General features: G+C 39.8%; 4 protein-coding genes across 5 annotated transcripts; 3 read left to right on the top strand and 1 right to left on the bottom strand.

Annotated features, from left to right (window-relative positions):
* Nucleotides 1–37,640: 37,640 nt before the first annotated feature.
* FHIT (fragile histidine triad diadenosine triphosphatase) lies at nucleotides 37,641–569,232 on the top strand. Of its 2 annotated transcripts, XM_033071650.1 has the most exons (8): nucleotides 37,641–37,721; nucleotides 104,770–104,832; nucleotides 176,505–176,626; nucleotides 431,875–432,020; nucleotides 432,915–432,944; nucleotides 485,816–485,884; nucleotides 561,225–561,328; nucleotides 568,702–569,232. In XM_033071650.1, the coding sequence occupies exons 3-7, from the start codon at nucleotides 176,527–176,529 to the stop codon at nucleotides 561,324–561,326; spliced, it is 447 nt and encodes a 148-aa protein (XP_032927541.1). In that variant the 5' UTR covers nucleotides 37,641–37,721; nucleotides 104,770–104,832; nucleotides 176,505–176,526; the 3' UTR covers nucleotides 561,327–561,328; nucleotides 568,702–569,232. The 2 variants fall into 2 exon arrangements, with proteins under 2 accessions (XP_032927541.1, XP_032927543.1); XM_033071652.2 differs by lacking the exons at nucleotides 37,641–37,721; nucleotides 104,770–104,832; nucleotides 176,505–176,626 and adding an exon at nucleotides 374,758–374,982.
* Nucleotides 569,233–582,477: 13,245 nt separating this feature from the next.
* LOC117002564 lies at nucleotides 582,478–585,642 on the bottom strand. The gene is made up of 5 exons (XM_033071844.1): nucleotides 585,619–585,642; nucleotides 585,396–585,499; nucleotides 585,175–585,235; nucleotides 584,207–584,275; nucleotides 582,478–583,337 (listed from the first exon to the last, which is right to left on the bottom strand). The coding sequence occupies exons 1-5, from the start codon at nucleotides 585,640–585,642 to the stop codon at nucleotides 582,924–582,926; spliced, it is 672 nt and encodes a 223-aa protein (XP_032927735.1). The 3' UTR covers nucleotides 582,478–582,923.
* Nucleotides 585,643–807,479: 221,837 nt separating this feature from the next.
* On the top strand, nucleotides 807,480–824,101 carry CFAP20DC (CFAP20 domain containing). The gene is made up of 6 exons (XM_033071597.1): nucleotides 807,480–807,500; nucleotides 809,680–809,769; nucleotides 810,252–810,345; nucleotides 812,275–812,347; nucleotides 821,973–822,087; nucleotides 823,934–824,101. The coding sequence occupies exons 1-6, from the start codon at nucleotides 807,480–807,482 to the stop codon at nucleotides 824,099–824,101; spliced, it is 561 nt and encodes a 186-aa protein (XP_032927488.1).
* Nucleotides 824,102–827,686: 3,585 nt separating this feature from the next.
* On the top strand, nucleotides 827,687–869,795 carry LOC117002565 (protein CFAP20DC-like). Its single transcript, XM_033071846.1, has 9 exons — nucleotides 827,687–827,843; nucleotides 830,418–830,554; nucleotides 831,709–831,883; nucleotides 832,413–832,559; nucleotides 837,668–837,984; nucleotides 845,355–845,561; nucleotides 851,714–851,775; nucleotides 864,371–864,462; nucleotides 869,623–869,795. Exons 1-9 carry the CDS (start codon nucleotides 827,687–827,689, stop codon nucleotides 869,778–869,780), a joined length of 1,452 nt encoding a protein of 483 aa, XP_032927737.1. The 3' UTR covers nucleotides 869,781–869,795.
* Nucleotides 869,796–884,969: the final 15,174 nt, after the last annotated feature.

The raw sequence follows: 884,969 nt of genomic DNA on the forward strand, positions 1-884,969 counted from the left end.
CGCACTTCATTTGTGGTCTAATCACAGCCACACCATTTGATGACTTGTGCCAGGTAATGGACATTGTAAGCAGCAATACAAGCCCTCAGATGCATTTAGATCCCCTCTGCCATTTGGGGCTTTTGCCTGTTGCTGACAGAGACATGCCTGTGTGGAGGAGCCCAACAACTTCTAATGTCATGAGAGGTCTGTTCTGAGTTAATCAGATATTGGCACCTGTCTCTGCTCCAGCCCAAAGAGAATCAGTCAGTGCCCATGCTGAAGGTGATGTGAGCCCTTAATATTCACAGGTGTCAGAGATATTGGCAGCACAGTTTGGTGTCCCATGCCCTGTTCTCCTCACCCCAGAGGATTCCCACTTTATTTTTTTCTTGTGGTATTAGACCCTGTTTCCCACTGAAATCTCATGTTCTTGTGAGGAGAGACAGCCACAGGGAAGGCTGTGAGGGCAGAGCTGCTGTGTGCACAGCATGGCAGCAGCAGTGCCCCACTGCAGGGCACAGTGAGGGACACACAGCACTCAGGGATTCTCAGGTACCACAGGGTGGGACTGCACAGTGACCAGAGCCAGGCAGCTCTTTGTCACCTCTCCCCTGCAAGTGCTTCCATGTAACAACAACAGTTTTACTGAACCACGGCTTCCTGAACACCAGCACATCATTCCTGCTTTCATCCCCTGTCCTCCCAGAGCTTGTCAGGGAGCCCAGTGCCCATTTTCCACAGATGAGCCTCTTCTGACAGTGAACTTCACTCCCTGTGAGGCTGTGCTTACACAATACACCAGGTACCCTGCTTCCTTCCTAAGGAGTGGGATGTTCTTTAAACTGATACAAGATTTGATCCACCGTGTTTACAGAGCATACTGGATGAACGCTAAATTGCAGGATGTTTTTACAAGTGGAAAACCTTGCTAAAACACATATTATTGAATGGACATCTTGCTGTGCTTGGATCAATGAAGCTTATACTGTGGCTTAGGTCTAATCTTACGACAATTCAGCAATTGAATCCACTTATGTTAGGCTACTGGCAATGTTGCAGGATGCATTTTGTATCTACTGATTAACTGTGTTCAGTTTGTGCTGAAAATGAAAAAGAAATCAATGAAAACACTTAGAAAACTAAAACAGAGAAAGACATGAACATATCAAAAACCAAAAAGAAGAAACAGCCCTGTAAATCCTGTAGTGAAGTGAAAGATTTCTCTGAATTAATATATTTTTCTTGGTATTCTGGAATGATTCCTAGGTCATCACATTGAAAATTAAATTTTTAAACATGTAGTGCTTAAATTCTTATTATAGCAGCAGCTCTGGACACGTGGTTGTCACAGTACAAGCTGGCTTGTACTGGGCATCTGAATTGGCCAAATATGAGAAAAGCAGCCTGGTGGGGCAGACAGCCCTCCAGGGACCAGGGATAGGACAGAATCAGAACCAGACAAGAATTTGGACCTATGGTTCCTGCTTGGGCTGCAGAGTCTATTGGTCAAAGGAGGCTGGACAGCCAGACTTTAAACCAATCACAGGAGCGTAGAGAGAAACATGTAGGAGGTTAGAAAAAGAGTTGTTTAGAACAATAAAAGGCTTTTGGTCAAAAGAATCACGGTGTGCCTGTGTCTCTCTTGAGGGGTTCTGGTATCAAAAGCAACATGTGGTGACAATGTGGAACCACTGCAAGGTCCCACTAGAAAGCCATTGGCCAGCACACAGGACTGTGACATCTGAAACATAGCCAAGAAATGTTTCAGACTGCTTTCCTGGAATTATGCAGCTGTGGGGATGGGCACAGGGATGGGGGTCTTTAAGACTTTCCTACACAGTTGTAGGCAGTGAGTGGAAAAGTGATCCTAATGTTTCTGCTTAGGAGGAAAAACTTCTATTACCTCTCATGCCTTGTTAGACATTGGGAACTACACAGAGGCAATCTGAGCATACTCCACAGGAAACCAGGTAACATTAGTTTGGTTTGCTCAGGGAGATTCTCATTATTAATACAGATCTGAGAATTCAGTTCTCCCAATTTAAGTGTTTTGGAAGTGATTTTCACTGTTGGATTAATCTCCAAATGGGAAAAACTGTAGACATAGCAGTCTAGATTTTGATCTTGCAAAGCATTCCCAGGGTCTTTCACTTGGTTCTTGCTAAGTGGCTTCATACATCTAGGGATATATCTTAGCATGTGTATTTAATGCTTTTGAAAGGTGCTTAGCTGACAGTCTCAGAGGATGACTCCTGGGCACAGTCTGTCTTCAATTATGTGCAAGCTACTTCTCTTGATATCAGTGAGAACTGCCTTTGCTTATGAGAGATGTAGGCAACTCACATTTTCCTCCCGTTTTTCCCCTGCTACTCTGACATATTGGCAACCTTGAACTTTCCCCTTTTAATTTTAACTTTTAATTCTTATGTGATTCTTAAAGCTTACGTGATTGATCAAAGTTTGCCTACAGGAAGTCAATGTTGGAACTGCAGCTCTATGAATGCTTTCATAAATTTGCTTCATCATTTTAATCCTCAGACAAGTCTCAGCATCCCTTGATGATTTCTATAATTCCTTGCCCCCCCCCAAACACCTCTGCTGAATACATTATTCTGTATTTATCTATGTTCTTACACCTTGATCTGATGCAGAGTTATCTCACATTGGATTTGTGTTCTGGTGTCTGTTTTTGTATGTGCATCTCTTCCACTGCTTTCCAAATGTGTCTGAATTGCTAAGCTCCTGTTTAGAGATTACTGCTTCCCCTTTCAAGGATGTAAATTTGCTCTCATTTCTTTGATCTTTGACTACGATTTTGGCCCACATATCTAGCTTCAAGTTTCTCTCTGTTTTATTCTGATATTCAGTGGTGCTCACGGCACCATCCAGATTGGGTTTGGGCAAAAAAAACCCCAAGTATCTCAAGTGGCAGACCATCATTGGTGTCAAAATTGTCAGGCCTTGGCTGTGGGACATCTCTGCTTTGCTCACCCCAGAGCCACACTGACAGCTCCTTCTGGTGCCACAGCAGAGGACGGGGCAGGCAGGAGGTGGACGAGGCAGCAGCACCATCCTCCCATGAAAGCAGAGGGTGCTGCCTTCCCATCTGCAAATCTCCTCTTGCTCCTCAGTCCTGGTAATTTCCTTCAGAAGACCAAGAACTAAATTTGTCAGCGCTTCTGAGAAACAAGGACCTTTTTTATTGATGCCATAAGATTGAAGCATTGTCTGCTCCACACTTTCCTTAATACTCCCCCCTGCCACCTTCTGTTCCCATTGCTTAGGCTTTGTCACGATTTGAATCATCATCTTTCTGAGAGTAATCAGATTAAAATATTAGTTTTCCATATCTGAGATTTCCTCTCCTGAAACAGAAAAAAACTGCAAGATGAGGTGGTTCCTCAAAAAGTGCTATCACAAAGTCATGTATTTCAACTCTGTTGAAATTCACATTGTCTGTATTCTAAACCTCACTTTCACGGATTATTTTACCTCTACCATTCTAAGACAATGCCAAGTTCTTCTTATGCTGTACTGATTTTCTAACTTCTTTTCCATTTCAATTTAAGCTAGAAGCTTACCATGTGTCCTAGTTTAAAGCACAGGTGTCTGCCAAGGAAGACACCTCTGCCCTTCCCAAGAGAGAAGCCCCTGGCTCAGAGGCTGCAGCCACCTGCACCCCTTTCCCCCACCTTGGCCACGTCTTCTGTCTCTCTTAAGTACACTAATTTCACGATTATAAGCCGTACCATTTTGACTAAAATTTTGGTCCAAACCCAAAGTGCAGCTTATAATCAGGTGCGGCTTATATATGGACAAAGAACGAAAAGTTGCTGTTTTAGTCTGGAGGACAGGTGTCTGCTGAGAAAGGCAGGAGCTTCTCTTTGAAATGGGGAATGTAAACCTCCTCCCTCCAAATTATTATCATTTTGAAATCAAGGGGTTTTCAGGCAAAAATATGGGAATTAGGAATAACAGTTCTTTTCTAGGGAAATTAAAATAGAAATACAGTACTACAAAGAAACAAACTGCAAACCCTGACACAGTCAGAGTACAACCTGACACCCCATCAGGCAGGGTGTTGGCAGCAGTCCCATTCCATGGTGGCTGCATCCTCCTGCAGTGACAGGTGTGGCTCAGTTGGAGCAGTGCTCCTGTACAAGGTGCAGTTTCCCTCCGGAGCTCCAGTGGTGATGTGGAGAAATCCGGTTTTCCACTGGAGACCAGTGGAGAAAGGGGCTCCCTTAGTGTCCCAAAACCTCTGTTTTATCTTGGTAAGAAACGTTGGGTTCTTCCCCCTGGCTGGAGCATCTCCCAGTGGGATGCAGTAATTTTATCAGTCACACAGTGGGACTCAGTGGCCATGAGCAGAAAATGACTGGCTGGAGGAAGGATGGGTTGTGAAAAGATAAAGAACAATGCCCTGCCTGGTTTCAATGGATGGCCCATTAGCAGAATATCTGCCGTTGAGATCAGGGTCACTGCCCCCACCCTCAAGAGATGGTGATAGAATAGATACCTTTTATCACACTCTGTATTGTAATGTGCAGTTTATAATCAGGTGCAGCTTATGTATGGACAAAGAATGAAAAGCTGCTGGCACCCAGAAGTGCGGGTTATACTCAGTGTGACTTATAACCGCGAAATTACTGTACTGGTTGTTATCATCTCTTAGGCAACAAATTGGACAAAAATCCCTGAGAAAAGTAAGAAAAAAAAAAAAGAAAAATCCTAATCTCCAGCACCACAGCATTCCCATTGTTCAATCTATTGCTTCTCTGCCAGAAAATAATTTGCTGCAAGTGTGATATTTGTAACTTAACAGGACACAAATCAGAAAAGAATTTTTGGTTTTCTGAGTTATGCCCAAAGGTTAATAACTGCTGATTTTAGTGCCAAATACTTTTCTCTGTGATGTTACTGTGACATGCAAGCAAATCTTGCTTTTCTGACCAGTGGGAAAAAATCAGATAACCCAAAGTGAAAATCGTACTAAATCTGAAAAGATGCTAATGTGCTAGGAAGCTGGTGAGGTCATAGATAAGATGAAAAAAGGCCACTACTTCCTAAGAAATAAAGATTCAGGTGAAGAAGATGAATAAGGTCCTGTGGATAAAATGGAAAGTAAAGATCTGTCTTTTGTTTCCAATAAAGTGCTGCTAGAGAGTCTCCCAAGAGATTTCTGTTAGTCTATATATTTCAGATTGCTGAAGTTTAGTTGTTTCAGCACAAAAACAAGGAAATAACATAAACCCATGTCACAGCATATCCTTTTGCCTGGGTATCATCTGTCTGAAGACTTTAATGTTGACCAAGATACTGCATCTCATTATTTGTAGTTTAGTTTGGGTTCATTTTTTGTGGAGCTAATGGATTCTTTGAGGCTTGCAAGCCTGAGTGAGCTGGACAGGTGAGGGCTGGCAAAGATCCATGACATGGGTATAACTCAACAGCATTCCTACAGTTTGATTTTGAACATGATAAAAGCCCAACTTTGATAACAGATTAGTGCATCATTACTTAGTGTAACATTGTACAAACTCTGATTAATGCATTTGCATTTTATCAGCAAACGTAGCCACATATACACAAAACTCGTGGATTAAACAATGCTGACATGAACATGGTTATGTGCGTGTATGTGCCTTTCCTTTGGTGCATAAAGAGTAATTTTTGTTGTGATTAACTGTGACAGCCCCTTTTATATTAGCTAGTTATAAATTTCCTTAGCACAGGACTTCTCAATCCTCAAAGAAACAAAACCATTAGGCTCGAGAGCTCTCTTGTTACCCCTGTTCATGGAAGCTGGGGAATGACTCAGGAGCACTCAGACAGGTAAAGGCAGCCCAGGCTTCCCCTCCGTGCTCATATTTATAACAAAAAAGCCAACAGCCAAAAGATAAAAGGGCAGCAGAAGTTTTCCCCCAGGGCTGAATCTAAACCCCAAACCACATCCGTGGTGGGGTCTGCCTCTTCTGTTCCCCATGCAGCCGTTTCACACCTCTGGAATTGTGTGTGGCCATTTGATGTGGAGGGGTTGCCCCAAGTGAGAGCTGGGCTGCAGCCTGGCGTCCTGCCCTGCTGGGCTGCCCTGGTGATAAGAGAGGACATTTGTCCCTCCTTGTGACACAGGAGCTCTTGGGTGCAGACTGGTATCATAAGATTACAGATCTTTGCCCTGCTTTTTATCTCAAAGATGACAATTTTTCAGAAAGTGTCTAATAAGTAAGAAACATCCCGAATTTTTGGAATTAGGTTTAGGTGATTTTATGTAATTCTCGCCTTTGCAACTATTGGTTTCAACTTTGCCTTTCATTCTTTCAAGTTGTTCCTTGTCATGTTGTAGTTCAGAAAACATTAAAAGTAACCTTTTCCTAATGTTACAAGATATCAGGAGAGTTGTCTGCCTCAGTAATGGAAGTGTTTAATTTCAAGAGGGGGGCAAGTTATCATCTGACTAATACAAAGGAAAGGAATTATGTCTGGAGGCAAGGTCCCTGGACTGGGACTCAGGGACTGTTCCCAACTCAACTCTGCACACTTCTTTCTACTGTTTTCTGTTTTAAGCCTTCCATATCTCATTTAGTTAGGCTTTAAGTTCTTTAGGGTTGAGGCTTTACCATGTACCATGAAACTACATGGTCCTGATTTTCACTTGGAATGTTTGGGTACTCTAAGAGTCGGAGAAGAAAAAAAAAAGCTCATGTCATTGGCTTAGTGTAGAAAACAGGCAAGCCACAGGGCCTCTGATGCAGAGTCATTCCTCTGTCCATCATCTCAGCCTTTTACCACCATCTGAAGTTGGTTCTTTCTGTGTTTTTGCACCAGTAAAGTGTATGCTGAAATTCTCATCTCCCTCCTAGGGGTGTTAGGTTTAACACATTACCATTTATAAGTACTTTTCTACGCCTGGATGCAAGCAGCTATAGATGCACAGTAATGCTCTGCAAGGCTTAGCAATGATGCACTGTGCACTGTGGAGAGGGAAAGGTGCCTTGCAGAGGAGATACAGCCCCTCTGAGGGCAGCACAAACCAAAGGACATCCCAACCCAGGCTGTGATGCTGGGTAAAGCTTGTACTGCTGGAGCTGAAGGAGACAGGAACAGGTTGGTGATCAAGGACACCACAGTGGGGACTGGGGTGGCACTCAGAGCCAGAAACACCCCCTGACTGTCCTTCCAAAGCACACAGCACAATCCAACAGCTCCCAGACTTCTGCAGCAAGAAGTCTAAAGAGATTTAACTGCTCCAGTTTTGGAACTGGGTAATTGTAGCTGGTCAAAGTGTTTCGGCACTGCAGGAATAATTAACCAAGTAGTGCACTGGTTCTCCTGACAGCCCTGATGTCAGGCTATGCAAAACTGATTTCCTTCTTCTCTATTAATATGCATTTACAGCAAAATCTATGCCACTACCTTATATCTTAATGATAATTTGGTTATAGGAAAAGATGCAAGTCAGAACCCCAGAGGTTAAATGTATCTAACTGCACAGCAAAAAATACCAGTTGGTTTGGGAACTAATTTCAGTTCCCCATGAGGAAGAAAAACCTTCATTGTCTCAGATGATTTTTAAGTGCCAAGATCATCTATTTAGAAATCTCATTAAAAAGATTTTGTACATCTGAGATTCTAGTTTGCTCAGGTGAGTGTTTTTTCTTGTAAAAACCCCATAAAGTAGACACTAAACAGATGATATGAATTTATTCAAATTTCAAATTTCTAAAAATATTCTTGAAAGTACCGTGTAACTACAAGTCCCTGTAAATAAATTCCTAGTGTAAAGTAAGAGTCCAGTTCCTTGAGGATTGAAAGATGCAGTAATAATCTTGGGTAGATGTGGAGATGTGATGTTTTTGAGTAATATGGCTTTGAGAGAACAAAAAGAAAGAGAGAAAGGCAGATTTCATGAAGCTGCTTGGCTGTTTGGGACAAATCTTGCAGACACAAGACATTTAAATGATGTTTTTGGTTATTTTGTGGTGGAGCCATAGTTGAGTTCAATTAAATTAAATACCTGGAATTATCCAAGCCATTGTGAGGCACCTGATAAGTGTGTGTGGTCTGTGTGCATCCAGGAATAATTTGGAAAGCACAGAATTGTGCACTAGGTACTTTTCTGCCAATGGGATGCATTCATTCAGCAGTGTCATTTGTGTTTCTTAAGAGAGACTGCTCTGAGGAAGGTGGCATATTAGATAAGTCAGAGTTTGTGCTGACAAAATGTATAGTTTATAGGAAACATGGAAAATTATAACTTCTCTGATGACTGTCCAAAAGTATTTGATGTGAAATGTCTCTTAAAGAACTTTTCCCACAAAATAATGATTAGGTGCTTCAGGAAATATTTAAGTCTAATTTACCTTTATTTCTGGTGTTCTAGGTTAATGAAAAGCATTCCCTAGACAGCTACACATTGCCTGCTGTGTTTTTTCTTACTATGACTCTCATGACATAAAGCTTGAGAATATTTAAAAATACATACCTGCTACAAGGTCATAATGCACTCACAGGCAGGTGGAACACAGAACAACCTGGCTATCTGCTCCTGAACTCCTCTCTGATGTCTGTGACATTAGCAGGAGAAACAAGTACAATTATTTGTGAAGCATTATCTGTGTTCTTTGTTTAAGAAAGGAAAAAAATAGTGAAACATCGCAGTTAATGTGCTGAAGCACTGGAGAGCCATTTACCATCCTAACTCCTTCCTAGTGGAGACTTCTTTGCTTGAAATACAGAACACTGCATTAACTCTGTGCACTTTTCAAAGAACACCTCCAAAGGTATCTGTAATGCAAAGGTATCTGCATACATTGATATGGTAATCAAATGTAAATGTCATAGTAGGTTACTTGAGATTATGTATTTTACAACACAATTACATTCCCATTAAATTAATACAGGAATCTTGCATTAGCAGGTCACACTTGCTGGCAAATACCTACTAAATGGTTGTCTGTTACAATGCAGAAAAATGCAAATTTTGACTGATGTTGAAATACACGATTTCATTGCAATAGATAAACAATAGCTGATCCACTTCTCAGCAGTTTGTGGATTTATTTTTCCTTATCCAATTGCTGTGTTCCCAACCTGGGTACCTGATACAGGGACCTGTATTTCAATATGTGCTTGGAAAAAACCCCAACCAATCCCCAGATGTAATCATGGTGAGAATGGAGAAGTTTTCATGTCCAAGGGAAAAAGTTCAAATTATTTATGTGTCTATGCTATGCCCTCGTTATCTTCAGCACACACCTCTAAGTTTCAAACTTAAGTGGTTTCCTGACTTGGGATTTTGTATTACAAATTTAAAGGTGGCAGAGCTGATTGTCCTGTTTATAGCCTTGAGTATGTTGGCATGTTACAAGGTTCCTACATTAATGATTTGTTCCTCCCAGTTGATGGTGTAGAGCTCTGAGTATTTGGCAGTGAACACACCACCTGTGCTGGGTTACTTTGATACCAAGAGCTGGAATCCTTTTTTACTTTTTTCTTGCTGCAGCAATGGAAATCCTTATTTACAGCTTCCTGATTTGCCAGGAAAGATGGAGAAAATCCTGTATCCTAGTGAAAACTACAGAAGGAATTAGCATTCTAAAGAATTGCACCCAGAATCTGTGTCCTTTTCTCAGATCTCTCAGGACAAATTGGTCATTTGTTTAAGCTGGGTTCTTTGATACACTGGGAGGCATTGCCACTGTCTAACCTGAAATGCATCCATAAGAAATGCTGGATGCTGTTGTCTTCCTCCAGTGACTGAAAAGAATGCTGAAAGTCATGGAGGCCACTGCAAAATAAAAACAATGTGATAGAAAGTTGGAGCCATTTCCTTGGCTGTGGTAGCTCACAATAACTTTCAAAAAGTCAATACTGCTACACTTAATTACTCTGAGTAAAAAATTTTGGTTCATATTTTCGTCAGCCTTTCAGAGCAATGGAATCTTAGTCACCCACAGCACAGCCTTCATGGTGGCATGGACCAGAATTAACTCTGGCTATGGAACCAGCCCAGATCGATCGCTGAAGTAAAAAGCCTTGTTCCTTACAAAGACAGACTTGCATTAAGTATGCACAAATCATAGGCTGAGACAGAAGAGTCTTTCCTGTAGCTATTGTCAAAGGCAATGAAACAAAGTATTTGTGTATATTCAGTTCTCATCAGAGATATTAATGCATGCAAAATCTTTTAGGATTCCATTGTACAGCCACAAACCTTACCTCAATCCTTAATCTCATGATTTGGCCTCAAACTCCAAAAAAAAAAAAAAAAAAAGCCAGTCATGTAGCTTTTGCAGCTGTCTGCAACATAATTCATAGTGGAAAATTCATTTCAGCTTGATTTATTGAGGGTGCTCACTTAAATCTTCTGTAGCACGATAGATTGCATCTCAGTAAAAGGGGCCAAACCAAATGGTATTTGGATGAAGTATAAAGCTTCAAACCCTGACCTGAGCACATTCCTAAGGCTCGATGACTTCATCATCCAGCCATTGCTAAATTAAAGATGAAGAGCGTAGGAAGTTGTGTGTAGCAGATGCAAATGTGTTTTATATAGAATATGCTAACTTTGACTATTTTTTGGTATTGTTTGCACACCCAAGGAATGTAAGATGAATTTGTACAGATTCTCTGTGGGTGTAGGAATGCACACTCATCTAATAAAGGAAAGTATATATATCTGAAAATTCAATTTTCTTGGAATTTAACCAAATTTATTTATGTGAAGTAGACAGTATTTTCACACACACACACACAATTTTTTTCTTCCAAGTACTAAAAATAATCCATCCTTATAATGAGTGCATTTTAAGAGATCCTTTATATGAGCTCGATAGAACCAAAATGCATAGATTATATGAAAAATTCAGTGGTGATGTCCTTGTAGGACAAAGACTGAAAGTTTGCAAAGCCTGAGCTGAAGATGTTTATTTAAAAAAGTAGTTTTAATGTCTGCTCTGGAATTGAAGAGACTTGGAAAATACCCTCCTGTATGCTAAGAAAGAGGTAAAACAGAAAAAAAACTTGAAAGCTGCCTCATATAGCAAGTAAGACTATCTGTGATCTGCATTTTAAGAGCATCTCCAGAAAGAACTAAGTCAGAACAAGGATTATCAATACAAAAGTATCATCAGCAAGGATAGAATTTTATGGGCCTTCTCCCATGCTTAGACAAAGAGAAATAAATGTGCAAGTATGAGGCTGAGAGAGGATTATGACATTACATGGAATGATTATGCTTTTATTTCCACAGGTAATCAAATGGAGAAACAATGGAGTCAAACTCAAGATATCCTTGCTTCTTTTTGCCCTTTGTCACTCCGATGAGGAAACGACAAGTGAAGAAAAATAACAATTCACAAATACTCCTCCATCCAGTGTTGGAACTTCCAATCTGTGCCTGTTTGTGTAGGGATGGTGAACAATCTGAACACAGACCATGAGCATGGTTTAGATTTGTGAACAGACACAAAGAAATAGGAATATATAAAGAATGGCTGCTAAAAGGGTAAAACATAGGTGCAAATGGTCATTCATGAAAAGCAACATTCAGGGTGAAATAGCATTGTAGTTACCATGGCAGTGAATGCTGCAGCTCTCACCTTTCTTCACATACTACTTTTAACCCAATCTTATTTCAAGTGCCATTGTCTAAAACTGTTTCAAGGTGACACTGGAATGCTTGGGACATCTTTTATGTGTTAAATCATTCTTAACTGTTGCTAACAAAGAGTTGTTTTCTTGGAATTTTTTTTTTCTGTATGAAGGCCTAGTGCTCCTTTTTTCATAAAGGACATACAATGTTTTCATACAAACACTTTCACTCATTGTATTTGACCTAAACCTTCTATTTTTATTTAATATTTTATTTATGTATAAAATTTACTATATCAAGATATTATAAGTCAATAGAAGAAGCATTTACATTATAATGAGCATGCAGCTATTTCAACCTGACTGACCTTGTTACAGCTTGTCATTCAATTTCTTAATTAAAAAGATGCAATTTTGTTTCTATGGAGCACCCAAGGAAGATGAAATTCTGAGCCAAAAATAAACCAAAGCTCTTCTGGAACTTACAAAGAAATGTATTATCATACTCCAATGTGAAAGGTCATTGATTTACTGCCTCTGACTAATTATAATAATTTGAAAAACAGAAGGTTTCTTATCTTCATTAATATTTTTGTTTACTCTAGGGATAGAGGTCTGAGACTTGGACAAAACAAAAAAGGTCATAAATTAGAGCATCATTCTTTCACTCCTTTGAGAATCTACTGAAGTCTTCAGAGAGGCAAGTTATTTAAAAATGTACTCAAATGTCCCTGGTCAGTAAAGAACATCAGCACATTCTTCTCTTTGCTTGGAGATTTAGTTATCCTTTTACTGTACTTGGTTGAATTGAGAAATCATTCTAAATTCAGAGATAGAGCACAATTTGTACTGTGACAGGGAAATATAAACACAAATTCCACCTTCCTCATAAAAAAGGAATTTTGGGATTATTTGTTGACTTCATGTAGCAGGGATGAAAGAAGATTTTATATAAGAATACTGATTTGACAATGGTGCTTTGCAGTGAGGATTGCTTCTTGAGCTTTTCTTTCCAGAGTCTGATACCTATGAAGAGCCCACCTTTGTGGTGGTAAGTTCTGAAAAGCAGCTGTCAGGGTTCCTATCAAAATGGTTTTGGCATCAGCATTTCAAAGAGCAAAGGATATGCTAGAACTGTTTTACCTAATCTGGCCAAGCCCAGCAGTGTTCAGCAGGTGATGCCAAAGAGGTGTTATAGATATTGTGACCAGTTGTGTTGTTAAGGTTCTATTACTTTCCACATAATTTCATAATCATTTTACAAACATTAATGCAAGATATTAAATCAAGCATTGATTGCACTTGAAGTTTAAAGATAAACTAAGGACTGTAGATGTTCATATGTATCAATAATAATGTCGCCAACCCAAACTAATCACAAGCAAGTGTAGCATCACCTGACATGGGAAATTCCTGATCTGAGTGGAAGCCCTCAGAAATGGATGTCAGTAAGTCTGTCTGCTGACATCAGAGAGATTGCCAAATACCAAACCAAATGTGGGTCATTCTGAGAGCTGATTTTGTCTGGTTTCTCCTGGAAAACTGCATTATGGCACTTTTAATTTTCCCCCAAGAGTCAATTAAAAAATGAATGTAGGAGGCAGGACTTTTTTGCTGAGAGAAGTATCTTCTTGGTCTTAGATGATTATAGATTTAATGACTCATTTCATTAGCTGACACTGCTCCGAATGGCTTTTGTTAAGAACCTATCAATCAGTGCTGGAAATTCAGCTACAAGTATTTGCAAACATTTACCAGCCAAGATGGATGACAGGAGATGGAGAGGAAGGACGTGGCAGGAGGTGCCATGGTGCTGCAGAGCCTGTTGTCTGCCACCAGATGTCCACTGCTCAGCCCATTCCACAGGCTCTCCACAGCGATTTCCTGCAGAGCACAAACCGAGGAAGGGACCTTTGCCTTGGGGCTGCACCTACAAAGTTGTGAACTCTCCACCATTGAGCATTTAGTCCCAGAAAAGGGACACCTTGTCATCCACTGTCACTGAGTGACATCCAATTCATCCTTGCCACTAGATGACAGCACAGCAACACACATCTAGGAAGGAACCTGTATTTTGCTATGGGTAAAGAATTTTGGAGACAGAGGTCTCAGGAATTTTAGGTTTAGCCCCATGGAGACAAGAGATGATATGGAATTTCTGTGTCTTTGGACTTCTCCATCCAACATGAATGATGAGAAGAACTTGTGTGATGCCTGTGCTGCTGAGCAGGACAAAAGCCTCTGGAACCAGCACTGGAATGCTCTGCAGCTGGATGGTTTCCTGGTGTTTGTACAGGTAAAGCAGAAAGTAGGTGAAAGTAGGGCCAGCAATCCCCAATGCCAAAACATGGACCTGGCTACTAAATCCAGATGTCTAAGGAAGGTATCTGGTAAAAGAGGAAATTAGGTTCCTTCTGACATCAGATATCTTCTGATGTTTTAGTTTCACAAGTCTTTTCTCAGTGCTCATCTGGGAACTTCAGGAATAGATTAGACTTTTACATATTGGAAGACTAGAGAACACTGGTACTGATGGATGCTTTGGGCTGGAAAACACCAATAATTCTGTCATTATTTCATGCACACTTCTTGACACACTCAGGATTTCTGGTAAAATACTTTTGTCAGATGTTCTGATAAGAAGTTAAAGATAACAAAGGAAAAAAACCTTTTGAGTTCAATTTCATGAACATTAATTCTGGAGAGTTGACACAAACAAGAATCTTCCTTTCTCCTCTTTTTCTCTACTCTAAGATACACTATTCTTCCAAAAAGACAAAGAAGAGGGCTACCACACAAACAGGTCCCTTTTCCAAACTTCTATAATCCAGCCCACTTCCTGTGCTCAGCGCAGGGAGGTGGAATACATGATCTGTGGAGATCCTCTTCAATCCCAGTTTGCTTCCTTAAGTCATTGCAGCCCTTGAGTTTGAATTATTATAATATTTAGTTATATTAATTCTTCACTCCTTAAGAAGGAAGATCTAGGATTAGGTCAATATTCCCATGCCACAAGACAGGTCTCTACACCAGACTCTAAGGAGAAGGGTCTCATGGTAGAATAATCTGGAAGTAATTACTGTTCCTTCAAATGAAGTCTTGGAATGGTCTCCCATATTTGTGCAAGCACTCTACCTTCAGGATATTCTGAGATTGATCCCAGTCTCTTTCCTCTCCTCTGCCCTTTCCCAGAAATTTCTGAACATGAGACTTCTTTTTGCTTGTCAAAAAATGTGGTATATTCCTGTGAAAACTTTTGCTTTTGAAAACCCTGTTTTTCTAAGGAACAGTCTTGTTTCCAATTTTTTTTCCAATCAACAGATGGGGAGAAGTTATATGGTTTTTTGTGTGGCAAAAAAGAAAATAAGAAAAGCTGTGGATTTAATTTCAGTGTAACATTTTAAACCACCACCACCCTTCCCCCCAAAAAAACCCTATCCTTCTTATCTGTCCTTTCTTAAAGGTGCATGTCTAGTCCTGAATTATTAGAGTGCTTTCCTCACATTTTGTCAGTCCCTGATAATTAGTGCTATTACATATGTGTAGGTATTCACCACATACAGGTGGTGACACAACAGGACTGCAATATATTAGCATTTTGTCACCAATTCTTTAACATGTTTACCATTTTCCTCATAATTCTATTTCTTTCAAAGGGTAAGGAGAAATTACAGCCCACTGAGAAAAGGAGGAGAGAATAGTTGTGTGTGGGCAGAGAATAAGTGTATTACAGGATTTCGTGATTTCCTTTCATCTATTTCTTTCTATTTGATAATAGAGCTGGTTGATACCATACAGGGCATACTTTATCATTGGCAAAAAATGTGTAGGAGAAAAAAAACCCCAAGCATGCCATTAATTGCTTATAAATATATGCTCTCAATGCTAGCAATCAGCCTTCAGGATTTCTAACCTCTAAATTCTGTTTAATTCCTTCATTTGAATAAAATTATCAACTTGTATCTTTTCTAGCATGATTAAACACATCACTTGCAGGCAGGTTATGATTAAACAGGAAAGATTTGCATTTTTTGAAATACACAGTCTCTGTGTCGCTTTGTAGGTGTGTCTGTGCATATCCATGTCCCAGTAAAAAGTTCCACATGTGTGGATACACACATGAATGTGTGTGCCCATGTCTACAAGAAAATAGCGGAGTGGGGAGCAGGAGAGAGGAACCAAAGTTAAGTTGCATGGAGTGACCGAGATGTTCAGGCCAGATTTTTCAGTCTTCTGAACCTAGTTGCATCCAATAACATTCGTAAGAATTCAGTTCTGGATTTCTCAGGGAAGTTTAAGACCCAAGATGCTGAGCCTTTCTCACTCTTTCAACCACATAGCTTGAGGAACTCAGCTGGAGGTTGTTATTTCTTTCCTAGAAGACCTGTGTTTTAAAAGCAAGCAGGAATACAAAAGAAACTCTCAGCTTGCTGAAAGCTTTTTCTTTAGACAGTCATGCCTTGCATGCATATGGTTGCACCTGCAAACACTGTCGAATATTTGTGCAGGCCTGTTGAAAATCTGGCCATAAAAGTAATTTTCCCCAAAGCCATGGCTATTAAAAACATTTCCTTACCAAAACTTTACATGCTTTTTAATCTGTTTTTATTTTCCTTACTTATTATTTACTGTCATTCTGCCTCCCCCCGGCCTGACAGAGTACCAAGGCTGTGCTTGAGAGACACACAAACATCCTCTCATGTTACGATCTGATGCTATAATGTGTTCAGATACTGCAATAAAAAATGAGAAAATTAGTGCCAGTAGTACAAAATATCAGTGTACAACAGGAAAAAGACACATGAGCAATGGCAGAAAGGGAAGTATGTCGTGTCTGCTCAGTGGTAATTTGGAATAAGGTGGGCACTTCTGCTGATTATGTGCTTAAATATGGTAACTGAGTCTGAACTTCACTTTTCCATCACTTGGCTGGTGTAACACTGATACAACACCACTGTGGAATTAAGACCAACTGATATTGGTAAAAATAAGGGCAAAGTTAAGCCTCCTCTAAACTAAATATCATCCAATTGATCTTCTTTTCCTCACAGTCTCTACCTTTTCTCTGCTTCCAGCCAATTAAGTAGGAGGCTCCTTGTCTCCTAGGGCAGGATATTTAATTTTTTGTTGCTGTTCATCTTGCAGTTACAGCTGTTAATCAGCTTCAAGGTCTGCACTGTCAGTTTTGGTTCCAGAGAGCCAAATGCAGAGAAAAGCCATGTTACCATTTGCACTTTGATCATGAGAATCAGGAGTTTATCATGTTAATAAGATTATGGTAAGAAGAATGCTATCTAAGCATGACAAATTCTAATGTCTTAGGATCCACAATGTTGACAGAACAGCCTTTGTCTTCATTCATGGACTTGCATTACAGCGCTGCTGAGAGACTCTACTGTGCTCCTCAGCAGAGACACTTGCAATGTAAATAGCAGGACAGACAAAAGAGAGGAAAAAGCAGAATCTTCATTCTAGTCAGGCCTTCTGGGTCTCCAAGAGATTAAATGATGTGTCCAAGGCTGCACAAGTAGTCTGTGGTAGTGACAGTTTTCTGTATTTCATAGTAATTTGTAAACCTCTGTGCTACACAGCCAACAAGTTTTCAAGTTGCCTTTGGTTCTGTATTTCATACCAAGATCTTTTGCCTTGAAATAAGGTCATGACTACTCAACTCTGAGGAAGTTTGATGCCTTTTCCAGTAGTTACCACACCTGGGACATACTGAACAGTTTCATTTTCTGATTCATCTCCCTCACAGTTCTGCCCACGTGAATTGCAGCACAGTGGTGGGACACCAATTTACTCTTCATGCATTCTCCCTGGCTTTGCCACCTATTGGTGCAAATGAGATTCTGCCTTTTGTCTTCTGGCATTTGTCATTCTGATACTACTGAACAGGAGTCAATGATCCTTTGTAGCAAAAAAAAAAAAAAAAATTAACCTTATCTATATCAGGACTTCTACAAAGATATGAAGACTGATAAAGTTAAGGACTAAGAGTAGTTTTGAAAATTTATTTGGTAGACACAAAGCAAAAAGATTTCAGAAAAGTCAAGTATGCTGTAACAGGACTAAAACAATCACAGTTAATTCAGATGAAAGGGGCTTAATTGTACAGTTGACTAGGAAGTAGAAATGACTGTAGTTGGACAAGAAAAATCCAGAATTATTTTGGTACATACATGGACTGCACTTAGAATGTTTGGGAATAGCATCCATAAGGTGCTAAAATTCTCTAATAAGCCAAATGTGTATTTGGGTACGTCGGAAAATCAGTTGAAAAGACTAAGAAAAGGTGGTTACACATATGGGGCAATGCTAGCATGACAGATGGTATTTGTTTTATTTATGTCTTCACAACTGTGTTTATGTTCTTTCAAGAAGCCTGTCTGGGTGGAGTCTTGCAGAGAGGTTGTACAAGCTCCTTCCTCAGGGAAGTTGTTGAGTGTGTTGAGACAGAAACAATTCCAGGCTTCATGGGGCCAGCAAAAGAGACACAGAATGAAGAAGATGGCTTGAAGCTCATGCAAACACTGCAGAGACGAGGAGGCTGAAACCAGGCAAATCTCACAATGGATGTTCCCTCCCAAGGAACAAGAGAACAGAATTTGCTCAGTGACTTAGGAAGTCATGGAGTTAACTGGGAGCACCCAAACATCTGCAAGGACAGAGGGACATGGGACAGCTATGCACAAAACATTGTAATGCAGTTCTGTCTCCCCCACTTGTTTTAAATAGCATTTAATAAAAAGTTTTATTTCTAGTTTTTCTTCAAGTAAATGTTGGCTTTTCTGAATTTAAAACCATTCTGTCTGCATTGTGTTGAAGGTCTAGGCACATCAAGTGTAGTGCTTGGTTGACTCACTGTCCTGGCAACAGTCAAAACGCAAAAAGCATTAAGACAACCTAATTTAATGCAAACACCTATTAAACAATTTCTGATTTCTTGGGAAAACAAAAAGTACTGGAAATTCTCCATGATAATGAATCCTTGAATTACAATTTTGGTCTTTAAACCTTTCTTTTAAGAACAACAGATTGTATTTAGAAAAATATATACAGTAAGTAATATGCTTCAGGAAAACACACACTCTCCTAACAGAAGTTTGGTTTTTTGCCAGATGTTGAGTTTTGGCTCAACTAAATTTCCTCTTAGAACATAGTTCCATCTCCAGATAAGTTTCTCAGCACATCACTAAGGTATTTCTTTTCTTTTCAGTTCTTCAGACAACCTAACTGCTTCAGGTGCTTTTTTGGCTATTGTAAAACAGAGTTCCTCTATGGGGAAAAGATTTTGGTTTTATTTTTCAAGCCATTCCCAGGAGAAAGGGATCATTCAGCTGTCAGTTGCTGTTAGGTAAACAGCACATCTTGGACCTTAGTGCAGAAACCTCTCATTGCTACCACAGCATAGAGGATAATGCAAGCAATTTATACTTTCCATTTATGTTAATAGTGACTTATTAAAAATTCATCTGAACAACTGAAGCTGGTAGAATCCCCCTGAACACTAAATAATTAATAAGTCTTCCACAAAGGTGACCTAGGCTCAGCATGCAATAAGTATTTTTTTGGCTTAGCACGGGAATTTCTTGTTCCCTACCAGAGGAAGAAACCGGTGTCCCTATGCCAGTGCCAGGGAATAACTAGGTATCTTCCAAAGCTACATTATTGAATAAGACACTGCCAAATGTAACTGTTGGTAAATGCCAAGGAGAGAAAAAAATATTTCTTAATCTCCATTCTCTTCTGACACTTTCCCCTCTCAGAACATTGCAGATATTAGGGGCTGGCTCCCTGCTTCAGATGCCTTTGCACAAAACAGAGTGAGAAGCAGCAGTGGTGTTGCTACTACCTGCAATCAAGGGTTAGAGCAGGAAGGAAATGAAAAATACAGACTCAAATCCCATTTTAGCTTCAGCAGATTTTAAGACAGATCTTCATCCTTCTGTTTTCCTGAAGTCTGTTTGATTTTGAGAGTTGATCTCAGTTTTGACTGCTATAATTTCTATTTAATTGTTATACTTAATTCAGAAATATAAAGTCATTGAAGAAAGAATCCAAGACTCCTCACTTACCAAATGAAAAGACAGACAGTGACTCTTTTAATCTCTCTCTAAATACAAATATATTGAATTTTCAATTAATATTTTTTTTTATGTAGTGTGCTATGAGTTCAAGAGACGAGTATTCTCTCAGAATAATCGATAATTGGGTTTTGAGGACAACATGATGGAATTTGCAGGGTCGAGTCACTCAATATGGATCTGTCACATCTCCAATTTGTGCATTCAAATATTTCAGCAAAATTGAGACGAACTCTGAACTCTTCAGCACCAGCAAAAGGCATTTCTGATCATGATCAATTACTTCTTGGTTGTTTATTATTGTGATCAATTACTGGTGGACAATTTTTACAGTAATAGACTCCAAGTGGCAACTGAAGAGTGAATCTGAGGATTAAAAGCAGTGTGAGTTCTAAACTCTCTTAGTCACCTCTAAAAAGAAGTTGAAGGCACGTGTAAGCACTTTAGAGTATCTTGTTCTTACAAATTGCTCTGGGGTGAAAAATTAGGTCTGTAAAAAAGTGTAATTCTATGCTTTCATAAGCCATGTATGAGTAAATCCAGTAATTCCACTTGTATCAGCTGACAAAAGAGGAACACCTTCATTCCAATTCTATAGAATGCGAGTTATAAATTATTGAACTTTTTAATATATTATAATTAGAACAATGACTAAAAAATGCAATTATTTTAATGGGAAATGAAGGTCTGAAGTCTGTTAAAACTATACTAAACAATACTAACTTTTATAGCTGTGGAAGTTAAATCATTTGTGCAAGTGGGATTCTAAGGTACTGATCAGCAAATCCAGTCCTCCAGTGTTACCTTTTTTCATTCCATAAAACTTAAGTGTGTATAGTCCTTTCACAGTAATTTAAAAAATTAACATGGAAATGTATTTCCCCTTCAAAGTGGCTTCAATTACTAATTCTGCTGGTTTGATAGAGCAAGGATGGTGAAGTAACTCTGTGCTGAATCTGAGCCTGCCACAATAATCAGTGTTTCTGGACTGCCAGACAAATCAGTCCTAACAGCATATGTTCATTCCAGGGTCTCAACAAGTCTACAAGGATGCAATACATATTTTCTTACTGTTACCAACTTCATGTCAATCACCAAACACATGAAATTGTAATGGTTGCATATTTGAGAGGACACATATCTGGCCGAAAAGGAGTGAAATATTAAATTTTAAAAAAATGTAGTATAGGAAATTATGGTACCAAAAATCCATTGGGCTGAGGGCCATTAGAAATAGACAAAAAAGAGGCCACTGGAGAGATTTTAACATTCTCATAGCAGACTCCCCTATTATAACCTATTTATTAGGCACAGGAAGAATTTATCTGCTTAGCAAAGGAAAAGAACTCTTGTTATTCACATAACCCATCTTTTAAATGCCTCTGTGGCAGTTCTGTGTCCCGGCCTTGCTCCCATATATCAATCAAAAAAAAAATACATATATAAAACTATTAATTTGTATATTGGTAATGTACTGTTTCTATAAAGGGAATTGCTAGGAGTGACTTTAATGCACCCTTAGAGCTCCCTTCATCAGCAGAGTGGCCAGTGGAGCTCCACAGCCCAAGGGAGACCAAACAGTCAGCTGGTCCCCAAAAGAGAGGGACAGCTCCTGTGGACATGAGTAAGTTGCTCTCCTGAGTAAGTCCTTCCCCCCTTCAGTGCCTCTTAGACTGTGATCATTAGATATGAGCTTCTCAGAGGAGTCTGGCTGTCCCTAGCTGAGTACAAAGGTACTTTAATACCTCTGTCTCACCTTGGATTCTATTTTATTACAGTGCCCTTGAAATCTATCAGGGAAAACAAGCCTAATTCCTCATAATTGCTCTGCATCAAAGAGGCTCTCATGAGCAGGAACTACCTTGACTTCCTGCATTGCACCCTTTCAGGAGTGATAGCATCCCATACCTGATAAGGTAATCAAAGCTGACTGTAATACTGTGAGTGGAACTAGATTTTATACATTATGTCTTTTCATTAGTATTCTCTGTGTTGGCATTTTCCTCTTTCTGTAGATGCATTTCAGCAAGTGTGTGTTTTTTTCCAATTCACTGTGATGATGACTTCAAGTAGTTATTGAAAATAGCCCTTATCTATTCTTTTTCTGGTCAGTATTCTGCACAATTTTTCTTTTTAATAAGTACTTCCTACTTCCTTATCCAAGTCCAAATTACCTGTATTGTTAGAGACCCTGAATGTCAGTTGCTCCTAATTCAAATACAGTTCATATCCCTTGGTAAAAGCCTGTGAATGCCCTGTGGTTCTCCAGCTATGCAGCCCTCCATTATATACCATGGGCTCGTAAGAGTTGCACATCCTGATACTCCTGGCTGATGAGCAAGGAGACAAAGAGGAAATCATTTTACTTTGTCAGACACTGTCTAGGTCTCAGAGTTATTACTACTGAGCCCACAATCTTTCTTTCTTGCTGTGAGAGGCAACTTTTTTCTTTAAAGAAACTAACATCTAAACAGATGAGATAAAGGATGGAGAAAGGAATAATATATTATCCATTTTATAGATAAGTAACAAAGGAAGAGGGAAAGTAAGATACACTCCTGTGGTCACACAGGAGGTCTGCGGCACAGGCGGGTTCCAAACAAAGCCTTCACTCTTTGGTGAGCAGTCTATGAACTGTGAGTTGCAAGGATGTTAAAGCTCTTTTGTTAAATCACATTTTCTCTTTTAAGCAACTTACAACAGGGCTTTTTATGCGAATCCTCTGTGATCTAATTAATCATCTCCAGACTCATCACTGTAGATTCAGTACCTGTATTTTATCAAGCTGGCATTTAGTTCAGATTTTTTTGTTTTGTGTATGATGAACCCTACCTGAATTCCTACAGGTTGTTTTGTTTTTTCCCTGTCTCCCTGTTGCTGGCCAATGTCCTTAGTTACATTAATACCCTGCTCCCCATGCATGCAACAGGTGATTGTCTTGTGCACACAGTGAGCAGAGTAAATGCTGCAGGTGCAGACTGGATGTGCCTGCACTAAATCTGGGATGAACTGTGAGTGTGGACTGAGTTCCCACTGAGATCTGTATTGTGTGGAAGGAGTAAAACTTTCCCCAGCCTACTCTGAGTCTACACAGAGTGACACTGCCCTTTAATCTATATCAGGGTCTCCCTATTCAGCAAATGAATTGGTTTTCTCCAGGATGGGGCTAGGTAAGAAACGAGTGTGTAAATGGTGGGGACAATGGGGAGGCTTTGACTGAGATGAATCAACACAGCAGTGCAGCTAATGCTAATTGAATCCTTCCACTCAGCACAGGATTACCTTCAATTGGTTCTAGAATGGCTTTTTCCCTGAGATACTCACAGACGTCACCAGAAAGGATTAAGAAAGGACAACCATGAAAAGCGGTCTAATGGCATCATTCCTCTTGTATTCCCTTCCTGGTTTGTCCCAGCTTTAGAGCACACCTGAAAACGACCTTTAGATAGGGAAAACAAATTCCAAACACCTTCAATAATTTGCATCGTTAGACACGATCTGAGTGTCCAGGGGTTTCTCTAGCCTAGAGGTCAATGCTACCAGGATGGGTCAGAAGTGATCATGAGCCTGCTTCAGAACAGTTTTATTTGGGAATGGGGAGAGTCAGAGATAACTGGCAGCAACATTTGATATGAAAGAGACAAAACCACAACTGTGCTTCTCAGGGAACAGTTTCTCCCTTGGAGGCATGGTTAAAAATGGGACCAAACTTCCATGTGTGCTTATGATCCTCAGAGTGGGTCAGGGCCTTTCTGTACTATGGAAGCACACAACAGAAAAGTAGCCACAAAAAACCTATATCAGAGACAGAAATGACTTTTCTGCTCCAGGATTAAGTGTATTCATTACATCATTTTAGCTAGAATTTTTTGTGGCTTGGTTTCCTTTGTTTAGCTGCTTTGCATGAATATTAAAGGATGATTTGGGGAGGAAGAAGAAGTGTCTCTTAAGAAAAAGAAACATAAAGATAAAACCCTTTTGTTTGCAAGTGCACCAGACCTTATAAAAGTATATAATCCATGGATCATTGGCACGATCAACTGTAATGGCTCCAAAAGAGCCATTGTGTTAATGTGGCTGATGAGCACAAGTATTGCCTCTGCATACTAGAAATTCTCATGAAAATTTAAGAAACATGCAGATAGTGGATAAGTGAAGCATATAGTTGTTTTTAAAAATTGAGAACATAGCACTATATGTTTCATCAGAATGCAGAATAAACCACCAGCAAAATGTAACTTCAGCAGCATCTGATATTTTTTCTCAGACAAAGTAACTGATTTTTTGACAAAGGAAATGAAGCAAGTCTCATTCATCTGGACTTCATAAAGAGTTTTGATATAATACCATTTGGGAAATTACCAGTTAAGCAAGAGAAGTTGGGGAATAGTAGAGGAAATCTAAAGTAGGCAAGGAAGTATCTAAAGGAGAGATAACAATTTAAAGGGAAAGCATTGCAATGAAAGGAGCATGCTAATGGAGTTCTTCAAAGACTCATTTAATATTCTCATTAATGAGCATGAAACAGAAAGGAAAATGTGGCAATGAAATTTCCTCAAAACAGAAAACTGGGGGAGATAATCAATGTAGAAAAGGACTAGAATAACATGTGGGTCAACTTAGATGATTTGATGGTCTCAGAAATACAAATAGAAGGCACTTGATATTGCACACTGCAAAGTCATGAGTTCAGAGATGAAAAAGAGGATTTGTGCTTTGAATTGCTGAAAGTCTACTGCAAGACCACTGTAATGACTAATGCAAAATAGAAGAGAAAACTTCATCTTAGGATGTATCAGGAAGGTATGGGAAACAGTACTGCACTTAGACAGTGATGTAAGACCTGATCTTGAATATGACTGAGAGTCAAAGGCTGAAAGAACAGGACTAGAAAAGTGATTAAAGAAAATGTATAGAATTTGATTTGTCTAGTCAAAAAAAACCCAAAAGGATGGGAAAGGTTCTGATTAATGTCTGCCAAAAATAAAGAGAGGTAAACACCTGACATAGAGGGTAACTATTTAAATTAAAAGTATTGCCAATAGTGGCATATTTCACATTGGCAAGGCATTTGTTGTAGATGAGAATGAGGATGTTTTGGGCATTGGAGGAACAACTGGAACAACTTCCAATAGGAATAAGTGTCAAACACCCAGTGGTCTCTAATACAGGGTGTGAACAGTTTGGATGAGCAGGACACAGTGGTGGCAGCTCACAAGATGAGAATTCTCTTGCATCCTATGCAATAATAGATTTTGGACAGTAACCTTACTGACCTCTGAGTGACTGATGCACGATCTTGGTGCACGGTCATGCAATTCAGACAGACTTATGTCACATCTTGTATCACCTTGCAGGAGAACTGGTATTGCTTTCCATATTATCAAGTTATACTGAGGTGGAAAAAAACCTGTGTAATTCCAAGGAATTTTATTTGCACCCCTCTTGATTTTTTCTTTTTATAATATTTGTTCTTTAAATTTTCAGTTTCTACAAATTTGTAGCTAAATATTCTGTTTTATTGTGCAAATAATCTGTTTACTTCCAAATCTTAATTTGGATTGAGTTTTTTGACACCCATTAACTTTTGATTTTATTCAGCAATGACTAAGACTGAATGACATTAACAAAGTAGGCAGAGATGTACAGAGACACAGAACTTAGAGCCTCAAATTTAGAGCCTTCTGATGTTGCTGTGCATTAAATGATACACTATGAGTTACATTATGTACTGTCACATTCTGTATGACAGAAAAAAGTGGTAACTTGCTTGAAATTCTCTGTTTTTTACCTTTTTCTGCTTCCTAGCATAAATGCCTCTTCATTCCTTTGGTACCTAACCTTTTTTTGGTGAGGTCTCAAAGATGTCTGTCAGATCCATCTCAGTCAATTCCTTAAGATCCTTTGGTTGAATATGATTTAGATCTCCTGAATAATAAATATTTAAATTATATAAATATTCTTTTACTTGGTTTTTATTAATTCTGCTGCTGGATATTCCCAAACCTCATTAATATTTATCTCACTGAGCTCCATCCTTTCTTTTTCTTTTATATTAAATATTGGGAAAAAATGTAGATGTTGAGCAATCCTTTTTCTCTCTGGTCAGGATCCGTTGACCTTCCTTTTGATTTAGGAGATATTTGTTTTCTTTTATCCATCATGTATTTATTTTCTTCATTCCTTCTCCCAGGTTACTCCATTAATTTGAACTCTATTTTGCCCTCTCCCATCCTTATTATTTCTATATTTCTGTATTACAGATGTAGCTGTTTGTATTTTTAGCTCTCATTTATTGTGCTTTTTTCCTTCTGTCTGTATGTAAATGGCCAGAGTTGTCATATTTATGACTAAGGGATTTTCTATGTAGAACTTGCAGACTGCCTGATAAAAATATTCAAATATGTGCTTTATATATTTGTCATATATGCAGCTATAGGAGAGTAATGCCTGTTCATTTTTGCTAATTTGAAATAGTGGTATTAGAAGTAGCAATTTAAGGAGGGTTTTTGGATGCAGGTGCTTGAATATGAAAACTGTGTGATTAAATACTGGCATCATTGTAGCCTATGGGAATATTGCCATAGGCTTCAGCTGGGTTAGGATTTTATTATGATTCTGCATTTGTACATAGCTTTAATATTAAGCCTAGAACTAGACCGATGCCTTTAGCAGAAGGTGCAACATATTAACATTATTCCTCTGCTTAAGAGCTTGCTGAACTGGGCAATATTTTTCAGGTAAGAAATGTTTTCACACAACGAATAAATTCCTGTAGAATGAAGATATTCCTATTTTTAGAGCTAATGAACAACTTGAGTGAATCCTTCATGTGCATTTGCTTAAAAACAGTATCACAATATTTATGGACAATGTGTTATTTAAAAATATCTAATATAGCCACAATCCCATTTGCATAAGTGTTTTCCTGCAGTGCTCCATTCACAATACTCCTCAAAGAACAACTGAAACAATATTTCATTAATTATCATTAAGTAATGAAAACATCCTTAAATTGTGACATTATGCAACTCTAATTCAAAACTGGAAGGACTTCAGATTTCATTGTTGAAATGACTCCGTACAGGTTGCTATGTTTGAAGTTTGGGGTAATGTCTAACAGAAATGCCTAAAAATACTACTGCTGTGCTATGACTACTCCCACATATGGGTGTGTATGCACATAAGTGTTTTTTAAACGATGATTACTCCACAGAATCAAGACTTGATTTGTGTAGATATTTGGAGTACCATATGAATTTATGGCCTGAAGAGGTTTTTCAATTGTAGGGAATTCTGCAGGAAGTGCTGCTGATGTTGATACTTGTTTGTGAGTATGGCTGAAAGCTATGGTGGGACTATGGCACAGTACGTGGTTGCACCTAAGGCTGGTCTAAAAATAAAGGCAGCTTTTTCTCATCTGACTTTTATTTATTGGCTGTAAGCAGTTCTTTGAGCTGCATCATGAGTTTTTAAGCAATTTGATTTCTTATGTTGTGCAATTAAGAGTCTCTCTAGCAATGATAAGAAAGAACTCCCTCTTTCAATTCTTTGTGCAGATTCTTATTGGCAACTCAATAGATATGGAAATCTTGAATTTCTTCAAAACTAAGATTTGCATGGAAAAATATACTATGTTAACTGTACTAAAACCAAAGATTTTTGTAAATAGCTGTAGGTTTTTTATTGTAAAAGCTATCTTAATTATTTCATTCAGAATCTGTAATGACAAATAAAACAAGCTCTTCAGACACTACATACAAATGACAATATGCAGTCTACATTTCAAAAAAGTCTGGTTTTACAGGTTGTTAATATGGATTGAGATTACTGTATTTTTGTAATTCAGATTCCATCTGGTTTTAACTTATGCTCTAGAAAATGAAAGTTTAGATAGAGATCTTGAGTATCTTATGGCTTGAGCTGCTGGGAGCTGTAGTGCCAAAAGAATGAATGTGAAAACTGACATGTAATGAAGGCTGATAAATAGGGATGCAATAGCATGAAAATTATAGTTATGAATAAAAGATTTATCCTCAACCCCATGATTTTTTGTATCATTTATATCAACATGGTATACAATTTTCCACTGTCACTTAGTCCATGCTTCCGAGATTCTTCACAAGAAAGTAAATAATACTTTCAAGTCAGAAATACTAGCAATTGTTCAATAGTTAAAACAGGCAGTTGCAGGAGAAATGGCCATAACAATGAGCTGGAGCTGCTCATCTGGGATCATTTTGTTTATATTGATCTCTTGCCAGTGTTCGCACAGAATAAAATATCTTAGCTGGTTTTTAGTTTGGAAATAAATATAAATGTCTAAGGATGTATTGTCTTTATCCTTTCCCAAATGTTGGTGTGCCAGCAGGACACTTTCCAATTTGTTTGTCTTCTTTCTAAAGTATATAAAAGCCTTTTCATACCAAGAATAATTAAAGTAACAAACAGACACTACTGGGTCCAACTAAATATAAAATGAATATTCATAAATATTTACTAAAGGCTTGTTGCAAAATGGCAGCATTATTCAATATGGCCCCTACCATTAACAAATAAACCTTATGAAAAATGAACAGAATCCCCACTACTTTTCCACTGTTGTGCAGCTTTAACTCCATGATTGTCTCCAATGTGGCAATGCATTACTGTTGAATTTCTAGCTAGAGGTTCTCTGCTCCCATAAGGAGAAGGAGTGGAAACAGAATGGTGCCTGCACTACCAAGTGCTCCCCTGTCACAGGTTCTTTTTCAGAGTATAATGTTTAAAACCTCAAATCAAACACCGTGCTCTGGTTCTGGACCATCATTTCTTCACCTCAGATCCCTTCACTTGTCTGGAAAGTGAGATATCTCATTGCTAAGCAAGTGGGGAGAAACTGATGCAGGTGAATTCTTACAAACCATCTCTTGCAGACTCGTATCTTACTGAACACTAAATACAAAGTAGATGCAACCTCTGCTATGCAGTAAAATTGCACTAGGTACCATATTTATAGTATGTTTATTTGAAAGGGGAAAATTTCACCATGATAACCATTCTCTGATACTTAATACTGTTCATGTTTGATTACAGAAATAGAGTATGGATTTCAAAGTCAAAACCCTCCCTGCACTTGAGATGTTACGCTCAGCTCGTTACATATAGATGAGATACTGAACACAGTGAGTTTCCTATCCCTCAAAATTATGAAAATCTCCTTCCTACATGAAATTCTTCAGGTCTTTCCAAGCCCATGCCATGTTGGATATTTCAGAGAAAGGTTGGTTTCTAAAGTGATTTGTAATGCATGCTTTAAAAGGCTTCCTTATATTCAAAGTACAAAACAAATCCAAAAAAGCTAAATGTGAATTTAACATCAAAACTCAGGTCAAATTTATCTCTCCGACTCCAGTGATATCTTTTTCATAGCTTGTTTTACTGAAGACAGGGTACAAATACATGAACTTACTCTAATCTTCAATTTTTTCATCAGATTCTGATTGATTTAGTAAAATCTGTTCTACACAGCTTAAGTTGATGTCAGTCTATAAATATTTACATACCTTAGTATTCTTCAGGTATAATCCCCCATAGCATTCAAGTGGAATCTCTGCAGTTTTGTAATAGGAAAATGCCTGCACAGGGATAGGCTTTACATTTTATGCTAAATATATTAAAATTCAAATGATGTCTTATGGAAAAGAGACTGAAACCAAGAATCATTTATTAAACATCACTTAAAAATTTTAGAGCAGTCAGAGACAGATTCTGCTCCCCGTGGAGACTGATCATTGCAAAGGATAGCATTGTGGATGTAGGTATTAGGAAAAAACATGGCAACCTTCTTTTTCAGCACAATAAGGTGGTTATAATTTCACCTCAGTGCCCAAGGATAGGGTTGCACTCATTAGAACACTGCAGCTACAGGATGGACTAGTTTGTTACTGAGTTTCTAGATTTCCTATTACCAATATCCTCTTCCCAATCTGCCCACTGTATTGTGCAATGGTGTTACCAGATCCAGCTGCATCCTGCTTTGTTTTTAAGCAGAGAGTGCATTTTGGAGACTGAGAGAGGACTGAGTGAGGCCTAGAGAATCCTGCCCCATCTTACAGGAATCATAAAATGTATCAGCTAAGTCAAGCCTTTTTGCCTACTCACTGAGTGGAATGCCAATCTAAGTTAAAATTCTGCCCACAGTTAATAGTCATTCTTCTCTACCAAATATAAAATTCTCCTCTACCAAAATAAAGGGATTTTTTTTTTCCCCATCACTTATTTAGGGAAGCATACTACATTGCATTTAAATGTTCCTTTGTGGCCTCATGTCTGTGAGACTGGAATTCATCTGAACGTTTTTGTTGCCATTCTGTTGGCAATCAGTCCAGGCTTGCTGTCTTGCCAGCTAAGGGATCTTAATAGTACTATCTGTTTCTTGAGTAGCACCATTTTTCTCAGTATTGCTCTATTTGCTTCTCATGCTAATTTTGCTTTGCTTAGAAGTTTCTTGTGACAGGTATGCAGTTTTGCTATGTACTCTAATATTTTTTTAAAAAAAAAAAAGATATGAAAGCAAAACAACAATTTAAAGATCTTTGTGTTTCTCTATTGAATTATTACATTCTAGAAGACAAGCATTTTCATAATGAATCCAGTTGGAAGGCATATAAAGGACTGATTTGAAACCTCAAATATCTTGGTCTTCACCTAGAATTTAGCAATATAGCTTTTGATTCATTCATGCAGCTTGTATTTTTATAAGGTTAGTCTCAGCTGGTTTGGCTCACTTCTAAACACTTGCTAGGGAGCCCAGAGCAGCCACGGCCACAGAGTACTGATGAAGGAGAAAGCAGAGTGGCAGCCCTCAGTCACTTACTGTGAATCATCAATAACCTCAGACTCCTTCAGATTCTCCCTCCCTCCAACCAGCAGTAGAGACACTTTACTGATACCCCAGTTTGGAATGCTTTCCTTTCCCCAAAGGAGTGATACAGCTGAGAATAAAATGACAAGACTGTGCTGAGGCTGTGAGACGGTGAGACTGAGTGCTGTGAATTTTTGTCAGTCTTTGCACAGAGCCATGCCTGCTTCTAGTGCAGACTATATTCCAGTTTAATGCCAGAGAAAACTGGTCATGCTCTTCTGTTAGTCAACAAACACCTATTCAAAACTCCATGGGTTCCTTATTGAAAGAAATGTAAGACAGAGTCATATGAGCTTTATTAAAACTCCCAAATACAAACAAGAAGACATATTACCCAAACTAATAGATCCTAAACCAATGTCAGCAAACAAAAAGCACACTGACACCCACTTAATGTTTAAAGTAATAGTTTAGACATATTCTGAGCAAGGTTGAGAAAACTGTTTGGCTGCAGGTGCCAAATAAAGAATTTTCCAGACCATATTTGTGATTTATTTTGGCAAAGAAATTACACCAAACCAAAGTTTCTTAATGCCCAAATCATAATGGTGATATCTGGTGTGAAGCTTTCTCCTGCAGAAGTCACTTAAAGTCTGAATTTGCACTGGGTATTTGTGCTGTGGCATTTCCATTGTGGAGGCTCTTAGCAGTGACAGGGAATTCATAGAGACAGCTTGGCAGGTCAGAAGGGGAGGACCACTGTTGTCAGTTGTTCCCAGTGCCTTATCTGACATGGGCAGCACGGCACAGGACTAAGGAGAAACTGTGCTGCTCTGCACTCCTTCCCCACCAGCAGCTCCAGAGACCAACTGTCCTTGCAACTGCTCCGAATGATCTTGAGGAACAGTGGTTTGATGACTCCCATTTACCAAAAGTACTGTAATAATATCAGTTCCTTATGACTTAAAAGGTCAGAATGTGCTGCAATAAAAATTACTATGACAGAGTCTTTTAGAACAGTTTAGAACTTGATCCTGTGTTTTCTAGCTCCCCTCCTTTGCCAACTCCATAGGTGCTCACAGAGGAAGGTGCAGACACAGTTTATGAAACCAACAGTCACTTTCAAACCCCCTCATCCCCCTGAAAAAAGCTCTTTCCAGACAATCCCAACAAAAATAAAATCTAAAGATATCAGAATATCCCTTAACAACTCAAAATAGAGCATAAAAGCACAAAAGCTATCAGGAGTGTGTGCAAACTCTTCAGCTTTCTTAATTTTCTGTGACCTAGTCAAGATTGTAACTGCATTTAAGTAGCTACTGGCACAGCTGTTTCAACCACTGAATGTTTTTTACAAGCACAAGAATAGTCAAAGTTACATTTTTGTCAAACTTTATCACACTGTTCTCATGGTAAATTTCTTTCAGGTAATTTACAGATTCAAAGGACAAGCTCTAAGACAGGTCAGCAGAATTTGATTAGAAACAACAACTGATTTAAATCGGTTTTATGTGATTTTGAAAAAAAGGCCCTTAATGACATTGTGTCACTGACATATGGAAATTTCAGAAAAATTTCTCCATAGCTATACTGAGTCCTTCAACATTAGTCCATCAACCAATTTAAAATACATTCGAGCAAACCTGTGATTGATTTTGCTGCTTCCAGTGAGCTGCTTACAAGAGAAATTTATTCCCTTTTTCTTTGTAAAACAGAGCTCTAAATCAACTTACGAAATCTTTGGAAGGAAAAGATAATTTCAAGTTTCTTAAAATGAAATCCCTTCAAATAAAAAAAAATTGAAATTTACATAAATCCACATGAACCATCTTTCTCATCCCGAGCTCATCTGTAAGACTAGGCCTAGTTTGCAAAAGACCAAAGATTGTAGCCATGCTTACCTATGCTGCCTTAAGAGCTCTGCGTGTCCTGCAACTTTCCTGCCTTTTGCTTTTCCTTCCTAGTAAAGCAGAATACTTTTTAAGTAATACACTCAATATATCTTGAAAACATCTTATTTCTTTTGACATGGCATGTCAAACCAAGTGCCAAAGCAAAAGTAATTTTCCCTTGATTTTGCAAAAATGTACTCCACTTTGATGTATGCCTTTGATAGTACCACAGTATGAATATTCTTTGCATTAATATTCCCATCTATTGTTTAACATCTTCTGTAGATAACATATGTGATGCTCAACCTTTTCTTTTATATTTAATTACTGTAATATATGTTTTAGTTGCTCTGGTTCCTCACAAAATTGCCTAGTAGATTTTGAAGGTTAAATGAGTTTTCTGTTGTAGTTGAAAACTTCCTTTTTTTTTTTTTTTTGGTGAAAAAGACCCAGTTCTTTCTATACTAAAACACTCTTAAGGTTTTTGTCGCTTCTTTAGTTAAATAGGCACCATACACCATCTTTTTTTTTTTTCAAGCACTGCAGAATGAATTAAAATAAAACCTGAACAAAGTGAAAAGCTTTACTGCTGTTTTTAGAAACAGGTAATGAGTAAAGTAAACGCTGAAATCTTTGTGTACAAGCTTTTTTGCCTTTTACAATTTTAACATTTTGTGTCCCTTGTGCAAACTGAATATCTTCAGTTACCAAAAATATTTGGGTAAAAAATACATTAAGGAATTTCACTGCTCCTTCGTTTCAAAACACAAAATTGATTTACTTGAAAGAGAAGTTTTCCAAGACAAAGATTGGTCTTCATTCAAAACTACAATGTTAACAATCTAAAGAATTACCTAATTTATTTAGTCTGTACTAAACTAACTGTACTAACTTCGTTCTTGATGGAGACAGCTGCTATTGCATGTGATGACAAATGAAACTCCCTGCTATGCTGCAAGGTTTTCTGACTAAATTGGCTGGTTTCCTACTAGTCTAAATGGCCATAGAGAGCATGAAAAAGAAAACAAATGAAAGAAAGACCTCTGGTGTTTTTTAGGTTTTTTTGCTGTTCTTAAAATTTGAATTCAAATTATCAAGCTGTGTTGATTTGAAAATTGGTATTTATATTTTATTAATTGTATTGTGTGCTATGACACATCTGTGAACCTACAACAATTAACCAGCTTATTTTTCCAAGATATAAGTGTTGCTTCAATTATCCTTTTGAAATTTTATTTGTGGCATGCTGTAATTATACCTTGCACATACATTTTGTAAAGTTTCCTATTGAACTGAGAAACTGTGCACTGTGTTGACAAACCCCAGCTTGTTGTGTTTGCTGTTTTAAGCGTGCTGTGCAAGCTGGTCCCTTGTGCTCCAAATGTAAATTGGATGCAGCTAATTGCACCTACAGCTGGTGAGCACGTTGAGTGAGTGTGGATTTCTGGAGGGAAATGTGCCTCCACTCCTTGTGTGTTAGATAGAGCTTTGAGTCCTTCACATGTGCTTCATTATTGGAAGAGATAGGCGCCACTGCCAGTGCTTCTTATGGGAAACTAGACATTCTGTAATTTATTTGTTGATATAAACCCAGAAATATTTTTTCTGTTTTGGATGTAGAATACTTGTCATTACTTTCTGTGCAAAACTCACTTCCCAAAACCCTGAGTGATGAAACTTGTTCTGAAAGCAAAAGCAATCTTACACTCTTATGCTGTTTGTAGAGTCCTTCACTCCAGAGAGAGGTACAAAACCTAACACAAGGAGAGGCTGCAGATCTGTGGTCAGCTGCAGCTGCTGAGGCAGGGAAGAGGAGAGTTCAAAAAAGGATGTGGTGCTATTATTGAAAATTCAGAGTCATTTGTAGATGCCTTGTGGGTGCAGTTAAGTGAAATGCACAGGGTGTAAACTCAGTAGACACCTGGTGGTGACAAGCTACCAGAGAGGAATTAATGACTGGTCTCACAGAAGGGGTTGGTTTTGGTTAGATGAAGTATCATTGTTACTCCGCCAGAAACATGAATATTGATCCTCGTTTCGAGAAAAAGAGAAATGACTAAAAGCAAGTTAGAAGGAACAGTCAGCTGGTCTTAAGTAGCTGATGAGTTGACCAGTGGAAAATACACAGTGGCTTGAAGAAAATACTTAGTGAAAGCAAATCTCCATCACAGTAATAAAGAAGTTGTTGTGAAAATGAAACTGCATGAACGCCCAAGGCCAGCCTCCTTAGAACAGTGCTAATCCAACACATCACAATCTCTGTATCCCAGCTAAATAAAACCAACAAAAGATAGCTTAGAATTGAATACTAAAGAAAGGAGTGAAACCTTCTCTTAAAAAATCCTGATAGTTCACTGGTTTTCTGATGGCTACACATTACCATCTCACAGAAGCTTTTGGATTGTGAATTATATAATTTCACAAAAAGAAGTAAACACATACTTTAAATTGCACAAAAAAACCATGAGAAGAATCAGTTTTGTTGTATGACAAAACTGCAGGATTTTAATTTACTTATACCATTTTTACTTCTTCAGAACTACTATGTTCCTACTTCTTGGATACACAACAAATATTGAGGCAAAAGACAATAAAAAGTTTATTTGACAATACATGCTATGCAACATCAGATCTAAGGCTTGTAATTTAATATAATTTAAGACAATTTCATATTGGAAAATATAGAATTCACTGAAAAATAAATACAATCCCCATGCATCATGAAGCAAGAGAGATTCTCATGTATCAGTTCGCAGGTAAAACACCTTTTATAAGGACTTGGCTTACTGAAACTGTGAAATTGGCAAAGTCAAGATATCACGGGCTCGTGCTCCTCTTAGGATTAGAGGGAGGAAAAATATTTTCTGTGTCAGTATAAAGTAGCTCAGTACAAAGGAACAAAGTGAACTGGCCCATCGAAGAAAGAAGCAGCAGTGAGCTAAAGAAATGTTTTCCTGGGATCTCTATCAGTCTTTTCTTCAAGAGATTTCATGCTCAGCTGAATGTTAGAAGCAGATTATCTAGAAACACACTTCACTTCTGTTCATGTATTATATTTCTCTGTTAATAATAGAATATTAAAGCTGGTTTTTTGGTAAGCCAAGGCTTCTGATGTAGCAGGAGCCCACCTTTTTGTGTGTGTCTCACATATTTTAGCAGTTCCAAGTATTTACTTAATACGTAATCTCTGGTTACAGACAGATGTTGCAGAGGTTGAAACGGAGAATTATGGCTAGAGCTCCTCAAAGAGATTAGAATTTGCAGTTTGTTTTCAACAGTGTTGAATAACATTCAGGATTGTTTGCTGGTGGTTTAAAAACTTTCTGACATATTTAAGCAGATTTTCTGACATGCTGCTTTACTGAAGTGTCTGCTTTCTCAGCATATACTTCAGTACAGTGTTTTCACAGTATCATAAGCATGTGCTTGACACAACAAAACTGTCTAAATTTTTATCTCTTCTTGCCGACCTTAAAAGAGGAAATGTTTTTGAATCCTTTTTAAAAATATGAGTCAACAAGAGACAACTCACATAAAAGGAGTTTATTTTCATCAGGGTGTGATAGGCACATCATCTTACACAGCAGATCTTGATTTGGATGGATTTCCATCTTCAAATGGCAGTGAAATTGTCCCTATACAAGTCTGATGGTATTTGCTTTTACTAATTATATGGTCTCCTTAAAAATTAATGACAGTAAAACATGCCAGAAAGGGAAAAGCGTGACCATCAAGACAGAAAGTGACACTGATGACAAAATACTTCACTTGTAAGAGAATTGGTCCCATTGTGTTTGCTTCTGTAAAAAAAGATGAGTGGTCAGGATGTTTCTCAGGATCAAGAGCATATAGGAGGAGCAGCCACTACCAGATTTTCAACTGCTTAATCCTAGAAGGCAGGTGTACATACTGTAAAAGGGACATATCTAGGGTAGCTTTGCACACAAATGTCTCAAGAGACCTGTTGCTGTGCAGTGTCACAAAAGGCTGACAAAATGTGTAACAGTGGGGTAATTGATGCTGTCACTTCAGCACAGAGTGGTTTTTGGGATTAGACAAGGGACTTTGAAGTACAGATACTGAGGCATCATAATGCACAGCAATGGCATCAAAAGGCAATCTAGGTGTTCTGTTGGCATTCAGTAGTAATGACACTTGATACCACATTAATGGGCTGGTGACAACAATGTTTTCAATGTGAGTTTACAGGATAAACGGTGGTAACTGGAGTATTGGTCATTATTTGGCAGTGTTCATGAATACAGCAGTAAAAGTGTCTTGCATCAATTCTTAGTGGTACTGGCTCCAGCAAATACATCAAACATGTATTTCATACTAATGTTCTTTAGTATATAAAATAAAATTGAAGGTTTGGGCTTGAGCCCAGCATCTCTGATTGCTCAAAGTGCTGAAGTAACAGTGATGTTCAGCAGTAATGTTCATTCCCCTACACTGTATAAAAGTAGCCGTGTAGTAGAGTTTTCTTGGGTACCATGTGGAACTCTACAAACCAAAGACCCTTTGGAAACCTGGCTTTTGGTTGTAAGACCTTGTCTTCACCAAAAAAAGCTCAGTCCAACTGAACGAAAGCAAGGCACTAACTTTAGGAAAAAGGTGGAAGGAGAAATATTTAATGGCAGAAGCTCATGACGGTGCCAGACGTGCTGCTCTGGAAGGAGCTGCTGTGACTCCAATACTGAACTGAAGGAGCTCCAACATCCGTGCCTGTGCCAGGGAATTCAGCAGGGACACCACTGCCGCCACAGAATGACAGAATGACTGTCTCACTGCTGCCACATAGAACCAAAAATTAAAGCAATGTGAGAGAAAAATGGACGGCAACATCGCAATTCTTGTCTCCAGTAGGTCTAAACCAGACAGGCAGGGCAGCAGCACAGCACAGCACACACTCTAACATTACTTTCTCCACCTGGTGTGATCTACTCGTATTGCCAAGTGCAGCGTGCACACAATTTGTGAGGCTTTTCCCTGCGGGCTCACCTTGGGCCCGGCTGGCCCTGAGCACGGAGCTCCTGCAGTGCCCAGCGTCCCTCATCTCCGGGGGCTGGCACCTGAGGGCTGCCACTGCTGCCAGGGAGCCGCTCCCCTCACCATCCTCCCGCGCCCAGCACAAGCGGGGAAATCGGCGATAGGCAGCAAAATCTGCGACAGGCAGGAAAATCTGCGACAGGCAGGAAAATCGGGCACAGCTTGAGGAGCCACGGTCCCTGAGCCACCCGTTCCGGCGGGCACCGATAGCGCGGTGACACCGCCTCCCGGCCCACAGGCGGGGCCGCGCAGGCGTGTCACAGCGCGACTGTAAGTCTCCATTTTGTGTTAATTTCTCCCTCTCGTCCCCGTCCCCGCCGCGGTGGCTCCGGCGGGAGGGGCGGCGGGCGCTGAGGGGGAGCCCGAGGGCAGCGCTGCTCCGCTCCCTCAGGCGGGGCCGCCCCGCGCCCTCCGCGCCCGCCGCCCCTCACGGCCCCGCCGTGCTCCTTCCCTCCCCGCCTGGTACTGAAACACCTCGTGGGGACGGTTCGCGCTAATTAAAAATGTTTTATTTGCCCCTTGTGAGCGGCAGAAATACGGTGTGTTATAGCAGATCCATCAATTCCCATGCTCCAGCAAAACGCAAGGCATTGCAACAACCAAGCCATGCTTGGAGCACTGAGACTGAGCAAGCGCTTAAGTTTAAAATTCTGTGTAAGGCAGTAACGCTTAGAACCATTTCAGAAACCTTCCGTGCTTTGTGGAAGTGTTCGAACAAGTGCTTTCATACCAGTTCCTAAATGATTTTAGCTGAACAGGGGTGGGCTGGGTGACAATACCATACATTAGATAAAAGTAGCTATGTTTTACCGAGGATACCATGTGTCCAGGAAATAGATCTATATTGCAGATTCCTAGTAACTCATTTCAGAAATTAATAAAGTTAAGATGAAGGAAAACAAAAAGCCTCACGCTGTACCCTCTCCCTAAAATAGTCCTCTTGTTCCTGGTTCTGGATGGAACCTAAAATGTGAGCTCAGCGATTTTCAGCTGAGAGCTGATTTTAGAAAAAAAAATTAAGTTTAAAATATTTTTTGGGGTGTAGTGTAATTAAAAATCTTACATGATTTCATAATCTTAAAATAAGGAAAATACAAAGTGGTTGCACAATATGTCCACCTGTAAGCAGTTTTTAAAGTATTTAATTTTTGAATGTTGGATGTTGGTAATTCAAATAAGACATTATAGAGCATGTGCCAGAGTCTTAATTTTAAATTGAATCACTGAAATGTCTAATGGAAAAATGGCATTAAATATTCTGTCTTTTTCCTCAGGACAAGATGTCTCATCTCCAATAAATTGCAGACCCCTGATTTCATAACCTGCTTTCACACTTCCCTTCCAATGCACTTTTAGACATTCAGAATAGTTTTAAATCTTTGAATGACAGGAGAGTACTTTTCCTATCTTTAAAAGTTGCATTCTGTGTGCTGAAAAATTCTACACACACTCCCCCACACCCACCCCACTGTTTTTTTTCCTGTGTTAGGCAGAGTGGTGGCAAAAGCTGAGTTTAGTTTGCTTGTCCATTCCACTATTTACTATGAAACCTTTAGTTTATTTCTTGCAGCTTGTTTTTCTTTTTTTTTCCCTTGTGAGCCATTTGGTCAGAGGTGCTGCTAGTTTCATTCAATGGGAGTTGTTACTTTGCCAAGTGTAGCACTTCTAATGCAAGTTCTAATTCAATCTCTTCAAAACATGCTATTATAATAATGCTAATTTAATTGGTATTGTAGTATTGAGAAAACTTAGAAGAATTAAGGCAGCAATATGTGAAGGCTGTGGAGCCTACTTGTTTTCATTCACTTATTTATTAAACATTTATTTGAATCCATTTTTCAGATGGTTTTATTCGGCTTCTTGTAATTTTGTTTTCTTTGTTATGGTTTATGTCTCAGTCTTAGAGTGCGATGGTAAGAATATGTTACACAAAGCCTGTAGTCTGAATAGTAAAATGTTTTAGTTTGACAGCCTTTGAACTGTGTGTTTACAGTTTCCATTGACTTTGCTAGTGACCAAGTTAATACTTTTACATGCTGGGAAAATGGGAGGATATAGAGATGCTGTTGGAAACAATGGGTCACCTCTTATAACTTAACATTGAACGTGGGATTATCCACTTGTCTTGCATATTACAACTGTGTATGTACTTTATAGGATTTGCCTTTTTATAGTTATAATGTATAATCCTCTCATTCGTTTTGTCATCTGTCACATGAATCCTTTTGTGAATTTGCAGAAAATTGAATTACTCAGTTTTATACATGTCAGTCATTCTTTCTTCTCTGCTATCTGCAGCTTCAATAATGTCAATTACATTTTTTAATTTTATAACTTTGCCTATTTCTGCAAAGGTTAAAAATATTGTCACTTTCCAGCTTTGTCAGCCGATTTGTGTATAGAATGGCTTTAGTGTGTAAATAAACAGCTTCCAAAAAATTGGCCATGCTTACTACAGAGGGCCAAATGTTGAGAGATAAAGTCTCCAAGAAGAATGTTGTTGACTTCTGTAGCTCAGATCCTAATGGGAGAATGATTGCAAAATGCAAATTGATTACTTTCAAATCTTTTGGTGCTGTTTAGGTAATGTTTTATTTTGGGCATCAATCTAAGTTGACCAGTATCGTCCGTATTTTCTCCTTATTAAAATAATATCTCAAGTGTCTTTTTTGTCTTCCTATAGATTTTTCCTCACTTAGATATAAGTTATTCTTACAGGACTACATGGTTTTGTTGCTTTGTTATTTCCATAAGCTCAAGGGGGAGATGGACGCTTTAAAGAAAGTCTTAATAAATTACATTCATTCTTCTTGTCTTTCTCTACTCCACCAGTAATTTATCAAATAAAATTCTTAGACATGTTTGGTGCAAAGTATTCCTTGTGCATCCTTATAACTCATGTTTTCCGAGTGCAGTGTTCAAATGCGTATGTAATTGTGGGTTTTGTTTGCTTGTTTGGTTTCTATTTATTTATTTCTTTTTAAGGCCTAACCAAATCTTTGTTTTGTTTGCTCATAAAATGTGTGCTGGGTTCCTTTGGGTACCAGGGAGGGAAATATAATTGTCCCTAAAGCTACAGGATAATTCTGAGTATCCATGGTACACAGGCAATGTCAGAATTTGAAACCTTTCACTTTTGCGTGTACATTTTTGTAGTGAAGGAGTTACCTCTCCACATAATGATGTGCACACAAATGGTGGATAAAATTGGAAAAGCAGCTTCTTAATCAGCATTTAGAAAGCTTTACTGGTAAAAAGGAAATTTGTGTGAGCTGAATGTGATTCCTGTTGGAAAGGGTTGGATGTGGCCCTGGTTGTGGCTAACCCAGCCCCCTCAGTGTCCATGCAGTGTTATTGGGGACTGTGCAATTCGATTTCACTTGTTCTCTCAGTGACTCAGCTTCTGAGAGGGTTTCTGCAGAAACCCTTAATTAAGACTAGTTCCTCCTCCCTTCCTTTAAATTTCAAGACAGTCTGCTAACTATATTCCTACAAGGAACTGGAAAATGGTTGAAAGAGCTCTCCCCCACTCTATAAAAGGCCCCAGAGTGGAGGTTCCTAGGACTATAAACCCTGGGAGGGCTGAGGGTACCAGGGGAGCAGCTGTTTGCATAGGTCCCTGCAGATTGTTACAGTGACAAGGTAGAATTTTTCAAATTTATAAAGCACTTCTAAAGGCCTACTCCTCTTGGAAGTGATGTGGCTATTCTAGTAGCTAACTTGAAAAATTGCAAAGAGATCTTGGAGAAAAAATCTGGTTTTAATCTTTTGGACAATACTAAAGAAAATGCCCTAATTGTGAGATTTAAATAAACCTTTTTATTTTATTCAGAGTATGTGCTTCTCCTCTCATCAGTTTGCACTGCAATACTGAATATTCCCAGTAGCTCATCAGATTTGCATTGTAACACATAACAACAGCTGCATTTGCTTCACATTTGTAGGTACTCCAAAGTAAAGGATTTCTGTATTGGCACTGCAGTGATGCCTGTTACTTTATCAAAATAATACTCTGTCTTACTGCATGAGGAGTCAAAACCCATTTATATCAATTCTTCTGAATGTAAAGGTTTTTAGCATTAATGTTTGCAGGGGTTTAGCAAGGTCTTAAGTCACTAAAAATCTGATGTGTCTGGTAGGTATTGGCCTTGGCAGATGTTTTGTTGTTCAGAAGTCATTGCATAGTGACTTGTTGGAATACTTTATAAATGTCATTTTATTTGCTTTCAAAACTATTTCTGAAATATTAAAGAATAAGGCTTTAAATTGGCATAGTGCTGATGTTTGGCACTAAGTTTGCATATTATTTATCCTGTTCAGTGTTATTATGCAAATACTGAAAATTAAGTACCTTCTAAACTGTTTTGCTGGATTTGTGCACAAGTCTTAACTGAGAACTAAGAGATAATGAAGGCCTGTTAGAGAGCAGCAGGTAACACATGAGGCTCAAATTTGCATTTAGCTGGCATTAGGAATGAACATCAGTGTTCTGTTAGTGAAAACAAAATAATGATTCCTTAAACTGGTAGGAAGTAAAGTGTTTCATTGGGATTTTCAAATAGCTTTTAAATAGCATTAATGCAGTAATGTTTTTCTAGATGGTCACTCAGATGAAAAGGTGCTTGGTTTTGTTGTTTTCTGTTGTTACTACTTTGCCCATTTCGATGCTTTACTGGGCTTTTGCTACCTTCCTGATACTCCCCTTTCAAAAAGAAAAAATGGAAAAAAAAGAAAAATCATTAATTTTGTAGACTTTTCCCATGATCTTTCTGGCATTTTCATGAATCAAAACCAACAGCTTCATTATTTGCTTGTTTAATATACAGTAGCAGAGCAACCAAGCTGACAGTCTTTAGATCTCTCTATGAAAGGACTTTGAAATTATACTTGCAGAGAAATGTATGTCTCCTTTTTATTTCTTGTGCTGGGACATCTAAGGATTTCAGGCTTTCTTTTCAGTGTATGTTGTGTTATTAAATATGTAAGAATTATATGGTTGTAATGAATCATAGAAGAGAAGAATTTGGTTCATTGCAGAGAAATTTTCGGGTGGAATTTGTTTTTAAAACAATATTAGAAAGAGAGGGGGGAAGGACAGAAGGGAACTTGCCTAAATCTGGGGTTTATGAGTCTCTAAGATATTTTTGATTAGGCAGATGTTTTGTTGAAGAAAATGGGTAGTCTTGTTTAAAAATACGGTTAGGTTCACATATTTATAGAAAAACCAAAATGCAGACAGAACTCAAATGAAGACCTAATAGTCTCCCTAGTATTTTTCTAGAAAATTTTGTGACCCTGGACTTCAGCTTCCCTTGCTTTGCAAGCCTTTATAGGAGTTGGATTTAAACTGCAGTGATGTGGTTTGGGGAAGTGTTGATTGTCAAATTACTGTGCCTGTTTTTGTGTTGCTGAAATCTATTGCCAACTAAAGTGTTCGGTTCAGTTTTCATCATAGACCGGTGTAAAACTAGTTATTTGCCTGTTAGAAACTGTAGTGAAATACTGATAGTGAAATATTTACATTATATATAAGAAGTTTTTATAAATGTAGCTATCATGAGTGGTCCTACTAAGAACTGAATTGGAAAAAGTTGTGGGGTGGGAATAGTTACTGGTCTGCAACTTTGTAAAACAAATCAGGATTAGCGTCTGAATTTCTATGAGAGGATTTAAATCAGGAAAGAGGTGGTTGGGTATTGAAGCTAAACAAGTGCAAAGAATCTTACTCAGGATACAATTTGAGGTACTCGAAAGTTAGACAAAACCACATTTTAGTATAGATATTTTGATAGGAGTAATCAAATAAATGAAAATTACTTTCTGAGGAAAACCAGTTTCTTTAAAGGTTTTTGTTTGCCTAAAGATGTAGAAAATTGCTTTAAAATTTGAAAGGAAAATACGAAACTAAAAGTTCTATTCCATTTGGCAGCTGTTCTTCCTTTGTTCTAGTGTAATGTTAGTTTTTGGTTGTGTGTGAGCATTCATTGTATATTGAGAATTGGAGTACAAAGGCAACATTAGAAGAGATTAAATCATTCTACATTATTTCTGAAATGTTTAATAGTTATTAAAACACTCACATTGTAACAGGTTCTGTTGTGTGTTGGGACTGGATGGTTCAATTATCAATAATATTTGCCAATATTGTAAAGAACCACCCATTGCCCTCTGTGTGATTTATTTCCACATGCCGGGGCCTCTGTGACTCTGTTTGCAAGGTCAGAATTCTTCACACTACAGACTGTGCAAGTGTCTGTACACAGTGATCAGCTCCCTTCTCAGCCCTCCTGATAAGCTGAATAAATTAAACTACTTAATAGGAAAAGATGAGGATATCAGATAGCTGTTGCAGACAAGCTGTAAAATTCTCTATGAGCAAAGGAGAGAGAAAAAGACCAAAGTAGTGTGGCAGAAGAGAAATGTGGTTGTTGCCAGAATCTGAAAGGGTTGGCTGGCCTGCAGCAGCTTCAGAGAATGCATCAGTGACACACAAATGGAGAAATGCTGTTCTGGAAAGCTGGGTTGTTCATGATCCCACCTCAACACGTGTTAGCTCTCAGCAAAGCTGGTTTGCAGAACACTGTTCTCTTGCTTATTGTCTCAGAGACCATGTCAAATAGTACCAGGTTTGCTCACAATGATCTGAGTGTGGAAAAGAGGACCAAATTCTTTAGAAACACATATGACTCACCTTGCTGCTCATAAAATTATAACGGTGGTGCAGGTTCTACAGGGAAACAGCCAATAAAGAAAATTAATTTGTGAGCTGTGAATATGTACAAATTCATGTAGTTAATTGTATTCACTTTATGTTTTCTTTCCAGCTGTTCTAAGTGGTTTATTAAACTGAACATCTCTCTGTAAATACTAAGAAGTGAAGCTTTAAAAGCAACTAGGCTGTGAGTGCTTTTAAAAGCTCCTAACAGGATTTTCCCAGGCTGAGATCTTTTTCAGTCCTAGCTCGAGTTTTTCTCAGCCTTAAATCTTTCTCAAAGGTAAGCATAAAAAGAAAAAGAATTATAGCAAAAGATAAACACTTACTAGATATGTAAGAGCTGTAACAAGGGGTGTTACTTTCTCTAAACCAATAAACTACTGTTCTTTCCCTGTCTCCAATCCTTTCTATAAATGTAAGAGTAATTTGTAGTAAAGTACTCTTCTTCACCTCAAAAAAAAGTGTCATATTACTGGTTTTTTTTTTTTTCCTCCACTTCTAGCCATACAGTGACAGTAGACCAGGAGTAATTTGGACTGGTGCTGTTAGATAAAGAACATTATTTGACAAAGCTATGTTGTCCTATTGCATCCCTCAAATGGGCAAATAATTAATGAGGATCTCTGAACTGCTCACCGTTGCTTTTTCTCAAAAGTACCAAAGCCAAACTTCAGCTTTTTAAGTGTCTTTGTTTGGCTGCATTTTACTTTCATGCTGTCTTTTCCAGCTGGGGCAGAACTCTCTTGTTGCTGTTGGCATGGAAGGTCTAATTTGATGGAGGTTAGACATTGTGAACCTACACAGGGCTTTCAGTTCCCCATGCTAATTATTCTCATTTCATCAGGCACAAGTAATAGAACCACTTGCAATGACCTCCTCTGGGGCTTGTATAAAGGATAAAGTTTCTTTCCTTCTTTTTTCCAAGCATTACAAGGAATGGTCATCTTTGGTGGCTATAAATGCTATTTAACTCGTGGTGTAATGTGTGCCCTCCCACAAAGGAAGGTGCTGCCAGCTAGTTCAGCTAAGGCTTATTTGTGTATATCTGAGAATTTCTGCTCTTTGTAACTAGAGATTTTTGACTAGTCAGCACTGCTTGTAAGGTTATTTATGCTGCAGATCTTGATATTTTTTAGTCATTAGCACTGAAAAATCTAAGATAATCAATATAACTGAGAAGCTTTAAGCAGCCACTGCATGCTAGGAGGATCAAGGAGACAACTACAGGCCACTCCTACAAAACCTGATTTTTAAAGTGTTAGTGTAAAGTACTTTTTTCTTTTAGATGTCAGTTTTTCATCTTAACTGAGACAGAAACGTGCATAACTGACAGAAAGGGCTTTTCTCTCTAGACCTGAATTATGCACCTTAGCTTAAGGGAGTAGAATTTCAGAGGAATCTTTTCTGAATCTGAGACTCTTAGGGATATTTAAAAATATTTAAAGATGGTTTTATTTTGTAAAATGTCTTTTTCTTTTTTTTTTCTCCTTAAGTAGCTTTGTCATCTTTGCGTTACTACAAGGAACCTGAGACAGACTAACATTGTGCAAATCTGATTAAAATTATCTGTGCTGTTTCAAAGGTCAGGTGCACTCTGTGAATTTGCTTTCAAATTATTTTGTTTATTCTGTGTACAGAATATTCTGTATGCATCTTGAACTCTGTAAAGGTCAGGAAAGGAGCTTCATTTTGGAATTTAAAAGAAGTTGGGTTTTTACTGCTGATAGCCCTGGTTAGTTTCATTTGAACTAATGAAAATTGTTTTCCTTTGTTGGTTTTGTTTTGCTGTCAGTTTTATTTTTCTAATGAAATTTGTTTGTAGCTATGAGGTCTATTTGAAAATAAGACAGTATTAGTAATACATTTTATTTTTTTCATTTTTTTCATGATCTTAAAAATTAAGTACTTTGTGTACAAGTTAAGTGGTAGTCTCACTTTTGGCTTCTTTAATTCATCTGGTAGGCAGTTTTCCCAACTAGAATAATATGTTTAAAGGATGCACAGCATTGAACTATCTCTTGTCAGAATTGGTTTAATAAAGTGGGCATTCCTGTAGAATTTATAACAGTCCTGCTATTAATGTTCAGGTTGAATAATATAACCACAAAAGGATTCCTGTGTGTGTTGTGAAGTGTAACTAATTGCAGTTTTCGGTCACAGAAACAGTGACAATTAGTAAGAAGTGGGCTTCTATTAAATACAAAAGGAGCTGCATTGTAAGAGCCTAATTTTTGTCCTAAAAAAGGCTGTTATATAAACCCCCTTGCATTTCAGTTCTGTCTCTAGAATGATTGAAATATTTGGGGTTGTTTGACAAAAAGTTTTTTAAAATGATACTTGTAGGAATAAATTAATAATAATAATAACAACAACAATAATAATAATAATAACTGATTATTTTATAACAATTATTATTAATAATTATAATAATTCTTTTCACTAAAAAATGGGTATCTTTTTCAAAGTTTACATCTTTCACTTGGAAAGTCTTGATCTGTTTAACCAAATCAGATTTTCCTGTCAAGAGCATTCTGACATTTCTGACTTAAGGAGGTGAAATCTGGATGAGGCAGAACATGCTGATTGAATGAACATAGTACTAAAACTTAACAAAACTCTGTGTCTTAATGCACATTTTACTGGAAGGATGGACAAATGTTGCAGTTATGTGAGAGGTTAAGAAAATGGTTCTGAGTTTTCTTCTGTGTAGAAGAATTTAAATCTCACGTGGGCAGTTGTGGTGCTTTCGAAAGTGAGAGATGTCGCTGTAAGCAGAACCCTCTACTTTGTACAAGATTAGCTCAGTGTGTGTTTAACCTACAGTGCCTTCGGTCTGTGTGCATGTAACCAAGCTTGGCCATTAGTAGCAACAAATTGGTCACTCTGGTTTCTTTTTAGTTTACAGAGTTGCTTTAATGAGTGGGGTGTTTGCCCAGGGTGCTTGGCTCTGATTTCATGGGGCAACCACTGGGTGCTGGGGTCTCCTTTGAGGGACACAGGAGATGGTGGGGCCTTGACTGGGTGCCTTTGCTTGTGGGGGTTTTGCCAAGATGCTGCTCCTGCTTTGAGGCTCTTCTTTTTCTTGTCTACTTTTTACTAATTAGTATAATCTGTAAGCTTCCCTCCACTGATTCATTATTTTTGGTAGCAGACACTGTCATTTCTCTTTACCTCAGTATTTCAATGAGAAAGATTTCTGTGTCAACTTTTCATCAGTTTTGCTATTTGAGTCCTAGTCCATTAGTTAATTTTAGTGTCTTATACCTGTTGTGAGGTGTAGCCTTCCCAGTGTTGAAACTGAAGCTGTTAGGATATTTGGATTAGAACTTAGAATATGTTTTATAACAAAAAACCCCAAAACTCCAAGCATTGTGAATACCTGACTTACTTGGAAAAATTTATGTTATATAATATATTATCCTATTTTTCACTTTCCCAAGTGTCAGGGAAAAAAAAATGGCTTCCAGTATTGTGATACTAACACTTTTCATGTTACAATAGTTCTGATGCATCGCTTGTTTTGAGAAGATTTGCTTAGGTGGGATCAAATCCCAGTATGGCAGATGCTGTGATGCCACATCTCTGGGAGGAGAGCTTGACAATGAGAGTTCCAGACCAAGTATCAGGATCTGAATGCAGGGGAATGGAGAAGAACAGAAAGGAAGAAATGGTGGAAATATTATTCTTTAGAGGAATATTCATAATATTTAATTTTGAGAGTGACATGTAAGGGCTGGTGTTACATAAGCAGAATTCTTATATAAATACTTTGGATGCTACTTAAAGCTTCTAAAATTACTTCATTATTTTCTTCCAGAACTGCATTGTAATATAGAACCACATCCATATTCATATTTTTACATGTAATAAAACATTTGTACCAGTGGAGATCTTTTAAACTTTGATATACAAAAGAAACTCTTTTGAAAAGTTTGGGGTTGGTTGTTGATTCTGAGGTATTAGATACTAAGCATCCTGTGAGATAAATTTAGAATCCTAGAATTAGGAATACTTTGTCCTTGAACTCTTTTGTTATTATTTGATACTGAGACCAGAGCAGTGGCTTTCTGTGTATGGAAATTCGGTGTATGGTGTGACTATGCTGCTGTGGGCACTGCATCATCCTGTACTTTGCTGCATTTGCAGATTTATTTTATTGTCATTAGGAAGTTTATAATGGCTATTTCTCTTGCAGTGTAGGAGTTAATTCCTAGATAGAATTCTGTAATGGATGGTTTCAAACTGGTGTAGCTTTATCTGAATATATATATATATATGTATTAATTTTGATGTATTGTATTGAGTCAGTTTTCTGCCATGTTGTGGTGGCTTGCTTGGCTTCCCTTGGGTGCTTCTCATTTACGCTGTGCGTGCAATGCAGGTGGTTCTGGGCAGCATCCTGGGGCTCTCAGCTTCCTGTGGATGTGGACTGCAAACAATGCAAACTCAACCTGAACACAGCTGATGTTTTCTGAAACACAAAGCACAAAAGGGCCTCGCTGTTCCTGCAGTTGTGTGTGCACCTGGGATAGGAAATATCAGTGCCTGCTCTTGTCTTCTGGCGACAGCACTGCTGCTTTTGTGCCTGTAAACTCCTGAGGCTGAAAAGTTGTGGCTGGATTCTTCCTTGGGCAATATTCATTCTGTCCATAAATATTATGTGTTTCTCTTGTTATCTGCTTAGGGTTCCATGATCAAAATTGGCTAAATTGCTTATGCATTTGTGGAGTTCCCTTTTGTTTTGGAGAATGTGTACCATGTCTTCAGGAAGTTTGAAGAAAAAACTGGAGAATACAAAGAATTAAGTATTTGCCAGTGTTGATGAAAAACATAAGTAAAAAAAATTGATAGCATTGTTTAAATAGCTGCTCATAAATGTGTAAGATTCTCATTAGTCCAACATCAGAAGTGTAATGAATATTAATGAATGAGATCAAAGACATTTAGAAATCAAAGCAAGTAAACAACAATTATTTTTAAGAATTATATAAGTTTTTAACTGCACAAAAATATGAATCATCTTAACAGAATGGCTCCATGAGAAGTTTTTCTTGAAAATATTTTTCCTGAAAATTTTTGTGTTGAACTAGAAAGGCAAGTATGTAACATACACCAGAAAAATAGATACATCAAAACCTGAAGTATAGAAAATGTCTTCATTATGTTATATTGAAATCCTAAATTAAACTGTAAAATCTAACAGACTGGGAATTTTTCCTTGGCCTGAGTCCATGATTTGAGCTTGACTTAGACTGTCAACACAAATTGGTAAATATTGAGAAGGAAATTGCTTTTGGATGTCTCAGACCTTTACTGGTTCCTTCTGCATTTCTAGTACTTTTGGACTAAAGTTATCCATGCTGAAACATATACATTGTGTAATTGTTAAAAAGGAGAGTTTTACACGTCATTTGATACATGCAAGATTTTGATCATCAAATATCAGAGTATGATCAGAACTATCTTCATCTCATTATTTGCTTTTCCAAATCTTATCTAGAACCAGCCTGTGGTGTGATCTGTTTAGCACAGTTATTTCATCTTTGAACAGTGTGTGCTTGTAATATAGCTGGGGTATTTCAACACCACAGGATGATGTGAGTGAATTGTTCAAGGCTAAGGGAAATAATGGAACAAGTTATTAAATATTACCATCCATTTATCTTTACATTTTTACTATCATTACTTTAATAGTTATTTTATTTCACTAAAAATAAAATATTAGTTTTTATATGAGATGATGAGCTAAACAAAATAATAGGTATAGGCATGAGTTCAGGTATCTTTTATTTTTATTTCTGCAATTAAAGGAAACATTTTGTATCTGTATCATTTTCAAAGGCCACAATGGTGATTTTGGTGCAAGGCCCATCTCCCCTGGTGCAGCATGGACAGTGTTGTGCTCATAAAGCACCCACCCGCTCTGGGCAATAGTGACATTATGTGACAGTTTGTGATTCCTACGAACTTTAATGGCAAAGAGGACCCTTCAAATAGTGCCAGAGAAACAGTTTCATTTTGAACCTGGATATAAAGCTAATGGTATCTAACAGCTTTTAGTGTCACTGAATCAAATTCCTCAAGTAGAAAGAATGGGTGACATTCTGTTTTCGAGTGACCGTGTGTTTGACCCAGTTTGGCGATGGCGGTGTCATCACAATTGTATCTTGCTGCTGTAGGCTCTTGCAGCCTGACAGGCGGAACAAGTTGCTTTAGCTCACAGAGCTCATCTGTCACACTGAGCAGCTTGCAGGTTTCTATTATCTGAATGAAATGTGGAGTGAGGACTTCTCCCTGCTCCCTGCCTATCAGCATAGTCAGCAACCTGCTCACACCCCTGGTAATGGACTGAAATGAAATGGTGGAAGAAGAGAGAATAAAAAAAACTGTTTCGAGAGATGTAAATGTAAGCCACATTTAGTAATTAAATGACATGTGGTTCAAAAAATAATAATTTAAAAAACCATGTCCAGGAACTAGATGGAAAGTTAATTTCCACAGAATGATTATAATTTTCTTATCTGAAATGAGAGATGGAAAGCTTTTAATTGTATATTTAAGACCCAAAACTAAGAACAGTTTCATAATTCCGTAGGGCAGTGACAGGCATCTGTTTTTATCACAAGCACTCAGCATTTGAAGTGTTCAAACCTTTATCGAGATTTTATTATATTTTCCCAAAATAGTGCATCTAGAATTTTGTACCCTAGGCCAAATCTTGCCATAATCTCTACGCTCTTTGTAGTTCTGTGATAGGAGTAACATTAGGGCACTGAGTTTGTGCCAGTTGCTCTTTGAAATTCATATGTGGCTGACTTGGCTGCTTTATTCTTGCAGTGACCAAATTTTAGTTGTTTTGGGAATATTGACAAAAGATGCACAAACCATAATGCTTAATAAATGCTGATTAGTGGTTTTTCCTATGTTAAGCATAGGAAGAAAATTTTCTAGCTTGTTATGTGTAGTTTAAAAAATGTTTTTACTACAGTAAAATTTCCAAATAAAACTTCAGCTAGTAACAGTCACCAATGATTCACATGTGACACATGTCAGGAATGCCCTCTGGTATTCAAAAATGAGATAGATTGTAGTGGGGGAGAATCCTGTTAATAATGTTTTATTCAGAATGATGCTGTACAACATTATTCAAAAGGAATACACCAGTTGGTATTTTCATCATGGAAATGATGAGCTGAATCACCCCAATCTAATGAAAAATAGGACTATGGAATATATGGCATATGTATGAATTAGGAAGATATTTATATCTTTGGGTTTCACAGCTTCAGTGGAATAGGAAGGGTCGTTCTGTGGTGATCGATGGATTTGTGGTGAATTGCACAAGATCTGAGAAAATGAGGATTGCATTTATCACATCTAAGGGGAATGTCAAAGTGTGTGTGTCTGCCCATAACCCCATCAGTGGTAAAATGATGACAATGTGCCTCTGGGAGATACAATCAATATGACTGCTGTAAAGCTCAACAACGACTGATGCCATTCTATTTGATGAGTTCTGGGAGTGGCCTAGAGAAAGAAAAAACAAAGGAAAACATCAAGTTTGTACCCAAGACCTGCTTGAAAAAAGTTTGAAATAAGTCTCATAAAAGTGAAATGGGACATAATGGTCTAGATTTGAAAAATTAGATAAAGGTGTTCAGCTGAATTCTGTTTGCCTGGTCATTATAGGCAGCACTTACACACTATATGATCATTGACAGCATGACAGAACGAGAATGAGTGTGTGATGAACTCAGAGTGCAGTTTGTTGGGAAAACCAGTAGTTGTTAGTTGGCCTCCTTAAAGAAAAATCTTAAAAAAGAAAAAAGAAGAAGTTGATGATAATTCATTCCGAAAGCTCACTGGTTTGCTCAACAGAAATAAATCCTATGATTTCTGACCAGAATAAATCAATGGCAATGTCACAGATAAAGAATATCCAGAACAAGCTCAGAAGTAAAATGTAAGTGAACAGGAACATTTTAAACAGCAGAATGCTGCTGCTTCTGTCAGAAAACCTGTAATACATAAATGTATATAAACCCATAAAATATAAAATGTATTTCCTACATTGTTTTCCTTTTCCCAATAAAAACTCTGAAACCTGAATCAGATTTTCTGTGGGCAAGCACAAGGGATTTCTGAGGGAATAACCCAAATGCATGCTGATAAAAACATGCATATGTAATATATAGAGGCACACTTAAAAACCCTCTAAATGATTTCAGCATTTAGAAATGCTGCAAGAAGACAAAAGCACCTGAAATCTGTGCTCCAACTCTGAAGTTCCTAGCTAAAAGATATCCAGCTTTGTTCCTTGACTTGAGCTATTTTTGTAGGAATGGGGTATCTTACTCCTTATGTAGCCAGCTCTTGCTAGTCTTAAAAATTTGAAGAATCATTATAATTTAGGTGCAATTCTGAAATTTAAAGAGGGAAGAGGGTAGAAGTGGGAGGTTTTTTTGAGCCGTACTGAGGTGCAGACAAGATGTAATTCTCCGTCAATTTTTCCAGGAAAACTGAAGGAAAAACTAAAAAAAAAATTGGTTTTCAACAAATGTGTGTTTCTTTTTGTGCTAAACACAGCTAAAAAATGTACCTAGGGCTATGAGCGTGATAGAGGTTCATAGCAGTAGGGATCAGAAGAGATCAGTGATGTGTTTAGTTGGATCTCCTGTGTGGGGAATGTAAATGTCGCTCCCGATGGAGGCAGGTAACGTGCTCGGCTGAAGTGGATCTGCTGGAAAGCTTGTCCTAATTTGAAAAGACTGAGAGGGATAAAGTGTCCACTTCCTTTGGTAGTTAGTTCTACTTGTTTGTTAATCATCTTCCAGATTTAACTTGAGTTTGTACAAATGGATCTTTTGTCTGTGTTGAGTTGTCTCAATGTGTGGATGTGCAGGGCAGTCCCTTTTAACTTCTGAGGGAATTGGGACTGGCAAAAATTGCTTCAGCCTTGGCTCCCCTCTCCATGTACAGGACTGCTGGATGAATTCAGTGTTAGTGACCAAACAAAGGTGTCATTAAAGCAGTAGAGGGAAGCAATATCTGTTAGTACAGACTTTTTTTCATACACTAAGAGCTGTACAAAATAAACATGATTATGAATGTATTGGCCAAACACTGATCTATATATTTATTATCCCTTTGTAGTCTTGAATTACAGAAAGAGGATACTCTGAAGGGAAGTGTATTCCTTACATTGCAGTGACAAGCATTGCCTTACACCCTTTGTGTTGCATTTGAAAATCTGCATGCAGAGTTTAAAGACAAAGCTGACAGGACAACTTCTTTAACCACCTGGCTTCCCTATTTGACAAAAGCTGAGTGATAGAGGAAGAATGTAAAGAAAGTTGATATGCTGAGGGTCTCCAAATCTTAGAGAATAAATGCTGATTCTGCTTTGTTCACAGTGGTTAAGTTGTGCTGGTGTAGTTATGTTTGCAAAGATTAATGCCAGTGTATTTAAAAATAAATGCACTGGACCAGCATCTGCTCTCTAGATTAATAATGCCAGGTAAGAAAAACAAGAAAATTGAAAGTGACTTTTTAATGGTACTTCTGAATTTGCATGAGGCTTGCTTATGTAGTAGTATGCTTCAAGGATTTCTATGGAAATCAGGAAATTAAGATAGATAAGGCTGCATGACTGTATCGAGCGGATAAATACCTAAAATTAAGGTAGCAGAGCGTAATAGTTGTCTGTGTGTGTAATATCACAATAATTTTAGTCTTTGAAGATAGTTCAGTATTCAGTACTTGCTCATAAATGTGTAACTTAATTGTTCTTTGATTAATAGCTAAAGTAGAAATAGGGTGATTTTCTTCCTAAAAAGAGACTGGATATTAGGCAGCCTGACAGAGACCCATTTTCATCAATAAGCTATTTTGCTGAGATTCAGATATCCCATAAGCTTATATTTCTTTCAACAACTTCATCTTTTCTTTTTGCACTTCAAATTCACCTTTTTCCGTTACTTTCAGAAAGTTGAACCAGGATAATTAAAGCATCCTGCAACATAAAAGAAAGATGTAGAAATTCAAGGTAGTCACATTATGCAGTGAAATTTAAATTGATATGAATTTGTATTATTATAAATAGTAAATCACTGTGATTAACTGTTTAAACACTGGTTAAACACCAGATTTGTATAGCCCAGAAGAAGCAAATGTATGCTATGATTTGGTGTGATTTGCTTTTTTCCTGATCGTGTTTGCCTTTTATGACATGATACATTAATTTTTAATATATGTAGGCAGTTGAGCTGTTAATAGGTAGAAAAATATATAAGAAAAAAGAGATTGGAGCAAGCAAATATTTTTAATGAATAAAAGTATTTTCAAAGGAAAGTATTTAAGAGAAACTAGAAAGTGGAGTTGTGTACGTGGCAGCAGCACTCTGTAGGTTTACAGCTGTTTGTATCTGTCTAATCTTTTTATCTAAAGTTATCATGGTAACTGTGGTGTTGGCTGCCATAGGTGACCTTGAACCAAATAACCTCCTTATCTTTAATTTAGATAAATTTGGCTTCCATTTCATACTCACACATGCACACACCCAGTTCTTTACCTTGATTTGGGAGCAGAGTGAAAATGTCAGTTCGCAATGATCCCTCGCAATACCTGTGTCCTTTAGGTGGCACATGTGCACAGCTGCTGTCAGGTGCTGTTCCCTGCATTCATTGTCAGACGTGCTTTTCCTTGGAGAGATCCTGGCAGGAGGAAAGTTCTCTGGAGAGGAGGTGGTGACTAATTCTGCCCTAGCATGAGCACATTTCGTAGATGCTCTAGTCCGTGTAGATAGATCACACACCTTTGTTGTGAGCTGATGAACACGAGCCAGCTCCACCCTGAAGCTGCTGTCTCACCCCTTTAACACTAAGTTAAACCCAAGCTGCTATGATTTGCCCCTTAGCATCAGCTACTGATCTGGGTTTGATGTCAAATTAAGAGAATCGTGCAGCTTTTCTTTGGACTGAAGAGGCAGTTTAGGTCTGTCCTTTGTGTGTTAGTGGAATGTTAAACACACAGCCTGGGTGAGCAGAAAATGGCAGTGGAGCATCTCGGCTGTAGAACCTTGTCCTTGGCTGTAATGGAATTGCATGTGGTGATCTTTGTGTCTTGTTGAGAGCCTGATTGCTTTGCTTTTGAGCCCTGAGCAGCCCTGGTGAACTGAATCAATTTATCTTTTTGTGAGAACATGTGGCTTGAATTCCTGATTCTCTGGGCATGTTTGTGTTTGAGCTGGTATTGTTCTGGCTCCAGACAGAGAAAACAGGAGTTCTGAAGGGAAGTTAGAGAAGAAAGCGTCTTTCCTTCTGTAATTCTGTGCTCAGTTCAAGTAATCAGCAGAGGAGTTAAGAATTACAACAGTTCTCTTTCTTGGTTATTTTTGTAATGTGGAATATATATTTAGAATTGTTTAGGTTGAAAAGACCTTTAAGATCACTGAGTCCCAGCATTAGCCAAGCACTGCCACCAAACCATGTCCCTAAGCACCACATCTGCACATTCTGTACTTGAATATAGGATGCTGGTGTACCTAGAATATATGAAATGTAGGACTTGCTGATCGTGTCATTGAGCATTAAGTCTATGTACTGTCAGTTTTCAAATAGTCTCAGATTTTCCAGATGGAGGAAGAGTGAATAAAAGGATAAAAAGAATAATAAAACCTTAATCACTGACACATCACTACCTGGCAATAACAGTGCTATTTATTAGGTGGTAAGATGGAAGTGTTCCATTTGCAAAGCAGCACACAATGTATTCACATTGTTTTACTGCTTGCGCTGCAGTGGATCTAAATTTGATCAAGTACCTTTGTCATTGAGAGGCAATAAATGTTTCCCCACTAATTGTTTCTAATGCATTTCTTTTAATTTATTGTGGACAGGAGAGTTGGAAACACTGAAAGTTGCTCAGATTTCACAAAAGAGCTGGAGCAATCTTTCCTTGAAACAAAACAGGAGTGTCGAGTTCCTAGAGGAAGTAGTGTTGTTCCCTGAATGCATTTTTATTTCAGCAGAATTATTGAGAAATGGCTTAGTAAAAGCAGTGAAGACCTGTTTTCCAAACCAGCTCTTTCATATGTCTGTGATTTTTAAGACAAATTTCTCTAGTAGTGTTTACTCATGAAATGACTTTAATATTTTTCTGGAACCGTTGTATATCAGAGACATCAGAAGGTTATATAGATATACTCTGAGAATATAATTGCATTGACCAGTATAGACTTCATTTTTTAAAATTATCTGAATTTTGGAAGTAGCTGACTTTGGAAACCTGCTATGTCCTGTAGGAAGCAGCACGGTAGAATGGGAATGTGTAGGTAATGTGTCCTTTTTAAAGACAGAATATTTGTACTACCAGAATACCAATTACAAGATTGGCCCTGCAGAAGAACTGAAAGGTGATTGCCTGAATTAAGGTGACATTGGGTGTGAGTGTGATCAAATTTAAGTTCCCTCTTACCAAACACAATTGGTAAGCCCTTAGAATCTCCAAATAAATACTTGTGCTTTAAGGTCAGTCCAGACCTCATGGATTGCTTTTCCTTTCCCTGATAAAAGCAGATGCAAGCATGCCAAATTGCTTTGCACCAGCTTAACCCCAGCACTGTTTGAATTCATAAATGCTACAAAAGGAAAGCTTATTACTGCATATGACGGTGAAGTGGGAAAATGTCATGCCTACCTAATCTATTTCCTGGGAAGGGGAGAAAAATCATTTTATGCTTTTACTAAGACCTGGGGAATAAAGTAAGGACTGCATGTGATGCTGATAATCAAGGATTGTCTTTCATATTTTAAATTGATATCAACCCTGTATTTTCTGTTGTCTCTGATATATTTTCTCAGAAATTAGAAAGTAAAGGACCTTTTTCTGTGTTGAATTAGAATACTATCCTGTCTTATATAGTTTTTATTTTTTAAACTTATTTTGCTTATTTTTTTACTATTAAGGAGCTGTTTCTCTGAAGCTCTTTGTTTAAGGATAAATTGTTCAAATGCTGGCACCTCATTTAGCAGATGAAACAAAGCAGTTCTACATTTAGGCTTTAAATGGTAACTATAGCAGTATTAGAAAGGACATCAATGGGAGCTTTGCTCTGAATTGATAACAAGTACATAGTTTTAAATAACTTGGAGAAGAGCAAAACACTCCTACAATGGAGCACTTAAAGGGAAAGTAGGTTTTCACACTGTGAACAGTGTTCTTTGAAAGATGGGAGAAGGTAAAAAATACTTCAGCACAGTACAGTAAGTTAAATCATTGCATTAATTGAACATTTGTCTGTTTGCAGTGGTTTTGCTTTGTGGATGTCAGTAAGATGAATGGTTGAGAAAGGAAGTGAAAGGGAGGCAGTAGTGGGTAAGGTTCAAAACAAAGTAACTAGCATTCATAGGGTGTAATTGTGGGTAATGTGTTAAGCTCACTTTCCTAAAAGTGGTTCAGTGGTGTTTTAAACTACTACCTGTAATCGATTAGTAAAGCTACAAACACAATTTTTGTCATAATATGTTCTTCAAGCTTTAAGTGAGGATAACTAACATCTTGTGTTGTATCAATGAATCTTATTTGATTTAATCATAAATGTTATGCAAAATTTTACTTCATTGAAAAGTTGAAATTCTACATCTAACAGGTGTTGAATCCTTTTCTTTTGTAAGGTGGTGCTTAAACCTGAATGCCTCTCATTGTAGTTCTAAGCCTGAAATGGGGCAGATAATTCTTAAGCTATTTGCTAGGCATTCTGTCAGCCCAATGAGATATAGACAGGATTTTATAGGATGCAGATGGCAGAGGAAAAGGTAGTATTTCACTGCTAGCATGAGCTTTTCATTTTGTTTCTGATGACAATGCAGTTATTAGGTTGCTGGTTTTCTCACAAAACATAGTGTGTGGCTACCTAATTAGATTGCTTTAAAGCTGGTTGGAAATGCCAATATATTTCTTATAATCCTTTTGCCTTGGGTTGCTGTTGTTAAAGGCTAACTTCTCAGTCTTGGGAAAAAGGCTTGTTCACTGGGCTAAACATGAAAAATGCATTATGCTTGATGTTCTGCTTGATGCTCTTGGTTAAAGTGTAATGTGCAACAGAATTCTCTCTATACTGTGTCTCTTGAAGCTGTAGCTGCTGGGCAATAATGGGAAAACAATGCTCAGATTACAGTTAGAGGGACTCTACTTAATCATAGTTGGTAGGAGATTAAACTTTAATCATTCAATTAAAGCTTTTGGTGCAACTTTTTAAAAAATAATATCAGTAACTAAAAACTTGGTCTGGGTGTGTGTTATCTGGCACTCCAAACAGCATTGTCTTTGTATGGCATGCTGCATAGCATTGCAAAGGAAGGGTTTGCATTTAATAAGGTACTTGAAGAATGTGGAAGGTTTTTATTTTTTTAATATGCCTTAAAAATGTCCATGATTGAAACCTACCTATCCAAGGCTTTAGTGTACACTTTTAGCTATTAAAAAGAGAGCCCACACTTCTGTGTGAGAGCAGTAAGACTGAAATACAGTTTTAGGGAATTGCTTATTTAAAGGTACTCGAAGGCAGTTACAAAGAATTGGTCACCAAGAAGATTTAGCAAAGAGCTTTGAATACTTAACAGGAAAACTTGACACATTCAAGCCCCTCCAGTTCATGTAGCCTCAGGGTAAACACAAAACTAAAGTTTGAAGCCATTCAGTTGTCTTGTGAGCAAAAGCAGATCCCAAACTGGCATGTATTTATTGTTTTATTGAAAACACTTCTGAAGAAAAGCTACTGAAATGCTGCTAAAAGGTAGAAAATAACCTGTTTGTTCCAGCTGCTCCCCTGGAATACCGTGTCTGGTGTCAGTCTCAGCCCTGAGAATCTGTCTTGCTGGTCAGGAGTGGCTTCACTGTGCAGAAACTCAAACTTGGCTTCAGTGCCACTAAGTAAGGATGACTTTTGACCACATTCTTGGTATGAAATGCAGTCTTTTTGGCCTTTCAAATGTTGGTACTAATGGTTAGAATAGAGAAACTTCAGTAGCCAATTGATTCTTTTTTCCAGCGTCAGCATTCTGTATTCTGCGTGAGGAGCATAAATCCTTGCTATAATTCACAAGAGCAGTTTAAAATAATAGGCAAACCTGTTAACCTGCAGGTAGGTAAACCTGCTTATTCTTCTTATAATGAAAATGAGATGTTGAATAAGACATCAGTAATCTGAACCTATTATGTTTTATGCTATTCAAGTCAATACTTTATAAATATTTGTTTTGGTACGTTCCTCTAGTTAATGCTATAGTAATGCTAATCACTGCTGCTGTCAGTTTAAACAGTGTTGCAAACTGAATTCCTTCCAGGAAAATCTGTGCTGACTTCCAAGCCTGGACCATGCTGAAAGGTCCTAAAAGGTACTTGGCTATTTCTTATGTGTTTAAAGATTCATTATAAGAATAAAGATTTCGTGATGAATACAGAATTCTAATTTAATTGGAGAGTATTAGAATGCACTTTTTTCCTTCTTCGTAGAAACTGTTTTTTTTTTTTTTTTTTGTTTGTTTGGTTTTTTTGTACCTGGCAAAAGCTAATTTAAGCCAACCAGATTGCACATTTGAAATGTACAGAAGTTTGGTCCTATTTACTGAGTATTGCTCCCTGGGTATATGTCAGCTTCCCCTGACAGGACTGACAGATGCCTAAATGTAAGAGATTGTTCTTGTCATGGGAGGCACTGACACAAATTCAGTTGTGTGGGTTGTTGGCTCTGTCTGATGTTGTCCCTTCTAATGCTACAGAACAAATCACCTTGCACAAGGTAAGCAGCATGCCCTGTCTGCCTTTTATTGAAAGCTGTTTCTTCTGATCTGTCATGTCATGATGTCCTGTTTGAACAGTGCTCTTGCACAGTCTTGTGTTCAAGCCAAACTTTCGCAGCAGTTTTCTGTTGCAGAGTGATCTCATACGCAGCATTTGACTGTGGATGAGTATCAAAGGGCCTGTTCTCTGCAACATGAAAGCTTTTACCTGCTGTGACTAAACCATGTGAAATTGTTACAGACATGCAGGTGCATTGTGTGTTGGCAGGAGTGTTCCAGCATAAATACCTTTGTTCAATCACCAGGTAATGAAACCAATGAACTTCATTTGTCTCCTTCATGTGAAATAAAGAAACATATTGACTAAGGGAGATCTTGCTGAAGGAGTATTTGATTCTAAGGAAATTCCATTTTTCTTTTAAACTAGATTTTGTTCACTATATTTTGTGGGTCTTCTAATTGCATGTTGTTCAGGAGAGGTTTACTGTAAATACTGCATAACATGCTCACAGCTGTATTGAAAGAATGTGAAGCTACAGCTTCCTTGAACTAATTAAGCACTTCCTGGCTTTGTTAGTGTTCAGAAAATTTGACAACAGTTGTATTGTACTTTCCCCTGTATGTTTTGGAAGAGCTGTATTGTAAATGATACAAGGACAAATCTTTTCCTAGAGTGATACCTTCTGTTGCACTGCTGACCCTGATGGAAAAGCTAAAAAAGACTTTTTTTTCTCATTATCAGCTGTATTTCCCTGTGCATATTGTATAACAAAGTAATTTTGTAAAAGTGAGGGAAGGATGACATTTCTGGTGACACTTGGCTTAGGAGAAAAAGTGTTTGTAGAGAACTCTGTTCTCCAAAGGAGGAAGATGCATTAAAAGTCTAAAAGAGAACTTTTGGAATAAATACAAGTAAGGGCAACCCTCTTTCTTGGGAGGGGTCAGTGTGAATGAAAGCTTAAAACCCCACAATGGTGTATGGAATCTCTGTCCCCTAGTGTCCATACTGCAGAATACCATGTTTTGAGCTTGAGTTTTAGAGCAAGCTGCCATGGGTGGGGATGAGATGTTCACTTTTGTTCGAGCTGTATTCTAGTCAAAGCTTTCCCTAGGTTTTTTAGAATAACTAGGTTATACTTGGGATGTGAAAATGAGATATTGGTTAGCTTGAGAATGCAAAAATTCAGAGTATCCTGGAGTTATTTTATTACCATGATAATGTTTTTAATGTTTTGATAGACACAAAGAGGTGGAAGGAGCAGAGGCAAGATACAGTTATCTTCAGTAAGATGAAGTAGAGTTAATAATATATTACTTTACTTGAAAAACTTTTAAGAATTTTTTCAGAAGATATTTTGATGAGTTCAGAGAGAAGTTGGTGGTATCATTAAATAAGTTGACAACTTCTGTAATCAGCTTTTTGGTATTATAGCTCAAGGGAAAGTCAATAAACTTTGATTCCCAGATTAATGTAATTATTTTTTCCCCCTTTTTTTTTCTTTTTCTTTTCTGACTCCTTCTGCAGAAGAGTGCAGTAATATAATATCAGATGGCCAAAAGCAATTCAGTGTTCAGAAAGTCAGTGTCCCCTAGGATGACGTACAAATGTAGGAAGACTGGGGGTGGAATAAATCATTTTCTCTGATCTTGTTAGGGATGAAATTATTATAGAGAAGCAAACGTAATTTGCTGAATATTCTGTGTGAGAGAGAAGTATGAAGCTTTTGATTATCAAAGGTATTTTGAGGAGGTTTTTTTTTTTCCCCCCTCACCTACAGTATTTTCCTTACACAGTATACAAAAGTGTGTTTTCATTGCCCCTTGTTTTGGTAATTTAAATCAGTTACTACTCCTATATTTTGGTTGACTGGGTAATTGACCTTTAATTTTCATCTTCTCCTGACCCTGGCCTAGTGAGAAATTACTTTAAATGTTTCAGTAAGAAAATTTGCATTGTGTTTATTATTTAATTATTCTGATAACAATGTACTCCATTTCATTCTTGTAAGAGAATATAAGACAGGTGAGAGAGTGAATCACTGTACTCTACACTTGGTGAATAGTATAGGCCAAAGAGTTTGCAAATTGGCCTTAAACCACAAAAACTTGATCAACCTCCTGTGAAAATACTCTTTTCTGTGGGAAAAAAAATTAAAAATTAAAAGATGATACCCTAAATCTTTAAAACCAGACCTTTCCATAGGTTTATCAGTGTGGTTATTTGAGGCTGACCAACAGCATTCAGCTGGAAGTGTCAGGTCAGCATTAAAGGTGTGATTTCAGGTGTGATGTAGCAGTTGTGCCCATGTAAATCTGCTTTCAGTCACATAAAGAGCCAGCTTTTAGTAGCTAGCAGAGGTGATTGCCTTCAGTGCTAGCCTTAATGTAATTCTGCTCTGAAGAGCCCAGCACTAAGAACTTTAACTGGGTAAGTACAAGTCTAGCTAATTCTTCAACTTTTGTAATCTGGGATTTGAGGTGTGTTGCTTCCCAGTTTAAGCTTAAAGTTGTTTAGAATTATCTGTTACTGTTATGAAGGAATAATATCCCAAATGCTTAAATCTAAGGGTATAAAAAGATATACCAAATTGACTGAAGTGTTTATATTCCAGTTTGGGGAGAGACTAGACTTTGAAAAAGTAAGGCACTTTTTGATCTTATTAATTCAATGAACAGTAAGAGGTACTGAATTTACTGCTTGGTGGTTACTCTGTAGTTATTCCCTGGGTAAATACTTGTAGAGCACAACTAATACAAGATGCTTTTCTGTGCACTTTCTCAACTTACTCACACTTACAGACATCAAGAGAATGAGTAAGCTGTGTCTGTCATGGTTATTCTCCCCTTTGTTTATGTTAGTAATCTCTCCAGGAAAGCAGTCTTAGAGCCTTATTGGTACAGAGGAGCAGGTTTCACAGAGCAGTTACAGGTTTGGATGATGCAGCTGAGCATGTCTGCTGAATCCCACTATCTGCATTATTAGACAATAGAGAGTTTGGTGACCTGTGGTAATTAGATTGTGTGATCGTTCAAAAGAAGAATCAGGCTCACATAACTGGCTTGGGTACTTTGGAAAATGGTACTTTTTAATGTTTGTTATACAACTGATATTTTCTGGTATTTAATAGGGAAAACATTTTACTATGTAGAAAACTGAACCTGAACAAAGTAATCTAAATGTTCCTTCCTTGTGGTTTCTCTTTGCTTTTTCTCATTTTGCTTTTGGAAGAAACTGGTAATCAGATAGCAGTCCTCTGGCTGATTAGAGCTGTTTTGTGTAGCTGTAAGTATTGGTACACTTTGAAATGCTGACAGGCCTTGCATAAACCAAGAGGTGTTTTTTCTTTCCCCCTGGAGAGAAAGCAAGATCAAGATGCTCTGTTGTTGAGGCAGGTTCTTGAGTAGTGCAGCTGGACTTAGCAAAATGTATCAAATGGAGCTTCATTTCTGCAAGTAGTAAAACTGTGCTCAACTTCTGTTGTTGTTGAGTGTGCTTTGTTTTTCCTGTGTCACTTTAACAAAGTGGTTAGTTGGTTTGTTTTTTCTGAAGGCTTAATTTCACCTTTCCCACATACATATTTTACACTTTGAAGTTATCATTGGATTATTTATTTGGCAATTGGAGCATTAGCAATGCAGTTGAGTCACTGAAAAATGTGGGAGCCATGGACACATGAGGCTTGCCTGGTAGTTTCATGTTAATAATAGAGTTTTTTTAGTGGTTTTGAGTAGAGACAACTGTCAGTAATATTTACCTTGGAAAAAGCAAGGCATTGGGGGTAGAATAACCCATAATGAGAGTATGTAGATAATATTGTAAATGATAATAATGGTGCTTATTAACAGATGACACATTTGCATGTGAAACAGATTGGCTACAGAGCTGTCCATACACTCTATTCTGGAGCAGCCAGTGCCAGTTGATAAATAGGTGATGGGCTTAATGATTTTTTGCATGACTTCTTGAAGAAAGTCTGTGGTTACAGTTAATGATAGCATTAAAGGATTATTTTGCGTAGTGACGCGTGTTTTCTTCTTGGATATGTGTATATACAGATCATTAAATTTCTATTCATGGTGCAAATATTTACATAAGTTCAAAATCCTGAATGACCAAGCAAATTTTATAGTTTGAAGTAATCTTCCACAGGCAGTTGACTGTATGACTAATAGAATTACGTATGCATAAAATTGCTTTTACTGGAGAAGCCAAAATGCAGAATAATAGCTTGTCAAGCTGTCATTTGCCAGTGAGAGCGCAGATTTCGTGGTCCAAATTAGGTTGTGTTCTTTTTCTTTTTGTCAGGTCACATTCTAATAACCATATTGTGTATTAAACCCTGTGATTATCTGAACACTTGACAGATGGTAGGATGTTAATTTATATGTAAGAGACAGTGATTGCCTGTGCAGCAATGGCATTGAACAAAATATGAAATGTCAAAATTCCCTTTTTTGTTAGGGCTTTACTTATTTCAGCAAGGTAATTCTAATAGAGGAATATTTTTTGTAGCTAAACATATGCTTCATTTGCTACTGTTAACAGGCTTTGGAGCTTTGAATCTTATTTTTTTATATTGAGAGGCATTTACATGATGGTCTAGTGTACAGGAAAGTTGTAAAGTACAGTGAAAGTGGTTTATTACACTTATGAATGTAAAATTTTTAATATGCATATTACTGTTTTAAGGAAAATTAGAACTTTTAGGCTCACTTGAGAGTTACTATAATAGACATAATTTGGCTTTATGATAACACAATTGTCCTAACTTATACCAGAGTTCCATTAGTTGTTATCAAAATGAGTAATTAGTTGCTCCTACTATCTTACTTAATTGTAACCTTAACTTGTGTAAAATGTCATGGGGGAAAAAAGTGTTAAAACCCAAAGGATTTTTGCCTTTTTTTCTGGATTTGGGACAGGTGGGACTATAGCAGAGCTGAGGAAGAAGTGTAAAAAGTGGCACAGTTCAGTGCTACACACTCAGTGAAACTTGAATGACTTGCTAAAGCTGAAGTACAAATGCCCAAAGAAATAGATGAAGTTATAGTTTGCTTTAACAGTTCTGTTTTCAGAAAATTCTTTCTGCCCTTAAATCTGGTTAAGGCATTTCTTACCCCCTTCAGTTTATTGTATACAATACTTCTCCACCTGTGGTTCACAGGATTTGCTTATCAGTTACCAATTGCTTATCTCTGCTACTCATGTTATCTGCTGGACTTCAACTGAGTGTTAACACTTTTGAGTTGAAAAACTTTACTTTTTGAGTCAAAGCCCCCAAAATACTTGGCTTTTGAATTAACAGTTTAAGTTTGTTGTTTTTTTAACACTGTGGAAAAAGAGAAGCCCAAGTATTTAACTTCCTTGGAGCATTTTTCCAACAGAAGAGAGTTGACATAGAAAATCCCAAGTCTTAATGAAGTATTTTTGCAGTTCAATTGTCTTTGGCTGAGACATTGTTATTTTGTATTAATAATCAATCACTGTAGATTTAGGTATTCAGTAACTCTTGACTTATGAAAGAATATGTTCCTTATTAATGTTCCTTAATCACCAAGGAAATTAGTTTTCTGTAAACTGTTCTAGTACGCCAAGAAAGGAGTCATCAAGCCCTGGAGAGTGGTAATTACTTTGCTTGTGCCACAGCCCTGTGTTTTTGTTTTCGCTGTGTGGGAAGTCTGAAGGCCTGTGAATTGGTACTTCCAGAGTGAAAACAGCAAAGATAATTTCTGTGGAGTATATAAGTTATAGGAGGTCTTTGTTGGCTTCCATGCTTGGGGGAAAAATGTTGTCCTTACTGGAGTTCATATGTGTTATGTAAATAATTGCTATAGAAATACTGGCTTCTTTAGGAAGAACAACTCGTACAATAATTTCCTTAACAAAATAGGTTGTACTTCTCTTTGTAGGCTGCTACTTTCAGCTGAATGCTGTAACCTTTCAGGCATTATGAAGATACGTCCAGTCATGAATACATGTGACATTTTGAAGGACTGCAGAACAGTGCAGTGTGCCATTACCTGTACTTCATGTTATAATGATACTTTATATAAAATTTTCCAAATTTATAGAAAAGCGTTGTTTTCCTATTCCAATAATAATCCAAGTATGTACCACTAAAGTGAGAAATTAAATGTATGTAGCAGCATTTTTACAGCCATTCCATTTGTCTGCAGTTTTACCTGCTGTTTTCTATAACAACCCTGTTAAAGTGTATTTCAAATTGTAAATGTAATTGTTAAGATGAGCTTTTTCTGGCCTGTCTATCAAACTGAGCTGCTATTTGGTATGTCTTTTTCAAAAATATGTTCCTGAACTTTGGAGTAATGTAGTAGTTCCTTTTTGGATATTTTGTTTATTGGTGTTCTATGGTGATCTTAGTAATTGGGCTTCAAAATGCTGGCACACAGTCAAACAACTATTTGTATACCTACCATTTCTGGATAAAAGTTCTTTAGTCGAGCATTAGTGACTTAAAAGAATTTTCTAATGGTTTTGTGGCCTCAGTAACTTGTTGTCAGGCTTTCTGTGGTGCTGAAAAGCATAAAGAACAGACATGCTCGCTGTAGTAACTGTATGAAACTCCAGCTAAAGCCTTAAAGGGTGTTACCATGTGATTTTAACATCCCTGTAATGTAGCTAGTCCTATTTCCTTTAGAGGTCCTATCTGGTTTGAGTTACTTTTGTAACTTATGTTTTCTGTAGGATTGGATAAATTTAGGAGCTTTATTTAAAGCTCACCTCAGTAGCTGTAACCTGGTATTGTAATATTTAACTAATGCACGTGTTTGAATACAAGTGACAAAGGATTGTCCTGAGTGTCCTTTTTGTTGCTTGCTGTTGAAATCTTTGATAGATGGAATTGTAGCAGAAGATTAAAACAGAGGCCAAACTACAAAGTTCCCCTGGAGTCTCCTTTGAAAAGAAAAACTTAAAATTATTTTCCTTTAAACAATAATTTTTAATTTTAGTATTGAATCACTCTAAATGCAGTCTATGTGGAAACCTCTTCCATTAAATTGGCTTCTGTGAGGATGTTAAATGAAACCTTAAAAATGTTCTGAATAATCCTCATGCAATATCTGTATCAGCAACTGTTGGAGGGGTGTGTGAGAATCTAGCATATCTCATGATTTAGAGACTTTTCAGACATAAATATGTTAGGAATTGTGGCTCAGTGAAACACTGGAGTTGTTGAAATAGAACCTGTTATACAGCAACAGCTTGTAGTCACAATAAAGGAGAGAAAAATAATTGTTCATACTGGGAATATGAAGGAAATGAACCAAACTATAAACAAATAAAGACACTGGTGACTTCAGAAGCAAAAGAAGGTTTTAATTGAAGAGAGCAAGCTGTCTGAAAGCAATGATGTATGGATATTCAGGTTCCAGGGAAGCCTGGAACTACTTTGAAATTCTCTATTTTGAAGAACTTTTTGTGACATAAAGCCTATTTCCCTTCCAGACAGCAGCATGCTCAGCTAAGAATTTGCCAACCGTGCTAGCTGGAGGAGAGAATTTGCTGCTCAGAACTCTTGGTGCAAGTTCTCAAATTTCCCCTTCATTCTGAATAAGCTTGGTCACTTTTTGAGGTACTGGTTACCTCATCCACCCTGGTTTCATCTCTGACCTGGTAGGTTTTGTAGTGAACTCCTTCCTGTTGCAATCTTTTCTTGAAGGCAGATCAGAATCGGGGAGCAAAGTAGTAAAAAGTGCAGTGAAATATATCAATATTTGCACTGGAGCTACAATAGAAATTAAGTTCACAGTCAGAAGTAGGTTCTGTGTGGAGTGTTCTGGTGCACTGGCAGACTCTGAGGAGCTCTTCCAAGTTGATTGCAATGTTTGTGGCTGCTGCTGAGAATCTGAGTTCTAGAAATACATAATGGTAATTCTGTATGTAGCTGAAGGAAGAGATGTGATATGTGGCCTTTTTTTGTTTTTCTTGTGATTCTTGGTATAGTGTGGAATGCATTTTCAGTGCACCTGAAGTCACTTGAGTACTACTTATGAACTGACATTTTACTTGACAGTGAGGTGTGTTTTCAAATAGGAATTATGTTTCAAAGCACTGTTTGAAATATTGAGCTTGTTTCTGTTTCTACAGCGTATCCATCTAAGGATCTCTCAGTGTTTTGTGAGCATTAATGAAATAAGCCTCACTGCAAGGCAGGTATTATCCCAATTTTTCAGATTGCAGGGAGGTTAATTAACTTGCCCAGAGTCACTCAGTGGTCTGTGGTGAAAATTGGTTTCTATTTAAAAATGGATTTGCCATCTCACGCCTCAACCATGAGCTTCCAAAACAATATTTGTGGTTGAAAGTAAAGTTTGGCTTATTATCAAGTTACAATAAGCTTTGTCTATGCACAAAATTGAGTTGAAGTGACCAAATCAATTTTAACTCTACTGTCATACACTGTAACTGAATAAAGTTGGGTTTGAGCTGAATTTAATCTAAAAATAGTTAAACCAGGTGGATAGAGACATAGACTTGTCATTAAGACTATTTAATATGCAAATTTATGCTAGTTTATGTCAAAGGACCAAGTAAAATTAATGTTCCTTATTGGTCTGAGTTTTTAATAGAAACATTATCATTTCAATTTATCTGTTATAACAGGAATAACATCATTTGAGAAGTGAGGGGAAAAGACATTTTTCAAATAACTTTAGAAGTCCATCAGACATGTGACCTGTTCATTCCAATCATTTAAGTTGTATAACCACCATTTCTAATCTTTAAAAATATAAAAATAGGGAGCTTTTCAAAATGGTATGATTTTTTTTTTTTTTTTTTACTCTAGAGTTAAGTTAGTAAATCCCAGTTAAATGCAATTCTGTTTAATGAAAAAGACTGGAATTCATCACCTGATGAACAGCACTTGACTTTATGTACCAAAATGCCTGATTTAAAAATTATTTATTTCAAGGGGGTGTTTCTTTGTAAATATTTGAGGGCATAAAGTCTTTTTTAGGCACCACATAAATGTCTCCATATAATTGCTGATTACCTGTAATGCAACACCTATGTAGGGCATTTAATTGTGGATCTTTTCTTTGAGCATTGCTGGATCTAAATTGCATGGCTGAGTGCTAAATTTAAACTAATTTTTTGCATCTTCAAATGCAGTAAGTTTTTAACATTTAAGTTAATACAGTCAGTTTTTTTATTTTTAAAGATGTTCAATGAGCTATTCAGTACTTCCTCCTCGTTTTCCCTAATTTCACATTCCTTGATTTTGTTTGAAGGCCAGCATATATTTGTAGCTCACAAACTGAAGTTTCTCTCCGCTTCTTTTTCTCTTTTGTCCAAGCAATGAGAACTTCTAAGACTGTTCTGAAGGTACTGGTGTACTTAGTGCTGACAGTAAAAATCTGTCTCTTCACTTGTATCTAATTTCCATAAGGATGCTGTAGCCTGTAAGTGCAATATAATATAAATAATGCACCATGCCAACCAGGAAAAAGTTTGATTTAATTAATGTTCCTCCAACACGTTAGTCCTTCATTACATATAATTACTTGGGGACTCAAAGTAGGCACAGCTGTAATATGGCTGGTGTTAAAGTTGAGATTTCTCAATAATGCATCTCACAGGTTACTTTTTCATGTTTCCTTCAAGTTCTCTTCTCTTCATGTTGTGCAGAAAATGACTTGAGTCAGAAGTGGATTGACCAGGGAGTGTTTAGTCTTGCTGCCACTCAGATGTCTGGGAGAGCAGACTGGATTGTTCAGTTACAGGAATGTTAAATTTATAGCAGGTAAAAGCTTTCTGTGTTTGTCAGACTATTCCTTGAACACAAAGTGATTGCACCCTTGAGGCAAAGAACCTCATTGAAATGTGGCTGTACATAAATACAAACTAAATTCCAAGCCAAACAATTCCTAAACTTCAAGAGCGTGTTGCAAAGGAAAGCAGAGTGCCAGCCAAAGGCATATGTCAAGATTTGTCTAATTGTATTTGTGCTGTACTAAACAGAATAAAAGTTATAGAATTCACCTGAGTATTTGTAGTCTTAGACTGCATTGTTGAAAGCATAAATTTGCCACTTTTTGTACATATGGATACTTTAACTAAAGGACTTAATGATTTCAGTTGCACTTGTAAAATTGCATCCAGCTAATGCACTTCACTGTAAAGGAAACCTTGTCCAGTCAGGTAGAAAATTGTCCTGAGTACATGACCATGCTAGAACAGAACAGAGCTGAGAGCAGCACCCAGCTTGTCTGGGTGAATGGATGTCCAGTCTCTTCTGTTGATTTATTCCTCAACTGAAATCATTTTTGTGTGATATTAGCAAAAAAATGTTAGGCTCAACTGTTGAGGAAATAGATATTCAGGTACCACTGTATTTCTGTGGTAGGACAATATTCATTGCTGTGTATTACCTAATAACTGGGTCAGATTTGTTAGAGCCAATATTTTCTTGTAATATTAACTTCAAATATTTTGGGTGTGGCTTTGGTGCTTGGTGTTATGTATGCCCCAAAAACATGGTATTGTGTCCCAGATGAGATGCTGCTGAATTTATTTCAGGTTTGTGTAGCTGTTTGAATGTGTTATCAAAGCTGGAAATTAAAGGGGTTTTTTTGGGGGGTGGGGGTTGTTTTTTTGTGATGATTGTTGGTGGTTTTGTTTTTGTTTGGTAGGTCTTGGTAACTTATTTCATGTTTCTTTGTATTTGCTAGTTAAATACCTTCAGTCACAGCTTGCTGGAATTTATGGACTGACAGTTTCATGTTAGAGCCTTTTGGTTGGTAAATAAGACTTGGTGAGAGTAGGAATGTAGTTCCTCTGAGCACTTGGGCTTGGTAAAGCTGATACCTGCTGCCAAGGGAGTGAGCATCAAAAGAGCATGGATTAGTGCTGACTCTGAAAGTTTTTAACTTGTCTCATTTCATCTTCTTTCTAACACATGCCTATGGCATGTCAAGAGCATAAGAATTCTTCCCTTCAAAAGTCTTACATGCAATAAATGTGTTTGTTTTATTAATACTCTAATTTTTTGTAGTTTTGTCTAGTTACTCTGAAGTGATTTTTTTTAAGGATTAAAAAAGTGTAAAAAAACCCAAACTGAAGACACCTTGACAAGTGAAAATTTTGGTGGAAAATTGACTTCCTTTTGTCTTGATAAGAATAAAAAGGAAAACAGCCTAGTTCAGCTTAAGGGCAGTGCTGAAGGTGTGCCTGATCAAATGGCTGTTGAAGACAGAAATATGTATGAACAGCAAAAGTGTTTAGAAGAATTTTTCACTGACTTGCTTGAGCATAATGTTGTACAGAAATCTGTAATACAGGAGTCAGAGCATGTTATTAGCTGACACGAGAGAAAAATGAAGTTGTAGCAAACGGTTAGTTTCTCTTTCTGTATCTGTGCTCAACCATTTTTTCACCATAGCCCTACTTTCCAGTATTCTATTGCCTATTTCTGTTAAATACTTCATTGCAGTGCTCTGGGAGCTAAAGACCAAAAAAGTGTGGATTTAGAACTAAATAATGAAAATTGAGGATGAGAAACATCTGTCTCCTGTTTATGTTTATAGTTGGAGTATAAAAACTGTATCAGCAACAGAAACTTGAAAGTAAAAATGAACAAAAAAGGTGTTATTCTGTGCTTTGGCAGCACATGTAGCTTAATGTGGGAGTTACTTTGTGCTAATAAGATTGTTTCATGCCTAAAAGTGATGTTAAACACAAATGAAAACCTTTTCCAACTATTATAACAACTATGTGCTTCAAATTAATGTTGGTTTATACCAGCTGTTGCTGCTTTAACATAACAGCCCTGACAGTGGAATGCCTCACCTGGATCAAGTTGAGTATATACATAAATCTTTGCAAGACTGGAGCTGGAGCATTTCATTAAATGCAAAATGGTGAACTTTTTATGCTTCTGCACTTACTGTTTTTGTAAACCAATCTACAGTTTCATTATGGCAGGGGGAATTGTATGAGTTTTATGATAAGCTGTCAAAACAATGACATTCTTTAAGTTTTTTTGAAGGAAGGAGATAAAATAAATGTAGCTTTTGCTAGTGCTAAAGTAGTTTTTTGGGGTTTTTTTAAAATTTTTTTGGGTTTTTTTTTTTTTTTTTGGACAGAGCTAGGTGTATCCCCACATATCCTGTAGTTTGAGAATGTTTAATGAGGATCTCCTATTCCTTGCTGCTTCTTACCCCCTGTACCCCTGGCTCAAAGGAGAAAGGCAAAAAAGCTTGTGTGCTTAGGGTTTTGGCAAAAGACAGTAATTACATTTATCTTACCATTGTTCTTACTTTGCTACATGGCTGGTTTTGTACTCACATCTATCATGTCATGTCTTTTGATCAAGACTCTTAACATTTCTGCCTCTTTCTAGGCATAATGCTTAGCATGGGAGAGTTTACTAATTGTCCTTGTCTCCCTTCACATTCAGGAGGGGGAAAAGCTGCTGGAGGTTGTGACTTTGAGCGCCTCCAGCACAGCTCACCAGGCTCTGCTGCCTTCAGGGACTACAAAGGGAGCTGTGCATGACTAAAGATACTCTGGTTGCTGTCATACTTTCATGTTCCAGACTTGATTTTTGCTGTAAAACAAGGAAAATGAGATTTTTAAGACCAGGCTCATAAGATTTTATAATAGTTTGACACGTGTTTTGTAAAATATTTTTGTTCTAGTTAGAGGAAACTGCTCACAGTTAGAGAAACTGTGAGGTTTAAGGTCGCTCCTGCCCAGATTTGCAGCATGTCCCAACTTAATGTATTCACATAATAAGCATGATATAAGATTTTACATACCTCAGAAGGTCAGAATTTGACTTGAACTTGAGTTCTGGCAGTTCAGAGGGTGTGATGCCCAGACTTGTTCTGAATGTGGTGGATTGTGGGGTTTTTTATGGTATGGTTTTTTTTTCCTCTGAAGAACAGAGGTAAATAGCAAAGCATGTCTTTTCAGTGATTGCTGAAGTTCTTGGTCTGAAGCAAAGATGGAAATTCTCCAAACTTTGAATCAAATAACTGATATTAGTAGCCTTTCTTTTGATTGGCAGGAAATGCTTTGATCTGTCATAACCTGATTGAAAAATATAAGACTCAAAGTGCTATTCTTAATTGTATTTATTCTTTTTGCAAGGAATGAATTACTGATGATAGAATATAATTATTTTGAGAAAATTTTTTTGCTGGAATTTTATTGAGACTCAATTTTACTTGAAGTTGTGATACATGCAATTTTCTAAGACATATGTAAATGAACTCATTAGTGCACAGTCATATTGAAATCTATTTTGGCCTTGGGATAATTTATCTTTTCAAAGCACAACATGCCATTACTGATTCTGAATTTTTTCTATTTCTTTAAATGTGATATTATTTCTATTTCTGCATTTCATATATATATATATATATATATAGCCCCCAACATAAGGGAGATGTTTTCTTTCCCCTCCTTTGTATTTTCAAATAGATGTTCAACAGACTTCAAAATTAATCTTGAGTTAGGCCACTGGAGAAAGCAGAGTAATCTGTGGTGACAGGCAAAGGGATAAGGATGGAAAGGGTCCTCCTGGGATGCTGCTGGGATAGCATTTATGGGCTCATCCCAGGGGAACTGCTTGCTATCCAAAGCAAGTATGAAAGTGCTTGCAGAATTGGCAGCTGAGTGCAAATAGAATATTTTATGTGGCACTTCAAATATTGTGATAAATTTGCTTGAAATAAATCTATGCTTCCTAGAGTCATTTTAGATTTTGTTGTTGTTAAAATAAAATCTCAGTGTGCTTGGAAATTTGCATTTAGCATGTGTGAAGTTCATTTCCTACCCTTGTGTTAATTCTGATCTGGTCTTAAAGAAATACTTGTATAAAAGCAGAAAAACTTGGTTGTACTATTATGCTGCTATATTATTTGGTTGGAGTGTTTTTTGTTTCTTTTTGGTGTTTGTTTTGTTTGTTTAGGTTTGTTTTTGTTCCAACCCTCTCCCCACCAAGAAAACTATGAGTGGCTTAAAAAGAAACTTGGTGCAAATGTCCTGCAAAAATTGTTTCACAGCAGCTTTTTTTTTACCCTGCTATTGCCCTGCAGAGCATTGGATTTGTACCATGTTTGTTCATGGCCTGGAGTGGATCTTCAGTAACAGATGAATGTCTTTAGCAAAGGCAGGGTTTAAAGTTTCGAGTGTTTATGTGGATATAAACAAGACTGTGTTGTTCAGTTTTTTGTTCGTTATTGTTTAGTGTACTCATCTCCTCCTGTGAAATGTGTTTGTGAGATAATCTGATGGATGTAGTCAGAGGTCATCGAAACATTTACTGGTTTCTGCTTAGAATCTCATTGTGGAGGGTTTGGAGAGGCTTGAGGCTGATCTGCACTGAACTTTCTTCTTGACACACTTTCAATTGAGTTTGCTATTATTCTAGGATTTTTTTCTCTAGCACTTAGCTACAGGAATCACTGTGAAAAACAATGGCAACCAAACCCAACAGAAACAACCCCTCAAATAAAGGTTTATGAAGTAATTCTAATACAGCATCTGATAAAGCTCCAAACTATTAAGATAATTAAAGATTTGATGCCACTGTAAATGACCAAAGTCTGTGAATATGGAGGCCTTTTATCTGTTATATTTGTTTATATAATCATGAATTATTCCAATTTACAATTGTAATAGGTATTTTGGCTTTGGAGAACTTGTAAGGTTGTATATTTTCCTGAAAATTCAGTTTACTAAATGTGCTCTACCTTCTAAAACTAATCAGTCTTGCCATTGGAATGCAATTACTAGAAAGTGTTGGATGTTCTGGAGTTGCTTTGTGAAAAATAACTCCACCCACTCCTCCCCCCAAACCCAAAGCAAAATAAATTCAACTCAAACCTATTATTTACTAATTTACTTGGGAAGAAAAAAAACCAGTTGAAATAAATACTGTAATGTGTTTCATTTTGCCAGAGATCTTGACCTCTCTGGCATACCCAAGGTAACAGATGTAAGATTTTTAATGAGCAGAAAAAAAGTGGTTTAAGAAATTATACTGGCAGATGTTGAAAATGTTCCTTAGAGTGTACAATTTGGTTAATGTAAATTATTTTTGTGTGTTTAATGATCCATGGATAGTAAATGTTTCTCATTTGTTACGAATATCCTGTGTCAAATCAAGAATAAGCTGCTGTTTTATTTTACTTCCTATTTACACAATCAATTTAGCTCCTTTAGCCCTGCTTAAAGAAATTATAAGGACCAAGTTGACAGTGATATTCATGAATTATAGGGATTTCTATTTGTGTCCTTCTTTAAATTGCTTGTTAAAGTTATACTGGAAGCACAGCAAATAGGGCACAAAGAAATAGTCTGTCTGGATCCTTGTTTTCTTTTCTAAGGTATATAAGGAAAAAGGAAAAGAATCTTCATGTTAAATATAATTTTGGGAAGGGATACAATTTGAAATGCTTTTTTTTGGGGGGGAGAAAAATCAATTAGGCTTACTTTAGAGTACACAATATTTTGATTATTGCAAATGGGATGTGATCTCATGTTCACAATCTCTTAAGAACAGGATGAGTAGACAGAGCTGGTTCCTGGAAGTTGTTCTGTCATCCTGACCTTATCACTTCTTTTGCTTAATTCTGTGAAATACGATTGACTCCTTAAAGGCAATTTGATTAAAAAAGCATTGGAATCAAAACTGGAATGAAAATAGAATTCAGTTCTTGATTGTGCTTCATGTTCCTTGTAACCTTGATATGGAGGCCAAATTGAGTTGTTTCAGAGTTTTTTAATATGTGGTAATAGGTGTTTTATAATATTAATTTACAGAAATATGAATTAAATGAAAAATACAGGGGTTTTTATTTTTTTATTAAGTACAGCTAAGGTGAAGTGCAGGGAATGAAAATGCTTTATAAGATGAAATAGTCACATAAATGTTGAATATTTTCCTTTGGCTTAAACCTTTTATTTCCTTATTTGCAAGAGAAATGTGCTGCTGCTGACAGTGATGACTGAACCATCCTTATCTGCCCTCTTTCACAGCTTCTCACAGGAAAGTCTTACAGGCCTTCCTATTTGGGCAGGGTGACCAGTTGGAGGGAACAAGCTTTTTTAGCTCTATTTTGTACTTATCACTCTGGGTCTTGATTGCTTCTGGTTTTTTGATTGCTTCCAGCTCCCTTCAAAGGGACTTGCCTGAAATCGCACAAAATTGGGCAAAAACAGTTGCATGTGAATATATTGAGGTGGCATATTGATAAATCAGTGCTACCTTAGCCACCATTGGTGCTCAAGTGGTTTAAATTTAAAAAATAGTCATTAAACCTCCAAGTAGCCCTTGGACAACTTGAAAGCACTAGTGGAGGAAAAAGAAGTTGAATGAAGTAATGACTTATTCAGTGTTACTTGAGAAGTTTTCACTGTTAGAAGTCTCACCCCATGTGACAATGCAATGGAGGATTTTGCTCACCTGGAACAAGGTGACACCTCCTCCTTTGTGGCTGTTCTCGCTGCCTAAAGAGTGTCTTTGTGATGAGGTACAGAAAACGCCATCTCAGAAGGGTTTGGGTTGCAAAGATCATCTTGTTCCAGCACCCCTGACATGGGCAGGGGCATCTTTCACTGGACCTGGTCATTCAGTGCCCCATCCAACCTTCCAAGGATTGGGCATCACAGCTTCTCTGAGCAGCCTGTTCCAGCACCTCAGCACCCTCACAGCTGGGACAGGCTGCCCCAGGAAGGATCCTATGATGAGAGTTGGGGGTTTTCCAGGGGCTTCAGAAAATACATTTATTTACAGACTAGGAGAGAAGGAGATATAAAATAGAGAAATTTCACAATATTTTTTGTTTTAGAATTTTTCTGTGGATTTAAAAACATGTTTTCCTGATTTACAGACATTTTACTTACCACTTAAGAGATGATGGATGATGTGCTTTGCATCAAGGAACAGTGTACTTTTGATGAAATGGGAATCAGTTTTATTATAAAGCTTTTTCCCCCCCACAGGAGAGTTCTTAGCCTTCAACAAACTTGTACTTAAGTGCTGACTTTTTTTATAGTACAATTTAGGTTAAGCTGTTTAAAATGAGGCTTGAAAGTAACATTTTTGTTTCTTAATACATGTCATGGTTTAACCCCAGCTGGTGACTCAGTACCATGTAGTCCCTTCCTCACTCCCTCACTTCCTTCCCCACAGTGGGGAGGAAAATCAATTGGAGAGAAAATATAAAACTCCTGGGTTAAGAGTGGTTTAATAATGGAAACAAAAATATATAATAATGATGATAATAACAGAGACAATAATAATAGTAATAATTGTGATGAAAACACAGAGGGTGAGGACTAAAAGTCAAGAGAAACAAGTAATGCTCTGCACAATTGCTGAGCACCTGCTGATGCCCAGCCCGTCCCTGAGCAGCCATTGGCAGCTCAGTCTATACCAAGATGAAGCAGATTGAGCTTTTTCCTCAAAGGTGGTAGAGCATTCTTGTGTGTGAATTTTATTGAAGAAGTGATAATAGATTGAAAAGTGTGCTAGGGCATGTGGTGTGTAGAATTTCTAAAGCTGTATCCCAGCTAAACCATCTATGTTCAGGAGTCAATTATTGGCATTTTAGATTCTCTTATGTGAGTGTTATACTCTGTTTTAGAGTTACCTGCATTTATTGATTTGGGACATATGCCAGTCCCTAATTGTTTCTTTCAAGTAGCATTTGTTGAGAATTCTGACTCCATTGTACAAACTCAGACTGTACAGTCCTTTGCCATATTGTGACAATCTCCCTGAACAATTTTAGGGACTGTGTACTTGATCAATCCTGGTCTTTGTCTTGCCAAATTCTTTCATACTTAAAGCATTTTGAAACTACCTGTCTCTTGCTAGTTGCTGTATTTTTTTGCCACATGTTAGTCTGTGTAGTTATATTGTGGATATCAGTCAATATCTCTGCCAGGTAGAAGCATTCTGTTTGTCCCTTTACTTCTGAATCCTCTTGTGTACCATTTTCTCTCTGCAGTCAAGCAGCCCCTCACTCTTTTGGACAGATTTATTCAGCTCCTCTCCCTGGAGCCAAGTCCAGTTATGTTTTTTTGCTTGTGGCTTATTTTCACATTACTGTGCCCCAAGCCTTCAAAATTAAAAAAACTGCTTATCCCTCAATCCCTTAGTTTTCTTCCATTGCAGCTCAGACTTTTCTGTTTTTAGTCTCCTTTCATTCCACTATTTCGAAATGGTTAGGGAGGAGAAAGTCTTATTTCACATATGTATATACACACACATTATGTATATGGTTTGTTAGAAGAAATAAAGGATGTCTTGCCTATTAGCAATAGTGTTAGTGGAAGGTTTTTGGGCTGGTGGTTCATTCCTCTCCCCCATTATAATTCTGATGAATTTTTTCCTGAAAGGTTTTAAATTGAATGTGGGAAAATTTCTTCTTTGATTAAGTCTAACTTGGGTTTTGGAACGCATTTCTCTAATTGAATGTGACAGACACTTATTTAAAAATGAAGATTATTTCTAGTCTTTAAATTAGTCCTGGAGCTGCAAATATCCCAGTAGTGCTGCAGAATAAAGAAAAGCTTGGGGTGAAAGCAGTTGATTTAAGTTCAGCAAATATGAGTTCAGTTCCTGACTGTTGCTCCTTCCTGACTTCATTCCTGACCGTTTAGTTTTGATCAGTATTTTGAGGATTGTCTTCATTATTCCTACTGACTTACTATGTAAAAGGAATGTAGATGTGGGCATAAATTATTTAGGAAAATTTTACCTTTCAATCTTTGTTTCTATCTGAGAGATAGACAATAGCTCTGTTCCTTTATCTCAACTTACGTTTTCAGCAAACAGGTGAACTGGTGTCCTGCATATGAACAGCAACTGCCCTGGTAGGACTGGCATGTTCTGAGAGTTCCAGAACTCACAGATGGGTGTAGGGGATTCATTCAGAAAGTGCACTATGCTGTGTTGAAGAGTCTCCAAGGTCTTGAACACTGCAAGTGAAAAACATTTTTCTTAGGGCATTTCTACAGAAATATAGTTAAAGTTTTTATTGTGTCAGCAGATCTCTTACCTAGGCTGATGTTTAGCATACCTCCAAAAATAGCAATGTAATACAGTTTTGGTGGATATGGACTCTTTATGCAAAATATCCATGCCATTGTAGTCTCTGCATTAAAATTCCAAGGAGGAATATTGTTTTAGCTCTCCAGTAGAAAAATTGAAACCACAAAATACAAAAAGCAACAAGAATTCAACTTCCCAGACACAAAAAGCATGAGACAAGTTTTTGTGAGTATTTGGTTGTCTTAAACGTCTTGTCAAGGAGCTGGCCAGAATTGGATTTCAGTCCAAGTTAATGGCAGAACTGATAATAAGAGCTGTCAGCAAGGAGCAATAGGAGTAACTCTGATTTCTTGGCATGTCAAGAATTCCAGGAAGTGCTGTGTTTCCCTGAGACAGAGTGACTCCTACAGTTGTGTATTCAGTGTCTTGAGAAGATAAATAGATTCCAATCAAAATTAACCCGGATGATGCATAAAAAACTGGATGGAAATCGGCAGTTGTTTGTGCTGGCTGGAAGGTGCAATTTTAGTCATGTCCCTGCCCACCAGCCTGTGCTGCTGTGTTCCAAAAGATGCCTTCCCAGCTTCTTTCTTTTTAAAATAAAATTAAGATGTGCTTTGCTTGTTGAAACCTATGGAATCACTTATTAATTTGTCCATGTATAAGTGATTAAAGTTAGAGGAGAGAGATGAAGTTTTTAATAGTTGAAGAGATTTAAATCATGAAGCAACAGAATAAATAGGAGTCTTATTTATGGTTATATGGAAGAGTTTTGTTTTATCCTGTGTTGGCTGTTCCTTAGCAAAGTTCTAGTTCAGGATGTAGTGCTGTCTAGATCATATTTGTGCAAAAATTAGAAATGCTGCTGGATAATCTCAAGCCTTTTGGTGATAAGTCTGAAAACCTTTTAGAGGGTTTCAACATAGGAACCTGTCTAATGGCATCAGGTAATAGAATTATTGCAGTACTTCCAGTAATTGTATATTGGTAGAATTATTAGAAAATACACATTCAGTTAATCTAGTTCAAAAGGCTGAAATGTCATAGATGTCACAAGAAGCTGAAGTTACAAAGGTTTTCATTTGGAGGGTGGATAGAACAAGACTTGCTGAACTACAGTGTAGATTCCCTCCCCCTTTAGCTGTTCTATACAATGGGCAGTTAAACAAGTTGTAGTGGCTGTGCAGCTTTGCTGCCTGATTCATTGTGCATTTAATTTAATTCACTAAAGGTGACCTTTTTGTGTTTCAGTACACTGACACAAACTTTGCTGGCTGGAACTTCCCATGGTAGAAAGGACACGATAATTGTACCTCCATGCCATTTTGTCACCTGGCCTTTAAGTGTTTATTTAACTGACTAGATGTGATTTAAATTTCCTCGTGGGAGTTGCTCCCTTTTAAGGGGTTGGCTAAAAATGTATCTCAGCCAAGTCCTTATGTGCAAGCTACCCTAAGTAGCAGCTGCTTCTGCACAGTGCAGGAAACATTTTGGACTCTTAATTGATGAGTGTTTGGGCCTCTGATACAGAGAGGAGTCATTTACACACTCTGATACCTTTGAAGATACAGTGAGATACCTATTGTCTCAAAAGAAATAGAGAAATTATGGAATTATAGCTTGTAAGAAGTTTTTTTTCTGTGGGTTTTTTTTTTTCCTTTTTTTTTCTGAGTATTTTTTTTGGAGTGGGATGGTAGTTGTAGATGGTTGCAGTTCTTTTTTGCCAATGAGGTATCTTTTGGAAGATCTGGGAATTGATCCCTGCAGGAGCTTTCCCAAGGGATGGAAGTTAAATAATTGCTTAAAGAAGGACTAGGCTTCAGTCTGGTCTTTTGCCCACCTTAAGGTTGTAAGAAAACAAATGAATACCTGGTAAACCTTTCACTGGGACAGATCATCTCCTGTCTAGCTCTAGATTTTCTTTGTCCTTCCTGGAAGTCACAGGTCTTAAGTCAGTTTTATAGCAAAGTCTTAATCAGTAAAACTCCGAGTTAATTTTTCTCAGTGTTAAATTCCAAGAGTAAATCTAGGCATTTTCTGTGAAATACAGATTTTGACTCTGCCTCTTTTTTGTTTCTTATTAAAATGTCTTAGAGTAGCAGTATTTTTTGTGTTCAGCTCCAACTTAATGCTAGAATTCAATCTAATTGACATATTTCAATTTTCCAATAGAAGCTTGACTCTAATTTGATGTTTAGACACAGGTTGAATCTTGTCTTTGCATATTAATACGTCTTCTAGAAAGGTATTTGATTTTCACAGCAATACATTTCAACAACTTCTGTTTGTACAGCATTAGAAAACATCTGGTGTTATCAAAACCCAGACAAAATGAACTTACTTTAGAGAAGGCTCTGCTTTTCTGCTCATAATGGCCTCAGCTGTGTATTTTGCCCCTAAATAAAACCAAATTTTTGTGCATGGAATAATATGAAGACCTCTGCTTTAATAGATTTTGATGTTTTCTAAAGCCTGGGGAGTTGTTTTTGCTTACACAATGATTTGTAATGTAGCTTTTTTGGTTTATGAAAAAGTGCAGAAGTGCAGTGTAAAAGTTGTTTTCTTTGAACTCGTAGAGAATTCTGTGTGGTTTTTTTATAGCTCTGATACTTCAGTTTGTTTTGTAAAACATATCCAAGGAGCAGGGTAGTTTACTGCATGAAGGTTTTTGAAAATGCCATGGATTTCAGAAAGCTGCTGTACATGCTTGCACCTGTGCAATCCTCCTGTAGGAAGGAGAAGTTTGCTATCCTACCCTTATGCATACAATGATTTCCAAGTAAATTTTGTACCAGTGTTAAAACACCTCTGCTGGAGTGGTTCCAGAGAGGAGCCACAACATTTATCAGGGGTGGAATATCTGTCCTGTGATGAAAGGCTGAGAGTGGTGGTTCAGCCTGGAGATGAAAGGGCTCCAGGGAGATGTTCCTGTGGCCTTTCACTACTCAAAAGGGGCTTATAAGAGTAAACAGGGATGAGCTGTTTCACAGGACCTGTTGTGATAGGACAAGGGGTAATGGTTTCAGACTAAAGGAAGATGGGTTCAGTATGCATTTAAGGAAGACAGTTTTTTTTATAAGGGTGTAAAACACTGGCATAGATATCCCAGAGGTGTAGATGTTCCATCCCTGGAAACATTCCGGGTCAGGTTGGGTGGGACTCTAAGCAACCTGATTTAGTTCAGCATATCTCTACTCACTGCAGGCCAGTTGGAGTAGGTGACTTTCAATGGTTCCTTCCTACTAAAACTCTGCTTCTATGATTTTTCAAATAGAGATTACTTAAAATATGGCACTGAAAGTAGTTAGTTATATTAAAGAAGAAATCACACAGTTTGTGATCATTCATATGGATGATATATGACATTGGTAAATACTACCTTAACACTTATGCTTCAGCACAGTCAGTGAAGCCAAATCTGCTTCAAAATGCTGCCTCTTGCATATTTTGATTTCATGAGTTGAATCATTTAATAAGTTCTTTTCTGCAGATGATATTATAGAAGTAGTCAATGGTTAATTACCATAAATCAATAGTTTGTCTGGTTCTTGAAATGTCTACCATAAAACAGCATTAGTCTTGAATCTGTGAACAAGGGGATAGATTCCATTTGGGAATTTGCACAGAAGCATCATGAAATACAAGTTATCTATGGTGAGGTGGAGGGAAGGAGGCTCCTGACTTAAAGCTGAGGTTTCTGTCTCCTTTTGACAGAAGTAATGCAACTCCATTGTGCTGTGCTTTGAGGCTGAATGGTAAAAATGGCAACAAGCAGTGTGGAGAGCTAAGTGGTAGAAAAATTTACATTGCTGCAAGATTTCACTGGCTTTTTTCAGGAAAGTACTGATATTAATTACTAATCTGAGAAAGTTGTTTGAACAATATTAGGTGTATAATTTGTGGAAAAGATTCTCTTAAGGTCTTATTAAGCTTACTGCTGTAGCAATTAAGGCTTTTCCAAGGTTGACAAAAACCCAAGTAATTTAAGTCCGTCAAATAATACAATGTGAGATATAGTGGCAAGAAAAGAAATAATTATTTTCTAGTTTTAATTTATTAGAAACAAAACTCTAGTTATGTTCTTTTATGTGATGTTTTGTATTCAAAATTTAAATGTTGTGTCAGGAACAAAACATAGTCATTGCAGTTTGGTGTCATTACTGCTAAAGATTACTTTAATTAGAATAAAAACTTTAAAAAGGAAGCAAGGAAAAGTTTTTTTTGAGGAATAATTGAAAAATTGCATTATTGAAACTACAAGTTGTATTTTGTTCTTAATTTTAAGAACAATTGATTACCTCTTTCAAGATAGGTTTATTGGACAAATATTTTACATCATAGTCTTTTTTTTTAACTCATTTTGAAGAATGTTGAAACTGTCTCCTTGGCTGTAGTATGTGAGGTTTTGTTTTGTAGAGTTAATACTATATTACAGAAGCTTTACTTTAACTTCAGAAGGTTTTTTGCTTTATTGTAGTAGCAGAGTAAACATCAGTCCCTATTATCAAATATCTTCTGAAATGTTTAGCCACAGCTAGAAAGTACTGCAGTGTTCTACAGCTGTTACCTTCAAATTTTCATAATAAAGGTAGTAAAGCTATGAAGGCTCATTTGCTCAGTGCAATGGTGTCAGTACTGGCAGGGGAGCAACTCAATCATCTCTAGTCAGCTCCTCTTCTTCCTACTCATTTCCTTTCCCTTCTCTAAATTCCTCCTCTCTCCTCCTAAAGTTTCAGAGAAACTGGAGAATTTTAGTTATTCATTTCTTGTGTTCACATGTTGCATTGTAGAGCACAGTCACATTAGCTCATGTTCTGTATTTCCAAATGAATGCTTTTGGAGCTGCTTAAATATTTCAGTAAGGTGGAATTTCATTTATCTGGAAACATGGCAAAAAGCAGGTGTGAGAGCTGAACTTTTTCAAAAGAGGTTAGTTTTACTATCCTTGTTTTGAAAAGAAACATGTTGGACAAACTCTTATCCCTGTCTCACTATTCTCTTAAATCTGAAGTTCTTATAGACTCCCTGCAGTTCCTTTTTTCCAGATTTGGTTAGTGTTGCTCACCACAGACACTCGTTTCTGTTGCAAAGTAACTATTGGGCTGTTAGAGCAACAAGAACCAGAATGAGAGATATCAGATGCTTTGTCTCTGGAACATTTCTATTTGGCTTCCAGAAGTCCTGAGCTCGACCTAGAGTTGGGCTGCTCTGAGCTGGAGCATTGTCTCCTTGTGGGAGATCAGACAAACCCATTCACTCATCCATTGACACCTTTTCAGGTGCCTTATTTGGATCATGCCAAACAGGTGAAAATGCCCAAGATGTTTGCTGCCATTTTTCATCTGCTTTTGAAATTTTAGGGATTACTCAACAGACTGAAACTGAGTGATCCTGCTTACACTTCTCAACAACTTTCCTCCTTTCTCACCCTGTGGGGAATCTCTCATATCACTGGCATCCCTTACTCCCTCACAGAACAAGCAATTATTGAACATGCTCATTCAACTCTTAAGCATCTTTTAGCTCAACAGAAAGGGGGAATGCCAGGATGTATACCAATGGAATAGTTAAACAAAGCACAGTATGTTTGCAATTTTTTAAATTGCTATGCTGATAGCACAGTTCCTCCTGTAATAAAGCACTTTTCTACTTCTAAAGAAACATTATTAGACATAGGGCAAAAAGCACAAGTCCTTGTAAAAAAACTTAAAGTGGAAAATTTATAGGCCCATTTCCCTTGAGTTTCATGGGGAATGGGTAATGCTTGTGTTTTCACAGATACCAGTCCTCATTGGGTTCCAGCCAAGAACATCAGGCCCTTCCTCAAACCACCAGCTGATCAAAATACAGAGCAGGACTAATGCCCTTGAAGAGGTGGTTTGGGTTTCCTGGAGACATGAAAGTAATAAAAGATAAATCTTCCGTCCTCGGGGAACCTGTCGATCATACATCCAGAGGTGGTCGGTACTGCGCTCCCTTTCCTTTGGATGACCGTTTTCTTGCTTTAGACTGGCAGCACCCAGACCCCAGCCAGTATGTCACCTCTTTTGAGCATCAGCTTTCTGCAGGTCTGCTAATTTCCTTTCCCTGCTTGGCCTGTCATTCAGGACATCATCAAGCATGGACTCTGTGTGAGTGTCAGAGGTGTGGGTGCCTTTGGTATTGTGCATCTCACAAAAGAAGAGCTGACTGTCGGCGCTGTGACCCTTTAAGGAACAGTCGGAGTAATGTACAAATTAAACAGCTGGTGTGTGGGCATCGGTATGGTTTGCCCGAACATCAGGAGTTATCAAGCGAGCAATGGCTTGCCATTGTTAATAAGTTTTGTAAGTGTTAATTCTAACTCTTCCTGCAGTGGTAATGGGGTGTAGTCTATCACCATTGCCTCAAGGTAGTATTCAGCTTAGACTAGGAAAGGCTTCTTTAGAATTAGTGCTTCCTCCTGTTACTCTTACTTGGCCTGTTAATCAACCAAAAATAAATGTATGGATAATTTTAGCCAATTTAACAGGACAAGATACTTTATGCTTGGCTATGGCCTCTCCTGAAAACCGTTTTCTACTTGTCTCGTTGGTTTACCTTTAGATACATGGCCATATCCCCCTTTAGCTCATGCTCTTCATTTTACAAATCATGCTGATGCTTGGAACCAATGGGTCCCATATCTCCCTTGTGCAGCCCTTGACCCCCAGGAATTAGAACTTTTATAACCTGTAAAAGTGGACCTTTGTGTTAAATTTAATTATTCTGGAACCAACCAGTCTAAAGCATGGGATGTTTCTCCAAGCCAACCCATATTCAGCAAAAAAAGTACACTTCTACCAACGTCTCTCGCTCTACTAATGCTCCGTTATCGTTACCAGCTGGAGTGTTTTTAATTTGAGGAGACAGAGCTTGGGCTGCTATTCCATGGGGCTGCTCCCTTGGGCTGCACTCCGTATTAAGGGAGACCCCTGCAGTTAGGCCAACTCTCGCTGTTGACACCCAAGACATCCATGATGTCCCAACATGAATTTCTGCAGAGAGGGAAGCACGGTATTCATGCATATACCCCTGATTGCAATGATAACCTTGACTTTTGATCACTACAATGGTGTTGGGCAGCTTTTCTTTTTGCTCCAGGAGTAGCCGTGGGGAAGACACTGGGATTGCTAAACAAACTAGGCTGTTGGTTAGCTCAACAAGCTAGTGCTACTTCACTTGCTTTAACAGGATTGTTAACCAATGTTGATTCAATTATACATGCTACATTTCAGAATCAAGCTGCTGTTGATATTTTACTTTTATTGCATGGACGTGGATGTGAGGATTTTGAAATGTGTTGTGTGAACCCTTCTGATCACTCACTGCAAGTATTAAAGCTTTACAAGATAATGTAACCAAATTAAAAATAGTAGATGGAGCTGATTGGTTTAACAATATTTTGGAGACTGGGGGATCACTGGATGGGTCAAAAATTTAATTAAGATGGGAATGTTTGTATTGGGGATGCTATTAATTATAGTGATATACCTACCTTGCTTGATTTAATGTATTCAGAGATTGATTAATAAATCAGTAAAACAAATAATGATTGTAGAACAGAAAGGGGGAAATGTAGAAGATCCAACAGCTGTAGAAGCTGAGTTGGGAAGCACCACAGACCTCCTGGCCCTGGTACAGTGGAAGCCATGGGAGAGATAAACTGAAGGCAAGAACAAGTGAAGACATCATGTCTGACTGCTCTGATGTAAGAGGATGATAACAAGGACTTGATAACTGAAAAGACTATGTTGCTAAGGGAACAGGGGCAATGGGGTCTGAGTGAAAAGTTTTGTGTGGAAGTTAGAGAGCTTTAAATTCTGGTGATTAGTGTAATAAACTGGCTTTGCTTGCATACAGCATGGTCTGTGCTCTCAATCACTGCATCTCCTGGCTTGGGGGTTGGCTGTAGGTCGCCCTGTATGTTCTGACAGGAGAAAATCCTGATATAAGGCATGAGTTCCATGGTTCCAGGAAAATACTCCTGCTTCCTTCTCCAGCTCTGAGTGTAAATAGCTTTGCTAAGGAAACCTTGCTCAGTCCTTCCAGCTCTGGCTCCCTAGGTCACACTCTTGTTTTCTGCTTTCTCAGGATTAAACTAATAATTGCTTCTTGCTCTTTTAAAGTTTTTTCCTTCTGGCACCTCCACCAAGCTGGGGTGAGGTCATGGGGGTTAAATCAGTGGAATGCCCTAGGCTTTGCAAAAACATTTCTACCACTTCAAGGTTGATTATTTCCCAAAAGTAGCTTCTAACAGAGACCTTTAGGAGAGATCCAGTGACTTGGTAAACAGCTTCTGCTGTTTCAGCTCTGTAAAGATTTTAAAAAGCTTAAGTGCTTATATAATTTAGTAAAGAAAGGTGATTTGGGGTATTAAAATAAAAGTACTGATTGCAAATTTAACAAGCTTCTTTCAGAATCCAGTTAGTAACTTTGTGTGCTAAATTTCTGTGCAATTGAAACAAAGCAGCTGCTTTCTGCACAGAACTCAACGTTTGGGTAATTGGTCTACTTTTGGAAAAACCACCAGTACCTTTTACAAAGATATATGGAAAAATAGAGGAAAATGGTAATTTTCAGAAGAAAACCAAATGGTAATTTTCATTACTTGCATATTTTAAAATTTATAATAAGAGATGCCATAGTATTTTTTTCTTTGCAGAGAGGAAGATGTAAAATTTTATTGGAGACAACTTATGCTAAAAGCATTTCATTCAAGGAGGTCTTCATGGTTTTTACTGAGCACTTAGACTAACAATCCTTACCTATTGTTAATGCTAAATTACATTTCATTTTGACAATTGACCACTGTGTCACTTTTCCTGAGACTATTTTCTTCTTGGAGTGAATGTGACATGAGGAGACTGGTTTATCTGTTAATACTGTTTCTTGTAGATTTTTTTTTTTTTTTGTTCTTACAAAGATGCTTTAACAGGCTTCAAGATTCCTGGGAAGACTTTTTTTTTTTTTCCTTCTCTGTAGTTTTTTTCAGTGCAAAAGTTGTGCAGTGTTGAAAGCATAGATTTTCCTTCATTAATGTAACCTTTGAGATTCTCAGCTTCAAGAGGAAGAGGAGTAAAAGGTATCTACCTGCCAGGGACAAGATGTTTGAGCATAGCAAGGGGAATTAGTCTTATTCCTAGCTTTAAAACTGAAATTGTTCCTGGGGTGTTTTACAGACATAAGGCATACCAGACCTGTGAAAACAATGTGACATAACAAACTTGATTTAGTGTAGCAACAGTTGAGCCTTTGTCTATGCACTCCTGATTCTGAATAGCTGTCTGTAGGTCTTTGCATTTAAAATGCCTTTAAAAAGAACCAGACTCCACTGATTCGAAACCATTCTGGTTTGCTGTAGATTAGGAAGCAAACCCAGTTATATTTTCTCTTTGCATTCAGAATAACATGAATGTAGTGAAGTAAAATAATGAAAACACTGTACATAGTCTTTTCTAATTGTCTTGAGTTTCTAGAAGATGCTTCAAGTTGCAGTTTCCCTTTTCTGTGCTTAACTCCAGGAATACCTGTTGTGAAGTGATGATGGATATGTGAAAGTACTCACAAGAGAAATGTTTTGTTTTATCTGTTTAAGAATATGTAATAGTATTCGGTCTGTGAACTGTAGTTATGACTTCCACACCAGGTGATTTGTGGGGAAGACTGATGAGTAAATGTGAGCACTTAGAAAAGCATTTCTTAAGCCACTCTAGTGAACTGCTAAGAAAAATATTCTTAGCTATTGTTGCATGACTAATTCAGCTTGTTAGATAGCACATATCACTGCCATGCTGAAAAAGGCAGGGGTGTTTTCAGTTGCACTGATAGCAGTAGGTTTGGTAAACACGACTAAGAATTTAATCATGTAGGGCACTGAATTTATTTAGCCAATAAATTTGTCCTGATAGTGTCTTCCTTCATAAGTTTAAAGATACTCTTTGTATGTCTGATCAATGTGTTGGGTTTCCTCCCAAATTCCTTGTCCCTGAATGAAAAATTGTTTTAGCAGCAATTGTATCTATACAGAATTATTTTTCTTGAAAATTTCTTTGATAGGAGGTCAGCCACAGAGTTAGAGCCTAGGCCTGAATTTAGATTTTCCTCATGGTGACTGTTGCTGTGTAACAGACCTGCAGGGAGCATCAGACATCATGTGTACCCAAGCAGACATATTTATTTTCTTGAGTCTGTTTTCAAAGCTGTCTCATTTTTATATAAAGAGAAGCTTTCAGATTAAAGGCTTTGAATAAGCTTCCTATCTTTGGATTAGGATCTTAGCTCTAGAGAACCTGAGCTAATTGCCAAGGGTGTCTGCTTGGCTCCTTAGCCCTGGTCTGAAGTGGAGAGTCAGATCTCATTCCTGTTCAGTGCTGCCCAGTTCCAACATGGACAGGTGACCTATGAATGAGCAGCAGGTTGTGTCTCACAGATAAACTTGAGGAAACTTTTCTGGCATTCCTTGCTCCTTGGGCAAGAGAGGCAGAGCTCTGGAGCAGAGTGGGTTTCTGGTGCCTGGCTGATGTGGGCAAAGCTCAGCTCTGATACAGGGACAGTGGTAACAGTGGTGGGGCTTTAAGCTGCTTGTGCTCTTCCTTCTCACAGGTTGCTGTGCTCTGCTGCTGAGTAGGCAGTGAGTGGGTCAGGGAGAGAGACCTGTGCTGCAATCCCTGCAGGAGTTCTCTGGGATAAACCTGATCCTGCAGATCCCAGCAGTGGTGTGGGGGTTGGTTGGACTGGAGGGCTGAACTAAAAGAGAAACTTTAAAGAAGGAAACTGTCTTTTCTCCTGATCCTATTAGTCTATGTGTAAAATACAATTAGGCATGTTTTGATCTTTCACATGATTTATTCTTAGGCTTTTAAAACTTTGTGTCAGATATTCGTGGCTGGGTTTGATCTGCCTTATTGCTGTCTGTGTAGGTTTAACCAATAACCATTAGTTTTTTCTATTAAATGAGCAGAGCAACTGCAGAAGAAAAAGCCACAGCTCTTAGGTTTTTGATGTTCAGTTTGTCATGCCTTTTTTCTCTTCCTTTTTTATTCTGAACATTTTAGGAATAGGCTACATAGCAATATAAGGTTCCATATAGCCGACTGCTTCTACAAGAATATAAAAGGGTGTGAAGAATTGTATTTGGAACTTCTGAAAACCAGTAGAAGAATATGAAAAGTAGTAGGCTTTAGAGCAGGTTAAGTATATCTTCTGCTTGTATCTGAAGTTATTGCAGCTGTAGACAATCAAAGGAGTTTCCTACCAAACAGTTCTAGGAAATCAAAAGGCATAGCAAGATCTGGTATGTAAAATATCAACTTCGAAACCATGATCTGACTTTCCCTTTTCCAAGCTGCATTTATCAAGCATTGGTGGATGATTGTTGTGGCTGATCAATAGGTTTTCTCCCTGCCGAGACTGTGGTGAATCCTCCTCTCTTGGTCCTGTTCCAGTGTTAGACAATAAGAAGGTAACTAATTCATCATCTCTGTACAGTTTGCCAGTAATCTGTTATTAATGCTTGTATTGAAGTAAATAAAACTAAACCTGACAGATGTAAAAGCTGTTGCATTCACATCCCAAAGATGCAGTGAGGTGTAAAAAACTGGCTAGGAATGGAAAAGTATAGCTTTTCATGAAACCTAATGACAGTGTCTAACTTCCTGATGAAAACACATTTTTGTGAATGTCAGTGCACAGAGAATTGTTTAGACAGTCTGCAATGATGATTGCTAAAGAAATATTGAAAGCAATCAAATATAGAACAACAACCTTTCATTGGTTTTGTTATAATTCAAATACATTACCACTTGTGTAATATCATTTCATACAAAGTATCACATAGAGTGTGACAGGTGATCCTTGAAAAGAAAGTCATGGGGTTTTCTTCTAATTCTTAAAGACTTAATATGGATGTTGTCATGTGTATTGTTTCTAAAACCCAGTGTTATGGACTTTAAGATGGAAGAAACTTTGAATTAAACTTTTTTTTCTTGTGGGTGGTGTTTGAGGCTCCAATGAACTTTCACTAGTAATTAAAAGATCCACTTCTGAAGAGAATTGATCTGGAGACTAAGCATACTCGGTGGAAACTCTTTGAAGGGAGTGTCTGGTTGCATCCTTTTTGTTTTTGCAAATCAAGCAAACCAAAGCAGGCTGCTCTCTGATGGTATCCAAAAGGTTACATTTATAAATGGTGATTGTTTCTGTATTGCATTTATGCTGAGATACTGCTTATCTAATAATTGCAATACTTAGTGATTGCTTTCTTAGAAAGGAAAAGTTTTCATCCTTTTAAAATAATGGGTCACTGTACATGAGTTAGTAAAACCCTTTGAGTTCCCTTGACATTGAAAATAAATTGCAACTCTTTGATCTCATTCATCTAAATTACACCTCTGCTAGGAAATCTCAATTAGAGGTTAGCAGGGTGCAAGCAGTCGAGCTGCACTGCTTTAGGTTCTTGCAGCAGAAGGAAGCCTTGAGGGAGGGATTGTGTGTGTGTGTGCTCTGCCTCATCCCTGGCTCTCCTGAAGCCTGGAATCCAGAACCCTCTGCTATATCAGGGCTCTGGAGACAAGGCCACATCCTCTGAATGAGCTCAGTTATTTGGCTGTTTTGGGGTAACTCTCAGTCCCCCATTATCTGCTGCTTTGACAAGAAGTGCTTGTCCTGGTATTGATGTCAGTATTTCCTTGAGGAGTCAGGGGCATTCTCACTCAAAATCAGAAAGAGAAACTCTAGGTCCAAATGACTGCTTAGAGTAGAGAAAATTTGTCCTGCGTTTACCATGTTTATAATATATTTACTAGCTATTTGTAAAGTCTTCACGAATCTCAAGTCTCTCTTGCCTTAGCTCCACATACCATGTCCTTTCTGAGAGAGTTAGATTTTCTTGAAAGCAAATGGAAGTATTGCATTCTTAATTTGTCGGTTTTACTATAGAAAATAAATTATTGAAATGAACAGCAAAAAATACTTTAGGATACAAACTTTTACACTACTTTCCTTTGTTAGTTAAAAAAAATTCCTTTCAAAACCTTCATTCAGTGTTGGTTTGTGGTGTCATGGGAGGGGAACAAAAATGAACTTTGAAGGAATTGAATTTTATTTTCTCTTAAGAGGTTAAAATAATGTACCTGTAGATTGTTTTGTTGTAACAGTATTTATCAGAGTAGAATCGATTTAAGCTTTTGCTCTGTTGCATCTGTGGAGAGACAGAGGGCTGAAAAGAATACAAAGAATGTAGTATTTTATCAGTCCTTTCTGTTTTCAGTAAAAGTGCTCATTGGGTCCCTTGACTGCCTGAACACAATGAAGAAAACAGGAAGAGATAGTGCAAGAAAAAGAGTTTGTATATGAAATTTCATCTGGTGAAATACAGAAAAACTCCCTATCTTCCCTACTTCTTCAAAATCTAATTACTGAAAGCTAAATAACAACAAAATCCTAAAAATTCATATATTAACAGAGTTTTTACATCGGTCATGTTGAGTGCTCTTGGGCAAACTGGGCTGACTTTTTTTAGATGTTAAACTTTTATAAATGATCACGCACAATGCTTTGTTCTGTCACTTTGAATTTCTGTTCCTATCTTCAGCTCAGTGAGCTTTCTCCAGTGTTATCAAACATGACTCAGTATTGGGAAATGCTATCAGAATATTAAATTTGAGGTGCTTTGTTTCATTTTCAAGTTTCATTTATTGATAGGACACATCCCTCTAACATGCATAATTAATGAAACACCTGAAGCCCAGTCCATCTGAATGCTGCCGGATCTCAGCTGGTAGCAGAGGGTTCATCATAAATACCAAGTCCTTTTTTTTCCCTCTATTATTAAAAAAAAAACCCAACCCTTTTCTCACTCATATTTTATATTTATATTGAAAGAAGCCCCAACAAACCAACAACCACAGCAAACTGGCTCCTGGTGCTGAGGTCAGAGGTGATTCTGTCACACAAAGGCAGAGCCTGACTGCTGCTGCAGGGAGACACAAGAGCTCTCTTAATGAAAGGACAGATTATGCCTCTGAAGAGGCAGTGAAGGACACTTGCTGAGGCTTTAGGGTCTAAGAAAAGGTTTTTAAACATAGACGTGGTGGAAGAGGAGACAGCCAACTGGTGGGAAGCTATAGAAAATAAGAGGGATGTTGAGGAATGTGGGAGAAGTTCTAGATTAAAGGGAGGTATTGGCATCTGCAGAAGAAATGCATTTGATAGAGGAGATATGGTAAAAATGGAGTGCAGGGATGATGAGATACTATTTCTAATAAGCAGCTTGCACTTCCCTTCATCACTGCATTTCAATCACTGAAAAATCAAAACTTTATTTAAGAAAAAAAATGTTCAGAAATAGCCCTTTATATAGTTAATAGCCTGTCTGGTCAGTGAGCTGCCAAATATATGCTGAGCTTAGTATTCCCACTGTGATTTCTTCTTCCATAATGGAAAGAGCAGGAATGGCTTTCATAAAGACTATTTGTCATCTTTTAAAGGATGTATTGGATTTTTTTTTTCTTTCTAAAAACATGGCCTTTGGCATTCACAACATGCATTTTTCATAAATACAATTCCTTGGCAGAGTGAACTATTCTGATGTTTGTAAGAAGTTGGATTGTATCAGGCAAAAAAACTCTAAGTAGTTGAATGCAGTATACTGTAGGCTTCTCATAATGCAAAAAAAGTTTCCTAGACAAAAACATCATCAGAGTTTTAAAGAAAGTATTTTATTTTGAAGCTTAAATTATATTTGATCTGTTAAAATTTTGTGCTTTCTTCTGCATTCCTGCTTAAATTATGATTAGATTGTGAGTTCAAAGATACAATTCCTAATGAAGCCTGCTCACATAATTGTTGGGAGGCTGAAATCCAGCTCCTTGGCTCTGATTCAGCCAAACAGAGCTTCTTTGCTTTTAAATTACAGTAACTTGTGTTTGTTACAAGCTATTCCACAGATATAGGTACTTAAAGACTAATTATAAATTCCTTATTATAGCTTTCTGGAAAATTTGTGATTAAATTAATACATGATATTTTCTTGGATAATTCCAGGGTAATCTGTTATAATCTTGTGGTCTGTTCTGTATAATATCCAAGTAGAAGCAACTCCTGTTGTGTCTGTTATTCACTGTTACTGCCAGGTTAAGGTTTGTCTGTGCAACCTCAAATCAAGGGTTGTGTATTTCTCATGTTGACGATCTGTGGGTTTGGGTGTCTGCAAGAAAATTCTATCTTTAAAGTGAGTATCAGTGAAATAAGCTTCCCCATGAAATGTTAGGTAAATGTTGTTGTAAACACAAGATGTTCATATTGAAGGTAACATTTTATATTTTCGGTGTAATGCCGCAAGGGCAATGGTAAATGGGAGGTTCCTTACTGGATGTTGTAGTTGTTGAGGTTTTTATTCTCCTCTGGAATCATTGGTGAGGGCAACTGGTGATATCCGCTGGGATATTGTAGAGAGGTTCTTTTAAATGAAAAATGGATATGCTTCTTATTTGATTCAATGTGGTTTTCTGAATACTGTTAAATAGTCTACAAGAGATATTAAATGTTGCCTAGCAAATAATAGTTCTGTAGTCTAGGGGGAGACTTCTGTCTTTGAGAATCTGGCTGCATAAATAAGGGACTATGAACTTTTGGGGATGGACCTCCAGTAGGGCAGAGAACGTGGCTTTTGTCTAGGATTAATTAAAAAAAAAAAGGCAAAAAACCCCCAAAAAATCAGTGTTCTGTGCATGTGTTATGACAGTGAGAAGAATCAAACACTACATAAGTTAACTGGGTTGCTAAAGAATTTGTATTTGATACTCCTGAAAATTACCAAAGTGAAAACACAGATCTAAGGAAAAGAATTGTAAAACAAATTGAAAAAATGGGTGACCAAACCCAAGGTGGGACACACAGGATGGAGAAGGGGAAATACAAAGGAAGGAGTCAATGTTGACCTGTAAGCCCCTGGCTAAAGTTGGTGCTTGTTTGTTGCTTTAAGTTTTAGGAATTTTACTGTCTTTTTATTCCATTTTTCCTTCCATGGGCTTGTAGTAAAGGAAACTGTCTTTCTGGTGATAGCATCACTTTAATTGTATCTGGAACTTCTGTTAAAAGGTGGGATTTTAGGAAATGGAGGGTGTGATCAGTATTACATTATTTCAGAACTTATTTGGTTTTACATTTGGTTAAAAGGATTTAATTTGAAGTGTAAATTTGCTTAAGATGAACTTGTAGGATTTTGCAGTGGGATGAGATATGTAGTTTTCTAAAGAAAGCTTTCATTTCTTGGAAAGCTTTACAGGAACAAGAGCTTTAGTTTTTTCCAATTACTAAAATCATTGTAGCTTTATCAAAAACAAACCCAGAATCTGCTGCTGTATTTTCATTACTTTTAAAGATCCTTCTTTTGCTATGCAGAATTTGTTTCCTCAACTTGAGACAGCTAGAGAAACAATCTGAAGTATTGGCAGGTGCTGTGTAAGGATTGTTAATGTTAGCATTGTTCCTTTTATCTCTTGAGTACACAAGGTTTGTGAAATGAATCCCCCCTGCCTAACCTGCACTGACTTGGAGTAGTGTGGGACTTTGTTGGGGTGAGACTTCCTCAGGGGAGGATTGTGCAGGAGCTGGGAGGGCTGCTAAAGCTGGGTGAGGGCAGTGACCAGTTCTGCCAGAAAGAGAACAGAAATGTGTCTGAAGCTGTGAAAGTGTGCTGAAGAGCAGCAGGCAAGAGACCATGCCCTGGTGCCTGGAGGCAATTCATGTTTCTGGCTCTAGCACTGCTCTGCCAGTCCCTATGGAATAATTCATAACTGCTTAAGAGGCAAAAATGGGAGGCAAACTGGGATGGAGCTAGTGCAGCAGAGAGCTGTTTTATAGAGAGTCATGCTGTTTTCCAGATGCAATATTTATTGCATATATTGCAACAAAATGTAAAAGATTCTCAACTGATGTGAACGAATGTAGTTTCAATTATGTTTGTAATTTCAATTATATCTCTAATGCATATAATAAATTTTTCTAATAAATATTCTATGTTTTCTTGTGGACAGGTCTTGTTCATAGATAAGTTATTTTGGGCTTATTTTGTAGTATGGGAAGTTGGTTGCAAGTGAAATACAAAATAAAACATAAGTAAATATTATTAGTAAATATTAATATTAGTAAATTACCAGATTTATGGAAACTGAAGATAAAATGAATTGGAGTAAAACCCCAATTCTTTTTTTTTCCTCAAAAAAAAAATCTCAAACCCAAACAATCAACCCCAAAGTTCACCTGTCCTGTTGCTTTAAGGTGTTATTTCTAGGTAAACCTTTTGGTGTTAGATTTCAGTTTAGCACAAAATAGTGCTGACCACCTCTCTTGTTGGCCTTGGTTCAATTCTTACCATTTGGTGTGAAAGGAAGGAATCTGAAAAATGAACAATAACTGCCACCTGTTTGAAAGAATATATTTTAAATTACTGTATTAAAGCTATTTAGCTCACTATCTTAGATAGTGATAGATAGCTTAGATATCCTAGCTATTGAATAATTGCCCAATTTCTGTTACTGTAGTTGAAAAAATGTCTTTCTGCCTTCTCAAAAATCTCCAATGCCTTCTAAAAATCATATTTGCAACAGTTTTTAAATGGTGTTCTTAAATCACCAACTGTTATTGACAGCAGTAAGACTTTAGTGGCTATTGACTACTGAAACTGTATTTGACTTCAGTATTAAATGTTGTGTTTTACAAAGACATTTATGGAGTAAAAAGAATACTCTTCCTCCTTCCCTCCCCATAATTAATAATTTGGTCATGTGCCTTCTCTATGCCTCTTCAGTAACCATGACTCACCTTAATACCAGTGTTTGACATTAGAAGCCTCTCCAGAGAGGAAGAAAATCATTCAGAAATGAGCTGTATAAAGGTTATTAAACCAACACTTAAGATTCTAGTCCTGCACGTTTTCCTTTGCCCCTAATTACATGGCAAGAACAGCAGTGTAGAATTTTCAGTATATACATATGCTAAATGTATCTTTATTGGAGGAAAAGTACCTACAGGGAACTGTCCCAGCAGTCATATATATTGCTTATATATATTTGGAATGCTGGTTTTTGCAAGAACAGGGAAGAAATCTTGGGGGTTGAGTGTCCTAAAATTGCAAATTGAAGTACATATTTAATAGGATTCTTTTCTTACTCCTTGTTGCATGGGTCAGGTTTTTAGCTGAAGTCGCTTTATTGAATGTACTGTTACTGTTTCTATAAGTAAACGCAAATTGCACAAGAAAGTTTGGAACATTGGGTCAATGGTGTGTAAATACATCCCTGCTTGCAGACTTCTCCTTTGTCACCTACCAGAAAGCTCCAGGTGTAACCTGAATATAAATATCCACGATACATGGAACAGTGTATTAATTGTCTAAATAACTTTGAATCGTAGGCAAAAACCCATTTACCTGGGTTTTTTTTTGTTTCTAAAGCTTCAAAAATCCGTGCAGACTGGGAAAAAGTTAATTTTTAATCAGCAGAGTGTAGCATGCTTAGGTACATTCCCTTGACAGGTAGCAGACAGTGGTGGCTGCAAAGCAGTGATAATTTGCAGTGTGGCTACTCTGACTGCAATGCATGACCCTGGGGAGGTCGGGTCCTTTCAATTAGCAGGATGAGGCTAGAAAATCCCCTCCCATTATGTTCTTGTTGCTAGGGTCCACTGCTAATTTGCAGAATATTGCATAGGTGACTATTAAAGTCTAATTCCTTCAATAAAAATTTAACACAAACTTCTTTTCCTAATTTTTAAAACTATCTGTGTCATCTTCTAACCAATTTTTTCAACCTTGTGCATGTGAAATGAATGATTTGAGGCTATAAAAGGTCTTTAGATCTTTATTCTTTTGTGTTGGCTTTTTCAGTGAAGTTTGCCTAATACTTTATGAAAGGGCTTTGCTCTCCTGAGTGGTAAACAGCTAATTCAGCTTAGCTGAGTAACGGTGCAATTTTTGATATTTAGTGCTTACTGAAAAAGAATTAAAATAATTGTAGCGTTTATAAAAGCTTTAGAATCTTCAACCTGATCAGGCTGCTGATGATAATTAATAATAATAATATGGCACCAAAAAGGCACGTTTTAACCAAAATAAGAATTTCCTAAATGGACAGAACTTTGAATACAGTCTCTTCAAGAAACAGAAGAGGCAGTGATAGGAAAAAAAAAGTTGTGAATTATGAAAATCTGGAAATTCTATTTTATCCTTAGGCATGGTTTATAAAATAGCATTTAGTTTAGCTATTTTCTCAGTTCTTCAAATTCAGATGGTATTCCAATTCATTATTATCATAAAATAAGCTTGAAATCACTGATCTGTTTAGATAAGTCACAACAAGAGACAGATATTGTCAAGTTATGCTGCATATGTATGTAATGCTATTTTTTGTCTTGTTCATAGTTGAGTTTACAGTTAAATACCCATTAAAAACGGTAGTTAAACTGGGCAGGAACAAGTACCAGGAGTCATGTCTTTAATTGTTGTTTTCCCAGTTTAACATCTATGAATACAAATTTTGTTTTCTTAAGAAAATATTCAGATTTCTTTATTTTAATGCTTTCCCTCTTTCTTCATTTCAAGAATTTTTTTTTTGTTTTCTAAGCACATTCTAGTCCCTAATTTGTAAATCAAATCGTTCAGTTTGTTTTGAAACACCTTCCCCAAGTGTAGTTCCAATGTTCTGGCCCTTGTGTCATTGATGTTAATGGCAGTGGGAATGGGCAGCATTGCTGCTGCTCCTTGGCTCTTAAAATTCATGTCATTTGCTTAAAAATCAGCTTTCATAGTGCACAAGCAATGAGGGCGTCTGTCAAAAAACTTCTTAATGTTATTTTTACATATTCTTCATTTCAATATGTGTTGCTTTTAATATTCTACGTTTTGGTCAAATGATGAGGAAACAGCTACACTGCAGTGTTATCACTTTTGATACCTTAGGAGTGTTTATACTCAGTTAAAATATGTGAAATTGAGAAATAAGTTTTCATTAAAAACTCATTTTATGTAGCCGATGTGAAGTTTGATAAAGGTTTTGACTCTCTGAACTAGTGTTCATGTTAATGCGCCAGCATCTGTGCTGTGTTCCAGATTTCTTTCTGATATTGCCTTCAAAATGAGTATCATGTCTTCTTATACTTCTCTGCTGGATATTTTCTGGTTTGCCAGAAGGTGTTTAATTACAAACTAAGCTTATGCAAGTCTTTGATTCAAACTGGAAAATGATATTCTGATCTAATTTCATTTTAAATTAAATAACTAGAATGTTATTTTGGATCTAATCCTTTGTTATGTTTTTACTTATATAGATTGTAATATGCCTATTTTAGTAATTTTAAAAAGTTTAGATATTTTACATATACTTTCAGGGTTGTCTGTTAAATTTTTTGTATGATGCAGTCTGAATTCCTCACTGTTACTGGTGTGGATTCTCCCTTGCTCACACACGTGGTGTGCACATGTTTGTATTTTTACACTTGTGAGTATTTCTCTATATACCTGACTCTCTCTTCTCTCTTGAAAAGTATAGTAATTTCACGAGTATAAGCCACACCCTTTTGACTAAAATTTTGGTCCCAACCCAGAAGTGCAGCTTACACTCAGGAGTGGCCAATATATGAACGAAGTTACGAATTTTGCCAACCCAGAAGTGCAAGCCCACAGCAGGGCAGCACTGAGCCGAGCCCGCACGGCCCCGAACCGAGCCAGTAAACCCCACTATCCCGCAATTCTGTTACTAATTGGCAACTTTGTGAAAGTTGCACACGGATCCTCGCTGTGAACAAAAGTGCGGCTTATAATCAGGTGCGGCTTATACTCATGAAATTACTGTAATTTGGGAACATGCAGTTATCAATATGTACCAAAAAAATTTGAAGAATTCAAGAATCCTGACTTGCTGTTTTGTCAGAATCTGCTGGTCTGTTGTAAAATGAGCAATCAGATTTAATTAGGGGAGTTGGAAGGAGTATTACTTGAGAGAAAGAAGTGTTCTGGTGCATGATTGATGCTAATGCAATTATTTTAGATACAACTTTTGACGAGGGGATTGCAGCCATGATCCATTTGCTAATGGTGGTGTTATTATCTGCTTGTTGGTCTGTTCCACTGTTCCAGTCTTGTCCCATCTGTTAGAGGTGCAAGTGAGAAAAGTTCCTGCTAACAGTCGGTCAAAGCACGTCATTTCATGGCCCACGGGGTTAGCTGCTTCTCAAGCCTCAGTAAGGGCTTTAAGTTCCTCTCTTGATACTTACTCTGGAATTTAGTTATTTAAGAGTCTGACTTTTATCTTAAACCTCTATGAAAAGAGATTTGTTGGAAAACATGCACAGCTTGAACTCTAGTCAAAAACCTGCGTTTAGGGAACACATTCTCTTTCATGGTCACCCACAGAGCAAACATTTAGAAATGCTTTGCAGACAATTGATTTGCTTAATCCTTTATCAAGTTATGTTTTGGATCTCAGTTTTTGAGAATGAGTTTTGAAACACAATTTTTGTGATAACTGCATTACTGATACCTGCAGGAATATGTATTCTATTTCTTGTTTTATTCCTGGCATTTTCTGACTGTACTCAATTCCCTGTATGTTATACCCCTTCCACAGAAAGTCAGGTGCAAGTGGTTCCCATATTTGCTTTCATCATAGAGATTATGGCATACAGGAGTAAATCAGTTCTACATTTGATCAGTAACTCAGTAACCAGCACTGAATCACTTTCTTAAATAAAATCCTGACCTTTAAAAGATCTCATCAAATGTGATGCTTTTTGTGCACTGAGTGCATGTCTGTCCTGCAAGCCTGGCAATAGGAATGGCAATCTGATTGATATTCTGGGCAAGGTACACATCAGTTTGATTTACTTGGTGTACAGTTGCTTTGAGCATGTTTGCAATGGAGACTTGTGCTACTAGTGAAGGTCTTTTCTCTTGGAACATTGGCACTCCCTTTATCCTTTTTTTTCCCCCTGATTTTGTTGATTTTTTCCTCCTTGTTTGTTTTTTCCTGTTTTTTTTTTTTCTCCTGGTTGTTTTTTTTTTTTTCCTTGGTTGTTTTCTTTTTCCTGGTTGTGTTTTATTTTTCCTGTTTGTGGTTTTTTTTCCCTTTTTTTCTTTCCTGTTGTGTTTTTTTTTTTTTTTTCCTTTTTTCCTTCCTGGTTGTGTTTTCCTTTCCTGTTTTTTTTTTTCCCCATGGTTTTTCCTGTTTTGTGGGTTGTTTTTTCTTTTCCCCCCCTGTCTGTGTGGTTTTTTCCCCCCATGTTTTTTTTTCCTTGATGGTACTGCTGCTCCATCTTACTGCACAATAAACTGAGTTTGTTATAGAGCTGTAGTGTTCCATTAAAACTATTGTGACTGTTTGCTTAAATCCAGTTTTGATAAAGCAGAAAATTAATTCAGTTTCTAAACCAAGTAAATCTCTATCAATCTGCCTCATTTTATCAGTGAGAACTTGTGAGATTTTTGTCATTAAAGGAATCTTCCACTGTTACTGGTACAGATCAGTGGAGCTGAAGCAACTCAATATTTGTGTTGGAATGGGGATGGAGGGATAGACTTTGCTATGCTGAGCATCAGGGCTGGCAGTTGCCTATGGAAAAATTGATTATAAGAATTTTTATTTGCTGCAGTCCTAATAAAACCAGACTGCACTGGTGTATAGTATGCATGGGCACCTCCCTTGTACTTGACTTATGGCAGTCCCATGATATTTAGAAAAGGAACTTTTAAATTTCTCATAATGGAACTTATAATATTTTCTCTTTCCTTTTTCTCTACGATTTATAAGAAGTCTGTTTCTCTTCTATACATTGGCCTGATTTCTAGGAAGATTTTGTAGATGTTCCTAATTGCCAGTCTGCACACAGAAATCAGAATTACTGATTGCTTTGGGCCAATTTATAGCATATCTCATAACTGTACTGAGTTTAGGAATTACAATACCACAATATAGTTCTAATAAGAGGCTGAATTGCCTTTTTTTTTTCATATTTGTCATTACCACTCAAATAACTCACTCCAAAGTGTCTGTTGGTGTGCTGCCTCATGAGTGTTTAATGATGACTTTCATTCAGTCTAAGCTGTCAGTAGGTCAGAGATGCCTCGTATCTTGGATGGAGTTAGGAAATATCCTGAGTTTATTACCCTATTAAAATTCATTTTAAATGTCAAAGTTTCTAATTTGAACAAGGAAATTTAGTTTAGGAGCATCTGCAAAGTAGCACACAATTTTCTCCTTGAGTATTGAGTGAAATATCAGATTAAAAAAAAGAACTTTACAGCATATGATATTTAATTCTTTCTGTCTTTTAACTTCAGGTAGTTTGCAGAGGGGGCTATAAGAAATAATAATTTTGTGGTCTTTCATGATTTACTTTTTATGTTAAAAGCAATTTGGAGAAAAGGCCTGTCTAATCAAAGATACTGATGATTTTAATAAAACAAACCCCAACATTCTTAGCAAAGCCCACTACAATTTTTTTCCTTTAGAAAATTCTGTGCTTTGCCGTCCCAGGAATGCCTCATTGTTTGCTTTGACTCAGTTTGTTCTGTTCAGTGATGATGATTTAACTTTTCTCCCTTGGCCAGCTGTGTCTTGTCTGCACCAGGCCTTTTTCTCTCTGCTGATTGGGGTGTGTTGGGTCCTCTTCTCACTGCAGTGTTTTCCTGGTCAGGGGCTGCAGCTTCAATGACCTGAATGTTCTACAGCAGGTAAAACATTACAGGCAAATAGATGGCCAAGCTTCATGGTCGTACCAGTGTAAAATTGTCCACATCAGCATGAAGATCATCAGGGAATGATCAAAAGAAATGGGTTTTTTTTCAGAACCTTACCTTTCAGTGAGGTTCTGTTTCTGAAGTTGGACCCACAGTTGTTCTGTCAGCTGTGTGTAAAACCTGAAGCTGGAGCTTTGATAAATAGTGTCTTTTCTTGTTAATAAAGAAATGTCATTAGTGATATCAGGTATCAGTTACTGGCTTGTTGCTCTCTGATTAATTCCTTGTGTGGAAGTATTAGATTAACAATGGAGGACAAAAGACATGATAAATTTGTTTAGTGATAAGGACTTAGAGTAATCAGGAAGTAGCTTGCTGGTTTGTGAAGCTTTAATGTTAAATTCCCTCACAAAATAGTAGTAGTTGTGGTATTCATTTCAGTATCACTGGATCACTGTTGAGTTTTGAGGGTGGCTCAGGTGAAGCATGTGTAATGTATCTCTCAAATTCTGTCAAATAGTCAGATATCATTTGGTATTGACCAGGAATTTTAATTTCAAAAGGAAATTATAGTAGCATGGGATAAAATAATGGCAAATTTCTTTATATAGTAATGAATTTTGTTTGAAACAAACCTCTTAATGTTTGATACTTCCATCATAATGGAGTGTAACTCTTCCCAGAATCCCCCCATTACTGTAACTTTCTCTCCAGACTAATGTACAAGTTTGCATACTCAGTCTGTACAAATAGTTATTTTCAGAGATGCTGGCCTGCATCTTTATCATTGCTGTACCTGTGGGGCTGAGTAGCTGTCCCTGAGATCAATAGTCTATTTTGAGTGTTAGGAGTCTGTATTGTATGCCAACATCTTTATTAAAGCAGCTTAAATTGCTTATATAAAAAAAGAGAATTACTTTAATGGCAATAAAAACTTAGATTTAATCATCAGATTTTCATGACTTGAACTTCAGAAGTTGTGATGATGTCCTAGAATGAGAGTCAGAGTTATTCAGTCACTTAAATGTTAGCCTTCTCAGCTGAATCTGTTCCTCTGGAAAAACTTCTCAAAAATACTTTTTCTTGTGGCCCCACAAAGAAGAGTCTCTTGGTTTTCTTGTACAGCATGAAGAATGCAACCTATGTTAAATTCAGGTATTGATGTAAGAAGAGTTAATATTGAATTACTTTCATGAGCTCTAAATATAAGTTTCAAGACAGTTAATTTCAGAATGGCGTGTCTCAGCAGATGTGTGGAATTTATAATAGATCTTGTCTTCACTATGAGCCTTAATATACAATTATATAAAAATTCTAGAAATGTCAAGTAGGGAAAAATGCTTAATGCAAATCAATAACAATTTGGCTGTGTTGCTAGATCAGTTGTATTCTGTGGTTTGTAATTTTTCAATGAATAGACAATAATGTTTTACATAAGCATTGTAATTTCTTTTTATATTGATTTGTCTTGATAGTTCCTTCTGGTTATTAGCATGACTATTATTTGTTTGACACTACCACCTAGCGAATGTGGCTCTTGTCATAAGCTGCAGTGCTACTTCCTGCTCACACATAGAAGATACCTTATCAATAATACCAATATGCCGGAAACTTTGCTGCCACAACCACATTGTCATTGGTTCTTTTAGGATTCAAATTGAAGCCATTTGAAGATGTGTATAAATTGCAAAAACAGTTCTTGCTTTGAGCTGTAGGTGTTGTGCACTGTGCACCTCAACAGGGTGACAAATTCTGTCATCTGTACTCTGTCATTAAGAGCTAATAACAAAAGAGTCTTCCAAGCTGTGCTTATTTTATCCTCCATTCAAAACAGCTCACTTGCTTGGGTAGTTAGAGCCTTGCTTTGGTGGGAGGCCCATGTATTCAGGGTGTCTTTTAAAGTCCAGAAAAGAGTTGAGTGGAGAAATGAAATTGCTGCAGAAGCCTGAGTCCCTTTGGTTGGAGCAGCTCACCCTTCCATCTTCTCACACTTCTCTCTGTTGTTTCTTTGCCACAGGATTTGGGAATCTCATTGCTGCTCTCTTCATTCAGGCCCAGAGGTCCCTCTTCTGCTGCACTTGTGAGTTGGTGGTTTCCAGAGTGATGTAGTGATTGGATTTGGGTGGGGGGGGTTTGAGCTTGGTGCTGTGTTTTCAGTGCTGTATTTTCAGTGTATTTTCACTGCCCTTGTGTGTTGCTGGGTTCTTTACTCAAGTGCATTCACACAGATAAAAACAGACTGCAAAGAATGTTCTGGTCCTTTTGATCACCCTTGTCATCCCCTGAATTTTATTGATGCAGATTATTGTATCTTGATGTTGAAGAGCATGTATCATGTGCTAGCTCAAACTTACAAGTTCATTTAGTTTGCTCAATTTGTGTATTTTTAGCATTGTTTATTACAGGTACTGTTGAGTGAGCACAAATACTCTTAGGGGTGACACAAATTAATTCCACTCCCATCATAGAATCTCTCCATGGATTTATCACAAACTGCTGCAGCTGTGAGTGATTCCACACTCTCATGAGAAGTATGAGATTAAATTCTGTCACTATGGTACTGTTTTTAATTAATTCAACCTCCAAACTAGTAATTTCCCAGTGTCGGTTTCTCTCTCTTTGGTCAGTAGATAAATTAGTTAATGGCAAATTAATTAGTTAATGCAGTCAATGTTTAAAAGCTCCATAAAAGGAATAAGAATGACTGGTGAAGATTCTGTAAATGTTGCAGAAGTAGGGGTTTGTGTCTTTAACAGGAAAAACAGAAGCTGCATTTTTACATTAGTTGCTAGACTACTACTGTTGAATTAACTATGGAATGTACTCACCTATGAAGCGAGAGTGCAAACTGAAATACTGTAATGCCAATTGCTAGATCTTGAAGTGAAGTTTTTGTAATAATTTGGAGAATAACAAAACCAAAGAGGAATAACTGACAGAGCTGAAAAGAATTGAACTGTGCTCTGTGCTGAGGAATGAGCTTTTTCCTTTTATTAACAGGAATTAAAGTATCTCAAAAATAAACATACATTTTTTTAGCTTTTTGAAAGAGTATGAAGTCCTTAGCATTATCTCTTTGCTTAGTCTGTGCACTTACTGAACAATGCCTTTACATGGTGAATAACAGGAAAACAAATGCAATGAACAGAGGATTGTTGCACTTTTACTGTTTCAATGTAAATGCTCAGGCATTTGGGTTTCCTGGGAGATAAGTCTTACAAGGAAGGCTTCAATAGGCAGCAGAGCAGTGACCCTTGAAGAGCCCTGTGAGCTGAGCTGGCAATGTCTCCTCCTCAACCTCAAGTCCTGGCCCTCAGCTTTGCCAAAAGTGAGGAGCTGGAGCTCGCTGCAGTGTGTGACACTGAAAAAGAGGGCAGTGCTGGAGTACAGCCAGTTATCACAATCCCACTTAGCAGTACCTGGGTTTTGGAGAAAGGTGTTTGTTACTCGGTGCTGGTAGAACACAGGGGATTAAGACAGAACTGTGTCTGCCCAGAGGCTTGGGGGAATCACCAAGCGTAGATGCAGACAAGATGCAAACCCCTTTGCTTTGGGGAAGTTGAATATGCTTGAAACAAATGGCTTCTTGTCTCCTTCCAAGCAGGTGGAACCCTCATCTCTCATTAATCTCTCAGGTTGTTTCTGTCTTATGGAGGGTCTGGCATCTACTGGCTGTTAATAACACAGACAAGTTGGATTTTTGGATACTTCCAAAGAAGCCATGATTGAGTCTGAGTGTCTCTGCTGATAACAATTACTACTGAGCTGCACTTGGGAAATGTTTGCCTGCAATATTTTCTACTAAATGAGTCAGTGTAATAGTTAGAAAAATTGCATGATGTTATATCAAAATTAATTTTAAATCTCATTAGATATTTGAACTAGTCTGACAGTCAAATGTCAGATATCTTGCCCTCTGTATTTTGTGAATACTGTCAGTTGCCATATTAAGAACTTCAACACTTTAGTTTGATTAAAAGTTGTTTTTAATTGGATTTACTGCCTTTAATATAGATACTGGCTCAATAGGGAGGATGCAATGCATGTTTTGCAAGTTTAATGAACCATTTCAAATGACAATTTGTTATTAATTTCAAGAGTGGCATTATGTTTTGTCATGACATTTTCTAAATCAAGTGTAAATGGGAATAACAGTGGAAGCTATCCTGAAGGTGCTCAGATAGGAGACAGCAAAAACTGTTTAAGCTATTAATATAGAGCAAATGGAATTACTTAGTGAGTGGTTGAATCCTTGCCAGTTAAATGCATGTCAAAACAGATAATGTTTAACGTGATTGGAAAAGAGGTAATTTCTTCAAAATACAGTGGCTCATATGAAACAATTGCATACACAAAATTCAGTAACAATTTTGGAAAACTGTCTCCTGTTACACTGCATTTGAACTGATTTAGTGTTTGTAACTATTTAGTGATACAGACTTGGACTTATGCTAATTTTTAGGAAAGACTTTCTAGCTTCAGTAGAGCAGAGCTGGGGAAAGTCTTCTCTCAACACATTGTTTGTGTGAGTGTTTTATGTGTTCTAGGAGACTTTAGTGAAGATTTATGCCCTGTTGGGTGTATATGAGGCTAATTCTACTGTAGTTTGTGTTTAATACTTCATGGCATGCTCTGTGTCCCAGGTCAGCGTGTATAATTGGAAGGCTAATAGGCTTGCTCAGTGCATACAGGAATCTTCTCTTTGAAGCTTGAATTGGTTTTTGTTTTGTTTTGGGGTTATTTTTTTCTGGTTTCCCCCCATTTCCCCCCCCTTACTACCTGCTCTTTAAGAAATAATGGTATTTCTCCTGTGATGACTCAGGTGTATTTTGGATTTTATCGGTGTTTCTTGTGTTTCATGCTTAATCTCTTCAAATGCAATTATCCATGTGATGTATTATAAGCTTCTGGGGAGAACAGAACATTATAGTTTCTACATGAATAGCTTGTAAGAAAATGACTAAGTGGACCTGTTTATAGACCTAATGCACCAGGATTCAACTCTAAAAAGAATGTAAGAACAATGGGCCCTGGTTAACATTCTGTGGGAGCTGGCAGCTTTGATGTATGTATTTGTTGATGTCTGCAGAATACAGATAATCAGTATTTGAAGTGTGAAAATTAAAGATCTACTTGACCAGTCATAATTACTGCACTGTAAGAGCAGAATGGCACTGAGAAGTAATAAAATGATCTTTAATCTCTTACACTGTAAATTATAATCTGTGGTTAAGGGAAAATGTTTTGGTGGCTGCAGTATCCCATTCATGTGACTACTAGGGGGGGATTTTCTTAACTTCCAGATTTTACTTTCAGCTAGTATTATTGCTCAGGAATTTCCTCCAAGAGGAAAAGCCAATAGAAATGTGCTTTATTTTTTGATTAAAGGTTCATCTTTCACTGGGGTTTGGCTGTTACTCTGACTTCCTTTTTTTGGTATTGAAATACATTGGTGCTTTATTTTATGAAGGTTTAGCTACTTGCATTTTATTGAGATACTATGATATCTTAGCATTTTGTGTTTAACATATCTGTCATTTAGTTTGTGGAAAGTATCTCCATTTGAATGTTGTCAATTTACCCAACTATTAGTCAGGCCTTTTAGGTACAGTATCTTTACTGTATTTTCTAACACTGCTTTTCTATTCAATTTTTATATCCTCCTCCACATTTAGATTATTTATATTGAATAGAAATACAAGTGTTTCTTGTACTTAGGCCCTCTATTATATCAACAGAAGGCATAAAATGTCAGATTAAATGTTCAGAAGAAAGTAGAAGAGGCTGAAGTCCTACACTGCTCACTGTGCTGGAGAACATGTATGTAGTGTGTGAGGAAGGTCCTTCTCTCTGATTACCAGAATAAATAATTGTTTTTGATGAGTGTTCTGTGAACATTTGAACAATAATTTTGTCTCTAAGAATATTTTCAGCAGCTACATGCATTTGTAATAATTGTGGTAATATAGATTACACTATAACATATCTAAAAACTTTAGTATTTATGAAAAGAATAAAGTTCATAAGGTCTTAAAACTGCAGTTTAATTGCATTCATAGTAAATGAGGAATATTCTAAATTTGGAGTTAGAAACTTGGCAAGATTGGGAATTGCTGGTGTGATGTTTTTTTCTTTTCTCACATGAAGAATGACTTTTCCATTAGTTTACTTCATTTCTAGCTTGGCCAAATACACTGAAAATTGGGATATGGTGCAAAGCATGTTGGTTGTAGGTTTGCAGTTCAAGCTATTAGTCAAATGTAAGCTATATTTAAAACCTCATACAGTTTTAGTAGCTCTCCCGGTAATGTTAACATTGTCTCAACCTTTGCTCTGTTATTTTAAGTGCTGACACAAAAGGAAGCCTGAACTATAGCAAATGCAGATTTTTTTTCCCCCTATACAAAACTGCCATTCTCTTGTTTCTATTATACTTTGATCACTATACTCAAATAGTTTCAAGCGTATTCCTTTCATTGACTTCTTTTTCTTTCAGCTACAGTTAGTCCTGTTGCACCGGTGCTATTCAGGAGAGGATGAACTCACAGTAACTCTGCTGTGTCTCTCTTATGACCACACCAAAGTGCTTCAGACCTTCCTAATCTTGCTCTGTGTGATAAAAGCTTTCATGTCCTTTGCTGTTGCCCTGATACCAGTGCAGCTGCCTCGCCCATGGTTCTTGTTATCTCATTACTAACATTACATTCTGTATATTGGCTAATTTGAAAAGTCTGCTAAAATAAATTTCCAGTGATAACTGGCAGGAGAGGCAGCACTGCTGCACAGCAAGTGCTTGTGAATCATTTAAAACAAACACACATCTGTCCTCTGTTTAAGTGAGTGTATTTCTGTGATTCTTAGTCTCTTCATCTGAAGTGGGCACCTGAAGAGCAAGGAGTAGTTAAAATGGAATAAATGTTTTAAATAGGAGAGAAGGATTTATTTGGCTCTAAGTAGAATTTTACAATCTGTGGACAGATACATTCTCCAGTTAATTCTCTCCAATGTACACACTTCTTTTGACAGTCTGGACAGATTTTTTTGTTGTCAGATGATCTTTCTCTGTACATTGAAACTTCTTGACATTGTGCCTTTCTGGGAGGTGTAACTCTAGCAGGAAAGCAAGATGGAAAACAAAGAATGGCAAAGAAAATGCAGGATTCCCTTAGGGCAGTAAGTTTTGCTTTTATGTAGCAGCCATTTTCTGACAGGACACATAACAAGTCCCTTGTATTTTTTCCTTGTGTGACTTTCCATGTTCCACACAAGGCATACAGAGAATGTTTATGCTTTTTTCTACTTCATTAAAGCGCTTCCTGGAGGAACAGTTCCTTTCCTCTCTATGGCTCTGCATGGCTTGTTTTGTATAGAATTACAAAGATCAGGGGAGGTTAATGCTACTTTTTTCAACAGGAACAAAATATGTGGTTTTTGAAGTATTATATATAAGCAGGCTTGCAGGCAGGATGAGAAAATGTGAGTAAATGCAACTCTTACAGGCATCTGGTGTATAGACAGTAAGTATTTATCAGGCAAGACAAAAGCAGTATTTATATGAATATAAATGATATCCTGAAATCTGATCACTCATTAATGTGTACTGATCTGAAACATTCTTCAAAATGGTAGAAATTATTTATTCTTGTCTTTTGTAATGCCTGTGTCTTCATCAGAATATCCCTGAATGGAATTCTCTTCACTTTGACATAATAATAACATGGAAATAAGGAATGCCACTGGCAGAAGTGATGGACCTACAATGTTTAAAGATATATATATATATATATATACACCATATATATTAAAATAAAAAAAAAACAGACTCCCCTCAATAGACTATCAGTTAGGACTTTATGAATTTTATCATTTGGGGTGGTAGAGTTTAAGAAAAGAATGGTGAAGACACTAAACAGTAGTAATTAACTTAGAATTTTATGCTAACAAACCATTTTAGCATGGCTCTCATCACCTTTTGTAAGACAGGTACTTTTCAAATAATATTGAAAAATGTTAGTCTAAAGGAGATTTTTATGCTGTTTTGTTCTAGATAGAGCAATATGGGACACCTGACATTGCTCTATCATAGAGAGCAGTAGAATTAGCAGAATTAGAAACTCACCTTTTTTTTTTTTTTTTTTATGGTTCTCTTCATAGTCCCAAAAAACCATGGAAAATGCTATTTTAGTTTATGTTTCTGTGAAGCTCTCATTTGCGGTGTTTCAGATGGTTCAGGTGTCATTCCCATGTGTGAGAGATGGATCCAGACCACTGCTGCTCTTCCTCTCAAAGCCAGATTTCCCTGGACCAAAGAGGAGACGTGGGGCACTGATGTGGTTTCAGAGCTGGTTTTCAATTGTAACATTCCAGCATCAGCTTGGACAAGATCACCATAGGGATTTGAAATGCAGAACAATGTTTAAAGGAAATCAAACTGTTTCTGCCATCTGAAACCATGTGAGATGTGTGCAGGAACAGCTCTCCAAACCTCAGAGCTCGGTGGCTTTAAAGGCCTAAGAGAAATTCATCTCTGAATTTTGATGCAGTGGTTTTATGTACCACATAAGATTGCTGGCTTGGAGGTTTGATTTTTTTTTATAATGGATGGAAATAACATCTTGGCTCTGCCTATGGCTGCTGATATGTTAAAATCCTGTATGGTAAATTGATTTCAGTGCTTTGGGTGAAGGTCTGTAAGTGATTCCAAGTTAAGAGTTTTGGCTGATTTCCATTGCCAGGCCCCGGGTTAAAAACTTGTATCATCCTTTAAGATAAAACAAACAAACCTATGAGTCTTTTCCCAAAGAAATTAAATGGTAGGTCTGATTTAAATATAATTTGTTTTGCAAATAATTGATTTATCCTTGAATAAGAAAAATGCTAGTTTTGGGAGAAAAGACTGCCTAGGCACAGTGTCCACTTTTAAGATTTTTTTTTTTGTTTTGTGTATTTAAATGCATTTTAATGTTAGAAAACATGAAAAGTGGCAAGTGTACCAGGGAGATAACAAAATGTAGACATCATGGCATGTGTAATGAAAATTTACTGAACAATAAAATAGATATTGACAACACAGATTTCTTAGAGAAAGACAAATGACACATGACATTAAAGAAACACCAAGTGTAGTGCTTTGTGTTACAAATAAACAACTCTCTTGAGAAACTCAAAGCATCTTGTTAAATGGAGACATTACTTCTGCTGGATTGAAATGCACATTTTTACTACTTCTGCTTTACTTATGACAGCATATTTATATTAGGAAAACGCTTTCTTTGATTCTTCTGAATGCCGATGCATTATTGAAAGTTCTCATGTTGGTGTAATTATTCTTCCTTATGAATTACTATCCTGTGACACTGATTTATATCAGTAAAATATATCTGTTCTATTGCTTTTATTGGTTGGTCAAGTGAATACTACAGCAGTAGTTCAGGTATTTCAGCTTAGACAACTCTAAATTGTTCAGTTGGTGGGTCTGGATAATGCTAAGTTTGCTGTAGTATCATCCTTAGGAAAAATGTAACCAAGGGCTGTACTGTTGCTGCTAATAAATATTATAAATACTCAACATTGGTGTAATTTGGTTAAAAGGATGGACATTTTCTCCCATCAGATCTTTGGTTATCCCATGATCTCTGCATTTACTCATCTTTGGCATGACAGATACAATGAATCTGCACGGGGTTCCGAGTTATTGCCAGGCTTCAAGTTCTGTTTTGCCTCAATTTAAAACTTTCATATACTTCTTTGTAAATTACTTTTCTAAATACAAATACATCACTAGGTTCATCAAATAGTTGGAAATTGTGTAATACCTGCTCATACTGCTTTGTTACCCACAGGTAGCTTGCAAAGGTGAGTGCCACTGCTGCAGCCTGTTGTGAGAAGAGTTGGCTTTAGCTGATGTGGAGGGAGAGGTGTGTTGAGAAACCAGCCAGGAACCTCTGGTCTATGCAAAGAAATTAAGTGATAACCAGTGCAAGACTTTGGCCCTTCTGAGTTGAGGAGGAGAATATATTTGTGAAGGATCCTGGAAGCTAAATCTTGTTTTCAGTGGCTGTCCACATACATCATTTATATCTATAAAGACTGTCAAGATCAGGCCTGTTGCCTTGACCCTTAAGATAGATCTGGAAAATCTTTGCTTCTTTAATGTGCTTTTGTTTGGATAGTTGTTGTGGGGCTTTTTGTTTGGGATGTTTTTATTAGTTGTGGCAAATTTGTCTCTGTGTGAGGTATTTCTTAAGAGGAAAGCTTGTTCTCAAGCTTGTCTTGTACAACACAGTAAATGGACCTACTCTTTTCTTTGCATCTTTTCAAATGGCAAAATATAACCAGGTATTAACTTCTGCTCCAGGTGCTCAAATTGCCAATTCTGAATCTATTTCCAAAATAAGTGCCACAAGTAGGTGATGCTGATGTGGTTAAAGCAGAGGAGTAGGATGCCTTTTCTCTGTGCAGATGTCTTGCTCAGTAGGAGATAATGCTGTGTTTTGATCCCAGGTCCTTTTTGCTGGATGTAAGAGCTATTGTTATTACTGCGATTATAACATGAGTTGTAATGAGTTTTAACACCTTGTACTTGCAATGGATACTCCCTTTGAAAAAGTGTATGGTATAATGTCTGCAATCTGAGAATATTCATTTAATGTGCTTTACAAAACAAGGAGCTTACAATTATACAGCACATCTTAAACACGCACTCAGAAGTTGTGTTTAAATTTGTGTTTCCATTTTATTCGTGACCTACACAAAAAACGCTAGCAAATATTTTTGGATACTCTATGTAACTGAGGAATTACTTTTTTTTTAATCTATGAAATTTATTTTAGATTATTGTAGTGAAATGCAAAAATATCAGCTTTTGATGCATTGGAATCAAACTAATGCCAATTCAGTAGGTAAAAAATGATTTGAAGATGTGGCTTTTGCTAACATTTGATATTACAGTTAATAGTACAGATACATACTCAGTTGGTTTACTTTTGCTTTGGTACTTGTGAAGGGAGGAGGTTATTTTAGGCTTTTTCATGTGCAAAGCCCTGGAAGTTCTCAAGTGGGCATTCAAACCTTATTTTTGAAAACCTCTATGCTTGTAGGCATCAATGCAAGTTTGTATTTTGTATGTCTTATGAAAAATAACCTTTGCTGACTTGGACTGCAATAGTGTTCTGAGTTTGCAAGCTCTGGGAATGTTCACAGGTGTTCAGTGAATAGGGGACACCCCTGGATTTATCTTTTTTTCCTTCATTCTTCATATTGACATCTGAATGCAACACAGACTTCAATGAACTCATTAAAACCACAGAAATTGCAGTGATGTGTGAAAAACTGTTCTGTGACAGAGCAAAATGCACAACTCAGCTTTCACAAGTCTTAATCTGCCAACTACATTACATAAATTTGCTTGCTGAATAGAATTTGGAAAGGAATTTTGTGAAGTTTAAATTAAGCAAAATAAAGCTCTATTTTTTATTAAAAATTAATAAGTAATTTAAACCATTTCAAACCTCAGGTTTATCTGTAGGCTAATTTGAACTTCAGGAAAAAAGGTGGTTCAGGAAGCAAATGTCTCCAGGGATGCTTTAAAGAAAAACAGTATTTGGTGTATTTGGAAGTACTTGGTGGTTTTGTTTCCTCTGTTTTTGGAAAAACTCTATCTTTGAAATTTTTTTGGCATTAAATAAGGGAATTAGAAGAAGAGGAAAGGCAAAAAGAGAAAGGAAAAAATAAAGCCTGCCCTAGAGCAGTCATTGAGGACATTATCATTTTTATTTAAGATAATTGTGGGAGGTAGTAAAAGAGTTTTAAAAGATTTGATGTTACTGCCTGTTTTCTCAGACTTCCTGCTGTCTGCTGATGGCAGCTGCTTCATTGAGATTATTGGTTGTGGCTTTTCTTGTAAGTTTGGAAGCTGTTAATAAATAATGTATGAATAAACCAAATAGGAGCATATCCATATCTGCTTCATTAGCAAACAGACTTACAGGAATATATCAACTTTTTGTACTTGCAATACCTAAAGTCTGTCCTTAATGACAATATGTTCAACAAATTTGTTTTATGCTTTTGTCCCCAAATGACACCTCTACACTCCTATGAGTGACTTTTCAATGGGAAGCTTTGCATGAAAATGATGGCAATAGGTGATGTGACAAGAATCTCCAAATTCATTGGGTAATTAAAAAAACAATTCTTTATTAAATGAATATAATTTTACTTGTATTTAACTGGGAATTCCTGTACTTTTTCTAAGATGGTGAAGACAAGAACAAGATATGACCTCAAAATAATCATGATGCTGCCTGACTCTGGCTGCATTGATGTCTTTGTATATGGGCTACTGGATTAATTTTTTTTTCATTCAATATATTTCTTTCCACTCTTGTACATGTTTGGTTTTTTTTGTCTTACCTATTTGTGTATTCATAAAACTTGAACTCTTCATCAGCAATTAACCTTGTTGGGTCACTGTGGGGTACCTTCCTGTTAGTAGGCTGGAAGAGTCTATTTAGCATTAAGTTTAGGTCTGTTTTCTAAAATGTAAATAACTCTTTGTGCCTTATTTATATCTTTGCATATCTGTTAAATGCAAGGGATGCAATTAGCTGTGATTGTTGTTGTTGCACTATGAAAGGCATATAACTCCCCTTTCTCCTTTCCAGCCCTGGCCCCCTAGGCCCTTCAAAAAAAACCCCATACAAACATCCCAAACAAACTCCAAACGCCCAAGAAGGTAAAAGGACCTTGGATTTGAGGATGACTTTTACTAAAACTTACTCTCAGTATCTTTTCTGAAGTTAAGTGCAATGACCTGTACTATATCATCTCCTATTTGCCTACTACTGCACAGTTCCACTGATGTGGAAACGTCTCATGGAAAAGAAATTCAAGATTATTGTCTTTTTACTGCACTGAAAAATACCTAGAGTTTTACAAAGCCTTCAGTAAATTATTTGCAGTCCATTTAAGGAAGCTGGCTGAGCTATCAATAGATAAGTCAGGTTTTTGCTTGTCTGAGGTATCCTTAAAAGCCTGAATTTTCTACTTGAATTTAACAGTGGCAGTTGTTCCAAAGTGAGCACTGAAAAAAACACTGTATATTTTTATCCAGCTCTTTGCTGAAACTGCAATGAAGACTGCTGAGAGCATTTATTTTTAGTAATATAAGATTTTTATTTTACTTTTAAAGTAACACCCTGGTTTAGAGACCACCTTCAGATCTGAGACTGCCTTAGTTACTCTGCCACAAAAATAATAGTATTTTCAGCTTTTGAGACTGAAGGTAGTTTAGATCTTGCCTTTCTACTTTTATGGTTCTTAATCAGGTCCTGTATTCCCTGTAGCCCTGCAGGGAAGGGAGCCTCTCAAACTCTTGGTGTAAAAGTTCTGTGGATCTTGTGGGGAATGCAATGTTTGTATAGGTATGTGCTCAGGTAGGCCTAGGTCTTACTGTGCTGCTTTGGGCTGGGGTTCGGTTCATTTTCTTCACAGCTCAGGACCTGGTTTGGATTTGTTCTGGAAACACTGTTGATAATTCAGGGATGTTTTAGTTATTGCTGTGCCACCAAGACCTTAACCCTTTAAACTGACTTCACCTCAACACATGAGTTTTCACACTTTTACTCTTCTAATTCCTTCCCCCATCCCACCAGGGAAGGAGTGAGCAAGTGGCTGTACCCATTATCCAGTGTTATATAGTGAGAGAGGAAAGTTGGAGAGGTTTTTGCTGCACTCTGCCCTTAACAGTTGGACTTGATGATCCTAAAGGTCTTTTTCGACCTAAATGTTTCTACAATTCTATGATTTATTGCTTGCATGTGTTAGTTTTCATTCCTAGGTATAAAAGGCATCAATAAGCAGATTCTTCTCATGAGTGATTTCTCCCTGGATGTTATATTTTTTATTTGGCTGATGGCTTTTTAAAGATCTGGGTTTTAGTAATGTCCAGAGACTGCTTTGAGGTAGAAGTGCTCCTAACCATTTTGCCTTTCCCATCCTCTGATCCAAAGAGAATACTGAAGTGGGTGAAATCTGAAAGTGGGTCCGTATGCAACAGCAGTGTTCCCAGGGAGACATTTTACTGAGTTCTAGGAAAAGGTAGGATTTTTATAGTGGAAAACTATGAAAGACTTGGAGTATTCCCCTAACCTGAATCTTTTGGGGTGGACAGGATGGCTTGAAGGATGGAACGTGGCAGATGTAACATTTCTTGTGTTATCTGTTTCTCAAACACGATCCTAGCAGTGATGTGCTTAACCTGCTGGCACTTTGTAATCTTAAAGTAACCAACCAACACTGACACTACAGTTTGGGTACTTGTTTTATGTTGGTAGAAAGAGAAAGGACTGGGGGTATTATAAAAGTTGCTTTTTTGCTCCATGTGATGTATCTTTTTTGGTATATTTTTTGTGCTCTGCTGTTGGTCTTTTTACCTGTTGGACCTTTTATTCATGTTTGCTCTAATTTTTTTCTTTCTGGCTTTCATTATTCTTTTTTGAATCTTCCTCTGCTTTCATACTGGTTTTTCCTAGCTGTAAAATACTTAAAGATTCTTAAAGTTCAGGATAACTTTATTAGCACTTGATTTTGCCAATCAAAGTTCAGGCAATAATAAAGAAAATACTGTGGGTGGACACTTTACTATTATGGTTGATGGCATTCCCACTGGGAAAATAATTTTCAAGATACACTTTAACTCTTTTTAGGTATTATAAGTAATCAGGTGTTTTGGAGCATCTCTAGTGTTAAAAGTGTGGGGGAAGAGAGGGATTCTGCAAGTTCCCTCGTCTCTTTGTATAGAGATCATCTAATGACAGCTCTCACTTTTGGGTTTGTGGTTACTGATGTGCACTTCACCTAAAAACTGTCACAGTACAGTTATAATTCACCATTTTTAATGATTATTTCAGGGTCTATTCTCTTGTGTTTGTGCTTTTTAAACTATGAATGAGAGACTTTGAGAAACAACACTGATGATTTAATCACTTATGATAAAATATGTCTTTCTGGGAATTTAGGTTCCAGTAGATTAGCATTATTGATCATTCTCTTCTCACGTACTCTCCAGATGATTTTAGACATCTGAAATTATTATTCTTTTCTTGTCTTTTGTAATTACCAGTACAAGGGATAACTGAACTAGAAGACAACAAGGATGCATTCTAATTGTTCTAATAAATTATGTTAATGATTTATGCTTGCAGTCAGATTTAGTGAGAACGTGTTTGACAAAGTGACAACTTGTTTTATAGTGCAAGCAAGCCTCTCCCTGATGGTTGGGATGGCATTGCAAGGCTCACAAAGTGCACACAGTCCTGCCAGGCTCTGGGTAATTAACTAAGGACTGAGCTCTTTGCTTAAAATTAATAAGTTCACGCTCATGGCAACATGAATGGCCAATGTACATTAAAATCACATGAAACAGCAATTCATAGTAGGGATGTGGTAGGGGAAAGAAGATGCCACATGGGTTTTAGGTATATTCTACTCAACACAACCTCTGAATACCCCCTTTTTATCCACTGATTTCCTTCTGCTGACAAAATGCTTCTGACCACTTAATTCTAACAGGTGATCTTTCTTCAGAAAGAGATGGAGTAGTTCTCACAAAATTAATCTCTGCATTAACTTTTAATTAGAGGAAATACTGAAGGTGGCATTATGGCATTGTTTTGTGAGGAGTGCTTGCATAATACATAATTAATGTCATTAATGGGCTATTATAGTTGGTAACAAAGGTTAACAAAAACTAGACTATTAAAAAATTCTTTATTGTATGACAAAGTATTTCCCTAGACTTTTCTCTGCACATCTATTACTGGTAATTTTTAATGGAACACAAGGCCCAGGTAGAACAATTTGAGCCATGCCTGGACTGCTTAGGGTTGCTAAATACGAATAAATAATTTAGGAATAATAAGATCAATTAAGACCACTTAAGATCACTCAAATTCCATATAAACATCTTGCATTTAAAATTTAGGTTTTACACCTGGAATGATGAAAAAACCCCCAAATTTAACTAAAGAGACCTTTAGCTTTTGAGGCACTGTTACACACAGAGGGCATGTAAAAGGGATGTAATTGAAATATTTAACTACAGACAATATTTGTAGAAGGTACACCCATCATTCTCCTGGCTACATGAAATTGCAGTGGGTTACTGTTTATTTTTATAAACTGTGCTGCATCTGGCTATTGTTGACTTTTTAACTGTGTGTGAAATACCTTGCCCTTCATTAGTTCAATATAAAATTCAAATTTTTATTGCAGTGTGTAAGGGCACTAGAAGTACTCAGACAAATTAAATGATTCAGTATGGTAACTTTGAAAAATATAATTTCCACGCAGGGAATAATTTTTATTGTCTGGCCAAAAGACAAAACTGAATTTTACAGTAACTACTTTCTTTTGTAGCATTTTGTTGCATGGGGCTTGCTTTACTGTTAATCCATGCTCAAATCCAGATTTGTAAATGCTTATCTAATGCTAGACTTTTAATGCCCTTACACATTTAAATCTGCCTATTCTTTTCTTTTGCACCTGTTACTGTGGTCTCTGCTGGAGCAATTATTGTTTTGATGCAGTTTTGAATCCTGAATTTATTTGGGATTTGTACCTACCTGTCTATGTAGCACCATTATAATTTGTAGCATAATTATGCATATATGGCATTTAAAAATATATAGATGGTGATTATGAAACCTGGAGGATACCTATGGTGTATTCAGTTTGTCAGTACCTTTTTAATCATCTTTTGTTGCTGTGAATATTTATAAACCAGATTAATTTATCCCTTGAAAACTTTGAGTCTCTTTCCAGTAGCAAAGCAGGACTGATAACCTTTATTAATATTAGTTCTGAAATACTGAAAATTCACCAACTTGGAAATGGCATCTGGGCTGTGTGTCCACCCATCAATAACTGGTATTGACTCCAGTTGGGTGAAGTTGCTTCTAGGATTGAAGAGAATTCAGTGCCTGGCTGCCAGCAGGTCACTGCCTCAGGCTGCTGGGGGAGAAACTGAAGTTGAAATAACACTTTGGAAGGAAAGTTGGAGGGAGCTGCTCGGTAAAAGAACTTTCCACTGTGCTCATGTTTTCTGCCTAACCTTTAGAGCCTCAGATGTCATTCAGGTGCATTCTTTTGGAGAAATCTGGGCTGCTTTCAAGTTACTGAAAGTTCACTGATTCTAGATCTGCAGTTCCCAGCTATGTATTCTCATTTAGCGAATGAATTAATTTGGATTGCAGAACACTACATTTTCTGCCCCCTTTTTTTGTTGTTGTTTTAAAAAGAGTTAATTATAAGGCAATAAGGAAAAGGTTAAAATTACTCTGCTTAAGGCAGCTCTCAATCTGAAGATTTTTGTTGATGTGCAAGAAGGTGATCAGAGCATTGCCAACAATCTTGTAAATCTTTTATATGTTCTTAGCAAGCTCGTGCATAATGAACCTTTGCTTGAAATGCTTCTAACCAGGGAAAGAACCTCCCCAGATAAGCATGAAGAATACAGGCGATCTTTCTAAGTGCTTCTTTCCTGACTGTTTTATGGCTTATTCCCAAGTGAAATTGAAAACCATCAGGTCAGCAGCCCCCTGCCCTGGCAGGGACCTGGCTGATCAGAGTGTTTGAGACCTTGGGATTTTCCCACAGCCTTAGATTTCACACTGGGACAAAAGTATGTTTGCTGCTTTGTCATGTGCAGCAAAACACTGTCTGAAATCTCTGGCTAACCTGGACATGGACTTAGAGGGAAAAAAACATGGAATTGAAAATCTATTAGGCAGTTTCAGGAATAGGGTTACAGTAGTGGGTGTGGCATAACATGCTGACAAACTGTGTGTCTGTGAGGTTACCAAATCAAATATTGACTTGATATTTCATTTGTAGCCTTTGGGCAAATTTTCTTTGAAACTTAAGGGCTTTCTGGCTTTGACCTGATTCCTTTTGGCTGATTTTAATCTTTGTTTCTCTTCTGGTGATTTGCAAGCTATTAGACTTTCAGGTGTTGTTAAAACATGACTCTGCTCTTACTGAAAGCCACCCTAAGTACAGGAGAAAGTGACTCATTGAAGCCTTTGCCTTCTTTGGCCAGAATTCTGAGCATCCATCTTTCTGGAAAATTCCCATTTCTCTCTGCTAGCTGAGGTATAGCAGGTATTTATCTTACTGAGGTAGACTCAGCAGGACTCCTGGGAGCTACAGGTTCATAGTTCAGCCTATGAAGTTATAGTTGAGAAACTTTGTCCTCTGTGTATGCTCAGGGATGTATTGTGTGAGTTTGTTTGTTTTTGTGGTGGTGCTTTTTTTCTTTTTCTACAAATATGTATAGAGATGGTGACTGAGTAGATAGAGGAGCTATTTTAAAGATCATAAATGGAGTTCCAAGTCTTTTACATGAGAAGTCAGGCATTCCCCCAGAATTGAGGGAGCATGAGAAATTGGGGCATGGATATGTGTCAAGTTGACCAATATTTCATGTTTTTGTTTTCCTTGGGTTTACTCTCTTTCCTGGAAAATTGGGCTTGCAGCAAATCTGAGGATGATTATCTCCTTTAGTTATCAGTCTACTTTTTGGAGAAAATGTTCTTCTCCAAGTACAGTCTCCTTGTAAAATGCTGTAGTTTGTAAAAGCCACATTCCTATAAAGTGAATTACTTTAAGGAGTGATCAAGCTGCAAATCAGGAGCCCCTTTGAGAGCTGCCTTACAGACCTACAGGGAGGAAGTTCTCTGATCCAGGGAGGTTAAGGCCTGAAAGTAGAAGCCTGGAAACAGCCAGTATGGGTAAATAGGTGTGAGTGTGGAACTTGAGGGGACAAATTCAGGAATCTCCCCCCATGCACCCTGATAAAGAATGCCTCCATCTCTCTTCAACATTGCAAATGCCAAACCCCTCTAAAAACTTCCTGATAGATATATAAAATTTGTACCTTCTGCTCTGACTTTTCTGTATTTCTTTTTGAGTTCTCTTCATCCTCAAAGCTATGTGGTAATTTATGATAATTACTAATTTGCTACTTTAGGTTATAATGGAAAGCCCACCAAAATAATCAGGTTTCTTGCTACTCCTTGTTTAAAAGGCTGTCCTAGGTCTTGCCCTGTAAACCTGAGCCGACAGTTTTGAGATTTTCATTCTGTGTGTTTTATTCCAAGGAATCAAAATGGTAGAACTTATAAAGTCAAACCACAGGGTAAAAATTCCTGGAACTAAGAACTGATGGAGTTTTAATATAATGAGCTGAAATCCTACCTGTAACCTTTGACAGTTATTTTTAAGTGTCTTTCATGTATCTGTCTGCTTTAGTCTTAAATAATAATTTTAAGAGAGACGCTGAGGAGCGAATGTGTGTGATGTCAAGGAAGGTCAAATTACTGAAATATGTTCAAGTATAAAGCTTCCTAATTAGTAATGTGTGAGCTTTTTGTTAACATTGTCTCTCAGTCTCTTCCAAGTGTTGGCTTGAAAACTCGTGTTTATACAGATGTATGTACAAATAGGTCAAATTGCTTGGCTCAAGAAATAGGGGTACAGTTCTTCAGCAGCCTAAAGAGTAGAAAGTTTTAGCTCTAGTCCTAGTGAGGTCTTTAACAGTCAAGGTTACCTTTAAGGAGTCCTTAAAATAGATATTTTAAAATCCCATGTCCCTAACAATCAGAATTTTCCCTTCCTTCAAGTCTTTCTTTCCCATCTTAACGTCTTGTAATACCTAATGCTGTGCTTCTTGTTGTTAGCTTTTTGTTTATTGTTGAGAATGATGCTTTGGAAGAATAGAAGGCAAAGTGTGAATTTCTCCATTCTTCTGATTGAATAATTGACCCCAATTTATAGAATTACATTTCTGGAACAATGTACTTCCTCTTTATAATGGCTTATACTACTTCTATGAAACCAAAAGGGTTTTATTGGATGACAATAATTATATGGCTGGCAAGTAAACAATAGATAAGTTGCTGGCAATCAGAGTGGCCACCTGGACAGAGAGATTTAATAGAATCATTGAGTAAAATTAATTTAATATAACTACTACTTAGAGCACTTTCCAGTGTTTTTAAACCCTCTGTAGACTGACAAAATGCCACATTAGGTTAGTTCTGTTCATGGTGGCTTTTCAGTTACACTGAGAGAAATCTTCATGTCGCTAATTGGCAATAGCTGTGGATTGTTGCAGAATCTTGTCTCCTAAACACTGGCATATTTCTTACCCCAGGCTCATATTTCCTAATAACTCATTATCAAATCACATTTGGAGAAGGGATTGCTGAATTACTTAGCTAGAATGCAGTCATAGGTTTGGCCTTACTCATGACCTTCACCAAATAATAAGAGGCAGCTGCATAGATCTTGTGCATGACAGGAATGTTAATCTCCATTCTCCTATAACACACCAGTGTAATTGATGGAGAAATGCATAGGGGCATATTGTCCCTTCCTTACACACTGCAAAATCACTCTAATCATGCTCTGTGCTCAGCTGTATGGTATGGACTTTTTTTCTCAGGCTTGGGAGTTAAAATACTTGGGTGACTAAAATAGGTCCTAACAAGGAGCTCCTAACATTGTGCAAGAATGAGAAATGTCTTTGCTTTTCCTTCTCTTCAGACCATGCATTGTCTTAATGTATAGGTGTGGGAAGTTCATGTCAATTAATGTAACCCTGTCAGAATTCTGATTAGCTCTAGCTGTGTGATCTGTAAGGATAGAGTTGGAACTTGTTCTAAAGCAGATCTAATCACAACCTAGAAATCATAGTATTTGGAGTGAGGTTTAAAAGAAAACCTGAGTGAAAAGAGGTAATATTGAAACTTCTCATAAAAGAAACATTAGGTTTTTCAAGGTTTTGCTGTATGACAGAATTTGTGTACATTATATGGGTGGTAATATTTCCAATCAGGATACTTTTTACTAAACTGTCAATTTGGCAACTGGTTCTTCAACAGATAGCAGATGATTGATACTCTAAATTTTAGTGATTATCAAACTAATTTTGGTTGGATGGTTTTGTGCAATAAAATGTCAGATACCAATTTGAGTTCTCCCAAACTGAACTGTTCTGAGGATTTCAGTAAGGCTCCCATGGAGAGTACATAACAAACACTTATGCTTGAATTCCTCCACTGAATAATTTTGTGATCCTCTCTATTAAAGACCTCCAAGTTGTATTTTCCTCCAGGTGATTGAGTAATACATGAAGAGGCCTCCTGCAATATCCTAATGTGTGTATTTCTCATACAAGCATCCTGCTCTGGCTGTTGAAACATGGATGAGACCCATTAGTGATTTCTTTACAAAGTTGTGCAGCGATGAACAAAGAAATGAACAGCAAAATCCATGTGACACATGTTCATTGAATCCTTATTTAAACAGTGATTGCAAACACCTTTGGGGAAAAGAAGCCCAACCCCAATTCAGGTAAATCATGTAACAGTGAGTCTCTTAAACTACGTGCCTTGTCTTTGAACTGGGAGCACAATATTGTTCATCAGAATGTTTTGGAAAGAAAATAAGGATTATTATAGATCCATTAATGCAAAACAGCTTTAGGTACTCAGGACACAGACTGCATGTAAGGCTCTTTGTTTGAATGTGAAATGAGGCTGGACAGTCCAACCCCCAGCAGGCAGGGCTGGGGTGATGGTTATCTCATGATCTCTGATTGAGCTTATTCCTCTATAGCGCTTGCAAAAAGTTTTTAATCTGATCACAAGAGCCAGTTTTATGAAGCCAAGAGGCTTGGCATTGGTAAACAAAGTGCCCAGCTGTACACTCTAACCCCTGGAGAGGGATTGACTTTCTGCTGAAATATGTTGTTCTCCTGCTCACTTCTGCTTTCATGCTTGTAGCCTTCTGCATCTTCTAATTCTTCACTAAGCTAATGTTATTTAATGGGGAGCTGAATTGTGCAGCTGGTGTGCCAATGAGAATTCTGAATTAAAGTTTCATCAAGCCAGGATGTCTCCAGACATTGAAGCCTTCAGTCTTTTCCATTCAAATGCATGTGGCAATAATGGAACCCCAAGTGATTGTGCAAGTGAGCTGGTAACTCTAACAGTAATTCCCCGGAGAAATTAATTAATGAAATCAAAGCCTTTCAATACTGAACTGTTAGGTTTTGCAGGGAGGAAACCTCACTGGTGTTAAAGCTAAAAGAAAAAATCTTACCACAAATCTCTCCTTCTTATAAGGAACTACCATGATACTTCTGATTTGGGAAGTGGAGGTTTGTACATTAGAACACTGAAGGTTCACATGCTGAGGCTTCATTGTGCTGTTACGGTGCCCCTTTGACAGCCTCGTGGGTTTGTTTTGGCAAATTGCAGTGGAGTGCAATGGAAATGATCCAAGAAAGCATAAGACAGAGTATGTGGGTGGCATATAATATATGGAAGTAACAAAGCCTTGGGTTTACCATAAATTAATCATCTGTGCTCTCAGCTCTTGGAGGTGGGGGAAGTGTGATCTATTCCCACTCTGTAAATGAACTTCTTGGCTGACATAGGGGTGATCTGGTTGAAGAGGAGTCTCACCTGGTTTATCATTTCTTGAGTACTTCTCAGCATGCAGGTTCCCAAGAACTGAGGTTGTTTAGCACACAAATGATCATTGAAAAGAAGGGAAATACTGTTATAATATTTTTTTCTTAGGCATGAACAGAACAGCTGAAACGGAACTGAAATTTGAAAAAACTTTGAGGCTAGATAATAAATACGAGGCTAGTTGAGCATGGAAATGGATCAGAAACTCAATAATCTTCTCAATATGAATAGGTTTGGAGAAAACTTGTGTCACGCTACCTTGCTCCTAGGTTCTTTGATCACCTTAGAGTAAAATGGCTAATACAGACCTGACCTGGGTTTATTCTGCCAGAAGTGAAAATATGAATTAGATCACATGCAGGGATGTTTGCTTACACTTTGACTCACTGAATGGCAGAAAACATACATGCTGCGAGAAAGTGCATTTGTATTTTTATGAAGACAAAGGCTTATCATCAGTCAGTTTTAGGAAAAAAACATTATTAAATATGTAATGTGAAAAGAAAAACAGTTACTTGAAAAGCACTGGCTACATTGTGATTAATTGTTAATTTGCATTCTGTGAAAAATTGTTTTGAAATTGCTACTTATGCAATAGTTTAGCTCTGGAACAAACAACTCTAGCAATTGATGTATTGGCAGACACAGACCTACTAAATTAGTTTTAAATTATTCACTGTTAACCAGCAGCTATCACATATGTGATATTCATCCCTCTTCTCTTGTATAAAGCTGTGGATGGCCATTAACTCTTTGTAAAAGTAACTATTGCTTTTTGATGATAGGGAAAGAATTTGCTCTTTAATTTTGTGCTTAATTTGAGGAATTTCTACTTTCTTATCTGTGTCAGAGAATTTTATTTCTTCTGTACCCACGTCACTTGCAATAGGGAAATAAAATTTAAAGTTTTACACTTCCAACACAAATCTTTTTCTTGCTTTCTTGCCATGACCTCTGCTTTTCTCCAGTGACATGAGGTCTTGTCCAGCAGGGGGTTACTCAAAGCTGACCAAACAGTAGGAGACATTTTCATTCTAGTGACAGAGGGGAACAAATAGATGTCTTCCCCTATCCCAGCTTTATAATTAGAGTCAGGAGGCAGAAAAAAAAGAGACTGAGTCTGTCAGAGACAGCTTGTTCCTCAAAGGAGAAAAAAAGAGACAGAGTGCTGAGAATAGTGGGGAGTTTTCTCCTCTCCGGTTTGTTTGCTTGTGGATTTTTTTGCCCCCATTCCAGTTCCCTCGTGGAAAGGGGCTGGAAGGATGCCCAGCTCATACATGTTTCCCCAGGGAGCAGCAAGGCAATGCTGATGACTGTGAGCATCCTCCTAACACTGGAGGGGAGCAGGGTCAGGGCTTGTCTGCGAGGTGAGCAGCAGCAGGTAGTCAGGGAGCATTGGCTTGCCTAAAGTATACGGAAAATTCCAGATAGCCAAGTATGTTGGTTTTAGTCTCTGTTTTGGGTGTGTGGATATGATTGTTCAAATGCAGTGCCCTAAGGTTTGTAATCCATTGAAATGATTCTCTTCAATCATCTTGATCTTCAAAGTTCTCTTGACAGATAAGAAATGTGCTTTTCTTCATAACCAGATCACCAGGGTACCAGTAGTATATATTTTTCTTCCATTTAAATAAATTTAAAAATTGTTACTAAACTATTTTTTTAAAATCTGAAAATAGTGATTGTCTCATTTTGGATCTTTACAGGATCATGTACATAGTGTGCTGCTTTTGAGATAAAGAAGTTATAAATGAGTATTTGAGATTTTAGTACATGATGTGTTTGACTTTGGTTTAGTGTCTCAGATAAGAGATGTTTGTGACTCTGCTTCCTGAGAACAAACCAACTGTTATTTATTTGGGAAGTATTCAGAAAACACCTTGTTCATGATTCATTGCATGATCTGGCATCTGGTAAACTAATACATTTGCTTTATGGTGAAAGTCACCAAAAATCATTAAAGAACTATTCAACTTCTTTATGCTTTCTAAAATATAGTAATTATGGTAAAAATTCTTCTTACTAGCAACATTACTGAATGATGGTAAGCCAAGATCAATCTCATAGTAGAGTCTGTTAGCACAGATAATAAAAAATGTTAATTCCAGAGGTAGTTTCTTTCTTCAGCAAGCAGGTGGCTGTGGTTAGTGGAGCTTCTTTTCTGTTTTGCATATGGTAGGATACAGTGGAGTTAATTTTTTAAAAGAATCTTGTAATTTTAACTGTTTTATTGATCAGTTCACTGAAGAGCTGAGCATCTGGAGCCATCTTGATTTGATTATATTTGTTTCGGTGAGATTTTTTTATCATGAGTTATTTTTTACTTTTGAAACTATGTGTGCCCTTGCATGTGTAATGAAGATGATGTCAAATTCCTTTTTGAACCTTCCTGAGAATACAGTTCCAAATACAGCCTGGATTACCCCAGAGGCTTGTCTTGTCTGCATTATGAAAGTTTCCCTTTTCTATTCCGTAGCTGAACTTAAAAAAGTAATATTCAACTGTCGTATTCAAAACTAGTATTCAACTTGATATTTCATAGCATGGTTTTACAAAAAAAAAAAAAAAATCCTGACATTTAAAGATGTGGGATTCAGGGGGATATCCAGATGACAGAAGATAAAGTTTCAAGGTTTTTTAATATGTAACATTAGTGTATCTTTAATGGGTAGTCACTTTTAAGATTATGCATTTGGTTTATAAAACACAAATGATTGAATCAAACCTTGTTAAAGTGGAAGACTCATTACAAGAGAAATGAAGGCTCTGAGATAGATGGGGCAAGATTTATTCCTTCCCTGAAATGAGTACGTTCAGGCAATAACATTTGTAGATGGAATCTCTAAGACCCATTTCGACTGTCAGGATCTTCTTGTTAGATCCTTCAGTTCAGTGTGGTGTCAATTTTCTCTTTTAGTGAACTTCTGAGGCAGCAGATAGGGCTGAAGTGCCGGTGATTTAAAGACGGATGGATGCAAAGCCTATTTTTGAAAAGGCCAGACAGCTCTCTCTCCCTCTTCCTATATTTGCACAATAACTGTCTCTCCCATGCTTGTTAAAGTTTCTGTCACTTGTTGCAAAGGTTGTCATAGAGGTTTATTTTCCATCGTAACCAGTGCTGTGTAAAACATTTCTTCCAGCATTCCCTTTGAAGATGACCCTTGCTTAGCTTAAGTTCATGCCCTTTGTTGTTATATTTGACACAATTTTCTATAGCCTTATAAAAGATATCTTTTGTTCTTTTACAAAATTCTTGTGTAGCTTGGCAAAATCTGCTGTTAATTTATTTTTCTAAGGTTTAGATCTCATTCCTCTGAGGAGTTTTTTTATCATCACAGATCTTCCAGCACCTACATGTTCAGTGATGTCTTCATTTCTTTTTTTTGCATTCTTCTAAAAAAGTGATTGAAAATGTAGGTGTTGTTGCACATGTGCTTTCAGTCTCCTATCTGTGCAACAGATATTGTTCCTCTGCCTAACAGCATCTTCATATGTGAAACCATTCAAAATTGTATAAATGAGTAATCATTGCATTTTAACCCTCAATAGTACAGGATTAAATGTTGGGGTTTTTTGTTGGGTTTTTTTTTTCAGGATAGCTTTTACTCAAAAAATGGTTCTGTGTAATAGACAACTAAAGAAGTAACCTCATTTATGGGCATAATCTGCACTAGCAAAAGTCAGTTACAGACCAAGAGCAATCTGGCCTTTTTTATAAAAAAAATTGCTGTACAAAATCATACTGCAGCTTTAAAAGTATCTGCACAGAATGGCAATTTATCAAGGTAAATCTGTAATTTGGCTATTTTGGGTTCTGTAGGAATAAATTCACCATTGAAAAGAGAATAAAAAGCTTCTTCAAATTCTTTGTTGGAGCTGTTGCTACACATCTTTTTTGCATTCTTGAATTCTTTATATTTGAGGAGCCAGTTAACTCTTTTGATGAGGAATCTCTCCTATTCTTTCCGTGGTATCCATTGTTCTTTTATGGTCAGTACTGGTAATATCTGAATTGTTTATCAAATTCCTGCAAAGCACTTCCCTTTTTTGACTCTCTTGGATCTTGTATTGTTTGAGAAAGATATATATATATATACACATGTATTTTTTTCTTCCACTAAGCTGCCTTGAGTCTTGTGTTCTTTACTATAGGCTAAACCTGGCCTGACACTGGTAAAGTCTATACTTTATGTAGGGTGGAGGTCATTTGACACTCCCTGGTTACTTGAGTACTTCACTAATTGTTTTAATATTATTGTTACCACCTACCCACAGTTTATTATTGTGAATCTTCTATGCTTTTATGTGCTTCAGAATGCTATTTGTAGCTATACAACTTCATTGTTTATCTTCCGAAATTGACTCAAAATTTAAAATTTTCTCAATTTCAATTCTGTTTTGCTGCATGGCTCATTGCAAGCATCTGTTGATTTCTTTTGCCTTCCTGTAAGGGAAGGGACCAATTTAGTAATTATCACATAAAATTCAGTTTTGTGCTGTGCAGTATGATAGAAAACAGGCTTTCCAAGGAAACTGTCATCAAGGTTGATTAGATAATAATATTTTCTTTAGAATTCTGTAATATTAGCTGCATGGAAGGATTATGAACTTTAGTTATAAATTATTTTGTATCTTTTCATAGCACAGCGTTGTTGATGTCTGTAACACATGCTGGTTTGTTGGTATTTTATTAATGACCCAGGGTTATTAAATACTGTAGGACTGTGGCAGGCTGACCCTGGCTGGATGTCAGGTGCACACCAAAGCCTCTCCATCATCCCCCCTGCTCAGCTAGACAGGGGAGAGAAAATAGAATGAATGTGTCAAGAGATCACTCACAAATTACCATCCCCAGCACAAAGAGACTTGACTTGGCAAAATTAGTTTAATTTATTACCAATCAAGTCAGAACAAGGTAATGAGAAATAAAACCAAATGTTAAACGCACCTTCCTCCCGCTCACACCTGTTCCCCCCTTCCAGGGTTAACCTCACTCCTGCCTTTCATATGGGAAGTATCCCTAAAATTTTCTTTTCCAGTGTATTATAATCTTCATTAACTTTGATTACACCTTCTTAGTTTTTCCTTATGAAAAGAAAAATTATTTCAGAATATTTTAATATTAACAAAATTTCACTCTCTAAGTCTGAAACCATGCTTACCTGAAATCTGCTCCCTCTGGCACAGATTGTTTTTGCAGTTGCTCACTAATAGCTGGCAGCACCTTTCTGAGAAAAACACGCTATGAATACAAAATATTAATAAACCAGAAACATGCAGTTCCAAGACAAAGAGATTTTAAAAATTGCATTATTTATACTTAATGCCTAACTGACCTTTTCTGCTGTTTCTTAAATCTCTTAAAAATTCATCTAATTTCAAAGCCAGAGTATTAGCCCATTTATATGTAAATTGCCTTTAATTCATGCATTGATTTGAAAGACTAATCCAAAAGATCCTTTACCACAGGTGACCTTTTTGACACTGTACTTCTGGGAAGACTGTAAAGTGGTTTCTTATGACCTCACATCCACCTGTAGCATAAAACATGTGCCTACTTCAGTCTGTATAAATCAATCATAAGAGAGTGGTTTTCAAGCAACACTGAATTATTAACACTGTAACTGTCTTGGTTAGTCATAGTTAAAATAGGTCTTATTTAAACCAATGATTATTTTCTTGCATATTTTAGATGTTAAACACGGTTAAGGCATTCACTGATTATGCCCCTTAAAGAAGAAATAGTAGTATAATCTAGCTGTTAATGATAATCTCCAAAGATTGTAGATTTCAACAAATATTCAATATTTATTATTTGTCAAAATTTTATTCATCACAAGAAGCTACTAGAAGAAATATGCTGAAGCTGACTTCTAAGTCCTTCCCTTTGCAGAGGAGAGTATACAAAATTGGAATGATTAAGTATTAGGATTTATAAAATATGTTTTCATCCATTTGTGCTCCAAAAAGTGACTCTTGATGCACACCAGCTGCAGAGCACCTTTCACTGCAAAGTGTAGGCTCACCTGGCTTGATGGACAGTCTATTATTTACTATTTTCTCCCAGTGACAGGTTTTTACTGGGACACTCCATAATAGTTCTGCTGAATTACTGCAGGCTTTTATTAATAATACATAATGTTGAAGAAAATAAATGCTGTATTTCCTTCTGATTTATTTTTGAAAATAATTTTTTTTTTCAGTCATTTAATGCTTCAGAAGAGAAATGGTACAAAGAGCTAACATTAAAGATCATTGCCTACTTGCATAGTCATCAATAAAACAAGAAATGATCTGATGTTCTGAAAATGCATTTTAGTTCAGAAATGAAGAATTTTTTAGACTAAGTATACCCAAAATCTACCTTTTAAAATCCATTTAGGCAATAAAGTATACCAGACAATGCATACCTATATTATTATTATGCAATAAGTGAAGATTATTTGCTTCATCTGAGAAGATATAAAATATTGTACTAGTTATAATAATCCCTTGCCAAGGTACATACAGTCCTGGAAAAATGCAGTAAATGAAAGTGTGGAGATAATGAGATCCAAATTGCTCTCTGTCTGGAATTATCACACACTTCTCTGTTTTATCAGGATAAATAAATACAAATGATCTTTGTGGGGGGACAGGCCTGTCTGCTCTCTAAGATTTTTTCAGAAGAATGAGAACAAGGTGACAGAAGTAGTGTTTTATCATTTTCTGTTAACATAGACACAAAAAATTTCTCCAAACTCATATGGCATTGTTGCTGAATAAGATAAATAGTTTTAAAAAGAAGAATTATAAACTCTTAAGAAAGAAGTAGCAGCTGTAAAGAAGAACACTTCCTGAGAGATGTTTTAGTAATGAAGATATCTGCTTACCTGTTTCAGCCATAAGTTGTTAATTATCTCCTGCTCTGGCTTGTTGACATTTCCTACCATTAGTAGGCTGTCCCTAGATACTGGTTATAGTAGCTCTTTTCCCTTCTGAAATACTGATCAAGTGTAGTTAAACAGTGTTGTCTTGGCATATAAGGATCAAAAGGGGTTGATTTTATGCAGAATACTGGCAGAACACATTTGGTGACAAAAGAAATTGCCATTTTGATGAAACTTGGAAAGTTTGGTGAATTGAATGGATACATGTTGAAAATGTTTCTTAAAAATCTCCACCAAAAAAACCTCCAAAACACCTCCCCCAAGCTCCTGTTGGTTGTGGGAGGGCATCCTCCTGCTCTCCCTGTTCACTGATGGTCTGAATGGCTGCAGCTGTGAAAATCACACAAGGGACAGTGTAGACATCAGTATCCTTCTCTGGTCTGCTTATGCATGATTGATTATCCTTGTTATTTGCTATGGTAATACAGTTGTTTGCTCACAAATTAGATATAATTAGGAAATTAAAGGAATAGATGTAGGAAAGGCTACTCAAAATTAGCTGCTTCTGCCAACAAATGTGATGGTGTTTTGGCTGAGCTAAGACCAAGAACTAAGATGTCTAATGTCAGATTGGAAATTCTTAAAGTTTTTCTTGGTTTGAAGATGCACATGAATAGCTTGAAATGCTAATACTGAATTACCACACCTGGCAAGAAGTTTCCATATAAGAGCTAATTGCTTTTCCTGTTATCATGGGGTGATAAGATAAAGAGTAGGACATTGTTTCCTGTTACAGCCTTTGTCATCTTCTGGATGCTTGAGAGGAAAAAAATATTTCAGTTTGCCTTACCCTGGTGCAAATACAGACAGAAATACCTGTGTGTGTTTGTGCTTATTACCCAGAGAACAAAATGCAAAAGCAACAGCGTTCAGAAGAGAATAGGAATGAGAGGGAAAGAAGTATTTAAATGTTCTCATTATCTGTTTTCACTGTCTGATAACTATAGTTGATATATTGAGTTCTGGAGTGTACATAAGCAGGAGGAAGGAAAAAAAAAAGCACAGAAAGACCCCAACTTTCGAATGTTTTCTGAATTGGTCTGAAAAGTGTTGCACTATGAAGAGTGATAATATTCTTATAGCATTATTAGTTTATTACAGCAATGAAGCTGTGCTGGTAATGACAGTGTTTCTGAAAGCTGGGTGTTATCCTACTCCTGACTTGGGATTAGGGTTCTGCTTAACTGGTATGAAAAATGCTGATCTGTGATACTGGGTAGCAGTGCAGAGGAAAAATACTTCAATTTTCAGCTGTTTTAAATGGCAAGGATTCAGCTTCATGATGTATGCATGCAAAGGTTTGTATGGATTCACTGCTGTGCATATAAATACTTGCCTTATTGTAACTGTGTGTTAAGGGTATAAAATTAAGAAGTAGCTTTTTCTATAACTGTTTAATCAGTATTTCTGTGAAAGTTAAAGGGGTGTTCCAGTGTGATGGAGGAGGTGATGCTGCACAAAGTATTAGGTTGAATAGCACTTGGTGTGGGTGTGAAAAATTAGCTGGAGCTTCCAGGGTCCATGTTTTTACTCTTGTTGTTGCTGAATGTTTTTCTTCACCACAGAATACAACAAACATGGCTCTCAGTAGTGCTGCTTTCAAGTAAAGCCTCTGTTGCAGCAACTAGCATTTAATGGGGTGGGACTTATGACTTTATGGAAGTCAGTTCCTGAGAGGTGAATTTATGTACAAACCTGGGAGGATCAGGGAGCTTGATAATGATATATTCACAGGGTACCTGTCAGGAAGAACAGGGCTGCTGTACCAGGGATAAATGAAGATCTTGACTCAGCAACATAATATTTCACAGAGTGACAGCGAAAATAAGATGACAGAAAAGATTTATATTGATCAAAAGAAATACTGGCCTTGGGCTAAGGGAACAAAGTGATTAACAAAAGGGATGCAACTAGCAATCCATGTGTAAATTTTGACAGGATTCAGTGATCACACCTTGGAAAACCTGTGAATTCACATGTGAGGAGAGTCTTTGATGGCTCTTCTAGTTCTGATTTATTGTTCACCTGGATGCAAACATAAAAAAGGATAAAGGGGCATGTGCAATGGTACCACCAATGTCAGGGGTTGAGGAAGGACTGCATTAACCTCTGAGTGCCACAGAACCAGCCCTGTCTGTGAGTGGGTGGGTGCATGCAGGATGGGCTGATTTACTGCCCAACAAAGGGATAACAGGACTGGCCTTCATAAAGGATGTTCCATTTCACTGGGTTTAATGTGCTGTGTACTGTGCTTGTGTTTTATGAGAGTTGCACGTGTTACAAGGAGAATTGGGGCCCTTTCTGTAAAGACTGAAGACTATTATTCCCCACTGTGATTTCCATGCTTGGAGTTGCACTATGTACCAGTGGTGAGATGCTAATAAAACAAGAAATTTATTTTCCTGTTGGAGGAAAGGGGCAATCCCATCCTGTCACATCCCCTGGGTGTTCCTGGTGTCTCAGCATAAATGTCAGCTGCTCAGAGATGGCTTCACTGCCCTCTCTGGTCCTCTAGTAAACAGAGCAGTGCTCTGTGCCCCCTGTGAACTTCTGAAATACAGGGCTCAGGCCTCTATGAAACATTCTGTCTGACTTCTGCTGTGCCTCAGAGGAGCAGCAGCATTGCAGTAAATAAGTATCAAAGATAAGGTTTAGCTGATTCCACGGAGGGGAGCTGAACAGCCCTGTCAGTGCCATGGGATAACTGAGCCTGAACTGTGACATCAGTATGGAGGAGTAGAAGGACAAGTTTTTTTGAAGTAGTCTTACCTTGCTCAGAGGATAGTCTGAAGTGGTGCTTGGGATGTATCAATCAGAAAATCCACACAAGGTGAGGTTTGCCTCTAAGCTTCTATTGCCCAGGAATTTCTGCCACCACAAAACCACCACACCTTTTAAATTATATTTTTGGGATACTCTGATGGATATGGAGAGTGGCTTAGGTTTTTCCATGGAATTTTCAAAGAAGAAAAGATCCTATGCCTACAAGGATGCTGTCTATGGACTATAGAATATATATAATATGTATATATTATATTTATTTATATATATGACTATAAAGGATCCTATGCTGTCTAAGGACTGAGCTCCACCATTTTCTTAACCAGTTTCAATAGGAGTAAATGAATGAAACCCTATCAGTATTGCCTGAAGAGGTCTCCTCTTGCAGAGGGGAAGTGTCCTGAGATAGTGATGCTCTTCCAAATCCTTTCTAACCCAAACCACTCTATGATTCTGTGACATTTGCATCTTCAGTGTCAGTTTTGTTTGCATATCAGGCAGATGGAAATGTGGAATGGAGCTGATTCACAGCTTCTTGAGTCCTATGCAAAAAAATTATATTTCTGAGGTGAGATAATCAAAAACATGACAACAAGCTTTGATTATGAAGTTTTGTTGAGAGAACTGTTTCATTCTAGGACTGCACCTGTCCCACTTTTGTTTCCTTTTAGAGTATTTAAGTTGAAAATATCCCTGCTAGGATTTTTTTTTCTTCCTGCAGCTTAACGGCTTCCAGTCTTCAATACTGATTTTGCTTAATCCAGTTCTTAATTTCTTTGACACATTTATCTTTCTGTTCAAAAGGAGCCACAGATCACAGATAGGACTTCTAGAAATCCTTTACAGACCCTTTGTTAGATGCTGATTGATGTTCTGGTATTTCTGGTCCTTGCTGCAAAGGACCAGAAATTCAGCAAAGAACCAATGAAATGTTATTTCTAATTTACAAGAAATAGTCTGGGACCCTTTATATCTTGCATTTCTTTTCTCATTTGAATTTTGATACAAGACCAATTGCATTGGGTCTTTTTGATGAAGTTCAATTTGGAGCCTCTTTTATTGTTCTACACACACTTTCTTTCCATGACAAGTAGATCTGATTTTCAAGATGTTTAATTTTTTTGCCTCTTGATATAATAGATAATCCAAATACCATGCAATATTGGGAGAACATTTTAGCCTTCTGCAAATAGAATTTCCTTGTGTGAATTCTGAAAAGCAAATTGTTTTGCTTGTCCAATTTGTCTTGTGTAATATGCAGTTAAACCAAAGGTTAAGGGTCACTTGTTGTTCCTGTCTGCACACTGTTTTATAGTTTTGATATAGTAGCTAGTTTTGGGCTAATTCTCCATATGTGTAGAGCCTTATCCACAAGGCATATTTTGTCTGATATTTAAATTTGTTTTTGCTTCTAGAAATTGAAAAAAATGGAATATTTACTTGTTTATACCCCCAGTTATTATTTTCATGTCTTTATTTTATGCTGCAGCATTTCTTTGTCATACTTGTATGTGGTGTGCTGGTTTTGCTGGAGAAGAAAACCTTCTCTAATACAAATTATACATCTAATACTAAAAACCTTATCTAATACAAATTTCAATCTCATCCCAAAGGTGTTTAATGTTACCAGGCTGTACATCCTGCACTACATCTTTTTAGGAGATCTGGAGTATGTTACAAGTGTTAAAGATGTGCTCTGGCAGAGGAACGGTTTAGTCTTGGATTTGGATTAAAGGCAATGCAACTGTTGCTGTCACAGTGTGAGTAAACCTGTTTGGGATTGAGGCAAACACCTGTGTTCCAACCTCTTTTTCTTTTAGGGTAAACAGGAGTCTAGCTCTTCAGGTCTGGGAGTGGATTTCTATTCTGATTTTTGTATTTTGCTGGAGTTTTTTAGGTTACTTGTGTTTTTTAGGGGTGTTATTCAAATCTTTCACTATCAGTTTGTTTTAATAATAAATGTAATAATGTAATAATATATATAAGAAATATATAAGATATGTAAAATTATGTATAATTTATATAATAGATGTCAAATATATAAATTTATTATATAATAATTAATTTATCCACTGATTTAATATTTTCCCTCTTGATATGATGAAAAAAATAAACCTTTTCTGGTTAAACATAATTCCTGGAAAATTAACTTAAAACCTTCTTTCTCCCACCTTAAATAGTAAAGTAGATATCTCCTTATTTGAATTAATTCTCCGTTTTCTTTTCCTGAAGGCAGAAATATATTTGTTTCCAATTTAAGTTAGAATTACTTAATCAGAAAAATGGCTTTTTATGCATGAACACCTATAATTTACTATCATTAATAGTTACAACAAAGCCACAGAGGTCGGTTTGCCAATGGCATGAAAGTTAGAGATTCTGATGTTTTGAGTAATGTTAAAGGCAATTAAACCCAGCTTTGCTGTTCTAATGAAAGGTGCAGTTGATCTCATGTGCCTTCGTGGTTGGCTGGCACCAAGTGCTGCACGTTCCTCCTGCCTGCTACTCCAGCTTCACCTGAGGGACTGCTCAGTTCCTTCCTCTGCCTGGCCAGGTGCTGGGGGCTCAGCAGCAGGCACTGCAATGCCCATGGAGCTGAATTGTTCTGATAAACCGGATGGTTTGAGCAAAGAACAAAGTTTCAGCATGTTTGGTCATCACCTCGGGGTGTTGCTCCTGTCATGGATTGTCCCATTTGTGTCTGTGTTGGAACTCAGAGTGGATGTGCACTGGGACTGGCTGCAGAGACACTGAGGTTTCCCCAGGCAGAGAAGTTCATACCTTTGTGTTCAGGGCCAAAAATAGGGAAAGATTACAACATTAGGTATTTTTTTCTATCTACAGATATTGTTTTGCTTATTGGGTATGTTAATATATCACAGAGGATTTGATACAGATAACATTTTGTATTCTGTTGTAAATAATGGGTTATGAAGAATAAGAAATAGTATAGACTGTAAATAAAAAAAGAGACACTTTTTGTGAAATATCCTTCTGTAGAGTTTCCCTTTGGAAAATTTGTTAGTCTCCAAAAAAATGGCTGTTCTCAGATGTTGTTCTGTGGGAAATCTATTGGTATGAACTCCTGTGAACTAGCAGAGCTCAGCATGGTGATAATAAACCAGTTTAAATCTTTAGTGTATTAACTAATCACATATTCTAACATCACACTGGTTGACTTTCTGAAGAACCAGCCTGATGGCATTGTGATTCTGTGAAGGTCAGGACCTTGATTTGGAAGGATCAGAGAATTTGCTGTTCTCTTCAAATGGTGAACAAGAATAAACCCACTAGATCATGGAAATACTTGACATTTTTCTTCCTGAGCTAGAGGACTCTTATCAAAAAACACATCTGCCTTCATACAGTCTGAAGCATAGGAAGGCTCTCTTCATATTGATTATGGGTTTTTTCTCTCTTATTACTGATTGCAGAATTTGTTTCTTAAGGAAAAGAAAATCATAAACTTTTCATGTTATTTACTGCCTGAACATCTAGGCTTCTCAGAATTTCCCTTCCAGAGGATTCTTCAGAGCACTTTTGGAAATAAATAGCTAATCACTTTGGTAGTCTTCTTGCAGTAAGTGTGTCGTAAGTAATGGCCCAGGTAGAAGTTTTATTGACTTCAAAATAACAACACCAGAAAAAGGAAAATTTGCAAATACAATTTTAAAACAAAGTTATTTCAAAGGCCTTTGATTTATTTATTTGGAAATCAGTGCACTTTGGATCAAACAGAAAAATATTTCCCCTTCACCTCTTCTTTCCTATTGTCTAACAAAACTGTTTCCCCACTCTTGATGATTTTTATGTGACTTTATACCTATATCTATGGATCTCTATATATCTCTATCTATCTATCTATCTATCTATCTATCTATATATTACACCCTATTTAAACAAAGACCAGAGCCACTCATAATGCTACCTAGGGAAATTTTATCAACATCAGGATAATATTAAGAGGCTGAATCAAGCAATTAATTTATTTTAAAATAAGATCAGCATATCTGACTAGATATTATATTGCCATGTGTAGCAAAATTTCAAAGTTAATTTGGACTATGTGAAGTAAAGTCATCCTTTTTCAAATGCATGAGAAGAGATGATTAAATTCCAGATTCTAGTGTAAATTAGCTTCTAAACATAGAGTTTTGCAGCTTGAATTGAATCAAGGAGTGTTTCAGAGGTTCAGAGTGTTAACTGTTTGCTGATGGCTTTGCTCAATTCATTTCTGGAAAGGATATCTCACTGGGCTTGTCCAATTCACAGTATATAATGGATTAATGGTTTGGAACTTTATCTACAATTCCTTGGTTTTATGTTTAAACACTTCATAAACTCTTGATATCCTTTTTTTCCCCTCTTGAATTCATTAAGAAAATACCATAAAGGAAAGCTAGACCTTTCTATTCTTTGTATTTTATTATTTAGAAAATGCTTGGTGAGATCAGTATTCAAAACGCCTGTAATGTAATAATTTAAGGACTTTGAGGAAAGGAAAAAACAAAACTTAGTTTTTTGTTGAGTCTTCTCTGTTTAGAAGAGCTATAATGAACAAATTCATCAAATGGCTGATGGGTAGAGTGGTTACTTTTATAAAGCTTAGAAAGCCAATATGCCTTTTCTGCTCAGCTTTTGCAAACTGAGATATGGTGACCATGCATAAGGCAGCTGCTTGAATACAAACCACTGGTTTTATTCCCTGCTTATTTCATTAACTCTTTTAACACAAACCCTGAGTCTAAAACGTGTTATCTGCATTCCTGTGCAAAGGTTTAATTATTGAGTATAAGGAAACCTTTTTGACACTTCATATTTTCATGTTCCTTTAATTACCGTTTCTTACATCTTCCCTTAAAGAAACCCAAGTAAAAATAAACTAAACCACGATGAAAAAAAACCCCAACAACCTCCTCCTGCAAAAAAACTCACTCCCCCCCAAACTCCCAAACCAATAAAAAATCCAAAAGCCACAGGGAACTTTGTCCAATATATACAATATATATACACCACGTTTCCAACATCAACAAACCCTGCAACTATGGAAGCAATTCTCCTTCAAATGTTCAGCTCTTGGTGCCTAAGTACAGCTAATTCAAGTCAAGGAGGCAAAGGGCAAAGTGTGTTTTCTCAACATTTCCAGAAGCATAAGCTCTTGCAAGGCAATATTTTTGACTTGGTAATGCCAAGTATGAGCTGTTCAGTGTCTTCTCTCATCTTAGGTTTCAATTCTGGAATTTATTCCTCAGCAAAGGACCCATATTACTAAGAAATGGAGGGAAAGGAAAGGATTTGTTTTTCTCGGTTCCAAGTGTATTTAGCCAAATTCTCTGTACAGAGATATCTGAATTTCACCAAATAATTTTTGCTCTTTGCACAAAAGCAATGTGGCTTTTTTTTGTGCTTCTTGAGATTCTAAACTGCTGGGAAGCAATGTGAATAATTGATACCTTTTATTACTCATTGCTTTTGCATAAAGAACAAAAAATATCCTTTATAGTTTGCTCTCTTGTGTACTAAACTGGCTTTAGGCATGCAAAAATTATCAGCTATAGAGACTATTTCTGAAGAGGTTTTCCATTTTGTGACTAGCTTGACGGACTTGCACTTTTAATTAACAAATCAACAAGCACTAATGTGGTAGCAGTAGAGCTTAGGTCAAACATAATCAGCCAAACCCATTCTAATGAGTGAAATTACTCTAGGGATTAATCTGACAATGCAAAATGAAAGGACTAGGAAAAGAGCTGCTATTCCACTTCTTGGAAGATAGATGTTTTCCTTCCAAAATATCTTAGAAACACTTAGATTTTGGATGTTACACACTCCTATGCTGGGAGCTAGTCAATATTTGAGGTTTATATCCTACTCGTATTTGTTGTCAAATGAAATACAAAATATGAATTGCCATTGTTTTAAAATATATTAGCACTAATTCTGGTCCTAGCGAAATTCATCTGAAAAGAACAAGGAATTAATTTTACAGGTTAGTTTGAGATGTTTCCACTGGTGTGTACTTGAAGCTGGCTTCAAGAAGGTTTTGTAGGCTGCTGTCATGGTATTTTTAATACATTTTAACTTTCCTTTGGCACAAAGATACTCTAATGCTACTAGGCTTTGTATTTTCATGTAAATGATAGGATAAATGTGAAGCTCTGTAGCCTTGCAAGGAGGATAAGGAACAGGGTGTCATATCTAAATTCTGTCTCCAGCTTTTTCACTGTTAAGACATTTGCCATGTTACTTATCCTTTTGTGCCTTGTTCAATAAAAAAGGGATAATGATGCTGGCTTAATATTGTAAAGTGTTTTCAGGATGAGAAAAACTTGCAGTGTGGCAGCATTGCTTTTCTCAATGTGTTACTGGTGAACTTCACTTCTAAAAACAACTTTGATCCTTTGGGAGAGAACATTCTGAAGTCTATCCCCTGCATGTAAGATTTGGGGAATGATGGTGCTTTGGGTGTTTTAATGAGAACCCTGTTTAAACAGTGCTGCTACCACAAGAGCAGAGGCTGATCTCTCACTATATCACAGTGAATTAGTGACTGTTCTGTTTTTTGGGGTTTTTTGTTTTGTAATGCTCTTTGGTTTCTAGTGATAGATTAAAGGTTTTGAGAAGCTAATTGTGTTGGTTTTGCACACCCTGGTTTTTGTTAGTGGGGGGGGGCATGGAATTGGGCTCTGTGAGAAGCTGGTGGAAGCTTCCACCGTGCCCAGCAGATGGCTCTGAACATGGACATGCTACTAGCCAAGGCTGGGCTAATTAGAGATGATGGTAACCCCTCTGTGATAATAACACCTTGAAGAAGAAAATCAAAACAAAGTGGACACATAGTTTTCCTTCCAGTCAGAGAAGAGGAGGAGGTGAGAACAGATGAGGGAAACAACTTGGAGACACCAAGGTCAGTGGAGAAGGAGGAGAAGGAAGTGATCCAGGGGCCAGAGCTGAGATTCCTCTGCAGGCTGTGGTGACACCATGGTGAGGCAGCTGCGCCCTGCAGCCCATGGGGACCCAGGGGGGTGCAGAGATCCACTCACAGCCCATGGGGACCCAGGGGGATGCAGAGATCCGTGGGGGATGCAGAGATCCACCCACAACCCATGGGGACCCAGGGGGATGCAGAGATCCACCCAGAGCCCCTGGGGAGGTGCCCCTGCTGCAGTGGGTGGATTTCTGCATCCCCTGTGGATCTCTGCATCCCCTGTGGATGGATGGGTGGATGCCTGCAGGGGACTGTGATCCAGTGGAGACCCAGTGAGGACTCAGTGTAGAGAGGGGCCCTGGTCCCAGGCTGGAGCAACCTGTCCTTGGAGGGCTGCAGCACTGGAAGAGGGACCCCCAGCACAGCAGTTTTGGGAGGGCTGTGTGCCCGTGGGAGGGGCTCACATTGCAGCAGTTTTGGGAGGGCTGCTGCTCGTGGGATTGGCCCCACACTGGAGAAGTTCATGCAGAACTGTCCCCTTGGGAGGGACCCCAGGGAAGGACTCCTCTCCTGAGCAGTGGGAGAAACCCTCGGTGATGAACTGACCAAAAGCCCCAGGCCCTGTCTGCCTGTGCTGCCAGTGGGAGGGAGGGAGGGGCTGGGAGAAGAAAAGGTGTTTTAAGGGCTTATTTTACTTCTCATTATCCTCCTCTGACTTTGTTAGCAATAAATTCACTTTGTACCTCTAAGATGAGCCTGTTTTTACCCTTGGAGTGTTTTCTCCCAGTCCTTATCTCAACTCATGAACCCATTGTTAATTTTTTTCTCTCCTCTGCCCAGCTGCAGCAGGAGAGGGTAAGTGAACAACTGTCATGGGTGCCTGGCCTTGGACCAGTGACACTGAGCTTTAAATGCCACTAGTGAAGGTGGAAAAACCTGGATTAATAAGCAAGTTTTAGAGTGTTTAATGACAAAATAAAGAATTTGAACTTTATCTGAAGGTAGCTTTTGTTCTGTAGTTCCAAGTAGCGACAGAAGCTTTTGCTATTAGTGCCAGGTAGTATATTCTGGAAATGAGAATGTCCTTTCTTTTCCCATGTCTGTTTATAGTTTAAAGAAATGCTGTACCTGTGAAGGGCATGTATAGATGGCACTGATCCTCAGCAACTGTTAGTTCCTGTTTAACAATGTTGTTGGATACCATGAAGGAAACATTGAAATGTGTGTTCACTGCTTTTCTAGATCCTGGTATACATCAGACTATCACAGTTGATGACTGTGATTTGAGGTAATGTAGGAAAATTCTTTGTGCACTCGAGGTCTTTGAGCTATTCCATCCCTTTCTTCAGTGACTTCTCTTTTTCCCTATACACATTGTTCAGATAGTGTCTTCTAGAGGAGAGGGAATAGAAAATGAAAAACTTAAAAATATTGTAAGCATGTCTCTGGGTAAGATGAATGCACCTCAAGAAGTAGCACACTTCTGTTAGATATTATCCCAGACATTAACAGAAAGCAGAAAAAAGAGGCATAGTCACTATAAAATGACATCCTTGGTTGAAGCAGGAAGGGAGTTTGACAGAGGCCTTTGGTATTCCTCAGTGGTAGAAATGAAATCCAAGTAAGTGTATTGATGTATTAGTGATTTAAGAAAAATTCCCTGACTGTTTCTGAACAGCAAAATTCACGTGGTGACATTTCATATAGGGTACGGTTGGACTAACCTTTTCTATTTTGTGCCTAATGCTGCCAGCCTCAGTATTGTAACTTGTTTTTCAAACAAGTCATTCTCAAATAGTGTATTTATGGGGCCATGGGTATCTCCTGAGTTCCGCCTCCTAGTTTATTCTTTTTTTGTTCTGAAAATGAAATTCTGGTGAGCTACCAACTCTCTGCAAGCCTGGATGTTTCAGAAGTATTTGTACTTGTATTTAGTACCCATAGAAAAACTGTATTAGACTCAAGTAAAAGAATAGAAAGCAGGAATTCAGGCATGAGCCATTCTGCAGTACAGTTAGGTCTTATTTTTCCCCACTTTATGACTTTGTGGATGATGAAATAACGCACAAATACTCTGCTATGATGCATTAGAAATAAGACACATGCTCAAAAAGAAGAATGAACAAACTCAATACAGCACAAGCACAATGTTTTCCTTATCACAAAATGAACTTTTTTATGACATATACTTTCCCAGTTCATTCTTGTCATGGGAACACAATGCTGTTATTGACACAGCATTCCCTAGCCTGCTTTCCAGAACATCTCAAGTTCATTATTCTCTGTTAAGATATTTAGGAGCTAAATTGAGCAATGCCATTTCATTACGAAATATAATGATTGGAAAGAGGACAAATGGTTGTATCCTGAATCTTGTTTATCAGTTAATTCTTTATTATAGTACAACAGCAATTGCATATGCAAAATGGAATTCTAATTACATTCTGCATAGCAGTGTAGTAGTTTTGTCAATGCTATTTAGTTGCATAATGCACACAGCACAAACTATGGTACAGCAATATAAATAATTGGTTTAATTTGCTATTAATGAATCTACAAAATGAAATTATATTAGTATTTTCAGAACAAGTAGTTAATTACAAACATCGTTCGCATATTACCCTCTGCTGCTGCTGGATGTATTTTTTGACATTGGTTATAATTATTTTGTGGAGGATTTCTCATAGTAGAACATGCCAGGAGGTTTGTGCCAAGCTGTCTAAATTTTGGCCCAGACATCTCCCTTTAGGCTCCTGCACTAAGCTGATAGTGAAGGTATTCTGGGGGTTTGAGTGGTTTTGGTAATGGGCAAATAGAAGAAGGTGGAAGAGACATGATGGGAGGTTGCTTTTTCTCAAGCATGGTTTCATCTGCTTTCTAGCTATTAAACAGATTAGGTCTGAAAATGTGATTTTTCAAAGTTCATTCATCCTTCATCGTTTTTGCAAAGAATTTTGCTGTCAGAAAGTCACGGTGTTTCTGATGCAGCAGTTCAGCACTTTACTCATGTGGGCTGTGTTTTATGACTGCTTTTGCAGGAGGAGCAAAATGTAAGTGGGCCCTGAAAATCCAGTCAGTTAGCAAACTTAGCATGAGGTGTAATTACCCAGTCATTGTGTGGTTTTTAGGAAGAGAAGCTCGGGGGTAATTAAATACACCTGAAAGACTGGCCCCAGAAAGCTCCATCCCTCAGATCAGTCAATATCTTATTACATAATAAACCATGATAGAGAGGTGAGAATTATGCATTCATGGCCAAGGCTTTGTTCTGCAAAGGTTGCTGGAATCAGATAATCAATATAATTGTTATTGCCAGATGTTATCTTGTTAAGGGAAAGTAGCACTGATTACATCTCCTTTGTGGACAAGGTAATACTTATTGCTAACTGTGGGGAAAATTATTAAGGTTTCAAGGCTGAAATTCAGTTATGTTGACTGTCATTTGAAAATAAGTGTTTGAATGTGTTTTTGTCTGCCTTTGATCAGAGACTCCTTTCACTGTAATCTCTAAATTCCTATTGTTGTCCTGTTTTTATTAAACTTACTGGCATTATGTGTTGATCATCATCTTCAGTAAACTCCAGTAAGGCTGAAAGAGCAACAAGCAAACTTCCTTTTCATCTTTTAGCTCTAAGTGATTCAGTATCTTACTATTTTAAAACTACATTGTGTTGACAATGAGCTTTTAACCTAAATAACTGTTTGCTCAAAGGAGCTGAGCACCTAAATTATCCAGCTGCTTGCACATCTGTCTGTTCATTGATATCTGAATACGAGCTGCCTGAAGGTAAATGGTGCATATCTGGGCTACCTGCATTTCTCCCTCTCCTGTTGTCCCTGGACTGAACAGTGGCACTCTATTAAACTTTCAGTCTCCACCTCTCCTGGCCTTTAATAGGTGTTCGTTTCTGTGCTGTGTCTGCTTCTAAGGATACAGGAACTTTAGTATTAACCACAGTTGCTTGAGGTATTTATCTCTGCAGGACTCTTTTGATAGCTAGAAAAAAATGGGTATAGAAAAAACAACATAACCTGTTAGTGGGACTAAGAAGAGAACAATTCAGTGTGCATCAGCTTCAACTCAAGGGACAAGCCCAACTTGCCTTAGGTACTGTTTTGTGTTCTGCAACTATTTGAAAATGCCATCACTTCTTTTCTTGTCTAAGACTGTTCCTTTCCTTTGTTTTCTACCAAGTGATGTTTTTGGTTGGGGATTTAAAAAAGAATCAAACAGTTATCTGAAATGTACTTTAAACTGCTGCAGGCTATTAGCTAGATGCTCTATTAATGTTTTGCTTAGAGTAATAATATGTGTCCTGCCCATGGCCATGACCCTCACATCTTCCATCAAGAGGAATATGCAGCAGCACTGGTATGAACCCATGGTCTTAATGGTTTGTCCTGGTTTAGGGCAAATTTGGGAGGAAACCTTCTCAGCATCACTCATCAGTTTTCTTCTGACACCCTCAATGGAGTTAGCAAGGCATGACATCAGATATTTTAATTCTTTTTCTGTATTACTTGCTCCTTGATCACTCCTTGTTTTTCATCTTAGAGAAGAGTTGCTGTAGCCTGGGGATTTCACTTTCTTCACATGAAAAGTATATGTTTGAGGGGGAGGTGAATAAGATGCTGGAACCTCTGCCCCCACTTTTCTCTTGATTTTTACAGACTCTACCATGTAATTGTGCTGAAGCTGTACTTCACTTGATTCAGGACTTTTTCCAGTTAACCAAAATTTCTTTGTTTTTGTACCCTGCTTTTTCTGCTCTAATAAGCAAAATGAAGATTGTTGTTGTTGAAGCACGTGCACTTTCTCTTAAGCAACATGTACCTGCAAATCTTTTTGCTACGATTTGAAAAGTCAGACATTAGGGGAATCACAGAAAGGGTACTGACTGGTCAACAGCAAGTTTATTCAATTCAGTGTCACAGTTAGACTTATTAGATTTCATGTCTGCTTCTCTGGAAACAGAACTGCAATTTCTTTTTAGCTGCTGTGGCTGCAGACTCACAGAGTACATGCATTAACCAGGGCAAATGGTATGTAGTTAGTTTAAGAATTTAATCTAAAACAAAACTGGAGATTTACCCTTCCTGGTTTATCAGTCTTGTTTCCTGCTGTGTTTACTGTTTGCTTCTCTTCCCAGCTGGGACATTGCTGCTGCCCTGAGAAGGTTGGATGAAAGTTGAGCCAGTTTGTATTGCACCACTGCCTGCAGTTGGTGGTCTTGGAAATTCCTGGGAATTCCCTGGCATTCATATCCATGCCCTCTGTCGGATCTGTAGGCTCTTCCCTTGCTTCCAGAAAAATTTCTCCAGCCAGGATCTTGCTTTCCTTGCTTTTTTTTTTTTTTTTTTTTTTTTTTTCTCCTTACATTACTTCTTCTGAGACTACTGATTCTCTTTGGGAGCATCAAGCTGTCTGATTTTTCTGAGCTAAACTGTGTGCAAAAGCACAACATGTCTTCAACATGTCTTCATCCTCCACGGTGGCTGTTCTCATGTGACAGGTCAATCCCCTGCTGCCTGGTAGCATTCTCAGTATAAACTATTTTTTCCACATGCTGGGGTTCTGTAGTCAAATTGGTAAAATCAGCTATTTCCCAAAGAAAGTTAGATTTTTTCCTCTTATTTTGTTGTTTTGATTTTGGTGTTTTTGCTTCCAGAAAAGCAGGTTTCTTTATGTTACATCATTTTCCTAATTTCCAGACTGTATTGGAATGCAAAATTTTCACCTGCACTTTGATGAATGAATGATAAAATATATACACAGCCCCACTGTGTAAAGAGGGTCTGTGTCACTGTGTGACAGCAGGTTTGTTCATTTTCAGCTGAAGTATTAACTGCTTAGGCAGGGTCCTTGTGCAATATTGATTTCTAACTTTGCAAAAAAGACTTCACTATTTGTATTTAAGAAAAAGGAATTGGGAAGTGCTGTATCAGAGCAGTGGAACCACAGTTTACATAGGAGAAAGATTAATATTAACTACATCTGACTACTTGTTATTCCATCTCAGCATTCCATTAACATTGTAAGGTTGTTTTGCACTTGGTTTCCCAGGGAATATGAAGCTTAATGTTGAAAGGCATCTAGTCTGGCAGTTCTGCCCTCTGGAGGGCTTAGAAAGGGCTTTTTCAGAGGACCTACCCCTTTCAGGACCTCTGTTGTTGGTTGTGTGCTAATTATACAATATACAAAACTTGCTTTTCCTTCAACAGACATCAAAGGAAATTTTGCTAATTTATTTTTGAGGATTTGTCCTGGAAATAGAGATGACCAGTTGTAAAGTAAGAGCTTTTTGAATTTCATTAAAGCTGTCCTGCATTAGGCCATCCTGAAAAAAAATCAGTCTTTCAATTAGATCTGTGAAATACCAGAAATTATCAATATTAAACATTTATTAACTGAAGTGTTCCATTATTGAAATAGTCTGATATTTCTTCTTGGGCTGCTCAGTAGATATGTGAGATTTAACTTAATTCCAGATAATGGATTTGACATTTTAATGTGGTTAATAGTAACTACTGAAAATAAATGTTCTGGAATTCTTTAAAATCTTTTAACTTGCTCTTTATTTTCCAAAGTGTTTTACCCTAAAGGTAAAATAAAATAAATAAATTGGCTATTTGTGTTTTTGATTATTGCTGCTTGCACTAGGCAGCATCAAACAATTTGTGTCTCGAGTGCTCTCTTATAAAGCACATACTTTCAGTATTCTATGATAGTCATCAATTGACCATGACCTACAAGGTTATAAAATAAGAATCACTTTGGAAAACAGTAACTTTTTCAGCTCAGGAAGTTTGATTTGAATGCCTGAGCAGGTACAGACTTTAAAGCAGTTGAGAACGACTAAAGAATTCAGATTTGATGTGCTATTTGTAATTAGTGATACATGAAAACACACAGCAAGGGGAGCAGGCTGGAAGAAATGGAAGTTTGTGTAGAATTGCAGGAGCTTGGTGTGGTTGGCAGAGCAAAGATGTAGTGGGGCAGTCTCCTGGCTGGAGTGCTGAAGTGTGTGGATCCAGGATTGAGTCTGGGAATGGGGAGTGGTTTAAATGCATGGAGCTCTGCTTTGAAATAGGAGATGAGTCCATGGAGAGCTCTTTGGGTAAAGATCATTAAGTAAAATGATCACCAGAAAAAAATCTTTCTCTCTTACGGTGTTCTAGTTTGAATACTAAGGACTGGAAGTACTTGGCATCAGTTACTATTTCCTAAGAACCTTTTGTCTCAGCCCCTTTGAGACTGGTGAACTTTAAGGGGAGTACATAAATATATTATGAAGTATTTGCATATAATATTGAGCAACTGGCATACTAAAATTTAGAAAACTAATGTAAGGTATTCCTTTCTTGTTTTTGCTAAAGGAAAGGCAAGAAAGAGTAAAATCATAGAGATGGGTAGGGGCAGATTCCCTTCTAAGAAGGAGAGATGAGAAAAAGTAGTTTTTTTGGTTTGAGTTTTTTTATTCAGAGATCAGTGGTGCCAGGAGGATCATAAAGTGACAAATGTGCAATGGTAATACTGGGAAGTCCTTATCCTTTGTGAGCAAAGGACACAATTTCCACAGGGAGATTGTTCCCATTTTGAGGCATCCAGAGGCTAATTGGTATCAAAAATAAGTTTTACCTCATGATGAAAGATCACAGGGTTGATAAGGTCTACCACCATTTTCTAGGCATGGAATAAGGTGGGTTTGATTGCTTAATACTTTCAATTTTTGGCCAGACTTAAAAAAATTATTAAAATTCTATTACTAAGCCTCCTACTGCTCCTGTGAGTTGAATGCACTTTTCTGAAATGTTCAGTATCCAATAATTCTCATTAATGTTCATACAGGTCTCTTTCAAGAAAACTTGTGAAGATAATGTGTACTCTGGAATGCAACAAGCTGGAAATAAAATAGATTTTAGCATGTTCCTTAATAATGAGATACACCTGCTTATCAAAATAAACAAAGCAGAAGAATAGAGGTATTGCTAGTCTTTAAAAGAAATCATAGGCCTGCCTGATAATAAAGAACTGTTCAAGAGTAATTCATCCTTGGGAAATGATTACCTCTGTCATGCAGCCAAGGTCAGTGACACATTCAGTTAACAACTACATCAAAGGCAGAAGCACAAATTAAAAAAATTCCATAACTCTACGTCAGTTTGAGCATCAAATCTAAAAAACCCTGCAGTTTGTAGGGTCTCCCTCAGCCTTTTCAGTTTTTGCATTAGCTTTTGTTTTATTTTCTGTGGTATTTTTAATTGTTAATAATTCTCTCCCAAATTGTTTCCAGAAGAGCCCAGAAAATCAAATCTTGGTTGTTCTCCAGTAGTGCCAGGGTACTGTAGACAGAGACAATTCTCTAGGTGTGCACACTCAGTATGTTTGTAAGCCTGGAAGTAATCCTACTAAAATGAATTTGCCTACTGATAGATGTCACTAAGTAAAAGAGGAAATTTCTGTCCTCGAAAGCAGAACATTTCTAGTGCTGGGAGCATGGGGGCTGCACATGTCCTGGCACATGGACTCCACAAGTAGTGCTGTCACAGCCAGTATTTGTATATATATGTGGGTGGTTATTTTATTTTTATCAAACATAGACATTTTAAAAGTTAAACTATAAATTTGAAGGGTTTAAATGATGCTGTCTCCTTTTGTGCCCCACTGCCCGAACAGTCAACCAGAATCCCTTATCACTTCTTTTCCTGCAGCTTGCTTTAAAGGTTATAAATAATTCTCTTCAATAGGTTTTCCTGTGGAGCCCAACTTTTGAACTTTAATATACACCACTATACTATGTTGTTACATTGGCAAATAGTTGACTGAGACTAGGTAATATGATTATAAAGCTGTTTGCTCTTCCCTACTTTAATAAATAAAAGAAAAATAACAACAGAAAATGTGACTTAAATAGGCTTCAATGGTGTTAGGACCAGGTGATTCTCTTACCACATGAGAAACCTTGTTTGGTGTCACATGAGAGTATTGGGGATTCTCTGTAACCTTTGAAGGAAAAAAAAGCTGTGTTGTTGTCTAAAGTTTTGTGTTCCACTTCTCTCTGTGTATCCCCTGGTCTATCTCTTGCAGGTATTCCCACTGGAGATGGTCTGAGGCAGAGATCATATTGCTTCTTCTGTCTGGATGTCATGTAGTGACTGTGGATAATTGTTTGGGAACTTAATGTAATCATATTTAATTGCACAATAGTGGCAGGGGCTTCTTCCTAGGTGCAGACCCTTTATATAACATGACTTATGGGGAGTAAGGTTTTAGGTTTATTTCCAGTTTGCTTTGAATTTACAAATAACTGTTTTGTAGAAGTTTCCTGCACTTTATGAAGAAGGTTTTATTTATTTTTTAAATTGCAATGGCTGCATGCAGGAATAGGAAGGAAACGTAGTAGTATGTTAATCAAAGCTGTCAGCTCTTGTTGCTGGAGCACCCTTTGTATCAATTTTTAAGGTGTTTAATAAAACATAGGGGCCATTTCTCCTCTTTCTGGTCTGTAGTCATCTGACTACACTGAAGCCAAAGGAAGGTACTTTTCATGTGCAGTGCAGTAATGAGAAGAGAATGACAGATTCTGCTGAAGATTTCAGCATCTGGTAAAGCACGTAGCAGCCTCTGTTTAAAACTCTTTTCCTGGCTAGCACTCATGTACTGGTTATCTTCCATATGAATTTTGGGTCAAATTCTAAATAAATTTACTTCTGTAAATCAAATACAGCTCTAATTTGTTTTACTTGTGGAAGGACTGAGAGGATAATTTTGTCTCTTGGTTTAATTGCATATTCTCATTTTGCAATTTCATCCTCATATATTAAAAATAACTGAGAATGCTCAATTTTGCATGAGGCCCAGAAATGCAGTGCCATCCTTTCAGAAGACTCCAAATTCTATGTTGTGTGCTAAGTGCATCCGTAGTTCTGCTGGGTTTCCAAGGTGCAATCATTCCTGAGGCAGACTTTGGCAGATGCATAATTAAGAGTGCAGGAAACAAGCAGGAGTTTTACACTGAATTGAGATGGAAATTATGAGGGTGCACCTCAGCCAACTCAGGCTATCCAGCTGCTAGAGGAGGGAAAGGAACTCTCCACTTCTCACTGATAAAAAGTAAAACTTGTTTTGCTGTGATTCTGTAAGAGAAGACATTGAGTAAGGGCATCTCTAAAAGTTAGCGCTGAAAACTTTGTGGAAGGAAATAGAAAAGCATTTCCAAGAACCATTTAAAAACTTATTAGAATGCAAAATAGTTGCAGGTCTGACATAGTGGTGTGCTGACCTTTTTCTTTTTTTCTTCCTTCTTGTCCTATTTATCGGATTTTCATCATATTTTACATCTGCAGCCTTCAGAACAAATTCTGGCAAGAGTATTCAGTGTCAGGCTTTTTCACCCCTCCTCCTCTCCTTAAATCTGTTCTCCCAGAGGCCTCACCCTTGTTGTTGGTGGGCTCAGCCTTGGCCAGTGGTGGATTCATCCTGGAGCCACTGACCCTGGCTCCACTGGACATGGGGGGAGCCTCTCACAGAAACCACCCCTGTAGCCCCCTGCTACCCAATCCTGGCCACACAAACCCAGTACAGTCACCATGAGGACAAGGTGTTTCCTAAGGACAGAAAAAACTCAACTCCTTTGAATTCCTGTTTCACATACAGAGAGATGCCTTGAACACTCTATAATGAATTTTTTATACGTGAGATTGTCAACATCATCCTATATTGTTCTTTGATGTGCCCCAAAAATACTGCAGCAGAAGGTATTAAAGAATAAATCATGTGCATAGCCCCCCCCAGCACAGTTTGTCTCTTTACTCTTAACCAATTTGTGTCAGGATGAATTTCCTCTTTCTCTGGGCTTATTGAATTCCCCTAAGGTTTTCTGTTTGTGCCGTGTGTGTGTTAGTACCTTCTTGCTCAGCACTCATTATCACATTATTTCATAATTTCAGGGGGAAAAGTAAACCAGTAACAATCTTGTGTCAGTATCCTCTACACAAAGCAAAACCTCTGTGGCTCCTCCACAAACCTCCTTTACCCTTTTGATGCAAGGAAATGCTTTGCACAGTGGCTGTGTTTTAGTATCACTGAGCTGGTAATTGTGTGAAAAACACTACATCCAAGTCTTTAAGTATCACCTGTTGCCAGTCTCCAGAGAATTTGCTATAACCTGTAAGTATATCAGGTGTAAGAAAATCCAGAAGCATGTGCATCTCAGTGCACATGACGCCTTTACCCACAAAATTGCATTAAAAATTAAAGAGCCATTTCTTTTCAGTGCTACTGTACTTGGTCTGTGTTCCCCTCATACTGGGATGAATATCAAGATCAATGATTTCCCCTATTTTTCACTGAAAAGTCCTAAACTCTGGTTCTGGATCCAAGGCTTAGGTCCTATATATTTAAATTTTAAAATTTGAATAATTAGAATTTTATCCTCTCCCTAAAAGAATGTTGTACCTTTCTAATTTTTAGTAATGGAGAAATATTAATTAAACAGAACTCACTCTTTAGCCTTTCTTATTGTTTTTTGTTCTTGCCTTTTCATAGATAAGAACAAGGTTCCAGCCTTGCCTTAAGGGCTGCTAATCTATTTGCTCTTGTTCTTTTAAACTTCTTTCCAAGAGGCCACAATACTGACTCTAAGGTTTCTGAGTTGTTCTTTTTTTTGTTGTTCAATCCCTAAAGACTACAGGGCCTCCTGCTAAGACAGTTATTTTTATGTTCTTTCCTGTAGTAAAAAGTGTGCTGCTTTTTAACAAGACTTCTATTTTTAAATAAATGAAGAGGTGCCCTGAGCAGAGGTATTTGTACAACACTCTAACCATTAGAATGGTTCTCTTCAGGCAAAGTGAGACACAGTAAATATCCTGATTCTGGAATCATTGGAGTGTGAGGCTAATAAAGTAGAATTGTAAATTCTGAAGGAGTGTGGGCTTTGTGGGTGTGTGTGTTTGTGTTAGGACTCTTTGCTGTTTCACCTGAGCAAAGCTTTTTTTCTGGCTCTGAGAGAGCTGCACCCCTCATATTTTGACTGAAGGTGTTTGGCACTCTTGGGCCTCTGTTTATGAATCCATCTCTTCCACTTTTGAAATTACATGGCAAATTCTTTTTCTTTCTTCATGCTGGAGCTGCTACCTAGCATTGCTGATTTTAGGATGTTCTAGTTTTGCTGTAGTGCTGAGAAATTACTTCTTTGTCTCCACATGCCAGTGAAAGAAGCAGAAAGAAAGAATGATCCACAGAGCATTCTGATGGAGATGGCTCTCTGCACTAGAGAAATGTTTAATTTTCTCTCAAAAGCTAAGGCTGGAAGCAGTGGGTAGGTGAAAATAGGGACATATAGATAATAAGAAAATCTGCAGTCTCCTAAGTGATGGTTTCTTGCCAGAGGTTTAGTGCTGCTACCTTCTGGTACCACTGGAAGGGCTTTGGAGCCCAGAAGCTTCTGTGCTACTGCTCATCCCTGCTAGCTGAAGGTACTGGCAGTGTTCTGGCTTGGTGGGGTAATTGCTGTGCCTTATCCCAAAGATGGCTACATTTCTGGCATCAGAGAAATAACTCCCATGTAAGTAACCCCTAAATTGAATTGTACAGTTTGTCAAAAAGGGTTGGGTTATTTGAAGGAAATAAACCTCTGTTTGAAATTGTCTTTCTTGTTGGAGGATTTCCTCTCAGGTTAAATTAGCTGGATGTGGTATGCAGGCTAATTTTCTTTTGTGAAACTTGATTTTCCTTTTATAGTTTTTAGACTTACCTTGGAATTCAAGGGCTTATACAGGTCTGTAAGAATTGCATCCACCTTTCCTCCAAACTAGAGGTAGGATGTGGCTAGAATGTGCTAGCAGAACTTTGCAGTAAGTTCCAGTTCCATAGGAACTTTTGCTTGGGATTCCTTTAGTAGACTTTTGATAGGCTTTGCACCAGCCCTGTAGGATGTGGATATGCATTTCAGAAATTGTAGGAAGTACACTGTTATTGTTTTTTCCTCCCCACTTCCCCCCTAAATCATACATTACATTGATCTACATTATGGATAAAAAAATAAAAATACTGGATTTCACTGTTTGTTTTGAATTGTTCTTCCCTAAGATTTTCAAAGACTTTCTCTTTAGAGTAGTGGTTATATTTTAGATGACATAGAAATACATCAGAAATTTCAGCACCCTTTTGAGTGTTGTCTGGAATAGAAAAGCCTTCTCCCCCCTCCTTTAAAAAAGAAAGAAAAACTGTGCATATGTGCATTTCTGAATAATTCAGACATACAGACATATCGTGGTGGCAGTGGCAGCTGAATTGCTCTGAAAATTTAGAGCTATGTTGTATGAATTTCAACATGAACCTCATCTTGAAAAATACCACTGGACACAAAAGGCTGCTCTTCCATGTGCTGGTTCATGGAACTCCCCAAGGGTTACTTACTTTTTCTGGTACTGGTTATGAACTGTTGTACCTTGTGGTAATCTGGTGGCTGGAAGCTGATGAAATTCCAGACCACACAGACATTTAACCATCTGCCTTGTTTGTTTTCTCTTGATTTAGCTTTGCCCAGTTCAATCTAAAAAAATTTGGAATAAGGAACTGCAGAGAGAAAAAGCCAAATGTTTGTTTACTTATTTCCAAATGAAAATATTGTGCTTAGTTTACTTAAATTTAAACTTTAGTTTTCTACCTGATTGCAAATAGAAACATATGTGTGATTAGGGACAACCAGCCTTCCAACAGTCATCCTAAACTCTTAAAATTATATTTTGAAAGTAAATGTAAATCATTGTTTTTCTGTGGTGGCAGACTTTCTTGGCACTTTGAAAAGAGGCTGCATACCAAGTTTCTAAAAAAGGACAAAGATAATGTTGATTAATGTGCATTGTTATGTAAGTACTGGACCAGAATTCATAACAGAATCAAAGGTGTAGTAGAAATTAAACTTACATTTAATTTTAATTACAAATTACCTCATTTACTCAGTCCCCTACCACCCTGTCTGCTCAATGATCATTACCATGACACAAAAAGCACCACAATATTTGTGACCCTGTAATGTGCAGCAGTAAGATTCCTTAAAGGAACTAATTCCTAGTTCTGAGGGGCTGGCACTAATAGAGTCACCCTAGAGTGCCTTCCACCGTCACTGGACAAAGCCATATGACTGTCCCAAATAAATTAATGTTTGAATTAGATATTTCAGATCATCCTATCTTTATTTATTAAAAATTACTCCTGATGAAAGATCCTGACCTGGATTTGTTCAAATAATAAGTTATCCTTAAGTGAAATGCACTGAACAAAACATGCAATATATTTCTGAGCTTATCTCTTTTAATAGTTGTCATTTTCCATCAATGGAAGCTTTTATACCTTTTTGTTTCTAAATTGTTAGGCTCTGTGTGGCTTGTAGTTACTTTTGCACTCAAGGCACTCCTCAAGTTTCCCTTCAATAACAGAGATAGATGGAGTTCTGTGCCCTTTGGCAAAGGATGTTTTCTAATTGATTTGTTGTGTTTGTCTTGCTTGAATATTCTCCAATGTATCTGCCTGATTAAAAAAATTATAAATCCTTGCATGAGGCCTTATTCCAGCTCTGCCTGCACCGGTGCCAAGTGCAGAAAGTAATTTAACATCAATTTGTGTGCTTGGGACTTCCCTGTGTGCATGTCCAGTGATGAGGCTGAACCTTTGCTTCAAAGTCTCAGAAACTGATCTGAGTGACTCCAGAACTCTTCTAAACACAATTCTCAGTGTATGTTCTTGATATGCAAACATGGCAACAGACTTTTGATAACTTGATGTTTAGCACAGCCTCTGCTTCTCTTTGCTCAGCTTGCTCAAATGATTTTCTTGCTGAGCATTTGTGTTCTACTCTATGTCAGAGCATTCTTCAGTCTGTTATACAAAAGCTTTGCCTGCAATGATTTGTACTTCCTTTTAAATACCAATAATGATGTTAGGATGGAGTAAAATGCCAAATTCTACAGTGTTCATCTAAACCCAGATTATTTTAATTTATAGTTGTTTATTAGTATCTATTAATTATTTAAAAATGTATTTTATGTAGTTCTTAATGAAAATGTCCTGTGCTGTTGTTTTTTGAAAATGTGTATAATTTTTGAAGGTGTATCCTTTTTTATCAGTCAAGCTTTCTAATGCATTTAAAGTGGGGGGTGGGGGGCAGGAAAGGGGTGAATTTCAGGTAGTAAATTTTATTTCCCCTAAATCCATCTCAAATGGCATTAATTTTAATTTATTTTACTTGCTTATTAGTAAAGTCATACACCAACCATTCCAGCATATTTTCTGAATTGCCCAATTTATGGATACTGGTTTTGTTTGTTTGTTTTTTAAAGCTTAGCAATGTAATCTCTTTTTGACACTCTTGTTGCTGCTTGCCTAGTTGTCTCAAAATTTTGGGATGCACATTATCCACATCTATTTTATTTCAGCAACTGTTAATTAATTGACTTTCGAATAATTGTTGTAGAAAGCACTCACCCTGCAATAGCATCATCTCACTTTTTCCTCAAAACTAATGACTTAGTGAATACTTTTGTCGTTCTTCTGTATTATTATTTCTATTAATATTTCTGCCACAAACCATGCAGATATACAGCATATTTATAAATTCTGTGTTCTTAATGAAATCTCTCTTAGTGTCCTCTGCTGTCCATTTTTAATATTTTTCTTTGTTCCTTGATCAGTTATGCAATTGCTTTGTCCTGACTCATATGCATTGCTGGGAATGGCTTTACATCCTTTCATTCATTATGTGCCTTTCACTACTCATCTAAATCATGTTGGTTGTTTTGGTTTTGGGGTTTTTTTTAACCAATATAACCTAATTTCTGTTTGAGTTATGACTATCTATTAACTTGGAACTTGCTCTTAAACAGCACCCAGCTTTATGCAACTTCTCTAGTGAGCAATTTACAAGGTATATTTATTTGGATTTCCATAATTACAATGTTCATTGAAGGTTTGCTTAATTTGCTGTCACTTCACTTTGTTTGTTCTCTTGCTTCATGCGGAGTTTTATTTTGTACACCTTGATTTTACAGCTTTGAAGAAGGGGGAAGCAGAGGCAAGACAATGATGTGCTCTTAATGTTCTTCCAAGAACTGTGCCATCATATTCCTTTCTTCTTTTTTAGTCTAGGATTGGTAGAGCAATCTGGAAGTCTAGAAATTTATTTGTGAGAAGACACATCTGTTAGATAAAGTGTTCAAGTGCTCTCACCTGGAATAGAGATTTTGAGGAAGAAGTTCATAGATTGAATACTGAAACAATACCATCCCCAGATTGTGAGTTTAACCTTGTACACAATCATTGTATTATTCTCCCTCCTCATTTGAATATTTGCCTGAGAAGAAACTGTTCCTGAATCATCTTGATACAAAAGAACACTTAAGGATAGCATGTTTTCAGATTTACAGCATTTTTTGAAGTTTTTTTTGGTTTTGCTCTTGTATATGAGCACTTGTCTTCTATAAAGCAGCAGAAAATGTGCTCATTGTAACAGTGAAAAAGCATATGAACTGCTGGAAGTTAATCAGATGACACAGAAAATTGACTTGAATCATCTTAGGGTTACCTTTGATTGCAGAAATCACTCTTTGCCCTGAGTAGGTGGTTCAAATAAATTGTGCAAATAGACAATGTGTTAATGGAATAAATTAGAAGGGGATTAGTAGTAGATGTACTTTATTCATCAGTGAAATGTCAGAGTACTGTATATACACCACTTAAGAAATAAATTTTCCAGTTTCCATATTATTTCATATTATTGTTTTGATATGAAATAATAGGATGAATCTTGAGTGTTCTTGAGTGGATTAGGCATACCCATTTATAATCCAATTCTTATTCCTCTTCAAGTTTGGGTAACTTGATGTTATTAAAGTCAGTTAAATATGGGTCAAATATGAGTCTCACATCTGGGTGATCCATACCACTGACTAAGGAAATGGGCATATAGGCTACAAATTCTTTCAAATAGTAAAATAAATTATGGAAAATTTACCTATGTTAACTTTCTGTAAGTGCAGGGGCACTAAACAACCACAGGGAAGACTGGACCTACAGTATTTGTGTGATAAGTGCCATTTCTGGGAAGATATTTTAAGTCAATTCTAGTGTTATGGGAATTTTTCCTTCCTGTGAAAAGGCTTTGGATTTTGCCTTTAGTAAATTAAACCACAATAAAATGAGAAATTAATTTAAAAGTGTGTTGATTCAGAAATAATTAAATATGGCAACAATTACATCTAGTACACTCAAGGACTGTAAGTAAACACATATTGCACTTAGGCTGTCCTGAGTGTTTGCATATTATATGCACTGCAATATAATAGTTTTAAATGGCTTTAAATGCAAACTGCAGCTGCAGTTCGATTGTTAATTTGAGATAATACTTCATTTGTGTTTGGAAAATATATTCCTCTGAGGAAATCAATATTTTTCATGTCAGATTCCATACCTTCGTATGTTGGGGGACAGGGTGGCAACTGGGGAAGACCTGATTATTTGATATGCTGCTGTATTAGTAAAATCTATTTGTGGAATAAAGGATTACTCAGTCCAGATCCCTCTGTCATCCTGCCCCCTTCTGTTTCTTCCCTGAACACCCTGCCCTGGGGTGGGTAAATTCTGCATTCTGAACTTGAGAAAGCAAAATCTCTGCCTCCTGCTCCCATGACTTGTTTCCTCTGCAGCCCAAAATGTCTGACTGTGTGTGTGTTCAGGGATGGAGAATACCAGTGTGTGGGAAGGATAAGGGGCATTACAAATACCTGGAGGAATGTGCTTAGCAAGGTTCCTCTCCAACTCAGAAATAATGACAAACCATGCAATGGAACTGCCTTGTTTGCCTTTGTTGTTGAGTGGGTGTAGGCATATATGTATGTGTGCAGCAAATGTGCATAAAATAAATGACACACTCCTAATATGCTCTGATTTGTCTTCAGAATTCTCCCATGGAGTATGATGCTCTGAATAATACATCATACATATTTCTTCTCTGTATAAATACCTTTGTTTCAAATTTAGCAAGCTGTTCTCTATGGATGTGTAGAAATTGCAGGATAAAAAAAATTATCCTGCCCAGTAAACAGTCACTTATCCTCCTGAGCAGGCACAAGATGGGTACAAGCAGCATCCCTCCTTCACCTCAGAAAGTGAATCTCCTACAAAATGGCATGATTGCACTTTTACCCCACTTTTACTGCAGGTGTTCACCAGGAGCAATGAGGCTGCTCCCCACTCTGCTGTGGGTTTGAAATCACATCTCAATGGCTTCAGGGACATCTTGTGAGATCATGTGAGTTCTTCATCCCAAATTGCTAATTCCACAGAGTAGCTGTTATCAGGAATGCAGTGAGCCCCCAAAGCCCCCTCTCCTGCTTTACAAGTGCAAATGTCCAGGGCACAGGCACAAACTGAGAGTCTGCACCTGAGCAAATTTAGAGCTGCAGTATCCTGTGCTGTACATTCTGAAGAGATGGAAATCAAAGTCCTTTGTAAAAGTAATAATTTTGAGAAAAAAATTCAGCTGTAGGAATATGGATTAGCCATTGCTATGGCAACCTGTACACATTATTCAGTTAAACAATGAATTACAGAATATTAGTCCTACACCTTAGAAGAGCAAGGCCCAACATTTCATTCTTTAAGGTTAACACAGGTGAGTCACAGCTTGGAATATATGTACTGCATGTGGAATGAGAACATTTGCTGTGTAACTGTTGAATTTCTCTTTCCATCTTACAAGTTGAAGGGGGTAATACTTATCTAACATAAGAACCTGCTGCCCCATAAGGCTTGTGATGTTTTTGGTGGAAACCTAAGGACTTTTTTCTTCAGTGTTCATTCATAATCCACATTTTTTCCCCTCCATAATTAAGAGTATTGTGTCTGGGGTTGGTTGTGGAATGTCCATCCCTGGAAATTCAGCAGGCTGAAACCCCGGTGGAAATGATGAAGTGTTTGCCACAGTCACCCCCTTGTCCCAAGGTCAGAGTTGACACCTGTAGATCTCCCTTCCAGCCAACATTTCCTACACTGCATAGGAGCTCTAACAGAATAAGCTACTCCTTCTCTTTTCCCCTTCAGTTTTCTGATATTCTGATGCTGGGGGAAGAGGAAAATGTGCACAGTTTAGCTGCTTACATTGCTGCCAGAAAGAGAAAATAATTAGCTAAATCAAGTTTGAAGGTAAAGGGGTTTTGCTTATTGCTTTATTTTCACCAATTTTTCTTTTTAATTCTTTTTAATGATTAATGATGACAGTTTTTAATTTCATACCACTTTGTCTTTGGAAAAGGCAAATTTACTGGCAGACATTCCAATCTCTGTGTGAAATGTTAAAGTTTTTACAAGTCATACCCTTGAAATACAGGAGGATTTCCATAGTGCTTTTGTAGCAGTGTTTGTGTGTTTGTGTATTGGTTGCTGTTTACTGAAATTTGGTTTCTTGGCAATTAAGTACTTCTTCAATAGAGAGAAAAAGTGAGAAAGCTTTCTTTGGAATTATTTTTCCATTTTCTTTTTTTCTAAGAACTCATGAAGTGAGAAATGTGTGTCCATTTAGTTGTGTGATTAAATTATTGGTTGTTTTTTTTTTTTTTTCCTTTTGCTAGGAAATGTTAAATCATTTAAAAGATTTCTGGTTTTTGGATAACTTTTTAACATTTCAAAAAGTCAGACCTTAGGTTTCTCAGCTGTTTATTTTCACCCTTTACTTTGTATGACTGGATATTCTATGAATCTTTACTTCAGTATGTTCTAGCATGTTTTAAATAAACTTTTTCAAAATTAGTGGGAGAAAATTAGAACATTTCGAGGGAAATGCCTTGTTAGGTATCACATCTGTCAATTCATGTCAAGCTGGAGTAATTTTCATCAGCCTTAAACAGCAGTTTTGTTCAAAGCTCAAATGTAGTATTTGCTAAATACAAATGCAATTATTTTAGGGCATATACCAAACTTTGATCAAGTACCAAATATTTTGCTGTTGGAACTGTAATGTCCCAACTTATATCAACAATGAACTATTTAAATAAAAAGCTAAAAAAAATCTGAAATTATGCACAACTACAAGTGTGAAAATCTCTGGAGACCTTCTGTAAGCAAAGTGAAACAGAAATCACTACTGCAAGTACTGATAACACACAGAGATGTTTGTCTTCATCACTAGCTGAGAATGGGGCAAATCAGTATGCAAATTTGAGTCCTAATTAAATATTTAAAAATGTTGGCTTTCTGTTACCTTTTTGAGAAGATGGAATATTCTGGCTTCATATACCTATATATTTGTTATATTCTGCAAGATCTGATCACAAAGTATAATGAATTTGGTGTTGATTTGAACAAAAAATATCTGCTAATTACTCTCTGAAGACAGATATTTTAACTGAAATATAACAGACTTTACTTCTCTTGGGGATGTTTAAGAGCTGATCATACATAGATGATATTTATTAAAATGGGAGTATTATTTTCTTAAGGGTTTGTACAAGTACTCTCTGGGAAATCGACTTTATTTTTTCATGTTATTTTGTAATAACAAAATTAATTTTAATTTGAATACATTATGCTATTTTGGTACTTAAGTACTAGAAAACTCTTTCAGCTGAAACTTGCAGGGTCTGGGTCTGGTCTTCTATTTCTGCAGAAATAAAACTTTCCTGGTTTTTAAGGAGCAACTTAGATGTCAACTGAAAGAAGTCAGGCCTGGGAAGTGTCCACGTCCCTGGAGTCTCCTGGATTGACCAGGTGGCAGAGCTGTTTGTGCAGGGCTCCTTCTGGGAGGGCACTCACACTGGTATTCATTGCCCTGAGTGTGTTGGTGCAGTCTGGAGCAGGAGGTGTCACCAGAAAAGCACCATCACCTACTTCTGCAAGTGCAGAGGGGTTTTTTGGACAAGGAAGAAGGCACTGGAGAGATGCTGGGGAGATGCTATTACTCTGTGATTCCCAAGTGCAGTTCTAGCTTAATTTCTGCCTGATTTACTTCCACAGGAACTAGCAAGGGGAACGTGTCAGATGCTGTTGTTGTTGAGAATTAAAATTTAATGCCTTGGATTAAAACTGCAAGGACAGTGCCCTGATATGTTTTCCCTTCCCAAGCTTCTTATGTAAGTAACTGTCAACAGAAGTAACACTTGGACTGTTCCAAGCAACTGAAGAGGAAATTCAGTGGAAACCCTGCTGAATTTACCAAGCCTAGGCAAGCATGGTATTTTATTTTTCTAATAAATTTTTTTAAAACCAAGATTTTTTTTTTTATTACCACTTGTGCATGGCAATCAGAGATTCACAGTGAGATTATAATTCATTCTTTTTTATATAAACGTTACGTGTACAAACTTCATGAAGAGAACATAATTGAGATTGCAAAAGCAAGTCACAAGAAGAGAGTGTTAAAACTGGCATTGCAGCAGAAATTGAACTTCTCTTATGCACATGCATTCTGATGAAGTAATCAGAATTAGCTAAGAACACATAATACTTTTCCAGAAAACTTCTTCCTTACTCAGTGCACAGGATGGACAGTGCTCAGTTAGTGAGCAACTATTCAAGATGTTGTTTCATCCTCAATGTTTGATATGTGGCCCTAAGCCTTATTTACAGCACGTTGTTCAGACCCTGCTCAGAAGTCAGAATTATTAATTTCCTCATAGGCTTTTCTGTGCTGCTCATCACTACTGTATCCAAGTGCTACACAGGTTTTAAATTAAATTTATCTCTACAAAGCCCCAGAGAGGCATGTGGTATTATCTCTGTTTTACAGATGGGGAGCTGGCAGAGATTAAGGTCAGAAAAATTCACCAAATTTGGATGAACATTTTAAGACATAAGATTGGATTTTAGCGCCCTTCAAATCATTGAGGATGTTCTCTGTTCAGAAAACACAACTTGCTACTGCACATCAGGTGTGTTCTTCTTGTGGCTGGATAACATCCCCAGCAGCTCAAGGCTGCAAACTGAACATTTACATGGCACTATTGATCACTAAAGAAAACTTTGTATTTGATATCTTGGGCAGCATCACACAGGAACTCAGAGCTTTCTCTGAAATGAGCAGAACTTCAGTGAATCTACTCAGAAATGAGGCACTGGGGCTTGCTGAAAACTCTAATATGACTTTAATAAGTAAGACTGTTCCTTAATGCTTGCATGTAAATTGGCATTACACAAGCCATCTGAATTTCATCCTTGTCAATTTGGTCATTTGATTTTTGCAATGGAGAAAGATTAATTGGGAATATTGGAATTTGTGATCCAGTTAACTTGGGGAATGAATATTAATTGAGGAATCATATTGCCTCAAAGGTAGTGCTGTCTTCTCCATGATAGAAGAGGATGTTTCCAAATGAACTTTTCATTTATTTTCATTGTATATTCAGATTTCTTACCTCTGTGAAGACATTCTAAATACCAGAAGGTTTGTGAGCAAGTCTAGCAAAATACTGTTTCTCTGTTTGGGAGAACTTTAATTGGAGATTTTTATGTGTTGTGTCCACATTTTGTATACTGAGTACATTTACATGATTTCCCTTGCATTTTCTCCACTGGCAGTTTATTTTGTGCTAGTTTTTGTTTTAGGCCTGTTGATTGTTTATAGAGTAGCACAGAGAATTCAAGGTAAGCCCTTAGCTCTTCATAGCTCTTTAAAGAAGTAGCAGCATAGATTTGCACCAAGGCTAAACATACTGATTTGTGAGTCTTTCAGTAAATTTTTGAGAATTTTGGTTGCATTAATTTGACAGGGAAAAAATATTTTACTGTATTATTTTGTGCCCCTCAAAGTCTATCTCTGCTTTGTTTTCTTATCTGTTAGATACCTATTTCTTTGTATTTTCCAAAAGCTCTTTGAAACCTTTAGCTGACGATGATTAGGGAAGTGAAATGTTCCTTATCTTCAACAAGAAAGTGGCTGGTATGATAGAATTATGTAGATAGTTAGAGAACCCCTTTCTTTAAACACCTTTTTAATGTTAACCTACATAACTTCTTGTTAGACTACACTCCTCATGCCAAGTTCATCTCTTTTGTGGAACTGGGAGGCTGCCCTGTGTGTATGAAGTTGGACAGTTTTCTCCTAGCTATGAAGTGCACTCAGGGAAGCCAAAGTATCTCTTATAACAACACAAGAAAATGAATTTTTCAGTAGTTTCAAAGTCTCTTTTGTTTACAGTTGTATTCATTTCTAGACTGCTGAGAGCCAGCTATTCCCAAAGCTTTATGGTATTGCTGTGGCATTACTTACAGAATAACTGCTTGCTATTGAGGAAAAAATGAAAGTTAGTGAGAACTTCGCTTGACTAAGTATGATTTCCTACTGGGCAACTTGGGTAGTACATATGTATTGTGCAAATCACCTTTTAAATAATAAATTACATCCATTATTTAAGAAGTGCAATGGTAGTCCAAAGTTTTCATTGGAAATAAACCATTTATTCCCACCTTCTGTAAAATATGCAAGTACTGGGGCAGTCAGGGCTGTGTGTGCAGGGCTGTGGCACTGAGCTGGCTGCCCAATTTATGGGTTACCTGTCCAGTGGAGTTGGAAGAATTCACAATAAATCAGAGCTTCAGCTTTGACAAATGCCAACCAAATTCTTGAAGCTACAGAGGGGTCCCTGGTGGAGGGTTCTGCCAGTTTGCCATACTTCAGCCTAAACTTTCATCCTGCAGATTGCAGATTAAGATTTCATAATGTCTATAGATTTCTAATTACTCATGAGTATCTTATTAGAAACCCTGGCTGGCAAGGAGCTCCAAAGACCTTTCAGTAGATCATACAAAAAATTTTTCCCCAATTAGTTGCAGAGCAGTCATCTGGCACCAAATTCTTGTTTAAAATGTTAGCAAGTTTACAGAAAAATGAGAACATAATACTCTCAGTTATTCCAATCCACCATGTGACCATAAATGTTTTTTAATCTTGAAAAGTTAAAAGCAGGAACACTAAAACATTTTTTGTTGATGCCTGAAGTGATACAGCATAGGAAAGAGAGCCAGAAATACAGCAAAGCCATGCAAAACTATTTGCTTGGTTTATGGCTTGATTATGTGACTCATGCAGTTCCCTATGGTGGGTCTAAGTTAAAAAATAATCATATAGATTGTTGTCTAGAAGGAAAAAATGTGATGCATCCTGTGGTAGTTACAGATAGATGAAAATGCATATTTTTCAGGATATTTGGCAAGCATGATGTAAAAAGCAAACAGGAGAATGATGTGCAGATACAGTAAAATGTGTAATTAATAGATGAATAAGAAAATTAAAATAATACATTTGTAAAAATAATGAACACTTTAAAAATTTCCCCTGTTTATATAATTTTTTTAAACATTCCTTACTCTTTTGCCAGGGATGATGCAGGCCAGGATGTTGAAAAAGCAAGTTTAGGCTCTTTATCACAATATCTTCCCCTTTGGTTTTGGTTTCTCTATATTTCTGCTTCTAGTATTACAGTGGAGAAAATGCTTTATTACATCAGTGATTTTGAAATTTGACTTGAAGAATATTGACAAGATCATCTTTGACTTCTCTTACTTGTGTAAATCAATCAAAGGAGTTGCTGGAGTTGTTTTATGGCCTGATTCTGAAAGTAACCTAATGCAGCAAAAAAACTGTTTAATAGATTTTAGTGGTTAATTTGCTAAGAGCACCTATCCAGTGGGAAAAGATTCCTGAAGAGCAACTTGATGTAAAAATGGAACTCCAAACTTCTCAGGCTTAGTATTCTACTGGAATAAATCTAATACCTCTAACATATTGCATAACAGGAACTGCAAGCTGCTTTCTCTCAGCAGAAATACCTTATGAAAAGGAGTCACATTCAGTAAACAGCTGTATTTTAATATAACTGTATTTTCTGCTACCACATATGAAACTTCTCCCCAAAAAAATCATGTAAGACTACCTGTATTTGCCCAAATTTATTTAAGTCGAGGTGTTCAGAATTAATCTACCAAAAAAATCTGTAAGTAGGTTTGCTGTAATGCTGGTTTGACAGTGAGTGTTTCTTTTTCCAAAATTTGCTTATTTTTCAGTTGGTTTTCAAGCCAGCTATCATTCAACATCACCTTGTTGAGCTAGGACCCTCATAGTGCTCTGTACAAAAATGCAGAAAGCTCTGATTTCTGCCACAGGTTTCTTTGAGAAAGAGAGGGAAGTGACCAGAAAGCAGGAATGGTATTTGCCATTTTTCAAACATATGGTCAAGTGAAGAGAGAGCATTTGGGGAAAATCAGAGGGAAAACCTGTGCAGAGGGGGAAAGTTAAACCTAGAAAAGTGTTCTTTGCATGCAATCCACAATTCAACTGATTTAAATGAACCAGAAATAGGAAGAGCAAGTCACACCAGGTTGCACTTTTCCAGTGAGTACAGAATAAACTTTTCAAAAATATCTATCAAATTTCAGCATTAGAGCAGCGCTTTTAGTGGTTTTTAAATGCATAATTAGATATGTATGTGTACTGTAGTAGTTCTGTAATTCTGTGCAGTGGTAACAGTCCATTTTTGGCCAGTGCATGGTGGGAGCCCCTTTTCCCTCCCAGCAACTCTCCCCATGGATAACCCTGGGAACCACAGCCCTGCTGGAATGGCCTGCCTGGGGTATCTTCAGGGCCAGGGCAGAGGGCTCTGGTTCTGTGGGGGACAAAAGCAGCTGCAGGAATGATGTGCACATAAATCCTTTGAAATGACACTTCATTAATTCCAGTGTTCCTGGAAGAATGGTTTAAGTGGTTTTATTTTGGAGAGCAAGCACATATATAAAGTGATGAAACGAGAGCTAATGGGATTTGTCTTAAAGATTCCAACAACTGGAAATAAACATAAATGTACTGTACATAAATGTAAAGGACCCACTATCTAGTATTATTAGCTATATATAAATGTAAATCTGTCAATAAATTTTTGTTAAATGTCTATTTTCATTTATATGCCCAAGGAATTGTTAGACTAAGCTCAGTGTCTGCATTTTCCTCTGAATGTTTGTGTAACATTTATTAATTCAGCAAGCTGAAATGCTTGTGGAGATACTCAGGTCTCACAGGAATTGCTCTAAATATAATAAATTCAAATTCACAGTTTTACCAAATAGCCATGGTCTAATAATAAGTTTGCACTCAGTATGAAATTCTGGGCAAAAAGACCAAAGAACAAAACACAGGAAATAAATCTTTAAAAGTGTTTACTGATTCAGGAGGGCTTTTGGAAGTGATGTTGCTGGTTTCTCAGTGAAGAAATTATAAAATTCTGGGCTGTATCTGAAACTCATCATCCAACATCTCTGGCTCATACCACACTTCTTTTTGTCTGGAGTTGTGCTGAGTTGTGTGGACCATCCTTTTGCCATAGCACAACCTGTGTTCTCTCTCTCTCTCTGATTGTGCTTTGGTTTATACCACCATGAAGGTTTGGCAAGAGCCATTACTCTCTTCTCCCCATGGACTTCACTCCTTGAATCTTTTCACTTAACTCCCTGCCGCTTGTCTTCTGCATCTCTCGTTGCTCCATCTCTGCTGCCCAACACTATAGATGTGCAAATTGTGTTCACTCAGAGAAAATAGGAAGCCACTTCAGGGGAAGGCTTAGTCTTGGTTTGTTTTTCTAAAGCCTACAAAGTGACTTTATGAATTGCTATATGAGTAATAATAATAATAATAATGATCTAAAACAGAACAACTTTTTCTTCACTCCCCATTTTTAAAGCCACCTTTTTTTCACTGAAGGATTCAGCAAAGGAACATTCCTAGCTGTTTCATCATGTCTCTTAGTCTGTAGCTTCAAAAGGAATGAGCTTAAGCTCAAATGTTTCAATGTGCAGTGTGCTGGTCTCTATAGCGACCTTCCTCCCCCACCCCTCCTTTTGCTGGGGTAGAGTTTTCCTTACATTTATATATCTCAAGAGATGTCACAATTTTTTATTGCTCCTCTACCATGTAATGTAGCCCTAGGTAGCCAGACTAGGAAAAAGGATTTTCATGGTATAATTTCAACCATTTAATGCATTCTGTAAAGCATTTTCTTAATTTTTTTTTCCTTTTCTACCTTTTACCTCTCTGCTTTAAAAAATAGCATGATTGATATTAATATTTTTCCCTAATAAAAATGTATTTTCCCTTGATCTTAGTGTTGGTAATACATTATTCAGTGTTCCTTCTTAATAAAAGCCATTGGTTGTTCCATTACTCACAGCAGTTATTACAACACTAAAGGTCTCGTTCATCAGAATGACTTGCAGAGGCAAAATCAAGCCCCTGAGTTCTCCATGCATCAGGATAATAGCTGTGGTACATGCAAGTTATTAAAAAGTTGAAATATAATGATTGTTTTTTTTTTTTGTTTTGCCTTTTTTTTTCTTTTCCCCTCCCTCCTCTCTAGGAGATTAACACTAAAGAAGGATTTGTGAAAATCATTTATTTTATTATATATGTGTGGTTTTTTATGTATTTTGTTCTTTTGTTAAGAGTGAACGGTTGATTTTGATTGATTTTATCCCATTTCTCAACACATCCTCCTTAAAATCACAGCTATAGTCCATTGAGTTGTTCATAATTATCAGACTTGTCTGAATTCCTGCTGAATTTTTGTTGGATGATGATAGGAGGAGGTATAATCTTAGATAACCTCTGTTAAAATGAGGAAAAATGGGCACAGTGTTTGAGCAGAGAAGATTGTGAGAGGTTCTAGATCAAGTCTTGGGACTGGGGTTCTGTTTGAAGGATAAGTTCTGTAATATTGTGGCACATTGAGTTTGTGCATTCTGGCATAAAATGGACATAAACCTACTGCAGGATAATGCAAGACAGCAATTTTATTTCATGCTTACAATCATAAAAGGTTTTTTTAAAAAATAAAGTTGCAGGAGGTCAAAACAGCAACAGAACAGTGGTGTTAGGAAACAAATCCTCATATTGGGAGTTGGGCTGTTACCTCAGCACAGAGGCAAGCAAGGGCTTCCACTGCCAGACTGATTTTTCTGAGCGTGGTTAAATGGTGCATGAGTCATCTTGTGAGGCACACACTGTACACATCGACACTTGAAGAATGTCGAGCCTGTTTAGCGCTTTCACGACTCTTCTAAACCCTCATTTTTCTACAGGTTTAATGTATTATACAACTCTTTTGCCTCTACAAACCTTTTCATTTATTGTTTATAACTTTGCACTCTTTACCTGAATTATAAGAAAAAACCAAGTTGACCTAATTTGTATTCCAAAACACTTGCTATAGAAATGAATTTGACAACTACATCTACATCATTTTAAAATATTTGTGCCCTCTCCATGTATTATGGATGTTCTATCGCCTTTGATGTCTAGCTTGATTCTGCATTTGCTGATTAACTTGTCAAAGTTGCAATTGCTTTATGGTGTTGCTACAGGGTTGCTCGCTTTTAGGTGTCTGCATTGTTCTTGGTCAACAAAGTTCTGGGTGTCTGAAGTTTGAATTGTTTTTTGGGGTGGTTGTGAGGATTTTGGGACCAGAGGAGAATTGTTTAAAAATTTGTTTTTACCATGGACCAGAAAATTGGGAAAGAGGAAACTGAGGACAGGCTTATGTACATGTTGCTGATGGGTAACCATACACTGACTAGGTGCAGCAGACAAGATGTGTAATGCCAGAAGAGGGATAATTTTGGAAAGTAAATGTGTGTGCTAGTACACAAAAAAATGAACGCTAGTATTGTATTTATCTCTAGCTTTTAAATAGGCTACAGTGCTTTGCTTGAATTTTATGCATTTTCTGCTTTAGATACGTTGATGGGAGAGCTGAACTGGTTTCACAAAGTATGTTGAGATAGGTTTGGGGGAAATGCAGCTTTTCTGTCGGGAGCCAAAGATGAAGATGCAATCAGCTCACTGGCAATGGGCAGAATGGAGAAAAAGAGAAAGTTTTGGACAGCAATAGCCAAAATATTGATGTCTTGTCAGTGCTGGTTTGGTTACAAAACTAAACTGCAGGACCATAGTGGCTCCTGTGAACAAAAGCCCATCCCAGTCAGACCCAGTACAACTGGGAACTATCTGGTTTTTGTCAGGACCTCAGAGCTCCCTCCTGTCACTGCTCATCGTGCTGTCCATGTGCTGCTCTCCCAGGGAGCTTTGGGCCCTCTGGTGCAACCCAAAAGGTGCAGCCAGGCAGGGGAAGGGACAGTTCTCATGGTGGTCACAGTCATTGCCTAGGAAAACCCACTATAACAACACCACCAGGATTTCCAGGGGTGAGACTATGAGAGCAGAATGGAAAATCCAGTCCCAGAGGGGCTGGGAAATGCTGCTGCAGCTCAGAGGAAAGGGAACAGAGCTGCAGATGGATTGCAGATGGATGTCTGTGGCATCACACATGGGAAGGTGCTTAGGTGCTATGCAACAGGCCACAGTCTATTTTCATTGTAAGTGTAGATAATTTAGCTTGATTGACCGTGCTAAGAAAATGGCTATATATTTAAACAGTAATAATTTTGATGTTTTCTTCCCTGCTAGATTAAGCAGGGGAAACCACGTGTAGTGGATTCAAGTCCATCATAATCTGTCTGTGATGGGAGGAATTGGTCCTTGTCAACGCCACAGGATTGGTTACATGCATCACATTTAATGGGCTTGCTCTTCAGTAGCTTCTGTGGGTGGTGAAAATGGGAAATAATCCACACAAGCTTTTCCCTTCCACATCGTGTAGAGCATTAAATACCATTCCCATGGAGAGAATCTAGGCTATGGCTGTCAAAGATACAGAAGCACCTTTTCTAGTTTTGTAATTCTTCTTGGCTTTTTCAGAACAGAAATAGCATAGCATGTGATGTTTTGGCTTACTGAGAGAGAGAGGAGTTTTTAATTAGAGGCCATTTTCTGGAACTGGAAGAACACAAAATATGCAGTTAAATCTCGTGCAAGTGTGGGAGTGAAGGGTGTGAGAGATAAAGCTGTTCTAGGGACAGAACCAGTAGGAAAACTAAGTGATTTCAGAATAAAAGAATTTCTTTTTGTTGGTGTTTTCAGGTATTCCTTGATGAAAATGTCAAATCCTGGCTGCTAACAACAAGGACATTTATTGCTAAATGCTTGAGTTAAATGAGTAATATTCTGACTTGTGTGGATTTCATGCTTACACAGTAGCAACGAGAGGAGGGAATAAGTAAAAAAATTCCAAAACTTGAAAGGAGGGAAGGTAGCCTGCAGGACAGGTCTTCATTGTATATTACTTCTTGAATATGGTGCAGAATTTGGATGTCTAAGTAGACTATCACTTTCCCCTAACCATACCTTTGAGCGGGAACAGTGCCAAATATGAATTTAAGGATACAGGTACTTTGTTTCCTTAACTACAGTGTGTACAGTTTTCTTACCTTGACGAATTAAAAAAAAAAATAGTATTTTTTAAAACCTTAAAAAATTAGAAAAGAAGAAGTTTTTGCTTTGCTATATAAATCTGCAGTGTTTTTACAGTGAAATTGAGTATTGGAATCAGGACTGTCAACATTCATGAACAGGTGATGTTAATATGGTAAAATAAACTTTAAAATTTAAGAATACTTCTGGGATTGTTTCTAAAACAGTCCTTCCTATTAGCACAGAGAGATAATGGTATTGTAATTGGTTTCCTTTAATACACACATTTGAAGTTAGCAACCCATTTTTGCATTATCTCGTCTTCTCCCATTACAACCAGATGTGCAGCTTTCCTAAAACAATGCTCAGAGGATTCTCAGCAAAAGCCTTGAGCTTGGTTCCCAGCAGGTGCTGATCTCAACACCTTGTTCTAAGGAGGAGTAATTGTATATGAAAAAAAAAGAGGCATTTTGGAGTACCAACACCATCTCAATTACGCATCCGATGGGGGGGTCTGTGGCAGCAAGAAGAGAATGTTAAAGAACTGCTGGCATCACTCCTTGGAATCAGCAAACTTCCAACACTTTTCCAGATCTCTGGTTCTAGGGATAGCATGCAACAAGCAGAAATCCTTCTTGATGTCCTATGGACCTGTTTTTAGGTGAACTTATTTTCTATCCAGAAGAGAACTTATTTTCTGTTCAGATTTCTTGCTGTATATTTTACATAAATGATTCTACAGCCTATGCTGTTTAAAAACTGAAGCACAAACCAAAGCCCCTAACCCCAGAACTGAATACCTCTGGAAAACTGAGATGTGTATAGATTTCCTCTCAAAAATACATATATATTTTTCAGGGTGTAATGTAGCTTTCCAGTCTCTTTTCATTTTATTTTCATTTCCTAGTATGGGTTATACAGATTTGAGGTCTGTTGTGGCTGTAAAATTAGTCTGCTTGCTATGTTAGCCTTTAATAGTGTATTCCCACCTACAACTGCAGTAACACAGCTTGAAGGAAATTTAATTAGGAAAATGAGGCAGATGAAATAGGCAATGTAATGTATATCTGCAATATGAAGAAGAGTAAATACACTTTTCATCTGAATAGTCAGAATAGAAACTGTGTTAAACTGGGCTGAAATTTAATCAGAAATGGATTTCTTTCATTTTCTAACATTACTGTGTAATTGTCCTCCTTATTACTGGGGATTAGAAAGGCTACCATCATTAAAGTGGAAACATCTTTAGCCAATTATGTATGGTCTCTAGTTTGTCTGGCACTGACCTCCTCTTTATGTGCAAAATGGAAATCCCTGGAGAGGCAGACTTAGCGTGGTCAATCCAGTCTGGGAATTGGGGATCCTTGTGCACACACAGTTTGCATCTCATGACCTGTGTGCACACACCTGTGTTCTGGTGATTCCTGCTGGTTTACAGACCATGCAAGCAATAAGTGGCAGAGTTCAGATGACTAAAAACTTGCTCTGCCAATAGCAGTTTCCTGCCTGGCAGCACTCTGGAATATTCCAGCCTTTCAGTGGTGTGTTGCTGCACAATTGTGGATATTTCACTTGTACCCATTACTTATTTCCCTAATGCATTTTTTAGCATTTGTGTTGGTTCTGAGCACAGATGATTGCACTGTGCAGAAAAACACAGAGGATCACTAGGGCAGAAGGTAGCTGAAGTAATATATAATAGATCATGAATAATTGTTTAAGAAAAGTCTCCCATAATCCCTTTGCAGAGTTGGAGATAGTAGCACTGAAAAGTCCTCAATATTACACAGCACAACTATACAACTGACACATTGGTTTGAAACACATTTATTTTATCTGAATCAAGAGATAGAAATACATTATTTTTGAAACACATTTATTTAATCTGAATCAAGAGATTGAAATACATTATTCAGATACATTTTTGCATAGTAAACAAATAGGAAGGGTTTTAATACATGCTTCAATTCTATGCATGAGACTTTTTAATGTTCTAATAACTCTGGAGCAGCCCACTTGGGCTGTAATGTGATTCTTCAAACTATTGCAAGGAGAGGTACGAGATTAGTGCTTTTACTTTACTGCTTTTTCTTTACTGCTTTTTCTAGACCGTTTAAAAACAAGACAGGTAGTGAAGTAAGTAAATATAATGTGGTAGGTGCATGATGAAAACACAGTACAGACGATCTAATTTCACCAATCTAATTTTGCTACTCTGCTGGTTTTTGCCCATGACAGCAATCAGCCAGAGGACTTCTCCAGCTGATTACCAAATCTCAGGTTCTTTCCCTCCTTAAGTCAAATTTCAAATCATCATATTTTACATTTAGCATTTGTGATTTTGAAACCTTGTTTCTCTGCTTAAGTCTGTCCCATACCTCTGGACAGTACCTTTATTTATCAGTGTTCTGGAAGACAGAAAAATAAATCATCAGTAGTACTTTGATTTCTGTCCATAGCATTGCCAGATGCAAGAGCAGGTGGTACATTTGATTTTTCAGCTTCTGGAGACACCATCTTACCATTTCATCACTGGAGGGTAGTCCTGGCTATGAAATGTGTTTCTCTCTGTCAGAAACATTTCCTTCCTTGCAAAGAGAACCATGTCTCTTCACTGAATTGTATAAAAACATTCTTGCATGTTTTAATCAGAATGAAAAACCCCCATGGGGGGTTGCTGATGGACTGCTTAAGAGAAATGAGGCAGATCGATTGAAGTTCCTAATAGTTATTTTTTTCAAGCATCAGCACAAGATAGCAGGTGTTTTCTCTGCTAAGCAATTCTTCTAGTAGCTAAAGAGACTTGATTTTTGTATGTTGTCAACTTTCAAGTTTAATATATGCTAAGGGACACATCTCAGACACTTAATCTTGTGTTGACTTTATGTGGAAAAGAATGTAGAACCTTTTCAAATCTTTGAAACAAGCATAGTTAAAATCTCTACTCTTCCATGGTCTGCTCAAGCATTTCCTTTCATCTGTGATTTTCAAAAATAAAACAAGACATGGTGCCTGCTTAGAAAATGTTTATTACATGGAAATGTAGTAATCTGTTTTGTTACTGCATCTTATACTAAGATTTATATGTGTTTTTCTGGTGTAAACCCTGACTAGATATATCTACTGCCCTTATTTTAAGTTCTTCTGTGGAATCAGACTACAAAAGTTCCTTTAGAAGAAGTCGTCTTTCTCAAAGATGTTTTCAAAGTGTGTGCACTTACAGGGAGTTGTTATGTGTACTTTTTTTTATGTGAGCAGGTACAAGTGGGATGATAAATAATAATAAAGCTCTTAGATTAAGAACCAAGTTTAGGTTTTACTGAACATAATAATCTTCCAAGAAAAGAACTGCAACAAAAGACCCTCCATGACTAGAGGGTAGTAGTAGATTTCCCCATCTCAGGCAACATATAAAACTGAATTTTCTGATTAGTCACTTGGTTCAAGCTGGGTAATGTGAGTATAATGCTTCCGATGTGTCTGAAGTATTGTCACATGAAATTTGTCATTTCTTCATATTTTACCCTGCAGTACCTTGGATATTTCTGATTGAATTAAATACTTTAAATACTCTAGGGCTTAAGGACCTAAAATAGACACAGTTGGGCCTGTGCCATAGCTATTTAAGAGGGATTTTCATTCTCATCATGAAGAGAAAATTTTAGTGAATGAAAGTGGAATTCTTTGACTTTCTATAAGAGAAATTATGGCATTGATCGTCTTCACATTCCAGTTGCTCAAGCTAGAAAGTGTGGATGGAAAATGGCTAAATAAACTTTCTTCAATTTGCTAGTATTTCTTCAGTTGAGGTATTTAATGGAGAGATTAAGAAAATGTGGTTTATTTCATAAGTCCTGTGTGCACTGATTTGCACTGTGGCAGAAAGGATGTGAAATCCTATTTGTGCTTTTCAAAGAACATATGACCCAAATGTTTACAATGCAGGACAAATGAAAATGGGAGGGAGAAATTGAATTCTCTAGAATTTTGTAACCCTGCCAAGATGACAAGAGAAGGGTTTAAGAAATTATGTGTAATTTTTTTGCTTTGGAAAGAAGCCTTTTCCACCACTCCTTCCAAGATATGATCATTTTAGGAAAGGTGTAACACCAATGCCTTGGTGACCCAGGAGGCACTTTCTGTTAGAAGCTGTGTAGGCAGTTTGACTGTTTCATTCCTGCTGCTTGGAAAGGCAGAACCAGTCCCTTAATTATCTTAACTACTGTCTCTTTCAGACCCTGAAGATCAGCCCTGACCATGCTGAGATTTGGGCAGCACCTCATCAAGCCCTCGGTGGTGTTCCTGAGGACGGAGCTGTGCTTTGCTCTGGTGAACCGCAGGCCGGTGGTGCCGGGCCGTATCCTTTCCTTCCCTGTGCTCCTGGGACATCAGCACTGCCTCTGCTGCCTGGAAGGCCAGGTAGGATGTGCCACGGGTTTATTCCAAAACCAGGCACTGGTGCTTGATCAGAAGATGCTTGATCAGTGTTGCAGAACTGCTGAAAACAGTTGCTTAGCAACTGTGACCTTCGAGGTGAATTTCTATTGACCTTTTCACCACTGAAGATGTATAAACAACCAGGTGCTACTAAAAGCATTTTAAAGTCTATCTGAGGTGGTAGTGTTTAAATTCAATATTATGCTAAATAACACATCCTGCTTCCCTTTTAATAATGTCACTTATTTTTAGATGTGGTAACTTCTTTATGGAGGATTTGAAACTTTTCCTGGCTAAATGTGCACCATTTGTCAAATGCCAGTAGAATCCTGCATGAAGACTTTGAAGACTTTTTTTTGGGGGGGACAGATTGCTTTGATTAATTTAGGTGGGAATGGATTAAATAAACCATCTGCATAGCGCACACATTTCATGATGAAAATATGAAGCCTCATAGTGTAAGTAAAATTCTTGAGTTAGAAACTGTGTTGTAACTTGATTATACAAGATGCTCAGTGAACCTATTTAATGTATTTTGTGGTGTAGTGTGTCATTTTTCAATCAAAATTCTGCTGTTCTATAACTTGTGATTTCAGTGGCTGAAAGTTCAATTTTTCAGAAATAATCAAGACTGATCATTTTTTCCATAGAGATTAATGATAAAATTTTACTAGGAGCTCAATGAATGACCATGTTTGGGAAAAAGAGGAAGTTGTCTGGAGTTCACTGAAAATTTTGTTGTTAGTTTTATAGTTTTATGTTGTTTCTTTCATAATTTAAAATCAAGTAAATTTTAATATATAGTTTTTAAACCCACAAATATATTTCTTCTGAAATATGGAACATTCCTTTCCTCTCATCACTTGTGTAGATTATAATTGTTCAATACTGAACTTTTCTCTCTGCCTGTTTTGAATGGTTGTGTGTATCAGAATGAGATACACATGTGAGATCGTGGCACAGATGCACAGACTTCATAGAAACTTTAGAGATGTCTCACCAATATATTTTAATGAGTAAAATTAACAGTTTTCCAGATCTTTGAGTTTCTGAAAGTCCTGATGTAAATCCAAGGTGATTTACAGATTTGTCATAACATAAAAACCATTTTCAAAGCTCTGTAAAGACAGTGTCACATCATTCACTGTGTGATGCAGGGTCTGTAGGTGCCTGAGCAGTTGCTGTATGCATTGGTTGGATCTGAGAGTAAATAAACTGTTATCTGTTTTGTGAGTGCAGGTTTTAAAAACAATATTTGACTATTTTTTTGAATTAATCAGTAAGTAAACAATTGCATTTGTTGTTAAAAATAGAGTATTTCAGATGAAGCATTCTTGTTTTAAAGTTTTGTGAGCACCTAGTAATGAAAAGTTAAGGAGCCTATAAAACTTAATTATTACAAGCTTCTTTCCTTCTTAAATAATTAAAGATTATAAACTCTTGTTGTATAATTATTGCTGACTTTTGGCAGATACATTAATTTGCTCAGAGTTTATCTTTGTTATCCCATAATGAGTATTGCAGTGTATTTTATAGTGTCACATAGTTTTAATAGCTTGTGTTGTAATATATAATGTAGTCTTTGTTTCTCTATTGAATAAATGTTCAGGTAATAAAAACCCAACCCTTTTCCTTTCTCGTTACAATGAGAAGAAATTAGGAGAGATTTTGATGTAAAGTCTAGAATACAGTATGTAAAATAGAGCAATTTGCAGTTGTAAGCCTTTTAAAATGTCTGTATAATGCAGCATTCATCTTGAGACCTGGCAGCAAGAAGTGTATTTTCTTTGTTTTATTGCAATAATTTTATCTGCCTTGTCTTTGGCACATGTGTGACATTTTTTTTTCAGTAGAAAATAAAATATTAATGTATGTGAATTAGAGAGACAAAGGAAATCAGTTTGAAAGCCAGATCACTCCAGGTGGTGGCTTTAATTAACTAGTAAGGTTGAAATTCCATCTTGAACAGAATGTAGGGTTGGAATTATGAAATTGCAGTAATAGTTTTAAAATACAACTATACTCTGGGAAAAAGTCTGTCACAATGGCCTAGTGGAGTTCAGTGTGACTTGAGCAATGCCAAAACAGGCTTGTTCAGTTAACACATTGCAAAGTTGTGTTTTGTTTATTTTGAGCTGCCAATCCTGTGGGTTTAGCATGACATTTGAAAGGCAAATTGTACTGACAGTCCAAAATTAGGTAGAGTAAGAATACATCATTTATGGACAGAGCTACCTAGTTTTTCCCAGCATTAGACTTCTGTCCAATGGGTGCACCAAGTTCACAGACTGAGGGACCTGTTTGTATTGGGATCCCTTCAAGTGATTACTGCAGATTCTTGGATAGGAATGTGCTGGGTTCTTATTGTCGAGTAAGGGATATCCAACATTAAACTGGAACCTCTAGTGTTGAACCTGCAATGTGCAAGTGTGTGTGACAGTAGGAAACATTGACCTCTTCTGGCACAGTGAGACAGAGGAGAGCTGCAGCTGCTCAGGGTGCAGGATTAGTGCCTGTTCCCCTCAGGAGATCCAGCCCCTTTGCTGTCACAGCAGGCAAAGACAGAGGTGTCAGACAACAGGTTGTCTGAATTCATTGTCACTTACCACCTGTAATAATAGGGGCTCTGTACCTGCTCTGCTCTTGCCTTCTCCTTGTCTGATATCTGAGCATAAGGCACTTGGCACTGGAGACTTTGATGAGATCCTGGGTTTTGGGGTGTACTTTTATGATGGCTTTCTGGTGTTGTTGCAGAGCCAGGAGTCTGGGTGGGAACATGAATGCTGTATTCAGTGCACATCGGGGCTGTAAGCTTGGCAGTGGAGAGGAGGTAGCTGGGTATTCTGGAGGCTTGCTGGGATACCTTTGTACACATACCCATTCCCTTTTTTGCAAGAGTCCTTATTTCCTCTGTGTTCTGTCAGCTTGCTGCTTTGCAGAGTGATTGTGAAAAGCAGTCACTTGCGGCTCCCTTGAGCAGCTCTGTGGTTGTTTTGGAGGAGGCAGTGGTAGCTGGAGCAGTGCAAGGATGTCTACAGTCAGCAAATGCATTGCTTCTGTCACTCAAAAGGCACAAGAAGAACTGAATCAGCTCATGCAAACAGTATGAGCTCAGCTTCTCCTTGCTTATTTCTGAAATCCCTTCATTCAGAGCCTTGCTGCTTCCATAGTTCCACAGAGCAGAACTGTGGTGCTGTTTGAACAAATTCCATCTGCTCTTTGACATGGACTTCTTGTGCTTTAATATGGTAACAAGTACCTTGTGAATGACCTACCATTTTATTGATGTTTACTTAGCCCTGCATCAGAGCTTTACATGGTTTTGCTCACATCTTCAATAAATATGAATTGGTTTTTATCACTGCCTTTCTCACGGTGTTGTGCAGGGTACTTGTTTTCATCTTGTGTTAAATATGAAAAATGAATTTCAACATTAGCAGAATCCATTTGGGGACTAGGACTTTTTATTATAAATAAAATTATTCATTAGTTATGTCCATTTTTTTTTCAGTAGACAAGGTATTGATCTTTAGATTTGTGTTCAGAATGCCATAAGAAGAACTAGCACAAAAGGAACACAGCAACATTTGTAAATTGATTGAAGGCAATATGCAATGACAGAGACAAACAGCAGATCTATGGCAATATTATATTATACAAAGCATTTTTCAGCAGTTTATTGAATTGGTTATTAAAAGGAACAGTCTTTCCAGCTGGGAACAGCAACATGAGGGTTATTGGGACCAAGTAATTTTATAGAAATTTGTGGTGGACACTTTGGCTCCCTTACTAAGGGCACATATATGTGTGTAATAAATTAGAATAAACACTTTACAACAGCTTTTCATATGGGATTGATTAGGAGAAGGTTTTTCTGTTTAAAAAAACCAACAAAACGAAACAGAAAAAGAAGATTGTGTAACTGTTATATACTGAATTTCACTGGAGTATTTTGTATTACTCTTTTTCATAGATATCTAAGATTTCCCACCAGAAAATATTCTGACTGGGGGAATAGACCATGTATAAAACCCCAAAGTATATGGTATTTTGTGGCACCTTGATCACTACATGGAGTTAATGGTCATTATTTGTTGCCGTGTGCTGTTCTGTGCGTTACTGCCGCTTGTTCCTGTTATTAATGAGCAGAGAAAACATTAGTTGAACCAGATGCTCCCTTCAAAGGCTTGCTAACACCCTGAGCTGCAGTGTAATTGTTCTGGGTCTGCTGCAGGGGTGGGACAGGATCCAGGGTCAGGCAATGTGAGAAGAGCATCTGCTGTGCTGCACAGTTTGTCTGGCTGGGCGCTCCTTGTCATCTGCTGTCACAGCCGCTGTATTGCTTGAGACTGATGTGTTCTGTAGTGCCACAAATATGTTCCTAATGCTTTCCTTAGAAGTTTCGCACTTAAAAAGAAATTATCATTTAGAATTAGTTTTGTTACTTAATATATTTTCAAAGTAATTTTCATTTAGTTACAGACCTGACAGAGTTTCCACTGAAGATAGCACACTGGAAAGAGCAGTGATATTCTCTCACAAGTTTGGTTGAAAACCATGGTATTTATCTTGCACATGAAATTTTAATTCTTCATAAACTTACAGAACTGCTGTTATGATGTAATTTGTATATTACACATTTATCATATCTATATTTATGCTCCATAAGTATGAATTTTATGGGTTTCAGCCAAAATAAGTGTTAATATTTACCATAAAACTAAGATTAAGAAAATAAAATTCAGTTATATTGCAGAATATATGTTCATATCTACATATTGCAATAATGTACACTGCATATTTTCAACAACTTGTTAGACATATCTAATCTTGTGGGAAAGTACTCTTTTCTTTAGTGCTCATTACAGAAGCTTTCTATACATTACTATTATTATTAGTTTGTTTAGCATATTGTTAAGGAGCAGTCATGCTCCCTTTAGCTCTTTAGCAAAGACCTAAAATAAAAGGGGTTTGGTAAAGACTTTGTAATTTAAATATGAGTCTGGAGCTGCAAGGGAATCACAATGGAGACACAAGATGTTGTTTGGTACAATAATAGTTACATGAGTTTTTCAAAACGCGTAATAACTCTAGGAGAGTAGGGCGCTAGGAAGAGGATGCACTTCCTTTGCTGGTGCAGCAAAGACCTCCTGAATGGGAAGAACACATACAAATGATGTATCTTATTTGAAAATAAGGGGCAAGTACAGAATATATCTCTTCATCAGGAATGCAGAGAAAATTCAGTTACTTTATGTATTTTGAGTATCTGAAGCTGTTGAATATCAATGAAAACTGAATTTTTTAACCTGAGATCCCAAATAATACTGTTCCATGGCTCCTCCTTACTGATCTCTCAAGTAGGGTTTATCAATGCCTTATAATGTTTGCTTGCACAAATGAGTGTAAGAAAAACAGTTCCTATACTTAATAACTTTTAGCAAAACTAAGCTGTGTTGTACAGAGTGCAAGGAGTGGGACTGTGCCCTTGGCAGCACCGAGCCAACAGAGCAGCTTTGCTGTATTCCCCAACTCCCTTCTGGGAAAAGGGCTCTCCTCAAACAGCCCAAAGAATGACTGATCCACTCTGTGTATGCAAACCACTCGAAGTTGCTGGTGATAGAGAGGCCAGTTAATTATCTCAGGGCTGGAGTCATTTTGTTTGCAGTCTACAAACAAAAGGATGGTGTTTGACTCGCATTAAGAAATGCTGCCTCTGAAGATAACAGATTCAGGGCTCTGTGCACAAAAGCTTGTCTGTATGACTTATTTGTGGAGATGGAGTTCAGCTGTCTCATTTGGTCTGATAAAAATGCTTTCTCTCCTTTCAAATCTTGTCTTGTTTGGAAGGTGCTGACTGTTGGAAGAGGATGTCCTTCACCATAAGGATATACAATTCTGTTTGCATTGTTATAGTTGCATTAATATACTGGTATTGATGAAAATCCCATTCTAAATCCTTTGTGCCAGTACTGTAAATAGAAAGGGGAAAAAAAAAAAAAGGAAAGTAGTGAAATCAAAGTATCTCTTGCCTATTTTCAAATGGAGTAGATTACCAGTTAAATTACTTATTTACATGTATTCAGCAGATTGGTGGTAAGACTTTCTCAGGCTGTAGCACAACCTACACCAGAAGAGGTTGTGTAAGGCCACATAAGTGAGAGGCAGTAGCTCCTAGGTTGGAGCCTGTTGCATCTTAGGGCTGTGGAGGGCCAAGCAGTCTCTTATTAGTCATGTGCTGAACCAACCTTCAGCCCTGACTGTGTGAAGAATAGTGAGATCTCTGGGCTTGTAAGCAGTGTCATAATAGGTTGGATCTATGCAACTAAATTTCTTAACTATATTGCTAACAGATACTAAAATTCAGCTAAAAAATTCAAGTTCCATGTTTATCTAATGGCTTTTATTCACCTGTTTGTCACCATCGATTGGAACTTAGAAATGGCTTAAACCACATTATGTATGCACCTCTCTACTGCTTTGTAGAGAGGGGGCACTCACTGTCCAATTCTGAAGGTGTGTCAGTAATGTGTGTCTTCTAAAAGTGGAACTACTCGTCCTTATGAGCTCCAGGGGCACGCAGAAGAGCTCCCATTTTGTAATGTTTACCCTCATTATCAGTTTTCAAAGCATATTACAAGTGTATTTTCAAAGCAACTGAAATGAATCTACTTTGAGGTTTCTGTCTTGGTGGGACAGAATTACCTGGTGAAAGAATTTATTTTAGCATAGCAAGAAAACTGGCCAAATGTTTAGTGAGAAAAAGCTCCATCTAAGAAGCTGAAGCTTAAAAAGCAGAAGAGTAAAGCAGTGAGGAAGGATATGAAATTAGGTGGTAGCAAACTTTTGTATGAAAAGTGGCAGGGAAACTGAGGCAGGACTCAAAAAATGTTAAATGAGTGTTTCCTTTGAGGTTTAACACAATAATAGGCATTCTTGTTTAAAAACTCTGAAGTCCTGTGTATCTTATCACTCTCTACAACTACCTGAAAGGAGGTTAAGAGAGGTGGACATCAGTGTCCTCTTCCAAGGAACAAGCAAAGAACAGAGGAGTGCCTGAAGTTGTTCTGAGGAGGGGTTAGATTGGACATCAGGAAAAATGTGTTTGTCAGAAGGGTTGTCCAGCCCTGGCACAGCTGCCCAGTGCAGTGGGGAGTCACCATCCCTGGGGGGATTTAAATGACATATAGATCTGGCACTTGGGTACACAGGTTAGTGGTGGCTGAGTAAAGGTTGGACTTAATGAGATTAAAGGTCTTTCCCAACCTAAACAGTTCTGTGATTCTATAAATAATGAATATTTTTAGTTCAGCAGTTACCTTCTAGTCTAGTAGAGAGCAAATTTGTAATTGGTGTGCTTATTCAACAAACCTGTAATTTTATCCTTTTTATCATATCAGTAAAACCCAAACAAACAAATGGATGGTAGATAACAAATACGAAGGAGGTGTTTGCTGCTGTTGCACTTTTGACCCTGTAGAAAAATTATCTACCTGCATCAGTAGCAGATAACCACAAACTTTGCATTCAGGTACCAATTACCATGAAATAAAGTAGAAAAGAAAGGAATAAAACCAATTTTTTTCCTCAGTATATGACTGGATTTAAGTTCAGGTTTTTTAACTTGTTTAAGTAGTTTCCGGCTAATGAAGGAGATGACAGTTACAAGCCATTCCTGTTACACTTTGTGCACCTTTTGTCCTCAATATTGCCATTAGAAAGTGATATGCAGCACACACACAGTTAACCAAGTCTGGGCAAGCTATTGCATGACTTGCTCTTACAGCAGAATATAATTAAAAGAGATGATTGGAATACATGGTTATTCATAATAGATGTCACACAATTACCATAAGTAATGCAATACATGCAAAATCTCCATTTGTAATGAGAATAGATTTGCTGGAAAGTCAATTGGAAATTTCATTTATTGCTTATTGTTTCCAGCATATTGGGATATTTTGTGCTATTCAGTGTAATACAACTGAGTTTTCTTCAGGAACATATTTTTGAGAGGCATCTGGCATGAACTTTCTATTGCAACTCCTAAGAGGAGATCTAGTGATCCAACATCAATCTGTCATCTCTTGTCCTTGCTTGTCCTTGTGAAGAGCCTAATATAGGGTATTTTCCTGTTGAAACATTCATTGATATTCCTTTATGTACCATAATTATAATCTAAAGAAGATATTTTATAATTTCACGAGCAATGATTTCATACTCCTTATATTTAGAGGATCTGTATTGTGGTCAAAACTAATCACCACATAGCCACTTTCTTGTTCCCTTGCAGCAGCAAGAGAGAGAGAATTGGAAGGATAAAAATAAGCAAACTCAATGTTTGCTATAAAGGCAGTTTAACAGGTAAAGCACAAGCTGCTCACATAAGTAAAACAAACCAAGGAATTCATTCTCTGCTTCCCATGGGCAGGCAGATATTCAGCCATTCCCAGGAGAGCAGGGCCCCATCACATGGAACAGTTTGCACACCTCTTCACTTCCTTCTTCCTCCCATACTTTCTCCAGTTTCCTTCTCCTTCCCTTAGCACCATTTGCTGATTGTGACACCACATGGCCTGGGCCATCCCTTGGGTCAGTTGGGATCAGCTGTTCCAGCTGTGTCCCTCCCAGCTCCTTGTGCCACCTCTACAGGATGGGGTGAGAAGCACCAAAGTAACAGTGAAAACATCCCTGAGTTGTCAGCTGTTTCCAGCACAAATCCCAAACTGCCCTATAGCAGCTCCTGTGGAGATTAACTCCAGCCCAGCCCAAGCCAGTACAACCTTCAGCAGCCAAGAGAGAAGCAAAGGGCATGCCTTGCACATGAGAAATAAGCAGAAATGCTTCCTAAACATACAGGAATGAAGGAGCAGGACACTGTGATGTACCATCCTTGTGCCTTCTCCAGAACATAAAGAGTGATCTATGATGCCATAGCCTGATCTCTTCAGACTGCTTGGTGTAGAGGTCAGTCCTTTGAGGGCAAAGCCAATTAATTGTAGTCCCTTAATGACTGCAGGTGCAGACATCTGGAGAGAGTCCAGTCACCAATACGGATTTCTTCAGATGTGACTTAAGGAAAAAAAAAATCTTGAGCACAATTGCTTTGCTCTGATGCAGTACTAGACTTCCATATACCTGTGTAAAATAGCTTGAGTTTTGAGATGCAAGTCTGTTTGGCTTCAACTTCACCTCTTCTATTGTTTTTAGGTAGGATGAAGTCCCTCCCTCCCTGTTTTCCTCCTCCACCACACAGCACAGGTAACTCATACCCAGTGCTGTTCTCTCCCCCGCGGCTGCTCCAGAGGGGAGCACGTACAGGGACTCCCACCTTCTGTGTGTCCAAAGGTGCTCACCTGTGCTCCTTCTTTTGTTCAGAGAATGTTTTCCTTGGTGCTTTGAAATGATAAGTGAGACTATCAAGTACAGTGATTCCAAAAGGTCCCATAATTGCTTTGCAGAGCTTCAGCAGAGGGTCAAGCACCTTCTCTGAGCAGGTAATTGGGTAAATTATGTTTTACTGAGTTGTCTTGAGTAAAGTTAGATACCAATATAGCAGACAATGGAGGCTTTGTTGTAAAATGAGGCTACAGTAGGAAGCAGAGTGCATAATTCATGGATACAGATGTATTTCACTTTATCACTCATACCATATCTGGGTTTCTAAGGCTGCACAAGTGTGCATAGTCTGCTATTCATTTGCTAATGTATTTTACTTGTTGCTGTTCCTTGTAACCTGCTGACTTATACTGCTTCTAATCAAAACATGAAAACCTCAGCATCTCAGTGATCTCTCTTGAGCAAATGTTCATATTGTACAATAAAAGTTGAATATTCTCCTTCTGATGCTCCAGTGTAACATTGTACTGCATTCAGATGAGTGTTCTCTCTACAGAGGCTGCCTAAGAGCAGTTACTTTTGGTTCAGGATTCAATGATCTTTTTCTGTTAGTAATTGGGAGTGTATTGAGATGGCTTGTTGCTGCTTGCTTCATAAAATTAGAAATTGTGTGCAATGAGTATGAGTTTAAGTAGGTAAATTTGGAAATTCTGCTTCTTGTGCAGCCTGGTATTGTGAACTTTGTGTATCAGAATACAAGATTTTGCTCCAATGTGTATGTAAAAATGTAACTGTTTATGAACATATTTTAGAAATGTGTCATTGTTTCATTCAGTGTGTCTTTTTCTGTCTCTCCCTGGTTGTAGAGAAAGAATCAATGATACAGATTATATATTTAAGTGATGCCATAGAAATGAACATTGCCAGAATTCACACGTTGAAATTGAGGCACTGTGAGCACACCCTGCAGGAACACTTAGGCTCAGTTTTGTTAATGATGTTTTAGCCTATACTAAAGCCTAAGTAATTTGGGATTTAATTCACTTACCTTCATACACCAAAGATAAAGGTGAGAAAAAAATATAGTGAGAACATGACTCAGTAAATAAACTGCGTTCCTGGCTGAGAAGAATCCTAGAGCCCAATTGTGAAAACATTACATGTTTCATGGTGACACTACTGAGTTCAGAATCCTTTGTGGTTTGGGGAGCAAAGGGAAGAAGGGAGAAATAGAGAAAGGGGAAGGGGGAAAAGATTTGCATATATGGGAACAAAATTTCTAGGAACAAATGTCTTGGATTAACAATGGCATTAATAAGAGCTATAGCTGTAAATATGAATTTGGGGATTCCTGAACTATGAACAGGGGGTTTTTTTAAAGATGTTTAGAGTAAACTTTGTGACTGAAACAAATTGCTGGAGATGAGGAGCATTTGCCATAATCTGGTACTTTGAAATCATGATTGAACTTCTCTTTAAGGTTAATAAGAAGCTGTTATCTGTATGGAGGAATGATAATGATGGAATCTGGGTTGGAGGAATTCAGAATAGTTTCTCTTTTTCTCTCACTCACTGACTGATGTGGACTGTTAGTGGGACAACAATGAGCTGTGACATTTTTTGCCATTCTCAAGCCGTCCAAATGGAATTTCATCTTCTTTAAAAGAAAGATTGATATAAAAAGAAAGGGGAAAAGGTGTGTTAGAAAGTGAAGTCAAGATAATTGGATAAGCTTTCAGAGAAGAGCTGTGTCTTATTTTTGAAGGGGTATAATTTAACTTTGGAAATAGGAATGGAGAATTACAAATAAAGCAGATTTATTGACCTCTTAACCTCATATTCCTGACAGGAGCTTGAAAGAGAAGATAAAATTACTCTATTTCTAAATTTCTGGTACTAGTTAATTTTGAATTTGTTAAAATTCTGCTGAACTCATATATTACTGATTGCATTTCTATACATTTTAACACTTAACTTCCATGAATTTCATTCATCGCAGGGCAAAATTCAATTCATTTGAACTGCATCTGAAGAACAGTCTGATGTTTTGGTTTTTAACTGCCTGCTCATGAGGACATAGCAGGGCACCTGTGCCAAGCTTTACCTGTTGAGTGTTTGGTGCAAGGACCAGCAGCAATGCTGTAAACAATCTAATGCTTTCTAGTTACAGCCAATTGCCTCCTGTCTCGGTGTTTTGTAGAAACCTTTGGCACATTTGCAAAATGAAATTGCATGTTCTTCCCCCTGCCAATTACTTTAGCTCCAGGTAGTGCAAATTAAAGACAAAATGAAGGCAAACTTTTAAATTCAATTTGCATAGCTCTGTTGTGGTGGAGAGAAATTATGTTGGGAGTGAAAACTTTGTAAATACTTTGAAATAAGATAAACGTGTGTTTCAAATGACTCTCCTTAAAAAAAATTAGTGAGAGACTTGAGACATGGCTGCTTACATTGAGAAGAAGAGTATTACAAGAAACTTTTTTTTGCCTGTGTTTTTTGTTTTCCTGCAGTCAATTTGAATGACTGCAAAACATGGAATTGCCACCTTTCTTAGGTAGTGAGAAGACTTTCAGGATAAAGAAAAGAAAACCACTTAATTAGTATCCAGTCATGTGGAAGGATACTAATGACATTTCTGCTCAATTAATATTTCCTTGCTATGACCCTATCAATATTAATAAAATAAGTTATACTTGCTTGTCTTTCAAAAAAAAAACATCTGAATTTGACCTGGACAAAGTTCATCACAAAAATATTGCAGAGTTGTACAATTCTATTTTTATTAGCTATGTTAATGAAGCACTGCTGACTTAACATAATATTTTGCTGAGGCTATCTTAACTTCAAAAACAATGCAAGTTCTTTCTTTTTCTCTCATGCTCCTTAACAAAATAAAATTAAATTAATCTAGTATCAATTATGACTTATTTATAAGTACCTGTGGTATTGAATATATTTTTTTAATGTGGAGAAACATCCTTCTTACATGAAAGCTTGATGTTAAAAGAAAGGACACAACGATTTTTATAACATTTTTTTACATCTTTACAAATCTTAAGCTTGTTTGACGCATTTTTAACTGTAGACACACAAAATGTCAAGATGAGGTTTTTTTTTCCTGTGTATGTGAATGATAATCTTAATCCAAACCTCCAGCAAGAGTCCAGGTCAGGATTTATTCATCCTTAAACAAGAAAAATCTGGTCCATTTATCTAGCATTGACAGTGCATTACTTTTTTTACTGGAACCCTGATGTGTGGTGTGGATTCTTTATTCTTGTTGAGGACTGGTTTTTAACATTCCTTGCTGTTTTAGAAGCCCATGGATTTATTTTCTCATTTGTACCTGTTCCAGTGCTTGCCGTGTAGCAGAGTCAGCAAAACTGACTGCTAAAATCAGGGGTATTTTTGTGTGCAAATCAAACAGATGATTTTATGTACCTGCCATAGGTAAGAATTGAGAGAATTACACGTGGGATCTATTTGGAAATGCAGTGGGGTTTGATCTTCCTTATTTAAATACCAGCACACATAATAATGAACATTTTGATAAGAAACAGATACAAAGAATCTGGCACTAGTAAAGGAAAGGGTAAAAAATTTGCTATTTTAAGCAAGGAGTAGAAATGGAAGGTCCTTTTCTGTGCAATGATTGGATGGCTGTTGTACCTATGTATTCCAAAAATCTACTGCTTTTGAGATATTCTTCTATTTATTCCACATGGGGGCATGGTGAGGGAGCAGAATGATTTGCAATCCAGCTTTGAGTCTTTTCTCAGATCCCCCTTGATCTGTAACCATCACATTGATGGTACCTGAATGAATTTAACTTTGTACCTCAGCTAAAGTGTTGTCCATAGGGGATCATTTTATATAGCCTACAAGATATCAGAGTAAAGGAAATAATGTGATTTGATACCTGTGTTTTGTCATGATTGAAAAGGCACAGAGAGATGCTCTATTTGTCTTTTTAAATAATGAAAGTTGAATCAAGATTGTCATCTGATCTGTCAGAGGATTCAGCAGCAATAAGTATCTTCCATCTCATTACTTCTCCTTCCCTTTTTAAACTTTTTGATCTTTGCAAGAAAAATCGTCAACTGTTGTGGATCTCCAGTGTTTGTTGTGCCCATTTAGTGCATGACATAAGGATACATTCTTACTTCTAAAGCCTATTTCCCGAGTTGGTGATTTTGTGAGGAGATGGCAGTGTTCTCACCTGTCAGACACCTCCTGTGTTCCTGGTCCCTTCAGGTTTGAAGAGAAAGAACAGTAATTTAACAAATCCATGCTCTTTATCCCTGCAGATTTGAAGAGAGAAAAATATTTATCTAATCTGATTCTGTTTTTTAACTCATATTTCGATTCAAAATGTTATTTAAGGCTTTTTCTGCCATTTGTATTTGGTGGCTTAGATTTTTCAAAGAAATTACTGAGATCCTGTTGTGGATCTCTTGTTTCCACTCATAGGCAGGGGCAATTTCATTAATTCTAAAAAGATCAATATTTGTCTTTCTTAGCAAGATGTGCATACTTGTTATTTTAACACTGTACCAGTTGGTCAGTAGTCTCAGATTGACTAAATTATTCATTTTTACCTACAAGGGGTAGAAGATAGCTCTAACAGTAAGATACTGTGAAGCATAAGGAATTTGAGAATATTTTCCAGTTGGAATTCACATATTTGGGAACATGTGACCATTAAAAATACGTCTTTACAAGTACTTTATTTAAAAACAAAAAATGCCACTATAAAAAGTGAACAGAAAAATAGGAGAAATAGTGTGAAGGTATAAAAAATATTCAGTGTTTCTCATGAGGGATAGTGCACCTTTGATTGTCCCACTGTTGCAGGGCTGAGGAGGTTCCCTGTTAGGTCCTTGTCCCATTGTCCTTGTTCCTTGTATTGGAGTGCAGTGAAAGGCAGCAGACTCCTCTGAACTAATGTTATTCCAAATCTTAAATCTAATTTTTGTTGGTTGTCAGTTGAGCTGCTGCACTCTGCAAAGCCTCTGCTGTCAGAGCCACAGAATTCTGAATATCTGTTTAAGAAGGTCCTTTGTGACATCCTAATTATATTCCATGACAGCCTTGCTTTGTTCAGTATAATAATGAAACTGAAAACTTCCAAAATTAGTTTTAATATAAACACATATTTCATGCAACACAGTGGAAAACCTCGTGAAAGTGCCATTCCCATTGAGTAATTAAATATCATTACCTGTAGTGACTGCTGGATTGTCTGTCATTTGTTAAGGAAAGGAAAGCATAAGTGTGCTGCATATACTGAAAGCAATTGAATTTGCACAATTAGCAGCAAGGTTTAAGGTGGATTTCACTTGCATGATTCATCCTATATTAGTTGTTCTATGCCTTTTGATGTAAAAATATTAGCTCTAAAATGTTTCTTATTTTATATTGTTGAGGCTTAATTTAATTCTAAAAGTTTCTATGCTGATTCAGTTGAAAATTATGTTTAAAATATCCATTCCATATGAAAGAAATAAAGGCAGTCATCTTCTCTGTGTCCTCCTCCTTGGAGTGCTGGGCACAGTGAATGTCAAGGATGTGACACAGGTTGCTGTTTTCTTCAGGGCTTTAAATCTGCTCTGTTAGACCCTGCATCCCAGGGCCTGGCCTTCACCACTGTGCAGTGTTTGGTAATAAGGATGTGATGATGCATTTGGCACTGACAAAAGGAAGTAGAGAAGTAATTAATTAGGTTTGACTCTGCAGATGACAGTGTAGCTCAGGTCTCTTTGGAATATAAAAATACCAAAAATGAAAGACATTTGGAAGTAGTTTCCAGTAAGTGGAAAAATGTCTTTTTACTGGAAAATTATTTTACTGAAGGTGGAGAAACAGTAAGGAATAACTCAGAAACTTAGACTCCTTATTCCCTCCCTAGTTCCCTCCAATACCTTCTGGCAGCTATCAGAGATTTAGAACAGTGAAGAATAGGTAATGTGAAGGATTTTCCCCCCCAAGTTCTTCAGAAAGCAAAGAAAGATAATTAAACCTAAATAAACTCTTCAGATCATCTAATTGTATATGATGGCAGTTATTTACTCAATTAAAATGTCTCAGTTCTGTGAATGAGGCTGGAACTAATATGGAGAAGAAAACCCTATAATTTACTCAGGTACTGTTCAACAGGATTCTGAAAATTTTGCTGAACTTCTCCAGTTTCATGCATGACTGAGTTGATTTTGATTACTTAAAAGCACATTGCCCATCTGTGGTTCAAGCTAGATGAAGAACTGAAGAACATAACTGCTGTAATCTAATGAATTTTCTTCTTTTCCCATACATAAAATACTGTAATAAATTAAAGACAATTTGATAAAAAGGCTAGTTTGGTCTTTTAATATTAGACTCAGAGACTCATTTCAGAAGTAGCCAATTTGTAGCTAAGAGGAAAGTTGGATTTTAATAATCCTTTTATAATGGTAAACTACAATAATTAAGGAAATATCTTGTCCCTACTTGTACTTTTTGTAGATTTAAAATGTATTTTTCCTTGTATTAATCTTTCTTTGCCTCTTGTGTATGTGTCTCATTTAGAAGATTGTGGTGGAAAGAGAATTCTTAGTAAAGTCACAAGGACTATGATTTCTTAAAGAGTCCACTTAAATCCATGCATAACTACTCATAGCTGCTTGATGCCTAAGAACCTCTTACTGTTTTTCTTGACAATTGTTTCGATGAGAGAAAAAAAATGTTGTATTCATGCAAAGCAGATCTTTTAGATTATTTCCTGTAGTAGTTATGTAGTAAGTATTTACACTGATAACCTGGGCTGAGTGTAGTGTCTTGGAATATTAGGTATCAATAAAATAGAACTCTTTTAGCTCCACAGCTGAATATGCTTCTTTCATTTTTTTAATGTTGGTTTGGATCTACAGCAGCAGATTTTGAGTTGAGATAAACTTTAAATTATTGCTTTCAAGGAGAGGAAAAATATTACTGACAACAAATTTCTTCTTTATACCTGTCTTTCCTTGCATAAGTGCTACATTCTCATTCTGGATCCAGACAGCTTTAGTCAGCAATCAGTTTCCTGGAGCAGTTATGTCTGAGTGTTTGAGCCCTTGTTAGGATCACTAAGTAACCCACAGTAACAGCAGGTAATATGATAAACTTGCTTGGTGTGTGAAGAACGTGGTGTTTTTAGGTATCAAGTGAACTCATCTTCACATCAGGATTTGCTAGATCTGACAAGCTACTGTTGGAAGTTCAATATATTTCTTTGTCAGTAGCAAATATTCTAAATCATGATCCTTTTTTAAAATGGAGATGCATCACACAGACTCTAAAATCTAAATGATATGTGCTAGTTTCATTTGGAAGTATAATTAAGGTGTATAATGTCATTTAACTGTTTAATGAACTCTGCATAATGTAATGGAATACAAATATTTGACCTTCCTGACAGTGACTGATGGATTGAAGTTGCACAGCATGATATCATTAGAATGTCAAATAACATCATTATTCATGATTATCAGGAATTATTCAGGTGAAATGGCAAATGTAATAGAAAGCTATTATTTTTGTGGGGGCCGCAGATTGACTTTCTTTGTCAGTATCAGTCTTTTGATGATACAGGGGGAAGATACTCAGATTTATTGAGCTACAAAGAATTAATGTTATAGGTTAAACAAATGTCAGTAATATCAGAAAAGTGCTTTCAGTAGGTCATGTCATGTATTAAGTGCCTAAGAGTAACTACTAGAGCTAATGTTTTAACTTCTGCTTTTACTTCTACTAAAAATTAAAGCCATCTTTACATTACAGGGGTTTACAGCATAAAAATATATCAATAACCACTATTTTCTGGCTGACATTTTTGATCAGCAGAAAGGAAAAATGCCATACAGAGTCTTTACAATATTTTCACACTCTGTTCTCAGACGCCTACATTTGGAGCCCAGACCTTTGTTCTGAGAGAATTTAAACTGAAATCACAAGGTGCTTTTTCATCACTTAAACACTCAAACAGTTGATGCCTGGGTCAGGAATTACCACATACTTGGAACAGGCCACTCAGGTGCCTAAAGCTGAGCACACACTTCTGCAGTTTGTTGAATTATGACCTATAGAAATAAATGCTGAGTAACCTCTTTTGATTTTGGATAATTAAGATCTTATGCCTGAGACATGAATGAGCTGTGAAAGTGCATTTTGCCTGTTGGGACAAAAACTGTAACAGTGTTTAATGATGTGCTCTCTGCTGAATGTGACTCATGCCAAAGGTTGGGTTTTGGCCCTGACCTGCAGATACCAACCACGCTGTTCCCTCCAGTGGGAAGTGGCAGTGCCTAAGAAGGAGCTGAAGGAGCAGCTGCTGTTTGCAGTGAAAACAGGATGAAGTTGCAAATTATTTAACTGACTGCACAGAACAGGCAATTTGCTCAGGACTCCTTAAATTTCTGTAGAGTTTGGGTGGTGATGGTGGTGGTGCCTATAATGAGTATTTTGTACAACATGAATTTTATTGCCAAGACATGGACTGGGGACAGGTCAGTGGCTGCAGCATGGTATGGGCAAGGGTGGAGCAAACACTGAATGATCAGGGAAGCTGTGTGCTGGTGGTTGCATGATGTACCATAGAAACACACACATTAATGTCATTTTAGTTGAGGCAGGATTGAGCCTTGCCTTGGCGTTACATGTTAGGTGTTGGTAGTTTAGTTAGGGATAGGTGTCCCCACTCACCTCCTAGCACAAGCACTTCTGTGTTTGAAGCTTTAAAAATATGATTGACCATTGTAGATGGCTAAGTCTAAAGACTAAACCTCCCTCCTAATTTCTGTAACTGTCTAGGTAAACACACACTGTCCAAAGATATTAAAACTACTGCCTTTGTTAGGGACTCCTACAGATTAACCACAAACAATAGAATTTAGCATGAGATTTAGTACACTTGGTTTTTGTTTTACTTCCCTGTTGAATTTCTCTTAAACTCTGTAGAGCCTCAGAGGAAGCATTTCTTTTTTTTTACCCTCTTTTTCCCCCCCTGTAGATGCACTGACAGTAATTTGGAGTGCTTCTTGATTTGTATATTAAACCTAAATTGCGATTCTAATGCTCTAATTTACTTGTTGCTCATGATGTGCAACCCGACTGAAGTTGGTAGCTTGGGAATTCATGTGGAAGGATATTTTCTCTTAAGTGCCTGTACAATCTAAATGTGCTTGAATGGGCTGACAGAAGGCCAGGTGATTTCCAGTACCTATTTTCAGGGCGTTAAAATCTTCTGAACATTCTTTTGCTCCTTGATGCTCTGGGCTTCTACCTCAGTCAACAGGTTTTCAATCTCACCAGAACTCCCACTTCACAAGTTGTCAAACGACTGCTCAAGCAGGAAATGGGAACCTTGAACACAATGTGTATGATTTGAGGTGTGTGTTATCACCAGGGAGCTGAAAAGTAACCTATCCTTGGATATGCAAAAGATGGTGAGATAAAACCCTGTACTGATTAGGAAAGTCTGGCAATGAGAGAGAAGTTATTGTTGTCATTTTTTTTTTCTTTTTAAAGCACTGCAATGCAATTACAAAACTTCGTTGGGGTTTGCCAGCTGTTCATCTCCCCAGCAGCTGGGAGGGCAGTGCCAGGGGGCTGCAGCTGCAGCAGTGCTATGGCTTGGTGGCAGAATGGGGACAGTGTTTATCAGATGCTTCCAAGCTGAACGTTGTGCGTATACAGAGTGTGTTTCTCCTCTGAATACAGAGGAGCCTGGCTTGGAAAGCAGTTCCAGAAGAAAAATCCCTGTGCTAGCAAGCTGCAGGCCAGAGCCAAGGGTGCTGACCGAGTCATGTGTGCAACATAAACAAATTCCTTTGTGATTTTCATCTTCATGTTCTGTTATTTTATTGCACTTAGCTTACAGAACAGAATAAAACAAACAGAAGATCAGTCAAAGTGTTGCTTTGACCTCTGTGTACTTGTGTGTATAGTCCTTATTAATTTAAGGTCTTTCTACTTATAAAAATGAGACCACTTTATAAAACTAGCTTTGAGTAGAAATTTGTAGGAGCAGATGCTGTATTCATATAGCAAAAACATAATTTTAAAGATTTATGAAATAATTTAAAAATTATTACATATTACTGTCATTGGTTACACATTTATAATTTATTCTAAATAAAAGGAATTATGTATATGTCTGGTCAATACATAGTTTTTTCATTGATTCAACTGTATTTCCTAACTGAGCTTGCCAGTTTGAGATGAATTTGCAAGGAAAGAAGTATAAAGGATTTCGGATATGACCATTTATCATGTGTGTAGCATGATAACATTTGCATTTTATACTTTATCTTTAGACTGGAAAAGTTAATCCCCTGCCATATTTGGCAGAGGGGCAGATTGTATGTTGAAAGTAAGTAGGCAGCAGACTGGAGGAGAGATACTAATGGTGACCCAAAATGAGGATTTTACAGGGTTTTGCCTTTTATTAGACAGTAGAGAAATTACACTAAACTGACTCCCTGAGGCATAGATCCATATGAAAGCAGTTTGAGTTTGGGTGGATTCTTAAATCGTTTTCACTGTTTTTGAAGCCTTTTGTTTATTATATCATTAGCAAAATAGAAATGAAGAATGTCTTCTATTTAAGAATCATATTTCTCTTGAAGCCTTTAAAATATTTTACAAAGCATAAAATATTGTAATCACACTCTCGCTTAAAATATATCTGAGAATTTAATTTGTGTATTCAGATACTCCTAGTATTGTTGATCAGGCATGTGTTTTATTTTCAAGAAGCTGCTGCAGTAGTACAATATAATTTAGCTGATTCCATTCTAGGGCTAGTTTGTTGCTTTAGTCCAATGCTTGTGCATATGTTATCTTGCTTGATGACATGGGAAAAATTGAAATGGATTAAAATGCTCTGTAATGAATTGTGATTGCCTGTATTCATAAGATACACTGAAGTAGAAATAACTTTGTGAGCCATTACAGTTACAGGAGTAGATATAAATTCTGTAAGGGTTTTATTTATCTCAAACTGATGATAAGAGAAACTGAGTTATGATATGGAAAATAAACATGAGATTTAGTCTTTATCCTTTCCAGTGCAGGTGACTGAGGTTTTCCATAGGAGGATACATTTGCTATAGACTTTACTTGAAAGAAGACTAATTATGCATATGTGGGGTCCTTGATCTCTTTGTATAAAGTCTCTCAACTCCTTTTCCTTTGGCTATACAGGCCAAACAGACAGCAAACAAATAGAAAAGCCCTCATGTAATGATTACTAGTTGCCTCAAAAGAGGGGAAATTGCATCTCATCAATTTTTTTATGGCTATTATTGGAGTCAGGGACTGTGTTCAGCACGTACTTTGCACTTCAGTTGTTAACAACCGCTATGTTCCATCTTGGAGTCTCAGTCTTTTCTGCTGGCTTGTAGGGATTCTCAGCCTCTTACAGGGAGTTAATGGAACAATAATCAGATTTGATCTAAAAGATACTGTTTTCCTGCATAAAAATGAAAATCTCCAGTCTCCTGGGACTTGCTTTCTTTAGTTTTCCATCCTGCCCAACCATGGATCCAAGTAGAAGTTTCACATATTTATTATAAGGCTATTTATATTCATGAATATTTCTAAATAGAAACACCAAAACAAACTTTTGAATAATATCTTCATTAAAATTAAAAAACAAGCTTTTAACAAGTCTGTTGTTTTATGTAAATATGGAGTGCACTGCTTCATCTTAAGGATAATGGTATTTGAATTCAATGTTTTCATCTTCGGGGAATGTTGATTTTTCCAGCAATGTAGGGCTGTGCACTGTAAACATAAAAAGATATTAGAATGATTACACATAGAGTAGTTCTCATCAATATCTTTTTAGTCTAGTTCAGGCACCAGAACAAGTACTGTTGTAATGGCACATGTAGTTCTGTTCCTGATGTAGTAAATTTTAAGGGATCAATAACAGCTTAAAGACAGAATTAGTAGCTACCTCGCATGTCTCCATATGCATGTAATGGCTGTCTTATCTGTGAGGAGCTGATGGCTATAAAATGAAATGCATTTAAATAAATGCCTAAGGATGATTAAAATATCATACAGAACCAAAGCACTTCAGCTGTAGATAGTCATTAAATTGACCATTAATAACTTACAATATAAGGGAATATTACTGTATTCATAAATTTTGCATGCAGATTTTATTAAGCTGGCATATTATATGAATTGATTCCCTGACACCTTCTGGCTGTGGCAGTATAGATAATGGTGTCTTGTAGGAGTTTTCTATAATCAGGGAATTCTGATTGACTGTTTCCAGCTAGAAATCAGAGTTTTGTTCTGGGTGGCAATTCTTTCAACCAACTGTTAATCAAAGAAAGTAATTCTAGTGTTGTGTTTAGAATGGCCTTAAATTTTGTCAGCGTTTCTGTCATGAACTCCTTTTCTTCTGATGCTTGTAACGTGAGCATAGAAACAGTCTCAGAGGTGTCAGTTATGGTCACTGTGTTTTTAACCTGCTCTGAAGAGCAGCTTTGGTGGCACCTTGTATCCAGCCAGGGTCACCCCCCTGCCATTCTGTATTTGCAAAGAGTAAATATGGATGTGTGTGTGCTCACAGACCAAACACACCCTTATATTTGTAATACCTGCCCAGTGTAGCCAGGCCTTCAGTGACATTTCTTATACGTGAATTAAGAGCAAATATCCCAAATTATAAAATAAGATGTATCTTTGGTATGTGATAATATCATTGTAGAATGTTTTTTAATACAGTTCAAGGAGAGAGCTTGGTAGGACATAACAATAATAATCTATAAAAGTTCTCTTTATTAAAAAAAAAAGTAGTTAGAAATAAATCAGAATGAAAAGTTTGAATCTGATTATTTTCACAACATAAACTTAGGTTGATTTCAAATGCATTCAGGAAAATACAATATGTGAATCATAAGGAAAATGTAATTTCTGTGGTTTGAAAACGTAATTTCTCTAGTATGAAAATATCTCCTGCTGATGAATTTAATCTTTCATACAAAGTATGAGTTTTTCTCAACGGAGATATGTTTTAGTTTTTAGAAGCATTAAAGTAAAATTAACAAAAAGGATAAAGTTGAAGTATTTTAAGCTTCTCATAAGGTGAGAATTCATTGAAACAATTTAAAGTAAACTCTTTTTGCAATATGTTTCCATTTTAATATGAGATCTTTTTGCCACTGGAAGCAAGTTTCTAAACAAAATCAGATTGTTAAGGTTTGTGTAGAAATAGCAGATTGCCAAAAAGGTGGTGAGGGAACTCCAGTTCTCTGCAAAATGCCGTTCTTTCACTCTCCCTGTGTGAAAATTTTCTGCTTACACTTTCTTCTATAAGAAATATTCTGACTTGTTTAGAAGCAAGGACTTGTTAAAGGAATAACTTTTAAGGTGCAGGGCAGTGTTTATTTATCTAAAAAGTTAAATTCCTACATAATCAGAACTATGACACAGAGCAGGGCTGTTCTAGAGGGCTGGAACAAAAAGTATGGTAACAGAGTTCTGCATTAAGGAGCTTTCTACACATCAGCTCTTTGAAAGGCAGTGGTTTTTGTGTTCCCATTTTACACTTGTGTTAACTCTGGGGCCGAGGCTGCATTCCTGCTCAGAGATCCCAGCTCTGGTGGGTGCTCAACACACACAGCCCAGCCAGAGCTGAGAGCACAACCAGGGCTGCTCTGGCTGGGTGGGGGTGACACAGTGATTTAGGCTGGGTTAGGGTGACACAGTGCTTTTGGCTGGGTTAGGGTGACACAGTGCTTTTGGCTGGGTTAGGGTGACACAGTGCTTTTGGCTGAGTGAGGGTGACACAGTGCTTTTGGCTGAGTTAGGGTGACACAGTGCTTTTGGCTGGGTTAGGGTGACACTGTGATTTTGGGCTGGGTGAGTGTGATGTGATTTAGGCTTTACACATCAGTTATTCATAGGTGTAAGATGCTCACGGAAATTTAAAGACATTGCTAGCATCAGCTTCCTTGCACGATTTGGCTGTGGCATGCAGGCTTTTTCTCCAAGCTTCTTCAGCCTAAAGCAGACTCCTTATCTGCTAAATTTGCCCTATGCAGAATTTTTGTCACTCAAATACACACAGAGGAATGCTCACAGACAAATTTCCATGGCAACCCTGAAGTCACCTCTCAACAGACTTTATGCTTCTTTTCTATCCAGCTCTTTCACAGTACTATTACCAATAAATAAACTGAGAATTATACATTTCTCTCAAAGCATATGCTTGGGAGGTGTTTTTATGACACACAGTGACCCCCGTAAGAATCTGCTGGACTCTGAATTGTTTACCTAACTTCTTATTTTAAGTGCATTGAAGTGTAGTTGTTTAATGTGATAAACTAGGAGAAGTTAATGCCAAACTAACAGAGAACATTGTTGTTTCATTTTCCAACAAGCAAAAATTTAGTCAAAAATTCAGTTGAGTGCTTGAAACTGAAAGTTTATGAAAATACAAATCCCAAACACTAGCATTGTAATTCATAAAAGGAAGTAAATAACAAATAATTTGGAACCTACATCACCCTAGCACACTTCCATATATTTTTCATGTCTCTGATAGCTACTGCATCACCTTGCTATGTATTTATTGTTAATTTTATGTGCATTACTGCACATAGTCCTGGTAGGAGAGTGAATGAGGTTTGAAAACACAGGTGTTGGAGCACTGGCAGTATTGTCAGGCTTGTGTAGGGGAATAGAGGGTTGGATATAGGGTTCTACAGGAAGGGAGTTAAAAAAATTAGCCTAGGAATATTTCTTGATTTTTCATGAAGGGTTGTTACATGTACTGTCTTAAAAGAACATTAAAGAAGTAGCGAAGTAAAATAACTAGAGAATCTATGTATTCAGTGATACATATTAAAAAAAAAATAGAAGTAACTAATAAAAAGGTGTGTAACTGAATGCAGAAAAAGCTACCTTGGCCCAAAAAACTGATTTGGTGTTATAGGCTTTTCCCCTCAGCTGTTCTCTTACTTTGATATGTTTCCTCTTGCTTCTTTTTCCCTGGATGAAACATTCCCACACTTGACAGACAATAACAAACCAGTCCACTGAGCTCAGGGGTTAGTCAGGGCTCAGGAGTTATATACTGAGTGTATATATTACACTGGCTGTGGTATATATATATTTTTTCCTGGTGTTGGAGTGGATGCTTGTAGTGTAGCAGCTCCAGTGGTTTAGATTGTGCTGCTTTGGAACTGGTCAGCCCTGCAGCTCTCTGAGCTGTTTGGGTTTGTTTTCTCCCTGGGATGCTGAGAGAACCAAGCAGAGCAGCACTGCAGGGTACCTTGGAGCAGTGCAGGGGGACAACCAAGCTGATGTGACTGGGGGCTGAATCCCATGGACTTTCCTTTCTGCACTGCTGAATGTTAATCAAGGAAATGATGGATTATGAAGATTTCCAAATAGTGCAAGAGATACATGTGTATGAAGTATGTTAGATTGAGAAGCTGGTAAATATTACAAAAGATGTCTGTAACTTATTTCTCTTTGATGTGCCAGAATGCTTTCTGCCACAGATGTTATCTTTGATACATTGAACTGATATTAGAAAGTCTTATGTCTAATCCTTTCACTTATGTTGAGTTTTAGAACTTGAAGCACTGAATTTTAATTTAAATTAACTTTTTATATTCTCTTAAAAAATCACACTTCACTAGCTGAGCAGAAATCACATTTTTGCCAATCAAATTTATGCTTGCCTTCAAAAAATTCTTTGTCGTCAACAAACCATATTGGTGTCAGAAAGTAAAAGTTTGTAGTTGTTTGATGATCTTTTTTTGTTCAACATGTTGAATTGAAATTGTGGAAACATAAGGATAAAAGTGCTGGGGAGCCTGTCATGTAGGGTGGTGCCTTCTCTTGCTTGCTTATTTTCAGTGCTTCAGCTGTTCTTTTGATGTTCTTCATCCTGCTTGCAAAGCTAAGGCTGAAAAACCAGAAGATGTTGGACATGAAAAGAAACCTAGTAAAAAATCTAGGTAGAGAAATCTGCTGACTGAAAAAAATCAGGAACTAAGACCAAACTAGCAAAAATCCTGGTCAAAGCTTAGAAAGTAATGTTGGTGTGAGCTTAACAACCATAACCATGTGTGCTGCTTAAGCCTGTGGAGTAGAAACAATATTTTCCTTCTTATATTTTTCTTTGCTGAGGACAGAATGAAAACTTTCCAAATATTTTTGTTTTGATTCAATCAAAAGGGTTTGTTCTGTTCTTGAACATAAAAGAATATTTGAAGTATTAACACAAATATAATTTAAATTTAAGAGCCGACAGTTATGAAAGCATTTATTTCTGAAAGAACAGAAATATTATGTTAATAAACATTGTTTTAGTGTATCTTTTAAAGGGATGCTTAAAACAACTTTTCCTTGAACTTTTTTTTCTTCAAGGGTAAGTGTTCACCTCCTTCCTTTGCTGACAGGCTTCTCCAGTTAACCATCTGCATTGAATTTCTATTCCTGTGTCCTTGTGCTCTTCCTTTTTAGCATTCAGCTCTGTAAACAACTGTCTTATTGCTGTTGCATCTCTTCTGGACAGGCTATAAGAACATTGTCCCATGTGCTCTGTAAATACTAGTGGGGAAGGAAAGAAAAAACTTACACATCACTCCTTCTGCAGTGGGAGGAAAGGAAGAGATTTGTTTCCTATGCAGTATCCCTATTTTCTCTTCTCTTTCTTCAAGCCCATTAATGAAAGACAGATGCACTTTCTAGACACTGGAAGGGCAGTGAGTCTCCAGAAGAGCAGAAACCAGAAGAATGAGAATCTCCAAGTTGTTTTTGGCCTTCCCAAACAATTAATAATGCTCAGAGTGTGTCTTTGAGCATTTCAGCTGGAAGAGCTTGTTTTAGTGTCATTAAGGTGAATTGTGCTAAATCTGTTGTTGCCTCACGGCAGATCACAAAAGACTTTGTGGAAAATTTGTCCAACATTGCTGTGTATGCTTCCAGCAGGTTGTTACATGGCTTTGATGGATAGGACACAGGTAGGAAAAATCACCACAACATCTGGGAAAGCAAGAATACAGGCAGAGATACTCTTCTGGAAGAAGGTGACTACCTAGAGGTGCTGACAGATGGTGAATAAACAAACTTGTCATGTGATTTGATCAACTAATTATGGGTTTGGACCACATAATGCAGTGATATTGAGCCAAAAACAGTCTATATCTCTTGCTGATTTGAGAGCACCTGGCACTTTGACTCAACTTAATCTCTGTTGTGTAACTTCTTCCACCTCAGCAATTATGATGAGCACTGCTCTGTCCCTGACACTGCTGTCATAAATACTGTCACGATGGTATCAAAGTGAATGTCACTATCAAAGGAGGCACCGAGGTTATTCTTTGTGGAGAGGATATAACTTACACCCCTTCTGCCTTAGACAATGATGGATTGTTGTGGAATGTTCAAATAAAAAAGAAACTTTTAGCAAGTCATGAAAAGCAATGTGCTGGAGATTAATGAGACACAATAGGGAGGGAGAAAAAGCATCAGCAGAACCCTTGACTGTCAGAAAGTTCCTGAGAGTAAAATGTGCAATTAATGTATTTCTAGTTTGTTCTGCCTTGTATTTTTAAAATTTGGAGGTTAAAACCAACACTACATGATAGGACAAGGGTTCTATGCTTGTGGAGAAGTACTATGAGATGATTAATAACCATTATTGAAATTCCTAAGAGCCTTTGACATCTGGGAAATTAAGGCCTGAGGGACTTCATCGCTGAGCTTTGCAATTCTAAAAAGTATGCAGCATTTTTTACTTGTCTTATTGATGGTAACAAATTAGACTTAATCCTGATTTATCTACTTCTCCTGAAAAATCAAGACTTAACTGAGTTTTTTAATAATATGCACATATTACTAATGAAACTTGATCTACTTAATTTAACATGAGGAATAAAAGGAGACTTTTCTCTTGTATGCTTTAGCATTCAATAAGGCAAGTGGTAGATGCTGGTTTTTGGGAGGAAGCAAGTAATGTTTATTCAAGCCACTTGATTTTCCTGCAATTTATGGGATATGATAATTGCTGCAATTTTAAGATCAAAAAGCCATTTCTATTCATTTGAACACTAATGTCTTTAGGGGTTTGGGACTTTCTATTAATCCAAAATGCACAAAGGCTTAAAAAAAAAATAAAATCCCAGATTTCAGCAATGAGTAATGAGTTTGAAGGAGTGCATGAAATATGATGGTTCTCTGTGTGAAATGAGTATCATGGAGAGTTTTATCAGTAGGGTTGAATTAACCACACTGGAAATCCATGAACTGCCAATATTGGAATAAAGAATGTGCTTAATATAATGGGTTGGAAATGGAGGGAATGTATGTACACATATACAAATATGCAGTTAGAGAATTTAAAAACCTATTATTGAGAAAAAAGTATTAGAGTATTATAAGAAAGTTTCTAATTCTAATGAATGAACTCTTTAACATGCTGGTAATGCTGCTTCATTTAAATTGAAAATAAAAGATGATATGAAAAGAATATTCCCCAAATGGCATCCATGGACTAGAAATAAATGCAGTCGGCAGAAGAGCTGTACTTTAATCTTTGTGCTTTCAAGAATCTGTTATAAAATGTCTCTTCATTTGTATGTGACGCACTGGAGCAGTGTCTGCAGCCTGTTCCTGAGTGAGGCTGTGCCCAGTGAGGCCACATTGGGTGACAGGAAAGGGCAGGCTGGTCACATTTGCACTGTCTGATTTGGTGGCAATAGCTGTGTAAAATGCTTTCTCCTCGAGATGGTTCTGAAGTTTTGTCACACTGTGGCTTGTGCTCAGGACAGCGTGTGCATCCTTCTTGGAAAACTGCTGTTATGTTGTGGTTGATCCATTCTTCTCTTCCATGGTGGTTTGCTGTGTGATCAGTTTGCTTTTGGCACAGGGCAAACAGACTCTTCAGGGTGCAGATTTAATCCATATTGTGCCACTTCCTGGCACCTTCCAAAGGCTTTGTAAAGGCCAGTGACAGACTTGCCAAGGTGAGGTGGTTGGGACTGGACTCCTTGCTCCAGGCTACTGGGGACCATAAATACTGTATTTTATCATGAGCATAGTTGCATGATAGGGCTTTAACATCTGCAGGCTTTTGTATCTCTTTTTAGACAGTGTCTTTTTTGGTAACAAAAATCAGTGTGGTTAAACCATAGAGTATTTAACAGAGTTGATAATCTTTCCCCTAGGAAGTGCTTTCACTAATGACTAGGACTATAGGGCTCTTATCCTAGATTCTGTACCTGTTATTGTTTGTCTACAATGAAATATCTCAAAAATGGACCTCACTCAGCACAACCAGTTTATGGACTAAGACAATGACCTGTAATTTTAGCAGAGTGAAAGCAAGTGCATCCAAGTCCTTGTAGTGGGATATTTCTCTGTGTGATACTGCAGGAGTGCACAGACTGTGTAAGTTCAAATATGACAAATTAGCAACCTAAATTTAAAACCAGTGTGTTGATTGCAGTTAACTACAAACTTTCCACAGTATTGCTTCAGAATCACAGATTATTCACCTGCTTGCACTGCATGCAGAGATCTTTTGCACTGGCCCCTGGTACAGGGTCAAACACTCCTTACAGGAAGTGCTCTGGGCAGGCATGGCCTTTTTGGCAGGTTCTGTTTGGATTGGTGCACTTTACTAGCTATAACTTTTGATTGTTTGGAGACCTTTGCTGAAAAAACCCCAAACCCAACCAACCAAACCCCAACACAAAATGAAAACCCCACTAGCAGGAGGATGACTGCAACCCTTCCTGCTTGCCCTTAGAGCCGTGCTACACCTGTCTGCCCCCTCCTGTTCACTGTGCTCGCTAAAACCTTATTTTAATCACACCTCCATCCTTTTAATTGCCTGAATGACTAACAAGAGGGCATCATTCCCATCTGCCTATTTGCCAGCATACTAAAACATCAATTGTGTGAAACTTGACTGTAATTTTCTGGTGTTCTTAAGCAGAAGGACTACAGAACTCAAATGCCCTTCATGTTTTCCCTGAATTGGTAAACCTGAAAAGGTGCTCTAGACTGAAGAGCATTAGTAAATTAGCCAGGGCTACTCTGGGACAGAAAACATCACAAAAAATTGGCTATGACTGCATAGGACCCTAAGGGTTCAGTGAACTGGGTACCTAAATATTTTAATATGCAAGTTCTCACATTTTGTAGATAGCGGAGGTATTTTTTAGTGCCGTATGATTGGGAGGAAAAAAAAGGAAATCCTTGGAAAAAACCCTAGAAGGAAGAGAAACATATCTGCTAAGCAATTGGGAACACTTCCTACTGAGAAGCAACATCTGGCAGGTGTCCTACATTTGATAAATTTTCTAGGAAGCTGTGTCGCTACAAAACAATGTCAAATGGGCTTTCCTGGGTGTAAGAACTTCCTTTCCAGCTTTAAATAAAGCCTTATACTCCAAACTGAGGAAACAAAGAACAGCTGGTAAGGTTTAAAATTTGGTAAATACAAAAAAAGAGGAAGGAGTGGGTTCACTCCCAAAAGAATGCATCCAAAAGTTTTGGCTGGTATATAATGCCATTTTTCTAGACCACATACAATAATTCAATGAACACATTTAAATTTTATCAAGTCAAGTTACTGGTCCATGTTTCCTTACTCACTCTGAGTTAAGAGGGTTATATATGACTGATGCTTAAAGACAGTGAAGTGTGAGAAACAGCAAATAAACATGATTCTGTGGTCGGCATTAATTTTTATTATAGAACCCAAAATGAGAGATTGGAACCTAGAGAGAAAGGCAGATAAAATGTCATTTTTATAATTGAATTCTCTCCAAAGAACTGTGCTAATCATGCAACTGGTAAATTGCTATTACCCAAGATGAGCATTTAAGTTCAGTGGCTTATTGAATTATATCAGTTGACTGAATGATTAACTTCCCTGTTTTGTTACTGGTGCATGGTGTAAGGAGAGTAGACAAATAAAAAAAATCAAAGATGTCGTAGAGTTGATACATTTCCTCATTTCCCTTTTGTGAACTTTATTGTTTAGAGAATCAAGTAATTTTAACTTGGAAACTGTAGTGGAGATTTTTGGGAAGAGTTAGTGTTTCACTTGAATGCAAAGAATTTTTATTCTCTGGTAGGAGGCAGCTGTTCTTTAGAAAACCAACATAGAAACTTTACCCAGTAGGTTTCTTGCTTTCTCTCCCCCTTTAGCATGCAAAGATGTACAAAAATTAAGCCTAGGAGTTATTTTTTTGCTACTGCCTTATATATGAAATAACACCTTAGCTTAGACTCCTTAGCAAAGTTGTGATTGAGTAAAGGTTGTGCTGCAGGGTGTGAAGAAATGAAGCAGTGATGAAATCAGGAGGTAAGTCACAGCCCAGATTTCTTGTTGCCTTGTGGTTTCCTTACCTGCTTGTTCTCAGTGGATTCCTGCACAAGTATTGAACTGAAAAGCTGCAGGTATAGAAGCCATAAAGTACTTCATGGTTTTTGAAATTGGGAGACATTTAAGATCAGTGTTATTACCTTCTGTGATTCACTTTAGAACATATTTCTGTAGTGTCATATAAATATTTTAAAAATATCAAATGGAAATGAAGAACTACTGGTGATTTTGCAATGTGTATTTTCTAGAAGTTCAGCACTGGCTGTTCATGGTATTCTTTTGGGGAGTCAAGATAATGAGAAACACATAAGGAATAGTCTGGAAATTTTGCCTTTGGATGTTTTGAAAGATACTTCAAGGGAGTTTTTTGATCTTGTGCCTTTTAGGAAGATGTGTGGCATTGGTCTCCTGTCTTCTCTAACCCTCTACACCCTTCAAAAATTTTTAACAATAAAACACACTGCAAAAATAGAATTTTCAAGAGCTGAATGACCAAAGAAGAGATTTTCTTATTGGATATATCCAAATAAAGATAATTTTGTAAACTACTGGCAAATAGTGACACATACATTTTTTGAGGTTTTTGTTTGTTTGTTTGGTTGGTTGGTTTTTTGTGGGGTTGTTTGTTTGTTTGTTTTAATTATGGTTCTAGCATAATTCCATGTACTATCAATTAAAAGGGGGAAAAATAACTGGAATTTCCAGGGCTGCAACAGGGATGGAGGAATGAATACTTCTACTGTTTGCAAGAAGTCTTAAATCTGAACATTTCAGGTGAAATCACATCCTTCAAAATTAAATGTAGAAACTTTTCATCTCCTTAGGAGCCATAAATCCATACAGAAAGCACTTCCTTTGTGAGCAGGGTTGAAGACATCTGCTCCACACCAGCAGCACAGGGAGTGAGTGGGATTACAGACTTATAATGTAATGGCCTAAGAGACCTATTTTAATATGGCTAAGAAAAAAAGTTAAGTATAATTTCTTTTATCCTCTCATAAGCATTTAATTAAAGGTTTTGTTTTTTGAGGCAGTCCTATTCCTGGCAGTACAGTAGGAGTGGAATAAATTGGTGTGAAACTTGCATGGTAAAAAGGGCAAAAACTTATACATTTTAAAAATGTTTAGGTGTTGGTGTTTTGGAGTTCTTAAAATGAATTTCACTATAAAAATTATCAAGTATTAAAAACTCATAATATTTCAATCTGCTATCTTTTTTAAAACCAAGTTACAGAAATCTCATTTGGGGGAAAGAAATCCCATCCATCACAATACTTATTTTGATGAAATGTTTAGATGTTAATGGAAATCTAAAAGATAGAAAATAAAAAAATTTGGTGATGTAAATAATGTGTTAGCAAATCACACTGAAAGACTGGGTTTTTTTTTTTGAGCAGTATTATTGACTTTAGTGTTGAAATTAAGCAAGCAAACAGTTTGGTAGTTTGAGCTCTGAATTGTTCTGTGTGTGGAATGAGTAAGATTCAGGGAAAGTGTTGTTTTGGTTGATTTTGTGGAAAGTCTCACATTTTGGATCAAAACTCCATTAGTTTAGTGCTGTTTCCCAGCAGTACAAATATGTGATAAACTCACCTTTTATAGGTTTCTGTTTGATTGCTGGGGTCGTGTTGTTGGGGAAGTCCTCAAAGCATCATTACCATTGAAGCACAATTGTTGTGTTAATGCCGAGGGGCAAACCCAGCACAGAGTGATCAGCTCGTTAAGGTCTGCAGAAGGCTGGATTCACTTCCCAGCTCTGCCAGTAACTTTCTTATTATTCTTTGTCTCAGAAACTCAGGAATGCCAGTGTGGTTCCCACAAGGCTGAGCAGATATTTTCTGATCCTAAAATGTCTGGCATTTGCCACTGCAAATAGAATAGGAATGTAAATACTTGTAAGATGCTCTGACATGCTCGTTGCTACCTACGACATCATCATCATAAACCTTCTTAAACACCGGGAAAAAGCATCATGGATTTAAAAATAGCATGGCAGACAGGATACTCTTTCCTTCAGCCAAAACAAGATCAGAGAGATGCAGATTTTGAACTACCTTGTGATTCATCCCCAAAGCTTAATATTAATAGTACCGAATATTTTGTAATTTGTTCAAACTTTGCTTTTAAAGAAGAGAAAATTATGTGTGGGTACCAGATAGGTTCTGCTGCTCACTGCAAAAGTGGAGTGCTTTGCTTTGTATTGCCCTGGTTAGGTCATTTCTTCTTCTTAGATCCATATGGTACTCTTTAAAAATTAAAAATCTTCCTGAAGAATAACTTTTAAAGTAAACTTCCACAGATGGGTTTTGGTAAGATGTCAACAAACATGACCTTTCAATCTCTAGTGCAAATGGCAATAAAACCCGAGCCTATCTAATCTGCCTGCAAATAGCTGTAGCTTCACTGATCTAGTCTAATCAAAGGAACAAGCCCACAGGGGTTTAAAGGATTTCTTGCTGTTTCTGCAGCCATTAATTTAATTGCTAGAGTACAGTGAACTCTCAGAGTACAGTAAATGTTTGGATCTGCAGGGGGATAAACAGCTGAACCCTTGGAAATAAAATCTAAAGCAAATAGGGTTTTCTCTGCAATTAGTGTTGTCTGAAAGTGTGTTTTAAAAGCAGGCCCCAGTAGAGCTGACATGAGTTATCATCTGCATTTCCATGTGATGTACCACAGGTTATTCCAACATGTCCTGCAGTAACTCCAGTGAATTGCCTGCAAGTGCCAAGTGAAATGCTGAGCGATAACGTGTGGCAGTGGTGCACTGGGGGTGGTAACTCTCATTCCATCATCTGCCTGGCTGCTGCCATCCTCACCCTCTTAAAATTATAGTCTCCATTTTGAGATGCTTTTTCCCCCCAAGGATGAATTTTCAAGGTGCTATTGTACATTTAATTACATTTAAAGGTAATTACTATACAGGGCAGTGCTTACGTTATTAGTGGAATGTAAAAAACTGATGATAGGGATGAAAAGGACTTCTTAAACAGACTCTTAACTGTGTAGGTCTAAAGTGATTCCAGATTGAGGAAGGTGTCTGAATTTTAATTTTATGTGGTGCGTCTCAGGTCAGAGTTGCCTTCCTTTCAGTCTCAAAGATATTTTGCTTTTGGTATTAATATTAATAGAAGCACGGCTTTAGCAATTGTTGTATAAGATGTCTTTTTGTTTTAATCAAGAAAAGAAAATGAATGTTGTTTTCAGGAAAAATTGTTTCTCTGTAAAAGTCTGAACAATTTACTGGTCAGCAGAGTTGGGTGCTTTCACTTTTGGCAATGAATATTCCCACTTATGGAATGATGAATCGATTTCATTTAATAATGAGAATTGGCTTGAGGCAAAGCCAAGCTTAGAATAAAACAAAAGAGATCCTTATTGGGTTAGAGTTTAAATTGCCCTCTACCTGCTCTCCATCCTAGCTCTAACACTCCTTTACCTGCTCCTTCTGCTGCCCTCTTGCTGGCAGATGTAGGACTGGGGAAAGTCACTGTCCAGCCTGTGGAGGTCATGGGACAGAGGATGACTGTATGAGGATGCAAATATTCATCATAAAAGGAGTAGAATTTAAAATAATTTGTAGCTGGAAGTACAAAAACCCAAGTACAGTCATAAATTCTTAAGGTGTTGGGGTGAGATTTTCAGATATTTAGATGAGCGAGGACTTGAATTCTAATTAATTGGCGAGTAATAAATACTGAAGATTTAACTGTAGTTTCCAGTCCTGTCAAATATTTAGAAGAAACAAATATTTTCATGATGTCTATTTAGTGAGGAGCATAAAAGTACAGATGTATTAAGGAATTTATGTATATGCTTTCTTTTTAGTGGAAAATTGAAGACACCCTTTTGGTTTCCCATTGACAACCACAAACCCCACTGGCATTCCATCATAATGAGGGACAGGCAGTTCAGTGCTTCCTCCCAGCTTCACAATGTCATGTGGGTCATCCCTTGTCATCTCTTGCCATGTACCTTAGGCAATTTTATGACATGTATTTCTCACTGGGCTTGGGTAATACAGAAGAATTATTAATGAGAAGATTAAAAAAACCCTCTACAAATTGGCAAGTTTATTTATAGATCAAATGTGACCACTGAAATGCAGGAAATCTCCAGGGAAAACTGTTATTACCTGCCTCTAACAGCGTGATCCAAATTAGTCTTTTATAAGTGTACAAATGAAACAACCCCATTGCCAGTGGAACCTCCCCAGTGTGGAGCCCTCTATTGATTCAGGCACGTTTTTCTTTAATGCAAAGGACTTTCCAGTGCAGTTATTCAATGAGCAGCATTGCATCAGCAGGTCCCAAAATGGGGCTTGGCAGCTTTTTTTGCAGTTCTGTGCAGTTCTCAGGGGCACACACTTTGTGATCAGATGTGTCACACTTTCTGTTAGCAATGTAGGAGCTGTTTAGGCACTACAGATGCAGCTGACTATCAAACAATTTCAAAATTACTTTGGTGCATATTAATTTTTAATGAAAACCTTTTGTAGTTCTGTCTGACCACAGCCAGTATTTCTAAGAAGAGAAATGCCAATTGGTGATTTTTTAATCCATGGAGAGTACATGCTTTTTGTTTGTCTGCTCCAAAAGGGAATGAATTTCTATACACTGGCATTGTAATCTAGGACTACACTATCAATGTACCTAAAATCAGTCAGGTATTGAAGTAAGAAAATTCTAACAGTGCCCTGAATTTAAAAAAAAGGTTTGCTCAGGCATACAGTAATTAAACTGTCCATGACTGAAAGTAATTGCATCATTATGTACACAGTCCTGTTTCTGTAATTTGGATCATTGGAGGGCAAAGTGTCAAAATCTCTGTAATGATGTTTAATTCCATTTTAACATTTCCTGGAGGAATTGCTTTGAGTTTATTTTCAAACCACAAAAAACTTAGGAAACCCCTTGAAGTTTGTGGGAATTATGTAAGCTACAGCTACTTTTCTGAATTGGTTTGATCATGCAATCATTAGTTGCCATACCTTCTGATCTGTCTCTTTGATTCTAACAAACAGGCAACACTTAGAGTAACCTAGTTCTCCCAGGTTTTCTCAGTACTTTTAGGAGCCTGAATATGGGTTGAAGTGATTTCGTTTTAACACGAATACATACTTTCATTCTTTTAGATTTTAATCACTTTGCAGAACTTTTATGTGTTGGTATGACTTTTTGCAATGAAGTACAGTATAGGAATTGCCATTGTACTTTTTATTGAAATCTGTAAAATAATCTAGTGTGGATTTTATTGTTCATGCTGTACTCTCATTTCTTCTGTTTAAAAAATGAGAGGGGTGTATTTTAAAAAAGGGTGTCTCTTGAGAGCTATAAATATACACATGGATTTTTCCCCCTCAGTTAAGATTTTTTCACTTTGCAGAAATGTTTTCAAAGTAATTATATTCCTAGAATAATGATTGAGAAGGTTTGTGATTAATAACTACTGTTCTGCCAATAAGTCTCAAGATATTTAAAGACAGTCTTATAGTTGGATTCATCATATGAAATGAATAACTGCAAGATTTTTTAATAGGAGATTTAATCTTGGTTGCTCCTAAGAGTCTGACCATTGAATTCAGTAGGCTTTGAATCGAGATGTAAAACAGGATAAAGAGCAGCACTGAATCTTACTGGACATGAGGTCAACTCTCTGATCTTTCAGGGACCAGCTTTGGTGCTGAAAAAATTTTTGCCTCTTCCTCCCTCATTTTCTCTGTTTCAGCAATAGTGACACTATAATCACAGCCACTGAAAGCTCCAAGAACTCAGATTAGTTGGTGAAATGACGTTGTGGAAGAAGTGGCAGTTTCTCCATGCATGATGGAGTGTGCCTGGAGCAGCAGGAGGGCTAATTAGGCAGAATTGAAGCCTCTGTGTCTCTGTTTCTCCGTACACGAGGGCAGAATAATTGTCCCACTTCCCGCCCATGTTTTTAAGAATGCACTCATTAAAATGTAACCTTTTTGAGACAGACTCTCCCTTATTATGCATGAAGCATAATAAGGAGCTATATTTAGTATAAATTAATAGAGAAATCAAAAAATAGTTTGGGTTTAAAGAATGAATAAAATTAGTTAATTTCTTTAGCAGAAACATGCTTACTCTGGAAGCCAGAGATATTTTGAAATTTTTATACAAAGGTTTTATTTTTAAAAGTGCATAAAATACTAGTTGCAGCTCACATTGAGAAGAAAAGTTATCTAATACCAGGTAGTTTGATTCCTTCAAGAACACTCCAGAGGTCTGTCTGTAATTGGCCTCTTGGGATGTCTGCTTTGTTTTTTGTGTAGTGGACAGGGTGAGCATGATGTCCAATTATTAACTAGCACAAACCAACAGGCTAATCACTTTTAAAAAAATCTTGATGCTTTTCCCAGGCTTAATAATAGTGTGTGTTTGTTATATGTTTGCTCCTAGGGACACAACCTGGAAATCAGGAGTGCTATTAAACTAATTACAACACAGACCAAAACATATTCTTGCCCCAAAAGAATGAGAGTGCAGAATATACACAAATTACATATAGTTCCTTTAATAGTGGTGTGTATGAACAGCAAATGTCATTTGTCCCTGCCCTTTGTGTTTATGGAGCTTTGCATGCATAGAGACAAGAGCTAAAATAAAATTACTTTCCCCTACCAGATTTGAAAGGTAGGGACAAACCAGTGCTTGTGGAAAGACAGTTTATTGTCTAAGTGCCAGGAAGATATATTCATTTACCAGAATTCAGCATCAAAGTGGACAAGAGACACTTCTGGACAAACAAGGCTTCCCAGATTCCTTGTAAACATCCTGTAAAATGTCCTGGCAACTTGTTAGAAGAGAGAGGATGGCAGCTTTCAACTGCCAAGGAATCACTGAAATGCCTGTTGGATACAGGAAGGAATATGAGATAGCATAGGCTTTTAAAACTTGGAAAGGTTTTGACTGCCAGGCTTGGAATAATCAAAGAATTTATTTCATAGTGAAATACTAGATATATAAGAGGGCAAGAAAGCTTATGAAGACTTTATAAGGAATATTTAGCACAAAATGAGGAGTAGATAAGCCAAGTATCCCAGGAAGAGAATAATTAGAAGAAAGCCAACAGTCTAAAGAACAAACAATTAGAAACTGGCATACATCCAGCTGCTATAAAGTCAGATTATTTTAGGGCAAGAAATACACCACTGTATACTGAAATTACAGTTAGCTTATCTTAAGCAGCAGCTTGTATCCAGGCAGTGTGTGGTGTTCTGTTCTGAACAAACAGAAACCATATCTCATTGGCAAAAGAATCAAAGATAAATTTGTGTGGGGGGGTGCTAGTCATCAGGAATTATGTATTTCAACAGACAAATTCTTCAGGATGCTGATACTGTATGTATTAGTGGGAGGAAGAGAGAATTTTGGGGTTAGACAAACACCATACAGCTACTTCAAGAGTGCACTTTGTAAAAATCTTAAAATGCTCTCTGAGAGAGGATCTTGTTTTCAGCAGTGTTACCTGAAATAGAGTGAAGTCTTGGTGAGGTTTTGGGGGAGCTGTCAGTAAACTTACACTATTTCAAGCTGTACCTAATGAAATATGTACTCACAGTGCTTTCATAGAGAAGTTCATTATTCACTTGAAGAACAAGTTCAACAACATGAAAGCACCTCTGTCCCCCCTCTGCTGCTTCCAAAGAGACCTTCTGGTGTGATGCTTCCAAATATATTTGGCCTTTGACCTCAGAGTAAGATTGACATTGCTCTTCATATTGTCAAGAACCTTCTTGTATGGCTGTGGGAAAGGTGAGAAGAGTTATAAGCATGTGGTTTCAGCTGTGTGTTACAGGTAATAAAGGCTAACATGCTGCCCCAGTTGTGTCTCATAATCTTTTTATGGATTTTTATTCTACCAATTCTTAAAATGCAAACATCAATTGATAACATACAGAAGGTTGGCTGAAACAATACAGGAGCTGCCTCGCAGTGATGGTTTATTTAAAAGAATGGGACATAGCATTATGGATGGGAGGATGCTGAAGAGAACATGATGATTTACAAACTTCATAAGAGGCATGGCAGATTTTTAAAAAAGTTAAAAGCTCATATTTTCCTCTCTTCCATATCCACAGCGTTTCCTCTAGACTTTGACCTGAATGTTGCATATGGTGTTCCTGGAATTTCTCCTCACACAGCATTTCAGAGCATTAGTAAATCCTCACTATGCATTCCCTGTTCCCTCCACCCTCCCTCTTGTCCTTCTGTTTCTGTTCTTTGAAGTAACACCAATGACAGCATCTTTAACAAAAGGTCTAAAATAGAATTACTCCAGTGGCATATTTTTTCTCTCCCCCTGCCCCCACCTGCTCCTCTAAAAAGCAGTTGCTTCCTGCACACCATGTCAGGTCCAGCACACTTGCTGTCAGGTACCAGCATTCCCTGGCTGTGTTAGTTCTGCAGCCACAGACAGCACATATTGGAAAAGCTCGTGCCACATCACCAAACTGCCTCCCCTCAGGGTCACCTGCAAGCCACTTTTATATATCTGAGTTTGTTTTCAACTTGTTTTCTGTTCTTGTCATGATTATTTCTATTTCACATAATATCCTTGCAGGAAATACTTTAATATCTAATAGACAAATGGCCCATTCTCAGAAATTATTCCTGTATTTAAGAATGTTTTATTTAAATATGACAATCTTATCATTGTTTTCCCAAAATGACAACTCTACAGAGTCCTTTATCCCATGTCAATCTTGAAAGCTTTAATTGTAATCTCAGCAGCAGGAAACTTGTTCCAATGCAGTCAGTGGAAGAATATCTCTCATTCTGTAAATCAGTTTAATAAAAGGGCCTTTTTAATTTTCAGTAAGAAAAGCCATTATTATTACCAGAAAAATTACACATGTCCTATTTGCTGGACACAGCTTGTCATGCTGTGTGAAGTCCAAACACAACTAATGAAGACTTCAAGGAGGAGGAGTGCCATCCTTCCAAAATAACTGAGTCTTGTCTGTCTCTCTATAAATACTGAAAACCTAGAACAAAACTGGTATTGCAGTCAGTCAGGAGTTAGGAAATATCAGAATTAACATAATTTTTACAGGTTTTTTTGTTCTTCTGTATATATGCTAACTCTACTTCCATCATCAAGCTATTACTTGCTTTCAGATCTCTGCATCTTTCAGTATGCAGAAACAGTGGTGGAAGCTTCAGAAGCAGCTGTTGACAGTTTTGCTTCCTTGCATGATTGGGTATATGGCCCTGGTTTTTATACACTGTGCTGGGACTAGCCACAGTATCATTTCCTTTATAGACTTTCCTGTGACACTTATCAAATCTGCCCATACATACTTCACAAAAGTAATGACCCTCTGCTCACACTCTCTGCTGAGAAATGATGCAATTGTTTTTATGCTCATTTGTCTTCATAGGTGGAGAAACAGTGAGTGTAAACATCAGCTAATTTGGGGCACTCAGTCTGAGGCATTGTTTTTCAGAGCTCTGTTTTGTGTAGCCTTTTAAACAAAACTCGTCTCTCTATTTGCAGCTATGAGAAATCAGGACCACACTAAACGAAGGAATATTCAATAAACCAGAAGCTGAAATAACTTACTTTGCACCACAACATGCAGGGTTTATTTCTGTTGCCCTTTTCTAGATAGGGCACAATCCTCCTATGCCATTGACCTTAGATGGTCTCTGTCATTTTCTCTCATCTCACTTCTCTATCTGACCAGATTTTCCCTCTCTCAATCCTTTGCTAAGTCTTCACACTTCTCTGTTTTCCTTTCTTCACCTCTTCTCTTGGTCTCTGAACTCTTAACAGGATGAAGAAGCCTAACTGCTTATATTTTTGTGCTTCAATGTGTGCTCTTGCCACTTAATTTCGTTCTCCTCCAAAGTTTGTGACAGTTTTTAGTGGCAGCAGAACCAAAAAGTTCCTCCAGCCACGTGAGGTGTGGTGGGGGTAATGTACAAGCAGTTGTATCTCATGAGAAATGTGTGAGCAAAAGAAACATGTATGATTTTTAAGATGAGCTGATTCTTTCATTTAGCACTAGGAGCTATGAAAGGATCAAACCTCAAGAGAGGGAGGCTGTGTGGTGGCGTTTTTATTTGACTGAGGGTGTTGGATTGGCAATCTCCAACTGGCTTTACTGCACATCCAAGTGGAGAGGGATTTTTGGCAAACACCCAGGGAGCTCCTTCTTCCCACTGCTCATGCCTAAGGTACAGGAGGGTGATCAAAGAAAAGGTCACCAAACCTTTAGAATAGGTAAAAGAAAGTTATCCACCATAAAGCCCACTGACCAAAATAGCCCCAATGGTTGGTTAAATGCCATCTGCTTGGAGACAATGGTGTTAGGCATTCAAAGAGGTTTTAGCTGTATAATGAGCCACATGCAGAAGTGCAGCACATTTTTAACAGCTCTTTGCTGAATAGCAAATGTCCCAATGCTTTTAAAATCTTTATTTTTGCAATGGGGTTGGTGGGCAGTGCCAGTTCCTTTGGGTTTGCGACGGAAAGGTCTGGATCCATTAATTCAGGGACTACTGTATAAAGAATGCCTGCATTTCCAGTGAAGTATCAGGTCTGTAAAGTTAAATATTTTATTACAGTGTAAAATCTAGAAATTGGTAGTTTGAGGAACATGGCTGAGTCGAGCATTTTAATATAGGTTTAATGTCACAACCATTAATTTGTTAAAAAGTGATAGATCTTTGTAAGCACAGTTCTGCTGGATGTGTTGTGTAGTACTGTAATTGTACATGCTTCTTTAGAATTGGGATGTGAATCATATTTACCTGTAGAATAAAATAATTTGATTAGTGAATGAGCACAAATAGTCCATTTTGCAAAACAGTCTATACAACAATAAAGCTTGGATTTAACCTCTGTTGCAGAAGACACATTCTAGTTTGTCGGCGCGTATTGGACAGTAAATCAATCTTCAGCAAAGATCTGCTTAGAATTTTTATTCCTTAGCAAATTGCTGCAGTCACTGTGATATTTAACATCAGGATGGGCAGAGCAGGCAGCCAGAGTCACCTGGCAGGGCTTCTGCCAACTTTCTCTGTGGCCCTTTGTGAGCTTCACTGCAAGCTTTGTGCTCACATGTGGGTGTGTGCTTGTGGAAAGGAGGGAAAAGAATTCGTGAGAGTGTATGTGTATGTGCATGGTAAATTTTCAAAACACCATACAAAAAATTGGCAGCATTATTTTAATAAGTGAAAGGTTTCTGGAAAAATAACAGCATCGTGCTTGGTTTCTAGGGTGCACTTCCAAAACCATGGATTCCATCACTTTGGGTTTTGGTGCTTGGTTTCTCCCATTTCTAAATGAGGATTAGTTCTATTACACTTGTTGCTTTGTATATTGGTTATTTAGCTCATCCTGATACATGGAAAATCTAAAACTTTGATTTTATTTTTTTATTCCATAATTTCAGGAAACAAATCATACTGGACATTTAAAAAGTAAGACACTATTTTAAATAAGTTGGAAGTAAAATTGCTGATCTTGATCTTGAGTGTCATGAAATACCTGGTGGCATTACAGGGTGATACTGTGGAGATGAGATGTAAAGTTCCTGGCTTTGGGAATGAGGGGAGGTAATTGACAGTCAATCCAAAGTTCTGCACTTCCCTCTGTCCTTTTCTCAGTGTTCTTGCCTATTTTTAAGTGGCTGGCCAGAAGGCTCTTCTAGGGACCATTTTGCTAGATTGTAACCAGGAGATTGCTGTCTGTGTTGTATTTATTTGATAAGAGAAACGGAGCATTAATCAAATATTTTTTGCAATTGAATGGTCTCCATGTGGGAATACTGAAGAAATAACTGGGTTTGGGAGGAAATTTAGATGATAAATTAGCTGAATGCTCATATTGTGTCTTCTAGCCCTGTTCTAATCACTGTTCTAAGTGACTCTGTGTGGTTTTTTAAATCTTAAATGAGGTAGGATTGTTTTTACTCTCGGCAGATGTGATTGTCTTTGAGAAGAGCATCTGCATTTATTTCTTACAAATTGCTAGTCACAAATTTTATCTGCTGCTCTTGTTTTGCATATAAACAACTTTGGGTTTTCTTTCTATAGAAACACAATAACATGAAACAACTTTTTGAACTGTATTGTACAAAGAAACAGATGTTTGTGAGGTTTAAACAGGACAAGTTAAATAAAATGACTTTGTCATGAGGAATTTTGAGACAGTCTTAATTGTATTTGCAAAAACATGTCAGAAGCATTTTTAAGTCCTCATGTTTTAAGTGCCCAAAATGCTAAACTACCACACATAAAAAATGTACATTTAAAAATAGCCAGTTATTAAATTTGCCTTCATTTGAAAAAATGAATAGATGCAAGAAAGAAATTAGTCTCCTACTTCTAGAACTTGATTTATCTTCAGAAGATATGTGCAGTAACATTTTTCCTCTGTGTGTTTTCTGAGTTAGAGCTTCTCAGTTTAAGTAAATATGTATGCTTTTCTCATTACTTATGTTTCAGTGTATGAATATACATATTTATAAACTCTTGTAGTTTCTCAACTTTTTCAATAATGGCAGAAAAAACATTGCTAGTAAGTGAATCTATATAAAGCAATATTTTACTTCTTTTGCTTTAATAAGATTGTGTACACCCTTACTGAAAATCCCTACAGGATAAGTTTGGACCTTTGAGTATCTGCAAGCACTGCAGAGAATTTCAGGGATTAACTCTACAAGACCTTTGCAAGAGGAACCCAGGTCCCTTCCTTGGGCTAAGTACAATCATGATTAAGCTGAAATTCTGCTTAGATAAAGACTGTAACTATTTCAGCACCTTTGTTTCCTTCCAGAGCTGCATGTGTGGCTGAACATACGGAAATAATCCTTTTAGGAGAGGAAAGGAGTAAGTTCTTACTCTGTGAAGGACTCCTGGAGTAGCAATTTGGCTCCAGAGAATGCAGTAGAGCAGCATGAACTGTGAGCCTGACAGCCCTCCCCAGCCAAGGGCTCTGTGATACATCTCCAGGGAGTAAAAAGAGGCAAGTGAACGTGGATTTCTGGGCTTATGGAAGGACATTTTAAGTTCTGAACTTGAAGTTCTGTACCATTAAAAGGGAACTGGCTCTACCCTCAACTTTTTTGAAGCAAGTTCTTGTTTTCTCTTTGCCTTTCTTATAGATAGCCACAATAAATATTTGATGTCAGATTGAATTAACCATGTTGTGCTGAACTCAGAAAATGTTGTGCCATTTCATTGCAGTCTGATGGGGAAAAACAAGATAAATAATGGAATAACTTAATCAAAAGCAGTTTGGGGTTCTTTAGTATGTTGTTTGCTTGGTTTTTTTTGTTTTTGTTTTACTTTCAACTTTCAGACAGAAAACCACAATTCCTCTTATGGAGTTGTGAACTGATTTGTGACCCAGCTCACTTGCAAAGGATCTGTTGCGATACTGAAATCCAAGATGGTTTCAGAAGTGATGCCCAACTATTTTTCAGTGCTGTGTACCAGAGAGTATTGAAGCCATTAAAAAAAAAAAAAAGATGAAACTTGTATAATTTCTATATTGACCATAATAAAATCTGTTCCTATTGGAAAATGAAAAAAAAAAATAAATACTACAATGTATGAGGATGTGCAGTCATTTAGTGTACTTCAAAAACATTCTCTATATCTTCATTTATCATCATTAGAATGCATTTCCAAAAGAGTGAATTTACCTTTATCAAGTTGTTAAAGGCATTTTCCTTCATGCATCCTTACCCATGTAAACTAAAATGTTATAATTTCATATTTTTGATAAATGTACATGTGCATTCCTCTTCAGTCTAAATGACAAAATATGGATGCGGTTTTTTAAACTAAAAATAAAATAAACAAAATTGAAAGTTTTATCAAAGGAGAAAGGCCAAAGGAAAAAACTCAAATATTGGACATAGAACACTAAATACAGAATAGGAGTTTGTTCTGTGCATTAGAGTTCAGCAGTAGGAAATGATGAATTATAGCTTTTAAATAATTTGTACACCTTAAGACTGTATTTTAAGTAAAATCAGTATCCAGAGTCCCAGCAGATATAAATATTTGTTTTTCCATTTACCTTGAGATACTTTTGTCATCTGTCATGGCTAGGGAAGAGCAGAGCTGGACACAAGTAGAATGCTTTCCAATGCAGGACTGGATGTGTTGGAGATAATCTCCAGAGCTGTGCAGCATCTGATGTGTGGCTGCAGACTGGAATTGTTTAACCTACCAGTTTACCCTAAAATCCATCACAATCAAGAAATGTGTCTACAAGAATTGAAAACTCTTTTCTCATATTCTGTATGTTAAGTTTGGCGTGGAGCAGCAGAAGGTGTTTGTGTTTGCATGTCAGTCTCTCGTGTGCCTGGCAAGAAGCCACATACAAACTGATGCATCCTGAGCCTCAACAGAAGTGATAAACAATCAAAATAAACCAAAAAGTGCCTCTGTGTGCACAAGCAGCTTCTTCATGCAGAAGGCAACTGATGAGTGGTGACATTTCTCCTCGCCGTGTTTTTGCAGCAGTTCCATTGGCTATAAGCAGGCACAAGCTGTGATAGGTATCGAGTACATTCCTTGTTTCCATGTCCTGGGGATGCCTGTGGGCAAAAAAGAATATTTTCTATTTTTGAGTTTGATTGCTCTTTTGCTGCTTTGGGAATATGAATTGCAACTGCAAAATGAGAATGCTGTTAGGATGAGCAGGTACATATTTGAAAAAGTGCTGAAAGTTTAAAGTGAGCTGGCTGGTTCTGTGAATTAGCTGATAATTTTGGTTGTCTTTTCTGGAAAAACTGAAATGAGGTAGCCATATTCTCCTGGGTCTTTTTCATGCCTCTGTGTCTAGTTTTCCTTACTATTGTCTTCCCAGACAGTTTTGTCACCTTTGCTCTCAGTTTGTGAATTTTCTAACTCTATGATCCATTCAGCAAAATCTCTGATTTCCCTGACAGGTTTTGATCCCATTTAGAACTTATCTATCTTCTACAGAAAAGAGAATACTCTTTGTTTTTCTGTAACATACCTGCATATAACAAATTATATGTTTATTTAACTGGGGTGTTCCAGGGACATTAGAGGCAAGCTGTGCCTACTCTGCACTAGGTTACTTCTAACTGCTGCTTCTGCCTCATGGAACAGTTCTCTTTCATTACCTCTTTTCAGTGTTCAGACAGGAGTTTTGTTGGTTTTGGTCATTTTTTAAAAATTTGTTTGCCACTTCCTATTCATAGCCAGGTTTATATATATTCTGTGCCTTATATGCACATGATTTTCACTCAGGTAAAATAAACATACTTGATTTTCCTTAGCTTGCAATTCCTCTCCTGTTGGCCCCCCTGAAGCCCAGACTTTGAAGAAATGACATGAAGGACTCACAGGGCCAGTGGCATCTGGGTCTTTTCAAAGATTGAGACTGATGCCAGGGAACAGCAAGCCATCTTCTTCACTTCTTATTTTTGTTCCTTTTTTCCCCTCCCTCAGCAATGTTTGCAGTCCATTTTAACCTATTTTCCCACTTTTTCTTTGTTCTATTTCCAGCAAGGCTAAACCAGCCTGTCCAACAGGTTACAGTAGAGCTTCAGAGTTCCCATTGCATTGCAAAGCTGCTGGGAGATGAGCTGGGAAAAGCTTCCAGCATTCCCCTGGCTGCCAGAAGGAGTTAGGTAGCTCTGATACTCCATAAATGGTGACTTTCAAAACTGTGAAAGGCAGTGAGGGTTCTTTTTCTGAAAACTAAAAAACTTGGCAACATGAAACCATATTTCAGACCATCCTTGTAATTTTTTTCTTGCTTTATAATGAGTTGTATTTACTAATTAACTGTGCTTGCTTTCTACTTGTTCTGTCCTCCAACTAAATCAGCATGGTACTTATTAGTCTTTACTTTCTTTGAAAACATCTATATTCTACTTTTTGCCATTTTCCCTTTGTTGTGTCACATCTATAAGTGCATAAACTCGCCATACTCCCAAATCAAAAGCAAAATCTAAAAGCTTTTCATTTAGTGGAATATATACATTTCTTTCTCTCTTTTTAAAAAATTCAAAATATGTCTATTTCAGGTAATGTGGAAAAATTAAATTCAGGATTAAAAGAAAACTTTTCTAGCATGACCAATTCTTGCTTGTGTCTGCTATGAATTCAAGTTAAATATATTGGCCATAAAATTGCTGCCTTGTGTTTCTCTTACAGAGGTATAATAATGATGAAAAAGAGCTTTCTCTATTTCTGTATTACCACTATGGACTGTTTCACATCTGCGTGTTTATACAGACATACATGCTGTGCAACAATTATTATTTTCATAAACACGAGGATAAAAAGAAGAATTTGCCATTATTCTGAATCAGAGATAATGACTGGATGCTTGGCAGCTTTTTTTAAAGTAGAAATGAAGAAGACAAGGACTGCTGATCCCTTGGTCAGGCTGGCTCCTGCAGGTGTCTGAATGGGAAGCTGAGGCAGGACGTGAGATAAAGATTACATTTTGACTGATGACATGATAATTTCACTTCTTCCACTAGAGCTTGAAATTGCATCTTTTTATGTTTCTATGATCCATTATTTCTGAAAGGAACACATGTCTCAGAGCATCCTGCACTGTCACAAAGATCTTGCTGGAGGTGTGAAATGAATCTGTGCAATGTCTGTGTTTACAGACAAACTATAAAATATTTCTTCCCTTTACTAACTGTGAGCTGTAAGCATGGGAAAAACGTGTTCAGGTTTTGAAAGGAACACCAAATGTTCTGTCACTGGGATTGCTGATACAGTAATAATAATAATAATAATGTAATTTTTAATCACAGTTCTATATCTTGATGTGATACAAGAAAGGGAAAATTAGAAATATGCTGGAGTTAAGATGTTGCCTGTAAGGGATGAGAATGATACCAAGTACAGTACTGATATAGCTGAGGCACAGAAGTGATTTCAGAGTTGTTAGTAAATATGTGGATATATAATATACTATGGAAAGTGGGAAAATATAAATATTAAGCTGAAAATGACAGTTTGAAGAGAAGAAAAATATTTTCATGGCTTTAATATTGTCTGCTGTTAGGAAGTCTAGAACAAATATATATGGCTTTATGATAGTAGTTTGATTTATTTTGTTTCCTGTATTATATCCTTGCATATGCAGTTCTTCCAGAAAAAAAGAAAAAAGTGGAAAAAAAGATCAAATACAATTAATGATTTTAGCTGGTTTAAAAAATGTGTAATTCCAGAAAATTACAAAATAGTTTTCTTTAATACAGCAAAATTAAGTATGACTGTAGCCACTTTATTCTTTTATTGTTTCTTATAATCTGTTTCAACCAGTTATTTCATGGCCTGAAAAAGGCATGAAGAAAGGAAGAACAGACAATCCTGATTGTGGCTGGGCTGATTCCAGTGGTATCAAAGGGATGGAATACATAAAAGGAGTAAGAAGAGATAAAAATGATTGGATATGACATTTAGGAGACGAAAGAAATACTAGAATAATCGTAAGCAATGTAACGGTTGCAAGAAGTGAAGTCTTTCATTAGATCAACTTATATTGCTGGGAAAAGACAAACATATTTTGAGACAGGAGCATGTTTTCAGCTCTTAGCTGTGGTCCACTTACTCTCATTGTGTCCTGATACACTCTGCATGCCCTTCTCCCTTACTTTTTTGCACAGTATCATTCAACTTTTAGTTTTGTTCAGAACTGGTCTTCAGTTTCAGGCTTAAGAAGTGTGGTGGCTGGTTGGAATAGATATTTCATTACAAGATGAACAGGCTGCTCGATACCTGATTTGGTAGATATTTATTTATTTATTCATTCATTTATCATCAATTTTGCATGTGATGTCTTAACACGAACGATTTGAGAAATTTCTTGTCAAATGCAGAAATTTTCTCTATCATTGGAGTGAGACAAGAAATTTTGTCTTTAGAAGTTGTGTGGCCCACTAACATAAAAGATACTAATAATGGAGTTCTAAAGCTCTCCTCTCCATATGAGGTACACTTGTATAAATGCAGCTGAAACATTTTACCTTTAGTCTTATTTGGGCTGTGGCTGCAGTGATTTTAGTGTGTAGTGTACTGTTTATAAAAAGTACAAGTGTGGTAGAATTGGATGTGAAATAAGGCATGTGGTACCCAGATACTTTTGCATTTTGGACCTGCACAAAATCTCTTTGCAGTTTGAAAGAATGCAGACACAGGCATTTGTGCAGAATGCAAGGAGCTGCATTTGTGATGTGGGTGAGATGCACTTGTGATGCTCCCATTAAACATTTGCATTGTATGAAAAAGTTTCTGACATAAATCTCTAGGAAATAACATCAGTGGATCTTAATGTCCAACTGGCCCTGCAGGGCAGTGGAGGTGTCCTGGCATGGGGACAGCTGGGGAAGAGCAGTGGGCGTTGCTGATACTCCTGAACCTGTGCCCCGAGGCACCAATACCAGACCAGAGATGTGGAATGCCTCATCACCTTGGGTGCTTATAAAATGGAAAGCAATCTGTGGGGCATCTCTTGTGATCAGAAATCCAGACTAAACAGAAATCTTTGTGTTTGTTGGGAACTGGTGTCCCAGAAAACAAAGTAACCACCAGAAACTCATCGTTCATGGACTATGGGGGTTATTGCTAGCAAAGTGCAACGTAAGATTGTTTTTAGATCTTGAACAGTACAAAAACTGGTGTGAAAACTGTTAGTGTAAATAATGAGAGTGTCAAGTTTACCTTGCAAAAAGCAGAATTTATATTATGTATCTCTATTACACTAGCACTGGGAAATATCACTTCTTTCGGTTTATGTTAGGGAAACCATGCTTGCCAAAGCACAGAATTTTGAATTTAAAATTAGAACATTTTTTGTTTGACTGCCATGACATCTGTTTCAGCTGCTTCAGTGCACATGGCTGTAGTTTATTGCACATTCTCTGGAAACAGTTTTAAATTGTAGGGCAGGTGTGTATTTTGAGCATTTTAAGTCCTGTTGTAAGGCTTTCCCTGCGCACATCTGACACTAGAAAATAAGTCATATACAGGTGGCACTGGTATTTTGGATAAAAGATTTAGACCATTGTTTTCTGGAAGACATTTGGTGATGCTTAACTAAGACCTTGTGAGAGGAGACCAACATGTAAATGAAGTCAGCTTTGAGACCTCTGGGATCTGTTACAGCATGAGTTACTCTTAACAGTTAATTAGCTGGGGCTATTAATCAAGTTTAACAGGTGTTGAGTAATGAACCGAGACAGGGCATCTGCTGTGACCTGCCTCTCACTCTAATCTAGTTAGGGAACCTAATGCCAGTTGGAGCCCAGAGTGCTTTGTAGTGACATCCAGCATTGCATTTTCCTGATGCTTCCATCAGGGTTGGGACATCAAAGAACGGTGACTTTGCAACAGGAATACATAAGGAATTAGTCCAAAATTACCAAAGTGGAAGCTATTAATGACTAGGTTCATTTTCTTTACTTTGAAAGCATTTCTTTGATTAAGTTGAATGAGCAGTTGAACTTTTGTCCATGTTTATATCTGTTTGCCTCCCAAAATGTAATGAAATCCATTTTAGAGTGCTGCTTAACGAGGATCATACAGAGCACTGTTGTCAAAGTGGTAGGAAATTATAGTGAAGCATGTCATTTCCAAGACCTCTTTGCAATAAGAACTTTGCAACTTCCTATTATGTATTAGGTTAAGTGATTTTGCATACTTAAGAGATCCAGCCTTTGTAATCCATTGTCACTGAGTAGCAGCTTCAACACTTTGACCTTTCTATAAACTCCTGTCGTGACCACTAAGCTGCCTGTTTTCCCCAGCGTTCTGTCCACAAAGTGGGCAGTGTCACTTGGAGTGTGAGGCCACATTTGGAGCTGGCTGACAGGATTGATTGTTAGAGCACTCTTGGGGCTCTCTTTGGGTCAATCAAATTGTTCAGGGAAGGGGAATCCAGTGCTGCTGAGTATGTTCTCTGTGTGCTGTGTCAGAATACAGAGTAATTTCCCATGTTTTCACATCTTTTTTTTTAATATCACCTTGCCTCAATTTATTTGCTGTACCCTTTACATCTCTTTCCAATTTTTGCCCAAAAGGAAAAAGTAACACAAACTTTAATTTCCTTCCTCTTACTAGATTAATCAGAGATGCTTCAAGCAGAAATGAAGGCTGAGTCATGTTGTGAATATTGCAATTCTGTGATTCTAACCAAGTCTGAGGCTTTTAGATCTGTTTTGCCATCAAATGCCAAAATCTGTGTAATGTTGTATCTGTGGTATTTTGCTCCAGAGCTCTTCTATAATTTACATTACTTGTGCTGGTCATTCTGTATCTCTGTGATCAAATACATAGCAATGTTTCTAGCTATTAACTTTTTCAGCACAGTATGGACTTGTATATTCACTAAGTAGCATAATACCTTAGAATAAGTGTTTATTGCAAGTGGATAATTCAAAGTTGTGATCAATGTTCCTGGCAGAAGAAACAGCAATATTTCTACTATTGGCAGTGCTTGATGTGTGTCTTTTGATTGGTGTAAGAGATTATGGTGCTCTCATTTATATAGGACTTAAAGTCTGAGATTTTGATTATAGATTCCTGAAATGATCACAGGAATTAAAAAGCCTCTGCAATATTTCCTTACAAGAAAAGTAAAACTCTGATCCAGTGGGCTTGGCAGGCAGTTCCCACTGAGCTCAGGAGATTTAGGTTATCGCCCAGGAAGTCAGGAAAAGCTCAGTAGAATTGATATAATATAAAGCAAAAAGTGAGGCGAGAAACAAGCCCAGAATAACTACATGGGAATTCAGAATGAGGGAGATGAAGATATCACACAGCTACAGAGAGAGCAGGAGGAAAATTGAATACAATCAGAAATTGTGCTAGGAAGAGAAGGAGGATCACATAGATGGTGAATTTTAGGTGAGCAGAGTCTGGAGCAGATCAGGAGAGGAATATGGAGCAGTTGTAACCTGGGATGGGGAGAAAGCATCCCCAGTGTAGTAATGGAAGAGCAGAGTCAGAGCCAGGAGGCCAGAGAACCTGTGGCTTGATGCTTCCTTTTCAGGAACATGTGTGAATAATGCCTGAAGTAATTTTTCTTTTGAAAGGTTGTCAGTATGGACTTGTGCTTGGCTGTGTTATTAGCAATATCCTTTCTATTACAGTAATTTCATGACTATAAGGCGCACCCTTTTGACAAAAATTTTGATCGAAACCCGGAAGTGCGCCTTATAGTCATGAAATTACTGTAATTATTTTATTTAGGCTATGTAGTTTTTCTTAATGGGAACCATTCCTATCAATTATGTGCATTAAAAAGTAGGGTAAAATTTCTTAGGAAAGCTCTTAATATACATGAAAAGTAGCCATAATCCAAAGTAACAATATTTCAAACATGGATATTTGATATTTCTTTACGCCTATCCTCAAAAGTATGAAAAGTGATTAGACCCTATTAAAGACTTATCCAATTTCATTTTAAAAATTCTGGTTTGTAGTGCTATGATCCTCAAGACCCTCTGGGAAATTGCATGAAGTCTCATGACAAGAGGGATATTGACCTGGGCCATTATTGCAAGTAAAATTTTTGGAGCTGCTGGATGAGATTTTCCCTTTCTCTTATTCATTTTGGGACCTTGTTCATCTCTTCTGCATTGCTCTGTGTAACCTTAGGGAGGATTATGATTCTGCTTAACTGTTTGCCATTTTAAGCTATCTGGATAACAGTGTCTTCCTTTGATTGTAGTAGTAAGACACCTTTAACTTTCAGAAAGAGCTAAATTAAATGTTAGCTCTTTGTCTCTCCTCTGGATTAAAAAAAAAAAAACAAAATAAGAAAAAGGTGTCAACACTTGGGTTTTCTCCCTTGATGTTAGTTTTGCCAACATATGTAGTACTGGCTCTCCAGACTCCTTTCCTGCATTCAAAATTAACCTGTCTGCTCCTCTGAGCCCTTAACCTTTGCTCCAATAGATAAATCACTTCCTGGAAATGTCTGAAAACTGTTTGAATGGTTTTTCCCCCTCAGCAATGTCTTTTCTACAAATGCTTTTATTAAGTAAAGTAGGTTTTAGTACTTCATAGGTCTGTGACTCTTTAGCAAGTTTTAAATGATTTTTAAGTGATATTTTCTTTCCCCTTTTAGTTTTTTTCCACTTCAAATTTTCTTTGTTCTCAGAGTGCTTTAATAACAGGCAGTATTATGTGATTTTTGGCTTTCTGTGACTGCATAGTGAAATTGCTTTTGTAAGTAGTCAGAGTATTCTGTTCATCTCATTTCATACATGAAAACAGTCTCTTTAGTTAGATGTTCCTGTGTGTTACATCACTGGAAGTCATCTAGGCTCCAGAAAGCAGTTTTTGTTGTCCAGTCCTTGCTGCTGATTAACTTGCAGATAGAATAGAATATTTAATGCTGCATTTTTTATTCATAAAGCAGAAGGCAGCTATACCTGTGGTGTATCACCTTCAAATTCTTGTTAGTGGCAAAGACAGAGCTTTGCAGACTTTTGCAAGTTTCTCCAGAAGGACTTTGACTTTACTAATTTGGTTTTGATATCTTTCTGAGACGTATGCAATGGACACAGTAGAAATGACATGGATGTGTGGCAGCAGGTTGTCATTCTCTGATCCCAAAATGCACACTGCCGTGTACATAAGGATAATGTCTTGGTCTATCAGTGCCAGGAGTAGACACTGAAGTTCTTTTGTGTTTCCCCTGGATTTCTGCATCATGCATTTCTGATTATGCCAGTTCTACCAGGGAATTGGAACAATCACAAGAAACTCCATGTCAAAAGTGCTTCCATATAAACTTTTCAAGATTTTTCAAATAATATTAGGAGTCTTCCACTATTTCCACTCTGTGTTGGAGGTGAAGAGCTGCCCAGTAGTGTTAATGAATCAAAGGAGCAACAAAGTATAAACTAGTATTAGGGTAAATTAAAGTACAAGTTTATTTGTATAAAATATAACTTGACAGTTGTTTCATTCAACAGTTGCAATACTGTATAAGCATTAAGTTTATCTGAAAGAATTGATCTCTCTCTATATATAGATATGGGTGCAGAGATCAACTGTCCAAAACTCACTTTCTTCTTTCCTACCAGTATGTGCATTTTAGTTCCCAAATTTTGTCTGTTTGACTCATCTCCCGGTGAAGATTTAATTTTTTTTTCTAAAGGTAACAGTTTCTGTGCAAAATCAGACCCAGTCACTCCACCAATTGTGGTAGGAACATGTGCTAATTTGTATGGCCCAGTCTAGAACTACTGCATTGCCTTGCTTATATTGACATCTGACAGACAATGGAAGCAGTGAAAAGCCCAGGCTTAGTTAACAATTGTTCTGGCTTTTGGTGCAGAGGAGGAAAGTGCAATGGCTGTGTCTTGCTTGGGATGCTGCTTCTGAGACTCTGGAAAGGAATTCTCTTCGATTAAACCAGGGCTGAGGAAAAGGCTCTTATTTTCTGTCTGTATGTTGGTGTGCATCTGACAGGTGTCAGCTCCAAAGCCAAGACAAAGACATAAAAGCATATTTTAGAAAGTCTTCTGGGAGAACAATTCTTGAAATAAATATTGTATAGGAAGAATAGTTGTGGTGCTCCAGCCAGACAGAATTCCTAGAGCTTGACAGGGAAGTTGGAGGTAGCTCAGTCTGTGTTACTGAGCCTATTTCAAAGTGACTGCATTTGGCACAGCGGCACAGGATGCCCACTGCTCTTGCAGGTATCAAGAAGCTACCTCCACTCTTTTACCGTTTGCTACTTAGTGTTTATGTCACCCATGGTCTTTGGCACTGCAGGAATTGTTTCAGAATGGTTTTTGGGAGTGCCTTGAGCTCAGTGTCAGCCTCAGAAGCTCTTTCCTACATGACTGTATCTGAGTGCAGCCTTTTGCAGTGCTTAGTGCAATGCCCACAGCAACGCTGCTCCCATACCACATTCTACTTATTTGTACTCAGAAAATTAGTTTCTAGTATTCTTACTTCTTTCCCATTCCACTCCCACACATCCACCAAATCACTTTTAAGTGATTTGCATTTGAGGCCAAGCAGAATCATAAATATTTAGAAACAATATTTTAGTATTTTGAGACCTTGTTCAGGTTATGAGAAGAGCAAGTGAAATTTGGATTGTAAGTTCTACTGTTAATGACTGCAATAGTAGCGTAGGTTTATTTGGTTTTTTTTTACACTCCAGACTTTGTTTGTTTTAGTGAAGTGAACCATATTATATTTTCCAACAGGAAGGAAGCTTCCGTGAATCTTGGTTTTTATAATTCTTATAATAGCATCAAACTGAACATTCTTACAGCAGAGACATCTGTTTTCACAGTTGCCTTCTGTAGGAAGAGACTTTGTTTTGTTTTGAAATTCATAGTTCATGTATTTTAGCAGATGATCATATTTAAGCCAGATTCTGATTGTCATCAGTACAAATTGGGAATTAACTCGGTGTATTTCACTTCATCTCTCCCAATTTATGTTAGTGTAAAGGAAAACTGAATCTAATGAATTGGCTGTTCTATTTCTGTGTTTAATTGTGCCGACAAGCATTATTTTGAGAGAAATGAGACAATGCAATTGCAGATAGCTCAGAAAACTCCAGTATTCTGGCAGCTTATCACATTTATTTTGCTGTCCAATAAAGTAATCACTTCATTTGGGTTTGACAAACAGTATGTGATACTCCAGCCTTCCAGATGAAGGTTTGAGCATGCTGACACATTCTTCTGATCTAAAAAGATCTTAAAAAATTTATTAGAATATTTTGTATTTGTTCTCTTGGATACTCCATTCCATATAGATTTTATAAAGCCTTTAGATTTTGGTATTAGGTGGAAAAAGCTCACTTTCCAGCATGTTGCAGCTACTGCAGTACATTTTCTAAAACACATGATATCAGTTGTGCTCTGAAGGAGCACTGTGTGAACTCTTTCAAATTATACTCCTAAATCTGTGCAGCAAATGTTCTGACTTTTGAACTTCTTCAAGGCAAATTTGAGACCCATACTTGGTTTCAGTGTGTGGAAATTCAACTATAAACCCAAGTATGTTTGGCTCAAATTGATCTATTTTTCTTCCTGGTTTTATTTAGCTCTTGGAATAGAAATAGATGTCCTTAGTAAATCCTGAAGCTTTTATAGCTCTGGTTTTATCTCAGACAAATTATTGGAAAATGCATAATGCCATTGATCTGACTAGAACTAATAGGAGTTTTAAATAGCAAAGAAAATAAGACCTTTAATGCTGAAAACCTCTTCCTCTCTTTTCTTTCTTTCTTCCTTGCTTCCTTCCTTCCTTCCCCAAAACATCAGCAAAAGGAGCTAATAAATGCAATTGATTTATTTTGAAGTGCTGTCTGTCTTTTTCACTTTTCTTTTGAATAGCAGAGTCTGTGCCAGCCCTGGCTCCAGATGTCTGCGAGACAAGCTGTAATATGTTTCAGAAATCCCTGTTTGATGGCAATTGTCTGGGGAGAAAAATGAAATAAGCTTTGTCTTTGCTACAGTAACACTTGGCTCCTGAGAACAGCCTCACAAGGAGACAGGGCACTTCTGATCTAGGAATAAAAAACCTCTGTTCGCGGTTGGTTTGGCATATTTGTAGTAAGCACAAAGAGTGGTGGTGTTTTTCTGCAGCACATGCAGATTAACATCCTGTGGTTGGACCTTTGTGCTGCAACTGCTGGGGCAATAGAGCAGAATGCAACGAGCCATTCTGGAGTCTCTGCCTTGAAGAACTTTGTCCCAAACGTCTTATGTAAGAGCTGTGATGTTTTGCTCAGGCAGAGCAAATTTTTTAAGTGTGAACTGTTTAGTCAGTGGGCTCACATTCCTGAGAACTTGGAATACTGCGCCCATCTTTCTTGGAGATAGCCTCACATATTTTATTAGAGCAGAAAAGGCCAGAAGTCAAGGTGCTCCCAAGCTGTGTTTGCTTTTCAGTTCATGTAACACTTTGCTGGAATCACAGGATTTTCTTTGCCATCTGTACTGGTTAGTGCTCAGTTACTGAATTACAGAATATTCCGAGTTGGAAGGGACCCACAAGGATTATTGAGTTCAACTCTTAATGGAATGACCCATGTAGGGATTGAACACACACCCTTGGTGATTTTATCACAAGACTCTAACCAACTGAGCTACTCTCAGGGTTCAAACTCAAATGTACTCTAGTGAGAAAATTCAAGACAAGTAATTTCAATGTTGAGAAATTTGGGCAGCATGACCTGTGTGCTTCTCTTGCTGGCAACATCCTTAAAAGCATTTAAAATGGAAGGAATTCCACCTGTGCCTAATTTTTAAAGAAAGGACAGTCACAGCAGAAATTATCTAACTTCACCAATCTTAACTTTACAAAGGGGTAATTTATTATTAATGTTTTTTAAGGTTAAGCTTGTTCGTGTGTCAGATATAATCTAACTAATTCCATGTTCTTGGCTTTTGTGCCACATTTAATTGCAGCAATTGGAATGGATTTCAGGAAACCATATTCCTAGTGTCAAATGGGTTACATTTTCTTGTTTGTTAAAAATGAAAAATTCTGGGAGTTGTATCTTGGCTCTAAGAGAATCAGATATATTTCTCCTGAAGTGTGAGTTTCTTCCCAAGTTGGCTCATTTTATTTGTCCTTTATTCAATTTTCAGTGGAAACATAGTCAGCTTTAGCCAGAAAAATGAAGCTAAAATTTCCTTAGGAGATTTTATGCATATTTGATAAAGTTCTGGAAGATATGTCTGTGTGGATTTGCTTTGGTGAAGAACAGTTACTAAGTCTCCAAACAGATTGAAAAATAAGACACAAGATTTGGTAGACCTGCTTTCCTAGAAGGAAAAGAGTTTGCTCACTGAATGTGGCTTTTCTCTTTTTTTTTTTTTTTTTTTTTGTCTGTGTATTAAGTGAAGAGATGCATCATCTTTGTTGATGCAATGCCTGGATAACAATTAGACAGGGATAGGAATGTAATCATGCTCTACTCCTGAGCTGTGTCATAGGAATAGTACAAGAAAATTAAGTCTCATGTTTGCTACTACTGTTACTTACTACCCTATTTACTTATTGTATTAAAATCTATTTAAAATAGGTTGGTGGGGGGGTTTTATTTTAAGGGTTTTTTTTAAATTTCTGTGTATTAGCATTCTTTACTGGTTTAGAAATAACAGGTTTTGAACCACATTAGCACTCAAACTGTGCTCAGTTGAATGCAGTTTCTCAAATAAATGTCTGCATGAATTTTGTGATTAATGTAAATAAATATTCTCCTTGCTCTTAATGCAAGGCTGGTCAATGAGTCTTTTTTGAGTAGTTATTCCTAATTGCAAGCTTTTTCTCTTCTGATTGTCGTTGTTCATTTGCACTGTAGTTTTGCTCTGTTACCTCCCTTCCAATCCAGATATCAATGTGCATCATCTGACAGCATTGTGAGTTAGGGATGTGTAACTCTACCTTGTTTCTGCCTCCTCTTCTAAAAGGCTTCCCAAGGGTCTTGTTAGAATTTTCCAGTTTAGTGAACTTAGTATGTGATTACAGTCACCAGTTCTGGTCTCTTTACTAAAGGAAGCTTGATGTCCATTCTTTTGGATCCTGAGGCCTTGGAGAACACATTTTCCTGAAATTTCTTTTTCTTCTTTTCTCTAAATAATGTCTTATATTAAGTGTAGGTACAGAGAAGAAATGAAAGTGTTGTAAGAGAAAGCTGGCCTGTTGCAGCCTCTGATTGCTGCTGGAAGTGAAATAGTGCAGAATAAACCAAATCAAAACGTTAGGATGTGAGATATGGAGAGAAAACATTTCTTGGCTTATAAAATATCAAGGGAAGTAAACAAATGCACTCTATTTTCCTTGCTATTGAAAGCCAGAATTTCCTTTTTCCATTAGGAGTGTTTTGCTATTCTTTTGGAAATCTCTTTTAATTAAGGCTGTATAATATGTTTCCAAGGATATGAAAGAAATAATTCACCATGGCTCCAGCAGCCACTGTTCCTTCCTGATGAAGAAAAGCAAATATTTCTTATCACTTGGAGACCCAGCAATGATTAGAAGTAGTCTCTAGTCAGGAATCAATTCATCTTTCTCTGGAAACTTCAAAATACTGTTGGCCATTTTACTGTGAAATTCTATAGTGTGATGATACTGCAGCAAGGTGTTGTGATCCTCACTGTGCTGGGACATTGCTGCAGTAGCTCTCCAGCACGTGAACTGATAGAGGCTTGGCTGAAGCCATTTAAAAGTCACTGGAATGCTACAGAATGTTTGCAGTGTTGTCACAAAAGCCTCTACAGTAGATTTGACACAGAGTAAGGGCATCCAAACAGGACCAGAATTACTCTGAACTCCCCAGCTCATAAAGCTGCCTGCCAGCCTGGAGGGGTTGTCAGGGCACTTTTATCCAAAATGAACACAGGCCCATTTCTGCAGTGTCAGGTGGACAAAGAAGAATGTTTTATTAGCTACCTGTACTAACACAGAACTTGCTCAGAGTAATTCTTGGTTGTCCCAAAAAGCAGGAGGTGAAGAGGGAGCACTGACCACTGCGCCAGTGACCCTGGAACTGAAGAAGAATCTTGTGTGTGCTCCTCAGAAGTACAGCAGGGTTTCAGCTCCTGCCCGTGCTGCTCCAGGACCTGTTAATGCCTGCTCAGGCACAGTCTCCCCCTTCCCTCACCTTCACAACCCGACCTGAATTCCTCTGTCTGCTTTTTGGTGATTAACTTAGTCTCCTTCACAATGTGGGCTCATCATAGGGAAAAACTGCCCGAGAAGAGGGAAGGTGAGCTGCTAAATATGACAGTGCTAGAAAGTCAAAGAAAGAGAATCTTTCTGCATTGCAAAAGGTGATGTCCTTGTAAAAGGCTTCAGTCTGCTTTTTTGTTCAATTTTGCTGAAGAACTGTCCGTCTCATTTACTTCCTCACTGCTAACAAAGAGGAGCACTGACAGCACTGGCTCCAGGTGTCTGTCAGGAGAGCAATAAAAGTTTCAGCCATGCCCAGTGTGATTGTGTTTGATAGGTAAAAACAGACAGATGCTAATTTCAAAACTTGACTTTCAAGCAGACAATTCTCTGTATGTCAGGTTAAGGAAATGAGAAGTATATGTGACTTACAGAAACAAGTCACTGAGTTTTTTTGTGATCAAAAATATTAAATTAATCTTTCTTTTTATAGTGCTGATCATAATTTTTACCAGTAAGGCATGTGCATTTATTTTCTGCAGACACTGCAGTTTTACTATCTTCCTTCAGAACAGAGATGTTGGAAATGAATCAAATGTGATTCACTGGACATACAATGACTACCTTTGAACAACACTAATGGTTCCAAGAGCAGGATGTGTCCAGTGTCATCTCTTGATGTACAAACCCTGTAGTCAGTGGGGTTAAAGTAGACAAAAGCCAGGCCCCTATATCTTTTCCTTTCTTTTCCTTTGCTTTCTCCTGCTATTCTCCCTTTTACATTTTATTTTTAACTTCCATTTTAGGTGTGTTATGAAAGTGCTTTTGTCAAATGATTGCTTTATTTATACAAAGGTTAAAGGTTTGGCACGGGACTGAACAGTGCAGTTTTTGCTTTCCCTTCAGGGCTCCAGGAAAGCTCTGTTAGGAATTGCTGAAGGGTTGCTGGACCTGTCAATTCAACAATTGTTTGATGTGAATATGGCATCTACTTGAACATTTGAGATACCTCATTTGTAGTACAGTAGTAAACATTTTATGAGCGTGCTCAAGTGGCAGAATTAACTGGCCTTCAAGTTCTCATTGGACCACTTTCAATGGTGATAATATAAATAACATGTCTCAACATACAAGTAAGCAGCTTCTATATAATTAGATGAAATTCTTTACTTGTAAGGGTATCAAGGCTTACATATGAAAGAGGGCAGTATTTATTCCCAGAATGCACTCTTTTCTCCCTACACTAGGTGAATTTATTCTCAATATGCTATTCTGTACCATGTAGTTGAATGAAAATTTAAAGTTTTTATCTGGAAATTGCATTGATTTCCTTTTTGCTCCTTGGATATTCTTCAAAGTGATGGTGCTTGTGGCAACCGTCACTTTATCAACAGTCACACAGTACATTATTTCCAGCTACAAAGCACCATGAAAGTATTCAGAGAAGCAAATAAAAGCTCTGAAGGATTGTTAGGATGGACAACTGCAATACCATTGCCATCAGAATTACCTTAAATTCACAGCATACTCTGTGTATTTTAATTAGTGTGTTGGTGAAATAAATGGGGACATATGTTACCACAGGAAAGAAGCAGGAGATGACAATCCATTAAGCCCTGACAGGTATTGTAGGCTTGAGAATGAATAATGAAAAAAGTGACAGTAATTAAAACATGTTTACTTAAGATGACAATTACTTGAAAAACAGTTGCATAGTAAAGACCTCATTATGAGCCAGACTCTGTACATAAAAATTATACTTATGCTAAGGACTAATTAATTAGTTCTGGTAGGTGAGTGATAGGTCACTTGTGGTTCTGTCTCACCTTGTTTACATTTGATGGTAATGGAGATGGTATTCTACTTTGATCTCTCATATACTTTAAGGTTCAACATGATGGTTTTATTTCTGCTTTTAAATGAAAGTATGTTTATGGATTCTGAGTGAAGACATGGTCAAGTCTTGAAAAGTATATGGACTTTCAAGCAATGTGTTCTGCATAACAAGATTTCCTGTTGCTGAAATAGTTGGTGCAGCCTATTTGCATCTTGTGTCTCCCAGATTTTACTTTGGCAGAGTGGAACTAAGAACTGTAATTGAACTATTACAGTTTCAGGAGAGCGTTTGAGAGATGTAAAAATGATGCAAGAAAAGCAGTTGATACATTTTATCTTCCCTTGGTAGTTTGAATTATGCTTGCTCTCTATGACAGGAGTTTCCAGGAAGTCTCAGTACTCTGAGGTTTGTTCAAAGCTCAGGGAATCACTGGACATGTAACATTTACAATGTTCTAAGAGTCCCAAGTATGATTAATTTTATTTTAGAGCTCAAACAACAGATGCTGCTGAGATGGTTGTGAGTCTTTAATATTTTCAGAGCCTTGTCTAAGGATGCAATACAGATTTATATTTGTGAGTAACCTCAGAAGAAGAGATGAAAATTTTGGAACTATTTTTACATTCACTTCTTGGATGTACATAATTTTTTATTTTTCCTTCATTGTGTTTACAAAAGCATAAAAAAAAAGACAGATGATTACTTCATTTTCCCCTTTTTCCTTTCCCGCTTGCCACCCTGTGTCATAATCTTCTGCTGGAGTTCAACTCTTTTTGACTACAAAATTTGGAGATGTGAAAAAATTGAAGCTTACTGAGAATCTCTAATTTACTTAGTTTGACAGATGTGTGACCAGGAGTTGTATCCTCTCAGTGATGCATCCTGACAAAAAATAATCATTCCTGTTGGGGAAATAACCTCAGTAAAGCCTCTTTTTTACAGTGTTTAAATATAAGAAAACATTTTTAAAAAGAGGATCTGGTGTTAAAATGTCCTCCATTCCAAATTATTAGATATTATTTCTCACTGCCTCTTAGGAACAAAAGATACTGACTTGCCAAACTGGTATCAGAAACATCTCCCTTGCACAGTGTGTAGTGTTGTCTCATTTTTCTTGTATGTATTAATTGTTAATCAGTCATGGCAGTGTGAAGTCTGATAAACAAATTGTGCTTTCACTGCTTCAGTGAAGAACTAACAGATCCTTTTAATGTGTCTTGGGAATGCAAGAATTGCTTTACAGAACCATGCTACTGGTCTGTCGTGTCCATTATCCTGTTTCTCTAACAGTGCTGAAAATCAAATGCAAGGAAAATGAAACAATTCACTTACTACAGCTTTATGGATGGACGGGGTACTTGGAAGAGGTTGAGAAGAAAAATTCTTACCCTGTGGCTGTCTTGTAGTCCTTAAAGTGGGAGCACATCCAGTTCTCCCTCTCCATGTCCTTGCACGTGAGCTTCAGAAATGCCTTATCTGCTTTTTGTTTCCATCAAGTTGCTGTACCAAAATTTGGACACCGCATCCTCCACAGGCTCCTTATGCCGTGGGTGAGGGGAGAGAGACTGAGGAGAGTTCTAACTATTGCTCTTTAACAGGAAGAATGCATTGGGCATATCTTTGCTACATTTGATAACTTCTTACTTTTGTCTTAATTAATGTTATCTGAATGTCTGTAATTTTAGATAAATTTTGACTAAAGATCATACTTTACTTCTCATCCCTAAGCACTTAGTTTCCTAAATAGGCTTTTGCATGGGATTTTGAGGAAAAAAATTATTTTCAAATAATTTTTCCAGACCGTGTTCCTTCATGCTAGAATTCATGTTTTAGTGACATAGCAGGTTAGCTGTACATTTACACAAGCTTTTTGCTGACATGGAAATAACTTGATAAACAGATGCAATTGCCTCCATATTGTGACTTTCATAAATACAAATGTTAAGCTCTGACTTGTTCTTTTTGGGCTTTTGATTGCTGTTTTTTTGCTGTGCTGTTCACTTGTTGCAGAGAAAAACAGACTTTTCCTTCGAACTCTGGCTGTCTGAAGAAGCCTCTGACTTCTAAATTGAAAGGAAAAATTGATCCCAGGGTAAAAGATAACACTCTTGGTTTCCAGGTCTGCAACACTGACTGTAGAAAATTGGGAGGAAGGGTGCTGTCACCTTTGGTCTCTTCTGTGAGGTGCACAAAACACAGGATAAGGATGGGGCAAACCGAAACTGTGGGAAAGATAAGTCACATTTTTAGTTTCAGAATATGGAGTGTGAATTTTGGTGTTTTGTAAATCTTTGATATAAGCTTGGATATCAGCTTTTCCACCAGTGTGAGATTATTTGACCTTACTAATACTTCTAACACTAGACCATTTTTTCTGTATATGCATTTTTAGGATTAAAAACAGCCAGCATATATAAAATTCATATTCTGGAAATATTTCAAGAGTTAATAGAACAGTTTAAGCTTTTGTATTTTGTTCTGTGAGTTTGCAAAACAGTTTTCTTATTAAACTATTACTCTTTTGAAAGAACTTTATACTTCCTACCTCAAAGTATCAGATTTAGTATATACAAATCTCACTATACTACTATAGATAAGAGAACAATAATCTTCATCTTAATTATGACAGATTATAATGACATACAATCACAGATGACAGATTTTCTGAGAAGTTTGTTGCTGGTATAGTTCACATTGATTAAACTCACAGTGAATTTTCTACCACTTTGTGCAATTTCAAGCCATAAGTAGAGCTCAGTCTTAGCTGGAGTGAGCCTGCCATGGTCAGTACTTACCCTCTTTCTGCATTCACTCTTATTGATTCCAGTAATTTAGTTCAGAGATTTGGAATTCCCATGACTACTCCTTGACCTGCTCTTGAAGAATAGGTAGATTTGTCTTGGCAACACAGAGTTGGAGTTCTTTAAATACCCATTAGCTTTAAGTTTATCCTTATTTTACTTAGAGACATACACACACATGGAGTCATTTGTTCTCTCTTAGCTTACATTTTCTGGATCACATCTACTTACAAAGACATCCTTGCAGAGAGCAAATGCTCATTACTATCTCAGTAATTCCCCACTAAGGTCTAATTGATTGGCTTGTAGTCCCCAAGTCTACATTGGAGAAGGTTTTATCCTATTAGAATAGCTGGCAAATTGCTTAACTCCCATTGCATGACAGGGAAAACTGCCCCTGATGAAAGTAAAATTATTCTGTGACATGCAAAACTGGTTTTAATTGGAGATTTATCCACTATGGTTCCGTGATTCCTTTTGTTTTGGTTCACCTAAGGTTTTATTGTCATGGTTATTTTGGGCTTCCCCCACTGGAGGATAAATTCTTCATGACAATGCTAAGAATTGATAAAATTTAGTAAGCTTGATTTGACATAAGGAAGGGCCAAGCATGTCATTGAACATTTTTCTTAGTGTTAGATAAGTAAAATTTGACTGCAGGCAAAATCAGACAGTTGGCCCAAAGTAAAATTTTGCTTTTCTCAAAGGCATTCTTCATTTCCACAGTCGGAGTGTGGCTTCTGAGAAAGAGTAAGAAAAGCTGGAAGCATTTAGCCTGTGTTTTCATAAAATCTAAAGGAAATTTGAGATAAAATTGGCACAAACCATGATTTTCATTTACCATTTTTGAGAGCAGTTGGATTTGGTTTTGATTTTTTTTCTATAGCTTCATCAGTCATTTAAATTTCTTACTTGAATAAAGACTCTCGGGGGCATATCAGGATCTCAGCCTGTGCCTGAGATTCCCACTGACAGCAGTGGGAGATCTGTGTTAGCCAGTGGTGGTTTGTGGCCTGTAGTTATTCTATGCCTTAGAGGCACAATACACTTCTGCCACTAAAGATTTCATTTACGTATTCATTGTACATGGGGCTACCCAGTTCTTTTCCATGACAGTTATTCAAAGGAGATTTGCTGCTGTTACAGTGCCCTATTGACCACATCTGCTGAGTGACTTGGACCTCGGATGCTGAGTTGTCACGGGGCAGAATTGGCCTTTGGAGCTGATGCTGAGTTAATGTTCAGGCTCCTACAGAGAAATGTGTGGGAGAGGGAGATGTGACAGCCACTGTCTCTGTGACCTGAGCTTATTCACACTGAGCTCAGATGAGTAGGTGTTGTTTAAATCCTGCCCTGGGAAGGAACTTCCACATTATCTCAGGTGTGGGGTAAAGTGTGTCTGACAGAGACCAGAACCTCTGGAGGATGGGCACCTGTATCAGCAAAAGCTGAACCAGGAATGTCCTTTTCTCAGAAAGCAGACTGGAAAGGGGAGAGTGATGGTGCCTCCTCCACACAGCAGTTGAGGAAGGGCTCCCTTGGTCAGGGTGCTCCATCCTCAGCTCTTATGGGTCAGGACAGGCTCTGTGCTGCTGCAGAGGAAGGTTTCATCCTCTCAGGGTATTCTATGCCTTTTGCAAAGGGAAAAAGAAGTGAGGATGTGCTTATGTATTTATGAATATTTTCAAGCTTCAGTCAAGCAGAGAGAAGGAAGGGGGAGACTGATGCAATGACCTAGAGATTGGGGAACTTAGGGGAAATTAGTTATAGTCAGAAATCCCAGGATCCAGTCTCTGCTCCAAGGTCTTCCTATGCATTTTACATTAACTGAGCACTGCAGAAAATGAAACTTTAGGTGATATTGCCTGTAACAGTTAACAGCATCTGCTTTTGCTGATTCACAGGGATTTGATTGATGTGTTTTAAAATTACTTTGAGGTAGCAAAATCCACATGGCATAGGAACTCAATATTTATTAAACAGAAATTTGTGGCCAACTTCCCATTATGGCTCCAGCTCTGCAAATAGCATTCAAAACTGTTCTGAAATTACAAATTGCCATTTTTATACATGGTACTGATGTAGAGATATCCAAACCCATGATATCCCATTCAAACATCTTGTTTTCATTTGCTTTTAGATCTTCCAGATATTATTTTCAGGACTAAGCTCTGATACAAACACATTTTAGATCTTAGGCTGAATGCTTTCATCCGGTTTGCACTTTTTTTGTTGATAATATTGCAAAGTTTAGGCGACGTTATTAATCTGATTCCAAAAAGAAAATTAAGGAAAATGTTGCTTTTGAAAATGTTCTTGTGGTGTTCCCTTTGAAAAAGTTTTCTGGGTTCCAGGGAACTCTGATCCTGAGCTGTGTCAGCATTTCCTAAGGGACAGAGTGTTCGAGAACAGTCTGTACTTCAAGCATTCACACTCCTCATTCTGTTTGAAAATAAAGGTGCAAAAACAGGGAGAGGAAGAGAGAGCACTGAAATTAAGGGCAAGAGGAGCTGAAAACTCAAATCATGCCTTTGGACTGATGCATGAGAAGAGCATCTCTCACTGATGGAAGTGCTAGAGTAGCAAAAAGGGCATCATAAAGCTGGCTAAAGTTTTATCCAGGCCTTGCTTTATCTATAATATTTTTCTGCAATTTCTTTGTGTTTTTAACCTCTCCTGATAATAACCTCTCCTCATTCCAAGTGATGCTTCTATCTACAGCCTTTGGGAAAAAAAACCCAAACTGGTTAATGGATTTGGAAAATCACAGAATTATGGAAAACTGGGATATTTATAGACAGACCTGCCAGAGAATTTACTAAACAATAATGGAAAATTACAGACAGCAAGGTGGTCTCATATTTGGTACAGAATTAAACCAGGCAACCAGCAGAATTTGTTTGACCTTTCTGTAAAATTGTACTGAATTGCATCCAGCAGCAATACCTCTGCAGACCCTGTGAATTTTTTTTTTTTAAATATAGTTCTAAAAGTTAAATGGCAAAGTTTCCTGTAGGCAAACACTGGAAAGACTGCTCTTTAAGCAAATTACCAACTTCTTAAAAAAAAAAGCTGTAATAAATTTTCTCTTTCTATTTTAATTACCCAAGTCCTACTGTCATATCCTTAGTAATACAAATGAGCAGGAATTGCTTTTGCAGAGGAAAATGAGAAGAGGGATCTTGAAATCATAAGAGGCATTTGAAATCATAAGTTGGGAATGGGGATGGATGGAAGAAGTCCTGCCAGTCCTATCACTACAAACCCTGGTAAAAAATATCTCTCTATCTTTCTTATAAGCACCCATCAGGTACTAAAAGGACACAGTAAGGTCTCCCTTCTTCTGGCAAAGACACCCAACTCTGTCAGCCTGTCTTCACAGGGGAGGTGTTCCAGCCCTCTGACACTAACCTATGACTGTACCTCTGCCTGAGGCATTTCTCAATCGGGGAAGTGATGAGGTTATAGCACACATTAATCTGTTGCTTCTCATAAACATCTAGCCTAGTGCTGGGGTGTGATTTTTGACTTCTGCTTGGCTGCTTTCAGGTGATACTCTCACACATGGCAGCCTAAAGACGTGTCTGTTCTGATAAAAGATTTGTATTTCTTTGACTGTGACATATCCAGCCTCTTCCAGCTTGCAGACAGGGGAATATGAGACTTGTTAACCTTCCACTCTGGCCCAGAGTACAGTGCACTGTGTGTGTGGCACCCAGCATAGCCCAGATTAAACACAGGAACAATGAGAGTGTTTAGAAACAAGTGTGTTTACAGACAGCATTGTTTGGAGTGAAAGTCATCACTCATGTAACATAAAGCTTGGCCCTGAGATGTCTTTTGTCCAACCCTTTCATCTTGTTAAAAGATAGTTCAAGTAGTTAGTTTATTCCTGCTGGGCAGTTGATTGCACTGATTTAAAGTCCAATGGTTGGCACAATAGACATGCAAATGGAGCAAGAGATGGAGATAAAACATGGTCTGTTAGAACAACTTGGTTTTGTCTGTTCAGAACACTAAATATTTTTCATTAAATATTCTCCTGTAGCCACACATACTGTGTCTAGCAGTCACTTTTATGATTGTACTCAGAGATGATTAGAGTTGTGTTTCTGTAATGAATGAGAGTCTTCAGAGTTTTAAAAATATAGACATTATTAGAGAAGGTAGAAGTTTTACACTTACTTTTATTCTCTGCAGTCACTGCCTGAATGAGTTCAGTATAATGAGAAATTGATATTGTACAAGTCCAAATATATTTTAAAAAACCCTGAAGTCATCCTGAGTTCAAGTCAACTCTAATTTTTCCCTGTAGAAGACTGATGAAAGGCAATGACATCAGCCTTGATAATAGCCCTTCCTTTAGCTTATTGTTAATGATCACCATTGAATCAAATGCAGACTTGGTGGAATTCCAATGACTTAAACGGAGCTGCACCAGAGATAAATTTTGCCCAATTTAGATACCAGGAATATAAACACTGAGGCCCATGTCATGCCCAGTGAGCCACTTACTGCACTAACAGATGCTTGTTCTTGTTAGGGCAATGGGAATTTAGTAACTCAGTCTCTCCCTCTTAGAAACAATTGCAGAAATTTGCACATTCTAATAACTTCCCTCAGCAAGAGCAGTCCCTCTGTATCATGCCTTTTTTTACCTCCTTTTCAGTGTTTTGCCTATGTCAAGAGAAATCCACATTTTTCAGGCATTATCACCATGCTAAGCACATATTGTAGAAGGAACTTCCTGCTGGGACACATCTGTTGGCTTGGTAAGAAAGCAGATATATAACAATACCTATTCTACTGCAGTTGTAAGGAGTAACACAATTAACACACACTAATTAGTTGTATTTTACTCATGATATTTTATCATAAACATAAGACTGCCTAAACGTGTGGAAAGCTTACTATGGGTGTGTCCTTGGAACAAAAAACATTTATTTTTCTGATTTGTCTTCCTCTTTTTCCAGTTTTACAATGCAGAGAGAAGATAGTTCTGTGGCTATTTAAAAGCATGGTTAGGTTCATCAGCTGGAATTGCTTTTTATGGTGCTCTTGCTCTAGTTCCACTGGTTATTCCCTTTTAGTCACATTAGTATTTGCTATAAAATAAAGATTAATCAGATGAACTCCACAAGCAGCTATTATTTACAGTTTGAAATTAGGAAGAGTTGCTTGGGAGAAAGGTTATTCTATAGCTGAGGTCTGTGTTGCAGTACAGGAATGGAATGTGTAGAGCTAGGGGATCCTGAACTCTGGAATTTCCTTGTCTGGGAATGCTTCACTTCAATTCACATTTTGAGGTAGACTTCTACAAAATTTTAGAAGTCATGGGTGAGAACGGAAAGTTTTTTCAGCTCATACTGGCGAATTGGGATTTAAGAGTTCTATTGTTTCAATGTAGAATTTACAATAGTCTGAGCTCTAAGTTCATTTAGGTGTAATTTTGTTTGCTGTAGTGCTCAGCTCTTCAAGTCTTTGTGTCTATTTGATGACAGTGCACTGATTAAACAAAAGAATAATAAAGATTACAATGAGAAAGCAAAACTTTCTCTAAACTTGAGGTGCTTACATAATGACCACAACTTACAAGTAGATTTCAAGCAGCATGCCTGAGTCACACCTGTATATTAAATAATTATCTACATGACTTAGCAATTACTGCAGTTATTTGACAGTAGTGTTGTGGATGAGGAAAAGGAATGCTGAGAACTACAGTAAATAGTAATATAAGTAATATCTATCTTAATTGACAAACATTTTTGAAGTTCAATAGCATTTCAGAAAAACTTTAAGTTGATTTTGTGCTGTTTAACTTTAAAACTTATGAATAATTTTGTTTCTGTGCTAAGTTTTTTTTTTCTTTTTAACAAATGACATGGATTTCATATTTGACAAAATAAATGTGTAGCTGTTGGAGTATTTCTGAAAACTAAATGTCATTATTATGCTTTTCCTTTTTTTTTTTCGTACCACCATCTGTTTAGTAAACATCAAAATGGATTGATACGAAACTTAGAAAGTTCATAAAAACAACAAAATAATGCATGACAGATTATATAAGAACAAGTCATTAAAATGGCCTATAAAAGGACAACCATCTGTAGCACTAAAATAATCTTTCTGTTGAAGACATTAATAACTTTGTAAGTCGATGACAATTTTGGATTTACAGCATAAATAGTAATCATGTGAACCAAATAATTGGAACGTGTTTTTTGTAATTAATGAACTTTTTTCCTCCGCTTATTGTTGTGAAGAAGCAGACTTAATACAAAATACACATGTATGCTTAATAAAAATTTGTATATTTTTTCCCAAGCTCTCAAAAAGCAATTATAGCTTCATAAAATATATTATATGTAACTCTAAGTCTGAAGAAAATAAGTTTGTGTTTATGGAAAAAAGTTTCTGATGTCTTCTGTCACTCTGAAAATCCTGGCAGTAGGCAGGAGTGGAAAATGCTGAGAATGCAATTTCAGTAAAGATTCAGATGCACATAGATCCATAGATCCCCTTTTGGGGAGGCCAGTGGGTGTTTTTGGAATAGAGAACAGCCAGCAGATGTCCCAGGAGGAGAATATCTGAGAATTATTTTAATTAAAAAGGTACCTGTTCATAATGGTTTGATTTTTTTTGACCTGTTCAAAGGCATGTTATAGAGAAATATCTACTTTTAGTTGCACACAACCTCTGCCTGGGAAGCAGCAGCTGCCTCTCTCACCAGGATGCCGTGGTCACCTCTGATGATTTGTGTCTTGCTGGAGGTCTCCACCCTCTAACAGATTGATCCTGTTGGGAGTTGATTTAATTCCTTGTACATGAAAATTTATGTTCTTGGACTTAAAGCAACCCTTGTAATTCACTTTCAATGCAAAAAGGAATCCACTGAATAGAAAGTATTACCTTTACTTCTTTTATTAGGCATATAGTTAAAGCTTTTAATCTCCAAAGTACTTTAAAAATGCTAATTAACCTTCACAAAATTTCCCTCCTCTTAATGGTAGGTGGCACAAGAATGACTCCCTGCAACATTATAATCCAGCCATTTCAGTAATTAGTTTTGAAGTACAGCACATGAACTAATTAGAAAATTGTGCAACTACCAGGCACCTGTTGGCCACAAATGCCTGGGAACTATCAAAAAATGTCATGTACTTTCAAATGATGCTGTAGCTGTGTACCTCATGGAGTAATTAATTTTTTGTGTGCCTCGAGATGGGTCTCTGGGTGTCAGCAATACAGGAGCTCTCTTCCTGGCAGCCCCCACTGGGGTCTGTTGGGCTGTCCCCCCTGCTTAGTGACATCACCCAGCTGTGGCCCTTCCTGACTGGGGCCAGGACAGGCTGGGGTCACAGCTGGTGTCATTAAGCAAGGGGCAGATCACCCCCCAGTTTTCAAGCAGACCCTAAAGCCATCACAAGGCATGTGGAAAAGGAAGCTTGGCCAGATGCTTCAGCTTTCTCTCCTGTGAGGGGGGTTTAACATTCCTGGTAAAGGAGAGGCACAGTAGGTCCATATTGAGTGCTTTTAACCTGTAAAGTTGGTTTTTTTTTTCCTTCATTCTCAGCTAAAAAGCAGAAATGAAGCTTGTAACAAATACTGAATACTTGCAGTGTGCGTTACCTCTGTGTGGTGTGTGTGTTTGCTATGAAAAACACTTCACCCTGTCTGTTCTTGCTGCTAGGTCTGCTCTTCTGAAATGAAGTTCCTTGGTGTTCCTCAAAGCCTGCTTTGCTGCCAAACAACAGAGCTCTAATTTCAGTTCACAAGTCTGAATTGAATAAGTAATAGCCACGCTTCCGTTACATAAATTTAATTAAAGAAAACTATCTCCAGTCAAACAGTTCTTGCCCTAGAACCAGGATTCATTTAGGGGTCAGAGCTCTCAAGGACAACTACCTGCTGCTTTGTGCTTTTCATGTTTTCTGTTCAATGCACAGCCAAGCGAAACAGCCTGAAGTGGAAATCGAGTGTTTCACTTCTGGTTTGCTGCAGTGGCACAGTCCTTGTGTCTTACTGGTGATTTCAGTGTAGGTGATGTTCTGATTTTTAACAGCATATAAGACAAACTCTGTTATTGAGATAAGCACAGCTGAATTGCAGTTACTTCCCATGGTGGGGTGGTGAGGTTGGTTGCCTTTATCCATGCTATGGTATTGTGTACAGCCTAGGATAATTCCATTTATAGCATGGATTGCAACATATCTGACTTGAAGAAGTTTAACAAGTTCCTCTGATATTCTCTCCTTTGAAGATATATCTGATTTCCCCAATTTTAATTGCAAACAGTTTTGTGTGATCATGATTGTAATTGCTGTGTCAGTTTTCCATAACTCAACATCCAGCTGCACACAGTGTACAGCAATCACTTCCAACATTTTGGCATTTCCCTCTTCTCTGCTACCCAAACATCTCTTCAAAACTCAGTGGCACAACCCCACAAAAATATATTATTTCACACTAAAACCAAAATCATTGTGTCTACTAAAGACAGGACTAAATTGTTTAGGACATTTTTTCAGGATTTGTCATGTCAACTTTCAACAAATCTGTTCAGTTGTTTTCCAAGATGAAATAATTTGACTAGTTTTATTTATTGATGCCTGGCTGTGGACTTTTTATCCTTTCAGGCATATGCTGGATCTGTTATTTAATTTCGGAATTCTTTGAAAATGTTAATATTTTTTTTGGTGAAAGAAAAGTCCCCATTCTTCTATGCTGGCAAAATTATGTTGGTGCCAATTTGTGTAGAAAGATTTTGTTGTCCTGAAATTCACTACTTCACATCACAATCACACCATATCTCTGTATCTCTTCAGCAGAAGTTACTGATTTTCAGGAGCTTCCCAAACTGGTCAAATCAGGCTGCCTGGAGCATTCCTTACCTTGAGGGCAGAAGGGTTTGCTGTTGTTGTCTAGTGTGGGTTTTTCTCAATTGCAGTGATTTTCTTTTCTTAAGATGGTGATTTTTCTGTCTGTGAGGGTTGAGATTTCCTATAAATGTTACATAAACTTGATACAACATTAAGCCTTTGAAACGTAATATTTTTGTGCTTTTGCTTCCCACACCTTCAAAGGAAAGAACAATTTTTTTGCCAAAAAATCACAGAGACTCTCCGGGGGATTCCTTTGTGCATTCCCTTTAATCATTTGCTCTCAAACGTCTTCCTCAAATTAATTCTGTCCTCATCCCCAAGAACTAAGAATCAAAATAAATATTGAAGATAGAATTTTTTTTAACTTGAAATTGTATTTACTCCCATACAGCTGTGTTTATCCACGTTTGTTTTTTTCTATGATGTTGAGTGCCTCCAAGGTTTTGTTGACCTCAGTGTAAGAGTTCTTGTTGATCAGTACTTTTGAAAATATCTTTTCCTTAAGTATATATATATATATATATCAGACTAGCATATATACTAAAATAATGAAGTAAATTTTTTTATCTTTTCAGTACCAGTAATCAGCTATGGAGCATATTACAGATGTGTCACAATAGTAAAAGCCTTTTTTATTTTTTTTCCTACTTGTTTAGCAACCATAATTTTTAATTCTCACCTGCTGTGGCTGCACTAATTTAATATTGTTGAATTGTGGTTGATTGAAACTGTAAACTTTAGCATAGAATTTAGTGCTTTAATATTATTAATGAATTCAGTATTGGATTTTTTAAGCACTCACTAGATGAATGAAGCAATAAATTAGGAGCTGTTTAGTTTAGTTCCTCAGCACTGGCTTTGCAAGGGTTTCACTGGAGGTGATTTTATGGAAAAAGGTTCAGAGTAACTAAGGTGGATTTTCTCCCTTTCTTGTATCCGCTTTCCCTTAGACAAGCTGAATTGTTTAGGGCATTGGTCAAAGAGGGCAGAATGATATCAATTACTGTTCTTAGGAAAGTAAAAGAATTTGAGAAGCTGTAAAAGCTGCTGAAGTACTGTTAATTCAGGATGTGAGTTACTACCTCTATGTCTTCATTTTGGTTGCCCAGGGAAAGCTGGGATTTCATGCCTGAGTTTCAGTAATGGTTGTGGTAGGAAAGACTTCAAAATTTGACTCATAGTATTTACGACCTTGATCCATCTAGCATTTAATGGATATTTGCCTGTTTAATGAGTTTTTCAGGGTAAAATGTGGCATTTGATTTTGTGAGAATCTGCATCCTGTCAAAGTGATGCACACCTTTCTTGATAAGCTCATCTGATTTCTAAATTCATGTGATCCATAGACCCATTCTTCTATTTATATAATACTGGTGGGTCTCAGCACTTTTGTTTATAATAATACTTGGTAAAATAATTCCTTAGGTATTTGCTGCACAAAAATAGCGGCAATTCTTGGTGGTACCTGCAGAGAGCACTTACTCTGCCATCTCAGGGCATACTGACACATTTTTAATGCTTTGTGTGATGTGTGATTGCCACCAGCTTCTCCTCACAGCTAACTGGGTAACAGGACTGTAGATACTTTGGGTAAGGTAGATCTTTAAAGTTCAAGAGCAAAAGTTGGGTGATTTGTGTGTCATGAGTAATCCTCTAGCATTTGTCATCACAAGTAAAGGTTACAGGTGTCTCTTGCTAATTCACAGTCTGTAGTATATTTGCAATGTGAAGCTTATTAAATTTTAGCTTATCATTTGGGTGACAGGTAAATTAATGTAAAAATATGAATTTTTTCACCTGTGATAAGCCTGTAGCTAATTAACACATTTATGACTTGCCTCATGTGTTTTTCACAGTGTTGTGCAGTCTGAGAGTTCCTTTGTCAAACGTGTCCAGTCCTTGCCTTGGCAGAGATGAGCACAGAGGTCACTGTGCCTCGTGTTGCACACTGGCCTGGCTTTGCTTACTCCAGAAACTGACATTTGTGCAAATATGCAGGTGCTGACACTCCACACATTCTTGAGAACTTTATTTATTTTCTTTAATGATGTTGTTAATCAGAGAAAAAGGTTAAGCTGCATTAGCCTGAGGGAGGACTCAGTGTAAATGACACGACAAACCGGGTCACTTGCGTGTTTTATCTCCTCTGTGGTTTATTCATGCACAGACCCTTGGGTATTCCTGCCCAGGCTGAGCTCAGGAGTTGTCCTGAGACGAGGAACATCAGCTCTGAAGCTGCACGCAAAGCTGACTGTGCTGAGCAGGGCTCTCCTTGCCCCAGGCAGGAGCTGCCCCCACCCACAGCATCTCCTGCCCGGCACTTGTGCCATGTGGTGGCACTTGTATCATTCTGTTCTTGGCTAAGACATGTTCAGATCTTGGCTGGTTTTTTCCCCTTTTTTTTGTAATACTCAAAAGCCAAACAATTAACCACTTACTAATTTATTCTCACATACCTTTTTTTCCTGCATTGTCCTTTAGCTTAATGGTTCTTGCCTCCTTTTGTCATTTTCTATCCCATCTCAATCCCTTATGGCAGAGGTATTACAACAACTGGGATTTCTTTGTCAGCTCCTATTATGGTACACTGAACAAGTCTGAGTTTTCCAATAATGAGATATATTGAATAAACACTTAAGTATATGGCAATAAATTTAAAAATGAGGATTACTTTTCTCTAGTCCAGTTAATATTATCTTGTGTATATGTTGGTAACTCACTTAGATTTACTTAAGTACGATGTAAAATGCTATAACCTCTTCCCTTGCTGCTTCCCTAAAAAAAAAGATATAACATTTTTTATTTGATTAAGAAGATGTTTTGGCTAAGATAAAAATGGAAACATAACTTTCCAGGCTGTGGAAATCTTTTAAGGTTCTACACTAGTTTAAGAAACTGGTCATAGAATATAACTTGGAATCAAGCCACTTTGTTTGTCCCTTGGTTTTGGTTGAGTTCTTAGAAGTTTTTTTTTTGTCTCAGAAGAAAGTAAATGGTAAGGCTCCCAGATATCTCAGATATGATCCAAACTATCCATAGCAAGAATACATAGACATCCTATCAGTTGCTGTTTCTTATCATGGTGTATAGCAAGTGCTCACCTGCCCAAGGAGTGCTAAATACTGTGTAAGGCTGCAGGATTCAGGGGTGCTGGACAAAGGTTTTAAGACAGAGTGGGACTGAGGAATATGATAGGTGTCTTTGAAACACGACAATATTTTTACAGGCTATAACCAAAGCCTGTTTAAACTTTCCCTTCTGCTTTTGTGTAAATCAATCTGAAAATTTTTGAGCTGAGCACCTTTTCCAATCTAGGCCTGATTACAGAACTGCTAAAAGAGAGCTTTGTAATAGGAATTGATTGCAACTTTAACTTGGGAGCTGTTACTTCCTTTCCGTAATGTTCTTTTCTCCCTCCTTCAGTTTACTCTTTATTAAATCATTCTCTCATGCTGCTTGTTTGACACAGGCACAGTTGTGTAACTGCTGGCCCAGAACAAAACATTTGTGGCACAGGTGGTTTGGGGAGGGCAGGAGCTCCTCTCAGGCCGTCAGCTGCTCGGTGCTTCGATGTCCGGAAGACAGCTTTAGATAGAAGGTGGTCCAGAAAATAAAAATGTGCTGACAGTCATAAGAAGCTGGCTATAGGCTGATTATCAGTCCTTGTAGTTTCCTGACAACAATAACTGTTCACGTTTTTTTAAAACTAAAAGATTCAGAAAAACAATGAAAATCAGGTCGAGCATTTAATATGTAATGAGATGAGGGAAGCTTTTATGTGAATATTCTGGATTTCTTTTCCCTTTAGTTAGGCTAAATTTTGTTCAAAAATCATCACCATCACTGTCCCTTTTACAGGGAAGAGAAATATGTTAAAATGGAATGGGGTTTATAGTTTTATGTTTTGTCCTTCTCCAAAATTTTTCTGTTATAACTCTGCCTTTGTCACATTTGTCCAGCATGATTTCAGTGTTGGCCTTTTACCTTTATGCTTCAACAAGCCTATTTTCCCTCTTTCTGTTTTCTGCTTTTCTGCTAATAGCTGTTCCAGTAAATGAGTATACATGGTCAAGAACCCTCACTCATGTTTCTTTGACTGAATTTACCATAAGGCAAATTTATGATTCCCCAGCTGTCACAGCAGCATAGTTCTAACAACCTTTGCCTGGTGTACTGGAAATGCTTTCATTTCACCATGGAAGCCTGTGAGCATAAGGATGCCCTTTGATTCTGCAATAGTATGGGGAGTCTTTTTTAATTTCTTTTTTTTTTTGCTGTTGTTGTTGTTTCTGTATATTTTTTTCAATACACAGTAGGGGATGATAGTGTCTGTAGTTTTCTGGCTTTAGTCTAAGGAACTGTTACTCATAGCCTTACCTTTAATGTATTTTACATACTTCTGTGTTCCCTGTGTTCAGGCACATTCTCCTCAGCACAGCATGCTGACCACAGGTCTGAGAGCCCTTAATGCAAAATTAGTTGCCACTTTTGCTTTGTATAATAAGTTGCATGAACAGCAGTCTCTAAGCTTCGTGCCCTGCTTTCTTTATGGTGCACTATATTTGTAAACATGTTTCTTAACTTACTTCAAAACATGTTTGTTCTGCCTCATTTATTTGCAGATAACTTACTGTCTCTTGGATCTTTAGCTTCTTGTTCTAATGATTGCTTTGAAATATTATTTTAATGAACCTATGTAACACATCATTGTATTCTTTTTTTTGTGGTTGGACTGCTAATGATACCCATCCATTAAGTAAATGGCTTTGTAAGCAATACAAATGTAATAAATAAAGTTAGTCTGCTCTTTTTTACCACTTCTGTGCTGATAGGCATACCACATGCTGGGGAGGTAATGTTTCATGACCAGAATATTTCAGGCTCTAGGCAGCCTGCGAATCTTTGTGTTTAGGTTCAGTCCAAGAGCTTCAGAGAACTTCCTGAACTATGATTTATATACACTAGATTTTATAATTTTGAATCTAGTTGCAGTGTCCCTTGGGAGGTGATCCTGAAGGGCAGAGAAGTCGAGGAAGGTTAGACATTGTTCAAAAAAGAAATCTTGGATGCACAGGATCAGGCTGTTCCCATGTGCCAGAAGAGGAGCCGGCAGGGAATAAGACCAGCCTGGCTGACTCAGAGCTTTGGCTGGAACTCAGGGAAAAAAAGGCAAGTTTCTGAATGTTGGAAAAAGGAACAAACAATGCAGGAGATATACAAGGGTGTCATGAGTTTATTCAGGGAGAAAATTTAAAGCGTCAAAGCCCCACTAGAACTTAATTAGGTTAAAAGGCAATAAAAATATTTCTATAAATATGTTAGCAACTAAAGGAGGCTCTGAGAGAATCTCCATCCTTTATTGAAAGGGAGGCAAAACATAATGGCAGAGAGTGAGGAAAAGGCTGCAATACTTAGTGCCTTCTATGCTGCAGTCTGTAAGAGTGACACCACTTGTTCTGTGGGTACCTAGCCCAGGTTAGAATAGAATGAAGCCCCTTAACCCAAGGTCAGTGACCTGGTCCATGCACCATGGGGACACACACAGCTCTGTGGGGCTGGATGGGATCCACCCAGAGGTACTGAGGGACTGCTGGAAGTGCTCACTGAGCCGCTTTCCATCATTCACCAGCAATCCTGGCTAACTGGGGAGGTCCAACTGGTAAAAGTCACACCCATCTACAAGCAGGGCTGGAAAGAGAATCCAGGGAACTGTCAGCCTGATCTTGATGCTGGGAAAAGTCTTGGAGCAGATCATCTTGAGTGCCATCAAGTGGCATGTGCAGGACAACCAGGGATCAGCCCTGGCCAGGGTGGGTTTAGGAAAGGCAGGAACTGCTTGGCCCACCTGATCTTCTTTAGCAGGGTGAACCTGCCCAGGGGGTGAGGGAAAGGCTGTGGATGTGTCTGCCTAGACTTTTGTGATTACACCTATATAAATGGCTATAAATAACATCATTTCTTTAACCAGCAAGGGTTAGCATTCTGACAAGCTATTTCTTATTTTTAATATTTCTAACATGAGCACTTACAGTGATAACTCAAGGTGGAAAGCAGGGGTGAATGCTTAGAATAAAACCATTGCCCCTGCCATCCTAAATGAGGAATTTTCTAAATGAAAAGAGGTGTTCCTTTGAATTCTTGAGAGATCAATAACAAATGTCACTGCAAAACTTCTAGGGATGTGCCAACAGCATAAAAAAATCAAGCTGCTTATAAGTTATAAATGAGACCTTTGCTTGAACTACTAGAGATGATTCCCTAATGAGATTCACATTGCCTGATTTATTTTTTAATATATTTTAATTCTCTAAGGATATAAAAAAATCTGTAAATTACAGCTCTGGAATGTAATCAGACTTAGTCATGAGAAGGCAAGGTTTAACCACGCATATGGAAATGACATAATATTTTACCAGGTAATTATAACTGGATAATTTAGGTTGAAAGGATGGGTCAGAAGTCCTCTTTGAAATGCTATTAATTCACTGAAGAAATGAGAGTTACTACAAAAATTATTATTTTATCTCTGTTGGAGAAAATAGTGCCTTTGCACTACTTTCAGTGGTTCTGTAAGACTTAAGCCAGATAGCACAAGCAAGAATTCACTTCCCCTAAGATTTTGAAGGCACATGCCACTAATGATGAAACTTTATTAATGTTTTATAGGGTCTTCTACAATCACTACTAATTTTGGAGCAGTTGAAGGACAAGCATTGTCAGCAAGAATACTACTGCCCCTGCTTTTTTTTTCTCTTATTTTCTTTCTTTGAATAGCATTTTAACATGATTGCCTCAGGCATTTATTCAGGGAAAGCACAGGGGTGATGGAAAATGACAATTTTCATGTCTTCCACACATTAGGATGATTTGGGAAAATTATCCCATTTTCTAAATGTCTACCATCGTGAATTGAAGAGAAGATTAGGGTTTGCTTTGATTGAATGGCATTTTTCTTAGGTTTTGACTGTTCTGAACTCTAGTGTCTTCTTGAATGGGAATTGAAATACAGGGCAGGCTGCAAATTCTGGGTTAAAGTTTTTGACTTGTGAAATTTTATCTTTTTTCAAACATCCTTCTACAATGCATCCTTCTACAATTTCAGGTGGCATTTCAGGTTGATGCAAATTAGTTTGAAATGTTATCCTAAAACAACTGCATTTTGGTGAAGAGAGAAATTAAGGTGAAGTTAAGAAGTTGAAACAGAGTGAATAATTTTCTTGTGTGCTACATGGAGATGTTAGGTCCTGGGCATATCCTGAGAGAAGAAATCATACAGGATCTGTATAAAGATACAGATTAAGCACACAGTGCAGAAGTTTTGGATTGGTTAGGAGATGCTTGCTCTCTGAATTGACTCTTCTGAACCTTTGAATACCTAAGTTGTTTTTTTGCAGTCCATGAAACTCAGATTTTTATTTATTTATGTCTAAATACAATGCATCCTACAGTTTCAAAGATACTATCCCAGGAGATGCATTAATAATGGAGACATGTCCTACTCTCCAGACATCAGATTCAAACATCTCAGGAAGGAAAAAAAACCTGAAACAATTGGGAAATGCTAAGATACTTCTGAGGACTTTTTGCTTTGAGTTTTAGAATGACCATATTTTTCTGATTCCATTCAAGGCTACTAACTTAGAATTGCCATTAGTATAAGGATGTCCGCAGACAAATTTGGTGTTTGCTGATAAACTGGTGTGTGTGGTTAAAAGACTAAAAATGCACTTCATTGAGGACTTTTCCTAAATGACATTTAATTACTCTTTTAAGGTTTTTGTTTGGGTTCTTTTTTTCCCCCAGAGAAATGCTGAACTCCTTAACAGTAATTTGAGGTTGGCAGACCACGGACTCTTTCCTGTCTACCCTCCTTCTGCTGGCCAGCTTTTGTTGGAACATTGCAGTTTTCCCATTTGAAAGTGAAGTGGGAAATGTTGTCCTTTAAATTTTAGCTGTCGTGTCAAATTAGGTCAGACTTCACAGCGTGCCATAGCACAAAGTGATGCAGTGTGCTATGAACAGAGCCTGCTGAACGTGTGTGCCTTCTATTGCCAGTTGTACATTATTTGAGAATGAAGTGACTTTCCACTTATAAATCTTCATTGGATTCATAGCTCTCCTGAAAAGATGAATAGTGGGAATTACTGGGTCCTGCAATGTTGCAAATCACTTGTGTTGTTTGACTGTTCTGTTGAAAAATCTATTGCAGTCAACAGCTCCAGTTTTCTGGAGGGTGGAGGTCTGTGCAGAGCACTGAATCACTTAATAAAATAATTTCTGTGCAGGAAAGTTAAACATAAGACAGTTTGAAGCCCCAGAGATTTTGCAGGTGGCTTTCCTGATTTACTGATCTACAGAAATGATTGAATTGCTATCAGAAAGGTGAAGAAAAGGTGGGCTTTGTTCTTGCATGTAAGCAGAAGATTGTGAAGGAGATCTCCACCCATTAGAAACACTGAGCTATTCTATTACCAGTCCATTATACCAATCTGTTAAACATGCTGGCAAGAGAAATCTGTGATATTGCACTTTTTAGGCTGCTGGTTCTGTTACTGGAAAAGTCATTCCCTGTGTCAAACCTGGACAGACAAATTCATGAGGAAAAAAGAAAATTAAAAATACTTCTTGTTCTGCCTTCCCTTAAGCATTCATACAATAAGGAAAATGGATTGATGTGCATTATCTAGAACTATTTTGGTCAGATTTTCCACTACCCTGGATATGAATTAAAGGGTGAAACCCATATCCAGAAAAAGTACCAAATGGAATAATGTGCTTCAGGCACAATGCCATGGGGGAGGTCTTCTGTTAGATATGGAAAATCACCCTGATATCTCAGTGCTGGCTGTACTGGCTGGGATTCTTTTTTGTTTGCCATGCATTGTGCCAGGTGTGAGATTGTCACAGGTGTTCCCTGCCACCACTGGCTGATCAGGAATTGCACAATGCAGGAGAAAACTCAACCCAGGGATGCAGAGAAGTGCCAAGGCCAATGGAAGAGCACTGCTTAACCTGATTCCTGGTGCTCGTGGTGTGCTCAAAACAGGGGGTGTGTGACAACAGGTGTCATAAAAATGTGATGAATGAGAAATTGCACTTCAGTGTGCCTGGCCTGCCATGGGGGACAACGATCCAGCCACATGCACTCCTTATCTTGTGTCAGGAAAAACAGTGCAAAGCTCTGGATTAAGCTCCTTGAGGTGCCAGTGAAAACTGAGAGCTTGTCTGCTTGTTTGTCATGGTAGTTTAGATAAATTTGAAAGATAGCGTGACAGGATTCAGAATAAGAGCAGATAAAGAAGTTCTGGCTAACAGCCTCTCTATCACTTAATGCTCTGATAAACCAGCAACACTGACTTTCACGGCTGTAGGTGAGGCTGCTGAGTGCATAATGGCTGCTGTGTTTATTTGGCAACAAGAAGCACTTTGCTCTCCTTTAGCATGCCACCTGCTGCTAAAGGCTTAACTGTCTCTCTCTCTAATACATCCATGGCAATTCTATACCTCAAAAAGGCTATTATTACTGTTAAAGAGGAACTGAAATATGTGTATACGAACCAGACAAGCCTGTGTGTGTGCACACATATTATAGATGTTTATAATTTTACACCATGGACTAAGTTGTATAATATACAGCTTTTAAAATTTCTTTTCCAATCTGGACTTCTTTTCTCTGCATTCCTCTTTGAAAAACTAACCATGGAAATGGATATTGTTATTTATATGATGATGAAATGTAATGGTCCAAACCAAGCATTTGAATTTCATCACATTTAAGTATCTGGAAGGAGATTATCTCCTGCTCTGAAAATCATCCCATCTGAAAAGGCAAAGTCCTTGAATGACTTTGAGAGCAAAAGACTTAAGATTTGGTCAAGGTTAAAGATCAGCCTCAAGGCCTTCATGGCTTAAGTGAAAAGAAAATTATTCTCCCAATAATAGTGAATTTATTTGATTTGCATGCAAATCGAGAGAATTAGAAGGGACATTTGGTTGAACTTATTCCATTGGTTTAAGATATGCTTGGTTCCCAGTTGCTGTTTCCATTTAGTTTTTAGCTGCTTCCACAGAGTGGAGAGCCTCCAGGGCAATCCCCAGAGCTCCCCTCTGCCAGGAAACTTCTGAGTGCTGGGCTGTTCTGTGACAGCAACCATGAGTTTCCTTTGGCAGCTTTGTGATTTTAGCCTTTAGCACCTCCTGCGTGCAGGTGATACTGGTATTCGATGTGTTTTCTTTGTATGTGCAAAATGTGTGGCAGGGATTTGAACAACATTGCTCAGCACTTTCACCACAAGCAATTCCCTCGAGTTTTCCCTTGACAACACCTGACAGGTAGGGAGGATCAACAGGCTGGGAAGAGAACAACAGGTCAGTTTATCCTGATAGGGACTGCTCTCATTTTTTTTTTTTTTTTTTCTTGGCCAGAAATGGCTAAAGATTCCCAGCATTTCTCCCTCTGACACCTACAAAGAGATTCACTCAATTTTGTAATTTTATATACTAATATATTCTTTAACAAATTCACTCATGAACAAGTAAATTATTCAGCATTATGCTGTGTTTGTGCAACTACAGCTGCTTAAGAGGGATGTTTTTAAGTTCAGTAAGTCAAAACCAAAAGATTTTGAAATAATAGCCATGCTTGAACTGAAATTAAAGGATTTGCATGACAAGTCGCCCTAAGGAGCATAATCCAGCTGTCTAGATCAGCTTGCTGTGACTGATTGACAGTGAACTCCTCTGCCTTTTCTTCTTCTTTTCTTTTTTCTTTTTCCTTTTTTAATTTGGAGAAAGTCCACTAACCACATGGAAATCCCTGTTTTTCGACATCCCAGAGTAGCAATTTGATGAAGTTAAGAACAATAATGAATAATAAAGACATGAGAATATAGAACATTCCCCCCATTTGAAGTAACCTAACAGGTAGATGAAAACAAAGATCTTGGGGCCTTTCTGGGCATATCTGTCTGGCAACAGAGTGCAGATAATTTCAGTTGTGCATGTGATTTACTGCTCTTAAGGAACAAAGAATCATCCATTGCTGTGTTGGGTGCAGATAGGTGTTTTTTATTGTGTTTTTGTTTGTTGTTTTGGTTTGATTTAAAATAAAAATAATTCTGATAGGATTTTTCATGTTATTGTGAGCCCTAAAGGCAGAAAAGAGCATTATAAGGTTGTGTGGAGTAGTGGTGTGAATTTTGAGAGGTTAGAGAATGCAGATAGAGCAGCAGACCTAGTAGGGCTTGAAATCTGGAGTCTTGAGTGCCTGATGGGGTCACAAGTATTGTGTTCTCTCCAATGAAAGGAAAGGGACATTGGACCCTGCTGGCTTTAAACACATCTTGATTCAATTTTCTGTATAAATTCAATGACTTAGTAGCACATTTGCTTTACATTTTTGCAAAGTTTGTACTGATTTAGATTTTCTGATTTTCTAGTGAGGTGTCATATATGTAACTTATTCTTCTTGCTGGCCCTAAGCAGCTGCTTATCAGTCAGTGTGATCAAACCTTTTATGAGCCATATTCTTCATAAACCAGAGTTATTTGCCTTACATGTACATGCAGTACCAAGCTGAACCTGTTTTCTTTTTTCCTACTTTATAACCTTTTTACATAGAGCTTTTTTTGACCCCAGAATTTGTGTCATAGTCTGAATCAGATATTTCAATGTATTTATTACATTTTTAAGCTGTTCTAGTTATCACCTTGTGGGGTCACAGATCAGTTCAAAACATCCTAATTTCCAAAGACTGGAAAGGTTGCCCTGGAGCATTCATAGCTCACTACAACTAAAATAGTGTATCTAGAAAAATGACTGTGTTTCCTTTTCATTTCCTCAGGATCTGAGATACAGTGATGATGTCTGATTCTGAGACTGAAATGAACACAAAAGAGTATTAGATGTGTTTAATAAGCCTGAATCTGAATGCCACAGAGGAGGACAGAAATTAGGCAGATGTTTTTGTCTTGCAACATGTGATGTAGGATGGCATTATCCAATTGTAAAGCTGTCAAGAAAGCCTATTCTTGAACATGCAGTTTGTAGACAGAAACTTGTAATACCCAAGAACAGCCAAATCATAGAATCACAGAATGGTTTGGCCTGGAAGGGACCCTTAAAGATCATCCAATTCCAACCTCCTGCCATGGGCAGGATCACCTTCCACTGGCCTTGGACACTTCCAGGGATGGGACATCTACAACTTGTGTGGACAATCTGTGCCAGGGCCTCGAGGAGAGAATTTCTTCCTCCTATCTCATGTACAGTAATTTCACGAATACAAGCCGCACCAATTTGACTAAGATTTTGCTCCTAAACCGGAAATGCGGCTAATAATCAGGAGCGGCTAATACAACCTCAGAAGTGCCTGCCAGAGTGCTGAGCCGAGCAGCTGCAAAGTCGGCATTTTGCGATTGTTACAAATCGCTACTCTGTTGCACCGCGGGTGGAGCCTGGCTCCGTGTAGGCAGCACGGGGGGCGGGGAGAGAGGCGGGAGAGCTCTCTTTCCTCCTCTGCCACAGCCCAGGGGAGAGACGGGGGGGGCCCGGCGCCGCCATTGCCGCGGCCCGGGGAGGAGAGGGGGGACCCGGGCCGCCCCTACCGCGGCCCGGGGGGGGGGGGGGGGACCCGGGCCGCCCCTACCGCGGCCCGGGGGGGGGGGGGGAAGCCCGCACCGCCATTGCTGCGGCCCGGGGAGGGGGGGGGAAGCCCGCGCCGCCATTGCTGCGGCTCGGGGAGCCGACGGGAGCCCCGCGCAGCCATTGCCGCGGCTCGGGGAGCCGACGGGGTGCTTTGTCCCCACCCACCGCCGCCGCGGCAGGAGCGGGGAAACTCCGTCCCTGCCCGCCGCCGGCGCCACGGGCGCGGGAAAGCTCCGTCCCCGCCCGCCGCCGCTGCCGTAGGAGCAGGGGAAGCTCCGTCCCTGCCTGCCACTGCGGGGCAGCGCCGACCCGGGGTGACCGAGCCCAGTGGCAGCGGCGGCCGGCCCCGAGCGGCAGCACCGGGCTGGGCCACCTGGCCCCGTCAGCGGCCCCTAGTGGGCCGAGCCTGCACAGCCTTAGCTCAGCCAGTAAACCCCGCCCTCCCGCGGTTCTGTTACTAATTGCACGCGGGTCCTCGCTGCGAACGACAAAGCGGCTTATATTCGTGTGCGGCTTATCTATGGACAAAAACCAAAATGTTTGCCAACACCCAGAGATGCGGCTTATACTCAGTGCGGCTTGTATTCGTGAATTTACTGTAAATCCACCCTCTTCCAGTTTGGAGCCATGGCCCTTGTCCTGTGACTCCATGCCTGTGTGAAAGTCCCTCTCTAGCTCTCTTGTGGCCCCCTTCAAGTGCTGTAAGGTCTCCCCAGAACCCTCTTTTCTCCAGGCTGAACAACCCCAACTCTCCCACTCCACATCCTTCTTGTGCTGGGGGCTCCAGATCTGGATTCAGTGCTCCGGGTGGGATCTCATGGGAGCAGAGTAGAGGGGGGAGAAGGAAAGAATCTTTTAAAAGCTTGGATTTTCATATGGGGAATAATGCCTTTCATCATGCATTTGATTTGAACAATTTTAAGCTGATATTGATGAAGAATCCAAGGTTTCCATAAAAAATAATGGGAAGGATGTAATAAAAGATTTAATCATTCCTGTACTTGCTCAAGTTATTTGGTTAGTGAAATTTCATGTGCGTGTGTATCATATTTAACTTGGAACTTAGATTAAAATTGAACTACATCCCTATAAACATAACACTACATATCCCAATCATAGTCTCTATCAATAAAATACCAAAGAATTTTCAGCTGGAAAACATTCCTGCTTTTTACCATGTTTTTAGTGCAGATACAAATGCACAGATTGCTGCTGATTTAAAGCATGTGGAAAAAGCCCATGGAGATTTATATTTCTTTCATGATTGAATGCTGGTGCTTGGTGTTATGTGGAAAAGCAGTCACTTGGTTTAATAGTTGCACAGCTGGTGTTATCTGAAAAATAATCATTATGATAGAAAGCACACATTTTTCATGTTTTTTTGTCAGGTCTGTCAGAATATGTTCTGTGCTAAGTCTACACACTTCATCTGACATTCCTTAAATTAATATATTAACATATAATACTTTTAAGAATGTCAGTTATAAAATGTGACTGTAATTGAAACATAACAGAGTATGGCTGTGTAAAACAAAGCAATTTGCAGGACCCATAAAGTGAGAAAGTCACTATGATCCGTGTTTAGAAACAACATAACATTATTGTCTGGAAAGCAAGTGACAAATTGCAAGAACTAAATTATGCATAACCAGTTCAGCTTGGTAATATGTACTGATTTGAACAGCTTTAAATTACAGCAAATATGAAAATATTAATTTGAAGTACAAACCAGCTTGATTACAAAATCTGGATTTCTCTTTGCTTCTCTGTACCTTATCAGGGCTTTTCAGCAAGCAAGGAGAGGCAGATCAATGCAGGCTTTAAATGAGCACCCAGTGTCACTTCTGAGGAGCTGGGCCTTGCTGGATGTCCATGATTTCTGTCTTTGGTGGCTGGACAGTTCCACTTTTTATCTTCTCGCTTCCAGAGGCAGGGGTCAGCCTGGGAAAAAGAACTTTATTTACCCAGTCTTCTCTCTTTTTTATATGTTAATGGACAACCCACTAACATAATTCTGTGTCATGTGGACTCCAAACAACAGGAGGAAGGATGACGAGGGAGTAGAGTGTGAATGCAAAATCATCTGCAGTGACACAAGTTATGCTTTGTCAAATGGCAGAGTTTTAGTCTCCCAAATAAAGGGATTTTGTGAGCTCCAGAAGGAAATGTTTCCATTTCTGAATTTGAATTATCTCCTTTTAAACTCACAGAGGGGAATGTGAGTGGCCCCATGCTGAATTGAAACTCCTCCCTGTTTCAGAGGAGTCTGTGCTAGGGAAGGAAGCTGCTGAGATAAGTTCTGTGTGCTGGGTCTGGTGCCTTTCCCTTGGCTGTGCCCCATGTGCAATTCCTACAGGAAACTGGAGATCTTGTGGAGGAAGAGGTTCTGTAATGGAAGAAGTAGTACACTAATGCTGTACTCAGACAGACCTGTAGAATTTACCTGAAGCATAAACCTTAATGTGTAAATGATACTGAATGTTAATCTGTTGCTATCAGAAAATCCAAAGATTTGTCTTAGGAAAACTCATAATATTTATATTGCTTGCTTTTACATTGCCATGACATTTTAAAACTCTTCAAAGTATTTAAAAGCTTAACCCCACACTAAAGAGGTTTCTCTTTTTTACCATGAATATTTCATACCAAAGAAGAGTACAGTAAGCTCAATTCAAATAGAAAAATTCAGGATTTACATGGACGTGCTCCAGCATATGTTATTGTCATAGTTGCTTCAGGAAAAATCCTATAGAAAATTCACCTTTCCTGACATTAGTAGAACTTTCCAGGCACTCATAGCCAGGGTTCATTCAATGAAGTAGCAATGACTGCCCACTTTTAGTTTTCATACAGGTAGCAAATATAAGGATAATAGGAGAAAATATAACCTGCAAGTCACAAGAGTGTCAGCTATCCTCAGTTCCTCAGTGCAGGCAGAAAAGGAAAAAGTGTTTATGATCCAAAATGGAAGAAATCTTGAATATATCCTTAATACTGAAGACAAATGCACTTACTCAGATGTTATGTTCAAGAAGTCCAGTTCACAGAGATGGCTCTTTTATTTTAGTGATTGAGTGTTTCTTTGTAAAGATAAAAAAGTGTTCTGCACTACTGCAAAAGTGAGGTTCAGTTGCCATGGTGGCTTTGAGATGGGTAGTGAAAGGCTGTTTCCAAATGTAACTTTCTCTTCTCCCTCTGCCCTTGCTGCAATACTTGGCAAATTCCAAAATGAATCTGACTCTTAAGCTAATTGCTCATATTGTATTAGTGTTTTGGTTTTTTTTTTACCGTGTCTAGTTCACCCTCAGAAACACAATGGGCACGAAAGGAAATGGTTTGAAAGAGAAGGAAAGTCCATCAGAATGAATTCTGATCTGTTTAAGCAGCACTTATTGCAGTGTTCACCCCTATTGTGCTATTTTCATTAATTAATTTGCCTTTTTGTGGCATTTTTCAGTGCCCTTGTCACCCATTTTTGTAGGAGTCTTAATTGAAGACACCAAGTCATGATGAACCTGAGCAACTGCTCTGCCAGAAAGAGCTGCCCTGGTCCAACAAGGGAACCGCTGTCGTTGTGTTTGTCACTAATTGTCATCTCTACTTGTTGGAGGAGGGGATGAATTGGCTGCCACTTAAATGGACTGCAGTGTGCCAGACCCTCCTTTAGCACAGGGCTATTGCTGTGAGCTCCAAAAACGAGCCTGAAGGAGCTGGTCCTAAACAAATCTGTGTTTAAAGTGTTGAGTTACAGTAGAGACACCAAGGTGACATGTTTAAATAAATGGATAGTTTTGAACAATTGCTTCATTCCTGTATTAATTTCAGTGCTCATGTTTTAAAGCATTCCTGTTTCTTGTGTTTTTGCAACACAGCAATATCCTGCTATGTGGGGATCAATCCAAAATATTGTAATTAGTCAAGAGAAGTTTAACTTGTTTCTGAAAAGACACTTGTAAATCTATTGTGCTATTTTTTCTTTGCAAATATAAATTTACTAAATACTGTTCTAGTGACACAATGAAGTGCATACTCATTCTTACTTCTTCAAGCAAGCATATTTCATTCCTTTATTTTCAGAACACGGGAATTTAAATACATGGAAAATAAAGACCCAGTGAAATTGTTTCATGTCATAAACAAAAGGCATCAGGAAAAAACCCAGGGTAGAAAAAGACTTTGTCATTTTAAAATGAGGTGATTCCTACTGCTGTGTGTTCTGGCTGTGAATTCTTCTAGAATTTTCCGGGAGTATTAAGGATGAGCCCATGCTTTCCACCTTCCCAGCTGTTCACAGATGTGTTCAGCCAGCATGGAAATTTGCTTTTGCTTTTATCTGCAAGAGTATTGGCGAGTACACATCCCATGACACAAAGCAGAGTAAGGATGTCCCTTGTCCCTCCTTGCTGCCTGCCTGGATGGGGGAGCAGGGATGGGCTTCCCTCTCCCCATCCCTTCCAGGACCTCAGGCCTCCCTTTGATCCTGACACTGGGCTTTGCACTAAAGCCTTTAATGCTTTTGAAGTGAAAGCTCTTCTCTCCCTCTGTGTTTGGGGCCTTGCACACACTAAAGAAACAGCAGATTTTTGCCCTTTTATGTTTATATGATGGATTTTGTCTTTATAGATCCCAAATCACTTCACAAAATTTGTAGGCTGCAAAGAGACCTTGAGAGTTTATCCAGTTTATCCCTCTGCCAAAAGTAAACCCAAGTTATACCTGATTGATTCTTGGCCAACTTCTGCAGCATTTCTAGGATTCTTATCACTGGACAATTACAGTTCTTTTCAAATCTAAGTGCTTTTTTGAATTATTTCTTTTCATTTCTTCTGCATTTTGGTGAAATTATTTTTTATAAGGATCATCTTTCTGCTCCTCTCTGTACTGGTTTAAAATGAAGCTCCAGATTAGAATCAAAGAGAATTACATCTCAGATTTAGTTTTATAAGTTGTTTTTCATTGAGTCAGGTGACTCAAATGTGATGTAAGTCAATCAAAAGTTTGTATATTTGGCTGGACAAGACTTTAATATCTAATATTGTAATTTTTTTCCAATGCTTATAAGTTTTTTAGTTGTGTATGTTTAACTGTATATTATTTTCCAAGCTTTCTGGTATGGTCAGTATGTATATAAAATTATTATCTATTATTAAATAAGGTCACTGAATCTGTTCAAACTAATCTGTCTTGAGTATTGTAAAAAGGTTTCAGATTGCTTTGGGGTTATGTGTTTCTTATTTCACATGCAATGGTTTATTTCTTTTTCCTAAAATATGGGGGACTGAAATCACAGATTGATTTCTAGGCCTATTTACTTATGGGTATTGATCAGGTTCAAAGTTTTTGAAGAAACGTGTCAAGAAGTTTTGGATAAAGAACCTTATATAATAACAACCATGGCCATGGGAGCCTAATTTCTCTTTATTGTGCTGCTGTGTTAGAGCTGAAAGCAGTACAAGGATCTTGTAAACCCCCATTATTGAAATACAGCTTCTGCTTTGGTTTATCTTGCTAAATACTATGATTTATGCTTTAATATTTTGGAATATAGTCACAGGATTTTCAACTTGAAACAGTTTTATATTAATAGAATACATTTTATCTACCTGCTATGTAGAAATGTATTTCTTAAGTTCCTGAATTGTTTGATAAATATGCATTGTGAGAGAAATCTGGTTTGGAAGTGATGTGAAAGGAATAACTTGCCTGTTTCCAACACAAAAGATGAAGCCTCTGAGGGATATGTGTGTGTGAAAGGGACTGCTGGGTGCTAAACACAGCTCTCTGATGTGGAAGCAGTTTTGGGCTCGTGGGACTGTCAGGCATCCCTCAGGAGGAGGCAGCAGGGATGGGTTTCTGTGGGAACACAGCTGGAGCCACCAGAGCCGGGGCACTGCGGAAGGTCTGGGGCTGTGCAGGTGAACTGGCCATGCCAGGGGTGCTCAGGCAGAGCTTCCTGGTTCCTTGGCTTGCACCAGGGTGTACCAGGGTGTGTCTGCCCTGGGATTCCCCAGAAGCAGAGGGAAAACTCAGAGTGAGGGAAGTGCTGCTGCAAGGCAGAGCAGAGGCAGGGATTGTGCAGGGACCAGAACCAGCTGGAAAGGCAAAGTTGGAAACTGCTTTGCTGGCTTTTTTTTTTTCCCCTTTTCAGTAAGTTTTTTTATGTTGCAGCAGAACAATACCTGATTTATGTCGCTGGGGATTTTTTTTGTCCTTCTGGGACCATGACATCACTGTTACATTGGCTGACTCCTTTGCTGAGGATGAGAAAAGATCCAGTCTCAAATGTACACCTGTGGAAGTGCAGCTGAATGAGTGAGGAGTTCATTCTGCATGTTGCAGCAACCCAAGAAATGAATTATCATGCGTTCAGCCTTACTCCAAAACATAACTGAACATCAAAGCTTTAGCTGGTTATCTGGTTATAGTGGTGAAGAGATTCTGAGCTAGATTAACTTTGGGAATGTATGAGTGTGGACTTGTGTGGTAGAGAAAGTGAGCAAACCTTTTGTGGCAGATTTTATTGAGCCAGTCAAGCCTAGTGTTAGATATTTCAACACTTTTCTAGTGTATGACAGTGGGTTTCTCTCTCTTTTTTCTTTTTATTTTTTTTTTTATAGGAGCATAATTAGATAGGAAAACAGTACAATAAATGCTGTGTCCCAAGCTGCCAGGGTTGTGTTGGGTTTTCATTTCATGCTTGTAGTTTATTGTAGCTGCCTTGGTTATATGCCAGGTTATCTGAACTGTTGCAAAAGCAAATATTTTGGGCAATTCTGAACATTTTGAATTGTTTGAAGAACAGTTTCCTTTTTGTGTGCTTAAAATTTGGGCATGGAACCCTGACCTGGGTTTTGAATGAAAGATTTCTAACTTTCAGGAGTGTTCAGCCACACTCCCACTTTCTGTGCTCAGGGATGCTCTGGCACCCCCTTCTTCTCAGTGCATTTGTCCTAAAGAGCTTAACCCAAACAACAGTGCCTGATTTCAACACCCAGTTTTGGAAATCTGAGTCTACATTAAAAAGCAGTCATAGTATAAGGACCACCAGCAGAGTTTTGCGAGTGTCTTAAATTACCATCACGGCAGTTATGATTAATATATTTGTCTCTTTAGGGCTTTTGTGGCACTGATAATATTTGCTGTTCTCACTAAGTCTCGATTAAATGAGTGCCTGAGACTGACGGGCAGTTTGTCTGTAATGACAAGCGCTTTACTGTAGCAGAAAAGGATGAGCTGCCCCAGGGAGACATCACCACCCACTTGAGCGAGATCCATGAAGGGTTTATGACCCGTTTGAATCCTGATTGAGCATCACTGTCTTGACCCTCGGGGAGCCAATTGTCTGGAATACTTGCTCTGTCAGTCTGAGCGATGTGCTCAGAATCCCTCTGAAACCTGTATGTCTTGATTGTGTGTAATACACACAGTGAATTATCAAAATGGTATAAAGATAGGGAAATATTTTGTCACAGGGTATCTGGGTGTCATGTTTAGAGAGCATGCTAAGTAAAATGTACTGTGAGCTTAACCCTTTCAGGAAAAAGGGTTTCCTTTGAGGCAAATACGTCTGATAGGTGATTACTGAATGAAATTAAATTCCTCGAGGCAGAAAGTCTGTACCTGGAGCTCTGGGGAATCCTGGGGCCAAATCCAATTGCAGGGATGGTCAGTGCCTCTCCATGGCAGCCCAGGCTGGTCACAAGGCAAGCAGAGCAGCTCTAAGCTAAAGCCAGGCTGATGGGGAAGGCAGCACTGAGCACAGACATGGCTTTTGTGCTGCTTCTGCTCATAAAGAAGGTTTTGTAAGTCCACAGCAGGAGTGGAGCTGGAATCCTGTCTCTGCAGTGGGGAGAGTTGGGAAGGGGCAGTTCAGGAGGGTGTTTTCTCTTATTCTCGTTGACCTTTTAAATCTCAAGTGCTCTTGTATCAAACTCAGGACAATCAAGTTGTGGAAGAGGAGAACAGGAGAGGAGTGCTCCTAGTAATAAATAAACTGTGCTTCATCTGCTGGGCAGCCTTTAGACTGTGAGTATATATAGTAGGGAAGAAGGAGATAGTTGACTGTTGCTGCAAAATTTTTAGAAGAAAAAAAGCCTCGCAAAAAATCAAAACCCAAACAAGATCACAAAAAGAACTCTTCCTCCATTTTACCCTCATTCTGCAAAAGCAGAAAACAACACTCAGTACCAGAAATGGAAAAAAAAATCCTCCTTTGTTTTATAGTTAAGTGTTTCACAGCCAGCTAATCTTTATTATTATGGCTATTGAAGCAATTAAACAGATTAAACAGAATTAACTGTTGTTTTTCTACTACCATAAAGATGGCCTCTTAATCCCAAATGCCCTTTTTTCTAAGTAAATTGTACTTTCATCCCTAATTCCAAGAAGATTGTGGTGGGGTATGCATTTTTATCTATGCAGGTACTGTTGCTGTTAGCAACATTTTTTAAAATGACCAACTAGCATATGTAACTAAAACCATGTTAAGAAAAACTCATTAAATCTTAAAAATGGTTAGATAAATTAAAGGAAGTAGTAGCAGACTCTTGTATAACTCAGTACAAGAGAACATCAATATTGTTCATTGAACAGTCTATTCTTCTAATTTTAAAAAGAACAACTATTTGTCATGGTTCCTGTCCTTGGGCTGGCAGTTATCTAATTAAATGCATATGAAATTCAAAAGCCTTTACTGAGGGACAGTAATTTTCCTTGGTTGTTTTTAAAGTCACCAAGAGGAAAGAAGAATTACATTGAATAGATAATGGATAAATTTCCCCATTGTGCATTAAGGTCTTGGATTGACTAATCATCCCACGGTTATTAATCAATGTGTTATCTTACAGTTTGAAATTAGAGGTTCCATTCTCATTATTGCTGACTCTAGGTAATAATACTTCCAGTCCTTGATTACCATGACACTCCAATGTACTGCCTTGCAAAATACCATAAAACTAATCCAAACCAGATCAGATCAGAGCATCCCCAGTACATTATGTTTACATGACTCTCCAACAGGGTATTTTTCAGTCTAGGCTTTCCAGAATGCCCTGTGTGCTGTTTTTCACACTAATATGTGTCTGCCCCTTTTTCCACCATCCAAATGTGATGTGCTGGTTTATATTTGATGGTATGAGAAGACAGAGACTGCTCGAGATTTTTGCTTGAAGAAGGTGATTCCCTGAGTCATGCCAGAACAATTCCAAGGGGTGGATTTTTCCAGGTGCCCAGTAAGTACATGTGCAACACAGACAGAAAATAGCATTTTAAAGTTGTGGTTTCTGTACTGAACATAATGCAGTGTTCAAAGGGAGTTTGTAGACACAAATTAGCCCTGACTGCAGCTTGTGAAGGTAGCCTGGCAAATTAGAAGGCACAGCAGTATGTAAATATATACATTTCAGCACAATTTGGCATATATTCTGGTGTTTCTGAAGACCTGGTTTTGACCACTGATTGTGTATAAAGATGAAAAGATATTAAAGTAGCAGATATGAGGATGGATTAATGGGAAGGTTTTGTTACTTTCACCCCTATAGTGGTTTCATATTTCTTTATTTCTGCCTTAGGGTCAGAAATCCTCTGGCTGAGTGCACTTGAGGACCTTCTCTCCTATGGCTCATACTGAAGTTATATTATTTAGAGAGAAAAATAGTCCCTGATTCTGTAATTGAAGCTTATGAGGGCACAATACACAAGCAAAGATCTGACTATTCATGTGCAGCTGTGGAATTGGGATATTAGAACTAGATATTAGAATTGGAACAATCAAGTTAAACAAGTCTTGAGCTGTACCACAATTACAGTGAACAATCCAGAGGGTGATGTTGGTTTCTTAACAGATCTGTGGTATTATGTAGTTTGAATTCAGCATTAAAAAATACACTGTAAAATGTTTCTCATCAACATCAAAGACAGTGCACTGTTTAAGGAGTAGAATGCTGCTTCTAACCCAAATTATCATTTAGTGAACTGCCAATAATGATCTCTGCTCAGGAATTTCCAGTATTGAACCCTTTTGATGGCAGAATAATGATGCTGTGAACAGACTCCTATTTCTGGTTTTGTCTACATCAGTGTCATGTTCAAAAGCAGTTAAGTAATTCTAATTTTTCAGCTTGTTGCTGTGTGAATGCACACTTCTGTTCCTTTTTTAAATACTGGAAAAAAGCACTAAAAAGTCATTTCATGAATAGTGCATGTGGTTTAAAGCTAAATATTTTAGAGGTCTAGCATTCAACAGAGGTGAATAATGATAGACTTCACATTTAAAAAGTAAGGTATCCATTGTACTGGAGGAAGTCTGAGAAAGAGCAAGTCATTATGCACAATCAAATAAAACAACCTCTCTGTGGTGTGTTGGGATTCATATCATCTACTTTAGCAGATAAGCTACGACATAGCAGAGATTAATCAGTTATTTGCTGTAATTAAATCACAAAAGTGCTTCATCAGCTTCCTGATTTCAGTGCTCTTTCACTTGCTTATATCCTGGCTGTGCTTGAGCCAATACAAACATGGAAAAAAAATGAACTCTTTGAAAGAAATTATATCCCAACATGTCAGAGCTAAAACCTCCACAGTATTAAAATTATACCCTGCTGAAACTTATAATGTCCTGGAGAGATTTCATTATGCTACGTACACTGAAGTTTGTGCTGAACTTCAAAATACACTTCACACATCTGATAAAATATTAAAGAAGGACAAATGCAGGGCTTGCCAAGCTGAGGTGCTGTACACTTGTCCGTGCATATTTGGCCTTTCATGACTTCTGTTTATTTATTGTTTCCAAACGAAGTGTATTGTCACGAAAATGACATTGTACTTGGAAAAATCCTATCAGGCAAAGTCAACCCCTAAAATAAGTGTTATAATAAATATGCAGAAATGTCATTCTTTACATTAGCCCAAAGGTTTTGTATAGCTTAAGGATATGTGCAGTAAGCTAACTATAAAAATAGAAGCTTGACAGTGGGGATGAATGTGTGTGTCAAAATAATATTACTCTTTCTGGGAGGATGGCAGAAAAAATGACACTACATCCACCAGCATGATTTTTATAGATCTGCCTCTTTGCCAGATGTCACCTTTTATAAACTACTTTATAAAAACATGACAGCGTAGTGAAGTAGTGTGTTTATAGCTTGATAAACTTTTGTAATAAAGTTAGGATTGGCTGAAAATTAAAGCCTTAGAGCCTACTCATTAAGCATTTGGGAAACTTGCTCAGACTTAAAAAGGAAAATATTAAAGAAATATGTAGAATGAGTCACAGGCAGTAAGTGGTCTTTTTCAAGAGAGAATGGCTTATGGTTGTGTTTACCAGTATGCCATGCAATAACCTTTCCAGATATATTACTGGGATTTTAGAGAATAAAGTTTGCATTACTTTAAATGTAAACACACAGAGACAAAATATACAGTGTGTATTAAATTATATGTTTCCAAAGAGTGCTATGAGGACATACAGGATTATGCCATAAATATCAGCCCAGCACACAATTGTTTTATTACATAATAAAGGTCTGTATATTACCCTCTGCTGCACCATGCGACACATAATTCAGATTTTTCATGACATGTCTAATTTATACAAGTCTCTGGCTCTGGAAATCATACAGGAATAATATCTTAAACTGTTACTAGCCTGAAAGACTTCAACACTGGAAGTGCTACCTCAGAACAAACACTGCTCTGTGGAGGCTGGGGTCACCTCTCTGTGTGCTTCACTAATGCAGTGCAGGGAGCAAAGTCCCCTCTGGTCTGTAAAAGGTTTGACACACACCTGGAAGGCAGAGATGCAAAGACCTCCTGTATACCCTCTTGCCTCTCAGAGAATTCCTGTCATACCTCCCTCCTTGCTTCTTCACCCAGAGAAACTTTTGAAACTATTCCAGACTTTATTCCATCCATATTAATAGCTGGTGAGGAGCGGCCATGGGAAGTACGTGCAGGGTCTGGGCATCAGCTGCCATCATACTGGGGCTCTCCTGCACAATATGAGGTGAAATCCTCTGTGTGTACATGGATTGCTCATAACTGGAAGTGCTGATCTGCTGAGAATTAGAAATGCCACCACTTGAAGAAACCCATGTTTATTTTCTCAGCCACACCTTTCTCACAGACACAACTTGAAGTCAAAATCATTCTCCACCATACAGGATCTTCTGTACAGGGTGAACCATAAGCAAGCTGCTTTTTCACAAATCATTTCTATATCTGAGAGTTTTGTAGCAATGTGAAACATATTCAAGCCAATGTTGAAAATATTACTATCCTTTTGTCTGTGTTTGAAGTTCTTAACCTTTCCCACTTCTACCCCCCTAGAGATGCACTTTCTTGTATAACTTCAAACTAAACACAGTCTTTCTCTTGGGCTATGTAGGTTTGCATTTTGTGGGGAAAAACACACACAAACACAATTTAGAATCATAGGAAAATAGGCTTGGAGGTGTCCCAAGAGGTAGTCAGTACACTCTGCCATCCCAAGGCAGTACCAGCCTGTGTTGGTTTATGCTGATGCTCTGCCTCTCAAATGTTTGTTTAACCCTTTTCTCCCCTGATCTTTGGTGATGGATGCTCCACAATATCTCCAGGAAAATCCATTCCTACACTATTAATCTGGGGACATATTGGAGGCAGGATTTTTTTCCCAGGTGTCCAACCCAGCCCTGTCAAATTTCCAGAAGCAAACTGGGGCTTTTCTGGTTTTTCTTAAGGGGTTGGGGTTTTTTTGTTTGTTTAGTTGGTTGGTTTTTGTTTCGGTTGTTGTTGTTGGGGGTTTTTTTTGTTTTGGTTTGGTTTTTTTGCTTGTGGTAGGGGACTTTTGGGTTTCTTTGGAGGAGGTGGGAGGGACAGATATTTAGGTTTTTTCAATAAGCCTAGTTAAAAAAAGAGAAAACTGTTCTATCAAATTTTACTAAGCCTATTTTGTAGTTCCTGTGTACCCCAAAGAAATGGTGCAGTACAAGAGCAAAAACACAAATTTGCAGGACAACTTTAAGCTGAGCTTTCCTTTAGTATTTAGTATGGAAATCAATCTAAAAGAACCTTTTGTTCTATAATACTTTCTAATGGATGGGAGTTCTGCTTTGGATGGCATAATAGGAAAAGTGGACTCATGTGATTAATGGTCTCTTGCAGGTACAGTCACAGTGGGTGCCTCTCTAAGTGTGAAGCTTCCACAACAATACAGAGGGCACAGGATACTGAGTTTTCCTGGGAATTTTTCCTAAATAGCCAAGCACACACGAGTAAAGGCCACTACTGGGAGGCATCTGCTGTGCTGCCTGCAAGATCCTAAATGACACCCACCCCAAAACATCTGTGACCCATCTGGTAACAGAGTGGTGAAGGAATCACCTGGCTGCATTGCAATGCCCAAAATGCAGGGCTCCTTGGGAGGGAGAACGTGGAAAAAGCTTGAAATGAAGGAGTCTCACAGAAAATAGCACAGAGTATTTGTTCACAGTAGCAATAATAGAACAATATTTGTTCAGAAAATAGCACAGACTTCCCTTGGGCCATCCTCTCAGTGAGGAGCAGCCACAGAGGAGCTGCTTCCATGGCACATCCTCCCTGTGCCCATCTCCTGGACCCCAGTCTGTTGATAGCTCATATAACTCTGAGCACTGCTGACTATTCCCCAGCTCAGAAAAAATGTAGTTTATGCTAGGGACAGGTCTGTTCCTTAAATTCTCTACCCTATGAAACTTGGCCATGCAGATTTTGACAACAGTAATTGATTTTTGGGGAAGACACCTGGCTGTTTGGGGCCAGTGTCCCCCTCATGTCCCTGAATATATCCTATTATTTATGCAGTGCTCTAACTGCTCATGGTACTTATCAGACTGTAGAGTAGCACAGTCCTTGCCTTAGAGAGGCAAGTGAATGCTCTAATGGAGGCATATGAGGTGCTCTGGTAAATATCTAAGTAGTCATTAATGGTTGAAATGGAAATAGAGGAAAATTACATTATAGTGTTAGAGTTATGATATATGTTTTGTGTGGTGAGGATTAGTTTTGTTCCTTTAAGACTTCATATAGGTTTAAACATGAGATCTTAGAAAACATTACTTTTTACTGCTGATCCTGCTGTCTGTGGTCTAAGTAAACAAGTTTCACTTAGTTTCCTGTGCTGAGCTTCGTGCTACTGCAGGCAAATGCAGCTGTCCTGAAACGAAATAGCTCAAACCTGAGCTTCTTTGGCTTGACCGGTTTTCTGCTGACTTTGTAGACTGAGCAGACTCCCTGAGGAGTCACATGAGCACTGGGGTCAAGTGCACTGTAGTTTGTCCAGACAATTTTTTGATTCTGTAATTATTTGCAGGTTCTAATACACCTGTAAATTTCTCTATTTAGGTGTTGACGTTTATAAATTAAAGAATTTCCAGATGCATGTGTTCTACTGATGGAAGGAAGTTCTTATGCTGCAAGTGGAGCTCTTAAACAGCACTGCCTATTTTTTTTCTAACATTCTGGCTTTTTCTTGATTTTTCTCCTGTCATGTTGCTTGTTGTGTTTTTCAGAGTCTTGAAAAAATGCAATCCTTTGTGGCAAATGTCATTTTTCTATGCATGATTCCAAAGGGATGTGGTTGTTTAAACTTTTATCTTTGCTTTGCTTGGTTCTAAAGAAAAAACAGGGGCAAACCCCCCATGTTATACTTGTGAAAACAGATCAAACTTCCTATAGCAGCACCAAAATTACACTGTGAATTACCTAGCCATTTCATGATTCTCTGTATGTTAGGTGTGTTAATTTGCATGAAAGTCAACCTCAGTGCCCTTGGAAAGGTGTAGGTGCTCCCATGTGCATGAAGTTTAACTCAGGCTCTGTGTGCTTTGTGGGCTCCCAGCTCAACCTGTGCCAGTCCTTCACAAAATGTCCCCTGGAGGGTTTGTGTCCAGAGCTGGATTTAAAGCCCAGAGGAATGCAGCAGTGTTTGGTTTGGCTGGTTTCTGTGAAGTGCTTGCTCCCTGCCAGTGCTGAATGTCAGCTGTAAAGGTGTGGAGTGATTCTGCATCAGACACAATGCACTGCCTTGTTCCATTCCATTCACTCAGCACTTTGTCCTTGATGTTTTCACTCTCTGGTTCTTAAGAAAGCAAAATGTGAGGCTTTGTAGCTGATTTGGGAAATAGAATTATGAAAAGTTCTGTCAGTTATATAATACGGTGATTTGATCTTTTGCCATATCTGCTACTTCATGTCTTCATGTTATTTTTTGAAAAATAGATGAGTTTTCTTCAAATTCTACTTGAAAGTTATTTTTAAATTGCTTATACACAAAATATGAAAAAATTATAAAATGAAATGAAATACAGTGAAAGGATTACGAAGCCTTCCACTGTATGCCTAAGATTAGGCATGAAAGATTTCAGCCAAACTAAATATGTAGCTGGGCATTTCCTGGTTTGAATGCTGATTTTTGTAAAATAGAATTTTTTTGTACTTCTCTTGAAGTAACTTTTGGAAATCTGAGGATCTTGGTAAATGACTTCTTTTGAATTTCAGATTTTTGCCTGTGCAAATGGTTTTCTTTTACAAAGAAAAGTAAGTGAAAAGATCAAAGCACCAATTTTCATTACTCTAGTTTTCCTGACTGCCCCCAAATGATGATGATTGATGTATGTATTTTAACAGCTTCAGCTAAACGGTCCACTTAACTACTTCTGTTTTCTATTTTATGATGGGCCAAGGTAAATCATCTTTTTCTTGTATGTACAGTCTACCTTTGTTGGGGTTTTTCTGTGGGCAGAGAAAATCTACTTAAAATTCCATTAGTTCCTAAGAGTTGGTTCCTGAGATAATTTAAACCTGTCCAAAAATGTGAACCATGAACATACCAGAGCTATTCACCACAACTGTCAGAGGAATAAGTGTTATTCCTCTGTGTTTCATGGTTTAAAATAAATACTTTGTGGTTTCCATTTCTGCAGTGTCTGGCTACCTTGGAAGTGTTGTTGATCTTGGCTACAAGATATAAAGACAATAATTGTTTTCCACGAGGTAATAATTATTTTCTGTTAATGTTATTGAAGTTGATGAAGAAATATTTTACTTGTGGAACTCTGCTTGTCCAAGTAAAAGTAACTATTCTTCTGGAAATATAATATTTTAAGTTTGTGTGGTGCAAATAGCAAGGTACTCCAGTATAGGTGATTTCAATTTTTTGATGGGCTCCAAAAGAGAGCAACAGGGTTCACCTTGTGGAGTTGTAATTTCAGGAATGTCAGTTACTGAAATTAATTTTCAGATAAACCTAAAAGAAATACAGACAGAGGGAAACTTTCTGGGTGATTAAAAGAGTTTGTGATTCATCCCAGTAACAGGAACTAGGCAGCCAGCTGGTTTGAACTTTTAAGAAGAAATTTAAGTTCAAATTTTGATTAAGAGACTGCTTCTCAGTCTGCAATTCAAGGACCTGCTCATATAAAAGCCCCAGAATTTAATTGCAAACAGATTTGAAAGGGAGAGTTAAACCACCTCAACTTCAACCTCAGACAGAATGGATCTTCTTAATCATTATGAACCCGTGGCATTAGTGCTGAGGTGGGTGATAAATAGCCTGTCTGGTGTCTCCATCCAGCCATCCTCCTTTGCAGCTGTGGTATTACAACACTTTAAACTTCCACTTCTTTCTGGTGAGCTAGGATACCATAGATAATCACTTAAGTGGAGTTCATATTAATTATATTGACAGCAAAATGAAGTATCTTAATTTCCCACTATCGATCAGAAGATTCTTTGGGAGGCTGCATACTTGGATGGCAGTCTGTGGGACCTGGTCTTCATGCCAGAGGTCTGCAAAGTGTCTCATATACAGCCTTTTACTCTCCTCCATAAAATCTAATTTTTCATTTGATAGATGTTTTGTGTACTGACCAACACTGGGATATGACTTTGTGCGTTTAAGGGGTCAGTCTGTAAGGCACAAAATAAAAAGTAACCCATTTACATCAACCTTGAATGTCAGCTAAAATCTCATGAGAAAGCAGTGCAGCTGAATGTGTGTGAAACGCTGCAGATGGAACTCTGGAAAACATTCCAGCCATGTGAGCAGCAGAATTTCTTTCCTGAAGGTGGGAGGTTTTGTAACAGCCCATTGTTAGCAAAGTTCTTGGTTTATTTGTAATTAATCATGTGCTGCTGTTTGACAGTATGTAATAGAACCAGAAAGCAATCACTTACAACAGGAAGCAACTGTCAATTAATACACTAATACACTAATGAATCAAGTTTACCAAAGGTGAAGGGATGGGAGAAATGGAATACTGAGTTTCTATGTGCAGAAAATTCATCCTTTAGCATTTCAGATCTGTCTTGGGTGTTTCCAAACTCTGCTTCCTCATTGTCCTTGCTGTGTTCATGTTGGTTTGCACTGATGCTGAACTTACACAGATTTAAGCTTCTAACATGATTAAATCTCACTTCTACAGCACAGAAAACCTGGATATTTATTTTATTGAAAACATGAGAAGGGTTTGAAGCCAGTGCTTGGTTTGATTCAGCAATGGTTTTATTATTATTCAGGTAGTCATTGTTTTCATAAGGGTGAGTCACATAATAAATGTGGTGTTGTACCAGACATTACCTGTAGTAGGTACTCCTAATATTTGACAGCCAGACAGATTTATTGGTTTGGGAGGTTTTTTTCAGATCTGGCATATCACTGGTACTTGCACACAGAGTCCAAAATGTGCTGGGATATTTCTGTTTGCAATTCTGTGTACTCTGCCATAGGTAGGTGAAAACAAAAGCCTGAGACATTTTCATTAAAGAAACAGACTCCTGGCAGTTTGGTATTCTGCCTCAAGGTTTCAGTAACCCTTATTTCAGATCTCATCACAATTTGTTCTGTGATTTGTTCTGCATTATTTTTGTTTCCGGTTTAGAAAAAAAACCACAAAACAACAACAACAACAAAAAAAACCCCCAGTGATTTTGTGAGCCTTAAGATGTCTTTGCAGTAAGAGTTGGCAAATCTCAGCACCCTCCCCTGGAATCCAGGCTTGGATAGCTCTTTTGGAAATAAATCCTGCTGAATTGGCATCAGATGCTCTGTGGAAGGGATGCAAACAATGAATCTGTGGAAGCTGTCAGCACTGGCTATTGCCTCGTGGGCTGGGGTGCACAGCAGTGCACAGTTCTTTCTGTCTCCATGAAGGAGCAAGGCTGGGAAATGCCAGATACATGGATTAATCTCAAACATGCAATTTATGGATTTGAAAGCTGTTGTAAATTTACCCCAGTGTTTTGCATTTAGGTGATTTGTATCTTCAAGCAGGAAACTGTGTGTATTTCCTGGGCAAATCATTGTGATATTTTAAGAGTCCTGGAAGCAGTCTGGCATAAAGGAATGCTGCAGGAGTTCTACTAATGGTGTTTGCCAGCTCTGGACATTGAGGTCAGCTGTGAAACCCTGGCTGTGCTGTAATTATGGTTTTGGCTTTATTTCACTGATTTTTAGTCATATAGGCACCTGTGGTACTTAGGTTTGGATTTTTTACTCTATTGATACAAAATAAATTTCAATGACATGTTAGAGGTAAAATGAACACAGCTTTTTAAATTGGCTTGTAATGTTAATTCAGGAAGGGGTATTCCTGTTACAAACCATACATGTGGTTTGATAATATTAGTAAACTGGCACTTTTTTTCAGATTACCATTGTGTGTTGTGTACATTAAAATATTTGGAATTAACTTTTGATTTATGTAAAAATCAAGTAAGGTTTGGCTCTATATTGTATATTTTTGAGTAGTATCTTTTTTTGTACCTGCTTTTAAAGTATCAAAGGCAGCAAAGAACTATTTTATTATAAAATTTTGTTTAATTATCTATGCTGAACAAGTCAGCCACACAGCATAAATAGGAAAAAAAAATTACTTTTATACTTTAAAAAATATATATATAAGTAGCCTTGTAAGTTGTTCTCCTGCTTAAGGCATTTGGCAGTTTATTTCTTATTTCCTGAATATTTCAAGATGTAAGCTTTTTAATGTTCAAAAGAAGCAGGGCCATAAAGCAAATTGTTTTGAAACTCCAAGATGAATGGGCGATTGCAGACATCGTTCCTTTAAAGCACCAGCTGGGAGACTCCATTAAGTTGTGGCAGCAGCACACGGACCCACACGGAGATTTCTGCAGCCTGAAATATTGTTATTGGCAGGTTTCTGAATAATTTCACAAAGGCACTTCAGGCCAGGAATCTTGTTAGTGGAACCCAGTCTCACTTCAGTCTTTATATCTCCAGCATGTAAAACTCAGCTGTATCCTCCTAAGACTCCAAGTATTATTTTTTTATTCAATTCACTGGCTGTGATTGACAAGGACCTCTTCATGAATATGTTAAGAAAGAACTGTTTCCTGGATATTATGTCCTTTCATATCTGTCATAACTAGAATATTCATGATGCTGTTTTTAACAGGCCTCCTATTGTAAAAGAAATATCATGGAAACATGTTCTAGTTTTTATAAAGTCCAGGGAAAAATGAATGCCTTTGGGGCTGATAGGTAAGGGGTATTTTTTAACAATTTAGAAATACAATGTGACAGCTAGCAGAATGTATATCAGTGAGTGGAAAGCTCTTAAATATCGCAGTCACAGGCTAGAACTGATAAACTGGTAGGGACTGTATATGTATTTTTGTATTTTCTGCTGTCTGTAGTTACATAATAATTTCTGGTACATATCTCTACTTAAAGATGCAATTATGAAATCAGGTTTTCTTTACCATTTTTATTTCTGGTTGCTGAGAGCCTTTTTTCCCCGTAAAATCCTGCCAAAACTTCAACATGCACAGCCATATGTCTTTGTTATAGAGGAACATTGGGCTGGTGAATGCCAGCTGCCCTTTCAGGGTTCAGTGCTGGCATCTCCAACAGAGGGATTCTGTGACAGAGAAGAGGGCAGCAAAACTGGAAGCCATGAAGAGCAGCCACCTCTTCCATGCAGAAGCAGCATATACAACCCCCCAGTGTTTTAAAGCAGGCTAAATTAGCTGTGGGAGAGATTTTTCTAAGCAAAAATATTATATTTTCAAAACATATTTTCTGTTTAATAGAAAATATTTATATGATCAAAAGGCTTCTTTCTATAATAAATAGAAGAGAACATTCTAGTGAAGTTGTCAGTGCCCATAGCAGGGCTTTGGAGCTAGATGATCTTTAAGGTCCCTTCCAACCCAAACCATTCCACATTTCTATGATTTTATGATTTTGACCCTACTTTATTTTGACATGCAAAGATAGTCTAAGGTAATTTTTTGAGATTAAAAGACAAATAAGATCCTTTTTTGTAGTCAGAATTGCAATTTTGACTTACAGCATCATGTGAATTTGATCTCAGTCAAAGGTAAACAAAAATTTGCTTTTTAGAGGAGTTAAATATTTCTCATGGAAAAATCTTTATTATTTGTCTTCCCTCAGAAACGTTAAAGCTTCTTCGAGGGAAAAGAAATGTTTTTTCTAGCTGATTCTAATGATTCCTAGTCCAAGAGGCATTATGTGTTGCTGAACAGTTCAGCTGTGTTACATAACTTTGTTAATGTTGATCCTGGGCACTTGCAGCATATTTCCAAATTAGTGATGGAGACACTCAGGAATGTGTTACACACTTAAATGCAGATGAGGGGGTTTCTTCCACCACTCTACCTGAGGCTGGAATTGTTAGAATTCAGCTCATTATTTCCTGGGAAAAGATTGGTCTAAGTATTACACATATACAAGCAACTCTTCCCTAACCGCAGGATGCCATCAGTTTATTCAATGTACGTTGTTATCCTTCTATACAAGGAAAAAAAAAAAAAAAAAAAGCTTAATGTTTGCAGAAGGCCCCGAATTGTGCTGTTGGAGAACAGCTGTGTTTCCTGTGTGGCTGTCCATGGCATCCCTCTGGCTGGCTGTGCCTGGGAGCGGATTGCCCTGGGCTGCAGAAACGATGCAGGCTCTGTGCGCGCCTGGGGAAACCACGCCTGTCACCGCAATTCCGGGCAACAAATGGGGCAGCCCCGGTGGTTTTTTTATTAATGTAAGCGGAGCAAAGCTGACAAGAGCACTGTGTTTCACCCAGGTCCCTGTGCAGCACCATCGACTTTCCGTCAGCAGCAGCTGCTGCTCCCGCTCGGAGCGCTCCCGTCCCCGCTCGGAGCATCCCCGGCGCTCAGACCCCGGGCTGGGCTGGAATTGAGCACACTGACCTGCAGGTGAAAGGCCCTGCATCCTATTAGACATCTTAGCATCGTACAATCCTCCAAAGTAAATAAGTCCTCATCAAAAAGCAGGAAAACAGCCCTGCTTAGAAACAAGCACAAACTCGCTGTGTGGATCGGTGTGCTTAGGAAGGTCGTGCCTGCCCCACTCTGGCAGTGAGGACAGCTGGGTGGGTTTTCTGCCAGAAGGAAAAAGATGTCTTTTGCAAGGAGTGAGATGTTTGTTCCCTGCCTTTTTGGTTTCGCTTCAGATGTTTTCTCAGGGCTTTTGTTTTTGTAGGAAAGTTGTATGGCAGTGAGGGAAGTTCCAGCTCACTTTGAATGTGCAGTACTCGGGAGTGATGGGAACTGCTGTAGAAGGGCACTGGGATTTGCTTTGTCTCCAAAGAGGATTCAGCTGGCATTATTCTTACACCTGCCCATAAAATAAATGCAGCACAAGTTGTGGAGGCTTCACTTTGCTTAATGTGAGTGATCCAGGCAGAACAAGGGAAATCAGGGGTGCTCATTTTTGTTGTGTTCCCTGTGTGGATGGGTTTCTCACCTTTATGTTCAGTGGGATCTGTACTGGCATAAACTGGACGAGATTGACCCAGTGCCTGCAATTCACTGTTCATGTCTTAAGGATACTCATATTAGAGATATTAATATTTTATTTCTAACAGCTAATGGAGTCCTAAAGACTTTATGGACATTTTACCCCTTTTATGTCACTGGTTTTGCATCGTAAGTCACTGGTGATTCATTGAGATCTCAGCACAGGTTCACAAGATTCTTCCACAGGCATCATTGAACTAAATATTAAATTACCTTTTCCTTGCTCTTTGTAACCTCTGTCTGTAACTCTTATGGCTAAAGGGAAAAAGGGAAAACAGAGCTGGGATGAGTTAAACCTAGATGCTGTCTGTCTAAAACATGATTAAGTAGAAAGAAAGAAAAGCAATCAAAGTGGTGTTTTTATGCCAAAAAGCAGTGAATAAAGAATGCTGCTGGCTTCTGTCTTAATCCATAAAAATCCTACAGCCGGAATGTCTATGGAATAATCCTGTAAGAAAGAAACACAGGAGGAGAGAGAATCCACATTGGCTTATAACAAACAATCCATGGGTGTTAAATTATGCTCATCAGTACAATGCAACAAATAAAACACCACAAAACCAACCAAACAAAACCCCAAGCCAGATAGGTTGGCATCCTTAGTGTTTGTGGTACTGAGTTCATATGTGGGTTTCTCTTTAGGTGCACTGCAACTACATTTCTGGCTCTTGACTGACACGGGAAAATTATGATGAATGGAAGGAATTATGATCTTGTGTACTTTGCTTCTTGTCACATTTGGGTTATAAATTTTCTTCTGCTTTGAATAATTAATTCAGGCTAGTATTTGCTGTTGCATAGTGATGAAAGAAACAAGGATGATGAGGAACTCTATGTTTTCAGTGAATAAATTCTTAATTTCTATGTAGGTTCCCTCATTTGGGCATTGATTGGTTAGAGACATGTACGGATAAAACAATCTGACTGGTTTCACAATCCTTAAAAAGATAATTCACATCCCAGATAATACAGGCAAATGCCCTTTTATTGTGTCTGCAATGCACAATAATGTCTCTATGGAATGTCAATACTCTGAGATTTGTATTTATTTCCTCTTAGACCCCTGGTTTTGTGAAGCTGCAGACACCTGATGAAGTATCTATATAAAGACACGTGAGGTAATTAGAGCTCTGCCTGACAAGCAAGTCTGTGTTCAAAGTATGCACAGCCTGGGTGGTTGGGAAGTGCTAGCATGCAGGGGAAGGAGGAGTAGCTGCAATAGAGAATGAGAGACCTCATTGAGATTGTGAAACGGTGAAACAGGAAAACTGGGAGCTGGGATGGAGGGAAATGGCATTGAGAGCTTTTGGGCAGAAGGTGATGAAATGGAAAATTCACATTCAAATGATCTTAAAGATAAACCTTGAAAGGCTTCTTGAGGGGGGAGCTGTTTCACCATGCAGTGGCTTTCACTGCTGCCTGCAGAGCCATGGGGTCATGTCCCACTCCTGTTCCCATGGTGTCCCTGCCTGCAGTGAGGATGCTGTTGGAGAGGTGCTGCATGCATTTACAGCTGATGTCCCTCTCCATTTTGGAGCTGAAGGTGTGTCCCAGAGTGATGGCAGAGTGTTCATGTGGGAGAGAAACCAAATGGTTGGGAATGACAGTGCCTTGCATCCAGGTCAGCTGGGCCTCCGTTCCCAGTAAGGTCCTATGTCCATCCTGAGTCTGACTCAGGAAGTATTCTAGTGTTACATTTCTGAATAGAGCTGACAACATTTATTTTATTTTATTTTAACATACTGTAGCATTTTCCTAAGAGTAATGATGTGAGATTATTGGGGTGGAATGTAGAACACAGTGATATCTCCCCCATGACTCTGAACAGAAAACAGGAAAACAAATCATCAAGTAACTTTTATAGCAAATGATGCAGTTCATGCACAGTAACAACCATCCCATAAAATGTTCACCTAAAGGCTGTGTTTTCCTGGCCACCATTTTAGGATATGTTTAACAAAGAACATTGAGTATCTTTTGTACAGCACCTCCAATACTGAATAATTAGAATAGGAAGACTTTCAAGTTGGCTTCAAGTTTTAGGTTGTTATATAAATAAGTTCACAGGAATCTCAAATGCTTTACATAAATCTGACAGCAACTATAAAAGGCTTTTGAACATTTTTGTTGCCAAAGTCCCAGGGATTGCTGGAATCTTAAATAGCCTGTTCTAAGCTTCAATTCAGAAGCTTTTTGTCATGTTTAATAATGTGGTGAATAATTCCTTTACTGTTCTTAGTTTCCACATTTATAATCCACAAGGATCTTTGAGGCATGGAATAGATGCTTTCCAGATCCATAAGTGTGAGGGGTCTTTCCTACCCCAAACTCAAAACTTGCTTTCAAGCTCTCTTTGTGTTAGTCTTTGTCTGTGTCTTGCTTCTTCTAAAGAGCTGTCATTAGAAGCTGCTAAAATCAAAAGTTGTTAGTAGTCTGCAGAATTATGTTTGAAATATCAAAGTGAGAGACTAACCCTGATGATAAATACTTTGTAAAACCAGATGTGCAGCTGTATTAGGAAAGGTGTGAACAGCAAAAGGGTGACATCCATGGCTTAGCTCAGTCCAGGGAGTCTAGCTCCACTAAGCTGCACCAATGCATTTTTAGAGCAAATTGTACTGCAGTGCAGCAAGGCAATTAAAAGCAAAGTATGTGCTGGAAACATGAAGCACAGACATTCAGAGAGGCTCAGAAATGCCAGTGCCTGTCATCCCTGCATGACACAGCGCGTTGTTCCTGCTGTCACTGTCAGGCTGGGAGCTCCTAGAGCTGCAGGGTCAGAATTTCATCTCAGTGTAGTAGAAATGAGTAGAGCTTTGCCTGGTTTAACTGTGTTTAATGGCATTCTGAATATGAATTACTCTTTTCCTTCACCAGCCAGGTGAAGTTTTAAAAGTGGCCTCATGCTAACGATTGTAGTTCCTTCAGCTTTTGTGCAGCTCTTAAATTGCACCAGTGTGGATGTGTGAATAAGTCTTGGGAATATTAGGATTTAAGACATTGTTTATGAAAATACATCTGTGTTTGAGCCACACAGTTTTCTTTGAAGTTCCACTTCTTCCTCTTCATCATCACCATGAGAAAACACTATTTCTCAGTGCACTGTGAAGGATTCATTATTTATAAAAATCATTTCAGAAAGTATCTTACTATGTAAATATGTGGAATGGTAGACGTTCTTAAAGGTCTATCTTTTTAGGGCTGAATGCACCAAATACTTTATTTGTGATAGTTTAAGTCCACACTAAAGATATCTATAAACTTTAGAAATATCATTCTAGCACGCATGAGTATTCTAAATGGTTCTTTTAATCCAAAACCATGGAATTTGTCACAGGCATTCATTTTGTAATCAAAACTTCAAGAAATTTTAGAAAAATGAAACTGATTTTTAAATTGCTCTAAAATGAAACTTATTTAATTAGAGAGCACAGTGGAAATTGGATTTTCATTTCATGATTGAATGAAAAAGGTTTATCTGCCTGTTTTCATACCTCTTACTGATTCTACCTCAATGATATTAATGCCCTACATTGTTGAGCTTTCATCAAAAGATGCAATAAAATGGTTTTCTTCTCGTGAACAGCTCTGCTGTTTTGCAATCAAACGTCTCTCTGCCATTTGTCATTGTATTTACCACCCTCCAGTTTCACTCTTTAATAAGCTTCTTGTATTTGCTGTTGTACATTTTCTGAGAATAATTTTTCTGTTTCAGAATAGAGGTTTGTTTTACTGTAGTTTTTCTAATCTCATTTGATTTTACAGACTCATAGAGTGAGATTGTCTTTCTTTTCTCCGCATTTTATTGTATGGCCTTCTTATTCCATGGTTCCTACTATTTTATGACACACTCTCCTACTTCACTTTGCAGTTATTTCCAACAGATTTAGCATTTAGCTGTCCACATCCACTTTATGGCTATGTATAATGTATGGATGGCAGTACAGTGCCATTAATTTTTAATGAATTGGCTCTTTATCTAGTGCTATCTAATAAAGATGATCATCAGAGTGCATTGTCGTACTGCAGGGCCCAAGAAACTTTTTAATATTCCTCATTGCATATGCATATTCCCAGATTCTCTCTTACTCTCATTTGGTTTACCATGGCTCAATCACATTTCCATTATTTAGTTGAAAATCTGCTTGTTTCACTCCTAATACCTTGCAGCTCGTGTTGAGCAGTAAATTGGCAGAGGGATGTGAAGAAATATTTAAAGTTCCAGTGGGCACTGACTTCTCACTATAGTTTTATTCTCTGCTTTTCTGGAACTGACAATTACTAACTTAAACCGAAAATTAAACCAAATGAGTGCATCTGTGCTGATTCATTAAAGACTTGGTGTTTCCAATTGCTTGGCTTTCTTACTGAAATTTCTGTGATGTCTCCCAGGTAACAAAATCGGACACTGTGGTGAGGCTGGGCAGTGGAGGAGGCAGAGTTACATCTGCTGAGTTAATCGTGCTTCTGCAGATGCACTGGCAGAGAAACCCTGAGCTAAGAGCAAATAAGTATTTATTCACAAAATTATTTCATTCTGTCTGAAAGCTCACTACATCTGCCAGCAGTGAATGAGTTGATTTTTTTCCTTAGAGAAGTGATATTTCAAGTTCTCAAAGTGCATAACCTGTTCTTTGTGCCATGCAGAATGCTATTTCCGCTCCCTCTGTACCTGTCTGTGCTCTGCCTGTGCAGGTGTGGATTTAACACTTTTAAAGAGAATGAGCAGCTCCAGAGGAGGAGCTCAGTGCAGCCAGAACCAACGTGCACAATGGCCAACTCATTACAAGCCATTATTCTCTTTCCAGAACCAGTTTAATGAATCTTGCTTAGCCATGGAACTGCCAAAATGGTGAGAGATTGCAACTGTGCTGTGACAGCTGTCCATGAAAACATGGAGTGGAGCAGGGAGTTAATTTAACAGGGATCATGCAAATGCCCCCAGATGGTCACAACCTTCAGTCACTCCTGAATTTGAACCAAAGATGGGAATAGAAGCATTTGTATTACAAATTCTTGATTTCTGCCAATGCACAGGTGCATACAGTAAATGTAAATATGCCATTCAGGTTTCATGTTGAGGATAGGTCACCTTTTATAATTGACAAAGAGTATTTAGTATTAAAATGTAATGGGCTGCTGTAAAAGTCCCTGAAGTCATCTTACATCATCTCTCTCCATTCTGGTGTTGGTGAGAACAGTAAAAGACTTCAAATCTATGGTTTTAGTGTACATAATTAAATGTGATCCAACGTGCTGTGTCACTTCTTAGACTGTTCTGCTAATAACCCTCTATCCCCCATCATTTCTTAGTCCTTCTCCTGTGGCCATCTCCCCTTGCCTCCCTGCTGCTGTGGGAGTCTTACCTCCTGTTTGCAGGTTTCTGAGGCATCCTGCACTTCTGATGAGCACAAGTGAATGAGATTGGAGTTGAGGAATGCCCAGAGGGTTTCACCCCATCTTCATGCTGAAGGCAGCACCTCAGCATGTCCCAGTGGAGGTGTGGGGCCACAGGACATAGTGCTGCCATCTGAAACTCTCATCTGGCCTCCAGTGAACATGTTAAGGCACAAGTTTTATTTTATTACTGTAAATTCTAGATGTTATCATGTTCAGATAGTCACGTAACTTAGTAATTGATCTTCAGATACAGGCAATTATCTTGGGAATATACTAAAATTATCATTTGGGTTCTGAGTGTTTCTGTAAGTATTTGAGTTTGTTTCTTTCACTAGAACTAAAGTGCCATCTGTGTGTCAGTGCATATATAAAGTCCCTTTCTGTTAAGTAAGTAGCTCTTAAAACCCAGGAGATAATATTATTTTAATTGCTGCCTTGAATGGATGCTGTCATTATTATTAATGTTGACTGGATTTGTAGTGTTACTTGAAACATTGGAAAACAGGTTTTGTTGCTTAAACAAAGGCATTTCAGTTCTAATTTGCTAAAAGAGTTTTTAATTGTAAGCCTTCTTTATAAAGAAAATAAGAAGAAAATTACTGTACTGGTATATTTTCTATAAGCATGTCCATACCAGATCCAGCTGAAGTTGGAAACAAACGTCGCTGTGTTCATTTACACACATGCTATGTGGGGAAGCCCTTTGCTAGTTGCTCAGGCTGTAAGATTTTGAATTACTTTTGGTTTCCTCTTATGTTCAGAGGGCTTTGTGCTTTTTCAAGACACTGTAAGATGCTATGAAATGCTGCTGACTTTTTTGGTATCTGCTCTTAAAATAGATGTTGTGGAATAACATTTGGCTTCAAAGAAGTGCTTTGTAAGTGAGTCTTGACTGCAGGAATGAGACAATGGCAGCTGAAAAAAGAAAAACAGTGAAGTAGTTTATGGATTTCTGGCCTTAAAGAAACACAGTCTCTCTGAGAACATCTATATTGTAGTCAATTCTGTAGCTTGCACCAGACCTTTATTGGCTTCAGACTGTTTAAAGAGCCCTGTGGTTGGCATGGCTGGGACAAGAGTGCCAAAAATCCCAGGAGCACCCACACTGGGCATCAGGGCACTGCAGCACCAGCCCAGGCAGGGCTGCACAAGCTGCAATTCCTGCTGGTGATTCACAGCATCTCCATTTACATTTGTACTTTCACAGCTCCTGAGCATGTGGCTTGTGTGGCTTTATCTGGAATCTGCTGTTTCTCCTCCTGGTCTCTTGCTGCATATAAATCATTTAGGGGGCAGTCACAGGGAGCGGGGAACTCCTGCAGGGGTGTTGAATTACAGCTGTGTCTAAAATCACAGCCAGCCCAACAACTGGAATTTAAAAGCAGATCTAATATCTTCCTTTTTATCTATAGTTTGTCTTAGTTGTTTTAGCATGAAAAAGAACTACCACAGTTATTGAATATTGGCTTTCACAAAGATACAGCTCTTTCCAGCAAAACAGATAAAAGAACACTCCCCAAACCCACTGGAATACATTTTCCCCTCCTACACAGCATTGTTATGCTATCATTATCCTCCCTGTCTTTCCCCTTTTCTGTGGTAAAGCTGTTTTTATATGACCAAAAAAAATGAATGTCAGGTCTGTCATAATAGTAAAAAACTTATTTGGTACATGTCTGCATATTAGAGTGAATAAAAATGCTTCGAAATAACATTCTTTCTTGGAAATTTTGTTTCAATGGTCAAAGAACTGGCAGTCATAAAGACTGAGGTGATAGTGAAGCTCTGAAAATGCAACTATTGATTTCAGTGGGGCTAGGATTCCACTCCAGGCATGAAAAATTTGTCCATCGTTCTCCAAATGGGAGGAACACAAGACATTCTCCTGCTTCTGAGTATAAAATATGGTCATTTTCAATAAATATAACCTTATCTTGAGGTTTATATTGCTGTGTGTTATATTAATTATCTGAACATTTTCACAGAAAATCCAAAACTGCATGTTCTGAGATTTCACAGATTCTGTGCAATCTCGGTTTTCAGGCTGAAACCATTTCAGGGACCAGGGACTTGGTTAGTTTTTTGATACTCTGGATGTAGGCTTCTGGTGTTCTGGGAAATATGTGGCATTATTTGTGTTTCAGAGCAATCTGCTTGGTAAGTACATGCTGTCTGGTTCATGTTGAATTCGTGCTTCCTGGGGTTATCCCATTAGCTTAACTGTTATCCCATCAGAGGAAAAGGGCAGTTATTGTAGGAAGCTATGTGGAGGCTTTATCTCTCTTTAGCAAAGAAAAAGTATTGAGTGAGAAAGGGAGAGAAATTCCTGAGAATGCCTGGGAGCCATTTCTGACTGTGCACTGTCCCCAAGGGCAGAAACCTTGATCCAATCCAACTCCTTTTTAACTCTGTCCTGGAGGATACATCTACCTTCCTAAAAAAAATAAAATTAAAAGAGATAATTGTGTCACCAACTGGACAATTCTGAAAGTGAAAATAAATGGTTTAATGAGAGATGTAAAAATCTCAGCTGCATGGCTTATTTGTCTGCCTGATGCCTTCTGTCTTATCCTCCCCATTCCCTGATCTCCAACAGCAGTGATATTATTCCAGCCAGCACTAGTTTGACATTTCCAAATTAGTGTAAGGAACAGCCTGCATTACTGTTTTCTTAAACTTACTTTTTAATATGCCACATCATCCTAAAAACTATGGCAGGTTATGCAAATTCCTTTTAAAAAGAAGTAAGTTCCTTTCCTCTGGGGTCAAGTTTCCCAAACCTGATTGCTGATGGTTTTGTGTGTAATTTGCACTCAGAGAAGCTACTTGTACAAGAAAATATGTCATTAGTCCCCTTAGACTTGCAGCCAGTGGTGGCCAGCCAACTTTTAACTCAAATATGTTCTTTTTGGAAAGAATGGCACAACTCCAATTCGCTCTCCCAGGGGCACAGGCTGGGCTGTGTAAGGCTCAGCCAAGGTTTGTCCCTGGCTCCAGAGGCCACCTGGCTTCCAGCAGGTCCTTGGGGTGGGAGCTTTGTTCTGGGCTCCAGGGGGGCTCTAAATGTCTGCCTGCACACATCAGCTTATGCTGGTTCAGTCTGAATTAGTACAGTTTTCAAATGAGCTGGCAGCATGTTTGATCAGAACAGCTGTGATTTTTCTTTCTTCTTTTGCTGTCACATATACAGACATTTCTCTTTGCTCTGGAACTTTGTCTTAGTTTGTAAATTCTCAGGAGACAAGCAAACCCAGAAACTTCTAGAGCAAGGATGTGTTGAACCAGAAAAAAACAGGAGATGCAGCTTTGAGACACTGAATCTCTCTCTTGATAAGATCTGAAGCCCCGGGGCATACATGTATATAGCCAAACCCACAATAAATATCAATGCACAAAATGTGTCACCAGGAAAGAACTGAGAATTCACTCTGGGAACAAAGATCTGCAAATCAATAAAAAGGGGGAAAAGAGATTTAATAAGAAGATGTACTGTGTTTCAGCAATACCACCACCTGCCCCACCCAGTGACCAAGAACAGGACTTTACCTTACAAGCTCTGCAGAGATAAATTGTGCTGTGATTTGCTCACACTACTGCTATTTTTCAAGCTGTTTAAATACCATGAATATAAAATTATCCTGATGAAAGAGAATTGTATGTGAGCCTGGATATACTGCACGGCAAGCACAGTGGCAGAAGTGTGTTTCTCTCACAGACAGGAGCATTCAGCACTATACTGATCTCTCATTCAGTGGCACTGCCTGTTGTGGAAATCATGGCACATCTGATGTCAGGACCTCCAATGGTATTTGAATGGTATTATTTGCAACTTGCATGCAGTTGAAGGCTTGACAGCTGCTTCACAAACAAGTATGTTGAGATGATTGCAGCCTCATGTAGCTTATCACACAGAAGGAAAGGGACATGGTGAAGCCAGAGCAAACAAATTCAGTGGCAGTATTTGCCTGTTGGTCTTGGTTCCAAATTGTTAGGTTTATTAGTCAGAACAGGAAAGGAGTCTAACTAGATGCCTTTAAGTAGAGGAGCTCTGCTGAGGAAGAGGGGAAAATATTTTGGAAAAACTGGGAGTATCTATGTATATATATATGTATATAAAGTTAAGCATGAGTGGGAGAAAATAGAGACCTTTCTGAGTATGGAGCTAAATTATTTGGGCTCAGGAGGATGGGAGTGGGAGAGGAAATGTGTGAAGGGAGGGAGATGGTATTTGAGGCAGTAGAGTGACCCACCACACTGAGCAAATCCAAGTGTGGAAGTGCAGGGAAGGGAAGGGAAGGATGTGTGTGGAATTGAACAGGTCTGTTGGGGATCAAAACACACAGTGTTTCTTATAGACTATCTAAAATTAGGCTTATATGTAAAGTGAAGGAAAAGAGCTGGGGCTGATAAAGACCAAACCAAGACAATTTGCTGTTCTCCTAGGAGAAGCATTGCAAATGTCTGTAACCTGGTCTCCTCCTGAAGAATTTCCTTCCAGGTAATAAAGTGTCAGCTTGGGATTTGGGATCTGGCATCCACTAGAGGAGCTCACTTTTAGGGGCAGGTTCCTAACACCAAGTTAGTCTGGTTTTCTTATGGTCTTGCAATTTGTAAATGCTCTTGGAAGTGCTCTGGCTTTGTCAGTGGGAGAAGTAACCACAGTGGACAAGTGATCTTGGCTTCTTCCCCCTCTCCCTCCCCTGCGGCTGTCTTTTAGAATCATTAACAAAACCAAACAAAAAAGCACTTAGAAATTGCAGACTATTTTACATACACTCTTTTAAAAAATTAGATATGCCAAAATGTTAAACTGATTACAGAGATCTCCTGTGCTTATCAGGATTCTTATCAGGTTGTTTGTTCTTCTCTGACCACTGCCTAAGTGACCTGAATTTGTGTGCAGCCTGGGCACCTCCTGGGTGTGCCAAGTTCTGCACAGACCATTTGTGTAACACTGACTTTACAAAGGAAACCAGAGTTCTGCCTTATTTAAACACTTTTCTGTATCAGTAAAATACTATCAGAGATCTAATATAACCTGATTCAGGATTTCTTTTGGTTATTGTAACCCTGGATTAAAGCTAATTACTTGATAGTATCAGTCAGTCAATCAAACAAGCCTTGTAAAAATCAATATAGCTCGTAACATAATAATATCCTTTGTCCAGACTCTTTATACATCATCTGCCACCTTAATTGGTACTGATGTCAAGCCACACAATGGTTCAAATCTGGGCTGATTTGTTTTAGCAGTAACATGTTACCCAGCTAATGCAGGATCATTAACATTTTTCCAGTTACTGACCTTGGAGCAGCTGTTCATGGTTTGCTTATGAAAATTGTCATTACCCTTTACTTGTTTTTATTCTTCTACTTTTTTCTGGATTACTCTTGACAAGAAGAGTCCAGAACTAAGTTTCAGCTGATTGCTGAGCTTATTTTTTCTAGCTGATATGAATTATTTTGCAGCAATGAAGTTCTTATGATAACTAAGCAAAATTAAATCTCTTCAGTGTGTGACCTCCAAAATGATGATACTACACGTCATAAGGCTTATGGATCAGCAGCAAGAGCCTGGAAGGAGACTCTTGCTTAACTTATTCACATCTTTGCCCCCATAATGCATACTAATATAGAATCTGACAGTTGTATGGACAATTTAAAGAGGAGAAATTGTTTAAAAAAATTCTTACGAAGCCCTTTGGATTAACCAGTCTCCTGTCACCCAGTGTGCCAGATGACTGCTCAGACTATAGAAATTGCATCCTCCAAACTTTCCTGTGCCTGAGAAATTTATCAACTCTGTCACTTTTAAGAAATTTCTTTCCCTGCGATATGAACATTTCTTCAGGGATTTACAAATTTAGCAAAAGCTTTGCAAATAAATGGGATAAATTCCCTAGGCCAAATCCAAGTCTTGCTGAAATCAAAGGGAATTGTGACAATAATTTTTAGAGACCAAAATGAGGTTTAGCATGTGGCTGTACATACACTGGAAGCTGATGGCTACTGGAGGATGGTAAATAAGATTACCAAGAAAAATGAACATAGGTAGAATTTATGTTGCTGCATGAAGATTACATGATATCTGCCAAATAGTGATAAGGGTGAGCAGCAATCAAAATATGTACTGTAGGATATGGCCTGAAATAAGATACTTCATGCTCAGTGAAAACTCTCTGCTAGTTCTCATCTTACAAGGTGCCATGATAGCAGGCAAAAAGTTGTTAATTAAAATTGCTAATATTATTATTATTAGCTGGAATTTGTTTCAGTTTGTCTCATATTTGTTTCAGTTCTGCTAAATGATCCTCCAGGCAGAGCTACCCATTTATCACCAAAACCTTTTAGGAAGCTTTTAGTAGTGTTTTAGGTTTTGATGGCTTTATTTTCTAAATAAATAAGTGTATGTTGTATTAAAATGACAGTGTCTTACAGAATCTGGTGAGGGTTGAAGTACTCTGCTTGCTGTTAACAGGGATGGGGTTTATACAAGACGTGTGAAACATTATTTAAAATTAGATATACATTATGAAATTTTTGCTTTAGATTTCTTTAAATATCTATGCCTGCCAGTTAAACAGTAGTAATAGAAATAATAATAAAACAGTAGCAATGACCATAGTGGGAACAAGTGACCCTCAAATCCTTTCAGGTCCAAAGTGAATGCAGTGCTCATGGACCTCATTTTCAGCCCTGCTTCCAGCACCTTGTTCTGTGCCTTCAGGCAGAAGAACTCCCAAGGTACTCCCATAAAATGATGTTAATTCTCCTTCAAAACACTCTTTGAATATTTCATTTTCAATGGTATATACACACAAATCTACTGGTTCTTGGCAGAGGATGTTTGGGTGCTGGAGACTGGTGTGGAGATGCTGGTCAGCAGGTTTTTATTCTGTGTTTCTATTAGGGCTCCTTGTATTCTGCTGGATGATGAGGTTTTCAAGGAAGAGGGCTTTATATCCTCCCTGAATTGCTCTCACTCTGGGGCTTGTGGTCCACGACTTGTTTCTCATGTTCTGTGTTAATGTAAATGAGGGTGACAATCTTGGGTCCATCCCTCAGTGCCCCACCTGCCCCAGCCTTTGCAAAGGATGGGGTAGGAAACCTTGTGACTTCCTTGTGAGGATTATTGGCCATGAACCCTGCAGGAACGTGCTGAGCTCTTCTGTGCTGCTCTCTGCAGATGCTGCCAGCTTGCATTAGGACCTCCCTCAGGCTCAGAGAGTCACAGAGAGTGAGGAGGTTTTGCTGCTTGCAGTGGAAAGATTAAAAATTACAGCACTGGCAGGGTGGCCATCATCGGTCCTTCACACTTGGTGGAAGAAACCAAGGGAATTTGTTTAGAAATGCACAATGCAGTCCCAGGGTTTGATCATGACATATAACAGAAAAATCCCATTAGATCCAAATCTGAAGGAATACAGGTATCTTACTTCATCAGGGTCTATTAATTAGATGCAATTTACAGGCTTTAAAAGAGAAGCAAATGTAGCTGGTATTAGTTTAACATTTAGCTGTCATAAGTAAAGAAAAACAACCTCAAAATAACCTTCCTTTAAGTCTCCTCAGGCTTGTCTACCACGTTTCATTTTCATATTTACACAGGATGGAAAAAAAAGAAAAGAAGGCTGAAACAGAATATTGCAGTGATTCAAACCCCTTTCATCTGAGCCTCTCAGCATGTTATTCACCATATCACAACAGAAATGATCACACCCCTCAGATTTAATTGGCAAATCCCATTGTTATGAGGCCTCAACATATACTAAAGTGTCTTTATTTTGCAGTGAGCTTGCAATGTGCTATTCTGTGCGGAACACAATGAATATTTATATTCTTCCACTCTGGGAGATTCAGAATTGTTTGTGGTAGCTGCATCCTTCAGGACTCTTTCATTTTGTTTCCCATTTCAAGTCTGAGTATTTTCAATGATTATGAAAGTGTCTTGCCAGTTTCTTCTGTCACTGTCAGGTCTTGGTTCTTAGACTGATGCTTATGGTATCTTTCCGGAAAAAAAATTCACTTTTTCTTTGATATTTTTATTTAACACAATGAGAAACTGGAAGACGAGTTGTGACAACAATAAAAGCCATCTTAGAAAAAGCTTTGTTCCATATGCAGAGGATATTGCCTCCTCCTCCCTGTGGTCCTATAGTGAATTATCATAAGGATAATTTAGAATCTCACCATCAGTGTGTGATTTGTGAAGTTACTTCATTAGACTAGATGCAAAGAGAAGATAAACATTTTACCTTAAACTAATCCCAAAAATTCTTAACTTCCCTTTGAGCATGGGGAAAAAAATCCATGTACATGATAGCATACAAAAAATATTCACAAATCAGCTTAAAGACCCTCTGTATTGTGCTTGGGAATATGATTATCTCAGAAGTCATGTTAAATACTGTAAAAGTGCTGGAATAATCCCAAAGCTACCTGCTACAGACAATTCCAATTTTATTTAAATTCCTGTTTTCACATGGATATCACTGTCCTCTCTGAGGGATACAAGGTTTTACTATTGATTTTATGGGTGGGGTTGTCAAGAGTATCTGTAAAGCTTGAATTGATTTAATGTCAAATCCAAATACCACATTACTTCTCTGGAAATCTAATTAATTGTAATATATGCCATTTTCACATATTTGTAGTGAATGCTGTTCACCAACTCTTGTAATAACAAATAGTTTAGCTTCATTTCTCAGGGGAAGAAAAAAGAGGTTTTCTTGATAATGGTAAAGAACACTTTCTAATTTGCCTCAGGATTTGCACTGCATAGAAGTTTTATTCATGTGACTACCTATGGATGGAGCCACATCAGGATATTCCATATTCACAGTGTCCCTTTTCACAGGGAACCTAGGCTGGTTACAATATTTTATTACCCATGTGCTAAACCCTCTCTCCAAACAATTAAAATGGAAGCAGAAGATAATTTGTGAAGGTTTTTATCAAGTCAGTTCTGGAGGAAAAGTCTCAAAACTGAACACCAATAAAAATAAAGATTGCTGGGAGGCATCAGTGCTGTGGTGAAATCTGGTGATACAGGGACTGGAACCCTGATTCTATGTCAAACAACACTATATATTGCTGCATACCTATACCTCTGATTTTTGAGACTTATTAGAGGAAAAAAAATGCAGTAAGACTTAATTTATGTCAGAATCCTTGTTTCATTGTGAAACCCTGAAATTAGTGCCTCAGTAAAAATTTTTAGCTCAATAATTTTTGTCATGGCAGTTGTCTGTGGACATTTGATGTGTAATAATAACATGATTGGAAAATGAAATAGAAAATTTTGAGGTCCCTGTTCCTGGAACTCTTTTCCATTGTAGACTCTGTGTCACTGTACTTTCTGAGGTATCCAAGTTATCTTGCAAATTATCTCTTTTTAGTCTTCAAGATTTCTTTTCTGCCACAAAATTAATTGGAAGAAGATTTTTAATTACACTGAAGGATATAATTTGAAATACTCTGAGGCAGAATGTCCCATGCTTAAAAAAATAATAAGACATTTAGAAGATTTAGACATGTTTTTTCAGGCTGTTGCATCTAAATGGCAATCCCACAGACAATTATTGGTATTGTCTGTCTACTTCTCATGGGATGCTTTGAAAAGGTACACCTCTGGCATAATGATGCAGAGATACAATAGCATGCTGTCATCATCAATAATACTTATTTTTCCTTCAGAGCTGATCATCCATACTGACAATTTAATGATTTCTCTTGGAGACTCCAGACGGGTGGAAGCTATGTATGTATTGTTTAGTTACCTCATTTGGAAGATGGCTACAAACATCAATATTCATTACCCGGAATGCAGCAGACACCCAGCATTAGTCCTAGTTGGAAAAAGTGGATTGTTTCCTTTTCTGACCAACATAAATTACAACAGTTGGAGAGGACAGCCAAGAGAGAACAATGCTTGGTTGCAGTGGGGTTATTTTGAGCTGTGCTCAGATGTGGCTGCACTCTGGGATGCACTGCTCTGTTCTCAGAGCTCTCAGCAGGAGCTGCTGCTGCTGCCCAGGTGTGCTGGGGAGAGGGGAGCTGCACTGCTGCAGCACCAGTGCACATGGCTAGAAACTCCTGGCTTCAACAGATGTTTTTACTTCTTGGCCAATGGGAACTCTGTGAACCAACTTTTCTCTTTCTAGTAACAAATAATGAAGTAGAAACAGCTGAAGCAGCCTTTTTCTTTTTGAGAAATAAAAGTGACTTTATATTACCATGACCACACATGCCACATCCTTTTGTTTCTCTGTGGTTTTAATATCTTTTTCCAAATAACAGACCCATCAAAATCTTTTTATTTTCTCCATATTGAAACAAGGTGGCTTTAAAATAGTGCATATGGAATTTCAAATGAAATGTAGATCTCATTTCCATATCACTGTTTTCTTTACTCTTTTTTTATTTTTTTTCTTCAGAAAACAGTTAAGGAGTCATTATATTTTCCAGCAAGCTGTCTTGTACACCCTGAAGGGAATATTATAAGATTAAATGCAGAGTAGCATTCCTCTAGCAAGGTGAATGTTTCTCATTACAGAGATCCCTAGTTGATGTCCTAAATATAATTCCCTGTAATAATGTGAAACTTCTGAATTATTTATTTTTTCATATTAGATCAGGAGTATAATTTCTGAAAATAAATTTATTGTCATGAGCAAATCAGCTTATGAAGGTTATCCATAACCATGGAATGAAAGAGAACAGATGCCGTGTTTTGCAAGACTATCTATTGTAGCTACTTTTTGGCTTTTAGGAGTAAGCTCTAAATGTGGATTTAAAAATTGATGAACTATGATTCTGTTAATGTGTGGACTCAGAGTCATAGAACTCCATATTTGCTTGAATGGAAACATCTCTGGTGAAAGTGTGTGCTTGGCTGTGGCCCCTCTGCTTGCCCAGCTCCAGGGACTGCCTGGGCACTTGGGGATGTGGCAGTGCAGACACTTCACTGAGCACAGGGCTTGGCTCCCAAAGGCACAAACCAAAGTGACTCAGCAATGCCACCACTTCACAGACCTGTGAGGGGCCCAGGAACTTTTAATTGAGTTTTTTCAGGAGTTACAGGTGCCTTCTTTCGACACAGTCCCCACTCTTCCAGCAGCAGAATGGGCTGGATCAATGCATCCCAATCTTCCAGCTCCAGTAGGTATTCCCTTCTCCTGAATATAGCACTCAAGGTACTTGGGGAAAATTGAGCATTGAAAGGAGTATCTTCATGATGAGTGAAAATTTCTCTCTTGCTTTTCCAATGCCTCTGGGGCTTTTTTCCAATATGTTCACCCTCTGTTTGTGTTTGGGTGTACATTTTCAGTCTCCCCATACTTGAGGAGCAGATGAGGAAGCAAGATCTGTGACTACTACTAGGAGACAGACCAAGACAAGTTTTGGGTTCTCCTTGCAGAGACAGAGCCCTCTTTCTTTACAGGTCTTGGCTCTGGCAGCTTGCATTGCATTTCATCTTACTGGAGCATCCCTCAGAAGGGGTTAAAAAGCTGCTCATTGACAATTCACAAGTTCAATTGTGTGTCAGCTCCTTAGTAAAACAAACAGCAGTGTTCAAAATCAAACTGGTTTTTCATCTGACAGACAGCACTGAGAAGCCTATAAAAAACCACTTGCACAGAGTGATTTCTTCTACAAATCCTAGCCTGTTTTGCAAAGCAGGCATTTACTGTTCTATATCTGATCAAGCACTTAGGAAAAATGTTGCCCATGTTAGGCTGAAGGACTCAGCAGGTGAAGTGTCTGTCTCCTGTCTGGGACAGAGGTTTAAGTCACAGTTGAAGTTTCAATTAACAGGACCTCATGGTTTCCTGCTGTGACTCTAATGGATAATGGTTCACATTAAAAAGAACTAAACATAATTTAGCACATTTTGGTGCAGATGGCTGTCGATGCTGAAGAGATGGCCACCTGGTGACTGTATTATTTTTCACCCCTGAAGAATGGCTTCTGAGGTCAAGTTTTCAATCACTGGCAGGGACGTGGAGAGGATCTTGTGCTGTGACTCTGTGTGCCACCTGGCCTCTCTAATTAAGGACTACCATTGTCTGCTTTGATATCCCCTCTGCCTTGGCGTACACACAATTCAGGATGATTACAAGCATCCCAAACTAATGAATGCTCTCTGGATCTGAGGAGGAAAACATGGTGATTTTTTGCTTTGTTCATTCTGTTTTGTAATTAAAAATATAGAAGTGAAGAAAAAATGTTTTGTTCTGCGCCTGCCTTGAAGTATCCTTCTGGGAATTGATCTAAAGTTGAAATCATGCCTGAATCTTTGCAGCTGAGAGAGAGTAGGCAACTGCAGACCTCCTGTGTGCAGCAGTTTCCTTAGCTGACTTTTACGATGCAAAAAATTCTTCCAGGCCATTTGTGCAAGAATTTTGTTACAAAATGTTTTAATTATGAACAATTAAGTAGTTATCTAAGAGTCAAAAATTGCATTTCTTCTATCCTTGTGCATCTATTTTCTCACTCTGGTAAAGCTTTGAATACAAATTCCTGCAGAGGAGTTTACATAATGCATGTGAAAGACCTTTCTTTTTAATATTAAAAAACAAAAATTAGAATTTCAGCACCGAGCTGGGAAATGATTCATTATTTGGATAATCAGAGAAACAAAGATGAGCTGGCTCAGATGTATTATGATCCCTTTTTTGAGATTCATTAAATGGAGCCCCTGACTTCTAGAATCCATATCAGTGTTCTCTGTCTTAGGGGGATTAAACTCTGTTATAGATTATATTTCATTCAACCATAGTGGATTAGTTGCAGTTTCTACCTTTTAATTAAACAGCTGCTGTAACTAAACACAAATTTGAATTATTTAAAAGTCCACAGAATTTCAGTCAATTTACAGTGCTTGGATTTTTTAATTATATGGAGCTATACATTTTTTATGATGAAGGCTTTATTCAGATCAATCAACAGCCACTAATAACTCATCCTTTCTAGAAGGCTGCAGCATTTTCCCAGTGCATGAAAGTATTTCAATTAAATTTAAAAATAAAGCTATCTAAGAAAAGGCCTATGTCACCTAAATTTTCTTTTTGGCTTTTGATGAGATATTTGTGGTGTCTTTGTTGTTTTTAAAACTATTCTATTTGCCCTAGTGCCTTGTCTAATTTACAGTGTCTGTCTCATTATATCCAAGTGTAAACACAGCAGCCAAGTTTAAAAGGTGGGTGTTGTGCTAGATTGATGAATATCATTCTCAGATCAAAATGTCATGATACTGGGAATGTGTCAAAAAAAGGAATATACATTTGCTAGTTTTGTTTGTATTAATAGCTGCTGTGAATGCACAGACTACTTCTTTATGACATACTTAAAGTAAATCAATCAGTCATGTAACTCTTATCAACAATAATTAACTCATGGTTAAATTTATATCTAAGCTGTTGCATAATTTTTACTTTCTTGGAATAAAAACAGCTGAATAATTCAGAGTATCCATGAACGCTATATATCCTAAAAAGATTTTTGAGCAATTGTAGAAAAACTGGCTTAAGGAAAGAATCTCAGACTTCTGGGTAGCAGTGATGGGAAGGGCAGGTGTGAATCCCTTTGACCAATTAGAGGAAAATCTAGTGAACTGTGTGAAAATACTATTGACAAAACATAATTAAGACTGTTAAAGCCAAAAAAATTCCAGGTGCGTGAAGGGTGCTCATGAGTAGAGGAAAAATCTGAAAACTCAGTGCTGAAATGGCCTGATATATAAATACTGGTGTGGCCAGATTTGGAAACAATGTGAAGTTCTTTGTCTACAAAGTAATTTTGTTAGGAGAAAACCTCTTTTATGATATTTGATTATACTTCTATTCTCAAACGGTCCAAATGTTTTTCCATGTTAGTTTGTTGATAGATCAGAAAGTAAATGCAGAGCTTTATTAAATCAACATTAGAAAACTTTTTAATTTAAACTGTTTTAAAATAATTTATGTTAAGAATAATAAAAATCATTATAATCTGAATATTTATATGAAAATTATCATAACTTTAATTTGAGATTACGTTGTGATTGGGATGAGAGAACTTGGAGTTTGAGAGTTGAGCAATTTATAATTTCCTGGCTGGTCCTACTTGTAACCATAAACGAAACCCAGGATCCTGAGTCTCAGTTCAGATGTATCAATTCACATTGCCCTTTGGGCTGACTCTGCACGCCTGGAAGTTTCAGACTTCCAAGCTCAACATGTGGGTGGCTTATTATGGAAAGGTGAAGTTCAGTGCTTGGATTTTTTTTTTATGTTAAAAAATTAACACAGTGGAATTCAGGGAGCAGAATAGTCACTCACTCCTTTTTTATTACCAAAAGGGTTTCCACTTGCCATAGGCCTCAAGGGAAGGAATTGCCTTTCCACTTGAAACACACGTCTTCCTCTGAAACTAGAAGGATCATTATTGAAGGATTACAATACAGAGACCATTGAAAGGGAAAAAAAAAAAAAAAGAAAAAGAGAAAAGAAGTTGCATGGGTAAGGATTCAACCAGACTCTCTGTGTCTTCTTGAAAGTGCATTGTCCTCTGACCCTTTGATGCAGAGGTTGCACAGAAGAGATGCATCAACTGTGCAAGCAAAATAATTTCTGTCATCTTGTCCTTGCAAAATTTCCTGCATTTCTTCTAATTTAACCTAACACCATGTGTGTGAACTTCTATGAAATGCCCTTTGCAGCAGAACAAATTGGGGGTCTGAGTCCTCAGGAGGTCCCAGGGCTGCTATTTCACCCTGCCTTTTTAAGGGACATGCTGCACGGAGGTGCTTGTGTCCTTGAGGAGGATTTGTCCTATACTGTAGCCTAATCCTTCTGGATTTTAATTGCCCAGACTCTGAGCATTCCCACAGCAAAAATGTGAATGGGCCATGGTTGTGGAAAGCAGAAAAAACCTGAAGCTGTGTTAACTGGAGCTTGGAGAAGGTGGCAGTGCTTTGGTCTCCAACCTTTTCAGCTGGGTATGGTCAGCTCCTATTGACTGCAGTTTGTGACTGGACTGGGCTGATTTTTCACCCCAGAGTGGGTTCACTGGTGTTGCTGAGGCTGCGTGGTTGGGAACAGCCACGTGGGGCTGAACCAGTGCCTCTCTTGTCCTTTAGCTTGGCAGCTCCACCAGAGAGAGCACTTTGGCAAGTGAACATTTGAGGTTTGTTTATTCAGTCTTTGCCTGAGAAGATGTTTGTCAATCACCTCGTTGGAATCCAACTTGGGAACCTGCTCTTGTACAATAGAAAGGGTGCTTGGGGCAGCAGTGACCTTCAAAGTGTGGGGTCTGTGTATGATCTTGGTGTGTGTTTTGGCTGAGCAGGTTATTTAGCCTTTAGGAAGGTAGTTTCTCTGAATGTAGTGTTTTCCCTCGATACCAAAAAGCAGCATGAGTGTTTGTGTCTGTACTTTTGGATAAAAATCCCCATAGAGTACAATCAGTGCACATTGTATAGATTATTGTTTGTGTATTTTTCTTTAGAACCTACGTGCTGAGGCTCCTCAGGGCTGTAAGGCTGCAGTGCTGATGTTCAAGTTTCATGTTCAGTAGCAGTTTAGTTAGGGTTAACCTAATGCATTACCACAACAAGTGTATTCTGAAAGGAATGTAAGAAAGAAAAATAAGAAAGATAGATGACTAAATATTGTTGGTACTTGAATAAAACAAAAAACATAGAGTAATAATTTCCACAGTCCCTGCAGTCATTCCTGAATTTTTAATATTGCTTTGTTTATTGTACCTTTACGTTGCAGTCATGTTGTTTACCAAATAATTTCAGGTCATTGTAGTTGGAGAGTGATGGCTTCCCAGAGTCACATTTTCTAGATGTCAATATGTGGTAGAAGCTTCTGGCTGGGTTCTGTTCCTATTTGATTTATTTGATGGTAGGCTGTCAAGTTTGGGGGATTTTTAAATAATTTTTTCAATTGTGAGGTTACAAATGAGTCATTCTGAAGTGTTTCCCTTTCAGTGTTTTTAATGTTTGGGAAAAATAAATCTAAAAAGGTCTTTATGTTTTTTCCTCACTCTTTTATTACCAGATCTTAGAAGTGAAAGCCCTTTTACAATTACTTTCAAGATATAATTACAACCCCATACATATATTTAATAAAAAAATTTAGAATTCATATAAAGTGCAAGCTGCACAGACATTTCAAATGCAATATTATTGCATTGGGGTTATACTTCCTTATTTTGGCAGTGGGACCCAGAGAAGTTCACTTTAGGCTCTCTTCTGCCTGAAGGAGCACAGATGACCCTGGTACAGCAGTCCCAGCTTCCAAAAAGGCCCAGCAGAACTGGGCAGGTAAACAGACAATTCTCACTCGGTAATTCCATTTCCAACATGGGATAATTTTGGAATAAGTAAATAATTTTCAGGATAATGGCTGGTTTATTTATTTTGTTGAAGGAGCAAACAGTAAGGGCCATGCACTCCACCTACACCTTGGAAAAAGATGTTCACAGTAGGAGAAGATTCCTGCCCAAAATCACCAATCATACTTTTAATTTGGCTCCATTACAATGATGGGAGGCTCAGTGCTTCCATTTGTCTCTGCATTAGACAAGGTTTCCCTCAGCTGCTTTTGACTCTTTCTGCTGCATTTCAGCCGTGCAGAGTGTGCAGGCTGTGTTCTATGCTCCTGCAGCCGTGTCCTTTGCTAAGAGGGATGTGAGCACGGTGGAGATGGAGAGCTAAACACTGTAATCTCCCAGTGGCATCCTGCATCCTGCTCCTTGTGTACCAGCTCCTCTGTTCCTTGCTCAATTTTCACAGTCTTTACAAAAGCAATTTTCCTTTGACCTATATAGGTGTTTGCTTGAGTGAAAAAGGAGTTCAGATGCCAGATTCAGCTCACTTGTGGCTGAGATGACAAATAGACTGAGGATGCTGTTACATTTGGGGTTACCATGTGGGAAAGGGTGAGTCTGGTTTTGCTTACATGTTTAATTTGTATACACTTATCAAATTTTTAAAGAAATTGATATATGTTAACCATAAGGAGAATGAGAAATGATACCTATTCTTTTCCCAGGGTATGCATAGGACTGTGAAAATTATTCTACTCCAGTGAACATTCTGTTTCATCCATAGATCAGGATAATTCACTGGAATGTTTTTTGACCAGCTATATCAAAAAACCTCCAGACTCTTGTGTCTCAGCCAAGCATCCTTTTATAACGGTGACAATGAGGAGGGCTATGCTGCAATCATAGTTGGTTCTTGGATTTTAGACTAGAAAGGACCTTTAAGATAACATAGGCTGTTCTTTCAAGTAACACATGCAGTGGATGGATCACAGAATATCCTCAGCTGGAAATAACCCACAAGGATCATTGACTCCAACTCTCAGTAGCCATGGTAGCCCCTTCAGACAGAAGTTGCTTGGTCCGAGCTTGTTTGCTAGGCTGGAACATGATATCAACATCTCTTTAAAGAAGGCTTTGGACAATTTGTATTTAAACTTTTGTGAAAGATACCCTAGGCCTGTGTAATTGGAATAGTAACATAAAATTACACTAAAGGTGGAAATTCATTATCATGCAATGTAATCAGCTACAGCAAGCTCCTAGTCGTTAATTTTAACATGGGAGAAGGAGAAACCATAGCTCAGGAAGATCCACAGAAAGAGTAATCTCAAAAAGAGCTTAATTGCACTTGCAACTAATCTAGTACAAATAATTAAGTATTTCTCAAAAGATAATGTACATTAAAAAATGAGCACTGCAGAGGAGTGGTGGACAACAGCCAGGCTTGAAAGTCCATCATGAATCCTCATCATGGCAGAGAGTGACCCCCAGAAGAACCTGGAACTTCATTGATAAAAATCTTAAAAATCAATTTTTTAAGCATCATGGAATAACTGAAGGAAAATCAAAGTGTACTTAATATGCTGAGGTTGCTTAACACAAGATACGGCTGTTGCACCAGAATATAAAGTATGCTAGAGTCTGACAGAGGAATATTCCTGTAAACCTGCAAATACACATTTAATAATCAAGACATGGTGTTATACATTTACTGTAGGAACAAACAGCTGCCACATAATGTCCTCACACTGCTGAAGGGAGCCTATGAATTCTTCTTCATCTTTCTGATTAAAGTCAAGCCAGGCATAGCCATTAGAACTGTTTGCAAATGAAAGCTTTTAAATATACCTTCTCTTTCTCTGGCTCAAATCTTCTCTGGCTTATTTTAATCTTTATCCACATCTTGGTCAGGCAGAATACGGATTTTTTATTTTTTTTTTCTGTGATGGTTCACAGGTACAGGGGAACCTTTCAGCTTAAGGTGGAAGAACTGACCTAGTTTATAGGATATTTATCTCTGAAGTATTTCTCCTTATTTGATATCTGCTGCATAATGAAGAATTTTGCCATACATGTTATACTTTGATCAGAAGTCACAAAAGGAGCCTAACACTTGCTATCTTTCAGGGGAATATTGGAACTTTTGTTCTTATGAATAAGGTAGGTGATTAATACTACAATAACAAATACTGGGCACAGCTAGAAACTAATGCAGAGTGTAGGAAAAATAATCTGGAAGGAAGGAATAAAAGGAAGACTCATCTTTCTCTTAGCATCTCTAGGCATTTTTAAGCTTCAGTTCATCATTTCAAATTGCTTAAATAAAGGTAATTTCCAGTTAGAAGAGGGCGAGCTGTAAAAAAAGCATAAGCAATATCTTGCTTTATCTCCTTTGTAAATTTTATGTGCTTTCCCTAGGCCAGTAGAAGAGACATGAGAAATAAAATTTAATTTGGCCCCAAACATGATCACTTTTAAAACTTAAAAAAGGAGAGATTTATGTGCTACCTTATCATTACATTTTAATTCCAGCTGAAAATGCAAGGAGGAACTGTACAATCAGACATTGTCCTTATGGTTTTCAAACTTATTTTTCAGAACTTGCTCTCCCCTGTTCTATTTGAGCCAACTCTCAGCACTTTCGATAACTCTCTCGTTTTTTTTTGCAGAACTATCAGAACAAATAGCTTCAGGTCTCGTTGTTTCAGGGAATGGTGCAGTAAGCAATTGTTTTGATGTAATTCTGAATAGGTTCCATTCATAATCCTGTGCTGAGCCTCCTGCCTGGTGATGGGGAGACAGGTCCCTGGAGAAACATGAGCGGATGTTGTGGCACAGACGTTTGTCCCTTACACTGTGTGTGTTGGAGAGGTGATATTTCTAGGAAGGAAGCTTCTTTTTTTTTTTGCTGAGCATGTTAGCTGGATGTTTGAGCCTTGCATAAATGTGAAGTTTTCTCCTGGGAGAATGTGTGCCCAATTTACTTTTTGTGTGCCCAAGCACCAAAGCTATTGAGAAGTTGATGGAATGCGGTGTCAGCAGCACCTTTAGGAATGGGGAGTTTAGGAACAACAATGACTCTACTGATGCATGTTCTCTCTTCAGCTAAAATGTGCTTCAAATGAATAATTGCTATAGGGAAATTAGGAAAGACTATTTTTACCCATCAGTGCATTTAAGACTATGTGTGGAGGGTCACACATGTGGGAGGTTTCCATAAAATTTATAACCACAGAAGTACCATTCCTATCAGGAAACAGTTAATATTAAAATGCTTGATTCAGTCTTTGATGTTCCTTGTAACACACAAGTCCTCAAATAAGTGAGATATGGAAAGAATTGAAAGAAAGCAAAACAAAACACTACTCCATTAGAACATGTAACAGAGAGGGAAAGTTACACTTTTGTATTCACCTGTGACCTTATCAGGGATGCCAGACAGTAATTCCTCTCTAGCTACCACATAAAAATATCTTCAACAAACACAGTGATAGCTTCCAAGGAAAAGACTAATCTTTAATACAACAATAAAAAGGGCAAGGAAGAGAGAGAGGCTGGTTGATGTAGGAGTAATGTGCAATATCTTGTACCTGCTCCAGTTTCAAACCAGTTAGACCACAAAAGGCAAACATACCCCATATCCTGGGCTGCATCCAGAGCTACAGGTGAGGGAGGGGATTCCACCCTTCTGCCCTGCTCTGGGGAGACCCAGCCTGCAGAGCTGCCTCCACCTCTGGGGTCACAGCACAGGGAGGATGTGGAGGTGTTGGAGAAAATCCAGAGAAGGCCACCAAAAATCATCAGAGGGGTTCAGCACCTCTGCCATGAGGAAATGCTGAGGGAATTGGGATTGTCTGTCTGGAATAGAGAAGGCTTCAGGGAGACCTGATTGTGTCCTTCCAGTGCCTGAAGGGAACTTGCAAGAAAAATAGAGAGAGACTGTTTACGTAGGCAATGGTTTTAAACGGAGAGTGGGTTTAGATTAGATATTAGGAAGAAGTTCTTTCCTGTGAGGGTGTTGCTCTCATAAAGAGAAGTGCCTTAATCTTCCCATGTCACCAAGAAGCCAAATTCTATTAATACCCTGACATGTTTCTAGCAGCCAAAACCACAGTTACCATCAGTGCTCTTCACTGACATATTCTGTACTAATGACAGTGCCCCACAGATGAAGGGTGGAGGAAACTCTAATAGTGGCCTGATTTGCACTGTCCTCTCATCTGTGCACTAGAATCCCCAAATTTCTCCCTACCCATTTCCCTGGGAGCATAGAAGCCGATGTGCTGTCCAGAGCAGGGTCTCTTAAGAGGCTGTGGTGTTGAATTCATGCTTTTACTGATCTTCCATGGCTTCTCAGTCTTGTGTTTTAACCACTGATATTAAAAATGCTGTTGTTGCTGTACCCAAAGTTTCCCTCAGAGCAACACAACACTGTTTTAGTTGTGTGGAGTTATCATAAAGTGATCCAGAACCCAGTGTAGGGACTGTGGAAGAGCCTGACTTCTCTCTGATCCCTGCACAAAACCAGATGAGGTGTTACCACAGCCTCTCTACAAACAGATTTTTCCAGAACTAATGTTCTATTTTAAGGTTTTGAAAATACATTAACTTAAGAATTTGTACCTCACACTGCTTTCTTTTTCTTTAAGCACCTGTAGAAATGCTTTTGTGAAGGACAAATCTAATGATCTTATTGTAGAACTTTGAAAGAAAATTGACTTGTCTCCCATAAACTAATGTCTCTTATTCACTCCTGTTGAAAGATTACAAATCTTTCTTTGGTGTGATCTAGTTCTTATGTAGATTGTAGTAAATAATATATGTATGCATGGGCCAGCTAATATAGGACTATACAGTGTTTGGTTTTGAAGAATTGTACACACTTGGCAGTGCAAAGGCAGAGAGGAGGGAGGAGGAGCAGTTAGTATTTCATATCCATGCACTGCAGGAAATAAAAGTTAACAGCTCTAGTAAAATTCATATGCTAGACAACTGTAGAGCTGAAGAGACAGTGAATCCCAGAGGGTTAACTCCTCCTCACCTAAGCAAAGTAAATTATTTGACTTTTTGAAATGTCTTCTGAAATGTAATAAAATCTGAAGGGGGTAAGGATCTTCATCTCATTAATACAGGGTCCCAGCAAATGTCATTTTCTAAGCTGCTTTGGGAAATGGGATTCTTTTCAGATTTCAGCGAATAGTTCACAGTCACAGTATATTACTTTAGCAGCACATTTCTCTTCCTTACACATTACATGCAGCACAGTTTAAACAGTAGAGTGAGCTTATTTTGGCTTCATTCCTTTATATGAACAGAGAGAATTTTGATTTGCTATATATTTCACTGCTACTGTAGATTCCCTTTCCATCTTAAATGGTAGTTTATTAAGATTAAGTGCTTTCTTATGTAGATGTATTGAAAGGACCTTTGATTTGGTTTAAATTAAATTTGATTCAATTAAAATGTAAGATAGATTGAAGCACATTTGTGAAGAGAAAATGAAAAAGGCTCCATTAAAGAGAACCAAAGCCACAATAGACATGGAATCAGGAGATTGCTATCAGGTAGGCAGGTTGTGAAAATTGGATACTAGAACATTACTTTCAATGAAGGGTCCAACCTTGTGGTATATAGGTGGGTACACAAAGAGCAAATCACATGGCTCATACCCTAAGAAATTATCCAAAGTGACTAACTGTCTGGGTCAGGTCTTGTTAGCATTCAGCACCACTGCTTGGGCATGAAGAGAGAAAGAAGAAAAGAAACATGAAAGGAGACATTAAAGGAGGGGAATGAGAAAGGAAAAAAGAAGGATTTGTGAAGGCATTATGAACCCAATCCTTTTTTCTTTGTACTCTCCTTGAACCACATTAAATCCAGGCTCTAGGATGTCCTCTGGACAGGGCAAAAGAGGATTGTGTGTAGCTCATCTGCACTCACATCACTGCTCGAGACTCAGAAAGTTTGCCTTGGTGCTGAACCTTTGAGTGCTCTTTCACACTCACCTGTGAGTCTGTGAGTTCAGAGCCACGGTGAGCAGAGGGTTTGGAGCCCAAGCACTTGTGGGAAACACTTGTTCACTAAAGCAGGAGTGTCAGGCACCCCAGCTGTGCCAGGGAGGGGCTGGAGAAGGGAGCTGAGCCTGTCCTGGGAGCTGGCCCTGACATCCTGCCTGCTGAGGGAACTTTCCAAGGCGGAGACCTTACCCACTCCTGCAAAGCCACTGACTTCTTCTGCACAGACCATGTCACATTTAAGCGGCTTTTGGTCATTTCCAACACAGGCCAAACTTAAATCAGAAGTCTTGAAATAGGAACTATTTTATTTTATTGTGAACAACCAGAGCTGCTTAGACCTTTGCATAAAGTTTAGAAAAGCTTTCTTTTTATCCCCTTTTTTCCTTTGCATATGTATGCTCCATTTCAGACCTGGAAAGGCGTAAAAGGCTTTTGCATTCAGTAGCATTATATATAGATAAGATACTTTCCTATTAAGTCATTGTATGGTTATAAGTCACTATGATCAATGTAGCAGAGATGTTGGTTTACCCATTTCAGTACTAATAGGCCACCAAAGAAACAGTTCATTTTGTCAGTTATGTATAAACTCTCTTCTCATTTACATAATTGAAATTCTTTAAAATGGTGGGATATTTTTTTTCAGACTGTCAAAGTTAAATGTTTAAATTCTCAGCACTGCTTTGAGAATTTTATTTTTTGCTTTCTGAGGCCGTCACAAATATAAACTTTAATGTTAGAATATTGATTTTAGAAACAGTCATCTGTAAGAATGCCAATTTCAACACTTTGTCTTGATTTATTTAACTGCATTTAGATCTTTTTCAGTCTGTTTATAGAGTAATATTACACATCAGATATACTTCACTTGTCATGTTGACCTAGATCTGATAATTTTCACATGTATAAGGTTATTTAAACTTGCAAAATGTTATTTCTCTCTGCTGCTTGGTACCAATTAATGAGGGCTTGTCCCTAAGTTTGCATTAATATCCTATTTTTTTAAAAGAAACACATTTGGGATTTGGACATTGCAAAAGGGAAGAAAACAGTACAATTCAATTTTAAAAAGGATTCAGCTATATGTCTATATGCACAGTGTTCTTGGAGTAAATGCACAGATACATGACTTTCTTAGCAAAACTAACTCATAGTGTGTTTTCTGAGTGCACATTAGGAAGAATAAATAGACTGTGGAAAAAAGTATTAGGTATTAAATAGGTCGATAATATATAATGTGCATTTCTGTTAATTGATGTAGCCAATGTACAGTGTAATAGCTGCAAAGGAGCTGTTGTGGTGCATGCTGTGAAGACATATTAAAACAATACACAATAGTAATTTAAATTCTAATAAGTCCTTTAACATACAGCAGTATTGGATCCAAGAGTATCTCTATGATTTCCCTGTCTCAAAGGGACAAGCTGTATGGCTTCATTTCTACAATATTAGTAGAAAAGAAATTATGAGCCCAACTACTTCTAGTGCATGGACTAAACTATGTCTATACATCATGTTTTGGTGTCAGGTAACCCGAGTTTATTTTAGATTAAAGAAGATTGAATAATCTTTGTGCTTTTAGCAGAAGCATCTAAATAGCAGATCCTGATAGTACAGTACTGATAGCTACTTCAGAGGGTCTTTGCTGATTAAAAAGCAGTTGTGCATGATTCTTTTAAACAACTCTATACTTACTTGCCCGTGTAATCTAATGCACTTCAAACATGTGAGATGTTCATAGGTTTTGACCTCAGTAAATGTAATAGCAATGGATAAAGAATTTTTCAATTACCAGAGAACAAAGCTTTGTGACTAGGAAAATACAGTGATACAGTAAGATACAGGATTTGTGGCACAGAAGGAAAAATGGGCACTGAACAAGGAGAAAGGGTAATAAAGGTAAGCAAAGGATGTTATTTCCCATGTATAATTCTCTGGACAGTAGGGTATTTTTAAGAATACGATGCCCAGAAGCAGTGATCACAAATTAATCAAATATCACCTGAACTAGGGCTGAAAAGGACTGAGTTAATAAAGCAGAGGGGGAGCTAAAAGACAGGATGGCATGGGAAGTGTTGTTTGTCTACTGGAATACAGCAATAAAGATAAAGATGAGTGTTTTAAAAATTGCAGTAAATTCATATCTCACAAAGAAATACTATTATATTTTTGTAGTTCATATATTAAAAAAGAAAAAAAAAATCTGCCTTTGGGGATTTCTACTGTAAAACCAAAGAACTAATCCTTTTATAGAATCACCATAAAGGAAACCTCCTAATCCTTGTCAATGACTGTGTATCCAGTTATTGCATCAATTCAGAATTTTTTTGACAAATTCCCCCGCGGCCAGACTTGTCTTGGAGCAAGATATTCTTGGATGACTTGAAACAGGCTGTAGAAAAGCAGCTCTTTCAGTATTAGACACTGCATGGACCCTTTGAAAGTTCATCTAATGAATTTCATTTTATACTAAAGAACTGTTGCTACTTGGCTGTCACCTCCCATTTGTCTTGAATGTTCCACTGCAAGACTGAAAGTTCAAAGGTGTGTATCAGAATTTAGAGCAGTGGCAATTGTTGGAGCTGAATTTAAGGTAGACCTCCTAGCAAGATTTACAAACATGTTCTGGAGCTCACTTTTCACACCCTTTAAAAATCATTAAAAATTAGGTATGTTGTCTGGGAAAAGCTTAACTTAAGAATAATTCGTGCAGCAGATGATCTTTGCTGCATTTGACCCCATTTGCTTTTACTGAAGGGGAAGAGTTCAGCTGGCTGAATCTGTTTTAAGGAGACAAAAGATAATTTGTGCTGCAGCCAGTCCAAGGTGGCAGCTTCAGTCCTACTCCAAAACTAAACCCTATGTCCATATTTGATTTCAGAGGAAAAGTGGCCCACAACTGCTGGAAACATGCCCTGGTAGTAGCAAGCCTGGACAAGAATTCTCTCACTTGCACAAGCTAATTTTCAAGCTATGATACTTCAGTTTGGAAGGAAGGGAAAGGGCTTTGCTGGCCACTGACAATGCTTGTCTCCTTGAGCCCAAAAGAGTTTTTCTGCTTTCTGCAGCCCTGCTGATCTGCAAGCTGCCAAGCATTACCACCTCTGTGTCTTTTTTAAAAAGAGCTGATATCACATGTGAGGGGGAACAGGCAAGTGCCTTCTACCCAGGGAGCAGCAGAATGGAAGAGATCACCATGGCAGCAGTGTTATTAAGTGCAAAGCCACTTTTCAATCATTTTCATTATATACCAGCTCCCCAGCTGCATTCTTTTCCCCTAAAAGTGGCAATTGTATTGCAGGCTGGCTGCCAGCTACAGGTACCTGGTTCAGAAACACCTCACTGAGGTAGCTTTGAACCCAATAAAAACACTGCCTTGTAAGATCTCTGCCACGAGCTCCAGGCTGGTGCAGGACAGATGTGGGCACGGTTTATGGGAGTGGTGTCAGTTCACACGAATGATGCATTGCCTTCCCCTTTCTAGCGACAGGGTTTGGGGTTTTTTTTCCTTGTCAGTGCCTCTTTTCAGTGAGACACAGCAGGGAATAAGCTCATGAGTGAGCCACCTTAGGAGCTAGCTACATGAAATGCACTTAGATTCCTCGTAAAGTCCTGGAACTGCAATAGGTTTGAGATAATTACACCACTATTATGCTTGATTGCTTAAATATACTTTAAGAATTCATAAACAAGCATAGACTCCTCATGAAATAATAATGAAATAAACATGGCAGATGCAAATTTCCATTTCAAATTTAGATGAGGTGCCTCTGAGTTCAGTTTGTTATTAATTTTACTGAAATACAGTAGATGTAATTTGGCTATTTAGATGCAACATTCTTCCCTGTACCCTCTGGCCTGCTCTGTATACATTGCCTGAATGTTACACTGAGCCCTCTGCGTCTCATGGCATATTTCAGGAAGATTCTGCTGCCTCTGTATCTCTCATATTGCTGTTTCTTAGTTACTCTTGAGCATTTTATAGGCTGGGACTTCAGACTCATGTAACTTGAAGAGCGTAGTGGTGGCTGCCCCATCCCTGGAAGTGTCCAAGGTCAGGTTGGATGGGGCTTGGAACAGCCTGGGATAGTGGAAGATGTCCCCACCCACGGCAGGGGATTGAAATGAGATGATCAAACCATTCTGTGATTCCTTGAGGTGTTACCAATTCTGCAGGAAAGGGATGGGTCTCGTTCTGCCCATTCCTGGACCAAAGCACAGAGCAAATGGGCTGCTTGTCTCCATCCCTCACTGTGGCCTTTGCTTGGTAATGAACTTTCTAGTTTAGCTCAAATAATGATGGAGTAACAGGAACTCAGCAGCCACCTGTGTTGTTTAACCTCCTCAACAGCTTTTACATCTGTCTCTACTTCCTGGTTTCTTCTGTGGCAGTGAGGGCAGTGAACTGGCATTGGAATTTCATTTTTTTGCTGCTCTCTGGACAACAAGACTAAGTCTCTTGGGTGCTGTAAAAAGAATATAAAATGCCCTGTCTGTTCATCTAGGAGTGCTATGCCTTCTACTGGCTAGGTGCATCTTTCACCTTCAAATGTCTTTAAGGATAGCACCATTTTGAGAAAAGAAGGCAAAAAAATTGCATAGTAACAATACCAGAAGGAAAGAAAGCTCAAATTTAGTATTTCCATGTGAGTCTTCCCAATATCTGAATTGAAGCAGATTGAAAGAGAAAATGCACTGTTCTATTTAAAAATGAAAAGTACTGTAACTATTCCCTTTTATTTCAAGGCAGGAATAATTACAACGACCTAGTGTTTGAGAGCTTTTGGCAAAAGCTGTTTTCTTAAAACAATAACTGAATTGCCCAAGGAGAATAAAAAGGTTAAGTTTCTCAGAGAAATCCAATTGAAATGTGCCTTTGCTCTGAGAAGCTTTCTGCATATTGGTGAGCAGAACAGACAAACTCATTGGCTGAAATTTCCTGTAAAGGACATGCTGATGGGATAAGCAGGTATCCATCACCAGTGAGTTATTTCAGTAACTCCATGTGCTTTGCCTCTGCCGGAAACACAAGACATGGAGTTCACCCAGGGATTCTTTAGATTTACCAGTGGTTGAGAACAAAAATTACAGGTAATTTTCCTTTCATCTCTTCTTTCCCATTTATATTTCAAGGTCATCATCATCCCCTTAATATCAGGACCCCTCCCTGGAGCAATATGTGAAGATTACTCTTATTTTCTTGGAGGTAATGCTATGAAATTACCTGTAGTCTTTGGGTAATTTACACAGTCATGTGGATGAAATGATATTTTTCCTAGAGAGATTGTCATCTGCTGGTAGACTGCTTTGCTGCCATGTTGCACAAGGTTTACTAAAAACTCTTGACAAATTTTTTTAAAATCTGTATAAATTTAGTATTTTTAGTGTATTTTCATGTCGCCTTTATGTGTAAGCTGTATTTAGTTCTCAAGTAGCTGACTTCACCCCATGAGGATTGTAAGATCTTTTAAAAAGTTACAGTAGGTTTTAAAAAGGAAAAAAAAAGACAACTGCTATATTTTTTAGTATAATTTGCTAAGTTTAGTTTCACATTTTAATGGAACGTTTGTATCGAGTTTTTTACCATCACAATCAAAACAAGCTGGTGCCAGTATTCACCTGGCAAGTATTTATATAGCAATTAGAAACTGATAGAGAAAACTCTCCCCTTGTTAGCCAAAGGAGTGCTATTAGATTATAGAAAATATTCTCCTCTGTGAAGTACATTTTGCATCTATTTACCTTCAGATTTTTTTTTTTTATTTTATCATTTCTGATTTCCTGCACTGATTTCAGGAAAAGTATGTATAACCTCATGAATAAAATGGGTATTCATGTTTAATAATGGTTCTGAAGCTATGTTTAGCCCCAGAAGCATGAAATGCTGTTAACAGGAAAGGTTAATGAAGGCACAGAAAAATGAAGTTATTTGCTGATGTCAAATTGCTAAGTTTAGGACAGAAGAAAGAAGTTGAAGTAAGATTGCTTCACTTTTTGTCAAATATTTTAATAATGGGATTTTATCTTTTCTGTGGGGATGTAACACAGAACACATTGCATTAACATTTTTAGGTATTGACTTTGAGGTCACTGAACACTACACAGTCCACAACTAAAAGCACTCAGTGAGACACAGCCTAATGCCAATATTTGTAATTGGAACAGGACTTGTTTAGACAAAGAGAAATGTGAGAACCAAATAACACTGTTTCATTGTCCATCAGGAATTGAACATCAGCCTCCATTCAAAAAATTCTGCATAGCTTGGCAAAGAGGCCCTATTTAGTCACATTTTATTGGGGCACCAGTGGTGAGTTCTGCTGAGTGAAAATCACTGCACTTTTTAACTCTCTTATTTTGCTATTTGTAATCCATGGCATGGATTGCCATTGATAATGTTCATTTCTAGTGTATATATACACACTGTCTGTCTCTTTTGCACACATATCCACACACACAACCCCCTCTAGTTTTGGTTTCCATTTTCTGCCCAACCTGCCCATTACAAGAAATTGTTATGAATGGAAATTGGTGTGATGCTGTGTAGAGACTGTCTTGGTCAGCCCAGGCACAAGGAGGATGTGCTGGCTTCATCTTAACATCCTGACCCTGCAAATCTGGTGATGGAAGAGCCTGACTAACTGAGCCCGATGTGTGGGAGAGGAAGGGGAGGTAAACAAGGTGCTGTTACAGGTTTTTGTAACACTGGGCTTTCCCCAGCTCTAATTTGGCACACTGGATGGGTGTGCAGGAGGTAGTTTTATGGCTGGATTTTCCTATGTCTAAGGTACATACATTTAGGAACATTTTATGTTTTTGGTTTTTGGTGTTTGTTTTGTTTTGTTTTGTTTTTTTTAAACAAGAGACATTAAGGCACTATTTCTTTTGTCAAGGCACTTTAAAATCTCCAAAAAGGACCAAGTGAGAAAGGTCCTGAGAAGTTCAAGTTGAAACAAGTGAAGATTGCAGTTTCTGTGCCCTTAAGACTTTAAATAACTTATTATTTTAATAGATTTAGGTATTAACAGGCTTTGGCGATACCCTTTCAGATTTTGAATTTCACTCTAGGCTCATATCACATTTTTAAAAGTGAATTTACAAATAAAGTTGTGTGATTCCAGGGCATCCTTGGCTCACTTCATGCTGGGCAAGACATCAAAAGAAATTGGTCAGGCTTCCAGCAATGGCACACATATCACTTTTCCCTGTAAGAACATGATTAAAGTAATAATAATGGGGTTTTGCCCAAAGCACTCTGAATTTCTTTGCCTTAGTATATCTTCACAGTGACATATTTGACTTTTTCATCATGTCCTTTATGCAGATTGAAGGTAAATATGTCCTGAATGATTGATCAGATGGAATCTATACTCTTGAATGTATAATTTTAGCAGCTACAATTTAGCAGCCTCTGCACGTGTGTGTTGATATCCACACAGGTATTTATAGATGGCACACACCTCTGCTTTTCTGTATGCCCTCCTGATGCACACATGGTAGATTCTGTATATATCCTGTCTCACTGGATACTCTCCAACTTTCTGTCTGGTAGCAGACTGTGTCAGATTGCTCTTTAAAATATCTGCATGCCACAGAGATTTCATCATTCCCAGCTAAGGGATTTCACTGCTCAAATGTAATACTGAAACCCAGGGCAGGGACAGATTTAAGGGGCAGTGTTTTCCAACACACCAAATCTTAGCTTGAGTTTTTCAGCACTTTGGCAAAATTATCTAGCAGTCTTTCTGGACCTGACAGGTGTGGAGAAAATTAAATTGTGACATTTTCTTTGTGCTGTTTCTTCACAACCAGGCATGTTGAGATAGAAATAGTTCACAAAGAGCTTTGCTCACATTTCTAGAGGAATGGCCCACAACAGCTCTGGATGAACATCAGATCAACCATACCAAAATCAGAGAAAGAGATTTATCAGCGCCACTTCTGAATGATGAAGAGTACTGAACAAAGCAAACTGATGAATAGCTGTTGTGAGTTCCTCATTTCAGGAGCTTCTGCCAAACTGTCCAGCCAGCTGTGGAGGTGGGAGATTGTGCAAGCCCTTTGTCCCTGAGCTCTTTCCAGCTGGTGGTGCCTCTGTGAGCACCCCTGGATGCTGCATGGGGCTCCCCAGGACTGGCCTCTCTGGGGCCCACTTCACAGATGCTTTTGAAGACTGTCAAAGAACCATGTTATGGCAGCAAGAACTTCAATACTAAAAACCTCCCCCAGATTTTTTTTGCAGTGCATTTATGGGTGCTCAGTGCACTGTTTAACCACGAGGTGCAATCCTCCTTTGGAAGGAGTACACTGGCTTAAAACCTTGGGGGTGTTTGATAACACCGCTCTCCTCCTTATATGGAAAATGTGATATTTTAAAAACATATACTGTAGAGATATAGTAGAGTTTTATTTATTTCCTTGAGCTACCAATGAACCCACAGTCAGAACAGCCCAAGTTTACTATGGTAAACAAGGCCCAGTGGAGCAATGCAGTTGTTTGAAGCTTTTTGTGAGGAGGCATCATCCTTTCATCTTTCTTCACTTGCTTCCTGAATCCCTGTGATTTACAGTGTGCTTATGGAAGAATTGGGGTTACATGGCCATGGTTGGAAGCTCTGAAAGTTAATTGTGCTGAGCAATCTCTGTGTTTGTTTTTCTTTTGAACCTATAGTACAATGTTCTGCTCAGGTCTTCTGAACATGGCTGCATCGACTTTTAAAACAAATTTGCCTCCCCTCTTATCTCTGTAATATATAACTGTTCTAAAGGAAGCTGACAGAAGTAATTTGAGCTTTCTTTCTAGGAGGTGTCAGCTGGCAATCTTTGTTTAAACACTGTGAATGTTATTAAAATTAGTCTTTATTTCATTTTTAATCTTAAAATTAGGCAGTCCAGCTTTGAATCCATGCCCATCAAGAAATGAAGATTATGTCTGTGTCTTGAGCAGTCAAACAGATTTGTCATCTGCTGTGTGGCTTGTAGGGCAGCCCGAGTTCTGTGTAATTTTTAACCATCTGGATAATGAATTGGTAACTCTGGACATAAATATACATAATATATACTATATGTGTAATTTGTACTTGGTAGATAAAATTTAGCCAATGAAGATAGCACTTGTACTGCTCCTTGCTATCAGTTTCTATCAGTTTATTCTCCTTGCTTTAGTTTTAGGAGGCTATATTGTCAATTGTCATAGAAATACCTGACTCTTGCACATAAGATTCATGGCAGCAATGGGGTACATGTTCTCACTTAATAATGGAAATTCAGTATTGCAAGGGGTCTTGCAGTGTCATTTACAGAGGCATGAATTTTCATCCCGTGTCTAGTTCACGTAATGGTGTAAGCAAAGATTAATTTGACATGTCAGAAGTTGAAAGGATAGCTACATTTAGAACTATAATCTTCCCTTATAACATATTAATGACACTTTTATATCTCTGTCAAAAGGAAAATGTACCTCTTATTACCCTTAGCAGTAGAGTATATTTTATTTATTTTATTGGTGAGACAAAGGACACAAGATGTGAATTGGTATTTCAGCCAATTGTCCTAAAAATTACAGAGTATAAGGGTATAATTTCTATCTTCCAAAATGCTGGCTGGATTTCTTAATGATGCCTAAAGGTTGTGGTGCCACTTGGAGCAATTACTGTTATGTCTCTCATTGCTGCCCTTTAGCATGAGGGAAGCCAGAGGCCTAACTGCAAAAGTCAGAAAAAAACCCCAATCCATTAAATTGACTATTCTGTTGTAACTACTGGAGATTTAACTGATGCCTTTACTTCTTTGTTGAAAATCATTGGTTTTCTGTAGTAGCTCACCTTCTTACAATAGGTGATAAAGGCAGAATGCTGAGATAAATTTAGTTATTAAAGAAACATTTACTTAACACTTTAATGAATCAAACCATATTTGAGTATTTCAGATCAAGGCTATTGAGAAGATTAATCCCAAATTATTTTCAATTTTTTTGAGAAGACTGAGGTAATTTAATTTTTTCTTGAATGAAACCATGTAGAATGTTAATATGGGCAGGAAGACTCCAGTTCCAAGGTGCACAAAAACATGGCACTGTGAAATCAGCTTCATTTTCACTGGAATGAAAAGACCTTTTGAGAGATTTTACAAAATACAAGAGCAAGTAATCTGCTGCACTTCAAAGTTACTAAGTGCTTAGGGCATTCCTTTGGCATGAGCCAGGTTCAAGCTACTGAGAGAAACAGCAAAGGGATTTGAAGTTAGGTTTTCTGCATCCTAAATGAGTATTCTGGTATTCTTTTTTTTTATTATTTCCCTTTCTTTTAGTATGTTGACTACTTACTACATTTGTTCTACACAGGAGGCACAGACTATTAAAGGTGTGGTGAGTTCCTGTTGTCCCTTGGTAACAGTCAAACAAGTTTTTTGAAGTGAAATGTGTTCAGATGAAGTTTGGCCCATCCCTTGAGGTCTTTCCAAGCTGACTTTGTTTAGGAGACTCTAGTTGCCATGTGCCCTGTTCCAGCCAGATCTGCAGCTCCATAACAAGACAATGGCTTTGCAGAGGAGGCACTGGCTCCCCTAAGCTCGTTCAGCTTCCTCACAAAGCTTCTCTGGGATAATTTATCTTCTGGCATGTCCAGCTGCAAATCCATGGAATCAGCTGGAGTGCAGTCTTTTTGCTCTTTTGGCCTTGAACCTGTGTTTCCAAGCTTTAAAGAAAAGAGTACCAGGGAAGGGATTTTTTGGAAGTTGGCAGGAGGCAAAAATTGCCTCTCAGGTCTCATGCTCACTTTGTAGCTGATCTGTGGTTTTGTGGGGCATGAGGAACCTGCTGCAGTTGATGGTGCTGGAAGATGGGCAGATCTGCAGCAGGAAGCCAGTTATAAATACCAAGTAAACTGGATAATATTTATGTATTAGAAATGCTCGTGCTTTCTGGTATCTCAGAAAGGTGATGACACCCTGATGTGGGCTGGTTTTTTTCCCCTCTTTCTTTGTGCTATTGCCTTATTTGAGAGGAGATGGCTTCAGAAATGTGTCCCTTGTAAATACATGTTCTCAAATTCTGTCTCTGCTTTGGTCCCTTTCAAAATGGAATGAGAAACAGCAGAACACTTGATAAAATTTTAGGTTTTCTATTCTAAAAGCTTTCCTTAGGCTGCCGTATGCTTTCTTAAGTGGCACATTTTGGTGGCTGATTATACTACTAGTTATGCAGAACATATCTTGTAATAGGAAGAATCTATTATATGGCTGTAAAAATGCATATGGGCACTGTCCTTAGCTGCCATATCCCTCTCATCCATGCCACATCAGTTAATATTAAAATCCTGGTCGTTTTATAATTTGTGGATTAGGTGCTGATAGTAGAGAAATGCTGAGTTTATCAAGGTTAGTTCTTTTTTTTTGCTATATGAACATCATATAATCTGTGAAGAAGGAAAAACAGTAGGTCAGTAAAAAACAGGAGTGGCCCAAGGCATGTTGTCTGCAGTGGGCAGCGTCCAGTTTGCTGGTGCTGAGGGGCAGAGCCAGCCTGGGACAATGTGGCACAGGACATCACCCCTCCGTCAGAGCTGTGACCACACTCTCTGGTCTAAATCAAAGCTGGAACTCCATGAAGTTACAGGCTGCACAACCACAAACTAAGTGATTTAGAAAAGACTGAAAGCTAAGTAAGTATAAGAAGCAAATATAGCAGGAGAACAGGGCACAGAGGTGAGATGTAGGTAAGATGTCATTTGGAGAAGATGGGAAATGAATGGCAGAGCTCAAATAGACTCAGGCATCCTGACATGCACACTAACATTCTATCCCCTTCCCTGCATTGGTTATGAAAACATCCTGCCCTGAAAAATAGCAGTAGGTGCATACTGAACTAACCTGTGTCAAGCTAGATGTTTCATTTTATTTTCATTTATAATTCAGGAAACACATTTTGCAGAAAAATGTCTCAATGGTTCTAGTCATTACAAGCAGCTTGTGCTGCAGGAGGCTCATTCTGGACAGAGAAATACTGTGCTTGCCCTCTGAATCTTTATTACAGCAAACAGCTAACTTAAGCTCTGAATAGAATATTTGTGATTAAAGATATGTTTAAAGGTGGAAGAGGCCAGGTAAATAGAATAAATATTTCCTTTGAGCAGGACAGGTGATTCCAGTGCCATCTAAATATTTGGCATTCATTTTCTGACATGTTCTTCTGACTGCAGTGACACCTACTGAGATGATATTCTTTTTTTACAATATACTTTTTCCAAATTAATTGCCTATCTATAATCAGTCAACCATGGATGCTGTTTGCAAGCAACATCTCCTGTACAGAAGAAGCAGGTAGGAGGAGATTATCATCATATGCTGTGTGAAAAATGGTGTTTGGTGATTGAGTGCCCTTCTCATGAAGGGAAACTGGAGTGCTGGGTGTCAAGAGGAAAGTTTAAAGCAATAATCCCACAGGCTGAAAAAGAAGTATGACATTGCAGAACATGCAAAGGCTCCCCTTTGAAAACAGAGTTGTATTAATAGTCATGTAGTGATGTTGTCCCTTGCTACAGGTGACCTTTTCTTTTTAGGAAGATGTTATTTTGAAGTTTCACATATAGATTTAAAAAAAGTTATTACAGGGATTTTTATTCCTACAAGGAGATAGTCCAGTTTGTAGAGTTTTTTTGTTGTTGTTGTTGCTGAATCAGAATAGAGATGGAGTTTTAAATGGAGCAATTTTTATCTAATATGTTTAAAATGTGATCTGATTGGACATGGCTGGATAGTGGAAGAGAAGTGCAGCCAGGCCAGCCAAAAGATGAGGCTGGGAGAGGGTAGCTCCACCTGGATCAAACCTGGATGGCAGAGGCAGGAGAAGCATTGGGCTGTGTTCTGTTAGGAGCTAAGAGGAGATGGAGCAGAGATGGGGAGGAAAATCAGTGAGAAACAAACTCCTACTGCTGAGGATACAGAAATAATGGAAAGTGACAACATAAGGTGATGAAAACGAATATATGTACATATGAATATATAATTGCAAAAAGCCTTGTTAATGTATTGGAATTTATTCTCACACTGCCACTAAAAAGCACACTTAGAATTCAGAACAGTCCTCTTGCCATCAGAGATGAACTAGCTCTGGAACAATTAGACTGTGCTTTGTCTTTAGTATTTACAAGGCTGAATTAAGCTGCAAAATTAATACAGCTAAAATCATTGCTGAATCTATACTTTTTAAATTTAATTTTTCTTCTATCTGGGTGAAAACTAAGTGAGAGATTTATTTTGTAAATGCTGATGTCTCTATGTTCGTCTCACTTCCATTATTGCCCATCAAGGCATGTAAGACTGCAAACACATCAGTATCACCCCCTGAGAGCAGTGCTGAGGTTGTAGGGTTGGTTCCTTTGGATGCATTTTCCTTTCCTGGCTTCAGAGACATTCTGCATTTACCTCTTCTCATATTCATTAGACATCCTGATGGTTCTCTGTGACTTGTGGAATGTTTTCTTATGAAAGGGTCCAGAAATCTGATTGTCTGCATAGAAACCATTGATAGAAACATAGAAACTTGTGCAAAAATTTATTTCTTGTGACTCACTTGAACTATGATATTAAATGGATTCCTATTTGTTTTTAAAGTCAAGAATAAAAGAGGGATATGAGTCTCCCTGGAAAAGATGAGATGTAAGGTGAACTGAACCAAAAGAACTGAGAATAAGGGTAATATCCTTTCTGTTTCTTATTTAAATTAAAAATAATTCGTGAGAAACAAATTTTGAACTGAACCATTGTGTGGCTATTGAGTTGCTGGTTATTGAGACAGAATTTTGTACCATTTGTTTTATTCATATATAATACATTATTCCTGTAAATTTAGTGATTTTTTAATGTAATACCTACATTATTTAAAAATAATTTTTAAAGAAAAATTTTTGAGGCATGTTTTGAGTTATGTACAGCTCTTTAGAGAGCTGTATATATATATTTGTGTGTGTATTTTCCTAGACAGGCCTATTTCCTAGTTTATTGACAAGATATTCTTTTTCATCAGGCTTTAATATGCTGACACATATGTATCTCGTGCTCTGTGCAGCAGCTGAGTTGTTCTATCTAAATGTAAAGAGTTTTCTTGGCTCGAATGCAGTGTACAGGATGAGCGAAGTCTCTGGGGTCTTGCTCACAATCATAAGCTGACACTGATAGCATTTTGCAGATGGTGCTTGGGTGGACAAAAGAAGTGAACATATAGAGATCTAATGAATGCCCTGAATTGGTTTCTGTTCAACATTTCTCACTGGACTACCAGAGAAAGGAAATTAAATCAACTCACGACAGCTATCTTGCACATCTCACCTGGGAAGGTATGCATGAGGTAGGACAGGCACTGCTTAACATTAATCAGTCTCCTGAAGTCATTACATTCATGAGGAAATGTAATTCACATGTGATTACTTTTTAATTTACTCTGTAATCACATTCCAAGTGAACAGGGCAAGCTTAAAATGAAATTTAAAAGTCAAATACTGCTTTGTATTAAGAATTCACAATTTTTATATGCACTTAGGTTAATAAAGATTTTACAATAACCATTTGTGACTGAACATATAATTTTTTGATGGAAGCTGGTGCCACACTTTGGATAAAATGTATTTGAATTTTGTCCAAGCATTGTAGTGGACCCTAGGACTTTCAGAATTATGTTTCACACTAAATTTTGTTTTAAAAAATCTTGTTTAAATTTCTTATTTTAACAATAGAACAAAACAAAACAGATACATCCCAGATCTTAGTTTGCACAAATTAATGCATTTTTAATTTCTGCTTTGCTTCTGATGCAAATTATATATTTGTTACATCCATCATCAGGAAAGGCAGACAGGATTTCCTTGAAACAGAACTGATTTTATAGAATGACAAATGTGGATGTACAGACACTTCATGCTTTCTCAAGAGTTTCTTACACTTTTGTTTTGGTCCTAATTTCAGTGAATCAATCATTAAATCCCTGTTTGTCATAAGCTCGGAGCTTTTCAGAATAACAAACCTTCTTGAAATCATCTAAACATTTGTCACTTTTAGCTCTGTGCTTATCCTTCCAAGGATTGTTGTTTGAACTGAAGTGGTCAGAAGGAAAGGTGAGAACTGGAACGATGTCTGGGGTAAATTAAAACCAATTTTCCTTCCTTTAGTTTAAAAGGCAAAGTGAGCTCTTTCATGTACCACGGGATGTTTGTTCTGTTGGTGCAAATCCAACCCTCCCTGTGAGGTGGGAATGATCTTGCTGTGCTTCCCCAGAGCGTGTAGAGCACGGTGCTGTGTCCCAGAGAGCCCTGATCCCAAAGTCCCTTGCTTGAGACAGGGGCTTTGTCAGCAGCAGAGGGAGGGCAGAGCCATGAATTCACCTCTATACACTCATCAAGCTGAGGATGGAGAGCCAGATATCACACTGGCTGTCACTGGGGATTTGCTTCTCTGAGGTTTTGGCTCCAGAAAGTTGGGAGGGGCGCTCTCCTTGGAGCTGGAGTGCCCAGTCTCTGTATGAGGAGATGGTTGGAAGGTGCTTAGTGCTGGAAAAGGGTTGCAATTATTTTATTCAGGTTGTGTCCCCTAAAGGAATGAGAAAAAATGAGAAAAAACCTTTTTTTTTTTTTTTTTTTTTTTCCCTTTCAGTTGGCTCTGAGAGTGTTGCTTTGATACATATGCTGTAAATGATCTCTTGGCAAAGAAACACTGTGATTAAAAAAGGTAGCAGCCACCTACATACAAATACATAGGGTTTTGGATTTTGGTTAACTTTTTACTGCTTATGGCAGAACACTCCCTGCTCTCTATTTCTGCACAAAGGGAAAGGGACACTGAACTAAGATGGAGGAATTCCTGTTGACTCCACCCTTCATCAATAAAGAATATTCTGCCACTAGAGCTCTGCTTTCTGAGTCTCCCAAAAGCCTTGTGCCCTTTGGTTTGCTTTGCAGCATCTTCCAAAACAAGCAGGCAAACCTCACCCTGTGGATCTTGGCAGGTTTGGTGTAGTCCTTGCCTTCAGAGCTCTCTGGCTCTCTCAGAATATCCCATGCTTCACTGGGCAGTTTGCATGCCCTGGGTCACCTGTGGCTGTGATTTGTGTCCCTGTGCCTTCACATGTGCCCCTGGTGAGGGAGGGATCAGAGGAATTGGGGATGTTGCTTTTCACTGAGACCTTTTCATGGGAGGGAGACTCATTTGAATCTCAAGTTTCCTCTGTGTTCTGCTTGTTGGTCACTGTTGGTTTGGGGAATCCTAATCCCAGAGGCTGGAGCTCATCTGCAGAAAGGAGACCATGCTGCTAACATGTAAAACGTGAACACAGATTTTTATCTTGTGAAGTATTTTCATCTTTGCCAACATCATTATAAAATAGATGTTTTAGTTGACTGGCAAAAGCCTGGTTTTTCATTTTGAAGGCCCATGGTGTAATGTTGTCAAACAGGGCTAAGAACTCGTTTAAACTAAGATCCTCAGTCTCCTAAAATGCAAAATAAACCTCTAAAAATCCTGTTGAAAAAAGGAGAACTAAAACCATGGTTGCACAATTCTTCCTGGACTCTTTAAGTATTTGACTCCTTCATGTTTAACAACACAAAATGTTGTTAGATGAGCCTTCAGGTCAACTTCTGGGTCTAAGCTCCTTGGGAAGTTTTACCTTCAAAGCAGAGATTGTCAGTTAAATCAGGCTTTGTTGTGTCCCTTGCTGTTTGTGTGACTTATGCTATCATGATGTGTTTCAAGCTTCAGTAGTGAAAAACTTCTGCAAAAGGACAAGCAGAGGCTTTATATATTTCTAAGGCAGATAACCTTCATAAATAAGGGCACTGAGCATGCTGTTGCTAAATTGCAGCTAAAATATGGTGAGATAGCTGGAATTAGGTTTCCCATGTGCTTGATCTGTGCCCACCTCTTCGTATGGGTTTATGGAGCATGAATAATGAAGGAGACTTTGTACACTAACATCTGGAAAGTCATAAAAGTGTATTTATCACCACCCAAGACAGCAAAGCTGAAAAGTGCTGCAGACCTTGTATGAGCTGCAATAGTGACTGAGGAGGTGACTTTAATTGATAAAGCTCTCCCGAGTATGTTCTGAGCTATGTCTCTTGTCAGATTATTAGAATTGCAATTATGATCAAGATAATTATTGTCTTTTATTGTCAAGGACTGGATGAAATGCAGGTCATATTCTGCTATGGTCAGGAGAGCATCTCAGCAGCTGAAGGTGGGCTGTGAAGCATGCCAGAGGTTGTGCTAGAGTTGCTGTGCTCATCCTTTCTAGGGAAACAGGTGGAAATCTTTCAGCAGTGCCAAGTAATATGTAAGACCTGGAAACAAATCCACCTTTCAGGCTTCAACAAAAAAGTCTGTAAAGAGTTGTAGTCAAAATGAAGCTGAAAACCACCTACAGTGGCAAGTTCCCCATTCCTGAGAGTGTACAAATCACCATAGGAATGAACTACACCAAGTCTTCAGCTCTGATTTTTTTGGTGCCAATTGTTGGTCCTCAGATTGACTCCTCAGCACCCCCACCCGTCCTTGCAGTGAGATCTTGAATCTGAAATTTTTCAGGGGGATGCAAGAACAATCACTTACTCAATCACCAGGGCTTCCCTGGGTACCTGGTACTGCTGCATTGGAGACCTCTATGGGATCTCTCCTGCCCCTACATGTGCATTTCACTTCAAGTGAAATGGGCTTATAATTTTTTAAAATCAGTTTTCTGGGGAATTGATATCTAGAATTCAGTTTGAAAAGATGAATCTGTTAATTGCAGGGAACAAACAGCAGTTTGTGTGCCCACAGCACATTTTGTTTGGATGAATTTGAAGCAGTCATTGCTCTCAGTGGAGCTGATGAGATGATCTCCAAAACCTTTCACTTTCTCACTCATCACATCAGGGAGGCCAGTGCTAGGATATCATGCTCAGCCCTGGTGGTCACAGGACATTGAGAAACAGTGAGACTGCAGAAAAGAACAATAACAGTGAATCAAGAAATGAAGTAAATGCCTGCAAGTGTAAGAGAGTAATGTTTATATAAAAATAAGGCAGAAGGAGCCCTCAAGGAACAGCTTCAGGGGGTGGAATTGTCCCACTGGGCTCATGGGGTTGCTCATGTCCTAAGCTGTGAGTAACAAAAGCCAAAGATTTTCCCACAATTAGTTAAGAGACTAAAACAACAACCAAATAGTCTCCTGCCACTTTAAGCAAAGATACAGAGGCAAATGAATTTGTTTTCTTTTTTCACACAAAGTACTTATCTGCTGCTTAAAATGGTCAATGAAGAAAATGTTTCTATAGTTAGCATGCACAGCTGTAGGAAAATATTCCTTAGATTTTACATGTTAAAAATAAATAATTTGCATTTTTGTTCCAGAATAACATTTTCTTCTGAGATCAGTCTGATTTAATTAGCAAATTCCATCATCATGCATGTATCCTAACCTGGAAATCATTTAGTATAAGGGAGAGATCTGGTTAACCTGGAATAAAAATGTGGTGTCATATCAGATGGTTTGGTTGTTTTTTTGCTTTTGTTTTAATTTTTTTAAATCCCCACATTTAATATATTTGGACATTGTGAAGTTATTGGTTCTGTGCTTGTTTTTATTTTTTTCTCCTCTTTTGACAATGATTTCAGGAAGAAATTATTTAATATCTCTAGACCTCCTTTTCCTGTTTATTTTAGTTGTACAAAAAATTAGTTGAGTAGCAGATGAATGTGAATATCAGCATTTTCTGATAAGACTCTAAGACTTCCACAGTAATTGAAAATGTTGCTTTCCTGTTTTCTTTGGCCTGTCCAGGCTGCACCAGCCAGGTTTTGCTCTTTCCATTGAGCTTCAATAATTGCATTTCTTTTGGGAGCAGAAGACAGCATTCTCTAATAAAACACATCTGGTATTGCTGAAGGATCAGTCATGAGCTGACCTAAATGTGGGCTGGAAGTGCTCCTGAGGGGACACTTCTTTCTTCAGTCCTTTTAATCTTTTTAAAATCCTTAGAAGTGGCAGCCCAGCTATGTAAGTAGTTCCCACTCCTAATTAACAGCTCTACCTTGCGGATGTAGCCGTATATAGACTTTGCTAAGTCAGTCTTCAGTGAGACTGATTTGTGTTTGCCTTTCATTAGGTCAGTGTCTCTTCCATCACAGAAAGCCTTTTCTTGGAGGGAATAGTCACAGGTAAATGTCACACAGTTTTTAAAGGAGACTCTCTTCATGCAGTTAAGTTTAATTAACCCAAATCTGCTTTGAAAGAGTGTTTTCAGTGATTTCTCTGTAGCTTGGCAAGGTGTCCCCAGCAATAGGTCTCACCCAGCAGCGTGGCTTTGCTGAATCCTTTCAGATTTATGTGCAGACGAGTTATGTAGGTGCTGCAACAGAAAGGGGAGCAAAGTTGTGCTGCTCAGCAGAACTGTCCAGAACCAGGAAACAAAAGCTGAAGTGATTGATTGGGTGAAGATTTCTGCAAATGATACCAAAATTAAAACATTAAGGTAATGAGTTTAAAGAAAATTGCATTGCCATGTGCAATTTATTCACCAGAGAGAAAGCAAATGTGGTTTTACTTCCACTGAAAATACTGAAATAAAATTGAGCAAAGGAACCTTATTTTTCTACTCCTGTCTCTGACTGCTTCTCCCTGGAGCTTCAAAACTGAGTGGCTGTCAGAATTTTTCATCCGTTTGACCTGTCACAGGAGAGGTCAGCACTGATCAGTAACTATACTTTTTAACAGATGGAGGGCTGTAATTGAGAATAATTCCTCTGCAATTTGGTAGGCAGGGGTTGTTTCAAACTGGCTTTCAAAGGCAGTGCCAGAATGGAAATTTTAGAAACTGTAAGTGAATCAGTTTTTATTTGTGGGGCTGCAAATTTATTTTTTGCTTTGTTTCTGGGTATTTTTTTTTTTGTTTGTTTTGGGTTTCTTGGAGGAGGAGAGGGTCTGGGTTTTGTTGTTTTCTGTTGTTGTTTGGTTGGGGCTTTTTTGTTTGGTTGGTTTTTGTTTTTTGGGTTTTTTTGGTGGGTTTTCTTTTGTTGGTTTCATTTTGTTTTGTTTTATCCCTAATGAAAAAATCGGCAGAATGGAAGCAGTCACATTTTAAACAGCCATGTATTTTCCAGAAATTACTTGAAGTGTAATCAATTTTCACCATCTCCTGGGGTGCCCTGCAGCTAAGATGAGAAGGAGCCCAGAAAAGCAGTGACAAAGTGCTGATGGTCAGGGCTCAGATGCCCTGGGCTGGACATGTGGCCCAGCCAGCTGATGCACAAACACCCAAGCAGCTGCTCCAGCCTGGGTTCATGCTCAGCAAGAGGAGGCACAGGCTGCCAGAGAAGAATTTTAGAGCTTCTCTGAACTACTTGGAATGAATGAGTTTATCTGCTGAGCATTGTCAGTCCTTGGTGAGAACCAGGTAAAGCTTCTGGAGCACAAAAATGGGATAAGAGCTGCAGACTGTGTACAAAAATGGGATAAGAGCTGCAGTCTGTGTACAAAAATGGGATAAGAGCTGCAGTCTGTGTATAGGATGGAGGGAACTGTGACACTCCTGTGCTGGCCTTTGTCCAAAGGTGTGGTCAGTGGTGTCTCTGGAACCTGAGCCGACCACCTGTGCTGTTTTAGAGTCTCTGTCCCAGCCCAAGCACTGGAGAAAGAGTCAGGAGACTTTTCTGTTGTTTCCAGAGGTGTTTATTTTATCTGATCTAAAAGTTCTCTCCCTGACCAGCCCAGGTCTGTTCAGCAGCTCAGCCCCAGGCACACTGCCCACCCTGGGGTGGGATTATCTTTTTATACTATAAACTACTTAAACATTGTTTACGATTCTCTTCCAATACCTATCACTTATATTGTACAGTCTGGTTCTGCTCTAAACCAATCTAAAAGTGCCAACATCACCTAAAAGATGGATGCTAGGAAGGAGGAGAAAGAAGGACAGAACACACCCAAATTTCTCCATCTTGACCCCAGACCCTTATTATAAACAATCTTTAAAACCTACTTTTTCACCTTATAATATTCTAATTTACACTCTACTTATTTTTTGTGACTTGTAATTCTTCATGTAAGGGTGTTAATTTTTCCCAGGGAGAGAAATCAAAAGCACAGGGTTCTGGGCACTGTGCCAAGGTTCCTGAGCCCCCTGCCTGGGTCTTGAACCGTCCAGGGAAGCCAGAGGGATGTCCTGGGTTCCCACACAAGGGTGAGTCTGTGAGCACAGGGAGAAGTGTCCTAACCCAAGAATTATAGGAATTGCAAGTGAAATGCACAGATCAGTGTTGGGGGCAATGTCCAAACCCAGCAGGTTGACATCAGCTGTGCCAGAGCTTCATGGGGGCTGATAAGAAGCCCAGGTTTGTGCTCACTCCATTCATCTCCTCCTTGAGTCTGAGCACTCCTGTCCCACTGCCACCACCTGCAACCAGGGGCACACAGCTACAGTGACCCAAATATTGCTGGGATTTTTGGGTGGCTTTTTTAGGTGATGAGGGTACAGTATCTTGAGGAGTGCTAAAGGACACATTCTGCTCAATGTCAATCTACAGCATTTTTTTCCTCACTTTCTGAAAGAAACAGTTGGTTCTTTGGTTAGAAATCTGTGAAGCTTTGATGGGTAGAAGCATTTGGATGGCTCAATACTGCAATATCTCTAAAGTGCCTTCTTGCCTTTTTTACTTTAAGTACTGCATATGTTTGTGGGTTTTATGTTTGGGGTTTCCACAGCAGCTTGGCTCCTTGCAAGAATCCTGTTTGGAGTTGCCACAGAGCTTAGAGTGCCTGTTCATTAGGTGCTGACAAGTCAGGCATGTGGGGATGTAAAAAAAAAACAAATTGTAATGTTTGCTTTTCTTTAATCTTTCTCCCAACCCCACCTTATTCAGCCAAGTAAATCCCTTTCTTTGCCATGTTAACACTGTATAGAAATTTTAAAAACTTCAGGTCATTTGAATACCACTAATAGACTGCAAATCCTGAATGAGAAATGTATGTTAGTGCTGCAGTTCCATACCTTTTCTGTACTTAGACCTGATTATGTAAATTAATATGTTCAACTTAGTTATGTAAATGGAGTTGATTTAGATCACAGCCCAGCCTGAGTACAATGACTATTTGGGGTTATTTGGCACCATACAATATTATTCCCTTCCTCTCCACTGGATATGGCTGCATACTCCCAACAGGCCACAGCACAATTAATTTAGAAACATGATCAAATTCTGCAATCATTACTAGATGTTGTCCACAGTCTCCAGAGACCACAGATAAGAACAACAATAGACTAAGACATGATAGTCCTCTCATCTAAAGTCTAATTACAAAGTTATACACTTCAGTTCTCAAAGGACAGCCTTTTAGCACAGCTTCAGCATCTTTTGATTATCTTTTTGCATTATATCTATAATTTGATCCATCTTTCTCTCTTTCTTTTACAAATCATAAGAAGCAGGGGCTAAATGTGCAATAACCTGAGTCCAATGTGACAGAATTAAGGGCTTTGTCCCTTAAGGATTTGCTGATGTGATTTCTGTACGTGAGTGACTGAAAAATCTTTATTTTGTCATCTGTAAACAGGCACAGAGAGAACAGGGAAGTGGTTCAGAATTACTATCCTTTCATTTCTTGTGGTGCCCCTGGGACAGCAAAACATATCTTTGACCTTGTCTCGGATTTGCTTGCTTCTTGCAGACTAATTATGATCCCTTTCTTTTTTAAATTTAATAATAATAATGATGATAATAATAATAATAATAATAGTAATAGTAATAGTACCAGTACTAGTACTACTATAATAAAAACAGCAAAAGCACGGGGCAGATATATATCAAAATGATCACATCGCTTGAATGAAGAGAAAAGTTTTACTTTTAGAAATTGAGAAATGAGATGAAATCATGATTTAAATATCACCTCGGAATCAGTAATCTCAGGCAGCCTTTAATTATGTTAGCCGGGCTTTTTAGTTTAAAGATACCTTACTGACATTTGATAAATTCTGTTTTCCTTAAATTTTAGTGTTCTGAATATAACATAGTATTTCTAATCTTTGTTATCTCCAAATTCCCAAATATTAATTTATAAAAAATTTCTTACCACTAGGTTTGCTATCCTTCATCCAGATGGAGCAATGAGTTGAAAAACAAGGATACACATATTGCTTACATTCTGATCTTGTGACAACAATTGTACTGGTTCCTGCATTCAGAATTTACACATTATTTCTGGAATTCAAAGGTCTAATATGAACAAGTCACACAGCAAAGGCATCTGACAAATATTGATGTTTTACTTGAGCTCCAGCTGCCCTGGTTGGCAGATTGGACTCAGAACTGCATGTGTGCTTTTCCATGGGACAATTCCAGACAGGAATTCCAAAGGAATAGGGCAGCCTAGGAATTGTGAGTTCCCTAGGAAGTACCTGAGTTATGTTAAATGGATATTGGACATAAATACAGCAAATCTTGACTCAGACTTCTATCAGGGGTAGAATAATCCTTATCTGTGTTAGAATAGTTACTCTGCTGTTCTCATATTCCAACTGTGTTTCAAGCTTTAAAACGTCAATTAAAAAAAAAAAAGATTAATGTGAATGTAATTACGGAACTTTTTTCAGTGAGGAAATAAAATTGACTCTTATGTTTTTTTCTTGTTTTTTTAAAGGTTTTTTGGGAGGATTAGTTGGAATTACTGTGCTGTATAATGACACATCCCAGCTAATTCTCTGTGCATTCATAGCAGGCAGTTCTGCTGTAATGCAGACTCTTAGCACACATTTTGATTGATGTGAATATAAGAAACAATTGGGTTACCTGAAACAGATGTACTGGAGCAGAGCTTCATTTGGCACAAACAGCAATTAGTAAATGTTTCCATTTTGGCATGTAACACAAAATAATTCTAAACATTTAGTTTTATCAGTTTCTAAAATAAAATATTTTCCGTTTCCAGAATAAGTTTTCTTTCAAACCATCTGCTTAAAAGTTAGCACTTCTTTACTTAATTTTTTTTAAGTTTTTCTTTTTTTTTTTTAAGTTTTAGACTGAAATGTAACTTTGAAATTTTGTTGCAGAGAAACCTTTTCCCCCCTCTTTCTGATCTGCCAGTTTTAATAATTGGGTTTTGGGTTTAGTTTGATTTGGTTTGTTTTTTGGGGGGGGTTTGGTTTTTTTTTTCCAATTTTGTGTGATCTAAATATCTGGCTTGATTTTCCCTCTGACTTCTAATGTGTGAGAGTTTATTTTAGTATACACGGAAAGGATATTAATTCTAATTAAGCTTTTCTCAATAGCTTCATATCTAAAAAAAATTTCTCTAACACTTAGAAAAACATAAACCCCCTGGAAACCTGGTTCTGAGGTTTGCTGTCATGGCAAAAATATTGGTAAATATAAAACATACCATTTGGACCATCAATATCTCCAGAAGGTGGAGAGACAAATGTGTGGGATGTCAAATCATCCTTGGGATTTTGCACTGCAACTCCATCTAAAGCTCTGTTACTTGTTCTAAGTATTTTTATTGGTAAAGCTGTACACAGAAGTTTTATTTATAGTTTCATCATCTTTATGCTGAAGTGCTAAGGGACACAGACTCTAAGATGTCATGTTAATCTTCATAAAAATCCCAGCCTGTGTGGGCAAACCCCTGATATGGGTTTTAAAAAGGGCTTTGGTTTGATTATTTTGTTTTTTCACTTCCCCAAAAAAAGGCACCAGTAAGAAATGACAGCTTTTTTTTTTTTCTTTTTCCTTCTCTTGTTTTTGTAAACATAAATTTTAGGGGAAAAAAATTGCTGAAGTCTCATTTCCACTAAACTGACTTTATACGTTAGCTGGAAAAGAACTCAAGATACCACTTGAGCCATAAATGCAGTCACTCCTTTAATGCTATTAGAAGTCTCTGCCTAAAGAAATCCATTGATGCTCTATATTCTAATTTACAGTTCTGTGAGTCACATTTGTAGCTATCAGCACCAGCTGCCAACACAGTCAATTCCAGCAATTCAGAGCATACTGATTTATGATAAGATTGCCCTGGAAGGAAGCTCAGAAAATCAGGTACTGGAAAATATAAATGTTATTGTATGTTGCAAAATGATCTTGTGTTCATTCCGTTTTCCAAATAAGATTACTAAACAGGCAGGAAAATTATGTCAAGATTATCTGATTAAAATGACTATTAAAAGTTAAAGGTGCCAAAATACCTCCTGTAATTTTTCCCTGCTGTTTGTAATGGCACCCTGTGAGGCTTGAAATTGGAATTGGATTGTCATCTGCAACGTTACTGTTGAACCTTACTTTACAACTTCTCAGCGTCCTGCCTGGGAGTGCTGCTGCTGAGAAATGTGTTGAAAGAAACTCATTGCATAAAAGCTGCTGCTCTGCAGTGCCACGGAGAGCAGGGCAAGGGCAAAGGCTGTGAGTCTCTGCCTGCTGGGGCTCCTCACAAAGGTCTCCATCAAGTGGACCTAAACTCCAAGAAACAAATCTTTACAAGCCCCTCTCTTACAGCTGAAGCACCATTTTGGAGGTGTTGTGAGCACAGTCGTTATAAAATTGTTTCCTACATACAAGAGGAGAAAACAGTGATTGTGGGAAGGTCAGGTGAGCACAGCCCTGTGTCCTGAGCAGGATCATGCACAGCAGGAATCAGGAGCTCAAGGTACCTTGGCCTTGCACTTTAAAGAATTCCTTCTGTTCAAACAGCCTTTGTTTCTTGTAACCGAGGCACTTGTAGTGGTGAGAGACACTGAAATATTGAAAGGTGTACCTGAAATATTGAAAGGCTTACCTGAAATACTGAAAGGTTTGTACATGCAAGTGTGAAGCACTACCTTGCACTGTGGCCATTGGTCATGGCTGTGTGGTGAGGAGCTGCTTATCCCAGATCTCATTTTGGGATGAACTGCTGTATCAGTAAAACCAAGGCTGGTTTGTCCTCTGCTTCCCCCTCCATATCCCCATGAACCTGTTCTCATGATGTTCTTTGAAAGGGTTATTCACCTTCTGCTCATTCTGGTATCTTGTTTCCAGTTTAAATCTGTTTTCTGATGACTTGTTTTCATGAGCCTTTCTGAAACCATGCTTACTGAAAGAATACGAGTCTGTTGGGCAAGATTTGTCCTTCCTGCTTATTTCCTGCTGCAAGGTAGTTTCCTTTATCTTCCTTAGTCATGTCCATCATACTGTACTGGGGGAGTTGCTTCCCTTTTCCACATTTTATACTGAAGAGTTGCTGTACTGGTATATGGGATTAAAGGCATTTCAGAAGGGCTCTGGTTCTGACTGAGGGCTGTCTGCTGCTGCCCCTGTGACCAGGGAATTCAACATGTCACTGTTCTGCAGTGAATAATAGCTGTGTTATGGAGCCATGTCTGTGGATCTAATTCTGCAGAAATTGAGATAAGCACTCCAGCTCACAGTGGTGTGAGTTGTGGCAGTTCCAGTGTTCACCACCTTTGACCTTTGACTCACTGGTTGCTGGATTCCCACCAGAAAGTCATTTGAGACCCAACCTGTATCAGAGGTTACTCATGTGGGAGCATTTCCAGGATCAGATTTTGTGTTAGTGCTCTGAAGTAATAAATCTCCCAGGGAAGAGTGTCATTTTTACATGGTATTTTAGACATAAAATCTGTTTGATGTTTAAGGTAGAAAATTTGATTAAAATTCAAAATTAAAAATTTTAGTACCTCATCATTTGATGGTACCTGTCAACTCCCAGCCCAGGCTATGCATTTCAAATTCATGGGATATTTACTTGAAAATAAATTACAAAATTATGTAGTGTGGGTGTTTTTTCTAACTCCAGAATGTAGCTTGTGTATCCCATTATAGAATATTTTTACCATCTCCTGTTAACCATCAAAAATGGATTTGTGTGTAATTGGTTTAACTGGAAAATAATATGCTAAGATAGAAGTTGTTTTTTTGTGGTAATAGCTCAGTTAAATCGCTTTTGGTTATTCCTGCTGTTTACAGAGTACTTCAAACCCCCTGCCTGACTCTGCTTTCTCAACTTATTTTTTTTTTGTTTTTATGCTATGTGCATCATTTAAATTCTGTTTTGTGTTTTGTAAGCGAACACTAATATTTTGTATTTTGCAAAAGACAGCTGTAAAGCTCCTTATTTTTCTCTTTAAGGCTTTTTACAGTTTTTTACATATATAGTTTTAGAATATATGTCTTATCTTCTTCACCATTGAAATGCTTCTGTTCCAGTTTTCCCTTTCATCAATTAATTTGTCAGGAAAACCTGTTTGTTTCCCACCACACTTCCTGAGAGATTGGTGAAATTACTGTCCAGGAATAAAAACTGACAGATTTTGGTACACTTAGAGATGCTAGAACCTCCCTGTACTCCATCATTAGCCACACTGATCCTGACACCATACAACAAATGGTATCACAGCAGGGTCCAGGTGGAGTAATTTCAGCTGAGACACTGCCCTTGAGCTTTCCTGAAGAGAAGCCAGTTGTCCCAATCTTTCTGTGCTACAGCTGAGGAAGGGTTCACATCCTTTTCTGAAAAAGTGAAATCATCTGAAAATACACATTGGGGCAGATCACAGCCACAGCTGGGAACTGCTGCTCTCCTCATAAAGGGAATCATAAGCCTGCCTGAGCTCTTCCAGTGCAAATCACAGCAAGGTAGCCTTAATTGAAGATGATTTAAGTAGCAGTGTTTTCCTTTGCTCTGAGCTGGAAGTGCCTCCCATGCCTGGTCACTGAGTCTCAGCTGAAGGGACATAGCTTAAGGTTGGGCTGCAGCTTCCCAAACTCTGCCTGAGCAAGGTTATTGCCCCAGGAGAGAGGCAGCTCAGTGTCTCAGGGGAAACAGAAGCCTGCAGAGGAAAAAGCTTCAGCAGCACTGAAGTGCTGAAGATGTGACTTACAAATACCAGTATTTTTATAGCTCCTGAATTCAGGTGGTTTTAAGCAGAATACCCTGATGCTTGCAATGTTGATTTACAAAGCAGAAGTTCTCACAGCCCTGGACAGTTTCTGCTCTAACTTGTAGCATTTGCAGTTCTTGCTCCTCCATTTTCTCAAGTCACACAATGGTGAGGAAATGAGAAAGGGGCGAATGTGTCCTTAACTTGGGCAAAGCAAAAGCTTCAATGTCGCTTCTTGATGAGTCCACTGCTGGTGAGAGGCAGGAGATTGTATTGTTTTAAATTTTATTTTTCTTTCTTAGAAACAGCTCCCCTTGCATCTTTCTTTCATGCACCATTTCCCTTCACTGGGCTTGAACTGGTGTCACAATATTGTCTATATTGAGGTAAAAATTAGAATTAATATTTTTAAAATTAGAGCTTTTAACTGATAACAGTGTAACACAACTGCAGCTAAGCTTCTCCTGCTGATTTTGGCTTGTCCTTGTTTTAAAAAAGGCTTGTTACAGAGTGAGTTAATTTATATGTACCTGAGTGCATGGTCTATAAAGAGAGGCCTTGCAATTTGATTTGGTCACTGCATTTCTGGTATGACCCTTTTTATCACCTCTGTAATTTCTACTGAAAAGCTTTGCATTGGTCATATATATCTGTATTGTAAATAGGTTACACACTGTGGCATTTCTCTCTAGCCTAAGAGCAATTAAATAAATTGCAAGCTGAAAACAGAACAAATAATCTTAAATAATATGAATATACTTCATCTCTCAAATCTGAGAGCTGTTGCTTTCCTTTTGGTTTACCTACTCATGGAATAATATGAGTAATATTTTTGGGTTTTCATCCTGTCTTTAGAGAGCTGCTTGTTTTGCATTTATCTACAAAGCAAGTGTGGGAGAGCACATAGAAGAGAGGAATGGAGTGTCTTGACCTACATTAACTCACAGCTGGGTAGCAGCAGCGTTCCTGATTTGATCTGACAACATCTGCTTAAGCTGATGCATTATCTGTCCTCGCTGTTGCTTTCTGAGATCACGCTTTGTGATCTTCCCTGCCTGTCTGTGCTCTCAGCAACCTCAGCTGCTCAGGGCATTTTTGTTCTGGGGAAGATAGTGGATGACTGTGCAAGCCCATGACCCTTCCCCAAGCTGTGTGGGAGGGGATTCTGGAGGATGGTAGGCAGAAATTTCTTTTCTCAAGCAGCAGTGTGGCCTATTTGAGAGCCTCTGTTATGTATGAACTGTTCTGGAGCTTAAGACAAAGAGAGGTGAGGAAAGACACAGAGCTCTGGCTGCATCCTCATCCTCTCAGCAGAGACCCCTCTGTGGTTACAAGGATGGATGTCCACATTCCTCTGGGTTCTTCCTGGATCTTTAACCCTTTCTGAGAAGGGTTACTTGGCAGCCCTTTTTCAAATAATCAGCCTTCATGTCTTTATGTTGCTAACTATTCAGCAGCTGTTCATCAGCTTTACCTCTGGTCATGCCAGTTACCCAAAACCTGCTTTGGAGGACTGAGGGTGTCCATATTAGCTCTGAGCACCCTGGCAGAGTGAAGCTTAACACTGGTTTTATTGACAGAAAAGGAGAGACATTGGCTTCACTGCCTGTGTGCTGGAAGGGCCATGGTCTCAGCCAAGGGTGAGATACAGGCACTCAGCTGAGACTTCCAGAGCTGGATTGTATCAATGGCTTCTTCCAGCTGGGGATAAAATACAGGATTCCAGTTCTGAGAAGTGCCAAGGTGTGAGCACTGCCCGTTGAGAATGAAGCTCGGCATTTCTTCTGAAGTGATTAAATAGGCAATGTATCAATCTTAATCTTGGCCTAGTTTAGCTTTATTTTTCTTAACATTTGATCTGTGTGAATGGGCTTTTCCCGCTTAGAAAAAAGACCAGTAGTATTTGCCTTGTGTTGGCACATTCATGTACCTTTGATTTTAAGATGTCCACAGTTTGTTTAACAAAGCATCTGGCTAGGCTGTTGGCACTCCTGTAATGCAAACACCACACAGTGCATCACAGCAGATCAACACCCTCCCACACGGTGTAAAATACTGCTCCATCTTAAAGAACAGCTCTCCTCATTTCACAGCCTTCACCTGAAACGACAGCACAGCCTTACAGCATGTATTAGAAGCCAGCTGACATGACCAAAGGACTGGAGGGAGATGGTTTCAGCATTCCATCATTTGCTGCAGACCTTCATGTATGCTCAGGAGCCCTCTTCACCCTCCAGAAAAAGTGTGCAAATACTTCCTCTTCCAGCCCCTCTTTGCATCTCTGCTATATGCCTCATTGCCTGCTCTTTTATTCCAGATGAATGCTGCCTCCTCAGCTCTTTGTGTGTTTCTACTCTTTTTACTTGTGTGACAGCCTCCAGCTTCTTTGAACACTTGTCTTTGTAATTCCTCCTTTTCCCTACAAAACTCTCCTTCTAGTGATGTTCTGCTCCTGTTTCCCATCATTCTGCACCTCTCTCCACATATTTATCTCTGTGCTGTACCCGTTTGTGTGTCTCTTCTCTCATCTGTGCAGTGAAAAATCCAGTGTTTCTCTTCATTGATAATTGTGGAAAGAGATGAAAGTTATGGAGAGGTGTGACAGTAAGTTTGGGGATCCTCCTTGCCAGACTTGATCTGTTGACCTCTTGCTGGTCACATGGACATTTCCTGAGTTGATAACTTTGGCACTGACCTAGTTAATTCTAATTTCTATGGTACACCTTCTGTTTCCCTAGCTTAAGCTCTGTCATGGCACAGTGTTTTGGATAACAGAATTTCTGCCTAGCCAACACCTTTGTGTGGATGTAAGTTACAGCATTTGTCTGGGTTACACATCCACACACTCTCCCCCACTGCAAAGTCCCTGTCTCTTACCTACAAACACACATTTTCCTCTATGGCCTCTGCCTTCCCAGATGTTTCTTCTTTTTTGGCATGCAGCTGCTGGTTATCTGTGTCTGTGTCTTGGGACTACAGTGTAAGTCAGCATGCACTCATGTTCAGTTATTCTTCTTTGAGAAATTTCTAGTGCTTTGTTCTTTCTTGGCTGGTTTTGTCAAAGGTCGTCTTTGAATTTTCCAATAATTTATATCCCAAACTAGTCCTGGTGTCTTCAAGATAGACTGCCCAGAGTGTCTATGAAAATGGTAATCCTTCTCCTGGCCAGTCATGTATTGTCTTTAAACTGTTGTGTAATTGCTGCCAGCTTAAGGCTCTGTTAGTTTGTGTCTTGCTGCTGCAGCTCCTTGAAAGATTTGTTACTGAGAATATCAGCTGCTCTAAAACTTTTAATGAAACTGTACAGTGTGTGTTTTTTCAACCTGCAAATTTCCAGCCCAATGTTCCTTACCATATTATTCTCAGTGCACCCTGTGAAAGGGTTTCTGTATATTAAATCCAGTCCCTGTGATCTGAGCTATGCTGTGTAATTTCACTAATGTTGCAGTCAGATTCTCTAATGTACACTTAAGGTGATTAGAAAGAGTTTAGTGTTCTTTCTCTGTCTCTTACCCTCTTTATTTTTTCTGTCACTGTTACCCAAAGGAATTAAGAGGAGAAACTGTATGGAAACACTTCCCTTGTTACATCATTGCTTCATGTTGTCAAATTCCCTATATAATGTATTCAATACCCTGTAATTATTCCCACTGTAACACTGGGAACACAGTTCTGGTAATTCCGATGCTCCATTTCACCACTAAAGTAACATTAGTTTTGTATTTAATAGGACAGTATATCCAAGTTTAGTGTATCTCACAGTTTTACAGCATTGGCATTCAGTGTGCTGAGATTATCCATTTTCAACTGCTGCATATTAATGTTGGCTTTGTGTGTATGAACTTCTGTTTTATGAACATGCTGCAGTGCACTGGGCTGAAATTTGCAGATAGGCCTAACATAGCATTTTGGCTATGCAAGATAAAATTTGAGAGCATAGTAATAGCACAGCTTTCTGACAAGTGTAAATGCTGCTTGGAGAGAGTGCGGCAGAAAAGCTGAGGAGACAACCAGGAAGATTTTTCCCAACCATTCAGGGAGATCGGAAAGAGAAATCTTCATCCTTGTGTCACACTCTGTCATTCCTGCTAGTTAAAAGAATTGCTGAGAACTCTGTGAAAGCTCCTGCTCAGGCTGTGGTTTCAAAGTACAGGTAAATATTTAACCAAGTCCGATGGAACAATTATCCTGTGATACTGCTGTTCAAATGAATGCAGTAAATCCTTTTCAGCAGCAACCTAGTGGAGCCCAGTCTGTGGGAGGGATGCATGGGTATCATTAGAGCCTGCAGGATGGAAAGGGAATAAATGTCCCTCCGGTTCCACGTTCAGCTCTATTCATCCCTAGGTTTCTTAACTATTTGTTTTCTTGGAAATTGCCTTTCACATGTGACAGCTGTTGCAGAATGTTGAGGAATCAAAGCTTGATCAGGACTTTCAGTCTTGTAGAGTAAATGAGAACCTCCTGGGTTCCATTAATTCCTGACAATTGCATTGCTCTTCTTCCTAAGCCTATATAAAATGTGATATCCTGGGTAAATTACAAGTTTCAGGATTACATTCTATTTTATCTATATTCCTCCTCCTGCACCATAATTACCATATTTTTCTTAGCTTCCCACATGAGAAGGTACCCAGTGAAGATTATACACAGTGGGTTTTTTGGTCCTTGTACTGAAGAGCTGCAGCCCTGCTCAGTGAGGTTTGGAAGCTCTGTAAGAGTTACTGTCAGTGACCTGAGAACGGGCTGCACTTTAGCTGAGGCTGTCTACAGTCAGAAGTGCATTTGAAATTAAAGGCATTATAAAAATGTAATTTGCTACTCAGAAATCTAAGCATGTCTATAAAATCAATACAGTTTTATTTTTCAATCCATTGATAGTGTATCATTCTGGCTGTCTTTGCCTGTGTTTCTCACTAATAGCTCTTTTGGGGCTCTACTACTGGGAGAAGAAAAAAAATAAAAAGGATAAAAAAACAACATCCATACCATCATTCACCTTGTATTGATGCTGCCCTGACTACCAGCCTAATGGCACACATGTGGCATCTTACCTACCTTTCTTGTACCCAAGTGGTCTTTGACATTTCTGAATGTCTTCAGGCACTTTTCCTGCTGAGGTGAATTGCATTGCTTTGGGGTGAAAATAAACCATTGAAAAAATAATTGTAAAATTTGATTGACAGGGCTTCCTTTCACAATCCCCACATTTCCAACTCCTTCTCTGCAGGAAGCAACTGTAGAGAACAATCTCTACCTGGTAGTTAAGGACCTAGAAGCTATGTTTTCAACCTCACTGCAATTTCCAGTCCAGGTTGCTTTGTGGGATTTTCAAATCACATTGTGAAGGCTTAGATCACATTGACTAAACTCAAGGATGTTCAGCTGCCACAACAGTTGATTTAACAATTTTTCAAGCATTTCCCTGATGCCAGTCTCCTACTAGAGAGAAAATGACATCTGTTCCTTATTAAATCTGAGCATTCCTTTTCCCTTTCTGTTGAAAGGTAATGTCCAGCATTGGCATGGTCAATGGATTAAGTTGTTTTTCTCTGTTTAGGTCACATACATGCCTTTACCTGGTGTTACAGAATGTCCTGGCACAGTTTCAAGCAGTACCCAAGGGCTGGACATCTGATAAAGTTTGTTTGATGATTCCCAGCACATCAAGCTGGTCTCCCTAATTTGATTTCTTCAGAACTTGTGGTGCTCTTCTTTAGGAGCTTTAAAACATAATTCAGTTTTTATTGTATAAAGAAATGAAGAACCTAACTGCTCAAACTCAAGTGTTTTCTTAGAAAAAAGTATCAGTTGTTAAAGAAGCACTCTCTGACTTTTAAATTTGAAGTGAGTTTGTGTCCAATTCTACCCATAAGCTAAAGAGTACAGCTATACAGAAGTTGAACATAAATACTTCTTTTATTGGCAACAGGATAATGTGTGCAATCATTTTGCTTTATTCTTTTTATTCTATTTTATTCTTGCTTTTTTTTTTTTTTTAATGAATAGTCAATAGGTACAACTACTACTAAAAGAGAATCTTTTATGGGGAAAATAAGCTGGGCCTGCAAAACATTGCAAATGATAGGGTTAACACAGTGGTCAGCTGTAACTCCTAAGAAGACAAGAGGATGCCCCTGTGTTTTGGATAGAAACAATTGCTGGATTAATGACTGGCATTTGTACAGATTTGGAGCAGAAATTACAGTGTAATACAAGTGGATTTGGAAACTGTGTGCTTGTAAAATATTTTATGCTCAGAATTGTGTAGAACAAATTAACCCATTGAATAGTGACTGGACAGTCTCCTACTGGGTATTTGAAAAACATCAATTTCTCATCAGTCCTGGTATGTTTTTTAAAGTAAAGATCATGGCTTTGAGAAGTTCTCCAAGTTTGGTGATGTCCGGAGAGCTGGAAAAAGACATTTTGAAATGTACAAACTCAAAGGGGAAACGGTGATTTCCCCATGAATATAAATAGGTGTAAACATTAATTTTGTAACACTCTTGGCAGTAAGGTCAAAAAGGGTTTATTACTTGGTCTTTTGATTGCCCTCGAAGTTGTCAGTTCTGACAAAGGAAAAAGGCAGCTGGAAATGAGAGGAAACAAAAACAGATCTTGTCTTAGCTCACAGTCATTAAAATGAAAGGCATGTATCCTGCAAGGGAAAGCAGAGCTCTGCTCTTGCCTCACAGGCTGCTGAGGTAAGCTGGGAGCAAACAGCACTAAGGAATGTTTATTCACTGCTGGTGCAGGTAGCTCTCTGGAGGACTCTCTGTACAAGGCATAAAATTCTGAGCAATATGACCTTTCCTGAGGTCTTCGCAGAGAATTCTTCAGAAGAAAGCTATAAATGCAAAATAAATATATTAAAGGACTCTCCTAACACAAGCATTTCTATACTTATTAAATCATCCACTAAGTCCCCCCAGGCACAAGGGTTGGTGTACATTATCATGTCTATCAAATGGGAGTATCTAAGGACTTCATATGATTTCTTCTTAAGGTAAAGCTAGCTGAGTCATGTCATCATATGTGTTTATATCATCTTTGAGAGATATTTACAGGTATAAATTGAACATTTAATGCTTACAGAAGCTGCTTAGTATCAAAAGGCTGTATATTCAAGTCTTTTTGCAATTCCTTTGTATTAAATGGACCCTTGTGGCACAGTCTAGTGGAAATTGGGAAATCCAGTGCAGCAAATGCTTTTAAGCTTTGCATTTATTGTTATTCAGAGAAGTTTGTAGATAAAATGAGTGCATTGCCCTGAACTTTCAAATCCCCTTTCAGCCATGCAAGCACCTGCAGTAACACCCTGAAGCTGGCCCCTGTTTTGAAGTTAACAGAGAATCTCTGGGCTCATGAACTCACAAGCCATTATTTGCACTTACTAATGTCTGATTTCCCTGGCATATGGGGCTGCATCAGGGTTGTAAGTGAGCTGGGTTTGGGTCCTAGAGAAATCCATGGAGGGGACTGCAACTATGAGCACGTTCACTTTGTACCCCTTAACAGCAAAGCTTTTGTCCTTTGCAGTTCATGCCAGATACCTGTGTTGTGCCTGAGGGCAGAAGGAAACACTCATTTGAGCCAGAGGCACTTTCAAAGGTCTACACAGGACATGCCTTAGGCTCCAGGCTCTCTGAGGACATAGGGAGAAAGAGAGGTCCTGCCCAGAGAAGCAGAACAAAAATTAGCAAAAGTTCAAATATGTGTTGAGACTGAAATTGTTTAAATTACTGTCTGGCTCTCCTCAGAAAAGGGTATTTGAGCAGCATTTCCATGTGTGCTCACACACAGATCACAGTGAGAAAAGCACTGTCTAAGCACTCCTGAAAATGTAGCTCTTAGTCTTGTTTTGAAGTGTTTTCTAGAGCTGTGGGAATAGTTGGATGAAGAGTGTTTGAATCTCTTAAACAATGGGGGAGAGAAAGAAAAGGTTAAAAGCTAGACAGTCTTCCACCTGCTCTTCAGACAGCCCAAGATCTAAGAGGGCTGCACAACCAATAAAAAGATGGTAAGATTCTTCCTCAGCAGACAGTTCATATCTCCATTTTAATTTAGTTTCGTTTCTTTAGTTGAGTTTGTACTTGCCATTGACCTGTTTTGGTTTTTTTTCCTCATCTTTGTATATTGACTGCAAACTCTAAAAGCAGGAATTGTTCTTTTCTGTCATTCACTGCCTGCCATGGTAGTTTCAGCAGTGGGGGTGGCATGGGAAGAATGGCAATAGGAAGAATGGGGATTTAAATGTGAGATAAAAAAGGTTTTACTTCCTGCACTAGATACTGTCCCACAGGTGAAGGACTGACAACTCCTTAGTGTTTAAAAGAAAATTTTACTCTCTTGGATTGATGTTTTCTGACATAAATCCAAGGGTTGAAGTCTGTGTGGGTGAGTCCAGAAAGCCATAAAACCATGAAATCTTTCTCCTTCCCTAACACAAATAACAATATTAGACAACTTGATTAAAATCCAGCTTGGTTGAGTAAAAAGAAAAAGGGCTCTTGTGTGGCTGTGTAGTCCAAGTCTCAGCTTAAAGCAATTTTGTATAATTTAAATATAAATCCTTGCATACTGGGACTTATGCTGGTAGCAATGGTGCAGCCTGAGCTGCACAACACGAGCACAAGCTGTTTCTTTAACATAGCTAAGAGCAGTTCAACTAAGGGATCAAGGTCAGAGCAGACTTCTTCACTGGGTCTTTCCTTTTGATCACTGAAAACCACCCAAGTACAGATGGGATGCAATCTCTGTGCCTGAGAGCACCTGTATCCTAAATAATTAACATGACATTTACAAGGCTGTTTGCTTACTCTTTTCCTCTTTTTTTTCTACTTTTTTCTTTTTACCAATTACTTCCAATAATGGTAGCAAGTAGGTTTCTGCTCCTGACTGAGTTAGTGATTATAATGTCAAAGGGGCTTGTGTAATGTCTTCTGTGTCTTAATAAACCTGTCAGCTGAGGTTACATTGCTTTCTAATTTTCACCAGTGTAACATGCTGCTGCACAGCTGGGGAGAAATGGCAGACTCGGGAGCATTGTAGCCTGCTGTTGTATTTTATTATTAGATTGTGTCCTGATAAAACCATACAAAGTGGTTAAGCTTTAAGTTTACAGATTAAACCTGCACTTTAGAAATGGGTCTGGTGCTATCTTTGTGTGTTTGGTTTTGAGGGTTTGATCTGTATTGTCAGCATTTTGCATCATTTTTCTTAGTTTTCTGGGCAGTGCCTCATTTTAACATGCAGAATCTAAATTCTGTTTGCAGAGGGGCAAACACTTAGTAATCAATAATAATAGCAGCTAGGAAATCCTAATGAATTGCTATGGAATATGTATGTCTTCATTTGTCTGTGTGTGATGTTTCAGAGCAAACTAAAGCAGGAATTTGGGTGAGGATAGCTCTGAGATGGCTGGAAAGAAAAGCATCTTATTACTAAGGTGGATGCAGTGGGAGCATTAGAGTAATGGCTGCACTGTGTGAGTCAGTCCCTCATATTTACTGTACATAATGATTTGCTTACAAGTAAGTGAGGCCTTGCGAACAGGTCTGCAGAGACAGTGCATTCAGATAATCCTGGTTCCTACAGGGCAGCTCTCCCTCTCACCAAAATTTCCAGGAGATCAGCAGGGACTGTCAGAAGGGGAATCCAAGGCAATTGTCCTCTGGGCTTCCTGTGTGAGAGATGCATTCCTTCCTTTATCAGGATCCACTGCCACTGGATGTTTATTTCTTGTTTTAGTCTGTCTCCTTCTTCCCTCAAGTACTATCATTGTTATTTCCTGCCTTGCTTTTCCCCCTACTCTTGCTACTTATGGGTTTCCTCAGGTAGGATCAACGTGCCTGATGGTGTCTCCTCTCCTGGGCACCAAGGAGAAAGGACCAGGCCACCCCATCCCCTACAACATGCATAATTCCAGGTTGGGATTTAATCAGCCATAGAAAGAGCAGTGGTACCTCTAGCAGGGGAAGTGCGACTCTGAGCATATGACAAAGGCTGAAATGACCTGGTCCAGCCTGCTGGACATGAATTGAGCCTGCAAAGGGGGCAGGATTCAACACTTCACTTAATTTTGACAAATGTGAGAAATTTCTTTCCTCTTCCTCTCATTACATTTTCAAATTTGCATTTCACAGAGCTAATAAATTATTGAAAGTGCCTCAAAATCTTCTCAAGACATATGGGGATTATTGGCATCTGTGTGTTTAAGGAAGCAGGTATTTTACAGCTTGAAAATAGCATATGCCTAAGGTTCTAATGTAACAATTTAGTTTTCAAGAGCTGCAGCAGCAACACAAGTGCCTGTAACTCACCTACCATATGCTGTGGTGTGAGGGGACAGCAACAAACACTTCTGTTACATATCCTCTTTCTTTGCTGCAGCTGGGTAAAAATGTGTATTGAGATGTGTTTGGTGTTCAAAATGGAAAATAATATTAACTATAAAATGCTTTAATAGAAACCAGTGCTTTAGTGGGCCATGTTTATTATAGAAATGAAAACTGCCACGATGTGTCCTGGGTTTCTGTTCAAAAGCATGAAGTCCAATGGATGTCACCAGACTTCTGTACCTCAGTCACTTAAGCACTACTGGCAATTCCATCTGGAAGCCACTATTCCAGCTTCCATGTTTTTCAAGGGCTGTGAGTTTGCAAACATCCATCATGATTTAAAGCATTTGTCCTTTATTTAGTTAACAAGAAGGCACAGCTGTTTCCTCCTTCTCCCACCAATCCCTTTTTCAGCATAGCTGTCTCAGAGGACTGAGCTTACCTTGAGTCTCTCTACTCATGTAATTCTCCGTATGTTTTGGGAAGGGATTTTCCCAAACACTTCCCAAACATCTTTCTCCTAATCAAAAAATCCAGGGTATACCCTTACATAAGGTGTGCACCAACCAGCATTGAGAATTTTATCTGATCTTAACAGATTAAGACACTGAAGGCAAATCTGTCCACTTTTGATTGAAGCCTGACTTTAAGGTAGAAATGATGCCATTTGTATTTCAGTATTTATTTTATGCCTACTTTCCTTCTCAGTCATATTTTAGAGAACATTAAAGCCATTGGCCCAAACACACAAAGACTATAATCTTTCCCTTGGAGGAACGCTGGCTGACAAGGCTGCTAATGTGTCACCTTCTAATAATCTGATAATTATAAATGATGCAAAGAGGAGCGTGGGGTGGTGGAGCAGCAGCACACGCCAGGCAGTGCTGGCCTGATGATTGCAGCACAAAAGGGAGGGGGATTTGTAAGCTACAAGTCCAAAGGCTACCGTACTTGAAACACCAGGGGCATGTTTAATTACCCTGCAAGGCACAACCTGTCATGTTCTATTGCTATTAGGGGTGTGTTGTGGGAATAAGGTGTTATTTATATATCAGAGGACTTATTGGAAATTATATTCTGCCTTTCATGAATTTAGAAAAGAGGTTGAGTTTTGTCATCAAATCTGGTGTTCTGTTCTTCCAGGGGAAAAAAAGTATAATTTGTACTTTAATTAACATTTTTTTTCTAGATTGCAGCCTGTTTTGCAACTAAGAGAGTGTTATTGGTTTGGAATTGATTTTGGTGTCATATGTTGTCATTTGACAAAAAACAGTTTTACTAAGCTGTTTGACATTCGAACAGCTGGTAATGTCACTTTTGTTAATGTCTTTAACCACATTTTTAACAAAACAGCAGATGCTCATCACAAAAGCCATTTTCCTCTTCCATCCAAATGTGTAAAATCAGCTAACTTACTGCTTCAATTAGAGTTGAACCTTCTAAACAAGGGAACTGACCTGAAAACAGACAACCCTTTAAGGAATGCCCTTTAGGTGTATGTCTGGTTAACCTTTAAACCTAGGAAATACCTTTTTTTGAGAAATGTGTTCTTCAAATATGTATGACTGCTGCAAATGGTTCCCAGATTTGCTATCTCTGAATGTTGAAGGATCTGTTTCAGTGCTGAAATACTCAGCAGTCGTGGAAAGAATTTCTAACTGTGTATATAGAGCTATATGTTTTAATATTGAATATTTACAGCTGAATAGTTGAGGAACTAAGAGGAGCTATAGTCCAGGATTTTGTATTTGTCAGATTGCACCATATGTAAAATTGTGTACGCTTATAAAAATGTGACTGCAATTTGTTTGGTCACACAAAAGAGGATTTCCAGCCAGAGTTGCATGTCAGAGATGATTCTGACAAGCAAGAACTGCCCCAGAACCTACTCATTTCTTTTGGTGAGTGCAAATTTTATATATATTTGATTTACAGTGAAAACAAAACTTGATATACATTTAGCAAACACAGTACACATAGGTATTTCTTTATGTTAGTCTTTGGAGTTTCTCAGACGTCAAAAATTACTTTGGCTTTCAATTCAGCTTTTTGCTGGGGTTTAACCTGGCAGGCAGCTCAACACACACAGGCACCCACTCATCCTATCCCAGTGAGATGGGGGAGACAACTGCAAGAAAAAAAGTAAAATCTCTAGGTTGAGATAAAGAAAACTTAATAGGACAGGAAAGGGAAATGATGATGATGATGATAATAATAATGAATGATGATGATAAAATAATTAGACTGTACAAAACAAGGGATGCAGAGTTCAGCTGCTCATCACCCACTGACTGATGCCTGGCCAGTTCCTGAGCAGCAGCCCCAGGCAGCCTCCCCCAGCCCTACATGCTGAGCATGCTGCTGTGGGACCTGGAACATCCCTTGGATCCCTTGGGATCAGCTGTCCCAGCTGTGTCCCCTCCCACCTTCCTGACCCACCCCAGTTCCCTCCGTGCTGGGATGGGATGAGGAGCAGCAAAGGTCTCCACTCTGTGTAGGCACTGCTGTGCAATAACCAAAACATCCCTGAGTTACCAACATTATTTTCATCTCAAATCCAGTACTAGGAAGAAAATTAACTTTATCCCAGCAGAAACCAGGACACTTTTGCTGTCAAGGTGACAGACTCATCCTCTGTGTCGTATTTTAGCAACACTTCATAAAATCTGAGCTTGGATGGTGAAATGGGAAATGGCTTAACAGGGAATTATTTAACTCTTCCAAGCATTTTATAGGAAGAAGTTAAAATGAATCTTTAGAAATTGTAGCAAAATAATTTTAAAATAATTTTATATTTTTAATAAGGCAATACTGTCTTCTTGTCTTTTTTCTTTTTAATATTTTCTTTATTTTTAGCTGAAGGTCAGTTACAAAACTGTAACTGTTACTAGGCAACAATTAAAAATGCTATTTCTACAGCTTATAAATTCTGTTTATTACATAGAATATATTAAGCCTGCACATGCTTACTATAAAAAAGAAATTATTGGGTTCTTTTTGTATGTGGGATGACAGCAAGAGATACAAATATCTCATGATCAAGAAACATTTAGTTTATATTCTGACATTCACCTTAAAAGAATAATCTATGTCTGTACCAATCCCTGATAGTACAAATTTGTTAAACTTTGTTACTAATTGTTACTGACATAAAATTACCAAAATTTCATGTGAATGCTGGAAGCTTTTTCCTAGTTAATCATTTTTGTGATAATATTGCAGATCTAACATTACTGCCATTATAGCTGGTTGTTTTGTGCTCCAAAATTTCTGCTGCTGTCTTCTTCCATATGTAGCCAAGTGAAATACCTGTTTGCATGTTTACTCTCTCTCTGATTATTTGAATGAATGCATGCACTAGGCAGACTAACAGTAGGAAAAGCAAATATTTACCAGACAAGGCACAGTATTTATCAAGAGAGAAACTGATATTCCTAACAGTGACCATTCATGCTTTATGCTGGATTACAATAGGCACATGTTTCATTTAAAAAAAGAAAATTTTCAGGTGACCTCCATTTAGTGACAAAATAAATTAAACTGATGCCAAATTTCAGGTTCTGAACACTTTCTATTAACTTTATCCAAGCCATCTTACAATCTAATTCCCTGAAAAATTTTATCTGTTCCACCTTCTGAAGGCTTCTCATTGACCAGCTGGAACTATAAAGGTAAATGATAAATGGTTGATTTAATAATAGCACAGGCACAATTCAAATTGATTTACTGTGCTTAGAGTTTCACCCACTTAGACAAATGAAAGGTAAAAAGTTATTGGTTCTATTCTTTGTTTATACATTACTATCTTATGCATTTTCATGATGCAGAAAATACTTCAGCAAAGTAGTCTGTTTCAGTTGTTAGTGTGGCAGAGCAGGTGGTACTTCAATATTTGCTGGCAGTGTGTGACTGTGTTCTGAGTTTATCAAAGGATGGACCTTGCAGAAAGGGTCTTAGGCCCCTCATTTTCACATTTACCTGACAAATTACTTCTCAGTATTTCTGCTCCTTACTGGGTACAGTTTATTCTGCTTGTGTCCAAACCATCATGGCTCAGTTCCCTTCTCTTGCTTCTTTGACCCAAGTAATAGCCCTGAATGCTGACTCACATTTTCTGCTCAGTGACCACAAATTGTTCATTCCTTGCCTGCTTTTCTTTTTTACCCAGAATGACATTCCTGCAAATAGAGGAGGTTTACTTGTTCCCTGATTTGGAGCTGACTTTTCTGAGTAGATTTTTCTATCAGATTTTATGTGCACAGAAATCACAGTTTCTCTTGAAGTCACATTCATGACTGTTTTCCTCTGCTGCTTTAATTAATTTGGGGTATTGGGACAATCTCTGAGTTTTGAGTCAGTCTCCAAGAAGTGCTTCTTGTTCTTACTCTGAAGTACAATTTGCCCAAAACCTTTCAGATGGTGTGTGTGATACCTCACTGCTTCCAGCTTCTGCTCCTTGCTTTCTGCCCAGAAAATGGGCAGTCTTTCTGTTTGGGCAGAAAAATGCTTCAAGGAACCCTTTTATGTTTCCTCCAACAAAGGCTTCACACAGTTAAAATATGCAAAGTGTGCTGTAGACCTATACAGAGGTGTGGACTCACTATAATTAATTTGATATAATTTTGTTAAGATCCCTTTCACTTTCTAGAGACAATGACCTCTAGGCCTCTAAAGGCCAATAATTAGCCTTCCACTGACTTCAGCTTGATTCAGATCAGTTCCTGATCAGTATCTATATACTATAGAATAATTTAATTCAGTTTACAGATGGGTTTTAATTTCGATATCAGTGGTTTTCGTTAAACCTACAAATAAATGATATTTGAAAGTGGGAAATGAAATCCCAAAAGTACATCCTCCAAAAGAGTTGGTTATTACTATCATCCATCTTTTGGTAGTAATAACAACAACTCAGAAGTCAGGAAATACTGGAGGTTAGCAAGCTTAAGACAACTCTGAATCACGTGTTAGTTCTATTCAGAGTGGTTATTGAATGCAAGCTGACAAGAAATCAAGGCAAAAATTACCATAAATTATTGCCAATTATTTCTTTTGGTTTCAGAAAGTGGATTTTTTTCTCAGAAGTCAAAATTAATTGAAGATGTTTTTTTGAATTTTGATGCTAATTCCTTTTTAAAAAGTGGTTGAGGTAATTTGGGCAAATAAATATCTCAAAAAAGCAATAGATTTCTATAAATGATGATATGCGTGCATTGTGCTGGTTGTCAGTAACCACCTGTGCCTGAATATAGCTGAATTGTTGAACTATTAAACTTTATCAAGAGCCTGAACTTGTTTTTTTTATGTAGTGCACAAAATTATTTTAGAAACACGTATCAAAGTGGAGTCAGGAAATCCTGAAATTAAGATTGCCTTTGCAATTGACTGGGAAAAGCTTCTTTTGCCACTTGGATCCAATCATAAAGTAGAACCAATGGACAGTGTGGGGTGTCTGAAATTCCATTTGGATGCAAACCTTGCAAACCTTGCAGGGCCCATCCCAGTGGATGTTGCTTGGGAAGGGATGTCCCACACAAACAGGTCCCTCCTGCAGGGTTTGTAACAGATTGAGCCACAAAACTTCAGGAAGGGTCTACTGTAAAGAGCATCAGGGAACAAATATCAGTTTGAATCCTGCTGCTTAATGTGCTGCTGGGAGGAACTGGTCTGTTATGGGACTCATCATTATATAAAAATGGTGTGCATATATATATATATATATATAGATATAGATATACAAATATATATTCTGGGTTTGCAATCTTGAGCGTATCAGAACTTGCTTTTGTGGGTCTTTGGTGAATTACACATCAAATCCCTTCTCTGGCAGCTTGCACAGCCAGTCTGTATTTACTCTCTGAGACCTCAATGTTGGACTTGTTGGATTTAAATGATAACTCAGCCCACAAATGCTTTTCCCTGGAAAGACAGATTCCCTTTACCTGCTCCATTAGTGGTACCACCAACAACCTGCTATCCTCCTGCACTTCAGGAAAGTCACACAAACTCCACACAATTTTTGACCTGAAGTTTTCCTTGATCTGTGTGAGTTTGGAGTTATGTTGTGAAATGACAAGGTTGGACCAGAAAATATGGTTCATCCAGCTGAGTGTGTTTCAGCTGAAACCTCCCTGGTTCAATGAACTTTTCTGCATATGCAACAATACTGGAACTGTCTGATCTGGCTGAAAAAAAATGTTAACATCATTTTCTCAACCACAGCTGCCTGTGAGCCACAACTACCTTTTGCCAGCTCCAGTGCTGATCAAATTCACATAGAATCACAGAATAATTCAGGTTGTAAGGGACTTCACAACTTCAATGGGCTCTTCAATTTGTCTAAACTTCAATCTCTTACTAGCAGAGATCTGGGAATAGAAGGAAAGGAAGTTTTTCATTTGTCCTGCAGTTTGTGACATGATTTGGGGATTTGTGGTTTTTCTTTTGTCTTTATCCAGGAACTGTGAGTATAAAAGATAAATGGAGTAAAAGATGTGTGACAACACAGAGGAACGGGGTATAACGAGCATCCTGAAGAAGGAAGTGCATGTGAGTGAAGGGCTGAGAGATCTTGGGAAAGTGGTGGGCATTGAGGAATTAACTTTGTCTTTGGGGAAAGAGAAACCCTTCCTGGTGGCAGAGAGAAATGTGAAGGTGAAGAGGAAAGGTGTGAAGGAGACATGGTGAAGGAGACATGGTGAACTGTCTCTGCCTAGGAAGGAGAGGAGGGACAGGATGTTCCCCAGTCATGGAGGAGGGTTTGTGAGCTGCAGGCAGCCCCAAAGGTGTGGGGAAGGAGGAACTGAGCAGGCAGGAGATCAGTGTGGAGCAAGAGATGGAAACAAGGGATGGAAGCTCTGGACTTCTGCAGAGAACTCAGTCTATAGAGCCAGACCCACTGCTATCCCATATTTCTGATGATAACTTCACTAATTATGCCAACCCCTCAGTACTGAGAGGGGAGCCCTAATATTTCATATTCATTATAGGGAATGTAGATCTTTGAAGTAGTGCATTATAAGTTTATTATCTATTGCACCCAAAACTGGTGTCACATTTTGCTGAATAGCTCATGAAAGACATTTTGACATAATGCAGCTTTCTTGTTCCAACCTTTCAGCTAAATACTGCAAAGTAATAACAACAAAAAAAATAGTTTCTGCAAAGAAGCAGAAGTATTTTATGACAAAAACAGCATTTGGAGTAACATTCTAGAAGAGAAGAGACACTTTCTTTTCCCCCTTGTCACTCTCATTAAGGCTCTGAGAGACTTTTTTGTACTGTCTCTCGCTGTTGGAATACCTGTCTCCAAACAGCTTTCTGTAGTGGAAAATCCAATTTAATCTCAAACAGTTTTATCAGTTCTGCATTACTTTTTTCTCCTATTGGAAAATAAAATAAAAAGATCATATGTCAACTTGACTACAAGGTGTAAAGCTTCTGAGCTTGCATTAATAAATGTATGCATCAATTATATGTTTCCACATTCATGTATGTATAGTTGAAGGCAGCCTCTTTGTAGGCTAAGGTTTATTTATGCTGCATAGAATATATTTTGCCAATTTCTAGCATTTTTGAAAGGCAGATTTTTTCCAGAGATTGTCCAGCTTTCAAGACTTCATGAGATGAAACTTAATTTCTTTTCCAGGGATAAGGAGCATGGGAAATTAAATAAACCTTCAGTCTGAGAATGCTACATGCATTTAATTACTTTAATTCAAATGTTCACTCATTTTTTCCCGTGTGCTCCAGCTGCTGGAGGGGTTGCATGTACTCACTTATGCTGTGCCTTCTACAAACTGGGGCAGGTTTGGAGAACCCAAAGAAAGAGAAGTCTTTTACTTCTTACAGAAGTCTTTTGTTGGAGCTCTACAATTCACAATATATTTAAACAGAGAGATCTCAAAATTGCCACCTCCTCCTTCCTGCCTGCCAAGGCTCCTGCACTGTGTGCAGCCCATTCCAGGGCTCTGATGGAGCTTGACTGTCCCAGGATCTCCTCCCACACCTTTTCAGCTTTCTGCCCCTTAGCCCTGAGCTGTGCTTGTGCCTGTCTGCAGCCCTGCCTGGGTTCTGGTCTCTGGTTTGCTGTTACTGGGATGGTTGAAGGACTCTGGAAGAATCATCTTTCTTGTCTCTCCTGCTTTTACTGTCCCACTCCAGTGACTTGCCTATGGCACCTTGCTGCCTTAAAGCAGCATCATGGCAGAATTCCATATCCCTCTCTGCTTCCTGAACCACGTGTGTCCATCAGCTCCGTGGGTTTCCCTACAGCTGAGCTCACTTCTGTGTGCAGGAATGTGCTGCAGGAGGCTGGAGGGGCTGCCTGGGGGAAAACCCTCCATGGCTGCTGCTGGCCTGGTTTGGGGGCAGCTCTGTTACCTGCAGGGCTGGAAGCTGAGTTCTCATCCATGAGAATTTAAGAAGGGTAGCCTGGAAAGTGAAGCCCAGTTTCCTTTCTAAACAGCAGCTGTACCCCTCAGAGAGAGTTCTTACCTTGGCTGTGAAATAATGCCCGTAGCTAAAAAGCTTTCGGCATTGTAAATGATCACACACTTCATTTCAAGGTATTTTCCCTTTCCTTTGGGCAGTGTTGTACAGCTCTATTCCTCAAAACATGATGCTAGTTAATACTGCATCAAACACTTGGAAAATAACACTAATGCAACACTAAGAATAAAAAGTACCCCCAAGTCAGGAAATGCCAAGGGTCTCACTACTTCTGGAGCCATTTGCTTTGCTGTCCTTTACCCTCCTACATATTTTATGATGCACTGAGGTATCACACTGCTAACACATTTGATAAGGTCTGGGTTTATGAAAGAAAGAGCAATAGAGACAAGCAGGGGAGGCTTCAGTTAAAATTTTGAACCTGCTGGAATTTGTCAGTTCTTGTAGTCTTGCCTCAAGACCAAGTTCTTTTATGTTTAATCACCTGTTTGAGGTGGATACAAAGCTTTGTCTGGAGTGACTGTAAGATCTCGGGGCTGTAGGGCTGCCCTGATGCCTGGCTGGGCTCCTTGGCCCTGGCTGTGTCACTGCAGCCCCACTGGAGACTCAGCTTCCCCAGAGTCTGGGTGCATGGTGGGGCTGGAGCAGCCTCAGGGGGAAGGAAGTGGCTGTGGGGAGGTGCTGGCCCTGCTGAGAGCTCTGCTGGGTGCAGGAGGGATGGACACTGAAGGGGACAAATAACAGGAGCCATCTCACAGCTCTCCTTTGGACACCCTGTAATAGCTGAATGTCTCTGCCTGTGGCCAGTGCACTTTTGGAGATTTTCAGGGGAGGTGTTACTCGTGTTGGTACCTGGGACAGGTGATACCATTGTGTAGGAAGGAAATTCCAATCCAGGAGATGCATCTGCCACACATCCAGAGCAGGAGGGCTGTGGGGGGACCTTGTCAGTGGGGGCTGGGGCTCAGCTGGAGATGGTGCCTGTGAGCTGCTGCAAACCCCATGGAGCAGCTGTCGGGAATCAGAACCTTCAGCTGAGCAGAGACATTATTTTCACCTGGATATTAACTGATAGCATTTGGTGTGACCATGTCTGCAGCGTGGCATGTACTGCATTTACTGAGCCTGAAAACATCAGTGGTCTTTCACTTCACCATCTGAGCTGTGCTTCAGGTAAAGTCATCTTTGCTTGTGTTGTGAATGTTTATTTCTTGCCTCTAATGATTGTAAATATAATTTATAATGATCTGCTGCTGGTTATTATCAAGTATAATGTACTCCTTTGTACAAAATAAATAGTGTAATGTATAAGGGTTAGTCGTGAATCTTCCCGATAATGTGTATGTGGGAATGTAGTTTGTCATTGGTTTTGGTACAAAGAGGAAAAAAGGGATACTAAAACAGTAATACAAACTGATACAGACAAAAATATTCAACAAGGCTTAGCTGGTGGTATTTTCACATTATTTTTTTAAACCAGGCTGTAAAACATGATAGGTTTTTGAGCTGTGCTATTGGATATAATTCTGGAATCTGTGCCTGATTGGAGAAATTTTTATACAAGTCTAAGCTGCAGAAAAAGCTGTTTACAAGAAGTACTGGTGATGGATAGACTTGCAGTAGTAACATCCTTGATTTTCACAGCTTTAACAGTAAATCTGCTTTATTTATTGCTGTAGGTACTATGTGTGTTAAACGACCAGGTAGGGGTTGTAAGAGCACTTTGGGTGCTCTTTAAGGGTGATCTGAGCCCATGAGCTTTTTGAAGAAATTATTTAATATGTTTTGTATGATTGAAGGGAACTAAGCAGAAAAGCATTCTGTATAGTCCCTGAATAGAGCAGAATTTTCATGCTGATAATCTGCCTGATTGCTGGGTGTCACTGGAATATATTTATTTTCTTTGACATGTACAGCAGAGGTGAAAAGTAGCCTCTGATGTGGACAATATCTGTGTTTGGCTGTCAGATCTGACAAACACCAGCTGAGTCAAGGGGGCCTCAGTTCAACTAAATGCATCTCTGTGCATCTTTAGCCAAATGTGTGTCCAAGTCAGCTTCTGTTTGCTTCTTTGGCCTTCAAAGTCACCTCAAACTTTGGCCATGACCCTGCACCCTGCTCTGCATGGGCAGGTTAGAGGGGTATTATATAGGAGTGGAGCCACAGTGAGGAGGCTTGGGATATCAGTGGTAAACACTGCTCTTTATTACCCTCTTGCATCCTGCCTCCTGGTAATGTTTATTTGATTGACCAAAATTACACTTAAGTAAAACTTGTTGTAACAGTAAAAACAATCACAGAGCAAGGGGCACCTAGTCTGGGTTTTCCTGAGCTCTAATTGTCTTATATGTGTATTTAAATAAACACAGCTTCCTCTGCCCTTTGTCTGTCCAAAGGGTTGATATCTTTCTCTCTTTTAGCCTTTTAAACATGTGGTGTGCTGGGAGATGTATACACGTCAGTGTTTAGAAACATCAAAAGAGATGTTGTGTTCGCATCAGTGATCAGCACTGAGTATCAAGTAGTATTTGGGAAAGAATCTGGCATATCCCTTAGTGACTTATCTGGAAAGTGTGAATGGCATTTAATAAAACAGATTTTCCAGCAAACGACAGGCCAGAGCCTTGAAGCAAAAAGTGCTTCTGCCCTGTGCCAATCATTCACTTCCTTCCAGCTCAGTGATTTCTCCCATGTAAAACGTTCTTGTATTTAAACAGGTCCACATTGCAGCAATAGTAAGGTGTCAAATCTCTCACTGAAGCCATATAATAAAATATGAAAACCTGACCACTAACTAGAGTTAGGTTATTCATGACTGCATGGTCTGCCTGCAGCCTGTGCCAGGGCCTCACCATCCTCACAGGAAAGGATTTATTCCTAATATCTAATCTAAATCTGCCTTCCTTCAGTTTAAGGCAATATCCCCTTTTCCTGTCACTACATGCCTTTGTGGAAAGTCCCTCTCCAGGTCATCTGGAGCCCTTTTAGGTACTAAAAATGACTTCAAGGTTTTCCCAAAGCCTTCTCTTCTCCAGGAGCTCTGTCAGCATGCCTCCCTAGCAGATCTTCTTCATCCCTGTGAGCAGCTTAGCTCTTCTCTGAACTCATTCCAACAAGTCCATGTAATTCTTGTGTTGGGGGCTGCAGACCTGGACAATCCAAAGACATCTCTTTATCTTTCCTGCTCCCCTGTGCTTACTCTGGTTTTATGTTTTGAGTTTTAATTTCATTCCACTTACTCAATTCTTCCTTGTGTTGTTCCTAGCAACAATAAGCTTGTTGCCTAGTACACCTTTCAAGCTTAAAATTGTAGTGTAGACAAGATACTTTTGAATTTTAATATGCACTGTGAATGCTAAGAAACATTAGTATTCTGTGTCTTGTTTGCTTCAACTAAGAAAATTATAATAAAAGTATAGTTTGCCTTATCGAACCTGATTTTTAACACATTAGATACCTATTAGCCAATGTGTTTCTTTCTTTTTTCCCCACAAAATTGTTGTTCACAGGGGATGCCATAAATTACCACTTAGCTAAGTGGGAAACCATGCTTCCCCTTTTAGCTTTCTTTTTGACATAACCCTCAACATGAAAGTTGCTCTAACCACCTTTTCAGAGTTTAAATCATCCTGTCAGTTACCATCAGCATTCTCCATGACAAAAAGTAATGCCCTGTTGTTCCAAGGTCCTGTGCTCTTTTTTACAGATCATATTCACCCATGAAAAAGTAATGCCTTGCAGAATATTGTGACATTAAGCAAGTTCAGTTGTGTTTTGTGGTTGTTAATTACCCTTACAAGGTGGATAAGAATTCTGTGGGGAATCTCTTAAAAGAGAAGTGCTTTGCCCTTGGGATGTGTATTACCATATGGAAAGCAGGCTTATGTTCTTAGTTAATTATCTTTGTTGTTTCAGTTCATTTAAAGGAAATGTAATAATTTGTTGGTTGTTAGTACCTGTATATTTTAAAATGGGAAATTGTTGGAATAATAAACGCCCCCAGGGTGTGCTTACAGTACTCCAGAAAGACATTTTCAATTATTTTTTCCCAAGGTATTAATTTTTTAAGTGGAACTGACAAAAATATTAAACAAAGGTGATATATGGCATCCTTATTTCATTATTATTGCTATTTTTTTGCAGATGGTTCCAAACTTTTCTCCCAGTGATAATCACATTCTTACTACTTTCTGTGAGAGTGGAATAACACTGAATTTGACAGCTTTGAGCAACAAAATATCAGAGCAATAATTGAAATTGGATAGGATGATTGTACTTAGTCTTGTCTCATGGAAATGTGAAGGTCATGAAAATAGGTGAGGGAAAAGCTCAGCATTATAATAAGCAAATGGATATGGGTAGGATCCTACTGAAAAGAGAGATGGGATTAGTTCACCTGGCTGGTAACAGGATACTACTTCTGTCACAGAAAATAGAATTCTTTGCTCTATAAAATGTTAGGAAGCTCTCTGTTATTTGGGGGCTGTGTGCACCCTGCAGAGCTGTGTGGGATGCTGGTGATTCAGCTTTTCTAAAAGACTCATGTCTGTGCCCAGGACTGAAGTCATGCTTGTTTTGCTACTCCTACTGTAATTGTTGCTGCACAGTTCTATTAGCTTTTGGCATTATTTGGAAAAACTTAATTTTTTATTCTTTCAAGTAAAATTGGAGTAATTTTTTTTTTCCTCTCAGTCAAACTAAAATTGTAGTTTATTGTTATTTATAATTTGCAGCTTTTGCTAGTCAAGTATTTTTTGTATAAGCTTATGAAAATGAGGGTCAAATTGGAGAGGTTATTCTGCTGATTTCAAGTACTTGCCTTGGATTTACCTCCCTGAGACTGAGAGCAAGAAGCATCATCTAAATAAAGGAGCAATTATTTCCAAAGCACTCAGAAATTAGTAGGTTTTATTGTGTTTCATTCCCTAGAAGAAAACAAAATCAAGTCCTGCATTTCATTCCTAAGCATTAGCTTAGAAAATCATCATTATTGTCCCAAGCTGAAACCAAAGATGGTTGGGAACTTGCTATATAGGTTTCAGATTTGATGCACTCATTCCACCTGACACTGGATTGCAATAGGATGAATAGACCTAGTTTAGGAGGAAATAAATTGAACAACTGGCATCTGTTGCTTCCCATGAACACTAGGAGTCTTATGACTAAGATGTTCTGAAATGGAAAAAAAAAAAAAAAAAAAGGCTGAAGAGGAATTAAAGCACCCCATTTGTTCCTGTGTCACCAAACAGGGAAATCAGTGCTGGGCACTCTAAGCTCCCCTGTGCTGGGCACTGGAAAAACTGATGGACCCTTTTACCAGTTCATAGCCATGAGTAAAGTGTTCACATACGTTCCCAGAGGATTTTCTGGGAGATTGGAATAGACTTAATCTATGAGTCCTTACTTAAACTCCCTTTTCAAACTGCAGCAGTTTTTTCCTCTGCTTACCACAAATGGTTGTTGAATTGTTTTAAAGTTAGAATAGGTCATAAAAATCACATAAGACTGTCTTTGCCAACAAACCAGTGTTGATAACACGCTGAGCCACGTGTGCTGCTTTTCTCCCATTTGTACTTGCTTTGTATTCCAGTTAACTCCCAGAGCCAGGATTGCCCAGGTGTCACCGAGGGCAGGATTTGGTCAGGAGAATCTTGGCTGCTGCTGCTGCCTCTGCAGCAGGAGTCAGAGAGAGCACAACTTGACTTTCATAGGCCTGAGGTTGAGTTTGCAGAAAGATGAGCAAATATGCTCTGGAAATGCTGGTCAGACTGATGCCCTTAAATTTTAGCTTTTAATTTTTCAGATCAGTACTGCTTTAGTGTGTAACTCTAAAACTCCATAGCCTGTCACTGTTCTCCCATTTTATTCAGACAAAACAATTTCTCTAGGCCTGAAACTCAAAGACACCTCACTTTTTCAGGCCCCCAAAAATGTAAACAACAGTGCAGTAAGGGGACAAACTGGAGAAATGTGACTCCTGAAACTGTAATTGGACAATTCATCTCTGATACACAAATAGACCAAACTTATATCTTCCTGAAAAACCCACGAACATTGCTCATCCTTGGTGTAGCCTCTGTGAGACTCCTGCACTGCCCAAGGTGTATCCTCTGAAAGACTTTCAATAAATACTTATTTTTATCTTTTAACTCTGACTAGCCTCTGTTCTAGGTAGCTTCTCCAGGACCAGAGCAGAGCTGTGTTTTAATTTGGTGAAATGGCTAGTTCTGACTAGCCTGGGGTCTGGCAGTGTCTAAAGGCAGCATCTCCTTGCAGTAGTGTTGCCATTAGAAAACTGTGTCCTGTGCCAAGGGCAGCAGTGCTACTGTGATTTTAATTGACCTTTTTGTGGAGGTGCTTCCTTTCAGCATTGGTTTGGGCCTTGCTTAATCAGAGTACTTCACTTTAGCAAAATAAGTTTTGTTTTGTGTTCCTCCTCTCTGATAATTTGTCACATCAGTTTATTAATGTCTTTCAGAAGAATAGAATGCAAAAACATTTTATGTGGAGTGGAGGTAATTCTGCTGTCTTTGGGGAAATGCTTTGGATGTGTGTGGGAGTATAGATTGCTTTTATGTATTTCATGTTCCCAAATCCAAGACTACCTTGTTGGATGGAGGTTCTACCAGGCTTCTGGGGTGGCATCTGAACTGTCTCTCTGCAAATAGAAGTGTTTGGTTCTGAACTGTAGTTCCCATCTAGTCTTTTAATTGTCTTTACACACCAAGAGGCATTCAGGCTTACATTGTGAAGCTCTTACCTGCCTGATTATATTCCAATTTGATTTCTGTAAAATCTACTTTTAAAAAATCAATTGAATGTAAGATTATGCTGGTAATACTGACATGATTTTCACTTGTCATGAGCTCTAATTCAAGATTGGCAGGTGGTCATTTCAGAGTGCTTTCCAGATATGGTGGCAAAAGATATATTTATCTTCTGAACTGCTATTTTAAACATCACACTGCAAATGAGAGTGACAGTATCTTGTAGTTTAAGTTACTTGGTGTACATCCCAGTTTATTATAAAACAAGTACATAGGCTGAGGTTAAACACTGCCCTGACTTTTTTAACTTGGAGAGAGCCACCCATATTGGTGTATAAAACAGGGAGATCCTGACTTAACTTGTTTAAATAATTATTAGCCACTGCTCTCGTCTTTATTTAAGGCTTTCTTCTCAATAATTAGCAGGATATAAATTTGTTTTCAGAAATTCTTTGTTTTCTCTCTGGTGTTGTTTACTTTCACTAAGATGATGATCGTTTGATGAATTGAAATGTAACTATGGAGAAGGGAAGAGGGAGAAAACAGCATGCTCATTTGAATGTCAACCCAACATGGTGAAATGAAAGATTGGTTGACTCTGCAGCCAGGAGGGAGTTTCTTTGCTGTACTATTTCATATTTCTGTCAGGTAATGTGAAGGGCTGCTGTGTAACCCTAGTCAGGATCCAGGGAGCTGCCAAGGGATGCCCAAGCAGAACCTGTGCAATATAATGCTTCTCTGTGGCAGCCTCCTCCTCCCCAGCGTGGCTGTGGCTGCTAGATCTGTCTGGTTCATTACTGCTGAAGGAAAAATTTGCTAAATAGCCTTGGTCCAGCTGTGGGCAGCTCAGGCTCCTGGTTCAGGGCAGGAGGAGTTAGTCTGGGCTGAACTGTGCTCCTGAGTAGGTATCTAGCAAGTATTTGCCTGAGCAGATGGCTGCCATCTGCAGGTGTGGACAACTTCAACACTTTAAACATACCAGAAATAGTAAATAAGCAATGTATAGGCTTTATTCTAGCCTCCCAAAAAAAGATAAGGCTTGATTAGAGGTTAAATGCCAGTTAGCATCATTTGGGCAAACATCACCTGGAATTTTTGTCTGGTGTTGGAGGCAGGAGACAGAAAAGCAGAGAATGTAGCCACCATCAGCTTTGCCCACAGGACAGTTCAAAGAGCAAGATGGAGAAAATAACTCATTCAAAGACATCCAACCATTTATCTGTGTGCAATGGAATACGTGAGGATGTCCTGCTGTGAGCTCAGCAGCCTGCAGGTTTTTCACTGCAGAGCAAAGAGCACAGCAACATCTTGAGGAATTAACACTTGAGAAGTTGGTTCTCCTCACTGCTCCTTGAAGGGTTGTCCATAGGAGAGGGAGGATTCAGGACAAAAGATTTATCTGAGATATTAAGCTGTATCACTGCAAAATGGGCAGGAAAACACCTCAAGAGCTGTGTGAGGACCTCAAAGGCCATTTAGCTGGAGAGAAGCTGCAGGGTATTCTGAGCATGGAGCACAGAGGAGCTGAAGAAATACAGTGCATTAGACTTTAATGAGCATTACACAAGATCTTCCTAAAGTATTGATTAGCTAGACATGAGGGACTTTTGAACCTTAAACGCCTGCAAAAGCATGCAGGGTTTAAAAGAGCGATCACTACTCCACAGAATAAGAATCAGGTTCTGGGTAAAAGGACTGAATACAGCAAAGGCTTTGGTACAGATATTTTGGGCTACAAAGAGCCTTTGAGTGCTCAACAATAGCATTGGTGTTCGGAGCCCGAGAAGAAAAAAGAACAGACAAGCCATATATTGTGAAAGTCATCTACATGGCATTCAAGCCTGCCTGGGAGAGAATGAAAAGGTGCAGATAAAACATGGTGCTGCATAAAAAAGGCTTTCTCTCATTTACATCCTCACCTCCTATTTGGAGAGACTTTTTAGAAGCTAGGGCTATGAGAAGGAAAAGACACAATGAAAAATGTGTATGTCTAGTGTTTTCAGACTTCAATACTTCATGTTCTTGGGGCTGGGATGATTTTCATAGTCTGGTAGTACTTTACAGTGGTGCAAATGTGCTCAACTCTTCACCCAAATGACAGCTCTGAGTATCCTTAGAAACAATGGGTCCTGCAAATCAAGGGTGCTCGAGTCTGCTGAGGAGTGGGTGTGCAGGTTAAGGTAGCTCCACTGAAGGGACAACAGGAGAAAGCAGTTGTCAAAATTATAGACTTGGTATCCTTGGTATTTGATGTGTACTAACTGGTTTGGATTGTTTTCTTTCTCAAAAATTTGTAAAAACAATCAGATAATTTAAAGTAAGTTATGAATGTTGTTGCTTTGAAATTCATATAAATATCTTTCCAGATCTAAATATACATTACATAGATATGGAGAAAGATATATGAGACAACAAGAAGTAGGAAAATATTACATTGGATGTGAAAGATCAAAATTTAAAAGTCTGTGATGACTTGGCCAAAGAAGATGAGCATCAAAGAGAGACTAACATTATTTGAATTTCCAAACACTATAATGAACCAGTCTTTTTCACTTCAAATATTCACATGACACCTGTTCTATATAGAGATGCTGAAAGAGTTGGAATAAGACTGAAGTTGAAAGGATACAATTCTACAATTAGATATTGTCTTCATATGGAGAAAGAAAGAAAGATTAAATCAACTATGCTAAATAAAATTGAAGAAAATTGAGTCAAATAAGCAGAAGGTGAACCTTTATCTGACAGGCCAGATATGCACAGTGATACACTGCAAACTTGCAGAACTTGCTTACTTTAACAAAGAGATGCTGGTGCAGATATGATGACCTGGGATTGGCCCAGGACCGGAAGGAATGATGCTGGGACAAAGGGTGCTTGAAGCACACTTTGCATCATTACTATCTTTTTGATCTTTATATAAGCAACAACTTGCCATTTAGTGCAAATCTTGTGGTTATGTTTGCTACTTTTTTACACTTAGGAAAATAATGTTATTTAGATCTGGCTGATTTGCTATTTCACCACTGGTTATTTTATCCAACATGGATATGTGTCTGATTAAAATATAATATTTTTATAACTTAGCATACCTTCTAAGTTATTATGAGAAGAGACATAATTTTGATTAATTGCAAGCTAAGCAAAAGCAATTAAAGATTTTTTTTCTTAATTCTGTCTCCTCAGCACTTCACTGAATATTCAGGGATTTACTTTTGGATAATTTATTCACCTGTGAGAAACTGAACCGAGTGAGAATCTGTGGGTAGTCCAGCAAAGAATTAGCAAAACATCTCCATGCCTCCATGTGGATATGCAAAGAGCATAAGAAGGGCATGCAAATATCCTTTCTCAGCTGTGATTTGTTAAGGACAGTGAGAGAGGGACAGCACTGCTAATGCTGGTGCATATTTGCAATTCACAGCTAAGGTACATCCTTATCTTTCTGTGACATTTAATCACCTGCAGAAAGCATTGTTCACTTGTATATTCTAAAATGAATGTTATCCTTTAATTGTAAACAAGCAGAAGTCAATTACCAGCCATAGAGAAAGTCACTGCAGCAAACAAAAAAGAGAATATGTAGTCAAAAGATTTCACTTAACGACCATTGCTCATTTTTCTACCAGACCTCCCACATTTCAGCATGCTCACTTTCTCCTGGGAGCTTTTGAATCCATTGTCAAGCTGTAAAATTAGAAAGAATAGCCAGTTAAAACCTATGTAGAGACCAGAATTTTCCTATTACAAGTCATCTCTGCCTCAATAGACTATCTGCATTTCCATCCATTGCCAACTGTTCTGAACCCTTTTCATCCTGTCACAATTTTCTTCTCATACTACTCTAGTGCATTTAGTAACTGGGAAGTTTGCCTGGGTAGTGCTACATAAGTGAAAGTAAATTCTCATGAGAGATGGAGAAAAGGTGAGGCAGGAAAAATATGGCAAGTCTGAGGTGTATGTAAAGTTGATATGCAGTCAATTCCTACCTAAATAAACAAATGGCTGAGGAGAGATAGTGAGTAGGGCATTTTAGCAGATGATTACATTATTATAATATTCAAAGAATAAAGACTCTATGACTCTGTTACTCTTCTGTACATCAAGTCTGTCACATTTCAGTGAGATGAGATGGTACTTGGGAAGATTTATGCATGGGAAATATGTCAGTTGTTAAAGGCCAGATCCTGCAGCAGGCTCCATGGTGGGGCTGAAGTCTGTTAGAACAGGGTAAAACCTTTCCTTTGGACATGTGAAATGTTTTATGTAAAGGGGTAGTGAGCAATCCTTTCCCATTAAGCACATGTTTGGATTAGTTGTAGCACATGACAGAGTGCAGAAACAAGTAAAAATCTGAGGAGGTGGGAAATTAAAGCACTAGACCTTTACTGGAGTCTGTTTATAAGGATGATTTCTAAGCAGGAACCTGGTAGTCCAAAACACTAAACATTCCAGTAATCCATACTGCTGGGACTTGTGCTGCTGCTCCTGCAGCAAGGATTAGACTATCACAATAGGATGATGAATGAATAAATATATTAATATATCCTGTTAGTGCTGCCTCTCAGGGGAGAGGAACAGTGAGGTGGTGAGGTATTGATTCAATTATTTTCCTAATTAAACAAAAAATATTGCAGATAACTAAAGGCAAAGAAAGAGGTAGCAGAAGTGCCCTCTGTAGAAAATGCACACAATACAGTTGTTAAATGTGCCAAAGACATTGCATTCATCCAGGCTCATATGGGGGCAGGGTAGGGGAGAAGATACTTGGATTGCTCTTGATTCACTGGCAACATTATGATGGATCCACAGAAGGAATTTGAAGACGTTTTTGTGGCAAGCATTGCTAAGCAGAAAGATCACCATGACACAGAACTTTCTGTCGCTCCCCATTTAATTTGGATAGTAGTTCTTTCAGATAGGTATTTTCTGAGCAGGCATCAGGGCTTGATTTAGCAGAAGTATCAGTACTTCATCTAAGCTGTCTTGTTTCTCAAATGTGTATTTAAATTTGGTAGGGTATTTCAAATAGTATTATTTCTTACACAATCAGGCAATTGTGCAGTTTATTTGATTTTATGTGAATAAATAGCGTCAACAGGGTGACAAAATTCTGTTGCTCAGCATTGGCATGGGGTTTGTAATATCTGAATTGTGCAGATGTTCTAAGTCAGAAACAAACAGCCCTATCTCAGTGGCCCTGCTCTGTACACACCAAGTACTTCAAGGTAACTCTCCAATGGGGTTTAAATGTATTTTCAGGGAATTTCCTGTGACATCATTTGGAGTCTTTGCCCCTGTTGCCAATCAGATATGCTACTGCCTTGGTCTGTGGCACAGGTAAAAGCAGTATTGGGCAGGATGCAGAGCACAAATGGTCTGTGAGTGTGCAAAAGGAGGAGACATTTTCTGCTCCTTTTCAGTTCTCACCCGCCTGGGCACACTGGAGGCGTTGTTTGTGTCTCCAGGTGTGTTTTCTGTACCGCTGGCATAGAGCTCTGACACAACCTGCCTGATTTGTCTGAGGACACAGTACTTATTTTCTTATCAAAAGATAATTCATGAGTATTATTAAGACAATGGATTTGACTTTTCAATGAGTTTATGTCTTTAAGAATAGTTTTCAGAGAATGAGTCAGCCATATGTTAAATCAAATTTAACATCCATTATGAAACTCTGAATCATACTTTATATCTCTGTAATGATAATAAATGATCATCTCTCCCATGTTCCCCTCATTTGTACTACTGCTCATCAATCTTGCTAATATCACAAAGATTTATTAAATGAATAATCTTCAAAGTATAGCTGTTTTAATATTAATAGCCCCATTTTATGTTGTTTCTCTTACGATAATTCCATTTGTGTTTAAGCGTGCTGACTTTAAAAGTAATAATCCTTTTTACAGTGAAATTTAATGAATAGAAAACCAGTAAATCAATAATAAAGTCCTCCTTAATGAGATTTTGTAATTATACCAATACATTACAAAATACAGGAAACTTCTGAATGCCCTTCACATGTAGGAGAATCACAGAATTAACAAACTACACAATGAAAGCGGAGGTAGTGCTTAAATGGAAGAGATGTTGAGATACCATTGTGAATACATGCAGATGAACAATATATCTAATCCATGTTTAAAAGTATCCCAAGGTTGTAGTGTTTTGCTGAGTGAGTTATGTCTTAATTCACCTCAGAGTAAAATCTCTGTTAAAGATACATTCAGCATGATTAACTCTCATGACTCTGTTAACACACAAGTCCTGGTGGTAATCATAGTTGGCCAGTCTTAATTTTTTGTTTTCCAAGAGTCTTTGGTTTCATTTAGTTGTATTTCCAGGCAGACTGGAAAGAGGAATCACTGCAACCCTCTGCTAATACAGCAAATTATCTGCCCTGTACTTTAACCCCACAACTGAATAATGGGTTAAGCATCTTCTTAGTAAAATTTGTTCTTTTCAATATCAAAGTGGTGAAATTTGAAATATTAATTTATTTTTTTCAATGATTCTCATTCAAAACAAGAGTTGGGATTTATGTGGGTGAATTGGGTGATGTCTAGGAGAATTGAGAAAACCTGGCCAGTCTTGAATATTTTCCTTTTAGTAAAATAAATGGGTTTGAGCAAATGAAGAGTGGGTCTGTTGGCTGAATTTGACAGGAGAATCCCTGGGCTCTGGGAGGGTGTGAAGGCAAATCTGCTTTTTCCCCAGGGTAGGGGAAATCAATGTTCTTATGTGCAGAGCACCACACAGTGCTCAGCAAGTCCTGAACTTCTCTCTGCTGTGTCATTAATAACCAAAGAACACCCAGAGGGGCCAAATCTATTTCTTGGGCTCGCTGCTGGTGCAGGTGGGGAGAAGGGTTATTAGAGGTGGGGCTGGGAGACAAGAACTGCAGCTTGCTGCCTTGCCTGAGGTTCTTGTTAAGCTCTCAGCATGGGTGCAGTGGGTTGTGCTCACTGACAGCTACTTATCCCTCCAGCTTCAATATTTTTGCTGTGTTGCAGTTTGTGAAGTGCCTGGTCTGGAAGGCATGTGAACATTGTGTTTCGATAATCCAGCTGAGATGTAATGAAAGCATGAATGACAGCCTAGCACCCTCCTGAGACAGCCTTGGTTGTAGCTTTACTTACTGTCCTCTGCAGATGTAGAAGTTTTTGTTATGTAGCTAAACTGATAATCAAAAGCTGGGCTGATATCAAAGATGACCTCCAGGTCAGGAACCTTCAAACCAGACACTCTAAAACTTCCTTGAAAAGGAGCTGCAAAGGATGAAGTGAAATTCAAAAGGTATCAGGCACCAGCCAAAATAAGCTCAACATTTTAAAAATCTAATTGTAGGGCATGTTTTTCTGATACCTACAGCTAAATGTCATTTAGGTGTCTCCTCAAACAGGAAATTACTTCTCTTGGGTGACCTGTTGCAGGGAAACAAACCTTAGCAGTATAAGAATAGTTTCAAATCATACCTCTCTGTCACAGTTCCTAATAAAACCCCAGGAACACATGGCAAACACCCATGAATTTCAGCCTGAGAGTCTCTATAACAAATTTCTGAGAGGAAAAAAAAAATTAAAAGTCTTATTCTGTCTGTGTCAGTGAAGACACCAGGAAGGCCACTTGGGATGGGGCAGTGCTCTAGTGCATGGAGTTGGAAAGGAGTGGTGAGGTTAATAAACCAGGCAGGGCACTTGAGGCTGAGGATCAGTTCCCTGATCTGTTATAGACTATGTGTCTTAAAGTCTGTGCCACAATTTACTTTTGCTGTTCCTTTTCAATTAGGATTTTAATGAGCAGCCAACATTAAGTGCAGTGTAGCTTTTATCAGAGCTGAAGTCTCTCACATATTCTATTGCACAGGTGATAAAATGATTCCTCTCTGTGTTGGTCTTGTTTTAACCTCATGTACTTTCCAGATTAAAATGTCCTGATAAAGGTAGGTATTTTTCCTTTTAAAATTTTTATACCTTAGTTCTACTGTTATTTTACTCTAAGTTCTAACTGACAAACTGAATTTCTGAGAGCTGGGATGATGAAGGGACAATATCACAACAGCAAATGCTGGGGTTTTTTATTTGGTTGGTTAGGTTTTTTTGGTTTTTAAAATGTAAAATCTAACAGAGAATTTTGTGTATTTCTGACCTTATAGGAGACATAGCTAACAATTACTCACAGTTTCTAAAAGCTAAAAAGTTGCTTCCTTCTCACCAAAATGCATTTAGCAGCACATAAGCTCCTTTGAGCTGCTGCACTCAAGCATCACAGCTCCTGTCTTTGCCCTTCTACTAGTCTCCCAAGCTTCTCTAACTTCCTGAAATCAGACATTTTAGATGACTTGGGCCTCTAGGGCTCTCACATTTGGATAAATAATCTTCCCCTTCTGGATCTCAGAACTACCTACTGGAAATCTTATCATCCATTTAGTTCAGTTTGTATTAAAATTTGGCAATTAATTATCTGCAGTTCTAATCCAGTGAGTCTGTGCAATTAACATCTGGGATTCAGCACATCCTTTTGCTGACTTTTTAATTTTAGGACTTGGAGACAGTAGATCCCCTCTAGGGGAGCTAAAATAAGTGAAAGTAACCTATATCTGGGAATTTTTAATCCTTTCTTAGAAGCCATCCTGTTACTCACTGGCTCTCTAGTACCTTGATACTTCTGAGCAGTTCCTTTAACATATCACAGCAAACTTGTGTGACCTGAAGTGGATACAGAGAATGTGGAAATGGGGATAACTCTGTTCTCCCTTCCATAGCCAGCAGGAGACATTGGCTCTTCTGTCCTGTTGTAGAATAGAATCACAGACTGATAGGATGGTTTGTGTTGGAAGAGACCTTAAAGACCTTGTTCCAATCCCATGCCATGGGCAGAGACAATTTCCACTAGACCAGGTTGCTTCACCCAGCCTGGCCTAATCTGAATGCTCTTTGTGTTCCTGGTATGACAGATTCAATTAATAAACAAACTTATCCTGAAAACCTATTAAAAGATGTTTTAAATGTAGGAAAAAAACCCTGACTACTAACATTAGCAAAAGATTCTTCAATCCTGCCCATGGAGCTTAGTTACATATTCATGGAATCCTAGAAAGTCTTAGGCTGGAAGAGACCTTAAAGATCATCTGGTTCTAGTTTCATTTAGCAATTTACCATTAAACAAAAATTAAAATTCTACCCATGGGTAGTCTTTCATTCTAAGGAACAAGGGGACTTCATTTCTAGTGAGCAACAGTGGAAAATGCATCTAATTATTTGTTTCACAATAGAAAATGGTAGGTAACTCCCTGAAAGGACTTTTCTAGAAATGACTGTAAGTTTCTGAGCAGTCAAGTACTCAGCCGTATCTTATTCCCAAGCAGAGCATCAACCTGTCTCTTCACATCTTTTATAGGCAGAAGCACTGTCCAGGACACAGTCCTATTTTTGCATTTTCAAAGAACCACATTCCACCTTAAATGCATCAAAGGAAAAAATGGGCATTTGTCCTTCATTCTTCGGGTCTCTGGATGCAAATTGCACCTGTGTTACTTAAAATCCTGCTGACAATTCTGCTGATACCTAAAATCCTGCTGACAAATCCTACTTAAAATCCTGCCCACAATTCATAAATCCCTTATTATTCAGCTGTGGTGAAATGCCGTGACAACAGAATGTCGTTTACAAAATGATGCAGCAATGTCCTGTAGAAGCCATCACCAGTGATGACTCAGGTTTCTTGGGGTAAGGTCCTTTAGCATTTTACCTAATTTATCAGTATAATGTGATTTGCTTTTGGAAAAGACAATTAATTTCAATTATATATTTGTAGTGAAGCAAAACTTTTTGGGGGGGGAATAAAACCCCACTTTTCTTTTCTTTCTTATCTATGCTTCTCTTGTACAATTACATCCTGCATCTGTTCTTTTGAAGGATTTAGCATTTAGGACAGGCTTGAGGTAGATTATCTGCAAGGGTGAGAATTGGCAGGTTTCTGTGTTTCAGTATTGTTTCTTTCTCTTGCCTGAAATATTTCTGAGCACTGTTGGAAGACCTTGTCAGAATATGTAAAGGCATAACTTAATCAGCCTTCACATCGTATGGGGATGTGCCACAGAAGGAAATATAAAAAATCTAGAATAGTGTAACTTCTTACAGACATTCAGTGATTTACAGGACTGTATCTAGAAGCTAGAATACCATGAAGAAGGTGAGGATTAAATATTTAAGAGCTAAAAGACAAACTATCTTTAGTCTCTCTGTTTGGCTGCAGGCGTATGGGTAACACAAGGGAAGATGAGCTCCCGTGTTCTAACTCTGGGGTTTTATTGTACAGTGATGGCCGTGAGTCATCTACACAGGCAAAAAGCCTGAGCTTCCCTCAGCTGGTGAGGAAGGGATGGGCTGGGGGCTGGCTGAGCTCAGTGCCTGCCCTACAGACCCCAGTGTGCTCAGAGCCAGACACTGCATGAGCTGGCAAGGGGCTGCTGCAGTGACCCTGGGGAAAAGAGAGCAGACAGGTGCCAGGCTCTCAAGGCACCCACCTGTGCAGTCAGTTTGTAATTCCTGAGCAGAACCCTAGAGATATGAAAGAACATCAGGTATATTGAAGTTGTTTGGGGCTCAAGTTTAGTAGAGAAATGTCTTGTCTTGGTCACAGAACATCCTTAGCTCAAACATGAAAACTCCTTTGCAAAAGGGGGGCTCCCCTTAAGCCATTATAAAATGGGCTTAGTAGTGGGAATGACAACCTTCAGGTTCTAGGAAGTATGGGTTTGCCTTTGAACATTCTAAAATTGACTTAATAAAGAGATTTAGAGGAAAGAGAAGGATAAATTTGGACTTACTATTATTTATGTTTCAATTTCTGAACATTTTGGGTGCATTGAGATACATTTTCAGGCTTTTCTTATCAATCAGGGAGATTTAAAAAAAATATTTGTGTTTTCAGTAAAAGCAGGCATATTCCTGAAAGCAATTTATCCCAGCAACTAAAGGGAAAATCCAGCTGTTGCAACAGCGAGCAGCACTCCAGGAAGATGAAGCATGAGACTATTCTGCCCATAACATTCACTGAGACAAGCTATATGAGTGGTCCAAAATGGATTTGACCCATGTATTGTCCATTTGAAAAATGAGATTAATGCCAATAAAAGCAAAAACCTCTACAGAGAACAGCAAAAATCTTTCTATCAGAGACAAGTGCTTCTACCAAGCACTATGGAGAAGCAGCCTCCTTGTAATGACCTATAGAATGCTGTCATCTGGCTCATTGCTTGTTCTGTTTATTTTGTCTTTCACCTTTGTGTTTTAATTAGCTCCTATTTTTTCTTCTGTTGTAGTGATTTAGTTTACATGCCATGGAACATGCATTTGATTTCAGTGCAGCATGGCATGCATGCAAATAATCCTCAGGTAGGTACTGTCTATTCAGCAGTTGTAGGTGTGTGATCCATTTTCTCATCTTAATCTGTTTGGAATGAATAGATATATGTACAACAATTAAGAAAATAACAGCAGACCCTTATCCAATTAGAAAGGCAGATGTGTTTCCAAACCAGAAGCTAAAACTGAAGGGCCTAAGGAGTACTGACCTCTGCTCCTTCTGTTGTTATACATTCTGAAGCATCCTGCATTAAATACCTGGGTTTTGAGACAGGACTGAGTGGCTGAGTTTCAGTAGCCTCTGGTTTTGCATAGCTGTGTGTTATCAAGGACTAAGGATGAGGTGCAGTTGTTAAAGGCTGGTAAGAGAAGGGTTGGCTGAACAGCATTTGCGTTGGGATTTAAAACTGAAACTTCCAGATTTATAACATGGTAAGTGCAGCATCTAACCTAATCCCTTGCTTTAACTGGAGTGCACTGTGATAATATAAGCATTTTTCCTCACTCTTTCCCCAGACCTTAGTGTTTTGTAAGCCACCCTTAGCATTTACCTCTTTGTTTGGGATTAATAGAAAAGCACAGGGAGCTTGAACTGAGGTCAAGAGCAAAGCCCGCCAGCATCCATTTTCCTAATGGCCCTAACACTGAAAGAAGGAAAGTTGGTAAAAGAATATATTTAATGCAGCTTTGAGTCTCTGTAGAGGAAAACATTGGTTTCCATAGCATCCCCAGAAACATCTCTCTGAATATGGAGGAGGATGTTCGGGCTCAGGGTTCATCTGGATTGGCAGCAGGCATGGAGTTAAAGCACCTCAGTCCAGAATGCTTTTTCCATGGCCAGTGGGCACACAAGGGCACTTCCACAGGATGAAAGCATTTCCTAATAGACTTCTGAGGTCACCCAGTATGAGGAGGCTTCTCTTAAGAGACTGATTTTAGAGGTGAAAAGAAGTGGGAAGTTTTACAAGCATATAAACCAACTCAGATACACATATAATGCTACAGTGCCTTTGACTCCTGCTCTTTCCTCTTGGCAGCTTGGCTGCTGAACTCTTTTGCTTCATGGTTTTACAGGAAATATGCCCCATTTATTTCATCTGGGCTGTGGTTTCACATTTAGTTGCAGTTTAATGGTTTCTGTCCTTGATGTTGCCCTGGTTCCTGCCCTGCACTGCATGGCACCCATTGTGCTGTGGTGGCACAGTGTGGTGACCTGGATCAAGGGACTTTCCTGCCAGATTACAACCCATTATGTGGATCCCCAGCCTCACAAAGACAGGCTCAAAATGGTCAGGAGACTTCAAAGTACTTTTTTAAAAGAGAAATCCACGTGAGCAGAGAGGGGGAGATGAGGAATCTCTGCAATGGGAGGTGCAGAGGGGAATTTGTTCTGGGGTTAGCTCACAGGCTGAGGCAGAATCTTTCTTCCTCTGAAATTGGAATACACAACTTTGTGTTTTCATCATCTTTGACATTAGCAGTCTGTATGATTAGTTCTGGCTATTCTCTTTACACCTCCACTCATGTTCTGCAGGACTCTTGAGGATGGATTGGAATATCTCAGTTTAAAATGACTTTTTCTCTATAAATCTCTACTCAAAGACATGTTGTGGATGCTAGTTAATCAAACATTTCCTTCTGGCTAGCATGTTATAATTAAAAAGTGCAGAGCATGGGAAGATGATTTTAAGATAACTCTGATTAAAGGATATTTCTGTGTGTTGCAGCTACCATTAGAGAGGCAGCACAGTGCAGCTTTGGAGTGTCACAGACCTTGTGTGTGTGCACATCCAGCTGAGTGAGACTCTTTTTTAAAATTATTTTTTAGCTGTTTAGAAATTGCCAGGAAAATAAGAAGTAAATAGCAATATTTATTCTGTGGCAGGTCTCTCTAATATCTCTGCTAATATCACAGGCATGAAGAGCTTCAGGGAAATGGCCACTGTTGCTAACTTTGCCCCTTTCACATTGCTTGTGCTAAAGGTCAGGCCTAAGGGCCAGAATCTCATCTTCTGGGCCCCCTGAAGGGACAGGGGATGCTGAGCCCAGCTGCTGGCCCTTCTGGCAAGGGAGGGGCTGGCAGGTCATGGAGCCAGCTAAAGGGAGGGAGGAAAAGGCAGGGGACATGTATACATTGATAGGTGTGACATCCCTGCGTGTGTATGCACAAATAATAAATTGGTCTCTCGGTGGGGGTTGCTCTGTTGCTCATATAAAAGCAGTCATTTAATATTTTCCTCTCTGGAGAACCTTACACTTGTTTTATTAGTATGTATTTTTTAATTTATCAAGTAAATATATAAATAACTGGAGCAGATATATTATTAATGCAGAACACTTGTGTAAGTCACTGAAAGTCACAGATGTGTCATAAAAATAGATGGCAATCAATAGTCACAGGAAAATGTTATTTGTTTCTTGCAAAGCTGCAGCTATAAACTCTCCTTCCTGCCAGTAGGAGTGTTACTGCCAAAGCTCTGCATAGGTAGCTCAGAACAGACTGTATCATTCACAGTTTTAAAGAAATCAGCTTCAAGAAGCAGACTCTCAAGCAAATGCAGCACTGGCCTATATTGCAGAGTAGGGCTATTTAAAAACAAACCAGAAAAAACTGCCCAGACTCTGAAAGTAAAGATATCTTTACATGGAGATAGATATTGCCTCTCCTTAATGTATGCACAGTTTTGGCCACTGTTGCCATTAGCTTTCTTACATAAATAAAGGTAATGTAAGAGAGAAGAAGGGATTTACTGAAGGTTGCTTATTGCTGTAAAGCTAGAATTTGTTTAAGCAGGCTTGTAGCTAGAATTTGTTTAAGCAGGCTTGTAAGCTCAGAGGTGTGCATGGTACCTAAGTTATTCTGTGACTGCATCATTTGATAACTTGAATAACATTCAGGCAGCCCATCTGTGTGAAACTCTTCCCTTTAATTTCAAAGAACAGGTCTTTTAAAATCCATTTTTACAAAAAGGAGCCAGCATTTCACTCATGCACCTATTTCCTTCCTGTGGTCATGGGCCCATCTGCACATTTGAAACTGCCCATCTTTGTGACTGCTCTATTTTCCTCAGTCCCTCGGATAGATCTCCTACAAAATGCATTAACTAAAGATTTTTTGAGCATGTTGGCGTGGCTCAGTTTTGATGGCTTTGATTTTTCTGAAGTGATTTCACTGTTTGATGTCAGTGTGTGTGACACTCACTGGACCTTTTGTAAAGGAGAGGGAGCTTGGGTTTCTGGTGCGTGCCCATGGGAAATAGGTGTGAGGAGTCTGCAGGCACTGCACATGTGGGGTGTGAGCTGGGGTGTTGATTTGGCCACTCTGCCAGGCCTGCCAGATGAAGCACAGATTGTCCCTTCCCACTGCCCTGAGTAAATTTTTCCATGGGTGGGATTACACAGCCTTGCTTAAGCATGGCTGGGCAGGACCTGTCTTTACAGTTTGACCCAGTCTAATTTTCTGCCAAACAGGAAGTGTTGGCATGGAGCTGCCACCTTCTTTTCATAGGTATACAGCTTCTGTGACTTATGAATCATGAAGTATGAAAATGAAAAAACCCTGTTGTGATGTGCTTTTGGCATCTTATTTCTTTTCACGGATTTCTTATTACACTTTGGCAGGTGTCTGACACAAGAAACTGTCACTACTGTGATTTAACCTTGGTGTGCCACCTCCAATTTCAATGCCTAGGACTGTGAAACAATAGAACTCATCTGAGCTGTTGAAATGTCAATAAAATTGCATTTAGCTTTATGTTTTTAGAGATGCTCTGTAAGTTGCAGATTTTTTTTTTATCCTGGTGCTCAGGATAGAAGCCAAATTTGTACACGTTTTTGTGATTTTTAGGTTATCTTTTATTATCTTTTATAGGAATTTTTCTCAGAGAAGTCATCTCAGACCAGCCTGATGTTTTGCAAATAACTCAGTGAAATAGAGACAGTTTCTTGCTACTTCCTTATATAATTGTAATTTGATTCATTATAAATATCTAAGCTGTTAATACCAAAACAGTGTTAGATGTAAATGTGAAGCAATCCAAACAGGTATTTTTCAGATCATTTATTCCCTCAGAAACCTGCAGTGAGTCAACCACAGTCTACCTGGGTGCAGCAATTTTGTTTAATTTTCCAATTCCTGGAATTTGTGACTAACAGAAAAATGCCTCTTGGTGTGTTTGTGCCAGGCTGGGGCCATGGCAGTACCTGCTGCTGCTCTGCCCTGCCCTGTGGCACCACCAGAACTGTTCCCCTGTGTGGCTCAGGGGATGTCTCTGATGTGCTGCAGGCAGAGGCACCCAAAGCTTGGCTCCTGAGCCTTCTCTGCAGCAGATCCTGGTTTCATGAGGCTGAGTCCAGACCCAGCAAGTGCCTGGCCCAGTTTCCAACCTGGCTTCCAGCATTATTCCCTGCAAAGGGAGAGGCCCTCGGAGCAACACCTAATACAAGTCATTAGTGCTCCTGGCAGTGTGATTCCTGCCAAACTGAGTCTGGCACTTCAAAAATGTGTTGCCCTGTGTCAACCCTAAGGCATCAAAGATGATGCTGTTGTCACCCAGCAGTGCTGCTAGGTGCTGTAGAACAGGCTGTCATCTGGGCTTCATTGATCACACTAAGCAGCTTCTTTACTTTCAATTACTCACGGATGTCAGGAGGAGAAAGAGAACACTGGAGAGGTATTATACGTAGTGGCACTTCAAAGGTGATTACTCTTTCTTCCTATCAATCATGTTAAGGAAATTCTCCTAGTGCACTTAATAATCCTATTTTCCTTTGAAGAAAAGAAAAAGTCTTGATTTGAAGCTAGCCATAGAATTAACAGTGTCATTACACATTTTTGAACTCATTAGAGTGTACTTAGTATGCCTGAGATGTAATAGATTTGAAAAGCAATTTCTCCAATGATGACTTCAAGTGGATAACAATTTTTTCCCAAAACAAATCGTGAATCAACCCATCATTACCTTTTCTTCCCCTAGATTTTCATGTACAGATGTTTCACAGTTCTTTAGTTGTGTGATTCATGAGGGGTTACAATTAATTTACAGAAACAATATAAGGACACAATATAGGATCTAATATACATACATTTTGATTGAATGCAAATTCTTCTATATGATTTACTAGCCTGTTGTGATGGTTCAATTTTCTATTGCTTAAATCATGGTACCTACACACTTAGATAAAATTCAAGATTCACATACAACCAATCTATACAGAGGGTTTTGTTTACTTTGAAATCAATAGATTTGATAAGTGTGGGTGGAGCAAGATTTGAATCTTAATAAAGATAAGGGATTTATTGTCAGCCCTTTCTAATAGGTTATGCCTGTTCTCCTGGAGCTTTGTAGAGAAAATGTTTGTTGAGAAAATGACACTGACTTGTCTGCAGCTGGAACATTGAGGTGATGCATGTGGTGCAGATTGGAAAACTTTGCAAAGGACTAATGGTTCACATCCTGTGGCTCTTGTCTAACAATAAATCTCAGCAGAGACTGCTGGGTTTGCTGCAAAAAGCGGGGTGCCTCCAGTAGGCCTTTTCAATCAAGTCTTCCAACTTTTCTCCAGTCTTTATTTCCTTTATTTTATAACCCTTTCCCAATTTATTTTACAAGCCTCAGAAAGCATGAGCCCCTCGAGCTTTGTAGGGACCACTAATGACTGTGTAAGCGAGCCCATTTGATTTCCCCCGGGCTTGATTACGTACCTGACAGAGCAGAAGCTTCCCGAGGGGTCAAAGAGTCTGAGGGGAGAAAAAATTCAGACAAATCAAGAGAACTTCAAACAAATCCCCCTGCTTCATCCCCCAGGCAACACATGTGAGTCCAGCAGTGTTTTGAGGTGGAAAAGGAAAGGCTCACTTTGAGAGATTTCATTTGTTGTTAGTTCCTCTCCAGACTCAGCATGGTTTGGACACTACAATCAGGATCTTCTACTAAGAATGTTTGCTGTTCTGTCTGAGTGCAGCTGCTGGGAAACATTTTCTTTTTATTCATGCATTAGTAAATTGATGGAAAATATAACTGACTGCTCTGCAGTATGAGCAGGATCACCAAGATCATTAGGTTTCCTGGAATACCTAATTGTCATAAACCTCTACCTGATTTACATAGTTAATTTATCTGTAGAAAGGTGCCACCCACCTGGTCCTTCATTTCCAAAGCCTTGTGGTCACTGACCCTTGTGAGCAGGGCGTTGTGTATCAGACTAACAAGGACAACTAAGGATGCTGAGACAGATGAGATGGTTTTCCAGTGCCACAACAGGGAATCAGGCAGTGAATAGCACAAAGTGTCCACCCCCTACTCACTGCTAGATGTAAAGACCTAAACAAAGGACAGTGTTTGGAGAGAAATCATTTGAACCAGCATTCTCGACAGCTTTTGGTTACAACATGTTGAACTGTTATAACACAAGCACATCACACCAGTTGGGCAGAAGTGTGAGTGTGAGATCTGCAGAAGGCTGCAAACATTCTCAGTGTATCACAATTATAGCCATCACAGCACCCAACAGCACTGTGAAAACACAGGGTTTTGTAACCTGTAAGTTCTCACATCTTCCCTGTGCTGGGGTAGATTTTGGGCAAAAATAGGACAGCACAGGATAAATCAAAGGGATTTGGATTGCCTCTCTCCTAGATGAGGTTCTATTTTTGCTTTGGTCAGCTCACAACAGTCCAAGTGAGAATCAAACCCTGCCTTTGATGCGATGGTGAAATGCCTTAATCACCCTCCAATGTATTGAATTTCTAAAATCCATTGTTTTTCAAACTGTTTTGGCTGCCTGTAAGTGCTGGGAGCAGCTGCTCCTCCAGGGCTGGGGACGAGAATCTGCACCCAGTGATTAGTGGCTTCAGCAGCAAAGACTCATTCTCTGTCCCTGAGAGCTCTGCCAGCGCTGGTTAATGTCAGTGCTTTGTGATCCTTTTGAAATCTTCTGCCTCTCTCTGGGGAAAACCCATGTTTTTCCATGGTTTGATAAACACTGAATGAATCTGTTTGGGCTCTGTTAACAAGTAGTTGGCACAAAAGGTGTGTGGGGTTCAGCAGAGAGATTATTCTGCCAATCTGCAGCAGATCAGTGCTCCCACAGCTGCCTCTGCAGGAAGCAGAGGAAGATGCCAAAGATCTCAGACTTCATTTCTGTTATTGGCATAGCCTGTACTAGCAGATCCCTCTGTTACTCAGGGTGGTCTTTCCTGACGTCTTGAGCTTTAGGGAAGGAAACATCAGGGTCTTGGCATTATACACTTGTCTAGAGGACAATTCAAACACATATACTTTTAACAGGTTTATTTGATTGATTGTTTTTTGTAGTGACTTTCAAGCATGTTAAAAGCTTAAATCTTACATACATTCTTTAAAGTTCTTTTTAGAGAGATATGAGGATATTAATCAGAAATGCATAAGACCAAGGCAGATAAAACTACTTGCCTGAAGAAAATGTGACTCTGATAGGCTAATAAACACTTCATCTTGTCCTTGGTCAGCTGGAAAAATACTTGATGGTCGGGGGACCACAGATGGCTCCTTGCTTCTGCAGTCATCCAGAGATACCTGACAATGAGGTATAAAATAATAAACAAATACCCGTGTGAGCTGTCCTTCACACCCAGGGTTGGGGTGGAGTCATTGCCTAAATATGTTAGAAAAGCCCTGTCTCTTGATTCAGGTGGAATTTGCAGGTTAATAGGCCAAGGGGGAAAAATGCTATTTAAAGTATGGAGTGACTTATGCTGCTTAAAATGATGGGGAACATGAATGATTAGAATTATGTCTTTTGCTTTCAACTTTGTTACACTTTGATATCCTCATACCTTTGGGACAGGCATACATCTATCTTCTCCTTCTGTGCCAGTGCTGAAAACACTGCTGACTATTTGCTCTCTTTCAGCAAAAAATGAGACATCCCTTAAAAGAATGCACTTAATTGTGGGCCTTACTATATAAAATTCTGGTTTTATCTTTTGGCATTTCCCCCCCTACTAAAATAACAGACATGACAACTGGTTTGTGACAACTGTTTCCATAATAATTATAGTTGCTACCTTTGATAGCAAATGAATGCTTTCCCTGGAGCTGGGTCTATAGTAGTTTCTGGTTTAGGGTTAACGAGAAATTGCATTTTAAAAGTATCAGAGAAGCATTTTTTCCCCTAGATTTCACTTTTGGGAATTAACCCAGATTGTATTATCAACATAATATATCATTAAAATAATGACACTAAATGATAGTTTACAATGTTCAGTACACACTCAAGTGGAAAAACATAATTAGCACATCTCTGTTGCAACTCTTTATTAGTTGGTTTAACACCAGTGTAGATTCTGGTAAGGACCCTAAATCACAGCCTCTGTCACTGCAGTCCTACTGCCAATAGGTTGTTGCAGCCCCTAGATGAGAATTACCAAGTTTTCTGTGCCACTTGCTTTTCTCACCCCATAATCAGGGGTTATATTTTACTGTGACTCCTTGGTGGCTAGAAAATGTTACAGGATTCAGGGGGAGCCATAGAAATGAGTTATAAACTGCAGTGGGAGCAATCTTCAGCTTTTTTCCATGCCTTTTCCTTTTCTCTTTATTGTCTTTTTACCCTTGAATTACTGCTTCTTTAAAAGAAGAGACAGCAAAATGAGAGGGTGGGACAAGAAAATATTGACAGATGACAGCAGAGAAATAGATGGGGGAGAATGCAGAATAAATGGACAGAAAGGTTCTGGGCAGATAGAAAAAGAATGGAAGCAGAAAGAAGGAGACAGGATGATGTCTTCAGAAATGAAATGAAATGAAATAAAGCCTTCTGCCCCCATTGGCCTCAGAGTGCCCCTGAGCTGCCAGCCTTGTGTTGTTATTTTGCAAAGCTTGTTTGTGTGAGATGGGATTCACAAGCACAGGTCTGACCCAGGGCATACAGGAAGCAGCAGATTTCTCAGTGAGCTCAGTAGGACCAGTGCTTGCCTGGTCCTGGTAGGTAAAACCCCTACATTTTAAAAGCCACCACCCCCTTGTAACCTGCATTTGTGCACCAAGGGGAGTTCTACGCTAGCACCCATAACAACTTGCTACAAAAACACAAAGAAATTGCTTGTAGAAATAGAGTTTTCTCCTTTGTCTAATGCAGTTGTCAGTAGTGAGGTGCTTAAATACAATGTCTGGGCTTCAAATTAGCTAGAGGGATAAATCAGTAGAATTGCTGAGCAGGCAGCCAGCACCTGGAGCCTAGCAGGCTGGTTCCTCAGGGCTGATGAGCCAGACTGGACTCCTTTGCAGCCATGGAGTTTATTCACAGAGCCAGCACCCGGTGACCCATTTCTCCAGACACATTAGACAGCAGATAACAGGACTACTTTTCTGTGAAGCCAAGCCTTTCTTGGTTAGGGCTTTAGTCAAAGGCTGTTTCTGGTCTCACAGGGCAGATTACCAGTTCTGTTCTCAAGCATAACTTTTGGGATGTTAGCATTTTAAAAGGTTTAAGTCATTTCTGTTCTTCCTGCTTTCTACATGCATACATGTCTTAACATTATTATCTAGCAAAACATTCCTGTCCATATAGGCTGATTCCTATCTTTCCTCAAGGTTTCTGTTTGGGGGGACGAATCAGGACTGCTTCAATTGTTCTGCTTTATAACTGGTTCCTGCATTTAGTCCAAATGAAATGGAGCTACTGAATGCCTTTGATTCAGATCTCACCCATGATAACAGAATCACAGAATAAACTAGGTTGTAATCTTGACTCTGATCATCAAGACCAACCTATGACCTAACACCTCCTCATGCACTACACCATGGCACTGAGTGCCAGTCCAGTCTTTTTTTAAAACATGTCCAGGGATGGTGATTCCACCACCTCCCTGGGCAGATGATTCCATTGCCCAACCACTCTTTCAGTGAAGAATTTTTTTTTCTGATGTCTAACCTAAACTTCCCATGGCACAGCTTAAGACTGTAATAGTGACTTTTTGTACTTGTTTGAAAGCAAACCAATGAGAGATTCCAAGTCAGAATTACAGTTTAATAGGAAAATAAAAGCAGAAAGCACTGTCTTAAACTTAAACAGGACAGGACCTGACACCCTGTTGGTCAGGGTGGTGGTAGCAGTCCCATGGAATGGTGGCTGCAGTCCTGTTGGATGACAGATGTGATTCTGTTGAAGTGGCGATCCTGTAGAAGGGTCTGGTCTTCCTCTGAAGGTCCAGTGGTGGTCATGTAGCTCTTGTCCTCTGGGAATCCAGGAGGTAGTCCTGCTCATGCTGTTCCAAACCTCAGATTATTCCAGGTAGGAATGCTTGGTTCCCCCTGGGCAGAGAATGGATGATGTAATTTTCTGAGTCATGCAGTGAGACTCGATGGCCCATTAATGGAGAGTGCCCTGGAGGGAGTTATCAGGGATGTGTCATGCAAGAGATAAAGAACACTGCCCCACAGTTTATGAAGATAGTAATGGAATACATACTTTTGGTTAAATCTTACATTGTAACCTGACACGTGTTCGTTCAGTTCCTAAGTTTCTTTTGTAGGGCCGGCATTTTCCTCCTCCGAGGACACCAAACAGGGAGCAGGAAATCCATTAAAATAAAAAGGAATGTAAAAAAAAAAAAATTCAAAGTGTGCTACCTAAAAAGAATCCTTCAAATGGCTCTGCTTTTTTAATGAATTAATGAAAAACAGAACCATTGTGAGGATACACTCTTTGGTTGGACATTTTTTCTGGCACTGAGAAACCTCCCTGTGCCATCTGAGCATGGGTTTGGGTACATGTCTGTGTTGGTGCAGATATTGCTCTTCTATACCCTGCTCTTCCTTGAGACATCTTTGAACATCTTTTGAAGTGCCTATGCTTGGTTTTATGATCCCTCTTTTCCTGTGCTGCCACCTTTCATACATTTTTGGACAATGCAGAAGGAGAGGAGACAAAGCACAAAAACTGGCTGGTTCTGTAATTATATGGATTATGCTTCTGTTAAGGTTTTTGCTACAGCAAATCCTGGTGTTCCCATACCCTTTTGCTGGTTTCCAGTACTTCCAGAAAACCATTGAACTGGAAATTTGTTCCCCCATGTTACTGGTGACATAAGAAGAGCACAGATAGAAGGTCTGTTCCAGCCATGGTTGGGCATTTCTGACTTAGCTGAGGTTCCTTCCACGGCTCATTAGGACAGCACAGGAAAAGAGGGATCCTAAAACCAAGCATTGGCACTTATATTCAAATCAATACTGGTTCTCCAGGCTCACAGTAAATATGTTGTTCCTAATAAGATGACCCTGAACCTTCAGAAATGAACTGGAATTGTACAGCCTCATTTTCAGTGTATAATAATGGGCCCAAAACCCTAATATATTACTCAGGGCTCTTTCTGTATCATGATCACATCAGATGATCTTTCTTATTTCCCCTTTTGCATTGCAGAAAACTAATTTGAAATATAATTATGTTGCTGCTGGAGATCAGCGTGGCTGTTGGGCTGCAGAGTGCTCACCATTTGCTAGGTGACATTGTGTGATATTATCTCCTCATCCATCACAGTCCCTTCTTCTCTCATCCTTGCACAATTCCAGCTAATATCCCAGCTTCTGCCTGCTGAGCCTGCATGGGTAATGATAGCTGTGAGTTTAAGCTTGTGTGTTTTTTGTTTTGTTTCTTTTCATCCCAGGTCAGCAATGATTGCACAATGCTACCTTAGTACAGGAAGAAACACAAAGGTTTGTAATCAGCTCATGGTTCTATCAGCACAGAAATTGGAGTTGTTGTATTCAACAATGCTTTTAATATTTTTTTAGGAAGGATTTTTTAAAAAGGTCACTTGAAAATGAAAGCTGATTTTTCTTTTCCTTTTTTAAAAAAACCCTAATGTTACACTGGCAGAGGGAGGGTGTTTTAATGAGAATGGTTCAGTGAGGGTGCCTGCTTTTCTACAGTGTATTGCCTGAGGATTTGATCCCATTTTGATCTGTGAAAGCATCACTTACTTGTCATGCTAAGAAATAGAGTTTTCTTGTTTTAAGAGTGCAACTTTCTGACACCTGTCTATGCTTTGCTGTTTCCTTTTCTTACTTTGTTACAGGTACGCCTTGATATTTCAGGCATTTTTGGTTTGTTTGGTTTTTTGTTTTGTTTTTTTTCCTGAATGAGCTTGCATGAGGAGCACTTGCAGTGCTGTTTCTGTGGTGCACAAAAAAGCAACTGGATGGTGGTGAACGTGGAGCATTGGAGCAGGGAAAAGTGGCCTGTGAATCTGGGGGGTTTCACACCCTGGAATATATTAACATATGAAGCTTTCCAGTTTTCAAGGTTTCTTGAGAAAAAACAGGGTACATTTTCACTTGAAATATTACTTGTTGTGTGTCCATGCTTCTGCTTGAAGAGATTCTTTCTGGGTGATTCTTAAAAGTAATTGCCACTGCGTTTAAGATCTTTATTTAAAGACAACTCTTTCTTCTCCTCCTTGGGAGATGAAAGCCACGCTGAAAGCTATGTCTTTGAAAATTAGTTTTTGCTGCTGATGGGTCACTTGATGTGGTTGTCCTAAGAACCAGCCAACCCTCTTCTACAGACTGAAATGATACCTTTTTGAAGTTGGGAAAACATGTCAATATGTGTACTAAATCTTGCAGTTGGAAGAAAACAGTCTGTTACTTTCAGCCTTTCTTGGTCTCTGTTGGGAAAAAAAAAAATAGAAGACAGAAATCCTAGATAAATTCCTGGAGAAGTCTCAGGAGTGCCAGTCTGTAGTTTATCCTCTGTACTTAGCACAACTTTGTTGGCTTTCTTGGCAGCCCTGCATGCAAAGCGTGCCCAATGATGAGACCAATTTGACCTCATTGCAACAAATGTCTGTTTTATAGCCAGTGACTCTAAATTGTTTTAACTGTTCAATGGAAAATGGAACATCTGCTGTTATCTAGAACTCATGCATTTCTCACCTTGGTATGGGAACCTTTTGCTAGGGATTTTACAAATCTTACAGCTTCCCCATCCTGTTGACTGCAACATGTTCAAAAAAACATTCCAAAGACGCTTCAGGTGTTGTTTAATCTGTTCTCTGTCCCAGGACTTGTCACCCATGCCCTTATCATCAGTGTAAGATCCCACAGTCTCTTTGGAAACATCTGCCCTTGAGCCCTACTTGGTATCCCTCAAAAGAAACATTCTCTTTTCTCTAGTGGTGCTTTTGTGCTACAGTTTAGGTTCATTATGTTTTTTGGCCAGACACACCAGGAACAGTGTTTCCTCTTTGAAATAGATCTATATATACCTCAAGATTGTTATGCTCACATAATTCCTTCCTTAGGTTCCTGTAGCCCATTACCAGTGATGTCATTTAAGATTTCTATCTAAAGCCTTCAGCCCCTTCCCTTGGCAGAAGAAATTTTCAAGAGCTCAGTGGTCACTGATGTGTGACTGCTTGTTGTAAATGAATATCACTAATATAAGTGTTGCACATGCTGACCAAACTCTGATAAACAGAAGTAAAATTCCTCTGTTCTCAACTTTATTCTGTCCTTCCCATTACAGGTTTAAATGCTCACATCTTCTAGATGTTCTTACACATAGCATGAAAGAAATAGCTGCCCTCATTGTGATTTCTTTGCCAAGATGTGCAAGATCTCTTTAATTTTGCAATAATTCTCTCCAAGCTTATTATGTCCTCCTGTGGACAGCTGATATGTGTTGGTTGCTTCAGCTGTGCCAGGATCCTTTGCCTGCATTAGCAGACATTGAGTTGAGAGGCATTTTTGGTTTTATTAGCATGAGCCTTCCACTCTCCTGCTTACATAATGTCGTGCTTATTTGCTGTAATGCCACTGAAAATCTTTCCTACTGCAAGCAGAAAAGTAAAAAAAGGCAGGAACAGCAGGCTCAGTATGGACACTCCTGGCAGTATGCAACTCCCTAGAATTTTTGCTGCTCCAGTAACTGAATACCTTAATATTTTAACTTGCACCACATTATCTGCTGTATTTCCCAATACTGGCATCAATGTGTTTTTCATGTTTTTCTTTCTTTCTTTTTTTCTTTTTTTCTTTTTTTCTTTTTTTTTCTTTTTTTCTTTTTTTTCTCCCTGGGTGCCAACAGAGGATAATGTGCTGTCCTTGCTGTTTTTGCCTACAGCAGAGTAATTTCAATATGCCATTCTTCCTTTGGCAGAACAGGAACAGATGACACTCATAAAACAGATCTTTGCATTAGTCCTGAGCCCTTCTCCCACATCCCTGGCACCATTAATATTTATTATTCTTCTAAATATCTCCTGGCAGGCTACTCAGAATGTTGGAAAAATTATAATAAAGGATTTTAGTCTGAGCACAGACAGTCTTCTTTGCTGCTCAAAAAGTATGGTAAACTATATTCTTCTGCCTGCTAGGCAGACACTCAAAGAAGATGTATTATAAAATTATGGATAAGTAAGATGCTGTGTGGACCCTTAGGTTTGATCTACAGTCCTGGCTGAAATGGAGAGAGAACCCATTGCTTTATCTAGTGCAGGATCTCTGGACTCCCCAGATATTATTGAAAGTCCTGTTGCACCTTCCCTATGGAGTTGGGAATTGCCTGTAGAGCCCAAGGGAGGCTGAAGGATGAGGGGATGGTGTGATGTGCTCTCCAGTGCCTCTGCTCAGCACTTTAGCCAAGACACCTTCCCTTTTCTCTCTGCCTGTCCTATGCTGATTTTTTACTAAGGTTGGATAATTATTAACAAGTTTTTTATAGATATATATATTAAGAAGGTAATAACCTGGAAGCATCTGGATTTTCTATAGAGTAAAAGCAATTAAAAATATTATTGGAGACTCTGGAACTTCCAAATTCAGAATCTGCATCATCCAAAGCAAAATTTAAAGTTTTTTTGCCAGTAACTTCTACCAATATGACAATTCTGCTAATAAATGCAGTGCTCTGGTGATGCTATATAAATGGAGTGTATAAGTAAAGTAGTTTTGTAGTCAGAAGACAAACTTTTTTTTTAAACTTAGGATCTCCAAGGGCTATCTCAGTTAGAAACTAAATTCGGTCCATTGCAGATTACTCTGAAAAAAACAACAACGCCAATCCAGCACTGAAGGAATCAACAAAAAAAACCCTTTGCTGCTCGGTTTTTGTCTCAGGATAACTGAAGCTGGGTTTGGTTGTGCTTTTTGTTTAATCTGTTTCTGACCTTTCTGTCTTTCAAATACGTGACCACACATTTAAGTCAAACGATATTCAGAAAACTTATTTTTGTTTGTGTGGAGGCACAGCTGTGTCCCAGGGCTGGAACCTGTTGCAGTTTTTTTCCCTCCTGAGTCTGTAAGTGAGCTCAGTGATCCCCCACAACTCTCCCAAATGAAGGGCAGGTGTTATGGTCATCACTCTCAGCAAGGTTCCCTGCAATGCTCCAGAACATTAATAGCTTGTACTCACAGGTTATTTCCAGTGCCACTGACTCAACGTTGGGTTAATATATTAATTTAATGGGAGCCCAGAGGGAAATGAGATAGGGGATGAGAAAAGCCTCTGCAAATACGACAAGATGTTGATTCCCACTAGTAAACCTCTTTTGGGTAATAGTATTAGAGACTGTAATATCCTCCCTGCTGAAATAAAACAGTTTTCCTGTTCCCAGCTGCTGTGGGTTGAAGAGCTGACGTGGCTGGGAGAGCTGCTCTGACCAGAGAGGCCAGAGAATGTCTGCCCTGCTCAGACACATTTGTTCAATATTGCTGCAAAATGCAGGGTGCTCTCTTTTGGCAGTGTGCAGGGAGGGAGGAGATCCAGGGCTGTGTGAAATCCAGCCGTGATAAAGCCAGGTTTCAAGAGCCACACAAATATTGTCACCTTTGGAAAGCAGCCTTCAGAACAAGCCAACACCAGTGAGCAAACAGGCAGCAGTTTGCTGCACCCTGTGGGGCCCTGGCAAATGGGAGTGATGGTTTCTGTTCTAGAAATTTCTCTCAGTTATGTGACATTTCAAGGGAAATCACAGAGGGAATGAGAGTGGTCTGTTCCTTTTCTAACATTCCTAATTAGAGAGCTCCTGCTTTGAGTGCTTGGCAGAAGATGAATCCCTTCCTCAGAAGAGGACAATTGCAGCACCTGTTTTCTCAGAAAGTCGGAATGTTCCCGTTCTCCAGGGGTTTGAGTATTTCTCTGTAGATCTTCAGATTTTCCAGGTTAGTTATAGCCCTCAAGGCACTTGTGTTGGCTTCTCCCAAAATCAGAACTTTTGTGATGGAAGAGTTTAGAAAGATCCTTCTCTGATTCCCATTTTGTATCCCACCCTACTCCTGTTTGCAGTCTGAAACCTAAACTGCAGACTTCTCAGAGCAGCTGTCTGATCATGAATGGAATAATACATGGTGCACACGTCCTGTCCTACGTCTCTGACATTCCAAATGTGCCAAGCAGCCCCAGCAGCTCTCACAGGCTGTGGCTGCTGCTGGCCCCAGCCTTTCTCTCAGTGTGATTTTGTCTCCAACACTCCCCTCTCCTCCTGCCAATTTCTGTGAAATATCTATGAATTTTTATGTTGAGAGTGTTCCTTGCTGAAGTGTATCAGACCCGACTGCTCAAGGTCAAGACACTTGGGGATGGGAAATGTGGGGAAGAGAGGCTGGTGCCCAGAGCAAGGGACAGAGAGCAGGTTTATTGCCTGGGCTTCTTCCTCTGAGGAGATCAGGAGACTACAGCTCCTCCAGAGCACACACTTAGCAGTTAGATCACATAAAAAATTCAGGTAAGACTTGCAGTCTGAGGGAAAGACCTTGTTCTTTTTCTTTACTACCAGGCAAAAGAAATGGACCAAATACTTTGGGAAAAGGATGCAATTCTAATGAGATGCAAGGTTTCATTCATGTTTCTCTTGAGAGGCTTGTAATACTAATAGGCAGTGTTCAACTCTTCCACAAAACTTTTTCAGAAAAAAAAAGTTTCACTTATTAGTAAGCAGTGCATGATATCTAGACATCTGTTAAGAGTTTTCCCAGTTTATTTTGTTGGAAGTGGTAAATGTCACACTACCCAAGGTGGAGGAGACAGTGAGGATTTTTCATTTGGAATTCAATTCTTCCTTAAAATATTTTCACTGTATGTTAAGAGCATTAACTATTTAATCATATTTCTTCATGAATAATTTAAAGGGAATTCAACTTTGTAATCATACGGAGAAAAATCTTGGATTTTGCTGTTTTGGAGTTTAACAGCATTTAAGGTCAGAGCTTGGAAAGTAAACATTTCGATGGCAAAATCATTATGAAAGTACTTCTGCTCTGCCTTGAAATACAGTGTATTTAATAATCTTGAATTTAAGAAATATTTATTTAGTAAGATACATTCTCAGTTGGTTTCAGTGAGAATATGGAGCTAACATACAAAGTAGTCCTGAACTAGTGATTGCTTTCCAACTGCGTGGGGGAAAATTGTTCTTAGTTAAGGGGCTCTTCTCTGGTAAGACAAACTCAAATATTGCTGTAATTTCACTTCCTTTAGCCCACCCTTTATGAAGAGGTCTCATTTGGCATGATAATGTATGATTAAATTTATCAGTTTTTCCCAGTATACCCTGCTGGCACCAATATGGAGAAATCTCCAGAAGGAACCCAACAGAAATAACTTATGTGCTGTGATTTGCTACACTCGCCTTCTGTAGTAAAGAAATATAGATTACAGGGATAATTCAGATATTGAGGAGGACCTTCTGTTGGAATACACTGGCACAGGTTTCCAGGTTTCTGCATTTTCACTCTGTTAAGGATTCAGCCCTTCGCCTCCCCAGAAAATTGACTTGGAAAATGTTGTACCTTTTGTGATACATTAAAGATGCATTGTGGATAAAAAGTGGAAAAACAACACAGAAGAAAAATGGGTGAAGTTAACAACTGCTATGGCCCATCCCTGTGGTGTGCCTGTGTTTGCTCCTCTCAGTGCTTTCCCACCCCATTTCCCCTGGTGGTGTCAGTGGCAGGGTGGTTCCAGGAGTGTGCTGACACTCTGGGGCTCTGCTCAAAGGCAGGCTGGAGCCCTGTTCAGGGTGGAAGGAAATGACAGAACAGAGCAAAGCAAGTGCAGCACATTAGTCATAGTTACACTCCTTCATTACTGCTTCAAATTGAAAAATGCCAACCACTGCACAGCTCGCTGGAGTAAGTTCAGAGAGAACTGCACACATTCAAAGGTCAGGAAAAGGAAAATTATAAACTATATTGTTTTACTGCCTCCACAAAATAATTTATTTTTCTTTTTCTCTCAAAGTTTAAAAGAGAGAGGGATTGTGCTAGAGAATGAAATTTTAGAAATTAAATTTACTTGCAATGTAACAGCTTTTTTATTTGAGTAGAAAGCTTGTAAAGCAGGGCTGTATTTAGAGACATCCTTTGGGAACTGAGCCTCGCAAGGTGAGATTTGAGAAGCATTGGAGGCTGATTTCTGCATATAAGGCATGATAATTTAGCAGGATAGTGGGAGTATTTGCCTCTCCTAACTGCCTAATTTAATTTACCATTTTTTTATAATTAGCTACAAAGCACTTTCATTTTATATGATTTCCATGTTGTGGGATAACATTATTCTTTACACTTGAAATGTTCCTAATTCTTTTTATTCTAACAAATAGCGTGTTAGAAAACTCCACTATCCAAAAATTGTGCTGACTTCTTGGACTTCGTTTTCTTTTTTTTTTTTAAGTTTTGTTGTTGTTGTTTGGTTGTTTTTTTTAGGTTTTCCTTTTTTTCTCTTGTTTTCTGGCACATTCTGTTGTTTGACTGACTGCCTCCTCTGAAATTGCATATATTTATAAACCAAAAACCTATATATATATGACTGTGCTAAGGATATTTATGGGGTAAACATTCCTATGTTGTTTGGGGTATTGTGTTCATTAGGTACTTCTGGTGCAAATATTTTTGTTTGTACAAACTTCATAGTAATGGATCTCAATGCAATTATATCTGAAATTTGCTACATACAAGATTTCTGTCAGTCTTTTTGAAAACAGACAAAAATAAAATAGACATTAAAAGTGTGCTCTATTTCTCTTTGAGGCTACTGTGTTAACCATAACTTGTAGCACAGTTCACTGGTCTCACTGACACAAAAATGGGCAACAAAACATCCTGTGGTATTCTGATATGAATAAAATTTCAATAATTATTATTTCAGATATAGATAGCAAACAGTTTAGACATTCTGAGAGATTTGTGTTGAAAACCTGTTGGCTATGTCTTTATAAGGCACTTGCTATTCCTGTATGTGTGGTAGATTTTTAGATTAATATATTTTATTCTGTTTTTCTCAAAGGGTGGCTAATCAATGCAGCCTCCATGATTTGAAAGGTTTTAGGTGGATTTATCTCAACTGTGCCCTGAGTTTTTCAGCAAGGGCATTGGAGACCTGAATACAAGACCAGAACTTTCTTTGGCACTGGAAAGTTGCTCTGTGGAGATGGAGATTATTGATGGGAGACATAATTTGAATACTGTTGTCAAGAAAAAAAACTCTTCTCATGTACCTCTTGTACCCCCTTTAATATTTTCTGAGGGTGATGTGCAAAACCGAGAGAATAAACATATTCTAGCATGGTATAATTTATTAGCAATACAATTTGAGTGGCAGTATTCTTTGTATGCAATGCAGTGAGACACTGATAAAATAAGAGATTGAACTGCACAAATACAATATATTCTGTTTACGAGGTTTTAGCAGAAAACAGTCAAGCCAGTTCTCTTTATAAAGTAGAAAAATATAGTGCAAATTTTTTTCATAGAGTTTATTTGAGTAATTTTCATTATCAGTTCTCCTTCTATGTTTGGAGAAGATGTAGAGGTCCAATTAGCATCAAGCTCCCAGAAAGACTGAAATGACAAGGAAGCAAACATGCATTTCATATCTCCAGTTAAGAGCATGAAGCCCATGAATTTTGTAACATGCTCTCATTTTTGAGATGACTTTAATTCCTTATGTAATACATTCAGCACTGAATTTTAATCAGTACACAGTTTGTTGATTCTTACTGTGTGAATTTGTAAAAATAACGAGTAATTGTGTCCTGCATAGTAAGAGGATGGTATTTTTGTGGATCAATAATGAAGGATTCAGTGATCCTTAGTAAATCCTTAGTATCGATTCCATGATCTAAATTCATTTAAAGTTGATTTTTCTTCAGCTGTACTGTAGTGCTGTCCTCTGAAATCTCAGCAGTGTTATATTAATATGTATTACACATTAAAGATATGTCAAATGATTCAAGCAATTTAAGTGGCACTTGATTGCTGAGATACTTGTTTGGCTTGGGGTGGTTATTATTTCCTTCTAATCATAATAGCCAATTTGCTGTGAAACTTCATTTTTTTATTGTTCAAACAAGGTATGGAGCTTTCCAAGGGTTATTGTGCAATTTCATGTTGCCAGTGTCTGTCAACCATAAATAATTGTCACTGTCTTGATTTTTCTTTACACATCTAGATAGGTTGCCCAGTGGAGCAGAGAATACCAATTTAACACTATTTAGGACAGTATTGTGAAGTATATCTTGAGCTATGAATTATCACTCAGGAGATGCCAGTAGGAGGCCAAGTTCAAAAAGGATGTTCCTAAGAATGTGAATTCCTTAAACACAGTTTCTGTGTGCTGATTACTTGGGTGCAAAAGGAAAAAAGGCGCATTTTTGGGTGACCTTTTAACAGAGCAGAGGTTTTTCATCAGTGAGAGATTGTCCTGAGTTCTTTCTAAAGTCTGCCTGAAAGCAATTAAGTAAGAATGAAACACTTTAAAATCACCAAAGTGTAGGATCTCAAGAAGATCAACCTATCAAACTGGGTTTTAGAATGGAAAAAATACTGTCTCAGATTAAACCAAAAGTGATTAATTTGGGGGAACCTGGAAGAAGAAAGGTTGGACGCTGACTTCCAGAAAACTTAGGCACACCACTTTACAAAATGTAGGAGTCTGAGATGTCTTGAAATTATCCCCATAAGTTACATAAGTGTTTCTAAAAATAGCTTTCATGTTATAAGTTTGACTCACAATGCTGCTATGGTTGAGTTTGCTGAAGCCAACAGTTTTAATTCCTAACAGTGAGCTACCAAATACCATAAGTTAGTGGTGAGTACAGTTGAATGAATTACTCATTCTTTGTCCTTAGAAGTGGGAATCAAAAAAACCCCAAAACACAGGTATAAAAATATTTTATAATAGTATTTAATACAGAGTTCCTACTTTCAGAAATGTAGTTTGAAGCTATTTAAAATTTGACCTTTTGTTAATGTTTACACAAAAGTTTCATTTTGCTTTTTTAGTCAATTGAAATGGTCAGCTGCTGGCACCCAGACTGGATGGAATTTTTCTAGGAAACATCTATCCTGTAAGTGTAATCAGTCTAGTTTATGTTCCTGTTATTAGAGTTAGTGAAGTATTAAATACATAGTAGGAAATAGGTTACTTAGATAAACCTTTAAAATGTAAGTGTACTTTTTAAAAATAGTTTGTCTCATTTATATTTTACATGATGTGCAAAACTTTGTTATTCAGATTTCACTGTCTCACTTCAGGGAGATATTATGAACAGCTGCGTTGTTGTTTGTTATATGCATATTATTTATACTCCCATTTTGTCACACATTATCTGCTTGATCATGTAAAGCAACACAATTTCAGGTACTGTTTAATATATCCTCTCCCCTGCCCCTAAAATCAGAGGATACAATTCCCCAGAGGAAATCTATCAATGTCTGTTCTTTATCTGTTGCTTGGAGCTGTGCTATTCTTTAGTCAAAAAAGCTCCATAGGACCTAGTCTGAAACTCAGGCAATTCACTGAAAACCTTTCCAGTGACTTTGGAAAACTCTCAGAAAATTGTAAGAATGGTGGAAAATACGCTGTTTTGGGGGGAAAAAAAGAAAACCCAAACCCCAACAAAGAAAACCCAAGCCTGTAGTCAAGAACTAATTGGAAAGTAGTTGAGACGCCTGTACTTGTGTAGGTGTGCAGGGATTCCACTTTGGGAATAGATGTGGCAAAAGAAATCAAATTATCTGGGGCAGTCAAGAAAACCACAGTCCAAAACATGACTTTTCATTGACTGCTGCCCACTAGACATCTGCTGAGCATTGCTTGTTTAGCCTGATTAAAGAAAACCTTGGAATGATATTTGGCTGTGTATTTCCGTGTATGTGTAAATATAATGAAATGGTAGAACAAAAATTAATTGCTTTTTGGCCTTCTTCCCATTTTTGTGTAGTCATTCCCTAGCTCTTTGAAGTCAGCCTTGGGACCCAATATTGCTACCAGGGAAATGCAGTAAGCTATGGATTAATTTTGCTGAAAGAGAGTCCCAAAATATGAAGTGAAATTAAATTCCATTGAGATTGGTTCTAGAAATTCATCATCTTAGGCTTAAAGTTCAGATCTGTGTTATGTGTTTTAAGTTTGCATTCTGGCTTTTGAAAAGAGAATTTTTAAAAGTTTAGATAATTTGTGTGTTGTCTTGAGAAACCCAAATCTAAATGTAAAAGAAAATGTGTTGTCACTTGTTCTTGACTGGAAGACCATCCTGTTTACTTTAGTTCTGGATCTGAAGTCTTGGCACAAAAGGTTCACTGATATGCCAAGGAGAACAGTAATGAAATAAATTTCATTTTAAATCGCATCTGGACTTGAAGACATTGAGATCACACTGTTTTTAGATGTTATGCTGCAGACCTTTATTGCTATGCAGTCTCACTGCCTTACCAAGTAGAATTCTTTGTACCTGCTCAAATCCATTACTGAAATATCTTGCTTTGCTCTTTCATCTCAAGCCAAACATCTTTCAGCATTTCATGAAGTTACAGATGTATTTATGTGGACATTTAGCATTATGCTAACAGTATGCTCATCACCACCAAAGAGATGCCAAAGAGTTTCTGGGGCCAGGCAGGAGGGAAGTGTTGACCTCTGTTTTCTCTTCAAAGAGGCTGATCCTCAGTCTTGCTGAGGTCAGTCTTTTGCTTTTTTGATTCTTACTTCTTATAGTTTTATATATTTTAGAGTCAATAATTTTGTTTGCCTTGCTGATAATCATCAGCTCAACAATTACACTTTGATCTTTTTGTTCTCATTTTGCATGGCTTTAGCTCATGCTCTCTATTCCAGTTCAAGCAACAGTTTTCTCAGTAAAGCTGGACCAAGGTCCCTCAGCAATGTTGCTCCAGTCCTTGGGCTGCAGGTTTGAAACCTGGCCCTGGGTTGTATTTTTGTATTTTTGGCAGCAAGAAATACCTGGGGAGTTTAGCTGGCTGTCCAGGTGGGTGCTGTGCTCTCCTGGGCTGGGCAGAACAACCTTCACAGCAGTTGTGCTTTGCTGAGTTTCTGTTGTCAAGTATTTTATTCTGGAATAAACAAAACCACCTGGAAATGAACCTGTAAGTACTGAGAAGTTGTAGGTGTGTTACTGAGAAGGCTGTGCACAGTACAGGAGTGCAGAAGGGGCATAAAGCTGGGTCAAGAGTAGAATTAGAAAGTCTTAAGCATAAATGGCAGCTTTTCCTGTGGTTGAGCTGTCTGGCCCTCAGTTTCTGTCTTTGTGAAATGCTTTTTTTGTTATGTATTACAGAGCAGACAGTGAAGATTTTATGTGATTAATGCTTTGCACGGTATTTTGTGAATGCAAAGTGCCATCTATCTTCTAGATGAAACTGTTAGAAGCAATATTTAAACCTGAAGAGCAAAGATTCTTTTACAAGTTTACTATTAGCCCTTATCTAAATAGTTTCGTTCAAAAAAAAATGACTATATAGAGATTTGTCTTCAGACCAAGTTTTTAAATAGCACAGATCTTTCTAGCATGTCATACTGCAAATCATTAATGTTTAAAATTGGGGTTCTGATCATGCAACATCTGGCTTGATTACATTTTTCAGTCTTTACTTCAAATTTGTATTTTTATTTTAAAATCAGAAATATCCCACTCAGTGTCACAACCTCAGTATTTTTGTGGGGGGAGCTTTCATTTTTGTGTTTTCAAGGCAAAAACAAATGGTGAACTTTGAGAATTTTCCCTTCAAAGAAATTTCATTTTCCAGTTCTTTAAAACATTGAAATAATTTTAATGCCAGAACTGTCCTGTGTTCCTGTGACTGACAGTTGTCTGTACATGTAGGTAGAGCAGGTCCATGGGGACTGTTTTCCAAGAGGCAAGGTGGACCACTCTCAACATTGCTCAGTGTGGAAAGAAGCCCAACTGCTGCTGGAAGCAGATTCTTGTTTATATTCTGGCCATAACATATTTTAAAGCCTAAAGAATTGATTGGGCAACATAGGTTGTCTTTGTACCAGAGTGAAGGATATTCAATAAACAAATAACTACTTTTTTTGTACACTAAGAATTATGGAACTGGAAGCTTATTCAATGGCCACTGTGATGGATTTCCTGGGTGTTAGGGACATCTCCAATGTGTAATTCTGCCCTTGAGTGTTTACACAAAGCTTCATTTGTTCATAAATATTCTTGTTACTCTATAGATAGATTTTTTTTATACTTAAGCAGCTACTTCAAGTATTTGTATGTAAGAGAGGAAACCTTCAGAGTAATGCCCTGGACTTGAAGATTCCTAATCAATGTGGAATATTGGTAACTGTGCATCACTCACCACATTTCTTCTTGCCTTTTCTGGGCAGAGAATTCTGTTTTAAAACACTCTCTTCCATCTAGAGACTCATGTGTCTAGAAGAGTGTTTGACAGGAATTTTTTTCTTTTTGTGCTAAGGAAGGGTAAAGTGACAAGGAGATGCACACTAGAGATGTCAGTTCATAGCATCCTGGATCTGGAATTGCTAATGAGGTCTCTTCTGTGCCTCATAGAGGATGTGCCAGTGCATTTCAGCTTCAAGGGGATAGAAGTACAAAGCAGTCAAGGGTACCTTCCTTATCACATAAGAAGAGAGGTTAAAAATACAAAAGAATGAGACTGTAATTCTGAATGGGAATGTTCTATTATTCATAAAGTATTTTGTTTCTGTAGAGAATCATATTATGAGATGACATTCAGATCTTATTACTCCTTTTGTTACTGTTGTGCGGTGCAGCTGTTCCACATTAGGGGGCTTCTCCTCCATTTGCTTTGCAGAACAATCCTTTTTCAGCTTTTTTCATATTTTTAGGGTGTGGTAAGGCAAGAGAATTGGCACTTTTTGAATTTTTTACTATTTTAAGGACTATGCATAATTTCTCCCTGAGTCACTAAGCAATGTGTTTGGATATAAGAAATTAATAAATTAATACCAAAATTGAAGATCAGGAATAATAGTAAGAGATACAGAAAGAAAAAAAATCTTCAAAGTGCTGATGAACTGTGCATTTGTAACGGTCTTCATATGTTGTTATACCCTTCTGCATTTTAATTGTGGCACTTCAGGAGTAATAGAAATGTTTTCCCCAGCTCATTTGCATGTAGTGTAATAATTCTCCCTAACTTTGTGGGGCTTCTGTTCCAAGTGGAGAACAGGAACTGCCTCTCTACACTTGTATGATGTAATTTCTGACTTCCAACTAGTAAGAATAGGTTCTTTTCTGCAGAAAATTCTATTCTCCATTTCATTTTAAGGCCATTTATTTCTTCTCAATCTGACACTGTGATTACCCACTGTATACCTGGGTAGAAATTTGGATAAATACCTCTGAAATATAGCACACTGCAAATAAGTACAGTATGTAGATAATAGGTGGGTGACTGATTTAGATTTTCTGTTCAGGTCTTAAGGGGGATAAACATACCTCAGATTTTGCTCTGTAGTGCCTCTAATCCCCATTTGTTTCCAACAAACTTGCTATTTAATGCTGGGTAGGAAAAAAAAAAAAAAATTCTGAGTAGCTCCAGTAAATAAAAAATATTTTGTGTTAGATACGATTTCTTTCCATGAAGTGGAAAATGCCACTCTTTCCGCAGTGCATCAGCTTAACAAATTCACAGCAAAAGGCCAAAGGCTGCAGTTCTGGGGATTGGGCAAGGGCTGGCACAAGAGGAAACAAAAGCTCCAGTTTCTTCATGCCACTTGGTTTTTCAGCAGAAGCATCTTCATTTGTGTTCCCACCAGTAAGCTGTTTGGATACAAGCAAAGCAAATCATGCATAAATGCATGATTGTGGGTACAAAATAGTGTGGATGATTTGAATAGGAAGTAATAAAAAAGACAGTCAGGATACTGTAAAATACAGAGCTCCTGGAAGTTTTCTCTTACATATGCAAGCACACTTATTTTTTTCCCACAACAGAGATTTCATCATATAATCTAACAACTGTGATCTTTATGTGACACTAAATAGCTCATATTTACAATTTATCCAGTTAATGAAACAGGATGTGGTCTGACACATGACCTGTGGAGCTGACAGGTTTCCAGAGCAAGAATTTCCATGCTATGGTACAAAAGTCTGAAATTAGAAATGAAAAAACAACTTTGTGAGCAGGTGAGATGTAAAATAGGAAATATATCCTACATCTTGGCATGGACACCTGCACATCTAAGGTACTGCAAGTTTGTGTTTGGTTTTTTCAATGTGCATTAGTGTGTTGAAAATCAAAGTCTAAAGTAGTACAGGAAGAGAATGATGCCATTTTCTCAGTCTTTGTGATCTCTATTAATAGCTTTCATCCCTGATGTGTGCTGGGATTTACATAACAGAGACAAACATACAAGAATCTCAGAATTAGAGCACAATATTCTGAATCTCTAGCCCTTTGAGAGCTCTGTTCCAAAATAATAGGCACCAGACAAAACAAGATCTTACTGCTTGCATGGGCCACAACACCCTTGTTGTTTGCCACAATGTTTAATTTGTTTCTTTCTATTTCCTTGGCTGATAATTGGAATGTTCAACCTATGACTTTTAATAATCTGCCAGTCCCAAGGTTAATAGACTGAAGTTTTGTAGATGCTTTGACTTCTTGTGTTTGGAATAAATTGCCCGCAATAGAAAATGTAGATCAAGACCTCAGAAATCAAATTGACGAATTTTAGGAAGAAACGAGAGCAAGAGAGGCTGTTATTTACAATTACTGTTTCTCTTTGCACATTTTATCTCCATTTCTTTTTGTGAGATAAATGCCTACGCAGGCAGATATATTTATCAATTTAGACATGTATGTGGTTCCTACAAATATATCTGCCATTCTGCTTCCTTGCTTTTGCTCTCCCTGAAGCTTTATATCCCAGTGATTAAAAACATAGCTAGGTGTCTATGGCAGCTTTGTAACTTATGTAATATGGGGGGGAAAGCTTTAAATTTAATTATTTTCTAAACTGTAAATTGTGATCTGTGACAAAATAATTAGGAAAAATCACAACTATTTCAAAGTTTCATGGGACTTTAAATGCTTGGTATTTTGTCGTAAATCAGAAATCAGACTGACTCAGGTAGAAATGTGATGTGGGAAGGATTAAGGACAGGTTTTCCTGGTATTGTTATTTGTCCACTTCTACATGATAATAATTGAACAGTAATTACCAGTTAGGAACTTGAAATATTGCAAAATAATTTGATAGTCAGGGAAAAGTAAGGCATGATTTTCTTTGTTTGTTTTCAGTTATTGCAATTAACATGTAGCTTACATTCTTAAGCTTTTTATGAGTTGACCATTATTGTTCTCTTAATAAGATTCTGAAGGCTTTGATTTCTAGAAGAATAGAGCAAATCTAATGTGGTGCTATTTAAAAGTTGTAACCTTGGCTTTTATGACAAAGTAACAGAGAGATTGATGTAAGTTTTAATTAATAATGCTGATGAAATGAAAAGAAGATGATGCTTATCACTGTGCATTTGGAGTAAATGGCTCTTACGGGACTGGCTGGGCAGACAGAAATTTGATTTCAGGCTGTGCTGATAAAGCTGATAATACTGCTGCAAGATTTCCATGTATCCTTCACTTGTCACTTCTATTATTTCTGTCAGTAGTGGGGATGAAGGCACTGGACTCTCACTGTTCAGTTTTGCAGATTACACAGACCAGAGACAAATAACAGAGAATGACTTGCTAACACTGAGCACAACTGGACATAGTACTTAGTCTAAGTGTTAGAAATTAGGACCTGGGATCTTTTGGTGCCTTTGAAGCCCACACTGCCTGCCTGGCTGCTGTCCTGATATACTTGACTGTAATTTAGCACAAGTTCCTGACACTATTATCACTTCTGCTTTCTGCTGTCAGCTGTTGCCCCACTTCAGTTTGTGGAAGAAGGAACTGATGACTTGTGGATCTTTAGGAGCCAGGGGCAGCCTTTCCTTCCTGGATCAGAAAGCTGTCCTAGGATAAAGCCATGAGCCAGACAGAGTCCTCTCATAACCTTGCTCCTCCTGGGCAAGCTGGAATCTCCATTTGTTTGCTGGGCACAATATCCCCTCACACACTCACACCCTGTAGTACCCAGCCCTTCCTTTCACAGGGGTCTCTGGCAGCCATCCAGGCTGAAAAGAATCAGATTATTCCAGCAGACAATTTATCCTGGTTACCTGAGATAGCTGCCATAGGACAGGAAAATTGCATTCTAGAGAAATCTTGCTTTTCCCTGAGGGATGGCTATAAACTAGATTTACACATATTTAAACTACCCAAATATTTAGATGGCTAAAGTTAGGTGAAGTGAGCAAAAGGTGTAGCACGAAATGAGTGGGGGAATTTAAGACTCTCATATTTTTGTATTTAAGACCCAAGGAGAATTTTCCCTTGGTTCACCACACAGCATCTATTGGATTCAAGAACAGAAATTTTTCTTTCTTAGCATCTTGAGAACTTTGATCTGCAGGAAGCTGCCTGGGCTAGAAATATTTCTAAACCTCTGCTCTCAGGCCCTTCCCCTGCCCTTGCTAGCAGAAATAGCTTTGCCATTCCAAGTGCTACTGGGCAACACTTGCAGCAGCTCTTGACTCTCACTAACTGCAAGAACATTATCTGGGAAGAACCTACTTTGCCCAGATCCTTAGGAGCCCATAACAATTCCTAGAGAATATCACTCAACAGGGACACCTAAAGAAGAAATAAAAGATCGTTTACCTACTCCTGAAGTTGTGAGTTGCTTTCAAGTAGTGTCTAAAATTCAATGTCAGGTAACAGGCTTTAGGATGAACTATTGGGACCCTGAGGAAATAGCAAGGACATCTGCTTTTATTCTATTCACAGTTAGGCACCTGGGTGCTTGAAATGCTACCCACACAAACGTGGCTTTACTCCAGAGCAGCCCTCAGGTGTGGTAAAGGCACTGCACACGTTTGTGTATCATCAGGAGCACGGTGAGAATGATCCAAATAAGGGAGTAACTAAGAAGCCTTTGACGGGGAACTGTACTTGCAAGTTATAATTTTCTCTCTGTTCTGGTCCCCATGCAATTTATTCTGAAGTCATTATGTAAAGAAACTGCAGGCTTCCTGACAGAAAGGTGTGTGTGAGGAGTGTTCATTAGAACAGCAGAGAGAGAGTGACACTGAGGGTATTTGCCTGTCCTCCTCCTTTCCTCCCACAGAGAGCAGGAGCAAACGTGCCTGTGGCTGCCTTCTACCTTACACCTCTTCAAAGAAGTTTCTTTGAAAGTCTCTTACCCAAGTCTTCTGTAGAGAGCTAAACATGCAGATAGAAGTTAACTGAGTGCACTGTGCACAACAGGATACTGGACCTTGGTGTTTATTCTATAAACACAGAAGCCCCTGGGAAGCAGCAGCTAATTTATGTGGAGCACTGGCAGCCAAACCAGCAAAGCCCTGGCCACTCTGATGGGCAGCACTGGGCCATGCTTGATGGTGCAGCTTTGGGGCAGCTTTGGGGTACTTTTGACTATTAGCATTTTGTGACAAACTTCACAGCCTGTCTGCACAGGGCACAGTCCGTACAGGATGGCACTGGGGAGTGGTGTTTTATTTCCCTTTGCATTGCTTGCACCAGTGGGGAGCTGCTCTCGTGGTACAGCAATGATCTGCACTTTGTGTAACAGGAAAAGAGAACGGGGCAGGGTTCTTCATGGGTTTGCAGAACAAAGACTGGCATGAGCTGGACACACAGCAGCATGTAAGGGCTTTCTAGACCTCATAGCTAAACAGAAATATTCTTTCCTTGAGCACAAGCTAAGTCCCTTCTATTAACTGAGGCCTGCTAGAACGTGATGGTATGGCTACCCTGATGTGTGGTAGCTTTGTGTCCCCTGTTTTGCAATTATTTGATGCTAATATAATATTAAAAAATCAGATAATGAGCAAACATTGTATGGGTAAGGATATAAATGTTTTGTAAAAACCACATTTAGTCAGCTCTTGATGCTTGGTAGTTGGGCAAGTAGCAGTCAGGTAGAGAGGTGGCAAGTTATGCTGCCCTAAAGCCATGTAGACTTATGTGAAAATGTCCTACTTATGCAAATGGATCATAAAAAAGGACAGAGTCTGGCCTCCAGCACATTTAATAGCATTCTTAGACTTTGCCAGGCAAGTGTTTCTGCCTGCCTTGTGGTTTTGATAGATGGAAAGTTACTGCTAATGCATTTTTAACTCTGAGTATTGTAGTGAAAATGTCACCGACTGAAATGCATTCTCTCTTCTACGTGTGCTGGCTCCCTTAACATGTCAAGTGCTGCTAAGTAGATAAAAGGTGTGGCTGCCATGAGATGAATCTACTTGTTCTGCCTGGCTTATGGACTCTGTTCTTTCTGTGTCCAGCACTTCTCACACCAGATCCTCCAGTCTGATACCACCCAGGAGCCATCATAATCCGGATCCTGCTGGTGCCAGAGCTCAGCTGGGCTCTCTGAGGGCCAGAAGTGACCAAGGTTGATGAGAGCACAACTTCAGGCTGTGCTGCTGTCTGGACATGGGGATGGTGAAGTGATGGCACAAGGCTGTGCTCAGCAGCTGCCTTTGGAGCCAGAGCCCCTTCCTTAGCAGCTCTGGCTCCCCTGGCACTGTCTGGGCTGGGCTGGAGCTGGGGCTGTCACACCAGCCATGGCACTGCAGCTGTCTCACCAACCATGGCACTGCAGGTGTCACACAGCCATGGCACTGCAGGTGTCACACCAATCATGGCACTGCAGGTGTCACACAGCCATGGCACTGCAGCTGTCACACTGCAGCTGTCACTGCAGGTGTCACACAGCCATGGCACTGCAGGTGTCACACAGCCATGGCACTGCAGCTGTCACACTGCAGCTGTCACTGCAGGTGTCACACAGCCATGGCACTGCAGGTGTCACACAGCCATGGCACTGCAGGTGTCACATTGCACATGGCACTGCAGGTGTCACACCAATCATGGCACTGCAGGTGTCACACAGCCATGGCACTGCAGGTGTCACACAGCCATGGCACTGCAGGTGTCACACTGCACATGGCACTGCAGGTGTCACACTGCACATGGCACTGCAGGTGTCACACCAACCATGGCACTGCAGGTGTCACACCAGCCATGGCACTCTGTGAGTGCCTGTGACTCGTGTCTGGCTGCTCTCCTCACTGCTGGGTGCTCTGCTTGCTGTGTCTGACTTCATAACAACATGGGCCTTCTTATTCAAAGGGGACATACATGTTTCTAAGTGCCCCTCCTGCTAAAAGGCCTCATGGGAGTTATTAAAAGTGTGCCCACGTTTGTCTCCTTTCTCGGGCAAATGGTGCACTTGGTTTTCCTGCATACCCATCATGTGGCATATTTTCTGCAGTCCCTCCTTTTTCTGCAGTCCTCACTTGTATTTGGTATGAGAATGTTTCATTTATGAAAATAAGAACCTTTAAATCCTGCTTTAGAGCAGACATTGCAGGTATTCATGATTTCCAGCACTCTCTGCTTTGAATTTAGCTGGAGCAGAGCCTGCTAGGTTGCAGGGGCTTGTGGGGAGTAACTATGGGCAAAGGCAGCTGATATGTTACTATTCAAACTTCAGCATTTTCTTGTATGAGAGCTCTCAGATCTTGGGTATGTGATCTGTGTGCTGAAGCTGTGCCAACCAAATGTTTACTATTAGTCTACTGCTTCCTGAAAAATTTAGAGAAGTCACACATATCACAAAAAGTAGCATTTTTCAGAACAGACATCACTGAAAGATGTGCTCTATTAGATAAAGTGGTTTGTTTTGTACTGTTATAATTAGGGTTTAGCTCAGACAATGTTTTCTCAGTAGCCGCATGTTGTTTGAATAATTCAACTATGAAGAATATTCTGAGCTAAACTCTGCTTTAATTCCAGCCAATTTATGAACCTTCATTCACTCTTCAAGATGCCACCGTTTTAAAATTAAAATAATTTGCCTTTCTAGTTACTGATTTCAAATAGCTTCCCTCTGCTTGTCTAGCATCCTGTGTTTATACATAAAATACACAGTGACACAAAAAGTTTTTGGCATTTTTATCTGATGGAAATAACTAAACTTTGGTACTGATTTGCTTTTTTGCTGTCTTAAAATGAGCCCACATGGATAGGAGGGTTCACTCTGCAAACACTGCCAGGTTCTTTAGTGATTTGCAGCAGTGTTCTGCTGAGTTAGATTGTGGAAGATTTTAGGACAGTTTCCCTAGGAAATGACATTTATATGCTTGTGCTGTATATCTCTGTTTTGAACATGTGCTTTATTTCTTCTCCTTCTGTGTTCCTGTCCCCAGTCTCTCCTGCATGGTTTCTGAGCAGGGACTGTTTCTTCCTTCATCTGTGCAGGACCTCACACCTTGCCTCAGGTTTAGCTTTTGGGGCCTGAAGGGATTTTCTAGTGCAGATTAAAACAAAACAAACAAACAAACAAACTGATGTTGATAATGAACCATCTGCCTTGTCTGCCTTCAAACCAAGAGAAAAACTGGATTAAGATCCAAGCATTCCCTGGGGCTTTGAACCCATTGATCAACTTTGAGAGGGAAGGGAAGGGAAGGGAAGGGAAGGGAAGGGAAGGGAAGGGAAGGGAAGGGAAGGGAAGGGAAGGGAAGGGAAGGGAAGGGAAGGGAAGGGAAGGGAAGGGAAGGGAAGGGAAGGGAAGGGAAGGGAAGGGAAGGGAAGGGAAGGGAAGGGAAGGGAAGGGAAGGGAAGGGAAGGGAAGGGAAGGGAAGGGAAGGGAAGGGAAGGGAAGGGAAGGGAAGGGAAGGGAAGGATGTTCAGAGGTTCCCTGGTGACCATGTGAGATGTTTGGGTGCAGGAGGCAGACTCCAAGTATCCTCTCTCATCTCCCTTGTTCTCTCTGTGGGGGCTGGAAGAGTGAGCTGACAGCAGAACAGCACAGGTCCTTATAAATGGGAACCAGCAGAGAGGAGACTTGGGTCACAGTTTGCAACCTCCTGCACAACAAGGGCCAGGAGTCTTTGAAATGCAATCCAGAGCCAGACTGCTCCTGTTTAAGCCTTCCTTGAATTTGCTAATAAACCAAATTTGGGGGGATTATTTCTCACTATGAGGAAAAAATATCATTTTAGTAATCTTTAAAGAAAGTATTTTTTCCCTTGGCCTGTAATTCCACTGTAACTTGTACTTTGGAGGAAGGTCTAACCTTAAGTGAAACTGATCCTGTAGTAATGTTTAGGAGCAGTGCATACCCAGTGAATTGTGAAAAATACAGGGATTACTATATAGGTCTTAAACCTTAGGGAAACACTTTGGACTTCTATAGGGAGCTTAATCTAATCTAAAGGGTGGGCATGGTTCTAAATGTATTTTCTAGTGAGCTCTGTACTCCTGGAAGCAGTAGAGAAAATTGCTTGACCAGCTAATGGGATTAGCCAACCACATTCAAAGGTTTACAGTCCACTATGGAGTATCTAATTGAGTAAGATAGATATTTCTAATATTCATTGCTTTAATTTTTATGTTTTATTAAAGAATGAAAGGCTCAGTGCCTTCCTGGGAGATAGCTGCAAGGTTTCCTGAGAGAGGGATTGTTTAGGGTAAAATAAACCAGAAAGACCATAAAAAGAGGCAGAGAGGAAAATGTTCTGAGAGCTTCTATTGTGCTAGGGTGTTTGTGCATCTATACAAATTACTCAACTGGACTGTATTACCTTTCTGTGATGGTGTCATTTATGGGGGAGGAAATTGTGACTTTAGAAGCTAGAATAAAGGCTTATGGAAATAATAATTGTTGTTAAAATTATCTGAAAATGCAGCTGCCTTTCCCTATTTGCAGCTGTTGTAGTGTTTGCAAGGACATAAAATGCAAGGACCACAGGCTGAATCTTCCTATGCAGGATTCCAGCTGCTGGAGGAGAAGGATGGCTCTCCCTGTCCTTTCTTCCTTTCCACCCTATCTTCTCTATGACCCTGCTGTCTGAACAAAATGTGGGTGTAAATGCATCTCTGTGTCCTTATTGCCTCTGGGGATGTAGGTGACAATGTCAGTGTTCCTCTGCAGGGTGTGGGACTGAGGGTGCAGAGCTGCCTGAAACAGCCTGGCCTGCAGGCACCCAGCAAAGCTGGCCAGCTCTGACTCACCACACTGTATGGCATTGATATCAGACTGATATCAAGTCCTGAAGTGTCAGACCCCCAGTCTGAGTCATTTTAAGTCTTTTCCAGTCCTGTAAGCTGTCAAGGGTAACATGTTTGGACAGCTGCGAACAGAGAGAAGCAAACCCCAAACACAAACTGCTCCTCACTCCCGAGAGCAGCATCCAGAGGGGAATCAAACATCCCCACATGTGCAGAGGGGATGGCCAGAACTGTGGGAATCATGGCAGGCCTGCAGGCAGGAGGATTTCCTTCCAATGAGCTGTCTCTGAGCATTCCCAGATCTTCCTTGGGAGAACCAGGGCGCACATGAACACTTCTTGTTCAGTCCTGAACAAGGGAGCTCCCAGAGAGGGAGACACACAGAAATTTAATATCTCCAGGGGTGCATTATCCAAGTAAGGATTGAAACAAGCATGCTACAGGCCTTAGGAAAGAAAGAAATAGATTTGAACAAATCTCTAAGATACTTACGCCATAAAGGCATAAGAAGTCGTCCTGATAATGAACATACAGAAGGTTGCAAAGATAGTGGGGAATTAACCCCATTAACTTGAAAGGGAAAACAAAAGTATGTGTCAATAAATATTTACTCTCCTTCTGGTATTTGAAAGTGTTCTTATTTGCAGAGCAAACTGAAATCTTTTCTGTGGGATTTTGTAACAGTAATATTAATATTAACTTTGTGTCTTTGTTGCTTTATTTTATTTCTTTGAAACAAGTAGTAAATTTACCATTGCAAAAATGAGATTTTTTTTTCAGTTGTAAAATTTATCTCAGCTCATTTGTCATGAAAATTTGCCCCTTAGGACTAGTTTGAACAGTATCCCAGGTGTTTAATGTTGTTCACCTAATGAAGGCACAACTCATGAAAACAACTATTGAACTGTGGTACACTTCATGAATACTGAGGAGGCATTCAAATTTAAAATGCATGTAGTGGTAACTGGGTCTATAAACTGCTGCTCCTGAAGCCTCAATGCTGGATGCATATTTCTCCAAATGAACATTTTTCACTTGCATGTTTTTCTATTTACTAAAGCAGTTTGTAGATCTCCATTTAGCTTCATCAAGCCGCAGAGAGTACAGTTGTAATTAGTTTGGCCATGGAGGGCTTGGCAGATTTTTTCGTGAAATACTCTACTTCATAACATGCCTTAGTAGTCACATTTCTGTCCTCTTAAATAAGAGGAAATGAATCGTAGTTGGATGCAAATAGTGTAGGAAAAGAGGTAAAGAGCAAAGAGAGAAGGCTTTTATATCCAGGTGTGGGGGCCTGCTGCACATCACGCTTTGTTAAAAGGGCAGGCTGTGTGAAGAGGAGGCAGCACCATGGGTGGAACAGGAGAAACCTGCTGAAATGTGTCCAAAAGGAGTTTTTTAAAAAGCCTGAAAAAGCCTGACCCAGTTGCACCCCTGAGAGAGGAAGGGAACCAAATAAAGGGATCTGTGTAGACACTGAGCACCACAGGAACAGCTCTGCCAAGGCAGAACAGGGGATCTCCTGCACTAATGTGCCACTGAGATGCTCCAGCAAAGCTGGAGGTTCTGGGAAGAGAGGATGCCTGGTGTGCCTGCCCTAGAGTGAAGCTTGGGGTGAAGCTGCTGTTGAAATGAAATGTCACTCTTACTACAGGGGAGCTGCATCTCTGTCAGTCACAGCCTGAAAACAGAAAGTCTGTATTCCAGATAGCTGAAATGAAATACTGTCATTGTCTGCCACCCTGATGACAAGCCCACTTTTCCTTTCTTTTTTTTAAAGCTTCATTTTGCAGTGCCTGGCCCAAAGGCGGGGGGATTTTGCTCTCTTCTCTGAGCTGATGTTGCTTAGCTCTACTAAAAATGCGTATCAGCATTTGCCAGACGCAAATCATTGTTCTTGACAGATTATGCAACTTGGATTATAAAAATCCAATGTTTTTCTCTTTCTGTCTGAAAATTTGCAACTTGCCAGCATGGTGGGAGGCATTAGTGTTCTCATTTAATTCTCAGAATTAAGCACATTTTCAAATTTAGGCTGGCTAAAAGTAGGAGTTCTGTTCTGAGAAAAAATGGTTGATGTGCTTCTGCCTGTTGTTGCTGAAATGGCTGTTGAATTTCTCATTAAAAATCACTGTGAGTGTGCAACGCAGCACAGAACAGTCAGGATACTCATAGCAGGAGACAGGCCTCTGTGCAGAATTACCAGGCTCCAAATAAATGCTCAAATGCCCATATTTTTGACTGATCTCAGATCACTTAGTGTCTGGAATATTTTGATTTTTCTTTTATTTTATTTTGAACTAGTAATTGTTCTGTAACCCTGAAAAACATTTACTTGTGAACCAACACTAACTGCAGCAGAAAAATAAAAAGGAATGCCAGATAGCTCTACTATCCAACTTTTACTGTATCCCAAAATAGCTCTAGACCTCATTCTGCTCTGAGATCTGCAGTGCACATCTCTGCTCTGATATGCTGCTCTCTGTCCTGTATTTTTAGGGAAACCAGTGGGAGTCCAGAGTATGTGGGGCTGCAGAATCCTCGATCTTTCTTGCTGACCTGAGACTAGGTTTTCTTTCTGTGTTTGAAATGGATGTGCTGCTGTGGTATTCAAAATGACTGAGAAAAATGTCATTCTTGTTGCAGCCAGGTCGTCAGTGTTTTGCATTTAGCCCTTTGTGCTTCCACTTGAAGAGCAAAGATGAACTCCTGATTCTGAGGATTTGTTTTACTTTTGTTTTTCTATTGAGTGTGCTTGTATGAACACTGTAGATTCATTACATGGTGTCACCTCTGCCATGATTCCTGTGGCTGAGATACAAGCAGATTTTTATTTGAAGAGCCTAAACTACCAGATTTGGTAAATTATGTGTCTTGCGTTGAAATGGTAAAAAGTGAAATGGTGAGCTGGTGAAGAAATCTTACTGGCAGATCAAATTTCTTAGCTGTTGTGCTTGAAAGCCAGACACTTAACATCCTTTTAATGCAGTTTTTTTGTTTGAATTGATATAATAAATGTCAATGTTGAATAGCATAAGGTCATATTTTACTACTTTGACCACAAGTGCAATCTTCCAGGATTCAGTTTTATTACTATTATAACAGTCATGCTGGAGAAGGTCACCAATATATCTTTCAATATGAAGTAACATATGAATGAATAGTTTATACCAACTTTATTCTCTGCAATGTGCTGTGAGCTGTATTGACAGAGATCTGCCTGGGATATATTCTGTGTTACTCTGGAGCTGCTGTAATCGTGTGTTGCTTATGATCATTAGGGCCTTAGTCTTTGCAAAGAAGTGAACCTTTGAGGTTTGTACTCTGCTACTTCAAAAGAAAAAGGGCATTTTCTTCAGCAGTATAGATATTTACTCTGAAAAGCACAGCTATACACCACACAGCATGATGAAAATGATCCAGCTTTTGCATACATACACTTTGGTTGAACAACAACAGTCCCCAGCAGTGCCAGATTTCAAAGGTAGTACATCAAGAGTGTGTATCAAAACCTGTGTGCACCCTCTCTGCTTATAAAGAGAAAGACTAGACTGATCTTTAAAGCTGAAGTAATTGGACACCTACCTGCATATTTACATTGCCTGACATACTGTTACAATTACTTTTTTTTTTTTTATTTTTGTGGCTTCCAAGGTGCATTTGCACAAGATGCAATAGATATCCTTGATTTTTCTTTTATTTGAAGGGCTGTGCTCCAAGTGAGGCCATCTCTGTTGCCCTCTGTGGAAGCTCTAGCAGCTACTGATTTTCTTCTGTTGGGGATTCATCCTGGTTTGTTTTGTAAGGAATTTTAATGAATTTTTATCATGTGAGGATGAAATGCTTCTCAACTTATTAACTTGTATATCCTACTTCCTTAGAGAAAAGTCACCAGTTTTTGTGGAAATTGAGAGTGGGGGAAAAAAATGCAGGGGTTAAAAGGTTTAGCAACATCCAGTGCTGTACTGAATTATGTAAGACAAAAATATTAAGTAATAATATTTTTCTTATTGCACATAGCCTGTTTGGGGATTATGTGCAGCAGGATGTATGGATCCCAGGCTCCTTGCTTTATTTTTTGGGGACTTTAAAGCATTCTTGTAGCTAAGAAAGTTGTTACCTTGGAAAACTTTTTTGCTATTCTTTTTTTTTTTTAGTATCTCAAGAGTTAGAATTACTGAACAGTAAAACTGTTTTGTAAAGCTGAAGTCCCCAAACTGCTTCTGCTTTATGTGGTTTTGAGTGCACAACAAATACAGCTTGCTGCTCCTGCTGTCAGTCAAGATCTCCTATAGCAGTTGCAGATTTGTGCATCCCACACCAGAGGAACTGGGTTTCAAATCTTGTCTGACAGTTCTGGAGGGGCTGTGCTGTGCATGCAGCTGTTTTTGTGGTGAAAGCCATGGAAAGTTGATTTACCAAGATATGAGTATTGGTCTAATATCGATACTCAGCTGTGACGGACTCTCTAACAATTTAAAGTTACAAAGGGTATGTTTATTCAGGGCTGGGCAGCAGCGTGGGTAGCCCTCTAATATACACTGCAAAATTACAGGTGGTCACAGAGTCTGTTTATTGACAAAAGGTTCCAACAAATACATATTCATAATACCAGCCCCTCCCATCCTTGCTTCCTATGGTAATTAGCTGGAATGGCTATTAAGCAGCGTGGTTGGCTTCTTGAATTAAGTCTGGGGTCGTTTTTGTGGGGAGGAGTCTTAAAAGGAGGAAGTAAGGCGAGTCTTCCTCACCCTGACCTTTTCTATTAGTGACAATACAAATGGCTTTTGGGGCAACTCCAGTTTTGCAAAGAATGAGTTTCTGGTTGCAATTGTTTGTGTTCTTTGGACCTAACTACCAGTTTCATCCTTTCCCATTGCAAGCACAGCTAAGCAAACATAAATTGACAAACAATCAGTTATTTAAATTTCAGGCAACTATCTCAAGCCCAGTTTCTTCTAACTTTTAACTAAAATCCTAATTTCTTTAAGATTAGTGTTTTAATGTAGAGTGTTAGATATTTCAGGTGCTTTGCTGAGGGCAGGGTTCGCGCTGTGAGCTCCCCGAGCACCAGGAGGATGCACAAGGTGAGGCACACGAGGTGAGGGCTGTGTCCCAGCCTGCTGCATCCTCCTGCCCTTGGCTCTGCTCCCTGAGTGCCAGCAGCAGCACACAACACTCCTGTGTGTCCAACCCTGCCTGGGCTTTCCTTTGGGATGCCCAGGGCGGGGGAAGCGATCCCAATGCATTTCCGTCTACACAGATGGGACACGAGGGCTGCAAATGTCCCAGCTGTTCAGCCCAGCCTCTCGTCCATCAGTGTTAAGCCATGTTTCAGAAAAGCCTTTTGAAATCCTTCTCCTTGAAGAATCTGAATCAAGGTAAATAATTTTCCTGACATCTGCTTCCACAATGTTTTTTTTGCCATTATGTGCAGATCTATTCTTTTGTGTAGCACTTGCCAGTGTGGGAACATTTTGTTTTCTGATGTATTCAAAATTATGTTTAATGACTTTAGCCTTCACCTATTAGGACTTGCATTTCTGGAAAATGTTTATAGCATGCAAACAGAGGAAGCAGGTGCAAACATGCAGGCACATAAGCTCAACCTCCAAGAGAGAGTTTTGGTTGTTGGTAAGTTTGGGAAGTTTTTTGATAGATCAGAGGCAGTCTCAGAAATGTCATCCTCCAAAACACAATTGTGTGGCTATGTGAGTTAAGGCAAGAAAATAATTTCTAAAATTGTATTTTAAGCTGTTTGTTACCCTAGCAATCTCTCCTACTTTGTTAAAACTGATTTCCTTTTGTCCTGTAGGTTGTCCTAGAGCACACTTGGGGAGATTGGAGATGTTTTGATATTGGATTTCTGAACAAGGAAACGCTTTGAGTTTCAATGCACGTACACATCTATATATCTATAGCTTACACAAGTTTAAGGGAAATCAATTAGCAATTGACTATTGCAGAGCAATGGCGATAGCATCTGGAAGTGGGGATAGTTTTCTAAATCTGAGCAAGGGTTTTGAATGTTCCAGTACTTTTTGAGGGCAAAATTACTCAAGGAGGAAGCTCCTCCTTGAAGAATTTCATTATTTTAGATTTCTGTAAGAGCAGATGAAAATGCAGAGGTGTAATTTGTCAATGTATCATTCCAAATCTAAAATCTGTAAGACAGAGTTGCTCTCACAGTGTTCTCTAAGTGGCCCCCATGGCTTTGAGCTCTGTCTGTTCCTGTTGACCTTTGAATTGTGCTGGAAGGCTCATCCCTTCCCTGGCCCTTGAGGAGGGAGGCATGGCACCAAATGTGATTCCTGGTGCTTCTTTCCTGCTCAGTCCTTGCTGGCTGGAAGGCCCAGGTGAAACTGTCCAAGATGCCCAAGGGCAAACACACTCTTCTGAACAAACTGAAAGAAAATTAAAGTGTGTAAAGCAAAACGAGTCAGATCAGTCTCTCTCAGCGGCAGAGTTTGCTTTTAGCTTTAGTCAAACACTGGTTCCCCATTCCTCCTCCCACTGGAAAACATTAAATTATTATAAGTGATATTGAGTGTTTCATGCATTTTGTAGCACCTCAGGTCATAGAAGTTGCCAGTAAGTGCAGTGTTTTACTTCCAAGTGTGGGCCTCTGGATGTCTTGGCTGCTGCCACTGGGGGTTTAGGTGTCAGAATTGTGCTACATGTGTGGTGTCAGCTCTGCCTGTGAGCACAAGTACAGCTCCATTTCCCAGCCTCCTAATTGCTATTAAAGGAGACAGCAGCAACCTTGCAGCTGGCATCTCATTTCATCAAAGTAGTGATAAACTATATTCAAAAAAACCTTCTCTCACTTCAAAATCCTTTCGTTTTGGTGACAAATGTTGGAGTATATTTGCATACAAATCACTTTCTTCCAGGAAAAGGCTGATTTTTTTGGTGCTGCTGTTGTTTTTTTAATGCTTTCTAAACATAGTTTGTCTGAAAGTTTTATGAGCCAGTCCTCTTTATTTTTTTTTTCATACACAGCCTGATGAGCTGCTTCTGGAATAGAAGATACTGAAACAACATTAAATTGCTTGTTGGTTCCTCTTTTGAGGACAGCCTAAGCATGTTTTGCTATAGAACAATTTCCCTTGCCTCTTATAATTCTATGGCTTCTCATCTCCATTCATAACTTTGCTTATCTTGCACATATAAATTAGTAGTACAAATATAATTGGATCAGGCATCATGGCTGCAAGGGTTTTTTGGGTTTTTTTAATTTTTCACTATTGTTTTAGCTTTTTTTTTCAAGTTTGGCCTAAAAGGTCAGGGATTTTATTCATTAACTTTCCATTCTAATCAACTGTCCTAGGAAAGTGGAAGTCAAATGTAAATGTTATTTACTCTTTCTGATGGAAAATATGGTTTAACAGAGTTTAATTCTCTCCTACTGAAAATCTGCCCTGGAAGCACTTTTATCTCTTCATGACTGGTTGCATGGCAAAAACATCTCAGCCTAATCTATCCTATTCTTGGACACCATTTTATCTCTTCTGCAATTGAATTTGTCTGTAGTGGAACCAACATTCTTTTTATCACCCAAGGTCTGATCTTCAAGCTTTCACCTTCAAAAGTACAGCCATCCTTAGGCAGACTGGTAGCTCAGAATGATTTATAACTGAGGAGAACTTTGAAGTTCCTATAAATAACCAAAAAAAGCTGTGTTTTCTGCCTTTTTTAAGCTATGCTGCAGTTTGCTTGCTTATGCTTAGGCATCACTTGTGTCTTCCATTCTGTATCAGTGACATGCAGCCAGGAATGACAGTGCCACCAGCTTCTGAGTGGCCTGATAAGAATCCTAAGATAGTAATGTAAAGCCCGGGGAAAAAGATTCTCAAGTGTTTTTCACACCAGTGGTAAGGATCAGCATGGGCCTGCATGTGAAATGCAGACACCACGTTCAAGGGGGGGACTCTGTAGAGAACATGTTTAATTTCCAGAGCAACAACTCTGCACATCACTTTTGAAGACTGAGCTCTCCAACTGCACACAGCCATCACTGACATGTTGGGAGATCGCTGAGTGATTCTCATCCAGCAGCTTAGCAAGGGGGAGCTGAACAAATGACAGTGGAGATGCTTTCATTTGGAGGAGTACCAAATGTTCCTGCTCTTTCAGCCCCTAGATATGGGATATCTACTTTGTGACCTTCAGAAAGAGAAATTCACATTTCTCAGCAAGATGGCTTTGATGGTGATCATAAACCCCCAAGATATGCTGTGTGCTTGTAATTTAAGGAAGAAACACAGATATCTGGACATTCATTTGCAGATTCCAAATTCAACATCAATTTTCTCCCTCACATCACGGATGCAGTTGGAATACTGTCATCTTTCTTTGTTGGATTTTTTTTGTCTGTTCGTTTTTGGCTTTGGCATATATTTACCTTCTCTTTTAGCACTGATAGCATCTCAGATTTAAGCAGGTTTTTTTCCTCCCTCCAGAGAACTGTCTACTAGCAATAAGTGCAGTGGCATATTGTTGTTATCAGCTCGTATTATGGTAAAACAGAGAGCTCCAAACCAAAGATCACAGCCCAAATCTTTGGGGATATGTAGACACACTGTGGAGTTCTAACAGCTACTCAGATCTTGCTCCAGTGAGACTTTTAGATCTGGGATTAATTTGGAGTGCACAGGGATCTTGCAGATTGTCCCACTGGTTCCAGCAGTGGGTTGGGAAATACCTACTATTGAGGGTGAGGTCAGATGTAAGGGTTGAAGGGACATAAAATCAGATGCTTTCCTTAATGGATATCAGCCTAAAGTATCTGAAAACCTCACACTATACAGCACTCACAGGGAGCTACATGCTGGTATTGAGGTTCATATGGATGTTTCCATCTGGACCTGTGCAATAAAGTGGAGGAGGGAGTGGAAGGAAGGAGAGCAGGTTTGAGTCTCTGCGGAGCAGAAACCGCAGTCGTAAACACACGAAGATTTCACCTCTGCAAACATCCTTTCACACCCCTTGTATGGTTGATTTTTTTTCTTGATCTCACAGCAAAAAAACATTCAGGGTCTCCCCTTGCTACTTTTGTGACACCACCCCTTTGCTTTGGAGCATTGATTTTCCCCAGAAGTGACCCTGTACTAGGCATGAGCATCCTTGGCTACTTTCAGTAGTATCAACAAAGGAAGAAAAAACATCAGTGGCTTTTACAATGATGTCATGCAGGAGACCATTTTTAGACTTAGCTCCTCAACATGTGCATTTCTGTGCCTCTCCACAAAGGCTGGCTGCTGCTGAGACCAGCACAGGAGGATGGATCTGCATCTGCACCCAGCTGCTTTCGTGGAGGTGATGGGCTAACGTGGAAATGCTCCTGTGGGCAGAAAGCCAAGCCAACCCCTGCTGCACACAGCCCTGAAGGGATTTTGTGGTGCTGCATGGGATGGGGTTTGACCCTTACAGAAGGCAGAGGAGAGGGGGGAGATGCCCTCCCCTCCATCTCCTCCGTGAGCACCTGTTAAGGAGCTAAGCATACGCTGTTCTGGATTTGCAAATCATTATAATGACAGACTGTGACAATAAAAAGAGCCATGAAAATAGATCATGTAAAGAAGTCCTGGATTAAAAATCCCCTGGTACACTGGGACATGATAAAACTCCACTAAGTCAATAATCTGTGCATTAAGAACTCCTCTGGTTATGTAAAGGAACTAAAACAGTCTGTTTTTCCCAGTGAGCCAGAGGAAGTGGTAGCTTGGGTATGTAATAGGATGATAAAGAGTGCTTGCTTTTCAGTAGCCCTTACAGTCTAACTTGATTTACAGATCAGATCTCTGCTGCTGACAGTAGAAAGACTGTAATGATGCCAATGACCGTGTCTAAGAGAGTCTCAGTTGTGTCTTTATTCCAAGTCCTCAGAAAGGAAATAATAAAAACAGATAATCACATTAAAGTAATGGTTTCAGATGACACTCACACAAAATAAGGTTATTCAGAGTTAAGCTGCTAGTTTGTCTTCTTCATTCCCATGTTCTTGAATATTGCAGGAGTCCTGGATGAGAGTATGAATTTATGTACCGTGCATCGCATAGCGATTCAGCAGAGCTGGGAACAATGCGCATTAATGACAATAATAGTATTAGAACAGCATCTACAGAGGCAATCATGACACAGGGCCCTGCTGTCCTTATCCAAGAGAGCTTATTATGCAAGTGGAAAGCAGGAAGGAGACCTACTTTCTGATTCCCTCCTCCTTTATAGCTTTCATTGTCTCGGGTGCTTTGTAACTGTGTTTTACCATCTCTGCTTGAGTTTTATTTTGTATTAAAAGGAGTGCTTTGTACGGATAGTTTCATGTTGAAGATGTACTCTACATCTGTTTTACATTTTCTCAGCCCTTAAGTATGACTTTCTCAAAACTGACTCCCCTGGCAGGTGAAGAAAAATGCACCTTTGAGAGCATTTTGTCCTGACACACACACTCTCTGTCAACCTTCTCATCCTCACCAAGTTTTTTGTGTTAAAGCAGGTATGAAATAAGTTGTCAAAATTAAGTAGCTAAAGAATAGCAGCTTAAAATAATTTCTTTTCATGTTGAGCTACCTCTTAGTCTCTGCTTAAATGTTACACAGGGTCTTTGATATTTCCACCTCACCTTTCTCTCTACTGCAGCTGAACGAGGTCTGATTCCCCTGCTTAGCTGTGCTCGCTGTTTTAATCCCCAGAGACATAAATTACAGAAGAAACTACTGCTCTATCCCTTTTCCTTTTGAAGTACCTCTGTCAGCCCCCACTTGCCTTTCCCTCATTTACCCTTTCAGTGTCCTTGTCATCCAGCTATTAATGTTTGTAAGGGTCACAGCCTGTCTCCTGACACACAGAGGGGTGTGTGTGCACCTGGGCTTCTCTGGTGAATGCTGCAGAATTCCTTCGGGTATTAACAGGGCTGCTTTCAGTGTCAAAGTTCAAAGACATTTACATTTACAGAAACAGTAATCAACTCTCTTACTTGGAAAGTAATTTCTCTACTACATCTACTTCAACAGTGCATTGGTCAATGCAGTAGAGGCACACATCAATTATCATGGACTTTGCAATTTTAAGCATTCAAAGGAACTGATGAAAATACACTGGGACATTTATCACATCAAAGATGTGATATTGCAGGGCAGAGATACCACAGTTGACCTCTCTGTCATGTAAGTGTGGTGAATGGCTCTTTCCCAAGGGACACAGAATATTCTCTCATCTTTTGGACTGTTCCTAAAGATGCTGATGCTTTTACATAGGGCTAAGCCATTCCTGCAAGGGATGTAAAAATTTAGGCTCATCCTACTCTCATGGAATAGTTCCCTGGAACAGCATACAACATCCTGTTGCTTTAGATGCAATTTCAGTAACTAACTATGCAAAGTGTGCCAGGAGCACTTCCAAGTTAAGGCAAACACAGCTCTCCATTGACTTTAATTAGACCATTTTTCTGAATGCCTTAACACAACCAGGTGAAAAACCAATCCTAGAAATTAATGGGAATCAGGTGGTTTAGTCCATAAAAACTCTGAAAATCCCAGCGTGCATTACAATATTCTTTGAGGAATACGCCTAGTGTAAGACAGCCTGAATTATCCAGATTCTGTTTTCCAAAACTCCCTGTTATTCATGTTTCTCATTATCTATAAATTACATTCAAAATTACCTTAATTACCTGAAACCTTGGTTATCCAAACATGTTCGTTGTCCCCTGTGATACTCAGGTAATTGATCTTGTACTGCATTGCTCCAGCTGATGCTTCAGTGGTTACGGAATGAAGGCACAGTTGGTCTGCCACGTGCTACTACAGCTTTGTCTTTTTCTGTGCTGCTCAGCATAAACTTAGTGCAGAGCTACAAAGGGTACCTGGAAAGCTCTTAATCATCTGCTTTGATAGGTATTTGGAGAAAGTAGAGCTGTTACCAGTTTCTCCAGCAGCAGGTCTAACAGGACCTCCCTTTACATAACTCAGGAGAAAATAGAAGACGATGAAATGAAACTTCCTAAGCAGCAAAATACTTCAACACTGCCAATAAAGAGCTGGCTTTGCACAGTTCCAGATCCACTGGTTTACTCTGGTCAAACCAATTTGCCTTCAAAATTAGGTGAGAGAAATACCAGGGAGATTCGCCAAATATTAATCTGATTAATTTACTACTGTCACCCACCATGGAACAGAAATAGAAAAAATATTGTACTTTCAAGTGCCATAGACAAAAAGGTCAATAATGCTCATGGTTTGTACAGAACCTTAATTCTCACATTCTGTGATATCCTTCTACCAGGTAAAGTCTTGTTTCCAGGAAAACTTATTGTCTGGTATATGGCATCCAATAAATTTCAAGAAAGTAAATTTGTCATAACTAATATTTAGTAATTAATTGTTCCCTCATTATAGTTCCTGAATCATGAGCCAGAATATGGCTTCATAATGGTCACATTTGTTTTTTGAATATGTGGTGCTGCAGCCTTAATTAAGACCAAATGCTGAAGCATTTTTTCACAAGTTTTTTTTTATTCTCAGGTGGAGAGTTGGATCTTGAGCTCACTTTCTCTGTTTGAAAGGAGGCATTGCAATGGCATGTTGCAATTCCAGCAGGGTTACTTTGGTAAATTGAATTTTTCTTCTTCTGGTGGTGCAGGTCATTTGGACAAGACTTGTAGCTCTTGAGCAGCTTTGTATGAACATATCAGTTGCTATGACAAATGCCATGGCTCCAATATTTAGGCTAAAACCCTGCTTTTTTATTCTTGCACCTCAAATGTTCTTTGGTCTCTGCTGTCAGCTTTGGGCATGGCTGTTAATTTCTGTGGTCTTGTACATTTATGGTTACTCTAGGTGTATCAATAGCTTTGTGTAATTGTGACCAGTTTTGTCATCTATTTAGAAAAAGGATTATCAACTGGAGAAATAAAGATGTAGTTCTTAGCTGGAATGGGTTGCTGTACAGCAGGATTTCTCAGAGCATCACAGCAGTTACAGATGACATCCTTCTACACTGGGGCTTCTGCATTTCTCTGTTGGTCACTGGTTATTTATTGCTTTTGGGCCTTCCAAGATCAGAAGCTTGATGTGACTCTAAGAATGTGGTTACAAATGTAAGGTTAGATCTTGAGTAAATTTCCACCAAATGAGACTTGGATCAGAGGTGTGTTTCTGAGCCACAAACTCTCCCACAGCTGCTCTCTCTGTGGTTCCACTTAGGTACCTGCTACTGCCCGAGGCTGTCCCTGAGGCCAGGAGCCAGCACAAAAGGACAAATCCTGCAGTAAAATACCACTTACTATGAGGAACTGAGCTTTGAGTTGACCTACTTGACATACCCTAAAGGCATTTAAAGGGAATATCAAATATACGAAAGACTTGTTTAAATGAAAAGTGAGCAGTTCTGAATCTCGCATTTCCCCGCTGTGGCCCTGTGTCTTGTGGAGTCACTGTACTTTGTGTAGCAGGACTTTGTACTTTGCTGTGCTATCTAGCAAGATTCAGACTATAAGCCATATCTATATTTAAATTAGATGTACTGACTTTTAAAATTTAAATAATGTTTATTGTTCATTTCTTGGAACTACTGTGTGTTTCACTGACATAAAAAGTTATTTAAGTAGTTTCAGTGGGGTGAGAAGATCGAGTAGAATAAAAACCCTTCTGTATAAAAGCTGCAATGTGGTCTTCAAAGAGTGTACTTATCATAGTGTGGAGAGATCCATGTCAAAGATTTGCAGTGATTGCTCTTTGTTCTAGTGGAACCACTAGTTCTCTGATATATTGCATAAATCTGGTCTTCTGCATTAGTGTAAACATGTACTGAGCTGTCTTATCAAGATCAAATTATTTAGATAATTTGTCTTATCTTAATGAGGTTTTTTTATTAATGCTAATATGTGGCAGAGCAATATAAATAAAAAACTTGTATGTGGGTTTAATAATCTGGAGCAATTTTTAAGTTTTTATTGTAACTTTATTGCATTTGCTTTGGTTCTTAATCATCTTTATTGTTCAGAGCTATGTTTTTTCCCAAACTAGCAAACTCTGTGATGTACTATTTCCTGTATTGTACCAAAGCACTCCTCTAACATATATTTTAATACAGTTCTACATTTAAATCCACTAAAGAGTTCTCCTTTACATTTTCCTATTATGAGATGCTCACTCTTAATCCAGCCCTCTCTAGAGATTTCCTTCCTGAAGTCAGTCACTCCATCTTATTGAATAAGGCTTGTTCTGGGCTGGGGGAAATGCCAGGTTTTGCATTGCTACAGGTTTATGGATCTCCTGATTCTGTGGGTTTACTGGGAACTGAATGGGTGCCTTGACTTATTGTTGTAATGAAGAAAAATATGCATTTGATTAATTTTTAAAGGCTTTTTGATGCCCTCTGAGTGCATGTGCTATTTCAGTGTTCTCTTCCTTCTTAACTTCTCCTACAGGCAGCATCTGTGAAACCATTATTGTTTTCCTCACATAGAGAAATTGCTCCCATAGCCTTCAAAATGTGAAGAATCGTTCAAGGGCAGAAAAAAGATAAATGACTGGCAGTTGTTTTTCAGTTATATTAATTTTATTAGTCATGCATTCTCCTGCGTTTTTTTCAGAGCTCTGGGGCTTCTTTCTCTTAGCAATTAGAGCTTTTGAACAAAGAAAACTTCTGCTTAGATGCAATGATGAATTTAATACCCCTGCCCACACTCCTCAGCTGAATCTGGGGACATTGTGGTGAGTTTTAATACCTGAAGAGTTGTCTGAGTGATTCTCTCTGCTTGGGGCACTTGATGCAAATTCATGTAAAACACTGTAAGAAAAGAATAATCCCTCCTGCTGCCCCCCATGGTGCATTATTTCTGCATTCCCATCAGCTTATGGGTGTGCAGAAGGGTTCTTTCATACAGATGCATGAAATAGTTGGAAATAATCATTTATTACAGTTTTCTGCAGCTGGTTCTTCCAGTCCCTGAGCTCCCAGCACCCACCCCAAGGATTGTCCTCCCTGCTCAGTGAGGGCTGGGCTGGCCCCTGAGCAGCCTCCTGATGGGCATCTCTCATGTCCATCAAGTTCTTCCTGCTGGTACCAAGAGGGGGTGGCAGTATTGATCTGGATTAATCCTAAAATGAGCCCGAATTCCAAGGCAGGAGTCGCTGTTGGGGGTTGCTCTGTGAGTGGTTGGGATGTTTTCACAGAGTGCTGTGCTTTAAGTTATTTACCTTAGCACATGAAATGCATGCAGGAATATTAACTCTGTATTAAGTCTCTATAGTTTGGGACAGGTTTTTAATGATAAAAAAATTAGTCAAAACCAAAATACCAATGAAGAGGTAATTTTTGAGGTGTTCCCCAAAATTAAATCATTAAGGAAGATTTTTATTAGTAACTCAAGTACTTTTTATATAAAAGCTAGAATGCTAAAAATAAATATTTAAGACCTTTCAAACTTTTGGAGATTTTATTGACTTCTACTTTTTGTAGTAAAAATTTATCTATAGTTGTTTCTGTGGGGGGGTTTGGGCTTGTTGTTGTTTATTTAGATGTGGACTCTTGCACTCCCTCTTGTGAAAGGAAAGACTTTTTAAAGAAACAGGAAATGTTTCTATTCTAATGTGAGCTATGAATTCCTGTCTGTGTTACACATTGAAAATAAATAATTTTCCTAAGTTAAAAAATTTTATAACAAATGGTAGAGAAAGCTAACAATATTGGTGAGACCCAGGAGCTTCATGAAGTAGCAATTACCCTTTCACTTTTAGATAGTTTGCCTTTTTCCTCTTGTATTTTGTACTTTTAAAGCCTCACATATTAAGAAAACCTGTCAATTTTAATGTTTTTAAGTGGTTCCTCAAAAAGACAAAGAGAAAAAAAAGAACTTTATTCCTATTGTTAGAGTGTCAGTACCTGGAGAGCCTTTAATTTTTTGCTTTTTAAAGCTTTGAATTGTTCTGTTTGAAGTTCAAATTCAGGAATAAAACAAGAGTCAAAACTGAAAGTATGTTTCTATATAGCAAATTAATGGACTTAACCAGGAAAAAGCTGTGTTCAGCTCTAAAGCTTGTCACATAAAAGGAATTTTAACCTCTTTGGGGTTTCTTTTCTTTGGGTTTCTTTTCTTTTTTGACCCCCCCAAAGGCCATTTTTCCAACACTTCAGAACTACAGAACGTGTGTACCTTGATAGTTATGTGTGAAAATTTTTAATAGGCACTTTGTGGGGTTGAGTGGAGTCCTATTGAAGTGAACACAGAGCCTGGCCCAGGCCTTAAATACACAATTACAATAATTTAAGCTTTGCTCCATATAAAGCAAATAAAAATTACTGCTGAGCCTTTGAATTTCAGCCTCCACTCTGTGTGTATTAGTGGAAGGAAAATTACATTTGAAGTGGTCAGCATGCAGATGTTGGCCAGGAGTTTTGATTTTCTTGTAGAATCTGTCTGTTCTCTCTCTGATCAGCTTAAAGTCAGCCTTCAGTTATCCCATGCTCACTTTTCAGTGGTGCCCCAAAACCCCCAGGTGAGCACATCCTCCAGTCAGGTGTCCAGGGGGATTGAGCAGAGCTTTGGCACTGCCAGGTGCCCCTTGCAGAACCATGTCCCAGTCACTGGCTCTGACTGTTCCAGTTCTCATGGCCTCAGAGGGCAATGGGAAACAAAAGAGATTGATGAGGTGTGTGCAGGGGGCTGGTGAGGGCTGAGAGGCGGCACATGTGTGGTTGAGCATCCTCGTGCTGCAGCTCTTCAGGAACTGGAACGCTGCTTGCTGGGCCACAACTTTTCCAAGCAGGTTAAGGTCTTAAGAGACCACCAGGCTGTTAATTTGAATTATGGAGGAGGCTCATGGTCATTGCTGCATTAAATAACCCACCCAACATCGTGCAGGGAGTGCCCAGAATAAAAGTGCAAGTGATTCCATGGAAAACATAGGTCATCCTTTGGTTTTAGCTCAGTTTAAAGGAAATGGGTTTGATCCACTCTGGTTTTACTGCTTCTTTATGGTTATGAATTTTACTAAAATACCTGGAGTTTTAGGCTACTATCTGCTGGTAATCTGAAAAATACTGACATTCCTAGTTATTTAATGAATCTTTAATGGAGCTTTTAGTGTGTGTGAGGGTTTGCATATTGATTTGTGTATGCATATTTAGGTATTAGGGAGAGAAGTAAGGCTGTTGAGAGACTTCTGCAAGATTGAGAGAGTGAAACGTGTTGTTACAAATTATAATAAGGTGTAAAATTTTTTCACTCCTTAAAATGGGGAAGCTGACGTATTAAATTGCAAGTGCTCTAGTGATGTGGACTGACTCAGAGAACTTGAAGGAAATAACAGCTGTTCACATCAAACCTTAAAAATAGAAATTTCATCAGTCAGTAGCAGTTCCGAATTAATGAAGAAATCAAAAAAATTATTAATTAGAGTGTTTAGAGAAAGGTAAAGTTCAAACTTTCAGAAGGCAGAATGCTGTCACCAGTGCTGCAGCAGGTGTGTGCTGGGTAGCAGCACCTTGTCCTGCTGAGCCCCTCTGTTAAAGGGGGGGCTCTTGTCCAAACACAGGCACCTGTGGCCATCTCAGACACCCCAAAACTACTCGGGTTCTCCCACCTGACTGGAAGTTGTGGCATAGGGCATATGGGAGACTCCTGCCCTTCTGGAGTGGCAGCTGGATGCCCTGAGGCATCTCAGATGGCAGTAGATGCTTCGGTCTGAGAAGTAATTGCACATAAACATAAGAACAGACTCACTTTCTCTCACATTTTTAATAGTTACCTGAAGTGACTTCATAGCAGTGTTTGCAATGGGTTATTGTAGAAAGTAATGAACAGTTCATCTAATTTTATAAACTTAGGAAGAATTCTGAGGTGAATAGAGCAGGTGTACAGCTTAAAATATGACCAGATATAAAATTAAAAACTATCCTAGCATCAAAAATTTTAGTAAAAACTATGATTTAAAGTTGCAGTGGTTGTTTTCCTAATGACCTCAAATTCATGAGTTCATTCTAACACTTTCCTTTTAATATATTCATAGTTAAATATAACTTGAATGTTGTCCTAATTACATTCTCATGTTAATTTAGCTCTGATTCATAATTTCTATCATTATTCTTTGTAGAATTATTTTGAAATGATGGAAAGTTCAGAAAAGATGCTCCATTCTGTGATTATGCCTTTGAATTATTTATCAAATTCAAAGACAGAAATATAGCTAAAATCTAGTTTGAGTTGTAAATGAGCTGTGGTAATGTAAGGAGGAAGTGCAAGTCCTTTCTGCAGAATGCCATGGGTGCTGCAGGAGCCCTGGTGGCCCCACGGGAGCAGAGAGGTTCATGGTTCATAAGAAACCTCCACTGCACCAACTGGCAAATGCTATCTAAGCACATAAGATGTGTGGAAGAGAAGAGACAGAGACAGATAAAGAGAACTTGTGAAATGACAGTGCAGATTAGTGACAAAGTTAAGAGAAAACCTGTCCTGTCTTGGACAGAACCAGCCCTCACTCCCTCTGCAATGGAGAAAAAAAAGCTTTCCCAAGAACTGTTTAACTCACTTTTTCCACAACTCATTGCAGTGGGAAAGAGTACAGTGCTAACATCAGATTGTAGAAACCATCATTAATGCAAAAATTGTGGCTGTGGCCCTGAGCTAGGTAGAGAACAAACAATTGGTGGTGAGGCGTGTGCGAGCCTGAGAGGGCGAGACGCTGCTGGGGAGAATTCGAAAGGAGAAGAGGAAACTTGTCTTAATGTAAGCAGCAGTTTTGCTAGAGGTAAGTGAGGGGAAATTCTTCATTTATAAATGGTTCATTGAGCCATGATAATAAAGCAGTGCTGCAGAAGAAGGATAATTATCTACTTAAGTATCAGATGCCCTAAGGGTGCAAGCTTCCCTTCTCTCCTTTTGAAAAATGAACTCAGATTAAACGAATGTCCTTTTCCCTGTTTTAGTGTTGACATGGATTTCCTTCTTATGAGTAAAATTAATTAGTTTTTCTATTCCTTTATTCCTGGTATGGAAATCAGGTTTGCCAATCAACTTTGCAGCTCTTCCCTTGGGCCCCAAGTTTGGCCAATGGCATCCTTTATGGATGTGCTCTGTACAATGCACTGGGAAGGCACAAATTAATTACAAGGGGTTTACTATGCCCAACAATTTACCAGGGGACACAGCATTGCAGAACTAAACCTCCACAAAACTAGGGGGTTTGTCTCCATCCAGGATTGTTTTGTTTCCAAGTAACTGCTTTAAAAATATATTTTTCTCCTTAAATTTTAATACCATAAGTTGTAAGAAGCAAAAAGGTGAATAGTGGTGGCATAGCTGATTCTGTACAAAAAAACCCTTTCTGAGAGACAGATTTTCAAAGCAGATTAACACCTACAGCTGGGATCAGTCTTCTCCTGTTCTTTTGGGGGCTACTGCAGGTAGAGCTTGCTCAATTCTGATCCCACTACAGCAAATATCCATTACAGACTTGTCTGTCCTCATCTGGATTTCGAAAAATGATCAAAACCCACCACTACATCTTTACTTTGAGAAAATGTCTGGTTTTCTCTCCTATCAGAATGATAAGTGTGATTCTTATAATGTAACCTTGGTTTATGTAAACATGTTGTCTCTGTGCTTATGGAAATAATTGATCTTTCACATGTATTAATCTCTCCTTATTTCAAATGCCTCACGTGGCTCCTGACAATCAGGTTGATGTAACCTTTTTGTGAACCTGTTAACTGCAGAGCAGCTCCTAGTTACCTTTCCTGGATTATGGAGAATATTTCTGAATACCTGCAGGCTTCAACATGCAGTAAAAATAAAGATGACTGTAATACAATGGCATGGAACTTAATTTTCTTCAAATAGTCCTTTGAACACGTGTTTTAATACTGGAAAATAATAATTTTCATAGCCTTTGGTCATGAAAGTTCAAGTGGTGTTAAAGGTTACTTTAAGGTCTTCATTCTGTAAATTCTATTCTGTAAATCAGCAAAGAATCCTGTCTGCAGGGAATTGAAATGAGAATCAAGTACTTGCTTTTGGATCTACTCAACTGAGGCTCTGCTAAGAGTTCTGGACCATATTAATAATGTTGCATAATTGACTTTCAAGTGAGGAATCATAGCAATTATTAATTACTGTGAACACACAGATCAGATGACTGTGAGCAGTGTCTGTGTACTTCCATTATTTACTTTATAGCTTCATTTCACTGACTCTCAAATCACAGTCACCAAGGTAGAATTAAATCAAAGTATATTTACAGAGTTGTGAACACTGTGCTTAGAAGGAAATAGTCTTAATTATCTTAATGTATTTTTAAAAACACATTATAGCTACAACAGGTGAGTATTCCTTGTAAATTGTAATTAATGTGTAGAAATAAATGGTCTGCTATGATCAGCATAGTGCCAACTTGTTATATATTTAGATGCCTATAATTAGAGGTGTAAGTTCAAGATTTTCAAAAATATATATCCTATATGAGGAAAAGCATTGTAAAACTGCTGTCTCAGACAACACATCCAAAGCCCTCTTAAATGTCTTTGGCTTTCCCCCATTTTTAATCAGAAAAGAAAATGTCTCTGACTTTCACAGGAGATAAATACCAGCATTTTTCCCTTGAGATGGTTGAGTTTGAAAAATTTCCTTTCCCTTAAATGTCTCAGTATAGCACAAGAGCCTTAGTCATTTTGCCCCTATCAGAGGGATTTGAGGACAACAATTCTGAACAAAGCATCATATAACTCCTTGTAATTAGCCCTATGTCTTTGCTGCTCTTGCTCTATCACCAGAAAGGAAGAGCTCAGGCAATTCGAGGGTGATCAGAAGCAGGGATTGAGGCTGTTGTTCTGGACCACTGAGTTTGTGTTTGTGCCTTGACACTGCCACCTTCAGATGTCCTTGTTTGTCCCCTGCGGCCGGTGGAGCGTTTCCGTGACCTGTGTCCCGAGGAAGTGGCTGATCTGTTCTGCACGGCACAAAGGGTTGGAAACGTGGTGGAGAAACATTTCCATGGCACCTCGCTCACCTTTTCCATCCAGGTTTGTAAACCAGTCAGCTAAGGAAGGTTTAATGGTTTGTTTTATCAAGCTTTCAGCCTTTTTCCCTAGTCCAACCACTAAAGGATGTTGGAACTTCAAGGGGCAATAAATGCAAAATAACAGTAATAAAAAACAAGAAGCCAAATAACTGCATTGCAGTCTTCCAGATTTACCATTGAAAAATCTCAAAAGGAAACCAGCAGGAAAGTGTGGTTAATTAATAACTGCAAAACCTGGGATAAAGCCAGCAAACACTCTCAAATGCTGTGCTTGTTTGTGAGTATTTCAGAAAATATTCTTCCTTCAAAGAAGTGTTTGCAGGGTTGACCTCTAGAGAAGGCAGCCACATCCCCGGTTCTACACATAACCCACTGCTCACACTTGAGATAGGTGATCCCTCCTCACAACTATTTATATGCAGGCAGAGAGCTGGAGCCATGTAAATACATTATAAATTCTGACCTTTCAGTTGTTTGTGCTGGGTGTTTTTATACCAAAAATGAACTCTGTTTAAAGCAAACCAGGAGACTAAGCCCATTCATTAGAATAAGAATTTAAGCAAGCGTACTTTGATTAAATTCTTATTTCCACATATGATTTTATGTTCACAAGGATCAGAAATCATTTCTACTGCTAGCTATTGAAAAATATAACCTGAAAAAAAATGAAAAATAGAAACTGTTGGTTTTGTGATGTGAGATAGTTTCCCACTTTGCTGCTGTCTGACATGGAAAGGAGCTTTGTCCAAAAACTTAGTATTGAATGGTCCTCAGGAAAAATATGCTAATTTAACAGACAGTGTAAATGATGTAAATGATTATTGAGTAAGCTTCCTGAATTCCTGTGTGATCCTTGTTAGATCCTCTAACCTGAGACTTTTCCCTTTTCTTACAGGATGGCCCTGAAGCTGGACAAACGGTGAAGGTGAGTACTTAGTATGCAGAATACAAATTAAGACACAATTATAAGAACTAATAAAAGATCAAAGCTCATAATTTTCAGTCTATTGCTGTATTGTTACTTTATCCTTCAGATCAAAAAATCCCAAGTGTACAATAGCACTAAATACTTTTTATTGAAATTGCACAAGATAATGTTTGCAGGTTTTCCTCTTAGACAAAAAATTTCAATCAAGAAAATATCTTTTCTAAGCTGCTGGGTGAAAGCCTCATGAAAGAGGCATCTGGTTTAGTTTTTTGTTTATTTTATGGAGAAAATATTGCCCTTCCATTCATGATCTCTTTGTTTTTCTGTTTATTGCCTAATGAGTTGTAGCTAATTATAGGAACAGTTAAACTGAACCACTTTATGAAAATATACCTTTTGTCTATGCTCTCTCTCAATGTATTCATATCACATTCTCAGTACTGAAGCTCAAACGTAATGGGCCCAGTGAAGCTAAAAACCAGATTTTAAGTGTACTTCCAAAAAAAAGGTGGGAGGGTGGAAGGGAAGAGAAGGATTTATTATTATATTCTCCACTTGAGTAATAACACAGATAACATCCAAGATGTCTCTCCAGCCATGTTTCACTGCCTCGCAATGCAAATGCAATTGCATGTGCAGTTAGATGATATGCCTCCACATTAGATAAAGGCTATTTTTTATGTTTGGAATCAGAGGAAAGTCAAATATGGCTATGGGTTAGCACTTTGTAAAATCAAATTAGATGTCTCCGAGAACCTGCTTGAGTTGATTACGATAACTAACAACCAAATGACGGTGGATAGGAACATTTTACTTTTTTTCCAATTTGCTGTATTGACCTTATTTTTCCTTCTTCCTTTTGCTGCCTGCTTTGAATATTCAACAGAGGGGTAATAGGGAGAGAGAAGAAGATTAGAGTATCAACAAGCTTGGGATGTGATGAAGAAATGCAACACAATTTATTTCTGTACTGTGACAAAACAGATTCCTTGGCTCATGACTTTGAGTGCATTGGGTGGGTTTCACTGACAGTGTCTGTTTAAAGGTGAAATATAAGTTTAAACACTTTCAAAGTAATTATTATCACAAATATGATTTACAAGGAAAATCTGAGGATTTATTTTAATATCTTGGACAAATGTTTTTCTTTCTGTAAAGAAAAGGTGTATAGGGATTGTTATATGAGGGAAAAATGATTTAAATGAATGAGCAAAGGCAGGTGTAACAATTCCCATATTCTGTGATTGTGAACAGTAACAAATGCTTATGTAGGCCTTAAAAAGGCAGGAAGTTCTGTATTGTTTTGTGTTTGGAATGGAAACAAAGAGCATTAAGTGTTTATTGCAAAATGGCAGCCACCCTTCATGCCTCCTTCTCACACTTTTAATAAACCCTGAGATGGAAATGACCTGTTCTTACAACTGTGAACCCCTAGACTTTGCAATAATGAGTGTGTATTCATAAATCAGAGGTTATCAGTTTACATTTCTCTACTTTTCTGCATCATTGGGCAACACCGTAATTTATCATCATCTCTTTGGGATGTTTATCATCCAAAAATGCCAGTAACTATTTGCTTCACAGAATTTAGAGCTTTCAAAACTTCAATCAGGAAAGAAATTACTGTGATCAAGATCTTCTTTTAAGTGAACAATAGGGTGGATACATAAATAGCTGGTTTCATTTAAACTGTTCTGAATCACAAAGTTTGAAAAAACACCTATGTGACCTACAAATAATTTATGAACCTTAAATTCAATGTGTTGTCGTGTTTCACAGTGTGGATTTATTTGGGTTTTTTTTTTTTCCATGTCTGAGAATCCACAATAATCCAGACTCCTCTGAGGGAGCTTTTAATTAAAATTTCTGAACAGACCAAACATTAGAAAAACATTCTAAAAGTAAAAATAGCAAAACTTCACAATAAATATCCAAGGGAGTTTGTGGAGACTGTTTAAGTAGGGTAGGCAAGCGTATCTCAGGAGCTAATTAGGTGTAGCTGATTTTGCTTTGAATGGGGTCACATACCAGATGGTTTCAAGAGTCCTTTCCCTTTGTGTTTTGTATAATTCTGTATACCTGTGTAAATATAGGCTACTGTATGTGCTATGGAGGAACAGAAATACAGGAGGCAGGGGAAGAGTATTGACTTTTCTATTGCTTAGTACAAAATTTTACTACAAAACAGGAAGAGCTATCAGCCTTGCTGAAGACAAAATTTGATAAATTAAGTCTGAAAGAGATTAAGGAATTCTTCTTTGTCCACAAGAAGAAATGGTAATCCATGTACAAAAAAAATACTGAATCTGAATCTGAGTCTCAGATCTTTCTTTACAATGGAGATGCTGAAAATTTTACGTGCAGTGTATGCAACAGGCTGAAATGAGATGACCCTTTCCATGTGATTTTGGCCAGAAATCAGTGATAATGTTGTCTGCCAGTGTTACATCCCTTCTGGTGATGTCAAAGCTGCTGGTGTGAGCATTTTGTGTTAAAGCCTTTCTAGTTACCTAATGGGAAGCTGTTCATGATCTAATTGTAGTTTCATTATTGCTGTACTCTGTCCCTGCTTTCCATCTAAGGTAGCAGAGCCTGCAGGTCAGTGTTCAGGGAAGCTTATGGCCCTTTCAAATTCCCCCTTTGCTGTGTGTTTCCACTGGATCTTTGGAAGTCATTATACCTGACCCTCAGCTCACCAATAATTGTAAGCATAGCTGGGTCTTTTCTCACCCTTTAGCAGCTGGAAATATACACATGGTAAGGGATTCTGAAGCATGTCCCAAGTCTCAGGCTGTAAAATAATGCAATATATTGTTTCATAATATTTCAATTGTACCTATCCCAGCCCTGTCCCTTACTTATGAGAGAAACAGCTTCTCCAAAGATGGTCACAGAATTGCACAATGTTTTACTGTGAGAGGTTCTTGAAGCCTTCCCAACAGAGAACTTGGGCATCTCCGGCACCTGAACAGTGTGTCAGCAAGCAAAACTGTCTTTTAGCATTCAAGGGATTTTGAATACTTATTTCTTATTATTTGAGAAAGGAAGGAAATTGTGTTTAGGTCCTCCCTTAAAGACTATTAATCTCTGCAATTTTGAGCTCTCTTTTTATTGGAGAACACAAAACCCATGGTGTCCTTGTGCTGGGAATGGAGGGTGAGTTTCATGCTGGTTCTCTTTGAGAATGCCTTAAATATCCAGGCAATTTCATGGATCATGGAAATCAGCTCTGCATCTTAATGCAGGGCTCTTATTGCTATGTCAAGTGTGCGACGTTTCAAGATTTCCCTAGAATGTTTTATAGCCTTCTTTTCATCATCAAGTCAGCACATTCTCTGGCTGCCTGTGTGGATGTATAGCTTAGTGTAGAATAAGCTCTCAGGTTTACCTTTTACGTGAGATTCAATCACAAGAAACTCCACGGATTCTGTACTCTGTAAAGGCTAAACAAATCAAGCTGGCAGGAGCATGAGGCAACTAATTTATCTGTAGAGACAAGATAATATTGCACAGCAAGTGTCCATTGCACAAACATGTATGAGCACATCCTCTATTTTGCAGCAGTGTTGAAGTCTCCAGCAGCTCAACACCTCCTCTGTTATCCATGAGAAAGGGTTTGTTTGCCAATCACAGGCTCCCCTAAATAAATGAGAAAGCAAAGCTGATGGTGGCAGTGTGGGTATGTGTGCAGAAACTTATTTTATATGTCACACATTCCACTAGTTATTTTACACTGAGAAGATTGTCTCATGATTATTTTTGATGTTCATATTTTTCTTTTCCAGATGTTTTTAATGCTGTGTTAAATCAATCCACCTGGCTTTCATTCCTCAAAAATCTTTACCTGATCTGTGGAGCCCAGGGCTCATTTAAGCCCAGAGCAGACTCCTCTTTCATCCTCTTTGTGTATTTATGTCTTGACCTGAAGTACTGGACTTGAGGTTCGAGTCTTAAAATTTAATCAGATGGCATTGCAGACTAATTGCATCGGAAGGATTAAATTCACTAACTGCAATACTTTGGATGCCTCAGCTTTCTTTCCCTGCAGACCAACAGATGTGAGTCCTGGTTTAGTGGAGTACTAGAATCCCTCTTTTGCTCTCTTGGAAGAACAAAAAAAAAAGTGTTTGAGAAATGCAAAGATTTTTCTTACCTTCAAACAAATCTAAAATTTCAGATTCAAAAAGCCATGGAAGGCACAAATTTTTGAAAACCAGATTGTACTGAAATATGTAAACAAATTTTCTCCTGTGCTTTACCCTAAGAATGATGATTCTCTTGAAAGCTTGTGAGACGTCCAAAAATGATTTGAGGAAGTGCAGCAGTGTCTATGAATTACTCTGAGAATCACACTAATAGTATTTGGTTGGAGACTATGTAATATTGTGGACAGGTAATTGGTACAGCAAATTCAGTAGTCTCAGGGCTGCTACATCTGTTGTGAGCTCAACATTTTCTTTTTATTTCTGTACTATATTTAGTTTGGGGTGGTTTGGGGCTAGTGATGTGTGTTTTCAAAGCTAGGATTATACTGCCCCTTACAGAGACAGAGAAGCAGCAGGATCATCCGATAGTTTCTCCCTTTCCCTTAAAGCCTTTTGCCAGCTCTATGGTTTCTACTAATTCTGAATAATAATTTCTGCCCTCTCCTTCAGGGCTTTTTTCAAAATCTGCCTTGTGTTGGTCTAAATCTCTTTTCAGTCCTTTGGCCTGATCTGTGTTTTCTATGATGCAAAATAAGTCCTAATAAGTCTTTGCTTTGTCAGGTCCTTACTTCTGTTCATAACAAGTAACATTTAGTTTTTGACTGAACAATAAGCTTTCCAGAAAAAAACATTGCTATTTTGTTTGCCAGGCTTATAGATTTAAGAGGCACTGGTAAATCTATAAACCCTTCCCTGAAACAAATAATAACATACAATATATATACAATATATACAGTACAATACAATACAATAATATAGAATGAAAACACTTCTTTTGGCCCCCATAATTTTTACAGATCAGTGCCTGTACTTCAAACATATAACAGTTGACAAAAATAAGAGATGTCTGTGTCCAGTATACACCCATGGAAAGTTTTAGAGATTGTTTTGAAGACTGAAGAAGATGAAAGAAAAGTGGGAATGTAGAAACAGCCTAGTGATTGATGGACATAACACCATCCTAGCTGTGAATACCAAGGGCCCCAAGGCACTGATAAATTGAAATGATGACCTGGATAATGAAGTCTGATCTAGAAATACTGGGTTGTGAAGCTCCCTGAAGGGATGGGGACTGAAATTTTTGAAAGATTCTCTTTAGCAGTGAATTATGATAGTTCTGAATCTAGATTGTTTTGCATGTCCAGTAGTGAATGTCATGGAATTCTGTACCTCTGACTTGTAAAGCAATATAATCCTCTGTCCCTATACAAACACAGTTTGTATATTTATAGTCTTTATACAGTCTGTATGGACTATAAATATAAAAACAAAACCAAACAAACAAAACCCCCAAACAAAACAGGGTTAAAAATAGGCAAGTATAAATGAGGATAGTAGATGAAATTTCCAGAGATTTAAGTTGAAGAATGGTGACGAAAAGGAACATTTTACTATTCCATGCTAGCAGTTCTACCCTTCTTTCCTGCCATATGGATTTCTTAGATGAATGTTCTCTTTAGGTAGTTTAATTCCAAAAATATCCCCAGAGCTAGTCACAGATATTGACACTGTCTAAATTAAACTATAATAAGCAAGTAAGTGGGTTCAAATGCTTGTTTAAATTGCTTTGGCGTGCAGATATTAAAAGTCCTGCAGCTCTGCTGGCCACATCCAGCCCCATCCTGGCTGGGCACGTTCCCTTCAGCCCCAGAGCTGCTGCTGGGCTTTTCCTCTCCCCAGCCTTGGTGGGTGGGAGCTGGACAAGGAATCCACGGCTGTGCCAAACCCTGCATGGCAAGAAGGGAGTGAGAACCTGCAGGAGTGTCCCTGGCTGTGTGGATGTGCCTGTCCCTGTCCCCAGCAGCCACATCTTGTGTCAGCAGAGCCAGGGAGCTGTGGCTGTGCCAGCAGCTGCTCCAGGTGGAATTTCAGTCACCTTTGGTGACCTGACTGATTCCCACAGGGAAGAGTTAATCACTGCTGGGGCTCTCCACCTCTGCCCCTCTGCAGCTCCAGGACAGCTTGCTGCTGCTTTCACAAAAGATTTTAAAATATCCTTTTTTGGGTTTTTTTCCCCCAGTATATATTCAGATACTTACAATTTTTGTGCAGAAGAATCTTGAACAAAACAGCTTTTTTTTTTCTTCAATAAGCAGATACATTTCAAAATGAAAAAAGTATTTCTAGTGAAAAGGTAGAAATTTTATCCTCTGAAAATGTTATAACTGAGTATTTGACAACAAAATTTTTTTCTTTGTGAAAACAAAACCTCCTTTGGAAATGCTGTTTTATTGAATTGGCATGTTTTGACCAAAAAAACAATATAGGGAAGAGTGTTGAGAAATCCATGACATGCTGCTCTTTATTTGCCACACAATGACTGAGATTAGGATCAAAATCCTCTGTTTTAATTAGAAAGTATCTCTCACTTCTTTGTTCCCTTGTTACAGCAATATGTTTTGCATTTAAAGCATTCTCAGTCTCAGAGTATGTACAATCAATCAAATGTCACTCCTGAGTCCAGGTCTTACAAATACTGTATTGTACTGGAAATGTGAAACCTTTTGAAATCCCATGCATGAGGTCTAAAATCATTAATAGCACAGTAAAGGCTGTCTGATTAATTTTTGTGTGTTTAGTATATGAATTTCTTTCCAAGCTCCATCTCATCCATAATACTTCTTCTCTTTGTCAGTCTCGCATCTTATAAAACTCTTCATCTAAGAGGGAATGCTCAGGTTTATTTTGTCTCTTTTTTTTTTTTTTTTTTTTTAATTTTGTTATAAAACATTGTTTTCAACTAAAATGTGTTTCACCAAGAAATGTGCAAAAGTAATCCCATTTATTTCAAATGTGTAACTTGATGTTTTTCTCTGTTTTGTAGCAGGTGAAAATTGTTTATTAAGCAAGTGTTGCAAAGCTAGATTTCAGTTCAATAGGTTTCTGACTACTCTTTCTAAAAATTCATATAATGCTTTAAAATGAAACATGATGTGTCTGTGCTCTGATCTCATGTGATTTTGCACATTTGTCTTTGCATACTTACCTACCTGGTGCTGTTTTTCTCAAGATCCACATAAAATCATTCCTGTGCTGACCACAGATTAGAATGGATGTCCAAAGCTCACGTGCAAAACAGATTTCTGCTTCCTGCCAGTGCCTGCCTTCCACGAGCAGGCATTTACCCTCACTGAAACTGTTTGTGTTGGGTTTATTGGGTGTTCCTGCCCAAAGGCATTTTCAGTTGTCTGATCTGTGCTCAACTTTGGTGCCTCAGCTGTCAGGTGGATGCTGTGACAGGGCAGGATCAGGTTCTTTGTGTGTGGTGGTGACCCAGTTTTGGCCAGACAAAGGCAATGCACTCGCTAGAGCCCTGGATGCCTTGTCAGTGCAGTAAGAAAGAAAAAGTTGGCTCCATATTTTTTCCCCTGAAAGTCACCTCCTCTTCTGAAAATGAAAGAAGTGTGTATTTAAAGCTGTTCCTGCACATCCCCAGAGATCCTGCACAGCTTAGAGGGGTTTGCTTCTTAAAAATGTCAACAAAGAAAGAGTATATGTAACATTTTTGCATGCAATATCAAGGGGATGGAGGCCTTTCCTAGCCCTGTGTTCCTGTGTCACATGAAAGATTGGTGGCTACACTGCCCTGTATTCTGTGGAAAGCACATCTGAAATGCAGGGATATCTGACCTAGTCCATTTTAATCTGATCTGGCAGCTCCATGTTAGGACTTGCTTTCTTACACTGCTTCAAGTGATTTAGAAATGGAAAACTGAGGTTAAAATAATAGAATAAAACTTGCTCAGCAAGCTCCAGACAGGATGACAGGGTGAAAAGTAGGTAGTATTTTTACTGTTAAAAAAAAAAAAAAAGTCAGTAAGTCAGGATACTGCAGTGTGTTTCAGTTCATGCTGACATTGGACAAGTCCAGAGCTTCCTGCAAAACAGCAAAACCCTTCCCTCAAGCCTCATTTTCCCCTCTCTCCTGAAAGCTGCTTGGGTGCCCTCTGGCAGGACCACTCATATGCTGGGTTTGTGCTCACTCCCTAAAGCTAAGCTTTAGACCTTTGAAAGATTTTGAAATATCCCCTTAAAATCCAGTCTCAGGGAGCTTTATCAAATGACCCCTCCTCAGCTCGGTGCTCACATTTTACATTGAACTTTCCCTTGTGTGCAGGGATGGGGGTAAAACCCTGCACTTGGGCAGGGCAGCTCAGCTGGGCACTCCCCAGGGCAGTGTCCCAGCCAGGGGTGGCATTTGGGGCTCTGGGCTCCCTGCTTGGCTGGTTTGCAGCTTCAGTGGCAGCTCCTGAGAAATCCTCTGTTGCTTGCACTGTGCTGCTTTTCCTGGCAAGTGAGATGCAGCATTCCCTGCAGGGAGAAACAGCCAAACCTTCCCTTTTGCAGAAATCTGAGTGTCTCTGGATGGATTGTGCATACACACTTTTACCAAATGCCAGGAGATGTGCCTTTAAAAAGAGAAAGGAATAGTCATGAAACGAAGCCTGATCCTTCTGTAAGTGTAGGAAGTTACCTGGTAAAATCAGGTTGAGATGTTTGGCCTCTTCTCAGCTTTGGCTCACATAAAAGAAATCAACATCTATGGGTGCAGTTCAGCACAGCTGCCAGGCTTTTTCTGGAGAGAAAATCCTGGTAGATAACTTGTCAGTTCAGGATTAGGATTTTTTAAATAAATTATTCTGTGCCTGAATTAGGTGCTGCTGCTCAGCATTTTTTTTCAATACATAACCACTCTTCAGTCCCTTGCTTTTGAAGGAAAGAAAAATTATCATTGTAACTTCTGCATAATGAGTTCTGTAAATAAAAGCATCTCTGGGTGTTTTAGTAATGATGCCACAATTGACATAAATCGGGGAAAACCTTTTGTTTGTTTGTTTTTTTTTAATCTATCAACAATTAGACTGTCTCCTTAACTGAGATTACAGACAGAAAATGTGAGGAGAATCTTTAATTCCCTGTATTAACATAGTTACCTACTCTGGAGATAAACTCATTGGAAAGACATCCTGTGTTTGTTAGATTGCCCAGGTCTTTGGAAGGAGAAAAATGGGTTTTCCTTTGGTAATCTCCTCCATTATTATCTTGGACAAACCAAACCATTTTCTTTTTTCTTCCACTTTTACTTTTTGTGATTTGCTACCTTCATTGCTACCATGAAATCTTCATTTCATGTCGTCTGCCTGGCATCACTGATCCAAATTCTCTCTGTGAGAGGCTGAAAGAAAATAAAGTGGACTAGATGGAAAGTGCTCATGTGAATGATTGTCTTGATCATACTTGTAAAGTTGTTAAAATCTCTATTGATTAACAATTCTTCTATCTGATCTCATGAATGTTGAATTTCTCTGATTTCAATTATAATTTTGTATATTAAATACAATGTCTAGATGTAACACTATTTTTTAATGGATCTGTGAATGAGCTTTATTAATTCTCCATTGAGAAGGTATAGAAAAGGTAAAATCACTGTGGTATTTCCTCACCTGGCCTTCCAGCATGTCAGGTGGAGGGAGTTGTTTTTAGGGAGTGGTCAGCCTGCCCAGATTGAGGAGTGGATCAGTTCACACTGCATTTAAAGAATCCTTTTTTTCCTGCAAATAAGTCATCTCTGCACTCAACAAAAGCCATTCTTTCAATTGTGCCTTTTGGCGAGGCCACCCTGAGTTAAATTCAGAATTATGATCCAGCAGAATATGAATTTAGAACCTGTCTTCAATTGTCTGAGCCTGATGTAAGTAGCACAACCTTGGTGTCTGGGGCAAGATTTTTCTCTGGTATAAATGGTTCAGTGCACTTGTGAAAACCTGTGAACTAAATCAATGGGGCTTTTCCCATTCCTTTACAAACATTTTTGATCCTACAATTGTAATTTTTTTTAATTTCATATAGTTTATAATTTAAGTCTACAGTTATTAGTGATGTGTGTAAATCTAATAATTCTGAATGAAAAATAGCATTTTGAGAAAATAACCTATGAAGCCTAATTCAATATAACATTTTTATTTTTTCTTTAAATATGTTTCACTTCACCTGGAGAAGTACAGTTATAATAACTATAAAGTAAAAAGAAAGGAAAATACCAGCATTTATTAAGTTCTAATAAACTCCCTGCAGTGCATATCCATTCAGTATCTTTCATTAACATTAATGAGAATTATGCATGGATCCTGGGGAGAATAGACCCTGTTGTTTTATTTCTCTTCCTTGTTTCCAGTATTAAATCTTGTCCTGCAGTCATTCCTCTAGGGCAGACAGGCATTCCCACTCTCAGTTGTTTCCTCTGCTTAATACATACAGTTTGAGCTCCTCTGGCAGTGAAGGTAGAAAGTTCATAAATAAAAAAAAAAAAGCACTAACAGAATTTGTGGACACACATAAAAACAGAGGATATGCAAATTAATGAATTAATAGATTGCTATTGATTACCAGTAAGGCCTAATTAAATAATAAATTTTTCCCCACACAATTACTTGTTTCACGTTATTAAATGATCAAATCCATAACTAGTTTGGAAGCTCAGCCTTCTAGAATTAAATGAGGTGCTCAAGAGAGCAAAGTTGTGTTTTGGAGCAAGCAAGACAGAGGCAGGGTCTAGTTACATGGATTTATGATTTAATTTTCTGTGTAATCTAATTTAATGTAACTATTGAGTTTCTAAAAAAATGAACTTTGATTAGATTTTGTTGACAAAAATAAATACAAAATATAGGGTAGTTTATTCATTATCTGTTGCATACTGAGAGAAGTGGCTCATGGGTATTTCTGTACCTTAAGGCACCTTTTTTTTCCCCATTTCCTCTGCTTTTAACTGTCCTGCACAGCATTCACTCATCCTTCAGAGCCCATCCAGGTGCAGCACATTCTAAAGGTACAAAATCAAGAGGATACAAAACTCATTTCTGTGGAAAACTGAATTAATTTTGTATAACCAACAGCTTCATCACTTCTCATTTCTGGATAGACATCAATATTTCATAGCATTAAAAATGTGTAAGTCCAGAGAAATGCTGCACTGGAGGAGGAAAGTAAGCAAATATAGCTCTTCAGTTCGACATACTTTCACTTAATTGGGAGCTTTAAGAGCAGATCATGGGAGCAGGAAATGAGTCTTTCAGCTAATTCCCTACTGCATACAAAATGCTCAGTGCCAGTCCTGGGGATGAATCTGCTGGGGTGCGATTGCTCAGCTCTGTGCTGTGACACCGCGGTGCCCGGGGCACCCGGGCTCAGGTGGTGCCTCCCAGCTGGCTCCATAATTAACAGCACACTTCAGGACTGACACTGGCATCTCATTCTTTGGCTTTGGAGCTGCATTTTGCTCGGGTTTGCTGGGCTTGCCTAGCAGCAGACTGGGGTGGGTAGACAAGATCTTGTTGTGCTGTAGGACTCTGCACATCTGTACAGCCCCGGTGTGCGTTCAGTCACCGCCGTGCTGGGAATGGTTCAGTCACCCCTGTGCTGGGAATGTGCTGTCACTGGGCTGGCTCCCCACAGCTGGGCTCGGTGGAGTGCTTAGGAGGGCAAAGGTTTGGGCAGAGCAGTGCTCCAGCTTGGCTTTATTTGTGTGATGCCCTGGAGACTCTGGCTGGCTGTTGCCCATCCTGGGGTTCCTGTGCCTGCAGGGGCAGCACCCTGGCTCCCCTCATGGTGATGGTCCTGGAGAGAGGAGGGATGGCTCAGGGATGCATGGATTCACTCTTGGGGCTCAGCGTGGGGATTCAGGCCCCTTTGAACCAGCTGTGTATTGGAAAAGCTGACGTTGTCCTTCCTTGAGAGCTGGAAAGGTTTGCTTTGCTTGTACATAAACTGTGTGGACCCATTTTTAAAACCTCTCTTCTATATCTTTCCATTTTCTTATGATTAGTAGGTTGAATTTCTATATGAATCTCTATTTGTTGAACACTTGGATACATAAGCAAAAGAAGTTGTTCTGTAGTGGTCTGTCTGGGTGACTCTGCAATTAGCAGCAGATTGTAATGAATGACATCCTGTTCCTTAATGGTCAGGGCTGTGTTTTGCTGATGTTGGGTTGACTTGACCTCGGGAGGTCTGGACTGGCAAAGAGATGCCAGCTCTGTTCAGCAGAATATCTTCTGGTCACTCCAGTGAAACAGGGAATACATGTGCAGAAGTGAGAGGTATAATATTTGCAGAATTGTTGAGTGAAACATACAAACAAATTTCAATAAGCAGGCAAAGACAGGTTGCAAACCCTATTGGGAAATGATTAATTGCTGTTAAATGTTGTAATTATCCCATGGCATTCAGGACTAAAACTTAAATAAATTCTGCTGAAAACTTAAAAAATAATGGAGAGTGGTAATATGATTTAATAAATAGCCACAGAGTAAGAAAAAGAAATAGAGCACAACAGAAAATTAATATTTATTTTTTACTGGTATGTAACAGAGTTTGTTAAAAAAATTGTCAGAAAGTGAAGAAGAGTTTGTTAGACAAATTATAATTTTAATTGCAGACGCAATTGATTATACACAGCATGCTCATTAGGTTAAGGGAGAATATGAGGCAACTCTCAAGGTCATTACAGTAATAGATATTGTAGGCATGTAATTTGCGATAAGCTGGTTCGTGAACACCTAATTGCTCATTCATGGCAGTGTGTCTGGCACTTGTACTCCCCAAACACCTCTTTGTCCAATTTATTTAACACCCCTTAATATTCCAGGGTCAAATTTACTACAGGAGGCATCAACCAGTTAATTTTCAGCCTCCAAATTATTACACCACCTCACCCTTTTTGTGCCTCAAAGACAGAGCACGCATTACTAAAAGTTAGTGGTCTGGCACTAAGCAGGGTACATACAAATAGAAATACTCACCCACAGAGACGAGCTAGGATTTCTCATGGAAAACAGCTGTTCCCTGCCCTCCCCAATGGCAGTCAAACATTGCAGTAGAATGCCAAAAGAGATGCTCTATTTTAAAAAATGCACTAATTAATACGGTCTTTGTATTGTTCCCTGAAAGAACACACACTAACAGTGCTTTGTTAACTCTTTCGTTATTATTTCGTTTTACTGCTTTGGCACAAGGTCATCAATATCATCTGTCTCCTTGGATGAACATTTCTTGGAATGTCACTCAGTTCTTACAGGCAGACAAAACAGAAAGAAGGACTTAAAATGTACATCAACTATAAGTGACAACCGTTCCTCACTTGGATATAATGCTTTATATTCTTAGAGAGAATGAATCACTATGCTAATTGTTGACATGCAAATGGTTGAATACAGACAACAGCAGCAGGATAGGACTGGAAATTGGAGCCAGACATCCTGAGGTGCAGGTTGACTGATTTTCTACCTCCACTCTCCAGTCATTCCACCTTAACACATGAGCAAGCAGTCCCAATGAATTAATCAGTGCCATCAGGTTATGTAGCATTGTGGAGTGGTGACTGATGTAAGACAGCCAAAGTAATTCTGCTTAGACTAAGAAGTAAGGAGAAAATGCAAATTTTGATTCAAATATCTTTGACTGTATTATAGGAATCAAGGCTTCAGAGTTTTAGTTAGGATTTGCTTTTCTGTTTTTTAACAAATAACATGGCTCTCAGATTTCCTTTATAATTATTACCTTATTTGCAAGGTATTATCTTCACTTGACATGACATAGTCCATAATTATCTATTGTTTAATGCTGAAGAGTGCAATAGATACAGCTATAGATATTTATTCATACACCAGATGAATTTCAGTATGATTTCATAGTCGTTCTTTGTTAATATTATTTTTAAGATTCAGAGGTTTGAAGTCCCTCAGGAAAACTATTCTATCTAGAAGCATCATTTTCCATCTTCTGGCTCTACTCTTGGTGCTATGGTTTTGCTCTTTAAGGAATTGTCCATAATGATATATATTTGCTAAACCTCTCCTTTGCAATATAGAAATTATTGTGTTGACTGACTGGCTGATTGATAGTGCAAAAATAATCCCCATGTTCACCAATATATATTAATCCCTATAACTACCTTGTAGATTGACCTGCCCAAAAAAATTGTTATGCAAACACACTGCCATCTGTTGTGTAGTTATTCTTCAGTAATAGAACATAAACTGGGGATATGTCAAAGTAATTTAGTAACTCCACAAATGTAAAATGAGACTTGGTAAATATAGTGTGTTACACTGAGTTTATAAACCCTTGTCATGCAACCACATAACAGGGATACCCAACGTCTGCAAGTCTGGCTTGTTTTGATTCATCCATCAAATGCTGATGCCAGATCTAGTTCTAAGGAACATGATGTGAATTATAAAAATTAATTTAAAAATAAGGATTTAAAGAATTCTGTGGTTGATAAAAAGCCCACTAAAAATTCTGGGAAGATACAAGCAATTTATTACACTGTCAGTGAGTTTTAAGCATCTTCATTTAATGAGCTCAGAGTGTGCATTCACATTTATACTGATGGTTGTGCTACCTGTTCAAGAAAGTATATGTGGATTTATCACTTTAGCAGTGAAGCCAACAGTACCCGGTAAAACAGGTATATCCTAGAAGTAGGTGCAGTTTTTAAATTGGAGAATTACAGTAAACTCAACAGATTAATGAAAAAAATATTAGTTGGATTCTGGTTCTGTAAGTGCAGTTCTCAAAATGGTGTTTAGACATCCTGATAATTAATGAAGAGGTTTCAACTGAAGCATTTTCCAGTATCCCTTCCCTTTGCTAATTTCCATTTTTTTAATTAAGAAAAGATAAATTGTATCCAATTATGGAAAATTATGTAGGTCATTATCTTGAATGAAACTGCAATTAAACTCGGTTTTCACAAAGAAAGAAGAGGTTATCTTGTCAGAGGTTATCAGTGTAGGTGTTGGTGTCCCTGCTGGGCTGTCACCCCTGCCTTGGGGCCAAGGCTGCTGCAGGGTCAGGTCCTGCCTCACACCCAGGAGCTGGGATTGCCTGGGACTGTGCTGAGAGACTTTCAAGAGCCCTTGAGAACTGGAGCCCAAATCCCACTGGGCGCAGTCCAAGTGCTCACTGTCTCACAGCAGTTTTTTTTTAAACACCCAGCAGGGGATAAATCCCCTTTTTCCTCAGCAGAGATTCCCCTTTCCCAGGGAGAACAAGCACTGTCCGTGCAGGGTGGAGATGGGGTGATCTGTTCCCTGCACCAGCTGCTCCCCAGAGCGCTGTGGGATCCAGAGCCACTCTCCCTGTCCCAGCCTGGGCACCACGGCACAGTTCTTGTCCCAAAGGATTGGTAACATCCCTGGAAATGGAAGGAGACAGGGTGTGAGAGCTCTGCTGGACCCCTGCTGCTGCTGGGAGCCCCTTTGGCATCTCTCCCTCCTTCAGCCAGCAACCTGCCAGGAAATGGGCAGTCCTGGACTTGAAAAGAGGAGGAGAAACCCTGCAGTGATCTGTGAGAGCAGAGAGAGAATATCCCTGAGGAGCAAAGCTGAGAGGAGAGCACAGGGAGGGACAGTGACCCCAAAAAACAAGCTGAGCAAGAGTCTCCTGCATTTACCAGGTCTCCAATTCGACCCCAAATAATCTTTTTCCTTTTAAAACAAACAAGCAAAACCAACCAAGCATAAAACCAGGAGAATTTTATTGAAAAAATTTAGGAGGGCTATAGGGACAAGGTTATTTAACTGCTTACATTACTCAAAATCCTGTACCTGAGCAAATGTAAAGAAACTAAATTTATTCTGTTTTCTAACCAATTTTAATAAACTAATTTAAGCCTCTACCTTATGTTAAACTGCTTTGCAGTTTTCATATTAGCTTCACCTTAGATTTCACTCTGATTATTACAGGCTCGACTGCAATCATTGGTAATTGCAGCTTCCCATCCTTTTCCAGAAATATTGAATGTGAAGTACTTTGCACTTTAAACTTCTTTCTATTTATTGTTCACATCCAGTTGGATGTACTAATAAGCATTAACATGCAAATAATTATCACCAATATTTGATATTCATGGAGAACAAATGCTAATACAGTCAATACATCAAATATGAAAGGGGCTTTTAATTCAAAAAATAAAAAAGATTAAAAATATTATCTTTTTGTATAAAAAAGCATTTCAATGATTATAAATTCTATTGAGCTTGCAGAAAACTTGAGCTTTGAGTTTGCAATATCTCTCATTAATGTTTAGCCTCAAGAAAGTGTTTATAATAAGGGAACTTAAGAAGACAACAGATAAATAGAAATGATACAACCAAGAGGGTTGAAGAGCCCTGGGTATGTTTGCTGTCATTCTACCATGCTGATTTCCATCAGAGGTGATGAATATGCTAAGAGTTATGTAGAAGATGAAGTGAAATGCAATAAGTGCATTGATAACAGCCAGGGTGGAATGCCAGGAAATTATCTTCTTTTGATTCTCCTCAAAGTTTCTTTTTCTTGTTATAACTTCCTGTGGGATGGAGCAGGTTAGCCCTGTTCTTGCAGAGTCAGCTGGATGGGCTAAACCTGCAGATCTCAGTGGAATGGTAATTGGGAGGAATCTAATGTGCCGTAAAACAGAGGTCAGCGTGGGTAATCTGGTGTCCCCTGCTGGTTTTAAAAACTATGAGTATCTCCTGCAGATGGGAGGGAAATGTTGAAATGTTGTCTGTGTGGGCACTGTGTGCCTCGTGTGGCTTTGCTGCTTCTGTGCACTGGTATCCAGGTCCCTCTGGCTGGGACTGGGGCTTAATGAGGAAGAGGGATAAAAGCAAATCATCTTTGTTTTTATTGGAAAGCTGAGCTGAGCAGTTTGCTCCAAGGTGGTAAAAAAAAAGGAGTCTACCATTTTCTGCAGACAGAATTTAGTTTATACTGGTGGCAGTACCTCAAGTATGAGGCTGGGAAGGGAGAATGCTCAAGAGCAATGGAGAGGGACACAGGGCTGAGATTAGATGGGAAAGGCTGGCAGGATCTTGTCTGCACGTTGGGTTTGATGTGGCAAGAGCTCAACAGGGAACCCAGGAGATGGAGCTGAGATATTTGGGCAAGGTGCACCACCATTTTAAGCCAAGTCCTTGTAGGTTTGGGATCAGACCACTTGGAAATTCTATGTGCATCTGTTGAGTTGTATAAGTGTACCTAAATAACATCTGCTAAAAGTGATCCTCAAATGAAAAATGAAAATGCACCAAAAGTATGAGCAATATCAACACTTTGTTTTCACAGTGTTTGCAATAAATGCTTTCAGTGTTCTGAGGCTGAACTAGGAGAGTTCTTTTTCTAAATAGACTTTTTTTTGTAGCCTAGTCAATAAATGCTAGCAACCATAATCTCTTTCCCTAAGTGTCATTATGTTTTATGAATTTTTAATAGAAATTAATCACTGAAATATTTAAGTCTTAATTAATTAATTACACCAGAAATTTACAGCCAATGCAGTGTGATGTCTGTTAGAAAAAATTATTTAATAGGCTTTTAGTCTTACCATTGTTCTGCCTTGTCAATGAATTACTTAAGTGTCATTTATTAAATGAGTTAAGTCAATAAAGTTCTTTAGCTGTTTTTCAGAGAGTGAGCATTATTTCCAGATAATGTATATCTAATTCTCTTTTTACTTTAGTCTATCTGTATTGGCTAGTGTGGGTTACTATTAATTAGCCCTTCAAAGCAGATTAGGCAGGAAAGATCATAACACAGTCATACATAGAGGTTCACAGTGGCAGAATTCTTTAATTAGGACGTGTGGGTTAGTGGTGAGCAGTGTCCTCAAATGGATTGCCATCTGTTAAATTAAAGCTGATTTCCTTCATTTGCTTATGTAATGTTTCTAAAGAAAGTGGCTCTTTTTATTTATGGAAATTATATATTCCCTTTCATTATTTTCTCTTAATTGATTCTGCATTCCTGTAATTAGTAAGCAACGAAAACACACTGCAGGAGAAGAGCCACAGTAATGGACAATATGACCCTGTAGTAATTGCCATATGAACTGTAGAACATCATTCTGCTTTAAGATGTTCCTTTTGAAGTGTTCAGATTAAATGAATGTAAATTTAAATTCCTGTTTCCAGGGGAATAAGCTGCATCAGTTTGTGTCCTTTTTTATTAGGTTACAGCAAACTCTGGAGCAGGCCTAGATATGCAACCTTTTCTCTTTTAGCTTTTTAGACTAAATGACAAAGATTCTTGCTTTCACATTCTTTCATAACTTACTGATTTGGTTTGTAAATAATTGAAATAATTAATCCTGGGTTACTTAAATAATCATAGAGTGTTGGGGGCCAATATAAACAAGAAAATTCACATAAGTGAAATTGATTTTTGGGAAAATTTCCCTGATACTTAAGGGCATCCTAGAAATCTTGGAGTTTTATTGACAGCTTTGGAGTCTTAGTTTTGAAGGTTTCCTCCTTTGTACAGCAATTTTCATGAAAGAACATGTATCTAGAAAAACAAAACCTCCTTGAGCTGAAACTCTCTTTCCCTTCTTTCTCTGACTGAAAGAAGGAGTTATTTGGTCCTGCAGTAATGGCTGTGGAGGGAAGACAATTAGCACTCAGCATCTGATAGACTGCACTGATAGCTGTGTAGACTTTATCACCAGGGAAGGAAAACCCTGCTGTTGTTGTGAGTGGCTGCAGTAATGAACTCAGAAGTTTGTATCTGATGCTGGGCAGCTTCTGTTTGAAGCATGACATCTGTGATAGCAGAAGTTACAAATTATAGCTAAGTCAAGGATTATATCCCCAAGTTCAGCAGCTATCGATTGCCACGTGGAGATATAAAGAACTCTTCTTTCCTCCCCTGGATAATATAGATAATTAGATGTGCTGTTAAGAGATATTCAGTTCTGCTGCAGCATCTGGCAATTGCCAGTCCCACAGCAAGAGATTGGCCCTGATGGATTGCTTGGCTGGCTTGGGTGGGTGGTGGCACTTTGCTGTGAGGGGTGTCACAGGGTGCTGCCTTTCAGGGGACTGGTGTTAAAATGGGATGTGCTGGACACCTTTCAGAAAGGACCAAGGAAAGGGACTGAACTTGGTTGAAACTTACCTTGTGCTGAAAAATCCCTAAAGTCTCTTCCCCTGCATATATTCTAGGGTTTCATGTGGGCTTTCCTTCATTTGTGCAACATAGATATGGTAATTTGTGCATTATGTATTGAGAAATTGATCAATTAAAAGTATAGAAACAGAATTAATCAGATGTTCACTTTATTTATGAACATATGTTCCATATTATATTTCCACCGGGATATCTAATGAAACAAACTCAGAAAAAGAGCAGTTCCTAACATGCTCCTTATATATTCTTCCATCTCTGTTTTTCAGTTAGAAACAAAGTTGGTTTTGGTTTCTTTGAATTTCTTTTTAATGTGGTACTTGATGTAGCTGTAACAAGCAAGAAGCACTATAGAAGTCTCTGCAAAGCTCAAAAACATTTCCTTCAGCAGCAAGTTTAAAAGTAGCAGAAGGAAAAGACTTAGAGAGTTTAATTTAAAAACTCAACATACAATCCCTGAAGGTACCCCCAAGAGGATAAGGAATCACTGGGGAGAGCAAGTGCTAGATTGCAATATAAAAATATTCTACTTTTAAATTATGTCACCACAAGAGGGTCTTTAAATTGGAGCGGAGAAGTTGGGCCTGTGACAAACAATGGACAATGGCAGTGGTTTGGTTTGGTTTGGTTTTTAACTCTTGTGTGCTAAGATCTGATGGGGGGAAAATGGAGAGACCTAATACAAAACAGAGAAAACCCATGGAAAGGCAAAAATAGCTTTTGTGCTGCTAGTAGAAAGAATGCATGAAAATATGTGTACAGGTGATATCTTCTCTAGTGCTTTTCTCAATTCCAAACGGACTTTGCCTTTGAACCAGACAGGTAAACCAGAGAGAGAGAAATATATTGTAATTTTCTTCTAATAGTCCCAAACTCTTCCTGAAAATGCAACAAAGCAACTCAGCAATTTTAGTGCCAGATGGATGGGGAAAAAAAAGCATAATAAGCTTTCTTTGTTAATTAAAAATGGAATACCACGCTTTAGGTTTACAAATGTCTCTAAACAGAGTGGTGTCTCGGGACAGGGTGCTGCTAATGCACTCAGTATTGGCCTTGGATCTTGTTTTGTTTGAATGCTAACAAGGTGATGTTTTACAGGAGTGAAAAAAGGAACACCAGGAGCGGATAAAACAGCATTTCAGTGTGTATCACAGGAAGCAATCCTGCAGGGGAAGGGGTCCAGACAAGATGGCTTAAGAATTTTGTTCTAGGCCTAATACTTATCTTCCTATTTGAAGTCTATTGCATTTATGTCAATTTAATGATGCTTAAGTTTAGCACCCCAAGCGAGAGGAACGCAGAAAGCGCTCGCACATACTCACAGCAAAATTCAATTAGGCTGCTGTCTACAGTCCACAGCCCAACACACCCTGCAAGGCAAAGTCTCTGCTGAATTTGCATGTGCTCATCTCTGTAAAAATGATTTAGCTGAGGCATGGAGTGGGTTACAGTGTTTAACTGGTGCAGGCCCAGAAGTGTTCAAGGTGAGAGAAGTCAGAGCTGCCTCTTGCTGTGTCTCAGATAACAAGGGGAAGCTGTTTGATCAAAAGGAGAATTCTTATCATGAGACACTGCTTGTTCTGTTTGTCTCGTATCTCTCACAAATCACATAATGGCTTGGTTAATAGGACTGGATTTGCATGGCAAGGTTTTGGTGGCAGGGTGGGGATGCTATCGGGGTGGCTTTGGAGAGAAGCTTCCAGAAACTTCCCTGTGTCCCATGGACAATGCCAGCATTTCCATGCTGAGGCCATCAGCAATAGGGGGAGTGTCTCTGAGAGTCCCACTCGTATTCTGATTTGATTGGCAATAAAGCAAATTAATTTCTCCAAGTCTGGTCCATTTTGCCTGTAACAATAATTGGCGATTGCTTTTCCCCCATCCTTATCTTGATCTACAACCCTTTCAGTGTATTTTCTCTACCCTTTCCAGCTGTGGAAAGGTGGTGATAAGTGACTTTGGTGGGCAGCTGCCATCCAGCCAGGGTCACCCCACCACTCTTTAAGGCATTCAGGTGTTCCATGGAACTCCACAGTTCCACCTGCTGAGCTGGCTGCTCTGCAGTCTCCTCTGGAGTGTAGCAGTGAGAGAGCTTGACAGGACAGCATCAGGTTTTACACCACCAAATTTAGCAATAAATGCTAAAATTATATCTGGGAGGTATCAGGCAGTACCAGATCAGTGCTGCCTTTTTTTTTTTCCCTACACAGTAGCTGAGTGTAGAGATGAGTGGTTTTGCTTACATTGCAGCTGCTCCCAGGTGACAGCTCTGTTACCACCCAGCAGGTCTGACACAGAACTGGCTGCAGCAGATTGCCTGTTCCCACACTCCTCAGCTGCTAGAGAGCAGTGGATTACTGTATTTTTAGAACAAGTGAGGATAAAAGCCACACTGTTGTTATAGAGGGCAAAATCTGGGGTTAAATTCTGCTGTTCAGTGAAATGTATGGTATTTTTCAGTAAGTTATACTCTAAAACAAGAATGAGGAATGAACATCTGTCATATGTAAAGGAAGTAATGCAGAGTTACCCTGTAAGTACAGAATAAGTGTATTCCATAATACAAATTCAGTGGATGAAGATGGATGATATTTCAGCTTTTCCTATCAGAACTCTCTGTGTGCCTGGCTCATGTAATTTTGTCTGTTTGAAAATGTTGGCAGAAATTAATTCTTTACTAAAAAGCTTAAGTACATCCATTTCCTTTACTTAAAAAGCAAAACAAAATTATTGCCAGGCATTGCCTCTGTCGTAGCAGAAGTCTTATAACCATGCTTGCAATTACACAAATGTTGTCTTTATCTTAAAATAAAATACTTGACAGCAGAAGAGATGCAATAGGGAAGTGATGGAGATGTCTCTCACAAGAGAAAAAACTACTGTTTGGTGAAATCAAGAGGAGACATTGAACTCATGCAGGGCTGAAAAGGGAAAAGCAGGATGTTAAAAATAACAGGAAAAGGGAAGATATTTACAGGATTTTATTTACAGGCAGCCACTGCCTGGCTGTGGGCTGGGGCAGGAGTGTGTGCTGCAGTCTGGGACGGTGGGGACAGGCTCTGCATGGGGGGATTGTCTGGGAAAGGGAAGGAGCCAAGGATCCAACAGAGTGGAGAAGGAATGACAAGGAAAATGAAAGATTTTCTAAAGATGTACTTAGAGAAAATCGAAAAGTAGAAAGTGACCCAAGAGAAGACTGACTTTTACTGGCAAGAGAAGGGCAGGATTTAAGGGGAGTTCATTAAGAAAAGACAGCTGGAAATACAACAGCCAAGAACTCCTCACATTATCATATTTATGTTACAATAAACTATGTTTATGGCCAGAAGGGCTTATTAGAAATCCTGTTGCTCTGCAGGTTTGCTGAGATCTGATTTTTGCAGCTAGTGAACAGGAATCTGTCCCTGAATGTTGCATTTCTCTCCTAGTGTCTCAAAGGCTTTTTGTAGAGGAACTGTCATGATGCATGTCAGAAAACCAAGCACACAGAATGTTTCTAGTTTTACAGGAGAAAATACACTTTTTGTTTTGGCTAAACATAAAACCAGGAACCATAAGCTTGTTAGCAAAAGAAGGAGGTAGAAAAGAACATGAATTATTTAAAAATAAAATTGTAGCAGAAAACTTATTTGACAACAGAGATAACTTCATTTGCTAACGTACAGAAAAAATCCAGCCTTTCACTCTGCTTCCTCTGTATATTGCCTTACACAGAGTTTTTAATTCATTTATTTGTTTTCAATTTTACCCCTTTGTTAAAATACTATGTCAGAACTTTGCAGGGATTTTAATTTTTATATTAACAATACTGAAATTTAAAATTTGATTAGAATAAATTACATTCTGTATGTTGTCCAACAAAATATATTCCTTGATATTCTTACAGAATACTGATATTTCCAAGGCAAATGTGAAAAGAGAGATTTGTCTGAATAGTGAATTTACTGTTTAATCTTGCCACTAAAAGGATCAACCTTGTGTATATCTCTGGTCCTAATAGCTGTTTGTCAACTGATTTTTAATAATAATCAATAACTTTTTCTCATTTTGCTGATCCTGCACACTCTTGAACAGATAGTACAGTCCCAATGGGTTATCAACTTGTGCCAAGGTAAAGTGTTTTTTGACTTCAATAACAGCATCTCTCTTTAAGGCTTTTGTGTGTTCCACTATTTTTTTTTACTTTATGGATTTTAAGTTAATGTCATCTACTTAATGTCCATTTGAATCACTTATTTCACATGTGCTTTATCCACATTTCTGGTTTCTGGTGATTTGCTGACTTCACCAAAGCTTTTATACTTAATTTCTGTTTTAAGGTAATTTTAAAAAAAATGAAGAAGCTAAAATTTTTCTATTGTTTACTTTGTTGAGAAAAAAAAGTTGCCATAGTACACTTGTTTTTCTCATGTTGTGAAGCTGCTTTGTGAGTGCTGTGGGGATGAGATGAAGTCTCCACTATGAGGTCCTGTCACCTGATTTATCTGCTTTCTCTATCTGATGTGGGTGTTATTTTGGGGTAGCAGCATCCAACAGAGGTTTAGGTGCCAGGCAGCTTTGGGCAGAATTCTGCATTTGTTTTGCCCTCTAGTCAGTCCCAGCCCAAAGAGCCTGGCATCCAGCAAGCACTGCACTCCCTGCTGCATCCCTGGGAAGCAGGAAGGTAGAAGTGATGCTCAAATGAACATTATGTTGCACTGATGTAGTTGTGCTATAAACCCTTTCATCTGTCCTGTGTTTTAATTATGCTGCAGAGCTCCCTGGTGAGGCAGGTAAAACAATATATTAAAATTATTCCATCTGTCAGAAGACAGAGCCACATCTTTGGAAAAATACACTGCTATCACTTAAAAGCAGCACATAAAAAGGTCGCAAGAAAAATGTGATGCCTGGTTAAAAAGTGGGAGAGTGGGGTGTAAATGAGGAGAGGTATTTCTTCTTCACTTGTAATCTGCCCAGGATGTTGGTGCCAGGCTGTGGGTTTATACAGAACAGAGACCTGGGATCTGATCTGGGAAGACAAAGAGAGAGCACTTCAGCCTTACAGCTTTGGGGAGGGTTTCCTTTGTCTCTGCCTTTCTGCCTGAAAATATTCCTTTTCACATCATTCACCTAGTTGATTTTTTTGTGCATAGAAATCTCTGGGTGGAGAGTTGGTTAATAAATGAGTTTTCTGCTTCTGTAGAAAGCTGGATGTGACAGATGTTTCACCTCCAGCCACACTGCGATCCAAGGCCCTTTTCCACTCATTTCCAGTTTGGGGGGTTTTGTCTCCTGGAGCTTATCAGTGCCATATGTAAGCTCTGGGGACATGTAGCAACCTTTCACCTTTCCTACAATCTTTTCTTGGGTGAATTAACACTTTTCTGCATGAACAGATGAGCCTAATGAGCCTGAGTGTTTCAGGAGTGGTGAAGGTGATCAAGCTGCTCTCCATGCTCTGTTCTTTAATCACTGCAGACTTCCTCATTCAATCCCCATAAGCAGTAATTGTTCCTTATGCCACTGAGACAGCCATGAATAAATGTATTTCTGGCACTGTTCAGGCAAACTTGCAGCAGTCCCAGTAACTGTGGGGGGCATCCCAAGAGGGATCCCACATGGATGTGTGGTTATCAGCTGGAGGAGCTGAGCATCTCTCAGGCTGAATTGTGCTGCTGATCCACAGCTGTGCCAGCACAGGCTCCATGTAGCTCCGGAATCCTGGACTTTTCTGCAAGGCTCTGGTGCAAAAGCCTTTGAGGTGTGAGGGGTGTGTGAGTGCCAGGCAAGGGCACTCAGGGCTGTCTGTGAAAGGGTGATGGAACCAAAGCTCTGTACTCAGGGTGCAGCAGGGCAGTGCTGCTCTTTGCAGCATTCCCATGGAGCAGGGCTCTTTTCCTGGAGTCACAGTGCCTTGCTGCTTGTCCTCAGTAAATCAGTGGTTAGTGGTGTGACTGTGGGCCATTCCACCTTGTTCTTTCCTCTCCTACCCTTTGACTGTCTTGTCTGTTTAGGCTGAAAATAAAATGTTTCTTCAGGACAGTAACTTGTCTCTAAGGATGTATTTGTTCAGCAAGTACAAATAAGATCAAGGCCCCATGGCTGGGGTTTCTGTGTGCTCCCACAGCATGAATAATAAATAATAGCAGAGGTAAACTGATTGTGTTAGTACCATTTATGTGCAGAGGTATTATTGAATGAGACAACAAAGGAATACAGTGGGAATGTTCCTAAGTATTGCAGTAGAAAATTATGATTTTAAAATAATGGGGAGGGGGCGATTAACAGAACAGATGTCTGCTTGCAACTGATGCAAAGGTTGCACTGTACTTGTGTGGTAACAGCAGTGCTTTTAATCTCATATATGGAAATTCTGTAGTTACTATTTCAGGAATGGAAAAAAAATTAAAAATGCTGCTCTTCTTGAGATAAACACAAAAGAACTCCTCACCATCAAGGAGGGTTTGACAGTAGCTGAGATTTAAACCTTTGAGTATTGTGAGTGTTATCTGCTTCCACAGAAAGGCTGCCTCATTTCCCTCTGGGACTTCTGATCCCAGCCACACACTAAAACTATGCATGGCTGGATGCTAATGTTGCTATCTATAGGCTTTGAAGTGATTGAACTCCCAGCAGAACTTAGATTTTAATCATCACTTTGATCTGAGGCTCTGCTACAGGACCAGCTACAAATGTGTCTTGAATCTGTAAACCTCAAATTGTGCAGGACTACTACATGTCACCTATTTCAGGAGCAGTGCAAATGATGGTATTTGTGAATCAAAGTCAGATCCGAGGGGAAATATATGGAAAGTTACTAGAGATTCTTAAATAATCTCTATTTATTTGGCTGTTTCTTTAGCTAGAAATAAGAAAACTCCAAAGACATTGTCAACTTTCTATGTGTTTACTTTCCAAAGTAGGAAAGAAAACTAAGTTCCTCTTAGGACAGTGGTCAAAGCATTGATGTTATTGCATATATTTATTTTTAGTAAAAGGATATTTTTTGAGTTTTTATCCTCAACCTATCTCCACTTGTCTGACTTCTGCAATTAAACTTCCAGCATTTGCAGCACAGACTGAATTAACCCAGTGCTGATTATTTCCCTGAAAACTGCCATAGAGTTCATTCTTGTCTCTACAGAAATAACTGGCAAAGACCCACTTGCTTACTTCAAGAAAGTCAGTATTTTACTATTTTCATCCTACACTATGGCTAAGGAGCAAAGTAAAAATTTCATATCTGATAAACCACAGAAGTAAAAGGTGAAGGATTATGTGCTCAGGGTATTGTATTTACACAAATAAAGCTAGGACAAAATCATATTTTTAGAAAATTTTTCTTAGTTATAGAAGCATGGGGTTACTTAGCACTAGGGCAGGATGAAATAGTTGAAACAGACTGTCCAAATGAATTCTTTCCTTGGAAAATGCATTTTGTTGTTACTGAGCATATTTGTGTTACGAAGAAAAAGATCATTATTGCATATTTCATGTTACAGTTGAAACAATACAGAGAGACATGAAGGGCATGCTCAGCAAAGCAGTAATGTAATTTTATTTGTTTGGAGATGTTCCTTGAAGCATAGACAGAAACCATTCTGGGTGGTAGACAGGTGTGTTCACCATTTTAAAGAGGTTTATTTCTATTTTCACAAGTTCATAATCAAAAGCTATCAAATGGATAGATGTTTACATATATTTATATATATATTTATTTTTAAACTTTTCTATAAGCATTTTGATGTATCAGGAACATTAAACAAATAATTGAGGTTGGGGATCAGAAATGGAGGTTGGATACACTTGTGTGTGCCAAACACTGACTCAGACTTGAGAAGCTGAGGGGCTGCAGTGTAAAATTAATTCCAGAGTCCCAAATGGCTGTTAGTGAGACACTGGTTCACCATTTCATTTCAAGACAGGAACTCTGACATGGTATCTGCATGGTTGTGGTCCAATTTGTCTGATTCAAGTTGCTTTTTTGAGGGAGAGAAATAGGATTTTGAGGCATTCAGAGCATCTGTGGTGTGAGATCTACCATGAGAAGTCCTTTCTGTTTTATTTAAAACTAAATGCTGAAGGTAAAAGGGAAAGGAACAACTGGTGCCACTGTATGCTGAAAAACACCAGATAAAGCCTGGCTGTTCTGTTCCTTTGTGGAATTATTCTGGATTTTCTGTACCCAAGGGGCAAGATCCAATTTTGGGGCAGTCACTTGGGATTTCAGCTGAAACACTGACCATAGCAGAAAAGACAGAATGAGAGTTTCAACTGGCATCAAAAAAGCCTCCCTATTGTATAACACACATTAGAGCTCCTTTGTCTTCCTCTTAATGGATTTGGCATTCCTCTAGCTACAGCTTTCATGTTTTATTTTACCAAATCCCAGTTTAAGGTTAGCCATATCATCTTGTTGCCCAAGGGAAAAGAAAGACAGATTTGAGCATATTTACTCATCTAATTTTGAAGAGAATGCAGAATTGGTGTTCTTTAGCTGAGACTCTGTACTTCAAAAAAGAAGAGAAACAAAAATAAGATATTGTGATAGAATATTTCATTTTGGGAGTTACTTCCTCTCAGCTGTGACATTATCTGTCACTATATTCTCTATAGTCTTTATTTCTTTAATTAATATATTAATCACTAATTTTTATTTTTTCAATCACCATCACTAAGTAACTTTAACATTTAACTTTCCATTTTAATAAAAACAGTGAGTGGGAACTTGATCAGTATTAAAATTTTTATTAGCATCTTCAGATAGGATTTGCTTTCTCATTAAATTAATCATATTTTTATATTAATATTGCAGAAAAATTTGAAATCATTGTCTGTGCTGTATAGACACAGCCTCAGTTCCCTTGAATGTTCCACTCCTGTATCAGGAGTGATGAAATAGGTGATTGCTGTTAAAACTGAGCTTAGACAGAGGAGGCATTGCTCAGTTCTTTATGGAGGGACACTGGGAGAGAAGGGACATGCTGAAATTTCAAGAAGGATCCTGAGGTAGAATTTGAAATAAATTGATTTCCCAAAATCCTGGTCCAACACTGGGCACATCTGGCCATCCTTTCCTGTATCGATGCCTCCTGCACTTGGGAAAACCCAACGTGTGTCAAGTGCTGCCACAAGGGCACGGCATGGCTGCAGGATGGGACAGCTCTGTCCCTGTCCCTGCTCTTTCCCACTGAAGATCTCATTGCCCTCAGGCAGCCCCTGCTGCATCTGTGCCACTGCAAGCAGAGCTCTGGGCTCCCTGGGCAGGGCTGCAGCTCCAAGCTCTGCCCACTTCTCCTCTGCATGCACTGGAGTCCTGCACAAGGCAGCCCTGCCAAGTGTGGCATTTCATCTGTGCCCCTGCTCCCAGTGCAAACAGAGAGGGAGGGAAAGATGGTATTAATATTCACATAACTTTACTCTTTTTCACAGACCCATAGGGAAGACCTTAGGGCTTTTCTCTGGAAGGTGAAAGGTTCACCATTCTGATTAGAGTGAAAAAAAGGAAAAGAGTGCTATTTTGGCTCAAATGGTTTTCACAAAAAGTTATACTTAACAGGAAACTGTCTGTAGAAATAAGAAGCCAGGGTGCCTTTATCTTCCATAATTTTATCTTATTGTATTTATAGACCTGGAAGGGAATTCTTACTGTTGAGAATTGAAAGGCATTGCCCTAAACTTCAGCTCAATGAGCCTTTCAAAAAAACAATCCCATGTGCACACAAAAAACAATAATGTTTAAAGGTTCGAATTTCTTCTCAATTTCAAGGTTTCTTTGTATCTTTGCCTTGGTATGATTGTGTTTTCCAGCTAACAGTGTTTACTCCCCAAATACTCTACCCCTGTGAAAGTCATACAGCCCCCTGAAGCTGAGGAGCCTTTCATAGATTTAGGTCTGATGAACTTGGTAAATGCACCCTGTTAAACATGAAAGAGAGAAGCTTCTTAACAGAAAGCAACCCAAACAAACAAACAGAAAAACCCCAAAAGACTTTTCTGTCCCAGTTGCTCCCGCATTGCACTCAGCATTACAGCTGGCCCAGGCAACTCTCACAAAATTGCAGGATCTCTGCCAAAATCCAGGAAACAACAAATATTAGGAGATGTCTCAGAAGTATTTATTTAGAAAAAACAAAGCATATTGCTCATTTGGGCTGTGGCTTGGTAAAATCTCTCCACGTCTGCTGTCAAGTACAACCAGGCTCAGTGGAAAGCAGGCAGGACACAAGAGGTTGCTGCCAGGTGTTGAGGTATAAACTGATCCTTTAGGTAGGAATGCAGCTGTGCTTGACAGACTGAATTTGTCCACTTGTCATAGAGGAGGGAGCTGTTGTGTTACAATTTCCCATCCTATACTAATAATACCTGAACAACAGCTACTCACATTTGTATTCAGTCAAATACAATCAATAGACATCTGTTTGTACATGAATGACTGTACACTGGTACCTGTTTACTGCTAATTAAGCTTCATTAGTGATTAGTTTGTCTTCAGAAGGGAAAAGAAACAACCATAATTAAGGGCTAGCATTTTATGTGGTCCCATATTTTCCATTTTCAGAACTTGCATTCTAACAGGACCATTAGTCTGCAGTGCATTTGTCTGTATTTAAGTGTAACTACATTTCCTTGAAAAGACCATCTGTTCATAAAGACTATCTTTTCCATGCTCCCTGCAGTAAACTTTAGAGAGTGGTAGAATTAGCAAAGGACTGTATTTAAATGAAAATACATGTGGATTGAAACTAGGTAAAGCTGTTCTGTACACAGAAGAATAGTTCTGTGCGGGAAAGATTGTAATTATCTTCCTCCTTTACTTTTGCAGACTTTTTAATCTGTACTGAATTTTGCCACCTTTGACTGGGTAATTTTGTTCTTTCTACCTACACCTGAATGGAAAGTACCAAGTGGCAAATTACTTGAGCAGTGATTATGGTGAAGGTGGCTTTGCTTTGCAGAAAATGAAGCACTTATATTTTCATTTTGCTTGGATTGATCATAAATAGTCACATTTTAAACCTGCAGTATAAAGGTCTGAATTTCACCCTACCACAGTTCTAGCGAGTGTTGCTTTATTCCACAGATTTTCCTGTTGTAGATTTAGGTAGTATTCAGTTTTAGAGTGGCCTGCATGAACAGCAGGTTGGTCTCCTTTAAATAAAAAATTCTGTTTGTATTAATCCTATGCATAAACTGGGAGAGTAGACTAAACTGAATGTTAGTGAGGCAGAACTCACCACCACAGAGATTTCTGTAGAAGAATGTGAAATACCCTGCAGTATTAAAAAAAAAAAAAACATGGAAAGTTTGTAAATGTAATTGTTTTCATATTGCACAAAACAGATCAAGTATTCCTGCTACTTCAGTGTAGATTATGCAAATGCAGCCCTTGAAGACCTGCACAAACAGAAGGATGACAATAGAGAGCAAACAAGATAACATTCTTATCCAGAAAGCAGACAAGAAGGATAAATGTTAACTCCATGAAAAAGTTAAGATAAACTTTTTTGGTTTTGTTTAATGCTTTATTTCTTCTACCAACTAAAGTGTGTATCCTGGGCTTTCTTAGAAACCTAAGCAATCAGAAATAATGAACTGAGCAATGCTGAAGTACTTGGAATGTGATTAATTTTTTTCCCCAAAGATGAAAGGAAGATCTTCTCATTAGCTAATAGCTTCTTCTCATGCAGTAATCAGTGTAACCAACAATAAGGGAATCCTGTGGTCATGACTTCTATTGAAATGTCTCACAGAAGTAAATTTCTGTTTAGCAGACAAAAATGGGTTTGTTTTATGGTGCAACCAAGTGACACCTCTGCACTGTGGGAGTTATCAAACCTTCAATAGCAATATGACCTTCTGTGTTCTCTTATCACAAGCATCTCTCCATGACAAGATAACTCTGTCTGGCAGAGAGGTTGCTCAACAATCTCATTGTCTCTGTACACCCACTGTTATCTAGAGGAGTGGCACATAATAGATGGGTTATGTATAAATGCAAAAAGAGTTTTTATTTTATTAGGAGCTTCTTCCCATGATGAACACCAGTTAATGGACCTGGAAACCGGGTTGGGCACTCTGCATTGTGGTCCTGGTGCTTGGATCCAACTGGCCAGCACCCCACTGTCAGGACAGACAATTTGTCTCCAAAATGCTGTAGACAGACCCAAAGCTGGAGGATGAAGGGTTTTCTAGTGAAAGAGGCTCTGAGTTGTTCTGGTTGACAGGAGGTATTTTCCCGTTTCTAATCTAGAAGCATTTTCTAAGGCTGATTTTCTGTAAGTGGGCTGATAAGCTGTGGTAACAAAGTGTGTGTTAAGGAGGTGCTGTGTTACTACAGGTATTATGCAAGAGAGAAAACTTTAATCAGCATTCAGATTTCCTCCAATACCCTCTACCTCTCTGTCAGCACTATGCCAGGAATTCAGGAGAAGCAACAGTATTAGAATCCCTGGATTTGTCCAGATTTCACACTGATGTTTTGAAGATACGTAAATAGGCCAGAAAATTGAAAATTATTGGGGGTTTGTTGCTTTGTTTGATTTTTTCTCTTTACAGTTGCCATAGTTGGATCAGAAGTGGAGAGCATAGGGTAACAGTGCTTCAGAAGTGCAGATGGATCTACCGAAATTACAAATGCCTGTATCTGAGTGTGCAATTTCAACACCATGAAAACGCTCAGGGAGTGCTAAAGTAAATTTTGCATTACAAAGACAGTAGGCCCGACTGTGGATGCTGCTGTTCAGTCTGTGCCTGCAAGGAGTGTATAAACAAGAGAGGTTTAGTAGGAATATGTCCTTGAGCTTGCTTTCAATTGCTCAACATTACTGAAAGCCACATCCTTTCTCTGACATGAATCACAAAAATCTAAATCAGCATAAAACAAACTATGCAGCTTTGATTTCAGTTACAAAACTATCTATTTATTTCTCTTTATGGCGCTGTTCTGTTCCCATTGTGCTGGTGATGATCTTGAGAGTGTTTTCAGTTGTGATTCTTGCTGCTGTTTGATGCCTTCTTGGTTCTTCAGACTTGGAGATAACGTTTGTTTAATGCCTCTGAAGTTCTGTGTCAAGTGCCTCTGCCTGCAACTACAAAAGAGACTCAGTCAAAGATTGCTCTCACTTGTCTTATTCCGTCTCTTTTCCAGAGACCCCCTGTTTTTCTGTATCTTGCCCAAGTGGGTTGCTCAGCTTACACTCTTGTTTCAGTGCTGCTCAGGTTATTCAGTTACATTCTTTGTCCATGCAACTCAAGTCTAATTTCAACAGTCTGCAGATCCCTTAGAACTCCCTGACTAATGGAAACACCCTGCTTCTGTGTTCTCATTTCTGGTCATTTTTTTTTTAAGTTTTTCACAAAGGGTGGACAGTTGTTGAACTTTCACAAAAGAGAAACAAGAACTTGTCAGAACTGTTGAAATGGTGCTTGTTGAAGGAGTTCCCCTCACTAATTGCACATGTTTATTAGCACTTTTTTAGGGAGGTAAAAAACAGAGAGGTTGTTCTGTACAATGTGCACCAGCAACCACCTTGTCTCTGCTCTTGCTGTCACCAGAGGAGCCTCCATCTAGAGCAGCTTTGCACATAGGTGAGAATTGCAATTACATGCCTCACAAACATCTCTGCAAAGTTAAGCCTGTGCTCTACATGTAAGCTCTCCATCATAAGCAGATCCCTTTGCAGCTAAACAAATCCTGCCCACCATTTCAGTTTTCTTTGGAGTAGTAGTGGTGTTGCTCAGAAAATGTGCAACTGGAAAAGAAATCAATATAATATCAATGCAATCATTATTAGACTCAACTGCTTAAAGCTAGCATGAGATTAACTGAAACAAATCTGAAGGCTGAAAGTTTGATGCTGGTGTCCTAAATCAAATTAAAATTGAGCTAGAATCGAGCACAGCATAAAATCTTATTTACACAACTTACATATTCTGTTAAATCTTATCTCGTTAGTTTAATCTTACTTGATAGCACCTCAAAATTTCTAATTTTAAAAAGATCCAATGTTCTTATTTAATGAATTTAGCAATTAAATGTAATGCTATGTTATGATTCATGGGATCATTCCATTAGGATTTACTGTGCTAGTATACTGGATGTAAATCATTCTTGCCAAAGATGAGTGAATTATTAGTGATGTGCAAAAACTACTACGTTTAAAGAAAGTTTGAACTGTAAAATTAAACTCTGAAGGATTAGGCAAAGGCAGAATTAAGGCTGTCTGTGTTGCTTTAATTTGGAAGATGAATGTGATACAGTCTTAAAGACTTGATCACAAGCTGCTACTTTATTCTGTGCACAGGGTGGACAAGATCAAGTGTTTATTTTTATCTGCATCATTCAGTGTGAAGTTCCAGATGCCATCCAAAGTCTGCCCTGAATACAAGGTTATTAATGTCCTCTGAGCTTTCACACAGAGCCTCTCAGCAGAGTATCTGAATGTCTCTGAAGCATTAATACACATATTTTATACTTTAAGTAATGCTCATTCTCTTTGGGTGACAACTTAGCTTTGGAGCTTGATTTCTTTTGCATACTTAGCAACCTAAACGACAGATTCAGCTCATGGCTCTTAGAGACTACAGTTAAACTTAGGATTGCTTAGGATTTCTGCAGGCCAGTCCAGTGTGTTTCATGTGGATGCCCAAAAGGTGAGCAGCTGTGAGATGTTCTGGCTGACATGACTTTCCAAGTGGTGCAAAATTGTGGCCCAGCAAAGGATGGGCTCACTTCCATAAAGTGCTGTCTGATTACCTTATCCATGGATTTACCCTTAAATAAAGCAGCCTTATGCACAATTTGCTGTACTTTCTGAAATGTCTGTACCAGATGGAGCAAGGACCATATCACAGAAAGCCTCACTTCACCTCAGTCTGCTGCTAGAACTCTCTCTTGAACTTTGTATGATACAAAACGTTTCTTGAAACAGTATTTTAATTGTTCTTGCTTTTAATTAAATACTTTAACTGATAATTAAACATCTATACTACATTGTTTATCATCATATAGAGTGATGAAAATTTAATTTTCTGAAGTGAAGCTGGTTCAAAGCCAGTGTGGATCCTGGTAGACAAGTCTCCTTGGAACAGCCCCATTATGAAAAGCTCTGCTCTGCAGCTGTTGAACTGGATGCTAAATGGCTCACAAGGCTTTCTTGAAATTCTGCTCATCCCTGGTGTGAGAACCTTGAGGACCTAATACTCTGTAGGATCATCTGCAGCAGTTTTCCCTCTCTGCAGGTGTCTCTAAGCACGTTGTGCTCCCTGGAAATGCTCCTGTACAGGTTCTTGTTCCAGCATTGGTGGGCCCTGGATCTCTGTGCAAATGTGTGTCTGCTCTTTGGGAGGACAGGATTCTCTTGGCTTGCTTTCCTGCCTAGCTGTGGTGCAGGGCTGGTTTTGGCTAATTTGATCCATTATGCAGCCCAGGGGGAAGTTAACTGAGCATCACATTTTTGCTGTATTTCAATGGGCAGGGGAAGCACAGTCAAAATTCCTTCTGCACTCTAATGACTGAGGATGGGAAAACTCCAGCATTGTATTTGAGAAGCATTGGGATTAAATGATGTCATTTAAGAACTCATTAGCCTGTCTTTCAAGTGTATGCACTTTGGGGAATAATCATCTTTCCTCTCCTGCTTTGCCTTTGAGTTGTTCATGTGTCATATCTCTCATGCCTGAGAACTGCAGCTTTATGGCACTTTGGATTGGATAAAACCCCTTAGCTTTGAAATGTTAAATCCTTCAATTAGTTCGAGTTGAAGACTAAAGGCCAAACATTTCAAATGTGGGCACCTGAAGTCGACAGGAGCTGGAGGCATTCATCACCTTGCAAAATCAAACCAAATCATTTAGGGAGCTAAATTTAGGTGCAGATACCTTGCTTTTGCCAGCCCAGTTTAATCACTGAGTCCTATACTATTAGACTAAATCATGTGTTTTTTCCTCTACCCTTTGGAGTTCTGCTTTCCTTTCTGTGGAAGAAAAAGGCTGGAATTTATGTTTAGATATTCATGTTACAATGTCCTCTTGAGTGTCCCAGCAAGCAGCTCCCTGTGAAAAGCTCCATCCCACACCTTGTGCTAAAAGCACCTATTGAGTTCAGCAGTCTAAAGCCAAAGTAGGCCCCTAAAAAATTGCTTAGAAAGGTCTCTATTGACCTACCAAAAACAAATATTAGTTTACATTGTCTGGGTGAACCTGTGGCCTGTTTTGCTGTCATCAGCCACTGTCCCTCCAAGATGTGCTTTCTGGCTATCAGCAATGCATGTGCTCTAGTCAGGATGGTCCAAAAAAAAAATCTGTCTTTCTAAATCTTCCTTTTGAAATGTATTTGGGCACTATGAAAACTATTATCCTTCTCATTAGTTTTGACTTACTCCATACTTTTGATGGAAAAAAGTGATACCAACTGAGGGTTGTATAATTTGGACATCTGCTTTTAACTTGGAAGGAAGTGATTTCTTTAACTGATTTTTTTAACTAAGTGAAGTGGCAGAAGGAGTGTGGACAACTGGGTAACAGTGGCTTGTGCAGATTCAAGTGTGTATCAATGCCCAAAGAAGTAAATCCACAAGTAAAGAGAGTTTTTTAGATATTTGTATTCATAAGATGAAAAGCTTCTGAAAGAATATAAACAACTCTGGGACTAAAATGCCTTTCCATTGCCATGATCTCCTGCTTCTGCTGATTGTGAATGCTGAAAGTCTGCTCTGCTTCCCCAGAGTCCTGATAGGAAATTCACTGTCGGAACTGGAAAGTCAGAAAACTAGCAGAGGCAAAACCCCAAACAAACAAAACTCTCAAACCCCCAAACAAGGAAAGGAGAGTTTTAAATTATAGTTTACCCTAAGCAGATGTTAACAAGTCTATCTAAACCTGTAATCTGATACTGGCCTCCTGTCCTCATCCATCATGGCATTTCCCTGATCAGCTAATTCTGCTCTGATTAGCATTTCAGAAATTGAGGGGTTTTGTCAAACACAGCTTCAGGAGCTGCTGTGGAATATCCCCTTGGGTGGTTGGTTTTTGTGAGCTGCAGATTACAAAGGATGCTTTCCCAGCCCACTCCATTATATTTATTCTTGCTTTGATTTGACATGAGAAGGATTTGTGACACTGAGCTGCTCCTCATTGCTGGACCTCACACAGTTCCACTGCCCCTGCTTGGAGGGTCTCAGCCCTGCTCATCATCCTGCTGCCATCCCAGCACCAGCCCCTTGCTCCATGTCCTTCCTTGGCAGGGCAGGCCCTGCTGCTCTGGGTGGAAAACCTCTCTGAAGAGGTAAAGAAGAGGTTTCTCCATCCTGTCTGTCCTGTGTCTCCCCAGCTTTTCTCTCTTGTAGAGGGGTCGAGGATCGAGTTCCATGCTTGGAGAAGTACAAAATTGAGGGTTTGTTTCCTCATAGAAATGGTACAGGGAATTTCTTTAAGTTATTTTCAAGTTGTTAAACTGTTGTTTCCCATTAAAATTTGGGGGAAAAACTATTCCCTTAAAATTCCTGCTAGATGAGGATTTTGGTGTAACTTAATTCACTGTAGTTTTTATTTTCTTTGTGGATAAAGAGGGTCATTTTTTCCCCTGCCATATTTTGTGTGGTGCTTCCCCAAAGGCACCTTCTTTCCTTGGACTTGCAAATATGGACTTCTTCCTTTCTTGTGCCTAAGAATATGGAATATTTCATCCCTGTCTTCATCTTCTTATGCTCTCCTTCTGCCGATATAAGAGTATGTATCTTATGTCCCTGAATATACCATGTGCTGCTTTCCCACACCTCCTGCTAAGAGTTGCTTGTGGCAGTTCTCTTTGGAAAATATATTCTTGTCACCCAAGAAGAAATTTTTTCCCAGAGTTATCAAGATTCTTTTAATGTATACTGGTCTTGCTCCCTCTCTCCAGCAGTAGCAAGAAGAGGTTTATTTACTCAACTCAGTTTGGAACAATATAGAGGTAAATGTTCCTAGCAGCTGAGTTACCAATGGAGCAGTCTGTGCAGTGCTATTTTTAACTTGAAGCTTGTCTTCATTTTACTTATCTGAGATGAAGGTCCTGTGATGTTAGAAGATTTCTGATAAATGGACGCAGTGGGATTGATCCCACTTTCTTTACAATTTTGCATAGCTTGAACTAGAAAATAATTCCCTGTGAAAAGGGCCTTGACATGTCTCTAAAATATTCAAAGAATAGCTTCTGAAGTGCCTAAAGACCGTTTGGAAAAAAACATATAGGCAGAAGTTTTCATGAGAGCTTAACACAGATGAAACAGGGTCTTCAGAACTGATTGGCAATAATGCAGGTGGCTAATTTCTTTGAAGTAGGCTCAACACTGAAGTGCTTTGAAAATCTGACAAGACATGTTGATGTCAGTTGCTGCTCATTGCTGAGTTTAGAAATTTGTCTTTAAATTTGGGTGTTTGATTATCTGGCCTAAAAACAATGACTACCTAAGAAGCAAATACACAGACTTATTTTTGCTTTCCTTTCAGAGGACATGCCAAAAGAAAAGCTCTTAAGTGAGAATTTCTAATTTGTTGATTTATTTGGTTTTCAGACTATCACTTTGCTTTCTAGTTGTCACTTTGCACACTCTATCTTCTAAAATAGAGGCTAGTTCTGTTCATGTTGTTTAGCAAATTCTGATGTAGTAGGAATGCCAGTGGCATCCACTCCCTGTGAGCATGGCTTTCCCATCAAGTTCCTCCACTGTTGAAATTTGAAGCTAAAATTCAGTTTTATTTTTGTGTTTACTACCTGAACTGTGAGGTTTTGTATTTATTGCATTCTTAATCTGCTGAGGTGCCAAGAGACTGCCACAATATAATTCACACAACTGGGGTTTTGCTTACTTGTGTATATCAAAATAATAGCAACAAGGACCAAGCTCATCCCTGACACACACCCTGGAAGCAGGGACTGTTCTGAGGAGTAAGGAGAGCTCATTAGGAGTATCCCTGTGTAGCTGCTGCTGCTTATTAGAGAGTCAGAACTGCTGCATCCAGAACAGCACCCCAGGAGTGTTACCCTTCACCTTCTAGAAACGTACCCTCATGTAAAAATGCTTGTCTGCAGGTGGGATTCTGGCACCTGGCTGTAGGGAAGCATTGAGCTTCTGATGCTGGAGAGAGGAGCTAGTAGTTGGCACCTCTAAAATTCAGGCCTTTGCTCCTGGTGGGCTGAAAGAAAACCAAAGACTGCACACTGATCTGGGGAGCTTCAGACTCTCACGGATAACAGAAGGTTTGAGGGGAGCTTTGGATCAAGTCCAGTCTTAGCTGACCTGATTTGCTTATTCCTAGGCAGCACATATTGCTCTCTGAACATCCCTTGTTAGGAGTGCAGACTACATTTCTGGAGCAGCAGCTTCACACTGTAAAACTAGCACCTTTTTTAATGTGTAACTGGCCTGAAAGTTGGAGTGCCCAACTCTGCTAATTATATGAAACTCTTTAATGTGATGCTGGAGGTGTTAAACAATCGTACCTGCATTAAATATGCTGTGCTTATGCAAACGTGGCACACAGATTGCAAGTTCTAAAATTTATCAGGCAGACTAATTATTTAAATGTGAGCTATAGGTTACATAAATAAATAGCTCTCCCTCAGTAAATGGTAAGGTGTCATGGTGTTAACCACGTGGCTTGTAGCAGAGTAGAATTAATGTTAACACTTCTGTAGCTTTCTTTCTCTGATTACTAATTCTTTCGATGTTGGTAGATGAACTGAATTTATGAAAGTTTTGCCTGCCCTCTAGGTCTCTATTTTGTATTCCTTGTGCATTGCAGCTTGCTTTTGACTCTGGCAGCAATGTTGGATATTAAAAACCCAGATAGCTCAGGCTGCCTGCTCAGTGTGTGGGGTGAGGCACATCCAGACCAAACTGGGAGCTGTACTGGGGCAAGATCTGCACTCCCCCAGCTCCTGCAGCCTGGTCCTCCAGCTACAGAAGCAGCCCAGTTACAATTAGCAGCATTTATATCTTAGAGCAATGATGTAGAATTGCATATAGGCCAAGAAAATAGAGATGACTCTGGTAATGAATCAAGAGTTTGCTGCGATGGTCTCCTGACATTTTGCTGTTATACATGTGCTGCAGAAAAGGTGCATTTGTGTTCACAGAGGCACAAAGTGATAATATGCTGCCTGCAACTTTTGAGAATGGTTTTTGAGTGCAGAGTTATGAAAGCTCCAGAAAATCCTATATGAGAAAATCAGCTCTAGCTAGTCAGAGAGAGTTTCATTAAAGTTTCTTGCTGTTATTAGTTTTAAATTCACTTATGTCTCCTTCAGTTTCATTTCCGGAGGCACCTGCTCTGGTGGTTTTCTGGCAGAAACACAGCAGAGGGTGGGGAGTGTTAAGTGACAGGTTGCATATTCCTCCTTGGTCTCCTGGAATTGCCTTCTTTTCCCCCTCCAGTCATGCTAATTTACGCACAGCTTTCATAATGAAACCTGAGCAGGCATCCTTCCCCATCTGCCCCAATTCCCAGCCCTTTTCTGCTGCACCAGCCGAGTCTCCTGATTTCACAGAAGTGGAAACCCGGGTGAGTGTTTCACACTTCACCCAAGGGGAGTCTGTGGGTCTGATCCTGGCACCTTCGATAGCTGTTCAGGCACAGGAGTGATGAGTGAGGAGTGTGCTCAGCCATCTCCCAGCCGGGCAGTGCTGTTCTGGCATAGGATGAGCAGTGTGCTCAGCCATCTCTCTAGCCATCTCCCAGCCGGGCAGTGCTGTTCTGGCACAGGATGAGGAGTGTGCTCAGCCATCTCCCAGCCGGACAGTGCTGAGCTCTCCTGCATCGCAGGGAGCCGCCTGACCCGCGGTTCATGGTGCATTTAGGAGGAAGATCGCGGTTTCACGGCAGGCATTCAGCAGCGATGCCTGCGCTGCCGTGTCTCCGGAGGAAGCAATCGGATCAACTCCGTTAGTGCAAGGGATTAAAAGAAGCCAGATGCTCTCTTAATGGACAAACATACGGCCGAGTTGCAAACTTGGCCTTTTGGGGAAATTGAAAGCAGTTTAGTTCAGGTTCAGCTTAAAGGGTTAGGAAAGGAATTGTCTGTGGGTGTCCAAGCAGGCTGGCAGCGCTCCCTGCTCCGGAGCCGCCGGGCAGAGCCTCCCTCCCCTGCGGGACGGGGCCGGGGCTGCCGCGGCTCCCTCGGCCCTGCGGGCACTGCCAGGGTCCTGAGAGCATCTGCCAGCCCAGCCCAGCTCAGCCCAGCCCAGCCCAGCCCTGCTGCCAGCCGGGCACATCTCAGCACTGTGAGCTCTCTGCGGTGCCGCCCAGCAGCTCAGCCCGCAGCGGGGGCAGCACTCGGTCACCTCAGCAACCTCCGGCCATCCTTCCCAACAACTCACTGCACCAGCTTTAGGCCAACCAAATCCTTCCCCAGCCCCCAAGGAAAGGCAAAGGAGTCAGGTTGTGAGCCCGAGTTAGAAGCTGCTCGCAGCTCTGATCCCAGGGCAGCAGATCAGCATGCAAGGCTGGTGGTGGAGCTGTGCTGTGACCCCTCACAGGTAACCTTTGTGTTCAGTGAAAATCCAGCTTGCTCTGCTAGTCTTTTGCTAGTCCATGGAAAGGGAAAAGACCGTAATAGTGACTGCAGCTCCTTCTGTTTTCATTTTATTCTGTGAACAGACACTGGTGAATCATGAGACTGCTGTCACAGTTTCAAGTCCTGCATAATAAAGTTACACTGTTTCTATTTATTTAAATCCCTTCCCTTCCCTTCCCTTCCCTTCCCTTCCCTTCCCTTCCCTTCCCTTCCCTTCCCTTCCCTTCCCTTCCCTTCCCTTCCCTTCCCTTCCCTTCCCTTCCCTTCCCTTCCCTTCCCTTCCCTTCCCTTCCCTTCCCTTCCCTTCCCTTCCCTTCCCTTCCCTTCCCTTCCCTTCCCTTCCCTTCCCTTCCCTTCCCTTCCCTTCCCCTTGTTTTCTGAGCACTTTGTAGATCATCAAGGTGTTGAGCTGCAAGCACAGAAGGCCATGTAAATAAGACCAAGGCAGGTGCACAAGTTTTACAGACTTTAATTGAGTTGTAGGGTGTCAGATGAATTTGGCTCCAGTTTCTGATGCTTCAGTGCCCTGTCTTCTGTTCCAGTGTGGATGTTAAATCGCGCAGAAATGGACCGTGACCTAACTTTCATGCCAGTGGATCTGGCTGTAGCTGTTTTTGTGTAACTAATTTAAAAAGATTGATTGTTGGTTAATTACATTAATGAACTGAACCAACATGGGCACAGACCAGAGCTCAGCAGTCTCCTAAATAGTCATTAAGAATAGACATCTATCTTTTTACCTGCTTGTACAGCCTCCTGTTGGGTGGCAGAGTGTGTGGAATGGTAATTCTGAAGGTTAAATGACTTAGGGACGTAATCACAGACTGCTCACCTCTGCTCCCCCTCTGCCCATATGGCCCTGCTTGTCACAGTCAAAGTCCATTTGGACAAAGTGTCTGTTGAAAGATCTCCAGGACAGCAAGTCTGGTGGTTCCAGCTGGGTTCCTGGCAGACGCCAGCATGTGTTACAAATCCACCAAAGTTCCCTGTTGAAAGGAATCCGTGGATTTAAACAATTTTGAAATAACTTCTTTCCCAATTAGGGTAATTCATGTTTATCAAGGTGAAAGTGTACTGAGCAGAACAGTTCACTCTTCTCTCTAGCCAGCTCATGAATATGAAGAAAGGCTGAATCAATAATACATTTCTGTAATTGAATTGGTAAGTTAAAATGATCGAGTTCTTGTTTTAGCAAGCGGTCAATGGAAGATGCATTTCTGTGTGTTTATCAGTGTTGGCCTTGCAGCCATTCAGCACTTAGGTGGGAGCTGTGCAAATGTTGCCTTCCACATAAGGGCTTACAAAAGTACTTTAAGAAGTTAGTAAAATGTTTGAGAGAGGGATATTGGTACATTTTCTAACTTAACTTGAAAATAATTCACAATGATAAAGGCAATGGAGTGCATTTTATTTTCATTCCATTGTTGAAGTTTGCTGAAGTTTGTGGATGACTATTATATATCCTTTGCCATTTTTAGCATATCTGTTTGCCAAATTCAGTCAAACCAGGAATTATTTCAGCTGAAGTTAATAACTGTGTTGCCACTGGCTTGAGCAGAAAGAGAACTGAAACAGAGTTGGATATTATGGAAGATGGTGAGAAAAATCCTAGTTATTTGGGAAGTCAAGAATGAGAGTGCTTTTGCACTGGTAGCCTGGGAGAAGATGTTGGTCTGTACAGGCTGTTGTCAGAATCTTCAAAGGTGTCAGTGCTGCTACCACGGTGTTCAGAGTCTGATCCAACAGCTGCTGGAGCCAAGGAGTTGTTGCAGGGGTTTCAGTCCCCTTTGGGTGATGTTGTAGGTACCCTATGAAGTCCGATTTTCAAGGAGGCTGTTTTGTATCCCAAATTCAACACTGAGGGGGGAAGGCAGTCAAGAAAAATGGGATTGACCTGCAGTCATATGCTACAGGCTGAAAGTCTGCTTTCTTCATTTTCAGCTCCCTTCCTGATACGTCATTGAGATGGTTTGAGGTGACAAGGGAGGAGATAATGCTGAGGGGTTTTTGGGGACTGGTACTGCTTCCCCAGAGGCTGCTGTGGACTGTTGAGGGGTGAACACCTGAGTGGTTGCACAAGGAATTTCAGGCATTGGTCCATGATACCTTAAAAATACTTTAAATAAGAGGCAAAGAAGTTGTGAAATCACGCATATGCAAATAGCATTAAATTATGGTTTTATGTAAGATCTTATGTTTCAACCTAATTGAAAGACAGAGGCCACTGCTGCAGGAGAAAAATATTAAAAGAAAACTATACTGAAACATAAAAGTGTTTCTGATCAAGTAAAATTCTGTTTCTGTTGAATGTTTTATTTTGTTCCAGTCACATAAATTACCATCTTTGAAATACTAAAACTCCCACAATCAGCTTTTTATAACAGAAAATAATTTACATTTAAAAGGTTTAACTGAAGCAGCTAAACCTTAGTGATGAATGTGCACATTCGGCAATAAAACAGGGAAACAGCCCATGTTTTGGAACTCATAGCTGCTATATATAATTTTAATATTATAAAGAACTAAATACAGTCTAGTGAGTGCTACAGGTATGCTCTGAGATATTTGCTAGCTCCTGGGAAATGTATTCTTAAGGGTATAAAGTACTGACACAGAGCCTTGGAAATCTCCTTTAGCACTGATGGATTCTGTGATGAGAAGCAGCCTGGCTTGAATGCATTTCATCCTCCACAGAAACTTATGAACTTGGTCACATTGCCATCATCAGAAACCATTTCTTTCTCAGTACAGCAGCACCTCTCTTCCATCTTGTGGTGGGCTGACCCTGGCTGGACAGGGTACCCACCAAAGTCACTCTATCAATCCTCTTCCTCAGCTGGACAGGGGAGAGAAAATACATCCAAAGGCTCATAGGTAGAGATAAGGATGGGGACAGATCAGTCACCATTTACTGTCATTGGCAAAACAGACCTGACTTGGGGAAATTCCTTTAATTTATTACCAGTCAAATCACAGTAGGGTAATGAAAAATAAAACTAAATCTTAAAGCCAGCTTCCCTCTACCCCTCCCTTCTGCTCAGACTTGACTGCAGTCCTGATTTTCCTTCCCTCCTCCCCTCCAGTGGCTCAGGAGGATGGGGAATGGGGGCTGTGGTAAGTCCTTCCCCCACTGGGGCAGGACTCTTCATGCTGCTCCCCTGCTCCTGTGGGATCCCTCCCACAGGAGATCAGTAAACCTGCTTCAGCATGGGCTTGCCATGAGATCTCAGCCTCCTTTGGGCATCCCCTGTCCCACTGTCATCCTCCATGGGCTGCAGGGGCACAGCTCCCTCAACATGTTTTGCACCAGGGGCTACAGCAGCTCCTGCTGCTGCTCTGCCTGGAGCAGCTCCTGCCCCTCCTGCTCTGGCCTTGGTGTCTGCAGGGCTGCTGCTCTCACATCTCACTTTTCTCTCTGGCTTTTGCACAGGACTTTTTCCCCCCTCCTACAATCTGTTTTCCCAGAGGCCCCACCCGTGTTGCTGATGGGCTTCATTCAGTCTTGGCCAGTGGTGGATCCCTCCTGGATCTGCAGGAATTGTCTTCACTGGACATGGGGAGAGCTTCTGGCAGCTTCTCACAGGAGCCACCCCTGTAGCCCTCTGCTACCAAAACCTGGCCACACAAACCCAATACGCATCTTTAAATAACGAAAGAGGAGACAGAGACAGTAATTTCATTCTGCAGGAACCTTGTCATCATCTTAGAAGAAATTGCAGCAGTTGTCTAAAAGGACCACAAAATAGCTACAATAATTAGAGATAATGATTTCCCTCTCAGAATAACTGGTATGTAAGGCTTGTCTTCCCCCTGTCACATACATTCCTGATTTATCTTCTCTTCCTCTCCCCTACTCCCTGCATTAAAGGGGGAGTGGGCCATTGCTGCTATAATGCTCTTATTCCCTGCTAGAGCAGAGAAGATATATTTCAGTTTTATGCTCTCCTCAAATGTACTCAGACATATGGAAGAAATATCTTACAGGTGTTTGTATTCTTGCAGAGGCTCCAGAGAATTGAAAACCCTCTGTATTCTAACAATAATCTTTCCTTTGACCTAGTGTGCTTTATATCTCACGTGGGACACTGAGTCCTGCCATTACTGCAGTCAGTGAGGAAATGGGTGGAAGTTTCAGCAAAATGGGGATGAGACCCTGGGTGTTAATTGTGGGGCTGCAGGGCCCCATCGTGGGAGAAGCTGAGCACAGCTTTGTACAGAACTCGGTCACACTGACGGAGCCAGATGTTCCTTGACATCTTCAAGGTTTGCCTGGGGGATTTGGTCCTTCCTCTTATTAATATCAGACAGTAAATTAGCTTTACATTGCCCTTCATATCAGACCTTTCAGGGGTCTCCTGTCCTTTTAATTTAGCCTGGGTCTCTGAGGGAAAAACCCGGTAAAAACACACTGGTGTGATGATTAGTGAGCATATTTTATATAATTACAGTGTTGGCATCTCAGGGGGAAAATGAAAGTTTGTGCTGTCCCTTTAACAGGACAATTCGATAATCCTCTTAGCATTTTCTCTTTTGGCTGATAATATTTCACACAATTTTACTTTGTAAAATATTCCTAAAGGGAGGCTTAAGCAATAATGCACAGATTATGGAAATGACTCTCATTAAATATAGGCAGAGACTTCAGCAAAGCCATGAACTGCTTCAAAACATGTAACCCCCATTAGGAGCTTCATTTAAATGTTTATTCACAGAGCAGTAAATGTTTATTATAGAACATTTTATTGAAACATAAATTAAAAAACCCTAATTATACATATCACAAGTGTTCAAACAATGTGCATTTATCAAGACTTAACTAAAGATCAGAGGTGAGGGGAAATGCAGTTGTGCTTTCATTTGCATCTTAGCAACACCAAATTTGCACAAAAATACCTGGGCAAAGTGACCCTGATGGAAGGCAAAGGCACAGGGCCTCAAGGCAGGTGCTCTCCAGCCATCCCTGAGCATGTACCACCTTCCAAAGCAACTTCAGAGGCACCTTCACCAGCCATTCCCATCTGTAAAAAAGGCTGGGGACTGCCAGGGGTTTGGGTTGCTTTTGCAGAGTAGTGGCTGCTGCTCCTGCAGGTCTGCCCATCCTTCTCTGTGAGTGCTGTAGAGAGGATGGCCAATGGATAATGGCAGGGGATGGTCCTTGGCCTGACCTTCCTACCACCATGCATGGACCTTCAATCCTCGACTTGCAGACCAGCTCAGAGGTCAGGAAATACAATCTCAATTTATTTCCAATTAGTTTATTTGTTTTCTGCCTTTCACAGGATCTCTTAAGAGCTTAGTGTTCAAGAGATGTACATTTGGATCACCACTTCCAACAAACAGGTTTATTACCCTCATTATTGAGCCACTTTTCTTGGGTTTGGGGCTGAAGGTGAGGGTTTGCACTTCTCTTGCAAATGCTAAAGTTGCCTTCAGCCATGGAAGTTATAACTACAGATACCAAGTGGGTTAAAAAAATCTTTCTGTGCTTGTTTTCATGAGGTCTACATCCCTTTTCTAGCTCACCCCCAGCTCATGTCTTTAAACTTCATAGCAGCTGACAAATGATTATTTATTGAGAATGCTGAATCTGCACATTTCTGAGTCTAGACCTTTAAAGATGAACTTGCTGCAAGTCCCCCACTTGGTTTGGCTTCTGATACATTTGCAAATTCTCTTAATTTTGTTGCTTTCCAAAGTATGTGTTTTCTGTCCTGAGCAAGTATTTTGGTACTCACTCTTCTAGAGGCAAATCCATGGCATAAGTGTTGGTAGGGATCATTGCAAAGATTTATTTTTCCTCTTAAGGGTGCGTGTACAGGACAGTGTGATGCAGATTTACACAAATCTCAAAGGCCCTCACACTCCAGCTTGGTATCACATGGACAGCCTGTGTGACCTCTTCCAGCACTTGTTCCAGTTTCTTGTTTTCTTTCTTTGCAGTCTCTTTGAGCACAGTTTTGATTCACAAAATTGTGACCACTGCCTTCATTCTATCAATAACTTCAGCCCTCCCATTTCCAGTGGCTCTTTAGTCCATCCTCACATCTGTCTCTGCTGTTTCCTCTGCTGCTACCCTGGGCTTTCTGAGACACACATGGATTTCCCTGTCCTTCCCTTTCAAGCACCAATCTGTTCCCTGCACATCCTGCTCTTGAGCCTGGCACTCTGTGCCACTCCTTTCCATCTGTATCACGTCCTTATGCTCCTACAAGAGCACAAAAGCAAACCTCAGTTTTGTATTTTAATAATCCACAGCCAAAGGTGCTCCAGGAGTGTGTCAGGCCATGCAGCTCCCTGGGTTTGGGGCAATCTTCACCCCAGCACAGCAGAGCTGATGGCTGGGAGGAGACACCAAGGGCCTGCATCTGTGCAGCCCTGTGCACAAGGCTTTAGTGAAGCTGGAAAACAAAGTGCTGGTTCCTAGAAATGGGGCAGTTTTGTAGGAAAGGAATGGTTTCAAGCAGTTTGCTGTCATGTTTTATTATTTTATAAAAAATAGCTCCCTTATAGTGTCTTGTCTTTGACTAATTTATAACTTCTGAAATGGGGGGGAAAGAACAGTACTAATGCTGACAATAATTTTGAAGACTCTGAAAACTGAGTGTTTTAATTGTCCAAAACTCTTTTCCTAATGCTGGATAGGACTTTTAAAACATTTTTAAATTTGTTTCTCCATCTCAAACCAATTCAGGACTTGGAAAAGCATCAAGAACTCATGAATACTCACTGAATAGGACATGTTTTCCCACAAAGATGTCTTTTCCAGAACTTGCAGGTCAAGGGCCCTGGAAATGGGCTTTCAGTGCCTGGAAAGAGCAGTTGTACCAGGTGTGCCTCTGGCTGGTGACACGCTGGATTTTCAGGGGCAGCAGAGGGAGCGCTTTGCACTAATGAGCTGTGGATATACAGGCAGGACTTTCCATGGAATAACTCTCTAACAGGGACAATTGAGCAGTTAATCAAGAATAGCAAACAAGGGCTCCATGGAAGCCCAGTTTACAGAGAGGACAAAATTGCCCTATTTTTCACGTGGCTATCTCTGTATTATGGTTGATTTTCTTTATCACCCACTAACAGTCTTACTTGGAGAATGGTTATTAGTTTGGAATTTCTACAGTTAATCTGGTAGTTTAGAAGAAGCATTATCACAGCCTCCCATAGAAAGCCCCTGTCTCTGTAATGGACAGGGCACTTTGCAGCAAGTCTTATGTGAAAACCACCATCTCTTTTCCCAGCAAACTGAGTGTCTCCTGGCCAGCTGGTCTTGCTGCCGGGAGCTGCTGATTCCCTGCCTGCCCTTCCTCCTGCCTGCCCACAACCACAGCAGGTCACAGCTTTTCCTGTCCTGCTGCACCGTGAGAACCCACAACTGCCAAGCTTTGACTGTAGAAAGAATGAAAAGTAACAAGGGGAAGGATTAGGCTGCTGAAAGGCACCTGGTTCTGTGGAGGCTCAGCTCAGCCATGTTCTCCTCCTGCAGGTGTAGGGGGAGCAGCCCTTTGTATCAGTGGTGGGATCCAACAGCTCTGCCAACTTCTCAGGGTTGTGGGACACCTTGCCAGCTTTTATGTGTGCATGCTGTAAGAACATTCATTGCTAACAGACCCTGGGTGCTGAGCAGCTCACGTACAGACTATCATCTGCCTTTCATCTGGAAGCTGGGCTTTGTTTCTTGGCTAACCAGCAAAGCAGCTGAGTGAACACAACATAATATCTGTGAGTTATTGCAGGCAATGCCCATGTCCTCCCCAGTGCTGTGTGGCAGGTCATCTGCTCTTCCCTATTCTGGTCTACCAGGGAAATCTCTTTCAGTGTCTATTTTTGTCTGGTATTTTCACTTTAAATCCAGTGCAATGATGGCACGTTGGTTATTTGACCATAATTCAGTGTATAAAACCAGCTGTAACCAGGAACATTGCTTTCTGCATGGCCTTGAGTGCTGAAGTAAAACTCACCTGACCTGAATGCTTGTTTCTGCAACAACACATGCTCCAGGTGTTTTTTTGCTGAGACTTTCTGGGCATTTTGCAGCCCTGGTTCACTGGAGAGCAATCCCACAAGTTGTGTAATCCCACAAATGCCTGTGATGAGGCCAGATTTTGGCAGTGGTGGGATGATGTGCTCCAGATGACCATGATCAGCTCCCACAGTCCTGACTGGAATGCCATGGAGCTCATCAGAGCATCCTCTGGCTGCAGTGGGAGGCCAGAGGCATCACACCCTGGCCCTGGCTCATCAGTTCCCCGTGGCACTACAGATTTGTTCCTTGCAGTACATTTTCTAATGCTCTTATCATTCTGAGTATAAAGGTCTTGAAAAAACTTCTCTTAGGAGTGATTTTGCATCACCTGATAAGTCTCACAATTAGGAGTTTCTCAAACTGAGATGTTTTTTACAGTGCAAAGCAGGGGGGTTGCAATCCCTACCCAGAAAATTGTCACTCTAATAATTTCAATTTTGAAGGTCCTATAAAATTCAGCTCCCAAAGCCTCCTTCCAGCTACTGCTGTTCTAGATATCCCTGATTGGAAATATTGCCCCCAATATCAGAAGCAACTAGTGGGTCTCAGGCATGCTTAACTCACACAGTGTCCCCCACCTGGGGACTTCTGCTGCATCCTCACATTGTCACCAATGTCACACCCAGTGCCAGTGTCCTGCTTCCTCCATCAGTGCCTGGCCAGCAGGGAATGGAGCTAAGCCATGAAAGTGTGTGCCTGCATTTTTCCACCCTGATGTGGGTGATATTGATTGGTCCATTAATGTAAATGTCTTGGCTGTTGTGTGTTGCTTTCCTTGCTTATTAATCAAAATAATGCAAAATGAGGGGAAAGCAATTTTTTAGGAAAAAAATGAAATACCATCCACGGTGATTGAATACAGCCTACTGGAATGTGATGGGGCTGTCTGCCACCCACCAGGCATGAGGATCCCCACAATAACTGTGGAAAAAAATTGAAATGCTTTATTTTGACCATTTTGGTCAATGTTCAGGTGTTCCAGCAGTGTTTTGATGGGAGATTTGCCTAAATCTATTTATTCGGTAAAAAAAAAAAGGCATCCTAGTGTTTTGTTGCCATCTGACATATTTCAGTCAACTACAAATGTTTTTTTTGGACCTAAGGGTTTTTGTTCTGCTTGGAAAACAAATTAAAGGAAACAACTTTCATTTGTGGGCACTTTGAAGATATTTTTGCTCCTGCCTTTTAGGGAGACCACCCTATAGCCATCAGTGAATGCAAAACACATAAGACATAAACATAACATCTGGGATGTGAATATTCCCACTGAACCAATTCACAGGTTGGAAATTGAGCTGGTGCTTAAGTGCCTTGGTGGATTGAGGCTTTAGCAGTAACAAATAGTACTAAGGAGTGAAAAAGATCAATTAAAGATCTCCTAATGAATCAAAGTATCAGCCCTCTGAGTTGAAAAGGCCAGAAGCTGAAAGGCAGATTAGAGAAGGTGTGAAATCACCCTGTTCAGTGTTTCTGACTGCAGCTCTGTGCTACTTGTATTTCTTGGGAAAACTGAAGAGAAGGAAAATATGAGAGACACTGTTGCTGATCCTGTTTGTTTCTGTTATACAAACAGTGGAGAGATTCCAGATATTTATTTCTTTTCCATACACAAAATTGAAAAAAACAAACAAACAAACAAAAAAAAAACCCAACCCCAAGAACTGATTACTGGGAAAAATTACTCTCTTTTAAATCAATTGTTGTTTCCTCAAACCTTGGGAATATTTGCTGGTTTTGTGATACAGCTGATGGATTCTGCCACACAGCCTGGCAGGGTGTGAGAACATAATGCATGCAGTAAAGGTGACTGACCCCTGGGAACATCCCCACCGATGCCAAGTGGCCCATATGTTGCCATAAACACTTTCTCTTCTTTTTTTTTCACGCTGATCATAAGAGCCCATTTTGGGTAGAAGATCACATTAGGCTCATTCATTACCTGCTGTGCTGCTCTGTGCATCTGCAGTGCAGCATCTCTGCACTGAGCTTTGGACTCCATCCCTGCGTGTTTTCTGATGTTCCAAATCGTCTGTCACGGGTATACAGAGCTCCTGTGTACGTCCTGGAGCATTCTGCACCAGAGATAAAAATTATGCTCAAAGGTGGCTAAATTTCTGGGGAATATGGTTGTTGATAGCTGATATTAGATTTTATATATCATCAAGAGAAATTCCTGCAAATTGATTCCTTGTAGCAGAAAAGAACTGGCTGGCAGATGAACTGACTCCCTTCTTATGAATAAATTTAAGATCTGATGAGAACAACAGGTGTGAGACAGTAGTGAAATTTTACAGTATCCCTGCAAACTTTAATCTGCACTTTTATTTTTCTTGAAAGTCTGTCCAAAAGTGAAATTTCAGGCCTAGGGCTACTGAAGACCGTCTTTAAAGTTGCTTTGTGATTTTGAGCAATACATCATAGGAGCAGTGATGTTCAGATGATACATTGCACTAATACATCACAGGAGCACTTTCGCTCTTATGATATATTAGTATAATACACTATCAGAACACTATCACTGATATATTGCTCAAAAACACAGTTTTTGACCCTCAAGAGTCACCCTCATCTCTAGTCTGAATACACTGAAAGCTGTGGATAATGATAAGAATAAGAAATCACATATTCGGTTTCTCGAGGGTAAAGCTGAGAAAAAAAATAGTGTGGTATTTGGAATATTTCATTAAGTGAAACATCCTTGTGTTTTCATTTTATTCACTGAGCAAATGTTATTATGGATAGAAGCTAACACAATATAGGTGTGTTTGAATTTTCTTACAAATAGGCTAAGAAAACCTTTTTAGATTTCATATTTCATTATAGACTTAAGCCTTGTTTTGAGAATGTTTCAATGAGGTGCAGGAGTTTCAGCAGATTTCTACCTCATCAAATTGAATCAGGTGCAAGCTATCTAAATTCTTTGCAAACCGTTTGGTGCTTTTTCTGATGCAGTCTTTTTTTTTCAAAAAAAGGGATTTAGGCACCATCTAAAAAGATCTGAAGATGCATAAATGTGATCTGTCACTCAGATTGTTTGTTGCCTCTCCTCACTGAGGTGTTGGGGTTTTTTTCCCTGAAGAATTATTCTCAGTTGTTGTTTTTCTTTACTCAAGAGTGAAAGACAAAGGGAAAAAAACAAAGGGAAAAACATTGCTTTGCAATGTTGTTAGTAGCTGAACTTACTGCAGAAAAGTATTTTTCCCACTAGAGTTTAGACCTTGAGATCTTGCACTACCCTTCCTTTATGGTATGAAGAGAGTGTCAGAAAAAAAAAAAAAAGGTAATAGTAATAACACAACATGAAGGTGCCAAATCATATATTTGTGTTCTTGCCTGTAGTTTTGTTTGTTTTCCTCAGATCACCTCAGCACTTTTGACAGAAACACATCACCATTCCCCTCCTTCCCAAAGTGGGTAACCCAAAGCTGCCTGTGCAGCTCTGCTACCCCATGGGCCGTGGCCCTGTGCCAGGAGTGGGACAGGGCTCTGCCAAACTGGGCTCATAGTCCTTGTGCCTCTTGGGTTTTGGGCCACCTGGCACTCTGTCCCTGTAGGTGTGTCCCCAGCATGAGTCTTGTGCCCCACAGGCTCCAGTTTGTTGTGTTTGGGCTGCAGCCTCCAGGGAGGAAAGGAAACATTAAAGTTTTGTGAACCCTGTGAGAGGCACTGTCCCTTCTGTCAGCCTTTCCCCCCACTGCTGTCCGTGCTGTGGCAGCAGCTCCTCTGTCCCCAGGCAGGGAGCCCTGAGCCCAGGCTGCCCACAGGAGCTCCCACCACATCCCATCCCCAGCTCCTCCTTATTCCCATCTATTCCAAAGACACAACACTCTGCTCCAAGGGACATTGTTATTTCAAAGCTGTGGCTAAATATGTCTCTGACTGACAACTATGAATAATTCCACAGAGCCCCTAAACTTCCAGGCATTTCACTCTGAAGCTCATATAATACACCAGGGCTGCTCTCTCATGTTTTTCATCTTTTATATTCTCCAAAGAGTTGAGATACAGTTATGGAACAGGTTAATGTATTTTCCTCTGAAAAGAATGCTGTGGGAGCCTGTGCACGGTTACTTGTGTGTGTTGAGAATAATGCTGAAAGTTCAGAAAAGAAAGTCATGAACTTGGTAATCACCATTGTTTTGTTTCGCGTTTTCAGCACGTTCATGTCCACGTGCTGCCAAGGAGGGCTGGAGACTTCAGCAGGAATGATGATGTCTACGAGGAGGTAAGAGTTATATTTAATTTCTTCTTCAGAGCTGGTTTTGCTGTTAGTAAATTGCCTTAATGGTCCAGGCCCTCCCATGGGTGGAGGGATGAGATCTCTGTATTTTTATTGCTTGCAAAAATCCTGTGACAGCAGCAAGATCTATACTGGGATTTCCTTGTGAGCTCCCTCTCTGAGGGAGGATACATTTGACACCTTTGATACTTTGATCTGTCACTGCACACAGGGTGCATCTCTACAAATAACTGTGTTCTCTTATTTTGAGGGCACAGGGAAAAAGGGGGACCACATAGCCTGGAATGCAGGGAGGGTGTCCTACACTGGCTGCTCACCTGCAGTGCCAAACCTGCCCCTTCCAACCAGAGGAAACACAGGCAGCTTGTCACAATTCAATCACAAATTGCCTGCTGGCCTGATTTTTATAGGGCTCTGCTCAGCTCTGGACAAATCACATCATAGCCCCAAAGATGGAAATTAAAGAGCAACTCTGCATATAGATGGAATATCTGCATGTGTGCAGATTGTGCAGCAGAGCTCGGCTCATGAGCTGTTCCAGTGTGACTGAATCACTGGCTTTTGTTTAAATGAACAATTGTACTGGCATTAACAAAAAGTTTTCCCCAGTTTGACAGCTGTCACAATGATTCTATGAAAAAATCTCACTATTGTTAAATTTATGGCTTGCTCTTTGTGGGTTTGGTAGGATCCTCTATCTGAAATATGACATCTCCTTCTCTTTCTAAAGGTAATTAATATAAACTTGTTCAGTGCTGCTGCAATACCATCTGCTTGAAAGAGACACCATGACATTTTCTACTTTTGTATTTTTTCCTGTGTGATATCTACATGATGACAAGTCCCCACTCACCAAAAAAAAAAAGTGGTGGTGTGTTTTAAAATTTTTCAATTACTTAACTATGCAAAAATGGAGAAGAAAGCATAATGCTGACAAGTTCTATGAAGTGTAGTGCCTGAAAACCCCACTAATAAAAGTAAAACCTTAATGAGAGTGCTGAGCATGGAGATCCAATGGAAATAAATGATGGCAATCTTTGCTGGTGTGGTGGTTAAAAGCAGTTGAAGGAACACCAAAAGGGCTGTCAGGCACTGGAAAAGTGGTGGAGCCACCATCCCCAGGGGTATTTAAAAGATGTGCAGATGGGGTTCTGAGGGCTGGGGTGGGCTTGGCAGTGCAGGGTTAAAGGTCGCATTCGCTGGTCTTGCTGGTGTTTTCCACCTAAATGATTGTATGGTTCTATGATCTTTTCCTTTTCACATGTGTTAAGGGGTTTCAGATGCTGCATCAACCCATCCAATCTCTTTCTGTTTCTGTCATATTTACAGTTCAATTTGCTTCTTTTTTAACACAATTATTCCTCCCTTGTTGTAGCTGAACAGAAACAGGCAAAACTCTAATGAACTAGACTATATATTTAGTGCTGTTAGATGCAAAAGGATGGCAAATTGGGAAAGAATTTCTTTTTTATTTTGTCATTTCCAATTATAGCAATTGTAGGTGTTGCTTTTAGCAAACAAGAAGCATAAATATTTAGACATAGATGTGATAATTTATCTTTTACAGCAGAAGAATGTATAGCCTCAGAGTCTAACTAGCTATTCTTGAACACCACAGAGCTAACACACTTTTGTACAGACTGTAGCTGAAGAAAGATTTATTTTTTTTAGGATGCCTGGGAAACAAAAACACATTTGCTGCTATAAAAAGTTCGGTGCCGAGTTCTATCACTGTCTGGATTGAGGATGGAGGGACTTGAGCAATTTGCTATCATAAGTGAATAAAGCTGTTTTGAAAAATGAAAAAGGGACAAATTATTGAAAATACAGCTGACTTTGGAAATAATTTGGAGCTTATGTCAGTACAGCAAAAACATTTTGATATAATGCATCTCTGTGTGATGTCAGCAAGTCATACATATGCTTTTGACAAGAAGATACTTTAAAAGATTTAGGAAGATATGTAGATCATGGAGGGGCAACAGGCTGGAAATTGATGGGGGATAAAGTACCATTAGGCGAGATGTGGGTGCTGGAGAGAGCTTTAAATCTATTTTTCATGAAATTTGTACTTTAAAAATCCAAAACCTGTTCATAAACGACACTTCATTTCCATGTATTTGAGTGATAGATGGAGATGTATTTTAGGCAGCAAAGACCACCTTCCAAAATCATCCCAACAGCCTTTTCCTTGTGAAATGTGATCAGCCTCCCTCAAACAGTCTGTGCAATTGTAAAGCACACCTAGGATAAATTGTGCATGTTGCAGTGCCTGGTTTAACAGCACAGCCAAAGGTTCAACAGCAATTGGGAGCAATTTTCACAGGCTCCAGGACTCAGCTCTGGCTCAACATGTCTTTTGCAAACCCCTTTCTATCTGTAAATGCTTTTGAGCCCTCCAAGCTCTGCAGTTGTCATCTGTATGTGCTCAGCAGATTGCTGATAAATCCCACTGCTCTTAGTGTCTGACAGTGAAAGGAATGCCCAGGTGTTGAGACATCCGACCTCTGAGGAGACTTCTAGAGTTGAGACAGCCAGAAAGTTCTTGCAGCCTCTCCCTGTGTGCTTAATTTCTCCCATTCAGTTTTGGAGTCATCACTCATCTGGTGGAAAAGGCAGAATAAAGCATATCAGGTTGTTTCTGCTTAGTCTGAGATCTTCAGGCTTGTGGCTGTGGAGCTCTGACACAGCCCTGTCCAAAACAGCTTTTAAGTGTAAAGTGTATAATTAAAGGTAAGGTGTTTCTTAGCACTTGTATTTTAATCAGGTATGTAATGGACAAAATGGCTGCTGATTTCTGGATATATTTTTAGAACTGTGGTAGTAGAAAATTAATTGTAGAAGGAATAGAAGAGGGGCTGACACTTATTTCACAGCACCTTCTCTAAGGCATTCATTCCTTGGTAGAATGTGTCACTTAATATTTTAGGGTTTTTTACCTCAGTGCATATGAAAGGAGTCACTGTGTGATTTTTCCAAGATACAAAGAGAATCACTAAGAGTAAAAAACCATCTGCATTTAATATTTTAGATGTATTTCCTCTGCATCTTTGCAGGGCTATTTCTTGGTAGGGTATTTCCTGGGAAGTGTCAGCTATCCACTCTCTGGGCTCACTGCAGTGGACAGCTAAAGCTATTGTTTATCAGTTCTTACATTTCTCTGCAATTATTTGAAGCCTAATCCTGCAAGTGTGCACATGCCAAAGCTAAACTTGTCTTACAGGGTTTTTTTATAGGATCAGGCCCTTCATCTTTTACTATTGCTAGATTACTTTTTTCATCTTCATCTTGAGTAGTTCTTATTCATTGATTCACTTTATTTCTGGAACAGCAGAACAATAGCAGCTAAATATTAGGAAAACTTTCCATTAGAATAACAATTTATACCTCTGTGTTTTCTTTTTCGTTTGAAAGAGATTATATTTCACATGTTTTGATCAAGGAACTTAAAAGCCTCTTATCAAGCAGTTGCTTGCTTTGAAGTAGATGAGTTCTTTGCTGTTATAAGGGTATGTCACAGTGACTGATAGGGATTTGGTATGAATGAACATCTTTACTGTAGAACAGCCCCCTGTGTTGTTGCAGTCAGCACATGTACTGCAGTTGTTGGAGGTCATCGTGTCCAAGACATTCAAGAACATTATCCTGAAAAGTCTCAGCACTTCCAGGCATCTGTGGGCAGCCCTCATTCAGTGGGTGTTTGAAAAGTCCATAGCACAGCCTGTCCCTGTCTCCACTGAGTGGTTAGCCATTACTGCAATATAAATAACATTCATCATCCTTTAGGTTGGCAGGTAATAGCTGTACTGGGCCAGGGACGATGGGGCTTTCTCAGAAAGGAAGACTCAATCAAACTCCTCACTCCTGTTAGGAGTGCTGACCTCAATAAGTTAATTTTGAGGCTGACAGGCTCGGATGGGTAAGGGCAGCCTGGACTCAGTGAAACCCTGAGCATCCTTGGCATGCTGAGGTGAGTTTTGTGGTGCACACCTTCCCCAAATTCTGTGTTTCCCTTGGTGCCTGCAGCCTCCTGTCACAGATGCAGCTGCCAGGGGTGCCCAGCCCCTCACCAGCCTTGCTCTCATGCCCACTCGTGTCACTGCCTGTGTTCAGCTCCCAGCCTAGACTGGAGAGCAGTGGAAAAGGGAAAGTGAAAGAGAGAGGTTAACCCAAACCCCTGTGCCTCCATCCTCCTCTGCCTGCCAGACCTGTGTCATGGATCTCCTGTAATGAACCCAAGTGAAACTTCCTACTGTGAGTTCTTCAGTAATTTATGAGATTTTGTAAAAAGCCAGCAAAAGAATTCGCTTCATGCTATCCTCCTTCCCCTCTGGCATTCAGGCAAGCAGTGAGAGAGTCACTTAGGAAAAGGTACTGTGACTTAGTGATCTCATTCAGCACGTTATGTTAAATCATTTCAGCAAGAATACCTATTAGTAATCATTTCCAGTTCCAGGGAGGATGAAGGAGGCATTTTGGCATATGAGTCAAGAACCTGCTGGGCTGTTTCTTCAGGCTGGCAAAACAGGGGAACTGTGGTGAATTCAGAAGTTTTGTCAAACGAGCCTGAAGTTGAATTCTCCCTGAATGGCTTTGACTGTGACATGCCATCACTCCAACCTGCAGACAGCATCCTGCCTGCTGCTGGGCACTGAGCCTGGCAGAGGGCTGGAAACCTGCACAGCTGCACTGAACTGCTTAGGCTTAAAGGTAAGGTAGGAAGAAAAAAGATAAATAAGCACTCATTCAGGTCCTGTGAGACAAAATGGAAAGATGCCCAACAGCTCCTGTGAGCATCAGATTGAACTATTCATGAAAATTAATGGCATGCAGAGCTAATAGGCTGTTCCTTGGCCTCAGAATGATATTGTACCTTCTGGGAACATATTGCAGCTGCTGGGAGATCAGTCTGCTGCATCTGAACTCCCTTGGGGCCCGACCCTGCTCTCTCTGCACCCTGCATGGTTAAACCCTTAGAAAAGGACAGAAGCAGCACACAGTCTAAGTAGTTTTGTGGTTTTTTTTTTTTTTTAGCTCTGGTTTTCCCAGGTACAAGTTTATGTCCCAATCTTCTAATGCAGCAGCAAATAAATTATTCCCAGTAAGCTTTAGATTTTACCCTAGTCTTGCCAGTGTTGTTTTTTTCTGACTGTAAGCATCAGAGGAAGTTCTCCTAGCCAAGGAGTATGAGCCTTTCCCAGTTGCTTCCCGAGTCTTATGATATTTTAGTGACTGCAGCAGGGCAGGGCAGATGAACTGTGTGTGAATATTTCCAGCTGAGAGTATTGCAGAAGAACCTAGAACTATGCCAATAATTATGGTTTTGATGTTGTAGATGGATGGACAAAAAAAGATTTAGTTAACCTGAAACAATGTTTTATTTTCCCCACCAAATGAATTTTCTTTTTGTTTTAAACGGGATAATTTATTTTCTGGATCATAATATTTTGTCTGATTAGGATTAGAAACCTCCTGGATAATGCTGGCATGCCTTGCAAGCTTATTCCATGCCTACATGAGGCAAAGCTGACAAATTTTTTGTAGCAATACTGGGAGATGTCCTATTGTCACATTTATACATTTATCTCCCTACACAAAAACCCCATTGTTTGTGGTATTTTTCTGCCCTTTCCAACCCTGTGAGGTATTTCTTAATTTGACACCTGAAATCTCTGAGACCTTCCTCTATGCTGCCTGTGTTGCTGCATTTCCTTTAAGATATCAGGATATTATAATCTGATCTGATTAAGAGCCATTTCATTCATTGTGATGTTTTCCAGTAGGATCTAGAGAAATGGAAACAGCTCAGCTATAGAAAGGAATTAGAAGTGTTGAAGGTTTCCCATTAAGGCAGCCATCCCTCAGGATCACACACGTGCCCTTTACTCCCAGGCTTTGTCTGGAAGGCAATGTGCATTTGGCATTTTCCATACCATGGATAAGCCTCATTGCCCTCTGGCTGTCTCTCTGCATTCCATCACTGCTCTTGATGCTTCCTACCCTTTCCTGCCTCAGGGATTTTACAATCATTGTCCTCCCAGGTTAAAAGGTATTGGCTGCCACGAACCACTTACATTTCGTCTACAGTATAGTAGATGCAAATTTTTGTGACCATTGCAAAGGATCTCTGGGCTCCTTGTGTAGGATGTTTATTGTGTTTAGCTCATGGAGTATTTGCTCTTTTGTGTCCTTGATGGTACTTCATTGGCAATTGACTTTGTGACAAAGAGCCTCCAACCAAGGACAACTTGCTGATAAGAAAATTAAAGCGAACATGGTCTCTGAGGCCATGAGTCAGTGCTTGTCAGTGCTTGGACTTGCTCAGATGCTTGCTGTGTATTCCCAGTCCTGAGGTAAAACTGCCTTCAGATCTCAGCTCATCCTTTGTGGCAGTGTAAGCTGAATTCCTGCTGGTGAGGAGAACATGCCCCATCAGTATCCTAGGTACTCAGCTTCTTGGAACTGATGATATGGAAAGCAAACAAACCTATGAGAGAGTTGCCATTTTCTAAAGATAGATTTTTTGCCAAATTAAAACGCTGCCTTAAACTTCAAATGAAATTCTCCCCTGTTCTCTAAGGTTCAGGATATTGGAGCAGGTCGTTGCTAAGCACAGACCAAATCACACTGAAATTCCAGTGCAGACCTGGCAAGGAATTAAGGCCATGTGAGAAGAGAAGCTGATGGTAAAATAAGGATAGAATGAGAGTGGGTGTTATCTTTTGTTTCCTGGCAATGGTTTTGCCAGGAAAGCAATGCAAAGTAACCACAGACCTATTGCCATATCAGGGGCAAAGGAAGCGTTATTTCATTTTCAGAAAGAAAATTTTAATAATACATTGCAGCAGAGTGAGAATTTAGTTTAACAGAGTGTTAGCATAATTGTGCACAATTTGGTTTTATTTAAATACATTAGGCACCATTGTTTCTTTTCCATGTTAAGGATTGACTTCGGTGCTAGGTTGCAGCAGTTTTCCTTAATTGCTTTAATCCTTGGCCTTAAGAAAATGAACACTTTAAATTTACACTTGTTAAGTACACTGCTAATGAAAAACAGGCTTTAGCAGTCTTTGGCGGGGCCCAAACTATATGTAAAAAAAAAAAAAAAAAAAGAGAAAGAGAAGAGGGGAAAAAAAATTATAAAAAAAAGAGAGGGAGAAGCTAATCACCAACCATTCTGTTAATGCTTATTTTAATCATCTTGCCTGCCCTTGCTGGCAGACAGAGCCATTCCGCTGCAGAGGCAGGAGGCAGCATCGCCTCAAATGGCACTGATGTTGGGAATTGGGCCCGGGAGGACAATTTGACTTGTCAGTTTATATAGACATAAAGCTTCATTGTTGTGCACAGACACAACTGGCTTTTTAAAAGCCTATTTCCCTCCTGATGATGTGAGAATCTGCTCCCCTCTCTCCTACTGTTCTCCAGCCCTCAAATTTATTAGATAGTGTTTGTAGCCCTGCTCAGTTTTTGTAGGGGCAGGTGGGGTCCAGCAGTGCCATGAGCAGACCACAGTGACCAAATGCCAGCTTTGAACCAGAGGTACCTGTCAGGGCTGGGGGAGTAAAGAGCTCCTGCACACTGAGCAATGTCTCCTCAGAGAGTTTTAACATACTGATATCCCTGATGGAATATCCTCTGTGGAATTAAGTGTGTGTTTTAAAACATACAGGATGCTCAGAAGAGAGGAGCTAACATCATTTCCTTAGGGGGCAGAAATGAAACATCTCCAAAATTCAATTAATCACCAGAAATGTATGATCTGTTTTCAAAAATAGCTCATGCTGCTATTTTGCATGTGCAGGAAACTTTTATCTTTCTGACAACTAAGAGTTGTAGTTAGCAAAGTGAGTTTACAACTTCTTTTGGCTGCCTGTGCCTCCCTGTGCTGCAGGGAGCCCCTGAAAGGGTTTCAGATAGTGCACTGCAGCATTTTTCCCATTTCAGCTTTTGTATCCTGCAAATAGGAGAAAGGGACAACTGGTGCCCACATGGAGCAGTGGCATTTACTGCTCCAAGGAAAAGAAAGCTTCAAAATCCCACCTGGCTGAGTTACAGCCTAATTATAGCTATCCAAGCACAGGTATTCCAAAAAAACAAGGAAACAGGGAAGGCAGCCTGTGTCCCACTTTGCCCAGATAGCTGCAGCACTGTGCATGAATGCAGAATCCCTTCCTGCATTTAATTGCAAAAATTAGTCATAAGTTTGTGGTAAACATATAAGCAAATCCAGCTAAATGTTTCTGTGTCCCTTCTGCCCATGTAAATGACTTCTGTGTATTGGTATCTTGCTTCTAGGGATTGTAATCTCTGTGGAAGTGGGAAGATCTTGCAATAAATAGTTTTAATGGAAGGCCTGTCTTAGAATTTCTCTTTTCCTTGAACAATCACATTTTTTCTTTCTTTTTGTAAGGAAAAAAGTCTAATCTCATTCATTACACGAGTGTCTTTGAAGGGGCAAATGCACCCAGCTGCCAGGTCACGTGCAGCACGGGCTCTATGCAGGGCTCTCTTCAGCCAAAGCATGATTGGGAGCAGTAATTGAGATTAGCTCCATAGGAGATGGGCCTCTACTCTCTTCCTGGCTTCTTTCTCAGTAAAATAGTTGCATTTAATGCATTTATGAGTAGACTATAAGTGCTAACATACTTTCTTCCCTGCCATTTTCATGGCAGGCTCACTGAAGAAATAACAATACATAAAGCTGCATAAACATTTAAGGTCTTCAGTGTCTGCTGCCATTGATGCTTTCAGATTTTCCATTTGAAGATAATTTCATTTCACACTTTTACATCTGAAGAGCTGGTTTTTGAAGAACTCAGAGTATATTTTTTAAAAATGTGTATATATGAAGTTTCCTCCTGCCTCTGTGAGTACATTAAGTTACAGTACTTGCAGGTTTGATGCAGAGAGGTGAAGGGACTTTGCGGAGTTCTGGAGTGAATCAGGGCAAAACTGCTGAGGCAGATACATCCATGAACAAGCAAAAGGTGGATTGATCACCCAACCACAGCCCCATGGAGTAATACAACACATGAAGCCCTTGCTTTCCTGTAGGAAAGTGTGGTCCTAAGGCAGCCGGTAGATATTCCAGGATCCCCAGCTTTGAGCAACACTGAAAACTGGAATGATTCAAGAACCATTTTTGGTTGTCTGGTTGTTTGTTTTATTTTTCCCTGAAGAATACTACTACTGGTATTTAAAAAGTCAGATTGCCACCCAGTAGTGCACTGGCTTCATTCAGCCAAGGCCTGTGAGCAGCAGCAATTGCTGCTCTCTGAGGTGAACATCTCAGGTATTTTAACCTGAGGTGGATGTTCACCCAGCTATAGAAAAAGGGACCTATCTGCACTGGTATGGTGGCAAATGCTTAGGGGAAAAGTAAGAATGAACATATGTATGAAATGTCCCAGCTTTTGGTCTCCAGAAAGGCAGATTCAGGGGGTCCTTTGCCATAAGTGGATTCTCAGGTAGTTTTCGAAAAAAAAAAAAAAATAAGCAAAACAGCTACTGACTTTCAACAAGAGTTGGATGTCTAAATGCCTTAAAGACTTTGGAAAAGCCAGCCCTTTCATCCACTGCATTAGGTTGCAGTGGCAATATTGACACTCAGTAGGATGTTATTGGCATGTGATTTTCTCTTTTCATCTTGCACAAGGGCATGAGGCAGAATTTCCCTCTGCTGCTGCGTGAGCAGAGGAGCTGTGGATTGATGTATCAGCACTTTGTGCTTCTGGGCTGTTCTCAGGAACATGTGCAAAAACGAAATAACAGTAGAGCAAGGACATTTCCCAGGTTAGATAATGTGCTCCACTGACATCCTTTACTTTGCTTTTAAGAGTGATAAGCATAATGAAGCTGAGAACAATCTGGTGTTTTTCCACCACTTTTAGCAACCTCTTGTCATTTTTAGCTGCTGATGTTTCTTCTCAGGTGCTACCTGGTGATCCTTTTTACATGTTTATTACTGTTGCTTCTTCTCAAGAAATAGATTTGCTGAGAGTAAAGAAAGTTGTTCATTAGGGCAATGTAATTAAAGGAAAAGTAGACATCATGCCAAGTTCCGTTTTCTCTACAAAGCACCACCTTGGAGATTGCCTGAAACTCAATTACTCATTGCTATGCTTATTAGGGAGAACAATATGCTGAAATGATCCCTACTTCTAATAACCTTGTTTTCTACATGTGAATCATGTTAATACTTTTTGCTTTAGTGCCTTAATGACCATGTGTAAAATGGGTCTGTTTCTAGAGGGGGAATAGGGAAGGTGGGCTACATGGTGGGTGTTCTCTGAATTGCCACTCTCCATGGAGAGTTTCTTGTTTCCTGCTGGTCCACAATCATTTTGTGGCTTTTTTGTTGTTGTCATTGTTTTGTTTTAATTACATGGAACAGCATTTATTAACAGATTACATCTTGATAACCAGATTTCCTCTGGTGAAATGAAAATGTTCATCCTCTGCCTTGTTCTCTCCCTTTGGGGGAAGGAGTGTTCAGTATCTTTCATGTCTCAGTCTCTTCTTTATTACATCATGGCTTCACCAAGACAAATAATTTCTGCAACAGGAAGCTGACATTAACACTTGCTAAATAACTTTGTTCTGATAACTAGTCTAATGCCCAATTTTCTTCCTTAATGAGCTACCCTGATACCTTCCTGCTGTCCTTCTAAGACTATGTCTTCAGCTTCTGTGAACAGGCTGTTCCTATGGCCCCAAAAATCCTGTGTACCCCTGCAGCTGTATCAGAGGGAGCTGTAAATACCAGGATTCTGTCCAGGACTTTGGAAGAGACCTGAAGCTGTGAAGGAAACAGGATGTACATCCATCCAGCCTACAACATAATTACCCTCCTTAGCTTCATGCTCAAGCCTTCTCCTTTAAATGTCCAGGAAACCTTCATTAAGGGGGTATTCCATTAGAACTGAAGGGCAGAAATCTTAATTATACCAGTAAGGATGGCCGAAATTGCTATGGGAATGTGGGGAAATTGCCTGAGAGTCAAGCTCTGTGGTGACCAAGTTTCCCTGAAATTCTTTGTCAAAAATGCCACGAGCACTCATAAAATAGTTGTATGCAAACTTCACTTTTGATCAAAATCATGGATGGAAGGGCTGAATGTTGAAAATATCTAAGGGAAAGAGAGGGAAGTCATTTGTTCCTAAGCAAAATAGCTTGACTGGCAAAGCTTCACTCCCAGAGTGGAAAAGAACTGGAGAAATGTAAGGCTGTTCTCTCTTTGGTGCATGACTCCATCCCTGGAATTGTTCAAAGCTACATTGGATGCTGCTTGGAACAACCTCATCTAGTGTAAGGTGCCCCTGCCCATGGCAGAGGAGTTGGACTAGATGATTTTTAAGGTCCCTTCCAACCCAAACCATTCTATGATTCTGTGATAGAAAGAGGAGGCTAGTCCAGGAGATTGGTTCAAGTACCAGTAGTGTCTTATATATCATGTAAGACACGTATCATCTTTACCAACTGCGTCATATGAATACTAAGAAATCGCTGTTCCTAAGAGTGCTGTGTGTTCATCTCAGAAGGAAATGCATGGCAGTGCAGTTAACCATTCCTTCTCCTTCTTTCATGTCAGAATATTTCAGTCCTTTTATGCGGAGTGCAAGCAAACATGATTGAAAAGGAAAGTCTTACCCTTTGATGTTTATTTGTTGCATTATCCACTTTTCATGGCTCTATTATTCCAGAATCCTATTGAGCCCTTCATTGGCAAGTGGAAATTTCCACTGCAGTCAGCAGGGTATTTCTACCTCTAAATCACTTAATTTGGCCCCTGATACTTAACTTGGGGCCAGATTATCAAAAGTGTTGAGCACCAGCTTTCTGAAGGCTTAGCACCTCCCACCGAGGACAGATTTTCAAACTGCTCTACACAGAGCAGCTCCTGTTGTGACCCTTTAAGGACAGATTTGTGAAAGAACTCAGCAGTTCCATTTCACCAAGGAGCTGAGTCCTTTCTAAAATCTGTCCAGCTCTGCTTAGTGCCAGGCTGGAAGATAAGGACTTTTGAAAATGTAGCTTTTAGCAAGCTCTCTGATGTGGAAAAATATGAAGTTCCAAACATTGGGAAGGACTTGAAACAAATGCTTGCAAAGAGAAAAACCTCCACGTTTCAAGATGTGCCAATTTTATTGACTGATAGAGGGGCTGGAATAAAATTTTGGATCTGAACAGGTTTTCCCATAATTGCCCACTAGGAGGTTTCCTGCACATTCTCCTGCAGCAGCTGCCAGGCAGGATGCTGGGGCAGACACTGCTGTGCTGAGGCAGCACAGCAATTCCTGTGTTCTCAGAAATGCATTCACTTAGCAAAATGTGATTTGTAAGCAAAGTAGCACAAAGCAGCCATTATTCTTCTACCAGTTTTTCTGGGGAATAAAATACACAAAAAAATCAACAAAACAAGACCAAAAAACCGCAAAACAAAAAAACCCAAAACAAAGAAAGAAAGAAAGAAAGAAACAAACACACACACACACACACCCTGGAAACATTTATTTGAACTTTAGAAAAATTGATTGAATTTTACTTTTGAAATTTTAGACCCAGGATTCCCCTTGCATGCACTACACTGCCTTGCTTTCCAGAGAGTATTTCCTGGTGTAGCTAGCAAGAAAAGTCTCCACAGAACAGTTTGTGTAACCTTGGAAACTTCTGGGTTTCTAGGTGAGTGTTGGTTCTTCACCTGAAAGTTGCAGTAGGCAGGTGGCAATGGAGGATGTGATGCAGAGAGGATATTTCAGTATCTAAAATTCATGACTTTAACCCTAGGCAGCACTTGAGCTCCCAGGAAGGTAGCTCTGTTTGACTTCTGTGTTTCAGAAGACTGAAGCTGCACATCTTGCATGTGTGCTCTGAAGGTGGGTGTTTCCCTCCCCCATGGGAACAGGCAAAGGAACATTGACACCTGAGCAGCCACTTTGGGACCTGGCACAGCCCAGTGCAAACCAGACATTTGCTTTTGGTCTCCTGTGCTGCAGGAGCCTTGGCACATACAGACTTCAGTCCTCTGAGACCCCTTGTGAACTTAGAATGTGCTTTTCCTTTGCTTATCCAGCCCCACTTTGACATAAAGTACTTTTAAAAATAATGAAATAGATGTAAAAGAAATAAAGCAAAGGAGGAGGCGCAGTCTTGCTAAAAGCCTTTACTGCTGTCACAGGACCGTGCAGCTTCTGTGATTATCCCTTGCCTTGTTCAGCAGTGTATAATTTAATGATTGCATCCAGGGCATGCTATTAACTTTCTTTTCTACTTCTGCGACCCCAAAGCTCATTAATTCTTTTTACTATTCCCCACTTGACACGTGTGGATGTGTATGGGGAGGGCAGTGGCTAAAGAAGTGTTATGGATTTCATATCTTTGCTTCGTCTGCCACATTATAGCAAATGACAGTTGATTAGGTCTTTCTATAGATCATTACCAATTGTTTTCTACCTTGCAGATGCTGCTATTACGACAAATCTATCATATCCTAGAGATCCTATGCAGCTTGTTATTTCTGTGTGATTTATTACACTCGCAGTAGAAATGTTGTTAGCGAACATTGGGGAAGCAGTGAATATATTGAGAAATATCAATGTATCCTCATGTTCTGGCTTGCAGTGACAGTCAGTGATCCATCTCACTGACACTTACCTTGTTAACATTTTGATCAGATGGCAAATTTGTCATTTTTCCTGGTAACAAGTATAAGTTTGTACAAGAATTGCAGAAACATGGGGAAGATAAAGGGCCCCTCTCTTAGTTTTTTCCAATGTGATGTAATCAGTAATCTTTCTGGGAAATGAAATAATTACTCTGTGAAAAAGCTTATCCACTAGAAAATGTGCCAGTGGTAGAAAGCTCAGATTTCTCTTCATTTGAGGATTGAATGAGTTCTCTTTGCAGCCATTACTGACACGTTGATTAACACACCAAACCAACATGAAATGATAATATAGAACAAAGAGGTTTTTAGTCAGATTTCCTCTCCTTGATTGTAGTGAGGAACACAAAGATCTTGCAAGTAAAAGGGAACAATGGTGTACAAAATACTACAAACAAAACGTTTCAAATTTCTTCTAATCCTCACACTCAAAGCTTTTTCTCAGCTGGGCTGTCAGCTCCGCAGCTCTCCTGTTCCAAAGCGTGGGCAGGAAAACTGTGCTCAAAACACAGGTGGGCTACACAGGGAAATTACAGCCCCTAATGAAATAGAGTCATCTCAAAGAGCCAGTGATTCATCTGACAGCCCACAAACATGGGGAAGAGGGCAAGAAAAAGAGTGGGGTGTTGCCTTTGGAGAAATGGAGCTGTTTGCAATCTCTGTGCATGGTGTCAATAAGGACTTGACCATGAAGGAGTGAACGTGGCAGCACTGACACAAAATCATAGAATCAAAGAATCATTTGGGCTGGAAAAGATCTCTAAGATCATCGAATCCAACCATGAATCCAGCATTGCCAAGGCACCACTAGACCATGTCCCTGAGTGCCACCTTTGCACCTTTTACAAACAGTGGTGACTCAACCACTTCCTTGGGCAGCCTGCTCAGTGTTTGACAACGATTTCAGTGGAGAAAATTGTTCTTAATCTCCAATCTAAATAAGACAGAAGGATGTGTGTTCAGGACCAAACCAGAATAAACCCTACACAAATAGTCCTTATTTCAGGACTTGCATGAAAGTTTATTTCATTCCATTGTTTTTTTCAGTTTTATCCAGTGAAAACTTGGCTGCATTATTTCAAATGGCAAGTGCCAAATGTAAGGTCTCAGTCAATATGATGAAAAAAACAGGGGTCAAACAGTTCTTCATTTTAACCTGATAGATTAAAAAATGCAGGCTAGGTAGATCTTGAGAGTAAGTAGATGAGAGTTTAATTGAGATGATACAGCTTTTCATTCTCATTTTCACTAAATGACTTGGGAGGTCTGATCCTCTGCTGGATGTGGTTTGGTTTTATCTTGTTGCTTCTTTTCTTTCTTTGTAGTGTATTGTCAGGGTGTAAACGCTGTGAACAAAGGCTCAGATTGTATTCAGAGAGCACACACAGAAGCTGAACACTGCTTCAGTTGTGTCATTTTGGTCGTAACAGTATAGCTTGGAATTGTTTAATTCTTCTAATGTTATGCATAGCAATGCAAGAGTTCAGGCATCATAGAACTCGAGGAGCGAGTCAGTGTTCTGCATCAGTTTGAGAAAGCACAGTGTCATCTTCTAGAAAGTGTAATTGTCATGATTAATATTTAGCATCAGGAAGTCTATGTGGAAGGGCACAAGTTGCATCTGCTAATTGAATTGAATGAGTTACTGATTTTTCATTTCCTTTTATTTTCAGCATCCCACTGAATAGCAGAAAATGTACAAGTACATATTTTCTATAGCAGTATCTCTTGGACTGAAGGGTGTGCCTCTTACAAAGCCACCCCTCAGGTGCCTGACCCAGGGGAGCAGGTGGACAGCAGCACATTTGCTGAATTTTGAGTTGGGACCTTTAGCAGGGAGACATTGAGGTGCATCAGAGGTGCAGCTGCACCAAACTGCAGAGCCAAAGAGATGCAGAAATGGGGATGATGAGATGATAGGAGACAGGAGTAAGCTCTGGAGAGGGGCAATGGCTGGCTTTACTTCTTGGAACATCTCTGATGAACAGGGATCTGATGGCACAATCTTTCTATTTAACACTGCAGCACCATAATTGCAACTTCCTGAGAACTCTGGTCACTTAAGTGCTTCTTCTCACTGAGAACAAAGGGACTTCATTAACAATGAAGAAAAATATGAAAATTCAAGCAAGTATTGCTGAAGAAGCTTGGCAGAATGTTTTCTGAGAGAAAAGGTAGCAGTGAAATGGGTGCAAGGAGAATACACAGTGAAGTAAGTTTAACAGAGCTGGTTGACAAGATATTGCTGCAATTTGTCTTTCGGATCACACAGAAAGCTGACAGATTTCGCTAGGTCTTGGTGACATTCATATAAAAAAGTTTCCTAAATCACCAGCTGAAATTTCAGAGAATGATTTCTGATAAAGGGATGTCAGAAAGTTTCACCTTCTGAAATTGGTGACTCATTTACCATTATCTTCATTGAACAGCAGAGATCCTTCCTTTACGAAGAGAGATGAAAAATTTTCTTTGAATGTACCATATTGCTTCCGATTCCAGAGAGGAGAAGGGAATAATTTTGAGGATGGTGTTGCAGTAATTAGTTTCAGATGCAAAGGGCTGAAAGTAAAACCCAACAAACAGCAAGAAAGGGATTTGCCAGCAGAGCAGCTGGAGGGTAGTACTATTTTTTTTTTTAGAATATGCAATCAGTGTTGTTCATCAGTGTTTTGTTCCCTAATAATTAGAGCAAGATTAAAATTTTTAAAAAAATAGAAAGAAAAAAAAAAAGCAGAGCAGATTATTGCTGGGAACTCATTTATGGCTGTATCAGGAGTTAATGTTGAGCTCTGAAGGTGCTTAACACTTTTGGTGGAGAGGAGATAGCATATGGGGGTGTTTAGTGCCTGATGGTGGGAATGCAGACCACCAGCTCCTGCTCTGTGGTTGTGAGCACATGTGCTCAGGCTGCTTGGAGTCCAATCCCATTCCTATTTAAACCAGTGTGAAGATCTATTAAGCTTGCTTAGCATTAGGCTGGGCTCTTGAATTAAATATTCTCCATTGAGTACATGTAACATAGCAGAACCCTCTCTTTCATCTTCACCTAAATGGCAGAACTCCTCCTCTCGGGCTGTTGGCATCTCTCTTTTGCTGTCATTGACACAGAAGAATTTCCTGGGCCTGAGGATTCTATTTGATCAGGTCATGGGGTTTGCTGCATCTTGGCAGAAGAGTGTTTTCTCAGACTGTGTTTTATGAACTGGCAAATTGCAGCTTGTGACGCTCTTAGGAGTTTTGTTCAGTCATTTAGGTTTTACCTGTTTCTAAAATAGAATTTTTCAGTCAGCCCAATTTGTTTGGGTTTACAAAGAACAAACATGTTTGTCCTGTAATTTGCATTAAGGAAGGCTTTCATTACTCTTGCATTTCATTTCACTACCGTGAAAACAAAACCCAAACCAAAACAAACCATCACCACTGATGCAGCAAGAAAGAAGGTGTTGTTTGTAAACATCTGTGGCTTTTGATGGTTTGGATAACTGCTTGCTGGTGCCTGGAAAACCAGGCAACAGACTTGGAGTGAGGGCTCCATCCTGTGATGACCCAAAATAGCAATTGCACTGCCTGGCAGCTTGGGTGTGCATAAAGATGAGCACAGCCCACCTTGGGAAACAGAGATCAAAATCTCAGAGACTTAAGAGAACCAGTAAGGAGGCTCCTTGCTGGGATCTCTGCATTTGCAGGGAGTTTTCTTTAGATTAAACACTGCTCTTATAATAAATCCAGTTGGGTGCCTTTCAGTTTCTCAGTTCAGTTCCATGTCTGCAGTGCTGGGGTTCCTCCTTGCCCTCCCACCTTGAGGGTGTGTAGAAGATAAAAGGGAAGGGAGCTGGGGTTTGCTGGCATTTCCAGGCAGGAAGGTGAGATCAGCCACAACACAGTTCTTTGACTTCAGCTCAGTTTGCTGGGGCCCCTGGCTGGCAGCACTCCCTCCCTGCTTCTGCTACTCCAACATTTATTTCACAGTAAAGGCTGGTTTCATTTAATCAGCAGCATTCTAGGACTGAAATGACCTCCTTTTTATTTTATTTGTTTTACCAAGAGTTGAAAGGTAAATATCATTTCAGTACAAAGCTGTAAGCAGCATGATTTCTGTGATTTCTCCTCCTTCACACATCCTCAGCCTTATTCATAGATACCTGACAAGGAAGCAGCAGCAGGTGTTAAAACAGTACATCCTGCCAACAGTAAGATAGGCCATCATCAAAACAATCTTTTTGTATGCAGGTTTTTATTTTTTATTTCTGGCAGCCAGTATCAGTAGGGAGGTTTCAATCTGAAGCAGAAAATGCCTGAACAGGGTCTCCAAAAGCCAGACTTTTACCCAAGTGGGTCAGGAGAGCTCTGAACTCAAATGAGGTTATAGACAGATATTGAGTTTTGCTCATTGCAAGCTCGACAGCCCACTTAGCACAGTTCACTGGCCCTTGCTAATGGATGTGTTGTAATGTCCTGTATCTCTCATAGCCATGAGTTTTGTTTTTAATGGATCTGAGGTCACTTTGGCTGAGAGGTCCTTACAGTGACTTCTTGCTAATAGTGCTTAACATTTCTATGAAACTTAGTTGTGCTTCTTAATTTCTTTATTACGGGAATATTGCACCCATGGCACTCTGAAATGAGGATGTGATGGATTCCTGCCTCCACCTCCAATTTTCCACTGCTGAGCAAACCTTCCATTGGGAGAGGTGGACTTAGGTTGTTGTGGGCATGAGACATAACTTAGGCAGGATTCACAAAGAACCACAAAGGGTTTTGGGAACCACTGTGGGGTAATGTTTGCATTTTTGTTTTGGGATGGGTTGGCAACTCGGTACCATGAGCTGAGTGGCTGCCCATGCCTGTGTTCTCTGCAAATGCCAGATTGTCTTGTCAGGAAATCAAACCCACAGAATATACATTCATTGACAAGAATTATGTAAAGTTTCTTTTGCTTTGGGGTTTGTTTTATTGTTTGTTTGTCTTTGATTTTTGGGGATATTTTTCTCAGGTTTTTTCTGGATTTTGGGATTTTTTTTTGCTCAGAACAGGAGTTCTACTTCCATCTTTGCCTTGCCAGGATCTCTTGCCTTCATATCTGTCCTGGCAGGGCCAGCCTGACTTTGTTTTGTCAGAAATCTGACAGCACTTCTGTATTGCAGAGTTGTTATCAAAGTGTTTTAACAGCAGGTAGGGGACACTGGTGGATCTCAGGTGCCCAGTGCATAAACTGTGTCTGTAGGTGCTGCAGAGAACCTGCAGGTCATTTCATGTGAAACTTTAACTTGGTTTGGACATTAACTTAAGCACGGATTTGCTTAGTGTGAAAATATACAAATTTTTCACATTTGAAATTATTTATTTGATTTTCTTGAGACTGTGTCTGTTCCACTAAGATTTTTATTAGCAATTTGGTGCTCATTTCTTTGGTGTGGTGGCCCTTGGTTGGCATTCTAGTGTGCTGCAAGGAGAAATCAGTCTCCTCTGCCACTGTTTTTCAAAATATTTATTACTAGCAGATAGTACTTAATTTTAAAAAGTATTGAGGGCTTTGAATATCAGAGCATGTTGGATTCAAAGGATATGAAGTGTGTTCATGGAGAATGAGGGGTTAAGTTGGAGATGTTCTCTTTTGCTGCAATTACTGGGATGGCTGCCTGCATACCCAATGAATGCCCCCAGTTGGAAAGATTTTAAATAGGCTGGGCTGGATACATGGGAAAAGGAAAAAAGAGTCGAACTGATGGGAGCATTTTGTCAGGATGATGGACTGAAAAATACAGCAGGTATTTTCTGTCTTTTAATGTACAAGGCTGTGTAATGTAGTTGGGCTCTCCCACCTGAGGGATGTGTGTGCCAGTTGGCACCAGGCTCCCCTCTGGCTTGGCATGGCTGCCTTTCTGGGCCAGCCTTACTGAAGGAATGTGATTTGCTATGAAAAATGTGTTGATCAGGCTTGGTTTTGTGCCACCAGGCAGATAGTGAATTGCCTTGTCTGCCTCCCATTGCTTTATTCCAGCCAGCAACATCTAAGCCTTTATGATTTTGCAGGTCTTCATTAAAAATAGCTGTTTCTATATCTGATTACTGAGCCCCATCTGGGGAGAAATGAGCCTTTCATCTGTGTATTATGAGGCCATATCTGAGCACGTTGATTCCATAACAGAGCAAAACCAGAGAAACTTTCTGTTCAATTGCTTTTCCAGCTCATCTCCAAGTTCTCTATGAGCCCTGTCCTGTCCCTAGCACATAATGTCTGGGGTTAGGGCATTTTTTTATTTTAATTGCTCTTTTACTGCTAAATGCAATTTTTGTAATTGCTTACATAACTCCAGGGTTTTATTTTAAATTAATCTAACTTTGCAGTCATTCTACATATGTTGCTCCTAACATTTGCCTATTATTTGGATTAATTCCACTAATTTATCACCTCTGTTTAGATATGCATTGTTTTTATAATCCTTACAACTGAATTAAAGCACACTTGTTGGGCTAAAGGCAAAGTTTGCTTCAGTAAATCAAGTGGATTTCTTTTCCCATTACTACATATTTACTTGGACAGGGGATTTTTCTGTGTGTGCTCTAGTAGTTGGCTGTAAAATTAGCAAATATTCTAGTAAATAAATTCAAATTATTTTGATTCTAGAATAAAATTAATGGGTAGTGCTGGCATTTATTTTTCTTTTTGTCAAATTCTAAAATATTTCTCAATATTTAAACATCTAATTAGCAGCTAACTTCTTCTACCTAAGGTTAGCTCCAAAGTTTGGTGGTGGCAGTAGTGAAAAGAGCAGAACTCACAGTTAGCTTGTATTTTTAGCTGGTGCCTGGCTATTCATCTCTTGAGTATATTTTTAAATGGTTGGGTAGGCAGAACCTAAAAGCCAGGACAGCCTGTCCTGATGAGCAAGAGCTGTGCCATCAGGTGCTTTCTTTATGCACAGAGCAAATGGAGACATTTAATGGTGGAGCTCATCTCTCATCTTCCCATTTTCCCCACCAGTGCATTGTAAAGGGACCAAGCAAACACATAAATGGGACTTATGGGCAATTATTTTCTTAAAGGGAAATTTCCTTTGAAAATGGGCTTCCACTGTGAACAGGCTGTGCTTCCATGAGTACAAACACAGAACCAGAAACGCTGAAATCTTTCACTGCCTACATGTTGAAGCTGTCTTTAGGGATGTGGAAGAAAGGCTTTTTTCTGAATGTGCATGAAAGGAACAGCACACAGTTTATTGTTCAACAGCCCCGGCCAAACTCCTTTCTGATGAATCCATGCATATATTTCTGGGATTTGGCATGTGAAGAACCCTTGTGGGATATCTCTTTGGGTATGATATAGTGTTAAAATATAAGAGGTACCGAGACCAACGTTTTCTCCACTGAAAAACTCCTCCATTGATGGTGACACTGCAAACAACAGAAATGTGAACCAAGGGTTTCTCAGATGTGCAGTAGAGCTCAGCTTTCCCATTGACTGTGAGCAGGCTAGGAGGATTCATATAGCTACAAAAGGATACAGATCAGTGAAGGGCAACTCACATTTTGTCTAAAATGAGGATGAACAGTCAGGGGTTTTCTCCTAACTGAGTGGCTGATCAATTCAGTACATGTGAAAAGGTCTTTTTAAACAGAAACAAACCAATTCCATTAGATTCTACTATTAATTGCATGTAATACATGGTATATTTATTTTACTATGGTGTTACCCTTATTGAGATTGCATATAGTTATTTTTCTTCCAGCATGTGGCGCTTTGATGATTTCTCACAAATTGCAATTTTTAATCTTAAATTGAAAATGTGTCCAGAAATTTAACTAGGCCTAGACTTGCGTTGTAGCAAATAAAGAAAAGGATTGCAGCTCTCATAAACCCTTATCCATGAGTAATTATCTTGTTATGTTAAAGTGGTTCTCCTGAATATTAAAATAATTAGGACCAACGATCTCAGCAATACTTTCCTCAGATGTTGTAATTGGCAGGGGGTGTTAACTAATTAAATGCATTTCTATTGCTGGCTGGCTAAAGAAAAGGATGAAGCACTTATAATTGCTGAGATTTAGCAAGAGCACTTGTTTACTACAGTATAAACATCGAGATTACGGTGTTTGTGATGGGCTAATAGCTGGAGACAGGAATCAAAACACTTCCTGAGGGCATTCCTGGTACTCAAGGGGAGCTGGAACCAGGGGCTTTGGCAGAGGGATGGGGCTCTCCCCATGAGCTCAGCAGTGGCTGCTGCAGCAGTGGATCTCACAGGATGGATCCCAAAGCTCTGGGAATTGCTGTGGCTGGAGGGAAAAGGCACAGTGTCTCTGCAAGTCTGCAAGGGGTGAGCTCCTGATGGAAACAGGCTGGCAGGTCTCTCAAAGCATCCATCCACACCTGAGCAGTGTTTGTGTACCAGTGCTGGGTTAAACACCTGCCCTGTGTGCTGTGTCCCTGCATCTCATTCCTGCCCTGTGGCAGCAGACTTTGGCTTGGTCTGATGGTTACTTGCTTTTATTTCAAAAGTGGCTCTTTCTCTCTCTCTCTTTTTTTTTTTCTTTTTTCTTTTTTTTAAGTTCATAGAAAAGACTTTTTTTAAAAAGTCACTCTAAACTGGCTATTGTCTGATCTCTGAAGTAATCAATTTTGGATTCAGCCCCCTATAACAGTTTGACATTTCAGGGTCAGCAGAACAACTTCCTGGCAGATTGAAAAGCTGTGTTTCTGGCCCCAGGGTAGATTAGAGTAAAACTGGGCCAAATAAAATGAGGTTTCAAAGCATCTCACTTCCATTTCACTGCAGCTGGAAAAGTCAGTGAGGGCTGTTTTTAGGGAGCACAAATGCCAGAAACCTTTCCATGCTTCCCTGTCTCTGTTTCCCCACATGTGCCTCCTTCTCTTCTTCTGGAGTAATCCCAGGCACAGCCATCACTGGGTTGGAGTAACCCAGCACAGGCTGGATCAGTCACAGCTCCTCTCCAAAGCATCCCTAAATGCTCAGGAGGGGCTGTCCTCTTGGAGAGGTGGGACATGAAAGCAGGGAGATGTATCCCCCATCCCCAGCACTTTCCTGCTTCCTCCCCTCCTCCTTCATCCTCTTTTCTTCCTTCACCCCTCCTCTCCCCTACCACTCCAGCTTTGTTCTCCTGTTTTTTCCACTCTCCTGTCATTTCTTCTTGTTTTCTCTGCCATCCTTGAGTCCACACTCAGAATGGAACAGCAGCAGTCTTTTCCCTGTCTGGGGAGGAGCTGGAGCCCCTTAGCTGCCTCAGCCAAAATCCAGCTCCCCTGCTCACTCCTTGCTTTTAGCCTCCCTATAAATGAAAATTCAGTTCACTAGAAAGGACATATGTTTACAATCCCACAGCTGGTAGGTACATGTGTACCAGGAGTGTGTGCCAAGGTTATATAGGCACATGTCACTTTTATCCCAGAATCCCATTTGGTGCCTGGGAACATCTTCATGCCGTAATGCCGTGGAGGTCATTACTACTCCCTGTAATCCTCCATGAAGGTTTTCCATTTTCATTTATACACAGTAATAAAATACACATCTCAGCATCAGGCATTAGGATTAGTACTGACAAGGCTTAAGCTGAAATGTTTTAAGGATGCATTTCCGATGTGGATAGAATAGCTAGCACACAGCATGCAATTATGCTGGCTTCATGGAGGGAAGGATTTATGCTCCAGCAGTGCTCATATCACAGTGACACCAACAGCATAAAAGGAATTTTTTTTTAATGAAGATTGAATTAATTTTTCCATTGTAGTACTAATCTAGTATTATTATTTTATTTTAAGTTTCTAATGGTGATAAGCCACCAGAAGTGTGACGAGAAATGCCCTTTCTAATTTCATCATGTCTTTTTTATTTCCTTGAGGAAGTTGAAATCCTGGTAGCTGTACTGTGGGGTTGGCTGGCTGGGCTCAGAGCAGGGACTGCTGTGTGTGATGGTGCTGGACAGAGCTGCCTGGGGGCAGAGTGAGTGCCTGGGTGAGACCCTGAGCCTGCTGTTCTGTGCTGATGCAGCTTTGAGCTCTTGTGCTAAAGTCTCACTGCATCCAACAGGGCTCCAGCCTGTTCCTAAATGTGTGTGAGCATGAGCATGTGCCTTGCTGGCCTGGTCAGTGCCTGTGCATTTAGAGCCCAGCTACACCTGCTGCAGGCAGGCCAGGGTGCTCATCCCCAGTGGAGATCACAGCCCTGAAGCTTGGGCTGCACCCAGAGCAGGGACAGAGCCCTGTGGGCTGGCAGAGCTGACCCCTTCCTGTCTTCCACCTCCCCTAAATGTCACAGCCCTGTTTTAGCAGCCAGGAGAAAGCTGCTCTCTCCCTGTCCTCTTCTGCCATCTGCTCCTCTTCCTCAACTGGAAGGAATAATGTAATAATGCTCTGGAGCATCCTTGGAGGACGCATGAGGACTGGATGAATTGCAAAAGAATGGGAGATGCTTCTGGTGGCTGCCTCCCAATGGGTGTGACAGCCCTCATGGCCAAAACATGGAGTAAAATCAGGGTCAACCCAGTAACACGAGGTGAATTGCCCCAGAGGAAGTCCTGCCTCCTAAAAATTCTCATCACACACCCCAGTCCCAGCAACAGAAGGCTTTAGACCTCTCCTCCCCTATCCCTGCATTGTGGAGGAACAGCTGGCCTCATAACAAAACATAAATTCCTAGTGCAAAATGAACAAAAAGGAGCAAATGGATCCATTACAGGCAATCATGTTTTCCCCAATTTTTTCTGAGAGCCCCAGTTACCTGAAGTGGAGGAGCCTGGCACAAGCATGGTCACTGGGTTATATATTCACTTCTAGTTCCTGGCCATTCCACACTACAATAAGCACAACTGGAGCCCAGCGGGTTCAGGCTGCTTTTACATTGCTAGATTTACAGTTGCTGGCATACTGGAGATATGAAGAATTGAGAAGCAATTTCATATATTGCTGTTGCCACTGCTGGCAGTTCCCTGCCCTTCAAGATATTTGTTGTGATAGTATGGAACCACCCCCTCTGAAGGATATATATTTTAGAAGCTCAAAGTGCTGAAGGAATGCTGTAGCTCAGCCTAGGTTTTAGTATATATGTCATTATTTTCTGTTTGCTTTTCTAATTCATATTTAGGGTTTAATTACAGCCTTAAATCTCTATTTATTTTAGCAGAAATAAAAAAAAAAAATCACTCAGTCTGTCATAAAGAGGAAAACAGATATGACCTGAGGAAACCTAAGTTTGTGGTATTAATCTTCCCCATCCCTAGGGTGAAAAGATGCAATTTGCTGCCTTGCAGGATGGGTGCTAAAAAAAGAAAGGCAAATCTCAAAGACCTTAATTCACCAGCCTTAGACACCCCTCCATGTGTACCTGCCCCTCACAATGGGACAGTGCTGGGCCCTGAAACTGCCTGAAAAACAGTGTTTGTTGGGGAATGGCCACCCAACAAACAGCTCTGGGGCACTCTCCATGGCTTTTGTACAGGGCATGTCCCAGTGAGACCCAGCAGCTGCACTGAGCAGGGCACAAAGGCAATGGCAGTAATAGCTGTAAGTGGCAGCTGCACAGTGCCTTTTGCAAAGCACCAAGCACTAGTGTCATATTTTATGGCTGGTGGAAATTCAGCCACAAAAACCAGAAGAAATGTGTTTCAGATGTTGTCTCAAGTCAGACACCTAAATAGTGCAAAGAAAGTCTTATTGCAGTTGGTGGATCAGGTCTCTGAGTCACTTAGTTCTTAGGCTCAGCTTCCACTGGAGCATCAGCACTGTTATTTCACTGTGATGTAACTAGTTTATGGTGCAGTGTTGTTTATTTTTGGTAGGGCAGTTCCCAGCTCCTGGAGGGGTGGGAATGTCAGTGCCTGTAGAAGGGCAGGGAGGCAGAGGCAGCCTGGCTCTGCAGGAGGGGCTGGCACTGTCCCACCACAGCTCTGCACACCGTGCTGCTGCTGTCCTGTGCATTTCTCTCATCTTCTTGTCCATTTGGTGGCTGAGATGTAATGCCTCCCTGTGTAGATGAGAGCAATTTCTGCAGCTGCAGACATGGGGGCACACACACATCCCCTGGCCCAGGCAGTGTTTGTGCTCACAGGTTTGACACCCCAGAGGAGCTGCCAGCATCCTGCTTCCCCCAGACACAATCTCTGGGAGCTTCAGGGGGTTATTCCTTCCAGGACCTAGTACCCAGCTCTGCAGCATTTCCTACATAAACCCAAGTACAGGAGCAGAGCACTGTTGGCCATGTATCTCCTGAAATTTAAGAATCAAACATTTTCATTGCAATTCATAGTAGTGCCCTACATGTCAGCTTGTGGGACAAAGGAAATACCTGAGTAATACTATATAGCAGGTCCCTAGCACAATGAATATTTTCCTGGTATAAAAACTTTTCATGATGAAATGGCCTCATCTCTGAACAAAATCATTGTATTGCCCAAGCTGTGTCAAAAACTTTTATGCATTGACTGCTTTTTCCACTAGACAATATTTACACTTCTCCATTCACCTCATTGATCTTCATTTTTGCAGGAAATTTTTTGGGGGTAAAATATAACCTTTTTTTTTAAAAAAAGGTAAACATCCAAGAATTGTACTCGAGGGAAAATATACAGGGTAGACGTAGTGACAACTTAATAGCCTGTAGTATATCAGATGTCTTCTATGCTGCCATCTTCTTGGGGAAAGTATTTCTGTACTGTGCATTAAACTATGCACACAGAAAGCTGTATGAACTCCCTCATTTTTTTCTCTTTCAGGAATAAGCATTCTTAGCACTGGCAGAATGTGTGTGGTGTACAGGAGCTGCACAGCTCCTCTGCTGCAGGAAATGGAATAAAACATTCATTCCATTGCTCACACATTCACAACAAGCCTGTAGATTAGCTGTCCTTTCACAGAATACTATTTACTAGTTTCACAGAAAATACATTATTTCGTTGATTTAGTTTCTATTTGGTGTGCTAAAGAAATCAAATTTCCATATAGAAAAGTATACACAAAGGATATGACCTTTTAAGTTTAGCAGAGAAAATAACTGAGTGAATGTAATTAATATGCCATATAAATGCCAACAACAACATTAATGCACCATAAAATCAGGACAGTTACAATGATATAGTCTGGAAATGAAAAAGTTAAGTTTCTGGTAGCTTCATTAATTTGCTCACATGGTATTTCAGTGAAAGAAGCACAATTTCCTTGTCTAAACCAGGAGAATAGATATGGAATGAGGAAATGTATTTTTGTTATGAGGAAGCTGGATTTTGCTTAAGGCTTGACGAAACTTCTGAGCTGGCAGTGCTACTTATGCAGTTAGTATCATTTTTCCAGTGCTTATACCCTTTTTTTTCCCCCCTAAAACCTCCTGCATGTCTCAGATCCAAAGCCTGTCCACACCTGTAAGTCTGTCAGCAGTGGTGTAGTAAAATACTTGCATTGCCATAGCTATGCCATTGCAATGTATCTTTTTCTAGACTAAATATTTTTCCTGAAGTTGCTTTCTCATACAGAAAATTTCCCTGTCATGTTCATAGTCCAATAGCCTCCTGTGGGTAAGGTCTTCACAGGGGATAAGTGCTTCCTAAGGTTCATGTAGGCAACTTGTACCTAACTTTAGCAAAAGGGTCTCCAGGCAAAAAGGCTGGGGTGTTTTTTTGTGATTCTAGAATGCAAAAATAACAGCCAAATTAGTACCTAATCTTTCCAGCAAGGGTTATATAGTGGGGCAGGGGTCAGCCAGGCAAAATGTGATCCCCGCATAAGTTCATAAGGATGTTTCTCAGGAGATGAAACTTCAGTGGAAATCACTGCCACCTCTGTGCTGTGGCTGCCACCATGACTAAAGCGCCTTTCCAGCTGTTCCAACCTTGGGTTAGTTATTAGAGGTGAAAGAAACAGTGGAGAAAAGAGGCAAAGCTTAGCTTAAAATAAGAAGGGGTCTATTCTTCCCACCGTGTATGCCCAGCTCCCATTAATAATGAAATGTTAATAATAGTTATGTCTTCACATCAAAGGCAGAGCATAGCCTTTCATCTCACTTAAATCTTATTCAAATAATTAATGGAAGTAGTTGTCTACAAAAAAAAAATTAAGAAATTCCTTTGTAGAGCATTTCAAACTTTGCTGCCCCTGGGGAGCAGCTCCTAGAATCGAGGATGCTAACAAATTGTATTTAAGTGGGTCTGTCCCTGCTTTCCACCAGCCTTGACTGCATTGCATCCTAAAAAACTGTGAAACCTTATTGGCATTGCGATAGATAATCCAACCAAAATCAAATCAAAAATCCCTGACAAGGCCTATGTTATGAAAATAACCATAACTCTTATGCTGTGGTAGCTGTGAGTACCAGCATTAAGCATTCTGCTCAGGCCTGTGTCAACATAGAAAAAATGGGGGGAAAGATGTCATCTGAAGTTCTGATATCTGCTCTGCATCTATTGTCTTGTGTGCATGGTCCTGCCAAGCACAACCACTGCCCCTTGCTTTGGTCACAGCCCCAGGTCTGGAACAGCTCCCCTGGTGAGACAAAGAGGGGTAACCCTGTCCCCAGCTCTCAGCAGCTGGCATTAGAGCCAGCCTCATTTCTGGTGGCTTTTAGACTTACAGAGGCCAACGTGGCCCCTGAGGCTGGGGAATGCTCTCTGGGAATGCAGTGTTTCTGTTTCAGGAAGGGAGGTGGGAAGGTGCAGCCCAGCTGGGCTGGTGCTCCATCTCTGGAGGGCTCCACATTTCCTATCCCTGGTACTGCAGCCCTGGCACTCAGGGAAAACTCTCACCATGGGCAGCAGGACTCAGGGCTGCAAGAAGGGGCTCGAAGGCAACTCCTGCCAGACGGAGCTGCCTGTTCCTCACAGCCCTGACAACACCCACACAATTTCTGCCTCTCCAGCTCCACTCTGCCTTGCATGATCCCCAGTCCAAGAGAAACTCCTGAGAGATAGCACAAATATTGATTCCATGAAGAAAGTTTGCTCAGTGTTCTGGTTGCTATCTGGAGCCCTCCCTACCATGGGTCACTGCTGTGTGTACAAAGCTGAAGCAAACAGCATTTGCTAGAGATGCAGAGACACAGCCTGGCAGGAAATACTTCCTTGGATATTAATGGAATAATTAATCTGAAAATGATGTTGGTGTGGATAATGTCTGTAACAGAATGTAGTGTCCAGAGGCAGCAGTTTGGTACTTTGACATTAATTTATCCATGGCATATGGATCCCTGCTATTCACAAACCATGACTCCTTTAATCTGTGACTTCCTCAAAAAAGACCTTGAAAGTAGAGGACAGTAATATATTTTAGAACTTTAGAAATCAGAAATTTTTTTATACATAGATGTGCGCCATTGAAGTGCCTATAAATAGATATTAAAACGTGCAATTTATAGCCTATCATTTCATGGCCTTTCAAGGCTAGAAATAAAGCCATATTTTACTGTGAAAATGAGATTTGTAGTTTTCCATGGCTTAAAGCTCCTGTTACTAACCCTGATGGGCTGCAAGTTGTTGGACAAGATATCTGTCACAGGTCTGGAATATATATATGTATAATATATATGGTGTATATAAATTAGGGGGAAATTATGAAGTTTCTACCAGTAAATGAACAAGTTAAAAGATTGTAAGATAACTTGGTGGTGCCTGGGGGAAATACTCCCAGTGAGAGTAATTTTTTTCCTCAGTAGTGGTAACAAAGGCAATTAATCCACTCTCCCCAGCAAACGAATTCAATGCATCGTAACCTCCTGAAAGTGCTCCAAGGTAAAATGAGCTCTCTTAATGCTCTCTGAAAATGAGGATGAGCTCTCTGAAATAATTTTGAAGGTGCAGCAACTGCTGTGGCAGTGGGTCAAGGGTCCTGCCTGGAGGACCGGGCTCTGAGGTTGGCTCTCTCTGGGTTCCCTGGAGCATGCTGTGGGATGTGCTCACTCCAAGCTTCCTGTGGGAAGGAAGAGCTGGCACGACTGCAAAGCAAAAGATTAATTAACAAAATGAGGGGCTCAGTGTCACCCTTAGACTTGTTTCTCATTGATTTGTCTCTGAGTGTTTCACGGGGCTCTGTGATGTGTTATATTTGTGTTAATCCATGCAAATCTGTCCAAGGTGCCCGTGTGCCCTCCTCAGTGACAGAGCCCTCCGCTTGTCCTGGTGGCAGGGGAAGGGGTGCTGGGCCATGTCACTTCAATGAGATGCCTAAAATCAGACTTGCTGTCCTCAAACCTCCTCCTGTTCCTGATTTTTATGTGGATGTCTCCAGAATCTTTAGAACCAGTTTTCCTTAGAAAAGATTGGGGTTTGAAAAAATGTGTGAACAAGATAGAGCTGAGCTGCTAAAAATTTAAGTAAATAATTTAAATTACTTATTCAATATATATAAAAATTAAATGCCCAACAACAGTTTCCCTCTTCTAGCATATTTATTAAAACAATTTGTTGATGTGAATGATAATCAGTCATAGGTATGTGCGTAACCCTGGATTTTAATCTTAGCTGTTCCATCCCTCCAAATTAATTCTAAAAATGTATGATTTTCTCGTAATCTAAATCTAGCAAGAACTTTTAATCAGAAGTAGTTTAAAATATAACTACTCTGTCCCAAACCAGGATTGCAAATGAGATTCTGTCTTTAGCTAAAGCATAATTTCTGGCCAGAGCATTTATTTTGGTGAGATGATGGTTGCACAAGTGCTAAGTTCACTGTAACCTTGTAAGATGTGATAGTTTTTGAAAAAAATATTCTCACTAATTAAAAAAGGCTGGTGGAGATAGTAATTTGAACTGTAGAAGAACTGAGAATTACTGTGCTGTGGTTGGGACACACAACAAAGATGGGAAATTGCACAAGAAACCAGAGACGTTTTTGATATGTTGAAATTCAGCATTCATTGTAATCTTCTTTCCCTCTTCTTCCCAGAACTCACAGTTTTCTATGAACAGAACTCTTGGGCATATGGCATTTATTATATTTGGGCTCAGTATAGCACTGAATTTTTTGAATTTAGGGAAATTTCAGTGAAATCCATGAAACCAGACTAATTCAGAAGAATCTGCATGACTTCCCTGGGAAGGCAGACTGAACAGGTTAGGGTCCTCTGGCTGGGAAAGGGGAAAATAAAGAAATAGATGTCTAAAAATCACAGGACAACATGGAGCAGGGGAGTAGGAGATGGTTATCCACTGTTCCTCCAAAGAAAGGGCAGGACAGGACACAGGAAATTATAAACAGTGTATTTGGTACAAATTATAGAATTAGGTGATGCACTGTTGAGCTGTGAAGGGTGGGAGCAGTTTTGGAGATGTGCTGGATCTCCTGCCTCTGCAATGGTGGATGTGTGTGGATGTGTGGATGTGTGTGGATGTGTGTGGATGTGTGGATGTGTGTGGATGTGTGGATGTGTGTGGATGTGTGGATGTGTGTGGATGTGTGGATGTGTGGATGTGTGTGGATGTGTGTGGATGTGTGGATGTGTGTGGATGTGTGTGGATGTGTGGATGTGTGTGGATGTGTGGATGTGTGTGGATGTGTGTGGGTGTGTGGATGTGTGTGGATGTGTGGATGTGTGTGGATGTGTGGATGTGTGGATGTGTGTGGATGTGTGTGGATGTGTGGATGTGTGTGGATGTGTGTGGGTGTGTGGATGTGTGTGGATGTGTGGATGTGTGGATATGTGGATGTGTGTGGATGGCTCCCATGCTGTTGAGGGCTCACATTTGTCACCCTGAGGAGCTGAGCAGCTTTGGCAGAGTGCTGGGGATGGCCATGCTGGGGCCTCACTCTCCTTCAGCTTTGGAAAGCAAGAAAACGAGCCCCCAAATGACAGACTGATTCCCAAACTGCTGTCTGCTCATTTAGGACTGTGCTGTGGCAGACTTTGTGACTGGATTTGGGGGGAAGACCCTGACCCTTGGATAATGAGCACTGTCAGGAAAGCAAAGGGTTAAGTGTGGGGACAAAAACCACAAAAAAAAACCATTTTCTTGTTAATAACCTCCATAATAACCCTTTGTCAGCACTGCAAGGACAGTCAGTTTTTCAGGAATGTGGCTGCAGTGGAGTTTTAGCAGGTCCAGCTTTCCCTGCCAGCCTGGCACAGCCAGTGCCACAGAGGGACCTGCTCATGTACGACAGAGGTGCCACGTGCTTGTCCTCTGAGGGGATCAAAGTGCCCTGATCTGCAAGAGATGTGCAAGGGAGGGGGTTTAATTGAAACATTAAATTAAAAACTTTGCAAATTACAGGCACATTTTCAATTTCTGACCTCTTAGGTTAGGGTACTTGCTCTGAGACTGCCTCATTAACTGCAATAACTCAGCCTCTAGGATCTCTGTGCTGTCTGATCAGGCAGATATCCTGTCTTTTCTGTAATTTGTGAGAAGATAACTACTTTTTTTTTTTTTTTTCTGAGGGCTGAGGTCCTCTAGTGTTAGACTGCATCTGAATTTTACCATAATGTGGGAGCTCAGCAAAGTCACAGGACTCTGCTCACTGGATGATTGGTATCTTATGACTTCAGAATGTTTATTCATGAAGTTGAACATTATGAGCAAAGGTGGATGCTGGCAAAGGGATGTATTTGTTTTTTGGAAACTTCCTAGCAAAATCTTCACATTTAAAAGTTTGTCTCTAGATGATGGCTGGCAGTTTTCTCTCATTTGGATGCTAATGGTTGCTCTCCCTCTTTCATAATTTGCATGGAAATCCTGACAGCTTTGTGTTAACAGCAACTGTTACATTTTTTTTCTCTGAGCAGGACTTCTTCTGTCAAAGAGAATTTAGTTTAGAAAACTTCATCCTCACATACTATGAGTGCAGCTTATTTCCTCACTGCCAGATGTATTTCTGTGTGTACACATACATATTCTTCAACAGAGACACACGGTTATTGAGGGGTGTGGGGGGTGTTTCTATGATTTTTACACCTTGGGAAGAAAGGCACTAAAGAGATGAAATATTCCTTTAAACTGGCAGAGCAGTATCTAGAAACTTTCCATAGTCATGGCTTTTCAAAACTTGTGGGGGGAAAAAGTTCTGAAAGCAGAGGATGAAAAATTAATCTCTGAAAGTGCAGCAGTACCAGCAGTGGGTGAAGCAGGGCTGGGAGACAAAAGCTCTTGCAGTTCACCAAGGAGGACTTTCTTTGTACTGAAGAACACAACTCACAAGTCCACAGAAAAGTCTTAGATGTACAAAGTTAAAGAAAAAGGGTAAAAAACCCCAAAAAAACAAAACCCACATGTATTTCTGGATGTTGTGGGAGAACCTTCTTCCAAGGGGGGAACACTTGCAGTACTGACTGCAAAGAGGAAAACAGAAAATGGATTGAGGCTCCCAGAGCCACAGTCCCACTGGGAGGGGGAGCAGAAAGGACTTGGTCCAGCTGAGCCAAATGAAAATACAGAATGAATCCAGGATTGTGTCTGCTGGGATGCAGGATCAGGCTCCAGTGCCTCCCTGCTGAGCCATTAGCCTTAGAGAGAATGTCACCATTGTCACAGCTAGCGGATTCATTCCCAGCAGTGCTGACCTTTGTGAGGGTGGCAGGGCCAGTGGTGCCCATCCACAGCCCTGCTGAGGTGCTCCATCACCCTCAGGTGTCCCCAGACCTGCTGGTCCCTTGGGATGCCACCTCACCATCCTGCAGCTGGAGCTGCCAAGATGTGACATTGCAGTGGCACAGTCAGTGCCTCTGTGCTCACAGCTGTCAGCCCTGTGCTCAACTTTCCAACCTTGAGAAGCATAACATTTGTGCATTTGGATTTAAATAATGTCCTCTCCACCCTCAAATAAAACTCAAAGCTGAATAAGGACCTGTAAGAAACATGGGATATGTAAATAAAATGTGCACTGCAAGCAGCCAGGGCATCTCTTGTCAGAAAGCAAAGAAGGAGCATGGGACTGTTGGATTAACTGTGCTTGTGAAGGCAAGGGAAGTAACTTTCACAACACTTTTCCAGCTTTTAGCTCATTGCCTTTTTTTCCATCATCATTATTTCCCCAGTGTTGTTGGACCTGGGGTCCTGATACAGCTGTGTTGTTTTGCCCCAGACTATTTCCTCACAGCCAGTTCCATGGCAGTAAATCTTTATTCACTCAGACTGTGTTCCACAGTGAAAGTCACAGGCATGTCCAAAACCTGTTACTAGTAAAATTCTGAATTTGTTCAAATATTTTTGTTCTTTCCTGTTTGTTGCCTGTAAGAGAAAATAACAACAAAATATCGATATGCATGGTAAATGGAGTACCCGAACCCCCCCCCCAAAAAACCCCAAAATTTTCACATGATGTTAGGAGCTGAAAGGGCAAATAATACATTTACATGTTCTTATCAACATATTTTCACTTTGCAGATATTCTAAAGACTAATTAAGATCTGAATTTAGCTGAGCAACTTAATACATTATTAAACACTTCTGTTTAGATGCATAATTTATATATAAATGGAAAAAGGAATTTCGTAATGCAGTTTCAATTTTAAGTGCAGTCTCTGTGTATATGTTTTGTTGCTATCCATTTTAAAAAGGAGCTTTGGTAACCATGATTAATCCATGGCCCTGCATTAAAGCTTTTCTCCAATCTCATGTTTTTGCAAGCAGTTAAGAAAAGGTACAAATCTTGAGAGAGACAGAGAATCACACAAGGTGCAATACAACCTTTCCATCCTGGAGAGACAGATTAGGATTTATAAACTCTACAACTGCCAGGATAAGAGTGAAGGGAATGAATATTAAATGTATGAAGGCAATGCCAAAAGAGAAGGGAAGGTGTAAAGTCTACAGCACATAAATCAAGTTTTTCTCTTGGTGGATAAATTCTGTTGCAAGAACACCCAAATGCTGGATGTTCCAGCAATCTTTTCTGCAATATTGTTTGCAAATAGGTGATGGGCAGCATGATGGAAATGGTGTCAGACCAAGCTGTGACTGCAGTAGTAGGAGAGAAAGGCTCCAGGAATAAAAAAATATAAACCCCAGTTTGAATGAAAAGCACAAGAAAGCACTGACAGCAGAAGCAGGGCTTGGAGGACATGTCCATTGACAAATGAATTCCTGAAATTTTTAAGGAGTTTCAGGATCCTCAGCAGCTGAGCACTGCTGAAAATACACACTGGGAATTGTTTGCCCCGTGGCAGCCCCGTGTGGAGCTGCAGTGTCTGACAGAACAGGCACCATCCCCTGCAGGCAGAGCTGGGGCTCCAGGCTCTCAGGGGAACCAGCATTCTGTAACCCAAGATGAGTTTGGGGCTAGAGAAAGACATTTGGGAGGAGTATGGGATCCTGCAGGGGTTACATGGAGCTGCAGCAGGCTGCAATGATCCATCAGTGCCACAGCAGAGGGGCACTGGCCCAGGGCTTTTGGCTCAAAAAGGCAGAGTTTGGCCAGCAGCTGAATCCAAAGCTACACCTAATGTCGTGCTGAGGTTTGCAGAAACTATGGCAAGTTCCTGTGCAGGTTTAGAGAATGAAATAAAAGAGATTGTAGGCACATTCGTGCTGGGAAGAGGCAGGGTCTGAGAGGGAAATGGATGGTGAAGCTGAGCCTGGTATGAAGGGCAGGGGAGCTGCCTGCCTGCAGACCTGCAGGAGGATGACTGCCAAAGCACTTTAGATTTTTAAACGTAAACAGAAGGAAATGCAGTGAAAAACTCATTTTTAAGAACTGCTACAGCTGACTTACCAGCTGATGCACTGCTCCTCATGCAATGTCTGCAGGAGCAGCAGAGTCCAGGAAGAGAACAGAAAAAATCTCAAGATGGAAGGAAACAAGGGGCTTTAAATTCAGTGTGTAAACATTGGTGTGAGCCCCAGATATCTGGTGAGCCTGGAGAAGGCTCTGAGATCTTCTAGCAGCCTTGCAGTACCTAAAGGGGCCACAAGAAAGCTGAAGATGGACTTCTTGCAAAGATTTGGAGGGATAGGACAAGGGAGAATAACCTTAAACTGCAAGAGGAATTCAATTAGATAATAAAAATAAAGGAAATTATTTATTATGAGACACTGGAACAGGTTTCCCAGAGAAGCTGTGGCTGCCCCATCCTTGGAAGTGTTCAAGGCCAGGCTGGATGGGGCTCTGAGCAGCCTGGTCTGGTGGAAGGTGTCCCTGCCCATGGCAGAGGGTGGACTGGATGACCTTTAAGACCAATAGTAAGATGAAACAAAAATTTCAAAAATAAATATGGAGTGTGAAATGAGGCAAATTTTCATTAGACAGTGCCAATTTTGCCTCAGAGATGAGAGAGTGGTTAAATATTTCCTAGTGCCCGAGGTTCTGGGCAGTGCCCATGTGCTCCTGGCAGGGACACTCCTGGGAACGCTGCAGCCCAGCTGGACAGGAACATTGCTGGGGTTTTCTGTGCCTGCAGAAGTGTGGAAATGCACTTTGCCTGCACCTGCAGCAGGGTCTGAAAGCTCACAGTGGAGTTTGGAGTGATGTCTGTAAATCAGATTATACCACAGCACTGTGTCCTTAAGGAGACACTCTTGTTCCTGTGATGAAAAGGCAAGGGAGATTATTCCTTCTGATGCAGGCTTGCTATTAGAAGAGCAGCTAAAGATGGTAATTTTTTAATCCCCTTTCCGAAAAACCTTCAGGGAAAGCAGACCTTTTTTTTTGTTTTCTGCTGTGGTGTTGTTATATCAAAGAGATTATCTTGAGCAAAACAGATTTAGTTTGAATAGATCTGCCCCAATACTGCTGCAAAGTTTGGGGATTTAAAAAATGACAGATTTTGAAAATTGCATAGAAAATACAGGATTTGGGGGATTGCTTGTTAATTGGACTTCTGCACGGACTGGGTGTTCTGGGTGTTAGGCTGAAAATCAGCAAAGCCACACTACCACACATAGAGATTTAAAATGTTTAATTATTTTGTAATTTTGTCAATAAGGGCCTCCAAACTATGCTAAAGATGAATACTGATTTTGAACTGAAGCACACTTGATACAAAAAGATTTTATTTTAATTTGAATATCATATTTTATTGCAAATAATATTTTTTACAAATGGACTGTTGAAAAAATATAATTTAAAATGAAGCTGTTAGTTTTCCCATTGATAAACTGTATATTTAAATGTTCATTCTCTATTTTTTTTTCTGGTACTCTTGAATAATCTGTTGCAACAAATCTAATATAGGTACTTGATTCGTTCTTTTTAATCTTATTTTTAGGCATTTAAGTAAGGGACTGAATCTCCATAAATGTCTATTACCCAGAAATTTGGTTACCTGAAAGAACTCACAACAGGTGCCTAAGCAGATTTCCAGGAGAAAAATTGCAAAAAATATGTAGAGCACTTACACTGGGGACTTTCTGGAATTCACAAGTCCTATGGTCCAACTTGTTTTTGAAAAGTTAAAATCCAGAGGGTATTTCCCCATTCTCTGTTAGTCAAAAAAGAAAACATAACCCCTTATTTATTTTCTTTCCCTTTAAACAAGGCTGTGTATAACCCTGTGTAATGGAATTCCAGTGTTAGGTGCTAAAGGATGAAAATGCCCTGTTTGACCTCCTGTAAAGTACTCAGGAAAGCAAAATGGAATAGCCTGAAAACATGGAAATCAAAATGGGAAGCGTGACACTGGAGATTAAATTGATGGTTTTCCAATGTGAAATATACAGGAGGGAAATTTAATTTATTTTTTTTTTTTTTTTGGCTTCATGATGTGCTGCCCAGATTGCTGCTGATTGCAAAATTATACACTGATAGAAATAATGTTTGAAGATGCACTCTAGGAAATTTAATCACCTGTATCTGGCTTTTTGGGTATTTCCATCATTGTCTTCTCTTTGGAGCTGACATGGATACTGACTCCATTAGTTGTTAATTGGGGGAGAAGGGAGGGATCTTATTTCAAGTTTTTCCACAGCTCTCAGGGATGTATTTTCAACCAATGCCAGGCAAGTTTCCATCTAGCACTAACGCAGGGTTTTCTCTTAATTATTTTTCATCAATTGTATCGAAAGTAGCTAGGCTTTCATTACACTTATTTAGGAGTAGCAATAAAAGATGAGATGAATGCATTAGCTGCATTAGTCTGTGAAATAAGAAAACACATTTCCTTTCACAGAAAGGCTCCACCCAAGCATCCTGCACATGCTGTGGTTTAAATAAGCAGGCTGCCCATGTCAGTCCACCTCACTGAATCAGAAAATGGATTTCAAGCAAATAAAATGCCACTCTTTTTTCTAGCAAGTCTTGAGAGCTACAGTTTTATTTAGCTGTAAATTTACTGAAGAAAGATTCCTTTAATATTTTATGACTCTAGTGGATTAAACCTCGTATAAATCAACAAATTAGCAGTCACACTATATTTGCGTTCAGAAGAGGGCTGGGGAAGGTGAAGGCAAGATTACTCCTTCCTGGCAGGCTGACCAAACTGGAAAGTTAAATGGAATGACTTGGGCATGCTTAGAGCAATGCAGCAGTGAGGTGAGGATGATAAATAATACACACTGGCTGCAGCTAAAGCAGGTGCAAAGTAGCAGGATTTTCATTCTTCTTTGAAGTTTTCTTTTACTCCCCCTTTGGAATGGATCAAAGGCATCTCAGTTTTGGGGGTTCTTTGGGAACTCAAATTCCATGACATGGTGACTTCTATGCAACTTCTTCTGTCCTTATATAGGGACACCTCTAGGCAAATTTTCAACAGTGTTGCTTATAACAGCTGGCCAAAAAAAAAGAATTTAGTCTCCTTAAAATATTCAGAGTCACTATGCCTTCTCATAATTCTTCAACTTTTTTTGCTGTTTGTTTACATAAATAATTTAAATCAGGAAAAAATGCAGATAGATGAAAACAGGTGCTCCATGTGTGGAGTGGGCTTTGGGGACTGATTTGAAACAGAAGCAAATGTTCCTTGGCATCTTGTGAGAGTGTTGAATGGTTTTATTGTACTTTCCACCCACCAGTTTGGTTCCCTTCCTTGTAAGTGGCAAGGTGCTGCAATGGCAGAGGGCTCTGGGTCCAGGCAGAGAGGAGCAAATGCCCTCTGCTGAGATGCTGTTGTCATATGCCATGGTTTGTTATAAACATGGTGTGAACCTGCATGTCTGAGCCTGCTGCCAGTTTGTTTTTTTGAGATCCAAAATCAGAACGGCACCTGTGGGAGAAAGAACCTGAGAAAGAGGTGTGCCTACAACACATGAAAACATTTGAAGTACTACTTTTAAAAATTCAAGCCTTAAGGCAACTGGTTTCCTGAAAACAGAGTATCCTACAGTTGGTAGTTTGGAAAATTAATGCAAAAACACCATCTGCTAAACTTCAGATGTATGAATACTATTTGGTCTATAGAGAGTACAGACTGTACAGGAAACTATTGATCCCCCATCTGCCTCAAAATTATCTTTTAAGAATTTCTCTCACTGAATCAAGTACTACATTAGTAACATAACATCACACAGAGCACAGCTTCCCAGTCTCTGTGAGAGGTGCAGCAAGTGGAGATGTTTTTCTGTCATCCCTCAGCCACCAGAGCACAGAAACACCCCCTTGGCTTTCTGCAGGTTTATTTCCTGTGCAGCCAGGAAAAGATGGTGTAAATCTCAAATAAATGCCCTTGTCTGCTAACATCATGGGTTTGGAAGTGTTATTAGATATTCATGGGGGGGACACCACTCCTTGCAGACAGTGAGCTTTCTTCGTGTCCTCTGCCTCCTAATTAATAATTCGATAATATCCAGATGGTGAATCAGTAGGAAGTCTAGTTTTTGTTACTGTACTTCATAAAGTTCTTGTCCCTGAGTGCATTGGGGCTGAGATTTCTCTTCTAAACCTTCATCCCTCAGAGAAATATTCCAAGTCCAACTTGTTCCAGTGGAATTGAAAACCGAGTGAGGTGCCTCCCTGAGCCCAATGTGCCTCTTTCACTTCTTTATATGTAAATCCCTCCACATTTCTAGACACTTTTGCTGACCCTCTCGTGGGTAGCCATCAAATGTCTAAAATCAAAAGGAGAAAATATGCCATTTGTACTTCATTGTTACAAACTGCAAATGATTAAGAACAGTTAGTGTAAAATAAGCAAAAAATAAATTACAGAAACATGCCCCCATCAAGAATGCTCCATGGTGTCTGTGCGGATTCACAAGGTAGGCAGATATTTAACTTGTTTGATTTAAGGGATACTGTTTTATTGTAAAATACATGGGTTTAAAAATGTTAAGTATTTATTTCTGTTGTTGAACTTCTCCTGGAATAAGATCTGTGCAGAAATAAAAATATCAGATTTTCACATAACTTCAGATTATATCTGATTTTGACTTTCCAAGGAGTTAAATGTTGGCTTGGTATACTCTTCAATGCCAGCATAAACCCACAACTCTGGATTTCCAGTCTTTTGGGCCAGCATCCATTTGTCAGTGCCTGTAATTTCTTGGGGATAGCGTGCAGACTGATCAAGGAGCACTAAATTTAAAATACCCAAAGGGTGTTATGTCTCTGTGGGCCACATCAGGTTTCCAGCAAGGGCTGCACAGGCTGTCAGTAATCTGTGAACCTTAACTCAGGAAATGGTGACACAGAACATCAGTCATTCCCTGTAAGATTCACAGCCCCTTTTTCAGATCAAACTGGCTACACTCCATATGGAGTTCCATTTATAAATTAAAGGTTAATATATTAGTGTTAGCAGTGATATATCTGTTCATCAGGGAGCCAGTTGTTATACAGCCCCACAGCTTCAAAAAATAATTATCACCATCATCTCTAAGACTTTCTTTTGTTGCATTCAGGACCATGTCTAATGCTTTATGTTCATGTCTCTACATGTAATAACTATTAACCATTTCTAGGCTTTTGTGAGTAACTTAGAAAAGCAGCCTGATGCTGAAAATTCAGGGTGGGAGAAGAGTTTGGGGAAGTACCAACATATGCTCAACCTGTTCTTTTATGCTTTTCTTGGGACCCAATACCACTCACTCATGGAGACCCTGGGCTGGAGGGGTTTGTGGTTCAGACCATTCCCCTGTGGATTTGCCCACATTCAGTGTAGGCAGTAGGAGGTTCGTTTTCTTAGAGTACTCAGATATAAACTGAGTAATTTCATTTAAATTCTTTGGTTCTGGTATCCCCCAACCACCTGGAAACATCAAAAGACTGTTTGTTATCCCAGCCATTGGCTAGCCAGTGTCTGGTTTTAATTAATCCCAAAAGGGAGCTGGTACATATTTTTATAGGAATAGTTCAAGAAGTTACATCTTTCAAAATTTTGCATTGTCTGTCCCCAAATTCAAGGTGTGTGGGTCCCAGATGCCACACTGGCACATTCCTCCCCAGGTTTTGTAGAAGCAGATCCCATTTTCAGTGTGTCTGCACAGCTTTGCCTGGAAGCAGAGTGCCCTGAGCTCCCCCTGACCCAGCTCCTGCAGCCAGGGGTGCCTGTGCCACGCAGACCCTGCGATCCTGCAGCTCTCCCTGTCCCTCTGCAGGCACCAGGGGCTCATCCCAGCCATCCCCTGGGTACCAAATGTCAGGTAATGAACCCAGACCCGTTTGGAAAATTGAGATCCACGGCTTCAGTTACAGCAGAGGGAGTGGGAAGAGCTGGGCTGAGCTGATTTTACCTCCCAGATATCTTGGTGTGTCCTGCTGCATGCCTGAGGTGTTTGTGTCTCCCTAATGAGCACTAATTGGGACTCTGAGGCATCCATTTGAACCGTGTCAGTGGGGGATAAAACACCTCAAGTGCTGCACCACACAAAAGTGCTAAAAGTGAGTCAGGTTGATGCTTCCACTTAAACAGAAACTGTGAGAAATTAAATGTGTTGTGAAATGCATATAAGCCTAGGGACTGGGGTGCTCAAAGACAATTAGCAACTAAACATTTCATTAATGAATAATGATTAATTATAATTACTAATTAAAATTCTGGATTATGGTGTTGGTTTTGAGCATTAACACGAGTAATGACATTACCATTTTTAATGAAATTCCAATAAAGAAAATTATAATACAAGTTAAAAAATTAGGTACAGGCAACAGCAAGATTAGGAGTTATTGTTAAGCCCAGAGGCATAGAATTTTCCCAGCTGGTGAACTTAAGTTAAGTAAATTTAATGCACTGTAATTTAATTACTAATCACAGTTTTTCTTCACAATGGGAATTGATACTAGCTTTATATTTTACAAGAAAAAAATCAGAATTTGAATACCTGCTATGATGGGTGATGACATCATAATAAGTGCTAATAAATACAATAATACAAGTGCAAATGAAACAATATTTTGCAGACTTCTGTATAATATTTGGATTTAGATATATTAGAGTATGATTTAAATATTATTTATTTAATGATTACTTGATTAGAAATTAAGTAGTCCCTATAGGTTTTTTAATACACATATAATGCAGCCTTTGTGAAGAGCATACTCAATACAATTTTGTATGTATATGAAATATATCTTTGAATAATTCAGAGAGGCATATTAGTAAATGTCAAATTGCCACAAGAAGAAGGAATTTGACCTACATTAATAAAGCTATTTAGGATTCATTAATTGTAGACAGATCTCTTAAACTATTTGCTGTTACTCACCTTTTCATGCATAATGCAATATGTTGGCTTAAATACAATTCCTAATTTACATACTGTTGGATCTGTTGCTCTTTTTGCTATTCACTATTTGACTTCTCTTAACCTGCTTGATTTACAGGTCCTCTTAGTAATTTACCATCTTGTGAAGTTCTCAAATATCAAGGTCAATTAGAAGTTATGTCACAGTTGGTTGAAGCCAAGCAATGGATGAAATTTCATTTTTTCTGAATTTTCTAGGAGAATAAGGAAAGATTTAATGAAACAATTCTGATGAGAGACCTGACTCATCTTTCCCTTGATGGTGAGGAAGATAGATTCCACAAAAGGAGATTTCATTCTCTTGCATGTGCATGTTAGGAATATAAACCAACCTGAAGAATTTTGCCAAATACATTTGCAATTCTTCAAGCTGAGATATGGAACCCACATACATGGTAAATGTATGTAGGTTCAAAGAAAATTTGCCTTGAGAGATAAAAGGCTTTTTATTGTTATTGATATTTATAATGAGGTCTTTGTGCTCCAAGGAGATATTACAACCAAGACAGTGAGCAAATTGGCACAGAACGTGCCTGAGTATGTACAAGTAGATACAGAAATGGCTCTGTAGGGAATGTGTGAATCCAGTCCAGCAGAAAGGTTGATGTGGTGGCAGCTCAGGAATATTAAAATCTGCTCATTAAATTAGTAATTAGCTCTCTGGGCAGTTTGGAGCAGACTCAGCCAGCAGAGTTGAGCCATTCTCTAAATGAAGTTGGATATGAAGCTGCTGTGGGACAGGCAGTGTTGAGAGTTGCTACCCTAAATTAATGGTGATGTGAAAGCCCCAGGTATGCCGTGGAAGACAGGCTTTTGAGGAATGAGGCTTCCTTCTTGTGTTTGGAAAGTAATCAAATCTTCCTGAGAGCAATGGGCTTTCAATCACAGCCATGTGTGCTTGTGTAGGAGCGTTAGAGGGAGATCCTGTCCCGAGAGATGACAACCAAACTTCTGTTTCACCATTACTGCTTTTTGCTTTTTTCATCTTTTCTTCTTTCTATGTTTGTATTGTGGGTGAAATTCAAATCAACAAACTAATTGTTGTTGTGATTTCAGCAGGTAATTAATTTGAGGAAAGCTTAGCACATTGTCAGCTTTTCCTCCTGATGGTGCTGCTGGCACTGGCCTGTTTTTCTGTTTTGAAGAGACCCAGAAAAGGAGCATATCTGTTACCGTAATAAAATAACCCCATACTGTTAAGTTACATAAAATAGCATGGAGAGGCAGCAAAGGAAGCCCAGTTTTGCAAACTACGCTCCTAGGTTTGGTAATTAGTCTGCAGCAAAGATGAAGTTTGACAGTCTTGCTCTTATATTGCTCTCTGGGGTACAAGTGCATGTGTAGCTTTCCGAGAAGAGCTGAAAATCAACTAGTACCTGGAATACTAATCTGTTATCTGTACCCTTCTGAATGAGAAAAATGTGCCTTTTGGCAGTCTGGGAAATGCATTGGTTTTGTGCCCCTCCTTTGCTCAGAGGCTATCTACAGTGGTCACCAAGGAGAACCCAATACCTGGGGAGTTCCTCCTTACATTAGCATGTTTCCATGAAAAAATTGCACACAGGCATAAAGTACTACTAATATTTGTGACATTAAATATCAGCTCATTTGTATTCTTCTTCTGTCCCAAGAGTCCTGGTCAGGCTGCAGACTTTGGGGCTAACCAGGCAGAAGATCTTTACCTGAGAAAAATAGCAAATAACTGTGGCATCCCATTGTCCCCACTGATCTGAACCAATCCATCAAAAATTGCTGTTGGATGGTGTGTGCACACATATTTGGCAGGGTAAATAAATACAAAAGGATCCTTAGAATGTAAAACTTACAGTATGTGATAATTGCAAAAACTTCTAATTGGATATAATTATAATCTTCAAAGCATGTTGAACAGGGTCGTGTTTGAGCGTGCTGTTGACCTTTTCACTCCACTTTCAGGAGGAACCCTTAGAAACGAGGTGTTGTAAAATTCATCAGAGAGCAATTAATTTGTGCAATTAGAGGGATATAATCTGAATTAATGCCTATGTACATATCAGAACATAAATGGACTTTAATGTGGCTGCACAGGCTTCAACTGGTAATGAGAATTCATTGTATGACAACTAAGAGAATACATGAATAGGACCTTGCTCATGTGAGACGGGCTCGGTGGTAGTCCAGGCGTAAGTGGAGAACCAGTACAAATTGTCATTGACTATTTCAAACTTTTTATCTGATATGAAAAGGCAAAGCAATCTATTTTCTTAAGCCCAAGTTCTTGTCAAAAGAAATAAACCTTTAATATTTTTTTTTTTAAAAAATAGGCATTTTCTGTCTCATTTTACATTCTCCAAAGAGTAGGATGTCCTATTTTTCCTTGGCCTGTGTGAATTGAGTCCACCACAGTCCCCACTTTAAAATAAGGTAAGAAAGAGGTACCTAAGCCTGCTGCTGCTGGTCCTGTGTCTTTGTCTCACGATATCATTAACAGATAGCAAAGAGCACACCAAAACTGGAACACTGCATCATTCATGTGACTCTGTTCACTTTAGAGACTCAAATCCAATCTGCAGGCACCATCTCTCATTGCACTCTTGCTCTTAGGTATAAATTTTGCTTTTCAATTAAAGGACAGGAAGAAGGATATGAGATAAAAATTGCATAAAGCTATAAATAAGAAGTAGAGGCTCTCATGAATCTGTTTTTCTTTTGTATCTCTCTGGGAAAATGTTTTCTATTACTGGTAACTGGATCAAAGACACAGATTGGATGGGGCTTTTTCTGACACATGTAGTACAGAAGCAGAAATTTTAAAAATATGTATTAGTTATAATTCAAACGATGCTCCCAGATTTTTTAAAAAATAATTACTCTTTAGTTATCAGATATTCCTTTCATATTATATTTTTAGATAATCTTTTCAACCCACCATTCCACTTATTTTTAATTTTACTTCATTAGCTTTTAGTTTTCGGTAAAGTGTGATCATTGCCCAGCATTGGGTACAAATCTTTGATATCAGCCTGGTGTGATTTCAGACTCATCAGCTGCAATGAGTGCTCATTGGAGCTGCCCCTCTGCGAGCATCTGATGCTCCTTCATTCCTATTCTGTATTTTCTAAATTACTGAAGCACAGCTCCAATAAATAAGCCTACCTTAAAATCTGTGCCAGTCAAAATATTTTTCACAGTTTTATGTGGAGGCATACATTGTTTTTATGCAGCTGTCTCTTTCTGAACTAATTTTATTGCCATACATCAAGCTTTAAAGACCATCTCATGTGAAACTTTGCCAATGGTTTAATGGGCTTAAAGTGCTAAGTATTCTTATTTATTTCTCTCTATTTACTTATAGGCACTGTAATGACAAGCAAATGTATGATCAGTGGTACAGAAAGCAGTATATTCAGGCTGAGCATACTGCACATGAGCACGTGCATACTGAGTGTAAGGAAATCCACAACCAGGTGTAGCCATGGCTGTCTCCTCCATTCTGCAGGTCCTCATCTCCTGGGGGGAGGAGGAGCTGGTGGACCCCCATACCTGCTCTCGGTTCTCACTGGGAGCTGGGAGCCAGCCCTGATGCCCAGCTCTCAGCCCACAGAGTCCCACAGAGCTGATTTGTCCTGACAGGGGCAGAGGTGAGTGCTGAAACCAAGGGCAGCTGTGGCACAGCTGGGGAGCACCAGCCCTGGACACATCCACAGCTGGAGGGAATCAGGGGAGAAGCTGCTTTGCTGCCTCACAACAGTCCTGGTGCCAGAGGGTCACGTTTGCACTCAGGCTGGTGCTGGAGTTTGTTCTGGAGGCAGTGACCCCATGGGATCACAGCTGCATCCTGAGACAGCTGTTCAACTCCTCCTTTGGCTGCTTTTGGTTTTGCTGCTGCCCTCCTGCTGTAGAGGGGTTCTTTCACTCAGCCATGGCTGGGTAAGTGGTTCCTCTCCTTCCCTCAGCAGCTGGAGGTTGGATCTGAAAATCTCTGCTCAAAGGGCAAGTGAATCCCTGTGGCTCCTGCCCTTAGCCTCACACCCAGGATTCAGTTGGCATTTGAAGGGATACTGTCCTGGTGGAAGTTGTCATGTTGTAAATGGGCATTTCAAATGAGAAAAAAATGCAGGAGTAAAATTAAGCTGTTGAGACATTTTAAGTGAAAGAGGGAAAGGGAGACTTCAGATTGATAAAGCTGTAAAAAGCTGTTCTGTGCATCTCTTGGAAACCCTCAGCTCACAGTCATGCTGCAGAGGTGTCCCTAATAACCTGAGTGACCCCAGGGAGCCAGATGGAGATATGTGTACAGCAGTATTCCCTCTGTGCAAAAGGAGCCCCTGTCCCCTGGGGAAAGGCATTGTACTGACCTCAGCCTAATGGCTGAGGGCAATTGCATGCATAGGGTGTCATTTAATATCTAGGCCAGGGAAATAAAATGTCTAGAGGGTTTGGTAGGCAGAAAACATGATCAGAACTGTGGTTTAAAAGCAGCTGGTTCTATCTGCTAGGTTTAAAGATTTAAAGCTTTGCTGTAGGTTGGCCAGCACACTTGTGCAGGAAGCAGCCACAGGGACCTGCTGAGACTCTCCTGGGCTGACTTCACCTGTAACTCTCCATGCCAGAGTCAAAGGTTTCTCTGCTTGTTTCTGTTTTCCCTTGTACCTTTATAATATCAGTGTCCATTTTCTCATCACCCTTAAACAACTTCCAACATTTTCCTCGCATGTCCAACTTAATGAGAAAGTTTGGATGTGCCTGGAGCTGTATCCAAGGCTGTGCTCAGATGTTGAAACCACTGCCTAAAAATTGGCTTCCCATGTAATAACCCAGAGCTCAGTGTATGAAGTGTGCTGTGTTGTAGATGTTCTCTCAGTGCAATTTCTTTGAAGAAATAAATTACCACTGTGTTTTGTGTTGGGAGAAAGAGTGTTTTGTTGTTATAAGTGACCCATAAAGATAACAGTTCCAGAATCTGGCACTTTACCTTCGTGGGTCTTTTTCAATAGATTTAAATGATGATAAAGGATTTCTTATTATAAAGGTCTCTGGATTACTTATCTAAATTATGAGTGAGGTGGATGTTAGCCTTCAAAGGATAAGCTTTCTGCTTGCTGTGTTCTCAGACAAAGTATTTTCCAGCAACGTGGTCTTCAGTGTTTGCCCATTTTTGCACTGTAATGAGATGTATGCCACTACAAAACTGCATTAAAGGGCTTTTTAATGCAGTCGGGAGCCACAGCTAACAGGCCTTCTATCAGTGTAAGTGCCATAGCTCAAACTGATAAAGAGCTAAATCCCTAACAAGCTCTAAGTTACAGCATGGAAATAGAAAGTAGACTTTCTCCATACACGTTTTAAGTACCTCATTAGTTCTCAATATGTCTACATGAGCTGAAAGTAATTGATCTCATTACTATGTATGTAAATGTGGCAAATTTCTTAAATTTTGCAACTTAGCTATGTTCAATTAACCAGTTTGTTAAAATATATGACTCTTCAATTAATTGTAGGGGTGAGAGCGTGAAAGGGAATATGTGCATATGTTAGGGTCTAGAGGACAGAGATTCTGAGTCTCATCCAAATCTCAGCTATGGAATTTTTGGATTTTGAAGAAGCCACCCTGGGCAGAACACAGTGCACAGTGAGGGCTGTTTGCTGCCAGGGTGGAGAGCAGGGGTGCCCTGCTGGGTGGTGACTGTTCCAGTGATGCTGAAGATTGTTCTCTGTGTTATCCAGAGCATTCTTCACGCTGTTTTTTTTTTTCTTCTGAAAGAGATGCTTTGAGGACTGGGAGAACCTGTACCTTCCTGCAGTGTGCAGCCAAGTCTGCACTGGTAATTGAACTGGGTTTGGTGCATCCTGTGGCGCAGGAGTGAACCTCTGGTGTGCCATGAGCAGCCCTTGTGCACACTCTCTGCTCAGGGGATTTCATTCTCTGCATCTCAGTACCAAGAGCAGTAGATTTGCAGGTTGGATTTCCCAAGCCTTCTGAACACAAGACAGTTCCCTCTAAATTCCTGCAAAATGGCCACAATGTCCTTAAACAATCACAGCAAGTTCCTCTGCATCCTCTGCATCTCTGCAGTGCAGCAGTTTCTGCTCCCCCAGGGCTGAGATATTTTCTGTCCCTTCCAGCAGAGCCCAGCAAGAGGTGCAAGCTGGCCTAAGGTTTGTGACAGGAGGTGTGAGGGGCTTGTTCATGTGCACTCCTAGCCCTAAGCAGAGTCCTTGCAGGCAAAGTGACTTCTGTGGAAGCCAAACCATGGTGGGGCTCTGGGCTGTGAACTCACATCTGCAAAGATCAAGGTACCTGGGAAAAAGTCCAGCCAGACAAAAGAATTGGGCTAGCACAAAGTAAAACAGTTTAAGGAAAAAATGTGTGGTAGTGCAGTATCTGAGATATTGAAATAAATGTGACAAGGCTGGGAAGTCCAAGGTGGAGCCTGTTTAATACACTTTTGTAGATCTGTAATCAAAAGTGTAGTAGCTGTGACCAAATAGGGTGATTTCTAATAGTCCTTGAGGCTTTATTTGTTATGTGATGCTCACTGATAAAAAAAATGAGCCATAAGGATGGAACAACTGACATGAGGTTTTTATTTTTACCTTCAGAAGTTCTTGAGCCTGCCTGGACATCACATGTTACTAGCTAAGGCTGCCCTGAGGCAAAGCTCTCCTTGTCTGCAGTGAAAGCTTTGCCATGATCAGAATTCTGAGATTTGGTTCTGCAGTTATTTCTTCCCCCAGTGTTTTCTGACAAACTGTTTTCCCCTCCTTAGAGCTTGTGACTTCTAAGAATTTTTTGAACAAAGTGATTTGTTCAGTTAGTTGCACTACATAAACCATACCTATAAATGTTTGCAGTATGCCCTGCTACTTCTTCAGTAATAAAAGAACATGTTCTTATTCTATTAATTCCACCTTTCAGAGGGCAGGGGGTTATTTGTTTTGTGAGTAGTTTTGTGTGTGACTTTACCCATAAAGCAGATGTTAACACAAGACTCCACATGTTTGTGATCATTAGACAATATTAAAAGCTATCACTCAATCACCATTTGAGAACAAGAACACTGGGGGTTCTGCTACCTGCAAAGCAATAAAATTATTGTCTGACACGTTTACAATCCCAGAACTGGCAATCTGCTTTTACACAGAATAAGGTGTGTTGATACAATACAGTGTCTTGCTGAGCTGTTCATATATAACATTTGCATTAGATAATTTAATTTAAATACATAGAGCACAGTTGTAGGTCTTATAAGTAAGGGAATGAGATAATGTTCAGATAGGTACTTCTGTAAATAAATGTGTCATTTTGAATTAATTCTGAAATTTTTTTACCTGTTTTCTGTTAAACTTTGCCATTTTTGCCAAAGAGATTATAAAAGGCTAGATATTTGCAAACACTTGAGAACTATATTTCTGTTTTATTTAGCCATTCTTTTTAATATGGAAACAGTATCAGCATATTTTCCAGTTTCCAGAGGGTTTGAAAAGAATGATAGGAAACCATAAAACTCCTGAAAGGACTTTACCTTGGCTGAAGACTTTATATATAAAGAGATCAATTTTCTGATAAGATTCTCTGGAATGAAAGGACATTTTGTAATTTTAGCAAACATGAATACCAAAACCAGGGAAGGCTGATTGGGACCTGGAGCCTGATACAAACCTCATTATAGACTACAAAAAGTTTCCTGGAACTTTTATGGCCTTTGGATCTGGTCCTTTAATGTGTCTGGTAAGGTAATGGTTGAAATAGCTTCAGTGTCCTGGCCTGTTCTCTGAATTTCACAATGCTGCCAGTTTCTGTGGAAGGGCTTTAACTCTCTGGCAAGTCATTTTGGGGTGGGGGAAGAATGTTCCAGTGTTAGGAGCAATTACAGTGCAATATTACACCTCCTCCCCTGCCTGTTCCAGCCAAACACCCCTAAGGAGAAGCAAAGCCTGGTTATCTCAGCTGATTACACAGCGACAAAGAACTTCTGCTCAATGCCCTGCTTTCATTGCAGTAAGTCAGTGCTCAGATGACCCAGCTTGCACAAAGGAGACGTGCTCTTGTTAGAAATCTCCAGTGGAGGTGCCCAGCCTGGGGCTGTGCTGGCTCTGGTGCAGGCTGTGTGTGCAGGGCTCTCGTGGTGACCTCCCCCCGACTGATGGGGAGGGGAGGAACGAGAGGGTGGGATGGGAATTTTTGATCACTGTGGCAGGCATGTTCCTGTGTTTAACCTGCTGTCCAAAACTGGTGTGGTGATGCCTTTTATAATCAAATCTGACTGTCAGAAAAGTGGACTCTTCTAACCCAAGACCAATGTTCATAGGTGAATAGAACTCCAAAAGCTTTAGTTTCAATTGCCTGTGTACCGTACTTGGATATTAAATACAGTGATTGCATCAGAAACTCATGACTTTCCAGAACTGGAAATCTACTGAGTTCAGTAGGAATGTAAACTTGCTTCAGTACCCTTCTGTCAGGTCACGGCTTCCCTTTTCTCCATGAACTCCCTGAGAAATGCCTGCATGAGTTCAAAGCAAACTTTTTCTGTGTTTCTGTGGGTTTTAGTTCCAGGCACAGGCTGCATGGCTGCTTCTGGCTACATTAACTATATCATAATTAATGCTTTCTGCTCACCACCAGGAGTTAAGGATGGTGACCAGATCAACTTTGCCCCTGATCCTGGGCTTGCTCCAGCTGTACAAGGTGCACAGCACTTCCTGCACCCTCCCTTTGCCAAAAACTTGCCTCCAGTGCTGTGTTTGTTTTTGTGGGATCTGTCATTTCCAGCACTGTGGATGCTGCCCTTCAACCTCAACACCCTCTAAGGCTCACACAGCTCATCTGCATGGCCTGGTGATGCTTTAACCCAGTCAGCAGGCAGTAAGTGCAGTTGAAATAGGGAGATTTAATTCAGCTGAAAATGTGCACAACCTTCAATAAGCGATAGCCACAGAAACAAGGAACGTGGGATAACCTGAGATAAACCAAAGGGAGAATTGTAAGCAGTGAAAAGCACAGGGAACCAGGGTATGAGCAGATTATTGATACAATAACTTTCTCAGTTATTTGCCTTGTGTATTACCTAGGTTTCTTTTTTTCATTACAAGCTTCTTGTTGCTTGGTTGCCTGGTGAGTTTAACACTTTCCAAGAAGAAAGGCTCTTGACAAGGAGGTGGATTGTATTGCAGGTCGAGGTTCTGGACAACTGCCATGCAAAGTGGTTTAGACAGAGAGGCTCCCAGTAAGTGCTACAGTAGCTGCAAATTGGCAGATCTTCTGTGTGTGGATGCCAAATAGCCAATTCCCACTTCACAATGTTGAATAATGAGCATTGTTTCTAAATTCTTTCAAGAATAAATTCCATTAAGATGTTTGGAATGTAAATACTTCCTCTTAGAGAAAGTAATGATTTTAATTTGTTTTTAATTCTATTATTAAGTCTGTTAATAAAGATGCCTATTTAAACTATTTAAGACATCCACTGAAATTCGACAATATTAATTTTATGGAAAACTTCCAAAGAACTCTATTAGTTTTCCTCCATTAAGATAACATTATGGACTTTTAATAGAGCTCTTGGCTGCAGCAATTTTTATTGACCTAGTTAGTAAATGAATTAATGTTAGTCCCAGTGTCTTCAAAATACATGATATACCTTTAAAAATAAAGTTTTTAAAAAAGTATTTAATAATTTATCCATTACAGCAACTTTTACCACCCCTTGATAACACATATACATGCACTGGGTGAATTTCAGGTATGATTTAGTTTTGCTTAAGACTTTCTGGACACCTCAGGTAATGATTTTTCGTCTTTCCATAACCTTATTTTTTAAGTCAGGCAGAAAAATCAATTCTTACATGATCTCACCCACAAGTTGGTTCCATACAAATAAATCTCAGGATGGCATGTGTTAATTCTTTTAATAATGCTCTTTCTGCTCAATCAGATTGAATAAATGCACCTAGGTTACCTACTGTGGTGGCTGATTTCTTTTTACCAAATTGTGCATGAACTTTAACCACGGCTGTTTGCATCTCACTTCTATTTTTGACAGACATTGTTTTTTCTGTAGTCTTGGACAGAGGTTGCTCTGGTTTCCTCAGGGACTGTGCTGAGTTTTTGCCCATGACTCCAAGTTAGACCTAATCCTTTTCGAAGAGTTCAGATCTGGTCTGCTCTGACAGCCCAAGCCCCTGCTCAGTCTGGGGATCTCAGCTGGCATCTCAGCATGGTGTTCCAAGCAAAGGATCATGACTGACAGTGTCCCAAATTCATCATGAAAACATACAATTCTTCTGGTCCTGGGGACTTTCTGTATTTCTCTTGCACAAGCATTGAACACACATGACATTTGCATGTTCTTTAAAGCAGTGTGCCATTAAAGAGAATTTTACTTGAAAAGTTAAAGCAAAACAGATTAATAATGTCTGAGTTAACAGATAACTGAAGCTTATTTAAAATCTATGTTAGGTGGGTTATTGATGAACAATGTATAGTCTTTTTTCCAATGCCTTTTTCTTATAAAACAGCACTGTCTTGTCTTTGACATAAAGACTGATGATTTAGGTTTGATTTGTTGTTTTTTAGTAAATCCATCCACATTTCATTTTGTATTCTGGACTGTCACGTTCATGATTATGAGCCAGCAGCACATCGTAGATTATTTGTGTAATGCAAGTCCTTTGTAATGCCCCATCATCCTCAAATCTGAGCACAAAACCAGAGGTAGCCAGAAAAGTGAATCTATATTGCTACCAATTCTTTGCATGCTGTTTTGTTTGGGTACAGTGGGCAGATTACATTTCCTGCCTTCCACAGCTGACATCAGGGAGATGGATGCTTAGCCACTGTACAGAGTCCCACCAGTAATTCAGTAAGTGACTTGGGCTTTTCCTGAGTGCCCTCTTGAGGGCTTTTAAATTACCTGTAGGTTATTTACTGGGTTTCTGCATAAGAATCAAGCTCATTTCTAGCCACTGAGTGCCCAGATGTGCCAGAGTGACTGATTCTATGTTGTAGGAACTTGTGGTTTAGGTCTTGATCTCTTAAACACTTGCTGCTTAATTTAGTTTTATTCCCGGGCACAAAGTTGCTTCAATTTCTTTTCATTTACAGCTTTATTGGATCTGTCTGATGAATGTTAAGCACAGCATTTATACATTTGGGTGTTCTGAGGTGAGCAAGACTACATGTACAAGCGCTGTGGCTAAATCCTGTTTTGATACACCAGGATCTTCTTGGGAAGGGGGCTGGCAGAGGCTACAGATGATGGGCAGGGAAACAAAGCTGGATATGGAAAAGAACAAGGTTTAAATGTGTCCCTGCTGTCGTTCTCTGCTTGAAAATGCCACTGTGGAAGCTATATGTGAGCACTGGACCTTGCTAGTCTGAAAGCCTAAAGGTTGTGGAGACTTGTTAGTGGAGGTCAGGGGAGGGGTGTTTATTTTCAGCACTGTTCTCACACTGACAACTTGAGAGTGAAAGGGATCCACAGATGCGTATGCTTGGTGATTTCAAGTAGCACTCTTGGCACTTAGTTAGTACTGAGTAATTTCTGGCCAACACATCTATGCCACTTTGCCACTCATGTATCATAGCTTCAGGCCTAAGAGCTAAATCTGAGATTGTTTAGTGTTTGTTTATTAATATTTTTAAAACAGCGTAGCATAGCGCGGTTATGTTTGACTTTTCAAAATATAAAACAATATGGTGATACTCGTGCATCCTTTCAGTCTGTGCTAAAAACTCCTCAGGTAGCAGAGTATTTTCAGGGATTGACTTCTCTACACTGTGTGTAAAATACAGGGAGCCTATAAAGCAAATCTAACATACATATGTAGTGTGTATTGCTGAGAGGTCAGGTCAGCTCTGAATTTGGGTAAACTTTTGACATTTGTGGCATTTGTGTGGTGGATAAGTATTCCTTGTGTGCTTGTGTACCCTTTGTGTGGTTCATGGAGATCTCTGTGTGTGCCAGTTGTTAATCAGTGGTTGGCAGACTGTGTAATAACAAGTTCCCTTCCCTGAACAGGGAAATGGAGGCTCCTCAAGCCCCAGAGCTCAAGGAGCCTTTCACAGCCACAGTATCAGGAGCCTTTAAGCAAACTGCCCATGCTGAGAACAAAAGCTGCAGGGTTTTTAGGGTCCCTCCTTATTCCAAAAGCAGTGATTGATCTCAGCAATGCATGCAGCCTTTGCTTGTTTTTTTGCAGACTCTGCAACCACGCCGTGCTCCTTTGTACACATCTTGCACGAGCTCAGGAACCCTTGCTGTTGTTTCTACCATCTGGAGCAGCCTCTGTGTATCTTTCTGCCTCATCAACTCCTCATCTTTTCAACAACTTCTTTTTTTCTTAAGTAGATTTTCTGATCTGCGTACGCCTCTGTTTTCATTTTTTTCCTCACTTTTTTATTGGCCTTGTTGCTCAATGCCTTAATTTATTCATCAAACAGTGTCTTGACAGCACTTTACATCACAGTATCATAATACACACATCCACTGTGTATTGCCTGAATTCACTTCTTCCTTGTATTTAATGCTGTCCATCTGGGAATGCAGTTGGTATGAAAGGCAGTATAAGTTGTAAAGTTGTATTATATTGTGAGAGAGACAGCAGCATCTGCTGCTATACATATAAATACTCTAACTTTGTAGTACTTCAACAAAACAAATCATTTGGGCTAGTTTTAAACAGAAGAAATATTAAGTGATAAGATGTATAAAATGAGTTTCAAAACAGAACTTGAGACCTTTAAGAATGGGGTCAAGGACAAGGTTTGTTCACATCTGTTTTTCATATGTATAATAGGTACTCATATATATTTGTATATAATATATTAAAATGTCTATTGGTACATGTGTTTGTGTGTACATATATATATTTTTATATAATGCAGTGTTGTTAAAAATCTCTGGGTTTGGAGCTCTGGGATCAAAGGTAGACATTGCTTTCTTCTTTTTTCCTTTGTTTCATTTTTTTGACAATTTTGAAAATTGAAGCTTCCACCAGGGGAGCTCTGCATCTGACTGTCCTGGCTCCCAGGAGTGCAGGCTGCCTTTCACATCTGCACTTCTGTGCTGGAGTTTGCTGTGGGAACAGCACCTGAGCTACTCTGAGCCTGCTTGCCTCTCTTTGCAGGTAATCTGAATTCCTCAAGTTAGAAGACAGATTTGAGAAATGTACCTCATAAAACAAATACCTGTGGCTTTGTTTGTCCAAGTGAGAATTAAATTCAAAATTTGATTTTCAGAAATCTCATCAGTCAAATAACAGCACTAATGCTGTTCTGACCTCCCAGCTGAGCATTCCAGGGCTGAAAGTCTCCAATGCTTCAAACCTCTGAAAGCTCCGAGGTTTCCCAGCACCTTCAGGATTGCACAACTTGTGGATGCTGGACTTTGATCTAGTGAGTCCCTTCTGCTGGCAGGGGGCCCTGCAGGGCTGAGCAGGATTTCTGGGACCAATCCATGCCCCAAAGTAAAGGCAATCAGTGTTTAAGTGTTCAGGGGTCAAAAGCAGCTGGTTTGTGCTCAGACAATCCTATTCCTGGTCATCCCACAGTGGCAATCCCAAAGGCTTGGGGGTGTGGCTAAACATTGCTGTTTTAATGATGGAACCAATATATGTTGATTCTGGGTTTTTTTCTTCACTTATTTAATTTTGCATCCTTTGTCCAAGGTGTTGTTTGTCTGAACTTCATAAGATGAACTAGAATAACAGGAGACAACTATTTAAAGAAAATAATTTAAACATGAGAGTGTTGGTAATAAAAAGAGTTCATCTGTGCAACAATATTACATTTGCCATTGTATTTGATTACTAATGAATACCGAGTATTTATCTTGGCAACAAGCAGAAAAGGGGAGGAAAAAGCTTTTGTATTAAATCAACTAAACAGTGTAGTGAGTCAGTGGAGGCTGTTTTAGTGTTCAGAATGCAAAATGTGCAGCTCATAACCATGAAATTTACTGTACCTTTATAAGCATATTTTGATTGTAAATGTGTGGGAGATAAAAATGCTTAGTTTTTAAGGCAAGATGGACAGCTAATTTTTTAAAAACATGACATTAATGGCTGAAACTGTAATGCCCTTGTTATTCAATCTTGAAAAAGTTTGCTTACAGTTCATTTCTAATGGCTCTTTCATACCATTATCAAATGAGTGATAGTCATTGCAAGCATTTTAGCAGCTTTTAGATCTGTTATATTTTTAATTAAATTGGCTGTGAATTGTGTAAGTAGCAAAGGTTGACAAACTAGCACTCAGTGCAGCATCACTGCTTCTCAGTGGAGCTGTCACAGGACATGCATGATCTTGATTTCTTTAAACATTTTATGATTCTTTTAATCTGTATCAGATGTTGACTTGGAACAGTGAGTCAACAGCTCTGGAGAGCAGGATGGGATGTTGCAGGAATTCCCCTGAGGGGATTTGATGGAAGCAGCCTGGTCAGAGTGCATGGAGCAGCCTGACCTGTGTGATGGCTGTGGGTTTGTGGGGAGTGTTCTCTGTGCTCCAGGCCAGAGGACTTGGATGTGGTGTACACGTGCATGCTGCTAGCACCATGTCCTGCTTTCCAGCTGGAAAATGTCAGTAGGGTCTCTGGGGCTTACTGTAATTGGAGCAACAGCCACTTTCCTCCCCAAGGAGCTGCAGATGTACTTCAGCCACCCGTGGGCTGATCTTCGGGCAGCTGCTTGCTTGCAGAAAGAAGGATAAAAATCAGAGGCTTTCCCTGTTATTGATGTGCCATTTATTTTAAACTATGTTTCTGTGAACAGTGCCTTTGCTGCCTTTGTCTCTTTTGGCAAAGAGCCACTTCAAACTGGTAGAGCAGCACAGCAAACATAGAGCGTGGCTCTCCTTGTGTTAGGCTGATTTGCAATGTCTGATTCAAAACTATCTTAGCCCAAACTAGTTCAGCCTGCCCAAAACCATGGGTACCATCAACAGGAAGTAATGCTGTGATTTTCAAGAGATTAGTAAATCCTAAAGAAAAGAAACCAATCTTTAGTATTTTGTATTTAAATGTATGGACCAAATCTTGAAGACTTTTTAGTTTGCCTTTACTTGGGCAAAACCATATCAGAGAAAAAAGGCCTGGGAAAAAAAGATCCAGTCTGACTTTTAATCAAGAGTTTACCATTTTTTTCTCCTTTTGTTCTGCTGTGTCCCTTTCTGTGTTGTACAATACATTTCACTTTCTAAGAATTTCTTAACATATTCTAGAATAGACAGAAATATTTCAATTTTTAGAATAAAAAGTACAAAAAAACATTCGTTTTCATTGTTCTCTTAGTTTCTGCTGTCACTTGACCCTTTTATTTAGTGTCAATGTGCAGCCACAGTTTGCTTAGAGCTCTGATCCAATAAATGTGATGTTTTCATGTTAGCAGGTACCTGATCAACATCTCTGCTTGCTGTGGGGCAGCTGGTGGGCTAAAAGGCACTTGTTTCCCATCAAAGTGCTCTGCAGTGATTCTGCCAGGGAAAAACACTGGGGAAAGTTCTCCAGGGAGCTGCTGTGTCTCAGCTTTAGACACCTGACAACCTCAGGTCTGGCTCAGGATAGCAGTGAAAATTCAGGTACAAACAGGTTTGTTTTTTTTTTTTAAGAACAGAGACATTTGAATGTAAATTCAGCCTCTAAAGAGGTTGGGTTCAGCCAATGGGGTCAGATCCATCCCTGCTTCACCAGGGTGGTAGTTTGTGCTTAAATGGATTAGCAGTTATCCCTATCCTCTTGTTAGCATTGCAATTACAAATTAGTATAACATAAAAGCTTGGTATAATTGTGCTGGAAATGAAAAATATCTCTTTATGTTGCACATTTCACAGCCACATTAGACTTGCAGAGTATTGTGACAATGATTTCTTTCTGCTGAGGGGGAGAGAAAAAGATAAATGGCTTCTAAATCACCACATGACAGCCTGCAAGCTCTGAGTTTATTTGTAAGACATTTATCTCCTTGTATACTCACCAGGAAAAAAAAAATTATCATTTAATTAATAAACTTAATAGCCTGGGGTATTCTGATCAATAAAAAATAGTATGAGAACAGGGCCTGATGCAATGAAATATTGAGTTGTCTGCAGCCAAACCCATGATTTTCTTTAAAGCTGATCATACTCCTGCCTGGTCAGTTAGGGGAGCCTGCGTGGTAAAGCACAGTGCTCTGCTGAAAATCAAACTGATAGACCAGCTTGAACAAAAAAATTGAAGCAGCTCCTCGTGCCTTGAAACAATTTCCCCTTTATGTTTTCTCTGTGTGACCTTTTGAGCTTTGTTTTCCTGCTGGCACTGAAACACTGAAGGAGCTTCCAGTGAAGCCAGTGGATGTTTTTCCACAGAATGCAGCAGACCCTGCTTGGGTCAAATTCTGCTGCTGCTGGGGCCTGGCTCTCCTGTGACATTGGGTCAGAGCCCCATTACAGCTCAGCAAATCCAGAGTTCCCGTGCTGGCTCCAGGGCTTATCCAGGATCATGCAGAATAGCCAACAGCAGGACGTGCCCTGCTCTCCTGTTGGAGGCTCCAGGATGAGCAGGGGGAGCTGCCTGGCAGGATGGGCTTTGTTTGCTTTCCCTCAGCCCTGTTATGATTTCACTCCTTGCCAAGGCAGCCAAAGGCTGATCTAATGCTGGCTGGGGGATATACACAAATGTGTCATTGCTTTCATTCAACCCCTGCTAAAAATGTGTCCTTAAGGAAAAGGCCTGTGGGTACTGGGCACTTTGTAGGCATGCAGAAATAGCAGGAATTTTTCATCTCAAGTTTACAGGGCAGCTTTACAGTGGCAGATAGAAATGGAAGCAATACACCTTTTCTCCCGCACAGATGCATAGAATTAGCTCCACATGTCATTCTGACATCAGTGGTAAATGAAGCATGGGGTTTAACTTGAACACGCTTTTTGAAGCAAGAAGAAACAATGCTATGGACACCATGACTTCACTGGGAACTGGTGGTTCTCAGTCCTTGCTTCCTGCACTGAAAATCCCAGATCCCCTCATGGCTGTCCTCTCATCATTGCTGGTGCCCTGTGCTGGGTGCTGCACAGCATCTGCTTGGGCATCAGATGAAACTGGAAGTGAGAGAAATAGAAAAACATAGTGGAGGATGGGAAAAGAGACAAAGGAAGGGAAGGATGGCCAGCATGGTGATGAATCTCCTTCAAGAGCAGCAGTTATGCTTGCCTCAGTGTAGATGTGGCTGACACTGAATATCTGGAGCAGAAAGGAGAGCTCTCCTCACTTTCTCTAGAGCCTGCTTCACCCCTTTTGTTCTCATACTGCCTTTCTGAAGCTCCAAGGAGAGATGGAAATACTAGAGTCAGTATTATTCACCTTAATTTTCACAAAATTAATGTAATTGTGTAATTAATGTAATTCGGGCCCCTTATGATCCACTAATTTATCCTGTTAATCACAATACTGAGTTTATGTACAAAGCTGTTGTGTTTGGATGAATGGAGGCTCCTCCCTTTCTGTGCTGTTCTTATTAGCAGTGATTGTTACAGTTTTCCAGATTTTTGTGTTAAACCTTGCATTTCCCTGTGCTGAGGGAAACAATTATGGAAGACCTGCAGAGCCCAATTATCACTGCAGGTCAAATTGAAATGCTTATGAGTAAACACTGCAGGATGTGGTCATTCCTTGATGGCGCTCTTTGTTCCATGCATATTTTCTATATTTTTTATTAAAAAGATCAAAAGTTCATTAGCAACCACTGAAATGTGACAGTGGTGAAGTGTGATGATGAGAGAAACTTCTGGAGATGAAAGAGAAGAGACATTAAGAATGAAGGAAATGTTGTTTTCCTAAAATTTTTCAGAAAATTTCTGTTTGAAGTAGCAAATACTATTTTCATGAAGAATTTAATCTAATGTCTCATATTTTTCCCTAGTGTTAATTCAGCCCTACATGCAATTTTCTGACTCACATGATGACTTAATTTCTTTCTCTGTGATCATTCAGATGTCTTCACTCGATCACTTTAATTAAAGCAGGAGTCCTTACTCTCAGATGTGGACAATGAGTAACACAACCAGCTATGCTTGTTAGGCTCAGAAGGGTTTTTTTTAATTATAGATGTTCCTACTGGTGTTCAGTGCAATCCCATTTTAGCATTTTAGCATTTAAGCAAGTGATCAGCTTAAGTGAGTTCAAACAGCTCTTAAGCATTGAAAGAAGATTTAAATGCCCTGCTGAATGGGGACATGAATCAGCTTCAGATTTACTGGCAAATTTGTCTAGAGAGAATGTCTTTCCTGCCTAGGCTCTTATTACATAAGTTGGAGATATTCCTTTTCCTACTGATGCCAAAATCAGCACAAGATCTGTCTTCACATCATAAACCGCAAATTGACGCACACTATTTTGCTTTCTTTAGCTTATTGTCAGCCTTTCCCTTTATTAAAGAATGAATATGAGATACTTCTCAATGTTAATTTTCAGGAGGCTCTTTAGGTGGGGACTGGGATTTTTTTTTTTTTTTTTAATAGCAGATTTACCCAAATTTTTATGAATCTTCCAAAACCCCAGAGATGAGTTGAAAGGATCAGAACCCTTGACTTGATCTGTGCCACTGAAATAATCCCTAAGAGAGAATGTACAGCTTTCCTAACATTCTCAAGGCTATCTCCTGAAATGTCTCCAGTTGCTGGGCACTGTCATCTGCAGCAAACTTTTAAGGAAATAAATATGAAATGATCAGCTCAGATGGTGCCAGTAAGCTGTGATAGGAGGCAGTGAATTGCTGCCCTGCGGGCTCGCTCTGCCTCCAAGGCAGCTGAAGTCCCACCAGTGCTTTCCTGGAAACTGGATGGCCCTGGCTGGGCACCAGGGCCAGGAGAAAGTGTGGGAAGGAGTCTGGAGAGTGAATCTGCTCAGGTGGAGCCCCACACAGAGGTTTGGTCCTGAACATTGCTCAGGGATAAAAGTGCTCACTTCATGTAAAGAATTTCTCCCCAGAGGGAGAAGGATCCCCCTTGGCTGAGGGATCAGAGCCCAGAGACACTTGACAAAGAGTTTGAGTAAAATCAGGCTTGAAACAGGTTTTGACATAAGAACAGATTCATGCATAAATGCAGTGTGGTGTTGGTTATAAATGGAAGAAGTGGAAGTAGAATGTTAGCAAAGAGTTTATTTTTCACTACTATTTAGAATTTTCAAAGTGTTGTATGCGATAAAAACCAAGGGCTAGTAAAAATTCAGGTAAGGGCAAAATGTTAAAATATTCAGTATTCTCTGAGAGTAGATAAAGTACCAGAGAAAAATGGTATTGTGTGGTAATGTGATAAGAAAAAAACCTTGCTCCATCCAAAAATTTTAGTTTATAATGTTAGCTAAATTAAACAGTTATTGATTTTTAATATATGTTCTCCTCTTACTGGATTTTTTTTTAAGCTTTCAGGATTTATTATGGGATGCTCTCATTTTGAGTGGCATAGTGAAAGATACAGGCTCTGCAGCTTGCTGGCTGCTCTGCCAGAAAAGTAAACAGCACTTCAGATAAGATTTGGGCTTGCAGCTCCTCTTAATGAGAACATCATCTTTCAGGGCACGGATTTGCTCATGTAGCCAAATAGGCCATGCATGCCCCTATTTATTATAAAAATTAATATACAAAACAAACTCTGTGTATCTATATGGGCAAGCTATATTATGGCTGTGTCCTATCTGCATAACTTAATTACAGCAGTGCTCAGAGAGGCAGCTCAGAGAAGGAAGGGCAGTGAAGCTCTGTGGCATCGTGTGGGTGCTTCAGCAGGAGAAGGAAAATCCAGCAGCCCTGACATGAGGAGGAGCCATGTGCTGTATCCCCACGTCTCTGCTGGCAGTGCTCCTCTTCACAGTGAGCTCTGGGTGATACACACAGCACAAAATGCTCAGCTCTACACTGAGGTTAAAATCAGTATGGAATAGAACATAGGAATTGGTGCTGTGTGGTATTTGATGATAAAATTAAATTGGATGCCTGTTAGAGGAATAACAGCTATGCCATATTGCTGCGTGGATGCTGTTATTTTACATGTGTGTTCATTTTTCTTAATTCTAAAATAATGCTGCAAACATGGAGTGAAAAGGAAAATAACGTCAGATTTATAGTCTGTTCACAAATGCTGCTCCTTTTACCATAACCATGATGCAGAGCTTCCTTGCCATGTTTCCCCATTAAAGTGGAATGATATTAAATGACACTGTCTTTTTATAAAATTCCCCTGCAAGAACAAGGAAGGTAGAAGGAAGGAGCCACAAGGCCCAGCTATTGAGACTGGTCAGAAGTATTTGATGACCCTGTGAAATCTCTGTTAGAGATCTGTCCTGCCAGTGCCACACCATGAGCAGGGTGTACTATACTAAAGTTTTCTTTATTTTGCAATAGCTGTTTGTTTGACTGCAATTCCATAGTGGCTTATAAAAGTGTGTTCTCCTTCCAGATCTATTGATAAATCTCTACTTTTTCCATTTTTTTTCTTTTTAAATTAAAATAATTTAGATGTACTGATTGAGTTTTCTTTCCTAATATAAAGCCTTCAACCAAAAAGCATTCCTTAAAAACTCTAGAGATGAAAAATGTAAACTAAACTTTAAAACTTGCTAATTGTAAATTCCTTTGTCTTTGGAGTGCTGCATAACAGATCAATTCCAAGTAATTATTATGTGAAAAATGTAGGACTTTTTGGTTCATATATGTATTGAAAAGATGCAAAGCCAATATTAAAAGAATTTTAATTGGTTTGAGATAGTAGCAGCAAATTATTTTCCTTCATTTGTAGAATAAAAAAAAATGAAAGCATCTCAGCTATTAAATTTGGGACAGGAGTGCATATTTCAGTACTGCAGTCACTGATGTGTGAAATACAGAAAAATGTTAATTGAGGTAGGCTTGTGAAGTGAAATTAGTTGCAAGTGGACTGTAGATGAGCAAAGGGATTCTTAGGGTGTTGCACCTCAGCCATACTTTGAGGTTAATTCATTAGAGATAATTGGAATGTTAAATAGTTTTCTATAAGGAATCGCTGCTACAGTGGTCTAACACTTTTAATCTGATTGAATCAAATGCTAATTACCAATATTCAGATTCATGCTATGCTTATTTATGTACTTGCCACCCTTATTACTTCCTTGACTGCTGCTAATATTTTCTGTCAAGGGTGACAGCCCTTCAATCATCTGAAAATAAGGGCTTGAATGAGGGGAACTTCAGCAAGAGCTGCCTGTCCTGTCTCTATCCATGAAATCTGTGAAAACACAGGAGCAGCTGAGCACTCTTTCAGTGTTTCACAGCTGATTAAATCCCCACCAGTACCTCCAGAGCAAATGCAATGCCTTTGGTGTGACAGCACCCAAAATTCCAACAACTAGTCTTTTGGCATAGACTTGAGTGGGTTTGAAGTCTAAGTACCCAAATGTGGTCTGGGTGCCTTTGGGACCTGACAGGACTTGTTGCACTCCAGTCAAGGACAGAGCCATGGTCTCTGGAAGCAGGGAGAGGAGGTCTGGTCCTCCTGGCCCTGTCCCCTGGGCAAAGGCCACTCGGTGTGGTGGGACACAATGTCCACACCCTCATCCAGGAGTAAGACAAATCAAATAATGCAGGATATATTCTCCACAGTAAAAGCAGAACACCAAGGTGAGTTGTCAGGAATGAAGAGAAATGCTGATTTACACCAGAAAGCCAAATACAAATCCGTAGCCCGTCACAGATTTTCTTTTTTCTTCCCTTTATTTATGACTGTGACATAAGTGTCCTCTGCATCTATTTACTCTTACCTGGGGTCTCAGGATTACATATTTCATTTGCCCAGATGTGCTGCATGGCTCTGTGAAGGATGATCTCTCTGTGCTGGAGAGGTGCCTGTGCCAGGTCCCATGCATGTTATCTCTTATTTATTGCCTCCCTGGCGGCAGGCTGTCGCCAACAGGCGGATAATTAGAATGGCTCAGGCTGCAGACCTGTGGAAAGTCTGAGTACTTTCGTAATTAGCCCATAAATGCTGTAGTTTTGTGCTAGAATCCTCTACAATTTCCGCTATCAGAAGCTCAAGGTTCTTTTTTTCAGTGACTTATTTGTCTTTTATTCTTATAAAAATAGGAAATCCTTGCATTATAGATCTATTCTCATTTGCGTTGACTTACTTTTGATGGGTTCCTATTTAAAACAGACAGCTTTTGCTTTTGGAAAACCTTGGAGTCATTTAAAGAGAAAAACAGTCTCTCTTTCTGCTTGTGCTCCCACTCTGTATGGGAAGAAATAAAGCAAAAGGAAAAAAAAAGTAAGAATAGGAGAAAAGTGTTATCAGAAACAGCTAAACCAACAGCATAATCTCCAACTTCTGTGTGTACTGTTATGATATCTGAAACATAATTATCAAGCTTAAGTTAATTAGACTAATGCTTAGAAAATCTGGCATGGCAGATTGTGGTAAGTAATTATATATACCGATTAAAAGATGTAATATGCAGTGAGCAAAAGCAAAAAGAAAACTCCATTTGATACAGCCAGTGAACACAGACAATTAAGAAGTCAAGTAGATGAGCACCGACAAAGACACTGAACTTTGTGGAAGATGATGGGCAAGATGCCAATTTTTCAGTGGAACAGATTTTGCATAGTATCAGTCAAACTTTTGTTTTATGAAAATCCATGCTACTGTTTCCTAACTGAAATACATGAAGGGCCACTTGCTTTTGCATTAGGGCTAGCTGACATGAATACAAGGGAATGTGCAAACAAGAATGTGACATTAGAGTACTAGTTTACATATATATAGAAGTTGTGTAAATGGCTTTTCTTAAAAGCAATTCACAAGATGTCATATGAGAAATAAAGCTGTGAAGACAGTGTCTTCTGCAATTAAGTTTAATAATGATAATGGGTCAGGATGAATGGGGAGAGCTTGTGTGCCTTTGTACCACACAGTATGTGCACAGGAAAACCCTGAAACACACTGAGAAATTTTTTTTTTCTTTTTTTAACTTTTGCTTGAAGAAAAGTTTAAAGAAAAAAGACTGAAAGAAAGGAGAGAAATGTAACAACAGACCTGTGAAAGTTCTGATTGCAACTTCAAAATGTGTCTAAATAAATAAAATTATTTTGCAAGTTCTCCACAAAGTGTGTGACTGTACAACTGATTCCCCAATCAACTCCCTCCTGAAGGAGGAGTGAGAAACCTGCAAACTTCTAGTCTGGTAAATTCAGATGAAGCAAGTCCATACGTGATCTGTTCTCACAGCTTTTAATCCACAAGGTTTTGACTGAGCTTCTGGAATAACCTACAAGTTCTTCTCAGCAGAGCCACGTGTTTTATTCATATCTGCTGGAAATTGCTTTCATTTCCGTTGATCTCATTGTTTCCTAAGGCACGAACAAACTGATTGAGCTGAAAGCATACAAAATTACTTTTTGTCTCTGAAAATTGGGAGTGTTTGGGTTGCTTTAGGTTGTCTCTGTACTTTCCTACCCTCCATCCTGCATGGTCACATGCTCCCCCAAACATTGTGGGATTTTCTGTAGCTCTGGAGCATGTCCCATGGATTATGCAAAGAGAAGGTGGTGATCTGCTGCCAGGGTATTATCACCAGAACAGGACTTACAAAAATATTGCAAACTAAGAAAGTTCCTGTGACTTCTCAGAGGAATATTTCTAAAATATCTGTGCTCAAGAGTTTTAATATTAATTCTGTCCAAAAGCAATGATACTGAACTCCACATATTAAATAATAATTGTTATGCAAATCCTATCAGTTTATGGTTTCTGTATAGAAACATGGGATGTCTGGGAGGTTTTAGCATGGGCAATAGCAACTGTTTTTTCCTAGGCAGTTTAATAATATTTTCAATATATTTTCATCAAAACCACCTTTCGAACTAGCAGAAGCTATCAACCTTAATTAACTGCCAGTCTATCCAGCTAAAATTAATTCTTCCCAAATTCACAGTCCCTTCACTTAAATTAATTTCAGAATATTCTATTCCATGGCTATTATGCCATCCTTATTTTTCTGCATGGGCATTATGTGGGTACAAATTATTCCCCAGAAGAAGGATTTCAACAGAAGGCCAACACTGCAGTTTGGAAGAGGAACAAAAAGATTCCTGCTGCTCAAAGTGAAGGCAGCCTGTGCCCCTCCACCCCCTGAAAAGCCACTGTTATCCCAGTCTGAATTTCAGTGGGTAAATAAGGGCTCCTGTATTGAGCCCCTTATCTAGGACTGGTTTTTATAGTTTGATTTCATGTGTGAGCTCAGAGGTTCACCTGAGTGGTGAAGGAGTCTGCTTTAACAATGCCAAACTCTTCTTCACTTTCCCTCTTACACTTCCTGCATCCATCCATCCATTCATCCATCCATCCCAAACATAATCTAGGACCATATTTGCTATGGGTAATCTATCTTTGTGATGCTTGTACAATAGGGAAAAGAGTTATATGGGCAGAACATACTGTGATGTTCCTTAATAAGACAACTTGTATAAATTTTGCAGCAATATTAATGGGCTGGAAAAACTGGAATAGTTGATTGACCATCTGAAATCTCCAATTCTGCTGCCATATATGGGTCTGGTACCATCCACTGCCCCATGATCATTGAGACATATGAGCCTCCACTGGGTTTAAAAAGTGTTCTAAACATTGATGATTTTCTTCCCTTTTACTGCTGCTACTTTAAGAGATGAATTTACAGACTCTGGAGCATTTGCCCTTGATAAAAGTTGTTTGGTCCTTATCCCACTGGGTCAGTGGAATATCAATAGATTCTTAATGCACTCTGTCTTTTAGAGTTTCTTTCATTTCTCAGAGCAAAAGTAAATGTCATTCATATTGGCAGGTTGTAATGGGAACATTGAGATATTAGGTTTTAAAAATATACACAACTTCTTTTCAATAGTCTTTGTCTCTCTCTTATGTTTCTTCAATGTTTCTATAGCAATTACAAGGTTAGATATCCCTTAAGATGGTAGAAAAGGTCATTTTGTTGTCTTTTCTACCCCATGCCTCAGTGAAATATTCATGGTACAGCTCAGGTATTGGGCTTGGGTTTAATGTTTCGTTGCATTGCCATCTGTTTTGTTGTTGCAGTTGTTGTTGTTTTTCCCTTGGAGGGGGTGAGGGAGCATGGAGGCAGCAGTGAGGGATGCTGGCATATGAGTCCAGACCTGATGGAAAAGAAGAGCAGTGAATCTGCAGGAGCAGAGTAGCTCCTTTGATCCACACTCTTTTCTATTTTAACGTTAAAAGTCCTCCTGGTGAAAATCTGCCATTATGCATGTGGCTCATCAGTAGTGGATGTGGTAGGCTCTGTGCCTCCTCAAAGGCTATGAAGCCACATTGAAGTAGTCTTTTATGTTATTTGCAAAGTTCATTTATATGAGAGCACAGACATTGAAGCCCAGCTCCTGACTGAGCCAAATGGCATTAACAAGTTCCAAGGGTGTGTGTGCAGTGGAGCTTTCCAGAGTGCTGTGGTGGCAAAGGGCAGCACGGAGAAAGGATGAACCTGCAAGGGGATGCAGAGCACCAGCAGGACTTGGCAGCAGGTGCCCAAGTCCCTTGGCCACAGCCAGCTGCCAGCACCCAGCTGTCACAGGGCTGGGGACACCACAAGGACACAGACCTGGGCAGGGAGGGTTTCTCTACAGTGGGTTTCTCACAGGTGAGTTTTAAGCTCTTTTGTGACTGTTTTTACTGTAATGAGAGTGTTTGGCCCTTAATGTCTCACCAGGATTTTTCTGATGCTTTTTGATCATCTTGCTCTTTTTCAGCATTTCCCTCTTACTGCTGTTGATTTAAATGTCATGACATTTTAAACATGACTTATTATAACAAAACAGTATATAAAACAATATGCTGCATAATAAATGCATCCATATTTTTTTGAGTGAATGTTAAATGAGAGCAATTTATTCCTCAACCTATTTTACTATCTACTTACTAGAGGATATTGGCTGCCTAAATCCCAGGGAGGCAATCTTGGTGGTGAAGTAGCCTTGCATATGCAAGGCTGAAAGCTAAAGAAGTATTTGAGGGATGCCTGGGGGAAAAGGCTGTCCCAGGGATGTAGCTTTATCTGGCAGTGCTGTGCTCCTGAGCACTGTGGGGAAAGCAGCCAGGATCATCCTGGGGAGGTCTGTTGGAGGGTGAGGGGTCCCCTGAAAAGCACACACACCAAATCAGGCCTTGAAGCCCCCATGGTTCACCTCAAATATGTGGTATGTGTCATTTCAGACACTGAAGTCTCCTTGAAATCCTCCTGCAGTCAGTGGAGGGAGTGACTCAGAGTAGGAGTTACTCCAGAATACATTGATGCAACGTTTCCATCTTCATTTCAGAGTGTTGCTGAGGGTGAGGATTTTTTTTAAATAGGAATAAACTCATTCCCCAGAGAAGAAGAAATACACTGACCACTGTGGGCTCTTCCTGCACATCCCAGAGATGTGGTGAAAGAGGTGGAACTCCCCTCTGGAGATGAGGGCATGCTCATATTCACCTGCATGGTGAACTGGCTCTGTGCCACAGGACGTGCAGCTGATATCCTTTGTGCTGTCAGAAAAAGACAAAGAAAGCAAATAAACCAAATCAGCCTCCTTAACACACATGTGTTTTCCTTGGCATGTCATGAATCTTATTGAGAGTATGGCAAATATTTGTCTAAAGTTAAGAAGATTACTGAGGGAAATTGTGACTTTGAAACTCATTGCAGCTGGAGCCAGAATACATCACCCTGGTACAAGCACCTCGAGGTTATCTCTGCTCCTGGAGTGGGACATGCACAGCTCTCTGCAGCTCTGACCCCTTGGGGAGAGGCTTTCAGTCAAGTAATACATGCACCTGCATGAAATTTTTAAATCACTGACTCTATCCTTGATTAAAGTGCTTTTCCTTGATTAAAAATAGCCTTTTTCCAAATGAGTAATGTTGCATGGCAGGCTGTGCACGCAGGATAACATTATCACACTGATGACATTGCTGTTTCTTAACCAGGTCTCTGTGAGACACATTTCTCTTGTGTAGACAGCCCTCTGTAGCCAAGGCCATTAGGAAGCTCCCCACAAAAATCCAGCTTCTCTTCCCAGGTGAGGAAGACCACAGAGGTGTTTCTAACATTATCTGCTGAGTAGGAGGATAATGGGCATGGTGAAAATGTATCTAAATGCTTTTATAGATTCTTGCCTGGATTCAAATCAGGTTGTAAATAGCAGTTCCCCAAGTCTTTGGCAGGACTTCTTACCCCAGTGGATATTCCTTCAAGTATCTCCTTTATAATGTGCTCACTTTCCAAGAATTTTATCTCAATTGGAGCCAAACTGGAAGTCTGTCAAGATCTGAGCTCTTCAGAGTGCAATCTACATATTTCACCGAATGGCAAACGTGTTTTCTATGCAACTGTCATTCTGCTTGTGGGCTTACTTGTCCTTTATATTTTCAAAAGCAAATTTCTTAAGATTCCTTTTATATTTAGTCTTTTTTTCTTATCAGAATTTTTAGAAACTGGGGTTTTCAGAGTTTATTGTAACAAAGCACTTAAACACATGTGCTTAAGGATTTTACTTAACCTTTATATGTTTTCACAAAATTCTCTTCATCTAAGTGCTAAATAGAGTGCAGTTATTCATATGCCCATGTGAAGTGTGAGGTTCAGGTCTTTCCCCAAAGCACAACAATAAAACTAAAAAAAATATTTGCAGTCACTATGACAAAGAGTCTATAGGAGGGGAAAGAACCACCACTCTCTAAAACACAAGTTTGATAAACTGAGATTTCCAATATATGCTTTGCAGCAATATCAGCAGCTGTGAGGTAGCAGCATATTTCATGCAGAAGCAGTAAAACAATTGGAGAAAGATTTTCCAGTAGATACTTTAAAAATTGTCTCATATAAAATGCAGATAATTTAGGCTTTTTCCCCATCTCCTTAAATAATTCAGATTTAATGCAGCAAGTAAAACCCACCCCAAAATCAGGGATTTCTGATTCATGCAAACGCAGATATCTGTATGATATAGAATCATACGCAAAGTCAGCAGATGAGAAAATTATAGGATGTGGGTTTTTTCTGCAGTGTTCACTGTAAATTAGAGCAATTAAATTACAGCAGTTTTGTAGCTGTAATTAAATATGGAGACGAGCCCAGAGATGTGGAAAGCACTGAACTGCCTGAGCTGCTCAGGCTGGGAGGGGGAGCAGTGGAAAGGGGCTTGGAGAAGGGTCCTGATCCCACAGCAGCTGGTGGGGCAGAGAAGCCTCCAGCACTGAATTAACAAAAAGTCTGGTGGATCTTTTGTGTGATTGAGGGGGAGCCTGCTGGGCTTGTTCTCTGCCTTGTTTTTGCCTTTCCTGGGCCCTGAGCAGAACAGGGGTGATGCTCAGCTGGGAGACAAGCCCAGGGCTGGGAGCTGCTGCAATGATCCCCCCAGTGATTTTTCCCAGATAGGTAGAACAGGATGTGTAAGGCCATGTGATTCCAGCATCCCTGAGAAGCTGCTTCACGAAACCACTGTGTTTCATCCATTATTCTTTCCTTTTACAGTGCAAGTCAAGTCGAGACTTGAGCCACAACTGAAGGCAAATGGGATGGAGGCAGGGGGCTCAGACTGGCAGAGGAGGACACCACCCAGAAAGCTCACACTCCTTCCAGCAAGACAGCAGAGAGTGAGGAAAGGCTGGAGCATAGCAGGAGGTGCAGATAATAGCAGTAAATGCTGCATTTAATCACATTGTGCAGTGGGGTGGAAATGAAGTCTTACTCTGAGGTTATAAGCGAAATACAAAGAGAAGTGAAAGGAAAGAAAGCACTGGGGGGAAAGAGCAAGGAGGTCAAGACCAGGGGGAGCAGGGCAAAGGAAGCAATTCAGGAGTTAAGTTGATTCAGGAGTTAAGTTGTAAAAGCAGTACCAGAGGAGGCTTAGATGGCTGGAAGTCATCACCAGGACCAGGAGGCTCCCAGTATCACCGAAGGGCTGAGGAGCTGCAGCCAGTTCAGCCCTGGAGTTTTTGTCCCATGGGGTGGAAGCTCCAGCAGAGCTGCAGTGCAAGAAGAGGAGCAGGGGTGCTCTGGAGTGTGTTGGTCACACGACTCTGCTGCCATAAGGGAGCTGGGGAAGCAAGGTGTAGCAGCAGCCCTGGGATCAGCTTTGTCTCCAGCCTCTGGAAAAGGGCTGCTACTACTGAGAAGAAATTAAATTTTCATCCTCCTCATGGTTCATGTGTTAATCTGATGTTGAGATACCACTCTGAATATTTCACCACAGTGTAGGATTTAAGTACAGAAAAGATGCCTGGATGTCCCAAGGTGTGTTGGTAATAATGAACACCAGCAGCTGGGTAATGCCTAATCTCTGATTCAAGCCACTGGCAAAAATTTTTTTTTTTTTTTTTGTTAGGTGCTAATTTTGATAATACTGTATTTTATAATTGCTGAAGCAGCTGAATTTTGTTATGTTGCTGCAGTTTTGTGTAATTACTCTCCATCACTATAATTTTTCTTTTAGTTAAATGCATTGTAGGTTATAAACTCTTAACTATCAACTATAAATATTCATAGGGAGTGAGAATAGTTCTAACTACCATAAAAGCTTTTTCCCAATGATTTTGGCTAGTGCTCTGTATTTACACAGGTTGCTTTTCTGATGGTGTTACGACATAAATAGAAAAAAATAGTAATATACATATCACTTCAAGTAACAGCCAGTCATAGACCCAGGTCCTCTATAGTCTGCTGTGCGGAGAATTTTGGGCTTCTCCATGAAGGGCAAGAAGGAGAGATCCCCCAATGTGAATGTGCTATAAAACAATATTGTGTTTCCCTTAAGAATTGCAGTGATAAAAACATAGACCATTCTGCAGCACTAGCAACTTTAATAAAATAACATAAAGCACAACTGTCAGGTCTGCCAGCATCTCACACTGGGAGCCATGAGTGAGAAAATGAACACTTTCCACAAGCAGAAATATTCAAAGAGCTCCACTGTTTACATGTAATCAAGACTGACAGTCATAGATTATCGGTGGAAGAGCATTTTCTGCTTGAGGTGAAAGAAGAGGATAATTTATCAGGAAGCCCAAGAAGTCAGACATCAGTAATGATCTGCTTGAAGAAGGGCATATCTTAGAAATAGTGCATTTATTTGTACTGCAAGGCAAGAAGATGTTTGGAGTTATAAACATGAGTCTTGGTGCTTGAAGAATGTTGAGCAGATACAGTGTGCAATTTGCTGGGCAACTGCGATTAGAGAACTGACTAATGTGTGCCTCGGTGCTTGTTCAGAATATTAAAAGAAAAATTTAGCATAATAGAGATTGTCTAAAAGAGCTGCCTGTGCTCTCTCATGCTCTTCCCTCCCTTTGGAGTTATCCAAGCTGTGCTGAGGGGGTTGCTCACCTCTCTGTTGATGCTCAGGGTCCAGAGACACTCCTGTAGTGAGTGTCTGCAAGTAGGTTTGGCTTCAGAGAATTTGGGGCTTTCTGAGTTTTGCAGTAAAACATTTTGTCCACCTGGTGCAATGCTTTTGCATCACCTTTCTCTTATGGCAACAGGCCAAGTACCAGCTGGTTTGAAATGGTAACTAATTTTGGGCCCTACACCACCTGCCTTGATGTGCACTGAGTTTCTAGAAGTAGAGGTGGTTTTCCCAGTATCTCCAGTGTTAGTTTGGAAATATCACAAACTAAGTGGCACTGGGGTGATAATTGTGGATTGCAGCTCAGAAATTACTGGCATGGTAAGAGCAGAGTAGTCCTGGGATCCTGTCTGGGGTAGATGTGGCAATTTTATACTGAAATAATACTCATCTGTAAGTCAAACAATGAGTACCTTGGCTGTGGCAGTGATTTAACACCTCAGGCTGTTGTTGAACATTCTCAGTGTGCATACAAATTGTGGAGGCACCTTCTCAGTGTGAGAGGCTGGAGATGCCTGTGCTGAGCTCCCATCCAGGCTGGGGCTGCTCTGTGTCCTGTCCTGGCACCCAGGGCTGCTGGGTTTCCAGGCAAGGATCAGGACTCATTGCTGCTCTCCATACATCTGTTTTAACCTCAAGCCAAAGACTGATTTTTTATAGGTTAGCTGTTACGTAGCAGAAAAACCCTCACCTTTGCCAACTTTGAGAAGTCATTGAGATCTGTGACTGCACAGTTTCTATTTGGACAACAACAACAGCCATTGCAGGTTAACCCTCCTTATTACTGCTCACTTCAGTTTGTTTGAACAGAAAAAAATCACCACCCACCAGTGACACCCCCACTTTACCCGTCTCCACATGGAGCCAGCTCTCACCTGGATTGTGCAGAAACAGGAGAGCAAGGGAGGACAGCAGCCAAATCCTGTCACTAAAAGCAGCTCTTGTGGGTTAAACAAGGAGACCTTGAGGAGCAAGGGCAGCTCTCCCTTGCCTTCCAGCTTTGCCTGCTGTACCTCCTACCAGTGTTAGGTTGAATGGGCAAAGGACTGCTTTATTTCAGAAAACAACTCACACCTCAGTCAGCTTTACCACTCTGCCTTGTCCTGGTGCATCCTCTTGTGAAGTGGGAGCATCCCCAGTCCATAGAAAGTACAGGATGATGGATACTCTTTCAATAACTCATTGCCAGGTCAGCTGTGGTAGCCACACATCCTGTGACACGTGGACACAGGGCACGTGCTGGTAGTGTGTACACTCTACCAGTCCCTGCCTTTTAAATCTTTCTCTCTAATTCTGTGCCATTATTACAAGATGGATTTATAACATACTTAGTGCTAATGTAACAATGAAGATTAGTCTTCTCCGAGTTGAACAGTAATACACTTTAATTTGCCTACAGCTACTGCATTGTATTGGCATGAAAGGAAATGGCTTTCTAATGCAGCTTCATCTGCTGAGCAGGGGGAAATCTGTGCTGCAGAGTGTAAAACTACATGGGACTCTAGCTGGCAGCAAAATTCAGAGTAGGAGAAACATAGAACAAATAAAAGTATTTGTGAGTTGGAGGTATGCTAACAATCCTAGTGTATTGCTAAACATTCCATGTCCAGTAATGCACTTTGCTTGGCAGGTTCATGATGGCTTCATCTTTGTTTTTTCACCTCTTCATCTTCTATACTAAAATTTGTCCTGAAATAAAAGATGTAAATTCATTATTTTTCAATTTTTTGGTGATATTAGCAGAAAGTTGATATTATGAATTTCCTTAGAAGCACTGGTGCTGTTAATGCAGTCTGTGCTGTGCTCTAAATCTAGCATCACTGGAATCTCAATACTTAATCTGTTAAGTAAATGTTTCTGCTGTCTGGTGTAAATGCTGCCTTCACTTGACAAGTGTTAGGCATTGAGTGGACATGTGCACAAATAGTCACTCAAGTGCCAATATTTACCCTTGCATGGAACTCCTCTCTTCAGGAAAACAGCAAAGCCATTAGCTTCTCCCTTCTTGAGTGACAAAGGAAGAAATTATCATGTCTGGGACAGTATCATGTAATAGTTACTGCATATAAGATAAAGCAAATTTAGTTTGGGCTTAGTGTGCAAGTTGAACACAAAAATTATATGTTTCATGTACTTTTTTGCCCCAAGAAATCAATAAAATATAATTAGGCTTGAAATAACAGGTTTTGTTTCTAGACCAGGGATGTGTCTTGTTTTCAGCAGTGACAAGGAAGGATTAATAACTTACATGCAGAGTAGGAATGACAAAAAATATAAACTGCTGGTGGGAAACAGTTGTAACAGGGCCTTGTTATCACAATAGGTCTTTGGTAGAAATGGGCAGAGGAAAAGACAGAGAGAAAAATTTACAGGAAATAGTGTCAAGGTGTCCAGGTCACTCCACTGGTGTGGTGGGTGCTTCAAAGTCCCTGAGTGTTTTCCTATTGTTTTACCTGCCAGCTTTGCATCAGAGACTCTCAAGGTGTCAGGCCATCAGCCCACAAAGCTGAGCCTGTCACTCCTGTCACTCACCCTGGCACCTGCCCTTGTAAATGCAGCAGAGCCAGTTAACCACTGTCACCACTCCAAACCAGCAACCTTCACCCTTCCTCTCTTCATCACCAGGTCCATCCATCCTGGAGACACATGGAATAGTTAGATTGATTGCCCTAAACTTGACATTAAAACTGAAAAAAAACCCCAAATAAACCCTGACTTTCTTTTTTTCTTTTCTGCCTCAAAAAGTTGCAGCGACATGACAAAGATGATTCCCCCGACAAGTGGAGGACAGAAGAAGAAATGGCAGCTGAAGCAGAAATTCTGAAGAAGTATTTCCAGGAAAATTAGAGGTAATTATTTTAACATTGACTTACTCCTGCAACACCCAAAACTCTTTTCATACCTCCAGAGACTTCTTGAAGACAACAGGGCAAATATCTAGAATGAAACAAAAGAAACCAAAGCTCTTGGTTTTGTGTTGTTTCCAAAAGGACACAGCATCCAACAGTGGCTGAAATAACAAACTCTTTCTTGAACAAATCAGCACCATGCTAGAGCATTTTGTTTCCAGACACCAAAAATACTGCTGTATATAGAAATGAGAATCTTCAGCATTTACTTGAGAGGACTCTTTAACATAACACATCCTCCCTCTGTTTTTAGGATAGAAAATAGCCCTGGTACCTCTACACAGAGCTAAAACTGGTGTGTCTGTGTACAACCACATATGCATGGGCACCTATACATAAAACAATTGCATCAGAATTCAGATTATAGAATTGGTAAGCAAATACTAACCTCTCCTGTGAATTATTAAATTATTTGATCTGTTCAATTTCCTAAATCAAGCCTGCTGGAAAACTGCCTGTTCTTCTAAATTTTCCACTGGCCTTAAAAGAAAAAAAAAAATATTTGCAGGGAGGAATAGAAAAGAAAAAAATAACTGGCAAACAATAACATTGGTGAAATTGAGAGTTTTTCCTTTTGTACCTGGAGTCCCAGGAGCCAGATTCTTCCAGCAGAAATTAACTGGCCCCTGGAGATCAATGTGAGTTAGGCTGGGATTTAACACTGCAGCAAGGATGCCAAAGCTCCCTCTCCCCTGCTCCCCATATGCTGTTTGCCATCATCCAGCACTCTCACTTCTCTGTCATTTCTGACTGTTTCATGTTTTTCCTCTGAAGAACCAAAATTCCAGAAATAACCCTCCTCTCTCTGTGTGACTCACTGCTTGCAGCCCAGCTTGAGAAATCTTGAGCTAAACTGCACATGGTATGGGTGGCACACTTACGTGGCAGCTCTCGTCTCCTGTGCCATCCTGCCATTTGGGTGGCATTTTGGATGGCTCCATTTGGAGTTCATCAGACTTCCCCTTCCACTTTTTCTTGCATCGTGACCATGCTCTTGTCTTCTCCAGCCAAAGTAGCTGTGCCAACCCTTCTGTGGATGGGCACAGAAAAAGCCATGGAACACATGTAATTCCCATCTGTGAAATTTCCCCCCAGCACCTGGGACCTACAGGGTTTAGAGCAGCAGGGTTTGAGCTACACAGCCACATTTCTGCAGTGGCTGCTGGAGTTGCATTTCGACACCCACTTTTCACCTTCTCAGAAATATGCTGCTCAAAAGGGAATTACTCAGGCAGGAAGAGCATATCCTTGGTAATGCATGTGTAAGCACTCTTCTCTAACAGAGGCATTATGTGGTGCTTCATCTATGGCCCAGCAACCAATGAATAGTACTTAGGGGAAAATGGCACATCCCTATTCCAGTGTGATATTGTTTTCCTTTATTGATTTGGTAGGTTTTGGGGGGATTATTTTCTTTTTTGTCTCTTCAGAAATGAATTGGAAATGCATTTTTTTCCCTAGAGACTCTCAAAGGGGTTGGAATTAAATCCCCACATACCAATAAAACATTCTTTATCTCTTCTGATACTAAACACAAAGCTGGATAGATGGTATAAATCCTTTCCTGAAATCAAATTCGTGTGGCTGGACATCTATTTGCATTTATTATAAAAATAAGTCAGTGTGTGTCTGCATGGATGACCTCTTGATACGTTTCCCATGATATTAAGGTCGTTCCCTTTCCTAGAACAAACTGGTAAATTAAATCTTCCTGCCATCATTATCATGAGAGTGCCTAGTACAGGCAGTCCTTCCAACCCCTGATCCAACATTAGGCATCACTGTCATTCTCTTCTCCCCAACCTTATTTTGTTTCTGAGGTTTGAGGCTCTGAACCTGAGATAAAGGTCTGTCTCTACACCTTCTGCATTTCTCAGCCTTCATCTAGCCTTGTCTAGGCTTGCTTCTAAAGTGATGAAGATTGAAAACTTTTGGCAAATTAACAAGGTTATATGCATCCTTCTTTGAAGCTATTTTTGTATTTCACCTACAAAGGACTTATTTGGAGGTTTACCTGAATGACATTTTACTTGAGTTTTTTTTGTGCAGCATAGGGAAAGTCAGAAAGAGCTGAATGTAGGTGTTCTGCAGCCAATAAATAGCAACTTTTAAGGGCTCATGCATCATTTTTGTACTTCACTGTTTTGTTTAAAGAAGCTTAGCTAGATTAGCCTGGGCAGCCTGAGCTGTGTTTTAGGGCTTTTCCAGGTACTCTTAGATTTATCACAAGTCCTTCACCACTTCCACAACTCCAAAAGACTGGACTTTTACCTGTATTTAGAAGGACTTGCAAGTAACATTTTCCTAAGAAATACTTGAGTAAGGCAATAAACTCTTGGTTCTCTCCCTGCTTCATTTGCTGGTGCTGATCCCTCTTGGCTGGCTGACTAACTCCAGTTAAGTGCTTCTACATCAGTCCCCAGATAACCCAATGTATCCACCCACTTACTTAAGGAAATGAACCCATTTAGCTTTGCTAAGTTTCCACCCTCGAGAAAATGCTTCTCTTTAAATATTTTATCAGTGTGTGCAATATCAAGGAGTGAATTTGTGTTTTGCATGTGTTTCTGGTCTTCCCCTGGTGTCCCCATGCCCCTGTATCCCACCTCATTGGAAGGACTTGTCACTTCTTGAGCAGCCCCTGCAAGTGCAGGCTGTGCTCACAGACCTGTGTCTGCAGAGCTGAGTGCAGGGGAACTTCATAAGAATCTGGAAGAAAGAAAAAAAACTAAAGAAAAACTTTTGGGGGGAGGACATTTAATACAGAATTTCTCCAGTTAGTCGCTCTCTTGCTTAGTAGCATCAAGACTTTTTGCCTCTTTAGAACCTCTTTGGGAGCTGTTTCTCATTCTGTGTTGGCTGTCCTCTGGTCAGCCGTGTTTGATAGCTTGGATGCTTTTTGAGGTGGATCCACAGGGAAAAAGTCCTTTCTCAAAGAGCAGGATTTGGTGCAGCACCCTAATTTCCAAGCCTATTTTCAGACGCGCCTTTTGAATTTTCTAACTATGTATAGCTGAGTGTTTTGATAGTCTGTTTTGTGCATTTTAAATTGCACATGCCAGCAAAAAGGCTAAAGATTAAAAGACTTACTAACCTTCAGATAGTATGTGAAAAATGTTTCTCTTCAAAGGCAGCTTCACTCTGTGTTGTTATTTCTGAAGAAAGAACCAGGCTGCACAAGTTTCAGTAGTTTTCTATTTTGTGCATAACTGAATACTTCTATGGCATTAGAAAAGTAGTCAGTCTCAAGTACAATGTCAAAATGTCCCTTTGCATAAAGAAGTTGACAGTGATATTCTGTTGCCAAGTGCTTGGAGTTACAAATATTCAATAGCTTTTAATTGCTTAACCACCTGAATATTTTGTGTCCTGAAACATGCCAAATTAGTGTAAAAATCCCTCAAATAATATGTCCTGCACAGTCTTGCAGGATTTCTGATGTCAATTCTCCCCCTTGTCCCCAGTCTGGCAATGTTTCTGGATAATATAGTCCTTCCAGCTTTTCCAGAGTATAAATTTTATTCTTTTTTTCCCCCACTCATTCTTTGAGAGCACTCATCCTGCCTCACAGCTGCCTGTTCTGCACCAAGATCTCAGCATGTGTGAAAAAATGCTGTTCTATTGACTTCAGCAGGGAAATTACCACTGATAGCAGCAGCTGGCTAGGGGGAATTTAAACTGGCAATTTGACTTGCATCTGATTTTGCTCCAGCACCTCTGGAGTGTGACAGTCCATGCTGCATGCATGAGAGTGAACACCACAGCAATCCCACCACTTTTCTTAAATGTAGGCAAGTATAACAAAATTACTTGCAACACCCATCTTAGCTTGTTTTACTGTAAGAAAAACCCTCCCTATCATTTCTGGTACTTTAAACTGCATAAACCCACAAAGTAATGGCTGTGTGTGTGATCCACAGAGTGGATCTGGGATGCAGGGAGGACACAGCTCTGCCCCAGAAGATGCTGTCCCTGCACTGTGGGCCACTCAGCAGGCTGTGCCCTGGGTGGGCACCACAGGCATGGTCAGAGGTATTTTCTGCTCTTGGTGCTGCCTGTTGGCAAAGCAGAGTCACCAGGCAGTTTTGAAAAACACAACATGCTGTGCTCTGGGAAATGGGAGCAGGGACAAGGGATGCAGCAAGCAGAGATCCTCAGCAGTTTCAGAGCCTCACTTCATAAAGCAGGGCAATCTCTTGAGTGCTTACACCTGAGTTAGAGCCAAGGTGGTGCCAGGCCTGGGCAATTCCCAGAGGGCTTGGTCTAGGAGCTGTTTGTGTGTAATCCTGAAATAAACACACATCCCAGTAATCTGCTAGAGATTTCTCTGCACTCCAGACTTAAGTGCTATTAATTATATCCCCCACTCAGAAGCCTCCAAGAAGCATTAATTAGAAAGCAGGAGCTGGCAGTTTGCTTGTCTGTGTGAAACTATTATGACCTGAGAATGAAGTATAAGCTTCAAAAGAAGCATGTTTTATGAAGGTCACCTTGAAAAACATCATAACAATCTGTCAGAAGAGAATGCAGCATTCCAAGTGTGCATTCCAAGTGGGACATTATGCCTTAAGTAGCTGGAAATAGCAAAAAGATGGATCAGATCATAGGGTCTGTGCTTTTCCACCCAAAATTCTCTCTTTTCTGCAGTAAGTACATATAAAGTAATGTTTTTGTCATTTCAATGGGATGCAAGGCAAGTTAATTATCAACACAAATCCAGCAAACATAATCTGGCCCTTGCTGGTATTTTTTAGTGCAAAATATCCAGACTCTCCAACTCTGCAGCAGGGAGAAGGTTTATACACAGGAATTACATTACCTCTTCAAGGGAAGGTGTGAAGAGCCACAAGTGGTGCAGTGACTGTACAGCAGTGACATCCAGCCTGGAAAGCTCAGGCCCAAAGGCTTCCCCAAATAAATGTGGTGTGCTAATGCACAGCAGCCTCAGTGTCACGGCTGATTATTTTTCTGGTTGAAGTATGTGATTATTTCTTATGAAAACAGAGCTACAGGAGAGCTAGCTGGAGTTATAAATGAAATGTCATCCTCTTGTGGGAGGCAATAATGTCCCACTCACACCCATTCCAGGGCTCTGTTTTGAGGCTGGAAGTAGTACTGTCCTGAAGGTTATACACCTCATTCTGTGGACTTTCATTTCCCTATAGGTGGCCATTTAATTCAGCTGTCCAGTACATGAATTCCACTCAGCCCTGCTTGGATGCTGTAATTATGGCTACAGGAGAAACATCAGGGCCAGAGACACAGAAATGATTGTACAGCATGAATGCAAAGCAGCAAATGCATTACTGGTGAAGAAAGCTGACAACCAAATGTTCTCTTAACCTGCACATCCAGCAGCCTGAATGCCCACCTGGGCTGCCTGTCAAAATCAAATATTGTCAGTGTGACCAGTTCTTGATTCATCATTGGCTTTGTGTGTCACATTGTAGGAGAGGAAAATGGGGAAAGCCGAGGATAAGTGGTGGACATTTGTCACAGGACTTGGGGTAAAAGAACTGAGGTGCAGGACAATGCCGAGCTTCAAATAAGGATGATATCAACTGTGACTAGGTATTTTTACCTGTGCTAAAATGGTGCTAATGTCTTGCCCCCAAAGCTGCCAGAGGATGCTCTCACGGAGCAGCCAGACCCTCCTTGAAGCAGATTCACAAAACACGAGCCAAGTGATTCACAGGCTGCCATCGAACTGTCAGTCAGGGGGCTCACAATGGAAACTGTTGCTCAAAATGCCGTGGGAATGGGAAGCATATGTTTCAGTGAGAGAGGACAATCAAACAAAGAAGTGGGTGGCTGGGGAATTGCAGCCACAACTGCAGCAAGAGCCGAGCCCGGGGAGCGAGCTCGGGGCCGTGCCCCTGTCTAACACTTGGGTAACAGCTTTGTGTTTAATAAGCTGAGATAATTCTCCCAGTGTTGAAGCCAGCTCTAAACATGTTCTGAAGTGAAGGTACAAAACTGAAGATACCGAGCCAAAAGCCCATTTCATGGCCAATTATCACAAAGGTTTGTATGGTGGTGTGCTGTTGCTGTGGTGCTGCATAATGGAGCTGCCCAGGGAGACATTGGAACCTGCAGCTCCAACACGACCTCAGAGCCTGAGCGCTGCCTTTGTGAGTGTCGGCATCTGGGCTGTGTAGGTGGAAAGGCATTAATAGCTCCTCCAGTAAGTAGTTATTTGAGAAAGGAAGGGGCGATGGATGTTGGAAATGTGTTGGACTGAGTGTACTTGAGGCTCTGGTTTTTGCCAAGATGTCAGTCTCTGCACAAAAGCAGAGTATTGTAGGGACAAACTCAAATGTCCCGTTTGTCTCAGCACCTGGGGCTGCTGCAAGCCTCCAGCTACCACTGCAGTAGTAACTGTGCCATGTTTGTGCAGGGATTTCACACACAGCTTCCACAGCTGTCAGGCTCTCAGCATTTCTGTTCCTCTGCCTCAGGAACACCTTCCACATCTGTCATGGCATTTATTAAAGGTGGGATGGACCACCAAGAGATGCATAAAATTGGAGCAAACATGGCAAGAAATGTCCCATTCATTCTCCCATGTGTGAGGCTGGGGGCATGTTCAGGGTGATGGTCCCAAATCACTGGTGTGTAATTCCTTGGCATTAGGCAGAGTCCCACCACAGGGTCAGGATGGATGAGGACATACAAGAGATGATAGTCTTGAAAGATTATTTGTAGGAGCTTATATAAGAGATCATGAGCCCCAAAGAATCTTGCATGAGGTTATTATAGCAAAATAGATTTGAAGAGTAAGAAGCTGGATTTGATGACACAAGATGCCCTTTCTAATCCTTTGTTTCTATGAGGAGTGGCCAACAGAGCTGGGGACTGTGCTGTCTTACTCAGGGACATCAGAGAGGTGCCCTCACTTCATGTTTGTTTTTTGTAAAATGATCCTGACCTCTGTCCAAGGGTGCTTTGTGAGTTAGGAATGAAAAGCACAATGTGAAAGGCAGGCATTAGTATTATTTGCAAGTGCAGTTGATTGAAAAAGCAGATAATAAATCAGACAAATCTCTTTCTTGCTCTGGTAAATAATTTTAAAATAGTTATGTGCAAGGCTTTTCTCCTTCCTCTGTTGCATGGGCTGTAATAGGAGCTGCAATGTGCTGTGTGGGGGTTTAACATTAAACATTTCCTTTTGCCTCTTGCTGTCAGTGACTCCTGTCAGAACACACTAATGAGCACCTAAGTCGTTAGTAATAAACAGCCTCACATTTTGTCTTACTAACAAAGATCAAAGCTGCTATTATATGTAATGATCTGTTATGTTTGATGTTTCTCAGGTAACAAAGTGTTTGGAACACATCCCATGACACCAGAAAGTCCCCAGAAAGAACGACCTCATTCTCCAGTTCTCAGTGGCCCTGGAGCTGCAGCTTGACAATTTTATTATGTTCTACAAATATGGGATTCTTCCATGAAAAATTTTATTGGACCTTTGGATATCATCAAGGTTGAATTCCAGCTAAGACAACTAAACAGCACTGGTTCAAAATATTGCTCTGAATTGTAACTCATATTTTTCTGAATTGTGTACTTGGGAATGAATCTTTTTAAATTGTCCCTTGGCCTAAATCGAAATAAAGTGCCAGGAAAATCAGGTAGCTACTGTGTTTAGGTACATTATAAAGTGCTTACTCCATGTTGTGCTCTTTGATTCAGTTATTGTATGTAGGCTATTTTATCATAGAAAAATTAGATCTTTTAGTAGTGGCAATTCATACAAACCAAGACTTTGTTACAGACGAGCCAAGATAAACTTGGAAAGCTGTTTTTTCTTCAGATGGGCTCTATAACAAGAAATATTAAGCTTCCTGAGATCTTTCTTTTCACTGTTCTTTTAATGCATTGTAACAAGGCTTCTGGAGTTTTAAGTGATATAAAACACTTCTGTAAAACAATTAATATGTAAAGTTTCTCATGGGATAGTAATCACATTAGACTGGCACAAATGGCTGCTCCCAGCCACAAACAACGAGTGGGAGCCTCCCACGTGGAACAGTCTCTCGGGAAGAACTGCTGTGTTCAGAACCCTGCACAGGAAGAAACCCACCATGGGTTTGTTGTTGATTGCTAACACAGAACACAGGAAAAGAAGTCACACAACAGATGGAAGAGAGAAGAAATTACTCCGTAAGATTTGTGCAAAAAGAGCACCAATAATCCTCCTCTGGAACTGCAGGGAAGAAAACAGCCAAAGCTTTCTGTGTCCCCCAAACTCAGGATGAAAAACAAAATGCCCCCAAGTCTTTCAATAAGAGTCATGCTGAGGGAGGCCATAGGTGCAGAGCCTACCTGAGGGCTTGAGGAGGTCACGGTCAGGTCCAAAGCAGAGCCTGGCAGAGCTTTGCTGCCTGGCAGCACAGTGTGATCATGTCCAGAGCAAATTCAACTGCTCCATGATAGTCTGTGCTGGAGGGTTACAGCCTGACCTGAGCAGTATGAAATGCACAATCGATGAGCTCTCATCATTTTCACTGAGTCCCTCTCTGCTCTGTACTGCAGAGCCTTACAATCCATTGGCTTGAAATCTTTATGCTTTTCAAATATAAATAGAAATACTGGAGGAAAATCACTGATGTTTGATTCCAGTTTTTACTGTCATGCTATTTAAATATTACTCCTGAAAACCACTTTGATTCAAAGACTTACCATGACCCAGTGTGGCCCCCAATATCTTCCATTAGCCCTTTTAAAAACTGTACCGATTGTAACACTATTTCTTTTTTCTGTGCAGAGTAAATGAAAAGTCCATTTTGATGGTGTCTGCACTATTCAGACCCCGAGCAAGGGCTGAATAAACAGGAAATGAAGGTCAGGGTGCAAGAAGTGACAGAGAAGTTAAGGTGAGCAGACAGAACGGGCAAAGATGTTGGCAAATGAGCCAACATAAATGGTTGTTCTTTTGCACTTTAGCATTTCAAGTAGCTGTGATTTCACATGGAAGGAAGACAATGGTTGTGCTGCTGGGGAACACTAAAAGAAAAACCTTAGCATCAGTTACATTTGCAAGGCATTTTCAAACCTGGTGCTCAATGGCTTCCTCTTTATTATGGAATATTCTGTATTAACTCCGTAGCTGTGATGAGCGGGCGCTGTGCCAACCATTTTGCATGGGGGCTGCAGAGCAGATGAGTGCTGAGCTCCATGGAAGATTTCATTTGTGTAAATGAGGAGGCCGTTATCACAGCACTAAAGGTCCTGTTTTTAAAAAAGGCCTCCTGTGACATTATGCACAAAACAACCTATTTATGCAGCATGAAAATATTTATGTGCTTTGCTCCAGCTTGAAAAGGGAATTTGCAATAGATGAGGGACATGAGAAAGGATTGGAGTGAGAGATAAGGAGAGATTAGAAAAGGCAGATCATGAAGTACATGATATCCTGCAGCAGTATGTGGAGTAAACCCTCGTGGTTTTTTTAGGATATGGACCTTGAAGATGGTGCCTGGATCATTTATATACTTCTTACAGACTTAATTTTCCACAGGCAGGGAGCTGTATGCAGAGATGCTGTTGCTGGAAATGTGAGGAGATGCTGTTCAAGACACTGATGGCCTTTGTAACCATCTTTGTCCTTTTCAGCCTTCATCTCTTGCCCTCATGGGGGTCATGCCTTTGGGCTGGGGAAAGCTGCAGTGTTGAGCTCCCTCACCCAAAGAAGGAAAAGTCACCTGTGCAGGGGCTCAGATGGCACAAGAGGAGTGTTCCCAATGGGATGGCTTCAAAACAGGACCCTCATTCCCTGTCTTTACACAGAGGAAAATGTCCCACATTTTTTCAGTTCCTGGGAGTTTTTTCTGAAGTAGCAGTTCCTCTGAAGGGCTGCAAGGGCTGTGCCTGTGTGCCTCTTTTTCCATGAGTAAACCAGATATGGTTCAGCCACAGTTCTCCTCACTGACTTGCAGGAGCAGGCTGGGAGCTCCACACGTCCCCTGGCTGCCCTGGAACAGAGATTTCAGAAGAGGTGTGTCAGGATGTGCACAGGAGAGCAGATGGGTTTTTGGAGCACACATCTGATGGGCACACATGAGCCCATGCCAGGCAGCCCAAGTGCTCTCAGCAAAGTGTGAGTGCAGCATGGGGGTGTTTGTTGTTTGTCTTTCAGCAGTTCAGCATTGTTCTTGCTCCAGATGCAGATGTACCAGCTCCAGTTCTCCATGGGACAGCTGATGCCACCCCAGGCAGCTCAAAATGGTTGTGTGCTGACAGATCAATGGGCTGGGGATGGGCTGTGTTGGCTCCTTGAAGACTTTGTGTATTAATTCAGAAATCTGTGCCGCTGCTGACCTCCCCCAGCACACATTCACCCACCCCCCAGGTATCAGGCCCTCTTTTGATTCTGTGCTCAAATAAGCCAGTGTTTTGTTTTTAATTAATGTTAATTTAGAGTAGAGAAAATGTTCTGTAGGTGTCTGTGGGAGCCTGCAGCTGATGCTAAGACAGCAGGGCTGCAGTGGGGGGAGTCAAGGTCAGCTCTTGACCTGTGACAGTACCCTGAAATGTGGCCAGGGAATGAGCACTCCTGAAATAAAAAGACCTGAATCTGTGTGGGATCAGGGGTGATCTCATACCCAGCTGTAAAGCAATAAAAATCTTAATGCCCCACTACCCACAGAGCTAATGAAAAGCTCTCAAGCCCAAATACACACATAGTGACAGCCATGAAAGTACCAAAATAATTTCTGTGCCAGCTCTCTGTGTCCTCCTATCCACTCCCCACCTCTCACTGTCACTGTGGTCGATGGCTGCTGAAAAGCCTTGTCCAATTCCCACATCTGGTTCTTGATGTGCAGGCCAGCAGCTCTGTGAAGGAGAAAATGCTGCTGCTCATGTAAGCTGTCCTGTGTGTTGGCAGGGCTGTGAGTCTCAGAACAGAGTGATACATTTCAGCTCTTGTGAAATTTCTGAATAATCAGCTCATCAAAAAATATCATGCAGAGTTCCCTTGTAGTCCTTTCCAACTTGCCACCTTTCCTTCCAATAGCTCCGTAGGGTGACCACAGCTTGGCAGAGCCCATTAGCAGAGCTCTGCACAATCACTCATGAGTAGAGCTGGCTGGAAAATACAGTGTTCCCTCCCGAAAAAAAAAGAAAAAAAGATGAGTTGGGGCAGAGGGTGTGTTTGACTTGGCATTTCAGGATGATTTTCCCCACTTCTCTCTCCAGAACCCTCTTCTGCTCCTCCAGCACACCTCACTCTTTTTCCTCCTTTAGAAGATGATTACAAGAAAATTAAAATTCAGTTTAAAGCAGCAAAAACATTGGACACTGTTCAATCTGCTGGTGACTCCTCCTGTGCCCCAAGGCTAGGAGTGTCACTTCAGGATGGGCACCAACACACTGGCACCTTCTCCACCTGAGACTCCTGAGCAAGCTGTCCTTGGACCTGCACATTTTGCCTCAACTGCCCAGTTTCTTCTATGAAGTTTCTAGAGAAGATATTCTTGAGATAGATTTCTCTCCTTGAGCAGCACAGCATCCTGCTGTTTGGGCATGTGGGAGCAGGTGACCTTGTCTCTGTGCATGGTGAGATGGGGGATGCTGGAAGGACCTCAGGGAAACCTGAGCAGCAGTGCTGCAGAGACAAGGGCTGAGCAGCCAGAGTCGCTTCAGCTGCTCCTCACAGTCCAGGGCTGCCCTAGGCATGTCCCCCTGTCCTTTTCCATTCATTTTAGACACCTGTTTCCAAGTCCCAGGTGACCATTGCTTTGGCTGGGAACAGCAGAGTTCCTGGCTGTGTCCTACAAAGATTCTGACACAGTGGGGAGGAGGTGGGCTGGCTGCAGACCCCCTCAGGGCAGGTGGCAAACAAGTCCTGCAGAGGAAGGTGGTGCAAAAATCAATGGTTAGTGTGTTAGGATTAAAGCTATGGCATGAAAGCCTTGTACAACTGAGGTTATTGTGTTTTTTAGGTCTGTGGTAGCTGCATTGACTGTGGCACTTGGTGCAATGTGACTTTAGTACTTGTGTCACATTGCAAACCCCTGTGTGGGACACAGCTGCATCCCTCAGTGAGCAATGGCTCCAGCACAGCTTTCCTGTACTGCCTGTGCCCCCTTGGAACTGTTTGACCTGGCCACAGCTGCAGAGCATTTGCTCTGTCCCTCTCTCCTCGTGTCACCAGATCTTTCTGCTCAGGCTTTTGTCATTTCTTTTGTCACCATAGTGACAGGAAAAGAGTGATGATTGCTGGAGTAATTTCCCATATTAGCTAGCACTGGCTTTTCAGCCTAAATCAGTGCTTCATTTTCCCTGTGCTCTGGCTGAGCATCACTGGAGCATCATTAAGGAGTGGTGGCAGAGGGGCCTTGGTGTGTTGAGGTGCTGCCAGGGCTCCTCTGGGACAGCCAAGGCAGGGACAGGGTCTTCAGGTCACCTCATGTCCCACCAAGAATGCAGAGATAGAAGGGGAAGATGAGAAAATGTATTTGCACAGGTTTCTCCCTGAGTGCTCAGTGTCATGGTCAATAAATCAGGAATTTGGGCACTTCCATCTGTCCTGGGGCACGTGTCTGTCTGCAGGGCAATAGGAAGAGCTCCCCAGAGGTAACTGCTCTCCCTGACTGATGCAGTGAGTGGGAAAAGACCCCTCTATGCCCCCCAGTCTGTGCCCTCTGCCCTGCACAGCCCAAACCAGGGCTGGGACCAAACCTGGGCTCCCAAGGGGGTGCAAAATCCTGCTCTGTCCCAGCCTCATCAGCCATGCAGTGCATCTCAGAGAGACACCAGCACACACACACAAATACATACTTAAAAATCAAGATCATTAAGTAAGCAAATGTGTTTAAATAGCAAACAAGCTACTGAAAAGCAGAGAAAGGTCACAAAATGTGAAATGAAAGCAGCTCTTCTGTTCCCTGTGCCAGCAGCACTGGTGCTGCCTCAGAGGAAATATTAAGAAGAGTCAACCTTCATTTTGAGCACGCTGCCTTTTGTCCTTCTATCACAACATTAACATTATCCCCACATAATTTTATGTATTTAATTTTACAATAGACTGTGTCAGTGAGCACTGCCTGTAAATATTTGATCACCACCGTTCCTCTAGGATTATCTTATCAAGAGTAAAGATATTAAAATAGAAATCTTGTCATATTGCTGCCTTTATACTTCCAGCCTAAGAGTTGATTGACAGAAAATGAACTGCCCGAACTAGCTGTAAAGTGTCTTTTCACTGAGAGTTTTAATGCCAGAGGCAATAGAAAAAATGGTTAGCTAGTGATTGGAAACTTATGCCTTGCTGTAGTTATGGAGCTTTTGTACTGAAGATTAAAAAATATGAACCTACTAGGGGTATTTTTACAAGTGTAAAATGGTGTTGGTCTTTTTGTATCTTTTTGCCATCACTAATGAGCCTTAAAAAGAGACTTTACTTTTATTCCTGCACTTGAATATTCGATGCAGTTTCACTGCAGCTCACAGACACAGGCTGAAGTTTTGCAAGAATAAGCTCTTGACTTACCTAACCCACAAAATTTCTTTTTGGTGATAAAGTGGCTTGCAAGCCAGGACTAAATATTCTTGTCTAGCTTGGAATATCAAACCACTGTAGACAAGTCAAGGTTTCTATTTATGGGCAGTTAAAGACACACCGGTAATGCTGTTTTAATGTCACAAAATTGTGCTGAAATTGTCATGTGTCTGAAGAGCACCACACTGCAAATATACAGCTGGTCCCCGAGGGCTTACTCAGCCTGTGCTCCAGCACAGATCAATGAGAGTTTTTGCTGGAGTAAGGACCCAAGTGCCAATTCAGGAAGGTACAGCACGAGCAAACTTTAATCACAAGCTTAGAAATCAATAAAGACAGAAGCTGGCTGGGCTGAGGAGACAGGGAGGGGTCCAATATCTCTGCAGCTCCTGCACCAAGGTGGGCACTGGGGCAACAGTTCCTGGCACCCTGAATAAATCTGGCTTTGCCTTGTCCCAGTCCTGGAGGGCAGGAGAGGGTGGTTAATTCACAGATCTGTCCCATTGCAATGACAAACTGTAGCCATCAGCATGAAATCCCCCAAAGGCTTCCAGTCATTAACAAAAATGTTATTGTGGGATGGCTGAGGCTGGTGACAGCAACCTGGAGCATTCTGCTTTAGCCAGAGCATCCCTCCCACTATTTTCCCTTCCAACATGAACAATAACTGTATGAAATGAAACTAATTGCACATCCAGCAGCCCATTGTTGAGCTGTCATAAAGGGATGTACATGGGTGGCCCCACTAACAGCAGTGGTGGTCCCCTCCATGGTCTCCATGGGCTCAGAATGTAGAGAAGCTTGTTCTAACATTTCACTCAGGAGAAAGGTCAAGAGCTGGGCTTTTTGTTCAGAGTGCTCAATATATTCAATTAAAATATACTGCTGTGTTCATCAGCTATTAACTGTCTATGCAATAGCTGTAATTAAACAGGTACTTCCCTGTGAAAGGAAATCTTTCAAGACAAATTCTGACATGGGGAGAGAGGAGAGTGGGAATTTCTCCAGCGTGGGTGGAAGAGTCAAAAGCCACACCCCCTGCTTGGAAAACTTCCTCCAAAAAGCCTGAAATACATAAAAACCCCAAAAGGCAGACTAGAGGAAGGCAGAGGAAGGAACTGAAGGGAGCAAAAAGAAATTACCTGAGCCAACTGTTCTAATTATATACACACAGCAGTCAAACAGTGATAGCAATTGTTGGCACTCTTAAGACAGATAGCAGGGAAATGGAGATACAGTGGAAAATAACACATATTAAGAAATTAGTATTCGATTATGCTAAAGAAGGAGGTGTGTATTTACATTAGTCAGAAATCAGGCATGCAGAGAGATGGGTGACAGCAGGGAGAAGTAGAGCAAGAAAACCAGAGGTTTTCTGTGACAGGTTTCCCTGGTAGCTGTGAGCAAGGGGGTGCTGAGCCAGGCATGATACCACCAGCATTGCTTGATGATGTCACAGCTTTTTACATCTGACAGCATCCAACATGCAGCTGCAGAAGCCTCCAGGCCCAGGGCACGAGGAAATTCAGAGCCTTGGTGCACCACGTGCAATAAACTGAGTGTGCTCCCTCTTGCCAGGGGGCTTTGGGGGGCAGTGGAGTGCCTGTACCATGCTGTACCAGGTGGTTTTAACCTCCTGTGTTCATGGTCATTCATTAAAATATCCCAAATCTCCTTGTTGTGGCTCCTTTGCCATCATCCCCTCCAGGCTCCCTCAGCAAATGCCCCTGTTCCTCTGCTGAGGCCATTAATGCAGAGAGGGAGTGATCAAAGTAAGCTGCAGCCCAGTCTTTGAAAAAGCTCTCTTACCATTAGTGGGCCCTATTAGCCAATTCCTCACCTATTTCTGAGTTATTCAATTAATCCCCATCTTCTCCAGCACGACTTACACTGTTAGATATTCAGAGCACAAAGGCAGGGGATTCACTGAAATCCTGGAGGAGGAGAACTGTTGGATTTCCTTTATCTACAAGATCAGTTAGGGATTTCAGGTTAATCTTACTTGATAAATCATGTTGCATTTCATCCCATTTGCCTTCATGTCTCTGCAAATGGTCTTTCTCTCAGAAAAATGTGACCAAGCTCTGAGTACTGGACCCTGATCACTCAGCAAGCCCTTCTTAAATACCTGCACGACATGGGACACACTCCTTGAACACAATTCCACCCCTGAGCTGATGAGATGGTCAAGCACTCACCTTGAAAAGTGCAGGAGAAAGACTGCCCACTCTCTGCTGCTGGGAACCCAAGCCTGCTCCTTAGGTAAAAGGATATAAATAAATAAATAAATAAATAAACCCAGCAAACTATGTAAATACTCCAAAAATGTCCTGTTGCAAGTTGATCAGAAGCTATAAAACCCAGCTCAGCGTGGGCTCATGTGTTTGGGATTTCATTTCTGCACACCCTTCTTAACCTCCAGTTTTGCATTCAGTCCCTTTCCTATGCTGCCTTTAGCCTATGTTCCAAATCTTCCTCCTCATCCAAAGCCAGGTATTTTTCCCACTTTGAGGAAGAGGCAACCTAACCTGTTCTTATACTCCTGCCCTGTGCTCTAAGCCAGCAGCCCTCTAGCCTGCTCTCCTTGTTCTTTCTCATGCCCTGTGTTTGTAGAAGTTGTGCTTTTGAATGGTCTTTCCAAGGTCTAAATCTAAGCAAGTGTCCCTTCATCCTTCCCTTCCTATTCACACAGCTCGCTTTATTGCCAAAGATTCTTTCATTATGCCACTCAGATTCTGCTAATTCTCACTCTATTTAAGAAGATATTTTTCATCCAATTTTGTTTCCAGATCTTTGCTAGAAGTTTTTCCCTTTTGAAGTGATCTGGAGCAGGTGGGGACCTGATGCTGTGCGACGATGCAGATGGTGGAGTTGCAAAGCTCCTTGGGTGGTCAAGCGCTTCAGAAATTTCGAGCCAGAGATACACAAAAAAAATGGCCAAAAGGAAAGTCTTTCCAGGGAGCACAAAATCAACATAACAGCTTTAGCTGGCTGTGTGTAGGCAAGAATGTTGCACTGCCTTGAGCTGCCCAGGTGTGTGTGCCCCAGCTGAGTTTTCCAGGTACTGCCCCATCCTCAGTCTCCTGCAGCAGCACTTGCAAGCCCCACTGAGTCCTGTAACCAGAAGGGAAGGGAACGCTGAATCCCAAGCCTCTCCTGATGTAAACCAGGCTGCACATGATACACAAACCATCAGTATCTGTGCTATAGACACTAAACAGATTTCTAGTCAGAGACAGCAGCTGAGAGGCAAAGCATCCCCTTCCACCCCTGGGTCTCCTTTCCAAAGACCCAGCCATCTCTGCTGGCCTGGCAGCAAGAATTTGGCTCTGCCCTGTCCTCAGCCACTCTCCAGAGCCACTTTTGGACTAGGCTGAGACACTGACTGTCAGTAAAACAAGAGGGAAAATGAACAGTGGCAAGACAGCAAGCCCTGGGTGTGTGCACACCTGTGCATCTCCCACAGGACAGACTGCAGCACACTCCCTGTTTATCAGGTCTAAACACAGACAGATGCCAGGAAATGCTCGGAGAGGTGGCAGAGGGGGAATTGAAATCTCATTGCTTAGAGAGTGGCATCTAGGGACAGAGAAACAAATAGAAATGCTCAGGAACCAGCTCAGCCAGAGGTGTTTGGGGCACTTAGTCACAGTTCCCTGAACAGGCAGGGCTGCAGCAGCAGCAGCACCAACCCTTAGAGATGGGGGCTTCCCCCAGACCCTCTGGGCAGGTGAGATGGGCACTGCTGAGCACAGCTGAGCCAAGCACAGAGCCATGCTTATACCCACTAGATATAAATACAGATCTAGATCTAGATCTAGATAGATATAGATATAGATGATCTATAGATATGGAAGGTTTTCAGGTATTTATATACAAAGGTATTTACATATCTAAACTCCAATGTTTTTTCATGCCTAAAACATGTGCATTTATGTATATTTATGTGCATATATATATATATAGGCTAGTTAGCTAGCTTTTAAAAGGTCTTTATATATATGTACATGCATATGCATGTATAACACCTTTCTAAATATATGTGTACACATATATATTACCGTATACTATATTATACTTACATATGTATTAAATATCTCATAAACATAAGTATATAAAGGTCTTTTAGAGATCTATACGTAGGTATATATATTTCTATGCATATATAAATATACTACATAAAATTATTATAAGCAATAAGTACTACTATAAATAACATAAAATTATTATAAGCAATAAATATTTTTAGAAATATAGACCATAAACCATTAAATGACCTCATGCATCTCAAAATGTTGAGAATTCAGTGCGGGGGGAGAAAAAGTGGTCAGGATGCATCTGATATCATCCCACTTTGTGCCAGGAGAAACCACCCAAGTGCAGACACCAAATTTGCACAATTTACTTTTAAATCCACGGGCTGCTGCCTTTGGGTGTGAGAGGTGCCCTTACACCTTTCTTTTCCTGCTCCCCCCATCAGAAGCTGTGCTGTCTGTCTGTCTGTCTGTCTGTCTGTCTGTCCAGGTGCCGTGTGCTGGCTGCTGCCAGAGCCCCCACTCACATGTGCAGCTGGGACAGAGGAGCTGTCATGCCTTGACATTTCTCTCCTTCTCTGGCAGAAGGATCCTCTGAAAGAAGTGAGGGAATAACATGAAAACCCCAGCCAGAGGCTGACAAGAAAACTGACATTTAGCAAAAAAAATAAAAAGTAGGTGAGGTGGGAAGAAAAGCCTGCATGGGTGGTTTTGATTTTGTCTATGGCTGCAAATCTTTTGGGTGAGCCTTTTTGACTCCACAAATGCACTTGCAGACACTTCCAGACCTAAAATGCCAGGACAGGCATTTCCCCCTCTTTTTGCTCTCATCAGCAGCTCTCCCTGAAGTGCAGCAGCTCTCCCTCCCTCACCCAGAAGAGCAGCGGTTGTTGGGGAAAGTTTGTCACCATCTTCAGCTCCAGCAGCAAAAGAAGATGGGCAGGCAAGGGTTAAGTAACAATTTATTTATGAGTGACAGAGCCGTGCAGAAACCTGGAAGGGTTTTTTTTCCCAATTTTCATTAGGTGACAGACACTTTATGGGCAGTTCTGCTGTCCCTGGGAATGTCAGTGTGAAATGGACAACTTGTGGCATTTACAGGCTGAAGTATCTCGTTGTCCTCAGTGGCAAAATAAAGTAGAAAAATTCCAAAACTAAGCCATGAATGTTTTTAACCAGGAGTGCCTCCATCCTGTTTTTATGCCAGCTCTAACTCTGGCTGGTTAGACTCACTGTTCTCTGCAGCAAGGCATGGGTTGAGCTGCTGGTGGACAGCACTGCTTTCCACTCAAACTATTTCTCACTCACTTAATTATATCCTGCACTTACACTTTTACAGAGAACAGATGTGAAGGCTTACCTTGGGACAGATACATTATGTATACAGCATTAACTTCACACCCATACAGTCTCCATTTTAATTACACAGCCAGTGGGGGGACCCAGGATAGTTTGCTGGCAGAGCAGTTGGTTTCATTAGCAATTCCCAAGACCTCAGCTGTCTGCAGCATCCTCACTCATGCAGGCTGAGCTGCACTGGAGATCCAGCCCATGGCAGCCAAGGATGCAGATGCACTGCCTGACTTCTGGGCAAACACCCCAAAAAAGCAATTGCCACTGCACACCTCTGGGCTGGTACAAGCTCCAGCCTGAGTTTCATCTTAAACATGAGTATTTTGGAAAAACCTTAATGTGATATGAAATGTGAGGCCAAAGGATGTTGAAAGGACATGAAAGACAAGTTGGACGTACATCACTGAGGAAGTTTGTTTGATCTCTGACCCCTGTCAGAGAAACATCAGTGTGACAGGTCCCTGCAGGCTGCATCTCACTGCTAATAAAAGCTTTACAGCAACTCTCAGAGCAGGGGCTTGATCAGAGCCTTTGCTGGGTTTAACAGGTGGCAAAGCACAAGGCAGCCTTGGTTTGCCACTGCCTTACAAGCTCAGTATGAGTGAGCAGTGCATGGCTGCAGCAAAGGGACACTATTTAGAGGGTGGCTACAAAGGAGACAGAGATTCTCTTTAGACAGGAGTCACAGGGAAAGGGGAGAGTTAATGGGTACAAAGTACTTCTGGGAAGATTCCAGCTAGATACAAGACAATTTTTCACAGTGGGAGCAATGAGCCAGTGGAATAATCTCCCCAGGGAAGTGGTGGATTCCCTGACATTGGACACTTTTAAGAGTCAGCAGAACAGGGTGATGGACCATCTTGTCTGACACTGCTTTTGGCAAGAAATGTTGGGCCAGGTGATCCCTGAGGTCACTTCCAGCCTGGTGCTCTATGATTTGACACATCCCCTCTTTGAGTGACATAAGAAATGTTCTTTTGCTCATGGTACAATAAAGCAGGGAAAACTAAAGAGCAGCATTTAATCTGTCAAACCCACTGCATCACACCCAGGCAAGGAGACTGCTTCTGCAGCTGTTCCTTCTCAAGGTGAACTGAAGGCAGGGCCATTTTCCTGCTTTCTCCTTTAAAATTTTCCCAGGTGACAAGTGGCTCTCCTGAACCCTTTCCCCACAGCCACTTCTTGTTAGCAGGGCTGCCTTTCTCACTGCACAGGGTGCAGCCACACAGTCCTTTGGTTCCAGCCCAGGAGAGAAACCATCAGCAAAAACATCAGGTGAAATTAAAATTGTCCCTATGAGTTATTCTATGACACAAGCTAGCACTGGCTATATTAAATCTTATTAATTAATATTAAATTAATTCTTTTCCTTGCCTATAAATACAGAGTGTTACTTTGGAGCACAGAAGCAGTTGCTATCTGGGATGCTTCAAGATACAAATTTCAAAGACACAAAAAACTGCATATTTGTTAGAAACAGAATGACAAATCTGTCACTGCTAGAGCCACTCTACCAGGACAAGAAAAATCCTGAATAAACTGCAATAGGTCAACAATTTGCCAGAAATATCAGCTGAATCAGGAGCCTGAGGTTTCATCTCACTGGAACACTACTTATTATGTGCACAAAGAGCACTGCCTCAGCAGAACTCTGTGTTACCTACCGAGGGGCCAACAAGGCGTGGCTGATGTTTCACTGCCTTCCACTCATTCAGCTTTAATTCTGGCTTAGTTTACCCCTCCTCTGCTTTGGGAATGGGTGAGGAAGAGCTCGGGGGAGCTTTGAGAGTGGTGGGACAGACAAACTCTGTCCCTTGCAGTTCTGCCCTTGGCAGTGGCAGCCGATGGAGCATAGCAGTGGGCAAGACTCAGCTGAACAGAGCAAGGTTCAGCAGGCACTGCACTGACTGCTCCTCACTGCCTAGGAGCTGAGGCAAAAACAAAGAGAGCAAGTCTGTCTTTGTTTCTGCTTTGTTTCCAGCCAGAAGTGCTTTTGCTTGCCCTTGCTGTGCACTCCCACGTGGCTGCTATGGACAAGGGGTCCTTATTCCCACAGGATCCAGCACCACTGGCTCTATCAGGCTGGTGAATAAAAGTCACCAGCTATCTGCCAGCTGCTCTCCAGGTCATGGCTGTGCTCCTTCAAGAGGCAGAAATGCTCTTGGTCTCCATCCCTCCCAGAGTGACTGCTGATGACATTTATTCAGGTCATGACTTTTCTCAGTGGTCCTAGGAGACCTGGAAGGCAAAGCTCTCAAACAAAAGCCTTGGTGGCCTTTTGAAAAACTCATCTCTCTTTTTCCCTGCTCAAAGTAGAAAGGGGAAAAAAAAAATCCCCCTTTACTGAAGTTGTTATGCAATGAGTCATTTGCAGCACAGAGGAGATGGGCCAGCTTCCCTCTCTGCGCCGCAGTGATTTGACTAATTACTTCTATCTGCTCCAGCAGAGGAGCAGCCTCCTCCAGCCTTTCCGCTGGGTGAGCCCTGTCTGTCAGCAGCAGAGGAGTGGGAAGTGAAGGGAAACAGCCTCCTTCTGCTTTGAGTGGTGGCATTTTGTCTGTTCCTTACCCCTGCTGGGTGGCAGGTCCCAAAATCGAGCTCAGTGAAACACCAGGGCCTCAACAGCCAAGACTGGGTAGACTGGTTATTCTGGAGCTGGCACACAAGTGTTCTTGTCCTCCCAGCAATCACAGTGGCCCATTTTACACCAGCCCATGTCTCCACATCCCCTGGGCTCTGTGGCTGCTGGGGGACAGGACAAGGAGGATGCAAAGCACATCCCTCTGTGGTGCTCCCAGCCATCAGAGCCTCCCCAGGGGTCAGGCGTGGAGCAGCCATCAGCTTTCAAGGGAAACAGATGGAGGTTTAAGGCAGTATTTTCTTCCAGCTTGCATCTGATGAGTTCTTGTGAAGGATTTGGAGGCTGAAGGGTCACAGGTCCCACCCCAAAACATCTGGACCGAGGATGAGGACAGGCACACACATGGGGTTTCTTCCAGCACTTCCAAAATGCTGCAGTTTCCTCTGAGCTGCTAAACAGGTCCCAGGACTTCCACAGCTGTTAATTGGAGGTGCATGTTATTAAAGAATATTAGAAGAAAAAGGCAGCCGCATATACAAATTGATTATATTTTTACACTTGTTTAAAATACAACTCTGATTTTTAATTATAGTGGATCAAAGAAAAGAACCACATTAATCCAATGTAATCACGTGCGAGTTGAGTTGATAACAACATTGTACTTAATTGGCAGTAAGCTCAGGCAATGGTAAATACAAATGAAAAGCACTGACACATTCTGAAGACTAATTAATATGACAGACTGTAGCAAATGCTTTGTTTATTAATACTAATTTCCAGTGGCTGGTTCAACACCATTTTGTTTCCACAATCCCCAATGCTGTGTCCACCAATGCATGATATTTAAAAGGAAAATTAAATATTATTTATTTTAAGGAGGAACAAAGAAGCTCAAAGATAATGAAATTATGCATTTCAAATACCAAGCTGAAGATAAAGAGCTTTAAAATACAGGATTTTTCTCTTTCCTCTTGATATGTGTATATAATTCACATTAATGTGCTGCATCAGTGACAGAAGACACTTCTCTCTCTGCACATTTTAATGCAGTTAACAAATGGAGATTTTTTTCAGGGCTGACACAACTCTCAGTGAAATAAACAGAAGGATTACCCTCAGGACCCTGCCAAAGCCCAGCAACTCATTGGAAGAATTTCCCTTGACTCCCATGGACTCTCAATCATATTCTAAGCTTTTCAGATCAGGACCTGTTATTTTCTTTTTTCATCCTTAGCAAGTACCTAGCAGAAATGAAGGCCATTAATTCAGGTAACATCTTTTAAATACAGTGTCCTGAAAGTTTGCTAAGGCTTTCCAGAGATTCGTGTGCATTAAAATTCTCCTACCTGACTGCACCACCTTCCACAGCTGGTTATGGACTGTAATGGCACATATTTGTCACACCTTGTTACAGCCTTGGTCAATAGAATAATGGAATAATCAATCATCTATATTTTAGAGTGAGACAAAATAAATACAGTGCATAATAGTCAATCAGGTCTTCACCAAGGAAAAGTTGAACAATTACAGTGGTTGTCAGTGGTAAACTGCCTATGATAAGTATGCAAACATTGACCCCAAGTGTTACACTGAGAACATGGAAATTAAAACCATCTATCTTACTTGATTCAAAGTCTCCCAGATAACAAGGGTGGTATTTAAGGAAAACCTCAGCTGGACTTGGATTGCTTCTTTCTTTTAGATTAGAATTAAATTCAGTCAAAATTTAGAAAATACTGGTTTAATTAAAGATACTTCACTAGCTCATAAATTATACATTCTCTGTCCTGTTGCAAAGTGTAAGTTTGATGTTAGGTGTCAGAGCTGCAGAGGATTCCTAAAGGTTAGTTCACGTTTATGTGCTGTATAAGCAGACTTTTGGGAAGGAAGGAGTAATTATTGAAGTTCCCAAATTGCTACCCCAGTCTGCTCAGCAAGTGCAGTCTCCCAGATTTCAGCAAAAGCAGTGTTTTCTTCAGAGGCTTAGTACTAATATGCATAATAAGATGGTCAAAAGAGACCTTGGCCAAAAGCAGACATTGGCATGGAATCAAGCATGAAATATTAATAGATAATCATCTAGAAACTAATTACAAAATGTAAAAAGTCCAGCTATCTTGCACAGACCACTGCAAGGAAGAGTGTTTCGGTTTCATTAGCACAGCAGCAGAAGGAGAATCCTTGCAAAGTAGTTTTCTGAGCTTCTTCCTGCTCATACCAATGCACATCTATGCTCGATAAAGCAATAGTCATTTAAATTAGCAGCATAAAAAAAATAACCTAACAATGAAGGTAATAACTCACTGAAACACACTTGTCCTGGTTTCAGCTGGTACAGAGTCAATTTTCTTCTCAGTAGCTGGTACAGGGCTGTGCTTGGGATTTAGGAGGAGAATAATGTCAATAATGCAGTGATGTTTAACTGTTGCTAAGCAGTGCTTGCTCTGAACCAGGGACTTTTTAGTGTCCCGTGCTCTGGCCCTGAGCAGGTGCATGAGGAGCTGGGAGGGAGCATGGCTGGGACACTGTCCTGACCTGGCCAAGGGGATATTCCATATGCTCAGAGTATTAACTGGGGGGAGCTGCTGATTGATGCTTGGGGACAGGCTGAGTGTCCATCTGCAGTGGGTGCTGAGAGTCTGTACTGCAAATCACCTGGAATAAAATCATCCTGGTTTTTATTCCACTCTCTATTTTCTTTTCATAACAACAACAACAACAACAACAACATGTCCTTATCTGAACACATGAGTTTTACCTTTTTTCCAGGTCTCCTCCCCATCGCACTTGGGAGGGCAGGGAGTGAAGAACTGTTTGTGTGGTTCTTAACTGCCAGCTGGGATTAAGCTATGCCAATACTGTAGACATAAATAAGAGAACAAAACAATACAAAGAAATATTGAGAGCAATGCCTTCCTAGAAATGCTGGATTCCAGTGCATACTATTGGGTCATCTCCAGAAACACAGACCAAAATGAAATGTCTGCTCATATAAAGGTGGGATTCTTCATGACTAGTTTTGAACTCTAAATTTCATCTTTAAATGCACTTGGTTCAAATAAATTAAAATCAAATTTAATGGGAATTAGCCAGAGTCAGATTTAAGCATGAGTCCAAAAGCCATCCTTGAACTCTCCATCCTTGCACTGCTCCATCAGCAGTAGTGCCAAACTCTCCTGCCAACATCTCCACACCAGGAGCTGCTTTGTGCCAGCACACATGGCTGTGGCAGCCCTTCCCCTTCCTAATTGCAAGGCCAGGTTACAAAAGGCAGCCTTACCCTGACTGGAATTTACTCAAGCATTTAATGTCAAGCTTATGCCCCACCTGTGCCCTGCCTGCATCCACTGTGGTGAGCAGAGGGGCACATATCCACCATATCCACCATATCCACCATCAATGGTCTCTGCTGAAAAGGCTGCCACACTGCAGAGGCTGCCACTGCAGCCCAAAAGTAACAAACCCCTGACAAACACTCCCTTTTGAGAGTGGGGCTGCCCTGGGTGACACAGATCCTCAGCAGCTTGTGACCAGGAACAGCAGCATTTCCAACCAAGACACCTCCAACACACACTGGCAAAAGCTTGGCACAGTGGGTAGCAATGTCCATCAGTGCTGAGGAGCACTGCTGGAGATGAAGATGGGAGAGGCAAATTCCCAGGCTCCAGGGAATTTGGAGGAGAACTAGAGACATTGTTGATTTGCAGCATTGCTGAGAGGCTCCCTTGCTGCTAGGCAGCTCTGGCACTCAGCAAGATGAGAGCCTCCATGCAAAGAGGGTCTGGGATTGCCTGAACCACCGTTGAGGACACACATCAGTGCATCCTGAAATGGTTAGAAAAGCTCCTTATTTATTGACCCAGCAATTAGCAGGCTGATGGTGTCAGGACAGGGAGCAAAGCCCTCGGTGCAGCTCTCAGCTGCATCTACCACGTTGTGGAGCTCTGCAGAGCCACAGAGAATCCCTCTGAGACGGTTTAAAAACCCAGAGCTGATTATTCAGATAAGCCACGATGAGGTAAGCTCTGATATCATCAGAAAGGGTGCAAGGCACTGTCACACGAGGGAGAGAGATGGGAAGGATGTGAACTCTATTTAAGCGGTCCCACAGTGGAACAGTTTGCAGAGAGTGCACAACTTACTGACAGCTCTCTGTGAGCAGCTCCTTTGATTGCACTGCTCTGTGAAGGAGCACTTGTCACTTTTTATTGAAGGAGAGGGAAAGAAAGCAAAGCAGTTTGTTGCCAGGAGAAAAGATGCCACTCACTTTAAGTTAAAATACAGAGAGTTGCAATGCCCTGGCTGCTGGTGATTGAGGACTAGCAGAAGTGTGAAGGAAGCATCAATGCAGGGCAAGAAAAAGAAAACAGCAAGAGACTAAAGCAAGCACAGAGCAGGGAGGGATAAGGCTGAGGGTTTGGAGCTGGAATGCCTGACCATGCACGACAGGAAAACAGCAGCTCTATGCCCTTCAAAACCAGCAGCTTCCATCAGGCTGAGTGGGGATGCTGTTCCCATGACTCCTGTACCCAAACACCTGTGAGACACCTGGACTGGGATAAAGCCCAGACTCAGAATGACCCACTGCAGAGGAGCCTTTTAAATCCTCTCTAGTAGAAATGCAGTGGGTTGTTTTGCATTGCCATGCTGTGGCTGGTCCCTCCTTACAGCATTATCCTCACCCAGCAGGGGATGAGCTCTAATCGAAATGGGAAGAGCACAGCCTGTCCTGCAGCCTCTGCCTTCCCACATCAGCAAGCTCAGTGAAATCCACCTTGCAGAGCTAGAAATCCCTCACCCCAAAGCAAGAGTATTAAAGCTTTGTGATTGTATCTCTGTAACCCAGCAAGCAGAGGAAAACAACCTGGAAAAGGTACAAAAGCTCCACGGGAGCAGCCCCTTCCCCCCCTTCATTTGTCAGGATTCTGCTTGTTCAAGATAGTAATCAGCAAACAGAAAACCCTGCACAAAGAGGCTCCAGTGGAGAAAGCCCAATTTCCCCTCAGCCTCTGGAGCTTCTGCTGAGAGTTACTGTGGAATATTAAAAGGCACAAGAGATGGCAGAAGTAACTGCAAAGATGGAGGAAATGACTCTGCAGATATAGAGGAGAACAAAAATGCAAGGCAGTATTACAGTATCCCAAGCACCACAAGGCAAAGCATTTCCCACTGGAGCTGGGAGAGCTGCTATTTAACAGCTGGATCCTGCAGACTAACCAATTTACTTCCACCTTTTTTTTTTACTTATAGCAAAGCAGAAAATAATAATAGCTACAGTTTTTCTAAATTCAGCTTCATCCTTGCCCTGTTTGTCAACACAACTGGTGCAATTTCTGGCAAGACTCTTAGGCTGTACTTCACCCACATTTGGTGAGGTGTTCAGCAATTCCAGATACTGGTCCAAAGGCAGAGAGGTTCCAACTCCTTGTCCCAGCTACCAGCTTTTAAGGATCACATTCCTGGGCAATATAAGGGTCTGGAACACAAGTCTAATGAGGAGTAACTGAGGGAACTGGGGGTTTTTAACCTGGAGAGGAAGGGATTTAGGGGAGATTTTTATCCCTCTCTGAAAGGAGGTTGTAACCAGGTAGGGTTTCATCTCTTCTCCCAAGCAAAAAGCAACAAGACAAGATGAAACTTCCTCAAGTTGTGCTGGTTGGAGGCTAGCCTGGATACCTGGAGCTTGGGAATCTCTGCTCTGGTGCCTGAGCACCTCCTCCCTCTCCTCTTCCCCGACCTTGCTGGCTGCAGAGCTGTTTCTCTCACAGATGTTCCCTTCTCACTCCAGCTGCAATCCTGCACAGGTTTGGTTTTTTCTGCCCTTGTTAAACTTGTTGTCCCAGAGGCACTGCCACCATCCACCACCACTGATGGGCTCAGCCTTGGCCAGTGGCAGATCTGTCTTGGCTCTGTCAGACACTGGGAAGCTTCTGGCAGCTTCTCACAGAAGCCACCCTTGTAACTCCCCTCCTACCAAAACCGTGACACACAAACCTGATACAATTGCATAATTGTAATATTCTAAGTATAGAAATCACAAATGGTATATCTGTCCTGAACTGATGATGGATAAAGTCATTTAAATCCCATATCCATTCACTTTAGAGGCATTAAAACTGGATTAACTTCGCGTGCTGCAGTGGAGGGAAAAGCAGAGGGGCTGATTTTTCATTGCTTCTAGTCATGCTGTATTTTTATTTTCCTATGAGCACAGGGGCTCACTCAGATTCCACAGGGGTGCTGCAGTGTGTGTCTCATGGCAGCACACAGCCATCCATGCCGGCAGTGGAGAGCAATTGCTGAGGAGCTACACACAGATTTGGCAACAGGCAGTACCAATGTCACCTTCCAAACAGCAACCAAGGCATGCAGGAGCAAGCACAACAACAGCCTTTTCCCTGGAAGCAGAGGAAGGCAGTGGCTCCAAGTCCTACAGTACTGGGCTGTCATCTGGAGCTGGCTGCATTTCCCTGAGACTCACTCCTCCCCATCTCAGCTCTAGCTGGGACAGGTGGCATATGGACATCTTCATGCTCCTGGCCGCCTTGCCAGAGGTCACAGCTTTCTATTCCCCCTGCAAGCTGGGGGTGGTTCCTGGAAGCACTGTGGACTCTTCCCATCCTCTCTGCCTTTGGAGCTCATTAGCTCTCTGCTGTGCACTGACTCTGTGTGGAAGAACTCCAGGAGCGACCCTGCCAGCTTCAGAACCGTGGGATATTTTCCTTCAGTAAAACCCCAGTTTCTGTACAGAGCTACAGCACAGGCACTAAGCCCTGGGAGCATCCCACATGGCAGCAATGAATGTGGGATCAGGCAGCCTCAGAAGTGTCAAGCCCAGCATGGCAGCAGGGCCATGGTCTGTGGGGACAGCCACTCAGAGCCCCTGGGGACACACAGTGCTGTCCCACGGCACCTGGGGAGCACCAGCTGTGCCTGAGCTGAGACAGATCTCTGCTGTGGAAGGAACTGAAAAGGCTTTTTTGCTGTCTTTGGAGGTTGGTTTTTTTCCTTTTGTTTTTATGAGAGAAGACTGCAGATCTTGTCTGTCCCGGGAAATACGTTATAAAACTGCAATTTGCCTGTCTTGGCTCTTTCACCCTAGCATTGACCCTAAAGATGAACTCTCACGAACAAGTCTAATCCTGTTTTTCATGTTTCCCCAGGCTAATGAATATTTATGAATTGTTTCTCCAGAGCCAAAGCATGGCCCTTACAACCGGCCATGATAGTTCAATTTGTTTGCTTGCCAATTCTTCAAATTGTTTTTTTGTTGTTGTTCTTTTTGAAACTTAGAGGAAAAAAGAATCTCATTCCCAGTTGGCTCTTATCAAAGCGTGTGGGGTTTTTGTTTAGTTGTTGGGTTTTGGTTTTTTTTAACTCAGCTGGTGCTTGGAGACTTTCCAATCGGCTTGAATGATTAATGTGGTGTCACTGACTTGTTTTGTGTTTGTATTAACAAAAAAAAAAAAAAAAAGAACAATTCATGTTTTCCAAAGAGCCAGTTAGGTTTCTCTGATTGACCATGCCATGTAAGTTTTAAATTGTTCTTTGTATGCACAAAATGTATAGTGAAAAGGAAGCATTTCCACAGAGATAAATAGAAAATTCAAGGTTAGAGACACAGGCAAAATACCACCTCTCAGTGAGCTGTGTATTAGACTGCAATCATTGCAAAGCCAGGTCTTAATATCTTACATTTATTTAAGGGAAAAGATTTGTTCTTTTGCCTGCTATTTATTTAGCTAGTCTAAATTCAGTTTGAATAGCAAAACAGCTTTCCCAGTTTAGCTGCATTATCAAGTCAAGGTCATTCCCCTCAGAGAAAGATCAAGATCCTTTATAAGGAAGAAAAAAAATAAATTACTCTCTCCCTGATTGATCTACTGAACATCATTAGCGAAGGGTAAGAGATATCTAAACATGCTCTGTAGTCCACTGACGTGCATGGTGCTTTTTTAGAGTGAAACAGAAGGAAGTTATGCAATTACCTTGAGGGAAAAAACTGTTCCTTTAGTGGTGTTTGGAAATAAAACAGAGTTGTGAACGGGGGGATATCCTGAAGGACTCCTACAAGCTGCATGTTTGTGAGTCAATAAAGTGGTGAAGAAATGCAGCTCTGTTGATTTGCATTATGTGCCTCTTCACAGGTGAGAGTTCAGCCTCTTCTAATGCCTTTCATCCAGGGTTATATCTATAGAATTTGATAGCACTTAATAGCATGTATTCCTTTAGAAATAATAACTGTTTGTGCTTAAACTCATTAGATTAAGATGTGCCATTGTAACACCATGGCTCAGAGACTGCTTGGCAAAGCACACAGGGGCTACACCCAGCACGGGGAAATTTCACACCAGCCAATATATACTGCATCATAAACCCCCAAACAACAAAAGTTATCACACTAATTTTTGTTATTTTATCCTTCTGTCAGAGGAAAAACAAAGGTCATTTGAAAGCCTGAGTGTGAAGGGCAGCCTTTCCCAAATCGTTTTGCTGCAAGGAGACAAACCATTACCAGGGATCCAGAAATTGTTCCAGGGGTTGAAATTACAACATGTTAAGGGGGGCTTGTCCCTGTGCTCAGAACTCCCCAGGGTGTGGAGGTGGGAGAGTGGCTTCTGCAGCACCAGCCTGGCCAGGGGACAGTGCTCCTCATCCCAAGGGGATCTCCAGGGCAGGAGCTGCTCCCTCTGATTTATCTGAGCAAGAGCAGGCACAGCTGAACCCCTCTGAGGTGAGTGACCATGAACTGTGGTCAGGGCAGCACTGCAAATTCAGCGCTGGGCAAGAATGCAGGGGAGGCTTGCTGGGGTGCCCTGAGGAGGTGCCCTGATGCTGCTGGAGTGATTTAGTGGCTGCACCCCCAGGCCAGCCTGTGCAGGAGCCCTGGGCTGCCTTCCCTGGAGCACCCAGGAGAGCTCAGGGCCCCCAGGGCATCTCCCTGCCCATGCAAGCACCTGTGTGTGTACAGACATAACAGAGATGTACACAACCTCAGTCCCTGACAGCTTCATCAAACACCTGGCTACTTCCCTGACAGCCAGACCTCAAAACTCTCTGTTGGGAGGACACCTAGCAAAGGTCTGGGAGGGCTCAGTCAGTTTTGAATTGCAATTCCTTGTTATCAATTTTAAGTGTTGATAGTGATTGCTGTGAAAAGAGCCTTTTTATGCACAGAAAGCTCCAAGATCCAGGTGGCTCAGCTCCTCTGGAGGAGTGGAGGTGCTCTTGGTGTCTCCACCACTCTGCCAGGCATGTTGGTGGGGCAGGGGTCTGGTCTCAGAGCAGCTCAAGGCTTTGAGGAAAGGCCAGCACAGCTTAAACTTCTCTGCTGGCAGTGTCCTGCAGAAACCACACCACAGGGGAAAAATGGGCTACAACATTTGCTCTGCCTCCCTGCCTGGCCACTGCCCAAGCTAAGGAGAGAACAGCCCTGCTGTGGCTTGCAATTAAAGAAAAAACAATTTTTTTTCAGCTCACCTAGATCATTGATACCCCATTTCATAAGTGCAGCTCTCCCTCCTAATAATGATGAGCCAGTGAACTCACACTACCCACGGCTGGAGGAGATACTCAAAGTGGGAGTTGTGATAACCAGAACCCAAATCTTAATGAACCATTGAGGAAAAACACTGCAGAAAGCCCCAGGAGATCCATGCAGGTTCCTTGGGCACAGGCATCAGGCAGCTTTGGCAGCACATTGCTGGTTATCATTGCTGTAAATCAAAGCAGAATTAACATAATTTTTCAGGTCTGGGGTTTGTTTTTACTGAGGTCATAAACAAGCTGATAACACTGGGGGTTTTTTACACCACACTGTAATTGTGTTGGCAGCATAATTTTCAACACTGTGCTCACCTGTGCTCAGTCACAACCGTGTTAATGCCAACTTTCTTCGAAAGAAAACCAAATTGTTCCAGGAGCAAATCTGAATTCAGTGATATTTCTGTCAATCCAGTGGGCTGCCTTTCCTTCTGCCTTCCTTAGGAGACAATCATTGCCTGCTGGGACTTTATGCATAGATTGCTAACTTGCTGTGCATATGCTGATGCAAAGAATGAGCTTTGTAATTTAAATAACAGACTATGGAATTGATGACAGACACACACAGTCATTCACCCAGCAGCAGAAAACCGACAGTGAAGGCTCCAGCAGGAAGGTGGAGAAATATATTGTTTTTTCAGGGGACAGACACACATCCTGCAGCCATGGACATCTCTTGTAGGACACCATATGCAAAATAAATCAGAGTCCCCCACAACAGAAAGGTTTACACAGTATCCTGCTCAGAGCACAGAAACCTCCTGACCTGTGCTGCTCACTCCCATTCCACCTGGCTGGATCTTCAGTCCAACTCTGATGCAAGGTGGAGATGTTCCTTCTTGCTGGGGGATTGGAGAAATCGAGTGGGCTTTGGTAAAATGCTGGTGGGGGCTCTGTGGTCCCTGAGAAGGGCAGCTGGGGAAGACCCATCAGCTCAGGCATGACAGCTCCTCTCTGCAAGCAGTGTCACACCCACCAACACTTCCTGCATCATCAACGGGCTCCCTCAGCCTCCAATAAAAATAAAATAAAATAAAAATGACAGCAAGAGTACAGAAAATAACCATAAATACCTGTTCAGGTAAACTAAACCTCCCTAATCTGGTATGTCTCATTTGCCTAACAACAAAGTCTTTGTTTTGTTTTGTTTTTTTAAGGTTCATAAATACCTTTTGTTTTTGAAAAGAAACAAAGTCTCTGTCAAGGTCTTTAATCATCGAATCAGTACAAACAATATTATAATACATTAGACTTGGAAATTATAACCTGTGATTATGCATCAACTAATTAAATTAGTACTGACAGTTTTCAAAGTGTAGGAGAAAAAAGCAAAATGTATCTTTTGCTTTCAGGGATGATTTTTCTTGGAAGAAGTAAGAAAGACAAGCTGCAAGTGCTTTCTACCTGGGAATGAGGATTCTCACAGGAAACCCTCCCACCTGAAACACAACCTCTCCTAATCCTTGCCAGGAAGCCAATTTCACTAGTGGGAGCTACGTCTGGTCAGTAGTGAGGAATAAGCCACAAGTTAAAGTCCTGCTTATAATGAAAGCCAAAGAGTTTGTCCTAAAAAAGACCAGGTACAACTGCTGTGCCACCAAGCAGGAGCCACCAACCTTCTGGAAACAGATTTTCATTGCTCAGGAAGATGAAAGCCTTCACTTGGCTGAGAAACAGCATAAAAACAATTCATAAACAGGAGCAAGACAGAGTGTATTTATGCATAAGTAGCATTAATAGCCTTTTGAGAGTTCTTCTAATAATTTAGGGTTGCTATGCAACACTCGGGTCCAAACATGATTTCAGCAGCAGCAATTGAGCAGATCCTCTGGTGGCTTTCACAGGAGCTGGAGTGGCCCTGCACAGACACTGCTGGCTGCCCCCAGCACTGCTGGCTGCCCCAGCTGCTCAGTGCCAAGGGAACTGGGCTGAAATGCTGCATAAGCATCCCAACCACTGCTGCTGATGCCATTTGGGCTTTGCCTTTTTTCTGTGTTCTTTGTATTCTTCACACATTTCATTGTAGCTCTGTAGCTAATTGTGTTAGTGGCTGGTTTTCCTGGTACTTTTCCGTGGCCTTTTCCTAGGCAGAAAGACAAAACAAATTCCAGAGCTCCAAGCCCTGGGGGTACAAGGCCCCTATCCTATCTTGGTTCTTCCTGGGAACAACTCTTTGAGATCCATTTTCATGGACAAAGTACAGCTAGTGCTGCAGGGGGGCTCCACAGGAGGGGCTTGACCTGAGTGGGGGGAATTGCACCACTTGTCCTCCTAATTGGTGGTTTTTATAATTATGCTAATTTCCTAAAACCTATAAGGATGTGCTCATCCCTGGGAGGGGGTGAGGGTGGGGCTTTTGTGGACCAAAATGTTCTCAAGTTTCATTTCCAGATTGGAAGTAGCCATGCTTCCATTCCAGGGAATAATAGCAGTTGTGGAAACAGAAACGCCTCTCAGCCCAAACTCGTGCCACATGCAACACTTGTCAACCTGTCAAGATGTTACTTTATATAAATGAGCTTAATTTACATGTTAATAACAGTAAAAACCATGGTGTGAGAGGGAGAGAGGAGGTTGAGGAGAATGGGGGGAAGCAACTTCCATTTGAAACCTTGTCAGAAATAGGAATTTTGAAATATTTCAATAAACTCTAAATAAAATCCGTCCATTAAGCCTACTTGCATTTCATGGCTGGACTCTCCAGTTGCACACCAGCTTTTCATCTTCTGGAAACTCTTGCAGGTGGCAAGAGTTTGAAAGCTTCAATAGAATGGTTGTATGCAGAGACATTCCCATGATAACTGGGCTTGGGGTGAATATATGAAGAGAATTGGGAGCTGCAAGCAAGTCAGCTCTGTGTGTTTATATGAGAGGAGAGCTGGGGGAGGTGTGGAATCAAATTGCTGATATCCATCAGTTTGAAAAATCAGTTTGCAGTGCAAATGGTAGCAGCCAACAGTCTCAGCCATCCCACATTGTCATTTTGGTTTAGCTGCCCATCCATGGCACAGCAAAACCAGCAAAGCTTGCAGGATTAGTCCAACAATTCAGCTTAGAAGACAGCAGAAAACAATATTTTCTGTATTTAATTACTTTGTAACAATGGCCTGTGTCATCATTTCAGCATTTGTGTTTGCCTGAGTGTTTCAGGGCTGAAGTAAAATTCAGGTTTTCTTCTGATCCTTTGTACCATATCACATCCTTTCAAAAACGCCTCATCAATTCATTTGTGCATGAAAGGACAGACAGAGCATCCTTCCCAAAGGGCCCCTCCTAGCACAGAGGTGACCTGGAAAAGGACAATTAAAAGAGAACTCACGCAGGACATGTAGCCCTGTACAGTTTCACACATTTAGGAAATCATGGGCAGAGGCCCCTCTTATTCCCTCTCCCCTTTCCAAGGCCCATGGCTGTGTGCTTTCAGAAGTGGTGCAGCCCAAGTGGATCTCCAGAGATCTGCTGAGCACAGCCAGGGATGAGGCCAGAGATGCCTTTGCTCTGCCCAGAGCTCTCACCTGGGCTGTGAGGAGATGTAGACCCATCAGATGTAAAACATTCAACTTTTAGAGCCAACTTTCTGTCCTCTAATACACATCAGATAAACAAACCCATCGTAGGAAAAGTACAACCAGTACTAGAAAAAGTCCTGCAGCCAGCAAGTATCTCCTGCATATTTTATCCTATAATCCACTGCACTAATACTTAACCACCACACCAAGCAGGTGGAAGTTTGAGGGCCATTGAGCACTGTGAATTTTCCCAATGCATCACAATTACCAAAACACCTGTGCTAAATAACTTTGCGCTGAGCCACTGTGAAAATTCACAGAGTGCTCAATAGCCCTTGAAATTTCTCATTTCTAACTGGCAGCAGAGTGGCTGAGTGCTCACACATCACACAGCAGCACAGCACACACGGACACTGGATCAGGACCTCGGAAAGGCCCTTTTCTCCTCGGCAGGATGTTTTGCCATCCCTGTGATTTTCAGGCTGCTCCTACTTTGTCTCTGCAATTACACTCACTTGGAGCTGCTGAACTTGTGTGTGAGCAGACTCTAAACACAGCCAAGCTCCCCAGCTCCCCTGTCCCTCCTCCCCAGCCCAGCACAGCTGCCTGTCTCAGGACTGCCCTTTTCTTCTTGCAGAGGCAGGGCAGATGCCAAGTTAGAGGCAGAAAAACCCCGTGGTTGTGGCAGACTTAAACCCAGCTCAGGACTGGCCTCTCCATGCTGCCCATCCCCTGTTCTTGCAGGGACCAGGGAGGGTTTAAGGACTCAGCTTCCCTCTGGACATAGCAGCTGAGGACAAGCTCAGCCCTGTCATGCACAGAGCAGCTGTGGTAGAAGACATGAAAGGCTGCACAAGCCCCTGCTGCACCCAGCTGGAAAAGAGGACAAGAACAAATTGGAGGGGTTTCTGCAGGCAAAAGCAAGAAGAATGGGAGGCTGATAAACCTCCCTTATGGTGGGGAACTACAGATATTCAATCCATTTAGTCTGTCCCTAGGAAGGCTAGAAGTGCCTCGAGAGTGGTCAGCAAAGGCCTTCACACAGAGAGGAGTAATAAGAAGAGGCTCTTTAATCTGCCAGATGAAGGCATTTTGAGATCCAGTGGCTGGAAACAAAAGGCCTTTGTACAGAGAAATAAAATTCCTCTTGGTGCAGAACAATTAATTAATCAGTGGAATAATTTACCTGAGGATGAGATAGATTCTCTGTCACTTCAGCTCTTCAGGTGGGACCTCTGTGGGACATCTGAACTCCACCTGGGTGTTGAAGACTGGAGGGGCAAGGGGATGTCATGTAGGAAAATTATTGCTGAGGGCTCTTGGGGTTCCTTCTGCACCTCATCAGATGTCCCTGGAGCCCTACAGGGCTGTGTCCTGCTCTCTGCCCCTTTGCTGCAGCAGAAGAGCATCTGCTCCCAGTGGAGGCTGAGCATGGCCCTGCTGTGTCCCAGTGCTGCCATCCCCCCGAGGGCTCTGGACCACCCAAAGCACAGCCTGGCACGCTGGGCTGGGGCTCCTCCACCCTGGCTGCCCACCAGATACTTCCAGCTCATCTGTGGGACTGCACAAGCTCAGCCTCTCTGCACAGCTCCACCACTTGTAAAATGTTGCCATGATAACGCAGTTGAACTTCTATAGCAAATCTGTTGATACAAGTATAAACCTAATTTTCAGGGTTACTTATCTCATTGCTAGAAGGTTCACTGCTTCTCTAGCAACCTCCAGCTGAAATCCAGATTATTTTTCAAGAGATGAATTTTTAGAAGCCTTAGGCTTTTATGTTCTTGTATTTTAGAAAAGACATATTTTGGAACCCTTGACACAAATACGTGGTGAATTTCAATGGTCCCAATTTAAATGTGTTTTAGAGTTAGTGATGTTTAAATATGATTATTTTTGCTACATTAGCATAAGAATGTTGGGACAAATGCCCAATTTTCTCACATAGTTTTCTAGTAATTAATACTCCAGACACTTCTGATTATAAAATTATACAAATATATCAAATACTAAGTAAAATAATTTGAAAACTCAAACAAACAAAAGAGAAAGGAGCATATCACATACACACAAACAGAGACAGGCACAACATCCCCTTTTGCCTATGAGATCTATCGCACAGACTCAAGGGGCAAAAGAACCGCGAACACCAAGCTCTGAAAAAGCAACTTCTTGCTAAATCCCCAATTAATGAAGCTGCCTGGCACATTCCCATCTCCATAAAAGCAACTGGAAAATCCCAAGGCTCAGTGACAGTCCACTCACAGCGTGCACCACAGCCCCTGAGCCCCAGCTGAGCTCAGATCCCCCAGTGAGCCCCCACTCTGTGCTGGGCTCTGCAGGGCAGCACAGGCACCTCCCCAGGGCACACTCAGCCTGCTGGGCTCCAGCAGCCTCCCCACCAGCTGGGCTTTCCCTGCCTCACTCTCTGTGGCCACAGACACCTCTTGCACAGGCTCTTGCTCTCTGCCACTGCCCATCCACAGACAGCAGGGCTGTGTGACCTCAGTGCTGCTCCACGAGTTGTCCAACAACTGCCTGGGCAATAAAACAATTTACATTTTCCGTGTATTTTGGTATATTTCTTGTTAGTTAATAACAAAAAACAAACATTACGTTGCTCTGAGTACATAAAAGGCTTATTTCACTGATTACCCAGGCTTTAATTTTCTGTAAGCAACTCTGAATGGGTAGTATTTGGGTGCAATTAGCCATCCAATAATCACAGTATTGCAGCCAAGGACCATTGTAGGCTGTCCAGAAGTCTCATGACTTCACTGTGATGCACTGAGAAGGACTAATCAAAGTCCCATTATAATTATAACAAATCAAATGACCTGCATCATTAGGTCAATGTCGACAAAAGTGACTCTCAAATGTCTGTGCTGGAAGGTTTACACAGATGCTGTTCTCTCTGCAGCAAGCAAGAGACCACTCTGACTGCCACTGAAAGGTTGTTTGCTCTGTAATAGGCACCTGAGTTTTATTTGGCTGGCTTCTAAATTATTCCCCCCTCCTTTCTGATTAGGAGAGCATTCAGATCTTACACAGAGGGCTCTCAGGCTCTTTGTTCTCCAGGAATTCTTTTCTAATTTAAAAATAATAATAAAACCACACAAAAAAAACCCTCACATCTGCAAACAGAAATGCAGGAAGACAGCCAAAAATCAGATCCTGAGCATTACCATTTAGCTATGGCTGTATTTCACTGTGGGCCTGTACACATCTTGTATAAAGGCAGAAGCCCTTATGCTCCGTGTCCCCTGGAAGTAGAAGTACACACGCTCCATCCATAATTAATGGCCCAGCTTTTCCAGAAGCACTAACAACTGCATCTGTTCCTGTCTGCTGAGGCTTTGACCCTCAAGGTTTAGCTTCACCAGACTTTGCTCTGCCTGCAAAGTAGCCACCTAGGACCGGCTGGAGCCAGGCTTTATCACCTGATCCCAGATGGAGCCAAGCCAGCAGCAAACAGAACCACACTTCTCCTCTGAAATCAAGGCTGGCTTTGGCACCCCTTTCGAGGGCAGTGAGCTTGGCCTCCAACACACAGGCTCCAAGTGCTTAGGATTGGGACTAAGAACCTCCTGAAGCCTCAAGCAAGGTGAGAGCCCTCAGCACCCCTGCCAAACTGAATTACTACATGATTGCAAGGCTTTGCACTGCCCAGAGGACAGACACACCACAGCACTGCACCAGGCAGCCAGCACTCCAGCTCTCAGCAGGGCAGCAGCGATGCTCCTGGCAGGCAGGTTGCTGCTAAAAGGCATCAAAAGCAGCCTGGAAATGGGCTGATTGGTTTTATTGGCTTGTTACCTGGGCCAGGGAGTGAGATACGCCCTGAGTGTATTTGTTCTGCTGAGGTAACCTGAAAGAAAGCCTCACCAAAGCAGGCTCTCTGCTGCAGAGGAGAGATTCCAGTGAGCTTTTGATTTTCAAGGGAACACAAATATTTTGTCTAGTGCAGACCTGACCTGAAAACAATTCTCCATTCCTTTTTCTTGTGGTTTTTGTTTGTGCTTCTCTTCACCCAGTGAGACAGTCCCCTCTTGTGCTCCCTTGAGAGGCTTCTCAACAAGAAAAATAAAAGTTTGGGCCCACCAGAAGGCACCAGAGGCTCTGGATGTGCCCTAGGAGAGGCCCCCAGCCAGGGCCATCCCTAGCTGGTGGTCCAAGCATTGCATGGCAATATTCTTTAGTCAAAACAAAGCATTCTGCAGAGGAGAAAACCCTGAAAACACCCACAACTAGAAATTAAAATTCTTTGTCAAGAAGACCCTAAATGGGTACAAAAGACATTGTGTGGAAAAATACACAATGATATACTTGGTCTGTTTACACTTCAGTGTTGTCTGTCTCTTGTTTTACGTGGTTCTTCTCTACTTTGGAGTGATCTGTGTAAAACTAAAAGGATAACATGAAGGGAACAAAGCTGGATAAAAACCTTAGAGTACTTGCCAAACTGAAAAAGAGAAAAAAAAAAGAAGAAATTAAAAAAGGAAAAAAAAACATCAAGCCAATCCAATCCAATCCAAAGACCTCTCTACTTTTGTGTAGTTTGTTACGTTAAGTTTATTTTACGATTAATTTGTAACAAAGTAGGGTGGATAATGCAGATTTGCATCACAAACCTCTGTGTGCATAGGAAATCACTCATGCTCCACAAAGAAGGATGGGATGAGAAAAACAGAGCCCTGCCATTTGCAGAAGGGTTGGTGGTCTAACCCTGAGTGGGATCTCCCAAGGCCAGCTCCCTCCAGCAGAACTGGTGGCTCCAGCAGTGACGTGGTCCTGTCCTCACCAGAGCATCCCAGCCCTGTGGGGGCAGCCCAGCCCTTTGTGCCCAAGCCTGCCAAATGTCCTGAGAGCACATCTCAGAGCACAGAGGGTTTGGGGCAGCTACCTCCAGGTGGATGGCCCAGGAGACACCCACGTGTGGGTGGGCCAAGAGGTCTCCCAGAAAATCCTGGGAGATTTCAGCCCTGCCTTAAAAGTCCCAGCATGACAAAGGTCTGAGGCTGCTGAGGTCTGACTCATTAAGCTCAGGGATAATCTTTCAGTTCAGGGTCAGCTTTACCTCCACCAGATCACCCAGGCTCTCTTGGATGTCAAAGCCCAAGATCTCCAGGCTTTGCAAACAAAGGAAAACATCCCTTGTCCAAGCTGCTCATATTTCTGACTGAATGTGTCGGGTGGACAAACACAAAGGGGAAGCAAGCAGATGGTGATATCACATAAAATAAAATAGGCTTTGCAGATGAATTTATTGCCCTTCCAACATTAGCCCCTTACACTGCAAAATTCCAGCATCTTTTTTGTTTCTTTAACATTCCTAATATTTCACTCACAATTCTACCAGGAGTTGGGCTGCTACAAAGATATTAGGCTTCCCTAAAATTCAAGATTTCTACACACTAATCCCTGTCTGTGCCTGTCCCTTGTGTCCTTCATCCAGGATCATGAAATGCCCCAGGGAAGCAGGGAGTAATCCCAGCTCCCCACCCTGCTCCCAGGAGCTGCTCCAGGAGCGATAACTGCAGTGCTGGAGAGGGCATCTCCCAGGTGACAGGCAGCTAGAAACGAGCTGAGCAAGCAGGAAAAAAACATCCAGGATTGGATTGCAGGAAGGCTGCAGGTGTTAGGATAATTGTAAGAGTTTGGCAAACCAAGGGAACAGCACACGTTTCTAAAACAATAGCCCAGGCTTTTATACTTTCATTGCACATCTGTGCATCAGTGTCTCAGTCACTCTCCCAGGCATTTTGAAAGTACACCAGAGCCACACAAAACCTTGGGATGAAGTTCCAAACACTCAACAAAGTGATAAATGGGATCACAACCTGCTCTGCTCTCTCACACCAACCAGAGCAGCTGCTGAGGATGGGAATGTGTGGCACAGTGAGAGGTGACTCAGGGGGATGCTCCATGGTGCTGTGGCTGCTACAGAGAAGGGAACCTGTCCCTGCTGGACACTTTCAGCCATTTGGCTTGGTGAATCCCTCCCAGCTATGCAGGAAATAAGAGCAGAGCATTCATTTCATGCCTTTTGCAAACTAGCCCTGAGGGAAGAAGTAGCCAACAGGGAAGGTTTTCACTTCTGCCAACTCCAACTCATCTTCCTTTTTTGTTTATTGCTTCCCCACACCTGCCAATTTTCTCAAAACTTCTGTGAAAGAATATATATTCTTTTCTGCTACAAGACCCTAGATTCCTTTCTGCTATAAGACCCCAGAAATAAAGCAACATTTATTAGAGTAAGTATTTCCCCATCTCTGTTGAAGTAGAATTTCTTCTATGGAAGGGGAACCCAAGCAAGTTTACCAGCTTTTGCTTTTCTGTGCATCCTGTAAACACACATCACCATTTCCCACTCACCAATCCTGCAAAGGGGCACTTACAGTATATTTAGAATGCTTTTCCTCCCTTACCAGCTCCCTGTGGTGCCATCCAGTTTGTGATCTGAAGGGCAATCAATAAATAAGCCCTGCCATCCATCAAGGATCCTGGCTGCCCAAGGAGAGCAGCAAACCCCAACGTGCTGGTTTATTACCCAACAGCAGCAGCTGCCTTGGCTGTGCCAGTGCTGGGTTTGATGGTTGTGTTTGAGAAACAAAGCAGAGTGGGCTGGGCAAGTCAGCAGGGCTGTTCTGTGCCAAGCTACACAAATTCACTCACTGAGCACTGGAGTTTCATCACGGAGCGCTTTTGCCAACTGGTTGCATGGGGGTGGATGTCCATGTCATCATTTTAATTGCTCAAAACAGCAAATGGGTGGATTTCTGGCTTGTCAAGGACATTGTCCAGAAAAGAGACATTATTAATCTCTCCAAATCCTAGCTGGTGAGCGGGGTCTTAAAACAGATGAACAGCAAGGCAAACACACTGGGCAGGTGGGCAGCCTGCCATGGTGAGGGACAGCACGGACCAGGGCTCGAAGGGAAGGTGCTCCTGGCTTGTGAGCTCTTCTCCAGCTGCTAATAAATAATGCTAAAAAGCCTGGCAGGAGACAGCATTAACAGAAGGTGCTGTTACATCTCATATAGTTTTCAGAAAGAGGGATATATTTTCTTGAGGCACCACAAATGTACTTTATGCACCCCTGAACTGGCAGTGCCAGCAGCTGCTCATGCCAGTGGGGTGGTGCCAGTGCCTGGCCTGCAGGAGGCAAAGGCATCCTCTGATGCTACCAGGGAAAAGAGCTGCTTGGCTGGCCCAGACCTGGCCTGAGGAGCCTGTGCAGAGAGCAGGGGCTGTTTGACCAGCTCTGTCTGCCTCTCCTACAGATTTGTGCTCTGCAGCATATCTGTGCTGACATGCTGGCTGTGGGAAAGGAGCAGGATGTGATAGGAAGAGCTGGCTTGCAGGTAGCTGAAAAGAGGAATGCCATCTTGCCACACTGAGCTTTTTAAGTGCATTTTCAATGAAAATCAAACTAATTCTCCAAAGTTTTGACAGCAGGGGGATGTATGTCCTTGCAGGGAAGCACTGCCCACCCACTGAGGATTTATTCCTCTGTTACCTCTGTCCTTGGGTCACCAAGCTCCAGTCACTGCAGAGAACACAACTTCACAGGGGCAGCTCAGTCCAGTGCTCCTCACCACACAAAGGAAGGTACCAGGTTGGAAGAACCAGTTTATTCAACACACCCACTGGTGAAGGAAGGGGTGGGAGCCCCTGAGAGACACAGTGTCCCCATTTTCTCCACCTGCCCTCTTGTCACCAGTTTCCATGCCTTTAACTCACTCAGCTCAGCCAGTGAATCTGAGGCCAGGCTGGCCTTGCTGCACACCCACTGCTGGACTCCAGCTGCTCTCCTGCTCCCTTTGTCCACCACAAAACCACCCAGTCATTCACACCACTCCCCCAAACCAGTAATATTTGAATTTAAAATCAGATGCAGAGCATGTTCAGGCTCCAGCCAGCACAGCCCAGCCCAGCACCTCAGAAGTGATGAGCAGACTCTGCTCCAGCAGGCAGCTAAACCAAACAGCTGCCAAATGCAGAGTCCTTTCCCACAGAGGTTCTCAAACGTGTGTTTAGGTATTTCAGGAGCACAGAGCTCCAACCAGCACCAAAAAGAAATCACATCACAGGGCAAACCCCTCCCAGATAGCACACTGCCTTTTGCTAATGGTCTTAAATCCTTCTTAACCACAGAAGTGCAAGAAGCAGATTTGGAAATAAAGGATGGTAATGGTCACTCAGCAGGGGATGGCATTATCCTAGGTGAGCCTCCCCTAGGAGGGCAGCAGAGATCATTAGAGGAATTGCCTGTCCTTATTTAAGCCTCCCCAACTCTACCAGGAGCCCAACCGACCTGCTGTTATCTGGTGGGTAAGCACAGATACAAGAGACTCATTACTCTAAGCTGAGGCATTGCAGGTCACTGTGCCACCTAAGAAGTAAAAAAGATAAAAGATTCTCAATTTTCCTGCTTCCTGAGAGCAGCAGCCATTTTGCACCTCCATAAAGCAGGTCTCATCTGAGCAATTTGGTCTATACAATAAGTAGCCAGCACTAACTAGCTGCCAGCTTAACACTAGCAAAAATGTTATATTCCTTCTTCAGTCCTATTTTTAAGCACTGACATTAAAAGAAAAGACACAAGGGAATTAAATCTGTGGGAAGTCTTTAAGAGAGAACACATTTCTTCCATCTGCACTTTGCAGATAACACCCTACATTTCCAGCTTTTCTGATTTATTCCCACTAATTTTTCAATTCTCCTACCCACCCAATGAGTGGGATATTAGCAGATTTGGCAGAGCTGCAGACTCCTCTCACAGGTAGATAGAGCATCCTCCAGAAGGTCTCTTTTCCACAGCTGCCTTCCAGCTCACCCCACCAATTCTACGTCCGTCTCTTAACCAGCAAAGTTCTTCCTCCTAGTGAGTCCTCAGGTGATGCACTCCCCATCTGATCTGTCTGTAATAACAGCTTGGCTGCTTCCAATAGATGTTTGGTTTGGTTTGGTTTGGTTTGCTTTGCTTTGCTTTGCTTTGCTTTGTTTCAGTTTGGTTTTCCAGGTCAGTATTCAGACTGGCAGCTGCAGCCAAGAAACAGTCTGAGAAAATTTGGTGGTAAATGGGCACAGAGGAGGTAATTAAACTGAAGGGTGTCCTGGCAGACTAGAGACATGCAGGAGAGCCAGGCAGTCCCATCAGAGCCGCTGCTCTCAGGCAAAGCCTGTCTGGAGGAGGAGGGAGAGGGCTCCAACTTTCTTGCAGGAAAGTCAGATGAAAGGAAGAGCAGCTGTTCTCCTTGGGTAGTGCTTTAAACAGGGAGATTTTCAAGACCTTCTAACAACTTCTGTGCTTTATGACTGTGCTTTACAGTATTTTTGCTTGAGACAAAGCTGATGCTCCAGGCCAAACACTGCTGCCAGGCAGTGACAGCTCTCCAGGGATTTCATTTGGCTGTTTGCCTGGGCCCTTCCACAGCTCCCTCAGCAGGACACCTCCCTCTCTCAGAGCCCAAGAGTCACAGGCTTGATTAGACCTGGCAATTCCTACCAAACTGAGCCAGGACAGACAAGAACTATGGATCCAGAAGGTCCACAGCAAAGCCTAGACAAGGAGTTTGGAACAAATCACACCAGAAGTTTGCAGGGTGATTCTGCTTGAGTCTCTCTGTCCAAATTAGTGTTGGGACATGCTAACAGGCATTTCACAAGGTCTCCCAAATTACTAAGTTGGTTAGGGTGACTGGAAAAAAATTTCTCCACCAAAAAAAAAAGTAACAATTCTCCCAAACCCCAACAACTGGGAAGATGGCCACAGAGCCAGCCTACTCCCAGGATGGTCCTACTCATTCACAAAGCTGTGACACAACTCCTTCCTTCAGTGCATTGCAGCAAAGCAGAAGTTGAAGCATAACTGAGAAGCCGCTGCAATGAGGGTCTGTGTCTGCCCACCAGTGCTGCTGTAAGGCTTGGGTTGAGATCAGAGCCTCCAAACCTGAACTTCCCAGACCTTGTCCATGCAGCAACTGAAACTCTTGCCGTGGCTGAACCTGGTGGCAGGACAAAGGCTCCCTGCTGGCAGCAGGGCTGGCCCCTCTGCTGTGCAGCAGGTTAAATAAATGCCTCAGTGCCATGCTGTGAAACGTCTGAAGCACTGATGGCTTCCTCTGCTGCTGTAATAGCCTCATCTCCCCAACTCTTATTAAGCCCAAGCCCCACGGATCCAAATCTTTGCTGAACAGAGCCCTAAATAAGTAAATCAATCATTCTCCAGTGTCTGATCTGTCACTGCCTGCTGTGCCGCCATCCGTGCTCCCCCCAGCCTCTCTAACAGGCTCATGCTGACATTCAGCAGGCAGTGCAGATGGGAGCTGCTGCCTGGGGTGTCCCAGAGGGCTCTGCAGGCCCTGCAGGCTGCACCCCACAGTGTCACACCCCAGCAGGAGCCGGTGGCCACAGCGCCTCGTGCTGCGCTAATGACCACGACAAATCACGGCCAGCGCTCGGCCGGTTTGCACCAAGCTGCTCCAGGGTCCTGCCTGATGCAAGTGCTGATGTGCTGGTGACAGGGAAGCATTTGTCATCCTCAGTCCACAAATGCCAGCCAAATCCCTCGTCCCCTCGATCCCCTGCCTGCAGTGCAGCTGTGAGAGGGAAGATTACCCTGCACTGCCAGGATCCCCTCCCTGTGCAGAACTGAGAGACAGAAACCCCAGTGCTGGTGCTCAGCACCCTGCTCCCTCCACTGCAAATGTACCTCTGTAGAGACCAAGCTGCCTTGTAGGAATACTTCATCCATGATTCATGGGTTGCAGAAAAACACTGTAAAGGACTAAGCTACATGCATGGAAATGCCAGTATTCCTCCCCCTTTCCTATGTATGAATTTCAAATAGCTCAGCATCCAAAGAGACCTCAGCACCCAAACAGTCAGGCTGGAGTAAGAGCTGCCTGGTGTTAGCAGCAGGGACTTGTCTGTGTTGGGGAAGCTGCTAGGCACTGAAAGCAAAGGCACAGCATTGCAATCTGCAAAGTCCATCTCACTCCATGTGCAACCCAAAGTGCACCATGTTTGCTAGGGGAGGGAGAATTGTGCCAGGGACTGTCCCACACTATCAGCTGGAAGCCTGCAACTGTGTACTGGCAGTGCATTAACTTCCCTATTATATTAGAATCTAACCCTTAAAAATTCTCCTGGCCTTTGATAAGACCCTGTATGTGTCCTTCTCATTTGCCTTACTCTCCCTCACCCCACACATCCAGTATCAGCTTTTAGCATTGTGGCCACAATCACTTTATGTCTTTGTATTAATTAGTAAGTTAAAAGTTTTCCTCCCCATGAGCTCATAGGAGTTCAGTCTGGATCTCCCACTGGTTCCCAGGCAGAGAGGAATACACAGTACTCTGCAGGAGAGGGAGGACCAGGCTGGTTGGCTGAGCTCCCACTGTTTCTCTGGACAAAAAAAAATCCAGGGAGATGTGTTTTGTGACTTTTTCCTAATGAGGTCGGGCATCATGGTATTTTAGCTGGATTAAGGGTCTGCAATCACATGCCTGGTCTTTGGTTTCCAAGAGCTGCTCTCTGCTGTGTGGGGCCTGAGGCTGAATCAGTCCTTTCTGTACTGGAGCTTCACCTTTCATGCAATTAGCTCAGCATTTCTGGAGCAGCACTGTGGCCCCAGCAGCGTGAGGTCTTTGCACACATCACTAGCAGGACTCAGCTCTGAAGGGCTGGCTGACACAAGCCCATCAGTTTGGGCTGCCCAGGGTCCTGGCCCTGAGAGCTTGGCAGGGGAGTACAGGACTCCTGCTGCCTTTGAGGTGCTGGGCTGCCCCTCAGCCAGAGTCTCCAGGAGGGTTTTCAATGCCAGAGGCTGAGAGACCACCCTGATTTTTGGGAAATCTTCCCCAAAAATGAGGGGAGGCTGTTGTGGGAGGGCTGGGAGCCCTTTCACGCTGCAAGACAGAGAGTTCCATTCTCCCTGCCCCAGGGAGAACCTCAAAAGAAACATAAAGCCTGCACATGCAGGAGGGGAAAGGTAACAGGACACTTCAGGTCAGTGCAAGATTGGAGATGGTGTGAGCTGCATCCTCCAAGGAGAGATTCAAGGGGCAAACTGCAAACACCCAAGAGCAACTTGAGCTTCCTCTCCCACACAGCTCAGTCCAAGAGGGCAGTGGGCATGTCTTAAAATCCCTAGGAGAAGCAGACTTGGGAGTGGCACTAAGGAAACTGCAGATGAAAAAGGCAGACACATTGAGGGGTGAAGGCAGGCACAGCCCCAGAGGCAGCTCTCATCTCCTCGCCCTCCCCACTGATCCCCTGGAAAAACTCTGTAGCAAAGCACTGTGAAATGTAGCATTCTGTGTAGTGTCTTGGAATCAAGACCAAAACAGCTTTCATGGAGGAAAGCTGAGTTAAAAGTAAGAGATAACTCAAAGAATGACACATCCTTAGTGCCTGCTGAGGAACTCCAAGGGGAGCCCAGCTCAGGAGCTCTCTGCATATGGAATTGCGCTGAGCTGCTCTCGCAGCACTGCCTGGGCACAAACATGCTCCATATCACAGCATCTCCTCAAGGCAAGAGCTTTGAAAATCCAGAATTAGACATTGCTATTAGACATTACAAGAGAAGAGATGCTGGCTTTTCATGTTGCTTCCATCCTGAGACTGGTTTGCACAGGTAGGAAAAAACATTGTGTTAGTTTGCATTACTCACCAGGACTAAAGATACCAGGAGCACCCATTGATAGCACATTTCTCTCTTTCATGGACATGCATCAGCCTTGCTGAACTCCAACAGCAGAACTGTCACAGGCAGCATCTGGCCGGAGCTAGTACATGTTGTATATAGACTGTAAGAGCTTGATCCAGTTAAGTTTCAGAGGAAGAAGTTAAAAATCTGAGTTGTAGAGCAATTTGTGTCAGTAGACAAGAACCACCACTCCACATCCAGCTGGAACTGTCCTGTCTGTGCACCTCTGTCCCATGCAGGAGAACCTCCACAGCTGCTACCCTATTGGTAATAGCAAAAAACAGAGCATTGTTACAGCAGATAAATCTGTTCCACGAGAATGGGACATGGAAACAAATTTTAATCTGAACACTATTTGTAAATACATGACCTGCTGACAGATGAGTCCACTGGGCAGTCCCCTTCTCCATAAATGATCATGAAAGAAAGAAGGTTGAAACAAAATCAAAGTGTCCATACATCCACTCATTTACCTATCAGACTAGAGGCAAAAGTAGTGCCTTATAAGACACTGTCAGAAAAAGAAAGTTAAACAGTAGAAAGGAAAAAGACTGACTGCTATGTCAAGTAATCAGGCTGCCAAGGAACAAAACCTTGTCATATATCATTCATGCACTAAATACAGCCGTCTCACTTCTGCAGCCTCTTCCTTCCTTCCTTGGATCTCAACACTGTTTGCAAACATAAATGGATAAAACCTCTCACCTCCCATGAAGCAGGTAATTTGTTTTTATTAATACATAAATGATAGAGGAAATTAATTAAGGAACAGAGAGAGCAAGAGGCCCAAGATCACACAGCAAGAGCACTTTAATCACTACATTCTGGCCACTTAAGAGTAGTGCTTGCATGTTAATGCTTTCCTGTAGGAAGCAAACATTTCCAACAGACCACCTTTCCTCAGACTAAGGACTCACCCAGTCCTGACCAGCTTTCCAACTTTACAATATAAGGAACATGGAGTTTTTCTTCACATTCACACCACACCTCTGTCCCCTGGTTTAATTATTATTTATGCTGAATATGAATAGCACAGGAGATGATCCTAAGATGAATAATGTAAAGGCAACAAGAGACAGAAAAACTGCTCCAGTCAGCTCATATCCTACCTGCTTTATATTAAACACATCTTAGCACTGGGTCTCTGCATGCTAGAGGAGGATGGGTGAGTTTTAGGGCCATTGCACACTGTGAACTTTCCCAATGTATCACAGTTACAGAACCTCCCATGCCAAATAACTTTGTGCTGATCCCCAGTGAAAATTCACAGTGTTCAACAGCCCTTGAAATTTCTAATTTGTGTGTCCCCACAGAGGAGTGGTGCAGGGGTGCAATTCTCTCTGCATACCCTGCCTTGGACATAGGATCAGGTACTCCTTGGAGCCTGACTGCACTCCCCAAAATTTGTGCTCCTATTTTAATTAATGAGCAGTGCATATCTATCTGCTTCCCCATTTGCATCTAGTGCTGTTAATGACAAGAAAATACATCTTTTTAAAATGCTAACCTAGTAAGAGGTATTAGGAAAAGCGAAAGCTATTACATGTGCAAATTTCAGAGCAATTAGTCACAGAGGCAGAAGCACAGACAGGAGATTAGTTCTCAAGTCCTCACTCCCATCTGCTTCCCCACTGGAGCCAGCAGTTTTGTGCAGACCCAGGAGGTGAAGGCCATGCTCAGCACCACCAGCACGTGTCAAACCAATTTCCCTGCACCCACCTTGCTATCAGCAAGTGCAATGCCCTTCAGTCAGCATCTCCCACAGCTCTGCAAGGCTCAGGACTGGGTGCAGGCTGTCAGGGACTGGCCAAGGGCCAGGACTCAGAGCGGGCTCATAGCTAAAGAAACACTTTTCTTTCTCCATTTCCCTGCAGTCAATATGATCCCATGGAAGAAAAAACACTAAGTGCATCTAGAAAGAGAATACAAATATCTAAATTCTGTTCATGTGAAGATTTCTTCCCCTGACAGTGCTATTCTAGATGCATCACTGCATATTTGCAGTGGAAGATGGAAATACTTCTAACATTAAAGATAGTGACATTCTCAATTTATCTCACTTGTGGAAAGGTGTGTGTGGGAGTGTGAGTGACTCTTAGGAATATGTCCTAAGTAGTTTGATAGAGAATAGTACACATTTCTCGTCAGATTTTTTTTAATAAAGCTCAAAATTATAGTAGAAGATTCTTGGCAAGAGTTTAGGAAAAAACAGCTTTGGGAAATAAATCTCATATTGTGCTCCTTCTTGTAGGATTTTTGAGTCCTCTATCTCTCTATATAAAAGGACATTAGATTATTTTAAAAATGGAATCCAAATTATTCTGATTCTCCAAAACTCTTGAGTACTTGATTGCTCCCAATTTTGAAAAAATCTGTGGCTAAGGTTGTGTTGTGGCAAGGAAAACCTGTACCTGAACAGTCAGTGCTTGTCACAGCCTGTACCACCAAACTGCTCCTAAAAAGGGAAAGAAAGAAAGAAAGAAAAAAAAAAGGATCTGTTTTGCAGCATCAGAATGGACTCTCACTGTTGTCAGTTAAAATCACTCCCCAGAGATGTGGGGAATTTTGCCCCATTTGAGGCGAAACAGCCGCCCCTGCCTGAGCAGCTCAGCCCTGCTCCATCTCCCACCCAGAGCAGGCAGGGACACATCCAGAGCAGGGCAGGCTCCCAGCTCAGGCTCAGCATGTGCAGAAGTGCCTCCCCACACCCCAGAAGCTGCTCCAATTCCTCACAGGAAATTGCAGAGTAAAAGTGCCACAGGGCACAGACGGGGCTCCAGATCCGCCCCCCAGTACAAGAGCTACAAATAGGCTATTTTCCTCTGGCTGACAATACATTAGCAGACACATTTTTGTTGTTCATGGATGTTCACAGAAGGCCTAAAGATAGCCTACTATTGTCAACAGAAAATGAAATTCAATTCCCTAAAAATATCAGGAACACAGGCTATGAAGAGTTTGTTTTTTCCCAGTAATGCACTTTTTCATTATTGCCCTGGATTAAAATTAAATCGCTAACATAAGGACAAGCAGATGAATCTGTGGTTATGATAGCACAGAAAAATGTCAATACAATGCTTGTACACTGTATGCTCCTTCAGTATTTAAAGATTCTTATCTCCAGAATAATATAAACTGAAACACATTGTGAGGATCTCGTGCTATTAAATCAAGCAACGCTGCTCATATTGCTCCTCTTCTGGGTGCTGCCATCAGCCAGGCACTGCATCACGTTTGGGAAGAAAATTTCAAGACTTTCCGGGTCCTGCACAGGGGACCAGCATTGTCATTGCTCAAAAACAGAACAGGATTGTGTTTTTCATGCATGCAAATCCAACCATAACATTGGCAAAATAAAACCCCTAAAACAAGCCCATACCAAGCCCTGGCTCACAGCATCTTTGTAGTGGGGACAACGAGCTGCCAATCTTTTGGTGACAGGCAAAGTAGCAACTCAAGTTCGGAAACATTTGATTATATAATCACTTAAGGAGTTGAGATAATTCCACATTTAAAAAAAAAAAAAAGTAATATAGAAACAAACTGCCATTTCAGAAAAAGACACATTTGTACATTCTTCCAAGGTGCTTTACACCGACAACATTTGCTCTGAAAATATCTTTTCTCTTTCCAGGGTCGCAGCACACAGAGGTGGAGGCTGCACCAAATGCCACAAGACTGGATTGAATCTCATTGCCCTGCACATTCCCCCAGAGCAGGAGCTGGTCCAGCTTCACCCTGGAAAAGCTCCTTTACAAACCCTGTTTCTCCCAGCATCAGTATTCTCCTCGGAATTCCTTTTTAGCTGGTGAAGAGTGATTTAAGCTGCAAAATACATAATTTCACACATGTTTCCAAGCAGTTTCATCACTAAGCCCTATGTAAATACATGGGACCAGTGATTGGCAGAGGAAGGTTGCCAAAACCAATCATTTTGAACCAACTAATTGGGAAACACTTTTGATTGATAATTTTATTATGTCTTAGCAGCTGTAGTTTCCAGGGGCTATTCCCAGGATTCTTCACAGGACTTTCCCCATGAGACCAGTGGCTGCTACGGACACTTGGCAGTCCCAGAGAGAGAACTACCATGAGAGCAGGATTAAAGCATGTGAAGCTGCATGAAATCAGGCTGTGGAGTGTCTGAACTCAGTGCAAACTGCATATTGCACATGCTGCAGGCAGCCCTGCTGGCTCCTGGGCTCTCTTAGGAGATCAGACAGGAAACCACAGCTTTGTTCTAGGAAAGGCAGAAAGGGCTTCAGAAGTCACATTACCAAAGAGCTCTGCAGGCATGGGCCAGAGTGCAACATTTTGTTATGTAGTCTCACCTTGCTGGAAACACACTGTCAGCTTCTCGGGAAAAAGAATAGGGATTGGATTTATTTCTGTAAATCAAATCCTCTCCTGCTTTACTTGCTGGCCAACTGTTGGGGCTCATGCTTCTATATATTGGCATTTGGAAAATATTAATCTAAAATAATATGGACAAAAAAAATTATCACTGGGTATTGTTGGAGTCTCAGGGGAACCCAAAATGTTAAAAAAAGTAATTCTGGGCAACTTCTGCTCTCCTGTAATGAAAAAAGTAAATGGAACTATCAAAGTGACACCTCCATCTAGTAGAATTAAGGAATTGACTTTTCCTATCTTGAGTCAGAACACTGCAAAAAAATTCTGACAACCTCAGTTTAGAAAACTGTCATAGGGGAAGCAGGTAATTCATTCCTCAATGCAGCCCTTTAATGTATAAGAAAGTATACTTTGCAAACTAATATACCTACTGAATTTTACTCTACATTATTTTTGTCTCACTTTTCACTTCCATGCTTTCACTAATTGAGCTTCTGTCTTTTGTTATTTGTACAACAATATCTCAGGGGATCCTCTTGTTCTCTTTATAAAAATCTAGCTAAAATGTTTCCATTATATGTCTTTGTATTAACTCATATTAGTGGGTGTACTTTAGCTGCACAGCTGGAACATTTAAACATACTGGAGAGGATGCAGAGAGTATATAGAAAGCTTGGATGGTGTTTACATAGCCTTCCCACGCATTTTGCCAAAACTGTATTGCTCCAAGTCCTGTGACATGCTAAACAAAAACAAATTTGAGCACCAACAAGGCCAAACCTCAAGAGCAGAAACATGTAATATGTGAATACAAGTGTTATTTACCATAAATCATATGGCTGAGATCTTTAAAAGAAGCTCTATTCCTATAGGATCTTGGTGTTACTGAAAGGAATCACCCTTCAGGATGTGATACTCCCCACAGGAGAGCTGAAAATTAGTGCTCCACAATTATGTTTCATGAGACCTCACCATATGCCACACACAAAACTCATGTAGTGTAGCAATCAAGGCTTTATCTACGAGCAGCTATGAGAAAGCTCAGCCATATTCATGCAAGTCCTGACAAGGAGGGGGAAAAAAAAAGAAAGTAAAACTAATTATTGAAATTTATGAGCTCAGGTATTTACATAATGATTACAATTAACAAGGTGTTTATCTCCATTTTTATTCTTCATCTATGTGCTTGACATTTATATCAGTCATAGAAATTATATATTTAAAAAAAGGAAAAGAGAATTCAGGTCAGCCAAGAAAAGCTTTTTGGGATCAAACTGGAGCAAGAGCTGCACAGAATGGAAGCAGCCCTTCAGGCCTGCCTGCATTTAGGCTCCAGCATGGCAAATGTCAGACCTGTGAGCTCCCAGAGATCTGGCCCTGAGCCCCCCTCAGCCTGGCTGGAAATGCAGAGCTGGCAGCAGACCCGAGTTCCCACCAGGTGAGGATGCTGAGAGAGGGCTCCTGCCTCAGAGCAAAGGTGACAATGGTGACAAATGGCTCCCAGGTAAACAAATTTACCTCAACACTCGAAAGGAAACCTGCCTGTGAGTGCAATACATCAGCAGCAGCCCTCAGTGCTCCATGCTGGGGACAGCTTTGGGCCAGTTTGTGGGCAGCAGTGACCCCTGAGCATACACCACCCTGTCTGGGTGTGCAGCAGGACATGGGGCCAACAGGTCCTCAGCTCCTCACCAGCTGAGAGTGAAACCCTGCAGGGGGGAGACATGAAAACCTAGGAAAATGAAATCTGGAGACACAAGATCCCAGAGGAAAGCATCCATTTCCAAAAATAACCTCAGAGGGCCACTGAGTCCCAAGTGCCACCAGAAGCCACATGGTCTGTGCCATCCTCATTCCCCTTCCCAGCTGCTGCTGTTGGATTTTAGACTGAGCCTCTTCTGAAGCAATAGTGAGAAGATACCTTTGGCTCTTCCTGCCCCTCCAGGGCAGATTCCAAGGAATTCATGACAGGAGTGTAGTGAGCAGGCTGTGCTGGTGCAAGTGGGTCACAGAGGTCCTTTGTACTGTGTCACAGCTGGCCCTTGGCCCTGGCACAGGCATTCACAGCCCCTTGTGTTCCACTTGAATGCCCTCTCTGGGACATTTCCTGGGACTTTCCTTGGGCTGCATCCATGTTTACACAGCAAATGAGCATTTTTTTTTGTGAACAATCATTTCTTTACACATTTTGGCACCTGACCTACACATGGCACACCCAGTCAAGCTGCCTGATACATGACATTAGCACTGCAAGGAAAGAAAGATAGCTATAGATAGATATAGATGCAGATATAGATATAGATTAGATAGATGATAAAGATGATAAAGATATAGATATAGATGATCTAGACATATATTTATGCATATGCATTGCATTGTTTTTCCAAAGTGTCAGATCACTACATTATAACAGAGAGGCTATTACAGACAGGTTTAGTTAGCTGTGCATCATTTCACACCTTCATTACAATCTTTACTGGGAAATGGATTGCTTTTGAGCCTCTCTCCATTCTCATTAAACTTCCACTCTTGTGAGGTGTCAGAACTGTAAAATGCCTAATACAGACAGTTAATTATAACACCACTCACTACTTCAGCCTTTTCAATTACCTGCATTTCCACTGGCTGGAGCAGCCAAGCTCCCATCCAGGGCGAGTCAGAGCACCACTAACAAGGGACACCAAGGGGTGGCCAGGACAACACACTCTGCCAGCCCATGCAGAACCTGGAAAACCATCAGAAAGTTTTCACCAGCTGTTTTCAACAGCATTTCTTGGGAGGTGGAATGGGAGGTTTGTGATCATGCAAGGATGAAAGATGGAGATGCAGAGCTGTTTTCTACTTCCTTTGCTAATGCTGGTAACTAAATTCAAACAATATAAACATTATTAAGGAAGCTCTCCTTGGAGTTGGTCAGGGTAATAGAGGCACTTTGTCAGATGAAAAATTGGCAGGAATTAGCCTGAAATTGTTACAGATAGGTAAAGCTTTATAAAACTATTTGTAACATGAAATCACATAAACAACTTTGATTTCAGCTTCACGACACAAGCTGCCAGATAGGAGTTACCTCTCTCCTTGTCACATTCATGAGTGTATGGCAAGAGCTGCAGAAACCTCAGCTGATTGCAGCTCTCAGGGATCAGATACTGAAGTCTTCTCCTGGTCCAACAGGACAACTTCCACTCCCTTCTGCGTGTGGGAAGAGCAACTATTCAGACAGACTCTCTGACACTTCTGTAGGGCAAACTGCCCCCCTGCCCCTGGAGTTTGTGGTGCTATTGGGGGTATCTGGCAATCTAGGGATGAAATAAGTATTTCTGGGGTTTCTGAACAGCACAAACACTGTGGTGATTGTAAAGCCTGCCATACCTTCAACAGCTGCTTCACAGGGGAATGAAACACCTCTGAGCAGCCTGTCTGACCCCTCCCAGAGTCACCTCACCAGCTCCCACCTGAGCTGACTCCAGCCTCTCAAAGAAACCTCTGTTTCAAGTTTCTCATAGCAGCAAACCCTCTAGGATGCAAATCAAGATTTTACAAGGATAAATTGACCCTCCTAGATTGCAGGCACAGCACATGGCCACAAAAGGTCATTTCTCTTCCCAGCTCTTTTATCTTTCTACAAAAACCTGAGGATTGCCCAAGTCACACCTTGCTGTACAAATGAGCATTTGATTTTGAGCAGGTAACTCTCAATGTATGTATGAAAGAGCATCCTTGCTGTAAAGAAACACCATGTTCCAGCAGAGACATCCCAAACACAGCTGAGAAAGCCATCTCCCTTATGAGGGATCAGAAGATCAGAGCTATGTTTTATTAGTTGTATAAAAAGTATCTTTGGCTCTCAGTTGAAAGGGAAAATTTGCATTTAAATAGAAAGATTAATAACTGTAATACACACAGCCCACACTGAATAATTTTTTTGTAACAGAAAATAATTCATATTTTTGTATAAATTGTTCACCTTAAGTCAAGCTACAAAAAATGATAATCATAATATTTTATGGAACAATTTTAATCTAATATAGCTTTGTTACATTATTATTCTCCAGTGTAAATAATGCATGCCTGCAGTTTTGAAAAAGGCCAGATTTAAAATATTTTTCTCTGAAAATTCAGTAGGGTGTGTGCTTTTTGGTGTGTTTACACAGCGCATGAGCTTTACCAATTAAAATTTTAAAAATCTGTCTGAAGGACAGTAACAAAGCATTCCTTCTACTGCAAGGACAGGCCAGGAGGTGATGCTCATGGAGAGCTTTCTGAACTTTTTTGGAAAGAAAGTTTTTCTCTAGAACACACAGATTTGGATTCACTCAAGTACTTCAATATGATACTGAACTCTTGAGTTGTTTTGGTCAGGCTTAAAACCTGGTCTTAAAACTTGAAGAGTTACATTTTGGCATTCTTGTGGCATTGAGAAGCAGATTTTAATTTTATTTTGCAATTATTTTTTATCTACAGCTGTATTTTTAAAATACTGATTCCAAGCCACCAGAAAACAACCTTTTTTTCCCCTTTCAATCTAACCAAGCCTTAAAAGAATTTATAAAAGCATTGATGTATCAGAGAAAACTTATAAAAAATCTTCCAGGATCATCTTGAAGCATTTCTTTTATTATCTGTGTGCATTTTGCTTAAGTATGTGTCCTGGTTTGAGACAAATTTGGGAGTCACCCCAGGAAGTTGCATTAGTTATTTCCCAGTGCTCTTGAGGAGAGCTGGGAGCAGAGGGTGATATCTCCTGGTTTTAGTCCCTGGATGGTCTCCTGGAGCTGTCCAGCAGGAATATCATTCCCTGGGGGACAGATAGATGCCATTTCTTCCTGCTCCATCCCTCTGAGCTGCCAGTCTCCATTCAGCACCCCAGCCCACCACGAGGGACGTGGTGGGGAAACCATCAGAATGAAGCCAGCGTTGCTGCAGTTGGACAGAAAAGCTGCATTTTCCACTCTGTGCTGTGGGAAAGAGGCCAGAGCAGCCCAGGGGCTGCAGCAACTGCTCGAAGCAGCTCTAATATTGTTTTCTCACTGCTGGAATGAGGCAATCCCTTTGCTTTCCCCTCCTGGACTCATGCCAGCACAGCTCTGCCACACTCAGAGCATTTGTTTTGCCTTTACCCAAGGGATGGCTCCTACATCCTATGGCCAATTGGCTCACACTTGCCACTGTCCCAGGTAGAGCAAACCTGGCAGGATATCCCCAGGCTGGAAGTGCCACAGGCTCCTGTTTGCAGTGGGAAAGGAGCAGTTTCTTCAGTGGCCTTGCTGTGAGATGCAGAATCTATTTCCTGCTGCAGCATGAGCACAGAGTGGGGAACTCATGACATTTAATTTATCGCTTCCTCATATATTACAGACCTTACACATAAAAACCTTTTAATTAGAGAAGAATCAGGAGGGAGTTGCCTAGTGTTTTTCCAGTGCCACACAGATAATAGCAGAAAGCAAACCCCCTTGTTCTGCTTGGAGCCACTGGCACTACTAATTACTCTCCCAAAATTCAGCTCAGGTTCCTCTACTGCTCATTTAATCTTTGTCACTCTTGCTGCCTTCCATTTCATCACTCAAGCACCGAGCAACAGGCACAGCCACAATCAAGGAAGTTTGGAAGAGCCTCTGCTGGTGTGCAGTGGAAAGCCCAGCACTGCTGGAAACGAGGGCTCGGCAGCAGACAATCAGCAGAAGATGCAGGATGCTCAAAAACACGGCGTGTGTCCATTAGGGAGCTCAGCTCACTTTAGGCTCTAATGCATCTGGGCTCCAGAGGCTGCAGGCTTCACTGTCACTGGGATATGTGCTGCTTCCCAGCCTGCTTTTAGTTTGATGGTCATGCAGGAATCGAGATAGGCATCTTCACATGCTCTCACCCCCTGTGTCACCTTGTGCCCAGAGCCCACAGTCTGGTGCCACCAGCAGGGACACACTGGCAAGGCTGGCAGCTCCTGGAGAGCCCCTCTTCATCACTATAATTACAGAATTACAGAATTACAACAAAAACCAAAGGGGTGTGGGAAACCACTATAGCTTGTGAAAGGCTGTACAGACACAAATGGATCAACAACCTAATTTTAAAAGGCCTTTAAACAGTAAAAATGAAAAGGCAAAGCCCTTGATGACAACTAGTGAAGAGAACATGGGAGCTAATGCAGACAAGCCCCAGCATTAGCAGCTGCCCACCTGGACAGCAGGAGGGTGACCAAACCCCTGATCTGCCAGTGCTGCCTGGACTCCTCCTGCCCCATCTGCTCCCTTTGGTTTGGCAGCTCAGCCCCTCAGGGAGAGACAAAAGGATGGCAGGAGGTCAGGGGCAGCTCTTTCCCAGAGAGTGAGCTAGGCCTGAATGTGGTTAAAGAGGTGCTTTGTCTCAGGAGATCAGGTGCCAGGGATGTGAGGTGGATGGATGGCAGCAGATCACACAGCTGGAATTACAGCTTTCATTTTCTGCCTCTGGACCTAATGACACAAACAGGTACAAGCCAGCTGGGTCTGGGATGTTGAGCTGAGCTGAGCTGAAGGACAGGCAGGGCTTGAGCAGGTCCCTTCACCCCAACAGGTCCAACTCCTTCTCCTGCCTCTGCTCCCGAGGTGATGCAGCTTCCAGAGCTCCCGGGAGTTTGCAGTGAGGGCAGGGGAATGAGCATGGCACAGGCAGGGGATTCCTGCTCCAGGGATGATGGCAGCACTGGACTGGCAAGGATGATGGCCACTGGTTTAAACCCAGTTCTTACAGCATTGTCCCAAGAAGCTGCTGCTACACATTGCTCTCCTGTGGCAGTGACACCTCTGCCACCTGCTACCCCTGCAAGAAAGAAAGAGGGTCCCTTTCTCCAGCAGCTGTCATGCCTTCAGGCAGCTTCACAGGCATTTATGGTCTAGTCACCTTTTTTTTTTTTTGCCTATTGAGAGGGCCAAGACTGATCAAATCTTTTCTATTTAAAACAGCAATAAAAGGAAACTAATTTTCTTGTGCACAATGTCAGTTAGCTTTACAATATTCTGTCATATATTCCTTAGCTACTCAATGTTACATCTGGAGCTTCTGAATGCAAATATTGCCTGACAAGAAGGATGAAACCAGATGATTTTTTTATCTCAGTTATACATTCACATATCACATATCCAAAGTTAACAAGTGACTCTCTTGTGTAAAGCTATTTTCTACTTTCCATGCATCCCAAATAACAGATATGAAAATCCTTGTCTATTATATAGTAAGATAGTTTGCTGCCTTTATTTTTCTGACCACATGTGTATTGTACAAGCAGAGGACAGAGGCTTTCATGTTATCATCCTGCTCTCTGGTAATCTCATTCTGCAATCTCTGCTTTTTCATTGCCGTTTTCAGAAGTTTAATGAAGCAACACATGGATATGAGATACCCCTGGTATTTCTTTTGCCCAGTCTCCATAATTTTCAATCTCAGAAATACTGAATAAAATATATGGAAATATATTTACCAGGCCTGCTTTTCACTTCCTGAACAGAACTCCCTTTGGAGGCAATGAGAAATGTGGCTAACAATCCAGGTGTAAGTCTCCTTTTTTTTCCCCACATTGCCTGTGTGGAAGAACATAAAAAAAACCACATTCACAGCTAATAGGCCTTGTCTGCTCATTAGCCAAATATTACCATTAGGAAAGAGTGTTTCCTAAATGAAGAATCTATGTTTACACTCCACCACAGCCATTGTCTTACTTAGTTACCTTCCCCTTGAGACCTTGTGCAAGTAAAAGTCCAAAACATAAATGTGCACACTCTGCACACAGTGGGGATTTGCCCAAGAAAGCCGTGCAAAAGCTCATTTCTCCCCATTTCCAGTCAGAGATGTTCCACTGACCTTTTCTTCCCACACAGCCATCTCAAATGACAGGAATGATCAGGTTTCCACGCTGAAGGTCAGCTATGCCAACCTTGTCCATTTTCTCCTTGCACACAAGTTCACACACATCCTTCCACTCCCTGGGATCATGCTCAGCCCACTGGTCTGCGAGAGCATACATTAGAGGGAATTTTAATGACTTGAACTCGTGCTGAACTTCCTCTTTTAGCTGCTATTTTAGTGATTTGTTGACTCTCCAAGGCTCATTCAGGACTTTTTTTTTTTAAGCCTTGACAGAGTAGATAGAGTAGACACGGATTTTATGTGCCAACTCTTCTGTATTTTTGGCACTCCGCTCGTCACATAGCAGGTCAGTGAAATACAAGTTCAAGAAACAGAGGATGCCTCCCACGTATATCTGTGATGTCTCAAAGTAGCCTAAACTAATCTCTTCCTCTCTTCACCATTAGCACTGACGCTAAGCTGGAAGCAACGGCTGAGGATGATTTAACAGCCACACAGAATCTTAATAAGATCTACTTACATTTATATTGTCCATTTCAGGCTGACTGGCTGTTTCCTTAGCCACAGCCTCACAAAAGGAGCTGAGTACACTGTTTCATTTTTTTTGTGGGCTTTTAAATTATTTTAGCATTGTCTCTGATTTTTGTATCAGCCATCTGCAAAGTGTGGCAGGATGTGTGTAATCTTCTATGGCACTTGTTGTACTTTCTCCATTATTATCAGATGGGAAAGAAAACCAAAGTTAAGGGAGATTAAGGTCAGCTACTCTCAACACCCAATCGCTGTATAATCCACTGCGTTATCGCCAGGGAAGATTATCAGCCTTGATAGGAGCCATTCTTTGAGCCATTCAGCTCTGTCGAAGCCCACTTCTCTGACAGAATGGTATTTCTGTTCCATCTGAAGGCAGAGAAATTGTACATAAATTTTCCACCATGTCCCACTAATGGGCAGGACACAGGAGAGGAGCTTCACTGCAAAACAGAGCTGTGATCCGTGTTGTGCCCTGTGCTGTGTTCTGTGTTGAGCTCTGTGCTGTGTTCTGTGCTGTGTTCTGTGCTGTGCTCTGTACTGTGTCCTGTGCTGTGCCCTGTGCTGTGTTCTGTGTTGAGCTCTGTGCTGTGTTCTGTGCTGTGTTCTGTGCTGTGCTCTGTGCCCTGTGCTGCCCTGGGCCAGAGCAGAAGTGATGCCAGTGCTGCCCCACTGGTCATTTGGAGACACCCCCTCACCTCCCACACAGCTAAAACACCACGGGAGCAAAGGAGAGAGAAGATGCTGCACTGAGCAAGGGCCTTCCTACCAGCCAGGAAGGTGTTTCTGGGCAGGATGAGGCCTCACAAGGCACAAATCCTGTGCTGTTTCTTGCAAAGGGCTCACAGGCATGATTTTTTTGATGTTAAATGGACCAAAGAATTATCTGGGGAGGGAGAGGCACAAAGTGCAGTGTGCTAGGGATGAGTGACTCCATGCTCTGCCTCCACTCTCCCAGCACAGATGTGTGACTTTCCAAAAAATACCCTGAAATGCATTATCTCCTAGCAGGGGCGATGAATCTCTCTCTGGTAGGACTATAACTCAGCAGACACGCTTCATCTACCAAAGTTCAGGAACGCTGTACCCCACACAGCTTCTGAGCAGCACCACATTGACCTGTTAATGGTCTCTGCTTGTCTCTGTGACGGGCGGAGAGCAGAGACAGGACCCAGCAGATGCTGGGCTCTGCCACACTTTGCATGGAATAAACACCTCCATGGTCCAAGAGCAAGCAGAATACCATGTATTTCATGATAATTCCCCTCTGTTTGTAGTTAATATATAGAAGTATTTTCCAAGTACCTTAACTCACAGTTTGTTATCCACTCCCAGCAAGCTGATGACTGTTGCTCTTCCAGAAGTCTCTCAGCAACAAAGATGCTCATCAGCTCGGAGCACTCCCTCCAGCCCCATGCTGGGGGTTCATATGGGATGTCAAAGGAAGGAAAGATGGAAGAGCAGCTGCTGACCCCGGGCAGGCTGCATTCAGCTCCAGGAAACTCCCTCTCAATTATCACATTGTGCACAAGTGAATGAGGGATCTTTGCTCGGGTGGTGGGAGGGGACAGAGGCAGAGGCACCATCTCTTTCCCATAGGAACATCCACCGTGTATTCCAGGAGCCAATGCCTCATTGCAAGCCTCTGCTGCAGAATCTGCTCCTTAAAAACTCCTGCAAGCCTACAGCAGGCAGACAGCTGCAGTTCAGGGTGCAGGAAAATGCCACAGGATGATTGTGATTTGGTCACAGGTACCAAACCAACACCTTCCTTTGCTCGTGGGGCTTTTCAGTCACTGGTGTCACACCTGCACCTTAATAGTCCAAATTCAACAGCTTCTTTCCATGGATTTACACTTATTTTTTTTTGTTTTCACTGACTTGGGATTGCAGTACTCATCTCCTGCATCTGTATCTTAAATATTGTAGATAACATATGGGACAGGAATGGAAACCTCAAAACTGATTGATCCGGAACTCAGCAAATGAGAAACCAAAGGCAACACTGTGGAAAGAATCAAAATAACCGAATTACAGCAGGCTACAAGCAAAGGTGGAATAAAAATTCATAAATGCTTCCATTGTTGGAAAACACAAGGCATATAATCCAAATGCAGCAACATGTTTCATTTTTAAAAGTAAAAATATTTCATTTCAGCATCATCCAAATGAAGCTTGTAGCTTTTTCTCTCCAAAACCTTTTTGGTGTCTGATTCAGGTTTAAAGCGAAGAATGCAAGGGAATTTTTTTAAGGATCAGATCACATACAAAGTAGCTACAGCGTTCTTTGGTTAATTCAAAAAGGATTCAGAAATTGCAGCCTCTTTGAAAAATGAGGATAACTGGGGAGAGATAGGATCCACCTCGTGAAATGGGGCAAGAAGAAGCCAATATCCTTCTGAGGACAGCAGTCAGTGAAATCCTCAGGGACTGGATACTGAAGCCCACAGGAGAGCAGGAGGACTGGTAGGGAGGAAGCAGATGGGCACAGGGCAAGGGGAAGACCCTGAAAAGGACCTGAGCTTCTAAATTATATAAAAATCAATTAAAACCACAGGTAACATTTTGCTGCTTGCTTTCTTGAGCAATAAATGACTGTAGCTGTCATGAGGAAGGTAAATGAGGATGATGGGAGGGGAGGCAGGCAGTGAAACAGGAGTTTTTCCCAGCAGAAAAGATCTGGAGAGCTGAGTCAGGTTCTCACTGTGGTCCTGGGAAAGTTCTGCTTTTTGTCCCAGGGTGCCCTGCAGGATAAGAGATCACCACTAATCCCACAGAACATGTCACAGCTCTGCTCAGAAAGCTGGAGAGAAGCAGTCAGGGCTGAAAGGTGCCCAGAGCTCCCATGCAAACAGGACCTGTGTGAGCACCAGCAAGGTCCAGGACAGATTTCCCCTGGGACATTCCCTAGCAGAAAGGGGCTGTCCTGGAGCCAGTGTGGGAAACCCTCCTGCTACCAACGTTACAGGGTAAGATCTTCATTCTGATATACTTTTAATCACTTTCTTATATCTTTAGCATTGCTACATCATACATAACTGTACTTTCATGCTTGGGTAGCAGCAGTAATAGATCAGCATCAAGATTTCTTGCATCTAATCTCAGTAGAAAAGGTTTTATTAAATCATTAAATAAAATTATCACGTGGTCTGCCTTTAAAAAATAATAAAAAAAGCTCAGCTTTAGAACTGAAACACCAATGGGAAAGAGTGGAAAAGCAGAGATGAGCACTGTCCCAGAGCAGCTGAAGTAGATGCTGCCTATCAAGGGAGGAAATAGGGTACACAAATTCAACAGAAAAAAAGAGAGAAAAAGAAAAGCAAAAAAAGATCCTTTTGAATTAAGCCTTTTCTCACTTCTAACAAGGCTCTAGAAACAGCACTAATCAATCCAAATGACACTTTAGTGTAGAGATCTATTATATTCCTCAATGATCATATGGCTTTATATGTTATAATTTGGTTCTGAATTATGACCTACATCAATTATAATTGAATGCTGCTTCCCACTCTACAATCAGACTGTGATGAGAACAGAAAGGCAGTGGACATTAGAGGATTACTATCAGAACAACCTAATTTAATTAAGGAGGAGATTTATTAAAATGGTAACATTAACAGGTGTTTTATGAGACTAATAATTAATAAGGTTTCTGTAGAACATTTGTAAGAGAAATAGACAATATGCACTGGCAGCAGAACTCCCTGTAATGGGATAACAATAAAGCATTAGGAACTGTAGATAAGATATTATGATAATAATCTGATACTGTAAATTATGGTTTGCAGAGGATTAAATATCATTACTGCAAATTAGTATTTATTTAAGCTCCAGCAGGCCTTTGCACACTGCCTGGAGACAAGGTGGGCAGCAGACAGGCTCTCCAGCACGGACACTTGATGTTCTCCTGCATCCCACTGCAGTGAGTTGGGATCTGCCAACACAGCAATAACGCTGCCAGTGTCCACCTGGGAAACCACACTGGGGCTACAGGGGAGGATTTCCTGACAGTGAAGTTCAGCAACTCATTTTTGACCTTTGTGAAGTTACCTTCTAGCACTGGACACAGGCAGAGGGTCCCCTGGGGCTCCAACTCTCTCCCAGCACACAGGACAGAAGAGTGTGGGAATGGCAAGGCTGATTTCTCCCTTGCTATTGCAAAACCTGCAGGTACAGCAAGAGGTGAATTTAAGAAGCATGAGGAGGAAAAGTGGGGAGTGGGAGAGAAAAGGGAGAGGGAGGAGTGTGCTTTCACTGCACAGAGCAGTGCCCCAGCTCTCTAAAGGGAGTAGAGAGAAAACAGCCTCAGGATCTTTTCTGGAAATGAAGGTGCTGAGAAGTTTTTCCAGGGTTACTTGGCAATTTACAGTTCATGTTAACACCTGACCCTTTCTTAGCTCTAGGCTTAAAAAAGTTTTATCCCAGCCCTGGTCCCAGTGGCCCCCAGGTAAGACGTGGGAGACAGCCACAGAGCACAGAGCACTTTCTGCAAACAGCTCCAATCCCTGACACAGTGATGGAAGAGGATATTAGCAGTGGGAAATTTTTTCAAGGCCAGTACTTTAATGAGCTCCTAAATAATGACTTTATCTTAGAGGCACACTCAATATTCGTTCGGCATTGCACCAGAACAAAACCACTGCCTGACTTCAGTCAACAGCAAACAAGTCCAGAGGACACAGCAGTGGTGGGGCCCAGGGTGAGAGATTTCCCTGGTGTGGTGGGAGGTGGAGTGAGCTGTTTCCCCCTGCACAGCTGAGCATGTGGCACTGCTCACTCTCACCCATCCTGCACCAAGGCAAAGATGCCCATGTTCCTGCACAGCTCAAGGGGATGTTCGTGCCACTCAGTCGAAGTCTGAACTATGTTTTTTCCACTCTTAATTTGCATCTGATATCAACAGCAAGCACAGTTTGCAGAGCAATGAAACAGCCACTTAGTGTCAAAGCAGGTGTTACTTCCCCTCTTGGGTGCAGAGATGCTGATTTTGCACCAGACCTCAGCTTCTTGTTTGCTCAGGGTGGGTTTGATTTGCTTTTTAATCAGGCTGAGCCAAGAGAGCAGCTCTTTGGCTTTGCTCCTAGCACCCAGTCCAGCAAACACTTTGTCACAGTCCTCTTCATGAATTGCCACTGAATGGGTTTGGGTTATTTCAAACATGCCCATTAATCAGTTTTGCTTCTGTGAATCATTCTGCTTAGCACATCTCAACTGGACAGGTTTTGATCAAACTCTTCCCTCTTTTTGTTTCCCAGCTGTGAACTACAAATGTCTTGGAAGGTCATGCCTAACCCAATGTGAAATATTGTCTCTGCCAGACCTTGGGGACTTTCTGCAGGAGACTATTTCCATTAAAATTTTCCCAGTCCAGAAACAGACTGGACATGTCATTTTTATGGTTCTGGGCACTTATGAGAGCACTGTCTTGACAGAGAAACCATCCAGCAGCCTCTGGAGCTCTTATATATCTACTTTCAAGTTTTATTTCATTTTTAGCAGTCTCCTTTACTTGTGTGTGTCCACAGGAAGCAGAAGCCCAAGCTGGAGTGCTGGGAATCTCTTGATTCCCCCAGCAAGAACCTTGTGGGCAGCAGAGACTGAGAAGTGCCTTTCACCAGCACAGTGTTGCAGACCTTGGAGGTTCACAGCATGAAGAAAATCTCCATCCAATTTTCCATGGGCAAGCAAGGACTCTCAGGCATTTTGAAGGACTCATGTCCAGTTCCCACTGACTGGCTCTGTGAATCCAAACCTCATGAGGTCCTTTGAAATTCCCACCTGTAAAATGCACACTTTTTGTGACTTAATTAGCCAAATGTCTTCAATTTCACAAGAATGCTCTTTTCATTTGCTGTGTATCATGGATTACATGAAGAATAGGCAGGGGTTTGTTTGAACAGACAGCAGCTCTGTGCCCTACACAAATAACCTGCTCCCATCTACAAGCCAAAAAATTCATACCTGCTTTCAAAGGCTGCACCCAGCAGTGCCAACAGCAGGTATCCTGTTGGCTTCACAGGCATAGCACAGGGCTGTGAGAAATACAGGTGGCATATTTCAAAGGCAAACAGTGCCCACTCTATTCCCTCCATCCAAGGGAGCTCCTCTGTGCCAGTTTGAGCAAAATTGTTGCAAAAGCAAAGCCTGCTTTCTTCCTGGTACTGCTATTTAAATTACTTCTATGCCAATGTCAGTCACTGAGTTTTAATATTACCACAGCAACATTACAGGAGAATGAGTGCTGAATCAATAAAAAAATTAAGGAAATACAGTTTTTATTACAGAGTGATATTTGGAATTGATCCCTCAGGCTTTCCAGTCGCCTCAGTTTTGTTTTATATGCCCATGGAAGGAGCGTTGTTCAAAGCAGTTTGAATGCAGGAACCAATCAGTCGTAATCTCATTTTAAATGGACCACAAGCAAACTGAGAAAATAAAGACAGGCAGGGGCATCATGTTGACAGATGTGCCCATGGTATATTGGAACTCTGCTCCTCCTAACTAGGAGAAATACTCTCTGAAATTGCTTTATCTATGTATAATGCCAATAACAAGAACAATAGGGGGAAACTTGGTTTCTGCAGAGACATGAAGAATAAATTTACAGGAAAAAAATGGTGAAAAGAAAAAATAATGTCATCTCTTCTTGGCTTCACTTGTAAAATGCTAAACTAACAGTCAGCAAGCACATGAAAGCATAGAATAAGCAGCATGGATATTTTACTTGCTCAAGTTAAAAAGAATTTCTGATACCAAAATCCAATTGTTCCTCCAACTCCTCAAGTGAAGGGGCTACAATTCGCCTCGAGGAATTGTGGACAAACAAAGAGATTGTGATAATCAGCAGGTAGTTACACACAGCACTATGTGCAGCTTTCTGCAACTTCACCTCACGCTGCAGTACTAATTAATTTCAGCTGCTCTCACCTGCTATTTGCAATTATGATTTCCTCTCTCATTTCTGAACCGTGAGCTCTCAGGGTTGACCGGTCCCTCCCCTGCTGCTCCAGCCTGCAGAGCTCCATGGAGAGGTCCCTGGATCACAGCCTCAGTGCTCCCAGAGCAGGGGGACAGCAGCACTGAACTGCCAGCTCTGCTCCCACACCAAGCCCTGACCCCAGCAGCCCCACCCTCAGTAACACCCTTGGGTGCCCAAAGCTTCAGCCTCTGCTCCTTCCTCCAGGAGGGCTCTGAAATGTCCATCTTCCACCTGCCAGCCCGTGAGAGTGATTTGCCCACATATCAGACAGTGGCTCAACTCGAGCTAATTCAGATGGATTTTCCAGATAATTTATTTAGCTGGGTAATCCAGCTAATTTCAGCCGCTGGCCCTTCCTGAGTCAACAGCTTTCATAGGTCCTTTACTGAATTTGTACTTTTTACCTCTTTATCACCCACGGCTGTAACTCCTATTCTGTCCTGACTCAAACAGCTGTATTTGCTTCCTAAACATAAAGAAAACAGAATTAGAGGCTTTTCTTTAAATTTAAGATCCCAGTTAGTACAGGATGCTACCATGGTGCATTAAGAGCTGTTCCTCTGAGACCCCTCCAGACCTACTGAAATACATCTAGCATGATATGAGGAAGAAGTTACATTACCATAGGGGCTCAACTTCAGGAAACTGATATCTTTCTAACAGAAAAAAAATACAGTGGTTGCACTGAGGTGGTTCAGCAGTCAATCTCCCTGGATAAAAAAACAGATGAAGAAAACGAATCACCAACCTAAATATTCATCATGGATTCACTGCTAGTAATCATGGCCACATTTCATTCTGCTCTGCAGATACCAGCTTGACCATTAATGCTGACTGCTGGTACTCTAGAAAACCAGCAAGCCAGAATAGGAACTGAAAATGCTTTTCAGGCAAATAAACTGAGTGAATAATAAACAGGAGACAAGAAAAACAAACAAACAAACAAACAAACAAAAAAACCCTTTCAACCATGAAAGAAGGTCTCTTTATTTAAAAAGGAAAAATAGCCAATTAAAATGAAGGCTGTAAAATACTTTTAAATTCAATTACAAATAGAAAAGTCATAGCTGCGATCTCAAGGACCATAGATCAGCAGCAAGGGAGAGCAGAAAATAAGAAATAGGAACCTAAAGGTATCAATGTAAATTCTAAAACTTGTAGAATAATAAAAATATGGAAATTTAATATAATAGCATGATATCAAACCCTAGGCATAATAATTTCAAAATAGATAAGGATGAAAAAATTGTCAGATATCATGGAGGAAATGCAGAAATAAACTGCAAACATTTCTGATCTGTATTTAAAATGGTGGAAATTTTGTTCATCTTTTACAGAGACATGGCAGCAATTTCTATTTCAACAGTAACAAATTTTAAATAGATATTAAAGGTAAACATTAAAGTATGAGACTGAATAATTTGCTTTGCAGACCATAAAAATAATTGACAAAGATCCCTCTGGAACAGCCACAATTTTTTGAATCATCTGCATTGAATGAGGAAGCCTCAAAGAAACCCCAAGAAACTCAGGACCACCCCCATACTGAGCAGTTCCTGCAGAGTGACCACAGCACTTACCCCCTACATCCACAGGCTGGGGGCTCATGCCTACCCTTCCCCAAACCAAGGAGAAAAGGCACTGCTACGTTATTGCTTGGCTTTGACAACTCTTTGCTGTCAGTTTGGTTTCCCTGTTCCCCAGCCCACCTCAGAGGATGCTATCTGTTAAACTGATCCCACTTGAGAGAGTGAGTATATTTTGATTGGATTTAACTATCATATCTAAACCTCAGAGCACTTGGGCTGGTGAGGAAAATAAATACAATTAGTAGTAGTAAAAAAATTAAGCAAAGCTGCACTGAGTCAGTGCAGAATGCTCTTTAAGCCTTGGCCAAACAACTGCTTTTGCTTTGCTTTCCTGCCTGCTGTTTGTGCAGCAGATGCTGTTCAGAGGAAAAGCTGTATCACCTTCACCCAGAGTCCAAGTTTGACTTTACTCCACGTTTGCTCTCTTGCTTAAGTTATGCCAGCCCATCTGCAGGCAAATCTAATCCTCTCGTTAGCGAGGAACTGGTAGCTCAGCTCTGCTCTGCTGTGCTTGGCATTACACAGATCAGCCAAGTATTGATGCAACATCACTGAGGAGAATCTAGATTTTTATTTTTTCCCTGTGCTTTCTTCTTTGGAAACTTAAAATACATGCTGGAAATAATTTCAAGGGCTGCTGAGCATTGCCACTGGGGGAATGCAAGGGGATTTCAATACCAAGACTAAAAGACAGTTGGAAATTTGCAAGTGGGTACCTTTGAAATTAGATTTTGAGGTTAAATTCAAAGACTCTCGTGTAGCTTTTCCCAATCCCAATACACTCAGTGCTCTGGCAGGGGGTAACAGAAGCTCTTCTCTCCTGCTGGGTTCTGAGCCCACTGTGTCTCATCCAGAGCCTTGGCCCAACTGACCATCAGTGTGGGGCCAGCAGCAGCAGCAGCCAGGGAGGTCACACCAGCCCTGCAAACTCACAGCAGAGACAACACCCTGAGAGAAATTTGCAGTTCAGCCCATGTTTGCTCAATGTGCAAACAAAACTCCACATTTCTACCAAGCCAGCTCAGCAGCAGGATGGTGAGGGCTCACCTACCACATCTCCATCCCACCAGATCCTGGATCACCAGGGACAACCTCCTGACACCAGATGCTGGTGCAAGCCTTGTGGTGTTGTGATCTCTGTTTCAAAAGCTCCAAAGGAAGCCAGGACTGCCCGTTACATCCTTTTAATGATAAATCCTTTCACAAAGAATTGATACTCAAATTAGGCAAGGTAGACCAAATATACTAAGAATGCTACACTATCACAAAAAAAAAAAAAAAAAAAAACCAAAAAAAAAACAAAACCCTGAACTTGCTAAATTGCACAGAAGTCATCTGTGGTTCAAAAACAGAAACAGAAAGTAAAGCCAGTTATCCTCAGCTCAGACACTCCCTAGAATCCATTTATCTGAATTCCCCAGTGCTCCTCAGCCCTCTGAGGCACATCAGTGCCCATCTCCTGTAAAATAAAGGAAAGCACTGCTGTATCAGAAGGGGAGCTGGTCAGAGCACTCTTTGGCCAGCAAGTTGTGTTTCCCACTTGGTACTAATTTCTGTTCATATAATAAAGTTTTGCATTAGAAATTTTCACATTTCATCTTCTGTAACCTGAACATAGCCACATTCACTTCTGTGCTCTCTCCACTTCCATGCACTGAGTGAAGGACATGTGCCAAATTGTCCTCATGGAGAGGTCACTTCATTTTGGTTTGCAAAGCCAAAGCTCCTGGGATCTCCTCACTTATCAATCAATACATAAATAGCAAAATTAAACCCCATTATTCTCATTTGCCACAAAATTAAATGAATTAATTAAACATGGGAAAAGTGCTGATGTCTGCCAAAATGTTATTTCCAACAGATAAAAACAAATTGAGGAATGATATGCAGACAGGAGAAGAAAATGAGCTTTCCATCCAGCAATGCAGTGAACTACAGCAAGGAAAACTGTAAATAACGATCAGTGTGCCAGACTTCTGCATCTGAACACTGAGACAAGAGGAACACATTCTCAGTTTTTGCAGAGGAAGAAATCACTCTGAAACAATCCCCTTGTTTTTGTAGAACAGAAAAGGCCCTGGGGACTGGAAACAACAGGCTTCAGCAAGAATGGTTCTTTCAAACTCTGATTTGCAAAAGGACTGTTGCTCTGTAATTATCATGAATGGTTTTTGCTAAACATCTCAAAGGAACAAAAGAGAGTGCAAACACTCGGAGACAAGTTGTGACCACTGGAAGTTTTTGCAGGTGTTTGAATAATAGTAGGGAGAGAGACTTTCCAGGACTCAGGATTGGAAAATAGGGAAAAATTGAACCAGAGCACTGAAGAATTTGGAAACTTCACCATCTTCTCCTGTCCTAATGAAGATGCATCAACATGCTGGTTCTGAAGTTACAGTCACAAGACAAATGCATCACTGCAAGCAGTGTTTGAAAGACACTTGCAATTACAGCTGCTCTGGAACAATGAAATATATACTGTTCCTTAAATAAACTGAAAAAATGATAACCTCTTTTAACTGTCGTGGTGTAGTAGAGAGATCTTCATATCTTCCTTAATGAGATTTTTATTGCCAGTGTAAATTTGTCTTGAACTGAATTTTTGTCTTGGGAACTCTGAATTATGTTATACCAAGTTGTTCCTGGTAAGCAAGCAGGCTTGCACACATTTTTTGCTGTGAAAATGGCTCCTTCTGGCAAACTGAAAGCAATTGAAGCTCAATTTAATTAGCTGCCTTCTGTAAATATGCCATTATTCTTCTAGCTCAACACTGGAGTTATATTTACAAAGGGAACAGATAGCAATAATTATTTTGGGCCGTAGTTAGTCAGCATTAGTTAATGCCTGAGTGTAATTGAAGGAAATTAAGACAAGTGTAGTCTTTGGGGGAAAAAAAAAGAATCTATCAGTCTACAGCAATATAGACACTGCACCTGTGTGTTCCTTCTCAGGCTGGAATACAGAGAAAAGTTTGGTAAAAAAACCCAAACATTTACTCTGCGCTCTGAAATCAGAGAAGGATAACAATAATCACTTTATGTATTCAGTCATTCAAAATGTGGTGCAAGTTTGAAATAACTCTTACCAACCACCTTCTCTGAGTTTCTATTTGTTTCTGAAGTTACAGCCCTGTGACCAGTCACTGCTGCATTCTCCTCACTGAGGTAAGGAGCCCAGAGCCAAAGAGCTCAGACAGCTCAGAGGATCCACAGCTTGAGGGGCACAAGTTGCTTGGAAATGTTTTGCAGATGATGTCCAATAGTCCTTATGTGGCTCAGAACAGGGGGAACCTGTTCCAAGGACATTTTCCTGCATCTCTGAAATGAGCTAATACTTTCCAAAGCCCATCTTAATAGGATTCTTCAAACTAAGCTACTGCCCCATAGCCTTTTTCATTGGTCTGGATCTGCTATTCAAATTAACCCTCAGAACTTATTAGTTTAATTGCATCACTATGTAGATGCATCTATTTAAAATTACAGAGGCCTTAATTCAATTTACCTTAATCCACTTTCAAAGTAAATTATAGCAAATGAAGAGTTTGCTAATTCTGAATGATTGTTCACACTCAGGTTAAACACAGTTTAACAAACTCTGTTTAAATGTATGTATCTACTTAATTCTCATTACTTCCCCTTTATGTCACCACAACACATTCCTCTTTTTTAAGGCATGCAAGTGTCAAACTATACATGTAATACTAAAAATTAATTATTCAGATATTGCATTTCTTTATGTAGCAAGAATTCCAGAATAAATTTATGGGAACTTTTTTTTTTTTTGCACAGGGGTGAACAAATCGAGCCCGTGGTTTCCATCCTGGAAGTATTTGTTAATGCAAGTGGTGAGGGGGTAAGGATGGTTTTGTGACTAGTTTATTGCACCAAGCAATAGAAGAATGTTTTGAGATCCATTTTTCTAACAAAAGCTGTCCCTGTCACACTGGACAGCCCAGGGAGAGCTGAGGAGCGTGTCCATCAACATCATCCTTGCTGGGATCTTGCACTGGCAGCTGCTCTGCTAAATGGCTCCTGGCTCCAGGGCTCACTCACTTGCTATGCTGCCTTGCATGATGGAGAAACTCTCTGTTCCCCATTTGCTCTCAGACAGCCCCACAAAACACTTTTTTCACCTGCTGAATGCCCATCCAGCCTTGGGCTCAGGACACGAGGGCTCACAGCACCCTGCTCCCAATTGCATTGCTGGTCACAGCCTGCCTTGAAACTCACCTTGAAATCAGGGGTTCTCCCTGCACTGAAGGCTGGCTAATCAGCAACCCTACAAAAAACCCACAAAGCCACCTAATCTGCAGGGAGCAAGTTAATGGGGTTTGAGTGCAAGACTGACAAGCCAGAAAATACCCAAACTCCACTGATGCTACTGATTCCTGCGCTATTTCCATGCCATACAGAGCTCCACAGCAAATCAAAGGATCCCCAGGGTACCTATTCAACAGGCAAAATATTCAGCCCTTATGCAAATGAAATGCTAAAAATGTTCTTTTGTTTCTCTGAGGTATTAATACTACTAATGCAAGGTGCACAAACTTCATAATCAAGTAAAATATTACCTTGTGGTACTTGCAAAGTGACAGAAGTTTAAAGACTCTGTCTCTAGGAGACCAGCAATACTCATGGAGCTTTAGATGTCCTTTAGCCAAAGTTCAAACAAAAATGTTTTCATAATTTAAAATTCTGTTGTAAGGAGGGATGGGAAATGGCATGCACCTGGCATGCAGCTACTTAGAAATGAAGAGTTAGTACAATAACAATAAAAAAAGATCTAGTGTATCTGAGCACACATGGTTTCTCCTTTGTGTAACTTATGATTTCAGAGCATCCTGCCAAAGCTAAGCTGAACTATGAATACCAACTATTCAAGAGTTATAGTGCAGGAAATTCACATCTCCGTATTCTTTCCCGTAGCTGTCACTCAGGCTGCTCCTTGTGAAAGACCTGAATTCAAAAGGCAGCTTTGGACATTAATTTGACATCAGATGGATCAGATACACTGCTCCCCCATTTTAGCAGTACAAAGCTGGAATACATTGCTGCCGTGCATGCAGAATTGCTGCAGTGCCTGACTGTACAACAGTGCCCCTTTGCCCTGCAGAATGGCACCACTGCTCCATGGGCTGGTGATCCATGGGTGTGTCCCAGGGTACTGCTGGCCTACAGACTCTCACAGGAAGATTCAGGCACAACAGCTACACTGGCAGAGTCATGGGAAACCAGGGAGAAGCATCACTTTCACAGTATCCCATATCATCCCACAGAAAACTGCTCTGAACCAAGCCTCATCTGCTCTCATGGTTTCCAACTGCTGGCAAAGTTGATAAAATATCAGACAGATACTCAGCGAAACATCTGATACTCTAATTGGACCATCTCTCACAGAAAATACATCCATCACACCCAGAATTCCACTAATTGAAGTTCCTTCCCTGTACCCAACTTCAAACAGAGCACTCAATAATAAAATTGAGTCCTAGCGCTGCATTCAGCAAAGCAGCTCTGGGCCAGTGTCATCAACACTGACCCAAGCATACACCATGTCAAAATGTTCCAGTCCACCAGGCACATTTGGAGATTTGGCTCTAACGTTCACAAAGCCCTGTTGGGATACTCTAACATGGGGACAAGAGATGCAGAGACAGGCCCAGAGTGCAGGAGAAGGAAGGAAATCCAGTCATTACAGGTGCGCATTTGCTTGGACTGGGTGAGACTCCGAGGAGGAGCTGTGGGGCAAATGAGAGCCCTGGAGATGGCAGATACAGATCATGGCTCCTGGGAAGGTGACAGGCAGCTGGGGGTGTGGATGAGTTTGAGGGGCTGGAGGAGTAGAAAGATACAGGGTTAGATTTCCAAAGAGGGAGGCAAGGACAGAGTACAAAGTGACTTTCAAAGTCAGAAGCATTGGCCTGATGGAAAGGCAAGAAAGGGTTCAGAGCAGGCAGTGGGCAGATGCAGCAGAAACATGAGCTCAACCTGTCTGCCAAGAGCCTTGAAGCAGCAGCAGGCAGAGAGCCTGGGAGTTGCTGGTAACTCCTCCCAGCTCAGCAGTAGCCCTTCCTAAGCAATGCAGCCACAAGAAATGTTTTTTTTCTATACCTCAGAGTAATCCAAATGGAGCATTAAATGGTTTTAACACAGGAATACTCATGAGTGGACTGTGAAGGAGTCCTTGGGCAGTGAGTCTGGGCTTCTGCAGGACTCACCCCCATAATCACTTTTACACCCTGAGGATCCTCCTCTAAAAAGCCAGTTTTGGTTTTTGCCTCATGTTCCTACTGAGCCATTGTCCCAGAATTGCCCTGACCAGACATGAAGGAGCTTCTAGCACTCTAAATTATTTCAGGACAAATCTAGCCCTCTTTGTTCTCCTGCTAGTATTATCCTCAGCTGGAACTGCTCTTCCCCACCCGCTTGGGCTTTTGCCCCTTGATGTGCTCACAGAAAACTAATCCCTTCCCAGCTTTTGTTTTTCTTGGCTAAAGAGGTCAAACTGAAGTTTAAATCTATTTGTTAGCTAAGATTTTGTAGCAGTTCCCATTAGTTTTTAAAGGGCGTTGAAATTATGTGATAGGGACTACTGGTTTTTTTTTTTTCCTGCTACAGGCACAAACTAGAAATATAGACACCAGGTAAATGAAATGTATACAGGATGGTTAACACAGCAATCCAAAACTCAGTTCTACTGCTTACTTTGTGTAACCAGGTAGAATGGTTGAAAAGAAGCCAAATTTAGCCCTCCTGAAATGGAGGGAAGCCTGCCAAACGGACATGCCTTGCTAATATAAAATACCTGTGTTCAGAGGAAGCTATTTACATTCCATTAGATCTCCTTTGCAACAAAAAACTTCTAATGCTTTTGAAATGCAGCAGAATTAACACTGAACCTTGTTCCCAGAGACAAACTGACAGCAAAGTCCTGTAAAGGGGGATCACAACAGTGCAGTGCCAGAGGGGAAAATTAGGAAATGTCCAAAGGACATGAACTGGAGCAAGGGAGCCTGGGAAGTAAGGAGGTGCACAGGCACAGCAAGGCACAGTGTCCAGAGGCAGCTGGAAGATGATGTTATTGCCCCATCAGTGAAGTTAGGAGAGAGATGAGAAAATCTACAAAGGGCTAGATTCCCATTAGCTTGCAGGGGCCAAATGCTGACCTCTTTTATTCCAAACTTACCTGGGTGCAACAGCCATTCTGATGAGCAGCAGGTAGTTCAGGGCAGGCACAGCCATGAGTACATAATTGGAGCAGGGCTGGCTTTGTGTGGCAGGAGAGCTGTCTCAGTAATACAGATGAAAATATGCCATTAGACCTGTTAGGCAGCTCAGCACTGCCATATATAAAAATATTTTTTGAAGATACAATTCACTACAAAAAGAGCTGAGTACATTTCTCTGTCACAGTAAGAAAAAAAATATGGGTAGTTAGGTTTAAAGGAGAAGAAAGCATGTGCCCTGCTTTCTGACCCTGGTTTTTGTTTATTGTTTGGATCCTACACCATATTTTTCTCGCTTTCTCCTTCAATTATTTATTAAGAAAAAAAAAGAGATGGAGAAGGGTTCTCTGTTCTTGTTTGTGCCAGCACTCATGGCTGCTGCTGTGGGAATACTGCTAACAGCAGCTACTAGTGTTTTATTAAAAATAATAAAGAATATCGTTATCATAAAATACCAACGTGATCAAAAGGATTATTCTGTTATGCCCGTGTCTAAGTTTCAACTCACTTAGAGCTCAGGTAAAAACAATCTACAGTAAAGTATATAGAGTAGGGAAATTATGATGTATTTCTATACAAACTTTTCTGTTAATTAGATAGATAGATATCACAGAGCCCTCCCCTCACAGAAAATTGGGATTTAACACATATTATTTTATACTGAAGCTTTTATTCTGCATTGAATAGATGGGCAGGGGCCGATCAGCTCAGCTCAGCCCAGTGACTCCCGCTGCCCCGAGCCCAGCCGCATCCCCCCCGCTCGGAGCGCGGCTCAGAGCAGGAGCGCTGCTCCATCTGCTGGGCTCCCGCAAGGACAAGGACAGCGTGAGGGCTCAGGGAAATCAGTGCGAGCGATAAATCGAGGAGTATTGACACCGGCATTGGGGCATTCCATCCACGGAGTCAGCCAAAGCAAAGCGCATCTGCCCAAAACGAGCGCGGTCCCTTTGGCAGAGCCGGGATGCAAAGCACGGCTGCACACACCGGAGTGAGTGGCTGCACACACCGGAGTGGCTGCACACACCGGAGTGACTGCACACACCGGAGTGACCGCACACACCAAGTGACTGCACACACCGGAGTGACTGCACACACTGGAGTGACTGCACACACTGGAGTGGCTGCACACACCGCAGTGACTGCACACACCGGAGTGAATGCACACACCGGAGTGACTGCACACACCAAGTGACTGCACACACCGGAGTGACTGCACACACCGGAGTGACTGCACACACCGGAGTGAGTGACTGCACACACCAGAGTGACTGCACACACCTCAGTGACTGCACACACCGGAGTGAATGCACACACCGGAGTGACTGCACACACCGGAGTGACTGCACACACCGCAGTGACTGCACACACCGGAGTGGCTGCACACACCGGAGTGACCGCACACACCGGAGTGACCGCACACACCACAGTGACTGCACACACCGGAGTGAGTGACTGCACACACCGGAGTGAGTGACTGCACACACCGGAGTGACCGCACACACCGGAGTGACCGCACACACCACAGTGACTGCACACACCGGAGTGAGTGACTGCACACACCGGAGTGACCGCACACACCGGAGTGACCGCACACACCACAGTGACTGCACACACCGGAGTGACCGCACACACTGGAGTGAGTGACTGCACACACTGGAGTGACTGCACACACTGGAGTGAATGCACACACCGGAGTGGCTGCACACACCAAGTGACCGCACACAAACACTCCTGGCCCCCACCATCCTTCCCAATACTCCTGTCTGATCTCCCGTGTAAGAGCACACACCTTTGTTTGGCACTCCCGAGGTGCATTCCAGGTTCCCAGGTTTCAGGGTTCTTGCTGAGAGTCACAGCCCCTCTGCAGCACCCCCTGCTCTGAGCATTCCCTTTGGCTAAAGCATTGTTTCTCGGTGGCACATAAATCTTGTTTTTATTTTCAGCCCGATAGTTCTCAACTACTACTAGTGAGTCTCTTCCACTACCTGCTCTCTGCTCTGGTTTCTCATATACACACACAGTAAATTGCACAGCAAAACCGACATGAGGCACATCCAAACACATCTTCCAGTGCTCAGTCTTCCACATGCAGGTGGGTAGCATCCTTCTCTGCCCCCTACACATTCATACTCCTTCAGAAATAAGTGTGAGTTAGATTAATAAAATGGTGTCTTTCCCCTGCAACATAGCATGGCTTTGCATTGAAACAATCTGTTTAAAACCTCTTACTTAAAAAAAAAAAAAAAGTTCTGGTTTTGGTTATTATTCAGAGCATATTCAATGATTCAGGATAAAAAAATAGACATTTGCATTTAACTTCTCTTTTTATTGCGCTTTATTCTCTTCTTGCATTTCTAAAAGCTCAGCTGGTGCAAAATACAGGAACTGAGTTCTTGGCTTTGTTTTTACATTTTAACATATCATCACCTTACAGGCAATTAACTTTGGGGTCCCTTTTCATAAACAAAAAGCACCCGCACCTGGATTGCAAATGCTGCAAGGTGATGTTCACTTATACAAAAAATGTTCTGCTGAAAATAAAAAAGCAAAATAATGTAATTTATGGAGGTGTTTTTATTACCTCAGCAGCCAGCAGAATTTGAGAACAGTAACAAAACAGAGGGGTTTGGTGACTTGGTGACTGATCTGTAACACTCAGGAGTGGTTTTAAATTCAGAAGTTTGAGATATGAATATTGCCAGACAAAGTTTTGGGGAGAACCTTTTGCAGCAGGGAGCATTTGCAGAAGCCTCTGCTGCTCACCTTAAGCCAGCTCAGGCTCACATGAGCCGTGAGCACTGCCCATCACAGCACTGGGAACAGAGATTATCTGGGAGCACACTGATCCACAGGAGCAGGGTAACAGGTGGCAAGTGAAGGGAGCTCAGAGATGATGAAGTGAACTGGGTTTATGCATCCAGGATGCATAGTAAAGCAGCAGTCTTATCCCCTAGCATTAAGCATTATATTGATGGAGAGACTTTTTGGTCAGAAGCCATCTGCTGTTTCCAGGGGTAGGAGTCTAAAAGAATTAGCAAAGCTGGCTATCAAAAAGGGAGAAGTTTTATATGGCTGTGGGTGTCTTCATGAGGCACCAGACCAGCAACAATAATAAGGTACAAAATAAAACCATTTCTGAAACACAGGCACAAGGCAGCCTGCTGCCGAGGCCCCAGGGTGATGGGGAGTGACAGCTGCCAGTGTCAGCTGCCCTTCGAGGGGCAGAAGGCAGCAGCCTCATCTTTCTGCCAGAACTAAGGTAACTCCTAGGGTCTCCAGCTCTGAGATGGGCAGGGACTGGGATTGATGCATTTATGGACTTCAAATCTGATAAGAGAACAGGAAATGAGAGACAGCAAGTCAAGGACATCATGGAGGAGAAGCAAAGGTGGAGCAGGGCAGGAAAGAAGGGCAGCAGGGAAGGCAGGGGAGAGGGGTTATGAGGTGCTACCAGTGACTGCAGCAAGAACAGGAACAAGCCAAAAGAGTGGCTGCCAACCCATACTGACACCTGAGGTGCTGGGGGCCAAAGCACTCCACAAACCTGTGAGCAAGGCTGCATCCTGCAGCAGGTGCCACTTCTGCCAGAGGAGAGGCAGGATGCACATCCTCTGGGGCTGGACTGCCACAACAGCCCCTGTGCCCTCAGGAGAGGACAGTTAGGGTGTAAAGGAAGTGATGAGCTTTTTCCTGAACAGGTTCAACATTAACACACATCACTCCAACAGTCCCCCACATGCCCCAGGCTGCCAGTCTCTTAGTTCAGAGCTGAGAACACACCATGTGCCAATTCTCTGTGCTCCTGACCATGCTGCAGTAGCTGGATTTTATGGTTCCCCTGGTGTGTCACAGTCTGTTTGAATGCCACAAGGAGTGCTCAGCCATGGATGGACAGGCAGGGCCAAGGCATACCCTGGAGCAATCGTCCTGACCAGATGCTAAGGGCATTTATTTGTTCCTCTCCACACTCTCATCCCCACCTGTGCAGAGTAAACAGCAACATTTAAGGTGAAATGAAGCCTCACAGAGCTGACAGTGTAAGATAAGAGCCCAAGTCACTGGTAAGAAAATGGGAAGCCTTTCAAATTTTCAAGCAGGTCAAGGCAGGGGCAGAGGGAGGGACAGGACAGGACAGCAGGAGCAGCCAGGACTGCTCCTCTGCTGTCACTCCTCTGGCACAAAGCAGCCAAATCCCTTCAGTTGTCAAATGTGCACTATGCTATTGTTAATGATGCTATTACTTACCATATGTTTAGCAGTATGCCTGGATTTATTCAGCTTATTCAAATGTGGGATTGAACATTTTGGTGTAGCGAGTGGCCTCGGGCTCGGGGGGGATTGAACTGTGGGACAAAGCAAAAGCCACTCAGAGGAGGAAAAATGTTAGTTACTTAACAAGGTCAATAGCATAAATTCTTATTTTGTTTACTTCAGAGAGCACAAAAGCCGGTGTTTATACCCTGTTTCTGTTAATTACTTTCAGAGTAGGCTGTGAAATCATTTGCTCTCCACATAAAATTGTGCTTTATGCTGCTAAAAAGAGCCTCCTGCCATTTCACCCAGTCTAGAGAAGGATAAACTGATGCTTTTCCATCTTTTTAGATGGGGTCAAGCTTTGATATTCAGAGCCAGTTCTTGCAGGACCTGGAACATCAGCTCAGCCACTTGAAAAGTAAAGGTTATTTTGAAATTTAGATTCAGATTCAGATTTCAAACTTGTCCAAAGATTTGGGTTAACCAAAGAGAAGACTGTTAAGAGCTGGCTTGCCTGGGTTTATCTCTTAATCACAAGAACTCCCATCAATTTCATATAAATCTGTGTTCTGCATGTTCAAAAAGAAAGGCTTGATAATCACTGAAAGTCCAGAAGGTATGGAAATAGAGTCTTAGGAAAAATCTAATTTGTTTGAAAGCAGAATAAACCAAATACCTGTTTTTCTTCCCTTTGCCTTGCAGCCATGAGAAACATATCACCACCAGATATCCCCACCATGTATCTTACCCATATAATATCCCCATTGGATTCTCACCCAGTACAATCAGTTTAACTACCTAGAATATCCTGAAGATTTGTCTGCTTTTACAGAAGATTGCAGCACAGTGACCTTTTTTACCCTTACAGTGCCATATTCTGGCTCTTTTTTGATATATCCAAGCACAGTTCTACATCCATCACCACCCCAAATCCATATTTTTATTCTGGCAGGCCTGCTGACAAGAGTTGACAGAGAGGAAACATCATCCAAAATTATCTTTAAAATCCTATTTTATTGGGAGTCCTCAGTAAAACTGGTAAAACATAGAGCTGGTGTAATATGCAATTGGTGCCAGCTGCTTCGCAGTTTGGTTGGATCATGTAGTGAAGAGGAAAGAAACAGCAAAGTTGCAGAATAGTAACTGCAACCATAGTATTTTCCAAAATAACAAGCAACCTTTAAAGACTTCTTCAGCTATTTAAAATCAAATATTCTTCCAGATATTAACTCAGGTCAGTATAAACTCTACTAGTTCAATGCCCATGAACTGTGCCTTCACTGCCCATGGTTTCCAAGGAACAGACATGGCAGTAATTAGTGGGCATAAAAATCAATTCTGATGACTCAAAAGACAATCTGTGATGGTGGAAATGACTGTGCCTGGAATAACAAGGAACACACTTTGCATTCAGAACAAGCCAGGCTCTTACTTTGACCACAGCCACATTTCTGTGACACTGTCGTTCAAGACAAACAAGAGGTAGCTCTGAACCTGCCCTTTACACAGAGCTACCAGGTGAAACACCTTTCCTGAAGAATTAAAAATGCTTGCTGAAATCTGTTGCAAAACCAGCTCCTTGCCTGGCTTCCATGAAACTACAGAGCTCTCCCTTAATATCCAAGGCTGTCCCAATCAGCCCTTTCCTACAGTGTCTGGCACAGTGCTCTTGGAGCAACAAGGAGGTGAAGACATGGCCCTCAACCTTTCTAATCCTCTGTTTGCTTCTGCTAAAAGAGTGTAATAGGTCCTTACTTGCCTACCAGTGCACTGGCAATACAGGGAACACTCACCTAATGCAGAGTACCAATCCAAACCCATTCTGCTTACAGCACATGATGTCCCAACACACACTAGATAATAGAGGAGTATTTCATACCTCATTTTAGTGGTTCTTCAAAACAGAAAGCCCATCAGCTCCTTCAAGACTAAAAGGTACTTTGGCAGAAAAGAGTAGCCATTGAGCAAATTTGCAACAAAAAGCATGGACAAAACCAGCAAGTTTCTCCTGCAAACAGCATCACATGCTCTCTGTAGATAGCACTGTAATTTACTCCAAGCATCACTAGCCTGGCTGAGAGGCTCCCATTTTACAGGATCACACTACACAGGCAACCCCAAGGGGCACCTAATCAATGGATAATACAGGGATGGTTCTTGCAGTGCCAGCTCTTGGTTGAAACAGAAAATGTGTTGTTCCCAGAATGGCTGCAAGGCCAAGGTGCTTTGTAGCACATACAGAACAGTAAATAACAGGATTTTCTCGCTGCTATGAGCAAATACAGCACAATCATTTGCAAAAACAAAAAACCAGCTCATCAGTAGCTGCCTTCATTACTTTCACCTTTGCACACAAAGCTGCAGATGTGGGGTCGCAAGCACAATGCCAAATAACAGAGAAGCAAAAAGCTCAGCCCACTTATAATTCTATTTGCAAGAGCAAAGCCTCCTCAGGGGGACCATGACAGGAACTGGCAGCCTGTGTTCAGTGCCCCAGAGCTGCTGGCACTGCTGGCACACCACTGCTGGGCCAGGCAGGACCAGTCCCTGCTGTGCAGCCCAGCCTCTGGCCACAGTGCTTCCTGACACTGCTCCAAGCACAGCCCCGTTTTCATTACAGCTGTGGTGTAAAAGATTCATGGCACAACAAAACCCCAGGTCAAGGGTATCAAAGTAAGCAGAGAAAAGGAAAACTTCCGGTCATATAGAACACAGAAAGTACAATGCTACATGTAAAAAGAAATTTTGACAAGACATTGCCTTTGGGTCAGGATCTAGGGCCTGGCTTAGTGAAGTAAAAGCCATAAGGAAAGAACAGTAACAGATGCAAAAGCATCTGGGACTGAAAAGGAAAAAAAATTAGAAGAAAAAAAAATAAAAGAAACATTTCAGCCCTGAAACTTAATAGTAGCAGGCTGTTCTTTAGCACAAATACTGCTTTGATCTGTCATAGCTTGCCTATGGGTTTTGCTATCTTGAGCATTTCAAAGAAATCTCTTATCATTGTGTACCTGCCTCAGAGAAATCATACCACTGAAGGAACAAAAAGGTTGATTGTTATTTTAATTGAATTTGTTTTCAATTTATTTTCAAGCTGTCTGGGGAAAACCTTTTACACGTGCATTGTTTGATTTGTTTTTAACTTTGGCTCCAATATCCTAATAATGAAGCTTTTAAGGCATTTTAAGAAGCCTGTTTGTCCAAAAGGGTACTCGCATTGATCAGATCAATACCTACGTAAGCGCCTGAAAGCAGGAAATAAATATGGATTAAAAAAAGCCAGCATTATTTTACAGAACTTGGGGTTTGTGTGAATTCAGATGCTCAGCATGAACTGCTGACTTGATCTCTGCCAACACACACAGCCATGAGCTAATGTGCCAGGGGATTATTTTCCAGCATCCCTTAATGCAGGCTACCTGCATGTGGTCTCTTTCTCAAAGGTGCTGAACACTTCCAGCTCATGCTGCTCCTGGTGTTAAGCTCCAGGCCAAACAGGACAGAAGGAATCCTTGAATGAGATTAACAGTAAAGCCAGGATTTGTGCTACAATAGGTTAATTAGTTTTCCAGGTAGTTAGCTAATAGCTCTTTTCAATTTTATAACAAACCAGAGGCGCAGGAGCTGTGGAGCTGCAGGAAAGGGCACTGCACGAGGAAAGGGCTGGTGGGCAGCTCTGTCCTTCTGCAGCTCCCACTGACACCACGGGCTTTGAGATGAGGCCCTGAACTGCACCAGCTCTTCCTCCTCACCAGCCCTTTATGATGCCCTGGAGTGTAAAGGGATCCTGTAATCCCCTGCTCAGGGCAGCAGCATCCTCCCCACTGCCCTTCACACTGGGCAGCTGCACCCTGCCACCCTGGGCCTTTTTGGCAAACCTGTTTCTCCTGCAAGCCCATCTGGAATTCTGGTGTGATGGCAGCTCCCTCACTGCCCACCCTCTCCCACTCTAATATATCAATCAGGCAAAACATCTTATTGCACAGGAAATTGAGACCGTTTTGCGTTAAGACAAAAGGGTTTTACAATTGCCTTTTCACTTCTGAGCTTTCTTCTCAGAGTGATATATGCTTCATTCTTTAAAAGATGTTTGGAGTCTTTTAACACTTAGAAGTAGTTTTCATTCATAATTAAGGAGTCTCAGCTGATCTTCCAATGATCCCTTCCTTAAGTGCAGCTTTATCCCAGTTAATAGCTGAGTTTGCCTGTGTTGCCTGATACAACAGAGGTGGCTTATACCAAGCACTTACAGTCACTTTTTACATTTATGAATGAAATTCATTATTTCTTTTCCATAGTAGTAAAACAGTGGGGTGGCATTAGACAGACAGGCTTCATTTTATGTTATTATTCCAGTAGAGATCTATTAATTTTTCTGAATATGAAATTTCTTGAAGAGCAGAAATGAAAGGACGAAAAAGACTTGTAATGAGTTGTTTCTGTCACTCTCTTCCCTTTCATCTCACCCCAAAAAGGAAACAAACTGTCAGCATCATTAATTTTTAAAATGCCATTTTAAAATTAAATATTGAGCTACGTTTTTAAAAGACAGGACAGTTTTAAAAATTAAAGCACTAAAACTAAACTAAGTACTTTTTCAGAGTACTGAATATTTCTTTTGGCCACTCAACTATAGCTGCTTATTCCACCTTGCCAATTTTTCATTTTTACTACAAATCTAAACCATCCATGATTTACTCAACTCCATCTTCACCTAGAGCAGCAAACCAGAAGTTTTAATAATCTGAAGAGGAATCTATTTAATATAAAGTCCTTAGGGAAGGGCGTGCCATTATTCACATGTTTGTTCAGCGTTAAGTTCAGGTCTCAGCTCCCTGTGAGCTATATTGGAGTGTGTGTAAGGAGAACCCCTTATGGCTGTGGGATCCATTAGAAAGGCTGTGCACTAAAGCAGAAATGCTAATGTGGGTACCCAAATTTAAATCCAGGCAATGACACCAAGGAAGTTCATCTGAAGACGGGGGGATCTCTCAGAGCTGCAATAATGTTTTAAAGTCATGGCTAGGATGACCACAGTTCTTGTCTTGTATCCAGTGGGATGGGTGAAAGCCCCAGCTGCCTGCCTGGCTCCCAGGGCAGGTCTCACATGTCTGCCCTGGGCATGGTACATGAAAAACTGCTCCAGCCTCATTTGTTACAGGTTTTTCATATCTCCTCATGAAAGCAGTAAGCTGAGGAGAGTTACTCCTGTGCTCAGATCATACCACCCCTAGCTGTACCAAGGAGCACTTTGCTGTTCAGGCAGTCCCACTGGGATGGATAAAAGCCTCAAGAAGTATTAGATATGCAGGAAGGAGCAGGCTGGCCCAGGGTAAACACCACTGCCACAAGAGTGTCTTTTGAAGAGGAAACCTCTACTGCTGCACCTGAGAGGGTAAGTCCATCAGCCAGAATCAGCTCTGTGCCAGCCTGCTGCTGGCAAGGCAAATCTCTGCCAGGGCATGTCAGAGGGGCAGCACCAAGCAGAGGATGGAGGTCTGCTCTCCTCACACACATCTGAGCACAGGGGTGTGCACTGCAGCTGTGTGGGCACCCGGTGCTACACCCCAAGGCTTGGATACCCCCTGCCAAAATGACCATGGGCAGCTATGAGCTCTGGCACTTATTCCACTGGGTATTGCTCATGCTCCTCCACCTGGAAAACCTTTATGACTCCACTCCTCCATCACTTTGAGCAGCCAAAAAAGCGGGAGGGACACATGGCTCTGGCCACTACAGGTGGGCACTACCATCACCTGCTGCCTTGGTGTGTGACAGGGGAGAGTCCCAGGCTCCTGCTGGGGCCAGGAGCAGCACACCTGCATTCCAACCTCCCCAGCATCCTCATGGATGCTGGCTTAGATGCCACCACATTGCTCTCCCACTTCAGCTTTAACTTCTGTTCGCAGCCACTCTCAGTAGTGAACAATGATGCATTACAATTTTCAGGTGCCTAAGGCTCGCAGAGCTTTCTCAATATAATCAGCAGAAAAGAAGGATTTTGCATCAAAAGCCAGTGCCAACATCCCTGCAGTGATAACCATCCCTGTATAATTAAAATGAACATTTCACAAAATGTCATCTCCAAGCAGCATATTTTAGATTAAAAAAAATAAATTAAAAAAATGTTTCTAAGATCAAAAGAAGAGAGTCATAATTGGGAAAGGGTGGAGGTGGGGGAGGACAGTGTGACAGCCCCAAGAAGTATTACTATTATTACGAGGAAAAGTTTGCTAAAATGCCAACTGCTTGCCCACAGTCAAAGGAAGCACCAGTTTACTTGTTAATCGCCTTAATTAATTAACTGGCATTGTCCTGGATTTCCTGAAGCTGGGTTTACTGTGGGAATCAATTTTAAAGAGCTTCCAGAAAGAAAATTTAAATTTCTGCTTAAAGACTTTACAGCTTAGTAAACAAGAGCCTGCTTCCAAACCATTTGGACAAAACCACAGCCATGATTTATGGAGACAAAGTCTTTTTTCCCATAGAGTCTGTTGTGATCAGCTCTATTGACCTACTGCACAGCACAAACTTCCCTGAATTAATTCCTCTTTGAACTACAGCAGCTTTTTCAGAAAACACCCCATCCTGATTATAAAACTGGCAGTGAATCAGAAGCCAGTGTCACGGGGGTGTGCTGTACCAGGGGCTCCCACTGACAGCCCTGCTCCTCTCCACCACTGATTTGCTCAGTTCCATACTCCACCCACTGCTGGCTTTCCCTTCTGCTGGATCAAGGGCAGCTTGGCAAGCCCTTGCTCCCTGTACAAGAACTTACAGATGGTGAGTGAGTTTTCATTACTAGGGCTGTGATCTTCCAGACTTTCTCAATTAAATGGGAATGAAAACAGGCCATGAGCTTCCTCATGGTCCTCTGAGGCTATCCCATGTCATCATGCTTTTGAAGCTCAGGATGTAGTTGCACCCATTGACAAATATTAGGGCACCACCTATTTACTGAGAGTCCTGCTCTGTGTCTTCTAACCACTACATTGAATTAGACTTTGTCCCATCCCACAGGTTATCCAACTTGTGCTCTAAATTATACTTTAATCATTTTTTCCAGGGTTAACAATTCTCACTCTATAAACTTGGCTACTGGTCCCTCTTTGGCTGTGGTAAAACAGATCCCGAAGATATCTGTTATGGGAAACAGCAACTAAGAAAACACACACATACACACAGAGTTTTCACATATTGAACTCAAGTTTTCTCTTCCTGAGTTCACCAGGGCCCTTTCTTTCCTGGAGTTCTGCAGAAGACTCTGGTGTGGGGTAATACCTTACTGCAGGCTTGACCCATTGAGGCCCACAACCCAAAATGTCCTTTGTGATCAGCAGAGTGGAAAAGGTGCTTTTAGGATTCATCTCTCTGCTCTTACACATCTATTTATTGGATGATAAATGACATCTCTAAAGTACCTGCTTCCTCTCACTGACTGTAGTAGAAACAACATGTCCAAACTAAGATGAATACAACTACATCAGGTTAGGTGAGTCTCAGCCTTTGAGTCTAAATAAAACAGTGCAGATAAGAAAAGCATAATATGCACGCCCTTATTAAAGTGTTCCAGCAGTAAAACACCCATCACATAAATATGGAAGCACATAATTCTTTAAATAATGTATTTTAAGTGCTATTTTTGGTGTCAGATTCTGCTCTTATATGCCTCTAACTTGACAAGAGTAAGTAAGGACTTCTCCCAGCTCAGAGCTTGTAAAAAATAGCTGGGTAGGATCTTTTCCTCCCAAGAAGAGGCACACAGAGATGGTGGCTTGGTTCTCCAACAAGGTCAGCAGCACCAAGTGGGGTGGAGAATGTATCCCCCTCACCTGTATGAGAAAATCACAGTCATTTTCTGCCTAGAGGTACAGGAGAAGATCACAGTCTAACACCATTTCTCTTCTCTATTTTGTGAAATGGCTCATTTAGCAATGACAAAATTTTCCCTGAGAAAACTATATTCTGTGAAGGAAAGGCTCAACAAATCAAAAAAGTTTTAAAGAGAAAGCTGAATGGAAGCCACACACAGCCATTTTTCATCTGTTTTTCCTAATATGCAAATAAAACAGTTCCCCACTTCTCCTGACAGGAGCAGAGAAGCAACTAATGGAGCAATGCTGATCTCCTAAAGACAGAGAACGTCCCAGAAAAATGAAACAGAAGAGGTGTGCCTGCCATGCTGATGGATTACACCAGGCATTTGGGTGTTTACCCTGCCAAGTCACTACAGGAGCTGCTAAGAAAGTGGTGAGGACTGCTGCAAGGTAAAGGTAGAATTTGCATAAACTCATGTATGTCTCAGCCTCTGAACAAACACTTTTGTGAAGGACTGAGAGTAAGAGAGTCATCCATGGACTGGGGTCAGGTTTGGTGTGAAATGTATCCTCTGGCACTGAATGGGGCATTTGCATAAGGAAGAAAAGTGTTGTGTTGTTCATCAGCTGCAGAGAAATTTGGTGAGACCTGAGGAGGGGCAGCAGACACAGTGGGAAACAGAGAGAGAGAAGGGAAGAGGGACATAGCCAGTAGAAGGTTGGCCAACATTTTAAATCAGCTTGTCATCCAACAGCTTCCTTCCTTTCCCCCTCCTTTCTCAGCACAGCTGTTTTGCACTTGTCTGACTGTGAATTCCTCTCGAGGAACCTCAGCTGGAGCTGGTCTCATGGCAGTGGGGAGGATCTGGAACATGGCATTGTGGATGCAGGGCAAGGAGCTGTGTTCTGCCAGGGGCTGCCCAGGCCCTGGGCAGGGCTGTGAAACTCTGCAGTTTGGTAGTTTGGGGCCATCTGCAGCTGCAGCACTCCTGGCCCAGCTGGACAGGCTTCAATTTGCACACACCCAAACTGGAGCTTATCTGCCATGGCCACTTCTCAGAATATCCAGCACTTGTCATTTCCAGGAGAAAACCTTCCCATTAACTTACTGAAAGATTTGACTGAAGCTGCTCAGTGAACCCTGTATTACAGAGGACATTTTTGATAGTCCCTAATTCAGTCCTTGTGACCAATGGGAAGCCAGAAAAGGAGCCTAAGAGACAGAAAGGAAAGTAGAACAAGAGGGACTGACAAATATCAGGTAAATACTGGAGTCCCAGGCAGAAACATGAAAGCAGCCCACACATTTTGGAAGGAACAATCTGCATAGATTGAAACAGGAAAGTCCATTTTTTGCTATAGGAAATCAAGTGGCAGTGACAGGCACTGGGTAACCTGTCCCCAGTCAAGGCATAAAAACACATCATGGGCAGTTCCCACCCTCTCTCCCCTCTGAGGCACTTCCATCTTTTCTGGAGACAGGAAAGGCACACAGTGTCGTTCTTCACCATTGAAATCTCTTCCACTCATCACTGAGCTTTTGGGTCGGATGACATCTGAATAATCCTGCACAGCAGGGGAAATTTCTGCTGGACAATTAGCAGAGCACCCCAGCATTATGAGGCTTTGCTTGACTTCATCTCCAGCAATAGCAACATTCACCTGACAGTTCAGTCTTTCCTCTGCAAAAATCCTCCAGTTCCAGCACAGAGGCACAGATAAGTCATGTACTGGCCTATTGCCCAGCCTAGTGCTTGGCTTGGCTTCAGCACTTCAGCTGACACACACATCTTCCTTTCATTTCCTTTCCCAGGTCCCTTCTCCTCCTACCCCACCACCTTCCATCACCACTCACCCCCATGCACAAACTCTCCATTCACAGGCAGGGCTGCTTGTGATGCCCTACTCTGCTCTCACAGCCTGTGCCCTGCCTTGTTCTGCAAATTATCACACAAAAATAATAAAATTACAATCAATAGAACGATTGAGCAGGATACATCCGAGCTGACTGGAAAAGAGCAAAATAGCCCAGAAAGGAAAGTGGGAGATGGTCTTGTCTTGTCACAGCCAGCTTTTCCACAGAGCCATGTGCTGCCTCCTGCAGCAGCAGCCCAGCCCATTAGACACACTCAGCCCTTCTCTCACCTCTTTAGACACCAGTCATTGATAATCTGTGCAATTAGTGTAAGGCTTACGGTTGGACTCAATGATCTTAAAGGTCTTTTCCAACCTAAATGATTCTATGATTAATCTTGCCTGTCAGTAAAGCTACAGCGGTTCTGCACACAGCAATACCCTACAACAGCTGAATATACTGCATAAGAGCAAGAATCTTCTTAATGGATTTCTGCAGCAAGAGTGGAAAATGGGGGTGTTCCCAGCTACATATATCCTAGTGAGAGGTAATGAACGGCACACCCATAGCATTTTGCTAATAACCTCAAATAGAGTGAAGAGTTCAGCTGGGAGGGGAGAATTTTTTTTTTCTGGTAAAAGTTTGATGAGCTTTCAGAATCAAATATTTCAGAGCTTGCTCATTGCTAATTAAGGGTTAGTATACTAAATTAGCAGTAAATTAACATTCATTTCTCTGCTAGTACACTAGAGCTGCAGGAAATTACCCAAATTATTCAGGTAGTGACATTCATCACTGGGTGGAATTACTGTAGCTTAAACAAGATTTAGTGCTACTCTGTAGCTAATATTCACAGCTGCAGGAAAAGAGAGGCAGACTCCCCCATTCACAGCAATTTTGACAGCAGAGGTGCCAAGACAGGGGAAAATATTCATCTGAGCTGTTGATTATTGAGACAAGAGAACTGGACAGGCCAGGCTTTGCTAAGAGATCACTGCATGCTTGGGGTGCAAATGGTGAGGTGGCACCTGGCTGGCGGCTGCAAGTGACCGAGTGCTGCTCTAAAATGAAAATATCACCCTAAAAATATCTTTGTGCAGTTGCTGGGGATAATTGATGCTGGTGCAGCATTATTTCAAACCACTCATAAAGCTCCATCTGTAGCTGCAGCTCTATAGACATTTCATAATTATGTTTAATATTGCAATCCCCTATTTCTAGGGAGGATTTGAGGATCTCGACACATTTGTCTAAGTGATGAGCATTTTATCGAGGGCTTAGGAGCTTTCCTTCCTCCCTGGGGAATAGTTAGCTCAGGAAGCTGCTGACTGCCTTCAGAGCCCTCTCTAACCCCTTTTTAGGTCAAACACAGCTCAACCATAGCAGGCTGAAGAAACCAGGCAAGTTTTGATGGTCTAGGAAAGAGGGAGTGATCATCTTACTGGAACCATGTCCCATATCCCAGCAGACCTCTCCTGCTTCGTTCATCTCCAAAGCACAGTACATTTAGGATGCTGAAGCTTGGAGCTTGCTCCATTCCCAGGCCAGCTGGCTCCCAAGCCCTTTTGCATCATGAAGAATATAAAATGTGCACACCAGGGCTTTCCTAGGCACTCTGAGGTTTTCTGCTTGGCAGCAGAAAAGGTGTGCAGGCAGGGGAAGTCCCCATGGGGAGGACAAGGATGTTTATGCCCTAGTGCAAGTCAGCCAGAGGGAAGGAAGCAGAGTCCCTGTGAGAGAAGAAAGGTGGCAAATGGGGAGATGGAAACCGAGAACAAAGCACTGCTGCTTTCTCATTCACTAAAACCATGTGTGAAGAACCAAACACCTATAATACTTGAGGAGAAACTCCTCAGGATACCATTTTACCCTTGACTATTGAGAACAGAGTTCTTCAGAGTCCACAGAATGCACATGCCTGAACAGACACAGTTACACAGACAACAGGACATATCCCTTTTGATCACAAAGTAGTCCACGTGCTATCTGAAGCCTTGTACAGAATGGCAGCAGGGGTCTTCACACTCTATTTTTAAATTTTCCAGCACTCACACTAGAGAAATGAGCTGTTGGCCCCTGCAAATAAAGGCCCAATCTAAAGCAGGCACGCTTTTAAGCTCACGGATGGAGATTTCAGATGCCACCACTATTAATTTGCACTCTTCTGGCTCTGTTCCTTGTCTGCTGCTGGCAATCACAGTGGGATCAAGAATGAGTCTCAAAACAGGAGGAAAAGACAGTTGTCTAGTTGTGCTTTTTGCATTCTCTCACAAGCAGCCCAAAGCAGAGATGATAATGCATATCTTAATTAACTAAGGCCCTCCATGAACTGCCTGGGGCAGGTTTTTATAGATACTGGCTTCTGGCTGGACAACTGGCAAGTAGACTTTTACTGCCTGGAAATAAAGGCATTGCAAAAAGCCAGTAAGTTAAATCAATGTTCTATTAATTCATTTTTAAAGTCTCACAGGAACATTGTACTCTTTGTCCAAAAATGTTCCAGAGCTTTAACAGCTGCACTGCTAGCATGGGAAGCAGAACAACAGGATCTTTAGATGTCTGTGTGTGTGCAGGGACACCTCTCTCTTCTGTTTAAAACCCACCAGGTTTCATACAAAGCTGGTATTGGCCCACTTTTGTTATCCAGCTTGCCTTAAGATGAAGAATCACTATATTGCTGTGCTAGGAAGAAGCAAATCTCTCATCTGTGGGGCAGGCAGAGCCCCCCCAAGAGTTTCTCTCCCCCTTCCTTATCCTTCATGGCATAGGGTTCCCACATATGTGCCCTAATGCTTAGCAGTGGCAGGAGGAACAAATCCACTGTCACCACTTTTCAGCCACTCCTGGGGGAGAATAATGGAAAAATCTATTTACTTGCTCCTTTGTGACCTGCATTGGAGAATGAATTTTGCACAGCGCTCTCAGGAGGAGCAGCTGCTGCCTCCTCTCCCAAAGGGATGAAGTTTGCTCTCCAGGCAATGTGGAGAGGATAGCAAGGGAACTGAAGTCCCCTGGATGTTTTTCAGGGACAGGAGTGTTTCTCTCATTAGCCATGGCCTCCTCTGAGCCCCTCAGTATCGGCTGCCTTGCAAGCCCTTCCTGCAGGACCTCATTACAGAGAGGCTCGGTGGAAAACAGCACATGTTGAGGGTAACGTGGGATAAAAGCTGAGACTACAGGAAGAACAGATGAGCAGAGAAGCTCAGATGTGTAATTTGGTACTGAGGCTGCATTGTGATGCTGTGAGGGGCAGGAAAGTCAGCAGCTCACAGACTGGGCACTGCTGGGGGTGACTGCACCCCAACACGGGCCCTAAACAGCCCCATCCTCAGGAGGAACAGGAACCAGCTCACCCCAAATTTAGTCTCACTGCTCCCCAGCAGCTCACAGAGCCCGTTTGTGGGACTGGAGGTTCACAGTCCTCATTCTGGAGGGAACTGAGGATTCTGCAGTGACTTCCCTAAGCTCTCCCAGGAGGTCTGAGCAGAGCCAAGAACAGACTGCAGGACTCCTGCATGCCAAGTTACCAGCTCTACATTAGGCTAAACTGTCCTACAAGCATAAAGTGCCTCAGAGCACAGTTTTTGGGCACAGAGTCGGAACTGCACAGAGCAGAGCATCTGTGCCGGTGCTGTACCCCAGGCTCAGCCTGCTCAGACTTTGTCCATCCATCTGTACCCTCTCCTTTCCCCAAAGGGCTCTCCCCAACCAAACACCAATGTACATTTGAAGGATTTCCATCCCTTGGATATTCCATATGTGTTTTTAACTTTCTACATTTTCAAAAGAAACTGAAAAAAGCAATTAATGTCTTGCAATGGCAAAGAACGTATGCTGTGACATTGGAAAACATGCAGCAGGTGATTAACAAAAGCTGTAGAACTGGTCTATTACAGGGACAAAGTCAAAGTGCCAATTTTTGAATGCTGTTTACCAAATCAAACAGGCATTCTGCAGCCCACCTGTTCCTACTGCCTTTGACTTCACGACAGACATTTTCTGAAGCCAGAGAAATAATTACTGGACCAGTTTATTGATGGCAGCTGGTTTGGAGTGAAAAAGTCCAAAACGTGCAATAATTAAAGACTGTAAGGGATGCAAGCTATTAAGAGGACAAAGAAAGCAAAATAAATCAATCCAGAATGGGCAAATGGACACCTTCCATGGGAAGCCAAAACCTCTCCTCAAAGCTGATGTACTCACAGTCAACTCACAGGGAAGTCCAAAAGGTGGAATGGGGGGAAACCACTACAATCCAAATTTCTGCTGGTTTTTTTAAATCCAGGAATTATTACCCAGCCCTTGCCACTAACACAGAATTCAAAGTGCTGGAGTCAAGCAATGGCCTAGAGACCAACATGTGCCAGCTGCTTCAAAAGGCCCTGTAAAACCCCATAAAGGAGAATTGCACACCAGCATGCCTGAGGGATAAGCTGTGTGTAACATACGGCCCAAAGTGCAAAGGATGGAGCTGCATCCCACCCAACTGGAGATGATATTGCTAATCATACAAACAATGCCAATCTGCCAGTCTCAATATCCTACCTTGTGGCAATGAGTCCCATGGGCTAATTAAAACTTAGGTTGAGAGTGCCTCCTATCAAAGCTGTTCAATGCATTGAGTTCAAATTTAATTTTATGTCTCTCTTTCTTTTCCAAGAGAGGAAAAAGCCATGGTATTGGTGCTTTATTTATATCCATCACAGCCTGTCTCTCAGTGCCACTTCCCATGTATTGTTCTGCCTAAAATAAACAGACCTAACCTTTGCAGTCTGTGCAGCATGCAAATCTTCCCTCTAAAGTATTTTCTATGCTTCTGATTAGGTTTGCTGCCCTTCACTGAACCTCTTCTATTTCCTGCTCTATCATTTTTTAATTAGGGTAACCAAACTAAGCATGCTTCTCAAGGTGAGGCCACATCACTATCTCTAGAACAACACTGTCATATTTTCAGCATTGTCCTCTATTCAACAAATTAATGTCATGCCATTTTATATTTATGCTTTCCTGATCACTGCTCAGACCTCAGCAGATGTTTTCCACTGAGCTCTTTGAGAAATTTTTTTGTTTTGAAGTTCACCCCATTAGACAATCAACTGTTCCATCCAATTAATAGTAACTTCCTTTTACTCACATTGCATTTTATTATCAGTATTTCAATTAATACAGCTTTGGTAAATTCAAAGGAAATTCTTAGTCACACTTAGACTTGATTAAATTTTGGATCATCCAATTTCAGCAATTTGCTATTTACTTTTTCAGATTATCATAAAATACTGAGTACAGGCTCCAGGGGTGCTTGCCATACAAATGTCTGTATATGTAATTACTAAAGCTCTCCACAGAGACATGATTTTCAAAGAATGCATGTATCGTAACATAAATAAAAATCTAATTTATTTTTAAAGCATTTTCAAATCTCAAACCTCAATTTTCCGTACCTGCACCACAAGTCTACAAAGAGGGAAGTAGTGAAGTGGCCTCTGTCACTTCCCAGGGTGCATTCACATGCACATCACCAAGCCAAACAAACCCTCCTCCTCTGGCTGCTGTAACACAATTTTCAAGAAAGGTGAACATGACAGTCTTCAAAGGGATTTAAACAAAACAATGTCAGGAAAGGTTTCACCACCCCATGTACCACACACTTCTATAGTCTGTGAAAAGAAATACCCCTCAGTGAAATTCAGACCACATAAGGTTTTTGAATTCAGAATGTCTTTTTATAATGATATATTCATGCTTGCTGACATCCATCAGAAACTTCCCATAGAGTGGATGCTTTTCTGTGAAAAAAAAATGCTGAATTATTTTAAGGGAATCAAGTTTTTGAACATTTACAGGGGGAAGAAGAGAAGTGAAGGGAATCTTCAGCAGTTTCTCATCTAGATGGATGTCCCTTTCCAAGGATTTCATCCCAAAATGTTTGGGTTGGAAGGGAGCTTAAAGATCATCTACTTCCAAACCCCCTGCCATGGGCAGGCACACCTTTCACCTATCCAGTCTGGTCTTGAACACTTCCAGGGATGGAGCATCCAGAGTTTCTGTGAGCAACCTCAATGCCAATGCCTCACCACCCTCACAGTAAGAACTTCTTCTTCTGTCTAATACAAACCTACTCTCAGTTTAAATGCATTTCCTCTTGTCCTACCACTACACATCCTTGTAACAAGTCTCCCTCCACTCTCTCATAGACCCTTTGGGTACTGGAAGGTGCTATAATATCTTCCCAAAATCTTCTCTTCTCTAGGCTGAACAATCCCAGCCCTCTCAGCCTGCCATTGCAGGAGAGCCAACAGCAATATTGAACAGCAGTGGTCTCAACACCGACCTCCAAGGAATTCCATTTGTCACTGCTCTCCACTTGGGCATCAAGTCTTCAAGTGGAAGTTCATTGACAGCTCTCTTCTTGCCACAGAAATATCCCCAAGTTCTTGGCAGCAGCCTCCTGCAGGAAGGCATCTTGCTGTTCACACACCTAGAGAGCTCACCACAAATCACCAGTTAGTGCTGTGGCTGTTGGCAGTGGCTTCTGGGATATTATTAATTACAGGATTTTATTTTAAAAAATATTTTTTCCCAGCACATGACATATTAAGTTGTCACAAGTAACTTTTTCTAATGAGTATTGCTGCATAGTAGATGAGTCCATAAGCATAGCTGGGTGTTATTTGAAAAAGTTGTGTTTTTATGATGGGAAGGAAAAATCATCATATTTTTCAGAGATCTGTTTTCTGGAAAGGAAGAATAGCAACTTTCTTTTTAGGACAAAAGCAATAGTTTCTACCTCGGCTAAAGAATCCCATCTGCTGCGGGCTCTGAGTCATTGGCTTATTAGCAAAATTGTCTGAAAGAAGCATAAATCTGATCTGCTCAGAAACCAAATCTGCATATAGACAAAAATTAGTCTGCCACTTCCCTGTAAATTAAGCTTCTTCCCTGCCCTCAGTTCATTTCCATGGACAATGGTAGCAGCTGCTGGCAGACAGACCTTCCCCCAGACTCCTGCAGCACTTTCCCTTTATCCAGGAGGCTTTGGCCAGTGCCAGCCCCCAAAGGCTGGTGCTTCCTCCCCGACAGGCAGCCCATCACACACTGTCATTTCTGGCTTATGCTACAATTCCTTTTTGGCCATATGTACAGACACCACTTTCTTCTTTTTCCTCTCTCTGCCTCTCTATCTTCTGGACACAACACACTGTCAGAACCCCACGTTGGTTTGTGCCTTTCCACGGCTGTCACCACTCAGCAGCTCAGTCCCTGCTTCCCTTGTAATGGCACATTTCCCCTCTGCTTTACACCAAGCCATCCATTATCACTTGGATGATCAGCATTGCACACTTCTGGGGTCAGGTGTGAGACTGTAAGTTTGCTGGGGTTAATTTCAGAGTTGGTTTTTTGCTGGTACTTAGACATACACTCTTAGTAAATCATCAGAGCTAATGGGAGAGGGAGTCCAAGGAGGAAGGTGGAGGCACAATATAGAGACAGTGTTTATAGCTATTTTTTCTTTCCTTCATCCAAGCCTGTCATCTGGGGAGGCAGCACATCCTAATCTCTACCAACACAAGATCAAAGCTTTCCAGGTCTGTCAGAACTCTGAGCCTGTCGCTATCCCTATTTACACTTGTTTATTTTTATTATTGTTACCATTAATAGTAATTCATCTTGACAGCTCCTCAGCAGCCACATGGGTAAGGACCTTATCCCACTAAATGCTGCAAAAATGCAAACCAAGATGACAAGAGCTTACAGCTCTTAGGACAAGCTTGTGGCAGAAAAGCTGTTTAAATGCTGGCCTTCATGCAGGTTGAGTTGGTGCAGGCACAGCCACGCTGCACAGGCCAGCTCATCACTGCAGTTTAGGGCCCCACTTCTGTTACACTGAGACAGAATTAGGCACCCAGATGTCTTTGAAGGTCAGTCCCTGTGCACCTCATTTTCACCAGCAGTCAAATTATTGCATTGTTGTGTTCCTTTACAACAACCTGCTCCAGGAACTTGATTGCTCAGTTCATCAGTCACCCCACTCCCCCACAGGCAGCAAAGTGCTTGAGTACCTGAGGGGTCTGAGAGTTTGTTTCATTTTGGCAGAGTAATTCCCAAGATGTGAGATGCCAGGAGCACAAAATCATCATGTTCACAAGAGCAGAGTTTCACTTCCAACCACTTCTGTGATAAACAGCACCAAAGGAGATGTGTGCCAAATGCAGTTGGAGTTTTATGGTTGTTCCTTTAGCACCTCTTCGGATCTTGTTTAGTTCACTTCTGCAGCAACAGCTGGGAGTAGTATTTCCTTCAAATTACAGAAAGATTTAGTGTTACCTTAATGTGATACAAGTGTAGCCTGAATTATATTTAGGAGGAAGTACAATATGTGCTAATGAATAATGAAGACTGTCTACAAGGGTATTAGCCTGTCTCTGGCTGCTGCCTCAGCCAGTTCTCACCTTCTTGATAGTGCTAGCAAGTCACAATGGCTGTGCCACTCAACAGCTCCCTCCCAAGGGACCGCACTGGGAACACTCTCCACTTGCTAAGATTTCAGCTGGAAAGAGGCCCCTATTTCCAAACATAAGAATTGAGCTGGAAAACAGACTTTCCTTTCTGCTAAACACGTCCTGCAGGATTGCAAAGCCAACATCTGTAAACCAGAGTTGTCCAAATCCACCACTTGAAAACTGACAGGACAGAAAGAGCTTGGGAAGAGGCTCAGCCCCACTTCACTCCAAAAATTGGCAGCAAGTCCCAGATGAAGTCCTTACCCTGCCCTTCTGGGTTTGTCCATGTGCAATGGGAGCGGGCACTTGGCAGGACAGGAATGTCTGAATCACGGACGGGTGGCTGGTGGGAAACACAAGTTCAGAGTAGTCAGCAGTGAGTGACAGCTGTGATCAGGAATAGCTCCAGTATGGTTCACTGATTATCTGAATTACTTCAGGGTATCTTAGCAAATCCCTGCAATGTATCACAGCCACCAAAGGAACACATGCTTTTATGCAAAGAATATTTTTGAAAGATGCAACAAAAAAAACCACTGATACAAATAGCTGAGAAAATGCAGTGCTAATGCATGTTCCTTTCCTTCTGCATTATTTATCTTTCATAAAATACTACATAAACACACTTGCTCCTACAAGGAGTCAAAAATAACGTATTTGACTTATCTGCTTAAGAAATAGTGACATGTGTCAACCAAAACGTTCCAACACGGGATTTTTCAGTTTCAACAACTGTCAGAGGGCCTCTCTATTGAAAATAATCAATGCCTTTGACAGATAAAGGGAGGTAATATAGTGACTTATTTTGATACAACCTGACAGCTTTTTTTTTGACAGTATTTTTCACTGTCAGTCTATTGGATTTGAATTTTAGCTGGGGCCCATGAGAAATATGCTTTTGGTCTTTAGCACTGAATCTCTGCAAATCAAAAGGGCAGTGGGAGTGCAGTACTTACCTGCTTTTTATTTGCCATTATCTATCAGTCTCCAGTTTTAATTATTCATTTTTAATACCCTTCCCAATTTTTATACTCATGAGATGTCATAATAAGGCACATTTAAACTATACTTTGCTGCTCCCTTGGCAAGAAAGGACATTTCACACAGCTAGACTTGGAAATGGAGCTATTTCCTAATGTCACAGTGTTCAGACTGACAGTTCAGTTCCATCAAGAGCTCATCTGTTCTGCTCTTATGAGACTGCAGCAACTTAAAAGAAGTTATTAATATTGATTATGAAATATTCAAACACTTGCCCATGCAGGAGATTGTGAGCCTAAGGATCACTTCATTAATTTTTTTTTTGCAAACACATCTTTTAATTACAATAATTTTTTTTTGCAAAATTCAACAATGGATCCAGATCTGAATTCTTGTAGAGCAAAATCAAGGCATTTAAAAGCATCACTTAAATCACAAACCAGTCCTTCACTGCTGCAAACCTCCACCAAAAAGGTGAGAAGTTCTAGACTTGCTGCTGGCAGACAGTGCCCTTGGACAAAGAGAAGGCAGGTGCAGGGTGAAGAGGATAAAGGGAAATTCCTCATTACATTGTATTTTGAGAATAGCCTTTTGGTAACTACCACTTTGAACAACTTCTCCCACTGAGCAGTCAGGCAGAGTCCACTTATTTTGATTCAAATCATTTGTTCCTGGCTGCAATTTCCCTGAACATCGTCACCATATAATTTATGTTGTCTTTGATATAAATATGTGACCTTGTAGGGTTTAATATCTAAATATTTATTTGTTTCCAAGTCTAAATTCACAGTGTGGTGTGTGAAAATTCTCTTTGGTATAACAATCCTCAAAGAGACAAGGCTATGAGATGACTGAAGGTACAAAGGTGCAGGAAATAAAAGGACTTGTATTCCCAACGCATAATTCCATATACTGCTCCAGACAAGGATTGCATCCTGGCTTTTGATGTATTGTTGTTGTATATGTTGAGAGCTCAGTTATGTTTAAATGTAGTACTTCAGCTCCTTTGCTTAACAACACCTGCTAACTTGCTTGACATCTCAAAGAGTTTCTTAAAATATTCTTAAACCTTTGGCATCCCTTCCTGCCCTGGGCTTCATGAATAAAACATTTATCCAGTCAGCAGCTTTAGCAAAGAGGAACAGCCAAGTTCCATCCATCAACGTCAGTAGCTGAATTACTGAGTGATTTCAGATCCTTTAATAACTCTGTTTCTTTATGACTGTGTTGGTAAACAATCAAACAGTGCTGGCACCTGGCTTTCAATGAACATTAACTTTTTTTGCATTATCAAATACTACTAATAGAGCTCGTTGCTGTTATTGTTATTTCAATTTTAAAAATGTCTGCAATGCTGTCCACCTTTGTGAGAATGCACTGAGGTTTAGTCTTGATTTGTTATGAAGGTCATCAAAAGCTACTCGCATTAAACCTGCTGGGACTTTGGAAAAAAAAAAGTGCAAGGATAAATAGAGCCTTTACTTCAGATATAATGTGCTTCATTTATCATTGGGATCACCACATAGTAAAACACTGCCCTTTTGTAAGGTTGTTAATAAAAACTAAGCATTTTGGGGTGAAAAACCAATGATATAAAGCTTCTGTTGTTGCAGAAGTCCAAGGAAGCTTGGAGGTCCGAGTACTATCAGAAAATTGCCTACAGATATTCAAAAGGAGGTGTCTGGTATGAGCCTCTATGAGGAGGAGGGGGAATGGGGAGAAGAAAAATCAGCCTTCTGAATTGAAAACCTAGCCAGAATGTATATGAGCACATTTAGTTTGAATTAAATGGATATTCAAGATAAAAATGTTTTCCTAGGACTTTACATTGGCAGAACAGTAGGAAGAGATTTTCCACACACTTGGATGCAAGCAACAGTTTAGCCCCTAATCAGGACAGGCAAATGGAAAGCCCTGGTATTCAATACTCTAACCTCTCACAGAGGAAAACTATTCTTAGGCATGCAGGAATAACACACTGAAGTCAAAAGGGTCATCTGAATAAGGATGAGTGGCCAGAGTAGAGCCCCTGGTCTGCCTCTGTTCACCAGGGATTTGTGCCTGGAATATAAACAGCAAATACCCAAGACACACTAATATGAGAACAACTTTGAGTATTTGATGCTGTAAAAAGGATCCTTCTCAGCTCTGGGACAAAAAAATATGGAATTTGCAGAGGATGAAAAGCATGTGGAATACCAACAAGAGAAGAGCATGAGCCTCCCTAAGTCCACCAAGACTCTTACTCCTAAGACCTTTGGGCTCAGATGAAGGGTGCCAGTGTAGGATCACTCTGGAGACAGCTCCAGGAGGTTCCAGTGTTTTCTCTCCCCTCTGGAGAGTCTCTTGCCAAACAATAGTTCTTGTGACAGGTTTGAGCAGACCAACGTGTGCAGAAATATGGGACGGGTTTTCTCACTTCCCAGTAAGCATTTCCAGCTGCAGAACCAGAGGAAAACATAGGCAGGTTGCACCAGAGAAAGCATGATTTTATAGGTTTCTGCATTTTTAAATGAGCTCTGTGCTACTGAAGTCAAGGGGCACACAGGTAGAGACCAGTAATGTTTTCATTTAGAGACATCTCAGAGCCTCTCCATAGGAAAATAAACAGACTCTTCAGTTGAATTACACCCAATTAAGCCACAGGTAAATAATTAAGCCACAGGCTTCACTATTTAAGCACTTCCCAGTTGCCTGGATAAGTGAAGTGTCACCATTATGGATTAAGCTTCTATACTCTAAGTTTTCTCTGTGGCATCTTAAAAATAAAAAGCAACACTTAGTTATATCTAACCAAAGACTGTTTCCTTTGTTGAAATGAAGGCAGGTTCTGCTCCTGAGGAGCACAAGTTAGCTCATTCTTTGATTCTCAGGAAGGGTGATGGCAAAGATTATTAACCATGAATGCACTGGCTTGGTAAAACAAAACCCCCTGGCAGAGAAGCCCAGCCCCAAACCCTTCTACACAGCTGGCTTGCACAGCCATACTCACAGACTCATGCATGTGCTGATCACGGCTCATCATGCTCACCAAAGCCACCATCTCTTTTTCCCACCTGCTCATACATATCCAGGGCTCATGTCCTCTCGTGTCCTGCCTGCACTGCCCATCCCAGCAGGCAGTGCCCAAAGCCCTGCACACCCAGGCTGGCTCATGACCCTGTACTGACTCCTTTGGGAACACTGCCACTGGCAAAGGACAGGGAGGAGAAGTTCCCATCCAGATCTTCTCCCACCTGCACAGAGCAGCCCAACAAGGGCAAGAGAACTGGAGCCAGGTGGACTTTGAGTGAGACAATGCCTGTCCTGCTGTCACTGGCAGAGGTTGGGGACAGCATCTCAGGAATCTGTCTCCCTTGGTGAGCCAGAGACAGGAGCTCCCCCTTGACCTGCCACAACATAGGCAGAGCTGGGAATCACCACGGCTTTGAGGTCTGGGGTTTTTTTTTCTAAATTTCTTTTAAAATTTGCAATTCTTCCTATGCCCTGTTGAAGGAAAAATGCAGGACTCATTGGAGGTCCTTGCACTGGCTTTGGAGTTTATGTGAATTTCTATTTTCAGTTTTAAACAAACAAACAAACAAACAAAACCCCCTCATTCAATTTTCTTGCTTGATCCCAGGCTCTACAGCTGTAAATATGAAAAGCACCTCACTCATTTGAAATCTGCAATCTCTCCATCATAAATCAATCTCCAGAGAAATTAGTAACTACATTTCGGGGGGGGATTTTTTTGTGTTGTTTGTCCATTTTAAAGATTGTGGATTACATAACCAGATATGTGGGTATCAACAGCAGCTGCAGCTGGAATGCCCAAGGCAAAAAATCCTTTGTCTTGAATTGTAAAGAAGTCTGTCCCCCCCCATCCTCAGTGAAACACGTTTCACACTTTGCTACTGGAAACATACCCCGAAGACATCTACATCACAGGCTTTGTTATTGTAAGTTATAGCAAAAGACAAAAGGAACAAGGTTTTGTAACCAGAGGGCAAACATCACAACTGCTAATTTGTTAGGGGGTGACATTTCTGATAATGCTGTTTTAGTCGAGCTCCATATTGTAGCTTCATCATGGTATCATATCACAGCACTTAAAAGGAGAGATACACGTGAACAGAGCTATTACCTAAAACAAACAAAGGTATTATTAGGAAACTTCTTGGGACTGAGTTGTATATTGACTTCTGGTCAGCATTTCTAGAGAACTTCATTAAATTTATGTCATCAAAAACATAACTTATGGACCTTCTGAACGGGAACTCGTACCAGCAGGAGTAACAATTGTTTTTCCCCATTTTGTGATTTATCATCCATTCTATTACATGCTACACGGACTGTCATTTTTCTTCAAATGTATTTGATAAAAGAGTTCTTGTTCTACTGGGTCAGGTATTATTATTCACCAACATTATGTGCTAACCAGCACGAACGCCAGCAGCAGCTGCAGCGCTGTGGCTGAATAGCAGAGTTAGCGCTGGGCTTTTACCCTCTACACACTGGTGCCACAAACTGGGGACCAGTGAAGGGGGAGCAGCTCCCCATTCCCACCAGGACACAGGCACCCACACAGCAGGAGGCTGCAGGGAGAGAAAACAGCTCTGCCTTTCCAAACATAGCCCATCTGTAAGGGCCAGGGCAGCGTTTGTCCCCCACTGTCCCCGTGCAGCTGTGATGGCTCCCATCGCAGTGCCCCTCTCGCACCCCCATCAGCCAATTCCTGCGGATTTTGGAGCACAGGGGTGGCAGCAGCACTGCCATGAGCAAGGTTCAGGGAATGACAAGTGTCCCGGGCACTGCTGAGCCATGAGCAGCACTGGAGCTGGGATGAGCCTCCTGCTCATCCTCTGAGCCCCCGTGAGCCCGGGGAACAGAGCTCAGCAGAGGCAGGAGCCTCTCTTGCCCTGTTTGCCAGTACTTAGATGGTTCCTTATCCGCTCTTAATTATCCAGGCTATTTTTACACAGTTCCACCCCCCTACCTCCTTTCCTAATTGCCTGATCCTACTTTCCTGATCATTTTGTGCTGAAGATAAATTTCAGGAGCTCAGGCCATTTCCAGACGTAATTAACACCACCACTCCTCTCATTAGGGAGTGGCCCACTTTCCCTCCAGCACTACCATGCCCCCAAAGTTTTGGAAGGACTCACTGTCCCCCTGTAGCTCTCTGGCTAACATTAACTCTTTGTGCTTCTCTCTCTCCCTGTGTGCAGCTGGGAAATCCTGCTGGAGTCCTCTCACTGGTTTCCTTCTCTAGTCCTTGCTCTGGGGATGTCTGGTCGCAGTCTGGAGGAGAGCTGTGCTGCCTGTCCCACCACAGTCCAGTTGTGCCACCCATCAGTGGCTGACATGGCTCTGCCAGACATACAAGAGTGCTTCCATCCCAGAGGGTTTGCAATCAGTTTAGAGATCTTGGAAATTCTGGGTTGCAAGGCACAAATACATACAGCTTACAGCAAACCTGGCTTTACAGCTGGGTTACAAACCACCTTAAAAGTACCCAAGTGACTTCCTCCTTTCCACTTGAGCTGAACTTCTCTTGACTTCAGTAGCAGTTTTCCTCAAGAGGAGCTGATTTAGCTCAACAGACTGGATTGTTACAGGTGCCCCTTCCCACAGTCCAGCACTCTGGTACTGCTGTGTCCTACAAACCCATCACTTAGGAAGCAAAACCAAAAGCTTGTTTGCAGAGCTAACCCATCAAGAGCCCACATAGGAGGCTAAACTTAATTGTCTGTGGCTGCAGCAATATCAGATAAGCCCCGCAGAGGTAAACAAGCAGACTTGAGGGATTAACATTTTCTTTGATATAAACTTTGCAGGATGCTCTGTTGTCAAAAAGTCCTCAGAGATTACTCGTGCTGTAGTAGGTGGCACTTCATTTTCCAGAATCTATGACCCAGCAGAAATTACTGTCAACTCCCCGACCAGCCGAGGGGTATCGATTCCCCTGTTACTACAGCAACCCATTAGTTATTCGATTGTGTCTCATATGCAGTGACTAATCTGCCTCGGCGAGGTCTCGGATTTTGACACTTTTTCATTCTAATCTTTAATTAGTTTATTTGATGCGGCCTGCACATTTTATTTTTATACTAAGTAGTTATTGAAAATACAGTCAAACCGAGCAGAGATCAAAGAAGCAAAGCCAGTCTGCTGTCAACTAAACTAGTTATGCAAAATAATAATAAGGAAAAAAGAGTCGCATGCCATATCAAATGTGTGAGCCAGTTTCACTCAGCGCTCCTGAAACTGCACAGAAATCAACCCAGGACACTCTTCCATCCCCACTTGAAACGTAAGTGCCCCTGATATGTCACCTCCTTTGTATCCCCCGTTGCAATGATTACACTAAAAGACTAGAAAGCGTTCACCAGCAGCTCTATCAACTTCCTTTGATACTTGGCTCTTGAGAGGAATAGATTTTGAGAGCTATCTTCCCAAAATAGCCAGAGGCTGGACACCCCTTAATGGCTTCTCCTCTCTTTGATGTCAACTAGTGAGTGAGGGGTCTGCACAACAACCCAAACTTGGACAGAGGAGCAGCATACTTGGCTATGACCCACACTCATTCTCACAGACCACTTTACACTTAAAAATGCAAGTTTTGGCCACAAACATAAACAATTTTAACTTTATATCACGCTCATTAACAAGCCCCTCTTTCACCTGACAAAAAAAATCCCAGTAATGGGAAAAAAAAATCTTCACATTAATTCAGCAAGCTATGCATATTTAAAAAAAAAAAAAAAAAAAAAAAAAAAAAACCACTACCAAAAAATGGAGACCATGCAGTACCAAAAGTCAAGAAAAAAAATTATGGATTTTGAGCAGGCCAGGCAAAGCACTCACCAAAGCCCTTTCCTATCCCAAATGCCTTATCAATTTCTTATAAAATCAGTGGGAGTTCAGTCTTATCAATTTCTTACAAACTCCTGTGGAGGTTGTAGATCCAATCCCAAAGGCCCAGCCTTGTTAACACTTCAGTTGAACACAAGGCATGTCAGCCATCCCCTTGAAGTCTATTTTATTTAATTACCACTGTCAACTGTCTAAAAGGTGTTAGTTTAGAAAGAACTTCAGGAAAGTGAGGTGAAGAAGAGAAGCAATGCTAGGAGAGGAAGCTTACAAATGATTGTGAAGAATGAGAAAGCAGAAGAGACATTGCATCTAAGTAGCTGCTCCTGAGTCTTTATACACCATTACATTTGCAGTTACACACAAATAAAGCACATTCTATGCTCCTCTCCATATCATATTTCACTCTAGTGTATGAATAATCTGATACGCCTGTAAGCAGAGTCCAGATTCAAGAACATTAAGAAATCGCACAGATACAGTAATAATGAAATAAAATTCCTAAGCCAGAGAAAAACCAGCTGTGTGTAATTCATTATGTCACAAGACTGTCATGTTGCTCAACAAAAGAGCCTGCCTTTTGCCTGGCCAGGAATTGCACTAAACTCATAGCAAAATATAAATTATGCTTCAGGACATCATATATTTGATTTGCAAACATAACTTGACTTTAGGCACTTCCAAGAATAAAGGAATATGCAGATGTACACCCACTGGTAGTGACATGACAAAGCTACAGTTCTGCTGGAGCAGAACACCCCTCAAGCACGAGTTCTGGCAGCATCACCAGCAGACATATCCATGGCACATCCTCACACTGGTACCCATTAGTGCAATCCCTTCACTGCAGGGCAGCTCTGCAGGAGAGCCCCAGAGGAGCATGTGGGCAGAACAGCCTGTGTGCTGAGGGCAAGAGCCAGTGGAGAGGAAAGGAGCAGGGCTGTAGCAGCCAGTTTATCACACTCGAACCAAGGACTTGCTCCTCTCATATCCTGCCCTTCCCAGCTGCCATGCCTTGGAGGCGTTTTCTGTGCTCAGGGAGAGCTGTGCTCGGGAGCATGGCACCTCCCCCATGGTGGCTGGCTGTGATCCCATCACTGCTGTGTGGAGCATTAAGGTCAATATGCCTGTAACCATAAATACTCAAATACATTTTGCTAATGATCAACCATCGTCACTGAGCAAAGACAAATGTGTTCACCACACACTCCAAGAGCACCATAGCATTGCTTTTAGAGGAAAATACACTGAAGAACCTGGACTTCTTGTCCCTGGAAATTAGCCATGTCTTCATGGCCTAGTCACCTCTATAAATACAATGAAGTATGGTAAATACATCTGGGATTACATTAGACACTGAGCAATTTGGGAAGATTGGTCGACTGTGGAAATCTAAAATGGTCTCACTAAAGCAGCTTAAGTGGTACTAGCTAAGCAGGTTTGGAGCCCACATTTCAATGCACAATAACATTCTATATGGGAACTCACTTTGCAAAACTGTCCAGGCTCTATGTTCATTACTAGACTGCTTGATGATTTACTGTGTCATAAATTGGAACTTCTCCTAGTGCCCTTTGTGTTGATGATGTCATTTGAAGATCACTTCTCTTTATGGTTGGTACATGCAGTAAAAAGATTTACAGTGCCCATATGTCTCCACCAATGGCCCTTATGCACAACCTTTACAATCCAAACCCTGTTAGAGGGTGGGATTCACCTCACCTAACTAACACCCCAAAGCCAGGCCAGCTTTGCTGTAGGGGTTGTTCTTCTACAGAAAATTAAAAAAGAAGATGCATGTCCAGATCATGAGTCTTTCCACAAAGCTGAACCATTTACTTGATAAATCCAAGCCAGGATGAAGTCACATACTTATCTAACAAAGCTGCAGATGTTCAGCAGGATAGGACAGGACAGACTAAAGAGACCTCTTCCCTGTAAGCAAAATAATTTAGAAGGGGAGGGGTTGTATTAATATGATACATGTCCATCTTATCTATATGTTTATAACTGGCTAACTCCAACTTGCATGATATCTTAGTGATATTTTCCCTTCAAGCTTCACTTACCCTAGAAACACAGTGAAACAAGAATAAGTGAAAAGACCTGAACTCAAGGTGTTTATAAGGCTAAATCACATCTCAGTTCTCAGGTTTCCGCAGATGCAAGCCCCATAACAAGCAGACAAAAGCAGTGGAGGTGGATTTATCCCCGTGTTCTCCAGCTCCACAGGAACACCACTCCTGCCTCACTGAGCTTTGGGGTGAAAGTGCCCCAGGAAAGGTTTGCCCATTTTCACCAGTAACAGAGTTCATCACAGGCATGATGAAAATCAAGCCACCATGTCCCACAGCAGTCACTGAGCTCAGCTTCAGTTGCAGTGAATATTTACAGCTCCCATCTTATGGGAGGAACATGCTATTTGGGCAACACAGCAAGCAGAGATAGCCACATTTCTGGGTGCTGGGGTACCCATCTTCCCCAAGTACCTTGTGGGACACCAGCAGGAATACCAGTTAGCATCTCATGCCAAATCCAACCTCGGCATCCACAGCAAAAATTAAACCAAATGCACAACATCCCACCTCTGTAAGATCCTGCAGCAAAATTAGTAAAACATGCAGCTTCTCTATGTCATTTTTATTGTGTATAAAGAGAACCCATTACATTTATTTGTTACTTTTTGTTGCTGTCACGAATGCCTAAATAATCCTTCAGTGTTTAGAAACAAGCCACTAGGGACCAATGAGACACATTTATTGTAATTACACGATTCTTCTAATTAATTTTTGTCAGGAAATTTCAAAGTAAAAATCTCCAGCTAAATGGTCCCCCCCTCCTCACTTCCCTCCAGCCAACAGACACATTCCTGAGCCTTGTTTAAAAAGCTCGTTTTCTTTTTGCCTAGTTGAAATAAAGTGGAATTGTAATTGAGAGTGGGCAGAAAGGAGAGAACACTGTCATTAGACCACATTGTTTAAATCAACCCGTAACAAGCATTTCATTTCGTTTGGGTCATTAACTACGTTTGAGTGAAAAATGTAGTTTGCCTGGCAAATTGGTTGGTGGCCAAGTGCCTCTAACAGGAGACTTGCCTGGGTGAAACCCAGAGACCACAGCACAGGCACACAAATGCTACAGGTGGGAAACTTAACATAAAGCAAACGTGTTTCAAACCAGCATCAAAAAAAGTGGATGCTTATCAAAGACATACACCAAATTTGATATTTACTGATCTATGAGGTTGTACAGCCTGAGGCAGTATTCTCATAATTTATTCTATTCTCCCCTGTAACACAGATCACTGAATGTCATAGAGTAATTCAGATGAGATAGCCTGTAATTAGGGATTAATGCTATCAACTGCTGGACTCACAGCCACTTGTGACATGTGATACCCAGGTGATTTTACTAAAACAGTTTACCATATCCCTGGATTAGCCTCAAACGAATCCATTTGAATAGCTAACCTCCCTTTTCCAAACCACACCAGGTTCTGGGAATAGTTCACTTACTTTCTCTCTTGCTGCAGTCATTCTCAGAATTTCAAAGCTACCACTTCATCCAACTCTGATTCCCAATACCTCACATTAAGGAAATCCATCTTCCCCATCTCTCCATACAGCAATGCCCACCTGCCCTGCAAGGCTCCTACAGTTCTCCTTCAGCTATTTACCTTGCCCACAGCCCACCAGGGAACTGATCTGCCAGATGCTCAGCAGCAGTGTCATTTGCCCTACCTCTATGGTGGTCCACAGCTGACTGTCCCTGACAGAATTCCTGTTCCAAAATCCCACACCAGGAGCCTCACAGCAGACACACCATAACCTCAGTCTGAGTCTCAGCTGCTCCCCCATGGCCAAGTCCTTCTGAATGAGCTGTAACTCTTCTACCAGCACTCTATCCATAGGCTTTTTCTACCAAGCCTCTGCTACATCTTTTAATTTATAACATTGATTACACACAAGACCTTTTTTGTATTCCCAGTTCTGACATACCTAAGACATTTGGCTGATTGACCTATCAATTTTCTTCTTGTGACAATTACCCCTCAGCCTCTCCCAGTTCTTGCTCATGGCAGGGGTTTGATGCACCACTATCCTCTGCCAATCCTATTTTCAATCCTTCCTCAGCAGCAGAAAAACCCTCCTCATTGTCTGTTTCCTGCAGATGTGGTTCCACTGTGACAACACTTCACATTGGCACAGTGTCTAACATTGTATTTGGTCCCTGCTACTCCTGATCTCATCTCTTGCTGCATATCATACTAACTGCAGAGATGCTTATTTGAAATAACCCCAAGCTATTCTTTCCTATCCTCCTATTTATGGAAAAGCACTGATTAACCAGAAGTATTTTTATTTAAACTTAAAAGCAATTTATATTATATAAGAAAAAAAAGGTCAGGTAGATACTCCATTTATCACTATTACAAAGGGCTGTAACACAGTGATGAAAAGAAAGAGAAATTAATTACAAGTCAGAGGCTGCAATAACTCTCTCTGTAATTGTGACGAAAAATTTAAATTAACATTTCTGTCACCAGGAGAAGTTTGATTAATTTTACAATAGTGGAGATGCTATCACCTTAATATTGGTGGGTAAGGAAATTTTACTATTTGCAATTTAGATGTAGATCATTTCTTTAAGACTCAAAAAGTGCCTGCCAGGCACCTTCACACTTTATTAACAGCTCAATCAGTGCCATGCTAGAAATAATTAGCCAAGAAACCATGTAGTAAATACATCTAGACTAGGAAACCTGCAGAATAAGAAGCACATGATAAAATCCAGACCCCTACAGGAGAAACAACCTCTATCTTGCTCTCCAAAGCTACCCAGCTGCCTGCTATGGCACTCTGCCTTCAGGGAAACAACACAAATACCAGGTTTTCTGACAGATTTGTTTTGTTTTCTGGTTTTAAGCCTCTGCTGGGCTGCAAAGCCCGAGGACAGAGGGGATGGATCCAAGCAGGGGTCACTGACATCACACCCTGCCAGGGCAGCATGCCCCACATCCTGGATGCCACACAAGGTGCTGGCTTCCCTCTGGGGCTGCTGGGTGCAAGAGGTGGCAGGGAGAAGAGCTGCTGAGGAAAGCTGCTGCTGCTGGCAGATGGTGAGGGAAATGCTATAGAAAAGAAACTGAGGCAAGCAGGGATTCCTATGGGGTAGGAGCAAGGGCTCACACGCTCTGCAGCAGCCACACGTGAGCACAGCATGCAGCAGGCTCCTGTTCCCAACCCAAGGCACTACCTTGTTCTGCTTTCCTCAGCTTTCAGACCTCACGAGACCCTGATCAGAGTCAGGGTGTCAGAACAGGACTTGGACATGCACAACCACTGGGAGCCTGCAACACCAGCAGGCTTTGACATGAAACAGCCCCTGGACAGACCCTGGCCAGCCCTGCTGTCTCTGCAGCTTGAGGGTTTCCTGCCCCTTCAGACAGTACAGAGCTCCGTGCAGCACAGGACAGGACCCAGGCAGCCTCCCCACTCTTGCTGGGAGAAGAGACACCCTTTGATCCCAGCCTTGCAGCTTCAGCATTGCAGAGAGCAGCATCAGAGCAGGGAAGGGCAGCACTGCCTTGGATCCCCTCTGGGACCACTCATGTCAGCAGCCCAAATATCCCTGTCTGCACTGTGTCTATAAGGGGAAAATTCATGTATTTCTCTCCCCTGAAGACCTTCCCCACCTCTGGCACACACACGAGCAGAGGAGATGGTACAGAGGAAGAGCAGGAGCCCCACATTCAGGCTCTGTGAGTGACACCAGTCCCCAGCCTTCGCAACCAGAACAGCCCATGAAAAAGCCCGAGGACTTAATGCAAGACAGTAAGAATCAGAGCAAAATCCTGGGAAGCTTTCCCAGTTCTTCTCTGCACTATTTAGCAAGGGCCATTAATTTCTTCCTTTCATAAACACTGTGAATGACAAAAATCTGAGAAATGAAATGAGCCTAATGAAAATGTACTGGTTCTAAGGCAATCAATGCCATTCTGCTTACAGAGAAAGGGAAACACAGCTCCCATCTGTACTCTGCTCCCTGTAGTCAACAAGGCTGGCTGTTTCCAGCATGGATCAATGAACCATTCCTTAAGGGAAGTAAACCCAGACGAACAGCATTCATCTCTCTCCTTCAAGATCAAACTGACCTGCATGGGAAGAATGCTCTCAGAACTGTGAGTCTGGGGAAAGTTGGAGCACTTGAAGTTTCTCTGCACAGAATGGTGTCTAACACACCACAGCACTTGCTGCCCCCAGACAGAGTGGAAAGAAGCTGACATTGTGCTCATGAGGGTTGAATCACCTCTGCAGCACCGAGGCAACACTGCACCATAGGTGCAGGGACTCCTGAAAGTATTGGGGAGTTGATTCAAATTTTTCACTGAACTTTAGATAGAGTGAAATTAAAGGGCAGGGGGAGAGGAAGGAGATAAAAAAAAAAAGGGGGGGGGGTGATGGAAGGTAACAGTGGGGTAATAAAACCAAAGCACTGAATTCATCATTCAAAGAACTTTAGAAAATAGGACTTTGCTATGAAAAAATGTTTACTCCAGCAGTGAAGATATCCTCAAAATCAGGCAGGAGCTGGCTCTGCCACAGTCTGCTACAGACAGCTCTGGGGCTCCAGAGCATTTGTGCTGGAGAGAGAGAGAGAGGGAACTGCTCTGTCAAGTGCCAGGCCCTTTCCTGAGACACATCACCACAGGCTCTGACAAATGGCACCTCCAGGATGGCTGTCAGAGGCTGTCCCCAGGAGTGCACCAGCAGCCAGAGTAATTCACCATGACAGTAACAGACATGGGGCAGCACAAGGTCCCCAAACCACTCTCATTTAAGTAACTGAAAGCCAAGGAAAGCACAGGCTGGCCAAGGAGGTGAACTGCAGCAGGCACATAACAAATGTTTATAGCACATGGCTAAGGTAAGGCCATGTTCCTTCCTCCTCTTGAGCTGACACAAAATTTAATGGGAGATCTTTATAAGGATAGGCTATGGAAAGAGGCACTAAAGGCTGTTTCCAATGACATTTAGAAGTAGGCAACAGTAAAAAGAGGAAATTATAAAATACAGGTACCAGAGTGGCTGCAAAACTTAAAGGTGGAATTTCTGCATGTTCTGAACATTGCTGCAAGCCAAGGAGAAACAGCTGCCCTCTGAAAAACAGCTGGGAAAGCAAGATGTGGAGAGCAGAGTGAGTGTAAGAGGACAATTCCACTGTAGCAGTGTATACTGCAGTCTGAGCTGCAGGTGTCATTAGAACTGGACCATCCCAAAAAGACCAGCACTGGGAACAAAAACACAGCCCAGTCCTATCAACTCCAGCCACCAAAAGCATTTACCCAACAATGGGGTCAGCATCAGCAGGCAACTAAAACCAGTTTTCCTCAAATTGTTTCAGTAGCCTTATGGCTGAGCTGTCTTGGGACAAGGTACTGCAAATATCCTCCAAGGAGAAGGAGTTCCTGGCTGGCCAGTGATAATCCTGTTGCCAAGACAACTTAGTAGGGCCTTTCATTTACACTAAAACCTGCAAAAACTCCCCTTTAGTGCTTTGATAACACACAGCAGAAGTGGACAGGCCCTGGTGACAACATCCCCTCCCCATCTCTCCTCAACTAGATGCCTTTTGCCACTAGCTGGGCTCTGCCAGAGTATAGCAGAAACATGAACTAATAATCCTCCAGTAAGTATTTGACAGATTAAGCGTTGCCTTGAGCTTTATTTCTTCAGCAGAGTTATGAAAAAAATAGCTTCCATTGGAATTAGCATTTTGTGGTAGCTTGCAGAGTGACTGCCTGCCCTCTGAGGGTGTGCTTTGGAGCACATCTGCATCTGGCAAGGGATCCCCCTGGCCCGTCAGATCCATCTCCTCTCTCCTGGCTCTGAAAAATCAGGAGCTGAGATGTGGTGCTCCAGCTGCCCTGCAGGGGTGACCATGATGAGAACAGGGCACAGTTTGTGTGATACAGAGGCTGGTTTTAATGTTCTGGAATTAAACACTACAGCACAACTGAAGTTTGTCCCAGAGGTCTGACAGAGTCATCCCCAAGGAGGGAGACTAAGGGGGCAAGATGCTCTACATCTACCCACACAGCAATTGAAAGATGAAAAAGTAAGGAGAAAGGACTAGGATTCTTGATTTGAGAGCTAAAGACACATTTAGCATTTATGAATCATCCAAAAGGACTACACAATTCTGTGACCTGGCAAGATATGAGGCTTTCCAAGAAACTTATTATCTCTGGACAAACAGATGTCACCAACTACCCAGCTTCTCTGTTACTTGTTTTCTTCTTCCTCATCTCCAACCAGAAATAGTTTTTCAGCTCAGGCAGTGGCCTGAGAATCAATTGAACTTGCTTACTGAGAAAATACTTTCAAACAACAGATTCCTTATCATAAAGGCTGCACTTGGGAACTACGCATCATCTGTGAATTACATCCAAAAGCTCTCTAAAACTTCATGGCTTTGAATGGTAAAGCCTTTAAGAGGGAAGAAAAAAAAAAAAGAAAAAAGAAAAAAGAAGGAAATCCGGGGTCCAAAAACATTGCTAGCAGCAGTTTACCTTTGACTACTGAGGGGGGAAAAAAATCATTAAATGTATCTCTCACAGAATCCATTTTACAAGCTAATGTCACTTTGCTTTGCTTTCAATCAGAGATTAAGGTTAATCTCCAGAACTACCAGTGCACATGCAGACACAGTGAAAAAATGCAAATAATTCCACCAAGGAGGCACGGAGAAGAAAGCTCTTTCTTCACCAGAAATCTATTATACTACATTAAAATGCATCATCTGATTTACAGTCCCTGTTGGATGCTGAAGTACAGCAGGGAAGAGGCAGAACTCTGAATACAGCACCATGAAACCGAGCTAAAATGACAGCACGTGTGGCTGTGTCCAGTGGGGCACAGGGGCAAATATGGGCACATGCTGCAAGTGCTTGTCAAACACTGACCCACACACCTCATTTTCTGCCCATTGTAAGAGCTCTCCAATGAGCTCAATAAATGCAGAAGGGTCCATTTATGAAGATAAAACCCTCGTGGTGCCCTACAGCACAAACAAGCAGTGACCACTTCCCAAGCCCTCCACAGAGCAGTTTGACTCCCTAGGGAAGAAAAGGAAATGATGCACACAAAAATGTCACAATATCACCTCTCAAGATTGCTGTATGCTAGACACAGCTCCCCTGCAGCTATCTGACCCCAAACTAGCAGGAGCTAGATGCAAGATTGCATCCATATGTTTTTCCTGAAAGAGACTAGCAGCTTTATTGCAGGACTAGAGTCCCCAACATGATCCTTAACAAAAGCTACCCAAAGCCCAAAGTGCTGCTGGACTGTTGGAGAAAGGGAAAAAATAAAAAAGAAAGAACGAAAAAAAAAGTTTTAACGTTTTAAATATTCAAATTAGAAAACTGTCCTTAAGTCCTATAACACAGAGACTGGATTACAGTCCTTTCAAATACAAGAGGTATCAGTTCTAAAAATGAGTGGACTTGAAAAGGACGTGTAACAGGTCAGACACACAGTGAAGAGCACTAAGGGACAAGCCACCTCCATCCCTTAATGCCGAGCTTTTCTGTCTTGCCCCCCAGCAGGTTTTCAGAGACCATCCTCAAAAACATTCCCCAGCTTGTCTGGCTTCAGCTGTGCCCTAAACTATACCATCACCAGAGTCTGATGCTGCTGCCTATATCATTCCAAAGCATTTTTCCTCCCTTATTTCTCTTCCACCTCACTCTTCTTTGCTTGGTTTTGTCTGTGCTTAACCAGAGCATGACTTTACTGGCCACAACTGACCTGGCATTTCACTGACATGTTTGTCTATTTACAATTATATTGCTGACAGAACCATGTCTTGCTTTTTCTACTTTCTTTTTAACTTGAATTTGCCCCTTGAAGACCCATTAACAGCCACAGGGAAGCTGGCAAATAATTGGTTTACACTGTGGAGTAATTCTCTACCCTCAATTTTCTTTAAAGCTGGCTGTACTGCTGCAGCTCATCCACCTGAGCAGAAGCACACACAGAGTGGAGTAAACCCCCTTTGGGATTGCATGAAAAAGACAATCTGGAAATGTGTCAGCAAGGAAAGCCTGAGGACACTATTTTGTAAAATGTGTCTGAAAGCTGTGGAAGGTCTGTCTTGTAGTCAAGACCTCATCATTAAAATTCAATCAAAAAAGGCACTATAACCTTCTAAGTTAAAACACTAAATAAAAGGAGATCAAGATAAATAGCAGATATCATCTGAGCCAGTCATAAGAACGGATGTGCATCAATCTCCAAAAAAGTCACTCAAGATTGATAACACCAAAAGACAACATCTTGATAATCAGTTTTACAGTGATGGATTGAGGGAAAGCTTAATGAGTCAACTACCGGACTGGAATTTCATTAGAGGCTTTACCAGAGCTAGAAAAACCTGTAGAAACACAAGAAAAATCTGCCTTGTAAAATACAATAGTGCATATATTTCTGTCCACATGGTGAATTCTCACATACATTTGTGTCAGGAGGAGTTTGACTGGAATCCACTGCAGAAAATCCACTGCCTACCACTCTGTAATTGAGCAGTTGTGAGAGCTGATCTAACATAATGTAATTGTATTTTAATGTCTTCTATGAGACAAAGACTCATTAGTCATCCCCTAAAGAGAAGCACAAGCTGAAGTCACATGTCATTATACCAGGTTGTCTGGTGTGTGGTGCTCACCACTCTCTTCACACTAACCTTCAAGTCAGGCTCTGCTGGCAAATGCAATCTGATGGAAGGACCCTTTAGGATGTGAAGCTGGATTTTAGATCCTAACTAAAATAAAATGTGTTTCATCTTTCACATTAATGTGTATTGTGGTTTAACACCAGCCAGGAGCTCAGCCCCACACAGCTGCTCACTCTCTCCTCCTTAGTGGGGCAGGGAGAGAATCAGAAAGGTACAAGAAAATTCTTGTGTTGAAATAAAGACTGTTTCATGGGTCAAACAAAAGCTTCACAAGAGCAAAGCAAAACAAGGCATTCATTACCCACTTCCTGTGGTCAGGTAGATGCTCATCCATCCCCAGGAAAGCAGGGCTCTAATGTGAAATGGTGATTAGGGAAGACAAACACCATTGCTCTGAACCTCACACCCAGCTCTGACCCTTCCCCCAGCTCTATGCTGAACATGATGCCATGTGGCCTGGGGCATCCCTTGGGTCAGCTGGGATCAGCTGTTCCAGCTGTGTTCCCCCAGCTCCTTGTGCACCCCCTGCCTTCTCACTGGTGGAGTGGGGAGAGGAGCAGCAAAGGCCTTGACTCTGTGCAAGCACTGCCCAGCAAACACCCCCAAATTATCAACACTCTTCCCAGCTCAAAGCTAAAACCCATCTCCATACTAGCTACTAGGAATACTGACTAACCCAACCCAATTCAGCACAGCAGGACTGGTAAAACACATGCCATGCTCCTTGGGTCAAGTCCTCAATTTATTTGAAGCAGCTTAGCCTGGTAGAGTTGATCTCTAGATGACTCCACAGCCAAGGGCTGTGCTCCCACTGCAGCAGTAGAGAACCATCCATGTTTGTTAAAGCAGCACTCTCCTCTTTACAGAATGTGGTTACACTCCCCCTCTGGAGGTTTTGCTCTTCCATTTATTAATCTACCTGGACACTTGCCATACTTATCTGTGGTGTAAATCCAAATACAACATGTCACACATGCTGCCTCAGGAGCCAAAAGGCTGACATGGAGCTCAAAAACCTCAGCAAATGCTGCAACATAACAAGAGAGTCTCGATTTGATTGTTTTAAGTAAAACTCAAAGTTTTTAAACTTTTAGTCTGAGAAAAGATAGTTTTTTCCCTGTTGTTGATCCAAATGCCATAAGCAATGTGAATGCTAATATCACAGACACACAGTGATTATCAAACTCTCTAGGTGCTACATTAAATATGTTGCCAACAGCATGTTTCTCACTGGAAGGCAACTCACTTCATAAGATTTTTTTCTTTTATGGCTGAAAGATTTTTCCTTATTACATTAAAAGTGTATAATAATGATCCAGCAATGTGAGCATCATGAACAAGAGCATAACCCTGTACACAAGCTATCTGTGCAAATTAATGACATAGGCAAAAACACCAGGAGAAAAGTTCAACTATCAAAATAGTTATATAGCCCCTGAGACTACCTAGCAGTGATAAAATAGCTTATTATCCCTTTTGTAGGATAGCTATTTGTGAAAAATTTCCATTTTTCATACCCCAAAAATGAATTATTAATAAGAACAAGAACATCCTTGCCGACAAAGTCCTGCCTGTGTAATCCATGTGGAGAGACAACACCACAAGGTGCTTCAGCCTGGTGTGAGCACTGACTGCAGGAGGGCAGAGCTTTATCTGAAGCCACAGCTGTGTTTCACCAAAACAGTCATCCTGGATATTTCAGTTTTAATCCAAGCTCCTGCCCCAGTGAGTTCTGGGCAGAAGGCAGACAGGGAGCAGCTCAGGAAGCAAGGAAAGAGCAAGCCCTGGCCTGGCCAGGCAGATAATGTAGCATGGGCACCCTGGCAGGTGGCTGCAGGGGCTCCTCATTCCCAGGAGAGAGAGATTCCACTGCCACAAAACTCAACCCCTTCCTCTGATGCCTCAAATTTTTAGTTTTTCTATTTTTTAGCTCCTGTACTTCACTAGTGTGTAACTGAACTCCATATAAAGTATTAGTAAGCTTTCTCCACATTTTGGTCAGACAAAACAATCCTTCTGGGCCTGAGAACTAAGAACACTTTCTGCCTCAGGCCCTGAAAAGTATAAACAAAAGTGAATTGGGAGGGAGCAAACTGGGGAAATATGACTTCATTATCTGAAGCTGTAATTGGAGAATTAACCTCTGATATGCAAACAGACCGAACCCATATCCATCTGAAAAACTCGTGAATGTCCATCTTGGGTGTAGCCTCTGCAAGGCTTTTACACTGCCCAAGGTGTGTCTGTTGAAGGCCTTTAATAAATACCCACTTTATTCTCTGACTCTGTTTAGCCTCTGTTCTAGTTAGCCACTCCAGGCATCACCTCCAGGGCCATGAGCCACATCAGGGTGCCCAGTTTCCAAGTCCTTCTCCCAAATTGAGTACAGCCACAACTAAACAAGAAAACCTGTGCCGCTTTCTCTAGAAACCAGAGCAGTGCTGAGCAAGTGGCCATTTCTGCAGTTTCCATTTTTAAAAAGTAATATTCTAGCATGAGGAGAGATCTCTGTGTCCCTTGCAGGGTTCTCACTGCTACCAGATCTGCCCAAAGGGTGAGTCCCAGGAAAAGCCTGTGACATTCACCAGCGAGAGCAGGGCAGGAAATCTTATTTTAAACTATGAAAAAAATGAACATATTTAACAGATGTTGAAGTGAATACCTCTCTGGAAACCAAACTGGCAGACGTTTGGGCCTCCCTAAGCGGATAATTGATCACAAGGCTGTGCCAGTGATGTTACGGCAATGAAACAAAGAGGGAACTGGGATTTAAGGATCTCAAATAAGCCTGTCAAAAACATGTAATAATACTGTCAGATCAATTTGCTGTCAAATACAGGTATGATGTGATAAAACCACAGAGTTTTTACTAGATTATATTATTGAAGCTGTAATTTAAGAGCACCTTCTAGGCAATAAATTACAATAAATCAAACTTTAAAACTTGAAAGCACTCACCAGAAAACACACGGTGTATGATATGAGAAAGACAAGTAAATTTAAACCATATTCCCAAGCTGGAATATAGAAAATTCAATTGCTTTAGAAAGATAATGATCAAAACTTAGTTTTGTATTAAATCAATGAATCTTGCAAAGTTATAAAGAAAAATCTGATAAATGCTTCTGCCCTTCACCCTCCTGGGTGTCTTACTGCAGCATAAGCAAAGGTGATAAAGGAGTTCAAGAGAATGTCCTCAAAAAACACAGTGGTCAGCCATAAATACTGCACAAACACAATGGGTGGCATTAACAAAGGAGAAACTTTACATAAGAAAAGCCCAATTTCTCTGACCAACATTGCTTCACCAAAAAGAAAAATATTTTAGGGAAAAGCACCTGGCTTTCATTGTAAAAGTGTGGGGGGCAGGGGGGTTGGTGTTCATGAAAATAATGTTAATGTCTTCAAATTTCCCCAAAAGTGAGTGTATCTACAGCTCATAGTCCATAATTCACCTGTTTCTGTCCTCTAGCACAACAAAAGGGCAAGAAGAAAAATCTGAAGTCACAGGTTGGACCAGATGGGAAAAATGCCATCGGGATGAGCACGAAACTGATGGTACTCACACAGCTTAAACGGGATGCAACCAGCCAGCAGGACAATACCATGTCTGATGCTGCCTCAGGACCTGTCATGGTTTAACCCCAGCCACTCACTCCTTAACCTCCTCACAGGTGGGGTGAGGAGCAGAAGAGGCCTCAGCTCAGTGTGAGGTCTGCCCAGCAGGAACAAAAACATCCCTGAGTTACCAACACTGCTTCCAGCACTAATCCAAAGCACAAACCCATACCAGATACTATGAAGAAAATTCACTCCACTCCAAACCAGTGCAATGAAAATGAAAGCAAAACAGTGATCAATTATTGGATTGGCAGCCAGGAGAGGTCAGGGAAGAAAACAAATGAAATCTTGTCTAGATCAGTGAAAAATAAAAGTTCTAACAGCCTTCAGTAAAGACCTTACAGCAAGAGATGTATCCTAAAACCTTATGAGCACATATTATACCCTATGCTCATAAGGTATGAGGGTATTGCTCATATGTTTTCCCAGTCAATCCATTTTGCAATCAATTTTAAATTCCAAGAGAAAAAAAGAAATTTCACACGTGTAACCTCTCCTATTTCTTAGTGCATTTAGTATCACATAGCATCTCTGCAACAGCCATTGGACTTATCTGGAAAAAAAGAGCATAAAGGAGAGTATTTCATGTATTTTTAATGCCTTTCAACACACTTTAGCACCTGGATTCCAGGATCCAGCAGGATATGGCCAGACAGCACTCTCCTCTGGAAAGGGATCATTTATTGCTTTACTCAAGGGAACATTCTTCCATCACAGAAGGAGCACATGAGCTGGAGCCTGGCAGCTAATGCTCCACTGCCCAGGGATCAGAATCAGCAAAATGTTTCCTCCATTATATTTTACATAGGCTTTCTTACAGAGAATATTGTATTTCTCTGCCTTTGATGAACCTCTTTTCCCAGCAATCATTTGCCTCAGGTTTTCCCTTTAGAATTTGGGTCATAAGGAGCTTTGCTGACTTAACTTTCTGGTGCTGTATATTTCCCTCTGAGAAGAAGAGCCCAAGAGCCAGGTCAGTATTACAGCAGAGCTCCTCTTTCTGCTCCGAGCTGGAACTGTTCCACAAAGATGTGTGGATACCCAATTTCTGTCAGGGCTTGCACTTAAAATGCACTGTCAGTTCTCATTTCTCACATTACAATCTCAAATGGGCAGAAAAGGACAACTAACCTGGCAATCAGCTTCCAAAAAGAGAAGGTCAGACTGGACAGTCTCACATGAAGGGCTGCTGGCTGCCATGAGAAGGCCATAACAGCTTCAGCCAGCAGAGCAGCACGTTTAATGTGCTCACTGGAGGGGCTCACACTGGGCAGACCATCCCAGGGGATGGAGCATGGAAAGCACCTCAGTGAAGTTGTCCTCCATCAGATCCAGCCCCAGTGTGGTTCTACTTTGCTTTCTTAAGTGATGCACAGAATCTCCTGCAAACACTTCACCCAGGAGAAGGGTTCCAGCTGTTTTTCTTAAAACTACACCACGGAGTAGATCAACCATGCAGAGACACCTGCCTGGCAGGCACTGATCACCTGTCCTTGAACCTGCTCACAGGCTCTCCCACATCTGAAGAGCCCCAGAGAAGTGCACACAATGGCACTGAACAGCACCAAGCACCAGGCAAAAACCACACCAGAGTACAGAGACACTCCAGCCATAGAAAAACTCCACCTCATCTGCATGAAAGACACAGACATGACAGTCCTCCCTTGGCTTGGAGCACCCCCTCCAATGGATGAGGCCCCCCTGTATCAGAGGCTGAGCTTCAACAGAGCCCCTAAGAAATGCTGGTACTCAGCAATTTGACAAGAGCAAGAACTAAATTGGAAATAACCCCTTCCTTGTTCCTGGCTGGAAAGCACGACCCAAAACCAGTGTCTGCTTTGCCCAGGTACTGACCACAGGGTCGGTCACTGCCCTGTGCAGCTCTTGGTGCAAGCTGAAGGAAGCTGAGCATTGTCACAAACTTCAGCACACATTCAAAGCTGGTACCTGGATCCCTTCCCCACCCAGGAGGTGAATTGATACTGAACACATACCTTCTGCTGCAACAAAACAAAGGTCAAAGAACCAGGAGCAGTGGAAACCACGGTGCTTTCATGGATTGTAATGTTTCCAGTGAAGTAGGTTTTGCCTGTGGCCATTGCCCCTGAAGCAGGTGCCAGGCAGGGGAAGCGCTGCACTGCTCCAACCAATAACTTTTAGGAAATGGAAATCTGCACCTGTTTAATAAATGTTTCCAATTTCTTACATCAGCATCAGTAGCCATTTGTCACTTGGCAGGTTTTCTATAGCTTCTTAGGTCCAAGCTGATTTCAAACACATTTGGTAATGTCAATGTGACTTCAAGATTTAATGATTCATTATTTTTCAGACATGAAAGCAAGAGAATGTGTGAATTTTTTTGCCTGCATGGGCTCAGTGACTTCCTTCTGGATTATTCACTTTATGTGACATTAAAAACAAGGGCTGATAAGAAAAAAACCCTCAGTGACACATACCAAAAGGAGACTTCTTTAGTTTAAAAAAAATACTGTAAGCATTCTACCTTTTATAACCTGCAGACAATTACAAGGGCAACAGTTCTCCATGCAAAATACCTGGAGATTCCTGGAGTGGCAGGAATATTAGGCTAGTGAAAATTCACCACTCTAACACTTGGATAAAATTCGCATGCACACATATGCATTTGACACATGCTAGAAAGTTTTGAGCCTTGCTCCTTCTTCTGCTTATTATAAAAGAGCAAGAAAAAAAAAAGCCACCCAATACCACCAACACACACCTGAGATAACCAGTGAGCACTGGGTGAGATCTGTAATGATCTGTCCAATCAGGCTCTTCCACAGCTTGTTCTAGATCTGCACACCTCACTGCATTTTAACCAGTATTTGCTGCTTACCCACAATTTCCAGAGCCTTGAGAGAGAATTAAGGTTGGAAGAATTAATCCAAGGTTTTCCCTTTTGCCCTAACTTTGCTGTTATGCATGGGAACAGGAGATGTTATGCACATACAAAGAATTAGAGGACCACAGCAACTCTTGCAAGGTGATGAATTTGGTAGTTACCATTCCATCAATAGCTGAGGCCTCTCATGTGTCTCCAGGGCCAAGAAATCAACAGAAGTTGCAAAGGGAAAAGTCAGAGGGCTTTAGGTGGGCAGCTTGTTGATGTGGGATCCCAACCAGCACTACCCATCCTGTGCCACTCACTTGTGACCTCCTGCCTCCTGAGAGGTGCATAACATCTTTTATGTGCACAACATCTCCTCATGAGAGGAGCAGATCACATGTGAGGAGACCTCCTCAAAGGAGGGAGCAGGCATGGTGCTGGATGGAGCAAATGCAGAGGGCATAGGTCATGCCAGAGAAATGTTCTTTTTCTAAAGGGATTATTTCCAAACAACTGTTAACATCAGCTCCTTCATGATCAATGGCATTGGGGTCTTTGCAGCAAAAATACAGCCACCATTAAGATGTCTGCAGTTTTCCCCTCAATATTTCAACTTCTGCATGTCTCAGGAGCTGGGAAAGGTTTTTTTCCTGCCACAGGAATCAAGACTGAGACCTGAATGCACCAGGAGTAAGATGAGATATACAATGGATTGGGGTATACAGAAAGGGAAGAAGGAAAATATTTCAATCAAACCTTCCTAATTAGAAAGGAATGCATCGGTTTCAGTGCAGGTAGGGATAAGCTTGGAGTTGAGATGGGGCTGATATTTCAGTCAGTCACTCATTGCTTGTAAGAATTGAAAAAACAGCCAGTGTCCAGCCCCAGAGGCACCCACCTGGTACAAGAAACTGCCCCTGTGAGCAGGGCTGAGAGCGGCGCTGGCTCTGGGGGAAGGAACCCGCTCACAGAGACATTTACATGCTGAATACACCTCGGCTAAATGGCCTCATTCAGCCCAGAATGAAGAAGCAGTTTCACAGAATTTAATGACTGATTAATATTCATTTAATAATTCTTGCCTAAAACTGCAGCAAATGATTTTAAATTATGCCATTTGGGAGAGAGCAGACTCAATTCAGCAGGAGCACTGGGCTCAGACTGTCGAAGTCACTCCCTGGATTATTTGGTTCTTCCTTGCCTTGCCTGTGACTGTCATGTGTCTATCTTGCCTTTCTTTTCCTGCTTATTTCTGCTTTTTTTTTCTATTTTCCTTGTTCTCTTTTTTTTTTTTTTTCCCCATGATTCTTTTAAAATACATGCAGCTCTAACAGGACACACAGAGTAATGGCTACCAGAGTGAGGCAAGGGCCCCACTGTTCTCACAAACCTTTGGAGACAGCAGGCTGCTGCAAACCAAGAGGACAGCCCGTGCTTGATCTGCTGCCAGCAGACTCCAAAGGGAGCAATAAGAGGAGCGTGCAGGGTAGAAAGCAGATCTGAGCTAGCAAGCAGAGCAGCTTGGATCTGCTCCTGCTCTGTAGAAAAACTGGAAATTTAAAGGTGTTTTTTATTAAATGCACAACCAGGACAAAGCTGAAGTCTGATGGATCCCTGAGTGCCCACCACTCATCAGTCATAGCCCCAAAACCTGCACCCACCAGCCCACAAGAAAGTCCAGGGAAGAACAGGGAGAAAAACAAAATCCACATTGCATTAGCTTATCCCTGGGGAGCTGGATCAGTGCATTGTGCAAGGCAAGAAAGTCAGGCTCTTCACAAAAAGCCCATAAAGCAGTGACCTCGAGCATCATCTACCACATCTAAAGCTCACACCAAACCCCACGACAAAAAAACTCCAGCACAGGCACATGGAAGCAGGGTCCAAGGAGTAAAGGATCCACAGCACTACAGCTGGAGCCAAGGCACAGCAACAGGAGTTTCTGTAGTTGGAGATGCCCCAAATCCAACCTCATCCTCCCATCCAAGCAAAGCCCAGACAAGAGCCCAGGCACTGAGCAGCCTGTGCTGTCCCCACCTCTGCATCCAAGGTGAATGAGCCGTCAAAATACAAAAGCAGTGGTGCAGTGGTGCCCCTGAAATCTCAGAGAATTTAATTCCCTCTCCTATACTATTCACAACCCCCTCCAGTGCAGACAGTGTCACCTTTTCCTTGCTGTACTACCCCTGGCAATGTGTCCCCTTGTTTCCAGAGCCAATCTCCTTCCCCATTCCCAGAGCCTGACATTGCTCTGCTAGCACCTTCAGCAATTTCTTTGACATACCTGCATCTAGACAACTACAATCCTTCCCTTTTCAGTTTTTATTGATTTTTGAGGCACTCATTTCTGAGATGTACGGTATCATTGGATTATACTATTTAGCAATTTATTTATGTCTCTCTTTATGTTCTGGATTGATTATTTTTTTCCACCAAGTCTCAAATAAAAGATGCTGCCACTGTTGTTATTTGGCTATCACAACAGCTCATGTAGCTCTGAACTATTAGGCATTGCTGCTCCAAGAAATTTTGTGCTGAGGTAATTTGGGGATTAAATCAAGTTTTATCACTGAATGAGGTTAGTGGATATTAATGGGAAGGCGGGAGTTTGCACTGAATCATTTATATGGATAAATGGAGAGTGCTTGTTTAATACTTTATACAGCAAGTGCTAATAATGCCTTAAAATGGTGGGGAAATATTGCAAGTTGTATTTAAACACAGAGAAGGAGGCCTAATTTCACCTATTCTGGTACATTAGCTGTGACCATACACTGGGACCCTCTGTTAGCCTCAGCAATCTCTCTGTGCTGCCCGGCTCTCTCTCAGTGTTCACCTCCTCACTTTGAGCAATGTTTCTGAACAAAAGAAATGCAATTGGGGCTGGGACAATAGGTATTTGAGGGAAATTACTGGAAACAAACATTTCCAGGAACCTGAAATTTAAAATCATTTTTTAGACAAAGAACATTAACTTATAAAGAAATAACAAAGAGTCATGTATGACTCCCAGAACCTGCTCAACAATTAAATGCAAAATGCTTCCCACACAGGCTCATGTGTACACTGATTAAGTTGTTCAGAAGTGCTCAGAACTGCTGTGACCTTTGTGAGGTGAGCATGAAGCAGCTGTCTGGGACATATGGCCTGACCTGTGAATCTAACATCCAACACTTTCAGAAGCCTCTCTGTGAATGAATGCATGGAAAGAATGGGCTTAGAGAGATGGACAAAGCCAGAGCACACTTCTGCAGCTATTTTAACAGACCGAAGCAACGCAGAACACAGAGCATTCACACATTTTACGTGCAGGAATAAACTCAGTGGCAGTGGAACGATTTGTACTGCAGCTCTGGTGCTGTCAGAGCTTGCTAAAGGAGTCCTGCAACAACAGACACTTTCACCACCAAGCAATCACTGGGCCAATTATTCCCTGGTAATTCACACCAAGCAAGCAAAGTGAAGGTACATTATCAGAAGCAGACACACAGGTCTGAGGTCACCCACTCTGGTAAGGAACATGCAGTCTGTACACAGAAGACAGGCTGCAAGATGATGGGATTATATAGGAACACTGAAGTGTTCTTATGCTGTAAAAGTAACGTGGTGCTCTCTGTTTTCCAAGCAAAAGCACCTGCTCAAAGCTTGCATTGACTCCCTGCAACAGTAAGAATGAAGCTCAGCAGTACTCCCCAGCTGAAGAGACAGACCACAGCCAGTTATAAAACAGCATCTGCTAGGCTGCTCTCCCACATATAAAAAGCAAACCCTGGAAAAAGCAAACTAGGAGAAAAGACTCCAAGAAAAAGGAAGCCCTGCAGGGGGAGAGTTAAAAAAGGACTAGCAAGTCAAAGAGGTGCTGTTTGAATAGGGATGACCCATGCTGTTAGAAGAGCTTAGGTCCCCTTTTAAACAACTAAATGAAACGAATAATACTCTGAATAGGGCCCCTCCTGACCCAGCAGGAGCTGAGGACAGGGCTGTTTGTCACAATAAAATATTTGCCATAGGTAAGTGAGGTGGGATCTGCCCTTCCCCAAATAAAGATGATAAATAAGCAGCTGATAATTAGCTAATAAAATGCCTCTCAGCATCACAGACCTTTGATTCCTCATTGCCAGACTGGTCACAGAGTTGCTGGTCAGTGCAGGTCCCTTTGGGAGTGTCCCAAGTGCTCCACTTTCTTCATATCCTCAGCACTGCCTTTTCTAGCCTATGTTTCCAATGGAGTGCAATGACACAAGTGTTTTAGGGTTTCTAAAATTTTCCAGTGCCTCCAATGTCTTGGCAGGACACAAGAAGCCTCAGATACCTCCTGAGCACAGCTGGTGCTCTGTTCCTGCAGGCAAGCCAGGTGGATGCTGCACTCCAATTCCAAGGCACAGTTTTTCAAACCAATCTTCCGAGTGCACCAGGACTGCTTTGCAATATTTAGCATTCATTAGCCTAAGTGGGCATCAGTAAAGCAATTAGTGTGAAGCTGATACAGTGGAAGTTTGGAGGATGCTCTTAAGCACAGGCAGTTTGTCTGTCACAATTGCAGTTCAGGAGAGTTTTCTGAGCTGGGAAACCTACTGAAAAAAGACAAAAAGTCTGGTGAGCAGGCTTTCAGAGATGCATGGGCTGATGGTGGCTTTTGCTTTTTCCTTTAGGAATTCAACTATATCTTAAGTAGCCCCCACAATTTGAATTATATCCCTTTGCAGGCTTCTCTGACTGCAGCTTTAATTTTGTGCTAGAGCTCTACCTGGCCTGTGCAAATTGAACACCCTTGAGAGTACCGAGGAGTGCAGAGCAGAGGACTAAAACTGTGAGGCACCGGGGTGGCATCCTTTTCCAAACAAGGATGGGGACAAGCACAGGGCTCAGAGCATGTCTGGCCTGCTCCATGCTCCCAGCTGGTGTAGAAAACAATGAGGCTACTCCAGGGAGACAAATAGGGAAGGAATACATGCAGGCTATTTAATGTATATTGTGGCTGTTCAATCAGCTTTGGTTGGATAGCTGCAGTGGGATTGGCAAGGGATGTGATTTGAAGTCCCTGATTCCCTGCAGGGAAATAGTGACCCCAGATGTGCTGAGGACTGTGCAGTGAAAGGTCCTGGCTGTGAGCACCCCCAGCTGCAGCCACCCAAAGCCTGCTAGGAGAGCTGCTTCCCCTGCAAATTCTTAATGATTAGAAAATTCAAATTGAGTTTCTCCAAAACTTTCTCAGGACTAAGGGGTTTAACCCAGTTGCAACTCACAGATCAAGCCATGCAGCAGAAAATTTACCACTTCATTGGCTTTTCCAAGTAATAAGCTTCTGATATCATCACATTTTGCTGAATGAATTTCACAGAGTGAATTTTGAAATGCAAAGTCAAAGCCCTGCTGCCAGTGTGCCATCACCAGCCTTGTCTAAGCTGACCCAAGTAATTCCCTCTCTAATTCTGATGGAGCAGAGCACTGAGAGGAAAGTGGCTGTTCCAGGAAGGAGTGACCAAGTCAAACCAAATTAAATTGTTCCTGTGACCCCAGTTGTTCTTTGCAGCTCTAAGTGCAATTGCAATTCATTCAGTATTTACCAATGAATCCTTCTTGTTATATCAGAAACTCCAAACTATTTTTACTGATATATATTTACTGAAAAAGCTCTGGCAAGTGCAGAAAGTGAAGAGTTAAAATGATGCTAACAGCTACAGCAAAGAAAAACACATGGGAAATGGAACATCACATAGCAACAAAAGAATGATGATGAAGAAATGATTACAGTATAGAAAGGGCACAAAAGAACAATATAAAAGACAGTTATAAAAAGAATTTTGTGTAAGGGAAAAATATACATAAATAGGGAAGATGCAGAGAACTAAAGAAAATGCTTTTGAAACTCTGGAATCTTTGGGTTAACACAGAACTATAATATTTCACAATATTTTGTTTTACAAAAACTTTACACTGTTCTACACATTTATGCAGATTGAAGAAGCAGATGTTTAAAGACCTTATAGAGAATCAAGGACAAAAGAGATACTTAATTTTTTTTTCTCAGATTTTCTTTCTAACAGAGCAAGGACTGGAATTTCACTTGGTGAGTCTTTAGGAGATATCCCCTATTGATTCTAACAACACACTGGTGAAAAATCTGCCACATCTTCCTTCAAGGTGTTTCAATTATTAATTACACTCATAGTTTAAAAAATTAATCTTATTTCCAATGCAAACTTTGACTCCATTTTTTGTTCTCTGCTGTGGAATAAGATTCAGTTTACTAACCAGGTAAGCAAAATTTTTTAAGGCATAAATTATTTTTTTTAAATTGCTCTCTGAACATCTTTTAAAGAACAAACATTGTAACAATGATCGCCATTTCCATTCATTCAATACAGTTTGATACATTATGAGATTGTATATATGTATTTTATCTCACATGCTCTTAGGAGAGCATGGAAGGGCATTGCTCATTTGCACAGCTTTGGAACATCCCAACAGTCTTTTAAGTACTTGGATTATCCAGTAGCCTGCTGCCTCTCAGGAATACAGAGTGAGACATGGTGAAGAATAGTCACTTCTTGACTAACTCCTATCATGTCAATCCCTGCATTCAGAGTTAAGAGTTGGGGTGATAAAGTATTTTCAACATGTTTTTCAGCTTTCATGAAAGACACCTCACTGTAGCTTGGTTATCTGATGAGGCACCTGCTAGGAATCTGTCTTCTGGTTTCCTCTCTCTCTTCTTAAACTCTTTCCCTCTCAGTGCCAAAAGAGAGCAACTTATGTTTGAAAAGGCAGGGAACAGAGAGATGGTTGTGGCATTGCTGCTGGAAGATTTCCTGGACTCAGACCCACAGTACACCAGGGACACTCTGATTGCTGCAAAGACAGTGGGGGCTGAAATCTGTCTGGAGCCAGGCATCAGCCTCATGCTGGGACCCACACTTCAAATCCAAGCTTCAAAGGTTAGGCTGGATGGGCTCCAAAAGCTGAAGGCTTTCCTACAGAGGGGAATGGGGCACAATGAGCCATAGCAGCTCCATCTCTGCAAAGAACAGAATTTTCCTGAGAATGAGGTACTGAAAAGTCACAACAATCTCTTTAGTCCTAACTGCAAATGTACCAATTTCCAAGGCAATATTCTTGGACCTGGAAAATCTCTCTCTCTCTTTTTCACAGAAAATAAATTCAAGCAGGAATGCTACAGGGAACGGAGGATGTGTGGGTGGGTAGGTGTGAAAGAAAATAATTATTTGGAAGTCTTAAAATCAGGGAGAGAAACTTATTTGGAAAATACATGTTGCTTCCAAAGCAAATATTACCCCTCCAGCAGCTCCCTTCAAATAGTCCCTGAGCACACTCAGGGTGACTGCAGAAATACTGCAAACACTGGGGTTGAAGAGTAACAGAACAAGAAACCACAGAGGGTCTACTGAGCAATATAACTCTAAGATAAAAAATTCACATTTGCTTTTTGTATCCCACTGAAGATGCAAGGGCTTTTTTCAAAGCAGCACAGCAGTTTATAGAACGATGGAAGTCCAAGGCTCACCCCTCTTAAAAAAGCACCATTCCCATCCCACAGCCATATAACCCACATCAGCAGCATCCATAAAACATTCTCCTATTATGGTCCAGGACATTGCAGCTACAAAAGGGTTGTTTTCAAACTCAATCTTCTTTTGTGCATCCTGCAGGCAATTTTACCACTATGGTCTTAAACCAGAGATGGTTACAGGGGTGCAGTGGGACCTGTGCTACTTCTCAGGAGCTGGAGGAATGGCAAGAAGGGAAGACTTCCTCCAGGACTGCAGCAGGCACTGTGGGTGAGACCTGGTTGGGATGGAAAACTGCCATACGGACAGTCCCACTCATCACCTTCCCATGGAAAACCCAATTCTTGCTCCATTATTCCCTTTTCTCTGTGTTGCCATGGTTGCACCAACAGAAATCACCCTCAAAGAAATGGTTCTGCTACAGGGGGAATGGAGTAAGAAGGTGTCTGGGAAAGGGGCTGCAAGAGGGGGGATCTGCACTCACCAAGCAGGGAGAAGGCAGGGACAGACACAGAAACCCAGCTGAGCATAAGGACGCCCAGCCACAGCCACCATTTGATTCCCATTTTATTTCCCAGGCAGGTCCCCAGCACAGGCACCTGCCAGCTTAAGCTGTGCCTGCAGCCCTGGTGATGGGGCTGTCTTGTGAACTGTGGCACTGAAAAAGTCCTGCAGGGTGGCTGTTTCCCTTGAGGAATCAGGTGGGGAGCATTTCCAGGAGTTGAAGACTGTGCTGAAATCAGTCAAGTTAAATGGTGGTATATGAGAATAGGAATGAATAAACCTCGAGGGATATCATTTGTCATTTACTGTACTTGTTAAAAGTTACAAAACAGCAGTTCAGCAGAGGTTAAAGAAAGGACAATGCAAGAACACAAACTTCCAACCCATTTTCAAAACTCCCTACAGCTTCAGTATTTTCCAGAAAGATAAAAATTTCATAAAGAAAATACTAAGGATTAAAATGAAACTTATTTTATTTAATTGAAAAGTAATAAGCTGTTCAGACCTTTCAAATGCCAGCAACCATTGCTTATAAGGTGAGAGATCCTGAGCCAGCCATCAAGAATTTTTGGACAATAAAATGTCCATGAACAAACACATGAAAATGATAATAAAGAAAACTGCACAGCCAGAGGTCAAACCTACTTTATACTAGAAGCTGAACTCTGATAATTCACAGTAGATTAAATTCAGCAGCAGTAGAGGCTTAGTAAGAAATTTGGATTTTAGGAAGATTTAAGCTGGGAATATGTCTTACTCTTATTTTACCAAAGGCCAGACACAGACTCATACATGTTTATGAGGAAAAAGCAAAAGTGACTGAATTTCAAAGAACAGGCTGTGTTGGGCATAGCGGGGTCTGTGGAAAATGCTGTCAAAAGTTAGAGGGCAATAACTTAAATTTTCATCAGTGATTCAACTTTACTTCCAAATGTCAAAAGCCAAAACCAAGGGCCAGGAATACTAAGTACAAAATGGTTTTTGAGCAGACTTTTCATCTTCCAATATGAAAAGGAGAATTTTGAAAGAAAGCAAATGCTTACGATCACAATTTTTGATATTACTCAATATCAAGCTTTGGACTTCAAAATATTTTGAAGAATATTTTTCATTTATTATGCTTTTTAGTGCAATCCCATTTCCTTTGGAAATAACACAATGGTTTTGATAATAGAGGGTGTAGAAAACTTCAGAGCAAAGCAGGAGGCTCAGTAGCTCAAGGCTGCACTGTGACAACCCCAGGTGGGCACCAAGGAAGGTGCTGGGGACAAAGAGCAGCATTCCTCTGGATTTGCTCCAAAGCCAGTATGACCACATATTCACCACTGCCTCCCATCCCCTGCCTTCATCTATCAGGAGTATTTATGTTACATGCTCTTCTCTGCACCAAAATTTCTTTTGGCAATTGCAGACTTCACCTGAAAGAGTCCATCCTGGCATTTACTTTGAAATAAGGTGGTTTTTTGTGGACCAAGAAGCCTCTTCCATGAGGCAGAGCCTTGCAGCCCTGTCTTCTCATTGATGGTTCAGGGATTCTGAGAGATGTTTCTGTACAGAGGAATTGCAGGCTGGAATTTTTCAGTGACAGCACAAAGGGAGTTTGAAGGGCAGTAGGGTAAATCTGCCTGCCATTATTATTAGCAGGTGACTACTGCTGTAGCTGCCCATCAGAGTTAAATTACAGCCTGTGAGATCTTTAGCTATTCCTGTCCATAGTCTCCTTTTGAGAGTCAGTTGCCATTGAAGACAAGATATAATTTTGATACCCGCTTAATTTGTGTACCTATATCCTGCCTGACAGAATGATTTCCCTGCTGTTATAAATGGAAGCGTGTTCCTCTCAATTGGCATTCAGTCCTGTGGCTGCATGAGCATCCATCTGTCCAAAATCTTTAGACAAACAGTTCACAGAGAGCAGTTAACTATGATCTCTCTCAAAAAAATTAGTCCCTGTTTTTCCTCTGACAAATGAAGACATTGTTTCAACAATATTTTCCTCCTCCACTGACAGTGCTAAATATTTATAACCTGTGCCTCCTAGAAATGCTGGTCTCCTCATGAATAAACACTAGGCTAACCAAGAGCATCTTCTAAGAAGAATGCAGGATGCAGCTGACCTATTCACACTCCTTCCCCTCTCCAATACCCAGCTCCCCACAACAGCCATTTAAAATCAACACTGATCCTCATACCTGACCCAGATTTTTTGTGTTTGCCAGAAAACCTACTTGAGTAACTCCATCTTGACAGTATGTAACAAGCAAGGCCAAGCCTTGCATTGAAAATGTTACAATCCAAGCCACATATTAAAAATGCACAAATAAAATGAACACATCGTCTGTAAGCCTTGGGAAACGCATCCCACCTCCTCCAGCTCCCAATTCAGTGCATGAGCAAGTATTGGTGTGGCATCCTTCTTTCCTCCCAGACTTTGCAGGTTGATTTCTTCTGAAACACTAATCTTAAAGAAATTAGGATTTTAGTTAAAAGTTAGAAGAAACTGGGCTTGAGATAGTTACCTGAAACTTAAATAATTGATTGCCTGTCAATTTGCGTTTGCTCAGCTGTGCTTGCAATGGGAAAGGATGAAACTGGTAGTTAGGTCCAAAGAACACAAACCAGAAACTCATTCTTTGCAGAACTGGAGTTGCCCCAAAAGCCATTTGTATTGTCATTAATAGAAAAGGTTGGGGTGAGGAAGACTCACCTTACTTCCTCCTTTTAAGACCCCTCCCCACAAAAACGACCCCAGACTTAATTTAAGAAGCCAACCACGCTGCTTAATAGCCATTCCAGCTAATTACCATGGGAAGTGGGGATGGGAGGGGCTGGTATTATGAATATGTATTTGTTGGAACCTTTTGTCAATAAATTGACTCTGTGACCACCTGTAATTTTACAGTGCCTATTAGGGGGCTACCCCACGCTGCTGCCCAGCCCTGAATAAACATACCCTTTGTAACTTTAAATTGTTAGAGAGTCTTTTGTCCGTCACAGTTGAGTATTGGTATTGGACTAATAGTTTGGTAAATCACTTCGGTGTAGAGGCTCTAATTGGAACGGGAAGGCACCCCTCTAACCACCATGGCCTGAGCACATCTCTGTCTCAGTGAACATGGGTTCAAACCCCCAGCACTCTCTGCTTTCCAGGTGTTTTTTCAGCTTCACTCAGCTTCCCAGATTATGCAAAGCTGCTGAGCAGCCCTGGCCAGCAGTAACCCTTCCTCCCCAAAGCAAGGATTTTATTCTCTTCTACATTTTTATTTCAAGCTTAAAAGAAGGAACAAAGGAAGAAAGCAAAATTATTATGTCTACTGATGTTATTTTCACCATTTACCCTGTTTATTCTTCTGCAGTTTAGGATTGCCTCATGCACTAGGAAACAAGAGCATCGGCTCTGCTTGTGTCCAAGCACCTCTCTTCCTTAGGACTTCACCTGCAGCAAGGCTGTTTGCAAAGACGTCAAAATAACCCCAAAATTACATATATAAGGTTCCTTTGTTGTAAAGGGTATCAGAAACACAGACAGTTTACAGCAGGGAAAGAGCTTTGTATCCTAAATGCTGAAAAGTAGGACTCCAGCACTAATCAAACTAAATAGGTTTTCTCTTCTGGGAGATGAGTGTATTAGCTGATGAAGAGATTTTTTCCTTACATTAAGGAACTGGTTCAGCAACTGAATAAAGCTACAGAACTGTTCCTGTACAGTGCGGTTCCACGATTTCTGCTCATTTGGCTATTCAGCATTGTTCCCCATTTTAGGACTGTTTTCCCTTTTTTTGGAGCTGTAGCTGTTGTATTTATATAATCTCTTCTTTCCCCTTTCCTTCTCAAACCTCCACTCATTCTGTGCCTGTTACAAGCCTTCACAAAGTTCCCAGCTTGTGTTTCTGCTGCTAACACAGCACTGCCCTCTTCTACTTGGCAGAGTTTTCAGTTCTCAATCCCAGTTCCCTCTGGAAGAACTGAGCAGCCTGCAGCAATCTTTCCTTCAGCTTTAGCCCTCTTATTATCACACACAGCTCCCACTTGAAATTAGCCCATCAATATTTAACTTCCATCATTGCATCTGGTACAGAACATGCACGCTCCCATCCCTTGTTTTCTTGCTCCCACTGAGCAGTGCTAAAAAATGATGCCTATGATGTTGGGGAACAAGCACAAGTAAGGTAAATAAAGTCCTGCACAGCTTCTCCTAGAAAATAACAGAAAAAATTCCCATCTTTTCTGCACATACAATTACAATTCCTCTGCAGGACTCCGGAGAAGCATGGAGCTTCTGCTGCTAAAGACATTTCTACTCTATTTTCTTCATAGATTAATTAAGCATTGAGTGAGCCAACCCTTCCTAAAAATTTCCTGGCAAACTGCATTGACACAAGTTAAACAACCCAATGAATGACATGGAGAGTCCAAAGAGGAAGAGGTTTCCTGTGGAAGCCCCCTTGCACCAAGCCCACAGAAGCTACTGAATTCCTTCAGTTCCATTGAGTTCCACTTCTCAGTAATTTAGCACCACCTTCCAGATGGAAAAGAAACTTAACAATTCATATTTAGATAATTGCTTTACTAGATTCCAAGAACACTTACTGAAGAAATAAAAAACAAACATCTTTTCTCTGGACAGAAAATTTTATCAGCAGTTGCCTGCTTTGCCAAGATCCCATCTGCACAACATTATTTGATTCTTAATAAAGAGGATTCCAGAAGCATCATTCCTAATAGTGTTTAGATATCAGATAAAGATGCTTATTTATTTATTTTCTTAAAGATTAGCTTTTAAATCCTCACAGTTGCCTGATTTTCCAAAAGCCTAGATGGGTTTTTATTTTATTTAAAGGTCTATCACCGCCTGTCAGTGCAGTATCAAGAAAACACTGGAATGTGCCATTAGTTCAGAGCTTGGGTAGGACAGATGAGCTTTTTTAGTAGCTGTACTGTATTAATGCCTTGTTAGGGGTTCTTATATGTCTCTTGGTAATAGGAATTACCTCTGGAGCAATAGCAATTTATCCATACATCTAGCTCACCCTGCTTGTCACAGATACTAACAGTTGATAACCCTCTTAGGCTGCTTTTCATCTTCTGTGGAAGCACTCTCATTCTAGAATACATTATTTTAACCTGTCAGTGTATAAACAGGACAATTACTTAGACCAATGTAGGCTGAAAGTGTTGATAACTAAAGTTAAATCCAGCATTGTCACTCTAATGTTTTCCTGCTAAGTCAAGCCCAATGAGGCAGCATGTCTTCTCAAATGAAAACATTTGTCAAATCCATTAACTCAAAATCGACCTAGTGCAGACCTTGATTTTCAGTGCTTGCTGACAAGATCAGGAAAGCAGCATTGGAAACAGTGAACTGATTATTGGGGCAAAGAGAGAAAATTATCCAGCAGGAAGAATGAAGCTGGTTTGTGCCTGTGAAGAACTCAGCAGACTCCAAGAACAACAGCAGCAAGTTCCAGGTTGCTTGCACTCAGGTTTTGTAAGACTTGCATAAAATTCAGAGTGCGGTGTTGTGTCCACAAAACCTGCTAGAGCTGCTCTGCATCCTTCTCCAGCTGTTTCTCACTGCACACACAGCTGCATTGACAGCAACATCATTTTGCTCAACAGACCACCAGCAGTAAAGCTCCAGCCCATGCACTGCATGTAGCTCACCTGTTCTTGCTGACCAATTTCTATGAAGCAAAAAGGCAAAAGATGTCAACACCATTTCTTCCCTCTCTTTCCACCCTTCCCACAGTGCCTCCGCCTCGTTTATCCCATGGGCACATCATTTCCTGCTAAGCAGAGCCAATGGTGATGCTGCTCTCTAACCTTTCTGCTTTCTCCTTCAGGGACTGCCTCAGTGCTCTCTCTCAGATTTGACCTTATCTTCCTCCTCTCCTTGTCCAAACTGAACACAAACTCCCTGAAATCTCCCTCTCTGAAATCTCTGCTACCAGACCTGGGGATTTGTTTTCCATCTGCAGCTTCCTAAATGCATTCTGCTCCTCTGATGCTATTTGCCTGCACTTGCCTTTTACACAGATATTCTACTTTCCTATTTGTCCATTAGTCCCGATACAGCCCTGGCCAGGCTGTGTTGAGACATTGTCACTTCATCCTTCCTGACACTTTGTAAAAAGTCCTTAAAGAAATGTAGATCCAAATGCCTCATATCTGCCGTATCCCACCTGCTAAAAACAATCCCTGGGCTTGTGTGTTGTTCTCTGGTGCCAGAGCTTCAGGGAGGAGAAAAGCAGCACACTGTTACTGACCCAAAAAGGAATGTGAATACAGTTTGAGCACAAACATGACACCATGTACAGTTTTGTATCAAATCTTCACAAGGCAGTCCATATTGGCAAAAAAATTTTGCAGAATTTCAGAGGAAGAAAAGGGGTGAGTTTCTGTGACTCTAGGGTGCACCACTGCAAAGCAGCAGGATTGATCACAATCCAGACCTAGGACCAAGTTGAACTTGGTTTACCTTCTATGCTATGCCTAATTTTACATTGAAATAGTCTGAAATCTGGAAATGTAAACAACCCAGCTGCAAGTAAATTAGCATCGTTGATTAAATTCCTCTTTTATATTGTTGCCATAACACTTAGCCCAGTTTTCATTTCCCTGCAGTTCTGTGAAGACAAATATTTGCTTATAGGGATCTGATAACTAGTATGAAGACTTTGAATCAAAAAGAATCTGTGTATTTATTCTCGTGTTCTTTCAAAATTTTTTACGTCCATCAATTATGAAAATTTATATGAAATTATATACCTTTCTTTCTTTCCTTTAGTTTGTAGCATTTTTAAATTTTTCCCAATTGTTTTATTTTAAATTGGCAACGAGGCTTTGTAAAACACTCACCATACCCTTCAATCTAGGTTTAGATGGTAGCACATCCTTTTGTAATAGTTTGGGCAGGTAATTATAGCAATAACCATATGTACAGCTTATTGTTTGCACCTCTGGGTAAGGCCTTTAACCCACAGTTTCAGTAAGTCTGTTGGAAAAACAAGAGTAGAAACTAATGACCATATGATTTCTGTATGAAACTGGAAAAGGAGATCCCAAATAACCATCCATCAAGGCAGAAGGACTGGGGTTCAGCACAAAAGGGAATGCAACACTGGTTGGGTCCCATTCAATGTTAATATTATCAGTACCCCTCCACTGATGAGACTGATGGAAAAGATATGATTTAATAAGCCATGCTCCATTTAAAGTCTCAGGTTTATTAGATATAGAGGCTAGCAACATAAATGTTTAAAATGCAATCAGAAAAGTTATAGATGGTTTCATTGAATATTTCACCTGCCTGTGCCACAGAAAATGAGGAAATCTGTAGGAGTTTTACATACAGTGCAGCAAAGCAAGGCAAACACTTGACAAACATATTAATATATCCTCCTAGTTTCTCTTTTTACTGTTTATTCTCTTCTTAAGCTTATTTTTATGCTATTTCCTCTTCTAATTTGTAAACATAGTTTCAATGTCTTATATTTTTTCTAAGTCTTTGTTGACCTCTCTATGACTTTCTGTGGTTCTTTAAAAGGCCAAGTCCTTATTCATTACTCTGTTACTCTTAATATCTACAGCTGGCTCTTTCATACTATTTGTTTCTTTATTTTACTAAGGACTAAACCCAAAAGTATCAGTTTGACAAGTGACAGAATGTCCCACTGTGGCTTTCTTCCCACTCCTTTGGGGATCTCTAAAGGTTTCTATTTGAAAGGTGATCTATTTGAAATTACAGACAGCTGTTTAGCAACCAAGGAAATAATCCCCATGCAACCTTTGCAACCCTCCCATCTCCTGAACTGCAGACTGTGGCCCACTGAGAGAAATAAATAAACTATGGACCTGTCAAAAGACTCCCCACCCTAGTACCACTGCCACTGTGCTGGGTAACTGTGAGAGGCACATTGTTCCTTAAACTAAGAGAATCCAGTTATTTCCATTCAGTTCACACTATCATGGGATAAAGTGACATTTTCTTCTTCATTTTCTCTTTTTACTATTGATGATAGAACCAGAGGTATTTACTTATTTGAAAGCACTGCTAAGACCAAACAAAGAGAGGCCTGAGACCTAAGCACTACTGAATATTGTGCTGAAGGTCAGAACTCTTACAATCTCTTTTGGGTGTACCACATGCAGTGCATTGAAAAATGCAGGGCTGATAATTGCAATAATACCTTGAACAAACCATCTCATTGTGACATGATGGGGGAGTGAAAGTAGTTTAAAAGGGGGAAGTGCCAATAAATGTCAAATGCAAAAGAGAGAAAGTTGGCAGCAACACAGTAGAAGTCAGGAATGACACAAAATTAATAAGGGAAGAAAACGGAAACTGAAGAAATCAATGGTCAATAAAACTAAGGACAATAAAATGAAGTTTATAAAGTGTGTTGTAACAAAGAGTATCTAACCAACAGCTACTGGTCCATTACCACTATGGAAATGATAACATTGTCAATAATATTGTAAGAAAGACAACTGTGTTCAATAAACACTTCTCTTCTGTGTTTCAGTTAATGCCAGTGATGGAGCTGTACAACAGATCAATGATGATTAAATACCGCATTTTCCAGTAATAATCAATTAATAAAGATGTTAAGCACCATCTCTTACAATCATCATCTTTAATTAGCAATACTGACAATTAATATCAAGGAGCTTAAAGCTGGCTGAAGACTTCTTATGACCTTTTCCAGTTGGTCTTGTACATTCATAAAATTCCAGGCTACAGTAAAGCTACCCTTGTCATACTATTTAAAATATTGAAGCAAAATTAATGAATTGGTTGTCAGTTTCAAAGCAAGAAACCAAAATATGATTTAAAATAAATTTTTAAAAATCTGCAATTTAGCTAAGAAGGAATAAAGAATTTTGAGCAAGCTTTAAGCAGTTCAATAAGAACGAACACTTTTGCTTTGTGTTGCACAAGATTACAGTTATTTAATACAGATCTTATCTGTGACTAAACCAGATTTCTCCTACTCCATTTGGCATGGACTTCCACAGCATTTTGGAAGAGAAAACAGAACAATCCAAATTTACTGAAACAGACATTAAGCATGTGTCAAAGAGATAACCACTGACTGGAGAGACTCTTGGGCCAACCCAGCCAAGACAAACACTGCCCTGCCTGGCCAGGTCACATTCTCCCATTCCTACCACCTCCACCCCCAGCACTGCCCCACACAGACAACAAAAGCTGGGCATCACATTAAAGGAAATAATCTGATATCCACATCAATGCAGTTAAAATACAGCAGGACCAAGAAAACATTCTCTGATCAACACTGAATTTATGGACAGGGGCACTGGGGAAGTAAGAACTGAGGCTTTGCTGTAGGACTTTGTGGATCAATGTACAAATTGTTATACTCATTGTTCAGTAGAACAATTACTAAAATCCATTTGCCGGTAAATGTGCCTTGTCTTGTAAATCATTGGGTCATTAACCTTAACAATGTCAGTGTGTTGTCACTATCCAATTCAATTAAATTACTGACCAAGGTAATACCTAAAAGCACATTTCAGACAAAGAGATCTGCTATTATATCATTATCTGCGATGACACTTAGCAGTATCTTAATTTTGTATCTGGAAATATGAATATATCCTAAAACTGATATTATATACTCTAAAAGCCAGATGAAGAAATGCACAAACATCCTGAACAGAAAAAAATGGGTATGGAAAGGTCAGAAAAAGAGGAAAGGGGGAAGAGAGAGGGAGAAAATGGAAAATTGCACCAGTCACCTCTATGGGGTCATGTGTGCATTGTTATTTGCCATATTTCAATGTTCCGTGAGGTCAGAAGACAGGGACACAGGATCTTCTCCTGCCCATCAATTATTAAATCTGGCAATATGCCTTAGCAAATGTCCAGTGATGCAGTTTCTAAAAAGGGGCACTCTCTCCACCATGCCAGAGTGAGTAATACAGTAGCACATGGGAAGGGTGAACAAAGAAAGTCTCTCATGACCTTCCCGGGCCAGCAGTGAAGCACAAGCCCAGCAGTCTGTTTAACTTGGAGGGGAAAAAGCAGTTACTCGTTTCCAGTTTCACTCGAAAAAACAAGTGTATGTGCAATTCATGAGGGTTGGTGAGCTATTTTCATCACACTAAAGAGTCTCATTTAGATGTCTGCATCCAAGCATATATTCTCGTATTTCAGGCAGATTCTCACCCCACACTTCAGGGCAGTGAAATATATATTTTATCTCCCTTTGTTTCCTTCCAGTTTCCTCCTTGCCCCTAAAAAACCACAAACTTTATGATGGTAGGCACAAGCAGGCAGGTTCAATGAGGTAACTTACTGCTACTGTTTATATGACTCCTGCTTTTCCATGGCCAGAGACCTCTGTGTGAGGTGCTGTGCAAAGCACAAGAGGGAAGGATGTCCTGTGCCATCAGAGAGATGCCAGGGGGCTGTGGGCAGATGGCTGGAGAGTATGTGGAAGCCACAAGTACACAGTACCAGTACATCAGGCAATAAATAACCTTGCTTTTGACAGTCTTTTTGTAAACCAGAGGGCAAACAAGCTTGCCTTACTCTGGGGTGTCTGGTCAAGGCATTGAATTGGAGAACTCAATCCCATTTTTTAAACCTCAGCAAAGTGCCCTGTAAGAGTCTTGCTGGGGTACATCTGCTAAGGAGGAATGATTCATTTTGAACATGTAATTTCTAGATATTCCAGATTCTGAAGGGCTTCCTTGTGAAGGGATGTCCTTGTGAAACAACAGCAGAGTGTCACCACATTAAACTCAACAAACTCAGCCAGGAGCAGCAGCCACTGGCTTTAGAAGAAATGCTGATTCTGAGGCACTCAGAAAAACTGTGCTCCTGTCCCAGAAGTTTTGAGCTAGGTCAGATTTTGTCCCTGTTTCGGAAGAACACACAATTCCAGGCTGAATTAAGAGTTTTATGCACCTCAGATGCACAGGGAGCCCTCAGTGCTGCATGGCACACAATGCCACATGTTCTTCACATTTTACAGAAAAGGGTTTCTCAGCCCTCAGAGGTGGAGGGAGGAACACAATGAAATAAAGCAGAAAAAAAAAAAAAAAAGGACTACTTCATGCTTTATATAAGGGAAAATTTTGACAAAATAAAAGCATTTTACTTTCAGTACAAGTTTTATCTTGAATGGAAAAATGAAAATGATTCTATCAAATGTTTTCTGAAAAGTTATTTGGTCTACAAAGAAAGAAAATAGAACAGAACTGGAAATGAACTGAACTAAATCACCTGAAAAACTTCTATTTTTATGGGAGACACAATGACAGGAATGGGCTTTAAGGATAACATCATACACAAAAGGTAGAGAGCTGCTTTGTTAATGGAATTACACTGTGGATCCCGAGCCAAATGGATGCAATTTTATGTGAACTGCACACACAAAAAATTCCCTCAATAAACATATGGAACACGAGGCTTCTTTTCTCCTTACTTTAACTAGGCAGCAGGGAAACATTATGACCAAAGAGCAGATATCAGTGCTACAAGACTTATAGGGCTGCTTAAAAGGGAGTTCAAAATAAAATAGAAGGCAGACAAAATAATTGCTTAAGCACCATAAGAGATTATTGTTTTCCTTATAGGTTTTTCTCTTCTTTCAGGACAGACAAACCCAGGTACACATCCACATTTTTGGAATTGTACTTTTCTTTTAACAGCAGAAGTATCTCCTAGATGTATGAAGAGAATAATGCAACCTATATAGTCTGTTACACAAGCTTGAGGGTTTTAAGGAAGAAAATATATTTAAAACAAAGGAACATCCAAATAAACAGACACAAAGCAAGGCTTAAATAATGCTTTGTACCTTGAAGTGATTTTTTTCAGGTAACATACAATTAATTGGAAACAACTGACATTAACAATGTTGGACTTGTATTACTTTCCTTGCTTTGGAAGCTGGATTTGGCAGCACACTTAAGAGCTTTTCAGAAAACTCCTGTTGATAAACTATTAGAGTGAAATCTACATCCCATTTGCAGTTAACTATCCTCATCAGATCATCTTTTAGTAGTCTCAGCTTGCATCCCTACTGGCAGTGACTATTTGTTTTTAATAGAGCATCTCTTTTTAAAACTTACCTGGCTCTAAGACGCTCATTATGTTTGAAATTATAGGAAGCAAGGACAACAGTTCTGGACCCAAAAAACACTGGCTGTCACTGCCCTCCTGTTCCCCAGTGCCAGGTCTTGTAAGGATGATTGCAGTGCAATCTTTAAAACTGTTGTCTTCGTCCCTCGAGCCTTGCAAGGAAGGATCTCAACAACACCCTAAAGCTTGCTAAGAGACTATAACTCATTCAAAGACAACTGCAGCAGCTTCCAGGGACAGATTTTCCTCACAAAAGTTATACAGATACTCCAAGTACTTTATTGCTGTTTGGAAAAAAAATCCTCTTAGCTGTTGCAGTTTCCAAACCCTGCTTTTAGAATTCTCTGCAGAATCAATATTTTACTGCAAAACTCTTTGCTCTTTCCCAGCTCTGAGCCACAATTTCAAATTATAGTATCTCAGAGGTCTGCCTGAAATGGCCTTGGGTTTATTCCCTCCAGTCTGATAGCAAATGTGTCAAAATGTGCAAGACTTCCCAGTAGGGAATGTGAAGGGTGGTACAAGTATGTAAAATCCAATGTCCACAACCTGATAAACTGTCCAGACACCTAACAACATTGTGATCCTGAAGAACAAATCTCATGGTTCTACATTACCTGTTTTCAAATCCTTTTTATTATTTAGAAGGCATCCTGGCCCACCAAGTGCTAATGCTTAGGGCCAACCAATTGGAAGTTATTGATTATTGCTGAAATCTCCAGGCTGCCAGTAGTCCTGACACACGTGTGCCATGGAGCACGGTGTGAATACCAACATGCAGAATCTGCTGTGCTTATTCAGAAAGCCTTAATTGCAACAGACCACACAGACCTCACATACTTCATCATCCTGATAAGTTCTTATCACATGAATCATCTTATGGATTAGCTTTCACTGCTTGTTCTGATCTTTGTTACCTACAGAGGCACAGCCACACTCTGCCACTCACTCACCAGCAGATTCCACACCCCATTCCCAGTCTTTCCTGAGAGTTTGTAGAGTGATCAATGACTGCAATGATGCTGAAATCACTTCATTTACACCTGTCTCCCTTTGCTTGTCATACCTGAGGAACTGTGCCACCCCCTTAGGAAACTGGAATTCTCTAAAAACTCCCAAACAAGACAGGTTTCCTTCTCTTCCATACTCCTGCTTCAGGAGCACAGGGAAACTAGACAGAATTTCTAGTACACCTCCGCTTCTGAAAAAGCTGTAGAAGAAGTTCATACTTCACTAACCCACAGCTAGGAAAGTCTGCTAAATTTTTAATCATGGATAACCAGAAAAATACCCTGAAAACAATAGAGAAAATCCTAACACAACCTACAAACATCAGTGCCTGGATAAGTTGATTTGCTACAGTAAGGGGAAGCCTTGAGGTTACTGAAATGCATTATCTTAGCTCAACCACAATTTCAGGGTGTTTCTGCAGGTCTTGTCTTACCAGAAAAATAGCTTCTTCTCAGCAATATTTTTTTACTACAAAAAGCAGCAAATACTCCAAAATCCTATGTAAGGCATGAGCACAGAGCAATCTCTGTGTCCAATTATTGCAAAATAAATCATTTTCTCACTATTTCAGTGAAAATTTATTCAAATTGAGAAAAGATATTGTACAAAAGATGTAATGCAAGCATGCACAAGCAATTAGGAATGTTGCTTCACTTCCTAAATACATTGTAATTAAACAAATGTCAGCAGTTCAGCCTTATGCAGAGATTATTAGACAGTACTTGAGAATCTCAACTGTACAGTTCAAGACAGTTCAGGGACCTTGTTATTGTTTGCAGTAAATTTTTTTTTCTTACATATTTTGCACTATAAACCTCTTATCCAATTATATTCATCTTTAATAAACATCAGCTCTAGCTAGGAATGGATGTATCATTATCAAACCTTGCTCTCCATCACAAGTGCAAAAGGTAAGGTAATTCTGTTGACCACTTTCCAGCTTTAGAAACTCAGAAAGACCCCATGATTCTGTAGATATTGAAATCAAGATTGAATGCTTCAGTGTCAGCTCTACTCCCAAGGAATAGCAGTCTTTGTTCAAACACTTTAAATTCTTTAGCTACTAGAAGCTGGCCAGAACTCCAACTAAAAGTCACATGCCAGTGCAAGGAGATCAAGTGAGAAACTACCATGGCACTTTTGCTCAGTGTGTCTCTCAGGTGCACAGGAGGAGCAGGTCTGTGAGAGTGTTAGTGCAAGGTTTCACTTCAGCAGAGCAGCTGAGGACCACAAGCAAACATTCCTAGCACAGCACACCAACCAGCACAGCTGCTGCCTGGGAAACTCACAGCAGAAAGATGAACAGGGAAAAGTCCAGAAAGCTCCCCTCACATGCTGAGCTTTGCAGGCAGGACCTTCTCCTCTTCCTCTCTCCTGCTCCTGTTCAGAAATCCCTACCCATGGACTGGAGGCAGAGAGATGAGAGACTGTCAGCTCCATTCCTGTGCTCATTGGTTGCTAATTACAGGAGAATACAAGTGATCCCCAGATATGCCTCACAGAAAAGGCCATGCCCAAAGCTCTGTGTTTCCTTTATATCACAATGTTATGAAATCTTTAACAATAATGAGACATCCAGCAGAGAAAGGAGTCAGTATATAACACCATCCACTTTTTTCCAGGAACAAGAGAGTTAAATCATTCCAAGCACCTGGCAGCATTTTTTTCTGAGCAATGGCTCAACATAACTATTACAGATTCTGGATACACAGGTAGCAGCAGTGCTCTGAGTGCTGCTGTATGGTGCCCATCATATTTGTCTCCTCCTGTGCTCAACTTTCTTGTGCTGACAAATGAACAGTCAGAAGCTCTTTGTTATATAAATGTCAGCAGAGGCAAACAGAGTGGAAATTTGGTGGTCAGGTGTAGGTGGCCAAATACCCATAAAAAAAGATTAGGTAGCTGAGAAGGAATGGTATTTACCAGCTGCATGAGGTGTCAGGTGTTGTGGAGAGACATTGTTCTCACAAAAATTATTTGAAATAGCTTTTGTTTCTCCCAGGCTTTTGTGCTCTCTGGAAAGGAACCTACTGATCTCCACAAGGTAGAGATGATCCTTGAAAATACTTGAATGCATGGCTGAACCCCCAGAACCTCTTCCACAGTGTTGCTGCATGGTGCCTTTGTGCTGAGATTGAAATCACAGCAACACATCTTCCTCACAAGAAGTCAAATCAGCCATCACTGACTCAAACATCTTAGCAAGCTCCTCAGTTTCTCTGAAGGAGATTTATCAAGTATTTGTAATTATAAGTTGCCTGTGCTGCCACTCAATTCAGAGGACAAAGTGGAGTCAAAAGTCTGCTCTCAATGTCACAAGTTTCCAATGAATACAAGAAACTCTAAGCACTTTCTGTGCAGACTTTCAGGCAGGATAAATTACAACTGTTCTCTCCAGTCAGTGGAGCTCTGCTGATTTACATCATGGGAAGATCTGTTCCCCTGTGTTGGACAAGTTTAAAGGGAAATAGATTATGTCTTGCTTGTTCCTTATCTTTGTCTCGAGTCTTCAGTTAAAAATACATTCCTTGATTATATCAAGATGAATTTTAAATTTGTTTGTCATTCTTTGGTCCTGTCCTCTGCCATGGGTGTGGAGTGATGGCAGACCCAGCTGCAGCACTGTTGTAGTGAGGGAGCAGGTAGGAAGTTGCTGAGTGCTTCTGTGTGTTGAGGCTTTGCTAAATACTCAGTATTTAGTATAACTAATTTATTACTAATAATTTAATAATACTCAGTTTTTCAATATAACAGGACACATCCTCACCTGTCTGGGGCTCAGACCCAGAGCCAGGATAGTCTGGGGGGAGAGCACCTCTTGATCAGTGGGTCACATTTCTTCATCTGATATTTAATTCCTTACTATGACTTGCGGCTGCTTGAAATCCAATATAAAAAAGAACACATGTGCATAAACATGAACATTCTAATAAGAACCTCAGTAACATCAGGCACCAATTCCTCACCATGAGGAGAGCTGGTAACTACTTTAAAGCATGAATGAACAGACATGAGAGATAAACAGAGTTCCTATTTGGCTGCAGCATGATGTGAAAACTCTGCTGAGCTGCCACTGACAAAGCTGAAGGTCTGGTCCTACAGCAAGCCCTATTTCCATGATGAACGTATTTTAGCTGCTCTTTGTCACTGTTTTTATTTCAGCGATTCTTAAAGATCATTGAAGTGTGACTCCTACATTCAAGTGGCTGGTTTGGCAGCAGAGGACAGAGCACAGATTTTGGTGCATGCCTTATGAGCTTGGGCATCAACACTGCATGGCAGAAACCTGATCTGCTGCAGCTTCATCACTTATTATAATTAGCAATCTGTGCCCTGTCTATACATACTAAAGAATCATATTTCTCAGCACAATGCAAACTTAACCCAACTGAGAGTCCACACAGGGATTTTGTACCAATTTTAATTAAATCATTCCCCAGAACAATTTGACTACTTTCCTTGTGTAGGCATAACCCAGAAGCAAATGGATTATAAAATTTCTCACTCTCATTTATTATCGATTTCATGTTAACAATTGTTCTTCAAGTCTTAACTTTTGGAGTCATGTTATTGTCTAGAAAATTCAACTTACATATTTCTTTTAATCGTGTGTTTCAAAGGATGACATGAAAAGATATCCTCGTGTCTCAAAACTACTTTAAAATTTGCATGCAAATTATCCAATATGCATTGTTCTTCCTTTTAAATAGCAGCCAGTTCCATGCTGTGCAGGAGCTGTACTCCAGATCTTTGAACCTGTGAGTAAACAGAATGAAACTAGAATAAAAGTACTTCAGAGACAATTAACTGAGACAGCTGATTGAGCTGTTAGCTCTACAATCATCAAAATACCTGAGAAGATTCAGGAGCCCCAAGAAATGGTCCTGATGTCAACCATACTGGAACACCCTGTGGTGGTACTTCTCTCTCCTGAGTCTCCTTGGAAAGCCCAGAAGTGCCCAGTAAAACCAATCCATTAAGCAGGACAAATCCAGCCTTGGTGCATGCACAGGAGTGATCCTGCTCTGCTCCCTCTGCCAAAGGGGGAGCCAGGGCAGGGGCTGCAGTGCCCACACCCCCAGCATCCCTCACAGGAAGGCTGAAGTCTTTCACTAAAATATGATGAAAGACTGTTCTGGGAAGATCTGTGTTGCAATCACAGCTGTAAGTTCAGTTTCTCTGCAGCCCCAGGGACACCAGGACTTAGCCTGTAAAAGGCTCCTGCCTGCCCATGTACCTGCAATTCCTCCTGGCAGTCTGGCTCTCACCCCCATGACACCAATTCTGGTACTGAATGAAGGGAAAACCACCCTGCCAGACAGTGGTGAATCATCTCCCATCCTACTCTGAAACTGCCAGCACAAAGGAGTTAACAAAATCTGTTTGAGCTGAGAGTATTTATGCTTCAGCAGTTCCATTAATAGGTATTAAATAACACTCCTTTAAGCTACAATGCTGCTGCATAGAGTTTCAGCCTCGTCTTTATGGATGCCTTATCATAATTTCTAGAATTATAGAATTTCCAGCCACACACCTACATATATCTGCAAAGTTACAGAATAGTCAAAGATTATTTTTTCTGCCCACAACTAGCAGAAATGAGTTTTCATTAATCAGGATCAGATGAGTTGAAATTAAATCAATTCTTCTCCTTAAATTTTGAGATGCCCAAAGAGAGAGAAAACAACTCTTCTCAACCCTCAGCTGGGGAGCTATAGCGAAACTCCAGCTGTGGGTACAATGTCTCTTGGTGGAATTCCCACACCATGTGAGCACTTACTTCCTCTGCTGGTTGTTCCTCTCCACACAGACACAAATGCTGCCTCCGCTGCCATTGACTGGACACTTAGGGGACCCTCCCCTCCTTAGGTTCTTGACTTATTCCCAAAAATTCAACAAGACCTCACCCACAGGTTCTTTCTTCTACTTTGTTCACTCTCATAAGGCAACATCTTCAAAGAGAACCTTCCAGGAGATACAATTCCCCATTCCTCCAGGCAATTCCAAATTTACTCAGAGGAGGTAGTGAGGCAATCTCCTACACATTATGTTGGAGAGTAACAAGAGGTACCAGGTATGGAAATGCAATTGTGCCTGAGAAGGAGAGAAGTAAATGGGCTTCATTGTTACAATGCAAAATTCAGATTGCAACTGACTCCAGGACTCCCACTGGCCCAGAATCTGAGCTCAGATCTCACATGCATCACTTGTAGCCATTTGTATGTGTGAATGCATCCATTGCTTAGCAGGAGACTGGAGAAAAAGCCTGGAGTCTGCTACTCTTCACGCTGAAATCCATGTGAGTTTTGGTTAAAGCCTCTCTGAGGATCCCTGAGCACAGTGAGATGCTCTTTGCATTCACAGAGACAGCCCTCTCCAGGACGCAGCAAGCCTTGCTGAGCACCTGTCCTCAGACCAATTTATCTCCACACAGCATTGGTGGGAGGCTTTTGCTACTGACAGAGCCTATTCTGCCCAGACCAAAACATCCAGTGCAGTTCTTAGAACCTTCTGCTTGATAAACGGGAAACTTAAAAAAACATGGGGGAGGCACATCAAAGTGCAGTAAAATGAGATGACATCCTCTGCTCTGCAAAGGCCAAGACAGATTTCTGACTACACTGTAACAGCAAACCAGCATGATAAAAGAGCTAAAGCAAGAGGTTATGATATGCTTGAATCACTCCAGAGAAAGCAAGTGTTGTGTGTAACTAGGGAGATAAATAATCAGACAGATAGTGTAGCACTGCCCCCTCACTCACTTAAATCAAAGCAGGTTCTTTTGCCACCTCTCTACCCACTTGGAACTGGCATCAGGGAAGTTTAAAAGTTGTCACTGGCAGGAACAAATAGAGAAGTGCAATTCTGAAACTGAGATATAAACCCAGAGGCACCAGCAATGCCTCTGCATGAGTACTAGCAGGGTCCTGCAGTTCTGCTCCCCTCGATGTCAGCACCATGGACAAAGCCGCCAAAGCTTGAAAATATTCACTGACCTCAGGAGGAGTTTAGGCTTGGGAATCAGCAAAGATGGACTGCTATACCTAGGATATATCCTGGCCAGCACAGACAAGCTAAAATACAGCAGCAAAATACACTCAGGCATGCTTGGCACAAGCCCTTTTATCCGAGATGCCAGTGGTATGTTGTTTGATTAGCCAGCCCATGCCTGACTGATGCTGCTGCTCAGCAGCTTGGATTTGACCCTCAGCAGGATTTACACTCTGCCTGAAGAGCCATGCACTGAAATCAGAGGGCCATGGGAATATGTCCAAGGTCAGGTTTTACTGTAAGTAATACCCTTCACCTCAAAAGCAGCTGCATGTTTCTGACAATTATTTGAGAAGGTAATTGAACTCAGCTGTTTCAAATGTGATTTCCATACAATGTGCACTCTACTTTGATCCTGAGTTGGAAAAAGGAATAAATAATCCTGTTTTAACCTTGACTTGACATGGCACTTGCTATGCAAACACCCTGCCTGCAGATCACAGCCCAAGGAGGAAAGAATGTGACATTCTAGCATGGGGGAAGAGCTACTATTTGATATTTCTGCCCTTTAGTTCACGGTGTCAAAAAGACATCTAAGCTCACAAAACAGGTAAAAAAACTGAAAAGAAAAATCTGCTTTGGCCCCCCACTACATTCTTGAAAAGGGAAACTGAAAACTTCACATCTCACAAGGAGCAAGTACTTGATGGTGAAAGGAGAATCTTCCATTCTCTTGCATTTCTTTGTGGTCAGTGAAGGCAGGGTATTCAATGTGCCTCAAAATATTTTTTCCCTAATGTAGGAAAAATAAAATAAAATAAAGTTTCCAAAATGCACCTTTCTCATTGCAAGTAAGGTTGATGAGGACCAGCTATGAGAGAATCACAGGTTTTCTTCACAGGCTCTGGCATGATCACAGCAAGAATATCAAGGAACAGGAAAGAAGTTTCCATGCAGACAGGACTCCAGTGAGCAGCCTGCCTGCATGACTGCACTCACAGGGCTCTCCCCAACAGAGAGGAATGAGATTCAGTGAGTTTATTCTTACAGCACTCCAAGGAGTTAGAAAAGAGACTTATTCTCCAGCTGGGAGCAAAGACAGAGGGACTCCCAAGAAGATTTTGGTGGATCAGAGAGCTGATTCCATCCTGTGTTAGCTTAGCTATCCAAGCATCCTAGAAGAAGTCTGGTAAGAGTAGAGAGAGAGAAGAGAGTACCCTGACAAAATTATGTATACACACCCATCCAGCCTCATGGACCAAGGGATAATTTCACACCTAAATTACAGTGCAAAAGCACACACCTTTCTGCATGCAAAAGTGAGGCCCTGCCTAAGAGGATCTAATTTATGGGCTGCAGAGTACAGCTCTGAGTTTCCCTTCTGTGAAACATAAGGGCATTCCAGAACATACCAAGGTTTGGAAAGAAACATAGAAACAGGCAAAGAAATACAACAAAATGGATGGAGAAAAAAGCAACATTATCATTCCAAAAGTGTCTGAGAGCACCAACAAACTAGGGGCACAACATCCCTAGAAATATATGTCAAAGGAAAACATAGTGGTTGCAGAAAAGGAGGTAAGGTACCAGTCTGGCTCAGCAGCATGGAAAATACTGACAGAAGGCACAGAGGCAGTGATGGGACAGTAACTCTCTGATATTTGCATGAAGTTGTATTTAAACATCCAGCAAGCTTTGATCTGCTACTCTTGCAAAGAAGCTGTTCTTAGGAGTCCTTCTGATCTAATCCCTGTAAGCTGCTCTGTTTACCCTGCTGACACCTCTGTACAAAAAAAGCATCAAATACAGCCGTGCACATGTGTATGCATGCATGCACAAGGATATGCATAGGGCACATGAAATTAAAAACTGTACATGCCTTTTATCTTTGCAACCAGACCACTAACACAGGACAGAAGCCAAATGCCCTTTTCATCCTCCACTGTGCCTAACTGACTTCAGCAGAACCATTGCAGAATTAAATACAGCTCATGGTGAGGGAGAACAGAAAACTCCATCTCCAAATATGTAACGATCCACTCAGAATACACCAAGGGGTTCAGTGAGTCTCTACATATGCTTCCTCTCAGCATGCAGGTGTAAGATTTAAAAATCCATATTTTTCTCCAATAAACTTAAAAACAGCTATAATACCAAGTACCAAAAGCACCATCTGTGCTTCACATATAGTGATGATGGTTTTTTCGGAGTTGGTGCTGTTTCTTAGTATAACTTGATCTTATTTTGTCAACCGCATCATGAAAAGTGCAAAGAACCCCTGTGGATCCAAATGTCTCTGAACAAGCTGCTTTAACAAGAGCATACAACATATTTCTGCTTCTTTAAGGCAACTATATTGTTGACTCACATACTCAGTAACATTTAAATGTGTAGAAATGTTCAACCCGGACACCAAAGTGCTCCACACGCCTTGGCAGTGACTGACCGCAGGTTGCTGTGGCCTGCACAAGACAAGGGTTTCTGGATGAAGAAAAGAAGCTGAAAAATGTGAGTGCTCACAAAGATTAATTTTCCTTGCTGTGCAGGCAGCACCTCTTCACTGGCCATCTCCCCTTTACTACTTACACACCTCCAAGAAAGTCCAGCCCAAGCACTGCTCTCTTGTACACTTACCAAGTGCCAAAGCTTTTCTAAAGTCCACTGAGGACCTTGCTGTCCAAACATGTCTGGAACAGCCAGCAGTCAGAGGCGTCAGTGATGGACACACATATCAAACTCAAACACAGAGCCCTGGCAAGGTAAGTTTGACAAACTCCTGTCTGGTCTCCACCTCCATCACTTTTTCCTCAGATGTAAACTGCAATTTAAGCCTGGATCTTCTGCATCCCCTCAGAGCTGTTAATGCCGTTTCCATTAACCTGCTCTGTTGAGGGCGATGTCAGCACCCACCATCCTTCTCAGAGGTACTGCAGGTATTTCTTACCACATTCAAATGTGCATGTGGGTGTCTACTTTAAACATAGTTACTAATTTGACATTTGGTATTTTACTTGACTCAGAAGCATTAGAATCATTAAGGTTGGAAAAGACCTCCAAGATCATTAAGTCCAACCTTTGATCAAACACTATCATGTCAACCAATCCATAGCACAAAGAGCTACATACAGACCCTACTGCACTCTGTACCTTGGTATAGCACCTGTCCCTGTTCCTTCTCCAAGGCCTTTTTTCTCTCAGTTTCTTTAATTCCTTCTTTTGTGTCTTGTAATGTCCATAGACAGAAACATTACTGAATGTTTCTTTACAGAAGTCTTCAGCACGGTACAGAGACAGTATTTAATGGATAAATTCCCCAGTTTATTCCTGGAAAGAAACACCAACTTTAAGCTATTTTCCTCAGTGACATCAGATTGATTTCCCTTGTCATCCTTTGGTTGGCTTATTTTTTCTTCCCCACTTTTGTCTTTCCAGTGGAGCACAGTTTCATGTCTGACACTTTCTCTCCAGCAGAAATGTATCTCAGCAATGCCAGTGTCCTGCTCTGTGGTACCACCTCGTCCTCCAGCACCTGTAAACAAGGATGAACCAGATGGCTGCCACCACATAATCCATGATCAGGTAACACCCAGAGGGAGCACCTCTTAGGAATATATCCTGACTGCCCTTCTCACTGTGCCTGCCTACTGAACTCAGCATGTCCAGCGAGTAAAAATCACAGCATTTCTTCTACCATCTAATACCACACATGTCTTTTGGAAGTTCAGATGTATTCATTTTGACCCAAACCTTTTTGTCCAAGTTCCCTTGTGCTGTGCTGCAGGGGACTCTCCAGATGGATTCTCCTCCAACGGAGCAATGCCATAATGAAGCAAGGATATGGTGACAGGTATCAAACTCATTCTTGCTGGTGTTTATCAGCATAGTTTCACCCATGGTTTTGCCAGTTTATAACAACACAAAATACATCCCTGCATTTCTTTTCAGCTTGTCACTTTTTAATCAGCTGGAATGACAATCATCCTATTCAGATTTGCTGGAGCTCACAGCCACTACTCAGAACCATTGCCTGAATGCTGAATATTTTATACCATTCTTTGTAATATATCTAATTCTTTCATAATTCTTTGCAAGCATAAAAAAAGAGAGAGAATGTAAATTATTTACTAGTGAAGCATATTAACATTTAAAACCAATGACCAATTAGAGATTTGAAAAAACATCTGAATAGGCCTACTGTTGAAAATGCCATCTGGTCTCCTGATTATTCCTTCCATGTACTTCCTCATGACAACAACACAAAAGAAGATTTGGACCAAAAAAAATCTTGAATTAAAAAAAACCAAAATCACTTTTACTGTACTTAGCTGCTGTCAGCATCAGGCAGGACAAACAATCAGCCTCCAAAAAGAAATGCTCAGAGAAAGATTACTGACACAGACTTTGCTTCCACTACTTTCTTTTTGTGCAGTTTCCAACCAACACCTATTGACTTACAGAGAAAAGTAGCAAGCTGTACTCTAAATTCACCCCCATTATCTTTGTGTTGACACTTCCTCCTAGAAGATATATGCTGAGCTCCAGGTAGATCATTTGTAACCTTTATAATGATGATGGCAACAAATATAGCACAGTGCCCTCCAACTGACACGGAATGGATACTCAATGCTTCACTATTCTGCTATGAATAAATTGCTTGTCAACACACGTGCAGTAGCGGTTTTTCCCCCAATTTAATGATCACACAGCCATGACACAGCAGATATCCATGTATTAGAATGATCAGGAAAGTCTGATTGAAAGATTTGGAGAATGAATTTCAAGCTGAAGTTGCCACTGCCCTGGAAAGCAGCAGTATGAATTGATTTTGGGTTGAAGGGATGCTGCACAGCAGTTTCACCTTGCATAGGGATGACCTTCATTAAAATACAGTTCCTTTGTCAGAACAATAAAAGCTCTCTGCTATGAAGCACATTGTCATGGATAGTGAGATGCAGTACCTGTGTCTGTCCATAATTGGGCATTTGTCCTGGCAGTTGGGTGACTGAACACCTAACTGTGTGCATGGTCAGTACATTGAGAGCAGAGATGCACTGAGGTACCCAAAGGCCATGCTGTAGCAAGTAGGTTTATGTAAAAATTGTGAGCCATTTCCATTCTTCTGTAAAAGTTTTCTACAGGTCTGTATAGGCACACAGACACCTACTGCACTTTTGTGCACATTTGTATCTTGGGAGTAGGATTTTTTTGTGGACACTGGGAAATATAGAATCTCTCTGGAAAAGTGAACATGACCTACATCCACTTCCCCACTGGACACCAGGACAGCCCTCACTCAGATGCTGAGCTCCCTGCAATGAGTCAAGGCTGCTGTCTCAGCTATGCTGCATTTCAGGTCATCCAGCAAGATTTCTTTCAGAAACAAGTAGAGGTTTTGACATTAAAATTCTCCATTATGGTTCCTCTCTCTTTAATGAATTTGTCTTTATTTTTTTTTCAGGTATCCAATCATAACTCTGGCTTTTTGGTTTGGGCCTTTTTTTCCCCCCAGCTGATCTGAGAATCTTTGCAGCCAAATAAACGTCTCCACATTTCAGATGACTATTAGCAGTTTTGATGTTTCAGCAAAGCATAGAATATTTGTTATTTAAAAAATAGGAATTTCCATAGGAAAAACTAGACACCACTAATGAGTTCTATTTCCCAGCACATACAGATCCATCTAGCACAGAAGCAAATTGCTCATGACCCTCCAACAACACCTTCAGCATTAGGGGACTGCTTAATCCCAGTCTGCTTCTAACTGGAATTAGCAGAACAGAGAGGAAAGTGGCCTTTATTGATGTTAACAATCTTCACACTTACAGTATGACTCCTTCAAAAATTCACAGAAAGTATTAAACTTTGAACACTGAAGTAAAAAAATACGTTGCAATGGATTGATAATTATAAATTATGTGTTAAATTTAAGATTAATCCCTGCATAAAAGGCACAATTGTTTTAATTTAGGGATAGAAATATTTGTGATGAAAGCTAACAACTGAATCATTATCCATCTCCTGTTCCATTCATCTTGTCAGCTGTCAAAGAGGAGAAATTTCTTTAAAATTGAAGGGTTTTTTCCTTCATTTTGCTAAACTTTAGGCATTTTTAATGTCTTCCACCTTCCTAGATTATGCCTATAAACACATGCACATATCATACATTTTAAGCTCTGAAAAGCAACATTTGCTTTTACTACTTTCTTTACCTCTTTCTACATTACACTGTTCAAAGTGGGACTCTCACCTCTGAGGTCCTCATTTCTTTTTCTTAATTATTTCCAGGGAGAAAAAAGTCAAGCAAGTGAGGATAAGTCATTTTCACCTTTAGTTCTACAGTGGAAGAAAACCCAAGGACTCTAGACGTGCTCTGGAGTATAACAATTAGCATAGCAATTAATTTTGGTATCCTCTACCAATGAAAATTTGGTTCAGTGCAACAGCAACACCATGCGACACTGCCTCACATTCTGGGTATGTTTATTTCTTCCCAAATTACACATGTAGGCCTAGAAATGTCTCACTTTTTTAATTAGCATCATACCAGATGGGATGACTAAGAGCCCGAGTTTAAAATTCATGTGCAAAACTTCTCTTCTGCAGAAACCTGTGATGTCATTTAGTGACACGGGCCCCATCCCAACCATGGGACAGCAGTTGTCCCTTCCAGGACATTAATGGTCACTACAGAAACAACTCTTGTGACCTCCAGGCGATGTTCAGGACCTCCAAAGATTTTTGAAGATCATCCAGTTCCAAACCCTTGCCAAGGGCAGGGATGCCATTCAGTAGACCCAGTTGTTCAAGGATCTCCCATCCAACCTGGCCTTGAACAGTTCTAGGAATGGGGCATCCACAACATTCCTGGGCAACCTGTTCCATCCTCATAACCCTCACAATGATTTCTTCCTAGTATCTAATTTAAATCCACTAAAGCCATTACCCCTTGTCCTATTACTCCATGTTGTTTTTGAAAGTCCCTCTCTGGCTCTCTTCCAGCCCTTTTAGGTACTGGAAGGTGCTATAAGGTGTCCCTGAAGCCTTCTGCTCTCCAGGCTGAACACTCCCAACCCTTTCAAGCCATATTCACAGGAGTGGTGCTCCAGCCCTGTCATCACCTTCATGGCCCTCCCCTTCCAGCAGTGGAGCCTTCTCTTGGATTCTGCATTTCATGTACAGCTTGAATTCATTGCACAACTTGAAGAGAACGACTTCTGGCTTTATACAAACTCCTTAGCACATTCCTGCATCGAACATCAGAGATGTTCTCTTCAGGCCTCAGGCCGTAGTGCTGATAAAGGCAGATCAAGACAAGGCAAGACAAGCCAAATCTCAGGCCAGGGTGTGAATTGACATGGGAAGTTGAAGTCAAGCTCCTCTTCCTCCCTCAGTGTTCCAAGGGGCAGCTCTGCAGATTTCCCTTCTGCCTTAGCTGTAGCAGCCAGTCTTTGAAACTGCTTGCAGCTGTAATTATATTTCTGCACTTTTTAAAATTACACATTTCCCTTTTCAAATACAGTATTTGATTTAAATATTTGGAGAATGCAAATTTTCTTTATTTACACATGATGGGAAAAAACCCCTCTGACTGCTGTGTTCCCTGGGTAATTCAGGAATTCTCACCAGCTTCCTTTCAGTTAATTACTCTGTGAGACTGCCTGGTGAAAAATGAATCCTGCCTGATTCCTCTCCTGGAAAACATGCAGCAAGTGGCAAGTCAGACTAATTCTTGCTGCAAGAGAGCTGTGCACAGAGCAAACACAGCATGTGAAACAAATCAATACTGTAATCACCAATGCAACCTATCAAACCCAAGTCCAGGGTCAATCAATACTGTATCTTCCCAGATGACAACTGGGGAACAGAAGCTTTTAATACCTTTCCAAGATAAATCTCTTCCTTTACAATGTGAGACACAATTTTCCAGTATGTTCTATAGTAAGGGGAGGATTTTCCTAGAAATTAGCCAGATCTTAGATTAAAGCAGCCAAAGCTTTCTGTATTTAGGACACCTTGCATACACCTCTCCACTCAGAGGCCCCATTTATTTTTAGCAGTAACCCTTCCTGTTCCTGTACTACACACCAAGCAATGCAAACCCTCCAATTTTGCCTCTTCAGGAGAGCAGATCATTTCATGACTGAATTGTATCTGCCAAATTAAATACTTAATAGCCCAGAAACTCTTCCACACCACCATCCAACTGTGGTTTCAGGGACCAGTTTATGTAAATCCCAGATATCAATGTGTTAATGTTAGCTTTTTGTTATCATGGACTATATATGTACTTCTTCTGGGAATGAAACCCATCTGTCTCAGCACTGTGCAATGATTAATAGGTTTTTATCCCATACTACCTCCGTGATGCAGTGGGCTATTAGATCTCTTTGACAGGACTGAGACACAGGGAGATTAAGGGTCTAGCCTACATGGATAGGTGCAGGCAGACACATGCTCCCCTGCCTGTGCCGGTTGGATGTGGATCTGCTTGGACCTGGAAGCCATGAACAGGCTGCTGGGCTTGGGCCATGCTCAGCTGCTCAGCAGAGCCCCTTTCCCTGGCACAGCGCCATGCCAATGGCTCCCAGGCAGGAGCTGCCTCATGAGCAGCCAGCCAGGGAGCAGAGGGCACAGATCTGTCTGCAGCCAGCCCTGGGGACACGTTTGCAGGGACAGGGACTGACTGAGGGCACAGATCTGTCTGCAGCCAGCCCTGGGGACACGTGTGCAGGGACAGGGACTGACTGAGGGCACAGGTCTGTCTGCAGCCAGCCCTGGGGACACGTTTACAGGGACAGGGACTGACTGAGGGCACAGGTCTGTCTGCAGCCAGCCCTGGGGACACATGTGCAGGGACATGGATCCTGATCAGTGACATGCCCTGATCGAAGGGCAGCCAGCCCTTGGCTGTGGAGGGGTGAACTGGACTGAAGGCTGAGTTGCCAGTTCACAAGATCATCAGGACTTGAGGAAATGGCCTGAATTTGTGCAAGGGGAGGTTTAGGTGAGATAATAGAAAAAGGTCCCTCACCCAGAGAGTGGTTGGGCACTAGAGCAGGCTCCTCAGGGAAGTTATTGCAGCTCCAAGTCTGAGAGAGCCAAAGAAGCATTTGAGCAATGCTCTCAGGCACATGGGGGATCCCTGGGGATGGTTCTGTGCAGGGCCAGGAGTTGGACTCGATGATCCTAATGGGTCCCTTCCAACTCAGCATGTTCTGTGATTCTGTGACCATTCCTATCCTTCATCTGATAATGATGCAAGGCAGTACCTCAAAGAGGAGGAAGAGAGAACCTTTAGAGGGTGCTCCTCCCACCCTAGAGTTGGGAACAGGGCCCAGGAAATCAAGGGGATCAGCCATTGGAGCACAGCAAATTATGCACATGTTTGCAGCAGGGGATCCTCCATTTCACTGCTTTTCATTTTAGCAGAAAAGCCCTTCTGGCAGCTCCAGGAACATATCATAGCTGTGAATGACTGCTATTATTGCCCACTTTAAAAACAAAGTAAGAAAAAATAAACAATATATTTCTCTCTATTTAGTATGGCTTAGGTTGAGATTAATTTGGTATATAATCCTTAAAATATACCTGCAAATGTCCAGCCATGATTCTGGCACATACTCCACGTATCAAAGCTTGTGCCTTGCCGAGGTCTCCCCTTTAGAGGGTCAAGAGGCACACAAAGAGCATGAACTACATATTGGATACAGACTTTATTACAGCTCTCATTAGAAAAGGAGAAGGAAGCACCCTTGGAAAGAAGCAACTGGAAGATTAGTTCTTTGATTAATTGATTTTCGGGCCATCAAGGACTATTTTGGTCCTCTCACTCATTCTCCTGTGTGAAAAGTCAGGGGATTTTCCCAGAGATTGCCAGGGCTGTGCTGGAGATGATGAGCTGTCTGTGGGGACAACCATCTGCCCAGGCACTGCCAGTCTCCAGATCAGTGCCTCAGTCTAGCAAGGGCCAAATTTCACAGCCTGCAGACATTTCATTTTCCATTTGGCATCTTGCTGATTTCATCAGAAGTGTTAACTGAGAAAAGACTGCACGTGGATCTGAACCAGAATCTGGAACAGGCAGCAATTTTTTTAAAAGCATTTCCCTCAGCCTCTTAAACAGCATGTCAAGTGCTGTGGTTCCCTCTGGCCCTGAGACATTGTACCAAAACTCCTTTTCCTTAGGAAGCCTTTCCAAGCCTCTGATGAGCATATTTTATAGAGAGAATCCTAAAATGAAGATGACAGTCCTGTGCACTACTCTATTTCTTAGCATTTTTTCTCTCTTCTTTAACTTTCCACTTCAGCAAGCGAAGTTTAACAGAATCAATTTCTCTATATGCTCAGTAAAATCCTCAGCGGGAGCCACTGCTCCATAGGCTTCTCTTAGTTATTTATTGCCTGCCTCCTGCATATGTTAAGAGATGTGTTACCAGCTCAGAAAACAATTAATCCTATTACTGTTTGGAACATGCATGCTGCAGAAGCAGGAACAGCACCAAGGTTAACTATGCAGAAGGACTCAAATTTTAAAAAAATTGCTCCAGGGTGTGGAAATACTCCACCTCATGCACAGCACTGTTGCCGACATTTTGGCTTACTGAAGTTTGGATGTTTACACAAAACATGATGTATTTGGGTTACATTCACCTGCCAGACCATCAGCTACAAGCAGGAGCTACAACATCTCTCCCTGCAGAAGCCCTCCCTGAACTGAGCCCATTCCTGCTACCCATTATCATTCTAACACATCCACAGTTGTCAACAGCAGTATTTTTTCCTAAACACAGTCATTTTGAATCCAAGTGTCTCTCACTTCCACTGACCTGTTAACAGAAAAGGTTGTTCTGTATGTGGAGATGAAGACAGGTCTCAGCGTGACAATTTGGATGACATAGGTCTGCCTGAGCTCACCCTGACCAAGCATGCAGCCACAGCTACTGCCTTTCAGAGGACATAAACAAGATCTCAGTGCCTGGGGCCAGGAGAGATCCCTGAACACTTTGCACTCAGGCAGCTGCATTAGCAGCATGCCCTGGCTGAGTTCCACTCTGCTGTCAGAGAGCTGATCACTCACCAGCCACACACTACACAGGGCACCTGCAACCCGAAACACAGCTGGATCTGAAATAAAATATCTGTGTTCAAAGCACAAGAGCCATCAAACTGTGAGGGGGGAATGCTGTTGTACAGCAATTCCCAGAACAAGCTGCCACAGAGTCAGCACAGAGCTCTGAGAGACACCAGTGTCAGCAAGTGACATCCCTGCCCCAGAGAGAGACAAACATCAAGTGGATGTGTTAGGCAAAGACCTGGCTCTTGCTCCTCTGGTGTTTTGCACTTTCAAATTTGAAGAGATGATGGGCCTGTGACCATTTTTTGCTCAGTCTCATTGAATCAATTTATCTGCAGGTTAGATCGATTCATCTCTCTTTGTCATCATTTCTACATGTAGAAAATGGGGATTGAATTGGTAGCCTTCCTCTGCAGCAAAGTATTTTGGGTTCATGGTGAGCATGATATGAGAACTCAGATTTATTATACAGTGGCAGTTATATTATGCCACAACTCTGGCTCCAAATGCAGGCAATGGTGCTGTGAAAAATTTCAGAAATCACAATTTTGTACTCAATGAAGACAAAACAATAAATCAAGTGTGGGAATCCCTCTCCCCTCTTGGGCTCCACAGCACAGGTTGTGCCTGTGGATTCCTGTACCACATAGCAGCGAATTCCCCCAGCTCCCTCCAGGAGCAACAATCTATCTGGGCAAAGGGACAGCTATTGGGGCTCCAGCTCCAGCTGAGGAACCCTGTCACAGCCCATGGTGCAATGGTCAGAAAAACATCAAATGTCTTTGTCAAATCTGCCTGACCTGAAGCAAATTCACATTGAACTTTCCCAGCAGAAAACCTCATATTGCCCTTTGACCTCTTCCAGTGAGGAAGCAATGTACAGAATACCTTTCATCTGCTCTGGTTCAGGCTGTCACAGCCCTTGTACATATCTGAGAATCCAAACTTCATGAATTTGTCTGCCTTCCTCTGACCTTCAAGTCCAAGGCATGTTTTTTTTTTTTTTTTTTCCTCTGCTTGTTGGGGTGGCAATTGCTCCTGCTAGAATTTTATGGCATGTGGCAGCAGAGGACACCATTCAGTCCTGGTACTTGTCAGGCTGACAGAGGCCAGGCACCTGAGCACCCAGCACTGATCTGTGGCAGGTCAGCCACTGCTGGTTCTTATCTGTCACATGCTGCTTCTGACAGGGCAAGGCTGTGGCTCCAGACACACCAAGGCTGACCTGCTGCTGTGAATACCTTTGTTCTCAGACAACAAGTTCACTGTCACCAGTGCCTCTATGCCAGGGACAAAAAAAGCCCCCACACTAAAAACCCATCCACACTTCAAATCCTCTCCTCCTTGCAAGACAAATTCCTGTGCAGTCCAACATGTCTCTGAAGGAGACTCCTGGGCTGTAGTTTCATGGCTAAAAGCACTGCTCCATCTTCTGATTGCTGCTCTCACCTCTGAATTAAAATTTCCTGGGCAGACTAGCACCCCTCTTCCAGACTGCACACCCTTCCTGCTCTGGGCAGAATCAAAAGTATTCTCTCTGATACTCTTCATCATCTCTCACTCTCTATTCCCTCAATCTACCTCCTGGTGTTTTACCCCTGTTTGTAAAAAGCTTTTGTCTCAGCCCAGCTCTCAGTCCCTTGGGAGCATGGAATTCAGCAGCCTGTCAGTTCTCAGGGACACCAGTGACACCAGTGACACACTCTGCCACTCACTCACACAGCCCAAAAGAGAGCCTGGCCCCATAGCTGGAGGCTCCCCCTCTCCCTGCACATGAAGCAGGGGCAAGCAGCTTCTCCTTTGCAACTCAGGCTCCAGGGGAAATGTTTTCAGTACTAAAACCTAATTCTGTCTAAACATCAGAAGACAGAAAGCAGTGAAACAGAAATTTAAAAATAATGAAACAGCTTGGTAACGCAATTCTGCACCCTGAAGTCCTCCAAAACAGCAATTCACCACTTGAATTATGGACAGAAGTGATTGCTGAGCAAATCTGACTGCTGCTACCAGAAAGGGAAATAAAGCCTCTCTCTAGTTTTACCTTCAGCCCCTGACAGCACCAGAAAATTCAGGTGAACAAGGGGAAAAAGCTGTACAGGAGAGCAAAGGGAAAATCCCCTTGCTAGGAACATCATTGCCCACATTCTGCCTTGGTTTCAAGCTTCACTTCTGGGCAGTTGTGATTTTGACTCACTTTAATAATTGCTGATATTTACAAGTCTCCAGTCGATTCTGTTTATTTATCAATAAATTCTATACATAGCTCTTATCCTAAGTGAAAAGATTATTAAAGTCAAAGGGAGATTTTCTATGGGTTTTTAATCCTATTCCCTAATTGCAAATAAATGTCAACAAGAGCACCACCAGAACACTTACAGGACAGTTTTACTTGAGAATTTCTCTTGTGTACATCTCTGCTGTGCTGACAGAACATCAGACATGAAATGAGAGTTTCCCATAGTAAGAGATTGCTCTAGAAACACATTTTACTTCTACTTTGGTAGGACAGGACCAAAATCTACAACAAACCCTACAAATCAGTAACTGATACAGGCAGCCACCACCATCAACAGAGGTGCTTTCATTGCTTGGGAGGCCTGAATTTGGCCAGGCATTTTCACATCCACCAAATGGAGTGGTCTGTCCCTGCTGCTGCTCCCTGTAAAGCTGATTCTCCACCCACAGTTGTGCACATCACCTTATGAGGAATATCTTCCTTTTATACATGGAGCTTTATTAGCTCTGTTACAGGGACTTCTGCCACCCTGTGAAACCTGCCTGGCACCAAGCTCCCACTGATGATTTTCTGGGTGGGTTACTACAGATAGAAAAATACTGCCAATACTCAGTGCAATTTTCAAAGCATTATTAAAGCAATATTTTTTATATTATTACCTAGGTCTAATACTGTTTTGAATTTGCAGTTTTGGAGTTCATTTTAAAGCACTTAATTATACTTTGAGAAGAAATAGTCTTATAGTACAAGTCATTTTCTCAAGTACACTTGAAGAAAGGATAGTCCATGGCTCAGTAAATACAACAGTCTGAAAAGTTATGAGCTATCAGACTAAGCTGAATTGACTTACTGATATTACCTGCAATGAATGAGTTTTAGATAGCCTCTCATAAATAGGCAGCTACAGAGCCTACGATTTTATGGATGTCTTGTACTTATCAATATATATGAGAAATGATGCTGTCAGGATTTCGAGGGGATACTAGGTGAACCACACCACTGTCAATTTAATTTTTATGATTAAATATTTGGTGCTGTTAAAGGTTATTTAACATTTAATATAGCTGCTCTTCTACATAGCTGATAACTGTCATCTTTACATAATGCTGAAGCTGAAAATGGATGGGGAAGGCATATTTTTTAGAAGGTACCAATTTTTTTTTCCAATTTACTGTTAGATGTGTTCCACTAATAGAATAATATTAGGTAAGTTTAAAAGGTTTTCAATATTCAGATGTACAAAAATTTAGTCTTAATGACAGCTGCAGCTGAGCTCAATGCTTGACACAGAAGTTGCTGAATTTTCCTCTGTGGAGAAAAATCTCTCCCAGGTTGTGTTGAGGGATGGCAGCTCATCCCACAGTGGGATCTTCAGGGCTCATATCCAGGCTTATCAGCTTTTATATCCTTAAGAGAGATGTCATCAATTTAAACATCACATTCTTGTTTGAATTTTTTTTTAACTTGTTAAGGTTAGTGTGGCTGAGAGAAATGAAAGATAATACTATTTTTACATGTTTTGCAGAAACCATACTTTGTGAAGTGACAGAATTCTGCCCGGGCAGGCACATGGTCCCCACACAACCACCCAATATTTACAGAGTTAAGAGAAAAATTAAACTGTCTCCAGGCTCTACTCAAGCTGTCTCTTGGCAAGACAGTTCACATGTGTAAAGGTAGGTACACAGGCATCATTTCCAGAGTTCTTGCATACAACAGTACACACAAAAAAAAAAGGTGCACAAGCAAAAGATGACAATTCTTAAAACCAAAAAAATTATTAGTAAACTCCACGGACTTAATGGAAAGATTTGATACTTACATCACACCCCACCATTTTGTTTTCTTTCAACAGCTGAGCATGCTAGCTATGTTTCCTAACCACAGTCCAAAGCTATTCTTTGTTCTTTTGCACCCACACATCAAAAAGCTTCAATTTTAAAAACACCTAGAGGCAGAAAACATTTCTATAATTAAAAATAAAAGCAAAATGCACAAACAAAACCAACCACACAACTACAGTACAGAACAGGTCAGTTCAGGTCTTGATCCCAATTACATTTTCTGTCAAGTGGATCCCTTTGTGGAACTGAGACTTTGTATTTTCTTCAGTAACACTTACTATGGTACATTTACAAAGAAATCTTTATTGCTTTTCAGTGATGGAATTATATTTTTCTGTAATAAAAGCCTTTATGTGGACTTTTCTTACTGAAGCACTAAAGTAAAAGTGCAAGCCTTTTTAATCTCCAAAAGGTATCACTCAATTTTGCTACAGTTTAGGGTCTTTGAATGCACTGTCCTGTGACCTGGCTCAGGTCCCACCAGCTGGTTTTTGGGCTTCACCAAGGCATCCCAAAGACAGACACAAAACACTTAAAGAGACATCAAATTTTAACTACTCTGAACTGCAATGATCATATGTAACCTCTTCATATATAATTTCAGAGTCAAGCAGTCTCTGAACTTGTGGATCATTGAATTAAGGATTTTTTGGGGGAAGCATTTTTCAAATGAAATCTCTAATATGTCTAGTGCTCCCATTCAGTGCAGCGGAGCAAATTCAGATATTAAATTAAATAGACACGGTTTCAGATATTCAAATTAAGTTTCTACATCCCCCAGTGAAGTATATTTCATTATTTCAGGTCATACCTGCAAAATAAATAGGGCAGAAATACAGATTTCCATATTAAAAAAAGAAATGAGAAAATTTTAGCAAAAATTCTCTAACACTTGAAAGGCCTCTTCTATCTCTTTGTAACAGAGGTAGGAAGGGCAGAAAATTATGACACGGTAATTATTATGATGGATGTTCAGCCAGTCCTTTATATTAGATACACTGCTTGTGCAGGAACCAGCACTACAGATTGCATACTTCACTAAGCAGGACACTCGAGCTTATAATGGGCAATACAGATTAACAACATTAGGTTAAAGCAGGATAATTCTTCTTCTTTCTCATTTCTATTCCTTTCCCATGGAACAGCTCCTGCTTCACATTTCTGCTCTCCTTGCTCCCAAGCCTTAATCTGCACATCAAGCAGGCATTTTTCCATTTCAGCAGGTACAAATCTTCAGTAACTGGATGGAAATTTATAAAATTGCACTGGTGTAAAATTCAGCTATGACTTAAGCTGTCTGTTCTGAATTAAAGGTGATGATGTGTTTGCTTTTGCCATCTCATGCAAACAGCAGGAAAGATTCATCTTATTCAAAAGCAGCATGAGAATTTAAGAGAAAGACTTGTCTTGGCACAGTGCAAATAATCAGCTTGATGCTATAAAAGGGTTGATTAATAATTTTAGTAATTATTTCAGTGCCTGTGAAACCAGAGCAGCGTAACACATTTAACATAGGTAGGAGCTGAACACTGGCCTATGTTCATCCCTCAGATTTGGGTTTGCCACCAGGAAAAAGCCAAACTATGCTTCAGTCACAATTCTTTCCAGATGTAGCCTCACTCCTGATGTTCAAGGGGAATCAGCTAAATACCCTGGAGAGCTTTTACTCAGATCTTTGTCCCAGCATCACTGGCACCAGCTCACCATGGGTCCTCAGCCTGCATGCAGCCAGGCAGCCCTGCAGAGCTGCAGCAGCCCAGAGCTGAGCAGGGGCTGCCTGCACACAACATCTATCCAGTCCTTCTTCTCCTTGCCCCTGGGTCAGTACAGCTGCACTGTGAGTATTCTCCAAGTAGGTTAACAAACTTGAAGATAAATTAGCCTGCAGATTCATGGTGACACCAGGGACAGCAAAGCAGATGTGACTTTCATTCCTTTGGCCCTAATTATTCCCTTCTCTGGTGACTCAGCATTTGAGGTGCTAAACTTTACCCAGGAAAGGTCTAAGGTGCCACAGGTGCTGGATGAGTACAGCTCCTATCCGTTTCCAGCCAGTCACAGGGACACTGAGCAGCACTGCTCCCCTTTCCTCAAGATAATGCAACAACTACACTTTGCTTTTAAGCCTCTCTCTGTCATGACCAACACATAAAAAAAGATACAGAAGTCCTCAGCACATCACACATTCATTCCCAGCCACACAAGACAGTTTACACAATAGCAGGCTGCTTGCTATTTTATTGTGCTAAGCAATTGCCCACAGGTCATTCCAGGCAGAGTATGGAAGAAGCCAGAACATGGCTTGGGTTCTTAATGAATTTTTTGCACTCTCTTGTGCGTCCTCAGGGAGTCCTGTGCATGGGATGCCAAGGCTCCCTTGCTCAGCAGCCCTGGCAGGGCTTCCAGCCAGTTGCATTCCCACTTCTTACTCTACACTGATTCCTCAAGGACCACTTTGCATGTGTCAGTGACCCCTCCCAGCATGTATAGGACTGGATTCCAGTCTGGCTCATGAGGAGAGGTCTTAAATATTTAATGTTAGATGCAGTGCAGAAATGCTGTAAACATTCCTGTAATTGTTCTGCTTTAAAAAATTGATTTTGTGTGAAACAGCAAAGGAAGTTCAAACTGTACTTTGTGGCTCAGAAGTGTTTGCAATACATAAGAGGTAAAATCAGAGGGAAGGCATTGTCTTGGCAGCACTTCTCTTTCAAGCATGATCTGGAGGGCAAACGTGCCTGTCCCCAGCTGTGTGCATGGTGCTGCCCTCAGTCAAAGCCATCGGGTGAGGAAAGAGGGGCTGGGGGCTGCACTGAGCTGCTGGAGCAGCTAACAGGCTTTTCCTGTTTCTCCTGTGCTCAGCTCAGTGCTGCAAGGATGGACAGAAAGGCAACAAACATCTGCAGAAGGGGAAAAGTGAAGCACGAGCATAAAGAAGGGAAGTCTGCGACTCAGGTGACAAAGACTGAAAGGACTGGAGATTACTTGTGCTGTGCCTTATCAGTCCTAAGGACTGGTGATAGCAGAGATAATACAAAAGCAAGCTTGCTGTGAATTTATGAATTGGTAAGTCACTTTGTTGTAACAGCCCTCAGTAAATCACTGTTTGTTCCTGCATTTCTGAAATGCATTCTGTTACGCATTCCCTACCTGCTCTCTGACTTTATCTCATTTTGCTTCCTATTTGTCAGACAAAGAATTCAAGATTTCCCCTAAATCACCTTAGAAAAACTGACATTTTCACTCCTCTTGGTTCTTAGAAAAATGAGGGGGAAAGTGGTTCATTGTTTCAAGTCTTCATTCATCTAGCTGCAATTTCTGCAGAGTTGGGTTAGTCATTTTATTTCATAAAAAACAGGTTGGCACCCCTGGATCTCTGGGTCAGAGGTGGGGAATGGCTCAGTGGGCACGGCCTGAACACACAGGACTGCATTGCTCAGCTCCTGGCTCTGCTGGTCACTTTTTTGGTAAAGACACAAAGCCTCTTCCCCCTGCTCATAGCTGTTGAGCAGTGAAGGTATTTCACTGTATTCAGCCACTCAGTATTTCCACTCCTGTCCTTCCAGGGAGAGCATTACCTGTTTACAGTCAGACTTTGTACTCCTGTGTGCACATACACTTTGTCTTTGATCCTGTCCAGCTTGGAGCATCTCAGTGCTACCAACCAGAGGTTTGAATGTCCCTCTGCTTTTCAGGACATACCAGCCTGGAGTGGGTATTAACTGATAGCTCTGTTCATTTTGGTATGTAGGATTTCCCCATGGTATTATCATCATGACATGGAAGAGTTTTCTTGCTTGTGGGAGGTTATGCTCTATCCCTTTTCTATCCTTTGAACACTGGCAGTATCACCCATATCACTGTAGGAGAAAAAAAACAACACGAAAACTACTTATCCTCTTCAAGAGTTTGTGCTGTGTTCCCATTCATTCCCTATGTGTGCCTGTCACTTTCTCTTATTACATACACAAGAAAATAATTTGTCCTGTCAAAAGTTCTGTTGCTCCTTTAATAAGGAGTAATTATGTATGGAAATAAACAATCTCTGTATTTTCCTCCAGGCACAGAGATTGATTGGCTTATACTTTAGCTGCATGTACTGGACTGTTGCCTGCATGTGTGCAAAGGAGCAGGTATGTGTGCAAAACCAAGAGAAAGAAGGAAATTAATGAGAGAAAGACTGCTTAAAGAAATCAGATTTGCATTTAGATTGATTTCTGTCCTGAAGCCAGATTAGTGTAACTTGAGTAAGACCACGGTTGCCAGAAGTGACTTATGAGGTTGTACACAAGATTCTGAGGCAATCCCATGGCTTCCACAATTTAAAAAAAACAACCATTGCTCTGATTGTTGGCATTACAACCCAAAACACTCTGCTCAAAAGTCATTATTCAAACTTTGTGCTAGTTGAGTTTATGAAGTGTACAAACAACCTCACAAACACAAAGCATTGCCTTGAAAAGAGAGAACTATTCACATCAATCAGGCACATCCATACAGTCTTCCCAAAATTAAATCTGTTCTGCTCTCTCACAGAGAAATTAATGAATTAAACAGTCCCAATTAAAAGGAGTAAGATATTTTGCAAAACAATATTATGCATGCCATATTATGCCATTATATTAAAGAAATAGAAAGTTCCAACATCCTCTCAATTTCTAAAATGGTATTTTAACTTAAGCTTCCAATAAAGTTTCAGAAAGGTTTTCTTTGTACCAAACAGGAAGGAACACACACACTGAAATTTAAAAAATTTCTGAAAAATAAACTCACAAGATCAATTCATTGCTACTTCCTGTACAGTAGGAATTCAATAACAGCCATAGTCCAGCCTTGCCTGGTGTAATATATCAAAGAAAATGCTCTGGCTTTTAGCAATCATTGTCTTCAAGCTGTTTTTTCCCCTTGGAGGTTATTAAACCTTCAGGCACTATTAAGTCTCTTACAATGACCCTTTTGCAGTCAGAGGATGGGGCATTCCATAAGGAAATGTAATACTGAGGATGAGTAGTCATATTCTTCCACTACAGGTCAAGAATATTCAAGAGATTTTGTAATTTAAGCTGCTGAAGAAAGGAATAATTAAGTGGCCCAAGGATTCTTGTGCTGCTGCAGGAAAAGGCCTTTTCTTTTGGATTTCTTGGTTTTCATCACCCCTTGCTGCAGGGATTAGGGTAAGCTCTTTTCATTTACAAGTAGAGTTGCTCAGGAAAAGAGGAGCTTTTTTCCCTTTTCTTAGATAAAACCCCAAGCTTTATGTGCTTTTAAATGGAATTCTAAAGAAAACACCTCCCAGATTTCTCCACACAAGAAGCAGCCAGTACACGTTTGGTTCTCCTCTCCAGGACATGTTTCAAACATTCCCTACTTTTTGGTAAAAGGTGAATGATGTAAGTACAGTATGCTAAAGTAATAAATAGCAATAAATACATCCTGCAGCTGGGTGTGGGAGCATCAGACAACTCTTGAGGAAGAGCTGGTAGTGATGGTGAGTTGGGGTATCAACCAGACCAAGAGGAGCAGGAGGGAAGTCCAGGAGGCAAAACTCAACCTACAAGGAGACAGGATGTTAGAGACCCCAAAAACGCTGCTTGTCCCAGGTGCAAGACAAGGCAGAACAAACAGCCAACATGTAATTGATAAAAATACTTGCAGTGAAAGTATTTATTCCAGAAAATTCATCTGAGCTGAAATGGTGAACATGCACAGGAGGATCAGCAGCAATATTCCTCAAAATGTGACTGAGTGATGCCATTAGAAAGAGAAGAGAGCTGCAGTAATGCCTAACTCTAAAAAAAAGAGCTGCCTAAAAATCATTATTATTAGAAAACTAAGAAATTGCAGATAAAAAGGCAAGGCATTTATGGGAGACAGGAGAACTATTTGGTAGACCATAAATGTTCAGAAGAAATACTAGCTACTTATTCTTTCCAAAAAATCAAATAAATTGGTGATGTGGTTAAACAGGATAAAAAAATTAAGAAAATGGGCTAATGGTCCTTGTTTAAAAGTTCAACTCAGAAACATGAGATAGGAAGTTTAAGAAGGTAGGCAAAAATGCATCAAATGAACAAACACAAATCAACATGCCAAAGATAGAAAAAGTAAATAGCAAAAAATCTTTCAATCCACAACTCAAAAAGGAATCCTACCAAAGAATTTGCAGAGCTGATAAGAAATTGAGCTATAAAGAAAGATTGAAAGATAAAACCATTGTAAAAATTTAAAAAAAATAAAAAAATAAAAAAAATTTTAGAAAGGAGAAAAATCCATCCTTAAGAGCACTATTTGCATCAGCTTTCTTGAGGGAAGAGATTAAGGATGTTCTGATATCAGAGTGGGTTTTTGTGGGGTTTTGTCAGGGTTGGTTTTTTTTTTTTCCCTTTTCTGCACAGGAAATATGTCTGAGAAATCGTGTCAAACTGAAATGTCAGTAAGAGACGCTTCAGAATAAATGAATAAAATTACTAGTAACAAGCTACCAGCACCAACATAGAGCTGGGTATGAAATTGCCAAAGCACTTGCTGTGGCATGTACCCTATCGTTTATGTTCACTTCAGCATTAAAGACAGGAAGAAATGAAAAAAATTATAGCAATTTTTAGAAAGCTTTTCAGAAGACTGAAAGAGCTAGGTCCATTAAATCTGACTGGTTGGCTAAAACTGCAACAAAGAAAAGAATTAGTAGGCACTTAAATACAATGCCCTGAGAATGCACCAACATGGCTATTGAATGACATCTCGGCTCACAAATAAACTGGAGGAATGAACAGGTGAGCTATTTTACCTCCACTTCAGAAAAGCTGACCCAGATATAGGTCTTATTCCTCATGAAAAGCTCTTCAAGAGCTGCAGGTGTCCTGGGATGAGACATGGTGATATTCTGAGCCCCCTAAGAGGGCCAGAGGCAGCAAACCCAGTGTAGGAAGGAGCCATCTGTCCTATGGGATCAGCTCACTGCACCCACAGGTGACAGGAAAACTGATGGGAATCCTCGAGTGACCAGTATTAATGAATATACAAAACTGGTCCAGATACCTCACAGACAATTTAGGCTCTGAGTATCTCACACATAAAACAACGGGGTGAAAAATTGGTGGGTGAAACTCAATGTCAAAACAGGAAAGTCTTCAAGAGGAAGCACAGGCATATCTATACACACATATTGATTATCTCCAAGTCATCATTCTGAAATGTCTTATCTTTGCCATTCAGTACAGGAAAAATGAAAGAATGATAAATAAAATTCTTCTGATTTTGAAAAAAAACATTAATTTATGATTGTTCATAATCCAGGTCATACAACAGAGAAAACATGGAAAACAGTCTGTCAAAATGAAGATACCAAGTCTTCCTTAGGAGTTAAAGTGAACCAGATTCTACTGTGGTCAAAATTAAACTCTAAGAATCCACCAACACTGAGCTATGACAATCAGGTTCTTCAGCTGCTTCATACAGCAAGCACCAGCCCTGTGTTTGCTCAGGAGAAATCACAGCCTCCATTGCACAGTCTCTTGCAGTCAGCCCAAGCTTCATTTTGTAATGTATCACCAAGCTTGAGAGACACAATCACATTTGTTGTCTTCAGCTTGTGATTTTTCCTTCACTTTGTACAAGTCACTTCCAGAGTAATTCTCTCTTACATGAGTGGGGAGTCAAATACCACAGAACCAAGTCTACTGAGCTCCCAAGGACCAGGACTGAGGCGGAAGAGCAGGGGTACAGAGCATCCCTGATGGAAAAGCTGCTAATCTTGATGAGCTCTAAGGACAGTGATCAAATTGCATAACAAATCTAGAATACACAAGCATAATTCAGTCTTGAGATTCATATCACTGCCTTTCCACCAGCACTGGAATTTGAGTACTATTTTAAGTGCCCTAGCTCAATTCACTGAAGGGAACTTCAAAAGCAGCATTTCAAAAGGTCCTGCAATGGTCTGCAATCCATAGCAAAACCAAGATATATTACCTGAAAAACATCCTCTTAAAAAATTTCCCACAAGTTAGGAAAGATGAGGAGCAGCCCAGGCAATCTGCTTCCTTTTAGACTCTTCTAGATGCAAAAGCAGAAGAACAAAACTTTCCATTTGCATTTTCAGGGTTTTCAAGCTGTACAAGTTGGGCTATATTACACACACTTGCTGAAGTGCTCCCAATTCAAGTGGCAAGTAATAATGAATGTATGTTGGAGTTTTAACTCAGTTTGGATTAAGCATGTCTTCATCTTTTACCATTAATTATGTTTATCACTGACAGCTTTATGTCAAATTGTTACAGGGGTGTACATCATGAATTGACTAAAAAGTAGGTAAATAAGGTGCATTTATAATTCCCAAGAATACAGCGTATTAGTCTAGTTTAATATTTTGCCTCAGTTAATTTCATTTCACTATGGAAAAAACCCTTTTATTGCTCTGAGATTTCAAGTATTTCTATCCTCCTCCTATGTACAGGGATTGTTTTTGCAAAAAGCAAAATCTGTTCTTAAATAGCAGCTGTACAAATGAGCTCCTTTCAATGAATGAGCTTAACCTGTTTGGTTTTTTCCTTCCTAGGACTTCAAGATTCCCCTCTTGATCCCGGTCTTGACTTTCACCCTGTTCTGTCTGTGGGGAAGTGATCAATGAAAAACATGTTAAGGAGATGGAAGGGACTTGTCTTGCTCAACCTGAAATACTTGTTGGGGGATTTCTAAAAAATTCATTTTGGATTGATCCAGACCATTTCATTTGACCAAAAGAAAATAATCCTAGCTTCACTATACGGATTATTTCATTTACTTTTTTTTAACCTTGAAATTCAGGTCACACTTTTTCATGAGAAATGCTTCCTTGCAACAACAGGTCGAAAAGTTTCTCTTGATGCAGTGTGGCTGTACAATGGCAAAGTAGAATGTTTCATTTAATTATTGTGGGGAAGAGTACATGAGGATGCTGCACTGAGGTGAGGCTCAGGCCACACCACAGATCTGAGCCCCCATGCTGGGTTTGTCAGTGCCTGCAGGAGGAGAGAGGGCTTCAGCCACCTCTGAAAGAGAGCTTTGACATATTCTAAGTTTCTGTTTCTGTTTTATTTTGAGTTACTGAGAGAACTCCATCTAAATTTGTAAATGGCATACATCACACCCTCAAAATCTTCATTTCTCAGCATACACACTCTTCACCAAAATAGCACCAGTTCCTTCCAAACCTTCTGGACACATGAACAAGACACACCTGAAACAAGTTTTCACTCCATAGTTTTGCATCCCAGTGAACCCCACTCCTCCCAGCCACTCTGCTCATCAGCATTTTCCTGGCACACTTCCCTGCTGGACCTTTGAGTGTGCTCCCACAGCACCTGGGCAAACACAGTTCTCAGCTGCCTGAGCTTACCCACATATTTCCATCCACAAAGGTTTTCACAAAATACAGCAACTGGATTTATTTCATATTCACAGTCCCAAAACTTTATAATCTCAACTGTGTACCACCACAACTGCCAGTCTCAGGAGACAAAGCAGCAGCTCTCACCGACATGGCAAATTGCAGTCAATTCATAGAGCATATCACTAGTGCTGGAAAATTTAAGTACTATGGGTAAAACCAACTCTTCCTCCAGCCAAAACACTGTGCTAATTCTTCAGTAGAAAGGCACGCTCTGGGGCAATGATCTGAGTTTAAATGTCTCTGTTTCCACCCACTTATACCTTGGCAACTGAATCAAGGAGTTAGAGCCCATTTATTTCCTCATATTTCCATGTGTTTTTAATAAGTAATTTCAGCCAAGGATCTGGTTTTGCATGTTTACATTTTTTTTTACTCTCAGCTCTGACCCCTCTTTTGAATCTGATTTACAAGTGACAGCCCCAGAGAAAGTGCTTTTAACACATGGTATTAATAAATTACGAAAAAACAGATTTACAATCTAATCTCCTCATGTGCAGTGATGTGTATTAAATAAATTGTTAAATCAGAAACCACTGTAATTTTTTTTGTATGCCTAAGAAACTATAATCCATATTATCAGCAGCAAAAGTTGTGTTTTTTCCTCAGTCCCGTTACTTAGATAAACCAGGAGCAGTCTTATTGTAAGAAAATGTAATTTTCCTAGCATGCTCGTCATAAGTTCAAAGCAGCAATGGTCCACTACCAATAAAAAAAGTTAATTTTTTGTTGATTTTTCTGACTAGTGTCTAGTCATTAGCTAGTAAAATGTTTACTCCTATAAAAATACCCATTTCCTAGGGATTGTTAATTACATTTTATTGAGAAACAATCAGTTATTTAGTTGAGTTACCCACCCCTTTAGAAAATTAAATGCTGAGATATTCATTTTTGCAATGAATATCTATCCAGTAATTACCATATTTACTTTTCATTTATGGGGGAATAATCTGTTTTAATTAAGCCTAACTGAAGAACTTTTATCAGATGTAATTATCCCTTTCGATAAATATGTCTCTAGTAATTACAGTTAACCATGGGATTTATAGCTCTTACGTCATTTGGTAGGAAACATAATAAATCTTTAGTAATACATGCTAAATTACTATAAATTAATTCAGATCATTAACATAATAAACAAATTAGGAAAATTTCACTTAATTACTTTGGGTGGTTAACTCAAAATCCCTTGTAAAGCTTCATAGTAATCAAAATTTTACCAGTATTTTTAGAGATAATTTTTTGTAAGAAACCTGTTTGAATATTTGCACAGAAAATTAGATCACTGCTGGAACCCAGAATGCACATACTCCTTTTAGATCATAGAGCCTTTAGGAATTGATGGTGGGTAACATTTTAAATGCAGTTGATTGTGCCTCACAGGTTTTCAGGTCTGTACCACTGCATAGTGAAGAACCTGCATGGTGGTAAAGTAAGATTTTAGAACTAAGGCACCTCCTCTCTCCTTCCCTTTGCTCATTTTTGTGAGTCTCAAAAAGGCAGGTACAGGGAAAGGTTACAGCTGAGCACTTGGTAAGCAGGAAGGGATTGCACAGGGGAAATAAAGCAGCTGGAGCAGGCAGGGGAGGTGGCCAGCCTGGATTAACCCACTGCATCAGGAGCGATGCCCTGGGGACCAGAACTGAACTGACAATCCTGGGGACAATCCTGCAGCCTCTCACTGAGGCACATCCCAATGTGCACTGCCAATCCAGCCAGTGCAGCTGTCTCCTTGCAGATAATTCTCACTCCCTGTTCCATGCCCAGACAGCACAAGAACGGTGGGGCAGGGAGCTGACACCAACCACACGAGGCAGTGGCTGTCAGAAATGCCTTTGCCATCTTCTTGACCTGAAGTGTCAGTGCATCCACCAAAGGCTCTCCTGAGCAGACCCTGTTACACGAGCATTGTTCTCCTCCTCTGCCTGGACTGGGCAGACAAACTCTACAGAATGTCAGTGTACTGGCACACAGTTTACAGCTCCTGCTGACAAACACACCATCCCAGCAGTGCTCCCATCTCCTGCTAGCTGGAGATAAGTCCTGAGCTTAGTTCAGCCAAGTCAAAACCCATCTCTATATTTGTATCAAAACCACTCATCAGATTACATGTTCAAGGTGAGGAATACAGATGAACACAGATGAGCTTTTTAGTCATGAACTTTTGGACTTTAATCTTCTTAGATAAACTCAGACAAGCAAAGAGCTTCTCTGCAGGCAAAATATCCTTCATAAATAGAAAACAAAGCAATCACCAAAACTTACTATTACAAGAATATTTTAAATCCTTTTTCCCCAGCGCATTATTGGATCTTTCTGGTGGGACTGCCCCCTTTATTCCATGCTGTCCTACTTTGCTGTGTGATCTGAGAGGGACAGGGGGTATTTGGCTCAGGCTGCCTGATTTTTTTCTGCTCTTTAAGTTGCAGCCTGTATAGATGAAGGACACAGGAGAGAGAACAGGTCTCAGACAATTCCTTGCATACAAACAAAAATGAAAAAAAAACCAGTTTGGAGACCTCAACTCAATTTTTATGTACCCATTTTGATCTTAGCATTTTCCTTACTCCCTCCCTGCCTAGCACCAGTATTTTGGCTCCCTGTAAGGATGTTTTCTTCTGGCTTCCATTGGCAGTCCTGCCCACAGTGATCCAGGAGCCATAGAATATCTCCTCTGCTTCTCCTTGCTCCAGTCCCAGGAGGGGGAACAGCAGGAGGGAAGGGCAGAAACCACAACGTTGTCACAGAATGTCTCAGGAACACAGGGCAGCAAAACAAAAAAAGAAAACCAAAGTCATGACTTCAAGCAGGCCTCTGTTTCACCCAGGAGCCTTGGCAGGACTCATCAGCCCTTCTCCGCACCAGTATGGAGGCTGGAGAAACTGGTCAGTTGACAGGCAGTAGTGTTTAAACTGTCCTAAGATAGAAAAGTGCATGACAGACCCCTTAGGGGAGGCAGAGCAGATTCTCCCTTCCCTGAAAGTGTTGACTTTCAGGGTTCAAACTTTTTGGAAAGAATGCCCTCCTAGATCCTACAGAATACCCAGGACTAGGGCAATACAAAGCATGCATCATGCACAGAGCTGGAGCTGTCCATCTGCAAATGATTGAATTTCACCCTGAACTGAACCTTTTAATACATCAGAAATTGTCCATCTTCATGTTTTATTTTCTAAAGATGAATGGTGCAGATGTTTTGTTTGACTTAGTGCTGGGAAACTCAAAATCCTATTTGTACTTCTAAACTGCCATGTTAACTTTCCTCCCATTTTTACTTAACTCATTTTTTACCTTAGTCATATTAATGGTTATATAATAATATTAGACAACGTTTGCTAACCATTAACTCCAAAAATAATGGTTGTGCTAAATCAGAACTAATTAGTGTGTCACAAACTCCAGTCCTAGCACAGGGCGATGACTGAATGAAAAGAATGTAATGTCACTTCACCAAGAATTACATATACAATTTTAAGAGGTATTTTAAATATTTTTCTTAATAGCTGTCAGCAGAAACGATGGGATGTGATTCTTTAGAGAGCATTGCTCTTTACTAAGTACAGGCAAGTGAGTCATCACCAGCCTTACACTGGCTGCGGAAAACAGATTTAATATTAATTTATGAATAGCTGAACTTTTTCTCTTTAACGTCTAACAGTGAATTATGCTCTAAAGCCTTTATATTTCACTGCACATCAGCAAGGTTGTCAGGAGCAAAAGATCAGGATAACATAATTCTTATGGCTTGTTCTCACGCACCCCTCATTTACTCCTGAAGCAGCCTGAATCATCCTGAAAGTAAGACGCATGGGGTGGCAAAATTTAAATGTGAAAGGAGTTGCTCTTTAAGGGCCATCAAGTTTTTAAAAGCATAACTTCCAGCTGAAACCGTGGGAGTGGGATTTGTTCTCTCAGACAGACACTGAGTCATTCACATTCATTTCCAGCGCCTGTGAGCAAAGGAAGGTCAGGCCACTGGCTGTGCCTATGTACCTGCATCCCAGCTCTCAGCAGAGGCAGGAGGAAAATGCAGATGGCAAAGCCTCCCGAGGCTCAGGATTTTCACCTTTTCAAATCTCTCTAATTCACTTAATGGTATGAAGCAATGTGCAGCTACACCAGCTCCTCAGTGCCTCAGGGGTCACAGAGAAGGCTGCCAAAAGAGCGACTTCTGCCATTGTAACCAACAGACCACAGCATTTAATGGATTCTGTACATTTTTAACTCTCCAATGTCTTTGCAATGTAGAGCTGATACATCAGATCTTCACACAGAGTAGAAAACTACATGACAGCTTTAGTAGTCTCCACAACCAGACCCCTAAACCCAAATTTCACAACTCTGTAGGTAAAGACACTTAAAACATGCTCATGGCCCACTGCAGATCACACTATTAACACTGGGGCTCGCTTTTAAGGTTTTCTTGCTTTTCACATTTATGAAACATCTACGAACATACTTAAGATCAGATACCTCTCTACTGCCAGTGAAAAGATGGAAAAAAATCAGGCCTAAAGGATCTATTTATAGAAGACATCTTGGCAGATTTTTTTTCTTCTTTTTTCATTTCAAATGTAAAGTCATCACCAAGGGCTTCACAAGACCAGCAGAAAGTGTGATTCCCTCACCACACAATGCAATAACTTGGCAAAGCCCTACCCAGCTTCCTCCCAACACTTCCTATGCAACATGGGATGAGGAGCAAAACTACAAAAAAAACCCCACACATGATTCACTGATCAGGCTGAGCTTTATATATTAATTTCAAGAGATGACTGCCCCATTCCCCATTCTTTCCTTTCTTGATATTCCATCTTTGATCTCCATAGAAGAGTGTGTCTGAGTGTGTGAAAGTGTGTCTGAGTGTGTGTGACACACTCACTAGATGACAGCTCCTACCCTGCCTTAGGATTCCCAGAAAGCAGAGATAATCTTAGTCTTTAAATCCTTCAGTGCAAAGGGTTAAGAAAAACCTCAAGAGTACATAGCCACAAATTGCCCTTTTGCTGTTTCTATCATGGTATGCTTGGACACAAGCACAAAAGAACTTCGACTTTTTTACTACTCAAAGTAAGATGTTAAAATGCATGAATTCATTATCATTTATTTTGAAATGAGCAAAAAGCTGTTCATTACAGGCTCCTGGAAGTCGTGAGCATCATTTTAGTATTGCAGCAAGTGCGGAAGGAAGAGGACTCAAGCTCTAGGGAACAGGCTCCAGTTTAGCTGCACTCAGAAAGCTAACTTAGACCAAGGTGTAAAGACATCAAATACCTGGCACAATGCTCAAAGACACGTGGGCTGCAGCAGTGTAACTCACTGCTGAGCTGTGACAGATGAACTGCATTTCTCTAACACTTCAGAAACCTGAGATCCTTCGATTAGACCCCACAAGAGAGACTCTCTAACACCTGATGGAGGAGAAGGCTTCGGTTAAGGATCTGACCTCTGGTGTTATGATGATTTAGGAGGACAGTAAGTCCTCCACAGGAACATCCACAGGACACTTAATGGAACACAATTCCCTTACCAAGCAGACAAAAGAAGAAAGAAGGTGAAAGCTTTTGTGTAGGACTCTATTATTACCACTACTACCTGGGTGTTCTGTCTGCTCGAACTATCTCTGTGATCTCTCAGGTGTGGTGAAACACTGACTAATACTGGACATAAAATTGGTTAGCCTCGATGATCTTAGTAACTCTCAACACTTCCTGAGCAGTGCAATCACAACAGGCAGCTGCTCTCTCCTCCCCAGGCTATTTTCTCTGTGACAGTAAATACATCCAGCACTACTGCTGTATCACCCCTTCAAGTGCTGCTGGTACAAACCATCGATTATAATTTTATAATGCCACAGAGGCTGGTTGTTATAATAGGTAATCATGAGACGGTTACAGAACCACGCAAGGCAAGTGAAACCTCAGGCTGTTACGGTAGCTAACAAACCTGTCATTAATTACTGAGAATAAAGCCTTCTGCCTTTTAAATAATTTATATAGCTGGATCTACAGTAGCAAAAGATTAAACCTAATTAAAATGGAATCTTTAAATTCCAAGGGAAAGGCTGACCTCTGGACTTGGCCACCACCAGCAGAGCACAGATAAGGACCAGAGCTAATGACGATCCTGCCCCAGGGCTGGCACACAGCACTTCCAGCTCTCGCTCTGGGCTGGGATTCCCTTTATGAAATAATTTCAGACAAAGATAAAGACCTGCTAATCTCAAGCTTGCACATTGGATGCCTTGCTTAAGCACTTTATCCCTATGACCAGCATATCTTTGGAAGGGTTTCTTTGTTTTGGTCTTTGAGGTTTAGTGAAGGGTAATGTAATCTTCCAACAGGGTTACTGCCCTCCTAGGTCTCAATTTAATTGGGCTGTGCTGTAGTTCAATTCCTATGTACATTCAAAAAAATCTTTGGGTGAATTCAACCCATATATATAATATAGCCCCCTAGTATGCAAAGCAGTGTGCTAATGCACTCCAAACTCATTTGCATTCTTCTTTCACAGGGAGCAGCTTTTATTATACTGTATTTTAAAATGAAGTAAAATGTGGCAAAATATTAATCTCATCATTATGCTTCCTTATAGCAGTCCTTGCTGTATCTCCTGCTATGTCTGAAAATAGATCAGTACTGCCCCAGTTTTTTGAACTCCAAAGCTTACTGAGAGGACTCTCTTTTCCAGTCTGGTGATTCAGGTATTAGGCATCAACAGATTCTCAGATCAAGTGCTTTCAAAGGTCTTGGACACTTTGGTTTTCCAGAGTAATTCTAGAGTTCTAAAGATTTGTCCTTCTAGCACAACATGGAGAAAATCTGCATATATATATATTTATACATATATATATATTATATATATGTACATACTTGAACATACATGCACTCTATGTCCCATCACTGTAACAGGACATAATTGTGCTAATCCTCAGCAGTCCATCCAATGGGCACCCCAATGAGCAGAAATAACTTCTAGCTATGCTAGTGCTTTAAGATTTTTGTTATTATTATTATTAATTTTAATAGTACTTCAAAGGATTCTATTATCTCTAGTAGAAGGTAAAAGACCCTTTCTTCAAAGCAGATTGAGGTATTTTTGTACATATCCAATATCTTATTTTCAAGTGAATGTTGTTGCACCACTACCTCCATTTGCCTGCAGGTTTTTGTCAATACTTGTGTTGCTTTATCTCTCTGCACAGAATAACCACATCACACAGTATATATTTCTCACTACTACAGTGGTCTTCCTTAAAAGTGCCTACCAGTTAAACTTTATTATTACTTTTCAGTGTAAAAGTTATCTGAAAAATGTTATTTGACATTAGCATCCACCCAATATACTGAGTATTCCCTAAACCACAGTGGTTAACCTAGACTAACCTCCACATAGTTAAATTAGCCTTTCATGTCTAATTATGCCCTGTGATGGGATGTATTAGTCCCAATCCTCACAGTCACAAGGGACTTGTAGTTTCAAGTGACCTCTATACTTGGACAGTAATCCAAATAAAAAGAGACATGAAAGCAGGATCAAGGCCTAGACATGTAGAATTTTGTACTAGTTCCCAAGGTCAGTTTAAAGATTTGAAGACTCTTGGCACTGTTCTAATTGGGAGCTCCTAGAAAATTAACCTGTTTCAAAACCAATAGCAGGAAAGAGTAAAGAATCTCTGTGTGCACAAATTAACTTTTTATCACGTTTGTATCCTGACAAATTCTTTGCTGTCCTCAGCTCCTTGTCCTAGCAATTCACATCCTATATCGGAGAACTTACAGAAGCACTTTGAAATGAGCTAATGGTTTTACCTGAATGATAAACTGTCATTATCTAATTGTTACACAACAATCAAAGTGGGTTCTGATGCTCTATTAATTTATTATTTCACAGTGGTGATCTTCCCATCTATTTATTGTTCTCATTTATTTAGCCCAATTCTGGTGTAATTTGACTGTTTGGTAATTTTGCTAAACCATCCAATTTATATTTAAAACCTATTCAACGTAAGTTAATAAAATTGTGTCAACTAATCAGTAAGGAAACGTTAAATTAGTACAAAGTAAACATCAGTTAAAGCAGATCTCAGGAAAAAAAGACAATTCCTTTGCAGACTGGACAAAGCTGCTCAGATTGAAAAGTTCATGGAGCCAAGGAGAAGACCTATATGGAACTGAGTCTCAAGTTATTGCTGTTAACAATTCTTTATTGAAAATTTAAATATATTAAAATAAAATAAAATAAAATAAAATAAAAAGTCTGTGGGTCTTAGTCTTACTGCTTTTCTCACATGGCAACTCCCTCACTGCATTCCTCTTAAGGCCACATTCCAGTTGTGCAACTGTGCATGAGCAGGATAAAGGAGATGTGCCAGGAATACTCAGCCAAAAATCAAGGCATCTTGTGTTCTTATGCTCCACATCACCAGCCTGAAACTGGCTGAACTTTGCCCAGCACCTGAAGTAGCTTCTCTCAGCAGGCTTGTAGACTCTGAGGGCATGTCAGGTGGAGGAAGAAAGTAGCACTGCCAGATGATCTTCACAAAATAAGTTGTGGCTGCAGCAGAGAACTGAAGCCTGAACTTCTTTTTTTCTGATTGTTTCGATATCTAGAGAGACACCTGGGAAAATGGGAGTTTTGCCACCAGCTTCACTAAGGTGAGGATATTGCCCTTCAGTCACAAGTCATTCCAACCCTCCAGTGAACCCAAAAAAGAGTATTTGTTGAAGTAGAACAGCAACTTCCCCCTCTTCATACATTGCTCATGCTGACTTCCCTGCAGGGCCACATTTCAAGTCAGCACCAAACACATCAACTGGGTGTCCTTATTTTATGTAACCTCTATCTCTCACCCAAGTACTTTTGGCCCTTGTAATATGGTTTGTTACTGTTTAGCACAACGTGGGGGTTATATTCATCTCCTCACTCCCTTCCTACCTCCAGGTTCAGCTCTCACACACAGTAACAGGAGTTACTGCCTCCCCAATAATGCACAGAGGGCACAGCAGCACTGCTCTCACAGGTCACCCCCTCCCACAGCTGGCAGTCACCCTGTTTGCACATCCACCATTCACTCAGTCTCCTCTCTGCACCACACTTTCTTCTCACACACAGCTGAGAGTCTTTTTTCCACTCTACAGCTCAAAACTCCTCTTGTGTTGGATGGTCACCTGGCTAAGAAATGCAGGGAAGGAAGTTTTTTCCAGTGCCACCATGGAAGGCTGTTACCTGCCCTGCAAGGACACAGTCCAACAAAAAATCACAGGGCAGGAAACAGAGTATGCCTGAGTGAGCCCAGTCTGTCACATTGACTCACATCAAGGGACACCTTCCCCCAGGCAGCCCTCCAGGTCACCTTCTGCCATCTCCAACTCAGGAATGAAAATGCAAAATGACAAACCCTTGCCTTGTGGTGTCTTCCCCAGAGCATTAATATTTCCCTTACAGTCACTTTTACCATAGACTCCATAAAAATTACAATACCCACAAAAGTTCAATTTTTTACCAGCTCCAGCTCAATTGTGAGTCTTCTGGCAGCTACTCAGCAGATAAAAAGCAACACAGTCCTATCTTACAATCCTGTAGGATAGGAAATATGCTGAAAATCCAGAAGTTGCTCTAGTTGTCATGATTGGAAAATCTAGACCACTATAGTTTACAAGAGTTGGCTATGAATCAAAACACTACAAATATTTAGGGTCTGTAAAGAGCTAAAACTAATAGAACATTCAAATCAGGCAGGAAAAAGTACCCAAAAGCAGAGAAGATGTAATTATGTTCTATAATTTCCTAAAGTACTTTCAGCGCCCACATCTCAGTGTATGACTTCTATTATTAATGACTTAAATGCATAAGTAACAAAGGACTGTGCTACCATTTGCAGTTCATAATTATGCCACATTTTCCTGCCACCACTGATTCACTAATACTAATTTTGTTTAACATACACTGTGTTAAGAACAGTGCAATAAATCTTGTGACATAAAGTAACAACCATTCCAGCCTTGTCTGTATGATTTTTCTTATTTCACCCAGTTAATCTTTTTCATATTCTCTATACACTTTTTAAAGAATTAATAGCAATAAATGCATATTTGTATTGCATAAAACCTGAATTTTATGGAATTGTATTTGTTGAAAGGTCAGTATTGAAAGCATCTCACTGAACATGGTGTATCAGCTGGGAATCAAAGGTCTAGAAAGTAGAAAATATATTACCGGTGGAGTAAGAACACAATCTAATTTGGCATTCTTTTCCAATATACACTGCCATGAAAATATTTTACTTGTCAGTGCCTTTCTCCATTTGACACAGATATCTCCTTTTATATTATATTGGTACACTCCAATTGGTACCATTTGTTCTCTTAGCCCTTTAGCCAGATTCTTCAGGGCTGTATATCTGAATAACCGGGCTAGATTTTATATTCATTTTCACAACAGTCCACCATATTATCACATTAGAGGTTTCTGTAGCTAAAATCAATATTCAAAGTTACTTTTATATTCTGCATGAAGTTTCTATATTTCTATTCTGCAACTAGAGTGTGTATAGTTTGTATTATTCCAACTAGAGTGTGTATAGTTTGTATTATTCAAAGTTTCTACAGCAACCCCATGAATATTATAGTATTATTCTAAAATTAACTTTTATGTGCATTTTGCTGCAAGACAGATGAGCAAGGAATATAAATACAGTTAAGTCCAGACATAGTAAATTCTTTTGAACATGTACTGGAGACAGTCAAAATGTTATCTATCTGGCAAGTAAAATAACAAAAATTTTTAACAATTGTTTTACAAAGTACTTGGCTTACAGAAACCTTTAATGAATACTCTCAGTAGAGAATTAAAATTCAGTGCTCATTCAGTGCAAGACATTGGTATTTCTTACCAACTTTGCTTTAGTTTTTCAAGAAATTGAGGACTAAGAATAATTCAGAATTTGTGACCCACAACACCTATTACTGCATATGTTATGGATATAATAATATTTGCTGCACTTCTATGTATGCAACTGATTTTGATCTGACCAGGATTATTATCTGTGGAGGACAAGAGTGCTCCTGTCCAGTTCTATGGTTGCAGAACTTTAGCCATCATTCTCCAAATATCACCAAAATATAGAACAATCTACACTGAAGCATCATCCTGAGCTAGTAGGCAAACCAGTTACAGGAGGCAACAACTCTCTTCACATCTTAGTTTTCTCTTTCCTTACCATCCTACCAGTACAATTGTATGTATAAAGCAGGACGACATGGACAAGTAGGATTAATGACCCACTAAAAACACAGAAGTGGAATGCGGCTGACACTTCACCTGCTGTTTATTTCCTCTCGCTCAAACCCAGGAAAGCAGAGCAGCAGTGTTCAGCTCTGGCTTTGTTCACAGTAATATCAGAGGCACGAGCTAAACTTGAGTCATGCCAGTGCTCTCATCCTGGACTGCCTGGGTGCTGATACTTCCCAGAGTAATGTCTATGTCAGTTATTAAGATTCATTTCCACAGATTTGATGGACCAACTCCAGACTCCTTCTTAGCGATGGGTCACCCAACACGTCTGCACGTTATGGGCAGGACAATGCCCAGACTTCTGACAGTCACACAGTCTGATCCTACCAACTCCACCTACTCTGACAAGTTCCTCCTCATACAGGCAGCCTCTTCCCACAGGAGCAGCAGCAAAGGGAATTATGACAGTTCTGTCCTGCAGTAGTGATGGAATAGGCAGCCACAGGCAAAATTTTCAACACACAGTCCAAAATAAAGACCAAACAAGATCATATTATTTGGTCCAAACAGTATTTCTTCCTGTTAACAGATCTTTCTCTACTTTTCTGAATACCTTATGTCTTTTATTAAGTAAGAAACATATAGCAAAATGAGGGCTTATCTCCTACCTAAAAGATCTGTGGGCAATCAGCTTTTTGATCAAGGTGTATTATTTCTATCGCCTTTCAGAAAAAGAGCGATAAAAAATAAAACCTGATTATATAAGTGATCTCTCTGATGCCAAAAGTCCAGCCTTAAACCATCCCCTATCTCCCAAGAAGGAGCCTCAATTATCTGTTTATACTCAAGATATGGTGTTTGATCCATGTTGCAGAGGCACAACAGCGTATTTAGATTGTATCACACAGGCAATACAAAGCTCAACACAAAACGGATTTTGCACAGAAATCTCTGCCATCACTGCTTGCTATCCTTTACAAGATACCAGAGAAGTTCTCTGTGCTGGACAAAATAGATTATTTAGTTTGTGTATCAAAGTGTACAAACCCAAATGAGGAATATTTGGAAGCTGACACATCCTGCACTGATTTCCAGCCACACCAGGACAGTGCCTGCCATGTAATGTGTTCTAGCTGGAATCTGCTTCTTTATATGCTCAGACTTTTTCAGCTACATAATTACATTCTTAATTCTTAGGGGAGGAAAAAATGTATTTGCAGTTTCCCATTAAATAATTTTCCATTATTAAATGTGAAATTAGGAAGAAAGATTAAGGTCTTTATCCTTTACAAAACCAGAAGGGCCTTGACTGCATACCTTGGTATTTGACTTTCAGTACAATATATCTGTAAGCACAGAGCTCCCACTAATGAAACACATGCCATTACACAGCCACGCTGCTCCCTTGATAGAATTTAACACTACATGAACTGCGAAATCTAAAATTTTCATAATGATGTTATTAACTGCCTATGCAGATGAAAAGTTCTGAAACATTTGTGGAAACTCTCCATGAAATGCAGAAATTCAGAATTATACTTCAGCATTTTACCATAAACTCCTAAGTCCGACCAAATACGAATCCATATCAGTCCTTAGAGAATGGAAAAAGAAAAATCTAGTTTGGACACAAAGGAATTTCAGATTTTTTCAATAAGTGAGAACCTGGAAAAAACCAAACTCTGCAGTGCCCCATTTCCTGTCAGATGGACTCCTGAACATAACATGAAGTTGAAAAAACAGCAACTGGAGGATAATCCCTTCTAGGTAGGGGCACTATTTTCAGACATCAGCAAACACAGAGACAGCAAAGGAACCCACTTCACTCCTAAGTCACTGACACAAACCTGGTACACACGAGAACCGCAACAAAGCCATTCGTTGGGCAGTCATGGGTGAAACAGAGAAATTCTGCACTCTGCTCCTGGCAAATGAGTTATGGAGACTGAAAACTATGGCCATAACCTGAGTCCTTTCCATTCTAGTGACAAGCTCCAGAAGGAAATAAATGCCTGTAACCAGTTTCTTGTTCAGCTGTCATGACTGGCCCTGGAGACCTTTCATTCAGTTCCCTGATACATATTCACTGCCTAGGAATAGGTGGCTGCACTGTGCTGTAGGTGGATTTCCACTGCAAGGCTTGTCATCCTGCACTGCTCACAAAATAACAATGCTTTTCTCCCCTGATGACTGCTTCATTGCTTTGACTCTGATGATGAATGAGGAGTAAACATACCACAAAATTAATTCAACCCTATGGCAGATTATCGTTAGAAGCTGAAAATTACAAAAATAGACTCATTCTTATTACAGCTTTAAGACTGATAGGTAAATCTCATTCACAAAAGGAAACTATAATGACACTAACATAAATGTTAATGTGAAGTTCAAATGCAATTTTAAATATTTATCTTGCAGAGGTAAACAGCCACAGTGAATATCTGAAGAGTAAACACATATTAAATCAATTCAAGTGCTTGCAAACTAATCTATTCTCTAATGCATTTACTTAAAGGCAAACAGTCTACATTGCCAAGAACCCAGACATTCACTGATGTCAACGTACTTGAAAAGCACTTGAAAAGGTCCCTGTGAGCAGCCATCACAGCAGGTCACCTCTCTGCGCAGCAATCACGTCTCCTGGATTCTCTCACCACAAATTCTCAGGACAGTTTTGTGCACTTTAAAGTAGAGATTGAACATTTTTCCAAAAGGTGCACACAGGTGTCAAAAAAAACCAAAACCCTCCTAATATCTCCCTGCTGTCTTTGAGATGGAAGACAGTTTAAAAATCCAAAGCATGGATCCACATGTGTATAGCACTTCTATTTCATTGTCAAAATCCTGGACTATCACCCAACTGCAGCAGAAGATCTAACACCCAGGAAACTCCCATGGGCTCACCCTCACACTGTGGAAATGTTGACTTTCCAATGGTTCTGAATGAGTTTATTTTGATGTCTTGATGCCCTAACATCCCACAACTTACAGCTTTGGAAACATTAATTTTTGCCTCAGCTTCTTCTGAACCATAGTTCTGGCATGTGGATGCCAGAACAAAGGAGGTTGCATGAACTGTGGTGGTCTTCTCTTTTAGCATTGCCAGCACATGTAGGGAAGAACCACCACTGAAGGAGACAGTAAGTATTCTGAAAACTTCACCCTTCTTATAAATGTGCAATACCAACTATCAGGTGCAGGGAAATGACCCTTGTGGGAAACTAACATCTCTTCATAAGGTAATGATCGTATTTCCATAGAATAAAGCCAACAAGGTAAGCTTGTACCAAGACAGACCAAAAAAAGCAGATAGGAACTGTCAGATTGCTCCCTCCACATTATACACAGCATGGTTTAGCTATCAGTAATTAAAACTAGAGGATGGGAAAGCAAAGTCTCAATAACTGTCTATTTTCAATGAATATTTGGTCTGAACTTTTTAACACATGCACTTTTAAGATTTCAGAATATCTCATGACAGTAATTTCCTGCATTGCCAGAGAAGGACATTACCTACAAAACAGTAATTATGATATTCAATGAAGAGCAGTTAGTCAGAGTTCTTTGTAGTTTGATGACAACATACCAACAAAGAGTTGGAAATAAGGATATCTAATTTTTTCTGCATAATGTAACTAATTATGCAACAATTCACAGATTAAACAAGCCTTGTATAAACATAATGCCTTCATTTGTAGGAATTCCCTCAGTTTAGTTAAGCAATTGCTTTTTTAATTCTTGAGGTATCATTAAAATCTTCCTAATTTGAATAGGCACAGATGTGTACCATAATACCATTTCCAAATGTAACCCTTGATACTTCCATAAATAAATGAAGGAAGAATTCTATTTTTCTCATGTACTACTAATTACTTGATGTGAGAGGAAATAACAATTGCTAATGACAAAATTAAGGGTTTCAAGATGCGATTCTATTAGGTTGTTTCATAAAGGAACATTTCTCAAGGTGATTTCCAATTGACGTGGGGCATAATGTATTTTTAAAGGAAAAGAATCCAAACCTCTAGTACATGATTTAAACTTGGTCACTCCTATAAAACAGCAGGCAATTCCTTGGCTCTAACACTAAATGATGGCTGTATATGGAGACCACTGGCAGTTTGAGCCAAAGAGGAAGGCAGTTAATGGACCAACATCAGATGTTCTTGGATTATGAAGATGCTTATTTTACAGGATGTTATTATGCTAATATGTTGTAAAAGAGTTTACAACTACCTGGCTTTAATGTGTTTACCCCTGAAGACGATCCAAAATCTGCTTTCTAGGCAATGCTCATGAATTCTTACAAACTTAAAAAACAATTTCTGTGATATCTATTTCAGCTTTCAGGCTGTACCTACAGTAAAAAGAGTGAGCAATCTAGTAGAAGAGAGATCACTTATAGACAGAGAATATAGTAGTACAAGATTGATTAAATAAAGTTAGCTAAAATTAAAACCAGAAAAATTAGATAAACAGACACTATCCCAAATACACACACACACACACAAGAAATGAGGTTTATTCATCCAGGAACTGCAGAGTATTTCAGAAGCATTGGGTTGAACGTTAGGCACCGAAGTTCACACCTAATTCCGTGAGCCGCTTTTCCCCCATTACTGCCAACATCTCACAGCAGCTGCTCCATACCTGGGAGCTTCTAGCAATGCCATCTCCCTTTTTCCTCCCCAGCTGTTCTTCTTCCATGTGAGGAAAGGAAAACAGACTAAGATAGACAGATCAGCCCGGGTTGGCAGCCATCTCTGGAGAAAAACAATCCAAACCAAACCTCTTTGCATCTGTTTACCAGGTCCCTTGTGGCAATGAATCTCACTTGAAGACACCTGCCTGAAGACACGTAGTCCTCACACTGTGACAAGTCCTGGGCCTCCTTAGGCAGACATATGCTCCCTGTTCTTCTGCCACATTACTCTTAATTTAAGAGGCACAAGTCTCATCAGGCACTGCAGTGTGGCACACACAGGCAGCAGGTAGCTGCTGGTTGAAAATGGTGTGTTTTATTTAGAAACCAGTCCAAGGGTGCCTCACAACCTCATTGCTGCAGAAAGAGCTGAATCTGAAAGGCTGCACTTGGCAGTAGTGCAGGTCTTGATATAGCATTGTTAGGCACAATTTATGGCTATAATTTAAAAATTAAACTAAGACAAAGCACTGAACTGAAAAGAGCTGAATTAACATGCAGGAGGCCAAACTTCCTGCTGATATAATTTCTCCAACTTCAATGGAACCGGAACAGAAGCGAATCTGGCTCATTATTTCCTATTCTTCTGAAGACATACAGATGATATTATCTGTTATACTGTTATCACAGCATGGAAGGAGTTCTGCAATACTGACCACTAATGCCGAATGCTGGGGAGAAAATAAATGCTATTTTGAAACAATAAACAGAGAGACAGAATCTGATCAAATAAGCCAATATTCAGTGTAAGCCCTTATACTGTACTCTGATAGCTGCCATACTCTGGCTAAAAATGCAGAAAACCATGGCTGCAGAATTTTGAACAAGCAAATTACAAATGTTAAATACCATTCTCAGGCAAAAGTAAGGAAATATAGGACCTAGTCCAAATCCCACTGCAAATATGGGTGATCTCACTGCGAGGAACAGAGGGGCTTTTTTCCTCAGAGCTCAGACTTAACCCAGTTATTATGGTGTTATGTCTCAAACATAATTCTATCTTTTTTGTTTCTAATTTCAAAACTGTAGCCTGTTTTGCCTATCCTAGGGTTGGGATGCACACATTTTGGTCTTGGTATGCTGGTATTTGCAAAGCTCCATGCTGAGCATTCAAAACAGGGATTAACTTAGCTCTTTAGTCCTATTAGCTCTTTTTATGCGCAGACTTCCAGGCTGCACACAGGTTCCCTATACCTGCCCTGCAAACTAAGGGTCACTATTAAAAAAACATTTCCTGTGGTAATATATGAACACATGTTACTGTGTGCTTTTATCTTCAAGCATTTTTATTTTTTCACATATGCAAACATTGCCACATAGCGCTAACCTAGGAACAAACACTCTGTTTAGCCAGGCTCAGTGTCCTTCTAGCACTTAGTCCTTTTCAGCAATAGCAACCCAAGAGATTTCATTAGTCTCATTCTACTCTAGTCAAACATTTCCACTGAGGAACAGCAACTAATTAAGCACATCAAGATTAATGAAAAATATAAGAAGCAAAGATACTGCAGTTGTTAAATCTAAAATACCTCCTGCGCCAGTACTTAAAAAAATTATATATCAAATTTCATTACAGTCTCATTTGAAGAAATGGTAGGAATTAATATTAACAGCAAATCTTCATTTCTCAGTTAGTCACTAGCAGTTACAAGGCCAGATTCCAGCAGTGGGATAGGATACCTTCCTTTATTTGTATGAAAAATTCAACACAGTTGCATGCTGGACCAGAAAGAGAAGAGGATATCTCAAAAAATTCCCTGAGAAAACAGGCACTGTTAGAAGATCCCTGTGGGTCAAATTTCACAGGTAGGCCATGTTCTGCCATCTGCTAATGCTATCACAGAGTATTATCAACTGAGACAGCAGTTGCCTGGTGAGATACTGGACAGGTCTACAGCTGCTTTGGAAGAATTAGCCAGGACACATCAATTTGGTAACCTCACTGTAATGAAATGATAGATGGCCAGCTGGTGGGAAAGGCCACGGATTCCTGGATCCATGCAGTATTACCTTCTGAATCAAAGCTGACACCAAGACAGGGACATCTCTTCCCAGCTGGAACAAGCCTTCAAGGAAGCCAAGGCTCTTTAAAGAAAAATATAAACTTAAGCTCAGGAGAAACTGAGCTGAGTAGAAAAGCATTGTGTTTAAGGAGTCCAACATGTACTGAAATTGTTTTTCCTATAGTTTTTTGATACCTGAAGCAACATCCCTTTTTTTGCTATAACTGGCTTAGAAGAGGAAAGATTTGCTTATGATAAAATGCACCACTGTCCAATGAGTAACAGCATTTACATAAATAAGTTGCACTTGCTATTGTACTCCTGTCTTGGAGATGAGTTCAGTATATATTTCCATGTGTATTCCTTCACAGATTTAAAACATTTTTGCCATGACCAAGGTGCTACGTAAATTTTGCACTTCACAATTCATCTTTTCATCAGCTTCCTAATTACCTCATTCTGCATTTTTGATGGAAAACTGAAGGCCAGCCTTATGTAAATATTCCATTATTTTCCAGCCTTCAGATTACAACTTTCTTGAAGCTAAAATAAGTTTGGCATTTAATTCTGGATCAGGCCACGGCTTTGCCATCAGATCCAAGATGCAACTCTAAATTTTATCAGATTTTGCTTGAGCCTTTACCAGCATTTGGATTCTAATGTGGTTGATTACACACCAGTAACAATTCTCTGCTATTCACTATCCCCACCAGATGTATCAATATCCCAATGAATTAAGCTGCAATAATTTTTCTCACACCTTTGGAATATGTTACAACCAATACATGAACAGCTTGCTTCCTTGTTTTATATCTCAGCCCAAATATGCTGCATTAAAACCCCTATTTGCTCATCATTAGAGGGGTAATGTCTGACCCTTATTCTCCTGGGATACAGATGGCTGCTTTGGCAGATGTAGCCACATAGAAGTGCCACAGACACTGCTTTCATAGAATGTTCAAGGCTGCTGCTCAGATATTTTTTGTAGCAAGCCCATAAAACTGCCCATGATGTTTCTGGCTAAGTGGGTAAGAAAAAAGAATGCTTCCTGCATGAGCTAAAAATGAAAAGGGCTAATTAAATCAACTCTGAAATAACACTGAAATGATGCAGGAAAGGTTCCTGTCTCTCACGCAAATGCATAAAGTTCAGCCTGGTCTGACCCGATTACTGCAGCCCAGGATGACAAAAGCAATGACCCAGTGGAAGAAGAAATCTCTCTGGGCACTTGCTGGCATGTGGTTCTGAACAATGGGAAAATGCTGACATGCTGTAGGCTCATCAGGACATCTGTGGGGTAGGTGCCACAAATCCATGAGTCACATCCTGTTCAAGGCTCTGAAACCTGTTTGTTGTGAGCAGTTCTCAATTTCCTACGGGAGCTGATGACTGGGTAATGCTGAGAGTGAATCTGCTTTCAGGGCTACTGCAGCAACCATAAGAAACCACTGCCCATAACTGGCCTGAAAGAAGAAAACGGCCAAATTTTTTTTTTTTTTTTTTTTTTGGCAGACAGAAAGACAGACTCCTAAAGCCATTCATGCACAGCCATGGGGAACATTGAGCTGCTGTGGTGTTCATCAAACAATTCTCCAGGCTTCAGCTGAGCTTTTCCTCTACTCAGAAGAATCACAGCAAAAATAGCAGTTTACCTATTTTGGAACATATTTTACTCTGCACTACACTTACTTACTACTGAGGTCAGTAACAAACCTGTCCCTTCATCAAACTTGATTTGGTTGCTTCTCATCTCCTTCTTGCAGCACGAAGCAGCATGAATTGTACCTGTCCAAATTCTAACTCTCAACTTCCTTCTGAAAAACCAGCAGTACAAGAGAATCGCCTGGCATTCCAGAACTCCAACTGGCCTTGTCATCGTAGACTCTAGAGGACTAACAACACTTACACTTGCTGCTGCCAAAACCAGGACAGAGCAGACATAAACCAAACAAAAAGCTGTTAATCTTCAACAACTCTTTTCCAGATTAAAAATTCAATTATACAGGTGTTATGCCTGTGGTACAGAGATGTATTATTTCAGGCAATATGACTTGTTTAGGAAGACTTTTGCTGTCTCTCACCAAAGTAAGGGGGAAAACAAGGAAAAAAAGAAAAACAACAACACACACAACATAAAAAAAGAAAACTCAAACCACCTTTCACTAGCTTTTCAGCTACACAAGAACTACACTGTAATTTTTATCTGTAGCTTGTTCAGATTTAGCCTTTCTGCCCACATTGATATAAACATGCTGCTTAGTGATGCTGTTGTTTGCATACAGTCTTATGTTACTTTCTTAGGGAGGAGAAAAATTACCAACAAATGTGCAATCCAGCAGACGGTGTATGCCATGTGCTCGTTAGCAAGGTATCTTTATAATAGCAAAGCAGTTAAATATTGATCATGAAGTTGAGCAAGGGCACAAATGCTTTATCTAAATTACCTTGAGGTTTGAGGAGGTTGCTGAAGATAAAGTAGTCTACAGGGCTAACAAGAAATCAGCCCACACACACATCTGCTGTGGAACTATCAGCAAAACTGTTCCAAGACAGATTGCAGTCTGACAGCCCAGGACTTCCGTACTCTGTAACTGCTCTATCAAATATCACCAAGGAATGCTGCCAGTGGCCCCTTATTTACAGGGGAAAAGTGCTACAGCCACCTTAGCCTGCTGAATTCTGTAGGATAGCTAGAAAGACCAAAGGGACAGGAGTGGACATGATATCCTGAAGTAATGTCACAGCAGGAATTCAGCTTTGATCATTGTGAGGGAAAATAAAGAGCTGTGCTGAGAGTCTCCTTCTGGTCCTGACTGTGCCTCAAGGATACTGCATAAGCCCAAGGGGTATCCATACCAGATTTCCAGATACCAGATAAAACAGGGACACATTGCAATATCTCCATTCAGTAGAAGACCTAAAAACTAAATAAATTGATTACATTTTTCCAGATCTGACCTTTTTTCCTACACGTCCCCACACATCTTCCCCACTTACACAACAGAGCCAGACCAGCCAGAAAGGGAAGGCAGACACAAAGAGGTCTGAGGAGGTTTCACCTACAACAACCAGAACTATCTCACTTCTAATCCACACAGCACCAAGTTTACCCACCAGCATGATTTGCAGATGTGAGATTTTAAAAACAGGGACCAAGAGAGCACATCTGCTTTCAATAGGCACACTGAGCCAAGGTGAAAGATCAGAACTCTCTCAGTGCTGTCCCTGCAGGAGACGAGCCCTGGACTGGACTGGCCTCTGCTCTTCTCCAACCTCACAGCTCTCATGAAACGGTGGGGAAAGCAGAAAACTCCAGTTACCATGACATCCCAGACAGCAGCCCTCCAAGTCTTACACTAATGAGTCTGGATTTTGCTGTTTACATGCCTAGTTTAAAAGTATAATGATTTCAGAGTCGGCAGGATTACATCAGAGTAAGAGAAAAGCATTTTGCCTCTAGGCTTTCTTTAGAAATTAGACATATCACTTTTAAGCATGCCCAATAGCATTTTTGTATACCTTTGAGATGTTTCAGCTCTGGTATGGCATCTCAAAAGCACAGGATGAAGAAAATGCAGGTCTTCAACATCTAGACTGTATGAGGAGAGGGGGAGGTTGGTGTCCCCAAGGAAACAGTTCAGGGCTTATGTATGGAATCACTTTGTAATTCAGACTTTCTAATAAGACTCTCACAAAAAAGGGTCTGAAATCTCCGTGCCTTTTGACTGATAAAGTAGGAGTACCCCTGGGCAGAATGAGGACAGCAGCAAACATGCTCTAAATTAAAGGGAAAGCAAGATGAGCAAGATGTGACCCAAATATCTGTGTGCCAGTGTACAGGCAGCATTTCTTGTCCAAGCCTCAGGGAATCCACGAGGCGCTGTTCAAGCACTGCTGCTCCAGCCCTACATAGACACCCCAGAACAAGGCTTCACAGTCATGTTCTTGTGTATTTTTTGCTCAGTACCTCTCATTGTAGCACTGAGCCAGACAGACAAAATGGACCAAGCAGAAGAAACTAAAATTGCAGTTACAGTTGATGGTGCTTAAGTGTCTAATTGTTACCATTATGGGGCTTCAACTTTTAAAAAATAAGTCTCCCATAATTATTTCAGTATTTTGGCCTAATTCCAGTTGAGGCTTTGATGGGACTCATTTTGACAAGATATAGGATATTGTCCCAATGGAGTCTCATTTGGATAGGGGCCACCTGCAATTACCAATGAGCAGAGCTGTGCAAGATTAAAAGCACAGGCAGTATAATTTCTACCTTGTGTCCCAGGCTCTGTGGATTTGTTACTCATACAGCCTGTCCATCTGGGGAGCAAACAGCATGTACTCCTTGATGAGAAACTCTGGCCAACCGACCAGCTGTGAAAAAAATAGATTACTCTTGTCATTTTTTTTCTCCTAGGTAATTTGCTGGGAGTAAAAATATAATTTCTTTGAAGGTTTGCAGTTAAAAGAAGATCCAAGGGATGGTCTTATTTATATTTAAAGTCCACCACACTTTTATTTGCTAAATGCGTTTTTGAAGATATAATGCTGATTAAACAGTTTTCCCTGTCATTTGAAACACTGGAAAAGTGAATTTCTATTATTCAGAATGCACCAAAAACAAATGACTGTTAAAGGGAAAAGTTCCTTTTAAAAGCACTATAGCACTGTCTGAGAGAAAGAAGGTTTTCTTTATCATTTTCTTAATATCTTTTTAATAATCATATGTTCCTGCTGCACCCAGGAAACTGAACAGACAGCTTTTGTCTCATTTAAAAGGGTTTTGTGCAAAATTCCATGGTCATTCTGAAACTGTAAGTTAAGAACAAGTTGGTGACCTAGAACTGCTCTTAAAAGGCAGATTGCAAGTGACAGACTAAATGGCATTTCAATATGAAAATTATTCTTTTTAGCTTTAATTCCATTGTAGCCACAGCAGCTCACACACCATGCTTGCTAAAAGATTCACTGCTTGAGTGAAAGAGGCAGAGAGTTTTACTGTAGATTCTACCATTTTCTCCAGAAAACATCACAAGAGGGTGCCAGAAAACCCACTTTTCTGACAATAGAGAATGAGAAGTCATGCAGGTTCAGGTATTACTTTGGCTTTTAGATGTATTCAACCAATTTCTGCTCTGTACTTCTTAGACCTTACATCTGATGAGCTAAGACTACTTAGATATGTATGTAAGACTACTGCTTTTAAAATCTCAACATATCTTCTCAACTACCAACTTATTTTAGGAAGTTACATGTGATTAGCACAACAGCAGGACTTACTACTCAGCACCTGTCCTAAACTACAGCAAGCAGTTGTAGATTTAGATATATCAGTGCAGCAATCACCCTTTCAGGGACAGTAGTTCTGTGGGAGTAAATCATGTAAACCTCAAAGCAGTGAACATAGTATGGCCCTAAACTGCATCATGAGAAGTGAAATGCTTTATATCACCCTGTCTTTTCCCACCACCTGCTATGGTTCTAAAATTAAAAAAGTAAATACTATTATTTTTTATACCTAAAGGAATATAAAAATTGCAGAAAAGTAGTCTGAAATAGAGAAAATACTGTTCTCCTTTATGATTCCCCCATTATCTCTGTTCCACATGATAGAAATACCTTTCCATGCCTACTGCACATTCAATATTAGGTAATGGAAAGAGATGGATCTCAGTAATTACGAAGAGAGGAAGTCACAACAGGGGAATCAGTGCTTGCTGTGTCTAATGCAGCAATTGCTAACCTGACCTGACTGGCAGAGGTCATGCACAAGGTACAACTCCAGTGCTGTCTGATGCCTCTGACTTTACCCACCAAACTCCTCCAGAACAGCAAGAGTTGGTGAGAGCAGCATCTTCAATGTTAAAAGGAGAGAGAGGAGCAGATGTGTTCCACCCATTGTAAAAATTCTCTGCTAACAGCTGAGCTGTGGAAAGAGGATGATGGCAGAGAATCTGCACTACAAGCAACCATACAGACTTCTCCTATGATGTCAAAGACAGAACGTCTCCACGGACAGCACTTGTCCAGCACCTGCAGCACTAAAACACCAACAGGTGCTTTAGCAGAGATGACCTCAAGAAATTAAATTGATCCCCATTCTTGTATTGAAAATTTGATCCAAGGAAATAAGAATAACATGTCGGAAAGCAAAATATTCTTTTTTGCTTTTATTATTTGTATATTCCAATTTATCATAAAGGAAAAGAGTGACTACATTCTCAGGGGGTTATAAGCGCAGAGTGAGTCAGATGGTCCAGTTCATCTTGTAAGACCTGATTTAAATAAACTTTCAGTAGACATAACAATGAAAACCACATACCAAGGACTTAGTAAAAATAAGAATTCTACCATTTTCACACACTTTTCACCCTAACCTTTGCATTCTTCTACTTGTCCATGAAAATATGCACAATAAGAGCATGGATGCACCCAAAGATACACATTGAAGTAGTCAAATTCAATATTAGGCCTTTCTTTCTTGCATATTAATAAGTAGTCAATCCAATGGAAGTCATTCCAAATAAATGTTTATGACAATTTTATTTTTAAAAGACCACATATATCAAAAAAGATGTTTCTTTTTGTATCCTGAAGCACCAAAACTCACAAGTCTGGTCATTTAATTATAAATATATTCCACACTACACACAGAGGGATAAATATTTGAAATAAATCTGCATAGACAACATATATGAATTTTCAACACACTATTTCAAGTGTATTCTAATCAGTGATTTGTCATAAATAGAACACAGACAATTTTCTGTTCATGATGTAGACAGCTGTGGTGAACATTATAAAATACTGACTCAATGCACATTTCTTTTGTTTTGACTGCACTGAAATCTATCTTGTAGTGAATATCCCCACTGCAAAGAGGGTCTGACACTGAATTAGGAGTGATCTAAGTCTGAAAAATTAGTCTTTATCAGAGCTGTGCACAGAGCTAAGTTTCACATCATGAAGGCAACACAATTTAACTGTGCAAGGCTGTGTTTTAAGTAAAATGGACAGAAGGCAACATGCCCAAAACCTACAGTGTTCTGCTTCTACATGAAATACAAAGATATTTAGCCAAATATTCTGCTGGCATATGTCCCTGGACTTGGAGTCAAAGCAGTCGTAGTAGTGCAGAATCTGCTAACAATTATCCATATTCTCACACAGAAATGCACTGACACGAATCCACACACAAGCTTATTCCTCATGCAGTTTCCAGATTACTCATCTTGTGGGTACAAAAAGATACATGCTCGTATTTTATACAGTACATTTGAAGTTTGAGCTACAAAAAGATTTCTGCATGTAAACGTATGGGTACATTTCCTCCGAGTGGAGAGGTATGTCAGGAGAATATGATTTCACAGCCGGATCTGTAGCAACCACCCCCGAGATAACCTCAGAGGCAGTTTCACAGCCAGCTGTTCTGAGTTCACAAAGAATTCAGGCAGTAAGCCAGAGCCAAGCCCAGATGCTGCTATTGGGAACTTTCCAAAGCTTTACATCTGGATCTTGCTTCTGCCAAGTGCCCCATCTGCCTGCAAGGTGATAAATTCCACCTCTCAGAGGACAAGAAGCAAGAAAACACAACAGGGAAAGAGAGCACCAATAGCATCAAATCAATACAAGGGATAGTTAGCATTTGGTTGGAATTTAATAAAGTATTTTCTCAATATTCTCCTGCTCCACATTCCTATATCAGCTTTCCACAGAAGGCCTAAAGTACTATTTTTTCATCATTTTCAGCTACTGAAACACTTAATATCCAGGAGACCTAAAGCAACAAGGCATATGCCAAATGTGCAAGGGCCATACAAGTGGGTTTGGGGGGAAGTTCTTCCCCAAGATACCAAGAGACAGCTCAGAGAAGTCTGAAGAGTGCAAGGATTTCAAACACTCCAAACACAGAAGCATCACCATGAGTCTGCCCAGAGGCAGGACTGTCCATGAGAAGAGTTGTAGGTTTTAAAAAGACTGATCAGGAGACATAATTAGTACTGTGAGAGTTAAAAACTTATCCCTTTATGCTCATGAACAGCAGGGAGGGAAAGAAAACTGCACAGGAACAAAATACGCTTCTACTAGTGGGGCAACATATCTTATTTTTGCAACTGAGGACAGTATCAGAGCAGTCAAAAAAGAATTCAGTCCAAGAAAAGTCACAAAGGATATTCTGTATCCAGAATTGTAAAGCAAGGAGAGATGAAAAAAAAATACAGTAATTTCACAATTATAAGCCGCACCATTTTGACTAAAATTTTGGCCCAAACCCGAAGTGCAGCTTATAATCAGGTGCGGTTTATATATGGACAAAGAACAAAAAGTTGCTGTTTTAGTTTGGAGGACAGGTGTCTGCTGAGAAAGGCAGGAGCTTCTCTTTGAAACGGAGAATGTAAATCCCCTCCCTCCAAATTATTATAATTTTGAAATCAAGGGGTTTTCAGGCAAAAATATGGGAATTAGGAATAACAGTTCTTTTCTAGGGAAATTAAAATAGAAATACAGCACTACAAAGAAACAAACTCCAAACCCTGACACAGTCAGAGTACAACCTGACACCCCGTCAGGCAGGGTGTTGGCAGCAGTCCCATTCCATGGTGGCTGCATCCTCCTGCAGTGACAGATGTGGCTCAGTTGGAGCAGTGCTCCTGTACAAGGTGCAGTTTCCCTCCGGAGCTCCAGTGGTGATGTGGAGAAATCCGGTTTTCCTCTGGAGTGCAGTGGAGAAAGGGGCTATCTTAGTGTCCCAAAACCTCTGTTCTTATTTTGGTAAGAAATGTTGGGCTCTTCCCCCCGGCTGGAGCAACTCCCAATGGGATGCAGTAATTTTATCAGTTCCACAGTGGGATTCAGTGGCCATGAGCAGAAAATGACTGGCTGGAGGAAGGATGGGTTGTGAAAAGATAAAGAACAATGCCCTGCCTGGTTTCAATGGATGGCCCATTAGCAGAATATCTGCCGTTGAGATAAGGATCACTGCCCCCATCCTCAACAGATGGTGATAGAACAGATACCTTTTATCACACTCTGTATTGTAACGTGCTGCTTATAATCAGGTGCGGCTTATGTATGGACAAGGAATGAAAAGTTGCTGGCACCCAGAAGTGCGGCTTATACTCAGTGCGGCTTATAATCGTGAAATTACTGTACAACAAACACTGTGGAAGCGGTTTTATGTGCTTTAGGGTTTCTATTGCACCCCTTTTTGATACTTTCTCTTTCAAAACCAGCAGCAGCTCAAATCCCTCTGAATATCACAGAACTGTGAGCTCTTCTCTCACACTGAACTGCAGAAAGCTCAGCTTGGGGTGGGACCCTCAGTAAAAAGAACTTCTCTGGAAAAAAATCCATAGCATTATATAGTTCAAAGCCTTTGTAACATCACTATTCTTAACAGCACTGGCTTGTACACCGCCCTAGAAAACTGCAATTTTTCAATAGAGCTAAGCATTTGAAGAAAGCTGACATTGCATCCACACTTAGAACAGAATTAAGTGCCAAACTAGAAAACTACAGAGCTGTAGCACAGGCAAAGATCCTAAACTCAGTGATAAGGAAGAACAGAAGACTATTCAGACAGACTGCATAGCCTGGTCCAAGAAGACTTTTTAAGGGGAGGTCATGTTCAGCAAAACTTCTGTGAGCACAACTATGAAAAGCTGTTGGGACTCAAGCTAGAAATGCAAGGCACTGGAAATAAAAGGTGCAGGAATGCTTTTTAGACCACACTGTGTAACACTAGTATATAAAGATTAATAAGTGTGCAATGATGGCACAATTCACACACAGGAAACAAGCTCAGTGCTACACCTAAGTTCAGTGATTAGCAATAGATGGGTTCAACTTAAAAAGAGGGAGAAGTGAATTGTGTTGCAATCTGGTTTTGTATGGGATCCAATTAATAAATGCCCAACAGCACTGTGGAGGACACAACTGAGCTTACATCCTGCCTATACATTCATAGTTGGCCTAAGCCTTTATCAATCCTGCAAAAACAACAGAAAAAAACTTCTACGTTTTAAAGACAAAAAGGTAATTCACAAGCCAATGAAACAATGATATTTTAACATTAAATATGACAGAACATAATGCTGCTTAGAGGCCTATCAAACTGGTAACCTTGTACAAGGTACCAAGTAAACAGAATAAATATCACTCCCCACTTCAAAGGCCTCACAAAATAGAAAGTACATGAAGCAATGGGTTTGACATTTCAAGAAGACAAAAACCCAATGGCAAACACGCTAAAGAATCCACAGAGAAAGCAGTCCAGAGAACAAAGACAAACAAAAACTGTAAACCAAACAACAAGGGTGTGGCAGTGAGAAGCCATGGAAGCAACCAAGGTTGACAATGAACACCGAAAGAAATCTCCTCAGGTGGTCTTGCAAAAGAGAGACAAAAAAGGTTCTGAAGACAAGAGTTAGAACATAAAAGAAGATACAGGTATGCATAAACATGTGTATATTGACATATATCAACAGACAAAGAGGTGAGCCTTTCCTGGAACTGAAGCAGAGGTGTGAGCTCACAGAGGCTGTGGCTGAGGACAGTGAAAGGAAGCAAGAACAGAACTGGACTTTCAGCACCAAATTATGGCTTTTACTGTTGCTTTTTACTGTTTAGTACAGCTACATTCCCTCAAGTCCTTTTGTTTTGGGGAGCTAATACAGGCAATTTGGGGTCCTTTTAGGTCTAGAATGACCTGCACTCTTTTCCATTGTTGAAAGCCAAATATTTATGTACATTAGTGAAAAGTCAGAATCTTTTATGAGAAGGTGAGAACTCAGCATATTGGCAAAAGAGCAGAGCCTCTTACTGGCAGGAGTGGAACACATTTCTGCAAAGGACTGGGCACATTTTGATTTAACAGAAGAGCAATGCTGCATTTCTGTCTATCAGCCAGTGTAAGATTAATGCCTTCTGATGTGAGACTACCGCACACCAGAGAGAACTGACTGACAGAAGCATTAACTAATGTTTGTAACATGATGGTTTTACAATCACTAGCCTCATATATTTTTAACTAAAGGCTCCTATAAAGCAGGAGGCGACACCACGTCAACTTAATAAATCTCTAGAAGCTAAATTCAAAATCTAGCTGTGCATGGAGATACACATATGTGTGTATGTGCACATATATGTTCACACCATGATATTTCTTTTAAGATCAGTGTTTATAATTACTGGTACAGAATTGCACAAGCCAAGAAGAATTGTCCTTCCTTAAAGAAAAAAACCAGCATTGTTGTATTAGGGGTTTTCTATACTTTAGGGAGAACAAATTTGGCCCTAAAGGTACTCCTCTGAGAACTTTATTTTATGTATGTCATTTTCTATCAGGGCACAAAAGTTGGCACAAAAATCCTACCTCATTGCCAACCAAGTAGTCAAGTGGATTTACAGCAAATTTAAATATGGCTTGCAAGGGGGAAGCCCAAATTCCAGCTTTCACTTGCCCTTTACTGCAAAACTGATATTGAGCAATTTTAAGGTTAGAGATGAAAGAAAAAGTACTTAAAGATGCAAGCTCCATTCTAAGAAAAAGCAAAACAAAGAAAAAAATTAGTATTCTGAAGCCTGTGGTGAACTCTACTGAGCTGGAGACTTCTCATTTATCCATTGCTGGTTTGCAAAATTTAAGACATGTCCCCAGCTTCAGTAGGAATAAAATCAAAACTATTTCTACTTTTCCTCATCACTAATGCAGATTAATTCATTAAGAACTAAGCAAAGACTATCAATCAAGCTTCCAGGTAATCAATAATAAAGTCCTATAGGTTCAGACTGACCCATCTCTATTTTCACTGGGAAACAATTATCAGGTTGAGTGTCATTAGAGTATTTTGGACCAATTCCGACAGAGATGTAATGAATGGAATTAAACTGATTTCATTAACACCTGCATATTGAAAGACATACAGAACAGGCTTGGTGAGAAACCAACAAGATCCCAATCTGAATCTTCTCTTCAAACTTCTCTCTGGAAAAAGACAACCCAGCTCTACTGACTCTCTATGTTTCAGCCAGATTTTTTTAAGTTAATTTCTCATTCCCATCCAGTTGTCCTCTTCTTTTGCTTTCACATGAATAATAAAGCAGGGTTAAAAAAATAAAAATAAAGAAGGATCATTTGACAGCAATGCATTCATTCTTCTTTAACTCAAAACACTGACAACTCCAGCAGCTACCTCATATCTCCAGGTTCCAGCAGACTACTGGAAGGATTGATAACCAGCCTGCAAATAATTTCCATGTCTGTGAACACATTAAATACAGGTTGTTTCTCCTCTGTGCTGAAGAATCTCTGTATCATCATCCTGGTTCTCTGTAAGACTTTTCTACTGCTTCTTTTATGTTTCACTTAGGTTAGGGAGAAAAAAAAATTAACAGATCTCTGTTAATCTTTTCTTGACAGGTACAGTTTAGAAGTGACAATAGAGCAGGTAACAAGTTTGACCTTGTGGGAGTGGTGGGAGCCTCATGGTACCCTGCTCTCGTGCTCTCTTTCTTTCTTTGGGACACTGCAAGCAATGGACAGAGGCTTATAAGGAGATGAAAAGATTTCTTTTCAGTTGCTGTTGAAATTAACTGATCAGACTGCCATCTGCAGGGTCCTGCTCTTCCTTTTCTTGTATTCTGCCTGCTGTGGGAATGAAACTGAAAAGAGAACAAAAGTGTCACTCAATTCAACTAAAAGGAGTTCTCTGAAATGGCAAGTTGTTAATGTACATACTAAAGATCATCTCCCATTGTGCTTGTCAACCAGTTTGCGTATCATTTAAGCTGATATTATTCTTTGCTTGATCTTAAAAGTCCACGAGTTGCCATAAGAAGTCTGGAAAAAAAGTCTTAAATGCTTCTTCAGATAATTGATGACATCTTAAGCTTGGGTTAATAAAGGCTAAGTATCAATTCCTGTCTGTTTCAGCAAGGTAGGGATATTTCAGAAAAGAGTTCTGCAGACTTCACACAAAATCTGGCTACAAAACAAGAGCTGAGGAAGTCTCCAGAAGCTTGCATCAGGGATACTCACACTGGGGAGCAATGGCTGTGATGCTACAGCAGAAGATAAACCTACGGACAACATTTCCAAATAACTCATTTCCATAGGTAGGATCAAAACCCAAGTGATACATCCACTGGAGAACAGAGTTTTACGAGAGGGACAGACTAGTTTCCAGTATGAAAAAGAAGCAGAAAACATAACAAGTGAAGACTGTCAATGTTCTGTATGAGGGTCATCATTTTTAGGTGAAACTCCTAAAAGAACAGAGATCTGACCTTGTGTTAGGATATGCAGACAAAACTCAACACCTCATCAGCCTTCATAGTTAACTGTTTGCATTGGGAGACTTGGTTAAGTCAGTAGTGACTCAAGGATATTCTTATAATGGAGAAGTAGTTTCAGGGTTAAATAAGTGTGATTTTCTACAGTAAATGGGCAGGGGGCAAGAAAGAACAAGAGCTAAAAACAGCTGATGAGTTAAATCTCCATGGAAAAAAAATATTACTACCATTTTTAATTTTTCTTTAAATCTCAAGATCACCATTAGAAATTAATGCTTGCCATGCAAAGGTGTAATACAGCATAAATTTGGTGAAGACTATGGTTAGATCAATATTCCTTTTGATTGTAAAAAGGTGTCATGACCTAAAAAGTTCTAAAATACCTGCTGTCAATAAAGTAAAGTACATTTGCAAACTCTTAGGTTACATTATCTAGTACTTGATGCAAAAATATTTATAAGAGCACTCCAGAATGTTTGGGAACTTCTGTTTTCTTTATGTTAAATTTGGCAGTTGAGCTACACTACTTAAATACATGTATGCACATTGTTTGTACAAGCAGTTTTTAAGCTGAGGGAATTTTAGGACACTGAAAATTCTCTGTGTTTCCTATTTATATGTGCATACACTGAATTACCTGGAAACCAGATGCTTTGAAAATGCTTGGACTCCTTTGTAGCTATGGCAGAAATTTTCTAGTAAGAGTTTCTAGCTTTTCAGATAACACCTTATTCTAAATTATCTCTTCTTTCTTTCATCAAGATCATTAATTGCATGTGTATTTGCAGTGCTATCTGCGACAGGTGTCACATATCTTTGCCCAACTCATTTGATTAATTGCCTCCAAAGCCTGCCTCTGGCTAAGGGGCATGCCACCTTTTACTACAATCCCTGCCAGTCACCAGCAATTTATTTGGCACATGTACATACATGGCCCTAGCTAAGAACAGTAAGAATTCATGTTACCATGCCCCTCTCATTCAATTAATTGCTTCAGTGGCAAGCCCCTGGCTAGGACAAATTTGAGTAACTGTAGTGTTAAATCACCCATACAAACATTTTCCACGTACATACTAAATCCATTTACTGGATTTACCACTCACCCATTTTCTGTCACCATATACCCCAGTTCTTGCCACTCATTTGAAGGTTAAATATCACATGCATAATCTCAGCTCCAGCTGTTGATCTGGACTCTGTCTGCCCTTTGCTCCATGTTCTGGAGTCAGAATACTAGGTGAGATGTTGTTTCTCACAGATTCAAATATATATTATTAGGTAGAAAGTGTCAGCATTCAGAAGGCAGACAGCGTAAATTCACATAGCATCATGTTTGTATTGTGGAATTTACTTGTATCCCTTGTTGTTTCACAATGCCCAGAGAGATGCAGTTTATATGACCAAGAACTTACATACCCTGAGGAGGACACAACAGTCAGAATGGGGAGTTCCAGAATCCCCAGCTCAATAAACAGCACATCATTCAGGCCAACAAGAGTATTAGATCAAGGTACACACATCCACAGACTTTGATGGAGAAGATTCACTTTATAACTGCAGTTGTGACCAATGCCTGTGCAGTGTGAATCAGGCACAGGTATGAAGAAAAGGAGGGAGGCAAGTTCCCAAACACAGAAAATACCAGATGAGATCCCTTCAGCAGAACCCAAACCTCACAAAAGCAATGGAGGATATGCAACTGTCATTACCTACAGCAGGACTTCATCTTAGTCTGGCACTCATAGCTGATTTCACAAAGTCAGAATTGCAAGTACAACAAGGTACATATCATTCTAATTTCTTAATAATAATGATTAATCACTAAACTCTCCCTCCCTCAAAGGTTACCCAGTAATGAAAAAGCATAATGAAAACAGGATTATAAATGTCTGATGAACAATGCAGCCTGACTTCTAGACATTTTGTCATGGTTTAACCCCAGCCAGCAGCCAAACATCATGCAGCCACTCAGTCACTCCCCCAACAGTAGGACTGGGAGAGAACTGGAAGGGTAAAAGCCAGAAAACTCATGGGCTGAGATAAAGATAGTTTAATAGGGAGAGCAAAAGCCATGCACACAAGCCAAGCAAAACAAGGACTGAATTCAATGCTTCCCATGGGCAGGCAGGAGTTCATCCATCTCCAGGAGAACAGGGCCCCATCACCTGTAACAGTGACTTGGGAAGACAAACACCATCACTCCAATTGTCCCCCTCTTCCTCCTTCTTCCCCCCACTCTATATATTGAGCAGGATGTCATGTGGTCTGGAATATTCGTTTGGTCAGTTGGGGTCACCTGCCCTGGCTGTGTCTCCTCCCAACATCCCATGCATCCCAGCTTCCTTGCCAACATGGCAGGATGGAAAGCAGAAATGGCCTTGGCTCAGCAGTAACAAAAACACCTCTGTTATCATCATCACTGTGTTCAGCACAAATCCAAAACACAGCCCCACAGTCACTGGGATGAAAATTAACCCTACCCCAGCCAACAGCAGCATAATACTATTTAGCTTCAATCTCTACAATAAAAGTGAGTCGAAACCATTTGAAGTATTAGAGCACATAATTGATGAGGTAGAAAGTAAAAATTCAGAAAAGAAGCAATACTGCAAAAATCTTGCAGGTCTGGCATGGGTGAGTTGTCTCTGACAAACAGGCACTTGCTGCCAATGAACCCTTCATATGTGACAGTCACACTCTGCATCTGATCAGTCATGAAAGCACAAATTCTACCCTCAGACTGAATCAGAAAGAAGGTACATGACAAGCAGTTATCCTCCAGGTTCACAAAATTACACAAAAGGTCACATCTACCCTGGCCATTCTTCATTTAAGTGTCACCCCCACAGCCTGTGTTCACAGGAGATTTATACACCAGTTAAGCAACTGCTGTTCATTCTGGATGCAGGACCATGCTCAGACTAACTACTGCAGTATAGCTGTATGCATTGGGAATGATACTATGATTTCTCTGGATATTGTCCACATTTATGGAGCCTTATTTATTGATCTAGCAAAGGCTTCTGATACAGTTGACCGCACATTTTTGTTACAGCAATTTAAGCGTGACACAGATTTTACTGTAGCTTAGTTTAGCAGCAATATAATTGGTCACTGGGCATTATGGGGAAGCTGGCATTGCAACAGCTCTGCTGTGTCGTGCAACAAAGAAAGGACTTTCTGTTTCCCCAAACTGTTGACCTAGCACCATCTCCAAGTATGGCATATTCACTCTCCACAACCTTCGTGAGTCCACTGGAAAGTCTGTGACAAACACGCAGTTGTCTCCTTCAATGGAGCCTGTCCACACCTGGCAGCCTGGACAGAAGAAGAGACACCTATTTTAAATACCCTCTCTGCTCCTCAGAAGAGCAATGCTAGAACTCAGAAGCCCCCAGTATCATCTTCTAGGTTTTCCCCAAATTCTGCAATTTAATATTAAGTATCACTTTGTCTAACCTTCATGCTAGCAGATGTCTAATTCTTAGGCTTGCAGAAGGATGTGTAAAATCCCTTACAAACTGCAGTAAGTGATTTCACTTCAGCTGACAGCAGTTTATGTTAATATGTATGCTGTTTTCAAAGAAGGACAAATGCAGAGATAAATAGTTAAATCGGTGAAAAGAAGTGCTTCCTGCTTTATTTGCTGTGCTTCTCATCTACCTCCCAAAGCACAGAAATACACAGGAGAATCTCGGCTACAGGAAGTCTGCATGGTGTGACAAGAGTTTGTAGGTAACAGGGCAGTTCCATTCTCAGAAGGCTGGCAGGATGAAGGCAGAGGGGAGAAGCCACAGCAAGACCAGCACAACTCCAGGGAAGCAATAAAGTCAACTTTGCTGAAATCATAAAACACCAGAGGTCTAACTAAAGAACAGGGTTTGAACCCACTACTCAGCCTAGAAATGGAAGGGAAGAGCAGGAGCAAATCCAGGAATGCCTCTGGGCAAGCCCTTTAGCCACAAGGCACAGCAAGCAACAGCAGCCCTTTATTTTCCCCAGTACTCAGCTCATCTTTTGAAAAATTATTGTAACCAGCTCTTTCATTTCAGTGGCTGATCATCTCCCAGAGCTAATGAAGAATTTGTTTTCCTCCCAGTTGAGGAAAAGTACAGTAATTTAACGATTATAAGCCTCACTGAGTATAAGCCGCACTTCCGGGTGCCAGCAACTTTTCATTCTTTGTCCATACATAAGCCGCACCTGATTATAAGCCGCACGTTACAATCCAGAGTGTGATAAAAGGTATCTGTTCTATCACCATCTGTTGAGGGTGGGGGCAGTGATCCTTATCTCAACGGCAGATATTCTGCTAATGGGCCATCCATTGAAACCAGGCAGGGCATTGTTCTTTATCTTTTCACAACCCATCCTTCCTCCAGCCAGTCATTTTCTGCTAATGGCCATTGAGTCCCACTGTGGGACTGATAAAATTACTGCATCACATTGGAAGTTGCTCCAGCCAGGGGGAAGAGCCCAACATTTCTTACCAAGATAAAAACAGAGGTTTTGGGACACTAAGAGAGCCCCTTTCTCCACTGGACTCCAGAGGAAAACTGCACCTTGTACAGGAGCACTGCTCCAACTGAGCCACATCTGTCACTGCAGGAGGATGCAGCCACCATGGAATGGGACTGCTGCCAACACCCTGCCTGACGGGTGTCAGGTTGTACTCTGACTTTGTCAGGGTTTGCAGTTTGTTTCTTTGTAGTATTGTATTTCTATTTTAATTTTCCTAGAAAAGAACTGTTATTCCTAATTCCCTTATTTTTGCCTGAAAACCCCTTGATTTCAAAATGATAATAATTTGGAGGGAGGGGGTTTACATTCTCCATTTCAAAGAGAAGTTCCTGCCTTTCTCAGCAGACACCTGTCCTCCCAACTAAAACAGAAACTTTTCGTCCTTTGTCCGTATATAAGCCGCACCTGATTATAAGCCGCACTTTGGGTTCAGACCAAAATTTTAGTCAAAATGGTGCAGTTTATAATTGTGAAATTACTGTACTTGAGTTCTTTAGATTTCTCCACCTCCAGCCCTAAAGCATCAGAGCACCCATGTGTTCCTGGGTGCTCCAGGCACAGGGGGAGGCATCGCCTTACTTCTCTGTGACAGACATCTGTTTTTTCCAAAGGCTAAATACTTCACTCTGACTAAAAGCACTGGGCTGACAGTGCAGGCATCTGTGAGAGGTAATGATCTCTGTTATACAAAATTTACTTAATATTTAACATGATACAGTGTCCTCACATCACCTTTAACCCTATGATGACAGTATCTTAAGTATGCATAGCCAACTCCTCTTGATGTTCAGCAGGAAATATCACATAATCTCTACACTGAGCAATCAATTCACTTTTTCTTACAGACTATAAAATAAATCGAAATTTGAATGTTACACAGAGCACCTAAGATTATGGTTCAGATAGCCTTTCTCAAAATTCCTTAGCAGAAGCAATGAATTGTCCAAAGAGCCAATCATTGGAGGGAGGAAGGCAGAAAACATTCCTCCACGAAGCCAAGAATATAGGGAGATGGTGTCTCTTATCCCAGCAGATCCTGGAATCCACAGCACGGTGCTTGGTAGAACTTCAGAGTCGTATGCAATATTTGAGTTACAATATGAACACATACAGTCAGGAGCTCTCACACGTGTTGTTTGCCCCATGGAAATAGCTGCTTAAATCATCTCATACCCTGAAGGAAACTGCAGCATTTCCACTCTATAGTATGTTTTCTTTCTGTTCCAGTTCATCTCAGATGATATTTCCATACCTTATGTGAAACAGCAAAGCTGATCTCTCTTTGACATTCTGATTAAAGGTACTGGAATGCATTCCCTGTACACTTACACACAAAATGGCTTAGGTCCCATTCCAAATTATATGCACTTACTGAAATGGGATCCAAAAAGGGATAGAACTTGAGATCACACATTTATATTAATTTTAATGTTCTCAAGATTAGTCAGAATTTTTTAAGCAAATCATTCATTTACTTGAATCTCTGTTTCACATTAGAGAGGATGGTTGTACTGAGATTTTAAATCAATTTTGGAGTCCTTTTCTACTGAGGATTAAGCTTGATGATTAAAGGGACTTCATGTTAATTTCAATAAAATTTTGCTTCCCCTTTCATTTACTATTTTATTAATTCAGTAAGAGAGTTTTGCAGCCTCAGAGCTCATCTCTTGAGGTCTAACACAACAGTATCTTGGTAGGCTGTTCTGTCTCCCTTTTCCACTGACTATGATAGAGGACTTTACAATGGTATCTCTCCCCTTTGACACCGACCTGCTGGAAGACTCCTAATACTCTCCTCACACCCCACTGTTTTCACTAAATGTGTTTTGACAAAAGATCAAAAAGGTGAATGACCAGCACACCCCTGTGGCTGCTCTCAGTTACCCTCATAGGTTGTAAGGAGAGCAAATACTAATCAGTCTGTATGCAAAAAGACCAAGAATAACTCACAGGCTGCACTGCTGGTGCCCTTAGAAAGCTTCCCTCTCAATTATGAAGATCCCAGAAATCGCTAAATAACATGAGACCAACAAACCAACAGAAAATTTCAGCCCCATCTACAGTCTGTGTTACAGAAGTCCTGAAAGCCCCAGCCTAAACATTGCACAAAGGCAGGAAAAGCCTCCAGGTTCATCAAAACCATTCTCTAGCCCAAGGTAGGAGCATGCCTAGCTGTTCCTCTGAAGTATTTGCCTGTTCAACACCTCTGGCCCCTCTGTCCAGGTCTACACAGCTGAAAAAGACCCACACTGGCATCAGCAGGGGTTCCCCTGGGAGGGAACACTCTTCCAGCACACACATCCCCAACACTTAATCCCAGAGGTCACGGGCTCAAATGGGACCTCTGTTCCATATTCTTGTGCAATGAATCCAAACAAAATCAAAATAAGCAGTGATTGCTTTTGACAGAATAGAGATTTTTTTTTCCCTGCATTGTGGTAATAGTAATTTTCCACTGATTTTTTTTTTACAAATTCCTTAAAGATTAGATTTTTCTAATTCTAAGATAAATATTCACAACCACACAAAATTTATTTAATGGGGAAGATAAAATTAAAGAATCCTTTCAATAAAAGCTGATGGATTTTCAAATTCCAAAATATTTCTCACCATAAATTCCATTTTTACCAAGTACACCTAGCAAGTCCATAACATATTACCCAACTGCAAACCTGATATCAGCTTTACAGACAAAGTACTCAAGGTCAAGCCAGATGTCAAATAGCTCAGCAAATGGTGAGGCTAGAAAACACACTCTCAGCTTCATGATCACCTCCATAGCACCTTGTTTCCTGTGCCATGTTATCCCTCTCAGCTCTGTTCTTGTATTAAGAAAAGCTACATAACTGACACCACCTACATAATGTCCATCGCTATTTTTAACACTTCAAATCTGTTGCAAGTCTCTCCCTTATCCCTTTTAAAAGTAAACCTATCAAAGAAGTAAGTCCTTCTCTCTGCAGAACATGGATATTTTTTCCTCTCAGGAGACAGGATAAATTTAAGACCCAATACCTAATAACTGAGCAGAGACGGAAGAAGGAAATGTTCAGCAGCAAAAGGGAAGAATTTCAACTTTTTACTCTGAAAAGCATAGCATTTCCTTCTTCCCTAAGTATTCCCAAGAAAAGTGTGCCTAGAAAAGAGATTTGAAATAATTTTAAGGGGTTTTATTCTCCCACTGAGCCCTGTGCATTTGGACTCACGACAGTACTACAGAGAGATTACAGTGGATCCCAATCATTCATTCTTCACCACACACATATCAAATTCATCAAACAGGAGTGGTTTGCTCTTCCTGCTTCCAATGAAAATTACCAAGCAACATCTCCAATGCTTTTGCTCATAGATTGAAGACAGTTTTTTTAGTTCTACTACCTCAGATCATGGGTGTCTTAAGAATGGTTTATGCAAATCTTTCTCCCAGAGTGTGGTTTCATTGGTATCTCAGAAAGAAGATCACCTGGGCCTTTGGCTTGTTATTCCTCAGGCTTTATATCCAAGACCTTCTCACTACTCATTTTTCCTGTCAAGGGAGTAGCTCCCTTCAAGGCACTGGCGCAGGCTGCTCAGAGAAGCTGTGATATCCCACTCCTGACAGTGTTCAAGGCCAGGTTGGATGGGGCTTTACAAGTTTGTCTAGTGGAAGATCTGTCTGTCCATGGCAGGGACTTGGAACTGAAAGATCTTTTAGGCGTCTCTAAACTTAAACCATTCTGTGATTCCTCATCCTCACTCACAGCAAACAGGCAGAAGCTCCCAAGCATGAACAACCTCAATATATCCCTAGAAAATTCTTCCCCTTAAAATTAAATCTGGAGTGTGCTGTGCTAATCTGCTACTCAGTCCTGCTCTCCAATTCTCTCTCAGGCTAAAAATGGGTACAGAAACTGTGTTGCCCTGTCCTTTAGATAAGCAATGATTCTTGTATTGCTTTCAGCAGTTTGATTAACACAGCTACTTCTCAGTACAGACTACAGAGCTCCTTTTGGGAGACATTTAGGCAAAAGGTTTGATTGAGGAAGTCACTAGAATCAGCCTGGGTTTAAGAAAGTAGTTTAACATGCCAATGTCACTATTAAATGCACAGTAGCTTATGGCTTCCTTGCAGTCAAGTACAAAGAACTGTTAGAGACCATCTTTATTATAACAAATATATAGAAATCCTTTGTGTCCATCTATGGTTTTGAGCTGAGCCCAGGCTGAAGCCAACAGTATCTATTTCATGGTACACGGTTCTCAAGATGCCTCTGAAGCTTTTATCAGATACTTCAGCACACAGGTATTGAACACAGGTGACAAAATACAAGAGTGCTTCCACCTCTGTCTGCACTCCACAATGGAAGAAAACAGGTTCTCTGTTCTGTGCCACTGCTGCCATCCAGAGCCAGTATGAATGGCTGTTTTTTTGGAAGTCTGACTCTAGCGGTAGGATATCTGCTAGAATTTCATGCTGCAGCATTGCTACATTTTATTTGCTGCATTTGCAATTCCATTCTTTTTCCCCTTTAAACAAATTGACTGTTAGAGCACATCACAGAGTGAAAACAGCTCTGAGAATGCTGGCACTTTGAATGTTCTGCTGGAGTATGGGAAATTTGTATCTTTTGATGGAACAAAGTCACTGGTTTTACTTTGCTGTCGCATTTTGTTAAGCATGTGTCCAGTTTCATTTACATGGCTGTTAACATCCCTTTTCCCTTGCTTAGAAACACTGAGGCAAATAACACAGAGCTCATACTGGAAATGGAAACACAAGAATGCATCTCTCTCTATTTATACACTTGCAGCCGTAATGTCAGAGCCAGGGGCAGCAAGAAAAAATACCCATGCATCTTACCTATGACAGCCAGATAAAGTCTTAAATTCCTGAATTTGATGTCCAAAATATGCATGTTTAGTTTTCTAATTAAACAAAGTTGTATTTGCCATGTGCTAAGAGCCTTTTTTGTTGTTGTTGTTCTTCAGACTGTTGTGGGGATGTGGAAAAGGTGAGGCATGCATCCTGCCTTATACTGCTAGATGCTTTTACATGAGTCCTTTCCCCTACATTATGTTCTCTTCTACTTTCCCAATTAAGACAGCTTTACAGCAAGCTCGTTGGCATAACATTTGCTGCCAGCTAATGCCAGAAGTACACAGTATGTTACAGTTTTACATGTTGGATTTAGTTTGCAATGGTGTCAGAGCTATATTTGTGACAAGAGTGGACACTGGCCTTGGCATTTGCAAAGCTGTGCATGTAGCAGAGGATGCTCATCCAACAAACCAGCCCCTTCAGGCTAACACTGCACCAGGTAGAAAAGGGGTGAGGTAAGCGCATGTGTAGGATTTAAACACAACAGAAAGGTCTTTCCATGTATGATATGATACATAAAACAGCCTGATAGCATGCAAGTGGTGCTGGACTGCATACACCAGGTGGTGTCCTCGAGGTTACTCAAACTCACCAGTGCCTGACATCACCCAGGACCCTCCTTGGGAACAGGAGCTCATTTCAGCTACACAGACTCTCAACAGCACTGTCCTGCATCAGCATCCCATTAAAATTACCAGGAGCATTTAAAGACATATTGATTATTAATAAGGTGGGTAGAATTCAGCCTATAATGACTTCAAAAGAGTTAAGTAGTTCTAGGCAGAATGGGGGTTGTTCTATCAAACTGCTGAATGCAGCGAAGACATGCGCTCACTTCCACAAAATGACTGCCTGTCTCACTCAGTTTAGACTCATTTGACAGTGTTCTTGGTAGAATCAAATATTTCTAAATTTAGAAATTCAGCAGGGAATCTCTCTTTGAAACTTGAGAAGATTGGCATCTTCTAGACAAGTTACTACTAGCACTTCAATTCAAATTTTATTTCTTTTTATAACTCAGTATTAATAATTGTGAAAACGGCATCAAACCAATTTAACAACAGGCAAACTCACTTTTGGTATCATTTCTAAGGGCTTTGCCTTATGATACACTTAATGAAACAAATCTTATGCTCCAAAGATGAATATTTAATTTGATTTTTTAAACCATGTTGTACCCTGTGTTCTACATGAGGAACAGGTATGGTGTGTGCCTGTGCCTTAATCAAAACCAACACCATTTCATTAAGACTCACATTCCCTTTGAGAAGAAAGGTGTTAGGCAGGGATTCAGCAGGTGGCACTGTTACACATAATTTAACATTTTTACAGGACAGGCATACTTTTTGATATGGAGATGGGTTATGCCTTTGTTAGGTTTTCCAACGAAGTTTCTTTCTGGGAGCAGAAGCAAAAAAGGACAGGGTCTTCCAAAGTGTAGGAGGCTCTCTCTCCATTTTAATCTCTCTCACAGGAGTCAGCAGTTGAAGCAGAAGTCAAGGTGTACATTGGAAATGTTGCAGACATGCAGCATTTAACTTTGAGCCCATTTCTCTTTCAGGAACTAGTTGAACATTTAAATAAATCTCACATCACTTTGAAGAGAGCAATCATCCATATTACTCTGCTTTCAACAGGGAGTCAACTCACAAATATTCCTGAGGTACAAAACCTTCACATTGAGAATGCTGACAATGTTTACTGGCAGTTATTTAAAAAAAAAAATAAATAAAAATTGAGCACCTAATAGTTTTTCTTACACTGAATGTTACTTTATTCTACTGAAATTGGTCCTCCCTTCTATGTGAGCACCAGTAGGTCTACAGGGGTTACCCGGGGAAGAAATCTGGGTACAATACTTCAACTCCTGCCCTTGCATTTTTTTTAGGTTAACTGCAGCCCAGGTCCTTGGCTTGGTGCCCTCTATCATAACTATTCCCCCACCACTAGAAGGTCCCAGATGCGAGGCACTGACTTGTAGTTCCACACCAAGGAAGAGTTAAACATCATGAGAACAAATTTTCTGCTGTTTTGGCATATCCATCACTCTCTAGCATACTCCTTAAGATCACTGAGCACCTCCCAGCAATGTGCACTGTGGTTATTAATTTATCTTGATGGCAGAAAGCTTTTATCTAGGTTTCAGCCTTACTTTCCTAGATGTCCCTCACTCACCCATTCCACTGTCACTCATGACAGAATTACTTACTGGCCTGCGCCCTCTCCACTTCCCACAACATAACAGGGTCCACCTCTGACTGTCCATCAAGTCCTCACAATAAGTTTTGAAATGGGACTTCAGTTTCAAAGAATTGATTCTTTACCACCTAGTATTGCAAGGAATGAGATTTTCAATCTCTGCCTTTTCCTGCACAGCCAGTGATGGTAGTCAACACTTTTGAATCAGATCTAATATTGTGTTATTTGTTTTGTCTGGTTTTTGCTTTTTCTATCTACTCACATGGAATTCACTGAACATGAAACAAAGTACTTTTTTCTTGGTGATTTTTTGAGGGTTTTTTTTTTTGGGGGGGGGGGGGGGGGCGGGGGGGGTTAAAATCATATAATTTAAACTGATTTGTGCCAACTTCGAAAGCTTTGAACTTTTATCCAGGAGGTTGAGCCAAGCAAATAACAGATATTGCTGCCTAAGCTTTTGGGAAAAAGCAAGGATGTGGAAGCATCAAGAAAGATTTATGAGAGAGGAGTCTGGTCTCTTTTGAGGCAAATCTATACTGAGGTTACAACAGCTTTTAAAACAGATGTTTGAGCCAGGAAACCACAGGTGGGAAGAATCAGATGGCATCTTCTTAGGAAGGCTAAAGGAACTCTGGAGAGAAGATCTATAAGAGGCAGACTGGTATCTATTACAAACTCTGAAGCAAGCAGCTTTACTGACAGATGACATGTGGAAAATAAATGGGGAAACTGTCAAAAAAAAGGAAATTATCAGATCATTCTATTTTACTTGTGAGAATGCTTATTTCTTTGTCAACAGGGTGCCCAAACACTGGTACAGGTGTCCAAGATAGATGGTTGATGCCCCAAGCCCATCAGTGTTTGAGGAGCATTCAGAGAATGGCCTTAGGAAACATGCTTTAACTTTTGGTCAGACAAGTTATCCTTTGACTGGGAATGATTTAAATATAATTTGTTCCTGGATACTAGACAAGGAGACTGTACTTCCAAAGACATGCTGCTGCTTTGAATTAGCATTTGCCTTTGAACTCATGTCCATTTGTAAAGTTAAGGCTTTGGCACCAAGAAGAGCATCAATGCTATACAAAAGCTGCCTATTTGGGAATGAATTTTTCAGTGACCTTCACAGGACATGGCCGATTTCCATGCCTGCAAGTTATTCTGATAGGAAACTAATATATGCAATTTGAAGACAATGCATAAGCTGAGAAAACCAGCAGAGAAAAAACTCGGAGACTAGTATCAGATGGGCTCAAAGAGACTTTTAGTATGGCAGGACACACTGGGCTATTCTCTGTAAAACAATACCATCTGCCTTCCCCCTTTAAAAATTAAAATTCAAATAGAAGCATAATTCTGACTGTTTCAGCCTTTATCAAACTCAACTGTTCAGCACAGCATTAAATAGTATGAAATAAGGACTCTTGGAGGACTGTGCATACTGCATGAAAGCATTCATTAAGTCTAAGTTATGGTTACTTCTGCTGTCAAGTCAACAATGCACAATCAGTGGTGGCTAAAATTTTAGGCTGGTATGTTAGACTAACAAATAGCTTTTGAGTCATATAAATTCTGTTTCCTGCTAATGAGGACAAATTATATGTCACCACAGAATTAATTTCTTTCTTCGCACTAAACAAAATAACAGGAAGAAACTTCTTACAGACACAACTTCGTAAAAACTTGAGATTTTTGCCAGAAACAGCACTTCTGTTTTCAGCATAATGCACACAAAGATGAGGCAAAGGCAAAAGCATCTGGATTCAGACTTTTAAAAGAAAGAACAAAAAATAAATTGAAAATTGCACCTATGCACGATTCTGCAAGTGCCCTATCGTGTCAAAAATATTTGGAGTCACATGAAAACAAAGCATCTCTGAAGTTCAGGCTGTATTGAATCCAAACTCAAACTTTTTGGCCAGGACCATCACTAATTAGGATGGCATCCCACATTATCATAGACCACCAACCTGAGCTACTAGATTTTATTGGACATTCTTCCTAAAGTTCATAGGCTGCTCCTTGCTGACTTGCCAAATGCCAACTCAGTCACTCAAATCAGCACTAGAAAACAACATTCCCATCTCATTTCTCTCTGGCTGTATCAACACCATTCCCTATAAACCACTTGGCATAAAGCACAAAACCTTGTCATAGACTTATTGAAGGATTTGGATTGAAAGGGATCTTAGAGATAATTTATTTAGACAACATTATGTATATGGTATTTAGAGTAGCATTTGGGAATAAACCACTGGCCACACCACCACAGATCACATTAAGAGCATATAACCCCTCATGCAAGACAAAGTTCATGCCTCAGAGTCAAAATAGGAATCACAGAAGCATTCCACAGTTACTGTACTTCCTCAGGATCACTAAAAGAAAAAAGTACACATTTTGCTGCCCAGACCATGCAGCTGAATCAAGACAAAATGGCCCACAGCTCTGTAGAGTTGTTCATCCAGTGGGCAAAGAGCCCCAGAAAGTGCACAAACGGAACCTGTGTCAAAGAAAAGGACTGGTTTTCCATGATGGTAAAGCCTGCTATAGGTGGTTTGGAAGAACACACAGATAAGAGGCTAGACCTACCTTAACCCTGTGTTGTTCTGCAACAAAAGGGAAAGCTTGCACAAAGCAGCCCAATGCCAATAGCTTCAAATTTCATCCTGAGACACAAAGAGCCCGACTCCTCTGCTGTCCCAAACATTGGTTGGTGTCTGCTCCTCAGCCCAGCTCCTGGAAAGTGCAATTCAAGGAAGTTAAGTGACAAAGCCTGTGGATCTGAGGGAATTACAGACTGTGAGTTCACAGAATTGTGCATTTATATGTAAGAGAAATCAGTAATCCCTTGATTATAGAAGACTAAATCAAGTGTTTTCAGGTGAAAAGTCCTAAATCTTTGAGACATTGCAAGAAGTTAAATTTATTCTACAAAGCCACATTAACAGCATCTCAGTTAACAGAGTGGAGATAGAGTTATCTTAGGAAAACATTCCATAAAATTTGATGTGTTCATTGTTATATTTGATAGGAAGTTCTAAAGGCTTAAGTATTTTGTATGAAGTCTGCTAATATTTTTAACTAAAAGAGATCTTTTCAACCATTTTTTCCATTTCTCCAGGAGTAAGCCTGCCAGTCACAATTGATTTCTGCTTTCCCAGTACCTCACAAAGATGTCATCCCTTTCTTTTTAAACCAAATCCTTTCTAGCATTTCAGAAGACAGAAATAAAATCATCTACTCACAGTTTTAGCTATAATAGTTCTGAATAATTTATATGTAAGAAGAGAAGGAAAAGAGATGTACAGTGTATGACTGATCATATTAGTATGGAACAGCCCAGTAAACTGTTTTCCAGAAGAATGACAGTTTAGTTGCATCTTTGCAAATTTTACACAGAAAACTGAAAAAGAAGCCACTTCCAAAAATGTAAATACTGCTAATTAAAACATTGCATATAAAAGCAGCTTCTCCTATCTTGTTGCATACTTTTTGTTTCTTATAAAAATAGATGATTATTTGACTATTTATCAAAATTCCCATTAGATTAGGGGAAGGTGCATTGAGGTATAGGCCTGAGAAGCAGGAATTCAGGTCTCATCTATCCACTTAACTGTTCTTTCAGAGGCAGTGATGAATGGAGCATCTTGCTGAAAGGCAGAAGGCAAGTTCTGTTCCCAGTTCTGTCAAGTGATCCCAGACAAGACACTTGTCCTGTTACTATGGTCTTCACAATATAGCAATAGACTTCTGTGACTTCTTTCTTTTAACATCTACAAGACATAAAAATCTGCAAAGTTTAGTGGGATCAAAAAATAAAAAGGACTTTGGCACTTGTTCTAACATGAAAGAATTAGTGAATTGCCCAAATAATTAGATATAATTACACACTCCAGTTAGCAAAACACACAAACTCTCATAAACAAAACCCACAACTCTCAGTCCTATTGATCTACTTCCATGTGCATTTATAGGCTGGCATCCACATTAGAACTAGAAATTTTCCAGTATATGCCAACTAAAGACCTTACCAGGAGGTGAGTAGGTCCCTGGGTATGGGAATAGTCCTTTGCTTTTCCAGCACAGCCTTACAGAATTAACGAAATGGAACATTTAGAGTTTAACAGGCTCAGCAGATGATGCAAATTTCACCCTTTGTCTCTCCACAGTATTCCCTGATTGTATCATTAGCAGGACAGCTCCCACCAGGAAAGAAGAAAAAGTGGGTGTGAGTGAGAAAGACTTTACTTGCTATACATATACAGAAAAGTACACAGGAAGAAGCTGATGTGAAAAAAATTAGTCAAATGACTGAAACAAGACCAGGAGAAAACAAGCAGAGCCACTCCATAGATTGCTGTGTGCCCCTCTGCTCCCTTAAAGGATTAATCATGATGGTCATTGCTGTGTAGATGGTGGGAACATATTTACATACTTAAAAATCTCTACCATTGGGTCAGACTGCTGAGAGAGGAAATAAGACAAGAGCCACTTGACCAATTCTGTGGAAGGTTTTAAAGGTTTTGAAAATTTAGACCAAAGTGACTGCTCTTCCTTTTCTGGCTCTCTATTCTGAAGCTGCTTGCTGAGAAGGGACAGCTTCCTCACCCTCATCCCGGGCTGCACATACAAAGTGGATTCTGGCAGGAAAAAAAGAGGTGTTCTGCTCCTATTTGGACAAGGCTGCTGTGTGCTGGTAACCCAGTACAGCCAACAAAGCAGATTGTGTCAGTGTCACAGCTTAGCCAGTTGTCCTTCCTTAACACAGACAATGGAAAACAGTGCAACATTCTGCTTTCTCTTGTAATAGAGAAAAACAAGTTAAACTTAATAAGTCACCAGGAAAAGTGCTTCTAAAATTGATATTCAACTTTTCAGAGACATTTTACATCCAAGGAAGTATTTTCTAATCATCTATGATACTTCTTATTTTCTAGACATCCTAGACACCGCCATGAGGAAGCAGGTAATTGATTGAGGTCTCAAGATTTAATGTATTCACTGAACCTTGGTCTACTAACAGCTCATATTCATCTCAATAAGAATTGAATCAGCAGGTCACACCATGCCACCAGGATAATTACAGACAGAATGTATGAGATTTTTTAAATCCACTATTTTTTGTGTAGCTTTAGTTTATATCAAGCATGAATGACAAGGAAGGTCCAAAAGGTTAAAGCAAATGCTTAGCACAAGAATCAGACTGTTGTGATATTCTGCGATACTCAGAACCAAACCTGCTATGTTTAGGGAGGTAAAACATAGTTATTTTCACTTGAAAGATTGTTTTTTCAAAGGGTTTGGTTTTTGTTCCCCCCCAGATAACATTTGGCCTTTTTCACATTGAACTTAAAGGCACTTCATTACAATTTATAGTGAAACTCAGAGTGCAAATATGCATTTAAAAGTATTTATAAAAGCAATCACTTCTACACTCCACAATTTCCACACTTCAATTTGGATCTTATTTCTTCACATTTTGTTATTTACACAGTAATTTCTGCTTATCCAAGAGTGCACTGCTCAGATGTAATATCTCGTTTTCAGCAAGGCCCTGCTTTTTACCCAATTTTTCACAGCTAAATTCACTGGAGTAGAAGAAGGTCAATAAGTAACTCTCTCAAGAGTCTTAATATATAATCCAATTATTTTATGCATTTTTTTAACTTGACAGTGTGAAGGGTTGATAAATTGAGAGCTAGGCAGATGCACTGGAAACAGATGTTGGAGGCAAACTCCTCTGGCTTCCTGGTCTCTGGGTCCTGGCCATTGGCCAGATTATGAGACTCTTGATCATCCACACCAAAACCACTTCATTTAGAAAGCACTTATCTCCACCAAGTGACTGGAGGCTAATGACTCTCAAGGCTAATGTCAGAGTTAGGTACCTACATGATTTTGCTGATTCGTGACCAGCGCCAACTTTGTAGCAGCTCTTGTGGAGCTGCAGGTAAGTGCTGACATTTTCACTGTGAGTGTTGGGAGCATATAGGTGGGAGAGATACTGCTACCAGAGAGTGACTTCTAATATTTCCAGGTACTCTTAGGTACTACAGAAAAAGAATTTATCCCTGAACCAATGTTTAACATCTGAGACTTCAACATAGACAGGTAAAATTGTACTTAGCAATGAGCCAGATGATCAGAGGTAAATCCTAGAATAATGTGAATGTTACCAACAAACAAGCTGGTAATTCCTCTTAGAATGACCAAGGAATGTGCTACTGGTGTGTTGATGGGGGAAGGCAGGTGTAGTAAGTGGGGACAGTATGGGAGGGATTTGGAGATAGACTCAAGGACAGAAGTTACTTGTAATTGCCTCAGATTAGATGACAGCAATGGCTGTCTCCATCTGAAAACTATGCACATTCCCATGCCAATGGAATAGGGGCTGTATAATAAGATAAGATCTATGGTGCTCTGACTGCCATAAAAATAAATAACACTTTTATAAATAATATCTCATAAATAATTATGATATACATAAAAATAGAGCAGCAAGGTTTATAACTGGGCAATCAGAAGTCTTTTGAGTGACTGAAAGAAATTATCACACTTAATTTAAAACTGCATTTAATACTGATTAATTATTTTCAGATAGGGAAATTTTAGCCCATTATGCTCAACTTGCTGTTTGAAAGATTCAGGATGCAAATGTGGTTAACTTGGTATCAATAGCCTGGCACAGTTAATCACTGCCAAAGCAACTGAAGTTAATGAAATTACCATCATAACACTTAGGACTCACAGTCAGGCATTACAAGTCCTGTGTATTAAAAAGATAGAACAGAAAGACAAAGCCTACTGTGAGCAGCTTACAGACTGGTTTTTTGTATGAGACAACAGAAGAATGGATACAAACAAGCAGGAGAAAAACACATTGGCAGTGCATAGAGCTCATAGCAGAATGCCCTGCAGAGACCCCCAAATTCGTTGCTAAGTTCACACCAGAAAATATCAACATGTAAATGAGGTCCTACTGCTTTAGCACCTCCATTAGTCTACACTTGTGCAGGCTGAATTGTGTTTTGGTCAGTAGAAGCCAAAGCTCCAGCAGAAGGTAACAGTTCCCATTCCCTGCAGGAAGAGAGGACCTCACTCATAAAGTGAAATTCATCTGAGCTGCTGCCAGCAGTTCAAACTCAGCCCACCTTCCTTTGATACAAATGCTGCAATTGCTAGCACATGCCCTTGGCTGCCACCAGTAAAATGAGTTAAAACATTATGATTTGTTGCCATAATTTCTTTTTCTAAGATATTTTAAACAATTTTAATCCTAAAGGTTGTCCATTCCCTCCTTATACTGCAATTTTTGAATGTCTGCTCCAGAATACTACAGTATTTTAGCTCTACAGTCAGTTGGTGATTAAAGATAAAAAAATTCCATGTATGGTTCAAAAGTTCAGCTCCAATTTGAAGGCTCTGGAATAGAAAGTGATAAAAAAAGAGGATAGAAAATGAAGGGAGAAATTACAGGATAAAAAATGCAGTTGAGAAGCGGAAGTAGAAAGTTGTAAATAAGCACAGAAGCAATTTAATTACTATATACAGCACACTTGTCAAATGCTACATTTCTCTGCTTTAACACCTGATCTACAGAGAAAAGCTGTTTGCTGCTCCTTCAGAGGCAGTTTGGTTTTGCTTTATTGATTCAGCAGACACCATTGAATCCTCTACTCTTGACCTCTGCCAAATGTAGCCCAGAGAATATCACCGGTGGATTCCTGCATGGAGCTCAATAACATCTTGTTGAACAGGGGCACAGCTTTTAGGAAGACATCTGTTCCTGACTGGATCCATAGGCGAGTTGTTTCAATTATTAATTTCCCTTGATTTTTCAAAAAAAAAAAACAACTTTATTTCCCATTTGAATTTGCCAACCTTTGTTCTAGCAGTCACAGGTTTGTACCCTGATGACAGCCCATCTATCAGTTCAGCATTACTCAATTCATATGTGCCAACAATACTATCTTTGGAAGGACTATCCTTTAGAGGAAGCAAGAAAAACAACCTTTAATAAAAAACTCCTCAGCAAGAAAAACAGCCTTTAATAAAATGTCCTCTGTAACTAAAAAGTGAAACAGAAACTCCACGGAGAAATGATACAGGGATCAATCAGTAATGGCTCTAGAAGCTAGAGTGACAAGCTTGGATGCAACAGCCTCAAAGCCCACTGCTGATGCAAAACTAGAACACCCTTTCAATGATTTTGTAATGACTCAGTGGTTCTGCATTGGACTTTGCAAATCATCTCTAAAATGGAATTGAGTGCCCAAAATGTGTCTATCTTTATCACCCAGACAGAGGCACTGTAGCAAAAAGTTACCATAGTTACATCTTAACGACAGCAAAATGAGATTTAGAGTTGAGCACTGCTGCTACTTTTAACTCGTCTGCAATATTTGTTGCTACTCAAAAATATCCAAATATCAATACAACAGCACTAGCTTCCAAAGCAGAGAAGTGCCAGGAGCAGAAAGGGTCTACTTCCTGTAGCACCCATGAATGAAATTCAGCTGGCTGAGGAAAACAGCTGCATGGTCTCAGTGTAGAGTTAACCCACCAAAGACAAAAGGGCTTGGACAAGGAACACGTTATTGCTGAGGCTAGCTTTGCAGAACATGCAGTTTTGACTGAAATGCACAATCTTCAGGGACACAAATGACTGTTTCATGTATATGCACCTTCTGCCAAATTCCAAAGAGGGAAGAGAACAGAGAACTAGCCAGGAAATAAATAAAATCACAATTTTTAGAAATAATATTAAGCATTCAGGCACACAGTAATACTGGCCAGATGGAGATTTGTATTAGAGCAACAGAATCTTGCCTGTACCCTCTAGTATCTCTCCATTTAGATTTTCCCAGTTCTCTGTTAACAGATGTTCTATGTACTTTCCTAGAACACAAAAGCTGAAATCCATGCATCCATCGACATACCCACTTGCAAGCTCCACATTATTTTTCCTCTTCTATTACTGTATATAGATACATACATATGCAAACATAGCTGTAAACAGTATGCATGTGTGTAGGTGCTAATTTAATTGTAGTCAACACAGCACTTACATTTCACCACAAAAGAATTATTTCTTGCATTATGTATCTTACATTATCTTCTCTCCATTTGAGTTATTTCAAGTCCACTTTTTCTGGCTACCACTGTTTTATGTTATATAGGTGGACGTGTGTGAGGCAAACCAAAGGACTGGAATTGTATCACCATCAGACCCAATGTCAACCCACATTTCCTACATATTCCCCAATTCTGACATTCTCAATCTGAGAGATGTAAATGCACACGTGAGATGGAACAACACTCTGACCTTACACAGAGAACAGACATAGAAGAAGTGATTTTCAGCCAAAACAGTTTGCTTTCTGCTCTGTGTATCAGGCATGAAATTAAAAATCATCAGAGCCATGTCTCAGTAACTAAGTTCAAGTTTTCTTGCATGCATCTACAACTTTGTCTATGAGAGACTGGCAGGTAGATTGCTGAGCACTGGAAGGGTTTAAATCAATATATGCTTCTGACTGACAGGTGGTCAACCACTGTGAAGGAAACTTCCCTGGCTGCCAGTCCAGGAGCCACTCTGGCAGCCACATTCACACCACCTGAGCTGGGACTGAGGCCCCTTCAGAGCTGCAAACCCTACAGTCACATAGTCAGACTATTTTCCTTTCCTGCTCAACCCAAGGTTTCCCATAGCAGAGCCTCAGATATCTCAATCTTTAAAATAATTTCATCATGGTGCAACAACATAACACCTCGAGCTCAAGCTGGGTGCCTCCAAGGAGGGACCCTGAACAAAGCAAGCCATGGATTTTATACTCTTACAATCCAAGCACACAAAAGTCTGGGATCATCAGCTTCTGTCATATCTCTGAGTGTCCAGCCTCTTGGCCGGGGCTCCTGCCACCCAGAGCTCTCAACCTGCAGCTGCACACTGAGCTATCTGCATGGAATGTATTCCTCAAGACCACACAGCTCAAATTTACTCCACAAAGAGCCTCCTGCATGCCTTACCGAAGAAGACAAGCAGCTATCCAGGTTAGTGTGGAAACACAAAATGGGAAAGTCTAATGTCAAAAACTGTGAATAGCCAATTACTGCTCTCCTCTAGAAATCCTCTCCAGAAGGTATGGTAGACCACATAGGATGTGTGTTGGATTGCAAGCAGACTGTTGACTGCAGGGACACCAAAGCAGGATTAATGGTCATCATCAGCTTTTGCTCAGAGCACTCACCTTGCAGGCTCACAAAGTAGTTGCATTACTATGAATTCATTGTCATTAACAATCACACAAATTATTATAATGAAAAAGAAGTACTAGAGCAGCCTGTCCTTCTGTAATGCCTCCTGATTACAGCTACCACCAGGCATGTAAAGGCCTTCCCTAGAAGGCCACTCCAGTTAATAAATTGGAGAAAATGCAGCAAAGATTTCTTTTGTCTCTGCACTGTAACCACAGATCTTGTGACTAGAGAAAGACAGGAAAATTTTCAGTGCAGCAGGATTTTCTTAGCTGCTTGAGAGTGCCAGCAGCTGCCAGTGGAATAAGCACTGAGGTCTGGGTGGCAGAATATCTTTATGCCCGTTTTGAATGTTTTCAGCCAGAACCATTTGCCTCCCCACAGCAGCTAAGAATGTCATCTTGTGTTACTGACCTTCAGTTCCAGCTCTACACCCCCTTATTTCAGCCCCATCCATTCCTATTTCTATGGCTGATATGTTAATAAGAGTTAAATCCACTCACACGTTTCTGATGTTAAGTTTAATTTCAGTTTCTGCAGAACGGTGTCATGAGGAATTAGTACCATTGCATTTAGCAATTCAATTAATGAAAGTATATTAATATTACAGTAGTAATGAGTAAAAAAACTATTCAAACTGTTAGCAGTGTAGTAACTCCCAAATTTCAGTAAAAATATGCAACCCCTAATGAATTAATGTTAGCTCTGGAGCCTGGGAACAAAATTTGAACTCCTTGCCATCCAATCACATATCTGCTCTTGGCCTAACCAGTTATTAATAATTTCTCTGCTGGTGATGAGGGCTATTTTACAATTTTATTTCATCAATTTCTAGTAGAGCAAAGAGGACATGTAGTTTGGTTCCATTTTTCATCTCTGAAGACATGCATAAATTTGAGTTTCTGACATTTAAATAAATCATTTTCTCCTATAGAAATGATAATAAACAAAATTCAAACTCATTGATCTTCACCTCGCATTCACCACATTGAATCATAGAATTGGCATCCGGAACCTGAGTTTATAATAGATACTTTTTAGCATTATAATTGTAGAATTAAGGCTGAATTTTGACAGCAAAAAAGCATATGTCACTGCTGCCTGTCAGCATATGTGGACAGCTTGAATAAAACTCTAGAGGTGTCAGCTGTTCTCTTCTTCTCCCTGACAGCCAGGTAGACCCCACAGCTCTGCAGCTGTACAATGTGTCAATTAGCCAACATCCAAATGCAAATTTTTTCTTAGGAGGTTTGCCCTGCCCCTGCAAGGTGTGATATAACTTCCTGCCAGACCCACTTGTTCTCACTTCAGCTTTCCATCTTGCAGAGAAAAAGGCTTGGGACGACTTGAGGATCAGTTGAGGGGCAATGGAGCAGGCAGGAAGGTCACTGATAAAGCAATCTGCAAATGATCACATGTAAGAAAAGGGAGATTCTATGTAGGATTGCTCAAAGAGCAGAATTATAGGAGAAGAATCATGGAGTTCTTCTGCAAACCATTACAGGCAACCTAATCTGCAAAAATAATGACTGACAGAAACAATCCTTTCCACATTTTGTGTCATCTATTATTTTCAAATATGCGATTGTAGATGTGCATGCTTTGGGGGCACCACAAAAAGAGAATGACGAACACACCCTGCTAAGAGGACAATTTAAGGGAGTAAAACATTCTGGAATTACTAATATCTAATGTAGGATTAGATGTTGAATAAAGTGATTCAGTTTTGCCACAGACCTTACTGAACATAGCAGTCACACATTAATGGATTACAGGAGCTGATTAATTTATGTATTCACTTTGAGATTTTAAAAAATATAGATTAAAAGCACTTTGAATAAAAATGTAAAATTACATCCCATTACAAAGCCCTAGTAGTGGTAAATGAAAGTGGTGGAAAGTGTCTTTTTTAATATTTCTCTACACCCTCACATTCTTTGGACTATGTAAGGCAAAGATATTTATATTCTACATTTAGAAATCAATAGGAAAAAAGTGTCCAGGATTTATAAAAATAATTCTCACTAAAGCTCAGCATTTCCAGAGTACAGAAAATGTTTCATATACAATCAGCTATATTCGTTTCAGTCAAAAATTTCCCACTGAAAATTATGGAAACAAGACTAGATCCTGAATTATAGAGAACATTTGCCTTCTTCATTTTAGTAATTGCTCAAAGTTCTGTTTGAATAAGTGCCCACAAAGAGCCACATGAATGCAGTGACCAAAGAACTGATCCTATCACACACAGCCAGCAAACCTGCCTGCAATGTCAGGCTCCCTCCTCTTCCCCTCAAAAGCTATAAAATCTCTTTAAGTACTCAAGAAGGGAAAACAGGCTAGTAAGCCAAGGCAGCTGAATAAGTGATATCTGGAACCAGATTTTTAGCTACATAAAACATCTGTCATGAGTCAAAGTCAAGATGTGTTGAGGCAAGACTCCCCCAGAGGGAGAGTGCTTTGTGCAGGGAAGAAAGAAAGGCCCACAGAGAACTGCATGTGCCCTTTGAACAACAGCATTCCTGAGCTGGGGGGACTGGATTCATGCATGTGGAATTTATCAGTCTAAAATGTGAACAAAGCTTTGCCCACCATCAGAGGCATTGTCCTTTCACAGGGTTTATGTTCTGTAAATACTGTGGACCCTCTGTGAGATTTCCAGTACACTCTTTTCCTCAACGCTGTTCATAACTTCACCTAGGTATCACCCAGCAATTAGTTTTCTTAAGCAGTTTTATAACGACAGTGCCATGACCTTACTCCAATTAAATTAATTCTATAGCCCTTTTTAACTTAATCCAACAAAAACCTACTCATCTCAACATAGACTCATGAATCATTTTAATATATACATTTATACTAGTATAATTAGTGTTATTAATATAAATTAAATGAGAATCCTACCATTATTTTTCACAGAGTAGTGATAGAATTATTAATGCCAGTATTAGAACAGTATTGAATATTAAATATGCTGTAGGTTGTAGGTGTTTTTAAAGTATATGATGAAAGAAAAATTATTGACATAAAAAAAATGTAGGTTCTTTTTGTTTCATTTCATATAAGTGATTTTTTATCTACACAAGATAAACACATACATAGTGAATTATTTACTCAATATCTCAATGTTAAATCCCTTCAGTGAAAATTAAAATCCTTGCAGACATGAGTTTCATTTCCTTAACCTATTTCTGTACCTGCACGTCTTCATTCAGGCACTACCTTTTCTGATGGGGACTAGTGTATGTTTTTCTTACTGTGAGAGACCTCCAGCAGATCACTCTCTCTCTGCATCATTAGAAACAGGAAAGTATGAGAAGAAAGATTTGCTTTGTCCTGTATTTAATACCTACTCAATTAACAGATTGTTGAATTCTTTTTCAGCTGTATCCCCCTTATCTGGAAAAGCTTTACTCAACTTTTCCAGGGTCTCTAAACCACATGTCTACAAAAGACAAACTATTTTATCTGGACTTTTTTCCCTTATATTTAAGTGGAATTTAAATTCTTCACCTGTCCTCCAATCACCACTCTTCATGTAGACCCTTCTTTCTCCAAAACACCTGCTGAGAGCCACCTCCTGCTTTATTACCAACAAGAGCAGTAGGTCACCAGCAATGAGGAAAGATGGACCTTCTTTATAGAAGAGGGTATTACAAAATAATATTCTCAACATCTTTACATTACAACAAGCACAAGTGCAAATCAGTTTTCAACAAGTGGAAAACTGTAATTTTTTTCTAAACAAAAATTCAAATGTACCCAAGAAGTATAAAATCAGAAGTTCAGAGTATTATGCCAGGTAAAAAAAGTCTGAAACTAGGCACTAAATGTTATTAGAAATGCATTTTCATTTCATGTTAATTCCCAAAATAATGATGGATTTATTTTAATGGGTATCCAGATAAATTATCACACTAGAACATTTACTGCATTTTTTGTATAAGATAAACATTGAAGTCTTCATTTAAAATCAAGTGTAGACCCTAACTATAGAATCACCACTAGAGCTTCTGGAAATCCATATGGACAGATTTTCTGGTGAGGAAAGACACACATTATTACATTAAAATCAGGAGGGCCAGGAAAGTTCTTCTGAATTTGAAACTGCTTTCTGCACAAAGTGCTACATCTTTATAAGAGATGTGCATAGAATAGATCTTTACCTTAAAGCCTGTGCTGAGAGAAATTCAGTTTAAGGAGTATAATTTCGTTAAACCAAAAAGCAAGTGCAAATATCTAATAAGTGATATACCAGATGTGCATGAACAGAATGAAGGTTGCCTAGTCAAGTATTGTAGAACATGATATCTATGTCTGTATTAGGGACAGATGCCTCAGGGGAAAAAAAAAAAAAAAAGAAGAAGCATTTGATTTCACGAGTAGAAAACATTCATCTGACAGATTAATTATTTTTGAAGCAACAGCAGCAATGAACTGATTAATACATGGAGCTCTCTATCTCTGTGCTCATATAACCATCACATTAAGTAGATTCCATTTCCCTGAAAAGATTCTGACTTACTGAAAGGTCTTTATGCACTTATAAATGTGTCAACAAGCGACAAGGAGGTAATAGTTTCCAGGAGGTATTACTGCAATGTCTATTTGATAATGAAATTTGCTGGTTAAATTAGCCAAAGAAAAAGTATAAAGGTCTAATGGGCTTAGTCTACCATTCAAAGAAGCACACACTGCTGGCTGTAGCAAAGATATGATGGATGCTTTCTGCAATGGAGTATCACAACCAGCCAGGACAGGGATTAATTTTTCTGTTTGCAAGGGAGATATTTTTACAAATAAATTCAGCCATGAGTACAAAGTCTTGACAAACCAACCCCCATTACCATAGTTACCAGTTTATAAAGAAAAAAAAAATCTGTCTTTTGTCTAGGTGATTGCAACTTGCCCATTCTAGGAATCCTTTACAGATATCCACTGAGGGTCACTGACCACCTAAATCATAAGGTATCACTGCTGTTCTCATACCTAAACAGATTGTTCAAGCTAGAAAGTGATAAACAGCAAACCAGCAGGTCCATTCTGAATATTTGGATACTTCAAATTTGTACTTAAATTAATATTTTTAGATTTGCAATATAAGGTGAAGATTCAGAGACTTCTAGGAGCTGTTCAGAGAGCACACATTGGGAATTTTATTCCCCAAAAATTAATATAAATCAAACTCCAAGCTTCTACTCTACCAAAATAACTTAAAATCACTCTTGTTAATTCTTGATTAGCCATACCAGCTAAACAGGGTAATGAGTGCTACTTATTACACTGAAGAGAAGAGCTGTCTAAAAGCAGAAATCAAAATCTCGAAGATTTAAAGATGTACAGCACTGGGGAAGCCATTTGACTAGTACTCAGTAATGCACTCAGATTATATGATGAGTGGTTTATAAGAGAGGATTCAAGTGTCAGAAAATGTGTCATGTGCTATCATGGAATGCTATTCAATATGTCTATCACTTTTGTCACTTCAGCTCATTGTCTAAGAAAAGGAAAAACCTAGTGGGATGTAGCAAAATGGCAATGGTATATTTATGTAAATGCATCCTTCTCATCAAACAAGATGAATTACAGTTCATCCTCAACCTGAGACAAATGATAAAATACCAGAATATTTTACAGTTATGCAATTATTATCACCTGGAAGAACCCAATCTAAAGGGATGATGTGAAGCAGCAGAGAGCTCTGGGAAAATATTTCCTTAAGTAAATACATCCCATATTTCTGCAGAAAAAAATTCACACTGGAGAGTTCTATATTAATATAGAATCATGAAAAAAAATTCTAAAACTATACTGGCATGTTAATGAACTAGATCTTCAAAATAGGAGCCAGATCTATATTTCTTCTTATGAAATGCAACAAGTCATTTCAGATTCTTTCTGAAGTGAAAAGAATTAATGTTCATTTCTGGAAGTGTGAGAAATTATGCTTTATCTGTAAATATAATATCTTTACATATTCTAGTGTGAAATTAATACATCACCACTACATAAAATGTATAATTCATGTACTGATAGCCAGTCAAATGTAGCAGCCATGAAAACAGAGGCTTCTGCAAATCATCAGCATATATCTGCAAAACAAGTGACGGCAACAATCCTCTAAAGGTAGACTAGGCAGGGAGATTTAAGTACCAAATTTTCACTGCCTCTTCCTGTTACTTTTGCAAATTCACATTCAAAAATGGAAATTACACTTAGAAAAGAATATAAGATCATTTGGTTTTTTGTTTGTGTGTTTGTTTGTTTAAAATCATGATGTTTAAGTAGGAAGAGAGTTAGTTGTTTTGGACTCTAGAAGACAAACACCTCTATACAATTAATAAAATTATGGTAGGAGCTCCAGGAGAATAGTAGGGGTGTACATTGAAACAATGATGTAGCTTGTAAGTGTTGCTGAGAGCAGGATTTGGGAAATACAGTGAGCAAATCAGGAGCTAGTGACACGGAACCTTCACAAACTCCATTTACTTTGAGTCCTTCTCTGTTGTGGACTGCAGTGTGAAGGATTCTCCCCAGCACATCCAGAAGGTCACAGATCTCTGATAAAGTCACCGTGAGCAGATTGCAGGGGACACCATGGAACATGTAATATGTACCACAGAAGTGAATAAAAGTAGCATGCAAACTTGTGGACCAGCTTGTCAGTATCTCAAACAATGAAAAGGTAGATATCCTGAATATAAATTTATATACCAAGAAACAAAAAAATATCCCAAAGAAGCCAGAATCTGTACAACTTATTTACTGAGAGAAAGAACTGAGTGGATTTGAGAGTGTGCATCAGTGTCTGATGCAGTGGATATCACAGTCACAGAGTGAAAATGAGGGAACAAAAACACCATGCATCTGCCATGGCTGGATTGCCAGAGTACAGGGATCACAGCAGGCAAAGCCAGTGCAAAATGCCTCATTTCTGTAGCTCTTTACAGGGACCTCTTTCACATTTCAGGTCACTGCCAACATCCCCACACAATCAAAATATGGCCTGAAAGACAGTTGACTTTGTTGCCTGAACCTCTGAGTATTCCCTCAAAGCAATCCTGCTCATCCTGATGGGAAAATGCTGTTAGGATTCACAAGACCTTGCACAGAAGCCAGAGGAGACAGAGGCCTCATTCTCCTCTCAATCACCCAAGGCTATACAAACAGATCCCTCTCCCCCACTGAGCCTGATCCCGCTCTGCTTGCCAGCTGCCATTCTTTGTTCTGATGGCTTCAAGCAGCCCTAAAGCCCATTAGCCACTCGCTGGCAAGAAACAGAACATTTCCAAAGCACCCCAAATGTGCTGCAGCCCCAAGCTGTCAGCTCACCCCCTACAGACACTGGCAGAGAAATGAGAGGGAGGTGAGCATTCACCAGGAAGTACAGCAGAAGCTGGATGGCTTCAGGGTACTTGTGGCATAAAAGACAGACTTTAAGTAACCTTCATAGGTAGCCACAAATGAGGGTCTGGCTCTGTGCACGGGACTAGAACATTAAAATAATCTTTTAAAAGGATACAAGTGCAAAAGAAGCATTTTGTACTGGCTAGCCCTATTCTCCCTGCTGTGATCTCCACACATTGGCATGCTGGCCTTGACAGATGCAAAGCATTTTTTGCTCCTTCACTCTCATTTTGCAGTGGTGGCACAACTACAAGAAACACTGTGAATCCATTAATCAATGACTCTCAAATATCCAACTCCTCCTCAGACCAAACAGATGTCCCACAAACTTGTCACTGCATGTCTCAGGGTACCTTTGTGGAAAAAAAAAAAAATAGTTTGTTTTACTTATAGTAAATAAAGAATTAGCAGAAGAAGCTATGTGTAAGGTTTGAGGAATAAACAGAACTTGGTGTCACAGAATCATAGAATGGTTTGGGTTGAAAGTGACCTTAAAAATCTTCTTCCAATTCCCCTGCCCTTGGGGTTGGTACCCCTTCCACCAGATCAGGTTGCTCAGGGCTCCATCCAACCTGGTCTTGAACACTTCCTGGTATGGGATATCCACAATTTCTCTGGGTAACCAGTTTCTCATGATCTCCTTAGTAAACAACTTCTTCCTAACATTTTATCTAAATCTCCCCAATTTTAATGTAATTTTTCTTTGCCCCTACACCTCTCATGGGAAAACTGTTCTAGAATTTTACTTCATCAACAACTAAAAATGTCCTTCTAGTTTCCAAATTTAATTCTATTTATGATTGCTTTATGCTCATTTGTCCTTTTGCCAACACTGCTCTTTAGCTTCAGCACTTTTGCTTCCTCAGTCATTTCCCATACACAAGCTTGCAACTTATTAGTCTCCAAATGCATGACCTTGCACCACACAGCAGTGAATTTCATCTGATTTTCACTACTCCAGGCCTGAAGTTCATCCACTTCTTTCTAGCTGACAGACTGCTCCTATTCAGAGATTCTTCATTCATCTGTATATTTCACACATACACATCCTTTTCGGGGAAATGATGAGAACAAAAATACCAAAAAATTAGTCAGAAGATCAGTTCTTAAAAATTGTACTGTAACCTAGCCCTTCAATTAAAATTTTCTAGTGTCTCCTGTAGTTCTCAAACCCTCACATGATTTTTTACTTGCTTTGCAACTTTCTCTCTGATGAACATTATCCCTAATTTCCCTAGGAGATGCCAGATCACATACACAACTGCAGTCCAGCTAGAAAAGTCCAATTGCATTTTCCTATATAGAAAATGAGTTATCTTATCAACGAGGTCCCTATGGATTTCTCCTCAATGTATTCCATCAAATCAGTGCTGAGCAGTGGCCAAAAGGACAAGTCACTGAAAGATTGTTTGCAGAAGTGCCAGGTGCTGTATATTTTATCCAGCACAGTTCACCTTCACTGCTCATAGCCCAAACCTCTATTAGTGTCTGATGTGACACCAGTGCCAATGTTTGCCCCTGTGCAGATGAACCAAATTCCATCATCACTGGGACCCGAGTGTCCCTATTGATCTCAGCAGCCATGCCAGGGCACAAAACCTGCCCATCTTCCCTGTCTTTTGATTCAGGTTGTATCAAGATGTAATATACTCTACAGTACCCTGTGGTAGGAAGTTACACCTCTAGCAGTAAGCTCCAAAAAGAACAGAAAGTTCAGTCAGGGAAGGGACAAGACAAAAATGTGATCTCCCAGATTCATGACATTCATGAAAAATACACACAGTTTCATTCTTCTTACAACAGAAAATAAAACCTGGCTGTATCTGAAAGAGGAACACAGCTTTAACCTCTACCAGCATTGGAGGTTTTGACAACCAGCTACTCAGTCATAACACAGTAAATATTGATTTACATTTCAGATCAAAGATATGAATAAAAGACCAAAGACAGTCACCTTTCAGAATACACTGTATTACATAGAAATGCAAGACATTAGGTCAAGTACTCCAAATCTTCCTCTTGAAATTGGTGACATTTTTTAGTCTTACTTCATAAGGAATATCCTAAGACCTTAAGCTCTGAAAGGTTTATGAGAATCAACAGCAGGATGCAGAACAGATGTTATTGATGCTGCCATTATAGAAAGGTGGGAAGAAATTAAGTCACTACTCATTTGCTCTGGCAGCAGCCAGGCTGACATGCACTCCCTGGCTGTCCATTCAGTGCAACTCCTGTTGGACACACCACAGCACAGACTTTGTTTTCTGGCTGCTGAGCAGAAAAAACACAGAAAGGAGTTTGGGCATTTGGGAACTCTGCACTGCAGGAAGAGTTTTAGGAAAGCAGAAAATGGTCAAGATACAAGATAAATAACCAGGGATGTAGAAATGTGAAAATATTACAGAAGAAAAAGGAAAAACAAGTGGGATTGTTGTTCTGCGGGAGTCCTGAGAGGCAGAGAAAGTTGAGGTTGTTAGACAGGAGGAACTCAGGGCACAAATTGTGTGATATCTGTCTTTGTTAAGACTTTTTTTCACAGAACAATTTTGTAAGAACCAAAATGAAGAATGCTACATGGAATCTAGTGACTCAATCCAAAGGAATTCATTGGAAACTGCAGATGCTCTTTATTTCTTAAAATTTGTATTTGTGTTTGTATGCTTATTTCTATTCCAAATGTGCAAATAATTTTATTTGAAAGTGCTTGTATTTCTGAAAAAACAACATTAATTTTAAAAGATTAATTTAAAAGATAACACAACACAGGCATTTATATGCAGTGCATACTGTGAGAAACCTTAAACCCTAACAATGTGAACAATAATTGAATGAAAAAGCAGTATCAAAACACTAAACAAAAATCTGACAAGTTGGATAAGCAACATCAAGCTATATATTGACTTCTTTTTTTATCTTGTCAGTAAAAATAAAATCAAAGGTGGAGAGAAAGGAAAAAAAGCCCAACAGTTATCAGAACAAATAAAGGCTTATTTATTCCATCTCAGCACAAAAGAACACAGGAAATGTCAGAATAGAAGAGTCCATTTTGACCCATTACAACCAATATCTTTCTTTCTAATATTTTATGCTGCTTCAAAGGAAATACTCTGTTCCATTCTCATTCTTTGTGCAAACTATGTGAAGGAGAGATGAAGAAATTCCTCTGTGAGTCCAGACATCCATCCATTTTAACACTGGATCATGGGGCTGCTTCTGAAACTCCAATCTTTATTCTTGTCTGGGCAAGAATAAAATACTATAGGTACTATAAACTATCTGCCTTAAGAAGGTCCCAGTAATACTAAATTACAGTGGTTACATTTTTTTTGGCTATACACACTACAGTCAATGGGATAAACACCGTTGGTACATTTCAGAGGCAAAACTCTGTGCAGCACTGGACTGGTGTAGAAATGGTTTAATTCTCAGAAAGCTTGGAAATGGTTTCATTCCAGACTGAGAACACTCTCCTCTTACAATAGATAATGTGCTGAGTGCATAATATAGAAGATGTACAATGATTTCTTAAGAAATCATTGGCACCTTAATTGTATTATAAAAATCAATAGTTTATCATTTAATGGATTTACTGGACAGAGAAGACTGGCTATGCTATTTTAAAGTTCCCACCAGTCATGCAGAGGCTGTTTTTCTTTAATCCTATTCAAAAATTCTCTGAGTCAAAGAAGCATGACCAAACTACAAAAGGCATTACACAAAATATCCTTCTACACTGCAATGCTGAAACGAAACAACTAATAGATTGGTATAGTTTGGGGTGTTTGAAGGCTCTATCTCCTGTAAAGCACAGTAGCAGGTGCAAAGAGAACCTGCAAATATTTTTACTCTAATATAACTTGCCAAACTTAAGCACAGGTTGCTTCCATACTAAGCAAACTACAGCAGGTTTTCACTTTTCCTGTATTCTTTCCTTGTTATTACATAGCTTAATGAACTATCCTGAAGGAAAGCAGAGGATTAGCACATACACTGCATAAAGCTGATGGATCTTTCAGTTACAGAAATTCACTGCCATTTTTCAGATGATACCATTTTTTTTCATCTGTAAACAGATACCAGTTGCCTCAAAATAAACCAAACAAACAAAAAAAGAGGAACAAATTAATAATCTTTTTACCCCTGTGCTGGTTGTCTTTCTACATCCATGAATGCTGGCTAACTAGTTAGGCATCCTCATTAAATACATCTTCATGATTTAAGGGTTTAAATGCCTGCTGTGAACTGAAATGTGGCCAACTGGTCACATGGGTGGATTCCTATAAAGCCTGACAAGACATAAGCAGCCAGTTTCAAGTATTACTGTCTGAGGACTCAATGCTTTCTGGAGTGGTGCAACACATTTATTTTACAGAAAGACTACGATTTTTTTCATGCTTTGTCAACAGAATTAGTCTGGTGATAGAGAGCTGTCTTTGCTCTCAACTCACTGCTGTCCAGTGTGGTGTAAGAACAGAGAGATGAAAGGGAATGTCTCCACGACTTTTCAGTCCCTGCTGCAGCTGTGTCTATCCCCTTGACAGTCCCTTTGACCATGACCATTCTGGAGTCCCGCTCTGTGTTTGAGCATCAGGACTACACATAAATGAGAGGAAATTTTGTCTAATCTTGGAAGTGTACACCACAGAAATTGGCCCAACCATGTTTTGTCATGACTATCCACAGCCCTCAAATAAGGATTCTTACAGAATGTCCATGATTAAATATTTTTGGGGCTTTGGAAAATAGGTTGTGAACTGATTCTCAATTTAAACATATTTACCACAAAGAGTCTTCCCCAAACTGCCATTTTCTGAATCACAGGTGTTACTCCATCCTTCTAAAAGCAAAACCTTAAAATGATGAAGAGATTATATGCATCTCTCACAGAATTTATTTTGTTCTAGAAGATCAAACACAGTCTTGCTAGTTAATGAATTTCACTTTGTTATTTACTTGAACAGTATTTCTATCTAAAGACCACGGTACAAATAAAAATGAGGGGAAAAAAATGGCTGAAGAAGGAGGAAACATTCTGCTGGAAATTGTTCAGAGATCCACAAATCGTAGTGGATACAGCGGTGATTACACAGTTAAATTACCCTGCATGATGTAATCTTGGCAAACATACTCCTAGGAAGGTCACTGGCTGAGCAGGAATGTTCAGAGGAAATGCAGAGTGGCCTGGCTCTGGGGCAAGTATGCCTTTGGCTCCATGGCAGCTGTTACCAAGTGAAGGCTAAGCAGGCAGCAACTCACACAGTGTCTCCCCTCCCTGCACAACAAGAATGGCAAGAAGAGACTACAGAAGATGTCATAGGATGCTTGGGTGTCTTCTTTTTTAGCTTAACTAGCCTTTATAATATATACAGATCTCAAGACAAAACATAGCCTTTTACAAAATACAGTATGAACTAGAAAGATAAGAGATCTCCAGACTACATGAACTGACAGTCTTAAAAAGTACAAACCAAACCAATTCAGAACAATGCTGTACAGAACAGACTGGCAAATGGTCATTAGAGCTGGAATGGAGCTTTACACAGAGGGAAGGGAGCCTGCTCCAAGTGTGAGCAATGATATGTCATATGGCTAAGTCAGGCAAGGATGAAGGAAATTACAGAACTATTCCTACAAATATAAACCCAAGCTGTGTCAGCAGGGGTCCTTTAAAAATGTCTGGGTTTAATATCACACATCTGATATCTAGTGCACATTGAATACTCTCTTAAATTAAATCAATTCATTTCCCAGCATGATGCTCCTAACTTCTCAGTATTTTAATTTAAGACAGGAGACCTAACCACACCTTACACTCAGGTTATTTATAAGAAGAAGGGATGTTCATGTGTTCCATTTTCCTAGTCCAAGACACAATAGAAATCTCTTCACTGAAATATGTCCTAACATGTAAGGGGTGAAGATAAATGTATATGAGTTCTCACGGTTTTTTTCTGAATTATTACCCAAGCTTTTGCTGAACACTCTGCCTTTCCATGGCTTCAGTAGATGTACATTGCATAGAGGCTTCAGAATATCTAGCCAAAGAAAAGTGGATAAGCCAGCAGCTCAGGGACCAACTTCAGCCAACCTACAGGTGCAATCTCAAAGAATCCATCATAACAATACCTTGATTGTCTCATCACTAGTTTTACAGTGATTCTCACATCACATAATTCCAAAACAGACTATGGAAGTATGATGTGCTCAGGCTATGGATGGACCAAACTTAGACACAAGATTCCTTGCCAGTCTTGGATTACCTGCCATTTTTGGGTCACAAGATATGAGGGTTTTTCTGTAAAACTGGGAAAAAACAGGGGGAAAAAATTCCCCTCACGGTATGTCTAAAACCAGTTTCCTCTGGCAGCTGGAAAAGGGTACTTGGGCAGCCCAGTTTTGCCCCCAGCAGGCAGGTAGCTCCTTGCTCTTTACAGGTGGCTGCTTCATACAGCATTTCTACTTTAGGTTCTTCAGCTTGAATCTCAGTTTTTAACTGGAATTTCTAAACTACTCAGGCCTTAGCATAATTCCTGTCAGAAAGGGTGCAGGGTTTTTAGATACAGTATGATGTGTAATTAATTTCAAAACAATTTCAGGTTAAACCATATGTAATGAACTACATAGTTTCTGTTGGCTACACAACTCCACAATAATATTTTAACCTTTCTTTTCCGATCACCTCTCTTAACTAGAGACAATCTAGTTAACCAGTTAATAGAATTAACTAGTCAATAGAACCATGTTCTAGTAACTGTTTTTATTTAATAAGCTGTAACTCTGCTTTAGTATTATTGTTTTCCTTATATCCAATACCTAAGAACTCCAATCAGTGTAATACACAGTGTATGATAAAAGAACACTGAATTTCTTTGGAAATCCTAAGGTAAAATGAGAAAGCTAAATACATCCTAAAATTGATTAACTCATTCCCTGCCGTGGCAAAATCAGGATGGTACCTTCAGGAGGAAGAGCAAGGAAGGTGAGCAGAGTGATGGGGGGCTGAGCACAGCAGGTCCCAGCTGTGGCTCAGCCCTTCATGTATTTCATTATGCTGCGATGGGTTACAAGGTTCTTAATTGCTCTTTGCAGAAACATTAATACACACTTTGAGGAGGAAAATGGTATTCTAGTACTTTTCTGTGAAAAGACTACAGAGTTTCATGAAGAAATGCTGTGATCAAAAAAGCAGTCACTTCAAGGGAAGATCTTCTTTGACTAATATCTCATTATAAAACCCCAGATCAAATTGGTTCCCCATAACCTTGTTCCCAGAGGTTTTTGAAGCCATCGGGAGGTGTTTGCTTGTACTTGCCAGTGGTGTTGAACTAATGGGGCTGTCCTTCTCGCACGGAAAGATGCCAGACCTCCGACGTCAGTGCAGTTCCTTAAAACCAAGGACTTTGATGTGCCTGCTAACACAGAAAAAAAAAAAAATAATAATTTAGAGGGTGCAGCCTTAACACGAAAGCGGCAAATATATTTCATGAGCTGGCATATGGATGACATTTGCACTTGAGGCACCTGCACGGGCGCTGGCTGACACGGGTGACACGGTGTCATTTCACACACGCTTGGGGCACCTGTGCGGGGCCAGCAGAGGCATCCCCGGCCATTTGTGAATGGCTGGGAGCGGGGCCGGGATCCGCGGGCAGCGCAGCCCCCACCGGCACCCCCGCACCCCTGAGGGGCCACCCCGAGCTGTACCGGCCCTCGGGGGCCGCCAGCGCCCGCGCCGCCATCTCCAACGGCCCCGCCGCCCTCACACAGGACGGACCTGCCCGGGCTCGGCGGCCCCGGCCCCAATCCTCACCCCGGGCCCACATCCTCACCCCGGCCCCCGTCCTGACCCCGGCCCCGACCCCTCATTGTGACTACGGCCCCACATCCTGACCCTGGCCCCACATCCTCACCCCGACCCCATCCCCATCCCGGCTCCGGCGGGGGGGCCGCGGCCGTGCCGCTGTCGCTGCGCAGGGAAGGGGGAGCCGCAGGTGATCGAGGGTCTTGTGTCGAAGCGTTTTGCGGTCCAATTTTTATAAAGCGAAAACAGCCTCGATTTTAAGTTATTTTTTCTCCTTAATTCTTCACGTTGTCCATAAAAGCTGCGCGGCTTCACCCGTTGGAGCACCAGTAGTCTTGCAATAGCTTATTAATGGTCTTTCTGCCCATTTATTATGCTAACTTGTATTTTGAGAAAATATGTAGTGGTGTTACAAACTCAGCTTTAAATATTTAATATGTGGAATTCATTTGTCTGGGAGATACTAAAACCCTTCATCAGTGATGAACTGCTTTCCCTGGCGTGTCCCAGCCACCATAAATCAGCTCTGGCTTTGGGCCCATGATGGTGAGTTATATGTATGAACAGTCTTGGGTCTAAGCCTGTGTGCCCTGCCAAAAGTAGTGTATTCGTGTAATTTTTCAATGTAAATTAGTAGTATGTGCGAATTCACTTTATTTTGCTTCACAGATATGATTTTTGGAATAAAAAATCTTAAATAAACACAGCTTTTCCAACACTGGGATATTGATCAAAAACAAGTATTCGTATACTTATAGTATATGTGCCTTTTAAATGCCCCTTAAGACAAGGGACTAGCCATGACTATGAAGGGTTTTAGGTCTGTGTGAGTCTGTGCTATCTCTCCTGGGCTTAGAATAGTGCTCAATACTAATTAGATTAAGAAAGCTTGAAGGTCTGTGTGCATTTGCTGTTGGTAAAATACTCTTTTTGCTTGTTAATTTTAAAGGACCAGTTGCTGGAATCGGGGCCTACATAAACACCAACGTTTATTGAAATATACCTAAGAAGCTGCCATAAAATGAAGATACCTTTGCAGCTTTTGTGAATGGAAGGAATAAGGGACCCTTTGGATACTGCTTCTTTATTGTTGATGTAAGAAGCATGGTGAAACTAATGATCAAAGTCACTGCACAAACCAAGACATCACAAGGTAAATTCGGATAGGAATCTATTCAAAGATAAATATCTTTCATTGTTGCTTAACTTTATAAATTATATTCTTGATTATTTCTAATTGACTGATCCTTTAGGCCTGAACTTCCACTTGGGCAGACATACTAACATACATGGTTCAGGGCAATAAAAAAATTAGTTTGATCTGTGACTGAAAAATTAGAAAGCTACTAATTTATGGCATTCTACAAAGATGTCATAAAATACCTATTTATTTGATAACTGCAAAAAATTGCAGACTTGCATTTCAAATTGCTGTTGATTTTTTTTTTAAATAGTCCCTGTGGATTTTAAGTACTCTTGATTTTTAGACTTTTTGGAGGGACTGGGAAGAGGAAAGGTGAAAAGAGGAAAAATACTGCAACTATCAATTTTCCAGACTGTTCTCTCCTTGAAGAATAGCTTACTATAATTAATGACAATAATATTTGATGCATAATGAAAGCACTTTTTGATATTACCTCAGTAATTACATGACAAATATGTCATTCACTTAATGGTTTTAGTGTCTACCAATCTTAATAGCAAAGGTAATTTCTAGTCTTCTTTTGAGGTAATGAAATTTGGTAAGTTATAATTAAGCAATATATGAGCAAAGGTGTATTGCAATGTCACTTGCAGTATTTTTCTTGCCTTCATGAGACACAAACTGACATTTTGCTGATTTCACAATGTAATAAGACGTAATAAGATGTAACAGAACTGCAGGATATGTGAGGACTGTGCTAGGTGCCTGATGCTTGGCAAGTCTGAAACTGATTTTTAAAGGAGAAGTTAGTGAAAATGCTTTGACCCAAGGAAAAAAACAGTGTATTCCTTTGCATCTCCTTCACTTAAAATTAATAATAAATGAAAACTGGGCGATGATGAGATCTTGAGTCTTAGAATGACAAGTGCCTCAGAGTGTGAGTGGGATGCACTCATGATAAACATGTCCTGCAGGAGGGCTTGCCTTCTGTCTCATTCCCTGCAGGTCCTTCACATTCTGCTCTGGCAAAGGGAATCAAAGCAGCAGGTCACTAGATTAGTTTCATGGTGCCACTAGTTCTCACTAAGATATGAATCATACAATTTTGAGTAGTTCTGGCTTCTTTCAGAAAAGTACAGTAATTCACAATTATAAGCCGCACCATTTTGACTAAAATTTTGGTCCGAATCTGGAAGTGTGGCTTGTAATCAGGTGTGACCAATATATTGATGAGGTTCAGAAATTTGCCAACCCAGAAGTGTGAGCCCACATGGCCCCAAGCCGAGCCGGAGCCCGCACAGCCCCAGCGGGGGAAAAGCGGGGCCGATCCGAGCCTGCACAGCCCCGAGCTGAGCCAGTAAACTCCGTGATCCCACAATTCTGTTACTAATTGGCAACTTTGTGAAAGTTGTGCAAACATCCTCGCTGCAAACAAAAGTGCAACTTATAATCAGGTGTGGCTTATATATGAACGAAGACCTAAACGTTGCCGACACCCAGACGTGCAGCTTATAATCAGGTGCGGCTTGTAATTGTGAAATTACTGTACTTTATAATAGTATTCACATATTTTAAAATATGGTTGGAGTACTACTGGATTTTTTTATGTCAAATCCTATATAAAGTTATTTGTTTTTCAGCATAGCTTGCAAGTGGCTTTACTGATTGAGAAGCTAGAATTATTTTCTGCCTATGAAAACTGGAAAAAGATGTTCAGAAACCACTTTCAGGTAAAACAGAAATAATTCTAGTTTTTACCCTTTTTCATTTCATTAATTAAAATAACTTATCCTGAGAGGCAAAAAGTCCAGCTACAGAAGTGTTTTGGAGTCTTTCATAATTCAGTATTTTTATGGAAGAATTATGAAGTACGGGGTAGCTGCTGATGCTGTCAGGTCTAGAATGGGCACAGTGTGAGTTTGCCTTTGTTCTTTGCCCTTGTGGGCCAAGGAAAGCAATTCTGCTTCCATGCAGTCATAGAAGGAGTCCAGCTCCTAAGGTGCAGTCAGAAAAGGGGGTTGGTCTGTTCCCTTGGTCCAACAGCAGTCACATTATTTTGGAACTTCATTATCCCTTTTATTCCTTCCTGGTCTCTCTTTCCACCACACTTTGCCTCCCTTTCTTTGCACCAGTCCCATGCCTGTTGAGAGAACAACCCACCCCAACTACATTTTCCGCATGTGCTACATGGTCCCAGATGTGCTACTTCTGCACCTAAAATTGATATTTCTGATGCTGTTCCCTAGCTTTCTCAGCTTTTCATGCAATTTCTGATGCCTGGATGCCACTGGCTTTGCAGGATTGTGCTCCCCAGAGATGCCCCATACTCCCCTCAGTTGATTGTGGAGTTTGTTGCCTAACTTCACTTGGCCCCAGTGAGACCCAACCATTCTCAACAGCACTAAGTAACTTTTGTCAGCTTCTTGCATCACTGTTTGTTTGACATTTTCTCATGTCATGTCTGGTATTTTTCCATGTCCTGTTAATTTTAGCCTCAAATCAGGGCCAACTGAAGGGCTGTGCTATTAACATTAAAATGTATTTGTAAAGATGGCAGAAAAAGATACTTGTTTAAGATTTGCAAGCATGTACAGCTTGGCAGTTAAAAATCTTTTTACCTTTTTGAGAGCTTGATCCTGTAACCCTTAAATAAATCAGGTAACTTGGAAATTGATAGTATACCATATTAAAAATTCTTCCACTGTAAGTTTAAAAAATATTTTGAGTGCAGTTTATAGAATGCCATTTAAAATTTCTTTAGAACTTACTAAGTCCAGTCACTGGGATCAGCCATGTGGCTGGAGCTGCCAGGTGTGTGTGGGCAGAGGAAAATACCTAATTCATATACAGTGCAGAGTTGATGTTCTCTGAAAAACTAATCTGGGGAGCATTTCTTTTGCTTGCCCCTCTTGCTCATTCTGACTTGCAGGCAATTGCTTGGGCAGCTGAGCATAAAGAGAATTGGGGAGTGCAGGCAACTAGAAATGAGAAGGGAATGGCAGAGTTGTAATGATTGATTAGGTCAACCATGCTGCTGAAAAATGTTTAGCAAACTGTAGGCTGAGTGCATCAGGTGTGACAAAAAATGCAACATCAAATGGCAAAAATCTAGAAGCAAGTAATTTCCTAAGCAGAGGTGATAAAGCCAACCTCCCCAAGAGGCGGTGTTTAGATTCCTCGATGTCCAGTAGGGCACATGTTCTGTGTCAGGAGTTTTCACCTGACTGGCACATCCATAATAATCCTTTCCCAGTAATAATTCTCTGTTGCCTCATGAAGGCCACAGCCCTTACCCTTTTCATGGTGATACTGACTGGCATAGATCTATTACCAGGCCACTTAAGTTGGCCCAGAAAAGTTAGTAACTTCTTCTTTGGTCAAATCAGGCTGGAATTTGGTAACCAGTAGAAAAGTTACTGCAAAATATATAGGTAGAACCATTTACATATGTAGACAAATGGTGTAAACTTCATTTCCATTGAAAATCAGACATCCAATTTGCAACACCTTTTATTTTTTAGCAGAGTCTTTTAAAACTCACTTCATTTGACAAATTGTTGAAATAAATCTTATCCAAATATAAATTAGTCATCTCTTCTATGGTTTTAGAATATTTACAGTAATTTTGCTTTTTCGAGAATGACATTATAGATAAAATAATTTAAAATACACCATAGTATTCCTTCAGTTTTATCTTCTGATCCTCTAGTAAAGCCAAGTATTGACGAGATGAAATGATATGTTACAGTAGTCTAGAAGTTGTTATTGGTATTCTGCTGGCTGACTGATCAGCAATACTGACTGGTAACAGTGTGATACAGAAGGATTCTTAGGTTCTCATCTTGACTGTTGATAATTTAGTGCTGAGCATTTCACTGGATGATGTATCCTTAAACCATTTTATTGTAGGGGGGCCGGTTTGTTGAAATATTCAGTGCTCAAGGCAAGAACCCAGGAGCAAAATGGAAGATTTTTGGCAATCTATCAGCTATATCAAAAGTAAGTTTTTAAAGAAATCTATAAAACCTGGAGTATAAACCAGAAAAATGTGAATGAAGCTTAAAATTAGAAGGTAATGAGGGCTTTGACCTGACGGTGGAGTTGTCACTTGCAGTTCTGTCATTATGGCAGACTAAATGACTACTTAAATTACTTCTATATGCCTGCTTGCAGACTGAGTTGGTTACAGTGTAATTTTACAGTTTAAATATTTAGAAAGTAATTTTGGTGCTCTGGTAACCAATGAATTGAGCTTTGCTCACTGAATCATGAGTTTTGTTTGTCAGCATTATTTGTTCATAAAACACACAAGGACATATTTGTGTGGATTAAATTTTTGCCATCAAATGTGAACCAGTCATACTTGCAGTGCCATCTGCATTTTCTGATTTAAAAAAAAAAGCTTTGCATGTTAGTAGTATGGTTGGTTGTCAGGAGGAGAATTCTATGAAGATGCTTATGTTTGTTGTTCCTTTTTGTAGGAATACGACAAAGAACTAAAAGGATTTGTTTTTGTACTTGAAGGAAACAGTCTAATCAACAAAATGAAGCTACCAAGGGAAGCCAAACAAACTTGTGAGTATCAAAGAATTAAATGTCTGTGATGTTGTTCTGATTAATACATCAATGTTATATTAGAAGAATGCAAGACTTACATCATCCTCCCTTACTTCAGGAATAATTCAGTATAGGAAAAGTGTTTTTTCATTAACTTTTTAGCAGGTCAATTACAAACAGTTAAAACTCACAGAAATACCATATTAGAGTAAGAGCTGTAGGGAAGATGTAATGTGTCCTGGTGCTGCCAAGTTCACTTCTGTACCTGATCCTGCTACAGACCAATGTCTGATAAATAACCTCTTACTCCATTCAGCACTTACTGAAGTCAGCAATTCTACTGGCATTAATGAATGTGAACTAGGTTCCTGTCCCTTTCTCATTTTACTTTTTAAAGAATTTTTACTTTTGTATCAAATAAGCACTAGCAGTTTGAGAAGGTTATACCCAAATTTCTGCTGTGTTTATGTAATCAGTATTTAAGGGTATTTGGAGTGTGTTCCCAGGATGTCTATTGCACTACAATAAACCAGAATCCAAGCAGTCTGCAATGCAGCCATCATCATGCCTAAAACTCCATGATGGGGTGGTGTACCTTATAAGGTTTATAGAAGTGAATTGAGCTGGTTTAGAATTCATTGCTTTCTTGTGAAGAAAAATTGAGATGGTGATTTTAAACAAATGGAATGGGCATCTTCTAGTATACTTCTCATGCAGAGGGTGTACAATAAGACTTAATTTTTTTCCAATAAATACCAAAAATAAAAGAATAAATTCTTTAGGCTGGTTACACTGTAAGGCCTTGAAGTTTGGTCTGATTTTCATAAAATAAATTGGCTGTTATCGTCATTAAAATAAATATTAATGCAATGTAAATTTTTGAGCAAGCAAACTGATTTATTTTCAATGGTACAATAAGCTGCTATAGCAAATAACAGTAAACAATTAAAAGAAAAAAAAATTGTTAACTCTTGCTAAACATTAAAATGAGGATTAAGAATTAATTGTGTGGGTAATCACTGCTAAAAATAGTTTGGTTTTAAATTTACTTTAGCTAGTGCTGCAATACTGCAGTCAGGCTCCATCTGTTACCATTCTGTTTCCTTCTGTCTTGGTCTCTTCCTCTGTTGAGGTGTATGTACCTCAAGTATTTAATTAATCAAGTATACGGTCTCCCAGTTGCACTGAAACTTTGTGTACTCTTCCAAAATAAAAGATACTATATATGCAAATCTAATTTGAAGTATTAAGGTGTCATTTGGCCCTCAAAAGAAGAAAGTTCTGGTTTCTCATTCTTTAGAAGAGGAGCCAGTGTTGCTGTTCAGGCTTGTGAAGTCAATGAAAAGCATCCTGGATCGTCCCTGATGGAATATCTAAGAAAACAACATATGGTTCAATGCAGACAGCTTTGTACTGTTTCCCCTTGATAGGGGGGGTACCTGAATTTTTTGTTTGTTCCCTCAGTCAGACTCATTTGCTGTTATTCTAAAACTCAGAAGCCACCACTAAGCAATCTTGTCATGATCTGAATTGCATTCTTACCCAAGAGTTTTTTTGAAGTTGCTTTGCAAGGTGTTCCTTCTCACCATTATGAGTGCAAGTTTAACATGACTATAAGATAATCTTGATAGGAAAATATTGCTTCATTTTATAATTCTTATGGGATATTTATTGTCTTCATGCTCTTGGAGAGCAAAAATTGTAAGCTAAAAAAAAAGATTCCTTTTGCTTTTATGAGAATTCCACAAAAGCCACAGATGGGACTTTTAAAACAATACTTTTACTGCAGTTTGAATTGAATTTCTTCAGGTTTTCCTTGTGTTCATATGTTGTGTGAACCTTGGGAAATAGTGTTGTAGGAGCATAGCATATGGTACAAAATAGAAATGCTGGATAGTGAAACGTGCATCTGCATGCGCACAGCACTTTTTTTTTTCCTGTTTCTAGTGGGACTGGTGCAGCGATATCTGACACTTCAGATTTTTGTGCCATTGGGAAAAGACTTCTCCACGGAGTTACTGTAAGATGCATAAAATTTCCTTGAATACTTAAAGTGAATTCTTGATTGCAGTCATTAATTGTGGCGGCATATTTTGCATTAAAGCATGGTGACTTGTCAAGTCAATAAAAAGTAATTAAGCTAATGAGATTATTATTTCTTAGATGTTTTAAATACTGACATTCCTTTGAAGACAGAACAAACTCAAAAAAATCCTGAATGAAGATGATGAAAAGTCTGAAGAAATGGGACAAAGATTTATCAAACATATGAAAATAGTGGCACATGAGGACTGCCTGACAATTCATAGGAGACTTATAGGTCATAAGAGAGGGCCCTTTAGTCCAGGGCAAAAAGAAATACATATTCTAATAACTGGGGGAGAAAAATGCAACCAAACAAATACTAAAAAGCTAGAGAAACAAATGGAGTGCACAACTGGTATAATTATTTCCCTGCTGTGAAGAGAGTAACAGCAGAAACAGAATTTTTTATTAGATAGGTGTGAAGTGATTTAATAGAGTTTTAAACTTGGGCAGTTGTCAGGCTTTGGACAGCATTTCTCCCCTAGTGACACCATCTGTTTACATATAAACAGCACAACTCAGCTTTGTAGCCCATAGAATATCTGAGATTGGATTAACAAAAGAAATATTAGGCCATTAGAAACCCTGCAAGAAAAGATGAGTTGAAGGAGATCAATTAAATCAGCAATTAAGTCGTGTAAAGTGAAAGAAGGGTTTTATTTTTGTTTGACTTTCTGTAAGTCTGCATTTAAAAGGACAAAGGGACAAGACAAACGGGATAGGTCATGCAGCACGCAGAGACCAAACACCAAGTACCAAACCAAAACTAAGATTTTCTTCTCATGGACATTCTGTAGGCAGGGGCAGAGATTTAATGACAGGTGCAGAAATTCAGATTTTTCTGTAATGTCATGTTCAGTTTGATTCTTTTTGGGTATTTACCTCCTTTTTAACAAGAACCTCTTTTATACTTCTAATTTTATTTTTCTCATCACTTCCTTTTTTTTTGATAAAAACATTTTCTGTCACCTCTCCCACCCTTACTTGCCTTTTCTCTTTCCAGCTTATATTTAGACTTCACATTTTCTTCATCTCTTATTCTGCTTTCTGTTCCCATCTTTACTATGTCCCCCTTACAAAAGCAAATATATGTTGTTAAAATATTCTTAGGTACTTGTATAGATTTACATAAATACATGTATTTTTTATTTACTATATATATTTTATGTAACATATACTATATTGCTGTATAATGCATATAATGAAGGTGTTTCTGTCTTAAAAGTACAATATCAGCTGTTCCCCACTTAGTGCAACTGTATGAAAAAGTTAATAAAACTTACTTTAAAATAGTTTTAATACTAAGTTTTGTATTTGAAATCAACTATAGCTTACTTGTACCCATTAAGTGTTTCAAGACTTGCAGAATATACAATGCATTATTTTATCCTAGCAGACTTAAGATAATCCAGTAAATAATAAAGACAAATCCTTCTTGCTTCATGTGAATGCTGTTCAGTTCCCTTCTTTTCAGATGTTTTGAAAGAAATCTCTTTCTTGTTTGTGGACAACAGTGTCTTGTTTTGCTTCCTGAAGTTTAATGTTCAAAGATGGTTTCTTAGACAACCTGACTACTTAGCGCTGAGTCTTTGAGCAGCTTCAAGTGAAAACTGATAGCATGCCAAGCTATGAAATTTACTTTATATAAAAATCATTGACAAGTTTTGTAATAGCTGAGCATGAAGCTTTATGTTGCATTTCTTGCTCTCCCATTCTGCAGAGAGATGGAAATAGGAATTCAGTTTGAGCCTCATCTTCCTTTTGCATTCTGTTCAGTGATTGATTTGGTCAGCAAACAAGAATTCTTTAAGACCATCCATCACTGCTGGCATCAGCTGAGCTAAATTTTCTAACTTGCTGCTGTCAACCAGTCATGCAAGATTTCTGCCATAAATACTGAAATGTGCAAACTACTATCTACATTAGCTGGTTTATCTTTTCTTTGGAGGAAATCTAAATAGGATTTTAGATACTTTTTTACATGGCATGATTAGATGAATACCACCACATTAACAGTCAATGTATTGATCTGCATAAAAATGTGTAAAATAGATTGTGGATGAAAAATGTGATGAAGCATAATAAAATCACAACTAAAGTAGAGAGCATGTAATTTATGCAGCTTCTTTGGAGCAAATAATAGCAAAGCTATTAGTAATGCTGAATACAGCTGTCTGCTGCAAATGCAGTTGCCAGTTGTTAAATCTTCAGTGTTATGGATTTTGCTACTTTTCTGAAAAAGCAAAGGTAACTCAATGTTTGAAAAAATATTTGCATGTAAAAGAAAACAGCATCTGGCTTGTGTTGTCAGTTTTGCTTTAATTCCCAATACATCGACATGTGGGTGTTAATACTTCTGCTCGGCATTTTGACAAGCACTCAAACATTTATTCTTAAAGAACTATAATGCCAGGGATGATCATACTTTGTTTCTGATATGGCTTTTCTCAGTGTTGGGTATCACATGAAATTAGCACATCTTGGTAATGGAAAGTTTTACAGTAAATGAGTAGAGCAGTTGATGTGAGGAAACAGACCTTGAAATTGTACCATAGCATCAAAAAACAAAAACAAAAACAAACAAACAAACAAAAAGAGTATACTGGTGTGGTGTAAGAACAAGGAGGAGATACTCAATTTCTGGTTATGTACTGAAATATTTTGTGGTCTTGTATGAGTCCCTGTGTATTGCTCAACCTTTTTCTTTTCCCAGTTCAGACGTGGTACTTACTCATCCATTGCTGCAGCTCCAAAGTCACGTTGCCTCTCTAAGTGATGGTCAATTCATGATGCTTCAAACTTGTTCAAATCTTTGCATAGTAAACAGCTGTAAATCACATGTGGCACAGCTTCTAGCAAGGGAGGTTATGAGATCCTCTCACCTCTACATGAAAACCTGCAGAGAAAACCTGCCCATTGTCAGTGGAACTGCTGCTGCCCCCAAGCCCAGACGTGGTGCTCGGTATTAACGTGCCATGGGGCTCTGCTGTGTTGCCACTTCCTGGAATCCCACAGTACCTTATGGACCATCTTTCCAGCCAGAATGCACTGGGATCACAACATGCTCATTCACTCTAATGGCACCTGTATCTCTTAATTTCTTAATTCTTCCTGATGTTTCAACCTTTCAACCTTTGCTCAGCTGGCAAATCACTTATCAACAGATTTGCTCGGTTATATCCCTCTGGTCATTGTCAAATTAACTTTGCCACTGGCTTTCACCAGCTCCAGAAGGCATCAACTCTTGTTATATTCTGAATTAATACAAACTCTGTAAGAGTTTCAAACCCTGGAACATACCTGATAAGTTTTCTCTTGAAGCTAGTTACATATGAAGGAATCTATGGGGGAAAAGGAGTTAAAATCTCTTTATTCCTGAAGTAGCTGTGCTTGCTGATAGGAAATCTAATTAAAAGGCCTGTGCTCAGTACAGTAGCATATATATTTTGATATCATATTTCCTGTTTTCAAACAGTTGTTTCTATAAATATAAGCTTATTACTTTGAGATTTTTAATAACCACAACATAATAGGTTTTACAGGCATTGCTAATTTATTCATAGATACTATAACAGTTTGAATTTATGTGAATTAGGTGCTATCATAATCGGTTATCATTTTAGCTTTGCTGACAGAGATATCATAAATTATTCATGTTAACCTAAACACCCAGCATGTTTTCAGATACAGAACAATATGAATCTTGGTTAGTCTTGCAAAACTTAGACCACCCTCTTAAAATTCAAAGCAGGACATAGATGCTGATTCTATCGTGTACATCTGAAACTATTGAAAGATTTTAGATAGACACTGAAGGTAAACTTTATTGAATTGATTTAGCTGAGAGATTCTTTGAAATTCTGGTATTTAGTAGCATGAGATATGTTCCTTGATTTTTTTGTGAAGCAGGAGTAAAATACAGAAACATTCTTGAAAGTATTAGGGTATGTTAAATGCCATCATTTACAAAGCAGATTTTAACTCATGTATTTGAAAGTAAAAATTTTTAATAACTCTCCCAGTCAGCACATCTTCTAGAACTTTAGATGGGAGCAAAGTACTAATTATTTATATTTTGGTTGGTTGACCAGTGTAAGTAACATGAGGTAAACTGAGTCCTGTTTATATTTGGTTGATAGGGTTTCTTACTCAGGATTTTCATATGCCAAATAAAGGAAATTCTGTTAGCAAGAAAGTTGATTTTGTCTTTTTAAAGGGAAGACTTTGTAGTAATTCTAAGTAATTAGAATAAATTATTTAAATATGAGAAATATAGCTGTATTTAAGAGAACTATTACATTAGCAGGTACAAACATCCTTTCCTTTTTCTCAAAAGGATGGATGCAAGGACCGATTGCCTCTTTAGAACAGAAAATTCATGGAAAGATAACAAAGCAGAAAAAATAACAGCAAATGAACTTAAAAAGCCTTCCTGCAGTTGCATCATAGAGGTACCTTTTAGATTCTGGAAAAGGAGTCAGCACTAAACTTTCTATGTATTAATACTCATTAGAGTACCTTGTACTGAAAAATTAAAAACTATTTTCTAGAATTACAGTTTTCTAAATGGTTTGGCAAAGTTAGTCATGCTTCAGAGGAACATAGCATTGTGCTGTAAAATGGAATTTACTAAATACTTAAAATAAGAGAAAGATGAGCTTATTTCAGAAGCAAACATATTAAAAAAATTGATAGAAGTTTCTAAAATATGTTATGAATATTACTGAGCACTTCGAGAATTATTTGTGAAACGTGGACTTGTAAGAGTAATTAAACTTTCACACTAAGTTATTCTTGGTCAGAAAAAATACCAGGTCATTTTTTTATTTGGAGAATTGATGACAAATATGTCAGTATGTTATAGGGACAGGTCATGATTCACCATTTCTTCATAACTGCTCATATTTTGAAAAATGTCCATTCTAACAACTAGATTTGGTGATTCTTGTTTTGTGCCTGCCAGTTGTGATACTCCATTTATGGATATTGGTTAAAGGCACTTTCTGGGGTTTTTTTCTTAATGCTTCCCAGAAAAAACGCTATCAACAGGAAATTCCAGTACACAGTACAACTTGTTCTCTAGGTCTGGGTGACATATCAGTCTCCCAGATCCCTTATTTTGTAGAGATTTGATTGATTTTCAATGAAACTACATCTGTTTTTATGGGGGCAAGATGCAGTGCTATGGATTGCAGATCATGAGGCAGCCACTTCAGTATGGTAGTATCTCCTACAAGACCAATTTACAAGTAGCACATAAAATAAAATGTATGAGAAGTACAAGGTGTTCCTGAGTAAGGAAATTTGAGAATCTGAAAGCATGGCAAATCAGCTGACAATTGTTATTCCTTTGTTTTCTCTCTTTAAAATGGAGGTGATGATAATGATGCTACTAGGAAGTACATGCCTTTTATGGGGAAAATGGAACTACAGTACTGATAGTTAAGCATTAGCAGAGAATTCTCTCTGGATTTTGACCAGGATACAAAGAGATTTCTGTTAGTATTAAAATGCATGGGAGTTGCTCTTACCTTAGCAACATCAATGATACCTGCTTTCATGTTTGGTAAACTTCCAGGTTACATCATTTATAAAGAGAAAATCGCTTTCATTTGAAGACCAAGTGATCCTGACAAATGAAGCATCCCTTGAACAGTTCAGTATTGTTTTTTGCTAAGTCCATTTTTAGCCTTGAATTGAACATTAACAAATGGTTATAAATTATTATCCATACAGAAGCAAAGTGAATAGCAATCTGAGCAGATGAGTCTATCTGTGCTCTTGGGTAGTTGCTACCATTCACTTGCAATCTCACTGTAGCTACCATTGTGAGGAAAATAGTCAATCAAATTTGAAGATGCAAAATAAAATTGAAAATTGAATTGGAAGGTAATTTTACTTTCAAATGGTTTGCAAATGTAGATGTTAAGTGTGAAATGAATGCAGTTAATGACCATAGCTGGAGGAGTTATGCACCTGCTGATCACAGGAATATTATTATAAATGAGGTTGATTTTCTTGTTGACTATCTCATTTTTCTCAACACGGTCTCATTACTTTTCTATCACGTCTGACCCTTAGACATAAATACTCAAGCACAGACATAATAAAAATACATTAACTCCCATATAGATTTTTTTAATGCATCTTTGAAAATCAAGATGTGTCCTGCAGATGTTTCTTGCCATTGTAGGTTTAACTTAAGTTTTGCTTTTGAGTAGCAGGAAAAAGAAGTTGTTTCACCAGAAGTACTCTGAAGTCATTTTGCAACTGGGATCTGATGTTCTTTCTCCCATTGTCTGAGTTATTTCAGAAAATGGATTCTCCAGACCCTTCCTTTATTTTTATCTTCCAATAAGCAATGTAATTGAAAAGTGTGAAAGTTACACTAACTCTTAAAAAATTATTTTCCTTCTCCGGGAAATAAATTATTTTATATAATTTTAAGGCCATCTTCTGTTTTTTAAATTTGCCTGTTTGAACGTTTCACCTACTTTTGCCTGTGGAATAAAAGTATTTTTATTGTTTTAAGTGTATTTACAGAAATAAATTACACTTCTTTAGGAGTGATTATATCTATGCATCTCAGGTTTGCCCCTTCCTTATGATGCATCTATCATCATAAAAAGTCTTATTTTAGACTTATATGACAGAGTCTGATATAAATGTATGTCTTTGGATCTAAACAAATGTGTTCAGTGTTACATTTTGGAATATAACTGAGCTGTACATTTACCAATGGCCTTTCTATAACCAAGGTACTTATAATTTTTCACGAGGGAGAGAGATAAACCTATTCATATAAGAAATAAATAATGAAATTTAAACATATTGAACTGATAGTGCAGAGTGAACTTAGGTTTTATTGCCAGTTGTTCGGAGATATGCATGACTTAATTCTAGGCTGCTACCACTGTTATAGCCTCATTTAAAGCAATATTCTCTATTGAGAATTTTGCAGTCTGAGGTTCAGCAGGGATAGTATTTTTGTTTCTCAGTACTCAGGTTATTGCAACTGCCTGGTTTCTCAGCACAATTGCTCAGCTCTACACGTAACCAGGAAATCCAGGGAGCTTCAAGCAACCATTGCTCCAATCCTTTGGACTTCTTTGGTGCACTGACTTCTTATCACTACTGAACACCCAAGATTTAGAGTGCAGATTTTCTGGAAACTAGATACATAGGTTTTTCACCAAAGGACATATGAGAAGTGATGAGTGGAGGAACTACACCTGAATCTGAGACAAAGGCTTAGCTATGTGGTCCATTTACTGGTGATCTTAAGGGAATTATTTCACGTCTTGCTTAAACTTCTTCAAAAGTAAGATCAAGCCCAGATACCAGCACTGTAAGACACTTGGATGTTTTCTGATGAAATCACTTTTCAAGGACTTGGTATAATTTGTCCATTCATAAAAATATGTGCAGCTGATTCTGGAATCTGTCATGTCAAACAATAGCAATAGTGAGGGTATAATGGGTTTTTCTTGGCACAGTAGCGGAATTTCTGCTTTTCAAGTGCATGTGGTTTACTGCCAGTAAAGGAACTGCCAGTCTTTCAAAATGAAACAGATAGTAGAATCTTCCACTTCGTTTTCATTTGCCCACCCATGTTATGAGGATGAAGAGATTAATGGTGAGGTTATCTGCAAGGGAGGGGAAAGAATCAACAAGTTCTGGAAAGCTGGTGAACAATTTGCTTTGGATGATGGTCTTAATGACTATGGGGGGGACGAGAAAGTACATAGGTATTTTTATTGCCTGTACTGGTAGAATGTTTCTACACTTACATATTTGCAGTATATTTTGTACTATCCTTGCTTAAAGTCTCAAATGGGGCAAAAATAACTAAAGTATGTAATTTGCCCCACAGTTAATGTCCTCCCAGGTTGACCTAAGGAAACCTATGAATGTTTTAGGGTGTTATTCTGCAAATTTTGGGTGATGACATTTCATCATTTAAGCTGCAGGTAGTCCTTAGCTAATGAAAAAGTGTTTTCAGTAATAATTTTTTTTAAAAATCTACAGGGCGGTCTCACTATTTTAAAGTAAAACCCAGCATTTGAATGATTATGAGTAATTACTTTTAACAGCACTAAGTAGTGACAAAAAGTTGTTTATTATAATTATTTGTCATCTTCTCAGAGGGGCTGCTAATTACAGAGAAATACCCATCTGTTGGAAATAAGCTTGTTCAACAATAATAGGCAAATTAATCATTGTTTCCCCACACATTAAGCATATTCTCCCAGATTGCAGTCTTTAAAGTAATATCTGTGCTTTGGAGTGTTAAGGGAGGACTGTTGGAGAATGTCAAGGTTGTGCTGCTGTTGTGGTTTAACCCCAGGAAGCAATTGAGCTACAGCAGCCCCTCTTTCTCCTGGGGAAGAGAATACACAAGGGTAAAAGTGCAAAACCTTTTGGGAGGGAGAGCAAAAGCTGCACATTCAACCAAAATCTAAACAAGGCATTAGCTCCTTCCCATGGGCCTGCAGATGTTCACACATCTCCAGGAGCTCAAGGCTTCATCCTGTGTAATGGCTACATGAGAAAACAAACGTAGCTCTGAGCTTTCCCCATTCCTTCTCCTTCCCCACGGTTCTTACTGCTGAGCATGGCACTGTGTTGTCTGAAACATGCCATGGGTCAGTAGGCATCAGCTGTCCTGACTGTGTCCCCTCCCAGCTCCTCATCCATCCCCAGCCTCCTGGCTGGTGAGACAAGGGGAGGAGCAGAAAAGACTTTGACTCTGTGTAAGCAGTGCCCAGCAGCAACGAAAACATCCCTGAGTTACCAACACTGCTTCCAGCACAAACACAAAGTAAAGCACTCTCCAAGCTACTCTAAAGAAATTTAACTGTGTCTCAGCCAAAACCAGTACAGCTGCTAACAAGACTTGAAGGAAACAGAAAATAAAAATGACCCTCTTTATCCGTTTAAAGGAAACATATTTTTTTTCGTGGCCATGGCTGTGGTTTGAATTTATTACAAATGTTGAAATTCAGTGTCCTTGATATCATTGTGAGAAGACTTGAATGGTGAGCAATAAACTTCTGCATTACAATTCACTTTGAAGATACATCCTTATGAAGTAAAACAGACAGACAATGTATTGTGTTTACCTTTAAGATGAAAATAATCTATAAGCAGTGACAGAGGCATTTTTAGGAAAAGAAAGCAAATTATGTTTTTCTAGTTAGCAGGCCCCAAGCTTAAGGGGCCAAAACACTTATGATTATTAAAGGCTACTGGATTCTCAGTTCATACAAATTGAATTCTTTCATATTCTGAAGGGCTGTAGAAACCTAGCAAGAAGTGTAGACTGTTGAAATGAAATTAGCATGTAAAGTGACTTTATATATGCAGGGATATAGCCACAAAGTTTGAATTGGAGAAAGAAATCTCATTACTCATCTTGTAAAAGAGTTTTTAAATTCCATATTTGCTATCACTGACATAAAGGTTCTGCACATTAACAGGTTTTTTGTCATTTCCCAAAGATACTGGATTATTGAATTGACAAAGATCTGTTCCATTCTCTCCTGACTTTTCTTTTATAGGATAACTGATTTTGAGAATAATAAAAGAAGATTGTATTTGTCAACAGTCCACAAGGAGTTGATTGTAACCCCTCTGCATGCAAAAATTCCTCTGTTTATGATCAAGCGCAAAATAGTAGGTACCTTGGGAATATTCCCTGGGCTGAGGTTGAGCATGTTTTCTAATCAGAAATGCTTTGTGTATATGATGAACTTCTTGAAATTATTGCTTGGTTTAGAACTCAGCTCCTATTGATTGAAGATAGTTTTGCATGTCCTCTTTACCAGATGGCAGCAGAACCACTTAGTGCTGCACCTCTTCTGTCCTTCTTATATTAGGAATTCATTCTCATTTTACAGAATCACTGCTGTTTGTGATGTTTCTTCACCTGTCCTGTTGATCCAGCCTCTATAAAATTCTCTGTGTCTCTGATACTTCATGATAGTGCTCTTGTTCACATGTCCCTTCTCCTCTAGTGGCATTTGGTGACATTCACTGGAGCTGCAGCTAGACTGTAGCTGATAGCTGCTTTCACATTCTTCAGGTTCTTCAAAATTCTGGCATGTATAGAACAATCTATGTGTCAAACTGATGAAAACAAAACAGTAACCATTATCTTCTCCTCACTCCCCTCTCCCATGCCCAGCCACAACATATGGTAATAGCTGACAAGATACAAAGCCTGATGGTTGCTGCATAACCATGTAAGGAATGGAGTCTCAAATAGTGCTCTAGAAAGTAAACTGGATATGAAAATAGCTAGATTTCAAATATATTAAAATGTATATTTGCATGGAGAGAACTGGGTAACAGCATACAATGCAGTTGCAAATTTAAGGCTAGACATGAGAGAGAATATTTTACAAAAAGCCACTAAATTTATAACTTTTTGAGATAGATTAAGTGAAAGAAATGGTGGTAACTTAAAACTGAGGTGTTTTATGCTTTGTGGGAAGAAATAATTGGATTTTTTTTTAATGAATATGTGTCAGATCATACCCCTGAAGTAGCTGCTAATTCAAAATCCTATGAAATTAAATTATTTTTATTCACTATAATTTCAGTTAGTTGGTGTCAGACTAGTACAGGTATTTCAGGATTAAAATGTGCATTAATGTACACTGAGTTAAATTCAAGCAGAAGATGAACTTCAGTTATGTATTTTAATTTAGATAATAAAACATGAATCAGATATGCCTAGATGCTCTGATCATTTGTAATGACAAAATATTTTAATAACCTTAATGGTTGACCAACCTTAAAGAGTAGATCTGCATTCCTTAGTGTATCTGAACACATATCTGTCTCCTTTAAATGGTTATCTGCCCTTTTATCATTGCTTTTGCTTAAAGGAGGGAGCATGCTGCTTTCAGTGATAAGATGGATCTTTTACATGGCTCTGATAGTTCAACTTACTGTACACACAAGCTGATTGTTATTATCAGCATGAGGGGTTGTGAATCAGGATATATAATTAGCTGTTTGTTCCATCAGCAGAACATACTTTGTATTTTCACATGCTAGCTTTCTGTATTGTATTCCTTCAAATTATTCTATTTTTCAATCTCATCACTAGAAGTATCAGTTATAACTAAATATTGAATTTTTCAGTCCATTGCTTGGTGTCTTCAAAACAAGTATTACTTTCCTTCCAAAATTTCAGATTTAAGACCTGAACAGTAATATATGCACCTAATTTTCTTCTGAAAAATATTTGCTATGTGGCAATTAGAAGCTAATATTTCTGCCTTGACTTTATAAGGAAATTAGGCATATACATTATGTTTTTACTTTTCTTTTCCCTTAAAATTGCAACCATTGATCAGCTAAATTTTACACGAGTAATGATATAAAATATATTACAGTTCTGCAAATTGAATGAAAATTGTTGCATTTCTCCTCAAGGCCATCTTATTTATTTGTATGGTATATTAGCCTCAGCTCATGGGTTTTACTAAAGAGTATTGTTTCTCTTTTCTAGTGGTGCAATATGTGTATTGACTTGGTAACGTTTACCTGTGAAATATTCAGAGGAGCTTTCTTCAAGTCTTTGGATGGAATTATTGTTTCAGCTAACTGTAAGCTAAGAAAGATCTTCACTTTAAAATACAAGCCACGTGATACAACTGAGGAAGATGGTGTGTTTTAATTGCTATCTAGTCTTAATGATAACTGTTCGTGTTATAAAATCAAAAGCTTCTTATTCATCAAATTAGCAATTTGAAGGATTACGTGATTTCATAAAAATTAAAGTGGTACTACAGCATATTAAATCCACTAGTGTTGGACTTAAGGCAACTAATTAAATATGTGTGTACTTCTGTGTTTTAAATACTGAATTCCTTAAAAGTATTTTATTGAAGAAATTCTGTCCAATTTATCAAGTAAATAAATTTAGGATTAAGATTTATCAAGTAGAGAGGTTGTTTTAATGAGGGTATCTAATGCTGATAGAAATCCGGTTTTGGTCAAGAATTGAGTATCTGAGAGGAAAGAGAAGTACTGAAAACAGCAACATTTGCTGTTTGTTTTCTTAATTTTGGACCACAGCTGATGAAAGATTTCTTTTTTAAATAATGCAGACAAAATTGTAACAAAACATTATATTAAACAGAGCTATTAAACTATAATAAACACCTCAGATCACATCCTGATGTGGCTTTGCTTATTGGGAAAGTAGTATTGGTGGTGGGCTGAAAAATGATAGGTTTTTCTGTAATAGATCAGGATATTGGTCAAGTTTACCAATCTCCAGACTCATATCATAATTCTGAATCATCATTTTCCAGGAGAGAACTTCATTTCTCACTGGTATTTGCAGTAATAGAGGAGAAATTTAAAAAGCACAGCTGGCACTTTCTTTTTTTAAACACACCCCTAGGAATAGCTCAGCTTCTATTTCATTCAAATTTTCATTTTGTGGCTTTTAAGGAACATACCTGAATAAACATTTCTGGTTTCAGAAAGAGAGGTGGTTAACAGTATTGTAAGTGTGGCAAAATGTATCTTCCATTTGGAAACACTGAACCAATAGGGGAGAGTAGACAAACCTTGTTATTACTCTGGTTTTTTGGTAAGATTAGTAAGATTGGAAAAAATATTAATTAGAAAATGTCCACAGAGAGAATATGGTAAATTCTCAGCAGGAAACTGCAGTTCAAACTCTCACTGGCATTCATTTAATTTAATTCCATTGGTGCATTGTATTTTCTCTTCCGTTCTAAACAGCTTCTGAAATGTGCTTAAATATTCTAAATGAGTTGCAAAATTCTAAAATGCAGTTAACATAATGAGTCAACAGCCTTAATAAACTGTAGGCATAGTAAAATATTACGCTTTTAATTACTTCGTTATCAATTCTATGATTATTACACAGCTGGTGAGCATTAGTACTTTCTGTATGCTTTTGAATTTCCTTATCTAGGCAATTCATAGAATCAGAATTATGGAATTGTTTAGGTCAGAAAATACCTTTAAAGTCTTTTGAGTACAACTGTTAACCCAGCACTTCCAAGGCCACCACTAACTCATGTCCTTAAGAACCCCACCCACGGGGATTTTAAACACCACCAGGAATGGTGACTCCACCACCACCCTGGGCAGCCTGTTCCAGGGGTTGACAACCTTTTTGATGAAGAAAGTGTTCCTACTACCCAATCTAAACATCCTCTGGCACAACTTGGGGCTATTTCCTCTTATGTGGCTGCTTGTTACCTGGGAGAAGATGCCAACAACTGCCCCTCTACAAGGTCTTCCTTCAGCCTCCTTTTCTCCAGGTTGACCAACCCCTGTTCCCTCAGCTACTCCTCTAAACTTTTTCTCTAGACCTATCTTAAATTTTCATTACAGCTGAAGGTTTGGCTGAATTAAAATGATTCTATACTTCATACCCAATCAAAGAAAAACAATAGTATGATTTTTTTGTTATTATTAATTTTCAGGTGACAATTACTCTTTGGTAAATCTTTTTCCCCTCTCAGAATGACTGGACCAGTTAGTTGAGCTCCACTGAATGCAGTGACATTGCAACTTGTATTGAGAGGTGTCATGCTTTAACCTTGGCCAGCAACTAAGCATCACACAGCCGCTTCCCCCACTGGGATGGGGCAAAGAATCAGAAGGGTGAAAGCAGGAAAATGTATGGGTTGAGATAAGAACACCTTAATAATACTAAGCTGTAATGACAAGGGGGAAAAAAATACCTATTAAAAAACCCAAGAAGGACAATTGTGTTTTATTTGCATAACTTGTTTACCACCAGCAACTCCCCCAGTCAGCTTTCCCTCCAGTTGATATGCTGAGCACACTGCCATGTCGTCCGGAATATCTCTTGGGTCAGTTGGGGTCAACTGTCCTGGCTGTGTTCCCTCCCAGCTCCTTGTGTCCCCCTGCCATCTGCTCACTGGCAGGGCAGTTTGGGGGGCCGAACAAGGACTGAAAAATCAATATGTTATCCGAAACACAGCCAGACTGACACATCCAAACCCAGCCCTCTGCCAGTTACTGGCAAGAAAATTAAATCTGTCCCAGCAGAAACCAGGACAAGGGTCGAGTTCTTTGCTTCAAGCTCCTTGGTGTGGTGGAAGCACTGATTTCAAGGTGCAATGAATGCGTTACTCTTTTCAAGTAGCAAGGATACAGTATGTTTTGAATTTTTAAAATTATATTAAATGTAAAGGAGAAACCACACATACAAAGAAATTATTTCTGTATGAGATCATTGAGATAGAAAAGAGAATACTTCATCTTTTATCCCTCATGACACTGAAGCATACAAGCTTAAACTATACCTAGTTTCCTGTTTCCATAGTAATGCAGAACTTATGTACCAGTTTTTATCACTAAGCATTGCCCAGCAGTGATAAATAATGTACTGACTTGGTAAAAAAAAAAAAAAAAAAAAAAAAAAAAGGTTAAAAAAAGATGTCCTATACCAAAATACAATATGTGACATTTGAATTTTTTTATTCAAATCTCCATATATGATCCCTTATTCATGTTTGGGTTTCAGGTTGCGTTTTCCTCTTCTTTTCCTTGGAAACTAGGCTAATTCATTAGCTTATTATATTCAAGTCTTCTAAAATTTGGAATTAATTTGCATTGCAACATCAAGAATGGTTCTTTCTTTGTAGAGAGCAGCTTTCATAAAATCAGTCTATATTGGTTATCAAAGGGAAAGCACAGATAATCAGCTCACATTCTACTAGTGTCTGGTGTCACAAGAACACATAGGTTGACAGCTTTTTAGTTTATCATGAAAGCATAATGGTGTCCCAGGTTTGAAATTAAAGCTTGTTAAATTCTTTATTTGCATATATGGGACTTGTTTCGTACTTCAGTCCCACAGATGTGAATACCATATTTAGTTGTTCATTTTATCTGAAAATCACTCGATCAGTGTTAAAATAAAAACTCAGTTGTAATAAAAATTAATAAAATGTATTTCATTATTGTTTTGTTTAACCTCTTGGCAAATCAAAGAAGTTGATTTTCTATGGCTATTCCAGCCATTAGTGTATATGTCTTTAATTGCATTCAAAACTTTTGGCTTAAAAGTATACACAATATAATTTTAAAATTTTCAATAAAAGGTGACCAATTGCAGCAAATTCTTCACATTACCATAATCTAGTCTGTTTTTATAGCCATATGAACTGAAATACATGTAAACTACCTAATAATGTAAGTCAAACCAAATTCCATGAAGTAAATCCATGTTTTTTTGATTCTAGATATGTGCGTTGTTACACCTGGGCCATATGAGGTGTCATATGATATTCCTACAGCCTGCCAGATCAATTGTGATGTCCTACAAGTTACACAAGTGCTGAAACCAAATGCAATTCACAAGCCAAAAATAAAATGTAGGGAAAATGCAGTGCAAGAAACAGGTATTCTATTGTATTAAAATACTGTGAATACAATCCATACAGTATGTACAAACAATTGATTGCTTTGTAAACGTCAATGTTAAAAGTTCCAATGTCTTAAAATGAAACCGGACAGCTCCTGCACACCTATAGTTGGTAAAGAAGATAGATTTTTCTTCTACTGGGTTAAGAACTTTCGTAGCCTTGAGGATTCTCATCCTTAGTATTTGAATTTAGTGAATAATCATTTCCACGATTTCTGTTGCAATGCTCTGAAGAAACGTGCCAAGTATTGACCAAAGGAATAAGGCTACAGAGAATGATAACTAATGGTTAAGTTTAAGACTACGCCATCTCATGAAGCTCTAAAGAAAAATAAACACTGAGAACAACCTCGATAATATCAAAAGTTTTTAAAAACTACTTCTAAAACTTCTGTTCTTCTGCTTTTACCAGAATATGAAAAAAACAACACATAAAGATTTCATCATCTGCATTAAGCTGCCTTTTTTGGTGCTTTTTCCAGTTGTTAGCTTTTGCTCTCTCAATATACCTCCTTAGCAAAGGCAATCTTTGTCCTACAGCAGCTAAAATGAACAGTAGAGTTTTTGAATTTCTGCTTAGAGTAAGACCCTTCATATATTTACTTATTTAAATTACATTCAGATTTTTTTTAACAAGCAAGTATAATTTTTATATTAAAGGAAAAAATACTTTCAGAGTATTACTGCCCTACAAGTAGTCAAGCCAGAGTTCTGTTGTAAAGTTGGATTATAAATTTGCCTTTGGAACAGAAGAGGAAGATCTGTAATACAATTTCTGAGTGACTATATTAAAAAAATATTCTTTGTTGGATTGTCAAAATATGAGGGACTATAAAATTTAATTGAGTACAATCGTGTGAATCATGCACCTAAGCGGAAGAAATTAATGTTCATTTAAAATAACTCAGATTTTACCATCTGGTCTACAAATATACATAACCCTGAGGAATATATGGTAAAATAATTAATGATAACATCCCTCACCTGCATGAAATTTGTATGTCTTCAGTTTAATGTTTAATCTTTTTTTTAATCTCACTTTATGAACATAGCGTGTATCCTTCCAGACATGTTTTTCAAATTTCAGAAGTTTGCCTACTTGAATTTGGAAGCTTTGGTATGTTTAGGTACATTTTAATTGGAAAATATTCTTTTAATCCACCAAACTTTTTGTTTATTTGATAATCAAAAGCCCTAATTATTTTTAGTATCATCCACTTTTAATTATACATATTATTTCATTATGTCATCAACACACTGTTATGTGTAGATGTAGGTAATTAATTTCAGTCAATTAATGTGGTCATTAAGAGAGATTTTAATGCAAATCAGCTTTTCTAATTGGAGCTAACAACATCCCAAGGTAGCCAGCAAAAAAGAAATTTATGTTAGACCAAGACAGGTCATCTGATCTCGTGAAATGGCAGCTGTTAACAGCAACCAAATGTCACATTAGGAAAAAAGGAGTCAGGTAATGGCAGTAAGTAGCTTCTTCTGGGGTTAGTAGTACAGTAAATGATGGTATTGGTGGCTAATATATGATCTGTTTTTCATTTCCTTGATGACACAGTAAATAAAGCTGATCTTGAAATAAGGTTATGAAAAATGCTCAGGGGAATCAGCAAAAATATTTTGTTTCTACTTTATTGTTTTATGAAGGTGTCAAATCTCTAAAGTGAGATAGTAATTTAATACAAGTTGTAGCAAGAAAATATCTTTGGACACTGTAGATATTAAATATAAATTAATGTGAAGGTAGCATTTTTATCAGCTCTGGAAAAGAGAATTCACTGACGATCTTGGAGAATTATAAAAGAGGAAAATGGATAGTACATGCAGCTCTACAACCCCGAGGTAAAATTAATGTGTAACCATTTTACTGTCCTTCCTTTTTAAATTTTTTTGAGAACATTCACCTGCATTCCATGTTTATTTTTTGTCTTGAAGACTGATTGGTAATTTCCATGTTTTAAAAGACTTATACAAATAAATAAATAGTGAAAAGGGTAGAATATTTTAGCAGCAATAGAGTGCATTTGAAATATTAGGGCTCAGCCCTGGTAATGCAGTAGATTCAGTAATTTCAAAAAGCATGGTACATGTAAATAGTTCTCTGAGGTGTGACTGATACCTTGACAGTCTTGCCTCTGGTTTTTTTGTGTTATTATTTATTTATTCTGTTATTTATTAATTAGAGTTCTTTTTTTCTTCCTGTCAGAAGTAGGGTTTTCATTGAAGTTCTAAAGAAATCCTGCAAATCTTTTTTTGTTTGTTTATAAATAACCCACTTTTAAATAAACCTTTAAAGCAAGAAGATTAGAAATATGTCTCTATAATAGACCAAAAGTTTCTCACTGGTATGTTGACACACTTTTATAAAATGTGCATTTGCTATTCCTATGTTTCTAGGGAGTGCACCTTAAAGGAACATAACTATAAGTGTTTTGTATTCATAATTCTTTTCTTTCAGATAATTCTAAAAAAATACTAATTTTTATTGTTTGTATGTGCTGTAATTTATTTTTTTTAACTCTTAATTTTCTTAACTTAGGTATCTTGCGTAATAGAGGCCAAGGCAACATATGCAATGGTAAAACTCAGGATGTATCACATATTGCATTTGGGACAAAGATCCTTGGGCCACCTCCATCTTCAAACAGAAGAACCAATGCAAAGGTACCTGGAAAGGTAAGAAGGGCTAAAATCCAACAACACCATTGGCATTTTTGCAAAGGAAGACATTGATAAGCAGGCAACTTAAACAAAAGCTTTATTTCGGAGGCTGCCTACTGAGAACTGTGATAGGTCATGAGCCTCCAGTGTCAAAGATCCTGTAACATCCAGAGGAGGGCATGGAAAATGCATGGGTGGCTCCAGCACAAGGCGTGGGTTTATTGAGCCCACAGGAGAGAAAGCTAAGGAGAAATCTAGTTGCTATTTTCAATGAACACAGGGCTGTAGAGAAGCCAGACCTCTTCTAAGAGGTGCCCTGAAAGGCCAGGGGCAGCAGGCTCTAATTGCAGGGAGGCTCTGACTAAATACAACAAAGATGTGGTTCAGTACTGCAACAGAGTCACAAGAGATTGGAGAATTTCAAAACTTGAATGAAACAGGCTGATCTAATTTCAGCATCAGACGTAAAGATGCCTCTTTCTACTGAAATTACTCTGTGATTTTATATCATCCTTTTATGAATTTTTAGTTCTAGACTGCTGAAATTTCCCTGCATGTGTGTATGTGTGTGTGTAAATATTTTTCCTTATGATGAGAGCTATAATGCAGAGCAGAAATTACATTTCAGGATGCTCTGATAGCCTCTGATAGCTCATGTGATGCTGTCAATTACAATGCCAGGGAAAACACCTGATCCCAGTCTGCCAGCAACAAATACACAGGTTTTTGGAATCTGATCAGGACTACAGTTTTCAGTTTAACACCAAGAATTCACACAATTTAACACAAGATCCAGCCAACTCTTGTGTAGGAAGTCACTTGAAAGTCAGGATGTAAAATAAGAAAGAAGAAAAGACTCCTGAGGTCTAGAATAACTACTGGTTTTAGCCTTTTTATTCTGATAGTGAATTCTAATTTTTCACTTTTCTTTGCTTTGTTCCATTTGCTCAGTGAAAAAAAAACACCTCTGCCTGCTACTTGACTGTAAAGATTGAAGATACCACACTGAATAGAACCTACCATGAAGGTTTCTGAAAAGACAGTGTTTAAAAAAAGATTTGGAAATATGTATTTGAAAAAGTAGTGTAATTCATAATGTGTGTATTACCTTTGAGTATTTTGAAAGCTGTTATATTTTTGTCTTTCATCAAGAAATAATGTCTTTCAAGGTAACAAAGACCTTGGGTAGCAAAACATCACGCCAACTTCAAAATTCAGGAATGCCAACTGAATCCATACCAGAAAATGAGAGATTGGAACTACCACTCTGCCCATGCAATGATACTTTAGATCAAGGAGGAAAAAGAAATGCTCTCCAAACAACTGCAAATGAATATCAAAATGGTAAGAGCATAAAGCGAAGACTATGTAGACTTCTCAAACTGCAAAATGTTTGCATGATTTTGCCTTTGAATCTAGGACTTCATTCTTTGTTTTTCCAGTCCTTTATCTACTAAATTAATTACTAAAGACATGTTCATTAAATCATGAGTTATTCTCTTGTATGAGGGTGAATAAATGCTCATTCTCTCTGCAGCTATTTGTATTGTCAGTGATTGAGCCAGGGACCATCACCTGCTGGCATTAGCAACAATTTATACACATGCTCCTCTTTCCTCATGCTGTGAATATAACTGAGCTGCTGCAGTGGTTTTTGATTGTTTTGCAGACTTTTGAAAGCCTGTTTTTTATAATTACTATGGTTTTCCCTTCTCTCATACCTAGTTTTAAATTTTTTCCTTTCTGGTGTCTGCCCTGTTCCTGCTGCCCTGCAAGATTCCCATGCTGTTTAGATGTTTGTATCCCAGTACAATGCCCCATATGCACACAATATGAATCATCACAGGCATTTCATTTCTGCATTGCATTTCAGACCCTGAAATTCAGACTCAGAAAACATCTGTGAGTAGAGAAGCAGATTTTCAGCTCACCTCACCACAAGTACCATCAACAGACAAGAACAGTCCTAGAAGATTATCTCTAAATAATGCAGCCAAACCCACATGGGAGATAACCAGTGGTATGGTACTCATTTTATGTTATTTTACATTTCAGTTCTATGTGGTCTGAGGGACTATCTGTTGTAAATTTCAAAGGACAAAAAGCAGTTAATATAAAAAATAAATGCCTGTGTTGTGGGGGATTATGGAAATCAAGCATCCTGCAACAGAATTGCTTTTGAGCATTGATAAAGATTTGCAGGATTAAGAAGAGTACCAGAGCAGTGAATGAATATCAAAAGAAAAATTCCATGCTCTCATGATTAAAGGAAAAGAACTAAAAATAATTTATTCTTTAAATCCCTAATAAATTTAACACTGAAGACTCGAAATGTGAAATGTACAAGAAATTTTACTTGTCCTAGATAAGAGTTTAGAATATTAACTACAGTACCTATGTAATATCGGGGGGTGAAGAGGAAAAGGAGAGAGGAAGGGTTGTTCTGTTTACAGAGTTCAGTGGTGATTTATTTCTTTTCTTATTCACACAAAGCTTATGTTTTGGATTTTTTCCCTTTCTCACCAGTCTGCCAAAAAGTGTGGATTTTTTTTATCATACAGTGGCAATCAACTTCTTTTGCATGAGTTTGGGAATTGCATTATTGTGGCAAAATTATCCCTTGTCTCTATGAAAAAGTAGTGTTACTTTTTATTAGAAGGCATAGTCACCAGTTTGAAAAGTGGTTGGACTACTCAAATGTGCTCAAAATTGACCAACGAGATTTTCCTTCATATTGTGAGTGATTTCCATTGTGTTTATTCTTTGGGGATGTTTAGAAGGGATTATATACTATGGCAGTTTCAGTAATCCATAATTGGTGTTAGGTATTCCATAATTTGACTGAAAGGGATGCAAGATGTTCAGGCAAATAGAGAATTCTTCTGGAGAATTTTTTATCCCTTCCTATTTACCTGAATTTTGAGAACTCTGGGGCAGGAATCACTGTCTTAACTTGTTTTTCATCTAGAATACCAGGACCTCTGTCTACTGCCAGAATTTTAGAAAAATTAATCAACACTTGCTATTTTTTATAAATATAAGTGATATGAAAAGACAGCCTTAGGGCAGTATACTGGCCTGTCAAAATGCCCTCTCAAAAATTCAGAGGCAGAGAACTGAGGAAGAAAGTTATGTGTAAAGTCTGCTCTTTTACTGTTTGTGTTCGCAAGAATGAATGATGTTGCTTTATAATCTTAATTGTGTGTACAGGCAGATAAATGCATTATGTGGGTTCATAAGGTACAGCTCTACAAACTTTTTTTCCCTATTTTCAGTGCTTATCACTGTTGTCACTCTCAGTATGCAGATTTCAGTTTCTCCTCAATTATGTTATCTAATTTTATGTAGATGACATAATGATTTCTTTATCCCTAGTACTGGATTTATTTTTTCTGAAGGACTTCCTATAAGCAACTTCTTCATCAGCCAAGTCGCCTTCTAGGCTATGTTCTGGACTTCTTCCAAAGTGGGATAAACTTGACCTGAGAGAAGAAACAAAATGAGTGAACATTGTTTATGCCAATCTTATTTACTCAGTGTTGAAACCTTCATTATAATGTTAGGCTGTGATTAGAAGCTTTAGCATAAGTCTGGCTCTGTAAAAGAGCTAATTAGATGTTAAGGTGATCGTTCTTGCATTTATGTTGTTTACTGCAATGTTGTGATTATATAGTAGTTTGCATATTTTATTCGGAATGTACTCCTAATTATTCATTACAATTGACATGGAAATTATGAGTTAAAAAGAAATTCTAGTACAGATTTTGTTGGAGAAGTAATGGGATTTTGCTTCATCCAAAATCCCCGATATCTTTCACTCGTGGACTACTGAAAAAGTGCTACACTGACTACAGGTTACAGAAGTTGCCAAACTCTGTAACCAGCATAAAATATCATCTTCAAATCATGCAGACTTTTCTGTCTTCCCCCTGGATATTTTGTTAAGAAGAAGTACTGTGCTATGCAAATGAATGTTTGGGTTTGACCTGTTCAAAGTATATTTCTTCAACAACTCTGGAAATTAATATAGTTCTTTACAGGGTGGCTTAGACTAAAAAGGCAGAATATTCAAGCTAATATTACATAGATACAAATCATTTTAAAGTAGTTATTTATATTACTGAACTCCTTTTGATCTGGGCAAGACATTATAATGGTGACTAAAATGTAAGAAATTTTTGGATGTCTGAGGCAGAGCCAGGCGCAGAAGTCAGGAGTTTAAGGCTCAAATTGCCTCACGTTCTCTAACACTTGACAAAAATTATTACTCTAAGATTTCTTTTCTGCTTTTCATGTTTTGATGCTTCATTCAAAATTGACTTAAAATCTTAAAAAACAAGTGATTCATCATGTTGTTTCCTTCAGAATTCATGACACAATTTTATCCGTAATACCCTCTACAAATTAAACAGCAATAACTACATTGGAAGTTATTCTAGAATGAGAATAGAACAAGTAAGATGTGGGAAGTGGGTTGTTACTAAGTCAGTAGACAAAAAAATTATGCCACTCCTTGCTACTCTTTCCCAGTTTTATGTGCATAAGAATTAGTGAATTCTCCTGAAAATGGTTGTACACTAAGTGTATAACCATGCCCTAGGGGGCTCTTTACAGTGGCCTGAGCTATTAGTGCATATTTGTAAACCATGAAGGCAGCATGAGACATGTCAAATCTAATTTTATGATGGGGAAAAGACCTTCTGAATACTGAAGGAACGTATGTTATGTACTTTGGTGTTAGTCAAGACACTGACAGGGAAACCTAATAAAATATGTCTAGATTAAACTGGAAGGATGGGTGCCAGACTGGAAAGAAGACTCCAAAGTGCTGAGATAAGAAAAAATACAAAAACTTTCTTATCCAGGTAATTCTTGAAGATTTTTTGTTTGTTTTGAATAATACAACAAGTAAAAATTTTAATATCTTTGCCTTAGAAAAAAGGGTAAACATCATTTTAGACTTAGCAACTGAAATAGGTGGGAAAAAGATCCTTTACATCCAAAAGAGTTGTCCAGTTGAAGACTGGGGACAAGTAATATTTTTGTGGCATTTCTGTGTAGCACTTTCTGGAGTTGCGAGCAAGGCAGGATCTCCAGGGCCAAACACTTCCAAAACAACCTCAGTCTTGGTGGGCCAGATTCCTAAAGGATAAATAATTGAGTAATTGAAAATAGTGATTTAGTGTGACAGAGTTTTAAATCATGTTAGGTCACAGAATCAATTGGGGAAAAAAACAGTTCCTGAGTCTTTGTTCCTGTACATCCAAATACTGTGTTCAGCCTCACTTGAAAAGCTCATGAACTGATCCCTCTTCTCATGGGAAGTGATTGCTTAATAAAGGTAACTTAGATATATAGTAAAGTATAGCAAAAGCATAAAATCTGGAAAATGTTAATGATTTTGTTTTCTCTTATGATTTCAGTTGTTTTATTCATGTACCACCCTTCACATGTAATTCCAATTGCCTATGAAAAATAGGTTATCAGAGGAGTGTGACACAAACCTGAATGATAGGAGACTGGAGACTTCTGCTCCAATATCCTCATTTGAAGAACCTGCAGTTATAGATAAGAGCTAAAAGTCATTTGGTTTACTCAATGAAGGGTGTTTCCTAAACCTTTTGAGTAGTCTCACTCATTTCTTGATGCTGTTAGAAAAACTAGTCCAAAATATTTGTAAAATTACTGGAATCACTTGTATGTTCAGCTTTCAAGGCTTATAATAATTAAAAGCACAATCTACTACATTGTTTTAAACCAGAATGATTTTTTAATAACAAGTGTTTTCCTGAAAAGCCTTGGGGGTTCTTACTAATGATGGTCTTCATGGAGAGATTGAAAAATGGTCTTTTCTGGAACAAGATGCAAGTCCTGGTCACACAAGATACATCAAACCCCAACTTTTCACTGGTTCCTGGATATTAACTGGAGTTTGGTAGCTTTACTGTCTTCAGTAAACTGGAAAAATCACAACAACCCAGTAAGAAAACAGCTAATTCTCCTGGCATCTCATTCTTCTTTCTTTTGCCTTCATTTATGGTGATCCAGACTTCCTCCCACCACTCCCTACTCAAATGCTGAATGTGCCTGAAGTGGTAATTCTAACAAAAATAAAAATAAAATATCACAGTACAGCACAAAATACTACACTAAAGTTGCTGTCTACTGTGGTGGTAAGCATTTTATTATTGCAATGCTACATTATTATTACATTTTCAGTATTTTTTCATTGATTTTTTTTAATATGGTTGATGGTAACTTTGTTTTATGGAGCTGGAAAGTTTCAATATCTAGTGAATAATCCACACCACACTACCTTTAATGAAGATAAGGGAGTATTGCATACTTGAGCAATTCTCCTTTTCTTAGATGCAATTTGAGATTGGTTGTAATCAATCAAATTGACATTTTTTTCTATACCATCATTCCAAACAATAAAATATAAGTTAACAATAAGAATATAAAAATGGTCTTTTCATGTGTATCTGGTGCACTCAATCTTTAAATCCATTTCTGTAGTTTATTGTTTATTTTTAAATTGTCAGATTAGATGTGACTGTATTTGGGGAAACCTGGTGAAACAGATATCTTTATACATTTTTCATGTCACCCTTTTCTATCAGAACAGTAGTTTGAAGTTGAGATTTAAACCATAAGTTCTAAATGTAAAAGTGTGGAAATTCAGCAATAAAGAATAAAGAGCAGATTGTAATATTATGAACTTTCCACCCATGTGTGATTATTTTTTAAATGTCAGATGCAAAAAATGCCTTTAGAAAAAGATCAATGGCCATATTTAATAAAATCATTCTTTCCTAGAATAAAATTCAGCTATGCATTTCAAATTATGATGGCTAAACAGTTTCAGGTTTGCAAATGGCAGGTTTGCATTTCCTGTACCAAAGCCTGTATGCTTTTTGAGCTCTGTTCAGAAGTTTTTTATTATCTTGCTGCATTTTGAAAGCACCTGATCTTTTTCATTGTGTCCTCATCACTCTTATTCTTCTTTGATAGGCAAAACATTTTTGTATTAGAAAAACTTGCTTTGCTGTACAACTTTCTAAGAAAATGAGAAAGATCAGAGTAGCTCCCAATTTACATATTTGGCATTGAAATTGTATTTTTCAGATAAATGGGTGCTTCCAGAGAGGTTCACTGAGACTATTCAGTTGGATAGGAAGGAGCACTCCGGAGCTACTGGAAGTTCAGCCTGCTCAGCCCAGAATGCCTCTAAACATGACAGCAGCGAAACAGCTGATCACCACAAGAATAAGAAAGAGGTTTTCACATTTTCATCCAAACCTCGGTCAGCTCCTTATGGGAATTCTCCAAATCTATCACCAGACAGTTACGTTTGCCCATTGGAATTGGAGCTAGACAGTAACGGAGAACACGAGAAAACCGAAACTGAAGATAGCTTTGAAGGAACTGAAAGCAGTGAGGAGGTAGGCCACTTTGTACATGTAACTCTTGATAAAGCAGTCCTCATCCTAAAACTCCTAGGATGAGATTCTGTCTTCAAGCCAGACAGAGAAGATAAATCATCTTTTCCCCATATACCACCGGGTAGATTTGTCTCTGTCAGGTTGCTGTGTCTAACTGGATACAGGACTCAATGCAGGTGTACCCTGAGCAAAACTGACAAAAGAAACCTAACTCTGGCAGCCCCTATGCTAACAGAGAGATGCCAGAACTGTGCATTACTACCAAAAAGATTCTAGGAAAGCCTGCATCACAGATTTGAGTGAGATCCAAGTCCTTTGTGGTTGCTCAAGACTTCAATAAATAAGACTTCATTGTGTCTTTTAAAACTGCAAATGGAGACTGGTTTTTCTCATTTACATTGTTGAAAGTGAATTACAAAATTCCAGCTTTTGACTGTCACTTGATTATTGGTATTTCTGCTGCATATCCTGTCTGTGCATCACCAACTTTAATTCTTTTGCAATGCGGAAATCTTCCTGCAATGAAATTAATGAAAGAAAACAAACAATTTTTTAGTATATCTATTTAGTATCTTCTGATATATAGAAACTTGCTGAATTGTCAATGTATGCAATAATTTCATTATGTCATTGCAGTAAGTGCTAAAGTTGCTTCCTTTGCAAACATTCTAGTATATTTCACATTTAGCTATTAAATCTGTTTCTTAGCATTTGAATCTGTAGCTCACAACAGAGAAATAAAATCTGAGTGCATAATAGCAAGATGGACTGAATTTAGCTGTTTTACAAAATAATTGAGGGAATAAAACTATAAATTTCCAAAATGTGTACCATTAACAAAACTGAGGGATTATCTTCTTGACCGTGCATTCCATGCTGTGTAATCCTGCACTCACTGGAGTCAGTAACAATCTTGGATCACTTTCATGTCCAGCAGGATTGCACCTCAGCTGTGAGAGGCACACTGCAGGTGATACTGCCTTACATCCTGTGTGGGAACATATGGCAGAGGAGCAACATCATGGGATGAGGATGAGGCTCCTCTCATCCTTTCTTTCTTGAGAATAAGAACACTGAGGCAAACACTAAATGCACTCCTGCATTATTTCTCTTTCCATCTGTTCATTCCTGCTGATTATTTTTGAGATGAGGTATGAGTGAACATCATACACTTGATTCATGGGATATTTTGCAGAGACATTAGAAGCATGGATATAAGGTTAATAAACTAACCTCTAAAATTCTTAAATTGTATTCAAATGGTAATGAATATGATCTCCAGTACCATATGATTACCAGAGCAGAGCAAAGTGATCTCAGTAGGAGTTTTTTCTTCTACATTTAAGTTGAAGATGCAATGTGAAAATATGGAATATTAATAATTCAATGGAAAGACATCATTGTCATGAACTCATTGCTTAGTTTTGGTTTACAGTTGTAATAAATTCTATTGAAATTATGATTATCAGGTATGACCAGGTTTTGGAGGTTACCAGCTCCAAAACTGCATTCAAAATCTGCCCTGACATTTTGAAAAGAGTAATATTACAGCTTCAGATGTAAGAATATGCTTATGGTAGAGTCAGTGTATTTGCCAGGAAAAGCAGCTGTTTTTCAGAATCCTTGTAAATTTAGAAACAGGAAGCAGAGATTAAAGAGAGATTTTGAAGTGTTAAGGTTATGTAAAACTGAATTGTGTAATGATGAGAGGGAACCAACCACTCTTGCTTTGTTTCCGAAATTCAGGATGACAACAGTGAACTCAGCCAGAGTACTGAGAACATTGAGAACAGCCACGGTAGACAAGGAACATCTGATTCAGCAGTTTTTAAAGAGATCCCATTAAATAAGATGTCACAGAGAAATGAATACTGGAAGAATGAGGAACACAGCAAATATAACTTTGAAGAGGCCATCTTATCAAAACCACAGAGTTCCACCATGAGAAAAACAGAATCTATTAGCTTTCAGAGAAGTTTAAAGCCTATCCTTTCTCTTTCTCCAATTCAAAGTAAATCTAAATCCTTTAGAGTAATTAGAAATGTATATGAAGAAACTGAAAGATATGAAGGAGTTTCAGATCAATTAGTAAGATCTTTCAGTAAAACATCTCTCAAGAAAGTCTCAAATGGAAGTTCATGTGTGAGAGCACAGACTTGTGTAAGTGATTTTTACTTTGAAATTAAATTACTAGATTGTATGGAGAAGCTATATTAGATATACCCGTTTGCATAAAGTGATTAATAGTACATCTTTCATTCAGATATATTCTGGCTTCATCACAACAGCATTTACTGTGCTCAGTCTGTTGAAACTTGATTTTTAGGGGTTTGTGGCACACAAAATAATATTCCAAATATAACAGAAATCACAAAGGTTTGTAGATAAAAAGATATGTCATTGAGCAACTCACATTTTGGAAATATATGAGTTAGAAAATAGTTTGGGGCTGAAAGGTTACAGAGGAAAATTGGCAGATTTTAAATTGCTGTATTAACAAATGACCACAGAAGGAGCGTTAATTTGGGTACTTCATGGTCTCTGCGTCAGCCCTGAGCAGTGATAAATTATGTGACTGAGAGCCAGCAGTGAGGCAGCTCCTGTCCAGCAGTCACCAGAGATGGCTGCAGAGAATAACAGGGCAAGGACAGGGAAAGCACCCGGGGGTACCTCAGCAGCAGGGCCCTGCAGGTTTCCTTTGAGCATTCCTTAGCTTAGCCATTTCTTCAGGAAAGGTCGTGTCTGAGCTGAATCACTGGTGGCGCAATTTTTTCCACAGATTTTTGTGTTTGCTTTTTGCATCTATGTGGCCTTTGCCTTGTGACACTGAATTTCAGACTTTAATTGCTATTTGTGGGGAAAAATATATATCTTCTTTTTTTTTTTAATTCATTAACTCATTCCTGGTGCTTTCTTAATTCTTCTGTTGGTTATAAAAAACAATGATTTTTTTTTTTATTTATTAATATTCTTACCTCTGCCACTTCCTACTTCATGGCTGTGTATCATATTCCCTTGCAGGTGTCTGTTTTGCAGGTCTAGAAGTTTCATGGTACTTAGTCCCAGGATTGCTGGGATCTCTTTTGAGGGGACCCTATGAAGTATTTATGCATTGTTTGGAATATTTTTTCCACTTTAATGTCTTGGAATATGCTCTGTACCTCATTTACATGAAGGAAATGGACATATATAATTTTTGTGTCCTTGTAGTTTGTCTCATCTGCTGTAGGAAAGGGAGTGTGCTGTGATTCTGCTGGGGGAATTTTGTCTGTAGCATTCCTGTGACCTGTTGATACAGTTAATTTTAGTGACCTGATTTGACAGCTTCTGTGAACAGGGAAGGTGTGATGACTTCCATGGGACATGACTGCTGCTGCTGGGGCAGAGCCATCCCACTGAAAGGTTCTTCCTGCCTGCCTGAGGCTGCTGTGGCTGCTGAGGATGGACAGCTGTGCATTCCTGTGGGCACGGAAATCCAGGCAGAGCTGGGAGGAACAATCTGAATTGGGCACCAGATTAAAGAATTGTGTCTAGGAAAGTGTGTTCAGCTTTTCTGTGTGTCCCTGATGGAGCAATGCTCATCCTGGCCTGCCACAGATGCTTCAGTGCTTTTTGTGACATGAGTCTCTTCTAGTACTGGTGCAGGGGCTGGGGTTTAAGTGTCTCAGTGCTGTGAGATTGTCTCTCAGACTGGGGGTTCTGGAAATCTCTTCCTAGATCCTGTAAGTAGTTTGTTGCATTGGTGAAGGCCCTGCATTTTTCCTGATAAAAACAGAACATCCTTTTCCATGAAGGTTGTGGAGACTGGTTTCCTTTGGGAAGGAAGTCAAATGGGGGGAAGCAAGGGAAATGAAACACAATAGTGCAAGTGAAAATCAGAAACAGTGCTCAGACTTTATTATCATAAGAAGTATCAGTGGCTGGTGAATTTAAAGACTCTGAAAAGAAAAATATTAAAAAGCAAAGAAAATCTTATTAATAGCAGCATATGTTCTATGTATTTATGATCTGGAAAAGACATTAGAATTAGTGATGTAGAAAATGTGGAAGAAAGCAATGCATGGGTTCATTTCTATTTGGAAAGAAAATTTTTCTGTAATTTTTAGTGATAGGAAAAGCCCCAGTTGATACCAATAATCTGATTTTCTTCTTCTTAGAGATGGTAATATGCAGTGAATTTTTATGATAAAGTTTGTTTCTATTTTGCATTCCCTTAACCTCCCATTATAGTTTATAGAAATTTAATTTTTTCTTTTTTCCAGTAGCTAGTTACATCTTAGCAATTAAATGTACTCATTTCCTGATACTTTCAAGTCTTAGAAAATTGTTCCACTTACAATTCAAGTATGTTTATTACTATCCTGAAAGATATTATCAGTGTTTAATGCAGTCATCAACTTTGTCCTGTAGAACACAGCTAAATGCAGACTCTCTAGGTGGATTGCAATTGTTGATTACTAATTTAGACAGTAAGGTTATTACCATACTGCACTTGTAGATGTAAATGGATTGCACATGGGATTTGTTGCTTGTAAATACTTTTTTTTCAAGAACAAATCCTATCATTAATGTATAGAAACTCATTAGCTACAGAGTTATTTTTATTGCTACAAAACATAAGATTAAAGTGTCAGGCAGATCTAGATCTTACACTTGATTTGATCAAGTCTTAAAATTTTACAGAAGCCCTTCCTTGGAGCTCTTGGAGGCTTCTTTTGGTGCTTATACAGAGGACTAGTAAAGGAAAAAAAGTGCTTAACCAAGTCTTCTGCAATTGATTTGCTTGATGCTTAATACGCTTTAAGGACCTGGTTTCTTGCAATGTTTTATTCATGTTTTAATAGAGCTCTCTATTATTAAGTTCAAATATTTTTAATTAAGAAAGAAGTATAGCCCTCTGGGTAATATTGCAAGCATGTAGATAGCTGGTAATTAAAGTTTTCCACACATATAAGTACATTCAAACAATTCTGAATAAATCATTTGAACCTAAAAGAATGCAAATGTCATTATATACGAAAAAAAAAATCCTTTAAACAACAGGTTTTATCAATCTAGCAAAAGTTTTAAGTGCTTCATAAAAATACTTTATTGTAAGGGAAGGATATGCAAATAGACAAGATAAGCTTTTAATTACTAAATGAAATATTAATTTTAGACAAATTTACAAGTATTGCAAAATTGCTTCCTACATCAAAAGATTCTCCTAAATTACAAAGTTAACTTAATTTCAAATTCAGTTTTCAAATTCTCTCTTTGAAAACCAACAGAGACAATATAAAAATTTTTAAGAGGCTTTTTGGTAGTAGTAGTCTGAAGTTGAAGAATAAATATTCCAAACTATTTCTCCTTCATTAGTTTATTGTAGAGGATGTTTAACACAGAAAATGGTCATAGCATCTCTTCTGTTTCCTGAGTAGGGTATTTTCAGTGAGACCATTACAGGAAAAGAAAACAGAATGACAATTTTAAATAAGCTGGGGAGGGGGTGGGGGAGCAGCAGATGTTTAGAATTATGTTGTAATGATTCTAAAAATCTATGCATCTTTCTTCATAGATGTAAAGGAAAAGACAAGCAAGTTTTGGCAATTTTTTGTGCTTTTATTAAAAAGAGAATGAGAAAAAAAGTTCTTTCAATAGTTAGTGCTTTTATTCTGCAGAGCACCAGTTCATTCTGTCAGTTTAATGACTGCATACCAATTATATGAAGGAAGAAAGATAAGCCAAAGCTTCTCTTATAATAACCAAATAACTGCAGAAGGTTTATCTATAGGAAAATTAACAGGAAATCAGAATGTTCAGTAAGATCTATAAAAGTTACAGCAGCTGCAGATCTGGTAAAATACTGGTACCTCAGAGCAAAGCAGGCTCCCCAGGTAAAACAAAGAGACCTTTGGGTGAGGTGAACACATGACTAATAGTCACTGGGCTAGCAACAGACATTCAGAAAGGGTCCAGAGAAAACATCTCATATTATTTTAGGATTAAAATTGGTAGTAATAATCACAATATTCAGGAATTAAGCTTGGACCTCATTACCCAGGGATAAAAAAAGAATGGTAGCTGTGCAAACTGCTTCTGTCATTTTAGGCTTTGTATCTTCTGTCGTTGTCTTGTATCTGGTATCTTATTATTGGAGGAAAGCAAAGGAGTTATAATTTCATTATGAATTCTGGTGATAAGGTGACTTCTGTACCCCTCAAAGACACACTAAAACATTACACACTGCATTTCATGGCAGGAGAAATTGTCAGTGTTCACATCACTTGTTCTGCTGACTTGTGTGTGTTCCTGAGGTCTTCAGTTACCCGGTGCCTTCTCACAGCCAAAGAGTCTGAGAAATCCCTTCTGCCAGGAATATGATACATTCCTGGTCTAAAAGTTCCATTTTCTTCACTAGAATCAAAGCTCTGTCCGTCTTTGGGATGCTGTTATATAATGTCTCACTGCCCACAGGCCAATATTCCAGTGATCTAAATCTATTCAGGTCCTGGTCACTGCCTGGATTCACTTTTCAAGCAGAAATGCTTTGTACTTACATTTAGAACCAAAACTAAATGTCTCAAGTATTAGACTTACTCCTTTGAGAAATAGCAATCTATGTAGGCCCTTTAAAAAGGGAAAAGCTTTTCTTAAAGAAGGTGTTCTTTAAACAAAGATAGTGCCAACAGCAGGTTGGGTGACTTTAAATTATCTCAAGGTTTTGAGCGAGGCTTAAGTACCAACAGCAAAATGGAAATGGTTAGTATGTTTTTGCAGCATCTGGCCTGTGGACCAAGTTTGGTATAACAATTTGGATTACATTAACAATTCCATCAGTGGATTTGAAGAAAAGTGAAAGGACATTGACGTTTATTTGAAAATTCATGCACTAGCAAACTGCCAGAATAAATTTGAAATTTAGTGTTGACATGTCTTTCCAAAGAAATTTTATGTTGTGCTTGACCAATAACTAAATGTTACGTTGATGGTGTTGATGATACTGTGATAACTGTGGGATTGGCTTTAATTCAAGATTTGTATTTAATAGCCGATGGATTTTTTTAACTTCTTAAAGCCTGCTTTTATCTTCTGTTTTTAATTGCAGTGGAACAGGAACTTCACCAAACTCCCTGGATCAAAACTGAAGTTCTTTACAGTGCTTACGGTTTTTCTTCCTTCCTGTAATTGTGTATAAATATGCTTGATCTTCATAGCTGAACAGAAATCTTATAACTAATTTTTTTCCAGTAAACATTTTGTTTCTCTTTCAGTATTGAAACTTCTTGAAGATTCTCTGAGAGATTCTCCAAGGTCTCTCTCAGTTTCATTCATCTATTCTGTTCGGTGATCCTGTCTATATTGTTGACTTTCCCATTTTATTTTCACAGGAGTATGGCAGGAAAAAGTACCAGTCAAGTAGACTGAGTTCATCTGAACTACCAATGCTGGCCAGCATGAAGAGACAACAAAATGAAGAATTAAGGGATGCTGGGATCTCCCATGAGCTGAGCACCTCACAGATCAATTGTTGCAATGTCAGCAGTGGTATAAGTAGTAATGACGATACAGCAACCTGGAACTCTTGTTTCCCACCAGTAAGTCTAAACTCACAGTATTTTCTCAGGGGTCTTGAATAATAAATTTGCTTTGAGTAGAGTTGAAATTTAAGGTATCATCACCAAAGACTCTTAGGACTTATCAACTTATGAACCAAGACATGCGCACTTCCATCATGTTCTCCAGTGCCACCATGAATAAAGAGCAAATCTATTATGTATATTCCTTCCTAGAATCCTGAATAATCATGTAGGCTGTACAGTTCATCACAATAGTGGCTGACAACCTGCAGGTGTGTGATATAGTACTTAAAAATAGTTCCAGAATGAATGAAACCCAGATATACCAGTCAGCAGCTGCATTACAGTGTGAGTAATGGAAAATAATTGCTTCATACAATGATAAAGTCTCATTACTGAAAAGCTAAATGTTTAAAGAACTGAAGCAGGAGAAAGCAGCAAAAAGCTGCAGTAGTTCTGAGCACTTAGTATGTGATCATTATGTATTTTACACCTTGGATCATTATTTGTCCTGGTACAAAGTGGTACAGAATCATACACAGCTGCTCCATGTGACTACTGCTATAAGAAGCAGAATATTTGCTGCAGTCCACCAAAAAGTATTGAATGTATGAAAGCACAGAATAACATTTCAACAACTACATCAAGGTACTAGCAGAAGCTGCTGTAAAACTAGATAACCTCATAGTCCATTTATACATCAGCAATATAGCTGTTATTTTATTACAGCTGAAGCAATAATAAACAATGAAAGTGGCTTAAGTAAAGCACAGAGCATAACTCTGAGGCAAATCTAACCTTAGAGGAATCCCAGTATAAACTATTGCAGAGTAAATGCTCTGAAATGTTAGGTGCAAATTACCTTCAAAGTTCTACAGGGTCCACATAGAGGCCTGTAGCAGCAACTTTCCATAGTGAATGATCAACACAGTGCTGGAACTTTGGAGTACCCTGTTAAATGAAGGTTTCAAATGTGAAGAAATGTGTTGATAAGTGGGTAATTGTACAAATAATAACTTGATTTACAGAGTAATGTTTTGCAGGACATCAGAGAAATATTATTTGGTATTAACTATTTGATACACATCTCCATTACTCATTTTGTTAATTTAATATTTCCAATGTGTTTTCTCCATACTCATTAAATAGGCTCAAACATGGTACAAATCTGCAAGACCAGACAAATGGAACTCAATTAAATATAGAGAATAGCAGTCTCATTATTTTTTAGCACTTTAATTATAAGGAAATTGATAAGAATATTTAGACACATCAGGTTTGGTTAATACAAATTACATGACTAAAACAAAACGAACTTTTAATGTAAAATGTACTGCTGCAGTATTCAGTGAAGCACAATGTGATTGCAAAGACTGTTCTTTGATCTTACTGCCTTGATCAACTTCTGTAGCTTCAATCTAAAATAGTGTTTAGATATAATAGGTTAGTAATATAAATTGCAATTTAATATACTTGTAGTTTTTCAAAACAGCTCTTTATGCCCATCTTTCTCTACATAATTCAAGCACAAAAGGCAAGATTTTGTCTTTTGAGAGAATTCTTCACATTTCATACAGCTGACTGGAGAGTCTGGTGTTCCTTACACATTCAATCTTGTCAGGTTTTTCCTCTGCATTTGGCAAGGTGGACATTGAGGGTTTAAGATTAAATGGCAAGAGCCTCATTTCCAAGGAGAGGTAACTTAGGAAAGAAACCTAATCTTTCTTAGATAAAGACTAACAGCTTAGTCTCTCTCAAAAACAAAGCAATTCAGCTTTCCAGGTGTTCCATACCCATTTACCTCAGCCTTTATGGAGAGGAACACTGTACCAGTACAGTGTTGGTCAGACCCCAGAATCTCCAGTTTCACTTACTGTCATATTGTCCTTGCTGAGATACCAGCCAGAGCACCAGCTATTCATAGATATGATGGAAGTTTTTTGAGTATGGACTTGTGTATTTAACACTACTTGATGTAATTCTGTTCCAGCATTTGGAAAAATGCAGAGTATCTATGCGAGGGCGATAATTCACTTTGTAGACCTTTGGTATCTAAGAAGGCTGTTAACAATATTTGTTAATGGAGGTGATTATTTAATCACCCCACATTCTTTTAACACAAAAGCTTTTAAAAGAGTAGTTGGGAGAATTGTTGGTACGCTGATGTTAAATGTCAGTATATTTTGATATGCTTACAACATTTCAGAAGACATGAGAGTAGCAATGCCAGTAGCTGTGCCAGTATTAAAATAGGTAGCTGAAATGAAAGTCTTTAGTCATGCATTCTCCTTCTGCAAGACCTAAAATCATGGAATCACAGAATACTTTTATTTGGAAGGAACCTTTAAAGGTCATCTAATCTATACTCCTTCCACTGGGCAAGGATATCTTCCACTAGACCCAGTTATTCAGGTCTCCATCCAACCTGGCCTTGAACACTTGTAGGGGTGGGTAATCACAGCTTCTCTGGCAATCTGTTCCAATGCCTCACCACCCACATCATAAAAAAAATTCTTCCTAACATCTGGTCTAAATCTATCCTCTTTTAGTTTAAAACTATTGCCCTTTCCCCTACCACAACAGGCCCTGCTAAAAACTCTGTTCCCATCTGTCTTGTAAAGCTTCCTTTAGGTACTGGATGGCTGCAGTAAGACCTTCCCAAGCCTTCTTTTTTCCATGCTAAGAACCCCAACTCTCTCAGCCTGTCTCCACAGGAGAGGTCTTCCAGTCCTCTGATTATCCCTCTGATCCTTCCAGTCCTCTGATCACTTTTGCAGCCCTGCTCTGGACTCACTCCAGCAGGTCCATGTTTTTCCTGTGCTGAGGACCCCAGAGCTGGACACAGTACCCCAGGTGAGGTCTCATAGGGGCAGAGCAGAGGTGCAGAATTCCCTCCCTGAACCTGCTACCAATGCTTCCTTTGGATGCAACCCAGGATACAACTGGCATTCAGGTCTGACAGGTCATGTCTAGCTTTTCATCCCCCAGTACTCCCAAGTCCTTCTCCACAGGGCTGCTCTCAATCCCTTCATCCTCCAGTGCTACTACACTCATCAATTCTTCAGCTTCCAGTTTTTACAAAGAAGTGTTTCTAATATGAATATTTATTCCTTATATATATTCATCATGTAAAAAATAAATCTGTAAAATAAAAACAGATTTGTTTTTATGTCCCTGATCTTTAGTACCACCATCATTTAAGAGAATTTTCAAATGCTCAATCCTTCCAAAATTAGATGTACAAACTGCAGAAAAGTTTAGAGAGATATATATAGATATAGATCTGTAGCCATTTTCCAGTTGCATAGGTAAATGATTTTAGAAGTGCAGTATATAGAAAAGAAATAGAAATAATCCTCATATTGGAATTTGAGAAATTAAGGACAGCTTGAAATTCTTGTCATGATTAAATTTTCATGCTTACATGTGTTTCCAGGTTGTATCTTTCTGATTCTTTAAATCAGTAGTATGAATTGCTTTCTCTTATGTTTTTCAAAGATAAATAAGGAGTATTTTCTTACAAATTTTTCTTCATTTTCTACATTTGTGTCCTTTAGGTGGAATCTATGGCAACAGCACCACCAGAAGGCAGCTTTTTGTGTATCTTTAATTTTGAGATACCTTTGATGTTTTGCAAGGCAGGGCAGGGTATAATCATGTTAGAAGTGAAAATCATGTATCAAAGTAATATTCTCTACATAAACCACATTCTAAGTGAGTTTAATTTTGTTCATGATTTTTAGCCTGATTTCCAGAGTCATTGAAAAGTGTCATGTTACTGACTTTAATGAATCTGAGAAACCCTTGTGAATGTAAAGGCACATAGATCAATCATATTACTGAGCTGCAGTTAGAACAGATGTCCTTAAACAACTACAAAACAGATATACTAAAATTGTGGATTTATATTCTGTGATAGTTTACCAAGAACTGAATATATACTGTCAGGAGAAAATGTTGAAATGTAAGTGGTTTAGCTGCTGCTGTAAACTATGACAGCCAAAAAGGAATAAAATCAGTTTGAATACTATACATTACCCAGCATCACCTCAGTTATAAATATGAAAAATTTCGACTTTAAAATGGGTTTACTTTGAAGGAGAATTCTAAACCCTTGTAAAATGTGTGTGGGGCACAGTTTCAATTCAATAATATGTGTATGTAGAGTTAAATATTTTAAAATATTTTATTTGACCATGTCTTACCTGAATGTTTTCTTAAATCTTAAGACCTATGAAAATCCATGCTAGATTTGCAGCACTATGAAAGACACAGTTCTATATATTGCAGAATTTAATGTGAAGTTTATGCCCACACACATAAACATTACCCAAGAAAATTTGCAAAGCTTACAAAACATTTCTGTTTAAATGCTTTGCTTTATTCTAGAGATCCTGTAAGACTTTCCTGCCCTGTCAGAGAATTGGCTCATTCAGCTTCTTGGATAATTGTTTCCACACTTAGACACCAATTCAGATACAACACAAACATTCTGTAGAAAGATCATCTCTACAAGAATTCAGAATGCATATGGTCCCTGTTTCTCAGTCAGAAATGCACAGGAGAAGGAAGATTCTGCTAATTGCTCACTGATGTATCCTGGAAGCTTGAAGTGGTATAATAGTGCTATAATGTTCCATTACCAGGATACAAATTATGCCCACCACTAAGATGTGTCTTTCAAGTACGGGGTACTCACAGAGAAGAAAGATTACTTGTTCCAAAAGAAACTTCCTAAATATAAATTCAGTCACATAAGTCTTGATCTGAAAAATATTTGAAGGAGTACTTCCAGGTTCATATCTAACTTGTGGAAGGTCTTCTGGCCTCCTTTGTGAGCTTTCAGAAGAGAAAGCCACTTAACACAAAAATGGTCTGGCAGAACTGAAGTCTGACAGACAAGAGGAGTGTTATTTAAACCCAGAATTATGCCAACTGTGAGCTCAGTTTGACAACCCCTGGAGGGATCTGTTCACATCAAGTCAAATTGCAAAACTGAGGCAGAGTATTCTTTACTATGAAATGAGACTAAAAATTATTTAGACAGATATTCTGGTTCATAGACTGACTAATTCACTCTCTGTCTTGTCTTCATCTTCCACTAGCTATCATCTGGGAATTGCACTATCCACCACCAGGCAGTGAGTCATATTTGGTAGTAATTAGGATGTCATTCATCCTGAACATATATTTTACAACATTCCTTTCCAGTTTCTGAAACCATGAGGACATACTGATTTTTTTTCATTTAAAAATTATTTTCATAACACTTTTATTATTTTAGTATTTAATCTACTAAAGTGTACAAGTATTGTTAATGTATGCTTACATTTTCACTTCTTTTGCATTTCCTTCAATTTTGTTTAGAACTGCTTTTGAGGTTGTGATAATGGCAGGGAGAGTCTCTTCTGGTAGAACTACATATATTCTGGGAGAAAATATATTTGTGGATTTTAGAATTCTTTAATTTTTTCATCAGTTTATAAATATTGATCTTTCTTGCAAATAACTCTTTTTAATGCCATAAACTGAATGTAGTTTGAAGCTTTTGGGGCATGTAGTACTTACAATGGGTAGGTAAGATTTGACTGGAAAATTATCATATTTTGTATGAATATTCATACAATCCACTGTTAGCTATTCATGAACAGCTTAATCCAGGCTTCAAAGGTGCAGTGCCATGGAGAATCATATGTGCTTCAGTAACCTTCATTTGGGACTGCTAAAATTCCTGTTATTGCTGCTTCTAACCTGGTCTGCCAGCCCTCTTACCTCTCCCTTGGTTTTTTCTACTCTTAAAAATGCTTCTTTCTGCACAGATCCTACCAAGAGTTCCTTCCTCATGCTTTGTACATATGTTCAATCCAGACTCTTCTATCAGGCAAGACTTTACCACCCTCCATCTCTGAAAGTTTCCTGACTGTCCCAACACTCTCACAAGCAGCAGAGAAATAACTGTGATCCACTCCTTAATTCATATGTATTTCCACACAGACAAGGATCATCTTTAAAATTGTACTTCTGTACAGTTAGGACCAGAATATCAATTTTTAATTTCACAGATAAGAAAGAAAGACTGTAAAATTCTAATATCTGAAGCTGCAAATGTATATGCTCATACCACATCTCTGACATACTTCTAAACAATCTATTATTTTTGTTTTCCACAGCCTGTCAGTCAGGAGCATCACTATGAGAAAGAAATGAGCCCACTTTCTCATTCCAACCCACGGTAAGATTCCATTTATAGCCCAGGCAGTAAGGATTCAGTTAGAGTGTTCTGAATATTAAATGTGACACTCTTTGATTTAATCTTCAATCTCTTTTCAATTGCAACCTCCTCTCAGAGGGCTTTACTGCTCGTTTTAGTCATTGTCTACAGTATGTCTGAGCTGTCTGGGAACACAGAACTGAATTCTGCATGTTTTGGAGGTACCACTGTGTATTTAAAATATCTGACACAGGCCTTGCTCCTACATCTGCTTTGATGTGTGATTCAGCAAATCGTCCTCATCTCACATACATACACTCTCATCTATTTCTTTCTCCCTCTCTGCTTTGAAGGCTTAGAACTAGAATTCTGTATGTGACTGTAGGTGTCAGGGAATCAATTTGTTCCAAAAGATTTTAATGCTGCTTATTAAGAAAGACGGGTTTTTTTCCATAGATAGCCCAGTTAGGAGAGGGGGCTACTACATTCTGGAATAGAGCAAATGGATCCTGTCTACAGCATATTTTGTCTGTCAGGCTTTTAGCTTGATCTGTTTCATTTGGAATCAGCAACAAAATCCCTGTGATTTTAATGTAAGGTGAGACAACAAGAGGAGAAGGTGCCTAAGGAAAATTAATCACATTGAGACTGTTGAGACAATCAAGATTAATTGTCCAGTTTCAGACCTGCTTTGTACCTGTGAAACCCTAACATCACTTTGTCAATTTTTTAACTGCCTGAACAAGAGGTGTACTAATTTTTAAAAGCAGTCCTATTTCACTTTCACTTGGTGTCATTAACGTGGATTTTGCTTGTCCAAGTTTTAACTGGATGATGTATGTGTGTTGGGGGACAGGGATACAAGGAGAGGACACTTCAGTTACAACTTTATATTTTACCAATAGTGTGAAATGTTTGATGAGAGCTCACTCTCAGTCAGATGTGCAGGATGTGTTTCTCCTCACACAGGTGTTTTCAGCCATTTGCTATCCATATTTTTATGGATTCAAAATCTTCTGATTAGATTTTATGAAGTGAGCAATCTGAAACTTTCTATACAAGTTCAGTCAGATGCATCAGTTACTGCAAGACACAGCCATATATTTCCAGTGTATTACCAGAGATAAAGAATAATCCTGGATTCCTGTTCCCTTTCACAAGTAAATCAAGGTACTTAGGTTTGTCTAGAAGACCTCTCTGCCTTGGGTGATGGTTGTCTAAGGAACCATCTCCTCATGGGCTGTTGAATGAAGTGGAGTGGACAGAGATAATTGACTACAGTCCACAGAGTACAACAGGAGGTACCTTGAGACAGAACTTTGAACTCTTTATTCCAAAATTGATTTTATAGTTCTGATGACATTATAGTTGCCTATATTTTAGTGCAAGCTACATTGTTTGTCTTCTTTTTGCCCATACATTGGTTAAGTCAGGTTTTATTAAGTTATTTTTATGCTGGTGCTAAAGCAATTTGGTGCTTCGTACATTTTATATACTGAAAAAACAAATAAACACCATTATCTGGAAAAAGAAAGTGTTTCATCGTATCAAGGTAATATGATCAACAATGAAAACTTGTTTTTCCATATAATAAAATTTAAAACAAAATAGTATAATTTATGACTTAGTTCTTATGCTATTATAATCCAGTACACACAGTAGACTTAAATTTCCCTAGAAATCATTTTCGAGAAATGCAGGTGGTATTCATAAAATACCTGACTTGCAAGTGCCTCATAAATTCAGTAACCCTTGTGAACTGCCAGAAAAGCATTATTGGGCTGTAAATACAGAAGATGACAAAATTATGAGGTCAGTTTGCATCATGATATAAAAACTGGAGATTATGTGACTTGAATACCATTATTCACATCGTTAACTTTCATTTATAATGGAAAACTCTAATGTTTTTCACAGAGGATGTGTACCTAAATAAGGGGGAAATTAAATTAATGGTAATTCTATAAGTTAGTTCCTAAACTGTTTTTATAGCAAATTTTAACAAATCCTGTATAAGCAACTAGAAAATGTCTAAAAATTTGTAAGCCTACTATAGCTTTGTAGAGAACACAGGGAATATTTGAAATACAGCCCCTTTAGGTGTGTGGGTGTAAATGCTATGGTATAAAGACAGTTACATGGTGCATTTACTGAATGAACAAATAGTTTGTTGTAAAGAGGGGTAAAGAACAGGTCTTGAGTTTTAAAAGTGTAGTAGTGATATTTTATGGGAAATGAAAAGAGATCAACATGGAAGCTATTGTCCAGTAAATGCAGGTTCTGTCCATAATAAGATAAAAGGACAAGCCAGGAAAGAAAACCTGTGAAGGTAATGAAAATTCAGCCAATAAAAAATCTCAGCTCAACTCACTGTCCGTTGGTTCCACTGGGTAAAGTTCCTAAGTCTGCCAAGAATATTGCTCCTGCCGCACAAACCAGCCCAGCTGGTGCTGCTCTGAAAGGCAGAGAAGCAGTTAATGAGAGGAGACAGCTGAGTGCAGAGGCTGCAGAGCCAGAAGTGTGGGGTGATGTGCGGTGTTCTGGCCCCGGCCGTGCAATTCCCAGCACTGATGTGCCACTGGCAGGACTCGGGAATTGCTTTCTTCTCTGCAAATAGGGAACTGTCACTACCTGTGCTGCTTCCTCCTCCAGTGCAAGGACTACATTTTGCTGTATAACCAGCATCTACTTTGTACGGTTTTGTCCTCCAAATTCTTTGTGTGTCATGGAAGGTTTTGGAAGTTTCACTGCAGGAAATCCTGGAAAATAGTAACTGTTCTCAAATTTCAGCCATGCTGAAGTGTGCTTTGCAGAGCTGCTCGCTGAAAAAGATCTCTCGAACCTGATTTATTAATAGACTTTTATAAACTTCTAAAGATGCTCTCCAGAAAATTTATTTCTGATAAAAATTATTTTTCTGCCTTAGAGAAAGGTTTCAATTTATTAGAAAAACCCTATCTTTATTAAAATTGCCTCACTAGATCCTGTCTTGGCATTCTACTCAACTCTTCCCAAACTACCAAATAAAATTTGTTCCTCTTGTTCAAACAGTTGCTCCCAGAACAACTGCACTAAAGTAGGGCACAAATATTTCAACATTTAATTGACTATCCTTTCACAAGAAGTATATTTTATTTAAATAATTTCATGCCAAATCTGCATGCCCAAATTTTCAATTCCATTTTACCCAGATGTTTCTTTTTCAGTTTCTTCTATCTAAAATTGGCTGGTAAGGCCTGCAGCCTTAATCATAAATGACTAAGAGCCACTGACTTCCCTTCATGTGGGCTTGGTATGAATAAAGCAGGCTGTCTTGTCATTATAACCTACATTTGTTAAGTTAGACTGATTGGGATGTCATCATTACATTATTCTGTCATCTACAATAAACAAAAAACCTAAAAAGCTAAACAATACAATCAACCCAAAGAAAAGTAAATAACATTTTCATCCCTTTTATGGTAAATGTTATAGATTTGAGATTTGTCACCACAAAATGTTTCACTGATATAGACAGTGGTGTGTTTGAGAAGGACAATAACTTTAAAAAAAAGTTGTTTGTTTTACCTTAAGGGAAAAAACAGAACCCAAATCCTCAGTTGCTACTTTATCCAACAATGCAATTCTCTTATTTTTGTAACGATATGCATGCACAACACTTCAGGTAATGAATCATGAAATGCATAAATGTACCTTTAACAAAAAGTATCTTTAATTACATTCAAACTTGATGACTGGTAAAATTTCGTTATGTTAGTTATAAATATAAATTTTATGTAAACATAATGAACACCTCTTTCTGTGCATCCTGACCACTCTATTGGTTTTAGTGAATAAATTATTTCTTTCTCTTTCTTTGAAATTTTCTTCTAGAGAAGTCTTTTTTTTTAGAACCTATCGTTACCATATTTATTGCCATTATCATGATACCTGAGATTTCTATAATTTGCATATTATCAGTGATTCCAGCATAAAAACACTTCAGCTGTACACTCTCAAATATTAAAAGTATCTTCAGCTTTGAGACTACCATTGAAGTACTCTCATCCATCCCAGATGAAAACTAAACATTCCAAAGCTGGTACATGTGTTATTATACCATTGAGAGATTCTGTAAAATTAAACTCACCTATGAAATGGTGCAGTAAAAGAGGGACTGTAGCTATAACATTTATTTGCACTACACCAGAACCTCTCCCTCATGCAGGGTGTGAAATTCAAGCACAAGAGGCCTTTGCATTTCCATGCAAAAATTTCAATAGCAGAATAACTTAGTTAAGAATCACATTTAAAGACTGAGTTTTCCAAACAAATAAACATATTTATTCCTGTGACTCATTATAATATACAACACCATTACTTCTGCAAAACAGACAATATTACATTATGATGCAGTATAAAATTACACAACAGTTGTCAAAATAAGTGAATAAGAACAATGTATCGCAAAATGTACTTTGGGTTTTATTTTACTTGTTCAGTTACTTAAGCACAAAATAATTTGCAGTAATTTGCAGTAGATCTCCCAGTCGTTAATCTGAATTAGCAAAGTTCTGCTGCATTTGTCAGGCAATAATGTGCATGAAAAAGAACATGACAAAAGAAGCAAATGGCACAGGAATCATCTAATTGAACAGGTTACATTTTTTAATCATGATGCTCAAAAGCTTAGCTGCAGAAAGGTTGTAAATTGCTAACATGTGTAAGCTTGTTAAAATAATCCAAAAATGGCTTTCCCTTGTATGGGAATCTAAGAACATGGAAACGTGGCAGCATATGCACTAAGGATTTAAATATATAAAACACAGTAAATCCTTTCAAACATGCTGTTACATCCATGTCAATGTAAGACAGTCTATATTTTGTTTTGTTTTGTTTTGTTTTCCTTCAGGACTTACTGAGAATAATAATTTTACTGGTCACACACATTTTCTGGATATTCCTGGGCCATTCAAACAATCATGCTTGTATGTAAAGATGGAGAATAGGCAGTAACAGATTTTACCTCTCAGATACGTCAGATTGAAAGGACAAGATCCCTGTTCCCAGATAATCTCCCCTTCTGCACTCACCTGAACTGTTGCCATGGCCCTCTACCCATGCTGCTTTTTCCAGGGCATCTCCAGTGTTTGTGAATGACAGGTTGCTTTGGTCCAGCCACAAGCCAGCACCTGAGGTCTTAGTCCATCTTCTGAAAACTCTGAGAGCCTTGGGAGCTGCACAGAACAGTCAGATGCTGTTCGTGGCTGGTTATGGCAAAAGGAATGACTTTGGTTGAACAAGACTTTTCAGTCACTAGATTCAGCTGCTTCCTGAACAGGTAGAACAGTAAAATATAATTTCTTTTTAAAAATTTATTTAATTGTTAAAAATATGCAAAAAATTAAGTACATCCTACCTAACAGATGCTTCATTAAATGTGCAAGTCCATTTAATTCACTGATCAACGAGTATCTAATGAAGTTACTTACTAGAATTTACTTTCTTAGGTTAGATTAACACAAAGGAATTTTGACACACCTTTGCAAAATCATTACTTCCAATTTATACAGCTAATCTTCTGATAAATGAATCACAACTAGCAAGGAAGAAAAAGCTAGTACAGTAATTTCACCATTATAAGCCGCACCATTTTGACTAAAATTTTGGTCCGAACCCAAAGTGCGGCTTATAATCAGGTGCGGCTTATATATGGACGAAGAACGAAAAGTTGCTGTTTTAGTTTGGAGGACAGGTGTCTGCTGAGAAAGGCAGGAGTTTCTCTTTGAAATGGAGAATGCAAACCCCCTCTCTCCAAATTATTATAATTTTGAAATCAAGGGGCTTTCAGGCAAAAATATGGAAAATAGGAATAACAGTTCTTTTCTAGGGAAATTAAAATAGAAATACAGTACTACAAAGAAACAAACTGCAAACCCTGACACAGTCAGAGTACAACCTGACACTGTCAGGCAGGGTGTTGGTAGCAGTCCCATTAAATGGTGATTGCAGTCCCCTTGCAGTGACAGATGTGGCTCAGTTGGAGCAGTGCTCCTGCAGAAGGTGCAGTTTCCCTCTGGAGGTCCAGTGGTGATGTGGAGAAATCCGGTTTTCCTCTGGAGTCCAGTGGAGAAAGGGGCTACCTTATTGTCCCAAAACCTCTGTTTTTATCTTGGTAAGAAATGTTGGGCTCTTCCCCCTGGCTGGAGCAACTTTCAATGGGATGCAGTAATTTTATCAGTCACGCAGTGGGACTCAATGGGCCATTAGCAGACAATGATTGGCTGGAGGAAGGATGGGTTGTGAAAAGATAAAGAACAATGCCCTGCCTGGTTTCAATGGATGGCCCATTAGCAGATTATCTGCCATTGAGATAAGGATCACTGTCCCCACCCTCAACAGATGGTGATAGAACAGATACCTTTTATCACACTCTGTATTGTAATGTGCGGCTTATAATCAGGTGCGGCTTATGTATGGACAAAAACCAAAAAGTTGCTGAAACCCAGAAGTGCGGCTTATAATCAGTGCGGCTTATAATCGTGAAATTACTGTACTTTACTTATATCAGGTGTTAAAACACTGGTTTTCTCTACTAGTGCCATTTATATTGCTAGTGAATATCAAGTCTATAATCTAGCCATCAAGCTAATATAGTGGTGATCTAAGGGTTCAACCTTTAAGTAAAATTAAATGTTTCTTCCATTTAACAAAAGGTATGATAGCAATTTCATGTATTTAACTACAAAACATGGACCAAATAGCAAAATATATTAATTACTAAGCTGTTAAACCTCCAAATTCAGGTCATTCCTATTTTTAGACGTAGATGACTGTGTATGGTATTAATAACCTGCACAAAGCTATCATTTCAACTTTGATAATGAAAGAAAAACTGGAAAGCATTAACAGGTTCAAATTTTCAGCAAATAACAGCATGATTATAGTGTACATACCTGTAGTAGCACCTAACCTTATCTAAATACCTTGTTTAATAAGTAGAATTCACAACTCCTTTGTTTTCCTTGAATCCAATCTAGCTCCCCTAAGACAGTTCATTTATAGATTTAAGACATTAAGAGCAGATTCAAGTGTTTCCTGCACAGTTGCACTTGTAGCTTTTATGATCTCATGGACAATTAAATTATTTTGCTTTTAAGAAGGTCCCTGCCTCCATTAGAAGTGAAGTGTTTGGCAAAATGGACTTGCTGAAGTGGCTTGGAGGAAGGGAAAAGGCATTTTCTAAATATGCTTGTGATTTTCTCAATCTTAGTGCTAGGAAAAAAAGAAAGTTCCAGTAAGGCATACAGTAAATGAAGATATTATGTATTAGGGATGGAATGAATCTGTCACTTTGACGGATTGTGAGGCAAAGAACAGATTAACAGATTACTCATAGTCAGAATGCAGCTCACTGTGAAAAATGTGCAGGAAATGATAAGTGTTGCTTTGTGCTGATTTAATGATATCTTGAAACTACAGTAGCACTCCAGGAAAATAACACAATTTTAGTTCATGGTTTGCTTTTTTTTTTTTTTTTTTAATCATTAAGGTATTGCCAAATTTCCCTTAAATACTTTTCAAAATAGAACTTTCAATTCATGGAAAATCATAAGATTTGTATTTATTTTTCAAGATTTTTGTTAAAATATGCATTCAAAAATCCTTGATTTTTATGCATAAGTATATTCTGTATTCTTTTGGTAGTATATGTATTCTTTTGGTAGTATATCTTCTATGAACTTCTGTGAACTCACTCAGTTTTGCATTTTAAAAATGCTGGTTTCCCCACCTGGAACTGAGTAGCACTGAACAGTTATTGATGTTTAAATTAATACTGAATTTGTCTTAGTTTATGGAATTTTTATGGAAAAAACAGGAACTTGAATTGTTTAAAGCATCTTAGATACAAAAATGAACAACTTAAAGTTCTGGTGATTTCATAATTATTTGCCATATGTAGTGGCAGGACCTCAAATTAGTTTCAACATATTTTCAAATAATAATAGCATTTTGTGCATACATCAATCAAATCTCATTAATAATAGCCTTAAAAAGTCCTTGCTTCAGTACTGAAGCTATTATTGAAGAATTTCTTTCTATGGAGGTACTTCTATTAAAAAATAAACCCAAACCTCCCATTATGCATACAGGATTAACACATGACAAAGCAGAAACAAATAGGTGTGTGTAGGTAAATTGGCTTAAGTCCATGAAGTTACACATGTGCCTGCAGCTGACAAGATATGGAAATAATTGAAAATTCACATCTTTTAATCTAGAGGAGCCTAACCAGCAACTCATGCTCCAATAAAAAGTTGCATGAGGGAATAGATGAGGGATCTTGCAAAAGCCAGGTGATTCTTTATTAATTTCTCTAAGAACTGAGATCGTCTCTACTAAACTTTCTTAAATAGATATAATTAAAATTAAAACAGGAGGATATTAGGTCTCTACCTTTGCAGGACTGGACCATAGTTAGATGGGAGCTGGCATTCTGCATTCAGTACATCATGGTAAGATCTCACTTCTGCACTTTCAGCATTTGCAGCAGGATTTGCTTCACATGCTAGTAAATATTGCTAATACAACAGAAGTATGCACTGAGATTTAAGTTGATAGCTACACAAGATGTCAGAAATTGGTCCTTTTTTTTGTTAAAATGATACAAAACTAATGCCAGTTTTTCATTCCCTGATTTGATATAATGGAGCCCTTGCCTTGCACTTTTTGCAGTATTATACTACAAGGCTGAACAAATATTCCTTTTAATTTTGGTATAGATTGTTGGACAAAACCATACTAAAACTTTGAAGCATTTCAATTTTTTTAATAAAGTGAATTAAATGATCCCATTGATTTAAGTAATACAAATTAAATGAGATCAAAAAGAAAAGGAATAAAGTATGCTATCTCAAGACAGTACAATATTAAAAATCTTTATACTAAGTGATTTGACATTTTCTCAGTCTCCCAGTCTGCAAAAGTATTGGTGAAAAAATCAAAGTATCAAAGGTGTTCATTAAGATTTCAGTGAAAAACTTCTGATTCTAAGGATTCCTGTTGATGGCAATAATTTTAATACATTGTCATTGATAAGTGCTACTTAATAAAGCATCACTAATTTTCTCAACAGACTTTGCTGATGGAAGCCTTTTTTCTGCAAAATTTAACATACTGTCATAAAAGTGAAAATTATGTTCATAAGTCCAAAAGATTATTTTGCTTTCCATCCCAGTTCAGCTGTCATGTGACTTTTCACTATATGATCACTGTTATCTGACAGTATTTTTAAAGAATTTTTAAGTAATATTTTTTAAGAAAAACATGACATGATTATATAACATTGGAATTCTATTTCGGTATGGAGAATAGCTTTCAGTATAATGAAGAATTTTGGTGCAAGCACTAAAGGTACATGATACTGCTGAGTGTGTGTGGAACCTATTCTGAGCCTTCCTACAATGCAGCTCACAATGTCAAAAGACAATATTTGGCATTCTAGACTGTTATCAGGAAGCTCTAGATGGTTTATTGCACATTGATTTTATTGATTACAGCTGGAGGCATTGATAGCATAGAGTTTTTTTAATTAGTCAGAATGTGTGATTAGCTTTTCTGTTTTAATGAGATAAACTATCTTCTTTAATAAACAAATACATATTCTTTATTCACTCAGAATAAAACCACAGGAACACAGGAACAGGAACACAGCCCACAGTCTGTGCTTCTCAGAATATTGCCAGTGGCCTCCATGCTTTTGTCAAGGTCTAACGCATTTTTCCAGGATGCGTTTTTTAAAATTCACTGAAATCCTCTGTCCCACACACACACACACACACACACACACACACACACATGCTTTAGTTGCTTCCTAAAAGACAATCCTCTTTAGAAGTGAGCACTGTCCTTCTCTCAACTTGCACTTTTGTTTCAGCAGTTGTCCCAGCAGAAATATTCTTGTTCTTCTCTGACTTTCAAACACTACTGCCTTTTGCAAATGCTGTAGTGAATGTGGAAGGAAAGGCAGCTTGGGAAGCAGAGATGTAAATCAGCAGTCAGTACTTCCTTACCTTCCCTAAATTTGATGCAGTTTCTCTGAGAGATCACCTTTGCCTTTGCTGACTTTGTGTTTCAGTTCAGTTGTAGAGAATCAGGTTCATGTGCTGCTTTGTGCTGTCAGCCCCACACCCTGTGAGGATGGCCAAATTCTCATGATTATGGTGCCTGATTTTCAGGAAGATCAAACCACACATGCAAGAGACAGGAATGGAAAATGCATTCTACCATGCTAGCGGGTATCAGCCTACATCTGACTGTTATTCCTAAAAACTTCTGAAGCTTTGGTGTAGACAATGCAGCTTTGGCTGCATTCAGGGAACACAGATATGGTGACAATGACAGACAGCTAATAATGAGAGGTCTAGGCAAGCACATGGCTTGGTTGGTTGTGGATTGGTTGTGCCAACTCCCACCGGCCTTAGCTGAACAGCAGAAGAGAAGGATTGGCTGTGAAGTTGGCCATATATGTGAAAATAATATGATGCTGTTAGAAAATTTCAAAGTATGTTTTTTACATTTTGACATGATGGAAAATTCAATATCTCTTCCTTTAAATCTGCCACAGTACTTGCTGGATTTCTACACCAACAGTTCTGTTTCCTGAGGCGGAAAATTAGTTTTTTCCATTTTGACTGCAAACAGATAGGTGGTTGTCCCCAGATTCAACCCAGATTATGCACACATGCCAAAAGGAGGTGATATAGAATCAATAACAAGTCCAGAAGTAGCAGAAAAATAAAAGCAAAAACAAAAAAAAACCACAAAAAAAAAGGTTTTGTACCAGATGAGACTTGCCAAATTCCTCTGACAGAAATGACTTGTACATGAGATCGTGAAGGCTTTTCAGAAAATAGAACTGTATTACCTATTTCCTTGCTGTTGGACAATCAAGTTGAGACAATTGCAGTCTGGAATGTAAAGAAATCTGCCAAGCTTTGGGAAAATTTATCCTTTTTAGTCAAAGCCATGGATGTTGAAGTTACCTCTAAAGCTCTGGCTAATCTCCCCAACCTGTAGCACAAGTTCACATGCATAATGCTTTTATTCCAGCTGTTGGAACAGCCAGACATAAATTGAAGCAGTCCCAAACCAAGTTTAATTTACTCTTTAGAGCTGCACTCTCCCATCAGCATAAAGCAAACATATGGGAATTTATCCCCTTCCAGACCTCTTGCCTTGCAGTGAAATAGGTCGGTCAAAAATGTTGGACCTGGTTCTACCAAAATGAGGTGACTTCCCTCAAATTCTGTGTTCAAGTGTTGACTTGCAGTTTTTCAGTCTAGTTAATGATGATATGGAAGCTTTAATATGTTGCAGCTCTTTACTGCTGGAGAGGAGAGATGGGAACTTAAGGAAACATCAGCTATGAACAGTGTGCAGAGATTAATTTCATATGTGAAAAGAATGTCTTTGTGACATGGATGTGTCCTTCCAGGGCTATCTTTTTCTGATAGATAGTATAATATGAGTGACTTTGTCACCGCACTTCAGTTTGCAATAAAAAACTGTGACAACAATAACAATAAAAAGAGACATTCTGTTTTCCTTTCTCTGAGCTGTAACAACTAAAGACAGTGTTTCATAAAGTGGGGTATGTGAAAGGAACATTGACCTTTGTGTGAATGTATGATAGCATGAAAATAATTTTTAGAAGCTATGACACTTGTATCCGGGAGAGACATAATCTGTCCACAAATAGAAGAAAGAGCTCTCTCCTCTATCATGAAGATTCCATCACAATCTTTTTCTTTACAGAAGTATAATACCTGTAATACCTATAATACCTGTGATAAGTCCTCTGTATTGTCTTACCAGTACATAGAATCATTTTATGTTCAATAACAAATTTTTATCTATTACATACAAGATTTTATAACAATATGAAATGGATATAAATAATTATTTCTGAAATATTTGCCTAAGAATGTTTTTAACCCCCATACCAACAACAACATTCAGACTCAATCCTATGTTTCCTCTTCAGAAAAGTGTTAGTGGCATCCATTTCCTGTCTAAGCTCAGCTCTAACTCACCCCCCATCCCGACAGGGAATGTCACACCACATTCTGTGTCACCCTATTGCAGGCAGGCACTGCCCAGTCAGTGGTAACCAAACTAAACACATCATGTGATTGTCTTTGAGCCTCATTCTTTAGAGAGGGTAAGGATTTTTAATCAAATTAACTCCCACAGGTTGCTCATTCCAAGCCTTTATGGGTCCTGTAGGTTTTCAAAGGATAACTCTGTGTTAAGGATCACACCTCTTGTACACCCTGTGCTGAGAGAGCCACACCAGCTGAAATCTGAAAAGCAAACCTGACTTAAACCACAGATTTTAACACGAATAGAACAGGTGAAAATGCCAAAGGAAGAAAACTTAACATTTAATAATTATATTAACTGTAAAGTTAATTTTTATAATAATAAAGTCCAGCTTGATTTTGTTTCAAAACAGTTGACATCCTGTAATTTCTTTTTTTTTTTTTTTTTAATGTATATAATCAAAAGAATTAGAAAAAGAAATAGGAATACAAACCATTTTTTTATAAATTATATTTTGGTTTGTATTTTTCAGGGACTGGTTAAACACATTAAATCCCCCTATCATTCCTGGAAACCAACAGCTAAAAGAGAACACTAAATCTTCAACAGAACAGAGAACTCAAGGTAGGAATTTATGAAGATAATGAAAAGAACCTGGGTATAAAGACACTTCTTTCTGTAGTGCTGGTATTGCCTTCTCGTAGCTTTCTATCCTACTACTTTTTGGTTTCAAGTTCCCTTTTTTATTAATCTCAGCTCAAGGTAGCAGAGTTTTCCACGGAGTATTATTTGCCTTTTCTAGAAGAATAACATGCAGTTGCTGTTTCCTGATGTTCTGGCTCTATACAGATTAACTCATAAAAAATGCATCTTATTTGTTAAAAATAACGGATTTATGCTAATGGGGATGGCAAACCTATGTAAGAAAGAACACTAAAACTAAACATTCTTATTCAGAGGCATGATTATACTTGCATAAGAGATACTTCTCTTATGAAGAAAAATTGCAGATTTGGCTTTAAATGAAATCTTAGTGTGATTTCTTGAGGGCTGCTGTCACCAGAGTTACAGGCTTTTGCTTCTTAATGGTGTTTGTTTAGAGAATGGTAAAGACCTTAACTGAAACTGGAAAGTCAACAATAGAATAGAGAAAATACCTTGTCTTCTTCAAATGCCCTTTATCTTATCAGTTACCTTAGGAAACAGGGTAGAAGAATCATCATCATCACAGAGTATCATAAAATGGTTTGGGCTGAAAGGGACCTTGGAGTCCAGTTCCAACTCCCTGCCATGGACAGGGACACCTTCCCCTCAACAAGGCTGCTCAAGGCTGTCCAGTCTGGCCTTGGACACTTCCATTCACATTTTTCTTCAGGTCTCAGGAATTCACTGGGAGCTCTCATAAATCTGACCTCTGTGTTCTGCCTGTTCAAGGGGTAAAGACGCCTCAGTGATTTACTGTCTAAAATAAATTATGCCACTCAAATTGGGAACATTTTCATAGACATAGACTTGTAATTGTTTGTGACAGCAAAATACAATTTTGCTGTCAGGAAGGGACCTTGCTTTGAAGAATCAAGTAATATGTTGTGTTAAGGGTCCTAAATAAGCCAAACAGAATTGAACAGTCATCCTTGAGCTATAGGCACATTGGATAAAAATTCATGAAAGGTCCCAGAGAACATTTTTCATTAGTATTATGAAATCCAAGGCTTGTTGCAGTAAACCTATCATTTTTGTAATTTTTTAAATTGTGTTTTAAATTATCATTAAAAAGCTTTAAAAATTAAATATATTTGGGAATTTGTATTTCTCCTGTTATCCACACTAGAACTTCAAAACTGTTTTGTGAATTGTTCCTAAACTCATTTTTCTTTAAGCTGAAATATTTTACATCATGTGCTGTGATTGCACATTTGGAGAAGAGAAATTGTCTATATCCCATAGCTTTTTATTTTGTCTTTTTATTTTTTGTACCTTCATTCAGTCAAATTCTGACTCACAGGATGTAGGATGTTTGTAAATTTGATAACTTTATACAGAAACTTTTCTATCCCCAGAGACTCAAAAAAACCCGCTGTAACGGAGGGATCATTTCTGCAAGAAATAAGAGAGAATGACAAAGCCATTCCATGACCTTCCCTCCCCAAACAGGACAGTTTGGATTTTTCTGAACTACTGGACATCCCTCTCTATGAAAGTAACAGAGAAGCTGCACTGCTGTGTGATAAAGGCCTGTCAGATGAGATCATCCCCATAAACATTAAAATCTGGATGTTTTCCTAGATACCTTGGTTTAAAAAGAAAAGTCCCGATGCACCTTGGTAGCTGGATGGTTTGGAGTATCCTTTTTGAAAGATGTGCTAAATAAATTGTGTCCTGTGGTATATTTCAAAAACTTTGAGAATTTTTTTTTTCCTCATTCACTTCACTTGAGGTCAGTTGGCAAAAGAGTTGGTTCATTACTGACAGTTATATACCAGATCTGAACAACAAACTGAATGCTCAAATCCATTCCAGAAAATTCTGCTACCCTGCTTAGCCTCACCGTTTTTGATTTTTTTTAATATCACATTAGAAAATTACTAAATTCTCACGCTGAGAAGTGCCCCAAGATTATTTATTCTGTCTGTGCAGTTTTCCAGAGTTAAAAGTATCACAGGATAACAAAAGCATATAATCAGCACTGAAAACCTGCAATGAGTCATAATGCATTCCAGATGGTAATTTTATCTAAAAGTATCTGTAAAGAAAAATAGTATAGCATTAGTAAATTAATAAAGATTTGTCAATTCTTACATTTTAAAAAAATCTTTAAGTTGAGGCTCAACTTTGGGAAGAAGGTGATTCCTTTCTAAAAACGCATTTAACTCTTTCATAGCATTTGCACCATCCATTAGTTAAATGGTAAGATGCAATGAGAAGTAGTCTTCTATTCAAAAGGCTTCCCAATACAATAAAAGGAAAATTTAGACTCATAAATATGATAAATTTCCACAGATTTTTCCATTATTGGGTACTGATATTTCTGAGGTATAGACAGTTTTGTTTATCTTGACATAACAAGAAAATCTCCACATTAAGTGACAGTGACAGAGCTATAAATGCTTTGGAACTTTCTTTATGGTATCTTGGTCTTAACACCAAAGGATAAGGTTATAAGAACTCTAGGAACCTCACAGTCTTCTCTTCTGGGCCACAGCTGCTGACAGTATTCATATGGTAACCCTGCAGTACATAATTACAGGATAGATTTGAGCACTGTAGTTCAATGTTCAAGGATGATCTTGGAGAAAATATGAGCAGTGTTCTTCCCACCACACATCTGCTGACAGCTGATCCAGTGCACCTGGCTTCCATCATCATCAGAATATGAGCCATGTATCTTAAAGTGAGATTTACTACAAGATGTTTTCTGATATTAAAACCTCGAATACGATAAAAATATATTTCTGTGAAAAGGGAAACTATTTTCAGTTCTCCAGACTATGGTGATGATGTAAACACTGATGACATAATCCAAATAATAACACAGTTATTTATACATTCATTTCTGAGTTCAGAAAAAGCTGCCACATGTCTGCCCTGTTCTTTGTTATCTGGGTTTAGACATCTTCATCAAGTCTTCTTCCAGAAAAACAATAGTTCCCCTGATTTCAGTGGGACGTTTAATGTAACAGGTATTTACAGGCACTAGCTACCTTCAGTCTTCTTTCAGCTCAACAAAAAACCACTCATCCCTCTGTAATGTATATCACAAACCTCAGTTTTCATTTAAAATCAAGTTATTTTCTCACCTAAAATACCATTTAATTTTTTAGTGATTTCAGAACAAAAGCTTTGATTTTGCTTTCACCATGAGATGCAAATTAAACTGCCAAGAGGTTTTTTCATGCAATTCTGAGCAGCTTCAACCCCAAAAGTGTAGGTGTTGGCAACATGAACAACAATTGAAATGTTCTTTGAAAGTGGCCTGTTGATCAGTTAATTTGGCTGCAAGCACTTCTTTCCTATATATGGTCAGGTTGCCCAGAATGTACCACTTGAAACAAGAAAGACACCTTCTAACACAGCCATTACATACCACTGGAGTCTTTTAGAAGAATATCAATTTGTTGCAACACCTAGAAATGCTTTATAATGCATTCAGGGGTCTTGTGTCCTGCTAGAAGAAAGAATCCTGACTTTAAAAACAAGATAGGTCTAGAAAGCTAAGTTTTCCTTTTGGTCACATGAAAATACATGCAGAGAGTTATTGATATATAAAGGTATAAATTCAGCTAGTCCTGGATGCAATATAATTTTGATTTTTTATGAATTCAAGGCACATGGGGGAAGAGGTATACCTCTGATGGGTCTGAAGAATTTCTTATTCCTAACTCAGACCAGGCAGCGTATTGAGTGGCCAGTTCCAAAGTAAAGAGACAGGGAAATTTAAGCTTAGGGGAGAAAAGAGAATCATTGTGAAGCAAAGCACAGGCACTGAAAAGCAGAATAATAAAAGGAAGAATGTAGTGGAAATAACAGCATGGTTTCTGATAAAATTGTAAGGCTGTGTGAGGGAGTGAGGCATGAGCACCATTTGCTTGTGTACTGTGATCTGAAATGGAGAAAAAGACATACAGTTCACCTTCTTTCTGCACTGTATCACTTCCCTCAAGAGCTGTGCAAACAAAATATCCCAGTTAACCTCATTTATTTCCTAGGCCTGATGAAGCACCCACAGCAGGGATGGAAATAATTTGGCTTTACCTTCTTACCTTTGGTTAGAGTGAAAGACAGTTTCTTTCTGATGGTGTTTGTTACATGCTACTGAGGCAACAAAACTGAAATGCCTTCTGAAAGGATGAAGCACACACTTCTGTATGCATCAAATGCACCAACCTACTTTGTGGTCTCCAGATAATGTACCCTATATATTGCTGTGTGATCCTGGCTGTAAATAGACTCAGAGTTGTGAAACCATTGCTGTTTGTGGAACAGGCCATTACTTATCACGGAGCTTTAGGGCATGCAAAGCATTTGGTATTAGCAGGCTGAGTATGGGATGAACATTTATGATGAAATTCAAGATACAGATTGCATTCAACTTGAATTATCTCCTATCAAAAAGCTGTCGATCATATGACTTAAATGTAGCTTATATGAAAGACACACAGGTTCGGAAAAGAAGTTGTAATATATAAAGCATCTGTAAGAAAAGCCTGTAGGGTTTTACCAGTGTATTTTAGATTAAAGATTCATTTCTGTTACCTAAAAACTTTCCTGCATTTTATATAACTTTAGACAAGCTAGATTTAAAATTTTTATTGTCTGGAAGAATCTTTTTTCCTCTCTGATATTAAAAGATCTTTTGCACAGATTTACCTATCCTGGAAATCTCTGTGACATACTGGATACCAGACATTCAAATTCTTTCATTCTTACAGGCCTTAAGTGTGCACTGACTGTCTTTGTTCAAGCTAAAAAATTATTAAGAAGGTTATTGAAGAAAATGCCATTTAAGAATAATTTGATCCACTATTAGTAAAGGTACTTTTGGTGAACTGCTCCATTGGACTTTGAAAATTCCAGTTGTTAAGCAAACTCCAGCTGACCTCATTTCACCTCCGTCTTCGGAAATATAATAAAAATGTGAATTGCTGTTATCTTGAAGGCAGCAATTCAGAAGTCAGGAGATTATACATTTGAAAGAAAAAATCTCACATCTGACAGAAAGATATTTCCATGTTATTGTTTGAGGGAATAAGAGTGATTTATTCTTACTTTCTCCACTTCACACAGGTGAAGATCACCTGAGTGCTGAAGAAGATGAGGAAGTTTTGGCTCTTTTGTATGATCCATGTCTGAACTGTTACTTTGACCCAAATTCTGGGAAATACTACAAATTGGCATGGTCAGAACATCTGAGGATATTATTTTGTATTCACAGTATCTTCTAACTTCCTGCAAAATCTGACTGAGCCATATAATTTATTATATAACTTAAAAACTTGAATTAAACAATAGTTTTTGAACCAAATTAATAGATTTGGCAAACTGTCTTATTTTTATAGCTTTGTATTAAATTGTAATGCAGTGGAAAATCACATAGCATAGAAGTTCGTTGTGTCTAAGGAACTTTTCCTAATTATTTGCTAGTCTAATTTATTTCCAATATTCACAGCTTCCATATGAAAACAGATGAAGCTGAATCAAGAAGGTTAGTGGTGTTTATGTGTAAATCATGGTTTTCATCAAAATTTTTTTAAAACACTACTTGTTTACTGTACATTTTTAATTGGTGTGAGATGCTGAGGGTATCAGTTTTACTGCTGCAACAACACGGGGCTGAAGAGTGGGGAGGGATTGTTCCAACTCTCCAAAACTGGAGTTTCAGAAAGCAAAAAGGTGTGCATGTGATTCACGTGGCAAGCTGTGCTCAGAGGGCAGGCCCAACCTGTTTGTAAGAGTTTCTCCATTACACCTTGCAATAAAATAATGCAATTCATTTAACACATCTGTATTAGGTTTCAGTGCAGTTTTCAGTGAGGCTCCTAAGTTCCAGCTTGGAGTTTTAAATTGCATCACTGTTAATTTTGCTTTTATGGTATGTAAAATAACTCCACTGGTCACAGAGAAAGAATACAGATAAAAAGCAGAGCATATCTAGCATTTGAAAATGAAATCACTATATAAAATTAATCAAACACTGTGCATGTATTTTATTTGGTTTATTTATTAATTGATTTATTACTGTGCATGGATACTGTGTACTGTACTGTAAATCCAGTTAACCTGACCTGATATTTCCAGCAGCTGCTGGGCTCCAAGCTGTGCCCAACATTCCCAGCCCCAGAGCAATGCAGTGCTGCTTGCCAAGAGCATCCCCCAACCAACAGGACACTTTCTAAAGGGTAAATAAATCATTAAAACATCAGCTGCCAGGTATAGGAGAAAAGGTGTTGCTTAGGAGCTGCCCATGACCCAAGAAGTCCAAGGAGTTTTGTTTTAATGGAGTTGAGTCAGTGGAACAGCTTTGGAATCCACCAGTTCAGCACATAACACTTTCCTGGAGACAGCTGAAGGGAATGTGAAAGTCACATGGCAAAAGTGATCTATAGGTATTTCTGATGATTCTTGTTCTAAGTTTCTACTTGATTATATCCAGTGCTATCCCACTGTAATTATTTTCAAGCTGACTACTCAGTGAATTTTTAAGAATAATGTATTTGAATGTCATAAAGTGAGCTTAGTAAGCTCACTGCAAGTGATTTAAAATTATATGCCTGTAAATTATATATAATTGTAGATCCCAGTTAATGAATATCCTAGAATCAATTGAAAATGCAGTTGTTAATAGTGGCTTGGCATAAGATCAGGTTGTGTATTTGGCTCTGTGGCAGGTACAAACATATCGCCACAAATTGATTCAAGGAAGAGTAGCACTGAAATCCACAGGAAGACAGATACTGCACTGAGGTAATTTACTTACCCTGCCTTAGCCAGAAAGATTTGTACGTGGTCTTGCTAATGCCACAATCAGTTTAAAAGTTCAATGAAATCATAATTTTGACTTTCAGAAATCAGATGCTGGCTCGTACATGTTTGTGCATATGTGGCCATTTTAGCATCATTTAGTCATCAGGACCACACTCCCTCTGAGTGCAGTAAGGGTATTTAAAATATCTTATTAATTTTCTTTCATAGCCACATGTCTCACAGGAGAAGTTGGGTGTGCCAGGGCCCCACTGTGAGTCCAGACCGGGTCCCTGATGCATCTGGGATAGCCACTCTCTTGGGAGAAAAGAACCCAACTGAACGCTGGCTGCAAACTGGTGTCAGAGGGATTGTCTGCCACCACCTGGGTGGATGTGCTTGTCCTGGCTGCACAGCAGGCAGTCACTAACTTGTCACATACAGCAGTGCACCAGCAGCATCCAAAGCTTGGGCACAAGGCAGACTTGGAGACTCCACACTTATCCCTACCTTTAATGAGCTAAGGAGTCAAATGAGTAGTGACAGGAGGTTCAGGGTGAGTCTGTTGTTCCCAGTTCATAGTCAAGTACAAATAGGATGTGTTTTCTTGTCATTAGCATGGTAGTATTTTATAGGTAAGCAGTTGTAACCTGCTTTTCAAAATCAGCAGTTTGGGATCCTTGCCCTTTGTGTTCTAGTTAGCAGCTTTATGTCTTCAGCATCCATGGGGATTGATTGCCATGATGCTGTGAACAACACCTCTGGCTTGAGCAGCACGAGAGGCTCACAAGGGCTCTGAGTTTTGCTCACAATGCTTTTCTTAATCATCATCCTGTGAACCTCAAACTAAAGCACTGCTGACACGCAGCAGGGGCTTTGTTGAGCCAATTTGTCAAAGCCAGCAGTTATGGCAAGTGATGAGGAACACAGAGATTTGCTCTTAGCAGTCATGTGCAATGTTTGAGCCCATGAGAATCACACCGTTTTCACTAGAGCATACTTTCCAACAGGTAAAAATACCTGTGTCTGGCCATAAAGTTTCAGGTTAATGAAACTGCAGGGATTTATATCTACAAACCTGGCATCAGTTATGATTTTTGGGAACATAAATTTTGAAATGCGGTAAATTTTAGTACAGCTTCATTAATGTTCCTTGGACCTGCATTAAAAATAGAGGAATTGAAGTTAGCTTGGTACAGCTGCTGGAGTCAGCAGATCACGAGTCATCCAATTGGTCTCTCAGGCTTTTCTGCTCTTTACACCTGAGATGGAACTGATATCTCTGCTTTGTTTCTGCTTGCTAAGAAACAGTCAACCAGCCTTCAGACAGTTCAGAAGGAAGAAGAAATCTTTAAAACACATTTTACTGCTTTAAAACACAACCCAGAGCAGTGTGTTTCTATGTCACTGGAATGATTCTCCTCATTTCTCATTCTTTTTGTTTTAGGTCCATCTTCCAGGGTTTTCTCCAAGTCCAGCCAAATTGCCAGGTTTCATCCTTCAGGTGTCTGTGGAGAGCAGCAGCACTGAGGTGCAGATCCCTGACAGCCTGGTGCCTTGTGGTAGCACATGGACTCCTCCAAGCAGCTCTAAGATTTCACAATCTTGCAGTGCTGTACCCAAGTGTTGTCTGTACCTGAGCCTCACTATGCCAAACAAAGAACACACTCTGTCCTAAGGAGCTTACTGTAAGAAATCAATATTGATTTTTCTTCTCTGCTGCCTCGGTTACTTGGTCAGAGAACATGAAAAGTCATGCTTTATTATTCACATATTCTTCAGCTGTAAAGCGTTCTGTTCAGAGGCACATCCTCTAAACACTGAGTCAAGTGGCAAGGATACACAGGCTGGAAAATCCTTGAAAATAATTTTGCATAATGCATTTCATATTCAATTTCTTTTTCCATGGTATTTCTTTTTTTTTCAAAAATGAGTTTAATTTTTTTAAGCTATGGGCTACATGTAAAATGAAAAGACAATCCAGTCTGTCTTTCCTATGAGATATTGCTGATAATCACTGTTTTTCTCATGGTTACTATAGAAACTTGGCATCCTTATCTGCCACCTTTTTGGTACCTTGGAAAAAACTATTTAAATTGAGTTCCCTGATAAACTGAAAGCTTGGCTTCACTAAACCCATGGGAATATGTAAGTGTAACAACAATATTTGTCATTTCTTCTTATTTGTGTTTAACTTGCTCATTAGCAGCTGTGATGTTCAGGGATCCTGCTGCAGGTATTGTCACCAGCACAAATGCAGAAGTCCTGGATGAAACCTGGGAACAGCCATGAGCTCCCAAGGGCTCACATGTAGCAGCAAAAGATGCAAAGACCTGAGCAGGATTTTGCTCTTTTTACACCACTCTAAAAGCAGTTCTGTTGCCGAGTTTGACAGTTTTCAAGTGCACAAATAATTTGTGGGCCTTAAACTATACGGTAGAAGTGATTATGAAGGTTCCTGTGGTAAATCAGTGGTGAATCAACAGCCTTGTGATGCTTTTAATCCCTTTCCAAGTATGTTCCATCCAGTCTGCATGGCAGATGAGAGTGGGCTTGGGCTGGTGATGCTGAAGAGTTGAGAGACATTTCTGGAGGTGAGCACAAGGCCAATGCAAACACCAGGTGTCCCAGCTGAGCACCACTCCCCAGCAGTGTCACATTCCTTTTGTTCTAAGGGCACCAGAATTATGCTTGTAACAAAGGTTGTTTTTCTAGTTCTGTCACAATGTGGTGCAGATAGGTCCCTCTGCTTACACAGCCCCTGCACTGACGTCCTTCAAGATCTCTGCACAGAAATCCCCTCAGCAATGGAAGAGAAAGGAGATGTCAGCACCTGAACAGCTGCTTTTGGCTCCCAGCCATCGGGCACAATGGTCCAGCGTGGGCTGCAGGGGAACAGAACATTCTGCTAAAACCAGAGCATTTGGTCATCCATCCCTGCAGCTGTGGCATCTTAGCAGATCTCTGGGTTTTAATTTGTTATCATGTTCTTTCACCAGGAGTTTTGCAGAACAGACAGGTTTGAAAGATTACAGAAACATGTTACAAAATAGCGGAAGAAAAATGCTATCAAGTGCCATTAAATAAAATGCAATTTTATTTTTGCAAATTTTACTGTTGTGGCTGGAATGCTCCTGGGGACTAACACCATGTTCTCATCCCAATCCTCACAGGTATCCTCACCTGGTCAGTGCCAGAGAAGAGGTTCAGGCTATGCCAATAGCGGGTCCTCTGCACTGACCCACAGAACAACAGTAAAATACTTTTCATAAAGAAACCCTCCAAACTCCCAGTACAAACAGCTAGTGTACTTCAAAAGATGTTTACATTAGACTGCTTAGGGGGTTTTTCAATGAAAAAGTTTATTATTGGATGATTGTGCATTTTATCTGCGTGGGAGACTGAAAAACCTGAGGTCACAGAAATTACTGACATTGTTTTAGAGCACTGCATATTTATTAGACCATCTGCTGCTGCAGCACTCAAGGCAGAAACCTTCATACAGGCAATCTATTCACAGCTACTGTTTTACCACCTGATGTGCAAAATATCAAAGCTCTGGATGCATTTATTAAGGCACTGAGTAATTTTCTAATGAATACATAAAGCTCAGGAAACATCCCATGCAAGACTTTCCTGTACATTAGGCTGCTGTTTTCTCTCAGGGGCTTGAGAGGAGCCTCTGAGGAGGAATACCATTGTGTCAATGCTCTGAAATTTTAGTTGGTTAAAATTGAGTCATTCCAACTGTTTGCAGGCACATGCTTGCTGGGGCTGCCCATCACACCGCAGGGATTGAGCAGAGGAAAACAGGGAGGGATGGGGACATGTCTGGACACCCATGAAGGGCTCCTGCCATCCTCAAGGGACTGCTGCTCCTCTGCAGTGCCACACGGTTCCCCCAGTGCATCAAGGGTCCCAGGGTGCCCAGACCCAGTGCTGCCTTCTCTGGGATGATACCAAAGGGGCCAGGGCTGCACACTTGCTGTGAGACCCCCAGAGAGGAGCCCAGGCATCGTGTCCTGAGCAGAAAACAGCAGACGTTATTATGAGGGATGTGTTTCATACAAGCAAGAGACCCTTCTCCTCTGCACACTTAGAGTCAGGCTGGGACTCTACACTGAACCCAGTGCAAAACATGAAGAATCCTCCATCTGTGTCTGAAACAGCGTGGGTGTCTGCCTGGGCAGCAGAGCTGGGGTGGGGAGGGCCTGGCAGCTCATACATTACAGTGCCCTTGCAGTGCACTACACCTCACTTAATGTCACCCATAAATCCTCACGTGGTAACAGAAGGCAGTGTCTGGTCAGTCTGTAAGGTGCTCCAAGGGCTCATCTTTTACTGCTATCTCCTGTTAACTTCCAGCTCATAAGCAAATCAACACACTGCAGGTTCTGAGACACCAAGAGAGGCGTGTCAGCTCACACGGATCCATCATCCCATCTCTCTGCCACTTCCCCTCCAGAGCCACTTGAGATACACACATAGATAGAAGGTATTTAAGGTATTTATACCTTCCTCCAAGTGAAACAGGGGGTTTGATATCACTTTGTGCACTCATCACATGAAGGTAATCGTGGGAACACTTTGCCACTGTTACAGGTTAATGATGCATTGTTTAAATGGGAATTAGATATCTGTAGTCAAATTTACAGCTGGAGTTGTAGCACTGAGTGCCAGGCAGAGTCCTGGTGCTGAAATAGAGTTCTGCTGCCATTGCCTGTGCAGGAAACTGCACCCAGCCCTGGTGTGGCTGCTGGTCCAGGGGAGCTGCTCCCTGGGACGTGCTTTTCTCCTCCTTGGGCTCTGCTGGCTCAGACCCCATCCATGTCACCCCAGAGCCCAGAAAATCTTGGCAAGAGCCATTTGTAGGGCTCTGCATAAAGAACCCAGTGAAATAAGGATAAGGGTACTAACTCATGAATTTGCTTTCCCTTCCTGGTCCTCTGACACCTCCAGCTCTGCAGCCCTCTCAGCAATAAACTCAGAGCCAGGAGATTAAAATGTACAACTACGTGACACCTTATAAACCACATAAATATGAACTGGCAAGGCCCTGTAACAATGAAGGATTTCGCACAAAATGTTCAGGCACTAATTCAGTCTCAAGGCTCTCTTTCCACTGCAGTGGGTATGCAGTGCCATTATGAAACCTTGACTGAATTATAACCCTTTATTCTTCTAAGGCACCTTTTTTTTTTCTATCATCAACAAGCTTTTATTTTGACCCAATCATGAAAATAAAGAGCATAAAAATACAAATTCACTTAGTGGTAGACTTTTATTCCCTGAAGAAACATGCTATATGCTAGGAAAACACCTATTAACTTGTAGGTTATTTTAAAGCTAATGGATAATTATTATTCTGTGGAAATTTTTTTCCCAGTGAAGAGTTTAGTTTGCTGAATGGTCCCTTTCCATTTGCAGCACTGATGTTTCTCTTCCCCTGCATTAACACGTTACCAGATGTTATCAGAACGAATGGCTGTGCTTTGGGCTTTGAATTTTTCTTTCACATTTTTGACAATTGTTTTTTGTATCTTGCATAAATCACTGTGACACATGATGAAGTAAAGCAGATTCAATGCCCGTGAATAGTTAAGGCATTGTTTCTTCTTCATGCAATAGCCTGTAACTGTATTTTAAAGCAGTTAAAATCTTTTATCAAGCACATTGGCACATTTTTGTAGCTGGATCACTGAGCACACTCTAACAGCTCTTAAGAGCTCTCTCACACTGCCATGTAAATCCTCCTTAACTCATGGTTTATTGACCACTGTGGCTCTGGGTGAGCATCTGATGCCTATCCCCTGGTGGGCAGGGTGACACCTGCTACCACAGCACCATGGAAATTCCCAAAGTTCCTCTTGAAAACCAATCCAGGTGTTGCAGATCATCCCTGTTTCCATAGGGAAACCAAGCTGGAGAGATGACACCATCTGCAGTGGGCTGATGAGTGAGCCCAAGGTCAAGCAGACAGGAACCCCTTGATCCTGGTGGGAAAAGCTCATGGGAAAAACTCCAAACCTGTGTGGGACAAGGGAGCGGGAGCACCTCATCCCCACAAGGGTGAGTCCTGGGGGAACAGGAGGTGACACTCAGCACTTGGGGACATTTGTGGCTGTAACCAGCTCGATGGCACCCAAATGTGCAAACCTCCTGTGTATCCCAAACACCCAGGACACTTCACAGCAATCTGCAGTCTGTGTGGGTGGAGGGGTGAAGGGGGTTATGTTGCTCCTTCTATGAGCTGATTTATGACTTGTTTACTTGTATGCCTCACCCACACTGCTAGTGTTGTAATTAAACCTTGTTAAACTGCTCAGGTCCCCCTCAGGCATGTGTTGTAACATATTTTTTTTTCCCCAGACCCATAATTATTGTACGGGCGAGGAGAGGAAAACCTGGGTGGTGAGGAAGGGTGTTAGGCCAGCTTGCTTGTAATAAATATCTATTTAGTAAGCAGAGGGTGTTTAGTCCTAAATCAGATTGTGTATTAAAAGTGGAAATTGCTGAGATTGGTGTTTACCTGTGAAACCAAAATTACTTCATGAAGAAAATAATTATAGATGCAGGCTCTCTAAGAAAGCAGTTTTGAGCCTTTATTAAATAGTTAAAATCAAGATGCTGCTGTGAAGCACAGCATCAGCACATTGTGTGAGGGTTGGCTGGGCGTGGGCTGGGAGCTGTGTGTGGTACCTACCCCATGGAGCTCTATCCCACAGTTTTCCAGTGCACTGCAATGTTTTCTAGGAGATAACAACTCCCATGAAGTAATATTAAAGCAGGTGAAACAGGGCACAAGGGAGGTGTTTTATTACCAGAAAAGGCTGATGAGTTCAGGGAATTATTAGCAAAAAAATGAAATTTATGTTAATAATAGTCATTTATTACCTGTAACAAGACAGCAAACACCCTAATGAGGGAGTGCAGAGGCACAGTGTACTACTATGTGGTGTACAAACACCACGGCTGCAGTCCCTGTTCCAAATCCCTTCCCTGACTCTAAAGAAGCTTCAATTCAGTGCTGGGTTTACTCAGGGGTTTCTCTTCTGAAGCAGATCCAGTAGTTACTATCAGGAGAGTCTCTCTAGCTGTGTGTCTGCAGCTGGGCTGTGTGAGTGCAGGTGGGATGCCCTGATGTGCTGGGCTGCCCTGGGAGCTGCTTGGCCGCTGGGCAGCACCAGGGAGGTGTTGGTGGCTGAGTGGCAGCTGACAACTGGCAGCAGAAAGCCCCCAATGCCCTGCAAAGGCTTTTGCAGGGCCAGGGAGCTGCTTACTGTCACCTAAACCTGCTGTGGACACAGAGCCAGGAGCAGCAGGGCCCTTTCCTGTAACTCTCCTCCAGCACCGCATTACGAGACGGCTCTTCCAGGAACGAACCTCCTGTTGGAGCTTTACAGCTGAGGCACGCTGGAAGCTCACCAACAACTGCTTGGATCTGCACTATTTTTAGTCAGTCCTGTCCAAAAGGAGAGTCTTTCCTGAAATAGGTGTTCCTCCTGGACGAGTGCTTAGCACAGGATCTGGGAGAATCACTCGAAGGACAAAGCTGCTGAAGGGCCCTGGGTTTGGTCTGAACCTGGTGCTGAACGTGTTGTGTGTCCAGCAACGTGGGGCAAACAGCACCTCTGCCCAGCACACATCACTGGTGTGCCACAGCACAGCTACTGACCACCAGCTGGAGGGGCTGCAAAATTATATGGGAATATTTGGGAAGGAATTGCTGAGGTGTTCAGAACAGCAGCACACCACAGTGGAGACAGCATGAGGGTTTTGGGTTTCATGAGCTGAATATGAGTGTCTTTAGTCTGAACTAACAATTTTCCCCTCCAAGGATGGCAGAGCTGTGGTGAAGGACCCTGGGCAGCCCAAAGGCCTTGACTCTTGCCTTCACCCTGACTCTTCACCTCACAAACTGCACCACTCTCCATGCACTCCTGGCTGGATTCTCAGTGACTGTTTGAGGCGGGAAAAAAAGGCAAGGGGGCTGAATAGATGGATTCTTCTTGTGGAGCTGCATGAAAAAATTCTTCATAGAGCTTTTCAGGCAATTAGCCAGTGGTACCAAATGGCACATGGAATCATTCCTAAAAACGAACTGGTTACCATGCTGCCCTACGTAGGAATTATTGGATATTAAAGCCAAAGTTTTAAAATAAGTACAGACTGAAGTTCAAGGAGTTTTCACCCAGCTTGGCTCAGCTAGTATCTGTGTGTCTGTGTGTCTGTGTGTCTGTGTGTCTGTGTGTGTTCATTAAAGGGAGCCATTAGCTCTGTTACCAGTTCTCTTGAGTCAAACACAGAAGTCCAGCTATTAGAATTCTCACCAATGGTGAGGTTTTGGCTGCCATTCATTGATGTGAGAACAGCATCATGCATTGCCTCAATCATGAAGGAATCTCTGTGATATGTTACAGAAATGTCCCTCATGTTTGGCCAGTCTGGCTTGAAAAGCTCTGGAGGAATTTGTACTTTCATAAATTTTACCATTTCCTTTGGTAAATCCTTTTACCATTTCCATCAGCCATTTGCTCTGGGGCCAAACTGGCTGTGAACTGCATCGTGGCTGAACATCCTCTGGAGTACAGAAAAGGAAAATATAAACTATTGAAATACAGCAGACAGAAAAAAGACTTTTCACCCTCTAAAACCATAATGCTTGAGCTGTTGGTGCATTGTCACCATAAGGGACGCTGGGTCAGGGCTCCAGCACAGGGTTTCACATTGTCTCAGGCATCTCCTTTGGAAAGTGAGGAAGGCAGCTCCAGCCTCTCACTCATCAAATCCCTCACCCTACTTGTCTCAACCAAGAGTAAAGGCTAAATAAACACATCTAAACAACTGAAAAGCACGTCAACATCCAACTTCAGAATAAAATGCAGTGAAGTGTGAAATTATACCTTTTATTCCATAAATCTTCAGCAAGCGGCACAGTTCTATAGCTTGTATCACGCTTTAATACTGGCAGAATTTAACACACCATGCAAAGCCCCATAAGGTAATTACATTTCATCTCAACAAAGCAACAAAATCCCAGCTCGTTCAACCCCCTCCATCTGAGGAAGGATTATAGACAATTCAGCGCATGTTGATTTTTCCTGGTGATAAATCCAAAGCAGGTCACCGGTGAAATGTGAGTGTGGGTTCTCAAGGCAGTGGATTTAGAGAAAAATGGAGATGTTATTTGGTGTTCTTCAAGGCAGTGTCACCCTGCTTTCTGAATCTTCCTGAGGTTTATCCTCCACCTAAAAGAAGCTTAAAATGTAAAACTTAACCTTGAACAGCCCATTTTGCTGCCCCTGTGCAGGTTGTTTACGTGCTTCACAACAGATTCCTAGCCAGCTTTTGAAGAGTTACTTAGTTTTGCAATAAATGAGGTTGTGATGGTGAAGATGATGATAGAAAGCCAGCAGAAGACACAGCCCCACATCCTGTAACACCAAACATCAATCTCCAAGGGTTTGGGCACTCCAGACTCACAGGCCAGGCTGGAAATATTTGTCATCAGAGCATGTGTTGGCTTGCCCTTCTGCCAAACCAAGGGTATCTCTGTATACAACAAACCACAATTAATTTAACTAATTTATCTATTAACTGCCCTCAAATAAAGCCTCCAAACTTTAATTAGACCTTTGTGATTAAGTGCAATTAAAACCCTTAAAGCAAGTCAACAAGGACTGCAGGCACTCTCCTTCCCAAAGCCAGCACAAAGCTGCAAACACACCCAGGAATGGATAACAGAGGGTGAGGACAAAAGCATCTTTCCCCAGGCACAAAGTAACATGACTTCCTATAATCCCTTACTCAGCCTCTGCAGCAAGACAAGACCTTGGAAAGGAGACAGGACACAGTGGCCTCCTGAGGGATGGGGTAAGAGGCTTAGAAGTCCTAAAAAGGGAGAGGAATGCAATTGCCTGCCATGATAGGTGTTGCTGCATCAGCTCAAATAATGATGATGCCCCTGAGCAGCCTTGGCAGTGATGGGGTTCAGTGATGGCACAGACACAACAGAAACTTGCTGGGACACTTTTTTTGTTCTTAATTCATTTCTTGTGCCTTTTCTCCGTGCATCTGAACCAAGTGGTCTGTGATAAATATTGCACAGTGGTGGGAAACAGTGGGGAAAAGCAATGGCAGCTTCCCAGCACTTGGTGCTGTTGTATAAAACTCAAGGCAGACAATGCAGAAATAACTTGCACAAGCCTTTCCACACTTCCACTGATACACTTCATGAATGTAGATCGGTTCCTTCCAAAAAAACCAAAGGCTTGAAGTGGTGCATGCAATTGTGTTGCCATAGTTGAGCCTTGTGCATGGAGAGGTCAGAGGGAAACCATCACGATTACCAAGAGAGAATGAATGACACTGAGCAGCAGCAGCAAAGAGGATTAAATTGTGCTAAGAATCACCTGAACACACAGTGATCTTGGTGGAAGACATAAAATTTGATGTGAAATTTTTATATCAAAAAGTTCACAACCTTTCTAGGAGATGATGAGCAGTGGAAGACCAAAATGAAGCAAAATACTGCAAGGCGAGCACTAGACAGGTTGCACAGGGCAAAGAATTTGGTAATGTTATCATCAATTATGATGAAATAGAAAGACAAAACTAGAAAGGGCTATGAAAAACCAGGAAATGTCATTGGGGTGGGGGACAGCAAGGAGGTGAGCAGCAAAGCAAGGAAAAAAATCAGATTTCTAAATATAAACCACATCCAGGTCCCTTGTTCCAGCTGTGGTCATTTCTCTTGCCCTTTAGACTTTTTGAAAAGCTGGTACTAAGCTATAACAACCCCAAATCATCCCTGCTAATGGCACCTGTATTCAGATTTATATTCTGTAGTGAGCTGGAGTAGAAGGAGAGTTGCAATAGGCACCCTGCAGCTCCTCAGCCACCGCGGCGCAGAGTGTGCACAGCGCCAGGAAAAACCCAGCAGGTGCAGGAGAGTTCCCTGAGTTATTTCCTATTCTCTGTCTGGCAGTAAAGATACAGCTACACCAGGTGGTAACTCTTAGCAGATGGTGACTTTTTAAAGTTGATTGCTGTATAAATGATACTTTCTGAGTTTGTTCCTTTTAATTCAGATTCTCAGTAGTGTGTTCAAATGTCAGAGAGCATCATATTTCTATCTTTTATTTCCTTTGTGAGCAGAAATCTTCTTTAAGAAGTCTAGGAATTACAGCTTGGGAGAGGAGATAGACTCCCTCGATGAAAGTGATCTACTTTACAAATGTTACAGAATACAATAAAAACAGGAGATGCAAAAAGCCCCACTGGCTTTGTTCTCAGTGGAGAGCTTGAATTTCTATTGCACTCTTAAAGAGACATTTTGTCTGCACTGTAATGTTTTACTGTATCTGTGAGGTCTATTAGCAGCACAAAAGCAGGATTTCCTCTGCTGGCAGCACAGGGAGGGTGGGGAGCAGGGAGGTGGAAGACATCTAATTAATCTACTACTGCAGGTAAATAATAACAGGACAACTGAATGAGGACCTTATTTGCCCCCCAGATGCCCCAAGCTGGGGTGGCCATGTGCCAGACCCCCATATCCTGCTCTGCTGTAACCAACCAGCAGGTCTGGCCGGCCCTGTGTGCAGGACTATCACGTGCCCCATCGAATATTTGCTTTTCAATGACACAGACACACCAGAAGTGACCACAAATAAACACCCCACTGACCCAGCACTGAGGTCCATCACCTCATGATGTGAGTACTCTGAAAAAAATGGAGGTGACAAATAGATGAAGCAGCTGTCTGATTTGCACTATTGTGGACCCCTTGCCCCTACAAGACAGCCCCTGCCCGTGTCCCCAGCTTGGGAAAGATGCACCAGAACATGTGCCACCGTGGCAAACTGGGGACATTCAGAGGGCTCTGGTACAGTCACTCATCTGCCCTCTGTACTTCACCTCCCCTCAGAGTCTGTGTCTCAGCCCATTTATTTATTGCACCTCATTGGCCTAAAAGGGAAAGACATCCCCTGGCCAGAGGGAAATGTCCCAATTAAAGAGCAAACGATGCAGTAAAACAGCAGAGCATTCTTGAGAGCCGCGGTAAAAGCGGCCACCTCTTGTCCTCAATTTATGCTGCTCCCATCACCCTGGGCATTATATTTGTGCTGACAAGGATCAGTTTAACCCCTGCCTGCAATCTAATAAAAAGCTGGCATGGTGCAAGCATGCATAATCTTTCTTCAGTGTCCTAGAATGGATGCAATAAAAAACTGCTGCTGCTGCTCGATGGCCACAGCCACTGCCTGGAATAAATAACTCCCTGTCCGATGTCAGCAGTGGGAAGTGCTTTGGACCAGAGGCTTTTTGGACCCTCATCCCTTCATAGGAATTTATAATCATGGATTGTTTAGATTGGAAAAAACCTCAAAGATCATCGAGTCCAACTGTTCCACCAGCACTGTCCAGTTCACCACTAACCCATGACCCATGAGGCACATCTACACATCTTTTAAATCCCTCCAGTAACTCATCCACCTCCCTGGGCAGCCTGTTCCAATGCTTGACAACCCTTTTGGTGAAGAATTTATTCATAATATCCAGTCTAGAACTGGTACAGCTTGAGTTCACTTCCTCTTGTCTTATCACTCCTTACTTGGGACAAGAGACCAAATTCCACCTGGTAACCACCTCCTTTAGGGAGTTGCAGAGAGCAGTAAGGACCTCCCCGAGTCTCCTTTCCTCTGGGCTGAGCCCCCAGTTCCAGCTTGAGCCCCCGGCACACCCGTGAGTGCAGCACGTGCCTGGGGACAGTCACCCACTATCCCTCAGTACATACCAGGGTCAAAGCAAAAGGAAAAGTCCCAAAGGCCTTGCCATTGACAAACAACAGATTCTTTCCCCTCTCATCATTAATTGACCAAGCCAGCACGGCAGAGCTGGCATTACGCTCTGCTACCCTTTGTAATGAAATCACTGCCTGTGCGCAAGAAACAAATTTAACGATATGATACTAATAGGGTTAGAAATTTCCCATGCAAATATTAATAATTTATATCTGCATTCATTTTTTTTAATGCTGCTTGCAGTCTGTAGCGAGGAAGTGCTGAAGTTTACCAGCCACTCACAGATCTTGTCTGGGAAGGGTGCAGGTGTTACCTAGCTGGAGACAGAGGCCCCCAACACAATTTCACCGGAGTTCAAATTAGCTTTTGGAAATCATGACCTGGCCTATAAAAAAAAGGAGACAATGCTTAAACAGGAGCACTGTTTGCATGGACCAACCAGCAACAGGAGATGGATGTTGAGCCTTGGTGTGCCCAGACCCCTTCCCACAGGTATCTTTGCAACACCTGCACCAAGAGCCAGGGCTGCTGATGTCCCTGCAACAACCCAGGGTGAAATGAGCTGTGCCTCAGCTATTACAGAACACACCAAACACCCACCTGCATCCTGAGGTAGCTGGCATCAAAAGGAGCAACCTTTGGGCTGCTAAGTCAGAGGGATTTAGGGACTGAGGAGAAGGAGGAAGGGGAGGACGTTTTATTTTAGAAGTAGGGAGGTATTTGTGTTCAATGTCCTTTTTTCTGCAGAAAAAAGTGCCTGAAAGGAAGGGCAGTGACTGGGAATCTGCAGGGTTGAAAGAGAAGCTAATTCCCTCAGACAGGCATAATTGCTGCAATTCAGAATGGTAAAAATGTGAAATTAGGAATAAT

The sequence above is a fragment of the Catharus ustulatus genome, chromosome 13 (assembly GCF_009819885.2).
Source record: "Catharus ustulatus isolate bCatUst1 chromosome 13, bCatUst1.pri.v2, whole genome shotgun sequence".
NCBI lineage: Eukaryota > Metazoa > Chordata > Aves > Passeriformes > Turdidae > Catharus > Catharus ustulatus.

Excerpts from the sequence above, each read along its gene's own strand:
- FHIT (XM_033071650.1), top strand. The coding sequence starts at position 176,527 with ATGCTGAGATTTGGGCAGCACCTCATCAAGCCCTCGGTGGTGTTCCTG. Across the intron at positions 432,021-432,914 it reads CGCTCACCTTTTCCATCCAG|GATGGCCCTGAAGCTGGACA; the intron begins GTTTGTAAACCA and ends CTTTTCTTACAG. Across the intron at positions 485,885-561,224 it reads ATGATGATGTCTACGAGGAG|TTGCAGCGACATGACAAAGA; the intron begins GTAAGAGTTATA and ends TGCCTCAAAAAG.
- LOC117002564 (XM_033071844.1), bottom strand. The coding sequence starts at position 585,642 with ATGGGGAGGAGACCTGGAAAAAAG. Across the intron at positions 585,500-585,618 it reads GGAGGAGACCTGGAAAAAAG|ACTCTCAGCACCCACTGCAG; the intron begins GTAAAACTCATG and ends TTTGCAGTACAG. Across the intron at positions 583,338-584,206 it reads GTGGAAGGTGGTGCAGTCAG|CTGTGGAAGTCCTGGGACCT; the intron begins GTAGGAGAATTT and ends TCCAATTAACAG.
- CFAP20DC (XM_033071597.1), top strand. The coding sequence starts at position 807,480 with ATGTTCAGAAACCACTTTCAG. Across the intron at positions 810,346-812,274 it reads AAGGGAAGCCAAACAAACTT|TGGGACTGGTGCAGCGATAT; the intron begins GTGAGTATCAAA and ends TCCTGTTTCTAG. Across the intron at positions 822,088-823,933 it reads TTATGATCAAGCGCAAAATA|TGGTGCAATATGTGTATTGA; the intron begins GTAGGTACCTTG and ends TCTCTTTTCTAG.
- LOC117002565 (XM_033071846.1), top strand. The coding sequence starts at position 827,687 with ATGTGCGTTGTTACACCTGGGCCATATGAGGTGTCATATGATATTCCT. Across the intron at positions 827,844-830,417 it reads AAATGCAGTGCAAGAAACAG|GTATCTTGCGTAATAGAGGC; the intron begins GTATTCTATTGT and ends TTCTTAACTTAG. Across the intron at positions 845,562-851,713 it reads GGAACTCTTGTTTCCCACCA|CCTGTCAGTCAGGAGCATCA; the intron begins GTAAGTCTAAAC and ends TGTTTTCCACAG.